We start from the raw sequence: 1,059,401 nt of genomic DNA, 5'->3' as shown, positions 1-1,059,401 counted from the left end.
AAAACCCCAAAATGTGAAAAACTACCCCAAATTATCCCAAATTTACCCTGAATAACCCCAAAAAAACCCCCCAAATAACCCCAAAGGCGCACAAAGAACCCAAATCCCCCAAATGACCCCAAATGCCCCAAATGACCCCAATCCCATAAATGACCCCAAATCCCATAAATGGGATTGGGAGAGGGGAGGAGAGGGCAGGGAAAGGGGGAGTGGGACAAACTGGGCGAGGAAATCAAACTCTGCAGTCAGACAGAGCAGGGATTTGTGTATCCAGCGCTGGGAGCGAGGGGGATCTCTCTGGCAAAAACCCACTCGGTCTCCTTTGGCCTTCAGCTCCATTTTAAAAGTCACAATTACAACACTTCATTAGCATAGTCACATTTGCATAAAGCTGTGTCCCGGTTTTACAGCCGTGTGTGGCTTCAGCGCCTGCGTCCGTTCCTCCTGTGGCGGCCCTCAGTCTTCTGGTGCTCTTTTGATGAAGGCTTCTGTCGTCCTCCTCACGTTGGAACTTTTTACCTGGACCATCAGCCCATGCCTGGTGCTCCTTGTTCTTCAGTCTAACCTGGTCTGAGCTGATTTTGCCCTTTGCAAGCTCTGTTCAAACTTGCTCTCTCGCTCTCGGTGCGTTTGTTGTGTCGCTGGCTCTGCTCTCTCTCTTGCTCTGCTGCCTCGCTGGCTTTGCCTGCATGTGAAAAATGCATGTATTTTATGATTGGCTTTTCGCAAATATTAAAATGAATATTATATGTCTGGTGTTAGAAAGCAATGCTGTATTAATTCTCCTAAGTAGTGTGTTAAATATAGTTTTAGGTTATAAAAATTGTTAAAATAGAAACATGCTATCCTACATGCTATGTAGGATTCTTTTTCTACAGAAAGGACTTGCAGTGAGATAGCAGCCACAGGACACCTAAATCTTTCAGAGAAAAAGCATTTATGGCCCTCTTATCAGAAGAAATGAACTTCTTCCTGCCTCGAAGGTTCTGTTAGGATTCGGAGGAAGAAGGTGGCACTGCCCAGACAGAATCCTGTGTTTGAATGGAATTTATGCATCGTGGATGAAGTGTATTAATATGCAACAGGCTGTTGTTTTTAAGGGTTAATCCTTTGTTAACGGGTGTCCCTTTTCAGGCTCGTGGTGCCCAGAAAAAGGTACCCGGACCTCCATTACCCTTTCTCTCTATTGTCTCATATTGTCCTAATTCAAATTGTCCAAATTATTATTACTCTAATTGTATTGCTATTTTTATAACCATTTTATTACTAATGAACTTTTACAATTTCAAAAACAAGTGTTTGGCGTGTATCACACTGCACATCTCGCTCCAGGGCTGCTTGTGCTGAACCTTTCCTTGCACAGCCCTGAGGATTCCCCCAGCCCGGGCTCCCAGCAGCTCCAGGCCCGGCCAGGAGGAGCAGCAGGGCCAGGGCTGGCCGGGCGTCCCCCCAGATGTGGCCCCCGCTGGTGGCACAGCCGGACCCTTGGGAGGCTGCCTCAGGCTTTATTGTCCACCACCATCCCAGGAGGGAGCAGAAAATCCTCCTGCAGACGCTGATTCCGGAGGCTCCCAGCGCTTCCTTGTCTCCAGGAGCATCTGCCAAGCCCCAGTGAAACCTCGGTGCCCCATTGTTCCACAGCCTCACAACGCTCTCCTGGCTCCCATGAGGTCCCTCTGTGTCCGGCTACAGCCTTGGCTCCATCAGGGTCTCCTGGCTCCCATCAGGGTCTCCTGGCTCCATCAGGGTCTCCTGGCTTCCATCAGGGTCTCCTGGCTCCATCAGGGTCTCCTGGCTCCATCAGGGTCTCCTGGCTTCCATCAGGGTCTCCTGGTTTCCATCAGGCTCTCCTGGCTTCCATCAGGGTCTCCTGGCTCCATCAGGCTCTCCTGGCTTCCATGATGCTCCACTCTGTCCCAAGGGGCATCCACAGCTCAGCTTTGGTGCCCTGCAAGATCCAAAGGTTCCCCCAAAAAAACACCAGCCCAGGGACCCCCAGGATATTTGGGCTGAGCTCCCGCTGCCCAGGCACCTGCATGGAACCCAAGTGACCACTGGGACTCCATGGAATGTCCTGGAACAAACTGTCCCTGGTCAGACAGGGGTGCCATGGAACACAGGTGCCACTGGGACACGGACACTGCCCATGGAACCGAGTGTCCATGGGGACAGAGCCGGGCCTGATGGAACACTGGAGAACATTGTCACCCCATGGAATCCCATGGAACCAGGTGTCCATGGTGACACTGGAGAACATTGTCACCCCATGGAATCCATGGAACCAGGTGTCCATGGTGACACTGGAGAACATTGTCACCCCATGGAATCCCATGGAACCAGGTGTCCATGGTGGCACTGGAGAACATTGTCACCCCATGGAATCCCATGGAACCAGGTGTCCATGGTGACACTGGAGAACATTGTCACCCAATGGAATCCCATGGAACCATGTGTCCATGGTGACACTGGAGAACATTGTCACCCCATGGAATCCATGGAACCAGGTGTCCATGGTGACACTGGAGAACATTGTCACCCCATGGAATCCATGGAACCAGGTGTCCATGGTGACACTGGAGAACATTGTCACCCCATGGAATCCCATGGAACCATGTGTCCATGGTGACACTGGAGAACATTGTCACCCCATGGAATCCCATGGAACCATGTGTCCATGGTGACACTGGAGAACATTGTCACCCAATGGAATCCATGGAACCAGGTGTCCATGGTGACAGAGCCGGGCCCAATGGAACCTACTGGAACACAGGAGAACATTGTTACCTGTTGGAACCCGGGCTGCTGAGAATTTTGGACTTTCTGAGCTGGCAGACACTGACCCCCAAGAGAACACTGCATTTGACCTGAGGCTGTGGAGAAGGCTTCCAAAATGGAATGATGGAACTGGGATTATGGGTGTGGAGTTTGAATAGAAGGGTGTAATATCACATGGTGGAAAACTTGGAGTTTAAGGTTTTAGAATATAGTAATATAGATAAAGCAAGATGGAGGTTTTAGGGTGGAGGCTTCTCCTTTTTATTTGCCTTCTTCTTCTTCTTCTTCTTCTTCTTCTTCTTCTTCTTCTTCTTCTTCTTCTTGTCCTTCTCCTCCTCCTTCTTCTCCTCCTCCTCCTCCTTCTCCTTCTCCTCCTTCTCCTCCTCCTCCTCGTGTTTGGGTGGTATTGTGTAATTGGATAAAAAAGTCCCTTATGTTGGGCACAGGTGCTTGGTTATTGGGTTAAAAGTAAAAATAATTTAGCTGCCATTTCTTAATTGGACAGTTTATCCTCAAAAGACCTTGCAGAGAGATAGACGGGGCTCCATTTTCACCTTGTTAGTGAAGTGCTGCAGAACTCACAGCTTGTGAGACTGTTCTAGAGACAAGAGCTAATGAACACCTGAGTCCAAACAAGAAATGCTGTCTTGGGATTTCATCCCGACCTTGGCAGAAAAGAAGCAAAAGAATTGACTGTTACCCCACGGAATCTCATGGAACCAGGTGTCCACTGTTTGACGGTGCAGCCTCAGAGAGTGGTGAGACCATTGTGGCACCATGGAATATCCTGAAACCACGGCTCCCCTGTGACAAACCTGGACTTTATGAAACCAAGGACACTGCTGGGATGCAAGGAGCCAAGGGTCAGTTGTCAACAAATCAGCTTCTCAGGAAACCAAGGCAAACACTGTGACACAGAGAGGGGCCCTCATGGGACCCAGGAGACCATGGTGACACCGTGGTGGGATCTCATGGAACCAACTGTGAATTGTTGCAGGACCAAAGAGACCATGGTGACACCATAGAATCTCATGGAACCAAGGTCCAGTTGTGACAAAGCTGGGCCTCATGGAACCAAGGACACAGCTGTGATGCAATGGAATCTCTAGGATCCAAGGATCAATTGTCAACACATCAGGTTCTCATGAAACCAAGCAGAACATTGTGACACAGGGGAATCTCATGGGAGCAAGGCTCTGCTTTGATCAAGTGGGGCCTCATGGGACACAGGTGCCACTGGGACATCGTCAGGCCTGGTAGGAACAAGACACCACTGTGTCAGACCAAGGCCTCATGGGACCTAGGAGAGCCCTGTGACACGATGGAACCTGATGGAACCAAGGGCCCATTGTGACACGGCAGGGTCTCATGGAACCCCTGTGCCACTGGGACATTGCCAGGGCTGGTGCAAGCAAGGTTCCACTGTGACAAAGGCAGGCCTTGTGGCACCCAGGAGACCATTGTGGGACAATGGAATCTCATGGAACCAAGGCCCCATTGTGACAAAGCGCGGCCTCATGGAAGCCCAGTGCCACTGGGACATCTCCAGCCTTGGAGGAAGCAAGTGTCCATTGTGACACAGCACAGCCTCAAATCACAGGAGAGCAGAGGGATGGAGCCATGGAATCTTGGGGAACCAAGTGTCAATTCTAAACACAGCGAGGACTCATGGAACCCAGGAGACCATTGTGATGCTGCACTTTGTCACAACGGGGCCGTGCTTCTATGAGGATCCATGGGCCCACAATGTTCTCCTGGGTTCCAGGAGGCCCCGCTGGGTCACAATGGCCCCTTGCTCCCACGAGCCACAGCACGGTCCCCGTTGCCCCTGGGTTCTGTGAGGCCCTGCTGCGTTCACAACTGACACTTGCTTCCATGAGATTCCATTGCGTCACAGTGGCCCCCGTGTTTCCATGAGGTTCTGCTGTGTCACAGTGGACACTGGGTTCCACAAGAGCTGGCAATGTCCCAGTGGCACCTGTGTCCTGTGGGCCCCACTTTGCCAAAGCAGAGCCTTGGCTCCATGAGATTCCAGGCTGTCCCAATGCTCTGCTGAGTTCCACGAGGCTGTGCTGTGTCACAATGGACACTGAGTTCCACCTGCCCTGGCAATATCCAAGTGGCCCCTGGCTTCCATGAGGCCCCGTTGTGTTGGCAGGTGACACTTGGTTCCCCAAGATGTCATTGTCACGCCGCTCTCCTGGGCGCCCTGAGGCCTTGCTGTGTGTGAGAAATGACCGCTACTTTTAAAATTTTAAGGTTGATTCAACCTTGAAAAAAATGACAACAAAGGACTGAAACAGGAGAAATCACAGCACTGGGAGCCCTTCCCCACCCCATGGCTATCAGCCACATGGCTCCTTCACAAATTGGCTGCTCCTCCTTTTAGGCTTTTGGTGTTGCACCAGGTAATCCTAGCCCCACCCAAAGTCTGTCAGGTAACTCTTTGTGGCCGTCCATTGGTGGAGAATGCTTTCTTGCAACCTGACTGGAGAGCAGGTGTGGCCATGCCTGCCTTCCAGTGACAAACCTGCCCTCCCCAAATGCCCCAACCACCCAGGCCATAACAAGGGGAGGGGAAAGAGGACTATGGGGGACAGATGACAATAACATCACTACACATCTTAACACACACATAGGATCTATCTCCTCACTGTGAGACCCAACTATGACATTACTCATCTGTAACACTGTGCAATAATGGAGCCTTGTTCCTAGCAGACCTGGCAATGTCCCAGTGGCACCTGTGTCCCATGAGGCCCCACTTGGTCAAAGCAGAGCCTTGGCTTAACAACTGACCCTTGTTTCCTTGAGATTCCATTTGTGAAAAATGCGTTCACTCTCCTGTGAAAATGCACAAAGTTTAATAAAGGACAATGGGAGAGCAGGACCATGGAGCAAAGGTTATTACGGCCGGGTGCATCTTGGCACTCAGCCAGGAGCACCCTGTTACCTTCAGGGATCCCCTGAAATACCTTTCCCCTTACATCAGCCTGGTGCATATTCATAGACCCTCATGCATATCCATAAACTACTTTACATATTCCAGGAATGATTTTACATGGCCCCTCCTTGGGTCTGCCTTTTCAGAGCATGTGTGTTTCTTGGCTGTGGTTTTGGCTCCTTCTCTTTATCACCTCCAGTTTTTGGGCCTTGGTGCACTCTGCCTTCAGACAGGGAGTGCTGATAGTTGGCAGATCTGTACAGGTGTCCTCATCCTGGGTGCATTGGATGTTATCCCATCCAAGCAGGCATTTTAACACAAGCACACTTCTATCAGCTATTTCACTACTATGTCTAAGCTCAATTAACAACAGAAATAAAAACTATATCTTTAGAACAAAGTTATTTTAACACCACACATATAAAATCCATTTTAATATTTGCAAAAAGCCAATATTATGATATTTATCTATAACAGGGTGAAGGAGCCCTGGCCCAGGCTCTGGTCCTGGGGGACACGGGGACGCTGCTGGGGGGTCCCTGTCCCCCTGTGCCACCCCCAGGGCCCCAGCCCGCCGTCCCCGTGTCAGGCTCTGGGGTTGATCTCGTGGAACATCCTCTGGGGGAGGCTGCGGGGCCGGGGACGGGGGGACCCGGGGGGACAGGGGACCCCGCTGTGCACGAGCAGGGTTGGACTGCTCTGGGGGGAGCTGTGAGGGGGCCGGGGCAGAGTGACCTCCCCAGGGACCTCACACAGCCCCCGTGATGTCACACTGCCCCTGTGATGTCACACAGCCCCTGTGATGTCACAGAGCCCCCGTGATGTCACGCAGCCCCATGTGATGTCACACAGCCATCTGTGATATCACACAACCCCTGTGACGTCACAAAGCCCCTGTGATGTCACACTGACCCCGTGATGTCACTCAGCCTCTGTGATGTAACGGAGCCCCTGTGATGTCACAACATTCCCATGAGGTCACACAGCCCCTGGGATGTCACACAGTTTAGTAAACCCCATGGAATAACTTCCATTGCTTGATAATAAGGCCAGATAAGAGGCTTTATTAACACAGCCCCTGTGATGTGACACAACCTCCATATGATGTCATTCAGCTGCTATGTGATGTCACACAGCAGATTTGTGATGTCACAGTCACCCTGTGATGTCACAGCCTTCTCTGTGACATCACACAGCTGCTCTGTGACTCTGTGTCACAACCCACATTGTGATGTCCCAGAGCCACCTTCTGTGATGTCACAGCTAGCTCTGTGATGTCACAACCCCCTCAGTGCTGTCACCGAGCCCACTCTGTGCTGTCACACAGCCCCTTGCTGCCATCCCAGCTGCTCTGTGGCTCTGGGACACAGCCCCAGAGGTGCTGCTGTGACACAGCCCCCGCGGGGACATGCCACAGCCCCGGCCAGTGCTGAGCCCCTGGGAGCTCTGTCTGTGCCCTGCTCATGTCCCTGAGGGGCCCTGGCAGTGCCCCAGCCCTGCTGGGCTGTGCACAGGAGCTGCTTTAATCACCCTCTGGGCCTTTGCTGCTCTTTGCATCACACCCAGTCCCTCAGAGTGGGCTCAAAGACTTCTCAAGAGCTCAGAGTGAGATTGAAAGACTGAAGTTTCTTGTACTTTAAAGAGATCCCTGTGAGGGACAGCACTGAGAAAGTGTCCCCAGGTTCCAGGGAGAGCAGAACACTGGAGGCACTGATGGCAGCTGGGGACAAACAAGGCAAAGGTGTCTCTGGTGCTGAGCAAACCTGGATTTGTTTCAGGAATGCAAAGGGCCAAGGCCTGAGCCCCAGGGCCTGGCCAGGCAGATCCTGTCCCTCCCTCCTTGCTCAGGGCTCTTCCCGGGATGGGCCCTGGCATGTGGGGATGGGCAATGCCAAGGGCAGGAGCGTGGGGCGGCCCCTGCCAGGCTGCTGAGCAGGGACAAGGAGGCCATGAGGCCCCAGGCCTGCAAGGGTCACTTGTCCCCTCCTGGCTCAGGCCCAGGCCCAGCAGCCATGGCCAAAGTGCTGCCCAGGTTGGCTCTGTCAGGGCTGTCTTGCAGCTGCTGCCCATCCCTGTGCCCTGTGCAGCCCAGGCTGTCCCACGGTGTCCCTGCCCCGGCCTCTGTCCCTGCAGGCTCTGGGCATCCCCCGGCTGCCCCACCCGGCTGGGCCCTTCCTTTGCTGACAGCTCTGCCTCCTGCCTGCCCCTGCCTGCCCACACAAAGCCTGGGGCTGCTCCAGGCTCCTGCTGGGGACGTGCTGCACCACAGCCCTGCCCTGACAGGGAAATTCCTTTCTCCTGCTGCCACTCTGGGCCTCCCCAGCTGCCCTTGGCGTTAATTCTTTCTCTCTCTGGCTGTTTTCCACTATGTCAAAAGGATCCACCATCCCTGAAATCGCTCTTTAAACACTCTCATGGCTCTGCTCCACTGTCCTCAGTCTCCACCCCACCGAGCACAGAGCTCCTTTGTCCCTATACAGTGCTCATGGGCCCAAGGCCTCCAAACCCCCCCTCCTTGGGACATCTCTGGGCCCTCTCCAAGGTGTTTCCAAATGAAAACATTCGGCTCAGAGTCTAAAGAAATCACCAGAGGACAGGGCCAGCCCGACCTGTCTGTCCTGGCTACTTTTGTCTGGGACCAATCCTTGGATATACAGAATTTGGGAGGCCAAATTCTAATTTTGGCCACGGTCCCTGGACAAGAAGGCTGGTTCTTTTCCATAGGAATGAAGGAACAGAGCCCCAGTGTTTCAGGGGCAGATGAGAGGTGACCACCAGAGGCCACGGCCAGCCAGACCTGGCAGGTTTTGTTTGGTGAGATACCCTTGCAAATAGGAATAATTTTAGGGAGAGTACCCGTTTTGGCAATGACCATCTGGGAAGTCAGACAGCTCTTTTCCATAGCAAGGAAAGCAGAGAGCCCCAGTGCTCCAGGAGCTGATGAGAGGCAGCCCTTGACAGCCCAAGATCAGCCAGAGCTGTCAGGTGGCCCCTGGGAGGCCAAGCCAGCCAGAGCTGTTCCATGTTCCCTGGGTTCCATGGGGCCCCACAGTGTCCCAATGGCCCAATGGCCCTTGCTTCCATGGGGCCCTGAGGTGTCATAATGCCCCTTTGGTGACACCAGGCCCTGAAGGTTGGAATGGTCTCCATGGTTCCATCAGGCCCCACAGAGCCACAATGGTCTCTGGGTCCATGGAGCCCCTCTGTGTCACCATGGCCCCTTGGATCCCTGGGCTCCAGTGGTGCAACAATGATCCCCTTGGTTCCCTGGGCTCCAGTGGTGCCACAATGATCCCCTTGGTTCCATGAGGTCCCCACAGTGTCCCAGGGATCTCCATGGGAAGGAAAGAACCCAGCCCCACTGTTGCAGGGGCAGCCACCAGAGGCCAAGGCCAGCCAGCCTTGACGGTACTGGCAGATTTTGCCTGGGAGCAACCCTTGGATATTGAGAATTTCAGAGGTGGAATCCAAATTACAGACATGGACACTGGAGGAGAAGGATGGTTCTTTTCCATAGGAAGGAAAGCACAGAACACCGGTGGTGTCTCAGGGGCAGATGAAAGGCGGCCATCAGAGGCCAAGGCCAGCCATACCTCTCTGTCCTGGCAGCTTTTGTCTGAAAGCAACCCTTGGATATTGGGAATTTGAGAGGTGGAACCCCAGTTTTGGCCGTTTCTGCATGGATAAGAAGGATGGCTCTTTTCCATAGGAAGGAAAGCACCCAGCCCCAGTGTTTGGACAGCAGGGGAGAGGCAGCCCCAGGAGGCCAAGGGCAGCCAGACCTGTCTGTCCTGGCAGCTTTCACCTGGGAGCAATCCTTGGATGTACGGAGTTTTGGAGGTGGAATCCCAGTTTTGGCCATGGTCAAGATGGGTGTTTTTGCCCATAGGAAAGTAAAGCACAAAGTCCAAGTGTTTAGGAAGAAGATGAGAGGTGGCCACCCTGAGGCCAAGCCAGCCAGCCCTGTCTCTCCTGGCACCTTTTGTCTAGGGGCTTTCCTTGGACATTGGGCATTTTGGAGGTGCAATCTCAGTTTTGGCTGTGGGTGCCTGGACAGGAAGAAGAGCTCTTTTCATAAGGAAGGAAAGCACCCAGCCCCAGTGTTTCAGAGGCAGATGAGGGCCAGCCCTCAGGAAGCCAAGGCCAGCCAGGCTTGTCACTCCTGGCAGCTTTTGTCTGGGAGCTATCCTTGGATATAAGGAATTCCAGAGGCAGTCACCCAGTTTTGGCCATGAGTGCCTGGTTGAGATGAAGGGTTTTTTCCCACAAGAAATAAAAGTGATAGTGGAGCCCTGGAAAATGTTAAAAATAGTCTTTGAAAATATTGGGCTTTGTGTTTTCTCAGGTCACTGCACCTGCCTAAGCAGTATGATAAAAGATATAATTGTTAGATGTGGTGATTGTTTAGTAATTAAATATAATTATTATATAACCATAAGAAGAATCGTGAGAAGCTATGTTGGAAATTTAAAGGGACCTATGTTTAGCTGAAATCTGTGCATACAATACAACAATATAAGTTTAATAATTACATGAAAGTTATGTAATGATAGAGGATAAAACATGTTCACCTCGAATGTGTGGTCGGAATCAGATTTGGGTGGAAACTACCCCAATTCCCAGAGCTCTTGAATAAAAATCACCGCATATAATCGCTTCTGTGATTATGTGTTTCTGAACGCTAACATTTTGGCGACCCCGGATGAGACCCTGCGGGTGCTGCTGAGCGAGTTTCGCGACTCGACCGCGCTCCAGCCGGCACCGAGGGATTCTCGGGGAGCTCGATCGGCCGCGACCGCTTCTGCCGCTTGCCACGTCCCCGGGAGAAAGGTAAGGTGCTTTTTACTTTGGTTTGGGTGCCTGCCAATGAGACGCAGCGAAAGCTACGCTTGGTTGGGCTAAAGGAATTCCTGCTGGTACAAGCCCAGGCGCCGTTCCATAAGACAATCACGAGAGCGTTGCGGGTTCGGCAATTTGTGGTATGTTTGGAATGGAGAAACTGAAAGGGATTTTGGGCTGCAACACCTCTATCCCACAAAGTTTTCGTTTGGGGTGCTTATTAGCACATTGGAAACAGGGGAATTTTGGGGAAGAATTACGTAAAGCTAAGTTGATTGATTATTGTAATACATGGTGGCCAGGATATGCCTTGGAGAATGGTGACAAATGGCCAAAATATGGGACTCTGCAATAGAACACTATTTCGCAGTTAATGTTGTTTTGTAAACCAGAAGGAAAATGGGATGAGGTTCCGTATGTTGATTTGTTTTTCTATTTACGGGCAAAGCCAGAATGGCAGGATGAATGTGGATTAATGATGGTTAAAACATCTGCAAGCAATAAGTGTGGGGTTTGTGAGGAACGTTGTTTGGAACACTTGGCGTTGAAAGAAAGCCTGAGTAGGGAAAATTATACAGATATTGATTTACAGGTAGCTCTACTAGGAACAAGAGAACCTAACCCTATCCCACCTGTTCCATCTGTCCCTATCCCACTGCCTGCTCCTACCCCACCTAGTCCTGAACCTGTCTCGTCTAGTACACCCTTCCCTCTTTATTCTCCTCTCCCATCGTCCCCTGATCTCTCTTCCTCGGAAGATGAGCAAAACCTAACTGTGGCAGGAAGGAGAGAGAGAGAATCAACGATGGGGTAGCCCACAGAACCAGGAGTCGGTCTAACCTTGCCCCAGTTATGGATAGAAAAGACATAGGCAGACAAAAACGGACTGTAATTGCCCCCTTGCAACAAAGTGTAGGAGTGGAAGGGCCAGTATTTGTAAAAGTGCCTTTCTCTCCTGCAGATTTAGTTATTTGGAAACAATCAGCCAGAATTTATAGAGAAAATCCTGATAAAATGGCATGAGTATTAAAAATGGTTATAAAAAACTCAAAATCCTGACTGGGATGACATACAATAATATGTATATTATATATATAATTATATATAGTATAATAATATATCTAATATATATCTATATATAGTATATTAATATATCTAATATATTAATATTAGATACTTTGATGGATTCTACTGAGAAACAGATGGTACTTAAGGCAGACAAAGAAAGGGCAAGAGAGGACATCAGAAATGGACTCGTAACAGGGAATTGAGATGAGAATTTCCCAATTGAGGATCCAAATTGGGACCCTAATTTTTTTTGCGATGTGGGGAGACTACTGAAATATCAAGAGTGGATCCAAATAGGAGTTCAGAATGCTGTGCCCAAAACTATAAATTGGTCTAAACTATATGAAGTTCAGCAGGAAGAGACAATGTCCAGACTTGAACAACCAGTTTCACCAGGGCAATCAGTGCCAGCAGGTTACCAAGGGGATGGTTTTGGGGGAGTATACCAGCTGACTAGACATAGAGCCAGTAGAACAAGTTAAGGAACCTGTTATAAATAAACAATTAGGACATAAAGAAGTCAAATTTCTAATAGATACAGGAGCTACTTACTCGGTATTGAATGATTTGCAAGGACAAATTGGGGACAAGGAAACAACAATAGTCGGCGCTACAGGGAAAGAGGAAAAACGGCCATTCTTGCAACCCCTAGATTTGTGTTTTGGGAACAAAGTTATAACACACGAATTCCTATACGTACCTGAGTGTCCAATTCCGCTTTTAGGGAGAGATTTGCTAGAGAAACTTGATGCGGTAATAACCTTTGAAAATGGAGAGCTTATAATGAAAATATCTGAATCAAAGACGGGAAAGATTTTAATGATCAAAGAAAAACCTGTTCCCTCTATCCCTAGGGAGGTAGGAGATGCAGTGATTCCCTCTGTATGGGAGACAGATATACCAGGGAAATCTAAATTGGCACAACCAGTGCACGTAGAGTTAAAAGAAGGGGCGAGGCCTCTACAAGTCAAACACTATCCCATAAAACCAGAAGCATGGCAAGGAATAAGTAAAGATTATTGAGAAATTCTTGAAATACCAAATTTTAGAAGAATGTGAATCAGAATTGAATACACCAATATTACCAGTAAAGAAGCCAAATGGTGAATATAGATTAGTGCAGGATTTGAGAGCAATAAATAAAATCACAAAGGACATTTCTCCAGTGGTAACAAATCCTTACACATTGCTAACATCCGTAAAGGAGATATATAAGTGGTTTACTGAAATTGATTTAAAAGATGCCTTTTTCTGCATCCCCCTTTGACAAAGAAAGTAGGAAACTGTTTGCCTGTGAGTGGGAAAACCCAGGGAATGGGAGAAAGGCCCAGCTCACCTGGACACGATATAAGAACTCGCCGACCCTATTTGGAAACCAACTGGCAAAGGAGCTGGAGATTTGGACCGAGAGTGGGCAAGTACCAAGAGACCAATACCTGTTGTTGCAGTATGTTGATGATATACTAATAGCTACAGAAGAAAAGGCAACCTGTATAAAGGTAACCATTGAGGTTTTAAATTCCCTGGGAATGGGAGGTTATAAAGTACCCAGAGGAAAGGCACAAATTGCCCAACAGACTGTGATCTACCTGGGATGTGAAATTTCACAAGGGCAACAAAAACTAGGCACTAACCGTATCCAAGCTATTTGTGCTATTCCAGAGCCCCAGAATCTACATGAGCTGCGAGTCTTCCTCGGGATGGCAGGATGGTGTCGCCTGTGGATCATGGACTGTGGACGGATTGCGAAACCCCTGTGTGAAGCTCAGAAGATGCAGCATTCACCTGGGGCAAGCCACAGAAAGAAGCCTTCCTAAAATTAAAGGGAGCACTGACAACTGCTCCAGCATTAGGCTTACCTGATCTGTCTAAAGATTTTCAGCTGTTTGTCCATGAAAGGCTGCGCCTAGCACTAGGAGTCCTGACCCAAGGTCTGGGAAGCTGGAAAAGGCCGCTGGGCTACTTTTCCAAACAACTTGACAGCATAAGTGCCGAGTGGCCTCCATGTCTGCGGGCAGTCGCAGCCACTGTGATGCTGATACAAGAAGCCAGGAAGCTCACGATGGGAAGGCACATAGATGTCAATGTACCACACATGGTAACCTCTGTCTTAGAGCAGAAGGGGGCCATTGGCTATCCCCAAGCAGGATGATGAAATTCCAGGTAGTCCTGACTGAGCAGGATGATGTCACATTAAAAAAAACTAACCTTTTGAATCCAGCTTTGTTCCTAGGTACCACAACTGAAGAAGGCCCATTAGAGCATGACTGTGTGGAGGTAATAGAGTACACCTACTCAGCAAGAGAAGACCTGAAAGACGTCCCACTAGAGCAGCCAGAGTGGGAGCTGTTTACAGATGGGAGCAGCTTCGTGGAAAACGGAACCAGATACGCTGGGTATGCGGTAACAACAGTCAGTACAGCAGTGGAGGCAAAGGCATTACCACCAAATACATCTGCCCAGAAGGCAGAACTGGTTGCTTTAACCAGGGCACTAGAATTAAGTGAAGGGAAAAAGGTAAATATCTGGACTGACTCAAAATATGCTTTTGGAGTGGTGCATGTACACAGAGCACTGTGGAAAGAAAGGGGACTATTGTCCTTCTCAGGGTATGCACATTAAACATCAGGATGCAGTCCTGCAATTGATAAAAGCAGTACAAAAACCTGAACAAGTGGCAATCATACACTGTAAAGCACAGCAATCAGGAAACTCCAAAATCTGTGAGGGAAATCGAAAGGCAGACGGGGCAGCCTGACAGGTTGCTCGAGAGGTGCAAACAACAATGGCATTGATACCTTTAAAGCTTAATGTATCCCAATTCAATTTGCCTCCAGAACCAAAATATTCAGTAGAAGATGAGAGACTGGCACGTTTGCTAAATGCACAAAAGAATTCAGAGGGATGGTATGTGACTGCACAAGGACAGATAGTGGTACCCCCTTGATAATGAGAGAAGTTCTACAAATTAAACATAATGAATGTCACTGGGGAGCAGAGGCATTGGTACAATTGCTAAAGAAGAGTTTAATTTTGGTACGGATGTTAACAATGGCAAAATCAGTGTTGTCAAAGTGCGATATCTGCTTGAAAAACAACTCAGTGGCTGGCGACAGGCACAGCTAGGAAGAATTCGGATAGGAATAGAGCCTGGAGACTATTGGCAGGTAGATTTTGTAGACTTACCAAGAACTCGAGGATACAAATACCTGTTAGTGGGGGTTGACACATTCTCTGGGTGGCCAGAAGCCCTTCCCTGTCGCACCAACCAAGCAAAGGAAACAGTAAAGTGGTTACTACAGGAGATTATTCCCAGGTTCGGGGTGCCCCTAGGGTATCATCAGATAGGGGGCCCCATTTCATAGCTACAGTAGTAAGAGAGGTAAGTAGATTGCTGGGGATAACTTGGGACCTCCACACACCATGGAGACCCCAGTCGAGTGGACAGGTAGAGAGGATGAATCAGACACTAGAGAGGCAAATCAGTAAAATATGCCAAGAAGCCAAATTGCAGTGGCCCCAGGCTTTGCCAATAGCACTGTTGAGGATTCGGATAAAGCCTAGGAGTGGGATGTCAGTCAGTCCTTATGAGATATTGTATGGGAAACCATATGAATCTCCTGAGCCTAACCCTAATGTGCACGTCACAGGAAAGCAGGAAGTGTATAATTATGTTCTGTCTCTCGGGAAAACTTTAGCTCGGCTCCGGAGCATCCTCGTGTGGAATAGACCGCTGACTCTCGAGAACCCAGTTCATAACATACATCCAGGAGACGAGGTGTACATCAAGAACTGGAACGAAGAACCGCTGAAAGAAAAGTGGAGTGGACCCCACCAGGTACTGCTGACCACCTTTACAGCAGCCAAAGTAGCCGGCGTGGACCCCTGGATTCACTACACCCGAGTGAAGAAAATCCATCCTGGATCACAGACTGTGTAAACTGTGGAACCAACAAGGCTGCAGATAAGATGTGTTTAATCACTTTGAGAATGCTATCAGTAATTGTGCCAATGTTATGGTCATTAATGTCTTTGGGATGTGGAATGCAAAAAGATCGACTAAACACTCTTCATTCTAGAATGAAGAGAGAGGTACAAGCAGAAACACAGGTGATAAAGGTTTCTAATGCAGTTTGGGCTGAGAATGTAATGATTGGATTAGTCAAAGCCTTTGCCAAAATGCAAAACACCTGTAGAATAACTGCCTGTCTGCCAATACCAAGGGCAGCAGGACATCCAGTAAATTGGGGAATCATAACATCAAAACTACCTGAAATACAAAACAACAAAACAATTGCATGCAAACAGGTACCTGAATCGAGGCAAGTAATCAAGGAAACTTGGGAGAAAATAGGAACATGGATGAAACCCATGGGCCAGAAAGACTGTATTCTAAGTGATGGCACACTAGGAACCCCTATGGGAGAATCAGGAGGCATCACACAATGGCAATGCTATTTGCCACACTATAAAATATTATAGAAAATGTTACAGAAACCACTCTGGTATGGAAGTGTGAGGCCAAGGATCAGAAAGGTCAGACAGAGCCTTGGGACAGTGCGTGGTCTGTGAGTATCCTTCAAAGATTCCAATGTATGGCAAACACCCCTTGGTGCATTAAGTGGGAAGGCTCCGAGAATGAAACAGATCCAGCAGTAACAAACACTGCCACCAGTAGCAGAACGAGGGCAGACAAAGTAAGTTGGTGGGCATGTAATAAAACTTATGACTGCACTTCTGATGATGCAGAGATAAAGCAGATGCCACCCCTGGCAATAGTCCTACAAACTGGCTGTGCTTGCAGAGGGATCAAACATAAACAAGGCAGAGTGAATTACAAAGTAGTTGCAGGATGTACCAGGAGTACAGTCCGAGGTCCAGGACAATTTGTATGGGCAGCAAGCGATGGCACCTGGACAACACATCTGCCTGTAGATGGGAAAGTAAAGGAAATTACTTTAGGCCTCCCAACCTCATGTCCAATTTGGAAAAAGTCCCCATTTAACGGAAAACATGAACTTGTGCAGATAAGAGCAAGATGAGAAGTTCTAGACAATGAAAATCCAGATGACACTTGGCAAGAACCCTCTGGTGGAGTGAAATTTGGGTGGGCCCGAGAGTCTTTGCTTGGTCCTACAGCAAACTATCAGAGTAGGGAGATGCTGTACAAACTTACAGGTCAGGTAGATAGACTGGCAAGAGTCACCCGGGAAGGATTTAAAGAATTAAACATACAATTACAAGCCACCACAAAAATGACTTTACAAAATCGATTAGCCTTAGATTTGTTACTCCTGAAAGAGCATGGAGTATGTGGATTTTTAAAGGGACGGGTTGGTCATTGCTGCGTTCACATCCCAAATGTAACTGCAGATGTAGAATATGACATCAATCAGTTGAAACAAAGAGAGCATGAAGCACAAGAAGAGCAAAAGGATTTGACTACGAGCTGGCTAGGCAAAATCTTTAAAGGGCTAGGGTGGAATGTGAGTTCATGGATTAAAGCTATCATTGAGAGTGTGATAATCTTACTAATTGTATTCTTAGCAATTTGGTTAGTTCACAGCATCTTAAAGGGAGAGATACAGAAGAAAACATCCTGGAACCAGAAGATAATAAAGGCACTGACACGAGATCCACGCCCACCATCTTCTGGTTCTCCAGTGCGTGACAGCATCCACGACAACGTTTACATCAACCATGGACTTGAAGAACATCAAGAATAAATTGAGAAATAAAGGACTATATCAAGTGAAAACATTTACACCTATAGTGAAGTGAAAATGCTTTCAAAGGGGGAAGAATGATAGTGGGGCCCTGGAAAAATGTCAAAAATAGACTCTGAAAATGTTAGGCTTTGTGCTTGCCAGATCATGTGAAATTGCACCTGCGTAAGCAGAACATGATAAATGATACAATTGTTAGATGTGATGATTGTTTAGTAATTAAATATAATTACTGTATAATCATAAGAAGAATCATGAGAAACTATGTTAGAAGTTTGAGGGGGGCCACAAGGAGCCCATGCTTGGCTGAAATCTATGTATACAATAGAACAATTGAAGTTTAATCATTAACATGAAAGTTATATAAGGATAGAATATAAAAACATGTTCATCCCAAACCCATGTCGGAGTCAGATTTGGGTTGGTACCCCTGACACCCAGAGCTCTTCAATAAAAGCACCTGCATATAATCATTCTGGTGATTATGTGTTTCTGAACGCTAATATACCCAGTAAAGTGTTAAACCCTTCCCAGTTGCTGTGCATGAGGGTCTGTGAATATGCACCAGGCTGATGTAAGGGGAAAGGTATTTCAGGGGATCCCTGAAGGTAACAGGGTGCTCCTGGCTGAGTGCCAAGATGCACCCAGTTTACATCTTCCAAGAACTGTTTAGCATGGCTCTGCCCTGGATCTGCCTCTTTAGAGCATGCAGATTCCTTGGCTGTGGTTTTAGTCCATTCTCTTTATCACCTCCAGGTTTTGGGCCTTGGTGCACTCTGCCTTCAGACGGGGAGTGCTGATAGTTGGCAGATCTGTACAGGTGTCCTCATCCTGGGTGCATTGGATGTTACCCCATCCAAGCAGGCAGTTTAACACAAGCAGCTATTTCACCGAGCTTAATTAACAACAAAAATAAAAGCTATATAACAAAATATATATATAATTTGCATATATATTTAAATATATATATATATAAAAATATATATATATTAAAAAAATATATATAATTTACTTTAAAAAACAGTCCCAGCCTGATCCATATGGTCCCAGAAACCCGGGATCCCAGTCCATACAGTCCCAGTCCATATTTGATCCCACTCCAGGCTATCCTGGTCTGGAGGGTTCTGATCCACACGATCCCCATCCATGTGACCCCAGTCCAGGTGATCCCAGCCCATCTTTGATCCCAGCCCATATGTGATCCCAGCCCATATTTGATCCCAGCCCATATTTGATCCCAGTCTGTGGGGTCCTGCACACATTCCCAGGGTCTGGAATTCCAGTTCCCAGCCAGGAAAAAATGTTCCTGCCCTTGAACTTCCTTCCTATCCCCTCAACAAATTGCAATAAAATTATAAACAAAGAAATAATAATTGAAATTAAATAAATTATAATAAAAATGAAATATAAAAATCTCAACTCTTCTTTACAATGATTCAACTCCAACAATGATTCAACTCCAACCAACAATAACTATTACTATAATATTACCAATGCATATAAATAAACAAATTATATATCAAGAAATACCTTTTGAAAATTTTAACTCGATGACTAATGTACTTTAGATAAAAATATCTAAAGAAACTACCATGCAATCTAACACATCTTAGTTAAACAATTCATATTACAAATATACTAAACACAAAACCAGACACCAGTACAATTTCTCAGACATTTCAACCAAACAATTAAACTTTAATAACATCCTTAAGTACTCTTGAAAAATTAAAATTATTTTTAAAAAAATTAATTGTGTGCAGGTGGTTTTATTTTGATATTGGTTTTTGGATTGTTTGGGTTAGATGATTTAAAAAATGGGAATTTTATAGGAATTGAATCAGCTGAGAAGGTGGCACTCTGCAAACAGAAATGACTGAAAATGAACGGGACAGAAATCAGTAACTCTGAAAGTTTTATTTGCTATCAAATACATCCCACACACCCAGCCCCACACAATCCCCATCCCACTGCTCCAAATTGGGATCCCACTTCTCCCAATCTCCTTCCAACTCCATCTCAACTTGACAGCTGTGGAATGGAGTGAGTTTGGCCTGGGATTGAGTTTTTTGAGGAAGGAACAAGCAATCTGAGGTGGAATTGAGCCCTTTGGGGTTAAAATTCAGTTATTTTCAGTAGAATATGAGTGGTTTTGAGGTGACTGTTCCATCCCCCCAGACTTTTGGAGCAGAGAGAGATGGAGAAGAGAAAAAAATTCAGGCCAAACCAAAGGAGAAGCAGCCAGGTGTGTTCCCAACATGGATCACAGGGAATGTGAGTGACCAGGGCTGTGCCCAAAGTGCCTCCTCCAGTGGGGGATGGAGCTGCAGCAGCGCACGAAGCTCTTCCCGCACTCGGGGCACTCGCAGGGCTTCCCTTACCGGTGCCTCCGTTGGTGTTGGGTCAAGGTAGAGTTCCTGGAGAAGCTCTTCCCACACTGGGGACACTCGTAGGGCCTCTCCCCTGTGTGGATGCGCCGGTGGGTGACGAGGGTGGAGTTGTGCTTGAATCCCTTCCCACAGTCGGGGCAGCGGAATGGCCTCTCATCTGTGTGAATCCGATAGTGCATGAGGACATTGAAGCTGGTCTGAAACCTCTTCCTGCATTTATCACACTCGTAGGGCCTCTCCCCAGTGTGGATGCGCCGGTGCTTGACGAGGGTGGAGCTGTACTTGAATCCCTTCCCACAGTCGGGGCATTGGAAGGGCCTCTCCTCTGTGTGACTCTGATAGTGCTGGAGGAGACTGGAGCTGGTCTGAAACCTCTTCCCACACTTGGAGCACTCATAGGGCCTCTCCCCAGTGTGGGTCCTCTGGTGCTTGATCAGGTTGGAGCTCCAGCTGAAGCTCTTCCCACACTCCCCACACTCGTAGGGCCGTTCCCCAGTGTGGGTCCTCTGGTGCACGATCAGGTCGGAGTTCCACCTGAAGCTCTTCCCACACTCCACGCACGTGTGGGGCTTCTCCCCATCATGGAGCTGCTCATGGAGCACCAGCTCCGAGCTCTGGCTCCATCTCCGGCCGCCTTCCCGGCCCAGGCTGGCTCTTTCCCCCTCACATCCCCGCCATCTGCGTTTGCAGCCCCTCCTCGTGCGGCATCTCCGGGCCTTTTCCTCCCCGTTGGCTTCCTGCGCCGTGGAGCCGCTCAAAACGGCCTCTGCCACCAGGTTCTGCCGCGGGCATTTGTCCTCCCTGCTCTCCATGCTCAGCTCCTGCTCTGGGCGAGGAAGGACAAGGACAGCATGGGATTTGCCTCCGTGCCACAGGCAAGGGCAACGAGATCCCCCCAGGGCTGTGCTGCAGCCGGGGGCCGTGCTGGGCTGGGAGATGGAGCAGCACAGAGGGGAAAGGGGCACTGACTTCCTCCTCACCTGCCTCAGTGTCCCGGAGCATCTTCCTCTTCCTCGCAGCCTCTCAGGGTTGGCAATGGGAAATCCTGGTTTGGGGAAAACAAGGGATGAGCACGTTTGTAGGAGCGTCGGGGGTAGCGCGGTCGGGATGGACGGAGACGAGAGATCTCTGCAGCCAGGTCGTGGAACTTGCGGTTTATTGCAAAGGGCCTGGGTGCAGGGCCCTGCTTGGAGCTGCCAGCCACAGCTTGGAGCAGGCCTGAGAGAAGAGAGGGAGGGAGAGGATGAGAGGGTGAGAGAGTAAGAGGGTAAGAGTGTAAGAGAGTAAGGTTCCTGTTACAATACAATAATTCTTCTTCTGTGTTAAATATTCTATTTTTCACTAACCAGTCCAGTACAAGATACAAATCCAATAGCAATTACATACAGCCTATAAAAATCATTACATCACCATACTGTAATAAGTAGCAATATATTTGTTCATTAATTAAATCAATAGTTAAATAATTATACAATATAAAAGCAATAACTAAATAGCTAAAACTGCTTGATTCTTAAATGTGCAGCCACATATGGTTGCTTGGCTTGCAGGAATCGTATAGTGGTTTGGGAATTCCTTGGTAAAGATATACACGATAAGGAAAAGTTCACCCAGAGGTCACAGAGGAAGGCCACAACAACAATTCCTAAACGCGCAAGAATTGCTTAGGCTTGCAGGAATCGTATAGTGTTCTGAAAATTCCACTGTATAGGTATGCCTTATAAGGAAAAGTTCAGTCAGCGGTTAAAGAGGAAGACTTGGAGCCTTCATCCCACGACCACCAGAAGGCAGAAAAAGACCCCCTAGCAACTGAATGAGCAAGCGCAAAAGACAGACCACATCATCCCCGAACCCGGGAGAAGAAGGCAATAAAAGGCGAACTTTGGGGATAGGAACGGCGCGAGCCTAGAGGAGCGGAGACTCCCGGCCGCCCAGCGCTGAACTTTGCTTGTTCTCGCTTGCAAAATTATAAAAAAAAAGTATGATCCTTAAATCCAGTGAACTCATTTATCACCATACTGTGTTACATTTTAAACCCCAAAAACTCCTCTTTGGAGCCCTTCTGCTGAGCTAGTAGGGTCTGCTCTGACCCTTGGACCTGTCTGCAAGCAGAGGGAATTGTTTCATCAGAAGAGGATTACCTTCAGTCGGGCCACACCATTGTTTTCCATTTGTTCAGTATCTAAGATATCTAAAAGCTTGCTTTCATTCCAATCTTGCTTAGAGTTCCTATACTCTCAAAAGCTTTTGAGAATATAGAAACTATAAGCAAGACTGGAATGAAAGGCCAGACAATAATATTTATAAGGCTTTCCTGTTTTATCTACCCCAACACACGTTGAGTTTGAAGATCTCTCTGCCCAGGTACATCTCTAGTCCGGCCATGTGGGCTCCAGAAAAACCTCCCAAACACCAAGATTCAGCCCTGAAAAAGCCTCCCAGGGGTTGCCCGTCCCTGGTCCCTCCCCTCTGGTGTTCAGGGGTTCCCCCCTGTCCCAGCTGCTGGGGTCACACTTGGATTGGGGGTCCCCCTTCTCCTCGGTGGCCCCCCTGCCCAGGCTGCTGGCAGTGCCAGCAATGCCAAAAGCTCCCCCCTCTTGGCTCTCCCCATTTCGGGATGCCGGGGCTCTTTGGGCTCCCAGGCTCCGTTCTCCCCTCATTCTCTGCTCTGCGCTGCCCCTGCCCCTCTCCAGGCTCTTGAGGCTCCCGCCAATGGCGGCGCTCCCCCCTCTCTGGCCTCCCCACTTTGGCCTCCTGGGGGACACAGGGCTCTGCTCCTCCAGGCTGCCTCTGCCGGCAGCCGCCACCGCCACCCCCCGATGTCCCCCCGAGGGGCCTTTTCCGCTCAGCCTTGGACTTCTTCATTCTCCAAACATCCCCCCACAAACCCACCCCAGGGACCCCCCGGGATATCCGGGCCGGGCTCCCCCTCCCCGCTCACCGGAGCCATGGGGGGGGCGATGATCCCACAGGTGGGGGCTGCGAATTCAGGCAGGGATCGAGACCGCGTGGCTCCCGCAGCTCAGCCTTGATCCGCCCTGGTCCCTCCTCTTCCTCTTCCTCCCGCTCCTCCTCTGTCCTATCTCCACCTCCCTCTCCTCCTTTCCCCTAACCCCGCCTCCTTCACTGCTCTTTCTCCTCCCGCTCCTCCTCTTCCATCCCCCCTCCTCCTCCTCCTCTGTCTTATCCCCACCTCCTGCTCCTCTTCCATCCCGCCCCTTCCATTCCTTCTCCTCCTCCTCCCCCCTTACCCCGCCTCCTCCTCCCCCTCCATCCCTGCCCTTCCCTCCCTCCTCCTCCTCCCCCAGCAGCAGCCACACCCTCGGTGCCCCGTTCCCGCAGCCCTCGCAGCCCGCGGCAGCAGCGGCCATGGAGCCGGGCCAGGTCGGCATGGGCAGCGCGGGGCTCTCGGCTGCTCCCAGCCGCTGCGGGCGGGGGCAACCCGGCCCGGGCCAAAGGAGAGGCAAACTGGGCAAACTGGGGGCAGATCACAAAGCTAAGGATGCAGCAGAAAATGGAGCTGAAAGAGTTAGTTTAATATTAACTCCAAACGAGGAAAAACTGGAAATTCCAAAGTTTAGGGAAGCCGAGAAAAAAGAATTAAACAAGATAGGAAATGAACAAGATAAATCAGGGTAATAGAAACTTCTACATGGAAGACAATTACTTAATAAAATGTGCTTACTAGGAAAAGATTAGAAGACGTGCATCAGAAACCCCACTGGCGTACTCAAGCTTTGTGTGATCATTTTTTAAGGAATTTTGGGTGCACTGGGATTTTTGGTGTAGCAAAGCAAGTAACTGAAAGATGCTTAATTTGCCAAAGGATAAATAAAAAGGTGATGAGAAAAACAACATTAGGAGGTCATGAGTTAGCTCGTCGACCATTTCAAAATATCCAAGCAGAAGTTGAGATTTGTTAGGTTCTGGATTTATTTGGAAAAAAAACCCATTTAATCTAGAAGAAAGAGAAGATGCCATATGTTAGACAGGAGATTTTAGGAGAATAAAAATCTTTGAAGTATCAGAAACAGCCGAGGAAAAAACCAAGAAAATAAAAAGGGGAAATGAAAGGGAGGGGAACAAGAGGAAAAGTCAGAAAGAGAGTGGGATCCTCTGCAGCTCTTGCCCCCTGCGTTGGTGGCCGAGGCGCCTGTCCCGGGTCCCGGCTCGCTGCCCGCCTCAGCTCCGCCTGCCCCGGTTTCCATCCCAGGTGCGGGCTCACTGCCCAGGGCAGCTCCACCTGCCCCGGCGCTGGCGGTGAATTTGTGTGCCCTGGCCCCACTGCCCGGCCCGCGGCCGCTCTGCCGGCCATGCTGGGCAAGATGGGGTTGCTCTGTCCTGCCGCGTGGGCCGAGGTCACCGCGCCGACCGCACCGAGGGCGGGTCCCAGCCATCCCATCCCCGGCTGCCCTGCCCGTGCCAGCTGCGCTGGGCAGCGCCGCTGCTGCTGCCGGGGTCTCCCACCTGCCTTTTCTCTGCCGGGAGCTGCCGGATCAGCCGCCAGAAGCCATGTGGGGGCTGCCCACGCTCCGGCTCGGCCTCCACGGGAAGATCCCCCTCTGGCCATTCCGGCAGCACACCCTGCCCACACTCCGACCGAGCCTCGGCGGGATATCCTCCCCTGACCCCTCCTGCTCTGAGTTACGTCCCCTTGGTAACCACAGCTCCTGCTGTTCAGGGAAAATCCCTCTCTCTACAGGAAGCACCTTATCGAAACACGAGGAGCTCAGTTAAAAGGCAGCCCTCTCCAAATTCTTTCCCAAAACACAGGAGAAAGGCTACAGAAGGTAAAAAAGTGAAAGAGTTAGATGAAGGGATTGCTCTATTGCCGTGAAGAGAGGTTCCCATGGCAGGGATGCGCTGCCCCGCCCCGCGGGAGCCACCGGCGCCCCTGCCGGCCGTGCCCGGAACTGCACCCAGGGGGAAAGCGCCGCGGCCGAAAGGCCGGGACCGGCTCCGGGCTCTGTTTGTTGTCACTGCCGGAGCTGTTGATACACACTACTATTATTATATTATACACACTAGTAAAGAACCGTTATTCCTAATCCCATATCTTTGCCTGAGAGCCCCTTGATTTCACTATCCTAAAAATTAAGAGGGAGGGGGTTTGCATTCTCCATCCGAAGAGAGGCTTTTTCTGCCTTCCCAAGCAGACACCTGTCTTGTAAAGCAAGACAAGCACCCACAGGCACTGAGGGGGGCTGCAGGAGGGGCAGAAGAAGGCCCTGCAGCACTTGGGCACAAAGGCCCAGCAGGTGAATGCAAGAAGGGAGCAGCAAAAGGCCAAGCTGAAGGCAAAGGCCAGGGCAGAGCTCCTACAGCCCCTGAGGGATCAGCCCCAGGGCCCAAGGGGGCCCCAGCACCCAGGGCACGGCTCGGCCACAAGCACCCGGCAGAGGCATTGCCCTCCTCGGCAGGGCACAGCCCACCCAAACAGCCCCTGGCAAGGAATCAGGGCTCCGGCTGCAGGGCACAAGGACACTGCAAGCAGAGACAGCAGCACCCTCAGGACCAGCAAGTCCAGCCCGTGATGGACATGGATTGGCAGGGCTGTCACAGCTCCCATCACACCAGGGACCCTCCACACTGGAGCCCTTGAGAACATTCAGGTGGGTCTGCATTGAGAGGAGGCATTTCCTGATGGACACAGGGGCCTCTCAATCTGCTCTGAATCTTAGACCTAAAGGGGAAAATAGTAAAGGAATATTTTAATTTTTAAGGGAATGAGTGGGAAAGATGAGCAGGTATGATTTGTTCAACCACTATTAGAAGCTGTGGGGGATAGGTTTGAAATAAATGAATTTCTTTTTCTTCCTCCTGTGATTGTAATTAACTAGGAAGGAGTTTGAGAGCTGGATTTTAATACTGTAAAAAGGGATACAGAGGCTAGTTCTGTTGTACCTCTGTGTCAAAAGTCTGACAAGGCCTATGCTGAAGTGAACCCAGAAGTGTGGGCAGCCCCAGGGAAATACAGAAAATTAGATATGGAGCCTCTACAAATTAAAGCAACCAGGACAAGCACTACCCTGTTCCAAGAGAGGGAAGGAAGGGCTCACAGCCTGGTATTGAGTCCCTGTTAAAGGCAGGGCTTTTGGAGCCAAGGGTGTCTCCCTACAACACTCCTATCTTGCCAGTCAACAAACTGGATGGATGGACCCAAGGGGGAAACACAGAATTTTCAAGTGTTAAAATTAAGATTAACTGAGGCGAGTGGCCTGGGCCTTCCAGACAGGGAAAAAGAATTTGAATTATAGGTGGACGTTAAACAGGGTCTTGCCAAAGGAATTCTTGTGCTAAAATGTTTAACCCAGTGGCCAGAGAGCAGCCTCATTGTCTGCAGAATTGTGCAGCCACAGCTTCCGTGGGAGCAGAGGCTGAAAACTGATGACAACAGGAGGATCTCCTAGAGTTCAAGTCTGGCATCAAGTTAAAGCTTTGACAACCAAAAGAGCCTCTCAATGGATGAGCAGGGCTCGGTGATTACAGTATGAAACTTGTTCAGTGGCACAGGAGGATTCAGAACTGAGGACAGGGCAAGGGTTTAACCCAGCCTCCTGTTTGAACAGCCTGGAGAGGGGCTGGCAAGGAACCCAGGACTGCACTCAAGGGACAGAGCTCCCGAGCCAGGCTGGGAGAGATTGATGGGACATTCCCTGGCCTGAGGGAGACAATGTGTTTGTGGATGGCTCTGCAAGGGCAGCAGGAGGGAAAAGAGCTACAAGACAGGCTGTTATTAAGGAAGGGGAATCAGACCAAGCGCAGGTCACCGCCCCATGCTCAGCCCAACCCGCGGAGCTGTGGGTGCTTGTAAGAGCCTGGCACTGAAATGCCCTGAGCAGGAAGGCTTCAAAATCTTCTGGTGACACCATGGCACCTAACAGGGGGGCAAAAGCAATTCTGACTGCTTCAGCAATCACTGGATCACTTATTAACCTCTTGCTAAAAGAAATAATTCAAAGATAATGGATTGTGGAAGCAATAGATTCAGATGGGGAACTCATTTTACAGGAAAGACCCTTCAGGGGGTTATGGCAGCTTTAGGAATACAATGGGACCTCCATAACCCCTGGCAAGCCCAGAGCTCGGGCTGGGTAGAAAGAATGAATGGGGAAATAAAGAAACACCTTTGGAAGCCGGAGATGGAAACCAAGATGCCATGGGTACAGCTTTTGCCATTGGCCTTGGCAAGGAAAAGAGCCAGACCCAAGGCAGATATTCAATTATCTCCCTTGGAATTCATGTCTGGAATTCCTTACCTGGGCAATTCTCCACCTAGTGCAGGGTGGAAATAAGGGATGTAAATGTAAGGCAGGCTGTAGCCAGGATCCTGTCTCCTGTGGAATCTCTCCCCCAGGAAGCTGGGCTGGCACAGAGCCTGCCCTGGGACTTTGCTGTTGCCAACACCCAGCCAGGCCATCGGCTCCTGCCTAAGGAGTGCAAAGCAGCACCACTGGTGGCCAAGGGGCCCACGCCAAGTGTCCCTGAGGCCAGAAACAGCCGCCAGCACAGCTGAGCACGGGGGGACCCCTCAGCCTGGCCCCAGGGGCTCTGAAGCCCCGGAGATTTGCACTTCCCGCCTGCAGCAGGACCATGGGAGCCGCCCTGAGCCTGCCCTGAAGGCAACGCAGCAGCAGCCAGGGCTCCACAGCGGGCCAAGCCCCTGGGCCTGCCCACAGATCCTCTGCTCAAACCCTCGGGAATCCTGGCCACCCTCCCCTGGCACCTCCAGCCACTGCGGCCAAGCCTCGCTGCCGCTGCTGCAGCTCCAGCGCTGGCTGGGCCTGCACTGCCACAGCTGCTGGGGAGCACCGCGGCACAATTCCACCCTGGGGCTCACTCACACCCACACTCTGGGCTGCCTGCGACTGCACTGCTGCAAAATGTACCCATCCTGCTTCTTTTAAATCTTCTTTCTCTGCTCAGAAAGGTTTCTCTACTCAAAGGTTTGCCTTTGGGAAAGAAATTTTAAAGGTTTTATTTAAGGGGTTCCCAGTCTGTTCGGATGTTAAACTCATCTCCACCACTCAATGGAGACGAGTTTAACATCCGAACAGACTGGGAATAGCCCAAAAGACACCCACAGAGATAACGACCAGCAACAAAACATCAACGCCCCGCAGCAAACAGCAACCAACAGCTACCCCAGACACTGCCCCCCGCACAGCTGGAGACACCTGGTCTGGAAAAGGCTGAGAAGGAAATCCAGGAGTGTGGGCAGAATTCACATCAGAGGGGAAGAAATCCGAGTCTAAAAGGAAACCAAACACTAAAAACTTACACGACTTGGAAGCAATGAACATTAAAGCAGTGGATTTAGATTGGTTCAGACTACGTAAAGTTTAGGAAAAATCGAGTAAAACTGACATGTCATGGAATGATTTTTTCTGCACAGCCGGGCTATTTGTGGATGAAAGTATTTCTGTTGCCCATCCTGGCCAGAACCAAGCAATGCCTTGACTCTCTCACACGAAAGAGATTCTTGGAGAGTTTTTGTTTTCCCTACAGTTTCAGTGATAAGATTACAACATGAGAAACATTTTTTATAATAATCCTACTTTATATTGTCAGGTAGGTTTGGGACAGAAGGGTGAGAATCAATTTTTGGTCTGGGTTTTTCCATGTTCGCCTTTATGTTGCATTTTGCAAAACTGAAGAGCTTTAACCGTGATACTTTTAACTCTTAAATAGTTAATACTTTTTTTAAAAAAAGCAGATTCCGGGGGGCCACATGTGACTCACCAGATGGCTGCCCTGGAAGAGAAGCTTTGGTTCTAGTCAGCCAGGAGAGGAGCTTTAGGAATGCAAATGAACCCTGCTGGGCAAAGCCTGGCCAATGTACCTGGGTCTCTTGCCTGGGGCAGGAATTGGGCTGGTTCCCCCTGCCCCTCACCCCGAGCTCTGCCTGCTTGCACTGATGGAATTTGCACAGCTCAAGGCAGAGCCCGGGGTGAGGATATCTGACCCTGCAACAGAAACGGGTGAAGCTGCACAGGGAAACAGCAAATGGAGAATGTTGGGAAAACTTCACTATAAATAAATGGGGGGGAATCATCCCTCTGCCCACTCCAACGTGTGCTGTCACTGTCTATGTTATATAGGGTGGATTAGAGCACTGAGATGTTCTTGCTACCACAAGTTCCGGGAAATCAGTTGGGAATCCAAGTATTTGATGATTTAATTAGAGACAAATGGTCAATTGATGCAGCCCTGGCTGGAGAGAGCGGCCAAAAATGGGGAGAAGATGAACGGCCAGCAGAACAAATCCTACAACACCATGGACCAGCCCCTGGGAACCCAAACCAATTCATATCAGGAGCCACAGAACCCATTTCTCATTTCAATGGCACCATTAGATTACAAGCTGTCCTCGGAATAACCAACCAGACAGCTCCAGCTCCTGACCTTCCTGCTGAGCAATCCACTGAAATGAGGAACACAACATTTCACCATGGGATGGGATCAGATCATCTGTTAGCAGAGAAAAGAGGAGTTTGTGGAAAATCAAATGACTCCAACTGGTCTTGGCAAATAGATGACAAAGCCAAAGTGGTGAAACAGATAACAAAGGAAACAAAAAAGCAGCTCATGTACCAGTCCAAACGTGGAAAGGATGGGAATGGGACATGGTTTTGTGGTTCCCTGGCAGACCATGGGTTAAACGAATGCTGCTTCTGCTCTGATGTGCTACAGTACCTCTCACCTTTCTACCATGCTCCACACCTTGAGAGTGCAGCTCATTCAGCAGCTGAGCGAGGGGCCAGGGACTTGTAGATAAGGAAGTAAGGGGCGAAACCACCAGCTTCAATAAATGTTATTAATTAACATGGACTGCTGCTCGCAGAAAGTCCCGCTAAATTCCTGAAGGTCGAGAACAAAAAAGACTTAACAGAGCCGTGAATATCGGCTGTTCTACAAAAGTGGGGGTGCACATTAACGAGGACGTGCAGTTGGCAGATCGGGAGGTCTGAACCTTCCAAGTACCTCGGCCAGTGGGCAAAGGGAGAGGGAGATGAGCCGGGAAAATGAGGATAAAAAGGAGGCTGCGAACTACAACAATGGCAGCGAGCGCACGGCAAATGCGCCACGGCCTCTCCCTCTGCTCAGCAATAAAGTCACTTGTACAGGACTCCTCTGTCTCCTCGGGGCACAGAAACCTCCGGCCACGTGAATTTCCCCGCACAGCCGCGGGCACGGGGCAGCCGCCCCTGTGCCAGCCACAGGAACCGGGCCGAGCCAGCGCTGCTCCGGCAGCGGCTCCTGCCGAGGCAGCGGCCGCAAGGAGACCGCGGGCAGCCGCTCCCGCAGCGCCCTCACGGCAGCGGCACCACGGGCCGGACACGGCACAAGGAACCCGCCTGAGCCCCCTGCCGCCCCCGAGGCCCGCAGCGAGCCCCGAGCCCCCGCACAACCCAGCGCGGCTCCCACCTGCGCTGCGGCCGCCTCCCAGCTCCGCCGCCGCCTCACCGGTGGCTCCCGGTCACTCCCAGTATGGTCCAAATCACTCCCGGTAGGATCCCAGTTGCCCCCGACACGGTCCCAGCGGCTCCCAGTCATGCCCTGTATGGTTCCTTTCACTCTCAGTCCCTCTCGGTAAGAGCCCAGTGTGGCCCCAGGCACTTCCAGGATGAGCCCGGTCACACCTTACCCGATGCCATTTGCCCCCGCTGTGGTCCCAGTTGCTGCCCGTATAAGTCCAGTCACCTCCAGTTTGATCCCAGTTACTCCCAGACACTCCCAGTACTATGCCAGTCACTCCAAGTGTCACCCCATCAGTCCCAGTATGATCCCAGTATGACCCCAGCATGGGGCAGCTGCTCCCAGTATGATCCCAGTTGCTCCCTGCATTATTCCAGTTTCTCTTCTTCACCCCTACTACAGATCTGATCACTCCCAGTATGATTCCAGTCAGTCCCAGGATGATCCAAACCATTCCCAGTCCCTCCCAGTCCGATCTCAATTGTCCCCTGCATGTTCCCAGTAGCCCTCAGTGTGGTCCCAGTATATCCCAGTATGATCTCTGCTGCCTCAGTTCTGCTCCCAGTGGGTTCTTTTCCCAGTCTGTCCCAGTCCATTCCAGTCTGTCCCAGTCTCTCTCCAGCAGCTGCTGCCCACCCCCCCGTCCCAACCCCATTCCCGGGCACTGGGACCCCCCCCCTGCACCCCCTTATCGTGCACCAACACCCCCCTGCACCCCCTTTCCCGGGTATCCTCCTCTCCCAGCCCCTGGATCCCCCATTTCCGTGAGCCCAGGGAGCCCCGGGCCCCCATTCCCGGCCAGCCCGGGGCACCTCAGCCCCAGCCTCCCTTTGCTGGGAAACCCGGCCTGGGCACGGGGCTCTGCGGCCGCTCTGGGATTTATGATCCCCCAAAGGAAAGGGAGAGAACAGCAGAGAGAGAGAGAGAGAGAGAGAAGGAGATTGGGAATCAGGGATCGGGTCCCAGCGCCCAGCCCTGCTCCGCCGGGGGTGGGACCCGCACCCGCAGCAAAAATTGGCTCCGCTGCTCCCGCTGCTTGCCCGGCTTTGGGCCGAGCCCAGCGGGGTCCGGGCAGAGTTTGAGCGCAGGGCCGGGAGTTCAGCACAGCCCGGCCCGGGGGTCCCGCAGGGCGCGGCCCTGGAGGGTCCCAGACGGATCCCCGAGGGATCCAGAGGGGTGCCAGGAGGGGATCCAGGTGAATTCCCTGGAATTCGCCCTTTCCCCCTCCCCCCCGCGCTCCCTCGGGCACTTTGGCTTTCGCGTCTCTGCAGCCGCGATCGGGGACGGCTGCGATGGCCCCAGCGCTGGGGCTGGGGGTGCTCCGGGGGCTCCTGGGGCTCCTGGGGGACCCGGGGGCCGCGACCAAAGGTGAGTGGGACCCCCCGAAACCGGGACCCCCCTGATCCGCAATTCCCGGGCACCGGGACCCCCTTGATCTTCCATTCCCGGGCAGGGGAACCCTCCTGAACCCCCATTTTGGGTCATGTCACCGCCCCTCACTCAACTTCCCCAGCACCGGGACCCCCCTGTACCCCCTCATCTGGCACCGAGATCCCCTGAACCCCCATTTCTGTTCACCGGGACCCCCCTGAACCGCAATTCCTGGGCCCCGGGAACTCCCTAAACCTCCATTCCCGGGTACCGGGACTCCCCTGAACCCCCATTTTCGGTCCTGTGACCCCCTCAGCACCCTTTTTCAGCACCGGGACCCCCCTGAACCCCCATTCCTGAGCACGCGGACCCCCTTGAGCGCCCATTTCTGGGCACAGGGACCCCCCTGTACCCCCTTGCCCAGCATTGGCACCGCCCTGTACCCCCTCATGTGGCCCCAGGACCCCCCTGAATCCCCATTTCTGGTCACCAACGCCCCCGGAACCGCGATTCCCGGCCACCGGGACCCCCTTGAATCCCAAATTCCTGGAAGGAAACTCCCCCCGAACCCGCATTCCCCGGCACGGGAACCCCCTGAACCCCAATTTTTGGGCACTGGGACCCCCCTGCCCCCCCTAATCCGGGCCTAGGATCCCCCCGCACCCCCGTCAGTGCTCTGGGACGCCCTGCACGCCCATTCCCGGCCACCTCGTCCTTCCCAGACCCCAGACCCGCCCTTTTCCTCGGCTTTTGGACCCCCAGATCTCCCAAATTTCAGTGTCCCCCCAGTTCTTCATTCCCGGCGCTTCCTGGAAGGGGTTCCAGGGGATCCCAGAGGGTCCCCTGGGGTTCCAGGGGGTCAAGAGACCCCCCTTGAACGTTCATTTCGGGGCACTGGGACCCCCCCTGAACCCCCTTCCTCAGCCCCGATAACCCCTGCACCCCCTTATCTGCAGCCTGGAACCCCCTGAGCCCCCATTCCCGGGCAGGGAAACCGCTCTGAACCCCAATTTCTGGGCACCGGGATCCACTACATCCCCTTATCCGGCACCAGGACCCCCTGAACCTCAATTTTCAGGCACCAGGACCCCTTGAACCCCGGAACCCGGGAATGGAACCCCCCGGAACCCCATTCCTGGGCACCGGGACCCCAGTGCATCCCGTTATCTGGCCCTGGGACCCCTTGCACCCCTTTTCCCAGCACCAGATCCCAGCCAGGCCATTATCTGGCACCGGCACCCCTGAACCCCCATTCCTGGGCACCGGGACCCCACTGCATCCCCTTATACAGCACCAGGACCCCCTGAACCCCCATTCCACTGCACCAGGACCGCCGTGCACCCCCATATCTGAGACTGGAACCCTCCCAAACCCTCCGTTCTCAGGCACAGGGACCCCCCCCCTGCACCCCCTTATCCAGCACGGGGACCCTCCTGCACCCCCTCATGCAGCACCAATGCCCCCCCGCACCCCCTTTCCCGGCCCTCCCCCTCTCAGACACCCCAGCCCCCACTTTTCCTTGACCCCAGCACCCCCTGGACCCCCACTCCTGCCTTCCACAGCCCCCACCCACCACCTTCCTCAACACCGGGGCCCGTGCACCCCCTTTCCTGGGCACAGGGACCCCCTGGACACCCCATTGTTATAAAATTGACTCAAAACGAGTAATTTCCAATCAAAGAATTTATTAATTATTGAAGCAGTTATACTACGTAAGCAAAGGCTCAGCGCTGGGCGACAGGGGAGTCTCCGCTCCACCTACTGCCGCCCCAACAAGTTTCTGATTCAGTCCTTTTATCCTCTCCATCCTTCAGGAGTCCATGTTATCTCGGAGTTCTCTGCACCTGCGCTGGTTGTTGCTAGGGGGTCATCCTTCTGTCTCCTGGTGGTCGGTGATAAAGGCTGCGGAGTCTTCCTCAGCTGCGTCTTCTTCACCCTATGTCCTTATTTGGTGACTTCTCTGTGGAAAATTACCAAAATCTTATGATTAACGCAATATGTGCCCTATCAAGCTTAAGCAAGCAAATGTCCTGCCTTGCAAACTGTGCCCTATCAAGCTTAAGCAAGCAAATATCCTGCCTTGCAGACTGTTTATCTGCCCCTGCCCCTTCCCCAGCTTTTCCCTGGTCGTTATCTCTGTGAGTTATCTGCTTGTACCATTTGTCAGCGGGAAAGGTTTCCCTGCTGGGTGTTAATCTGCCCCTGCCCTTTCCCCAGCCTTTCCCTGGTCGTTATTTCTGTGAGTTATCTGTTTGTACCATTTGCTGGGTGGGACTATGTGTGGGCTCCTGCAACCCCTTCCCTGGTATCCTTGTGGCTCATATCTCATGAAGTAGTACAGAAATAGTCAGCAGACAACTCTTGTAACACACTGGTCTCTTTTTCATGATGAACAAAATGTAGTCCCTCATCTCAATTTCCCCCCCATTTATTTATAGTAAAGTTTTCCCAACATTCTCCATTTGCTGTTTCCCTTTGCAGCTTCACCCTGCTTTTTTTAAAAAAAGTATTAACTATTTAAGAGTTAAAAGTATCACGGTTAAAGCTCTTCAATTTTGCAAAATGCAACATAAAGGTGAACATGGAAAAACCCAGACCAAAAATTGATTCTCACCCTTCTGTCCCAAACCTACCTGACAATATAAAGTAGGATTATTATAAAAAATGTTTCTCATGTTGTAATCTTATCACTGAAACTGTAGGGAAAACAAAAACTCTCCAAGAATCTCTTTAGTGTGAGAGAGTCAAGGCATTACTTGGTTCTGGCCAGGATGTGCAACAGAAATACTTTCATCCACACATAGCCCGGCTGTGCAGAAAAAATCATTCCATGACATGTCAGTTTTACTCGATTTTTCCTAAACTTTACCTAGTCTGAACCAATCTAAATCCACTGCTTTAATATTCATTGCTTCCAAGTCGTGTAAGTTTTTAGTGTTTGGTTTCCTATTAGACTCGGATTTCTTCCCCTCTGCTGTGAATTCCGCCCACACTCCTGGATTTCCTTCTCAGCCTTTTCCAGACCAGGTGTCTCCAGCTGTGCGGGGGCAGTGTCTGGGGTAGCTGTTGGTTGCTGTTTGCTGCGGGGCGTTGATGTTTTGTTGCTGGTCGTTATCTCTGTGGGTGTCTTTTGGGCTATTCCCAGTCTGTTCGGATGTTAAACTCATCTCCATTGAGTGGTGGAGATGAGTTTAACATCCGAACAGACTGGGAACCCCTTAAATAAAACCTTTAAAATTTCTTTCCCAAAGGCAAACCTTTGAGTAGAGAAACCTTTCTGAGCAGAGAAATAAGATTTAAAAGAAGCAGAATGGGTACATTTTGCAGCAGTGCAGTCGCAGGCAGCCCAGAGTGTGGGTGTGAGTGAGCCCCAGGGTGGAATTGTGCCGCGGTGCTCCCCAGCAGCTGTGGCAGTGCAGGCCCAGCCAGCGCTGGAGCTGCAGCAGCGGCAGCGAGGCTTGGCCGCAGTGGCTGGAGGTGCCAGGGGAGGGTGGCCAGGATTCCCGAGGGTTTGAGCAGAGGATCTGTGGGCAGGCCCAGGGGCTTGGCCCGCTGTGGAGCCCTGGCTGCTGCTGCGTTGCCTTCAGGGCAGGCTCAGGGCGGCTCCCATGGTCCTGCTGCAGGCGGGAAGTGCAAATCTCCGGGGCTTCAGAGCCCCTGAGGCCAGGCTGAGGGGTCCCCCCGTGCTCAGCTGTGCTGGCGGCTGTTTCTGGCCTCAGGGACACTTGGTGTGGGCCCCTTGGCCACCAGTGGTGCTGCTTTGCACTCCTTAGGCAGGAGCCGATGGCCTGGCTGGGTGTTGGCAACAGCAAAGTCCCAGGGCAGGCTCTGTGCCAGCCCAGCTTCCTGGGGGAGAGATTCCACAGGAGACAGGATCCTGGCTACAGCCTGCCTTACATTTACATCCCTTATTTCCACCCTGCACTAGGTGGAGAATTGCCCAGGTAAGGAATTCCAGACATGAATTCCAAGGGAGATAATTGAATATCTGCCTTGGGTCTGGCTCTTTTTCTTGCCAAGGCCAATGGCAAAAGCTGTACCCATGGCATCTTGGTTTCCATCTCCGGCTTCCAAAGGTGTTTCTTTATTTCCCCATTCATTCTTTCTACCCAACCCGAGCTCTGGGCTTGCCAGGGGTTATGGAGGTCCCATTGTATTCCTAAAGCTGCCATAACCCCCTGAAGGGTCTTTCCTGTAAAATGAGTTCCCCATCTGAATCTATTGCTTCCACAATCCATTATCTTTGAATTATTTGTTTTAGCAATAGGTTAATAACTGATCCAGTGCTTGCTGAAGCAGTCAGAATTGCTTTTGCCCCCCTGTTAGGTGCCATGGTGTCAGCAGAAGATTTTGAAGCCTTCCTGCTCAGGGCATTTCAGTGCCAGGCTCTTACAAGCACCCACAGCTCCTTGGGTTGAGCTGAGCATGGGCCGGTGACCTGCGCTTTGTCTGATTCCCCGTCCTTAATAACAGCCTGTCTTGTAGCTCTTTTCCCTTCTGCTGCCCTTGCAGAGCCATCCACAAACACATTGTCTCCCTCAGGCCAGGGAATGTCCCATCAATCTCTCCCAGCCTGGCTCGGGAGCTCTGTCCCTTGAGTGCAGTCCTGGGTTCCTTGCCAGCCCCTCTCCAGGCTGTTCAAACAGGAGGCTGGGTTAAACCCTTGCCCTGTCCTCAGTTCTGAATCCTCCTGTGCCATTGAACAAGTTTCATACTGTAATCACCGAGCCCTGCTCATCCATTGAGAGGCTCTTTTGGTTGTCAAAGCTTTAACTTGATGCCAGACTTGAACTCTAGGAGATCCTCCTGTTGTCATCAGTTTTCAGGCTCTGCTCCCAGGGAAGCTGTGGCTGCACAATTCTGCAGACAATGAGGCTGCTCTCTGGCCACTGGGTTAAACATTTTAGCACAAGAATTCCTTTGGCAAGACCCTGTTTAACGTCCACCCATAATTCAAATTCTTTTTCCCTGTCTGGAAGGCCCAGGCCACTCGCCTCAGTTAATCTTAATTTTAACACTTGAAAATTCTGTGTTTCCTCCTCCTGTCCATCCATCCAGTCTGTTGACTGGCAAGATAGGAGTGTTGTAGGGAGACATCCTTGGCTCCAAAAGCCCTGCCTTTAACAGGGACTCAATACCAGGCTGTGAGCCCTTCCTTCCCTCTCTTGGAATAGGGTAGTGCTTGTCCTGGTTGCTTTAATTTGTAGAGGCTCCATATCTAATTTTCTGTATTTCCCTGGGGCTGCCCACACTTCTGGGTTCACTTCAGCATAGGCCTTGTCAGACTTTTGACACAGAGGTACAACAGAACTAGCCTCTGTATCCCTTTTTACAGTATTAAAATCCAGCTCTCAACCTCCTTCCTAGTTAATTTCAATCACAGGAGGAAGAAAAAGAAATTCATTTATTTCAAACCTATCCCCCACAGCTTCTAATAGTGGTTGAACAAATCATACCTGCTCATCTTTCCCTCTCATTCCCTTAAAAATTAAAATATTCCTTTACTATTTTCCCCTTTAGGTCTAAGATTCAGAGCAGATTGAGAGGCCCCTGTGTCCATCAGGAAATGCCTCCTCTCAATGCAGACCCACCTGAATGTTCTCAAGGGCTCCAGTGTGGAGGGTCCCTGGTGTGATGGGAGCTGTGACAGCCCTGCCAATCCATGTCCATCACGGGCTGGACTTGCTGGTCCTGAGGGTGCTGCTGTCTCTGCTTGCAGTGTCCTTGTGCCCTGCAGCCGGAGCCCTGATTCCTTGCCAGGGGCTGTTTGGGTGGGCTGTGCCCTGCCGAGGAGGGCAATGCCTCTGCCGGGTGCTTGTGGCCGAGCCGTGCCCTGGGTGCTGGGGCCCCCTTGGGCCCTGGGGCTGATCCCTCAGGGGCTGTAGGAGCTCTGCCCTGGCCTTTGCCTTCAGCTTGGCCTTTTGCTGCTCCCTTCTTGCATTCACCTGCTGGGCCTTTGTGCCCAAGTGCTGCAGGGCCTTCTTCTGCCCCTCCTGCAGCCCCCCTCAGTGCCTGTGGGTGCTTGTCTTGCTTTACAAGACAGGTGTCTGCTTGGGAAGGCAGAAAAAGCCTCTCTTCGGATGGAGAATGCAAACCCCCTCCCTCTTAATTTTTAGGATAGTGAAATCAAGGGGCTCTCAGGCAAAGATATGGGATTAGGAATAACGGTTCTTTACTAGTGTGTATAATATAATAATAGTAGTGTGTATCAACAGCTCCGGCAGTGACAACAAACAGAGCCCGGAGCCGGTCCCGGCCTTTCGGCCGCGGCGCTTTCCCCCTGGGTGCAGTTCCGGGCACGGCCGGCAGGGGCGCCGGTGGCTCCCGCGGGGCGGGGCAGCGCATCCCTGCCATGGGAACCTCTCTTCACGGCAATAGAGCAATCCCTTCATCTAACTCTTTCACTTTTTTACCTTCTGTAGCCTTTCTCCTGTGTTTTGGGAAAGAATTTGGAGAGGGCTGCCTTTTAACTGAGCTCCTCGTGTTTCGATAAGGTGCTTCCTGTAGAGAGAGGGATTTTCCCTGAACAGCAGGAGCTGTGGTTACCAAGGGGACGTAACTCAGAGCAGGAGGGGTCAGGGGAGGATATCCCGCCGAGGCTCGGTCGGAGTGTGGGCAGGGTGTGCTGCCGGAATGGCCAGAGGGGGATCTTCCCGTGGAGGCCGAGCCGGAGCGTGGGCAGCCCCCACATGGCTTCTGGCGGCTGATCCGGCAGCTCCCGGCAGAGAAAAGGCAGGTGGGAGACCCCGGCAGCAGCAGCGGCGCTGCCCAGCGCAGCTGGCACGGGCAGGGCAGCCGGGGATGGGATGGCTGGGACCCGCCCTCGGTGCGGTCGGCGCGGTGACCTCGGCCCACGCGGCAGGACAGAGCAACCCCATCTTGCCCAGCATGGCCGGCAGAGCGGCCGCGGGCCGGGCAGTGGGGCCAGGGCACACAAATTCACCGCCAGCGCCGGGGCAGGTGGAGCTGCCCTGGGCAGTGAGCCCGCACCTGGGATGGAAACCGGGGCAGGCGGAGCTGAGGCGGGCAGCGAGCCGGGACCCGGGACAGGCGCCTCGGCCGCCAACGGAGGGGGCAAGAGCTGCAGAGGATCCCACTCTCTTTCTGACTTTTCCTCTTGTTCCCCTCCCTTTCATTTCCCCTTTTTATTTTCTTGGTTTTTTCCTCGGGTGTTTCTGATACTTCAAAGATTTTTATTCTCCTAAAATCTCCTGTCTAACATATGGCATCTTCTCTTTCTTCTAGATTAAATGGTTTTTTTTCCAAATAAATCCAGAACCTAACAAATCCAAACTTCTGCTTGGATATTTTGAAATGGTCGACGAGCTAACTCATGACCTCCTAATGCTGTTTTTCTCATCACCTTTTTATTTATCCTTTGGCAAATTAAGCATCTTTCAGTGACTTGCTTTGCTACACCAAAAATCCCAGTGCACCCAAAATTCCTTAAAAAATGATCACACAAAGCTTGAGTACGCCAGTGGGGTTTCTGATGCACGTCTTCTAATCTTTTCCTAGTAAGCACATTTTATTAAGTAATTGTCTTCCATGTAGAAGTTTCTATTTCCCTGATTTATCTTGCTCATTTCCTATCTTGTTTAATTCTTTTTTCTCGGCTTCCCTAAACTTTGGAATTTTCAGTTTTTCCTCGTTTGGAGTTAATATTAAAGAAACTCTTTCAGCTCCATTTTCTGCTGCATCCTTAGCTTTGTGATCTGCCCCCAGTTTGCCCAGTTTGCCTCTCCTTTGGCCCGGGCCGGGTTCCCCCCGCCCGCAGCGGCTGGGAGCAGCCGAGAGCCCCGCGCTGCCCATGCCGACCTGGCCCGGCTCCATCGCCGCTCCTGCCGCGGGCTGCGAGGGCTGCGGGAACGGGGCACCGAGGGTGTGGCTGCTGCTGGGGGAGGAGGAGGAGGGAGGGAAGGGCAGGGATGGAGGGGGAGGAGGAGGCGGGGTAAGGGGGGAGGAGGAGGAGAAGGAATGGAAGGGGCGGGATGGAAGAGGAGCAGGAGGCGGGGATAAGACAGGGGAGGAGGAGGAGGGGGGATGGAAGAGGAGGAGCGGGAGGAGAAAGAGCAGTGAAGGAGGTGGGGTTAGAGGGCAGGAGGAGAGGGAGGAGGAGATAGGACAGAGGAGGAGCGGGAGGAAGAGGAAGAGGAGGGACAAAGGCGGATCAAGGCTGAGCTGAGGGAGCCACGCGGTCTCGAGCCCTGCCTGAATTCGCAGCCCCCACCTGTGGGATCATCGCCCCCCCCATGGCTCCGGTGAGCTGGGAGGGGGAGCCCGGCCCGGATATCCCGGGGGGTCCCTGGGTTGTGTTTTTGGGGGGATGTTTGGAGAATGAAGAAGTCCAAGGTGAGCGGAAAAGGCCCCTCGGGGGGACATCGGGGCGTGGCGGTGGCGGCTGCCGGCAGAGGCAGCCTGGAGGAGCAGAGCCCTGTGTGCCCCAGGAGGCCAAAGTGGGGAGGCCAGAGAGGGGGGAGCGCCGCCATTGGCGGGAGCCTCAAGAGCCTGGAGAGGGGCAGGGGGGACTCCTTGGAGCCGCTGCAGCCCAGAGCAGAGAATGAGGGGAGAAGGGAGCCCGGGAGCCCAAAGAGCCCCGGCATCCCGAAATGGGGAGGGCCAAGAGGGGGCAGTGCATCCCCAGAGACGGCCTGGGGGGATCTCGTTGCCCTTGCCTGTGGCACGGAGGCAAATCCCATGCTGTCCTTGTCCTTCCTCGCCCAGGGCAGGAGCTGAGCATGGAGAGCAGGGAGGACAAATGCCCGCGGCAGAACCTGGTGGCAGAGGCCGTTTTGAGCAGCTCCACGGCGCAGGAAGCCAACGGGGAGGAAAAGGCCCGGAGATGCCGCACGAGGAGGGGCTGCAAACGCAGATGGCGGGGATGTGAGGGGGAAAGAGCCAGCCTGGGCCGGGAAGGCGGCCGGAGATGGAGGCAGAGCTCGGAGCTGGTGCTCCATGAGCAGCTCCATGATGGGGAGAAGCCCCACACGTGCGAGGAGTGTGGGAAGAGCTTCAGGTGGAACTCTGAGCTGATCAAGCACCAGAGGATCCACACTGGGGAACGGCCCTACGAGTGTGGGGAGTGTGGGAAGAGCTTCAGCCAGAGCTCCAACGTGATCGTGCACCAGAGGACCCACACTGGGGAGAGGCCCTACGAGTGTGGGCAGTGTGGGAAGAGCTTCAGCCAGCGCTGCAGCCTGATCAGCCACCAGAGGACCCACACTGGGGAGAGGCCCTATGAGTGCTCCAAGTGTGGGAAGAGGTTTCAGACCAGGTCCCATCTTCTCCTACACTATCAGAGTCACACAGAGGAGAGGCCCTTCCAATGCCCCGACTGTGGGAAGGGATTCAAGCGTAACTCCACCCTCGTGACCCATCGGCGCATCCACACTGGGGAGAGGCCCTACGAGTGTGATAAATGCAGGAAGAGGTTTCAGACCAGCTCCAATCACCTCCTGCACTATCGGATTCACACAGAGGAGAGGCCCTTCCAATGCCCCGACTGTGGGAAGGGATTCAAGCGCAACTCCGCCCTCGTCACCCACCGGCGCATCCACACAGGGGAGAGGCCCTACGAGTGTGATAAATGCAGGAAGAGGTTTCAGACCAGCTCCCATCTCCTCCGGCACTATCGGATTCACACAGAGGAGAGGCCCTTCCAATGCCCCGACTGCGGCAAGGGATTCAAGTACAACTCCCACCTCGTCCTTCACCAGCGCATCCACACCGGGGAGAGGCCCTACGAGTGTCCCCAGTGTGGGAAGAGCTTCTCCTGCAGCTCTCACTTGACCCGACACCAACGGAGGCACCGGTAAGGGAAGCCCTGCGAGTGCCCCAAGTGCAGGAAGAGCTTCGTGCGCTGCTGCAGCTCCATCCCCCACTGGAGGAGGCACTTTGGGCACAGCCCTGGTCACTCACATTCCCTGTGATCCATGTTGGGAACACACCTGGCTGCTTCTCCTTTGGTTTGGCCTGAATTTTTTTCTCTTCTCCATGTGTTTCCACTCCAAAAGCCAAGAGGGATGAATCTGTCACCTCAAAACCACTCAAATTCCACTGAAAATAACTGAATTTTAACCCAAAAAGGCTCAATCCTACCTCAAATTCCTTGTTCCCTCCTCAAAAAACCTCAATCCCATGCTAAACTCTCCATTCCACAGCCACCAGGGTGAGATGGGGTTAGAAGGGGACTGGGAGAAGTGGGATCCCAATTTGGAGCAATGGGATTGGGATTGTGTGGGGCTGGGTGTGTGGGTTGTATTTGATAGCAAATAAAACTTTCAGAGTTAGTGATTTCTGTCCTGTTCATTTTCAGTCAGTTCTGTTTGCAGAGTGCCACCTTCTCAGCTGATTCAATTCTTATAAAAGTCCCATTTTTTAAATCATCTAGCCTCTAACAATTAAAAAACCAATATCCAAATAAAACCACGCACCCCCAATAAACCTTTTAAAAATAATTTTAATTGTTTTGGAGTACTTAAGGATGTTATTAAAGTTTAATTGTATGGTTGAAATGTCTGAGAAATTGTAGTGGTGTTTGCTTTTGTGTTTAGTATATTTGTAATATGAATTGTTTTACTAAGGTGTGTTAGATTGCTTGGTAGTTTCTTTAGATATTTTTATCTAAAGTACATTAGTCATAGAGTTAAAATTTTCAAAAGGTATTTCTTGATATATAATTTGTTTATTTATATACATTAGTAATATTATAGTAATAGTTGTTGCTTTGGTTTGAATCACTGTTGGAGTATTGTAAAGAAGATTTGAGATTTTTATATTTTATTTTTATTATAATTTTTTAAAGTTCAATTATTATTTCTTTGTTTATAATTTTATTGCAATTTGTTGCGGGGATAGGAAGGAAGTTCAAGGGCAGGAACATTTTTTCCTGGCTGGGAACTGGAATTCCAGACCCTGGGAGTGTGTGCAGGACCCCACAGACTGGGATCAAAGATGGGCTGGGATCAAATACGGACTGGGATCAAATACGGACTGGGATCAAATATGGGCTGGGATCACATGGATGGGGATCCTGTGCATCAGAACCCTCCAGACCAGGATAGCCTGGAGTGGGATCAAATATGGACTGGGACTGTATGGACTGGGATCCCAGGGACTGGGACCATATGGATCAGGACCACACAGACTGGGATCAAATATGGGCTGGGACTGTTTTTTAAAGTAACTTTGTTATAAGTTTTTATTTCTGTTGTTAATTAAGCTTGTGAAATAGCTGCTTCTGTTAAACTGCCTGCTTGGATGGGATAACATCCAATGCACACGGGATGAGGACACCTGTACAGATCTGCCAACTATCAGCACTCCCCGTCTGAAGGCAGAGTGCACCAAGGCCCAAAACCTGGAGGTGATAAAGAGAAGGAGCCAAAACCACAGCCAAGAAACACACATGCTCTGAAAAGGCAGACCCAAGGAGGGGCCACGTAAAATCATTCCTGGAATATGTAAAGTAGTTTATGGGTATGCATGAGGCTCTATGAATATGCACCAGGCTGATGTAAGGGGAAAGGTATTTCAGGGCGATGCAGATTCCTTGGTTGTGGTTTTAGTCCATTTTTATCACCTCCAGTTTTTGGGCTTTGGTCTACTCTGACTCTGAGAAATTGAGGTTTTGGGATTTTTAGTATGTTGTGGATGGAAGCAAAATGGAAGGCACAGTGTTTCGTCCTGGGTTTCTTCTTCATGCTTCTTCCTTCTTCTTCATGGGTTTGGGTGGCTTTTTGTAATTGGGCAGAAATTCCACATTGCAGGCTCTTTGGGATCAGTTATTGGGTTAAAAGGGAAAATAATCTAGGTGTCAGTTCTTAATTGGATAGTTTAGTCTTAAAAGACCTTGGAACAAGAGATTGTGGGCCATTTTGTGCCTTCTACTGAAAAGCTGCTGAACTCCCAGTAATGAGGCTGTTTTACTGATAAGAAATAATAAACACTTGAGTCTGAACATGAATTACTGTCTCAAGTGCCTTCAATCCAGAGCCAGTGAAACCAACAACTGGTACCCCACAGCTTGAGGTAGTGCCAAGGCAGAACTTGTTCATGCTCTTTTCCCCTGGTGATTTTCTACTCCCATCCAGACTCTGATAGCAAAGCCGTGCTGGTGACAAAAGATTGACCTTGGCATCCTGGGGCACTTTCTGGGTGGGTGTTTGAATCTGCTTTTCCAGGCCTCGGGCTGAGCAGGGTGAGGCCGAGGCCTGGGCCCCTCCAGGCGGCGCCGGGAGCGCCTGGGGCAGCGGCGAGGGGCGGCCCTGAGGGGCGGCACAGGGGGCATTTCCCCCGAGCGGGCGGGCGGGCGGGCGGCGGGGAAAGGCGCCCTGGGCACAAGGGCAGGCACAAGGGCCCCGGCTCTCTGCAGTGCGGGCGGCCCAGCGCCAATCGCTGCTCCCGGAGCCGCTGCCAGGGCCGGGTCTCCTCCCCGCCGCTGACCCTGCACCTGCAGCGCTGCCTCCGCCTCTGCCGGGCTCCCCGGCACGGACGGCAAGGACGTGGACACGCTGCAGCAGGGGCCCAGCAGGGACACCCAGATGGTGCCAGGGCTGCAGCTCCTCTCCTGCAAGGAAAGGCTGACACAGCTCGGCTTCTTCAGCCTGGGAAAGAGACCCAGCCTTGATCCAGCTGTGGCCTTCCAGTACCTGAGGGCAACACACAAGAAAGCTGGACAGGGACTTTGTACGAGGGCAGGCAAGGACAGGACAAGGGAGCATGGATCCAAATGGAGAGAGATTAGGTTTAGGTAAGGGATTCAGAAAAAAGACTCTCCTGGAACAGGTTGCCCAGAGAAGGCGGGCATGTCCCGTCCCTGACAGTGTTCAAGGCCAGGCTGCATGGAGCTCTAGACAAGCCGGTCCAGTGCAAGGGATCCCCAGCCACAGCAGGAGAGTTGCAGCCATGGGATTTTCCAGATCCCTTCCAAGCCAAACCATGCCACGACTCCATGATTCTGGGATACTTCCCCTCCTCATCCTCTGGCAGAAAAAGAAACTTGGCCCCAAGTTCCACACTGCAGACCATGTCTTTTGGCAGCCTGCAACTGTGTCAACAGAGGATGAAAAGAGATGACATTACTGACACGATTTCCCTTTTCTACTTGAAAAGTAAATGCTCTGCTCCTGTCCACTCTGGCAAAATTGTCACAAGAGGCAATTGTTCCCCATGAAAAGCTTGGTCTCATGCAAAGAAGAAATAAGCCAGAAGCCAACAGTCTTCGTTATTGCTACGTTGTTTTCTTTGGTTGCTTCTCTAATAGGAATGACTTTGGGGTGTGATCTGTTTGTTTCTCTCTTTCGTTCCTTGGGGCGCGCGGCGGCTCCTCCGTTGGGTTCCCCGGGCAATGGAGGAACGGCCGCGATCTCCGGCGGCTCCGCAGCAGCAGCAGCAGCAGCAGCAGCAGCAGCAGCAGCAGCAGCAGCAGCAGCAGCAGCAGCAGCAGCAGCGCTTCTCTTGATTGGTTTTCCACTCGACTTCCCACTCGCTCCCCATCCTCTTCTCCCTCTCACACTCACCCTACTCCCGTCCCGTGTTGGGCCGTGCCGTCCGTGTTCCGCCTCTCCCAGCCCGGCTGATGCCGCGTCCCGCAAGGCGCCCCTCGGCGGGGCCGCCCCGTGCCCGCCCCTGCCCGCCCCGCCGTGGTTCCGCCTCGGCCGGGCTCTCTCCGTCCTGGCTGTGGCGCCGCTGGAGGAGCCGCTCGCTCTGGTGCTGGCGGAGCAATGCGGTCTTTTGGCCGCGCCTGGCGCGGGCTCTGGCCCAGCCCCAGCTGAGGCCCCGGACCCGAACGAAGCCCCTGCCGCGGTTCCGCCCGTGGCCGCCCCGCTGCCGCCCGGCTCCCGCCCCGTGGCTGACAGCGTGGCCGGCAGCTGCCCTGCTCCGAGCTCGGCCGCTCGCCAGCTCGGCCTCCGGCCCCGAGCCGCCGCAGCCCGGGGCGGTTCGGCAAGCAGCAGCGCGCCGGGCGGGCGGGTGCCCCGGGCAGAAGAGCGGCAGCGCGGTGCCACCCGCATGGGCGGAGAGGCCTCCCCTAGAGCAGCTCTAGCGGCAGGGCCCGCTGCTGGGCAGCGGCGGCTGCGGCAGCGTTTACTCCGGTCCCCGCCTCACCGATGGCGCCCCGGGAAGAGACGGGGCCGGCTCGGAGGGCGGCGGCGGGCGGCGGGCGATGAGCTCAGCCCGCCGCTGGCCTTGGCTCGCAGGCGGCCATCAAGCGAGTGTCCGGGAGCGCATCTCGGAGTGGGCGCGGCTGGGGAGTGAGCGGGGCCAGCGGGAGGAGCCGGCGGGGCGTGCCGGGTGGGGCTGAGGCGAGGCCCGGCAGGGCGGCAGCCGGAACGCTGCGAGGGCAGCGAGCGTGGAGTGAGCGGGGGCCGCGCAGCGCCCCGGGCCGGGCCATGGCGAGCCGCGGCGGGGCCGGGCAGGAGCTGCCCGAGGCGCGGCGCAGCTTCGGCCCTGCTGACGGCATCGCGGTCCCCCCGCAGCGCAAGGGCGCCCTTGTGCCCCTGGAGCTGGCGCTGCTGTGGATGGTGTCGCGGCCTGGCTTCGTGCGGCTCCTGGACTGCTTCGAGGTGCCCGAGGGCTTCGTGCTGCTCACGGAGCGTCCGCAGCGCTGTCAGCACCTCTGGTACTTCCTGCACGAGCGGCGGTTCCTGACGGAGCCCGTGGGGCGGGGGCTGTTCCGCCAGGTGCTGGAGGCCATGGGGCACTGCAGCAGCCGCGGCGTCCTGCACCCCCACATCAAGGCCGAGAACGTCCTCGTCAACCTGGCCACGGGCGAGGCGAAGCTCATCGACTTCGGCTGCGGCACGATCCTCCAGGACACGTTCTACACCCGGATGTCAGGTGAGCCCAATGCCGGGGCCCAGCTGGGCAGCAGAAGTTCCTCCCTTGGCTGGCAGAGGGGGAAGAGGGAGGGAAGGAAGGAGGCAAGGAAGGAGGGGGAATCCTTCTTCAGCCAGCTGCAGCCAAGTTGCTTTGTGGCAGGGCAGGGGCTGGCTATTGTGGAACGGGAGCTGGCTGGGAGGGAGGGAGCAGCATGGGCCTGATGAGCTGTGCCCGTATCCCATAGGAACGCCGGAGTACAGCCCACCAGAGTGGATCCTCTTTGGCTGCTACCATGGCCAGCCAGCCACCACCTGGTCCCTGGGCATCCTGCTCTATGAGCTGCTCTGTGGGCACCTTCCTTTCCACACCAACGAGGACATCGTCCGGGGCCAGCTCTTCTTCCTGCCCCGGGTGTCTCAAGGTGGGGATGCGCCTTCAAGGCACGAGGGGAAGAACGGGGTTGGGAGGGGCGGCTGGCACATAAGCGTCCTGCTCTTGCAGCTGGTGAGGAGGTGCATCTCCTGGGCTTAGCTGGAGGAGGTGGCACCTGTGCCTCTGTGCTGGTGTCCTCCGCAAGAGAGGATCGATAGGAAGCTTTTGGCTGCAGCTCTGAGCACTCCTGGTGTGGCCTGGGCACTGTGGAATGTGGGAGAGCACAGACAGGAGCCTTGTCCCGCTGAGCGGCGGTTTCTGGTTTCTCTCCGCAGAGTGCCAACACCTCATCAGGTGGTGTTTATGCATGGAGCCCACAGACAGGCCAGCACTGGAGGACGTTTTTGAGCATTCTTGGCTGCAGGAGCCCTGCCTGGCCCAGGAGACAGCAGAGATGCCCCCTGTGCACAGGAGGATCCAGGAGCCCAGCAAGCAGCAGCGGCACGCGTCTCGTGGCGCTGGAAGAAAACCCCGGAGTGTTTCCCTGCGGCCGCGGCGCAGAGGAGAGAGCGCAGCCGAGGAGATGCTGCTTCCGCTGGTCCCTGCGAGCTGTGGAGGCAGCAGCTCCGTGCTGCCCGTCCCATTGGAGAAGTGGTGGCAGTGGGGTGAAGGTGCCACGGACTGGGACAGGGGAAACATCCCCCTGCAGCTCAATGGCATCGTGATGTCCCCGCAAGCCGAGGCACAGCTGGCGCGTTCTTCTGGAGCACGACGTGGAGCTGGGAACACCATCCTGGAGCTGGCCGCTGGCGGGGCAGAGCCGATTGGCTTTGGCTGCGGCCCCTGCCTGGAGGACACGCTCTGCGCCCCGATGGAATCAAGATGAGTCCCCAGCCGGCGCAGGGGCGGGGGGATGCTGGTGCTCCCAGGCACGGCAGGGCTCGGCCTGGCCACGCGCCGGAGGTTCCCCGCTCGGCGGCGCTGGGGAATATTAATTTTTCCGCCGGCCGCCGAGCTGCTTTTTGGCAGGACAGGGGATGGATGTTGTGGAAGGGGAGCCGGCTCCTGGCCTTGCTGACAGCTTCTGCCAGCCAGCCTGGCACGGGCTGAGGCAGGGGCAGCCAGCCTGACAAAAGCATCCATCCATGTGGATGGGGGCGGCAGAGGGGGACGGGTTCCGAAGCCGTGCCCCAGCTGGTCTGCTCTGCACGCCCTTGAGGAAGGGGTGCGTTTATGGGCGGGAGAGGTGGGGATTTTCCCCACCCGTGGACAGGTTTAATTCTCACATGGAGTGGTCAGACCCTCCTCAGGCCCATGAAACGGTGACAGGCTTTGTGCTTTTTCTTGTTTCCAGGTCTTGTTTTGAATTGACTTTCGTGCAATTGTTCTTTGTTTTTCCCAGGAGGATTACACCTGGTGCCCGGACCGGACGGGGAAGCGCCTGCAGCGTCCGTGGAGCGCGTCCAGTGCCAGCGCTGCCCCAGGGGCCACGGTCTGCAGGGACAGCCCCTTCCAGAAGGACGAGGACCTGGTTTGGGATCGGCTCCTCTCCTGGCAGCAGCTCTGCAGAGGTGGACACCCGGCTCCACAGCTCGGCTGGCAGAAGGGCTCCGGGCAGGCGGCAGCGGGCACACGGGCATCCTGCTCTTGCAGCTGCTTAGGAGGTTGCTGTGCCGGGATTAAGCAGAGGAGGTGGAACGTGGCCTGCCCCGCTGCCCTTCTCTAAAAACAGAGAATGGGTCGGGAGGTTTGGGCTCTGAGCACAGCCAGCAGCCTGGCCCGGGCACAGGCCCTGGCGGGACAGGGGGACAGGAGCCTGCTGCCACTGACCGTGGCTCTCTGGTTTCTCTCCGCAGGCTGCCAGCACCTCATGCCATGGGAACGGCACCGCTCGGCCTGCCAGGCTGGGAGGGCTGGAGGGCGGCCGGTGTTCATTTGCTGTCAAAAATAAATTGGGGTTTTTTGTCATTGTCATCATTGGAGCGTTTCTTTCCTCCTTTTCCAAGCTCTTGGCCTCCCTTCCTCCAGGGTAATCTTTTTTCTCCTTCCTCAACCGCTTGACGGCATTTGGCAGGGGGGGTTAAGCAACGTGAAAAATTCAACAACAGTTCCTGTTGCCAACTGCAGCAGCCCCTTCAAGAGCCCTGAGCTTCCACCAAGGTCAGTGTGTGCCTTGCAAAAGGAAGTGCTTTGCAGTGATGGGGTTGTTGCCCTGCTGCAAAAGCTGGGAGGAAATCAGAAATGGAAAAATGTCAATTTGGCTCAACCACCGCCCAGGTTCTTCATCTTTTCCCTCTTCTCCATGATAGGCAGGCAGTGCTGGACTCCAGCAAGGTTCAAGTTCTTGGTGCTCTCTGGCATCAAAGGGATCAAGTAAACTCTTGTACGCAGGGACTACAACAGGGCTACTTGTCAGAACCCAGGAAATTCCCCTGGCTGCCCTGGAGGACTCGAGCCCCTGCCCAGGGCGCTCAGAGACCCTGGCACAGAGCCCAAGACCCCTGTGCCTTTGATTTAGCCCTTGGAAAAAACAACCTTACATGAAGAATTGCGAGCCATGAAAGTTTAAGTAGAATGATAGTGAATTTATCACAGGGTGAAATATAGATTGTTGGGGTTTCTAGAATGGGGCTACAGGGGGCAAGATGGAGGAATCCGGGCATGTCCAGCCTTTCTCCTTCTTCTTGGCCTCCATCTTCTGCTGTGATGGTGGCACTTTCAGTTTGGTTTAGAGTAGAAGCACAATGTCTAACATAGGTGATGGGTATTGGAAAGTCATTGTAAATATTGTACAGGTAGTTTTTAGGATAAAAAGATAACACCACCCTGGGGCAGGCAGAATGCCATAGAATGTCTTGCTGAGCAGACCTTGGCAGGACAGGAGAAAGAATTTTATAGATAAGATACAAGAAACAACCTTGAGAGCCAGAAATGAAGAGCTCTGACTCCTTCTTTGAGCACCAGGCTGGGAAAAGAGACTTTGGAACTTATCTCGGGCTCACTCTGACCAGCCAGAGACCCCGAGAGCATGAGTCCGTAAGACGAAATCTTGAAGGATTGGCTCCAAAACATAAATATCCTTGTTGGCCATGTCTTCTTGACCAAGAAATCCTTCAAAGCTCTTGTAACTACAAGTCTTGAGGCCCTGTGAGCCATGCGGTGCAGATGGGAGCCCAACTCACCCTTCCTGTCTATGTAGAAGAGAAGAAAAAGCAATGGCATCATCTGAAAAACTCAGAGGTCCGCTCTCTAGCTCCTTCCAAACTCCTTCAAATCACCCAAAGTGCAATTTAGCTACAAATAGGTGTCAAAGACTCTTTGTGCTGGCTCTTGGACACCAGAGCAGCTGCTTTAGAATCTTTCACAGAACCCTGTGCAGTTCTGTGGTGCCAGAAATGGATCATTTGAAGAAACTTTCCCAACTGACTTGCATGGAGGTTTGTCTGAAGGGTATTTGAGGAGAAAGGCTCCCGGCAGAGCTCTGGGCTTTGGCCTAGCTGTGTCCCCTGCTGATTGTCAAGAGTGCCATCAGCTGCAGGGCTTTCTGGGCTAAAACTATCATCAAGTCACTGGGACTTGCTCTTTTTGCCTCTAAAAGCTGGACCCACTTTCGGGGCAAATTTGGAGACCTCATCTCTGGGTGGATGGAGCAGCTAGGATTTTCCCAGTTGCTGGGAATGGTTCTCCAGGCCCTGGGTGTAAAACAGGGCTGCCCAGCAAGTGCGGATCTGCAAGATGATAAACAATTGTCTTGGTTTGAAAAGAGAGGTGTCTGCTAAGGAAGGCAGAAGCCTTCTGTGAAATGGAAAATGTCAATCCCCTCCCTTCAAATGATTCTCATTTAGAAATTCAAATGCTCTCAGGGAAAGATATGGGGATAGGACTGAGCCCGCAGAGCCGGGCAGCGTTTGCTGATGCTCTGAGCCCTTGCTAAAGATCCTGTGCAGGCTGTCTCAGACACCTGGGGCCAGGGATTCCTTCCAAGCTGGGCCACTTGGGCTGGGCCGGGGGCGGCCCCGGGGCAGAAGGCAGTGTGTGCAAGGGCCCTGGGTGGCACGCTGCAGCACGGTCACCGTGCCATGGAACGGAAGCCGGTGTCCAAGGCCCCTTTGTGACACGTGGGAAATAGAAGCTTGCCCGGCTGCTGGCAACACGCAACGGGGCACAAGGGGACAGAGCGGTGCCGTGAGGAGCCCCCGCACAGCGCACTCGCTCCCGTCTGACCCGGAGCTTCTCCGCGGCGCTGTTCCTGCAGCTGAGCTCGAGGCCAGAGCACAGGACTCGCTGACCCGTGGCCTTCCTGAGGCTTCTATTCTGCAGCTGCCCTCAAGGGCAGAGCGTGGGACTTGGTGCCCCGGAGCTTTCCCAAGGCATCTCTCCTGCAAGGAGCTCCAGGCACAGCCATGGAGCAGAGACCCCCGAGAGTGCCGAAGCTGACCTGGGTGGAGGAGGAGGAGGAGGAGGAAGAAGAAGGCCCTGGAGCTGCCCCAGCACAGGAGACAGAAGAGGTGGTGCCGTTCCATCCACCTCAGGAGGGTGAGTGGAAGAACTGGGCTGCAGGGCTGGAGCCTGCAGCCAATTGGCGCCATGCCATGCCATGCCATGCCATGCCATCCCCTGGGGAAATGCCCATGGACAGGAAGGAAGAGGGGCCGGGCAGACACCCCGCAGTGGCCGTGCTCCATCCGCTGGGGCATCCCGGGGCTCTCCCTGCCTGGGCAGTGCAGGGCTCTGTTCTCCGGCCTCTCCTGCAGCCCCTCAGCTCTGGCTGCGCTTGCTCTTTGCCAGATGCAGCCCTGGAGCGCACACAAGAGCAGGAATCCAGCCGTGGCCGCTTCCGCAGAACAGCGCAGGTACCTGCAGCCACCCCCACCTGGGCTGGGCCTGCTGTCCCTGCTCAGCCCAGCACCGTGTGTGCAGCACTCCATGCAACATCCCCGGCCTCTTGCCCTTCTCCTACAGCTCGTCTGCGACTTTATCCGGAGCATTGGGCAGGAAGAGACCAGCACCATGGGCACTGGGCTCAGAGCTCACTCAGAGCTCCTCAGTCATGAGACCAGTGCCGCCCTGCTGGATTTGCTCCTGGAGAAGGGTGTTGCCAGGCCAGAACAAGTGAGCAGCCTGGGGCCAGGCTTCAATTCCCCCATGAGTCCAGTGGCTTCCCCAGCCACGCCTGCTGGTCCCTGGGAGCCTTTGAGGCCATGGCAGTGCGCTGGCAAGGGAAGCACTTCTCTGGGGACCCTGGGGACATCGCTCCCTCTGGCAGCTTTCCAAGTCTCCCCGTGCCTTCTCCAGGTGCCCGCCATGGTGAGGTCCATTCACTGATGGCTCCTGGCCAATGATTCTGCCCAGCACAGGCTGGACAAGGCCCTGCTGAATCTCACCAGAGCACACCCGGGTGAGGCAGTGGTGACGCTCCTGCGTGCGGCCCCGTCCTGTGACAGGTATGGGGCCCACCTGCCCAGAGGGCTCAGGCCTCCCCAGCCCATCACCCTGTACCGCCTGGCCCAGGTGTCTGAGCAACAGAGAGTTCCAGGGCCCTCTGGCTGCTGCCTTTCCCAGCCCTGGCACGTCAGCCCCCGAGCCTGCTGCCATGCTCCCTTGCCATCCCTCAGGGGCCTGTCCCCACAGGGCTGGGCTGCCTGGCTGCTGCTGGCCAGGCCCAGTGGGCAGAGGAAGAGCCGGTGGTCAGCCCGGGCCCCTAGGGATGCCCAGGCCACGGTGCTGTGTCTGAGACCCCCCTGAGACAGAGCTCTAACCCCTCAGAGCTGCCATCTCCATGTGGAAGACCATCATGTGCTCGTCCAGGACTGCAGAGCCAGTGCTGCTGATCCTCCTGGATGTGCTGGGCAGCTGGCCCAAGCACAGCACGTGCACCTCCGATGGGGACAAAACGGGTGTCTTTGGCCTGGCTGTGAGTTTCAGCAAGTGGCCTTTGCTGGCCCCAAGGCCGCCTCTCCAGCAGCTCTCCATCCTCCTTCCCCCACTGCATCTCCCTGCCTCAGGCACTGGCCTGAAACCTGGCCCAGGGGCAGCCTCAGGCCCACCAGGCCCCGTGCTCCCCCTGCCAAGGTCTCTGCGGGCCTCTCCCTGCCCTGCTCGGGCCCTGCCCCAGGGACACCTGGGCACTGAGCGCTGTCTCGGGGGCCTTTGTCCCTTGCAGGCCACCGTGGTGATGTGGAAGATGCTCCAGGAGTCCCATGTGCCACGTGTAGTGACGTCGTATTTCCCCCAGCTATTTGTGCATCTGCTCTTCCAAGTGTTCTTCAGCACAGAAGAGATGCCAGAGGAGGTCGATGCCTTCTGGAAGGAATGCCTGCAAGAGCACGGCCTTGCCACCAGCCCCAACAGGTGCTCCATGCCAGTCCTCCTGTCCCTGCCACGTGGCCTGCCAAGGAGCCAGTGCTGCCAGGGTGACCTGGCCTTTGCTGTGCACACAGGTTTGCAGTGCAGACCCTGAAGTCCCTGCTCTGCCGAAAGCAGTACAAGGAGGTGGTGGTGTCAGTGGAACGCAAGCGTGGCTGGGACACGCTGCTCTGTGCTGACACCCGCCACTATGCCGTGGGTCTGCTGGCCAGGTGAGACTCCCCTTCTTCCCATTGCTTCCGGCATTTGTGCCCTGTGCCCGGGCTGTCCCACACAGTCCCCGTGGCCCTGGGTCACAGGGCCTTGTCACCGAGGGTCGGCCAAGCAGACTGGAAAAGGCTGGCAGGGGAGAGAGCACAGGAGGAGACACCTCCTAAAGGGCCCAGGTCCCCTTGCAGGATGGTGGTGAAAGACCAGCAGGCTCTGCCAGCCTGTCCTTGGAGAGATTTGCTCAGGTTCCTGGTCCCTTTTTCGCCCTCCTAGGGAGATGCGCCATGCTTGTCTTGGGTTGGGTTCCAGTATTGCACTCCACCTCCTCTGGCTGCTCAGCACACAGGAGCCACACTGGGATCTGCCCGCCCTGGCGTTCCTTGTGGAGGTGAGCCGGGTGTGCAGCGCTGCCTGGCTGAGCTGCCTCCCAGCTCTCTGCCCTCTGGGAGCCGCAGCCACCTGGGACGCTGCCCGCGCCCTGTGCTGCTGCTGCTGCTGCTGCTGCTGCTGCTGCCTGGGCCCAGCCCTGTGCGGCTCCGGGCTCCTGCCGGCCGGCTCCCCCATCACTGGCCTGTGCCTTTCAGCTCCTCCAGTGCCTGGATGCCAGTGAATGTGGTGCCAGTGTTGTGAAGGTCTCTTCAAGGTACCTGCAGAGCGAGTGCAGGGAGAGGCGTCGCCTGGCGCTCAGGGCCCTGCTGGAGCTCATTGATGATCCCTCAATGGTGAGAAGGGGGCGGTGGCTGAAGCTGCGCTGGGAACGCAGTCACTTGGCCTGGCCTGGGCTTTGGGCGCTGGGGCAGCTGCTCCCAGCTCTCCTGCCTCCCGCTTCAGCTGCCCGCGTGCTTCGGGACAGGCCTTTGGCCTCTGGGCCCTGAGGCAGCAGGATGGCCTTTCACAGACTTGTGTTCCGCACAGGCCCAAAGAATGTGGAGCCTGACCCAAAGCCTCATGGACCTACTGTGCGACAGTGATGCAGAGATAGCTGGCATGACCCTCATCACACTCAGCTTTCTATTCCTGCACAAATCACACATTCTGATGTCAACCCCCATTGCCCTGCAGCTGGCTGAGGCGCTCCTGCCACTCTTTGACCACGTAAGGCTCTGTGCCCCCAGCCACAGCCGCCGGCTGCTGCCTGGAAACTGTGTGCCCTGAGCATTTCCAGCCCTGTGCCCAGGGGGTCCTGGAGGAGCCAACGCTGAGCTAGTTTTTCTTTTTATTTTCCTACAGGATAATAGCCAGGTCCAGCTGCTCTCCATCAAACTCTTCCGAGACATGATGGAGTATTTGGAAGAGAGAGAAAACCCTTTGGAAAGCCCTGTACAACAGAGCTTGCTTGCACTCCTCTTCCACTGCCATGATGAGAATCAGCGTGTGGCAGAGGTGAGGACTCGTGGGCTGCTGCTGTTCCCCTGGCAGGGGGCTCGGCTGCCTCCTGCCCTGCGCCTGCTGGATCGCAGCCTCCTGCAGGCCATGGCACGGGGACGCGGGTGCCGTGCCCTGGGCTGTGGGGCCATCTCCGCGTCCCTGCTGCTCTCCAGGCTTCTCGGGAAGTGCTGCTTTGTGCGGTCAAGTTGATGAACAGGAGGGATCTCAAGAAGCTGGTGAAGGAGCAGAAACTGTGCAAGTTCAGCGAGTGCCTGGTAAGGAGGGCCTGCAAGGCCCAGCCTCAGGCTGGAGAAGGCCCCTGAGGGCGGCGCTCAGTGTGCGGGCCGGGCAGCTGTGCCCCTGCCCGCTGCGGCAGCCAGAGGCCGCGCGGGCTCCTCTCCAGGCTCCCGAGGGCCCGAGCCGGGTGCCCGTGGAGCCCCGGCCCGGCGGGGCTGCGGGGCGGCACCGCGGCTCCCCGGGCAGCAGCCGGCCCGCTGCCCCCTCCCCTCGGGAGCCCTTGGCCGGCGGCTGCTGGCCGCGCCTCAGGGCTGTGCGGGCAGGGGAGGCCGGGGCTGGGCGCAGGCAGCGCCCGGCCCAGGGGCTGAGCCCGCGCCAAGCCTTCCCTCCTGCCGCTCTCTGCAGCTGGCAGAGGACAGGAGCCGAGCGGCCGGGCACCTGCGCCGGGCCCTGCGCTACCTGCAGAGCCCACAGGAGCCCCTGCGAGAGGCGGCCATCAGCTTCATGGGTGAGCCACGAGCCCGCGCTCCCTCCCCGGCCCGGCCCGCCGCAGCTCGGCCCCGGCCCCGCCTGCTGCCCCGGCAGCGCCAGCCCGGCCCGGCGCCGTGGAGCCCCGCCTGGGCTGGGCATTGCTGCTGCCGCCCTCTGGCAGCCGTGCCCTGGGGCGGCAGCGTGCGCCAAGGGCCGGGCTGAGCCCTGCCGGGCCAGCAGCCCGTGTGGCCACAGCGCCGGCAGCGCCGCTGGCAGGGAGCTGTGCCGCTGCCGCCGTGACAGGCTCTGTGTTCACAGGCATGGCCGGGCGGCGCCTGAGGGGGCAGCAGCGAGAGCTGCAGCTGATCTGCGCTGGTGAGTGAGGGCAGCGGGCTGGCAGCGGGGGCTGCCGGGGGGGAGCTGCAAGCCCTGCCCCGGCTGCGGAGGGCTCTGCTCCCGTGGCCAGAGCACACTGAGCTTTCAGGGCCACGGGGGCCATTGGTGGCCCGCAGCTTCGGCCTGATCGCCTTGCTCCCTGCTCCCTCCTGGCCATGGCAAGAGCCGGCTGGCATGGCCCTTGCAGGGGGCTCTCCTCGGCTCCCCGCACATCCGGCTCTGACCGTGGCTCTGTTGCTCTCTCTTGCAGCCCTTGAAGACAAAACAAATGACATCAGCATCGCCGTCAGAAGCCTGGCAATTCAAACGCTCTGCATCCTCAAGTCAGGAGAGCGGGCTCCCATCTCCAGCTTCCAGTGGCTCCGAAATCACCTGCGCAGGGCATGGAAGACACGGCCTCGTCTGTCACTGCTCGGCTGCCTGCCCTGCCGCAGCTCTGTGCAGAGCTGATCCCAGAAGCTCTTTTTGCTGGGGCCACCTAAATCAGGAGGAATTTTCTTTTACTACAAGAATGTTCTTTTGTTTGGTTTTTTTTCCTTTACCATGTAAATATAGACTGTGTTCTAATACACAGACTGCCAGGATCTTTCTTTTGCTGCCCAGGGTGCGCAGGGCCCAGGGGAAGAGGGGATAAAGGGTGCTTGTGCTCAGCCAGCTGCCCAGGCGTGCAGTGGGCAAGGGGAAATGGCCAGAAGGCCCTTGGCCTTTGGTGGTTCTGCTGAAGCCTTTGTGCTGCCCAGAGAGCGGCTGGGCAGGGGCCGGAGCTGCGGGGATCCCTGCCAGAGCGCTGCCTGGAGATGGCCACAAGCCCTGTGCCAGGCAGGAAGCGCCATCCGTGCCCTCCTGCCCGTCTGCTGCTGCCTGCCTTGCTGAGGGCTCCCAGGTGCCTCTGCCTGGGGCTGCTCTGGAGCCGCTGTGGGGCTGCGGCGCTGCTGCCGGGCAGCTTGGCCGCGCTGGGGCAGGGCCTGAGGGGCTGGGGCGCTGGCAAGCCCTGAGCAATGGGGCTGTCAGAGGCCACAAGCAGCCCCCTGGCAGCCGCCTTCTTCCTGCCAGGGCTGACTTGCCTGGGCACTCTGGAACTAACAGCATCAGTGTTATTAGAGAATGAAATTGACCAAAGATGTCTAAAGTCCCACCATTTCAGAGGTGTTTGAGGGGGACTTTAGGATTTGAGGACACATTCTGTGTGGAGTGCCCCTGTTGCTAAGAGGCAGGAATTTGATCTCACCCATCTTGTGTTGCTAAGAACTCCTCCCCTGACCCAAACCCAAACTCCAGCCCTGGGATACCCTATAAAAGCCCCATGGCCCTCCCTTTGCGCTGTCTTTCGGGGGTCAGAAATGGATTCTGGAGCTTTCTGAAACCCAGACCCGTCTCGTTTGTTCCTGGCACCGGCAGCTGCAGCCTCCCTGGACACCATGAACTCTGGAGAATGGGGGCAGCCAGTGGGGACAGGTCCTGGAGTGCAAGATAAGTGTGTGTTCTGTTTGCCATCTGTCAGTGGTGGGGCAGTTATCTTCTGTTCATTGGGCAGTTTCTCTCTTCCACAACCAATCCTCCCTGTGGGGAGGTGTGTTCCATTAATAGGCCATTAATTATTAATTATTAATCTTCTGGTAATGTGCCACTGAGTGTCACTGCATGGCTGATTAAATGACATCATCGCATTGGCAGATGCTCCGCCCAGGGGGAGGAGCCAAGCATTCCTACCTGGATAGACTCTGAGATTTGGAACACTGTAGGCAGCCTTTTCCTGCTGGATTCCCAGAGGACCCACAGGGTGTCAGGCCCTGTTCTGACTCTGTCAGTGGGGTTTTTTTCATTTATACTACTGCATTTATATTTTTAATTTTTCCTAAAAAAGAACTTTTATTCCTATTCCCATATCTTTGCCTGAAAGCTCCCTAATTTCAAAATTATAACAATTCAGAGGAAGGGAGTTTACATTTTCCATTCCAGGGGAGGCTCCTGCCTTCCTTAGCAGACACCTGGCTTTTCAAACCAAGACAATAACAAAGTTACTTGAACACCACAGATAGAAAATCCATTTTAATCTCTGCAAAAAGCCAATATTATGTGTCCATAACAATAAACCTCTCGCTGAGTGATGGTAGATGTCAAAGTAACTTTGTTATAAAGATATAGTTTTTATTTCTGTTGTTAATTAAGCTTAGTGAAATAGCTGCTTTTGTTAAACTGCCTGCTTGGATGGGATAACATCCAATGCACCCAGGATGAGGACACCTGTACAGATCTGCCAACTATCAGCACTCCCTGTCTGAAGTGAGCTACACTTTGGGAACATCTCATGTTTCATGCATGCAGTGGGTGACAAGATGATTTAAAATGCTAATGAAATAAACTAGAACGATTTTAAAATGCTAATAAAATAAACAAGAAAGGTCATTTTTGTTCCTCAAAACAACAACAACAACAACAACAACAACAACAACAAGTTCTGGTTTAATGAAAGGTGGAATCTGTTGCTCTTAAGAGCAAAGATTCATAGCTGGAATAAAGAGTGTTCAGCCCAGCTGTTTCTACTGTGAGGCCGTATTTCATCCCCCCTGAAAGTCCTTCATGTTTGCACGGAAAACTGTCCTTGCACAGCCCAATAAATTCCATCACTTCAGCTGGCCAAACAACCACTGTGGTCAAGTGGGGTCTGAGCAGCTTCCAGGATCCCAAGCAGCTTCAGAAGCTTCATTTTACACCTCCTCTTCTCCCAGTGAATACCCAGCACCACCATCACTGTGGACCCATAGCTATGGATCACTGGCCTGGCCAGCACAGGGCTAATGTTTGCATCAGCCAGGAGGAGCTGCTCTGCCTGCCTGTCTGTCTCAGCCTCAGCCCTGAGACCCCAAATGCCTCCATTCTGGCCCAATCCTTCCTGGTGCTGAGCATAAGAACTCGTGCAGACAAGAGCAGGGGGGGAATCTCACCAGCCATTTATCACCTCAGCAACAAGACCTTGGCACCAGGCTGTTATCTGTAGCAGAAAGCAGCAGCAGGAAGGAGACACCAGATCACCAGCCCCAGGCCATGGCCCTGGTGCTGTCCTTACCAGTGATCAGTGTCTGCAGCTCTCCAGGAGCTCAGGGAGCAGGGATGCTCCTCACCATCTCATCTTACCCATGCACCCAAAGCCACAGCCAGCTGTGTGCTCCTGCCCAGCAGCACATGCCAAGGCACAGCGTGGGATTCTTGGGGAGGTGTCCTCTGCAGGGCCAGGAGCTGGACTTGGTGATCCTTGGGGGTCCTTTCCAGCCCAGGATATTTTGTGATTCTAAGGCTTTGGCCAGCCCAGGTTTCAGCCACCTCCCTGATCCAGGTGTGATTGACCCCAAACCAGATCTTGCCTCTGTCTACCCTCCAGTGCAAGGAACATGTTGCATCTACCCCAGCCCCCCTGCTTGTGTCTGATGGATCATGCTGACCTTTTCAACATATTTCTTGGAGTATTATAAAACATTACCTGACAAACAATAAAAAACAAACAAAAAAAACCCCAAAAAACAAAAAAAAAAAAAAAAAAAACCAAACCAAACCAAACCAAAAACCAAAACAAAAACAAAAAAAAAAAAAAGAAAAAAACAAACCAAAAAAAAACAACAGACCAGCCCGAAGAAAATCAATTTGGGTAATGATGGCCTTTTGTTCCAGCTTATCCTGCACCAAACTCCACAGATGGTAACTCTGAACATTTCCCAGACCTTCACTATAGAGCTTGGAACTGTCTCTGATTGCTTGGCTGTTTCATGACACGTGCATTTCTCCTATATAATCCCAGTGTTTTGCTTAGAAGCCATATTATAACTGGGAATCAATCTTCTTCATTTGAACATCTAGGACAGATTCACACATCATTTCACCATTAACTAGGACAGACTCAGCCTTGCAGATCTGTCAGGTTTCAAACCTGGCTGTGTTGTTTCAGTTCTTTGCTGCTGCTTGTGTTTTGTGAAAAAAAAAATAAAAATAATTAAATAACCAGTCTTTGGGACTTTCTGTTGTGGCTTGAAGAAGAACACAGGTTGTTTCATCACTGTTGTGAGACATGTGTTACCCGGCTCATTAATTCACAACAGTTCTTGTTTTCTCTGCCTTTTTTCACGCTGATGTGATACATTTGTGAAGTCCAGGGTTGTACTGCAAGTGATTAATGCTGCAGTAAAGTTTGATAAACTGAGATTCCAACAAAAAAGTGTGAAAAATGTAACCTCTAAAGTTCTGAAGCTCACATGTGACAAAACCCATAAATCCCCCCAGAGACAGTCATTATGGTGAGTTACTAACTAGATTATGCAGCTGCATTTGTCATCATTTCCCATTACGTAGAGAATAAACCTGTCAGGCTGATTTATGGCAGAGGGCTCCACAAGATGGGAACTGGCACCTGTACTGTTCTGTGGAAACGATGAGAAATGCTGTGTCTGCTCAAGTGCTGAATGGAAAAGGAAGGAGGGGAGATAACTGTTCTTTGAAGGCACTGATTCAGGGACAAAGGCTTCAGAGAGGAGTCATGCTTACACCCATGGGATGGCAGGAAGAGTATCCACCAACCTGTCCAACAGCAGCAGCAGCATCAGAATGCGTTCTCCACAGGTGGAGGGAAGAGAGGAGAGAGGAGGTCTTTTGAGGGGACCAAAGTCAGTCATGGAGAAATCCTAGAAGCCTGGAATGGTTCGGGTCACAAGGAATCTGAAAAACCATCTTGTTCTAACCCCTGCTGTGGGCCGTGACAAACTGAACAGCTGAATGCCTGGCTACTCAGGGGATACTCAAGGTTTTGGGTTCCATGCCTGTGCATCTACCGTGGAGCAGCTGGGTCTGCTGGGAGCAGATGGCATCCACCTGAGCCCAGACCAGGCCAAAAGATGGGCAGATGTGGGACTGAGCAGGGCGAGGGACATCCCTGCACAGCAGCGCTCTGACAAGAGCAGCAGTGGCCTCCTCTCAGTGCCCTTCCCCGAGCAGCAGCTGCTGAACACTATGGTGGCTACACAGATGCTTTTGGCTCTGCAATCCCTTTGTGCTCAAAGGCCACGCTGGGCATTTCAGCTGGGCTGGAAGGTCTGGCTGGGCAGGGAACAGGCAAGAGGCACTGCTGGTGTGAGCTCCATGTGCTCACTGGGGACACAAGGAAGATTCTGTTCATCCAAAGAAAAACACAAGCAGCCAGTCCCTGATAACACAGCAGTGCAACGCTGTCCGGAGCAGCTCAAATTCTCTGCCAGAACCATCCCCCTGCACCTTCTTGATCTGAAGGGGACTAGAAGTGGTTTCACTGCAGTTCTTTATTTCTGCTGTCTGATAATGGGAAGGTTTCACAGAAGGCTTGGATGGACTGGATCAGGGAATAGTCAAGCAAGAAAACCTGAGCAACCATCACCCAACCCCACTCACAGAAGAACAAGTCCCATTAGGAAAAGCACCTCAGCTGTTTTCATAGTTGATAATATGTATCCTACTCAACATTATTGATTATAATCTTTTCCCTTTGGAACGTTATCAGTGGGGACTTCTGCCTGCTTTGTGAAGGGAGCCCCTGGGGCCCATCCCCTCCCAGAGGGGCTGCACTTGCTGCCTGCCGGGGCTTTCATTGCTGGGCCCACTGGGAGCCCCTGAGCTGGGCTGGGCACCAAGGGCAGGGCTGGCCCGGCTGTGATGCCTCTGGCCCCTGTGACACCAGGGGCAGCGTGTCACAATGGGGGCAGCTGGAAAAGGCCCCCGCAGGTAACGCTGGCCCAGCACAGCCTGGGCAAGCGGTGAGTGCGCACGTGGCGGGGCTGGGCCGGGCCAGGGCTGGGCCACAAGCGCCGCACCCGGGCCTGCATTGTCCCCCTGCACCCAGGGCCAGCCCCTGGGGCCGGCGCCTTGGCCGGGGCACGGGGCTGCTGCTGCTGGCCCACTGGCACAGGCCCTGCTGCCTGCCAGCTGCCCGGGGCCCTCTGCTTCTGCCCTCACATCCCTGCGCCTCCGGGCCTCACTTCAGCCCCCACAAGCTCCCTTGGGAGCCCCAGTGAAAGCCTTGTCTCTCTCCTCCTGCAGACCATGGCGCACAGAGCAGTCCTGGCTGGGCTTGTGCTGCTCCTCTTCCTGTTCCCACTTTCCGTGGTGGACAGATTTCACGGGGATGGGCAGCCCCGTGCAGAGGAGATGAAAGCGGCCCCCCCAGAGCCAGCTGAGCCTGGCTGGGGACCCTGGCTCCTGGCTGCCTTGCGCTACCTGCACCAGCTCTGGCAAATTGCTCAGCCGCTGCTCCTGCTTTTGGGCTGGTGGCTCAGGCGCAGAAGGGCAGCCACGAGGCAGAGAGCAGCGGCCCAGAGAGCTGAGGAAAAGGCCAGAAGGAGGAAGGTGGAAAGCAAGCGGACAAGGCGGCTCCTTAGGAAGAGATTCAAAGACATGGAGCAAATGCACCAGGCCACGAAAGAAATAGAAAAGCAAATGGCCAGGCTGATTGGAATGAATAGGGATACAAACAGGATGCTGAAGGTAGGCAGGGCAGGCTTTTGGAGGAGCACAGGCAGTGGCTGTGTGAAGAAAAGCTTCCTGCTGGAGATGCTCTCTGGGCCGGCCAAGGCGAGCCGCACATCTTTGTGAGCAGCCGGCGCACAGAGCTGCGCTTGCTGCCCAGCACAGCCCTGCGCCGGGGCACAGGCTCCGGGCTCCTGACACACCCTGCCCCTCTGCCCTCTCTCTCCTCACGGGATCTGTAGTAACTGCATCTCTTTTAACCCTTTCCCATACAGAGCCTTTACATCTGCTCGGAGGAAAACACCATCTGAAGGAATCAGGCGCTATGATTGGAGATTGATTCAGATTCTTAAATAGTTTTGAAATATTTAAAATATCTTATTTAAAAATAGTTGTCTTTAGCAACATTTTCCAAAGTTTTTATTACTATAATGTAGATTAATACTCTTGTAAGAGATCATAAATATTTTAATAATAAGAAGGAATTAAATGATGGCACTTTTCCTTATATTACATAGAACTTATACTTCATCAAAATTACCAAGAATTATTGCAGTTAAGCAAAATTGAAGTATACTTTATTTCTGTTTAAAACAGCAAATGTTGCTTAATCTCCATGGTCCAATAATTATTTTGTGTCTTGTTTAATATTCATATATACAGTACATAGACTGTCGCTACGAATGCCTATAATCACAATTGGTTAATTTAAATTACACTCTCTGCCCTCCTGTCTCGGGAGGGTGACTTCCCTCAGGCAGCTGCAGTCCCTGTCAAGATGCAATAAAGGCAATGCCTGAACAAATGCTGTGTCTGTGAGTGTCCATGCTGGACTCAGGTGTCAGCTGTGGGGAATTCCTGACACAGGGGCACCACAGCAGCCCTTGGCCATGCAGAGGCTCCTTTCCTCCCCTGCAGCAGCTGCTCCTTTGGTGCTGTGATCCAGCCTCTGCTCTGCGCGATGCCAAATGCAAGAAAACCAGGAGTGCCACCACTCAGACTGTCACTCGGGTCCCTGCAGAGCTCAGGAGCCACCATGGCTGTGTAGGTGTGGAACCTGCAGTGGGCCATGACAGCAGGGACAGCAGGGACAGCAGGGACAGGGGGACACAGCACAGCAATCACAGCCCGGCTGCCCTGGGACAGGCCCGGCAGGCAGACAGGACACGGGGCAGGCAGGAGTCCCCATCCTCTCTGTGCCCTCCTGAGCACAGGCACATAAGGGACAGGGGCAATGGGGACACAGCCGGCCCCTCTCCTCTGGGAATATCCCACCTGCCCAGGGGCCCTGACAGAACGCAGGGGCTGAGGCTCTGCAAGGGGAACCCAAGGGTGAGCAGGAGGACCTCCAAGTTACATCTGCCCACATTCTGCATGCAAACTGCTGTGTGGAGGAGAAAACCAGAGGGGCCTTGCCACAGCAGATCCCATCTGAGGGAAGGTGTTCTCTATTCCTGCACACGGGTGCCCCATGCAACATGGAGCACATGAATGCACTTTGACACCAGATTCTCAGCCCTGCTCGAGCGCTCTGGCACAGCAGGAGCGGCCATTCCCTAATAACACAGGGGTTTGCAACTCTTGTGCAAAGCAACACAAATTGTCTCTCTCCTCCTGCAGACCATGGTGTCCAAATCAGTCCCTGTGCTGCTGGTGCTGCTCCTCTTCCACTTCCCACGGCCCGTGGTGATCAGTTGGGATGAGGATGCAGAGCTGGGCAAAGAGGGCCTGGAGCAGGCTACCCCAGAGGCACCCGAGCCTGCCTGGGGACCCCTGCTCTGGGCAGCCGTGCAGCAGGGGCCCTACTGGGCTGCTGCTGAGCTGCTCTTCCTGCCTTTCTTCCTCTGCCTCAGGCCCAGAAGGGCGGCCATGAAGCAGAGAGCAGCGGCCCGGAGAGCTGAAGAAGAGGCCAGAAGGCGCAGGATGGAAATCGAGCAGAGAAGGCTTCGCTTCAAGAGGACATGCAAAGACTTGAAGGAGCTGTGGAGGACCATGAAGATGATCAAGAAGAAAATGGCCAGGCTGATTTGAATGAACAGCAAGGTGAGCTGCTTCCTGCTGTGAAGCTGAACTCATTGTGTTCAATCAGATTTCCTCTGCACGGATGTCATTGTAGTCAGATGAGAAACTGGCCCCTTAATTTGAATGCAGTAGTTCATAGAGCTGTAGTCTAATGTTTTAATGTAGCTGACCTGTGCCCTGATAGCAAGGGGTGTTTAACAAATCTGGTATTGCCAGAAGGCTTTTGTGACTCTCAGACTGTGCTCTGCACATGGAGCAGCAGAAGAATTAAGGCCAAATCCTCCCTCGGGAACTGGAGGATATCACACGTGGGTAAGGAGCTTTTGTAAGGGAGAATTGACTGTTCTTCTCTCCCACCAGGTGACCCTGTGCTCCAACACGGTGATGGAGTTCTACCAGAGAATGCTGGTGGGCCTGGAGGGTGTTGGCAAGGGAGGGGCAACCCTGATCATCACAGCCAGGTCCCAGCCCTTGCCTGGCTCCCCCAGGCACTGCCTTGCCCAGGCTTTGCTGGCTGCAGCTGCCAAGGAGAAGTGCTGCTGGATGCCCTCATGTTGTGCCAGCTGGACATGAGAACAGCAGTGCTTGGGCAGCAGCCTGTGGTGAAAAGCACCCCTGCTCACAGCCCAGCACGGGCCTGGGCCCTCTTCTAAAGGCACCAGCAATGATATCATTGATTGGCCTGGGCTTTGGTGCGTGAGGGGGAACAAATTTCCCGAGGGCCTCCTCTCCTTCTTCCTGCAAGAGGTGGAGTTGTGCTGGTGGTGAGCACCGTGCACGGGTTTGGGCCACACCAAGCAGCTGCTGAGAGTCAGGGTCTGGCTCTGTCCATGAGGGCCCATGGCAGGGGGGAAGTGGCTCCCAGCAAGAGTGGGGAGGGCAAGGTCTGACGAGGGGAAAGCAGCCCTTGGTGTGGCAGGTCAGCTCCAGATTTTCTCCTTCCCTCTGCTTCCCATTTTGAGCTTTAATGTTGTCAGAGCTGAGCCCAAAAGTCGTGGTTGCTGCAGCAGAATTCCATGCTGCTGTGCTGCTGTGGGTGTCAGTGTGATGCCCAGAGGGATGCAGCTCCCTGGGGCTGTTCCCTGTCCCAGGCAGAGCCATGCAGGCAGTGCCTGGGCTGCCATTCTGTAAAGCAGGTGGAGCTGGGGCCAGGCAGAGCCTGGAGCTGTGCAGTGCAGGAGCCAGGGAGCTGCAGGGCCTGGCAGGGGCTGATCAGCCCCTCTGTGGGGCAGCTGCTGTCTCGTGCCCTCCAGGGCTGGGGCAAAGAGCTGAGTTCTCAGGCAGGGCAGCAGCTCCATGGCAGAGAAGGGAGTCATTTGTACTGAGACACTGGGGTTGTGTGTTCCTTGGGCCTTGGGGAGCCCTGATCCTTGTTGGGAAGGCTCCCCCAGAGCTCGTGGCTCACTGGGACTGTTCCAGGAGTCCTTGCAAGCCTTCTGGGGTGCAGGAGGGGCTGAGGCAGCTGTGGGGCAAAGGGCTCTGCCTGGGGCACTGGGCAGCCTCTGGGTGCTGCCTCTCAGGGTTTGGGCCTCCTTGACAAGACGTGTTGGAGTGGGCAGAGGTAGAAGGCAATTTATCCCTGTAGGGCTGTTCAATGTGCATTGGACAGTGACCAATGTGTTCTGCTCCATTGCACAATCTCTGGGGGGAAACGTTCTCCATTCTCTCAGGATCTCTGATTGCCCTGGGGTCATCTCTCTGCCCAGATGTCTCGTTCCTGAGCTCCAAGTGTCCCCCCAAGTGCTGCTGTACGATGAGTGCCACCTGAAGGTGCCCTAGGAGAGGAAGATCCTCATGAGGAATCCCAGCCACCTTCCTGGCTGCTACGGGCTCATTCCCCAGGTTTGGCATCACATCCACCTCCTCCTGTCAAATATTACTGAGGAGATTATTAGGGGAAAAAAGGGTTTGGATAAGACCTTGCTGGTTTCTATTCAGCCTTAAAGATCTGCTGAGAACAGGATCCTACCCGAATGTAAACTTTAGGAGGCAGTTGAAGCTCCTGAGGAAACAGTTGATGTTCTGGTCTTCAGGGGCTTTTCTTGTGGGAGATGTGAGAGGGTTGTGAAAAGCTGCTGCATCCACAGACACCAGTGCCTGTGCTGGCAGCCTCCTTGCAGGATCCCCTGGGAGTGCTAAGCCTACAATTCTTGCATCTTGTTTGTGCCTTTTACCTTTGTCCTGGGCAGTTGTAAACGTGTGTGTAAGTTGCTGTTGCGGTGCATGTTAAGGAGTCTAAAGTTTCTCCAGAGGTGCCTCTGAAGCTGCATTTCATTCTGTCCCTGCCAGAAACGCAAGGAGGACTCTGCTGTGCTCGACCCCAGCCCCAAGCCCTGTGGGATTGTGCAGCCCCAGAGCTCAGCAGAGATCCCAGCTGTGGTGGCATTGCAGGCCCTGGGCACTCACGGCCCCAGCGCTGTCACCGGCGTGTTCGGGGATGAGCTGGGTCCCGAGCGGGTGGCTCGGGGATCCAATACGGGGACGCGTCGCTCCGGCAGCCCCGGCAGCCCCGGAGGGCTCCGGCCCCCGCCCGGCAGAGCTGCGGCTGCTGAGACCCCAAAATATCCCCAAAAAACAGGTGAGACACCCCAAAAATATCCCAAAAAATCCAGGGGAGACACCTCGAAATCCCAAAAAATCCCAGTCAGACCCCCCTGGAAAATCTCAAACAATCTGGGTGAGATTCCCCCAAAAATGCCAAAAAATCCAGGTGAGATCCTCCCCAAAAAATCCCCAAAAACCAAGTGAGATCCTCCCCAAAAAATCCCCAAAAAACCCTAAAGTCCAGGTGAGACTGCTCCCCAAAAAAATTTTTAAAATTTCAGGTGAGACTCCCCCCCCAAAAATCCCAGAAAACAAGTGAGACCCCCCCAAAAAATCCAGGTGAGACCCCCCCAAAAAATTCCTCAAAAATCTAGGTGAGATCCCCCAAAAATGCCAAAAAGTCCAGGTGAGACCCCCCCCCCCAAAAACCCCAAATAAATCCCAAACCCACCCCAAAACATCCAGGAGAAACCCTCAAAAATCAAACAAAAAACAGGTGAGATCCCCCCAAAAATCCCAAAAAATCCCACTCAGACCCCCCTGGAATTTTTGTGTGCAGCTGCTCCTGGCAGGGTGCACAGGGACAGAGATTCTGCCAGGGAAAACAGGCCCAGGCTGCTGTGGAGAAGGACAGGAGGGATGGGAGGCACAAACAGCTCCTCCTGGTGCAGGTGTCCCTCCCTCCCACTGCAGGTCCCTGTTCATGGTTATCTTATTTTCCAGAGATGAGCTTTACCCTCCTAAAGTCAAACCCCAACCACCAAAGGGTAAGAGAAGCAGTTTGGGTTCCTTGGCATCTCAATGGAGGCATTTCAAGGTCAGAAATGTGGAGGAGCCAGTCGCAGCCCTGAAAGAAGTGCAGGATTTTCCCCACTCTTCAGGAGCAGAGGTGGATTTTCTTGTCCATGCCGTGCTTGTGTTCCTCCCCAGCCTGCCAGCACCAAGTCCTGCTCATGCTGAGCTCCCTTTTTGCTGCCCTGCTGGGCTGTGCCCTGACAGTGGGCTGGGCAGCAGGGCCAGTGGCTGGACATGGGCTGAGGGGGAGGGAGAAACAGGAGAGTTTTCCTTGGAGAAGCTGACTCAGATCCTACAGGCCTGTGCTGAGTGTGGGATTTTGTGCCTTGTTTCCTTCCCAGTGTAAGATGAGGCTTTTCCCTGCATCATCCTGGTCAGATCTCCAGCTTCCCTCCCAGAGCCAGCTGGGATGATCCTGATCTCCATGGAGCCTCTTCCCAAGGCAGCCAGACTCCCTGTTTGCAGGGCTCTGCTTTCCCCCAGAGCTGCTGCTGCCCTGCTGGCCCTGGAGCTGTCTGACAAAGGGAGAATTTGCAAAGTGGCTGTCTCTGCCTCCCAGCACAGAAAATGGCTTGTTTTCCAGGTGCCAGCACCAACTCCTGAGCACCCTCACCTGCCACGAGGCTCGGAGGGGTTCAGGTGCTCCCTGGACGTGGCGCACGCTCCCCTGGGAGCGGAGAAGGCAGGAGGGAATCTGTCTCCCTGCCCATTGTCAGCGTGGCCAGCAGGGCTGGAGCTGCCAGTGCCGCTGGGGGCCCTCAGCACTGGCCACAGAGGGGCCTCCCATCCCTGCAGGCCCATCACAAAGGGCTGCTGGAGCAGCTGCTTGTTGGAGAGGCCGTGCAGGACACGTTGCAGGGCTGCCCAAGGACGCTGTGCAGCACCTGTGCAGGGCACTGCTCCCCCTGGAACTCCTCAGGTGCTCCACAGGAAATTTTGGCAGGAGCTTTTGCTGCAGCACCTTGAGAAAGCAGCATTTAAATCAGAGAGAGAGGGCAAGAGCCTCAGGAGTCAGATGAGCTGGGCTGGGCTCCTTCCCTCAGCTCCAGGAGCTCTCACTCTGAGTCTCCTCCTTTTCTAAAAGCAGGAAGCTTTTAAACTTTTTAAAGGCAAGTTGTGCATCAGAGAGAATTTCTACTGCCAGGAGACATCCCAGTTCCCTTTCATGTCATGTACTAATTAATGCATTGGCCCGTGAGTGTGGGAGAAGATTTTGCTCATGTCCCTGCCCTGGTCAGTGGCATGGATGCAGGATGAGGTGAGGGTGATTCTGGCAGTGTTTGGGGAATAGGCCCCTCTGGCTGCAGCTGCCCTTTGCTCCAAGATGCTCTTCTGCATCCATTTCCATGCTCAGCACCTCAATCTCTCCTGTCTTCCACCCAGGCTTTCAGTATCCTGCCCCTGCCAGGTGTGCTGCAGCCAGGAGAGAGCCAGCAGGTCTCCTCCACCTTCTCTGGCCACCTCAGCAGCACCTGCAGTGTCCCGGAGCTGTGCCAGTGGAGGGAGGCCCCAGCTACGAGGGGCTGGTGCCCGGGGAGGCCTCACGTGTCAGCTCCTCCCTGAGCCCCCCGAGATCAACTGTGGCTCCCAGGCCCCTCTCAGGGACAGGTGAGTCAGCCTTCCATGGGCTCCTGCTCTGCCATGGGTTATTGTCCCTGCAGGGCTCCCCTGCTCCAAGGACTCTGAGCTCAGAGGTGCTGCACAGCAAAGGCAGCAGCAACACAGGCATGGCCACTCTGAGCTCCCTGGCTGCCAAGAGAGGCAGGACCTTCTCCTGTTGAGACACAACATCTTCTTCTCTATCTGAGTGCTGAGCCCTCCTGGCTCAGCTGCTGCCTGCAGGGAGCTGGGCTCTGGGCTTGCCTTGGCACTGCCTCTAGAGGGGTCTGCAAGTCCATGGTGTTGAGTGGCATCTTCTCCATCATCTCCCTTCTTCACCAAAGCACTGGGATTGTGCTATGGGCAGGCGTGGGGCACAGAGCAAACCTTGCTTTGGGCCCTGCTCCTGCCCCAGATGAAGCCCTTGCACTGCTGATCTGCCAGGGCTCTCCTTATGCTGGGACAGCAGCCAGAAAAGCTCCTGTCCTTTAGGCTCCCCTGCAGCTGCAGCCGTGGGCAAGCACAGGAGAAGCTCAGCTCCAGCAAGGCAGCCCAGCTCAGGACACACAGGCCCAGGCTGGAGCTGGGAGTGGAGGTGCTCCAAGCCAGCCTGTGCATCAGGACTTCTTCAGGCCAGGCTGGAGTTGGTTTCATGGGGAGGAGAGGGACCAGGCTGCTTCCAATGGTTTCCGTGGCAGCCAGCACTGGTTTGCTTGGTCCCAGCTGGGCTCCAGCAGGAAATCTGCCTGACAAGAGCCTGCCTTGCAGGAGAGGAGTTCCTGCAGCCTCTGCTTTCTGACTGATAGCATTGTTCTCGTGAAGGAGCAGGCTATGGGTCGTTAAAGCCCAAGATCACGGGCAGAGACTCTCTAACTAATTAGAGTTAGACAGTGCTGTGTTTATTAACACCGGCGGGCGGCACCAGAGCCGTCCCTAAAAGGCGAGACCGCGCTGCCCAAGGTTCTTTGCCCTCTCTTTATTGCCCAAGATCTTACATACAACACATCTGCACAAGCCCAGCACCTCCCATCCCTGCTCTGTATTCAAATGAGCTCATTGGTCCTTCACACCTGTGCAATTCCTCCCTTGAATTGGGTCCGTGGTCTTGAATTGGGTCCGTGGTCTTAAGGGATGAAGTCAGGAATGTCTTCATCAGGTCTCTGTGACCCTCTGGCACCATCCAAGGTCCCCTGCTTAGTGACTGATTGACATCAAGCCCAGGTGCTAAACCATTGTTCTCCTGGTTTCAAGATGTTCTTCTAACAGTTCACTGACTCCACTTCCTTCTAGAAAGAAGCTCCTAATGGTAAACAATAGAACAATCAGCTCCAGCTTAAGCATCTCACAATCATTAACCTATGGTCTGCCTGTCTAACTTACATCCTGATCAATGGGAATTGCTTCTAAGCCTCAGCTGAAATCTGAACTCTTGAAAATCATGCTTCAGCCATGCCCAGGGGGAAGGGGGCTGAATGAGCTGAGTAAGAATTGTAGGGGAGATGAGCAGCTGTCAGCAATCTGTGCTCTGCTCTAAACTGGGAAGCCAAGAGACAAAGGGCGTTTTCAGGCAGCAGCACAGAGAGCTGCTGGATCAGCCTTGGGCAGGGCCTGGAGGGGTCTGGCTGTGCCTTCAGAGGGAGCTGGCACAGTCAAGAGCCTCTGATGGCAAAGCTGAGGTTTGGCTGGGCCTGGAGGTCCCCTTCCACCAATGCCCTCCCTTGGGATGTTCCCAAGCCCTGTGGCTTGAGGAGAATTCACGGGAATGGCCTCAGGGTCAAGGAATGAAGTGCAGGGCCAGCCAGGACTGGGGAGCCCAAGTTTCTGGTGGGGACTCTCAGCCATGGTTTCTGTTTTGTCTGCACAAGGGAGCTGAAGCAGCCGGCTCAAAAGCTTGAGGAGGAGGAAAAAGCCTTAGAGGAGGGAGAGAGGGGGAAGGAGGAAGAGAGGCAGAAGAAGGAAAAGAAGGGTGTCTCTGTGGGGAAGCAACCCCCAAAACCAGAGAAGGGGAAAAGCAAACAACCACAGAAGAAGGAAGCCAAGGTCCCAGAGAAGAAGGAAACCAAAATCCCAGAGAAGAAGAAAACCAAAGCCTCAAAGAAGGGGGAACCCAAAGCCCCAAAAAGGAGGGAACTCAAATCCCAGAGGACACAGCTGAGCTGGAGAAGAACTCTTTACTCTTTATTCACACAACTCATTTTACACAGTTTGACAGACCCCGTGTGCAACTTTAGTTAGTTCATAGATTTCTTGCAGGTTATTCTATTACTGGTTAATAAAATAGATTTTACTTGTGCATCAAATCTCTCTGTTGTATTGTTTACCTGTTCTCTTCACTGATTCTCACGGACAAATCCCTTGTTGTTGCAGGTGCATTTGTTTTTCACCCTCAGAACAGATTGTTCACAAAGTCTCATTCTCACAAGAGCTTCCCATGGGAACTTGTAACTGCTTAGCTGCACTCAGAAGAGATGGCAGGCCAGCTGTTAATGTGGCAGAACAAGGCCTGATTTCATAAGGCCTTTCTTTTATCATTATCCCACCTGCCTGTGACATCTCCCCCTTCTCGTTCATTTAAAAAAGGCTCCTATGTTCTGATGCTGAAACAGCCCACTCTTGTCAGGGCATTATCTCATCAAGGTTATCACTGGTTATCTGTTAGATATGGGATAAGAGAGATAAAAGACCACTTACAATCCACAAAACTTACCAAATTCCATCAAGTCATCGACACAGGGTTTTGCAGCATGAGAAGACAAAAGAATAATGTCCAGTGTCTCTTGGGGAAATGGAAAGAAATGACCATTGTTTCCAATGAGTTGAGAAGTGTGAGAAAGTCTTTGAGCTGGAAATGTTGATCTTTGACACCACTGAATGTCCCCTGGCAGCTGGAACAGGGAATAACTGGAGAAGGTTCGTAGGAGCTCTGTACCATGAGGATGCCAGGAGGCTTTTGCTGGCAAATTGCCTCTGTCAGTGCCCAGACACAGCCGTGTCTGGCCAGGCCTCCTCCTGCTCCTGCTCTGGCCACAAAGGCTGCAAGGTGATGAGGTTATTTCTCTCTGCACTGGGCCTCATTTCTTCAGAGCTGATCAGGATCTGATGGAATGAACAGGTGACTGCTTTGAGCTGCTGCTGATGAAACACAGGCACATCTTCTCCTGAAGGGAATGAATCAATCAGGCTGCACTGTGGAACACTCCATTGGGATTTAGATGGGATGATCTTGTTTCCAAATTCCTCATGTAAATATTGCATTATTCAAAATGATTCCTTGTCGCAGACATCTTTCATGAAAAATCCTTTCTTAGGATTTTTCCTTGTGAGAAGCTGCAGTTTCAGGAACCAAAGTAAACAATGGTTATCTGCTGCTGTGGAATGCAACAGGTAGACCCCGTGATTGGTCTTCTGTGGGTGTTTGGATTTCCTGACCACTCATTGCAGAGCTGGCTTTTGCTCTGTCTGAGACACAGATCTTTGTTATTAATTCTTTTTTATTCTTAGCTTAGGTAGCTTCTGAAGAAGCCTTTTCTTTTCTATTTCTTTTTAGTATAGTCTTAATGTAACATATATCATAAAATAATAATTTAAGCCTTCTGATCATGGAGTCAACATTCTTGTCTCTTCTTCATCCTGAAAACCCTTGTGACCATGGTCACAATTTCTTGTCCAAATTTCTCGTGTACATATTGCATTATTTGAACGTTCTTAAGGCATTCATTCCTCTTCGTTTTTGTTTTTTAAGAATGAGATGCATGTCTTTTGTTATGAGCATGAAGCAACATCACAGTAAAATGATACATGCAGTGGACAAGAAACTTACAGCAATTGGGAATAATTTGGATACAACAATCAGGAACATTTCAAATAGCAGACAAAGCTAACAACGTAGGTGGAATGAGGTAAATAGCAATCTCTGCAATAATGTACCATCATCCCAGGGTCTGCAAACAGCTGACAAACCTCAGTTCAGGGGGAATTTGGATCATTATTTCCAGATAATAATTCCCAAGCTGCCTTTAAAAAGAGTTCAACTGTCATGTCTAGAGGGTCAGATGGCCAAGTCAAAGCAACTCAAATCCAGTTTTGATGCAGAAAACATCTGGGTCTGTTGGCAAATTCCCGTCCAGGCAGAGCCAAGGCCTGGCCCCCACCCAAGCTCTAAGTGGGAGAGAATTCCCTGAACGTCATTGAAAACAAGGCTCTTGAGAACAGCGCTGAGGAGTAAAGGTCTGGGGGCGACAGACTAATGAACCATGCAAGAGCTGTCTCCTCCAAAATCCCCTCAGCACAGAGATGCTTTTAACCCAGCAAACTGTTGGAGTGGTTCTGTAATAATCATTGGGGCTGCATCTGATTGCTGAGAGTAGATGTCACAATGCCATCAGTTTAGAGGAGGCTTCCCACCAAGCTGAGATATCATTTCTTGGAACGGTGAAAAAGAATTAAAAATGATGAGACAGCCCTGGGTCAAAGCATGGAGGATTTTGGTGGGATTTTGGGCAGATGGTTTGGTGTGTATCCAGAGTGACTTTGGGCAGATTTGGGGCCTGCTTGGGGCAGGTTTGGGGCAGATTTGTTGCTGCTGTTGGGGTTTTTCTCCCGTTTCCCCAGCTGTGGGCAGAGCCCCGAAGCACATCCTGTTCCTGCCCCACTCCCTGAGGAGCCCAAGGAGCTGCTGCTCCCCATGCTCTGCACCCAGGGAGATCTGGGGCAATCCCGGCATCCCGGGCATCCCGGGCATTCCGGGCCCTTTGGGCATTGGGGGATTCTGGGGCTTGGGGGGCGAGAGGGGTGAGGGGGGCTTGGGGCTGGATTGTCTGGGGAAAGGATCGGGATTTTGGGGGGATGTCTGGAGTTTTGGGAAAGACCAGCATTTGGGAGGGAGGAAATTCTGGATGTTTTAGGGAGGAAATTTCTTGAGTTTTGGTGGAAATTTCTGGATTTTTTAGGAAGGAATTTCTGAATTTTTTGTGGGGCTCTTCTGGATTTTTTGGGGAGGGGTTTCTGGATTTTTGGGAATGTTTCTGGAGTTTTTGGGAATGTTTCTGCATGGAGAATGGGGTTGGTTTTGTATAGTTTGGGGAGGAATGTTTCTGGATTTCCTGGGGAAAGTTCCTCATTTTTTGGGAATGTTCCAGGATTTTTGGAGGAACATTTCTGGATTTCTTTGGGAATGTTTCTGGATTTTGGGGGGAATGTTTCAGGCGTTCTTTTGAGAACATTTCTCGATTTTTTGGGGAACATTTCTCCATTTGGGGGGGAACATTTCTGGATTTTTGGGGGGAAACATTCCCAGGTTTCTGGGGAACATTTCCGGGTTTCTGGGGAACATTCCCAGGTTTCTGGGGAACACTCCAGGGTGTCTGGGGAACATTCCCGTGTGTCTGGGGAACATTCCCGAGATCCTGGGGAACACTCCCGGGTGTCTGGGGAACACTCCCGGGTGTCTGGGGAACACTCCCGGGTGTCTGGGGAACATTCCCGGGTGTCTGGGGAACACTCCCGGGTTTCTGGGGAACATTCCCGGGTGTCTGGGGAACACTCCCGGGTGTCTGGGGAACACTCCCGGGTGTCTGGGGCTCTCCTGGCCCCGTTCCCAGCCCAGGTTCCCGGGGTTCAGGAGCTGCCCTGGTGCCCGGGCCCCGCGACATCGCCTGGGTGCACTTGGAGCCCGAGGTGCAGGCGGGCGCCGCCCGCGAGGCCCTGCAGGGCTTCAGCATCACCCAGAGCAGCGCCAGGAAGATCTCCTGCGCCAAAAAGGGACCCAGTTTCCCACCCAAATCCCCTCTCTCCATCCCAAATCCTTCTTTGTGCATTCCAAATCCTTCTTCTTTCACCCCAAATCCCCTTTGCCAGCCCCCAGGGGTTTTGGGGTTCCAGAGGGGTTTTTGGGGCTTTTCCCAGCATTGTACCCAGGGTCTCTCTGCAGACATTGCACCTGGAGCTGCCCAAATAAACCCCAAATGACCCCAAATTTTGGGACTGAAGGGGGGGGGGGCGGGGGGAGTGATACAAAAATTCGGGGTTTAGGGATGTTTGACCCCAAACTTTGGGAACTGGGGATGTTTGACACCCCTGGGTTTGGGATTAGGTGATTTTGTTCCCAGGATTTGGGGTTTGGGAGTTTCCTTCCCCAGGATTTGGGGATCAGGGGGTTTGAGCCCCAAACTTTGGGATCAGGGCAGTTGGACACCCCAGATGTTTCAAACCCCAGGAGCTGGGGATTGGTGGTTTAGACCCCATACATTTGGGGTTGGGGGTGTTTGACACCTCAGGATTTGGGATTTGGGGGTGTTTGACCCCAGACTTTGGGAACAGGGGGTGTTGGACACCCCAAATGTTTCAAACCCCAGGATTTGGGGTCAGGGGGATTTAACCCCAACATTTGCAAATTGCAGAGTGTTTGACACCCCAGGATCTGGGATTTGGGGGGTTTAAGGCCTAAAATTTGGGGTTCGGGCTGGGGGGGGGGGGGGGGAGAGGTTGAGATCCCAGAGTTTGGGTCTGGGGGTGTTTGGCCCCCCCCAGTGTTTGAACCCCCAGGATTTGGGGTCCGGGGGAGTTGACCCCAGGATTTGGGGTGTTTGACCCCAATGTTTGACCTCACCTCGGGTTTGGGGTCGGGGTTGAGATCAGGGACATTCCCTGGAGCCAGCGGCGGGATCGGGATCGGGAACGGGATCGGGAAGCGGAACAGGAACGGGGAGGGTCCCTGAGCCAAAGCCGGACCCCAACCCCAGGGAGAGGCCCCGCCGCAGTCCCGGAATGGCCCCATCCCCACAGTCCCGGAGCCCTCCCCAGGCCCAGCCCCTCCCCGGCCGCTGAACGGAGCCTCCCTCAATCCCAGCCCGCCCCGATCCGGGCCGGAGCCATCCCCAGAGCCTCCCCCATTCCCGGCCCGGACCCTTCCATCCCTTTTTGGGGCGGCTCCTGCCGCTCCCCGCCCATTTCTGGGGGTTCCAAAGGGCCCCGCGGACCCTCCCCATTTTGGGGGTGTTGGGGGGGCCCCAGGGCCGCCCCGAGGGCCGAGGGGGGATCGAAAGCCCCAAACCCGAGGGGCTCCTGGGGGTGCCCAGTTCCTCCCGTCCCCAGCCCGAAACAGATCCTGGCCAATCAGAGCGCGGGGCGCTGATGATTATCCCGTTGCCGGGCAGAAACTCGGCGCACTGGCCCCGCCCGGCGATTTCCAGCGAATCAGCGGCCGGCTCGGCTGTGACTCATCGGGTGCCGGGCAGAACCCAGCGCCTCTCACAGCGCTGGCCAATCAGAGACTGCGCGGGGCCATTCCCAGCCAATCAGAGCGTTTGTCGCTGATGGCTCTCAGTGTCCAGGAGCGGAATTGGGGGCGGGGGGCGGTGACCTCGGCGATGGGGATGGGGCGTGCGGGGGCAGCTGGGGCCGCACTGGTGGCACTGGGGGCGCTGGGAGCCCCCCCGGCCGCGGGGGGAGCGGGGGGCGCGGGGAGAAGGGGGGCGGGGGGGCCCCAAATTCAACCAAAGGGGGGTCGGGACCCCCAAAGGGAGCAGGAGGGGCCTGGAACCCCCAAAACCAAGCACGGGGGAGGGGATTGGGGACTGGGGGAACGATGGGGAAGGGGCGGGAGAGCGGCGGGAAAGAGGGGGATGGGACCCCCAAATTGAGGTGGGAGGGAGCTGTGGACTGGGGGAAACCCCCATCAAATCCCATTAAAATCCCATAAAAATCCCATTAAATTCCACTCCATTCCCATTAAACACCATTAAAATCCAATAAAATACTATTAAATTCCATTAAAATCCCATGACATCTCATTAAATTACCATAAAATTCCATTACAATCCCATCAAATTCCATTAAAAGTCCATAAAATCCAATTCTATTAAAATCCTACTAAATTCCCATTAAAATCCATTAAAATCCATTAAAATCCCCTCCAATCCCATAAAATGATCCCAAACCCACACAGAATTGGCCCTGAATTACCCCCCACACATACGGCCCTAAAAACCCAACAATGTGAAAAATTACCCCAAATTATCCCAAATTTACCCTGAATAACCCCAGAAATACCCCCAAATAACCCCAAAGGCACACAAAGAACCCAAATCCCCCAAATGACCCCAATCCCATAAATGACCCCAAATCCCATAAATGATCCCAAATCCCATAAATGGGACTGGGAGAGGGGAGGAGAGGGCAGGGAAAGGGGGAGTGGGACAAACTGGGCGAGGAACTCAAACTCTGCAGTCAGACAGAGCAGGGATTTGTGTATCCAGCGCTGGGAGCGAGGGGGATCTCTCTGGCAAAAACCCACTTGGTCTCCTTTGGCCTTCAGCTCCATTTTAAAAGTCACAATTACAACACTTCATTAGCATACTCACATTTGCATAAAGCTGTGTCCCGGTTTTACAGCCGTGTGTGGCTTCAGCGCCTGCGTCCGTTCCTCCTGTGGCGGCCCTCAGTCTTCTGGTGCTCTTTTGATGAAGGCTTCTGTCGTCCTCCTCACGCTGGAACTTTTTACCTGGACCATCAGCCCATGCCTGGTGCTCCTTGTTCTTCAGTCTAACCTGGTCTGAGCTGATTTTGCCCTTTGCAAGCTCTGTTCAAACTTGCTCTCTCGCTCTCGCTGCGTTTGTTGTGTCGCTGGCTCTGCTCTCTCTCTTGCTCTGCTGCCTCGCTGGCTTTGCCTGCATGGGAAAAATGCATGTATTTTATGATTGGCTTTTCGCAAATATTAAAATGAATATTATATGTCTGGTATTAGAATATTTTATATATATATATATATATATGTATATGTATATGTATATATAATATATATTATATATATATTATATATATAATATATATTATATATAATATGGTTATATATTATATATTATTATATATTATATATTATATATAATGAATTATGGATAATATTATATATATCTATATATATAAAATATATTATATAGAATATTATATATGTTATATATAATATAATATATATTATATAATATAATAATATGACATATATAAAATATATAATGTATAATAATATATTATATATATTTTATATATTATATATTATATATTATACATTATATATTATATATTACATATATTAAAAATCATATATTATATATTGTATATTATATATATTATATATATTATATATTATATATATATATAAATATTATATGTCTGGTGTATTAATTCTCTTAAGTACTGTGTTAAATATAGTTTTAGGTTATAAAATGTTAAAATAGAAACGATGCTATGTAGGATTCTTGCTTTAAAGAAAGGACTCGCACTGAGATAGCAGCCACAGGATACCTAAATCTTTCAGAGAAAAAGAATTTATTGCCCTCTTATCAGAAGAAATTAACTTCTTCCCACCTCGAAGGCGCTGTTAGGATTCGGAGGAAGAAGGTGGCACTGCCCAGACAGAATCCTGTGTTTGAATGGAATTTATGCATCATGGATGAAGTGTATGAATATGCAACAGGCTGTTGATTTTAAGGATTAATCCTTTGTTAACGGGTGTCCCTTTTCAGGCTCGTGCTGCCCAGAAAAAGGTACCCGGACCTCCATAACCCTTTCTCTCTATTGTCTCATATTGTCCTAATTCAAATTGTCCAAATTATTATTACTCTAATTGTATTGCTATTTTTATAACCATTTTATTACTAATGAACTTTTACAATTTTAAAATCAAGTGATTGGCGTGTTTCACACTGCACATCTCGCTCCAGGGCTGCTTGTGCTGAACCTTTCCTTGCACAGCCCTGAGGATTCCCCCAGCCCGGGCTCCCAGCAGCTCCAGGCCCGGCCAGGAGGAGCAGCAGGGCCAGGGCTGGCCGGGCGTCCCCCCCAGATGTGGCCCCCGCTGGTGGCACAGCCGGACCCTTGGGAGGCTGCCTCAGGCTTTATTGTCCACCAGCATCCCAGGAGGGAGCAGAAAATCCTCCTGCAGATGCTGATTCCGGAGGCTCCCAGTGCTTCCTTGTCTCCAGGAGCTTCTGCCAAGCCCCAGTGAAACCTCGGTGCCACATTGTTCCACAGCCTCACAACGCTCTCCTGGCTCTCGTGAGGTCCCTCTGTGTCCCGCTGCAGCCTTGGCTCCATCAGGCTCTCCTGGCTCCCATTAGGGTCTCCTGGCTCCATCAGGGTCTCCTGGCTTCCATCAGGGTCTCCTGGCTCCATCAGGCTCTCCTGGTTCCATCAGGGTCTCCTGGCTCCCATCATGGTCTCCTGGCTCCATCAGGCTCTCCTGGCTTCCATGATGCTCCACTCTGTCCCAAGGGGCATCCGCGGCTCAGCTTTGGAGCCCTGCAAGATCCAAAGGTTCCTCCCAAAAAACACCAGCCCAGGGACCCCCCGGATATTTGGGCTGAGCTCCCGCTGCCCAGGCACCTGCATGGAACCCAAGTGACCGCTGGGACTCCATGGAATGTCCTGGAACAAACTGTCCCTGGTCAGACAGGGGTGCCATGGAACACAGGTGCAACTGGGACACGGACAATGCCCATGGAACCGAGTGTCCATGGGGACAGAGCCGGGCCTGATGGAACACTGGAGAACATTGTCACCCCATGGAATCCATGGAACCAGGTGTCCATGGTGACACTGGAGAACATTGTCACCCCATGGAATCCATGGAACCAGGTGTCCATGGTGACACTGGAGAACATTGTCACCCCATGGAATCCATGGAACCAGGTGTCCATGGTGACACTGGAGAACATTGTCACCCCATGGAATCCCATGGAACCAGGTGTCCATGGTGACACTGGAGAACATTGTCACCCATGGAATCCCATGGAACCAGGTGTCCATGGTGACAGAGCCGGGCCCAATGGAACCTACTGGAACACAGGAGAACATTGTTACCTGTTGGAACCCGGGCTGCTGAGAATTTTGGACTTTCTGAGCTGGCAGACACTGACCCCCAAGAGAACACTGCATTTGGCTTGAGGCTGTGGAGAAGGCTTCCAAAATGGAATGATGGAGCTGGGATTATGGGTGTGGCGTTTGAATAGAAGGGTGTAATATCACATGGTGGACAACTTGGAGTTTAAGGTTTTAGAATATAGTAATATATATAAAGCAAGATGGAGGTTTTAGGGAGGAGGCTGATCCTTCTTCTTCTTCTTCTTCTTCTTCTTCTTCTTCTTCTTCTTCTTCTTCTTCTTCTTCTTCTTCTTCTTCTTCTTCTTCTTCTCCTTCTTCTCCTTCTCCTCCTCCTCCTCGTCCCTTATGTTGGGCACGGGTGATTGGTTATTGGGTTAAAAGTAAAAATAATTTAGGTGTCATTTCTTAATTGGACAGTTTATCCTCAAAAGACCTTGCAGAGAGACAGATGGGGCTCCATTTTCACCTTGTTAGTGAAGTGCTGCAGAACTCACAGCTTGTGAGACTGTTCTAGAGACAAGAGCTAATGAACACCTGAGTCCAAACAAGAAATGCTGTCTTGGGATTTCATCCCGACCTTGGCAGAAAAGAAGCAAAAGAATTGACTATTACCCCACAGAATCTCATGGAACCAGGTGTCCACTGTTTCACAGTGCAGCCTCAGAGAGTGGTGAGACCATTGTGGCACCATGGAATATCCTGAAACCACGGCTCCCTTGTGACAAACCTGGGCTTTATGAAACCAAGGACACCGTTGGGATGCAATGGAATCTCAGGGGACCAAGGGTCAGCTGTCAACACATCAGCTTCTCAGGAAACCACGGCAAACACTGTGACACAGAGAGGGGCCTCATGGGACCCAGGAGACCATGGTGACACTGTGGTGGGATCTCATGGAACCAAGTGTGAATTGTTACAGGACCCAGGAGACCATGGTGACACCGTGGTGGGATCTCATGGAACCAAGTGTGAATTGTTACAGGACCCAGGAGACCATGGTGACACCGTGGTGGGATCTCATGGAACCAAGAGCCCAGAGTTTCACGGCTCAGCCTCATGGAGCGCTGGAGACCATGGTGCCCCAAAGGGAACACACGGAACAAAGGCTCCTTAGTGACACAGCAGGGCCTCATGGAATGCAAGAGATCATCCTGATGGAATGGAAACTCATGGATTCAAGGGTCCACTCTTTTGCTGCGTGGCCTCATGGAATGATGGAGACCATTGTGGCACCATGGAAACGAATGGCACAAAGGCTCCACTGTGACCCAGCAGGGCCTCATGGAACCAAGGACACTGCTGTGATACAATGGAATCTCATGGAACCAAGGTCCAGTTGTGACAAAGCTGGGCCTCATGGAACCAAGGACACAGCCGTGATGCAATGGAATCTCTAGGATCCAAGGATCAATTGTCAACACATCAGGTTCTCATGAAACCAAGCAGAACATTGTGACACAGGGGAATCTCATGGGAGCAAGGCTCTGCTTTGATCAAGTGGGGCCTCATGGGACACAGGTGCCACTGGGACATTGTCAGGCCTGGTAGGAACAAGACACCACTGTGTCAGACCAAGGCCTCATGGGACCTAGGAGAGCCCTGGGACACAATGGAACCTGATGGAACCAAGGGCCCATTGTGACACGGCAGGGTCTCCTGGAACCCCTGTGCCACTGGGACATTGCCAGGGCTGGTGCAAGCAAGGTTCCACTGTGACAAAGGCAGGCCTTGTGGCACCCAGGAGACCATTGTGGGACAATGGAATCTCATGGCAGCAAGGCCCCATTGTGACAAAGAGCGGCCTCATGGAAGCCCAGTGCCACTGGGACATCTCCAGCCTTGGAGGAAGCAAGTGTCCATTGTGACACAGCACAGCCTCAAATCACAGGAGAGCAGAGGGATGGAGCCATGGAATCTTGGGGAACCAAGTGTCAATTCTAAACACAGCGAGGACTCATGGAACCCAGGAGACCATTGTGATGCTGCACTTTGTCACAACGGGGCCGTGCTTCTATGAGGATCCATGGGCCCACAATGTTCTCCTGGGTTCCAGGAGGCCCCGCTGGGTCACAATGGCCCCTTGCTCCCACGAGCCACAGCACGGTCCCCGTTGCCCCTGGGTTCTGTGAGGCCCTGCTGCGTTCACAACTGACACTTGCTTCCATGAGATTCCATTGCGTCACAGTGGCCCCCATGTTTCCATGAGGTTCTGCTGTGTCACAGTGGACACTGGGTTCCACAAGAGCTGGCAATGTCCCAGTGGCACCTGTGTCCTGTGGGCCCCACTTTGCCAAAGCAGAGCCTTGGCTCCATGAGATTCCAGGCTGTCCCAATGCTCTGCTGAGTTCCACGAGGCTGTGCTGTGTCACAATGGACACTGAGTTCCACCTGCCCTGGCAATATCCAAGTGGCCCCTGGCTTCCATGAGGCCCTGTTGTGTTTGCAGGTGACACTTGGTTCCCCAAGATGTCATTGTCACGCCGCTCTCCTGGGCGCCCTGAGGCCTTGCTGTCTGTGAGAAATGACCACTACTTTTAAAATTTTAAGGGTGATTCAACCTTGAAAAAATGACAACAAAGGACTGAAACAGGAGAAATCACAGCACTGGGAGCCCTTCCCCACCCCGTGGCTATCAGCCACATGGCTCCTTCACAAATTGGCTGCTCCTCCTTTTAGACTTTTGGTGTTGCATCAGGTAATCCTAGCCCCACCCAAAGTCTGTCAGGGAACTCTTTGTGGCCGTCCATTGGTGGAGAATGCTTTCTTGCACCCTGACTGGAGAGCAGGTGTTGCCATGCCTGCCTTCCAGTGACAAACCTGCCCTCCCCAAATGCCCCAACCACCAAGGCCATTACAAGGGGAGGGGAAGAGGACTATGGGGGACAGATGACAATAACATCACTACACATCTTAACACACACATAGGATCTATCTCCTCACTGTGAGACCCAACTATGACATTACTCATCTGTAACACTGTGCAATAATGGAGCCTTGTTCCTAGCAGGCCTGGCAATGTCCCAGTGGCACCTGTGTCCCATGAGGCCCCACTTGGTCAAAGCAGAGCCTTGGCTTAACAACTGACCCTTGTTTCCTTGAGATTCCATTTGTGAAAAACACGTTCACTCTCCTGTGAAAATGTACAAAGTTTAATAAAGGACAATGGGAGAGCAGGACCATGGAGCAAAGGTTATTACGGCCGGGTGCATCTTGGCACTCAGCCAGGAGCACCCTGTTACCTTCGGGGATCCCCTGAAATACCTTTCCCCTTACATCAGCCTGGTGCATATTCATAGAGCCTCATGCATATCCATCAACTACTTTACATATTCCAGGAATGATTTTACATGGCCCCTCCCTGGGTCTGCCTTTTCAGAGCATGTGTGTTTCTTGGCTGTGGTTTTGGCTCCTTCTCTTTATCACCTCCATGTTTTGGGCCTTGGTGCACTCTGCCTTCAGACGGGGAGTGCTGATAGTTGGCAGATCTGTACAGGTGTCCTCATCCTGGGTGCATTGGATGTTATCCCATCCAAGCAGGCAGTTTAACACAAGCACACTTCTATCAGCTATTTCACTACTATGTCTAAGCTCAATTAACAACAGAAATAAAAACTATATCTTTAGAACAAAGTTACTTTAACACCACACAGATAAAATCCATTTTAATATTTGCAAAAAGCCAATATTATGATATTTATCTATAACAGGGTGAAGGAGCCCTGGCCCAGGCTCTGGCCCTGGGGGACACGGGGATGCTGCCGGGGGGTCCCTGTCCCCCTGTGCCACCCCCAGGGCCCCGGCCCCCCGTCCCCGTGTCAGGCTCTGGGGTCGATCTCGTGGAACATCCTCTGGGGGAGGCTGCCGGGCCGGGGGCGGGGGGACCCGGGGGGACAGGGGACCCCGCTGTGCACGAGCAGGGTTGGACTGCTCTGGGGGGAGCTGTGAGGGGGCCGGGGCAGAGTGACCTCCCCAGGGACCTCACACAGCCCCTGTGATGTCACACAGCCCCTGTGATGTCACACTGCCCCCGTGATGTCACACGGCCCCTGTGATGTCACACAGCCCCATTGATGTCACACAATCACTCTGTTATGTCACACAACCTCCATATGATGTAATTCAGCTGCTATGTGATGTCACACAGCAGATTTGTGATGTCACAGTCACCCTGGGATGTCACAGCCTCCTCTGTGACATCACAAAGCTGCTCTGTGACTCTGTGTCACAACCCACATTGTGATGTCACAGAGCCGCCTTCTGTGATGTCACAGCTAGCTCTGTGATGTCACAACCCCCTCAGTGCTGTCACACAGCCCACTCTGTGCTGTCCCACAGCCCCTTGCTGCCATCCCAGCTGCTCTGTGGCTCTGGGACACAGCCCCAGAGGTGCTGCTGTGACACAGCCCCCGCGGGGACATCCCACAGCCCCGGCCAGTGCTGAGCCCCTGTGAGCTCTGTCTGTGCCCTGCTCGTGTCCCTGAGGGGCCCTGGCAGTGCCCCAGCCCTGCTGGGCTGTGCACTGGAGCTGCTCCTGGCCAGAGCTGTCTCTCTGCAGCTCTGCTGCCCTTGCCAGGAGCTGCCTCTGGGCCAGGAGCCCGGCCCAGCTCAGCAGCACAGACACAGCACAAGGACTTTAATCACCCTCTGGGCCTTTGCTGCTCTTTGCATCACACCCAGTCCCTCAGAGTGGGCTCAAGGGCTTCTCAAGAGCTCCAAGTCAGATTGAAATACTGAAGTTTCTTGTACTTTAAAGAGATCCCTGTGAGGGACAGGACTGAGAAAGTGTCCCCAGGTTCCAGGGAGAGCAGAACACTGGAGGCACTGATGGCAGCTGGGGACAAACAAGGCAAAGGTGTCTCTGGTGCTGAGAAAACCTGGATTTGTTTCAGGAATGCAAAGGGCCAAGGCCTGAGCTCCAGGGCCTGGCCAGGCAGATCCTGTCCCTCCCTCCTTGCTCAGGGCTCTTCCCGGGATGGGCACTGGAATGTGGGGATGGGCAATGCCAAGGGCAGGAGCGTGGGGCAGCCCCTGCCAGGCTGCTGAGCAGGGACAGGGAGGCAATGAGGCCCCAGGCCTGCAAGGGTCACTTGTCCCCTCCTGGCTCAGGCCCAGGGCCAGCAGTCATGGCCAAAGCGCTGCCCAGGTTGGCTCTGTCAGGGCTGTCTTGCAGCTGCTGCCCATCCCTGTGCCCTGTGCAGCCCAGGCTGTCCCACGGTGTCCCTGCCCTGGCCTCTGTCCCTGCAGGCTCTGGGCATCCCCCGGCTGCCCCACCTGGCTGGGCCCTTCCTTTGCTGACAGCTCTGCCTCCTGCCTGCCCCTGCCTGCCCACACAAAGCCTGGGGCTGCTCCAGGCTCCTGCTGGGGACGTGCTCAACCACAGCCCTGCCCTGACAGGGAAATTCCTTTCTCCTCATGCCACTCTGGGCCTCCCCAGCTGCCCTTGGTGTTAATTCTTTCTCTCTCTGGCTGTTTTCCACTATGGCAAAAGGATCCACCATCCCTGAAATCGCTCTTTAAACACTCTCATGGCTCTGCTCCACTGTCCTCAGTCTCCACCCCACTGAGCACAGAGCTTCTTTGTCCCTATACAGTGCTCATGGGCCCAAAGCCTCCAAACCCCCCCTCCTTGGGACATCTCTGGGCCCTCTCCAAAGTGTTTCCAAATAAAAACATTCAGCTCAGAGTCTAAAGAAATCACCAGAGGACAGGGCCAGCCCGACCTGTCTGTCCTGGCTACTTTTGTCTGGGAGCAATCCTTGGATATCCAGAATTTGGGAGGCCAAATTCTAATTTTGGCCATGGTTCCTGGACAAGAAGGCCGGTTCTTTTCCATACTAATGAAGGAACAGAGCCCCAGTGTTTCAGGGGCAGATGAGAGGTGACCACCAGAGGCCAAGGTCAGCACGACCTGGCAGGTTTTGTTTTGTGAGATACCCTTGCAAATAGGAATTATTTTAGGCAGAGTACCCCTTTTGGCAATGACCATCTGAAAAGTCAGACAGCTCTTTTCCATAGCAAGGAAAGCAGAGAGCCCCAGTGCTTTAGGACCTGATGAGAGGCAGCCCTTGACATCCCAAGATCAGCCAGAGCTGTCAGGTGGCCCCTGGGAGGCCAAGCCAGACAGAGCTGTTCCATGTTCCCTGGGTTCCATGGGGTCCCACAGGGTCCCAATGGTCCCTTGCTTCTATGGGGCCCTGAGGTGTCATAATGCCCCCTTGGTGACACGAGGCTCTGAAGGTTGGAATGGTCTCCATGGTTCCATCAGGCCCCACAGAGCCACAATGGTCTCTGGGTCCATGGAGCCCCTCTGTGTCACCATGGCCCATTGGTTCCCGGGCTGCAGTGGTGCCACAATGATCCCCTTGGTTCCCTGGGCTCCAGTGGGGCCACAATGATCCCCTTGGTTCCATGGGTTCCAGTGGGGCCACAATGATCCCCTTGGTTCCATGGGCTCTTGTGGGGCCACAATGATTCCCTTGGCTCCATGGGCTCCAGTGGGGCCACAATGATCCCCTTGGTTCCCTGGGCTCCAGTGGTGCCACAATGATCCCCTTGGTTCCATGAGGTCCCCACAGTGTCCCAGGGATCTCCATGGGAAGGAAAGAACCCAGCCCCACTGTTGCAGGCACAGCCTCCAGAGGCCCAGGCCAGCCAGCCTTGACAGTACTGGCAGATTTTGCCTGGGAGCAACCCTTGGATATTCAGAATTTCAGAGGTGGAATCCCAGTTTCAGACATGGACACTGGAGGAGAAGGATGGTTCTTTTCCATAGGAAGGAAAGCACAGAACACCGGTGGTGTCTCAGGGGCAGATGAAAGGCGGCCATCAGAGGCCAAGGCCAGCCAGACCTCTCTGTCCTGGCAGCTTTTGTCTGAAAGCAACCCTTGGATATCGGGAATTTGGGAGGTGGAACCCCAATTTCGGCCGTTTCTGCATGGATAAGAAGGACGGTTCTTTTCCATAGGAAGGAAAGCACCCCGCCCCAGTGTTTGGACAGCAGGGGAGAGGCACCCCCAGGAGGCCAAGGGCAGCCAGACCTGTCTGTCCTGGCAGCTTTCACCTGGGAGCAATCCTTGGATGTACGGAGTTTTGGAGGGGGAATCCCAGTTTTGGCCATGGTCAAGATGGGTGTTTTTTCCCATAGGAAAGTAAAGCACAAAGTCCAAGTGTTTAGGAAGAAGATGAGAGGTGGCCACCCTCAGGCCAAGCCAGGCAGCCCTGTCTCTCCTGGCACCTTTTGTCTAGGGGCTTTCCTTGGACATTGGGCATTTTGGAGGTGCAATCTCAGTTTTGGCTGTGGGTGCCTGGACAGGAAGAAGAGCTCTTTTTATGAGGAAGGAAAGCACCCAGCCCCAGTGTTTCAGAGGCAGATGAGGGCCAGCCCTCAGGAAGCCAAGGCCAGCCAGACTTGTCACTCCTGGCAGCTTTTGTCTGGGAGCTCTCCTTGGATATAAGGAATTCCAGAGGCAGTCACCCAGTTTTGGCCATGAGTGCCTGGTTGAGATGAAGGGTTTTTTCCCACAAGAAATAAAAGTGATAGTGGAGCCCTGGAAAATGTTAAAAATAGTCTTTGCAAATATTGGGCTTTGTGTTTTCTCAGGTCACTGCACCTGCGTAAGCAGTATGATAAAAGATATAATTGTTAGATGTGGTGATTGTTTAGTAATTAAATATAATTATTACATAACCATAAGAAGAATTGTGAGAAACTCTGTTGGAAATTTAAAGGGGGCTATGTTTAGCTTAAATCTGTGTATACAATAGAACAATATAGGTTTAATAATTAACATGAAAGTTATGTAATGATAGAGGATAAAACAGGTTCACCTCGAATGTATGGTCGGAATCAGATTTGGGTGGAAACTTCCCTGATTCCCAGAGCTCTTGAATAAAAAGCACCGCATATAATCGCTTCTGTGATTATGTGTTTCTGAACGCTAACATTTTGGCGACCCCAGATGGGACCCTGCGGGTGCTGCTGAGCGAGTTTCACGACTCGACCGCGCTCCAGCCGGCACCGAGGGATTCTCGGGGAGCTCGATCGGCCGCGACCGCTTCTGCCGCTCGCAACGTCCCCGGGAGAAAGGTAAGGTGCTTTTTACTTTGGTTTGGGTGCCTGCCAATGAGACGCAGCGAAAGCTACGCTTGCTTGGGCTAAAGGAATTCCTGCTGGTACAAGCCCAGGCACCGTCCCATAAGACAATCGCGAAAGCGTTGCGGGTTCGGCAATTTGTGGTATATTTGGAATGGAGAAACTGAAAGGGATTTTGGGCGGCAACACCCCTATCCCGCAAAGTTCTCCTTTGGGGTGCTTATTAGCACATTGGAAACAAGGGAATTTTGGGGAAGAATTACGTAAAGCTAAGTTGATTGATTATTGTAATACATGGTGGCCAGGATATGCCTTGGAGAATGGTGACAAATGGCCAAAATACAGTACTCTGCAATATAACACTATTTCGCAGTTAATGTCGTTTTGTAAACCAGAAGGAAAATGGGATGAGGTTCCGTATGTTGATTTGTTTTTCTATTTATGGGGAAAGCCAGAATGGCAGGATGAATGTGGATTAATGATGGTTAAAACAACTGCAAGCAATAAGTGTGGGGTTTGTGAGGAACGTTGTTTAGAACACTTGGCATTGAAAGAAAGCCTGAGTAGGGAAAATTATACAGATATTGATTTACAGGTAGCTCCAATAGGAACAAGAGAACCTAACCCTATCCCACCTGTTCCATCTGTCCCTATCCCACTGCCTGCTCCTACCCCACCTAGTCCTGAACCTGTCTCGTCTAGTACACCCTTCCCTCTTTATTCTCCTCTCCCATCGTCACCTGATCCCTCTTCCTCGGAAGATGAGCAAAACCCAACTGTGGCAGGAAGGAGAGAGAGAGAATCAACGATGGGGTAGCCCACAGAACCAGGAGTCGGTCTAACCTTGCCCCAGTTATGGATAGAAAAGACATAGGCAGACAAAAACGAACTGTAATTGCCCCCTTGCGACAAAGTGTAGGAGTGGAAGGGCCAGTATTTGTAAAAGTGCCTTTTACTCCTGCAGATTTAGTTATTTGGAAACAATCAGCCAGAATTTATAGAGAAAATCCTGATAAAATGGCATGAGTAATAAAAATGGTTATAAAAACCTCAAAATCCTGACTGGGATGACATACAATAATATGTATATTAATATATATATTGATAGATAGATAGATGGATAGATAGTAAGTATATTAATATATCTAATATATATCTATATATAATATATTAATATATCTAATATATTAATATTAGATACTTTGATGGATTCTACTGAGAAAGAGATAGTACTTAAGGCAGACAAAGAAAGGGCAAGAGAGGACATCAGAAATGGACTCGTAATAGGGAATTTAGATGAGAATTTCCCAATTGAGGATCCAAATTGGGACCCTAATTTATTTTGCGATATGGGGAGACTACGGAAATATCAAGAGTGGATCCAAATAGGAGTTCAGAATGCTGTGCCCAAAACTATAAATTGGTCTAAACTATATGAAGTTCAGCAGGAAAAGACAATGTCCAGACTTGAACAACCAGTTTCACCAGGGCAATCAGTGCCAGCAGGTTACCAAGGGGATGGTTTTGGGGGAGTATACCACAGAGCCAGTAGAACAAGTTAAGAAACCTCTTATAAATAAACAATTAGGACATAAAGAGGTCAAATTTCTAATAGATACAGGAGCTACTTACTCGGTATTGAATGATTTTCAAGGACAAATTGGGGACAAGGAAACAACAATAGTCGGCGCTACAGGGAAAGAGGAAAAACGGCCATTCTTGCAACCCCTAGATTTGTGTTTTGGGAACAAAGTTATAACACACGAATTCCTATACGTACCTGAGTGTCCAATTCCGCTTTTAGGGAGAGATGTGCTAGCGAAACTTGATGCGGTAATAACCTTTGAAAATGGGGAGCTTATAATGAAAATATCTGAATCAAAGATGGGACAGATTTTAATGATCAAAGAAAAACCTGTTCCCTCTATCCCTAGGGAGGTAGGAGATGCAGTGATTCCCTCTATATGGGAGACAGATATACCAGGGAAATCTAAATTGGCACAACCAGTGCATGTAGAGTTAAAAGAAGGGGCGAGGCCTCTACAAGTCAAACACTATTCCATAAAACCAGAAGCATGGCAAGGAATAAGTAAAGATTATTGAGAAATTCTTGAAATACCAAATTTTAGAAGAATGTGAACCAGAATTTAATACACAATATTTCCAGTAAAGAAGCCAAATGGTGAATATAGATTAGTGCAGGATTTGAGAGCAATAAATACAATAACAAAGGACATTTCTCCAGTGGTAACAAATCCTTACACATTGCTAACATCCGTAAAAGAGATATATAAATGGTTTACTGAAATTGATTTAAAAGATGCCTTTTTCTGCATCCCCATTGACAAAGAAAGTAGGAAACTGTTTGCCTGTGAGTGGGAAAACCCAGGGAATGGGAGAAAGACCCAGCTCACCTAGACAGGATATAAGAACTCGCCGACCCTATTCGGAAACCAACTGGCAAAGGAGCTGGAGATTTGGACTGAGAATGGGCAAGTACCAAGAGACCAATACCTGTTGTTGCAGTATGTTGATGATATACTAATAGCTACAGAAGAAAAGCAGCCTGTATAAAGGTAACCATTGAGATTTTAAATTCACTGGGAATGGGAGGTTATAAAGTACCCAGAGGAAAGGCACAAATTGCCCAACAGACTGTGATCTCCTGGGATGTGAAATTTCACAAAGGCAACGAAAACTAGGCACTAACCGTATCCAAGCCATTTGTGCTATTCCAGAGCCCCAGAATCTACATGAGCTGCGAGTCTTCCTCGGGATGGCAGGATGGTGTCGCCTGTGGATCATGGACTATGGACTGATTGCGAAACCCCTGTGTGAAGCTCAGAAGATGCAGCCATTCACCTGGGGCAAGCCACAGAAAGAAGCCTTCCTAAAATTAAAGGGAGCACTGACAACTGCTCCAGCATTAGGGTTACCTGATCTGTCTAAAGATTTTCAGCTGTTTGTCCATGAAAGGCTGCGCCTAGCACTAGGAGTCCTGACCCAAGGTCTGGGAAGCTGGAAAAGGCCGCTGGGCTACTTTTCCAAACAACTTGACAGCATAAGTGCCGGGTGGCCTCCATGTCTGCGGGCAGTCGCAGCCACTGTGATGCTGATACAAGAAGCCAGGAAGCTCACGATGGGAAGGCACATAGATGTCAATGTACCACACATGGTAACCACTGTCTTAGAGCAGAAGGGGGCCATTGGCTATCCCCAAGCAGGATGATGAAATTCCAGGTAGTCCTGACTGAGCAGGATGATGTCACATTAAAAACAACTAACCTTTTGAATCCAGCTTTGTTCCCAGGTACCACAACTGAAGAAGGCCCATTAGAGCATGACTGTGTGGAGGTAATAGAGTACACCTACTCAGCAAGAGAAGACCTGAAAGACGTCCCACTAGAGCAGCCAGAGTGGGAGCTGTTTACAGATGGGAGCAGCTTCGTGGAAAACGGAACCAGATACACTGGGTATGCAGTAACAACAGTCAGTACAGCAGTGGAGGCAAAGGCATTACCACCAAATACATCTGCCCAGAAGGCAGAACTGGTTGCTTTAACCAGGGCACTAGAATTAAGTGAAGGGAAAAAGGTAAATATCTGGACTGACACAAAATATGCTTTTGGAGTGGTGCATGTACACGGAGCACTGTGGAAAGAAAGAGGACTATTGTCCTTCTCTGGGTATGCACATTAAACATCAGGATGCAGTCCTGCAATTGATAAAAGCAGTACAAAAACCTGAACAAGTGGCAATCATACACTGCAAAGCACACCAATCAGGAAACTCCAAAATCTGTGAGGGAAATCAAAAGGCAGACTGGACAGCCTGACAGGTTGCTCGAGAGGTGCAAACAACAATGGCATTGATAGCTTTAAAGCTTAATGTATCCCAATTCAATTTGCCTCCAGAACCAAAATATTCAGTAGAAGATGAGAGACTGGCACGTATGCTAAATGCACAAAAGAATTCAGGGGGATGGTATGTGACTGCACAAGGACAGATAGTGGTACCCCCTTGATAATGAGAGAAGTTCTACAAATTAAACATAACGAATGTCACTGGGGAGCAGAGGCATTGGTAAAATTGCTAAAGCAGAGTTTAATTTCGGTACGGATGTTAACAATGGCAAAATCAGTAATGTCAAAATGTGATATCTGCTTGAAAAACAACCCAGTGCCTAGACGACAGGCACAGCTAGGAAGAATTCGGATAGGAATAGAGCCAGGAGACTATTGGCAGGTAGATTTTGTAGACTTGCCAAGAACTCGAGGATACAAATACCTGTTAGTGGGGGTTGACACATTCTCTGGGTGGCCAGAAGCCCTTCCCTGTCGCACCAACCAAGCAAAGGAAACAGTAAAGTGGTTACTACAGGAGATTATTCCCAGGTTCGGGGTGCCCCTAGGGTATCATCAGATAGGGGGCCCCATTTCATAGCTACAGTAGTAAGAGAGGTAAGTAGATTGCTGGGGATAACTTGGGACCTCCACACACCGTGGAGACCCCAGTAAAGTGGACAGGTAGAGAGGATGAATCAGACACTAGAGAGGCAAATCAGTAAAATATGCCAAGAAGCCACATTGCAGTGGCCCCAGGCTTTGCCAATAGCACTGTTGAGGATTGGGATAAAGCCTAGGAGTGGGATGTCAGTCAGCCCTTATGAGATATTGCATGGGAAACCATATGAATCTCCTGAGCCTAACCCTAATGTGCACGTCACAGGAAAGCAGGAAGTGTATAATTATGTTCTGTCTCTCGGGAAAACTTTAGCTCGGCTCCGGAGCATCCTCGTGTGGAATAGATCGCTGACTCTCGAGAACCCAGTTCATAACATACATCCAGGAGACGAGGTGTACATCAAGAACTGGAACGAAGAACTGCTGAAAGAAAAGTGGAGTGGGCCCCACCAGGTACTGCTGACCACCTTTACAGCAGCCAAAGTAGCCGGCGTGGACCCCTGGATTCACTACACCCGAGTGAAGAAAATCCATCCTGGATCACAGACTGTGTAAACTGTGGAACCAGCAAGGCTGCAGATAAGATGTGTTTAATTACTTTGAGAATGCTATCAGTAATTGTGCCAATGTTATGGTCATTAATGTCTTTGGGATGTGAAATGCAAAAAGATCAACTAAACACTCTTCATTCTAGAATGAAGAGAGAGGTACAAGCAGGAACACAGGGGATAAAGGTTTCTAATGCAGTTTGGGCTGAGAATGTAATGATTGGATTAGTCAAAGACTTTGCCAAAATGCAAAACACCTGTAGAATAACTGCCTGTCTGCCAATACCAAAGGCAGCAGGAGACCCAGTAAATTGGGGAATCATAACATCAAAACTACCTGAAACACAAAAGAACAAAACAATTGCATGCAAACAGGTACCCGAATCGAGGCAAGTAGTCAAGGAAACTTGGGAGAAAATAGGAACATGGATGAGACCCATGGGCCAGAAAGACTGTATTCTAAGTGATGGCACACTAGGAACCCCTATGGGAGAATCAGCAGGCATCACACAATGGCAATGCTATTTGCCACACTATAAAAAGATTATAGAAAATGTTACAGAAACCACTCTGGTATGGAAGTGTGAGGCCAAGGATCAGAAAGATCAGACAGAGCCTTGGGACAGTGCGTGGTCTGTGAGTATCCTTCAAAGATTCCAATGTATGGCAAACACCCCTTGGTGCATTAAGTGGGAAGGCTCCGAGAATGAAACAGATCCAGCAGTAACAAACACTGCCACCAGTAGCAGAACGAGGGCAGACCAAGTAAGTTGGTGGGCATGTAATAAAACTTATGACTGCACTTCTGATGATGCAGAGATAAAGCAGATGCCACCCCTGGCAATAGCCCTACAAACCGGCTGTGCTTGCAGAGGGATCAAACATAAACAAGGCAGAGGGAATTATAAAGCAGTTGTAGGATGTACCAGGAGTACAGTCCGAGGTCCAGGACAATTTGTATGGGCAGCAAGCGATGGCACCTGGACAACACATCTGCCTGTAGATGGGAAAGTAAAGGAAATTACTTTAGGCCTCCCAACCTCATGTCCAATTTGGAAAAAGTCCCCATTTAACAGAAAACATGAACTTGTGCAGATAAGAGCAAGACGAGAAGTTCTAGACAATGAAAATCCAGATGACACTTGGCAAGAACCCTCTGGTGGAGTGAAATTTGGGTGGGCCCGAGAGTCTTTGCTTGGTCGTACAGCAAACTATCAGAGTAGGGAGATGCTGTACAAACTTACAGGTCAGGTAGATAGACTGGCAAGAGTCACCCGGGAAAGATTTAAAGAATTAAATGTACAATTACAAGCCAGCACAAAAATGACTTTACAAAATCAATTAGCCTTAGATTTGTTACTCCTGAAAGAGCATGGAGTATGTGGATTTTTAAAGGCACAAGTTGGTCATTGCTGCGTTCACATCCCAAATGTAACTGCAGATGTAGAATATGACATCAATCAGTTGAAACAAAGAGAGCATGAAGCACAAGAAGAGCAAAATGATTTGGCTACGACCTGGCTAGGCAAAATCTTTAAAGGGTTAGGGTGGAATGTGAGTTCATGGATTAAATCTATCATTGAGAGTGTGATAATCTTACTAATTGTATTCTTAGCAATTTGGTTAGTTCACAGCATCTTAAAAGGAGAGATACAGAAGAAAACAACCTGGAACCAGAAGATAATAAAGGCACTGACACGAGATCCACGCCCACCATCTTCTGGTTCTCCAGTTCGTGACAGCATCCACGACAACGTTTACATCAACCATGGACTTGAAGAACGTCAAGAATAAATTGAGAAATAAAGGACTGTATCTAGTGAAAACATTTACACCTATAGTGAAGTGAAAATGCTTTCAAAGGGGGGAGAATGATAGTGGGGCCCTGGAAAAATGTCAAAAATAGACTCTGAAAATGTTAGGCTTTGTGCTTGCCAGATCATGTGAAATTGCACCTGCGTAAGCAGAACATGATAAATGATATAATTGTTAGATGTGATGATTGTTTAGTAATTAAATATAATTATTGTTTAATCATAAGAAGAATCATGAGGAACTATGTTAGAAGTTTGAGGGGGGCCATGAGGAGCCCATGCTTGGCTGAAATCTATGTATACAATAGAACAATTGAAGTTTAATCATTAACATGAAAGTTATATAAGGATAGAATATAAAAACATGTTCATCCCAAACCCATGTCAGAGTCAGATTTGGGTTGGTACCCCTGACACCCAGAGCTCTTCAATAAAAGCACCTGCATATAATCATTCTGGTGATTATGTGTTTCTGAATGCTAATATACCCAGTAAAGTGTTAAACCCTTCCCAGTTGCTGTGCATGAGGCTCTATGAATATGCACCAGGCTGATGTAAGGGGAAAGGTATTTCAGGGGATCCCTGAAGGTAACAGGGTGCTCCTGGCTGAGCGCCAAGATGCACCCAGTTTACATCTTCCAAGACCTGTTTAGCATGGCTCTGCCCTGGATCTGCCTTTTTAGAGCATGCAGATTCCTTGGCTGTGGTTTTAGTCCATTCTCTTTATCACCTCCAGTTTTTGGGCCTTGGTGCACTCTGCCTTCAGACGGGGAGTGCTGATAGTTGGCAGATCTGTACAGGTGTCCTCACCCAGTGTGCATTGGATGTTATCCCATCCAAGCAGGCACTTTAGCACAAGCAGCCTTTTAACAAGCTTAATTAACAACAGAAATAAAAACTATATAACAAAAAATATATATAATTTATATATATATTTAAATAGATATATATATATATATAATATATATATTAAAAAAATATATATATAATTTACTTTAAAAAACAGTCCCAGCCCATATTTGATCCCAGTCTGTGTGGTCCTGATCCATATGGTCCCAGTCCCTGGGATCCCAGTCCATACAGTCCCAGTCCATATTTGATCCCACTCCAGGCTATCCTGGTCTGGAGGGTTCTGATCCACACGATCCCCATCCATGTGATCCCAGTCCACGTGATCCCAGTCCAGGTGATCCCAGTCCATATTTGATCCCAGCCCATATTTGATCCCAGCCCATCTTTGATCCCAGTCTGTGGGGTCCTGCACACACTCCCAGGGTCTGGAATTCCAGTTCCCAGCCAGGAAAAAATGTTCCTGTCCTTGAACTTCCTTCCTATCCCCTCAACAAATTGCAATAAAATTATAAACAAAGAAATAATAATTGAAATTAAATAAATTATAATTAAAAAAAATCTCAACTCTTCTTTACAATACTCCAACAATGATTCAACTCAAACCAACAATAACTATTACTATAATATTACCAATGTATATAAATAAACAAATTATATATCAAGAAATACCTTTTGAAAATTTTAACACAATGACTAATGTACTTCAGATAAAAAAATCTAAAGAAACTAACAAGCGATCTAACACACCTTAGTAAAACAATTCATATTACAAATATACTAAACACAAAACCAAACACCACTATAATTTCTCAGACATTTCAACCAAACAATTAAACTTTAATAACATCCTTAAGTACTCCAAAACAATTAAAATTATTTTTAAAAGGCTTATTGGGGGTGCGTGGTTTTATTTGGATATTGGTTTTTTAATTGTTAGAGGCTAGATGATTTTAAAAATAGGACTTTTATAAGAATTGAATCAGATGAAAAGGTGGCACTTTGCAAACAGAACTGACTGAAAATGAACGGGACAGAAATCAGTAACTCTGAAAGTTTTATTTGCTATCAAATATAACCCACACACCCAGCCCCACACAATCCCCATCCCATTGCTTCAAATTGGGATCCCACTTCTCCCAGTCCCCTTCGAATCCCATCTCACCCTGGTGGCTGTGGAATGGAGAGTTTAGCATGGGATTGAGTTTTTTTGAGGAGGGAACAAGGAATTTGAGGTAGGATTGAGCTTTTTTGGGTTAAAATTCAGTTATTTTCAGAGGGATTTGAGTGGTTTTGAGGTGACAGATTTATCCCTCTTGGCTTTTGGAGTAGAGAGAGATGGAGAAGAGAAAAAAATTCAGGCCAAACCAAAGGAGAAGCAGCCAGGTGTGTTCCCAACATGGATCACAGGGAATGTGAGTGACCAGGGCTGTGCCCAAAGTGCCTCCTCCAGTGGGGGATGGAGCTGCAGCAGCGCACGAAGCTCTTCCCGCACTCAGGGCACTCGCAGGGCTTCCCTTACCGGTGCCTCCGTTGGTGTCGGGTCAAGTGAGAGCTCCTGGAGAAGCTCTTCCCACACTGGGGACACTCGTAGGGCCTCTCCCCGGTGTGGATGTGCCGGTGGGTGATGAGGTGGGAGTTCTGCCTGAATCCCTTCCCACAGTCTGGGCAGCGGAATGGCCTCTCATCTGTGTGAATCCGATAGTGCATGAGGAGATTGAAGCTGGTCTGAAACCTCTTCCTGCATTTATCACACTCGTAGGGCCTCTCCCCTGTGTGGATGCGCCGGTGCCTGACGACGGTGGAGTTGTACTTGAATCCCTTCCTGCAGTCGGGGCATTGGAAGGGCCTCTCCTCTGTGTGACTCTGATAGTGCAGGAGGAGATGGGACCTGGTCTGAAAGCTCTTCCCACATTCGGAGCATTCATATGGCCTCTCCCCAGTGTGGGTCCTCTGGTGCAGGATCAGGCTGGAGCTCCAGCTGAAGCTCTTCCCACACTCCCCACACTCGTAGGGCCGTTCCCCAGTGTGGATCCTCTGGTGCCTGATCAGCTCGGAGTTCCACCTGAAGCTCTTCCCACACTCCACGCACGTGTGGGGCTTCTCCCCATCATGGAGCTGCTCATGGAGCACCAGCTCCGAGCTCTGGCTCCATCTCCGGCCGCCTTCCCGGCCCAGGCTGCCTCTTTCCCCCTCACATCCCCGCCATCTGCGTTTGCAGCCCCTCCTCGTGCGGCATCTCCGGGCCTTTTCCTCCCCGTTGGCTTCCTGCGCCGTGGAGCCGCTCAAAACGGCCTCTGCCACCAGGTTCTGCCGTGGGCATTTGTCCTCCCTGCTCTCCATGCTCAGCTCCTGCTCTGGGCGAGGAAGGACAAGGACAGCATGGGATTTGCCTCCGTGCCACAGGCAAGGGCAATGAGATCCCCCCAGGGCTGTGCTGCAGCCGGGGGCCCTGCTGGGCTGGGAGATGGAGCAGCACAGAGGGGAAAGGGGCACTGACTTCCTCCTCACCTGCCTCAGTGTCCCGGAGCATCTTCCTCTTCCTCGCAGCCTCTCAGGGTTGGCAATGGGAAATCCTGGTTTGGGGAAAACAAGGGATGAGCATGTTTGTAGGAGCGTCGGGGGTAGCACAGTCGGGACGGACGGAGACGAGAGATCTCTGCAGCCAGGTCGTGGAACTTGCGGTTTATTGCAAAGGGCCTGGGTGCAGGGCCCTGCTTGGAGCTGCCAGCCACAGCTTGGAGCAGGCCCGAGAGAAGAGAGGGGGAGAGAGGATGAGAGGGTGAGAGAGTAAGAGGGTAAGAGTGTAAGAGAGTAAGGTTCCTGTTACAATACAATGAATGTTCTTCTGTGTTAAATATTCTATTTCTCACTAACCAGTCCAGTACAAGATACAAATCCTTTAGCATTTACATACAGCCTGTAAGAATCATTACATCACCATACTGTGTTACATTTTCAACCCTAAAAACACCTCTTTGGAGCCCTTCTGCTGAGCTAGTAGGGTCTGCTGTGACCCTTGAACCTGTCTGCAAGGATAGGGAATTGTTTCATCAGAAGAGGATTACCTTCAGTCGGGCCACACCATTGTTTTCCTTTTGTTCAGTAACTAAGGTATCTAAAAGCTTGCTTTCATTCCAATCTTGCTTAGAGTTCCTATACTCTCAAAAGCTTTTGAGAATATAGTAACTATAAGCAAGATTGGAATGAAAGGCCAGACAATAATATTCATAAGGCTTTCCTGTTTCATCGACCCCAACACACGTTGAGTTTGAAGATCTCTCAGACCAGGTACATCTCTAGTCCGGCCATGTGGGCTCCAGAAAACCCTCCCAAACACCAAGACTCAGCCCTGAAAAAGCCTCCCAGGGGTTGCCCATCCCTGGTCCCTCCCCTCTGGTGGGGAGGGGGTTCCCCCTTGTTCCAGCTGCTGGGGTCACGCTTGGATTGGGGGTCTCCCTTCTCCTGGGTGCCCCCCCTGCCCAGGCTGCTGGCAGTGCCAGCAATGCCAAAAGCTCCCCCCTCTTGGCCCTCCCCATTTCGGGATGCCGGGGCTCTTTGGGCTCCCTTCTCCCCTCATTCTCTGCTCTGGGCTGCAGCGGCTCCAAGGAGTCCCCCCTGCCCCTCTCCAGGCTCTTGAGGCTCCCGCCAATGGCGGCGCTCCCCCCTCTCTGGCCTCCCCACTTTGGCCTCCTGGGGCACACAGGGCTCTGCTCCTCCAGGCTGCCTCTGCCGGCAGCCGCCACCGCCACCCCCCGATGTCCCCCCGAGGGGCCTTTTCCGCTCAGCCTTGGACTTCTTCATTCTCCAAACATCCCCCCAAAAACCCAACCCAGGGACCCCCCGGGATATCCGGGCCGGGCTCCCCCTCCCCGCTCACCTGCGCCATGGAGGGGGGGGCGATGATCCCACAGGTGGGGGCTGCGAATTCAGGCAGGGATCGAGACCGCGTGGCTCCCGCAGCTCAGCCCTGATCTGCCTTTGTCCCTCCTCTTCCTCTTCCTCCCGCTCCTCCTCTTCCATCCCCCCTCCCCCTCCTCTGTCTTATCTCCACCCCCATCTCCTTTTCCATCCCGCCCCTTCCATTCCTTCTCCTCCTCCTCCCCCCTTACCCCGCCTCCTCCTCCCCATCCATCCCTGCCCTTCCCTCCCTCCTCCTCCTCCCCCAGCAGCAGCCACACCCTCGGTGCCCCGTTCCCGCAGCCCTCGCAGCCCGCGGCAGCAGCGGCCATGGAGCCGGGCCAGGTCGGCATGGGCAGCGCGGGGCTCTCGGCTGCTCCCAGCCGCTGCGGGCGGGGGGAACCCGGCCCGGGCCAAAGGAGAGGCAAACTGGGCAAACTGGGGGCAGATCACAAAGCTAAGGATGCAGCAGAAAATGGAGCTGAAAGAGTTATGGTAATATTAACTCCAAACGAGGAAAAACAGCAAATTCCAAAGTTTAGGGAAGCCGAGAAAAAAGAATTAAACAAGATAGGAAATGAACAAGATAAATCAGGGTAATAGAAGCTTCTACATGACTTAATAAAATGTGCTTCCTAGGAAAAGATTAGAAGACGTGCATCAGAAACCCCACTGGCGTACTCAAGCTTTGTGTGATCATTTTTTAAGGAATTTTGGGTGCACTGGGATTTTTGGTGTAGCAAAGCAAGTCACTGAAAGATGCTTAATTTGCCAAAGGATAAATAAAAAGGTGATGAGAAAAACAACATTAGGAGGTCATGAGTTAGCTCGTCGACCACTTCAAAATATCCAAGCAGAAGTTTAGATTTGTTAGGTTCTGGATTTATTTGGAAAAAAACCCATTTAATCTAGAAGAAAGAGAAGATGCCATATGTTAGACAGGAGATTTTAGGAGAATAAAAATCTTTGAAGTATCAGAAACACCCGAGGAAAAAACCAAGAAAATGAAAAGGGGAAATGAAAGGGAGGGGAACAAGAGGAAAAGTCAGAAAGAGAGTGGGATCCTCTGCAGCTCTTGCCCCCTCCGTTGGCGGCCGAGGCGCCTGTCCCGGGTCCCGGCTCGCTGCCCGCCTCAGCTCCGCCTGCCCCGGTTTCCATCCCAGGTGCGGGCTCACTGCCCAGGGCAGCTCCACCTGCCCCGGCGCTGGCGGTGAATTTGTGTGCCCTGGCCCCACTGCCCGGCCCGCGGCCGCTCTGCCGGCCATGCTGGGCAAGATGGGGTTGCTCTGTCCTGCCGCGTGGGCCGAGGTCACCGCGCCGACCGCACCGAGGGCGGGTCCCAGCCATCCCATCCCCGGCTGCCCTGCCCGTGCCAGCTGCGCTGGGCAGCGCCGCTGCTGCTGCCGGGGTCTCCCACCTGCCTTTTCTCTGCCGGGAGCTGCCGGATCAGCCGCCAGAAGCCATGTGGGGGCTGCCCACGCTCCGGCTCGGCCTCCACGGGAAGATCCCCCTCTGGCGATTCCGGCAGCAGACCCTGCCCACACTCCCACCGAGCTTCGGCGGGATATCCTCCCCTGACCCCTCCTGCTCTGAGTTACGTCCCCTTGGTAACCACAGCTCCGGCTGTTCAGGGAAAATCCCTCTCTCTACAGGAAGCACCTTATCGAAACACTAGGAGCTCAGTTAAAAGGCAGCCCTCTCCAAATTCTTTCTCAAAACACGGGAGAAAGGCTACAGAAGGTAAAAAAGTGAAAGAGTTAGATGAAGGGATTGCTCTATTGCCGTTAAGAGAGGTTCCCATGGCAGGGATGCGCTGCCCCGCCCCGCGGGAGCCACCGGCGCCCCTGCCGGCCGTGCCCGGAACTGCACCCAAGGGGAAAGCGCCGCGGCCGAAAGGCCGGGACCGGCTCCGGGCTCTGTTTGTTGTCACTGCCGGAGCTGTTGATACACACTACTATTATTATATTATACACACTAGTAAAGAACCGTTATTCCTAATCCCATATCTTTGCCTGAGAGCCCCTTGATTTCACTATCCTAAAAATTAAGAGGGAGGGGCTTTGCATTCTCCATTCCAAGAGAGGCTTTTTCTGCCTTCCCAAGCAGACACCTGTCTTGTAAAGCAAGACAAGCACCCACAGGCACTGAGGGGGGCTGCAGGAGGGGCAGAAGAAGGCCCTGCAGCACTTGGGCACAAAGGCCCAGCAGGTGAATGCAAGAAGGGAGCAGCAAAAGGCCAAGCTGAAGGCAAAGGCCAGGGCAGAGCTCCTACAGCCCCTGAGGGATCAGCCCCAGGGCCCAAGGGGGCCCCGGCACCCAGGGCACGGCTCGGCCACAAGCACCCGGCAGAGGCATTGCCCTCCTCGGCAGGGCACAGCCCACCCAAACAGCCCCTGGCAAGGAATCAGGGCTCCAGCTGCAGGGCACAAGGACACTGCAAGCAGAGACAGCAGCACCCTCAGGACCAGCAAGTCCAGCCCGTGATGGACATGGATTGGCAGGGCTGTCACAGCTCCCATCACACCAGGGAGCCTCCACACTGGAGCCCTTGAGAACATTCAGGTGGGTCTGCATTGAGAGGAGGCATTTCCTGATGGACACAGGGGCCTCTCAATCTGCTCTGAATCTTAGACCTAAAGGGGAAAATAGTAAAGGAATATTTTAATTTTTAAGGGAATGAGTGGGAAAGATGAGCAGGTATGATTTGTTCAACCACTATTAGAAGCTGTGGGGGATAGGTTTGAAATAAATGAATTTCTTTTTCTTCCTCCTGTGATTGTAATTAACTAGGAAGGAGTTTGAGAGCTGGATTTTAATACTGTAAAAAGGGATACAGAGGCTAGTTCTGTTGTACCTCTGTGTCAAAAGTCTGACAAGGCCTATGCTGAAGTGAACCCAGAAGTGTGGGCAGCCCCAGGGAAATACAGAAAATTAGATATGGAGCCTCTACAAATTAAAGCAACCAGGATAGGCAATACCCTGTTCCAAGAGAGGGAAGGAAGGGCTCACAGCCTGGTATTGAGTCCCTGTTAAAGGCAGGGCTTTTGGAGCCAAGGGTGTCTCCCTACAACACTCCTATCTTGCCAGTCAACAAACTGGATGGAGGGACACAAGGAGGAAACACAGAATTTTCAAGTGTTAAAATTAAGATTAACTGAGGCGAGTGGCCTGGGCCTTCCAGACAGGGAAAAAGAATTTGAATTATAGGTGGACGTTAAACAGGGTCTTGCCAAAGGAATTCTTGTGCTAAAATGTTTAACCCAGTGGCCAGAGAGCAGCCTCATTGTCTGCAGAATTGTGCAGCCACAGCTTCCGTGGGAGCAGAGGCCTGAAAACTGATGACAACAGGAGGATCTCCTAGAGTTCAAGTCTGGCATCAAGTTAAAGCTTTGACAACCAAAAGAGCCTCTCAATGGATGAGCAGGGCTCGGTGATTACAGTATGAAACTTGTTCAGTGGCACAGGAGGATTCAGAACTGAGGACAGGGCAAGGGTTTAACCCAGCCTCCTGTTTGAACAGCCTGGAGAGGGGCTGGCAAGGAACCCAGGACTGCACTCAAGGGACAGAGCTCCCGAGCCAGGCTGGGAGAGATTGATGGGACATTCCCTGGCCTGAGGGAGACAATGTGTTTGTGCATGGCTCTGCAAGGGCAGCAGGAGGGAAAAGAGCTACAAGACAGGCTGTTATTAAGGAAGGGGAATCAGACAAAGCGCAGGTCACCGCCCCATGCTCAGCTCAACCCGCGGAGCTGTGGGTGCTTGTAAGAGCCTGGCACTGAAATGCCCTGAGCAGGAAGGCTTCAAAATCTTCTGCTGACACCATGGCACCTAACAGGGGGGCAAAAGCAATTCTGACTGCTTCAGCAAGCACTGGATCACTTATTAAACTATTTCTGAAAGAAATAATTCAAAGATAATGGATTGTGGAAGCAATAGATTCAGATGGGGAACTCATTTTAGAGGAAAGACCCTTCAGGGGGTTATGGCAGCTTTAGGAATACAATGGGACCTCCATAACCCCTGGCAAGCCCAGAGCTCGGGTTGGGTAGAAAGAATGAATGGGGAAATAAAGAAACACCTTTGGAAGCCGGAGATAGAAACCAAGATGCCATGGGTACAGCTTTTGCCATTGGCCTTGGCAAGAAAAAGAGCCAGACCCAAGGCAGATATTCAATTATCTCCCTTGGAATTCATGTCTGGAATTCCTTACCTGGGCAATTCTCCACCTAGTGCAGGGTGGAAATAAGGGATGTAAATGTAAGGCAGGCTGTAGCCAGGATCCTGTCTCCTGTGGAATCTCTCCCGCAGGAAGCTGGGCTGGCACAGAGCCTGCCCTGGGACTTTGCTGTTGCCAACACCCAGCCAGGCCATCGGCTCCTGCCTAAGGAGTGCAAAGCAGCACCACTGGTGGCCAAGGGGCCCACGCCAAGTGTCCCTGAGGCCAGAAACAGCCGCCAGCACAGCTGAGCACGGGGGGACCCCTCAGCCTGGCCTCAGGGGCTCTGAAGCCCCGGAGATTTGCACTTCCCGCCTGCAGCAGGACCATGGGAGCCGCCCCTGAGCCTGCCCTGAAGGCAACGCAGCAGCAGCCAGGGCTCCACAGCGGGCCAAGCCCCTGGGCCTGCCCACAGATCCTCTGCTCAAACCCTCGGGAATCCTGGCCACCCTCCCCTGGCACCTCCAGCCACTGCGGCCAAGCCTCGCTGCCGCTGCTGCAGCTCCAGCGCTGGCTGGGCCTGCACTGCCACAGCTGCTGGGGAGCACCGCGGCACAATTCCACCCTGGGGCTCACTCACACCCACACTCTGGGCTGCCTGCGACTGCACTGCTGCAAAATGTACCCATCCTGCTTCTTTTAAATCTTATTTCTCTGCTCAGAAAGGTTTCTCTACTCAAAGGTTTGCCTTTGGGAAAGAAATTTTAAAGGTTTTATTTAAGGGGTTCCCAGTCTGTTCGGATGTTAAACTCATCTCCACCACTCAATGGAGATGAGTTTAGCATCCGAACAGACTGGGAATAGCCCAAAAGACACCCACAGAGATAACGACCAGCAACAAAACATCAACGCCCCGCAGCAAACAGCAACCAACAGCTACCCCAGACACTGCCCCCGCACAGCTGGAGACACCTGGTCTGGAAAAGGCTGAGAAGGAAATCCAGGAGTGTGGGCGGAATTCACAGCAGAGGGGAAGAAATCCGAGTCTAATAGGAAACCAAACACTAAAAACTTACACGACTTGGAAGCAATGAATATTAAAGCAGTGGATTTAGATTGGTTCAGACTACGTAAAGTTTAGGAAAAATCGGGTAAAACTGACATGTCATGGAATGATTTTTTCTGCACAGCCGGGCTATGTGTGGATGAAATTATTTCTGTTGCCCATCCTGGCCAGAACCAAGCAATGCCTTGACTCTCTCACACGAAAGAGATTCTTGGAGAGTTTTTGTTTTCCCTACAGTTTCAGTGATAAGATTACAACATGAGAAACATTTTTTATAATAATCCTACTTTATATTGTCAGGTAGGTTTGGGACAGAAGGGTGAGAATCAATTTTTGGTCAGGGTTTTTCCATGTTCGCCTTTATGTTGCATTTTGCAAAATTGAAGAGCTTTAACCGTGATACTTTTAACTCTTAAATAGTTAATACTTTTTTTTTAAAAAGCAGATTCCGGGGGGCCACATGTGACTCACCAGATGGCAGCCCTGGAAGAGAAGCTTTGGTTCTAGTCAGCCAGGAGAGGAGCTTTAGGAATGCAAATGAACCCTGCTGGGCAAAGCCTGGCCAATGTACCTGGGTCTCTTGCCTGGGGCAGGAATTGGGCTGATTCCCCCTGCCCCTCACCCCGAGCTCTGCCTGCTTGCACTGATGGAATTTGCACAGCTCAAGGCAGAGCCCGGGGTGAGGATATCTGACCCTGCAACAGAAACGGGTGAGGCTGCACAGGGAAACAGCAAATGGAGAATGTTGGGAAAACTTCACTATAAATAAATGGGGGGGAATCATCCCTCTGCCCACTCCAACGTGTGCTGTCAGTGTCTATGTTATATAGGGTGGATTAGAGCACTGAGATGTTCTTGCTACCACAAGTTCCGGGAAATCAGTTGGGAATCCAAGTATTTGATGATTTAATTAGAGACAAATGGTCAATTGATGCAGCCCTGGCTGGAGAGAGCGGCCAAAGATGGGGAGAAGATGAACGGCCAGCAGAACAAATCCTACAACACCATGGACCAGCCCCTGGGAACCCAAACCAATTCATATCAGGAGCCACAGAACCCATTTCTCATTTCAATGGCACCATTAGATTACAAGCTGCCCTCGGAATAACCACCCAGACAGCTCCAGCTCCTGACTTTCCTGCTGAGCAATCCACTGAAATGAGGAACACAACATTTCACCATGGGATGGGATCAGATCATCTGATAGCAGAGAAAAGAGGAGTTTGTGGAAAATCAAATGACTCAAACTGGTCTTGGCAAATAGATGACAAAGCCAAAGTGGTGAAACAGATAACAAAGGAAACAAAAAAGCAGCTCATGTACCAGTCCAAACGTGGAAAGGATGGGAATGGGACATGGTTTTGTGGTTCCCTGGCAGACCATGGGTTAAACGAATGCTGCTTCTGCTCTGATGTGCTACAGCACCTCTCACCTTTTTACCGTGCTCCGGACCTTGAGAGTGCAGCTCATTCAGCAGCTGAGCGAGGGGCCAGGGGCTTGTAGATAAGGAAGTAAGGGGCGAAACCACCAGCTTCAATAAATGTTATTAATTAACATGGACTGCTGCTCACAGAAAGTCCCGCTAAATTCCTGAACGTCGAGAACAAAAAAGACTTAACAGAGCCGTGAATATCGGCTGTTCTACAAAAGTGGGGGTGCACATTAACGAGGACGTGCAGTTGGCAGATCGGGAGGTCTGAACCTTCCAAGTACCTCAGCCAGTGGGCAAAGGGAGAGGGAGATGAGGCGGGAAAATGAGGATAAAAAGGAGGCTGCGAACTACAACAATGGCAGCGAGCGCACGGCAAATGCGCCACGGCCTCTCCCTCTGCTCAGCAATAAAGTCACTTGTACAGGACTCCTCTGTCTCCTCGGGGCACAGAAACCTCCGGCCACGTGAATTTCCCCGCACAGCCGCGGGCACGGGGCAGCCGCCCCTGTGCCAGCCACAGGAACCGGGCCGAGCCAGCGCTGCTCCGGCAGCGGCTCCTGCCGAGGCAGCGGCCGCAAGGAGACCGCGGGCAGCCGCTCCCGCAGCGCCCTCACGGCAGCGGCACCACGGGCCGGACACGGCACAAGGAACCCGCCCGAGCCCCCTGCCGCCCCCGAGGCCCGCAGCGAGCCCCGAGCCCCCGCACAACCCAGCGCGGCTCCCACCTGCGCTGCGGCCGCCTCCCAGCTCCGCCGCCGCCTCACCGGTGGGTCCCGCTCGCTCCCAGTATGGTCCAAATCACTCCCGGTGGGATCCCAGTTGCCCCCGACACGGTCCCAGCGGCTCCCAGTCATGCCCTGTATGGTTCCTTTCACTCTCAGTCCCTCTCAGTAAGAGCCCAGTGTGGCCCCAGGCACTTCCAGGATGAGCCCGGTCACACCTTACCCGATGCCATTTGCCCCCGCTGTGGTCCCAGTTGCTCCCAGTATAAGTCCAGTCACCTCCAGTTTGATCCCAGTTACTCCCAGACACTCCCAGTACTATGCCAGTCACTCCAAGTGTCACCCCATCAGTCCCAGTATGATCCCAGTATGACCCCAGCATGGGGCAGCTGCTCCCAGTATGATCCCAGTTGCTCCCTGCATTATTCCAGTTTCTCTTCTTCACCCCTACTACAGATCTGATCACTCCCAGTATGATTCCAGTCAGTCCCAGGATGATCCAAACCATTCCCAGTCCCTCCCAGTCCAATCTCAATTGTCCCCTGCATGTTCCCAGTAGCCCTCAGTGTGGTCCCAGTATATCCCAGTATGATCTCTGCTGCCTCAGTTCTGCTCCCAGTGGGTTCTTTTCCCAGTCTGTCCCAGTCTCTCTCCAGCCGCTGCTGCCCACCCCCCCCTCCCAACCCCATTCCCGGGCACTGGGACCCCCCCTGCACCCCCTTATCCTGCACCAACACCCCCCTGCACCCCCTTTCCCGGGTATCCTCCTCTCCCAGCCCCTGGATCCCCCATTTCCGTGAGCCCAGGGAGCCCCGGGCCCCCATTCCCGGCCAGCCCGGGGCACCTCAGCCCCAGCCTCCCTTTGCTGGGAAACCCGGCCTGGGCACGGGGCTCTGTGGCCGCTCTGGGATTTATGATCCCCCAAAGGAAAGGGAGAGAACAGCAGAGAGAGAGCGAGAGAGAAGGAGATTGGGAATCAGGGATCGGGTCCCAGCGCCCAGCCCTGCTCCGCCGGGGGTGGGACCCGCACCCGCAGCAAAAATTGGCTCCGCTGCTCCCGCTGCTTGCCCGGCTTTGGGCCGAGCCCAGCGGGGTCCGGGCAGAGTTTGAGCGCAGGGCCGGGAGTTCAGCAGAGCCCGGCCCGGGGGTCCCGCAGGGCGCGGCCCTGGAGGGTCCCAGACGGATCGCCGAGGGATCCAGAGGGGTGCCAGGAGGGGATCCAGGTGAATTCCCTGGAATTCGCCCTTTCCCCCTCCCCCCGCGCTCCCTCGGGCACTTTGGCTTTCGCGTCTCTGCAGCCGCGATCGGGGACGGCTGCGATGGCCCCAGCGCTGGGGCTGGGGGTGCTCCGGGGGCTCCTGGGGCTCCTGGGGGACCCGGGGGCCGCGACCAAAGGTGAGTGGGACCCCCCGAAACCGGGACCCCCCTGAACCGCAATTCCCGGGCACCGGGACCCCCTTGATCTTCCATTCCCGGGCAGGGGAACCCTCCTGAACCCCCATTTTGGGTCATGCCAGCCCCCCTCACTCCACTTCCCCAGCACCGGGACCCCCCTGTACCCCCTCATCTGGCACCGAGATCCCCTGAACCCCCATTTCTGTTCACCGGGACCCCCCTGAACCGCAATTCCTGGGCACCGGGAACTCCCTAAACCTCCATTCCCGGGTACCGGGACTCCCCTGAATCCCCATTTTCGGTCCTGTGACCCCCTCAGCACCCTTTTTCAGCACCGTGACCCCCCTGAACCCCCATTCCTGAGCACGCGGACCCCCTTGAGCGCCCATTTCTGGGCACAGGGACCCCCCTGTACCCCCTTGCCCAGCATTGGCACCGCCCTGTACCCCCTCATGTGGCCCCAGGACCCCCCTGAATCCCCATTTCTGGTCACCGACGCCCCCGGAACCGCAATTCCCGGCCACCGGGACCCCCTTGAATCCCGAATTCCTGGAAGGAAACTCCCCCCGAACCCGCATTCCCCGGCACGGGAACCCCCTGAACCCCAATTTTTGGGCACTGGGACCCCCCTGCCCCCCCTAATCCGGGCCTAGGATCCCCCCGCACCCCCGTCAGTGCTCTGGGACGCCCTGCATGCCCATTCCCGGCCACCTCGTCCTTCCCAGGCCCCAGACCCGCCCTTTTCCTCGGCTTTTGGACCCCCAGATCTCCCAAATTTCGGCATCCCCCCAGTTCTTCATTCCCGGCGCTTCCTGGAAGGGGTTCCAGGGGATCCCGGAGGGTCCCCTGGGGTTCCAGGGGGTCAAGAGACCCCCCTTGAACGTTCATTTTGGGGCACTGGGACCCCCCCTGTACCCCCTTCCTCAGCCCCGATAACCCCTGCACCCCCTTATCTGCAGCCTGGAACCCCCTGAGCCCCCATTCCCGGGCAGGGAAACCGCCCTGAACCCCAAGTTCTGGGCACCGGGATCCACTACATCCCCTTATCCGGCACCAGGACCCCCTGAACCTCAATTTTCAGGCACCAGGACCCCTTGAACCCCGGAACTCGGGAACGGAACCCCCCAGAACCCCATTCCTGGGCACCGGGACCCCAGTGCATCCCGTTATCTGGCCCTGGGACCCCTTGCACCCCTTTTCCCAGCACCAGATCCCAGCCAGGCCATTATCTGGCACCGGCACCCCTGAACCCCCATTCCTGGGCACCGGGACCCCACTGCATCCCCTTATACAGCACCAGGACCCCCTGAACCCCCATTCCACTGCACCAGGACCCCCGTGCACCCCCATATCCGAGACTGGAACCCTCCCAAACCCTCCATTCTCAGGCACAGGGACCTCCCCTGCACCCCCTTATCCAGCACGGGGACCCTCCTGCACCCCCTCATGCAGCACCAATGCCCCCCCGCACCCCCTTTCCCGGCCCTCCCCCTCTCAGACACCCCAGCCCCCGCTTTTCCTTGACCCCAGCACCCCCTGGACCCCCACTCCTGCCTTCCACAGCCCCCACCCACCACCTTCCTCAACACCGGGGCCCGTGCACCCCCTTTCCTGGGCACAGGGACCCCCTGGACACCCCATTGTTATAAAATTGACTCAAAACGAGTAATTTCCAATCAAAGAATTTATTAATTATTGAAGCAGTTATACTACGTAAGCAAAGGCTCAGCGCTGGGCGACAGGGGAGTCTCCGCTCCACTACTGCCGCCCCAACTAGTTTCTGATTCAGTCCTTTTATCCTCTCCATCCTTCAGGAGTCCATGTTATCTCGGAGTTCTCTGCGCCTGCGCTGGTTGTTGCTAGGGGGTCATCCTTCTGTCTCCTGGTGGTCGGTGATAAAGGCTGCGGAGTCTTCCTCAGCCGCGTCTTCTTCACCCTATGTCCTTATTTGGTGACTTCTCTGTGGAAAATTACCAAAATCTTATGATTAACGCAATATGTGCCCTATCAAGCTTAAGCAAGCAAATGTCCTGCCTTGCAAACTGTGCCCTATCAAGCTTAAGCAAGCAAATATCCTACCTTGCAGACTGTTTATCTGCCCCTGCCCCTTCCCCAGCTTTTCCCTGGTCATTATCTCTATGAGTTATCTGCTTGTACCATTTGTCAGCGGGAAAGGTTTCCCTGCTGGGTGTTAATCTGCCCCTGCCCTTTCCCCAGCCTTTCCCTGGTCGTTATTTCTGTGAGTTATCTGTTTGTACCATTTGCTGGGTGGGACTATGTGTGGGCTCCTGCAACCCCTTCCCTGGTATCCTTGTAGCTCATATCTCATGAAGTAGTACAGAAATAGTCAGCAGACAACTCTTGTAACACACTGGTCTCTTTTTCATGACGAACAAAATGTAGTCCCTCATCTCAATTCCCCCCCATTTATTTATAGTAAAGTTTTCCCAACATTCTCCATTTGCTGTTTCCCTTTGCAGCTTCACCCTGCTTTTTTTAAAAAAAGTATTAACTATTTAAGAGTTAAAAGTATCACGGTTAAAGCTCTTCAATTTTGCAAAATGCAACATAAAGGCGAACATGGAAAAACCCAGACCAAAAATTGATTCTCACCCTTCTGTCCCAAACCTACCTGACAATATAAAGTAGGATTATTATAAAAAATGATTCTCATGTTGTAATCTTATCACTGAAACTGTAGGGAAAACAAAAACTCTCCAAGAATCTCTTTAGTGTGAGAGAGTCAAGGCATTGCTTGGTTCTGGCCAGGATGGGCAACAGAAATACTTTCATCCACACATAGCCCGGCTGTGCAGAAAAAATCATTCCATGACATGTCAGTTTTACTCGATTTTTCCTAAACTTGACGTAGTCTGAACCAATCTAAATCCACTGCTTTAATATTCATTGCTTCCAAGTCGTGTAAGTTTTTAGTGTTTGGTTTCCTATTAGACTCGGATTTCTTCCCCTCTGCTGTGAATTCCGCCCACACTCCTGGATTTCCTTCTCAGCCTTTTCCAGACCAGGTGTCTCCAGCTGTGCGGGGGCAGTGTCTGGGGTAGCTGTTGGTTGCTGTTTGCTGCGGGGCGTTGATGTTTTGTTGCTGGTCGTTATCTCTGTGGGTGTCTTTTGGGCTATTCCCAGTCTGTTCTGATGTTAAACTCATCTCCATTGAGTGGTGGAGATGAGTTTAACATCCGAACAGACTGGGAACCCCTTAAATAAAACCTTTAAAATTTCTTTCCCAAAGGCAAACCTTTGAGTAGAGAAACCTTTCTGAGCAGAGAAATAAGATTTAAAAGAAGCAGGATGGGTACATTTTGCAGCAGTGCAGTCGCAGGCAGCCCAGAGTGTGGGTGTGAGTGAGCCCCAGGGTGGAATTGTGCCGCGGTGCTCCCCAGCAGCTGTGGCAGTGCAGGCCCAGCCAGCGCTGGAGCTGCAGCAGCGGCAGCGAGGCTTGGCCGCAGTGGCTGGAGGTGCCAGGGGAGGGTGGCCAGGATTCCCGAGGGTTTGAGCAGAGGATCTGTGGGCAGGCCCAGGGGCTTGGCCCGCTGTGGAGCCCTGGCTGCTGCTGCGTTGCCTTCAGGGCAGGCTCAGGGGCGGCTCCCATGGTCCTGCTGCAGGCGGGAAGTGCAAATCTCCGGGGCTTCAGAGCCCCTGAGGCCAGGCTGAGGGGTCCCTCCGTGCTCAGCTGTGCTGGCGGCTGTTTCTGGCCTCAGGGACACTTGGCGTGGGCCCCTTGGCCACCAGTGGTGCTGCTTTGCACTCCTTAGGCAGGAGCCGATGGCCTGGCTGGGTGTTGGCAACAGCAAAGTCCCAGGGCAGGCTCTGTGCCAGCCCAGCTTCCTGGGGGAGAGATTCCACAGGAGACAGGATCCTGGCTACAGCCTGCCTTACATTTACATCCCTTATTTCCACCCTGCACTAGGTGGAGAATTGCCCAGGTAAGGAATTCCAGACATGAATTCCAAGGGAGATAATTGAATATCTGCCTTCGGTCTGGCTCTTTTTCTTGCCAAGGCCAATGGCAAAAGCTGTACCCATGGCATCTTGGTTTCCATCTCCGGCTTCCAAAGGTGTTTCTTTATTTCCCCATTCATTCTTTCTACCCAACCCGAGCTCTGGGCTTGCCAGGGGTTATGGAGGTCCCATTGTATTCCTAAAGCTGCCATAACCCCCTGAAGGGTCTTTCCTCTAAAATGAGTTCCCCATCTGAATCTATTGCTTCCACAATCCGTTATCTTTGAATTATTTCTTTTAGAAATAGGTTAATAAGTGATCCAGTGCTTGCTGAAGCAGTCAGAATTGCTTTTGCCCCCCTGTTAGGTGCCATGGTGTCAGCAGAAGATTTTGAAGCCTTCCTGCTCAGGGCATTTCAGTGCCAGGCTCTTACAAGCACCCACAGCTCCGCGGGTTGAGCTGAGCATGGGGCGGTGACCTGCGCTTTGTCTGATTCCCCTTCCTTAATAACAGCCTGTCTTGTAGCTCTTTTCCCTTCTGCTGCCCTTGCAGAGCCATCCACAAACACATTGTCTCCCTCAGGCCAGGGAATGTCCCATCAATCTCTCCCAGCCTGGCTCGGGAGCTCTGTCCCTTGAGTGCAGTCCTGGGTTCCTTGCCAGCCCCTCTCCAGGCTGTTCAAACAGGAGGCTGGGTTAAACCCTTGCCCTGTCCTCAGTTCTGAATCCTCCTGTGCCACTGAACAAGTTTCATACTGTAATCACCGAGCCCTGCTCATCCATTGAGAGGCTCTTTTGGTTGTCAAAGCTTTAACTTGATGCCAGACTTGAACTCTAGGAGATCCTCCTGTTGTCATCAGTTTTCAGGCCTCTGCTCCCACGGAAGCTGTGGCTGCACAATTCTGCAGACAATGAGGCTGCTCTCTGGCCACTGGGTTAAACATTTTAGCACAAGAATTCCTTTGGCAAGACCCTGTTTAACGTCCACCTATAATTCAAATTCTTTTTCCCTGTCTGGAAGGCCCAGGCCACTCGCCTCAGTTAATCTTAATTTTAACACTTGAAAATTCTGTGTTTCCTCCTTGGGTCCATCCCTCCAGTTTGTTGACTGGCAAGATAGGAGTGTTGCAGGGAGACATCCTTGGCTCCAAAAGCCCTGCCTTTAACAGGGACTCAATACCAGGCTGTAAGCCCTTCCTTCCCTCTCTTGGAACAGGGTATTGCTTGTCCTGGTTGCTTTAATTTGTAGAGGCTCCATATCTAATTTTCTGTATTTCCCTGGGGCTGCCCACACTTCTGGGTTCACTTCAGCATAGGCCTTGTCAGACTTTTGACACAGAGGTACAACAGAACTAGCCTCTGTATCCCTTTTTACAGTATTAAAATCCAGCTCTCAACCTCCTTCCTAGTTAATTACAATCACAGGAAGAAGAAAAAGAAATTCATTTATTTCAAACCTATCCCCCACAGCTTCTAATAGTGGTTGAACAAATCATACCTGCTCATCTTTCCCACTCATTCCCTTAAAAATTAAAATATTCCTGTACTATTTTCCCCTTTAGGTCTAAGATTCAGAGCAGATTGAGAGGCCCCTGTGTCCATCAGGAAATGCCTCCTCTCAATGCAGACCGAGCTGAATGTTCTCAAGGGCTCCAGTGTGGAGGGTCCCTGGTGTGATGGGAGCTGTGACAGCCCTGCCAATCCATGTCCATCACGGGCTGGACTTGCTGGTCCTGAGGGTGCTGCTGTCTCTGCTTGCAGTGTCCTTGTGCCCTGCAGCTGGAGCCCTGATTCCTTGCCAGGGGCTGTTTGGGTGGGCTGTGCCCTGCCGAGGAGGGCAATGCCTCTGCCGGGTGCTTGTGGCCGAGCCGTGCCCTGGGTGCTGGGGCCCCCTTGGGCCCTGGGGCTGATCCCTCAGGGGCTGTAGGAGCTCTGCCCTGGCCTTTGCCTTCAGCTTGGCCTTTTGCTGCTCCCTTCTTGCATTCACCTGCTGGGCCTTTGTGCCCAAGTGCTGCAGGGCCTTCTTCTGCCCCTCCTGCAGCCCCCCTCAGTGCCTGTGGGTGCTTGTCTTGCTTTACAAGACAGTGTCTGCTTGGGAAGGCAGAAAAAGCCTCTCTTGGAATGGAGAATGCAAAGCCCCTCCCTCTTAATTTTTAGGATAGTGAAATCAAGGGGCTCTCAGGCAAAGATATGGGATTAGGAATAACGCTTCTTTACTAGTGTGTATAATATAATAATAGTAGTGTGTATCAACAGCTCCGGCAGTGCCAACAAACAGAGCCCGGAGCCGGTCCCGGCCTTTCGGCTGCGGCGCTTTCCCCTTGGGTGCAGTTCCGGGCACGGCCGGCAGGGGCGCCGGTGGCTCCCGCGGGGCGGGGCAGCGCATCCCTGCCATGGGAACCTCTCTTAACGGCAATAGAGCAATCCCTTCACCTAACTCTTTCACTTTTTTACCTTCTGTAGCCTTTCTCCCGTGTTTTGAGAAAGAATTTGGAGAGGGCTGCCTTTTAACTGAGCTCCTAGTGTTTCGATAAGGTGCTTCCTGTAGAGAGAGGGATTTTCCCTGAACAGCCGGAGCTGTGGTTACCAAGGGGACGTAACTCAGAGCAGGAGGGGTCAGGGGAGGATATCCCGCCGAGGCTCGGTGGGAGTGTGGGCAGGGTGTGCTGCCGGAATCGCCAGAGGGGGATCTTCCCGTGGAGGCCGAGCCGGAGCGTGGGCAGCCCCCACATGGCTTCTGGCGGCTGATCCGGCAGCTCCCGGCAGAGAAAAGGCAGGTGGGAGACCCCGGCAGCAGCAGCGGCGCTGCCCAGCGCAGCTGGCACGGGCAGGGCAGCCGGGGATGGGATGGCTGGGACCCGCCCTCGGTGCGGTCGGCGCGGTGACCTCGGCCCACGCGGCAGGACAGAGCAACCCCATCTTCCCCAGCATGGCCGGCAGAGCGGCCGCGGGCCGGGCAGTGGGGCCAGGGCACACAAATTCACCGCCAGCGCCGGGGCAGGTGGAGCTGCCCTGGGCAGTGAGCCCGCACCTGGGATGGAAACCGGGGCAGGCGGAGCTGAGGCGGGCAGCGAGCCGGGACCCGGGACAGGCGCCTCGGCCGCCAACGGAGGGGACAAGAGCTGCAGAGGATCCCACTCTCTTTCTGACTTTTCCTCTTGTTCCCCTCCCTTTCATTTCCCCTTTTTATTTTCTTGGTTTTTTCCTCGGCTGTTTCTGATACTTCAAAGATTTTTATTCTCCTAAAATCTCCTGTCTAACATATGGCATCTTCTCTTTCTTCTAGATTAAATGGGTTTTTTTCCAAATAAATCCAGAACCTAACAAATCTAAACTTCTGCTTGGATATTTTGAAATGGTCGACGAGCTAACTCATGACCTCCTAATGTTGTTTTTGTCATCACCTTTTTATTTATCCTTTGGCAAATTAAGCATCTTTCAGTGACTTGCTTTGCTACACCAAAAATCCCAGTGCACCCAAAATTCCTTAAAAAATGATCACACAAAGCTTGAGTATGCCAGTGGGGTTTCTGATGCACGTCTTCTGATATTTTCCTAGTAAGCACATTTTATTAAGTAATTGTCTTCCATGTAGAAGTTTCTATTTCCCTGATTTATCTTGTTCATTTCCTATCTTGTTTAATTCTTTTTTCTTGGCTTCCCTAAACTTTGGAATTTCCAGTTTTTCCTCGTTTGGAGTTAATATTAAAGAAACTCTTTCAGCTCCATTTTCTGCTGCATTCTTAGCTTTGTGATCTGCCCCCAGTTTGCCCAGTTTGCCTCTCCTTTGGCCGGGCCGGGTTCCCCCCGCCCGCAGCGGCTGGGAGCAGCCGAGAGCCCCGCGCTGCCCATGCCGACCTGGCCCGGCTCCATCGCCGCTGCTGCCGCGGGCTGCGAGGGCTGCGGGAACGGGGCACCGAGGGTGTGGCTGCTGCTGCGGGAGGAGGAGGAGGGAGGGAAGGGCAGGGATGGAGGGGGAGGAGGAGGCGGGGTAAGGGGGGAGGAGGAGGAGAAGGAATGGAAGGGGCGGGATGGAAGAGGAGCAGGAGGTGGGGATAAGACAGGGGAGGAGGAGGAGGGGGGATGGAAGAGGAGGAGCGGGAGGAGAAAGAGCAGTGAAGGAGGCGGGGTTAGGGGGAGGAGGAGAGGGAGGTGGAGATAGGACAGAGGAGGAGCGGGAGGAAGAGGAAGAGGAGGGACCAGGGCGGATCAAGGCTGAGCTGCGGGAGCCACGCGGTCTCGATCCCTGCCTGAATTCGCAGCCCCCACCTGTGGGATCATCGCCCCCCCCATGGCTCCGGTGAGCGGGGAGGGGGAGCCCGGCCCGGATATCCCGGGGGGTCCCTGGGTTGGGTTTTTGGGGGGATGTTTGGAGAATGAAGAAGTCCAAGGCTGAGCGGAAAAGGCCCCTCGGGGGGACATCGGGGGGTGGCGGTGGCGGCTGCCGGCAGAGGCAGCCTGGAGGAGCAGAGCCCTGTGTGCCCCAGGAGGCCAAAGTGGGGAGGCCAGAGAGGGGGGAGTGCCGCCATTGGCGGGAGCCTCAAGAGCCTGGAGAGGGGCAGGGGGGACTCCTTGGAGCCGCTGCAGCCCAGAGCAGAGAATGAGGGGAGAAGGGAGCCCGGGAGCCCAAACAGCCCCGGCATCCCGAAATGGGGAGGGCCAAGAGGGGGGAGCTTTTTGGCATTGCTGGCACTGCCAGCAGCCTGGGCAGGGCGGGCACCCAGGAGAAGGGGGACCCCCAATCCAAGCGTGACCCCAGCAGCTGGGACAGGGTAGAACCCCTGAACACCAAAGGGGAGGGACCAGGGACGGGGAACTCCTGGGAGGCTTTTTCAGGGCTGCATCTTGGTGTTTGGGAGGGTTTACTGGAGCCCAGATGGCCGGTGACTTGTAGAGATGGACTTGGGCAGAGGGACCTTGAAACTCAATGTGCTCATCCCTTGTTTTCTCCAAACCAGGATTTCCCATTGCCAACCCCTGGGAGGCTGTGAGGAAGAGGAAGATGCTCCAGGGCACTGAAGCAGGTGAGGAGGAAGTCAGTGTCTCTGGAATGCTTAAATTTAGAGGGTTTTGGGAAAGCTTCAAAAGACAAGCCTCAGAGACAGGAGAACTGTGATTATAGCTTTGCAGCAGCCATAAGATTGGTCAGCAAAAAAATTATAAAAAAGTAGAAAGTAAGGAGCATTAGAACAACGGTCTGTGCATTAACACTTATCTATACTAACTCCCTAACCTGCAGAAAAGTATATATAGCAAGATATCAGGAAGTTCCAAGCTTAATAATGGAGCTCTGTTCATCGTGTTTTAAGGCTTACAAATAGGTATTGTGTTTGAAGTAATGGAGCATGGTTTTAACCAATAGTGCTTGGATGGAACCACTGTCAATATGCTTTTGCTTTGTGTGATTGGTGAAAAACCTTTTAAAGTAAGTTTTAACATTAAGGTTTTTTTCTGCTACCTGGGATGTGAGCTGCTGGCATCTTCCCATTGGCATAACCAAGAAATGAGACTGATGCTGAAAAATAAAACAGCTCAAGACGCGTTCCTAGCAGTCCAGTCCTGTTTGTGATGTGTGCACAGCCGCGAGCTGGCGATGAATGCCCCTTTCCCCTCTGTGCTGCTCCATCTCCCAGCCCAGCACGGCCCCCGGCTGCAGCACAGCCCTGGGGGGATCTCGTTGCCCTTGCCTGTGGCACGGAGGCAAATCCCATGCTGTCCTTGTCCTTCCTCGCCCAGAGCAGGAGCTGAGCATGGAGAGCAGGGAGGACAAATGCCCGCGGCAGAACCTGGTGGCAGAGGCCGTTTTGAGCGGCTCCACGGCGCAGGAAGCCAACGGGGAGGAAAAGGCCCGGAGATGCCGCACGAGGAGGGGCTGCAAACGCAGATGGCGGGGACGTGAGGGGGAAAGAGCCAGCCTGGGCCGGGAAGGCGGCCGGAGATGGAGCCAGAGCTCGGAGCTGGTGCTCCATGAGCAGCTCCATGATGGGGAGAAGCCCCACACGTGCGTGGAGTGTGGGAAGAGCTTCAGGTGGAACTGCCACCTGATCAGCCACCAGAGGATCCACACTGGGGAACGGCCCTACGAGTGTGGGGAGTGTGGGAAGAGCTTCAGCCAGAGCTCCAACCTGATCAGCCACCAGAGGATCCACACTGGGGAACGGCCCTACGAGTGTGGGGAGTGTGGGAAGAGCTTCAGCCAGAGCTCCAACCTGATCAGGCACCAGAGGACCCACACTGGGGAACGGCCCTACGAGTGTGGGGAGTGTGGGAAGAGCTTCAGCCAGAGCTCCAGCCTGATCAGCCACCAGAGGACCCACACTGGGGAGAGGCCCTATGAGTGCTCCAAGTGTGGGAAGAGGTTTCAGACCAGGTCCCATCTTCTCCTACACTATCAGAGTCACACAGAGGAGAGGCCCTTCCAATGCCCTGACTGTGGGAAGGGATTCAAGCGTAACTCCGCCCTCGTCACCCACCGGCGCATCCACACAGGGGAGAGGCCCTACGAGTGTGATAAATGCAGGAAGAGGTTTCAGACCAGCTCCACTCTCCTCCTGCACTATCAGAGTCACACAGATGAGAGGCCATTCCAATGCCCCGACTGTGGGAAGGGATTCAAGTACAACTCCCACCTCGTCAGGCACCGGCGCATCCACACTGGGGAGAGGCCCTACGAGTGTCCCCAGTGTGGGAAGAGCTTCTCCAGGAGCTCTCACTTGACCCAACACCAACGGAGGCACCGGTAAGGGAAGCCCTGCGAGTGCCCCGAGTGCGGGAAGAGCTTCGTGCGCTGCTGCAGCTCCATCCCCCACTGGAGGAGGCACTTTGGGCACAGCCCTGGTCACTCACATTCCCTGTGATCCATGTTGGGAACACGCCTGGCTGCTTCTCCTTTGGTTTGGCCTGAATTTTTTTCTCTTCTCCATCTCTCTGTCCTCCAAAAGTCCATTGGGATGGAACAGTCACCTCAAAACTACTCAAATTCCACTGAAAATAACTGAATTTTAACCCCAAAGGGCTCAATTCCACCTCAGATTGCTTGTTCCTTCCTCCAAAAACTCAATCCCAGGCCAAACTCACTCCATTGCGCAGCTGTCAAGTTGAGATGGAGTTGGAAGGAGATTGGTAGAAGTGGGATCCCAATTTGGAGCAATGGGATGGGGATTGTGTGGGGCTGGGTGTGTGGGATGTATTTGATAGCAAATAAAACTTTCAGAGTTACTGATTTCTGTCCCGTTCATTTTCAGTCAGTTCTGTTTGCCGAGTGCCACCTTCTCAGCTGATTCAATTCCTATAAAAATCCCATTTTTAAATCATCTAACCCAAACAATCCAAAAACCAATATCAAAATAAAACCACCTGCACACAATTAATGTTTTAAAAATAATTTTAATTTTTCAAGAGTACTTAAGGATGTTATTAAAGTTTAATTGTTTGGTTGAAATGTCTGAGAAATTGTAGTGGTGTTTGGTCTTGTGTTTAGTATATTTGTAATATGAATTGTTTAACTAAGATGTGTTAGATTGCATGGTAGTTTCTTTACATATTTTTTATCTAAAGTACATTAGTCATCGAGTTAAAATTTTCAAAAGGTATTTCCTGATATATAATTTGTTTATTTATATGCATTGGTAATATTATAGTAATAGTTATTGTTGGTTGGAGTTAAATCATTGTTGGAGTTGAATCATTGTAAAGAAGAGTTGAGATTTTTATATTTTATTTTTATTATAATTTATTTAATTTCAATTATTATTTCTTTGTTTATAGTTTTATTGCAATTTGTTGAGGGGATAGGAAGGAAGTTCAAGGGCAGGAACATTTTTTCCTGGCTGGGAACTGGAATTCCAGACCCAGGGAGTGTGTGCGGGACCCCACAGACTGGGATCTAAGATGGGCTGGGATCAAATATGGGCTGGGATCAGATATGGACTGGGATCACATGGACGGGGATCACATGGATGGGGATCGTGTGGATCAGAACCCTCCAGACCAGGATAGCCTGAAGTGGGATCAAATATGGACTGGGACTGTATGGACTGGGATCCCAGGGACTGGGACCATATGGATCAGGACCACACAGACTGGGAGCAAATATGGGCTGGGACTGTTTTTTAAAGTAGCTTTGTTCTATAGTTTTTATTTCTGTCGTTAATTAAGCTCAGTGAAATAGCTGCTTGTGTTAAACTGCCTGCTTGGGTGGGATAACATCCAATGCACCCAGGATGAGGACACCTGTACAGATCTGCCAACTATCAGCACTCCCCGTCTGAAGGCAGAGTGCACCAAGGCCCAAAACCTGGAGGTGATAAAGAGAATGGACTAAAACCACAGCCAAGGAATCTGCATGCTCTAAAAAGGCAGATCCAGGGCAGAGCCATGCTAAACAGTTCTTGGAAGATGTAAACTGGGTGCATCTTGGCACTCAGCCAGGAGCACCCTGTTACCTTCAGGGATCCCCTGAAATACCTTTCCCCTTACATCAGCCTGGTGCATATTCATAGAGCCTCATGCACAGCAGCTGGGAAGTGTTTAACACTTTACTGGGTATATTAGCGTTCAGAAACACATAATCACCAGAATGATTATATGCAGGTGCTTTTATTGAAGAGCTCTGGGTGTCAGGGGTACCAACCCAAATCTGACTCCGACATGGGTTCGGGATGAACATGTTTTTATATTCTATCATTATATAACTTTCATGTTAATGATTAAACTTCAATTGTTCTATTGTATACATAGATTTCAGCCAAGCATGGGCTCCTTGTGGCCCCCCTCAAACTTCTAACATAGTTTCTCATGGTTCTTCCTATGATTATACAGTAATTATATTTAATTACTAAACAATCATCACATCTAACAATTATATCATTTATCATGTTCTGCTTACGCAGGTGCAATTTCACATGATCTGGCAAGCACAAAGCCTAACATTTTCAGAGTCTATTTTTGACATTTTTCCAGGGCCCCACTATCATTCTCCCCCCTTTGAAAGCATTTTCACTTCACTATAGGTGTAAATGTTTTCACTTGATATAGGCCTTTATTTCTCAATTTATTCTTGATGCTCTTCAAGTCCATGGTTGATGTAAACATTGTCGTGGATGCTGTCACGAACTGGAGAACCAGAAGATGGTGGGGGTGGATCTCGTGTCAGAGCCTTTATTATCTTCTGGTTCCAGGACGTTTTCTTCTGTATCTCTCCTTTTAAGATGCTGTGAACTAACCAAATTGCTAAGAATACAATTAGTAAGATTATCACACTCTCAATGATAGATTTAATCCATGAACTCACATTCCACCCTAACCCTTTAAAGATTTTGCCTAGCCAGGTCGTAGTCAAATCCTTTTGCTCTTCTTGTGCTTCATGCTCTCTTTGTTTCAACTGATTGATGTCATATTCTACATCTGCAGTTACATTTGGGATGTGAACGCAGCAGTGACCAACCCGTCCCTTTAAAAATCCACATACTCCATGCTCTTTCAGGAGTAACAAATCTAAGGCTAATCGATTTTGTAAAGTCATTTTTGTGCTGGCTTAATTCTTTAAATCCTTCCCGGGTGACTCTTGCCAGTCTATCAACCTGACCTGTAAGTTTGTACAGCATCTCCCTACTCTGATAGTTTGCTGTAGGACCAAGCAAAGACTCTCGGGCCCACCCAAATTTCACTCCACTAGAGGGTTCTTGCCAAGTGTCATCTGGATTTTCATTGTCTAGAACTTCTCTTCTTGCTCTTATCTGCACAAGTTCATGTTTTCCGTTAAATGGGGACTTTTTCCAAATTGGACATGAGGTTGGGAGGCCTAAAGTAATTTCCTTTACTTTCCCATCTACAGGCAGATGTGTTGTCCAGGTGCCATCGCTTGCTGCCCATACAAATTGTCCTGGACCTCGGACTGTACTCCTGGTACATCCTACAACTGCTTTGTAATTCCCTCTGCCTTGTTTATGTTTGATCCCTCTGCAAGCACAGCCAGTTTGTAGGGCTATTGCCAGGGGTGGCATCTGCTTTATCTCTGCATCATCAGAAGTGCAGTCATAAGTTTTATTACATGCCCACCAACTTACTTTGTCTGCCCTCGTTCTGCTACTGGTGGCAGTGTTTGTTACTGCTGGATCTGTTTCATTCTCGGAGCCTTCCCACTTAATGCACCAAGGGGTGTTTGCCATACATTGGAATCTTTGAAGGATACTCACAGACCATGCACTGTCCCAAGGCTCTGTCTGATCTTTCTGATCCTTGGCCTCACACTTCCATACCAGAGTGGTTTCTGTAACATTTTCTGTAATCTTTTTATAGTGTGGCAAATAGCATTGCCATTGTGTGATGCCTCCTGATTCTCCCATAGGGGTTCCTAGTGTGCCATCACTTAGAATACAGTCTTTCTGGCCCATGGGTCTCATCCATGTTCCTATTTTCTCCCAAGTTTCCTTGATTACTTGCCTCGATTCGGGTACCTGTTTACATGCAATTGTTTTGTTCTTTTGTATTTCAGGTAGTTTTGATGTTGTGATTCCCCAATTTACTGGGTCTCCTGCTGCCCTTTTGTATTGGTATACAGGCAGTTATTCTACAGGTGTTTTGCATTTTGGCAAAGGCTTTGACTAATCCAATCATTACATTCTCAGCCCAAACTGCATTAGAAACCTTTATCACCTGTGTTTCTGCTTGTACCTCTCTCTTCATTCTAGAATGAAGAGTGGTTAGTTGATCTTTTTGCATTCCACATCCCAAAGACATTAATGACCATAACATTGGCACAATTACTGATAGCATTCTCAAAGTGATTAAACACATCTTATCTGCAGCCTTGTTGGTTCCACGGTTTACACAGTCTGTGATCCAGGATGGATTTTCTTCACTCGGGTGTAGTGAATCCAGGGGTCCACGCCGGCTACTTTGGCTGCTGTAAAGGTGGTCAGCAGTACCTGGTGGGCTCCACTCCACTTTTCTTTCAGCGGTTCTTTGTTCCAGTTCTTGATGTACACCTCGTCTCCTGGATGTATGTTATGAACTGGGTTCTCGAGAGTCAGCGGTCTATTCCACACGAGGATGCTCCGGAGCCGAGCTAAAGTTTTCCCGAGAGACAGAACATAATTATACACTTCCTGCTTTCCTGTGACGTGCACATTAGGGTTAGGCTCAGGAGATTCATATGGTTTCCCATGCAATATCTCCTAAGGGCTGACTGACATACCACTCCTAGGCTTTATCCGAATCCTCAACAGTGCTATTGGCAAAGCCTGGGGCCACTGCAATTTGGCTTCTTGGCATATTTTACTGATTTGCCTCCTTAGTGTCTGATTCATCCTCTCTACCTGTCCACTCGACTGGGGTCTCCATGGTGTGTGGAGGTCCCAAGTTATCCCCAGCAATCTACTTACCTCTCTTACTACTGTAGCTATGAAATGGGGCCCCCTATCTGATGATACCCTAGGGGCACCCCGAACCTGGGAATAATCTCCTGTAGTAACCACTTTACTGTTTCCTTTGCTTGGTTGGTGCGACAGGGAAGGGCTTCTGGCCCCCAGAGAATGTGTCAACCCCCACTAACAGGTATTTGTATCCTCGAGTTCTTGGCAAGTCTACAAAATCTACCTGCCAATAGCCTCCTGGCTCTATTCCTATCCGAATTCTTCCTAGCTGTGCCTGTCGTCTAGCCACTGGGTTGTTTTTCAAGCAGATATCACATTTTGACATTACTGATTTTGCATTGTTAACATCCGTACCAAAATTAAACTCTGCGTTAGCAATTTTACCAATGCCTCTGCACCCCAATGACATTCGTTATTTTTAATTTGTAGAACTTCTCTCATTATCAAGGGGGTACCACTATCTGTCCTTGTGCAGTCACATACCATCCCTCTGAATTCTTTTGTGCATTTAGCAAACGTGCCAGTCTCTCATCTTCTACTGAATATTTTGGTTCTGGAGGCAAATTGAATTGGGATACATTAAGCTTTAAAGGTATCAATGCCATTGTTGTTTGCACCTCTCGAGCAACCTGTCGGGCTCTCCAGTCTGCCTTTCGATTTCCCTCACAGATTTTGGAGTTTCCTGATTGCTGTGCTTTACAGTGTATGATTGCCACTTGTTCAGGTTTTTGTACTGATTTTATCAATTGCAGGACTGCATCCTGATGTTTAATGTGCATACCCAGAGAAGGACAATAGTCCCCTTTCTTTCCATAGTGCTCCGTGTACATGCACCATTCCAAAAGCATATTTTGAGTCAGTCCAGATATTTACCTTTTTCCCTTCACTTAATTCTAGGGCCCTGGTTAAAGCAACCAGTTCTGCCTTCTGGGCAGATGTATTTGGTGGTAATGCCTTTGCCTCCACTGCTGTACTGACTGTTGTTACCGCATACCCAGCGTATCTGGTTCCGTTTTCCACGAAGCTGCTCCCATCTGTAAACAGCTCCCACTCTGGCTGCTCTAGTGGGACGTCTTTCAGGTCTTCTCTTGCCGAGTAGGTGTACTCTATTACCTCCACACAGTCATGCTCTAAATGGGCCTTCTTCAGTTGTGGTACCTAGGAACAAAGCTGGATTCAAAAGGTTAGTTGTTTTTAATGTGACATCATCCTGCTCAGTCAGGACTACCTGGAATTTCATCGTCCTGCTTGGGGATAGCCAATGGCCCCCTTCTGCTCTAAGACAGTGGTTACCATGTGTGGTACATTGACATCTATGTGCCTTCCCATCGTGAGCTTCCTGGCTTCTTGTATCAGCATCACAGTGGCTGCGACTGCCCGCAGACATGGAGGCCACCCGGCACTTATGCTGTCAAGTTGTTTGGAAAAGTAGCCCAGCGGCCTTTTCCAGCTTCCCAGACCTTGGGTCAGGACTCCTAGTGCTAGGCGCAGCCTTTCATGGACAAACAGCTGAAAATCTTTAGACAGATCAGGTAAGCCTAATGCTGGAGCAGTTGTCAGTGCTTCCTTTAATTTTAGGAAGGCTTCTTTCTGTGGCTTGCCCCAGGTGAATGGCTGCATCTTCTGAGCTTCACACAGGGGTTTCACAATCAGTCCACAGTCCATGATCCACAGGAGACACCATCCTGCCATCCCGAGGAAGACTCGTAGCTCATGTAGATTCTGGGGCTCTGGAATAGCACAAATAGCTTGGATACGGTTAGTGCCTAGTTTTCGTTGCCCTTGTGAAATTTCACATCCCAGGTAGATCACAGTCTGTTGGGCAATTTGTGCCTTTCCTCTGGATACTTTATAACCTCCCATTCCCAGGGAATTTAAAATCTCAATGGTTACCTTTATACAGGTTGCTTTTCTTCTGTAGCTATTAGTATATCATCAACATACTGCAACAACAGGTATTGGTCTCTTGGTACTTGCCCACTCTCGGTGCAAATCTCCAGCTCCTTTGCCAGTTGGTTTCCAAACAGGGTCGGCGAGTTCTTATATCGTGTGCAGGTGAGCTGGGTCTTTCTCCCATTCCCTGGGTTTTCCCACTCACAGGCAAACAGTTTCCTACTTTCTTTGTCAAGGGGGGATGCAGAAAAAGGCATCTTTTAAATCAATTTCAGTAAACCACTTATATATCTCTTTTACCGATGTTAGCAATGTGTAAGGATTTGTTACCACTGGAGAAATGTCCTTTGTTATTGTATTTATTGCTCTCAAATCCTGCACTAATCTATATTCACCATTTGGTTTCTTTACTGGAAATATTGTGTATTAAATTCTGATTCACATTCTTCTAAAATTCGGTATTTCAAGAATTTCTCAAAAATCTTTACTATTCCTTGCCATGCTTCCAGTTTTATGGAATAGTGTTTGACTTGTAGAGGCCTTGCCCCTTCTTTTAACTCTACATGCACTGCTTGTGCCAATTTAGATTTCCCTGGTGTATCTGTCTCCCATACAGAGGGAATCACTGCATCTTCTACCTCCCTAGGGATAGAGGGAACAGGTTTTTCTTTGATCATTAAAATCTGTCCCGTCTTTGATTCAGATATTTTCATTATAAGCTCCCCGTTTTCAAAGGTTATTACCGCATCAAGTTTCGCTAGCAAATCTCTCCCTAAAAGCGGAATTGGACACTGAGGTACGTATAGGAATTCGTGTGTTATAACTTTGTTCCCAAAACACAAATCTAGAGGTTGCAAGAATGGCCGTTTTTCCTCTTTCCCTGTAGCGCCGACTATTGTTGTTTCCTTGTCCCCAATTTGTCCTTGCAAATCATTCAATACCGAGTAAGTAGCTCCTGTATCTATTAGAAATTTGACCTCTTTATGTCCTAATTGTTTATTTATGAGAGGTTCCTTAACTTGTTCTACTGGCTCTATGTCTAGTCAGCTGGTATACTCCCCCAAAACCATCCCCTTGGTAACCTGCTGGCACTGATTGCCCTGGTGAAACTGGTTGTTCAAGTCTGGACATTGTCTTTTCCTGCTGAACTTCATATAGTTTAGACCAATTTATAGTTCTGGGCACAGCATTCTGAACTCCTATTTGGATCCACTCTTGATATTTCCGTAGTCTCCCGATATCACAAAATAAATTAGGGTCCCTATTTGGATCCTCAATTGGGAAATTCTCATCTCAATTCCCTGTTACGAGTCCATTTCTGATGTCCTCTCTTGCCCTTTCTTTGTCTGCCTTAAGTACCATCTGTTTCTCAGTAGAATCCATCAAGGTATCTAATATTAATATATTAGATATATTAATATACTATATATAGATATATATTAGATATACTAATATAATATATTAATATATATACATATTATTGCATGTCTTCCCAGTCAGGATTTTGAGTTTTTATAACCATGTTTAATACTCATGCCATTTTATCAGGATTTTCTCTATGAATTCTGGCTGATTGTTTCCAAATAACTAAATCTGCAGGAGAGAAAGGCACTTTTATAAATACTGGCCCTTCCACTCCTACGCTTTGTCGCAAGGGGGCAATTACAGTCCGTTTTTGTCTGCCTATGTCTTTTCTATCCATAACTGGGGCAAGGTTAGACCGACTCCTGGTTCTGTGGGCTACCCCATCGTTGATTCTCTCTCTCTCCTTCCTGCCACAGTTAGGTTTTGCTCATGTTCCGAGGAAGAGGGATCAGGTGACGATGGGAGAGGAGAATAAAGAGGGAAGGGTGTACTAGACGAGACAGGTTCAGGACTAGGTGGAGTAGGAGCAGGCAGTGGGATAGGGACAGATGGAACAGGTGGGATAGGGTTAGGTTGTCTTGTTCCTATTGGAGCTACCTGTAAATCAATATCTGTCTAATTTTCCCTACTCAGGCTTTCTTTCAACGCCAAGTGTTCTAAACAACGTTCCTCACAAACCCCACACTTATTGCTTGCAGTTGTTTTAACCATCATTAATCCACATTCATCCTGCCATTCTGGCTTTTCCCGTAAATAGAAAAACAAATCAACATACGGAACCTCATCCCATTTTCCTTCTTGTTTACAAAATGACATTAACTGCGAAATAGTGTTATATTCCAATGTGCTAATAAGTACCCCAAAGGAGAACTTTGCGGGATAGAGGTGTTGCCGCCCAAAATCCCTTTAAGTTTCTCCATTCCAAATATACCACAAATTGCCGAACCCGCAACGCTTTCGCGATTGTCTTATGGAACGGCGCCTGGGCTTGTACCAGCAGGAATTCCTTTAGCCCAACCAAGCGTAGCTTTCGCTGCGTCTCATTGGCAGGCACCCAAACCAAAGTAAAAAGCACCTTACCTTTCTCCCGGGGACGTGGCGAGCGGCAGAAGCGGTCGCGGCCGATCGAGCTCCCCGAGAATCCCTCGGTGCCGGCTGGAGCGCAGTCGAGTCGCGAAACTCGCTCAGCAGCACCCGCAGGGTCCCATCTGGGGTCGCCAAAATGTTAGCGTTCAGAAACACATAATCACAGAAGCGATTATATGCGGTGCTTTTTATTCAAGAGCTATGGGAATCGGGGTAGTTTCCACCCAAATCTGATTCCGACCATACATTCGAGGTGAACGTGTTTTATCCTCTATCATTACATAACTTTCATGTTAATTATTAAACTTATATTGTTCTTTTGTATACACAGATTTCAGCTAAACATAGCCCCCTTTAAATTTCCAACATAGTTTCTCACGATTCTTCTTATGGTTATAAAATAATTACATTTAATTACTAAACAATCACCACATCTAACAATTATATCTTTTATCATACTGCTTACGCAGGTGCAGTGACCTGAGAAAACACGAAGCCCAATATTTTCAAAGACTATTTTTAACATTTTCCAGGGCTGCACTATCACTTTTATTTCTTGTGGGAAAAAACCCTCCATCTCAACCAGGCACTCATGGCCAAAACTGGGCAACTGCCTCTGGAATTCCTTATATCCAAGGATAGCTCCCAGACAAAAGCTGCCAGCACTGACAAGTCTGGCTGGCCTTGGCTTCCTGAGGGCTGGCCCTCATCTGCCTCTGAAACACTGGGGCTGGGTGCTTTCCTTCCTTATGAAAAGAACTCTTCTTCCTGTCCAGGCACCCACAGCCAAAACTGAGATTGCACCTCCAAAATGCCCAATGTCCAAGGAAAGCCCCTAGACAAAAGGTGCCAGGAGAGACAGGGCTGCCTGGCTTGGCCTGAGGGTGGCCACCTCTCATCTTCTTCCTAAACACTTGGACTTTGTGCTTTACTTTCCTATGGGAAAAAACACCCATCTTGACCATGGCCAAAACTGGGATTCCAGCTCCAAAACTCCGTACATCCAAGGATTGCTCCCAGGTGAAAGCTGCCAGGACAGACAGGTCTGGCTGCCCTTGGCCTCCTGGGGGTGCCTCTCCCCTGCTGTCCAAACACTGGGGCTGGGTGCTTTCCTTCCTATGGAAAAGAACCGTCCTTCTTATCCATGCAGAAACGGCCGAAACTGGGGTTCCATCTCCCAAATTCCCAATATCCAAGGGTTGCTTTCAGACAAAAGCTGCCAGGACAGAGAGGTCTGGCTGGCCTTGGCCTCTGATGGCCGCCTTTCATCTGCCCCTCAGACACCACCAGTGTTCTGTGCTTTCCTTCCTATGGAAAAGAATCATCCTTCTCCTCCAGTGTCCAGGTCTGAAATTGGGATTCCACCTCTGAAATTGTCAATATCCAAAGGTTGCTCCCAGGCAAAATCTGCCAGTACCGTCAAGGCTGGCTGGCCTTGGCCTCTGGTGGCTGCGCCTGCAACAGTGGGGCTGGGTTCTTTCCTTCCCATGGAGATCCCTGGGACACTGTGGGGACCTCATGAAACCAAGGGGATCATTGTGGCACCCCTGGAGCCCATGGAACCAAGGGGATCACTGTGGCACCACTGGAGCCCAGGGAACCAAGGGGCCATGGTGACACAGAGGGGCTCCATGGACCCAGAGACCATTGTGGCTCTGTGGGGCCTGATGGAACCATGGAGACCATTCCAACCTTCAGGGCCTGGTGTCACCAAGGGGGCATTATGACACCTCAGGGCCCCATGGAAGCAAGGGACCATTGGGACACTGTAGGGCCCCATGGAACCCAGGGAACATGGAACAGCTCTGGCTGGCTTGGCCTCCCAGGGGCCACCTGACAGCTCTGGCTGATCTTGGCATGTCAAGGGCTGCCTCTCATCAGCTCCTGGAGCACTGAGGCTCTGTGCTTTCCTTGCTATGGAAAAGAGCTGTCTGACTTTTCAGATGCCCATTGCCAAAACGGGTGCTCTCCCTAAAATAATTTCCTCTATGCAAGGGTATCTCACAAAACAAAACCTGCCAGGTCTGGCTGGCCTTGGCCTCTGGTGGTCACCTCACATCTGCCCCTAAAACACTGGGGCTCTGTTCCTTCATTCCTATGGAAAAGAACCAGCCTTCTTGTCCAGGGACCATGGCCAAAATTAGAATTTGGCCTCCCAAATTATGGATATCCAAGGATTGATCCCAGACAAAAGTAGCCAGGACAGACAGGTCAGGCTGGCCCTGTCCTCTGGTGATTTCTTTAGACCCTGAACTGAATGTTTTCATTTGGAAACACCTTGGAGAGGGCCCAGAGATGTCCCAAGCAGGGGCGGTTTGGAGGCTTTGGGCCCATGAGCACTGTATAGGGACAAAGGAGCTCTGTGCTCAGGGGGGTGGAGACTGAGGACAGTGGAGCAGAGCCATGAGAGTGTTTAAAGAGCGATTTCAGGGATGGTGGATCCTTTTGACATAGTGGAAAACAGCCAGAGAGAGAAAGAATTAACACCAAGGGCAGCTGGGGAGGCCCAGAGTGGCTGCAGGAGAAAGGAATTTCCCTGTCAGGGCAGGGCTGTGGTGCAGCACGGCCCCAGCAGGAGCCTGGAGCAGCCCCAGGCTCTGTGTGGGCAGGCAGGGGCAGGCAGGAGGCAGAGCTGTCAGCAAAGGAAGGGCCCAGCCAGGTGGGGCAGCCGGGGGATGCCCAGAGCCTGCAGGGACAGAGGCCAGGGCAGGGACACCGTGGGACAGCCTGGGCTGCACAGGGCACAGGGATGGGCAGCAGCTGCAAGACAGCCCTGACAGAGCCAACCTGGGCAGCGCTTTGGCCATGGCTGCTGGCCCTGGGCCTGAGCCAGGAGGGGACAAGTGACCCTTGCAGGCCTGGGGCCTCATTGCCTCCTTGTCCCTGCTCAGCAGCCTGGCAGGGGCCGCCCCACGCTCCTGCCCTTGGCATTGCCCATCCCCACATGCCAGTGGCCATCCCGGGAAGAGCCCTGAGCAAGGAGGGAGGGACAGGATCTGCCTGGCCAGGCCCTGGGGCTCAGGCCTTGGCCCTTTACATTCCTGAAACAAATCCAGGTTTGCTCAGCACCAGAGACACCTTTGCCTTGTTTGTCCCCAGCTGCCATCAGTGCCTCCAGTGTTCTGCTCTCCCTGGAACCCGGGGACACTTTCTCAGTCCTGTCCCTGACAGGGATCTCTTTAAAGTACAAGAAACTTCAGTATTTCAATCTGACTTGGAGCTCTTGAGAAGTCTTTGAGCCCACTCTGAGGGACTGGGTGTGATGCAAAGAGCAGCAAAGGCCCAGAGGGTGATTAAAGTCCTTGTGCTGTGTCTGTGCTGCTGAGCTGGGCCGGGCTCCTGGCCCAGAGGCAGCTCCTGGCAAGGGCAGCAGAGCTGCAGAGAGACAGCTCTGGCCAGGAGCAGCTCCTGTGCACAGCCCAGCAGGGCTGGGGCACTGCCAGGGCCCATCAGGGACATGAGCAGGGCACAGACAGAGCTCACAGGGGCTCAGCACTGGCCGGGGCTGTGGGATGTCCCCGCGGGGGCTGTGTCACAGCAGCACCTCTGGGGCTGTGTCCCAGAGCCACAGAGCAGCTGGGATGGCAGCAAGGGGCTGTGTGACAGCACAGAGTGGGCTGTGTGACAGCACTGAGGGGGTTGTGACCTCACAGAGCTAGCTGTGACATCACAGAAGGTGGCTCTGTGACATCACAATGTGGGTTGTGACACAGAGTGACAGAGCAGCTTTGTGATGTCACAGAAAAGGCTGACATCACAGGGTGACTGTGACATCACAAATGTGCTGTGTGACATCACGTAGCAGCTGAATGCCATCATATAGAGATTATGTGACATAACAGAGCGGTTGTGTGACATCACCAGGGCTGTGAGACATCACAGGGTCTGTGTGACCTCACAGATGGCAGTGGGACATCACAGATGGTGTTGTGACATCACAGGCAGCATTGTAACATCACAGGGGCTGTGTGACATCACAGGCACCATTGTGACATCACGGGGGCAGTGTGACATCACAGGGGCTGTGTGAGGTCCCTAGGGAGGTCACTCTGCCCCGGCCCCCTCACAGTTCCCCCCAGAGCAGTCCAACCCTGCTCGTGCACAGCGGGGTCCCCTGTCCCCCCGGGTCCCCCCGCCCCCAGCCCCGCAGCCTCCCCCAGAGGATGTTCCACGAGATCGACCCCAGAGCCTGACACGGGGACGGGGGGCCGGGGCCCTGGGGGTGGCACAGGGGGACAGGGACCCCCTGGCAGCGTCCCCATGTCCCCCAGGGCCAGAGCCTGGGCCAGGGCTCCGTCACCCTGTTATAGATAAATATCATAATATTGGCTTTTTGCAAATATTAAAATGGATTTTATATGTGTGGTGTTAAAGTAACCTTGTTCTAAAGACATAGTTTTTATTTCTGTTGTTAATTGAGCTTAGACATAGTAGTGAAATAGCTGATAGAAGTGTGCTTGTGTCAAACTGCCTGCTTGGATGGGATAACATCCAGTGCACCCAGGATGAGGGCACCTGTACAGATCTGCCAACTATCAGCACTCCCTGTCTGAAGGCAGAGTGCACCAAGGCCCAAGACCTGGAGGTGATAAAGAGAAGGAGCCAAAACCACAGCCAAGAAACACACATGCTCTGAAAAGGCAGACCCAGGGAGGGGCCATGTAAAATCATTCCTGGAATATGTAAAGTAGTTGATGGATATGCATGAGGCTCTATGAATATGCACCAGGCTGATGTAAGGGGAAAGGTATTTCAGGGGATCCCTGAAGGTAACAGGGTGCTCCTGGCTGAGTGCCAAGATGCACCCGGCCGTAATAACCTTTGCTCCATGGTCCTGGTCTCCCATTGTCCTTTATTAAACTTTGTACATTTTCACAGGAGAGTGAACGTGTTTTTCACAAATGGAATCTCAAGGAAACAAGGGTCAGTTGTTAAGCCAAGGCTCTGCTTTGACCAAGTGGGGCCTCATGGGACACAGGTGCCACTGGGACATTGCCAGGTCTGGTAGGAACAAGGCTCCATTATTGCACAGTGTTACAGATGAGTAATGTCATAGTTGGGTCTCACAGTGAGGAGATAGATCCTATGTGTGTGTTAAGATGTGTAGTGATTTTATTGTCATCTGTCCCCCATAGTCCTCTTTCCCCTGCCCTTGTAATGGCCTTGGTGGTTGGGGCATTTGGGGAGGGCAGGTTTGTCACTGGAAGGCAGGCATGGCAACACCTGCTCTCCAGTCAGGGTGCAAGAAAGCATTCTCCACCAATGGACGGCCACAAAGAGTTACCTGACAGACTTTGGGTGGGGCTAGGATTACCTGATGCAACACCAAAAGTCTAAAAGGAGGAGCAGCCAATTTGTGAAGGAGCCATGTGGCTGATAGCCACGGGGTGGGGAAGGGCTCCCAGTGCTGTGATTTCTCCTGTTTCAGTCCTTTGTTGTCATTTTTTTCAAGGTTGAATCAACTCTAAAATTTTAAAAGGAGCGGTCATTTCTCACAGACAGCAAGGCCTCAGGGCGCCCAGGAGAGCGGCGTGACAATGACATCTTGGGGAACCAAGTGTCACCTGCAAACACAACGGGGCCTCATGGAAGCCAGGGGCCACTTGGATATTGCCAGGGCAGGTGGAACTCAGTGTCCATTGTGACACAGCACAGCCTCGTGGAACTCAGCAGAGCATTGGGACAGCCTGGAATCTCATGGAGCCAAGGCTCTGCTTTGGCAAAGTGGGGCCCACAGGACACAGGTGCCCCTGAGACATTGCCAGCTCTTGTGGAACCCAGTGTCCACTGTGACACAGCAGAACCTCATGGAAACATGGGGGCCACTGTGACGCAATGGAATCCCATGGAAGCAAGTGTCAGTTGTGAACGCAGCAGGGCCTCACAGAACCCAGGGGCAACGGGGACCGTGCTGTGGCTCGTGGGAGCAAGGGGCCATTGTGACCCAGCGGGGCCTCCTGGAACCCAGGAGAACATTGTGGGCCCATGGATCCTCATAGAAGCATGGCCCCATTGTGACAAAGTGCAGCATCACAATGGTCTCCTGGGTTCCAGGAGTCCTCGCTGTGTTTAGAATTGACACTTGGTTCCCCAAGATTCCATGGCTCCATCCCTCTGCTCTCCTGTGATTTGAGGCTGTGCTGTGTCACAATGGACACTTGCTTCCTCCAAGGCTGGAGATGTCCCAGTGGCACTGGGCTTCCATGAGGCCGCGCTTTGTCACAATGGGGCCTTGCTGCCATGAGATTCCATTGTCCCACAATGGTCTCCTGGGTGCCACAAGGCCTGCCTTTGTCACAGTGGAACCTTGCTTGCACCAGCCCTGGCAATGTCCCAGTGGCACAGGGGTTCCAGGAGACCCTGCCGTGTCACAATGGGCCCTTGGTTCCATCAGGTTCCATTGTGTCCCAGGGCTCTCCTAGGTCCCATGAGGCCTTGGTCTGCCACAGTGGTGTCTTGTTCCTACCAGGCCTGACAATGTCCCAGTGGCACCTGTGTCCCATGAGGCCCCACTTGATCAAAGCAGAGCCTTGCTCCCATGAGATTCCCCTGTGTCACAATGTTCTGCTTGGTTTCATGAGAACCTGATGTGTTGACAATTGATCCTTGGATCCTAGAGATTCCATTGCATCACGGCTGTGTCCTTGGTTCCATGAGGCCCAGCTTTGTCACAACTGGACCTTGGTTCCATGAGATTCCATTGTATCACAGCAGTGTCCTTGGTTCCATGAGGCCCTGCTGGGTCACAGTGGAGCCTTTGTGCCATTCGTTTCCATGGTGCCACAATGGTCTCCAGCATTCCATGAGGCCACGCAGCAAAAGAGTGGACCCTTGAATCCATGAGTTCCCATTCCATCAGGATGATCTCTTGCATTCCATGAGGCCCTGCTGTGTCACTAAGGAGCCTTTGTTCCATGTGTTCCCTTTGGGACACCATGGTCTCCAGCACTCCTTGAGGCTGAGCTGTGAAACTCTGGGCTCTTGGTTCCATGAGATCCCACCACGGTGTCACCATGGTCTCCTGGGTCCTGTAACAATTCACACTTGGTTCCATGAGATCCCACCACGGTGTCACCATGGTCTCCTGGGTCCTGTAACAATTCACACTTGGTTCCATGAGATCCCACCACAGTGTCACCATGGTCTCCTGGGTCCCATGAGGCCCCTCTCTGTGTCACAGTGTTTGCCGTGGTTTCCTGAGAAGCTGATGTGTTGACAGCTGACCCTTGGTCCCCTGAGATTCCATTGCATCCCAACGGTGTCCTTGGTTTCATAAAGCCCAGGTTTGTCACAAGGGAGCCCTGGTTTCAGGATATTCCATGGTGCCACAATGGTCTCACCACTCTCTGAGGCTGCACTGTGAAACAGTGGACACCTGGTTCCATGAGATTCTGTGGGGTAATAGTCAATTCTTTTGCTTCTTTTCTGCCAAGGTCGGGATGAAATCCCAAGACAGCATTTCTTGTTTGGACTCAGGTGTTCATTAGCTCTTGTCTCTAGAACAGTCTCACAAGCTGTGAGTTCTGCAGCACTTCACTAACAAGGTGAAAATGGAGCCCCATCTGTCTCTCTGCAAGGTCTTTTGAGGATAAACTGTCCAATTAAGAAATGACACCTAAATTATTTTTACTTTTAACCCAATAACCAATCACCCGTGCCCAACATAAGGGACGAGGAGGAGGAGGAGAAGGAGAAGAAGGAGAAGAAGAAGAAGAAGAAGAAGAAGAAGAAGAAGAAGAAGAAGAAGAAGAAGAAGAAGAAGAAGAAGAAGAAGAAGGATCAGCCTCCTCCCTAAAACCTCCATCTTGCTTTATATATATTACTATATTCTAAAACCTTAAACTCCAAGTTGTCCACCATGTGATATTACACCCTTCTATTCAAACGCCACACCCATAATCCCAGCTCCATCATTCCATTTTGGAAGCCTTCTCCACAGCCTCAAGCCAAATGCAGTGTTCTCTTGGGGGTCAGTGTCTGTCAGCTCAGAAAGTCCAAAATTCTCAGCAGCCCGGGTTCCAACAGGTAACAATGTTCTCCTGTGTTCCAGTAGGTTCCATTGGGCCCGGCTCTGTCACCATGGACACCTGGTTCCATGGGATTCCATGGGTGACAATGTTCTCCAGTGTCACCATGGACACCTGGTTCCATGAGATTCCATGGGGTGACAATGTTCTCCAGTGTCACCATGGACACCTGGTTCCATGGATTCCATTGGGTGACAATGTTCTCCAGTGTCACCATGGACACCTGGTTCCATGGATTCCATGGGGTGACAATGTTCTCCAGTGTCACCATGGACACCTGGTTCCATGGATTCCATGGGGTGACAATGTTCTCCAGTGTCACCATGGACACCTGGTTCCATGGATTCCATGGGGTGACAATGTTCTCCAGTGTCACCATGGACACCTGGTTCCATGGATTCCATAGGGTGACAATGTTCTCCAGTGTTCCATCAGGCCCGGCTCTGTCCCCATGGACACTCGGTTCCATGGGCAGTGTCCGTGTCCCAGTTGCACCTGTGTTCCATGGCACCCCTGTCTGACCAGGGACAGTTTGTTCCAGGACATTCCATGGAGTCCCAGCGGTCACTTGGGTTCCATGCAGGTGCCTGGGCAGCGGGAGCTCAGCCCAAATATCCGGGGGGTCCCTGGGCTGGTGTTTTTTGGGAGGAACCTTTGGATCTTGCAGGGCTCCAAAGCTGAGCCGCGGATGCCCCTTGGGACAGAGTGGAGCATCATGGAAGCCAGGAGAGCCTGATGGAGCCAGGAGACCATGATGGGAGCCAGGAGACCCTGATGGAACCAGGAGAGCCTGATGGAAACCAGGAGACCCTGATGGAGCCAGGAGACCCTGATGGAGCCAGGAGACCCTGATGGAAGCCAGGAGACCCTGATGGAGCCAGGAGACCCTAATGGGAGCCAGGAGAGCCTGATGGAGCCAAGGCTGCAGCGGGACACAGAGGGACCTCACGAGAGCCAGGAGAGCGTTGTGAGGCTGTGGAACAATGTGGCACCGAGGTTTCACTGGGGCTTGGCAGAAGCTCCTGGAGACAAGGAAGCACTGGGAGCCTCCGGAATCAGCGTCTGCAGGAGGATTTTCTGCTCCCTCCTGGGATGCTGGTGGACAATAAAGCCTGAGGCAGCCTCCCAAGGGTCCGGCTGTGCCACCAGCGGGGGCCACATCTGGGGGGACGCCCGGCCAGCCCTGGCCCTGCTGCTCCTCCTGGCCGGGCCTGGAGCTGCTGGGAGCCCGGGCTGGGGGAATCCTCAGGGCTGTGCAAGGAAAGGTTCAGCACAAGCAGCCCTGGAGTGAGATGTGCAGTGTGAAACACGCCAATCACTTGATTTTAAAATTGTAAAAGTTCAATTGTAATAAGATGGTTATAAAAATAGTAATACAATTAGAGTAATAAGTATTTGGACAATTTGAATTAGGACAATATGAGACAATAGAGAGAAAGGGTTATGGAGGTCCAGGTACCTTTTTCTGGGCAGCACGAGCCCGAAAAAGGACACCCGTTAACAAAGGATTAACCCTTAAAAACAACAGCCTGTTGCATATTCATACACTTCATCCATGATGCATAAATTCCATTCAAACACAGGATTCTGTCTGGGCAGGGCCACCTTCTTCCTCCGAATCCTAACAGCGCCTTTGAGGTGGGAAGAAGTTCATTTCTTCTGACAAGAGGGCAATAAATTCTTTTTCTCTGAAAGATTTAGGTGTCCTGTGGCTGCTATCTAACTGCAAGTCCTTTCTGTAAAAAAAGAATCCTACATAGCATCGTTTCTATTTTAACATTTTTTATAACCTAAAACTATATTTAACACAGTACTTAAGAGAATTAATACGGCAGACATATAATATTAATATATAAATATATTATATATAATAATTATATAATGTATTATTATATAATATATATAATATAATTATATAATATATATATTATATATTATATAATTATATATAAGATATAAGATATAACATTATATTATATATTTTTATATATTATATATTTTATATACATAATATATATTATAGTATATTATTATATTATATTATATTATATTATATTATATTATATTATATTATATATTATATATATTATATATTATATATATTATATATAACCCTATTATATATATAATATTATATATATATAATATTCTAACACCAGACATATAATATTCATTTTAATATTTGAGAAAAGCCAATCATAAAATACATGCATTTTTCACATGCAGGCAAAGCCAGCGAGGCAGCAGAGCAAGAGAGAGAGCAGAGCCAGCGACACAACAAACGCACCGAGAGCGAGAGAGCAAGTTTGAACAGAGCTTGCAAAGGGCAAAATCAGCTCAGACCAGGTTAGACTGAAGAACAAGGAGCACCAGGCATGGGCTGATGCTCCAGGTAAAAAGTTCCAACGTGAGGAGGACGACAGAAGCCTTCATCAAAAGAGCACCAGAAGACTGAGGGCCGCCACAGGAGGAACGGACGCAGGCGCTGAAGCCACACACGGCTGTAAAACCGGGACACAGCTTTATGCAAATGTGAGTATGCTAATGAAGTGTTGTAATTGTGACTTTTAAAATGGAGCTGAAGGCCAAAGGAGACCGAGTGGGTTTTTGCCAGAGAGATCCCCCTCGCTCCCAGCGCTGGATACACAAATCCCTGCTCTGTCTGACTGCAGAGTTTGATTTCCTCGCCCAGTTTGTCCCACTCCCCCTTTCCCTGCCCTCTCCTCCCCTCTCCCAGTCCCATTTATGGGATTTGGGGTCATTTATGGGATTTGGGGTCATTTATTGGATTGGGGTCATTTGGGGGATTTGGTGTCATTTGGAGGATTCGGGTTCTTTGTGTGCCTTTGGGGTTATTTGGGGGTTTTTGGGGTTATTCAGGGTAAATTTGGGATCATTTGGGGTAATTTTTCACATTGTTGGGTTTTTAGGGCAATGTGTATGTGGGGTAATTCAGGGCACTGTGTGGGTTTGGGATCATTTTATGGGATTGGAGGGAATTTTAATGGATTATAATAGGAATTTAGAAGGATTTTAATAGAATTTAATGGGGTTTAATAGAAATGTAATCGGATTTAATGGGATTTTCTTTGGATTTTAGGGACTTTTAATGGAATTTGATGGGATTGTAATGGAATTTTATGGGATTTTAATGACATGTCATGGGATTTTAATGGAATTTAATAGTATTTTATTGGATTTTAATGGTGTTTAATGGGAATTAAGTGGAATTTAATGGGATTTTTATGGGATTTTAATGGGATTGGATGGGGGTTTCCCCCAGTCCACAGCTCCCTCCCACCTCAATTTGGGGGTCCCATCCCCCTCTTCCCCGCCCCTCTCCCGCCCCTTCCCCATCGTTCCCCCAGTCCCCAATCCCCTCCCCCGTGCTTGGTTTTGGGGGTTCCAGGCCCCTCCTGCTCCCTTTGGGGGTCCCGACCCCCCTTTGGTTCAATTTGGGGCCCCCCCGCCCCCCTTCTCCCCGCGCCCCCCGCTCCCCCCGCGGCCGGGGGGGCTCCCAGCGCCCCCAGTGCCACCAGTGCGGCCCCAGCTGCCCCCGCACGCCCCATCCCCATCGTCGGGGTCACCGCCCCCCGCCCCAAATTCCGCTCCTGGGCACTGAGAGCCATCAGCGACAAACGCTCTGATTGGCTGGGAATGGCCCCGCGCAGTCTCTGATTGGCCAGCGCTGTGAGAGGCGCTGGGTTCTGCCCGGCACGCGATGAGTCACAGCCGAGCCGGGCGCTGATTCGCTGGAAATCGCCGGGCGGGGCCAGTGCGCCGAGTGTCTGCCCGGCAACGGGATCGTCATCAGCGCCCCGCGCTCTGATTGGCCAGGATCTGTTTCGGGCTGGGGACGGGAGGAACTGGGCACCCCCAGGAGCCCCTCGGGTTTGGGGCTTTCGATCCCCCCTCGGCCCTCGGGGCGGCCCTGGGGCCCCCCCAACACCCCCAAAATGGGGAGGGTCCGCGGGGCCCTTTGGAACCCCCAGAAATGGGCGGGGAGCGGCAGGAGCCGCCCCAAAAAGGGATGGAAGGGTCCGGGCCGGGAATGGGGGAGGCTCTGGGGATGGCTCCGGCCCGGATCGGGGCGGGCTGGGATTGAGGGAGGCTCCGTTCAGCGGCCGGGGAGGGGCTGGGCCTGGGGAGGGCTCCGGGATTGTGGGGATGGGGCCATTCCGGGACTGGGGCGGGGCCTCTCCCTGGGCTTGGGGTCCGGCATTGGCTCAGGGACCGTCCCCGCTCCTGTTCCGCTTCCCGATCCCGTTCCCGATCCCGATCCCGCCGCTGGCTCCAGGGAATGTCCCTGATCTCAACCCCGGCCCCAAACCCGAGGTGAGGTCAAACATTGGGGTCAAACACCCCAAATCCTGGGGTCAACCCCCCCGGACCCCAAATCCTGGGGTTCAAACACTGGGGGGGGCCAAACACCCCCAGACCCAAACTCTGGGATCTCAACCTTCCCCCCTGCCCCCCAGCCCGAACCCCAAATTTTAGGCCTTAAACCCCCCAAATCCCAGATCCTGGTGTGTCAAACACTCTGCAATTTGCAAATGTTGGGGTTAAATCCCCCTGACCCCAAATCCTGGGGTTTGAAACATTTGGGGTGTCCAACACCCCCCATTCCCACAGTCTGGGGTCAAACACCCCCAACCCCCAAATCCTGAGGTGTCAAACACCCCCACCCTCCAAAGTTTGGGGTCTAAACCCCCAATCCCCAACTCCTGGGGTTTGAAATATCTGGGGTGTCCAACCCTCCTCATCCCCAAAGTTTGGGGTCAATCCCCCCAATTCCTGAACTTTGGGGTCAAATCCCCTGACACCAAAACCTGGGGTTTGAAACATCTGGGGTGTCCAACTGCCCTGATCCTAAAGTTTGGGGCTCAAACCCCCTGATCCCCAAATCCTCAGGAGAAAACCTCTTAAACCCCAAATCCTGGGAACAAAAACCCCCAAATCCCAAATCCAGGGGTGTCAAACGTCCCCAGTTCCCAAAGGCTGGGGTCAAAAATCCCCAAACCCTGAGGTGTCAAAATCCCCTAAACCCCAAATTTTAGGATCAAACCCCCCAATTCCCAAAGTTTGGGGTCAAACACCCCCAAACCCCGAATTTTTGTATCACCTCCCCCCCCCCTTCAGTCCCAAAATTTGGGGTTATTTGGGGTTTATTTGGGGCAGCTCCAGGTGCAATGTCTGCAGAGAGACCCTGGGTACAATGCTGGGAAAAACCCCAATAACCCCTCTGGAGCCCCAAAATCCCTGGGGGCTGGGAAAGGGGATTTGGGGTGAAAGAAGAAGGATTTGGAATGCACAAAGAAGGATTTGGGATGGAGAGAGGGGATTTGGGTGGGAAACTGGGTCCCTTTTTGGCGCAGGAGATCTTCCTGGCACTGCTCTGGGTGATGCTGAAGCCCTGCAGGGCCTCGCGGGCGGCGCCCGCCTGCACCTCGGGCTCCAACTGCACCCAGGCGATGTCGCGGGGCCCGGGCACCAGGGCAGCTCCTGAACCCCGGGAACCTGGGCTGGGAACGGGGCCAGGAGAGCCCCAGACACCCGGGAGTGTTCCCCAGACACCCGGGAGTGTTCCCCAGACACCTGGGAGTGTTCCCCAGACACCCGAGAATGTTCCCCAGACACCCGGGAATGTTCCACAGACACCTGGGAATGTTCCACAGACACCCGGGAATGTTCCACAGACACCCGGGAATGTTCCCCAGACACCTGGGAGTGTTCCCCAGACACCCAGGAGTGTTCCCCAGACACCCGGGAATGTTCCACAGACACCCAGGAATGTTCCCCAGACACCCAGGAGTGTTCCACAGACACCCAGGAGTGTTCCACAGACACCCGGGAATGTTCCACAGACACCCGAAGCCTTCTCTGCTCCATTTCCATCCTGCGCCTTCTGGCCTCTTCTTTGGCTCTCCGGGCCGCTGCTCTCTGCTTCATGGCCGCCCTTCTGGGCCTGAGGCAGAGGAAGAAAGGCAGGAAGAGCAGCTCAGCAGCAGCCCAGTAGGGCCCCTGCTGCACGGCTGCCCAGAGCAGGGGTCCCCAGGCAGGCTCGGGTGCCTCTGGGGTAGCCTGCTCCAGGCCCTCTTTGCCCAGCTCTGCATCCTCATCCCAACTGATCACCACGGGCCGTGGGAAGTGGAAGAGGAGCAGCACCAGCAGGGCAGGGACTGATTTGGACACCATGGTCTGCAGGAGGAGAGAGACAATTTGTGTTGCTTTGCACAAGAGTTGCAAACCCGTGTGTTATTAGGGAATGGCCGCTCCTGCTGTGCCAGAGCGCTCGAGCAGGGCTGAGAATCTGGTGTCAAAGTGCATTCATGTGCTCCATGTTGCATGGGGCACCCGTGTGCAGGAATAGAGAACACCTTCCCTCAGATGGGATCTGCTGTGGCAAGGCCCCTCTGGTTTTCTCCTCCACGCAGCAGTTTGCATGCAGAATGTGGGCAGTTGTGACTTGGAGGTCCTCCTGCTCAGCCTTGGGTTCCCCTTGCAGAGCCTCAGCCCCTGCGTTCTGTCAGGGCCCTTGGGCAGGTGGGATATTCCCAGAGGAGAGGGGCCGGCTGTGTCCCCATTGCCCCTGTCCCTTATGTGCCTGTGCTCAGGAGGGCACAGAGAGGATGGGGACTCCTGCCTGCCCCGTGTCCTGTCCGCCTGCCGGGCCTGTCCCAGGGCAGCCGGGCTGTGATTGCTGTGCTGTGTCCCCCTGTCCCTGCTGTCCCTGCTGTCCCTGCTGTCCCTGCTGTCATGGCCCACTGCAGGTTCCACACCTACACAGCCATGGTGGCTCCTGAGCTCTGCAGGGACCCGAGTGACAGTCTGAGTGGTGGCACTCCTGGTTTTCTTGCATTTGGCATCGCGCAGAGCAGAGGCTGGATCACAGCACCAAAGGAGCAGCTGCTGTAGGGGAGGAAAGGAGCCTCTGCATGGCCAAGGGCTGCTGTGGTGCCCCTGTGTCAGGAATTCCCCACAGCTGACACCTGAGTCCAGCATGGACACTCACAGACACAGCGTTTGTTCAGGCATTGCCTTTATTGCATCTTGACAGGGACTGCAGCTGCCTGAGGGAAGTCACCCTCCCGAGACAGGAGGGCAGAGAGTGTAATTTCAATTAACCAATTGTGATTATAGGCATTCGTAGCAACAGTCTATATACTGTATATATAAATATTAAACAAGACACAAAATAATTATTGGATCATGAAGATTAAGCAACATTTGCTGGTTTAGATAAAAAGTAAGTATACTTCAGTTTTGGTTAACTGCAATAATTCTTGGTAACTTTGGTGAATTATAAGTTCTATGTAATATAAGGAAAAGTGCCATTATTTAATTCCTACTTATTATTAAAATATTTATGATCTCTTACAAGAGAATTAATCTACATTATAGTAATAAAAAGTTTGGAAAATGTTGCTAAAGACAACTATTTTTAAATAAGATATTTTAAATATTTCAAAACCATTTAAGAACTTGAATCAATCTCCAAACATTGGCCCGATGCCTTCAGATGGTGCTTTCCTCCGAGCAGATGCAAAGGCTCTGTATGGGAAAGGATTAAAATTGATGCAGTTAATACAGATCCCGTGAGGAGAGAGAGGGCAGAGGGGCAGGGTGTGTCAGGAGCCCGGAGCCTGTGCCCCGGCGCAGGGCTGTGCTGGGCAGCAAGCGCAGCTCTGTGCGCCGGCTGCTCACAAAGATGTGCGGCTCGCCTTGGCCAGCCCAGAGAGCATCTCCAGCAGGAAGCTTTTCTTCACACAGCCACTGCCTGTGCTCCTCCAAAAGCCTGCCCTGCCTACCTTCAGCATCCTGTTTGTATCCCTATTCATTCCAATCAGCCTGGCCATTTGCTTTTCTATTTCTTTCGTGGCCCGGCGCATTTGCTCCATGTCTTTGAATCTCTTCCTAAGGAGCCGCCTTCTCCGCTCGCTTTCCACCTTCCTCCTTCTGGCCTTTTCCTCAGCTCTCTGGGCCGCTGCTCTCTGCCTCATGGCTGCCCTTCTGCGCCTGAGCCACCAGCCCAAAAGCAGGAGCAGCGGCTGAGCAATTTGCCAGAGCTGGTGCAGGTAGCGCAAGGCAGCCAGGAGCCAGGGTCCCCAGCCAGGCTCAGCTGGCTCTGGGGCGGCCGCTTTCATCTCCTCTGCATGCTGCTGCCCATCCCCGTGAAATCTGTGCACCACGGAAAGTGGGAACAGGAAGAGGAGCAGCACAAGCCCAGCCAGGACTGCTCTGTGCGCCATGGTCTGCAGGAGGAGAGAGACAAGGCTTTCACTGGGGCTCCCAAGGGAGCTTGTGGGGGCTGAAGTGAGGCCCGGAGGCGCAGGGCTGTGAGGGCAGAAGCAGAGGGCCCCGGGCAGCTGGCAGGCAGCAGGGCCTGTGCCAGTGGGCCAGCAGCAGCAGCCCCGTGCCCCGGCCAAGGCGCCGGCCCCAGGGGCTGGCCCTGGGTGCAGGGGGACAATGCAGGCCCGGGTGCGGCGCTTGTGGCCCGGCCCTGGCCCGGCCCAGCCCCGCCACGTGCGCACTCACCGCTTGCCCAGGCTGTGCTGGGCCAGCGTTACCTGCGGGGGCCTTTTCCAGCTGCCCCCATTGTGACACGCTGCCCCTGGTGTCACAGGGGCCAGAGGCATCACAGCCGGGCCAGCCCCGCCCTTGGTGCCCAGCCCAGCTCAGGGGCTCCCAGTGGGCCCAGCAATGAAAGCCCCGGCAGGCAGCAAGTGCAGCCCCTCTGGGAGGGGATGGGCCCCAGGGGCTCCCTTCACAAAGCAGGCAGAAGTCCCCTCTGATAAGTTTCCAAAGGGAAAAGATTATAATCAATAATGTTGAGTAGGATACATAATATCAACTATGAAAACACCTGAGGTGCTTTTCCTAATGGGACTTGTTCTTCTGTGAGTGGGGTTGGGTGATGGTTGCTCAGTTTTTCTTGCTTGACTCTTCCCTGATCCAGTCCATCCAAGAGCTCTGTGAAACCTTCCCATTATCAGACAGCAGAAATAAAGAACTGCAGTGAAACCACTTCTAGTCCCCTTCAGATCAAGAAGGTGCAGGGGGATGGTTCTGGCAGAGAATTTGAGCTGCTCTGGACAGAGTCGCACTGCTGTGTTAGCAGGGACTGGCTGCTTGTGTTTTTCTTTGGATGAACAGAATCTTCCTTGTGTCCCCAGGGTTTTGTCATATGTGAGCTTTCAGAACTTTAGAGGTTACATTTTTCACACTTTTTTGTCGGAATCTCAGTTTATCAGACTTTACTGCAGCATTATCACTTGCAGTACAACCCTGGACTTCACAAATGTATCACATCAGCATGAAAAAGGCAGAGAAAATAAGAACTGTTGTGAATTAATGAGCCGGGTAACACATGTCTCACAACAGCGATGAAACAACCTGTGTTCTTCTTCAAGCCGCAACAGAAAGTCCCAAAGTCTGGTTATTTAATTTTTTTTTTTTTTCCACAAAACACAAGCAGCAGCAAAGAACTGAAACAACACAGCCAGGCTTGAAACCTGAAAGATCTGCAAGGCTGAGTCTGTCCTAGTTAATGGGGAAATGATGTGTGAATCTGTCCTAGATGTTCAAATGAAGAAGATTGATTCCCAGTTATAATATGGCTTCTAAGCAAAACACTGGGATTATATAGGAGAAATGCACGTGTCATGAAACAACCAATAAATCAGAGAGACAGTTCCAAGCTCTACTGTGAAGGTCTGGGAAATGTTCAGAGTTACCATCTATGGAGTTTGGTGCAGGATAAACTGGAACAAAAGGCCATCATCACCCAAATTGATTTCCTTTGGGTTGGTTTGTTGGCTTTTTTTGGTTTTGGGGTTTTTTTTGTTTTGTTTTGGTTTGGGGTTTTTTTTTTTCTTTTGTTTTTTGTCAGATAATGTTTTATAATACTCCAAGAAATATGTTGAAAAGGTCAGCATGATCCATCAGACACAAGCAGCAGGGCTGGGGTAGATGCAACATGTTCCTTGCACTGGAGGGTAGACAGAGGCAAGATCTGGTTTGGGGTCAATCACACCTGGATCAGGGAGGTGGCTGAAACCTGGGCTGGCCAAAGCCTTAGAATCACAAAATATCCTGGGCTGGAAAGGACCCCCAAGGATCACCAAGTCCAGCTCCTGGCCCTGCAGAGGACACCTCCCCAAGAATCCCACGCTGTGCCTTGGCATGTGCTGGTGGGCAGGAGCACACAGCTGGCCGTGGCTTTGGGTGCATGGGTAAGATGAGATGGTGAGGAGCATCCCTGCTCCCTGAGCTCCTGGAGAGCTGCAGACACTGATCACTGGTAAGGACAGCACCAGGGCCATGGCCTGGGGCTGGTGATCTGGTGTCTCCTTCCTGCTGCTGCTTTCTGCTACAGATAACAGCCTGGTGCCAAGGTCTTGTTGCTGAGGTGATAAACGGCTGGGGAGATTCCCTCCCTGCTCTTGTCTGCACGAGTTCTTATGCTCAGCACCAGGAAGGATTGGGCCAGAATGGAGGCATTTGGGGTCTCAGGGCTGAGGCTGAGACAGACAGGCAGGCAGAGCAGCTCCTCCTGGCTGATGCAAACATTAGCCCTGTGCTGGCCAGGCCAGTGATCCATAGCTATGGGTCCACAGTGATGGTGGTGCTGGGTATTCACTGGGAGAAGAGGAGGTGTAAAATGAAGCTTCTGAAGCTGCTTGGGATCCTGGAAGCTGCTCAGCCCCCACTTGACCACAGTGGTTGTTTGGCCAGCTGAAGTGATGGAATTTATTGGGCTGTGCAGGGACAGTTTTCTGTGCAAACATGAAGGACTTTCAGGGGGGATGAAATACGGCCTCATAGTAGAAACAGCTGGGCTGAACACTCTTTATTCCAGCTATGAATCTTTGCTCTGAAGAGCAACAGATTCCACCTTTCATTAAACCAGAACTTCTTGTTGTTGTTGTTGTTATTTTGAGGAACAAAAATGACCTTTCTTGTTTATTTTATGAGCATTTTTAAATCTTTCTAGTTTATTTCATTAGCATTTTAAATCATCTTGTCACCCACTGCATGCATGAAACATGAGATGTTACCAAAGTGTAGCTCACTTCAGACAGGGAGTGCTGATAGTTGGCAGATCTGTACAGGTGTCCTCATCCTGGGTGCATTGGATGTTATCCCATCCAAGCAGGCAGTTTAACACAAGCAGCTATTTCACTAAGCTTAATTAACAACAGAAATAAAAACTATATCTTTAGAACAAAGTTACTTTGACATCTACCATCACTCAGCGAGAGGTTTATTGTTATGGACACATAATATTGGCTTTTTGCAGAGATTAAAATGCATTTTCTATCTGTGGTGTTAAAGTAACTTTGTTATTGTCTTGGTTTGAAAAGCCAGGTCTCTCTAAGGAAGGCAGGAGCCTCTCCTGGAGTGGAAAATGTAAACCCCTCCCTCTGAATTGTTATAATTTTGAAATTAAGGAGCTTTCAGGCAAAGATATGGGAATAGGAATAACAGTTCTTTTTTAGGAAAAATTAAAAATATAAATGCAGTAGTACAGACGAAAAAAACCCCACTGACAGAGTCAGAACAGGGCCTGACACCCTGTGGGTCAGGGTGCTGGCAGCAGTCCCATTCAGTGGTGGCTGCAGCCCTCCTGCAGTGCCAGGTGTGGCTCTGTTGGAGCAGGGATCCTGGAGAAGGGTGGAGTTTTCCTCTGAAGGTCCAGGGCTGCTGCAGATGGGCCTGGGAATCTTCCTTCCTCTGGGAATCCAGTTGGAAAAGGCTGATCCTCTGGGAATCCCATGGAGAAGAAAGACAGCTGCTCCTCTGGGAATCCAGGAGGAAAAGGCTGATCCTCTGGGAATCCCGTGGAGAAGAAAGACAGCTGCTCCTCTGGGAATCCAGGAGGAAAAGGCTGCCTACAGTGTTCCAAATCTCAGATTCTATCCAGGTAGGAATGCTTGGCTCCTCCCCCTGGGCGGAGCATCTCCCAATGCGATGATGTCATTTAATCAGCCATGCAGTGACACTCAGTGGCCCATTACCAGAAGATTAATAATTAATAATCAATGGCCTACTAATGGAACACACCTCCCCACAGGGAGGATTGGTTGTGGAAGAGAGAAACTGCCCAATGAACAGAAGATAACTGCCCCACCACTGACAGATGGCAAACAGAACACACACTTATCTTGCAGTCCAGGACCTGTCCCCACTGGCTGCCCCCATTCTCCAGAGTTCATGGTGTCCAGGGAGGCTGCAGCTGCCGGTGCCGGGAACAAATGAGAGGGGTCTGGGTTTCAGAAAGCTCCAGAATCCATTTCTGACCCCCGAAAGACAGGGCAAAGGGAGGGCCGTGGGGTTTTTATAGGGTATCCCAGGGCTGGAGTTTGGGTTTGTGTTGGATCGGCAAAGGAGTGCTCATTATTGGTTAGTTACTTATCGGCCAACTATGCCTACTTCTGCATTCTTGTGGTTATTCTGTTGAAACTATTCTTCATATTTTTGGCAAAAGAGCCTCTCCCCTGTCCTGTTGTTGCATCAAGGGCATAATGTCCTTGCCTTATATGGACACTGACTGCTGACTTCTAGACTTCTCTCCTTCTTGCTTAACCAGGGGTATTATGTTGACGTGACCTTTCTCAGCCAGCCAACTGTCTACAAAGCTCAGCGGGACAAGGCTCCTGTCCATGCTCTCCCACATTCCACAGTGCCCAGGCCACACCAGGAGTGCTCAGAGCTGCAGCCAAAAGCTTCCTATCGATCCTCTCTTGCAGAGGACACCAGCACAGAGGCACAGGTGCCACCTCCTCCAGCTAAGCCCAGGAGATCCACCTCCTCACCAGCTGCAAGAGCAGGATGCTTATGTGCCAGCCGCCCCTCCCAACCCCGTTCTTCCCCTCGTGCCTTGAAGGCGCATCCCCACCTTGAGACACCCAGGGTGGGAAGAAGAGCTGGCCCCGGACGATGTCCTCGTTGCTGTGGAAAGGAAGGTGCCCACAGAGCAGCTCATAGAGCAGGATGCCCAGGGACCAGATGGTGGCTGGCTGGCCATGGTAGCAGCCAAAGAGGATCCACTCCGGTGGGCTGTACTCCAGCGTTCCTATGGGACACGGGCGCAGCTCATCAGGCCCATGCTGCTCCCTCCCTCCCAGCCAGCTCCCGTTCCACAACAGCCAGCCCCTGCCCTGCCAAAAAGCAACCTGGCTGCAGCTGGCTGAAGATGGATTCCCCCTCCTTCCTTCCCTCCTTCCTTCCCTCCCTCTTCCCCCTCTGCCAGCCAAGGGGGGAACTCCACTGCGAAGCTGGGCCCCGGCTTGGGCTCACCTGACATCCGGGTGTAGAACGTGTCCTGGAGGATCGTGCCGCAGCCGAAGTCGATGAGCTTCGCCCAGCCCGTGGCCAGGTCGACGAGGACGTTCTCGGCCTTGATGTGGCGGTGCAGGACGCCGCGGCTGCTGCAGTGCCCCATGGCCTCCAGCACCTGGCGGAACAGCCCCCGCGCCACGGGCTCCGTCAGGAACCGCCGCTCGTGCAGGAAGTACCAGAGGTGCTGACAGCGCTGTGGACGCTCCATGAGCAGCACGAAGCCCTCGGGCACCTCAAACCAGTCCAGGAGCCGCGCGACGCCGCGGAAGCCAGGCCGCGACACCATCCACAGCAGCGCCAGCTGCAGGGGCACAAGGGCGCCCTTGCGCTGCCGGGGGACCGCGATGCCGTCAGGAACGAAAGAGAGAAACAAACAAATCACACTCCAAAGTCATTCCTATTAGAGAAGTAACCAAAGAAAACAATGTAGCAATAACGAAGACTGTTGGCTTCTGGCTTCTTTCCTCTTTGCATGAGACCAAGCTTTTCATGGGGAACAATTGCCTCCTCTGACAATTTTGCCAGAGTGGACAGGAGCAGAGCATTTACTTTTCAAGTAGAAAAGGGAAATCGTGTCAGTAATGTCATCTCTTTTCATCCTCTGTTGACACAGTTGCAGGCTGCCAAAAGACATGGTCTGCAGTGTGGAACTTGGGGCCAAGTTTCTTTTTCTGCCAGAGGATGAGGAGGGGAAGTATCCCAGAATCATGGAGTCGTGGCATGGTTTGGCTTGGAAGGGATCTGGAAAATCCCATGGCTGCAACCCCCCTGCTGTGGCTGGGGACCCCTTGCACTGGACCGGCTTGTCTAGAGCTCCATGCAGCCTGGCCTTGAACACTGTCAGGGACGGGACATGCCCACCTTCTCTGGGCAACCTGTTCCAGGAGAGTCTTTTTTCTAAATCCCTTACCTAAACCTAATCTCTCTCCATTTGGATCCATGCTCCCTTGTCCTGTCCTTGCCTGCCCCCGTACAAAGTCCCTGTCCAGCTTTCTTGTGGGTTGCCCTCAGGTACTGGAAGGCCACAGCTGGATCAAGGCTGGGTCTCTTTCCCAGGCTGAAGAAGCCGAGCTGTGTCAGCCTTTCCTTGCAGGAGAGGAGCTGCAGCCCCGGCACCATCTGGGTGTCCCTGCTGGGCCCCTGCTGCAGCGTGTCCACGTCCTTGCCGTCCGTGCCGGGGAGCCCGGCAGAGGCGGAGGCAGCGCTGCAGGTGCAGGGTCAGCGGCGGGGAGGAGACCCGGCCCTGGCAGCGGCTCCGGGAGCAGCGATCGGCGCTGGGCCGCCCGCACTGCAGAGAGCCGGGGCCCTTGTGCCTGCCCTTGTGCCCAGGGCGCCTTTCCCCGCCGCCCGCCCGCCCGCCCGCTCGGGGGAAATGCCCCCTGTGCCGCCCCTCAGGGCCGCCCCTCGCCGCTGCCCCGGGCGCTCCCGGCGCCGCCTGGAGGGGCCCAGGCCTCGGCCTCACCCTGCTCAGCCCGAGGCCTGGAAAAGCAGATTCAAACACCCACCCAGAAAGTGCCCCAGGATGCCAAGGTCAATCTTTTGTCACCAGCACGGCTTTGCTATCAGAGTCTGGACGGCAGTAGAAAATCACCAGGGGAAAAGAGCATGGACAAGTTCTGCCTTGGCACTACCTCAAGCTGTGGGGTACCAGTTGTTGGTTTCACTGGCTCTGGATTGAAGGCACTTGAGACAGTAATTCATGTTCAGACTCAAGTGTTTATTATTTCTTATCTGTAAAACAGCCTCATTACTGGGAGTTCAGCAGCTTTTCATTAGAAGGCACAAAATGGCCAACAATCTCTTGTTCCAAGGTCTTTTAAGACTAAACTATCCAATTAAGAACTGACACCTAGATTATTTTCCCTTTTAACCCAATAACTGATCCCAAAGAGCCTGCAATGTGGAATTTCTGCCCAATTACAAAAAGCCACCCAAACCCATGAAGAAGAAGGAAGAAGCATGAAGAAGAAACCCAGGAAGAAGAAACACAGGAAACACTGTGCCCTCCATTTTGCTTCCATCCACAACATACTAAAAATCCCAAAACCTCAATTTCTCAGAGTCAGAGTGGACCAAAGCCCAAAAACTGGAGGTGATAAGAATGGACTAAAACCACAACCAAGGAATCTGCATTGCCCTGAAATACCTTTCCCCTTACATCAGCCTGGTGCATATTCATAGAGCCTCATGCATATCCATCAACTACTTTACATATTCCAGGAATGATTTTACATGGCCCCTCCTTGGGTCTGCCTTTTCAGAGCATGTGTGTTTCTTGGCTGTGGTTTTGGCTCCTTCTCTTTATCACCTCCAGGTCTTGGGCCTTGGTGCACTCTGCCTTCAGACGGGGAGTGCTGATAGTTGGCAGATCTGTACAGGTGTCCTCATCCTGGGTGCATTGGATGTTATCCCATCCAAGCAGGCAGTTTAACACAAGCAGCTATTTCACTGAGCTTAATTAACAACAGAAATAAAAACTATATAACAAAGTTACTTTAAAAAACAGTCCCAGTCCATATTTGATCCCAGTCCAATTGATCTCAGTCTGTGTGGTCCTGATCCATATGGTCCCAGCCTGTGCAGCCCCAATCCAAAGGATCCAAGCCCATATTTGATCCCAGTCTGTGGGGTCCTGCACACACTCCCAGGGTCTGGAATTCCAGTTCCCAGCAAGGAAAAAATGTTCCTGCCCTTGAACTTCCTTCCTATCCCCTCAACAAATTGCAATAAAATTATAAACAAAGAAAAAATAATTGAAATTAAATAAATTATAATAAAAAAAATCAACACTTCTTTACAATACTCCAACTATGATTTAACACAAACCAAAAATAAGTATTACTATAATATTACCAATGCATATAAATAAACAAATTATATATCAAGAAATACCTTTTGAAAATTTTAACTCTATGACTAATTTTTTTAGATTAAAAAATCTAAAGAAAATAACAATCAATCTAACACATCTTAGTTAAACAATTCATATTACAAATATACTAAACACAAAACCAAACACCACTATAATTTCTCAGACATTTCAAACAAACAATTAAACTTTAATAACATCCTTAAGTACTCTTGAAAAACTAAAATTATTTTTAAAAAATTAATTATGTGTGGGTGGTTTTATTTCAATATTGGTTTTTGGATTGTTTGGGATAGATGATTTAAAACATGGGATTTTTATAGGAATTGAATCAGCTGAGAAGGTGGCACTCTGCAAACAGAACTGACAGAAAATAAATGGGACAGAAATCAGTAACTCTGAAAGTTTTATTTGCTATCAAATACATCCCACACAATCCCCATCCCATTGCTCCAAATTGAGATCCCACTTCTCCCAATGTCCTTCCAACCCCATCTCACCCTGGTGGCTGTGGAATGGAGAGTTTGGCATGGGACTGAGTTTTTCTGAGGAGGGAACAAGGAATTTTAGGTAGGATTGAGCCTTTTTGGGTTAAAATTCAGTTATTTTCAGTGGAATTAGAGTGGTTTTGAGGTGACAGATCAATCCCTCTTGGCTTTTGGAGTAGAGAGAGATGGAAAAGAGAAAAAAATTCAGGCCAAACCAAAGGAGAAGCAGCCAGGAGTGTTCCCAACATAGATCACAGGGAATGTGAGTGACCAGGGCTGTGCCCAAAGTGCCTCCTCCAGTGGGGGATGGAGCTGCAGCAGCGCACGAAGCTCTTCCCGCACTCGGGGCACTCGCAGGGCTTCCCTTACCGGTGCCTCCGTTGGTGTTGGGTCAAGGTAGAGCTCCTGGAGAAGCTCTTCCCACACTGGGGACACTCGTAGGGCCTCTCCCCTGTGTGGATGCGCCGGTGGGTGACAAGGTGGGAGTTGAGCTTGAATCCCTTCCCACAGTCGGGGCAGCGGAATGGCCTCTCCTCTGTGTGAATCTGATAGTGCAGGAGGAGATTGGAGCTGGTCTGAAACCTCTTCCTGCATTTATCACACTCGTAGGGCCTCTCCCCTGTGTGGATGCGCCGGTGCCTGACGAGGTCAGAGTTGTGCTTGAATCCCTTCCTGCAGTCAGGGCATTGGAAGGGCCTCTCCTCTGTGTGACTCTGATAGTGCTGGAGGAGATGGGAGCTGGTCTGAAACCTCTTCCCACACTTGGAACACTCATAGGGTCTCTCCCCTGTGTGGGTCCTCTGGTGCCTGATCAGGTGGCAGTTCGACCTGAAGCTCTTCCCACACTCCCCGCACGTGTGGGGCTTCTCCCCATCATGGAGCTGCTCATGGAGCACCAGCTCTGAGCTCTGGCTCCATCTCTGGCCGCCTTCCCGGCCCAGGCTGGCTCTTTCCCCCTCACATCCCCGCCATCTGCGTTTGCAGCCCCTCCTCGTGCAGCATCTCCGGGGCTTTTCCTCCCCGTTGGCTTCCTGCGCCGTGGAGCCGCTCAAAACGGCCTCTGCCACCAGGTTCTGCCGTGGGCATTTGTCCTCCCTGCTCTCCATGCTCAGCTCCTGCTCTGGGCGAGGAAGGACAAGGACAGCATGGGATTTGCCTCCGTGCCACAGGCAAGGGCAACGAGATCCCCCCAGGCCGTCTCTGGGGACGCACTGCCCCCTCTTGGCTCTCCCCATTTCAGGATGCTGGGGCTGTTTGGGCTCCCGGGCTCCCTTCTCCCCTCATTCTCTGCTCTGGGCTGCAGCGGCTCCAAGGAGTCCCCCCTGCCCCTCTCCAGGCTCTTGAGGCTCCCGCCAATGGCGGCGCTCCCCCCTCTCTGGCCTCCCCACTTTGGCCTCCTGGGGGACACAGGGCTCTGCTCCTCCAGGCTGCCTCTGCCGGCAGCCGCCACCGCCACCCCCCGATGTCCCCCCGAGGGGCCTTTTCCGCTCAGCCTTGGACTTCTTCATTCTCCAAACATCCCCCCAAAAACCCAACCCAGGGACCCCCCGGGATATCCGGGCCGGGCTCCCCCTCCCCGCTCACCTGCGCCATGGGGGGGGTGATGATCCCACAGGTGGGGGCTGCGAATTCAGGCAGGGATCGAGACCGCGTGGCTCCCGCAGCTCAGCCTTGATCCGCCCTGGTCCCTCCTCTTCCTCTTCCTCCCGCTCCTGCTCTGTCCTATCTCCACCTCCTTCTCCTCCTCCCCCCTAACCCCGCCTCCTTCACTGCTCTTTCTCCTCCCGCTCCTCCTCTTCCATCCCCCCTCCTCCTCCTCCTCCTCTGTGTTATCCCCACCTCTGTCTCCTCTTCCATCCCGCCCCTTCCATTCCTTCTCCCCCTCCTCCCGCCTTACCCGCCTCCTCCTCCCCCTCCATCCCTGCCCTTCCCTCCCTCCTCCTCCTCCCCCAGCAGCAGCCACACCCTCGGTGCCCCGTTCCCGCAGCCCTCGCAGCCCGCGGCAGCAGCGGCCATGGAGCCGGGCCAGGTCGGCATGGGCAGCGCGGGGCTCTCGGCTGCTCCCAGCCGCTGCGGGCGGGGGGAACCCGGCCCGGGCCAAAGGAGAGGCAAACTGGGCAAACTGGGGGCAGATCACAAAGCTAAGGATGCAGCAGAAAATGGAGCTGAAAGAGTTATGTTAATATTAACTCCAAACGAGGAAAAACTGGAAATTCCAAAGTTTAGGGAAGCCGAGAAAAAAGAATTAAACAAGATAGGAAATGAACAAGATAAATCAGGGAAATAGAAACTTCTACATGGAAGACAATTACTTAATAAAATGTGCTTACTAGGAAAATATTAGAAGACGTGCATCAGAAACCCCACTGGCGTACTCAAGCTTTGTGTGATCATTTCTTAAGGAATTTTGGGTGCACTGGGATTTTTGGTGTAGCAAAGCAAGTAACTGAAAGATGCTTAATTTGCCAAAGGATAAATAAAAAGGTGATGAGAAAAACAACATTAGGAGGTCATGAGTTAGCTCGTCGACCATTTCAAAATATCCAAGCAGAAGTTTAGATTTGTTAGGTTCTGGATTTATTTGGAAAAAAACCCATTTAATCTAGAAGAAAGAGAATATGCCATATGTTAGACAGGAGATTTTAGGAGAATAAAAATCTTTGAAGTATCAGAAACACCCGAGGAAAAAACCAAGAAAATAAAAAGGGGAAATGAAAGGGAGGGGAACAAGAGGAAACGTCAGAAAGAGAGTGGGATCCTCTGCAGCTCTTGCCCCCTCCGTTGGCGGCCGAGGCGCCTGTCCCGGGTCCCGGCTCGCTGCCCGCCTCAGCTCCGCCTGCCCCGGTTTCCATCCCAGGTGCGGGCTCACTGCCCAGGGCAGCTCCACCTGCCCCGGCGCTGGCGGTGAATTTGTGTGCCCTGGCCCCACTGCCCGGCCCGCGGCCGCTCTGCCGGCCATGCTGGGCAAGATGGGGTTGCTCTGTCCTGCCGCGTGGGCCGAGGTCACCGCGCCGACCGCACCGAGGGCGGGTCCCAGCCATCCCATCCCCGGCTGCCCTGCCCGTGCCAGCTGCGCTGGGCAGCGCCGCTGCTGCTGCCGGGGTCTCCCACCTGCCTTTTCTCTGCCGGGAGCTGCCGGATCAGCCGCCAGAAGCCATGTGGGGGCTGCCCACGCTCCGGCTCGGCCTCCACGGGAAGATCCCCCTCTGGCGATTCCGGCAGCAGACCCTGCCCACACTCCGACCGAGCCTCGGCGGGATATCCTCCCCTGACCCCTCCTGCTCTGAGTTACGTCCCCTTGGTAACCACAGCTCCGGCTGTTCAGGGAAACTCCCTCTCTCTACAGGAAGCACCTTATCAAAACACTAGGAGCTCAGTTAAAAGGCAGCCCTCTCCAAATTCATTCTCAAAACACGGGAGAAAGGCTACAGAAGGTAAAAAAGTGAAAGAGTTAGATGAAGGGATTGCTCTATTGCCGTTAAGAGAGGTTCCCATGGCAGGGATGCGCTGCCCCGCCCCGCGGGAGCCACCGGCGCCCCTGCCGGCCGTGCCCGGAACTGCACCCAAGGGGAAAGCGCCGCGGCCGAAAGGCCGGGACCGGCTCCGGGCTCTGTTTGTTGGCACTGCCGGAGCTGTTGATACACACTACTATTATTATATTATACACACTAGTAAAGAACCGTTATTCCTAATCCCATATCTTTGCCTGAGAGCCCCTTGATTTCACTATCCTAAAAATTAAGAGGGAGGGGGTTTGCATTCTCCATTCCAAGAGAGGCTTTTTCTGCCTTCCCAAGCAGACACTGTCTTGTAAAGCAAGACAAGCACCCCCAGGCACTGAGGGGGGCTGCAGGAGGGGCAGAAGAAGGCCCTGCAGCACTTGGGCACAAAGGCCCAGCAGGTGAATGCAAGAAGGGAGCAGCAAAAGGCCAAGCTGAAGGCAAAGGCCAGGGCAGAGCTCCTACAGCCCCTGAGGGATCAGCCCCAGGGCCCAAGGGGGCCCCAGCACCCAGGGCACGGCTCGGCCACAAGCACCCGGCAGAGGCATTGCCCTCCTCGGCAGGGCACAGCCCACCCAAACAGCCCCTGGCAAGGAATCAGGGCTCCAGCTGCAGGGCACAAGGACACTGCAAGCAGAGACAGCAGCACCCTCAGGACCAGCAAGTCCAGCCCGTGATGGACATGGATTGGCAGGGCTGACACAGCTCCCATCACACCAGGGACCCTCCACACTGGAGCCCTTGAGAACATTCAGCTCGGTCTGCATTGAGAGGAGGCATTTTCTGATGGACACAGGGGCCTCTCAATCTGCTCTGAATCTTAGACCTAAAGGGGAAAATAGTAAAGGAATATTTTAATTTTTAAGGGAATGAGAGGGAAAGATGAGCAGGTATGATTTGTTCAACCACTATTAGAAGCTGTGGGGGATAGGTTTGAAATAAATGAATTTCTTTTTCTTCCTCCTGTGATTGTAATTAACTAGGAAGGAGTTTGAGAGCTGGATTTTAATACTGTAAAAAGGGATACAGAGGCCAGTTCTGTTGTACCTCTGTGTCAAAAGTCTGACAAGGCCTATGCTGAAGTGAACCCAGAAGTGTGGGCAGCCCCAGGGAAATACAGAAAATTAGATATGGAGCCTCTACAAATTAAAGCAACCAGGACAAGCACTACCCTGTTCCAAGAGAGGGAAGGAAGGGCTTACAGCCTGGTATTGAGTCCCTGTTAAAGGCAGGGCTTTTGGAGCCAAGGGTGTCTCCCTACAACACTCCTATCTTGCCAGTCAACAAACTGGATGGATGGACACAAGGAGGAAACACAGAATTTTCAAGTGTTAAAATTAAGATTAACTGAGGCGAGTGGCCTGGGCCTTCCAGACAGGGAAAAAGAATTTGAATTATAGGTGGACGTTAAACAGGGTCTTGCCAAAGGAATTCTTGTGCTAAAATGTTTAACCCAGTGGCCAGAGAGCAGCCTCATTGTCTGCAGAATTGTGCAGCCACAGCTTCCGTGGGAGCAGAGCCTGAAAACTGATGACAACAGGAGGATCTCCTAGAGTTCAAGTCTGGCATCAAGTTAAAGCTTTGACAACCAAAAGAGCCTCTCAATGGATGAGCAGGGCTCGGTGATTACAGTATGAAACTTGTTCAGTGGCACAGGAGGATTCAGAACTGAGGACAGGGCAAGGGTTTAACCCAGCCTCCTGTTTGAACAGCCTGGAGAGGGGCTGGCAAGGAACCCAGGACTGCACTCAAGGGACAGAGCTCCCGAGCCAGGCTGGGAGAGATTGATGGGACATTCCCTGGCCTGAGGGAGACAATGTGTTTGTGGATGGCTCTGCAAGGGCAGCAGAAGGGAAAAGAGCTACAAGACAGGCTGTTATTAAGGAAGGGGAATCAGACAAAGCGCAGGTCACCGCCCCATGCTCAGCTCAACCCGCGGAGCTGTGGGTGCTTGTAAGAGCCTGGCACTGAAATGCCCTGAGCAGGAAGGCTTCAATATCTTCTGCTGACACCATGGCACCTAACAGGGGGGGCAAAAGCAATTCTGACTGCTTCAGCAAGCACTGGATCACTTATTAACCTATTGCTAAAACAAATAATTCAAAGATAATGGATTGTGGGAGCAATAGATTCAGATGGGGAACTCATTTTACAGGAAAGACCCTTCAGGGGGTTATGGCAGCTTTAGGAATACAATGGGACCTCCATAACCCCTGGCAAGCCCAGAGCTCGGGTTGGGTAGAAAGAATGAATGGGGAAATAAAGAAACACCTTTGGAAGCCGGAGATGGAAACCAAGATGCCATGGGTACAGCTTTTGCCATTGGCCTTGGCAAGAAAAAGAGCCAGAGCCAAGGCAGATATTCAATTATCTCCCTTGGAATTCATGTCTGGAATTCCTTACCTGGGCAATTCTCCACCTAGTGCAGGGTGGAAATAAGGGATGTAAATGTAAGGCAGGCTGTAGCCAGGATCCTGTCTCCTGTGGAATCTCTCCCCCAGGAAGCTGGGCTGGCACAGAGCCTGCCCTGGGACTTTGCTGTTGCCAACACCCAGCCAGGCCATCGGCTCCTGCCTAAGGAGTGCAAAGCAGCACCACTGGTGGCCAAGGGGCCCACGCCAAGTGTCCCTGAGGCCAGAAACAGCCGCCAGCACAGCTGAGCACGGGGGGACCCCTCAGCCTGGCCTCAGGGGCTCTGAAGCCCCGGAGATTTGCACTTCCCGCCTGCAGCAGGACCATGGGAGCCCCACTGAGCCTGCCCTGAAGGCAACGCAGCAGCAGCCAGGGCTCCACAGCGGGCCAAGCCCCTGGGCCTGCCCACAGATCCTCTGCTCAAACCCTCGGGAATCCTGGCCACCCTCCCCTGGCACCTCCAGCCACTGCGGCCAAGCCTCGCTGCCGCTGCTGCAGCTCCAGCGCTGGCTGGGCCTGCACTGCCACAGCTGCTGGGGAGCACCGCGGCACAATTCCACCCTGGGGCTCACTCACACCCACACTCTGGGCTGCCTGCGACTGCACTGCTGCAAAATGTACCCATCCTGCTTCTTTTAAATCTTATTTCTCTGCTCAGAAAGGTTTCTCTACTCAAAGGTTTGCCTTTGGGAAAGAAATTTTAAAGGTTTTATTTAAGGGGTTCCCAGTCTGTTCGGATGTTAAACTCATCTCCACCACTCAATGGAGACGAGTTTAACATCCGAACAGACTGGGAATAGCCCAAAAGACACCCACAGAGATAACGACCAGCAACAAAACATCAACGCCCCGCAGCAAACAGCAACCAACAGCTACCCCAGACACTGCCCCCGGCACAGCTGGAGACACCTGGTCTGGAAAAGGCTGAGAAGGAAATCCAGGAGTGTGGGCGGAATTCACAGCAGAGGGGAAGAAATCCGAGTCTAATAGGAAACCAAACACTAAAAACTTACACGACTTGGAAGCAATGAACATTAAAGCAGTGGATTTAGATTGGTTCAGACTACGTCAAGTTTAGGAAAAATCGAGTAAAACTGACATGTCATGGAATGATTTTTTCTGCACAGCCGGGCTATGTGTGGATGAAAGTATTTCTGTTGCCCATCCTGGCCAGAACCAAGCAATGCCTTGACTCTCTCACACGAAAGAGATTCTTGGAGAGTTTTTGTTTTCCCTACAGTTTCAGTGATAAGATTACAACATGAGAAACATTTTTTATAATAATCCTACTTGATATTGTCAGGTAGGTTTGGGACAGAAGGGTGAGAATCAATTTTTGCTCTGGGTTTTTCCATGTTTGCCTTTATGTTGCATTTTGCAAAATTGAAGAACTTTAACCGTGATACTTTTAACTCTTAAATAGTTAATACTTTTTTTTAAAAAAGCAGATTCCGGGGGCCACATGTGACTCAGCAGATGGCAGCCCTGGAAGAGAAGCTTTGGTTCTAGTCAGCCAGGAGAGGAGCTTTAGGAATGCAAATGAACCCTGCTGGGCAAAGCCTGGCCAATGTACCTGGGTCTCTTGCCTGGGGCAGGAATTGGGCTGGTTCCCCCTGCCCCTCACCCCGAGCTCTGCCTGCTTGCACTGATGGAATTTGCACAGCTCAAGGCAGAGCCCGGGGTGAGGATATCTGACCCTGCAACAGAAACGGGTGAAGCTGCACAGGGAAACAGCAAATGGAGAATGTTGGGAAAACTTCACTATAAATAAATGGGGGGGAATCATCCCTCTGCCCACTCCAACGTGTGCTGTCACTGTCTGTGTTATATAGGGTGGATTAGAGCACTGAGATGTTCTTGCTACCACAAGTTCCGGGAAATCAGTTGGGAATCCAAGTATTTGATGACTTAATTAGAGACAAATGGTCAATTGATGCAGCCCTGGCTGGAGAGAGCGGCCAAAAATGGGGAGAAGATGAACGGCCAGCAGAACAAATCCTACAACACCATGGACCAGCCCCTGGGAACCCAAACCAATTCATATCAGGAGCCACAGAACCCATTTCTCATTTCAATGGCACCATTAGATTACAAGCTGTCCTCGGAATAACCAACCAGACAGCTCCAGCTCCTGACCTTCCTGCTGAGCAATCCACTGAAATGAGGAACACAACATTTCACCATGGGATGGGATCAGATCATCTGTTAGCAGAGAAAAGAGGAGTTTGTGGAAAATCAAATGACTCAAACTGGTCTTGGCAAATAGATGACAAAGCCAAAGTGGTGAAACAGATAACAAAGGAAACAAAAAAGCAGCTCATGTACCAGTCCAAACGTGGAAAGGATGGGAATGGGACATGGTTTTGTGGTTCCCTGGCAGACCATGGGTTAAACGAATGCTGCTTCTGCTCTGATGTGCTACAGCACCTCTCACCTTTTTACCATGCTCCACACCTTGAGAGTGCAGCTCATTCAGCAGCTGAGCGAGGGGCCAGGGGCTTGTAGATAAGGAAGTAAGGGGCGAAACCACCAGCTTCAATAAATGTTATTAATTAACATGGACTGCTGCTCGCAGAAAGTCCCGCTAAATTCCTGAACGTCGAGAACAAAAAAGACTTAACAGAGCCGTGAATATCGGCTGTTCTACAAAAGTGGGGGTGCACATTAACGAGGACGTGCAGTTGGCAGATCGGGAGGTCTGAACCTTCCAAGTACCTCAGCCAGTGGGCAAAGGGAGAGGGAGATGAGCCGGGAAAATGAGGATAAAAAGGAGGCTGCGAACTACAACAATGGCAGCGAGCGCACGGCAAATGCGCCACGGCCTCTCCCTCTGCTCAGCAATAAAGTCACTTGTACAGGACTCCTCTGTCTCCTCGGGGCACAGAAACCTCCGGCCACGTGAATTTCCCCGCACAGCCGCGGGCACGGGGCAGCCGCCCCTGTGCCAGCCACAGGAACCGGGCCGAGCCAGCGCTGCTCCGGCAGCGGCTCCTGCCGAGGCAGCGGCCGCAAGGAGACCGCGGGCAGCCGCTCCCGCAGCGCCCTCACGGCAGCGGCACCACGGGCCGGACACGGCACAAGGAACCCGCCTGAGCCCCCTGCCGCCCCCGAGGCCCGCAGCGAGCCCCGAGCCCCCGCACAACCCAGCGCGGCTCCCACCTGCGCTGCGGCCGCCTCCCAGCTCCGCCGCCGCCTCACCGGTGGCTCCCGGTCACTCCCAGTATGGTCCAAATCACTCCCGGTAGGATCCCAGTTGCCCCCGACACGGTCCCAGCGGCTCCCAGTCATGCCCTGTATGGTTCCTTTCACTCTCAGTCCCTCTCAGGAAGAGCCCAGTGTGGCCCCAGGCACTTCCAGGATGAGCCCGGTCACACCTTACCCGATGCCATTTGCCCCCGCTGTGGTCCCAGTTGCTCCCAGTATAAGTCCAGTCACCTCCAGTTTGATCCCAGTTACTCCCAGACACTCCCAGTACTATGCCAGTCACTCCAAGTGTCACCCCATCAGTCCCAGTATGATCCCAGTATGACCCCAGCATGGGGCAGCTGCTCCCAGTATGATCCCAGTTGCTCCCTGCATTATTCCAGTTTCTCCTCTTCACCCCTACTACAGATCTGATCACTCCCAGTATGATTCCAGTCAGTCCCAGGATGATCCAAACCATTCCCAGTCCCTCCCAGTCCAATCTCAATTGTCCCCTGCATGTTCCCAGTAGCCCTCAGTGTGGTCCCAGTATATCCCAGTATGATCTCTGCTGCCTCAGTTCTGCTCCCAGTGGGTTCTTTTCCCAGTCTGTCCCAGTCCATTCCAGTCTGTCCCAGTCTCTCTCCAGCAGCTGCTGCCCACCCCCCCCTCCCAACCCCATTCCCGGCACTGGGACCCCCCCCTGCACCCCCTTATCCTGCACCAACACCCCCCTGCACCCCCTTTCCCGGGTATCCTCCTCTCCCAGCCCCTGGATCCCCCATTTCCGTGAGCCCAGGGAGCCCCGGGCCCCCATTCCCGGCCAGCCCGGGGCACCTCAGCCCCAGCCTCCCTTTGCTGGGAAACCCGGCCTGGGCACGGGGCTCTGCGGCCGCTCTGGGATTTATGATCCCCCAAAGGAAAGGGAGAGAACAGCAGAGAGAGAGCGAGAGAGAAGGAGATTGGGAATCAGGGATCGGGTCCCAGCGCCCAGCCCTGCTCCGCCGGGGGTGGGACCCGCACCCGCAGCAAAAATTGGCTCCGCTGCTCCCGCTGCTTGCCCGGCTTTGGGCCGAGCCCAGCGGGGTCCGGGCAGAGTTTGAGCGCAGGGCCGGGAGTTCAGCAGAGCCCGGCCCGGGGGTCCCGCAGGGCGCGGCCCTGGAGGGTCCCAGACGGATCGCCGAGGGATCCAGAGGGGTGCCAGGAGGGGATCCAGGTGAATTCCCTGGAATTCGCCCTTTCCCCCTCCCCCCGCGCTCCCTCGGGCACTTTGGCTTTCGCGTCTCTGCAGCCGCGATCGGGGACGGCTGCGATGGCCCCAGCGCTGGGGCTGGGGGTGCTCCGGGGGCTCCTGGGGCTCCTGGGGGACCCGGGGGCCGCGACCAAAGGTGAGTGGGACCCCCCGAAACCGGGACCCCCCTGAACCGCAATTCCCGGGCACCGGGACCCCCTTGATCTTCCATTCCCGGGCAGGGGAACCCTCTAAACCTCCATTCCCGGGCAGGGGAACCCTCCTGAACCCCCATTTTGGGTCATGTCACCCCCCCTCACTCCACTTCCCCAGCACCGGGACCCCCCTGTACCCCCTCATCTGGCACCGAGATCCCCTGAACCTCCATTTCTGTTCACCGGGACCCCCCTGAACCGCAATTCCTGGGCCCCGGGAACTCCCTAAACCTCCATTCCCGGGTACCGGGACTCCCCTGAACCCCCATTTTCGGTCCTGTGACCCCCTCAGCACCCTTTTTCAGCTCCGGGACCCCCCTGAACCCCCATTCCTGAGCACGCGGACCCCCTTGAGCGCCCATTTCTGGGCACAGGGACCCCCCTGTACCCCCTTGCCCAGCATTGGCACCGCCCTGTACCCCCTCATGTGGCCCCAGGACCCCCCTGAATCCCCATTTCTGGTCACCGACGCCCCCGGAACCGCAATTCCCGGCCACCGGGACCCCCCTTGAATCCCGAATTCCTGGAAGGAAACTCCCCCCGAACCCGCATTCCCTGGCACGGGAACCCCCTGCACCCCAATTTTTGGGCACTGGGACCCCCCTGCCCCCCCTAATCCGGGCCTAGGATCCCCCCACACCCCCGTCAGTGCTCTGGAACGCCCTGCACGCCCATTCCCGGCCACCTCGTCCTTCCCAGACCCCAGACCCGCCCTTTTCCTCGGCTTTTGGACCCCCAGATCTCCCAAATTTCGGTGTCCCCCCAGTTCCTCATTCCCGGCACTTCCTGGAAGGGGTTCCAGGGGATCCCGGAGGGTCCCCTGGGGTTCCAGGGGGTCAAGAGACCCCCCTTGAACGTTCATTTTGGGGCACTGGGACCCCCCCTGTACCCCCTTCCTCAGCCCCGATAACCCCTGCACCCCCTTATCTGCAGCCTGGAACCCCCTGAGCCCCCATTCCCGGGCAGGGAAACCGCCCTGAACCCCAATTTCTGGGCACCGGGATCCACTACATCCCCTTATCCGGCACCAGGACCCCCTGAACCTCAATTTTCAGGCACCAGGACCCCTTGAACCCCGGAACTCGGGAATGGAACCCCCCAGAACCCCATTCCTGGGCACCGGGACCCCAGTGCATCCTGTTATCTGGCCCTGGGACCCCCTGCACCCCTTTTCCCAGCACCAGATCCCAGCCAGGCCATTATCTGGCACCGGCACCCCTGAACCCCCATTCCTGGGCACCGGGACCCCACTGCATCCCCTTATACAGCACCAGGACCCCCTGAACTCCCATTCCACTGCACCAGGACCGCCGTGCACCCCCATATCCGAGACTGGAACCCTCCCAAACCCTCCGTTCTCAGGCACAGGGACCCCCCCTGCACCCCCTTATCCAGCACGGGGACCCTCCTGCACCCCCTCATGCAGCACCAATGCCCCCCCGCACCCCCTTTCCCGGCCCTCCCCCTCTCAGACACCCCAGCCCCCGCTTTTCCTTGACCCCAGCACCCCCTGGACCCCCACTCCTGCCTTCCACAGCCCGCACCCACCACCTTCCTCAACACCGGGGCCCGTGCACCCCCTTTCCTGGGCACAGGGACCCCCTGGACACCCCATTGTTATAAAATTGACTCAAAACGAGTAATTTCCAATCAAAGAATTTATTAATTATTGAAGCAGTTATACTACATAAGCAAAGGCTCAGCGCTGGGCGACAGGGGAGTCTCCGCTCCACCTACTGCCGCACCAACTAGTTTCTGATTCAGTCCTTTTATCCTCTCCATCCTTCAGGAGTCCATGTTATCTCGGAGTTCTCTGCGCCTGCGCTGGTTGTTGCTAGGGGGTCATCCTTCTGTCTCCTGGTGGTCGGTGATAAAGGCTGCAGAGTCTTCCTCAGCCGCGTCTTCTTCACCCTATGTCCTTATTTGGTGACTTCTCTGTGGAAAATTACCAAAATCTTATGATTAATGCAATATGTGCCCTATCAAGCTTAAGCAAGCAAATGTCCTGCCTTGCAAACTGTGCCCTATCAAGCTTAAGCAAGCAAATATCCTGCCTTGCAGACTGTTTATCTGCCCCTGCCCCTTCCCCAGCTTTTCCCTGGTCATTATCTCTGTGAGTTATCTGCTTGTACCATTTGTCAGCGGGAAAGGTTTCCCTGCTGGGTGTTAATCTGCCCCTGCCCTTTCCCCAGCCTTTCCCTGGTCGTTATTTCTGTGAGTTATCTGTTTGTACCATTTGCTGGGTGGGACTATGTGTGGGCTCCTGCAACCCCTTCCCTGGTATCCTTGTAGCTCATATCTCATGAAGTAGTACAGAAATAGTCAGCAGACAACTCTTGTAACACACTGGTCTCTTTTTCATGACGAACAAAATGTAGTCCCTCATCTCAATTCCCCCCCATTTATTTATAGTAAAGTTTTCCCAACATTCTCCATTTGCTGTTTCCCTTTGCAGCTTCACCCTGCTTTTTTTAAAAAAAGCATTAACTATTTAAGAGTTAAAAGTATCACGGTTAAAGCTCTTCAATTTTGCAAAATGCAACATAAAGGCGAACATGGAAAAACCCAGACCAAAAATTGATTCTCACCCTTCTGTCCCAAACCTACCTGACAATATAAAGTAGGATTATTATAAAAAATGTTTCTCATGTTGTAATCTTATCACTGAAACTGTAGGGAAAACAAAAACTCTCCAAGAATCTCTTTAGTGCGAGAGAGTCAAGGCATTACTTGGTTCTGGCCAGGATGTGCAACAGAAATACTTTCATCCACACATAGCCCGGCTGTGCAGAAAACATCATTCCATGACATGTCAGTTTTACTCGATTTTTCCTAAACTTTACCTAGTCTGAACCAATCTAAATCCACTGCTTTAATGTTCATTGCTTCCAAGTCGTGTAAGTTTTTAGTGTTTGGTTTCCTATTAGACTCGGATTTCTTCCCCTCTGCTGTGAATTCCGCCCACACTCCTGGATTTCCTTCTCAGCCTTTTCCAGACCAGGTGTCTCCAGCTGTGCGGGGGCAGTGTCTGGGGTAGCTGTTGGTTGCTGTTTGCTGCAGGGGGGCGTTGATGTTTTGTTGCTGGTCGTTATCTCTGTGGGTGTCTTTTGGGCTATTCCCAGTCTGTTCGGATGTTAAACTCGTCTCCATTGAGTGGTGGAGATGAGTTTAACATCCGAACAGATAGGGAACACCTTAAATAAAACCTTTAAAATTTCTTTCCCAAAGGCAAACCTTTGAGTAGAGAAACCTTTCTGAGCAGAGAAATAAGATTTAAAAGAAGCAGGATGGGTACATTTTGCAGCAGTGCAGTCGCAGGCAGCCCAGAGTGTGGGTGTGAGTGAGCCCCAGGGTGGAATTGTGCCGCGGTGCTCCCCAGCAGCTGTGGCAGTGCAGGCCCAGCCAGCGCTGGAGCTGCAGCAGCGGCAGCGAGGCTTGGCCGCAGTGGCTGGAGGTGCCAGGGGAGGGTGGCCAGGTGTTGTAGTGCGTTCTTATATTTTGTAATACCTTGAAGTAGTTTGTTTTGTATCCCCATGTTTTTCCCAAATGGACTGTACCCCCCCCCCCTCCTTTTCCCTCTACTTGTGCTATCCCTTTCCTGGGATAAGATCTCCAAAACCCCCACCCTGGCTCTCTGCCAGTCACCTCGACATCCCAGCCCCCTACCTAGAAGTTTCGGTCCAAGTTGTCGAGTGATTAGCCAGGGGCCAAGGGTCAACCCCCCAAGTCCTGCCCCATACGCTGTTTTGTATGTCTGTCCCCCCAGCACCCATCCCCCAGAGATACCTATTGGTCAGTAGGATTTTATCTATGTTAGTTTCCTCCCCCCTTTAAATGTGAGCTCCAGACTTCCCCCAGTGCTCTCGGCAGGAGGAACCCCCTGAGGCAGAGGAGCTCCCTCGGGACTCCTTAATAAAACCTTGGAATACCCCCTGCTGGGAGTCGGCCCCTTTCCTCTTCCACCGACGTCTCGGTCGTCTCTGCTGCAGCGAAGGCAACCAGCCTGAGTGCCCTCAGCACCCTCGGGGCACAGAGAGTGTCTCCCTGCAGTCGGCCGTGGTGGGGCTACCCCCCCACTCTCTGCCGACCCGGGTAAGGCCCAGGGACATTGAGAGGCTTGCAGAGAGACTGGGACAGCTCGGTGCCCAGCCGTGGGGCTCTGGGACCATTCCAGGAGCCCACGGAAAGGGGCTCGGACATTCTTTCAGTCTGTTCGATAAGCCTTCAGCCGGCAAGCTACCTCAGGAAAGAAAAAACTCCGTTTTAGTGAGTTGCTGTCCTGTGGACGAAACTGGGAGCTTCGAAGTACCCTAAGAAGTCAGTTTCAGGTGGAAATCAACATCCCAGGCTTTTTCGTTCCCCTCTCCTGCAGCTGGATTGGTAAGTTTTACCCTTCTCTTGTTTCTCCCCTCTTTGGGAGGGGGTGTTTCCCTGCCCTTTGTTCTCAGCCCCGCCGCGGAGGGCTGAAGTTTTTTTTCTCTCTATTGTGGGCAGACTGCCAGCCGCAGGCTTTTTTCTCCTCCCCCCCCCCACCTGGGTTGCTGAAATTTGAGATACAAATTTAAAATCAGAGCCAAAATGGGTGCTAGGCTTTCTGTATCTCACAAGGGTGTCTATTATCATCTTTTAAACATTCTTAAGAGTGAAAAAATCCGATTTTCAAAAACAGATGTTAAACAGTTCGTCAGATGGCTTTTCCTTCACTTCCCTGACGTGTCCACTGACAATCTCAGTGATTTGGCTTTTTGGGACAAAATTGGTAGTGAATTATTGAAGGCAGGGAAAGCAGGAGACATATCTCCGTCAAAATTTGCTTTTTTAGCCCTGCAGATAAGAAATGTTGTAAAATTTAATTTAAAGACGCAAGAACAGCCATCCGGCAACAGTTTCAATATCTCTGTTTCCCAAAAACCCGATCTACCCCCCTCCGAGTTCGGTTCTCCCTCCCCCACTCACCTCCCCCCACCCCCAGCCCCGGTACAAACCCCTGCCCTCCCCCAGAGGCTTCCTGTCTCCAACCCGGACACTTCTGCCCTGAATTCCCGAGATCTCACCCTTCCCCCTGCTTCCACAAGTTATAATACCGTGTCTCACAACCTTAGTGCCCGCCTTGGTACCCCTGAGACGCGCCCGGTAATTTCCCCGGACAATAATGGCGGACACCACGTGGCAATGGTGGTTTCCTCTTCTTCCCAGAATTCCTTTCGCTCTCCCAACAACCCATTCTGCTCGGAGCACCCCGCCCCCGAAACCCGCCCTCCCTATGCCCTTCCCCCGGCCCCTCCTCCGGCTCCTCCCGCCCCGGCCCCGGCCGCCCCTCCCGCTCTGGCCCCGGCCGCCCCTCCTGCTCTGGCCCTGGCTGCCCCCGCCCCCTCAGAGCTCTGCCCGCCCGCCGCGGGCTCCCTCCGCCCCCCCCCACGGCCCGCCCTCCGAGCAGTGTAACAAGAGACGCTGTCGCCGGCAGACAGAACCCGGAAACAGCACAGGTCCTTTCTGCTGCCCCTGTCTCATATATTCCAGATGTCACCGGGGCATTCCAGCCAAATTATAGCCCCCTTTCTGTTGATTCTGTTAAAGAACTAGCCAAAGCCCAAAAAGATTTTGGGAGATCAAGTGAATATTTTAGAGGGCTCCTTAAAGCTACATTATTCGCTCACATTCTAACCCCTGCTGATATAAAACACCTTTTTTCCTGCCTGTTATCCTCTTCTGAATACCTCTTGTGGGATGTTGCATGGCAAAAAGGATTGAGAGCAATTTTACCAGCTCTGTGGGCTGATGAAGCTACTGCTCGTGATGTTTATGGTAACATGTTGTCCCTTGATCACCTCTGTGGACAGGGGGGTTGGGAAGACGCCTTGACCCAGGCAGAAAGCATTCCCACAAGGGCTTTCAGAGAAGGTGCTAGAGCAGCTGAGAAAGCTTTCTTTGGGCTCCGTCCTAGTATTCCAATTGAGAATTATTTGAAAATAACACAATCTCCATCTGAGTCCTTTTTGAGTTTTGTGGAAAGGTTGAGAAAAGCTGTTGAATTGCAAGTTCAGAATGAAGGAGCCAGGATGGAAATCCTCACCGAGATTGCTAAAGAAAATGCCAATGAGAAGTGCAAAGCTGCTATCCTCAGCCTGCCTCTTGACCCAACGCCTACGCTGCAGGCCATGCTTGAAGTGTGTGAGAAGAAAGTTACCATCACCCTCGCTGAGACTGACGAGAGACCAAAACCACAGAGAAGGATTGCTGCAGTGGAAGGCCCTGAGCCACCATTCACCAGCCAGCTCCAGCATGTCACGATGCCACAAGAGAGAATCTCCAACTCTAATAGACCTTGCCACCTTTGTGGGAAGTTAGGGCATTGGATGCCTGACTGCCCTCTGAAAAAGCAGTTTTTAGATTTTAAATACAATAAGCTTAGAAACCAGAATTCCCCAAAGGACCACCTCTCAAAAAACTGAGTAAAGAGCGCTCCTTTCCCCAGCGCTATGACAAAAATAGGGTGGGCTCAATTCAAGCACGGGGGAGGGAAAAGAAATCTAGTGTAAAAGATGTATCGGTGCCAAGCGAGGCACTGGATTTGAACAAAACAGAACATTCATTTCATTGGAATAATCCCAGACCAATTTTAACCACTGACTCTTCACATAACCCTTACAGGCTGGCGTTGACCGAACCTCTCCATCTCAGAGACACTAACTGGCATTTCATATCTGTTAACCCTGAACAACCAGGTACTTGGACACAGCTTTGCCAGAAACGTCACAGTAAGTATGTCGTCCTTGGGGACACAAAACACACACCCCAAGAAATTATTATTCCTCCGGGTCTCATATCATCAGACCCGAAACAATTTGTCATATGGCTTCACTGTACTCATCCACCTGTGTACTTGCCCAAAGGCCAAATCATAGCCCAAGCCATCCCAGTACCTGAGCCTCCATGGGACCAGGAGCAAGCAGACACCCTCAGAGGTAAACTCCATCCCAATGTCTGCTGGACTCAGGTATTGGGAAAAGAAAAACCCAAGCTATCATGTGGGTTACACCGTGGTGGCGAGTACAAGTCCATACAAGGACTTTTAGATACTGGAGCAGATGTCACGATCATTCCATCTAAAGAGTGGCCATCACACTGGGAATTGCAAAACGTAGCAGGACACGTGCAAGGTGTAGGGGGAATTCAATTGGCAAGACAGTCAAAAAACGTTGTTCAAATTGAGGGACCCAATGGCAAAATAGCTTCCATTCGCCCGTTTGTTTTAGACTACACAGAGCCCCTCTGGGGCAGAGATTTAATGGTTCAATGGGGAACCACAATTGACATCCCAGAAAACCCGCAGGTTTTTCGGGGAGCGGTCGCTGAGGTGCGCTATGCCCAAAAATTGATTTGGAAAACTGATACTCCAATAAGGGTAGTACAGTGGCCGCTCAACAAAACCAAATTAAAGGCGCTTGAAGAACTTGTACAAGAGCAGTTAGAAAAAGGTCACATTGTGGAGACCACGTCGCCGTGGAATTCGCCTGTCTTTGTCATTAAAAAACCAAACAAAGACAAGTGGAGACTCCTCCATGACCTCCGTCAAATCAACAACGTTATTGAGGACATGGGCTCTCTACAACCAGGGATGCCCTCACCAAGCATGCTTCCACAAAATTGGTCTTTAGCTGTAATTGACATCAAAGATTGTTTTTTTCACATTCCCCTACATCCTGACGATGCTCCGCGTTTTGCCTTTTCGGTTCCCACCATTAACCTGGAGGCCCCAATGAAGAGATACCATTGGACGGTCCTCCCTCAGGGACTTAAAGTCAGTCCTGTGATTTGCCAGAGGTATGTTTCTTCCTTGTTGTCTCCAGTCCGTGAAGCTGCAGGAGATTCCATCATCCTGCACTACATGGATGACATCCTGGTGTGTGCCCCAAGCGATGACATGCTTATTCACACACTTGACCTGACAATCAATGCATTGGTTGCTGCAGGGTTCGAGCTCCAAGAAGAAAAGATTCCAAAGATGCCACCTTGGAAGTACCTGGGCCTTGAAATTGGAAAGCGGACCATTGTGCCGCAAAAATTGACTATCAAACATGATATCAAAACCTTAGCGGATCTCCACCAACTTTGTGGATCCTTGAATTGGGTGAGACCTTGGCTAGGCATTTCCACCGAAGACCTAGCCCCCCTTTTCAATTTGTTAAAAGGGGGAGATGACCTTAGTGCTCCTAGGACCCTCACCCAGGAAGCGAAAACCCCACTGGAGAAAGTTCAGGAAATCATGTCTACTAGGCAGGCCCACAGGTGCCAGCAGGGTCTCCCCTTCAAATTTATCATCTTAGGCAAATTGCCACATCTCCATGGTATGATTTTTCAGTGGGAAACTGTCCAGGCAAAGAAAAAGGACCAGGTCAAAAAAGATCCCCTCTTAATTATAGAGTGGGTCTTTCTCAGTCACAACAGGTCAAAAAGGATGACAATGCCACAAGAGCTGATGGCAGAATTGATCTGGAAAGCAAGGATACGGATCAGAGAATTGGCAGGGTGTGACTTTGACTGCATTTACATTTCCCTAAACCTGAAATCAGGCCATTTGTCTCAAGCAATGCTAGAGCAATTTTATCAAGAGAATGAAGCCTTGCAATTAGCCCTAGATAGCTACACAGGCCAAATTTCAATTCACAGACCGGCCCACAAAATTTTCAACTCAGATGTTCAGTTTTCATTATCACTGACAAGTATTCAGAGCAGGACACCTCTAAAAGCACTGACAGTTTTTACTGATGCGTCTGGTGCGTCTCACAAGTCAGTGGTAACTTGGAAAGATCCCCAAACTCAACAGTGGGAGGCAGATATTGCCAAGGTGGAAGGATCACCCCAAATTGCTGAGTTGGCCGCTGTAGTCAGAGCTTTTGAGAAGTTTCCTGAGCCTTTAAATGTAGTTACTGATTCAGCTTATGTTGCAGGTGTAGTGTCTAGGGCAGAGAATGCTGTGTTGCAAGAAGTTTCCAACATTCCTTTATATGAATTACTTTCTAAGTTAGTAAGAATTATTTCTGTCCGAGAACACCCATTTTATGTGATGCATGTTAGGTCACACACAGACCTGCCGGGGTTCATTGCAGAAGGTAACCGGAAAGCTGATGCCCTTGCAGCTACAGCCAAGATGGCCCCGCTCCCAGAGGTATTCCAACAAGCAAAGATCAGTCATCAATTTTTTCATCAGAATGCACCTGCCTTGGTTCAACAATTCCACCTGAAGCACAAACAAGCCCAGGCCATCGTAGCCACCTGCCCTTCTTGTCAAAATCAGTCACTACCTACCTTAAGTGCAGGTGCAAACCCTAGGGGCTTGCAGAGCTGCGAAGTGTGGCAGACAGATGTAACCCACATCCCATCATTTGGCAGATTTAAATATGTCCACGTCTCCGTGGATACCTTTTCTGGTGCCATCTATGCTTCTGCCCACACAAGGGAGAAAGCCAGTGAAGTAAAGAAGCATTTCATGCAAGCCTTTTCCACATTAGGAATCCCTAAGGTCATCAAAACAGACAATGGCCCAGCGTACAAGTCCAAAGACCTTCAGAGCTTCCTGCAGCAATGGGGAATAGAACACAAAACAGGCATCCCCTATTCCCCGACAGGCCAAGCTGTGGTGGAGAGAGCCCATCAGAACCTAAAAAAGGTTCTTCACCGACAACGTGAAGTGATGAAAACGGAGACCCCTCAAATCCAGCTGTCCAAAGCGCTGTTCACACTGAACTTTTTGAACTGTACCTTTGAAAACCTTAACCCACCTATCGTAAGACATTTTAACGAGAACAGTCAGCACAAATTAAAAGTCCGTCCGCCAGTCCTCATAAAGGACCCTGAAACTTGGAAAATAGAGGGGCCCCATGAGCTCGTAGTCTGGGGTAGGGGGTATGCGTGCGTATCCACTCCCTCAGGCTTGAGATGGATCCCCTCCAGGTGGGTGAGACCGTACATTCCTAAGGTGTCAAAGGACAAAGCTGCAACACAGGTAGCCAGTGCCTGCTGGAGGAGGAAGCGCCGTCAGACTCTTTAAAGCTAAATTGTTGTTACCTGGACCTCATCCCTAACATTTTTTATTTTCAGTTTTAGTGTTTTCCTTTGATCTGAACTCAGCCCTGGTGTCATCAGAATGAGCCCCATCCTTCCGTTGCTTCTGTTGACAGCCGTCCATCCAGGTCAGATGTGGATCGTTCCACAACCCCAAGCAAATGTGTAGACCACCCTCGCCAGAGTCCTCAACCAAGACCACATTTGTCTGTCGGCCTCTTCTGTGTCTGACCCGATGTCCACTTGCCTTGTGGGGATCCCATCTAAATATGATGAATTTCCGCCAACATTAGCTGCTCCCCTTCCCCCAGTATATAATCCGTTATCCCCTTGGTCAAAATTAATTGATGGACAAGCAGTAGCAGAAAAAGAACCCCAAGAATTTGAACTCCTTGGTTCTGCCAAGGCATTCTATTGTGTTCAGTTTACGTTTACACCAAAAGATCAAGTAGATTTGTACCATGAAGTCAAACAGTTCAAAGTGAATTATACAGCAAAAATTTGGTGTAAGAAAATTTCCCAAGTAGGAATACCTTCTACCCTTGATAATAAGCCCCGTGCCCTTCCTAAGGGGTTTTTCCTCATTTGCGGGGACAGAGCATGGGCAGGCATCCCCTCTCGTCTAATCGGAGGTCCATGCACCATTGGAAAGCTGAGCCTGTTTACACCCAACAAAACCCAAATCATGGATTGGCGAACCAAAACCAACACCCGCAATTCGGCCCGCAAAAAGAGAGATTTAAGGAATCTGGACCCAAATTGCGATTCTGAAATTGTACATTGGTCCAAACCAAAAGGAGTTGCGATCACCGTGTTTTTGCCATGGGTGTCTGCAGCTAAAGCTCTAGGCGAGTTATCACATCTAGAGTGTTGGGTTGCTAAACAGGCCAATATTACATCAGTTGCACTTTCGGACCTCCTGGCAGACGATGAAACAACAAGGCAAGCCACCCTACAAAATCGGGCTGCAATTGATTTTCTCCTCTTGCTACATAACCATCGTTGTGAGGAGTTTGAAGGTCTCTGTTGCCTGAATCTGTCATCCAAAGCTGAAAATGTCCACAAAATCATCGGGAAGATGCAACAAATGGTCCAAGACATCAAGCAAGAAACAGCGGACTGGATGGATGGACTCTTTCAGGGATGGGGACTCTCGGGCTGGGTCAAATCCATTTTGAAATCTGTATTTTTAGTTTTGCTTGTTCTTCTTGTTATTTTGATCAGTTTTGGGATCATCAAGAGCATTGTGACCAAACTGATCTCGAAAGCTATTTCCCCTTTAGAGGTCAATCAGGTGACTGTTCCTACCTCTTCTGAGGAAGAGACAGAAACCTCTGCAGAATTTACAAAACAGCCTTGGTTTGCTGAGGATTGATAGCACTCCGAGCTGAAATTTAATGTTTAGGTGCCTCTTCCTTTTTTATTTAAACGAAAAGAGGGAGATGTTGTAGTGCGTTCTTATATTTTGTAATACTTTGAAGTAGTTGGTCTTGTATCCCCATGTTTTTCCCAAATGGTTTATCCCAGACTATACCCCCCCCCTCCTCTTCCCTCTACTTGTGTTATCCCTTTCCTGGGATAAGATCTCCAAAACCCCCACCCTGGCTCTCTGCCAGTCACCTGGACATCCCAGCCCCCTACCTAGAAGTTTCGGTCCAAGTTGTCGAGTGATTAGCCAGGGGCCAAGGGTCAACCCCCCAAGTCCTGCCCCATACGCTGTTTTGTATGTCTGTCCCCCCAGCACCCATCCCCCAGAGATACCTATTGGTCAGTAGGATTTTATCTATGTTAGTTTCCTCCCCCCTTTAAATGTGAGCTCCAGACTTCCCCCAGTGCTCTCGGCAGGAACCCCCTGAGGTATAGGAGCTCGCTCGGGACTCCTTAATAAAACCTTGGAATACCCCCTGCTGGGAGTCGGCCCCTTTCCTCTTCCACCGACGTCTCGGTCGTCTCTGCTGCAACGAAGGCAACCAGCCTGAGTGCCCTCAGCACCCTCGGGGCACAGAGAGTGTCTCCCTGCAGTCGGCCGTGGTGGGGTCACCCCCCCCACTCTCTGCCGACCCGGGTAAGGCCCAGGGACATTGAGAGGCTTGCAGAGAGACTGGGACACTGGTCTGCTCTGCAGGCCCTTGAGGAAGGGGTGCGTTTATGGGCGGGAAAGGTGGGGATTTTCCCCACCCGTGGACAGGTTTAATTCTCTCATGGAGTGGTCAGACCCTCCTCAGGCCCATGAAACGGTGACAGGCTTTGTGCTTTTTCTTGTTTTCATGTCTTGTTTTGAATTGACTTTCGTGCAATTGTTCTTTGTTTTTCCCAGGAGGATTACACCTGGTGCCCGGACCGGACGGGGAAGCGCCTGCAGCGTCCATGGAGCGCGTCCAGTGCCAGCGCTGCCCCAGGGGCCACGGTCTGCAGGGACAGCCCCTTCCAGAAGGACGAGGACCTGGTTTGGGATCAGCTCCTCTCCTGGCAGCAGCTCTCCAGAGGTGGGCACCTGGCTCCACAGCTCGGCTGGCAGAAGGGCTCCGGGCAGGTGGCAGCGGGCACACGGGCATCCCGCTCTTGCAGCTGCTGAGGAGGTTGCTGTGCTGGGATTAAGCAGAGGAGGTGGAACGTGGCCTGCCCCGCTGCCCTTCTCTAAAAACAGAGAATGGGTCGGGAGGTTTGGGCTCTGAGCAGAGCCAGCAGCCTGGCCCGGGCACAGGCCCTGGCGGGACAGGGGGACAGGAGCCTGCTGCCACTGACCGTGGCTCTCTGGTTTCTCTCCGCAGGCTGCCAGCACCTCATGCCATGGGAACGGCACCGCTCGGCCTGCCAGGCTGGGAGGGCTGGAGGGTGGCCGGTGTTCATTTGCTGTCAAAAATAAATTGGGTTTTTTGTCATTGTCATCATCGGAGCGTTTCTTTCCTCCTTTTCGAAGCTCTTGGCCTCCCTTCCTCCAGGGTAATCTTTTTTCTCCTTCCTCAACCGCTTGACGGCATTTGGCAGGGGGGGTTAAGCAACGTGAAAAATTCAACAACAGCTCCCGTTGCCAACTGCAGCAGCCCCTTCAAGAGCCCTGAGCTTCCACCAAGGTCAGTGTGTGCCTTGCAAAAGGAAGTGCTTTGCAGTGATGGGGTTGTTGCCCTGCTGCAAAAGCGGGGAGGAACTCAGAAATGGAAAAATGCCAATTTGGCTCAACCACCGCCCAGGTTCTTCATCTTTTCCCTCTTCTCCATGATAGGCAGGCAGGGCTGGACTCCAGCAAGTTTCAAGTTCTTGGTGCTCTCTGGCATCAAAGGGATCAAGGAAACTCTTGTACGCAGGGACTACAACAGGGCTGCTTGTCAGAACCCAGGAAATTCCTCTGGCTGCCCTGGAGGACTCGAGCCCCTGCCCAGGGCGCTAAGAGACCCTGGCACAGAGCCCAAGACCCCTGTGCCTTTGATTTAGCCCTTGGAAAAAACAACCTTATATGAAGAATTGCGAGCCATAACAGTTTAAGTAGAATGATAGTGAATTTATCACAGGGTGAAAAATAGATTTTTGGGGTTTCTAGAATGGGGCTTCAGGGGCCAAGATGGTGGAATCCGGGCGTGTCCAGCCTTTCTCCTTCTTCTTGGCCTCCATCTTCTGCTGTGATGGTGGCACTTTTAGAATGGTTTAGAGTAGAAGCTCACTGTCTAGGTAATAGGCATTGGAAAGTCATTGTAAATATTGTACAGGTAGTTTTTAGGATAAAAAGATAACACTGCCCTGGGGCAGGCAGAGTGCCTTAGACTGTCTTGCTGAGCGGACCTTGGCAGGACAGGAAAAAGAGTTTTATAGATAAGATACAAGAAACAACCTTGAGAGCCACAAATTAAGAGCTCTGACTCCTTCTTTGAGCGCCAGGCTGGGAAAAGAGACTTTGGAACTTATCTCGGGCTCACTCTGACCAGCCAGAGACCCCGAGAGCATGAGTCCATAAGACGAAATACTGAAGGATTGGCTCCAAAACATAAATATCCTTGTTGGCCGTGTCTTCTTGACCAAGAAATCCTTCAAAGCTCTTGTAACTACAAGTCTTGCGGCCCTGTGAGCCATGCGGTGCAGATGGGAGCCAAACTCACCCTTCCTGTCTATGGAGAAGAGAAGAAAAAGCAATGGCATCATCTAAAAAACTCAGAGGTCCGCTCTCTAGCTCCTTCCAAACTCCTTCAAATCGGCCAAAGTGGGATTTAGCTACAAATAGGTGTCAAGGCCTCTTAGTGCTGGCTCTTGGACTCCAGAGCAGCTGCTTTAGAATCTTTCACAGAACCCTGTGTAGTTCTGTGGTGCCAGAAATGGATCATTTCAAGAAACTTTCCCAACTGACTTGCATGGAGGTTTGTTTGAAGGATATTTGAGGAGAAAGGCTCCCGGCAGAGCTCTGGGCTTTGGCCTAGCTGTGTCCCCTGCTGATTGTCAAGTGTGCCATCAGCTGCAGGGCTTTCTGGGCTAAAACTATCATCAAGTCACTGGGACTTGCTCTTTTTGGCCTCTAAAATCTGGAGCCACTTTCGGGGCAAATTTGGAGACCTCATCTCTGGGTGGATGGAGCAGCCAGGATTTTCCCAGTTGCTGGGAATGGTTCTCCAGGCCCTGGCTGTAAAACGGGGCTGCCCAGCAAGTGCGGATCTGCAAGATGATAAACAATTGTCTTGGTTTGAAAAGAGAGGTGTCTGCTAAGGAAGGCAGAAGCCTTCTGTGAAATGGAAAATGTCAATCCCCTCCCTTCAAATGATTCTCATTTAGAAATTCAAATGCTCTTGGGGAAAGATATGGGGATAGGACTGAGCCCGCAGAGCTGGGCAGCGTTTGCTGATGCTCTGAGCCCTTGCTAAAGATCCTGTGCGGGCTGTCTCAGACCCCTGGGGCCAGGGATTCCTTCCAAGCTGGGCCACTTTGGCTGGGCCAGGGGCGGCCCCGGGGCAGAAGGCAGTGTGTGCAAGGGCCCTGGGTGGCACGCTGCAGCACGGTCACCGTGCCATGGAACGGAAGCCGGTGTCCAAGGCCCCTTTGTGACACATGGGAAATAGAAGCTTGCCCGGCTGCTGGCAACACGCAACGGGGCACAAGGGGACAGAGCGGTGCCGTGAGGAGCCCCCGCACAGCGCACTCGCTCCCGTCTGACCCGGAGCTTCTCCGCGGCGCTGTTCCTGCAGCTGAGCTCGAGGCCAGAGCACAGGACTCGCTGACCCGTGGCCTTCCTGAGGCTTCTATTCTGCAGCTGCCCTCAAGGGCAGAGCGTGGGACTTGGTGCCCCGGAGCTTTCCCAAGGCATCTCTCCTGCAAGTAGCTCCAGGCACAGCCATGGAGCAGAGACCCCCGAGAGTGCCCAAGCTGGCCTGGGTGGAGGAAGAGGAGGAGGAAGAAGAAGGCCCTGGAGCTGCCCCAGCACAGGAGACAGAAGAGGTGGTGCCATTCCATCCAGCACAGGAGGGTGAGTGGCAGAGCTGGGCTGCAGGGCTGGAGCCTGCAGCCAATTGGCGCCATGCCATGCCATGCCATGCCATGCCATGCCATGCCATGCCATGCCATGCCATGCCATGCCATGCCATCCCCTGGGGAAATGCCCATGGACAGGAGGGAAGAGGGCCCGGGCAGACACCCCGCAGTGGCCGTGCTCCATCCCCTGGGGCATCCCGGGGCTCTCCCTGCCTGGGCAGCGCAGGGCTGGGCTCTGTTCTACGGCCTCTCCCGCAGCCCCTCAGCTCTGGCTGCGCTCGCTCTTTGCCAGATGCAGCCCTGGAGCGCACACCAGAGCAGGAATCCAGCCGTGGCCGCTTCCACAGAACAGCGCAGGTACCTGCAGCCACCCCCACCTGGGCTGGGCCTGCTTTCCCTGCTCAGCCCAGCACCGTGTGTGCAGCACTCCATGCAACATCCCCGGCCTCTTGCCCTTCTCCTACAGCTCGTCTGTGACTTTATCCGGAGCATTGGGCAGGAAGAGACCAGCACCATGGGCACTGGGCTCAGAGCTCACTCAGAGCTCCTCAGTCATGAGACCAGTGCCGCCCTGCTGGATTTGCTCCTGGAGAAGGGTGTTGCCAGGCCAGAACAAGTAAGCAGCCTGGGGCCAGGCTTCAATTGCCCCATGAGTCCCGTGGCTTCCCCAGCCACGCCTGCTGGTCCCTGGGAGCCTTTGAGGCCATGGCAGTGCGCTGGCAAGGGAAGCACTTCTCTGGGGACCCTGGGGACATGGCTCCCTCTGGCAGCTTTCCAAGTCTCCCCGTGCCTTCTCCAGGTGCCCGCCATGGTGAGGTCCATTCACCGATGGCTCCTGGCCAATGATTCTGCCCAGGACAGGCTGGACAAGGCCCTGCTGAATCTCACCAGAGCACACCCGGGTGACGCAGTGGTGACGCTCCTGCGTGCGGCCCCGTCCTGTGACAGGTATGGGGCCCACCTGCCCAGAGGGCTCAGGCCTCCCCAGCCCATCACCCTGTACCGCCTGGCCCAGGTGTCTGAGCAACAGAGAGTTCCAGGGCCCTCTGGCTGCTGCCTTTCCCAGCCCTGGCACGTCAGCCCCCGAGCCTACTGCCATGCTCCCTTGCCGCCCCTCAGGGGCCTGTCCCCACAGGGCTGGGCTGCCTGGCTGCTGCTGGCCAGGCCCAGTGGGCAGAGGCAGAGCAGGCAGTCAGCCCGGGCCCCTAGGGATGCCCAGGCCACAGTGCTGTGTCTGAGACCCCCCTGAGACAGAGCTCTAACCCCACAGAGCTGCCATCTCCATGTGGAAGACCATCATGTGCTCGTCCAGGACTGCGGAGCCAGTGCTGCTGATCCTCCTGGATGTGCTGGGCAGCTGGCCAGAGCGCAGCACGTGCACCTCCCATGGGGACAAAACGGGTGTCTTTGGCCTGGCTGTGAGTTTCTGCAAGTGGCCTTTGCTGGCCACATGGCTGCCTCTCCAGCAGCTCTCCATCCTCCTTCCCCCACTGCATCTCCCTTCCTCAGGCACTGGCCTGAAACCTGGCCCAGGGGCAGCCTCAGGCCCACCAGGCCCCGTGCTCCCCCTGCCAAGGTCTCTGCGCGCCTCTCCCTGCCCTGCTCGGGCCCTGCCCCAGGGACACCTGGGCACTGAGCGCTGTCTCGGGGGGCTTTGTCCCTTGCAGGCAACTGTGGTGATGTGGAAGATGCTCCAGGAGCCCCATGTGCCACGTGTAGTGGCGTCGTATTTCCCCCAGCTATTTGTGCATCTGCTCTTCCAAGTGTTCTTCAGCACAGAAGAGATGCCAGAGGAGGTCGATGCCTTCTGGAAGGAATGCCTGCAAGAGCACGGCCTTGCCACCAGCCCCAACAGGTGCTCCATGCCAGTCCTCCTGTCCCTGCCACGTAGCCTGCCAAGGAGCCAGTGCTGCCAGGGTGACCTGGCCTTTGCTGTGCACACAGGTTTGCAGTGCAGAGCCTGAAGTCCCTGCTCTGCCGAAAGCAGTACAAGGAGGTGGTGCTGTCAGTGGAACGCAAGCGTGGCTGGGACACGCTGCTCTGTGCTGACACCCGCCACTATGCCGTGGGTCTGCTGGCCAGGTGAGACTCCCCTTCTCCCCATTGCTCCCGGCATTTGTGCCCTGTGCCCGGGCTGTCCCACACAGTCCCTGTGGCCCTGGGTCACAGGGCCTTGTCACCGAGGGTCGGCCAAGCAGAATGGAAAAGACTGGGAGGGGAGAGAGCACAGGAGGAGACACCTCCTAAAGGGCCCAGGTCCCCTTGCAGGATGGTGGTGAAAGACCAGCAGGCTCTGCCAGCCTGTCCTTGGAGAGATTTGCTCAGGTTCCTGGACCCTTTTTCGCCCTCCTAGGGAGATGCGCCATGCTTGTCTTGGGTTGGGTTCCAGTATTGCACTCCACCTCCTCTGGCTGCTCAGCACACAGGAGCCACACTGGGATCTGCCCGCCCTGGCATTCCTTGTGGAGGTGAGCCGGGTGTGCAGCGCTGCCTGGCTGAGCTGCCTCCCAGCTCTCTGCCCTCTGGGAGCCGCAGCCGCCTGGGACGCTGCCCGCGCCCTGTGCTGCTGCTGCTGCTGCTGCTGCTGCTGCTGCTGCTGCTGCTGCTGCCTGGGCCCAGCCCTGTGCGGCTCCAGGCTCCTGCCGGCCGGCTCCCCCATCACTGGCCTGTGCCTTTCAGCTCCTCCAGTGCCTGGATGCCAGTGAATGTGGTGCCAGTGTTGTGAAGGTCTCTTCAAGGTACCTGCAGAGCGAGTGCAGGGAGAGGCGTCGCCTGGCACTCAGGGCCCTGCTGGAGCTCATTGATGATCCCTCAATGGTGAGAAGGGGGCGGTGGCTGAAGCTGCGCTGGGAACGCAGTCACTTGGCCTGGCCTGGGCTTGGGGCGCTGGGGCAGCTGCTCCCAGCTCTCCTGCCTCCCGCTTCAGCTGCCCACGTGCTTCGGGACAGGCCTTTGGCCTCTGGGCCCTGCGGCAGCAGGATGGCCTTTCACAGACTTGTGTTCCGCACAGGCCCAAAGAATGTGGAGCCTGACCCAAAGCCTCATGGACCTACTGTGCGACAGTGATGCAGAGATAGCTGGCATGACCCTCATCACACTCAGCTTTCTATTCCTGCACAAATCACATATTCTGATGTCAACCCCCATTGCCCTGCAGCTGGCTGAGGCGCTCCTGCCACTCTTTTACCACGTAAGGCTCTGTGCCCCCAGCCACAGCCGCTGGCTGCTGCCCGGAAACTGTGTGCCCTGTGCATTTCCAGCCCTGTGCCCAGGGGGGCCTGCAGGAGCCAATGCTGAGGTAGTTTTTCTTTTTTTTTTCCTACAGGATAATAGCCAGGTACAGCTGCTCTCCATCAAACTCTTCCGAGACATGATGGAGTATTTGGAAGAGAGCGAAAAGCCTTTGGAAAGCCCTGTGCAACAGAGCTTGCTTGCACTCTTCTTCCACTGCCATGATGAGAATCAGCGTGTGGCAGAGGTGAGGACTCGTGGGCTGCTGCTGTCCCCCTGGCAGGGGGCTCGGCTGCCTCCTGCCCTGCGCCTGCTGGATCGCAGCCTCCTGCAGGCCATGGCACGGGGATGCGGGTGCCGTGCCCTGGGCTGTGGGGCCATCTCGGCGTCCCTGCTGCTCTCCAGGCTTCTCGGGAAGCGCTGCTTTGTGTGGTCAAGTTGATGAAGAGGAGGGATCTCAAGAAGCTGGTGAAGGAGCAGAAACTGTGCAAGTTCAGCGAGTGCCTGGTAAGGAGGGCCTGCAAGGCCCAGCCTCAGGCTGGAGAAGGCCCCTGAGGGCGGCGCTCAGTGTGCGGGCCGGGCAGCTGTGCCCCTGCCCGCTGCGGCAGCCAGAGGCCGCGCGGGCTCCTCTCCAGGCTCCCGAGGGCCCGAGCCGGGTGCCCGTGGAGCCCCGGCCCGGTGGGGCTGCGGGGCGGCACCGCGGCTCCCCGGGCAGCAGCCGGCCCGCTGCCCCCTCCCCTCGGGAGCCCATGGCCGGCGGCTGCTGGCCGCGCCTCAGGGCTGTGCGGGCAGGGGAGGCCGGGGCTGGGCGCAGGCAGCGCCCGGCCCAGGGGCTGAGCCCGCGCCAAGCCTTCCCTCCTGCCGCTCTCTGCAGCTGGCAGAGGACAGGAGCCGAGCGGCCGAGCACCTGCGCCGGGCCCTGCGCTACCTGCAGAGCCCACAGGAGCCCCTGCGAGAGGCGGCCATCAGCTTCATGGGTGAGCCACGAGCCCGCGCTCCCTCCCCGGACCGGCCCGCCGCAGCTCGGCCCCGGCCCCGCCTGCTGCCCCGGCAGCGCCAGCCGGGCCCGGCGCCGTGGAGCCCCGCCTGGGCTGGGCATTGCTGCTGCCGCCCTCTGGCAGCCGTGCCCTGGGGCGGCAGCGTGCGCCAAGGGCCGGGCTGAGCCCTGCCGGGCCAGCAGCCCGTGTGGCCACAGCGCCGGCAGCGCCGCTGGCAGGGAGCTGTGCCGCTGCCGCCGTGACAGGCTCTGTGTTCACAGGCATGGCCGGGCGGCGCCTGAGGGGGCAGCAGCGAGAGCTGCAGCTGATCTGCGCTGGTGAGTGAGGGCAGCGGGCTGGCAGCGGGGGCTGCCGGGGGGGAGCTGCAAGCCCTGCCCCGGCTGCGGAGGGCTCTGCTCCCGTGGCCAGAGCACACTGAGCTTTCAGGGCCACGGGGGCCATTGGTGGCCCGCAGCTTCGGCCTGATCGCCTTGCTCCCTGCTCCCTCCTGGCCATGGCAAGAGCCGGCTGGCATGGCCCTTGCAGGGGGCTCTCCTCGGCTCCCCGCACATCTGGCTCTGACCGTGGCTCTGTTGCTCTCTCTTGCAGCCCTTGAAGAAAAAACAAATGACATCAGCCTCGCCGTCGGAAGCCTGGCAATTCAAACGCTCTGCATCCTCAAGTCAGGAGAGCGGGCTCCCATCTCCAGCTTCCAGTGGCTCCGAAATCACCTGCGCAGGGCATGGAAGACACGGCCTCGTCTGTCACTGCTCGGCTGCCTGCCCTGCTGCAGCTCTGTGGAGAGCTGATCCCAGAAGCTCTTTTTGCTGGGGCCACCTGAGTCAGGAGGAATTTTCTTTTACTTCAAGAATGTTCTTTTCTTTTTTTTCTTTTCTTTTTTTTTTTTTTTTTTCCCTTTACTATGTAAATATAGACTGTGTTCTAATACACAGCCTGCCAGGATCTTTCTTTTGCTGCCCAGGGTGCGCAGGGCCTAGGGGAAGAGGGGATGAAGGGTGCTTGTGCTCAGCCAGCTGCCCAGGCGTGCAGTGGGCAAGGGGAAATGGCCAGAAGGCCCTTGGCCTTTGGTGGTTCTGCTGAAGCCTTTGTGCTGCCCACAGAGCAGCTGGGCAGGGGCCGGAGCTGCGGGGATCCCTGCCAGAGCGCTGCCTGGAGATGGCCACAAGCCCTGTGCCAGGCAGGAAGCGCCATCCGTGCCCTCCTGCCCGTCTGCTGCTGGCTGCCTTGCTGAGGGCTCCCGGGTGCCTCTGCCTGGGGCTGCTCTGGAGCTGCTGTGGGGCTGCGGCGCTGCTGCCGGGCAGCTTGGCCGCGCTGGGGCAGGGCCTGAGGGGCTGGGGCGCTGGCAAGCCCTGAGCAATGGGGCTGTCAGAGGCCACAAGCAGCCCCCTGGCAGCCGCCTTCTTCCTGCCAGAGCTGACTTGCCAGGCGGATCCTGGGCACTCTGGAACTAACAGCATCAGTGTTATTAGAGAATGAAATTGATCAAAGATGTCTCAAGTCCCACCATTTCAGAGGTGTTTAAGGGGAAATTAAGGATTTGGGGACCCATTCTGTGTGGAGTGCCCTTGTTGCTAAGAGGCAGGAATTTGATCTCACCCTTCTTGTGTTGCTAAGAACTCCTCCCCTGACCCAAACCCAAACTCCAGCCCTGGGATGCCCTATAAAAACCCCATGGCCCTCCCTTTGCCCTGTCTTTCGGGGGTCAGAAATGGATTCTGGAGCTTTCTGAAACCCAGACCCGTCTCGTTTGTTCCCGGCACCGGCAGCTGCAGCCTCCCTGGACACCATGAACTCTGGAGAATGGGGGCAGCCAGTGGGGACAGGTCCTGGACTGCAAGATAAGTGTGTGTTCTGTTTGCCATCTGTCAGTGGTGGAGCAGTTATCTTCTGTTCATTGGGCAGTTTCTCTCTTCCACAACCAATCCTCCCTCTGGGGAGGTGTGTTCCATTAGTAGGCCATTAATTATTAATTATTAATCTTCTGGTAATGGGCCACTGAGTGTCACTGCATGGCTGATTAAATGACATCATCGCATTGGAAGATGCTCCGCCCAGGGGGAGGAGCCAAGCATTCCTACCTGGATAGAATCTGAGATTTGGAACACTGTAGGCAGCCTTTTCCTCCTGGATTCCCAGAGGAGCAGCTGTCTTCCTTCTCCACGGGATTCCCAGAGGATCAGCCTTTTCCAACTGGATTCCCAGAGGAGCAGCTGTCTTTTTTCTCCACAGGATTCCCAGAGGATCAGCCTTTTCCTCCTGGATTCCCAGAGGAGCAGCTGTCTTTCTTCTCCACTGCATTCCCAGAGGATCAGCCTTTTCCTACTGGATTCCCAGAGGAGCAGCTGTCTTTCTTCTCCACGGGATTCCCAGAGGATCAGCCTTTTCCAACTGGATTCCAAGAGGAAGGAAGATTCCCAGGCCCATCTACAGCAGCCCTGGACCTTCAGAGGAAAACTCCACCCTTCTCCAGGATCCCTGCTCCAACAGAGCCACACCTGGCACTGCAGGAGGGCTGCAGCCACCGCTGAATGGGACTGCTGCCAGCACCCTGACCCACAGGGTGTCAGGCCCTGTTCTGACTCTGTCAGTGGGGTTTTTTTCGTTTGTACTACTGCATTTATATTTTTAATTTTTCCTAAAAAAGAACTGTTATTCCTATTCCCATATCTTAGCCTGAAAGCTCCTTAATTTCAAAATTATAACAATTCAGAGGGAGGGAGTTTACATTTTCCACTCCAGGGGAGGCTCCTGCCTTCCTTAGCAGACACCTGGCTTTTCAAACCAAGACAATAACAAAGTTACTTGAACACCACAGATAGAAAATCCATTTTAATCTCTGCAAAAAGCCAATATTATGTGTCTGTAACAATAAACCTCTTGCTGAGTGATGGTAGATGTCAAAGTAACTTTGTTATAAAGATATAGTTTTTATTTCTGTTGTTAATTAAGCTTAGTGAAATAGCTGCTTGTGTTAAACTGCCTGCTTGGATGGGATAACATCCAATGCACCCAGGATGAGGACACCTGTACAGATCTGCCAACTATCAGCACTCCCTGTCTGAAGTGAGCTACGCTTTGGGAACATCTCATGTTTCATGCCTGCAGTGGGTGACAAGATGATTAAAAATGCTAATGAAATAAACAAGAAAGATTTAAAAATGCTAATAAAATAAACAAGAAAGGTCATTTATGTTCCTCAAAATAACAACAACAACAACAACAACAACAAGTTCTGGTTTAATGAAAGGTGGAATCTGTTGCTCTTAAGAGCAAAGATTCATTGCTGGAATAAAGAGTGTTCAGCCCAGCTGTTTCTACTATGAGGCCGTATTTCATCCCCCCTGAAAGTCCTTCATGTTTGCACAGAAAACTGTCCTTGCACAGCCCAATAAATTCCATCACTTCAGCTGGCCAAACAACCACTGTGGTCAAGTGGGGTCTGAGCAGCTTCCAGGATCCCAAGCAGCTTCAGAAGCTTCATTTTACACCTCCTCTTCTCCCAGTGAATACCCAGCACCACCATCACTGTGGACCCATAGCTATGGATCACTGGCCTGGCCAGCACAGGGCTAATGTTTGCATCAGCCAGGAGGAGCTGCTCTGCCTGCCTGTCTGTCTCAGCCTCAGCCCTGAGACCCCAAATGCCTCCATTCTGGCCCAATCCTTCCTGGTGCTGAGCATAAGAACTCGTGCAGACAAGAGCAGGGAGGGAATCTCCCCAGCCGTTTATCAGCTCAGCAACAAGACCTTGGTACCAGGCTGTTATCTGTAGCAGAAAGCAGCAGCAGGAAGGAGACACCAGATCACCAGCCCCAGGCCATGGCCCTGGTGCTGTCCTTACCAGTGATCAGTGTCTGCAGCTCTCCAGGAGCTCAGGGAGCAGGGATGCTCCTCACCATCTCATCTTACCCATGCACCCAAAGCCACAGCCAGCTGTGTGCTCCTGCCCACCAGCACATGCCAAGGCACAGCGTGGGATTCTTGGGGAGGTGTCCTCTGCAGGGCCAGGAGTTGGACTTGGTGATCCTTGGGGGTCCTTTCCAGCCCAGGATATTTTGTGATTCTAAGGCTTTGGCCAGCCCAGGTTTCAGCCACCTCCCTGATCCAGGTGTGATTGACCCCAAACCAGATCTTGCCTCTGTCTACCCTCCAGTGCAAGGAACATGTTGCATCAACCCCAGACCCCTGCTTGTGTCTGATGGATCATGCTGACCTTTTCAACATATTTCTTGCAGTATTATAAAATATTATCTGACAATAAAACAAACGAACAAAAAAAACCACAAACAAACAAACAAAAAAAACCAAAAAACCAAAACAAAAAACAAAAACAAAACAAACCCAAAAAACAAACCAAAAAACCAACAAACTAGCCCAAAGGAAATCAATTTGGGTAATGATGGCCTATTGTTCCAGTTTATCCTGCACCAAACTCCACAGATGGTAACTCTGAACATTTCCCAGACCTTCACAGCAGAGCTTGGAACTGTCTTTCTGATTTCTTGGTTGTTTCATGACACGTGCATTTCTCCTATATAATCCCAGTGTTTTGCTTAGAAGCCATATTATAACTGTGAATCAATCATCTTCATTTGAACATCTAGGACAGATTCACACATTATTTCACCACTAACTAGGATAGACTCAGCCTTGCAGATCTTTCAGGTTTCAAGCCTGGCTGTGTTGTTTCAGTTCTTTGCTGCTGCCTGTGTTTTGTGGGGAAAAAAAAAAAAACAAAAAAAAAACAAAAAACCCAGACTTTGGGACTTTCTGTTGCGGCTTGAAGAAGAACACAGGTTGTTTCATCACTGTTGTGAGACATGTGTTACCCGGCTCATTAATTCACAACAGTTCTTGTTTTCTCTGCCTTTTTTCACGCTAATGTGATACATCTGTGAAGTCCAGGGTTGTACTGCAAGTGATTAATGCTGCAGTAAAGTCTGATAAACTGAGATTCCAACAAAAAAGTGTGAAAAATGTAACCTCTAAAGTTCTGAAAGCTCACATGTGACAAAACCCATAAATCACCCCAGAGGCAGTCATTATGGTGAGTTACTAACGTGATTATGCAGCTGCATTTGTCATCATTTCCCATTACGTAGAGAATAAACCTGTCAGGCTGATTTATGGCAGAGGGCTCCACAAGATGGGAACTGGCACCTGTGCTGTTCTGTGGAAACGATGAGAAATGCTGTGTCTGCTCAAGTGCTGAATGGAAAAGGAAGGAGGGGAGATAACTGTTCTTTGAAGGCACTGATTCAGGGACAAAGACTTCAGAGAGGAGTCATGCTTACACCCATGGGATGGCAGGAAGAGTATCCACCAACCTGTCCCAACAGAAGCAGCAGCATCAGAATGCGTTCTCCACAGGTGGAGGGAAGAGAGGAGAGAGGAGGTCTTTTGAGGGGACCAAAGTCAGTCATGGAGAAATCCTAGAAGCCTGGAATGCTTCGGGTCACAAGGAATCTGAAAAACCATCTTGTTCTAACCCCTGCTGTGGGCCGTGACAAACTGAACAGCTGAAGGCCTGGCTGCTCAGGGGATACTCAAGGTTTTGGATTCCATGCCTGTGCATCTACCGTGGAGCAGCTGGGTCTGCTGGGAGCAGATGGCATCCACCTGAGCTCAGAGCAGGCCAAAAGATGGGCAGATGTGGGACTGAGCAGGGCGAGGGACATCCCTGCACAGCAGCGCTCTGACAAGAGCAGCAGTGGCCTCCTCTCAGTGCCCTTCCCCGAGCAGCAGCCGCTGAACACCATGGTGGCTACACAGATGCTTTTGGCTCTGCAATCCCTTTGTGCTCAAAGGCCACGCTGGGCATTTCAGCTGGGCTGGAAGGTCTGGCTGGGCAGGGAACGGGCAAGAGGCACTGCTGGTGTGAGCTCCATGTGTTCACTGGGGACACAAGGAAGATTCTGTTCATCCAAAGAAAAACACAAGCAGCCAGTCCCTGCTAAGACAGCAGTGCGACTCTGTCCAGAGCAGCTCAAATTCTCTGCCAGAACCACCCCCCTGCACCTTCTTGATCTGAAGGGGACTAGAAGTGGTTTCACTGCAGTTCTTTATTTCTGCTGTCTGATAATGGGAAGGTTTCACAGAAGTCTTGGATGGACTGGATCAGGGAATAGTCAAGCAAGAAAAACTGAGCAACCATCACCCAACCCCACTCACAGAAGAACGAGTCCCATTAGGAAAAGCACCTCAGGTGTTTTCATAGCTGATAATATGTATCCTACTCAACATTATTGATTATAATCTTTTCCCTTTGGAAACTTATCAGTGGGGACTTCTGCCTGCTTTGTGGAGGGAGCCCCTGGGGCCCATTCCCTCCCAGAGGGGCTGCACTTGCTGCCTGCCGGGGCTTTCATTGCTGGGCCCACTGGGAGCCCCTGAGCTGGGCTGGGCACCAAGGGCAGGGCTGGCCCGGCTGTGATGCCTCTGGCCCCTGTGACACCAGGGGCAGCGTGTCACAATGGGGGCAGCTGGAAAAGGCCCCCGCAGGTAACGCTGGCCCAGCACAGCCTGGGCAAGCGGTGAGTGCGCACGTGGCGGGGCTGGGCCGGGCCAGGGCCGGGCCACAAGCGCCGCACCCGGGCCTGCATTGTCCCCCTGCACCCAGGGCCAGCCCCTGGGGCCGGCGCCTTGGCCGGGGCACGGGGCTGCTGCTGCTGGCCCACTGGCACAGGCCCTGCTGCCTGCCAGCTGCCCGGGGCCCTCTGCTTCTGCCCTCACATCCCTGCGCCTCCGGGCCTCACTTCAGCCCCCACAAGCTCCCTTGGCAGCCCCAGTGAAAGCCTTGTCTCTCTCCTCCTGCAGACCATGGCGCACAGAGCAGTCCTGGCTGGGCTTGTGCTGCTCCTCTTCCTGTTCCCACTTTCCGTGGTGGACAGATTTCACGGGGATGGGCAGCCCCGTGCAGAGGAGATGAAACCAGCCCCCCCAGAGCCAGCTGAGCCTGGCTGGGGACCCTGGCTCCTGGCTGCCTTGCGCTACCTGCACCAGCTCTGGCAAATTGCTCAGCCGCTGCTCCTGCCTTTGGGCTGGTGGCTCAGGCGCAGAAGGGCAGCCACGAGGCAGAGAGCAGCGACCCAGAGAGCTGAGGAAAAGGCCAGAAGGAGGAAGGTGGAAAGCGAGCGGACAAGGCGGCTCCTTAGGAAGAGATTCAAAGACATGGAGCAAATGCGCCGGGCCACGAAAGAAATAGAAAAGCAAATGGCCAGGCTGATTGGGATGAATAGGGATACAAACAGGATGCTGAAGGTAGGCAGGGCAGGCTTTTGGAGGAGCACAGGCAGTGGCTGTGTGAAGAAAAGCTTCCTGCTGGAGATGCTCTCTGGGCCGGCCAAGGCGAGCCGCACATCTTTGTGAGCAGCCGGCGCACAGAGCTGCGCTTGCTGCCCAGCACAGCCCTGCGCCGGGGCACAGGCTCCGGGCTCCTGACACACCCTGCCCCTCTGCCCTCTCTCTCCTCACGGGATCTGTAGGAACTGCATCTATTTTAACCCTTTCCCATACAGAGGCTTTGCATCTGCTCGGAGGAAAGCTCCATCTGAAGGCATCGGGCCAATGTTTGGAGATTGATTCAAATTCTTCAATAGTTTTGAAATATTTAAAATGTTTTCTTTTAAAATAATTGTCTTTAGCAACATTTTCCAAACTTTTTATTACTATAATGTAGATTAATACTCTTGTAAGAGATCATAAATATTTTAATAATAAGTAGGAATTAAATAATGGCACTTTTCCTTATATTACATAGAACTTACAATTCACCAAAATTACCAAGAATTATTGCAGTTAACCAAAACTGAAGTATACTTTATTTTTATCTAAACCAGCAAATGTTGCTTGATCTTCATGATCCAATAATTATTTTGTGTCTTGTTTAATATTCATATATACAGTACATAGACTGTTGCTACGAATGCCTATAATCACAATTGGTTAATTGAAATTACACTCTCTGCCCTCCTGTCTCGGGAGGGTGACTTCCCTCAGGCAGCTGCAGTCCCTGTCAAGATGCAATAAAGGCAATGCCTGAACAAACGCTGTGTCTGTGAGTGTCCATGCTGGACTCAGGTGTCAGCTGTGGGGAATTCCTGACACAGGGGCACCACAGCAGCCCTTGGCCATGCAGAGGCTCCTTTCCTCCCCTGCAGCAGCTGCTCCTTTGGTGCTGTGATCCAGCCTCTGCTCTGCGCGATGCCAAATGCAAGAAAACCAGGAGTGCCACCACTCAGACTGTCACTTAGGTCCCTGCAGAGCTCAGGAGCCACCATGGCTGTGTAGGTGTGGAACCTGCAGTGGGCCATGACAGCAGGGACAGCAGGGACAGCAGGGACAGGGGGACACAGCACAGCAATCACAGCCCGGCTGCCCTGGGACAGGCCCGGCAGGCGGACAGGACACGGGGCAGGCAGGAGTCCCCATCCTCTCTGTGCCCTCCTGAACACAGGCACATAAGGGACAGGGGCAATGGGGACACAGCCGGCCCCTCTCCTCTGGGAATATCCCACCTGCCCAGGGGCCCTGACAGAACGCAGGGGCTGAGGCTCTGCAAGGGGAACCCAAGGGTGAGCAGGAGGACCTCCAAGTTACATCTGCCCACATTCTGCATGCAAACTGCTGCGTGGAGGAGAAAACCAGAGGGGCCTTGCCACAGCAGATCCCATCTGAGGGAAGGTGTTCTCTATTCCTGCACACGGGTGCCCCATGCAACATGGAGCACATGAATGCACTTTGACACCAGATTCTCAGCCCTGCTCGAGCGCTCTGGCACAGCAGGAGCGGCCATTCCCTAATAACACACGGGTTTGCAACTCTTGTGCAAAGCAACACAAATTGTCTCTCTCCTCCTGCAGACCATGGTGTCCAAATCAGTCCCTGCCCTGCTGGTGCTGCTCCTCTTCCACTTCCCACGGCCCATGGTGATCAGTTGGGATGAGGATGCAGAGCTGGGCAAAGAGGGCCTGGAGCAGGCTACCCCAGAGCCACCCGAGCCTGCCTGGGGACCCCTGCTCTGGGCAGCCGTGCAGCAGGGGCCCTACTGGGCTGCTGCTGAGCTGCTCTTCCTGCCTTTCTTCCTCTGCCTCAGGCCCAGAAGGGCGGCCATGAAGCAGAGAGCAGAGGCCCGGAGAGCTGAAGAAGAGGCCAGAAGGCGCAGGATGGAAATGGAGCAGAGAAGGCTTCGGGTGTCTGTGGAACATTCCCAGGTTTCTGGGGAACATTCCCGGGTGTCTGGGGAACATTCCCGGGTGTCTGGGGCTCTCCTGGCCCCGTTCCCAGCCCAGGTTCCCGGGGTTCAGGAGCTGCCCTGGTGCCCGGGCCCCGCGACATCGCCTGGGTGCAGTTGGAGCCCGAGGTGCAGGCGGGCGCCGCCCGCGAGGCCCTGCAGGGCTTCAGCATCACCCAGAGCAGCGCCAGGAAGATCTCCTGCGCCAAAAAGGGACCCAGTTTCCCACCCAAATCCCCTCTCTCCATCCCAAATCCTTCTTTGTGCATTCCAAATCCTTCTTCTTTCACCCCAAATCCCCTTTCCCAGCCCCCAGGGATTTTGGGGCTCCAGAGGGGTTATTGGGGTTTTTCCCAGCATTGTACCCAGGGTCTCTCTGCAGACATTGCACCTGGAGCTGCCCCAAATAAACCCCAAATAACCCCAAATTTTGGGACTGGGGGCGGGGGGGGGGGGGGGGGGTGGTGATTCTAAAATTCGGGGTTTGGGGGTGTTTGACCCCAAACTTTGGGAATTGGGGGGTTTGATCCTAAAATTTGGGGGTTGGGTGGGATTGATCCTAGAATTTGGGGTTTAGGGGATTTTGACACCTCAGGGTTTGGGGATTTTTGACCCCAAACTTTGGGAATTGGGGATGTTTGACACCCCTGGGTTTGGGATTTGGGGGTTTTTGTTCCCAGGATTTGGGGTTTAAGAGGTTTTTTTTTCCCCAGGATTTGGGGATCAAGGGGTTTGACACCCAAACTATGGGGATGAGGAGGGTTGGACACCTCAGATGTTTCAAACCCCAGGATTTGGGGTCAGGGGGTTTTGGCCCCAAAGTTCAGGAATTGGGGTGATTCATCCCAGGATTTGGGGGGATTTAACCCCAAAGTTGGGGGGATCAGGGGGATTTGACACCCCAGAGTTTGGGATCGGGGGGCCTTTGACCCCAAAGTTTTGGGATTGGGGGCTTTGACCCCAAAATTTGGGATCAGGGTGGTTGGACACCCCAGATATTTCAAACCCTAGAGTTGGGGATTGGGGGTTTAGACCCCAAACTTTGGGGGTTGGGGGTGTTTGACACCTCAGGATTTGGGATTTGGGGGTGTTTGACCCCAGACTTTGGGAACGGGGGGTGTTGGACACCCCAAATGTTTCAAACCCCAGGATTTGGGGTCAGGGGGATTTAACCCCAACATTTGCAAATTGCAGAGTGTTTGACACCCCAGGATCTGGGATTTGGGGGGTTTAAGGCCTAAAATTTGGGGTTCGGGCTGGGGGGCAGGGGGGGAGGTTGAGATCGCCGAGTTTGGGTCTGGGGGTGTTTGGCCCCCGCCAGTGTTTGAACCCCCAGGATTTGGGGTCCGGGGGAGTTGACCCCAGGATTTGGGGTGTTTGACCCCAATGTTTGACCTCACCTCGGGTTTGGGGTCGGGGTTGAGATCAGGGACATTCCCTGGAGCCAGCGGCGGGATCGGGATCGGGAACGGGATCGGGAAGCGGAACAGGAACGGGGAGGGTCCCTGAGCCAATGCCGGACCCCAACCCCAGGGAGAGGCCCCGCCGCAGTCCCGGAATGGCCCCATCCCCACAGTCCCGGAGCCCTCCCCAGGCCCAGCCCCTCCCCGGCCGCTGAACGGAGCCTCCCTCAATCCCAGCCCGCCCCGATCCGGGCCGGAGCCATCCCCAGAGCCTCCCCCATTCCCGGCCCGGACCCTTCCATCCCTTTTTGGGGCGGCTCCTGCCGCTCCCCGCCCATTTCTGGGGGTTCCAAAGGGCCCCGCGGACCCTCCCCATTTTGGGGGTGTTGAGGGGCCCTAGGGCCGCCCCGAGGGCCGAGGGGGGATCGAAAGCCCCAAACCCGAGGGGCTCCTGGGGGTGCCCAGTTCCTCCCGTCCCCAGTCCGAAACAGATCGTGGCCAATCAGAGCGCGGGGCGCTGATGACGATCCTGTTGCCGGGCGGAAACTCGGCGCACTGGCCCCGCCCGGCGATTTCCAGCGAATCAGCGCCCGGCTCGGCTGTGACTCATCGGGTGCCGGGCAGAACCCAGCGCCTCTCACAGCACTGGCCAATCAGAGACTGCGCGGGGCCATTCCCAGCCAATCAGAGCGTTTGTCGCTGATGGCTCTCAGTGCCCAGGAGCGGAATTTGGGGCGGGGGCGGTGACCCCGGCGATGGGGATGGGGCGTGCGGGGGCAGCTGGGGCCGCACTGGTGGCACTGGGGGCGCTGGGAGCCCCCCCGGCCGCGGGGGGAGCGGGGGCGCGGGGAGAAGGGGGGCGGGGGGGCCCCAAATTCAACCAAAGGGGGGTCGGGACCCCCAAAGGGAGCAGGAGGGGCCTGGAACCCCCAAAACCAAGCACGGGGGAGGGGATTGGGGACTGGGGGAACGATGGGGAAGGGGCGGGAGAGCGGAGGAAAGAGGGGAATGGGACCCCCAAATTGAGGTGGGAGGGAGCTGTGGACTGGGGCAATGCTGTGGACTGGGGGAAACCCCCATCAAATCCCATTAAAATCCCATAAAAATCCCATTAAATTACACTCAATTCCCATTAAACACCATTAAAATCCAATAAAATACTATTAAATTCCATTAAAATCCCATGACATGTCGTTAAAATCCCATAAAATTCCATTACAATCCCATCAAATTCCATTAAAAGCCCCTAAAATCCAAAGAAAATCCCATTAAATCCGATTACATTTCTATTAAACCCCATTACATTCTATTAAAATCCCTCTAAATTCCTATTATAATCCATTAAAATTCCCTCAAATCCCATAAAATGATCCCAAACCCATACAGTGCCCTGAATTACCCCAAATACACACGGCCCTAAAAACCCAACAATGTGAAAAATTACCCCAAATGATCCCAAATTTCCCCTGAAAAACCCCAAAAACCCCCAAATAGCCCCAAAGGCACAAAAAGAACCCAAATCCCCCAAATGACCCCAAATCCCCCAAATCCCATAAATGGGACTGGGAGAGGGGAGGAGAGGGCAGGGAAAGGGGGAGTGGGACAAATTGGGCGAGGAAATCAAACTCTGCTGTCAGACAGAGCAGGGATTTGTGTACCCAGCGCTGGGAGCTAGGGGGATCTCTCTGGCAAAAACCCACTCGGTCTCCTTTAGCCTTCAGCTCCATTTTAAAAGTCACAATTACAGCACTTCATTAGCATACTCACATTTGCATAAAGCTGTGTCCCGGTTTTACAGCCGTGTGGGACTTCAGCGCCTGCGTCCGTTCCTCCTGTGGCGGCCCTCAGTCTTCTGGTGCTCTTTTGATGAAGGCTTCTGTCGTCCTCCTCACGCTGGAACTTTTTACCTGGAGCATCAGCCCATGCCTGGTGCTCCTTGTTCTTCAGTCTAACCTGGTCTGAGCTGATTTTGCCCTTTGCAAGCTCTGTTCAAACTTGCTCTCTCGCTCTCAGTGCGTTTGTTGTGTCGCTGGCTCTGCTCTCTCTCTTGCTCTGCTGCCTCGCTGGCTTTGCCTGCATGGGAAAAATGCATGTATTTTATGATTGGCTTTTCGCAAATATTAAAATGAATATTATATGTCTGGTGTTAGAATATTATATATATATATATATATATATATATGTATATATATGTATATGTATATATTATATATACTATATATAATATGGTTATATATTATATATTATTATATATTATATATTATATATAATGAATTATGGATAATATTATATATATCTATATATATAAAATATATTATATATAATATTATATATGTTATATATAATATAATATATATTATATAATATAATAATATGACATATATAAAATATATAATGTATAATAATATATTATATATATTTTATATATTATATATTATATATATTATACATTATATATTATATATTACATATATTTAAAATCATATATTATATATTGTATATTATATATATAATATATATTATATATTATATATATATATATATAAATATTATATGTCTGGTGTATTAATTCTCTTAAGTACTGTGTTAAATATAGTTTTAGGTTATAAAATGTTAAAATAGAAACGATGCTATGTAGGATTCTTGCTTTAAAGAAAGGACTCGCAGTGAGATAGCAGCCACAGGACACCTAAATCTTCCAGAGAAAAAGAATTTATTGCCCTCTTATCAGAAGAAATGAACTTCTTCCCACCTCGAAGGCGCTGTTAGGATTCGGAGGAAGAAGGTGGCACTGCCCAGACAGAATCCTGTGTTTGAATGGAATTTATGCATCATGGATGAAGTGTATGAATATGCAACAGGCTGTTGTTTTTAAGGGTTAATCCTTTGTTAACGGGTGTCCCTTTTCAGGCTCGTGCTGCCCAGAAAAAGGTACCCGGACCTCCATAACCCTTTTTCTCTATTGTCTCATATTGTCCTAATTCAAATTGTCCAAATTATTATTACTCTAATTGTATTGCTATTTTTATAAGCATTTTATTACTAATGAACTTTAAAAATTTCAAAATCAAGTGATGGGCGTGTTTCACACTGCACATCTCGCTCCAGGGCTGCTTGTGCTGAACCTTTCCTTGCACAGCACTGAGGATTCCCCCAGCCCGGGCTCCCAGCAGCTCCAGGCCCGGCCAGGAGGAGCAGCAGGGCCAGGGCTGGCCGGGCGTCCCCCCAGATGTGGCCCCCGCTGGTGGCACAGCCGGACCCTTGGGAGGCTGCCTCAGGCTTTATTGTCCACCAGCATCCCAGGAGGGAGCAGAAAATCCTCCTGCAGACGCTGATGCCGGAGGCTCCCAGCGCTTCCTCGTCTCCAGGAGCTTCTGCCAAGCCCCAGTGAAACCTCGGTGCCACATTGTTCCACAGCCTCACAACGCTCTCCTGGCTCCCGTGAGGTCCCTCTGGGTCCCGCTGCAGCCTTGGCTCCATCAGGCTCTCCTGGCTCCCATTAGGGTCTCCTGGCTCCATCAGGGTCTCCTGGCTTCCATCAGGGTCTCCTGGCTCCATCAGGGTCTCCTGGCTCCATCAGAGTCTCCTGGTTTCCATCAGGCTCTCCTGGCTCCCATTAGGGTCTCCTGGCTCCATCAGGGTCTCCTGGTTCCATCAGGGTCTCCTGGCTCCCATCATGGTCTCCTGGCTCCATCAGGCTCTCCTGGCTTCCATGATGCTCCACTCTGTCCCAAGGGGCATCCGCGGCTCAGCTTTGGAGCCCTGCAAGATCCAAAGGTTCCTCCCAAAAAACACCAGCCCAGGGACCCCCCGGATATTTGGGCTGAGCTCCCGCTGCCCAGGCACCTGCATGGAACCCAAGTGACCGCTGGGACTCCATGGAATGTCCTGGAACAAACTGTCCCTGGTCAGACAGGGGTGCCATGGAACACAGGTGCCACTGGGACACGGACACTGCCCATGGAACCGAGTGTCCATGGGGACAGAGCCGGGCCTGATGGAACACTGGAGAACATTGTCACCCCATGGAATCCATGGAACCAGGTGTCCATGGTGACACTGGAGAACATTGTCACCCCATGGAATCCATGGAACCAGGTGTCCATGGTGACACTGGAGAACATTGTCACCCCATGGAATCCCATGGAACCAGGTGTCCATGGTGACACTGGAGAACATTGTCACCCCATGGAATCCCATGGAACCAGGTGTCCATGGTGACACTGGAGAACATTGTTACCCAATAGAATCCACGGAACCAGGTGTCCATGGTGACATTGGAGAACATTGTCACCCCATGGAATCCCATGGAACCAGGTGTCCATGGTGACACTGGAGAACATTGTCACCCATGGAATCCATGGAACCAGGTGTCCATGGTGATAGAGCCGGGCCCAATGGAACCTACTGGAACACAGGAGAACATTGTTACCTGTTGGAACCCGGGCTGCTGAGAATTTTGGACTTTCTGAGCTGACAGACACTGACCCCCAAGAGAACACTACATTTGGCTTGAGGCTGTGGAGAAGGCTTCCAAAATGGAATGATGGAACTGGGATTATGGGTGTGGAGTTTGAATAGAAGGGTGTAATATCACATGGTGGACAACTTGGAGTTTAAGGTTTTAGAATATAGTAATATATATAAAGCAAGATGGAGGTTTTAGGGTGGAGGCTTCTCCTTTTTATTTGCCTTCTTCTTCTTCTTCTTCTTCTTCTTCTTCTTCTTCTTCTTCTTCTTCTCCTTCTCCTTCTCCTTCTCCTTCTCCTTCTCCTTCTCCTTCTCCTTCTCCTTCTCCTTCTTCTTCTTCTTCTCCTTCTCCTTCTCCTCCTTCTCCTCCTCCTCCTCGTCCCTTATGTTGGGCACGGGTGATTGGTTATTGGGTTAAAAGTAAAAATAATTTAGGTGTCATTTCTTAATTGGACAGTTTATCCTCAAAAGACCTTGCAGAGAGATAGACGGGGCTCCATTTTCACCTTGTTAGTGAAGTGCTGCAGAACTCACAGCTTGTGAGACTGTTCTAGAGACAAGAGCTAATGAACACCTGAGTCCAAACAAGAAATGCTGTCTTGGGATTTCATCCCGACCTTGGCAGAAAAGAAGCAAAAGAATTGACTCTTACCCCACAGAATCTCATGGAACCAGGTGTCCACTGTTTCACGGTGCAGCCTCAGAGAGTGGTGAGACCATTGTGTCACAATGGAATATCCTGAAACCACGGCTCCCTTGTGACAAACCTGGGCTTTATGAAACCAAGGACACCGCTGGGATGCAATGGAATCTCAAGGAGCCAAGGGTCAGCTGTCAACACATCAGCTTCTCAGGAAACCACGGCAAACACTGTGACACAGAGAGGGGCCTCATGGGACCCAGGAGACCATGGTGACACTGTGGTGGAATCTCATGGAACCAAGTGTGAATTGTTACAGGACCCAGGAGACCATGGTGACACCGTGGTGGGATCTCATGGAACCAAGTGTGAATTGTTACAGGAGCCAGGAGACCATGGTGACACCGTACTGGGATCTCATGGAACCAAGAGCCCAGAGTTTCACAGCTCAGCCTCAAGGAGTGCTGGAGACCATGGTGTCCCAAAGGGAACACATGGAACAAAGGCTCCTTAGTGACACAGCAGGGCCTCATGGAATGCACGAGATCATCCTGATGGAATGGGAACTCATGGATTCAAGGGTCCACTCTTTTGCTGCGTGGCCTCATGGAATGATGGAGACCATTGTGGCACCATGGAAATGAATGGCACAAAGGCTGCACTGTGACCCAGCAGGGCCTCATGGAACCAAGGACACCCTGTGATGCAATGGAATCTCATGGAACCAAGGTCCAGTTGTGACAAAGCTGGGCCTCATGGAACCAAGGACACAGCCGTGATGCAATGGAATCTCTGGGATCCAAGGATCAATTGTCAACACATCAGGTTCTCATGAAACCAAGCAGAACATTGTGACACAGTGGAATCTCATGGGAGCAAGGCTCTGCTTTGATCAAGTGGGGCCTCATGGGACACAGGTGCCACTGGGACATTGTCAGGCCTGGTAGGAACAAGACACCACTGTGGCAGACCAAGGCCTCATGGGACCTAGGAGAGCCCTGGGACACAATGGAACCTGATGGAACCAAGGGCCCATTGTGACACGGCAGGGTCTCCTGGAACCCCTGTGCCACTGGGACATTGCCAGGGCTGGTGCAAGCAAGGTTCCACTGTGACAAAGGCAGGCCTTGTGGCACCCAGGAGACCATTGTGGGACAATGGAATCTCATGGAAGCAAGGCCCCATTGTGACAAAGCGCGGCCTCATGGAAGCCCAGTGCCACTGGGACATCTCCAGCCTTGGAGGAAGCAAGTGTCCATTGTGACACAGCACAGCCTCAAATCACAGGAGAGCAGAGGGATGGAGCCATGGAATCTTGGGGAACCAAGTGTCAATTCTAAACACAGCGAGGACTCCTGGAACCCAGGAGACCATTGTGATGCTGCACTTTGTCACAATGGGGCCGTGCTTCTATGAGGATCCATGGGCCCACAATGTTCTCCTGGGTTCCAGGAGGCCCCGCTGGGTCACAATGGCCCCTTGCTCCCACGAGCCACAGCACGGTCCCTGTTGCCCCTGGGTTCTGTGAGGCCCTGCTGCGTTCACAACTGACACTTGCTTCCATGGGATTCCATTGCGTCACAGTGGCCCCCATGTTTCCATGAGGTTCTGCTGTGTCACAGTGGACACTGGGTTCCACAAGAGCTGGCAATGTCCCAGTGGCACCTGTGTCCTGTGGGCCCCACTTTGCCAAAGCAGAGCCTTGGCTCCATGAGATTCCAGGCTGTCCCAATGCTCTGCTGAGTTCCACGAGGCTGTGCTGTGTCACAATGGACACTGAGTTCCACCTGCCCTGGCAATATCCAAGTGGCCCCTGGCTTCCATGAGGCCCCGTTGTGTTTGCAGGTGACACTTGGTTCCCCAAGATGTCATTGTCACGCCGCTCTCCTGGGCGCCCTGAGGCCTTGCTGTGTGTGAGAAATGACCGCTACTTTTAAAATTTTAAGGGTGATTCAACCTTGAAAAAAATGACAACAAAGGACTGAAACAGGAGAAATCACAGCACTGGGAGCCCTTCCCCACCCCGTGGCTATCAGCCACATGGCTCCTTCACAAATTGGCTGCTCCTCCTTTTAGACTTTGGTGTTGCATCAGGTAATCCTAGCCCCACCCAAAGTCTGTCAGGTAACTCTTTGTGGCCGTCCATTGGTGGAGAATGCTTTCTTGCACCCTGACTGGAGAGCAGGTGTTGCCATGCCTGCCTTCCAGTGACAAACCTGCCCTCCCCAAATGCCCCAACCACCAAGGCCATTACAAGGGGAGGGGAAAGAGGACTATGGGGGACAGATGACAATAACATCACTACACATCTTAACACACACATAGTATCTATCTCCTCACTGTGAGACCCAACTATGACATTACTCATCTGTAACACTGTGCAATAATGGAGCCTTGTTCCTACCAGACCTGGCAATGTCCCAGTGGCACCTGTGTCCCATGAGGCCCCACTTGGTCAAAGCAGAGCCTTGGCTTAACAACTGACCCTTGTTTCCTTGAGATTCCATTTGTGAAAAACACGTTCACTCTCCTGTGAAAATGTACAAAGTTTAATAAGGGACAATGGGAGACCAGGACCATGGAGCAAAGGTTATTACGGCCGGGTGCATCTTGGCACTCAGCCAGGAGCACCCTGTTACCTTCGGGGATCCCCTGAAATACCTTTCCCCTTACATCAGCCTGGTGCATATTCATAGAGCCTCATGCATATCCATAAACTACTTTACATATTCCAGGAATGATTTTACATGGCCCCTCCTTGGGTCTGCCTTTTCAGAGCATGTGTGTTTCTTGGCTGTGGTTTTGGCTCCTTCTCTTTATCACCTCCAGGTTTTGGGCCTTGCTGCACTCTGCCTTCAGACGGGGAGTGCTGATAGTTGGCAGATCTGTACAGGTGTCCTCATCCGGTGTGCATTGGATGTTATCCCACCCAAGCAGGCAGTTTAACACAAGCACACTTCTATCAGTTATTTCTCTACTATGTCTAAGCTAAATTAACAACAGAAATAAAAACTACATCTTTAGAACAAAGTTATTTTAACATCACACATATAAAATCCATTTTAATATTTGCAAAAAGCCAATATTATGATATTTATCTATAACAGAGTGAAGGAGCCCTGGCCCAGGCTCTGGCCCTGGGGGACATGGGGACGCTGCTGGGGGGTCCCTGTCCCCCTGTGCCACCCCCAGGGCCCCGGCCCCCCGTCCCCGTGTCAGGCTCTGGGGTCGATCTCGTGGAACATCCTCTGGGGGAGGCTGCGGGGCCGGGGGCGGGGAGACCCGGGGGGACAGGGGACCCCGCTGTGCACGAGCAGGGTTGGACTGCTCTGGGGGGAGCTGTGAGGGGGCTGGGGCAGAGTGACCTCCCCAGGGACCTCACACAGCCCCCATGATGTCACACAGCCCCGTTGATGTCACACTGCCCCTGTGATGTCACACAGCTCCCGTGGTGTCACAATGCTGCCTGTGATGTCACATAGCCCCCGTGATGTCACACAGCCACCTGTGATGTAACACAGCCCTGGTGATGTCACACAACCACTCTCTTATGTCACACAACCTCCATATGATGTCATTCAGCTGCTATGTGATGTCACACAGCACATTTGTGGTGTCACAGTCACCCTGTGATGTCACAGCCTTCTCTGTGACATCTCACAGCTGCTCTGTGACTCTGTGTCACAACCCACATTGTGATGTCACAGAGCCGCCTTCTGTGATGTCACAGCTCGCTCTGTGATGTCACAACCCCCTCAGTGCTGTCACACAGCCCACTCTGTGCTGTCACACAGCCCCTTGCTGCCATCCCAGCTGCTCTGTGGCTCTGGGACACAGCCCCAGAGGTGCTGCTGTGACACAGCCCCCGCGGGGACATCCCACAGCCCCGGCCAGTGCTGAGCCCCTGGGAGCTCTGACTGTGCCCTGCTCGTGTCCCTGAGGGGCCCTGGCAGTGCCCCAGCCCTGCTGGGCTGTGCACAGGAGCTGCTCCTGGCCAGAGCTGTCTCTCTGCAGCTCTGCTGCCCTTGCCAGGAGCTGCCTCTGGGCCAGGAGCCCGGCCCAGCTCAGCAGCACAGACACAGCACAAGGACTTTAATCACCCTCTGGGCCTTTGCTGCTCTTTGCATCACACCCAGTCCCTCAGAGTGGGCTCAAAGACTTCTCAAGAGCTCCAAGTCAGATTGAAATACTGAAGTTTCTTGTACTTTAAAGAGATCCCTGTGAGGGACAGCACTGAGAAAGTGTCCCCGGGTTCCAGGGAGAGCAGAACACTGGAGGCACTGATGGCAGCTGGGGACAAACAAGGCAAAGGTGTCTCTGGTGCTGAGCAAACCTGGATTTGTTTCAGGAATGTAAAGGGCCAAGGCCTGAGCCCCAGGGCCTGGCCAGGCAGATCCTGTCCCTCCCTCCTTGCTCAGGGCTCTTCCCGGGATGGGCACTGGCATGTGGGGATGGGCAATGCCAAGGGCAGGAGCGTGGGGCGGCCCCTGCCAGGCTGCTGAGCAGGGACAAGGAGGCAATGAGGCCCCAGGCCTGCAAGGGTCACTTGTCCCCTCCTGGCTCAGGCCCAGGGCCAGCAGCCATGGCCAAAGCGCTGCCCAGGTTGGCTCTGTCAGGGCTGTCTTGCAGCTGCTGCCCATCCCTGTGCCCTGTGCAGCCCAGGCTGTCCCACGGTGTCCCTGCCCTGGCCTCTGTCCCTGCAGGCTCTGGGCATCCCCCGGCTGCCCCACCTGGCTGGGCCCTTCCTTTGCTGACAGCTCTGCCTCCTGCCTGCCCCTGCCTGCCCACACAAAGCCTGGGGCTGCTCCAGGCTCCTGCTGGGGACGTGCTGCACCACAGCCCTGCCCTGACAGGGAAATTCCTTTCTCCTGGTGTCACTCTGGGCCTCCCCAGCTGCCCTTGGCATTAATTCTTTCTCTCTCTGGCTGTTTTCCACTATGTCAAAAGGATCCACCAGCCCTGAAATCGCTCTTTAAACACTCTCATGGCTCTGCTCCACTGTCCTCAGGCTCCACCCCACTGAGCACAGAGCTCCTTTGTCCCTGTACAGTGCTCATGGGCCCAAGGCCTCGAAACCCCTCCTTGGGACATCTCTGGGCCCTCTCCAAGGTGTTTCCAAATGAAAACATTCACCTCAGAGTCTAAAGAAATCACCAGAGGACAGGGCCAGCTCGACCTGTCTGTCCTGGCTACTTTTGTCTGGGAGCGATCCTTGGATATCCAGAATTTGGGAGGCCAAATTCTAATTTTGGCCATGGTCCCTGGACAAGAAGGCTGGTTCTTTTCCATAGGAATGAAGGAACAGAGCCCCAGTGTTTCAGGGGCAGATGAGAGGTGACCACCAGAGGCCAAGGCCAGCCAGACCTGGCAGGTTTTGTTTTGTGAGATACCCTTGCACAGAGGAAATTATTTTAGGGAGAGTACCCCTTTTGGCAATGGGCATCTGAAAAGTCAGACAGCCCTTTTCCATAGCAAGAAAAGCACAGAGCCCCAGTGCTCCAGGAGCTGATGAGAGGCAGCCCTTGACATGCCAAGATCAGTCAGAGCTGTCAGGTGGCCCCTGGGAGGCCAAGCCAGCCAGAGCTGTTCCATGTTCCCTGGGTTCCATGGGGTCCCACAGTGTCCCAATGGTCCCTTGCTTCCATGGGGCCCTGAGGTGTCATAATGCCCCCTTGGTGACACCAGGCCCTGAAGGTTGGAATGGTCTCCATGGTTCCATCAGGCCCCACAGAGCCACAATGGTCTCTGGGTCCATGGAGCCCCTCTGTGTCACCATGGCCCCTTTGGTTCCCTGGGCTCCAGTGGTGCCACAATGATCCCCTTGGTTCCATGGGCTCCAGTGGGGCCACAATCATCCCCTTGGTTCCCTGGGCTCCAGTGGTGCCACAATGATCCCCTTGGTTCCATGGGTTCTTGTGGGGCCACAATGATCCCCTTGGTTCCCTGGGCTCCAGTGGTGCCACAATGATCCCCTTGGTTCCCTGGGCTCCAGTGGTGCCACAATGATCCCCTTGGTTCCATGAGGTCCCCACAGTGTCCCAGGGATCTCCATGGGAAGGAAAGAACCCAGCCCCACTGTTGCAGGCGCAGCCACCAGAGGCCCAGGCCAGCCAGCCTTGACGGTACTGGCAGATTTTGCCTGGGAGCAACCCTTGGATATTGAGAATTTCAGAGGTGGAATCCCAATTTCAGGCATGGACACTGGAGGAGAAGGATGGTTCTTTTCCATAGGAAGGAAAGCACAGAACACCGGTGGTGTCTCAGGGGCAGATGAAAGGCGGCCATCAGAGGCCAAGGCCAGCCAGACCTCTCTGTCCTGGCAGCTTTTGTCTGAAAGCAACCCTTGGATATTGGGAATTTGGGAGGTGGAACCCCAATTTCAGCCATTTTTGCATGGATAAGAAGGACGGTTCTTTTCCATAGGAAGGAAAGCACCCAGCCCCAGTGTTTGGACAGCAGGGGAGAGGCACCCCCAGGAGGCCAAGGGCAGCCAGACCTGTCTGTCCTGGCAGCTTTCACCTGGGAGCAATCCTTGGATGTACGGAGTTTTGGAGGGGGAATCCCAGTTTTGGCCATGGTCAAGATGGGTGTTTTTGCCCATAGGAAAGTAAAGCACAAAGTCCAAGTGTTTAGGAAGAAGATGAGAGGTGGCCACCCTCAGGCCAAGCCAGCCAGCCCTGTCTCTCCTGGCACCTTTTGTCTAGGGGCTTTCCTTGGATATTGGGCATTTTGGAGGTGCAATCTCAGTTTTGGCTGTGGGTGCCTGGACAGGAAGAAGAGCTCTTTTCATAAGGAAGGAAAGCACCCAGCCCCAGTGTTTCAGAGGCAGATGAGGGCCAGCCCTCAGGAAGCCAAGGCCAGCCAGACTTGTCAGTGCTGGCAGCTTTTGTCTGGGAGCTCTCCTTGGATATAAGGAATTCCAGAGGTAGTTGCCCAGTTTTGGCCATGAGTGCCTGGTTGAGATGGAGGGTTTTTTCCCACAAGAAATAAAAGCACATGGTCCCAGGGTTTCAAAGGCAGATGAGAGGTGGCCCCAGGTAGCCAAGGCAGCCAGATCTGTTCCTCCTGGCAGATTTCATCTGGGAACAATCTTTGCATGTAAGGGAATTTGGAGAAGGAATCCCAGTTTTGGCCATAGGGCCCTGGAAGAGGATCAGGACAGTTCTGTCCCATAGGAAGGAGAGCCCAGAGGCCCAGTGCTTCAGGGGCAGTTGAGGAGCAGCCCTCGACATGCCAAGGTCAGCCAGACCTGTCCAGCAGCCCCCGGGAGGCCAAACCAGCCACACCTGCTCCCTGTGCCCTTGGTTCCATGAGGACCCACAGTGTCCCCATGGTCTCCTTGATTCCAGGAGTCCCTGCAGTGTCACAATGTTCTCCTTTCTTCTGCAGTGTCACAACGGCCCCTTGGCTTCCCTGAGCCCTTGCAATGTCCCCATGGCCCCTTGGCTCCCTGTGGCCCCGCTGTGTCACAACGGCTCCTTGGTTCCACGGGTGCCATAGCTTCATCCTTGGCCCTTGGTTCCAGAGGGGGCCTGAGTTTCACAATGGTCCCCCTGATTCCGTGAGGCACCAGAGTGTCACAATGGTCTCTTTGCTCCCATGAGGTTCCATAGTGCCACCATGGTGTCCTTGGATCTGCGTTGTCACAAGGGCCCCTTGGTTCCATGAGTTTCTGGACTGTCAGCAATGGTTTCTTTGCTCCAGAGGGGCCTTGATGTGTCACAAGGGCTCCGTGGCTGGGGTTTGTGTCTCACCCACGCTGAAACCCCAGCAGTTGGTAGCCATGTGCATTTCTTTCTATAGAGCTTCTGTCTTCCTGTCTCTCTGTCTTCTCCTTCTAATGCTCTTGATATGGAACATTTTTTGATACCTCAACAACTGAAGTGATTAAACGTTTCCAGGTACACCGGGCTGAGTTAATGAAGTTACTGCTATGGTGTTTTATGTTGAATTGGATGTTTTAGTAAATCTTTTTCCAAAGTTTCTTGATTTTCTGATCTTTGCCAGGAAAATTTTGTGCCATTTTGTCCTCTTGAGAATATATGGTTGGTGTTTCTCCTGTGCACCAAACTCCAGGAAAGGAACCCTTGGTTACTGTGAGAAACGACTGCAGACTTTGAAAATTTTAAAAGGTTTATTCAACCTTAACAAAATGACAAGAAAAGGACTAAATAAGGAAGAACAGGCCTGGGAGCTCCCCTCATGGCTGCCTACCACGTGCCTGGCTCGTCCTCAAGATGGACGCTTCACCTTTGATACCCCGGGATTGCTTCAGCCAACCCTGGCCCCTCCCACAGTCTGTCAGTCAACTCTTCTTTGCTGTTTATTGGTGGAGTCTGCTTTCCTGCAGCTTGATTGGAGGGTCAGGTGCTGTCCTGCCACGCCCCCTCCCCTCGGAACAAGTCTTTCTTCTCGCCTTCTTTCTACCTGTCCTGGATGGCTCAGGCTGTCTGATGGTAACAACAGCGGGGAAAGGGACTGTGGGGAGAACAGAGGACATCTAAACAACAGACTGCAATAACATAATGACACATCAATAAAGCTTCTCTTAATATTCACACAGTATCCATCCCTTAATTGCGAGAGCCAATCATCTCATTAGCCATCTATAACACAAAGGGACCTAAAATCACCGTTACAAGGTAAAATTACCCAAAGAGGACTAAAATCCACCCATATGGGCCTAAAATCAGCCAAAGGCATCTAAAATCCACTCTAAAACTGCCCAGTTTATCCTAAAATCACCCAAACAGGCCCAAACCCCACCCAAATGGGCTTAAATCATTCAAAGGGATCTAAAATCCACCCTCAAACCCAACAGATTTGGCCTAAAATCTGCAAAGGGGCCTAAGATCCACCCTAAAAGGCTTGAAATCACTGCAAGGGATCTGAAACCCACCCTAAACCTGTCCAGTTTGGCCTAAAATCACCCAAATGGACCTAAATTCTCCAGGACCAAGACCAAACCCAGCAGCAGAAGTGGCACCAGCAGCAAGACTGACACTGGAACTGAGATTGGCAGCGCCACAGGACCGGCACCGGGACTAGGACCGAGACCCAGACCAGAATCAGCACCAGAACTGGCACTGGGTCCAAGACTGGGACCAAGCCTGACACTGGGACCGGCACCAGGAGCGCTTTGGAACTGGGACTGGCACCGGCAGCGCTCCAGGACTGGGATCAGGACCGAGACTGGAACCCGGCACCCGCACCGGGACTGCTCTGGGACCGGGACCAGGACCGAGACCGGGAGCCCTCCAGGACTGAGACCGAGACCGTCACCGGAATCAGCACCGAGAGTGGCAGCGCTCTGGGACTGGGACTGAGACTGAGATTGGCACTGGGAGCACTCCAGGACCAAGACCAGCACCAGTAGCAGCACTGGGTCCAGAACTGCTCTGGGACCAAGACTGAGACCAGCACTGAAACCAGCACCAGCACCAGCACCGAGAATGGCACCGCTCCAGGACCGAGACTGGGACTGAGACTGGGACTGGCACCGCTCTGGTACCAAGACTGGGACTGGGACCGGCACTGCTCCAGTATCGAGATCAACATGAGAACCAGAATCAGTCCCAGGAGTGCTCCGGGACTGAGATGGAGACTGAGGCAGGCACCGGAACCAGGATCAGCACCAGGATCACTCTGGGACCAGCACAAGGAGCAGGAACGGGACTGGAAATGGGATTGGAAATGGGATTGGCACTGGGATCCCTCCTGGACCTCTGCATTCGTTCTGGGGAGCTTTGGCTGCGCCCCCGGGCAGGATGGGGAGGGACCCCTGGGCAGGGCGGGACCCCCTCGGTTCACATTGATCCAGTGCAGCCATCCCAGTCCATATGGTCCAGTTTGTATGATCCCAGTCTTGGCTCCTAATCCCCACGGTCCCAGCCTGTGAAATCCCAGTCCACATGATCCCAGTCTGTACAATCCCAAGCCATACAATCCCAGTCTACATGATGCCAGTCCACATGGTCCCAATCGGTGCAGTCCCAGTCTGTGGGATCCCAGTCCATATCATCCCAGTCTGTATGGTCCTGCATGGCACACACTCCAAGGACCTGGAATTCCAGTTCCCAGCCAGGAAAAGATGTTCCTGCCCTTGAAGGCAAAGCTCCTAAGAAGGGGCCGAAAGCCAAGTGGATCCTACAGTGACATTTCACTGCCAGCCTTCAGAACTTCAACCATGGCCGTTGTAGCTCCTGCACTGGGAATTAAATCAGGGCAGGGTCTTTGGTGGCAGCTGCCCTGGCTCAAGGGAGACACTGAGAGAGAAACAGAGCAGGCAAAGAGAGGCAGGAGAGAAAGGAGGACAAAAACACAATCAGCTGAGAAGGTGGCACTAACTCTGAAAGTTTTATTTGCTATCAAATACATCCCACCCACCCAGCCCCACACAATCCCAATCCCATCACTCCAAATTGGGATTGCACTTCTCCCAATCTCCTTCACACCCCATCTCACTCTGGCAGCTGTGGAATGGAGTGAGTCTGGTGTGGGACTGAGTTTTTTGGGGTGGGAACAAGGCATTTTGATGTGGGATTGAGCCTGTATGAATTAAAATTCAGTTGTTTTCAGTGGGATTCAGTTGTTTTGAGGTGACCCTCTTGGCTTTTGGAGTGCAAAGAGATGGAGAACACTGCACAAAATCCCCCCCCAGACTACACAAATCCTCCAGAATATTCTCTCCAAACCATCAATTTCCCATTAAAAAACTCTGAAATTGTGGGACTTAAGACATCTTTGATCAATTTTTTTCTTTAAACACTGTTTTGGCTGTTTTTAAGGGATGAAGATGAATCAGAAAAAAATGCCAAACAAAAGGACAAGCAGGCAGGTGTGTTCCCAACATGGATCACAGGGAATGTGAGTGACCGGGGCTGTGCCCAAAGTGCCTCCTCCAGTGGGGGATGGAGCTGCAGCAGCGCACGAAGCTCTTCCCGCACTCAGGGCACTCGCAGGGCTTCCCTTACCGGTGCCTCCGTTGGTGTTGGGTCAAGTGAGAGCTCCTGGAGAAGCTCTTCCCACACTGGGGACACTCGTAGGGCCTCTCCCCAGTGTGGATGCGCCGGTGGGTGACGAGGTGGGAGTTGTACTTGAACGCCTTCCCACAGTCTGGGCATTGGAAGGGCCTCTCCTCTGTGTGAATCCGATAGTGCAGGAGGAGATGGGAGCTGGTCTGAAACCTCTTCCTGCATTTATCACACTCGTAGGGCCTCTCCCCAGTGTGGATGCGCCGGTGCTTGACAACGTCGGAGTTGTTCTTGAATCCCTTCCCACAGTCAGGGCATTGGAAGGGCCTCTCCTCTGTGTGACTCTGATAGTGCTGGAGGAGATGGGAGCTGGTCTGAAACCTCTTCCCGCACTTGGAACACTCATAGGGCCTCTCCCCAGTGTGGGTCCTCTGGTGCTTGATCAGGCTGGAGCTCCGGCTGAAGCTCTTCCTACATTCCCCACACTCATAGGGCCTCTCCCCTGTGTGGCTCCTCAGGTGCTTGATCAGGGTGGAGCTCTCGCTGAAGCTCTTCCTACATTCCCCACACTCATAGGGCCTCTCCCCAGTGTGGCTCCTCTGGTGCTTAATCAGGCTGGAGCTCTGGCTGAAGCTCTTCTCACACTCCCCACACTTGTAGGGCTTTTCCCCAGTGTGGGTCCTCTGGTGCACAGTCAGGTTGTACTTCCACCTGAAGCTCTTCCCACACTCCACGCACGTGTGGGGCTTCTCCCCATCCTGGAGCTGCTCATGGAGCACCAGCTCCGAGCTCTGCCTCCATCTCCGGCCGCCTTCCCGGCCCAGGCTGCCTCTTTCCCCCTCACATCCCCGCCATCTGTGTTTGCAGCCCCTCCTCGTGCGGCATCTCCGGGCCTTTTCCTCCCCGTTGGCTTCCTGCGCCGTGGAGCCGCTCAAAACGGCCTCTGCCACCAGGTTCTGCCGCGGGCATTTGTCCTCCCTGCTCTCCATGCTCAGCTCCTGCTCTGGGCGAGGAAGGACAAGGACAGCATGGGATTTGCCTCCGTGCCACAGGCAAGGGCAACGAGATTCCCCCAGGCCGTCTCTGGGGACGCACTGCCCCCTCTTGGCTCTCCCCATTTCGGGATGCCGGGGCTCTTTGGGCTCCCGGGCTCCCTTCTCCCCTCATTCTCTGCCCTGGGCTGCAGCGGCTCCAAGGAGTCCCCCCTGCCCCTCTCCAGGCTCTTGAGGCTCCCGCCAATGGCGGCGCTCCCCCCTCTCTGGCCTCCCCACTTTGGCCTCCTGGGGCACACAGGGCTCTGCTCCTCCAGGCTGCCTCTGCCGGCAGCCGCCACCCGCCACCCCCCGATGTCCCCCCGAGGGGCCTTTTCCGCTCAGCCTTGGACTTCTTCATTCGCCTTCATCCCTCCCCTTCCATCCCTCCTCCCTCTCCTCCTCCCCCCTTACCCGCCTCCTCCTCCCCCTCCATCCCTGCCCTTCCCTCCCTCCTCCTCCTCCCCCAGCAGCAGCCACACCCTCAGTGCCCCGTTCCCGCAGCCCTCGCAGCCCGCGGCAGGAGCGGCCATGGAGCCGGGCCAGGTCGGCATGGGCAGCGCGGGGCTCTCGGCTGCTCCCAGCCGCTGCGGGCGGGGGGAACCCGGCCCGGGCCAAAGGAGAGGCAAACTGGGCAAACTGGGGGCTGCACATCCAAACTGGGCCTTGCTGGGGACCCTGCCTGGCCACTGCCAGCCCTTGGGGCTCCTCTCGGCACATCCGCCAGGGGGGAGCGCACACAGGCCTGGGGGATCCCAGCAGTGGCAGCACTGCCAGGGACTGGGCTGCACTGGGATCGTACTGGGACTGACTGGGGCTGTACTGGCTTTGTACTGACATCATACTGGGATCATACTGGGATCATGCTGGGAGTGTATTGGGGATGTACTGGCTGTGTACTTGGATCATACTGGGAGTGACTGGGAATATACTGGCATCATACTGGAGTGACTGGGACAATTATAGGTTTCTATTGATATTATACTGGTATCATGCTGGGACGGGACTGGGTTTGTACTGACATCATACTGGGATCACACTGCCATGCCAGGGCAGACTGTGATCGCACTGATGGACACTGGGATCATACTGGGATCATACTGGGAGAGAGCAGGAGCCTGCAGGAGGCAATTGAGACCACGTTAGGGGCAAATGGGATATACTGGGAGTGACTGGGATGGAGCAGCTCTGAGCAACTGGGATCATGCCAGGAGCAACTGGGAGTGACTGGGAGCCTGCTGGGGGTGATTGGAAACTGCTGGGCTTATACTGGGATGAACTGGGATCATGCTGGAGCTGACTGGGATCATTCTGGCAGTGAGTGCCACTACACTGAGGCTGACTGGGAGTGCTTGGGAGCAAATGGGATCATACTGGAAGGAACTGGAAAGATGCTGGAGGGAACTGGGCTACACTGGGAGATACTGGGAGTGACTGGAACAAAAGTGAGGGTGAAAGAGAGCAACTGGAACCATGTGGAGCACAACTGGTTCATACTGGCAGGGACTGGGAGCACACTGGGCTCATCTCTGGATCATACTGGGAGGGACTGGACTAATACTGGGAGGATCTGAGAGTGACTGGGAGCACACCCTGCACATCATCCCCCAGACTGGGCCTGACTGGGAGCAACTGGGAGCACGCTGGCAGCAAATGGCATCATACTGGGACTGACTGGGCTGATCTAGGGAGCAACTGGAACCACACTGGAGGCAGCTGGGACCATACTGGGAGAGATTGGAACAACTGGGATTCTACTGGGACCACACTGGGAGGGCTGGCGTGTGACTGGGATCAAACTGGAGCTTACTGGGATCATATTGGGGTTGAAAGGGAGCGACTGGGATCACACTTTGGGCTACTGGGAGCAGCTGAGGGAAACTGGGATGATGCTGCAAGCAAACTGGAGGAACTGGGAAGGACTGGATGCATGCTGGGGGCAACTGGGATATACTGGGAGTGTCTGGAACCATCCTGGGGGGACTGGAACCACACTGGGAACAACTGGGACCATGCTGGGGAGAACTGGGAGTGAGTGGGACCATGCTGGGAGGGACTGGGATCATATGGGGAGGGACTGGGACTAGAGCAGGGGCAACTGGGTCCAACTGGGACCATCCTGGGAGTGTCTGTAACCATAGGGGAGTGATGGAAGCACACTGGGAACAGCTGGGCCCATGCTGGGAGCAACTGGGATCACTCTGGGGGCACTGGCATCAGACTGGGAGTGACTGGGAGCAACTGGGATTGGACTGCAAGGGACTGGGATCATACTGGGAGTGGCTACACTCATACTGGGATTATACTGGGTGTGAATGGAACCTGACTGGGGCTTACTGGGAGCTACTGGGCCCATGTTGGGAGGAAAATGTGACCCACTGGGAGCAACTGGGATCGGCTGGAAGGTTCTGGAACCATGCTGAGAGGACTGAGACTACAACTGGGGCAACTGGGATCATCCTGGGAGCAACTGGGGCCACCCTTTGAGCAACAGATGGAAACTGGGATGATGCTAGAGGAAACTGGGAGGAACTGGGATCATTCTGAGGTAACTGAAACATACTGGGAGTGTCTCTAACCATACTGGAGGCACTGGAACCACCCTGGGAACAGCTGGGATCATGCTGGGAGCAACTGGGACGATGCTGGGGGAAACTGAATCTACCCTGGAGGCAACTGGGCACGACTGGGACCCTGCTGGGAGGGACTGGGACTATTCTTGGGGCAACTGGGATCATCATGGGAGGAACTGGGAACATCTGGAATTATGCTGGGAGCAACTGGGATCACACTGGGATCCCAGTGAGAGCAGCTGAGTCCATGCTGGGTTACACTGGGATCTCATTGAGAGCGACTGGAATCACACTGGGATTGACTGGGAGTGGCTGGTTTTGTGGATTTTGGGGGTTTGGATTTTGGGGGATTTTCTTGGCATTTTGAGGGGGAGTTTTTCTGGGGGTGGTTGGGAGTTTATTGAAATTTCTTGTGGCTCTTTTTGAATTTTGGGGATTTTACTGGGATTTTGTTGGGATTTTTTGGGATTCTCAGAAATTCCTGGGGTTTTATTGAGATTTTTAGGAGATTTTGGGGCATTTTATTGGAATTGTGGTGGCATTCAGAGGGATTCATTGGGGATTTGGGTTTTTTGGGGATTTCTGGTGGGATTTGTGGGGTTTTGTGGGGTTTTTTGGGTGTTGCCAGGATTTCCTTGGATCTTAGGGGAGATTTTCTGGGGCTTTTAATGGTTTTGGGGACATTTTGGGGGGATTTGCGGAGTTTAATCTGGATTTTTGGGGTTTTTGGCATTCCAAAGGATTTTGTGGGTTTATATGGGGATTCTGGGGTGTTCTAATGGGATTTTGAGAGATTTAATTGGGATTTAGTGGGTTTTATTGGGACTTTCGGGGCTTTTAAGGAGATTTTGGTGCCTCTCAGCCCTTCCCCACACCCAGGGAATGCCCCAAAACCCCCCTAAAATTCCACTAAAACCCCACAAAATCCCCAAAAATTACAAGAAAACCATCAAAAACCCCAGGGAATCTTCAAACATCCCAGTGGAACTCACCAAAATTAAAAAAAACTCACTAAATTTTCAATAAATCTCCCCCCAAAAGCCCCCACAACCCCAACAAAACACCAAAAATCCAAAACACCCCAAATCAATAAAACCCCCCAAAATCACATAACCATCCCAAAACCCAATAATTCTTCCCAAAAACCGCAATAATCCCTCCTAAACTCCCAACAAAATCCCAAAAAAGCCCAAAAATGCCACCCCCAAATCCCCAAAACCCCTCTCAGAACCCCAAAGTCCCCACAAACCCCCCCAGACTCAGTGGGGCCGTCCTGGATCAGGGGGCACCGGCCGGTGGAAAGGAGCCACTTCAGGGGGCCCTGGGAGCTTTTTGGGGAGGGGGCACCATGGGAGACCCCCCAAAAACGGGGGAGGGAACCCCTGCAGTGCCCCCTCCCCCCGAAACCCCCAGACCCCGGTTCAGGGTGGGCCTGGGACCCCCCGGGACCCCCAAATCTCCCCCGGGACCCCTCCAGGAACGCCCAACCCCGCAGAGCTCCCCCAGTGTTGGCCCAGAACCTCTCTGGACCCCCAAACCCTCCCCAGGACCCCAAAAACCTCCCCAGGACCCTCAACCCCCCCAGTTCTCCCCAGAATTCACCCCAGACCCACCTGAGACGCCCCCAAATCCATCAAACTGCCCCAAATCCCCCTCGGACCCCTCAATCCCCCCAAACCTCATGAAATCACCTCAGACTCCTCGAAGTTCCCCAGACCCACCTCAGAACCGCCCAGATCCACTCACAACCGCCCAGTTCCTCTCGCAATCCCCCAAAATCCCCCCAGACTCTCCCTATTCCCCTCAGTTCCCCCTAAACCCACCTGAGAACGCTCCAGACGCTCTCAAGCTCCCCCCAAAGCTCCCTAAAGCCCCCTCAGACCCACCAAAGCCCCCTCAGATCCCCTCATTCCCCCCAAACCCACCGCACACCCTCGTGTTTCCCGTCGATGCCCCTAAAAATCCCCAGTTTCCCCTCAGACCCGCCCCAAACCCCCCCAGTTTGCCCCCGGCCCCACCTCAGCTCCGCTCTCCCTCAGAATCGCGCACCTCCACCGCGTGTGCGGGCTCCCAGCAATGGCGGCGCGCCCCGCCCCGAACCAACCAATCAGCGCGCTGCACATCCCTGAACTAACCAATCACGGCGCGGATCCCCAAGCAAGGCCCGCCTCCCCTGCGCCGTCCCAGCCAATCAGAGGCGACCGGAAGCGGCGCCCCCTTCCCCGCCGCCGCCGGGACCCCCCGGCCTCGGGACAGGAGCGGGAGGGGCCTGAGAGGGGATCGGGGGGGGGGGGCGGGGCAGGGTCCGGGGGGGGCGGGGGAGGGTCCGGGGGGGTCTGGGGGGGCTTTGGGGAGGGGTCCGGGGGGGTTTGGGGGGGGTCTGGGGAGAGGTCCGGGGGTTTGGGGGGGTCTGGGGAGGGGTCCTGGGGCACTGTGGGGGGACCTGGGGGGTGCGGATGGGTCCTAAGAGGGGTCTCGGGAGGGGGAGGGGGTCGTGGGAGGGTCTGGGGGGGTTTTGAGGAGGGGTCGTAGGAAGATCTTGGGAGGGTCTGGGGGTGTTGGGATGGTCCTGGGGGAATTTGGGGAGGGCTCTGGGGGGTCCTGAGGGTGTCCTGGAGGGTTTTGGAGGTTTGGGGAGGGGCTTTGGGGGGTCTGGAAAGGTTTTGGGAGAGGGTCTGGTGGGGGGGGGGGATTTGGGGAGTTTTGGGGAGAGGTCCCGGCGCGATCGGGGGAGGGGCTGGGGGAGCCTGAGTTGGGTTTGGGGAGGGGTCTGGAGGGTCCTGGGTGGGGTCTTGGGAAGGGTCTGGGGGGGGGTCTCAGGGGACATCCTGGGCTGGGCCCCATTGGGGTCTGGGGGCTCTCAGGGGGGTCCTGGGCCAACCTTGGGGGGCTCTGGGGGGCCTGGGGGAGATTTGGGCGTCCCGGGGGGTCCCAGGCCCACCCTGAACCGGGGTCTGGGGGTTTCGGGGGGAGGGGGCACTGCAGGGGTTCCCCCCCCCCCGTTTTTGGGGGGTCTCCCATGGTGCCCCCTCCCCAAAAAGCTCCCAGGGCCCCCTGAAGTGGCTCCTGTTCCACCGGCCGGTGCCCCCTGATCCAGGACGGCCCCACTGAGTCTGGGGGGGTTTGTGGGGATTTTGGGGTTCTGAGAGGGGTTTTGGGGATTTGGGGGTGGCTTTTTTGGGCTTTTTTGGGATTTTGTTGGGAGTTTAGGAGGGATTATTGGGGGTTTGGGGGAGAATTGTTGGGGTTTGAGATGGTTATGTGATTTTGGGGGGTTTTATTGATTTGGGGTGTTTTGGATTTTTGGTGTTTTGTTGGGGTTGTGTAGGTTTTTTGGGGAAGGATTTATTGAAAAATTGGGGAGTTTTTAAAATTTTGCTGAGTTCCACTGGGATGTTTGGTGATTCTCTGGGGTTTTTGAGGGTTATCTTGTAATTTTTGGGGATTTTGTGGGGTTTTAGTGGAATTTTAGGGGGGCTTTGGGGCATTCCCTGGGTGTGGGGAAGGGCTGAGAGGCACCAAAATCTCTTTAAAAGCCCCAAAAGTCCCAATAAAACCCACAAAATCCCAATTAAATCTCTCAAAATCCCATTAGAACACCCTAGAATCCCAATAAAAGCCCACAAAATCCTTTGGAATCCCAAAAACCCCAAAAATCCTGATTAAACTCCGCAAATCCCCACAAAATATCCCCAAAACAATTAAAAGCCCCACAAAATCTCCTGCAAGATCCAAGGAAATCCTGGCAAGACCCAAAAAATCCCCCAAAACCCCACAAATCCCACCAAGAATCCCCAAAAACCCCAAATCCCCAATGAATCCCTCTGAATGCCACCACAATTCCAATAAAATGCCACAAAATCTCCTAAAAATCCCAATAAAACCCCAGAAATTTCTGAGAATCCCAAAAAATCCCAACAACATCCCAGTAAAATCCCCAAAATTCAAAAAAAGCCACAAGAAATTTAAATAAACCCCCAACCACCCCCAGAAAACTCCCCCTCAAAATGCCAAGAAAATCCCCCAAAATCCAAACCCCCAAAATCCACAAAACCAGCCACTCCCAGTCAATCCCAGTGTGATTCCAGTTGCTCTCAATGAGATCCCAGTGTAACCCAGCATGGACTCAACTGCTCTCACTGGGATCCCAGTGTGATCCCAGTTGCTCCCAGCATAATTCCAGATGTTCCCAGTTCCTCCCATGATGATCCCAGTTGCCCCAAGAATAGTCCCAGTCCTTCCCAGCAGGGTCCCAGTCGTGCCCAGTTGCCTCCAGGGTAGATTCAGTTTCCCCCAGCATCGTCCCAGTTGCTCCCAGCATGATCCCAGCTGTTCCCAGGGTGGTTCCAGTGCCTCCAGTATGGTTAGAGACACTCCCAGTATGTTTCAGTTACCTCAGAATGATCCCAGTCTTTCCCAGTTCCTCCCAGTTTCCTCTAGCATCATCCCAGTTTCCATCTGTTGCTCAAAGGGTGGCCCCAGTTGCTCCCAGGATGATCCCAGTTGCCCCAGTTGTAGTCTCAGTCCTCTCAACATGGTTCCAGAACCTTCCAGCCGATCCCAGTTGCTCCCAGTGGGTCACATTTTCCTCCCAACATGGGCCCAGTAGCTCCCAGTAAGCCCCAGTCGGGTTCCATTCACACCCAGTATAATCCCAGTATGAGTGTAGCCACTCCCAGTATGATCCCAGTCCCTTGCAGTCTAATCCCAGTTGCTCCCAGTCACTCCCAGTCTGATGCCAGTGCCCCCAGTGGGATCCCAGTTGCTGCCAGCATGGGCCCAGCTGTTCCCAGTGTGCTTCCATCACTCCCCTATGGTTACAGACACTCCCAGGATGGTCCCAGTTGAACCCAGTTGCCCCTGCTCTAGTCCCAGTCCCTCCCCAGATGATCCCAGTCCCTCCCAGCATGGTCCCACTCACTCCCAGTTGCCCCCAGTGTGGTCCCAGTTCTCCCCAGCATGGTCCCAGTTGTTCCCAGTGTGGTTCCAGTCCCCCCAGGATGGTTCCAGACACTCCCAGTATATCCCAGTTGCCCCCAGCATGTCTGCAGTCATTCCCAGGCACTGCCAGTGGCCCCAGTAAGGTGTCAGTTATCCCAGTATGATCCCCCAGTCATGCCCAGTATATCCCAGTTGCCCCCAGCATGCATCCAGTGCTTCCCAGTTCCTCCAGTTTGCTTGCAGCATCATCCCAGTTTCCCTCAGCTGCTCCCAGTAGCCCAAAGTGTGATCCCAGTCGCTCCCTTTCAACCCCAATATGATCCCAGTAAGCTCCAGTTTGATCCCAGTCACACGCCAGCCCTCCCAGTGTGGTCCCAGTATAATCCCAGTTGTTCCAATCTCTCCCAGTATGGTCCCAGCTGCCTCCAGTGTGGTTCCAGTTGCTCCCTAGATCAGCCCAGTCAGTCCCAGTATGATGCCATTTGCTGCCAGCGTGCTCCCAGTTGCTCCCAGTCAGGCCCAGTCTGGGGGATGATGTGCAGGGTGTGCTCCCAGTCACTCTCAGATCCTCCCAGTATTAGTCCAGTCCCTCCCAGTATGATCCAGAGATGAGCCCAGTGTGCTCCCAGTCCCTGCCAGTATGAACCAGTTGTGCTCCACATGGTTCCAGTTGCTCTCTTTCACCCTCACTTTTGTTCCAGTCACTCCCAGTATCTCCCAGTGTAGCCCAGTTCCCTCCAGCATCTTTCCAGTTCCTTCCAGTATGATCCCATTTGCTCCCAAGCACTCCCAGTCAGCCTCAGTGTAGTGGCACTCACTGCCAGAATGATCCCAGTCAGCTCCAGCATGATCCCAGTTCATCCCAGTATAAGCCCAGCAGTTTCCAATCACCCCCAGCAGGCTCCCAGTCACTCCCAGTTGCTCCTGGCATGATCCCAGTTGCTCAGAGCTGCTCCATCCCAGTCACTCCCAGTATATCCCATTTGCCCCTAACGTGGTCTCAATTGCCTCCTGCAGGCTCCTGCTCTCTCCCAGTATGATCCCAGTATGATCCCAGTGTCCATCAGTGCGATCACAGTCTGCCCTGGCATGGCAGTGTGATCCCAGTATGATGTCAGTACAAACCCAGTCCCGTCCCAGCATGATACCAGTATAATATCAATAGAAACCTATAATTGTCCCAGTCACTCCAGTATGATGCCAGTATATTCCCAGTCACTCCCAGTATGATCCAAGTACACAGCCAGTACATCCCCAATACACTCCCAGCATGATCCCAGTATGATGTCAGTACAAAGCCAGTACAGCCCCAGTCGCTCCCAGTACGATCCCAGTGCAGCCCAGTCCCTGGCAGTGCTGCCACTGCTGGGATCCCCCAGGCCTGTGTGCGTTCCCCCCTGGCGGATGTGCCGAGAGGAGCCCCAAGGGCTGGCAGTGGCCAGGCAGGGTCCCCAGCAAGGCCCAGTTTGGATGTGCAGCCCCCAGTTTGCCCAGTTTGCCTCTCCTTTGGCCCGGGCCGGGTTCCCCCCGCCCGCAGCGGCTGGGAGCAGCCGAGAGCCCCGCGCTGCCCATGCCGACCTGGCCCGGCTCCATGGCCGCTCCTGCCGCGGGCTGCGAGGGCTGCGGGAACGGGGCACTGAGGGTGTGGCTGCTGCTGGGGGAGGAGGAGGAGGGAGGGAAGGGCAGGGATGGAGGGGGAGGAGGAGGCGGGTAAGGGGGGAGGAGGAGAGGGAGGAGGGATGGAAGGGGAGGGATGAAGGCGAATGAAGAAGTCCAAGGCTGAGCGGAAAAGGCCCCTCGGGGGGACATCGGGGGGTGGCGGTGGCGGCTGCCGGCAGAGGCAGCCTGGAGGAGCAGAGCCCTGTGTGCCCCAGGAGGCCAAAGTGGGGAGGCCAGAGAGGGGGGAGCGCCGCCATTGGCGGGAGCCTCAAGAGCCTGGAGAGGGGCAGGGGGGACTCCTTGGAGCCGCTGCAGCCCAGGGCAGAGAATGAGGGGAGAAGGGAGCCCGGGAGCCCAAAGAGCCCCGGCATCCCGAAATGGGGAGAGCCAAGAGGGGGCAGTGCGTCCCCAGAGACGGCCTGGGGGAATCTCGTTGCCCTTGCCTGTGGCACGGAGGCAAATCCCATGCTGTCCTTGTCCTTCCTCGCCCAGAGCAGGAGCTGAGCATGGAGAGCAGGGAGGACAAATGCCCGCGGCAGAACCTGGTGGCAGAGGCCGTTTTGAGCGGCTCCACGGCGCAGGAAGCCAACGGGGAGGAAAAGGCCCGGAGATGCCGCACGAGGAGGGGCTGCAAACACAGATGGCGGGGATGTGAGGGGGAAAGAGGCAGCCTGGGCCGGGAAGGCGGCCGGAGATGGAGGCAGAGCTCGGAGCTGGTGCTCCATGAGCAGCTCCAGGATGGGGAGAAGCCCCACACGTGCGTGGAGTGTGGGAAGAGCTTCAGGTGGAGCTCCGAGCTGATCGTGCACCAGAGGACCCACACTGGGGAACGGCCCTATGAGTGTGGGGAGTGTGGACAGAGCTTCAGCCAGAGCTCCAGCCTGATCAGGCACCAGAGGACCCACACTGGGGAGAGGCCCTATGAGTGTTCCAAGTGTGGGAAGAGGTTTCAGACCAGCTCCCATCTCCTCCGGCACTATCGGATTCACACAGAGGAGAGGCCATTCCAATGCCCCGACTGCGGAAAGGGATTCCAGCAGAACTCCACCCTCGTCAGGCACCGGCGCATCCACACTGGGGAGAGGCCCTACGAGTGTCCCCAGTGTGGGAAGAGCTTCTCCAGCAGCTCTCACTTGACCCAACACCAACGGAGGCACCGGTAAGGGAAGCCCCGCGAGTGCCCCGAGTGCGGGAAGAGCTTCGTGCGCTGCTGCAGCTCCATCCCCCACTGGAGGAGGCACTTTGGGCACAGCCCTGGTCACTCACATTCCCTGTGATCCATGTTGGGAACACACCTGGCTGCTTCTCCTTTGGTTTGGCCTGAATTTTTTTCTCTTTTCCATGTGTTTCCACTCCAAAAGCCAAGAGGGATGAATCTGTCACCTCAAAACCACTCAAATCCCTCTGAAAATAACTGAATTTTAACCCAAAAAGGCTCAATCCTACCTCAAATTCCTTGTTCCCTCCTCAAAAAACCTCAATCCCATGCTAAACTCTCCATTCCACAGCCACCAGGGTGAGATGGGGTTGGAAGGACATTGGGAGAAGTGGGATCTCAATTTGGAGCAATGGGATTGGGATTGTGTGGGGCTGGGTGTGTGGGTTGTATTTGATAGCAAATAAAACTTTCAGAGTTACTGATTTCTGTCCTGTTCATTTTCAGTCAGTTCTGTTTGCAGAGTGCCACCTTGTCAGCTGATTCAATTATTATAAAAGTCCCATTTTTTAAATCATCTAGCCTCTAACATTTAAAAAACCAATATCCAAATAAAACCACGCACCCCCAATAAACCTTTTAAAAATAATTTTAATTGTTTTGGAGTACTTAAGGATGTTATTAAAGTTTAATTGTTTGGTTGAAATGTCTGAGAAATTGTACTGGTGTTTGGTTTTGTGTTTAGTATATTTGTAATATGAATTGTTTTACTAAGGTGTGTTAGATTGCTTGGTAGTTTCTTTAGATATTTTTATCTAAAGTACATTAGTCATAGAGTTAAAATTTTCAAAAGGTATTTCTTGATATATAATTTGTTTATTTATATACATTAGTAATATTATAGTAATAGTTGTTGCTTTGGTTTGAATCACTGTTGGAGTATTGTAAAGAAGAGTTGAGATTTTTATATTTTATTTTTATTATAATTTTTAAAAGTTCAATTATTATTTCTTTGTTTATAGTTTTATTGCAATTTGTTGCGGGGATAGGAAGGAAGTTCAAGGGCAGGAACATTTTTTCCTGGCTGGGAACTGGAATTCCAGACCCTGGGAGTGTATGCAGGACGCCACAGACTGGGATCAGATATGGGCTTGGATCAAATATGGACTGGGATCAAATACGGACTGGGATCAAATATGGGCTGGGATCACATGGATGGGGATCCTGTGCATCAGAACCCTCCAGACCAGGATAGCCTGAAGTGGGATCAAATATGGACTGGGACTGTATGGACTGGGATCCCAGGGACTGGGACCATATGGATCAGGACCACACAGACTGGGATCAAATATGGGCTGGGACTGTTTTTTAAAGTAACTTTGTTATAAGTTTTTATTTCTGTTGTTAATTAAGCTTGTGAAAAGGCTGCTTGTGTTAAACTGCCTGCTTGGATGGGATAACATCCAATGCACCCAGGATGAGGACACCTGTACAGATCTGCCAACTATCAGCTCTCCCCGTCTGAAGGCAGAGTGCACCAAGGCCCAAAACTGGAGGTGATAAAGAGAAGGAGCCAAAACCACAGCCAAGAAACACACATGCTCTGAAAAGGCAGACCCAAGGAGGGGCCATGTAAAATAATTCCTGGAATATGTAAAGTAGTTTATGGATATGCATGAGGGTCTATGAATATGCACCAGGCTGATGTAAGGGGAAAGGTATTTCAGGGCGATGCAGATTCCTTGGTTGTGGTTTTAGTCCATTTTTATCACCTCCAGTTTTTGGGCTTTGGTCTACTCTGACTCTGAGAAATTGAGGTTTTGGGATTTTTAGTATGTTGTGGATGGAAGCAAAATGGAGGGCACAGTGTTTCGTCCTGGGTTTCTTCTTCATGCTTCTTCCTTCTTCTTCATGGGTTTGGGTGGCTTTTTGTAATTGGGCAGAAATTCCACATTGCAGGCTCTTTGGGATCAGTTATTGGGTTAAAAGGGAAAATAATCTAGGTGTCAGTTCCTAATTGGATAGTTTAGTCTTAAAAGACCTTGGAACAAGAGATTGTGGGCCATTTTGTGCCTTCTAATGAAAAGCTGCTGAACTCCCAGTAATGAGGCTGTTTTACTGATAAGAAATAATAAACACTTGAGTCTGAACATGAATTACTGTCTCAAGTGCCTTCGATCCAGAGCCAGTGAAACCAACAACTGGTACCCCACAGCTTGAGGTAGTGCCAAGGCAGAACTTGTTCATGCTCTTTTCCCCTGGTGATTTTCTACTCCCGTCCAGACTCTGATAGCAAAGCCGTGCTGGTGACAAAAGATTGACCTTGGCATCCTGGGGCACTTTCTGGGTGGGTGTTTGAATCTGCTTTTCCAGGCCTCGGGCTGAGCAGGGTGAGGCCGAGGCCTGGGCCCCTCCAGGCGGCGCCGGGAGCCCCCGGGGCAGCGGCGAGGGGCGGCCCTGAGGGGCGGCACAGGGGGCATTTCCCCCGAGCGGGCGGGCGGGCGGGCGGCGGGGAAAGGTGCCCTGGGCACAAGGGCCGGCACAAGGGCCCCGGCTCTCTGCAGTGCGGGCGGCCCAGCGCCAATCGCTGCTCCCGGAGCCGCTGCCAGGGCCGGGTCTCCTCCCCGCCGCTGACCCTGCACCTGCAGCGCTGCCTCCGCCTCTGCCGGGCTCCCCGGCACGGACGGCAAGGACGTGGACACGCTGCAGCAGGGGCCCAGCAGGGACACCCAGATGGTGCCGGGGCTGCAGCTCCTCTCCTGCAAGGAAAGGCTGACACAGCTCGGCTTCTTCAGCCTGGGAAAGAGACCCAGCCTTGATCCAGCTGTGGCCTTCCAGTACCTGAGGGCAACACACAAGAAAGCTGGACAGGGACTTTGTATGAGGCCAGGCAAGGACAGGACAAGGGAGCATGGATCCAAATGGAGAGAGATTAGGTTTAGGTAAGGGATTCAGAAAAAAGGCTCTCCTGGAACAGGTTGCCCAGAGAAGGTGGGCATGTCCCGTCCCTGACAGTGTTCAAGGCCAGGCTGCATGGAGCTCTAGACAAGCCGGTCCAGTGCAAGGGGTCCCCAGCCACAGCAGGGGGGTTGCAGCCATGGGATTTTCCAGATCCCTTCCAAGCCAAACCATGCCACGACTCCATGATTCTGGGATACTTCCCCTCCTCATCCTCTGGCAGAAAAAGAAACTTGGCCCCAAGTTCCACACTACAGACCATGTCTTTTGGCAGCCTGCAACTGTGTCAACAGAGGATGAAAAGAGATGACATTACTGACACGATTTCCCTTTTCTACTTGAAAAGTAAATGCTCTGCTCCTGTCCACTCTGGCAAAATTGTCAGAAGAGGCAATTGTTCCCCATGAAATGCTTGGTCTCATGCAAAGAAGAAAGAAGCCAGAAGCCAACAGTCTTCGTTATTGCTACGTTGTTTTCTTTGGTTACTTCTCTAATAGGAATGACTTTGGGGTGTGATCTGTTTGTTTCTCTCTTTCGTTCCTTGGGGCGCGCTGCGGCTCCTCCGTTGGGTTCGCGGGGGCAACGGAGGAACGGCCGCGAGCTCCGGCGGCTCCGCAGCAGCAGCAGCAGCAGCAGCAGCAGCAGCAGCAGCAGCAGCAGCAGCAGCGCTTCTCTCGATCGGTTTTCTGCTCGACTTCCCACTTTCTCGACATCCCCTTCTCCCTCTCACACTCACGCTACTCCCGTTCTGTCCCGTGCCGTCCGTGTTCCGCCTCTCGCAGCCCGGCTGATGCCGCGTCCCGCAAGGCGCCCCTCGGCGGGGCCGCCCCGTGCCCGCCCCTGCCCGGCCCGCCGTGGTTCCGCCTCGGCCGGGCTCTCTCCGTCCTGGCTGTGGCGCCGCTGGAGGAGCCGCTCGCTCCGGTGCTGGCGGAGCAGCGCGGGCTTTTGGCTGTGCCTGGCGCGGGCTCTGGCCCAGCCCCGGCCGAGGCCCCGGCCCCGAACGAAGCCCCTGCCGCGGTTCCGCCCGCTGCCGCCCGGCTCCCGCCCCGTGGCCGACAGCGTGGCCGGCAGCTGCCCCGCTCCGAGCTCCGCCGCTCGCCAGCTCGGCCGCCGGCCCCGAGCCGCTGCAGCCTGGAGCGGTTCGGCAAGCAGCAGCGCGCCGGGCGGGCGGGTGCCCCGGGCAGAAGAGCGGCAGCGCGGTGCCGCCCGCACGGGTGGAGAGGCCTCCCCTGGAGCAGCTCTAGTGGCAGGGCCCGCTGCTGGGCAGCGGCGGCTGCGGCAGCGTTTACTCCAGTCCCTGCCTCACCGACGGCGCCCTGGGAAGAGACGGGGCCGGCTCGGAGGGCGGCGGCGGGTGGCGAGCGACGAGCTCAGCCCGCCGCTGGCCTTGGCTCGCAGGCAGCCATCAAGCGAGTGTCCCGGGAGCGCATCTCGGAGTGGGCGCGGCTGGGGAGTGAGCGGGCCCAGCGGGAGGAGCCGGCGGGGCGTGCCGGGCGGGGCTGAGGCGAGGCCCGGCAGGGCGGCAGCCGGAACGCTGCGAGGGCAGCGAGTGTGGAGTGAGCGGGGGCCGCGCAGCGCCCCGGGCCGGGCCATGGCGAGCTGCGGCGGGGCCGGGCAGGGCTGCCCAAGGCACGGCGCAGCATCGGCCCCGCTGACGGCATCGCGGTCCCCCCGCAGCGCAAGGGCGCCCTTGTGCCCCTGGAGCTGGTGCTGCTGTGGACGGTGTCGCAGCCTGGCTTCCGCGGCGTCGTGCGGCTCCTGGACGTGTTCGAGGTGCCTGAGGGCTTCGCGCTGCTCATGGAGCGTCCGCAGCGCTGTCAGCACCTCTGGTACTTCCTGCACGAGCGGCGGTTCCTGACGGAGCCCGTGGGGCGGGGGCTGTTCCGCCAGGTGCTGGAGGCCATGGGGCACTGCAGCAGCCGCGGCGTCCTGCACCCCCACATCAAGGCCGAGAACGTCCTCGTCGACCTGGCCACGGGCGAGGTGAAGCTCATCGACTTTGGCTGCGGCACGATCCTCCAGGACACGTTCTACACCCGGATGTCAGGTGAGCCCAAAGCCGGGGCCCAGCTGGGCAGCAGAAGTTCCTCCCTTGGCTGGCAGAGGGGGAAGAGGGAGGGAAGGAAGGAGGCAAGGAAGGAGGGGGAATCCATCTTCAGCCAGCTGCAGCCAGGTTGCTTTGTGGCAGGGCAGGGCCTGGCTGTTGTGGAACGGGAGCTGGCTGGGAGGGAGGGAGCAGCATGGGCCTGATGAGCTGCGCCCGTGTCCCATAGGAACGCCGGAGTACAGCCCACCAGAGTGGATCCTCTTTGGCTGCTACCATGGCCAGCCAGCCACCATCTGGTCCCTGGGCATCCTGCTCTATGAGCTGCTCTGAGGGCACCTTCCTTTCCACACCAACGAGAGGACATCGTCCGGGGCCAGCTCTTCTTCCTGCCCCAGGTGTCTCAAGGTGGGGATGAGCCTTCAAGGCACGAGGGGAAGAACGGGGTTGGGAGGGGCGGCTGGCACATAAGCGTCCTGCTCTTGCAGCTGGTGAGGAGGTGGATCTCCTGGGCTTAGCTGGAGGAGGTGGCACCTGTGCCTCTGTGCTGGTGTCCTCCGCAAAAGAGGATTGATAGGAAGCTTTTGGCTGCAGCTCTGAGCACTCCTGGTGTGGCCTGGGCACTGTGGAATGTGGGAGAGCATGGAGAGGAGCCTTGTCCCGCTGAGCGGTGGTTTCTGGTTTCTCTCTGCAGAGTGCCAGCACCTCATCAGGTGGTGTTTATGCATGGAGCCCACAGACAGGCCAGCACTGGAGGACCTTTTTGAGCATTCTTGGCTGCAGGAGCCCTGCCTGGCCCAGGAGACAGCAGAGATGCCTCCCTGTGCACAGGAGGATCCAGGAGCCCAGCAAGCAGCAGCGGCACGCGTCTCGTGGCACTGGAAGAAAACCCCGGAGCGTTTCCCTGCGGCCGCGGCGCGGAGGAGAGAGCGCAGCCGAGGAGATGCTGCTTCTGCTGGTCCCCGCGAGCTGTGGAGGGAGCGGCTCCATGCTTCCCGTCCCATTGGAGAAGTGGTGGCAGTGTGGTGAAGGTGCCACAGACTGGGACAGGGGAAACATCCCCCTGCAGCTCAATGGCATCGTGATGTCCCCGCAAGCCAAGGCACAGCTGGCGCGTTCTTCTGGAGCATGACGTGGAGCTGGGAACACCATCCTGGAGCTGGCCGCTGGCGGGGCAGAGCCGATTGGCTTTGGCTGCGGCCCCTGCCTGGAGGACACGCTCTGCGCCCCGATGGAATCAAGATGAGTCCCCAGCCGGCGCAGGGGCGGGGGGATGCTGGTGCTCCCAGGCACGGCAGGGCTCGGCCTGGCCACGCGCCGGAGGTTCCCCGCTCGGCGGCGCTGGGGAATATTAATTTTTCCGCCGGCCGCCGAGCTGCTTTTGGGCAGGACAGGGGATGGATGTTGTGGAAGGGGAGCCGGCTCCTGGCCTTGCTGACAGCTTCTGCCAGCCAGCCTGGCACGGGCTGAGGCGGGGGCAGCCAGCCTGACAAAAACATCCATCCATGTGGATGGGGGCGGCAGAGGGGGACGGGTTCCCAAGCCGTGCCCCAGCTGGTCTGCTCTGCACGCCCTTGAGGAAGGGGTGCGTTTATGGGCGGGAAAGGTGCGGATTTTCCCCACCCGTGGACAGGTTTAATTCTCACATGGAGTAGTCAGACCCTCCTCAGGCCCATGAAACGGTGACAGGCTTTGTGCTTTTTCTTGTTTTCAGGTCTTGTTTTGAATTGACTTTCGTGCAATTGTTCTTTGTTTTTCCCAGGAGGATTACACCTGGTGCCCGGACCGGACGGGGAAGCGCCTGCAGCGTCCGTGGAGCGCGTCCAGTGCCAGCGCTGCCCCAGGGGCCACAGTCTGCAGGGACAGCCCCTTCCAGAAGGACGAGGACCTGGTTTGGGATCGGCTCCTCTCCTGGCAGCAGCTCTGCAGAGGTGGGCACCTGGCTCCACAGCTCGGTTGGCAGAAGGGCTCTGGGCAGGCGGCAGCGGGCACACGGGCATCCTGCTCTTGCAGCTGCTGAGGAGGTTGCTGTGCCAGGATTAAGCAGAGGAGGTGGAACGTGGCCTGCCCCGCTGCCCTTCTCTAAAAACAGAGAATGGGTCAGGAGGTTTGGACTCTGAGCACAGCCAGCAGCCTGGCCCGGGCACAGGCCATGGCGGGACAGGGGGACAGGAGCCTGCTGCCACTGACCGTGGCTCTCTGGTTTCTCTCCGCAGGCTGCCAGCACCTCATGCCATGGGAACGGCACCGCTCGGCCTGCCAGCCTGGGAGGGCTGGAGGGCAGCCAGTGTTCATTTCCTGTCAAAAATAAATTGGGGTTTTTTGTCATTGTCATCATCGGAGCGTTTCTTTCCTCCTTTTCCAAGCTCTTGGCCTCCCTTCCTCCAGGGTAATCTTTTTTCTCCTTCCTCAACCGCTTGATGGCATTTGGCAGGGGGGGGTTAAGCAACGTGAAAAATTCAACAACAGCTCCCGTTGCCAACTGCAGCAGCCCCTTCAAGAGCCCTGAGCTTCCACCAAGGTCAGTGTGTGCCTTGCAAAAGGAAGTGCTTTGCAGTGATGGGGTTGTTGCCCTGCTGCAAAAGCTGGGAGGAAATCAGAAATGGAAAAATGTCAATTTGGCTCAACCACCGCCCAGGTTCTTCATCTTTTCCCTCTTCTCCAGGATTGTGGTAGGCCAGGGACAGGCGCTCGGAAGATTTCGGGCTGTAACGGAAAGTTACAAGAATCCTTCTACCCCCCTCCCCATAGATAAGGATCACCCTTGGAATGTAGCCAGACGTGTAGCCCCCCTAACCTATGCATGCCAGTAACTTTCCACTCCATACTAACCCTAGAAAGTATAGCCAAACCCCTGTCTGACGTAGAGAGACCCCTTAGTCCATAAATACCCTTAAGACCCCTCAATAAAGGCCTTTAACCGTCCACCACATTGGTGTCAGCGTCCGTTATTGGCCACAAGGGATCCCACAAAGGAGATCGAAGTGCTGGACCCTGAAACCAGGTCGCCGCGGCCTTCACAAGAAGGCAACATAGTGGTGCCGAAACCTGGGATCGGGACGAGTCCGGGCGACGGGAGTACTCCTGGCCAGGGGACAGCACTCAACGCCGGAACGGCCATAGCGAAGAAGGGGGACGCCCCAGAGACCCGCGATTCGTATGGAAGCGATAGCGAAGGTCGTAAGTTTGATACATATGCAATGGGGAATCAAATGTGAACTCAGGAATTTTAATCTCGCATTGACGAGACTCCTAGAGATTGGGGTCATTTCTCGACCCATAGATATATTACACCCTGGGGTGTGGCAGAAATGTACTGTCGCGCTAGCAGAGGACACAAAAGCCACAGGCAGCAGCAAAAGCCTGAAAGCGTGGGGGAAGGCAGAAGCCGCCCTACGCAAAGCATTAGAAGAACAGGAGACGTGGAACGTTGCGCGCTCCTGTTTGTTAATCGCGCCACAGCTGGGGGAGGGGGCGGGAACGCGAAACCCCCCTGGTGGCGACTCGATTGAGAGCGGGGAGACGGGGGGGCCGGGCGCGACCCATCCCTCCTCCAGCCCAAAGCCCCCGGAGCCCTCGGAGCCCCCGGGGGACCCCCTGACCATTTCGGGGGACCCGCCGGGGCCCAGACCACCTCCGGAGCCCCCCGGGGTGCCCGCGGACCCCTCGCCCAACCCTTCCCCGCCGCTAGCCGACTTAGCGCAAGAAGCGGAGGGACTCGCACGGTCCTTTTGGGAGGGGCTGGCGGCAGAAGCCCGAAATATCGAGAGGGCTGGCGCGCGGGCGAGCGGCGGAGGGGATCCGCCGCCCTACCCGTTTGAATATGGCGCGGGTGGCCAGGGAGAGGGGTGGAGCCCGCCGGCTCGCGGCGGGAAGAACCCAGAACCGCGGCCAGCCGCGAACACGCATGCGCGGGAAACCAGCGCTGAGCCCATGCCCGGCCGAGAGCCGTGGGTCCCAGCAGACGCGCATGCGTGGGGGTGCGACAGAGGGCGGACACTCACTCGGGAGCCGCGCCCACTGATGCCACCATATATGGGAGAGATCCCTCCCTGCGGGAGGCAGGGCGAGCCCAGGGGGCGGCACTGCCAGCAACATCAGCACCGCCCCCGAGGGGAGGAGCGGGGCCGTAGCCGGACAAAACGGCAGCAGAGACCGGAAGTATATTGGCAGTCGACTTCCGACTCTGAAGGGAGCCACAGCTCCCCAGATCGCTCTGCGGAGCCCACCGAGTCCAGCAGCGACTCGGAGGCAGAGAAAACAGAATCAATGCGGTTTCGGACGAAACCAAATAAAGCTTTTAACACAGTCGAGAACCAGCCCCAATACGAACTCACCGACTGGAGTAAAATCAAAATCGAATGCGCGGAATGGGCATCCGCAGCAGCGGTGCATGCCTTCCCGGTGAGAATTACGGGACCCCAGGGGAACCAGCAAAGAACGTATACTCCCGTTAATTCCAAAGACGTTCAAACAATAGTAAAAGCCATTTCAGAAAAAGGAATTAACTCAGGGGTGGTTTCCACTCTCGTGGATGGTCTTTTTAGCAATGATGATTTACTCCCTTTTCATATAGTGCAAATAAGCCGTATGCTTTTTGAGAGGGAGGGGACATGCGGGATTCAGCCCCCTCCCGCTATAGATGCGAGACGGCCCATCTATGCCAACCCATAGTGGGGCAGGGGATCTTCCTACCCTATGCTCCCACAGGCAAAAGCACACAGAAAGGGAGAAACATGACCTACCCCAAACCCTTATCCACAAGGGTCACCGATGTCCTGACTGGTGATGAGGAAGCCTTCCAGATAGGCCAATCAGCCAGCTCAGGCTCGAACCCAATCCTTCTCATGTTAGAAGCTACCTTCTTATCCCTGAATGAATCTAACCCTAACCTAACCGATTCCTGCTGGCTTTGTTACGATGTTAAACCCCCCTTTTACGAAGGAGTCGCTTTAGATACCCCTTTCAGCTATTCCACAGCCGATGCCCCTCGCCAGTGCAGATGGGACACACCCCGCAAAGGAATTACCCTGAGTCAAGTCACAGGTCAGGGCAGATGCTTCGGCAATGCAACTCTAGCCAAGCGGAAAGGCGACGTCTGCACCGAAGTAGTTGAGCCCGACAGGAAGAATAATAAGTGGGTAGTCCCATCCACATCTGGGATGTGGGTTTGCCAGAGATCTGGAGTGAGTCCCTGCGTGTCTCTTACCAAATTCGATAACTCTAACGACTTTTGTGTTCAAGTTCTGATCATCCCTAGGATCCTGTACCACTCAGACGAAGAGGTGTACCACCTTTCTGAAAATAACAACCGGCTCCACAAGAGAGAAATATTAACAGGTATAACTATCGCAATGCTGCTCGGCCTAGGAGCGGCTGGAACAGCAACAGGTGTCTCAGCCCTAGCAACTCAACACCAAGGACTGTCCCAGCTGCAGATGACCATCGATGAGGACTTGCAGAGGATCGAGAAATCCATTTCCTTTCTAGAAAAGTCAGTCTCTTCACTCTCAGAAGTGGTCCTGCAGAACAGGCGAGGACTGGATCTCCTGTTCATGCAGCAAGGAGGCCTGTGTGCCGCCTTGAAAGAGGAATGCTGCTTCTACGCTGACCATACAGGAGTCGTTAGAGACTCCATGGCAGAACTCCGAAACAGACTAGCTCAGAGACAGAAAGACAGGGAAGCCCAACAGAACTGGTTCGAATCCTGGTTCAACCAATCACCATGACTAACCACCCTAATCTCTACCCTAATAGGTCCATTGGCAATGCTGCTTTTAGCTATTACCTTCGGACCATGCCTGCTGAACAAGCTAGTCTCATTCGTTCAGGCCCGCCTAAAACGGGCTAACATCCTGTTCCTGGGACAGCCACAATTCCTGTGAACTCAACAGGAGACGCTGCCAGTCACGAGAGACTTGCCTGGCAGGAACTCACTCAGGTTTCCCAAGACCCTTTTCCCTAGTCAGATCTCAACTTCCTACCTCATTTTAGTGCCTATGTATAAGACTACCTCGTTCATTTGTGAAAGAGGGGGGGGAAGTGTGGTAGGCCAGGGACAGGCGCTCGGAAGATTTCGGGCTGTAACGGAAAGTTACAAGAATCCTTCTACCCCCCTCCCCATAGATAAGGATCACCCTTGGAATGTAGCCAGACGTGTAGCCCCCCTAACCTATGCATGCCAGTAACTTTCCACTCCATACTAACCCTAGAAAGTATAGCCAAACCCCTGTCTGACGTAGAGAGACCCCTTAGTCCATAAATACCCTTAAGACCCCTCAATAAAGGCCTTTAACCGTCCACCACATTGGTGTCAGCGTCCGTTATTGGCCACAAGGGATCCCACAAAGGAGATCGAAGTGCTGGACCCTGAAACCAGGTCGCCGCGGCCTTCACAAGAAGGCAACACAGGATAGGCAGGCAGGGCTGCACTCCAGCAAGTTTCAAGTTCTTGGTGCTCTCTGGCATCAAAGGGATCAAGGAAACTCTTGTACTCAGGGACTACAACAGGGCTGCTTGTCAGAACCCAGGAAATTCCTCTGGCTGCCCTGGAGGACTCGAGCCCCTGCCCAGGGGGCTCAGAGACCCTGGCACAGAGCCCAAGACCCCTGTGCCTTTGATTTAGCCCTTGGAAAAAACAACCTTATATGAAGAATTGCGAGCCATGACAGTTTAAGTAGAATGACAGTGAATTTATCCCAGGGTGAAAAATAGATTGTTGGGGTTTCTAGAATGGGGGTTCAGGGGCCAAGATGGAGGAATCTGGCGTGTCCACCCTTTCTCCTTCGTCTTGGCCTTCATCTTCTGCTGTGATGTTGGGCCTTTTAGATTGGTTTGGAGTAGAAGCTCACTGTCTAACATAGGTAATAGGTATTGGAAAGTATTTGTAAATGTGGTAGTGGTAGTTTTTAGGCTAAAAAGATAACACCATCCTGGGGCAGGCAGAGTGCCTTAGACTGACTTCCTGAGCGGACCTAGGCAGGACAGGAAAAAGAATTTTATAGATAAGATACAAGAAACAACCTTGAGAGCCAGAAATGAAGAGCTCTGACTCCTTCTTCGAGCCCCGGGCTGGGAAAAGAGACTTTGGAACTTATCTCAGGCTCACTCTGACCAGCCAGAGACCCCGAGAGCATGAGTCCGTAAGACGAAATACTGAAGGATTGGCTCCAAAACATAAATATCCTTGTTGGTCGTGTCTTCTTGACCAAGAAATCCTTCAAAGCTCTTGTAACTACAAGTCTTGCGGCCCTGTGAGCCATGCGGTGCAGATGGGAGCCAAACTCACCCTTCCTGTCTATGGAGAAGAGAAGAAAAAGCAATGGCATCATCTGAAAAACTCAGAGGTCCGCTCTCTAGCTCCTTCCAAACTCCTTCAAATGGCCCAAAGTGGGATTTAGCTACAAATAGATGTCAAGGACTCTTAATGCTGGCTCTTGGACTCCAGAGCAGCTGCTTTAGAATCTTTCACAGAACCCTGTGTAGTTCTGTAGTGCCAGAAATGGATCATTTGAAGAAACTTTCCCAACTGACTTGCATGGAGGTTTGTTTGAAGGGTATTTGAGGAGAAAGGCTCCCGGCAGAGCTCTGGGCTTTGGCCTAGCTGTGTCCCCTGCTGATTGTCAAGTGTGCCATCAGCTGCAGGGCTTTCTGGGCTAAAACTATCATCAAGTCACTGGGACTTGCTCTTTTTGGCCTCTAAAAGCTGGAGCCACTTTTGGGGCAAATTTGGAGTCCTCATCTCTGGGTGGATGGAGCAGCCAGGATTTTCCCAGTTGCTGGGAATGGTTCTCCAGGCCCTGGGTGTAAAACGGGGCTGCCCAGCAAGTGCGGATCTGCAAGATAATAAACAATTGTCTTGGTTTGAAAAGAGAGGTGTCTGCTAAGGAAGGCAGAAGCCTTCTCTGAAATGGAAAATGTCAATCCCCTCCCTTCACATGATTCTCATTTAGAAATTCAAATGCTCTCGGGGAAAGATATGGGGATAGGACTGAGCCCGCAGAGCCGGGCAGCGTTTGCTGATGCTCTGAGCCCTTCCTAAAGATCCTGTGCGGGCTGTCTCAGACACCTGGGGCCAGGGATTCCTTCCAAGCTGGGCCACTTTGGCTGGGCCGGGGGCGGCCCCGGGGCAGAAGGCAGTGTGTGCAAGGGCCCTGGGTGGCACGCTGCAGCACGGTCACCGTGCCATGGAACGGAAGCCGGTGTCCAAGGCCCCTTTGTGACACGTGGGAAATAGAAGCTTGCCCGGCTGCTGGCAACACGCAACGGGGCACAAGGGGACAGAGCGGTGCCGTGAGGAGCCCCTGCACAGCGCACTCGCTCCCGTCTGACCCGGAGCTTCTCCGTGGCGCTGTTCCTGCAGCTGAGCTCGAGGCCAGAGCACAGGACTTGCTGACCCGTGGCCTTCCTGAGGCTTCTATTCTGCAGCTGCCCTCAAGGGCAGAGCGTGGGACTTGGTGCCCTGGAGCTTTCCCAAGGCATCTCTCCTGCAAGGAGCTCCAGGCACAGCCATGGAGCAGAGACCCCCGAGAGTGCCCAAGCTGGCCCGAGTGGAGGAGGAGGAGGAGGAAGAAGGCCCTGGAGCTGCCCCAGCACAGGAGACAGAAGAGGTGGTGCTGTTCCATCCACTGCAAGAGGGTGAGTGGCAGAGCTGGGCTGCAGGGCTGGAGCCTGTGCCAATTGGTGCCATGCCATGCCATGCCATGCCATGCCATGCCATGCCATGCCATGCCATGCCATGCCATCCCCTGGGGAAATGCCCATGGACAGGATGGAAGAGGGGCCGGGCAGACACCCCGAAGTGGCTGTGCTCCATCCCCTGGGGCATCCCGGGGCTCTCCCTGCCTGGGCAGCACAGGGCTGGGCTCTGTTCTCCGGCCTCTCCCGCAGCCCCTCAGCTCTGGCTGCGCTCGCTCTTTGCCAGGTGCAGCCAAGGACCAGACTCAAGAGCCAGAGCCCACCCCTGGCCTGTTCCGCAGAGCAGCGCAGGTACCTGCGGCCGTCCCCACCTAGGCCGGGCCTGCTGGCACTGCCCGGCTGAGCCCTGTGCTTGGAGCAGGCCATGGAATGTCCCTCTCTTCCCGCCCTTCCTTCTGCTGCAGGCACTGCGGAGGCTCCTGCGCCTTGGCCGCACAAAGACCGGCGGCACCGGCACCGAGGGCACGGCCCAGCCCGACCCCAGGCCCGGCGAGCTGCGGGCAGAGGCTGCTGCCAGCTCAGCATCCTCGGAGCTCGCAGCAGCCTCTGAGCAGGACATGGCCCAGGGCAGGGCGGAGGCTGATATGGCCCTGACTGAGGGCACGGCCACCACCCACACCCAGGCTCAGGGCGTGCCACAGACTCAGGCCATGCCCACACTGACTGTGACTCCTGCAGCCACTCTGGAGCTTTTCCAGAAGGGAGCTGCTTCTCCACAGCAGGTAAGCAGCCTGGGGCCAGGGCTGAAGGCCTCCCAGGATCATGTGGCCTCTCAAGCTACGTCCGCTGGACCCCCTCAGCCTTTGAGGCCATCACAGTGGGCTGGGAAGGCAAGCACTTCTCTGGGGAAGCTGGGCAATTGCTCCCTTGGACAGCACTCCAAGTCTTCCCCATGCCGCCTCCTCCAGGTGTTAGCCAGGGTCAGGGACATTCTCCAGAGACTGGCGTCCTGTGTCACCGTGGACGCTGGGCTGCAAATGGAGATTCTGAGCCTGACGGAGGAACACCCTGCTCAAGTGGTGATGAGCCTCCTGTGCTGTGCCCCAACGTGTGACAGGTACGGGGCACAACAGCCTCGAGAGCTCGGTGCTCCCTGGCCCGTAGGGCCCCTGGCCCTGTCCAGCCTGTCCAGCGGGCTCTGCCAGACAGGTGGAGAGCTGCGGGAGCCTCGGGCCCCTCAGTTTCCTGAGCCTCTGCCACGCTCCCTCCCTGCCCCTCAGGGCACCGGGGCTCTGTCACCCGGCCCCACGCAGCCGCACGGGGCACGGTGCTGACGCACAGCTCTGCTCCCACAGAGCCGCCGCGCTGATGTGGAGAGCCATGGGCACGTCGGGAGTGGCCGCCCAGGAGGTGCTTCCAGCGCTGCTCTCTGCCATGGAGGAGCAGCCGCCCTATGGCAGCTTCTCCTGCAGGGACAACAAGGCCATCTTTGCCCTGGCTGTGAGTTTCTGGAGCTGGCCTTTGCGCGCCCTCCCGGTCGCCTCCCCAGCAGCTCTCCCTGCTCTCCCCAGCCTGCAGCTCCCTGCCTGGGCTCAAAGCCGGCCTAGGGGCAGCAAGCCGGGTGCTTCATGGACACCCTGGCACTGAGCGCTGCCTCAGGCTGCTTTGTCTCTTGCAGGCCACTCTGGTGCTGTGGAGGATTGCCCCCATGTCCGAGTGGCACTATGCCATTCTGCTTCATTCTCCCCAACTGTTTGTGGCTCTGTTCTGGCAAATTGTCACCGCCACAGAGCAGATGCCAGGGGACATTGAGACCTGGAGCTTCTGGAGGGCGTGCCGGGAGGAACACGGCCTTCCCTGCCACCCCAACAGGTGCCAGTCACCCCGTCCTTCCCACGTCCTCATGGCCAGGGCCAGCGCTCCCAGAGTGACCTGGCCTTTGCTCGGCACGCAGGTTTGCAGCGCAGACCATGAAGGCTCTGCTCTCCCGCCTGGGCTTTGGCAAGAATCTGCTGGCTTCGGAGCAAAAGCAGCTCTGGGACACCCTGCTCTGTGCCAACACCCAGCACTATGCAGCGGGTCTGCTGGCCAGGTGAGATCCCTTACTCCTGCCACCACTGCCAGCATTTGTGCCCCCTGCCCAGAGTGCCCCACACAGTCCCCGGGGTTGTCAGCGAGAGGGCCTTGTCAGCGAGGGAGGGCCGAGCAGACTGGAAAAGGCTGGGAGAGGAGGATGCCCAGGAGCAGCTGCCTCCCAAGGGGCCCATGTGCCCTTGCAGAGTGCTGGGGAAAGATCAGCCCTCTGTGAGTCAGAGAGAGGTTTGCCCGCCCGGCTCAGGGCCTTGGTGCCTTTTTCCCCTGGCAGGGAGATGCGCCGTGGCTTGAGCCCCTTGTGTCCCTACATGGCCTCACACCTGCTCAGCCTGCTGATGGGGAAGCAGCACCGCTGGCATCTGCCCGCCCTGGCGTTCTTTGTGGAGGTGAGCCGGGTGTGCAGCGCTGCCTGGCTGAGCTGCCTCCCAGCTCTCTGCCCTCTGGGAGCCGCAGCCGCCTGGGACGCTGCCCGCGCCCTGTGCTGCTGCTGCTGCTGCTGCTGCTGCTGCTGCTGCCTGGGCCCAGCCCTGTGCGGCTCCGGGCTCCTGCCGGCCGGCTCCCCCGTCACTGGCCTGTGCCTTTCAGCTCCTCGAGTGCCTGGACTTGAGCAAACACGGTCCCAGTGCCCTGCTGGTGGTATCCAGGCACCTGCCGAGCCAGTGCAGGGACAGGCTGTGCCTGGCGCTCAGAGGCCTCGTGGTGCTCAGCAAGGAGCCCTCGCTGGTGAGAAGGGGGCAGTGGCTGAAGCCCCGCTGGCAGCATGGGACTGGGCAATGCAGACCTCTGGGCTTGGCTGGCCTTTGGCAGCAGAGGCAGCTGCTCCCAGCTCTCCTGCCTCCCGCCTCAGCTGCCCCAGTGCCCCAAGCAGCTGTTGGTGCTGCGGCCATTCACGGCTTCACAGCACAGCCTGGTCTTGCGCACAGGGAGAAGGAATACGTGGCCTCTATCAACACCTGGTGCAGCAGCTGGATGATCCAGATGCAGAGGTGGTCTGGATGAGCCTCTGTGTGCTCACACATATACTCCAGGACAAAGACCTCCTGCTACCCTTCACCGCCCTGAAGCTGGCTGAGCCCCTCCTGCCACACTTTGAGAACGTAAGGCTCTGTGCCCCAGCCAAGGGCACTGGATGCTACCTGGAAACTTTGTGCCCTGTGCAGTTCTGGGCCTTTGCCCCAATGGGCCTGGAGTAGTTGGTGCTTAGGACTTTTCCTTTCCTTCCAGGACAACAGCCACGTGCAGCTGCTCTCCATTCAGCTCTTCTGCAAGGTGATGGAGCTGGTAGTGGAAGAGGGGGAAGAGCTTCTCACAACAGTCGTGAACCAGAGCCTGCTCCCTCTATTCTTGCGCTGGCACGATGAGAACCTGCAGGTGGCCAAGGTGAGGTTTTCTGTGACGCTGCCGCATCCCTGGCAGGGGGCTCGGCCGCCTCCTGCCCCGGCGCCTGGCGGGCTCCAGCCTCCCCTGGCCTTGGTGCAGGGACACGGGTCCCGTGCCCTGGGCTCTGGTGCCACCTGCGGCTCTCTGCCGCTCTCCAGGCCTCCGGCCAAGCCCTGCTTTGTGCGGCACGCTTCCTGAGGAGGAGGGACCTGGAGGAGCTGCTGACGAAGGAGCGGCGGACGAAGTTCGCCGAGAGCCTGGTAAGGCCAGCCCGGGAGCCCGAGCCCTGCCCCCGGTGCTCGGTGCGGGGCGCTGGCAGCTGTGGCCCTGCCCGGCGCCGCAGCCGGGCCCGCCAGCCTGCGCCGCCCCCGCTGCTCCCTGCCCCGGGCCGTGCGGGCCGGCTCGGCCGCTGCTGGGCGCAGGGAGCGCCCGGCCGAGGGGCAGAGCCCGTGCCGAGCCTTCCCTGACGCCGCTCCCCGCAGCTGCTGCAGGACGAGAGCCGAGCGGCCGAGCAGCTGCGCTGGGCCCTGCCGCACCTGCGGAGCCCACAGAGGCCCCTGCGAGAGGCGGCCGTCAGGTTCATCGGTGAGCCCCGAGCCCGGCGCCCCTCCCTGCCCCCGGCCCGGCTGCTGCCCCGGCTACAGCGGGAGCCGCGCCCGGGCCGCCGCAGCCCCGGCCGCCCTCGGCGCTGCCGCCGCCCTCCCGCAGCCGAGCCCTCGGGCGGCAGCGTGCGGCAGGGGCCGGCAGGAGCCCTGCCCGGGCCGGAGGGCGTGCGGCCGCAGGGCTGGCAGCGCCCGTGCCGGGCAGCTGTGCCGCCTGGCGCCGCCACGGGCTCTGTCTTGCCAGGGCTGGCCGGAGTGCTCATGATGGGGCAGAAGGAGGAGCTCCAGGTCCTCACTGAGGGTGAGTCAGGGCAGCCGCGTGGCAGCGAGCACCGCCGGGGGCAGCTGCACATCCCGGCCCCGCAGCTACACTCCGTGCCCGGGCTGCGGAGGGCTCTGCTCCCCGTGCGGACCAGGGGCGGCGGGGGCAGAGCCCAGAGAGCTGTCAGGGAAACGTGGGCGATCCGTGGCCAGCACCTTCCGGCCCAAGCCCTTGTCTCCCGCTCCCTCCTGGCCATGGCAAGAGCCGGCTGGGATGGCCCTGGCAGGAGGCTTTCCTTGGATTCCCTCAATCTGGCCTCTGACCGTGCCTCTGTTCCTCTCTCTTCCAGCTCTTCAAGCCCTGAAGGAAGATGAGAGCCCATCGTGCATGAGCAAACTGCTTCAGATGACCTTTGAAAGAAGATCTGCAGGACTTTGTTGGTCTGCTGGATCAGATGTACCGGCGTCCATCGGCGATTTCCAGTGCCCATTGAAGATGGGAGCACCTGCAGAGCAGGATGGACCAGCTGGAGCTCCAGGCACAGCTCTGGCTGCTCAGAGCTGAGCCCGTGGCAAGCTCCAGGAGCTCCTGCCATCTCTCTCCCTGTTGGCAGCTCCCTCCCTGCAGCCTTAAGGCCCTGCCCATCCCCTTTTCTGCCTCCCAGCTCAGCCCTCCCCTTCGCTTTGCCTTAATAAACTGTTTGGGTTTTTCACTTGAGCCGCGTCTCCGTGGAGCTGAAGCGACGCAAAACCAGAGCCCGGGGAGGCGCAGGGCCCTGCTGCCGTTCCCCTGCGCGCTGCGTTCTGGGCACGGACAGAGAGGAGCAAGGGCAGCTCAGGCTGCAGAGGTCCCTGTGCCGCTGCTCCAGGGGCCATTCCCAGCCAATCAGAGCGTTTGTCGCTGATGGCTCTCAGTGTCCAGGAGCGGAATTTGGGGCGGGGGGCGGTGACCCCGGCGATGGGGATGGGGCGTGCGGGGGCAGCTGGGGCCGCACTGGTGGCACTGGGGGCGCTGGGAGCCCCCCCGGCCGCGGGGGGAGCGGGGGGCGCGGGGAGAAGGGGGGCGGGGGGGCCCCAAATTCAACCAAAGGGGGGTCGGGACCCCCAAAGGGAGCAGGAGGGGCCTGGAACCCACAAAACCAAGCACGGGGGAGGGGATTGGGGACTGGGGGAACGATGGGGAAGGGGTGGGAGAGTGGAGAAAAGAGGGGAATATGGAATATAAAATTCTCAAGTCTTCTTTACAATACTCCAACAATGATTCAACCCAAACAAACAACTACTACTATAATATTACCAATGCATATAAATAAACAAATTATATATCAAGAAATACCTTTTGAAAGTTTTAACTCAATAACTAATATACTTTAGCTAAAAAATATCTAAAAAACTAACATGCAATCTAACACACCTTAGTTAAAAATTCATATTACAAATATACTAAACACAAAACCAAACACCACTATAATTTCTCAAACATTTTAACCAAACAATTAAACTTTAATAATATTCTTTAGTACTCTTAAAATATTAACATTATTTTTAAAAATTTAATTGTGTGTGGGTGGTTTTATTTGGATATTGATTTTTGGATTGTTTGCATTAGATGATTTTAAAAAGGAATTGAATCAGCTGAGAAGGTGGCACTCTGCAAACAGAACTGACTGAAAATGAACGGGACAGAAATCAGTAAGTCTGAGAGTTTTATTTGCCATCAAATACATCCCACACACCCAGCCCCACACAATACCCATCCCATTGCTCCAAAAAGGGATCGCACTTCTGCCTGTCTCCTCCCAAACCCATCTAAGCCTGGTGGCTCTGGAATCGAGTGGGTTTGGCATGGAATTGAGGTTTTCTGAGGTGGGAATGAGCTCTTTTGGGGTAATATTGAGCTGTTTTCAGTGGGATTAGGGTTGTTTTGAGGTGACAGATCCATCCCTCTTGGCTTTTGGAGTGCAAAGATATGGAGAAGAGAGAAACATTAAGGTGAAAAAAAAAGGAAAACAAGACACGTGTGTTCCTAACATGGATCACAGGGACTGTGAGTGACCAGGGCTGTGCCCAAAGTGCCTCCTCCAGTGGGGGATGGAGCTGCAGCAGCGCACGAAGCTCTTCCCGCACTCGGGGCACTCGCAGGGCTTCCCTTACCGGTGCCTCCGTTGGTGTCGGGTCAAGTTAGAGCTGCAGGAGAAGCTCTTCCCACACTGGGGACACTCGTAGGGCCTCTCCCCTGTGTGGATGAGCTGGTGCATGATGAGGTGGGAGTTGTGCTTGAATCCCTTCCCACAGCTGGGGCAGCGGAATGGCCTCTCCTCTGTGTGAATCCGATAGTGCAGGAGGAGATGGGAGCTGGTCTGAAACCTCTTCCTGCATTTATCACACTCGTAGGGCCTCTCCCCAGTGTGGATGCGCCGGTGCTTGACAAGGGTGGAGTTGTTCTTGAATCCCTTCCTGCAGTCGGGGCATTGGAAGGGCCTCTCCTCTGTGTGACTCGGAAAGTGCCGGAGGAGATGGAAGCTGGTCAGAAACCTCTTCCTGCATTTATCACACTCGTAGGGCCTCTCCCCTGTGTGGGTCATCTGGTGCCTGATTAGGTCAGATCTCTGGCTGAAGCGCATCCCACACTCCCCACACTCGTAGGGTCTCTCTCCAGTGTGGGTCCTCTGGTGCTTTATAAGGTCAGAGCTCCTCCTGAAGGTCTTCCCACACTCCCCACACTCGTAGGGCCGTTCCCCAGTGTGGATCCTCTGGTGCCTGATCAGGTTGGAGCTCAGGCTGAAGCTCTTCCCACACTCCCCACACTCGTAGGGCCTCTCCCCAGTGTGGATCCTCTGGTGCTTTATACGGTCAGAGCTCCTCCTGAAGGTCTTCCCACACTCCCCACACTCGTAGGGCCGTTCCACAGTGTGGATCCTCTGGTGCATGATCAGGTCGGAGTTCCACCTGAAGCTCTTCCCACACTCCCCACACTCGCAGGGCCGTTCCCCAGTGTGGATCCTCTGATGCTGGAACAGGTTCCCTTTGTGTCCAAAGCTCTTCCCACATTCCACACATTGGTAGGGCCGTTCCCCAGTGTGGATGCGCCGGTGCTTCACGAGGGTGGACTTGCGTTGGAATCTCATCCCACAGTCAGGGCAGTGGAAGGGCCTCTCCTCTGTGTGACTCTGATAGTGTCGGAGGAGATGGGAGCTGGTCTGAAACCTCTTCCCACACTCCCCACACTCGTAGGGCCGTTCCCCAGTGTGGATCCTCTGGTGCCTGATCAGCTCGGAGTTCCACCTGAAGCTCTTCCCACACTCCACGCACGTGTGGGGCTTCTCCCCATCCTGGAGCTGCTCATGGAGCACCAGCTCCGAGCTCTGCCTCCATCTCCGGCCGCCTTCCCGGCCCAGGCTGCCTCTTTCCCCCTCACATCCCCGCCATCTGCGTTTGCAGCCCCTCCTCGTGCGGCATCTCCGGGCCTTTTCCTCCCCGTTGGCTTCCTGCGCCGTGGAGCTGCTCAAAACGGCCTCTGCCACCAGGTTCTGCCGCGGGCATTTGTCCTCCCTGCTCTCCATGCTCAGCTCCTGCTCTGGGCGAGGAAGGACAAGGACAGCATGGGATTTGCCTCCGTGCCACAGGCAAGGGCATCGAGATCCCCCCAGGCCGTCTCTGGGGATGCACTGCCCCCTCTTGGCTCTCCCCATTTTGGGATGCCGGGGCTCTTTGGGCTCCCGGGCTCCCTTCTCCCCTCATTCTCTGCTCTGCGCTGCAGCAGCTCCAAGGAGTCCCCCCTGCCCCTCTCCAGGCTCTTGAGGCTCCCGCCAATGGCGGCGCTCCCCCCTCTCTGGCCTCCCCACTTTGGCCTCCTGGGGCACACAGGGCTCTGCTCCTCCAGGCTGCCTCTGCCGGCAGCCGCCACCGCCACCCCCCGATGTCCCCCCGAGGGGCCTTTTCCGCTCAGCCTTGGACTTCTTCATTCTCCAAACATCCCCCCAAAAACCCAACCCAGGGACCCCCCGGGATATCCGGGCCGGGCTCCCCCTGCCCGCTCACCAGAGCCATGGGGGGGGGGGGGGGGGGGGCGATGATCCCACAGGTGGGGGCTGCGAATTCAGGCAGGGATTGAGACCGCGTGGCTCCCGCAGCTCAGCCTTGATCCACCTTTGTCCCTCCTCTTCCTCTTCTGTCCGCTCCTCCTCTGTCTTATCTCCACCTCCCTCTCCTCCTCCCCCCTAACCCCGCCTCCTTCCCTGCTCTTTCTCCTCCCGCTCCTCCTCTTCCATCCCCCCTCCTCCTCCTCCCCTGTCTAATCACCACCTCCTGCTCCTTTTCCATCCCGCCCCTTCCATTCCTTCTCCTCCTCCTCCCCCCTAACCCCGCCTCCTCCTCCCCCTCCATCCCTGCCCTTCCCTCCCTCCTCCTCCTCCCCCAGCAGCAGCCACACCCTCGGTGCCCCGTTCCCGCAGCCCTCGCAGCCCGCGGCAGCAGCGGCCATGGAGCCGGGCCAGGTCGGCATGGGCAGCGCGGGGCTCTCGGCTGCTCCCAGCCGCTGCGGGCGGGGGGAACCCGGCCCGGGCCAAAGGAGAGGCAAACTGGGCAAACTGGGGGCAGATCACAAAGCTAAGGATGCAGCAGAAAATGGAGCTGAAAGAGTTATATTAATATTCACTCCAAACGAGGAAAAACTGGAAATTCCAAAGTTTAGGGAAGCCGAGAAAAAAGAATTAAACAAGATAGGAAATGAACAAGATAAATCAGGGAAATAGAAACTTCTACATGGAAGACAATTACTTAATAAAATGTGCTTACTAGGAAAAGATTAGAAGACGTGCATCAGAAACCCCACTGGCATACTCAAGCTTTGTGTGAACATTTTTTAAGGAATTTTGGGTGCACTGGGATTTTTGGTGTAGCAAAGCAAGTCACTGAAAGATGCTTAATTTGCCAAAGGATAAATAAAAAGGTGATGAGAAAAACAACATTAGGAGGTCATGAGTTAGCTCGTCGACCATTTCAAAATATCCAAGCAGAAGTTTAGATTTGTTAGCTTCTGGATTTATTTGGAAAAAAACCCATTTAATCTAGAAGAAAGAGAATATGCCATATGTTAGACAGGAGATTTTAGGAGAATAAAAATCTTTGAAGTATCAGAAACACCCGAGGAAAAAACCAAGAAAATAAAAAGGGGAAATGAAAGGGAGGGGAACAAGAGGAAAAGTCAGAAAGAGAGTGGGATCCTCTGCAGCTCTTGCCCCCTCCGTTGGCGGCCGAGGCGCCTGTCCCGGGTCCCGGCTCGCTGCCCGCCTCAGCTCCGCCTGCCCCGGTTTCCATCCCAGGTGCGGGCTCACTGCCCAGGGCAGCTCCACCTGCCCCGGCGCTGGCGGTGAATTTGTGTGCCCTGGCCCCACTGCCCGGCCCGCGGCCGCTCTGCCGGCCATGCTGGGGAAGATGGGGTTGCTCTGTCCTGCCGCGTGGGCCGAGGTCACCGCGCCGACCGCACCGAGGGCGGGTCCCAGCCATCCCATCCCCGGCTGCCCTGCCCGTGCCAGCTGCGCTGGGCAGCGCCGCTGCTGCTGCCGGGGTCTCCCACCTGCCTTTTCTCTGCCGGGAGCTGCCGGATCAGCCGCCATAAGCCATGTGGGGGCTGCCCACGCTCCGGCTCGGCCTCCACGGGAAGATCCCCCTCTGGCGATTCCGGCAGCACACCCTGCCCACACTCCGACCGAGCCTCGGCGGGATATCCTCCCCTGACCCCTCCTGCTCTGAGTTACGTCCCCTTGGTAACCACAGCTCCGGCTGTTCAGGGAAAATCCCTCTCTCTACAGGAAGCACCTTATCGAAACACTAGGAGCTCAGTTAAAAGGCAGCCCTCTCCAAATTCTTTCCCAAAACACGGGAGAAAGGCTACAGAAGGTAAAAAAGTGAAAGAGTTAGATGAAGGGATTGCTCTATTGCCGTTAAGAGAGGTTCCCATGGCAGGGATGCGCTGCCCCGCCCCGCGGGAGCCACCGGCGCCCCTGCCGGCCGTGCCCGGAACTGCACCCAAGGGGAAAGCGCCGCAGCCGAAAGGCCGGGACCGGCTCCGGGCTCTGTTTGTTGTCACTGCCGGAGCTGTTGATACACACTACTATTATTATATTATACACACTAGTAAAGAACCGTTATTCCTAATCCCATATCTTTGCCTGAGAGCCCCTTGATTTCACTATCCTAAAAATTAAGAGGGAGGGGCTTTGCATTCTCCATTCCAAGAGAGGCTTTTTCTGCCTTCCCAAGCAGACGCCTGTCTTGTAAAGCAAGACAAGCACCCACAGGCACTGAGGGGGGCTGCAGGAGGGGCAGAAGAAGGCCCTGCAGCACTTGGGCACAAAGGCCCAGCAGGTGAATGCAAGAAGGGAGCAGCAAAAGGCCAAGCTGAAGGCAAAGGCCAGGGCAGAGCTCCTACAGCCCCTGAGGGATCAGCCCCAGGGCCCAAGGGGGCCCCAGCACCCAGGGCACGGCTCGGCCACAAGCACCCGGCAGAGGCATTGCCCTCCTCGGCAGGGCACAGCCCACCCAAACAGCCCCTGGCAAGGAATCAGGGCTCCGGCTGCAGGGCACAAGGACACTGCAAGCAGAGACAGCAGCACCCTCAGGACCAGCAAGTCCAGCCCGTGATGGACATGGATTGGCAGGGCTGTCACAGCTCCCATCACACCAGGGACCCTCCACACTGGAGCCCTTGAGAACATTCAGGTGGGTCTGCATTGAGAGGAGGCATTTCCTGATGGACACAGGGGCCTCTCAATCTGCTCTGAATCTTAGACCTAAAGGGGAAAATAGTAAAGGAATATTTTAATTTTTAAGGGAATGAGAGGGAAAGATGAGCAGGTATGATTTGTTCAACCACTATTAGAAGCTGTGGGGGATAGGTTTGAAATAAATGAATTTCTTTTTCTTCCTCCTGTGATTGTAATTAACTAGGAAGGAGGTTGAGAGCTGGATTTTAATACTGTAAAAAGGGATACAGAGGCTAGTTCTGTTGTACCTCTGTGTCAAAAGTCTGACAAGGCCTATGCTGAAGTGAACCCAGAAGTGTGGGCAGCCCCAGGGAAATACAGAAAATTAGATATGGAGCCTCTACAAATTAAAGCAACCAGGACAAGCAATACCCTGTTCCAAGAGAGGGAAGGAAGGGCTTACAGCTTGGTATTGAGTCCCTGTTAAAGGCAGGGCTTTTGGAGCCAAGGACGTCTCCCTACAACACTCCTATCTTGCCAGTCAACAGACTGGATGGATGGACACAAGGAGGAAACACAGAATTTTCAAGTGTTAAAATTAAGATTAACTGAGGCGAGTGGCCTGGGCCTTCCAGACAGGGAAAAAGAATTTGAATTATAGGTGGACGTTAAACAGGGTCTTGCCAAAGGAATTCTTGTGCTAAAATGTTTAACCCAGTGGCCAGAGAGCAGCCTCATTGTCTGCAGAATTGTGCAGCCACAGCTTCCGTGGGAGCAGAGGCTGAAAACTGATGACAACAGGAGGATCTCCTAGAGTTCAAGTCTGGCATCAAGTTAAAGCTTTGACAACCAAAAGAGCCTCTCAATGGATGAGCAGGGCTCGGTTATTACAGTATGAAACTTGTTCAGTGGCACAGGAGGATTCAGAACTGAGGACAGGGCAAGGGTTTAACCCAGCCTCCTGTTTGAACAGCCTGGAGAGGGGCTGGCAAGGAACCCAGGACTGCACTCAAGGGACAGAGCTCCCGAGCCAGGCTGGGAGAGATTGATGGGACATTCCCTGGCCTGAGGGAGACAATGTGTTTGTGGATGGCTCTGCAAGGGCAGCAGGAGGGAAAAGAGCTACAAGACAGGCTGTTATTAAGGACGGGGGAATCAGACAAAGCGCAGGTCACCGGCCCATGCTCAGCTCAACCCGCGGAGCTGTGGGTGCTTGTAAGAGCCTGGCACTGAAATGCCCTGAGCAGGAAGGCTTCAAAATCTTCTGCTGACACCATGGCACCTAACAGGGGGCAAAAGAATTCTGACTGCTTCAGCAAGCACTGGATCACTTATTAACCTATTGCTAAAAGAAATGATTCAAAGATAATGGATTGTGGAAGCAATAGATTCAGATGGGGAACTCATTTTACAGGAAAGACCCTTCAGGGGGTTATGGCAGCTTTAGGAATACAATGGGACCTCCATAACCCCTGACAAGCCCAGAGCTCGGGCTGGGTAGAAAGAATGAATGGGGAAATAAAGAAACACCTTTGGAAGCCGGAGATAGAAACCAAGATGCCATGGGTACAGCTTTTGCCATTGGCCTTGGCAAGAAAAAGAGCCAGACCCAAGGCAGATATTCAATTATCTCCCTTGGAATTCATGTCTGGAATTCCTTACCTGGGCAATTCTCCGCCTAGTGCAGGGTGGAAATAAGGGATGTAAATGTAAGGCAGGCTGTAGCCAGAATCCTGTCTCCTGTGGAATCTCTCCCCCAGGAAGCTGGGCTGGCACAGAGCCTGCCCTGGGACTTTGCTGTTGCCAACACCCAGCCAGGCCATCGGCTCCTGCCTAAGGAGTGCAAAGCAGCACCACTGGTGGCCAAGGGGCCCACGCCAAGTGTCCCTGAGGCCAGAAACAGCCGCCAGCACAGCTGAGCACGGGGGGACCCCTCAGCCTGGCCTCAGGGGCTCTGAAGCCCCGGAGATTTGCACTTCCCGCCTGCAGCAGGACCATGGGAGCCCCACTGAGCCTGCCCTGAGGGCAACGCAGCAGCAGCCAGGGCTCCACAGCGGGCCAAGCCCCTGGGCCTGCCCACAGATCCTCTGCTCAAACCCTCGGGAATCCTGGCCACCCTCCCCTGGCACCTCCAGCCACTGCGGCCAAGCCTCGCTGCCGCTGCTGCAGCTCCAGCGCTGGCTGGGCCTGCACTGCCACAGCTGCTGGGGAGCACCGCGGCACAATTCCACCCTGGGGCTCACTCACACCCACACTCTGGGCTGACTGCGACTGCATTGCTGCAAAATGTACCCATTCTGCTTCTTTTAAATCTTATTTCTCTGCTCAGAAAGCTTTCTCTTCTCAAAGGTTTGCCTTTGGGAAAGAAATTTTAAAGGTTTTATTTAAGGGGTTCCCAGTCTGTTCGGATGTTAGACTCATCTCCACCACTCAATGGAGATGAGTTTAACATCCGAACAGACTGGGAATAGCCCAAAAGACACCCACAGAGATAAGGACCAGCAACAAAACATCAACGCCCACACATAGTCCCACCCAGCAAATGGTACAAACAGATAACTCACAGAAATAACAACCAGGGAAAGGCTGGGGAAAGGGCAGGGGCAGATTAACACCCAGCAGGGAAACCTTTCCCGCTGACAAATGGTACAAGCAGATAACTCACAGAGATAATGACCAGGGAAAAGCTGGGGAAGGGGCAGGGGCAGATAAACAGTCTGCAAGGCAGGATATTTGCTTGCTTAAGCTTGATAGGGCACAGTTTGCAAGGCAGGACATTTGCTTGCTTAAGCTTTATAGGGCACATATTGCATTAATCATAAGATTTTGGTAATTTTCCACAGAGAAGTCACCAAATAAGGACATAGGGTGAAGAAGACACGGCTGAGGAAGACTCCGCAGCCTTTATCACCGACCACCAGGAGACAGAAGGATGACCCCCTAGCAACAACCAGCGCAGGCGCAGAGAACTCCGAGATAACATGGACTCCTGAAGGATAGAGAGGATAAAAGGACTGAATCAGAAACTAGTTGGTGCGGCAGTAGGTGGAGCGGAGACTCCCCTGTCGCCCAGCGCTGAGCCTTTGCTTACGTAGTATAACTGCTTCAATAATTAATAAATTCTTTGATTGGAAATTACTCATTTTGAGTCAATTTTATAACAATTTGGTGCCGTGACTCGGATGAGAGTTTGGATCAGGTAAGATCTACCCAGAGTGGGGGGCGCCTCATCCAGTGCTTTCCGGGTGGCCCCTCTGGGAGAACCTCCGCCACTCTCACCGACGACCCTAAAATATATACTAGTAAGCAAACGGGACAAATTATACCGGTGAACCCCTTAATAATCTGTGCACGGAGTCTGGACGAAGACGCAGGACACGTAAGTATAAAAGGGAATCCGTTCGGGCGGGGTTGGGATCCCGGAGTGTGGCGGTGGACAAGTGTGAATGAGAGGAGGGCCGGCAGCCGGACTCTCCAAGTGAGTGCGGACCCTTGAGTAGTGCGGTTCCTGTAGACCCGCGAAGGGCTCGGGCCATGAAAAAGGGGAAGTGAAAGGAATTTGAGAGGGAAAGAAGGCACTCCGGACGAATGGGGCAGGGGAAAAGCAAGACCCCAACCCAAGTCAAACTCCCCCCCATTCCAAGGGACAGCCCCCTAGGATTTATGCTTAGTAATTGGAAGCATTACCCAGGGACTGAGACTAAGGATAGGGCCAGAATGATACATTATTGCATGGAAGTATGGGGTGGGAAAGAGATTTCCAAAAAAGTTTTTTGGCCCGTGTTTGGATCATCTGAAGACTGGGTTCGACAGGACTTGAACCTATGGGTAAATTCTAAAGAGCCCTTCTCGCAAGAGGAGAGTGATTATGCCAAAATATGGGTAGCAAGACCCGAAGTGTATGTTTTCCAATTAAGAGAAGGGAAAGGGGATCCGGACAAAAAGGGGAAGAGGGACAATCATTTGGGCGACTTAATTATAGCACCGCCCCCATATGTCCCACCGCCAGCACCCAATGCCCCACCACCTCCACAACCACCTGCACCGAACAATGATGAAGAGGGTAACCAAGGGGAGGTTAACCAAACCGGTTACCAAGGCCCGATTACAAGGAGCCGCAGTAGGGTTGAGAAGGGGTTATTCCCTCTACGGGAGATGCCCATGGGTGGACCACAGGCGGGTATAGGATTTATTACTGTCCCCTTGAGTTCGGCAGATGTACGAGACTTTAAGAAGGACATGGGACATTTATTAGAGGACCCTTTTGGGGTAGCCGAGAGGGTCGACCAGTTCTTAGGACCAAACATCTATACCTGGGAAGAAATGCAGTCCATTTTGGGCATTCTGTTCTCTACTGAAGAACGGAATATGATAAGAAGGGAAGGAATGTGTATTTGGGACACGCAGCATGTCCAAGGCCCGGCTGCGGACGCTAAATGGCCCCTACAGAACCCCCATTGGGACCACCAAAATGCGGCACATAGAACACATATGCAGGATTTAAGGACCATAGTTATTCAGGGGATTAGGGACTCAGTCCCGAGGGGGCAAAATATAGATCGGGCATTCAACGATAGGCAAAAGAAGGACGAGTCGCCTACGGAATGGTTCGAGAGATTACGGCGGAACTTACGATTGTACTCCAGAATGGACCCTGATAGCCAAACTTTACAGTCAATGCTGAAAGTTCATTTCGTTTTAAAATCGTGGGACGACATAAAGAAGAAAATCCAGAAGTTAGAGGACTGGCAGGACAGGGGGCTGGATGAACTGCTTAGGGAGGCACAGAAAGTATATGTCCGTAGGGACGACGAAAGAGACCGCAGACAAGTAAGGTTGATGGTCGCAGCAACAGGTGGGGGGAGGTACCAAAGAGAAGGGCGAAAGGGAGGTTTGAGTGAACAAAAAGAGAAAAGTATAGGGGAGTCAGAAGGGGTGAAGGTGTGTTTTTATTGCGGAAAAAAAGGGCATTTTAAGCGAGAATGTAGAGTCCGAATCAGAGACGAGAAGCAGTTCCAAATGGACTAGGGGGGTCAGGGGCTTTATTTGGTGGGGACCCGGAAAAATCATAAAGAGCCCTTGATAAAACTTAAAGTGGGTCCCCACAACCAAGAAATGGAATTCTTGGTAGATACGGGGGCAGAAAGATCCACGGTACAGAACCTACCAAAAGGATGTACCATCTCTAAAGAAACTGCCACTGTCATAGGGGCGAAAGGGGAACCTTTTGAAGTACAAATCATAAAAAATGTGCCTATAGAATCAGGATCCAAAATAGGGATGGGAAATCTATTATTGGTACCCGAGTCAGATTATAATCTGCTCGGGCGAGACATGATTATAGAATTAGGGATTAGTATAGGTGTAGATAATAAGGAATTAAAAATTAAATTATGCCCTTTAAGGGTAGAAGATGAAAAGCAAATTAACCCCGAAGTCTGGTACACGCCTGAGAGCGTGGGACAGCTAAAAATCACTCCATTTTCGGTAACTATCAAAAATCCGGATGTCCCCGTCCGAATTAAGCAATACCCATTATCCCCAGAAGGGAGACGAGGATTAAAACCAGAAATAGAAAGGTTGTTGAATAATGGATTGTTAGAACCCTGTATGTCTCCGTTCAATACTCCCATCCTACCAGTTAAAAAGCCAAACGGCACCTATCGATTGGTGCATGATTTAAGGGAAATAAACAAGCGAACTGTAGCCCGGTTCCCGGTGGTGGCAAATCCTTATACCCTCTTGACTAAACTGGGGCCTGAGAATTTATGGTACAGTGTTATAGATCTCAAAGATGCCTTTTGGGCATGCCCTTTGGCTAAAGAAAGCCGGGATTATTTTGCATTTGAATGGGAAGACCCCGATACGGGAAGGAGACAACAATTAAGATGGACGGTACTCCCTCAAGGATTCACTGAGTCCCCTAATCTCTTCGGGCAGGCTTTAGAGCAAATTTTACAGGATTACCAAGTGGGGCCAGGGGTTACATTAATCCAATACGTAGATGATCTACTCCTGGCGGGGCAGCAGGAAGAGAATGTACGGAAAGAAAGTATTAAGTTATTGAACTTTTTAGGATTAAAGGGATTGAAAGTCTCCAAGGCAAAACTACAATTTGTCGAAGAAGAAGTAAAATACCTAGGCCATTATCTAAAGAAAGGAGAGAAGAGAATAGACCCCGAACGAATACAGGCGATTTTAGCATTACCAATTCCAAGAAATAAGAGACAAATCAGGCAAATACTTGGACTAACTGGTTATTGTCGACAATGGATTGAAAACTACAGTAGTAAGGCGACTTTCTTGTATCAGAAACTTACTCAAGAGGGACTCCTAAAATGGGATCAGGAGGACACCGAAAGGCTGCAAGAGCTTAAAGAGAGCCTAATCCATGCCCCGGTATTAAGTTTACCTAATACTAATAGACCCTTCTTTTTGTTCATAAACGTAGACAAGGGGGTCGCATATGGGGTCCTTACTCAAGAATGGGCAGAGAAAAGGAAACCGGTGGCTTATCTATCAAAGATCTTGGACCCAGTAAGCAGAGGATGGCCTACGTGCTTACAAGCAATTGTAGGATGTGCTCTTTTGGTAGAAGAAGCCCGGAAAATTACATTTAATAGCAGCCTGAAAGTGCTGTCCCCCCATAACGTATGGGGAGTCTTACAGCAAAAGGCTGAAAAATGGATCTCAGACGCAAGGCTTCTAAAATATGAAGGAATATTAATTGAGGCTCCAAATTTAACTCTAGAAACTACTAATATCCAAAATCCAGCTTCCTTCTTATATGGAGGACCAGAAGAAGCACTAACACATGATTGTATAGTGACTATAGAAGAACAGACAAAAATCAGACCAGATTTGGAAGAAGAATTGGAAAAAGGAGAAAGACTGTTTGTGGATGGATCCTCCAGAGTAGTTGAGGGAAGGAGAAAATCAGGATATGCTATCATAAGGGGACCCAACCTGGAAGTGATAGAATCGGGACCCCTTAGTGGATCCTGGTCCACCCAAGCATGTGAACTATATGCTGTACTACGAGCCCTGGAATGGTTAACAGGAAAAGATGGGACTATTTTTACGGACTCGAAATATAGCTATGGGGTAGTCCATACATTTGGCAAAATATGGGAGGAAAGAGGACTAATAAATTCACAAGGGAAAGATTTAGTTCACCGTAAATTAATATTAGACGTGCTCAGTGCCCTACGAAAACCCCGAGAAATAGCTATAGTTCACCTGAAAGGTCACCAGAAAGGACTGGATTTGAGAAGTAGGGGAAATAATGCAGCTGACCAGGAGGCTAAACGGGCTGCCCTGAGACTCCTCACTTTGCAGGAAAACATAGAACACTCCCAAACGCCAGAACCTGACCCCGACATCAAGTTTAACAAAGAGGAAGAGAATAAAATACAAAAACTAGGAGCTAAAAGGGATGCACAAGGAGCATGGAAATTAGCAGATGGCAGAGAAATAATACCTAGAGCATTGGCACATAGATTACTGACTAAGATACATCAAAAAACACATTGGGGATCACAGGGACTGGTAGATTATTTTGCTGCAAAGTATGTGAGTGTGGGAATCTGGGACATTGCCAAACAAGTAACCAGAGGATGCCTAATTTGCTTACAAGTAAATAGAAAAAATTTGAGAAAATTACCGGAGGGAGGCCGACCGCTAGCGAAAAGGCCTTTCTCCCACATTCAGATAGATTTCACCGAGCTCCCCAAAGTAGGGAGAACCAAATATTTATTGGTCTTGGTGGACCACCTAACACATTTTGTGGAAGCCTTCCCAACCGTAAGAGAAACAGCCAAAGTAGTTACGAAAATATTGATGGAAGAGATAATCCCGAGATACGGGGTCCCAGAAGTCATTGACTCAGATAGAGGGCCGCATTTTATTTCCCAAGTTACCCAAAACTTAGCAACAGCTCTGGGCATACGGTGGGAACAACATGCCCCCTGGCATCCCCAGAGCTCTGGACGAGTTGAATGAATGAATGGGGAAATAAAAAAGCAATTGACCAAACTGGTAGCAGAAACCAATTTGACCTGGGTTAAATGTATTCCTCTAGCGTTGCTAAATATAAGAACAAGACCTAGAGCTGATTGAGGGGTATCACCCTTTGAAATGATGTATGGGATGCCGTATAACCTAGAAAATCCTAACGAACATCCTGTCATTAATGACACATGTACGCAAAAATATTTGGTGAAATTGACAAAGTACAGAAAGGCATTATGGGAAAAAGGTATGTTAGCACAACGGCCTCCTTTAGATTTTATCTTACACCAGGTACAGCCAGGAGATTGGGTGCTCGTGAAAAGCTGGAAAGAAAACCCCTTGACTCCAAGGTGGGAAGGACCGTTCCAAGTACTCCTCACCACAGAAGCAGCCATACGAACCGCTGAAAAAGGATGGACTCATGCTAGTCGCATAAAAGGACCGGTAAAACCCCCTCACAGCTGGGAGGTTTGCAGTCTCCCGGGAGAAACCAAATTAAAGCTGAAACGAACTAATAAATGATTTGGATAATAATCTGGGTTGGAGATAACCATTATCTCCAAACCCAGCTAATAGGGAATCGGGAGGCTCTTGGATATTGCAAACTCTTAGAGGACGAGTTGAGAAAGCCCTACTTTAAGTCCCCGAGATTAGAACATAAAGGGCACCCATGGGAGGGGGAAAAAGCACAAAACAAAGATATTAGGTTAAAGTGTAACTGGTTAGATTGTGACTGTCACCCCCTTGTATGCTTTTCCTGTAAATTGTGTCACGAACCTTGGTGGTCTCATTGTCGGAGTGGTAGAACACCTAGGGGAATTTGCACGCCGTGCTATGAGAAAGAGAGGAGACTAACTTCTATCATTCTTAGTAGCAGAGTTGCTACGGGGGAGGTAAAGCTTGGATCTGACGAGTGGTGGGAAACCTTTTCCAAAGGGGTAAATCCTGATCGGTTCTGCTACCACCCTAACGAACCGATCCCCTTTCTCCTGGACATCCTGGAAGTGGTGTGTCGGAAGAAAGCCCCCAATTTGCGGCGTGACCTCTCATTAATAAAAGCTGATAACTGGGCCGCCAGTGCTAAAAAGTGGAAACGGGAGGTTTATCCGGCTCCTGAAGAATACCTCTGCTGCCGAGAAGATGGCAAACCCCGAGGCTCGCAGCAACCGAGTCGTCGGGCGAGGCAGAGAGGTAATAACCAGTGGAGTCCGTCGGAAGCCCCGACCCCCATATGGGATGTCCAGGAAATGTTGGCCGTCCTGCCCCAGGATTGGTAACCCACCACTGGGGAAACCAAAGGTAAAATTCAACCTGAGCTCCAACAATGACAGCCCCAAATTACAAGCCTTAATTCTTTTCTGGTGCATCGTAACAAGTTCAGGGGCAGAAGGGTATTCACATCAACCCTTCAAATGGTCACTGATTAGATGGGAAGACCAGTATGTTATCCAGACCAAAATCACTTCTGGTGCACCCAGCTTTTTATGTACTTTGTGTGATTTAATACCTGTAAATCCATGTTTAAATCAGTTTGGATATTATTTTTGTCCAAGCTCAAACCCGGGAAAAGGGTATTGTAACTATCCAGGACACTTTTACTGTGCTTATTGGGACTGTGTATCAGTAAGCTCCTTTGGGGGGAACGAGGACGGGTTTATCAGAACTGGATGGGGTCCATACGGGTGTACACAGCCCACTTCCACATATACCCAGAAAGAAGGAGGGTTAGATGGAACCTGCAATATGATTTACATTAATGTGACAAAACCACATGACCAAGTCTGGTTATTAGGGAAAATGTGGGGAGCCCGATTATGGGAACCAGGGACAGACAGAGGGGGGCACTTTATAATCCAAAAGACAACCGTGCCACACGACCCCGAACCCACTGGACCAAACCAGGCGATAGCTGGAGAACTAACGCTAGGAGAAAATAATGGAAATGAATCAGAAACAGCCCCAACCACTAGTCTTCCAGAAATGTATAAGCAAAACTTTACTAATTTGACCCGAGGACCTGAAAACCCAGGAGAAGGGGACTTGTGGAAAATATTACAGGCCACTTTCCTAGTCCTGAATGAGACCCATCCAAATCTAACTGAGGAATGTTGGCTGTGTTACACCGTAAACCCCCCGTTCTATGAAGCCATAGGGGTAACAGCAAAAAGCAGACGAGTAAATGGGACCAACCCAGCTAGGTGCCTATGGAAAAAAGAAGGAGAAGAATCGAGAGGGATAACCTTGGCAAGGGTAACGGGGAGAGGAAGATGTATAGGACGAGTACCAGTGGAAAAACGAAATCTATGTAAGGTTATGGGGAATTTGAGTGACCCTAAGAAACCTGCCAGCTGGATACTGCCAGCAGCAAATACTAAATGGGTCTGTAACACTCTCGGAGTCACCCCATGTATAAATATAGACCGATTTAATGAATCCAGTGACTTTTGTATTCAAGTATTGATAGTACCCAGAGTCCTTTACCACCCCGTAGAGTACGTTTATGAACAATATCAAAATATAGGACCCCACATAGTGAAACGGGAAATATTCACAACCTTCACTGTAGCAATGTTACTAGGAATAGGTGCAGCCGGGACAGGAACAGGAATAGCCTCACTCATACAGCAACACCGAGGATTCCAAGAACTAAGAGCCTCTGTAGATGAAGACCTCAGGAGGATCGAAACCTCCATCAAAGACCTCACAGAATCATTAGATTCCCTAGCAGAGGTAGCCTTACAAAATCGAAGGGGGTTAAATCTATTATTCCTGCAACAAGGAGGACTATGTGCTGCTTTAAGAGAAGAATGCTGCACATATGTAAACAAGAGCGGAATTATACAGGACTCAATGGCAAAACTAAGGGAGGGGCTAGAAAGAAGACAAAGAGAAAGGGAAAAACACCAAAGCTGGTATGAATCTTGGTTTAACTATTCTCCTTGGCTTACAACTTTATTATCAACGATAGCGGGTCCACTACTTCTCTTACTATTGGGACTCACGTTTGGCCCTTGTATTTTTAATAAATTGATTAGCATTGTAAAAGGCAGATTAGAAGCTGCTCACCTTATGCTCACACGAGCAAAATACGGAACCTTGAAGATGGATGATCCAGAAGAATCTCTGGAGCTCAGCAAAAGGGAATTAGAGCATTTTGACGAACAAAATTGAGTATCAAAACAAAGGGGGGATTGAGATGAGGGACTACATTTTGTTCGTCACGAAAAAGAGACCAGTGTGTTACAAGAGTTGTCTGCTGACTATTTCTGTACTACTTCATGAGATATGAGCTACAAGGATACCAGGGAAGGGGTTGCAGGAGCCCACACATAGTCCCACCCAGCAAATGGTACAAACAGATAACTCACAGAAATAACAACCAGGGAAAGGCTGGGGAAAGGGCAGGGGCAGATAAACACCCAGCAGGGAAACCTTTCCCGCTGACAAATGGTACAAGCAGATAACTCACAGAGATAACGACCAGGGAAAAGCTGGGGAAGGGGCAGGGGCAGATAAACAGTCTGCAAGGCAGGATATTTGCTTGCTTAAGCTTGATAGGGCACAGTTTGCAAGGCAGGACATTTGCTTGCTTAAGCTTGATAGGGCACATATTGCGTTAATCATAAGATTTTGGTAATTTTCCATGGAGAAGTCACCAAATAAGTGTGGGATCTCAGCACATCGTTCCCGATGTCCAGAGATGCCAGGAGAACCCTTGGGGGTCTCGAAAATCCTGGAATGTTGCCAAGAGTGTTTGGTGGCTTGATTTTGATCCATCCACAGAAGTAACAAGAGTTTGAGGACAAGAGAATCACTTTAGAGTACAAGGTGTAAAAGAGACACATTTAGAGGGTGAGATACAGACTTTAAGGTTTTTGGTATAGGGGGGTTATGAAGACAAGATGGAGGGATCAGGGCGTGTCTTGTCCTTCTTCTTTCTTCTTCTTGTCCTCCATCTCCTGTGATGATGTTGGCACTTGGAGATTGGTTTATGGTGAAGGTGCACTTGCTAACATGGGTGAAAAGCATTGGGAAATAAAGGTAAATATTGTATACGTAGGTTTTAGTATAAAAAGACATGACCGCCCCGTGGGTGGTCAGAGAGTGCCTGTGACTGCTTGCAGATCAGACCTCTGTTGGGCAGACAGAAAAATTTTGTAGATAAGAAATAATAAACAACCTGAAGACCGAAAGCTGAAGAGTCCAGACTCGTCCTTTGCATTGCGTGCCACCCAAGAACCACCCTACCCGTGTCGGGGCAGAGACAGACAGCCGGACCCGACAAATAAGGACATAGGGTGAAGAAGACGTGGCTGAGGAAGACTCCGCAGCCTTTTATCACCGACCACCAGGAGACAGAAGGATGACCCCCTAGCAACAACCAGCGCAGGCGCAGAGAACTCTGAGATAACATGGACTCCTGAAGGATGGAGAGGATAAAAGGACTGAATCAGAAACTAGTTGGGGCGGCAGTAGTGGAGCGGAGACTCCCCTGTCGCCCAGCGCTGAGCCTTTGCTTACGTAGTATAACTGCTTCAATAATTAATAAATTCTTTGATTGGAAATTACTCGTTTTGAGTCAATTTTATAACAATGGGGTGTCCAGGGGGTCCCTGTGCCTAGGAAAGGGGGTGCACGGGCCCCGGTGTTGAGGAGGGTGGTGGGTGGGGGCTGTGGAAGGCAGGAGTGGGGGTCCAGGGGGTGCTGGGGTCAAGGAAAAGCGGGGGCTGGGGTGTCTGAGAGGGGGAGGGCCGGGAAAGGGGCTGCGGGGGGGCATTGGTGCTGCATGAGGGGGTGCAGGAGGGTCCCCGTGCTGGATAAGGGGGTGCAGGGGGGGTCCCTGTGCCTGAGAATGGAGGGTTTGGGAGGGTTCCAGTCTCGGATATGGGGGTGCACGGGGGTCCTGGTGCAGTGGAATGGGGGTTCAGGGGGTTCTGGTGCTGTATAAGGGGATGCAGTGGGGTCCCGGTGCCCAGGAATGGGGGTTCAGGGGTGCCGGTGCCAGATAATGGCCTGGCTGGGATCTGGTGCTGGGAAAAGGGGTGCAGGGGGTCCCAGGGCCAGATAACGGGATGCACTGGGGTCCCGGTGCCCAGGAATGGGGTTCCAGGGGGTTCCATTCCTGAGTTCCGGGGTTCAAGGGGTCCTGGTGTGTCCCAGTCTCTCTGCAAGTCCCTCAATGTCCCTGGGCCTTACCCGGGTCGGCAGAGAGTGGGGGGTGCAGCCCCACCACGGCCGACTGCGGGGAGACACTCTCTGTGCCCCGAGGGTGCTGAGGGCACTCAGGCTGGTTGCCTTTGCTGCAGCAGAGACGACCGAGACGTCGGTGGAAGAGGAAAGGGGCCGACTCCCAGCAGGGGGTATTCCAAGGTTTTATTAAGGAGTCCCGAGGGAGCTCCTATACTTCAGGGGGTTCCTGCCGAGAGCACTGGGGGAAGTCTGGAGCTCACATTTAAAGGGGGGAGGAAACTAACATAGATAAAATCCTACTGACCAATAGGTATCTCTGGGGGATGGGTGCTGGGGGGACAGACATACAAAACAGCGTATGGGGCAGGACTTGGGGGGTTGACCCTTGGCCCCTGGCTAATCACTCGACAACTTGGACCGAAACTTCTAGGTAGGGGGCTGGGATGTCGAGGTGACTGGCAGAGAGCCAGGGTGGGGGTTTTGGAGATCTTATCCCAGGAAAGGGATAGCACAAGTACAGGGAAAAGGGGGGGGGGGGGGGTACAGTCTGAGATAAGCCATTTGGGAAAAACATGGGAATACAAAACCAACTACTTCAAAGTATTACAAAATATAAGAATGCACTACAACATCTCCCTCTTTTCGTTTAAATAAAAAAGGAAGAGGCACCTAAACATTAAGTTTCAGCTCGGAGTGCTATCAAGCATCAGCAAACCAAGGCTGTTTTGTAAATTCTGCAGAGGTTTCTGTCCCTTCCTCAGAAGAGGTGGGAACAGTCACCTGATTGACCTCTAAAGGGGAAATAGCTTTCGAGATCAGTTTGGTCACGATGCTCTTGATGATCCCAAAACTGATCAAAATAACAAGAAGAACAAGCAAAACTAAAAATACAGATTTCAAAATGGATTTGACCCAGCCCGAGAGTCCCCATCCCTGAAAGAGTCCATCCATCCAGTCCGCTGTCTCTTGCTTGATGTCTTGGACCATTTGTTGCATCTTTCCGATGATTTTGTGGACATTTTCAGCTTTGGATGACAGATTCAGGCAACAGAGACCTTCAAACTCCTCACAACGATGATTATGTAGCAAGAGGAGAAAATCAATTGCAGCCCGATTTTGTAGGGTGGCTTGCCTTGTTGTTTCATCGTCTGCCAGGAGGTCTGAAAGTGCAGCTGATGTAATATTGGCCTGTTTAGCAACCCAACACTCTAGATGTGATAACTCGCCTAGAGCTTTGGCTGCAGACACCCATGGCAAAAACACGGTGATCGCAACTCCTTTTGGTTTGGACCAATGTACAATTTCAGAATCGCAATTTGGGTCCAGATTCCTTAAATCTCTCTTTTTGCGGGCCGAATTGCGGGTGTTGGTTTTGGTTCGCCAATCCATGATTTGGGTTTTGTTGGGTGTAAACAGGCTCAGCTTTCCAATGGTGCATGGACCTCCGATTAGACGAGAGGGGATGCCTGCCCATGCCCTGTCCCCACAAATGAGGAAAAACCCCTTAGGAAGGGCACGGGGCTTATTATCAGGGGTAGAAGGTATTCCTACTTGGGAAATTTTCTTACACCAAATTTTTGCTGTATAATTCACTTTAAACTGTTTGACTTCATGGTACAAATCTACTTGATCTTTTGGTGTAAACGTAAACTGAACACAATAGAATGCCTTGGCAGAACCAAGGAGTTCAAATTCTTGGGGTTCTTTTTCTGCTACTGCTTGTCCATCAATTAATTTTGACCAAGGGGATAACGGATTATATACTGGGGGAAGGGGAGCAGCTAATGTTGGCGGAAATTCATCATATTTAGATGGGATCCCCACAAGGCAAGTGGACATCGGGTCAGACACAGAAGAGGCTGACAGGCAAATGTGGTCTTGGTTGAGGACTCTGGCGAGGGTGGTCCACACATTTGCTTGGGGTTGTGGAACGATCCACATCTGACCTGGATGGACGGCTGTCAACAGAAGCAACGGAAGGATGGGGCTCATTCTGATGACCCCAGGGCTGAGTTCAGATCAAAGGAAAACACTAAAACTGAAAATAAAAAATGTTAGGGATGAGGTCCAGGTAACAACAATTTAGCTTTAAAGAGTCTGACGGCGCTTCCTCCTCCAGCAGGCACTGGCTACCTGTGTTGCAGCTTTGTCCTTTGACACCTTAGGAATGTACGGTCTCACCCACCTGGAGGGGATCCATCTCAAGCCTGAGGGAGTGGATACGCACGCATATCCCCTACCCCAGACTACGAGCTCATGGGGCCCCTCTATTTTCCAAGTTTCAGGGTCCTTTATGAGGACTGGCGGACGGACTTTTAATTTGTGCTGACTGTTCTCGTTAAAATGTCTTACAATAGGTGGGTTAAGGTTTTCAAAGGTACAGTTCAAAAAGTTCAGTGTGAACAGCGCTTTGGACAGCTGGATTTGAGGGGTCTCTGTTTTCATCACTTCACGTTGTCGGTGAAGAACCTTTTTTAGGTTCTGATGGGCTCTCTCCACCACAGCTTGACCTGTCGGGGAATAGGGGATGCCTGTTTTGTGTTCTATTCCCCATTGCTGCAGGAAGCTCTGAAGGTCTTTGGACTTGTACGCTGGGCCATTGTCTGTTTTGATGACCTTAGGGATTCCTAATGTGGAAAAGGCTTGCATGAAATGCTTCTTTACTTCACTGGCTTTCTCCCTTGTGTGGGCAGAAGCATAGATGGCACCAGAAAAGGTATCCACGGAGACGTGGACATATTTAAATCTGCCAAATGATGGGATGTGGGTTACATCTGTCTGCCACACTTCGCAGCTCTGCAAGCCCCTAGGGTTTGCACCTGCACTTAAGGTAGGTAGTGACTGATTTTGACAAGAAGGGCAGGTGGCTACGATGGCCTGGGCTTGTTTGTGCTTCAGGTGGAATTGTTGAACCAAGGCAGGTGCATTCTGATGAAAAAATTGATGACTGATCTTTGCTTGTTGGAATACCTCTGGGAGCGGGGCCATCTTGGCTGTAGCCGCAAGGGCATCAGCTTTCCGGTTACCTTCTGCAATGAACCCCAGCAGGTCTGTGTGTGACCTAACATGCATCACATAAAATGGGTGTTCTCGGCCAGAAATAATTCTTACTAACTTAGAAAGTAATTCATATAAAGGAATGTTGGAAACTTCTTGCAACACAGCATTCTCTGCCCTAGACACTACACCTGCAACATAAGCTGAATCAGTAACTACATTTAAAGGCTCAGGAAACTTCTCAAAAGCTCTGACTACAGCGGCCAACTCAGCAATTTGGGGTGATCCTTCCACCTTGGCAATATCTGCCTCCCACTGTTGAGTTTGGGGATCTTTCCAAGTTACCACTGACTTGTGAGACGCACCAGACGCATCAGTAAAAACTGTCAGTGCTTTTAGAGGTGTCCTGCTCTGAATACTTGTCAGTGATAATGAAAACTGAACATCTGAGTTGAAAATTTTGTGGGCCGGTCTGTGAATTGAAATTTGGCCTGTGTAGCTATCTAGGGCTAATTGCAAGGCTTCATTCTCTTGATAAAATTGCTCTAGCATTGCTTGAGACAAATGGCCTGATTTCAGGTTTAGGGAAATGTAAATGCAGTCAAAGTCACACCCTGCCAATTCTCTGATCCGTATCCTTGCTTTCCAGATCAATTCTGCCATCAGCTCTTGTGGCATTGTCATCCTTTTTGACCTGTTGTGACTGAGAAAGACCCACTCTATAATTAAGAGGGGATCTTTTTTGACCTGGTCCTTTTTCTTTGCCTGGACAGTTTCCCACTGAAAAATCATACCATGGAGATGTGGCAATTTGCCTAAGATGATAAATTTGAAGGGGAGACCCTGCTGGCACCTGTGGGCCTGCCTAGTCGACATGATTTCCTGAACTTTCTCCAGTGCGGTTTTCGCTTCCTGGGTGAGGGTCCTAGGAGCACTAAGGTCATCTCCCCCTTTTAACAAATTGAAAAGGGGGGCTAGGTCTTCGGTGGAAATGCCTAGCCAAGGTCTCACCCAATTTAAGGATCCACAAAGTTGGTGGAGATCCGCTAAGGTTTTGATATCATGTTTGATAGTCAATTTTTGCGGCACAATGGTCCGCTTTCCAATTTCAAGGCCCAGGTACTTCCAAGGTGGCATCTTTGGAATCTTTTCTTCTTGGAGCTCGAACCCTGCAGCAACCAATGCATTGATTGTCAGGTCAAGTGTGTGAATAAGCATGTCATCGCTTGGGGCACACACCAGGATGTCATCCATGTAGTGCAGGATGATGGAATCTCCTGCAGCTTCACGGACTGGAGACAACAAGGAAGAAACATACCTCTGGCAAATCACAGGACTGACTTTAAGTCCCTGAGGGAGGACCGTCCAATGGTATCTCTTCATTGGGGCCTCCAGGTTAATGGTGGGAACCGAAAAGGCAAAACGCGGAGCATCGTCAGGATGTAGGGGAATGTGAAAAAAACAATCTTTGATGTCAATTACAGCTAAAGACCAATTTTGTGGAAGCATGCTTGGTGAGGGCATCCCTGGTTGTAGAGAGCCCATGTCCTCAATAACGTTGTTGATTTGACGGAGGTCATGGAGGAGTCTCCACTTGTCTTTGTTTGGTTTTTTAATGACAAAGACAGGCGAATTCCACGGCGACGTGGTCTCCACAATGTGACCTTTTTCTAACTGCTCTTGTACAAGTTCTTCAAGCGCCTTTAATTTGGTTTTGTTGAGCGGCCACTGTACTACCCTTATTGGAGTATCAGTTTTCCAAATCAATTTTTGGGCATGGCGCACCTCAGCGACCGCTCCCCGAAAAACCTGCGGGTTTTCTGGGATGTCAATTGTGGTTCCCCATTGAACCATTAAATCTCTGCCCCAGAGGGGCTCTGTGTAGTCTAAAACAAACGGGCGAATGGAAGCTATTTTGCCATTGGGTCCCTCAATTTGAACAACGTTTTTTGACTGTCTTGCCAATTGAATTCCCCCTACACCTTGCACGTGTCCTGCTACGTTTTGCAATTCCCAGTGTGATGGCCACTCTTTAGATGGAATGATCGTGACATCTGCTCCAGTATCTAAAAGTCCTTGTATGGACTTGTACTCGCCACCACGGTGTAACCCACATGATAGCTTGGGTTTTTCTTTTCCCAATACCTGAGTCCAGCAGACATTGGGATGGAGTTTACCTCTGAGGGTGTCTGCTTGCTCCTGGTCCCATGGAGGCTCAGGTACTGGGATGGCTTGGGCTATGATTTGGCCTTTGGGCAAGTACACAGGTGGATGAGTACAGTGAAGCCATATGACAAATTGTTTCGGGTCTGATGATATGAGACCCGGAGGAATAATAATTTCTTGGGGTGTGTGTTTTGTGTCCCCAAGGACGACATACTTACTGTGACGCTTCTGGCAAAGCTGTGTCCAAGTACCTGGTTGTTCAGGGTTAACAGATATGAAATGCCAGTTAGTGTCTCTGAGATGGAGAGGTTCGGTCAACGCCAGCCTGTAAGGGTTATGTGAAGAGTCAGTGGTTAAAATTGGTCTGGGATTATTCCAATGAAATGAATGTTCTGTTTTGTTCAAATCCAGTGCCTCGCTTGGCACCGATACATCTTTTACACTAGATTTCTTTTCCCTCCCCCGTGCTTGAATTGAGCCCACCCTATTTTTGTCATAGCGCTGGGGAAAGGAGCGCTCTTTACTCAGTTTTTTGAGAGGTGGTCCTTTGGGGAATTCTGGTTTCTAAGCTTATTGTATTTAAAATCTAAAAACTGCTTTTTCAGAGGGCAGTCAGGCATCCAATGCCCTAACTTCCCACAAAGGTGGCAAGGTCTATTAGAGTTGGAGATTCTCTCTTGTGGCATCGTGACATGCTGGAGCTGGCTGGTGAATGGTGGCTCAGGGCCTTCCACTGCAGCAATCCTTCTCTGTGGTTTTGGTCTCTCGTCAGTCTCAGCGAGGGTGATGGTAACTTTCTTCTCACACACTTCAAGCATGGCCTGCAGCGTAGGCGTTGGGTCAAGAGGCAGGCTGAGGATAGCAGCTTTGCACTTCTCATTGGCATTTTCTTTAGCAATCTCGGTGAGGATTTCCATCCTGGCTCCTTCATTCTGAACTTGCAATTCAACAGCTTTTCTCAACCTTTCCACAAAACTCAAAAAGGACTCAGATGGAGATTGTGTTATTTTCAAATAATTCTCAATTGGAATACTAGGACGGAGCCCAAAGAAAGCTTTCTCAGCTGCTCTAGCACATTCTCTGAAAGCCCTTGTGGGAATGCTTTCTGCCTGGGTCAAGGCGTCTTCCCAACCCCCCTGTCCACAGAGGTGATCAAGGGACAACATGTTACCATAAACATCACGAGCAGTAGCTTCATCAGCCCACAGAGCTGGTAAAATTGCTCTCAATCCTTTTTGCCATGCAACATCCCACAAGAGGTATTCAGAAGAGGATAACAGGCAGGAAAAAAGGTGTTTTATATCAGCAGGGGTTAGAATGTGAGCGAATAATGTAGCTTTAAGGAGCCCTCTAAAATATTCACTTGATCTCCCAAAATCTTTTTGGGCTTTGGCTAGTTCTTTAACAGAATCAACAGAAAGGGGGCTATAATTTGGCTGGAATGCCCCGGTGACATCTGGAATATATGAGACAGGGGCAGCAGAAAGGACCTGTGCTGTTTCCGGGTTCTGTCTGCCGGCGACAGCGTCTCTTGTTACACTGCTCGGAGGGCGGGCCGTGGGGGGGGGCGGAGGGAGCCCGCGGCGGGCGGGCAGAGCTCTGAGGGGGCGGGGGCAGCCAGGGCCAGAGCAGGAGGGGCGGCCGGGGCCAGAGCGGGAGGGGCGGCCGGGGCCGGGGCGGGAGGAGCCGGAGGAGGGGCCGGGGGAAGGGCATAGGGAGGGCGGGTTTCGGGGGCGGGGTGCTCCGAGCAGAATGGGTTGTTGGGAGAGCGAAAGGAATTCTGGGAAGAAGAGGAAACCACCATTGCCACGTGGTGTCCGCCATTATTGTCCGGGGAAATTACCGGGCGCGTCTCAGGGGTACCAAGGCGGGCACTAAGGTTGTGAGACACGGTATTATAACTTGTGGAAGCAGGGGGAAGGGTGAGATCTCGGGAATTCAGGGCAGAAGTGTCCGGGTTGGAGACAGGAAGCCTCTGGGGGAGGGCAGGGGTTTGTACCGGGGCTGGGGGTGGGGGGAGGTGAGTGGGGGAGGGAGAACCGAACTCGGAGGGGGGTAGATCGGGTTTTTGGGAAACAGAGGTATTGAAACTGTTGCCGGATGGCTGTTCTTGCATCTTTAAATTAAATTTTACAACATTTCTTATCTGCAGGGCTAAAAAAGCAAATTTTGACGGAGATATGTCTCCTGCTTTCCCTGCCTTCAATAATTCACTACCAATTTTGTCCCAAAAAGCCAAATCACTGAGATTGTCAGTGGACACGTCAGGGAAGTGAAGGAAAAGCCATCTGACGAACTGTTTAACATCTGTTTTTGAAAATCGGATTTTTTCACTCTTAAGAATGTTTAAAAGATGATAATAGACACCCTTGTGAGATACAGAAAGCCTAGCACCCATTTTGGCTCTGATTTTAAATTTGTATCTCAAATTTCAGCAACCCAGGTGGGGGGGGGGAGGAGAAAAAAGCCTGCGGCTGGCAGTCTGCCCACAATAGAGAGAAAAAAAACTTCAGCCCTCCGCGGCGGGGCTGAGAACAAAGGGCAGGGAAACACCCCCTCCCAAAGAGGGGAGAAACAAGAGAAGGGTAAAACTTACCAATCCAGCTGCAGGAGAGGGGAACGAAAAAGCCTGGGATGTTGATTTCCACCTGAAACTGACTTCTTAGGGTACTTCGAAGCTCCCAGTTTCGTCCACAGGACAGCAACTCACTAAAACGGAGTTTTTTCTTTCCTGAGGTAGCTTGCCGGCTGAAGGCTTATCGAACAGACTGAAAGAATGTCCGAGCCCCTTTCCGTGGGCTCCTGGAATGGTCCCAGAGCCCCACGGCTGGGCGCCAAGCTGTCCCAGTCTCTCTGCAAGCCTCTCAATGTCCCTGGGCCTTACCCGGGTCGGCAGAGAGTGGGGGGGGTAGCCCCACCACGGCCGACTGCAGGGAGACACTCTCTGTGCCCCGAGGGTGCTGAGGGCACTCAGGCTGGTTGCCTTCGCTGCAGCAGAGACGACCGAGACGTCGGTGGAAGAGGAAAGGGGCCGACTCCCAGCAGGGGGTATTCCAAGGTTTTATTAAGGAGTCCCGAGCGAGCTCCTCTGCCTCAGGGGGTTCCTCCTGCCGAGAGCACTGGGGGATGTTCGGAGCTTACATTTAAAGGGGGGAGGAAACTAACATAGATAAAATCCTACTAACCAATAGGTATCTCTGGGGGATGGGTGCTGGGGGGATAGACATACAAAACAGCGTATGGGGCAGGACTTGGGGGGTTGACCCTTGGCCCCTGGCTAATCACTCGACAACTTGGACCGAAACTTCTAGGTAGGGGGCTGGGATGTCGAGGTGACTGGCAGAGAGCCAGGGTGGGGGTTTTGGAGATCTTATCCCGGGAAAGGGATAGCACAAGTAGAGGGAAAAGGAGGCGGGGGGGGGGGTACAGTCTGGGATAAGCCATTTGGGAAAAACATGGGGATACAAAACAAACTACTTTAAAGTATTACAAAATATAAGAACGCACTACAACAGGAAGAGGTTTCAGACCAGCTCCAGTCTCTTCCAGCACTATCAGAGTCACACAGAGGAGAGGCCCTTCCAATGCCCCGACTGTGGGAAGGGATTCCAGCGCAACTCTGACCTCGTCAAGCACCGGCGCATCCACACTGGGGAGAGGCCCTACGAGTGTGATAAATGCAGGAAGAGGTTTCAGACCAGCTCCAATCTCCTCCTGCACTATCAGACTCACACAGAGGAGAGGCCCTTCCAATGCACCGACTGCGGGAAGGGATTCAAGTACAACTGCCACCTCGTCAGGCACCAGCGCATCCACACAGGGGAGAGGCCCTACGAGTGTCCCCAGTGTGGGAAGAGCTTCTCCAGCAGCTCTAACTTGACCCGACACCAACGGAGGCACCGGTAAGGGAAGCCCTGCGAGTGCCCCGAGTGCGGGAAGAGCTTCGTGCGCTGCTGCAGCTCCATCCCCCACTGGAGGAGGCACTTTGGGCACAGCGCTGGTCACTCACATTCCCTGTGATCCATGTTGGGAACACTCCTGGCTGTTTGTCCTTTGGTTTGGCCTTAATTTTTTTCTCTTCTCCCTCTCTCTCTACTCCAAAATCCAAGAGGGATTCATCTGTCACCTCAAAACCACTCAAACCCCACTGAACATAACTGAGTCTTAACCCCAAAAGGCTCAATCCTACCTCAAATTCCTTGTTCCCTCCTCAAAAAAACTCAATCCCATGCCAAACTCAATCCATTCCACACCCACCAGGGTGAGATGGGGTTGGAAGGAGATTGGGAGAAGTGGGATCCCAATTTGGAGCAGTGGGATGGGGATTGTGTGGGGCTGGGTGTGTGGGATGTATTTGATAGCAAATAAAACTTTCCGAGTTACTGATTTCTGTCCCGTTCATTTTCAGTCAGTTCTGTTTGCAGAGTGCCACCTTCTCAGCTGATTCAATTCCTATAAAAGTCCTATTTTTAAATCATCTAACCCAAACAATCCAAAAACCAATATTGAAATAAAACCACCCACACACAATTAATTTTTTAAAAATAATTTTAATTTTTCAAGAGTATTTAAGGGTGTTATTAAAGTTTAATTGTTTGTTTGAAATGTCTGAGAAATTATAGTGGTATTTGGTTTTGTGTTTAGTATATTTGTAATATGAATTGTTTAACTAAGATGTGTTAGATTGATTGTTATTTTCTTTAGATTTTTTAATCTAAAAAAATTAGTCATCTAGTTAAAATTTTCAAAAGGTATTTCTTGATATATAATTTGTTTATTTATATGCATTGGTAATATTATAGTAATACTTATTTTTGGTTTGAGTTAAATCATAGTTGGAGTATTGTAAAGAAGTGTTGATTTTTTTATTATAATTTATTTAATTTCAATTATTTTTTCTTTGTTTATAATTTTATTGCAATTTGTTGAGGGGATAGGAAGGAAGTTCAAGGGCAGGAACATTTTTTCCTGGCTGGGAACTGGAATTCCAGACCCTGGGAGTGTGTGCAGGACCCCACAGACTGGGATCAAATATGGGCTTGGATCCTTTGGATTGGGGCTGCACAGGCTAGGACCATATGGATCAGGACCACACAGACTGAGATCAATTGGACTGGGATCAAATATGGACTGGGACTGTTTTTTAAAGTAACTTTGTTATATAGTTTTTATTTCTGTTGTTAATTAAGCTCAGTGAAATAGCTGCTTGTGTTAAACTGCCTGCTTGGATGGGATAACATCCAATGCACACAGGATGAGGACACCTGTACAGATCTGCCAACTATCAGCACTCCCCGTCTGAAGGCAGAGTGCAGCAAGGCCCAAAAACTGGAGGTGATAAAGAGAAGGAGCCAAAACCACAGCCAAGAAACACACATGCTCTGAAAAGGCAGACCCAAGGAGGGGCCATGTAAAATCATTCCTGGAATATGTAAAGTAGTTGATGGATATGCATGAGGGTCTATGAATATGCACCAGGCTGATGTAAGGGGAAAGGTATTACAGGGCGATGCTGATTCCTTGGTTGTGGCTTTAGTCCATTCTTATCACCTCCAGTTTTTGGGCTTTGGTCCATTCTGACTCTGAGAAATTGAGGTTTTGGGATTTTTAGTATGTTGTGGATGGAAGCAAAATGGAGGGCACAGTGTTTTGTCCTGGGTTTCTTCTTCATGCTTCTTCCTTCTTCTTCATGAGTTTGGGTGGCTTTTTGTAATTGGGCAGAAATTCCACATTGCAGGCTCTTTGGGATCAGTTATTGGGTTAAAAGGGAAAATAATCTAGGTGTCAGTTCTTAGTTGGATAGTTTAGTCTTAAAAGACCTTGGAACAAGAGATTGTTGGCCATTTTGTGCCTTCTAATGAAAAGCTGCTGTACTCCCAGTAATGAGGCTGTTTTACTGATAAGAAATAATAAACACTTGAGTCTGAACATGAATTACTGTCTCAAGTGCCTTCGATCCAGAGCCAGTGAAACCAACAACTGGTACCCCACAGCTTGAGGTAGTGCCAAGGCAGAACTTGTTCATGCTCTTTTCCCCTGGTGATTTTCTACTCCCGTCCAGACTCTGATAGCAAAGCCGTGCTGGTGACAAAAGATTGACCTTGGCATCCTGGGGCACTTTCTGGGTGGGTGTTTGAATCTGCTTTTCCAGGCCTCGGGCTGAGCAGGGTGAGGCCGAGGCCTGGGCCCCTCCAGGCGGCGCCGGGAGCCCCCGGGGCAGCGGCGAGGGGCGGCCCTGAGGGGCGGCACAGGGGGCATTTCCCCCGAGCGGGCGGGCGGGCGGGCGGCGGGGAAAGGTGCCCTGGGCACAAGGGCCGGCACAAGGGCCCCGGCTCTCTGCAGTGCGGGCGGCCCAGCGCCAATCGCTGCTCCCGGAGCCGCTGCCAGGGCCGGGTCTCCTCCCCGCCGCTGACCCTGCACCTGCAGCGCTGCCTCCGCCTCTGCCGGGCTCCCCGGCACGGACGGCAAGGACGTGGACACGCTGCAGCAGGGGCCCAGCAGGGACACCCAGATGGTGCCGGGGCTGCAGCTCCTCTCCTGCAAGGAAAGGCTGACACAGCTCGGCTTCTTCAGCCTGGGAAAGAGACCCAGCCTTGATCCAGCTGTGGCCTTCCAGTACCTGAGGGCAACACACAAGAAAGCTGGACAGGGACTTTGTATGAGGCCAGGCAAGGACAGGACAAGGGAGCATGGATCCAAATGGAGAGAGATTAGGTTTAGGTAAGGGATTCAGAAAAAAGACTCTCCTGGAACAGGTTGCCCAGAGAAGGTGGGCATGTCCTGTCCCTGACAGTGTTCAAGGCCAGGCTGCATGGAGCTCTAGACAAGCCGGTCCAGTGCAAGGGGTCCCCAGCCACAGCAGGGGGGTTGCAGCCATGGGATTTTCCAAATGCCTTCCAAGCCAAACCAAGCCATGACTCCATGATTCTGGGATACTTCCCCTCCTCATCCTCTGGCAGAAAAAGAACCTTGGCCCCAAGTTCCACACTGCAGACCATGTCTTTTGGCAGCCTGCAACTGTGTCAACAGAGGATGAAAAGAGATGACATTACTGACACGATTTCCCTTTTCTACTTGAAAAGTAAATGCTCTGCTCCTGTCCACTCTGGCAAAATTGTCAGAAGAGGCAATTGTTCCCCATGAAATGCTTGGTCTCATGCAAAGAGGAAAGAAGCCAGAAGCCAACAGTCTTCGTTATTGCTACATTGTTTTCTTTGGCTACTTCTCTAATAGGAATCACTTTGGGGTGTGATTTGTTTGTTTCTCTCTTTCGTTCCTTGGGGCGCGCGGCGGCTCCTCCGTTGGGTTCGCGGGGGCAACGCAGGAACGGCTGCGAGCTCGGGCGGCTCCACAGCAGCAGCAGCAGCAGCAGCAGCAGCACCAGCAGCAGCGCTTCTCTTGATTGGTTTTCCGCTTGACTTTTCACTCGCTCCGCATCCCCTTCTCCCTCTCACACTCGCTCTAGTCCCGTCCCGTCCCATGCCGTGCCTCTCCCAGCCCGGCTGATGCCGCGTCCCGCAAGGCGCCCCTCGGCGGGGCCGCCCCGTGCCCGCCCCTTCCCGGCCCGCTGTGGTTCCGCCTCGGCCGGGCTCTCTCCGTCCTGGCTGTGGCGCCGCTGGAAGAGCCGCTCGCTCTGGTGCTGGCGGAGCATCGTGGTCTTTTGGCTGCGCCTGGCGCGGGCTCTGGCCCAGCCCCGGCCGAGGCCCTGGCCCCGAACGAAGCCCCTACCGTGGTTCCACCCACAGCCGCCCCGCTGCCGCCCGGCTCCTGCCCCGTGGCCGACAGCGTGGCCGGCAGCTGCCCCGCTCCGAGCTCCGCCACTCGCCAGCTCGGCCGCCGGCCCCGAGCCGCCGCAGCCCGGGGCAGCTCGGCAAGCAGCAGCGCGCCGGGCGGGCGGGTGCCCTGGGCAGAAGAGCGGCAGCGCGGTGCCGCCTGCACGGGCGGAGAGGCCTCCCCTGGAGCAGCTCTAGCGGCAGAGCCCGCTGCTGGGCAGCGGCGGCTGCGGCAGCGTTTACTCCGGTCCCCGCCACGCCGACGGCGCCCCGGGAAGAGACGGGGCCCGCTCGGAGGGCGGGCGGCGGGCGGCGGGCGACGGGCGATGAGCTCAGCCTGCCGCTGGCCTTGGCTCGCAGGCGGCCATCAAGCGAGTGTCCCGGGAGCGCATCTCGGAGTGGGCGCGGCTGGGGAATGAGCGGGGCCAGCGGGAGGAGCCGGCGGGGCGTGCCGGGCGGGGCTGAGGCGAGGCCCGGCAGGGCGGCAGCCGGAACGCTGAGAGGGCAGCGAGCATGGAGTGAGCGGGGGCCGCGCAGCGCCCCGGGCCGGGCCATGGCGAGCCGCAGCGGGGCCGGGCAGGGGCTGCCCGAGGCGCGGCGCAGCTTCGGCCCTGCTGACGGCATCGCAGTCCCCCCGCAGCGCAAGGGCGCCCTTGTGCCCCTGGAGCTGGCGCTGCTGTGGAAGGTGTCGCGGCCTGGCTTCCCCGGCGTCGTGAGGCTCCTGGACTGGTTCGAGGTGCCCGAGGGCTTCGCGCTGCTCATGGAGCGTCCGCAGCACTGTCAGCACCTCTGGTACTTCCTGCATGAGCAGCGGTTCCTGACGGAGCCCGTGGGGCGGGGGCTGTTCCGCCAGGTGCTGGAGGCCATGGGGCACTGCAGCAGCCGCGGCGTCCTGCACCGCCACATCAAGGCCGAGAACGTCCTCGTCGACCTGGCCACGGGCGAGGTGAAGCTCATCGACTTCGGCTGCGGCACGATCCTCCAGGACACGTTCTACACCTGGATGTCAGGTGAGCCCAAAGCCGGGGCCCAGCCGGGCAGCCTTGGCTGGCAGAGGGGGAAGAGGGAGGGAAGGAAGGAGGCAAGGAAGGAGGGGGAATCCATCTTCAGCCAGCTGCAGCCAAGTTGCTTTTTGGCAGGGCAGGGGCTGGCTGTTGTGGAACGGGAGCTGGCTGGGAGGGAGGGAGTAGTATGGGCCTGATGAGCTGCGCCCGTGTCCCATAGGAACGCCAGAGTACAGCCCACCGGAGTGGATCCTCTTTGGCTGCTACCATGGCCAGCCAGCCACCATCTGGTCCCTGGGCATCCTGCTCTATGAGCTGCTCTGAGGGCACCTTCCTTTCCACAGCAACGAGGACATCGTCCAGGGCCAGCTCTTCTTCCCACCCCGGGTGTCTCAATGTGGGGATGCGCCTTCAAGGCACGAGGGGAAGAACGGGGTTGGGAGGGGCGGCTGACACATAAGCGTCCTGTTCTTGCAGCTGGTGAGGAGGTGGATCTCCTGGGCTTAGCTGGAGGATGTGGCACCTGTGCCTCTGTGCTGGTGTCCTCTGCAAGAGAGGATCGATAGGAAGCTTTTGGCTGCAGCTCTGAGCACTCCTAGTGTGGCCTGGGCACTGTGGAATGTGGGAGAGCATGGACAGGAGCCTTGTCCCGCTGAGTGGCGGTTTCTGGTTTCTCTCCGCAGAGTGCCAGCACCTCATCAGGTGGTGTTTATGCATGGAGCCCACAGACAGGCCAGCACTGGAGGACCTTTTTGAGCATTCTTGGCTGCAGGAGCCCTGCCTGGCCCAGGAGACAGCAGAGATGCCCCCTGTGCACAGGAGGATCCAGGAGCCCAGCAAGCAGCAGCGGCACGCGTCTCGTGGCGCTGGAAGAAAACCCCGGAGCGTTTCCCTGCGGCCGCGGCGCAGAGGAGAGAGCGCAGCCGAGGAGATGCTGCTTCCGCTGGTCCCTGCGAGCTGTGGAGGCAGCAGCTCCGTGCTGCCCGTCCCATTGGAGAAGTGGTGGCAGTGCGGTGAAGGTGCCACGGACTGGGACAGGGGAAACATCCCCCTGCAGCTCAATGGCATCGTGATGTCCCCGCAAGCCGAGGCACAGCTGGCGCGTTCTTCTGGAGCACGACGTGGAGCTGGGAACACCATCCTGGAGCTGGCCGCTGGCGGGGCAGAGCCGATTGGCTTTGGCTGCGGCCCCTGCCTGGAGGACACGCTCTGCGCCCCGATGGAATCAAGATGAGTCCCCAGCCGGCGCAGGGGCGGGGGGATGCTGGTGCTTCCAGGCACGGCAGGGCTCGGCCTGGCCACGCGCCGGAGGTTCCCCGCTCGGCGGCGCTGGGGAATATTAATTTTTCCGCCGGCCGCCGAGCTGCTTTTTGGCAGGACAGGGGATGGATGTTGTGGAAGCGGAGCCGGCTCCTGGCCTTGCTGACAGCTTCTGCCAGCCAGCCTGGCACGGGCTGAGGCGGGGGCAGCCAGCCTGACAAAAGCATCCATCCATGTGGATGGGGGCGGCAGAGGGGGACGGGTTCCGAAGCCGTGCCCCAGCTGGTCTGCTCTGCACGCCCTTGAGGAAGGGGTGCGTTTATGGGCGGGAGAGGTGGGGATTTTCCCCACCCGTGGACAGGTTTAATTCTCACATGGAGTGGTCAGACCCTCCTCAGGCCCATGAAACGGTGACAGGCTTTGTGCTTTTTCTTGTTTCCATGTCTTGTTTTGAATTGACTTTCGTGCAATTGTTCTTTGTTTTTCCCAGGAGGATTACACCTGGTGCCCGGACCGGACGGGGAAGCGCCTGCAGCGTCCGTGGAGCGCGTCCATTGCCAGCGCTGCCCCAGGGGCCACGGTCTGCAGGGACAGCCCCTTCCAGAAGGACGAGGACCTGGTTTGGGATCGGCTCCTCTCCTGGCAGCAGCTCTGCAGAGGTGGACACCCGGCTCCACAGCTCGGCTGGCAGAAGGGCTCCGGGCAGGCGGCAGCGGGCACACGGGCATCCCGCTCTTGCAGCTGCTGAGGAGGTTGCTGTGCCGGGATTAAGCAGAGGAGGTGGAACCTGGCCTGCCCCGCTGCCCTTCTCTAAAAACAGAGAATGGGTCGGGAGGTTTGGGCTCTGAGCACAGCCAGCAGCCTGGCCCGGGCACAGGCCCTGGCGGGACAGGGGGACAGGAGCCTGCTGCCACTGACCGTGGCTCTCTGGTTTCTCTCCGCAGGCTGCCAGCACCTCATGCCATGGGAACGGCACCGCTCGGCCTGCCAGGCTGGGAGGGCTGGAGGGCGGCCGGTGTTCATTTGCTGTCAAAAATAAATTGGGGTTTTTTGTCATTGTCATCATCGGAGCGTTTCTTTCCTCCTTTTCCAAGCTCTTGGCCTCCCTTCCTCCAGGGTAATCTTTTTTCTCCTTCCTCAACCGCTTGACGGCATTTGGCAGGGGGGGTTAAGCAACGTGAAAAATTCAACAACAGTTCCTGTTGCCAACTGCAGCAGCCCCTTCAAGAGCCCTGAGCTTCCACCAAGGTCAGTGTGTGCCTTGCAAAAGGAAGTGCTTTGCAGTGATGGGGTTGTTGCCCTGCTGCAAAAGCTGGGAGGAAATCAGAAATGGAAAAATGCCAATTTGGCTCAACCACCACCCAGGTTCTTCATCTTTTCCCTCTTCTCCATGATAGGCAGGCAGGGCTGGACTCCAGCAAGGTTCAAGTTCTTGGTGCTCTCTGGCATCAAAGGGATCAAGGAAACTCTTGTACGCAGGGACTGCAACAGGGCTACTTGTCAGAACCCAGGAAATTCCTCTGGCTGCCCTGGAGGACTCGAGCCCCTGCCCAGGGGGCTCAGAGACCCTGGCACAGAGCCCAAGACCCCTGTGCCTTTGATTTAGCCCTTGGACAAAACAACCTTACATGAAGAATTGCGAGCCATGAAAGTTTAAGTAGAATGATAGTGAATTTATCACAGGGTGAAATATAGATTGTTGGGGTTTCTAGAATGGGGCTTCAGGGGGCAAGATGGAGGAATCTGGGCATGTCCAGCCTTTCTCCTTCTTCTTGGCCTCCATCTTCTGCTGTGATGGTGGCACTTTCAGTTTGGTTTAGAGTAGAAGCACACTGTCTAACATAGGTGATGGGTATTGGAAAGTCATTGTAAATATTGTACAGGTAGTTTTTAGGATAAAAAGATAACACCACCCTGGGGCAGGCAGAATGCCATAGAATGTCTTGCTGAGCAGACCTTGGCAGGACAGGAGAAAGAATTTTATAGATAAGATACAAGAAACAACCTTGAGAGCCAGAAATGAAGAGCTCTGACTCCTTCTTTGAGCACCAGGCTGGGAAAAGAGACTTTGGAACTTATCTCGGGCTCACTCTGACCAGCGAGAGACCCCGAGAGCATGAGTCCGTAAGACGAAATCTTGAAGGATTGGCTCCAAAACATAAATATCCTTGTTGGTCGTGTCTTCTTGACCAAGAAATCCTTCAAAGCTCTTGTAACTACAAGTCTTGAGGCCCTGTGAGCCATGCGGTGCAGATGGGAGCCCAACTCACCCTTCCTGTCTATGGAGAAGAGAAGAAAAAGCAATGGCATCATCTGAAAAACTCAGAGGTCCGCTCTCTAGCTCCTTCCAAACTCCTTCAAATCACCCAAAGTGGGATTTAGCTACAAATAGGTGTCCAAGACTCTTTGTGCTGGCTCTTGGACACCAGAGCAGCTGCTTTAGAATCTTTCACAGAACCCTGTGCAGTTCTGTGGTGCCAGAAATGGATCATTTGAAGAAACTTTCCCAACTGACTTGCATGGAGGTTTGTCTGAAGGGTATTTGAGGAGAAAGGCTCCCGGCAGAGCTCTGGGCTTTGGCCTAGCTGTGTCCCCTGCTGATTGTGAAGTGTGCCATCAGCTGCAGGGCTTTCTGGGCTAAAACTATCATCAAGTCACTGGGACTTGCTATTTTTGGCCTCTAAAAGCTGGACCCACTTTCGGGGCAAATTTGGAGACCTCACCTCTGGGTGGATGGAGCAGCTAGGATTTTCCCAGTTGCTGGGAATGGTTCTCCAGGCCCTGGGTGTAAAACGGGGCTGCCCAGCAAGTGCGGATCTGCAAGATGATAAACAATTGTCTTGCTTTGAAAAGAGAGGTGTCTGCTAAGGAAGGCAGAAGCCTTCTCTGAAATGGAAAATGTCAATCCCCTCCCTTCAAATGATTCTCATTTAGAAATTCAAATGCTCTTGGGGAAAGATATGGGGATAGGACTGAGCCCGCAGAGCTGGGCAGCGTTTGCTGATGCTCTGAGCCCTTGCTAAAGATCCTGTGCGGGCTGTCTCAGACACCTGGGGCCAGGGATTCCTTCCAAGCTGGGCCACTTTGGCTGGGCCGGGGGCGGCCCCGGGGCAGAAGGCAGTGTGTGCAAGGGCCCTGGGTGGCACGCTGCAGCACGGTCACCGTGCCATGGAACGGAAGCCGGTGTCCAAGGCCCCTTTGTGACACGTGGGAAATAGAAGCTTGCCCGGCTGCTGGCAACACGCAACGGGGCACAAGGGGACAGAGCGGTGCCGTGAGGAGCCCCCGCACAGCGCACTCGCTCCCGTCTGACCCGGAGCTTCTCCGTGGCGCTGTTCCTGCAGCTGAGCTCGAGGCCAGAGCACAGGACTCGCTGACCTGTGGCCTTCCTGAGGCTTCTATTCTGCAGCTGCCCTCAAGGGCAGAGCGTGGGACTTGGTGCCCCGGAGCTTTCCCAAGGCATCTCTCCTGCAAGGAGCTCCAGGCACAGCCATGGAGCAGAGACCCCCGAGAGTGCCCAAGCTGGCCTGGGTGGAGGAGGAGGAGGAGGAAGAAGAAGGCCCTGGAGCTGCCCCAGCACAGGAGACAGAAGAGGTGGTGCCGTTCCATCCACCGCAGGAGGGTGAGTGGAAGAACTGGGCTGCAGGGCTGGAGCCTGCAGCCAATTGGCGCCATGCCATGCCATGCCATGCCATGCCATGCCATGCCATGCCATGCCATGCCATGCCATGCCATGCCATCCCCTGGGGAAATGCCCATGGACAGGAAGGAAGAGGGGCTGGGCAGACACCCCGCAGTGGCCGTGCTCCATCCCCTGGGGCATCCCGGGGCTCTCCCTGCCTGGGCAGCGCAGGGCTGGGCTCTGTTCTCCGGCCTCTCCCGCAGCCCCTCAGCTCTGGCTGCGCTCGCTCTTTGCCAGATGCAGCCCTGGAGCGCACACAAGAGCAGGAATCCAGCCGTGGCCGCTTCCGCAGAACAGCGCAGGTACCTGCAGCCACCCCCACCTGGGCTGGGCCTGCTGTCCCTGCTCAGCCCAGCACCGTGTGTGCAGCACTCCATGCAACATCCCCGGCCTCTTGCCCTTCTCCTACAGCTCGTCTGCGACTTTATCCGGAGCATTGGGCAGGAAGAGACCAGCACCATGGGCACTGGGCTCAGAGCTCACTCAGAGCTCCTCAGTCATGAGACCAGTGCCGCCCTGCTGCATTTGCTCCTGGAGAAGGGTGTTGCCAGGCCAGAACAAGTGAGCAGCCTGGGGCCAGGCTTCAATTCCCCCATGAGTCCCGTGGCTTCCCCAGCCACGCCTGCTGGTCCCTGGGAGCCTTTGAGGCCATGGCAGTGCGCTGGCAAGGGAAGCACTTCTCTGGGGACCCTGGGGACATCACTCCCTCTGGCAGCTTTCCAAGTCTCCCCGTGCCTTCTCCAGGTGCCCGCCATGGTGAGGTCCACTCACCGATGGCTCCTGGCCAATGATTCTGCCCAGCACAGGCTGGACAAGGCCCTGCTGAATCTCACCAGAGCACACCCGGGTGAGGCAGTGGTGACGCTCCTGCGTGCAGCCCCGTCCTGTGACAGGTATGGGGCCCACCTGCCCAGAGGGCTCAGGCCTCCCCAGCCCATCACCCTGTACCGCCTGGCCCAGGTGTCTGAGCAACAGAGAGTTCCAGGGCCCTCTAGCTGCTGCCTTTCCCAGCCCTGGCACGTCAGCCCCCGAGCCTGCTGCCTGCTCCCTTGCCGTCCCTCAGGGGCCTGTCCCCACAGGGCTGGGCTGCCTGGCTGCTGCTGGCCAGGCCCAGTGGGCAGAGGAAGAGCCAGCGGTCAGCCCGGGCCCCTAGGGATGCCCAGGCCACGGTGCTGTGTCTGAGACCCCCCTGAGACAGAGCTCTAACCCCGCAGAGCTGCCATCTCCATGTGGAAGACCATCATGTGCTCGTCCAGGACTGCAGAGCCAGTGCTGCTGATCCTCCTGGATGTGCTGGGCAGCTGGCCCAAGCACAGCACGTGCACCTCCGATGGGGACAAAACGGGTGTCTTTGGCCTGGCTGTGAGTTTCTGCAAGTGGCCTTTGCTGGCCCCAAGGCCGCCTCTCCAGCAGCTCTCCATCCTCCTTCCCCCAATGCATCTCCCTGCCTCAGGCGCTGGCCTGAAACCTGGCCCAGGGGCAGCCTCAGGCCCACCAGGCCCCGTGCTCCCCCTGCCAAGGTCTCTGCGGGCCTCTCCCTGCCCTGCTCAGGCCCTGCCACAGGGACACCTGGGCACTGAGCGCTGTCTCGGGGGCCTTTGTCCCTTGCAGGCCACCGTGGTGATGTGGAAGATGCTCCAGGAGCCCCATGTGCCACGTGTAGTGACGTCGTATTTCCCCCAGCTATTTGTGCATCTGCTCTTCCAAGTGTTCTTCAGCACAGAAGAGATGCCAGAGGAGGTCGATGCCTTCTGGAAGGAATGCCTGCAAGAGCACGGCCTTGCCACCAGCCCCAACAGGTGCTCCATGCCAGTCCTCCTGTCCCTGCCATGTGGCCTGCCAAGGAGCCAGTGCTGCCAGGGTGACCTGGCCTTTGCTGTGCACACAGGTTTGCAGTGCAGACCCTGAAGTCCCTGCTCTGCCAAAAGCAGTACAAGGAGGGGGTGGTGTCAGTGGAACGCAAGCGTGGCTGGGACACACTGCTCTGTGCTGACACCCGCCACTATGCCGTGGGTCTGCTGGCCAGGTGAGACTCCCCTTCTTCCCATTGCTCCCGGCATTTGTGCCCTGTGCCCGGGCGGTCCCACACAGTCCCCGTGGCCCTGGGTCACAGGGCCTTGTCACCGAGGGACGGCCAAGCAGACTGGAAAAGGCTGGCAGGGGAGAGAGCACAGGAGGAGACACCTCCTAAAGGGCCCAGGTCCCCTTGCAGGACGGTGGTGAAAGACCAGCAGGCTCTGCCAGCCTGTCCTTGGAGAGATTTGCTCAGGTTCCTGGACCCTTTTTTGCCCTCCTAGGGAGATGCGCCATGCTTGTCTTGGGTTGGGTTCCAGTATTGCACTCCACCTCCTCTGGCTGCTCAGCACACAGGAGCCACACTGGGATCTGCCCGCCCTGGCGTTCCTTGTGGAGGTGAGCCGGGTGTGCAGCGCTGCCTGGCTGAGCTGCCTCCCAGCTCTCTGCCCTCTGGGAGCCGCAGCCACCTGGGACGCTGCCCGCGCCCTGTGCTGCCTCTGCTGCTGCTGCTGCCTGGGCCCAGCCCTGTGCGGCTCCGGGCTCCTGCCGGCCGGCTCCCCCATCACTGGCCTGTGCCTTTCAGCTCCTCCAGTGCCTGGATGCCAGTGAATGTGGTGCCAGTGTTGTGAAGGTCTCTTCAAGGTACCTGCAGAGCGAGTGCAGGGAGAGGCATCGCCTGGCACTCAGGGCCCTGCTGGAGCTCATTGATGATCCCTCAATGGTGAGAAGGGGGCGGTGGCTGAAGCTGCACTGGGAACGCAGTCACTTGGCCTGGCCTGGGCTTGGGGCGCTGGGGCAGCTGCTCCCAGCTCTCCTGCCTCCCGCTTCAGCTGCCCGCGTGCTTCGGGACAGGCCTTTGGCCTCTGGGCCCTGCGGCAGCAGGATGGCCTTTCACAGACTTGTGTTCCGCACAGGCCCAAAGAATGTGGAGCCTGACCCAAAGCCTCATGGACCTACTGTGCGACAGTGATGCAGAGATAGCTGGCATGACCCTCATCACACTCAGCTTTCTATTCCTGCACAAATCACACATTCTGATGTCAACCCCCATTGCCCTGCAGCTGGCTGAGGCGCTCCTGCCACTCTTTGACCACGTAAGGCTCTGTGCCCCCAGCCACAGCCACCGGCTGCTGCCTGGAAACTGTGTGCCCTGTGCATTTCCAGCCCTATGCCCAGGGGGGCCTGCAGGAGCCAATGCTGAGGTAGTTTTTATTTTCCTACAGGATAATAGCCAGGTCCAGCTGCTCTCCATCAAACTCTTCCGAGACATGATGGAGTATTTGGAAGAGAGAGAAAACCCTTTGGAAATCCCTGTACAACAGAGCTTGCTTGCACTCTTCTTCCACTGCCATGATGAGAATCAGCGTGTGGCAGAGGTGAGGACTCGTGGGCTGCTGCTGTTCCCCTGGCAGGGGGCTCGGCTGCCTCCTGCCCTGCGCCTGCTGGATCGCAGCCTCCTGCAGGCCATGGCACGGGGACGCGGGTGCCGTGCCCTGGGCTGTGGGGCCATCTCCACGTCCCTGCTGCTCTCCAGGCTTCTCGGGAAGCGCTGCTTTGTGCGCTCAAGTTGATGAACAGGAGGGATCTCAAGAAGCTGGTGAAGGAGCAGCAACTGTGCAAGTTCAGCGAGTGCCGGGTAAGGAGGGCCTGCAAGGCCCAGCCTCAGGCTGGAGAAGGCCCCTGAGGGCGGCGCTCAGTGTGCGGGCCGGGCAGCTGTGCCCCTGCCCGCTGCGGCAGCCAGAGGCCGCGCGGGCTCCTCTCCAGGCTCCCGAGGGCCCGAGCCGGGTGCCCGTGGAGCCCCGGCCCGGCGGGGCTGCGGGGCGGCACCGCGGCTCCCCGGGCAGCAGCCGGCCGGCTGCCCCCTCCCCTCGGGAGCCCTTGGCCGGCGGCTGCTGGCCGCGCCTCAGGGCTGTGCGGGCAGGGGAGGCTGGGGCTGGGCGCAGGCAGCGCCCGGCTCAGGGGCTGAGCCCGCGCCAAGCCTTCCCTCCTGCCGCTCTCTGCAGCTGGCAGAGGACAGGAGCCGAGCGGCCGAGCACCTGCGCCGGGCCCTGCGCTACCTGCAGAGCCCGCAGGAGCCCCTGCGAGAGGCGGCCATCAGCTTCATGGGTGAGCCACGAGCACGCGCTCCCTCCCCGGCCCGGCCCGCCGCAGCTCGGCCCCGGCCCCGCCTGCTGCCCCGGCAGCGCCAGCCGAGCCCGGCGCCGTGGAGCCCCGCCTGGGCTGGGCATTGCTGCTGCCGCCCTCTGGCAGCCGTGCCCTGGGGCGGCAGCGTGCGCCAAGGGCCGGGCTGAGCCCTGCCGGGCCAGCAGCCCGTGTGGCCACAGCGCCGGCAGCGCCGCTGGCAGGGAGCTGTGCCGCTGCCGCCGTGACAGGCTCTGTGTTCACAGGCATGGCCGGGCGGCGCCTGAGGGGGCAGCAGCGAGAGCTGCAGCTGATCTGCACTGGTGAGTGAGGGCAGCGGGCTGGCAGCGGGGGCTGCCGGGGGGGAGCTGCAAGCCCTGCCCCGGCTGCGGAGGGCTCTGCTCCCGTGGCCAGAGCACACTGAGCTTTCAGGGCCACGGGGGCCATTGCTGGCCCGCAGCTTCGGCCTGATCGCCTTGCTCCCTGCTCCCTCCTGGCCATGGCAAGAGCCGCCTGGCATGGCCCTTGCTGGAGGCTCTCCTCGGCTCCCCGCAGATCCGGCTCTGACCGTGGCTCTGTTGCTCTCTCTTGCAGCCCTTGAAGACAAAACAAATGACATCAGCCTCGCCATCGGAAGCCTGGCAATTCAAACACTCTGCATCCTCAAGTCAGGAGAGCGGGCTCCCATCTCCAGCTTCCAGTGGCTCCAAAATCACCTGCGCAGGGCATGGAAGACATGGCCTCGTCTGTCACTGCTCGGCTGCTTGTCCTGCTGCAGCTCTGTGGAGAGCTGATCCCAGAAGCTCTTTTTGCTGGGGCCACCTGAGTCAGGAGGAATTTTCTTTTACTTCAAGAATGTTCTTTTCTTTTACTTCAAGAATGTTCTTTTCTTTTTTTTTTTTTTTTTTCCCTTTACCATGTAAATATAGACTGTGTTCTAATACACAGACTGCCAGGATCTTTCTTTTGCTGCCCAGGGTGCGCAGGGCCTAGGGGAAGAGGGGATAAAGGGTGCTTGTGCTCAGCCAGCTGCCCAGGCGTGCAGTGGGCAAGGGGAAATGGCCAGAAGGCCCTTGGCCTTTGGTGGTTCTGCTGAAGCCTTTGTGCTGCCCACAGAGCGGCTGGGCAGGGGCCGGAGCTGCGGGGATCCCTGCCAGAGCGCTGCCTGGAGATGGCCACAAGCCCTGTGCCAGGCAGGAAGCGCCATCCGTGCCCTCCTGCCCGTCTGCTGCTGGCTGCCTTGCTGAGGGCTCCCAGGTGCCTCTGCCTGGGGCTGCTCTGGAGCTGCTGTGGGGCTGCGGCGCTGCTGCCGGGCAGCTTGGCCGCGCTGGGGCAGGGCCTGAGGGGCTGGGGCGCTGGCAAGCCCTGAGCAATGGGGCTGTCAGAGGCCACAAGCAGCCCCCTGGCAGCCGCCTTCTTCCTGCCAGAGCTGACTTGCCAGGCGGATCCTGGGCACTCTGGAACTAACAGCATCAGTGTTATTAGAGAATGAAATTGATCAAAGATGTCTAAAGTCCCACCATTTCAGAGGTGTTTGAGGGGGAATTTAGGATTTGGGGACACATTCTGTGTGGGGTGCCCCTGTTGCTAAGAGGCAGGAATTTGATCTCACCCTTCTTGTGTTGCTAAGAACTCCTCCCCTGACCCAAACTCACACTCCAGCCCTGGGATACCCTATAAAAACCCCACGGCCCTGCCTTTGCCCTGTCTTTTGGGGGTCAGAAATGGACTCTGGAGCTTTCTGAAACCCAGACCCGTCTCGTTTGTTCCCGGCACCGGCAGCTGCAGCCTCCCTGGACACCATGAACTCTGGAGAATGGGGGCAGCCAGTGGGGACGGTCCTGGACTGCAAGATAAGTGTGTGTTCTGTTTGCCATCTGTCAGTGGTGGGGCAGTTATCTTTTGTTCATTGGGCAGTTTCTCTCTTCCACAACCAATCCTCCCTCTGGGGAGGTGTGTTCCATTAATAGGCCATTAATTATTAATTATCTTCTGGTATTGGGCCACTGAGTGTCACTGCATGGCTGATTAAATGACATCATCCCATTGGGAGATGCTCCGCCGAGGGGGAGGAGCCAAGCATTCCTACCTGGACAGAATCTGAGATTTGGAACACTGTAGGCAGCCTTTTCCTCCTGGACTCCCAGAGGAGCAGCTGTCTTTCTTCTCCACGGGATTCCCAGAGGATCAGCCTTTTCCTCCTGGATTCCCAGAGGAGCAGCTGTCTTTCTTCTCCACGGGATTCCCAGAGGATCAGCCTTTTCCTCCTGGATTCCCAGAGGAGCAGCTGTCTTTCTTCTCCATGGGATTCCCAGAGGATCAGCCTTTTCCTCCTGGATTCCCAGAGGAAGGAAGATTCCCAGGCCCATCTACAGCAGCCCTGGACCTTCAGAGGAAAACTCCACCCTTCTCCAGGATCCCTGCTCCAACAGAGCCACACCTGGCACTGCAGGAGGGCTGCAGCCACCACTGAATGGGACTGCTGCCAGCACCCTGACCCACAGGGGGTCAGGCCCTGTTCTGACTCTGTCAGTGGGGTTTTTTTCGTTTGTACTACTGCATTTATATTTTTAATTTTTCCTAAAAAAGAACTGTTATTCCTATTCCCATATCTTTGCCTGAAAGCTCCTTAATTTCAAAATTATAACAATTCAGAGGGAGGGGTTGACATTTTCCATTCCAGGGGAGGCTCCTGCCTTCCTTAGCAGACACCTGGCTTTTCAAACCAAGGCAATAACAAAGTTACTTTAACACCACAGATAGAAAATCCATTTTAATCTCTGCAAAAAGCCAATATTATGTGTCCATAACAATAAACCTCTCGCTGAGTGATGGTAGATGTCAAACTAACTTTGCTATAAAGATATAGTTTTTATTTCTGTTGTTAATTAAGCTTAGTGAAATAGCTGCTTGTGTTAAACTGCCTGCTTGGATGGGATAACATCCAATGCACCCAGGATGAGGACACCTGTACAGATCTGCCAACTATCAGCACTCCCTGTCTGAAGTGAGCTACACTTTGGTAACATCTCATGTTTCATGCCTGCAGTGGGTGACAAGATGATTAAAAATGCTAATAAAATAAACAACAAAGATTTAAAAATGCTAATAAAATAAACAAGAAAGGTCATTTATGTTCCTCAAAATAGCAACAACAACAACAACAAGTTCTGGTTTAATGAAAGGTGGAATCTGTTGCTCTTAAGAGCAAAGATTCATAGCTGGAATAAAGAGTGTTCAGCCCAGCTGTTTCTACTATGAGGCCGTATTTCATCCCCCCTGAAAGTCCTTCATGTTTGCACAGAAAACTGTCCCTGCACAGCCCAATAAATTCCATCACTTCAGCTGGCCAAACAACCACTGTGGTCAAGTGGGGTCTGAGCAGCTTCCAGGATCCCAAGCAGCTTCAGAAGCTTCATTTTACACCTCCTCTTCTCCCAGTGAATACCCAGCACCACCATCACTGTGGACCCATAGCTATGGATCACTGGCCTGGCCAGCACAGGGCCAATGTTTGCATCAGCCAGGAGGAGCTGCTCTGCCTGCCTGTCTGTCTCAGCCTCAGCCCTGAGACCCCAAATGCCTCCATTCTGGCCCAATCCTTCCTGGTGCTGAGCATAAGAACTCGTGCAGACAAGAGCAGGGAGGGAATCTCCCCAGCCATTTATCACCTCAGCAACAAGACCTTGGTACCAGGCTGTTATCTGTAGCAGAAAGCAGCAGCAGGAAGGAGACACCAGATCACCAGCCCCAGGCCATGGCCCTGGTGCTGTCCTTACCAGTGATCAGTGTCTGCAGCTCTCCAGGAGCTCAGGGAGCAGGGATGCTCCTCACCATCTCATCTTACCCATGCACCCAAAGCCACAGCCAGCTGTGTGCTCCTGCCCACCAGCACATGCCAAGGCACAGCGTGGGATTCTTGGGGAGGTGTCCTCTGCAGGGCCAGGAGCTGGACTTGGTGATTCTTGGGGGTCCTTTCCAGCCCAGGATATTTTGTGATTCTAAGGCTTTGGCCAGCCCAGGTTTCAGCCACCTCCCTGATCCAGGTGTGATTGACCCCAAACCAGATCTTGCCTCTGTCTACCCTCCAGTGCAAGGAACACGTTGCATCTACCCCAGCCCCGCTGCTTGTGTCTGATGGATCATGCTGACCTTTTCAACATATTTCTTGGAGTATTAAAAAACATTATCTGACAAACAATAAACTAAAAAAAAAAAAACAAACAAAAACACCCCCAAAAAAAAAAGAAAAAACAAACCAAAAAACCAACAAACCAACCCAAAGGAAATCAATTTGGGTAATGATGGCCTTTTGTTCCAGCTTATCCTGCACCAAACTCCACAGATGGTAACTCTGAACATTTCCCAGACCTTCACAGTAGAGCTTGGAACTGTCTCTCTGATTTCTTGGTTGTTTCATGACACGTGCATTTCTCCTATATAATCCCAGTGTTTTGCTTAGAAGCCATATTATAACTGGGAATCAATCTTCTTCATTTGAACATCTAGGACAGAGTCACACATCATTTCACCATTAACTAGGATAGACTCAGCCTTGCAGATCTTTCAGGTTTCAAGCCTGGCTGTGTTGTTTCAGTTCTTTGCTGCTGCCTGTGTTTTGTGAAAAAAAAAAATTAAATAACCAGACTTTGGGACTTTCTGTTGCGGCTTGAAGAAGAACACAGGTTGTTTCATCGCTGTTGTGAGACATGTGTTACCCCGCTCATTAATTCACAACAGTTCTTGTTTTCTCTGCCTTTTTCACGCTGATGTGATACATTTGTGAAGTCCAGGGTTGTACTGCAAGTGATTAATGCTGCAGTGAAGTCTGATAAACTGAGATTCATACAAAAAACTGTGAAAAATGTAATCTCTAAAGTTCTGAAAGCTCACATGTGACAAAACCCATAAATCACCCCAGAGGCAGTCATTATGGTGAGTTACTAACTAATTATGCAGCTGCATTTGTTATCATTTCCCATTACATAGAGAATAAACCTGTCAGGCTGATTTATGGCAGAGGGCTCCACAAGATGGGAACTGGCACCTGTGCTGTTCTGTGGAAACGATGAGAAATGCTGTGTCTGCTCAAGTGCTGAATGGAAAAGGAAGGAGGGGAGATAACTGTTATTTGAAGGCACTGATTCAGGGACAAAGACTTCAGAGAGGAGTCATGCTTACACCCATGGGATGGCAGGAAGAGTATCCACCAACCTGTCCCAACAGCAGCAGCAGCATCAGAATGCATTCTCCACAGGTGGAGGGAAGAGAGGAGAGAGGAGGTCTTTTGAGGGGACCAAAGTCAGTCATGGAGAAATCCTAGAAGCCTGGAATGGTTTGGGTCACAAGGAATCTGAAAAACCATCTTGTTTTAACCCCTGATGTGGGCCGTGACAAACTGAACAGCTGAATGCCTGGCTACTCAGGGGATACTCAAGGTTTTGGATTCCATGCCTGTGCATCTACCGTGGAGCAGCTGGGTCTGCTGGGAGCAGATGGCATCCGCCTGAGCTCAGAGCAGGCCAAAAGATGGGCAGATGTGGGACTGAGCAGGGCGAGGGACATCCCTGCACAGCAGCGCTCTGACAAGAGCAGCAGTGGCCTCCTCTCAGTGCCCTTCCCCGAGCAGCAGCCGCTGAACACCATGGTGGCTACACAGATGCTTTTGGCTCTGCAATCCCTTTGTGCTCAAAGGCCATGCTGGGCATTTCAGCTGGGCTGGAAGGTCTGGCTGGGCAGGGAACAGGCAAGAGGCACTGCTGGTGTGAGCTCCATGTGCTCACTGGGGACACAAGGAAGATTCTGTTCATCCAAAGAAAACCACAAGCAGCCAGTCCCTGCTAACACAGCAGTGCGACCCTGTCCAGAGCAGCTCAAATTCTCTGCCAGAACCATCCCCCTGCACCTTCTTGATCTGAAGGGGACTAGAAGTGGTTTCACTGCAGTTCTTTCTTTCTGCTGTCTGATAATGGGAAGGTTTCAGAGAAGTCTTGGATGGACTGGATCAGGGAAGAGTCAAGCAAGAAAAACTGAGCAACCATCACCCAACCCCACTCACAGAAGAACAAGTCCCATTAGGAAAAGCACCTCAGGTGTTTTCATAGTTGATAATATGTATCCTACTCAACATTATGGATTATAATCTTTTCCATTTGGAAACTTATCAGAGGGGACTTCTGCCTGCTTTGTGAAGGGAGCCCCTGGGGCCCATCCCCTCCCAGAGGGGCTGCACTTGCTGCCTGCCGGGGCTTTCATTGCTGGGCCCACTGGGAGCCCCTGAGCTGGGCTGGGCACCAAGGGCAGGGCTGGCCCGGCTGTGATGCCTCTGGCCCCTGTGACACCAGGGGCAGCGTGTCACAATGGGGGCAGCTGGAAAAGGCCCCCGCAGGTAACGCTGGCCCAGCACAGCCTGGGCAAGCGGTGAGTGCGCACGTGGCGGGGCTGGGCCGGGCCAGGGCCGGGCCACAAGCGCCGCACCCGGGCCTGCATTGTCCCCCTGCACCCAGGGCCAGCCCCTGGGGCCGGCGCCTTGGCCGGGGCACGGGGCTGCTGCTGCTGGCCCACTGGCACAGGCCCTGCTGCCTGCCAGCTGCCCGGGGCCCTCTGCTTCTGCCCTCACATCCCTGCGCCTCCGGGCCTCACTTCAGCCCCCACAAGCTCCCTTGGCAGCCCCAGTGAAAGCCTTGTCTCTCTCCTCCTGCAGACCATGGCGCACAGAGCAGTCCTGGCTGGGCTTGTGCTGCTCCTCTTCCTGTTCCCACTTTCCGTGGTGGACAGATTTCACGGGGATGGGCAGCCCCGTGCAGAGGAGATGAAAGCGGCCCCCCCAGAGCCAGCTGAGCCTGGCTGGGGACCCTGGCTCCTGGCTGCCTTGCGCTACCTGCACCAGCTCTGGCAAATTGCTCAGCCGCTGCTCCTGCTTTTGGGCTGGTGGCTCAGGCGCAGAAGGGCAGCCACGAGGCAGAGAGCAGCGGCCCAGAGAGCTGAGGAAAAGGCCAGAAGGAGGAAGGTGGAAAGCGAGCGGAGAAGGCGGCTCCTTAGGAAGAGATTCAAAGACATGGAGCAAATGCGCCGGGCCACGAAAGAAATAGAAAAGCAAATGGCCAGGCTGATTGGGATGAATAGGGATACAAACAGGATGCTGAAGGTAGGCAGGGCAGGCTTTTGGAGGAGCACAGGCAGTGGCTGTGTGAAGAAAAGCTTCCTGCTGGAGATGCTCTCTGGGCCGGCCAAGGCGAGCCGCACATCTTTGTGAGCAGCCGGCGCACAGAGCTGCGCTTGCTGCCCAGCACAGCCCTGCGCCGGGGCACAGGCTCCGGGCTCCTGACACACCCTGCCCCTCTGCCCTCTCTCTCCTCACGGGATCTGTAGTAACTGCATCTATTTTAACCCTTTCCCATACAGAGCCTTTGCATCTGCTCGGAGGAAAGCACCATCTGAAGGAATCGGGCCCAATGATTGGAGATTGATTCAAATTCTTAAATAGTTTTGAAATATTTAAATTGTTTTGTTTAAAAAAAATTGTGTTTAGAAACATTTTCCAAACTTTTTATTACTGTAATGTAGATTAATACTCTTGTAAGAGATCATAAATATTTTAATAATAAGTAGTAATTAAATAATGGCACTTTTCTTAAGATTATATAGAACTTATAATTCTTCAAAATTACCAAGAATTATTGCAGTTAACCAAAACTGAAGTATACTTTATTTTTATCTAAACCAGCAAATGTTGCTTAATCTTCATGATCCAATAATTATTTTGTGTCTTGTTTAATATTCATATATACAGTACATAGACTGTCGCTACGAATGCCTATAATCACAATTGGTTAATTTAAATTACACTCTCTGCCCTCCTGTCTCGGGAGGGTGACTTCCCTCAGGCAGCTGCAGTCCCTGTCAAGATGCAATAAAGGCAATGCCTGAACAAACGCTGTGTCTGTGAGTGTCCATGCTGGACTCAGGTGTCAGCTGTGGGGAATTCCTGACACAGGGGCACCACAGCAGCCCTTGGCCATGCAGAGGCTCCTTTCCTCCCCTGCAGCAGCTGCTCCTTTGGTGCTGTGATCCAGCCTCTGCTCTGCGCGATGCCAAATGCAAGAAAACCAGGAGTGCCACCACTCAGACTGTCACTCGGGTCCCTGCAGAGCTCAGGAGCCACCATGGCTGTGTAGGTGTGGAACCTGCAGTGGGCCATGACAGCAGGGACAGCAGGGACAGCAGGGACAGGGGGACACAGCACAGCAATCACAGCCCGGCTGCCCTGGGACAGGCCCGGCAGGCAGACAGGACATGGGGCAGGCAGGAGTCCCCATCCTCTCTGTGCCCTCCTGAGCACAGGCACATAAGGGACAGGGGCAATGGGGACACAGCCGGCCCCTCTCCTCTGGGAATATCCCACCTGCCCAGGGGCCCTGACAGAACGCAGGGGCTGAGGCTCTGCAAGGGGAACCCAAGGGTGAGCAGGAGGACCTCCAAGTTACATCTGCCCACATTCTGCATGCAAACTGCTGCGTGGAGGAGAAAACCAGAGGGGCCTTGCCACAGCAGATCCCATCTGAGGGAAGGTGTTCTCTATTCCTGCACACGGGTGCCCCATGCAACATGAAGCACATGAATGCACTTTGACACCAGATTCTCAGCCCTGCTCGAGCGCTCTGGCACAGCAGGAGCGGCCATTCCCTAATAACACACGGGTTTGCAACTCTTGTGCAAAGCAACACAAATTGTCTCTCTCCTCCTGCAGACCATGGTGTCCAAATCAGTCCCTGCCCTGCTGGTGCTGCTCCTCTTCCACTTCCCACGGCCCGTGGTGATCAGTTGGGATGAGGATGCAGAGCTGGGCAAAGAGGGCCTGGAGCAGGCTACCCCAGAGGCACCCGAGCCTGCCTGGGGACCCCTGCTCTGGGCAGCCGTGCAGCAGGGGCCCTACTGGGCTGCTGCTGAGCTGCTCTTCCTGCCTTTCTTCCTCTGCCTCAGGCGCAGAAGGGCGGCCATGAAGCAGAGAGCAGAGGCCCGGAGAGCTGAAGAAGAGGCCAGAAGGCGCAGGATGGAAATGGAGCAGAGAAGGCTTCGGGTGTCTGTGGAACATTCCCGGGTGTCTGGGGAACACCCCCGGGTGTCTGAGGCTCTCCTGGCCCCGTTCCCAGCCCAGGTTCCCGGGGTTCAGGAGCTGCCCTGGTGCCCGGGCCCCGCGACATCGCCTGGGTGCAGTTGGAGCCCGAGGTGCAGGCGGGCGCCGCCCGCGAGGCCCTGCAGGGCTTCAGCATCACCCAGCGCAGCATCAGGAAGATCTCCTGCGCCAAAAAGGGACCCAGTTTCCCACCCAAATCCCCTCTCTCCATCCCAAATCCTTCTTTGTGCATTCCAAATCCTTCTTCTTTCACCCCAAATCCCCTTTGCCAGCCCCCAGGGATTTTGGGGCTCCAGAGGGGTTATTGGGGTTTTTCCCAGCATTGTACCCAGGGTCTCTCTGCAGACATTGCACCTGGAGCTGCCCCAAATAAACCCCAAATAACCCCAAATTTTTGGGACTGGGGGCGGGGGGGGGGGGGGGGTGGCGATTCTAAAATTCGGGGTTTGGGGGTGTTTGACCCCAAACTTTGGGAATTGGGGGGTTTGATCCTAAAATTTGGGGGTTGGGTGGGATTGATCCTAGAATTTGGGGTTTAGGGGATTTTGACACCTCAGGGTTTGGGGATTTTTGACCCCAAACTTTGGGAATTGGGGATGTTTGACACCTCAGGATTTGGGATTTGGGGGTTTTTGTTCCCAGGATTTGGGGTTTAAGAGGTTTTTTTTCCCCAGGATTTGGGGATCAAGGGGTTTGACATCCAAACTATGGGGATGAGGAGGGTTGGACACCTCAGATGTTTCAAACCCCAGGATTTGTGGTCAGGGGTTTTGGCCCCAAAGTTCGGGAAATGGGGGGATTGATCCCTGGATTTGGGGGGATTTAACCCCAAAGCTGGGGGGATCAGGGGGATTTGACACCCCAGGTTTTGGGATCGGGGGGATCTGACTCCAAAGTTTGGGATTGGGGCTTTAGACCCCAAACTTTGGGGATTGGGGGTGTTTGACAACTCAGGATTTGGGATTTGGGGGTGTTTGACCCCAGACTTTGGGAACGGGGGGTGATGGACACCCCAAATGTTTCAAACCCCAGTATTCGGGGTCAGGGGGATTTACCCCCAACATTTGCAAATTGGAGAGTGTTTGACACCCCAGGATCTGGGATTTGGGGGGTTTAAGGCCTAAAATTTGGGGTTCGGGCTGGGGGGCAGGGGGGGAGGTTGAGATCGCAGAGTTTGGGTCTGGGGGTGTTTGGCCCCCCCCAGTGTTTGAACCCCCAGGATTTGGGGTCCGGGGGAGTTGACCCCAGGATTTGGGGTGTTTGACCCCAATGTTTGACCTCACCTCGGGTTTGGGGCCGGGGTTGAGATCAGGGACATTCCCTGGAGCCAGCGGCGGGATCGGGATCGGGAACGGGATCGGGAAGCGGAACAGGAACGGGGAGGGTCCCTGAGCCAATGCCGGACCCCAACCCCAGGGAGAGGCCCCGCCCGAGTCCCGGAATGGCCCCATCCCCACAATCCCGGAGCCCTCCCCAGGCCCAGCCCCTCCCCGGCCGCTGAACGGAGCCTCCCTCAATCCCAGCCCGCCCCGATCCGGGCCGGAGCCATCCCCAGAGCCTCCCCCATTCCCGGCCCGGACCCTTCCATCCCTTTTTGGGGCGGCTCCTGCCGCTCCCCGCCCATTTCTGGGGGTTCCAAAGGGCCCCGCGGACCCTCCCCATTTTGGGGGTGTTAGGGTGGCCCCAGGGCCGCCCCGAGGGCCGAGGGGGGATCGAAAGCCCCAAACCCGAGGGGCTCCTGGGGGTGCCCAGTTCCTCCCGTCTCCAGCCCGAAACAGATCCTGGCCAATCAGAGCGTGGAGCGCTGATGACGATCCCGTTGCCGGGCAGAAACTCGGCGCACTGGCCCCGCCCGGCGATTTCCAGCGAATCAGCGGCCGGCTCGGCTGTGACTCATCGGGTGCCGGGCAGAACCCAGCGCCTCTCACAGCGCTGGCCAATCAGAGACTGCGCGGGGCCATTCCCAGCCAATCAGAGCGTTTGTCGCTGATGGCTCTCAGTGTCCAGGAGCGGAATTTGGGGCGGGGGGCGGTGACCCCGGCGATGGGGATGGGGCGTGCGGGGGCAGCTGGGGCCGCACTGGTGGCACTGGGGGCGCTGGGAGCCCCCCCGGCCGCGGGGGGAGCGGGGGGCGCGGGGAGAAGGGGGGCGGGGGGGCCCCAAATTCAACCCAAGGGGGGTCGGGACCCCCAAAGGGAGCAGGAGGGGCCTGGAACCCCCAAAACCAAGCACGGGGGAGGGGACTGGGGACTGGGGGAACGATGGGGAAGGGGCGGGAGAGCGGCGGGAAGAGGGGGATGGGACCCCCAAATTGAGGTGGGAGGGAGCTGTGGACTGGGGGAAACCCCCATCAAATCCCATTAAAATCCCATAAAAATCCCATTAAATTCCACTCAATTCCCATTAAATACCATTAAAATCCTATTAAAATATCATGACATCTCATTAAAATCCCATAAAATTCCATTACAATCCCATAACGTTCCATTAAAAGTCCATAAAATCCAATTAAAATCCCATTAAATCCTTTTAAATTCCTATTAAATCCCATTAAAATCCTACTAAATTCCTATTTAAATCCATTAAAATCCCATCCAATCCCATAAAATAATCCCAAACCCACACAGAATTGGCCCTGAATTACCCCCCACACACACGGCCCTAAAAAACTAACAATGTGAAAAATTACCCCAAATTATCCCAAATTTACCCTGAAACACCCCAAATAACCCCCAAATAACCCCAAAGGCACACAAAGAACCCAAATCCCCCAAATGACTCCAAATGCCCCAAATGATCCCAATCCCATAAATGACCCCAAATCCCATAAATGACCCCAAATCCCATAAATGGGACTGGGAGAGGGGAGGAGAGGGCAGGGAAAGGGGGAGTGGGACAAACTGGGCGAGGAAATCAAACTCTGCAGTCAGACAGAGCAGGGATTTGTGTATCCAGCGCTGGGAGCGAGGGGGATCTCTCTGGCAAAAACCCACTCGGTCTCCTTTAGCCTTCAGCTCCATTTTAAAAGTCACAATTACAACACTTCATTAGCATACTCACATTTGCATAAAGCTGTGTCCCGGTTTTACAGCCGTGTGTGGCTTCAGCGCCTGCGTCCGTTCCTCCTGTGGCGGCCCTCAGTCTTCTGGTGCTCTTTTGATGAAGGCTTCTGTCGTCCTCCTCACGCTGGAACTTTTTACCTGGACCATCAGCCCATGCCTGGTGCTCCTTGTTCTTCAGTCTAACCTGGTCTGAGCTGATTTTGCCCTTTGCAAGCTCTGTTCAAACTTGCTCTCTCGCTCTCGGTGCGTTTGTTGTGTCGCTGGCTCTGCTCTCTCTCTTGCTCTGCTGCCTCGCTGGCTTTGCCTGCATGGGAAAAATGCATGTATTTTATGATTGGCTTTTTGCAAATATTAAAATGAATATTATATGTCTGGTGTTAGAATATTATATATATATATAATATAATATAATATAATAATATACTATAATCTATATATTATATATAAAATATATAATATATAACAATATATAATATATATAATATTATATCTTATATATTACATATATAATTATATAATATATAATATATATTATATATTATATAATTATATTATATATATTATATAATCATACATTATATAATTATTATATATAATATATTTATATATTAATATTATATGTCTGCTGTATTAATTCTCTTAAGGAGTGTGTTAAATATAGTTTTAGGTTATAAAAAATGTTAAAATAGAAACGATGCTATGTAGGATTCTTTTTTTACAGAAAGGACTCACAGTGAGATAGCAGCCACAGGACACCTAAATCTTTCAGAGAAAAAGAATTTCTTGCCCTCTTATCAGAAGAAATGAATTTCTTCCCGCCTTGAAGGCGCTGTTAGGATTCAGAGGAAGAAGGTGGCACTGTCCAGACAGAATCCTGTGTTTGAATGGAATTTATGCATCATGGATGAAGTGTATGAATATGCAACAGGCTGTTGTTTTTAAGGGTTAATCCTGTGTTAACGGGTTCCTTTTTCAGGCTCGTGCTGCCCAGAAAAGGTACCCAGACCTCCATAACCCTTTCTCTCTATTGTCTCATATTGTCCTAATTCAAATTGTCCAAATTATTATTACTCTAATTATATTACTGTTTTTATAACCATTTTATTACTATGGAACTTTTACAATTTCAAAATCAAGTGATTGGCGTGTTTCACACTGCACATCTCGCTCCAGGGCTGCTTGTGCTGAACCTTTCCTTGCACAGCCCTGAGGATTCCCCCAGCCCGGGCTCCCAGCAGCTCCAGGCCCGGCCAGGAGGAGCAGCAGGGCCAGGGCTGGCCGGGCGTCCCCCCAGATGTGGCCCCCGCTGGTGGCACAGCCGGACCCTTGGGAGGCTGCCTCAGGCTTTATTGTCCACCAGCATCCCAGGAGGGAGCAGAAAATCCTCCTGCAGACGCTGATTCCGGAGGCTCCCAGCGCTTCCTTGTCTCCGGGAGCTTCTGCCAAGCCCCAGGGAAACCTCGGTGCCACATTGTTGACAGCCTCACAACGCTCTCCTGGCTCCCGTGAGGTCCCTCTGGGTCCTGCTGCAGCCTTGGCTCCATCAGGGTCTCCTGGCTCCATCAGGGTCTCTTGGCTTCCATCAGGCTCTCCTGGTCTCCATCAGGGTGTCCTGGCTCCATCAGGGTCTCCTGGCTTCCATCAGGCTCTCCTGGCTTCCATGATGCTCCACTCAGTCCCAAGGGGCATCCATGGCTCAGCTTTGGAGCCCTGCAAGATCCAAAGGTTCCCCCCAAAAAACACCAGCCCAGGGACCCCCAGGATATTTGGGCTGAGCTCCCACTGCCCAGGCACCTGCATCGAACCCAAGTGACCGCTGGGACTCCATGGAATGTCCTGGAACAAACTGTCCCTGGTCAGACAGGGGTGCCATGGAACACAGGTGCCACTGGGACACGGACACTGCCCATGGAACCGAGTGTCCATGGGGACAGAGCCGGGCCTGATGGAACACAGGAGAACATTGTCACCCCATGGAATCCCATGGAACCAGGTGTCCATGGTGACACTGGAGAACATTGTCACCCCATGGAATCCCATGGAATCAGGTGTCCATGGAGACACTGGAGAACATTGTCACCCCATGGAATCCATGGAACCAGGTGTCCATGGTGACAGAGCCCTGGAACACTGGAGAACATTGTCACCCCATGGAATCCATGGTACCAGGTGTCCATGGTGACACTAGAGAACATTGTCACCTCATGGAATCTCATGGAACCAGGTGTCCATGACAGAGCCGGGCCCAATGGAACCTACTGGAACACAGGAGAACACTGTTACCTGTTGGAACCCGGGCTGCTGAGAATTTTGGACTTTCTGAGCTGACAGACACTGACCCCCAAGAGAACACTGCATTTGACCTGAGGCTGTGGAGAAGGCTTCCAAAATGGAATGATAGAACTGGGTTTATGGGTGTGGAGTTTGAATAGAAGGGTGTAATATCACATGGTGGACAACTTGGAGTTTAAGGTTTTAGAATATAGTAATATATATAAAGCAAGATGGAGGTTTTAGGGTGGAGGCTGATCCTTTTTCTTTGCCTTCTTCTTCTTCTTCTTCTTCTTCTTCTTCTTCTTCTTCTTCTTCTTCTTCTTCTCTTCTTCTTCTTCTTCTTCTCCTTCGCCTTCTTCTTCTTCTCCTCCTCCTTCTTCTTCTTCTTCTTCTTCTTCTTCTTCTTCTTCTTCTTCTTCTTCTTCTTCTTCTTCTTCTTCTCCTTCTTCTCCTTCTCCTTCTCCTCCTTCTCCTTCTCCTCCGTCTCCTTCTCCTCCTCCTCCTCCTCGTCCCTTATGTTGGGCACGGGTGCTTGGTTATTGGGTTAAAAGTAAAAATAATTCAGGTGTCATTTCTTAATTGGACAGTTTATCCTCAGAAGACCTTGCAGAGAGAGACATGGGGCTCCATTTTCACCTTGTTAGTGAAGTGCTGCAGAACTCACAGCTTGTGAGACTGTTCTAGAGACAAGAGCTAATGAACACCTGAGTCCAAACAAGAAATGCTGTCTTGGGATTTCATCCTGACCTTGGCAGAAAAGAAGGAAAAGAATTGACTGTTACCCCACGGAATCTCATGGAACCAGGTGTCCACTGTTTGACGGTGCAGCCTCAGAGAGTGGTGAGACCCTTGTGGCACCATGGAATATCCTGAAACCACGGCTCCCTTGTGACAAACCTGGGCTTTATGAAATCAAGGACACCGCTGGGATGCAATGGAATCTCAAGGAGCCAAAGGTCAACTGTCAACACATCAGCTTCTCAGGAAACCAAGGCAAACACTGTGACACAGAGAGGGGCCTCAGGGGACCCAGGAGACCATGGTGACACCGTGGTGGGATCTCATGGAACCAAGTGTGAATTGTTACAGTTCCCAGGAGACCATGGTGACACCGTGGTGGGATCTCATGGAACCAAGAGCCCAGAGTTTCATGGCTCAGCCTCATGGAGCGCTGGAGACCATGGTGTCCCAAAGGGAACACATGGAACAAAGGCTCCTTAGTGACACAGCAGGGCCTCATGGAATGCAAGAGATCATCCTGATGGAATGGGAACTCATGGATTCAAGGGTCCACTCTTTTGCTGCGTGGCCTCATGGAATGCTGGAGACCATTGTGGCACCATGGAAACGAATGGCACAAAGGCTCCACTGTGACCCAGCAGGGCCTCATGGAACCAAGGACACAGCTGTGATGCAATGGAATCTCTAGGATCCAAGGATCAATTGTCAACACATCAGGTTCTCATGAAACCAAGCAGAACATTGTGACACAGTGGAATCTCATGGGAGCAAGGCTCTGCTTTGATCAAGTGGGGCCTCATGGGACACAGGTGCCACTGGGACATTGTCAGGCCTGGTAGGAACAAGACACCACTGTGGCAGACCAAGGCCTCATGGGACCTAGGAGAGCCCTGGGACACCATGGAACCTGATGGAACCAAGGGCCCATTGTGACACGGCAGGGTCTCATGGAACCCCTGTGCCACTGGGACATTGCCAGGGCTGGTGCAAGCAAGGTTCCACTGTGACAAAGGCAGGCCTTGTGGCACCCAGGAGACCATTGTGGGACAATGGAATCTCATGGCAGCAAGGCCCCATTGTGACAAAGCGCGGCCTCATGGAAGCCCAGTGCCACTGGGACATCTCCAGCCTTGGAGGAAGCAAGTGTCCATTGTGACACGGCACAGCCTCAAATCACAGGAGAGCAGAGGGATGGAGCCATGGAATCTTGGGGAACCAAGTGTCAATTCTAAACACAGCGAGGACTCATGGAACCCAGGAGACCATTGTGATGCTGCACTTTGTCACAACGGGGCCGTGCTTCTATGAGGATCCATGGGCCCACAATGGTCTCCTGGGTTCCAGGAGGCCCCGCTGGGTCACAATGGCCCCTTGCTCCCACGAGCCACAGCACGGTCCCCGTTGCCCCTGGGTTCTGTGAGGCCCTGCTGCGTTCACAACTGACACTTGCTTCCATGGGATTCCATTGCGTCACAGTGGCCCCCATGTTTCCATGAGGTTCTGCTGGGTCACAGTGGACACTGGGTTCCACAAGAGCTGGCAATGTCCCAGTGGCACCTGTGTCCTGTGGGCCCCACTTTGCCAAAGCAGAGCCTTGGCTCCATGAGATTCCAGGCTGTCCCAATGCTCTGCTGAGTTCCACGAGGCTGTGCTGTGTCACAATGGACACTGAGTTCCACCTGCCCTGGCAATATCCAAGTGGCCCCTGGCTTCCATGAGGCCCCGTTGTGTTGGCAGGTGACACTTGGTTCCCCAAGATGTCATTGTCACGCTGCTCTCCTGGGCGCCCTGAGGCCTTGCTGTCTGTGAGAAATGACCGCTACTTTTAAAGTTTTAAGGTTGATTCAACCTTGAAAAAAATGACAACAAAGGACTGAAACAGGAGAAATCACAGCACTGGGAGCCTTTCCCCACCCCATGGCTATCAGCCACATGGCTCCTTCACAAATTGGCTGCTCCTCCTTTTAGGCTTTTGGTGTTGCATCAGGTAATCCTAGCCCCACCCAAAGTCTGTCAGATAACTCTTTGTGGCCATCCATTGGTGGAGAATGCTTTCTTGCAACCTGACTGGAGAGCAGGTGTTGCCATGCCTGCCTTCCAGTGACAAACCTGCCCTCCCCAAATGCCCCAACCACCAAGGCCATTACAAGGGGAGGGGAAGAGGACTATGGGGGACAGATGACAATAACATCACTACACATCTTAACACACACATAGGATCTATCTCCTCATTGTGAGACCCAACTATGACATTACTCATCTGTAACACTGTGCAATAATGGAGCCTTGTTCCTAGCAGACCTGGCAATGTCCCAGTGGCACCTGTGTCCCATGAGGCCCCACTTGGTCAAAGCAGAGCCTTGGCTTAACAACTGACCCTTGTTTCCTTGAGATTCCATTTGTGAAAAACACGTTCACTCTCCTGTGAAAATGTACAAAGTTTAATAAAGGACAATGGGAGAGCAGGACCATGGAGCAAAGGTTATTACGGCCGGGTGCATCTTGGCACTCAGCCAGGAGCACCCTGTTACCTTTGGGGATCCCCTGAAATACCTTTCCCCTTACATCAGCCTGGTGCATATTCATAGAGCCTCATGCATATCCATAAACTACTTTACATATTCCAGAAATGATTTTACATGGCCCCTCCTTGGGTCTGCCTTTTCAGAGCATGTGTGTTTCTTGGCTGTGGTTTTGGCTCCTTCTCTTTATCACCTCCAGTTTTTGGGCCTTGGTGCACTCTGCCTTCAGACGGGGAGTGCTGATAGTTGGCAGATCTGTACAGGTGTCCTCATCCCGTGTGCATTGGATGTTATCCCATCCAAGCAGGCAGTTTAACACAAGCACACTTCTATCAGCTATTTCACTACTATGTCTAAGCTCAATTAACAACAGAAATAAAAACGATATCTTTAGAACAAAGTTATTTTAACACCACACATATGAAATCCATTTTAATATTTGCAAAAAGCCAATATTATGATATTTATCCATAACACGGTGAAGGAGCCCTGGCCCAGGCTCTGGCCATGGGGGACACGGGGACGCTGCCGGGGGGTCCCTGTCCCCCTGTGCCACCCCCAGGGCCCCGGCCCCCCCGTCCCCGTGTCAGGCTCTGGGGTCGATCTTGTGGAACATCCTCTGGGGGAGCCTGCGGGGCCGGGGGGCCCGGGGGGACCCGGGGGGACAGGGGACCCCGCTGTGCACGAGCAGGGTTGGACTTCTCTGGGGGGAGCTGTGAGGGGGCCGGGGCAGAGTGACCTACCCAGGGACCTCAGACAGCCTCCGGGATGTCACACAGCCCCCGTGATGTCACACAGCCCCTGTGATATCACAGTGCCACCTGTGATGTCACACAACCCCCACGATGTCACAGTGCCCTCATGATGTCACACAGCCATCTGTGATGTCACACAACCCCTGTGACGTCACAAAGCCCTCGTGGTGTCACACGGCCTGCAAGGCCTGCAAGGGTCACTTGTCCCCTCCTGGCTCAGGCCCAGGGCCAGCAGCCATGGCCAAAGCGCTGCCCAGGTTGGCTCTGGCAGGGCTGTCTTGCAGCTGCTGCCCATCCCTGTGCCCTGTGCAGCCCAGGCTGTCCCACGGTGTCCCTGCCCTGGCCTCTGTCCCTGCAGGCTCTGGGCATCCCCCGGCTGCCCCACCTGGCTGGGCCCTTCCTTTGCTGACAGCTCTGCCTCCTGCCTGCCCCTGCCTGCCCACACAAAGCCTGGGGCTGCTCCAGGCTCCTGCTGGGGACGTGCTGCACCACAGCCCTGCCCTGCCCGGGAAAGTCCTTTCTTCTGCAGCCACTCTGGGCCTCCCCAGCTGCCCTTGGCGTTGATTCTTTCTCTCTCTGGCTGTTTTCCACTATGTCAAAAGGATCCACCAGCCCTGAAATCGCTCTTTAAACACTCTCATGGCTCTGCTCCACTGTCCTCAGGCTCCATCCCACTGAGCACAGAGCTCCTTTGTCCCTATACAGTGCTCATGGGCCCAAGTCCTCCAAACCCCCCCTCCTTGGGACATCTCTGGGCCCTCTCCAAGGTGTTTCCAAATGAAAACATTCAGCTCAGAGTCTAAAGAAATCACCAGAGGACAGGGCCAGCCTTACCTGTCTGTCCTGGCTACTTTTGTCTGGGAGCAATCCTTGGATATACAGAATTTGGGAGGCCAAATTCTAATTTTGGCCATGGTCCCTGGACAAGAAGGCTGGTTCTTTTCCATAGGAATGAAGGAACAGAGCCCCAGTGTTTCAGGGGCAGATGAGAGGTGACCACCAGAGGCCAAGGCCAGCCAGAGCTGGCAGGTTTTGTTTTGTGAGATACCCTAGCATAGAGGAAATTATTTTAGGGAGAGTACCCATTTTGGCAATGGGCATCTGAAAAGTCAGATGCTCTTTTCCATAGCAAGGAAAGCAGAGAGCCCCAGTGCTCCGGGAGCTGATGAGAGGCAGCCCTTGACATCCCAAGATCAGCCAGAGCTGTCAGGTGGCCCCTGGGAGGCCAAGCCAGCCAGAGCTGTTCCATGTTCCCTGGGTTCCATGGGGCCCTACAGTGTCCCAATGGTCCCTTGCTTCCATGGGGCCCTGAGGTGTCATAATGCCCCCTTGGTGACACCAGGCCCTGAAGGTCTCCATGGTTCCATCAGGCCCCACAGAGCCACAATGGTCTCTGGGTCCATGGAGCCCCTCTGTGACACCATGACCCCTTGGTTCCCTGGGCTCCAGTGGTGCCACAATGATCCCCTTGGTTCCCTGGGCTCCAGGGGTGCCACAATGATCCCCTTGGTTCCATGGGCTCCAGTGGGGCCACAATGATCCCCTTGGTTCCATGAGGTCCCCACAGTGTCCAAGGGATCTCCATGGGAAGGAAAGAACCCAGCCCCACTGTTGCAGGGGCAGCCACCAGAGGCCCAGGCCAGCCAGCCTTGACAGTACTGGCAGATTTTGCTGGGAGCAACCCTTGGATATTGAGAATTTCAGAGGTGGAATCCCAATTTCAGACATGGACACTGGAGGAGAAGGATGGTTCTTTTCCATAGGAAGGAAAGCACAGAACACCGGTGGTGTCTCAGGGGCAGATGAAAGGCAGCCATCAGAGGCCAAGGCCAGCCAGACCTCTCTGTCCTGGCAGCTTTTGTCTGAAAGCAACCCTTGGATTTCGGGAATTTGGGAGGTGGAACCCCAATTTTGGCCATTTCTGCATGGATAAGAAGGACAGTTCTTTTCCATAGGAAGGAAAGCACCCAGCCCCAGTGTTTGGACAGCAGGGGAGAGGCACCCCCAGGAGGCCAAGGGCAGCCAGACCTGTCTGTCCTGGCACCTTTCACCTGGGAGCAATCCTTGGATGTACGGAGTTTTGGAGGTGGAATCCCAGTTTTGGCTATGGTCAAGATGGGTGGTTTTGCCCAAAGGAAAGTAAAGCACAAAGTCCAAGTGTTTAGGAAGAAGATGAGAGGTGGCCACCCTCAGGCCAAGCCAGCCAGCCCTGTCTCTCCTGGCACCTTTTGTCTAGGGGCTTTCCTTGGACATTGGGCATTTTGGAGGTGCAATCTCAGTTTTGGCTGTGGGTGCCTGGACAGGAAGAAAAGTTCTTTTTATAAGGAAGGAAAGCACCCAGCCCCAGTGTTTCAGAGGCAGATGAGGGCCAGCCCTCAGGAAGCCTAGGCCAGCCAGACTTGTCAGTGCTGGCAGCTTTTGTCTGGGAGCTATCCTTGGATATAAGGAATTCCAGAGGCAGTTGCCCAGTTTTGGCCATGAGTGCCTGGTTGAGATGGAGGGTTTTTTCCCACAAGAAATAAAAGTGATAGTGGAGCCCTGGAAAATGTTAAAAATAGTCTTTGAAAATATTGGGCTTTGTGTTTTCTCAGTTCACTGCACCTGCCTAAGCAGTATGATAAAAGATATAATTATTAGATGTGGTGATTGTTTAGTAATTAAATAGAATTATTATATAACCATAAGAAGAATCGTGAGAAACTATGTTGGAAATTTAAAGGGGGCTATGTTTAGCTGAAATCTGTGTATACAATAGAAGAATATAAGTTTAATAATTAACATGAAAGTTATGTAATGATAGAGGATAAAACATGTTCACCTCGAATGTATGGTCGGAATCAGATTTGGGTGGAAACTACCCCGATTCCCAGAGCTCTTGAATAAAAAGCACCGCATATAATCGCTGATGTGATTATGTGTTTCTGAACGCTAACATTTTGGCGACCCCGGATGGGACCCTGCGGGTGCTGCTGAGCGAGTTTCGCGACTCGACCGCGCTCCAGCTGGCACCGAGGGATTCTCGGGGAGCTCGATCGGCCGCGACCGCTTCTGCCGCTTGCCACGTCCCCGGGAGAAAGGTAAGGTGCTTTTTACTTTGGTTTGGGTGCCTGCCAATGAGACGCAGTGAAAGCTACGCTTGGTTGGGCTAAAGGAATTCCTGCTGGTACAAGCCCAGGCGCCGTTCCATAAGACAATCGCGAGAGCGTTGCGGGTTCGGCAATTTGTGGTATATTTGGAATGGAGAAACTTAAAGGGATTTTGGGCGGCAACACCTCTATCCCGCAAAGTTCTCCTTTGGGGTGCTTATCAGCACATTGGAAACAGGGTAATTTTGGGGAAGAATTACGTAAAGCTAAGTTGATTGTTTATTGTAATACATGGTGGCCAGGATATGCCTTGGAGTATGGTGAAAAATGGCCAAAATACGGGACTCTGCAATATAACACTATTTCGCAGTTAATGTCGTTTTGTAAACAAGAAGGAAAATGGGATGAGGTTCCGTATGTTGATTTGTTTTTCTATTTACGGGCAAAGCCAGAATGGCAGGATGAATGTGGATTAATGATGGTTAAAACAACTGCAAGCAATAAGTGTGGGGTTTGTGAGGAACGTTGTTTAGAACACTTGGCGTTGAAAGAAAGCCTGAGTAGGGAAAATTAGACAGATATTGATTTACAGGTAGCTCCAATAGGATCAAGAGAACCTAACCCTATCCCACCTGTTCCATCTGTCCCTATCCCACTGCCTGCTCCTACCCCACCTAGTCCTGAACCGGTCTCGTCTAGTGCACCCTTCCCTCTTTATTCTCCTCTCCCATCGTCACCTGATCCTTCTTCCTCGGAAGATGAGCAAAACCTAACTGTGGCAGGAAGGAGAGAGAGAGAATCAACGATGGGGTAGCCCACAGAACCAGGAGTCGGTCTAACCTTGCCCCAGTTATGGATAGAAAAGACATAGGCAGACAAAAACGGAATGTAATTGCCCCCTTGCAACAAAGTGTAGGAGTGGAAGGGCCAGTATTTGTAAAAGTGCCTTTCTCTCCTGCAGATTTAGATATTTGGAAACAATCAGCCAGAATTTATAGAGAAAATCCTGATAAAATGGCATGAGTAGTAAAAATGGTTATAAAAACCTCAAAATCCTGACTGGGATGACATACAATAATATGTATATTAATACATATATATATATATATATATATATATGTGTATATGTGTATATATATATATAGTATATTAATATATCTAATATATATTTATATTTAGTATATTAATATATCTAATATATTAATATTAGACATTTTGATGGATTCTACTGAGAAAGAGATGGTACTTAAGGCAGACAAAGAAAGGGTAAGAGAGGACATCAGAAATGGACTCGTAACAGGGAATTTTGATGAGAATTTCCCAATTGAGGATCCAAATTGGGACCCTAATTTATTTTGCGATATGGGGAAACTACGGAAATATCAAGAGTGGATCCAAATAGGAGTTCAGAATGCTGTGCCCAAAACTATAAATTGGTCTAAACTATATGAAGTTTGGCAGGAAAAGAAGGAATCTCCCACTGCATTTTTGGAGAGGCTTAAGGAGTAGCAAGAAAATATACAGATCTCCAAATGGACACAGAGCAAGCAAAGGTTCAGCTCGCTCTCATATTCTTGGGCCAGTCACAGGACGATATTCGTAGAAAATTGCAAAATTAGAAGGGGAAGAACTAAGGAATTTGGATAAGCTACTTGAGGTAGCCTGGAAGGTATATAACAATCGCGAAAGAGAAGCTAGTAAAAGGCAGCAGCAGAATCTGTTGGCAGTAATACAAGGAAAAGGGAACCCAAATTTCAGGGGATGCAACAGGAATAGTCAAAATAGGAGACCAGTCAGGCAGGGGTTAAACCTAAATCAATGTGCGTATTGCAAGCGGGAGGGGCATTGGAAGAGACAATGTCCAGACTTGAACAACCAGTTTCACCAGGGCAATCAGTGCCAGCAGGTTACCAAGGGGATGGTTTTGGGGGAGTATACCACAGAGCCAGTAGAACAAGTTAAGAAACCTCTTATAAATAAACAATTAGGACATAAAGAGGTCAAATTTCTAATAGATACAGGAGCTACTTACTCGGTATTGAATGATTTGCAAGGACAAACTGGGGACAAGGAAACAACAATAGTCGGCGCTACAGGGAAAGAGGAAAAACGGCCATTCTTGCAACCCCTAGATTTGTGTTTTGGGAACAAAGTTATAACACACGAATTCCTATACGTACCTGAGTGTCCAATTCCGCTTTTAGGGAGAGATTTACTAGAGAAACTTGATGCGGTAATAACCTTTGAAAATGGGGAGCTTATAATGAAAATACCTGAATCAAAGACGGGACAGATTTTAATGATCAAAGAAAAACCTGTTCCCTCTATCCCTAGGGAGGTAGAAGATGCAGTGATTCCCTCTGTATGGGAGACAGATATACCAGGGAAATCTAAATTGGCACAACCAGTGCATGTAGAGTTAAAAGAAGGGGCAAGGGCTCTACAAGTCAAACACTATTCCATAAAACCAGAAGCACAGCAAGGAATAAGTAAAGATTATTGAGAAATTCTTGAAATACCAAATTTTAGAAGAATGTGAATCAGAATTTCATACACCAGTATTTCCAGTAAGGAAGCCAAATGGTGAATATAGATTAGTGCAGGATTTGAGAGCAATCAATAAAATAACAAAGGACATTTCTCCAGTGGTAACAAATCCTTACACATTGCTAACATCCATAAAGGAGATATATAAGTGGTTAACTGAAATTGATTTAAAAGATGCCTTTTTCTGCATCCTCCTTGACAAAGAAAGTAGGCTGCGGGCAGTCGCAGCCACTGTGATGCTGATACAAGAAGCCAGGAAGCTCACGATGGGAAGGCACATAGATGTCAATGTACCACACATGGTAACCACTGTCTTAGAGCAGAAGGGGGCCATTGGATATCCCCAAGCAGGATGATGAAATTCCAGGTAGTCCTGACTGAGCAGGATGATGTCATATTAAAAACAACTAACCTTTTGAATCCAGCTTTGTTCCTAGGTACCACAACTGAAGAAGGCCCATTAGAGCATGACTGTGTGGAGGTAATAGAGTACACCTACTCAGCAAGAGAAGACCTGAAAGACGTCCCACTAGAGCAGCCAGAGTGGGAGCTGTTTACAGATGGGAGCAGCTTCGTGGAAAACGGAACCAGATACGCTGGGTATGCGGTAACAACAGTCAGTACAGCAGTGGAGGCAAAGGCATTACCACCAAATACATCTGCCCAGAAGGCAGAACTGGTTGCTTTAACCAGGGCACTAGAATTAAGTGAAGGGAAAAGGGTAAATATCTGGACTGACCCAAAATATGCTTTTGGAGTGGTGCATGTACACAGAGCACTGTGGAAAGAAAGGGGACTATTGTCCTTCTCTGGGTATGCACATTAAACATCAGGATGCAGTCCTGCAATTGATAAAGGCAGTACAAAAACCTGAACAAGTGGCAATCATACACTGCAAAGCACAGCAATCAGGAAACTCCAAAATCTGTGAGGGAAATCAAAAAGCAGACTGGACAGCCTGACAGGTTGCTAGAGAGGTGCAAACAACAATGGCATTGATACCTTTATAGCTTCATGTATCCCAATTCAATTTGCCTCCAGAACCAAAATATTCAGTAGAAGATGAGAGACTGGCACGTTTGCTAAATGCACAAAAGAATTCAGAGGGATGGTATGTGACTGCACAAGGACAGATAGTGGTACCCCCTTGATAATGAGAGAAGTTCTACAAATTAAACATAACGAATGTCACTGGGGAGCAGAGGCATTGGTAAAATTGCTAAAGCAGAGTTTAATTTCGGTACGGATGTTAACAATGGCAAAATCAGTAATGTCAAAGTGTGATATCTGCTTGAAAAACAACCCAGTGGCTAGACGACAGGCACAGCTAGGAAGAATTCGGATAGGAATAGAGCCTGGAGACTATTGGCAGGTAGATTTTGTAGAACTGCCAAGAACTCAAGGATACAAATACCTGTTAGTGGGGGTTGACACATTCTCTGGGTGGCCAGAAGCCCTTCCCTGTCGCACCAACCAAGCAAAGGAAACAGTAAAGTGGTTACTACAGGAGATTATTCCCAGGTTCGGGGTACCCCTAGGGTATCATGAGATAGGGGGCCCCATTTCATAGCTACAGTAGTAAGAGAGGTAAGTAGATTGCTGGGGATAACTTGGGACCTCCACACACCGTGGAGACCCCAGTCAAGTGGACAGGTAGAGAGGATGAATCAGACACTAGAGAGGCAAATCAGTAAAATATGCCAAGAAGCCAAATTGCAGTGGCCCCAGGCTTTGCCAATAGCACTGTTGAGGATTGGGATAAAGCCTAGGAGTGGGATGTCAGTCAGCCCTTAGGAGATATTGCATGGGAAACCATATGAATCTCCTGAGCCTAACCCTAATGTGCACGTCACAGGAAAGCAGGAAGTGTATAATTATGTTCTGTCTCTCGGGAAAACTTTAGCTCGGCTCCGGAGCATCCTCGTGCGGAATAGACCGCTGACTCTCGAGAACCCAGTTCATAACATACATCCAGGAGACGAGGTGTACATCAAGAACTGGAACGAAGAACCGCTGAAAGAAAAGTGGAGTGGGCCCCACCAGGTACTGCTGACCACCTTTACAGCAGCCAAAGTAGACAGCGTGGACCCCTGGAGTCACTACACCCGAGTGAAGAAAATCCATCCTGGATCACGGACTGTGTAAACTCTGGAACCAACAAGGTTGCAGATGTGTTTAATCACTTTGAGAATGCTATCAGTAATTGTGCCAATGGTATGGTCATTAATGTCTTTGGGATGTGGAATGCAAAAAGATCAACCAACCACTCTTCATTCTAGAATGAAGAGAGAGGTACAAGCAGAAACAAAGGTGATAAAAGGTTTCTAATGCAGTTTGGGCTGAGAATGTAATGATTGGATTAATCACTTTGCCAAAATGCAAAACACCTGTAGAATAACTTCCTGTCTGCCAATACCAAAGGCAGCAGGAGACTCAGTAAATTGGGGAATCATAACAGCAAAACTACCTGAAATACAAAAAAACAAAACAATTGCATGCAAACAGGTACCCGAATCGAGGCAAGTAGTCAAGGAAACTTGGGAGAAAATAGGAACATGGATGAGACCCATGGGCCAGAAAGACTGTATTCTAAGTGATGGCACACTAGGAACCCCTATGGGAGAATCAGCAGGCATCACACAATGGCAATGCTATTTGCCACACTATAAAAAGATTACAGAAAATGTTACAGAAACCACTCTGGTATGGAAGTGTGAGGCCAAGGATCAGAAAGATCAGACAGAGCCTTGGGACAGTGCGTGGTCTGTGAGTATCCTTCAAAGATTCCAATGTATGGCAAACACCCCTTGGTGCATTAAGTGGGAAGGCTCCGAGAATGAAACAGATCCAGCAGTAACAAACACTGCCACCAGTAGCAGAACGAGGGCAGACCAAGTAAGTTGGTGGGCATGTAATAAAACTTATGACTGCACTTCTGATGATGCAGAGATAAAGCAGATGCCACCCCTGGCAATAGCCCTACAAACTGGCTGTGCTTGCAGAGGGATCAAACATAAACAAGGCAGAGTGAATTATAAAGCAGTTGTAGGATGTACCAGGAGTACAGTCCGAGGTCCAGGACAATTTGTATGGGCAGCAAGCGATGGCACCTGGACAACACATCTGCCTGTAGATGGGAAAGTAAAGGAAATTACTTTAGGCCTCCCAACCTCATGTCCAATTTGGAAAAAGTCCCCATTTAACAGAAAACATGAACTTGTGCAGATAAGAGCAAGACGAGAAGTTCTAGACAATGAAAATCCAGATGACACTTGGCAAGAACCCTCTGGTGGAGTGAAATTTGGGTGGGCCCGAGAGTCTTTGCTTGGTCGTACAGCAAACTATCAGAGTAGGGAGATGCTGTACAAACTTACAGGTCAGGTAGATAGACTGGCAAGAGTCACCCGGTAAGGATTTAAAGAATTAAACATACAATTACAAGCCAGCACAAAAATGACTTTACAAAATCGATTAGCCTTAGATTTGTTACTCCTGAAAGAGCATGGAGTATGTGGATTTTTAAAGGGATGGGTTGGTCATTGCTGCCTTCACATCCCAAATGTAACTGCAGATGTAGAATATGACATCAATCAGTTGAAACAAAGAGAGCATGAAGCACAAGAAGAGCAAAAGGATTTGGCTACGACCTGGCTAGGCAAAATCTTTAAAGGGTTAGGGTGGAATGTGAGTTCATGGATTAAATCTATCATTGAGAGGGTGATAATCTTACTAATTGTATTCTTAGCAATTTGGTTAGTTCACAGCATCTTAAAGGGAGAGATACAGAAGAAAACGTCCTGGAACCAGAAGATAATAAAGGCACTGACACGAGATCCACGCCCACCATCTTCTGGTTCTCCAGTGCGTGACAGCATCCACGACAACGTTTACATCAACCATGGACTTGAAGAACGTCAAGAATAAATTGAGAAATAAGGGACTGTATCAAGTGAAAACATTTACACCTATAGTGAAGTGAAAATGCTTTCAAAGGGGGGAGAATGATAGTGGGGCCCTGGAAAAATGTCAAAAATAGACTCTGAAAATGTTAGGCTTTGTGCTTGCCAGATCATGTGAAATCGCACCTGCGTAAGCAGAACATGATAAATGATATAATTGTTAGATGTGATGATTGTTTAGTAATTAAATATAATTACTGTATAATCATAAGAAGAATCATGAGGAACTATGTTAGAAGTTTGAGGGGGGCCACGAGGAGCCCATGCTTGGCTGAAATCTATGTATACAATAGAACAATTGAAGTTTAATCATTAACATGAAAGTTATATAAGGATAGAATATAAAAACATGTTCATCCCAAACCCATGTTGGAGTCAGATTTGGGTTGGTACCCCTGACACCCAGAGCTCTTCAATAAAAGCACCTGCATATAATCATTCTGGTGATTATGTGTTTCTGAACACTAATATACCCAGTAAACTGTTAAACCCTTCCCAGCTGCTGTGCATGAGGCTCTATGAATATGCACCAGGCTGATGTAAGGGGAAAGGTATTTCAGGGGATCCCTGAAGGTAACAGGGTGCTCCTGGCTGAGTGCCAAGATGCACCCAGTTTACATCTTCCAAGAACTGTTTAGCATGGCTCTGCCCTGGATCTGCCTTTTTAGAGCATGCAGATTCCTTGGCTGTGGTTTTGGCTCCTTCTCTTTATCACCTCCAGGTTTTGGGCCTTGGTGCACTCTGCCTTCAGACAGGGAGTGCTGATAGTTGGCAGATCTGTACAGGTGTCCTCACCCCGTGTGCATTGGATGTTATCCCATCCAAGCAGGCAGTTTAACACAAGCAGCTATTTCACTGAGCTTAATTAACAACAGAAATAAAAACTATAGAACAAAGTTACTTTAAAAAACAGTCCCAGCCCATATTTGATCCCAGTCTGTGTGGTCCTGATCCATATGGTCCCAGTCCCTGGGATCCCAGTCCATACAGTCCCAGTCCATATTTGATCCCACTTCAGGCTATCCTGGTCTGGAGGGTTCTGATCCACAGGATCCCCATCCATGTGATCCCAGTCCAGGTGATCCCAGCCCGTATTTGATCCCAGTCCGTATTTGATCCCAGCCCATATTTGATCCCAGTCCGTATTTGATCCCAGCCCATATTTGATCCCAGTCTGTGGGGTCCTGCACACACTCCCAGGGTCTGGAATTCCAGTTCCCAGCCAGGAAAAAATGTTCCTGCCCTTGAACTTCCTTCCTATCCCCTCAACAAATTGCAATAAAATTATAAACAAAGAAATAATAATTGAAATTAAATAAATTATAATAAAAATAAAATATAAAAATCTCAACTCTTCTTTACAATGATTCAACTCCAACAATGATTCAACTCAAACCAACAATAACTATTACTATAATATTACCAATGCATATAAATAAACAAATTATATATCAAGAAATACCTTTTGAAAATTTTAACTCGATGACTAATGTACTTTAGATAAAAATATCTAAAGAAACTACCATGCAATCTAACACATCTTAGTTAAACAATTCATATTACAAATATACTAAACACAAAACCAAACACCAGTACAATTTCTCAGACATTTCAACCAAACAATTAAACTTTAATAACATCCTTAAGTACTCTTGAAAAATTAGAATTATTTTTAAAACATTAATTGTGTGCAGGTGGTTTTATTTTGATATTGGTTTTTGGATTGTTTGGGTTAGATGATTTAAAAAATGGGATTTTTATAGGAATTGAATCAGCTGAGAAGGTGGCACTCTGCAAACAGAACTGACTGAAAATGAACGGGACAGAAATCAGTAACTCTGAAAGTTTTATTTGCTATCAAATACATCCCACACACCCAGCCCCACACAATCCCCATCCCACTGCTCCAAATTGAGATCCCACTTCTCCCAATCTCCTTCCAACTCCATCTCAACTTGACAGTTATGGAATGGAGTGAGTTTGGCATGGGATTGAGTTTTTTGAGGAAGGAACAAGCAATCTGAGGTGGAATTGAGCCCTTTGGGGTTAAAATTCAGTTATTTTCAGTGGAATTTGAGTGGTTTTGAGGTGACTGTTCCATCCCAATGGACTTTTGGAGGACAGAGAGATGGAGAAGAGAAAAAAATTCAGGCCAAACCAAAGGAGAAGCAGCCAGGTGTGTTCCCAACATGGATCACAGGGAATGTGAGTGACCAGGGCTGTGCCCAAAGTGCCTCCTCCAGTGGGGGATGGAGCTGCAGCAGCGCACGAAGCTCTTCCCGCACTCGGGGCACTCGCAGGGCTTCCCTTACCGGTGCCTCCGTTGGTGTCGGGTCAAGTGAGAGCTGCAGGAGAAGCTCTTCCCACACTGGGGACACTCATAGGGCCTCTCCCCTGTGTGGATGCGCCGGTGCCTGACGAGGTGGCAGTTGCGCTGGAATCCCTTCCCACAGTCGGGGCATTGGAAGGGCCTCTCCTCTGTGTGACTCCGATAGTGCCGGAGGAGACTGGAGCTGGTCTGAAACCTCTTCCTGCATTTATCACACTCGTAGGGCCTCTCCCCTGTGTGGATGCGCCGATGGGTGACGAGGGTGGAGTTACGCTGGAATCCCTTCCCACAGTCGGGGCATTGGAAGGGCCTCTCCTCTGTGTGAATCCAATAGTGCTGGAGGAGACTGGAGCTGGTCTGAAACCTCTTCCCACACTTGGAGCACTCATAGGGTCTCTCCCCAGTGTGGGTCCTCTGGTGGCTGATCAGGCTGGAGCTGCAGCTGAAGCTCTTCCCACACTCCCCACACTCGTAGGGCCTCTCCCCAGTGTGGGTCCTCTGGTGGCTGATCAGGTGGGAGCTCTGGCTGAAGCTCTTCCCACACTCCCCACACTCGTAGGGCCGTTCCCCAGTGTGGGTCCTCTGGTGCCTGATCAGCTCGGAGTTCCACCTGAAGCTCTTCCCACACTCCATGCATGTGTGGGGCTTCTCCCCATCATGGAGCTGCTCATGGAGCACCAGCTCTGAGCTCTGGCTCCATCTCCGGCCGCCTTCCCGGCCCAGGCTGGCTCTTTCCCCCTCACATCCCCGCCATCTGCGTTTGCAGCCCCTCCTCCTGTGGCATCTCCGGGCCTTTTCCTCCCCGTTGGCTTCCTGCGCCGTGGAGCCGCTCAAAACGGCCTCTGCCACCAGGTTCTGCCGCGGGCATTTGTCCTCCCTGCTCTCCATGCTCAGCTCCTGCTCTGGGCGAGGAAGGACAAGGACAGCATGGGATTTGCCTCCGTGCCACAGGCAAGGGCAACGAGATCCCCCCAGGGCTGTGCTGCAGCTGGGGGCCGTGCTGGGCTGGGAGATGGAGCAGCACAGAGGGGAAAGGGGCACTGACTTCCTCCTCACCTGCCTCAGTGTCCCAGAGCATCTTCCTCTTCCTCACAGCCTCACAGGGGTTGGCAATGTGAAATCCTGGTTTGGAGAAAACAAGGGATGAGCACCTGGAGTTTGAAGTTCCCCCCACCCAAGTCCATCTCTACAAGTCACCGGCCATCTGGGCTCCAGAAAACCCTCCCAAACACCAAGATTCAGCCATGAAAAAGCCTTCCAGGAGTTCCCCATCGCTGATCCCTCCCCTCTGGTGTTCGGGGGTTCCCCCCTGTCCCAGCTGCTGGGGTCAAACTTGGATTGGGGGTCCCCCTTCTCCTGGGTGCCCGCCCTGCCCAGGCTGCTGGCAGTGACAGCAATGCCAAAAGCTCCCCCCTCTTGGCTCTCCCCATTTCGGGATGCCGGGGCTGTTTGGGCTCCCGGGCTCCCTTCTCCCCTCATTCTCTGCTCTGGGCTGCAGCGGCTCCAAGGAGTCCCCCCTGCCCCTCTCCAGGCTCTTGAGGCTCCCGCCAATGGCGGCGCTCCCCCCTCTCTGGCCTCCCCACTTTGGCCTCCTGGGGCACACAGGGCTCTGCTCCTCCAGGCTGCCTCTGCCGGCAGCCGCCACCGCCACCCCCCGATGTCCCCCCGAGGGGCCTTTTCCACTCAGCCTTGGACTTCTACATTCTCCAAACATCCCCCCAAAAACCCAACCCAGGGACCCCCCGGGATATCCGGGCCGGGCTCCCCCTCCCCGCTCACCGGAGCCATGGGGGGGGCGATGATCCCACAGGTGGGGGCTGCGAATTCAGGCAGGGCTGGAACGCATGGTTCCCTCAGCTCAGCCGTGATCCGCCTTTGTCCCTCCTCTTCCTCCCATCGTCCTCTTCCATCCCCCCTCTGTTATCCCCACCGGCTTCTCAACTTCCATCCCTCCCCTTCCATCCCTTCTCCTCCTCCTCCTCCCTAACCCCACCTCCTTCTCCTCCTTCCATCGCTGCTCGCTCTCCGCCTTCATCCCTCCCCTTCCATCCCTCCTCCCTTTCCTCCTCCTCCCCCCTTAACCCGCCTCCTCCCCCCCCTCCATCCCCGCCCTTCCCTCCCTCCTCCTCCTCCCCCAGCAGCAGCCACACCCTCGGTGCCCCGTTCCCGCAGCCCTCGCACCCCGCGGCAGGAGCGGCCATGGAGCCAGGCCAGGTCGGCATGGGCAGCGCGGGGCTCTCGGCTGCTCCCAGCCGCTGCGGGCGGGGGGAACCCGGCCCGGGCCAAAGGAGAGGCAAACTGGGCAAACTGGGGGCTGCACATCCAAACTGGGCCTTGCTGGGGACCCTGCCTGGCCACTGCCAGCCCTTGGGGCTCCTCTCGGCACATCCGCCAGGGGGGAACGCACACAGGCCTGGGGGATCCCAGCAGTGGCAGCACTGCCAGGGACTGGGCTGCACTGGGATCGTACTGGGAGCGACTGGGGCTGTACTGGCTTTGTACTGACATCAGACTGGGATCATACTGGGATTATACTGCCATACCAGGGCAGATTGTGATCACACTGATGGACACTGGGATCATACTGGGATCATACTGGGAGTGAGTAGGAGCCTTCGGGGGGCAATTGACACCATGTTATGGGCAATTGGGATATACTGGGAGTGACTGGGATTATGCTGAGGGTGACTGGGAACAGCTGTGAACAACTGGGATCACGCCAGGAGCAACTGGGAGTGACTGGCTGCATGTTGGGGGTGATTGGAAACTGCTGGGCTTATACTGGGATGAACTGGGATCATGCTGGAGCTGACTGGGATCATTCTGGCAGTGAGTGCCACTACACTGAGGCTGACAGGGAGTGCTTGGGAGCAAATGGGATCATACTGGAAGGAACTGGAAAGATGCTGGAGGGAACTGGGCTACACTGGGACATACTGGGAGTGACTGGAACAAAAGTGAGGGGAAAGAGAGCAAGTGGAACCATGTGGAGCACAACTGGTTCATACTGGCAGGGACTGGGAGCACACTGGGCTCCTCTCTGGATCATACTGGGAAGGACTGGACTAATACTGGGAGGATCTGAGAGGGACTGGGAGCACACCCTGCACATCATCCCCCATACTGGGCCTAACTGGGAGCACGCTGGCAGCACGCTGGCAGCAAATGGCATCATACTGGGACTGACTGGGCTGATGTAGGGAGCAACTGGAACCATGCTGGAGGCAGCTGGGACCATACTGGGAGAGACTGGAAGCAACTGGGATTATACTGGGACCCCACTGGGAGGGCTGGCATGTGACTGGGATCAAACTGGAGCTTACTGGGATCATATTGGGGTTGAAAGGGAGCGACTGGGATCACACTTTGGGCTACTGGGAGCAGCTGAGGGAAACTGGGATGATGCTGTAAGCAAACTGGAGGAACTGGGAAGCACTGGATGCATGCTGGGGGCAACTGGGATATACTGGGCATGACTGGGGGATCATACTGGGGGGACTGGAACCACACTGGGAACAACTGGCACCATGCTGGGGGCAACTGGGAGTGAGTGGGACCATGCTGGGAGGGACTGGGATCATCTGGGGAGGGACTGGGACTAGAGCAGGGGCAACTGGGTCCAACTGGGACCATCCTGGGAGTGTCTGTAACCATAGGGGAGTGATGGAAGCACACTGGGAACAGCTGGGCCCATGCTGGGAGCAACTGGGATCCCACTGGGGGCACTGGCATCAGACTGGGAGTGACTGGGAGCAACTGGGATTGGACTGCAAGGGACTGGGATCATACTGGGAGTGGCTACACTCATACTGGGATTATACTGGGTGTGAATGGAACCTGACTGGGGCTTACTGGGAGCTACTGGGCCCATGTTGGGAGGAAAATGTGACCCACTGGGAGCAACTGGGATCGGCTGGAAGGTTCTGGAACCATGCTGAGAGGACTGAGACTACAACTGGGGCAACTGGGATCATCCTGGGAGCAACTGGGGCCACCCTTTGAGCAACAGATGGAAACTGGGATGATGCTAGAGGAAACTGGGAGGAACTGGGAAAGACTGGGATCATTCTGAGGTAACTGAAACATACTGGGAGTGTCTGTAACCATCCTGGGGGCACTGGAACCACACTGGGAACAGCTGGGACCATGCTGGGAGCAACTGGGACGATGCTGGGGGAAACTGAATCTGCCCTGGAGGCAACTGGGCACGACTGGGACCCTGCTGGGAGGGACTGGGACTATTCTTGGGGCAACTGGGATCATCATGGGAGGAACTGGGAACAGCTGGAATTATGCTGGGAGCAACTGGGATCACACTGGGATCCCAGTGAGAGCAGCTGAGTCCATGCTGGGTTACACTGGGATCTCATTGAGAGCAACTGGAATCACACTGGGATTGACTGGGAGTGGCTGGTTTTGTGGATTTTGGGGGGTTTGGATTTTGGGGGATTTTCTTGGCATTTTGAGGGGGAGTTTTTCTGGGGCTGTTTGGGGGTTTATTGCAATTTCTTTGGCTTTTTTTGAATTTTGGGGATTTTACTGGGATGTTGTTGGGATTTTTTGGGATTCTCAGAAATTCCTGGGGTTTTATTGGGATTTTTAGGAGATTTTGGGGCATTTTATTGGAATTGTGGTGGCATTCAGGGGGATTAATTGGGGATTTGGGGTTTTGGTGGGATTTGGGGTTTTTTGGGTGTTGCCATGATTTCTTTGGGTCTTGGGGGAGATTTTGTGGGACTTTTGATGGTTTTGGGGACATCTTTGATGGATTTACGGAGTTTAATCAGGATTTTGGGGGTTTTTGGCATTCCAAAGGATTTTGTGGGCTTTTATTGGGATTCTAGAGTGTTCTAATGGGAGTTTGAGAGATTTAATTGGGATTTAGTGGGTTTTATTGGGACTTTTGGGGCTTTTAAGGAGATTTTGGTGCCTCTCAGCCCTTCCCCACACCCAGGGAATGCCCCAAAACCCCCCTAAAATTCCACTAAAACCCCACAAATCCCCAAAAATTACAAGAAAACCCTGAAAAAACCCAGAGAATCTCCAAACATCCCAGTGGAACTCAACAAAATTTTTAAAAAGTCACAGAATTTCCAATAAAACTCCCCCCAAAAAACCCCCACAACCCCAACAAAACACCAAAAATCCAAAATCCCCCAAATCAACAAAACCCCCCAAAATCACATTACCATCCCAAAACCAAATAATTCTTCCCAAAAACCCCAATACTTCCCCCCAAACTCCCAACAAAATCCCCCAAAGCCCAAAAAAGCCACCCCCAAATCCCCAAAACCCCTCTCAGAACCCCAAAGTCCCCACAAACCCCCCCAGACTCAGTGGGGCCGTCCTGGATCAGGGGGCACTGGCCGGTGGAACAGGAGCCACTTCAGGGGGCCCTGGGAGCTTTTTGGGGAGGGGGCACCATGGGAGACCCCCCAAAAACGGGGGTGGGGAACCCCTGCAGTGCCCCCTCCCCCCGAAACCCCCAGACCCCGGTTCAGGGTGGGCCTGGGACCCCCCGGGACCCCCAAATCTCCCCCGGGACCCCTCCAGGAACGCCCAACCCCGCAGAGCTCCCCCAGTGTTGGCCCAGAACCTCTCTGGACCCCCAAACCCTCCCCAGGACCCCAAAAACCTCCCCAGGACCCTCAACCCCCCCAGTTCTCCCCAAAATTCACCCCAGACCCACCTGAGACGCCCCCAAATCCATCAGACTGCCCCAAATCCCCCTCAGACGCCTCAATCCCCCCAAACCTCATGAAATCGCCTCAGACTCCTCGAAATTCCCCAGACCCACCTCAGAACGGCCCAGATCCTCTCGCAATCCCCCAAAATCCCCTCAGACTCTCCCAATTCCTCTCAGTTCCCCCTAAACCCACCTGAGAACGCTCCAGACGCTCTCAAGCTCCCCCCAAATCTCCCTAAAGCCCCCTCAGACCCACCAAAGCCCCCTCAGACCCCCTCATTCCCCCCAAACCCACCGCACACCCTCGTGTTTCCTGTCGATGCCCCTAAAAATCCCCAATTTCCCCTCAGACCCGCCCCAAACCCCCCCAGTTTGCCCCCGGCCCCACCTCAGCTCCGCTCTCCCTCAGAATCTCGCGCCTCCACCGCGTGTGCGGGCTCCCAGCAATGGCGGCGCGCCCCGCCCCGAACCAACCAATCAGAGCGCTGCACATCCCTGAACTAACCAATCACGGCGTGGATCCCCTCAGCAAGGCCCGCCTCCCCCTCACCGTCCCAGCCAATCAGAGGCGACTGGAAGCGGCGCCCCCTTCCCCGCCGCCGCCGGGACCCCCCGGGCTCGGGACAGGAGCGGGAGGGGCCTGAGAGGGGATCGGGGGGGGGCGGGGGAGGGTCCGGGGGGGTCTGGGGGGGCTTTGGGGAGGGGTCCGGGGGTTTGGGGGGGTCTGGGGAGGGGTCCTGGGGCACTGTGGGGGGACCTGGGGGGTGCAGATGGGTCCTAAGAGGGGTCTCGAGGAGGGGTCGCGAGACATGAGACACTCATGCCACAGTGTAAGCTGTAAGCTGTAAGCGAAAGGAATTTTAAGAGCTGTTTTGGTTATTTCAGAGAAAGTTTAAAAGGGAGAAGCTGCTGTGTGATGTTATGATCGATTTTTGGTGCCAGAGTCCAAGGAGTTTAGGGCTGGAAATCCCAGCCCCACTGGATCCAAATGAGGAAATCACCTGGCCCTGTCCTACCAAGGTGTCATGTTGGTGAAATTAAAAGGCAAAACACGGTCCATAAGACAGAAAGGAAAGTGGTACTGCCTCAAGAAAACCTCTTAAGCAAGTCTGGCTGCACTTTTTATTCAAGAGAAAAGCAAAGTTCAGGAGAAAATAAAAAGTGTTTTGCATGGCTGATCAAAGACATCTGGAAGATTTAGAAGAAAGCCCAGCAAGCTGCTGCAATTGATAAAAAAAGATTAGTGCAGAGCAATTTTCTTGGAGATAGCCAGGAAAGAGCAGAATAGCAGAGAGCAGAGAAAGGGATCCACCCTGAGGTGTCTTGTCCATATCCATGACTGACTCCAACAAATCCAAGAATATCCTGAGCTGGAAGGGACTCACAGGGATCATGAGTCTGACTCATGGCCCTGCGCAGGACATCCCACCACAGGTCTGAGAGCCTTGTCCAAACATTCCTTGAATTCACAGGGGCTGGGACCATTCCCTGGGGAGTCTGTTCCAGTGTCCAGCACCCTCTGGTCCAAATCTGATGAAAACTGCACCAGGACAGAGTCCAAACCCAAAGACTAAGTCAGGAGACCCCTTGGTCTGAATGCACCAAATGTCCCAGCCACAGACCCATGGTTCAGAATGGGCAGTCATCAATGCAAGATTAACTAATTGTGGGAGTCAGGAGTAAGTTGAAGTGATATAAATTGAGGTTTTTGGCCTCACAGAAAGGTGCAATGGCCACAAGCTTTCAACGGAGGACTCACAGGAAGAAATGTTAGATTTCCTGAAAGGCCAGTTGAGGTTTTGGAGGATGGAGCCCACCAAGACCTCCAGAAGTAGGAGAGGGGCTGAAAGGATGAAGTCAGCAGGGACAGAAATGGGAGAAAAGCCACACTTGCCAAGGAAATTCCAGAAGCAGTGATGGCAACAGCAGCACTGGCTCCAGCTTCCTCAGCTTCTTCTTTAAGGTGGGAAAGGAGGAAAAGGGGGGGAAGATGTTCTTAGAAGGGAAGGCTTGGCACTGATGGGGCTGTGGACTCCTCGCCTGAAACTCCCTGAAACTGTGACACTGGCTCAAACCACGGCATTTTTTAAAAGCTAATTTTCTTGAGAGCAAAATTTTGAGTCTTGAAAGTGATCTCAGGCTTCACACCTTATCTGAGAAAAGTTTTTAAACAAACACTGAAATTCTCAGTGACATAATAGAGATACAAGGGTAGGCATTGAGAACTCCTTGATTCCCCTGGATCCTAATGCATCTTAGGATCAGCTTAATAAAGGAGGAATGGATTTAGGTGCTGTCTCAAGTCCAACATTCATTAATATTTGTGGGTGTGGATGTTGTGGCTGCCCCATCCCTGGAAATGTTCCATGCCAGGCTGGATGGGCTTGGAGCAATCTGGGATGCTGGAAGGTGTCCTGTGGCAGGGGGTGGGACTGGATGAGCTTTAAGATCCTTTCCAGCCTGAACCATTTGGGGATTCTGTGATTCCATGAACACGTCCACACCCAGCCTTACTCCAAACGTGTCAAGCAGGGACGGGGGGTTGGCAGTCCCCAGACAACAGTGGGCAGGAGGAGAAGAAGCTGGCACGGATTAACTGAGCTGCTCTCCACAGAAAGAGCAGCAAGGGGGATTCTCAGCCAGGACCAGCCCCAGAGGGACCCGGGCTCCTCCCTGGATGTGAGGGGGAATGCAAACAAGAGGCGTCACACATTCCTCTGTGCATCCCTCACCTGCAGCTGGCCTGAGGAGGTGGCCAGCTCACGGCCAAAGGGAAGGGTGTGTTTGTGCAGCATCCCGGCTTCCATGTGGGCCAAAGCAGAGCCAAACTCCCATTTGATTAATGAGCCCTTGGATCCAGCTCCCTGCCTCCCTCCGCGTGCAAGGAGCACGATCCCAGCAGCACGCACTGCTGGCCTTCAAGGGCTGGCTGGGGCAGCTCCTGATAGCGCTGTTTATTCAGCTTCCCCAAGGAAACAGTGTGGATTTTATTAAATGATCCCATCAGTGTTTCTCCATGCTGTCATTGCAGACTCCAAAGGATGATTCCTGTTGGCTCGTAGGTCTTTGTCCGCGCACCGAGAGCGGCAGCCAAGGACAAAGCGTTGCGGGACGGGGCGGGGGGAGCCCTGCTGCTCCGGCTGCGCGGCCCTGCCGGGCTCTGAGCCCCCCGTGCCACATGCCAGGCCACAAAGGGGACAGCTGGCCCGCCAAGGACAGTGACACGAGGCACAGGGACACCTGGGACTGCCCTTGGTGCTGTCACACTCCCGCATGGATGGCTTCAAGGGAGAGAGGCACAGCCCATGGAGACCCAGCCACAGGCAAGGTTTTTATGCTATTTGAAGTGGCACGGATCCTTTTATCCCAGAAAAACGGCACCTGTTTGTCACCTGCTGGTTCTTAGCCCTAAGAACTACATTGATACTGCCAGGCCAGTTTTCTGCCCATTTTTGCCAGTTTTCCACCCCATCATTCCCTGATTTTATTCCCCAAACCAATTTTGCCTGTTTTCTATGCATGCTGGTTTTCACCTCAGGAGTGAAGCAAATAATCCACTCAGTGAAGAAAACACAGCTATGAAGTGGAGGACTGTCCCCTTTGGGACACAAAAGCCACAGCCACCCACACTTGGACAAAGCAAGCTGTGGCAATGCCAGGAGTGACTGTGCAGTCAGTATGGATGGAGCCAGGAGTACATTCCCCAGGGAATCCTTCACATGGGCTTGGAGAGGTGTCCAAAATGCAAAGCCCATTCTTTTCAGAGTACTCCCCTGTGTTGCTCTGAGTTTGTGCTGAGGTTGTGGGAATGAGCCAATCCTGAGATGTATCTTCCCATACTGAAAAAAATCCCAGGTTTTTGCTGGCAGGCACCACCTTTGTGTGTGTGTGTGTCCAAGGGCTTTGCTCTCAAAGCTCACCCTGAAGATCCACCAGATGCCTTGGTCACTTGCTCTCTCTGCCAAATGAGCAGCGGGCTCATGCTCTGGGTGAGGGGGGTCACAAAAACACATCCAGCAACTCCATGGCCCTGTGAGCTGCTGAAAAATCAGACCAGAAGCTCTGGAGCTGCTTTTCATGCACATGGGATGGCTGAGTGAGCCTGCTCCTCACCCTCCTGTTTAAACACAACCTCTGCCCTCAGCTGCAGTGAGAGTGTTTCACCCTGTGCGAGGCTCCCAGGGAAGATCTTCCTCTTTGGGAAACTGCACTTGGAGTGGATGTTTTGAAGAGGTTCAAACCTCCTCTCTCTCACCCATGGAAGGTCACTGTGATCACTGTAAAACAGAGCTTTCAAGTTGTTGGAGCCTAGCCTGTGACTTCCCCACCGTTTTTGTCAGCACCTGCACACCCCAAATGTTTCTATGCCTAAAACAGCACTACTGAGAGCTCAGAGTGATGCTGTAGAGAGGATCTGGGGGGAGCCTGTGCAGGATAGCAAAAGTGCAGCTCAGTTTCTGGCATATTTTGGGTTAAAAATCATCACATGCTGAAAGCAAAAGTCAGAATTGAACCAAACAAAAATGCATTTATCATCCACAAGTCTAAGATCCTGCAGAATCAAGAAGCTTTCCTTGCCCAGCTTTGGAAAGATCACTCCTCTGGCCTAAACCCTACTTATGCTTCTTGTTTCTTCCTTATTTCCTAATTTTTTTTTTAATTCTTCTTAGGTCTTCAGTTTATTAAGCCATTGTCTAGCCATCCATTGCACTGCAACAAACCTTGGACCAAGCTCCAGGAGCTTGTGGCAATGGCCAGAGCAGCTCTGCAGGGACTGGCTCACAAGGGCTGGGGCAGGGTGACAGTGTGTCCCCTTGCAGAGGACAGGCACCAGCACACAGCTGCTCTCCTTCCCTCCGTGCTGGCCACTCAGTGGGTGAAGTGTTTCTTCTTCTGGCTGCAGAGAATGAGGCTCCAAAATCTGGCAGCAGTAACAAGGAAATGGAACAGCCTTGCCTTTCTTCAGGGTGAGGGCTGCTGTGTCTGGATTTCAGCAGCACTCAAAAGACCACCAAGCCAGCCCCTTTCCTGCCACTCCAGTGGGAAAGGGTGGCATGAAAGCCCAAGTCTCAGGTGTCCGCATGGACATGCCTAAGCAGAGACAAATCACAGAATCCCAGAATGGTTTGGGTGGGAAGGGACACTAAAGATCATTCATTCCACCGCCTTCCACTATCCTATTGCTCCAAGCTCCTTCCAGCCTGGCCTTGGGCACTCCCAGGGATCCGGGGCAGCCACAGCTTCTCTGGGCAGCCTCTTCCAAGAGCTGCATCCAAAAAAGTCACAGAGGCGTCTGCGTGCACTTTGCAGGTGAATCCCTCACTGGGGCAAGGACATGAGCTCAAGCTCTGAGTCTTGCAGGGAAATGTTTCCCCTAAGCCAGCATAAAGACTGACTATGTTACTGCAGGCTGGAGAAACCCCTGAAATAGTGACAGACAGCTGAAGGGAAGAATATATTGGGAAGGGAATCATCCGGCCGGCTGGGAAACGCAGGGCTCTGAAAGGGGATGGGGCGGCACAGGAAGAACATTCCTTTCTCACTCCAAGCGCCTGCAGCCGCTCGGGAAGCATCGGCCGGGGCCGCCCGCTCGCAGCCCGGGGCCGGCAGCGCTGCTCCTGCCGCGGGCAGATGCTGCTCTGGGCGGCCGCAGGCTCATCCCGGAGCAGCAGCATGGATGGAGAGCGATGAGGTGCCCGGCAAGAGGCAGCCTGAGCCCCAGATGCTGCGGGGGGCTGGCGATCGCCGCCTGTGCCGGGTGCGGGCGGCCGCGGGCGGCGGGGTCACCCTGCCCTGTGGCCACCGCTGGGCTGCGCGCATGGAGAAAGAGGGAGAGGGCAGCGCGGGGCTGCAGGGCTGTGCTTTGCAATTCCGCGCCGTGCTCGCTTCTCTCTGCCCTCGGAAGATGGGGGGAACTGCAGTTGCTTCGTGCTCTCAGCTCAAACGGGGCTTTACAGCCCCTTCCCCGCCTTGCCGAGGGGCACAGAGGAGTGGATCAGCCTCAGAGCAGGGCTCCTTTCCAGCACCCTGCTGCTCATCTCCTTGTCTCTGCATCTGCTTGGCCACACTGTTTCATTCATTTGTCTGTTCTTCCCCAAATTTCTGAATTATTGTCAAAACCAGGGCTTGTGGATACATGGAAGTGAAGAATGAAACCCCTCTCCTGCGTCTCAGGCTGACAAAGCCATACTTGGGATGTCAAGGCCAACCCAAATGACCAGATGAGAGTAGGAACTGCTGAGGCAGCCCCTGGCTCCCCCTTAAGCAGCACAACCCCCTACACTGTGTCATGGTTTGACACTGGCACAATGCCAGTGCCCCCATGAGAATACCCTCTCCCTGGTTTCTGCTGTGAGATGGGACCAGGAATAAGCACAGCAGGCTCCCACTTAGGGAAAAAAATTATTAACTAAACTACAAGGGAAAAGAAAAAAAGAAAAAAAAAAAGAAACACACAAGGAAAATGAAAACTTCACAAATACATCTCCTCCTCCTCCCCAACAAATTCCCAACACAGCACATCCCCCAAATCATCGACTCTCAGTCTGGCACCACCCTTCAGAATACTCCATCCTCAGTTCATCAAGAGGAGAAGGAGTCCTTCTTGTGCCAATGGGGACCTCTTCCTTTCACGTCCAGTGCTCTCACCGCTGAACACGAACCAGAGCTGCTTCTAGGGTTGTCTTTTTAAGGATGCTTTGTCCCAATCCAAAAAGGGCACAGTCTCTCCTTTGGGACACCTGTCCCCCCCATATTTCACCCTCTGGGGCCGAGGGGCATCAACACTGAACCCTCTTGGTCCTGAGGCATTGCCTCCCCCTGGATGCAGTCTCTGTGTCACAAGGAACATGGTTCTGTCCATGGCTGTACAAAAAGAGTCCAGCAAAAGCCACTCTATCATCACTTCCCACTAAGATTCTTCTCTATTCTTCCAACATCTCTCACTTGCCCAGACCTCTCTCACTTGCCCATTTCCGTCCTCATCTTCCACTCTATCTCTCTTCTAGGAGAGGTCAATGTTCTGTAAAGTTCTCATTCTCCAAAAAGGGGTTAAAAGCTCCTACAAGTGGCCGGCTGCACCCCCCCTTCTTCTCCGTCCCAGCCGTGCTGCCGGCACAGGCCCATGTTTATCAAGGTTCAAGGTCACAGTCCCAGGCACCGGCTCTCTCTCTCTCTCTCTCTCTGTCTCCCGGGGGGCTGCCCGATGGCTCCCGGTGTCTCTCTCTCTCTCTTCCACCCTTCCAGCCCCGGGCTCAGGCCTACCTCTCCCGGCCACATGGCTTTTCCCCTCCGCCCGCCCGGCCAGCAGCTGGGCTGGGGCAGAGACCCGAACTCTTTCCCGCCGGAAACCCAAAAGGCCCTCCCAGGGGAGAGCCCTGCTTTTAACCCTGTGTTCTCAGAGGCGGATCCATGTCCTAATGGCCAGGTTAAAATGCCAATATTAAAGTCTGAATATCCATTGGCCCAAAACACAGCATCCCAAAAAACCCATTTCCTGTCAAACAACCAAATCCATGTTGCATGGGGAGGAATACACACATGTTCCGTGTGCAGGAATAGAGAACACCTTCCCTCAGATGGGATCTGCTGTGGCAAGGCCCCTCTGGTTTTCTCCTCCACGCAGCAGTTTGCATGCAGAATGTGGGCAGATGTGACTTGGAGGTCCTCCTGCTCAGCCTTGGGTTCCCCTTGCAGAGCCTCAGCCCCTGCGTTCTGTCAGGGCCCCTGGGCAGGTGGGATATTCCCAGAGGAGAGGGGCCGGCTGTGTCCCCATTGCCCCTGTCCCTTATGTGCCTGTGCTCAGGAGGGCACAGAGAGGATGGGGACTCCTGCCTGCCCCGTGTCCTGTCCGCCTGCCGGGCCTGTCCCAGGGCAGCTGGGCTGTGATTGCTGTGCTGTGTCCCCCTGTCCCTGCTGTCCCTGCTGTCCCTGCTGTCATGGCCCACTGCAGGTTCCACACCTACACAGCCATGGTGGCTCCTGAGCTCTGCAGGGACCCGAGTGACAGTCTGAGTGGTGGCACTCGTGGTTTTCTTGCATTTGGCATCGCGCAGAGCAGAGGCTGGATCACAGCACCAAAGGAGCAGCTGCTGCAGGGGAGGAAAGGAGCCTCTGCATGGCCAAGGGCTGCTGTGGTGCCCCTGTGTCAGGAATTCCCCACAGCTGACACCTGAGTCCAGCATGGACACTCACAGACACAGCGTTTGTTCAGGCATTGCCTTTATTGCATCTTGACAGGGACTGCAGCTGCCTGAGGGAAGTCACCCTCCCGAGACAGGAGGGCAGAGAGTGTAATTTAAATTAACCAATTGTGATTATAGGCATTTGTAGCAACAGTCTATGTACTGTATATATGAATATTGAACAAGACACAAAATAATTATTAGACCATGGAGATTAAGCAACATTTGCTGTTTTAAACAGAAATAAAGTATACTTCAGTTTTGGTTAACTGCAATAATTCTTGGTAATTTTGATGAATTATAAGTTCTATGTAATATAAGGAAAAGTGCCATTATTTAATTACTACATATTATTAAAATATTTATGATATCTTACAAGAGTATTAATCCACATTATAGTAATAAAAAGTTTGGAAAATGTTTCTAAAGACAACTATTTTTAAATAAGATATTTTAAATATTTCAAAACTATTTAAGAATCTGAATCAATCTCCCATCATTGGGCCCGATGCCTTCAGATGGTGCTTTCCTTCAAGCAGATGCAAAGGCTCTGTATGGGAAAGGGTTAAAATAGATGCAGTTACTACAGATCCCGTGAGGAGAGAAAGGGCAGAGGGGCAGGGTGTGTCAGGAGCCCGGAGCCTGTGCCCCGGCGCAGGGCTGTGCTGGGCAGCAAGCGCAGCTCTGTGCGCCGGCTGCTCACAAAGATGTGCGGCTCGCCTTGGCCGGCCCAGAGAGCATCTCCAGCAGGAAGCTTTTCTTCACACAGCCACTGCCTGTGCTCCTTCAAAAGCCTGCCCTGCCTACCTTCAGCATCCTGTTTGTATCCCTATTCATCCCAATCAGCCTGGCCATTTGCTTTTCTATTTCTTTCGTGGCCCGGCGCATTTGCTCCATGTCTTTGAATCTCTTCCTAAGGAGCCGCCTTCTCCGCTCGCTTTCCACCTTCCTCCTTCTGGCCTTTTCCTCAGCTCTCTGGGCCGCTGCTCTCTGCCTCGTGGCTGCCCTTCTGCGCCTGAGCCACCAGCCCAAAAGCAGGAGCAGCGGCTGAGCAATTTGCCAGAGCTGGTGCAGGTAGCGCAAGGCAGCCAGGAGCCAGGGTCCCCAGCCAGGCTCAGCTGGCTCTGGGGGGGCCGCTTTCATCTCCTCTGCACGGGGCTGCCCATCCCCGTGAAATCTGTCCACCACGGAAAGTGGGAACAGGAAGAGGAGCAGCACAAGCCCAGCCAGGACTGCTCTCTGCGCCATGGTCTGCAGGAGGAGAGAGACAAGGCTTTCACTGGGGCTGCCAAGGGAGCTTGTGGGGGCTGAAGTGAGGCCCGGAGGCGCAGGGATGTGAGGGCAGAAGCAGAGGGCCCCGGGCAGCTGGCAGGCAGCAGGGCCTGTGCCAGTGGGCCAGCAGCAGCAGCCCCGTGCCCCGGCCAAGGCGCCGGCCCCAGGGGCTGGCCCTGGGTGCAGGGGGACAATGCAGGCCCGGGTGCGGCGCTTGTGGCCCGGCCCTGGCCCGGCCCAGCCCCGCCACGTGCGCACTCACCGCTTGCCCAGGCTGTGCTGGGCCAGCGTTACCTGCGGGGGCCTTTTCCAGCTGCCCCCATTGTGACACGCTGCCCCTGGTGTCACAGGGACCAGAGGCATCACAGCCGGGCCAGCCCTGCCCTTGGTGCCCAGCCCAGCTCAGGGGCTCCCAGTGGGCCCAGCAATGAAAGCCCCGGCAGGCAGCAAGTGCAGCACCTCTGGGAGGGGATGGGCCCCAGGGGCTCCCTTCACAAAGCAGGCAGAAGTCCCCACTGATAAGGTTCCAAAGGGAAAAGATTATAATCCATAATGTTGAGTAGGATACATATTATCAACTATGAAAACACCTGAGGTGCTTTTCCTAATGGGACTTGTTCTTCTGTGAGTGGGGTTGGGTGATGGTTGCTCAGTTTTTCTTGCTTGACTATTCCCTGATCCAGTCCATCCAAGACTTCTGTGAAACCTTCCCATTATCAGACAGCAGAAATAAAGAACTGCAGTGAAACCACTTCTAGTCCCCTTCAGATCAGAAAGGTGCAGGGGGATGGTTCTGGCAGAGAGTTTGAGCTGCTCTGGACAGAGTCGCACTGCTGTGTTAGCAGGGACTGGCTGCTTGTGGTTTCCTTTGGATGAACAGAATCTTCCTTGTGTCCCCAGTGAGCACATGGAGCTCACACCAGCAGTGCCTCTTGCCTGTTCCCTGCCCAGCCAGACCTTCCAGCCCAGCTGAAATGCCCAGCGTGGCCTTTGAGCACAAAGGGATTGCAGAGCCAAAAGCATCTGTGTAGCCACCATGGTGTTCAGCGGCTGCTGCTCGGGGAAGGGCACTGAGAGGAGGCCACTGCTGCTCTTGTCAGAGCACTGCTGTGCAGGGATGTCCCTCGCCCTGCTCAGTCCCACATCTGCCCATCTTTTGGCCTGCTCTGAGCTCAGGTGGATGCCATCTGCTCCCAGCAGACCCAGCTGCTCCACGGGAGATGCACAGGCATGGAATCCAAAACCTTGAGTATCCCCTGAGTAGCCAGGCATTCAGCTGTTCAGTTTGTCACGGCCCACAGCAGGGGTTAGAACAAGATGGTTTTTCAGATCCCTTGCGACCCGAAGCATTCCAGGCTTCTAGGATTTCTCCATGACTGACTTTGGTCCCCTCAAAAGACCTCCTCTCTCCTCTCTTCCCTCCACCTGTGGAGAACGCATTCTGATGCTGCTGCTGCTGTTGGGACAGGTTGGTGGATACTCTTCCTGCCATCCCATGGGTGCAAGCATGACTCCTCTCTGAAGCCTTTGTCCCTGAATCAGTGCCTTCAAAGAACAGTTATCTCCCCTCCTTCCTTTTCCATTGAGCGCTTGAGCAGACACAGCATTTCTCATCGTTTCCACAGAACAGCACAGGTGCCAGTTCCCATCTTGTGGAGCCCTCTGCCATAAATCAGCCTGACAGGTTTATTCTCTACGTAATGGGAAATGATGACAAATGCAGCTGCATAATCACGTTAGTAACTCACCATAATGACTGCCTCTGGGGTGATTTATGGGTTTTGTCATATGTGAGCTTTCAGAACTTTAGAGATTACATTTTTCACACTTTTTTGTTGGAATCTCAGTTTATTAGACTTTACTGCAGCATTAATCACTTGCAGTACAACCCTGGACTCCACAAATGTATCACATCAGCGTGAAAAAGGCAGAGAGAACAAGAACTGTTGTGAATTAATGAGCCGGGTAACACATGTCTCACAACAGCGATGAAACAACCTGTGTTCTTCTTCAAGCCACAACAGAAAGTCCCAAAGTCTGGTTATTTAATTTTTTTTTCACAAAACACAGGCAGCAGCAAAGAACTGAAACAACACAGCCAGGCTTGAAACCTGAAAGATCTGAAAGGCTGAGTCTATCCTAGCTAATGGTGAAATGATGTGTGAATCTGTCCTAGATGTTAAAATGAAGAAGATTGATTCACAGGTATAATATGGCTTCTAAGCAAAACACTGGGATTATATAGGAGAAATGCACGTGTCATGAAACAACCAAGAAATCAGAGAGACAGTTCCAAGCTCTGCTGTGAAGGTCTGGGAAATGTTCAGAGTTACCATCTATGGAGTTTGGTGCAGGATAAGCTGGAACAAAAGGCCATCATTACCCAAATTGATTTCCTTTGGGTTGGTTTGTTGGTTTTTTGGTTAGTTTTTTCTTTTTTTTTTTTTGGGTTTTTTTGTTGTTTTTTTTTTTAGTTTATTGTTTGTCAGATAATGTTTTTTAATACTCCAAGAAATATGTTGAAAAGGTCAGCATGATCCATCAGACACAAGCAGGGGGCTGGGGTAGATGCAACATGTTCCTTGCACTGGAGGGTAGACAGAGGCAGGATCTGGTTTGGGGTCAATCCCACATGGATCAGGGAGGTGGCTGAAACCTGGGCTGGCCAAAGCCTTAGAATCACAAAATATCCTGGGCTGGAAAGGACCCCCAAGGATCACCAAGTCCAGCTCCTGGCCCTGCAGAGGACACCTCCCCAAGAATCCCACGCTGTGCCTTGGCATGTGCTGCTGGGCAGGAGCACACAGCTGGCCGTGGCTTTGGGTGCATGGGTAAGATGAGATGGTGAGGAGCATCCCTGCTCCCTGAGCTCCTGGAGAGCTGCAGACACTGATCACTGGTAAGGACAGCACCAGGGCCATGGCCTGGGGCTGGTGATCTGGTGTCTCCTTCCTGCTGCTGCTTTCTGCTACAGATAACAGCCTGGTGCCAAGGTCTTGTTGCTGAGGTGATAAACGGCTGGGGAGATTCCCTCCCTGCTCTTGTCTGCACGAGTTCTTATGCTCAGCACCAGGAAGGATTGGGCCAGAATGGAGGCATTTGGGGTCTCAGGGCTGAGGCTGAGACAGACAGGCAGGCAGAGCAGCTCCTCCTGGCTGATGCAAACATTAGCCCTGTGCTGCCCAGGCCAGTGATCCATAGCTATGGGTCCACAGTGATGGTGGTGCTGGGTATTCACTGGGAGAAGAGGAGGTGTAAAATGAAGCTTCTGAAGCTGCTTGGGATCCTGGAAGCTGCTCAGCTGCTCACTTGACCACAGTGGTTGTTTGGCCAGCTGAAGTGATGGAATTTATTGGGCTGTGCAGGGACAGTTTTCTGTGCAAACATGAAGGACTTTCAGGGGGGATGAAATACGGCCTCATAGTAGAAACAGCTGGGCTGAACACTCTTTATTCCAGCTATGAATCTTTGCTCTTAAGAGCAACAGATTCCACCTTTCATTAAACTGTTAGTTCCAGAGTGCCCAGGATCCGCCTGGCAAGTCAGCTCTGGCAGGAAGAAGGCGGCTGCCAGGGGGCTGCTTGTGGCCTCTGACAGCCCCATTGCTCAGGGCTTGCCAGCGCCCCAGCCCCTCAGGCCCTGCCCCAGCGCGGCCAAGCTGCCCGGCAGCAGCGCCGCAGCCCCACAGCAGCTCCAGAGCAGCCCCAGGCAGAGGCACCTGGGAGCCCTCAGCAAGGCAGCCAGCAGCAGACGGGCAGGAGGGCACGGATGGCGCTTCCTGCCTGGCACAGGGCTTGTGGCCATCTCCAGGCAGCGCTCTGGCAGGGATCCCCGCAGCTCCGGCCCCTGCCCAGCCGCTCTGTGGGCAGCACAAAGGCTTCAGCAGAACCACCAAAGGCCAAGGGCCTTCTGGCCATTTCCCCTTGCCCACTGCACGCCTGGGCAGCTGGCTGAGCACAAGCACCCTTTATCCCCTCTGCCCCTGGGCCCTGCGCACCCTGGGCAGCAAAAGAAAGATCCTGGCAGTCTGTGTATTAGAACACAGTCTATATTTACATGGTAAAGGGAAAAAAAAAAAAAAAAAAAAAGAAAAGAACATTCTTGAAGTAAAAGAAAATTCCTCCTGACTCAGGTGGCCCCAGCAAAAAGAGCTTCTGGGATCAGCTCTCCACAGAGCTGCAGCAGGGCAGGCAGCCGAGCAGTGACAGACGAGGCCGTCTCTTCCATGCCCTGCGCAGGTGATTTAGGAGCCACTGGAAGCTGGAGATGGGAGCCCGCTCTCCTGACTTGAGGATGCAGAGCGTTTGAATTGCCAGGCTTCCGACGGCGAGGCTGATGTCATTTGTTTTGTCTTCAAGGGCTGCAAGAGAGAGCAACAGAGCCAGGGTCAGAGCCGGATGTGCGGGGAGCCGAGGAGAGCCCCCAGCAAGGGCCATGCCAGGCGGCTCTTGCCATGGCCAGGAGGGAGCAGGGAGCAAGGCGATCAGGCCGAAGCTGCGGGCCAGCAATGGCCCCCGTGGCCCTGAAAGCTCAGTGTGCTCTGGCCACGGGAGCAGAGCCCTCCGCAGCCGGGGCAGGGCTTGCAGCTCCCCCCCGGCAGCCCCCGCTGCCAGCCCGCTGCCCTCACTCACCAGTGCAGATCAGCTGCAGCTCTCGCTGCTGCCCCCTCAGGCGCCGCCCGGCCATGCCTGTGAACACAGAGCCTGTCACGGCGGCAGCGGCACAGCTCCCTGCCAGCGGCGCTGCCGGCGCTGTGGCCACACGGGCTGCTGGCCCGGCAGGGCTCAGCCCGGCCCTTGGCGCACGCTGCCGCCCCAGGGCACGGCTGCCAGAGGGCGGCAGCAGCAATGCCCAGCCCAGGCGGGGCTCCACGGCGTCGGGCCCGGCTGGCGCTGCCGGGGCAGCAGGCGGGGCCGGGGCCGAGCTGCGGCGGGCCGGGCCGGGGAGGGAGCGCGGGCTCGTGGCTCACCCATGAAGCTGATGGCCGCCTCTCGCAGGGGCTCCTGCGGGCTCTGCAGGTAGCGCAGGGCCCGGCGCAGGTGCTCGGCCGCTCGGCTCCTGTCCTCTGCCAGCTGCAGAGAGCGGCAGGAGGGAAGGCTTGGCGCGGGCTCAGCCCCTGGGCCAGGCGCTGCCTGCGCCCAGCCCCGGCCTCCCCTGCCCGCACAGCCCTGAGGCGCGGCCAGCAGCCGCCGGCCAAGGGCTCCCGAGGGGAGGGGGCAGCGGGCCGGCTGCTGCCCGGGGAGCCGCGGTGCCGCCCCGCAGCCCCGCCGGGCCGGGGCTCCACGGGCACCCGGCTCGGGCCCTCGGGAGCCTGGAGAGGAGCCCGCGCGGCCTCTGGCTGCCGCAGCGGGCAGGGGCACAGCTGCCCGGCCCACACACTGAGCGCCGCCCTCAGGGGCCTTCTCCAGCCTGAGGCTGGGCCTTGCAGGCCCTCCTTACCAGGCACTCGCTGAACTTGCACAGTTTCTGCTCCTTCACCAGCTTCTTGAGATCCCTCCTCTTCATCAACTTGACTGCACAAAGCAGCGCTTCCCGAGAAGCCTGGAGAGCAGCAGGGATGCGGAGATGGTCCCACAGCCCAGGGCACGGCACCCGCGTCCCCGTGCCATGGCCTGGAGGAGGCTGTGATCCAGCAGGCGCAGGGCAGGAGGCAGCCGAGCCCCCTGCCAGGGGGACAGCAGCAGCCCACGAGTCCTCACCTCTGCCACACGCTGATTCTCATCATGGCAGTGGAAGAAGAGTGCAAGCAGGCTCTGTTGCACAGGGCTTTCCAAAGGGTTTTCTCTCTCTTCCAAATACTCCATCATGTCTCGGAAGAGTTTGATGGAGAGCAGCTGGACCTGGCTATTATCCTGTAGGAAAAAAAAAAAAGAAAAGCTACGTCAGAATTGGCTCCTGCAGGCCCCCCTGGGCACAGGGCTGGAAATGCTCAGGGCACACAGTTTCCAGGCAGCAGCCAGCGGCTGTGGCTGGGGGCACAGAGCCTTACGTGGTCAAAGAGTGGCAGGAGCGCCTCAGCCAGCTGCAGGGCAATGGGGGTTGACATCAGAATATGTGATTTGTGCAGGAATAGAAAGCTGAGTGTGATGAGGGTCATCCCAGCGATCTCTGCATCATTGTCGCACAGTAGGTCCATGAGGCATTGGGTCAGGCTCCACATTCTTTGGGCCTGTGCGGAACACAAGTCTGTGAAAGGCCATCCTGCTGCCGCAGGGCCCAGAGGCCAAAGGCCTGTCCCGAAGCACGCGGGCAGCTGAAGCGGGAGACAGGAGAGCTGGGAGCAGCTGCCCCAGCGGCCCAAGCCCAGGCCAGGCCAAGTGACTGCGTTCCCAGCGCAGCTTCAGCCACCGCCCCCTTCTCACCATTGAGGGATCATCAATGAGCTCCAGCAGGGCCCTGAGCGCCAGGCGACGCCTCTCGCTGCACTCGCTCTGCAGGTACCTTGAAGAGACCTTCACAACACTGGCACCACATTCACTGGCATCCAGGCACTGGAGGAGCTGAAAGGCACAGGCCAGTGATGGGGGAGCCGGCCGGCAGGAGCCCGGAGCCGCACAGGGCTGGGCCCAGGCAGCAGCAGCAGCAGCAGCAGCAGCAGCAGCAGCAGCAGAGGCAGCACAGGGCGCGGGCAGCGTCCCAGGCGGCTGCGGCTCCCAGAGGGCAGAGAGCTGGGAGGCAGCTCAGCCAGGCAGCGCTGCACACCCGGCTCACCTCCACAAGGAACGCCAGGGCGGGCAGATCCCAGTGTGGCTCCTGTGTGCTGAGCAGCCAGAGGAGGTGGAGTGCAATACTGGAACCCAACCCAAGACAAGCATGGCGCATCTCCCTAGGAGGGCGAAAAAGGGTTCAGGAACCTGAGCAAATCTCTCCAAGGACAGGCTGGCAGAGCCTGCTGGTCTTTCACCACCATCCTGCAAGGGGACCTGGGCCCTTTAGGAGGTGTCTCCTCCTGTGCTCTCTCCCCTCCCAGCCTTTTCCGGTCTGCTTGGCCGACCCTCGGTGACAAGGCCCTGTGTCCCAGGGCCACAGGGACTGTGTGGGACAGCCCGGGCACAGGGCACAAATGCTGGGAGCAATGGGGAGAAGGGGAGTCTCACCTGGCCAGCAGACCCACGGCATAGTGGCGGGTGTCAGCACAGAGCAGCGTGTCCCAGCCACGCTTGCGTTCCACTGACAGCACCACCTCCTTGTACTGCTTTCGGCAGAGCAGGGACTTCAGGGTCTGCACTGCCAACCTGTGTGCACAGCAAAGGCCAGGTCACCCTGGCAGCACTGGCTCCTTGGCAGGCCACGTGGCAGGGACAGGAGGACTGGCATGGAGCACCTGTTGGGGCTGGTGGCAAGGCCGTGCTCTTGCAGGCATTCCTTCCAGAAGGCATCGACCTCCTCTGGCATCTCTTCTGTGCTGAAGAACACTTGGAAGAGCAGATGCACAAATAGCTGGGGGAAATACGACGTCACTACACGTGGCACATGGGGCTCCTGGAGCATCTTCCACATCACCACGGTTGCCTGCAAGGGACAAAGCCCCCCAAGACAGTGCTCAGTGCCCAGGTGTCCCTGGGGCAGGGCCCGAGCAGGGCAGGGAGAGGCCCGCAGAGACCTTGGCAGGGGGAGCACGGGGCCTGTTGGGCCTGAAGCTGCCCCTGGGCCAGGTTTCAGGCCAGCGCCTGAGGCAGGGAGGTGCAGTGGGGGAAGGAGGATGGAGAGCTGCTGGAGAGGCGGCCTTGGGGCCAGCAAAGGCCACTTGCAGAAACTCACAGCCAGGCCAAAGACACCCGTTTTGTCCCCATCGGAGGTGCACGTGCTGCGCTCTGGCCAGCTGCCCAGCACATCCAGGAGGATCAGCAGCACTGGCTCTGCAGTCCTGGATGAGCACATGATGGTCTTCCACATGGAGATGGCGGCTCTGCGGGGTTAGAGCTCTTTCTCAGGGGGGTCTCAGACACAGCACTGTGGCCTGGGCATCCCTAGGGGCCTGGGCTGACCACTGGCTCTGCCTCTGCCCACTGGGCCTGGCCAGCAGCAGCCAGGCAGCCCAGCCCTGTGGGGACAGGCCCCTGAGGGACGGCAAGGGAGCATGGCAGCAGGCTCGGGGGCTGACGTGCCAGGGCTGGGAAAGGCAGCAGCCAGAGGGCCCTGGAACTCTCTGTTGCTCAGACACCTTGGCCAAGCGGTACAGGGTGATGGGCTGGGGAGGCCTGAGCCCTCTGGGCAGGTGGGCCCCATACCTGTCACAGGACGGGGCCACACGCAGGAGCGTCACCACTGCCTCACCCGGGTGTGCTCTGGTGAGACTCAGCAGGGCCTTGTCCAGCCTGTGCTGGGCAGAATCATTGGCCAGGAGCCATCGGTGAATGGGCCTCACCATGGCGGGCACCTGGAGAAGGCACAGGGAGACTTGGAAAGCTGCCAGAGGGAGCGATGTCCCCAGGGTCCCCAGAGAAGTGCTTCCCTTGCCAGCGCACTGCCATGGCCTCAAAGGCTCCCAGGGACCAGCAGGTGTGGCTGGGGAAGCCACAGGACTCATGGGGGAATTGAAGCCTGGCCCCAGGCTGCTCACTTGTTCTGGCCTGGCAACAGCCTTCTCCAGGAGCAAATCCAGCAGGGTGGCACTGGTCTCATGACTGAGGAGCTCTGAGTGAGCTCTGAGCCCTGTGCCCATGGTGCTGGTCTCTTCCTGCCCAATGCTCCGGATCAAGTCGCAGACGAGCTGTAGGAGAAGGGCAAGAGGCCGGGGATGTTGCATGGAGTGCTGCACACACGGTGCTGGGCTGAGCAGGGACAGCAGGCCCAGCCCAGGTGGGGGTGGCTGCCGGTACCTGCGCTGTTCTGCGGAAGCGGCCACGGCTGGATTCCTGCTCTTGTGTGCGCTCCAGGGCTGCATCTGGCAAAGAGCGAGCGCAGCCAGAGCTGAGGGGCTGCGGGAGAGGCCGGAGAACAGAGCCCAGCCCTGCGCTGCCCAGGCAGGGAGAGCCCCGGGATGCCCCAGGGGATGGAGCACGGCCACTGCGGGGTGTCTGCCCGGGCCCTCTTCCCTCCTGTCCATGGGCATTTCCCCAGGGGATGGCATGGCATGGCATGGCATGGCATGGCATGGCATGGCATGGCATGGCATGGCATGGGGCCAATTGGCTGCAGGCTCCAGCCCTGCAGCCCAGCTCTGCCACTCACCCTCCTGCGGTGGATGGAACGGCACCACCTCTTCTGTCTCCTGTGCTGGGGCAGCTCCGGGGCCTTCTTCCTCCTCCTCCTCCTCCACCCAGGCCAGCTTGGGCACTCTCGGGGGTCTCTGCTCCATGGCTGTGCCTGGAGCTACTTGCAGGAGAGATGCCTTTGGAAAGCTCCGGGGCACCAAGTCCCACGCTCCACCCTTGAGGGCAGCTGCAGAATAGAAGCCTCAGGAAGGCCATGGGTCAGCGAGTCCTGTGCTCTGGCCTCGAGCTCAGCTGCAGGAACAGCGCCGCGGAGAAGCTCCGGGTCAGACGGGAGCGAGTGCGCTGTGCGGGGCCTCCTCACGGCACCGCTCTGTCCCGTTGTGCCCCGTTGCGTGTTGCCAGCAGCCGGGCAAGCTTCTATTTCCCACGTGTCACAAAGGGGCCTTGGACACCGGCTTCCGTTCCATGGCACGGTGACCGTGCTGCAGCGTGCCACCCAGGGCCCTTGCACACACTGCCTTCTGCCCCGGGGCCGCCCCCAGCCCAGCCAAAGTGGCCCAGCTTGGAAGGAATCCCTGGCCCCAGGTGTCTGAGACAGCCCGCACAGGATCTTTAGGAAGGGCTCAGAGCATCAGCAAACGCTGCCCGGCTCTGCGGGCTCAGTCCTATCCCCATATCTTTCCCCAAGAGCATTTAAATTTCTAAATGAGAATCATTTGAAGGGAGGGGATTGACATTTTCCATTTCACAGAAGGCTTCTGCCTTCCTTAGCAGACACCTCTCTTTTCAAAGCAAGACAATTGTTTATCATCTTGCAGATCCGCACTTGCTGGGCAGCCCCCTTTTACACCCAGGGCCTGGAGAACCATTCCCAGCAACTGGGAAAATCCTAGCTGCTCCATCCACCCAGAGATGAGGTCTCCAAATTTGCCCCGAAAGTGGCTCCAGCTTTTAGAGGCCAAAAAGAGCAAGTCCCAGTGACTTGATGATAGTTTTAGCCCAGAAAGCCCTGCAGCTGATGGCACACTTGACAATCAGCAGGGGACACAGCTAGGCCAAAGCCCAGAGCTCTGCCGGGAGCCTTTCTCCTCAAATACCCTTCAAAAAAACCTCCATGCAAGTCAGTTGGGAAAGTTTCTTCAAATGATCCATTTCTGGCACTACAGAACTGCACAGGGTTCTGTGAAAGATTCTAAAGCAGCTGCTCTGGAGTCCAAGAGCCAGCACTAAGAGTCCTTGACACCTATTTGTAGCTAAATCGCACTTTGGGCGATTTGAAGGAGTTTGGAAGGAGCTAGAGAGCGGACCTGTGAGTTTTTCAGATGATGCCATTGCTTTTTCTTCTCTTCTCCATAGACAGGAAGGGTGAGTTTGGCTCACAACTGCACCGCATGGCTCACAGGGCCGCAAGACTTGTAGTTACAAGAGCTTTGAAGGATTTCTTGGTCAAGAAGACACGGCCAACAAGGATATTTATGTTTTGGAGCCAATCCTTCAAGATTTCGTCTTACGGACTCATGCTCTCGGGGTCTCTGGCTGGTCAGAGTGAGCCCGAGATAAGTTCCAAAGTCTCTTTTCCCAGGCCGGCGCTCGAAGAAGGAGTCAGAGCTCTTCATTTCTGGCTCTCAAGGTTGTTTCTTGTATCTTATCTATAAAATTCTTTCTCCTGTCCTGCCTAGGTCTGCTCAGGAAGACAGTCTAAGGCACTCTGCCTGCCCCAGGGTGGTGTTATCTTTTTATCCTAAAAACTACCACTACCACATTTACAAATACTTTCCAATACCTATCACCTATGTTAGACTGTGAGCTTCTACTCTAAACCAATCTAAAAGTGCCAACATCACAGCAGAAGATGGAGGCCAAGACGAAGGAGAAAGGGTGGACACGCCAGATTCCACCATCTTGGCCCCTGAACCCCCATTCTAGAAAACCCAACAATCTATTTTTCACTCTGTGATAAATTCACTGTCATTCTACTTAAACTGTCATGGCTCGCAATTCTTCATATAAGGTTGTTTTTTCCAAGGGCTAAATCAAAAGCACAGGGGTCTTGGGCTCTGTGCCAGGGTCTCTGAGCCCCCTGGGCAGGGGCTCGAGTCCTCCAGGGCAGCCAGAGGAATTTCCTGGGTTCTGACAAGCAGCCCTGTTGTAGTCCCTGCGTACAAGAGTTTCCTTGATCCCTTTGATGCCAGAGAGCACCAAGAACTTGAAACTTGCTGGAGTCCATCCCTGCCTGCCTATCATGGAGAAGAGGGAAAAGATGAAGAACCTGGGCGGTGGTTGAGCCAAATTGACATTTTTCCATTTCTGATTTCCTCCCAGCTTTTGCAGCAGGGCAACAACCCTATCACTGCAAAGCACTTCCTTTTGCAAGGCACACACTGACCTTGGTGGAAGCTCAGGGCTCTTGAAGGGGCTGCTGCAGTTGGCAACAGGAACTGTTGTTGAATTTTTCACGTTGCTTAACCCCCCCTGCCAAATGCCGTCAAGCGGTTGAGGAAGGAGAAAAAAGATTACCCTGGAGGAAGGGAGGCCAAGAGCTTGGAAAAGGAGGAAAGAAACGCTCCGATGATGACAATGACAAAAAACCCCAATTTATTTTTGACAGCAAATGAACACCGGCCGCCCTCCAGCCCTCCCAGCCTGGCAGGCCGAGCGGTGCCGTTCCCATGGCATGAGGTGCTGGCAGCCTGCGGAGAGAAACCAGAGAGCCACGGTCAGTGGCAGCAGGCTCCTGTCCCCCTGTCCCGCCATGGCCTGTGCCCGGGCCAGGCTGCTGGCTGTGCTCAGAGCCCAAACCTCCCGACCCATTCTCTGTTTTTAGAGAAGGGCAGCGGGGCAGGCCACGTTCCACCTCCTCTGCTTAATCCCGGCACAGCAACCTCCTCAGCAGCTGCAAGAGCGGGATGCCCGTGTGCCCGCTGCCGCCTGCCCAGAGCCCTTCTGCCAGCCGAGCTGTGGAGCCGGGTGCCCACCTCTGGAGAGCTGCTGCCAGGAGAGGAGCCGATCCGAAACCAGGTCCTCGTCCTTCTGGAAGGGGCTGTCCCTGCAGACCGTGGCCCCTGGGGCAGCGCTGGCACTGGACGCGCTCCACGGACGCTGCAGGGGCTTCCCCGTCCGGTCCGGGCACCAGGTGTAATCCTCCTGGGAAAAACAAAGAACAATTGCACGAAAGTCAATTCAAAACAAGACCTGGAAACAAGAAAAAGCACAAAGCCTGTCACCGTTTCATGGGCCTGAGGAGGGTCTGACCACTCCATGTGAGAATTAAACCTGTCCACAGGTGGGGAAAATCCCCACCTTTCCCGCCCATAAACGCACCCCTTCCTCAAGGGCCTGCAGAGCAGACCAGCTGGGGCACGGCTTGGGAACCTGTCCCCCTCTGCCGCCCCCATCCACATGGATGGATGCTTTTGTCAGGCTGGCTGCCCCCGCCTCAGCCCGTGCCAGGCTGGCTGGCAGAAGCTGTCAGCAAGGCCAGGTGCCGGCTCCCCTTCCACAACATCCATCCCCTGTCCTGCCAAAAAGCAGCTCGGCGGCCGGCGGAAAAATTAATATTCCCCAGCGCCGCCGAGCGGGGAACCTCCAGCACGTGGCCAGGCCGAGCCCTGCTGTGCCTGGGAGCACCAGCATCCCCCCGCCCCTGCGCCGGCTGGGGACTCATCTTGATTCCATCGGGGCGCAGAGCGTGTCCTCCAGGCAGGGGCCGCAGCCAAAGCCAATCGGCTCTGCCCCGCCAGCCGCCAGCTCCAGGATGGTGTTCCCAGCTCCACGTCGTGCTCCAGAAGAACACGCCAGCTGTGCCTCGGCTTGCGGGGACATCACGATGCCATTGAGCTGCAGGGGGATGTTTCCCCTGTCCCAGTCCGTGGCACCTTCACCGCACTGCCACCACTTCTCCAATGGGACGGGCAGCACGGAGCCGCTGCCTCCACAGCTCGCGGGGACCAGCGGAAGCAGCATCTCCTCAGCTGCGCTCTCTCCTCAGCGCCGCGGCCGCAGGGAAACGCTCCGGGGTTTTCTTCCAGCGCCATGAGACGCGTGCCGCTGCTGCTTGCTGGGCTCCTGGATCTCTGCTGTCTCCTGGGCCAGGCAGGGCTCCTGCAGCCAAGAATGCTCAAAAAGGTCCTCCAGTGCTGGCCTGTCTGTGGGCTCCATGCATAAACACCACCTGATGAGGTGTTGGCACTCTGCGGAGAGAAACCAGAAACCGCTGCTCAGCAGGACAAGGCTCCTGTCCATGCTCTCCCACATTCCACAGTGCCCAGGCCACACCAGGAGTGCTCAGAGCTGCAGCCAAAAGCTTCCTATCGATCCTCTCTTGCGGAGGACACCAGCACAGAGGCACAGGTGCCACCTCGTCCAGCTAAGCCCAGGAGATGCACCTCCTCACCAGCTGCAAGAGCAGGACGCTTATGTGCCAGCCGCCCCTCCCAACCCCGTTCTTCCCCTCGTGCCTTGAAGGCGCATCCCCACCTTGAGACACCCAGGGTGGGAAGAAGAGCTGGCCCCGGACGATGTCCTCGTTGGTATGGAAAGGAAGGTGCCCACAGAGCAGCTCATAGAGCAGGATGCCCAGGGACCAGATGGTGGCTGGCTGGCCATGGTAGCAGCCAAAGAGGATCCACTCCGGTGGGCTGTACTCCGGCGTTCCCATGGGACACGGGCGCAGCTCATCAGGCCCATGCTGCTCCCTCCCTCCCAGCCAGCTCCTGTTCCACAATAGCCAGCCCCTGCCCTGCCACAAAGCAACTTGGCTGCAGCTGGCTGAAGAAGGATTCCCCCTCTTTCCTTGCCTCCTTCCTTCCCTCCCTCTTCCCCCTATGCCAGCCAAGGGAGGAACTTCTGCTGCCCAGCTGGGCCCCGGCTTTGGGCTCACCTGACATCTGGGTGTAGAACGTGTCCTGGAGGATCGTGCCGCAGCCGAAGTCGATGAGCTTCGCCTCACCCATGGCCAGGTCGATGAGGACGTTCTCGGCCTTGATGTGGCGGTGCAGGACGCCGCGGCTGCTGCAGTGCCCCATGGCCTCCAGCACCTGGCGGAACAGCCCCCGCCCCATGGGCTCCGTCAGGAACCGCCGCTCGTGCAGGAAGTACCAGAGGTGCTGACAGCGCTGAGGACGCTCCATGAGCAGCTCGGAGCCCTCGGGCACCTCGAACCAGTCCAGGAGCCGCACGAAGCCAGGCCGTGACACCATCCACAGCAGCGCCAGCTCCAGGGCCACAAGGGCGCCCTTGCGCTGCGGGGGGACCGCGATGCCGTCAGCGGGGCCGAAGCTGCGCCGCGCCTCGGGCAGCCCCTGCCCGGCCCCGCCGCGGCTCGCCATGGCCCGGCCCGGGGCGCTGCGCGGCCCCCGCTCACTCCACGCTCGCTGCCCTCGCAGCGTTCCGGCTGCCGCCCTGCCGGGCCTAGCTTCATCCCCGCCCGGCACGCCCCGCCAGCTCCTCCCGCTGGCCCCGCTCACTCCCCAGCCGCGCCCACTCCGAGATGTGCTCCCGGGACACTCGCTTGATGGCCGCCTGCGAGCCAAGGCCAGCGGCGGGCTGAGCTCATCACCCGCCGCCCGCCGCCGCCCTCCGAGCCAGCCCCGTCTCTTCCCGGGGCGCCGTCGGCGAGGTGGGGACCGGAGTAAACGCTGCCGCAGCCGCCGCTGCCCAGCAGCGGGCCCTGCCGCTAGAGCTGCTCCAGGGGAGGCCTCTCCACCCGTGCGGGCGGCACCGCGCTGCCGCTCTTCTGCCCGGGGCACCCGCCCGCCCGGCGCGCTGCTGCTTGCCGAGCCGCCCCGGGCTGCGGCGGCTCGGGGCCGGCGGCCGAGCTGGCGAGCGGCGGAGCTCGGAGCGGGGCAGCTGCCGGCCACGCTGTCGGCCACGGGGCGGAAGCCGGGCGGCAGCGGGGCGGCTGCGGGCGGAACCGCGGCAGGGGCTTCGTTCGGGGCCGGGGCCTCGGCCGGGGCTGGGCCAGAGCCCGCGCCAGGCGCAGCCAAAAGCCCGCACTGCTCCGCCAGCACCAGAGCGAGCGGCTCTTCCAGCGGCGCCACAGCCAGGACGGAGAGAGCCCGGCCGAGGCGGAACCACGGCGGGCCGGGCAGGGGCGGGCACGGGGCGGCCCCGCCGAGGGGCGCCTTGCGGGACGCGGCATCAGCCGGGCTGGGAGAGGCGGAACACGGACGGCACGGGACGGAACGGGAATCGAGTGAGTGTGAGAGGGAGAAGGGGATGGGGAGCGAGTGAAAAGTCAAGCGGAAAACCAATCAAGAGAAGCGCTGCTGCTGCTGCTGCTGCTGCTGCTGTGGAGCCGCCGGAGCTCGCGGCCGTTCCTCCGTTGCCCCCGCGAACCCAACAGAGGAGCCGCCGCGCGCCCCAAGGAACGAAAGAGAGAAACAAACAAATCACACCCCAAAGTCATTCCTATTAGAGAAGTAACCAAAGAAAACAATGTAGCAATAACGAAGAGTGTTGGCTTCTGGCTTCTTTCTTCTTTGCATGAGACCAAGCATTTCATGGGGAACAATTGCCTCTTCTGACAATTTTGCCAGAGTGGACAGGAGCAGAGCATTTGCTTTTTTAATAGAAAAGGAAAATCATGTCAGTAATGTCATCTCTTTTCATCCTCTGTTGACACAGTTGCAGGCTGCTAAAAGACATGGTCTGCAGTGTGGAACTTGGGGCCAAGTTTCTTTTTCTGCCAGAGGATGAGGAGGGGAAGTATCCCAGAATCATGGAGTCGTGGCATGGTTTGGCTTGGAAGGGATCTGGAAAATCCCATGGCTGCAACCCCCCTGCTGTGGCTGGGGACCCCTTGCACTGGACCGGCTTGTCTAGAGCTCCATGCAGCCTGGCCTTGAACACTGTCAGGGACGGGACATGCCCACCTTCTCTGGGCAACCTGTTCCAGGAGAGCCTTTTTTCTGAATCCCTTACCTAAACCTATTCTCTCTCCATTTGGATCCATGCTCCCTTGTCCTGTCCTTGCCTGCCCTCGTACAAAGTCCCTGTCCAGCTTTCTTGTGTGTTGCCCTCAGGTACTGGAAGGCCACAGCTGGATCAAGGCTGGGTCTCTTTCCCAGGCTGAAGAAGCCGAGCTGTGTCAGCCTTTCCTTGCAGGAGAGGAGCTGCAGCCCCGGCACCATCTGGGTGTCCCTGCTGGGCCCCTGCTGCAGCGTGTCCACGTCCTTGCCGTCCGTGCCGGGGAGCCCGGCAGAGGCGGAGGCAGCGCTGCAGGTGCAGGGTCAGCGGCGGGGAGGAGACCCGGCCCTGGCAGCGGCTCCGGGAGCAGCGATCAGCGCTGGGCCGCCTGCACTGCAGAGAGCCGGGGCCCTTGTGCCTGCCCTTGTGCCCAGGGCGCCTTTCCCCGCCGCCCGCCCGCCCGCCCGCTCGGGGGAAATGCCCCCTGTGCCGCCCCTCAGGGCCGCCCCTCGCCGCTGCCCCGGGCGCTCCCGGCGCCGCCTGGAGGGGCCCAGGCCTCGGCCTCACCCTGCTCAGCCCGAGGCCTGGAAAAGCAGATTCAAACACCCACCCAGAAAGTGCCCCAGGATGCCAAGGTCAATCTTTTGTCACCAGCACGGCTTTGCTATCAGAGTCTGGACGGGAGTAGAAAATCACCAGGGGAAAAGAGCATGAACAAGTTCTGCCTTGGCACTACCTCAAGGCTTTGAGGGAGAGGCTCTGTGGTGCTTTCTTGCTTGCAGGGACACACAGAAAGTGTTGAAATGGTAAAAATAATCAAAACCCCTTCGAAAGAGACCCTAGGGAGCCTGGCCCCCCAGAAATGATGCTGAAGAGAGGCCCTTTTGCTGACCCGCAAGCTCAAGCACGTTTGCATACTGCTATTTTGCAACAGTCTCAGAAACTTGCATGAGAGGCTTCTCATGCATTTCCAGATATGGGACTAGCACCTCCATCTTATACCCCCATTGGACAAGAGGCAAATGAGACTTGTATGAGTTTCCTAGACCGCCTCAGAAATGCTGTAGTTTGGGCTCCAGGAATGTGCCCAGAGGTTAAAACTGTGCTAGGAATGCAATTAGCAGTAGAAAATGCAAATCTCACCTCCAAAAGGATCCTGCAAACTTTGCCCAGAACAGCTAATGTGGCAGACATGACAGAAGCTTGTTTGGGAGTAGGAGCTCCAGAGGACAAGGCCACCTATCCAGCAACGCAATGGCAACTGCCCTTGAGCCACTTGTGCAGCACAGAGAAAACGGCCCCGACCGAGTTTGCCTTCGGTGTGGCAGCCACGGGTGCAAATCAGAGCCATAAAGAAAAGTAACAAACAGCAACAGCTACTGGTTCCAAGGGAAAGTGCAGCAGATGTGACAAGCACGGGCACCGAAGCGGCGAATGCAAATCCACAGACGAGAGAGACGGAGCCGCTGGGACCCGCAGAACCGAGCGCTAAAGGGGGCGCGCCGTGACACAAATGCTCCCCCACAACCTGGACATTCTTCAATCAGCCACAGCCGGGAGCGCAGGAGTCGGTGTGGCAGCAGCAGCAGAAGCTGCCTTGGAAAACACTGACGTGCAAGTCATCCCATCTACAGCAAACGGACCTTTGGGACATTGTCCTAGGGTGACGTTACGATGCTTGTATCCCCATTCATGTCTTCTGTTCATGCTGGATATTATGTTCTGTGCCTTCAAGACTGGCTCTGAAGAGTGAAAGTTTTGTTTTGGTTTCTTATCAGCCTGCTCCTCCACAGCTGGTGGGACACAGAGACGGGGCAGTACATGGTGCTGTTTTTGCTTTTTGCTGGGCTTTTTGCTTTGCTCTTGCTCCTGCTTTGCTCTCGCTTTTTGCTTCTGCTCATTAGTTAGTTTAGCTAAGCAGTCTGAATTTTTCCCTGGACTGTTTTTCCTTTCCTTTTTTCAGAATTACTTGAACCTGCTCTGGACTGGGAGCTGGGAAACACCGAGAGTTTGCACCTTGTGGCTGCAGCAGCTGCCCCCAGCGCCGGAGGGACTGAGAACAGAGCGACCACCCCCAAGAGAGACTTTCTGAATTTGTCATCCTTTTCAGAGCCGGGAAAGAGCGGTGTCATGGGTATTGTTCATTTTGTGTGCTGGGGGTGCTGTGCCTGTTAAATGAACAGGTTCTTTCCACTTCTCTCTGAGCAATCCCTCCCGAACCGGTTGGGGGGAGGGCCCTGTGGCTTTGCTTTCTGGAGGGGCCCCCGTGGAGGTTTTCTCTCAAATTTGCCCTAAACCAGGACACATCTCAAAAAAATTAGAATTATAAATAAAGAAATAATAATTAAAATTAAATAAATTATAATAAAAATGAAATATAAAAATCTCAAGTCTTCCTTACAATATTCCAATGGTTCAACCCAAAAAAACAACAATTGTTGCTATAATATTACCAATGCATATAAATAAACAAGTTATATACCAAGAAATCCCTTTTGAAAGTTTTAACTTGATGACTAATATACTTTAGATAAAAAACATCTAAAAAAACTAGCATACAATGTAACACACCGTAGTTAAACAATTCATATTACAAATATACTAAACGCAAAACCAAACAGCAGTATAATTTCTCAGACATTTTAACCAAACAATTAAACTTTATCACCCTTAGATACTCAAAAACAATTAAAATAATTTTTAAAAATTTAATTACAGGTGAGTGGCTTTACTTGGATATTGGTTTTTGGACTGTTTGGGTTAGATGATTTAAAAATAGGACTTTTATAGGAATTTAATCAGCTGACAAGGTGGCACTCTGCAAACAGAAATGACTGAAAATGAACAGGACAGAAATCAGGACCTCTTGAAAGTTTTATTTGCTATCAAATACATCCCACACACCCAGCCCCACACAATCCCCATCCCACTGCTCCACATTGGGATCCCACTTCTCCCAATCTCCTTCTAACCCCATCTCACCCTGATGGGTGTGGAACTGAGCAAGTTTATCCTGGGATGGAGTTTTTTTGAGGAGGGAACAAGCAATTTGAAGTGCGATTGAGCATTTATGGCTTAAAATGTAGCTGTTTTCAGTGGGATTTGAGTGGTGTTAAGGTGACAGATCAATCCCTCTGGGTTTTTGGAGTGCAAAGATATTGAGAAGAGCAAAAATTAAAGCCAAACAAAGGAGAAGCAGCCAGGTGTGTTCCCAACATGGATCACAGGGAATGTGAGTGACCAGGGCTGTGCCCAAAGTGCCTCCTCCAGTGGGGGATGGAGCTGCAGCAGCGCATGAAGCTCTTCCCGCACTCGGGGCACTCGCAGGGCTTCCCTTACCGGTGCCTCCGTTGGTGTTGGGTCAAGTGAGAGCTGCAGGAGAAGCTCTTCCCACACTGGGGACACTCGTAGGGACTCTCCCCTGTGTGGATGCGCCGGTGCCTGACGAGGGTGGAGTTCTGCCTGAATCCCTTCCCACAGTCTGGGCAGCGGAATGGCCTCTCCTCTGTGTGAATCCGATAGTGCAGGAGGAGATTGGAGCTGGTCTGAAACCTCTTCCTGCATTTATCACACTCATAGGGCCTCTCCCCTGTGTGGATGTGCCGGTGCTTGACGAGGTCAGAGTTGCGCTTGAATCCCTTCCCGCAGTCGGGGCATTGGAAGGGCCTCTCCTCTGTGTGACTCCGATAGTGCCGGAGGAGATCAGAGCTGGTCTGAAACCTCTTCCCACACTTGGAGCACTCATAGGGCCTCTCCCCAGTGTGGGTCCTCTGGTGCCTGATCAGGCTGGAGCTGCAGCTGAAGCTCTTTCCACACTCCCCACACTCGTAGGGCCGTTCCCCAGTGTGGATCCTCTGGTGCACGATCAGCTCGGAGTTCCACCTGAAGCTCTTCCCACACTCCTCGCACGTGTGGGGCTTCTCCCCATCATGGAGCTGCTCATGGAGCACCAGCTCCGAGCTCTGGCTCCATCTCCGGCCGCCTTCCCGGCCCAGGCTGCCTCTTTCCCCCTCACATCCCCGCCATCTGCGTTTGCAGCCCCTCCTCGTGCGGCATCTCCGGGCCTTTTCCTCCCCGTTGGCTTCCTGCGCCGTGGAGCCGCTCAAAACGGCCTCTGCCACCAGGTTCTGCCGCGGGCATTTGTCCTCCCTGCTCTCCATGCTCAGCTCCTGCTCTGGGCGAGGAAGGACAAGGACAGCATGGGATTTGCCTCCGTGCCACAGGCAAGGGCAACGAGATCCCCCCAGGGCTGTGCTGCAGCCGGGGGCCGTGCTGGGCTGGGAGATGGAGCAGCACAGAGGGGAAAGGGGCACTGACTTCCTCCTCACCTGCCTCAGTGTCCCAGAGCATCTTCCTCTTCCTCACAGCCTCACAGGGGTTGGCAATGTGAAATCCTAGTTTGGAGAAAACAAGGGATGAGCACCTGGAGTTTGAAGTTCCCCCCACCCAAGTCCATCTCTACAAGTCACCGGCCATCTGGGCTCCAGTAAACCCTCCCAAACACCAAGATTCAGCCCTGAAAAACCTCCCAGGGGTTCCCCGTCCCTGGTGCCTTCCCTCTGGTGTTCAGGGGTTCCCCCCTGTCCCAGCTGCTGGGGTCAAACTTGGATTGGGGGTCCCCCTTCTCCTGGGTGCCCGCCCTGCCCAGGCTGCTGGCAGTGCCAGCAATGCCAAAAGCTCCTCCCTCTTGGCTCTCCCCATTTCGGGATGCCGGGGCTGTTTGGGCTCCCGGGCTCCCTTCTCCCCTCATTCTCTGCTCTGGGCTGCAGCGGCTCCAAGGAGTCCCCCCTGCCCCTCTCCAGGCTCTTGAGGCTCCCGCCAATGGCGGCGCTCCCCCCTCTCTGGCCTCCCCACTTTGGCCTCCTGGGGCACACAGGGCTCTGCTCCTCCAGGCTGCCTCTGCCGGCAGCCGCCACCGCCACCCCCCGATGTCCCCCCGAGGGGCCTTTTCCGCTCACCCTTGGACTTCTTCATTCTCCAAACATCCCCCCAAAAACCCAACCCAGGGACCCCCCGGGATATCCGGGCCGGACTCCCTCTCCCCACTTACCTGCGCCATGGGGGGGGCGATGATCCCACAGGTGGGGGCTGCGAATTCAGGCAGGGATCGAGACCGCGTGGCTCCCGCAACTCAGCCTTGATCCGCCCTTGTCCCTCCTCTTCCTCTTCCTCCCGCTCTTCCTCTGTCCTATCTCCACCTCCCTCTCCTCCTCCCCCCTAACCCCGCCTCCTTCCCTCCTCTTTCTCCTCCCCCTCCTCCTCTTCCATCCCCCTTCCCCGTCCTCTCTGTTATCTCCACCTCCTTCTCCTCTTCCATCCCTCCCCTTCCATCCCTTCTCCTTCTCCTCCTCCTCCCTAACCCCACCTCCTTCTTCTCCTTCCATCGCTGCTCTCTCTCCGCCTTCATCCCTGCCCCTGCTCCTCCCCCCTTACCCGCCTCCTCCTCCCCCTCCATCCCTGCCCTTCCCTCCCTCCTCCTCCTCCCCCAGCAGCAGCCACACCCTCGGTGCCCCGTTCCCGCAGCCCTCGCAGCCCGCGGCAGCAGCGGCCATGGAGCCGGGCCAGGTCGGCATGGGCAGCGCGGGGCTCTCGGCTGCTCCCAGCCGCTGCGGGCGGGGGGAACCCGGCCCGGGCCAAAGGAGAGGCAAACTGGGCAAACTGGGGGCTGCATATCCAAACTGGGCCTTGCTTGGGACCCTGCCTGGCCACTGCCAGCCCTTGGGGCTCCTCTCGGCACATCCGCCAGGGGGGAACGCACACAGGCCTGGGGGATCCCAGCAGTGGCAGCACTGCCAGGGACTGGGCTGCACTGGGATCGTACAGAGGGTGACTGGGATTATGCAGAGGGTGACTGGGAACAGCTGTGAACAACTGGGATCATGCCAGGAGCAACTGGGAGTGACTGGGTGCACGCTGGGAGTGACTGGAAACTGCTGGGCTTATACTGGGATGAACTGGGATCAGGCTGGAGCTGACTGGGATCATTCTGGCAGTGAGTGCCACTACACTGAGGCTGACTGGCAGTGCTTGGGAGCAAATGGGATCATACTGGAAGGAACTGGAAAGATGCTGGAGGGAACTGGGCTACACTGGGACATACTGGGAGTGACTGGAACAAAAGTGAAGGTGAAAGAGAGCAACTGGAACCATGTGGAGCACAACTGGTTCAGACTGGCAGGGACTGGGAGCACACTGGGGCCATATTTGGATCATACTGGGAGGGAGTGGACTAATACTGGGAGGATCTGAGAGGGACTGGGAGCACACCCTGCACATCATCCCCCATACTGGGACTGACTGGGAGCAACTGGGAGCACGCTGGCAGCAAATGGCATCATACTGGGACTGACTGGGCTGATCTAGGAAGCAACTGGAACCACACTGGAGGCAGCTGGGACCATACTGGGAGAGATTGGAAGCAACTGGGATTCTACTGGGACCACACTGGGAGGGCTGGCATGTGACTGGGATCAAACTGGAGCTTACTGGGATCATATTGGGGTTGAAAGGGAGCGACTGGGAGCAGCTGAGGGAAACTGGGATGATGCTGCAAGCAAACTGGAGGAACTGGGAAGGACTGGATGCATGCTGGGGGCAACTGGGATATACTGGGCATGACTGGGGGATCATACTGGGATAACTGACACCTTACTGGGGCCACTGGCAGTGCCTGGAAATGACTGCAGACATGCTGGGGGCAACTGGGATATACTGGGAGTGTCTGGAACCATACTGGGGGGACTGGAACCACACTGGGAACAACTGGGACCATGCTGGGGAGAACTGGGACCACACTGGGGGCAACTGGGAGTGAGTGGGACCATGCTGGGAGGGACTGGGATCATCTGGGGAGTGACTGGGACTAGAGCAGGGGCAACTGGGTTCAACTGGGACCATCCTGGGAGTGTCTGTAACCATAGGGGAGTGATGGAAGCACACTGGGAACAGCTGGGCCCATGCTGGGAGCAACTGGGATCCCACTGGGGGCACTGGCATCAGACTGGGAGTGACTGGGAGCAACTGGGATTAGACTGTGTCATGGTTTCACACTGGCACAATGCCAGTGCCCCCATGAAGATACTTTCTCCCTGGTTTCTGCTGTGAGATGTGACCAGGAATAAGCAAAGCAGGCTCTTACTTAGGGAAAAAAAAGAACCAGAACTTTATTAACTACTCTACAACTACAGATAAAAAGGAACACACACACAGGGAAAATGAAAACCTCACAAATGCATTTCCTCCTCCCCCCACCAAATTTCTAACACAATACATTTGTTTCTCAAATCACCAACTCTCGGTCCAGCACCACCCTTCAAACAATCAATCTTCAGTTCATCAAGAGGAGAGGAGTCTTTCTTGTGCCATGGGCTTCTCCTGGAAACACAATCGAAGCTTCATGTGTTCCTGTGTCACTTGTGGCACCGCCCGGAGTACATCTGCCGTCGTGACTTCTTCCTTTTCATGTCCAGTGCTCTCACCACTGAACACGGACCAGAACTGTTTCTAGGGTTGTCTTTTAAGGATGCTCTGTCTCGATCTAAAAAAGGCACAGTCTCTCCTTTGGGACACCTGTCTCCACAATCTCTCTTTTGGGACACCTGTCCCCCCCATATTTTTTCACCCTCTGGGGCCGAGGGGCATCAACACTGAACCCTCTTGGTTCTGAGGCCATTGCCTCCCCCTAGAATGCAGTCTCTGTATCACAAGGAACATGGTTCTGTCCATGGCTATACAAAAAGAGTCCAGCAAAAGCTACTCCATCATCTCTTCCCACTAGGATTCTTCTCTATTCTTCCAACATCTCTCACTTGCCCAGACCTCTCTCACACTTGCACATTCTTTCCTCATCTTCCACTCTATTTCTCTTCTAGGAGAGGTCAATGTTCTGTAAAGTTCTCATTCTCCAAAAAGGGGTTAAAAGCTCCTACAAGCGGCCGGCTGCACCCCTCCCTTCTTCTCCGTCCCAGCCGTGCTGCCGGCACAGGCCCATGTTTATCAAGGTTCAAGGTCACAGTCCCAGGCACCGGCTCTCTCTCTCTCTCTCTCTGTCTCCCGGGGGGCTGCCCGGTGGCTCCCGGTGTCTCTCTCTCTCTCTTCCACCCTTCCAGCCCCGGGCTCAGGCCTACCTCTCCCGGCCACATGGCTTTTCCCCTCCGCCCGCCCAGCCAGCAGCTGGGCTGGGGCAGAGACCCGAACTCTTTCCCCACGGAAACCCAAAAGAACTTCCCCCGCGAGTGCTCTGCTTTTAACCCCTGTGTTCTCAGAGATGTGTCCAATGCCCAGGAGGCCACATTAGGTGCCAATATTAAAATCAGAACATCCATTTGCCTAACCACAGCATCCCAGAAAACATGTTTCCTGTCAAACCACCACACACAGGGAGGAAAGTTGAAGTGGAGGAAAGTTTAGTGGTTTAGAGTTCAAGATCTAGAAAAAATCAAAGTAGTTCCAATGGTAAACAAGAAGTTTAGGATGCAGTGCTGGAGGTTTGTGTGTCATAACACGATTGGCTAAGGAAGCTTACAGCTTACACTGTAGCATGATGTGGGAACACAGGAAATTCCTCTGGCTGCCCTGGAGGACTCGAGCCCCTGCCCAGGGCATTCAGAGACCCTGGCACAGAGCCCAAGACCCCTGTGCCTTTGATTTAGCCCTTGGAAAAATCAATTACCAACCTTGTAGGAAGAATGACAAGCTGCCAAAGTTTCAGTAGAATGATAGTGAATTTATCCCAGGGTGAAAAATAGATTGTTGGGGTTTTTAGACTGGGGCTTCAGGGGGCAAGATGGAGGAATCTGGGCTTGTCCAGCCTTTCTCCTTCTTTTTCTTCTTCTTCTTCTTGGCCTCCATCTTCTGCTGTGATGGTGGCACTTTTAGATTGGTTTAGAGTAGAAGCTCACTGTCTAGGTGATAGGTATTGGAAAGTCATTGTAAATATTGTACAGGTAGTTTTTAGGATTAAAAGATAATGCTGCCCTGGGGCAGGAGAAAGAATTTTATAGATAAGATACAAGAAACAACCTTGAGAGCCAGAAATGAAGAGCTCTGACTCCTTCTTCGAGCGCCGGGCTGGGAAAAGAGACTTTGGAACTTATCTCGGGCTCACTCTGACCAGCCAGAGACCCCGAGAGCATGAGTCCGTAAGACGAAATACTCAAGGATTGGCACCAAAACATAAATATCCTTGTTGGCCGTGTCTTCTTGACCAAGAAATCCTTCAAAGCTCTTGTAACTACAAGTCTTGCGGCCCTGTGAGCCATGCGGTGCAGATGGGAGCCAAACTCACCCTTCCTGTCTATGGAGAAGAGAAGAAAAAGCAATGGCATCATCTGAAAAACTCAGAGGTCCGCTCTCTAGCTCCTTCCAAACTCCTTCAAATCGCCCAAAGTGCGATTTAGCTACAAATAGATGACAAGGACTCTTAGTGCTGGCTCTTGGACTCCAGAGCAGCTGCTTTAGAATCTTTCACAGAACCCTGTGTAGTTCTGTAGTGCCAGAAATGGATCATTTGAAGAAACTTTCCCAACTGACTTGCATGGAGGTTTGTTTGAAGGGTATTTGAGGAGAAAGGCTCCCGGCAGAGCTCTGGGCTTTGGCCTAGCTGTGTCCCCTGCTGATTGTCAAGTGTGCCATCAGCTGCAGGGCTTTCTGGGCTAAAACTGTCATCAAGTCACTGGGACTTGCTCTTTTTGGCCTCTAAAAGCTGGAGCCACTTTCGGGGCAAATTTGGAGACCTCATCTCTGGGTGGATGGAGCAGCTAGGATTTTCCCAGTTGCTGGGAATGGTTCTCCAGGCCCTGGGTGTAAAAGGGGGCTGCCCAGCAAGTGCGGATCTGCAAGATGATAAACAATTGTCTTGGTTTGAAAAGACAGGTGTCTGCTAAGGAAGGCAGAAGCCTTCTCTGAAATGGAAAATGTCAATCCCCTCCCTTCAAATGATTCTCATTTAGAAATTCAAATGCTTTCGGGGAAAGGTATGGGGATAGGACTGAGCCCGCAGAGCCGGGCAGCATTTGCTGATGCTCTGAGCCCTTGCTAAAGATCCTGTGCGGGCTGTCTCAGACACCTGGGGCCAGGGATTCCTTCCAAGCTGGGCCACTTTGGCTGGGCCGGGGGCGGCCCCGGGGCAGAAGGCAGTGTGTGCAAGGGCCCTGGGTGGCACGCTGCAGCACGGTCACCGTGCCATGGAACGGAAGCCGGTGTCCAAGGCCCCTTTGTGACACGTGGGAAATAGAAGCTTGCCCGGCTGCTGGCAACACGCAACGGGGCACAACGGGACAGAGCGGTGCCGTGAGGAGCCCCCACACAGCGCACTCGCTCCCATCTGACCCGGAGCTTCTCCGCGGCGCTGTTCCTGCAGCTGAGCTCGAGGCCAGAGCACAGGACTCGCTGACCCGTGGCCTTCCTGAGGCTTCTATTCTGCAGCTGCCCTCAAGGGCAGAGCGTGGGCCTTGGTGCCCCGGAGCTTTCCCAGGGCATCTCTCCTGCAAGTAGCTCCAGGCACAGCCATGGAGCAGAGACCCCCGAGAGTGCCCAAGCTGGCCTGGGTGATGGAGGAGGAGGAGGAAGAAGAAGGCCCTGGAGCTGCCCCAGCACAGGAGACAGAAGAGGTGGTGTCGTTCCATCCACCGCAGGAGGGTGAGTGGCAGAGCTGGGCTGCAGGGCTGGAGCCTGTGCCAATTGGCGCCATGCCATGCCATGCCATGCCATGCCATGCCATGCCATGCCATGCCATGCCATGCCATCCCCTGGGGAAATGCCTATGGACAGGAGGGAAGAGGGGCCGGGCAGACACCCCGCAGTGGCCGTGCTCCATCCCCTGGGGCATCCTGGAGCTCTCCCTGCCTGGGCAGTGCAGGGCTGGGCTCTGTTCTCCGGCCTCTCCCGCAGCCCCTCAGCTCTGGCCGCGCTCGCTCTTTGCCAGATGCAGCCCTGGAGCGCACACAAGAGCAGGAATCCAGCCATGGCCGCTTCCGCAGAACAGCGCAGGTACCTGCAGCCACCCCCACCTGGGCTGGGCCTGCTGTCCCTGCTCAGCCCAGCACCGTGTGTGCAGCACTCCATGCAACATCCCCGGCCTCTTGCCCTTCTCCTACAGCTCGTCTGCGACTTTATCCGGAGCATTGGGCAGGAAGAGACCAGCACCATGGGCACTGGGCTCAGAGCTCACTCAGAGCTCCTCAGTCATGAGACCAGTGCCGCCCTGCTGGATTTGCTCCTGGAGAAGGCTGTTGCCAGGCCAGAACAAGTGAGCAGCCTGGGGCCAGGCTTCAATTCCCCCATGAGTCCTGTGGCTTCCCCAGCCACGCCTGCTGGTCCCTGGGAGCCTTTGAGGCCATGGCAGTGCGCTGGCAAGGGAAGCACTTCTCTGGGGACCCTGGGGACATGGCTCCCTCTGGCAGCTTTCCAAGTCTCCCCGTGCCTTCTCCAGGTGCCCGCCATGGTGAGGTCCATTCACCGATGGCTCCTGGCCAATGATTCTGCCCAGCACAGGCTGGACAAGGCCCTGCTGAATCTCACCAGAGCACACCCAGGTGACGCAGTGGTGACGCTCCTGCGTGTGGCCCCGTCCTGTGACAGGTATGGGGCCCACCTGGCCAGAGGGCTCAGGCCTTCCCAGCCCATCACCCTGTACCGCCTGGCCCAGGTGTCTGAGCAACAGAGAGTTCCAGGGCCCTCTGGCTGCTGCCTTTCCCAGCCCTGGCACGTCAGCCCCCGAGCCTGCTGCCATGCTCCCTTGCCGTCCTTCAGGGGCCTGTCCCCACAGGGCTGGGCTGCCTGGCTGCTGCTGGCCAGGCCCAGTGGGCAGAGGCAGAGCCGGCGGTCAGCCCGGGCCCCTAGGGATGCCCAGGCCACGGTGCTGTGTCTGAGACCCCCCTGAGACAGAGCTCTAACCCCGCAGAGCTGCCATCTCCATGTGGAAGACCATCATGTGCTCGTCCAGGACTGCAGAGCCAGTGCTGCTGATCCTCCTGGATGTGCTCGGCAGCTGGCCAGAGCGCAGCACGTGCACCTCCCATGGGGACAAAACTGGTGTCTTTGGCCTGGCTGTGAGTTTCTGCAAGTGGCCTTTGCTGGCCACAAGGCCGCCTCTCCAGCAGCTCTCCATCTTCCTTCCCCCACTGCATCTCCCTGCCTCAGGCGCTGGCCTGAAACCTGGCCCAGGGGCAGCCTCAGGCCCACCAGGCCCCGTGCTCCCCCTGCCAAGGTCTCTCCAGGCCTCTCCCTGCCCTGCTCGGGCCCTGCCCCAGGGACACCTGGGCACTGAGCGCTGTCTTGGGGGGCTTTGTCCCTTGCAGGCAACCGTGGTGATGTGGAAGATGCTCCAGGAGCCCCATGTGCCACGTGTAGTGACATCGTATTTCCCCCAGCTATTTGTGCATCTGCTCTTCCAAGTGTTCTTCAGCACAGAAGAGATGCCAGAGGAGGTCGATGCCTTCTGGAAGGAATGCCTGCAAGAGCACGGCCTTGCCACCAGCCCCAACAGGTGCTCCATGCCAGTCCTCCTGTCCCTGCCACGTGGCCTGCCAAGGAGCCAGTGCTGCCAGGGTGACCTGGCCTTTGCTGTGCACACAGGTTGGCAGTGCAGAGCCTGAAGTCCCTGCTCTGCCAAAAGCAGTACAAGGAGGTGGTGGTGTCAGTGGAATGCAAGCGTGGCTGGGACACGCTGCTCTGTGCTGACACCCGCCACTATGCCGTGGGTCTGCTGGCCAGGTGAGACTCCCCTTCTCCCCATTGCTCCCGGCATTTGTGCCCTGTGCCCGGGCTGTCCCACACAGTCCCCGTGGCCCTGGGACACAGGGCCTTGTCACCGAGGGTCGGCCCAAGCAGACTGGAAAAGGCTGGGAGGGGAGAGAGCACAGGAGGAGACACCTCCTAAAGGGCCCAGGTCCCCTTGCAGGATGGTGGTGAAAGACCAGCAGGCTCTGCCAGCCTGTCCTTGGAGAGATTTGCTCAGGTTCCTGGTCCCTTTTTCGCCCTCCTAGGGAGATGCGCCATGCTTGTCTTGGGTTGGCTTCCAGTATTGCACTCCACCTCCTCTGGCTGCTCAGCACACAGGAGCCACACTGGGATCTGCCTGCCCTGGCGTTCCTTGTGGAGGTGAGCCGGGTGTGCAGCGCTGCCTGGCTGAGCTGCCTCCCAGCCCTCTGCCCTCTGGGAGCTGCAGCCACCTGGGACGCTGCCCGCGCCCTGTGCTGCTGCTGCTGCTGCTGCTGCTGCTGCTGCTGCTGCCTGGGCCCAGCCCTGTGCGGCTCCGGGCTCCTGCCGGCCGGCTCCCCCATCACTGGCCTGTGCCTTTCAGCTCCTCCAGTGCCTGGATGCCAGTGAATGTGGTGCCAGTGTTGTGAAGGTCTCTTCAAGGTACCTGCAGAGCGAGTGCAGGGAGAGGCGTCGCCTGGCGCTCAGGGCCCTGCTGGAGCTCATTGATGATCCCTCAATGGTGAGAAGGGGGCGGTGGCTGAAGCTGCGCTGGGAACGCAGTCACTTGGCCTGGCCTGGGCTTGGGCCGCTGGGGCAGCTGCTCCCAGCTCTCCTGCCTCCCGCTTCAGCTGCCCGCGTGCTTCGGGACAGGCCTTTGGCCTCTGGGCCCTGCGGCAGCAGGATGGCCTTTCACAGACTTGTGTTCCGCACAGGCCCAAAGAATGTGGAGCCTGACCCAATGCCTCATGGACCTACTGTGCGACAATGATGCAGAGATAGCTGGCATGACCCTCATCACACTCAGCTTTCTATTCCTGCACAAATCACACATTCTGATGTCAACCCCCATTGCCCTGCAGCTGGCTGAGGCACTCCTGCCACTCTTTGACCACGTAAGGCTCTGTGCCCCCAGCCACAGCCTCCATCTGCTGCCTGGAAACTGTGTGCCCTGTGCATTTCCAGCCCTGTGCCCAGGGGGGCCTGCAGGAGCCAATGCTGAGGTAGTTTTTCTTTTTTTTTTCCTACAGGATAATAGCCAGGTCCAGCTGCTCTCCATCAAACTCTTCCGAGACATGATGGAGTATTTGGAAGAGAGCGAAAACCCTTTGGAAAGCCCTGTGCAACAGAGCTTGCTTGCACTCTTCTTCCACTGCCATGATGAGAATCAGCGTGTGGCAGAGGTGAGGACTCGTGGGCTGCTGCTGTCCCCCTGGCAGGGGGCTCGGCTGCCTCCTGCCCTGCGCCTGCTGGATCGCAGCCTCCTGCAGGCCATGGCACGGGGACGCGGGTGCCGTGCCCTGGGCTGTGGGGCCATCTCCGCGTCCCTGCTGCTCTCCAGGCTTCTCGGGAAGCGCTGCTTTGTGCGCTCAAGTTGATGAAGAGGAGGGATCTCAAGAAGCTGGTGAAGGAGCAGCAACTGTGGAAGTTCAGCGAGTGCCTGGTAAGGAGGGCCTGCAAGGCCCAGCCTCAGGCTGGAGAAGGCCCCTGAGGGCGGCGCTCAGTGTGCGGGCCGGGCAGATGTGCCCCTGCCCTCTGCGGCAGCCAGAGGCCGCGCGGGCTCCTCTCCAGGCTCCCGAGGGCCCGAGCCGGGTGCCCGTGGAGCCCCGGCCCGGCGGGGCTGCGGGGCGGCCCCGCGGCTCCCCGGGCAGCAGCCGGCCCGCTGCCCCCTGCCCTCGGGAGCCCTTGGCCGGCGGCTGCTGGCCGCGCCTCAGGGCTGTGCGGGCAGGGGAGGCCGGGGCTGGGCGCAGGCAGCGCCCGGCCCAGGGGCTGAGCCCGCGCCAAGCCTTCCCTCCTGCCGCTCTCTGCAGCTGGCAGAGGACAGGAGCCGAGCGGCCGAGCACCTGCGCCGGGCCCTGCGCTACCTGCAGAGCCCACAGGAGCCCCTGCGAGAGGCGGCCATCAGCTTCATGGGTGAGCCACGAGCCCGCGCTCCCTCCCCGGCCCGGCCCGCCGCAGCTCGGCCCCGGCCCCGCCTGCTGCCCCGGCAGCGCCAGCCGGGCCCGGCGCCGTGGAGCCCCGCCCGGCCTGGGCATTGCTGCTGCCGCCCTCTGGCAGCCGTGCCCTGGGGCGGCAGCGTGCGCCAAGGGCCGGGCTGAGCCCTGCCGGGCCAGCAGCCCGTGTGGCCACAGCGCCGGCAGCGCCGCTGGCAGGGAGCTGTGCCGCTGCCGCCGTGACAGGCTCTGTGTTCCCAGGCATGGCCGGGCGGCGCCTGAGGGGGCAGCAGCGAGAGCTGCAGCTGATCTGCGCTGGTGAGTGAGGGCAGCGGGCTGGCAGCGGGGGCTGCCGGGGGGGAGCTGCAAGCCCTGCCCCGGCTGCGGAGGGCTCTGCTCCCGTGGCCAGAGCACACTGAGCTTTCAGGGCCACGGGGGCCATTGCTGGCCCGCAGCTTCGGCCTGATCGCCTTGCTCCCTGCTCCCTCCTGGCCATGGCAAGAGCCGCCTGGCATGGCCCTTGCAGGGGGCTCTCCTCGGCTCCCCGCAGATCCGGCTCTGACCGTGGCTCTGTTGCTCTCTCTTGCAGCCCTTGAAGACAAAACAAATGACATCAGCCTCGCCGTCGGAAGCCTGGCAATTCAAACGCTCTGCATCCTCAAGTCAGGAGAGCGGGCTCCCATCTCCAGCTTCCAGTGGCTCCGAAATCACCTGCGCAGGGCATGGAAGACACGGCCTTGTCTGTCACTGCTCGGCTGCTTGTCCTGCTGCAGCTCTGTGGAGAGCTGATCCCAGAAGCTCTTTTTGCTGGGGCCACCTGAGTCAGGAGGAATTTTCTTTTACTTCAAGAATGTTCTTTTCTTTTACTTCAAGAATGTTCTTTTTTCTTTTTTTTTTTTCCCTTTACCATGTAAATATAGACTGTGTTCTAATACACAGACTGCCAGGATCTTTCTTTTGCTGCCCAGGGTCCGCAGGGCCTAGGGGCAGAGGGGATAAAGGGTGCTTGTGCTCAGCCAGCTGCCCAGGCGTGCAGTGGGCGAGGGGAAATGGCCAGAAGGCCCTTGGCCTTTGGTGGTTCTGCTGAAGCCTTTGTGCTGCCCAGAGAGCGGCTGGGCAGGGGCCGGAGCTGCGGGGATCCCTGCCAGAGCGCTGCCTGGAGATGGCCACAAGCCCTGTGCCAGGCAGGAAGCGCCATCCGTGCCCTCCTGCCCGTCTGCTGCTGGCTGCCTTGCTGAGGGCTCCCAGGTGCCTCTGCCTGGGGCTGCTCTGGAGCTGCTGTGGGGCTGCGGCGCTGCTGCCGGGCAGCTTGGCCGCGCTGGGGCAGGGCCTGAGGGGCTGGGGCGCTGGCAAGCCCTGAGCAATGGGGCTGTCAGAGGCCACAAGCAGCCCCCTGGCAGCCGCCTTCTTCCTGCCAGGGCTGACTTGCCAGGCGGATCCTGGGCACTCTGGAACTAACAGCATCAGTGTTATTAGAGAATGAAAGTGATCAAAGATGTCTAAAGTCCCACCATTTCAGAGGTGTTTGAGGGGGAATTTAGGATTTGGGGACACATTCTGTGTGGAGTGCCCCTGTTGCTAAGAGGTAGGAATTTGGTATCACCCATCTTGTGTTGCTAAGAACTCCTCCCCTGACCCAAACCCACACTCCAGCCCTGGGATGCCCTATAAAAACCCCACGGCCCTCCCTTTGCGCTGTCTTTCGGGGGTCAGAAATGGATTCTGGAGCTTTCTGAAACCCAGACCCGTCTCGTTTGTTCCCGGCACCGGCAGCTGCAGCCTCCCTGGACACCATGAACTCTGGAGAATGGGGGCAGCCAGTGGGGACAGGTCCTGGACTGCAAGATAAGTGTGTGTTCTGTTTGCCATCTGTCAGTGGTGGGGCAGTTATCTTCTGTTCATTGGGCAGTTTCTCTCTTCCACAACCAATCCTCCCTCTGGGGAGGTGTGTTCCATTAATAGGCCATTAATTATTAATTATTAATCTTCTGGTAATGGGCCACTGAGTGTCAGTGCATGGCTGATGAAATGACATCATCCCATTGGGAGATGCTCCGCCCAGGGGGAGGAGCCAAGCATTCCTACCTGGACAGAATCTGATATTTGGAGCACTGTAGGCAGCCTTTTCCTGCTGGATTCCCAGAGGAGCAGCTGTCTTTCTTCTCCACGGGATTCCCAGAGGATCAGCCTTTTCCTACTGGATTCCCAGAGGAAGGAAGATTCCCAGGCCCATCTACAGCAGCCCTGGACCTTCAGAGGAAAACTCCACCCTTCTCCAGGATCCCTGCTCCAACAGAGCCACACCTGGCACTGCAGGAGGGCTGCAGCCACCACTGAATGGGACTGCTGCCAGCACCCTGACCCACAGGGGGTCAGGCCCTGTTCTGACTCTGTCAGTGGGTTTTTTTTTCGTCTGTACTACTGCATTTATATTTTTATTTTTTCCTAAAAAAGAACTGTTATTCCTATTCCCATATCTTTGCCTGAAAGCTCCTTAATTTCAAAATTATAACAATTCAGAGGGAGGGGTTTACATTTTCCATTCCAGGGGAGGCTCCTGCCTTCCTTAGCAGACACCTGGCTTTTCAAACCAAGACAATAACAAAGTTCCTTTAACACCACAGATAGAAAATCCATTTTAATCTCTGCAAAAAGCCAATATTATGTGTCCATAACAATAAACCTCTCGCTGAGTGATGGTAGATGTCAAAGTAACTTTGCTATAAAGTGTCGAGGTTTAGGGCAAATTTGGAGGAGAATTTCCAAATTAGGGCTCCTCCAGTTAGCAAACCCACACAGCCCCTCCCCCCAACCGGTTCGGGAAGGATTTCTCGGAGAGGAGTGGAAAGAACCTGTTTATTTAACAAGCACAGCACCCCCCACCACACAAAATGAACAATACCGGATGACACCACTCTGAAAAAGATGACAAATTCAGAAAGTCTCTCTGGGGGTGGTCACTCTGGTCTCAGTCCCTCCGGCGCTGGGGCTGCTGCTGCAGGCCAGAAGGTGCAGGATCTTGGTGTTTCTCAGGTCCCAGTCCGGAGCAGGTTCGAAGTGATCAGAAAAAGGAAAGGAGAAACCATCCAGGAAGAAATTGGACAGTTTAGCTAAACTAGCTAAAGAGCAAAAGCAAGCAGAAGCAAAGCAAGCAAGAGCGAGAGAGCCAAAGCAAAAGCAAAAGCTGCAGTCTCTGTGTCCCGCCAGGCTGATAAGAAAACCAAAACAAAACTTTCCCGCTTCAGAGCCGGTCTTAAAGGTACAGAACATAATATCCAACATTAACAGAACACATGAATGGGGATACAAGCATCATAACGTCACCCTAGGACAAAAGATATAGTTTTTATTTCTGTTGTTAATTAAGCTCAGTGAAAAGGCTGCTTGTGTTAAACTGCCTGCTTGGATGGGATAACATCCAATGCACACGGGATGAGGACACCTGTACAGATCTGCCAACTATCAGCACTCACTGTCTGAAGTGAGCTACACTTTGGTAACATCTCATGTTTCATGCATGCAGTGGGCGACCAGATGATTTAAAATGCTAATAAAATAAACAAGAAAGATTTAAACATGCTAATAAAATAAACAAGAAAGGTCATTTATGTTCCTCAAAACAACAACAACAACAACAACAACAACAACAACAAGTTCTGGTTTAATGAAAGGTGGAATCTGTTGCTCTTAAGAGCAAAGATTCATAGCTGGAATAAAGAGTGTTCAGCCCAGCTGTTTCCACTATGAGGCCGTATTTCATCCCCCCTGAAAGTCCTTCAAGTTTGCACAGAAAACTGTCCCTGCACAGCCCAATAAATTCCATCACTTCAGCTGGCCAAACAACCACTGTGGTCAAGTGGGGTCTGAGCAGCTTCCAGGATCCCAAGCAGCTTCAGAAGCTTCATTTTACACCTCCTCTTCTCCCAGTGAATACCCAGCACCACCATCACTGTGGACCCATAGCTATGGATCACTGGCCTGGCCAGCACAGGGCTAATGTTTGCATCAGCCAGGAGGAGCTGCTCTGCCTGGCTGTCTGTCTCAGCCTCAGCCCTGAGACCCCAAATGCCTCCATTCTGGCCCAATCCTTCCTGGTGCTGAGCATAAGAACTCGTGCAGACAAGAGCAGGGAGGGAATCTCCCCAGCCGTTTATCACCTCAGCAACAAGACCTTGGTACCAGGCTGTTATCTGTAGCAGAAAGCAGCAGCAGGAAGGAGACACCAGATCACCAGCCCCAGGCCATGGCCCTGGTGCTGTCCTTACCAGTGATCAGTGTCTGCAGCTCTCCAGGAGCTCAGGGAGCAGGGATGCTCCTCACCATCTCATCTTACCCATGCACCCAAAGCCACAGCCAGCTGTGTGCTCCTGCCCACCAGCACATGCCAAGGCACAGCGTGGGATTCTTGGGGAGGTGTCCTCTGCAGGGCCAGGAGTTGGACTTGGTGATGCTTGGGGGTCCTTTCCAGCCCAGGATATTTTGTGATTCTAAGGCTTTGGCCAGCCCAGGTTTCAGCCACCTCCCTGATCCAGGTGTGATTGACCCCAAACCAGATCTTGCCTCTGTCTACCCTCCAGTGCAAGGAACATGTTGCATCAACCCCAGACCCCTGCTTGTGTCTGATGGATCATGCTGACCTTTTCAACATATTTCTTGGAGTATTATAAAACATTATCTGACAAACAATAAACCAAAAAAAAAAAAAAAAAAACCCCAAAAAAAATAAGAAAAAACAAACCAAAAAACCAACAGACCAGCCCAAAGGAAATCAATTTGGGTGATGATGGCCTTTTGTTCCAGCTTATCCTGCACCAAACTCCACAGATGGTAACTCTGAACATTTCCCAGACCTTCACAGCAGAGCTTGGAACTGTCTCTCTGATTTCTTGGTTGTTTCATGACACGTGCATTTCTCCTATATAATCCCAGTGTTTTGCTTAGAAGCCATATTATAACTGGGAATCAATCTTCTTCATTTGAACATCTAGGACAGATTCACACATCATTTCACCATTAACTAGGATAGACTCAGCCTTGCAGATCTTTCAGGTTTCAAGCCTGGCTGTGTTGTTTCAGTTCTTTGCTGCTGCTTGTGTTCTGTGAAAAAAAAAAAAAATTAAATAAGCAGACTTTGGGACTTTCTGTTGTGGCTTGAAGAAGAACACAGGTTGTTTCATCGCTGTTGTGAGACATGTGTTACCCGGCTCATTAATTCACAACAGTTCTTGTTTTCTCTGCCTTTTTCACGCTGATGTGATACATTTGTGAAGTCCAGGGTTGTACTGCAAGTGATTAATGCTGCAGTAAAATCTGATAAACTGAGATTCCAACAAAAAAGTGTGAAAAATGTAATCTCTAAAGTTCTGAAAGCTCACATCTGACAAAACCCATAAATCACCCCAGAAGCAGTCATTATGGTGAGTTACTAACTAGATTATACAGCTGCATTTGTCATCATTTCCCATTATGTAGAGAATAAACCTGTCAGGCTGATTTATGGCAGAGGGCTCCACAAGATGGGAACTGGCACCTGTACTGTTCTGTGGAAAATGATGAGAAATGCTGTGTCTGCTCAAGTGCTGAATGGAAAAGGAAGGAGGGGAGATAACTGTTCTTTGAAGGCACTGATTCAGGGACAAAGACTTCAGAGAGGAGTCATGCTTGCACCCATGGGATGGCAGGAAGAGTATCCACCAACCTGTCCCAACAGCAGCAGCAGCATCAGAATGCGTTCTCCACAGGTGGAGGGAAGAGAGGAGAGAGGAGGTCTTTTGAGGGGACCAAAGTCAGTCATGGAGAAATCCTAGAAGCCTGGAATGGTTCGGGTCACAAGGCATCTGAAAAACCATCTTGTTCTAACCCCTGCTGTGGGCCGTGACAAACTGAACAGCTGAATGCCTGGCTACTCAGGGGATACTCAAGGTTTTGGATTCCATGCCTGTGCATCTACCGTGGAGCAGCTGGGTCTGCTGGGAGCAGATGGCATCCACCTGAGCTCAGAGCAGGCCAAAAGATGGGCAGATGTGGGACTGAGCAGGGCGAGGGACATCCCTGCACAGCAGCGCTCTGACAAGAGCAGCAGTGGCCTCCTCTCAGTGCCCTTCCCCGAGCAGCAGCCGCTGAACACCATGGTGGCTACACAGATGCTTTTGGCTCTGCAATCCCTTTGTGCTCAAAGGCCACGCTGGGCATTTCAGCTGGGCTGGAAGGTCTGGCTGGGCAGGGAACAGGCAAGAGGCACTGCTGGTGTGAGCTCCATGTGTTCACTGGGGACACTAGGAAGATTCTGTTCATCCAAAGGAAAACACAAGCAGCCAGTCCCTGCTAACACAGCAGTGCGACTCTGTCCAGAGCAGCTCAAATTCTCTCTCTTTCTAATTAACAACAGAAATAAAAATTATATCTTTATAACAAAGAACCACCCCCCTGCACCTTCTTGATCTGAAGGGGACTAGAAGTGCTTTCACTGCAGTTCTTTATTTCTGCTGTCTGATAATGGGAAGGTTTAACAGAAGTCTTGGATGGACTGGATCAGGGAATAGTCAAGCAAGAAAACCTGAGCAACCATCACCCAACCCCACTGACAGAAGAACAAGTCCCATTAGGAAAAGCACCTCAGGTGTTTTCATAGTTGATAATATGTATCCTACTCAACATTATTGATTATAATCTTTTCCCTTTGGAACCTTATCAGAGTGGACTTCTGCCTGCTTTGTGAAGGGAGCCCCTGGGGCCCATCCCCTCCCAGGGGGGCTGCACTTGCTGCCTGCCGGGGCTTTCATTGCTGGGCCCACTGGGAGCCCCTGAGCTGCGCTGGGCACCAAGGGCAGGGCTGGCCCAGCTGTGATGCCTCTGACCCCTGTGACACCAGGGGCAGCGTGTCACAATGGGGGCAGCTGGAAAAGGCCCCCGCAGGTAACGCTGGCCCAGCACAGCCTGGGCAAGCGGTGAGTGCGCACGTGGCGGGGCTGGGCCGGGCCAGGGCCGGGCCACAAGCGCCGCACCCGGGCCTGCATTGTCCCCCTGCACCCAGGGCCAGCCCCTGGGGCCGGCGCCTTGGCCGGGGCACGGGGCTGCTGCTGCTGGCCCACTGGCACAGGCCCTGCTGCCTGCCAGCTGCCCGGGGCCCTCTGCTTCTGCCCTCACATCCCTGCGCCTCCGGGCCTCACTTCAGCCCCCACAAGCTCCCTTGGCAGCCCCAGTGAAAGCCTTGTCTCTCTCCTCCTGCAGACCATGGCGCAGAGAGCAGTCCTGGCTGGGCTTGTGCTGCTCCTCTTCCTGTTCCCACTTTCCGTGGTGCACAGATTTCACGGGGATGGGCAGCAGCGTGCAGAGGAGATGAAAGCGGCCCCCCCAGAGCCAGCTGAGCCTGGCTGGGGACCCTGGCTCCTGGCTGCCTTGCGCTACCTGCACCAGCTCTGGCAAATTGCTCAGCCGCTGCTCCTGCTTTTGGGCTGGTGGCTCAGGTGCAGAAGGGCAGCCACGAGGCAGAGAGCAGCGGCCCAGAGAGCTGAGGAAAAGGCCAGAAGGAGGAAGGTGGAAAGCGAGCGGAGAAGGCGGCTCCTTAGGAAGAGATTCAAAGACATGGAGCAAATGCGCCGGGCCACAAAAGAAATAGAAAAGCAAATGGCCAGGCTGATTGGAATGAATAGGGATACAAACAGGATGCTGAAGGTAGGCAGGGCAGGCTTTTGGAGGAGCACAGGCAGTGGCTGTGTGAAGAAAAGCTTCCTGCTGGAGATGCTCTCTGGGCCGGCCAAGGCGAGCCGCACATCTTTGTGAGCAGCCGGCGCACAGAGCTGCGCTTGCTGCCCAGCACAGCCCTGCGCCGGGGCACAGGCTCCGGGCTCCTGACACACCCTGCCCCTCTGCCCTCTCTCTCCTCACGGGATCTGTAGGAACTGCATCTATTTTAACCCTTTCCCATACAGAGCCTTTGCATCTGCTCGGAGGAAAGCACCATCTGAAGGCATCGGGCCAATGATTGGAGATCGATTCAAATTCTTAAATAGTTTTGAAATATTTAAAATATCTTATTTAAAAATAGTTGTCTTTAGCAACATTTTCCAAAGTTTTTATTACTATAATGTAGATTACTACTCTTGTAAGAGATCATAAATATTTTAATAATAAGTAGGAATTAAATAATGGCACTTTTCTTTAGATTACATAGAACTTATAATTCACCAAAGTTACCAAGAATTATTGCAGTTAAGCAAAACTGAAGTATACTTTATTTTTATCTAAACCAGCAAATGTTGCTTAATCTTCATGATCCAATAATTATTTTGTGTCTTGTTTAATATTCATATATACAGTATATAGACTGTTGCTACGAATGCCTATAATCACAATTGGTTAATTTCAATTACACTCTCTGCCCTCCTGTCTCGGGAGGGTGACTTCCCTCAGGCAGCTGCAGTCCCTGTCAAGATGCAATAAAGGCAATGCCTGAACAAACGCTGTGTCTGTGAGTGTCCATGCTGGACTCAGGTGTCAGCTGTGGGGAATTCCTGACACAGGGGCACCACAGCAGCCCTTGGCCATGCAGAGGCTCCTTTCCTCCCCTGCAGCAGCTGCTCCTTTGGTGCTGTGATCCAGCCTCTGCTCTGCGCGATGCCAAATGCAAGAAAACCAGGAGTGCCACCACTCAGACTGTCACTCGGGTCCCTGCAGAGCTCAGGAGCCACCACGGCTGTGTAGCTGTGGAACCTGCAGTGGGCCATGACAGCAGGGACAGCAGGGACAGCAGGGACAGCAGGGACAGCAGGGACAGGGGGACACAGCACAGCAATCACAGCCCGGCTGCCCTGGGACAGGCCCGGCAGGCGGACAGGACACGGGGCAGGCAGGAGTCCCCATCCTCTCTGTGCCCTCCTGAACACAGGCACATAAGGGACAGGGGCAATGGGGACACAGCCGGCCCCTCTCCTCTGGGAATATCCCACCTGCCCAGGGGCCCTGACAGAACGCAGGGGCTGAGGCTCTGCAAGGGGAACCCAAGGGTGAGCAGGAGGACTTCCAAGTTACATCTACCCACATTCTGCATGCAAACTGCTGCATGGAGGAGAAAACCAGAGGGGCCTTGCCACAGCAGATCCCATCTGAGGGAAGGTGTTCTCTATTCCTGCACACGGGTGCCCCATGCAACATGGAGCACATGAATGCACTTTGACACCAGATTCTCACCCCTGCTCGAGCGCTCTGGCACAGCAGGAGCGGCCATTCCCTAATAACACACGGGTTTGCAACTCTTGTGCAAAGCAACACAAATTGTCTCTCTCCTCCTGCAGACCATGGTGTCCAAATCAGTCCCTGCCCTGCTGGTGCTGCTCCTCTTCCACTTCCCATGGCCCGTGGTGATCAGTTGGGATGAGGATGCAGAGCTGGGCAAAGAGGGCCTGGAGCAGGCTCCCCCAGAGGCACCCGAGCCTGCCTGGGGACCCCTGCTCTGGGCAGCCGTGCAGCAGGGGCCCGACTGGGCTGCTGCTGAGCTGCTCTTCCTGCCTTTCTTCCTCTGCCTCAGGCCCAGAAGGGCGGCCATGAAGCAGAGAGCAGCGGCCCGGAGAGCTGAAGAAGAGGCCAGAAGGCGCAGGATGGAAATGGAGCAGAGAAGGCTTCGCTTCAAGAGGACATGCAAAAAGACTTGAAGGTGATGTGGAAGACCATGAAGATGATCAAGAAGAAAATGGCCAGGCTGATTTGAATGAACAGCAAGATGAGCTGGTTCCTGCTGTGAAGCTGAACTCATTGTGTTCAATCAGATTTCCTCTGCACGGATGTCATTGTAGTCAGATGAGAAATTGGCCCCTTAATTTGAATGCAGTGGTGCATAGAGCTGTAGTCTAATGTTTCAATGTAGCTGACCTGTGCCCTGATAGCAAGGGGTGTTTAACAAATCTGGTATTGCCAGAAGGCTTTTGTTACTCTGAGACTGTTCTCTGCACATGGAGCAGCAGAAGAATTAAGGCCAAATCCTCCCTCAGGAACTGGAGGATATCACACATGGGTAAGGAGCTTTTGTAAGGGAGAATTGACTGTTCTTCTCTCCCACCAGGTGTCCCTGTGCTCCAACACGGTGATGGAGTTCTACCAGAGAATGCTGGTGCACCTGGAGGGTGTTGGCAAGGGAGGGGCAACCCTGATCATCACAGCCAGGTCCCAGCCCTTGCCTGGCTCCCCCAGGCACTGCCTTGCCCAGGCTTTGCTGGCTGCAGTGCCAAGGAGAAGTGCTGCTGGATGCCCTCATGTTGTGCCAGCTGGACATGGGAACAGCAGTGCTTGAGCAGCAGCCTGTGGTGAAAAGCACCCCTGCTCACAGCCAGCACGGGCCTGGGCCCTCTTCTAAAGGCACCAGCAATGATATCATTGATTGGCCTGGGCTTTGGTGCGTGAGGGGGAACAAATTTCCCGAGGGCCTCCTCTCCTTCTTCCTGCAAGAGGTGGAGTTGTGCTGGTGGTGAGCACCGTGCACGGGTTTGGGCCACACCAAGCAGCTGCTGAGAGTCAGGGTCTGGCTCTGTCCATGAGGGCCCATGGCAGGGGGGAAGTGGCTCCCAGCAAGAGTGGGGAGGGCAAGGTCTGACGAGGGGAAAGCAGCCCTTGGTGTGGCAGGTCAGCTCCAGATTTTCTCCTTCCCTCTGCTTCCCATTTTGAGCTTTAATGTTGTCAGAGCTGAGCCCAAAAGTCGTGGTTGCTGCAGCAGAATTCCATGCTGCTGTGCTGCTGTGGGTGTCAGTGTGATGCCCAGAGGGATGCAGCTCCCTGGGGCTGTTCCCTGTCGCAGGCAGAGCCATGCAGGCAGTGCCTGGGCTGCCATTCTGTAAAGCAGGTGGAGCTGGGGCCAGGCAGGGCCTGGAGCTGGGCAGTGAAGGAGCCAGGGAGCTGCAGGGCCTGGCAGGGGCTGATCAGCCCCTCTGTGGGGCAGCTGCTGTCTCGTGCCCTCCAGGGCTGGGGCAAAGAGCTGAGTTCTCAGGCAGGGCAGCAGCACCATGGCAGAGAAGGGAGTCATTTGTACTGAGACACTGGGGCTGTGTGTTCCTTGGGCCCTGGGGAGCACTGATCCTTGTTGGGAAGGCTCCCCCAGAGCTCGTGGCTCACTGGGACTGTTCCAGGAGTCCTTGCAAGCCTTCTGGGGTGCAGGAGGGGCTGAGGCAGCTGTGGGGCAAAGGGCTCTGCCTGGGGCACTGGGCAGCCTCTGGGTGCTGCCTCTCAGGGTTTGGGCCTCCTTGACAAGACGTGTTGGAGTGGGCAGAGGTAGAAGGCAATTTATCCCTGTAGGGCTGTTCAATGTGCATTGGACAGTGACCAATGTGTTCTGCTCCATTGCACAATCTCTGGGGGGAAACGTTCTCCATTCTCTCAGGATCTCTGATTGCCCTGGGGTCATCTCTCTGCCCAGATGTCTCGTTCCTGAGCTCCAAGTGTCCCCCCAAGTGCTGCTGTATGATGAGTGCCACCTGAAGGTGCCCTAGGAGAGGAAGATCCTCATGAGGAATCCCAGCCACCTTCCTGGCTGCTACGGGCTCATTCCCCAGGTTTGGCATCACACCCACCTCCTCCTGTCAAATATTACTGAGGAGATTATTAGGGGAAAAAAGGGTTTGGATAAGACCTTGCTGGTTTCTATTCAGCCTTAAAGATCTGCTGAGAACAGGATCCTACCCAAATGTAAACTTTAGGAGGCAGTTGAAGCTCCTGAGGAAACAGTTGATGTTCTGGTCTTCAGGGGCTTTTCTTGTGGGAGATCTGAGAGGGTTGTGAAAAGCTGCTGCATCCACAGACACCAGTGCCTGTGCTGGCAGCCTCCTTGCAGGATCCCCTGGGAGTGCTAAGCCTACAATTCTTGCATCTTGTTTGTGCCTTTTACCTTTGTCCTGGGCAGTTGTAAACGTGTGTGTAAGTTGCTGTTGCGGTGCATGTTAAGGAATCTAAAGTTTCTCCAGAGGTGCCTCTGAAGCTGCATTTCATTCTGTCCCTGCCAGAAAGGCAAGGAGGACTCTGCTGTGCTCGACCCCAGCCCCAAGCCCTGTGGGATTGTGCAGCCCCAGAGCTCAGCAGAGATCCCAGCTGTGGTGGCAGTGCAGGCCCTGGGCACTCACGGCCCCAGCGCTGTCACCGGCGTGTTCGGGGATGAGCTGGGTCCCGAGCGGGTGGCTCGGGGATCCAATACGGGGACGCGTCGCTCCGGCAGCCCCGGCAGCCCCGGAGGGCTCCGGCCCCCGCCCGGCAGAGCTGCGGCTGCTGAGACCCCAAAATATCCCCAAAAAACAGGTGAGACACCCCAAAAATATCCCAAAAAATCCAGGGGAGACACCTCAAAATCCCAAAAAATCCCAGTCAGACCCCCCTGGAAAATCTCAAACAATCTGGGTGAGATTCCCCCAAAAATGCCAAAAAATCCAGGTGAGATCCTCCCCAAAAAATCCCCAAAAACCAAGTGAGATCCTCCCCAAAAAATCCCCAAAAAACCCTAAAGTCCAGGTGAGACAGCTCCCCAAAAAAATTTTTAAAATTTCAGGTGAGACTCCCCCCCCAAAAATCCCAGAAAACAAGTGAGACCCCCCAAAAAATCCAGGTGAGACCCCCCCAAAAAATTCCTCAAAAATCTAGGTGAGATCCCCCAAAAATGCCAAAAAGTCCAGGTGAGACCCCCCCCCCAAAAAACCCCAAATAAATCCCAAACCCACCCCAAAACATCCAGGAGAAACCCTCAAAAATCAAACAAAAAACAGGTGAGATCCCCCCAAAAATCCCAAAAAATCCCACTCAGACCCCCCTGGTTTTTGTGTGCAGCTGCTCCTGGCAGGGTGCACAGGGACAGGGATTCTGCCGGGGAAAACAGGCTCAGGCTGCTGTGGAGAAGGACAGGAGGGATGGGAGGCACAAACAGCTCCTGCTGGTGCAGGTGTCCCTCCCTCCCACTGCAGGTCCCTGTTCATGGTTATCTTATTTTCCAGAGATGAGCTTTACCCTCCTAAAGTCAAACCCCAACCACCAAAGGGGAAGAGAAGCAGTTTGGGTTCCTTGGCATCTCAATGGAGGCATTTCAAGGTCAGAAATGTGGAGGAGCCAGTCGCAGCCCTGAAAGAAGTGCAGGATTTTCCCCACTCTTCAGGAGCAGAGGTGGATTTTCTTGTCCATGCCGTGCTTGTGTTCCTCCCCAGCCTGCCAGCACCATGTCCTGCTCATGCTGAGCTCCCTTTTTGCTGCCCTGCTGGGCTGTGCCCTGCCAGTGGGCTGGGCAGCAGGGCCAGTGGCTGGACATGGGCTGAGGGGGAGGGAGAAACAGGAGAGTTTTCCTTGGAGAAGCTGACTCAGATCCTACAGGCCTGTGCTGAGTGTGGGATTTTGTGCCTTGTTTCCTTCCCAGTGTAAGATGAGGCTTTTCCCTGCATCATCCTGGTCAGATCTCCAGCTTCCCTCCCAGAGCCAGCTGGGATGATCCTGATCTCCATGGAGCCTCTTCCCAAGGCAGCCAGACTCCCTGTTTGCAGGGCTCTGCTTTCCCCCAGAGCTGCTGCTGCCCTGCTGGCCCTGGAGCTGTCTGACAAAGGGAGACTTTGCAAAGTGGCTGTCTCTGCCTCCCAGCACAGAAAATGGCTTGTTTTCCAGGTGCCAGCACCAACTCCTGAGCACCCTCACCTGCCACGAGGCTCGGAGGGGTTCAGGTGCTCCCTGGACGTGGCGCACGCTGCCCTGGGAGCGGAGAAGGCAGGAGGGAATCTGTCTCCCTGCCCATTGTCAGCGTGGCCAGCAGGGCTGGAGCTGCCAGTGCCGCTGGGGGCCCTCAGCACTGGCCACAGAGGGGCCTCCCATCCCTGCAGGCCCATCACAAAGGGCTGCTGGAGCAGCTGCTTGTTGGAGAGGCCGTGCAGGACACGTTGCAGGGCTGCCCAAGGACGCTGTGCAGCACCTGTGCAGGGCACTGCTCCCCCTGGAACTCCTCAGGTGCTCCACAGGAAATTTTGGCAGGAGCTTTTGCTGCAGCACCTTGAGAAAGCAGCATTTAAATCAGAGAGAGAGGGCAAGAGCCTCAGGAGTCAGATGAGCTGGGCTGGACTCCTTCCCTCAGCTCCAGGAGCTCTCACTCTGAGTCTCCTCCTTTTCTAAAAGCAGGAAGCTTTTAAACTTTTTAAAGGCAAGTTGTGCATCAGAGAGAATTTCTACTGCCAGGAGACATCCCAGTTCCCTTTCATGTCATGTACTAATTAATGCATTGGCCCGTGAGTGTGGGAGAAGATTTTGCCCATGGTCCCTGCCCTGGTCAGTGGCATGGATGCAGGATGAGGTGAGGGTGATTCTGGCAGTGTTTGGGGAATAGGCCCCTCTGGCTGCAGCTGCCCTTTGCTCCAAGATGCTCTTCTGCATCCATTTCCATGCTCAGCACCTCAATCTCTCCTGTCTTCCACCCAGGCTTTCAGTATCCTGCCCCTGCCAGGTGTGCTGCAGCCAGGAGAGAGCCAGCAGGTCTCCTCCACCTTCTCTGGCCACCTCAGCAGCACCTGCAGTGTCCCGGAGCTGTGCCACGTGGAGGGAGGCCCCAGCTACGAGGGGCTGGTGCCCGGGGAGGCCTCACGTGTCAGCTCCTCCCTGAGCCCCCCGAGATCAACTGTGGCTCTCAGGCCCCTCTCAGGGACAGGTGAGTCAGCCTTCCATGGGCTCCTGCTCTGCCATGGGTTATTGTCCCTGCAGGGCTCCCCTGCTCCAAGGACTCTGAGCTCAGAGGTGCTGCACAGCAAAGGCAGCAGCAACACAGGCATGGCCACTCTGAGCTCCCTGGCTGCCAAGAGAGGCAGGACCTTCTCCTGTTGAGACACAACATCTTCTTCTCTATCTGAGTGCTGAGCCCTCCTGGCTCAGCTGCTGCCTGCAGGGAGCTGGGCTCTGGGCTTGCCTTGGCACTGCCTCTAGAGGGGTCTGGAAGTCCATGGTGTTGAGTGGCATCTTCTCCATCATCTCCCTTCTTCACCAAAGCACTGGGATTGTGCTATGGGCAGGCGTGGGGCACAGAGCAAACCTTGTTTTGGGCCCTGCTCCTGCCCCAGATGAAGCCCTTGCACTGCTGATCTGCCAGGGCTCTCCTTATGCTGGGACAGCAGCCAGAAAAGCTCCTGTCCTTTAGGCTCCCCTGCAGCTGCAGCCGTGGGCAAGCACAGGAGAAGCTCAGCTCCAGCAAGGCAGCCCAGCTCAGGACACACAGGCCCAGGCTGGAGCTGGGAGTGGAGGTGCTCCAAGCCAGCCTGTGCATCAGGACTTCTTCAGGCCAGGCTGGAGTTGGTTTCATGGGGAGGAGAGGGACCAGGCTGCTTCCAATGGTTTCCGTGGCAGCCAGCACTGGTTTGCTTGGTCCCAGCTGGGCTCCAGCAGGAAATCTGCCTGACAAGAGCCTGCCTTGCAGGAGAGGAGTTCCTGCAGCCTCTGCTTTCTGACTGATAGCATTGTTCTCATGAAGGAGCAGGCTATGGGTCGTTAAAGCCCAAGGTCACGGGCAGAGACTCTCTAACTAATTAGAGTTAGACAGTGCTGTGTTTATTAACACCGGCGGGCGGCACCAGAGCCGTCCCTAAAAGGCGAGACCGCGCTGCCCAAGGTTCTTTGCCCTCTCTTTATTGCCCAAGATCTTACATACAACACATCTGCACAAGCCCAGCACCTCCCATCCCCGCTCTGTATTCAAATGAGCTCATTGGTCCTTCACACCTGTGCAATTCCTCCCTTGAATTGGGTCCGTGGTCTCGAATTGGGTCCGTGGTCTTAAGGGATGAAGTCAGGAATGTCTTCATCAGGTCTCTGTGACCCTCTGGCACCATCCAAGGTCCCCTGCTTAGTGACTGATTGACATCAAGCCCAGGTGCTAAACCATTGTTCTCCTGGTTTCAAGATGTTCTTATAACAGTTCACTGACTCCACTTCCTTCTAGAAAGAAGCTCCTCATGGTAAACAATAGAACAATCAGCTCCAGCTTAAGCATCTCACAATCATTAACCTATGGTCTGCCTGTCTAACTTACATCCTGATCAATGGGAATTGCTTCTAAGCCTCAGCTGAAATCTGAACTCTTTACAATCATGCTTCAGCCATGCCCAGGGGGAAGGGGGCTGAATGAGCTGAGTAAGAATTGTAGGGGAGATGAGCAGCTGTCAGCAATCTGTGCTCTGCTCTAAACTGGGAAGCCAAGAGACAAAGGGCGTTTTCAGGCAGCAGCACAGAGAGCTGCTGGATCAGCCTTGGGCAGGGCCTGGAGGGGTCTGGCTGTGCCTTCAGAGGGAGCTGGCACAGTCAAGAGCCTCTGATGGCAAAGCTGAGGTTTGGCTGGGCCTGGAGGACCCCTTCCACCAATGCCCTCCCTTGGGATGTTCCCAAGCCCTGTGGCTTGAGGAGAATTCACGGGAATGGCCTCGGGGTCAAGGAATGAAGTGCAGGGCCAGCCAGGACTGGGGAGCCCAAGTTTCTGGTGGGGACTCTCAGCCATGGCTTCTGTTTTGTCTGCACAAGGGAGCTGAAGCAGCCGGCTCAAAAGCTTGAGGAGGAGGCAAAAGCCTTAGAGGAGGGAGAGAGGGGGAAGGAGGAAGAGAGGCAGAAGAAGGAAAAGAAGGGTGTCTCTGTGGGGAAGCAACCCCCAAAACCAGAGAAGGGGAAAAGCAAACAACCACAGAAGAAGGAAGCCAAGGCCCCAGAGAAGAAGGAAACCAAAATCCCAAATAAGGAAACCAAGGCCCCAGAGAAGAAGGAAAAGAAAGACCCAGAGAAGAAGGAAACCAAGGCCCCAAAGAAGAAGGAAACCAAAATCCCAGAGAAGAAGAAAACCAAAGCCTCAAAGAAGGGGGAACCCAAAGCCCCAAAGAAGGGGGGAACTCAAATCCCAGAGGACACAGCTGAGCTGGAGAAGAACTCTTTACTCTTTATTCACACAACTCATTTTACACAGTTTGACAGACCCCGTGTGCAACTTTAGTTAGTTCATAGATTTCTTGCAGGTTATTCTAATATTGGTTAATAAAATAGATTTTACTTGTGCATCAAATCTCTCTGTTGTATTGTTTACCTGTTCTCTTCACTGATTCTCACGGACAAATCCCTTGTTGTTGCAGGTGCATTTGTTTTTCACCCTCAGAACAGATTGCTCACAAAGTCTCATTCTCACAAGAGCTTCCCATGGGAACTTGTAACTGCTTAGCTGCACTCAGAAGAGATGGCAGGCCAGCTGTTAATGTGGCAGAACAAGGCCTGATTTCATAAGGCCTTTCTTTTATCATTATCCCACCTGCCTGTGACATCTCCCCCTTCTGGTTCATTTAAAAAAGGCTCCTATGTTCTGATGCTGAAACAGCTCACTCTTGTCAGGGCATTATCTCATCAAGGTTATCACTGGTTATCTGTTAGATATGGGGTAAGATGGATAAAAGACCACTTACAATCCACAAAACTTACCAAATTCCATCAAGTCATCGACACAGGGTTTTGCAGCATGAGAAGACAAAAGAATAATGTCCAATGTCTCTTGGGGAAATGGAAAGAAATGACCATTGTTTCCAATGAGTTGAGAAGTGTGAGAAAGTCTTTGAGCTGGAAATGTTGATCTTTGACACCACTGAATGTCCCCTGGCAGCTGGAACAGGGAATAACTGGAGAAGGTTCGTAGGAGCTCTGTACCATGAGGATGCCAGGAGGCTTTTGCTGGCAAATTGCCTCTGTCAGTGCCCAGACACAGCCGTGTCTGGCCAGGCCTCCTCCTGCTCCTGCTCTGGCCACAAAGGCTGCAAGGTGATGAGGTTATTTCTCTCTGCACTGGGCCTCATTTCTTCAGAGCTGATCAGGATCTGATGGAATGAACAGGTGACTGCTTTGAGCTGCTGATGATGAAACACAGGCACATCTTCTCCTGAAGGGAATGAATCAATCAGGCTGCACTGTGGTACACTCCATTGGGATTTAGATGGGATGATCTTGTTTCCAAATTCCTAATGTAAATATTGCCTTATTCAAAATGATTCCTTGTCCAAATGTCTCATGTTCATATTGCATTATTTGAACGTTCTTAAGGTGCTCATTCCTCTTCTTTTTTGTTTTTTAAGAATGAGATGCATGTCTTTTGTTATGAGTATGAAGCAACATCACAGTAAAATAATACATGCAGTGGACAAGAAACTTACAGCAATTGGGAATAATTTGGATACAACAATCAGGAACATTTCAAATAGCAGACAAAGCTAACAACGTAGGTGGAATGAGGTAAATAGCAATCTCTGCAATAATGTACCATCATCCCAGAGTCTGCAAACAGCTGACAAACCTCGATTCAGGGGGAATTTGGATCATTATTTCCAGATAATAATTCCCAAGCTGCCTTTGAAAAGAGTTCAACTGTCATGTCTAGAGGGTCAGATGGCCAAGTCAAAGCAACTCAAATCCAGTTTTGATGCAGAAAACATCTGGGTCTGTTGGCAAATTCCCGTCCAGGCAGAGCCAAGGCCTGGCCGCCACCCAAGCTCCAAGTGGGAGAGAATTCCCTGAACGTCATTTAAAACAAGGCTCTTGAGAACAGCGCTGAGGAGTAAAGGTCTGGGGGCGACAGACTAATGAACCATGCAAGAGCTGTCTCCTCCAAAATTCCCCCAGCACAGAGATGCTTTAAACCCAGCAAACTGTGGGAGTGGTTCTGTAATAATCATTGGGGCTGCATCTGATTGCTGAGAGTAGATGTCACAATGCCATCAGTTTAGAGGAGGCTTCCCACCAAGCTGAGATATCATTTCTTGGAACTGTGAAAAAGACTTAAAAATGATGAGACAGCCCTGGGTCAAAGCATGGAGGATTTTGGTGGGATTTTGGGCAGATGGTTTGGTGTGTATCCAGAGTGACTTTGGGCAGATTTGGGGCCTGCTTGGGGCAGGTTTGGGGCAGATTTGTTGCTGCTGTTGGGGTTTTTCTCCCGTTTCCCCAGCTGTGGGCAGAGCCCCGAAGCACATCCTGTTCCTGCCCCGCTCCCTGAGGAGCCCAAGGAGCTGCTGCTCCCCATGCTCTGCACCCAGGGAGATCTGGGGCAATCCCGGCATCCCGGGCATTCCGGGCCCTTTGGGCATTGGGGGATTCTGGGGCTTGGGGGGCAAGAGGGGTGAGGGGGGCTTGGGGCTGGATTGTTTGGGGAAAGGATCGGGATTCTGGGGGAATGTCTGGATTTTTGGGAAAGACCAGGATTTGGGGGGGAGGAAATTCAGGACTTTTAGAGAGGAATTTCTGAATTTTTTGTGGGGGTCTTCTGTATTTTTTTGGGAGGAAATTTCTGGATTTTTGGGAATGTTTCTGGAGTTTTTGGGAATGTTTCTGCATGGGGAATGGGGTTGGTTTTGTATAGTTTGGGGAGGAATGTTTCTGGATTTTCTGGGGAAAGTTCCTCATTTTTTGGGAATGTTCCAGGATTTTTGGAGGAACATTTCTGGATTTCTTTGGGAATGTTTCTGGATTTTTGGGGGAATGTTTCAGGCGTTCTTTTGAGAACATTTCTGGATATTTTGGGGAACATTTCTCCATTTGGGGGGGAACATTTCTGGATTTTTGGGGGAGAATATTCCCAGGTGTCTGGGGAACACTCCTGGGTTTCTGGAGAACATTCCCGGGATCCTGGGGAACATTCCCGGGTGTCTGGGGAACATTCCCGGGTGCCTGGGGAACATTCCCGGGTTTCTGGGGAACATTCCCGGGTGTCTGGGGAACACTCCCAAGTGTCTGGGGAACATTCCCGGGTGTCTGGGGAACATTCCCAGGTTTCTGGGGAACACTCCCGGGTGTCTGGGGCTCTCCTGGCCCCGTTCCCAGCCCAGGTTCCCGGGGTTCAGGAGCTGCCCTGGTGCCCGGGCCCCGCGACATCGCCTGGGTGCAGTTGGAGCCCGAGGTGCAGGCGGGCGCCGCACGCGAGGCCCTGCAGGGCTTCAGCATCACCCAGAGCAGCGCCAGGAAGATCTCCTGCGCCAAAAAGGGACCCAGTTTCCCACCCAAATCCCCTCTCTCCATCCCAAATCCTTCTTTGTGCATTCCAAATCCTTCTTCTTTCACCCCAAATCCCCTTTCCCAGCCCCCAGGGATTTTGGGGTTCCAGAGGGGTTATTGGGGTTTTTCCCAGCATTGTACCCAGGGTCTCTCTGCAGACATTGCACCTGGAGCTACCCCAAATAAACCCCAAATGACCCCAAATTTGGGGACTGGAGGGGGGGGAGGGGGGGGGGGTGATTCTAAAATTCGGGGTTTGGGGGTGTTTGACCCCAAACTTTGGGAATTGGGGGGTTTGATCCTAAAATTTGGGGATTGTGTGGGGTTGATCCTGAAATTTGGGGTTTAGGGGATTTGACACCTCAGGGTTTGGGGATTTTTGACCCCAAAGGTTGGGAATTTGGGATGTTTGAAACCCCTGGGGTTGGGATTTGGCGGTTTTTGTTCCCAGGATTTGGGGTTTGGGAGTTTCCTTCCCCAGGATTTGGGGATCAGGGGGTTTGAGCCCCAAACTTTGGGATCAGGGCGGTTGGACACCCCAGATGTTTCAAACCTCAGCATTTGGGGTCAGGGGGTTTAGACCCCAAACTTTGGGGGTTGGGGTGTTTGACACCTCAGGATTTGGGATTTGGGGGTGTTTGACCCAAGACTGTGGGAATGGGGGGTGTTGGACACCCCAAATGTTTCAAACCCCAGGATTTGGGGTCAGGGAGATTTAACCCCAACATTTGCAAATTGCAGAGTGTTTGACACCCCAGGATCTGGGATTTGGGGGGTTTAAGGCCTAAAATTTGGGGTTCGGGCTGGGGGGCAGGGGGGGAGGTTGAGATCGCAGAGTTTGGGTCTGGGGGTGTTTGGCCACCCCCAGTGTTTAAACCCCCAGGATTTGGGGTCCGGGGGACTTGAACCCAGGATTTGGGGTGTTTGACCCCAATGTTTGACCTCACCTCGGGTTTGGGGTCGGGGTTGAGATCAGGGACATTCCCTGGAGCCAGCGGCGGGATCGGGATCGGGAACGGGATCGGGAAGCGGAACAGGAACGGGGAGGGTCCCTGAGCCAAAGCCGGACCCCAACCCCAGGGAGAGGCCCCGCCCCAGTCCCGGAATGGCCCCATCCCCACAATCCCGGAGCCCTCCCCAGGCCCAGCCCCTCCCCGGCCGCTGAACGGAGCCTCCCTCAATCCCAGCCCGCCCCGATCCGGGCCGGAGCCATCCCCAGAGCCTCCCCCATTCCCGGCCCGGACCCTTCCATCCCTTTTTGGGGCGGCTCCTGCCGCTCCCCGCCCATTTCTGGGGTTCCAAAGGGCCCCGCGGACCCTCCCCATTTTGGGGGTGTTGGGGGTGGCCCCAGGGCCGCCCCGAGGGCCGAGGGGGGATCGAAAGCCCCAAACCCGAGGGGCTCCTGGGGGTGCCCAGTTCCTCCCGTCCCCAGCCCGAAACAGATCCTGGCCAATCAGAGCGCGGGGCGCTGATGACGATCCCGTTGCCGGGCAGAAACTCGGCGCACTGGCCCCGCCCGGCGATTTCCAGCGAATCAGCGCCCGGCTCGGCTGTGACTCATCGGGTGCCGGGCAGAACCCAGCGCCTCTCGCAGCGCTGGCCAATCAGAGACTGCGCGGGGCCATTCCCAGCCAATCAGAGCGTTTGTCGCTGATGGCTCTCAGTGCCCAGGAGCGGAATTTGGGGCGGGGGGACGGTGACCCCGGCGATGGGGATGGGGCGTGCGGGGGCAGCTGGGGCCGCACTGGTGGCACTGGGGGCGCTGGGAGCCCCCCCGGCCGCGGGGGGAGCGGGGGGCGCGGGGAGAAGGGGGGGCGGGGGGGCCCCAAATTGAACCAAAGGGGGGTCGGGACCCCCAAAGGGAGCAGGAGGGGCCTGGAACCCCCAAAACCAAGCACGGGGGAGGGGATTGGGGACTGGGGGAACGATGGGGAAGGGGCGGGAGAACGGGGGGAAAGAGGGGGATGGGACCCCCAAATTGAGGTGGGAGGGAGCTGTGGACTGGAGGAAACGCCCATCAAATCCCATTAAAATCCCATAAAAATCCCATTAAATTCCACTCAATTCCCATTAAACATTATTAAAATCCTATTAAATTCCATTAAAATCCTATTAAAATCCCATGACATCTCATTAAAATCCCATAAAACTCCATTACAATCCCATCAAATTCCATAAAAATCCATAAAATCCCATTAAAATCACATTAAATCCTATTAAATTTCTATTAAATCCCATTAAATCCCATTAAAATCCTACTAAATTCCTATTAAAATCCATTTAAATCCCCTCCAATCCCATAAAATGATCCCAAACCCACACAGAATTGGCCCTGAATTACCCCGGACACACACAGCCCTAAAAACCCAACAATGTGAACACTTACCCCAAATTATCCCAAATTTACCCTGAATAACCCCCCAAAAAAACCCCCAAATAACCCCAAAGGCACACAAAGAACCCAAATCCCCCAAATGACTCCAAATGCCCCAAATGATCCCAATCCCATAAATGACCCCAAATCCCATAAATGACCCCAAATCCCATAAATGGGACTGGGAGAGGGGAGGAGAGGGCAGGGAAAGGGGGAGTGGGACAAACTGGGCGAGGAAATCAAACTCTGCAGTCAGACAGAGCAGGGATTTGTGTATCCAGCGCTGGGAGCGAGGGGGATCTCTCTGGCAAAAACCCACTCGGTCTCCTTTGGCCTTCAGCTCCATTTTAAAAGTCACAATTACAACACTTCATTAGCATAGTCACATTTGCATAAAGCTGTGTCCCGGTTTTACAGCCGTGTGTGGCTTCAGCGCCTGCGTCCGTTCCTCCTGTGGCGGCCCTCAGTCTTCTGGTGCTCTTTTGATGAAGGCTTCTGTCGTCCTCCTCACGCTGGAACTTTTTACCTGGACCATCAGCCCATGCCTGGTGCTCCTTGTTCTTCAGCCTAACCTGGTCTGAGCTGATTTTGCCCTTTGCAAGTTCTGTTCAAACTTGCTCTCTCGCTCTCGGTGCGTTTGTTGTGTCGCTGGCTCTGCTCTCTCTCTTGCTCTGCTGCCTCGCTGGCTTTGCCTGCATGGGAAAAATGCATGTATTTTATGATTGGCTTTTCGCAAATATTAAAATGAATATTATATGTCTGGTGTTAGAATATTATATATATATATATGTATATATTATATATTATTATATATAATATATATGTATATATTATATATTATTATAAATTATATATGATAAATATATAATATATTATATATAATATATATATCTATATATATAATATAATATAATATAATATAATATAATATAATAATATAAAAATATATAATGTATAATAATATATAATATATATTATATATTATAGATATAATATATATTATACATTATATATATTATATATAACATATATTAAAGAATCATATATTATATAATTATATTATATATAATATATATTATATATAATATATATTATATTTTTTTTAATATATATATATTATATGTCTGGTGTATTAATTCTCTTAAGTACTGTGTTAAATATAGTTTTAGGTTATAAAAATTTTTAAAATAGAAACGATGCTATGTAGGATTCTTGTTTTAAAGAAAGGACTCACAGTGAGATAGCAGCCACAGGACACCTAAATCTTTCAGAGAAAAAGAATTTATTGCCCTCTTATCAGAAGAAATGAACTTCTTCCCGCCTTGAAGGCGCTGTTAGGATTCGGAGGAAGAAGGTGGCACTGCCCAGACAGAATCCTGTGTTTGAATGGAATTTATGCATCATGGATGAAGTGTATGAATATGCAACAGGCTGTTGTTTTTAAGGGTTAATCCTTTGTTAACGGGTGTCCCTTTTCGGGCTCGTGCTGCCAAGAAAAAGGTACCCGGACCTCCATAACCCTTTCTCTCTATTGTCTCATATTGTCCTAATTCAAATTGTCCAAATTATTATTACCCTAATTGTATTGCTAGTTTTATAACCATTTTATTACTAATGAACTTTAAAAATTTCAAAATCAAGTGATTGGCGTGTTTCACACTGCACATCTCGCTCCAGGGCTGCTTGTGCTGAACCTTTCCTTGCACAGCCCTGAGGATTCCCCCAGCCCGGGCTCCCAGCAGCTCCAGGCCCGGCCAGGAGGAGCAGCAGGGCCAGGGCTGGCCGGGCGTCCCCCCAGATGTGGCCCCCGCTGGTGGCACAGCCGGACCCTTGGGAGGCTGCCTCAGGCTTTATTGTCCACCAGCATCCCAGGAGGGAGCAGAAAATCCTCCTGCAGACGCTGATTCCGGAGGCTCCCAGCGCTTCCTTGTCTCCAGGAGCTTCTGTCAAACCCCAGTGAAACCTCGGTGCCCCATTGTTCCACAGCCTCACAACGCTCTCCTGGCTCCCGTGAGGTCCCTCTGTGTCCCGCTGCAGCCTTGGCTCCATCAGGCTCTCCTGGCTCCATCAGGCTCTCCTGGCTCTATCAGGCTCTCCTGGCTCCATCAGGGTCTCCTGGCTTCCATCAGGCTCTCCTGGCTCCATCAGGGTCTCCTGGCTCCATCAGGGTCTCCTGGCTCCATCAGGGTCTCCTGGCTCCATCAGCGTCTCCTGGCTCCATCAGGCTCTCCTGGCTTCCATGATGCTCCACTCAGTCCCAAGGGGCATCCGTGGCTCAGCTTTGGAGCCCTGCAAGATCCAAAGGTTACCCCCAAAAAACACCAGCCCAGGGACCCCCAGGATATTTGGGCTGAGCTCCCGCTGCCCAGGCACCTGCATGGAACCCAAGTGACCGCTGGGACTCCATGGAATGTCCTGGAACAAACTGTCCCTGGTCAGACAGGGGTGCCATGGAACACAGGTGCCACTGGGACATGGACACTGCCCATGGAACTGAGTGTCCATGGGGACAGAGCCGGGCCTGATGGAACACTGGAGAACATTGTCACCCCATGGAATCCATGGAACCAGGTGTCCATGGTGGCACTGGAGAACATTGTCACCCCATGGAATCCATGGAACCAGGTGTCCATGGTGACACTGGAGAACATTGTCACCCCATGGAATCCATGGAACCAGGTGTCCATGGTGACACTGGAGAACATTGTCACCCCATGGAATCCATGGAACCAGGTGTCCATGGTGACACTGGAGAACATTGTCACCCCATGGAATCCCATGGAACCAGGTGTCCATGGTGACACTGGAGAACATTGTCACCCCATGGAATCCATGGAACCAGGTGTCCATGGTGACAGAGCCGGGCCCAATGGAACCTACTGGAACACAGGAGAACATTGTTACCTGTTGGAACCCGGGCTGCTGAGAATTTTGGACTTTCTGAGCTGACAGACACTGACCCCCAAGAGAACACTGCATTTGACCTGAGGCTGTGGAGAAGGCTTCCAAAATGGAATGATGGAAGTGGAATTATGGGTGTGGAGTTTGAATAGAAGGGTGTAATATCACATGGTGGACAACTTGGAGTTTAAGGTTTTAGAATATAGTAATACATATAAAGCAAGATGGAGGTTTTAGGGTGGAGGCTGATCTTTTTCTTCTTCTTCTTCTTCTTCTTCTTCTTCTTCTTCTTCTTCTTCTTCTTCTTCTTCTTCTTCTTCTTCTCCTTCTCCTTCTCCTTCTCTTTCTCCTCCTTCTCCTTCTCCTCCTTCTCCTCCTTCTTTACCTTCTTCTTCTTCATCTCCTTCTTCTTCTTCCTCTTCTCCTTCTCCTCCTTCTTCTTCTTCTCCTTCTTCTTCTCCTTCTTCTCCTTCTTCTACCTCTTCCTCTTCCCCTTCCTCTTCCTCTTCCTCCTCCTCTTCTTCCTTGTCTTCTTCTTCCTCTTCTTCCTCTTCTTCTTCTTCTTATTCTTCTTGTTCTTCTTGTTCTTCTTGTTCTTGTTCTTGTTCTTCTTCTTCTTCTTCTTCTTCTTCTTCTTCTTCTTCTTTTCCTTCTTCTTCTTCACCTTCTTCATCCTCGTCTCCTTCTCCTTCTCCTTCTCCTTCTCCTTCTCCTTCTCCTCCTCCTCCTCCTCCTCCTCCTCGTGTTTGGCTGGTATTGTGTCATTGGATAAAAAGGTCCCTTATGTTGGGCACGGGTGCTTGGTTATTGGGTTAAAAGTAAAAATAATTTAGGTGTCATTTCTTAATTGGACAGTTTATCCTCAAAAGACCTTGCAGAGAGAGAGACGGGGCTCCATTTTCACCTTGTTAGTGAAGTGCTGCAGAACTCACAGCTTGTGAGACTGTTCTAGAGACAAGAGCTAATGAACACCTGAGTCCAAACAAGAAATGCTGTCTTGGGATTTCATCCCGACCTTGGCAGAAAAGAAGCAAAAGAATTGACTATTACCCCACAGAATCTCATGGAACCAGGTGTCCACTGTTTCACGGTGCAGCCTCAGAGAGTGGTGAGACCCTTGTGGCACCATGGAATATCCTGAAACCAGGGCTCCCTTGTGACAAACCTGGGCTTTATGAAACCAAGGACACCTCTGGGATGCAATGGAATCTCAAGGAACCAAGGGTCAACTGTCAACACATCAGCTTCTCAGGAAACCAAGGCAAACACTGTGACACAGAGAGGGGCCTCATGGGACCCAGGAGACCATGGTGACAACGTGGTGGAATCTCATGGAACCAAGTGTGAATTGTTACAGGACCCAGGAGACCATGGTGACACCGTGGTGGGATCTCATGGAACCAAGTGTGAATTGTTACAGGACCCAGGAGACCATGGTGACACCGTGGTGGGATCTCATGGAACCAAGTGTGAATTGTTACAGGATCCAGGAGACCATGGTGACACCGTGGTGGGATCTCATGGAACCAAGTGTGAATTGTTACAGGACCCAGGAGACCATGGTGACACCGTGGTGGGATCTCATGGAACCAAGAGCCCAGAGTTTCACAGCTCAGCCTCATGGAGCGCTGGAGACCATGGTGTCCCAAAGGGAACACATGGAACAAAGGCTCCTTAGTGACACAGCAGGGCCTCATGGAATGCAAGAGATCATCCTGATGGAATCGGAACTCATGGATTCAAGGGTCCACTCTTTTGCTGCATGGCCTCATGGAATGCTGGAGACCATTGTGGCACCATGGAAATGAATGGCACAAAGGCTCCACTGTGACCCAGCAGGGCCTCATGGAACCAAGGACACCGCTGTGATACAATGGAATCTCATGGAACCAAGGTCCAGTTGTGACCCAGCAGGGCCTCATGGAACCAAGGACACAGCTGTGATGCAATGGAATCTCTAGGATCCAAGGATCAATTGTCAACACATCAGGTTCTCATGAAACCAAGCAGAACATTGTGACACGGTGGAATCTCATGGGAGCAAGGCTCTGCTTTGATCAAGTGGGGCCTCATGGGACACAGGTGCCACTGGGACATTGTCAGGCCTGGTAGGAACAAGACACCACTATGGCAGACCAAGGCCTCATTGGACCTAGGAGAGCCCTGGGACACAATGGAACCTGATGGAACCAAGGGCCCATTGTGACACGGCAGGGTCTCATGGAACCCCTGTGCCACTGGGACATTGCCAGGGCTGGTGCAAGCAAGGTTCCACTGTGACAAAGGCAGGCCTTGTGGCACCCAGGAGACCATTGTGGGACAATGGAATCTCATGGAAGCAAGGCCCCATTGTGACAAAGCGCGGCCTCATGGAAGCCCAGTGCCACTGGGACATCTCCAGCCTTGGAGGAAGCAAGTGTCCATTGTGACACAGCACAGCCTCAAATCACAGGAGAGCAGAGGGATGGAGCCATGGAATCTTGGGGAACCAAGTGTCAATTCTAAACACAGCGAGGACTCCTGGAACCCAGGAGACCATTGTGATGCTGCACTTTGTCACAACGGGGCCGTGCTTCTATGAGGATCCATGGGCCCACAATGGTCTCCTGGGTTCCAGGAGGCCCCGCTGGGTCACAATGGCCCCTTGCTCCCACGAGCCACAGCACGGTCCCCGTTGCCCCTGGGTTCTGTGAGGCCCTGCTGCGTTCACAACTGACACTTGCTTCCATGAGATTCCATTGTGTCACAGTGGCCCCCGTGTTTCCATGAGGTTCTGCTGGGTCACAGTGGACACTGGGTTCCACAAGAGCTGGCAATGTCCCAGTGGCACCTGTGTCCTGTGGGCCCCACTTTGCCAAAGCAGAGCCTTGGCTCCATGAGATTCCAGGCTGTCCCAATGCTCTGCTGAGTTCCACGAGGCTGTGCTGTGTCACAATGGACACTGAGTTCCACCTGCCCTGGCAATATCCAAGTGGCCCCTGGCTTCCATGAGGCCCCGTTGTGTTTGCAGGTGACACTTGGTTCCCCAAGGTGTCATTGTCACGCCGCTCTCCTGGGCGCCCTGAGGCCTTGCTGTGTGTGAGACATGACCGCTACTTTTAAAATTTTAAGGGTGATTCAACCTTGAAAAAAATGACAACAAAGGACTGAAACAGGAGAAATCACAGCACTGGGAGCCCTTCCCCACCCTGTGGCTATCAGCCACGTGGCTCCTTCACAAATTGGCTGCTCCTCCTTTTAGACTTTGGTGTTGCATCAGGTAATCCTAGCCCCCCCAAAGTCTGTCAGGTAACTCTTTATGGCCGTCCATTGGTGGAGAATGCTTTCTTGCACCCTGACTGGAGAGCAGGTGTTGCCATGCCTGCCTTCCAGTGACAAACCTGCCCTCCCCAAATGCCCCAACCACCAAGGCCATTACAAGGGGAGGGGAAGAGGACTATGGGGGACAGATGACAATAACATCACTACACATCTTAACACACACATAGGATCTATCTCCTCACTGTGAGACCCAACTATGACATTACTCATCTGTAACACTGTGCAATAATGGAGCCTTGTTCCTAGCAGACCTGGCAATGTCCCAGTGGCACCTGTGTCCCATGAGGCCCCACTTGGTCAAAGCAGAGCCTTGGCTTAACAACTGACCCTTGTTTCCTTGAGATTCCATTTGTGAAAAACACGTTCACTCTCCTGTGAAAATGTACAAAGTTTAATAAAGGACAATGGGAGACCAGGACCATGGAGCAAAGGTTATTACGGCCGGGTGCATCTTGGCACTAAGCCAGGAGCACCCTGTTACCTTCGGGGATCCCCTGAAATACCTTTCCCCTTATATCAGCCTGGTGCATATTCATAGAGCCTCATGCATATCCATAAACTACTTTACATATTCCAGGAATGATTTTACATGGCCCCTCCTTGGGTCTGCCTTTTCAGAGCGTGTGTGTTTCTTGGCTGTGGTTTTGGCTCCTTGTCTTTATCACCTCCAGGTTTTGGGCCTTGGTGCACTCTGCCTTCAGACGGGGAGTGCTGATAGTTGGCAGATCTGTACAGGTGTCCTCATCCCGTGTGCATTGGATGTTATCCCATCCAAGCAGGCAGTTTAACACAAGCACACTTCTATCAGCTATTTCACTACTATGTCTAAGCTCAATTAACAACAGAAATAAAAACTATGTCTTTAGAACAAGGTTACTTTAACACCACACAGATAAAATCCATTTTAATATTTGCAAAAAGCCAATATTACGATGTTTATCTATAACAGGGTGAAGGAGCCCTGGCCCAGGCTCTGGCCCTGGGGCACACGGGGACGCTGCCGGGGGGTCCCTGTCCCCCTGTGCCACCCCCAGGGCCCCGGCCCCCCCCGTCCCCGTGTCAGGCTCTGGGGTCGATCTCGTGGAACATCCTCTGGGGGAGGCTGCGGGGCCGGGGGACCCGGGGGGACCCGGGGGGACAGGGGACCCCGCTGCGCACGAGCAGGGTTGGACTGCTCTGGGGGGAGCTGTGAGGGGGCCGGGGCAGAGTGACCTCCCCAGGGACCTCACACAGCCCCCGTGATGTCACACTGCCCTCGTGATGTCACACTGCCCCTGTGATGTCACACTGCCCCTGTGATGTCACACTGCCCTCGTGATGTCACACAGCCCCATGTGATGTCACACAGCCATCTGTGATATCACACAACCCCTGTGACGTCACAAAGCCCCTGTGATGTCACACTGACCCCGTGATGTCACTCAGCCTCTGTGATGTAACGGAGCCCCTGTGATGTCACAACATTCCCATGATGTCACACAGCCCCTGGGATGTCACACAGTTTAGTAAACCCCATGGAATAACTTCCATTGCTTGATATAAGGCCAGATAAGTGGCTTTATTAACACAGCCCCTGTGATGTGACACAACCTCCATATGATGTCATTCAGCTGCTATGTGATGTCACACAGCAGATTTGTGATGTCACAGTCACCCTGTGATGTCACAGCCTTCTCTGTGACATCACACAGCTGCTCTGTGACTCTGTGTCACAACCCACATTGTGATGTCCCAGAGCCACCTTCTGTGATGTCACAGCACGCTCTGTGATGTCACATCCCCCTCAGTGCTGTCACACAGCCCACTCTGTGCTGTCACACAGCCCCTTGCTGCCATCCCAGCTGCTCTGTGGCTCTGGGACACAGCCCCAGAGGTGCTGCTGTGACACAGCCCCCGCGGGGACATCCCACAGCCCCGGCCAGTGCTGAGCCCCTGTGAGCTCTGTCTGTGCCCTGCTCGTGTCCCTGAGGGGCCCTGGCAGTGCCCCAGCCCTGCTGGGCTGTGCACAGGAGCTGCTCCTGGCCAGAGCTGTCTCTCTGCAGCTCTGCTGCCCTTGCCAGGAGCTGCCTCTGGGCCAGGAGCCCGGCCCAGCTCAGCAGCACAGACACAGCACAAGGACTTTAATCACCCTCTGGGCCTTTGCTGCTCTTTGCATCACACCCAGTCCCTCAGAGTGGGCTCAAAGACTTCCCAAGAGCTCACAGTGAGATTGAAATACTGAAGTTTCTTGTACTTTAAAGAGATCCCTGTGAGGGACAGGGCTGACAAAGTGTCCCCAGGTTCCAGGGAGAGCAGAACACTGGAGGCACTGATGGCAGCTGGGGACAAACAAGGCAAAGGTGTCTCTGGTGCTGAGCAAACCTGGATTTGTTTCAGGAATGTAAAGGGCCAAGGCCTGAGCCCCAGGGCCTGGCCAGGCAGATCCTGTCCCTCCCTCCTTGCTCAGGGCTCTTCCCGGGATGGGCCCTGGCATGTGGGGATGGGCAATGCCAAGGGCAGGAGCGTGGGGCGGCCCCTGCCAGGCTGCTGAGCAGGGACAAGGAGGCCATGAGGCCCCAGGCCTGCAAGGGTCACTTGTCCCCTCCTGGCTCAGGCCCAGGGCCAGCAGCCATGGCCAAAGTGCTGCCCAGGTTGGCTCTGTCAGGGCTGTCTTGCAGCTGCTGCCCATCCCTGTGCCCTGTGCAGCCCAGGCTGTCCCACGGTGTCCCTGCCCCGGCCTCTGTCCCTGCAGGCTCTGGGCATCCCCCGGCTGCCCCACCTGGCTGGGCCCTTCCTTTGCTGACAGCTCTGCCTCCTGCCTGCCCCTGCCTGCCCACACAAAGCCTGGGGCTGCTCCAGGCTCCTGCTGGGGACGTGCTGCACCACAGCCCTGCCCTGACAGGGAAATTCCTTTCTCCTGCAGCCACTCTGGGCCTCCCCAGCTGCCCTTGGCGTTAATTCTTTCTCTCTCTGGCTGTTTTCCACTATGTCAAAAGGATCCACCAGCCCTGAAATCGCTCTTTAAACACTCTCATGGCTCTACTCCACTGTCCTCAGGCTCCACCCCACTGACCACAGAGCTCCTTTGTCCCTATACAGTGCTCATGGGCCCAAGGCCTCCAAACCCCTCCTTGGGACATCTCTGGGCCCTCTCCAAGGTGTTTCCAAATGAAAACATTCAGCTCAGAGTCTAAGAAAGTCACCAGAGGACAGGGCCAGCCTGACCTGTCTGTCCTGGCTACTTTTGTCTGGGAGCAATCCTTGGATATACAGAATTTGGGAGGCCAAATTTAAATTTTGGCCATGGTCCCTGGACAAGAAGGCTGGTTCTTTTCCATAGGAATGAAGGAACAGAGCCCCAGTGTTTCAGCGGCAGATGAGAGGTGACCACCAGAGGCCAAGGCCAGCCAGAGCTGGCAGGTTTTTTTTTGTGAGATACCCCTGTATAGAGGGAATTATTTTGGGCAGAGTACCCGTTTTGGCAATGACCATCTGAAAAGTCAGACAGCTCTTTTCCATAGCAAGGAAAGCACAGAGCCCCAGTGCTCCAGAAGCTGATGAGAGGCAGCCCTTGACATCCCAAGATCAGCCAGAGCTGTCAGGTGGGCCCTGGGAGGTCAAGCCAGCCAGAGCTGTTCCATGTTCCCTGGGTTCCATAGGGCCCCACAGTGTCCCAATGGTCCCTTGCTTCCATGGGGCCCTGAGGTGTCATAATGCCCCCTTGGTGACACGAGGCCCTGAAGGTTGGAATGGTCTCCATGGTTCTACCAGGCCCCACAGAGTCACAATGGTCTCTGGGTCCATGGAGCCCCTCTGTGTCACCATGATCCCCTTGGTTCCCTGGGCTCCAGTGGTGCCACAATGATCCCCTTGGTTCCCTGGGCTCCAGTGGTGCCACAATGATCCCCTTGGTTCCATGGGCTCCAGTGGGGCCACAATGATCCCCATTGGTTCCATGGGCTCCAGTGGTGCCACAATGATCCCCTTGGTTCCATGAGGTCCAGTGGTGCCACAATGATCCCCTTGGTTCCATGAGGTCCCCACAGTGTCCCAGGGATCTCCATGGGAAGGAAAGGACCCAGCCCCACTGTTGCAGGCGCAGCCTCCAGAGGCCAAGGCCAGCCAGCCTTGACGGTACTGGCAGATTTTGCCTGGGTGCAACCCTTGGATATTGAGAATTTCAGAGGTGGAATCCCAATTTCAGACATGGACACTGGAGGAGAAGGATGGTTCTTTTCCATAGGAAGGAAAGCACAGAACACCATTGGTGTCTCAGGGGCAAATGAAAGGCGGCCATCAGAGGCCAAGGCCAGCCAGACCTCTCTGTCCTGGCAGCTTTTGTCTGAAAGCAACCCTTGGATTTCGGGAATTTGGGAGGTGGAACCCCAATTTTGGCCGTTTCTGCATGGATAAGAAGGACAGTTCTTTTCCATAGGAAGGAAAGCACCCAGCCCCAGTGTTTGGACAGCAGGGGAGAGGCAGCCCCAGGAGGCCAAGGGCAGCCAGACCTGTCTGTCCTGGCAGCTTTCACCTGGGAGCAATCCTTGGATGTACGGAGTTTTGGAGGTGGAATCCCAGTTTTGGCTATGGTCAAGATGGGTGGTTTTGCCCATAGGAAAGTAAAGCACAAAGTCCAAGTGTTTAGGAAGAAGATGAGAGGTGGCCACCCTGAGGCCAAGCCAGCCAGCCCTGTCTCTCCTGGCACCTTTTGTCTAGGGGCTTTCCTTGGACATTGGGCATTTTGGAGGTGCAATCTCAGTTTTGGCTGTGGGTGCCTGGACAGGAAGAAAAGTTCTTTTTATAAGGAAGGAAAGCACCCAGCCCCAGTGTTTCAGAGGCAGATGAGGGCCAGCCCTCAGGAAGCCTAGGCCAGCCAGACTTGTCAGTGCTGGCAGCTTTTGTCTGGGAGCTATCCTTGGATATAAGGAATTCCAGAGGCAGTCACCCAGTTTTGGCCATGAGTGCCTGGTTGAGATGGAGGGTTTTTTCCCACAAGAAATAAAAGTGATAATGGAGCCCTGGAAAATGTTAAAAATAGTCTTTGAAAATATTGGGATTAGTGTTTTCTCAGTTCACTGCACCTGCGTAAGCAGTATGATAAAAGATATAATTGTTAGATGTGGTGATTGTTTAGTAATTAAATAGAATTATTCTATAACCATAAGAAGAATCGTGAGAAACTATGTTGGAAATTTAAAGGGGGCTACGTTTAGCTGAAATCTGTGCATACAATAGAAGAATATAAGTTTAATAATTAACATGAAAGTTATGTAATGATAGAGGATAAAACATGTTCACCTCGAATGTATGGTCGGAATCAGATTTGGGTGGAAACTACCCCGATTCCCAGAGCTCTTGAATAAAAAGCACCGCATATAATCGCTGATGTGATTATGTGTTTCTGAACGCTAACATTTTGGCGACCCTGGATGGGACCCTGCGGGTGCTGCTGAGCGAGTTTCGCGACTCGACCGCGCTCCAGCCGGCACCGAGGGATTCTCGGGGAGCTCGATCGGCCGCGACCGCTTCTGCCGCTCGCCACGTCCCCGGGAGAAAGGTAAGGTGCTTTTTACTTTGGTTTGGGTGCCTGCCAATGAGACGCAGCGAAAGCTACGCTTGGTTGGGCTAAAGGAATTCCTGCTGGTACAAGCCCAGGCGCCGTCCCATAAGACAATCGCGAAAGCGTTGCGGGTTTGGCAATTTGTGGTATATTTGGAAGGGAGAAACTGAAAGGGATTTTGGGCGGCAACACCTCTATCCCGCAAAGTTCTCCTTTGGGGTGCTTACTAGCACATTGGAAACAGGGTAATTTTGGGGAAGAATTACGTAAAGCTAAGTTGATTGATTATTGTAATACATGGTGGCCAGGATATGCCTTGGAGAATGGTGACAAATGGCCAAAATACGGGACTCTGCAATATAACACTATTTCGCAGTTAATGTCGTTTTGTAAACAAGAAGGAAAATGGGATGAGGTTCCGTATGTTGATTTGTTTTTCTATTTACGGGCAAAGCCAGAATGGCAGGATGAATGTGGATTAATGATGGTTAAAACAACTGCAAGCAATAAGTGTGGGGTTTGTGAGGAACGTTGTTTAGAACACTTGGCGTTGAAAGAAAGCCTGAGTAGGGAAAATTATACAGATATTGATTTACAGGTAGCTCCAATAGGATCAAGAGAACCTAACCCTATCCCACCTGTTCCATCTGTCCCTATCCCACAGCCTGCTCCTACCCCACCTAGTCCTGAACCGGTCTCGTCTAGTACACCCTTCCCTCTTTATTCTCCTCTCCCATCGTCACCTGATCCCTCTTCCTCGGAAGATGAGCAAAACCTAACTGTGGCAGGAAGGAGAGAGAGAGAATCAACAATGGGGTAGCCCACAGAACCAGGAGTCGGTCTAACCTTGCCCCAGTTATGGATAGAAAAGACATAGGCAGACAAAAACAGAATGTAATTGCCCCCTTGCAACAAAGTGTAGGAGTGGAAGGGCCAGTATTTGTAAAAGTGCCTTTCTCTCCTGCAGATTTAGTTATTTGGAAACAATCAGCCAGAATTTATAGAGAAAATCCTGATAAAATGGCATGAGTATTAAAAATGGTTATAAAAACCTCAAAATCCTGACTTGGATGACATAAAATAATATGTATATTAATACATATATATATATATATATATTATATTAATATATCTAATATATATCTATATATAATATATTAATATATCTAATATATTAATATTAGATACTTTGATGGATACTACTGAGAAAGAGATGGTACTTAAGGCAGCCAAAGAAAGGGTAAGAGAGGACATCAGAAATGGACTCGTAACAGGGAATTGAGATGAGAATTTCCCAATTGAGGATCCAAATTGGGACCCTAATTTATTTTGCGATATGGGGAAACTACGGAAATATCAAGAGTGGATCCAAATAGGAGTTCAGAATGCTGTGCCCAAAACTATAAATTGGTCTAAACTATATGAAGTTTGGCAGGAAAAGAAGGAATCTCCCACTGCATTTTTGGGGAGGCTTAAGGAGTAGCAAGAAAATATACAGATCTCCAAATGGACACAGAACAAGCAAAGGTTCAGCTCGCTCTCATATTCTTGGGCCAGTCACAGGACGATATTCGTAGAAAATTGCAAAATTAGAAGGGGAAGAACTAAGGAATTTGGATAAGCTACTTGAGGTAGCCTGGAAGGTATATAACAATCGCGAAAGAGAAGCTAGTAAAAGGCAGCAGCAGAATCTGTTGGCAGTAATACAAGGAAAAGGGAACCCAAATTTCAGGGGATGCAACAGGAATAGTCAAAATAGGAGACCAGTCAGGCAGGGGTTAAACCTAAATCAATGTGCGTATTGCAAGCGGGAGGGGCACTGGAAGAGACAATGTCCAGACTTGAACAACCAGTTTCACCAGGGCAATCAGTGCCAGCAGGTTACCAAGGGGATGGTTTTGGGGGAGTATACCAGCTGACTAGACATAGAGCCAGTAGAACAAGTTAAGGAACCTGTTATAAATAAACAATTAGGACATAAAGAAGTCAAATTTCTAATAGATACAGGAGCTACTTACTCGGTATTGAATGATCTGCAAGGACAAATTGGGGACAAGGAAACAACAATAGTCGGCGCTACAGGGAAAGAGGAAAAACGGCCATTCTTGCAACCCCTAGATTTGTGTTTTGGGGGCAAAGCTATAACACATGAATTCCTATACGTACCTGAGGGTCCAATTCCGCTTTTAGGGAGAGATTTGCTAGAGAAACTTGATGCGGTAATAACCTTTGAAAATGGGGAGCTTATAATGAAAATACCTGAATCAAAGACGGGACAGATATTAATGATCAAAGAAACACCTGTTCCCTCTATCCCTAGGGAGATAGAAGATTCAGTGATTCCCTCTGTATGGGAGACAGATATACCAGGGAAATCTAAATTGGCACAAGCAGTGCATGTAGAGTTAAAAGAAGGGGTGAGGGCTCTACAAGTCAAACACTATTCCATAAAACCAGAAGCACAGAAAGGAATATGTAAAGATTATTGAGAAATTCTTGAAATACCGAATTTTAGAAGAATGTGAATCAGAATTGAATACACAATATTTCCAGTAAAGAAGCCAAATGGAGGATATAGATTAGTGCAGGATTTGAGAGCAATAAATAAAATCACAAAGGACATTTCTCCAGTGGTAACAAATCCTTACACATTGCTAACATCCATAAAAGAGATATATAAGTGGTTTACTGAAATTGATTTAAAAGATGCCTTTCTCTGCATCCCCCTTGACAAAGAAAGTAGGAAACTGTTTGCCTGTGAGTGGGAAAACCCAGGGAATGGGAGAAAGACCCAGCTCACCTGGACACGATATAAGAACTCGCCGACCCTATTTGGAAACCAACTGCCAAGGAGCTGGAGATTTGGACCGAGAGTGGGCAAGTACCAAGAGACCAATACCTGTTGATGCAGTATGTTGATGATATACTAATAGCTACAGAAGAAAAGCAACCTCTATAAATGTAACCATTGAGATTTTAAATTCCCTGGGAATGGGAGGTTATAAAGTACCCAGAGGAAAGGCACAAATTGCCCAACAGACTGTGATCTACCTGGGATGTGAAATTTCACAAGGGCAAATGAAAACTAGGCACTAACCGTATCCAAGCTATTTGTGCTATTCCAGAGCCCCAGAATCTACATGAGCTGCGAGTCTTCCTCGGGATGGCAGGATGGTGTCGCCTGTGGATCATGGACTGTGGACTGATTGCGAAGCCCCTGTGTGAAGCTCAGAAGATGCAGCCATTCACCTGGGGCAAGCCACAGAAAGAAGCCTTCCTAAAATTAAAGGAAGCACTGACAACTGCTCCAGCATTAGGGTTACCTGATCTGTCTAAAGATTTTCAGCTGTTTGTCCATGAAAGGCTGCGCCTAGCACTAGGAGTCCTGACCCAAGGTCTGGGAAGCTGGAAAAGGCCGGTGGGCTACTTTTCCAAACAACTTGACAGCATAAGTGCCGGGTGGCCTCCATGTCTGCGGGCAGTCGCAGCCACTGTGATGCTGATACAAGAAGCCAGGAAACTCACGATGGGAAGGCACATAGATGTCAATGTACCACACATGGTAACCACTGTCTTAGAGCAGAAGGGGGCCATTGGCTATCCCCAAGCAGGACGATGAAATTCCAGGTAGTCCTGACTGAGCAGGATGATGTCACATTAAAAACAACTAACCTTTTGAATCCAGCTTTGTTCCCAGGTACCACAACTGAAGAAGGCCCATTAGAGCATGACTGTGTGGAGGTAATAGAGTACACCTACTCGGCAAGAGAAGACCTGAAAGACGTCCCACTAGAGCAGCCAGAGTGGGAGCTGTTTACAGATGGGAGCAGCTTCGTGGAAAACGGAACCAGATACGCTGGGTATGCGGTAACAACAGTCAGTACAGCAGTGGAGGCAAAGGCATTACCACCAAATACATCTGCCCAGAAGGCAGAACTGGTTGCTTTAACCAGGGCCCTAGAATTAAGTGAAGGGAAAAAGGTAAATATCTGGACTGACTCAAAATATGCTTTTGGAATGGTGCATGTACACGGAGCACTATGGAAAGAAAGGGGACTATTGTCCTTCTCTGGGTATGCACATTAAACATCAGGATGCAGTCCTGCAATTGATAAAAGCAGTACAAAAACCTGAACAAGTGGCAATCATACACTGCAAAGCACAGCAATCAGGAAACTCCAAAATCTGTGAGGGAAATCAAAAGGCAGACTGGAGAGCCCGACAGGTTGCTCGAGAGGTGCAAACAACAATGGCATTGATACCTTTAGAGCTTAATGTATCCCAATTCAATTTGCCTCCAGAACCAAAATATTCAGTAGAAGATGAGAGACTGGCACGTTTGCTAAATGCACAAAAGAATTCAGAGGGATGGTATGTGACTGCACAAGGACAGATAGTGGTACCCCCTTGATAATGAGAGAAGTTCTACAAATTAAAAATAACGAATGTCATTGGGGTGCAGAGGCATTGGTAAAATTGCTAAAGCAGAGTTTAATTTTGGTACGGATGTTAACAATGGCAAAATCAGTAATGTCAAAATGTGATATCTGCTTGAAAAACAACCCAGTGGCTAGACGACAGGCACAGCTAGGAAGAATTCGGATAGGAATAGAGCCAGGAGACTATTGGCAGGTAGATTTTGTAGACTTGCCAAGAACTCGAGGATAGAAATACCTGTTAGTGGGGGTTGACACATTCTCTGGGTGGCCAGAAGCCCTTCCCTGTCGCACCAACCAAGCAAAGGAAACAGTAAAGTGGTTACTACAGGAGATTATTCCCAGGTTCGGGGTGCCCCTAGGGTATCATCAGATAGGGGGCCCCATTTCATAGCTACAGTAGTAAGAGAGGTAAGTAGATTGCTGGGGATAACTTGGGACCTCCACACACCGTGGAGACCCCAGTCAAGTGGACAGGTAGAGAGGATGAATCAGACACTAAGGAGGCAAATCAGTAAAATATGCCAAGAAGCCAAATTGCAGTGGCCCCCAGGCTTTGCCAATAGCACTGTTGAGGATTCGGATAAAGCCTAGGAGTGGGATGTCAGTCAGCCCTTAGGAGATATTGCATGGGAAACCATATGAATCTCCTGAGCCTAACCCTAATGTGCACGTCACAGGAAAGCAGGAAGTGTATAATTATGTTCTGTCTCTCGGGAAAACTTTAGCTCGGCTCCGGAGCATCCTCGTGTGGAATAGACCGCTGACTCTCGAGAACCCAGTTCATAACATACATCCAGGAGACGAGGTGTACATCAAGAACTGGAACGAAGAACTGCTGAAAGAAAAGTGGAGTGGAGCCCACCAGGTACTGCTGACCACCTTTACAGCAGCCAAAGTAGCCGGCGTGGACCCCTGGATTCACTACACCCGAGTGAAGAAAATCCATCCTGGATCACAGACTGTGTAAACCGTGGAACCAACAAGGCTGCAGATAAGATGTGTTTAATCACTTTGAGAATGCTATCAGTAATTGTGCCAATGTTATGGTCATTAATGTCTTTGGGATGTGGAATGCAAAAAGATCAACTAACCACTCTTCATTCTAGAATGAAGAGAGAGGTACAAGCAGAAACACAGGTGATAAAGGTTTCTAATGCAGTTTGGGCTGAGAATGTAATGATTGGATTAGTCAAAACCTTTGCCAAAATGCAAAACACCTGTAGAATAACTGCCTGTATACCAATACAAAAGGGCAGCAGGAGATCCAGTAAATTGGGGAATCACAACATCAAAACTACCTGAAATACAAAAGAACAAAACAATTGCATGCAAACAGGTACCCGAATCGAGGCAAGTAGTCAAGGAAACTTGGGAGAAAATAGGAACATGGATGAAACCCATGGGCCAGAAAGACTGTATTCTAAGTGCTGGCACACTAGGAACCCCTATGGGAGAATCAGCAGGCATCACACAATGGCAATGCTATTTGCCACACTATAAACAGATTACAGAAAATGTTACAGAAACCACTCTGGTATGGAAGTGTGAGTGCATTAAGTGGGAAGGCCCCGAGAATGAAACAGATCCAGCAGTAACAAACACTGCCACCAGTAGCAGAACGAGGGCAGACCAAGTAAGTTGGTGGGCATGTAATAAAACTTATGACTGCACTTCTGATGATGCAGAGATAAAGCCGATGCCACCCCTGGCAATAGCCCTACAAACTGGCTGTGCTTGCAGAGGGATCAAACATAAAGAAGGCAGAGGGAATTATAAAGCAGTTGTAGGATGTACCAGGAGTACAGTCCGAGGTCCAGGACAATTTGTATGGGCAGCAAGCGATGGCACCTGGACAACACATCTGCCTGTAGATGGGAAAGTAAAGGAAATTACTTTAGGCCTCCCAACCTCATGTCCAATTTGGAAAAAGTCCCCATTTAACGGAAAACATGAACTTGTGCAGATAAGAGCAAGAAGAGAAGTTCTAGACAATGAAAATCCAGATGACACTTGGCAAGAACCCTCTGGTGGAGTGAAATTTGGGTGGACCCTAGAGTCTTTGCTTGGTCCTACAGCAAACTGTCAGAGTAGGGAGATGCTGTACAAACTTACAGGTCAGGTAGATAGACTGGCAAGAGTCACCCGGGAAGGATTTAAAGAATTAAACGTACAATTACAAGCCACCACAAAAATGACTTTACAAAATTGATTAGCCTTAGATTTGTTACTCCTGAAAGAGCATGGAGTATGTGGATTTTTAAAGGGACGGGTTGGTCATTGCTGCGTTCACATCCCAAATGTAACTGCAGATGTAGAATATGACATCAATCAGTTGAAACAAAGAGAGCATGAAGCACAAGAAGAGCAAAAGGATTTGACTACGACCTGGCTAGGCAAAATCTTTAAAGGGTTAGGGTGGAATGTGAGTTCATGGATTAAATCTATCATTGAGAGTGTGATAATCTTACTAATTGTATTCTTAGCAATTTGGTTAGTTCACAGCATCTTGAAAGGAGAGATACAGAAGAAAACATCCTGGAACCAGAAGATAATAAAGGCTCTGACACGAGATCCACGCCCACCATCTTCTGGTTCTCCAGTTCGTGACAGCATCCACGACAACGTTTACATCAACCATGGACTTGAAGAACGTCAAGAATAAATTGAGAAATAAAGGACTGTATCAAGTGAAAACATTTACACCTATAGTGAAGTGAAAATGCTTTCAAAGGGGGGAGAATGATAGTGGGGCCCTGGAAAAATGTCAAAAATAGACTCTGAAAATGTTAGGCTTTGTGCTTGCCAGATCATGTGAAATTGCACCTGCGTAAGCAGAACATGATAAATGATATAATTGTTAGATGTGATGATTGTTTAGTAATTAAATATAATTATTGTTTAATCATAAGAAGAATCATGAGGAACTATGTTAGAAGTTTGAGGGGGGCCACGAGGAGCCCATGCTTGGCTGAAATCTATGTATACAATAGAACAATTGAAGTTCAATCATTAACATGAAAGTTATATAAGGATAGAATATAAAAACATGTCCATCCCGAACCCATGTCGGAGTCAGATTTGGGCTGGTACCCCTGACACCCAGAGCTCTTCAATAAAAGCACCTGCATATAATCATTCTGGTGATTATGTGTTTCTGAACGCTAATATACCCAGTAAAGTGTTAAACCCTTCCCAGTTGCTGTGCATGAGGCTCTATGAATATGCACCAGGCTGATGTAAGGGGAAAGGTATTTCAGGGGATCCCCGAAGGTAACAGGGTGCTCCTGGCTGAGTGCCAAGATGCACCCGGCCGTAATAACCTTTGCTCCATGGTCCTGGTCTCCCATTGTTCTTTATTAAACTTTTTAGATTTTCACAGGAGAGTGAACGCATTTTTCACATTTTTGAATGGTTGAAGTTCTTTAATTTTTCACGGGAGGGAGTTTTGAAGAGCTGCAAGTGGCCAATCTGCCTGCAACAAGGACCATTCCACGGGCTCTTGTCACCTTTCCCGACACGTCTGCTGCAGCTCATGGAGGGTAAAGCCCTGGAGGCTCCTTATGGGCGGTTATGGACGATTGCAGGCAGCGCCTCCATGCCCTGGATCAGCGGTGCCCACTCCTGGGAACTCCCACGTGTTCCAGTTTCTGTGAAGCTGCCTGTGAAAAACACGTTCACTCTCCTGTGAAAATGTAAACAGGTTAATAAAGGACTTTAATAAAAGTTTAATGGGGGACCAGGACCATGGAGCAAAGGTTATTACGGCCGGGTGCATCTTGGCGCTCAGGCAGGAGCACCCTGTTACCTTCGGGGATCCCCTGAAATACCTTTCCCCTTACATCAGCCTGGTGCATATTCACAGACCCTCATGCACAGCAAACTTTTCCCCCAAACTAGTTTACGTTCCAAGAACTCGATGACTAAAGTACTTCAGATGAAAAATATCTAAAGAAACTAACATGCAATCTAACACATCTTAGTTAAACAATGCATATTACAAATATACTAAACACAAAACCAAACACCAGTACAATTTTTCAGACATTTCAACCAAAAAATTAAACTTTAATAACATCCTTAAGTACTCTTGAAAAATTAAAATTATTTTCAAAAGATTAATTGTGTGCAGGTGGTTTTATTTTGATATTGGTTTTTGGATTGTTTGGGTTAGATGATTTAAAAAATGGGACTTTTATAGGAATTGAATCAGCTGAGAAGGTGGCACTCTGCAAACAGAACTGACTGAAAATGAACGGGACAGAAATCAGTAACTCTGAAAGTTTTATTTGCTATCAAATACATCCCACACACCCAGCCCCACACAATCCCCATCCCACTGCTCCAAATTGAGATCCCACTTCTCCCAATCTCCTTCCAACTCCATCTCAACTTGACAGCTGTGGAATGGAGTGAGTTTGGCATGGGATCGAGTTTTTTGAGGAAGGAACAAGCAATCTGAGGTGGAATTGAGCCCTTTGGGGTTAAAATTCAGTTATTTTCAGTGGAATTTGAGTGGTTTTGAGGTGACTGTTCCATCCCAATGGACTTTTGGAGGACAGAGAGATGGAGAAGAGAAAAAAATTCAGGCCAAACCAAAAGGACAAGCAGGCAGGTGTGTTCCCAACATGGATCACAGGGAATGTGAGTGACCAGGGCTGTGCCCAAAGTGCCTCCTCCAGTGGGGGATGGAGCTGCAGCAGCGCACGAAGCTCTTCCCGCACTCGGGGCACTCGCAGGGCTTCCCTTACCGGTGCCTCCGTTGGTGTCGGGTCAAGTGAGAGCTCCTGGAGAAGCTCTTCCCACACTGGGAACACTCGTAGGGCCTCTCCCCAGTGTGGATGCGCCGGTGCCTGACGAGGTGGGAGTTGCGCTGGAATCCCTTCCCACAGTCGGGGCATTGGAAGGGCCTCTCATCTGTGTGAATCCAATAGTGCTGGAGGAGACTGGAGCTGGTCTGAAACCTCTTCCCACACTTGGAGCACTCATAGGGCCTCTCCCCAGTGTGGCTCCTCTGGTGGCTGATCAGGCTGGAGCTGCAGCTGAAGCTCTTCCCACACTCGGAGCACTCATAGGGCCTCTCCCCTGTGTGGGTCCTCTGGTGCAGGATCAGGCTGCAGCTCCGGCTGAAGCCCTTCCCACACTCCCCACACTCGTAGGGCCGTTCCCCAGTGTGGATCCTCTGGTGCCTGATCAGGTCGGAGTTCCACCTGAAGCTCTTCCCACACTCCACGCACGTGTGGGGCTTCTCCCCATCATGGAGCTGCTCATGGAGCACCAGCTCCGAGCTCTGGCTCCATCTCCGGCCTCCTTCCCGGCCCAGGCTGCCTCTTTCCCCCTCACATCCCCGCCATCTGCGTTTGCAGCCCCTCCTCGTGCGGCATCTCCGGGCCTTTTCCTCCCCGTTGGCTTCCTGCGCCGTGGAGCTGCTCAAAACGGCCTCTGCCACCAGGTTCTGCCGCGGGCATTTGTCCTCCCTGCTCTCCATGCTCAGCTCCTGCTCTGGGCGAGGAAGGACAAGGACAGCATGGGATTTGCCTCCGTGTCACAGGCAAGGGCAACCAGATCCCCCCAGGCCGTCTCTGGGGACGCACTGCCCCCTCTTGGCTCTCCCCATTTCGGGATGCTGGGGCTGTTTGGGCTCCCGGGCTCCCTTCTCCCCTCATTCTCTGCTCTGGGCTGCAGCGGCTCCAAGGAGTCCCCCCTGCCCCTCTCCAGGCTCTTGAGGCTCCCGCCAATGGCGGCGCTCCCCCGTCTCTGGCCTCCCCACTTTGGCCTCCTGGGGGACACAGGGCTCTGCTCCTCCAGGCTGCCTCTGCCGGCAGCCGCCACCGCCACCCCCCGATGTCCCCCCGAGGGGCCTTTTCCGCTCAGCCTTGGACTTCTTCATTCTCGAAACATCCCCCCAGAAACCCAACCCAGGGACCCCCCGGGATATCTGGGCTGGGCTCCCCCTCCTCGCTCACCGGAGCCATGGGGGGGGGGTGATGATCCCACAGGTGGGGGCTGCGAATTCAGGCAGGGATCGAGACCGCGTGGCTCCCGCAGCTCAGCCTTGATCCGCCTTTGTCCCTCCTCTTCCTCTTCCTCCCACTCCTCTCTGTTTTCCCCACCTCCTTCTCCTTTTCCATCCCTCCCCTTCCATTCCTTCTCCCCCTCCTCCCCCCTTACCCCGCCTCCTCCTCCCCCTCCATCCCTGCCCTTCCCTCCCTCCTCCTCCTCCCCCAGCAGCAGCCACACCCTCGGTGCCCCGTTCCCGCAGCCCTCGCAGCCCGCGGCAGCAGCGGCCATGGAGCCGGGACAGGTCGGCATGGGCAGCGCGGGGCTCTCGGCTGCTCCCAGCCGCTGCGGGCGGGGGGAACCCGGCCCGGGCCAAAGGAGAGGCAAACTGGGCAAACTGGGGGCTGCACATCCAAACTGGGCCTTGCTGGGGACCCTGCCTGGCCACTGCCAGCCCTTGGGGCTCCTCTCGGCACATCCGCCAGGGGGGAACGCACACAGGCCTGGGGGATCCCAGCAGTGGCAGCACTGCCAGGGACTGGGCTGCACTGGGATCGTACAGAGGGTGACTGGGATTATGCAGAGGGTGACTGGGAACAGCTGTGAACAACTGGGATCATGCCAGGAGCAACTGGGAGTGACTGGCTGCACGCTGGGGGTGACTGGAAACTGCTGGGCTTATACTGGGATGAACTGGGATCAGGCTGGAGCTGACTGGGATCATTCTGGCAGTGAGTGCCACTACACTGAGGCTGACTGGGAGTGCTTGGGAGCAAATGGGATCATACTGGAAGGAACTGCAAAGATGCTGGAGGGAACTGGGCTACACTGGGGGATACTGGGAGTGACTGGAACAAAAGTGAAGGTGAAAGAGAGCAACTGGAACCATGTGGAGCACAACTGGTTCATACTGGCAGGGACTGGGAGCACACTGGGCTCATCTCTGGATCATACTGGGAGGGACTGGACTAATACTGGGAGGATCTGAGAGGGACTGGGAGCACACCCTGCACATCATCCCCCAGACTGGGCCTGACTGGGAGCAACTGGGAGCACGCTGGCAGCAAATGGCATCATACTGGGACTGACTGGGCTGATCTAGGGAGCAACTGGAACCACACTGGAGGCAGCTGGGACCATACTGGGAGAGACTGGAAGCAACTGGGATTATACTGGGACCCCACTGGGAGGGCTGGCATGTGACTGGGATCAAACTGGAGCTTACTGGGATCATATTGGGGTTGAAAGGGAGCGACTGGGATCACACTTTGGGCTACTGGGAGCAGCTGAGGGAAACTGGGATGATGCTGCAAGCAAACTGGAGCAACTGGGAAGGACTGGATGCATGCTGGGGGCAACTGGGATCTACTGGGAGTGTCTGGAACCATCCTGGGGGGACTGGAACCACACTGGGAACAACTGGGACCATGCTAGGGAGAACTGGGACCACGCTGGGGGCAACTGGGAGTGAGTGGGACCATGCTGGGAGGGACTGGGATCATATGTGGAGGGATTGGGACTAGAGCAGGGGCAACTGTGTTCAACTGGGACCATCCTGGGAGTGTCTGTAACCATAGGGGAGTGATGGAAGCACACTGGGAACAGCTGGGCCCATGCTGGGAGCAACTGGGATCACACTGGGGGCACTGGCAGCAGACTGGGAGTGACTGGGAGCAACTGGGATTAGACTGCAAGGGACTGGGATCATACTGGGAGTGGCTACACTCATACTGGGATTATACTGGGTGTGAATGGAACCTGACTGGGGCTTACTGGGAACTACTGGGCCCATGTTGGGAGGAAAATGTGACCCACTGGGAGCAACTGGGATCGGCTGGAAGGTTCTGGAACCATGCTGAGAGGACTGAGACTACAACTGGGGCAACTGGGATCATCCTGGGAGCAACTGGGGCCACCCTTTGAGCAACAGATGGAAACTGGGATGATGCCAGAGGAAACTGGGAGGAACTGGGAAAGACTGGGATCATTCTGAGGTAACTGAAACATACTGGGAGTGTCTCTAACCATCCTGGGGGCACTGGAACCACACTGGGAACAGCTGGGATCATGCTGGGAGCAACTGGGACGATGCTGGGGGAAACTGAATCTACCCTGGAGGCAACTGGGCACGACTGGGACCCTGCTGGGAGGGACTGGGACTATTCTTGGGGCTACTGGGATCATCATGGGAGGAACTGGGAACAGCTGGAATTATGCTGGGAGCAACTGGGATCACACTGGGATCCCAGTGAGAGCAGCTGAGTCCATGCTGGGTTACACTGGGATCTCATTGAGAGCGACTGGAATCACACTGGGATTGACTGGGAGTGGCTGGTTTTGTGGATTTTGGGGGTTTGGATTTTGGGGGATTTTCTTGGCATTTTGAGGGGGAGTTTTCTGGGGGAGTTTGGGGGTTTATTGAAATTTCTTGAGTCTCTTTTTGAATTTTGGGGATTTTACTGGGATGTTGTTGGGATTTTTTGGGATTCTCAGAAATTCCTGGGGTTTTATTGGGATTTTTAGGAGATTTTGGGGCATTTTAATGGAATTGTGGTGGCATTCAGAGGGATTCATTGGGGATTTGGGGTTTTTGGGGATTCTTGGTGGGATTTGGGGGGTTTTGGGGGATTTTTTGGGTCTTGCCAGGATTTCCTTGGATCTTGCAGGAGATTTTGTGGGGCTTTTAATGGTTTTGGGGATATTTTGTGGGGATTTGCGGAGTTTAATCAGGATTTTTGGGGTTTTTGGGATTCCAAAGGATTTTGTGGGCTTTTATTGGGATTCTAGGGTGTTCTAATGGGATTTTGAGAGATTTAATTGGGATTTTGTGGGTTTTATTGGGGCTTTCACGGCTTTTAAGGAGATTTTGGTGCCTCTCAGCCCTTCCCCACACCCAGGGAATGCCCCAAAGCCCCCCTAAAATTCCACTAAAACTCCACAAAATCCCCAAAAATTACAAGATAACCCTCAAAAACCCCAGAGAATCACCAAACATCCCAGTGGAACTCAGCAAAATTTAAAAAACTCCCCAATTTTTCAATAAATCCTTCCCCAAAAAACCTACACAACCCCAACAAAACACCAAAAATCCAAAACCCCCCAAATCAACAAAAACCCCCAAAATCACATAACCATCTCAAACCCCAACAATTCTCCCCCAAACCCCCAATAATCCCTCCTAAACTCCCAACAAAATCCCAAAAAAGCCCAAAAAAGCCACCCCCAAATCCCCAAAACCCCTCTCAGAACCCCAAAGTCCCCACAAACCCCCCCAGACTCAGTGGGGCCGTCCTGGATCAGGGGGCACCGGCCGGTGGAAAGGAGCCACTGCAGGGGGCCCTGGGAGCTTTTTGGGGAGGGGGCACCAGGGGAGACCCCCCCAAAAACCGGGGGGGGGGGGAACCCCTGCTGTGCCCCCTCCCCCCGAAACCCCCAGACCCCGGTTCAGGGTGGGCCTGGGACCCCCCGGGACCCCCAAATCTCCCCCGGGACCCCCAGAGCCCCCCAAGGTTTGCCCAGGACCCCCCTGAGAGCCCCCAGACCCCAATGGGGCCCAGCCCAGGATGTCCCCTGAGACCCCCCCCCCAGACCCTTCCCAAGACCCCACCCAGGACCCTCCAGACCCCTCCCCAAACCCAACTCAGGCTCCCCCAGCCCCTCCCCAGATCGCGCCGGGACCTCTCCCCAAAACTCCCCAAATCCCCCCCCCCACCAGACCCTCTCCCAAAACCCTTCCAGACCCCCCAAAGCCCCTCCCCAAAACCTCCAAAACCCTCCAGGACACCCTCAGGACCCCCCAGAGCCCTCCCCAAATTCCCCCAGGACCATCCCAACACCCCCAGACCCTCCCAAGACCTTCCTACGACCCCTCCTCAAAACCCCCCCAGACCCTCCCACGACCCCCTCCCCCTCCCGAGACCCCTCTTAGGACCCATCCGCACCCCCCAGGTCCCCCCACAGTGCCCCAGGACCCCTCCCCAGACCCCCCCAAACCCCCGGACCCCTCCCCAGACCCCCCCAAACCCCGGACCCCTCCCCAAAGCCCCCCCAGACCCCCCGCACCCTCCCCCGCCCCCCCCCGATCCCCTCTCAGGCCCCTCCCGCTCCTGTCCCGAGCCCGGGGGGTCCCGGCGGCGGCGGGGAAGGGGGCGCCGCTTCCGGTCGCCTCTGATTGGCTGGGACGGCACAGGGGAGGCGGGCCTTGCTGGGGGATCCGCGCCGTGATTGGTTAGTTCAGGGATGTGCAGCGCGCTGATTGGTTGGTTCGGGCCGGGGCGCGCCGCCATTGCTGAGAGCCCGCACACGCGGTGGAGGCGCGAGATTGTGAGGGAGAGCGGAGCTGAGGTGGGGCCGGGGGCAAACTGGGGGGGTTTGGGGCGGGTCTGAGGGGAAATTGGGGATTTTTAGGGGCATCGACGGGAAACACGAGGTTGTGCGGTGGGTTTGGGGGGAATGAGGGGGTATGAGGGGGCTTTGGTGGGTCTGAGGGGGCTTTAGGGAGCTTTGGGGGGAGCTTGAGAGCGTCTGGAGCGTTCTCAGGTGGGTTTAGGGGGAACTGAGGGGAATTGGGAGAGTCTGGGGGGATTTTGGGGGATTGCGAGAGGAACTGGGCGGTTGTGAGTGGATCTGGGCGGTTCTGAGGTGGGTCTGGGGAACTTCGAGGAGTCTGAGGCGATTTCATGAGGTTTGGGGGGATTGAGGGGTCCGAGGGGGATTTGGGGCAGTCTGATGGATTTGGGGGCGTCTCAGGTGGGTCTGGGGTGAATTTTGGGGAGAACTGGGGGGTTTGAGGGTCCTGGGGAGGTTTTTGGGGTCCTGGGGAGGGTTTGGGGGTCCAGAGAGGTTCTGGGCCAACACTGGGGGACTCTGGGGAGTTTGGGGTTCCTGGAGGGGTCCTGGGGGAGATTTGGGGGTCCCGGGGGGTCCCAGGCCCACCCTGAACCGGGGTCTGGGGGTTTCGGGGGGAGGGGGCACTGCAGGGGTTCCCTCCCCCGTTTTTGGGGGGTCTCCCATGGTGCCCCCTCCCCAAAAAGCTCCCAGGGCCCCCTGAAGTGGCTCCTTTCCACCGGCCGGTGCCCCCTGATCCAGGACGGCCCCACTGAGGCTAGGGGGGTTTGTGGGGATTTTGGGGATTTTGAGAGGGTTTTTGGGGATTTGGGGGTGGCTTTTTTGGGAGATTTTCTTGGGAGTTCGGGGGGAATTATTGGGGTTTTTGGGGAGAATTATTGGGTTTTGTGATGGCAATGTGATTTTGGGGGATTTTGTTGATTTGGGGTGTTTTGGATTTTTGGTGTTTTGTTGGGGTTGTGTAGGTTTTTTGGGGAAGGATTTATTGAAAAATTGGGGAGTTTTTTAAATTTTGCTGAGTTCCACTGGGATGTTTGGAGATTCTCTGGGGTTTTTGAGGTTTATCTTGTAATTTTTGGGGATTTTGTGGGGTTTTAGTGGAATTTTAGGGGGGCTTTGGGGCATTCCCTGGGTGTGGGGAAGGGCTGAGAGGCACCAAAATCTCCTTAAAAGCCGTGAAAGCCCCAATAAAACCCACAAAATCCCAATTAAATCTCTCAAAATCCCATTAGAACACCCTAGAATCCCAATAAAAGCCCACAAAATCCTTTGGAATCCCAAAAACCCCAAAAATCCAAATTAAACTCGGCAAATCCCTCAAAGATGTCCCCAAAACCAGAAAAAATCACAAAAAATCTTCCCCAAGATCCAAAGAAATCCTGGCAACACCCAAAACCCCCAAATCCCACCAAAAATCCCCAAATCCCCAATGAATCCCCCTGAATGCCACCACAATTCCAATAAAATGCCCCAAAATCTCCTAAAAATCCCAATAAAACCCCAGGAATTTCTGAGAATCCCAAAAAATCCCAACAACATCCCAGTAAAATCCCCAAAATTCAAAAAGAGACTCAAGAAATTTCAATAAACCCCCAACCACCCCCAGAAAAACTCCCCCTCAAAATGCCAAGAAAATCCCCCAAAATCCAAACCCCCCAAAATCCACAAAACCAGCCACTCCCAGTCAATCCCAGTGTGATTCCAGTCGCTCTCAGTGAGATCCCAGTGTAACCCAGCATGGACTCAGCTGCTCTCACTGGGATCCCAGTGTGATCCCAGTTGCTCCCAGCATAATTCCAGCGGTTCCCAGTTCCTCCCATGATGATCCCAGTAGCCCCAAGAATAGTCCCAGTCCCTCCCAGCAGGGTCCCAGTCGTGCCCAGTTGCCTCCAGGGCAGATTCAGTTTCCCCCAGCATCGTCCCAGTTGCTCCCAGCATGGTCCCAGTTGTTCCCAGTGTGGTTCCAGTCCCCCCAGGATGGTTCCAGACACTCCCAGTATATCCCAGTTGCCCCCAGCATGTCTGCAGTCATTTCCAGGCACTGCCAGTGGCCCCAGTAAGGTGTCAGTTATCCCAGTATGATCCCCCAGTCATGCCCAGTATATCCCAGTTGCCCCCAGCATGCATCCAGTGCTTCCCAGTTCCTCCAGTTTGCTTACAGCATCATCCCAGTTTCCCTCAGCTGCTCCCAGTAGCCCAAAGTGTGATCCCAGTCGCTCCCTTTCAACCCCAATATGATCCCAGTAAGCTCCAGTTTGATCCCAGTCACATGCCAGCCCTCCCAGTGGGGTCCCAGTATAATCCCAGTTGCTTCCAATCTCTCCCAGTATGGTCCCAGCTGCCTCCAGCGTGGTTCCAGTTGCTCCCTAGATCAGCCCAGTCAGTCCCAGTATGATGCCATTTGCTGCCAGCGTGCTCCCAGTTGCTCCCAGTCAGGCCCAGTCTGGGGGATGATGTGCAGGGTGTGCTCCCAGTCCCTCTCAGATCCTCCCAGTATTAGTCCAGTCCCTCCCAGTATGATCCAGAGATGAGCCCAGTGTGCTCCCAGTCCCTGCCAGTATGAACCAGTTGTGCTCCACATGGTTCCAGTTGCTCTCTTTCACCCTCACTTTTGTTCCAGTCACTCCCAGTATCCCCCAGTGTAGCCCAGTTCCCTCCTGCATCTTTCCAGTTCCTTCCAGTATGATCCCATTTGCTCCCAAGCACTCCCAGTCAGCCTCAGTGTAGTGGCACTCACTGCCAGAATGATCCCAGTCAGCTCCAGCATGATCCCAGTTCATCCCAGTATAAGCCCAGTTGTTTCCAGTCACCCCCAGCGTGCAGCCAGTCACTCCCAGTTGCTCCTGGCATGATCCCAGTTGTTCACAGTTGTTCCCAGTCACTCTCAGCATAATCCCAGTCACTCCCAGTATATCCCATTTGTCCCTAACATAGTCTCAATTGCCCCCCGCAGGCTCCTACTCGCTCCCAGTATGATCCCAGTATGATCGCAGTATCCATCAGTGTGATCACAATCTGCCCTGGTATGGCAGTATAATCCCAATATGATCCCAGCATGATATCAGTACAAAGCCAGTACAGCCCCAGTCGCTCCCAGTACGATCCCAGTATGATGTCAGTACAAAGCCAGTACAGTCCCAGTCGCTCCCAGTACGATCCCAGTGCAGCCCAATCCCTGGCAGTGCTGCCACTGCTGGGATCCCCCAGGCCTGTGTGCGTTCCCCCCTGGCGGATGTGCCGAGAGGAGCCCCAAGGGCTGGCAGTGGCCAGGCAGGGTCCCCAGCAAGGCCCAGTTTGGATGTGCAGCCCCCAGTTTGCCCAGTTTGCCTCTCCTTTGGCCCGGGCCGGGTTCCCCCCGCCCGCAGCGGCTGGGAGCAGCCGAGAGCCCCGCGCTGCCCATGCCGACCTGGCCCGGCTCCATCGCGGCTGCTGCCGCGGGCTGCGAGGGCTGCGGGAACGGGGCACCGAGGGTGTGGCTGCTGCTGGGGGAGGAGGAGGAGGGAGGGAAGGGCAGGGATGGAGGGGGAGGAGGAGGCGGGTAAGGGGGGAGGAGGGGGAGAAGGAATGGAAGGGGCGGGATGGAAGAGGAGAAGGAGATGGAGATAAGACAGGGGAGGAGGAGGAGGAGGGGGGATGGAAGAGGAGGAGCGGGAGGAGAAAGAGCAGGGAAGGAGGAGGGGTTAGGGGGGAGGAGGAGAGGGAGGTGGAGATAGGACAGAGGAGGAGCGGGAGGAAGAGGAAGAGGAGGGACAAAGGCGGATCAAGGCTGAGCTGAGGGAGCCACGCGGTCTCGATCCCTGCCTGAATTCGCAGCCCCCACCTGTGGGATCATCGCCCTCCCCCACGGCGCAGGTGAGCGGGCAGGGGGAGCCCGGCCCGGATATCCCGGGGGGTCCCTGGGTTGGGTTTTTGGGGGATGTTTGGAGAATGAAGAAGTCCAAGGCTGATGGGAAAAGGCCCCTCGGGGGGACATCGGGGGGTGGCGGTGGCCAAAGTGGGGAGGCCAGAGAGGGGGGAGCGCCGCCATTGGCGGGAGCCTCAAGAGCCTGGAGAGGGGCAGGGGGGACTCCTTGGAGCCGCTGCAGCCCAGGGCAGAGAATGAGGGGAGAAGGGAGCCCGGGAGCCCAAACAGCCCTGGCATCCCAAAATGGGGAGAGCCAAGAGGGGGCAGTGCGTCCCCAGAGACGGCCTGGGGGGATCTCGTTGCCCTTGCCTGTGGCACGGAGGCAAATCCCATGCTGTCCTTGTCCTTCCTCGCCCAGAGCAGGAGCTGAGCATGGAGAGCAGGGAGGACAAATGCCCGCGGCAGAACCTGGTGGCAGAGGCCGTTTTGAGCGGCTCCACGGCGCAGGAAGCCAACGGGGAGGAAAAGGCCCGGAGATGCCGCACGAGGAGGGGCTGCAAACGCAGATGGCGGGGATGTGAGGGGGAAAGAGCCAGCCTGGGCCGGGAAGGCGGCCGGAGATGGAGGCAGAGCTCGGAGCTGGTGCTCCATGAGCAGCTCCATGATGGGGAGAAGCCCCACACGTGCATGGAGTGTGGGAAGAGCTTCAGGTGGAACTCCCACCTGATCAGGCACCAGAGGATCCACACTGGGGAGAGGCCCTACGAGTGTGATAAATGCAGGAAGAGGTTTCAGACCAGCTCCGATCTCCTCCAGCACTATCAGAGTCACACAGAGGAGAGGCCATTCCGCTGCCCCGACTGCGGGGAGGGATTCAAGCACAACTCCGCCCTCGTCACCCATCGGCGCATCCACACTGAGGAGAGGCCCCACGAGTGTCCCCAGTGTGGGAAGAGCTTCTCCTGCAGCTCTCACTTGACCCAACACCAACGGAGGCACCGGTAAGGGAAGCCCTGCGAGTGCCCCGAGTGCGGGAAGAGCTTCGTGCGCTGCTGCAGCTCCATCCCCCACTGGAGGAGGCACTTTGGGCACAGCCCTGGTCACTCACATTCCCTGTGATCCATGTTGGGAACACACCTGGCTGCTTCTCCTTTTGGTTTGGCCTTAATTTTCCTCTGCTTCATCTTCATCCTTTAAAAACACCCAAAACTGGGTTAAATGAAGGAAATTAATCGAATATATCTGATGTTCCATAATTTCTCAGTTGTTTTAGAGCCAATTTAGGATTTGGGGACACATTCTGCGTGGAGTGCTGCTGTTGCTAAGAGGCAGGAGTTTGATCTCACCCTTCTTGTGTTGCTAAGAACTCTTCCCCTGACCCAAACCCCAACTCCACCCTTGGGATACCCTATAAAAACCCCACGGTCCTGCCCTTGCCCTGTCTTTGGGGGGTAAGAAATGGATTCCCAAAGGATCAGCCCTTTTCCCACTGGATTCCAAAGAATCAGCCCTTTTCCCACTGGATTCCAAAGGATAATCCTCATTCTCCACTTAATTCCTAGAGGATCAAGCTTTTCCCACTGGATTCCCACTGGATCAGCCCTTTTCCCATTTGATTTCCATTGGAGCAGCCTTTTCCCACTGGATTTCCAGAGGATCAAACTTTTCCCACTGGATTCCCACTGGATCAGCTTTTGTTACTGGATTCCCATTGGATCAGCCTTTTCCCACTGGATTCCCAGAGGATCAGCCTTTTCCCACTTGAATCCCAGAGGATCAACTTTTTCCACTGGATTCCCAGACTATTCTGACTCTCTCACTGTTTTTGTTTGTTTGTGCATTTGCATTTGCATTTTTAATTTTTCCTAATAAAGAACTGTTATTTCTACTCTCATATTTTTGCCTGAGAGCCCCTTCATTTCAAAATTAATTATCATTTTTATAGGGTTTTGGTTTTGTTTTTTGTTTGTTTGTTTGTTTGTTTGTTTTGTTTTGGGGTTTTTTGTTTGTTTTGTTTTTTGTTTTTGGTTTTTTTTTCAGAGGGAGTGGGATTTACATTTTCCATTCCAGGGGACGCTCCTGAAATGGGGAGACACCCCCAAGGAGGTGCTGTGTAAAATCGTTCCTGGAATATGTAAATTATTTTATGGATTTGCATAAGGGTCTATGAATATGCAACAGGCTGATGTAATTAAAACCAGAATAATTAAGGGGTGTCCCCGAAAATAACTGGGGGGTCTTGGTGGCCATAATAACCTTTGCTCAATGGTCCTTGTCTCCCATTACATCAGCGTGTATCCTATTCATAGATATTTTTGCATATCCTTAAACTACTTTACATATTCCAGGAACAAAATTGGCTTCATCCTGTTTGGGGATCCCACCCCCCTCCCAGCTCAATTTGGGGTGTCCCATTCCCCTCCCAGTTCAATTTTGGGGGTCCCATCCCTCTCCCAGTTCAATTTTGGGGGTCCCACCCCCCTCCCAGCTCAATTTGGGGGTCCCATCCCCTTCCCAGTTCAATTTTGGGGTCCCACCCCCCTCTTTTCCCCTCTCTCCGTCCCCTTTCCGATCGATCCCCCAGTCCCCTCCCCCGTGTTTGGTTTTGGGGGTTCCTGGCACCTCCTGCTCCGTTTTGGGGTCCCGACCCCGTTTTGGATTAATTTGGGGTCCCCACCCCATCCCCAAGGTCACCTTCCCCCCCCATTTCCGTTCTTGGCAACTGATGAGTCATCAGCGACAAACGCTCTGATTGGCTGGAAATTCCCCCGCGCGATCTCTGATTGGTTAGGCCTATGAGAGGTGGTCTCTGCCTGGCAGCTGATGAGTCAGAGTCGGACCGGGCGCTGATCGGCTGAGAATCGCTGAGCGGGGCCATTGCCCTGAGCTTCTGCCGGGTATCTCTGTCGTCATCACTGCCGCGCGTTCTGATTGGCCAGAATATGTTTTGGGGTGGGGACGGGAGGAACTGGGGTTATTTGGGGTTTATTTCGGTTTATTTAGGGATTATTTTGGGTTTATTTGAGGGGTTTTTTTGTTGTTTTGGGGGACGTTTTGGGGAGTTTATTTGGGGTTCTTTTGGTTTAATTCAATTTATTTGGGGTTTTATAGAGTTATTTGGGTTTATTTGGATTTTTTTTTTTAGATTTCTTTGGTGTTTATTAAGATGTACTTGGAATTAGTTGAGTTTATTTAAGAATTATTTGGGATTTATTTGGGCTATTAATGGAATTTTTGAGGGTTTTCTTGTGTTTAAATTGGTTTATTTGTGCTTAATTTGTGGTTTTTTTAGGTTATTTGGGTTTTTTGTGTTTTGTTTTTGTTTTTAATTTCTTTTGTTTGGGGTTCTTTCAGTTTATTTTTGTTTATTTGAGTTATTTGGGTTTATTTGGATTAATTTGGTTTGGTTTTTTTGTTTATATGGAATTATTTGGGGTTTATTTGGGGTTATTTGGGTTTATGTTGGTGTATTTGGGGTTTATTTAGGTGTACTTGGAGTCATTTGGAAGTATTTGGATTTGTTTGGGGTTATTAGCATTTTTTAGGTAGTGTTTTTGGTTTTGGGTGGTTTTGGCGTTTATTTAGGGATATTTGGGTTATTTGTTGTCAGAAAATCCAGAAATGTTTCTCCTCTAACAAACGAGAATTTTTCCCAAAACATCCAGAATTTTTCCCCAAAAACCAGGAAATATTCCCTTAAAAATCTCGGACTTTTCCCAGCCAATAGCGGCACGTCCCACTCCAAATCATCCAATCATCGCACTTCATCTCCCAAATTACCCAATCACGGCGCCCCCTTCCCCAAACAAACCAATCACCGCACGCCTCCCCTCAGCAACGCCCGTCTCCCTTGTCTGGATCTAACCAATCACCGCGCGCCTCCCATAGCAACTCCCTCCTCCCTTGCCCCGAACCAATCAATCACCGCGCGGCTCCCCTCAGCAACGCCCGCCTTTGCCTTGCCTGGAACCAACCAATCACCGCGCGTCTCTGCTCAGCAACCCCCACCTATTCAACCAATCACCGCGCGTCTCCCCTCAGCAACCTGCCTCCCTTGTGCCTTTCCTGTCAATCACCGCACTCTAAATCAAACCAACCAATCACCGTGCCCCTCCCCTCAGCAACTCCCGCCTCCCTCCTACCCAATACAACCAATCACCGCGCGTGTACCCTCAGCAACTCCCGCCTTCCCCGCGGCACTCCAGCCAATCAGAGCCGAGCCCGAAGCGGCGCCCCCTGACCCCGGGGCGGGCAGGAGCGGGCGCCCCCTCCCCCCTCGCTGCCCCCTCCCCTCCCGCCACCCCCGGGAGCCCCTCAGGGACCCCCGGGACCCCCTCAGGGACCCCGGGAGCCGCCCCGGGCTCGGGCGGGTCCTGCGGGAGGCGCTGGAGAGAGCGGGGGAGGCGCTGGGAGAGGACGGGAGGCTCCGGGAGCTGCTGAGGAGGCGCAGGGACAGGTGAGGGGTCCTGGAGGGATCGTGAGAGGAATTTGGGGAGGGGTCTTGAGGAGGTTTGGGGGGGTACTTGGGGAGGGTCTGGGGGGAACTTGATGGGGTTTTGGCGGAGTCTGGGGCTGCTGGGGGGGCTTTGGGGGGGAATTTGGGGAGGAGTCCTCGGGGGGTGTCACAATCCGTCCTCATGGACGGGTTTCGTGATGGTTCATGGATTTGATCTCCGGGTGCAAAAAGAACCGACACAGTACAAGGGGGTTCGCAATGATAATCAAAACAAACTCACCTTTATTGAATGACCACAGCAAAATGCGATAGAGGGATTAAGGGAGAGAAAAATAGGAAGAGAGAGACAAAAGAGAGAGAGAAAGAAAGAGGCGGATAGAGCTACCAAACGTAGAGACAAAGTCCTTTGGTCCAGTCCAGTCAAGGATCCGCCTGTTACATCGGGGAGATCTCGAAGTCTCTGGCTAACTCAGAAGTTTTTATTATGATAAATCTATTGGAAATTGCCGGGCGGGCATGGGAAACAGATACAATAAGGCATAGATGTAACAGGTAGTCCATGCTCTCAGCAGTAAGGGAGAGCCATTGTCCTCTTGGTCCAGCGGTCACAACCTGCAGGCAAACATCTCGCTTTGGTCAGCTTGCCTCCCCCACACGCCTGCCCCAGGCTGGGGGTTTCAGTCCCAGTCCTTGGGAGGAGCAGAGGGGCCTTTTCACACGGGGGTTCCATGTCTCAGTCCTTGATGGAGAGGCTTCTCACATCTCCGTCTGTCTGTCACGGCGGTTGCAAACGAGTGAGAGGGGTCTTCTGCAGGGGAGCACCCAGAACTCAGGATAAATCCAGCCAGGCCGAGAGGTGGGACAGCTCCCAAGGCTCTTGTTGCAAAAAAGGCACGGTGCCCCCTTCTTAGCATACAGCAAACAACACCTGTGGAAACAAATAACACTGTGCTTTCAGGTCTCAGGGCCTTTGGCCTGTCACTTTCTCCTTCAGAGCCAGAGATTCTAGACAGGGGGGTCTTCTCTTCAGTGGTCCCTCAATGACAATTGTGAGGCAGATGAGGGAAAATTCGGACAGACTCTCACACATGGTGGTGCTCAGAGACCACTGTGACATCAGAGAGCCTCACCATGACTGAGGGTGTATATAAGGGGCGCAGAGCCCTGGGGTGCCCAGTCCCATGAGAGCTACTCTCGTAGAAGGAAGCAGCTCCCGGGATCTGTCCGTGCTACAGGAGCTCAGAGATGGAAGAGAGCAAGACAAAGCTCAACTCCTTCCAGTCACCCAGGCCCCTGCCCAGCTGGGGGCAAGACCAGGCCCTCAGTGGGCACTTGGTGGGGGCAGTGGGTGCCTCAGCCTGGCCACGGTCAGACACTGAGGAGGAGGAGGAGGAGAGAACCTTTGTCATCATGGAGGAAGAGAAGAAACCTGACACAGATGACAAGTGGGGAGATGTTGGGGCCCGAGAGCTTGGCCTGAGGGAAGAGGCCACAAGCTGTGAATTCTCCCAGTCGGTGCCAGCAGTGGCAGCGAAGGAAGCGTCCCCACGCAGAGCAAGGAGTGCCCACGAGCTGCACCAGTGGAAGGCGGCTGTGAGGGTGCTGTGGGGAGATGGGGCACAGCAACAGCCCTGCCAGTGGCAACAAAGGGCAACAGTCCAGGAGCAGCCCCCAATGGAAAAGGAGGTGACTGAGCCAGAGCTGAGCCAGTGAGGGCAAGGAAGTGTGAACAGCCGGGAGAAGCAGGCACGTTCTCCTGCCCCCAGGGAGGAGGTGCCATCAGCAGGGACACAGAGCCCAGTCCCTGCTCCAGACAGCCCCTGCTGCCCCCCAGCCCCTCACCCAGCCCACTGGGAGCCCAAAGCCCCAGTGAGCAGCTGGAAGAGGCAGAGCAGGGCCCAGTGCTGGCAGAGAAGGAGAGTGAGGAGGGCAATGATGAAGACTGGGAATCCTACAGCCAGACTGAGCTGTCCCCAGAGTGCCAAGGTGAGGCAGAGCCAGAGCTGTCCCATGGAGAGTTCAGCAGCTCCCAAGACCTCTCCAGCTGGGAAGACTGCAGCGAAGCAGAGCTCAGAGAGCTCCTAGATGTTTCCACGGAGGAGGACAGCAGCAGCACAGACCTGCCACAGGACTGCTGTGAACGTAACAGCATCTTCAGCTTCGGGTCCACTCCCTTGCTGTGGGAGGAGGAGGAGGACGCCGACTGGGATGAAGTTGCTCCATGGATGTGACTGCAGGACTCTGACTCAGACCATTCTTTCAAAACAAATTAAAGTTGAGTTTAAGAAATAGGAGTAGTAAAAAAAAAAAAAAAAAAGAAAAAAACTTACACAAAAAGTATTTTCAAAAAATTTTTAAAAAAGAATAGGAATAAGAAGATTAAGAAGAAATAGTAGTAGTAAATTTAGTAAGAATAATAAGAATGAGAATAGAAATGAGAAGATGAAGAGGAAGATGAAAAACTAGTAATTAATATAAGAATATTAAAAAAATAAGAATGACATAGTAAGTAAGCATTACAAGTGAATAAGATTAATTAGAACGAGAAGAAGAAGAATATTTTAAAGAAGAAGAAAGAATAGTAGTAGCAATTAAGAAGAAGAAGAAGAAGAGGAAAAAGAGGAAGAGAAAGAAGAAGAGAAAGAAGAAGAAATAATAATAGGAAGAAGAATATTAAATCAAAATGCACATCTACACATCTTCTAGAATCCCAGAATGCAGGAAAGAACCTTAAAAAGTATCTACTTCCAACTGATCATCTTCTGAGCTCTCTCTCCAAGACTGCTTCCGTACTTCTATCTCCGTAGCTCCCATTTCTTGTTCAATAAAATCCATGTCCAAAACAATCTGGTTTTGTTCTCCCATGGTTTCATTTGTGCCTCCACTGGGGCAGAGGCGCCTCTCCCTCCTGGCACCTTAAGCCTGGATGGAACCATGGGCAGGTTCCTTCCAGCCACAAGCATTCCAGGATTCTGTCAGGGACTCCCTGCCCTTCCTCCCTCTGCTTCCAGCTGCAGAATGTGCAGCAAAGCCGCCTTTGCTGTCTGCTCAGGGGCCCAGCCAGCTGCTGGAGCCTGACCCTGCCCTGCACAGCTCCCCTGGGAGGCACGGCAGGAGCAGCACCCTGGCAGCCTCAGCAATTGCCCTCTGAGATCTCTGGCACACACTGCAATGGCTGCAATTCCAGCTGCCAGCGAGGAAAAGATGCTCCTGCCCTTCAAGGCTGAATTCTGAAGGGGCCAAGACACCAGCAGAGCAAGATCTTACAAAGACATTTCACTGCCAGCCTCTGTAACGTCATCCAGGGCTGTTTGAGCAGCTGGATTGGGAAGGAAAAAAAACCTCAGGGGAGGGTCCTTGGCTGGGAACTGCCACAGGTAAAGAGAGACCCTGGAAGGGAAAAGGAGCAGACAGAGGAAGGCAGGAGAGAAAGCAGGACACAAATGGCAACCAGCTGAGAAGGTGGCACTCTGAACACCAAACCTGAACTTAGGGAATAGGAATGGGACAGAAAGGAAGAATTCTGAAACTTTATTTACTCTGCTTCTCTGAGCAACCTGTGAAGCCAGGACTTCACCACCCTGGCAGGGAAGAAGCATTTTCTAGATCAAACCTGAATTTGATCCCTTTTACTCTGAGCCCAGTAAATCACAAGGAACTCATTTGTGCTCATTTTCATCAAGGGCCCAAGCTCTTTGTTCCAGCACATCCAGCAAGCACCAGGCAGGACAGCACGGGAACCCAACTCACAGCTGAGGGACTCAGAACATCTAAACACCAGCAGGGCACATTGCTCATTTTTGCTCCAATAGATTTGAGAAATGAAACCCCGGAGATGAGAGCTCTTTTGCAGAGTAATAATTGCTAGTTGATGTTAATCAAGTGGATAGGGTCTTAATTTGAAGTGTTGGTCTGTTGTTAAACATTGAATGTCAGAGTTCTAGGACTTGCCTTTAGTGGCCGCTATTAAGCGTTGCCATTTTACCCTGTATTTGTATCTCTCCCCGTCATACTCTGTATTTGTGCCCCTTTCCGTCTCAGGTCTCAGCCGGGATTTGTATCCCTTCCCGTCCCAGACTGAATTTCAATGAGAGGCTGTGGGAACTACATGAATCCTCTCAACACAACAAACCAGCCCATGAACTATGACTTTAACCCAGCAGAGCCGCACTAAACCACCCACCCTTGAGCAGAGCCGGATTCCGTCCTGCCACCATAATTTTAACAGTGCTCAGCTTGGAGGATCCCCCTGAGCTCCGAGCCAACGTTGCCTTCCTAAGGACTCTGGTGAGGACGGAAGCCCCAGCTCTGCCGAGAGACAAAGCTGCGCTCCTCCTCCTGCTCCTCCTGCTCAGCGTGGTCCTGTGGGAGCAGCGGCGCTGAGCGCGACCCTCGGGTTCCGCACCCAGAGCTGTCTTTAATAAAGGCCTTTGTAAAGGAGCTGCTCTCCTGGCCCTGTTTATCACACTGCCAGAGCCCCCAAAGCCCCTCCCCAAAACTTCCAAAACCCTCCCAGGACACCCTCAGGACCCCCCAGAGCCCTGCCCAAATTCCCCCAGGACCATCCCAACAACCCCCAGACCCTCCCAAGATCTTCCTACGACCCCTCCCCAAAACCCCACCAGACCCTCCCACGACCCCCTCTCCCGCCCAAGACCCCTCTTAGGACCCATCCGCACTGCCCAGGTCCCCCCACAGTGCCCCAGGACCCCTCCCCAGACCCCCCCAAACCCCCGGAACCCTCCCCAAAGCCCCCCCAGACCCCCCGGACCCTCCCCCGCCCCCCCCCGATCCCCTCTCAGGCCCCTCCCGCTCCTGTCCCGAGCCCGGGGGGTCCCGGCGGCGGCGGGGAAGGGGGCGCCGCTTCCGGCTCGCCTCTGATTGGCTGGGACGGCGCAGGGGAGGCGGGCCTTGCTGAGGGGAGCCACGCCGTGATTGGTTAGTTCAGGGACGTGCAGCGCCCTGATTGGTTGGTTCGGGGCGGGGCGCACCGCTATTGCTGAGAGCCCGCACACGCGGTGGAGGCGCGAGATTGTGAGGGAGAGCGGAGCTGAGGTGGGGCTGGGGGCAAACTGGGGGGGTTTGGGGCGGGTCTGAGGGGAAATTGGGGATTTTTGGGGGCATCGACGGGAAACACGAGGGTGTGCGGTGGGTTTGGGGGGAATGAGGGGGTCTGAGGGGGCTTTGGTGGGTCTGAGGGGGCTTTAGGGAGCTTTGGGGGGAGCTTGAGAGCGTCTGGAGAGTTCTCATGTGGGTTTAGGGGGAACTGAGAGGAATTGGGAGAGTCTGAGGGGATTTTGGGGGATTGCGAGAGGAACTGGGCGGTTGTGAATGGATCTGGGCGGTTCTGAGGTGGGTCTGGGCAATTTCGAGGAGTCTGAGGCAATTTCATGAGGTTTGGGGGGATTGAGGGGTCTGAGGGGGATTTGGGGCAGTCTGATGGATTTGGGGGCGTCTCAGGTGGGTCTGGGGTGAATTCTGGGGAGAACTGGGGGGGGTTGAGGGTCCTGGGGAGGTTTTGGGGGTCCTGGGGAGTGTTTGGGGGTCCAGAGAGGTTCTGGGCCAACACTGGGGGAGCTCTGGGGAGTTTGGGGTTCCTGGAGGGGTCCTGGGGGAGATTTGGGGGTCCCGGCGGGTCCCAGGCCCACCCTGAACCGGGGTCTGGGGGTTTCGGGGGGAGGGGGCACAGCAGGGGTTCCCCCCCCCCCGGTTTTTGGGGGGGTCTCCCATGGTGCCCCCTCCCCAAAAAGCTCCCAGGGCCCCCTGAAGTGGCTCCTTTCCACCGGCCGGTGCCCCCTGATCCAGGACGGCCCCACTGAGTCTGGGGGGTTCTGGGGGAATTTGTGGGGATTTTGGGGTTTTGAGAGGGTTTTTGGGGATTTGGGGGTGGCTTTTTTGAGCTTTGGGAGATTTTGTTTGGAGTTTGGGGGGAATCATTGGGGTTTTTGGGGAGAATTGTTGGGGTTTGAGATGGTAATGTGATTTTGGGGGGTTTTGTTGATTTGGGGGATTTTGGATTTTTGGTGTTCTGTTGGGGTTGTGGGGGTTTTTGGGGGGAGATTTATTGAAAAATTTGGGAGTTTTTAAAATTTTGGTGAGTTCCACTGGGATGTTTGGAAATTCTCTGGGGTTTTTCAGTTTTTTCTTGTAATTTTGGGGGATTTGTGGTGTTTTTGTGGAATTTTAGGGGGTCTTTGGGGCATTCCCTGGGTGTGGGGAAGGGCTGAGAGGCACCAAAATCTCCTTAAAAGCCCCAAAAGTCCCAATAAAACCCACTAAATCCCAATTAAATCTCTCAAAATCCCATTAGAACACCCTAGAATCCCAATAAAAGCTCACAAAATCCTTTGAAATCCCAATAACCCCAAAAATCCTGACTAAACTCCGCAAATCCATCAAAGATCTCCCCAAAACCATCAAAAGTCCCACAAAATCTCCCCAAGATGCAAAGAAATCCAGGCAACACCCAAAAAAACCCCCCAAACCCCCCAAATATCCCCTTAAACACAAAATCCCCAATGAATCCCACTAAATGCCACCACAATTCCAATAAAATGCCCCAAAATCTCCTTAAAATCCCAATAAAACTCCCCGAATTTCTGAGAATCTTAAAAAATCCTAAAAAAATCCCCATAAAAGCCCCAAAATTCAAAAAGAGCCACAAGAAATTTCAATAAACCCCCAAACACCCCCAGAAAAACTCCCCCTCAAAATGCCAAGAAAATCCCCCAAAATCCAAACCCCCCAAATCCACAAAACCAGCCACTCCCAGTCAATCCCAGTGTGATTCCAGTCGCTCTCAATGAGATCCCAGTGTAACCCAGCATGGACTCAGCTGCTCTCACTGGGATCCCAGTGTGATCCCAGTTGCTCCCAGCATAATTCCAGATGTTCCCAGTTCCTCCCATGATGATCCCAGTAGCCCCAAGAATAGTCCCAGTCCCTCCCAGCACGGTCCCAGTCGTGCCCAGTTGCCTCCAGGGTAGATTCAGTTTCCCCCAGCATCGTCCCAGTTGCTCCCAGCATGATCCCAGCTGTTCCCAGGGTGGTTCCAGTGCCCCCAGGATGGTTAGAGACACTCCCAGTAGGTTTCAGTTACCTCAGAATGATCCCAGTCTTTCCCAGTTCCTCCCAGTTTCCTCTAGCATCATCCCAGTTTCCATCTGTTGCTCAAAGGGTGGCCCCAGTTGCTCCCAGGATGATCCCAGTTGCCCCAGTTGTAGTCTCAGTCCTCTCAGCATGGTTCCAGAACCTTCCAGCCGATCCCAGTTGCTCCCAGTGGGTCACATTTTCCTCCCAACATGGGCCCAGTAGGTCCCAGTAAGCCCCAGTCGGGTTCCATTCATGCCCAGTATAATCCCAGTATGAGTGTAGCCACTCCCAGTATGATCCCAGTCCCTTGCAGTCTAATCCCAGTTGCTCCCAGTCACTCCCAGTCTGATGCCAGTGCCCCCAGTGGGATCCCAGTTGCTCCCAGCATGGGCCCAGCTGTTCCCAGTGTGCTTCCATCACTCCCCTATGGTTACAGACACTCCCAGGATGGTCCCAGTTGGACCCAGTTGCCCCTGCTCTAGTCCCAGTCACTCCCCAGATGATCCCAGTCCCTCCCAGCATGGTCCCACTCACTCCCAGTTGCCCCCAGTGTGGTCCCAGTTCTCCCCAGCATGGTCCCAGTTGTTCCCAGTGTGGTTCCAGTCCCCCCAGTATGGTTCCAGACACTCCCAGTATATCCCAGTTGCCCCCAGCATGTCTGTAGTCATTTCCAGGCACTGCCAGTGGCCCCAGTAAGGTGTCAGTTATCCCAGTATGATCCCCCAGTCATGCCCAGTATATCCCAGTTGCCCCCAGCATGCATCCAGTCCTTCCCAGTTCCTCCAGTTTGCTTGCAGCATCATCCCAGTTTCCCTCAGCTGCTCCCAGTAGCCCAAAGTGTGATCCCAGTCGCTCCCTTTCAACCCCAATATGATCCCAGTAAGCTCCAGTTTGATCCCAGTCACATGCCAGCCCTCCCAGTGTGGTCCCAGTAGAATCCCAGTTGCTTCCAATCTCTCCCAGTATGGTCCCAGCTGCCTCGAGTGTGGTTCCAGTTGCTTCCTGGATCATCCCAGTCAGTCCCAGTATGATGCCATTTACTGCCAGCGTGCTCCCAGTTGCTCCCAGTCAGGCCCAGTCTGGGGGATGATGTGCAGGGTGTGCTCCCAGTCCCTCTCAGATCCTCCCAGTATTAGTCCAGTCCCTCCCAGTATGATCCAAATATGGCCCCAGTGTGCTCCCAGTCCCTGCCAGTATGAACCAGTTTTGCTCCACATGGTTCCAGTTGCTCTCTTTCACCCTCACTTTTGTTCCAGTCACCCCCAGTATCTCCCAGTGTAGCCCAGTTCCCTCCAGCATCTTTCCAGTTCCTTCCAGTATGATCCCATTTGCTCCCAAGCACTCCCAGTCAGCCTCAGTGTAGTGGCACTCAGTGCCAGAATGATCCCAGTCAGCTCCAGCATGATCCCAGTTCATCCCAGTATAAGCCCAGCAGTTTCCAGTCACCCCCAGCGTGCAGCCAGTCACTCCCAGTTGCTCCTGGCATGATCCCAGTTGTTCACAGCTGTTCCCAGTCACTCTCAGCATAATCCCAGTCACTCCCAGTATATCCCAATTGCCCATAACATGGTGTTAACTGCCCCCTGCAGGCTCCGACTCGCTCCCAGTATGATCCCAGTATGATCGACGTATCCATCAGATCACAATCTGCCCTGGTATGGCAGTATAATCCCAGTATGATGTCAGTACAAACCCAGTACAGCCCCAGTCAGTCCCAGTACGATCCCAGTGCAGCCCAGTCCCTGGCAGTGCTGCCACTGCTGGGATCCCCCAGGCCTGTGTGCGTTCCCCCCTGGCGGATGTGCCGAGAGGAGCCCCAAGGGCTGGCAGGGGCCAGGCAGGGTCCCCAGCAAGGCCCAGTTTGGATGTGCAGCCCCCAGTTTGCCCAGTTTGCCTCTCCTTTGGCCCGGGCCGGGTTCCCCCCGCCCGCAGCGGCTGGGAGCAGCCGAGAGCCCCGCGCTGCCCATGCCGACCTGGCCCGGCTCCATGGCCGCTGCTGCCGCGGGCTGCGAGGGCTGCGGGAACGGGGCACCGAGGGTGTGGCTGCTGCTGGGGGAGGAGGAGGAGGGAGGGAAGGGCAGGGATGGAGGGGGAGGAGGAGGCGGGGTTAGGGGGGAGGAGAGGGAGAAGGAAAGGAAGGGGCGTGATGGAAGAGGAGATGGAGGTGGGGATAAGACAGGGGAGGAGGAGGAGGGGGGATGGAAGAGAAGGAGCGGGAGGAGAAAGAGCAGGGAAGGAGGAGGGGTTAGGGGGGAGGAGGAGAGGGAGGTGGAGATAGGACAGAGGAGGAGCGAGAGGAAGAGGAAGAGGAGGGACCAGGGCGGATCAAGGCTGAGCTGCGGGAGCCACGCGGTCTCGATCCCTGCCTGAATTCGCAGCCCCCACCTGTGGGATCATCGCCCCCCCCCCCATGGCTCCGGTGAGCGGGGAGGGGGAGCCCGGCCCGGATATCCCGGGGTGTCCCTGGGTTGGGTTTTTGGGGGGATGTTTGGAGAATGGAGAAGTCCAAGGCTGAGCGGAAAAGGCCCCTCGGGGGGACATCGGGGGGTGGCGGTGGTGGCTGCCAGCAGAGGCAGCCTGGAGGAGCAGAGCCCTGTGTGCCCCAGGAGGCCAAAGTGGGGAGGCCAGAGAGGGGGGAGCGCCGCCATTGGCGGGAGCCTCAAGAGCCTGGAGAGGGGCAGGGGGAACTCCTTGGAGCCGCTGCAGCCCAGAGCAGAGAATGAGGGGAGAAGGGAGCCCGGGAGCCCAAACAGCCCCGGCATCCCGAAATGGGGAGAGCCAAGAGGGGGGAGCTTTTGGCATTGCTGGCACTGCCAGCAGCCTGGGCAGGGCGGGCACCCAGGAGAAGGGGGACCCCCAATCCAAGTTTGACCCCAGCAGCTGGGACAGGGGCAACCCCCGAACACCAGAGGGGAGGGACCAGGGATGGGGAACTCCTGGGAGGCTTTTTCATGGCTGAATCTTGGTGTTTGGGAGGGTTTTCTGGAGCCCAGATGGCCGGTGACTTGTAGAGATGGACTTGGGTGGGGGGAACTTCAAACTCCAGGTGCTCATCCCTTGTTTTCTCCAAACCAGGATTTCACATTGCCAACCCCTGTGAGGCTGTGAGGAAGAGGAAGATGCTCTGGGACACTGAGGCAGGTGAGGAGGAAGTCAGTGCCCCTTTCCCCTCTGTGCTGCTCCATCTCCCAGCCCAGCAGGGCCCCCGGCTGCAGCACAGCCCTGGGGGGATCTTGATGCCCTTGCCTGTGGCACGGAGGCAAATCCCACGCTGTCCTTGTCCTTCCTCGCCCAGAGCAGGAGCTGAGCATGGAGAGCAGGGAGGACAAATGCCCGCGGCAGAACCTGGTGGCAGAGGCCGTTTTGAGCGGCTCCACGGCGCAGGAAGCCAACGGGGAGGAAAAGGCCCGGAGATGCCGCAGGAGGAGGGGCTGCAAACGCAGATGGCGGGGATGTGAGGGGGAAAGAGGCAGCCTGGGCCGGGAAGGCGGCCGGAGATGGAGCCAGAGCTCAGAGCTGGTGCTCCATGAGCAGCTCCATGATGGGGAGAAGCCCCACACGTGCGTGGAGTGTGGGAAGAACTTCAGGTGGAACTCCGAGCTGATCAGCCACCAGAGGACCCACACTGGGGAGAGACCCTATGAGTGCTCCAAGTGTGGGAAGAGGTTTCAGACCAGCTCCAGTCTCCTCCAGCACTATCGGATTCACACAGAGGAGAGGCCCTTCCAATGCCCCGACTGTGGGAAGGGATTCCAGCGTAACTGCACCCTCGTCACCCATGGGCGCATCCACACTGGGGAGAGGCCCTACGAGTGTGATAAATGCAGGAAGAGGTTTCAGACCAGCTCCCATCTCCTCCGGCACTATCGGATTCACACAGAGGAGAGGCCATTCCAATGCCCCGACTGTGGGAAGGGATTCAGGCACAACTGCACCCTTGTCAGGCACCGGCGCATCCACACTGGGGAGAGGCCCTATGAGTGTCCCCAGTGTGGGAAGAGCTTCTCCTGCAGCTCTCACTTGACCCGACACCAACGGAGGCACCGGTAAGGGAAGCCCTGCGAGTGCCCCAAGTGCGGGAAGAGCTTCGTGCGCTGCTGCAGCTCCATCCCCCACTGGAGGAGGCACTTTGGGCACAGCCCTGGTCACTCACATTCCCTGTGATCCATGCTGGGAACACACCTGGCTGCTTGTCCTTTGGTTTGGCCTGAATTTTTTTCTCTTCTCCATCTCTCTGTCCTCCAAAAGTCCATTGGGATGGAACAGTCACCTCAAAACCACTCAAATTCCACTGAAAATAACTGAATTTTAACCCAAAAAGGGCTCAATTCCACGTCAGATTGCTTGTTCCTTCCTCAAAAAACTCAATCCCATGCCAAACTCACTCCATTCCACAACTGTCAAGTTGAGATGGAGTTGGAAGGAGATTGGGAGAAGTGGGATCTCAATTTGGAGCAGTGGGATGGGGATTGTGTGGGGCTGGGTGTGTGGGATGTATTTGATAGCAAATAAAACTTTCAGAGTTACTGATTTCTGTCCCGTTCATTTTCAGTCATTTCTGTTTGCAGAGTGCCACCTTCTCAGCTGATTCAATTCCTATAAAAATCCCATTTTTTAAATCATCTAACCCAAACAATCCAAAAACCAATATCAAAATAAAACCACCTGCACACAATTAATGTTTTAAAAATAATTTTAATTTTTCAAGAGTACTTAAGGATGTTATTAAAGTTTAATTTTTTGGTTGAAATGTCGGAGAAATTATAGTGGTGTTTGGTTTTGTGTTTAGTATATTTGTAATATGAATTGTTTAACTAAGAGGTGTTAGATTACATGTTAATTTCTTTACATATTTTTTATCTAAAGTACATTAGTCATCGAGTTAAAATTTTCAAAAGGTATTTCTTGATATATAATTTGTTTATTTATATGCATTGGTAATATTATAGTAATAGTTATTGTTGGTTTGAGTTGAATCATTGTTGGAGTTGAATCATTGTAAAGAAGAGTTGAGATTTTTATATTTTATTTTTATTATAATTTATTTAATTTCAATTATTATTTCTTTGTTTATAATTTTATTGCAATTTGTTGAGGGGATAGGAAGGAAGTTCAAGGGCAGGAACATTTTTTCCTGGCTGGGAACTGGAATTCCAGACCCAGGGAGTGTGTGCAGGACCCCACAGACTGGGATCAAATATGGGCTGGGATCAAATACGGACTGGGATCAAATATGGGCTGGGATCACATGGATGGGGATCGTGTGGATCAGAACCCTCCAGACCAGGATAGCCTGAAGTGGGATCAAATATGGACTGGGACTGTATGGACTGGGATCCCAGGGACTGGGACCATATGGATCAGGACCCCACAGACTGGGATCAAACATGGGCTGGGACTGTTTTTTAAAGTAACTTTGTTCTATAGTTTTTATTTCTGTTGTTAATTAAGCTCAGTGAAATAGCTGCTTGTGTTAAACTGCCTGCTTGGATGGGATAACATCCAATGCACCCAGGATGAGGACACCTGTACAGATCTGCCAACTATCAGCACTCCCTGTCTGAAGGCAGAGTGCACCAAGGCCCAAAACCTGGAGGTGATAAAGAGAATGGACTAAAGCCACAGCCAAGGAATCTGCATGCTCTAAAAAGGCAGATCCAGGGCAGAGCCATGCTAAACAGTTCTTGGAAGATGTAAACTGGGTGCATCTTGGCACTCAGCCAGGAGCACCCTGTTACCTTCAGGGATCCCCTGAAATACCTTTCCCCTTACATCAGCCTGGTGCATATTCATAGAGCCTCATGCACAGCAGCTGGGAAGGGTTTAACACTTTACTGGGTATATTAGCGTTCAGAAACACATAATCACCCGAATGATTATATGCAGGTGCTTTTATTGAAGAGCTCTGGGTGTCAGGGGTACCAACCCAAATCTGACTCCGACATGGGTTTGGGATGAACATGTTTTTATATTCTATCGTTATATAACTTTCATGTTAATGATTAAACTTCAATTGTTCTATTGTATACATAGATTTCAGCCAAGCATGGGCTCCTTGTGGCCCCCCTCAAACTTCTAACATAGTTCCTCATGATTCTTCTCATGATTAAACAATAATTATATTTACTTACTAAACAATCATCACATCTAACAATTATATCATTTATCATGTTCTGCTTACGGAGGTGCGATTTCACATGATCTGGCAAGCACAAAGCCTAACATTTTCAGAGTCTATTTTTGACATTTTTCCAGGGCCCCACTATCATTCTCCCCCCTTTGAAAGCATTTTCACTTCACTATAGGTGTAAATGTTTTCACTTGATACAGTCCTTTATTTCTCAATTTATTCTTGACGTTCTTCAAGTCCATGGTTGATGTAAACGTTGTCGTGGATGCTGTCACGCACTGGAGAACCAGAAGATGGTGGGCGTGGATCTCGTGTCAGTGCCTTTATTATCTTCTGGTTCCAGGATGTTTTCTTCTGTATCTCTCCCTTTAAGATGCTGTGAACTAACCAAATTGCTAAGAATACAACTAGTAAGATTATCACACTCTCAATGATAGATTTAATCCATGAACTCACATTCCACCCTAACCCTTTAAAGATTTTGCCTAGCCAGGTCATAGTCAAATCCTTTTGCTCTTCTTGTGCTTCATGCTCTCTTTGTTTCAACTGATTGATGTCACATTCTACATCTGCAGTTACATTTGGGATGTGAACGCAGCAATGACCAACCCGTCCCTTTAAAAATCCACATACTCCATGCTCTTTCAGGAGTAACAAATCTAAGGCTAATCGATTTTGTAAAGTCATTTTTGTGCTGGCTTAATTCTTTAAATCCTTCCCGGGTGACTCTTGCCAGTCTATCTACCTGACCTGTAAGTTTGTACAGCATCTTCTACTCTGATAGTTTGCTGTAGGACCAAGCAAAGACTCGAGGGCCCACCCAAATTTCACTCCACTAGAGGGTTCTTGCCAAGTGTCATCTGGATTTTCATTGTCTAGAACTTCTCGTCTTGCTCTTATCTGCACAAGTTCATGTTTTCCGTTAAATGGGGACTTTTTCCAAATTGGACATGAGGTTGGGAGGCCTAAAGTAATTTCCTTTACTTTCCCATCTACAGGCAGATGTGTTGTCCAGGTGCCATCGCTTGCTGCCCATACAAATTGTCCTGGACCTCGGACTGTACTCCTGGTACATCCTACAACTGCTTTATAATTCACTCTGCCTTCTTTATGTTTGATCCCTCTGCAAGCACAGCCAGTTTGTAGGGCTATTGCCAGGGGTGGCATCGGCTTTATCTCTGCATCATCAGAAGTGCAGTCTTAAGTTTTATTACATGCCCACCAACTTACTTGGTCTGCCCTCGTTCTGCTACTGGTGGCAGTGTTTGTTACTGCTGGATCTGTTTCATTCTCGGAGCCTTCCCACTTAATGCACCAAGGGGTGTTTGCCATACATTGGAATCTTTGAAGGATACTCACAGACCACGCACTGTCCCAAGGCTCTATCTGATCTTTCTGATCCTTGGCCTCACACTTACCATACCAGAGTGGTTTCTGTAACATTTTCTATAATCTCTTTATAGTGTGGCAAATAGCATTGCCATTGTGTGATGCCTCCTGATTCTCCCATAGGGGTTCCTAGTGTGCCATCACTTAGAATACAGTCTTTCTGGCCCATGGGTTTCATCCATGTTCCTATTTTCTCCCAAGTTTCCTTGACTACTTGCCTCGACTCAGGTACCTGTTTGCATGCAATTGTTTTGTTCTTTTGTATTTCAGGTAGTTTTGATGTTATGATTCCCCAATTTACTGGATCTCCTGCTGCCCTTTGGTATTGGCAGACAGGCAGTTAATTCTACAGGTGTTTTGCATTTTGGCAAAGGCTTTGACTAATCCAATCATTACATTCTCAGCCCAAACTGCATTAGAAACCTTTATCCCCTGTGTTTCTGCTTGTACCTCTCTCTTCATTCTAGAATGAAGAGTGTTTAGTTGATATTTTTGCATTCCACATCCGAAAGACATTAATGACCATAACATTGGCACAATTACTGATAGCATTCTCAAAGTGATTAAACACATCTTATCTGCAGCCTTGTTGGTTCCACAGTTTACACAGTCTGTGATCCAGGATGGATTTTCTTCACTCGGGTATAGTGAATCCAGGGGTCCACGCCGGCTACTTTGGCTGCTGTAAAGGTGGTCAGCAGTACCTGGTGGGGCCCACTCCACTTTTCTTTCAGCGGTTCTTCGTTCCAGTTCTTGATGTACACCTCGTCTCCTGGATGTATGTTATGAACTGGGTTCTCGAGAGTCAGCGGTCTATTCCACACGAGGATGCTCTGGAGCTGAGCTAAAGTTTTCCCGAGAGACAGAACATAATTATACACTTCCTGCTTTCCTGTGACGTGCACATTAGTGTTGTGGTGTGTTTTATGCTTGTTCAGTTTTCCCTCCATTGTTCTCTCAGAAAGTCCTGTCCTGTTACCAGTTTGTGTCAATCCCCAAACCCCTCCCCAGTTGTCTTGGTTACCAAATGTATCTTTCTTGTTCCCCACCCCTGGCAGCCTGCCTGTCACTCAACACCCCTGCCTCTTTTTCTAGAGAGTTCGGGCCAGGGTGTCGAGTGATTGGGTTAGGGGCCAGGGTCCCTCCCGCAACTGTGTTTGATGGGTTCTCCGATCATGCCAATCCTTAATGTATCCCTCTCTGATTTGCTATCTTTCACCCCTCCCACCCTCTGTAAAACCGAGGCTTTTTCCCTGCCTCGGGGCTCTCAGCTTCTTCCACCGAACCTGCACGTTTCCCTACCAATAAAACCACCCCCCCGAAGAAACTGAGGGTCGCCTCTTCATTTCATCCTGCGACTTCGGAGCTCTTTACTGCGGCCACACGTCCGCAAGGCCTGACATCGCCTTAGGCACAAGCCCCTGACTCCGGGTTGGGGAAGTGCCTTACTGGCTGGAGGTTGGCTGGACACTTATCTAGCCTGGGCATTTCACTTTTCACCGGCCACTGCTCCAGTTTTGGCGCCCAACGTGGGGCCCCCCCTTTTCTCGGATTCGTGGACCCCACGGACGGGATTTCGAGAATCCCAGCGGTCGCGGAACTACCCTGTGGTCGAGCAGACCTTGTGCGCGAGGTAGCGCTCCCCGGGGACCCTGGACGGCAGCTCCTTGCACCTGGGAGTCGTCCTGTCGCAGGAAACCCCTCGTTCCAGCTTTTCGTTTGTCGCCTCCGGACTTCGTGAGTATTCTGCTACTCTCCCTGTCGCCTTCCCCTCTATTGGTGTTTCGTCACCACCCTTCTTTTTCTCTAGACAGGGGCCAGGGGTGGGCACCCTTATTTTTTTTCTTTCGCGTTTACTGGAACGGGGAGGGCTTTTCCGCAGCTGCCACTTATAACATCGAGCGATGGGTGCAAAGTTTTCGCTCTCGGCAGCTCAGAAGGGGCTGTTTTACCAAGTTGTGGGTATCCTAGTTGGGGGGGGTTGTTCCGTTGATAAAAAGGAAGTTAAAAAATTAATCCGATGGCTTTTTTCTGAGTTTCCCGAAGTCTCCCCCGATCTAATTAAAGATCCTGCCTTTTGGCAGAGGGCAAATGCCAAGTTATCAAACTTGATTAGATCACGAGACACCTCGCTTTCTCCGTTAGCTTTTTGGATTTCACAAATTCGATCTATCCTGAAAGCAGGAGGAAACTCAGAAAAACCTTCGGTCAGTTTTAGTTCGTGCCCCAGTTCTTCTACTTCTCCCTCTACCCCTAACCCTTCTTCCCGTCCCCATAAACGTAAAACCGGGATTCTGAAGGGTGCAGCGCGCTCCAGCCCCGCGCAGGGTGACCATTCGTCCCCTGGCCCCCTTCAAAATCCTCGGCCCCCCCGCCCTAAGAGTCCTGGCCAGTCTCTTAGGGGCTCCTCGTCTTCCCCTACCTCTCCTGTTCCCGCCCCCAGGTCCTCAGTTTCTAAAACCCCAAAATCCAAAACCCTAATTTCTAAGTCCCCAGTTTGCTCCCAGTCGCCTCCAATTCCCCAAAATGGCTCCTATGGGGCCCAAGATGGAGGCAACCACATGGCTGAAATGGCGGGAAAGCCCTCTTCTTCTCCCCAGAATCCCTTTTTCCCAAGCTCCAACCCCTTCCTGCCAGTCGGCCACTCCCAGTGTTCTACCCCCTCGTCCTTCCCCCCTCCTGGTCCCTCCTCCTTTCCAGAAACCTCCTCTTCAGTAGTCCCTCCCCTTTCTCCTCCCACATCCCCGCCCATGGCTCCTCCCTCGGTTCCTCCCATACCACCTCCCATCTCTCCACCCCCTGCCAGTCAAAAGGTTCCACCCCTTGTCTCCGCCTCCTGGGAGGGTCCCTCGATATCGGATTGCCCTGCTCAAGTTCCCAGCCACGCCCCTACCTCCTCCTCTCCCGGTTCCCACGCTCTCCCTGCCGGCTCCCGCGCTTTGGGTTCCGGGGGGGGGGCAGCAGTTGGGAACCGGGAACCGGGGTCTGCTGCGATACCATCCGCAGCCCCGGTTGTTTACCATCCAGAGGGAAATGGTGGGGTGCGTCGCCAGTGGGTCCCCTTACACCATTCACAAATTAAGGAGCTGTGCAAGGCACAGAAAGATTACGGCCGGGACAGCGAATACTTTCGGGGAGTGTTGCAGGCAACACTTACCGAAGCCGATGTCACCCCCTCTGACATCCGGCGCCTCTTCACGTGTCTGCTCAATCCCACCGAGCGGGCTATGTGGGAGGCAGCCTGGAAGAGGGGAGTGACGGAGGCCCTCCCGAGCCTGTGGGAACGGCCCCACACGGGGCTGGACCTAACGGGCAATGTCCTGGCCATCGATCAACTCCTTGGGACCGGCAACTGGGCAGATGGGCACTCGCAGGCGAGTGCCATCCCCCAGGAAGCACTCCGGGAGTCAGCGCGGGCAGCCGAGAAGGCGTTCCTGGCGCTGCCGGGGGCGGCTCCTCTCCTTTCTTTTTCCAGAATCTTTCAGGGCGCCGAGGAATCTTTCCTCGATTTTGTCGAGCGTCTTCAAAAAGCTGTCGAGCAGCAAGTGGCGGACGAAGTTGCCCGGGAACATATCCTGAAGGAAGTAGCATCCACGAATGCAAACTCTGCGTGTAGGGATGCCATCCTCAGCCTCCTGATGCACCCACCCCCCTCGCTGCACGATATGCTCGAAGTCTGCACCCGGAAAGTCCTAATCATGCCATCTAGGGAGGGAGAAAAGAGAAAACAGCTGCCACCCCGAGTCAGCGCCGTAGAAGAGGCGCCTGAAAACACCTTCTCTGAAGCCACCTGCCGCTCGCCTGCTCCCGGTCCTTCCGCCGCCAAATCACCCTGCCATCTGTGCGGAAAGCTCGGGCATTGGATGCCCGACTGCCCGCTGCGGCGGGAATTTTATGAATTCAAAAGGGGGCAGGGACTCCTGGGGAAAACCCAGACAAAAAACTAACATCTGAGCGCAGTTCCCCCCTGCGCCATGATAAAAATAGGGCGGGACAACTAACACCACGCAGGGAGGGGAGATCTCAGGGACCGCCACCTGCCAAACAAGACATATTCTCACCGGACTTGTCATATGTTGCATGTCTCCAACCTAGACCCGTGCTAACTACCTTTTCTGCTTTCAGACCCTTCCGGCTGCAGCTGACGGAGCCGCTACATCTTAAGAACTCCGATTTTCAACTCGTGTCAGTCAGCCCGGAATGCCCAGGAAACTGGGGGCGGATAAGGTGTAAGTACGTCGTTGTCGGAGACACTAAGCACACACCTTTAGAGGTGAACATAATCCCAGGTCTTCTGCCATCTGACCCGGGACTGTTCGCCGTGGGGCTGCACTGTCTCCAACCCCCCACTTTCCTGCCCAAGGGACAGGTGATCGCGCAAGCGATCCCTGTTCCCGAAATAACTTGGGCCCTGGGGTTTCCTCCGGCTGAACTCCAAAATCCAACAGTAGCTTGGGCCCAGGTCCTGGGGCGGGAAAGGCCTCATGTCACCTGTCATATCTCAAAAGGGGGAGAGGGCAAGCCTCTTAAAGGCTTGTTGGACACAGGAGCAGATGTAACGATCATTCCTTCCCGGGAATGGCCGTCACATTGGGAATTGCAAAACGCGCCTGGCCACGTCCGAGGTGTCGGGGGTTTACAATTGGCACGTCAATCAAAGAGCGTTGTACAAATTACGGGGCCGGATGGGCAATTGGCTTCAGTGCGCCCATTCGTATTAGATTACACGGAACCCCTGTGGGGGAGAGACCTCTTGGCCCAGTGGGGAGCCCGAATTGACCTCCCAGCAGCTCCCCAGGTTTTTCGGGCAGCGGTCACTGATGAGCGCCCTACCTGGAAACTGAATTGGAAATCTGATAAACCAGTACAGGTAGTGCAGTGGCCGCTCAACAAGCAAAAATTAGCGGCGCTCAATGAGCTCGTTAAGGAGCAGCTACTCAAGGGCAACCTGGTGGAGACCATGTCAGAGTGGAACTCCCCAGTGTTCGTTATCAAAAAGCCCAACAAAGATAAGTGGCGGCTCCTTCACGACCTCCGCCAAATTAACAACATCATTGAAGATATGGGGCCTCTCCAACCAGGGATGCCGTCCCCAACGATGCTCCCCCAAAATTGGAATTTGGTCGTAATTGACATAAAAGATTGCTTTTTCCAAATTCCCTTACACCCGGACGATGCTCCGCGTTTCGCCTTCACGGTTCCTGCCATCAACCGTGAAGCCCCAAGCAAGCGCTATCATTGGCGAGTTCTTCCACAAGGCCTAAAGGCCAGCCCGATGATCTGTCAATGGTACGTCGCCTCCTTGCTGTCCCCAGTACGTGCAGCCGCCAAAGACACCATCATTTACCATTATATGGATGACATCCTAGTGTGCGCTCCGACCAACGACCTACTTACCCACGCGCTTGACCTAACAGTCGATGCATTGGTTGTTGCAGGGTTCGAGCTCCAGCAAGATAAGATTCAACAGATGCCACCCTGGAAGTACCTGGGCCTGGAAATAACGAAGCGGACCATTGTTCCGCAAAAATTGGCTATTAAAACTAACATCAAAAACCTGGCGGATGTCCACCAGCTGTGTGGGTCCTTGAATTGGGTAAGGCCTTGGCTAGGCATTCCAACAGAAGACCTAGCCCCCCTTTTCAATTTATTGAAAGGGGGAGAAGAGCTTAGTTCTCCAAGGTCCCTTACCCCAGAGGCCCAGACAGCGCTGGAGAAGATCCAAAACTCCATCTCGGCCAGGCAGGCCCACAGATATCACCCGGGCCTGCCATTTAAATTCATTGTTCTAGGTAAGCTGCCACACCTCCATGGGGTGATTTTCCAGTGGGATGATTCCATCAAGGGCAAGGACCAGGGCTCGGGGGATCCCCTCTTAATCATAGAGTGGGTGTTCCTCAGCCATCACAGGTCCAAAAGGATGACGCAGCCAGCCGAGCTGGTGGCAGAATTGATCAGAAAGGCTAGATCGCGGATCAGAGAGTTGGCAGGTTGTGACTTTGACTGCATCCACATTCCTTTAAAATTCGATTCAGGCCATCTAAAAAGAAAGATGATTGATAACCTTCTGGAAACAAATGAGATGCTTCAACTGGCTTTGGACAGCTACACCGGCCAAATCGCAGTAGATCGGCCGGCCCACAAATTATTCAATCAGGAATTCACATTGTCTCTAAAATCAGTTCAGAGTAGAACTCCTCTGAAGGCTTTGACAGTTTTTACAGACGCGTCTGGAGCATCCCACAAGTCAGTGATGACTTGGAAGGATCCTCAGACTCAGCGGTGGGAGGCAGATGTCACCGAGGTGGAAGGTTCACCTCAAGTTGCTGAGTTGGACGCAGTCGTCAGAGCCTTTGAGAGGTTCTCTGAACCATTCAATTTGGTCACTGATTCAGCCTATGTCGCGGGTGTAGTTTCCAGAGCCGAAAATGCAATTTTACAGGAGGTATCAAACATCCCTTTGTTTAACTTGCTCTCTAAGCTTGTGAACTTAGTCTCCCACCGAGAGCAACCCTTTTATGTGATGCATGTCAGGTCACATACCGATTTGCCTGGATTTATTGCGGAAGGCAATAGGCGTGCTGACGCCCTTGCTGCTCCTGTTCAAGCTGCCCCACTCCCTGATCTGTTCAGTCAGGCCAAGATCAGCCACCAGCAATTTCATCAGAACGCCCCTGGCCTTGTTCGACAATTCCATCTTACACGCGAACAGGCCAAGGCGATCGTGGCTACATGTCCTCAATGCCAGTCCCACCAGCTCCCAACAATACCCTTGGGAGCTAACCCCAGAGGTCTATCTAGTTGCGAGGTGTGGCAGATGGATGTTACCCACATCCCTGCCTTTGGCCGTCTGCAATTCGTACATGTCTCAGTGGATACCTTCTCCGGCGCAGTCTATGCCTCTGCCCACACAGGGGAAAAGGCAGCAGATTGTGAAAAACACCTAGTTCAAGCGTTTGCTGTCCTGGGCATCCCCAAGGTCCTGAAAACAGACAATGGCCCGGCGTATAAATCCAGGGAGCTGCGAAGCTTCCTGCAACAATGGGGAATAGAGCATAAGACCGGCATCCCCTATTCCCCGACAGGCCAAGCCGTGGTAGAAAGGACCCACCAGAGCCTGAAGAGAGTTTTAGAACAACAGCGAGTAGCTGTGAAGGTGGAGTCCCCCCATATCCGTCTCGCGAAGGCGCTTTTTACCATTAACTTCCTAAACTGTTCTTTCGAAAATCTCAATCCGCCTATCGTGCGACATTTCGGGAGACATGAGCAGCTGCAGGCCAGGGTCAGGCCTCCTGTCCTGATTAAGGATCCGGAGACCTGGAAAACGGAGGGGCCTTTCGATCTAGTGACTTGGGGGAGGGGATACGCTTGCGTGTCCACCCCCTCAGGTCCGAGATGGATCCCCGCTAAGTGGGTCAAGCCCTTCCGCCCTGGGAAGACTCTGAGAGCAGAAAACGTAGAACAGGTCACGGAGGCATGTTGGCGGCGGCGGCGGAAGCTCCCAGGGATGGAGCCACTCCCAGTTTAACCCTCTCCCTGCCCCGGGCAGGACCTGATTCAGAGTCATTCCTTATGTCTGTCTCTTGTTTGTTTTTAGTTTTCCCCCAATGGAACGTGTCTACATCTTAGCCCGCTTGACAGCCGTCCTCATCTGGACCCTGATGCCATCAGTGGGCCCATGGATCGTCCCCCAGCCCAAGGCCAACGTTTGGCGCACCCTCGCGAGTGCCCTTGGCCAAGAACACATATGTTTAGATATGGGCTCAGCAGAGGACCCGATGTCGTCATGCCTTGTGGGGATCCCTCTCTCCCTTAATGAGTTTCCCTCCCCTTTCAATACTTCCCTCACCTCCCTCTTATCCAAGACCCCTCCTCTAAAAATCAATGCACAAAATGCCTGGGGAGAAGGAGTCAAGGGGCTGGTCCCTTTGAGCTCTGAACCTCCAGAGCTTGATTTGCTCGGCTCAGCCAATGCTTCCCTCTGTATTTGGTTTCAGTTCGCCCCTAACCCTTGGGACAGCAGGTACTCGTGGATCAAACCATCAAGGCCCGAGTACAAAGCTGCCCAGTGGTGTCGAATGACCATCGAGATGCCACTTGCTTCCACCCTGGGTAGCCAACCGCTGTCCCTGCCCCGAGGTATCTTTTTCATTTGCGGAGACCGAGCTTGGGCTGGCATCCCCGCTCGTCTAGCCGGAGGTATCTGCACTTTTGGGCGGCTGTCGCTGCTTACACCCAACATTACCCAAATTCGCGATTGGAAAATGAAAAGAGCACAACCGAATTCGGCCCGCTCCAAAAGAGATCTCAAAGATCTCGACCCGGATTGTGACTCCCAAATTGAACATTGGTCGAAACCAAAAACTGTAGCCCTCACCCTGCTTTTGCCCTGGGTGTCTGTGGCCAAGTCTCTAGGTGAATTGGCCCACCTGGAGTGTTGGGTAGCTAAGCAAGCCAATTTAACGTCAGCGACGCTATCAGACCTCCTCACAGACGAGGAAATTACAAGGAAGGCGACCCTCCAAAATCGCGCGGCAATTGACTTCCTGCTTTTACTGCATCACCACCGCTGCGAGGAGTTTGAGGGCCTCTGCTGCCTTAATTTGTCATCTCGGGCTGAGGACGCAAGGGTGGCCATAGATAAAATGCAAAGCCTTGTCCACCAAATAAAACAACAGACATCAGACTGGCTGGGGGACCTCTTTCAAGGATGGGGTCTGTCAAGCTGGGCTGAGTCCATCCTGAAAACTATACTTTCCACCCTTTTAGTTTTACTTATTGTTTTGATCGCCTGCTCCGTAGTCTGGGGACTCGTAAAGAGACTTATATCCAGGACCATCAATGTCCCAGACGTCAGCCGAGCGGAAGTCTCAGAAGAAGAAGGAGAAAGAGTTGACACCGCTTCATCAGAAAACTCCGATCCTGAAGACTCCAGCTCGGTTTCTAGCGACGCGGAGCAGGCTGAAACTTCATTTTGAACAGTGTTTGCCCTTACAGTTCTTTTATTTTTAAACGAAAAAGGGGGAGATGTTGTGGTGTGTTTTATGCTTGTTCAGTTTTCCCTCCATTGTTCTCTCAGAAAGTCCTGTCCTGTTACCAGTTTGTGTCAATCCCCAAACCCCTCCCCAGTTGTCTTGGTTACCAAATGTATCTTTCTTGTTCCCCACCCCTGGCAGCCTGCCTGTCACTCAACACCCCTGCCTCTTTTTCTAGAGAGTTCGGGCCAGGGTGTCGAGTGATTGGGTTAGGGGCCAGGGTCCCTCCCGCAACTGTGTTTGATGGGTTCTCCGATCATGCCAATCCTTAATGTATCCCTCTCTGATTTGCTATCTTTCACCCCTCCCACCCTCTGTAAAACCGAGGCTTTTTCCCTGCCTCGGGGCTCTCAGCTTCTTCCACCGAACCTGCACGTTTCCCTACCAATAAAACCACCCCCCCGAAGAAACTGAGGGTCGCCTCTTCATTTCATCCTGCGACTTCGGAGCTCTTTACTGCGGCCACACGTCCGCAAGGCCTGACATCGCCTTAGGCACAAGCCCCTGACTCCGGGTTGGGGAAGTGCCTTACTGGCTGGAGGTTGGCTGGACACTTATCTAGCCTGGGCGTTTCACTTTTCACCGGCCACTGCTCCACATTAGGGTTAGGCTCAGGAGATTCATATGGTTTCCCATGCAATATCTCATAAGGGCTGACTGACATCCCACTCCTAGGCTTTATCCGAATCCTCAACAGTGCTATTGGCAAAGCCTGGGGCCACTGCAATTTGGCTTCTTGGCATATTTTACTGATTTGCCTCTTTAGTGTCTGATTCATCCTCTCTACCTGTCCACTTGACTGGGGTCTCCACGGTGTGTGGAGGTCCCAAGTCATCCCCAGCAATCTACTTACCTCTCTTACTACTGTAGCTATGAAATGGGGCCCCCTATCTGATGATGCCCTAGGGGCACCCCGAACCTGGGAATAATCTCCTGTAGTAACCACTTTACTGTTTCCTTTGCTTGGTTGGTGCGACAGGGAAGGGCTTCTGGCCACCCAGAGAATGTGTCAACCCCCACTAACAGGTATTTGTATCTTCAAGTTCTTGGCAGTTCTACAAAATCTACCTGCCAATAGTCTCCTGGCACTATTCCTATCCGAATTCTTCCTGGCTGTGCCTGCCGTCAGCCACTGGGTTGTTTTTCAAGCAGATATCACACTTTGACATTACTGATTTTGCCATTGTTAACATCCGTACCGAAATTAAACTCTGCTTCAGCAATTTTACCAATGCCTCTGCTCCCCAGTGACATTCGTTATTTTTAATTTGTAGAACTTCTCTCATTATCAAGGGGGTACCACTATCTGTCCTGTGCAGTCACATACCATCCCTCTGAATTCTTTTGTGCATTTAGCAAACGTGCCAGTCTCTCATCTTCTACTGAATATTTTGGTTCTGGAGGCAAATTGAATTGGGATACATTAAGCTATAAAGGTATCAATGCCATTGTTGTTTGCACCTCTCGAGCAACCTATCAGGCTGCCCAGTCTGCCTTTCGATTTCCCTCACAGATTTTGGAGTTTCCTGATTGCTGTGCTTTACAGTGTATGATTGCCACTTGTTCAGGTTTTTGTACTGCTTTTATCAATTGCAGGACTGCATCCTGATGTTTAATGTGCATACCCTGAGAAGGACAATAGTCCTCTTTCTTTCCACAGTGCTCTGTGTACATGCACCACTCCAAAAGCATATTTTGAGTCAGTCCAGATATTTACCTTTTTCCCTTCACTTAATTCTAGTGCCCTGGTTAAAGCAACCAGTTCTGCCTTCTGGGCAGATGTATTTGGTGGTAATGCCTTTGCCTCCACTGCTGTACTGACTGTTGTTACCGCATACCCAGCGTATCTGGTTCCGTTTTCCACGAAGCTGCTCCCATCTGTTAACAGCTCCCACTCTGGCTGCTCTAGTGGGACGTCTTTCAGGTCTTCTCTTGCTGAATAGGTGTACTCTATTACCTCCACACAGTCATGCTCTAATGGGCCTTTTTCAGTTGTGGTACCTAGGAACAAAGCTGGATTCAAAAGGTTGGTTGTTTTTAATGTGACATCATCCTGCTCAGTCAGGACTACCTGGAATTTCATCATCCTGCTTGGGGATAGCCAATGGCCCCCCTTCTGCTCTAAGACAGTGGTTACCATGTGTGGTACATTGACATCTATGTGCCTTCCCATCGTGAGCTTCCTGGCTTCTTGTATCAGCATCACAGTGGCTGCGACTGCCCGCAGACATGGAGGCCACCCGGCACTTATGCTGTCAAGTTGTTTGGAAAAGTAGCCCAGCGGCCTTTTCCAGCTTCCCAGACCTTGGGTCAGGACTCCTAGTGCTAGGCGCAGCCTTTCATGGACAAACAGCTGAAAATCTTTAGACAGATCAGGTAAGCCTAATGCTGGAGCAGTTGTCAGTGCTTCCTTTAATTTTAGGAAGGCTTCTTTCTGTGGCTTGCCCCAGGTGAATGCTGCATCTTCTGAGCTTCACACAGGGGTTTCGCAATCAGTCCATAGTCCATGATCCACAGGTGACACCATCCTGCCATCCCGAGGAAGACTCGCAGCTCATGTAGATTCTGGGGCTCTGGAATAGCACAAATGGCTTGGATACGGTTAGTGCCTAGTTTTCGTTGCCCTTGTGAAATTTCACATCCCAGGTAGATCACAGTCTGTTGGGCAATTTGTGCCTTTCCTCTGGATACGTTATAACCTCCCATTCCCAGGGAATATAAAATCTCAATGGTTACCTTTATACAGGTTGCTTTTCTTCTGTAGCTATTAGTATATCATCAACATACTGCAACAACAGGTATTGGTCTCTTGGTACTTGCCCACTCTCGGTCCAAATCTCCAGCTCCTTTGCCAGTTGGTTTCCAAACAGGGTCGGCGAGTTCTTATATCGTGTCCAGGTGAGCTGGGTCTTTCTCCCATTCCCTGGGTTTTCCCACTCACAGGCAAACAGTTTCCTACTTTCTTTGTCAAGGGGGATGCAGAAAAAGGCATCTTTTAAATCAATTTCAGTGAACCGCTTATATATCTCCTTTACGGATGTTAGCAGTGTGTAAGGATTTGTTACCACTGGAGAAATGTCCTTTGTTATTTTATTGATTGCTCCCAAATCCTGCACTAATCTATATTCACCATTTGGTTTCTTTACTGGAAATATCGGTGTATTAAATTCTGATTCACATTCTTCTAAAATTCGGTATTTCAAGAATTTCTCAATAATCTTTACTTATTCCTTGCCATGCTTCTGGTTTTATGGGATAGTGTTTGACTTGTAGAGCCCCTGCCCCTTCTTTTAACTCTACATGCACTGGTTGTGCCAATTTAGCTTTCCCTGGTATATCTGTCTCCCATACAGAGGGAATCACTGCATCTCCTACCTCCCTAGGGATAGACGGAACAGGTTTTTCTTTGATCATTAATATCTGTCCCGTCTTTGATTCAGGTATTTTCATTATAAGCTCCCCATTTTCAAAGGTTATTACCGTATCAAGTTTTGCTAGCAAATCTCTCCCTACAAGCGGAATTGCACCCTCAGATACGTATAGGAATTCGTGTGTTATAACTTTGTTCCCAAAACACAAATCTAGGGGTTGCAAGAATGGCCGTTTTTCCTCTTTCCCTGTAGCGCCGACTATTGTTGTTTGCTTGTCCCCAATTTGTCCTTGCAGATCATTCAATACCGAGTAAGTAGCTCCTGTATCTATTAGAAATTTGACCTCTTTATGTCCTAATTGTTTATTTATAACAGGTTCCTTAACTTGTTCTACTGGCTCTATGTCTAGTCAGCTGGTATACTCCCCCAAAACCATCCCCTTGGTAACCTGCTGGCACTGATTGCCCTGGTGAAACTGGTTGTTCAAGTCTGGACATTGTCTCTTCCAATGCCCCTCCCGCTTGCAATATGCACATTGATTTAGGTTTAACCCCTGCCTGACTGGTCTCCTATTTTGACTATTCCTGTTACATCCCCTGAAATTTGGGTTCCCTTTTCCTTGTATTACTGCCAACAGATTCTGCTGCTGCCTTTTACTAGCTTCTCTTTCGCGATTGTTATATACCTTCCAGGCTACCTCAAGTAGCTTATCCAAATTCCTTAGTTCTTCCCCTTCTAATTTTGCAATTTTCTACAAATATCGTCCTGTGACTGGCCCAAGAATATGAGAGCGAGCTGAACCTTTGCTTGTGCTGTGTCCATTTGGAGATCTGTATATTTTCTTGCTACCTCCTTAAGCCTCTCCAAAAACGCAGTGGGAGATTCCTTCCTGTCGAACTTTGTATAGTTTAGACCAATTTATAGTTTTGGGCACAGCATTCTGAACTCCTATTTGGATCCACTCTTGATATTTCCGTAGTCTCCCCATACCGCAAAATAAATTAGGGTCCCAATTTGGATCCTCAATTGGGAAATTCTCATCTAAATTCCCTGTTACGAGTCCATTTCTGATGTCCTCTCTTGCCCTTTTTTGTCTGCATTAAGTACCATCTCTTTCTCAGTAGAATCCATCAAAGTATATAATATAAATATATTAGATATATTAATATACTATATATAATTATATATATATAATATATTAATATACATATTATTGTATGTCATCCCAGTCAAGATTTTAAGTTTTTTATAACCATTTTTACTACTCATGCCATTTTATCAGGATTTTCTCTATGAATTCTGGCTGATTGTTTCCAAATAACTAAATCTGCAGGAGAGAAAGGCACTTTTATAAATACTGGCCCTTCCACTCCTACACTTTGTCGCAAGGGGGCAATTACATTCCGTTTTTGTCTGCCTATGTCTTTTCTATCCATAACTGGGGCAAGGTTAGACCGACTCCTGGTTCTGTGGGCTACCCCATCGTTGATTCTCTCTCTCTCCTTCCTGCCACAGTTAGGTTTTGCTCATCTTCCGAGGAAGAGAGATCAGGTGATGATGGGAGAGGAGAATAAAGAGGGAAGGGTGTACTAGATGAGACAGGTTCAGGACTAGGTGGGGTAGGAGCAGGCAGTGGGATAGGGACAGATGGAACAGGTGGGATAGGGTTAGGTTCTCTTGTTCCTATTGGAGCTACCTGTAAATCAATATCTGTCTAATTTTCCCTACTCAGGCTTTCTTTCAACGCCAAGTGTTCTAAACAACGTTCCTCACAAACCCCACACTTATTGCTTGCAGATGTTTTAACCATCATTAATCCACATTCATCCTGCCATTCTGGCTTTGCCCGTAAATAGAAAAACAAATCAACATACGGAACCTCATCCCATTTTCCTTCTTGTTTACAAAATGACATTAACTGCAAAATAGTGTTATATTGCAGAGTACCGTATTTTGGCCATTTTTCACCATTCTCCAAGGCATATCCTGGCCACCATGTATTACAATAATCAATCAACTTAGCTTTACGTTATTCTTCCCCAAAATTCCCCTGTTTCCAATGTGCTAATAAGCACCCCAAAGGAGAACTTTGCGGGATAGAGGTGTTGCCGCCCAAAATCCCTTTCAGTTTCTCCCTTCCAAATATACCACAAATTGCCGAACCCGCAACGCTCTCGCGATTGTCTTATGGAACGGCGCCTGGGCTTGTACCAGCAGGAATTCCTTTAGCCCAACCAAGCGTAGCTTTCGCTGCGTCTCATTGGCAGGCACGCAAACCAAAGTAAAAAGCACCTTACCTTTCTCCCGGGGACGTGGCGAGCGGCAGAAGCGGTCGCGGCCGATCGAACTCCCCGAGAATCCCTCGGTGCCGGCTGGAGCGTGGTCGAGTCGCGAAACTCGCTCAGCAGCACCCGCAGGGTCTCATCCGGGGTCGCCAAAATGTTAGCGTTCAGAAACACATAATCACATCAGCGATTATATGCGGTGCTTTTTATTCAAGAGCTCTGGGAATCGGGGAAGTTTCCACCCAAATCTGATTCCGACCATACATTCGAGGTGAACCTGTTTTATCCTCTATCATTACATAACTTTCATGTAATTATTAAACTTATATTGTTCTATTGTATACACAGATTTCAGCTAAACATAGCCCCCTTTAAATTTCCAACAGAGTTTCTCACAATTCTTCTTATGGTCATATAATAATTATATTTAATTACTAAACAATCACCACATCTAACAATTATATCTTTTATCATACTGCTTACGCAGGTGCAGTGACCTGAGAAAACACAAAGCCCAATATTTTCAAAGACTATTTTTAACATTTTCCAGGGCTCCACTATCACTTTTATTTCTTGTGGGAAAAAACCCTTCATCTCAACCAGGCACTCATGGCCAAAACTGGGCGACTGCCTCTGGAATTCCTTATATCCAAGGATAGCTCCCAGACAAAAGCTGCCAGCACTGACAAGTCTGGCTGGCCTTGGCTTCCTGAGGGCTGGCCCTCATCTGCCTCTGAAACACTGGGGCTGGGTGCTTTCCTTCCTTATGAAAAGAGCTCTTCTTCCTGTCCAGGCACCCACAGCCAAAACTGAGATTGCACCTCCAAAATGCCCAATGTCCAAGGAAAGCCCCTAGACAAAAGGTGCCAGGAGAGACAGGGCTGGCTGGCTTGGCCTGAGGGTGGCCACCTCTCATCTTCTTCCTAAACACTTGGACTTTGTGCTTTACTTTCCTATGGGCAAAACCACCCATCTTGACCATGGCCAAAACTGGGATTCCCCCTCCAAAACTCCGTACATCCAAGGATTGCTCCCAGGTGAAAGCTGCCAGGACAGACAGGTCTGGCTGCCCTTGGCCTCCTGGGGGTGCCTCTCCCCTGCTGTCCAAACACTGGGGCTGGGTGCTTTCCTTCCTATGGAAAAGAACCGTCCTTCTTATCCATGCAGAAACGGCCGAAATTGGGGTTTCACCTCCGAAATTCCCAATATCCAAGGGTTGCTTTCAGACAAAAGCTGCCAGGACAGAGAGGTCTGGCTGGCCTTGGCCTCTGATGGCCGCCTTTCATCTGCCCCTGAGACACCACCGGTGTTCTGTGCTTTCCTTCCTATGGAAAAGAACCATCCTTCTCCTCCAGTGTCCAGGTCTGAAATTGGGATTCCACCTCTGAAATTGTCAATATCCAAGGGTTGCTCCCAGGCAAAACCTGCCAGTACTGTCAAGGCTGGCTGGCCTGGGCCTCTGGAGGCTGTGCCTGCAACAGTGGGGCTGGGTTCTTTCCTTCCCATGGAGATCCCTGGGACACTGTGGGGACCTCATGGAACCAAGGGGATCATTGTGGCACCACTGCAGCCCATGGAACCAATGGGCCATGGTGACACAGAGGGGCTCCATGGACCCAGAGACCATTGTGGCTCTGTGGGGCCTGATGGAACCATGGAGACCATTCCAACCTTCAGGGCCTCGTGTCACCAAGGGGGCATTATGACACCTCAGGGCCCCATAGAAGCAAAGGACCATTGGGACCCTGTGGGACCCCATGGGACCCAGGGAACATGGAACAGCTCTGTCTGGCTTGGCCTCCCAGGGGCCACCTGACAGCTCTGGCTGATCTTGGCATGTCAAGGGCTTCCTCTCATCAGCTCCTGGAGCACTGGGGCTCTCTGCTTTCCTTGCTATGGAAAAGAGCTGTCTGACTTTCCAGATGGTCATTGCCAAAAGGGGTACTCTGCCTAAAATAATTCCTATTTGCAAGGGTATCTCACAAAACAAAACCTGCCAGGTCGTGCTGACCTTGGCCTCTGGTGGTCACCTCTCATCTGTCCCTGAAACACTGGGGCTCTGTTCCTTCATTAGTATGGAAAAGAACCGGCCTTCTTGTCCAGGGACCATGGCCAAAATTAGAATTTGGCCTCCCAAATTCTGTATATCCAAGGATTGCTCCCAGACAAAAGTAGCCAGGGCAGACAGGTCGGGCTGGCCCTGTCCTCTGGTGATTTCTTTAGACTCTGAGCTGAATGTTTTCATTTGGAAACACTTTGGAGAGGGCCCAGAGATGTCCCAAGGAGGGGGGGTTTGGAGGCTTTGGGCCCATGAGCACTGTATAGGGACAAAGGAGCTCTGTGCTCAGTGGGGTGGAGACTGAGGACAGTGGAGCAGAGCCATGAGAGTGTTTAAAGAGCGATTTCAGGGCTGGTGGATCCTTTTGCCATAGTGGAAAACAGCCAGAGAGAGAAAGAATTAACACCAAGGGCAGCTGGGGAGGCCCAGAGTGGCATGAGGAGAAAGGAATTTCCCTGTCAGGGCAGGGCTGTGGTGCAGCACGTCCCCAGCAGGAGCCTGGAGCAGCCCCAGGCTTTGTGTGGGCAGGCAGGGGCAGGCAGGAGGCAGAGCTGTCAGCAAAGGAAGGGGCCAGCCAGGTGGGGCAGCCGGGGGATGCCCAGAGCCTGCAGGGACAGAGGCCAGGGCAGGGACACCATGGGACAGCCTGGGCTGCACAGGGCACAGGGATGGGCAGCAGCTGCAAGACAGCCCTGACAGAGCCAACCTGGGCAGCGCTTTGGCCATGGCTGCTGGCCCTGGGCCTGAGCCAGGAGGGGACAAGTGACCCTTGCAGGCCTGGGGCCTCATTGCCTCCTTGTCCCTGCTCAGCAGCCTGGCAGGGGCCGCCCCATGCTCCTGCCCTTGGCATTGCCCATCCCCACATGCCAGGGCCCATCCCGGGAAGAGCCCTGAGCAAGGAGGGAGGGACAGGATCTGCCTGGCCAGGCCCTGGGGCTCAGGCCTTGGCCCTTTACATTCCTGAAACAAATCCAGGTTTGCTCAGCACCAGAGACACCTTTGCCTTGTTTGTCCCCAGCTGCCATCAGTGCCTCCAGTGTTCTGCTCTCCCTGGAACCCAGGGGCACTTTCTCAGTCCTGTCCCTCACAGGGATCTCTTTAAAATACAAGAAACTTCAGTATTTCAATCTGACTTGGAGCTCTTGAGAAGTCTTTGAGCCCACTCTGAGGGACTGGGTGTGATGCAAAGAGCAGCAAAGGCCCAGAGGGTGATTAAAGTCCTTGTGCTGTGTCTGTGCTGCTGAGCTGGGCCGGGCTCCTGGCCCAGAGGCAGCTCCTGGCAAGGGCAGCAGAGCTGCAGAGAGACAGCTCTGGCCAGGAGCAGCTCCTGTGCACAGCCCAGCAGGGCTGGGGCACTGCCAGGGCCCCTCAGGGACACGAGCAGGGCACAGACAGAGCTCCCAGGGGCTCAGCACTGGCCGGGGCTGTGGCATGTCCCCGTGGGGGCTGTGTCACAGCAGCACCTCTGGGGCTGTGTCCCAGAGCCACAGAGCAGCGGGGATGGCAGCAAGGGGCTGTGTGACAGCACAGAGTGGGCTGTGTGACAGCACTGAGGGGGTTGTGACAGCACAGAGATAGCTGTGACATCACAGAAGGTGGCTCTGTGACATCACAATGTGGGTTGTGACACAGAGTCACAGAGCAGCTTTGTGATGTCACAGAGGAGGCTGTGACATCACAGGGTGACAGTGACATCACAAATCTGCTGTGTGACATCACATAGCAGCTGAATGATATCATATGGAGGTTGTGTGACATAACAGAGTGATTGTGTGACATCAACGGGGCTGTGTGACATCACAGGGGCAGTGTGACATCACAGGCAGCATTGTGACATCACGGGGGCAGTGTGACATCACGGGGGCTGTGTGAGGTCCCTGGGGAGGTCACTCTGCCCCGGCCCCCTCACAGCTCCCCCCAGAGCAGTCCAACCCTGCTCGTGCACAGCGGGGTCCCCTGTCCCCCCGGGTCCCCCCGGGTCCCCCGGCCCCGCAGCCTCCCCCAGAGGATGTTCCACGAGATCGACCCCAGAGCCTGACACGGGGACCGGGGACCGGGGCCCTGGGGGTGGCACAGGGGGACAGGGACCCCCCGGCAGCGTCCCCGTGTCCCCCAGGGCCAGAGCCTGGGCCAGGGCTGCTTCACCCTGTTATAGATAAATATCATAATATTGGCCTTTTGCAAATATTAAAATGGATTTTATATGTGTGGTAGTAAAGTGACTTTGTTCTAAAGATATAGTTTTTATTTCTGTTGTTAATTGAGCTTAGACATAGTAGTGAAATAGCTGATAGAAGTGTGCTTGTGTTAAACTGCCTGCTTGGATGGGATAACATCCAGTGCACACAGGATGAGAACACCTGTACAGATCTGCCAACTATCAGCACTCCCCGTCTGAAGGCAGAGTGCACCAAGGCCCAAAACCTGGAGGTGATAAAGAGAAGGAGCCAAAACCACAGCCAAGAAACACACATGCTCTGAAAAGGCAGACCCAAGGAGGGGCCATGTAAAATCATTCCTGGAATATGTAAAGTAGTTTATGGATATGCATGAGGCTCTATGAATATGCACCAGGCTGATGTAAGGGGAAAGGTATTTCAGGGGATCCCCAAAGGTAACAGGGTGCTCCTGGCTGAGTGCCAAGATGCACCCGGCCATAATAACCTTTGCTCCATGGTCCTGGTCTCCCATTGTCCTTTATTAAACTTTGTACATTTTCACAGGAGAGTGAACGTGTTTTTCACAAATGGAATCTCAAGGAAACAAGGGTCAGTTGTTAAGCCAAGGCTCTGCTTTGACCAAGTGGGGCCTCATGGGACACAGGTGCCACTGGGACATTGCCAGGCCTGCTAGGAACAAGGCTCCATTATTGCACAGTGTTACAGATGAGTAATGTCATAGTTGGGTCTCACAGTGAGGAGATAGATACTTTGTGTGTGTTAAGATGTGTAGTGATGTTATTGTCATCTGTCCCCCATAGTCCTCTTTCCCCTCCCCTTGTAATGGCCTTGGTGGTTGGGGCATTTGGGGAGGGCAGGTTTGTCACTGGAAGGCAGGCATGGCAACACCTGCTCTCCAGTCAGGGTGCAAGAAAGCATTCTCCACCAATGGACGGCCACAAAGAGTTACCTGACAGACTTTGGGTGGGGCTAGGATTACCTGGTGCAACACCAAAAGTCTAAAAGGAGGAGCAGCCAATTTGTGAAGGAGCCATGTGGCTGATAGCCACGGGGTGGGGAAGGGCTCCCAGTGCTGTGATTTCTCCTGTTTCGGTCCTTTGTTGTCATTTTTTTCAAGGTTGAATCAACCTTAAAATTTTAAAAGTAGCGGTCATTTCTCACAGACAGCAAGGCCTCAGGGCGCCCAGGAGAGCGGCGTGACAATGACATCTTGGGGAACCAAGTGTCACCTGCCAACACAACGGGGCCTCATGGAAGCCAGGGGCCACTTGGATATTGCCAGGGCAGGTGGAACTCAGTGTCCATTGTGACACAGCACAGCCTCGTGGAACTCAGCAGAGCATTGGGACAGCCTGGAATCTCATGGAGCCAAGGCTCTGCTTTGGCAAAGTGGGGCCCACAGGACACAGGTGCCCCTGGGACATTGCCAGCTCTTGCGGAACCCAGTGTCCACTGTGACACAGCAGAACCTCATGGAAACATGGGGGCCACTGTGACGCAATGGAATCCCATGGAAGCAAGTGTCAGTTGTGAACGCAGCAGGGCCTCACAGAACCCAGGGGCAACGGGGACCGTGCTGTGGCTCGTGGGAGCAAGGGGCCATTGTGACCCAGCAGGGCCTCCTGGAACCCAGGAGAACATTGTGGGCCCATGGATTCTCATAGAAGCACGGCCCCGTTGTGACAAAGTGCAGCATCACAATGGTCTCCTGGGTTCCATGAGTCCTCGCTGTGTTTAGAATTGACACTTGGTTCCCCAAGATTCCATGGCTCCATCCCTCTGCTCTCCTGTGATTTGAGGCTGTGCTGTGTCACAATGGACACTTGCTTCCTCCAAGGCTGGAGATGTCCCAGTGGCACTGGGCTTCCATGAGGCCACGCTTTGTCACAATGGGGCCTTGGTCCCATGAGATTCCATTGTCCCACAATGGTCTCCTGGGTGCCACAAGGCCTGCCTTTGTCACAGTGGAACCTTGCTTGCACCAGCCCTGGCAATGTCCCAGTGGCACAGGGGTTCCATGAGACCCTGCCGTGTCACAATGGGCCCTTGGTTCCATCAGGTTCCATTGTGTCACAGGGCTCTCCTAGGTCCCATGAGGCCTTGGTCTGACACAGTGGTGTCTTGTTCCTACCAGGCATGACAATGTCCCAGTGGCACCTGTGTCCCATGAGGCCCCACTTGATCAAAGCAGAGCCTTGCTCCCATGAGATTCCACTGTGTCACAATGTTCTGCTTGGTTTCATGAGAACCTGATGTGTTGACAATTGATCCTTGGATCCCAGAGATTCCATTGCATCACGGCTGTGTCCTTGGTTCCAGGAGGCCCAGCTTTGTCACAACTGGACCTTGGTTCCATGAGATTCCATTGTATCACAGCGGTGTCCTTGGTTCCATGAGGCCCTGCTGGGTCACAGCGGAGCCTTTGTGCCATTCGTTTCCATGGTGCCACAATGGTCTCCAGCATTCCATGAGGCCACGCAGCAAAAGAGTGGAGCCTTGAATCCATGAGTTCCCATTCCATCAGGATGATCTCTTGCATTCCATGAGGCCCTGCTGTGTCACTAAGGAGCCTTTGTTCCATGTGTTCCCTTTGGGACACCATGGTCTCCAGTGCTCCATGAGGCTGAGCCGTGAAACTTTGGGCTCTTGGTTCCATGAGATCCCACCACGGTATCACCATGGTCTCCTGGGTGCTGTAACAATTCACACTTGGTTCCATGAGATCCCACCACGGTGTCACCATGGTCTCCTGGGTCCTGTAACAATTCACACTTGGTTCCATGAGATCCCACCACGGTGTCACCATGGTCTCCTGGGTCCTGTAACAATTCACACTTGGTTCCATGAGATCCCACCACGGTGTCACCATGGTCTCCTGGGTCCCATTAGGCCCCTCTCTGTGTCACAGTGTTTGCCTTGGTTTCCTGAGAAGCTGATGTGTTGACAGCTGACCCTTGGTTCCTTGAGATTCCATTGCATCCCAGCGGTGTCCTTGGTTTCATAAAGCCCAGGTTTGTCACAAGGGAGCCGTGGTTTCAGGATATTCCATGGTGCCACAAGGGTCTCACCACTCTCTGAGGCTGCACCGTGAAACAGTGGACACCTGGTTCCATGAGATTCCGTGGGGTAACAGTCAATTCTTTTGCTTCTTTTCTGCCAAGGTCGGGATGAAATCCCAAGACAGCATTTCTTGTTTGGACTCAGGTGTTCATTAGCTCTTGTCTCTAGAACAGTCTCACAAGCTGTGAGTTCTGCAGCACTTCGCTAACAAGGTGAAAATGGAGCCCCGTCTATCTCTCTGCAAGGTCTTTTGAGGATAAACTGTCCAATTAAGAAATGACACCTAAATTATTTTTACTTTTAACCCAATAACCAAGCACCCGTGCCCAACATAAGGGACTTTTTTATCCAATGACACAATACCAGCCAAACACGAGGAGGAGGAGGAGGAGGAGGAGGAGGAGGAGAAGGAGAAGGAGAAGGAGAAGGAGAAGGAGAAGGAAGAAGGAGAAGGAGAAGGAGAAGGAGAAGGAGAAGGAGAAGGAGAAGGAGAAGGAGAAGGAGAAGGAGAAGGAGAAGGAGAAGGAGAAGGAGAAGGAGAAGGAGAAGGAGAAGGAGAAGAAGACGAGGAAGAAGAAGGTGAAGAAGAAGAAAAAAAAAAGAAGAAGAAGAAGAAGAAGAAGAAGAAGAAGAAGAGGAAGAGGAAGAGGAAGGGGAAGAGGAAGAGGTAGAAGAAGGAGAAGAAGGAGAAGAAGAAGGAGAAGAAGAAGAAGGAGGAGAAGGAGAAGAGGAAGAAGAAGAAGGAGATGAAGAAGAAGAAGGTAAAGAAGGAGGAGAAGGAGGAGAAGGAGAAGGAGGAGAAAGAGGAGGAGAAGGAGAAGGAGAAGGAGAAGAAGAAGAAGAAGAAGAAGAAGAAGAAGAAGAAGAAGAAGAAGGCAAAGAAAAAGATCAGCCTCCGCCCTAAAACCCCCATATTGCTTTATATGTATTACTATATTCTAAAACCTTAAACTCCAAGTTGTCCACCATGTGATATTACACCCTTCTATTCAAACTCCACACCCATAATCCCAGTTCCATCATTCAATTTTGGAAGCCTTCTCCACAGCCTCAGGTCAAATGCAGTGTTCTCTTGGGGGTCAGTGTCTGTCAGCTCAGAAAGTCCAAAATTCTCAGCAGCCCGGGTTCCAACAGGTAACAATGTTCTCCTGTGTTCCAGTAGGTTCCATTGGGCCCGGCTCTGTCACCATGGACACCTGGTTCCATGAGATTCCATGGGGTGACAATGTTCTCCAGTGCCACCATGGACACCTGGTTCCATGGATTCCATGGGGTGACAATGTTCTCCAGTGTTCCATCAGGCCCGGCTCTGTCCCCATGGACACTCGGTTCCATGGGCAGTGTCCGTGTCCCAGTTGCACCTGTGTTCCATGGCACCCCTGTCTGACCAGGGACAGTTTGTTCCAGGACATTCCATGGAGTCCCAGCGGTCACTTGGGTTCCATGCAGGTGCCTGGGCAGTGGGAGCTCAGCCCAAATATCCTGGGGGTCCCTGGGCTGGTGTTTTTTGGGGGGAACCTTTGGATCTTGCAGGGCTCCAAAGCTGAGCCGCGGATGCCCCTTGGGACTGAGTGGGGCATCATGGAAGCCAGGAGAGCCTGATGGAGCCAGGAGACCCTGATGGAGCCAGGAGACCCTGATGGAAGCCAGGAGAGCCTGATGGAGCCAGGAGACCCTGATGGAGCCAGGAGACCCTAATGGGAGCCAGGAGAGCCTGATGGAGCCAAGGCTGCAGCGGGACACAGAGGGACCTCACAGGAGCCAGGAGAGCGTTGTGAGGCTGTGGAACAATATGGCACCAAGGTTTCACTGGGGCTTGGCAGAAGCTCCTGGAGACCAGGAAGCACTGGGAGTGTCCAGAATCAGCGTCTGCAGGAGGATTTTCTGCTCCCTCCTGGGATGCTGGTGGACAATAAAGCCTGAGGCAGCCTCCCAAGGGTCCGGCTGTGCCACCAGCGGGGGCCACATCTGGGGGGACGCCCGGCCAGCCCTGGCCCTGCTGCTCCTCCTGGCCGGGCCTGGAGCTGCTGGGAGCCCGGGCTGGGGGAATCCTCAGGGCTGTGCAAGGAAAGGTTCAGCACAAGCAGCCCTGGAGCGAGATGTGCAGTGTGAAATACGCCAATCACTTCATTTTGAAATTGTAAAAGTTCATTGTAATAAAGTGGTTATAAAAATAGCAATGCAATTAGAGTAATAATAATTTGGACAATTTGAATTAGGACAATATGAGACAATAGAGAGAAAGGGTTATGGAGGTCCAGGTACCTTTTTCTGGGCACCACGAGCCCGAAAAGGGACACCCGTTAACAAAGGATTAACCCTTAAAAACAACAGCCCATTGCATATTCATACACTTCATCCATGATGCATAAATTCCATTCAAACACAGGATTCTGTCTGGGCAGTGCCACCTTCTTCCTCCGAATCCTAACAGCGCCTTCGAGGCGGGAAGAAGTTCATTCCTTCTGATAAGAGGGCAATAAATTCTTTTTCCCTGAAAGATTTAGGTGTCCTTTGGCTGCTATCTCACTGCGAGTCCTTTCTTTAAAACACGAACCCTACATAGCATCGTTTCTATTTTAACAATTTTTATAACCTAAAACTATATTTAACACACTGCTTAAGAGAATTAATACACCAGACATATAATAATAATATATATAATAATGTATAAAATATATATATAATATATAATATATTATATCTATAATTATATAATATATTATTATATAATATATATTATATATTATATATTATATAATTATACATATAATATATATTATATATTATTATATATTCTATATTATATTATATATAATATATTATACTATTATGTTATATAATATATAATATGATATTATATATAATATTTATAGATATATATAATATATAATATGATATTATATATATTATATATATAATATATAATATATAATGATATATAATATATAATCCTATAATATATAATATATATAATATATATAATATATAATATATATAGAATATAATATAATATATATATATTATATATATATATATATATATATAAAATATTCTAACACCAGACATATAATATTCATTTTAATATTTGCGAAAAGCCAATCATAAAATACATGCATTTTTCACATGCAGGCAAAGCCAGCGAGGCAGCAGAGCAAGAGAGAGAGCAGAGCCAGCGACACAACAAACGCACCGAGAGCGAGAGAGCAAGTTTGAACAGAGCTTGCAAAGGGCAAAATCAGCTCAGACCAGCTTAGACTGAAAATCAAGGAGCACCAGGCATGGGCTGATGGTCCAGGTAAAAAGTTCCAACGTGAGGAGGACGACAGAAGCCTTCATCAAAAGAGCACCAGAAGACTGAGGGCCGCCACAGGAGGAACGGACGCAGGCGCTGAAGCCACACACGGCTGTAAAACCGGGACACAGCTTTATGCAAATGTGAGTATGCTAATGAAGTGTTGTAATTGTGACTTTTAAAATGGAGCTGAAGGCCAAAGGAGACCGAGTGGGTTTTTGCCAGAGAGATCCCCCTCGCTCCCAGCGCTGGATACACAAATCCCTGCTCTGTCTGACTGCAGAGTTTGATTTCCTCGCCCAGTTTGTCCCACTCCCCCTTTCCCTGCCCTCTCCTCCCCTCTCCCAGTCCCATTTATGGGATTTGGGGTCATTTATGGGATTTGGGATCATTTATGGGATTGGGGTCATTTGGGGGATTTGCCTTTGGGGTTATTTGGGGGTCTTGCTGGGGTTATTCAGGGTAAATTTGGGATAATTTGGGGTAATTTTTTATATTGTTGGGTTTTTAGGGCCGTATGTGTGGGGGGTAATTCAGGGCCAATTCTGTGTGGGTTTGGGATCATTTTTTGGGATTGGATGGGATTTTAATGGGTTTTAATGGATTTTAATGGGAATTTAGTAGGATTTTAATAGAATTGGATTATATGGACTTTTAATGGAATTTGATGGGATTGTAATGGAATTTTATGGGATTTTAATGAGATGTCATGGGATTTTAATGGAATTTAATAGTATTTTATTGGATTTTAATGGTGTTTAATGGGAATTGAGTGGAATTTAATGGGATTTTTATGGGATTTTAATGGGATTTGATGGGGGTTTCCCCCAGTCCACAGCTCCCTCCCACCTCAATTTGGGGGTCCCATCCCCTTCTTTCCCGCCGCTCTCCCGCCCCTTCCCCATGGTTCCCCCAGTCCCCAATCCCCTCCCCCGTGCTTGGTTTTGGGGGTTCCAGGCCCCTCCTGCTCCCTTTGGGGGTCCCGACCCCCCTTTGGTTGAATTTGGGGCCCCCCCGCCCCCCCCTTCTCCCCGCGCCCCCCGCTCCCCCCGCGGCCGGGGGGGCTCCCAGCGCCCCCAGTGCCACCAGTGCGGCCCCAGCTGCCCCCGCACGCCCCATCCCCATCGCCGGGGTCACCGCCCCCCGCCCCAAATTCCGCTCCTGGACACTGAGAGCCATCAGCGACAAACGCTCTGATTGGCTGGGAATGGCCCCGCGCAGTCTCTGATTGGCCAGCGCTGTGAGAGGCGCTGGGTTCTGCCCGGCACCCGATGAGTCACAGCCGAGCCGGGCGCTGATTCGCTGGAAATCGCCGGGCGGGGCCAGTGCACCGAGTTTCTGCCCGGCAACGGTATCGTCATCAGCGCCCCGCGCTCTGATTGGCCACGATCTGTTTCGGGCTGGGGACGGGAGGAACTGGGCACCCCCAGGAGCCCCTCGGGTTTGGGGCTTTCGATCCCCCCTCGGCCCTCGGGGCGGCCCTGGGGCCCCCCCAACACCCCCAAAATGGGGAGGGTCCGCGGGGCCCTTTGGAACCCCCAGAAATGGGCGGGGAGCGGCAGGAGCCGCCCCAAAAAGGGATGGAAGGGTCCGGGCCGGGAATGGGGGAGGCTCTGGGGATGGCTCCGGCCCGGATCGGGGCGGGCTGGGATTGAGGGAGGCTCCGTTCAGCGGCCGGGGAGGGGCTGGGCCTGGGGAGGGCTCCGGGATTGTGGGGATGGGGCCATTCCGGGACTGCGGCGGGGCCTCACCCTGGGGTTGGGGTCCGGCATTGGCTCAGGGACCCTCCCCGTTCCTGTTCCGCTTCCCGATCCCGTTCCCGATCCCGATCCCGCCGCTGGCTCCAGGGAATGTCCCTGATCTCAACCCCGACCCCAAACCCGAGGTGAGGTCAAACATTGGGGTCAAACACCCCAAATCCTGGGGTCAACTCCCCGGACCCCAAATCGTGGGGGTTCAAACACTGGGGGGGGCCAAACACCCCCAGACCCAAACTCTGGGATCTCAACCTCCCCCCCTGCCCCCCAGCCCGAACCCCAAATTTTAGGCCTTAAACCCCCCAAATCCCAGATCCTGGGGTGTCAAACACTCTGCAATTTGCAAATGTTGGGGTTAAATCCCCCTGACCCCAAATGCTGGGGTTTGAAACATTTGGGGTGTCCAACATCCCCCGTTCCCAAAGTCTGGGGTCAAACACCCCCAAATCCCAAATCCTGAGGTGTCAAACACCCCCAACCCCCAAAGTTTGGGGTCCAAAGCCCCAATCCCCACCTCCTGGGGTTTGAAATATCTGGGGTGTCCAACCCTCCTCATCCCCAAAGTTTGGGGGTCAAACCCCCTGATCCTCAAATCCTGGGGAAAAAAATTCCCAAACCCCAAATCCTGGGAACAAACCCCCAAATCCCAAACCCGGGGGTTTCAAACATCCCCAATTCCCAAAGTTTGGGGTCAAAAATCCCCAAACCCTGAGGTGTCAAAATCCCCTAAACCCCAAATTTTAGGATCAACCCCACCCAACCCCCAAATTAGGATAAACCCCCAATTCCCAAAGTTTGGGGTCAAACACCTTAAAACTCCGACTTTTAGTATCAGCCCCCCCCCACCCCCAGTCTCAAAATTTGGGGTTTATTTGGGGCAGCTCCAGGTGCAATGTCTGCAGAGAGACCCTGGGTACAATGCTGGGAAAAACCCCAATAACCCCTCTGGAGCCCCAAAATCCCTGGGGGCTGGGAAAGGGGATTTGGGGTGAAAGAAGAAGGATTTGGAATGCACAAAGAAGGATTTGGGATGGAGAGAGGGGATTTGGGTGGGAAGCTGGGTCCCTTTTTGGCGCAGGAGATCTTCCTGGCACTGCTCTGGGTGATGCTGAAGCCCTGCAGGGCCTCGCGGGCGGCGCCCGCCTGCACCTCGGGCTCCAACTGCACCCAGGCGATGTCGTGGGGCCCGGGCACCAGGGCAGCTCCTGAACCCCGGGAACCTGGGCTGGGAACGGGGCCAGGAGAGCCCCAGACACCCGGGAGTGTTCCCCAGACACCCGGGAATGTTCCCCAGACACCCGGGAATGTTCCACAGACACCTGGGAATGTTCCACAGACACCCGGGAATGTTCCACAGACACCCGGGAATGTTCCCCAGACACCTGGGAGTGTTCCCCAGACACCCAGGAGTGTTCCACAGACACCCGGGAATGTTCCACAGACACCCAGGAATGTTCCCCAGACACCCAGGAGTGTTCCACAGACACCCAGGAGTGTTCCACAGACACCCGGGAATGTTCCACAGACACCCGAAGCCTTCTCTGCTCCATTTCCATCCTGCGCCTTCTGGCCTCTTCTTTGGCTCTCCGGGCCGCTGCTCTCTGCTTCATGGCCGCCCTTCTGGGCCTGAGGCAGAGGAAGAAAGGCAGGAAGAGCAGCTCAGCAGCAGCCCAGTAGGGCCCCTGCTGCACGGCTGCCCAGAGCAGGGGTCCCCAGGCAGGCTCGGGTGCCTCTGGGGGAGCCTGCTCCAGGCCCTCTTTGCCCAGCTCTGCATCCTCATCCCAACTGATCACCACGGGCCGTGGGAAGTGGAAGAGGAGCAGCACCAGCAGGGCAGGGACTGATTTGGACACCATGGTCTGCAGGAGGAGAGAGACAATTTGTGTTGCTTTGCACAAGAGTTGCAAACCCGTGTGTTATTAGGGAATGGCTGCTCCTGCTGTGCCAGAGCGCTTGAGCAGGGCTGAGAATCTGGTGTCAAAGTGCATTCATGTGCTCCATGTTGCATGGGGCACCCGTGTGCAGGAATAGAGAACACCTTCCCTCAGATGGGATCTGCTGTGGCAAGGCCCCTCTGGTTTTCTCCTCCACGCAGCAGTTTGCATGCAGAATGTGGGCAGATGTGACTTGGAGGTCCTCCTGCTCAGCCTTGGGTTCCCCTTGCAGAGCCTCAGCCCCTGCGTTCTGTCAGGGCCCCTGGGCAGGTGGGATATTCCCAGAGGAGAGGGGCCGGCTGTGTCCCCATTGCCCCTGTCCCTTATGTGCCTGTGCTCAGGAGGGCACAGAGAGGATGGGGACTCCTGCCTGCCCCGTGTCCTGTCTGCCTGCCGGGCCTGTCCCAGGGCAGCCGGGCTGTGATTGCTGTGCTGTGTCCCCCTGTCCCTGCTGTCCCTGCTGTCCCTGCTGTCCCTGCTGTCATGGCCCACTGCAGGTTCCACACCTACACAGCCATGGTGGCTCCTGAGCTCTGCAGGGACCCGAGTGACAGTCTGAGTGGTGGCACTCCTGGTTTTCTTGCATTTGGCATCGCGCAGAGCAGAGGCTGGATCACAGCACCAAAGGAGCAGCTGCTGTAGGGGAGGAAAGGAGCCTCTGCACGGCCAAGGGCTGCTGTGGTGCCCCTGTGTCAGGAATTCCCCACAGCTGACACCTGAGTCCAGCATGGACACTCACAGACACAGCGTTTGTTCAGGCATTGCCTTTATTGCATCTTGACAGGGACTGCAGCTGCCTGAGGGAAGTCACCCTCCCGAGACAGGAGGGCAGAGAGTGTAATTTAAATTAACCAATTGTGATTATAGGCATTCGTAGCAACAGTCTATATACTGTATATATAAATATTAAACAAGACACAAAATAATTATTGGATCATGAAGATTAAGCAACATTTGCTGGTTTAGATAAAAAGTAAGTATACTTCAGTTTTGGTTAACTGCAATAATTCTTGGTAACTTTGGTGAATTATAAGTTCTATGTAATATAAGGAAAAGTGCCATTATTTAATTACTACTTATTATTAAAATATTTATGATCTCTTACAAGAGAATTAATCTACATTATAGTAATAAAAAGTTTGGAAAATGTTGCTAAAGACAACTATTTTTAAATAAGATATTTTAAATATTTCAAAACCATTTAAGAACTTGAATCAATCTCCAAACATTGGCCCGATGCCTTCAGATGGTGCTTTCCTCCGAGCAGATGCAAAGGCTCTGTATGGGAAAGGATTAAAATTGATGCAGTTAATACAGATCCCGTGAGGAGAGAGAGGGCAGAGGGGCAGGGTGTGTCAGGAGCCCGGAGCCTGTGCCCCGGCGCAGGGCTGTGCTGGGCAGCAAGCGCAGCTCTGTGCGCCGGCTGCTCACAAAGATGTGCGGCTCGCCTTGGCCGGCCCAGAGAGCATCTCCAGCAGGAAGCTTTTCTTCACACAGCCACTGCCTGTGCTCCTCCAAGAGCCTGCCCTGCCTACCTTCAGCATCCTGTTTGTATCCCTATTCATTCCAATCAGCCTGGCCATTTGCTTTTCTATTTCTTTCGTGGCCCGGCGCATTTGCTCCATGTCTTTGAATCTCTTCCTAAGGAGCCGCCTTCTCCGCTCGCTTTCCACCTTCCTCCTTCTGGCCTTTTCCTCAGCTCTCTGGGCCGCTGCTCTCTGCCTCATGGCTGCCCTTCTGCGCCTGAGCCACCAGCCCAAAAGCAGGAGCAGCGGCTGAGCAATTTGCCAGAGCTGGTGCAGGTAGCGCAAGGCAGCCAGGAGCCAGGGTCCCCAGCCAGGCTCAGCTGGCTCTGGGGCGGCCGCTTTCATCTCCTCTGCATGCTGCTGCCCATCCCCGTGAAATCTGTCCACCACGGAAAGTGGGAACAGGAAGAGGAGCAGCACAAGCCCAGCCAGGACTGCTCTGTGCGCCATGGTCTGCAGGAGGAGAGAGACAAGGCTTTCACTGGGGCTGCCAAGGGAGCTTGTGGGGGCTGAAGTGAGGCCCGGAGGCGCAGGGCTGTGAGGGCAGAAGCAGAGGGCCCCGGGCAGCTGGCAGGCAGCAGGGCCTGTGCCAGTGGGCCAGCAGCAGCAGCCCCGTGCCCCGGCCAAGGCGCCGGCCCCAGGGGCTGGCCCTGGGTGCAGGGGGACAATGCAGGCCCGGGTGCGGCGCTTGTGGCCCGGCCCTGGCCCGGCCCAGCCCCGCCTCGTGCGCACTCACCGCTTGCCCAGGCTGTGCTGGGCCAGCGTTACCTGCGGGGGCCTTTTCCAGCTGCCCCCATTGTGACACGCTGCCCCTGGTGTCACAGGGGCCAGAGGCATCACAGCCGGGCCAGCCCTGCCCTTGGTGCCCAGCCCAGCTCAGGGGCTCCCAGTGGGCCCAGCAATGAAAGCCCCGGCAGGCAGCAAGTGCAGCCCCTCTGGGAGGGGATGGGCCCCAGGGGCTCCCTTCACAAAGCAGGCAGAAGTCCCCACTGATAAGGTTCCAAAGGGAAAAGATTATAATCAATAATGTTGAGTAGGATACATATTATCAACTATGATATCACCTGAGGTGCTTTTCCTAATGGGACTTGTTCTTCTGTGAGTGGGGTTGGGTGATGGTTGCTCAGTTTTTCTTGCTTGACTATTCCCTGATCCAGTCCATCCAAGACTTCTGTGAAACCTTCCCATTATCAGACAGCAGAAATAAAGAACTGCAGTGAAACCACTTCTAGTCCCCTTCAGATCAAGAAGGTGCAGGGGGGTGGTTCTGGCAGAGAATTTGAGCTGCTCTGGACAGAGTCGCACTGCTGTGTTAGCAGGGACTGGCTGCTTGTGTTTTTCTTTGGATGAACAGAATCTTCCTTGTGTCCCCAGTGAGCACATGGAGCTCACACCAGCAGTGCCTCTTGCCTGTTCCCTGCCCAGCCAGACCTTCCAGCCCAGCTGAAATGCCCAGCGTGGCCTTTGAGCACAAAGGGATTGCAGAGCCAAAAGCATCTGTGTAGCCACCATGGTGTTCAGCGGCTGCTGCTCGGGGAAGGGCACTGAGAGGAGGCCACTGCTGCTCTTGTCAGAGCGCTGCTGTGCAGGGATGTCCCTCGCCCTGCTCAGTCCCACATCTGCCCATCTTTTGGCCTGCTCTGAGCTCAGGTGGATGCCATCTGCTCCCAGCAGACCCAGCTGCTCCATGGTAGATGCACAGGCATGGAATCCAAAACCTTGAGTATCCCCTGAGTAGCCAGGCATTCAGCTGTTCAGTTTGTCATGGCCCACAGCAGGGGTTAGAACAAGATGGTTTTTCAGATTCCTTGTGACCCGAACCATTCCAGGCTTCTAGGATTTCTCCATGACTGACTTTGGTCCCCTCAAAAGATCTCCTCTCTCCTCTCTTCCCTCCACCTGTGGAGAACGCATTCTGATGCTGCTGCTGCTGTTGGGACAGGTTGGTGGATACTCTTCCTGCCATCCCATGGGTGTAAGCATGACTCCTCTCTGAAGTCTTTGTCCCTGAATCAGTGCCTTCAAATAACAGTTATCTCCCCTCCTTCCTTTTCCTTTCAGCACTTGAGCAGACACAGCATTTCTCATCGTTTTCCACAGAACAGTACAGGTGCCAGTTCCCATCTTGTGGAGCCCTCTGCCATAAATCAGCCTGACAGGTTTATTCTCTACGTAATGGGAAATGATGACAAATGCAGCTGCATAATCACGTTAGTAACTCACCATAATGACTGCTTCTGGGCTGATTTATGGGTTTTGTCACATGTGAGCTTTCAGAACTTTAGAGGTTACATTTTTCACACTTTTTTGTTGGAATCTCAGTTTATCAGACTTTACTGCAGCATTAATCACTTGCAGTACAACCCTGGACTTCACAGATGTATCACATCAGTGTGAAAAAGGCAGAGAAAACAAGAACTGTTGTGAATTAATGAGCCGGGTAACACATGTCTCACAACAGCGATGAAACAACCTGTGTTCTTCTTCAAGCTGCAACAGAAAGTTCCAAAGTCTGGTTATTTAATTTTTTGGTTTGGTTTTTTTTTTTTCACAGAGCACAAGCAACAGCAAAGAACTGAAACAACACAGCCAGGCTTGAAACCTGAAAGATCTGCAAGGCTGAGTCTATCCTAGTTAATGGTGAAATGATGTGTGAATCTGTCCTAGATGTTCAAATGAAGAAGATTGATTCCCAGTTATAATATGGCTTCTAAGCAAAACACTGGGATTATATAGGAGAAATGCATGTGTCATGAAACAACCAAGAAATCAGAGAGACAGTTCCAAGCTCTACTGTGAATGTCTGGGAAATGTTCAGAGTTACCATCTATGGAGTTTGGTGCAGGATAAGCTGGAACAAAAGGCCATCATTACCCAAATTGATTTCCTTTGGGCTGGTCTGTTGGTTTTTTTGTTGGTTTTTTCTTATTTTTTGTGGGGTTTTTTTGGTTTTTTTTGGTTTATTGTTTGTCAGATAATGTTTTATAATACTCCAAGAAATATGTTGAAAAGGTCAGCATGATCCATCAGACACAAGCAGGGGGCTGGGGTAGATGCAACATGTTCCTTGCACTGGAGGGTAGACAGAGGCAAGATCTGGTTTGGGGTCAATCACACCTGGATCAGGGAGGTGGCTGAAACCTGGGCTGGCCAAAGCCTTAGAATCACAAAATATCCTGGGCTGGAAAGGACCCCCAAGGATCACCAAGTCCAACTCCTGGCCCTGCAGAGGACACCTCCCCAAGAATCCCACGCTGTGCCTTGGCATGTGCTGGTGGGCAGGAGCACACAGCTGGCCGTGGCTTTGGGTGCATGGGTAAGATGAGATGGTGAGGAGCATCCCTGCTCCCTGAGCTCCTGGAGAGCTGCAGACACTGATCACTGGTAAGGATAGCACCAGGGCCATGGCCTGGGGCTGGTGATCTGGTGTCTCCTTCCTGCTGCTGCTTTCTGCTACAGATAACAGCCTGGTACCAAGGTCTTGTTGCTGAGCTGATAAACGGCTGGGGAGATTCCCTCCCTGCTCTTGTCTGCACGAGTTCTTATGCTCAGCACCAGGAAGGATTGGGCCAGAATGGAGGCATTTGGGGTCTCAGGGCTGAGGCTGAGACAGACAGGCAGGCAGAGCAGCTCCTCCTGGCTGATGCAAACATTAGCCCTGTGCTGGCCAGGCCAGTGATCCATAGCTATGGGTCCACAGTGATGGTGGTGCTGGGTATTCACTGGGAGAAGAGGAGGTGTAAAATGAAGCTTCTGAAGCTGCTTGGGATCCTGGAAGCTGCTCAGACCCCACTTGACCACAGTGGTTGTTTGGCCAGCTGAAGTGATGGAATTTATTGGGCTGTGCAGGGACACTTTTCTGTGCAAACATGAAGGACTTTCAGGGGGGATGAAATACGGCCTCATAGTAGAAACAGCTGGGCTGAACACTCTTTATTCCAGCTATGAATCTTTGCTCTTAAGAGCAACAGATTCCACCTTTCATTAAACCAGAACTTGTTGTTGTTGTTGTTGTTGTTGTTATTTTGGGGAACATAAATGACCTTTCTTGTTTATTTTATGAGCATTTTTAAATCTTTCTTGTTTATTTCATTAGCATTTTAAATCATCTTGTCACCCACTGCATGCATGAAACATGAGATGTTCTCAAAGTGTAGCTCACTTCAGACAGGGAGTGCTGATAGTTGGCAGATCTGTACAGGTGTCCTCATCCTGGGTGCATTGGATGTTATCCCATCCAAGCAGGCAGTTTAACACAAGCAGCTATTTCACTGAGCTTAATTAACAACAGAAATAAAAACTGTATCTTTATAACAAAGTTACTTTGACATCTACCATCACTCAGCGAGAGGTTTATTGTTACAGACACATAATATTGGCTTTTTGCAGAGATTAAAATGGATTTTCTATCTGTGGTGTTCAAGTAACTTTGTTATTGTCTTGGTTTGAAAAGCCAGGTGTCTGCTAAGGAAGGCAGGAGCCTCCCCTGGAATGGAAAATGTAAACCCCTCCCTCTGAATTGTTATAATTTTGAAATTAAGGAGCTTTCAGGCAAAGATATGGGAATAGGAATAACAGTTCTTTTTAAGGAAAAATTAAAAATATAAATGCAGTAGTACAAACGAAAAAAACCCCACTGACAGAGTCAGAACAGGGCCTGACACCCTGTGGGTCAGGGTGCTGGCAGCAGTCCCATTCAGTGGTGGCTGCAGCCCTCCTGCAGTGCCAGGTGTGGCTCTGTTGGAGCAGGGATCCTGGAGAAGGGTGGAGTTTCCCTCTGAAGGTCCAGGGCTGCTGTAGATGGGCCTGGGAATCTTCCTTCCTCTGGGAATCCAGGAGGAAAAGGCTGATCCTCTGGGAATCCCGTGGAGAAGAAAGACAGCTGCTCCTCTGGGAATCCAGGAGGAAAAGGCTGATCCTCTGGGAATCCCGTGGAGAAGAAAGACAGCTGCTCCTCTGGGATTCCAGGAGGAAAAGGCTGCCTACAGTGTTCCAAATCTCAGATTCTGTCCAGGTAGGAATGCTTGGCTCCTCCCCCTGGGCAGAGCATCTCCCAATGGGATGATGTCATTTAATCAGCCATGCACTGACACTCAGTGGCACATTACCAGAAGATTAATAAATAATAATCAATGGCCTATTAATGGAACACACCTCCCCAGAGGGAGGATTGGTTGTGGAAGAGAGAAACTGCCCAATGAACAGAAGATAACTGCCCCACCACTGACAGATGGCAAACAGAACACACACTTATCTTGCAGTCCAGGACCTGTCCCCACTGGCTGCCCCCATTCTCCAGAGTTCATGGTGTCCAGGGAGGCTGCAGCTGCCGGTGCCGGGAACAAACGAGACGGGTCTGGGTTTCAGAAAGCTCCAGAGTCCATTTCTGACCCCCGAAAGACAGGGCAAAGGGAGGGCTGTGGGGCTTTTATAGGGTATCCCAGGGCTGGAGTTTGGGTTTGTGTTGGATCGGCGGGAGAAATGTGGCATACAATATGACTGATCAGCAAGTCTCGAACTTTATTGAGAGTCACACATATTTATATTGGTGTTAATAAAGCTCATACATATTGCAAAGGAGTGCTCATTATTGGTTAGTTACTTATCGGCCAACTACGCCTACTTCTGCATTCTTGTGGTTATTCTGATGAAACTATTCTTCATATTTTTGGCAAAAGAGCCTCTTCCCTATCCTGTTGTTGCATCAAGGGCATAATGTCCTTGCCTTATATGGACACTGACTGCTGACTTCTAGACTTGTCTCCTTCTTGCTTAACCAGGGGTATTATTTCGACGTGACCTTTCTCAGCCAGCCAACTGTCCACAAAGCTCAGCGGGACAAGGCTCCTGTCCATGCTCTCCCACATTCCACAGTGCCCAGGCCACACCAGGAGTGCTCAGAGCTGCAGCCAAAAGCTTCCTATCGATCCTCTCTTGCGGAGGACACCAGCACAGAGGCACAGGTGCCACCTCCTCCAGCTAAGCTCAGGAGATCCACCTCCTCACCAGCTGCAAGAGCAGGACGCTTATGTGCCAGCCGCCCCTCCCAACCCCGTTCTTCCCCTCGTGCCTTGAAGGCGCATCCCCACCTTGAGACACCCGGGGCAGGAAGAAGAGCTGGCCCTGGACGATGTCCTCGTTGCTGTGGAAAGGAAGGTGCCCACAGAGCAGCTCATAGAGCAGGATGCCCAGGGACCAGATGGTGGCTGGCTGGCCATGGTAGCAGCCAAAGAGGATCCACTCCGGTGGGCTGTACTCCAGCGTTCCTATGGGACACGGGCGCAGCTCATCAGGCCCATGCTGCTCCCTCCCTCCCAGCCAGCTCCCGTTCCACAACAGCCAGCCCCTGCCCTGCCACAAAGCAACTTGGCTGCAGCTGGCTGAAGATGGATTCCCCCTCCTTCCTTCCCTCCTTCCTTCCCTCCCTCTTCCCCCTCTGCCAGCCAAGGGAGGAACTTCTGCTGCCCAGCTGGGCCCCGGCTTTGGGCTCACCTGACATCCGGGTGTAGAACGTGTCCTGGAGGATCGTGCCGCAGCCGAAGTCGATGAGCTTCGCCTCACCGGCCTTGATGTGGGGGTGCAGGACGCCGCGGCTGCTGCAGTGCCCCATGGCCTCCAGCACCTGGCGGAACAGCCCCCGCGCCACGGGCTCCGTCAGGAACCGCCGCTCGTGCAGGAAGTACCAGAGGTGCTGACAGCGCTGCGGACGCTCCATGAGCAGCGCGAAGCCCTCGGGCACCTCGAACCAGTCCAGGAGCCTCACGACGCCGGGGAAGCCAGGCTGCGACACCGTCCACAGCAGCGCCAGCTCCAGGGGCACAAGGGCGCCCTTGCGCTGCGGGGGGACCGCGATGCCGTCAGCGGCGCCGATGCTGTGCCGTGCCTTGGGCAGCCCCTGCCCGGCCCCGCCAGGGATCGCCATGGCCCGGCCTGGGGCGCTGCGCGGCCCCCGCTCACTCCACGCTCGCTGCCCTCGCAGCGTTCCGGCTGCCGCCCTGCCGGGCCTCGCCTCAGCCCCGCCCGGCACGCCCCGCCGGCTCCTCCCGCTGGCCCCGCTCACTCCCCAGCCGCGCCCACTCCGAGATGTGCTCCCGGGACACTCGCTTGATGGCCGCCTGCGAGCCAAGGCCAGCGGCGGGCTGAGCTCGTCGCCCACCGCCCGCCGCCGCCCTCCGAGCCAGCCCCGTCTCTTCCCGGGGCGCCATCGGTGAGGCGGGGACCGGAGTAAACGCTGCCGCAGCGCCGCTGCCCAGCAGCGGGCCCTGCTGCTAGAGCTGCTCTAGGGGAGGCCTCTCCGCCCGTGCGGGCGGCACCGCGCTGCCGCTCTTCTGCCCGGGGCACCCGCCCGCCCGGCGCGCTGCTGCTTGCCGAACCGCCCCGGGCTGCGGCGGCTCGGGGCCGGCGGCCGAGCTGGCGAGCGGCGGAGCTCGGAGCGGGGCAGCTGCCGGCCACGCTGTCGGCCACGGGGCGGGAGCCGGGCGGCAGCGGGGCGGCTGCGGGCGGAACCGCGGCAGGGGCTTCGTTCGGGGCCGGGGCCTCGGCCGGGTTGGGCCAGAGCCCGCGCCAGGCGCGGCCAAAAGCCCGCACTGCTCCGCCAGCACCAGAGCGAGCGGCTCCTCCAGCGGCGCCACAGCCAGGACGGAGAGAGCCCGGCCGAGGCGGAACCACGGCGGGCCGGGCAGGGGCGGGCACGGGGCGGCTCCGCCGAGGGGCGCCTTGCGGGACGCGGCATCAGCCGGGCTGGGAGAGGCGGAACACGGACGGCACGGGACGGAACGGGAATCGAGTGAGTGTGAGAGGGAGAAGGGGATGGGGAGCGAGTGAAAAGTCAAGCGGAAAACCAATCAAGAGAAGCGCTGCTGCTGCTGCTGCTGCGGAGCCGCCGGAGCTCGCGGCCGTTCCTCCGTTGCCCCCGCGAACCCAACGGAGGAGCCGCTGCGCGCCCCAAGGAACGAAAGAGAGAAACAAACAAATCACATCCCAAAGTCATTCCTATTAGAGAAGTAACCAAAGAAAACAATGTAGCAATAACGAAGAGTGCTGGCTTCTGGCTTCTTTCTTCTTTGCATGAGACCAAGCTTTTCATGGGGAACAATTGCCTCTTGTGACAATTTTGCCAGAGTGGACAGGAGCAGAGCATTTACTTTTCAAGTAGAAAAGGGAAATCATGTCAGTAATGTCATCTCTGTCTCTGTTGACACAGTTGCAGGCTGTCAAAAGACATGGTCTGCAGTGTGGAACTTGGGGCCAAGTTTCTTTTTCTGCCAGAGGATGAGGAGGGGAAGTATCCCAGAATCATGGAGTCGTGGCATGGTTTGGCTTGGAAGGGATCTGGAAAATCCCATGGCTGCAACCCCCCTGCTGTGGCTGGGGACCCCTTGCACTGGACCGGCTTGTCTAGAGCTCCATGCAGCCTGGCCTTGAACACTGTCAGGGACGGGACATGCCCACCTTCTCTGGGCAACCTGTTCCAGGAGAGCCTTTTTTCTGAATCCCTTACCTAAACCTAATCTCTCTCCATTTGAATCCATGCTCCCTTGTCCTGTCCTTGCCTGCCCTCGTACAAAGTCCCTGTCCAGCTTTCTTGTGTGTTGCCCTCAGGTACTGGAAGGCCACAGCTGGATCAAGGCTGGGTCTCTTTCCCAGGCTGAAGAAGCCGAGCTGTGTCAGCCTTTCCTTGCAGGAGAGGAGCTGCAGCCCCGGCACCATCTGGGTGTCCCTGCTGGGCCCCTGCTGCAGCGTGTCCACGTCCTTGCCGTCCGTGCCGGGGAGCCCGGCAGAGGCGGAGGCAGCGCTGCAGGTGCAGGGTCAGCGGCGGGGAGGAGACCCGGCCCTGGCAGCGGCTCCGGGAGCAGCGATTGGAGCTGGGCCGCCCGCACTGCAGAGAGCCGGGGCCCTTGTGCCTGCCCTTGTGCCCAGGGCACCTTTCCCCGCCGCCCGCTCGGGGGAAATGCCCCCTGTGCCGCCCCTCAGGGCCGCCCCGCGCCGCTGCCCCGGGCGCTCCCGGCACCGCCTGGAGGGGCCCAGGCCTCGGCCTCACCCTGCTCAGCCCGAGGCCTGGAAAAGCAGATTCAAACACCCACCCAGAAAGTGCCCCAGGATGCCAAGGTCAATCTTTTGTCACCAGCACGGCTTTGCTATCAGAGTCTGGACGGCAGTAGAAAATCACCAGGGGAAAAGAGCATGAACAAGTTCTGCCTTGGCACTACCTCAAGCTGTGGGGTACCAGTTGTTGGTTTCACTGGCTCTGGATTGAAGGCACTTGAGACAGTAATTCATGTTCAGACGCAAGTGTTTATTATTTCTTATCAGTAAAACAGCCTCATTACTGGGAGTTCAGCAGCTTTTCAGTAGAAGGCACAAAATGGCCAACAATCTCTTGTTCCAAGGTCTTTTAAGACTAAACTATCCAATTAGGAACTGACACCTAGATTATTTTCCCTTTTAACCCAATAACTGATCCCAAAGAGCCTGCAATGTGGAATTTCTGCCCAATTACAAAAAGCCACCCAAACTCATGAAGAAGAAGGAAGAAGCATGAAGAAGAAACCCAGGACGAAACACTGTGCCCTCCATTTTGCTTCCATCAGCAACATACTAAAAATCCCAAAACCTCAACTTCTCAGAGTCAGAGTGAACCAAATCCCAAAAACTGGAGGTGATAAAAATGGACTAAAACCATAACCAAGGAATCTGCATCGCCCTGAAATACCTTTCCCCTTACATCAGCCTGGGGCATATTCATAGAGCCTCATGCATATCCATAAACTACTTTACATATTCCAGGAATGATTTTACATGGCCCCTCCTTGGGTCTGCCTTTTCAGAGCATGTGTGTTTCTTGGATGTGGTTTTGGCTCCTTCTCTTTATCACCTCCAGGTCTTGGGCCTTGGTGCACTCTGCCTTCAGACGGGGAGTGCTGATAGTTGGCAGATCTGTACAGGTGTCCTCATCCTGGGTGCATTGGATGTTATCCCATCCAAGCAGGCAGTTTAACACAAGCAGCTATTTCACTGAGCTTAATTAACAACAGAAATAAAAACTATATAACAAAGTTACTTTAAAAAACAGTCCCAGTCCATATTTGATCCCAGTCCAATTGATCTCAGTCTGTGTGGTCCTGATCCATATGGTCCCAGCCTGTGCAGCCCCAATCCAAAGGATCCAAGCCCATATTTGATCCCAGTCCAGGTGATCCTAGCCCATCTTTGATCCCAGTCTGTGGGGTCCTGCACACACTCCCAGGGTCTGGAATTCCAGTTCCCAGCCAGGAAAAAATATTCCTGCCCTTGAACTTCCTTCCTTTCCCCTCAACAAATTGCAATAAAATTATAAACAAAGAAATAATAATTGAAATTAAATAAATTATAATAAAAATAAAATATTAAAATCTCAACTCTTCTTTATAATACGCCAACAATGAGTCAAACCAAACCAACAACTATTACTATAATATTACCAATGCATATAAATAAACAAATTATATATCAAGAAATACCTTTCGAAAGTTTTAACTCGATGACTAATGTAGTTTAGATAAAAAATATCTAAAAAACTAACATACAATCTAACACACCTTAGTAAAACAATTCGTATTACAAATATACTAAACACAAAACCAAACACCACTATAATTTCTCAGACATTTCAACCAAACAATTAAACTTTAATAACATCCTTAAGTACTCCAAAACAATTAAAATTATTTTTAAAAGATTTATTGGGGGTGCGTGGTTTTATTTGGATATTGGTTTTTAATTGTTAGAGGCTCGATGATTTTAAAAATGGGATTTTTATAGGAATTGAATCAGCTGAGAAGGTGGTACTCTGCAAACAGAAATGACTGAAAATGAACGGGACAGAAATCAGTAACTCTGAAAGTTTTATTTGCTATCAAATACATCCCACACACCCAGCCCCACACAATCCCCATCCCATTGCTCCAAATTGGGATCCCACTTCTCTCAATCTCCTTCCAACTCCATCTCAACTTGACAGCTGTGGAATGGATTGAGTTTGGCCTGGGATTGAGTTTTTTGAGGAAGGAACAAGCAATCTGAGGTGGAATTGAGCCCTTTGGGGTTAAAATTCAGTTATTTTCAGTGGAATATGTGTGGTTTTGAGATGACTGTTCCATCCCTCCAGACTTTTGGAGGACAGAGAGATGGAGAAGAGAAAAAAATTCAGGCCAAACCAAAGAACAAGCAGCCAGGTGTGTTCCCAACATGGATCACAGGGAATGTGAGTGACCAGGGCTGTGCCCAAAGTGCCTCCTCCAGTGGGGGATGGAGCTGCAGCAGCGCACGAAGCTCTTCCCGCACTCGGGGCACTCGCAGGGCTTCCCTTACCGGTGCCTCCGTTGGTGTCGGGTCAAGTGAGAGCTCCTGGAGAAGCTCTTCCCACACTGGGGACACTCGTAGGGCCTCTCCCCTGTGTGGATGCGCCGGTGCCTGACGAGGGTGGAGATGTACTTGAATCCCTTCCTGCAGTCAGGGCAGCGGAATGGCCTCTCCTCTGTGTGAATCTGATAGTGCAGGAGGAGACTGGAGCTGGTCTGAAACCTCTTCCTGCATTTATCACACTCGTAGGGCCTCTCCCCTGTGTGGATGCGCCGGTGCTTGACGAGGGTGGAGTTGCGCTTGAATCCCTTCCCACAGTCGGGGCATTGGAAGGGCCTCTCCTCTGTGTGACTCTGATAGTGCAGGAGGAGATCAGAGCTGGTCTGAAACCTCTTCCCACACTTGGAGCACTCATAGCGTCTCTCCCCAGTGTGGGTCCTCTGGTGCCTGATCAGGTTGGAGCTCCAGCTGAAGCTCTTCCCACACTCCCCACACTCATAGGGCTTTTCCCCAGTGTGGGTCCTCTGGTGCCTGATCAGGTGGCAGTTCCTCCTGAAGCTCTTCCCACACTCCACGCACATGTGTGGCTTCTCCCCATCATGGAGCTGATCATGGAGCACCAGCTCCGAGCTCTGGCTCCATCTCCGGCCGCCTTCCCGGCCCAGGCTGCCTCTTTCCCCCTCACATCCCCGCCATCTGCGTTTGCAGCCCCTCCTCGTGCAGCATCTCCGGGCCTTTTCCTCCCCGTTGGCTTCCTGTGCCGTGGAGCCGCTCAAAACGGCCTCTGCCACCAGGTTCTGCCGCGGGCATTTGTCCTCCCTGCTCTCCATGCTCAGCTCCTGCTCTGGGTGAGGAAGGACAAGGACAGCATGGGATTTGCCTCCGTGCCACAGGCAAGGGCAACCAGATCCCCCCAGGCCGTCTCTGGGGACGCACTGCCCCCTCTTGGCTCTCCCCATTTCGGGATGCCGGGGCTCTTTGGGCTCCCGGGCTCCCTTCTCCCCTCATTCTCTGCTCTGCGCTGCAGCGGCTCCAAGGAGTCCCCCCTGCCCCTCTCCAGGCTCTTGAGGCTCCCGCCAATGGCGGCGCTCCCCCCTCTCTGGCCTCCCCACTTTGGCCTCCTGGGGGACACAGGGCTCTGCTCCTCCAGGCTGCCTCTGCCCGCAGCCACCACCACCACCCCCCGATGTCCCCCCGAGGGGCCTTTTCCGCTCAGCCTTGGACTTCTTCATTCTCCAAACATCCCCCCAAAAACCCAACCCAGGGACCCCCCGGGATATCCGGGCCGGGCTCCCCCTGCCCGCTCACCGGAGCCATGGGGGGGGCGATGATCCCACAGGTGGGGGCTGCGAATTCAGGCAGGGATCGAGACCGCGTGGCTCCCGCAGCTCAGCCTTGATCCGCCCTGGTCCCTCCTCTTCCTCTTCCTCCCGCTCCTCCTCTGTCCTATCTCCACCTCCTTCTCCTCCTCCCCCCTAACCCCGCCTCCTTCACTGCTCTTTCTCCTCCCGCTCCTCCTCTTCCATCCCCCCTCCTCCTCCTCCCCTGTCTTATCCCCACCTCCTGCTCCTCTTCCATCCCGCCCCTTCCATCCCTCCCCCTGCTCCTCCCCCCTTACCCTGACTCCTCCTGCCCCTCCATCCCTGCCCTTCCCTCCCTCCTCCTCCTCCCCCAGCAGCAGCCACACCCTCGGTGCCCCGTTCCCGCAGCCCTCGCAGCACGCGGCAGCAGCGGCCATGGAGCCGGGCCAGGTCGGCATGGGCAGCGCGGGGCTCTCGGCTGCTCCCAGCCGCTGCGGGCGGGGGGAACCCGGCCCGGGCCAAAGGAGAGGCAAACTGGGTAAACTGGGGGCAGATCACAAAGCTAAGGATGCAGCAGAAAATGGAGCTGAAAGAGTTAGTTTAATATTAACTCCAAACGAGGAAAAACTGGAAATTCCAAAGTTTAGGGAAGCCGAGAAAAAAGAATTAAACAAGATAGGAAATGAACAAGATAAATCAGGGTAATAGAAACTTCTACATGACTTAATAAAATGTGCTTACTAGGAAAAGATTAGAAGACGTGCATCAGAAACCCCACTGGCGTACTCAAGCTTTGTGTGATCATTTTTTAAGGAATTTTGGGTGCACTGGGATTTTTGGTGTAGCAAAGCAAGTCACTGAAAGATGCTTAATTTGCCAAAGGATAAATAAAAAGGTGATGAGAAAAACAACATTAGGAGGTCATGAGTTAGCTCGTCGACCATTTCAAAATATCCAAGCATTGGATTTGTTAGGTTCTGGATTTATTTGGAAAAAAACCCATTTAATCTAGAAGAAAGAGAAGATGCCATATGTTAGACAGGAGATTTTAGGAGAATAAAAATCTTTGAAGTATCAGAAACACCCGAGGAAAAAAACAAGAAAATAAAAAGGGGAAATGAAAGGGAGGGGAACAAGAGGAAAAGTCAGAAAGAGAGTGGGATCCTCTGCAGCTCTTGCCCCCTCCGTTGGCGGCCGAGGCGCCTGTCCCGGGTCCCGGCTCGCTGCCCGCCTCAGCTCCGCCTGTCCCGGTTTCCATCCCAGGTGCGGGCTCACTGCCCAGGGCAGCTCCACCTGCCCCGGCGCTGGCGGTGAATTTGTGTGCCCTGGCCCCACTGCCCGGCCCGCGGCCGCTCTGCCGGCCATGCTGGGGAAGATGGGGTTGCTCTGTCCTGCCGCGTGGGCCGAGGTCACCGCGCCGACCGCACCGAGGGCGGGTCCCAGCCATCCCATCCCCGGCTGCCCTGCCCGTGCCAGCTGCGCTGGGCAGCGCCGCTGCTGCTGCCGGGGTCTCCCACCTGCCTTTTCTCTGCCGGGAGCTGCCGGATCAGCCGCCAGAAGCCATGTGGGGGCTGCCCACGCTCCGGCTCGGCCTCCACGGGAAGATCCCCCTCTGGCGATTCCGGCAGCAGACCCTGCCCACACTTCGACCGAGCCTCGGCGGGATATCCTCCCCTGACCCCTCCTGCTCTGAGTTACGTCCCCTTGGTAACCACAGCTCCTGCTGTTCAGGGAAAATCCCTCTCTCTACAGGAAGCATCTTATCGAAACACTAGGAGCTCAGTTAAAAGGCAGCCCTCTCCAAATTCTTTCCCAAAACACGGGAGAAAGGCTACAGAAGGTAAAAAAGTGAAAGAGTTAGATGAAGGGATTGCTCTATTGCCGTTAAGAGAGGTTCCCATGGCAGGGATGCGCTGCCCCGCCCCGCGGGAGCCACCGGCGCCCCTGCCGGCCGTGCCCGGAACTGCACCCAAGGGGAAAGCGCCGCAGCCGAAAGGCCGGGACCGGCTCCGGGCTCTGTTTGTTGGCACTGCCGGAGCTGTTTATACACACTACTATCATTATATTATACACACTAGTAAAGAACCGTTATTCCTAATCCCATATCTTTGCCTGAGAGCCCCTTGATTTCACTATCCTAAAAATTAAGAGGGAGGGGCTTTGCATTCTCCATTCCAAGAGAGGCTTTTTCTGCCTTCCCAAGCAGACACCTGTCTTGTAAAGCAAGACAAGCACCCACAGGCACTGAGGGGGGCTGCAGGAGGGGCAGAAGAAGGCCCTGCAGCACTTGGGCACAAAGGCCCAGCAGGTGAATGCAAGAAGGGAGCAGCAAAAGGCCAAGCTGAAGGCAAAGGCCAGGGCAGAGCTCCTACAGCCCCTGAGGGATCAGCCCCAGGGCCCAAGGGGGCCCCAGCACCCAGGGCACGGCTCGGCCACAAGCACCCGGCAGAGGCATTGCCCTCCTCGGCAGGGCACAGCCCACCCAAACAGCCCCTGGCAAGGAATCAGGGCTCCGGCTGCAGGGCACAAGGACACTGCAAGCAGAGACAGCAGCACCCTCAGGACCAGCAAGTCCAGCCCGTGATGGACATGGATTGGCAGGGCTGTCACAGCTCCCATCACACCAGGGACCCTCCACACTGGAGCCCTTGAGAACATTCAGGTGGGTCTGCATTGAGAGGAGGCATTTCCTGATGGACACAGGGGCCTCTCAATCTGCTCTGAATCTTAGACCTAAAGGGGAAAATAGTACAGGAATATTTTAATTTTTAAGGGAATGAGTGGGAAAGATGAGCAGGTATGATTTGTTCAACCACTATTAGAAGCTGTGGGGGATAGGTTTGAAATCAATGAATTTCTTTTTCTTCCTCCTGTGATTGTAATTAACTAGGAGGGAGTTTGAGAGCTGGATTTTAATACTGTAAAAAGGGATACAGAGGCTAGTTCTGTTGTACCTCTGTGTCAAAAGTCTGACAAGGCCTATGCTGAAGTGAACCCAGAAGTGTGGGCAGCCCCAGGGAAATACAGAAAATTAGATATGGAGCCTCTACAAATTAAAGCAACCAGGACAAGCACTACCCTGTTCCAAGAGAGGGAAGGAAGGGCTCACAGCCTGGTATTGAGTCCCTGTTAAAGGCAGGGCTTTTGGAGCCAAGGGTGTCTCCCTACAACACTCCTATCTTGCCAGTCAACAAACTGGATGGATGGACACAAGGAGGAAACACAGAATTTTCAAGTGTTAAGATTAAATGAGGCGAGTGGCCTGGGCCTTCCAGACAGGGAAAAAGAATTTGAATTATAGGTGGATGTTAAACAGGGTCTTGCCAAAGGAATTCTTGTGCTAAAATGTTTAACCCAGTGGCCAGAGAGCAGCCTCATTGTCTGCAGAATTGTGCAGCCACAGCTTCCGTGGGAGCAGAGGCTGAAAACTGATGACAACAGGAGGATCTCCTAGAGTTCAAGTCTGGCATCAAGTTAAAGCTTTGACAACCAAAAGAGCCTCTAAATGGATGAGCAGGGCTCGGTGATTACAGTATGAAACTTGTTCAGTGGCACAGGAGGATTCAGAACTGAGGACAGGGCAAGGGTTTAACCCAGCCTCCTGTTTGAACAGCCTGGAGAGGGGCTGGCAAGGAACCCAGGACTGCACTCAAGGGACAGAGCTCCCGAGCCAGGCTGGGAGAGATTGATGGGACATTCCCTGGCCTGAGGGAGACAATGTGTTTGTGGATGGCTCTGCAAGGGCAGCAGAAGGGAAAAGAGCTACAAGACAGGCTGTTATTAAGGAAGGGGAATCAGACCAAGCGCAGGTCACCGGCCCATGCTCAGCTCAACCCGCGGAGCTGTGGGTGCTTGTAAGAGCCTGGCACTGAAATGCCCTGAGCAGGAAGGCTTCAAAATCTTCTGCTGACACCATGGCACCTAAGAGGGAGGCAAAAGCAATTCTGACTGCTTCAGCAAGCACTGGATCACTTATTAACCTATTTCTAAAAGAAATAATTCAAAGATAATGGATTGTGGAAGCAATAGATTCAGATGGGGAACTCATTTTACAGGAAAGACCCTTCAGGGGGTTATGGCAGCTTTAGGAATACAATGGGACCTCCATAACCCCTGGCAAGCCCAGAGCTCGGGTTGGGTAGAAAGAATGAATGGGGAAATAAAGAAACACCTTTGGAAGCCGGAGATAGAAACCAAGATGCCATGGGTAGAGCTTTTGCCATTGGCTTTGGCAAGAAAAAGAGCCAGACCCAAGGCAGATATTCAATTATCTCCCTTGGAATTCATGTCTGGAATTCCTTACCTGGGAAATTCTCCACCTAGTGCAGGGTGGAAATAAGGGATGTAAATGTAAGGCAGGCTGTAGCCAGGATCCTGTCTCCTGTGGAATCTCTCCCCCAGGAAGCTGGGCTGGCACAGAGCCTGCCCTGGGACTTTGCTGTTGCCAACACCCAGCCAGGACCTCGGCTCCTGCCTAAGGAGTGCAAAGCAGCACCACTGGTGGCCAAGGGGCCCACGCCAAGTGTCCCTGAGGCCAGAAACAGCCGCCAGCACAGCTGAGCACGGGGGGACCCCTCAGCCTGGCCTCAGGGGCTCTGAAGCCCCGGAGATTTGCACTTCCCGCCTGCAGCAGGACCATGGGAGCCGCCCCTGAGCCTGCCCTGAAGGCAACGCAGCAGCAGCCAGGGCTCCACAGCGGGCCAAGCCCCTGGGCCTGCCCACAGATCCTCTGCTCAAACCCTCGGGAATCCTGGCCACCCTCCCCTGGCACCTCCAGCCACTGCGGCCAAGCCTCGCTGCCGCTGCTGCAGCTCCAGCGCTGGCTGGGCCTGCACTGCCACAGCTGCTGGGGAGCACCGCGGCACAATTCCACCCTGGGGCTCACTCACACCCACACTCTGGGCTGACTGCGACTGCACTGCTGCAAAATGTACCCATCCTGCTTCTTTTAAATCTTATTTCTCTGCTCAGAAATGTTTCTCTACTCAAAGGTTTGCCTTTGGGAAAGAAATTTTAAAGGTTTTATTTAAGGGGTTCCCAGTCTGTTCGGATGTTAAACTCATCTCCACCACTCAATGGAGATGAGTTTAACATCCGAACAGACTGGGAATAGCCCAAAAGACACCCACAGAGATAAGGACCAGCAACAAAACATCAACGCCCCGCAGCAAACAGCAACCAACAGCTACCCCAGACACTGCCCCCGCACAGCTGGAGACACCTGGTCTGGAAAAGGCTGAGAAGGAAATCCAGGAGTGTGGGCGGAATTCACAGCAGAGGGGAAGAAATCCGAGTCTAATAGGAAACCAAACACTAAAAACTTACACGACTTGGAAGCAATGAACATTAAAGCAGTGGATTTAGATTGGTTCAGACTACGTAAAGTTTAGGAAAAATCGAGTAAAACTGACATGTCATGGAATGATTTTTTCTGCACAGCCGGGCTATGTGTGGATGAAAGTATTTCTGTTGCACATCCTGGCCAGAACCAAGCAATGCCTTGACTCTCTCACACGAAAGAGATTCTTGGAGAGTTTTTGTTTTCCCTACAGTTTCAGTGATAAGATTACAACATGAGAAACATTTTTTATAATAATCCTACTTTATATTGTCAGGTAGGTTTGGGACAGAAGGGTGAGAATCAATTTTTGGTCAGGGTTTTTCCATGTTCGCCTTTATGTTGCATTTTGCAAAATTGAAGAGCTTTAACCGTGATACTTTTAACTCTTAAATAGTTAATACTTTTTTTAAAAAAAGCAGATTCCGGGGGGCCACATGTGACTCACCAGATGGCTGCCCTGGAAGAGAAGCTTTGGTTCTAGTCAGCCAGGAGAGGAGCTTTAGGAATGCAAATGAACCCTGCTGGGCAAAGCCTGGCCAATGTACGTGGGTCTCTTGCCTGGGGCAGGAATTGGGCTGGTTCCCCCTGCCCCTCACCCCGAGCTCTGCCTGCTTGCCCTGATGGAATTTGCACAGCTCAAGGCAGAGCCCGGGGTGAGGATATCTGACCCTGCAACAGAAACGGGTGAAGCTGCACAGGGAAACAGCAAATGGAGAATGTTGGGAAAACTTCACTATAAATAAATGGGGGGGAATCATCCCTCTGCCCACTCCAACGTGTGCTGTCACTGTCTATGTTATATAGGGTGGATTAGAGCACTGAGATGTTCTTGCTACCACAAGTTCCGGGAAATCAGTTGGGAATCCAAGTATTTGATGATTTAATTAGAGAAAAGCAGTCAATTGATGCAGCCCTGGCTGGAGAGAGCAGCCAAAAATGGGGAGAAGATGAACGGCCAGCAGAACAAATCCTACAACACCATGGACCAGCCCCTGGGAACCCAAACCAATTCATATCAGGAGCCACAGAACCCATTTCTCATTTCAATGGCACCATTAGATTACAAGCTGCCCTCGGAATAACCAACCAGACAGCTCCAGCTCCTGACCTTCCTGCTGAGCAATCCACTGAAATGAGGAACACAACATTTCACCATGGGATGGGATCAGATCATCTGTTAGCAGAGAAAAGAGGAGTTTGTGGAAAATCAAATGACTCAAACTGGTCTTGGCAAATAGATGACAAAGCAAAAGTGGTGAAACAGATAACAAAGGAAACAAAAAAGCAGCTCATGTACCAGTCCAAACGTGGAAAGGATGGGAATGGGACATGGTTTTGTGGTTCCCTGGCAGACCATGGGTTAAACGAATGCTGCTTCTGCTCTGATGTGCTACAGCACCTCTCACCTTTTTACCGTGCTCCACACCTTGAGAGTGCAGCTCATTCAGCAGCTGAGCGGGGGGCCAGGGACTTGTAGATAAGGAAGTAAGGGGCGAAACCACCAGCTTCAATAAATGTTATTAATTAACATGGACTGCTGCTCGCAGAAAGTCCCGCTAAATTCCTGAACGTCGAGAACAAAAAAGACTTAACAGAGCCGTGAATATCGGCTGTTCTACAAAAGTGGGGGTGCACATTAACGAGGACGTGCAGTTGGCAGATCGGGAGGTCTGAACCTTCCAAGTACCTCCTCAGCCAGTGGGCAAAGGGAGAGGGAGATGAGCCGGGAAAATGAGGATAAAAAGGAGGCTGCGAACTACAACAATGGCAGCGAGCGCACGGCAAATGCGCCACGGCCTCTCCCTCTGCTCAGCAATGAAGTCACTTGTACAGGACTCCTCTGTCTCCTCGGGGCACAGAAACCTCCGGCCACGTGAATTTCCCCGCACAGCCGCGGGCACGGGGCAGCCGCCCCTGTGCCAGCCACAGGAACCGGGCCGAGCCAGCGCTGCTCCGGCAGCGGCTCCTGCCGAGGCAGCGGCCGCAAGGAGACCGCGGGCAGCCGCTCCCGCAGCGCCCTCACGGCAGCGGCACCACGGGCCGGACACGGCACAAGGAACCCGCCTGAGCCCCCTGCCGCCCCCGAGGTCCGCAGCGAGCCCCGAGCCCCCGCACAACCCAGCGCGGCTCCCACCTGCGCTGCGGCCGCCTCCCAGCTCCGCCGCCGCCTCACCGGTGGCTCCCGGTCACTCCCAGTATGGTCCAAATCACTCCCGGTAGGATCCCAGTTGCCCCCGACACGGTCCCAGCGGCTCCCAGTCATGCCCTGTATGGTTCCTTTCACTCTCAGTCCCTCTCAGTAAGAGCCCAGTGTGGCCCCAGGCACTTCCAGGATGAGCCCGGTCACACCTTACCCGATGCCATTTGCCCCCGCTGTGGTCCCAGTTGCTGCCAGTATAAGTCCAGTCACCTCCAGTTTGATCCCAGTTACTCCCAGACACTCCCAGTACTATGCCAGTCACTCCAAGTGTCACCCCATCAGTCCCAGTATGATCCCAGTATGACCCCAGCATGGGGCAGCTGCTCCCAGTATGATCCCAGTTGCTCCCTGCATTATTCCAGTTTCTCTTCTTCACCCCTACTACAGATCTGGTCACTCCCAGTATGATTCCAGTCAGTCCCAGGATGATCCAAACCATTCCCAGTCCAATCTCAATTGTCCCCTGCATGTTCCCAGTAGCCCTCAGTGTGGTCCCAGTATATCCCAGTATGATCTCTGCTGCCTCAGTTCTGCTCCCAGTGGGTTCTTTTCCCAGTCTGTCCCAGTCCATTCCAGTCTGTCCCAGTCTCTCTCCAGCAGCTGCTGCCCACCCCCCCGTCCCAACCCCATTCCCGGGCACTGGGACCCCCCCCTGCACCCCCTTATCGTGCACCAACACCCCCCTGCACCCCCTTTCCCGGGTATCCTCCTCTCCCAGCCCCTGGATCCCCCATTTCCGTGAGCCCAGGGAGCCCCGGGCCCCCATTCCCGGCCAGCCCGGGGCACCTCAGCCCCAGCCTCCCTTTGCTGGGAAACCCGGCCTGGGCACGGGGCTCTGCGGCCGCTCTGGGATTTATGATCCCCCAAAGGAAAGGGAGAGAACAGCAGAGAGAGAGCGAGAGAGAAGGAGATTGGGAATCAGGGATCGGGTCCCAGCGCCCAGCCCTGCTCCGCCGGGGGTGGGACCCGCACCCGCAGCAAAAATTGGCTCCGCTGCTCCCGCTGCTTGCCCGGCTTTGGGCCGAGCCCAGCGGGGTCCGGGCAGAGTTTGAGCGCAGGGCCGGGAGTTCAGCAGAGCCCGGCCCGGGGGTCCCGCAGGGCGCGGCCCTGGAGGGTCCCAGACGGATCCCCGAGGGATCCAGAGGGGTGCCAGGAGGGGATCCAGGTGAATTCCCTGGAATTCGCCCTTTCCCCGTCCCCCCGCGCTCCCTCGGGCACTTTGGCTTTTGCGTCTCTGCAGCCGCGATCGGGGACGGCTGCGATGGCCCCAGCGCTGGGGCTGGGGGTGCTCCGGGGGCTCCTGGGGCTCCTGGGGGACCCGGGGGCCGCGACCAAAGGTGAGTGGGACCCCCCGAAACCGGGACCCCCCTGAACCGCAATTCCCGGGCACCGGGACCCCCTTGATCTTCCATTCCCGGGCAGGGGAACCCTCCTGAACCCCCATTTTGGGTCATGCCACCCCCCCTCACTCCACTTCCCCAGCACCGGGACCCCCCTGTACCCCCTCATCTGGCACCGAGATCCCCTGAACCCCCATTTCTGTTCACCGGGACCCCCCTGAACCGCAATTCCTGGGCCCCGGGAACTCCCTAAACCTCCATTCCCGGGTACCGGGACTCCCCTGAACCTCCATTTTCGGTCCTGTGACCCCCTCAGCACCCTTTTTCAGCACCGGGACCCCCCTGAACCCCCATTCCTGAGCACGCGGACCCCCTTGAGCGCCCATTTCTGGGCACAGGGACCCCCCTGTACCCCCTTCCCCAGCATTGGCACCGCCCTGTACCCCCTCATGTGGCCGCAGGACCCCCCTGAATCCCCATTTCTGGTCACCGACGCCCCCGGAACCGCAATTCCCGGCCACCGGGACCCCCTTGAATCCCAAATACCTGGAAGGAAACTCCCCCCGAACCCGCATTCCCCGGCACGGGAACCCCCTGAACCCCAATTTTTGGGCACTGGGACCCCCCTGCCCCCCCTAATCCGGGCCTAGGATCCCCCCACACCCCCGTCAGTGCTCTGGGACGCCCTGCACGCCCATTCCCGGCCACCTCGTCCTTCCCAGACCCCAGACCCTCCCTTTTCCTCGGCTTTTGGACCCCCAGATCTCCCAAATTTCAGTGTCCCCCCAGTTCTTCATTCCCGGCGCTTCCTGGAAGGGGTTCCAGGGGATCCCGGAGGGTCCCCTGGGGTTCCAGGGGGTCAAGAGACCCCCCTTGAACGTTCATTTCGGGGCACTGGGACCCCCCCTGTACCCCCTTCCTCAGCCCCGATAACCCCTGCACCCCCTTATCTGCAGCCTGGAACCCCCTGAGCCCCCATTCCCGGGCAGGGAAACCGCCCTGAACCCCAATTTCTGGGCACCGGGATCCACTACATCCCCTTATCCGGCACCGGGACCCCCTGAACCTCAATTTTCAGGCACCAGGACCCCTTGAACCCCGGAACTCGGGAATGGAACCCCCTGGAACCCCATTCCTGGGCACCGGGACCCCAGTGCATCCCGTTATCTGGCCCTGGGACCCCCTGCACCCCTTTTCCCAGCACCAGATCCCAGCCAGGCCATTATCTGGCACCGGCACCCCTGAACCCCCATTCCTGGGCACCGGGACCCCACTGCATCCCCTTATACAGCACCAGGACCCCCTGAACCCCCATTCCACTGCACCAGGACCCCCGTGCACCCCCATATCCGAGACTGGAACCCTCCCAAACCCTCCGTTCTCAGGCACAGGGACCCCCCCCTGCACCCCCTTATCCAGCACGGGGACCCTCCTGCACCCCCTCATGCAGCACCAATGCCCCCCCGCACCCCCTTTCCCGGCCCTCCCCCTCTCAGACACCCCAGCCCCCGCTTTTCCTTGACCCCAGCACCCCCTGGACCCCCACTCCTGCCTTCCACAGCCCCCACCCACCACCTTCCTCAACACCGGGGCCCGTGCACCCCCTTTCCTGGGCACAGGGACCCCCTGGACACCCCATTGTTATAAAATTGACTCAAAACGAGTAATTTCCAATCAAAGAATTTATTAATTATTGAAGCAGTTATACTACATAAGCAAAGGCTCAGCGCTGGGCGACAGGGGAGTCTCCGCTCCACCTACTGCCGCCCCAACTAGTTTCTGATTCAGTCCTTTTATCCTCTCCATCCTTCAGGAGTCCATGTTATCTCAGAGTTCTCTGCGCCTGCGCTGGTTGTTGCTAGGGGGTCATCCTTCTGTCTCCTGGTGGTCGGTGATAAAGGCTGCGGAGTCTTCCTCAGCCGCGTCTTCTTCACCCTATGTCCTTATTTGGTGACTTCTCCGTGGAAAATTACCAAAATCTTATGATTAACGCAATATGTGCCCTATCAAGCTTAAGCAAGCAAATGTCCTGCCTTGCAAACTGTGCCCTATCAAGCTTAAGCAAGCAAATATCCTGCCTTGCAGACTGTTTATCTGCCCCTGCCCCTTCCCCAGCTTTTCCCTGGTCGTTATCTCTGTGAGTTATCTGCTTGTACCATTTGTCAGCGGGAAAGGTTTCCCTGCTGGGTGTTTATCTGCCCCTGCCCCTTCCCCAGCTTTTCCCTGGTCGTTATTTCTGTGAGTTATCTGTTTGTACCATTTGCTGCGTGGGACTATGTGTGGGCTCCTGCAACCCCTTCCCTGGTATCCTTGTGGCTCATATCTCATGAAGTAGTACAGAAATAGTCAGCAGACAACTCTTGTAACACACTGGTCTCTTTTTCGTGACGAACAAAATGTAGTCCCTCATCTCAATTCCCCCCCATTTATTTATAGTAAAGTTTTCCCAACATTCTCCATTTGCTGTTTCCCTTTGCAGCTTCACCCTGCTTTATTTAAAAAAAGTATTAACTATTTAAGAGTTAAAAGTATCACGGTTAAAGCTCTTCAATTTTGCAAAATGCAACATAAAGGCGAACATGGAAAAAACCTGACCAAAAATTGATTCTCACCCTTCTGTCCCAAACCTACCTGACAATATAAAGTAGGATTATTATAAAAAATGTTTCTCATGTTGTAATCTTATCACTGAAACTGTAGGGAAAACAAAAACTCTCCAAGAATCTCTTTCGTGTGAGAGAGTCAAGGCATTGCTTGGTTCTGGCCAGGATGTGCAACAGAAATACTTTCATCCACACATAGCCCGGCTGTGCAGAAAAAATCATTCCATGACATGTCAGTTTTACTCGATTTTTCCTAAACTTTACGTAGTCTGAACCAATCTAAATCCACTGCTTTAATGTTCATTGCTTCCAAGTCGTGTAAGTTTTTAGTGTTTGGTTTCCTATTAGACTCGGATTTCTTCCCCTCTGCTGTGAATTCCGCCCACACTCCTGGATTTCCTTCTCAGCCTTTTCCAGACCAGGTGTCTCCAGCTGTGCGGGGGCAGTGTCTGGGGTAGCTGTTGGTTGCTGTTTGCTGCGGGGCGTTGATGTTTTGTTGCTGGTCCTTATCTCTGTGGGTGTCTTTTGGGCTATTCCCAGTCTGTTCGGATGTTAAACTCATCTCCATTGAGTGGTGGAGATGAGTTTAACATCCGAACAGACTGGGAACCCCTTAAATAAAACCTTTAAAATTTCTTTCCCAAAGGCAAACCTTTGAGTAGAGAAACCTTTCTGAGCAGAGAAATAAGATTTAAAAGAAGCAGGATGGGTACATTTTGCAGCAGTGCAGTCGCAGTCAGCCCAGAGTGTGGGTGTGAGTGAGCCCCAGGGTGGAATTGTGCCGCGGTGCTCCCCAGCAGCTGTGGCAGTGCAGGCCCAGCCAGCGCTGGAGCTGCAGCAGCGGCAGCGAGGCTTGGCCGCAGTGGCTGGAGGTGCCAGGGGAGGGTGGCCAGGATTCCCGAGGGTTTGAGCAGAGGATCTGTGGGCAGGCCCAGGGGCTTGGCCCGCTGTGGAGCCCTGGCTGCTGCTGCGTTGCCTTCAGGGCAGGCTCAGGGGCGGCTCCCATGGTCCTGCTGCAGGCGGGAAGTGCAAATCTCCGGGGCTTCAGAGCCCCTGAGGCCAGGCTGAGGGGTCCCCCCGTGCTCAGCTGTGCTGGCGGCTGTTTCTGGCCTCAGGGACACTTGGCGTGGGCCCCTTGGCCACCAGTGGTGCTGCTTTGCACTCCTTAGGCAGGAGCCGAGGTCCTGGCTGGGTGTTGGCAACAGCAAAGTCCCAGGGCAGGCTCTGTGCCAGCCCAGCTTCCTGGGGGAGAGATTCCACAGGAGACAGGATCCTGGCTACAGCCTGCCTTACATTTACATCCCTTATTTCCACCCTGCACTAGGTGGAGAATTTCCCAGGTAAGGAATTCCAGACATGAATTCCAAGGGAGATAATTGAATATCTGCCTTGGGTCTGGCTCTTTTTCTTGCCAAAGCCAATGGCAAAAGCTCTACCCATGGCATCTTGGTTTCTATCTCCGGCTTCCAAAGGTGTTTCTTTATTTCCCCATTCATTCTTTCTACCCAACCCGAGCTCTGGGCTTGCCAGGGGTTATGGAGGTCCCATTGTATTCCTAAAGCTGCCATAACCCCCTGAAGGGTCTTTCCTGTAAAATGAGTTCCCCATCTGAATCTATTGCTTCCACAATCCATTATCTTTGAATTATTTCTTTTAGAAATAGGTTAATAAGTGATCCAGTGCTTGCTGAAGCAGTCAGAATTGCTTTTGCCTCCCTCTTAGGTGCCATGGTGTCAGCAGAAGATTTTGAAGCCTTCCTGCTCAGGGCATTTCAGTGCCAGGCTCTTACAAGCACCCACAGCTCCGCGGGTTGAGCTGAGCATGGGCCGGTGACCTGCGCTTGGTCTGATTCCCCTTCCTTAATAACAGCCTGTCTTGTAGCTCTTTTCCCTTCTGCTGCCCTTGCAGAGCCATCCACAAACACATTGTCTCCCTCAGGCCAGGGAATGTCCCATCAATCTCTCCCAGCCTGGCTCGGGAGCTCTGTCCCTTGAGTGCAGTCCTGGGTTCCTTGCCAGCCCCTCTCCAGGCTGTTCAAACAGGAGGCTGGGTTAAACCCTTGCCCTGTCCTCAGTTCTGAATCCTCCTGTGCCACTGAACAAGTTTCATACTGTAATCACCGAGCCCTGCTCATCCATTTAGAGGCTCTTTTGGTTGTCAAAGCTTTAACTTGATGCCAGACTTGAACTCTAGGAGATCCTCCTGTTGTCATCAGTTTTCAGCCTCTGCTCCCACGGAAGCTGTGGCTGCACAATTCTGCAGACAATGAGGCTGCTCTCTGGCCACTGGGTTAAACATTTTAGCACAAGAATTCCTTTGGCAAGACCCTGTTTAATGTCCACCTATAATTCAAATTCTTTTTCCCTGTCTGGAAGGCCCAGGCCACTCGCCTCATTTAATCTTAACACTTGAAAATTCTGTGTTTCCTCCTTGTGTCCATCCATCCAGTTTGTTGACTGGCAGGATAGGAGTGTTGTAGGGAGACATCCTTGGCTCCAAAAGCCCTGCCTTTAACAGGGACTCAATACCAGGCTGTGAGCCCTTCCTTCCCTCTCTTGGAACAGGGTAGTGCTTGTCCTGGTTGCTTTAATTTGTAGAGGCTCCATATCTAATTTTCTGTATTTCCCTGGGGCTGCCCACACTTCTGGGTTCACTTCAGCATAGGCCTTGTCAGACTTTTGACACAGAGGTACAACAGAACTAGCCTCTGTATCCCTTTTTACAGTATTAAAATCCAGCTCTCAAACTCCTTCCTAGTTAATTACAATCACAGGAGGAAGAAAAAGAAATTCATTTATTTCAAACCTATCCCCCACAGCTTCTAATAGTGGTTGAACAAATCATACCTGCTCATCTTTCCCACTCATTCCCTTAAAAATTAAAATATTCCTTTACTATTTTCCCCTTTAGGTCTAAGATTCAGAGCAGATTGAGAGGCCCTGTGTCCATCAGAAAATGCCTCCTCTCAATGCAGACCCACCTGAATGTTTTCAAGGGCTCCAGTGTGGAGGGTCCCTGGTGTGATGGGAGCTGTGACAGCCCTGCCAATCCATGTCCATCACGGGCTGGACTTGCTGGTCCTGAGGGTGCTGCTGTCTCTGCTTGCAGTGTCCTTGTGCCCTGCAGCCGGAGCCCTGATTCCTTGCCAGGGGCTGTTTGGGTGGGCTGTGCCCTGCCGAGGAGGGCAATGCCTCTGCCGGGTGCTTGTGGCCGAGCCGTGCCCTGGGTGCTGGGGCCCCCTTGGGCCCTGGGGCTGATCCCTCAGGGGCTGTAGGAGCTCTGCCCTGGCCTTTGCCTTCAGCTTGGCCTTTTGCTGCTCCCTTCTTGCATTCACCTGCTGGGCCTTTGTGCCCAAGTGCTGCAGGGCCTTCTTCTGCCCCTCCTGCAGCCCCCCTCAGTGCCTGTGGGTGCTTGTCTTGCTTTACAAGACAGGTGTCTGCTTGGGAAGGCAGAAAAAGCCTCTCTTGGAATGGAGAATGCAAAGCCCCTCCCTCTTAATTTTTAAGATAGTGAAATCAAGGGGCTCTCAGGCAAAGATATGGGATTAGGAATAACGGTTCTTTACTAGTGTGTATAATATAATAATAGTAGTGTGTATCAACAGCTCCGGCAGTGACAACAAACAGAGCCCGGAGCCGGTCCCGGCCTTTCGGCTGCGGCGCTTTCCCCTTGGGTGCAGTTCCGGGCACGGCCGGCAGGGGCGCCGGTGGCTCCCGCGGGGCGGGGCAGCGCATCCCTGCCATGGGAACCTCTCTGAACGGCAATAGAGCAATCCCTTCATCTAACTCTTTCACTTTTTTACCTTCTGTAGCCTTTCTCCCGTGTTTTGAGAAAGAATTTGGAGAGGGCTGCCTTTTAACTGAGCTCCTAGTGTTTCGATAAGGTGCTTCCTGTAGAGAGAGGGATTTTCCCTGAACAGCAGGAGCTGTGGTTACCAAGGGGACGTAACTCAGAGCAGGAGGGGTCAGGGGAGGATATCCCGCCGAGGCTCGGTCGGAGTGTGGGCAGGGTCTGCTGCCGGAATGGCCAGAGGGGGATCTTCCCGTGGAGGCCGAGCCGGAGCGTGGGCAGCCCCCACATGGCTTCTGGCGGCTGATCCGGCAGCTCCCGGCAGAGAAAAGGCAGGTGGGAGACCCCGGCAGCAGCAGCGGCGCTGCCCAGCGCAGCTGGCACGGGCAGGGCAGCCGGGGATGGGATGGCTGGGACCCGCCCTCGGTGCGGTCGGCGCGGTGACCTCGGCCCACGCGGCAGGACAGAGCAACCCCATCTTCCCCAGCATGGCCGGCAGAGCGGCCGCGGGCCGGGCAGTGGGGCCAGGGCACACAAATTCACCGCCAGCGCCGGGGCAGGTGGAGCTGCCCTGGGCAGTGAGCCCGCACCTGGGATGGAAACCGGGGCAGGCGGAGCTGAGGCGGGCAGCGAGCCGGGACCCGGGACAGGCGCCTCGGCCGCCAACGGAGGGGGCAAGAGCTGCAGAGGATCCCACTCTCTTTCTGACTTTTCCTCTTGTTCCCCTCCCTTTCATTTCCCCTTTTTATTTTCTTGTTTTTTTCCTCGGGTGTTTCTGATACTTCAAAGATTTTTATTCTCCTAAAATCTCCTGTCTAACATATGGCATCTTCTCTTTCTTCTAGATTAAATGGGTTTTTTTCCAAATAAATCCAGAACCTAACAAATCTAAACTTCTGCTTGGATATTTTGAAATGGTCGACGAGCTAACTCATGACCTCCTAATGTTGTTTTTCTCATCACCTTTTTATTTATCCTTTGGCAAATTAAGCATCTTTCAGTGACTTGCTTTGCTACACCAAAAATCCCAGTGCACCCAAAATTCCTTAAAAAATGATCACACAAAGCTTGAGTACGCCAGTGGGGTTTCTGATGCACGTCTTCTAATCTTTTCCTAGTAAGCACATTTTATTAAGTCATGTAGAAGTTTCTATTACCCTGATTTATCTTGTTCATTTCCTATCTTGTTTAATTCTTTTTTCTCGGCTTCCCTAAACTTTGGAATTTCCAGCTTTTCCTCGTTTGGAGTTAATATTAAACTAACTCTTTCAGCTCCATTTTCTGCTGCATCCTTAGCTTTGTGATGTGCCCCCAGTTTGCCCAGTTTGCCTCTCCTTTGGCCTGGGCCGGGTTCCCCCCGCCCGCAGCGGCTGGGAGCAGCCGAGAGCCCCGCGCTGCCCATGCCGACCTGGCCCGGCTCCATGGCCGCTGCTGCCGCGGGCTGCGAGGGCTGCGGGAACGGGGCACCGAGGGTGTGGCTGCTGCTGGGGGAGGAGGAGGAGGGAGGGAAGGGCAGGGATGGAGGGGGAGGAGGAGGCGGGGTTAGGGGGCAGGAGGAGGAGAAGAAATGGAAGGGGAGTGATAGAAGATGAGAAGGAGGTGGGGAAAACAGAGAGGAGCGGGAGGAAGAGGAAGAGGAGGGACAAAGGCGGATCAAGGCTGAGCTCAGGGAGCCACGCGGTCTCGAGCCCTGCCTGAATTCGCAGCCCCCACCTGTGGGATCATCACCCCCCCATGGCTCCGGTGAGCGGGGAGGGGGAGCCCGGCCCGGATATCCCGGGGGGTCCCTGGGTTGGGTTTTTGGGGGGATGTTTGGAGAATGAAGAAGTCCAAGGCTGAGCGGAAAAGGCCCCTCGGGGGGACATCGGGGGGTGGCGGTGGCGGCTGCGGGCAGAGGCAGCCTGGAGGAGCAGAGCCCTGTGTGCCCCAGGAGGCCAAAGTGGGGAGGCCAGAGAGGGGGGAGCGCCGCCATTGGCGGGAGCCTCAAGAGCCTGGAGAGGGGCAGGGGGGACTCCTTGGAGCCGCTGCAGCGCAGAGCAGAGAATGAGGGGAGAAGGGAGCCCGGGAGCCCAAAGAGCCCCGGCATCCCGAAATGGGGAGAGCCAAGAGGGGGCACTGCGTCCCCGGGTGTGCCCTGGGGGGATCTCGTTGCCCTTGCGTGTGGCAGGGAGGCAAATCCCATGCTGTCCTTGTCCTTCCTCGCCCAGAGCAGGAGCTGAGCATGGAGAGCAGGGAGGACAAATGCCCGCGGCAGAACCTGGTGGCAGAGGCTGTTTTGAGCGGCTCCACGGCGCAGGAAGCCAACGGGGAGGAAAAGGCCCGGAGATGCCGCACGAGGAGGGGCTGCAAACGCAGATGGCGGGGATGTGAGGGGGAAAGAGCCAGCCTGGGCCGGGAAGGCGGCTGGAGATGGAGCCAGAGCTCAGAGCTGGTGCTCTATGAGCAGCTCCATGATGGGGAGAAGCCCCACACGTGCGTGGAGTGTGGGAAGAGCTTCAGGAGGAACTGCCACCTGATCGTGCACCAGAGGACCCACACTGGGGAACGGCCCTACGAGTGTGGGGAGTGTGGGAAGAGCTTCAGCCAGAGCTCCAGCCTGATCGTGCACCAGAGGACCCACACTGGGGAGAGGCCCTATGAGTGTTCCAAGTGTGCGAAGAGGTTTCAGACCAGCTCCAGTCTCCTCCAGCACTATCAGAGTCACACAGAGGAGAGGCCCTTCCAATGCCCCGACTGTGGGAAGGGATTCAAGCGCAACTGCACCCTCGTCACCCACTGGCGCATCCACACAGGGGAGAGGCCCTACGAGTGTGATAAATGCAGGAAGAGGTTTCAGACCAGCTCCAATCTCCTCCTGCACTATCGGATTCACACAGAGGAGAGGCCATTCCGCTGCCCAGACTGTGGGAAGGGATTCAAGTACAACTCTGACCTCGTCAAGCACCGGCGCATCCACACTGGGGAGAGGCCCTACGAGTGTCCCCAGTGTGGGAAGAGCTTCTCCAGGAGCTCTCACTTGACCCGACACCAACGGAGGCACCGGTAAGGGAAGCCCTGCGAGTGCCCCGAGTGCGGGAAGAGCTTCGTGCGCTGCTGCAGCTCCATCCCCCACTGGAGGAGGCACTTTGGGCACAGCCCTGGTCACTCACATTCCCTGTGATCCATGTTGGGAACACTCCTGCCTGCTTGTCCTTTGGTTTGGCCTGAATTTTTTTCTCTTTTCCATCTCTCTCTACTCCAAAAGCAAAGAGGGATGAATCTGTCACCTTAAAACCACTCAAATCCCACTGAAAATAACTGAATTTTAACCCAAAAAGGCTCAATCCTACCTCAAATTCCTTGTTCCCTCCTCAAAAAACCTCAATCCCATGCCAAACTCTCCATTCCACAGCCACCAGGGTGAGATGGGGTTGGAAGGGGATTGGGAGAAGTGGGATCCCAATTTGGAGCAGTGGGATGGGGATTGTGTGGGGCTGGGTGTGTGGGTTGTATTTTATAGCAAATAAAACTTTCAGAGTTACTGATTTCTGTCCCGTTCATTTTCAGTCAGTTCTGTTTGCAGAGTGCCACCTTCTCAGCTGATTCAATTCCTATAAAAATCCCATTTTTTAAATCATCTATCCCAAACAATCCAAAAACCAATATTGAAATAAAACCACCCACACACAATTAATTTTTTAAAAGTAATTTTAGTTTTTCAAGAGTACTTAAGGATGTTATTAAAGTTTAATTGTTTGGTTGAAATGTCTGAGAAATTATAGTGGTGTTTGGTTTTGTGTTTAGTATATTTGTAATATGAATTGTTTAACTAAGAGGTGTTAGATTGCTTGTTTGTTTCTTTAGGTATTTTTATCTAAAGTATATTAGTCATCGAGTTAAAATTTTCAAAAGGTATTTCTTGATATATAATTTGTTTATTTATATGCATTGGTAATATTATAGTAATAGTTATTGTTGGTTTGAGTTAAATCATTGTTGGAGTATTGTAAAGAAGAGTTGAGATTTTTTTTATTATAATTTATTTAATTTCAATTATTATTTCTTTGTTTATAATTTTATTGCAATTTGTTGAGGGGATAGGAAGGAAGTTCAAGGGCAGGAACATTTTTTCGTGGCTGGGAACTGGAATTCCAGACCCTGGGAGTGTGTGCAGGACCCCACAGACTGGGATCAAATATGGGCTGGGATCACCTGGGCTGGGATCACCTGGATGGGGATCCTGTGGATCAGAACCCTCCAGACCAGGATAGCCTGGAGTGGGATCAAATATGGACTGGGACTGTATGGACTGGGATCCCAGGTTTCTGGGACCATATGGATCAGGACCACACAGACTGGGATCAAATATGGGCTGGGACTGTTTCTGAAAGTAACTTTGTTATGTAGTTTTTATTTCTGTTATTAATCAGTGAAATAGCTGCTTGTGTTAAACTGCCTGCTTGGATGGGATAACATCCAATGCACCCAGGATGAGGACACCTGTACAGATCTGCCAACTATCAGCACTCCCCGTCTGAAGGCAGAGTGCACCAAGGCCCAAAACCTGGAGGTGATAAAGAGAAGGAGCCAAAACCACAGCCAAGAAACACACATGCTCTGAAAAGGCAGACCCAGGGAGGGGCCATGTAAAATCATTCCTGGAATATGTAAAGTAGTTGATGGATATGCATGAGGGTCTACGAATATGCACCAGGCTGATGTAAGGGGAAAGGTATTTCAGGGCGATGCAAATTCCTTGGTTGTGGTTTTAGTCCATTTTTATCACCTCCAGTGTTTGGGCTTTGGTCTATTCTGACTCTGAGAAATTGAGGTTTTGGGATTTTTAGTATGTTGTGGATGGAAGCAAAATGGAGGGCACAGTGTTTCGTCCTGGGTTTCTTCTTCATGCTTCTTCCTTCTTCTTCATGAGTTTGGGTGGGTTTTTGTAATTGGGCAGAAATTCCACATTGCAGGCTCTTTGGGATCAGTTATTGGGTTAAAAGGGAAAATAATCTAGGTGTCAGTTCCTAATTGGATAGTTTAGTCTTAAAAGACCTTGGAACAAGAGATTGTTAGCCATTTTGTGCCTTCTAATGAAAAGCTGCTGAACTCCCAGTAATGAGGCTGTTTTACCAATAAGAAATAATAAACACTTGAGTCTGAACATGAATTACTGTCTCAAGTGCCTTCAATCCAGAGCCAGTGAAACCAACAACTGGTACCCCACAGCTTGAGGTAGTGCCAAGGCAGAACTTGTTCATGCTCTTTTCCCCTGGTGATTTTCTACTCTCGTCCAGACTCTGATAGCAAAGCCGTGCTGGTGACAAAAGATTGACCTTGGCATCCTGGGGCACTTTCTGGGTGGGTGTTTGAATCTGCTTTTCCAGGCCTCGGGCTGAGCAGGGTGAGGCCGAGGCCTGGGCCCCTCCAGGCGGCGCCGGGAGCGCCCGGGGCAGCGGCGAGGGGCGGCCCTGAGGGGCGGCACAGGGGGCATTTCCCCCGAGCGGGCGGGCGGGCGGGCGGGCGGCGGGGAAAGGCGCCCTGGGCACAAGGGCAGGCACAAGGGCCCCGGCTCTCTGCAGTGCGGGCGGCCCAGCGCCGATCGCTGCTCCCGGAGCCGCTGCCAGGGCCGGGTCTCCTCCCCGCCGCTGACCCTGCACCTGCAGCGCTGCCTCCGCCTCTGCCGGGCTCCCCGGCACGGACGGCAAGGACGTGGACACGCTGCAGCAGGGGCCCAGCAGGGACACCCAGATGGTGCCGGGGCTGCAGCTCCTCTCCTGCAAGGAAAGGCTGACACAGCTCGGCTTCTTCAGCCTGGGAAAGAGACCCAGCCTTGATCCAGCTGTGGCCTTCCAGTACCTGAGGGCAACCCACAAGAAAGCTGGACAGGGACTTTGTACGAGGGCAGGCAAGGACAGGACAAGGGAGAATGGATCCAAATGGAGAGAGATTAGGTTTAGGTAAGGGATTCAGAAAAAAGGCTCTCCTGGAACAGGTTGCCCAGAGAAGGTGGGCATGTCCCGTCCCTGACAGTGTTCAAGGCCAGGCTGCATGGAGCTCTAGACAAGCCGGTCCAGTGCAAGGGGTCCCCAGCCACAGCAGGGGGGTTGCAGCCATGGGATTTTCCAGATCCCTTCCAAGCCAAACCATGCCACGACTCCATGATTCTGGGATACTTCCCCTCCTCATCCTCTGGCAGAAAAAGAAACTTGGCCCCAAGTTCCACACTGCAGACCATGTCTTTTGGCAGCCTGCAACTGTGTCAACAGAGGATGAAAAGAGATGACATTACTGACACGATTTTCCTTTTCTATTTGAAAAGTAAATGCTCTGCTCCAGTCCACTCTGGCAAAATTGTCAGAAGAGGCAATTGTTCCCCATGAAATGCTTGGTCTCATGCAAAGAAGAAAGAAGCCAGAAGCCAACAGTCTTCGTTATTGCTACGTTGTTTTCTTTGGTTACTTCTCTAATAGGAATGACTTTGGGGTGTGATCTGTTTGTTTCTCTCTTTCGTTCCTTGGGGCGCGCGGCGGCTCCTCCGTTGGGTTCGCGGGGGCAACGGAGGAACGGCCGCGAGCTCCGGCGGCTCCACAGCAGCAGCAGCAGCAGCGCTTCTCTCGATCGGTTTTCTGCTCGACTTCCCACTCGCTCGACATCCCCTTCTCCCTCTCACACTCACGCTACTCCCGTTCTGTCCCGTGCCGTCCGTGTTCCGCCTCTCCCAGCCTGGCTGATGCCGCGTCCCGCAAGGCGCCCCTCGGCGGGGCCGCCCCGTGCCCGCCCCTGCCCGGCCCGCCGTGGTTCCGCCTCGGCCGGGCTCTCTCTGTCCTGGCTGTGGCGCCGCTGGAAGAGCCGCTCGCTCTGGTGCTGGCGGAGCAGCGCGGGCTTTTGGCTGCGCCTGGCGCGGGCTCTGGCCCAGCCCCGGCCGAGGCCCCGGCCCCGAACGAAGCCCCTGCCGCGGTTCCGCCCGCGGCCGCCCCGCTGCCGCCTGGCTCCCGCCCCGTGGCCGACAGCGTGGACGGCAGCTGCCCCGCTCCGAGCTCCGCCGCTCGCCAGCTCGGCCGCCGGCCCCGAGCCGCCGCAGCCCGGGGCGGTTCGGCAAGCAGCAGCACGCCGGGCGGGCGGGTGCCCCGGGCAGAAGAGCGGCAGCGCGGTGCCGCCCGCACGGGCGGAGAGGCCTCCCCTAGAGCAGCTCTAGCGGCAGGGCCCGCTGCTGGGCAGCGGCGGCTGCGGCAGCGTTTACTCCGGTCCCCGCCTCGCCGATGGCGCCCCGGGAAGAGACGGGGCCGGCTCGGAGGGTGGCGGCGGGCGGCGAGCGACAAGCTCAGCCCGCCTCTGGCCTTGGCTCGCAGGCGGCCATCAAGCGAGTGTCCCGGGAGCGCATCTCGGAGTGGGCGCGGCTGGGGAGTGAGCGGGGCCAGCGGGAGGAGCCGGCGGGGCGTGCAGGACGGGGCTGTGGCGAGGCCCGGCAGGGCGGCAGCCGGAACGCTGCGAGGGCAGCGAGCGTGGAGTGAGCGGGGGCCGCGCAGCGCCCCGGGCCGGGCCATGGCGAGCCGCGGCGGGGCCGGGCAGGGGCTGCCCGAGGCACAGCGCAGCTTCGGCCCCGCTGACGGCATCGCGGTCCCCCCGCAGTGCAAGGGCGCCCTTGTGGCCCTGGAGCTGGCGCTGCTGTGGATGGTGTCGCGGCCTGGCTTCCGCGGCGTCGTGCGGCTCCTGGACTGGTTCGAGGTGCCCGAGGGCTTCGCGCTGCTCATGGAGCGTCCGCAGCGCTGTCAGCACCTCTGGTACTTCCTGCACGAGCGGCGGTTCCTGACGGAGCCCGTGGCGCGGGGGCTGTTCCGCCAGGTGCTGGAGGCCATGGGGCACTGCAGCAGCCGCGGCGTCCTGCACCCCCACATCAAGGCCGAGAACGTCCTCGTCGACCTGGCCACGGGTGAGGCGAAGTTCATCGACTTCGGCTGCGGCACGATCCTCCAGGACACGTTCTACACCCGGATGTCAGGTGAGCCCAAAGCCGGGGCCCAGCTGGGCAGCAGAAGTTCCTCCCTTGGCTGGCATAGGGGGAAGAGGGAGGGAAGGAAGGAGGCAAGGAAGGAGGGGGAATCCTTCTTCAGCCAGCTGCAGCCAAGTTGCTTTTTGGCAGGGCAGGGGCTGGCTGTTGTGGAACGGGAGCTGGCTGGGAGGGAGGGAGCAGCATGGGCCTGATGAGCTGCGCCCGTGTCCCATAGGAACGCCGGAGTACAGCCCACCGGAGTGGATCCTCTTTGGCTGCTACCATGGCCAGTCAGCCACCATCTGGTCCCTGGGCATCCTGCTCTATGAGCTGCTCTGAGGGCACCTTCCTTTCCACACCAACGAGAGGACATCGTCCGGGGCCAGCTCTTCTTCCTGCCCCGGGTGTCTCAAGGTGGGGATGTGCCTTCAAGGCACGAGGGGAAGAACGGGGTTGGGAGGGGCGGCTGGCACATAAGCGTCCTGCTCTTGCAGCTGGTGAGGAGGTGCATCTCCTGGGCTTAGCTGGAGGAGGTGGCACCTGTGCCTCTGTGCTGGTGTCCTCCGCAAAAGAGGTTTGATAGGAAGCTTTTGGCTGCAGCTCTGAGCACTCCGGGTGTGGCCTGGGCGCTGTGGAATGTGGGAGAGCATGGACAGGAGCCTTGTCCCGCTGAGCGGCGGTTTCTGGTTTCTCTCCGCAGAGTGCCAGCACCTCATCAGGTGGTGTTTATGCATGGATCCCACAGACAGGCCAGCACTGGAGGACCTTTTTGAGCATTCTTGGCTGCAGGAGCCCTGCCTGGCCCAGGAGACAGCAGAGATGCCTCCCTGTGCACAGGAGGATCCAGGAGCCCAGCAAGCAGCAGCGGCACGCGTCTCGTGGCGCTGGAAGAAAACCCCGGAGTGTTTCCCTGCGGCCGCGGCGCAGAGGAGAGAGCACAGCCGAGGAGATGCTGCTTCCGCTGGTCCCCGCGAGCTGTGGAGGGAGCGGCTCCGTGCTGCCCGTCCCATTGGAGAAGTGGTGGCAGTGTGGTGAAGGTGCCACGGACTGGGACAGGGGAAACATCCTCCTGCAGCTCAATGGCATCGTGATGTCCCCGCAAGCCGGGGCACAGCTGGCGCGTTCTTCTGGAGCACGACGTGGAGCTGGGAACACCATCCTGGAGCTGGCCGCTGGCGGGGCAGAGCCGATTGGCTTTGGCCGCGGCCCCTGCCTGGAGGACACGCTCTGCGCCCCGATGGAATCAAGATGAGTCCCCAGCCGGCGCAGGGGCGGGGGGATGCTGGTGCTCCCAGGCACGGCAGGGCTCGGCCTGGCCACGCGCCGGAGGTTCCCCGCTCGGCGGCGCTGGGGAATATTAATTTTCCCTCCGGCCGCCGAGCTGCTTTTTGGCAGGACAGAGGATGGATGTTGTGGAAGGGGAGCCGGCTCCTGGCCTTGCTGACAGCTTCTGCCAGCCAGCCTGGCACGGGCTGAGGCGGGGGCAGCCAGCCTGACAAAAGCATCCATCCATGTGGATGGGGGCGGCAGAGGGGGACGGGTTCCCAAGCCGTGCCCCAGCTGGTCTGCTCTGCAGGCCCTTGAGGAAGGGGTGCGTTTATGGGCGGGAGAGGTGCGGATTTTCCCTGCCCGTGGACAGGTTTAATTCTCACATGGAGTGGTCAGACCCTCCTCAGGCCCATGAAACGGTGACAGGCTTTGTGCTTTTTCTTGTTTCCAGGTCTTGTTTTGAATTGACTTTCGTGCAATTGTTCTTTGTTTTTTCCAGGAGGATTACACCTGGTGCCTGGACCGGACGGGGAAGCGCCTGCAGCGTCCGTGGAGCGCGTCCAGTGCCAGCGCTGCCCCAGGGGCCACGGTCTGCAGGGACAGCCCCTTCCAGAAGGACGAGGACCTGGTTTGGGATCGGCTCCTCTCCTGGCAGCAGCTCTGCAGAGGTGGGCACCCGGCTCCACAGCTCGGCTGGCAGAAGGGCTCCGGGCAGGCGGCAGCGGGCACACGGGCATCCCGCTCTTGCAGCTGCTGAGGAGGTTGCTGTGCCGGGATTAAGCAGAGGAGGTGGAACCTGGCCTGCCCCGCTGCCCTTCTCTAAAAACAGAGAATGGGTCGGGAGGTTTGGGCTCTGAGCAGAGCCAGCAGCCTGGCCTGGGCACAGGCCCTGGCGGGACAGGGGGACAGGAGCCTGCTGCCACTGACCGTGGCTCTCTGGTTTCTCTCCGCAGGCTGCCAGCACCTCATGCCATGGGAACGGCACCGCTCGGCCTGCCAGGCTGGGAGGGCTGGAGGGCGGCCGGTGTTCATTTGCTGTCAAAAATAAATTGGGGTTTTTTGTCATTGTCATCATTGGAGCGTTTCTTTCCTCCTTTTCCAAGCTCTTGGCCTCCCTTCCTCCAGGGTAATCTTTTTTCTCCTTCCTCAACCGCTTGACGGCATTTGGCAGGGGGGGTTAAGCAACGTGAAAAATTCAACAACAGCTCCTGTTGCCAACTGCAGCAGCCCCTTCAAGAGCCCTGAGCTTCCACCAAGGTCAGTGTGTGCCTTGCAAAAGGAAGTGCTTTGCAGTGATGGGGTTGTTGCCCTGCTGCAAAAGCTGGGAGGAAATCAGAAATGGGAAAATGCCAATTTGGCTCAACCACCTCCCAGGTTCTTCATCTTTTCCCTCTTCTCCATGATAGGCAGGCAGGGTTGGACTCCAGCAAGGTTCAAGTTCTTGGTGCTCTCTGGCATCAAAGGGATCAAGGAAACTCTTGTACGCAGGGACTACAACAGGGCTACTTGTCAGAACCCAGGAAATTCCCCTGGCTGCCCTGGAGGACTCGAGCCCCTGCCCAGGGGGCTCAGAGACCCTGGCACAGAGCCCAAGACCCCTGTGCCTTTGATTTAGCCCTTGGACAAAACAACCTTACATGAAGAATTGCGAGCCATGAAAGTTTAAGTAGAATGATAGTGAATTTATCACAGGGTGAAATATAGATTGTTGGGGTTTCTAGAATGGGGCTTCAGGGGGCAAGATGGAGGAATCTGGGCATGTCCAGCCTTTCTCCTTCTTCTTGGCCTCCATCTTCCGCTGTGATGGTGGCACTTTCAGTTTGGTTTAGAGTAGAAGCACACTGTCTAACATAGGTGATAGGTATTGGAAAGTCATTGTAAATATTGTACAGGTAGTTTTTAGGATAAAAAGATAACACCACCCTGGGGCAGGCAGAATGCCATAGAATGTCTTGCTGAGCAGACCTTGGCAGGACAGGAGAAAGAATTTTATAGATAAGATACAAGAAACAACCTTGAGAGCCAGAAATGAAGAGCTCTGACTCCTTCTTTGAGCACCAGGCTGGGAAAAGAGACTTTGGAACTTATCTCGGGCTCACTCTGACCAGCCAGAGACCCCGAGAGCATGAGTCCGTAAGACGAAATCTTGAAGGATTGGCTCCAAAACATAAATATCCTTGTTGGCCGTGTCTTCTTGACCAAGAAATCCTTCAAAGCTCTTGTAACTACAAGTCTTGAGGCCCTGTGAGCCATGCGGTGCAGATGGGAGCCCAACTCACCCTTCCTGTCTATGGAGAAGAGAAGAAAAAGCAATGGCATCATCTGAGAAACTCAGAGGTCCGCTCTCTAGCTCCTTCCAAACTCCTTCAAATCACCCAAAGTGCAATTTAGCTACAAATAGGTGTCAAAGACTCTTTGTGCTGGCTCTTGGACACCAGAGCAGCTGCTTTAGAATGTTTCACAGAACCCTGTGCAGTTCTGTGGTGCCAGAAATGGATCATTTGAAGAAACTTTCCCAACTGACTTGCATGGAGGTTTGTTTGAAGGGTATTTGAGGAGAAAGGCTCCCGGCAGAGCTCTGGGCTTTGGCCTAGCTGTGTCCCCTGCTGATTGTCAAGTGTGCCATCAGCTGCAGGGCTTTCTGGGCTAAAACTATCATCAAGTCACTGGGACTTGCTCTTTTTGGCCTCTAAAAGCTGGACCCACTTTCGGGGGAAATTTGGAGACCTCATCTCTGGGAGGATGGAGCAGCTAGGATTTTCCCAGTTGCTGGGAATGGTTCTCCAGGCCCTGGGTGTAAAACAGGGCTGCCCAGCAAGTGCGGATCTGCAAGATGATAAACAATTGTCTTGCTTTGAAAAGAGAGGTGTCTGCTAAGGAAGGCAGAAGCCTTCTCTGAAATGGAAAATGTCAATCCCCTCCCTTCAAATGATTCTCATTTAGAAATTCAAATGCTCTCAGGGAAAGATATGGGGATAGGACTGAGCCCGCAGAGGCGGGCAGCGTTTGCTGATGCTCTGAGCCCTTGCTAAAGATCCTGTGCGGGCTGTCTCAGACACCTGGGGCCAGGGATTCCTTCCAAGCTGGGCCACTTTGGCTGGGCCGGGGGCGGCCCCGGGGCAGAAGGCAGTGTGTGCAAGGGCCCTGGGTGGCACGCTGCAGCACGGTCACCGTGCCATGGAACGGAAGCCGGTGTCCAAGGCCCCTTTGTGACACGTGGGAAATAGAAGCTTGCCCGGCTGCTGGCAACACGCAACGGGGCACAAGGGGACAGAGCGGTGCCGTGAGGAGCCCCCGCACAGCGCACTCGCTCCCGTCTGACCCGGAGCTTCTCCGCGGCGCTGTTCCTGCAGCTGAGCTCGAGGCCAGAGCACAGGACTCGCTGACCTGTGGCCTTCCTGAGGCTTCTATTCTGCAGCTGCCCTCAAGGGCAGAGCGTGGGACTTGGTGCCCTGGAGCTTTCCCAAGGCATCTCTCCTGCAAGTAGCTCCAGGCACAGCCATGGAGCAGAGACCCCCGAGAGTGCCCAAGCTGGCCTGGGTGGAGGAGGAGGAGGAGAAAGAAGAAGGCCCTGGAGCTGCCCCAGCAGAGGAGACAGAAGAGGTGGTGCCGTTCCATCCACCGCAGGAGGGTGAGTGGCAGAGCTGGGCTGCAGGGCTGGAGCCTGCAGCCAATTGGCGCCATGCCATGCCATGCCATGCCATGCCATGCCATGCCATGCCATGCCATGCCATGCCATGCCATGCCATGCCATGCCATCCCCTGGGGAAATGCCCATGGACAGGAAGGAAGAGGGGCCTGGGCAGACACCCCGCAGTGGCCGTGCTCCATCCCCTGGGGCATCCCGGGGCTCTCCCTGCCTGGGCAGCGCAGGGCTGGGCTCTGTTCTCCGGCCTCTCCCGCAGCCCCTCAGCTCTGGGTGCCATCGCTCTTTGCCAGATGCAGCCCTGGAGCGCACACAAGAGCAGGAATCCAGCCGTGGCCGCTTCCGCAGAACAGCGCAGGTACCTGCAGCCACCCCCACCTGGGCTGGGCCTGCTGTCCCTGCTCAGCCCAGCACCATGTGTGCAGCACTCCATGCAACATCCCCGGCCTCTTGCCCTTCTCCTACAGCTCGTCTGCGACTTTATCCGGAGCATTGGGCAGGAAGAGACCAGCACCATGGGCGCTGGGCTCAGAGCTCACTCAGAGCTCCTCAGTCATGAGACCAGTGCCGCCCTGCTGGATTTGCTCCTGGAGAAGGCTGTTGCCAGGCCAGAACAAGTGAGCAGCCTGGGGCCAGGCTTCAATTCCCCCATGAGTCCCGTGGCTTCCCCAGCCACGCCTGCTGGTCCCTGGGAGCCTTTGAGGCCATGGCAGTGCGCTGGCAAGGGAAGCACTTCTCTGGGGACCCTGGGGACATCGCTCCCTCTGGCAGCTTTCGAAGTCTCCCCGTGCCTTCTCTAGGTGCCCGCCATGGTGAGGTCCATTCACCGATGGCTCCTGGCCAATGATTCTGCCCAGCACAGGCTGGACAAGGCCCTGCTGAATCTCACCAGAGCACACCCGGGTGAGGCAGTGGTGACGCTCCTGTGTGCGGCCCCGTCCTGTGACAGGTATGGGGCCCACCTGCCCAGAGGGCTCAGGCCTCCCCAGCCCATCACCCTGTACCGCCTGGCCCAGGTGTCTGAGCAACAGAGAGTTCCAGGGCCCTCTGGCTGCTGCCTTTCCCAGCCCTGGAACGTCAGCCCCTGAGCCTGCTGCCTGCTCCCTTGCCGTCCCTCAGGGGCCTGTCCCCACAGGGCTGGGCTGCCTGGCTGCTGCTGGCCAGGCCCAGTGGGCAGAGGCAGAGCCGGCGGTCAGCCCGGGCCCCTAGGGATGCCCAGGCCACGGTGCTGTGTCTGAGACCCCCCTGAGACAGAGCTCTAACCCCTCAGAGCTGCCATCTCCATGTGGAAGACCACCATGTGCTCGTCCAGGACTGCAGAGCCAGTGCTGCTGATCCTCCTGGATGTGCTGGGCAGCTGGCCAGAGCGCAGCACGTGCACCTCCGATGGGGACAAAACGGGTGTCTTTGGCCTGGCTGTGAGTTTCTGCAAGTGGCCTTTGCTGACCCCATGGCCGGCTCTCCAGCAGCTCTCCATCCTCCTTCCCCCACTGCATCTCCCTGCCTCAGGCGCTGGCCTGAAACCTGGCCCAGGGGCAGCCTCAGGCCCACCAGGCCCCGTGCTCCCCCTGCCAAGGTCTCTGCGCGCCTCTCCCTGCCCTGCTCGGGCCCTGCCCCAGGGACACCTGGGCACTGAGCGCTGTCTCGGGGGCCTTTGTCCCTTGCAGGCAACCGTGGTGATGTGGAAGATGCTCCAGGAGCCCCATGTGCCACGTGTAGTGACGTCGTATTTCCCCCAGCTATTTGTGCATCTGCTCTTCCAAGTGTTCTTCAGCACAGAAGAGATGCCAGAGGAGGTCGATGCCTTCTGGAAGGAATGCCTGCAAGAGCACGGCCTTGCCACCAGCCCCAACAGGTGCTCCATGCCAGTCCTCCTGTCCCTGCCACGTGGCCTGCCAAGGAGCCAGTGCTGCCAGGGTGACCTGGCCTTTGCTGTGCACACAGGTTGGCAGTGCAGAGCCTGAAGTCCCTGCTCTGCCGAAAGCAGTACAAGGAGGTGGTGCTGTCAGTGGAACGCAAGCGTGGCTGGGACACGCTGCTCTGTGCTGACACCCGCCACTATGCCGTGGGTCTGCTGGCCAGGTGAGACTCCCCTTCTCCCCATTGCTCCCGGCATTTGTGCCTTGTGCCCGGGCTGTCCCACACAGTCCCTGTGGCCCTGGGTCACAGGGCCTTGTCACCGAGGGTCGGCCAAGCAGACTGGAAAAGGCTGGGAGGGGAGAGAGCACAGGAGGAGACACCTCCTAAAGGGCCCAGGTCCCCTTGCAGGACGGTGGTGAAAGACCAGCAGGCTCTGCCAGCCTGTCCTTGGAGAGATTTGCTCAGGTTCCTGGTCCCTTTTTCGCCCTCCTAGGGAGATGCGCCATGCTTGTCTTGGGTTGGCTTCCAGTATTGCACTCCACCTCCTCTGGCTGCTCAGCACACAGGAGCCACACTGGGATCTGCCCGCCCTGGCGTTCCTTGTGGAGGTGAGCCAGGTGTGCAGCGCTGCCTGGCTGAGCTGCCTCCCAGCTCTCTGCCCTCTGGGAGCCGCAGCCACCTGGGACGCTGCCCGCGCCCTGTGCTGCTGCTGCTGCTGCTGCTGCTGCTGCTGCTGCTGCTGCCTGGGCCCAGCCCTGTGCGGCTCCGGGCTCCTGCCGGCCGGCTCCCCCATCACTGGCCTGTGCCTTTCAGCTCCTCCAGTGCCTGGATGCCAGTGAATGTGGTGCCAGTGTTGTGAAGGTCTCTTCAAGGTACCTGCAGAGCGAGTGCAGGGAGAGGCGTCGCCTGGCGCTCAGGGCCCTGCTGGAGCTCATTGATGATCCCTCAATGGTGAGAAGGGGGCGGTGGCTGAAGCTGCGCTGGGAACGCAGTCACTTGGCCTTGCCTGGGCTTGGGCCGCTGGGGCAGCTGCTCCCAGCTCTCCTGCCTCCCGCTTCAGCTGCCCACGTGCTTCGGGACAGGCCTTTGGCCTCTGGGCCCTGCGGCAGCAGGATGGCCTTTCACAGACTTGTGTTCCGCACAGGCCGAAAGAATGTGGAGCCTGACCCAAAGCCTCATGGACCTACTGTGCGACAATGATGCAGAGATCGCTGGGATGACCCTCATCACACTCAGCTTTCTATTCCTGCACAAATCACACATTCTGATGTCAACCCCCATTGCCCTGCAGCTGGCTGAGGCGCTCCTGCCACTCTTTGACCACGTAAGGCTCTGTGCCCCCAGCCACAGCCGCCGGCTGCTGCCTGGAAACTGTGTGCCCTGAGCATTTCCAGCCCTGTGCCCAGGGGGTCCTGGAGGAGCCAACGCTGAGCTAGTTTTTCTTTTTATTTTCCTACAGGATAATAGCCAGGTCCAGCTGCTCTCCATCAAACTCTTCCGAGACATGATGGAGTATTTGGAAGAGAGAGAAAACCCTTTGGAAAGCCCTGTACAACAGAGCTTGCTTGCACTCCTCTTTCACTGCCATGATGAGAATCAGCGTGTGGCAGAGGTGAGGACTCGTGGGCTGCTGCTGTTCCCCTGGCAGGGGGCTCGGCTGCCTCCTGCCCTGCGCCTGCTGGATCGCAGCCTCCTGCAGGCCATGGCACGGGGACGCGGGTGCCGTGCCCTGGGCTGTGGGGCCATCTCCGCGTCCCTGCTGCTCTCCAGGCTTCTCGGGAAGTGCTGCTTTGTGCGGTCAAGTTGATGAACAGGAGGGATCTCAAGAAGCTGGTGAAGGAGCAGAAACTGTGCAAGTTCAGCGAGTGCCTGGTAAGGAGGGCCTGCAAGGCCCAGCCTCAGGCTGGAGAAGGCCCCTGAGGGCGGCGCTCAGTGTGCGGGCCGGGCAGCTGTGCCCCTGCCCGCTGCGGCAGCCAGAGGCCGCGCGGGCTCCTCCCCAGGCTCCCGTGGGCCCGAGCTGGGTGCCCGTGGAGCCCCGGCCCGGCGGGGCTGCGGGGCGGCACCGCGGCTCCCCGGGCAGCAGCCGGCCCGCTGCCCCCTCCCCTCGGGAGCCCTTGGCCGGCGGCTGCTGGCCGCACCTCAGGGCTGTACGGGCAGGGGAGGCCGGGGCTGGGCGCAGGCAGCGCCCGGCCCAGGGGCTGAGCCCGCGCCAAGCCTTCCCTCCTGCCGCTCTCTGCAGCTGGCAGAGGACAGGAGCCGAGCGGCTGAGCACCTGCGCCGGGCCCTGCGTTACCTGCAGAGCCCACAGGAGCCCCTGCGAGAGGCGGCCATCAGCTTCATGGGTGAGCCACGAGCCCGCGCTCCCTCCCCGGCCCGGCCCGCCGCAGCTCGGCCCCGGCCCCGCCTGCTGCCCCGGCAGCGCCAGCCGGGCCCGGCGCCGTGGAGCCCCGCCCGGCCTGGGCATTGCTGCTGCCGCCCTCTGGCAGCCGTGCCCTGGGGCGGCAGCGTGCGCCAAGGGCCGGGCTGAGCCCTGCCGGGCCAGCAGCCCGTGTGGCCACAGCGCCGGCAGCGCCGCTGGCAGGGAGCTGTGCCGCTGCCGCCGTGACAGGCTCTGTGTTCACAGGCATGGCCGGGCGGCGCCTGAGGGGGCAGCAGCGAGAGCTGCAGCTGATCTGCGCTGGTGAGTGAGGGCAGCGGGCTGGCAGCGGGGGCTGCCGGGGGGAGCTGCAAGCCCTGCCCCGGCTGCGGAGGGCTCTGCTCCCGTGGCCAGAGCACACTGAGCTTTCAGGGCCACGGGGGCCATTGGTGGCCCGCAGCTTCGGCCTGATCGCCTTGCTCCCTGCTCCCTCCTGGCCATGGCAAGAGCCGGCTGGCATGGCCCTTGCTGGGGGCTCTCCTCGGCTCCCCGCACATCCGGCTCTGACCCTGGCTCTGTTGCTCTCTCTTGCAGCCCTTGAAGAAAAAACAAATGACATCAGCCTCGCCGTCGGAAGCCTGGCAATTCAAACGCTCTGCATCCTCAAGTCAGGAGAGCGGGCTCCCATCTCCAGGTTCCAGTGGCTCCAAAATCACCTGCGCAGGGCATGGAAGACACGGCCTCGTCTGTCGCTGCTCGGCTGCCTGCCCTGCTGCAGCTCTGTGGAGAGCTGATCCCAGAAGCTGTTTTTGCTGGGCCACCTGAGTCAGGAGGATTTTTCTTTTACTTCAAGAATGTTCTTTTCTTTGTTTTTTTTTTTTTCCCTTTACTATGTAAATATAGACTGTGTTCTAATACACAGACTGCCAGGATCTTTCTTTTTCTGCCCAGGCTCCGCAGGGCCTAGGGGAAGAGGGGATAAAGGGTGCTTGTGCTCAGCCAGCTGCCCAGGCGTGCAGTGGGCAAGGGGAAATGGCCAGAAGGCCCTTGGCCTTTGGTGGTTCTGCTGAAGCCTTTGTGCTGCCCACAGAGCGGCTGGGCAGGGCCGGAGCTGCGGGGATCCCTGCCAGAGCGCTGCCTGGAGATGGCCACAAGCCCTGTGCCAGGCAGGAAGCGCCATCCGTGCCCTCCTGCCCGTCTGCTGCTGGCTGCCTTGCTGAGGGCTCCCAGGTGCCTCTGCCTGGGGCTGCTCTGGAGCTGCTGTGGGGCTGCGGCACTGCTGCCGGGCAGCTTGGCCGCGCTAGGGCAGGGCCTGAGGGGCTGGGGCGCTGGCAAGCCCTGAGCAATGGGGCTGTCAGAGGCCACAAGCAGCCCCCTGGCAGCCGCCTTCTTCCTGCCAGAGCTGACTTGCCAGGCGGATCCTGGGCACTCTGGAACTAACAGCATCAGTGTTATTAGAGAATGAAATTGACCAAAGATGTCTAAAGTCCCACCATTTCAGAGGTGTTTGAGGGGGAATTTAGGATTTGGGGACACATTCTGTGTGGAGTGCCCCTGTTGCTAAGAGGCAGGAATTTGATCTCACCCTTCTTGTGTTGCTAAGAACTCCTCCCCTGACCCAAACCTGTGTTGAGCTTTGTGGACAGTTGGCTGGCTGAGAAAGGTCACGTCGGCATAATACCGCTGGTTAAGCAAGAAGGAGACAAGTCTAGGAGTCAGCAGTCAGTGTCCATATAAGGCAAGGACATTGTGCCCTTGATGCAATAACAGGATAGGGAAGAGGCTCTTTTGCCAAAAATATGAAGAATAGTTTCAACAGAATAACCACAAGAATGCAGAAGTAGGCGTAGTTGGCCGATAAGTAACTAACCAATAATGAGCTCTTCTTTGCAATATGTATGAGCTTTATTAACACCAATATAAATATGTGTGACTCTCAATAAAGTTCGAGACTTGCTGATCAGTCATATTGCATGCCACATTTCTCCTGCCGATCCAACACAAACCCAAACTCCAGCCCTGGGATACCCTATAAAAACCCCACGGCCCTGCCTTTGCCCTGTCTTTTGGGGGTCAGAAATGGACTCTGGAGCTTTCTAAACCCAGACCCGTCTCGTTTGTTCCCGGCACCGGCAGCTGCAGCCTCCCTGGACACCATGAACTCTGGAGAATGGGGGCAGCCAGTGGGGACGGGTCCTGGACTGCAAGATAAGTGTGTGCTCTGTTTGCCATCTGTCAGTGGTGGGGCAGTTATCTTCTGTTCATGGGGCAGTTTCTCTCTTCCACAACCAATCCTCCCTCTGGGGAGGTGTGTTCCATTAGTAGGCCATTAATTATTAATTATCTTCTGGTAATGGGCCACTGAGTGTCACTGCATGGCTGATTAAATGACATCATCGCATTGGGAGATGCTCCGCCCAGGGGGAGGAGCCAAGCATTCCTACCTGGATAGAATCTGAGATTTGGAACACTGTAGGCAGCCCTTTCCTACTGGATTCCCAGAGGAGCAGCTGTCTTTCTTCTCCACAGGATTCCCAGAGGATCAGCCTTTTCCTCCTGGATTCCCAGAGGAGCAGCTGTCTTTCTTCTCCACGGGATTCCCAGAGGATCAGCCTTTTCCTCCTGGATTCCCAGAGGAGCAGCTGTCTTTCTTCTCCACTGCATTCCCAGAGGATCAGCCTTTTCCAACTGGATTCCCAGAGGAAGGAAGATTCCCAGGCCCATCTACAGCAGCCCTGGACCTTCAGAGGAAAACTCCACCCTTCTCCAGGATCCCTGCTCCAACAGAGCCACACCTGGCACTGCAGGAGGGCTGCAGCCACCACTGAATGGGACTGCTGCCAGCACCCTGACCCACAGGGTGTCAGGCCCTGTTCTGACTCTGTCAGTGGGGTTTTTTTTCGTCTGTACTACTGCATTTATATTTTTAATTTTTCCTAAAAAAGAACTGTTATTCCTATTCCCATATCTTTGCCTGAAAGCTCCTTAATTTCAAAATTATAACAATTCAGAGGAAGGGAGTTTACATTTTCCATTCCAGGGGAGGCTCCTGCCTTCCTTAGCAGACACCTGGCTTTTCAAACCAAGACAATAACAAAGTTACTTTAACACCACAGATAGAAAATCCATTTTAATCTCTGCAAAAAGCCAATATTATGTGTCCATAACAATAAACGTCTCGCTGAGTGATGGTAGATGTCAAAGTAACTTTGTTATAAAGATACAGTTTTTATTTCTGTTGTTAATTAAGCTCAGTGAAAAGGCTGCTTGTGTTAAACTGCCTGCTTGGATGGGATAACATCCAATGCACCCAGGATGAGGACACCTGTACAAATCTGCCAACTATCAGCGCTCCCTGTCTGAAGTGAGCTACACTTTGGGAACATCTCATGTTTCATGTGTGCAGTGGGTGACAAGATGATTTAAAATGCTAATGAAATAAACTAGAAAGGTCATTTTTGTTCCTCAAAATAACAACAACAACAAGTTCTGGTTTAATGAAAGGTGGAATCTGTTGCTCTTAAGAGCAAAGATTCATAGCTGGAATAAAGAGTGTTCAGCCCAGCTGTTTCTACTATGAGGCCGTATTTCATCCCCCCTGAAAGTCCTTCATGTTTGCACAGAAAACTGTCCCTGCACACCCCAATAAATTCCATCACTTCAGCTGGCCAAACAACCACTGTGGTCAAGTGGGGGCTGAGCAGCTTCCAGGATCCCAAGCAGCTTCAGAAGCTTCATTTTACACCTCCTCTTCTCCCAGTGAATACCCAGCACCACCATCACTGTGGACCCATAGCTATGGATCACTGGCCTGGCCAGCACAGGGCTAATGTTTGCATCAGCCAGGAGGAGCTGCTCTGCCTGCCTGTCTGTCTCAGCCTCAGCCCTGAGACCCCAAATGCCTCCATTCTGGCCCAATCCTTCCTGGTGCTGAGCATAAGAACTTGTGCAGACAAGAGCAGGGAGGGAATCTCCCCAGCCATTTATCACCTCAGCAACAAGACCTTGGTACCAGGCTGTTATCTGTAGCAGAAAGCAGCAGCAGGAAGGAGACACCAGATCACCAGCCCCAGGCCATGGCCCTGGTGCTGTCCTTACCAGTGATCAGTGTCTGCAGCTCTCCAGGAGCTCAGGGAGCAGGGATGCTCCTCACCATCTCATCTTACCCATGCACCCAAAGCCACGGCCAGCTGTGTGCTCCTGCCCACCAGCACATGCCAAGGCACAGCGTGGGATTCTTGGGGAGGTGTCCTCTGCAGGGCCAGGAGCTGGACTTGGTGATCCTTGGGGGTCCTTTCCAGCCCAGGATATTTTGTGATTCTAAGGCTTTGGCCAGCCCAGGTTTCAGCCACCTCCCTGATCCAGGTGTGATTGACCCCAAACCAGATCTTGCCTCTGTCTACCCTCCAGTGCAAGGAACATGTTGCATCTACCCCAGCCCCGCTGCTTGTGTCTGATGGATCATGCTGACCTTTTCAACATATTTCTTGGAGTATTAGAAAACATTATCTGACAAAAAGAAAAAAAAAAAGAAAAAAAAAAAAAAAGAAAAAGAAAAAGAAAAAACAAACCAAAAAAACCAACAAACCAACCAAAACAAAATCAATTTGGGTAATGATGGTCTTTTGTTCCAGCTTATCCTGCACCAAACTCCACAGATGGTAACTCTGAACATTTCCCAGACCTTCACAGCAGAGCTTGGAACTGTCTCTCTGATTTCTTGGTTGTTTCATGACACATGCATTTCTCCTATATAATCCCAGTGTTTTGCTTAGAAGCCATATTGTAACTGGGAATCAATCATCTTCATTTGAACATCTAGGACAGATTCACACATCATTTCACCATTAACTAGGATAGACTCAGCCTTGCAGATCTTTCAGGTTTTAAGCCTGGCTGTGTTGTTTCAGTTCTTTGCTGCTGCCTGTGTTTTGTGGAAAAAAAAAAAACAAAAAACAAACAAACCAAACAAACAAACAAACAAAAAAAAAACAAAAAAAACCAAACCAAAAAAAAACACCAAAAAACCAGACATTTGGACTTTCTGTTGCGGCTTGAAGAAGAACACAGGTTGTTTCATCACTGTTGTGAGACATGTGTTACCCGGCTCATTAATTCACAACAGTTCTTGTTTTCTCTGCCTTTTTCATGCTGATGTGAGACATTTGTGAAGTCCAGGGTTGTACTGGAAGTGATTAATGCTGCAGTAAAGTCTGATAAACTGAGATTCCGACAAAAAAGTGTGAAAAATGTAACCTCTAAAGTTCTGAAAGCTCACATGTGACAAAACCCATAAATCACCCCAGAGGCAGTCATTATGGTGAGTTACTAACTAGATTATGCAGCTGCATTTGTCATCATTTCCCATTACGTAGAGAATAAACCTGTCAGGCTGATTTATGGCAGAGGGCTCCACAAGATGGGAACTGGCACCTGTACTGTTCTGTGGAAAACGATGAGAAATGCTGTGTGTGCTCAAGTGCTGAAAGGAAAAGGAAGGAGGGGAGATAACTGTTCTTTGAAGGCACTGATTCAGGGACAAAGACTTCAGAGAGGAGTCATGCTTACACCCATGGGATGGCAGGAAGAGTATCCACCAACCTGTCCCAACAGCAGCAGCAGCATCAGAATGCGTTCTCCACAGGTGGAGGGAAGAGAGGAGAGAGGAGGTCTTTTGAGGGGACCAAAGTCAGTCATGGAGAAATCCTAGAAGCCTGGAATGGTTCGGGTCACAAGGAATCTGAAAAACCATCTTGTTCTAACCCCTGATGTGGGCAGTGACAAACTGAACAGCTGAATGCCTGGCTACTCAGGGCATACTCAAGGTTTTGGATTCCATGCCTGTGCATCTACTGTGGAGCAGCTGGGTGTGCTGGGAGCAGATGGCATCCACCTGAGCTCAGAGCAGGCCAAAAGATGGGCAGATGTGGGACTGAGCAGGGCGAGGGACATCCCTGCACAGCAGCGCTCTGACAAGAGCAGCAGTGGCCTCCTCTCAGTGCCCTTCCCCGAGCAGCAGCCGCTGAACACCATGGTGGCTACACAGATGCTTTTGGCTCTGCAATCCCTTTGTGCTCAAAGGCCACGCTGGGCATTTCAGCTGGGCTGGAAGGTCTGGCTGGGCAGGGAACAGGCAAGAGGCACTGCTGGTGTGAGCTCCATGTGCTCACTGGGGACACAAGGAAGATTCTGTTCATCCAAAGAAAAACACAAGCAGCCAGTCCCTGCTAACACAGCAGTGCGACTCTGTCCAGAGCAGCTCAAATTCTCTGCCAGAACCACCCCCCTGCACCTTCTTGATCTGAAGGGGACTAGAAGTGGTTTCACTGCAGTTCTTTATTTCTGCTGTCTGATAATGGGAAGGTTTCACAGAAGTCTTGGATGGACTGGATCAGGGAAGAGTCAAGCAAGAAAAACTGAGCAACCATCACCCAACCCCACTGACAGAAGAACAAGTCCCATTAGGAAAAGCACCTCAGGTGTTTTCATAGTTGAAAATATGTATCCTACTCAACATTATTGATTATAATCTTTTCCCTTTGGAAACTTATCAGAGGGGACTTCTGCCTGCTTTGTGAAGGGAGCCCCTGGGGCCCATCCCCTCCCAGAGGGGCTGCACTTGCTGCCTGCCGGGGCTTTCATTGCTGGGCCCACTGGGAGCCCCTGAGCTGGGCTGGGCACCAAGGGCAGGGCTGGCCCGGCTGTGATGCCTCTGGCCCCTGTGACACCAGGGGCAGCGTGTCACAATGGGGGCAGCTGGAAAAGGCCCCCGCAGGTAACGCTGGCCCAGCACAGCCTGGGCAAGCGGTGAGTGCGCACGTGGCGGGGCTGGGCCGGGCCAGGGCCGGGCCACAAGCGCCGCACCCGGGCCTGCATTGTCCCCCTGCACCCAGGGCCAGCCCCTGGGGCCGGCGCCTTGGCCGGGGCACGGGGCTGCTGCTGCTGGCCCACTGGCTCAGGCCCTGCTGCCTGCCAGCTGCCCGGGGCCCTCTGCTTCTGCCCTCACATCCCTGCGCCTCCGGGCCTCACTTCAGCCCCCACAAGCTCCCTTGGCAGCCCCAGTGAAAGCCTTGTCTCTCTCCTCCTGCAGACCATGGCGCACAGAGCAGTCCTGGCTGGGCTTGTGCTGCTCCTCTTCCTGTTCCCACTTTCCGTGGTGGACAGATTTCACGGGGATGGGCAGCCCCGTGCAGAGGAGATGAAAGCGGCCCCCCCAGAGCCAGCTGAGCCTGGCTGGGGGCCCTGGCTCCTGGCTGCCTTGCGCTACCTGCACCAGCTCTGGCAAATTGCTCAGCCGCTGCTCCTGCCTTTGGGCTGGTGGCTCAGGCGTAGAAGGGCAGCCACGAGGCAGAGAGCAGCGGCCCAGAGAGCTGAGGAAAAGGCCAGAAGGAGGAAGGTGGAAAGCGAGCGGAGAAGGCAGCTCCTTAGGAAGAGATTCAAAGACATGGAGCAAATGCGCCGGGCCACGAAAGAAATAGAAAAGCAAATGGCCAGGCTGATTGGAATGAATAGGGATACAAACAGGATGCTGAAGGTAGGCAGGACAGGCTTTTGGAGGAGCACAGGCAGTGGCTGTGTGAAGAAAAGCTTCCTGCTGGAGATGCTCTCTGGGCCGGCCAAGGCGAGCCGCACATCTTTGTGAGCAGCCGGCGCACAGAGCTGCGCTTGCTGCCCAGCACAGCCCTGCGCCGGGGCACAGGCTCCGGGCTCCTGACACACCCTGCCCCTCTGCCCTCTCTCTCCTCACGGGATCTGTAGTAACTGCATCGATTTTAACCCTTTTCCATGCAGAGGCTTTGCATCTGCTCGGAGGAAAGCACCATTTGAAGGCATCAGGCGCAATGATTGGAGAATGATTCAAATTCTTAAATAGTTTTGAAATATTTAAAATGTTTTCTTTAAAAATAATTGTCTTTAGAAACATTTTCCAAACTTTTTATTACTATAATGTAGATTACTAATCTTGTAAGAGATCGTAAATATTTTAATAATAAGTAGGAATTAAATAATGGCGCTTTTTTTATATTACATAGAACTTATATTTATCAAAATTACCAAGAATTATTGCAGTTAAGCAAAACTGAAGTATACTTTATTTTTATCTAAACCAGCAAATGTTGCTTAATCTTCATGATCCAATAATTATTTTGTGTCTTGTTTAATATTCATATATACAGTATATAGACTGTTGCTACGAATGCCTATAATCACAATTGGTTAATTTAAATTACACTCTCTGCCCTCCTGTCTCGGGAGGGTGACTTCCCTCAGGCAGCTGCAGTCCCTGTCAAGATGCAATAAAGGCAATGCCTGAACAAACGCTGTGTCTGTGAGTGTCCATGCTGGACTCAGGTGTCAGCTGTGGGGAATTCCTGACACAGGGGCACCACAGCAGCCCTTGGCCATGCAGAGGCTCCTTTCCTCCCCTGCAGCAGCTGCTCCTTTGGTGCTGTGATCCAGCCTCTGCTCTGCGCAATGCCAAATGCAAGAAAACCAGGAGTGCCACCACTCAGACTGTCACTCGGGTCCCTGCAGAGCTCAGGAGCCACCATGGCTGTGTAGGTGTGGAACCTGCAGTGGGCCATGACAGCAGGGACAGCAGGGACAGCAGGGACAGGGGGACACAGCACAGCAATCACAGCCCGGCTGCCCTGGGACAGGCCCGGCAGGCGGACAGGACACGGGGCAGGCAGGAGTCCCCATCCTCTCTGTGCCCTCCTGAGCACAGGCACATAAGGGACAGGGGCAATGGGGACACAGCCGGCCCCTCTCCTCTGGGAATATCCCACCTGCCCAGGGGCCCTGACAGAACGCAGGGGCTGAGGCTCTGCAAGGGGAACCCAAGGCTGAGCAGGAGGACCTCCAAGTTACATCTGCCCACATTCTGCATGCAAACTGCTGTGTGGAGGAGAAAACCAGAGGGGCCTTGCCACAGCAGATCCCATCTGAGGGAAGGTGTTCTCTATTCCTGCACACGGGTGCCCCATGCAACATGGAGCACATGAATGCACTTTGACACCAGATTCTCACCCCTGCTCGAGCGCTCTGGCACAGCAGGAGCGGCCATTCCCTAATAACACACGGGTTTGCAACTCTTGTGCAAAGCAACACAAATTGTCTCTCTCCTCCTGCAGACCATGGTGTCCAAATCAGTCCCTGCCCTGCTGGTGCTGCTCCTCTTCCACTTCCCACGGCCCGTGGTGATCAGTTGGGATGAGGATGCAGAGCTGGGCAAAGAGGGCCTGGAGCAGGCTACCCCAGAGGCACCCGAGCCTGCCTGGGGACCCCTGCTCTGGGCAGCCGTGCAGCAGGGGCCCTACTGGGCTGCTGCTGAGCTGCTCTTCCTGCCTTTCTTCCTCTGCCTCAGGCGCAGAAGGGCGGCCATGAAGCAGAGAGCAGTGGCCCGGAGAGCTGAAGAAGAGGCCAGAAGGCGCAGGATGGAAATGGAGCAGAGAAGGCTTCGGGTGTCTGGGGAACATTCCCGGGTTTCTTGGGAACACTCCCGGGTGTCTGGGGAACACCCCCGGGTGTCTGGGGCTCTCCTGGCCCCGTTCCCAGCCCAGGTTCCCGGGGTTCAGGAGCTGCCCTGGTGCCCGGGCCCCGCGACATCGCCTGGGTGCAGTTGGAGCCCGAGGTGCAGGCGGGCACCGCCCGCGAGGCCCTGCAGGGCTTCAGCATCACCCAGAGCAGCGCCAGGAAGATCTCCTGCGCCAAAAAGGGACCCAGTTTCCCACCTAAATCCCCTCTCTCCATCCCAAATCCTTCTTTGTGCATTCCAAATCCTTCTTCTTTCACCCCAAATCCCCTTTGCCAGCCCCCAGGGATTTTGGGGCTCCAGAGGGGTTATTGGGGTTTTTCCCAGCATTGTACCCAGGGTCTCTCTGCAGACATTGCACCTGGAGCTGCCCCAAATAAACCCCAAATGACCCCAAATTTTGGGACTGGGGGTTGGGGGGGGGGGTGATACTAAAATTCGGGGTTTTAAGGTGTTTGACCCCAATCTTTGGGAACTGGGGGGTTTGATCCTGAACTTTGGGCGTTGGGTGGGGTTGATCCTAAAATTTGGGGTTTAGGGGATTTTGACACCTCAGGGTTTGGGGATTTTTGACCCCAAACTTTGGGAATTGGGGATGTTTGACACCCCTGGGTTTGGGATTTGGGGGTTTTTGTTCCCAGGATTTGGGGTTTGGGAGTTTTTTTCCCCAGGATTTGGGGATCAGGGGGTTTGAGCCCCAAACTTTGGGATCAGGGCGGTTGGACACCCCAGATGTTTCAAGCCCCAGGATTTGGGGTCAGGGGGTTTTGACCCCAAAGTTTGGGATTGGGGACTTTGACCCCAAACTTTGGGTAATGAGGAGGGTTGGACACCCCAGATATTTCAGACCCCAGAGTTGGGGATTGGGGCTTTAGACCCCAAACTTTGGGGGTTGGGGGTGTTTGACACCTCAGGATTTGGGATTTGGGGGTGTTTGGCCCCAGACTTTGGGAACGGGAGGTGTTGGACAGCCCAAATGTTTCAAACCCCAGGATTTGGGGTCAGGGGGATTTAACCCCAACATTTGCAAATTGCAGAGTGTTTGACACCCCAGGATCTGGGATTTGGGGGGTTTAAGGCCTAAAATTTGGGGTTCGGGCTGGGGGCCGGGGGGGAGGTTGAGATCCCAGAGTTTGGGTCTCGGGGTGTTTGGCCCCCCCCAGTGTTTGAACCCCAGGATTTGGGGTGTTTGACCCCAATGTTTGGCCTCACCTCGGGTTTGGGGTCGGGGTTGAGATCAGGGACATTCCCTGGAGCCAGCGGCGGGATCGGGATCGGGAACGGGATCGGGAAGCGGAACAGGAACGGGGAGGGTCCCTGAGCCAAAGCCGGACCCCAACCCCAGGGAGAGGCCCCGCCGCAGTCCCGGAATGGCCCCATCCCCACAATCCCGGAGCCCTCCCCAGGCCCAGCCCCTCCCCGGCCGCTGAACGGAGCCTCCCTCAATCCCAGCCCGCCCCGATCCGGGCCGGAGCCATCCCCAGAGCCTCCCCCATTCCCGGCCCGGACCCTTCCATCCCTTTTTGGGGCGGCTCCTGCCGCTCCCCGCCCATTTCTGGGGGTTCCAAAGGGCCCCGCGGACCCTCCCCATTTTGGGGGTGTTGGGGGGGCCCCAGGGCCGCCCCGAGGGCCGAGGGGGGATCGAAAGCCCCAGACCCGAGGGGCTCCTGGGGGTGCCCAGTTCCTCCCGTCCCCAGCCCGAAACAGATCCTGGCCAATCAGAGCGCGGGGCTCTGATGACGATCCTGTTGCCGGGCAGACACTCGGCGCACTGGCCCCGCCCGGCGATTTCCAGCGAATCAGCGGCCGGCTCGGCTGTGACTCATCGGGTGCCGGGCAGAACCCAGCGCCTCTCACAGCGCTGGCCAATCAGAGACTGCGCGGGGCCATTCCCAGCCAATCAGAGCGTTTGTCGCTGATGGCTCTCAGTGCCCAGGAGCGGAATTTGGGGCGGGGGCGGTGACCCCGGCGATGGGGATGGGGCGTGCGGGGGCAGCTGGGGCCGCACTGGTGGCACTGGGGGCGCTGGGAGCCCCCCCGGCCGCGGGGGGAGCGGGGGGCGCGGGGAGAAGGGGGGCGGGGGGGCCCCAAATTCAACCCAAGGGGGGTCGGGACCCCCAAAGGGAGCAGGAGGGGCCTGGAACCCCCAAAACCAAGCACGGGGGAGGGGATTGGGGACTGGGGGAACGATGGGGAAGGGGCGGGAGAGCGGCGGGAAAGAGGGGGATGGGACCCTCAAATTGAGGTGGGAGGGAGCTGTGGACTGGGGGAAACCCCCATCAAATCCCATTAAAATCCCATAAAAATCACATTAAATTCCACTCAATTCCCATTAAACACCATTAAAATCCCATTAAAATCCTATTATATTCCATTAAAATCCCATGACATCTCATTAAAATCCCATAAAATTCTATTACAATCCCATCAAATCCCATTAAAAGTCCATAAAATCCCACTAAAATCCCATTAAATCCTATTAAAATTCCTTTTAAATCCCATTAAATTCTATTAAAATCCTACTAAATTCCTATTAAAATCCATTAAAATCCCTTCCAATCCCATAAAATGATCCCAAACCCACACAGAACTGGCCCTGAATTACCCCCCACACACACAGCCCTAAAAACCAAAAAATGTGAAAAATTACCTCAAATGATCCCAAATTTACCCCGAATAACCCCAAAAAACCCCAAATAACCTCAAAGGCACACAAAGAACCCAAATCCCCCAAATGAACCCAAATCCCATAAATGACCCCAAATTCTCCAGATGACCCCAATCCCATAAATTACCACAAATCCCATAAATGACCCCAAATCCCATAAATGGGATTGGGAGAGGGGAGGAGAGGGCAGGGAAAGGGGGAGTGGGACAAACTGGGCGAGGAAATCAAACTCTGCAGTCAGACAGAGCAGGGATTTGTGTATCCAGCGCTGGGAGCGAGGGGGATCTCTCTGGCAAAAACCCACTCGGTCTCCTTTAGCCTTCAGCTCCATTTTAAAAGTCACAATTACAACACTTCATTAGCATAGTCACATTTGCATAAAGCTGTGTCCCGGTTTTACAGCCGTGTGTGGCTTCAGCGCCTGCGTCCGTTCCTCCTGTGGCGGCCCTCAGTCTTCTGGTGCTCTTTTGATGAAGGCTTCTGTCGTCCTCCTCACGTTGGAACTTTTTACCTGGACCATCAGCCCATGCCTGGTGCTCCTTGTTCTTCAGTCTAACCTGGTCCGAGCTGATTTTGCCCTTTGCAAGCTCTGTTCAAACTTGCTCTCTCGCTCTTGGTGCGTTTGTTGTGTCACTGGCTCTGCTCTCTCTCTTGCTCTGCTGCCTCGCTGGCTTTGCCTGCATGTGAAAAATGCATGTATTTTATGATTGGCTTTTCGCAAATATTAAAATGAATATTATATGTCTGCTGTTAGAAAGTAATGCTGTATTAATTCTCTTAAGTACTGTGTTAAATATAGTTTTAGGTTATAAAAATTGTTAAAATAGAAACGATGCTATGTAGGATTCTTGTTTTAATTAAAGGACTTGCAGTGAGATAGCAGCCACAGGACACCTAAATCTTTCTGAGAAAAAGAATTTATTGCCCTCTTATCAGAAGAAATGAATTTCTTCCCGCCTTGAAGGCGCTGTTAGGATTCAGAGGAAGAAGGTGGCAGTGTCCAGACAGAATCCTGTGTTTGAATGGAATTTATGCATCATGGATGAAGTGTATGAATATGCAACAGGCTGTTGTTTTTAAGGGTTAATCCTTTGTTAACGGGTGTCCCTTTTCGGGCTCGTGGTGCCCAGAAAAAGGTACCCGGACCTCCATAACCCTTTTTCTCTATTGTCTCATATTGTCCTAATTCAAATTGTCCAAATTATTATTACTCTAATTGTATTGCTATTTTTATTACCATTTTATTACTATGGAACTTTTACAATTTTAAAAACAAGTGATTGGCGTGTTTCACACTGCACATCTCGCTCCAGGGCTGCTTGTGCTGAACCTTTCCTTGCACAGCCCTGAGGATTCCCCCAGCCCGGGCTCCCAGCAGCTCCAGGCCCGGCCAGGAGGAGCAGCAGGGCCAGGGCTGGCCGGGCGTCCCCCCAGATGTGGCCCCCGCTGGTGGCACAGCCGGACCCTTGGGAGGCTGCCTCAGGCTTTATTGTCCACCAGCATCCCAGGAGGGAGCAGAAAATCCTCCTGCAGATGCTGATTCCGGAGGCTCCCAGCGCTTCCTTGTCCCCAGGAGCTTCTGCCAAGCCCCAGTGAAACCTCGGTGCCACATTGTTCCACAGCCTCACAACGCTCTCCTGGCTCCCGTGAGGTCCCTCTGTGTCCCGCTGCAGCCTTAGCTCCATCAGGCTCTCCTGGCTCCATCAGGGTCTCCTGGCTTCCATCAGGGTCTCCTGGCTTCCATCAGGCTCTCCTGGCTCCATCAGGCTCTCCTGGCTTCCATCAGGCTCTCCTGGTCTCCATCAGGGTCTCCTGGCTCCATCAGGCTCTCCTGGCTTCCATGATGCTCCACTCTGTCCCAGGGGCATCCGCGGCTCAGCTTTGGAGCCCTGCAAGATCCAAAGGTTCCCCCCAACAAACACCAGCCCAGGGACCCCCAGGATATTTGGGCTGAGCTCCCGCTGCCCAGGCACCTGCATGGAACCCAAGTGACCGCTGGGACTCCATGGAATGTCCTGGGACAAACTGTCCCTGGTCAGACAGGGGTGCCATGGAACACAGGTGCCACTGGGACACGGACACTGCCCATGGAACCGAGTGTCCATGGGGACAGAGCCGGGCCTGATGGAACACTGGAGAACATTGTCACCCCATGGAATCCATGGAACCAGGTGTCCATGGTGACACTGGAGAACATTGTCACCCAAAGGAATCCCATAGAACCAGGTGTCCATGGTGACAGAGCCGGGCCCAATGGAACCTACTGGAACACAGGAGAACATTGTTACCTGTTGGAACCCGGGCTGCTGAGAATTTCGGACTTTCTGAGCTGACAGACACTGACCCCCAAGAGAACACTGCATTTGGCTTGAGGCTGTGGAGAAGGCTTCCAAAACGGAATGATGGAGCTGGGATTATGGGTGTGGAGTTTGAATAGAAGGGTGTAATATCACATGGTGGACAACTTGGAGTTTAAGGTTTTAGAATATAGTAATATATATAAAGCAAGATGGAGGTTTTAGGGTGGAGGCTGATCCTTCTTCTTCTTCTTCTTTTTCTTCTTCTTCTTCTTCTTCTTCTTCTTCTTCTTCTTCTTCTTCTTCTTCTTCTTCTTCTTCTTCTTCTTCTTCTTCTTCTTCTTCTTCTTCTTCTCCATCTTCTTCTTCTCCTTCTCCTCCTCCTCCTCCTCCTCTTCCTCCTCCTCCTCCTCCTCGTCCCTTATGTTGGGCATGGGTGATTGGTTATTGGGTTAAAAGTAAAAATAATTTAGCTGCCATTTCTTAATTGGACAGTTTATCCTCAAAAGACCTTGCAGAGAGAGAGACAGGGCTCCATTTTTACCTTGTTAGCGAAGTGCCGCAGAACTCACAGCTTGTGAGACTGTTCTAGAGACAAGAGCTAATGAACACCTGAGTCCAAACAAGAAATGCTGTCTTGGGATTTCATCCCGACCTTGGCAGAAAAGAAGCAAAAGAATTGACTGTTACCCCATGGAATCTCATGGAACCAGGTGCCCACTGTTTCACGGTGCAGCCTCAGAGAGCGATGAGACCCTTGTGGCACCATGGAATATCCTGAAACCACAGCTCCCTTGTGACAAACCTGGGCTTTATGAAACCAAGGACACCGCTGGGATGCAATGGAATCTCAAGGAGCCAAGGGTCAGCTGTCAACACATCAGTTTCTCAGGAAACCAAGGTAAACACTGTGACACAGAGAGGGGCCTCATGGGACCCAGGAGACCATGGTGACACCGTGGTGGGATCTCATGGAACCAAGTGTGAATTGTTACAGGACCCAGGAGACCATGGTGACACCGTGGTGGGATCTCATGGAACCAAGTGTGAATTGTTACAGGACCCAGGAGACCATGGTGACACCGTGGTGGGATCTCATGGAACCAAGTGTGAATTGTTACAGCACCCAGGAGACCATGGTGACACCATGGTGGGATCTCAGGGAACCAAGAGCCCAGAGTTTCACAGCTCAGCCTCAAGGAGCGCTGGAGACCATGGTGTCCCAATGGGAACACATGGAACAAAGGCTCCTTAGTGACACAGCAGGGCCTCGTGGAATGCAAGAGATCATCCTGATGGAATGGGAACTCATGGATTCAAGGGTCCACTCTTTTGCTGCGTGGCCTCATGGAATGCTGGAGATCATTGTGGCACCATGGAAACGAATGGCACAAAGGCTCCACTGTGACCCAGCAGGGCCTCATGGAACCAAGGACACTGCTGTGATACAATGGAATCTCATGGAACCAAGGTCCAGTTGTGACAAAGCTGGGCCTCATGGAACCAAGGACACAGCCGTGATGCAATGGAATCTCTAGGATCCAAGGATCAATTGTCAACACATCAGGTTCCCATGAAACCAAGCAGAACATTGTGACACAGTGGAATCTCATGGGAGCAAGGCTCTGCTTTGATCAAGTGGGGCCTCATGGGACACAGGTGCCACTGGGACATTGTCAGGCCTGGTAGGAACAAGACACCACTGTGGCAGACCAAGGCCTCATGGGACCTAGGAGAGCCCTGTGACACAATGGAACCTGATGGAACCAAGGGCCCATTGTGACACGGCAGGGTCTCCTGGAACCCCTGTGCCACTGGGACATTGCCAGGGCTGGTGCAAGCAAGGTTCCACTGTGACAAAGGCAGGCCTTGTGGCACCCAGGAGACCATTGTGGGACAATGGAATCTCATGGAAGCAAGGCCCCATTGTGACAAAGCGCGGCCTCATGGAAGCCCAGTGCCACTGGGACATCTCCAGCCTTGGAGGAAGCAAGTGTCCATTGTGACACAGCACAGCCTCAAATCACAGGAGAGCAGAGGGATGGAGCCATGGAATCTTGGGGAACCAAGTGTCAATTCTAAACACAGCGAGGACTCATGGAACCCAGGAGACCATTGTGATGCTGCACTTTGTCACAATGGGGCCGTGCTTCTATGAGGATCCATGGGCCCACAATGTTCTCCTGGGTTCCAGGAGGCCCCGCTGGGTCACAATGGCCCCTTGCTCCCACGAGCCACAGCACGGTCCCCGTTGCCCCTGGGTTCTGTGAGGCCCTGCTGCGTTCACAACTGACACTTGCTTCCATGGGATTCCATTGCGTCACAGTGGCCCCTGTGTTTCCATGAGGTTCTGCTGTGTCACAGTGGACACTGGGTTCCGCAAGAGCTGGCAATGTCCCAGTGGCACCTGTGTCCTGTGGGCCCCACTTTGCCAAAGCAGAGCCTTGGCTCCATGAGATTCCAGGCTGTCCCAATGCTCTGCTGAGTTCCACGAGGCTGTGCTGTGTCACAATGGACACTGAGTTCCACCTGCCCTGGCAATATCCAAGTGGCCCCTGGCTTCCATGAGGCCCCGTTGTGTTGGCAGGTGACACTTGGTTCCCCAAGATGTCATTGTCACGCCGCTCTCCTGGGCGCCCTGAGGCCTTGCTGTCTGTGAGAAATGACCTCAACTTTTAAAATTTTAAGGGTGATTCAACCTTGAAAAAAATGACAACAAAGGACTGAAACAGGAGAAATCACAGCACTGGGAGCCCTTCCCCACCCCATGGCTATCAGCCACATGGCTCCTTCACAAATTGGCTGCTCCTCCTTTTAGACTTTTGGTGTTGCACCAGGTAATCCTAGCCCCACCCAAAGTCTGTCAGGTAACTCTTTGTGGCCATCCATTGGTGGAGAATGCTTTCTTGCACCCTGACTGGAGAGCAGGTGTTGCCATGCCTGCCTTCCAGTGACAAACCTGCCCTCCCCAAATGCCCCAACCACCAAGGCCATTACAAGGGCAGGGGAAGAGGACTATGGGGGACAGATGACAATAACATCACTACACATCTTAACACACACATAGGATCTATCTCCTCACTGTGAGACCCAACTATGACATTACTCATCTGTAACACTGTGCAATAATGGAGCCTTGTTCCTAGCAGACCTGGCAATGTCCCAGTGGCACCTGTGTCCCATGAGGCCCCACTTGATAAAAGCAGAGCCTTGGCTTAACAACTGACCCTTGTTTCCTTGAGATTCCATTTGTGAAAAATGCGTTCACTCTCCTGTGAAAATGTACAAAGTTTAATAAAGGACAATGGGAGACCAGGACCATGGAGCAAAGGTTATTACGGCCGGGTGCATCTTGGCACTCAGCCAGGAGCACCCTGTTACCTTCGGGGATCCCCTGAAATACCTTTCTCCTTACATCAGCCTGGTGCATATTCATAGAGCCTCATGCATATCCATCAACTACTTTACATATTCCAGGAATGATTTTACATGGCCCCTCCTTGGGTCTGCCTTTTCAGAGCATGTGTGTTTCTTGGCTGTGGTTTTGGCTCCTTCTCTTTATCACCTCCAGGTTTTGGGCCTTGGTGCACTCTGCCTTCAGACAGGGAGTGCTGATAGTTGGCAGATCTGTACAGGTGTCCTCATCCTGGGTGCATTGGATGTTATCCCACCCAAGCAGGCAGTTTAACACAAGCACACTCCTATTAGCTATTTCACTACTATGTCTAAGCTCAATTAACAACAGAAATAAAAACTATATCTTTAGAACAAAGTTACTTTAACACCACACAGATAAAATCCATTTTAATATTTGCAAAAAGCCAATATTATGATATTTATCTATAACAGGGTGAAGGAGCCCTGGCCCAGGCTCTGGCCCTGGGGGACACGGGGACGCTGCCAGGGGGTCCCTGTCCCCCTGTGCCACCCCCAGGGCCCCGGCCCCCGTCCCCGTGTCAGGCTCTGGGGTCGATCTTGTGGAACATCCTCTGGGAGAGGCTGCGGGGCCGGGGGCGGGGGGACCCGGGGGGACAGGGGACCCCACTGTGCACGAGCAGGGTTGGACTGCTCTGGGGGGAGCTGTGAGGGGGCCGGGGCAGAGTGACCGCCCCAGTGACCTCACACAGCCCCTGTGATGTCACACAGCCCCATGTGATGTCACACAATCTCTGTGATGTCACACAGCCCCCGTGATGTCACACAGCCTCTGTGATGTCACACAGCCCCCGTGATGTCACACTGTCCCTGTGATGTCACACTGCCCCTGTGATGTCACACTGTCCCTGTGATGTCACACAATCACTCTGTTAGGTCACACAACCTCCATATGATGTCATTCAGCTGCTATGTGATGTCACACAGCACATTTGTGGTGTCACAGTCACCCTGTGATGTCACAACCTTCTCTGTGACATCACACAGCTGCTCTGTCACTCTGTGTCACAACCCACATTGTGATGTCACAGAGCCGCCTTCTCTGATGTCACAGCTTGCTCTGTGATGTCACAACCCCCTCAGTGCTGTCACACAGCCCACTCTGTGCTGTCACACAGCCCCTTGCTGCCATCCCAGCTGCTCTGTGGCTCTGGGACACAGCCCCAGAGGTGCTGCTGTGACACAGCCCCCGCGGGGACATCCCACAGCCCCGGCCAGTGCTGAGCCCCTGGGAGCTCTGTCTGTGCCCTGCTCGTGTCCCTGAGGGGCCCTGGCAGTGCCCCAGCCCTGCTGGGCTGTGCACAGGAGCTGCTCCTGGCCAGAGCTGTCTCTCTGCAGCTCTGCTGCCCTTGCCAGGAGCTGTCTCTGGGCCAGGAGCCCGGCCCAGCTCAGCAGCACAGACACAGCACAAGGACTTTAATCACCCTCTGGGCCTTTGCTGCTCTTTGCATCACACCCAGTCCCTCAGAGTGGGCTCAAAGACTTCTCAAGAGCTCAGAGTGAGATTGAAAGACTGAAGTTTCTTGTACTTTAAAGAGATCCCTGTGAGGGACAGGACTGAGAAAGTGTCCCCAGGTCCCAGGGAGAGCAGAACACTGGAGGCACTGATGGCAGCTGGGGACAAACAAGGCAAAGGTGTCTCTGGTGCTGAGCAAACCTGGATTTGTTTCAGGAATGGAAAGGGCCAAGGCCTGAGCCCCAGGGCCTGGCCAGGCAGATCCTGTCCCTCCCTCCTTGCTCAGGGCTCTTCCCGGGATGGGCACTGGCATGTGGGGATGGGCAATACCAAGGGCAGGAGCGTGGGGCAGCCCCTGCCAGGCTGCTGAGCAGGGACAAGGAGGCAATGAGGCCCCAGGCCTGCAAGGGTCACTTGTCCCCTCCTGGCTCAGGCCCAGGGCCAGCAGCCATGGCCAAAGTGCTGCCCAGGTTGGCTCTGTCAGGGCTGTCTTGCAGCTGCTGCCCATCCCTGTGCCCTGTGCAGCCCAGGCTGTCCCACGGTGTCCCTGCCCTGGCCTCTGTCCCTGCAGGCTCTGGGCATCCCCCGGCTGCCCCACCTGGCTGGGCCCTTCCTTTGCTGACAGCTCTGCCTCCTGCCTGCCCCTGCCTGCCCACACAAAGCCTGGGGCTGCTCCAGGCTCCTGCTGGGGACGTGCTGCACCACAGCCCTGCCCTGACAGGGAAATTCCTTTCTCCTGCAGCCACTCTGGGCCTCCCCAGCTGCCCTTGGCGTTAATTCTTTCTCTCTCTGGCTGTTTTCCACTATGTCAAAAGGATCCACCATCCCTGAAATCGCTCTTTAAACACTCTCATGACTCTGCTCCACTGTCCTCAGTCTCCATCCCACTGAGCACAGAGCTCCTTTGTCCCTATACAGTGCTCATGGGCCCAAGGCCTCCAAACCGCCCCTGCTTTGGACATCTCTGGGCCCTCTCCAAGGTGTTTCCAAATGAAAACATTCAGTTCAGGGTCTAAAGAAATCACCAGAGGACAGGGCCAGCTCGACCTGTCTGTCCTGGCTACTTTTGTCTTGGAGGCAATCCTTGGATATACAGAATTTGGGAGGCCAAATTCTAATTTTGGCCATGGTCCCTGGACAAGAAGGCCGGTTCTTTTCCATAGGAATGCAGGAACAGAGCCCCAGTGTTTCAGGGGCAGATGAGAGGTGACCACCAGAGGCCAAGGCCAGCCAGAGCTGGCAGGTTTTGTTTTGTGAGATACCCTTGCAAATAGGAATTATTTTAGGGAGAGTACCCATTCTGGCAATGGGCATCTGAAAAGTCAGACAGCTCTTTTCCATAGCAAGGAAAGGACAGTGCCCCAGTGCTCCAGGAGCTGATGAGAGGCAGCCCTTGACATGCCAAGATCAGCCAGAGCTGTCAGGTGGCCCCTGGGAGGCCAAGCCAGCCAGAGCTGTTCCATGTTCCCTGGGTTCCATGGGGCCCTACAGTGTCCCAATGGTCCCTTGCTTCCATGGGGCCCTGAGGTGTCATAATGCCCCCTTGGTGACACCAGGCCCTGAAGGTTGGAATGGTCTCCATGGTTCTACCAGGCCCCACAGAGCCACAATGGCCCCTTGGTTCCATGGGCTGCAGTGGTGCCACAATGATCCCCTTGGTTCCCTGGGCTCCAGTGGGGCCACAATGATCCCCTTGGTTCCATGGGCTCCAGTGGTGCCACAATGATCCCCTTGGTTCCATGAGGTCCCCACAGTGTCCCAGGGATCTCCATGGGAAGGAAAGAACCCAGCCCCACTGTTGCAGGCACAGCCACCAGAGGCCCAGGCCAGCCAGCCTTGACGGTACTGGCAGATTTTGCCTGGGAGCAACCCTTGGATATTGAGAATTTCAGAGGTGGAATCCCAATTTCAGACATGGACTCTGGAGGAGAAGGATGGTTCTTTTCCATAGGAAGGAAAGCACAGAACACCGCTGGTGTCTCAGGGGCAGATGAAAGGCGGCCATCAGAGGCCAAGGCCAGCCAGACCTCTCTGTCCTGGCAGCTTTTGTCTGAAAGCAACCCTTGGATATTGGGAATTTGGGAGGTGGAACCCCACTTTCGGCCATTTCTGCATGGATAAGAAGGACGGTTGTTTTCCATAGGAAGGAAAGCACCCAGCCCCAGTGTTTGGACAGCAGGGGAGAGGCACCCCCAGGAGCCCGAGGGCAGCCAGACCTGTCTGTCCTGGCAACTTTCACCTGGGAGCAATCCTTGGATGTACGGAGTTTTGGAGGTGGAATCCCAGTTTTGGCCATGGTCAAGATGGGTGTTTTTGCCCATAGGAAAGTGAAGCACAAAGTCCAAGTGTTTAGGAAGAAGATGAGAGGTGGCCACCCTGAGGCCAAGCCAGCCAGTCCTGTCTCTCCTGGCACCTTTTGTCTAGGGGCTTTCCTTGGACATTGGGCATTTTGGAGGTGCAATCTCAGTTTTGCCTGTGGGTGCCTGGACAGGAAGAAGAGCTCTTTTCATAAGGAAGGAAAGCACCCAGCCCCAGTGTTTCAGAGGCAGATGAGGGCCAGCCCTCAGGAAGCCAAGGCCAGCCAGACTTGTCAGTGCTGGCAGCTTTTGTCTGGGAGCTATCCTTGGATATAAGGAATTCCAGAGGCAGTTGCCCAGTTTTGGCCATGAATGCCTGGTTGAGATGGAGGGTTTTTTCCCACAAGAAATAAAAGTGAGAGTGGAGCCCTGGAAAATGTTAAAAATAGTCTTTGAAAATATTGGGCTTTGTGTTTTCTCAGGTCACTGCACCTGTGTAAGCAGTATGATAAAAGATATAATTGTTAGATGTGGTGATTGTTTAGTAATTAAATATAATTATTATATAACCATAAGAAGAATCGTGAGAAACTCTGTTGGAAATTTAAAGGGGGCTATGTTTAGCTGAAATCTGTGTATACAATAGAAGAATATAAGTTTAATAATTACATGAAAGTTATGTAATGATAGACGATAAAACACATTCACCTCGAATGTATGGTCGGAATCAGATTTGGGTGGAAACTACCCCGATTCCCAGAGCTCTTGAATAAAAAGCACCGCATATAATCGCTGATGTCATTATGTGTTTCTGAATGCTAACATTTTGGCGACCCCGGATGGGACCCTGCGGGTGCTGCTGAGCGAGTTTCGCGACTCGACCACGCTCCAGCCGGCACCGAGGGATTCTCGGGGAGCTCGATCGGCCGCGACCGCTTCTGCCGCTCGCCACGTCCCCGGGAGAAAGGTAAGGTGCTTTTTACTTTGGTTTGGGTGCCTGCCAATGAGACGCAGCGAAAGCTACGCTTGGTTGGGCTAAAGGAATTCCTGCTGGTACAAGCCCAGGCGCCGTTCCATAAGACAATCGCGAAAGCGTTGCGGGTTCGGCAATTTGTGGTATATTTGGAATGGAGAAACTGAAAGGGATTTTGGGCGGCAACACCTCTATCCCGCAAAGTTCTCCTTTGGGGTGCTTATTAGCACATTGGAATATAACACTATTTCGCAGTTAATGTCATTTTGTAAACAAGAAGGAAAATGGGATGAGGTTCCGTATGTTGATTTGTTTGTCTATTTACGGGAAAAGCCAGAATGGCAGGATGAATGTGGATTAATGATGGTTAAAACAACTGCAAGCAATAAGTGTGGGGTTTGTGAGGAACGTTGTTTAGAACACTTGGCGTTGAAAGAAAGCCTGAGTAGGGAAAATTAGACAGATATTGATTTACAGGTAGCTCCAATAGGAACAAGAGAACCTAACCCTATCCCACCTGTTCCATCTGTCCCTATCCCACTGCCTGCTCCTACCCCACCTAGTCCTGAACCGGTCTCGTCTAGTACACCCTTCCCTCTTTATTCTCCTCTCCCATCATCACCTGATGCCTCTTCCTCGGAACATGAGAAAAACCTAACTGTGGCAGGAAGGAGAGAGAGAGAATCAACGATGGGGTAGCCCACAGAACCAGGAGTCGGTCTAACCTTGCCCCAGTTATGGATAGAAAAGACATAGGCAGACAAAAACGGATTGTAATTGCCCCCTTGCAACAAAGTGTAGGAGTGGAAGGGCCAGTATTTATAAAAGTGCCTTTCTCTCCTGCAGATTTAGTTATTTGGAAACAATCAGCCAGAATTCATAGAGAAAATCCTGATAAAATGGCATGAGTATTAAAAATGGTTATACAAAACTCAAAATCCTGACTGGGATGACATACAATAATATGTATATTAATATATTATATATGTATTTATATATATATATAATTATATATAGTATATTAATATATCTGATATATTAATATTAGATACTTTGATGGATTCTACTGAGAAAGAGATGGTACTTAAGGCAGACAAAGAAAGGGTAAGAGAGGACATCAGAAATGGACTCGTAACAGGGAATTGAGATGAGAATTTCCCAATTGAGGATCCAAATTGGGACCATGATTTATTTTGCGATATGGGGAGACTATGGAAATATCAAGAGTGGATCCAAATAGGAGTTCAGAATGCTGTGCCCAAAACTATAAATTGGTCTAAACTATATGAAGTTCAGCAGGAAGAGACAATGTCCAGACTTGAACAACCAGTTTCACCAGGGCAATCAGTGCCAGCAGGTTACCAAGGGGATGGTTTTGGGGGAGTATACCAGCTGACTAGACACAGAGCCAGTAGAACAAGTTAAGGAACCTGTTCTAAATATACAATTAGGACATAAAGAGGTCAAATTTCTAATAGATACAGGAGCTACTTACTCGGTATTGAATGATTTGCAAGGACAAATTGGGGACAAGGAAACAACAATAGTCGGCGCTACAGGGAAAGAGGAAAAACGGCCATTCTTGCAACCCCTAGATTTGTGTTTTGGGAACAAAGTTATAACACACGAATTCCTATACGTACCTGAGTGTCCAATTCCGCTTTTAGGGAGAGATTTGCTAGCGAAACTTGATGCGGTAATAACCTTTGAAAATGGGGAGCTTATAATGAAAATATCTGAATCAAAGACGGGACAGATTTTAATGATCAAAGAAAAACCTGTTCCCTCTATCCTTAGGGAGGTAGGAGATGCAGTGATTCCCTCTGTATGGGAGACAGATATACCAGGGAAATCTAAATTGGCACAACCAGTGCATGTAGAGTTAAAAGAAGGGGCGAGGCCTCTACAAGTCAAACACTATTCCATAAAACCAGAAGCATGGCAAGGAATAAGTAAAGATTATTGAGAAATTCTTGAAATACCAAATTTTACAAGTATGTGAACCAGAATTGAATACACCAATATTTCCAGTAAAGAAGCCAAATGGTGAATATAGATTAGTGCAGGATTTGAGAGCAATAAATAAAATCACAAAGGACATTTCTCCAGTGGTAACAAATCCTTACACATTGCTAACATTCGTAAAAGAGATATATAAGTAGTTTACTGAAATTGATTTAAAAGATGCCTTTTTCTGCATCCCCATTGACAAAGAAAGTAGGAAACTGTTTGCCTGTGAGTGGGAAAACCCAGGGAATGGGAGAAAGACCCAGATCACCTGCACATGATATAAGAACTCGCCGACCCTATTTGGAAACCAACTGGCAAAGGAGCTGGAGATTTGGACCGAGAATGGGCAAGTACCAAGAGACCAATACCTGTTGTTGCTGTATGTTGATGATATACTAATAGCTACAGAAGAAAAGGCAACCTGTATAAAGGTAACCATTGAGATTTTAAATTCCCTGGGAATGGGAGGTTATAAAGTATCCAGAGGAAAGGCACAAATTGCCCAACAGACTGTGATCTACCTGGGATGTGAAATTTCACAAGGGCAACGAAAACTAGGCACTAACTGTATCCAAGCTATTTGTGCTATTCCAGAGCCCCAGAATCTACATGAGCTGTGAGTCTTCCTCGGGATGGCAGGATGGTGTCGCCTGTGGATCATGGACTATGGACTGATTGCAAAACCCCTGTGTGAAGCTCAGAAGATGCAGCCATTCACCTGGGGCAAGCCACAGAAAGAAGCCTTCCTAAAATTAAAGGAAGCACTGACAACTGCTCCAGCATTAGGCTTACCTGATCTGTCTAAAGATTTTCAGCTGTTTGTCCATGAAAGGCTGTGCCTAGCACTAGGAGTCCTGACCCAAGGTCTGGGAAGCTGGAAAAGGCCGGTGGGCTACTTTTCCAAACAACTTGACAGCATAAGTGCCGGGTGGCCTCCATGTCTGCGGGCAGTCGCAGCCACTGTGATGCTGATACAAGAAGCCAGGAAGCTCACGATGGGAAGGCACGTAGATGTCAATGTACCACACATGGTAACCTCTGTCTTAGAGCAGAAGGGGGCCATTGGCTATCCCCAAGCAGGATGATGAAATTCCAGGTAGTCCTGACTGAGCAGGGTGATGTCACATTAAAAACAACTAACCTTTTGAATCCAGCTTTGTTCCCAGGTACCACAACTGAAGAAGGCCCATTAGAGCATGACTGTGTGGAGGTAATAGAGTACACCTACTCAGCAAGAGAAGACCTGAAAGACGTCCCACTAGAGCAGCCAGAGTGGGAGCTGTTTACAGATGGGAGCAGCTTCGTGGAAAACGGAACCAGATACGCTGGGTATGCGGTAACAACAGTCAGTACAGCAGTGGAGGCAAAGGCATTACCACCAAATACATCTGCCCAGAAGGCAGAACTGGTTGCTTTAACCAGGACACTAGAATTAAGTGAAGGGAAAAAGGGAAATATCTGGACTGACTCAAAATATGCTTTTGGAGTGGTGCATGTACACGGAGCACTGTGGAAAGAAGGAGGACTATTGTCCTTCTCTGGGTATGCACATTAAACATCAGGATGCAGTCCTGCAATTGATAAAGGCAGTACAAAAACCTGAACAAGTGGCAATCATACTCTGTAAAGCACACCAATCAGGAAACTCCAAAATCTGTGAGGGAAATCGAAAGGCAGACTGGACAGCCCGACAGGTTGCTCGAGAGGTGCAAACAACAATGGCATTGATACCTTTAAAGCTTAATGTATCCCAATTCAATTTGCCTCCAGAACCAAAATATTCAGTAGAAGATGAGAGACTGGCACGTTTGCTAAATGCACAAAAGAATTCAGAGGAATGGTATGTGACTGCACAAGGACAGATAGTGGTACTCCCTTGATAATGAGAGAAGTTCTACAAATTAAACATAACGAATGTCACTGGGGAGCAGAGGCATTGGTAAAATTGCTAAAGCAGAGTTTAATTTTGGTACGGATGTTAACAATGGCAAAATCAGTAATGTCAAAATGTGATATCTGCTTGAAAAACAACCCAGTGGCTGGCGACAGGCACAGCTAGGAAGAATTCGGATAGGAATAGAGCCAGGAGGCTATTGGCAGGTAGATTTTGTAGACTTGCCAAGAACTCGAGGATACAAATACCTGTTAGTGGGGGTTGACACATTCTCTGGGTGGCCAGAAGCCCTTCCCTGTCGCACCAACCAAGCAAAGGAAACAGTAAAGTGGTTACTACAGGAGATTATTCCCAGGTTCGGGGTGCCCCTAGGGTATCATCAGATAGGGGGCCCCATTTCATAGCTACAGTAGTAAGAGAGGTAAGTAGATTGCTGGGGATAACTTGGGACCTCCACACACCGTGGAGACCCCAGTCAAGTGGACAGGTAGAGAGGATGAATCAGACACTAGAGAGGCAAATCAGTAAAATATGCCAAGAAGCCAAATTGCAGTGGCCCCAGGCTTTGCCAATAGCACTGTTGAGGATTCGGATAAAGCCTAGGAGTGGGATGTCAGTCAGTCCTTATGAGATATTGCATGGGAAACCATATGAATCTCCTGAGCCTAACCCTAATGTGCACGTCACAGGAAAGCAGGAAGTGTATAATTATGTTCTGTCTCTCGGGAAAACTTTAGCTCGGCTCCGGAGCATCCTCGTGTGGAATAGACCGCTGACTCTCGAGAACCCAGTTCATAACATACATCCAGGAGACGAGGTGTACATCAAGAACTGGAACGAAGAACCGCTGAAAGAAAAGTGGAGTGGGCCCCACCAGGTACTGCTGACCACCTTTACAGCAGCCAAAGTAGCCGGCGTGGACCCCTGGATTCACTACACCCGAGTGAAGAAAATCCATCCTGGATCACGGCCTGTGTAAACTGTGGAACCAACAAGGCTGCAGATAAGATGTGTTTAATCACTTTGAGAATGCTATCAGTAATTGTGCCAATGTTATGGTCATTAATGTCTTTGGGATGTGGAATGCAAAATGATCAACTAAACACTCTTCATTCTAGAATGAAGAGAGAGGTACAAGCAGAAACACAGGGGATAAAGGTTTCTAATGCAGTTTGGGCTGAGAATGTAATGATTGGATTAGTCAAAGCCTTTGCCAAAATGCAAAACACCTGTAGAATAACTGCCTGTCTGCCAATACCAAAGGGCAGCAGGAGACCCAGTAAATTGGGGAATCATAACAGCAAAACTACCTGAAATACAAAAGAACAAAACAATTGCATGCAAACAGGTACCCGAATCGAGGCAAGTAATCAAGGAAACTTGGGAGAAAATAGGAACATGGATGAGACCCATGGGCCAGAAAGACTGTATTCTAAGTGATGGCACACTAGGAACCCCTATGAGAGAATCAGGAAGCATCACACAATGGCAATGCTATTTGCCACACCATAAAAAGATTACAGAAAATGTTACAGAAACCACTCTGGTATGGAAGTGTGAGGCCAAGGATCAGAAAGATCAGACAGAGCCTTGGGACAGTGCGTGGTCTGTGAGTATCCTTCAAAGATTCCAATGTATGGCAAACACCCCTTGGTGCATTAAGTGGGAAGGCTCCGAGAATGAAACAGATCCAGCAGTAACAAACACTGCCACCAGTAGCAGAACGAGGGCAGACCAAGTAAGTTGGTGGGCATGTAATAAAACTTATGACTGCACTTCTGATGATGCAGAGATAAAGCAGATGCCACCTCTGGCAATAGCCCTAAACACTGGCTGTGCTTGCAGAGGGATCAAACATAAACAAGGCAGAGTGAATTATAAAGCAGCTGTAGGATGTACCAGGAGTACAGTCCGAGGTCCAGGACAATTTGTATGGGCAGCAAGCAATGGCACCTGGACAACACATCTGCCTGTAGATGGGAAAGTAAAGGAAATTACTTTAGGCCTCCCAACCTCATGTCCAATTTGGAAAAAGTCCCCATTTAACGGAAAACATGAACTTGTGCAGATAAGAGCAAGACGAGAAGTTCTAGACAATGAAAATCCAGATGACACTTGGCAAGAACCCTCTGGTGGAGTGAAATTTGGGTGGGCCCGAGAGTCTTTGCTTGGTCCTACAGCAAACTATCAGAGTAGGGAGATGCTGTACAAACTTACAGGTCAGGTAGATAGACTGGCAAGAGTCACCCGGGAAGGATTTAAAGAATTAAACGTACAATTACAAGCCACCACAAAAATGACTTTACAAAATCGATTAGCCTTAGATTTGTTACTCCTGAAAGAGCATGGAGTATGTGGATTTTTAAAGGGACGGGTTGGTCATTGCTGCGTTCACATCCCAAATGTAACTGCAGATGTAGAATATGACATCAATCAGTTGAAACAAAGAGAGCATGAAGCACAAGAAGAGCAAAAGGATTTGACTACGACCTGGCTAGGCAAAATCTTTAAAGGGCTAGGGTGGAATGTGAGTTCATGGATTAAATCTATCATTGAGAGTGTGATGATCTTACTAATTGTATTCTTAGCAATTTGGTTAGTTCACAGCATCTTGAAAGGAGAGATACAGAAGAAAACATCCTGGAACCAGAAGATAATAAAGGCACTGACACGAGATCCACGCCCACCATCTTCTGGTTCTCCAGTGCGTGACAGCATCCACGACAACGTTTACATCAACCATGGACTTGAAGAACATCAAGAATAAATTGAGAAATAAAGGACTATATCAAGTGAAAACATTTACACCTATAGTGAAGTGAAAATGCTTTCAAAGGGGGAAGAATGATAGTGGGGCCCTGGAAAAATGTCAAAAATAGACTCTGAAAATGTTAGGCTTTGTGCTTGCCAGATCATGTGAAATTGCACCTGCGTAAGCAGAACATGATAAATTATATAATTGTTAGATGTGATGATTGTTTAGTAATTAAATATAATTACTGTATAATCATAAGAAGAATCATGAGAAACTATGTTAGAAGTTTGAGGGGGGCCACAAGGAGCCCATGCTTGGCTGAAATCTATGTATACAATAGAACAATTGAAGTTTAATCATTAACATGAAAGTTATATAAGGATAGAATATAAAAACATGTTCATCCCAAACCCATGTCGGAGTCAGATTTGGGTTGGTACCCCTGACACCCAGAGCTCTTCAATAAAAGCACCTGCATATAATCATTCTGGTGATTATGTGTTTCTGAATGCTAATATACCCAGTAAAGTGTTAAACCCTTCCCAGTTGCTGTGCATGAGGCTCTATGAATATGCACCAGGCTGATGTAAGGGGAAAGGTATTTCAGGGGATCCCTGAAGGTAACAGGGTGCTCCTGGCTGAGTGCCAAGATGCACCCAGTTTACATCTTCCAAGAACTGTTTAGCATGGCTCTGCCCTGGATCTGCCTTTTTAGAGCATGCAGATTCCTTGGCTGTGGTTTTAGTCCATTCTCTTTATCACCTCCAGGTTTTGGGCCTTGGTGCACTCTGCCTTCAGACAGGGAGTGCTGATAGTTGGCAGATCTGTACAGGTGTCCTCATCCTGGGTGCATTGGATGTTATCCCATCCAAGCAGGCACTTTAGCACAAGCAGCCTTTTAACAAGCTTAATTAGCGACAGAAATAAAAACTATATAACAATATATATATATAATTTACATATATATTTAAATATATATATATATAAAAAATATATATATTAAAAATATATATATAATTTACTTTAAAAAACAGTCCCAGCCTGATCCATATGGTCCCAGAAACCTGGGATCCCAGTCCATACAGTCCCAGTCCATATTTAATCCCACTCCAGGCTATCCTGGTCTGGAGGGTTCTGACCCACAGGATCCCCATCCATGTGATCCCAGTCCAGGTGATCCCAGCCCATCTTTGATCCCGGCCCATCTTTGATCCCAGCCCATATTTGATCCCAGTCTGTGGGGTCCTGCACACACTCCCAGGGTCTGGAATTCCAGTTCCCAGCAAGGAAAAAATGTTCCTGCCCTTGAACTTCCTTCCTATCCCCTCAACAAATTGCAATAAAATTATAAACAAAGAAATAATAATTGAAATTAAATAAATTATAATAAAAATAAAATATAAAAATCTCAACTCTTCTTTACAATGATTCAACTCAAACCAACAATAACTATTATTATAATATTACCAATGCATATAAATAAACAAATTATATATCAAGAAATACCTTTTGAAAATTTTAACTCGATGACTAATGTACTTTAGATAAAAATATCTAAAGAAACTACCATGCAATCTTACACATCTTAGTTAAACAATTCATATTACAAATATACTAAACACAAAACCAAAACACCACTATAATTTCTCAGACATTTCAACCAAACAATTAAACTTTAATAACATCCTTAAGTACTCCAAAACAATTAAAATTATTTTTAAAAGGTTTATTGGGGGTGCGTGGTTTTATTTGGATATTGGTTTTTTAATTGTTAGAGGCTCGATGATTTAAAAAATGGGAATTTTATAAGAATTGAATCAGATGAAAAGGTGGCAGTCTGCAAACAGAACTGACTGAAAATGAACGGGACAGAAATCAGTAACTCTGAAAGTTTTATTTGCTATCAAATACAACCCACACACCCAGGCCCACACAATCCCCATCCCATTGCTCCAAATTGGGATCCCACTTCTCCCAGTCCCCTTCCAACCCCATCTCACCCTGGTGGCTGTGGAATGGAGAGTTTAGCATGGGATTGAGGTTTTTTGAGGAGGGAACAAGAAATTTGAGGAAGGATTGAGCCTTTTTGGGTTAAAATTCAGTTATTTTCAGAGGGATTTGAGTGGTTTTGAGGTGACAGATTCATCCCTCTTGGCTTTTGGAGTGGAAACACATGGAGAAGAGAAAAAAATTCAGGCCAAACCAAAGGACAAGCAGCCAGGAGTGTCCCCAACATGGATCACAGGGAATGTGAGTGACCAGGGCTGTGCCCAAAGTGCCTCCTCCAGTGGGGGATGGAGCTGCAGCAGCGCACGAAGCTCTTCCCGCACTCGGGGCACTCGCAGGGCTTCCCTTACCGGTGCCTCCGTTGGTGTTGGGTCAAGTTAGAGCTGCAGGAGAAGCTCTTCCCACACTGGGGACACTCGTAGGGCCTCTCCCCAGTGTGGATGCGCCGGTGGGTGACGAGGGTGGAGTTCTGCTGGAATCCCTTCCCGCAGTCTGGGCAGCGGAATGGCCTCTCCTCTGTGTGAATCCGATAGTGCCGGAGGAGATCAGAGCTGGTCTGAAACCTCTTCCTGCATTTATCACACTCGTAGGGCCTCTCCCCAGTGTGGATGCGCCGGTGCTTGACAAGGTCAGAGCTGCGCTTGAATCCCTTCCCACAGTCGGGGCATTGGAAGGGCCTCTCCCCTGTGTGACTCTGATAGTGCAGGAGAAGATCAGAGCTGGTCTGAAACCCCTTCCCACACTTGGAGCACTCATAGGGCCTCTCCCCTGTGTGGGTCCTCTGGTGCCGGATCAGGTTGGACCTTTGGCTGAAGCTCTGTCCACACTCCCCACACTCGTAGGGCCGTTCCCCAGTGTGGGTCCTCTGGTGCTTGATCAGGTCGGCGTTCCACCTGAAGCTCTTCCCACAGTCCACGCACGTGTGGGGCTTCTCCCCATCATGGAGCTGCTCATGGAGCACCAGCTCTGAGCTCTGGCTCCATCTCCGGCCGCCTTCCTGGCCCAGGCTGGCTCTTTCCCCCTCACATCCCCGCCATCTGCGTTTGCAGCCCCTCCTCGTGCGGCATCTCCGGGCCTTTTCCTCCCCGTTGGCTTCCTGCGCCGTGGAGCCGCTCAAAACGGCCTCTGCCACCAGGTTCTGCCGCGGGCATTTGTCCTCCCTGCTCTCCATGCTCAGCTCCTGCTCTGGGCGAGGAAGGACAAGGACAGCATGGGATTTGCCTCCGTGCCACAGGCAAGGGCAACGAGATCCCCCCAGGCCGTCTCTGGGGACGCACTGCCCCCTCTTGGCTCTCCCCATTTCGGGATGCCGGGGCTCTTTGGGCTCCCGGGCTCCCTTCTCCCCTCATTCTCTGCTCTGCGCTGCAGCGGCTCCAAGGAGTCCCCCCTGCCCCTCTCCAGGCTCTTGAGGCTCCCGCCAATGGCGGCGCTCCCCCCTCTCTGGCCTCCCCACTTTGGCCTCCTGGGGCACACAGGGCTCTGCTCCTCCAGGCTGCCTCTGCCGGCAGCCGCCACCGCCACCCCCCGATGTCCCCCCGAGGGGCCTTTTCCGCTCAGCCTTGGACTTCTTCATTCTCCAAACATCCCCCCAAAAACACAACCCAGGGACCCCCCGGGATATCCGGGCCGGGCTCCCCCTCCCCGCTCACCGGAGCCATGGGAGGGGGGGGCGATGATCCCACAGGTGGGGGCTGCGAATTCAGGCAGGATCGAGACCGCGTGGTTTGAAAAGCTCAACCTTGATCCGCCCTTGTCCCTCCTCTTCCTCTTCCTCCCGCTCCTCCTCTGTCTCATCTCCGCCTCCTTCTCCTCCTGCCCTCTAACCCCGCCTCCTTCACTGCTCTTTCTCCTCCCGCTCCTCCTCTTCCATCCCCCCTCCTCCTCCTCCTCTGTGTTATCCCCACCTCCTGCTCCTCTTCCATCCCGCCCCTTCCATTCCTTCTCCTCCTCCTCCCCCTCCATCCCTGCCCTTCCCTCCCTCCTCCTCCTCCCCCAGCAGCAGCCACACCCTCGGTGCCCCGTTCCCGCAGCCCTCGCAGCCCGCGGCAGCAGCGGCCATGGAGCCGGGCCAGGTCGGCATGGGCAGCGCGGGGCTCTCGGCTGCTCCCAGCCGCTGCGGGCGGGGGGAACCCGGCCCGGGCCAAAGGAGAGGCAAACTGGGCAAACTGGGGGCACATCACAAAGCTAAGGATGCAGCAGAAAATGGAGCTGAAAGAGTTATTTTAATATTCACTCCAAACGAGGAAAAACTGGAAATTCCAAAGTTTAGGGAAGCCGAGAAAAAAGAATTAAACAAGATAGGAAATGAACAAGATAAATCAGAGTAATAGAAACTTCTACATGGAAGACAATTACTTAATAAAATGTGCTTACTAGGAAAAGATTAGAAGACGTGCATCAGAAACCCCACTGGCGTACTCAAGCTTTGTGTGATCATTTTTTAAGGAATTTTGGGTGCACTGGGATTTTTGGTGTAGCAAAGCAAGTCACTGAAAGATGCTTAATTTGCCAAAGGATAAATAAAAAGGTGATGAGAAAAACAACATTAGGAGGTCATGAGTTAGCTCGTCGACCATTTCAAAATATCCAAGCAGAAGTTTAGATTTGTTAGGTTCTGGATTTATTTGGAAAAAAACCCATTTAATCTAGAAGAAAGAGAAGATGCCATATGTTAGACAGGAGATTTTAGGAGAATAAAAATCTTTGAAGTATCAGAAACACCCGAGGAAAAAAACCAAGAAAATAAAAAGGGGAAATGAAAGGGAGGGGAACAAGAGGAAAAGTCAGAAAGAGAGTGGGATCCTCTGCAGCTCTTGCCCCCTCCGTTGGCGGCCGAGGCGCCTGTCCCGGGTCCCGGCTCGCTGCCCGCCTCAGCTCCGCCTGCCCCGGTTTCCATCCCAGGTGCGGGCTCACTGCCCAGGGCAGCTCCACCTGCCCCGGCGCTGGCGGTGAATTTGTGTGCCCTGGCCCCACTGCCCGGCCGCGGCCGCTCTGCCGGCCATGCTGGGCAAGATGGGGTTGCTCTGTCCTGCCGCGTGGGCCGAGGTCACCGCGCCGACCGCACCGAGGGCGGGTCCCAGCCATCCCATCCCCGGCTGCCCTGCCCGTGCCAGCTGCGCTGGGCAGCGCCGCTGCTGCTGCCGGGGTCTCCCACCTGCCTTTTCTCTGCCGGGAGCTGCCGGATCAGCCGCCAGAAGCCATGTGGGGGCTGCCCACGCTCCGGCTCGGCCTCCACGGGAAGATCCCCCTCTGGCCATTCCGGCAGCAGACCCTGCCCACACTCCGACCGAGCCTCGGCGGGATATCCTCCCCTGACCCCTCCTGCTCTGAGTTACGTCCCCTTGGTAACCACAGCTCCGGCTGTTCAGGGAAAATCCCTCTCTCTACAGGAAGCACCTTATCGAAACACTAGGAGCTCAGTTAAAAGGCAGCCCTCTCCAAATTCTTTCTCAAAACACGGGAGAAAGGCTACAGAAGGTAAAAAAGTGAAAGAGTTAGATGAAGGGATTGCTCTATTGCCGTTAAGAGAGGTTCCCATGGCAGGGATGCGCTGCCCCGCCCCGCGGGAGCCACCGGCGCCCCTGCCGGCCGTGCCCGGAACTGCACCCAAGGGGAAAGCGCCGCGGCCGAAAGGCCGGGACCGGCTCCGGGCTCTGTTTGTTGTCACTGCCGGAGCTGTTGATACACACTACTATTATTATATTATACACACTAGTAAAGAACCGTTATTCCTAATCCCATATCTTTGCCTGAGAGCCCCTTGATTTCACTATCTTAAAAATTAAGAGGGAGGGGCTTTGCATTCTCCATTCCAAGAGAGGCTTTTTCTGCCTTCCCAAGCAGACACCTGTCTTGTAAAGCAAGACAAGCACCCACAGGCACTGAGGGGGGCTGCAGGAGGGGCAGAAGAAGGCCCTGCAGCACTTGGGCACAAAGGCCCAGCAGGTGAATGCAAGAAGGGAGCAGCAAAAGGCCAAGCTGAAGGCAAAGGCCAGGGCAGAGCTCCTACAGCCCCTGAGGGATCAGCCCCAGGGCCCAAGGGGGCCCCAGCACCCAGGGCACGGCTCGGCCACAAGCACCCGGCAGAGGCATTGCCCTCCTCGGCAGGGCACAGCCCACCCAAACAGCCCCTGGCAAGGAATCAGGGCTCCAGCTGCAGGGCACAAGGACACTGCAAGCACAGACAGCAGCACCCTCAGGACCAGCAAGTCCAGCCCGTGATGGACATGGATTGGCAGGGCTGACACAGCTCCCATCACACCAGGGACCCTCCACACTGGAGCCCTTGAGAACATTCAGGTGGGTCTGCATTGAGAGGAGGCATTTCCTGGTGGACACAGGGGCCTCTCAATCTGCTCTGAATCTTAGACCTAAAGGGGAAAATAGTACAGGAATATTTTAATTTTTAAGGGAATGAGTGGGAAAGATGAGCAGGTATGATTTGTTCAACCACTATTAGAAGCTGTGGGGGATAGGTTTGAAATAAATGAATTTCTTTTTCTTCCTCCTGTGATTGTAATTAACTAGGAAGGAGTTTGAGAGCTGGATTTTAATACTGTAAAAAGGGATACAGAGGCTAGTTCTGTTGTACCTCTGTGTCAAAAGTCTGACAAGGCCTATGCTGAAGTGAACCCAGAAGTGTGGGCAGCCCCAGGGAAGTACAGAAAATTAGATATGGAGCCTCTACAAATTAAAGCAACCAGGACAAGCACTACCCTGTTCCAAGAGAGGGAAGGAAGGGCTTACAGCCTGGTATTGAGTCCCTGTTAAAGGCAGGGCTTTTGGAGCCAAGGATGTCTCCCTACAACACTCCTATCTTGCCAGTCAACAAACTGGATGGATGGACACAAGGAGGAAACACAGAATTTTCAAGTGTTAAAATTAAGATTAACTGAGGCGAGTGGCCTGGGCCTTCCAGACAGGGAAAAAGAATTTGAATTATAGGTGGACGTTAAACAGGGTCTTGCCAAAGGAATTCTTGTGCTAAAATGTTTAACCCAGTGGCCAGAGAGCAGCCTCATTGTCTGCAGAATTGTGCAGCCACAGCTTCCCTGGGAGCAGAGCCTGAAAACTGATGACAACAGGAGGATCTCCTAGAGTTCAAGTCTGGCATCAAGTTAAAGCTTTGACAACCAAAAGAGCCTCTAAATGGATGAGCAGGGCTCGGTGATTACAGTATGAAACTTGTTCAGTGGCACAGGAGGATTCAGAACTGAGGACAGGGCAAGGGTTTAACCCAGCCTCCTGTTTGAACAGCCTGGAGAGGGGCTGGCAAGGAACCCAGGACTGCACTCAAGGGACAGAGCTCCCGAGCCAGGCTGGGAGAGATTGATGGGACATTCCCTGGCCTGAGGGAGACAATGTGTTTGTGGATGGCTCTGCAAGGGCAGCAGAAGGGAAAAGAGCTACAAGACAGGCTGTTATTAAGGAAGGGGAATCAGACAAAGCGCAGGTCACCGCCCCATGCTCAGCTCAACCCGCGGAGCTGTGGGTGCTTGTAAGAGCCTGGCACTGAAATGCCCTGAGCAGGAAGGCTTCAAAATCTTCTGCTGACACCATGGCACCTAACAGGGGGGCAAAAGCAATTCTGACTGCTTCAGCAAGCACTGGATCACTTATTAACCTATTTCTAAAACAAATAATTCAAAGAAAATGGATTGTGGAAGCAATAGATTCAGATGGGGAACTCATTTTACAGGAAAGACCCTTCAGGGGGTTATGGCAGCTTTAGGAATACAATGGGACCTCCATAACCCCTGGCAAGCCCAGAGCTCGGGTTGGGTAGAAAGAATGAATGGGGAAATAAAGAAACACCTTTGGAAGCCGGAGATGGAAACCAAGATGCCATGGGTACAGCTTTTGCCATTGGCTTTGGCAAGAAAAAGAGCCAGACCCAAGGCAGATATTCAATTATCTCCCTTGGAATTCATGTCTGGAATTCCTTACCTGGGCAATTCTCCACCTAGTGCAGGGTGGAAATAAGGGATGTAAATGTAAGGCAGGCTGTAGCCAGGATCCTGTCTCCTGTGGAATCTCTTCCCCAGGAAGCTGGGCTGGCACAGAGCCTGCCCTGGGACTTTGCTGTTGCCAACACCCAGCCAGGCCATCGGCTCCTGCCTAAGGAGTGCAAAGCAGCACCACTGGTGGCCAAGGGGCCCACGCCAAGTGTCCCTGAGGCCAGAAACAGCCGCCAGCACAGCTGAGCACGGGGGGACCCCTCAGCCTGGCCTCAGGGGCTCTGAAGCCCCGGAGATTTGCACTTCCCGCCTGCAGCAGGACCATGGGAGCCCCACTGAGCCTGCCCTGAAGGCAACGCAGCAGCAGCCAAGGCTCCAGAGCGGGCCAAGCCCCTGGGCCTGCCCACAGATCCTCTGCTCAAACCCTCGGGAATCCTGGCCACCCTCCCCTGGCACCTCCAGCCACTGCGGCCAAGCCTCGCTGCCGCTGCTGCAGCTCCAGCGCTGGCTGGGCCTGCACTGCCACAGCTGCTGGGGAGCACCGCGGCACAATTCCACCCTGGGGCTCACTCACACCCACACTCTGGGCTGACTGCGACTGCACTGCTGCAAAATGTACCCATCCTGCTTCTTTTAAATCTTATTTCTCTGCTCAGAAAGGTTTCTCTACTCAAAGTTTGCCTTTGGGAAAGAAATTTTAAAGGTTTTATTTAAGGGGTTCCCAGTCTGTTCGGATGTTAAACTCATCTCCACCACTCAATGGAGACGAGTTTAACATCCGAACAGACTGGGAATAGCCCAAAAGACACCCACAGAGATAAGGACCAGCAACAAAACATCAACGCCCCGCAGCAAACAGCAACCAACAGCTACCCCAGACACTGCCCCGGCACAGCTGGAGACACCTGGTCTGGAAAAGGCTGAGAAGGAAATCCAGGAGTGTGGGCGGAATTCACAGCAGAGGGGAAGAAATCCGAGTCTAAAAGGAAACCAAACACTAAAAACTTACACGACTTGGAAGCAATGAACATTAAAGCAGTGGATTTAGATTGGTTCAGACTACGTAAAGTTTAGGAAAAATCGGGTAAAACTGACATGTCATGGAATGATTTTTTCTGCACAGCCGGGCTATGTGTGGATGAAAGTATTTCTGTTGCCCATCCTGGCCAGAACCAAGCAATGCCTTGACTCTCTCACACTAAAGAGATTCTTGGAGAGTTTTTGTTTTCCCTACAGTTTCAGTGATAAGATTACAACATGAGAAACATTTTTTATAATAATCCTACTTTATATTGTCAGGTAGGTTTGGGACAGAAGGGTGAGAATCAATTTTTGGTCTGGGTTTTTCCATGTTCGCCTTTATGTTGCATTTTGCAAAATTGAAGAGCTTTAACCGTGGTACTTTTAACTCTTAAATAGTTAATACTTTTTTTAAAAAAAGCAGATTCCGGGGGGCCACATGTGACTCACCAGATGGCTGCCCTGGAAGAGAAGCTTTGGTTCTAGTCAGCCAGGAGAGGAGCTTTAGGAATGCAAATGAACCCTGCTGGGCAAAGCCTGGCCAATGTACCTGGGTCTCTTGCCTGGGGCAGGAATTGGGCTGGTTCCCCCTGCCCCTCACCCCGAGCTCTGCCTGCTTGCCCTGATGGAATTTGCACAGCTCAAGGCAGAGCCCGGGGTGAGGATATCTGACCCTGCAACAGAAACGGGTGAAACTGCAAAGGGAAACAGCAAATGGAGAATGTTGGGAAAACTTCACTATAAATAAATGGGGGGAATCATCCCTCTGCCCACTCCAACGTGTGCTGTCACTGTCTATGTTATATGGGGTGGATTAGAGCACTGAGATGTTCTTGCTACCACAAGTTCCGGGAAATCAGTTGGGAATCCAAGTATTTGATGATTTAATTAGAGAAAAATGGTCAATTGATGCAGCCCTGGCTGGAGAGAGCGGCCAAAAATGGGGAGAAGATGAACGGCCAGCAGAACAAATCCTACAACACCATGGACCAGCCCCTGGGAACCCAAACCAATTCATATCAGGAGCCACAGAACCCATTTCTCATTTCAATGGCACCATTAGATTACAAGCTGTCCTTGGAATAACCAACCAGACAGCTCCAGCTCCTGACCTTCCTGCTGAGCAATCCACTGAAATGAGGAACACAACATTTCACCATGGGATGGGATCAGATCATCTGTTAGCAGAGAAAAGAGGAGTTTGTGGAAAATCAAATGACTCAAACTGGTCTTGGCAAATAGATGACAAAGCAAAAGTGGTGAAACAGATAACAAAGGAACCAAAAAACAGCTCATGTACCAGTCCAAACGTGGAAAGGATGGGAATGGGACATGGTTTTGTGGTTCCCTGGCAGACCATGGGTTAAACGAATGCTGCTTCTGCTCTGATGTGCTGCAGCAACTCTCACCTTTTTACCATGCTCCACACCTTGAGAGTGCAGCTCATTCAGCAGCTGAGCGAGGGGCCAGGGACTTGTAGATAAGGAAGCAAGGGGCGAAACCACCAGCTTCAATAAATGTTATTAATTAACATGGACTGCTGCTCGCAGAAAGTCCCGCTAAATTCCTGAACGTCGAGAACAAAAAAGACTTAACAGAGCCGTGAATATCGGCTGTTCTACAAAAGTGGGGGTGCACATTAACGAGGACGTGCAGTTGGCAGATCGGGAGGTCTGAACCTTCCAAGTACCTCGGCCAGTGGGCAAAGGGAGAGGGAGATGAGCCGGGAAAATGAGGATAAAAAGGAGGCTGCGAACTACAACAATGGCAGCGAGCGCACGGCAAATGCGCCACGGCCTCTCCCTCTGCTCAGCAATAAAGTCACTTGTACAGGACTCCTCTGTCTCCTCGGGGCACGGAAACCTCCGGCCACGTGAATTTCCCCGCACAGCCCCGGGCACGGGACAGCCGCCCCTGTGCCAGCCACAGGAACCGGGCCGAGCCAGCGCTGCTCCGGCAGCGGCTCCTGCCGAGGCAGCGGCCGCAAGGAGACCGCGGGCAGCCGCTCCCGCAGCGCCCTCACGGCAGCGGCACCACGGGCCGGACACGGCACAAGGAACCCGCCTGAGCCCCCTGCCGCCCCCGAGGCCCGCAGCGAGCCCCGAGCCCCCGCACAACCCAGCGCGGCTCCCACCTGCGCTGCGGCCGCCTCCCAGCTCCGCCGCCGCCTCACCGGTGGCTCCCGGTCACTCCCAGTATGGTCCAAATCTCTCCCGGTAGGATCCCAGTTGCCCCCGACACGGTCCCAGCGGCTCCCAGTCATGCCCCGTATGGTTCCTTTCACTCTCAGTCCCTCTCAGTAAGAGCCCAGTGTGGCCCCAGGCACTTCCAGTATGAGCCCGGTCACACCTTACCCGATGCCATTTGCCCCCGCTGTGGTCCCAGTTGCTGCCAGTATAAGTCCAGTCACCTCCAGTTTGATCCCAGTTACTCCCAGACACTCCCAGTACTATGCCAGTCACTCCAAGTGTCACCCCATCAGTCCCAGTATGATCCCAGTATGACCCCAGCATGGGGCAGCTGCTCCCAGTATGACCCCAGTTGCTCCCTGCATTATTCCAGTTTCTCTTCTTCACCCCTACTACAGATCTGATCACTCCCAGTATGATTCCAGTCAGTCCCAGGATGATCCAAACCATTCCCAGTCCAATCTCAATAGTCCCCTGCATGTTCCCAGTAGCCCTCAGTGTGGTCCCAGTATATCCCAGTATGATCTCTGCTGCCTCAGTTCTGCTCCCAGTGGGTTCTTTTCCCAGTCTGTCCCAGTCCATTCCAGTCTGTCCCAGTCTCTCTCCAGCAGCTGCTGCCCACCCCCCCCCTCCCAACCCCATTCCCGGGCACTGGGACCCCCCCCTGCACCCCCTTATCCTGCCCCAACACCCCCCTGCACCCCCTTTCCCGGGTATCCTCCTCTCCCAGCCCCTGGATCCCCCATTTCCGTGAGCCCAGGGAGCCGCGGGCCCCCATTCCCGGCCAGCCCGGGGCACCTCAGCCCCAGCCTCCCTTTGCTGGGAAACCCGGCCTGGGCACGGGGCTCTGCGGCCGCTCTGGGATTTATGATCCCCCAAAGGAAAGGGAGAGAACAGCAGAGAGAGAGCGAGAGAGAAGGAGATTGGGAATCAGGGATCGGGTCCCAGCGCCCAGCCCTGCTCCGCCGGGGGTGGGACCCGCACCCGCAGCAAAAATTGGCTCCGCTGCTCCCGCTGCTTGCCCGGCTTTGGGCCGAGCCCAGCGGGGTCCGGGCAGAGTTTGAGCGCAGGGCCGGGAGTTCAGCAGAGCCCGGCCCGGGGGTCCCGCAGGGCGCGGCCCTGGAGGGTCCCAGACGGATCCCCGAGGGATCCAGAGGGGTGCCAGGAGGGGATCCAGGTGAATTCCCTGGAATTCGCCCTTTCCCCCTCCCCCCGCGCTCCCTCGGGCACTTTCGCTTTCGCGTCTCTGCAGCCGCGATCGGGGACGGCTGCGATGGCCCCAGCGCTGGGGCTGGGGGTGCTCCGGGGGCTCCTGGGGCTCCTGGGGGACCCGGGGGCCGCGACCAAAGGTGAGTGGGACCCCCCGAAACCGGGACCCCCCCTGAACCGCAATTCCCGGGCACCGGGACCCCCTTGATCTTCCATTCCCGGGCAGGGGAACCCTCTAAACCTCCATTCCCGGGCAGGGGAACCCTCCTGAACCCCCATTTTGGGTCATGCCACCCCCCCCCCCCACTCCACTTCCCCAGCACCGGGACCCCCCTGTACCCCCTCATCTGGCACCGAGATCCCCTGAACCCCCATTTCTGTTCACCGGGACCCCCCTGAACCGCAATTCCTGGGCACCGGGAACTCCCTAAACCTCCATTCCCGGGTACCGGGACTCCCCTGAACCCCCATTTTCGGTCCTGTGACCCCCTCAGCACCCTTTTTCAGCACCGGGACCGCCCTGAACCCCCATTCCTGAGCACGCGGACCCCCTTGAGTGCCCATTTCTGGGCACAGGGACCCCCCTGTACCCCCTTGCCCAGCATTGGCGCCGCCCTGTACCCCCTCATGTGGCCCCAGGACCCCCCTGAATCCCCATTTCTGGTCACCGACGCCCCCGGAACCGCAATTCCCGGCCACCGGGACCCCCTTGAATCCCAAATTCCTGGAAGGAAACTCCCCCCGAACCCGCATTCCCCGGCACGGGAACCCCCTGAACCCCAATTTTTGGGCACTGGGACCCCCCTGCCCCCCCTAATCCGGGCCTAGGATCCCCCCGCACCCCCGTCAGTGCTCTGGGACGCCCTGCACGCCCATTCCCGGCCACCTCGTCCTTCCCAGACCCCAGACCCGCCCTTTTCCTCGGCTTTTGGACCCCCAGATCTCCCAAATTTCGGCGTCCCCCCAGTTCTTCATTCCCGGCGCTTCCTGGAAGGGGTTCCAGGGGATCCCGGAGGGTCCCCTGGGGTTCCAGGGGGTCAAGAGACCCCCCTTGAACGTTCATTTCGGGACACTGGGACCCCCCCTGTACCCCCTTCCTCAGCCCCGATAACCCCTGCACCCCCTTATCTGCAGCCTGGAACCCCCTGAGCCCCCATTCCCGGGCAGGGAAACCGCCCTGAACCCCAATTTCTGGGCACCGGGATCCACTACATCCCCTTACCCGGCACCGGGACCCCCTGAACCTCAATTTTCAGGCACCAGGACCCCTTGAACCCCGGAACTCGGGAATGGAACCCCCCGGAACCCCATTCCTGGGCACCGGGACCCCAGTGCATCCCGTTATCTGGCCCTGGGACCCCCTGCACCCCCTTTCCCAGCACCAGATCCTAGCCAGGCCATTATCTGGCACCGGCACCCCTGAACCCCCATTCCTGGGCACCGGGACCCCACTGCATCCCCTTATACAGCACCAGGACCCCCTGAACCCCCATTCCACTGCACCAGGACCGCCGTGCACCCCCATATCTGAGACTGGAACCCTCCCAAACCCTCCGTTCTCAGGCACAGGGACCCCCCCTGCACCCCCTTATCCAGCACGGGGACCCTCCTGCACCCCCTCATGCAGCACCAATGCCCCCCCGCACCCCCTTTCCCGGCCCTCCCCCTCTCAGACACCCCAGCCCCCGCTTTTCCTGGACCCCAGCACCCCCTGGACCCCCACTCCTGCCTTCCACAGCCCCCACCCACCACCTTCCTCAACACCGGGGCCCGTGCACCCCCTTTCCTGGGCACAGGGACCCCCTGGACACCCCATTGTTATAAAATTGACTCAAAACGAGTAATTTCCAATCAAAGAATTTATTAATTATTGAAGCAGTTATACTACGTAAGCAAAGGCTCAGCGCTGGGCGACAGGGGAGTCTCAGCTCCACCTACTGCCGCCCCAACTAGTTTCTGATTCAGTCTTTTTATCCTCTCTATCCTTCAGGAGTCCATGTTATCTCAGAGTTCTCTGCGCCTGCACTGGTTGTTGCTAGGGGGTCATCCTTCTGTCTCCTGGTGGTCGGTGATAAAGGCTGTGGAGTCTTCCTCAGCCGCGTCTTCTTCACCCTATGTCTTTATTTGGTGACTTCTCTGTGGAAAATTACCAAAATCTTATGATTAACGCAATATGTGCCTTATCAAGCTTAAGCAAGCAAATATCCTGCCTTGCAGACTGTTTATCTGCCCCTGCCCCTTCCCCAGCTTTTCCCTGGTCATTATCTCTGTGAGTTATCTGCTTGTACCATTTGTCAGCGGGAAAGGTTTCCCTGCTGGCTGTTTATCTGCCCCTGCCCCTTCCCCAGCTTTTCCCTGGTCGTTATCTCTGTGAGTTATCTGTTTGTACCATTTTCTGGGTGGGACTATGTGTGGGCTCCTGCAACCCCTTCCCTGGTATCCTTGTGGCTCATATCTCATGAAGTAGTACAGAAATAGTCAGCAGACAACTCTTGTAACACACTGGTCTCTTTCTCGTGAAGAACAAAATGTAGTCACTCATCTCAATCCCCCCTTTGTTTTGATACTCAATTTTGTTCGTCAAAATGCTCTAATTCCCTTTTGCTGAGCTCCAGAGACTCTTCTGGATCATCCATCTTCAAGGTTCCCTATTTTGCTCGTGTGAGCATAAGGTGAGCAGCTTCTAATCTGCCTTTTACAATGCTAATCAATTTATTAAAAATACAAGGGCCAAACGTGAGTCCCAATAGTAAGAGAAGTAGTGGACCCGCTATCGTTGATAATAAAGTTGGAAGCCAAGGAGAATAGTTAAACCAAGATTCATACCAGCTTTGGTGTTTTTCCCTTTCTCTTTGTCTTCTTTCTAGCCCCTCCCTTAGTTTTGCCATTGAGTCCCGTATAATTCTGCTCTTGTTTACGTATGTGCAGCATTCTTCTCTTAAAGCAGCACATAGTCCTCCTTGTTGCAGGAATAATAGATTTAACCCCCTTCGATTTTGTAAGGCTACCTCTGCTAGGGAATCTAATGATTCTGTGAGGTCTTTGATGGAGGTTTCGATCCTCCTGAGGTCTTCATCTACAGAGGCTCTTAGTTCTTGGAATCCTCGTTGTTGCTGTATGAGTGAGGCTATTCCTGTTCCTGTCCCGGCTGCAGCTATTCCTAGTAACATTGCTACAGTGAAGGTTGTGAATATTTCCCGTTTCACTATGTGGGGTCCTATATTTTGATATTGTTCATAAACGTACTCTACGGGGTGGTAAAGGACTCTGGGTACTATCAATACTTGAATACAAAAGTCACTGGATTCATTAAATCGGTCTATATTTATACATGGGGTGACTCCGAGAGTGTTACAGACCCATTTAGTATTTGCTGCTGGCAGTATCCAGCTGGCAGGTTTCTTAGGGTCACTCAAATTCCCCATAACCTGACATAGATGTCGTTTTTCCACTGGTACTCGTCCTATACATCTTCCTCTCCCCGTTACCCTTGCCAAGGTTATCCCTCTCGATTCTTCTCCTTCTTTTTTCCATAGGCACCTAGCTGGGTTGGTCCCATTTACTCGTCTGCTTTTTGCTGTTACCCCTATGGCTTCATAGAACGGGGGGTTTACGGTGTAACACAGCCAACATTCCTCAGTTAGATTTGGATGGGTCTCATTCAGGACTAGGAAAGTGGCCTGTAATATTTTCCACAAGTCCCCTTCTCCCGGGTTTTCAGGTCCTCGGGTCGAATCAGTAAAGTTTTGCTTATACATTTCTGGAAGACTAGTGGTTGGGGCTGTTTCTGATTCATTTCCATTATTTTCTCCTAGCGTTAGTTCTCCAGCTATCGCCTGGTTTGGTCCAATTGGTTCGGGGTCGTGTGGCACGGTTGTCTTTTGGATTATAAAGTGCCCCCCTCTGTCTGTCCCTGGTTCCCATAATCGGGCTCCCCACATTTTCCCTAATAACCAGACTTGGTCATGTGGTTTTGTCACATTAATGTAAATCATATTGCATGTTCCATCTAACCCTCCTTCTTTCTGGGTATATGTGGAAGTGGGCTGTGTACACCCGTATGGACCCCATCCAGTTCTGATAAACCCGTCCTCGTTCCCCCCAAAGGAGCTTACTGATACACAGTCCCAATAAGCACAGTAAAAGTGTCCTGGATAGTTACAATACCCTTTTCCCGGGTTTGAGCTTGGACAAAAATAATATCCAAACTGATTTAAACATGGATTTACAGGTATTAAATCACACAAAGTACATAAAAAGCTGGGTGCGCCAGACGTGATTTTGGTCTGGATAACATACTGGTCTTCCCATCTAAGCAGTGACCATTTGAAGGGTTGATGTGACTACCCTTCTGCCCCTGAACTTGTTATGATGCACCAGAAAAGAATTAAGGCTTGTAATTTGGGGCTGTCATTGTCGGAGCTCAGGTTGAATTTTACCTTTGGTTTCCCCAGTGGTGGGTTACCAATCCTGGGGCAGGACGGCCAACATTTCCTGGACATCTCATATGGGGGTCGGGGCTTCCGACGGACTCCACTGGTTATTACCTCTCTGCCTCGCCCGACGACTCGGTTGCTGCGAGCCTCGGGGTTTGCCATCTTCTCGGCAGCAGAGGTATTCTTCAGGAGCCGGATAAACCTCCCGTTTCCACTTTTTAGCACTGGCGGCCCAGTTATTAGCTTTTATTAATGAGAGGTCACGCCGCAAATTGGGGGCTTTCTTCCGACACACCACTTCCAGGATGTCCAGGAGAAAGGGGATCGGTTCGTTAGGGTGGTAGCAGAACCGATCAGGATTTACCCCTTTGGAAAAGGTTTCCCACCACTCGTCAGATCCAAGCTTTACCTCCCCCGTAGCAACTCTGCTACTAAGAATGATAGAAGTTAGTCTCCTCTCTTTCTCATAGCACGGCGTACAAATTCCCCTAGGTGTTCTACCACTCCGACAATGAGACCACCAAGGTTCGTGACACAATTTACAGGAAAAGCATACAAGGGGGTGACAGTCACAATCTAACCAGTTACACTTTAACCTAATATCTTTGTTTTGTGCTTTTTCCCCCTCCCATGTGTGCCCTTTATGTTCTAATCTCGGGGACTTAAAGTAGGGCTTTCTCAACTCGTCCTCTAAGAGTTTGCAATATCCAAGAGCCTCCCGATTCCCTATTAGCTGGGTTTGGAGATAATGGTTATCTCCAACCCAGATTACTATCCAAATCATTTATCAGTTCGTTTCAGCTTTAATTTGGTTTCTCCCGGGAGACTGCAAACCTCCCAGCTGTGAGGGGGTTTTACCGGTCCTTTTATGCGACTAGCATGAGTCCATCCTTTTTCAGCGGTTCGTATGGCTGCTTCTGTGCTGAGGAGTACTTGGAACGGTCCTTCCCACCTTGGAGTCAAGGGGTTTTCTTTCCAGCTTTTCACACCCAATCTCCTGGCTGTACCTGGTGTAAGATAAAATCTAAAGGAGGCCATTGTGCTAACATACCTTTTTCCCATAATGCCTTTCTGTACTTTGTCAATTCCACCAAATATTTTTGCGTACATGTGTCATTAATGACAGGATGTTCATTAGGATTTTCTAGGTTATATGGCATCCCATACATCATTTCAAAGGGTGATACCCCTAAATCAGCTCTAGGTCTTGTTCTTATATTTAGCAAGGCTAGAGGAATACATTTAACCCAGGTCAAATTGGTTTCTGCTACCAGTTTGGTCAATTGCTTTTTTATTTCCCCATTCATTCGTTCAACTCGTCCAGAGCTCTGGGGATGCCAGGGGGCATGTTGTTCCCACCGTATGCCCAGAGCTGTTGCTAAGTTTTGGGTAACTTGGGAAATAAAATGCAGCCCTCTATCTAAGTCAATGACTTCTGGGACCCCGTATCTCGGGATTATCTCTTCCATCAATATTTTCGTAACTACTTTGGCTGTTTCTCTTACGGTTGGGAAGGCTTCCACAAAATGTGTTAGGTGGTCCACCAAGACCAATAAATATTTGGTTCTCCCTACTTTGGGGAGCTCGGTGAAATCTATCTGAATGTGGGAGAAAGGCCTTTTCGCTAGCGGTCGGCCTCCCTCCGGTAATTTTCTCAAATTTTTTCTATTTACTTGTAAGTAAATTAGGCATCCTCTGTTTACTTGTTTGGCAATGTCCCAGATTCCCACACTCACATACTTTGCAGCAAAATAATCTACCAGTCCCTGTGATCCCCAATGTGTTTTTTGATGTATCTTAGTCAGTAATCTATGTGCCAATGCTCTAGGTATTATTTCTCTGCCATCTGCTAATTTCCATGCTCCTTGTGCATCCCTTTTAGCTCCTAGTTTTTGTATTTTATTCTCTTCCTCTTTATTAAACTTGATGTCGGGGTCAGGTTCTGGCGTTTGGGAGTGTTCTATGTTTTCCTGCAAGGTGAGGAGTCTCAGGGCAGCCCGTTTAGCCTCCTGGTCAGCTGCATTATTTCCCCTACTTCTCAAATCCAGTCCTTTCTGGTGACCTTTCAGGTGAACTATAGCTATTTTTCGGGGTTTTCGTAGGGCACTGAGCACGTCTAATATTAATTTACGGTGAACTAAATCTTTCCCTTGTGAATTTATTAGTCCTCTTTCCTCCCATATTTTGCCAAATGTATGGACTACCCCATAGCTATATTTCGAGTCCGTAAAAATAGTCCCATCTTTTCCTGTTAACCATTCCAGGGCTCGTAGTACAGCATATAGTTCACATGCTTGGGCGGACCAGGATCCACTAAGGGGTCCCGATTCTATCACTTCCAGGTTGGGTCCCCTTATGATAGCATATCCTGATTTTCTCCCTCCCTCAACTACTCTGGAGGATCCATCCACAAACAGTCTTCCTCCTTTTTCCAATTCTTCTTCTTCCAAATCTGGTCTGATTTTTGTCTGTTCTTCTATAGTCACTATACAATCATGTGTTAGTGCTTCTTCTGGTCCTCCATATAAGAAGGAAGCTGGATTTTGGATATTAGTAGTTTCTAGAGTTAAATTTGGAGCCTCAATTAATATTCCTTCATATTTTAGAAGCCTTGCGTCTGAGATCCATTTTTCAGCCTTTTGCTGTAAGACTCCCCGTATGTTATGGGGGGACAGCACTTTCAGGCTGCTATTAAATGTAATTTTCCGGGCTTCTTCTACCAAAAGAGCACATCCTACAATTGCTTGTAAGCACGTAGGCCATCCTCTGCTTACTGGGTCCAAGATCTTTGATAGATAAGCCACCGGTTTCCTTTTCTCTGCCCATTCTTGAGTAAGGACCCCATATGCGACCCCCTTGTCTACGTTTATGAACAAAAAGAAGGGTCTAGTAGTATTAGGTAAACTTAATACCGGGGCATGGATTAGGCTCTCTTTAAGCTCTTGCAGCCTTTCAGTGTCCTCCTGATCCCATTTTAGGAGTCCCTCTTGAGTAAGTTTCTGATACAAGAAAGTCGCCTTACTACTGTAGTTTTCAATCCATTGTCGACAATAACCAGTTAGTCCAAGTATTTGCCTGATTTGTCTCTTATTTCTTGGAATTGGTAATGCTAAAATCGCCTGTATTCGTTCGGGGTCTATTCTCTTCTCTCCTTTCTTTAGATAATGGCCTAGGTATTTTACTTCTTCTTCGACAAATTGTAGTTTTGCCTTGGAGACTTTCAATCCCTTTAATCCTAAAAAGTTCAATAACTTAATACTTTCTTTCCGTACATTCTCTTCCTGCTGCCCCGCCAGGAGTAGATCATCTACGTATTGGATTAATGTAACCCCTGGCCCCACTTGGTAATCCTGTAAAATTTGCTCTAAAGCCTGCCCGAAGAGATTAGGGGACTCAGTGAATCCTTGAGGGAGTACCGTCCATCTTAATTGTTGTCTCCTTCCCGTATCGGGGTCTCCCCATTCAAATGCAAAATAATCCCGGCTTTCTTTAGCCAAAGGGCATGCCCAAAAGGCATCTTTGAGATCTATAACACTGTACCATAAATTCTCAGGCCCCAGTTTAGTCAAGAGGGTATAAGGATTTGCCACCACCGGGAACCGGGCTACAGTTCGCTTGTTTATTTCCCTTAAATCATGCACCAATCGATAGGTGCCGTTTGGCTTTTTAACTGGTAGGATGGGAGTATTGAATGGAGACATGCAGGGTTCTAACAATCCATTATTCAACAACCTTTCTATTTCTGGTTTTAATCCTCGTCTCCCTTCTGGGGATAATGGGTATTGCTTAATTCGGACGGGGACATCCGGATTTTTGATAGTTACCGAAAATGGAGATTTTTAGCTGTCCCACGCTCTCAGGCGTGTACCAGACTTCGGGGTTAATTTGCTTTTCATCTTCTACCCTTAAAGGGCATAATTTAATTTTTAATTCCTTATTATCTACACCTATACTAATCCCTAATTCTATAATCATGTCTCGCCCGAGCAGATTATAATCTGACTCGGGTACCAATAATAGATTTCCCATCCCTATTTTGGATCCTGATTCTATAGTCACATTTTTTATGATTTGTACTTCAAAAGGTTCCCCTTTCGCCCCTATGACAGTGGCAGTTTCTTTAGAGATGGTACATCCTTTTGGTAGGTTCTGTACCGTGGATCTTTCTGCCCCCGTATCTACCAAGAATTCCATTTCTTGGTTGTGGGGACCCACTTTAAGTTTTATCAAGGGCTCTTTATGATTTTTCCGGGTCCCCACCAAATAGAGCCCCTGACCCCCCTAGTCCATTTGGAACTGCTTCTCGTCTCTGATTCGGACTCTACATTCTCGCTTAAAATGCCCTTTTTTTCCGCAATAAAAACACACCTTCACCCCTTCTGACTCCCCTATACTTTTCTCTTTTTGTTCACTCAAACCTCCCTTTCGCCCTTCTCTTTGGTACCTCCCCCCACCTGTTGCTGCGACCATCAACCTTACTTGTCTGCGGTCTCTTTCGTCGTCCCTACGGACATACTTTCTGTGCCTCCCTAAGCAGTTCATCCAGCCCCCTGTCCTGCCAGTCCTCTAACTTCTGGATTTTCTTCTTTATGTCATCCCACGATTTTAAAACGAAATGGACTTTCAGCATTGACTGTGAAGTTTGGCTATCGGGGTCCATTCCGGAGTACAATTGTAAGTTCCACCGTAATCTCTCGAGCCATTCCGTAGGCGACTCGTCCTTCTTTTGCCTATCGTTGAATGCCCGATCTATATTTTGCCCCCTCGGGACTGAGTCCCTAATCCCCTGAATAATTATGGTCCTTAAATCCTGCATATGTGTTCTATGTGCCGCATTTTGATGGTCCCAATGGGGGTTCTGTAGGGGCCATTTAGTGTCCGCAGCCGGGCCTTGGACATGCTGCGTGTCCCAAATACGCATTCCTTCCCTTCTTATCATATTCCGTTCTTCAGTAGAGAACAGAATGCCCAAAATGGTCTGCATTTCTTCCCAGGTATAGATGTTTGGTCCTAAGAACTGGTCGACCCTCTCGGCTACCCCAAAAGGGTCCTCTAATAAATGTCCCATGTCCTTCTTAAAGTCTTGTACATCTGCCGAACTCAAGGGGACAGTAATAAATCCTATACCCGCCTGTGGTCCACCCATGGGCATCTCCCGTAGAGGGAATAGCCCCGTCTCAACCCTACTGCGGCCCCTTGTAATCGGGCCTTGGTAACCGGTTTGGTTAACCTCCCCTTGGTTACCCTCTTCATCATTGTTCGGTGCAGGTGGTTGTGGAGGTGGTGGGGCATTGGGTGCTAGCGGTGGGACATATGGGGGCGGTGCTATAATTAAGTCGCCCAAATGATTGTCCCTCTTCCCCTTTTTGTCCGGATCCCCTTTCCCTTCTCTTAATTGGAAAACATACACTTCGGGTCTTGCTACCCATATTTTGGCATAATCACTCTCCTCTTACGAGAAGGGCTCTTTAGAATTTACCCATAGGTTCAAGTCCTGTCGAACCCAGTCTTCAGATGATCCAAACACGGGCCAAAAAACTTTTTTGGAAATCTCTTTCCCACCCCATACTTCCATGCAATAATGTATCATTCTGGCCCTATCCTTAGTCTCGGTCTCCGGGTAATGCTTCCAATTACTAAGCATGAATCCTAGGGGGCTGTCCCTTGGAATGGGGGGGAGTTTGACTTGGGTTGGGGTCTTGCTTTTCCCCTGCCCCATTTGTCTGGAGTGCCTTCTTTCACTCTCAAATTCCTTTCACTTCCCCTTTTTTGTGGCCCGAGCCCTCGCGGGTCTACGGGAACCGCACTACTCAAGGGTCCGCACTCACTTGGAGAGTCCGGCTGCCGGCCCTCCTCTCATTCACACTTGTCCACCGCCACACTCCGGGATCCCAACCCCGCCCGAACGGATTCCCTTTTATACTTACGCGTCCTGCGTCTTCGTCCGGACTCCGTGCACAGATTATTAAGGGGTTCACTGGTATAATTTGTCCCGTTTGCTTACTAGTATATATTTTAGGGTCGTCGGTGAGAGTGGCGGAGGTTCTCCCAGAGGGGCCACCCGGAAAGCACTGGATGAGGCGCCCCCCACTCTGGGTAGATCTTACCCGATCCAAACTCTCATCCGAGTCACGACACCAAATTGTTATAAAATTGACTCAAAATGAGTAATTTCCAATCAAAGAATTTATTAATTATTGAAGCAGTTATACTACGTAAGCAAAGGCTCAGCGCTGGGCGACAGGGGAGTCTCCGCTCCACCAACTGCCGCCCCAACTAGTTTCTGATTCAGTCCTTTTATCCTCTCCATCCTTCAGGAGTCCATGTTATCTCAGAGTTCTCTGCGCCTGCGCTGGTTGTTGCTAGGGGGTCATCCTTCTGTCTCCTGGTGGTCGGTGATAAAGGCTGTGGAGTCTTCCTCAGCCGCGTCTTCTTCACCCTATGTCCTTATTTGGTGACTTCTCCGTGGAAAATTACCAAAATCTTATGATTAACGCAATATGTGCCCTATCAAGCTTAAGCAGGCAAATATCCTGCCTTGCAGACTGTTTATCTGCCCCTGCCCCTTCCCCAGCTTTTCCCTGGTCATTATCTCTGTGAGTTATCTGCTTGTACCATTTGTCAGCGGGAAAGGTTTCCCTGCTGGCTGTTTATCTGCCCCTGCCCTTTCCCCAGCCTTTCCCTGGTCGTTATTTCTGTGAGTTATCTGTTTGTACCATTTGCTGCGTGGGACTATGTGTGGGCTCCTGCAACCCCTTCCCTGGTATCCTTGTGGCTCATATCTCATGAAGTAGTACAGAAATAGTCAGCAGACAACTCTTGTAACACACTGGTCTCTTTTTCATGACGAACAAAATGTAGTCCCTCATCTCAATTCCCCCCCATTTCTTTATAGTAAAGTTTTCCCAACATTCTCCATTTGCTGTTTCCCTTTGCAGCTTCACCCTGCTTTTTTAAAAAAAAGTATTAACTATTTAAGAGTTAAAAGTATCACGGTTAAAGCTCTTCAATTTTGCAAAATGCAACATAAAGGCGAACATGGAAAAACCCAGACCAAAAATTGATTCTCACCCTTCTGTCCCAAACCTACCTGACAATATAAAGTAGGATTATTATAAAAAATGTTTCTCATGTTGTAATCTTATCACTGAAACTGTAGGGAAAACAAAAACTCTCCAAGAATCTCTTTAGTGTGAGAGAGTCAAGGCATTGCTTGGTTCTGGCCAGGATGGGCAACAGAAATACTTTCATCCACACATAGCCCGGCTGTGCAGAAAAAATCATTCCATGACATGTCAGTTTTACTCGATTTTTCCTAAACTTTACGTAGTCTGAACCAATCTAAATCCACTGCTTTAATGTTCATTGCTTCCAAGTCGTGTAAGTTTTTAGTGTTTGGTTTCCTATTAGACTCGGATTTCTTCCCCTCTGCTGTGAATTCCGCCCACACTCCTGGATTTCCTTCTCAGCCTTTTCCAGACCAGGTGTCTCCAGCTGTGCGGGGGCAGTGTCTGGGGTAGCTGTTGGTTGCTGTTTGCTGCCGGGCGTTGATGTTTTGTTGCTGGTCCTTATCTCTGTGGGTGTCTTTTGGGCTATTCCCAGTCTGTTCGGATGTTAAACTCGTCTCCATTGAGTGGTGGAGATGAGTTTAACATCCGAACAGACTGGGAACCCCTTAAATAAAACCTTTAAAATTTCTTTCCCAAAGGCAAACCTTTGAGTAGAGAAACCTTTCTGAGCAGAGAAATAAGATTTAAAAGAACCAGGATGGGTACATTTTGCAGCAGTGCAGTCGCAGTCAGCCCAGAGTGTGGGTGTGAGTGAGCCCCAGGGTGGAATTGTGCCGCGGTGCTCCCCAGCAGCTGTGGCAGTGCAGGCCCAGCCAGCGCTGGAGCTGCAGCAGCGGCAGCGAGGCTTGGCCGCAGTGGCTGGAGGTGCCAGGGGAGGGTGGCCAGGATTCCCGAGGGTTTGAGCAGAGGATCTGTGGGCAGGCCCAGGGGCTTGGCCCGCTGTGGAGCCCTGGCTGCTGCTGCGTTGCCTTCAGGGCAGGCTCAGGGCGGCTCCCATGGTCCTGCTGCGGGCGGGAAGTGCAAATCTCCGGGGCTTCAGAGCCCCTGAGGCCAGGCTGAGGGGTCCCCCCGTGCTCAGCTGTGCTGGCGGCTGTTTCTGGCCTCAGGGACACTTGGCGTGGGCCCCTTGGCCACCAGTGGTGCTGCTTTGCACTCCTTAGGCAGGAGCCGATGGCCTGGCTGGGTGTTGGCAACAGCAAAGTCCCAGGGCAGGCTCTGTGCCAGCCCAGCTTCCTGGGGGAGAGATTCCACAGGAGACAGGATCCTGGCTACAGCCTGCCTTACATTTACATCCCTTATTTCCACCCTGCACTAGGTGGAGAATTGCCCAGGTAAGGAATTCCAGACATGAATTCCAAGGGAGATAATTGAATATCTGCCTTGGGTCTGGCTCTTTTTCTTGCCAAGGCCAATGGCAAAAGCTGTACCCATGGCATCTTGGTTTCCATCTCCGGCTTCCAAAGGTGTTTCTTTATTTCCCCATTCATTCTTTCTACCCAACCCAAGCTCTGGGCTTGCCAGGGGTTATGGAGGTCCCATTGTATTCCTAAAGCTGCCATAACCCCCTGAAGGGTCTTTCCTGTAAAATGAGTTCCCCATCTGAATCTATTGCTTCCACAATCCATTTTCTTTGAATTATTTGTTTTAGAAATAGGTTAATAAGTGATCCAGTGCTTGCTGAAGCAGTCAGAATTGCTTTTGCCCCCCTGTTAGGTGCCATGGTGTCAGCAGAAGATTTTGAAGCCTTCCTGCTCAGGGCATTTCAGTGCCAGGCTCTTACAAGCACCCACAGCTCCGCGGGTTGGGCTGAGCATGGGGCGGTGACCTGCGCTTGGTCTGATTCCCCTTCCTTAATAACAGCCTGTCTTGTAGCTCTTTTCCCTCCTGCTGCCCTTGCAGAGCCATCCACAAACACATTGTCTCCCTCAGGCCAGGGAATGTCCCATCAATCTCTCCCAGCCTGGCTCGGGAGCTCTGTCCCTTGAGTGCAGTCCTGGGTTCCTTGCCAGCCCCTCTCCAGGCTGTTCAAACAGGAGGCTGGGTTAAACCCTTGCCCTGTCCTCAGTTCTGAATCCTCCTGTGCCACTGAACAAGTTTCATACTGTAATCACCGAGCCCTGCTCATCCATTGAGAGGCTCTTTTGGTTGTCAAAGCTTTAACTTGATGCCAGACTTGAACTCTAGGAGATCCTCCTGTTGTCATCAGTTTTCAGCCTCTGCTCCCAGGGAAGCTGTGGCTGCACAATTCTGCAGACAATGAGGCTGCTCTCTGGCCACTGGGTTAAACATTTTAGCACAAGAATTCCTTTGGCAAGACCCTGTTTAACGTCCACCTATAATTCAAATTCTTTTTCCCTGTCTGGAAGGCCCAGGCCACTCGCCTCAGTTAATCTTAACACTTGAAAATTCTGTGTTTCCTCCTTGTGTCCATCCATCCAGTTTGTTGACTGGCAAGATAGGAGTGTTGTAGGGAGACACCCTTGGCTCCAAAAGCCCTGCCTTTAACAGGGACTCAATACCAGGCTGTGAGCCCTTCCTTCCCTCTCTTGGAACAGGGTAGTGCTTGTCCTGGTTGCTTTAATTTGTAGAGGCTCCATATCTAATTTTCTGTATTTCCCTGGGGCTGCCCACACTTCTGGGTTCACTTCAGCATAGGCCTTGTCAGACTTTTGACACAGAGGTACAACAGAACTAGCCTCTGTATCCCTTTTTACAGTATTAAAATCCAGCTCTCAAACTCCCTCCTAGTTAATTACAATCACAGGAGGAAGAAAAAGAAATTCATTGATTTCAAACCTATCCCCCACAGCTTCTAATAGTGGTTGAACAAATCATACCTGCTCATCTTTCCCACTCATTCCCTTAAAAATTAAAATATTCCTGTACTATTTTCCCCTTTAGGTCTAAGATTCAGAGCAGATTGAGAGGCCCCTGTGTCCATCAGGAAATGCCTCCTCTCAATGCAGACCCACCTGAATGTTCTCAAGGGCTCCAGTGTGGAGGGTCCCTGGTGTGATGGGAGCTGTGACAGCCCTGCCAATCCATGTCCATCACGGGCTGGACTTGCTGGTCCTGAGGGTGCTGCTGTCTCTGCTTGCAGTGTCCTTGTGCCCTGCAGCCGGAGCCCTGATTCCTTGCCAGGGGCTGTTTGGGTGGGCTGTGCCCTGCCGAGGAGGGCAATGCCTCTGCCGGGTGCTTGTGGCCGAGCCGTGCCCTGGGTGCTGGGGCCCCCTTGGGCCCTGGGGCTGATCCCTCAGGGGCTGTAGGAGCTCTGCCCTGGCCTTTGCCTTCAGCTTGGCCTTTTGCTGCTCCCTTCTTGCATTCACCTGCTGGGCCTTTGTGCCCAAGTGCTGCAGGGCCTTCTTCTGCCCCTCCTGCAGCCCCCCTCAGTGCCTGTGGGTGCTTGTCTTGCTTTACAAGACAGGTGTCTGCTTGGGAAGGCAGAAAAAGCCTCTCTTGGAATGGAGAATGCAAAGCCCCTCCCTCTTAATTTTTAAGATAGTGAAATCAAGGGGCTCTCAGGCAAAGATATGGGATTAGGAATAACGGTTCTTTACTAGTGTGTATAATATAATAATAGTAGTGTGTATCAACAGCTCCGGCAGTGACAACAAACAGAGCCCGGAGCCGGTCCCGGCCTTTCGGCCGCGGCGCTTTCCCCTTGGGTGCAGTTCCGGGCACGGCCGGCAGGGGCGCCGGTGGCTCCCGCGGGGCGGGGCAGCGCATCCCTGCCATGGGAACCTCTCTGAACGGCAATAGAGCAATCCCTTCATCTAACTCTTTCACTTTTTTACCTTCTGTAGCCTTTCTCCCGTGTTTTGAGAAAGAATTTGGAGAGGGCTGCCTTTTAACTGAGCTCCTAGTGTTTCGATAAGGTGCTTCCTGTAGAGAGAGGGATTTTCCCTGAACAGCAGGAGCTGTGGTTACCAAGGGGACGTAACTCAGAGCAGGAGGGGTCAGGGGAGGATATCCCGCCGAGGCTCGGTCGGAGTGTGGGCAGGGTCTGCTGCCGGAATGGCCAGAGGGGGATCTTCCCGTGGAGGCCGAGCCGGAGCGTGGGCAGCCCCCACATGGCTTCTGGCGGCTGATCCGGCAGCTCCCGGCAGAGAAAAGGCAGGTGGGAGACCCCGGCAGCAGCAGCGGCGCTGCCCAGCGCAGCTGGCACGGGCAGGGCAGCCGGGGATGGGATGGCTGGGACCCGCCCTCGGTGCGGTCGGCGCGGTGACCTCGGCCCACGCGGCAGGACAGAGCAACCCCATCTTGCCCAGCATGGCCGGCAGAGCGGCCGCGGGCCGGGCAGTGGGGCCAGGGCACACAAATTCACCGCCAGCGCCGGGGCAGGTGGAGCTGCCCTGGGCAGTGAGCCCGCACCTGGGATGGAAACCGGGGCAGGCGGAGCTGAGGCGGGCAGCGAGCCGGGACCCGGGACAGGCGCCTCGGCCGCCAACGGAGGGGGCAAGAGCTGCAGAGGATCCCACTCTCTTTCTGACTTTTCCTCTTGTTCCCCTCCCTTTCATTTCCCCTTTTTATTTTCTTGGTTTTTTTCCTCGGGTGTTTCTGATACTTCAAAGATTTTTATTCTCCTAAAATCTCCTGTCTAACATATGGCATCTTCTCTTTCTTCTAGATTAAATGGGTTTTTTTCCAAATAAATCCAGAACCTAACAAATCTAAACTTCTGCTTGGATATTTTGAAATGGTCGACGAGCTAACTCATGACCTCCTAATGTTGTTTTTCTCATCACCTTTTTATTTATCCTTTGGCAAATTAAGCATCTTTCAGTGACTTGCTTTGCTACACCAAAAATCCCAGTGCACCCAAACTTCCTTAAAAAATGATCACACAAAGCTTGAGTACGCCAGTGGGGTTTCTGATGCACGTCTTCTAATCTTTTCCTAGTAAGCACATTTTATTAAGTCATGTAGAAGTTTCTATTACTCTGATTTATCTTGTTCATTTCCTATCTTGTTTAATTCTTTTTTCTCGGCTTCCCTAAACTTTGGAATTTCCAGTTTTTCCTCGTTTGGAGTGAATATTAAAATAACTCTTTCAGCTCCATTTTCTGCTGCATCCTTAGCTTTGTGATGTGCCCCCAGTTTGCCCAGTTTGCCTCTCCTTTGGCCCGGGCCGGGTTCCCCCCGCCCGCAGCGGCTGGGAGCAGCCGAGAGCCCCGCGCTGCCCATGCCGACCTGGCCCGGCTCCATGGCCGCTGCTGCCGCGTGCTGCGAGGGCTGCGGGAACGGGGCACCGAGGGTGTGGCTGCTGCTGGGGGAGGAGGAGGAGGGAGGGAAGGGCAGGGATGGAGGGGGGGAGGAGGCGGGTAGAAGGGGGAGGAGGAGGAAAGGGAGGAGGGATGGAAGGGGAGGGATGAAGGCGGAGAGAGAGCAGCGATGGAAGGAGGAGAAGGAGGTGGGGTTAGGGAGGAGGAGAAGGGATGGAAGGGCAGGGATGGAAGTTGAGAAGCCGGTGGGCATAAGAGAGGAGCTGGAGGGGGGATGGAAGAGGATGATGGGAGGAAGAGGAAGAGGAGGGACAAAGGCAGATCAAGGCTGAGCTCAGGGAGCCACGCGGTCTCGAGCCCTGCCTGAATTCGCAGCCCCCACCTGTGGGATCATCGCCCCCCCCATGGCTCCGGTGAGCGGGGAGGGGGAGCCCGGCCCGGATATCCCGGGGGGTCCCTGGGTTGGGTTTTTGGGGGGATGTCTAGAGAATGAAGAAGTCCAAGGCTGAGCGGAAAAGGCCCCTCGGGGGGACATCGGGGGGTGGCGGTGGCGGCTGTGGGCAGAGGCAGCCTGGAGGAGCAGAGCCCTGTGTCCCCCAGGAGGCCAAAGTGGGGAGGCCAGAGAGGGGGGAGCGCCGCCATTGGCGGGAGCCTCAAGAGCCTGGAGAGGGGCAGGGGGGACTCCTTGGAGCCGCTGCAGCGCAGAGCAGAGAATGAGGGGAGAAGGGAGCCCGGGAGCCCAAACAGCCCCGACATCCCGAAATGGGGAGAGCCAAGAGGGGGGAGCTTTTGGCATTGCTGGCACTGCCAGCAGCCTGGGCAGGGCGGGCACCCAGGAGAAGGGGGACCCCCAATCCAAGTTTGACCCCAGCAGCTGGGACAGGGGGGAATCCCCGAACACCAGAGGGGAGGGACCAGGGATGGGGAACTCCTGGAAGGCTTTTTCATGGCTGAATCTTGGTGTTTGGGAGGGTTTTCTGGAGCCCAGATGGCCGGTGACTTGTAGAGATGGACTTGGGTGGGGGGAACTTCAAACTCCAGGTGCTCATCCCTTGTTTTCTCCAAACCAGGATTTCACATTGCCAACCCCTGTGAGGCTGTGAGGAAGAGGAAGATGCTCTGGGACACTGAGGCAGGTGAGGAGGAAGTCAGTGCCCCTTTCCCCTCTGTGCTGCTCCATCTCCCAGCCCAGCAGGGCCCCCGGCTGCAGCACAGACCTGGGGGGATCTCGTTGCCCTTGCCTGTGGCACGGAGGCAAATCCCATGCTGTCCTTGTCCTTCCTCGCCCAGAGCAGGAGCTGAGCATGGAGAGCAGGGAGGACAAATGCCCGCGGCAGAACCTGGTGGCAGAGGCCGTTTTGAGCGGCTCCACGGCGCAGGAAGCCAACGGGGAGGAAAAGGCCCGGAGATGCCGCACGAGGAGGGGCTGCAAACGCAGATGGCGGGGATGTGAGGGGGAAAGAGCCAGCCTGGGCCGGGAAGGCGGCCGGAGATGGAGGCAGAGCTCGGAGCTGGTGCTCCATGAGCAGCTCCATGATGGGGAGAAGCCCCACACATGCATGGAGTGTGGGAAGAGCTTCAGGTGGAACTGCCACCTGATCAGGCACCAGAGGATCCACACTGGGGAACGGCCCTACGAGTGTGGGGAGTGTGGGAAGAGCTTCAGAGAGAGCTCCAGCCTGATCAGGCACCAGAGGTCCCACACGGGGGAGAGGCCCTATGAGTGTGGGGAGTGTGGGAAGAGCTTCAGGAGGAGCTCCCACCTGATCAGCCACCAGAGGACCCACACTGGGGAGAGACCCTATGAGTGCTCCAAGTGTGGGAAGAGGTTTCCGACCAGCTCCAGTCTCTTCCAGCACTATCGGATTCACACAGAGGAGAGGCCCTTCCAATGCCCCGACTGTGGGAAGGGATTCAAGAACAACTCCACCCTCGTCACCCACCAGCGCATCCACACAGGGGAGAGGCCCTACGAGTGTGATAAATGCAGGAAGAGGTTTCTGACCAGCTCCAGGCTCCTCCAGCACTATTGGATTCACACAGAGGAGAGGCCCTTCCAATGCCCCGACTGTGGGAAGGGATTCCAGCGCAACTCCCACCTCGTCACCCACCGGCGCATTCACACTGGGGAGAGGCCCTACGAGTGTCCCCAGTGTGGGAAGAGCTTCTCCAGGAGCTCTCACTTGACTCAACACCAACAGAGGCACCGGTAAGGGAAGCCCTGCGAGTGCCCCGAGTGCGGGAAGAGCTTCGTGCGCTGCTGCAGCTCCATCCCCCACTGGAGGAGGCACTTTGGGCACAGCCCTGGTCACTCACATTCCCTGTGATCCATGTTGGGAACACTCCTGGCTGCTTCTCCTTTGGTTTTGCCTGAATTTTTTTCTCTTCTCCATCTCTCTCTACTCCAAAAGCCAAGAGGGATGGATCTGTCCCCTCAAAACCACTCAAATTCCACTGAAAATAACTGAACTTTAACCCAAAAAGGCTCAATCCTACCTTAAATTCCTTGTTCCCTCCTAAAAAAAACTCAATACCAGGCCAAACTCAATCCATTCCACACCCACCAGGGTGAGATGGGGTTGGAAGGAGATTGGGAGAAGTGGGATCCCAATTTGGAGCAATGGGATGGGGATTGTGTGGGATGTATTTGATAGCAAATAAAACTTTCAGAGTTACTGATTTCTGTCCCATTTATTTTCAGTCAATTCTGTTTGCAGAGTGCCACCTTCTCAGCTGATTCAATTCCTATAAAAATCCCATGTTTTAAATCATCTAACCCAAACAATCCAAAAACCAATATCAAAATAAAACCACCCGCACACAATTAATGTTTTAAAAATAATTTTAATTTTTCAAGAGTACTTAAGGATGTTATTAAAGTTTAATTGTTTGGTTGAAATGTCTGAGAAATTATAGTGGTATTTGGTTTTGTGTTTAGTATATTTGTAATATGAATTGTTTAACTAAGAGGTGTTAGATTGCTTGTTTGTTTCTTTAGGTATTTTTATCTAAAGTATATTAGTCATCGAGTTAAAATTTTCAAAACGTATTTCTTGATATATAATTTGTTTATTTATATGCATTGGTAATATTATAGTAATACTTATTTTTGGTTTGAGTTAAATCATAGTTGGAGTATTGCAAAGAAGAGTTGATATTTTTTTATTATAATTTATTTAATTTCAATTATTATTTCTTTGTTTATAATTTTATTGCAATTTGTTGAGGGGATAGGAAGGAAGTTCAAGGGCAGGAACATTTTTTCGTGGCTGGGAACTGGAATTCCAGACCCTGGGAGTGTGTGCAGGACCCCACAGACTGGGATCAAATATGGACTGGGATCAAATATGGGCTGGGATCAAATATGGGCTGGGATCTTTTGGATTGGGGCTGCACAGGCTGGGACCATATGGATCAGGACCACACAGACTGGGATCAATTGGACTGGGATCAAATATGGGCTGGGACTGTTTCTGAAAGTAACTTTGTTATAAGTTTTTATTTCTGTTGTTAATTAAGCTCAGTGAAATAGCTGCTTGTGTTAAACTGCCTGCTTGGATGGGATAACATCCAATGCACACGGGATGAGGACACCTGTACAGATCTGCCAACTATCAGCACTCCCTGTCTGAAGGCAGAGTGCACCAAGGCCCAAAAACTGGAGGTGATAAAGAGAAGGAGCCAAAACCACAGCCAAGAAACACACATGCTCTGAAAAGGCAGACCCAGGGAGGGGCCATGTAAAATCATTCCTGGAATATGTAAAGTAGTTTATGGGTATGCATGAGGCTCTATGAATATGCACCAGGCTGATGTAAGGGGAAAGGTATTTCAGGGCGATGCAGATTCCTTGGTTGTGGCTTTAGTCCATTTTTATCACCTCCAGTTTTTGGGCTTTGGTTCACTCTGACTCTGAGAAATTGAGGTTTTGGGATTTTTAGTATGTTGTGGATGGAAGCAAAATGGAGGGCACAGTGTTTTGTCCTGGGTTTTTTCTTCATGCTTCTTCCTTCTTCTTCATGGGTTTGGGTGGCTTTTTGTAATTGGGCAGAAATTCCACATTGCAGGCTCTTTGGGATCAGTTATTGGGTTAAAAGGGAAAATAATCTAGGTGTCAGTTCCTAATTGGATAGTTTAGTCTTAAAAGACCTTGGAACAAGAGATTGTTGGCCATTTTGTGCCTTCTAATGAAAAGCTGCTGAACTCCCAGTAATGAGGCTGTTTTACCGATAAGAAATAATAAACACTTGAGTCTGAACATGAATTACTGTCTCAAGTGCCTTCAATCCAGAGCCAGTGAAACCAACAACTGGTACCCCACAGCTTGAGGTAGTGCCAAGGCAGAACTTGTTCATGCTCTTTTCCCCTGGTGATTTTCTACTGCCGTCCAGACTCTGATAGCAAAGCCGTGCTGGTGACAAAAGATTGACCTTGGCATCCTGGGGCACTTTCTGGGTGGGTGTTTGAATCTGCTTTTCCAGGCCTCGGGCTGAGCAGGGTGAGGCCGAGGCCTGGGCCCCTCCAGGCGGCGCCGGGAGCGCCCGGGGCAGCGGCGAGGGGCGGCCCTGAGGGGCGGCACAGGGGGCATTTCCCCCGAGCGGGCGGGCGGGCGGGCGGCGGGGAAAGGCGCCCTGGGCACAAGGGCAGGCACAAGGGCCCCGGCTCTCTGCAGTGCGGGCGGCCCAGCGCCAATCGCTGCTCCCGGAGCCGCTGCCAGGGCCGGGTCTCCTCCCCGCCGCTGACCCTGCACCTGCAGCGCTGCCTCCGCCTCTGCCGGGCTCCCCGGCACGGACGGCAAGGACGTGGACACGCTGCAGCAGGGGCCCAGCAGGGACACCCAGATGGTGCCGGGGCTGCAGCTCCTCTCCTGCAAGGAAAGGCTGACACAGCTCGGCTTCTTCAGCCTGGGAAAGAGACCCAGCCTTGATCCAGCTGTGGCCTTCCAGTACCTGAGGGCAACACACAAGAAAGCTGGACAGGGACTTTGTACGGGGGCAGGCAAGGACAGGACAAGGGAGCATGGATCCAAATGGAGAGAGATTAGGTTTAGGTAAGGGATTTAGAAAAAAGACTCTCCTGGAACAGGTTGCCCAGAGAAGGTGGGCATGTCCCGTCCCTGACAGTGTTCAAGGCCAGGCTGCATGGAGCTCTAGACAAGCCGGTCCAGTGCAAGGGGTCCCCAGCCACAGCAGGGGGGTTGCAGCCATGGGATTTTCCAGATCCCTTCCAAGCCAAACCATGCCACGACTCCATGATTCTGGGATACTGCCCCTCCTCATCCTCTGGCAGAAAAAGAAACTTGGCCCCATGTTCCACACTACAGACCATGTCTTTTGGCAGCCTGCAACTGTGTCAACAGAGGATGAAAAGAGATGACATTACTGACACGATTTCCCTTTTCTACTTGAAAAGTAAATGCTCTGCTCCTGTCCACTCTGGCAAAATTGTCAGAAGAGGCAATTGTTCCCCATGAAATGCTTGGTCTCGTGCAAAGAAGAAAGAAGCCAGAAGCCAACAGTCTTCGTTATTGCTACATTGTTTTCTTTGGTTACTTCTCTAATAGGAATGACTTTGGGATGTGATTTGTTTGTTTCTCTCTTTCGTTCCTTGGGGCGCGCGGCGGCTCCTCCGTTGGGTTCGCGGGGGCAACGGAGGAACGGCCGCGAGCTCCGGCGGCTCCGCAGCAGCAGCAGCAGCAGAAGCAGCAGCAGCATTCTCCTGATCGGTTTTCCACTCGACTTTTCACTCACTCCCCATCCCCTTCTCCCTCTCACACTCACTCTACTCCCGTCCCGTTCCGTCCTGTCCCGTCCGTGTTCCGCCTCTCCCAGCCCGGCTGATGCCGCGTCCCGCAAGGCGCCCCTCGGCGGGGCCGCCCCGTGCCCGCCCCTGCCCGGCCCGCCGTGGTTCCGCCTCGGCCGGGCTCTCTCCGTCCTGGCTGTGGCGCCGCTGGAAGAGCCGCTCGCTCTGGTGCTGGCGGAGCAGTGCGGGCTTTTGGCTGCGCCTGGCGTGGGCTCTGGCCCAGCCCCGGCCGAGGGCCCGGCCCCGAACAAAGCCCCTGCCACGGTTCCGCCCGCAGCCGCCCCACTGCCGCCCGGCTCCCGTCCCGTGGCCGACAGCGTGGCCGGCAGCTGCCCCGCTCCGAGCTCCGCCGCTCGCCAGCTCGGCCGCCGGCCCCGAGCCGCCGCAGCCCGGGGCGGCTCGGCAAGCAGCAGCGCGCCAGGCGGGCGGGTGCCCCGGGCAGAAGAGCGGCAGCGCGGTGCCGCCCGCACAGGCGGAGACGCCTCCCCTAGAGCAGCTCTAGCGGCAGGGCCCGCTGCTGGGCAGCGGCGGCTGCGGCAGCGTTTACTCCGGTCCCCGCCTCGCCGATGGCGCCCCGGGAAGAGACGGGGCCGGCTCGGAGGGCGGCGGCGGGCGGCGGGCGACGAGCTCAGCCCGCCGCTGGCCTTGGCTCGCAGGCGGCCATCAAGCGAGTGTCCGGGAGCGCATCTCGGAGTGGGCGCGGCTGGGGAGTGAGCGGGGCCAGCGGGAGGAGCCGGCGGGGCGTGCCGGGCGGGGCTGAGGCGAGGCCCGGCAGGGCGGCAGCCGGAACACTGCGAGGGCAGCGAGCGTGGAGTGAGCGGGGGCCGCGCAGCGCCCCGGGCCGGGCCATGGCGAGCCGCGGCGGGGCCGGGCAGGGGCTGCCCGAGGCGCGGCGCAGCATCGGCCCCGCTGACGGCATCGCGGTCCCCCCGCAGCGCAAGGGCGCCCTTGTGCCCCTGGAGCTGGCGCTGCTGTGGATGGTGTCGCGGCCTGGCTTCCCCGGCGTCGTGAGGCTCCTGGACTGGTTTGAGGCGCCCGAGGGCTTCGCGCTGCTCATGGAGCGTCCGCAGCGCTGTCAGCACCTCTGGTACTTCCTGCACGAGCGGCGGTTCCTGACGGAGCCCGTGGGGCGGGGGCTGTTCCGCCAGGTGCTGGAGGCCATGGGGCACTGCAGCAGCCGCGGCGTCCTGCACCCCCACATCAAGGCCGAGAACGTCCTCGTCGACCTGGCCACAGGCGAGGCAAAGCTCATCGACTTCGGCTGCGGCACGATCCTCCAGGACACGTTCTACACCCGGATGTCAGGTGAGCCCAAGCCGGGGCCCAGCCGGGCAGCGGAGTTCCCCCCTTGGCTGGCAGAGGGGGAAGAGGGAGGAAAAGAAGGAGGGAAGGAAGGAGGGGGAATCCATCTTCAGCAAGCTGCAGCCAAGTTGCTTTTTGGCAGGGCAGGGGCTGGCTGTTGTGGAACGGGAGCTGGCTGGGAGGGAGGGAGCAGCATGGGCCTGATGAGCTGCGCCCGTGTCCCATAGGAACGCCGGAGTACAGCCCACCGGAGTGGATCCTCTTTGGCTGCTACCATGGCCAGCCAGCCACCATCTGGTCCCTGGGCATCCTGCTCTATGAGCTGCTCTGAGGGCACCTTCCTTTCCACACCAACGAGGACATTGTCTGGGGCCAGCTCTTCTTCCTGTCCCGGGTGTCTCAAGGTGGGGATGCGCCTTCAAGGCACGAGGGGAAGAACAAACGGGGTTGGGAGGGGCGGCAGGCACATAAGCGTCCTGCTCTTGCAGCTGGTGAGGAGGTGGATCTCCTGGGCTTAGCTGGAGGAGGTGGCACCTGTGCCTCTGTGCTGGTGTCCTCTGCAAGAGAGGATCGATAGGAAGCTTTTGGATGCAGCTCTGAGCACTCCTGGTGTGGCCTGGGCACTGTGGAATGTGGGAGAGCACGGACAGGAGCCTTGTCCCGCTGAGCGGTGGATTCTGGTTTCTCTCCGCAGAGTGCCAGCACCTCATCAGGTGGTGTTTATGCATGGAGCCCACAGACAGGCCAGCACTGGAGGACCTTTTTGAGCATTCTTGGCTGCAGGAGCCCTGCCTGGCCCAGGAGACAGCAGAGATGCCTCCCTGTGCTCAGTAGGATCCAGGAGCCCAGCAAGCAGCAGCGGCACGCGTCTCGTGGCGCTGGAAGAAAACCCCGGAGTGTTTCCCTGCGGCCGCAGCGCGGAGGAGAGAGCGCAGCCGAGGAGATGCTGCTTCCGCTGGTCCCCGTGAGCTGTGGAGGGAGCGGCTCTGTGCTGCCCGTCCCATTGGAGAAGTGGTGGCAGTGCAGTGAAGGTGCCACGGACTGGGACAGGGGAAACATCCCCCTGCAGCTCAATGGCATCGTGATGTCCCCGCAAGCCGAGGCACAGCTGGCCTGTTCTTCTGGAGCACGACGTGGAGCTGGGAACACCATCCTGGAGCTGGCTGCTGGCGGGGCAGAGCCGATTGGCTTTGGCTGCGGCCCCTGCCTGGAGGACACGCTCTGCGCCCCGATGGAATCAAGATGAGTCCCCAGCCGGCGCAGGGGCGGGGGGATGCTGGTGCTCCCAGGCACGGCAGGGCTCGGCCTGGCCACGCGCCGGAGGTTCCCCGCTCGGCGGCGCTGGGGAATATTAATTTTCCCTCCGGCCGCCGAGCTGCTTTTTGGCAGGACAGGGGATGGATGTTGTGGAAGGGGAGCCGGCTCCTGGCCTTGCTGACAGCTTCTGCCAGCCAGCCTGGCACGGGCTGAGGCGGGGGCAGCCAGCCTGACAAAAGCATCCATCCATGTGGATGGGGGCGGCAGAGGGGGACGGGTTCCCAAGCCGTGCCCCAGCTGGTCTGCTCTGCACGCCCTTGAGGAAGGGGTGCGTTTACGGGCGGGAAAGGTGGGGATTTTCCCCACCCATGGACAGGTTTAATTCTCACATGGAGTGGTCAGACCCTCCTCAGGCCCATGAAACGGTGACAGGCTTTGTGCTTTTTCTTGTTTCCAGGTCTTGTTTTGAATTGACTTTCGTGCAATTGTTCTTTGTTTTTCCCAGGAGGATTACACCTGGTGCCCGGACCGGACGGGGAAGCGCCTGCAGCGTCCGTGGAGCGCGTCCAGTGCCAGCGCTGCCCCAGGGGCCACGGTCTGCAGGGACAGCCCCTTCCAGAAGGACGAGGACCTGGTTTGGGATCAGCTCCTCTCCTGGCAGCAGCTCTGCAGAGGTGGGCACCTGGCTCCACAGCTCGGCTGGCAGAAGGGCTCCGGGCAGGCGGCAGCGGGCACAGGGGAATCCCGCTCTTGCAGCTGCTGAGGAGGTTGCTGTGCCGGGATTAAGCAGAGGAGGTGGAACGTGGCCTGCCCCGCTGCCCTTCTCTAAAAACAGAGAATGGGTCGGGAGGTTTGGGCTCTGAGCACAGCCAGCAGCCTGGCCCGGGCACAGGCCCTGGCGGGACAGGGGGACAGGAGCCTGCTGCCACTGACCGTGGCTCTCTGGTTTCTCTCCGCAGGCTGCCAGCACCTCATGCCATGGGAACGGCACCGCTCGGCCTGCCAGGCTGAGAGGGCTGGAGGGCGGCCGGTGTTCATTTGCTGTCAGAAATAAAATGGGTTTTTTTGTCATTGTCATCATCGGAGCGTTTCTTTCCTCCTTTTCCAAGCTCTTGGCCTCCCTTCCTCCAGGGTAATCTTTTTTCTCCTTCCTCAACCGCTTGATGGCATTTGGCAGGGGGGGTTAAGCAACATGAAAAATTCAACAACAGCTCCTGTTGCCAACTACAGCAGCCCCTTCAAGAGCCCTGAGCTTCCACCAAGGTCAGTGTGTGCCTTGCAAAAGGTAGTGCTTTGCAGTGATGGGGTTGTTGCCCTGCTGCAAAAGCTGGGAGGAAATCAGAAATGGAAAAATGTCAATTTGGCTCAACCACCGCCCAGGTTCTTCAACTTTTCCCTCTTCTCCATGACAGGCAGGCAGTGCTGGACTCCAGCAAGGTTCAAGTTCTTGTTGCTCTCTGGCATCAAAAGGGATGAAGTAAACTCTTGTACGCAGGGACTACAACAGGGCTACTTGTCAGAACCCAGGAAATTCCTCTGGCTGCCCTGGAGGACTCGAGCCCCTGCCCAGGGGGCTCAGAGACCCTGGCACAGAGCCCAAGACCCCTGTGCCTTTGATTTAGCCCTTGGAAAAAACAACCTTACATGAAGAATTGCGAGCCATGACAGTTTCAGTAGAATGATAGTGAATTTATCCCAGGGTGGAAAATAGATTTTTGGGGTTTCTAGAATGGGGCTTCAGGGGGCAAGATGGAGGAATCTGGGCTTGTCCAGCCTTTCTCCTTCTTCTTGGCCTCCATCTTCTGCTGTGATGTTGGCACTTTTAGATTGGTTTAGAGTAGAAGCTCACAGTCTAACATAGGTGATAGGTATTGGAAAGTAATTGTCAATATTGTACAGGTAGTTTTTAGGATTAAAAGATAACACCGCCCTGGGGCAGGCAGAGTGCCTTAGACTGTGTTGCTGAGAGGATCTTGGCAGGACAGGAGAAAGAATTTTATAGATAAGATACAAGAAACAACCCTGAGAGCCAGAAATGAAGAGCTCTGACTCCTTCTTTGAGCGCCGGGCTGGGAAAAGAGACTTTGGAACTTATCTCGGGCTCACTCTGACCAGCCAGAGACCCCGAGAGCATGAGTCCGTAAGACGAAATCTTGAAGGATTGGCTCCAAAACATAAATATCCTTGTTGGTCGTGTCTTCTTGACCAAGAAATTCTTCAAAGCTCTTGTAACTACAAGTCTTGCGGCCCTGTGAGCCATGCGGTGCAGATGTGAGCCCAACTCACCCTTCCTGTCTATGGAGAAGAGAAGAAAAAGCAATGGCATCATCTGAAAAACTCAGAGGTCCGCTCTCTAGCTCCTTCCAAACTCCTTCAAATCGCCCAAAGTGCGATTTAGCTACAAATAGGTGTCAAGGACTCTTAGTGCTGGCTCTTGGACTCCAGAGCAGCTGCTTTAGAATCTTTCACAGAACCCTGTGCAGTTCTGTAGTGCCAGAAATGGATCATTTGAAGAAACTTTCCCAACTGACTTGCATGGAGGTTTGTTTGAAGGGTATTTGAGGAGAAAGGCTCCCGGCAGAGCTCTGGGCTTTGGCCTAGCTGTGTCCCCTGCTGATTGTCAAGTGTGCCATCAGCTGCAGGGCTTTCTGGGCTAAAACTATCATCAAGTCACTGGGACTTGCTCTTTTTGGCCTCTAAAATCTGGAGCCACTTTCGGGGCAAATTTGGAGACCTCATCTCTGGGAGGATGGAGCAGCTAGGATTTTCCCAGTTGCTGGGAATGGTTCTCCAGGCCCTGGGTGTAAAACGGGGCTGCCCAGCAAGTGCGGATCTGCAAGATGATAAACAATTGTCTTGGTTTGAAAAGACAGGTGTCTGCTAAGGAAGGCAGAAGCCTTCTCTGAAATGGAAAATGTCAATCCCCTCCCTTCACATGATTCTCATTTAGAAATTCAAATGCTCTCAGGGAAAGATATGGGGATAGGACTGAGCCCGCAGAGCCGGGCAGCGTTTGCTGATGCTCTGAGCCCTTGCTAAAGATCCTGTGCGGGCTGTCTCAGACCCCTGGGGCCAGGGATTCCTTCCAAGCTGGGCCACTTTGGCTGGGCCGGGGGCGGCCCCGGGGCAGAAGGCAGTGTGTGCAAGGGCCCTGGGTGGCACGCTGCAGCACGGGCACCGTGCCATGGAACGGAAGCCGGTGTCCAAGGCCCCTTTGTGACACGTGGGAAATAGAAGCTTGCCCGGCTGCTGGCAACACGCAACGGGGCACAACGGGACAGAGCGGTGCCGTGAGGAGCCCCCGCACAGCGCACTCGCTCCCGTCTGACCCGGAGCTTCTCCGCAGCGCTGTTCCTGCAGCTGAGCTCGAGGCCAGAGCACAGGATTCGCTGACCCGTGGCCTTCCTGAGGCTTCTATTCTGCAGCTGCCCTCAAGGGCAGAGCGTGGGACTTGGTGCCCCGGAGCTTTCCCAAGGCATCTCTCCTGCAAGTAGCTCCAGGCACAGCCATGGAGCAGAGAGCCCCGAGAGTGCCCAAGCTGGCCTGGGTGGAGGAGGAGGAGGAGGAAGAAGAAGGCCCTGGAGCTGCCCCAGCACAGGAGACAGAAGAGGTGGTGCTGTTCCATCCACTGCAGGAGGGTGAGTGGCAGAGCTGGGCTGCAGGGCTGGAGCCTGCAGCCAATTGGCACCATGCCATGCCATGCCATGCCATGCCATGCCATGCCATGCCATGCCATGCCATGCCATCCCCTGGGGAAATGCCCATGGACAGGATGGAAGAGGGCCCGGGCAGACACCCCGAAGTGGCTGTGCTCCATCCCCTGGGGCATCCCAGGGCTCTCCCTGCCTGGGCAGCACAGGGCTGGGCTCTGTTCTCCGGCCTCTCCCGCAGCCCCTCAGCTCTGGCTGCGCTCGCTCTTTGCCAGGTGCAGCCAAGGACCGGACTCAAGAGCCAGAGCCCACCCCTGGCCTGTTCCGCAGAGCAGCGCAGGTACCTGCGGCCGTCCCCACCTGGGCCGGGCCTGCTGGCACTGCCCGGCCAAGCCCCGTGCTTGGAGCAGGCCATGGAATGTCCCTCTCTTCCTGCCCTTCCTTCTGCTGCAGGCACTGCGGAGGCTCCTGCGCCTTGGCCGCACAAAGACCGGTGGCACCGGCACCGAGGGCACGGCCCAGCCCGACCCCAGGCCCGGCGAGCTGCGGGCAGAGGCTGCTGCCAGCTCAGCGTCCTCGGAGCTCGCAGCAGCCTCTGAGCAGGACACGGCCCAGGGCAGGGCGGAGGCTGATATGGCCCTGACTGAGGGCATGGCCAGCACCCACACCCAGGCTCAGGGCGTGCCAGAGACTCAGGCCATGCCCACACTGACCGGGACTCCTGCAGCCACTCTGGAGCTTTTCCAGAAGGGAGCTGCTTCTCCACAGCAGGTAAGCAGCCTGGGGCCAGGGCTGAAGGCCTCCCAGGATCACGTGGCCCCTCAAGCTACGTCCGCTGGACCCCCTCAGCCTTTGAGGCCATCACAGTGGGCTGGGAAGGCAAGCACTTCTCTGGGGAAGCTGGGCAATTGCTCCCTTGGACAGCACTCCAAGTCTTCCCCATGCCGCCTCCTCCAGGTGTTAGCCACGGTCAGGGACATTCTCCAGAGACTGGCGTCCTGTGTCACCGTGGACGCCGGGCTGCAAATGGAGATTCTGAGCCTGACGGAAGAACACCCTGCTCAAGTGGTGATGAGCCTCCTGTGCTGTGCCCCGACGTGTGACAGGTACGGGGCACAACTGCCTTGAGAGCTCAGTGCTCCCTGGCCCGTAGGGCCCCTGGCCCTGTCCAGCCTGTCCAGCGGGCTCTGCCAGACAGGCAGAGAGCTGCGGGAGCCTCGGGCCCCTCTGTTTCCTGAGCCTCTGTCACGCTCCCTCCCTGCCCCTCAGGGCACCTGGGCTCTGTCCCCCGGCCCCACGCAGCCGCACGGGGCACGGTGCTGACGCACAGCTCTGCTCACACAGAGCCGCCGCGCTGATGTGGAGAGCCATGGGCACGTCGGGAGTGGCCGCCCAGGAGGTGCTTCCAGCGCTGCTCTCTGCCATGGAGGAGCAGCCGCCCTACGGCAGCTTCTCCTGCGGGGACAACAAGGCCGTCTTTGCCCTGGCTGTGAGTTTCTGGAGCTGGCCTTTGCGCGCCCTCCCGGTCGCCTCTCCAGCAGCTCTCCCTGCTCTCCCCAGCCTGCAGCTCCCTGCCTGGGCTCAAAGCCAGCCTAGGGGCAGCAAGCCGGGTGCTTCATGGACACCCTGGCACTGAGCGCTGCCTCGGGCTGCTTTGTCTCTTGCAGGCCACTCTGGTGCTGTGGAGGATTGCCCCCATGTCCGAGTGGCACTATGCCATTCTGCTTCATTCTCCCCAACTGTTCGTGGCTCTGTTCTGGCAAATTGTCACCACCACAGAGCAGATGCCAGGGGACATTGAGACCTGGAGCTTCTGGAGAGTGTGCTGGGAGGAACACGGCCTTCCCTGCCACCCCAACAGGTGCCAGTCGCCCCGTCCTTCCCACGTCCTCGTGGCCAGGGCCAGCGCTCCCAGAGTGACCTGGCCTTTGCTCGGCACGCAGGTTTGCAGCGCAGACCATGAAGGCTCTGCTCTCCCGCCTGGGCTTTGGCAAGAATCTGCTGGCTTCAGAGCAAAAGCAGCTCTGGGACACCCTGCTCTGTGCCAACACCCAGCACTATGCAGCGGGTCTGCTGGCCAGGTGAGATCCCTTACTCCTGCCACCACTGCCAGCATTTGTGCCCCCTGCCCAGAGTGCCCCACACAGTCCCCGGGGTTGTCAGCGAGAGGGCCTTGTCAGCAAGGGAGGGCCAAGAAGACTGGAAAAGGCTGGGAGAGGAGGATGCCCAGGAGCAGCTGCCTCCCAAGGGGCCCATGTGCCCTTGCAGAGTGTTGGGGAAAGATCAGCCCTCTGTGAGTCAGAGAGAGGTTTGCCCGCCTGGCTCAGGGCCTTGGTGCCTTTTTCCCCTGGCAGGGAGATGCGCCGTGGCTTGAGCCCCTTGTGTCCCTTCATGGCCTCGCACCTGCTCAGCCTGCTGATGGGGAAGCAGCGCCGCTGGCATCTGCCCGCCCTGGCGTTCTTTGTGGAGGTGAGCCGGGTGTGCAGCGCTGCCTGGCTGAGCTGCCTCCCAGCTCTCTGCCCTCTGGGAGCCGCAGCCGCCTGGGACGCTGCCCGCGCCCTGTGCTGCTGCTGCTGCTGCTGCTGCTGCCTGGGCCCAGCCCTGTGTGGCTCCGGGCTCCTGCCGGCCGGCTCCCCCATCACTGGCCTGTGCCTTTCAGCTCCTTGAGTGCCTGGACTTGAGCAAACATGGTCTCAGTGCCCTGCTGGTGGTATCCAGGCACCTGCCGAGCCAGTGCAGGGAAAGGCTGCGCCTGGCGCTCAGAGGCCTCGTGGTGCTCAGCAAGGAGCCCTCGCTGGTGAGAAGGGGGCAGTGGCCGAAGCCCCGCTGGCAGCATGGGACTGGGCAATGCAGACCTCTGGGCTTGGCTGGCCTTTGGCAGCAGAGGCAGCTGCTCCCAGCTCTCCTGCCTCCCGCCTCAGCTGCCCCAGTGCCCCAAGCAGCTGTTGGTGCTGCGGCCGTTCACAGCTTCACAGCACAGCCTGGTCCTGCACACAGGGAGAAGGAATACGTGGCCTCTATCAACACCTGGTGCAGCAGCTGGATGATCCAGATGCAGAGGTGGTCTGGATGAGCCTCTGTGTGCTCACACATATGCTCCAGGACAAAGACCTCCTGCTACCCTTCACCGCCCTGAAGCTGGCTGAGCCCCTCCTGCCACACTTTGAGAACGTAAGGCTCTGTGCCCCAGCCAAGGGCACTGGATGCTACCTGGAAACTTTGTGCCCTGTGCAGTTCTGGGCCTTTGCCCCAACAGGCCTGGAGTAGTTGGTGCTTAGGACTTTTCCTTTCCTTCCAGGACAACAGCCACGTGCAGCTGCTCTCCATTCAGCTCTTCTGCAAGGTGATGGAGCTGGTAGTGGAAGAGGGGGAAGAGCTTCTCACAACAGTCGTGAACCAGAGCCTTCTCCCTCTATTCTTGCGCTGGCACGATCAGAACCTGCAGGTGGCCAAGGTGAGGTTTTCTGTGACGCTGCCGCATCCCTGGCAGGGGGCTCGGCCGCCTCCTGCCCCGGCGCCTGGCGGGCTCCAGCCTCCCCTGGCTGTGGCACAGGGACCCGGGTCCCGTGCCCTGGGCTCTGGTGCCACCTGCGGCTCTCTGCCGCTCTCCAGGCCTCCAGCCAAGCCCTGCTTTGTGCGGCACGCTTCCTGAGGAGGAGGGACCTGGAGGAGCTGCTGACGAAGGAGCGGCGGACGAAGTTCGCCGAGAGCCTGGTAAGGCCAGCCCGGGAGCCCGAGCCCTGCCCCCGGTGCTCGGTGCGGGGCGCTGGCAGCTGTGGCCCTGCCCGGCGCCGCAGCCGGGCCCGCCAGCCTGCGCCGCCCCCGCTGCTCCCTGCCCCGGGCCGTGCGGGCCGGCTCGGCCGCTGCTGGGCGCAGGGAGCGCCCGGCCGAGGGGCAGAGCCCGTGCCGAGCCTTCCCTGCCGGCGCTCCCCGCAGCTGCTGCAGGACGAGAGCCGAGCGGCCGAGCAGCTGCGCTGGGCCCTGCCGCGCCTGCGGAGCCCACAGAGGCCCCTGCGAGAGGCGGCCGTCAGGTTCATCGGTGAGCCCCGGGCCCGGCGCCCCTCCCTGCTCCCGGCCCGGCTGCTGCCCCGGCTACAGCGGGAGCCGCGCCCGGGCCGCCGCAGCCCCGGCCGCCCTCGGCGCTGCCGCCGCCCTCCCGCAGCCGAGCCCTCGGGCGGCAGCGTGCGGCAGGGGCCGGCAGGAGCCCTGCCCGGGCCGGAGGGCGTGCGGCCGCAGGGCTGGCAGCGCCCGTGCCGGGCAGCTGTGCCGCCTGGCGCCGCCACGGGCTCTGTCTTGCCAGGGCTCGCCGGAGTGCTCATGATGGGGCAGAAGGAGGAGCTCCAGGTCCTCACTGAGGGTGAGTCAGGGCAGCCGCGTGGCAGCGAGCACCGCCGGGGGCAGCTGCACATCCCGGCCCCGCAGCTACACTCCGTGCCCGGGCTGCGGAGGGCTCTGCTCCCCGTGCGGACCAGGGGCGGCGGGGGCAGAGCCCAGAGAGCTGTCAGGGAAACGTGGGCGATCCGTGGCCAGCACCTTCCGGCCCAAGCCCTTGTCTCCCGCTCCCTCCTGGCCATGGCAAGAGCCGGCTGGGATGGCCCTGGCAGGAGGCTTTCCTTGGATTCCCTCAATCTGGCCTCTGACCGTGCCTCTGTTCCTCTCTCTTCCAGCTCTCCAAGCCCTGAAGGAAGATGAGAGCCCATCGTGCATGAGCAAACTGCTTCAGATGACCTTTGAAAGAAGATCTGCAGGACTTTGTTGGTCTGCTGGATCAGATGTACCGGCGTCCATCGGCGATTTCCAGTGCCCATTGAAGATGGGAGCACCTGCAGAGCAGGATGGACCAGCTGGAGCTCCAGGCACAGCTCTGGCTGCTCAGAGCTGAGCCCGTGGCAAGCTCCAGGAGCTCCTGCCATCTCTCTCCCTGTTGGCAGCTCCCTCCCTGCAGCCCTCAGGCCCTGCCCATCCCCTTTTCTGCCTCCCAGCTCAGCCCTCCCCTTCGCTTTGCCTTAATAAACTGTTTGGGTTTTTCACTTGAGCCGCGTCTCCGTGGAGCTGAAGCGACGCAAAACCAGAGCCCGGGGAGGCGCAGGGCCCTGCTGCCGTTCCCCTGCGCGCTGCGTTCTGGGCACGGACAGAGAGGAGCAAGGGCAGCTCAGGCTGCAGAGGTCCCTGTGCCGCTGCTCCAGGGTCCATTCCCAGGCAGTCAGAGCGTTTGTCGCTGATGGCTCTCAGTGCCCAGGAGCGGAATTTGGGGCGGGGGGCGGTGACCCCGGCGATGGGGATGGGGCGTGCGGGGGCAGCTGGGGCCGCACTGGTGGCACTGGGGGCGCTGGGAGCCCCCCCGGCCGCGGGGGGAGCGGGGGGCGCGGGGAGAAGGGGGGCGGGGGGGCCCCAAATTCAACCAAAGGGGGGTCGGGACCCCCAAAGGGAGCAGGAGGGGCCTGGAACCCCCAAAACCAAGCACGGGGGAGGGGATTGGGGACTGGGGGAACGATGGGGAAGGGGTGGGAGAGTGGAGAAAAGAGGGGAATATGGAATATAAAAATCTCAAGTCTTCTTTACAATACTCCAACAATGATTCAACCCAAACCAACAACTATTACTATAATATTACCAATGTATATAAATAAACAAATTATATATCAAGAAATACCTTTTGAAAGTTTTAACTCAATAACTAATATACTTTAGATAAAAAATATCTAAAAAACTAACATCCAATCTAACACACCTTAGTTAAAAATTCATATTAAAAATATACTAAACACAAAACCAAACACCACTATAATTTCTCAAACATTTTAACCAAACAATTAAACTTTAATAATATTCTTTAGTACTCTTAAAATATTAACATTATTTTTAAAAATTTAATTGTGTGTGGGTGGTTTTATTTGGATATTGATTTTTGGATTGTTTGCGTTAGATGATTTTAAAAAGGAATTGAATCAGCTGAGAAGGTGGCACTCTGCAAACAGAACTGACTGAAAATGAACGGGACAGAAATCAGTAACTCTGAAAGTTTTATTTGCTATCAAATACATCCCACACACCCAGCCCCACACAATCCCCATCCCACCTCTCCAAAAAGGGATCACACTTCTGCCTGTCTCCTCCCAAACCCATCTAAGCCTGGTGGCTCTGGAATCGAGTGGGTTTGGCATGGAATTGAGGTTTTCTGAGGTGGGAATGAGCTGTTTGGGGTAATATTGAGCTGTTTTCAGTGGGATTAGGGTTGTTTTGAGGTGACAGATCCATCCCTCTTGGCTTTTGGAGTGCAAAGAGATGGAGAAGAGATAAACATTAAGGTGAAAAAAAAAGGAAAACAAGCCACGTGTGTTCCTAACATGGACCACGGGGACTGTGGCTCACCAGGGTTGTGCCCAAAGTGCCTCCTCCAGTGGGGGATGGAGCTGCAGCAGCGCACGAAGCTCTTCCCGCACTCGGGGCACTCGCAGGGCTTCCCTTACCAGTGCCTCCGTTGGTGTCGGGTCAAGTGAGAGCTGCAGGAGAAGCTCTTCCCACACTGGGGACACTCGTAGGGCCTCTCCCCAGTGTGGATGCGCTTGTGGGTGACGAGGTGGGAGTTGTGCTTGAATCCCTTCCCACAGTCGGGGCAGCGGAAGGGCCTCTCCTCTGTGTGAATCCGATAGTGCAGGAGGAGATGGGAGCTGGTCAGAAACCTCTTCCTGCATTTATCACACTCGTAGGGCCTCTCCCCTGTGTGGGTCATCTGGTGCCTGATTTGGTCAGATCTCTGGCTGAAGCGCATCCCACACTCCCCACACTCGTAGGGTCTCTCTCCAGTGTGGATCCTCTGGTGCTTTATAAGGTCAGAGCTCCTCCTGAAGGTCTTCCCACACTCCCCACACTCGTAGGGCCGTTCCCCAGTGTGGATCCTCTGATGCTGGAACAGGTTCCCTTTGTGTCCAAAGCTCTTCCCACATTCCACACATTGGTAGGGCCGCTCCCCAGTGTGGATGCGCCGGTGCTTCACGAGGGTGGAGTTGCGTTGGAATCCCATCCCACAGTCGGGGCACTGGAAGGGCCTCTGCTCTGTGTGACTCTGATGGTGTCGGAGGAGATGGGAGCTGGTCTGAAACCTCTTCCTGCAGTGATTACACTCGTATGGCCTCTCCCTGTGTGGGTCCTCTGGTGCCTGATCAGCTCGGAGTTCCACCTGAAGCTCTTCCCACAGTCCACGCACGTGTGGGGCTTCTCCCCATCATGGAGCTGCTCATGGAGCACCAGCTCCGAGCTCTGCCTCCATCTCCGGCCGCCTTCCCGGCCCAGGCTGGCTCTTTCCCCCTCACATCCCCGCCATCTGCGTTTGCAGCCCCTCCTCGTGCGGCATCTCCGGGCCTTTTCCTCCCCATTGGCTTCCTGCGCCGTGGAGCCGCTCAAAACGGCCTCTGCCACCAGGTTCTGCCGCGGGCATTTGTCCTCCCTGCTCTCCATGCTCAGCTCCTGCTCTGGGCGAGGAAGGACAAGGACAGCATGGGATTTGCCTCCGTGCCACAGGCAAGGGCAACCAGATCCCCCCAGGGCATCCCCGGCAGGATGGCACTGCCACCCCCCGATGTCCCCCCGAGGGGCCTTTTCCGCTCAGCCTTGGACTTCTTCATTCTCCAAACATCCCCCCAAAAACCCAACCCAGGGACCCCCCGGGATATCCGGGCCGGGCTCCCCCTCCCCGCTCACCGGAGCCATGGGGGGGGCAATGATCCCACAGGTGGGGGCTGCGAATTCAGGCAGGGATCGAGACCGCGTGGCTCCCTCAGCTCAACCTTGATCCGCCCTTGTCCCTCCTCTTCCATGCCCGCTCCTCCTCCTCCTCGCTAACCCCACCTCCTTCTCCTTCTCCCCTCCTCCTCTTCCATAGCCCCATCTCCCCCTTCCCAACCCCACCTCCTCCTCCCCCTCCATCCCTGCCCTCCTCCTCAGCCTTGATCCACCTTCGTCCCTCCTCTTCCTCTCGCTCCTCCTGTCTTATCTCCACCTCCTTCTTCTCCTCCATCCTTCCTCCCTCTCCTCCTCCCCCTCACCCCGCATCCTTCACTGCTCTTCTCCTCCTGCTCCTCCTCTTCCATCCCCCCTCCCCCTCCTCTCTGTTATCTGCACCTCCTTCTCCTCTTCCATCCCGCCCCTTCCATTATTCCTCCTCCTCCTCCTCCTCCTCCTCCTCCTCCTCCTCCTCCTCCTCCTCCTCCTCCTCCTCCATCCCTGCCCTTCCCTCCCTCCTCCTCCTCCCCCAGCAGCAGCCACACCCTCGGTGCCCCGTTCCCGCAGCCCTCGCAGCCCGCGGCAGGAGCGGCCATGGAGCCGGGCCAGGTCGGCATGGGCAGCGCGGGGCTCTCGGCTGCTCCCAGCCGCTGCGGGCGGGGGGAACCCGGCCCGGGCCAAAGGAGAGGCAAACTGGGCAAACTGGGCAAGGCTGCACATCCAAACTGGGCCTTGCTGGGGACCCTGCCTGGCCCCTGCCAGCCCTTGGGGCTCCTCTCGGAACATCCGCCAGGGGGGAACGCACACAGGCCTGGGGGATCCCAGCACTGGCAGCACTGCCAGGGACTGGGCTGCACTGGGATCGGACTGGGAGCGACTGGGGCTGTACTGGCTTTGTACTGACATCAGACTGGGATCATACTGGGATCATACTGGGATCATACTGGTAGTGAGTAGGAGCCTGCTGGGGGCAATTGACACCATGTTATGGGCAATTGGCATATACTGGGAGTGACTGGGATGGTACTGAGGATGACTGGGTGCAGCTGTGAGCAACTGGGATCATGCCAGGAGGAACTGGGGGTGACTGGAACAAAAGTGAGGGTGAAAGAGAGCAACTGGAACCATGTGGAGCACAACTGGTTCATACTGGCAGGGACTGGGAGCACACTGGGCTCATCTCTGGATCATACTGGGAGGGACTGGACTAATACTGGGAGGATCTGAGAGGGACTGGGAGCACACCCTGCACATCATCCCCCAGACTGGGCCTGACTGGGAGCAACTGGGAGCACGCTGGCAGCAAATGGCATCATACTGGGACTGACTGGGCTGATCTAGGGAGCAACTGGAACCACACTGGAGGCAGCTGGGACCATACTGGGAGAGATTGGAAGCAACTGGGATTATACTGGGACCCCACTGGGAGGGCTGGCATGTGACTGGGATCAAACTGGAGCTTACTGGGATCATATTGGGGTTGAAAGGGAGCGACTGGGATCACACTTTGGGTACTGGGAGCAGCTGAGGGAAACTGGGATGATGCTGCAAGCAAACTGGAGGAACTGGGAAGGACTGGATGCATGCTGGAGGCAACTGGGATATACTGGGCATGACTGGGGGATCATACTGGGATAACTGACACCTTACTGGGGCCACTGGCAGTGCCTGGAAATGACTGCAGACATGCTGGGGGCAACTGGGATATACTGGGAGTGTCTGGAACCATACTGGGGGGACTGGAACCACACTGGGAACAACTGGGACCATGCTGGGGACAACTGGGACCATGCTGGGGACAACTGGGACCACACTGGGGGCAACTGGGAGTGCGTGGGACCATGCTGGGAGGGACTGGGATCATCTGGGGAGGGACTGGGACTAGAGCAGGGGCAACTGGGTCCAACTGGGACCATCCTGGGAGTGTCTGTAACCATAGGGGAGTGATGGAAGCACACTGGGAACAGCTGGGCCCATGCTGGGAGCAACTGGGATCCCACTGGGGGCACTGGCATCAGACTGGGAGTGACTGGGAGCAACTGGGATTAGACTGCAAGGGACTGGGATCATACTGGGAGTGGCTACACTCATACTGGGATTATACTGGGCGTGAATGGAACCTGACTGGGGCTTACTGGGAGCTACTGGGCCCATGTTGGGAGGAAAATGTGACCCACTGGGAGCAACTGGGATCGCCTGGAAGGTTCTGGAACCATGCTGAGAGGACTGAGACTACAACTGGGGCAACTGGGATCATCCTGGGAGCAACTGGGGCCACCCTTTGAGCAACAGATGGAAACTGGGATGATGCTAGAGGAAACTGGGAGGAACTGGGCAAGACTGGGATCATTCTGAGGTCACTAAAACATACTGGGAGTGTCTCTAACCATCCTGGGGGCACTGGAACCACCCTGGGAACAGCTGGGATCATGCTGGGAGCAACTGGGACGATGCTGGGGGAAACTGAATCTGCCCTGGAGGCAACTGGGCACGACTGGGACCCTGCTGGGAGGGACTGGGACTATTCTTGGGGCTACTGGGATCATCATGGGAGGAACTGGGAACAGCTGGAATTATGCTGGGAGCAACTGGGATCACACTGGGATCCCAGTGAGAGCAGCTGAGTCCATGCTGGGTTACACTGGGATCTCATTGAGAGCAACTGGAATCACACTGGGATTGACTGGGAGTGGCTGGTTTTGTGGATTTGGGGGGTTTGGATTTTGGGGGATTTTCTTGGCATTTTGAGGGGGAGTTTCTCTGGGGGTGGTTGGGAGTTTATTGAAATTTCTTGTGGCTCTTTTTGAATTTTGGGGATTTTCCTGGGATTTTGTTGGGATTTTTTGGGATTCTCAGAAATTCCTGGGGTTTTATTGAGATTTTTAGGAGATTTTGGGGCATTTTATTGGAATTGTGGTGGCATTCAGAGGGATTAATTGGGGATTTGGGGTTTTTGGGATTTTTGGTGGGATTTGGCGGGGTTTGGGTGTTGCCAGGATTTCCTTGGTTTTCCTTGGTTCTTGGGGGAGATTTTGTGGGACTTTTTCTGGTTTTGGGGACATCTTTGGGGGATTTGCAGAGTTTAATCAGGATTTTTGGGATTTTTGGCATTCCAAAGGATTTTGTGGGCTTTTATTGTGATTCTAGAGTGTTCTAATGAGATTTTGAGAGATTTCAAAGGATTTAGTGGGTTTTATTGGGACTTTTGGGGCTTTTAAGGAGATTTTGGTGCCTCTCAGCCCTTCCCCACACCCAGGGAATGCTCCAAAGCCCCCCTAAAATTCCACTAAAACCCCACAAATCCTCAAAAATTACAAGAAAACCCTAAAAAACCCCAGGGAATCTTCAAACATCCCAGTGGAACTCACCAAAATTTAAAAAAACTCACTAAATTTTCAATAAATCTCCCCCCAAAAGCCCTGTGGTGGTTTGACAGGAAATGTGTTTTTTGGGATGCTGTGTTTTTGGCCAATGGATATTCAGGCTTTAATATTGGCATTTAACCTGGCCATTGGGATATGGACACGCCTCTGAGAACACGGGGTTAAAAGCAGGGCTCTCCCCTGGGAGGGCCCTCTTGGGTTTCCGTGGGGAAAGAGTTCGGGTCTCTGCCCCGGCCCAGCTGCTGGCTGGGCGGGCGGAGGGGAAAAGCCATGTGGCCGAGAGAGGTAGGCCTGAGCCCGGGGCTGGAAGGGTGGAAGAGAGAGAGAGAGACACCGGGAGCCATCGGGCAGCCCCCCGGGAGACAGAGAGAGAGAGAGAGAGAGCCGGTGCCTGGGACTGTGACCTTGAACCTTGATAAACATGGGCCTGTGCCGGCAGCACGGCTGGGACGGAGAAGAAGGGGGGGTGCAGCCGGCCACTTGTAGGAGCTTTTAACCCCTTTTTGGAGAATGAGAACTTTACAGAACATTGACCTCTCCTAGAAGATACAGTGGAGGATGAAGAAGGAAATGGGCAAGTGTGAGAGAGGTCTGGGCAAGTGAGAGATGTTGGAAGAATAGAGAAGAATCTTAGTGGGAAGTGATGATGGAGTGGTTTTTGCTGGACTCTTTTTGTACAGCCATGGACAGAACCATGTTCCTTGTGACACAGAGACTGCATCCAGGGGGAGGCAATGCCTCAGGACCAAGAGGGTTCAGTGTTGGTGCCCCTCGGCCCCAGGGGGTGAAATATGGGGGGGACAGGTGTCCCAAAGGAGAGACTGTGCCCTTTTTGGAACGGGACAAAGCATCCTTAAAAAGACAACCCTAGAAGCAGCTCTGGTCCATGTTCAGTGGTGAGAGCGCTGGACATGAAAGGAAGAGGTCCCCATTGGCACAAGAAGGACTCCTTCTCCTCTTGATGAATGAGGATTGAGTATTCTGAAGGGTGGTGCCAGACTGAGAGTCGATGATTTGGGGGATGTGCTGTGTTGGGAATTTGGTCGGGAGGAGGAGATGTATTTGTGAAGTTTTCATTTTCCTTGTGTGTTTCTTTTTTTTTTTCTTTTTTCTTTTTTTCCTTTCCCTTGTAGTTTAGTTAATAATTTTTTTTTTCCTAAGTGGGAGCCTGCTGTGCTTATTCCTGGTCCCATCTCACAGCAGAAACCAGGGAGAGGGTATTCTCATGGGGGCACTGGCATTGTGCCAGTGTCAAACCATGACACAGTGTAGGGGGTTGTGCTGCTTAAGGGGGAGCCAGGGGCTGCCTCAGCAGTTCCTACTCTCATCTGGTCATTTGGGTTGGCCTTGACATCCCAAGTATGGCTTTGTCAGCCTCAGACGCAGGAGAGGGGTTTCATTCTTCACTTCCATGTATCCACAAGCCCTGGTTTTGACAATAATTCAGAAATTTGGGGAAGAACAGACAAATGAATGAAACAGTGTGGCCAAGCAGATGCAGAGACAAGGAGATGAGCAGCAGGGTGCTGGAAAGGAGCCCTGCTCTGAGGCTGATCCACTCCTCTGTGCCCCTCGGCAAGGTGGGGAAGGGGCTGTAAAGCCCCGTTTGAGCTGAGAGCACGAAGCAACTGCAGTTCCCCCCATCTTCCGAGGGCAGAGAGAAGCGAGCACGGCGCGGAATTGCAAAGCACAGCCCTGCAGCCCCGCGCTGCCCTCTCCCTCTTTCTCCCTGCGCGCAGCCCAGCGGTGGCCACAGGGCAGGGTGACCCCGCCGCCCGCGGCCGCCCGCACCCGGCACAGGCGGCGATCGCCAGCCCCCCGCAGCATCTGGGGCTCAGGCTGCCTCTTGCCGGGCACCTCATCGCTCTCCATCCATGCTGCTGGTCCGGGATGAGCCTGCGGCCGCCCAGAGCAGCATCTGCCCGCGGCAGGAGCAGCGCTGCCGGCCCCGGGCTGCGAGCGGGCGGCCCCGGCCGATGCTTCCCGAGCGGCTGCAGGCGCTTGGAGTGAGAAAGGAATGTTCTTCCTGTGCCGCCCCATCCCCTTTCAGAGCCCTGCGTTTCCCAGCCGGCCGGATGATTCCCTTCCCAATATATTCTTCCCTTCAGCTGTCTGTCACTATTTCAGGGGTTTCTCCAGCCTGTAGTAACATAGTCAGTCTTTATGCTGGCTTAGGGGAAACATTTCCCTGCAAGACTCAGAGCTTGAGCTCATCTCCTTGCCCCAGTGAGGGATTCACCTGCAAAGTGCACGCAGACACCTCTGTGACTTTTTTGGATGCAGCTCTTGGAAGAGGCTGCCCAGAGAAGCTGTGGCTGCCCCGGATCCCTGGGAGTGCCCAAGGCCAGGCTGGAAGGAGCTTGGAGCAATAGGATAGTGGAAGGCGGTGGAATGAATGATCTTTAGTGTCCCTTCCCACCCAAACCCTTCTGGGATTCTGTGATTTGTCTCTGCTTAGGCATGTCCATGCGGACACCTGAGACTTGGGCTTTCATGCCACCCTTTCCCACTGGAGTGGCAGGAAATGGGCTGGCTTGGTGGTCTTTTGAGAGCTGCTGAAATCCAGACACAGCAGCCCTCACCCTGAAGAAAGGCAAGGCTGTTCCATTTCCTTGTTACTGCTGCCAGATTTTGGAGCCTCATTCTCTGCAGCCAGAAGAAGAAACACTTCACCCACTGAGTGGCCAGCACGGAGGGAAGGAGAGCAGCTGTGTGCTGGTGCCTGTCCTCTGCAAGGGGACACACTGTCACCCTGCCCCAGCCCTTGTGAGCCAGTCCCTGCAGAGCTGCTCTGGCCATTGCCACAAGCTCCTGGAGCTTGGTCCAAGGTTTGTTGCAGTGCAATGGATGGCTAGACGATGGCTTAATAAACTGAAGACCTAAGAAGAATTAAAAAAAAAAATTAGGAAATAAGGAAGAAACAAGAAGCATAAGTAGGGTTTAGGCCAGAGAAGTGATCTTTCCAAAGCTGGGCAAGGAAAGCTTCTTGATTCTGCAGGATCTTAGACTTGTGGATGATAAATGCATTTTTGTTTGGTTCAATTCTGACTTTTGCTTTCAGCATGTGATGATTTTTAACCCAAAATATGCCAGAAACTGAGCTGCACTTTTGCTATCCTGCACAGGCTCCCCCCAGATCCTCTCTACAGCATCACTCTGAGCTCTCAGTAGTGCTGTTTTAGGCATAGAAACATTTGGGGTGTGCAGGTGCTGACAAAAACAGTGGGGAAGTCACAGGCTAGGCTCCAAACACTTGAAAGCTCTGTTTTACAGTGATCACAGTGACCTCCCATGGGTGAGAGAGAGGAGGTTTGAACCTCTTCAAAACATCCACTCCAAGTGCAGTTTCCCAAAGAGGAAGATCTTCCCTGGGAGACTCGCACAGGGTGAAACATTCTCACTGCAGCTGAGGGCAGAGGTTGTGTTTAAACAGGAGGGTGAGGAGCAGGCTCACTCAGCCATCCCATGTGCATGAAAAGCAGCTCCAGAGCTTCTGGTCTGATTTTTCAGCAGCTCACAGGGCCATGGAGTTGCTGGATGTGTTTTTGTGACCCCCCTCACCCAGAGCATGAGCCCTCTGCTCATTTGGCAGAGAGAGCAAGTGACCAAGGCATCTGGTGGATCTTCAGGGTGAGCTTTGAGAGCAAAGCCCTTGGACACACACACACACAAAGGTGGTGCCTGCCAGCAAAAACCTTGGATTTTTTTCAGTATGGGAAGATACATCCCAGGATTGGCTCATTCCCACAACCTCAGCACAAACTCAGAGCAACACAGGGGAGTACTCTGAAAAGCATGGGCTTTGCATTTTGGACACCTCTCCAAGCCCATGTGAAGGATTCCCTGGGGAATGTACTCCTGGCTCCATCCATACTGACTGCACAGTCACTCCTGGCCTTGCCACAGCTTGCTTTGTCCAAGTGTGGGTGGCTGTGGCTTTTGTGCCCCAAAGGGGACAGTCCTCCACTTCATAGCTGTGTTTTCTTCACTGAGTGGATTATTTGCTTCACTCCTGAGGTGAAAACCAGCGTGCATACAAAACAGGCAAAATTGGTTTGGGGAATAAAATCAGGGAATGATGGGGTGGAAAAATGGCAAAAATAGGCAGAAAACTGGCCTGGCAGTATCAATGTAATTCTTAGGGCTAAGAACCAGCAGGTGACAAACAGGTGCCGTTTTTCTGGGATAAAAGGATCCGTGCCACTTCAAATAGCATAAAAACCTTGCCTGTGGCTGGGTCTCCATGGGCTGTGCCTCTCTCCCTTGAAGCCATCCATGCGGGAGTGTGACAGCACCAAGGGCAGTCCCAGGTGTCCCTGTGCCTCGTGTCACTGTCCTTGGCGGGCCAGCTGTCCCCTTTGTGGCCTGGCATGTGGCACGGGGGGCTCAGAGCCCGGCAGGGCCGCGCAGCCGCAGCAGCAGGGCTCCCACCGCCCCGTCCCGCAACGCTTTGTCCTTGGCTGCCGCTCTCGGTGCGCGGACAAAGACCTACGAGCCAACAGGAATCATCCTTTGGAGTCTGCACTGACAGCATGGAGAAACACTGATGGGATCATTTAATAAAATCCACACTGTTTCCTTGGGGAAGCTGAATAAACAGCGCTATCAGGAGCTGCCCCAGCCAGCCCTTGAAGGCCAGCAGTGCGTGCTGCTGGGATCGTGCTCCTTGCACGCGGAGGGAGGCAGGGAGCTGGATCCAAGGGCTCATTAATCAAACGGGAGTTTGGCTCTGCTTTGGCCCACATGGAAGCTGGGATGCTGCACAAACACACCCTTCCCTTTGGCCGTGAGCTGGCCACCTCCTCAGGCCAGCTGCAGGTGAGGGATGCACAGAGGAATGTGTGACGCCTCTTGTTTGCATTCCCCCTCACATCCAGGGAGGAGCCCGGGTCCCTCTGTGGCTGGTCCTGGCTGAGAATCCCCCTTGCTGCTCTTTCTGTGGAGAGCAGCTCAGTTAATCCGTGCCAGCTTCTTCTCCTCCTGCCCACTGTTGTCTGGGGACTGCCAACCCCCTGTCCCTGCTTGACACGTTTGGAGTAAGGCTGGGTGTGGACGTGTTCATGGAATCACAGAATCCCCAAATGGTTCAGGCTGGAAAGGATCTTAAAGCTCATCCAGTCCCACCCCCTGCCACAGGACACCTTCCAGCATCCCAGATTGCTCCAAGCCCATCCAGCCTGGCATGGAACATTTCCAGGGATGGGGCAGCCACAACATCCACACCCACAAATATTAATGAATGTTGGACTTGAGACAGCACCTAAATCCATTCCTCCTTTATTAAGCTGATCCTAAGATGCATTAGGATCCAGGGGAATCAAGGAGTTCTCAATGCCTACCCTTGTATCTCTATTATGTCACTGAGAATTTCAGTGTTTGTTTAAAAAATTTTCTCAGATAAAGTGTGAAGCCTGAGATCACTTTCAAGACTCAAAATTTTGCTCTCAAGAAAATTAGCTTTTAAAAAATGCCGTGGTTTGAGCCAGTGTCACAGTTTCAGGGAGTTTCAGGCGAGGAGTCCACAGCCCCATCAGTGCCAAGCCTTCCCTTCTAAGAACATCTTCCCCCCCTTTTCCTCCCTTCCCACCTTAAAGAAGCAGCTGAGGAAGCTGGAGCCAGTGCTGCTGTTGCCATCTCTGCTTCTGGAATTTCCTTGGCAAGTGTGGCTTTTCTCCCATTTCTGTCCCTGCTGACTTCATCCTTTCAGCCCCTCTCCTATTTCTGGAGGTCTTGGTGGGCTCCATCCTCCAAAACCTCAACTGGCCTTTTAGGAAATCTAACATTTCTTCCTGTGAGTCCTCCGTTGAAAGCTTGTGGCCATTGCACCTGTCAGTGAGGCCAAAAACCTCAATTTATATCACTACAACTTACTTCTGACTCCCACAATTAGTTAATCTTGCATTGATGACTGCCCATTCTGAATCATGGGTCTGGTGCTGGGACATTCGGTGCATTCAGACCAAGGGGTCTCCTGACTTTCCTTAGTCTTTGGGTTTGGACTCTGTCCTGGTGCAGTTTTCATCAGATTTGGACCAGAGGGTGCTGGACACTGGAACAGACTCCCCAGGGAATGGTCCCAGCCCCTGTGAATTCAAGGAATGTTTGGACAAGGCTCTCAGACCTGTGGTGGGATGTCCTGCGCAGGGCCATGAGTCAGACTCATGATCCCTGTGAGTCCCTTCCAGCTCAGGATATTCTTGGATTTGTTGGAGTCAGTCATGGATATGGACAAGACACCTCAGGGTGGATCCCTTTCTCTGCTCTCTGCTATTCTGCTCTTTCCTGGCAATCTCCAAGAAAATTGCTCTGCACTAATATTTTTTTATCAATTGCAGCAGCTTGCTGGGTTTTCTTCTAAATCTTCCAGATGTCTTTGATCAGCCATGCAAAACACTTTTCATTTTCTCCTGAACGTTGCTTTTCTCTTGAATAAAAAGTGCAGCCAGACTTGCTTAAGAGGTTTTCTTGAGGCAGTACCACTTTCCTTTCTGTCTTATGGACCGTGTTTTGCCTTTTAATTTCACCAACGTGACACCTTGGTTGGACAGGGCCAGGTGATTTCCTCATTTGGATCCAGTGGGGCTGGGATTTCCAGCCCTAAACTCCTTGGACTCTGGCACCAAAAATCGATCATAACATCACACAGCAGCTTGTCCCTTTTAAACTTTCTCTGAAATAACCAAAACAGCTCTTAAAATTCCTTTCGCTTACAGCTTACAGCTTACACTGTGGCATGAGTGTCTCATGTCTCGCGACCCCTCCTCGAGACCCCTCTTAGGACCCATCCGCACCCCCCAGGTCCCCCCACAGTGCCCCAGGACCCCTCCCCAGACCCCCCCAAACCCCCGGACCCCTCCCCAAAGCCCCCCCAGACCCCCCGGACCCTCCCCCGCCCCCCCCGATCCCCTCTCAGGCCCCTCCTGCTCCTGTCCCGAGCCCGGGGGGTCCCGGCGGCGGCGGGGAAGGGGGCGCCGCTTCCGGCTCGCCTCTGATTGGCTGGGACGGCGCAGGGGAGGCGGGCCTTGCTGAGGGGATCCGCGCCGGGATTGGTTAGTTCAGGGATGTGCAGCGCGCTGATTGGCTGGTTCGGGGCGGGCCGGGGCGCGCCGCCATTGCTGAGAGCCCGCACACGCGGTGGAGGCGCGAGATTCTGAGGGAGAGCGGAGCTGAGGTGGGGCCGGGGGCAAACTGGGGGGGTTTGGGGCGGGTCTGAGGGGAAATTGGGGATTTTTGGGGGCATCGACGGGAAACACGAGGGTGTGCGGTGGGTTTGGGGGGAATGAGGGGGTCTGAGGGGGCTTTGGTGGGTCTGAGGGGGCTTTAGGGAGCTTTGGGGGGAGCTTGAGAGCGTCTGGAGCGTTCTCAGGTGGGTTTAGGGGGAACTGAGAGGAATTGGGAGAGTCTGGGGGGATTTTGGGGGATTGCGAGAGGAACTGGGCGGTTGTGAGTGGATCTGGGCGGTTCTGAGGTGGGTCTGGGGAATTTCGAGGAGTCTGAGGCGATTTCATGAGGTTTAGGGGGATTGAGGGGTCCGAGGGGGATTTGGGGCAGTCTGATGGATTTGGGGGCGTCTCAGGTGGGTCTGGGGTGAATTTTGGGGAGAACTGGGGGGGGTTGAGGGTCCTGGGGAGGTTTTTGGGGTCCTGGAGAGGGTTTGGGGGTCCAGAGAGGTTCTGGGCCAACACTGGGGGACTCTGGGGAGTTTGGGGTTCCTGGAGGGGTCCTGGGGGAGATTTGGGGGTCCCGGGGGGTCCCAGGCCCACCCTGAACCGGGGTCTGGGGGTTTCGGGGGGAGGGGGCACTGCAGGAGTTCCCCCTCCCCCGTTTTTGGGGGGTCTCCCATGGTGCCCCCTCCCCAAAAAGCTCCCAGGGCCCCCTGCAGTGGCTCCTTTCCACCGGCCGGTGCCCCCTGATCCAGGACGGCCCCACTGAGTCTGGGGGGATTTGTGGGGACTTTGGGGTTCTGAGAGGGGTTTTGGGGATTTGGGGGTGGCTTTTTTGGGCTTTTTTGGGATTTTGTTGGGAGTTTAGGAGGGATTATTGCGGTTTTTGGGAAGAATTATTTGGTTTTGGGATGGTTATGTGATTTTGGGGGGTTTTGTTGATTTGGGGGATTTTGGATTTTTGGTGTTTTGTTGGGGTTGTGGGGGCTTTTGGGGGGAGATTTATTGAAAATTTAGTGAGTTTTTTTAAATTTTGGTGAGTTCCACTGGGATGTTTGAAGATTCCCTGGGGTTTTTGAGGGTTTTCTTGTAATTTTTGGGGATTTGTGGGGTTTTAGTGGAATTTTAGGGGGGCTTTGGGGCAGTCCCTGGGTGTGGGGAAGGGCTGAGAGGCACCAAAATCTCCTTAAAAGCCCCAAAAGTCCCAATAAAACCCACTAAATCCTTTGAAATCTCTCAAAATCCCATTAGAACACCCCAGAATCCCCATATTAACCCACAAAATCCTTTGGAATACCAAAAACCCCAAAAATCCAGATTAAACTCCGCAAATCCCCCCAAAACCATTAAAAGCCCCACAAAATCTCCCCCAAGATCCAAGGAAATCCTGGCAACACCCAAAAAACCCCACAAAACCCCACAAATCCCACCAGAAATCCCCAAAAAACCCAAATCCCCAATGAATCCCTCTGAACGGCACCACAATTCCAATAAAATGCCCCAAAATCTCCTAAAAATCCCAATAAAACCCCAGGAATTTCTGAGAATCCCAAAAAATCCCAACAAAATCCCAGTAAAATCCCCAAAATTCAAAAAGAGCCACAAGAAATTTCAATAAACTCCCAACCACCCCCAGAGAAACTCCCCCTCAAAATGCCAAGAAAATCCCCCAAAATCCAAACCCCCCAAATCCACAAAACCAGCCACTCCCAGTCAATCCCAGTGTGATTCCAGTCGCTCTCAATGAGATCCCAGTGTAACCCAGCATGGACTCAGCTGCTCTCACTGGGATCCCAGTGTGATCCCAGTTGCTCCCAGCATAATTCCAGCTGTTCCCAGTTCCTCCCATGATGATCCCAGTTGCCCCAAGAATAGTCCCAGTCCCTCCCAGCAGGGTCCCAGTCGTGCCCAGTTGCCTCCAGGGCAGATTCAGTTTCCCCCAGCATCGTCCCAGTTGCTCCCAGCATGATCCCAGCTGTTCCCAGGGTGGTTCCAGTGCCCCCAGGATGGTTACAGACACTCCCAGTATGTTTTAGTGACCTCAGAATGATCCCAGTCTTGCCCAGTTCCTCCCAGTTTCCTCTAGCATCATCCCAGTTTCCATCTGTTGCTCAAAGGGTGGCCCCAGTTGCTCCCAGTATGATCCCAGTTGCCCCAGTTGTAGTCTCAGTCCTCTCAGCATGGTTCCAGAACCTTCCAGGCGATCCCAGTTGCTCCCAGTGGGTCACATTTTCCTCCCAACATGGGCCCAGTAGCTCCCAGTAAGCCCCAGTCAGGTTCCATTCACACCCAGTTTAATCCCAGTATGAGTGTAGCCACTCCCAGTATGATCCCAGTCCCTTGCAGTCTAATCCCAGTTGCTCCCAGTCACTCCCAGTCTGATGCCAGTGCCCCCAGTGGGATCCCAGTTGCTCCCAGCATGGGCCCAGCTGTTCCCAGTGTGCTTCCATCACTCCCCTATGGTTACAGACACTCCCAGGATGGTCCCCAGTTGGACCCAGTTGCCCCTGCTCTAGTCCCAGTCCCTCCCCATATGATCCCAGTCCCTCCCAGCATGGTCCCACTCACTCCCAGTTGCCCCCAGCGTGGTCCCAGTTGTCCCCAGCATGGTCCCAGTTGTTCCCAGTGTGGTTCCAGTCCCCCCAGTATGATCTCCCAGTCATGCCCAGTATATCCCAGTTGCCCCCAGCATGCATCCCGTCCTTCCCAGTTCCTCCAGTTTGCTTGCAGCATCATCCCAGTTTCCCTCAGTTGCTCCCAGTAGCCCAAAGTGTGATCCCAGTCACTCCCTTTCAACCCCAATATGATCCCAGTAAGCTCCAGTTTGATCCCAGTCACATGCCAGCCCTCCCAGTGGGGTCCCAGTATAATCCCAGTTGTTCCAATCTCTCCCAGTATGGTCCCAGCTGCCTCCAGTGTGGTTCCAGTTGCTCCCTAGATCAGCCCAGTCAGTCCCAGTATGATGCCATTTGCTGCCAGCGTGCTCCCAGTTGCTCCCAGTCAGGCCCAGTCTGGGGGATGATGTGCAGGGTGTGCTCCCAGTCCCTCTCAGATCCTCCCAGTATTAGTCCAGTCCTTCCCAGTATGATCCAGAGATGAGCCCAGTGTGCTCCCAGTCCCTGCCAGTATGAACCAGTTGTGCTCCACATGGTTCCAGTTGCTCTCTTTCACCTTCACTTTTGTTCCAGTCACTCCCAGTATCCCCCAGTGTAGCCCAGTTCCCTCCAGCATCTTTGCAGTTCCTTCCAGTATGATCCCATTTGCTCCCAAGCACTCCCAGTCAGCCTCAGTGTAGTGGCACTCACTGCCAGAATGATCCCAGTCAGCTCCAGCATGATCCCAGTTCATCCCAGTATAAGCCCAGCAGTTTCCAATCACCCCCAGCAGGCTCCCAGTCACTCCCAGTTCCTCCCAGTTCCTCCTAGCATGATCCCTGTTGCTCAGAGCTGCTCCATCCCAGTCACTCCCAGTATATCCCATTTGCCCCTAACGTGGTCTCAATTGCCTACTGCAGGCTCCTACTCTCTCCCAGTATGATCCCAGTATGATCCCAGTGTCCATCAGTGCAATCACAGTCTGCCCTGGCATGGCAGTATGATCCCAGTATGATGTCAGTACAAACCCAGTCCCGTCCCAGCATGATACCAGTATAATATCAATAGAAACCTATAATTGTCCCAGTCACTCCAGTATGATGCCAGTATATTCCCAGTCACTCCCAGTACGATCCAAGTACACAGCCAGTACATCCCCAATACACTCCCAGTATGATCCCAGTATGATGTCAGTACAAAGCCAGCACAGCCCCAGTCGCTCCCAGTACGATCCCAGTGCAGCCCAGTCCCTGGCAGTGCTGCCACTGCTGGGATCCCCCAGGCCTGTGTGCGTTCCCCCCTGGCGGATGTGCCGAGAGGAGCCCCAAGGGCTGGCAGGGGCCAGGCAGGGTCCCCAGCAAGGCCCAGTTTGGATGTGCAGCCTTGCCCAGTTTGCCCAGTTTGCCTCTCCTTTGGCCCGGGCCGGGTTCCCCCCGCCCGCAGCGGCTGGGAGCAGCCGAGAGCCCCGCGCTGCCCATGCCGCCCTGGCCCGGCTCCATGGCCGCTGCTGCCGCGGGCTGCGAGGGCTGCGGGAACGGGGCACCGAGGGTGTGGCTGCTGCTGGGGGAGGAGGAGGAGGGAGGGAAGGGCAGGGATGGAGGGGGAGGAGGAGGCGGGGTTAGGGGGGAGGAGGAAATGGAGGAGGGATGGAAGAAGATGGATGAAGGCGAATGAAGAAGTCCAAGGCTGAGTGGAAAAGGCCCCTCGGGGGGACATCGGGGGGTGGCGGTGACGGCTGCCGGCAGAGGCAGCCTGGAGGAGCAGAGCCCTGTGTGCCCCAGGAGGCCAAAGTGGGGAGGCCAGAGAGGGGGGAGCGCCGCCATTGGTGGGAGCCTCAAGAGCCTGGAGAGGGGCAGGGGGGACTCCTTGGAGCCGCTGCAGCCCAGGGCAGAGAATGAGGGGAGAAGGGAGCCCAAAGAGCCCCGGCATCCCGAAATGGGGAGAGCCAAGAGGGGGCAGTGCGTCCCCAGGTGTGCCCTGGGGGGATCTCGTTGCCCTTGCCTGTGGCACGGAGGCAAATCCCATGCTGTCCTTGTCCTTCCTCGCCCAGAGCAGGAGCTGAGCATGGAGAGCAGGGAGGACAAATGCCCGCGGCAGAACCTGGTGGCAGAGGCCGTTTTGAGCGGCTCCACGGCGCAGGAAGCCAACGGGGAGGAAAAGGCCCGGAGATGCCGCACGAGGAGGGGCTGCAAACGCAGATGGCGGGGATGTGAGGGGGAAAGAGGCAGCCTGGGCCGGGAAGGCAGCCGGAGATGGAGGCAGAGCTCGGAGCTGGTGCTCCATGAGCAGCTCCATGATGGGGAGAAGCCCCACACGTGCATGGAGTGTGGGAAGAGCTTCAGGTGGAAGTACAACCTGACTGTGCACCAGAGGACCCACACTGGGGAAAAGCCCTACAAGTGTGGGGAGTGTGAGAAGAGCTTCAGCCAGAGCTCCAGCCTGATCAAGCACCTGAGGAGCCACACAGGGGAGAGGCCCTATGAGTGTGGGGAATGTAGGAAGAGCTTCAGCGAGAGCTCCACCCTGATCAAGCACCTGAGGAGCCACACAGGGGAGAGGCCCTATGAGTGTGGGGAATGTAGGAAGAGCTTCAGCCGGAGCTCCAGCCTGATCAAGCACCAGAGGACCCACACTGGGGAGAGGCCCTATGAGTGTTCCAAGTGCGGGAAGAGGTTTCAGACCAGCTCCCATCTCATCCAGCACTATCAGAGTCACACAGAGGAGAGGCCCTTCCAATGCCCCGACTGTGGGAAGGGATTCAAGAACAACTCCGACGTTGTCAAGCACCGGCGCATCCACACTGGGGAGAGGCCCTACGAGTGTGATAAATGCAGGAAGAGGTTTCAGACCAGCTTCAGTCTCCTCCGGCACTATCGGATTCACACAGAGGAGAGGCCCTTCCAATGCCCCGACTGCAGGAAGGGATTCAAGTACAACTCCACCCTCATCACCCACCGGCGCATCCACACCGGGGAGAGGCCCTACGAGTGTCCCCAGTGTGGGAAGAGCTTCTCCAGGAGCTCTACCTTGACCCGACACCAACGGAGGCACCGGTAAGGGAAGCCCTGCGAGTGCCCCGAGTGCGGGAAGAGCTTCGTGCGCTGCTGCAGCTCCATCCCCCACTGGAGGAGGCACTTTGGGCACAACCCTGGTCACTCACATTCCCTGTGATCCATGTTGGGAACACACCTGCCTGCTTGTCCTTTTGTTTGGCATTTTTTTCTGATTCATCTTCATCCCTTAAAAACAGCCAAAACAGTGTTTAAAGAAAAAAATTGATCACAGATGTCTAAAGTCCCACAATTTCAGAGTTTTTTAATGGGAAATTGATGGTTTGGAGAGAATATTCTGGAGGATTTGTGTAGTCTGGGGGGGGATTTTGTGCAGTGTTCTCCATCTCTTTGCACTCCAAAAGCCAAGAGGGTCACCTCAAAACAACTGAATCCCACTGAAAACAACTGAATTTTAATTCATACAGGCTCAATCCCACATCAAAATGCCTTGTTCCCACCCTAAAAAACTCAGTCCCACACCAGACTCACTCCATTCCACAGCTGCCAGAGTGAGATGGGGTGTGAAGGAGATTGGGAGAAGTGCAATCCCAATTTGGAGTGATGGGATTGGGATTGTGTGGGGCTGGGTGGGTGGGATGTATTTGATAGCAAATAAAACTTTCAGAGTTAGTGCCACCTTCTCAGCTGATTGTGTTTGTGTCCTCCTTTCTCTCCTGCCTCTCTTTGCCTGCTCTGTTTCTCTCTCAGTGTCTCCCTTGAGCCAGGGCAGCTGCCACCAAAGACCCTGCCCTGATTTAATTCCCAGTGCAGGAGCTACAATGGCCATGGGTGAAGTTCTGAAGGCTGGCAGTGAAATGTCACTGTAGGATCCACTTGGCTTTCGGCCCCTTCTTAGGAGCTTTGCCTTCAAGGGCAGGAACATCTTTTCCTGGCTGGGAACTGGAATTCCAGGTCCTTGGAGTGTGTGCCATGCAGGACCATACAGACTGGCATCATGTAGACTGGGATTGTATGGCTTGGGATTGTACAGACTGGGATCATGTGGACTGGGATTTCACAGGCTGGGACTGTGGGGATTAGGAGCCGAGACTGGGATCATACAAACTGGACCATATGGACCGGGATGGCTGCACCGGATCAATGTGAACCAAGGGGGTCCCGCCCTGCCCAGGGGTCCCTCCCCATCCTGCCCGGGGGCGCAGCCAAAGCTCCCCGGAACGAATGCAGAGATCCAGGAGGGATCCCAGTGCCAATCCCATTTCCAATCCCATTTCCAGTCCAGTTCCTGCTCCTTGTGCTGGTCCCAGAGTGATCCTGGTGCTGATCCTGGTTCCGGTGCCTGCCTCAGTCTCCATCTCAGTCCCGGAGCACTCCTGGGGCTGATTCTGGTTCTCATGTTGATCTCGATACTGGAGCAGTGCCAGTCCCAGTCCCAGTCTTGGTACCAGAGCGGTGCCAGTCCCAGTCTCAGTCCCAGTCTCGGTCCTGGAGCGGTGCCATTCTCGGTGCCGGTGCTGGTGCTGGTTTCAGTGCTGGTCTCAGTCTTGGTCCCAGAGTGGTTCTGGACCCAGTGCTGCTACTGGTGCTGGTCTTGGTCCTGGAGTGCTCCCAGTGCCAATCTCAGTCTCAGTCCCAGTCCCAGAGCGCTGCCACTCTCGGTGCTGGTTCCGGTGACGGTCTCGGTCTCAGTCCTGGAGGGCTCCCGGTCTCGGTCCTGGTCCCGGTCCCAGAGCAGTCCCGGTGCGGGTGCCGGGTTCCAGTCTCGGTCCTGATCCCAGTCCTGGAGCGCTGCCGGTGCCAGTCCCAGTTCCAAAGCGCTCCTGGTGCCGGTCCCAGTGTCAGGCTTGGTCCCAGTCTTGGTCCCAGTGCCAGTTCTGGTGCAGGTTCTGGTCTGGGTCTTGGTCCTAGTCCCGGTGCCGGTCCTGTGGCGCTGCCATCTCAGTTCCAGTGTCAGTCTTGCGGCTGGTGCCACTTCTGCTGCTGGGTTTGGTCTTGGTCCTGGAGAATTTAGGTCCATTTGTGTGATTTTAGGCCAAACTGGACAGGTTTAGGGTGGGTTTCAGATCCCTTGCAGTGATTTCAAGCCTTTTAGGGTGGATCTTAGGCCCCTTTGCAGATTTTAGGCCAAATCTGTTGGGTTTGAGGGTGGATTTTAGATCCCTTTGAATGATTTAAGCCCATTTGGGTGGGGTTTGGGCCTGTTTGGGCGATTTTAGGATAAACTGGGCAGTTTTAGAGTGGATTTTAGATGCCTTTGGCTGATTTTAGGCCCATATGGGTGGATTTTAGTCTTTGGGTAATTTTATCTTGTAACGGTGATTTTAGGTCCCTTTGTGTTGTAGATGGCTAATGAGATGATTGGCTCCTGCAATTAAGGGATGGATACTGTGTGAATATTAAGAGAAGCTTTATTGATGTGTCATTATGTTATTGCAGTCTGTTGTTTAGATGTCCTCTGTTCTCCCCACAGTCCCTTTCCCCCCGTTGTTACCATCAGACAGCCTGAGCCATCCAGGACAGGTAGAAAGAAGGCGAGAACAAAGACTTGTTCCTAGGGGAGGGGGCGTGGCATGACAGCACCTGACCCTCCAATCAAGCTGCAGGAAAGCAGACTCCACCAATAAACATCAAAGAAGAGTTGACTGACAGACTGTGGGAGGGGCCAGGTTTGGCTGAAGCAATCCCGGGGTATCAAAGGTGAAGCGTCCATCTTGAGGACGAGCCAGGCACGTGGTAGGCGGCCATGAGGGGAGCTCCCAGGCCTGTTCTTCCTTATTTAGTCCTTTTCTTGTCATTTTTGTTAAGGTTGAATAAACCTTTTAAAATTTTCAAAGTCTGCAGTCGTTTCTCACAGTAACCAAGGGTTCCTTTCCTGGAGTTTGGTGCACAGGAGAAACACCAACCATATATTCTCAAGAGGACAAAATGGCACAAAATTTTCCTGGCAAAGATCAGAAAATCAAGAAACTTTGGAAAAAGATTTACTAAAACATCCAATTCAACATAAAACACCATAGCAGTAACTTCATTAACTCAGCCTGTTGCACCCAGAAACGTTTAATCACTTCAGTTGTTGAGGTATCAAAAAATGTTCCATATCAAGAGCATTAGAAGGAGAAGACAGAGAGACAGGAAGACAGAAGCTCTATAGAAAGAAACGCACATGGCTACCAACTGCTGGGGTTCCAGCGTGGGTGAGACACAAACCCCAGCCACGGAGCCCTTGTGACACATCAAGGCCCCTCTGGAGCAAAGAAACCATTGCTGACAGTCCAGAAACTCATGGAACCAAGGGGCCCTTGTGACAACGCAGATCCAAGGACACCATGGTGGCACTATGGAACCTCATGGGAGCAAAGAGACCATTGTGACACTCTGGTGCCTCACGGAATCAGAGGGACCATTGTGAAACTCAGGCCCCCTCTGGAACCAAGGGCCAAGGATGAAGCTATGGCACCCGTGGAACCAAGGAGCCGTTGTGACACAGCGGGGCCACAGGGAGCCAAGGGGCCACGGGGACATTGCAAGGGCTCAGGGAAGCCAAGGGGCCGTTGTGACACTGCAGAAGAAAGGAGAACATTGTGACACTGCAGGGACTCCTGGAATAAAGGAGACCATGGGGACACTGTGGGGCCTCATGGAACCAAGGGCACAGGGAGCAGGTGTGGCTGGTTTGGCCTTCTGGGGGCTGCTGGACAGGTCTGGCTGACCTTGGCATGTCGAGGGCTGCTCCTCAACTGCCCCTGAAGCACTGGGGCTCTGGGCTCTCCTTCCTATGGGACAGAACTGTCCTGATCCTCCTCCAGGGCCCTATGGCCCAAACTGGGATTCCTTCTCCAAATTCCCTTACATGCAAAGATTGTTCCCAGATGAAATCTGCCAGGAGGAACAGATCTGGCTCCCTTGCCTACCTGGGGGCACCTCTCATCTGCCTTTGAAACGCTGGGACCATGTGCTTTTATTTCTTGTGGGAAAAAACCCTCCATCTCAACCAGGCACTCATGGCCAAAACTGGGCAACTGCCTCTGGAATTCCTTATATCCAAGGATAGCTCCCAGACAAAAGCTGCCAGCACTGACAAGTCTGGCTGGCCTTGGCTTCCTGAGGGCTGGCCCTCATCTGCCTCTGAAACACTGGGGCTGGGTGCTTTCCTTCCTTATGAAAAGAGCTCTTCTTCCTGTCCAGGCACCCACAGCCAAAACTGAGATTGCACCTCCAAAATGCCCAATATCCAAGGAAAGCCCCTAGACAAAAGGTGCCAGGAGAGACAGGGCTGGCTGGCTTGGCCTGAGGGTGGCCACCTCTCATCTTCTTCCTAAACACTTGGACTTTGTGCTTTAATTTCCTATGGGCAAAAATACCCATCTTGACCATGGCCAAAACTGGGATTCCACCTCCAAAACTCCGTACATCCAAGGATTGCTCCCAGGTGAAAGCTGCCAGGACAGACAGGTCTGGCTGCCCTTGGCCTCCTGGGGGTGCCTCTCCCCTGCTGTCCAAACACTGGGGCTGGGTGCTTTCCTTCCTATGGAAAAGAACCGTCCTTCTTATCCATGCAAAAATGGCTGAAATTGGGGTTCCACCTCCCAAATTCCTGATATCCAAGGGTTGCTTTCAGACAAAAGCTGCCAGGACAGAGAGGTCTGGCTGGCCTTGGCCTCTGATGGCCGCCTTTCATCTGCCCCGGAGACACCACCGGTGTTCTGTGCTTTCCTTCCTATGGAAAAGAACCATCCTTCTCCTCCAGTGTCCATGTCTGAAATTGGGATTCCACCTCTGAAATTCTCAATATCCAAGGGTTGCTCCCAGGCAAAATCTGCCAGTACCATCAAGGCTGGCTGGCCTTGGCCTCTGGTGGCTGCGCCTGCAACAGTGGGGCTGGGTCCTTTCCTTCCCATGGAGATCCCTGGGACACTGTGGGGACCTCATGGAACCAAGGGGATCATTGTGGCACCACTGGAGCCCAGGGAACCAAGGGGATCATTGTGGCCCCACTGGAGCCCATGGAACCAAGGGAATCATTGTGGCCCCACAAGAGCCCATGGAACCAAGGGGATCATTGTGGCACCACTGCAGCCCAGGGAACCAAGGGGATCATTGTGGCACCACTGGAGCCCAGGGAACCAAGGGGATCATTGTGGCACCACTGGAGCCCAGGGAACCAAGGGGATCATTGTGGCACCACTGGAGCCCTTGGAACCAAGGGGCCATGGTGACACAGAGGGGGTCCATGGACCCAGAGACCATTGTGGCTCTGTGGGGCCTGATGGAACCATGGAGACCATTCCAACCTTCAGGGCCTGGTGTCACCAAGGGGGCATTATGACACCTCAGGGCCCCATGGAAGCAAGGGACCATTGGGACACTGTGGGACCCATGGAACCCAGGGAACATGGAACAGCTCTGGCTGGCTTGGCCTCCCAGGGGCCACCTGACAGCTCTGGCTGATCTTGGCATGTCAAGGGCTGCCTCTCATCAGCTCCTGGAGCACTGGGGCTCTGTGCTTTCCTTGCTATGGAAAAGAGCTGTCTGACTTTTCAGATGCCCATTGCCAAAACGGGTACTCTCCCTAAAATAATTTCCTCTATGCTAGGGTATCTCACAAAACCAAACCTGCCAGGTCTGGCTGGCCGTGGCCTCTGGTGGTCACCTCTCATCTGTCCCTGAAACACTGGGGCTCTGTTCCTTCATTCCTATGGAAAAGAACCAGCCTTCTTGTCCAGGGACCATGGCCAAAATTAGAATTTGGCCTCCCAAATTCTGTATATCCAAGGATTGCTCCCAGACAAAAGTAGCCAGGACAGACAGGTCGGGCTGGCCCTGTCCTCTGGTGATTTCTTTAGACTCTGAGGTGAATGTTTTCATTTGGAAACACTTTGGAGAGGGCCCAGAGATGTCCCAAGGAGGGGGGGTTTGGAGGCCTTGGGCCCATGAGCACTGTATAGGGACAAAGGAGCTCTGTGCTCAGTGGGGTGGAGCCTGAGGACAGTGGAGCAGAGCCATGAGAGTGTTTAAAGAGCGATTTAAGGGATGGTGGATCCTTTTGACATAGTGGAAAACAGCCAGAGAAAGAATTAACGCCAAGGGCAGCTGGGGAGGCCCAGAGTGGCATGAGGAGAAAGGAATTTCCCTGTCAGGGCAGGGCTGTGGTGCAGCACGTCCCCAGCAGGAGCCTGGAGCAGCCCCAGGCTTTGTGTGGGCAGGCAGGGGCAGGCAGGAGGCAGAGCTGTCAGCAAAGGAAGGGCCCAGCCAGGTGGGGCAGCCGGGGGATGCCCAGAGCCTGCAGGGACAGAGGCCAGGGCAGGGACACCGTGGGACAGCCTGGGCTGCACAGGGCACAGGGATGGGCAGCAGCTGCAAGACAGCCCTGACAGAGCCAACCTGGGCAGCGCTTTGGCCATGGCTGCTGGCCCTGGGCCTGAGCCAGGAGGGGACAAGTGACCCTTGCAGGCCTGGGGCCTCATGGCCTCCTTGTCCCTGCTCAGAAGCCTGGCAGGGGCCGCCCCACGCTCCTGCCCTTGGCATTGCCCATCCCCACATGCCAGGGCCCATCCCGGGAAGAGCCCTGAGCAAGGAGGGAGGGACAGGATCTGCCTGGCCAGGCCCTGGGGCTCAGGCCTTGGCCCTTTACATTCCTGAAACAAATCCAGGTTTGCTCAGGACCAGAGACACCTTTGCCTTGTTTGTCCCCAGCTGCCATCAGTGCCTCCAGTGTTCTGCTCTCCCGGGAACCCGGGGACACTTTCTCAGTCCTGTCCCTCACAGGGATCTCTTTAAAGTACAAGAAACTTCAGTCTTTCAATCTCACTGTGAGCTCTTGAGAAGTCTTTGAGCCCACTCTGAGGGACTGGGTGTGATGCAAAGAGCAGCAAAGGCCCAGAGGGTGATTAAAGTCCTTGTGCTGTGTCTGTGCTGCTGAGCTGGGCCGGGCTCCTGGCCCAGAGGCAGCTCCTGGCAAGGGCAGCAGAGCTGCAGAGAGACAGCTCTGGCCAGGAGCAGCTCCTGTGCACAGCCCAGCAGGGCTGGGGCACTGCCAGGGCCCCTCAGGGACACGAGCAGGGCACAGACAGAGCTCCCAGGGGCTCAGCACTGGCCGGGGCTGTGGGATGTCCCCGCGGGGGCTGTGTCACAGCAGCACCTCTGGGGCTGTGTCCCAGAGCCACAGAGCAGCTGGGATGGCAGCAAGGGGCTGTGTGACAGCACAGAGTGGGCTGTGTGACAGCACTGAGGGGGTTGTGACAGCACAGAGCTAGCTGTGACATCAGAGAAGGCGGCTCTGTGACATCACAATGTGGGTTGTGACCCAGAGTCACAGAGCAGCTGTGTGATGCCACAGAGAAGGCTGTGACATCACAGGGTGACTGTGACACCACAAATGTGCTGTGTGACATCACATAGCAGCTGAATGACATCATATGGAGGTTGTGTGACCTAACAGAGTGGTTGTGTGACATCACAGGGGCTGTGTGACATCACAGGGGCAGTGTGACATCACAGGGACAGTGTGACATCACGAGGGCTGTGTGACATCACAGAGGCTGTGTGACATCACGGGGGCTGTGTGACATCACAGAGATTGTGTGACATCACATGGGGCTGTGTGACATCACAGGGGCTGTGTGACATCACGGGGGCTGTGTGAGGTCCCTGGGGAGGTCACTCTGCCCCGGCCCCCTCACAGCTCCCCCCAGAGCAGTCCAACCCTGCTCGTGCACAGCGGGGTCCCCTGTCCCCCCGGGTCCCCCCGTCCCCGGCCCAGCAGCCTCCCCCAGAGGATGTTCCACGAGATCGACCCCAGAGCCTGACACGGGGACGCGGGGCCGGGGCCCTGGAGGTGGCACAGGGGGACAGGGACCCCACGGCAGCGTCCCCGTGTCCCCAGGGCCAGAGCCTGGGCCAGGGCTCCTTCACCCTGTTATAGATAAATATCATAATATTGGCTTTTTGCAAATATTAAAATGGATTTTATCTGTGTGGTGTTAAAGTAACTTTGTTCTAAAGATATAGTTTTTATTTCTGTTGTTAATTGAGCTTAGACATAGTAGTGAAATAGCTGATAGAAGTGTGCTTGTGTTAAACTGCCTGCTTGGATGGGATAACATCCAATGCACCCAGGATGAGGACACCTGTACAGATCTGCCAACTATCAGCACTCCCTGTCTGAAGGCAGAGTGCACCAAGGCCCAAAACCTGGAGGTGATAAAGAGAAGGAGCCAAAACCACAGCCAAACACACATGCTCTGAAAAGGCAGACCCAAGGAGGGGCCATGTAAAATCATTCCTGGAATATGTAAAGTAGTTTATGGACATGCATGAGGCTCTATGAATATGCACCAGGCTGATGTAAGGGGAAAGGTATTTCAGGGGATCCCCGAAGGTAACAGGGTGCTCCTGGCTTAGTGCCAAGATGCACCCGGCCATAATAACCTTTGCTCCATGGTCCTGCTCTCCCATTGTCCTTTATTAAACTTTGTACATTTTCACAGGAGAGTGAACGCATTTTTCACAAATGGAATCTCAAGGAAACAAGGGTCAGTTGTTAAGCCAAGGCTCTGCTTTGACCAAGTGGGGCCTCATGGGACACAGGTGCCACTGGGACATTGCCAGGTCTGGTAGGAACAAGGCTCCATTATTGCACAGTGTTACAGATGAGTAATGTCATAGTTGGGTCTCACAGTGAGGAGATAGATCCTATGTGTGTGTTAAGATGTGTAGTGATGTTATTGTCATCTGTCCCCCATAGTCCTCTTCCCCTGCCCTTGTAATGGCCTTGGTGGTTGGGGCATTTGGGGAGGGCAGGTTTGTCACTGGAAGGCAGGCATGGCAACACCTGCTCTCCAGTCAGGGTGCAAGAAAGCATTCTCCACCAATGGACGGCCACAAAGAGTTACCTGACAGACTTTGGGTGGGGCTAGGATTACCTGGTGCAACACCAAAAGTCTAAAAGGAGGAGCAGCCAATTTGTGAAGGAGCCATGTGGCTGATAGGCACGGGGTGGGGAAGGGCTCCCAGTGCTGTGATTTCTCCTGTTTCAGTCCTTTGTTGTCATTTTTTTCAAGGTTGAATCAACCTTAAAACTTTAAAAGTAGCGGTCATTTCTCACAGACAGCAAGGCCTCAGGACGCCCAGGAGAGCGGCGTGACAATGACATCTTGGGGAACCAAGTGTCACCTGCAAACACAACGGGGCCTCATGGAAGCCAGGGGCCACTTGGATATTGCCAGGGCAGGTGGAACTCAGTGTCCATTGTGACACAGCACAGCCTCGTGGAACTCAGCAGAGCATTGGGACAGCCTGGAATCTCATGGAGCCAAGGCTCTGCTTTGGCAAAGTGGGGCCCACAGGACACAGGTGCCACTGGGACATTGCCAGCTCTTGTGGAACCCAGTGTCCACTGTGACCCAGCAGAACCTCATGGAAACATGGGGGCCACTGTGACGCAATGGAATCCCATGGAAGCAAGTGTCAGTTGTGAAGGCAGCAGGGCCTCACAGAACCCAGGGGCAACGGGGACCGTGCTGTGGCTCGTGGGAGCAAGGGGCCATTGTGACCCAGCGGGGCCTCCTGGAACCCAGGAGAACATTGTGGGCCCATGGATCCTCATAGAAGCACGGCCCCATTGTGACAAAGTGCAGCATCACAATGGTCTCCTGGGTTCCATGAGTCCTCGCTGTGTTTAGAATTGACACTTGGTTCCCCAAGATTCCATGGCTCCATCCCTCTGCTCTCCTGTGATTTGAGGCTGTGCTGTGTCACAATGGACACTTGCTTCCTCCAAGGCTGGAGATGTCCCAGTGGCACTGGGCTTCCATGAGGCCGTGCTTTGTCACAATGGGGCCTTGCTTCCATGAGATTCCATTGTCCCACAATGGTCTCCTGGGTGCCACAAGGCCTGCCTTTGTCACAGTGGAACCTTGCTTGCACCAGCCCTGGCAATGTCCCAGTGGCACAGGGGTTCCAGGAGACCCTGCCGTGTCACAATGGGCCCTTGGTTCCATCAGGTTCCATTGTGTCCCAGGGCTCTCCTAGGTCCCATGAGGCCTTGGTCTGCCACAGTGGTGTCTTGTTCCTACCAGGCCTGACAATGTCCCAGTGGCACCTGTGTCCCATGAGGCCCCACTTGATCAAAGCAGAGCCTTGCTCCCATGAGATTCCACTGTGTCACAATGTTCTGCTTGGTTTCATGGGAACCTGATGTGTTGACAATTGATCCTTGGATCCTAGAGGTTCCATTGCATCACGGCTGTGTCCTTGGTTCCAGTAGGCCCAGCTTTGTCACAACTGGAACTTGGTTCCATGAGATTCCATTGTATCACAGCACTGTCCTTGGTTCCATGAGGCCCTGCTGGGTCACAGTGGAGCCTTTGTGCCATTCGTTTCCATGGTGCCACAATGGTCTCCAGCATTCCATGAGGCCACGCAGCAAAAGAGTGGACCCTTGAATCCATGAGTTTCCATTCCATCAGGATGATCTCTTGCATTCCATGAGGCCCTGCTGTGTCACTAAGGAGCCTTTGTTCCATGTGTTCCCTTTGGGACACCATGGTCTCCAGCGCTCCATGAGGCTGAGCTGTGAAACTCTGGGCTCTTGGTTCCATGAGATCCCACCACGGTGTCACCATGGTCTCCTGGGTCCTGTAACAATTCACACTTGGTTCCATGAGATCCCAGCACGGTGTCACCATGGTCTCCTGGGTCCTGTAACAATTCACACTTGGTTCCATGAGATCCCACCACGGTGTCACCATGGTCTCCTGGGTCCTGTAACAATTCACACTTGGTTCCATGAGATCCCACCACGGTGTCACCATGGTCTCCTGGGTCCCATGAGGCCCCTCTCTGTGTCACAGTGTTTGCCTTGGTTTCCTGAGAAGCTGATGTGTTGACAGCTGACCCTTGGCTCCTTGAGATTCCATTGCATCCCAGCGGTGTCCTTGGTTTCATAAAGCCCAGGTTTGTCACAAGGGAGCTGTGGTTTCAGGATATTCCATGGTGCCACAAGGGTCTCATCGCTCTCTGAGGCTGCACTGTGAAACAGTGGGCACCTGGTTCCATGAGATTCCATGGGGTAACAGTCAATTCTTTTGCTTCTTTTCTGCCAAGGTCGGGATGAAATCCCAAGACAGCATTTCTTGTTTGGACTCAGGTGTTCATTAGCTCTTGTCTCTAGAACAGTCTCACAAGCTGTGAGTTCTGCGGCACTTCGCCAACAAGGTAAAAATGGAGCCCTGTCTCTCTCTCTGCAAGGTCTTTTGAGGATAAACTGTCCAATTAAGAAATGGCAGCTAAATTATTTTTACTTTTAACCCAATAACCAATCACCCATGCCCAACATAAGGGACGAGGAGGAGGAGGAGGAGGAAGAGGAGGAGGAGGAGGAGGAGAAGGAGAAGGAGAAGAAGAAGAAGGAGAAGAAGAAGAAGAAGAAGAAGAAGAAGAAGAAGAAGAAGAAGAAGAAGAAGTAGAAGAAGAAGAAGAAGAAGAAGAAGAAGAAGAAGAAGAAAAAGAAGAAGAAGAAGAAGGATCAGCCTCCACCCTAAAACCTCCATCTTGCTTTATATATATTACTATATTCTAAAACCTTAAACTCCAAGTTGTCCACCATGTGATATTACACCCTTCTATTCAAACTCCACACCCATAATCCCAGCTCCATCATTCCATTTTGGAAGCCTTCTCCACAGCCTCAAGCCAAATGCAGTGTTCTCTTGGGGGTCAGTGTCTGTCAGCTCAGAAAGTCCAAAATTCTCAGCAGCCCGGGTTCCAACAGGTAACAGTGTTCTCCTGTGTTCCAGTAGGTTCCATTGGGCCCGGCTCTGTCACCATGGACACCTGGTTCCATGGATTCCATGGGGTGACAATGTTCTCCAGTGTCACCATGGACACCTGGTTCCATGGATTCCATGGGGTGACAATGTTCTCCAGTGTCACCATGGACACCTGGTTCCATGGGATTCCATTGGGTGACAATGTTCTCCAGTGTCACCATGGACACCTGGTTCCATGGATTCCATGGGGTGACAATGTTCTCCAGTGCCACCATGGACACCTGGTTCCATGGGATTCCATTGGGTGACAATGTTCTCCAGTGTCACCATGGACACCTGGTTCCATGGATTCCATGGGGTGACAATATTCTCCATTGTCACCATGGACACCTGGTTCCATGGATTCCATTGGGTGACAATGTTCTCCAGTGTCACCATGGACACCTGGTTCCATGGGATTCCATGGGGTGACAATATTCTCCATTGTCACCATGGACACCTGGTTCCATGGATTCCATTGGGTGACAATGTTCTCCAGTGTCACCATGGACACCTGGTTCCATGGATTCCATGGGGTGACAATGTTCTCCTGTGTTCCATCAGGCCCGGCTCTGTCCCCATGGACACTCGGTTCCATGGGCAGTGTCCGTGTCCCAGTGGCACCTGTGTTCCATGGCACCCCTGTCTGACCAGGGACAGTTTGTTCCAGGACATTCCATGGAGTCCCAGCGGTCACTTGGGTTCCATGCAGGTGCCTGGGCAGCGGGAGCTCAGCCCAAATATCCTGGGGGTCCCTGGGCTGGTGTTTGTTGGGGGGAACCTTTGGATCTTGCAGGGCTCCAAAGCTGAGCCGCGGATGCCCCTTGGGACAGAGTGGAGCATCATGGAAGCCAGGAGACCCTGATGGAAGCCAGGAGACCCTGATGGAAACCAGGAGACCCTGATGGAGCCAGGAGACTCTGATGGAGCCAAGGCTGCAGCGGGACCCAGAGGGACCTCACGGGAGCCAGGAGAGCGTTGTGAGGCTGTGGAACAATGTGGCACCGAGGTTTCACTGGGGCTTGGCAGAAGCTCCTGGAGACAAGGAAGCGCTGGCAGCCTCCAGAATCAGCGTCTGCAGGAGGATTTTCTGCTCCCTCCTGGGATGCTGGTGGACAATAAAGCCTGAGGCAGCCTCCCAAGGGTCCGGCTGTGCCACCAGCGGGGGCCACATCTGGGGGGACGCCCGGCCAGCCCTGGCCCTGCTGCTCCTCCTGGCCGGGCCTGGAGCTGCTGGGAGCCCGGGCTGGGGGAATCCTCAGGGCTGTGCAAGGAAAGGTTCAGCACAAGCAGCCCTGGAGCGAGATGTGCAGTGTGAAACACGCCAATCACTTGTTTTTAAAATTGTAAAAGTTCCATAGTAATAAAATGGTTATAAAAATAGCAATACAATTAGAGTAATAATAATTTGGACAATTTGAATTAGGACAATATGAGACAATAGAGAGAAAGGGTTATGGAGGTCCGGGTACCTTTTTCTGGGCAGCACGAGCCCGAAAAGGGACACCCGTTAACAAAGGATTAACCCTTAAAAACAACAGCCTGTTGCATATTCATACACTTCATCCATGATGCATAAATTCCATTCAAACACAGGATTCTGTCTGGACAGTGCCACCTTCTTCCTCTGAATCCTAACAGCGCCTTCGAGGTGGGAAGAAATTCATTTCTTCTGATAAGAGGGCAATAAATTCTTTTTATCTGAAAGATTTAGGTGTCCTGTGGCTGCTATCTCACTGCAAGTCCTTTAATTAAAACAAGAATCCTACATAGCATCGTTTCTATTTTAACAATTTTTATAACCTAAAACTATATTTAACACAGTACTTAAGAGAATTAATACAGCATTACTTTCTAACACCAGACATATAATATTCATTTTAATATTTGCGAAAAGCCAATCATAAAATACATGCATTTTTCACATGCAGGCAAAGCCAGCGAGGCAGCAGAGCAAGAGAGAGAGCAGAGCCAGCGGCACAACAAACGCACCGAGAGCGAGAGAGCAAGTTTGAACAGAGCTTGCAAAGGGCAAAATCAGCTCAGACCAGGTTAGACTGAAGAACAAGGAGCACCAGGCATGGGCTGATGATCCAGGTAAAAAGTTCCAACGTGAGGAGGACGACAGAAGCCTTCATCAAAAGAGCACCAGAAGACTGAGGGCCGCCACAGGAGGAACGGACGCAGGCGCTGAAGCCACACACGGCTGTAAAACCGGGACACAGCTTTATGCAAATGTGAGTATGCTAATGAAGTGTTGTAATTGTGACTTTTAAAATGGAGCTGAAGGCCAAAGGAGACCGAGTGGGTTTTTGCCAGAGAGATCCCCCTCGCTCCCAGCGCTGGATACACAAATCCCTGCTCTGTCTGACTGCAGAGTTTGATTTCCTCGCCCAGTTTGTCCCACTCCCCCTTTCCCTGCCCTCTCCTCCCCTCTCCCAGTCCCATTTATGGAATTTGGGGTCATTTATGGGATTTGTGGTAATTTATGGGATTGGGGTCATCTGGAGAATTTGGGGTCATTTATGGGATTTGGGGTCATTTGGGGGATTTGGGTTCTTTGTGTGCCTTTGAGGTTATTTGGGGTTTTTTGGGGTTATTCGGGGTAAATTTGGGATCATTTGAGGTAATTTTTCACATTTTTTGGTTTTTAGGGCTGTGTGTATGGGGGGTAATTCAGGGCCAGTTCTGTGTGGGTTTGGGATAATTTTATGGGATTGGAAGGGATTTTAATGGATTTTAATAGGAATTTAGTAGGATTTTAATAGAATTTAATGGGATTTAAAAGGAATTTTAATAGGATTTAATGGGATTTTAGTGGGATTTTATGGACTTTTAATGGGATTTGATGGGATTGTAATAGAATTTTATGGGATTTTAATGAGATGTCATGGGATTTTAATGGAATATAATAGGATTTTAATGGGATTTTAATGGTGTTTAATGGGAATTGAGTGGAATTTAATGTGATTTTTATGGGATTTTAATGGGATTTGATGGGGGTTTCCCCCAGTCCACAGCTCCCTCCCACCTCAATTTGAGGGTCCCATCCCCCTCTTTCCCCCCGCTCTCCCGCCCCTTCCCCATCGTTCCCCCAGTCCCCAATCCCCTCCCCCGTGCTTGGTTTTGGGGGTTCCAGGCCCCTCCTGCTCCCTTTGGGGGTCCCGACCCCCCTTGGGTTCAATTTGGGGCCCCCCCGCCCCCCCTTCTCCCCACGCCCCCCGCTCCCCCCGCGGCCGGGGGGGCTCCCAGCGCCCCCAGTGCCACCAGTGCGGCCCCAGCTGCCCCCGCACGCCCCATCCCCATCGCCGGGGTCACCGCCCCCGCCCCAAATTCCGCTCCTGGGCACTGAGAGCCATCAGCGACAAACGCTCTGATTGGCTGGGAATGGCCCCGCGCAGTCTCTGATTGGCCAGCGCTGTGAGAGGCGCTGGGTTCTGCCCGGCACCCGATGAGTCACAGCCGAGCCGGGCGCTGATTCGCTGGAAATCGCCGGGCGGGACCAGTGCGCCGAGTTTCTGCCCGGCAACGGGATCGTCATCAGCGCCCCGCGCTCTGATTGGCTAGGATCTGTTTCGGGCTGGGGACGGGAGGAACTGGGCACCCCCAGGAGCCCCTCGGGTTTGGGGCTTTCGATCCCCCTTCGGCCCTCGGGGCGGCCCTGGGGCCACCCCAACACCCCCAAAATGGGGAGGGTCCGCGGGGCCCTTTGGAACCCCCAGAAATGGCCGGGGAGCGGCAGGAGCCGCCCCAAAAAGGGATGGAAGGGTCCGGGCCGGGAATGGGGGAGGCTCTGGGGATGGCTCCGGCCCGGATCGGGGCGGGCTGGGATTGAGGGAGGCTCCGTTCAGCGGCCGGGGAGGGGCTGGGCCTGGGGAGGGCGCCGGGATTGTGGGGATGGGGCCATTCCGGGACTGCGGCGGGGCCTCTCCCTGGGGTTGGGGTCCGGCATTGGCTCAGGGACCCTCCCCGTTCCTGTTCCGCTTCCCGATCCCGTTCCCGATCCCGATCCCGCCGCTGGCTCCAGGGAATGTCCCTGATCTCAACCCCGACCCCAAACCCGAGGTGAGGTCAAACATTGGGGTCAAACACCCCAAATCCTGGGGTTCAAACACTGGGGGGGGCCAAACACCCCCAGACTCAAACTCTGGGATCTCAACCTCCCCCCCGGCCCCCAGCCCGAACCCCAAATTTTAGGCCTTAAACCCCCCAAATCCCAGATCCTGGGGTGTCAAACACTCTGCAATTTGCAAATGTTGGGGTTAAATCCCCCTGACCCCAAATCCTGGGGTTTGAAACATTTGGGGTGTCCAACACCTCCCGTTCCCAAAGTCTGGGGCCAAACACCCCCAAATCCCAAATCCTGAGGTGTCAAACACCCCCAACCCCCAAAGTTTGGGGTCTAAAGCCCCAATCCCCAACTCTGGGGTCTGAAATATCTGGGGTGTCCAACCCTCCTCATTACCCAAAGTTTGGGGTCAAAGTCCCCAATCCCAAACTTTGGGGTCAAAACCCCCTGACCCCAAATCCTGGGGCTTGAAACATCTGGGGTGTCCAACCGCCCTGATCCCAAAGTTTGGGGCTCAAACCCCCTGATCCCCAAATCCTGGGGAAAAAAACTCCCAAACCCCAAATCCTGGGAACAAAAACCCCCAAATCCGAAACCCAGGGGTGTCAAACATCCCCAATTCCCAAAGTTTGGGGTCAAAAATCCCCAAACCCTGAGGTGTCAAAATCCCCTAAACCCCAAATTTTAGGATCAACCCCACCCAACGCCCAAAGTTCAGGATCAAACCCCCCAGTTCCCAAAGATTGGGGTCAAACACCTTAAAACCCCGAATTTTAGTATCACCCCCCCCCCCCCCCCCCCCAACCCCCAGTCCCAAAATTTGGGGTCATTTGGGGTTTATTTGGGGCAGCTCCAGGTGCAATGTCTGCAGAGAGACCCTGGGTACAATGCTGGGAAAAACCCCAATAACCCCTCTGGAGCCCCAAAATCCCTGGGGGCTGGGAAAGGGGATTTGGGGTGAAAGAAGAAGGATTTGGAATGCACAAAGAAGGATTTGGGATGGAGAGAGGGGATTTGGGTGGGAAACTGGGTCCCTTTTTGGCGCAGGAGATCTTCCTGGCGCTGCTCTGGGTGATGCTGAAGCCCTGCAGGGCCTCGCGGGCGGCGCCCGCCTGCACCTCGGGCTCCAACTGCACCCAGGCGATGTCGCGGGGCCCGGGCACCAGGGCAGCTCCTGAACCCCGGGAACCTGGGCTGGGAACGGGGCCAGGAGAGCCCCAGACACCCGGGGGTGTTCCCCAGACACCCGGGAGTCTTCCCAAGAAACCCGGGAATGTTCCCCAGACACCCGAAGCCTTCTCTGCTCCATTTCCATCCTGCGCCTTCTGGCCTCTTCTTCAGCTCTCCGGGCCGCTGCTCTCTACTTCATGGCCGCCCTTCTGGGCCTGAGGCAGAGGAAGAAAGGCAGGAAGAGCAGCTCAGCAGCAGCCCAGGAGGGCCCCTGCTGCATGGCTGCCCAGAGCAGGGGTCCCCAGGCAGGCTCGGGTGCCTCTGGGGTAGCCTGCTCCAGGCCCTCTTTGCCCAGCTCTGCATCCTCATCCCAACTGATCACCACGGGCCGTGGGAAGTGGAAGAGGAGCAGCACCAGCAGGGCAGGGACTGATTTGGACACCATGGTCTGCAGGAGGAGAGAGACAATTTGTGTTGCTTTGCACAAGAGTTGCAAACCCGTGTGTTATTAGGGAATGGCTGCTCCTGCTGTGCCAGAGCGCTCGAGCAGGGCTGAGAATCTGGTGTCAAAGTGCATTCATGTGCTCCATGTTGCATGGGGCACCCATGTGCAGGAATAGAGAACACCTTCCCTCAGATGGGATCTGCTGTGGCAAGGCCCCTCTGGTTTTCTCCTCCACACAGCAGTTTGCATGCAGAATGTGGGCAGATGTAACTTGGAGGTCCTCCTGCTCATCCTTGGGTTCCCCTTGCAGAGCCTCAGCCCCTGCGTTCTGTCAGGGCCCCTGGGCAGGTGGGATATTCCCAGAGGAGAGGGGCCGGCTGTGTCCCCATTGCCCCTGTCCCTTATGTGCCTGTGCTCAGGAGGGCACAGAGAGGATGGGGACTCCTGCCTGCCCCGTGTCCTGTCCGCCTGCCGGGCCTGTCCCAGGGCAGCCGGGCTGTGATTGCTGTGCTCTGTCCCCCTGTCCCTGCTGTCCCTGCTGTCCCTGCTGTCCCTGCTGTCATGGCCCACTGCAGGTTCCACACCTACACAGCCATGGTGGTTCCTGAGCTCTGCAGGGACCCGAGTGACAGTCTGAGTGGTGGCACTCCTGGTTTTCTTGCATTTGGCATCGCGCAGAGCAGAGGCTGGATCACAGCACCAAAGGAGCAGCTGCTGCAGGGGAGGAAAGGAGCCTCTGCATGGCCAAGGGCTGCTGTGGTGCCCCTGTGTCAGGAATTCCCCACAGCTGACACCTGAGTCCAGCATGGACACTCACAGACTCAGCGTTTGTTCAGGCATTGCCTTTATTGCATCTTGACAGGGACTGCAGCTGCCTGAGGGAAGTCACCCTCCCGAGACAGGAGGGCAGAGAGTGTAATTTTAATTAACCAATTGTGATTATAGGCATTCGTAGCGACAGTCTATATACTGTATATATGAATATTAAACAAGACACAAAATAATTATTGGATCATGATGATCAAGCAACATTTGCTGGTTTAAACAGAAATAAAGTATACTTCAGTTTTTGTTAACTGTAATAATTCTTGGTAATTCTGATGAATTATAAGTTCTATGTAATATAAGGAAAAGTGCCATTATTTATTACTACTTAATATTAAAATATTTATGTTATCTTACAAGACTAGTAATCTACATTATAGTAATAAAAAGTTTTGAAAATGTTTCTAAAGACAACTATTTTTAAAGAAAACATTTTACATATTTCAAAACTATTTAAGAATTTGAATCATTCTCCAATCATTGCGCCTGATGCCTTCAAATGGTGCTTTCCTCCGAGCAGATGCAAAGGCTCTGTATGGGAAAGGGTTAAAATAGATGCAGTTACTACAGATCCCGTGAGGAGAGAGGGGGCAGAGGGGCAGGGTGTGTCAGGAGCCCGGAGCCTGTGCCCCGGCGCAGGGCTGTGCTGGGCAGCAAGCGCAGCTCTGTGCACCGGCTGCTCACAAAGATGTGCGGCTCGCCTTGGCCGGCCCAGAGAGCATCTCCAGCAGGAAGCTTTTCTTCACACAGCCACTGCCTGTGCTCCTCCAAAAGCCTGCCCTGCCTACCTTCAGCATCCTGTTTGTATCCCTATTCATTCCAATCAGCCTGGCCATTTGCTTTTCTATTTCTTTCGTGGCCCGGCGCATTTGCTCCATGTCTTTGAATCTCTTCCTAAGGAGCCGCCTTCTCCGCTCGCTTTCCACCTTCCTCCTTCTGGCCTTTTCCTCAGCTCTCTGGGCCGCTGCTCTCTGCCTCGTGGCTGCCCTTCTGCGCCTGAGCCACCAGCCCAAAAGCAGGAGCAGCGGCTGAGCAATTTGCCAGAGCTGGTGCAGGTAGCGCAAGGCAGCCAGGAGCCAGGGTCCCCAGCCAGGCTCAGCTGGCTCTGGGGGGGCCACTTTCATCTCCTCTGCACCGGGCTGCTCATCCCCGTGAAATCTGTGCACCACGGAAAGTGGGAACAGGAAGAGGAGCAGCACAAGCCCAGCCAGGACTGCTCTGTGCGCCATGGTCTGCAGGAGGAGAGAGACAAGGCTTTCACTGGGGCTGCCAAGGGAGCTTGTGGGGGCTGAAGTGAGGCCCGGAGGCGCAGGGATGTGAGGGCAGAAGCAGAGGGCCCCGGGCAGCTGGCAGGCAGCAGGGCCTGTGCCAGTGGGCCAGCAGCAGCAGCCCCGTGCCCCGGCCAAGGCGCCAGCCCCAGGGGCTGGCCCTGGGTGCAGGGGGACAATGCAGGCCCGGGTGCGGCGCTTGTGGCCCGGCCCTGGCCCGGCCCAGCCCCGCCACGTGCGCACTCACCGCTTGCTCAGGCTGTGCTGGGCCAGCGTTACCTGCGGGGGCCTTTTCCAGCTGCCCCCATTGTGACACGCTGCCCCTGGTGTCACAGGGGCCAGAGGCATCACAGCCGGGCCAGCCCTGCCCTTGGTGCCCAGCCCAGCCCAGGGGCTCCCAGTGGGCCCAGCAATGAAAGCCCCGGCAGGCAGCAAGTGCAGCCCCTCTGGGAGGGGATGGGCCCCAGGGGCTCCCTTCACAAAGCAGGCAGAAGTTGCCAGACATGTTGTGGAAGAGAAAAGAATATAACTGATAATCTCGAATAGGATACATAATATCAACTATGAGTGCACCAGAGTTGCTTCTGTGATGGCGCTGGTTTTTCTCTCTTTCTCTGTGGAGTAGGTGAGGGTGGCTCAGTTTTCCTGCCTGAGTCTTCCCAGATGCAGCCCATCCAAGAGCTCTGTGAAACCTTCCCATTATCGGACATCACTGAGATGGAACAGTAGCCAGGCCACCTCCAGGCTCCTCTAGATCAAGAAGCAGCACACGGCTGGTTCTGGCAGAGAATTTCAGCTGTTTTGTACGAGAGTGGCACAAATTGGCCACTCGTGCTGTAGCGGAACAGCTGAGCAAGGGGCAGGAATCTCAGGTCCGAGCGCATTCATGCGCTCCAGCTGGCAGGGCCCCAGCGCCCGCCCTGTGCCCTCGCGCACGGACGGACAGGCCGGGCCCTGCTCGCTGCCCTCACGGGGGCACTGCTGGCCCCAGCGCTCTCCAAGGCCTTCTCCAGGGGCGCCTTCCTGCGGCCTTTCCGTGCCTGCACCAGGCCCAGCAGAGCCCTGCAGAGGGGCTGTGGGCCAGGGCCGGCAGGGCCAGCGCCAGGGCCAATGGCTTCTTCCCCCTGCCACAGGGCAGGCCGAGCTGGGCTCTGGGGAAGGAAGCCTTGGCTGTGAGGGCTGTGAGGCCCTGGCACAGGGTGCTCAGAGCAGCTGTGGCTGCCCCGTCCCTGCAAGTGTTCCAGTCCAGGCTGGATGGGCCTTGGAGCAGCCTGGCCCAGCCAGAGGTGTCCCAGCCCATGGCACAGGGGTAGAACTGGATGGCCTTGGAGGCCACTGTGGACACTCACAGACACAGTGTTTGTTCAAGCACTGCCTTTGTTGGAACTCTGTACTGACTGCAGCTCCAGAGGGAACAGAATGCCACAAGAAATGAGGGCAGGCAGTGTCCTTTTGAAAATCTATCATATACTTTAAACATCCTCAGGAACAAATCACAGTAATAGTCATCCTTACCTTAAGAATTTTTTTCTAGAGCGTTCTAAAAGATATATGAACTAATAGAATGACAATGGTGTTTGGACATTGTAGAGTGTGAAAAGTTACTTAGTATGACAAAGATTCAACACATATCAATTCTGGTTCATTGCCATAATTCGCAGTAATTGTTACAATTAATGATAATTACTATGTAGTAAGTAGAATGTAGAATCATTCTAATAGAATTAGTAGTTGTCTTTTATATAATTCCTACCAAAATGTACAATTTTTATACTATACAATGAAATTCTTTATAGATAAAAAAATAAATTATCTAAATTATTTCTAAACTAAGTATGAAGTTAAATCAATATCCATCTAATGCGTGCCTCGGCCACGTTTCGGGGTATCCCCGTCCGGCTGTGGCTGCTCCGGATAGCACAGTCCTGTCCAGCACAGCCTGCCTGGACTCCCAGGCAGCTTCCAGCTGCAGGCTACCTTAGCAAGCTCAGCTCATGGGGGATATCAGCTCTTTGTGATTATCAGCAAATCATTTGGGATTTCAGCTCTTTGGCTTGCTAAGTGCCTTGGGCAGATGCAGGGAGAGAGAGGAGAAGGCTGTGTGAGGTTCCACAGAGATGTCTTTATTGGGCTCTTCTGCAAAGGTTTTCAGGGACAGCCTCTTCTGCCAATCTGGGTGAAAGTAAAGGTTTTTATAGCATTCAGGGGTTTCAGAAATTGTTCAATAATAAGGGTTGAGGCGAAAGTGACCTATAGTCGTAGAGAGAGATAAGCAGGGGCCCAAAGGCGGAAGAGGGGCATCTTAGGCCCAGCCATCATGACTCGGCATTTCCTGCCTTAGGCTGCTGAACGCCAGGGAGGCCTTGCAGGCCCTGTGCCTGCCCCATCCATCCATCCATCCGGCCCAATCCTGCTTCAAATGCCTCCATCCTCGAGCAAATGCAAAGCTTCTGTATGGAAAAGGGTTACAATAGATACAGTTAACACGGATAAAGTAAGAGAGAGGGCAGAGGGGCAGGGTGTGTCAGGAGCCCGGAGCCTGTGCCCCGGCGCAGGGCTGTGCTGGGCAGCAAGCGCAGCTCTGTGCGCTGGCTGCTGACAAAGATGTGTGGCTCGCCTTGGCCGGCCCAGAGAGCATCCTGCTCACCTTGCTGTTCATTCAAATCAGCCTGGCCATTTTCTTCTTGATCATCTTCATGGTCCTCCACATCTCCTTCAAGTCTTTGCATGCCCTCTTTAAGCGAAGCCTTCTCTGCTCCATTTCCATCCTGCGCCTTCTGGCCTCTTCTTCAGCTCTCCGGGCCGCTGCTCTCTGCTTCATGGCCGCCCTTCTGGGCCTGAGGCAGAGGAAGAAAGGCAGGAAGAGCAGCTCAGCAGCAGCCCAGTAGGGCCCCTGCTGCACGGCTGCCCAGAGCAGGGGTCCCCAGGCAGGCTCGGGTGGCTCTGGGGTAGCCTGCTCCAGGCCCTCTTTGCCCAGCTCTGCATCCTCATCCCAACTGATCACCACGGGCCGTGGGAAGTGGAAGAGGAGCAGCACCAGCAGGGCAGGGACTGATTTGGACACCATGGTCTGCAGGAGGAGAGAGACAATTTGTGTTGCTTTGCACAAGGGTTGCAAACCCGTGTGTTATTAGGGAATGGCCGCTCCTGCTGTACCAGAGCGCTCGAGCAGGGCTGAGAATCTGGTGTCAAAGTGCATTCATGTGCTCCATGTTGCATGGGGCACCCGTGTGCAGGAATAGAGAACACCTTCCCTCAGATGGGATCTGCTGTGGCAAGGCCCCTCTGGTTTTCTCCTCCACACAGCAGTTTGCATGCAGAATGTGGGCAGATGTAACTTGGAGGTCCTCCTGCTCATCCTTGGGTTCCCCTTGCAGAGCCTCAGCCCCTGCGTTCTGTCAGGGCCCCTGGGCAGGTGGGATATTCCCAGAGGAGAGGGGCCGGCTGTGTCCCCATTGCCCCTGTCCCTTATCTGCCTGTGCTCAGGAGGGCACAGAGAGGATGGGGACTCCTGCCTGCCCCGTGTCCTGTCTGCCTGCCGGGCCTGTCCCAGGGCAGCCGGGCTGTGATTGCTGTGCTGTGTCCCCCTGTCCCTGCTGTCCCTGCTGTCCCTGCTGTCCCTGCTGTCATGGCCCACTGCGGGCTCCACACCTACACAGCCATGGTGGCTCCTGAGCTCTGCAGGGACCCGAGTGACAGTCTGAGTGGTGGCACTCCTGGTTTTCTTGCATTTGGCATCGCGCAGAGCAGAGGCTGGATCACAGCACCAAAGGAGCAGCTGCTGCAGGGGAGGAAAGGAGCCTCTGCATGGCCAAGGGCTGCTGTGGTGCCCCTGTGTCAGGAATTCCCCACAGCTGACACCTGAGTCCAGCATGGACACTCACAGACACAGCGTTTGTTCAGGCATTGCCTTTATTGCATCTTGACAGGGACTGCAGCTGCCTGAGGGAAGTCACCCTCCCGAGACAGGAGGGCAGAGAGTGTAATTTAAATTAACCAATTGTGATTATAGGCATTCGTAGCAACAGTCTATGTACTGTATATATGAATATTAAACAAGACACAAAATAATTATTGGATCATGATGATCAAGCAACATTTGCTGGTTTAGATAAAAATAAAGTATACTTCAGTTTTGGTTAACTGCAATAATTCTTGGTAATTTTGAAGAACTATATAATTAATACAATTAATTATAAATTAATTATAATATATTATTATATGTAATCTAAAGAAAAGTGCCATTATTTATTTACTACTTACTATTAAACTATTTATGATCTCTTACAAGAGTATTAATCTACATTATAGAAATAAAAAATTTGGAAAATGTTTCTAAAGACAATTATTTTTAAATAAGATATTTTAAATATTTCAAAACCATTTAAGAACTTGAATCAATCTCCAAACATTGGCCCGATGCCTTCAAATGGTGCTTTCCTTCGAGCAGATGCAAAGGCTCTGTAGGGAAAAGGGTTAAAATCGATGCAGTTACTACAGATCCCGTGAGGAGAGAGAGGGCAGAGGGGCAGGGTGTGTCAGGAGCCCGGAGCCTGTGCCCCGGCGCAGGGCTGTGCTGGGCAGCAAGCGCAGCTCTGTGCACCGGCTGCTCACAAAGATGTGCGGCTCGCCTTGGCCGGCCCAGAGAGCATCTCCAGCAGGAAGCTTTTCTTCACACAGCCACTGCCTGTGCTCCTCCAAAAGCCTGCCCTGCCTACCTTCAGCATCCTGTTTGTATCCCTATTCATTCCAATCAGCCTGGCCATTTGCTTTTCTATTTCTTTCGTGGCCCGGCGCATTTGCTCCATGTCTTTGAATCTCTTCCTAAGGAGCTGCCTTCTCCGCTCGCTTTCCACCTTCCTCCTTCTGGCCTTTTCCTCAGCTCTCTGGGCCGCTGCTCTCTGCCTCGTGGCTGCCCTTCTGCGCCTGAGCCACCAGCCCAAAAGCAGGAGCAGTGGCTGAGCAATTTGCCAGAGCTGGTGCAGGTAGCGCAAGGCAGCCAGGAGCCAGGGTCCCCAGCCAGGCTCAGCTGGCTCTGGGGGGGCCGCTTTCATCTCCTCTGCACGGGGCTGCCCATCCCCGTGAAATCTGTCCACCACGGAAAGTGGGAACAGGAAGAGGAGCAGCACAAGCCCAGCCAGGACTGCTCTGTGCGCCATGGTCTGCAGGAGGAGAGAGACAAGGCTTTCACTGGGGCTGCCAAGGGAGCTTGTGGGGGCTGAAGTGAGGCCCGGAGGCGCAGGGATGTGAGGGCAGAAGCAGAGGGCCCCGGGCAGCTGGCAGGCAGCAGGGCCTGTGCCAGTGGGCCAGCAGCAGCAGCCCCGTGCCCCGGCCAAGGCGCCGGCCCCAGGGGCTGGCCCTGGGTGCAGGGGGACAATGCAGGCCCGGGTGCGGCGCTTGTGGCCCGGCCCTGGCCCGGCCCAGCCCCGCCACGTGCGCACTCACCGCTTGCCCAGGCTGTGCTGGGCCAGCGTTACCTGCGGGGGCCTTTTCCAGCTGCCCCCATTGTGACACGCTGCCCCTGGTGTCACAGGGGCCAGAGGCATCACAGCCGGGCCAGCCCTGCCCTTGGTGCCCAGCCCAGCTCAGGGGCTCCCAGTGGGCCCAGCAATGAAAGCCCCGGCAGGCAGCAAGTGCAGCCCCTCTGGGAGGGGATGGGCCCAGGGGCTCCCTTCACAAAGCAGGCAGAAGTCCCCTCTGATAAGTTTCCAAATGGAAAAGATTATAATCACTTATGTTGAGTAGGATACATATTATCAACTATGAAAACACCTGAGGTGCTTTTCCTAATGGGACATGGTTCTTCTGTGAGTGGGGTTGTGTGATGGTCGCTCAGTTTTTCTTGCTTGACTATTCCCTGATCCAGTCCATCCAAGTCTTCTGTGAAACCTTCCCATTATCAGACAGCAGAAATAAAGAACTGCAGTGAAATCACTTCTAGTCCCCTTCAGATCAAGAAGGTGCAGGGGGATGGTTCTGGCAGAGAATTTGAGCTGCTCTGGACAGAGTCGCACTGCTGTGTTAGCAGGGACTGGCTGCTTGTGTTTTTCTTTGGATGAACAGAATCTTCCTTGTGTCCCCAGTGAACACATGGAGCTCACACCAGCAGTGCCTCTTGCCTGTTCCCTGCCCAGCCAGACCTTCCAGCCCAGCTGAAATGCCCAGCGTGGCCTTTGAGCACAAAGGGATTGCAGAGCCAAAAGCATCTGTGTAGCCACCATGGTGTTCAGCGGCTGCTGCTCAGGGAAGGGCACTGAGAGGAGGCCACTGCTGCTCTTGTCAGAGCACTGCTGTGCAGGGATGTCCCTCGCCCTGCTCAGTCCCACATCTGCCCATCTTTTGGCCTGCTCTGAGCTCAGGTGGATGCCATCTGCTCCCAGCAGACCCAGCTGCTCCACGGTAGATGCACAGGCATGGAATCCAAAACCTTGAGTATCCCCTGAGTCTCCAGGCATTCAGCTGTTCAGTTTGTCACGGCCCACAGCAGGGTTAGAACAAGATGGTTTTTCAGATTCCTTGTGACCCAAACCATTCCAGGATTCTAGGATTTCTCCATGACTGACTTTGGTCCCCTCAAAAGACCTCCTCTCTCCTCTCTTCCCTCCACCTGTGGAGAACGCATTCTGATGCTGCTGCTGCTGTTGGGACAGGTTGGTGGATACTCTTCCTGCCATCCCATGGGAGTAAGCATGACTCCTCTCTGAAGTCTTTGTCCCGGAATCAGTGCCTTCAAAGAACAGTTATCTCCCCTCCTTCCTTTTCCATTCAGCACTTGAGCACACACAGCATTTCTCATCGTTTCCACAGAACAGTACAGGTGCCAGTTCCCATCTTGTGGAGCCCTCTGCCATAAATCAGCCTGACAGGTTTATTCTCTACGTAATGGGAAATGATGACAAATGCAGCTGCATAATCTAGTTAGTAACTCACCATAATGACTGCTTCTGTGCTGATTTATGGGTTTTGTCACATGTGAGCTTTCAGAACTTTAGAGATTACATTTTTCATACTTTTTTGTTGGAATCTCAGTTTATCAGACTTTACTGCAGCATTTATCACTTGCAGTACAACCCTGGACTTCACAAATGTATCACATCAGCGTGAAAAAGGCAGAGAAAACAAGAACTGTTGTGAATTAATGAGCCGGGTAACACATGTCTCACAACAGCGATGAAACAACCTGTGTTCTTCTTCAAGCCACAACAGAAAGTCCCAAAGTCTGGTTAATTTTTTTTTTTTTTTCCACAAAACACAAGCAGCAGCAAAGAACTGAAACAACACAGCCAGGCTTGAAACCTGAAAGATCTGCAAGGCTGAGTCTATCCTAGTTAATGGTGAAATGATGTGTGACTCTGTCCTAGATGTTCAAATGAAGAAGATTGATTCCCAGTTACAATATGGCTTCTAAGCAAAACACTGGGATTATATAGGAGAAATGCATGTGTCATGAAACAACCAAGAAATCAGAGAGACAGTTCCAAGCTCTGCTGTGAAGGTCTGGGAAATGTTCAGAGTTACCATCTATGGAGTTTGGTGCAGGATAAACTGGAACAAAAGGCCATCATCACCCAAATTGATTTCCTTTGGGTTGGTTTGTTGGTTTTTTTTGGTTTTGGGGTTTTTTTGTTTTGGTTTGGTTTTGGTTTTTTTTTTTTTCTTTTGTTTTTTGTCAGATAATGTTTTATAATACTCCAAGAAATTTGTTGAAAAGGTCAGCATGATCCATCAGACACAAGTAGGGGGGCTGGGGTAGATGCAACATGTTCCTTGCACTGGAGGGTAGACAGAGGCAAGATCTGGTTTGGGGTCAATCACACCTGGATCAGGGAGGTGGCTGAAACCTGGGCTGGCCAAAGCCTTAGAATCACAAAATATCCTGGGCTGGAAAGGACCCCCAAGGATCACCAAGTCCAGCTCCTGGCCCTGCAGAGGACACCTCCCCAAGAACCCCACGCTGTGCCTTGGCATGTGCTGGTGGGCAGGAGCACACAGCTGGCCGTGGCTTTGGGTGCATGGGTAAGATGAGATGGTGAGGAGCATCCCTGCTCCCTGAGCTCCTGGAGAGCTGCAGACACTGATCACTGGTAAGGACAGCACCAGGGCCATGGCCTGGGGCTGGTGATCTGGTGTCTCCTTCCTGCTGCTGCTTTCTGCTACAGATAACAGCCTGGTACCAAGGTCTTGTTGCTGAGGTGATAAACGGCTGGGGAGATTCCCTCCCTGCTCTTGTCTGCACGAGTTCTTATGCTCAGCACCAGGAAGGATTGGGCCAGAATGGAGGCATTTGGGGTCTCAGGGCTGAGGCTGAGACAGACAGGCAGGCAGAGCAGCTCCTCCTGGCTGATGCAAACATTAGCCCTGTGCTGGCCAGGCCAGTGATCCATAGCTATGGGTCCACAGTGATGGTGGTGCTGGGTATTCACTGGGAGAAGAGGAGGTGTAAAATGAAGCTTCTGAAGCTGCTTGGGATCCTGGAAGCTGCTCAGACCCCACTTGACCACAGTGGTTGTTTGGCCAGCTGAAGTGATGGAATTTATTGGGCTGTGCAGGGACAGTTTTCTGTGCAAACATGAAGGACTTTCAGGGGGGATGAAATACGGCCTCATAGTAGAAAAAGCTGGGCTGAACACTCTTTATTCCAGCTATGAATCTTTGCTCTTAAGAGCAACAGATTCCACCTTTCATTAAACCAGAACTTGTTGTTGTTGTTGTTGTTGTTGTTATTTTGAGGAATAAAAATGACCTTTCTTGTTTATTTTATTAGCATTTTTAAATCTTTCTTGTTTATTTTATTAACATTTTAAATCATCTGGTCACCCACTGCATGCATGAAACATGAGATGTTACCAAAGTGTAGCTCACTTCAGACAGGGAGTGCTGATAGTTGGCAGATCTGTACAGGTGTCCTCATCCTGGGTGCATTGGATGTTATCCCATCCAAGCAGGCAGTTTAACACAAGCAGCTATTTCACTGAGCTTAATTAACAACAGAAATAAAAACTATATCTTTATAGCAAAGTTACTTTGACATCTACCATCACTCAGCAAGAGGTTTATTGTTATGGACACATAATATTGGCTTTTTGCAGAGATTAAAATGGATTTTCTATCTGTGGTGTTCAAGTAACTTTGTTATTGTCTTGGTTTGAAAAGCCAGGTGTCTGCTAAGGAAGGCAGGAGCCTCCCCTGGAGTGGAAAATGTAAACTCCCTCCCTCTGAATTGTTATAATTTTGAAATTAAGGAGCTTTCAGGCTAAGATATGGGAATAGGAATAACAGTTCTTTTTTAGGAAAAATTAAAAATATAAATGCAGTAGTACAAATGAAAAAAACCCCACTGACAGAGTCAGAACAGGGCCTGACACCCTGTGGGTCAGGGTGCTGGCAGCAGTCCCATTCAGTGGTGGCTGCAGCCCTCCTGCAGTGCCAGGTGTGGCTCTGTTGGAGCAGGGATCCTGGAGAAGGGTGGAGTTTTCCTCTGAAGGTCCAGGGCTGCTGTAGATGGGCCTGGGAATCTTCCTTCCTCTGGGAATCCAGTAGGAAAAGGCTGATCCTCTGGGAATCCCGTGGAGAAGAAAGACAGCTGCTCCTCTGGGAATCCAGGAGGAAAAGGCTGATCCTCTGGGAATCCCGTGGAGAAGGAAGACAGCTGCTCCTCTGGGAATCCAGCAGGAAAAGGCTGCCTAGAGTGTTCCAAATCTCAGATTCTGTCCAGGTAGGAATGCTTGGCTCCTCCCCCTGGGTGGAGCATCTCCCAATGGGATGATGTCATTTCATCAGCCATGCAGTGACACTCAGTGGCCCATTACCAGAAGATTAATAATTAATAATTAATGGCCTATTAATGGAACACACCTCCCCAGAGGGAGGATTGCTTGTGGAAGAGAGAAACTGCCCAATGAACAGAAGATAACTGCCCCACCACTGACAGATGGCAAACAGAACACATACTTATCTTGCACTCCAGGACCTGTCCCCACTGGCTGCCCCCATTCTCCAGAGTTCATGGTGTCCAGGGAGGCTGCAGCTGCCGGTGCCGGGAACAAACGAGACGGGTCTGGGTTTCAGAAAGCTCCAGAGTCCATTTCTGACCCCCGAAAGACAGGGCAAAGGCAGGGCCATGGGGCTTTTATAGGGTATCCCAGGGCTGGAGTTTGGGTTTGTGTCGGATCGGCAGGAGAAATGTGGCATGCAATATGACTGATCAGCAAGTCTCGAACTTTATTGAGAGTCACACATGTTTATATTGGATTTAATAAAGCTCATACATATTGCAAAGGAGTGCTCATTATTGGTTAGTTACTTATCGGCCAACTACGCCTTCTTCTGCATTCTTGTGGTTATTCTGTTGAAACTATTCTTCATATTTTTGGCAAAAGAGCCGCTTCCCTATCCTGTTGTTGCATCAAGGGCATAATGTCCTTGCCTTATATGGACACTGACTGCTGACTTCTAGACTTCTCTCCTTCTTGCTTAACCAGGGGTATTATGTCGACGTGACCTTTCTCAGCCAGCCAACTGTCCACAAAGCTCAGCGGGACAAGGCTCCTGTCCATGCTCTCCCACATTCCACAGTGCCCAGGCCACACCAGGAGTGCTCAGAGCTGCAGCCAAAAGCTTCCTATCGATCCTCTCTTGCGGAGGACACCAGCACAGAGGCACAGGTGCCACCTCCTCCAGCTAAGCCCAGGAGATCCACCTCCTCACCAGCTGCAAGAGCAGGATGCTTATGTGCCAACCACCCCTCCCAACCCCGTTCTTCCCCTCGTGCCTTGAAGGCGCATCCCCACCTTGAGACACCCAGGGTGGGAAGAAGAGCTGGCCCCGGACGATGTCCTCGTTGGTGTGGAAAGGAAGGTGCCCTCAGAGCAGCTCATAGAGCAGGATGCCCAGGGACCAGATGGTGGCTGGCTGGCCATGGTAGCAGCCAAAGAGGATCCACTCCGGTGGGCTGTACTCCGGCGTTCCTATGGGACATGGGCAAAGCTCATCAGGCCCATGCTGCTCCCTCCCTCCCAGCCAGCTCCTGTTCCACAACAGCCAGGCCCTGCCCTGCCACAAAGCAACTTGTCTGCAGCTGGCTGAAGAAGGATTCCCCCTCCTTCCTTGCCTCCTTCCTTCCCTCCCTCTTCCCCCTCTGCCAGCCAAGGGGGGAACTCCACTGCCCGGCTGGGCCCCGGCTTGGGCTCACCTGACATCCGGGTGTAGAACGTGTCCTGGAGGATCGTGCCGCAGCCGAAGTCGATGAGCTTCACCTCGCCCGTGGCCAGGTTGACGAGGACGTTCTCGGCCTGGATGTGGCGGTGCAGGACGCCGCGGCTGCTGCAGTGCCCCATGGCCTCCAGCACCTGGCGGAACAGCCCCCGCCCCACGGGCTCCGTCAGGAACCGCCGCTTGTGCAGGAAGTACCAGAGGTGCTGACAGCGCTGCGGACGCTCCATGAGCAGCGCGAAGCCCTCGGGCACCTCGAACCAGTCCAGGAGCCGCACGACGCCGCGGAAGCCAGGCCGCGACACCTTCCACAGCAGCGCCAGCTCCAGGGCCACAAGGGTGCCCTTGCGCTGCGGGGGGACCGCGATGCCGTCAGGAACGAAAGAGAGAAACAAACAAATCACACCTCAAAGTCATTCCTATTAGAGAAGTAACCAAAGAAAACAACGTAGCAATAACGAAGACTGTTGGCTTCTGGCTTCTTTCTTCTTTGCATGAGACCAAGCTTTTCATGGGGAACAATTGCCTCTTGTGACAATTTTGCCAGAGTGGACAGGAGCAGAGCATTTACTTTTCAAATAGAAAAGGAAAATCGTGTCAGTAATGTCATCTCTTTTCATCCTCTGTTGACACAGTTGCAGGCTGCCAAAAGACATGGTCTGCAGTGTGGAACATGGGGCCAAGTTTCTTTTTCTGCCAGAGGATGAGGAGGGGAAGTATCCCAGAATCATGGAGTCGTGGCATGGTTTGGCTTGGAAGGGATCTGGAAAATCCCATGGCTGCAACCCCCCTGCTGTGGCTGGGGACCCCTTGCACTGGACCGGCTTGTCTAGAGCTCCATGCAGCCTGGCCTTGAACACTGTCAGGGACGGGACATGCCCACCTTCTCTGGGCAACCTGTTCCAGGAGAGCCTTTTTTCTGAATCCCTTACCTAAACCTAATCTCTCTCCATTTGGATCCATGCTCCCTTGTCCTGTCCTTGCCTGCCCTCGTACAAAGTCCCTGTCCAGCTTTCTTGTGTGTTGCCCTCAGGTACTGGAAGGCCACAGCTGGAATCAAGGCTGGGTCTCTTTCCCAGGCTGAAGAAGCCGAGCTGTGTCAGCCTTTCCTTGCAGGAGAGGAGCTGCAGCCCCGGCACCATCTGGGTGTCCCTGCTGGGCCCCTGCTGCAGCGCGTCCACGTCCTTGCCATCCGTGCCGGGGAGCCCGGCAGAGGCGGAGGCAGCGCTGCAGGTGCAGGGTCAGCGGCGGGGAGGAGACCCGGCCCTGGCAGCGGCTCCGGGAGCAGCGATCGGCGCTGGGCCGCCCGCACTGCAGAGAGCCGGGGCCCTTGTGCCTGCCCTTGTGCCCAGGGTGCCTTTCCCCGCCGCCCGCCCGCCCGCCCGCTCGGGGGAAATGCCCCCTGTGCCGCCCCTCAGGGCCGCCCCTCGCCGCTGCCCCGGGCGCTCCCGGCGCCGCCTGGAGGGGCCCAGGCCTCGGCCTCACCCTGCTCAGCCCGAGGCCTGGAAAAGCAGATTCAAACACCCACCCAGAAAGTGCCCCAGGATGCCAAGGTCAATCTTTTGTCACCAGCACGGCTTTGCTATCAGAGTCTGGACGGGAGTAGAAAATCACCAGGGGAAAAGAGCATGAACAAGTTCTGCCTTGGCACTACCTCAAGCTGTGGGGTACCAGTTGTTGGTTTCACTGGCTCTGGATTGAAGGCACTTGAGACAGTAATTCATGTTCAGACTCAAGTGTTTATTATTTCTTATCAGTAAAACAGCCTCATTACTGGGAGTTCAGCAGCTTTTCATTAGAAGGCACAAAATGGCCAACAATCTCTTGTTCCAAGGTCTTTTCAGACTAAACTATCCAATTAAGAACTGACACCTAGATTATTTTCCCTTTTAACCCAATAACTGATCCCAAAGAGCCTGCAATGTGGAATTTCTGCCCAATTACAAAAAGCCACCCAAACTCATGAAGAAGAAGGAAGAAGCATGAAGAAGAAACCCAGGACGAAACACTGTGCCCTCCATTTTGCTTCCATCCACAACATACTAAAAATCCCAAAACCTCAATTTCTCAGAGTCAGAGTAGAGCAAAGCCCAAAAACTGGAGGTGATAAGAATGGACTAAAACCACAACCAAGGAATCTGCATCGCCCTGAAATACCTTTCCCCTTACATCAGCCTGGTGCATATTCATAGAGCCTCATGCATATCCATAAACTACTTTACATATTCCAGGAATGATTTTACATGGCCCCTCCCTGGGTCTGCCTTTTCAGAGCATGTGTGTTTCTTGGCTGTGGTTTTGGCTCCTTCTCTTTATCACCTCCAGGTTTTGGGCCTTGGTGCACTCTGCCTTCAGACAGGGAGTGCTGATAGTTGGCAGATCTGTACAGGTGTCCTCATCCTGGGTGCATTGGATGTTATCCCATCCAAGCAGGCAGTTTAACACAAGCAGCTATTTCACTGAGCTTAATTAACAACAGAAATAAAAACTTATAACAAAGTTACTTTCAGAAACAGTCCCAGCCCATATTTGATCCCAGTCCAATTGATCCCAGTCTGTGTGGTCCTGATCCATATGGTCCCAGTCTGTGCAGCCCCAATCCAAAAGATCCCAGCCCATATTTGATCCCAGCCCATCTTTGATCCCAGTCCGTATTTGATCCCAGTCCATATTTGATCCCAGTCCGTATTTGATCCCAGTCCATATTTGATCCCAGTCTGTGGGGTCCTGCACACACTCCCAGGGTCTGGAATTCCAGTTCCCAGCCAGGAAAAAATGTTCCTGCCCTTGAACTTCCTTCCTATCCCCTCAACAAACTGCAATAAAATTATAAACAAAGAAAAAATAATTGAAATTAAATAAATTATAATAAAAAAAAAATCAACACTTCTTTACAATACTCCAACTATGATTTAACTCAAACCAAAAATAAGTATTACTATAATATTACCAATGTATATAAATAAACAAATTATATATCAAGAAATACCTCTTGAAAATTTTAACTCGATGACTAATTTTTTTAGATTAAAAAATCTAAAGAAAATAACAATCAATCTAACACATCTTAGTTAAACAATTCATATTACAAATATACTAAACACAAAACCAAACACCACTATAATTTCTCAGACATTTCAACCAAACAATTAAACTTTAATAACATCCTTAAGTACTCTTGAAAAATTAAAATTATTTTTAAAACATTAATTATGTGTGGGTGGTTTTATTTCAATATTGGTTTTTGGATTGTTTGGGTTAGATGATTTAAAAATGGGATTTTTATAGGAATTGAATCAGCTGAGAAGGTGGCACTCTGCAAACAGAACTGACTGAAAATAAATGGGACAGAAATCAGTAACTCTGAAAGTTTTATTTGCTATCAAATACATCCCACACAATCCCCATCCCATTGCTTCAAATTGGGATCCCACTTCTCCCAATCTCCTTCCAACCCCATCTCACCCTGGTGGCTGTGGAATGGAGAGTTTGGCATGGGACTGAGTTTTTTTTAGGAGGGAACAAGGAATTTAAGGTAGGATTGAGCCTTTTTGGGTTAAAATTCAGTTATTTTCAGTGGAATTAGAGTGGTTTTGAGGTGACAGATCCATCCCTCTTGGCTTTTGGAGTAGAGAGAGAGGGAGAAGAGAAAAAAATTCAGGCCAAACCAAAGGACAAGCAGCCAGGTGTGTTCCGAACATGGATCACAGGGAATGTGAGTGACCAGGGCTGTGCCCAAAGTGCCTCCTCCAGTGGGGGATGGAGCTGCAGCAGCGCACGAAGCTCTTCCCGCACTCGGGGCACTCGCAGGGCTTCCCTTACCGGTGCCTCCGTTGGTGTCGGGTCAAGTGAGAGCTGCTGGAGAAGCTCTTCCCACACTGGGGACACTCGTAGGGCCTCTCCCCAGTGTGGATGCACCGGTGGGTGATGAGGGTGGAGTTCTTCTTGAATCCCTTCCTGCAGTCAGGGCAGAAGAAGGGCCTCTCCTCTGTGTGAATCCGATAGTGCCGGAGGAGACTGGAGCTGGTCTGAAACCTCTTCCTGCATTTATCACACTCGTAGGGCCTCTCCCCTGTGTGGATGCGCCAGTGCTTGACGAGGGTGGAGTTGCGCTTGAATCCCTTCCCGCAGTCGGGGCATTGGAAGGGCCTCTCCTCTGTGTGACTCTGATAGTGCAGGAGAAGATGGGACCTGGTCTGAAACCTCTTCCCACAATTGGAACATTCATAGTGTCTCTCCCCAGTGTGGGTCCTCTGGTGGCTGATCAGGCTGGAGCTCCGGCTGAAGCCCTTCCCACACTCCCCACACTCGTAGGGCCGTTCCCCAGTGTGGGTCCTCTGGTGCCTGATCAGGTCGGAGTTCCACCTGAAGCTCTTCCCACACTCCTCGCACGTGTGGGGCTTCTCCCCATCATGGAGCTGCTCATGGAGCACCAGCTCCGAGCTCTGGCTCCATCTCCGGCCGCCTTCCCGGCCCAGGCTGGCTCTTTCCCCCTCACATCCCCGCCATCTGCGTTTGCAGCCCCTCCTCGTGCGGCATCTCCGGGCCTTTTCCTCCCCGTTGGCTTCCTGTGCCGTGGAGCCGCTCAAAACGGCCTCTGCCACCAGGTTCTGCCGCGGGCATTTGTCCTCCCTGCTCTCCATGCTCAGCTCCTGCTCTGGGCGAGGAAGGACAAGGACAGCAAGGGATTTGCCTCCGTGCCACAGGCAAGGGCAATGAGATCCCCCCAGGCCGTCTCTGGGGACGCACTGCCCCCTCTTGGCTCTCCCCATTTCGGGATGCCGGGGCTCTTTGGGCTCCCGGGCTCCCTTCTCCCCTCATTCTCTGCTCTGCGCTGCAGCACCTCCAAGGAGTCCCCCCTGCCCCTCTCCAGGCTCTTGAGGCTCCCGCCAATGGCGGCGCTCCCCCCTCTCTGGCCTCCCCACTTTGGCCTCCTGGGGCACACAGGGCTCTGCTCCTCCAGGCTGCCTCTGCCGGCAGCCGCCACCACCACCCCCCGATGTCCCCCCGAGGGGCCTTTTCCGCTCAGCCTTGGACTTCTTCATTCTCCAAACATCCCGCCAAAAATCCAACCCAGGGACCCCCCGGGACATCCGGGCCGGGCTCCCCCTCCCTGCTCACCTGCGCCATGGGGGGGGTGGGGGGGGGGCGATGATCCCACAGGTGGGGGCTGCGAATTCAGGCAGGGATCGAGACCGCGTGGTTCCCGCAACTCAGCCTTGATCCACCTTTGTCCCTCCTCTTCCTCTTCCTCCCGCTCCTCCTCTGTCCTATCTCCACCTCCCTCTCCTCCTCCCCCTAACCCCGCCTCCTTCACTGCTCTTTCTCCTCCCGCTCCTCCTCTTCCATCCCCCCTCCTCCTCCTCCCCTGTCTTATCCCCACCTCCTGCTCCTCTTCCATCCCGCCCCTTCCATTCCTTCTCCCCCTCCTCCCCCCTTACCCCGCCTCCTCCTCCCCCTCCATCCCTGCCCTTCCCTCCCTCCTCCTCCTCCCCCAGCAGCAGCCACACCCTCGGTGCCCCGTTCCCGCAGCCCTCGCAGCCCGCGGCAGCAGCGGCCATGGAGCCGGGCCAGGTCGGCATGGGCAGCGCGGGGCTCTCGGCTGCTCCCAGCCGCTGCGGGCGGGGGGAACCCGGCCCGGGCCAAAGGAGAGGCAAACTGGGCAAACTGGGGGCTGCACATCCAAACTGGGCCTTGCTGGGGACCCTGCCTGGCCCCTGCCAGCCCTTGGGGCTCCTCTCGGCACATCCGCCAGGGGGGAACGCACACAGGCCTGGGGGATCCCAGCAGTGGCAGCACTGCCAGGGACTGGGCTGCACTGGGAGCGTACTGGGAGTGACTGGGGCTGTACTGGCTTTGTACTGACATCATACTGGGATCGTACTGGGATCATACTGGTAGTGAGTAGGAGCCTGCTGGGGGCAATTGACACCATGTTATGGGCAATTGGCATATACTGGGAGTGACTGGGATGGTACTGAGGATGACTGGGTGCAGCTGTGAGCAACTGGGATCATGCTAGGAGAAACTGGGAGATACTGGAACAAAAGTGAGGGTGAAAGAGAGCAACTGGAACCATGTGGAGCACAACTGGTTCATACTGGCAGGAACTGGGAGCACACTGGGACCATCTCTGGATCATACTGGGAGGGACTGGACTAATACTGGGAGGATCTGAGAGGGACTGGGAGCACACCCTGCACATCATCCCCCAGACTGGGCCTGACTGGGAGCAACTGGGAGCACGCTGGCAGCAAATGGCATCATACTGGGACTGACTGGGCTGATCTAGGAAGCAACTGGAACCACACTGGAGGCAGCTGGGACCATACTGGGAGAGACTGGAAGCAACTGGGATTATACTGGGACCACACTGGGAGGGCTGGCGTGTGACTGGGATCAAACTGGAGCTTACTGGGATCATATTGGGGTTGAAAGGGAGCGACTGGGATCACACTTTGGGCTACTGGGAGCAGCTGAGGGAAACTGGGATGATGCTGCAAGCAAACTGGAGGAACTGGGAAGGACTGGATGCATGCTGGGGGCGACTGGGATATACTGGGCATGACTGGGGGATCATACTGGGAGAACTGACACCTTACTGGGGCCACTGGCAGTGCCTGGGAATGACTGCAGACATGCTGGGGGCAACTGGGATATACTGGGAGTGTCTGGAACCATCCTGGGGGGACTGGAACCACACTGGGAACAACTGGGACCATGCTGGGGAGAACTGGGACCACGCTGGGGGCAACTGGGAGTGAGTGGGACCATGCAGGGAGGGACTGGGATCATCTGGGGAGGGACTGGGACTAGAGCAGGGGCAACTGGGTTCAACTGGGACCATCCTGGGAGTGTCTGTAACCATAGGGGAGTGATGGAAGCACACTGGGAACAGCTGGGCCCATGCTGGGAGCAACTGGGATCCCACTGGGGGCACTGGCATCAGACTGGGAGTGACTGGGAGCAACTGGGATTAGACTGCAAGGGACTGGGATCATCCTGGGAGTGGCTACACTCATACTGGGATTATACTGGGTGTGAATGGAACCCGACTGGGGCTTACTGGGAGCTACTGGGCCCATGTTGGGAGGAAAATGTGACCCACTGGGAGCAACTGGGATCGGCTGGAAGGTTCTGGAACCATGCTGAGAGGACTGAGACTACAACTGGGGCAACTGGGATCACACTGGGAGCAATTGGGGCCACCCTTTGAGCAACAGATGGAAACTGGGATGATGCCAGAGGAAACTGGGAGGAACTGGGAAAGACTGGGATCATTCTGAGGTAACTGAAACATACTGGGAGTGTCTCTAACCATCCTGGGGGCACTGGAACCACACTGGGAACAGCTGGGATCATGCTGGGAGCAACTGGGACGATGCTGGGGGAAACTGAATCTACCCTGGAGGCAACTGGGCACGACTGGGACCCTGCTGGGAGGGACTGGGACTATTCTTGGGGCAACTGGGATCATCATGGGAGGAACTGGGAACAGCTGGAATTATGCTGGGAGCAACTGGGATCACACTGGGATCCCAGTGAGAGCAGCTGAGTCCATGCTGGGTTACACTGGGATCTCACTGAGAGCGACTGGAATCACACTGGGATTGACTGGGAGTGGCTGGTTTTGTGGATTTGGGGGGTTTGGATTTTGGGGGATTTTCTTGGCATTTTGAGGGGGAGTTTACTGGGGGTGGTTGGGAGTTTATTTAAATTTCTTGTGGCTTTTTTTGAATTTTGGGGATTTTACTGGGATGTTGTTGGGATTTTTTGGGATTCTCAGAAATTCCTGGGGTTTTATTGGGATTTTTAGGAGATTTTGGGGCATTTTATTGGAATTGTGGTGGCATTCAGAGGGATTAATTGGGGATTTGGGGTTTTTGGGATTTTTGGTGGGATTTGGGGGGGTTTGGGTGTTGCCAGGATTTCTTTGGATCTTGCAGGAGATTTTTTGGGACTTTTTCTAGATTTGGGGACATCTTTGGGGGATTTGCGGAGTTTAATCAGGATTTTTGGGGTTTTTGGCATTCCAAAGGATTTTATGGGCTTTTATTGGGATTCTAGAGTGTTCTAATGGGATTTTGAGAGACTTCAAAGGATTTTGTGGGTTTTATTGGGACTTTTGGGGCTTTTAAGGAGATTTTGGTGCCTCTCAGCCCTTCCCCACACCCAGGGAATGCCCCAAAGCCCCCCTAAAATTCCACAAAAACCCCACAAATCCTCAAAAATTACAAGAAAACCCTCAAAAACCCCAGGGAATCTCCAAACATCCCAGTGGAACTCACCAAAATTTAAAAAAACTCACTAAATTTTCAATAAATCTCCCCCCAAAAGCCCCCACAACTCCAACAAAACACCAAAAATCCAAAATCCCCCAAATCAACAAAACCCCCCAAAATCACATAACCATCCCAAAACCAGATAATTCTTCCTAAAAACCCCAATATTTCCCCCCAAACTCCAAACAAAATCCCCCAAAGCCAAAAAAGCCACCCCGAAATCCCCAAAAACCCTCTCAGAACCACAGAATCCCCACAAATCCCCCCAGACTCAGTGGGGCCGTCCTGGATCAGGGGGCACCGGCCGGTGGAACAGGAGCCACTTCAGGGGGCCCTGGGAGCTTTTTGGGGAGGGGGCACCATGGGAGACCCCCCAAAAACCGGGGGAGGGAACCCCTGCAGTGCCCCCTCCCCCCGAAACCCCCAGACCCCGGTTCAGGGTGGGCCTGGGACCCCCCGGGACCCCCAAATCTCCCCCAGGACCCCTCCAGGAACCCCAAACTCCCCAGAGTCCCCCAGTGTTGGCCCAGAACCTCTCTGGACCCCCAAACCCTCCCCAGGACCCCAAAAACCTCCCCAGGACCCTCAACCCCCCCCAGTTCTCCCCAAAATTCACCCCAGACCCACCTGAGACGCCCCCAAATCCATCAAACTGCCCCAAATCCCCCTCAGACGCCTCAATCCCCCCAAACCTCATGAAATCGCCTCAGACTCCTCGAAATTCCCCAGACCCACCTCAGAACGGCCCAGATCCTCTCGCAATCCCCCAAAATCCCCTCAGACTCTCCCAATTCCTCTCAGTTCCCCCTAAACCCACCTGAGAACGCTCCAGATGCTCTCAAGCTCCCCCCAAAGCTCCCTAAAGCCCCCTCAGACCCACCAAAGCCCCCTCAGACCCCCTCATTCCCCCCAAACCCACCGCACACCCTCGTGTTTCCCGTCGATGCCCCCAAAAATCCCCAGTTTCCCCTCAGACCCGCCCCAAACACCCCCAGTTTGCCCCCGGCCCCACCTCAGCTCCGCTCTCCCTCAGAATCTCGCGCCTCCACCGCGTGTGCGGGCTCCCAGCAATGGCGGCGCGCCCCGCCCCAAACCAACCAATCAGCACGCTGCACATCCCTGAACCAACCAATCACGGCGCGGATCCCCTCAGCAAGGCCCGCCTCCCCCACGCCATCCCAGCCAATCAGAGGCGAGCCGGAAGCGGCGCCCCCTTCCCCGCCGCCGCCGGGACCCCCCAGGCTCGGGACAGGAGCGGGAGGGGCCTGAGAGGGGATCGGGGGGGGGCGGGGGAGGGTCCGGGGGGTCTGGGGGGGCTTTGGGGAGGGGTCCGGGGGTTTGGGGGGGTCTGGGGAGGGGTCCTGGGGCACTGTGGGGGGACCTGGGGGGTGCGGATGGGTCCTAAGAGGGGTCTCGAGGAGGGGTCGTGAGACATGAGACACTCATGCCACAGTGTAAGCTGTAAGCGAAAGGAATTTTAAGAGCTGTTTTGGTTATTTCAGAGAAAGTTGAAAAGGGAGAAGCTGCTGTGTGATGTTATGATCGATTTTTGGTGCCAGAGTCCAAGGAGTTTAGGGCTGGAAATCCCAGCCCCACTGGATCCAAATGAGGAAATCACCTGGCCCTGTCCAACCAAGGTGTCACGTTGGTGAAATTAAAAGGCAAAACACGGTCCATAAGACAGAAAGGAAAGTGGTACTGCCTCAAGAAAACCTCTTAAGCAAGTCTGGCTGCACTTTTTATTCAAGAGAAAAGCAAAGTTCAGGAGAAAATAAAAAGTGTTTTGCATGGCTGATCAAAGACATCTGGAAGAGTTAGAAGAAAACCCAGCAAGCTGCTGCAATTGATAAAAAAAGATTAGTGCAGAGCAATTTTCTTGGAGATAGCCAGGAAAGAGCAGAATCGCAGAGAGCAGAGAAAGGGATCCACCCTGAGGTGTCTTGTCCATATCCATGACTGACTCCAACAAATCCAAGAATATCCTGAGCTGGAAGGGACTCACAGGGATCATGAGTCTGACTCATGGCCCTGCGCAGGACATCCCACCACAGGTCTGAGAGCCTTGTCCAAACATTCCTTGAATTCACAGGGGCTGGGACCATTCCCTGGGGAGTCTGTTCCAGTATCCAGCACCCTCTGGTCCAAATCTGATGAAAACTGCACCAGGACAGAGTCCAAACCCAAAGACTAAGGAAAGTCAGGAGACCCCTTGGTCTGAATGCACCGAATGTCCCAGCACCAGACCCATGATTCAGAATGGGCAGTCATCAATGCAAGATTAACTAATTGTGGGAGTCAGAAGTAGGTTGTAGTGATATAAATTGAGGTTTTTGGCCTCACTGAAAGGTGCAATGGCCACAAGCTTTCAACGGAGGACTCACAGGAAGAAATGTTAGATTTCCTAAAAGGCCAGTTGAGGTTTTGGAGGATGGAGCCCACCAAGACCTCCAGGAGAGGGGCTGAAAGGATGAAGTCAGCAGGGACAGAAATGGGAGAAAAGCCACACTTGCCAAGGAAATTCCAGAAGCAGTGATGGCAACAGCAGCACTGGCTCCAGCTTCCTCAGCTTCTTCTTTAAGGTGGGAAAGGAGGAAAAGGGGGGGAAGATGTTCTTAGAAGGGAAGGCTTGGCACTGATGGGGCTGTGGACTCCTCACCTGAAACTCCCTGAAACTGTGACACTGGCTCAAACCACGGCACTTTTTAAAAGCTAATTTTCTTGAGAGCAAAATTTTGAGTCTTGAAAGTGATCTCAGGCTTCAGACCTTATCTGAGAAAAGTTTTTAAACAAACACTGAAATTCTCAGTGACATGGCTCCAAGAATGGAGATACAAGGGTAGGCATTGAGAACTCCTTGATTCCCCTGGATCCTAATGCATCTTAGGATCAGATTAACAAAGGAGGAATGGATTTAGGTGCTGGCTCAAGTCCAACATTCATTAATATTTGTGGGTGTGGATGTTGTGGCTGCCCCATCCCTGGAAATGTTCCATGCCAGGCTGGATGGGCTTGGAGCAATCTGGGATGCTGGAAGGTGTCCTGTGGCAGGGGGTGGGACTGGATGAGCTTTAAGATCCTTTCCAGCCTGAACCATTTGGGGATTCTGTGATTCCATGAACACGTCCACACCCAGCCTTACTCCAAACGTGTCAAGCAGGGACGGGGGGTTGGCAGTCCCCAGACAACAGTGGGCAGGAGGAGAAGAAGCTGGCACGGATTAACTGAGCTGCTCTCCACAGAAAGAGCAGCAAGGGGGATTCTCAGCCAGGACCAGCCCCAGAGGGACCCGGGCTCCTCCCTGGATGTGAGGGGGAATGCAAACAAGAGGCGTCACACATTCCTCTGTGCATCCCTCACCTGCAGCTGGCCTGAGGAGGTGGCCAGCTCACGGCCAAAGGGAAGGGTGTGTTTGTGCAGCATCCCGGCTTCCATGTGGGCCAAAGCAGAGCCAAACTCCCGTTTGATTAATGAGCCCTTGGATCCAGCTCCCTGCCTCCCTCCACGTGCAAGGAGCACGATCCCAGCAGCACGCACTGCTGGCCTTCAAGGGCTGGCTGGGGCAGCTCCTGATAGCGCTGTTTATTCAGCTTCCCCAAGGAAACAGTGTGGATTTTATTAAATGATCCCATCAGTGTTTCTCCATGCTGTCAGTGCAGACTCCAAAGGATGATTCCTGTTGGCTCGTAGGTCTTTGTCCGCGCACCGAGAGCGGCAGCCAAGGACAAAGCGTTGCGGGACGGGGCGGTGGGAGCCCTGCTGCTCCGGCTGCGCGGCCCTGCCGGGCTCTGAGCCCCCCGTGCCACATGCCAGGCCACAAAGGGGACAGCTGGCCCGCCAAGGACAGTGACACGAGGCACAGGGACACCTGGGACTGCCCTTGGTGCTGTCACACTCCCGCATGGATGGCTTCAAGGGAGAGAGGCACAGCCCATGGAGACCCAGCCACAGGCAAGGTTTTTATGCTATTTGAAGTGGCACGGATCCTTTTATCCCAGAAAAACGGCACCTGTTTGTCACCTGCTGGTTCTTAGCCCTAAGAATTACATTGATACTGCCAGGCCAGTTTTCTGCCTATTTTTGCCATTTTTCCACCCCATCATTCCCTGATGTTATTCCCCAAACCAATTTTGCCTGTTTTGTATGCACGCTGGTTTTCACCTCAGGAGTGAAGCAAATAATCCACTCAGTGAAGAAAACACAGCTATGAAGTGGAGGAATGTCCCCTTTGGGACACAAAAGCCACAGCCACCCACACTTGGACAAAGCAAGCTGTGGCAATGCCAGGAGTGACTGTGCAGTCAGTATGGATGGAGCCAGGAGTACATTCCCCAGGGAATCCTTCACATGGGCTTGGAGAGGTGCCCAAAATGCAAAGCCCATTCTTTTCAGAGTACTCCCCTGTGTTGCTCTGAGTTTGTGCTGAGGTTGTGGGAATGAGCCAATCCTGAGATGTATCTTCCCATACTAAAAAAAATCCAAGGTTTTTGCTGGCAGGCACCACCTTTGTGTGTGTGTGTGTGTCCAAGGGCTTCGCTCTCAAAGCTCACCCTGAAGATCCACCAGATGCCTTGGTCACTTGCTCTCTCTGCCAAATGAGCAGAGGGCTCATGCTCTGGGTGAGGGGGGTCACAAAAACACATCCAGCAACTCCATGGCCCTGTGAGCTGCTGAAAAATCAGACCAGAAGCTCTGGAGCTGCTTTTCATGCACATGGGATGGCTGAGTGAGCCTGCTCCTCACCCTCCTGTTTAAACACAACCTCTGCCCTCAGCTGCAGTGAGAGTGTTTCACCCTGTGCGAGGCTCCCAGGGAAGATCTTCCTCTTTGGGAAACTGCACTTGGAGTGGATGTTTTGAAGAGGTTCAAACCTCCCCTCTCTCACCCATGGAAGGTCACTGTGATCACTGTAAAACAGAGCTTTCAAGTGTTTGGAGCCTAGCCTGTGACTTCCCCACTGTTTTTGTCAGCACCTGCACACACCAAATGTTTCTATGCCTAAAACAGCACTACTGAGAGCTCAGAGTGATGCTGTAGAGAGGATCTGGGGGGAGCCTGTGCAGGATAGCAAAAGTGCAGCTCAGTTTCTGGCATATTTTTGGTTAAAAATCATCACACGCTGAAAGCAAAAGTCAGAATTGAACCAAACAAAAATGCATTTATCATCCACAAGTCTAAGATCCTGCAGAATAAAGAAGCTTTCCTTGCCCAGCTTTGGAAAGATCACTTCTCTGGCCTAAACCCTTCTTATGCTTCTTGTTTCTTCTTTATTTCCTAATTTTTTTTTTTTTTTTTTAATTCTTCTTAGGTCTTCAGTTTATTAAGCCATCGTCCAGCCTTCCATTGCACTGCAACAAACCTTGGACCAAGCTCCAGGAGCTTGTGGCAATGGCCAGAGCAGCTCTGCAGGGACTGGCTCACAAGGGCTGGGGCAGGGTGACAGTGTGTCCCCTTGCAGAGGACAGGCACCAGCACACAGCTGCTCTCCTTCCCTCCGTGCTGGCCACTCAGTGGGTGAAGTGTTTCTTCTTCTGGCTGCAGAGAATGAGGCTCCAAAATCTGGCAGCAGTAACAAGGAAATGGAACAGCCTTGCCTTTCTTCAGGGTGAGGGCTGCTGTGTCTGGATTTCAGCAGCACTCAAAAGACCACCAAGCCAGCCCATTTCCTGCCACTCCAGTGGGAAAGGGTGGCATGAAAGCCCAAGTCTCAGGTGTCCCCATGGACATGCCTAAGCAGAGACAAATCACAGAATCACAGAAGGGTTTGGGTGGGAAGGGACACTAAAGATCATTCATTCCACCGCCTTCCACTATCCTATTGCTCCAAGCTCCTTCCAGCCTGGCCTTGGGCACTCCCAGGGATCCGGGGCAGCCACAGCTTCTCTGGGCAGCCTCTTCCAAGAGCTGCATCCAAAAAAGTCACAGAGGCGTCTGCGTGCACTTTGCAGGTGAATCCCTCACTGGGGCAAGGAGATGAGCTCAAGCTCTGAGTCTTGCAGGGAAATGTTTCCCCTAAGCCAGCATAAAGACTGACTATGTTACTACAGGCTGGAGAAACCCCTGAAATAGTGACATACAGCTGAAGGGAAGAATATATTGGGAAGGGAATCATCCGGCCGGCTGGGAAACGCAGGGCTCTGAAAGGGGATGGGGCGGCACAGGAAGAACATTCCTTTCTCACTCCAAGCGCCTGCAGCCGCTCGGGAAGCATCGGCCGGGGCCGCCCGCTCGCAGCCCGGGGCCGGCAGCGCTGCTCCTGCCGCGGGCAGATGCTGCTCTGGGCGGCCGCAGGCTCATCCCGGACCAGCAGCATGGATGGAGAGCGATGAGGTGCCCGGCAAGAGGCAGCCTGAGCCCCAGATGCTGCGGGGGGCTGGCGATCGCCGCCTGTGCCGGGTGCGGGCGGCCGCGGGCGGCGGGGTCACCCTGCCCTGTGGCCACCGCTGGGCTGCGCGCATGGAGAAAGAGGGAGAGGGCAGCGCGGGGCTGCAGGGCTGTGCTTTGCAATTCCGCGCCGTGCTCGCTTCTCTCTGCCCTCGGAAGATGGGGAGAACTGCAGTTGCTTCGTGCTTTCAGCTCAAACGGGGCTTTACAGCCCCTTCCCCACCTTGCCGAGGGGCACAGAGGAGTGGATCAGCCTCAGAGCAGGGCTCCTTTCCAGCACCCTGCTGCTCATCTCCTTGTCTCTGCATCTGCTTGGCCACACTGTTTCATTCATTTGTCTGTTCTTCCCCAAATTTCTGAATTATTGTCAAAACCAGGGCTTGTGGATACATGGAAGTGAAGAATGAAACCCCTCTCCTGCGTCTCAGGCTGACAAAGCCATACTTGGGATGTCAAGGCCAACCCAAATGACCAGATGAGAGTAGGAACTGCTGAGGCAGCCCCTGGCTCCCCCTTAAGCAGCACAACCCCCTACACTGTGTCATGGTTTGACACTGGCACAATGCCAGTGCCCCCATGAGAATACCCTCTCCCTGGTTTCTGCTGTGAGATGGGACCAGGAATAAGCACAGCAGGCTCCCACTTGGAAAAAAAAATTATTAACCAAACTACAAGGGAAAGGAAAAAAAGAAAAAAAAAAAAAAAGAAAAAAAAAAGAAACACACAAGGAAAATGAAAACTTCACAAATACATCTCCTCCTCCTCCCCACCAAATTCCCAACACAATACATCCCCCAAATCATCGACTCTCAGTCTGCCACCACCCTTCAGAATACTCAATCCTCAGTTCATCAAGAGGAGAAGGAGTCCTTCTTGTGCCAATGGGGACCTCTTCCTTTCATGTCCAGCGCTCTCACCACTGAACATGGACCAGAGCTGCTCCTAGGGTTGTCTTTTTAAGGATGCTTTGTCCCGATCCAAAAAGGGCACAGTCTCTCCTTTGGGACACCTGTCCCCCCCATATTTCACCCCCTGGGGCCCAGGGGCACCAACACTGAACCCTCTTGGTCCTGAGGCATTGCCTCCCCCTGGATGCAGTCTCTGTGTCACAAGGAACATGGTTCTGTCCATGGCTGTACAAAAAGAGTCCAGCAAAAGCCACTCCATCATCTCTTCCCACTAAGGTTCTTCTCTATTCTTCCAACATCTCTCACTTGCCCAGACCTCTCTCACACTTGCCCATTTCCTTCTTCATCTTCCACTCTATTTCTCTTCTAGGAGAGGTCAATGTTCTGTAAAGTTCTCATTCTCCAAAAAGGGGTTAAAAGCTCCTACAAGCGGCCGGCTGCACCCCCCCCTTCTTCTCCGTCCCAGCCGTGCTGCCGGCACAGGCCCATGTTTATCAAGGTTCAAGGTCACAGTCCCAGGCACCGGCTCTCTCTCTGTCTCCCGGGGGGCTGCCCGGTGGCTCCCGGTGTCTCTCTCTCTCTCTTCCACCCTTCCAGCCCCGGGCTCAGGCCTACCTCTCCCGGCCACATGGCTTTTCCCCTCCGCCCGCCCAGCCAGCAGCTGGGCCGGGGCAGAGACCCGAACTCTTTCCCCACGGAAACCCAAAAGAACTTCCCCCGCGAGTGCTCTGCTTTTAACCCCTGTGTTCTCAGAGATGTGTCCAATGCCCAGGAGGCCACATTAGGTGCCAATATTAAAATCAGAACATCCATTTGCCTAACCACAGCATCCCAGAAAACATGTTTCCTGTCAAACCACCACACACAGGGAGGAAAGTTGAAGTGGAGGAAAGTTTAGTGGTTTAGAGTTCAAGATCTAGAAAAAATCAAAGTAGTTCCAATGGTAAACAAGAAGTTTAGGATGCAGTGCTGGAGGTTTGTGTGTCATAACACGATTGGCTAAGGAAGCTTACAGCTTACACTGTAGCATGATGTGGGAACACAGGAAATTCCTCTGGCTGCCCTGGAGGACTCGAGCCCCTGCCCAGGGCATTCAGAGACCCTGGCACAGAGCCCAAGACCCCTGTGCCATTGATTTAGCCCTTGGAAAAATCAATTACCAACCTTGTAGGAAGAATGACAAGCTGCCAAAGTTTCAGTAGAATGATAGTGAATTTATCCCAGGGTGAAAAATAGATTGTTGGGGTTTTTAGACTGGGGCTTCAGGGGGCAAGATGGAGGAATCTGGGCTTGTCCAGCCTTTCTCCTTCTTTTTCTTCTTCTTCTTCTTGGCCTCCATCTTCTGCTGTGATGGTGGCACTTTTAGATTGGTTTAGAGTAGAAGCTCACTGTCTAGGTGATAGGTATTGGAAAGTCATTGTAAATATTGTACAGGTAGTTTTTAGGATTAAAAGATAATGCTGCCCTGGGGCAGGAGAAAGAATTTTATAGATAAGATACAAGAAACAACCTTGAGAGCCAGAAATGAAGAGCTCTGACTCCTTCTTCGAGCGCCGGGCTGGGAAAAGAGACTTTGGAACTTATCTCGGGCTCACTCTGACCAGCCAGAGACCCCGAGAGCATGAGTCCGTAAGACGAAATACTGAAGGATTGGCACCAAAACATAAATATCCTTGTTGGCCGTGTCTTCTTGACCAAGAAATCCTTCAAAGCTCTTGTAACTACAAGTCTTGCGGCCCTGTGAGCCATGCGGTGCAGATGGGAGCCCAACTCACCCTTCCTGTCTATGGAGAAGAGAAGAAAAAGCAATGGCATCATCTGAAAAACTCAGAGGTCCGCTCTCTAGCTCCTTCCAAACTCCTTCAAATGGCCCAAAGTGCGATTTAGCTACAAATAGATGACAAGGACTCTTAGTGCTGGCTCTTGGACTCCAGAGCAGCTGCTTTAGAATCTTTCACAGAACCCTGTGCAGTTCTGTAGTGCCAGAAATGGATCATTTGAAGAAACTTTCCCAACTGACTTGCATGGAGGTTTGTTTGAAGGGTATTTGAGGAGAAAGGCTCCCGGCAGAGCTCTGGCCTTTGGCCTAGCTGTGTCCCCTGCTGATTGTCAAGTGTGCCATCAGCTGCAGGGCTTTCTGGGCTAAAACTGTCATCAAGTCACTGGGACTTGCTCTTTTTGGCCTCTAAAAGCTGGAGCCACTTTCGGGGCAAATTTGGAGACCTCATCTCTGGGTGGATGGAGCAGCTAGGATTTTCCCAGTTGCTGGGAATGGTTCTCCAGGCCCTGGGTGTAAAACGGGGCTGCCCAGCAAGTGCGGATCTGCAAGATGATAAACAATTGTCTTGGTTTGAAAAGACAGGTGTCTGCTAAGGAAGGCAGAAGCCTTCTCTGAAATGGAAAATGTCAATCCCCTCCCTTCAAATGATTCTCATTTAGAAATTCAAATGCTTTCGGGGAAAGGTATGGGGATAGGACTGAGCCCGCAGAGCCGGGCAGCATTTGCTGATGCTCTGAGCCCTTGCTAAAGATCCTGTGCGGGCTGTCTCAGACACCTGGGGCCAGGGATTCCTTCCAAGCTGGGCCACTTTGGCTGGGCTGGGGGCGGCCCCGGGGCAGAAGGCAGTGTGTGCAAGGGCCCTGGGTGGCACGCTGCAGCACGGTCACCGTGCCATGGAACGGAAGCCGGTGTCCAAGGCCCCTTTGTGACACGTGGGAAATAGAAGCTTGCCCGGCTGCTGGCAACACGCAACGGGGCACAACGGGACAGAGCGGTGCCGTGAGGAGCCCCCGCACAGCGCACTCGCTCCCGTCTGACCCGGAGCTTCTCCGCGGCGCTGTTCCTGCAGCTGAGCTCGAGGCCAGAGCACAGGACTCGCTGACCCATGGCCTTCCTGAGGCTTCTATTCTGCAGCTGCCCTCAAGGGCAGAGCGTGGGCCTTGGTGCCCCGGAGCTTTCCCAGGGCATCTCTCCTGCAAGTAGCTCCAGGCACAGCCATGGAGCAGAGACCCCCGAGAGTGCCCAAGCTGGCCTGGGTGATGGAGGAGGAGGAGGAAGAAGAAGGCCCTGGAGCTGCCCCAGCACAGGAGACAGAAGAGGTGGTGTCGTTCCATCCACCGCAGGAGGGTGAGTGGCAGAGCTGGGCTGCAGGGCTGGAGCCTGTGCCAATTGGCGCCATGCCATGCCATGCCATGCCATGCCATGCCATGCCATGCCATGCCATGCCATGCCATGCCATCCCCTGGGGAAATGCCTATGGACAGGAGGGAAGAGGGGCCGGGCAGACACCCCGCAGTGGCCGTGCTCCATCCCCTGGGGCATCCTGGAGCTCTCCCTGCCTGGGCAGTGCAGGGCTGGGCTCTGTTCTCCGGCCTCTCCCGCAGCCCCTCAGCTCTGGCCGCGCTCGCTCTTTGCCAGATGCAGCCCTGGAGCGCACACAAGAGCAGGAATCCAGCCATGGCCGCTTCCGCAGAACAGCGCAGGTACCTGCAGCCACCCCCACCAGGGCTGGGCCTGCTGTCCCTGCTCAGCCCAGCACCGTGTGTGCAGCACTCCTTGCAACATCCCCGGCCTCTTGCCCTTCTCCTACAGCTCGTCTGCGACTTTATCCGGAGCATTGGGCAGGAAGACAGCAGCACCATGGGCACTGGGCTCAGAGCTCACTCAGAGCTCCTCAGTCATGAGACCAGTGCCGCCCTGCTGGATTTGCTCCTGGAGAAGGCTGTTGCCAGGCCAGAACAAGTGAGCAGCCTGGGGCCAGGCTTCAATTCCCCCATGAGTCCTGTGGCTTCCCCAGCCACGCCTGCTGGTCCCTGGGAGCCTTTGAGGCCATGGCAGTGCGCTGGCAAGGGAAGCACTTCTCTGGGGACCCTGGGGACATGGCTCCCTCTGGCAGCTTTCCAAGTCTCCCCGTGCCTTCTCCAGGTGCCCGCCATGGTGAGGTCCATTCACCGATGGCTCCTGGCCAATGATTCTGCCCAGCACAGGCTGGACAAGGCCCTGCTGAATCTCACCAGAGCACACCCAGGTGACGCAGTGGTGACGCTCCTGCGTGTGGCCCCGTCCTGTGACAGGTATGGGGCCCACCTGGCCAGAGGGCTCAGGCCTTCCCAGCCCATCACCCTGTACCGCCTGGCCCAGGTGTCTGAGCAACAGAGAGTTCCAGGGCCCTCTGGCTGCTGCCTTTCCCAGCCCTGGCACGTCAGCCCCCGAGCCTGCTGCCATGCTCCCTTGCCGTCCTTCAGGGGCCTGTCCCCACAGGGCTGGGCTGCCTGGCTGCTGCTGGCCAGGCCCAGTGGGCAGAGGCAGAGCCGGCGGTCAGCCCGGGCCCCTAGGGATGCCCAGGCCACGGTGCTGTGTCTGAGACCCCCCTGAGACAGAGCTCTAACCCCGCAGAGCTGCCATCTCCATGTGGAAGACCATCATGTGCTCGTCCAGGACTGCAGAGCCAGTGCTGCTGATCCTCCTGGATGTGCTGGGCAGCTGGCCAGAGCGCAGCACGTGCACCTCCGATGGGGACAAAACTGGTGTCTTTGGCCTGGCTGTGAGTTTCTGCAAGTGGCCTTTGCTGGCCACAAGGCCGCCTCTCCAGCAGCTCTCCATCTTCCTTCCCCCACTGCATCTCCCTGCCTCAGGCGCTGGCCTGAAACCTGGCCCAGGGGCAGCCTCAGGCCCACCAGGCCCCGTGCTCCCCCTGCCAAGGTCTCTCCAGGCCTCTCCCTGCCCTGCTCGGGCCCTGCCCCAGGGACACCTGGGCACTGAGCGCTGTCTTGGGGGGCTTTGTCCCTTGCAGGCAACCGTGGTGATGTGGAAGATGCTCCAGGAGCCCCATGTGCCACGTGTAGTGACATCGTATTTCCCCCAGCTATTTGTGCATCTGCTCTTCCAAGTGTTCTTCAGCACAGAAGAGATGCCAGAGGAGGTCGATGCCTTCTGGAAGGAATGCCTGCAAGAGCACGGCCTTGCCACCAGCCCCAACAGGTGCTCCATGCCAGTCCTCCTGTCCCTGCCACGTGGCCTGCCAAGGAGCCAGTGCTGCCAGGGTGACCTGGCCTTTGCTGTGCACACAGGTTGGCAGTGCAGAGCCTGAAGTCCCTGCTCTGCCAAAAGCAGTACAAGGAGGTGGTGGTGTCAGTGGAATGCAAGCGTGGCTGGGACACGCTGCTCTGTGCTGACACCCGCCACTATGCCGTGGGTCTGCTGGCCAGGTGAGACTCCCCTTCTCCCCATTGCTCCCGGCATTTGCGCCCTGTGCCCGGGCTGTCCCACACAGTCCCCGTAGCCCTGGGTCACAGGGCCTTGTCACCGAGGGTCGGCCCAAGCAGACTGGAAAAGGCTGGGAGGGGAGAGAGCACAGGAGGAGACACCTCCTAAAGGGCCCAGGTCCCCTTGCAGGACGGTGGTGAAAGACCAGCAGGCTCTGCCAGCCTGTCCTTGGAGAGATTTGCTCAGGTTCCTGGTCCCTTTTTCGCCCTCCTAGGGAGATGCGCCATGCTTGTCTTGGGTTGGCTTCCAGTATTGCACTCCACCTCCTCTGGCTGCTCAGCACACAGGAGCCACACTGGGATCTGCCTGCCCTGGCGTTCCTTGTGGAGGTGAGCCGGTGTGCAGCGCTGCCTGGCTGAGCTGCCTCCCAGCCCTCTGCCCTCTGGGAGCTGCAGCCACCTGGGACGCTGCCCGCGCCCTGTGCTGCTGCTGCTGCTGCTGCTGCTGCTGCTGCTGCTGCCTGGGCCCAGCCCTGTGCGGCTCCGGGCTCCTGCCGGCCGGCTCCCCCATCACTGGCCTGTGCCTTTCAGCTCCTCCAGTGCCTGGATGCCAGTGAATGTGGTGCCAGTGTTGTGAAGGTCTCTTCAAGGTACCTGCAGAGCGAGTGCAGGGAGAGGCGTCGCCTGGCGCTCAGGGCCCTGCTGGAGCTCATTGATGATCCCTCAATGGTGAGAAGGGGGCGGTGGCTGAAGCTGCGCTGGGAACGCAGTCACTTGGCCTGGCCTGGGCTTGGGCCGCTGGGGCAGCTGCTCCCAGCTCTCCTGCCTCCCGCTTCAGCTGCCCGCGTGCTTCGGGACAGGCCTTTGGCCTCTGGGCCCTGCGGCAGCAGGATGGCCTTTCACAGACTTGTGTTCCGCACAGGCCCAAAGAATGTGGAGCCTGACCCAAAGCCTCATGGACCTACTGTGCGACAGTGATGCAGAGATAGCTGGCATGACCCTCATCACACTCAGCTTTCTATTCCTGCACAAATCACATATTCTGATGTCAACCCCCATTGCCCTGCAGCTGGCTGAGGCGCTCCTGCCACTCTTTGACCACGTAAGGCTCTGTGCCCCCAGCCACAACCGCTGGCTGCTACCTGGAAACTGTGTGCCCTGTGCATTTCCAGCCCTGTGCCCAGGGGGGCCTGCAGGAGTCAATGCTGAGGTAGTTTTTCTTTTTTTTTTCCTACAGGATAATAGCCAGGTCCAGCTGCTCTCCATCAAACTCTTCCGAGACATGATGGAGTATTTGGAAGAGAGAGAAAAGCCTTTGGAAAGCCCTGTGCAACAGAGCTTGCTTGCACTCTTCTTCCACTGCCATGATGAGAATCAGCGTGTGGCAGAGGTGAGGACTCGTGGGCTGCTGCTGTCCCCCTGGCAGGGGGCTCGGCTGCCTCCTGCCCTGCGCCTGCTGGATCGCAGCCTCCTCCAGGCCATGGCACGGGGACGCGGGTGCCGTGCCCTGGGCTGTGGGGCCATCTCCGCGTCCCTGCTGCTCTCCAGGCTTCTCGGGAAGCGCTGCTTTGTGCGCTCAAGTTGATGAAGAGGAGGGATCTCAAGAAGCTGGTGAAGGAGCAGAAACTGTGCAAGTTCAGCGAGTGCCTGGTAAGGAGGGCCTGCAAGGCCCAGCCTCAGGCTGGAGAAGGCCCCTGAGGGCGGCGCTCAGTGTGCGGGCCGGGCAGCTGTGCCCCTGCCCGCTGCGGCAGCCAGAGGCCGCGCGGGCTCCTCTCCAGGCTCCCGAGGGCCCGAGCCGGGTGCCCGTGGAGCCCCGGCCCGGCGGGGCTGCGGGGCGGCACCGCGGCTCCCCGGGCAGCAGCCGGCCCGCTGCCCCCTCCCCTCGGGAGCCCTTGGCCGGCGGCTGCTGGCCGCGCCTCAGGGCTGTGCGGGCAGGGGAGGCCGGGGCTGGGCGCAGGCAGCGCCCGGCTCAGGGGCTGAGCCCGCGCCAAGCCTTCCCTCCTGCCGCTCTCTGCAGCTGGCAGAGGACAGGAGCCGAGCGGCCGAGCACCTGCGCCGGGCCCTGCGCTACCTGCAGAGCCCACAGGAGCCCCTGCGAGAGGCGGCCATCAGCTTCATGGGTGAGCCACGAGCCCGCGCCCCCTCCCCGGCCCGGCCCGCCGCAGCTCGGCCCCGGCCCCGCCTGCTGCCCCGGCAGCGCCAGCCGGGCCCGGCGCCGTGGAGCCCCGCCCGGCCTGGGCATTGCTGCTGCCGCCCTCTGGCAGCCGTGCCCTGGGGCGGCAGCGTGCGCCAAGGGCCGGGCTGAGCCCTGCCGGGCCAGCAGCCCGTGTGGCCACAGCGCCGGCAGCGCCGCTGGCAGGGAGCTGTGCCGCTGCCGCCGTGACAGGCTCTGTGTTCACAGGCATGGCCGGGCGGCGCCTGAGGGGGCAGCAGCGAGAGCTGCAGCTGATCTGCGCTGGTGAGTGAGGGCAGCGGGCTGGCAGCGGGGGCTGCCGGGGGGGAGCTGCAAGCCCTGCCCCGGCTGCGGAGGGCTCTGCTCCCGTGGCCAGAGCACACTGAGCTTTCAGGGCCACGGGGGCCATTGCTGGCCCGCAGCTTCGGCCTGATCGCCTTGCTCCCTGCTCCCTCCTGGCCATGGCAAGAGCCGGCTGGCATGGCCCTTGCAAGGGGCTCTCCTCGGCTCCCCGCAGATCTGCCTCTGACCGTGGCTCTGTTGCTCTCTCTTGCAGCCCTTGAAAAAAAAACAAATGACATCAGCCTCGCCGTCGGAAGCCTGGCAATTCAAACGCTCTGCATCCTCAAGTCAGGAGAGCGGGCTCCCATCTCCAGGTTCCAGTGGCTCCTAAATCACCTGCGCAGGGCGTGGAAGACACGGCCTCGTCTGTCACTGCTCGGCTGCCTGCCCTGCTGCAGCTCTGTGGAGAGCTGATCCCAGAAGCTCTTTTTGCTGGGGCCACCTGAGTCAGGAGGAATTTTCTTTTACTTCAAGAATGTTCTTTTCTTTTTTTTTTTTTTTTTTCCCTTTACCATGTAAATATAGACTGTGTTCTAATACACAGACTGCCAGGATCTTTCTTTTTCTGCCCAGGGTGCGCAGGGCCTAGGGGCAGAGGGGATAAAGGGTGCTTGTGCTCAGCCAGCTGCCCAGGTGTGCAGTGGGCAAGGGGAAATGGCCAGAATGCCCTTGGCCTTTGGTGGTTCTGCTGAAGCCTTTGTGCTGCCCACAGAGCGGCTGGGCAGGGGCCGGAGCTGCGGGGATCCCTGCCAGAGCGCTGCCTGGAGATGGCCACAAGCCCTGTGCCAGGCAGGAAGCGCCATCCGTGCCCTCCTGCCCGTCTGCTGCTGGCTGCCTTGCTGAGGGCTCCCAGGTGCCTCTGCCTGGGGCTGCTCTGGAGCTGCTGTGGGGCTGCGGCGCTGCTGCCGGGCAGCTTGGCCGCGCTGGGGCAGGGCCTGAGGGGCTGGGGCGCTGGCAAGCCCTGAGCAATGGGGCTGTCAGAGGCCACAAGCAGCCCCCTGGCAGCCGCCTTCTTCCTGCCAGAGCTGACTTGCCAGGCGGATCCTGGGCACTCTGGAACTAACAGCATCAGTGTTATTAGAGAATGAAATTGATCAAAGATGTCTAAAGTCCCACCATTTCAGAGGTGTTTGAGGGGGAATTCAGGATTTGGGGACACATTCTGTGTGGAGTGCCCCTGTTGCTAAGAGGCAGGAATTTGATCTCACCCTTCTTGTGTTGCTAAGAACTCCTCCCCTGACCCAAACCCACACTCCAGCCCTGGGATACCCTATAAAAACCCCACGGCCCTCCCTTTGCCCTGTCTTTCGGGGGTCAGAAATGGACTCTGGAGCTTTCTGAAACCCAGACCCGTCTCGTTTGTTCCCGGCACCGGCAGCTGCAGCCTCCCTGGACACCATGAACTCTGGAGAATGGGGGCAGCCAGTGGGGACAGGTCCTGGAGTGCAAGATAAGTGTGTGTTCTGTTTGCCATCTGTCAGTGGTGGGGCAGTTATCTTCTGTTCATTGGGCAGTTTCTCTCTTCCACAACCAATCCTCCCTCTGGGGAGGTGTGTTCCATTAATAGGCCATTGATTATTAATTATTAATCTTCTGGTAATGGTCCACTGAGTGTCACTGCATGGCTGATTAAATGACATCATCCCATTGGGAGATGCTCCGCCCAGGGGGAGGAGCCAAGCATTCCTACCTGGACAGAATCTGAGATTTGGAACACTGTAGGCAGCCTTTTCCTACTGGATTCCCAGAGGAGCAGCTGTCTTTCTTCTCCACGGGATTCCCAGAGGATCAGCCTTTTCCTCCTGGATTCCCAGAGGAGCAGCTGTCTTTTTTCTCCACAGGATTCCCAGAGGATCAGCCTTTTCCTCCTGGATTCCCAGAGGAAGGAAGATTCCCAGGCCCATCTACAGCAGCCCTGGACCTTCAGAGGAAAACTCCACCCTTCTCCAGGATCCCTGCTCCAACAGAGCCACACCTGGCACTGCAGGAGGGCTGCAGCCACCACTGAATGGGACTGCTGCCAGCACCCTGACCCACACGGTGTCAGGCCCTGTTCTGACTCTGTCTGTGGGGTTTTTTTTGTTTGTACTACTGCATTTATATTTTTAATTTTTCCTAAAAAAGAACTGTTATTCCTATTCCCATATCTTTGCCTGACAGCTCCTTAATTTCAAAATTATAACAATTCAGAGGGAGGGAGTTTACATTTTCCATTCCAGGGGAGGCTCCTGCCTTCCTTAGCAGACACCTGGCTTTTCAAACCAAGACAATAACAAAATTACTTTAACACCACAGATAGAAAATCCATTTTAATCTCTGCAAAAAGCCAATATTATGTGTCCATAACAATAAACCTCTCGCTGAGTGATGGTAGATGTCAAAGTAACTTTGCTATAAAGATATAGTTTTTATTTCTGTTGTTAATTAAGCTTAGTGAAATAGCTGCTTGTGTTAAACTGCCTGCTTTGATGGGATAACATCCAATGCACCCAGGATGAGGACACCTGTACAGATCTGCCAACTATCAGCACTCCCTGTCTGAAGTGAGCTACACTTTGGTAACATCTCATGTTTCATGCATCCAGTGGGTGACAAGATGATTTAAAATGCTAATGAAATAAACTAGAAAGATTTTAAAATGCTAATAAAATAAACAAGAAAGGTCATTTTTGTTCCTCAAAATAACAACAACAACAACAACAAGTTCTGGTTTAATGAAAGGTGGAATCTGTTGCTCTTAAGAGCAAAGCTTCATAGCTGGAATAAAGAGTGTTCAGCCCAGCTGTTTCTACAATGAGGCCGTATTTCATCCCCCCTGAAAGTCCTTCATGTTTGCACAGAAAACTGTCCCTGCACAGCCCAATAAATTCCATCACTTCAGCTGGCCAAACAACCACTGTGGTCAAGTGGGGTCTGAGCAGCTTCCAGGATCCCAAGCAGCTTCAGAAGCTTCATTTTACACCTCCTCTTCTCCCAGTGAATACCCAGCACCACCATCACTGTGGACCCATAGCTATGGATCACTGGCCTGGCCAGCACAGGGCTAATGTTTGCATCAGCCAGGAGGAGCTGCTCTGCCTGCCTGTCTGTCTCAGCCTCAGCCCTGAGACCCCAAATGCCTCCATTCTGGCCCAATCCTTCCTGGTGCTGAGCATAAGAACTCGTGCAGACAAGAGCAGGGAGGGAATCTCACCAGCCATTTATCACCTCAGCAACAAGACCTTGGTACCAGGCTGTTATCTGTAGCAGAAAGCAGCAGCAGGAAGGAGACACCAGATCACCAGCCCCAGGCCATGCCCCTGGTGCTGTCCTTACCAGTGATCAGTGTCTGCAGCTCTCCAGGAGCTCAGGGAGCAGGGATGCTCCTCACCATCTCATCTTACCCATGCACCCAAAGCCACAGCCAGCTGTGTGCTCCTGCCCACCAGCACATGCCAAGGCACAGCGTGGGATTCTTGGGGAGGTGTCCTCTGCAGGGCCAGGAGCTGGACTTGGTGATTCTTGGGGGTCCTTTCCAGCCCAGGATATTTTGTGATTCTAAGGCTTTGGCCAGCCCAGGTTTCAGCCACCTCCCTGATCCAGGTGTGATTGACCCCAAACCAGATCTTGCCTCTGTCTACCCTCCAGTGCAAGGAACATGTTGCATCTACCCCAGCCCTGCTGCTTGTGTCTGATGGATCATGCTGACCTTTTCAACATATTTCTTGGAGTATTAGAAAACATTATCTGACAAAAAACAAAAGAAAAAAAAAAACCAAAACCAAAACAAAACAAAAAAACCCAAAACCAAAAAAAACCAACAAACCAACCCAAAGGAAATCAATTTGGGTAATGATGGCCTTTTGTTCCAGCTTATCCTGCACCAAACTCCACAGATGGTAACTCTGAACGTTTCCCAGACCTTCACAGCAGAGCTTGGAACTGTCTCTCTGATTTCTTGGTTGTTTCATGACACATGCATTTCTCCTATATAATCCCAGTGTTTTGCTTAGAAGCCATATTGTAACTGGGAATCAATCTTCTTCATTTGAACATCTAGGACAGATTCACACATCATTTCACCATTAACTAGGATAGACTCAGCCTTGCAGATCTTTCAGGTTTCAAGCCTGGCTGTGTTGTTTCAGTTCTTTGCTGCTGCTTGTGTTTTGTGGAAAAAAAAAAAATTAACCAGACTTTGGGACTTTCTGTTGTGGCTTGAAGAAGAACACAGGTTGTTTCATCGCTGTTGTGAGACATGTGTTACCCGGCTCATTAATTCACAACAGTTCTTGTTTTCTCTGCCTTTTTCACACTGATGTGATACATTTGTGAAGTCCAGGGTTGTACTGCAAGTGATAATGCAGCAGTAAAGTCTGATAAACTGAGATTCCAACAAAAAAGTATGAAAAATGTAACCTCTAAAGCTCTGAAAGCTCACATGTGACAAAACCCATAAATCAGCCCAGAAGCAGTCATTATGGTGAGTTACTAACTAGATTATGCAGCTGCATTTGTCATCATTTCCCATTACGTAGAGAATAAACCTGTCAGGCTGATTTATGGCAGAGGGCTCCACAAGATGGGAACTGGCACCTGTACTGCTCTGTGGAAACGATGAGAAATGCTGTGTGTGCTCAAGTGCTGAATGGAAAAGGAAGGAGGGGAGATAACTGTTCTTTGAAGGCACTGATTCAGGGACAAAGGCTTCAGAGAGGAGTCATGCTTACTCCCATGGGATGGCAGGAAGAGTATCCACCAACCTGTCCCAACAGCAGCAGCAGCATCAGAATGCGTTCTCCACAGGTGGAGGGAAGAGAGGAGAGAGGAGGTCTTTTGAGGGGACCAAAGTCAGTCATGGAGAAATCCTAGAAGCCTGGAATGGTTTGGGTCACAAGGCATCTGAAAAACCATCTTGTTCTAACCCCTGATGTGGGCCGTGACAAACTGAACAGCTGAATGCCTGGCTACTCAGGGGATACTCAAGGTTTTGGATTCCATGCCTGTGCATCTACCGTGGAGCAGCTGGGTCTGCTGGGAGCAGATGGCATCCACCTGAGCTCAGAGCAGGCCAAAAGATGGGCAGATGTGGGACTGAGCAGGGCGAGGGACATCCCTGCACAGCAGCGCTCTGACAAGAGCAGCAGTGGCCTCCTCTCAGTGCCCTTCCCCGAGCAGCAGCCGCTGAACACCATGGTGGCTACACAGATGCTTTTGGCTCTGCAATCCCTTTGTGCTCAAAGGCCACGCTGGGCATTTCAGCTGGGCTGGAAGGTCTGGCTGGGCAGGGAACAGGCAAGAGGCACTGCTGGTGTGAGCTCCATGTGTTCACTGGGGACACAAGGAAGATTCTGTTCATCCAAAGAAAAACACAAGCAGCCAGTCCCTGCTAACACAGCAGTGCGACTCTGTCCAGAGCAGCTCAAATTCTCTGACAGACCATCCCCCTGCACCTTCTTGATCTGAAGGGGACTAGAAGTGGTTTCACTGCAGTTCTTCATTTCTGCTGTCTGATAATGGGAAGGTTTCACAGAAGTCTTGGATGGACTGGATCAGGGAAGAGTCAAGCAAGAAAAACTGAGCAACCATCACCCAACCCCACTGACAGAAGAACAAGTCCCATTAGGAAAAGCACCTCAGGTGTTTTCATAGTTGATAATATGTATCCTACTCAACATTATTGATTATAATCTTTTCCCTTTGGAAACTTATCAGTGGGGACTTCTGCCTGCTTTGTGAAGGGAGCCCCTGGGGCCCATTCCCTCCCAGAGGGGCTGCACTTGCTGCCTGCCGGGGCTTTCATTGCTGGGCCCACTGGGAGCCCCTGAGCTGGGCTGGGCACCAAGGGCAGGGCTGGCCCGGCTGTGATGCCTCTGGCCCCTGTGACACCAGGGGCAGCGTGTCACAATGGGGGCAGCTGGAAAAGGCCCCCGCAGGTAACGCTGGCCCAGCACAGCCTGGGCAAGCGGTGAGTGCGCACGTGGCGGGGCTGGGCCGGGCCAGGGCCGGGCCACAAGCGCCGCACCCGGGCCTGCATTGTCCCCCTGCACCCAGGGCCAGCCCCTGGGGCCAGCGCCTTGGCCGGGGCACGGGGCTGCTGCTGCTGGCCCACTGGCACAGGCCCTGCTGCCTGCCAGCTGCCCGGGGCCCTCTGCTTCTGCCCTCACAGCCCTGCGCCTCCGGGCCTCACTTCAGCCCCCACAAGCTCCCTTGGCAGCCCCAGTGAAAGCCTTGTCTCTCTCCTCCTGCAGACCATGGCGCACAGAGCAGTCCTGGCTGGGCTTGTGCTGCTCCTCTTCCTGTTCCCACTTTCCGTGGTGGACAGATTTCACGGGGATGGGCAGCCCCGTGCAGAGGAGATGAAAGCGGCCCCCCCAGAGCCAGCTGAGCCTGGCTGGGGACCCTGGCTCCTGGCTGCCTTGCGCTACCTGCACCAGCTCTGGCAAATTGCTCAGCCGCTGCTCCTGCTTTTGGGCTGCTGGCTCAGGCGCAGAAGGGCAGCCACGAGGCAGAGAGCAGCGGCCCAGAGAGCTGAGGAAAAGGCCAGAAGGAGGAAGGTGGAAAGCGAGCGGAGAAGGCGGCTCCTTAGGAAGAGATTCAAAGACATGGAGCAAATGCGCCGGGCCATGAAAGAAATAGAAAAGCAAATGGCCAGGCTGATTGGAATGAATAGGGATACAACCAGGATGCTGAAGGTAGGCAGGGCAGGCTTTTGGAGGAGCACAGGCAGTGGCTGTGTGAAGAAAAGCTTCCTGCTGGAGATGCTCTCTGGGCCGGCCAAGGCGAGCCGCACATCTTTGTGAGCAGCCGGCGCACAGAGCTGCGCTTGCTGCCCAGCACAGCCCTGCGCCGGGGCACAGGCTCCGGGCTCCTGACACACCCTGCCCCTCTGCCCTCTCTCTCCTCACGGGATCTGTAGTAACTGCATCGATTTTAACCCTTTCCCATACAGAGCCTTTGCATCTGCTCGGAGGAAAGCACCATCTGAAGGCATCGGGCCAATGTTTGGAGATTGATTCAAATTCTTAAATAGTTTTGAAATATTTAAAATGTTTTCTTTAAAAATAATTGTGTTTAGCAACATTTTCCAAACTTTTTATTACTATAATGTAGATAATACTCTTGTAAGAGATCATAAATATTTTAATAATAAGTAGTAATTAAATAATGGCACTTTTCCTTATATTACATAGAACTTATAATTCACCAAAGTTACCAAGAATTATTGCAGTTAACCAAACCTGAAGTATACTTCATTTTTATCTAAACCGCAAATGTTGCTTAATCTCCATGGTCCAATAATTATTTTGTGTCTTGTTTAATATTCATATATACAGTACATAGACTGTTGCTACGAATGCCTATAATCACAATTGGTTAATTTAAATTACACTCTCTGCCCTCCTGTCTCGGGAGGGTGACTTCCCTCAGGCAGCTGCAGTCCCTGTCAAGATGCAATAAAGGCAATGCCTGAACAAACGCTGTGTCTGTGAGTGTCCATGCTGGACTCAGGTGTCAGCTGTGGGGAATTCCTGACACAGGGGCACCACAGCAGCCCTTGGCCATGCAGAGGCTCCTTTCCTCCCCTGCAGCAGCTGCTCCTTTGGTGCTGTGATCCAGCCTCTGCTCTGCGCGATGCCAAATGCAAGAAAACCAGGAGTGCCACCACTCAGACTGTCACTCGGGTCCCTGCAGAGCTCAGGAGCCACCATGGCTGTGTAGGTGTGGAGCCTGCAGTGGGCCATGACAGCAGGGACAGCAGGGACAGCAGGGACAGGGGGACACAGCACAGCAATCACAGCCCGGCTGCCCTGGGACAGGCCCGGCAGGCGGACAGGACACGGGGCAGGCAGGAGTCCCCATCCTCTCTGTGCCCTCCTGAGCACAGGCAGATAAGGGACAGGGGCAATGGGGACACAGCCGGCCCCTCTCCTCTGGGAATATCCCACCTGCCCAGGGGCCCTGACAGAACGCAGGGGCTGAGGCTCTGCAAGGGGAACCCAAGGGTGAGCAGGAGGACCTCCAAGTCACATCTGCCCACATTCTGCATGCAAACTGCTGCGTGGAGGAGAAAACCAGAGGGGCCTTGCCACAGCAGATCCCATCTGAGGGATGTTGTTCTCTATTCCTGCACACGGGTGCCCCATGCAACATGGAGCACATGAATGCACTTTGACACCAGATTCTCAGCCCTGCTCGAGCGCTCTGGCACAGCAGGAGCGGCCATTCCCTAATAACACACGGGTTTGCAACTCTTGTGCAAAGCAACACAAATTGTCTCTCTCCTCCTGCAGACCATGGTGTTCAAATCAGTCCCTGCCCTGCTGGTGCTGCTCCTCTTCCACTTCCCACGGCCCGTGGTGATCAGTTGGGATGAGGATGCAGAGCTGGGCAAAGAGGGCCTGGAGCAGGCTCCCCCAGAGCCACCCGAGCCTGCCTGGGGACCCCTGCTCTGGGCAGCCGTGCAGCAGGGGCCCTCCTGGGCTGCTGCTGAGCTGCTCTTCCTGCCTTTCTTCCTCTGCCTCAGGCCCAGAAGGGCGGCCATGAAGCAGAGAGCAGAGGCCCAGAGAGCTGAAGAAGAGGCCAGAAGGCGCAGGATGGAAATGGAGCAGAGAAGGCTTCGCTTCCAGAGGACATGCAAAGACTTGAAGAAGATCTGGAGGACCATGAAGATGATCAAGAAGAAAATGGCCAGGCTGATTTGAATGAACAGCAAGGTGAGCTGGTTCCTGCTGTGAAGCTGAACTCATTGTGTTCAAGCCAGATTTCCTCTGCATGGATGTCATTGTAGTCAGATGAGAAATTGGCCCCTTAATTTGAATGCAGTGGTGCATAGAGCTGTAGTCTAATGTTTTAATGTAGCTGACCTGTGCCCTGATAGCAAGGGGTGTTTAACAAATCTGGTATTGCCAGAAGGCTTTTGTGACTCTCAGACTGTGCTCTGCACATGGAGCAGCAGAAGAATTAAGGCCAAATCCTCCCTCAGGAACTGGAGGATATCACACGTGGGTAAGGAGCTTTTGTAAGGGAGAATTGACTGTTCTTCTCTTCCACCAGGTGACCCTGTGCTCCAACACGGCGATGGAGTTCTACCAGAGAATGCTGGTGCACCTGGAGGGTGTTGGCAAGGGAGGGGCAACCCTGATCATCACAGCCAGGTCCCAGCCCTTGCCTGGCTCCCCCAGGCACTGCCTTGCCCAGGCTTTGCTGGCTGCAGTGCCAAGGAGAAGTGCTGCTGGATGCCCTCATGTTGTGCCAGCTGGACATGAGAACAGCAGTGCTTGGGCAGCAGCCTGTGGTGAAAAGCACCCCTGCTCACAGCCCAGCACGGGCCTGGGCCCTCTTCTAAAGGCACCAGCAATGATATCATTGATTGGCCTGGGCTTTGGTGCGTGAGGGGGAACAAATTTCCCGAGGGCCTCCTCTCCTTCTTCCTGCAAGAGGTGGAGTTGTGCTGGTGGTGAGCACCGTGCACTGGTTTGGGCCACACCAAGCAGCTGCTGAGAGTCAGGGTCTGGCTCTGTCCATGAGGGCCCATGGCAGGGGGGAAGTGGCTCCCAGCAAGAGTGGGGAGGGCAAGGTCTGACGAGGGGAAAGCAGCCCTTGGTGTGGCAGGTCAGCTCCAGATTTTCTCCTTCCCTCTGCTTCCCATTTTGAGCTTTAATGTTGTCAGAGCTGAGCCCAAAAGTCGTGGTTGCTGCAGCAGAATTCCATGCTGCTGTGCTGCTGTGGGTGTCAGTGTGATGCCCAGAGGGATGCAGCTCCCTGGGGCTGTTCCCTGTCCCAGGCAGAGCCATGCAGGCAGTGCCTGGGCTGCCATTCTGTAAAGCAGGTGGAGCTGGGGCCAGGCAGGGCCTGGAGCTGTGCAGTGCAGGAGCCAGGGAGCTGCAGGGCCTGGCAGGGGCTGATCAGCCCCTCTGTGGGGCAGCTGCTGTCTCGTGCCCTCCAGGGCTGGGGCAAAGAGCTGAGTTCTCAGGCAGGGCAGCAGCACCATGGCAGAGAAGGGAGTCATTTGTACTGAGACACTGGGGCTGTGTGTTCCTTGGGCCTTGGGGAGCCCTGATCCTTGTTGGGAAGGCTCCCCCAGAGCTCGTGGCTCACTGGGACTGTTCCAGGAGTCCTTGCAAGCCTTCTGGGGTGCAGGAGGGGCTGAGGCAGCTGTGGGGCAAAGGGCTCTGCCTGGGGCACTGGGCAGCCTCTGGGTGCTGCCTCTCAGGGTTTGGGCCTCCTTGACAAGACGTGTTGGAGTGGGCAGAGGTAGAAGGCAATTTATCCCTGTAGGGCTGTTCAATGTGCATTGGACAGTGACCAATGTGTTCTGCTCCATTGCACAATCTCTGGGGGGAAACGTTCTCCATTCTCTCAGGATCTCTGATTGCCCTGGGGTCATCTCTCTGCCCAGATGTCTCGTTCCTGAGCTCCAAGTGTCCCCCCAAGTGCTGCTGTACGATGAGTGCCACCTGAAGGTGCCCCATGAGAGGAAGATCCTCATGAGGAATCCCAGCCACCTTCCTGGCTGCTACGGGCTCATTCCCCAGGTTTGGCATCACATCCACCTCCTCCTGTCAAATATTACTGAGGAGATTATTAGGGGAAAAAAGGGTTTGGATAAGACCTTGCTGGTTTCTATTCAGCCTTAAAGATCTGCTGAGAACAGGATCCTACCCGAATGTAAACTTTAGGAGGCAGTTGAAGCTCCTGAGGAAACAGTTGATGTTCTGGTCTTCAGGGGCTTTTCTTGTGGGAGATCTGAGAGGGTTGTGAAAAGCTGCTGCATCCACAGACACCAGTGCCTGTGCTGGCAGCCTCCTTGCAGGATCCCCTGGGAGTGCTAAGCCTACAATTCTTGCATCTTGTTTGTGCCTTTTACCTTTGTCCTGGGCAGCTGTAAACGTGTGTGTAAGTTGCTGTTGCGGTGCATGTTGAGGAGTCTAAAGTTTCTCCAGAGGTGCCTCTGAAGCTGCATTTCATTCTGTCCATGCCAGAAACGCAAGGAGGACTCTGCTGTGCTCGACCCCAGCCCCAAGCCCTGTGGGATTGTGCAGCCCCAGAGCTCAGCAGAGATCCCAGCTGTGGTGGCAGTGCAGGCCCTGGGCACTCACGGCCCCAGCGCTGTCACCGGCGTGTTCGGGGATGAGCTGGGTCCCGAGCGGGTGGCTCGGGGATCCAATACGGGGACGCGTCGCTCCGGCAGCCCCGGCAGCCCCGGAGGGCTCCGGCCCCCGCCCGGCAGAGCTGCGGCTGCTGAGACCCCAAAATATCCCCAAAAAACAGGTGAGACACCCCAAAATATCCCAAAAAATCCAGGGGAGACCCCTCAAAATCCCAAAAAATCCCAGTCAGACCCCCCTGAAAAATCTCAAACAATCTGGGTGAGATTCCCCCAAAAATGCCAAAAAATTCGGGTGAGATCCTCCCCAAAAAATCCCCAAAAACCCGAAGTCCAGGTGAGACACCTCCCCAAAAAAATTTTTAAAAATTCAGGTGAGACCCCCCCCCCTGAAAATCCCAGGGAGACCCCCCCAAAAATCCCAAAGATTTTTTTTTCCTGAAGAAAACAAGTGAGACCCCCCCCAAAAAATCCAGGTGAGACCTCCCCCAAAAAAAACCCCAAATAAATCCCAAACCCACTTCAAAAAATCCAGGAGAAACCCCCAAAAATAAAACAAAAAACAGGTGAGATCCCCCCCAAAAATCCCAAAAAATCCCACTCAGACCCCCCTGGATTTTTTGTGTGCAGCTGCTCCTGGCAGGGTGCACAGGGACAGGGATTCTGCCAGGGAAAACAGGCACAGGCTGCTGCGGAGAAGGACAGGAGGGATGGGAGGCACAAACAGCTCCTGCTGGTGCAGGTGTCCCTCCCTCCCACTGCAGGTCCCTGTTCATGGTTATCCTATTTTCCAGAGATGAACTTTACCCTCCTGAAGTCAAACCCCACCCACCAAAGGGGAAGAGAAGCAGTTTGGGTTCCTTGGCATCTCAATGGAGGCATTTCAAGGTCAGAAATGTGGAGGAGCCAGTCGCAGCCCTGAAAGAAGTGCAGGATTTTCCCCACTCTTCAGGAGCAGAGGTGGATTTTCTTGTCCATGCCGTGCTTGTGCTGCCTCCCCAGCCTGCCAGCACCAAGTCCTGCTCATGCTGAGCTCCCTTTTTGCTGCCCTGCTGGGCTGTGCCCTGACAGTGGGCTGGGCAGCAGGGCCAGTGGCTGGACATGGGCTGAGGGGGAGGGAGAAACAGGAGAGTTTTCCTTGGAGAAGCTGACTCAGATCCTACAGGCCTGTGCTGAGTGTGGGATTTTGTGCCTTGTTTCCTTCCCAGTGTAAGATGAGGCTTTTCCCTGCATCATCCTGGTCAGATCTCCAGCTTCCCTCCCAGAGCCAGCTGGGATGATCCTGATCTCCATGGAGCCTCTTCCCAAGGCAGCCAGACTCCCTGTTTGCAGGGCTCTGCTTTCCCCCAGAGCTGCTGCTGCCCTGCTGGCCCTGGAGCTGTCTGACAAAGGGAGACTTTGCAAAGTGGCTGTCTCTGCCTCCCAGCACAGAAAATGGCTTGTTTTCCAGGTGCCAGCACCAACTCCTGAGCACCCTCACCTGCCACGAGGCTCGGAGGGGTTCAGGTGCTCCCTGGACGTGGCGCGCGCTCCCCTGGGAGCGGAGAAGGCAGGAGGGAATCTGTCTCCCTGCCCATTGTCAGCGTGGCCAGCAGGGCTGGAGCTGCCAGTGCCGCTGGGGGCCCTCAGCACTGGCCACAGAGGGGCCTCCCATCCCTGCAGGCCCATCACAAAGGGCTGCTGGAGCAGCTGCTTGTTGGAGAGGCCCTGCAGGACACGTTGCAGGGCTGCCCAAGGACGCTGTGCAGCACCTGTGCAGGGCACTGCTCCCCCTGGAACTCCTCAGGTGCTCCACAGGAAATTTTGGCAGGAGCTTTTGCTGCAGCACCTTGAGAAAGCAGCATTTAAATCAGAGAGAGAGGGCAAGAGCCTCAGGAGTCAGATGAGCTGGGCTGGACTCCTTCCCTCAGCTCCAGGAGCTCTCACTCTGAGTCTCCTCCTTTTCTAAAAGCAGGAAGCTTTTAAACTTTTTAAAGGCAAGTTGTGCATCAGAGAGAATTTCTACTGCCAGGAGACATCCCAGTTCCCTTTCATGTCATGTACTAATTAATGCATTGGCCCGTGAGTGTGGGAGAAGATTTTGCCCATGGTCCCTGCACTGGTCAGTGGCATGGATGCAGGATGAGATGAGGGTGATTCTGGCAGTGTTTGGGGAATAGGCCCCTCTGGCTGCAGCTGCCCTTTGCTCCAAGATGCTCTTCTGCATCCATTCCCATGCTCAGCACCTCAATCTCTCCTGTCTTCCCCCCAGGCTTTCAGTATCCTGCCCCTGCCAGGTGTGCTGCAGCCAGGAGAGAGCCAGCAGGTCTCCTCCACCTTCTCTGGCCACCTCAGCAGCACCTGCAGTGTCCCGGAGCTGTGCCACGTGGAGGGAGGCCCCAGCTACGAGGGGCTGGTGCCCGGGGAGGCCTCACGTGTCAGCTCCTCCCTGAGCCCCCCGAGATCAACTGTGGCTCTCAGGCCCCTCTCAGGAACACGTGAGTCAGCCTTCCATGGGCTCCTGCTCTGCCATGGGTTATTGTCCCTGCAGGGCTCCCCTGCTCCAAGGACTCTGAGCTCAGAGGTGCTGCACAGCAAAGGCAGCAGCAACACAGGCATGGCCACTCTGAGCTCCCTGGCTGCCAAGAGAGGAAGGACCTTCTCCTGTTGAGACACAACATCTTCTTCTCTATCTGAGTGCTGAGCCCTTCTGGCTCAGCTGCTGCCTGCAGGGAGCTGGGCTCTGGGCTTGCCTTGGCACTGCCTCTAGAGGGGTCTGCAAGTCCATGGTGTTGAGTGGCATCTTCTCCATCATCTCCCTTCTTCACCAAAGCACTGGGATTGTGCTATGGGCAGGCGTGGGGCACAGAGCAAACCTTGCTTTGGGCCCTGCTCCTGCCCCAGATGAAGCCCTTGCACTGCTGATCTGCCAGGGCTCTCCTTATGCTGGGACAGCAGCCAGAAAAGCTCCTGTCCTTTAGGCTCCCCTGCAGCTGCAGCCGTGGGCAAGCACAGGAGAAGCTCAGCTCCAGCAAGGCAGCCCAGCTCAGGACACACAGGCCCAGGCTGGAGCTGGGAGTGGAGGTGCTCCAAGCCAGCCTGTGCATCAGGACTTCTTCAGGCCAGGCTGGAGTTGGTTTCATGGGGAGGAGAGGGACCAGGCTGCTTCCAATGGTTTCCGTGGCAGCCAGCACTGGTTTGCTTGGTCCCAGCTGGGCTCCAGCAGGAAATCTGCCTGACAAGAGCCTGCCTTGCAGGAGAGGAGTTCCTGCAGCCTCTGCTTTCTGACTGATAGCATTGTTCTCGTGAAGGAGCAGGCTATGGGTCGTTAAAGCCCAAGGTCACGGGCAGAGACTCTCTAACTAATTAGAGTTAGACAGTGCTGTGTTTATTAACACCGGCGGGCGGCACCAGAGCCGTCCCTAAAAGGCACGACCGCGCTGCCCAAGGTTCTTTGCCCTCTCTTTATTGCCCAAGATCTTACATACAATACATCTGCACAAGCCCAGCACCTCCCATCCCTGCTCTGTATTCAAATGAGCTCATTGGTCCTTCACACCTGTGCAATTCTTCCCTTGAATTGGGTCCGTGGTCTCGAATTGGGTCCGTGGTCTTAAGGGATGAAGTCAGGAATGTCTTCATCAGGTCTCTGTGACCCTCTGGCACCATCCAAGGTCCCCTGCTTAGTGACTGATTGACATCAAGCCCAGGTGCTAAACCATTGTTCTCCTGGTTTCAAGATGTTCTTATAACACTTCACTGACTCCACTTCCTTCTAGAAAGAAGCTCCTCATGGTAAACAATAGAACAATCAGCTCCAGCTTAAGCATCTCATCATCATTAACCTATGGTCTGCCTGTCTAACTTACATCCTGATCAATGGGAATTGCTTCTAAGCCTCAGCTGAAATCTGAACTCTTTACAATCATGCTTCAGCCATGCCCAGGGGGAAGGGGGCTGAATGAGCTGAGTAAGAATTGTAGGGGAGATGAGCAGCTGTCAGCAATCTGTGCTCTGCTCTAAACTGGGAAGCCAAGAGACAAAGGGCGTTTTCAGGCAGCAGCACAGAGAGCTGCTGGATCAGCCTTGGGCAGGGCCTGGAGGGGTCTGGCTGTGCCTTCAGAGGGAGCTGGCACAGTCAAGAGCCTCTGATGGCAAAGCTGAGGTTTGGCTGGGCCTGGAGGTCCCCTTCCACCAATGCCCTCCCTTGGGATGTTCCCAAGCCCTGTGGCTTGAGGAGAATTCACGGGAATGGCCTCAGGGTCAAGGAATGAAGTGCAGGGCCAGCCAGGAGTGGGGAGCCCAAGTTTCTGGTGGGGACTCTCAGCCATGGCTTCTGTTTTGTCTGCACAAGGGAGCTGAAGCAGCCGGCTCAAAAGCTTGAGGAGGAGGCAAAAGCCTTAGAGGAGGGAGAGAGGGGGAAGGAGGAAGAGAGGCAGAAGAAGGAAAAGAAGGGTGTCTCTGTGGGGAAGCACCCCCAAAACCAGAGAAGGGGAAAAGCAAACAACCACAGAAGAAGGAAGCCAAGGCCCCAGAGAAGAAGGAAAAGAAAGACCCAGAGAAGAAAGAAACCAAGGCCCCAGAGAAGAAGGAAACCAAAGCACCAGAGAGGAAAGAAACCAAAATCCCAGAGAAGAAGGAAACCAAAATCCCAGAGAAGAAGAAAACCAAAGCCTCAAAGAAGGGGGAACCCAAAGCCCCAAAGAAGGGGGGAACTCAAATCCCAGAGGACACAGCTGAGCTGGAGAAGAACTCTTTACTCTTTATTCACACAACTCATTTTACACAGTTTGACAGACCTCGTGTGCAACTTCAGTTAGTTCATAGATTTCTTGCAGGTTATTCTATTACAGGTTAATAAAATAGATTTTACTTGTGCATCAAATCTCTCTGTTGTATTGTTTACCTGTTCTCTTCACTGATTCTCATGGGACAAATCCCTTGTTGTTGCAGGTGCATTTGTTTTTCACCCTCAGAACAGATTGTTCACAAAGTCTCATTCTCACAAGAGCTTCCCATGGGAACTTGTAACTGCTTAGCTGCACTCACAAGAGATGGCAGGCCAGCTGTTAATGTGGCAGAACAAGGCCTGATTTCATAAGGCCTTTCTTTTATCATTATCCCACCTGCCTGTGACATCTCCCCCTTCTCGTTCATTTAAAAAAGGCTCCTATGTTCTGATGCTGAAACAGCTCACTCTTGTCAGGGCATTATCTCATCAAGGTTATCACTGGTTATCTGTTAGATATGGGGTAAGAGAGATAAAAGACCACTTACAATCAACAAAACTTACCAAATTCCATCAAGTCATTGACACAGGGTTTTGCAGCAGGAGAAGACAAAAGAATAATGTCCAATGTCTCTTGGGGAAATGGAAAGAAATGGCCATTGTTTCCAATGAGTTGAGAAGTGTGAGAAAGTCTTTGAGCTGGAAATGTTGATCTTTGACACCACTGAATGTCCCCTGGCAGCTGGAACAGGGAATAACTGGAGAAGGTTCGTAGGAGCTCTGTACCATGAGGATGCCAGGAGGCTTTGCTGGCAAATTGCCTCTGTCAGTGCCCAGACACAGCCGTGTCTGGCCAGGCCTCCTCCTGCTCCTGCTCTGGCCACAAAGGCTGCAAGGGGATGAGGTTATTTCTCTCTGCACTGGGCCTCATTTCTTCAGAGCTGATCAGGATCTGATGGAATGAACAGGTGACTGCTTTGAGCTGCTGGTGATGAAACACAGGCACATCTTCTCCTGAAGGTGATGAATCAATCAGGCTGCACTGTGGTACACTCCATTGGGATTTAGATGGGATGATCTTGTTTCCAAATTCCTCATGTAAATATTGCATTGTTCAAAATGATTCCTTGTCCAAATGTCTCATGTTCATATTGCATTATTTGAACGTTCTTAAGGTGCTCATTCCTCTTCTTTTTTGTTTTTTAAGAATGAGATGCATGTCTTTTGTTATGAGTATGAAGCAACATCACAGTAAAATAATACATGCAGTGGACAAGAAACTTACAGCAATTAGGAATAATTTGGATACAACAATCAGGAACATTTCAAATAGCAGACAAAGCTAACAACGTAGGTGGAATGAGGTAAATAGCAATCTCTGCAATAATGTACCATCATCCCAGAGTCTGCAAACAGCTGACAAACCTCGATTCAGGGGGGACTTGGATCATTATTTCCAGATAATAATTCCCAAGCTGCCTTTAAAAAGAGTTCAACTGTCATGTCTAGAGGGTCAGATGGCCAAGCCAAAGCAACTCAAATCCAGTTTTGATGCAGAAAACATCTGGGTCTGTTGGCAAATTCCCGTCCAGGCAGAGCCAAGGCCTGGCCCCCACCCAAGCTCTAAGTGGGAGAGAATTCCCTGAACGTCATTGAAAACAAGGCTCTTGAGAACAGCGCTGAGGAGTAAAGGTCTGGGGGCGACAGACTAATGAACCATGCAAGAGCTGTCTCCTCCAAAATCCCCTCAGCACAGAGATGCTTTAAACCCAGCAAACTGTTGGAGTGGTTCTGTTATAATCATTGGGGCTGCATCTGATTGCTGAGAGTAGATGTCACAATGCCATCAGTTTAGAGGAGGCTTCCCACCAAGCTGAGATATCATTTCTTGGAACTGTGAAAAAGACTTAAAAATGATGAGACAGCCCTGGGTCAAAGCATGGAGGATTTTGGTGGGATTTTGGGCAGATGGTTTGGTGTGTATCCAGAGTGACTTTGGGCAGATTTGGGGCCTGCTTGGGGCAGGTTTGGGGCAGATTTGTTGCTGCTGTTGGGGTTTTTCTCCCGTTTCCCCAGCTGTGGGCAGAGCCCCGAAGCACATCCTGTTCCTGCCCCGCTCCCTGAGGAGCCCAAGGAGCTGCTGCTCCCCATGCTCTGCACCCAGGGAGATCTGGGGCAATCCCGGCATCCCGGGCATCCCGGGCATTCCGGGCCCTTTGGGCATTGGGGGATTCTGGGGCTTGGGGGGCGAGAGGGGTGAGGGGGGCTTGGGGCTGGATTGTCTGGGGAAAGGATCGGGATTTTGGGGGAATGTCTGGAGTTTTGGGAAAGAGCAGGGTTTGGTGGGGAGGAAATTCTGGATATTTTAGGGAGGAAATTTCTTGAATTTTGGTGGAAATTTCTGGATGTTTTAGGGAGAATTTTCTGAATTTTTTGCGGAGGTCTTCTGGATTTTTTGGGGAAGGGTTTCTGGATTTTTGGGAATGTTTCTGGAGTTTTTGGGAATGTTTCTGCATGGGGAATGGGGTTGGTTTTGTATAGTTTGGGGAGGAATGTTTCTGGATTTTCTGGGGAAAGTTCCTCATTTTTTGGGAATGTTCCAGGATTTTTGGAGGAACATTTCTGGATTTCTTTGGGAATGTTTCGGGATTTTTGGGGGAATATTTCAGGCATTCTTTTGAGAACATTTCTGGATTTTTTGGGGGAACATTTCTCCATTTGGGGGGGAACATTTCTGGATTTTTGGGGGAGAATATTCCCAGGTGTCTGGGGAACACTCCTGGGTTTCTGGGGAACATTCCCGGGATCCTGGGGAACATTCCCGGGTGTCTGGGGAACATTCCCGGGTGCCTGGGGAACATTCCCGGGTGTCTGGGGAACATTCCCGGGGGTCTGGGGAACATTCCCGGGTGTCTGGGGAACATTCCCAGGTTTCTGGGGAACATTCCCGGGTGTCTGGGGAACATTCCCGGGTTTCTGTGGAACATTCCCAGGTTTCTGGGGAACACCCCCGGGTGTCTGGGGCTCTCCTGGCCCCGTTCCCAGCCCAGGTTCCCGGGGTTCAGGAGCTGCCCTGGTGCCCGGGCCCCGCGACATCGCCTGGGTGCAGTTGGAGCCCGAGGTGCAGGCGGGCGCCGCCCAGGAGGCCCTGCAGGGCTTCAGCATCACCCAGAGCAGCGCCAGGAAGATCTCCTGCGCCAAAAAGGGACCCAGTTTCCCACCCAAATCCCCTCTCTCCATCCCAAATCCTTCTTTGTGCATTCCAAATCCTTCTTCTTTCACCCCAAATCCCCTTTCCCAGCCCCCAGGGATTTTGGGGCTCCAGAGGGGTTTTTGGGGTTTTTCCCAGCATTGTACCCAGGGTCTCTCTGCAGACATTGCACCTGGAGCTGCCCCAAATAAACCCCAAATGACCCCAAATTTTGGGACTGGGGGGGGGGGGGGGGGGGGGGGGGTGTGATTCTAAATTTCGGGGTTTGGGGGTGTTTGACCCCAAACTTTGGGAATTGGGGGGTTTGATCCTAATTTGGGAGTTGGGTGGGGTTGATCCTAAAATTTGGGGTTTAGGGGACTTTGACACCTCAGGGTTTGGGGATTTTTGACCCCAAACTTTGGGAATTGGGGATGTTTGACACCCCTGGGTTTGGGATTTGGGGGTTTTTGTTCCCAGGATTTGGGGTTTAAGAGGTTTTGTCCAGAGGATTTTGGGATCAAAGGGGTTTGAGCCCCAAACTTTGGGATCAGGGCGGTTGGACACTCCAGATGTTTCAGACCCCAGGATTTGGGGTCAGGGGGTTTTGATCCCAAAGTTTGGGAATTGGGGGGATTGACCCGAAATTTTGGGGATGAGGAGGGTTGGACACCCCAGATATTTCAAACCTCAGGAGTTGGGGATTGGGGCTTTAGACCCCAAACTTTGGGGGTTGGGGGTGTTTGACACCTCAGGATTTGGGATTTGGGGGTGTTTGACCCCAGACTGTGGGAATGGGGGGTGTTGGACACCCCAAATGTTTCAAACCCCAGGATTTGGGGTTGGGGGATTTAACCCCAACATTTGCAAATTGCAGAGTGTTTGACACCCCAGGATCTGGGATTTGGGGGGTTTAAGGCCTAAAATTTGGGGTTCGGGTTGGGGGGCAGGGGGGGAGGTTGAGATCCCAGAGTTTGGGTCTGGGGGTGTTTGGCCCCCCCCAGTGTTTGAACCCCAGGATTTGGGGTCCGGGAAAGTTGACCCCAGGATTTGGGGTGTTTGACCCCAATGTTTGACCTCACCTCGGGTTTGGGGTCGGGGTTGAGATCAGGGACATTCCCTGGAGCCAGCGGCGGGATCGGGATCGGGAACGGGATCGGGAAGCGGAACAGGAACGGGGAGGGTCCCTGAGCCAATGCCGGACCCCAACCCCAGGGAGAGGCCCCGCCGCAGTCCCGGAATGGCCCCATCCCCACAATCCCGGCGCCCTCCCCAGGCCCAGCCCCTCCCCGGCCGCTGAACGGAGCCTCCCTCAATCCCAGCCCGCCCCGATCCGGGCCGGAGCCATCCCCAGAGCCTCCCCCATTCCCGGCCCGGACCCTTCCATCCCTTTTTGGGGCGGCTCCTGCCGCTCCCCGGCCATTTCTGGGGGTTCCAAAGGGCCCCGCGGACCCTCCCCATTTTGGGGGTGTTGGGGGGGCCCCAGGGCCGCCCCGAGGGCCGAGGGGGGATCGAAAGCCCCAAACCCGAGGGGCTCCTGGGGGTGCCCAGTTCCTCCCGTCTCCAGCCCGAAACAGATTCTGGCCAATCAGAGCGCGGGGATCTGATGACGATCCCGTTGCCGGGCAGACTGGCCCCGCCCGGCGATTTCCAGCGAATCAGCGCCCGGCTCGGCTGTGACTCATCGGGTGCCGGGCAGAACCCAGCGCCTCTCACAGCGCTGGCCAATCAGAGACTGCGCGGGGCCATTCCCAGCCAATCAGAGCGTTTGTCGCTGATGGCTCTCAGTGCCCAGGAGCGGAATTTGGGGTGGGGGGCGGTGACCCCGGCGATGGGGATGGGGCGTGCGGGGGCAGCTGGGGCCGCACTGGTGGCACTGGGGGCGCTGAGAGCCCCCCCGGCCGCGGGGGGAGCGGGGGGCGCGGGGAGAAGGGGGGCGGGGGGGCCCCAAATTCATCCAAAGGGGGGTCGGGACCCCCAAAGGGAGCAGGAGGGGCCTGGAACCCCCAAAACCAAGCACGGGGGAGGGGATTGGGGACTGGGGGAACGATGGGGAAGGGGCGGGAGAGCGGTGGGAAAGAGGGGGATGGGACCCTCAAATTGAGGTGGGAGGGAGCTGTGGACTGGGGGAAACCCCCATCAAATCCCATTAAAATCCCATAAAAATCCCATTAAATTCCACTCAATTCCCATTAAACATTATTAAAATCCTATTAAAATCCTATTATATTCCATTAAAATCCCATGACATCTCATTAAAATCCCATAAAATTCCATTACAATCCCATCAAATTCCATTAAAAGTCCATAAAATCCCATTGAGATCCCGTTAAATCCTATTAAAATTCCTATTAAATCCCATTAAATTCTATTAAAATCCTACTAAATTCCTATTAAAATCCATTTAAATCCCATCCAATCCCATAAAATGATCCCAAACCCACACAGAATTGGCACTGAATTACCCCCCACACATATGGCCCTAAAAACCCAAAAATGTGAAAAATTACCCCAAATTATCCCAAATTTACCCTGAATAACCCCAAAAAAAACCCCAAATAACCCCAAAGGCACACAAAGAACCCAAATCCCATAAATGACCCCAAATCCCATAAATGGGACTGGGAGAGGGGAGGAGAGGGCAGGGAAAGGGGGAGTGGGACAAACTGGGCGAGGAAATCAAACTCTGCAGTCAGACAGAGCAGGGATTTGTGTATCCAGCGCTGGGAGCGAGGGGGATCTCTCTGGCAAAAACCCACTCGGTCTCCTTTAGCCTTCAGCTCCATTTTAAAAGTCACAATTACAACACTTCATTAGCATACTCACATTTGCATAAAGCTGTGTCCCGGTTTTACAGCCGTGTGTGGCTTCAGCGCCTGCGTCCGTTCCTCCTGCGGCGGCCCTCAGTCTTCTGGTGCTCTTTTGATGAAGGCTTCTGTCGTCCTCCTCACGCTGGAACTTTTTACCTGGACCATCAGCCCATGCCTGGTGCTCCTTGTTCTTCAGTCTAACCTGGTCCGAGCTGATTTTGCCCTTTGCAAGTTCTGTTCAAACTTGCTCTCTCGCTCTCGCTGCGTTTGTTGTGTCACTGGCTCTGCTCTCTCTCTTGCTCTGCTGCCTCGCTGGCTTTGCCTGCATGTGAAAAATGCATGTATTTTATGATTGGCTTTTCGCAAATATTAAAATGAATATTATATGTCTGCTGTTAGAAAGTAATGCTGTATTAATTCTCTTAAGTACTGTGTTAAATATAGCTTTAGGTTATAAAAAATGTAAAAATAGAAACAATGCTATGTAGGATTCTTTTTTTAAAGACACGTCTGGCAGTGAGATAGCAGCCACAGGACACCTAAATCTTTCAGGGAAAAAGAATTTATTGCCCTCTTATCAGAAAAAATGAATTTCTTCCCGCCTCGAAGGCGCTGTTAGGATTCAGAGGAAGAAGGTGGCAATGTCCAGACAGAATCCTGTGTTTGAATGGAATTTATGCATCATGGATGAAGTGTATGAATATGCAACAGGCTGTTGTTTTTAAGGGTTAATCCTTTGTTAACGGGTGTCCTTTTTCGGGCTCGTGGTGCCCAGAAAAAGGTACCGAGACCTCCATAACCCTTTTTCTCTATTGTCTCATATTGTCCTAATTCAAATTGTCCAAATTATTATTACTCTAATTGTATTGCTATTTTTATAACCATTTTATTACTAATGAACTTTTACAATTTCAAAATCAAGTGATTGGCGTGTTTCACACTGCACATCTCGCTCCAGGGCTGCTTGTGCTGAACCTTTCCTTGCACAGCCCTGAGGATTCCCCCAGCCCGGGCTCCCAGCAGCTCCAGGCCCGGCCAGGAGGAGCAGCAGGGCCAGGGCTGGCCGGGCGTCCCCCCAGATGTGGCCCCCGCTGGTGGCACAGCCGGACCCTTGGGAGGCTGCCTCAGGCTTTATTGTCCACCAGCATCCCAGGAGGGAGCAGAAAATCCTCCTGCAGACGCTGATTCCGGAGGCACCCAGCGCTTCCTTGTCTCCAGGAGCTTCTGCCAAGCCCCAGTGAAACCTCGGTGCCACATTGTTCCACAGCCTCACAACGCTCTCCTGGCTCCCGTGAGGTCCCTCTGGGTCCCGCTGCAGCCTTGGCTCCATCAGGGTCTCCTGGTCTCCATCAGGGTCTCCTGGCTCCATCAGGGTCTCTTGGCTTCCATCAGGGTCTCCTGGTTCCCATCAGGGTCTCCTGGCTCCATCAGGGTCTCCTGGTTTCCATCAGCGTCTCCTGGCTCCATCAGGGTCTCCTGGCTCCATCAGGCTCTCCTGGCTTCCATGATGCTCCACTCTGTCCCAAGGGGCATCCACGGCTCAGCTTTGGAGCCCTGCAAGATCCAAAGGTTCCCCCCAAAAAACACCAGCCCAGGGACCCCCCGGATATTTGGGCTGAGCTCCCGCTGCCCAGGCACCTGCATGGAACCCAAGTGACCGCTGGGACTCCATGGAATGTCCTGGGACAAACTGTCCCTGGTCAGACAGGGGTGCCATGGAACACAGGTGCCACTGGGACACGGACACTGCCCATGGAACCGGGTGTCCATGGGGACAGAGCCGGGCCTGATGGAACACAGGAGAACATTGTCACCCAATGGAATCCATGGAACCAGGTGTCCATGGTGACACTGGAGAACATTGTCACCCCATGGAATCCATGGAACCAGGTGTCCATGGTGACACTGGAGAACATTGTCACCCAATGGAATCCATGGAACCAGGTGTCCATGGTGACACTGGAGAACATTGTCACCCCATGGAATCCCATGGAACCAGGTGTCCATGGTGACAGAGCCGGGCCCAATGGAACCTACTGGAACACAGGAGAACATTGTTACCTGTTGGAACCCGGGCTGCTGAGAATTTTGGACTTTCTGAGCTGACAGACACTGACCCCCAAGAGAACACTGCATTTGACCTGAGGCTGTGGAGAAGGCTTCCAAAATGGAATGATGGAACTGGGATTATGGGTGTGGAGTTTGAATAGAAGGGTGGAATATCACATGGTGGAAAACTTGGAGTTTAATGTTTTAGAATATAGTAATATATATAAAGCAAGATGGAGGTTTTAGGGTGGAGGCTGATCCTTTTTCTTTGCCTTCTTCACCTGCTTCATCTTCTTCTTCTTCTTCTTCTTCTTCTTCTTCTTCTTCTTCTTCTTCTTCTTCTTCTTCTTCTTCTTCTTCTTCTTCTTCTTCTTCTCCTCCTCCTTGTTTTCCTTCTCCTTCTCCTTCTCCTCCTCCTCCTCCTCCTCCTCCTCGGGTTAGGGTGGTATTGTGTAATTGGATAAAAAAGTCCCTTATGTTGGGCACGGCTGATTGGTTATTGGGTTAAAAGTAAAAATAATTTAGCTGCCATTTCTTAATTGGACAGTTTATCCTCAAAAGACCTTGCAGAGAGATAGACGGGGCTCCATTTTCACCTTGTTAGTGAAGTGCTGCAGAACTCACAGCTTGTGAGACTGTTCTAGAAACAAGAGCTAATGAACACCTGAGTCCAAACAAGAAATGCTGTCTTGGGATTTCATCCCGACCTTGGCAGAAAAGAAGCAAAAGAATTGACTATTACCCCACAGAATCTCATGGAACCAGGTGTCCACTGTTTCACGGTGCAGCCTCAGAGAGTGGTGAGACCCTTGTGTCACCATGGAATATCCTGAAACCACGGCTCCCTTGTGACAAACCTGGGCTTTATGAAACCAAGGACACCGCTGGGATGCAATGGAATCTCAAGGGACCAAGGGTCAGCTGTCAACACATCAGCTTCTCAGGAAACCAAGGCAAACACTGTGACACAGAGAGGGGCCCTCATGGGACCCAGGAGACCATGGTGACACCGTGGTGGGATCTCATGGAACCAAGTGTGAATTGTTGCAGGACCCAGGAGACCATGGTGACACCGTGGTGGGATCTCATGGAACCAAGAGCCCAGAGTTTCACGGCTCAGCCTCATGGAGCACTGGAGACCATGGTGTCCCAAGGGGAACACATGGAACAAAGGCTCCTTAGTGACACAGCAGGGCCTCATGGAATGCAGGAGATAATCCTGATGGAATGGGAACTCATGGATTCAAGGGTCCACTCTTTTGCTGCATGGCCTCATGGAATGCTGGAGACCATTGTGGCACCATGGAAACGAATGGCACAAAGGCTCCACTGTGACCCAGCAGGGCCTCAGGAACCAAGGACACCGCTGTGATACAATGGAATCTCATGGAACCAAGGTCCAGTTGTGACAAAGCTGGGCCTCATGGAACCAAGGACACAGCTGTGATGCAATGGAATCTCTGGGATCCAAGGATCAATTGTCAACACATCAGGCTCTCATGAAACCAAGCAGAACATTGTGACACAGTGGAATCTCATGGGAGCAAGGCTCTGCTTTGATCAAGTGGGGCCTCATGGGACACAGGTGCCACTGGGACATTGTCAGGCCTGGTAGGAACAAGACACCACTGTGTCAGACCAAGGCCTCATGGGACCTAGGAGAGCCCTGGGACACAATGGAACCTGATGGAACCAAGGGCCCATTGTGACACGGCAGGGTCTCCTGGAACCCCTGTGCCACTGGGACATTGCCAGGGCTGGTGCAATCAAGGTTCCACTGTGACAAAGGCAGGCCTTGTGGCACCCAGGAGACCATTGTGGGACAATGGAATCTCATGGAAGCAAGGCCCCATTGTGACAAAGCGCGGCCTCATGGAAGCCCAGTGCCACTGGGACATCTCCAGCCTTGGAGGAAGCAAGTGTCCATTGTGACACAGCACAGCCTCAAATCACAGGAGAGCAGAGGGATGGAGCCATGGAATCTTGGGGAACCAAGTGTCAATTCTAAACACAGTGAGGACTCATGGAACCCAGGAGACCATTGTGATGCTGCACTTTGTCACAATGGGGCCGTGCTTCTATGAGGATCCATGGGCCCACAATGTTCTCCTGGGTTCCAGGAGGCCCCGCTGGGTCACAATGGCCCCTTGCTCCCACGAGCCACAGCACGGTCCCCGTTGCCCCTGGGTTCTGTGAGGCCCTGCTGCGTTCTCAACTGACACTTGCTTCCATGGGATTCCATTGCGTCACAGTGGCCCCCATGTTTCCATGAGGTTCTGCTGGGTCACAGTGGACACTGGGTTCCACAAGAGCTGGCAATGTCCCAGTGGCACCTGTGTCCTGTGGGCCCCACTTTGCCAAAGCAGAGCCTTGGCTCCATGAGATTCCAGGCTGTCCCAATGCTCTGCTGAGTTCCACGAGGCTGTGCTGTGTCACAATGGACACTGAGTTCCACCTGCCCTGGCAATATCCAAGTGGCCCCTGGCTTCCATGAGGCCCCGTTGTGTTTGCAGGTGACACTTGGTTCCCCAAGATGTCATTGTCACGCCGCTCTCCTGGGCGCCCTGAGGCCTTGCTGTGTGAGAAATGACCGCTACTTTTAAAATTTTAAGGTTGATTCAACCTTGAAAAAAATTACAACAAAGGACTGAAACAGGAGAAATCACAGCACTGGAAGCCCTTCCCCACCCTGTGGCTATCAGCCACATGGCTCCTTCACAAATTGGCTGCTCCTCCTTTTAGACTTTTGGTGTTGCACCAGGTAATCCTAGCCCCACCCAAAGTCTGTCAGGTAACTCTTTGTGGCCGTCCATTGGTGGAGAATGCTTTCTTGCACCCTGACTGGAGAGCAGGTGTTGCCATGCCTGCCTTCCAGTGACAAACCTGCCCTCCCCAAATGCCCCAACCACCAAGGCCATTACAAGGGCAGGGGAAGAGGACTATGGGGGACAGATGACAATAACATCACTACACATCTTAACACACACATAGGATCTATCTCCTCACTGTGAGACCCAACTGTGACATTACTCATCTGTAACACTGTGCAATAATGGAGCCTTGTTCCTACCAGACCTGGCAATGTCCCAGTGGCACCTGTGTCCCATGAGGCCCCACTTGGTCAAAGCAGAGCCTTGGCTTAACAACTGACCCTTGTTCCCTTGAGATTCCATTTGTGAAAAACACGTTCACTCTCCTGTGAAAATGTACAAAGTTTAATAAAGGACAATGGGAGACCAGGACCATGGAGCAAAGGTTATTATGGCCGGGTGCATCTTGGCACTCAGCCAGGAGCACCCTGTTACCTTCGGGGATCCCCTGAAATACCTTTCCCCTTACATCAGCCTGGTGCATATTCATAGAGCCTCATGCATATCCATAAACTACTTTACATATTCCAGGAATGATTTTACATGGCCCCTCCTTGGGTCTGCCTTTTCAGAGCATGTGTGTTTCTTGGCTGTGGTTTTGGCTCCTTCTCTTTATCACCTCCAGGTTTTGGGCCTTGGTGCACTCTGCCTTCAGACGGGGAGTGCTGATAGTTGGCAGATCTGTACAGGTGTCCTCATCCTGGGTGCATTGGATGTTATCCCATCCAAGCAGGCAGTTTAACACAAGCACACTTCTATCAGCTATTTCACTACAATGTCTAAGCTCAATTAACAACAGAAATAAAAACTATATCTTTAGAACAAAGTTACTTTAACACCACACATATAAAATCCATTTTAATATTTGCAAAAAGCCAATATTATGATATTTATCTATAACAGGGTGAAGGAGCCCTGGCCCAAGCTCTGGCCCTGGGGCACACGGGGACGCTGCCGGGGGGTCCCTGTCCCCCTGTGCCACCCCCAGGGCCCCGGCCCCCCGTCCCCGTGTCAGGCTCTGGGGTCGATCTCGTGGAACATCCTCTGGGGGAGGCTGCGGGGCCGGGGGCGGGGGGACCCGGGGGGACAGGGGACCGCGCTGTGCACGAGCAGGGTTGGACTGCTCTGGGGGGAGCTGTGAGGGGGCCGGGGCAGAGTGACCTCCCCAGGGACCTCACACAGCCCCCGTGATGTCACACAGCCCCTGTGATGTCACACGGCCCCTGTGATGTCACACAGCCCCATTGATGTCACACAGCCCCTGTGATGTCACACAGCTCCCGTGGTGTCACAATGCTGCCTGTGATGTCACATAGCCCCTGTGATGTCACACAGCCACCTGTGATGTAACACAGCCCTGGTGATGTCACACAACCACTCTCTTATGTCACACAACCTCCATATGATGTCATTCAGCTGCTATGTGATGTCACACAGCAGATTTGTGATGTCACAGCCTTCTCTGTGGCATCACACAGCTGCTCTGTCACTCTGTGTCACAACCCACATTGTGATGTCACAGAGCCGCCTTCTCTGATGTCACACTGCCCCTGTGATGTCACACAACCACTCTGTTATGTCACACAACCTCCATATGATGTCATTCCGCTGCTATGTGATGTCACACAGCACATTTGTGATGTCACTGTCACCCTGTGATATGACAGCCTTCTCTGTGGCATCACACAGCTGCTCTGTGACTCTGTGTCACAACCCACATTGTGATGTCACAGAGCCACCTTCTGTGATGTCTGTGTGATGTCTGTGATGTCTGTGATGTCACAGCTAGCTCTGTGCTGTCACAACCCCCTCAGTGCTGTCACACAGCCCACTCTGTGCTGTCACACAGCCCCTTGCTGCCATCCCAGCTGCTCTGTGGCTCTGGGACACAGCCCCAGAGGTGCTGCTGTGACACAGCCCCCGCGGGGACATCCCACAGCCCCGGCCAGTGCTGAGCCCCTGTGAGCTCTGTCTGTGCCCTGCTCGTGTCCCTGAGGGGCCCTGGCAGTGCCCCAGCCCTGCTGGGCTGTGCACAGGAGCTGCTCCTGGCCAGAGCTGTCTCTCTGCAGCTCTGCTGCCCTTGCCAGGAGCTGTCTCTGGGCCAGGAGCCCGGCCCAGCTCAGCAGCACAGACACAGCACAAGGACTTTAATCACCCTCTGGGCCTTTGCTGCTCTTTGCATCACACCCAGTCCCTCAGAGTGGGCTCAAAGACTTCTCAAGAGCTCACATTGAGATTGAAATACTGAAGTTTCTTGTACTTTAAAGAGATCCCTGTGAGGGACAGCACTGAGAAAGTGTCCCCAGGTTCCAGGGAGAGCAGAACACTGGAGGCACTGATAGCATCTGGGGACAAACAAGGCAAAGGTGTCTCTGGTGCTGAGCAAACCTGGATTTGTTTCAGGAATGTAAAGGGCCAAGGCCTGAGCCCCAGGGCCTGGCCAGGCAGATCCTGTCCCTCCCTCCTTGCTCAGGGCTCTTCCCGGGATGGGCCCGGGAATGTGGGGATGGGCAATGCCAAGGGCTGGAGCGTGGGGCGGCCCCTGCCAGGCTGCTGAGCAGGGACAAGGAGGCAATGAGGCCCCAGGCCTGCAAGGGTCACTTGTCCCCTCCTGGCTCAGGCCCAGGGCCAGCAGCCATGGCCAAAGCGCTGCCCAGGTTGGCTCTGTCAGGGCTGTCTTGCAGTTGCTGCCCATCCCTGTGCCCTGTGCAGCCCAGGCTGTCCCACGGTGTCCCTGCCCTGGCCTCTGTCCCTGCAGGCTCTGGGCATCCCCCGGCTGCCCCACCTGGCTGGGCCCTTCCTTTGCTGACAGCTCTGCCTCCTGCCTGCCCCTGCCTGCCCACACAAAGCCTGGGGCTGCTCCAGGCTCCTGCTGGGGACGTGCTGCACCACAGCCCTGCCCTGACAGGGAAATTCCTTTCTCCTGCAGCCACTCTGGGCCTCCCCAGCTGCCCTTGGCGTTAATTCTTTCTCTCTCTGGCTGTTTTCCACTATGTCAAAAGGATCCACTATCCCTGAAATCGCTCTTTAAACACTCTCATGGCTCTGCTCCACTGTCCTCAGGCTCCACCCCACTGAGCACAGAGCTCCTTTGTCCCTATACAGTGCTCATGGGCCCTAGGTCTCCAAACCCCCCCTCCTTGGGACATCTCTGGGCCGTCTCCAAAGTTTTTCCAAATGAAAACAGTCAGCTCAGGGTCTAAAGAAATCACCAGAGGACAGGGCCAGCTCGACCTGTCTGTCCTGGCTACTTTTGGGAGCAAAACTTTTGGCAAAACTTTTGGGAGCAGTCTGGGAGCAATCCTTGGATATACAGAATTTGGGAGGCCAAATTCTAATTTTGGCCATGGTCCCTGGACAAGAAGGCTGGTTCTTTTCCATAGGAATGAAGGAACAGAGCCCCAGTGTTTCAGGGGCAGATGAGAGGTGACCACCAGAGGCCAAGGCCAGCCAGACCTGGCAGGTTTTGTTTGGTGAGATACCCTTGCAAATAGGAATTATTTTAGGGAGAGTACCCCTTTTGGCAATGACCATCTGGAAAGTCAGACAGCTCTTTTCCATAGCAAGGAAAGCAGAGAGCCCCAGTGCTCCAGGAGCTGATGAGAGGCAGCCCTTGACATGCCAAGATCAGCCAGAGCTGTCAGGTGGCCCCTGGGAGGCCAAGCCAGCCAGAGCTGTTCCATGTTCCTTGGGTTCCATGGGGTCCCACAGGGTCCCAATGGTCCCTTGCTTCCATGGGGCCCTGAGGTGTCATAATGCCCCCTTGGTGACACCAGGCCCTGAAGGTTGGAATGGTCTCCATGGTTCCATCAGGCCCCACAGAGCCACAATGGTCTCTGGGTCCATGGAGCCCCTCTGTGTCACCATGATCCCCTTGGTTCCCTGGGCTCCAGTGGTGCCACAATGATCCCCTTGGTTCCATGGGCTCCAGTGGTGCCACAATGATCCCCTTGGTTCCATGGGCTCCAGTGGTCCCACAATGATCCCCTTGGTTCCCTGGGCTCCAGTGGTGCCACAATGATCCCCTTGGTTCCATGGGCTCCAGTGGGGCCACAATGATCCCCTTGGTTCCATGGGCTCCAGTGGGGCCACAATGATCCCCTTGGTTCCATGAGGTCCCCACAGTGTCCCAGGGATCTCCATGGGAAGGAAAGAACCCAGCCCCGCTGTTGCAGGCGCAGCCACCAGAGGCCCAGGCCAGCCAGCCTTGATGGTACTGTCAGATTTTGCCTGGGTGCAACCCTTGGATATTGAGAATTTCAGAGGTGGAATCCCAGTTTCAGACATGGACACTGGAGGAGAAGGATGGTTCTTTTCCATAGGAAGGAAAGCACAGAACACCGGTGGTGTCTCAGGGACAGATGAAAGGTGGCCATCAGAGGCCAAGGCCAGCCAGACCTCTCTGTCCTGGCAGCTTTTGTCTGAAAGCAACCCTTGGATATTGGGAATTTGGGAGGTGGAACCCCAATTTCAGCCATTTCTGCATGGATAAGAAGGACGGTTCTTTTCCATAGGAAGGAAAGCACCCAGCCCCAGTGTTTGGACAGCAGGGGAGAGGCAGCCCCAGGAGGCCAAGGGCAGCCAGACCTGTCTGTCCTGGCAGCTTTCACCTGGGAGCAATCCTTGGATGTACGGAGTTTTGGAGGGGGAATCCCAGTTTTGGCCATGGTCAAGATGGGTGTTTTTGCCCATAGGAAAGTAAAGCACAAAGTCCAAGTGTTTAGGAAGAAGATGAGAGGTGGCCACCCTCAGGCCAAGCCAGCCAGCCCTGTCTCTCCTGGCACCTTTTGTCTAGGGGCTTTCCTTGGACATTGGGCATTTTGGAGGTGCAATCTCAGTTTTGGCTGTGGGTGCCTGGACAGGAAGAAGAGTTCTTTTCATAAGGCAGGAAAGCACCCAGCCCCAGTGTTTCAGAGGCAGATGAGGGCCAGCCCTCAGGAAGCCAAGGCCAGCCAGACTTGTCACTCCTGGCAGCTTTTGTCTGGGAGCTATCCTTGGGTATAAGGAATTCCAGAGGCAGTTGCCCAGCTTTGGCCATGAGTGCCTGCTTGATATGGAGGTTTTTTTCCCACAAGAAATAAAAGTGATAGTGGAGCCCTGGAAAATGTTAAAAATAGTCTTTGAAAATATTGGGCTTTGTGTTTTCTCAGGTCACTGCACCTGCGTAAGCAGTATGATAAAAGATATAATTGTTAGATGTAGTGAGTGTTTAGTAATTAAATATAATTATTATATGACCATAAGAAGAATTGTGAGAAACTGTGTTGGAAATTTAAAGGGGGCTATGTTTAGCTGAAATCTGTGTATACAATAGAGCAATATAGGTTTAATAATTACATGAAAGTTATGTAATGATAGAGGATAAAACAGGTTCACCTTGAATGTATGGTCGGAATCAGATTTGGGTGGAAACTACCCCGATTCCCAGAGCTCTTGAATAAAAATCACCGCATATAATCGCTGATGTGATTATGTGTTTCTGAACGCTAACATTTTGGCGACCCCGGATGGGACCCTGCGGGTGCTGCTGAGCGAGTTTCGTGACTCGACCACGCTCCAGCCGGCACCGAGGGATTCTCGGGGAGCTCGATCGGCCGCGACCGCTTCTGCCGCTCGCCACGTCCCCGGGAGAAAGGTAAGGTGCTTTTTACTTTGGTTTGGGTGCCTGCCAATGAGATGCAGCGAAAGCTACGCTTGGTTGGGCTAAAGGAATTCCTGCTGGTACAAGCCCAGGCGCCGTTCCATAAGACAATCGCGAAAGCGTTGCGGGTTCGGCAATTTGTGGTATATTTGGAAGGGAGAAACTTAAAGGGATTTTGGGCGGCAACACCTCTATCCCGCAAAGTTCTCCTTTGGGGTGCTTACTAGCACATTGGAAACAGGATAATTTTGGGGAAGAATTACGTAAAGCTAAGTTGATTGATTATTGTAATACATGGTGGCCAGAATATGCCTTGGAGAATGACAACAAACAGCCAAAATACGGGACTCTGCAATATAACACTATTTCGCAGTTAATGTCGTTTTGTAAACAAGAAGGAAAATGGGATGAGGTTCCGTATGTTGATTTGTTTTTCTATTTACGGGCAAAGCCAGAATGGCAGGATGAATGTGGATTAATGATGGTTAAAACATCTGCAAGCAATAAGCGTGGGGTTTGTGAGGAACGTTGTTTAGAACACTTGGCGTTGAAAGAAAGCCTGAGTAGGGAAAATTAGACAGATATTGATTTACAGGTAGCTCCAATAGGAACAAGAGAACCTAACCCTATCCCACCTGTTCCATCTGTCCCTATCCCACAGCCTGCTCCTACCCCACCTAGTCCTGAACCTGTCTCGTCTAGTACACCCTTCCCTCTTTATTCTCCTCTCCCATCGTCACCTGATCCCTCTTCCTCGGAAGAGGAGCAAAACCTAACTGTGGTAGAAAGGAGAGAGAGAGAATCAATGATGGGGTAGCCCACAGAACCAGGAGTGGGTCTAACCTTGCCCCAGTTATGGATAGAAAAGACATAGGCAGACAAAAACGGACTGTAATTGCCCCCTTGCAACAAAGTGTAGGAGTGGAAGGGCCAGTATTTATAAAAGTGCCTTTCTCTCCTGCAGATTTAGTTATTTGGAAACAATCAGCCAGAATTCATAGAGAAAATCCTGATAAAATGGCATGAGTATTAAAAATGGTTATAAAAAACTTAAAATCTTGACTGGGATGACATACAATAATATGTATATTAATATATTATAAATATATATATAATTATATATAGTATATTAATATATCTAATATATTTATATTATATACTTTGATGGATACTACTGAGAAAGAGATGGTACTTAAGGCAGACAAAGAAAGGGCAAGAGAGGACATCAGAAATGGACTCGTAACAGGGAATTTAGATGAGAATTTCCCAATTGAGGATCCAAATTGGGACCCTAATTTATTTTGCGATATGGGGAGACTACAGAAATATCAAGAGTGGATCCAAATAGGAGTTCAGAATGCTGTGCCCAAAACTATAAATTGGTCTAAACTATATGAAGTTCGGCAGGAAGAGACAATGTCCAGACTTGAACAACCAGTTTCACCAGGGCAATCAGTGCCAGCAGGTTACCAAGGGGATGGTTTTGGGGGAGTATACCAGCTGACTAGACATAGAGCCAGTAGAACAAGATCAGGAACCTCTTATAAATAAACAATTAGGACATAAAGAGGTCAAATTTCTAATAGATACAGGAGCTACTTACTTGGTATTGAATGATCTGCAAGGACAAATTGGGGACAAGGAAACAACAATAGTCGGCGCTACAGGGAAAGAGGAAAAACGGCCATTCTTGCAACCCCTAGATTTGTGTTTTGGGAACAAAGTTATAACACACGAATTCCTATACGTACCTGAGTGTCCAATTCCGCTTTTAGGGAGAGATTTGCTAGCAAAACTTGATGCGGTAATAACCTTTGAAAATGGGGAGCTTATAATGAAAATATCTGAATCAAAGACGGGACAGATATTAATGATCAAAGAAAAACCTGTTCCCTCTATCCCTAGGGAGGTAGGAGATGCAGTGATTCCCTCTGTATGGGAGACAGATATACCAGGGAAATCTAAATTGGCACAACCAGTGCATGTAGAGTTAAAAGAAGGGGCGAGGCCTCTACAAGTCAAACACTATCCCCTAAATCCAGAAGCATGGCAAGGAATAAGTAAAGATTATTGAGAAATTCTTGAAATACCAAATATTAGAAGAATGTGAATCAGAATTGAATACACCAATATTTCCAGTAAAGAAGCCAAATGGTGAATATAGATTAGTGCAGGATTTGAGAGCAATAAATAAAATAACAAAGGACATTTCTCCAGTGGTAGCAAATCCTTACACATTGCTAACATCCGTAAAAGAGATATATAAGTAGTTTACTGAAATTTATTTAAAAGATGCCTTTTTCTGCATCCCCATTGACAAAGAAAGTAGGAAACTGTTTGCCTGTGAGTGGGAAAACCCAGGGAATGGGAGAAAGACCCAGCTCACCTGGACACGATATAAGAATTCGCTGACCCTATTTGGAAACCAACTGGCAAAGGAGCTGGAGATTTGGACCGAGAGTGGGCAAGTACCAAGAGACCAATATCTGTGGTTGCAGTATGTTGATGATATACTAACAGCTACAGAAGAAAAGGCAACCTGTATAAAGGTAACCATTGAGATTTTATATTCCCTGGGAATGGGAGGTTATAACGTATCCAGAGGAAAGGCACAAATTGCCCAACAGACTGTGATCTACCTGGGATGTGAAATTTCACAAGGGCAACGAAAACTAGGCACTAACCGTATCCAAGTTATTTGTGCTATTCCAGAGCCCCAGAATCTACATGAGCTGCGAGTCTTCCTCGGGATGGCAGGATGGTGTCGCCTGTGGATCATGGACTATGGACTGATTGCGAAACCCCTGTGTGAAGCTCAGAAGATGCAGCCATTCACCTGGGGCAAGCCACAGAAAGAAGCCTTCCTAAAATTAAAGGAAGCACTGACAACTGCTCCAGCATTAGGCTTACCTGATCTGTCTAAAGATTTTCAGCTGTTTGTCCATGAAAGGCTGCGCCTAGCACTAGGAGTCCTGACCCAAGGTCTGGGAAGCTGGAAAAGGCCGCTGGGCTACTTTTCCAAACAACTTGACAGCATAAGTGCCGGGTGGCCTCCATGTCTGCGGGCAGTCGCAGCCACTGTGATGCTGATACAAGAAGCCAGGAAGCTCACGATGGGAAGGCACATAGATGTCAATGTACCACACATGGTAACCACTGTCTTAGAGCAGAAGGGGGGCCATTGGCTATCCCCAAGCAGGATGATGAAATTCCAGGTAGTCCTGACTGAGCAGGATGATGTCACATTAAAAACAACTAACCTTTTGAATCCAGCTTTGTTCCCAGGTACCACAACTGAAGAAGGCCCATTAGAGCATGACTGTGTGGAGGTAATAGAGTACACCTACTCAGCAAGAGAAGACCTGAAAGACGTCCCACTAGAGCAGCCAGAGTGGGAGCTGTTTACAGATGGGAGCAGCTTCGTGGAAAACGGAACCAGATACGCTGGGTATGCGGTAACAACAGTCAGTACAGCAGTGGAGGCAAAGGCATTACCACCAAATACATCTGCCCAGAAGGCAGAACTGGTTGCTTTAACCAGGGCACTAGAATTAAGTGAAGGGAAAAAGGGAAATATCTGGACTGACTCAAAATATGCTTTTGGAGTGGTGCATGTACACGGAGCACTGTGGAAAGAAAGAGGACTATTGTCCTTCTCTGGGTATGCACATTAAACATCAGGATGCAGTCCTGCAATTGATAAAGGCAGTACAAAAACCTGAACAAGTGGCAATCATACACTGTAAAGCACAGCAATCAGGAAACTCCAAAATCTGTGAGGGAAATCGAAAGGCAGACTGGGCAGCCTGACAGGTTGCTCGAGAGGTGCAAACAACAATGGCATTGATACCTTTAAAGCTTAATGTATCCCAATTCAATTTGCCTCCAGAACCAAAATATTCAGTAGAAGATGAGAGACTGGCACATTTGCTAAATGCACAAAAGAATTCAGAGGGATGGTATGTGACTGCACAAGGACAGATAGTGGTACCCCCTTGATAATGAGAGAAGTTCTACAAATTAAACATAATGGATGTCAGTGGGGAGCAGAGGCATTGGTAAAATTGCTAAAGCAGAGTTTAATTTCGGTATGTATGTTAACAATGGCAAAATCAGTAATGTCAAAGTGTGAGATCTGCTTGAAAAACAACCCAGTGGCAAGGCGACAGGGACACCTAGGAAGAATTCGGATAGGAATAGAGCCAGGAGACTATTGGCAGGTAGATTTTGTAGAACTGCCAAGAACTCGAGGATACAAATACCTGTTAGTGGGGGTTGACACATTCTCTGGGTGGCCAGAAGCCCTTCCCTGTCGCACCAACCAAGCAAAGGAAACAGTAAAGTGGTTACTACAGGAGATTATTCCCAGGTTCGGGGTGCCCCTAGGGTATCATCAGATAGGGGGCCCCATTTCATAGCTACAGTAGTAAGAGAGGTAAGTAGATTGCTGGGGATAACTTGGGACCTCCACACACCGTGGAGACCCCAGTCAAGTGGACAGGTAGAGAGGATGAATCAGACACTAGAGAGGCAAATCAGTAAAATATGCCAAGAAGCCAAATTGCAGTGGCCCCAGGCTTTGCCAATAGCACTGTTGAGGATTGGGATAAAGCCTAGGAGTGGGATGTCAGTCAGCCCTTATGAGACATTGTATGGGAAACCATATGAATCTCCTGAGCCTAACCCTAATGTGCACGTCACAGGAAAGCAGGAAGTGTATAATTATGTTCTGTCTCTCGGGAAAACTTTAGCTCAGCTCCAGAGCATCCTCGTGTGGAATAGACCGCTGACTCTCGAGAACCCAGTTCATAACATACATCCAGGAGACGAGGTGTACATCAAGAACTGGAACGAAGAACTGCTGAAAGAAAAGTGGAGAGGACCCCACCAGGTACTGCTGACCACCTTTACAGCAGCCAAAGTAGCCGGTGTGGACCCCTGGATTCACTACACCCGAGTGAAGAAAATCCATCCTGGATCACGGCCTGTGTAAACTGTGGAACCAACAAGGCTGCAGATAAGATGTGTTTAATCACTTTGAGAATGCTATCAGTAATTGTGCCAATGTTATGGTCATTAATGTCTTTGGGATGTGAAATGCAAAAAGATCAACTAAACACTCTTCATTCTAGAATGAAGAGAGAGGTACAAACAGAAACACAGGTGATAAAGGTTTCTAATGCAGTTTGGGCTGAGAATGTAATGATTGCATTAGTCAAAGACTTTGCCAAATGCAAAACACCTGTAGAATAACTGCCTGTCTGCCAATACCAAAGGCAGCAGGAGACTCAGTAAATTGGGGAATCATAACATCAAAACTACCTGAAATACAAAAGAACAAAACAATTGCATGCAAACAGGTACCTGAGTCGAGGCAAGTAATCAAGGAAACTTGGGAGAAAATAGGAACATGGATGAAACCCATGGGCCAGAAAGACTGTATTCTAAGTGATGGCACACTAGGAACCCCTATGGGAGAATCAGGAGGCATCACACAATGGCAATGCTATTTGCCACACTATAAAAGATTATAGAAAATGTTACAGAAACCACTCTGGTATGGAAGTGTGAGGCCAAGGATCAGAAAGATCAGACAGAGCCTTGGGACAGTGCGTGGTCTGTGAGTATCCTTCAAAGATTCCAATGTATGGCAAACACCCCTTGGTGCATTAAGTGGGAAGGCCCCGAGAATGAAACAGATCCAGCAGTAACAAACACTGCCACCAGCAGCAGAACGAGGGCAGACCAAGTAAGTTGGTGGGCATGTAATAAAACTTATGACTGCACTTCAGATGATGCAGAGATAAAGCAGATGCCACCCCTGGCAATAGCCCTAAACACTGGCTGTGCTTGCAGAGGGATCAAACATAAACAAGGCAGAGTGAATTATAAAGCAGTTGTAGGATGTACCAGGAGTACAGTCCGAGGTCCAGGACAATTTCTATGGGCAGCAAGCGATGGCACCTGGACAACACATCTGCCTGTAGATGGGAAAGTAAAGGAAATTACTTTAGGCCTCCCAACCTCATGTCCAATTTGGAAAAAGTCCCCATTTAACGGAAAACATGAACTTGTGCAGATAAGAGCAAGACGAGAAGTTCTAGACAATGAAATTCCAGATGACACTTGGCAAGAACCCTCTGGTGGAGTGAAATTTGGGTGGGCCCGAGAGTCTTTGCTTGGTCCTACAGCAAACTATCAGAGTAGGGAGATGCTGTACAAACTTACAGGTCAGGTAGATAGACTGGCAAGAGTCACCCGGGAAGGATTTAAAGAATTAAATGTACAATTACAAGCCACCACAAAAATGACTTTACAAAATCGATTAGCCTTAGATTTGTTACTCCTGAAAGAGCATGGAGTATGTGGATTTTTAAAGGGACGGGTTGGTCATTGCTGCATTCACATCCCAAATGTAACTGCAGATGTAGAATGTGACATCAATCAGTTGAAACAAATAGAGCATGAAGCACAAGAAGAGCAAAAGGATTTGACTACGACCTGGCTAGGCAAAATCTTTAAAGGGTTAGGGTGGAATGTGAGTTCATGGATTAAATCTATCGAGAGTGTGATAATCTTACTAATTGTATTCTTAGCAATTTGGTTAGTTCACAGCATCTTGAAAGGAGAGATACAGAAGAAAACATCCTGGAACCAGAAGATAATAAAGGCTCTGACACGAGATCCACACCCACCATCTTCTGGTTCTCCAGTGTGTGACAGCATCCACGACAACGTTTACATCAACCATGGACTTGAAGAACGTCAAGAATAAATTGAGAAATAAAGGACTGTATCAAGTGAAAACATTTACACCTATAGTGAAGTGAAAATGCTTTCCAAGGGGGGAGAATGATAGTGGGGCCCTGGAAAAATGTCAAAAATAGACTCTGAAAATGTTAGGCTTTGTGCTTGCCAGATCATGTGAAATCGCACCTCCGTAAGCAGAACATGATAAATGATATAATTGTTAGATGTGATGATTGTTTAGTAATTAAATATAATTATTGTTTAACCATAAGAAGAATCGTGAGAAACTATGTTAGAAGTTTGAGGGGGGCCACAAGGAGCCCATGCTTGGCTGAAATCTATGTATACAATAGAACAATTGAAGTTTAATAATTAACATGAAAGTTATGTAACGATAGAATATAAAAACATGTTCATCCCAAACCCATGTCGGAGTCAGATTTGGGTTGGTACCCCTGACACCCAGAGCTCTTCAATAAAAGCACCTGCATAGAATCATTCTGGTGATTATGTGTTTCTGAACGCTAATATACCCAGTAAACTGTTAAACCCTTCCCAGCTGCTGTGCATGAGGGTCTATGAATATGCACCAGGCTGATGTAAGGGGAAAGGTATTTCAGGGGATCCCTGAAGGTAACAGGGTGCTCCTGGCTGAGTGCCAAGATGCACCCGGCTGTAACAACCTTTGCTCCATGGTCCTGCTCTCCCATTAAACTTTATTAAACTTTTTAGATTTTCACAGGAGAGTGAACGCATTTTTCACATTTTTGAATGGTTGAAGTTTTTTCATTTTTCACGGGAGGCAGTTTTGAAGAGCTGCAAGTGGCCAATCTGCCTGCAACAAGGACCATTCCACGGGCTCTTGTCACCTTTCCCGACACGTCTGCTGCAGCTCATGGAGGGTAAAGCCCTGGAGGCTCCTTATGGGCGGTTATGGACGATTGCAGGCAGCGCCTCCATGCCCTGGATCAGCAATGCCCCCTTCTGGGAACCCCCACGTTTCCAGTTTCTGTGAAACTGCCTGTGAAAAACACGTTCACTCTCCTGTGAAAATGTAAACAGGTTAATAAAGGACTTTAATAAAAGTTTAATGGGGGACCAGGACCATGGAGCAAAGGTTATTACGGCCGGGTGCATCTTGGCGCTCAGGCAGGAGCACCCTGTTACCTTCGGGGATCCCCTGAAATACCTTTCCCCTTACATCAGCCTGGGGCATATTCACAGACCCTCATGCACAGCAAACTTTTCCCCCAAACTAGTTTACGTTCCAAGAACTCGATGACTAAAGTACTTCAGATGAAAAATATCTAAAGAAACTAACATGCAATCTAACAGATCTTAGTTAAACAATGCATATTACAAATACACTAAACACAAAACCAAACACCACTATAATTTCTCAGACATTTCAACCAAACAATTAAACTTTAATAACATCCTTAAGTACTCTTGAAAAATTAAAATTATTTTTAAAAAATTAATTGTGTGCGGGTGGTTTTATTTTGATATTGGTTTTTGGATTGTTTGGGTTAGATGATTTAAAAAATGGGACTTTTATAAGAATTGAATCAGCTGAGAAGGTGGCACTCTGCAAACAGAAATGACTGAAAATGAACGGGACAGAATCAGTAACTCGGAAAGTTTTATTTGCTACCAAATATAACCCACACAATCCCCATCCCATTGCTCCAAATTGAGATCCCACTTCTCCCAATTTCCTTCCAACCCCATCTCAACTTGACAGCTGTGGAATGGAGTGAGTTTGGCATGGGATTGAGTTTTTTGAGGAAGGAACAAGCAATCTGAGGTGGAATTGAGCCCTTTGGGGTTAAAATTCAGTTATTTTCAGTAGAATATGAGTGGTTTTGAGGTGACTGTTCCATCCCTCTGGACTTCTGGAGGACAGAGAGATGGAGAAGAGAAAAAAATTAAGGCCAAACCAAAGGACAAACAGCCAGGTGTGTTCCCAACATGGATCACAGGGAATGTGAGTGACCAGGGCTGTGCCCAAAGTGCCTCCTCCAGTGGGGGATGGAGCTGCAGCAGCGCACGAAGCTCTTCCCGCACTCGGGGCACTCGCAGGGCTTCCCTTACCGGTGCCTCCGTTGGTGTTTGGTCAAGTTAGAGCTCTGTGAGAAGCTCTTCCCACACTGGGGACACTCGTAGGGCCTCTCCCCAGTGTGGATGCGCTGGTGAATGATGAGGTTGGAGTTGTACTTGAATCCCTTCCCGCAGTCAGGGCAGCGGAAGGGCCTCTCCTCTGTGTGAATCCGATAGTGCAGGAGGAGATTGGAGCTGGTCAGAAACCTCTTCCTGCATTTATCACACTCGTAGGGCCTCTCCCCAGTGTGGATGCGCCGGTGCCTGACGAGGTTGCAGTTGTGCTTGAATCCCTTCCCACAGTCGGGGCATTGGAAGGGCCTCTCCTCTGTGTGACTCTGATAGTGCAGGAGAAGATGGGACCTGGTCTGAAACCTCTTCCCACACTCCCCACACTCGTAGGGCCGTTCCCCAGTGTGGATCCTCTGGTGCACGATCAGGGTGGAGCTCCACCTGAAGCTCTTCCCACACTCCACGCACGTGTGGGGCTTCTCCCCATCATGGAGCTGCTCATGGAGCACCAGCTCCGAGCTCTGCCTCCATCTCCGGCCGCCTTCCCGGCCCAGGCTGCCTCTTTCCCCCTCACATCCCCGCCATCGGCGTTTGCAGCCCCTCCTCGTGCGGCATCTCCGGGCCTTTTCCTCCCCGTTGGCTTCCTGCGCCGTGGAGCCGCTCAAAACGGCCTCTGCCACCAGGTTCTGCCGCGGGCATTTGTCCTCCCTGCTCTCCATGCTCAGCTCCTGCTCTGGGCAAGGAAGGACAAGGACAGCATGGGATTTGCCTCCGTGCCACAGGCAAGGGCATCGAGATCCCCCCAGGGCTGTGCTGCAGCTGGGGGCCCTGCTGGGCTGGGAGATGGAGCAGCATAGAAGGGAAAGGGGCACTGACTTCCTCCTCACCTGCCTCAGTGTCCCGGGGCATCTTCCTCTTCCTCACAGCCTCCCAGGGGTTGGCAATGGGAAATCCTGGTTTGGGGAAAACAAGGGATGAGCACGTTTGTAGGAGCGTCGGGGGTAGCGCGGTCGGGATGGACGGAGACGAGAGATCTCTGCAGCCAGGTCGTGGAACTTGCGGTTTATTGCAAAGGGCCTGGGTGCAGGGCCCTGCTTGGAGCTGCCAGCCACAGCTTGGAGCAGGCCTGAGAGAAGAGAGGGAGGGAGAGGATGAGAGGGTGAGAGAGTAAGAGGGTAAGAGTGTAAGAGAGTAAGGTTCCTGTTACAATACAATAATTCTTCTTCTGTGTTAAATATTCTATTTTTCACTAACCAGTCCAGTACAAGATACAAATCCAATAGCAATTACATACAGCCTATAAAAATCATTACATCACCATACTGTAATAAGTAGCAATATATTTGTTCATTAATTAAATCAATAGCTAAATAATTATACAATATAAAAGCAATAACTAAATAGCTAAAACTGCTTGATTCTTAAATGTGCAGCCACATATGGTTGCTTGGCTTGCAGGAATCGTATAGTGGTTTGGGAATTCCTTGGTAAAGATATACACGATAAGGAAAAGTTCACCCAGAGGTCACAGAGGAAGGCTCTAACAACAGTTCCTAAACTCGCAAGAATTGCTTAGGCTTGCAGGAATCGTATAGTGTTCTGAAAATTCCACTGTAAAGGTACGCCTTATAAGGAAAAGTTCAGTCAGCGCTTAAAGAGGAAGACTTGGAGCCTTCATCCCACGACCACCAGAAGGCAGAAAAAGACCCCCTAGCAACTGAACGAGCAAGCGCAAAAGACAGACCACGTCATCCCTGGACCCAGGAGAAGAAGGCAATGAAAGGTGAACTTTGGGGATAGGAACGGCGCGAGCCTAGAGGAGCGGAGACTCCCGGCCGCCCAGCGCTGAACTTTGCTTGTTCTCGCTTGCAAAATAATAAAAAAAAGTATGATCCTTAAATCCAGTGAAATCATTTATCACCATACTGTGTTACATTTTAAACCCCAAAAACTCCTCTTTGGAGCCCTTCTGCTGAGCTAGTAGGGTCTGCTCTGACCCTTGGACCTGTCTGCAAGCAGAGGGAATTGTTTCATCAGAAGAGGATTACCTTCAGTCAGGCCACACCATTGTTTTCCACTTGTTCAGTATCTAAGATATCTAAAAGCTTGCTTTCATTCCAATCTTGCTTAGAGCTCCTATACTCTCAAAAGCTTTTGAGAATATAGAAACTATAAGCAAGATTGGAATGAAAGGCCAGACAATAATATTTATAAGGCTTTCCTGTTTCATCTACCCCAACACACGTTGAGTTTGAAGATCTCTCTGCCCAGGTACATCTCTAGTCCGGCCATGTGGGCTCCAGAAAAACCTCCCAAACACCAAGATTCAGCCATGAAAAAGCCTCCCAGGGGTTGCCCGTCCCTGGTCCCTCCCCTCTGGTGTTCAGGGGTTCCCCCCTGTCCCAGCTGCTGGGGTCACACTTGGATTGGGGGTCCCCCTTCTCCTGGGTGCCCGCCCTGCCCAGGCTGCTGGCAGTGCCAGCAATGCCAAAAGCTCCCCCCTCTTGGCTCTCCCCATTTCGGGATGCCGGGGCTCTTTGGGCTCCCGGGCTCCCTTCTCCCCTCATTCTCTGCTCTGGGCTGCAGCGGCTCCAAGGAGTCCCCCCTGCCCCTCTCCAGGCTCTTGAGGCTCCCGCCAATGGCGGCGCTCCCCCCTCTCTGGCCTCCCCACTTTGGCCTCCTGGGGCACACAGGGCTCTGCTCCTCCAGGCTGCCTCTGCCGGCAGCCGCCACCGCCACCCCCCGATGTCCCCCCGAGGGGCCTTTTCCGCTCAGCCTTGGACTTCTTCATTCTCCAAACATCCCCCCAAAAACCCAACCCAGGGACCCCCCGGGATATCCGGGCCGGGCTCCCCCTCCCCGCTCACCGGAGCCATGGGGGGGGGGGGGGGCGATGATCCCACAGGTGGGGGCTGCGAATTCAGGCAGGGATCGAGACCGCGTGGCTCCCTCGGCTCAGCCTTGATCCGCCCTGGTCCCTCCTCTTCATCTTCTTCCCGCTCCTCCTCTGTCCTATCTCCACCTCCCTCTCCTCCTCCCCCCTAACCCCGCCTCCTTCCCTGCTCTTTCTCCTCCCGCTCCTCCTCTTCCATCCCCCCTCCTCCTCCTCCTCTGTGTTATCCCCACCTCCTGCTCCTCTTCCATCCCGCCCCTTCCATTCCTTCTCCCCCTCCTCCCCCCTTACCCCGCCTCCTCCTCCCCCTCCATCCCTGCCCTTCCCTCCCTCCTCCTCCTCCCCCAGCAGCAGCCACACCCTCGGTGCCCCGTTCCCGCAGCCCTCGCAGCCCGCGGCAGCAGCGGCCATGGAGCCGGGCCAGGTCGGCATGGGCAGCGCGGGGCTCTCGGCTGCTCCCAGCCGCTGCGGGCGGGGGGAACCCGGCCCGGGCCAAAGGAGAGGCAAACTGGGCAAACTGGGGGCACATCACAAAGCTAAGGATGCAGCAGAAAATGGAGCTGAAAGAGTTATGTTAATATTCACTCCAAACGAGGAAAAACTGGAAATTCCAAAGTTTAGGGAAGCCGAGAAAAAAGAATTAAACAAGATAGGAAATGAACAAGATAAATCAGAGTAATAGAAACTTCTACATGGAAGACAATTACTTAATAAAATGTGCTTACTAGGAAAAGATTAGAAGACGTGCATCAGAAACCCCACTGGCGTACTCAAGCTTTGTGTGATCATTTTTTAAGGAATTTTGGGTGCACTGGGATTTTTGGTGTATCAAAGCAAGTCACTGAAAGATGCTTAATTTGCCAAAGGATAAATAAAAAGGTGATGAGAAAAACAACATTAGGAGGTCATGAGTTAGCTCGTCGACCATTTCAAAATATCCAAGCAGAAGTTTAGATTTGTTAGGTTCTGGATTTATTTGGAAAAAAACCCATTTAATCTAGAAGAAAGAGAAGATGCCATATGTTAGACAGGAGATTTTAGGAGAATAAAAATCTTTGAAGTATCAGAAACACCCGAGGAAAAAACCAAGAAAATAAAAAGGGGAAATGAAAGGGAGGGGAACAAGAGGAAAAGTCAGAAAGAGAGTGGGATCCTCTGCAGCTCTTGCCCCCTCCGTTGGCGGCCGAGGCGCCTGTCCCGGGTCCCGGCTCGCTGCCCGCCTCAGCTCCGCCTGCCCCGGTTTCCATCCCAGGTGCGGGCTCACTGCCCAGGGCAGCTCCACCTGCCCCGGCGCTGGCGGTGAATTTGTGTGCCCTGGCCCCACTACCCGGCCCGCGGCCGCTCTGCCGGCCATGCTGGGCAAGATGGGGTTGCTCTGTCCTGCCGCGTGGGCCGAGGTCACCGCGCCGACCGCACCGAGGGCGGGTCCCAGCCATCCCATCCCCGGCTGCCCTGCCCGTGCCAGCTGCGCTGGGCAGCGCCGCCGCTGCTGCCGGGGTCTCCCACCTGCCTTTTCTCTGCCGGGAGCTGCCGGATCAGCCGCCAGAAGCCATGTGGGGGCTGCCCACGCTCCGGCTCGGCCTCCACGGGAAGATCCCCCTCTGGCCATTCCGGCAGCAGACCCTGCCCACACTCCCACCGAGCCTCGGCGGGATATCCTCCCCTGACCCCTCCTGCTCTGAGTTACGTCCCCTTGGTAACCACAGCTCCGGCTGTTCAGGGAAAATCCCTCTCTCTACAGGAAGCACCTTATCGAAACACTAGGAGCTCAGTTAAAAGGCAGCCCTCTCCAAATTCTTTCCCAAAACACGGGAGAAAGGCTACAGAAGGTAAAAAAGTGAAAGAGTTAGATGAAGGGATTGCTCTATTGCCGTTAAGAGAGGTTCCCATGGCAGGGATGCGCTGCCCCGCCCCGCGGGAGCCACCGGCGCCCCTGCCGGCCGTGCCCGGAACTGCACCCAAGGGGAAAGCGCCGCAGCCGAAAGGCCGGGACCGGCTCCGGGCTCTGTTTGTTGTCACTGCCGGAGCTGTTGATACACACTACTATTATTATATTATACACACTAGTAAAGAACCGTTATTCCTAATCCCATATCTTTGCCTGAGAGCCCCTTGATTTCACTATCCTAAAAATTAAGAGGGAGGGGGTTTGCATTCTCCATTCCAAGAGAGGCTTTTTCTTCCTTCCCAAGCAGACGCCTGTCTTGTAAAGCAAGACAAGCACCCACAGGCACTGAGGGGGGCTGCAGGAGGGGCAGAAGAAGGCCCTGCAGCACTTGGGCACAAAGGCCCAGCAGGTGAATGCAAGAAGGGAGCAGCAAAAGGCCAAGCTGAAGGCAAAGGCCAGGGCAGAGCTCCTACAGCCCCTGAGGGATCAGCCCCAGGGCCCAAGGGGGCCCCAGCACCCAGGGCACGGCTCGGCCACAAGCACCCGGCAGAGGCATTGCCCTCCTCGGCAGGGCACAGCCCACCCAAACAGCCCCTGGCAAGGAATCAGGGCTCCGGCTGCAGGGCACAAGGACACTGCAAGCAGAGACAGCAGCACCCTCAGGACCAGCAAGTCCAGCCCGTGATGGACATGGATTGGCAGGGCTGTCACAGCTCCCATCACACCAGGGACCCTCCACACTGGAGCCCTTGAGAACATTCAGGTGGGTCTGCATTGAGAGGAGGCATTTTCTGATGGACACAGGGGCCTCTCAATCTGCTCTGAATCTTAGACCTAAAGGGGAAAATAGTAAAGGAATATTTTAATTTTTAAGGGAATGAGTGGGAAAGATGAGCAGGTATGATTTGTTCAACCACTATTAGAAGCTGTGGGGGATAGGTTTGAAATAAATTTCTTTTTCTTCTTCCTGTGATTGTAATTAACTAGGAAGGAGTTTGAGAGCTGGATTTTAATACTGTAAAAAGGGATACAGAGGCTAGTTCTGTTGTACCTCTGTGTCAAAAGTCTGACAAGGCCTATGCTGAAGTGAACCCAGAAGTGTGGGCAGCCCCAGGGAAATACAGAAAATTAGATATGGAGCATCTACAAATTAAAGCAACCAGGACAAGCAACTATCCTGCCAGTCAACAAACTGGATGGATGGACACAAGGAGGAAACACAGAATTTTCAAGTGTTAAAATTAAGATTAACTGAGGCGAGTGGCCTGGGCCTTCCAGACAGGGAAAAAGAATTTGAATTATGGGTGGACGTTAAACAGGGTCTTGCCAAAGGAATTCTTGTGCTAAAATGTTTAACCCAGTGGCCAGAGAGCAGCCTCATTGTCTGCAGAATTGTGCAGCCACAGCTTCCGTGGGAGCAGAGGCCTGAAAACTGATGACAACAGGAGGATCTCCTAGAGTTCAAGTCTGGCATCAAGTTAAAGCTTTGACAACCAAAAGAGCCTCTAAATGGATGAGCAGGGCTCGGTTATTACAGTATGAAACTTGTTCAGTGGCACAGGAGGATTCAGAACTGAGGACAGGGCAAGGGTTTAACCCAGCCTCCTGTTTGAACAGCCTGGAGAGGGGCTGGCAAGGAACCCAGGACTGCACTCAAGGGACAGAGCTCCCGAGCCAGGCTGGGAGAGATTGATGGGACATTCCCTGGCCTGAGGGAGACAATGTGTTTGTGGATGGCTCTGCAAGGGCAGCAGAAGGGAAAAGAGCTACAAGACAGGCTGTTATTAAGGACGGGGAATCAGACAAAGCGCAGGTCACCGGCCCATGCTCAGCTCAACCCAAGGAGCTGTGGGTGCTTGTAAGAGCCTGGCACTGAAATGCCCTGAGCAGGAAGGCTTCAAAATCTTCTGCTGACACCATGGCACCTAACAGGGGGCAAAAGCAATTCTGACTGCTTCAGCAAGCACTGGATCACTTATTAACCTATTTCTAAAACAAATAATTCAAAGATAATGGATTGTGGAAGCAATAGATTCAGATGGGGAACTCATTTTACAGGAAAGACCCTTCGGGGGGTAATGGCAGCTTTAGGAATACAATGGGACCTCCATAACCCCTGGCAAGCCCAGAGCTCGGGTTGGGTAGAAAGAATGAATGGGGAAATAAAGAAACACCTTTGGAAGCCGGAGATAGAAACCAAGATGCCATGGGTACAGCTTTTGCCATTGGCTTTGGCAAGAAAAAGAGCCAGACCCAAGGCAGATATTCAATTATCTCCCTTGGAATTCATGTCTGGAATTCCTTACCTGGGCAATTCTCCACCTAGTGCAGGGTGGAAATAAGGGATGTAAATTTAAGGCAGGCTGTAGCCAGGATCCTGTCTCCTGTGGAATCTCTCCCGCAGGAAGCTGGGCTGGCACAGAGCCTGCCCTGGGACTTTGCTGTTGCCAACACCCAGCCAGGCCATCGGCTCCTGCCTAAGGAGTGCAAAGCAGCACCACTGGTGGCCAAGGGGCCCACGCCAAGTGTCCCTGAGGCCAGAAACAGCCGCCAGCACAGCTGAGCACGGGGGGACCCCTCAGCCTGGCCTCAGGGGCTCTGAAGCCCCGGAGATTTGCACTTCCCGCCTGCAGCAGGACCATGGGAGCCGCCCTGAGCCTGCCCTGAAGGCAACGCAGCAGCAGCCAGGGCTCCACAGCGGGCCAAGCCCCCGGGCCTGCCCACAGATCCTCTGCTCAAACCCTCGGGAATCCTGGCCACCCTCCCCTGGCACCTCCAGCCACTGCGGCCAAGCCTCGCTGCCGCTGCTGCAGCTCCAGCGCTGGCTGGGCCTGCACTGCCACAGCTGCTGGGGAGCACCGCGGCACAATTCCACCCTGGGGCTCACTCACACCCACACTCTGGGCTGCCTGCGACTGCACTGCTGCAAAATGTACCCATCCTGCTTCTTTTAAATCTTATTTCTCTGCTCAGAAAGGTTTCTCTACTCAAAGGTTTGCCTTTAGGAAAGAAATTTTAAAGGTTTTATTTAAGGGGTTCCCAGTCTGTTCGGATGTTAAACTCATCTCCACCACTCAATGGAGACGAGTTTAACATCCGAACAGACTGGGAATAGCCCAAAAGACACCCACAGAGATAAGGACCAGCAACAAAACATCAACGCCCCGCAGCAAACAGCAACCAACAGCTACCCCAGACACTGCCCCCGCACAGCTGGAGACACCTGGTCTGGAAAAGGCTGAGAAGGAAATCCAGGAGTGTGGGCGGAATTCACAGCAGAGGGGAAGAAATCCGGGTCCAACAGGAAACCAAACACTAAAAACTTACACGACTTGGAAGCAATGAACATTAAAGCAGTGGATTTAGATTGGTTCAGACTACGTAAAGTTTAGGAAAAATCGGGTAAAACTGACATGTCATGGAATGATTTTTCCTGCACAGCCGGGCTATGTGTGGATGAAAGTATTTCTGTTGCCCATCCTGGCCAGAACCAAGCAATGCCTTGACTCTCTCACACTAAAGAGATTCTTGGAGAGTTTTTGTTTTCCCTACAGTTTCAGTGATAAGATTACAACATGAGAAACATTTTTTATAATAATCCTACTTTATATTGTCAGGTAGGTTTGGGACAGAAGGGTGAGAATCAATTTTTGTTCTGGGTTTTTCCATGTTCGCCTTTATGTTGCATTTTGCAAAATTGAAGAGCTTTAACCGTGATACTTTTAACTCTTAAATAGTTAATACTTTTTTTAAAAAAAGCAGATTCCGGGGGGCCACATGTGACTCACCAGATGGCTGCCCTGGAAGAGAAGCTTTGGTTCTAGTCAGCCAGGAGAGGAGCTTTAGGAATGCAAATGAACCCTGCTGGGCAAAGCCTGGCCAATGTACCTGGGTCTCTTGCCTGGGGCAGGAATTGGGCTGATTCCCCCTGCCCCTCACCCCGAGCTCTGCCTGCTTGCGCTGATGGAATTTGCACAGCTCAAGGCAGAGCCCGGGGTGAGGATATCTGACCCTGCAACAGAAACGGGTGAAGCTGCACAGGGAAACAGCAAATGGAGAATGTTGGGAAAACTTCACTATAAATAAATGGGGGGGAATCATCCCTCTGCCCATTCCAACGTGTGCTGTCACTGTCTATGTTATATAGGGTGGATTAGAGCACTGAGATGTTCTTGCTCCCACAAGTTCCGGGAAATCAGTTGGGAATCCAAGTATTTGATGATTTAATTAGAGACAAATGGTCAATTGATGCAGCCCTGGCTGGAGAGAGCGGCCAAAAATGGGGAGAAGATGAACGGCCAGCAGAACAAATCCTACAACACCATGGACCAGCCCCTGGGAACCCAAACCAATTCATATCAGGAGCCACAGAACCCATTTCTCATTTCAATGCCACCATTAGATTACAAGCTGTCCTCGGAATAACCAACCAGACAGCTCCAGCTCCTGACCTTCCTGCTGAGCAATCCACTGAAATGAGGAACACAACATTTCACCATGGGATGGGATCAGATCATCTGTTAGCAGAGAAAAGAGGAGTTTGTGGAAAATCAAATGACTCAAACTGGTCTTGGCAAATAGATGACAAAGCCAAAGTGGTGAAACAGATAACAAAGGAAACAAAAAAGCATCTCATGTACCAGTCCAAACGTGGAAAGGATGGGAATGGGACATGGTTTTGTGGTTCCCTGGCAGACCATGGGTTAAACGAATGCTGCTTCTGCTCTGATGTGCTACAGCACCTCTCACCTTTTTACCATGCTCCGCACCTTGAGAGTGCAGCTCATTCAGCAGCTGAGCGAGGGGCCAGGGACTTGTAGATAAGGAAGTAACGGGCGAAACCACCAGCTTCAATAAATGTTATTAATTAACATGGACTGCTGCTCACAGAAAATCCCGCTAAATTCCTGAACGTCGAGAACAAAAAAGACTTAACAGAGCCGTGAATATCGGCTGTTCTACAAAAGTGGGGGTGCACATTAACGAGGACGTGCAGTTGGCAGATCGGGAGGTCTGAACCTTCCAAGTACCTCAGCCAGTGGGCAAAGGGAGAGGGAGATGAGCCGGGAAAATGAGGATAAAAAGGAGGCTGCGAACTACAACAATGGCAGCGAGCGCACGGCAAATGCGCCACGGCCTCTCCCTCTGCTCAGCAATAAAGTCACTTGTACAGGACTCCTCTGTCTCCTCGGGGCACGGAAACCTCCGGCCACGTGAATTTCCCCGCACAGCCCCGGGCACGGGGCAGCCGCCCCTGTGCCAGCCACAGGAACCGGGCCGAGCCAGCGCTGCTCCGGCAGCGGCTCCTGCCGAGGCAGCGGCCGCAAGGAGACCGCGGGCAGCCGCTCCCGCAGCGCCCTCACGGCAGCGGCACCACGGGCCGGACACGGCACAAGGAACCCGCCTGAGCCCCCTGCCGCCCCCGAGGCCCGCAGCGAGCCCCGAGCCCCCGCACAACCCAGCGCGGCTCCCACCTGCGCTGCGGCCGCCTCCCAGCTCCGCCGCCGCCTCACCGGTGGCTCCCGGTCACTCCCAGTATGGTCCAAATCACTCCCGGTAGGATCCCAGTTGCCCCCGACACGGTCCCAGCGGCTCCCAGTCATGCCCTGTATGGTTCCTTTCACTCTCAGTCCCTCTCAGTAAGAGCCCAGTGTGGCCCCAGGCACTTCCAGGATGAGCCCGGTCACACCTTACCCGATGCCATTTGCCCCCGCGGTGGTCCCAGTTGCTTCCCGTATAAGTCCAGTCACCTCCAGTTTGATCCCAGTTACTCCCAGACACTCCCAGTACTATGCCAGTCACTCCAAGTGTCACCCCATCAGTCCCAGTATGATCCCAGTATGACCCCAGCATGGGGCAGCTGCTCCCAGTATGATCCCAGTTGCTCCCTGCATTATTCCAGTTTCTCTTCTTCACCCCTAATACAGATCTGATCACTCCCAGTATGATTCCAGTCAGTCCCAGGATGATCCAAACCATTCCCAGTCCCTCCCAGTCCGATCTCAATTGTCCCCTGCATGTTCCCAGTAGCCCTCAGTGTGGTCCCAGTATATCCCAGTATGATCTCTGCTGCCTCAGTTCTGCTCCCAGTGGGTTCTTTTCCCAGTCTGTCCTAGTCCATTCCAGTCTGTCCCAGTCTCTCTCCAGCAGCTGCTGCCCACCCCCCCCTCCCAACCCCATTCCCGGGCACTGGGACCCCCCCCTGCACCCCCTTATCCTGCCCCAACACCCCCCTGCACCCCCTTTCCCGGGTATCCTCCTCTCCCAGCCCCTGGAGCCCCCATTTCCGTGAGCCCAGGGAGCCCCGGGCCCCCATTCCCGGCCAGCCCGGGGCACCTCAGCCCCAGCCTCCCTTTGCTGGGAAACCCGGCCTGGGCACGGGGCTCTGCGGCCGCTCTGGGATTTATGATCCCCCAAAGGAAAGGGAGAGAACAGCAGAGAGAGAGCGAGAGAGAAGGAGATTGGGAATCAGGGATCGGGTCCCAGCGCCCAGCCCTGCTCCGCCGGGGGTGGGACCCGCACCCGCAGCAAAAATTGGCTCCGCTGCTCCCGCTGCTTGCCCGGCTTTGGGCCGAGCCCAGCGGGGTCCGGGCAGAGTTTGAGCGCAGGGCCGGGAGTTCAGCACAGCCCGGCCCGGGGGTCCCGCAGGGCGCGGCCCTGGAGGGTCCCAGACGGATCCCCGAGGGATCCAGAGGGGTGCCAGGAGGGGATCCAGGTGAATTCCCTGGAATTCGCCCTTTCCCCCTCCCCCCGCGCTCCCTCGGGCACTTTGGCTTTCGCGTCTCTGCAGCCGCGATCGGGGACGGCTGCGATGGCCCCAGCGCTGGGGCTGGGGGTGCTCCGGGGGCTCCTGGGGCTCCTGGGGGACCCGGGGGCCGCGACCAAAGGTGAGTGGGACCCCCCGAAACCGGGACCCCCCTGAACCGCAATTCCCGGGCACCGGGACCCCCTTGATCTTCCATTCCCGGGCAGGGGAACCCTCCTGAACCCCCATTTTGGGTCATGTCACCCCCCCTCACTCCACTTCCCCAGCACCCGCACCCCCCTGTACCCCCTCATCTGGCACCGAGATCCCCTGAACCCCCGTTTCTGTTCACCGGGACCCCCCTGAACCGCAATTCCTGGGCACCGGGAACTCCCTAAACCTCCATTCCCGGGTACCGGGACTGCCCTGAACCCCCATTTTCGGTCCTGTGACCCCCTCAGCACCCTTTTTCAGCACCGGGACCCCCCTGAACCCCCATTCCTTAGCACGCGGACCCCCTTGAGCGCCCATTTCTGGGCACAGGGACCCCCCTGTACCCCCTTGCCCAGCATTGGCACCCCCCTGTACCCCCTCATGTGGCCCCAGGACCCCCCTGAATCCCCATTTCTGGTCACCGACGCCCCCGGAACCGCAATTCCCGGCCACCGGGACCCCCTTGAATCCCAAATCCCTGGAAGGAAACTCCCCCCGAACCCGCATTCCCCGGCACGGGAACCCCCTGAACCCCAATTTTTGGGCACTGGGACCCCCCTGCCCCCCCTAATCCGGGCCTAGGATCCCCCCGCACCCCCGTCAGTGCTTTGGGACCCCCTGCACGCCCATTCCCGGCCACCTCGTCCTTCCCAGACCCCAGACCCTCCCTTTTCCTCGGCTTTTGGACCCCCAGATCTCCCAAATTTCGGCGTCCCCCCAGTTCTTCATTCCTGACGCTTCCTGGAAGGGGTTCCAGGGGATCCCGGAGGGTCCCCTGGGGTTCCAGGGGGTCAAGAGACCCCCCTTGAACGTTCATTTCGCGGCACTGGGACCCCCCCTGTACCCCCTTCCTCAGCCCCGATAACCCCTGCACCCCCTTATCTGCAGCCTGGAACCCCCTGAGCCCCCATTCCCGGGCAGGGAAACCGCCCTGAACCCCAATTTCTGGGCACCGGGATCCACTACATCCCCTTATCCGGCACCAGGACCCCCTGAACCTCAATTTTCAGGCACCAGGACCCCTTGAACCCCGGAACTCGGGAATGGAACCCCCCGGAACCCCATTCCTGGGCACCGGGACCCCAGTGCATCCCGTTATCTGGCCCTGGGACCCCCTGCACCCCCTTTCCCAGCACCAGATCCCAGCCAGGCCATTATCTGGCACCGGCACCCCTGAACCCCCCATTCCTGGGCACCGGGACCCCACTTCATCCCCTTATACAGCACCAGGACCCCCTGCACCCCCATTCCACTGCACCAGGACCGCCGTGCACCCCCATATCTGAGACTGGAACCCTCCCAAACCCTCCGTTCTCAGGCACAGGGACCCCCCCTGCACCCCCTTATCCAGCACGGGGACCCTCCTGCACCCCCTCATGCAGCACCAATGCCCCCCCGCACCCCCTTTCCCGGCCCTCCCCCTCTCAGACACCCCAGCCCCCGCTTTTCCTTGACCCCAGCACCCCCTGGACCCCCACTCCTGCCTTCCACAGCCCCCACCCACCACCTTCCTCAACACCGGGGCCCGTGCACCCCCTTTCCTGGGCACAGGGACCCCCTGGACACCCCATTGTTATAAAATTGACTCAAAACGAGTAATTTCCAATCAAAGAATTTATTAATTATTGAAGCAGTTATACTACGTAAGCAAAGGCTCAGCGCTGGGCGACAGGGGAGTCTCCGCTCCACTACTGCCGCACCAACTAGTTTCTGATTCAGTCCTTTTATCCTCTCTATCCTTCAGGAGTCCATGTTATCTCAGAGTTCTCTGCGCCTGCGCTGGTTGTTGCTAGAGGGTCATCCTTCTGTCTCCTGGTGGTGGGTGATAAAGGCTGCGGAGTCTTCCTCAGCCGCGTCTTCTTCACCCTATGTCCTTATTTGGTGACTTCTCTGTGGAAAATTACCAAAATCTTATGATTAACGCAATATGTGCCCTATCAAGCTTAAGCAAGCAAATGTCCTGCCTTGCAAACTGTGCCCTATCAAGCTTAAGCAAGCAAATATCCTGCCTTGCAGACTGTTTATCTGCCCCTGCCCCTTCCCCAGCTTTTCCCTGGTCATTATCTCTGTGAGTTATCTGCTTGTACCATTTGTCAGCGGGAAAGTTTTCCCTGCTGGGTGTTAATCTGCCCCTGCCCTTTCCCCAGCCTTTCCCTGGTCGTTATTTCTGTGAGTTATCTGTTTGTACCATTTGCTGCGTGGGACTATGTGTGGGCTCCTGCAACCCCTTCCCTGGTATCCTTGTGGCTCATATCTCATGAAGTAGTACAGAAATAGTCAGCAGACAACTCTTGTAACACACTGGTCTCTTTCTCGTGACGAACAAAATGTAGTCCCTCATCTCAATCCCCCCTTTGTTTTGATACTCAATTTTGTTTGTCAAAACACTCTAATTCCCTTTTGCTGAGCTCCAGAGATTCTTCTGGATCATCCATCTTCAAGGTTTCGTATTTTGCTTGTGTGAGCATAAGGTGAGCAGCTTCTAATCTGCCTTTTACAATGCTAATCAATTTATTAAAAATACAAGGGCCAAACGTGAGTCCCAATAGTAAGAGAAGTAGTGGACCCGCTATCGTTGATAATAAAGTTGTAAGCCAAGGAGAATAGTTAAACCAAGATTCATAGCAGCTTTGGTGTTTTTCCCTTTCTCTTTGTCTTCTTTCTAGCCCCTCCCGTAGTTTTGCCATTGAGTCCCGTATAATTCCGCTCTTGTTTACATATGTGCAGCATTCTTCTCTTAAAGCAGCACATAGTCCTCCTTGTTGCAGGAATAATAGATTTAACCCCCTTCGATTTTGTAAGGCTACCTCTGCTAGGGAATCTAATGATTCTGTGAGGTCTTTGATGGAGGTTTCGATCCTCCTGAGGTCTTCATCTACAGAGGCTCTTAGTTCTTGGAATCCTCGGTGTTGCTGTATGAGTGAGGCTATTCCTGTTCCTGTCCCAGCTGCAGCTATTCCTAGTAACATTGCTACAGTGAAGGTTGTGAATATTTCCCGTTTCACTATGTGGGGTCCTATATTTTGATATTGTTCATAAACGTACTCTACGGGGTGGTAAAGGACTCTGGGTACTATCAATACTTGAATACAAAAGTCACTGGATTCATTAAATCGGTCTATATTTATACATGGGGTGACTCCGAGAGTGTTACAGACCCATTTAGTATTTGCTGCTGGCAGTATCCAGCTGGCAGGTTTCTTAGGGTCACTCAGATTCCCCATAACCTGACATAGATGTTGTTTTTCCACTGGTACTCGTCCTATACATCTTCCTCTCCCTGTTACCCTTGCCAAGGTTATCCCTCTCGATTCTTCTCCTTCTTTTTTCCATAGGCACCTAGCTGGGTTGGTCCCATTTACTCGTCTGCTTTTTGCTGTTACCCCTATGGCTTCATAGAACGGGGGGTTTACGGTGTAACACAGCCAACATTCCTCAGTTAGATTTGGATGGGTCTCATTCAGGACTAGGAAAGTGGCCTGTAATATTTTCCACAAGTCCCCTTCTCCCGGGTTTTCAGGTCCTCGGGTCGAATCAGTAAAGTTTTGCTTATACATTTCTGGAAGACTAGTGGTTGGGGCTGTTTCTGATTCATTTCCATTATTTTCTCCTAGCGTTAGTTCTCCAGCTATCGCCTGGTTTGGTCCAATTGGTTCGGGGTCGTGTGGCACGGTTGTCTTTTGGATTATAAAGTGCCCCCCTCTGTCTGTCCCTGGTTCCCATAATCGGGCTCCCCACATTTTCCCTAATAACCAGACTTGGTCATGTGGTTTTGTCACATTAATGTAAATCATATTGCATGTTCCATCTAACCCTCCTTCTTTCTGGGTATATGTGGAAGTGGGCTGTGTACACCCGTATGGACCCCATCCAGTTCTGATAAACCGGTCCTCGTTCCCCCCAAAGGAGCTTACTGATACACAGTCCCAATAAGCACAGTAAAAGTGTCCTGGATAGTTACAATACCCTTTTCCCGGGTTTGAGCTTGGACAAAAATAACATCCAAACTGATTTAAACATGGATTTACAGGTATTAAATCACACAAAGTACATAAAAAGCTGGGTGCGCCAGACGTGATTTTGGTCTGGATAACATACTGGTCTTCCCATCTAATCAGTGACCATTTGAAGGGTTGATGTGAATACCCTTCTGCCCCTGAACTTGTTACGATGCACCAGAAAAGAATTAAGGCTTGTAATTTGGGGCTGTCATTGTCGGAGCTCAGGTTGAATTTTACCTTTGGTTTCCCCAGTGGTGGGTTACCAATCCTGGGGCAGGACGGCCAACATTTCCTGGACATCCCATATGGGGGTCGGGGCTTCCGACGGACTCCACTGGTTATTACCTCTCTGCCTCGCCCGACGACTCAGTTGCTGCGAGCCTCGGGGTTTGCCATCTTCTCGGCAGCAGGGGTATTCTTCAGGAGCCGGATAAACCTCCCATTTCCACTTTTTAGCACTGGCGGCCCAGTTATCAGCTTTTATTAATGAGAGGTCACGCCGCAAATTGGGGGCTTTCTTCCGACACACCACTTCCAGGATGTCCAGGAGAAAGGGGATCGGTTCGTTAGGGTGGTAGCAGAACCGATCAGGATTTACCCCTTTGGAAAAGGTTTCCCACCACTCGTCAGATCCAAGCTTTACCTCCCCCGTAGCAACTCTGCTACTAAGAATGATAGAAGTTAGTCTCCTCTCTTTCTCATAGCACAGTGTACAAATTCCCCTAGGTGTTCTACCACTCCAACAATGAGACCACCAAGGTTCGTGACACAATTTACAGGAAAAGCATACAAGGGGGTGACAGTCACAATCTAACCAGTTACACTTTAACCTAATATCTTTGTTTTGTGCTTTTTCCCCCTCCCATGTGTGCCCTTTATGTTCTAATCTTGGGGACTTAAAGTAGGGCTTTCTCAACTCGTCCTCTAAGAGTTTGCAATATCCAAGAGCCTCCTGATTCCCTATTAGCTGGGTTTGGAGATAATGGTTATCTCCAACCCAGATTATTATCCAAATCATTTATCAGTTCGTTTCAGCTTTAATTTGGTTTCTCCCGGGAGACTGCAAACCTCCCAGCTGTGAGGGGGTTTTACCGGTCCTTTTATGCGACTAGCATGAGTCCATCCTTTTTCAGCGGTTCGTATGGCTGCTTCTGTGCTGAGGAGTACTTGGAATGGTCCTTCCCACCTTGGAGTCAAGGGGTTTTCTTTCCAGCTTTTCACGAGCACCCAATCTCCTGGCTGTACCTGGTGTAAGATAAAATCTAAAGGAGGCCGTTGTGCTAACGTACCTTTTTCCCATAATGCCTTTCTGTACTTTGTCAATTCCACCAAATATTTTTGCGTACATGTGTCATTAATGACAGGATGTTCGTTAGGATTTTCTAGGTTATACGGCATCCCATACATCATTTCAAAGGGTGATACCCCTAAATCAGCTCTAGGTCTTGTTCTTATATTTAGCAACGCTAGAGGAATACATTTAACCCAGGTCAAATTGGTTTCTGCTACCAGTTTGGTCAATTGCTTTTTTATTTCCCCATTCATTCGTTCAACTCGTCCAGAGCTCTGGGGATGCCAGGGGGCATGTTGTTCCCACCGTATGCCCAGAGCTGTTGCTAAGTTTTGGGTAACTTGGGAAATAAAATGCGGCCCTCTATCTGAGTCAATGACTTCTGGGACCCCGTATCTCGGGATTATCTCTTCCATCAATATTTTCGTAACTACTTTGGCTGTTTCTCTTACGGTTGGGAAGGCTTCCACAAAATGTGTTAGGTGGTCCACCAAGACCAATAAATATTTGGTTCTCCCTACTTTGGGGAGCTCAGTGAAATCTATCTGAATGTGGGAGAAAGGCCTTTTCGCTAGCGGTCGGCCTCCCTCCGGTAATTTTCTCAAATTTTTTCTATTTACTTGTTAGCAAATTAGGCATCCTCTGGTTACTTGTTTGGCAATGTCCCAGATTCCCACACTCACATACTTTGCAGCAAAATAATCTACCAGTCCCTGTGATCCCCAATGTGTTTTTTGATGTATCTTAGTCAGTAATCTATGTGCCAATGCTCTAGGTATTATTTCTCTGCCATCTGCTAATTTCCATGCTCCTTGTGCATCCCTTTTAGCTCCTAGTTTTTGTATTTTATTCTCTTCCTCTTTATTAAACTTGATGTCGGGGTCAGGTTCTGGTGTTTGGGAGTGTTCTATGTTTTCCTTCAAAGTGAGAAGTCTCAGGGCAGCCCGTTTAGCCTCCTGGTCAGCTGCATTATTTCCCCTACTTCTCAAATCCAGTCCTTTCTGGTGACCTTTCAGGTGAACTATAGCTATTTTTCGGGGTTTTTGTAGGGCACTGAGCACGTCTAATATTAATTTACGGTGAACTAAATCTTTCCCTTGTGAATTTATTAGTCCTCTTTCCTCCCATATTTTGCCAAATGTATGGACTACCCCATAGCTATATTTCGAGTCCGTCAAAATAGTCCCATCTTTTCCTGTTAACCATTCCAGGGCTCGTAGTACAGCATATAGTTCACATGCTTGGGCGGACCAGGATCCACTAAGGGGTCCCGATTCTATCACTTCCAGGTTGGGTCCCCTTATGATAGCATATCCTGATTTTCTCCTTCCCTCAACTACTCTGGAGGATCCATCCACAAACAGTCTTCCTCCTTTTTCCAATTCTTCTTCTTCCAAATCTGGTCTGATTTTTGTCTGTTCTTCTATAGTCACTATACAATCATGTGTTAGTGCTTCTTCTGGTCCTCCATATAAGAAGGAAGCTGGATTTTGGATATTAGTAGTTTCTAGAGTTAAATTTGGAGCCTCAATTAATATTCCTTCATATTTTAGAAGCCTTGCGTCTGAGATCCATTTTTCAGCCTTTTGCTGTAAGACTCCCCGTATGTTATGGGGGGACAGCACTTTCAGGCTGCTATTAAATGTAATTTTCCAGGCTTCTTCTACCAAAAGAGCACATCCTACAATTGCTTGTAAGCACGTAGGCCATCCTCTGCTTACTGGGTCCAAGATCTTTGATAGATAAGCCACCGGTTTCCTTTTCTCTGCCCATTCTTGAGTAAGGACCCCATATGCGACCCCCTTGTCTACGTTTATGAACAAAAAGAAGGGTCTATTAGTATTAGGTAAACTTAATACCGGGGCATGGATTAGGCTCTCTTTAAGCTCTTGCAGCCTTTCGGTGTCCTCCTGATCCCATTTTAGGAGTCCCTCTTGAGTAAGTTTCTGATACAAGAAAGTCGCCTTACTACTGTAGTTTTCAATCCATTGTCGACAATAACCAGTTAGTCCAAGTATTTGCCTGATTTGTCTCTTATTTCTTGGAATTGGTAATGCTAAAATCGCCTGTATTCGTTCGGGGTCTATTCTCTTCTCTCCTTTCTTTAGATAATGGCCTAGGTATTTTACTTCTTCTTCGACAAATTGTAGTTTTGCCTTGGAGACTTTCAATCCCTTTAATCCTAAAAAGTTCAATAACTTAATACTTTCTTTCCGTACATTCTCTTCCTGCTGCCCCGCCAGGAGTAGATCATCTACGTATTGGATTAATGTAACCCCTGGCCCCACTTGGTAATCCTGTAAAATTTGCTCTAAAGCCTGCCCGAAGAGATTAGGGGACTCAGTGAATCCTTGAGGGAGTACCGTCCATCTTAATTGTTGTCTCCTTCCCGTATCGGGGTCTTCCCATTCAAATGCAAAATAATCCCGGCTTTCTTTAGCCAAAGGGCATGCCCAAAAGGCATCTTTGAGATCTATAACACTGTACCATAAATTCTCAGGCCCCAGTTTAGTCAAGAGGGTATAAGGATTTGCCACCACCGGGAACCGGGCTACAGTTCGCTTGTTTATTTCCCTTAAATCATGCACCAATCGATAGGTGCCGTTTGGCTTTTTAACTGGTAGGATGGGAGTATTGAACGGAGACATACAGGGTTCTAACAATCCATTATTCAACAACCTTTCTATTTCTGGTTTTAATCCTCGTCTCCCTTCTGGGGATAATGGGTATTGCTTAATTCGGACGGGGACATCCGGATTTTTGATAGTTACCGAAAATGGAGTGATTTTTAGCTGTCCCACGCTCTCAGGTGTGTACCAGACTTCGGGGTTAATTTGCTTTTCATCTTCTACCCTTAAAGGGCATAATTTAATTTTTAATTCCTTATTATCTACACCTATACTAATCCCTAATTCTATAATCATGTCTCGCCCGAGCAGATTATAATCTGAGTCGGGTACCAATAATAGATTTCCCATCCCTATTTTGGATCCTGATTCTATAGTCACATTTTTTATGATTTGTACTTCAAAAGGTTCCCCTTTTGCCCCTATGACAGTGGCAGTTTCTTTAGAGATGGTACATCCTTTTGGTAGGTTCTGTACCGTGGATCTTTCTGCCCCTGTATCTACCAAGAATTCAATTTCTTGGTTATGGGGACCCACTTTAAGTTTTATCAAGGGCTCTTTATGATTTTTCCAGGTCCCCACCAAATAGAGCCCCTGACCCCCCTAGTCCATTTGGAACTGCTTCTCGTCTCTGATTCGGACTCTACATTCTCGCTTAAAATGCCCTTTTTTTCCGCAATAAAAACACACCTTCACCCCTTCTGACTCTCCTATACTTTTCTCTTTTTGTTCACTCGAACCTCCCTTTCGCCCTTCTCTTTGGTACCTCCCCCCACCTGTTGCTGCGACCATCAACCTTACTTGTCTGCGGTCTCTTTCGTCGTCCCTACGGACATATACTTTCTGTGCCTCCCTAAGCAGTTCATCCAGCCCCCTGTCCTGCCAGTCCTCTAACTTCTGGATTTTCTTCTTTATGTTGTCCCACGATTTTAAAACGAAATGGACTTTCAGCATTGACTGTGAAGTTTGGCTATCGGGGTCCATTCCGGAGTACAATTGTAAGTTCCGCCGTAATCTCTCGAGCCATTCCGTAGGCAACTCGTCCTTCTTTTGCCTATCGTTGAATGCCCGATCTATATTTTGCCCCCTCGGGACTGAGTCCCTAATCCCCTGAATAATTATGGTCCTTAAATCCTGCATATGTGTTCTATGTGCCGCATTTTGATGGTCCCAATGGGGGTTCTGTAGGGGCCATTTAGCGTCCGCAGCCGGGCCTTGGACATGCTGCGTGTCCCAAATACACATTCCTTCCCTTCTTATCATATTCCGTTCTTCAGTAGAGAACAGAATGCCCAAAATGGACTGCATGTCTTCCCAGGTATAGATGTTTGGTCCTAAGAACCGGTCGACCCTCTCGGCTACCCCAAAAGGGTCCTCTAATAAATGTCCCATGTCCTTCTTAAAGTCTCGTACATCTGCCGAACTCAAGGGGACAGTAATAAATCCTATACCCGCCTGTGGTCCACCCATGGGCATCTCCCGTAGAGGGAATAGCCCCGTCTCAACCCTACTGCGGCTCCTTGTAATCGGGCCTTGGTAACCGGTTTGGTTAACCTCCCCTTGGTTACCCTCTTCATCATTGTTCGGTGCAGGTGGTTGTGGAGGTGGTGGGGCATTGGGTGCTGGCGGTGGGACATATGGGGGCGGTGCTATAATTAAGTCGCCCAAATGATTGTCCCTCTTCCCCTTTTTGTGCGGATCCCCTTTCCCTTCTCTTAATTGGAAAACATACACTTCGGGTCTTGCTACCCATATTTTGGCATAATCACTCTCCTCTTACGAGAAGGGCTCTTTAGAATTTACCCATAGGTTCAAGTCCTGTCGAACCCAGTCTTCAGATGATCCAAACACGGGCCAAAAAACTTCTTTGGAAATCTCTTTCCCACCCCATACTTCCATGCAATAATGTATCATTCTGGCCCTATCCTTAGTCTCGGTCCCCGGATAATGCTTCCAATTACTAAGCATGAATCCTAGGGGGGTGTCCCTTGGAATGGGGGGGAGTTTGACTTGGGTTGGGGTCTTGCTTTTCCCCTGCCCCATTCGTCCGGAGTGCCTTCTTTCCCTCTCAAATTCCTTTCACTTCCCCTTTTTCGTGGCCTGAGCCCTTCGCGGGTCTACGGGAACCGCACTACTCAAGGGTCCGCACTCACTTGGAGAGTCCGGCTGCCGGCCCTCCTCTCATTCACACTTGTCCACGGCCACACTCCGGGATCCCAACCCCGCCCGAACGGATTCCCTTTTATACTTACGCGTCCTGCGTCTTCGTCCGGACTCCGTGCACAGATTATTAAGGGGTTCACCGGTATAATTTGTCCCGTTTGCTTACTAGTATATATTTTAGGGTCGTTGGTGAGAGTGGCGGAGGTTCTCCCAGAGGGGCCACCTGGAAAGCACTGGATGAGGCGCCCCCCACGCTGGGTAGATCTTACCCGATCCAAACTCTCATCCGAGTCACGGCACCAAATTGTTATAAAATTGACTCAAAACGAGTAATTTCCAATCAAAGAATTTATTAATTATTGAAGCAGTTATACTACGTAAGCAAAGGCTCAGCGCTGGGTGACAGGGGAGTCTCCGCTCCACCAACTGCCACACCAACTAGTTTCTGATTCAGTCCTTTTATCCTCTCCATCCTTCAGGAGTCCATGTTATCTCGGAGTTCTCTGCGCCTGCGCTGGTTGTTGCTAGGGGGTCATCCTTCTGTCTCCTGGTGGTCGGTGATAAAGGCTGCGGAGTCTTCCTCAGCCGTGTCTTCTTCACCCTATGTCTTTATTTGGTGACTTCTCTGTGAAAAATTACCAAAATCTTATGATTAACGCAATATGTGCCCTATCAAGCTTAAGCAAGCAAATGTCCTGCCTTGCAAACTGTGCCCTATCAAGCTTAAGCAAGCAAATATCCTGCCTTGCAGACTGTTTATCTGCCCCTGCCCCTTCCCCAGCTTTTCCCTGGTCATTATCTCTGTGAGTTATCTGCTTGTACCATTTGTCAGCGGGAAAGGTTTCCCTGCTGGGTGTTAATCTGCCCCTGCCCTTTCCCCAGCCTTTCCCTGGTCGTTATTTCTGTGAGTTATCTGTTTGTACCATTTGCTGGGTGGGACTATGTGTGGGCTCCTGCAACCCCTTCCCTGGTATCCTTGTAGCTCATATCTCATGAAGTAGTACAGAAATAGTCAGCAGACAACTCTTGTAACACACTGGTCTCTTTTTCATGACGAACAAAATGTAGTCCCTCATCTCAATTCCCCCCCATTTATTTATAGTAAAGTTTTCCCAACATTCTCCATTTGCTGTTTCCCTTTGCAGCTTCACCCTGCTTTTTTTAAAAAAAGTATTAACTATTTAAGAGTTAAAAGTATCACGGTTAAAGCTCTTCAATTTTGCAAAATGCAACATAAAGGCGAACATGGAAAAACCCAGACCAAAAATTGATTCTCACCCTTCTGTCCCAAACCTACCTGACAATATAAAGTAGGATTATTATAAAAAATGTTTCTCATGTTGTAATCTTATCACTGAAACTGTAGGGAAAACAAAAACTCTCCAAGAATCTCTTTAGTGTGAGAGAGTCAAGGCATTACTTGGTTCTGGCCAGGATGTGCAACAGAAATACTTTCATCCACACATAGCCCGGCTGTGCAGAAAAAATCATTCCATGACATGTCAGTTTTACCCGATTTTTCCTAAACTTTACGTAGTCTGAACCAATCTAAATCCACTGCTTTAATGTTCATTGCTTCCAAGTCGTGTAAGTTTTTAGTATTTGGTTTCCTATTAGACTCGGATTTCTTTCCCTCTGATGTGAATTCGGTCCACGCTCCAGGATTTCCTTCTCAGCCTTTTCCAGACCAGGTGTCTCCAGCTGTGCGGGGGCAGTGTCTGGGGTAGCTGTTGGTTGCTGTTTGCTGCGGGGCGTTGATGTTTTGTTGCTGGTCCTTATCTCTGTGGGTGTCTTTTGGGCTATTCCCAGTCTGTTCGGATGTTAAACTCATCTCCATTGAGTGGTGGAGATGAGTTTAACATCCGAACAGACTGGGAACCCCTTAAATAAAACCTTTAAAATTTCTTTCCTAAAGGCAAACCTTTGAGTAGAGAAACCTTTCTGAGCAGAGAAATAAGATTTAAAAGAAGCAGAATGGGTACATTTTGCAGCAGTGCAGTGGCAGGCAGCCCAGAGTGTGGGTGTGAGTGAGCCCCAGGGTGGAATTGTGCCGCGGTGCTCCCCAGCAGCTGTGGCAGTGCAGGCCCAGCCAGCGCTGGAGCTGCAGCAGCGGCAGCGAGGCTTGGCCGCAGTGGCTGGAGGTGCCAGGGGAGGGTGGCCAGGATTCCCGAGGGTTTGAGCAGAGGATCTGTGGGCAGGCCCAGGGGCTTGGCCCGCTGTGGAGCCCTGGCTGCTGCTGCGTTGCCTTCAGGGCAGGCTCAGTGGGGCTCCCATGGTCCTGCTGCAGGCGGGAAGTGCAAATCTCCGGGGCTTCAGAGCCCCTGAGGCCAGGCTGAGGGGTCCCCCCGTGCTCAGCTGTGCTGGCGGCTGTTTCTGGCCTCAGGGACACTTGGCGTGGGCCCCTTGGCCACCAGTGGTGCTGCTTTGCACTCCTTAGGCAGGAGCCGATGGCCTGGCTGGGTGTTGGCAACAGCAAAGTCCCAGGGCAGGCTCTGTGCCAGCCCAGCTTCCTGGGGGAGAGATTCCACAGGAGACAGGATTCTGGCTACAGCCTGCCTTACATTTACATCCCTTATTTCCACCCTGCACTAGGTGGAGAATTGCCCAGGTAAGGAATTCCAGACATGAATTCCAAGGGAGATAATTGAATATCTGCCTTGGGTCTGGCTCTTTTTCTTGCCAAGGCCAATGGCAAAAGCTGTACCCATGGCATCTTGGTTTCTATCTCCGGCTTCCAAAGGTGTTTCTTTATTTCCCCATTCATTCTTTCTACCCAACCCGAGCTCTGGGCTTGCCAGGGGTTATGGAGGTCCCATTGTATTCCTAAAGCTGCCATAACCCCCTGAAGGGTCTTTCCTGTAAAATGAGTTCCCCATCTGAATCTATTGCTTCCACAATCCATTATCTTTGAATTATTTCTTTTAGAAATAGGTTAATAAGTGATCCAGTGCTTGCTGAAGCAGTCAGAATTGCTTTTGCCCCCCTGTTAGGTGCCATGGTGTCAGCAGAAGATTTTGAAGCCTTCCTGCTCAGGGCATTTCAGTGCCAGGCTCTTACAAGCAGCCACAGCTCCGCGGGTTGAGCTGAGCATGGGGCGGTGACCTGCGCTTTTCTGATTCCCCTTCCTTAATAACAGCCTGTCTTGTAGCTCTTTTCCCTTCTGCTGCCCTTGCAGAGCCATCCACAAACACATTGTCTCCCTCAGGCCAGGGAATGTCCCATCAATCTCTCCCAGCCTGGCTCGGGAGCTCTGTCCCTTGAGTGCAGTCCTGGGTTCCTTGCCAGCCCCTCTCCAGGCTGTTCAAACAGGAGGCTGGGTTAAACCCTTGCCCTGTCCTCAGTTCTGAATCCTCCTGTGCCACTGAACAAGTTTCATACTGTAATCACCGAGCCCTGCTCATCCATTGAGAGGCTCTTTTGGTTGTCAAAGCTTTAACTTGATGCCAGACTTGAACTCTAGGAGATCCTCCTGTTGTCATCAGTTTTCAGGCCTCTGCTCCCACGGAAGCTGTGGCTGCACAATTCTGCAGACAATGAGGCTGCTCTCTGGCCACTGGGTTAAACATTTTAGCACAAGAATTCCTTTGGCAAGACCCTGTTTAACGTCCACCTATAATTCAAATTCTTTTTCCCTGTCTGGAAGGCCCAGGCCACTCGCCTCAGTTAATCTTCATTTTAACACTTGAAAATTCTGTGTTTCCTCCTTGTGTCCATCCATCCAGTTTGTTGACTGGCAAGATAGGAGTGTTGTAGGGAGACATCCTTGGCTCCAAAAGCCCTGCCTTTAACAGGGACTCAATACCAGGCTGTGAGCCCTTCCTTCCCTCTCTTGGAACAGGACAATTGCTTGTCCTGGTTGCTTTAATTTGTAGAGGCTCCATATCTAATTTTCTGTATTTCCCTGGGGCTGCCCACACTTCTGGGTTCACTTCAGCATAGGCCTTGTCAGACTTTTGACACAGAGGTACAACAGAACTAGCCTCTGTATCCCTTTTTACAGTATTAAAATCCAGCTCTCAAACTCCTTCCTAGTTAATTACAATCACAGGAGGAAGAAAAAGAAATTCATTTATTTCAAACCTATCCCCCAGAGCTTCTAATAGTGGTTGAACAAATCATACCTGCTCATCTTTCCCACTCATTCCCTTAAAAATTAAAATATTCCTTTACTAATTTCCCCTTTAGGTCTAAGATTCAGAGCAGATTGAGAGGCCCCTATGTCCATCAGGAAATGCCTCCTCTCAATGCAGACCCACCTGAATGTTCTCAAGGGCTCCAGTGTGGAGGGTCCCTGGTGTGATGGGAGCTGTGCCAGCCCTGCCAATCCATGTCCATCACGGGGTGGACTTGCTGGTCCTGAGGGTGCTGCTGTCTCTGCTTGCAGTGTCCTTGTGCCCTGCAGCCGGAGCCCTGATTCCTTGCCAGGGGCTGTTTGGGTGGGCTGTGCCCTGCCGAGGAGGGCAATGCCTCTGCCGGGTGCTTGTGGCCGAGCCGTGCCCTGGGTGCTGGGGCCCCCTTGGGCCCTGGGGCTGATCCCTCAGGGGCTGTAGGAGCTCTGCCCTGGCCTTTGCCTTCAGCTTGGCCTTTTGCTGCTCCCTTCTTGCACTCACCTGCTGGGCCTTTGTGCCCAAGTGCTGCAGGGCCTTCTTCTGCCCCTCCTGCAGCCCCCCTCAGTGCCTGTGGGTGCTTGTCTTGCTTTACAAGACAGGTGTCTGCTTGGGAAGGCAGAAAAAGCCTCTCTTGGAATGGAGAATGCAAAGCCCCTCCCTCTTAATTTTTAGGATAGTGAAATCAAGGGGCTCTCAGGCAAAGATATGGGATTAGGAATAACGGTTCTTTACTAGTGTGTATAATATAATAATAGTAGTGTGTATCAACAGCTCCGGCAGTGCCAACAAACAGAGCCCGGAGCCGGTCCCGGCCTTTCGGCCGCGGCGCTTTCCCCTTGGGTGCAGTTCCGGGCACGGCCGGCAGGGGCGCCGGTGGCTCCCGAGGGGCGGGGCAGCGCATCCCTGCCATGGGAACCTCTCTTCACGGCAATAGAGCAATCCCTTCATCTAACTCTTTCACTTTTTTACCTTCTGTAGCCTTTCTCCCGTGTTTTGAGAAAGAATTTGGAGAGGGCTGCCTTTTAACTGAGCTCCTCGTGTTTCGATAAGGTGCTTCCTGTAGAGAGAGGGATTTTCCCTGAACAGCCGGAGCTGTGGTTACCAAGGGGACGTAACTCAGAGCAGGAGGGGTCAGGGGAGGATATCCCGCCGAGGCTCGGTGGGAGTGTGGGCAGGGTCTGCTGCCGGAATCGCCAGAGGGGGATCTTCCCGTGGAGACCGAGCCGGAGCGTGGGCAGCCCCCACATGGCTTATGGTGGCTGATCCGGCAGCTCCCGGCAGAGAAAAGGCAGGTGGGAGACCCCGGCAGCAGCAGCGGCGCTGCCCAGCGCAGCTGGCACGGGCAGGGCAGCCGGGGATGGGATGGCTGGGACCCGCCCTCGGTGCGGTCGGCGCGGTGACCTCGGCCCACGCGGCAGGACAGAGCAACCCCATCTTGCCCAGCATGGCCGGCAGAGCGGCCGCGGGCCGGGCAGTGGGGCCAGGGCACACAAATTCACCGCCAGCGCCGGGGCAGGTGGAGCTGCCCTGGGCAGTGAGCCCGCACCTGGGATGGAAACCGGGGCAGGCGGAGCTGAGGCGGGCAGCGAGCCGGGACCCGGGACAGGCGCCTCGGCCGCCAACGGAGGGGGCAAGAGCTGCAGAGGATCCCACTCTCTTTCTGACTTTTCCTCTTGTTCCCCTCCCTTTCATTTCCCCTTTTTATTTTCTTGGTTTTTTCCTCGGGTGTTTCTGATACTTCAAAGATTTTTATTCTCCTAAAATCTCCTGTCTAACATATGGCATATTCTCTTTCTTCTAGATTAAATGGGTTTTTTTCCAAATAAATCCAGAACCTAACAAATCCAATGCTTGGATATTTTGAAATGGTCGACGAGCTAACTCATGACCTCCTAATGTTGTTTTTCTCATCACCTTTTTATTTATCCTTTGGCAAATTAAGCATCTTTCAGTGACTTGCTTTGCTACACCAAAAATCCCAGTGCACCCAAAATTCCTTAAGAAATGATCACACAAAGCTTGAGTACGCCAGTGGGGTTTCTGATGCACGTCTTCTAATCTTTTCCTAGCAAGCACATTTTATTAAGTAATTGTCTTCCATGTAGAAGTTTCTATTTCCCTGATTTATCTTGTTCATTTCCTATCTTGTTTAATTCTTTTTTCTCGGCTTCCCTAAACTTTGGAATTTCCAGTTTTTCCTCGTTTGGAGTGAATATTAACATAACTCTTTCAGCTCCATTTTCTGCTGCATCCTTAGCTTTGTGATCTGCCCCCAGTTTGCCCAGTTTGCCTCTCCTTTGGCCCGGGCCGGGTTCCCCCCGCCCGCAGCGGCTGGGAGCAGCCGAGAGCCCCGCGCTGCCCATGCCGACCTGGCCCGGCTCCATCGCCGCTCCTGCCGCGGGCTGCGAGGGCTGCGGGAACGGGGCACCGAGGGTGTGGCTGCTGCTGGGGGAGGAGGAGGAGGGAGGGAAGGGCAGGGATGGAGGGGGAGGAGGAGGCGGGGTAAGGGGGAGGAGGAGGAGAAGGAATGGAAGGGGCGGGATGGAAGAGGAGCAGGAGGTGGGGATAAGACAGGGGAGGAGGAGGAGGGGGGATGGAAGAGGAGGAGCGGGAGGAGAAAGAGCAGTGAAGGAGGCGGGGTTAGGGGGGAGGAGGAGAGGGAGGTGGAGATAGGACAGAGGAGGAGCGGGAGGAAGAGGAAGAGGAGGGACAAGGGCGGATCAAGGCTGAGCTGCGGGAGCCACGCGGTCTCGATCCCTGCCTGAATTCGCAGCCCCCACCTGTGGGATCATCGCCCCCCCCCATGGCTCCGGTGAGCGGGGAGGGGGAGCCCGGCCCGGATATCCCGGGGGGTCCCTGGGTTGGGTTTTTGGGGGGGATGTTTGGAGAATGAAGAAGTGCAAGGCTGAGCGGAAAAGGCCCCTCGGGGGGACATCGGGGGGTGGCGGTGGCGGCTGCCGGCAGAGGCAGCCTGGAGGAGCAGAGCCCTGTGTCCCCCAGGAGGCCAAAGTGGGAAGCCCAGAGAGGGGGGAGCGCCACCATTGGCGGGAGCCTCAAGAGCCTGGAGAGGGGCAGGGGGGACTCCTTGGAGCCGCTGCAGCCCAGAGCAGAGAATGAGGGGAGAAGGGAGCCCGGGAGCCCAAACAGCCCCGGCATCCCGAAATGGGGAGAGCCAAGAGGGGGCAGTGCATCCCCAGAGACGGCCTGGGGGGATCTCGTTGCCCTTGCCTGTGGCACGGAGGCAAATCCCATGCTGTCCTTGTCCTTCCTCGCCCAGAGCAGGAGCTGAGCATGGAGAGCAGGGAGGACAAATGCTCGCGGCAGAACCTGGTGGCAGAGGCCGTTTTGAGCGGCTCCACGGCGCAGGAAGCCAACGGGGAGGAAAAGGCCCGGAGCTGCCGCACGAGGAGGGGCTGCAAACGCAGATGGCGGGGATGTGAGGGGGAAAGAGGCAGCCTGGGCCGGGAAGGCGGCCGGAGATGGAGGCAGAGCTCGGAGCTGGTGCTCCATGAGCAGCTCCAGGATGGGGAGAAGCCCCACACGTGCGAGGAGTGTGGGAAGAGCTTCAGGTGGAACTCGGAGCTGATCAAGCACCAGAGGATCCACACTGGGGAGAGGCCCTACGAGTGTGGGGAGTGTGGGAAGAGCTTCAGAGAGAGCTCCAGCCTGATCAGGCACCAGAGGTCCCACACGGGGGAGAAGCCCTATGAGTGTGGGGAATGTAGGAAGAGCTTCAGCAGGAGCTCCAGCCTGATCAGTCACCAGAGGGTCCACACTGGAGAGAGGCCCTACGAGTGTGGGGAGTGTGGGAAGAGCTTCAGCCAGAGCTCCCACCTGATCAGGCACCAGAGGACCCACACTGGGGAGAGGCCCTATGAGTGCTCCAAGTGTGGGAAGAGCTTTCAGACCAGCTCCAGTCTCCTCCGGCACTATCCGAGTCACACAGAGGAGAGGCCCTTCCAATGCCCTGACTGTGGGAAGGGATTCAAGAACAACTCCACCCTCGTCAAGCACCGGCGCATCCACACTGGGGAGAGGCCCTACGAGTGTGATAAATGCAGGAAGAGGTTTCTGACCAGCTCCAGGCTCCTCCAGCACTATTGGATTCACACAGATGAGAGGCCATTCCAATGCCCCGACTGCGGGAAGGGATTCAAGCACAACTCCGACCTTGTCAGGCACCGGCGCATCCACACAGGGGAGAGGCCCTACGAGTGTCCCCAGTGTGGGAAGAGCTTCTCCAGCAGCTCTCACTTGACCCAACACCAACGGAGGCACCGGTAAGGGAAGCCCTGCGAGTGCCCCGAGTGCGGGAAGAGCTTCGTGCGCTGCTGCAGCTCCATCCCCCACTGGAGGAGGCACTTTGGGCACAGCCCTGGTCACTCACATTCCCTGTGATCCATGTTGGGAACACACCTGCCTGCTTCTCCTTTGGTTTGGCCTGAATTTTTTTCTCTTCTCCATCTCTCTGTCCTCCAAAAGTCTGGGGGGATGGAACAGTCACCTCAAAACCACTCATATTCTACTGAAAATAACTGAATTTTAACCCCAAAGGGCTCAATTCCACCTCAGATTGCTTGTTCCCTCCTCAAAAAACTCAATCCCAGGCCAAACTCACTCCATTCCACAGCTGTCAAGTTGAGATGGAGTTGGAAGGAGATTGGGAGAAGTGGGATCTCAATTTGGAGCAGTGGGATGGGGATTGTGTGGGGCTGGGTGTGTGGGATGTATTTGATAGCAAATAAAACTTTCAGAGTTACTGATTTCTGTCCCGTTCATTTTCAGTCAGTTCTGTTTGCAGAGTGCCACCTTCTCAGCTGATTCAATTCCTATAAAATTCCCATTTTTTAAATCATCTAACCCAAACAATCCAAAAACCAATATCAAAATAAAACCACCTGCACACAATTAATTTTTTTAAAAATAATTTTAATTTTTCAAGAGTACTTAAGGATGTTATTAAAGTTTAATTGTTTGGTTGAAATGTCTGAGAAATTGTACTGGTGTCTGGTTTTGTGTTTAGTATATTTGTAATATGAATTGTTTAACTAAGATGTGTTAGATTGCATGGTAGTTTCTTTAGATATTTTTATCTAAAGTACATTAGTCATCGAGTTAAAATTTTCAAAAGGTATTTCCTTATATATATTTTGTTTATTTATATGCATTGGTAATATTATAGTAATAGTTATTGTTGGTTGGAGTTGAATCATTGTTGGAGTTGAATCATTGGAAAGAAGAGTTGAGATTTTTATATTTTATTTTTATTATAATTTATTTAATTTCAATTATTATTTCTTTGTTTATAATTTTATTGCAATTTGTTGAGGGGATAGGAAGGAAGTTCAAGGGCAGGAACATTTTTTCCTGGCTGGGAACTGGAATTCCAGACCCAGGGAGTGTGTGCAGGGCCCCACAGACTGGGATCAAATATGGGCTGGGATCACCTGGACTGGGATCACATGGATGGGGATCGTGTGGATCAGAACCCTCCAGACCAGGATAGCCTGGAGTGGGATCAAATATGGACTGGGACTGTATGGACTGGGATCCCAGGGACTGGGACCATATGGATCAGGACCACACAGACTGGGATCGAATATGGGCTGGGACTGTTTTTTAAAGTAACTTTGTTCTATAGTTTTTATTTCTGTCGTTAATTAAGCTTGTGAAAAAGCTGCTTGTGTTAAACTGCCTGCTTGGATGGGATAACATCCAATGCACCCAGGATGAGGACACCTGTACAGATCTGCCAACTATCAGCACTCCCCGTCTGAAGGCAGAGTGCACCAAGGCCCAAAACCTGGAGGTGATAAAGAGAATGGACTAAAACCACAGCCAAGGAATCTGCATGCTCTAAAAAGGCAGATCCAGGGCAGAGCCATGCTAAACAGTTCTTGGAAGATGTAAACTGGGTGCATCTTGGCACTCAGCCAGGAGCACCCTGTTACCTTCAGGGATCCCCTGAAATACCTTTCCCCTTACATCAGCCTGGTGCATATTCATAGAGCCTCATGCACAGCAGCTGGGAAGGGTTTAACACTTTACTGGGTATATTAGCGTTCAGAAACACATAATCACCAGAATGATTATATGCAGGTGCTTTTATTGAAGAGCTCTGGGTGTCAGGGGTACCAACCCAAATCTGACTCCGACATGGGTTTGGGATGAACATGTTTTTATATTCTATCGTTACATAACTTTCATGTTAATGATTAAACTTATATTGTTCTATTGTATACATAGATTTCAGCCAAGCATGGGCTACTTGTGGCCCCCCTCAAACTTCTAACATAGTTTCTCATGGTTCTTCCTATGATTATACAGTAAGTATATTTAATTACTAAACAATCATCACATCTAACAATTATATCATTTATCATGTTCTGCTTACGGAGGTGCAATTTCACATGATCTGGCAAGCACAAAGCCTAACATTTTCAGAGTCTATTTTTGACATTTTTCCAGGGCCCCACTATCATTCTCCCCCCTTTGAAAGCATTTTCACTTCACTATAGGTGTAAATGTTTTCACTTGATACAGGCCTTTATTTCTCAATTTATTCTTGACGTTCTTCAAGTCCATGGTTGATGTAAACGTTGTCGTGGATGCTGTCACGAACTGGAGAACCAGAAGATGGTGGGTGTGGATCTCGTGTCAGTGCCTTTATTATCTTCTGGTTCCAGGATGTTTTCTTCTGTATCTCTCCTTTTAAGATGCTGTGAACTAACCAAATTGCTAAGAATACAATTAGTAAGATTATCACACTCTCAATGACAGATTTAATCCGTGAACTCACATTCCACCCTAACCCTTTAAAGATTTTGCCTAGCCAGGTCGTAGTCAAATCCTTTTGCTCTTCTTGTGCTTCATGCTCTCTTTGTTTCAACTGATTGATGTCATATTCTACATCTGCAGTTACATTTGGGATGTGAACACAGCAATGACCAACCCGTCCCTTTAAAAATCCACATACTCCATGCTCTTTCAGGAGTAACAAATCTAAGGCTAATTGATTTTGTAAAGTCATTTTTGTGGTGGCTTGTAATTGTACATTTAATTCTTTAAATCCTTCCCGGGTGACTCTTGCCAGTCTATCTACCTGACCTGTAAGTTTGTACAGCATCTCCCTACTCTTATAGTTTGCTATAGGACCAAGCAAAGCCTCTCGGGCCCACCCAAATTTCACTCCACCAGAGGGTTCTTGCCAAGTGTCATCTGGATTTTCATTGTCTAGAACTTCTCGTCTTGCTCTTATCTGCACAAGTTCATGTTTTCCGTTAAATGGGGACTTTTTCCAAATTGGACATGAGGTTGGGAGGCCTAAAGTAATTTCCTTTACTTTCCCATCTACAGGCAGATGTGTTGTCCAGGTGCCATCGCTTGCTGCCCATACAAATTGTCCTGGACCTCGGACTGTACTCCTGGTACATCCTACAACTGCTTTATAATTCACTCTGCCTTGTTTATGTTTGATCCCTCTGCAAGCACAGCCAGTGTTTAGGGCTATTGCCAGGGGTGGCATCTGCTTTATCTCTGCATCATCAGAAGTGCAGTCATAAGTTTTATTACATGCCCACCAACTTACTTTGTCTGCCCTCGTTCTGCTACTGGTGGCAGTGTTTGTTACTGCTGGATCTGTTTCATTCTCGGGGCCTTCCCACTTAATGCACCAAGGGGTGTTTGCCATACATTGGAATCTTTGAAGGATACTCACAGACCACGCACTGTCCCAAGGCTCTGTCTGATCTTTCTGATCCTTGGCCTCACACTTCCATACCAGAGTGGTTTCTGTAACATTTTCTGTAATCTTTTTATAGTGTGGCAAATAGCATTGCCATTGTGTGATGCCTGCTGATTCTCCCATAGGGGTTCCTAGTGTGCCATCACTTAGAATACAGTCTTTCTGGCCCATGGGTCTCATCCATGTTCCTATTTTCTCCCAAGTTTCCTTGACTACTTGCCTCGACTCAGGTACCTGTTTGCATGCAATTGTTTTGTTCTTTTGTGTTTCAGGTAGTTTTGATGTTATGATTCCCCAGTTTACTGGGTCTCCTGCTGCCCTTTGGTATTGGTATACAGGCAGTTATTCTACAGGTGTTTTGCATTTTGGCAAAGGCTTTGACTAATCCAATCATTACATTCTCAGCCCAAACTGCATTAGAAACCTTTATCACCTGTGTTTCTGCTTGTACCTCTCTCTTCATTCTAGAATGAAGAGTGTTTAGTTGATCTTTTTGCATTCCACATCCCAAAGACATTAATGACCATAACGTTAGCACAATTACTGATAGCATTCTCAAAGTGATTAAACACATCTTATCTGCAGCCTTGTTGGTTCCAGAGTTTACACAGTCCGTGATCCAGGATGGATTTTCTTCACTCGGGTGTAGTGAATCCAGGGGTCCACGCCGGCTACTTTGGCTGCTGTAAAGGTGGTCAGCAGTACCTGGTGGGGCCCACTCCACTTTTCTTTCAGCAGTTCTTCGTTCCAGTTCTTGATGTACACCTCGTCTCCTGGATGTATGTTATGAACTGGGTTCTCGAGAGTCAGCGGTCTATTCCACACGAGGATGCTCCGGAGCCGAGCTAAAGTTTTCCCGAGAGACAGAACATAATTATACACTTCCTGCTTTCCTGTGACGTGCACATTAGGGTTAGGCTCAGGAGATTCATATGGTTTCCCATACAATATCTCCTAAGGGCTGACTGACATCCCACTCCTAGGCTTTATCCGAATCCTCAACAGTGCTATTGGCAAAGCCTGGGGCCACTGCAATTTGGCTTCTTGGCATATTTTACTGATTTGCCTCTCTAGTGTCTGATTCATCCTCTCTACCTGTCCACTCGACTGGGGTCTCCATGGTGTGTGGAGGTCCCAAGTTATCCCCAGCAATCTACTTACCTCTCTTACTACTGTAGCTATGAAATGGGGCCCCCTATCTGATGATACCCTAGGGGCACCCCGAACCTGGGAATAATCTCCTGTAGTAACCACTTTACTGTTTCCTTTGCTTGGTTGGTGTGACAGGGAAGGGCTTCTGGCCACCCAGAGAATGTGTCAACCCCCACTAACAGGTATTTGTATCCTCGAGTTCTTGGTAAGTCTACAAAATCTACCTGCCAATAGTCTCCAGGCTCTATTCCTATCCGAATTCTTCCTATCTGTGCCTGTCGCCAGCCACTGAGTTGTTTTTCAAGCAGATATCGCACTTTGACAACACTGATTTTGCCATTGTTAACATCCGTACCAAAATTAAACTCTTCTTTAGCAATTTTACCAATGCCTCTGCACCCCAATGACATTCGTTATGTTTAATTTGTAGAACTTCTCTCATTATCAAGGGGGTACCACTATCTGTCCTTGTGCAGTCACATACCATCCCTCTGAATTCTTTTGTGCATTTAGCAAACGTGCCAGTCTCTCATCTTCTACTGAATATTTTGGTTCTGGAGGCAAATTGAATTGGGATACGTTAAGCTTTAAAGGTATCAATGCCATTGTTGTTTGCACCTCTCGAGCAACCTGTCAGGCTGCCCCGTCTGCCTTTCGATTTCCCTCACAGATTTTGGAGTTTCCTGATTGCTGTGCTTTACAGAGTATGATTGCCACTTGTTCAGGTTTTTGTACTGCTTTTATCAATTGCAGGACTGCATCCTGATGTTTAATGTGCATACCCAGAGAAGGACAATAGTCCCCTTTCTTTCCACAGTGCTCTGTGTACATGCACCACTCCAAAAGCATATTTTGAGTCAGTCCAGATATTTCCCTTTTTCCCTTCACTTAATTCTAGTGCCCTGGTTAAAGCAACCAGTTCTGCCTTCTGGGCAGATGTATTTGGTGGTAATGCCTTTGCCTCCACTGCTGTACTGACTGTTGTTACCGCATACCCAGCGTATCTGGTTCCGTTTTCCACGAAGCTGCTCCCATCTGTAAACAGCTCCCACTCTGGCTGCTCTAGTGGGACGTCTTTCAGGTCTTCTCTTGCTGAGTAGGTGTACTCTATTACCTCCACACAGTCATGCTCTAATGGGCCTTCTTCAGTTGTGGTACCTAGGAACAAAGCTGGATTCAAAAGGTTAGTTGTTTTTAATGTGACATCATCCTGCTCAGTCAGGACTACCTGGAATTTCATCATCCTGCTTGGGGATAGCCAATGGCCCCCTTCTGCTCTAAGACAGAGGTTGCCATGTGTGGTACATTGACATCTATGTGCCTTCCCATCGTGAGCTTCCTGGCTTCTTGTATCAGCATCACAGTGGCTGCGACTGCCCGCAGACATGGAGGCCACTCGGCACTTATGCTGTCAAGTTGTTTGGAAAAGTAGCCCAGCGGCCTTTTCCAGCTTCCCAGACCTTGGGTCAGGACTCCTAGTGCTAGGCGCAGCCTTTCATGGACAAACAGCTGAAAATCTTTAGACAGATCAGGTAAGCCTAATGCTGGAGCAGTTGTCAGTGCTTCCTTTAATTTTAGGAAGGCTTCTTTCTGTGGCTTGCCCCAGGTGAATGCTGCATCTTCTGAGCTTCACACAGGGGTTTCGCAATCCGTCCACAGTCCATGATCCACAGGCGACACCATCCTGCCATCCCGAGGAAGACTCGCAGCTCATGTAGATTCTGGGGCTCTGGAATAGCACAAATAGCTTGGATACGGTTAGTGCCTAGTTTTCATTGCCCTTGTGAAATTTCACATCCCAGGTAGATCACAGTCTGTTGGGCAATTTGTGCCTTTCCTCTGGGTACTTTATAACCTCCCATTCCCAGGGAATTTAAAACCTCAATGGTTACCTTTATACAGGTTGCCTTTTCTTCTGTAGCTATTAGTATATCATCAACATACTGCAACAACAGGTATTGGTCTCTTGGTACTTGCCCACTCTCGGTCCAAATCTCCAGCTCCTTTGCCAGTTGGTTTCCAAACAGGGTCGGCGAGTTCTTATATCGTGTCCAGGTGAGCTGGGCCTTTCTCCCATTCCCTGGGTTTTCCCACTCACAGGCAAACAGTTTCCTACTTTCTTTGTCAAAGGGGGATGCAGAAAAAGGCATCTTTTAAATCAATTTCAGTAAACCACTTATATATCTCCTTTACGGATGTTAGCAATGTGTAAGGATTTGTTACCACTGGAGAAATGTCCTTTGTGATTTTATTTATTGCTCTCAAATCCTGCACTAATCTATATTCACCATTTGGCTTCTTTACTGGAAATATTGGTGTAGTAAATTCTGATTCACATTCTTCTAAAATTTGGTATTTCAAGAATTTCTCAATAATCTTTACTTATTCCTTGCCATGCTTCTGGTTTTATGGGATAGTGTTTGACTTGTAGAGCCCTCGCCCCTTCTTTTAACTCTACGTGCACTGGTTGTGCCAATTTAGATTTCCCTGGTATATCTGTCTCCCATACAGAGGGAATCACTGCATCTCCTACCTCCCTAAGGATAGAGGGAACAGGTTTTTCTTTGATCATTAAAATCTTTCCCGTCTTTGATTCAGATATTTTCATTATAAGCTCTCCATTTTCAAAGGTTATTACCGCATCAAGTTTCTCTAGCAAATCTCTCCCTAAAAGTGGAATTGGACACTCAGGTACGTATAGGAATTCGTGTGTTATAACTTTGTTCCCAAAACACAAATCTAGGGGTTGCAAGAATGGCCGTTTTTCCTCTTTCCCTGTAGCGCCGACTATTGTTGTTTCCTTGTCCCCAATTTGTCCTTGCAAATCATTCAATACCGAGTAAGTAGCTCCTGTATCTATTAGAAATTTGACTTCTTTATGTCCTAATTGTTTATTTATAACAGGTTCCTTAACTTGTTCTACTGGCTCTATGTCTAGTCAGCTGGTATACTCCCCCAAAACCATCCCCTTGGTAACCTGCTGGCACTGATTGCCCTGGTGAAACTGGTTGTTCAAGTCTGGACATTGTCTCTTCCTGCTGAACTTCATATAGTTTAGACCAATTTATAGTTTTGGGCACAGCATTCTGAACTCCTATTTGGATCCACTCTTGATATTTCAGTAGTCTCCCCATATCGCAAAAAAAATTAGGGTCCCAATTTGGATCCTCAATTGGGAAATTCTCATCTCAATTCCCTGTTACGAGTCCATTTCTGATGTCCTCTCTTGCCCTTTCTTTGTCTGCCTTAAGTACCATCTGTTTCTCAGTAGAATCCATCAAAGTATCTAATATTAATATATTAGATATATTAATATACTATATATAGATATATATTAGATATATTATTATACTATATATAATTATATATATAATATACATATTATTGTATGTCATCCCAGTCAGGATTTTGAGTTTTTTATAACCATTTTTAATACTCATGCCATTTTATCAGGATTTTCTCTATGAATTCTGGCTGATTGTTTCCAAATAACTAAATCTGCAGGAGAGAAAGGCACTTTTATAAATACTGGCCCTTCCACTCCTACACTTTGTTGCAAGGGGGCAATTACAGTCCGTTTTTGTCTGCCTATGTCTTTTCTATCCATAACTGGGGCAAGGTTAGACCGACTCCTGGTTCTGTGGGCTACCCCATCGTTGATTCTCTCTCTCTCCTTCCTGCCACAGTTAGGTTTTGCTCATCTTCCGAGGAAGAGGGATCAGGTGACGATGGGAGAGGAGAATAAAGAGGGAAGGGTGTACTAGACGAGACAGGTTCAGGACTAGGTGGGGTAGGAGCAGGCAGTGGGATAGGGACAGATGGAACAGGTGGGATAGGGTTAGGTTCTCTTGTTCCTAGTAGAGCTACCTGTAAATCAATATCTGTATAATTTTCCCTACTCAGGCTTTCTTTCAACGCCAAGTGTTCTAAACAACGTTCCTCACAAACCCCACACTTATTGCTTGCAGATGTTTTAACCATCATTAATCCACATTCATCCTGCCATTCTGGCTTTGCCCGTAAATAGAAAAACAAATCAACATACGGAACCTCATCCCATTTTCCTTCTTGTTTACAAAACGACATTAACTGCGAAATAGTGTTATATTGCAGAGTCCCGTATTTTGGCTGTTTGTTGTCATTCTCCAAGGCATATCCTGGCCACCATGTATTACAATAATCAATCAACTTAGCTTTACGTAATTCTTCCCCAAAATTATCCTGTTTCCAATGTGCTAGTAAGCACCCCAAAGGAGAACTTTGCGGGATAGAGGTGTTGCCGCCCAAAATCCCTTTAAGTTTCTCCCTTCCAAATATACCACAAATTGCCGAACCCGCAACGCTCTCGTGATTGTCTTATGGAACGGCGCCTGGGCTTGTACCAGCAGGAATTCCTTTAGCCCAACCAAGCGTAGCTTTCGCTGCGTCTCATTGGCAGGCACCCAAACCAAAGTAAAAAGCACCTTACCTTTCTCCCGGGGATGTGGCGAGCGGCAGAAGCGGTCGCGGCCGATCGAGCTCCCCGAGAATCCCTCGGTGCCGGCTGGAGCGCGGTTGAGTCGCGAAACTCGCTCAGCAGCACCCGCAGGGTCCCATCCGGGGTCGCCAAAATGTTAGCGTTCAGAAACACATAATCACATCAGCGATTATATGCGGTGCTTTTTATTCAAGAGCTCTGGGAATCGGGGAATTTTCCACCCAAATCTGATTCCGACCACACATTCGAGGTGAATGTGTTTTATACTCTATCATTACATAACTTTCATGTAATTATTAAACTTATATTGTTCTATTGTATACACAGATTTCAGCTAAACATAGCCCCCTTTAAATTTCCAACATAGTTTCTCACGATTCTTCTTATGGTTATGTAATAATTATATTTAATTACTAAACAATCACCACATCTAACAATTATATCTTTTATCATACTGCTTACGCAGGTGCAGTGACCTGAGAAAACACAAAGCCCAATATTTTCAAAGACTATTTTTAACATTTTCCAGGGCTCCACTATCACTTTTATTTCTTGTGGAAAAAACCCTCCATCTCAACCAGGCACTCATGGCCAAAACTGGGCAACTGCCTCTGGAATTCCTTATATCCAAGGATAGCTCCCAGACAAAAGCTGCCAGGAGTGACAAGTCTGGCTGGCCTTGGCTTCCTGAGGGCTGGCCCTCATCTGCCTCTGAAACACTGGGGCTGGGTGCTTTCCTTCCTTATAAAAAGAACTCTTCTTCCTGTCCAGGCACCCACAGCCAAAACTGAGATTGCACCTCCAAAATGCCCAATGTCCAAGGAAAGCCCCTAGACAAAAGGTGCCAGGAGAGACAGGGCTGGCTGGCTTGGCCTGAGGGTGGCCACCTCTCATCTTCTTCCTCAACACTTGGACTTTGTGCTTTACTTTCCTATGGGCAAAAAGACCCATCTTGACCATGGCCAAAACTGGGATTCCACCTCCAAAACTCCTTACATCCAAGGATTGCTCCCAGGTGAAAGCTGCCAGGACAGACAGGTCTGGCTGCCCTTGGCCTCCTGGGGGTGCCTCTCCCCTGCTGTCCAAACACTGGGGCTGGGTGCTTTCCTTCCTATGGAAAAGAACCGTCCTTCTTATCCATGCAGAAACGGCCGAAATTGGGGTTCCACCTCCCAAATTCCTGATATCCAAGGGTTGCTTTCAGACAAAAGCTGCCAGGACAGAGAGGTCTGGCTGGCCTTGGCCTCTGATGGCCGCCTTTCATCTGCCCCGGAGACACCACCGGTGTTCTGTGCTTTCCTTCCTATGGAAAAGAACCATCCTTCTCCTCCAGTGTCCATGTCTGAAATTGGGATTCCACCTCTGAAATTCTCAATATCCAAGGGTTGCTCCCAGGCAAAATCTGCCAGTACCGTCAAGGCTGGCTGGCCTGGGCCTCTGGTGGCTGCGCCTGCAACAGTGGGGCTGGGTTCTTTCCCTCCCATGGAGATCCCTGGGACACTGTGGGGACCTCATGGAACCAAGGGGATCATTGTGGCCCCACTGGAGCCCATGGAACCAAGGGGATCATTGTGGCCCCACTGGAGCCCATGGAACCAAGGGGATCATGGTGGCACCACTGGAGCCCAGGGAACCAAGGGATCATTGTGGCACCACTGGAGCCCAGGGAACCAAGGGGATCATTGTGGCACCACTGGAGCCCAGGGAACCAAGGGGATCATTGTGGCCCCACTGGAGGCCATGGAACCAAGGGGATCATTGGGGCACCACTGGAGCCCATGGAACCAAGGGGATCATTGTGGCACCACTGGAGCCCAGGGAACCAAGGGGATCATTGTGGCACCACTGGAGCCCAGGGAACCAAGGGGATCATTGTGGCACCACTGGAGCCCTTGGAACCAAGGGGCCATGGTGACACAGAGGGGCTCCATGGACCCAGAGACCATTGTGGCTCTGTGGGGCCTGATGGAACCATGGAGACCATTCCAACCTTCAGGGCCTGGTGTCACCAAGGGGGCATTATGACACCTCAGGGCCCCATGGAAGCAAGGGACCATTGGGACACTGTGGGACCCATGGAACCCAGGGAACATGGAACAGCTCTGGCTGGCTTGGCCTCCCAGGGGCCACCTGACAGCTCTGACTGATCTTGGGATGTCAAGGGCTGCCTCTCATCAGCTCCTGGAGCACTGGGGCTCTCTGCTTTCCTTGCTATGGAAAAGAGCTGTCTGACTTTTCAGATGCCCATTGCCAAAACGGGTACTCTCCCTAAAATAATTTCCTCTATGCAAGGGTATCTCACAAAACCAAAGCTGCCAGCTCTGGCTGGCCGTGGCCTCTGGTGGTCACCTCTCATCTGTCCCTGAAACAGAGGGGCTCTGTTCCTTCATTCCTATGGAAAAGAACCAGCCTTCTTGTCCAGGGACCATGGCCAAAATTAGAATTTGGCCTCCCAAATTATGGATATCCAAGGATTGCTCCCAGACAAAAGTAGCCAGGACAGACAGGTCGGGCTGGCCCTGTCCTCTGGTGATTTCTTTAGACTCTGAGGTGAATGTTTTCATTTGGAAACACTTTGGAGAGGGCCCAGAGATGTCCCAAGGAGTGGGGGTTTGGAGGCCTTGGGCCCATGAGCACTGTATAGGGACAAAGGAGCTCTGTGCTCAGTGGGGTGGAGCCTGAGGACAGTGGAGCAGAGCCATGAGAGTGTTTAAAGAGCGATTTAAGGGATGGTGGATCCTTTTGACATAGTGGAAAACAGCCAGAGAAAGAATTAATGCCAAGGGCAGCTGGGGAGGCCCAGAGTGGCATGAGGAGAAAGGAATTTCCCTGTCAGGGCAGGGCTGTGGTGCAGCACGTCCCCAGCAGGAGCCTGGAGCAGCCCCAGGCTCTGTGTGGGCAGGCAGGGGCAGGCAGGAGGCAGAGCTGTCAGCAAAGGAAGGGCCCAGCCAGGTGGGGCAGCCGGGGGATGCCCAGAGCCTGCAGGGACAGAGGCCAGGGCAGGGACACCGTGGGACAGCCTGGGCTGCACAGGGCACAGGGATGGGCAGCAGCTGCAAGACAGCCCTGACAGAGCCAACCTGGGCAGCACTTTGGCCATGGCTGCTGGCCCTGGGCCTGAGCCAGGAGGGGACAAGTGACCCTTGCAGGCCTGGGGCCTCATGGCCTCCTTGTCCCTGCTCAGCAGCCTGGCAGGGGCCGCCCCACGCTCCTGCCCTTGGCATTGCCCATCCCCACATGCCAGGGCCCATCCCGGGAAGAGCCCTGAGCAAGGAGGGAGGGACAGGATCTGCCTGGCCAGGCCCTGGGGCTCAGGCCTTGGCCCTTTACATTCCTGAAACAAATCCAGGTTTGCTCAGCACCAGAGACACCTTTGCCTTGTTTGTCCCCAGCTGCCATCAGTGCCTCCAGTGTTCTGCTCTCCCTGGAACCTGGGGACACTTTCTCAGTGCTGTCCCTCACAGGGATCTCTTTAAAGTACAAGAAACTTCAGTATTTCAATCTCAATGTGAGCTCTTGAGAAGTCTTTGAGCCCACTCTGAGGGACTGGGTGTGATGCAAAGAGCAGCAAAGGCCCAGAGGGTGATTAAAGTCCTTGTGCTGTGTCTGTGCTGCTGAGCTGGGCCGGGCTCCTGGCCCAGAGACAGCTCCTGGCAAGGGCAGCAGAGCTGCAGAGAGACAGCTCTGGCCAGGAGCAGCTCCTGTGCACAGCCCAGCAGGGCTGGGGCACTGCCAGGGCCCCTCAGGGACACGAGCAGGGCACAGACAGAGCTCACAGGGGCTCAGCACTGGCCGGGGCTGTGGGATGTCCCCGCGGGGGCTGTGTCACAGCAGCACCTCTGGGGCTGTGTCCCAGAGCCACAGAGCAGCTGGGATGGCAGCAAGGGGCTGTGTGACAGCACAGAGTGGGCTGTGTGACAGCACTGAGGGGGTTGTGACATCACAGAGCAAGCTGTGACATCAGAGAAGGCGGCTCTGTGGCATCACAATGTGGGTTGTGACCGAGAGTCACAGAGCAGCTGTGTGATGCCACAGAGAAGGCTGTGACATCACAGGGTGACTGTGACACCACAAATGTGCTGTGTGACATCACATAGCAGCTGAATGACATCATATGGAGGTTGTGTGACCTAACAGAGTGATTGTGTGACATCACAGGGACAGTGTGATATCACAGGGGCAGTGTGACATCACAGGGACAGTGTGACATCACGGGGGCTGTGTGACATCACAGAGGCTGTGTGACATCACGGGGGCTGTGTGACATCACAGAGATTGTGTGACATCACATGGGGCTGTGTGACATCACAGGGGCTGTGTGAGGTCACTGGGGCGGTCACTCTGCCCCGGCCCCCTCACAGCTCCCCCCAGAGCAGTCCAACCCTGCTCGTGCACAGCAGGGTCCCCTGTCCCCCCGGGTCCCCCCGCCCCCGGCCCCGCAGCCTCCCCCAGAGGATGTTCCACAAGATCGACCCCAGAGCCTGACACGGGGACGGGGGCCGGGGCCCTGGGGGTGGCACAGGGGGACAGGGACCCCCCGGCAGCGTCCCCGTGTCCCCCAGGGCCAGAGCCTGGGCCAGGGCTCCTTCACCCTGTTATAGATAAATATCATAATATTGGCTTTTTGCAAATATTAAAATGGATTTTATCTGTGTGGTGTTAAAGTAACTTTGTTCTAAAGATATAGTTTTTATTTCTGTTGTTAATTGAGCTTAGACATAGTAGTGAAATAGCTAATAGGAGTGTGCTTGTGTTAAACTGCCTGCTTGGATGGGATAACATCCAATGCACACGGGATGAGGACACCTGTACAGATCTGCCAACTGTCAGCACTCCCTGTCTGAAGGCAGAGTGCACCAAGGCCCAAAACCTGGAGGTGATAAAGAGAAGGAGCCAAAACCACAGCCAAGAAACACACATGCTCTGAAAAGGCAGACCCAAGGAGGGGCCATGTAAAATCATTCCTGGAATATGTAAAGTAGTTTATGGATATGCATGAGGCTCTATGAATATGCACCAGGCTGATGTAAGGAGAAAGGTATTTCAGGGGATCCCCGAAGGTAACAGGGTGCTCCTGGCTGAGTGCCAAGATGCACCCGGCCGTAATAACCTTTGCTCCATGGTCCTGGTCTCCCATTGTCCTTTATTAAACTTTGTACATTTTCACAGGAGAGTGAACGCATTTTTCACAAATGGAATCTCAAGGAAACAAGGGTCAGTTGTTAAGCCAAGGCTCTGCTTTTATCAAGTGGGGCCTCATGGGACACAGGTGCCACTGGGACATTGCCAGGTCTGCTAGGAACAAGGCTCCATTATTGCACAGTGTTACAGATGAGTAATGTCGTAGTTGGGTCTCACAGTGAGGAGATAGATCCTATGTGTGTGTTAAGATGTGTAGTGATGTTATTGTCATCTGTCCCCCATAGTCCTCTTCCCCTGCCCTTGTAATGGCCTTGGTGGTTGGGGCATTTGGGGAGGGCAGGTTTGTCACTGGAAGGCAGGCATGGCAACACCTGCTCTCCAGTCAGGGTGCAAGAAAGCATTCTCCACCAATGGACGGCCACAAAGAGTTACCTGACAGACTTTGGGTGGGGCTAGGATTACCTGGTGCAACACCAAAAGTCTAAAAGGAGGAGCAGCCAATTTGTGAAGGAGCCATGTGGCTGATAGCCATGGGGTGGGGAAGGGCTCCCAGTGCTGTGATTTCTCCTGTTTCAGTCCTTTGTTGTCATTTTTTTCAAGGTTGAATCACCCTTAAAATTTTAAAAGTTGAGGTCATTTCTCACAGACAGCAAGGCCTCAGGGCGCCCAGGAGAGCGGCGTGACAATGACATCTTGGGGAACCAAGTGTCACCTGCCAACACAACGGGGCCTCATGGAAGCCAGGGGCCACTTGGATATTGCCAGGGCAGGTGGAACTCAGTGTCCATTGTGACACAGCACAGCCTCGTGGAACTCAGCAGAGCATTGGGACAGCCTGGAATCTCATGGAGCCAAGGCTCTGCTTTGGCAAAGTGGGGCCCACAGGACACAGGTGCCACTGGGACATTGCCAGCTCTTGCGGAACCCAGTGTCCACTGTGACACAGCAGAACCTCATGGAAACATGGGGGCCACTGTGACGCAATGGAATCCCATGGAAGCAAGTGTCAGTTGTGAACGCAGCAGGGCCTCACAGAACCCAGGGGCAACGGGGACCGTGCTGTGGCTCGTGGGAGCAAGGGGCCATTGTGACCCAGCGGGGCCTCCTGGAACCCAGGAGAACATTGTGGGCCCATGGATCCTCATAGAAGCACGGCCCCATTGTGACAAAGTGCAGCATCACAATGGTCTCCTGGGTTCCATGAGTCCTCGCTGTGTTTAGAATTGACACTTGGTTCCCCAAGATTCCATGGCTCCATCCCTCTGCTCTCCTGTGATTTGAGGCTGTGCTGTGTCACAATGGACACTTGCTTCCTCCAAGGCTGGAGATGTCCCAGTGGCACTGGGCTTCCATGAGGCCGCGCTTTGTCACAATGGGGCCTTGCTTCCATGAGATTCCATTGTCCCACAATGGTCTCCTGGGTGCCACAAGGCCTGCCTTTGTCACAGTGGAACCTTGCTTGCACGAGTCCTGGCAATGTCCCAGTGGCACAGGGGTTCCATGAGACCCTGCCGTGTCACAATGGGCCCTTGGTTCCATCAGGTTCCATTGTGTCCCAGGGCTCTCCTAGGTCCCATGAGGCCTTGGTCTGCCACAGTGGTGTCTTGTTCCTACTAGGCCTGACAATGTCCCAGTGGCACCTGTGTCCCATGAGGCCCCACTTGATCAAAGCAGAGCCTTGCTCCCATGAGATTCCACTGTGTCACAATGTTCTGCTTGGTTTCATGGGAACCTGATGTGTTGACAATTGATCCTTGGATCCTAGAGATTCCATTGCATCACGGCTGTGTCCTTGGTTCCAGGAGGCCCAGCTTTGTCACAACTGGACCTTGGTTCCATGAGATTCCATTGTATCACAGCGGTGTCCTTGGTTCCATGAGGCCCTGCTGGGTCACAGTGGAGCCTTTGTGCCATTCGTTTCCATGGTGCCACAATGGTCTCCAGCATTCCATGAGGCCACGCAGCAAAAGAGTGGACCCTTGAATCCATGAGTTCCCATTCCATCAGGATGATCTCTTGCATTCCATGAGGCCCTGCTGTGTCACTAAGGAGCCTTTGTTCCATGTGTTCCCTTTGGGACACCATGGTCTCCAGTGCTCCATGAGGCTGAGCTGTGAAACTCTGGGCTCTTGGTTCCATGAGATCCCAGCACGGTGTCACCATGGTCTCCTGGGTCCTGTAACAATTCACACTTGGTTCCATGAGATCCCAGCACGGTGTCACCATGGTCTCCTGGGTCCTGTAACAATTCACACTTGGTTCCATGAGATCCCAGCACGGTGTCACCATGGTCTCCTGGGTCCCATGAGGCCCCTCTCTGTGTCACAGTGTTTGCCTTGGTTTCCTGAGAAGCTGATGTGTTGACAGCTGACCCTTGGCTCCTTGAGATTCCATTGCATCCCAGCGGTGTCCTTGGTTTCATAAAGCCCAGGTTTGTCACAAGGGAGCTGTGGTTTCAGGATATTCCATGGTGCCACAAGGGTCTCATCGCTCTCTGAGGCTGCACCGTGAAACAGTGGGCACCTGGTTCCATGAGATTCCATGGGGTAACAGTCAATTCTTTTGCTTCTTTTCTGCCAAGGTCGGGATGAAATCCCAAGACAGCATTTCTTGTTTGGACTCAGGTGTTCATTAGCTCTTGTCTCTAGAACAGTCTCACAAGCTGTGAGTTCTGCGGCACTTCGCCAACAAGGTAAAAATGGAGCCCTGTCTCTCTCTCTCTGCAAGGTCTTTTGAGGATAAACTGTCCAATTAAGAAATGGCAGCTAAATTATTTTTACTTTTAACCCAATAACCAATCACCCATGCCCAACATAAGGGACGAGGAGGAGGAGGAGGAGGAAGAGGAGGAGGAGGAGGAGGAGAAGGAGAAGGAGAAGAAGAAGAAGAAGAAGAAGAAGAAGAAGAAGAAGAAGAAGAAGAAGAAGAAGAAGAAGGATCAGCCTCCACCCTAAAACCTCCATCTTGCTTTATATATATTACTATATTCTAAAACCTTAAACTCCAAGTTGTCCACCATGTGATATTACACCCTTCTATTCAAACTCCACACCCATAATCCCAGCTCCATCATTCCATTTTGGAAGCCTTCTCCACAGCCTCAAGCCAAATGCAGTGTTCTCTTGGGGGTCAGTGTCTGTCAGCTCAGAAAGTCCAAAATTCTCAGCAGCCCGGGTTCCAACAGGTAACAATGTTCTCCTGTGTTCCAGTAGGTTCCATTGGGCCCGGCTCTGTCACCATGGACACCTGGTTCCATGGATTCCATTGGGTGACAATGTTCTCCAGTGTCACCATGGACACCTGGTTCCATGGATTCCATGGGGTGACAATGTTCTCCAGTGTCACCATGGACACCTGGTTCCATGGATTCCATGGGGTGACAATGTTCTCCAGTGTCACCATGGACACCTGGTTCCATGGGATTCCATTGGGTGACAATGTTCTCCAGTGTCACCATGGACACCTGGTTCCATGGATTCCATGGGGTGACAATGTTCTCCAGTGTCACCATGGACACCTGGTTCCATGGGATTCCATTGGGTGACAATGTTCTCCAGTGTCACCATGGACACCTGGTTCCATGGGATTCCATGGGGTGACAATATTCTCCATTGTCACCATGGACACCTGGTTCCATGGATTCCATGGGGTGACAATGTTCTCCAGTGTCACCATGGACACCTGGTTCCATGGATTCCATTGGGTGACAATGTTCTCCAGTGTTCCATCAGGCCCGGCTCTGTCCCCATGGACACTCGGTTCCATGGGCAGTGTCCGTGTCCCAGTGGCACCTGTGTTCCATGGCACCCCTGTCTGACCAGGGACAGTTTGTCCCAGGACATTCCATGGAGTCCCAGCGGTCACTTGGGTTCCATGCAGGTGCCTGGGCAGCGGGAGCTCAGCCCAAATATCCTGGGGGTCCCTGGGCTGGTGTTTGTTGGGGGGAACCTTTGGATCTTGCAGGGCTCCAAAGCTGAGCCGCAGATGCCCCTTGGGACAGAGTGGAGCATCATGGAAGCCAGGAGACCCTGATGGAAGCCAGGAGACCCTGATGGAAACCAGGAGACCCTGATGGAGCCAGGAGAGCCTGATGGAGCCAAGGCTGCAGCGGGACACAGAGGGACCTCACGGGAGCCAGGAGAGCGTTGTGAGGCTGTGGAACAATGTGGCACCGAGGTTTCACTGGGGCTTGGCAGAAGCTCCCGGAGACAAGGAAGCGCTGGGAGCCTCCGGCATCAGCGTCTGCAGGAGGATTTTCTGCTCCCTCCTGGGATGCTGGTGGACAATAAAGCCTGAGGCAGCCTCCCAAGGGTCCGGCTGTGCCACCAGCGGGGGCCACATCTGGGGGGACGCCCGGCCAGCCCTGGCCCTGCTGCTCCTCCTGGCCGGGCCTGGAGCTGCTGGGAGCCCGGGCTGGGGGAATCCTCAGGGCTGTGCAAGGAAAGGTTCAGCACAAGCAGCCCTGGAGCGAGATGTGCAGTGTGAAACACGCCAATCACTTGTTTTTAAAATTGTAAAAGTTCCATAGTAATAAAATGGTTATAAAAATAGCAATACAATTAGAGTAATAATAATTTGGACAATTTGAATTAGGACAATATGAGACAATAGAGAGAAAGGGTTATGGAGGTCCGGGTACCTTTTTCTGGGCACCACGAGCCTGAAAAGGGACACCCGTTAACAAAGGATTAACCCTTAAAAACAACAGCCTGTTGCATATTCATACACTTCATCCATGATGCATAAATTCCATTCAAACACAGGATTCTGTCTGGACAGTGCCACCTTCTTCCTCTGAATCCTAACAGCGCCTTCAAGGCGGGAAGAAATTCATTTCTTCTGATAAGAGGGCAAGAAATTCTTTTTCTCTGAAAGATTTAGGTGTCCTGTGGCTGCTATCTCACTGCAAGTCCTTTAATTAAAACAAGAATCCTACATAGCATCGTTTCTATTTTAACAATTTTTATAACCTAAAACTATATTTAACACAGTACTTAAGAGAATTAATACAGCATTACTTTCTAACAGCAGACATATAATATTAATTTTAATATTTGCGAAAAGCCAATCATAAAATACATGCATTTTTCACATGCAGGCAAAGCCAGCGAGGCAGCAGAGCAAGAGAGAGAGCAGAGCCAGCGACACAACAAACGCACCGAGAGCGAGAGAGCAAGTTTGAACCGAGCTTGCAAAGGGCAAAATCAGCTCAGACCAGGTTAGACTGAAGAACAAGGAGCACCAGGCATGGGCTGATGGTCCAGGTAAAAAGTTCCAACGTGAGGAGGACGACAGAAGCCTTCATCAAAAGAGCACCAGAAGACTGAGGGCCGCCACAGGAGGAACGGACGCAGGCGCTGAAGCCACACACGGCTGTAAAACCGGGACACAGCTTTATGCAAATGTGAGTATGCTAATGAAGTGTTGTAATTGTGACTTTTAAAATGGAGCTGAAGGCCAAAGGAGACCGAGTGGGTTTTTGCCAGAGAGATCCCCCTCGCTCCCAGCGCTGGGTACACAAATCCCTGCTCTGTCTGACTGCAGAGTTTGATTTCCTCGCCCAGTTTGTCCCACTCCCCCTTTCCCTGCCCTCTCCTCCCCTCTCCCAATCCCATTTATGGGATTTGGGGTCATTTATGGGATTTGTGGTAATTTATGGGATTGGGGTCATCTGGAGAATTTGGGGTCATTTATGGGATTTGGGGTCATTTGGGGGATTTGGGTTCTTTGTGTGCCTTTGAGGTTATTTGGGGTTTTTTGGGGTTATTCGGGGTAAATTTGGGATCATTTGAGGTAATTTTTCACATTTTTTGGTTTTTAGGGCTGTGGGGGGGGGGGGGTAATTCAGGGCCAGTTCTGTGTGGGTTTGGGATCATTTTATGGGATTGGAAGGGATTTTAATGGATTTTAATAGGAATTTAGTAGGATTTTAATAGAATTTAATGGGATTTAAAAGGAATTTTAATAGGATTTAATGGGATTTTAGTGGGATTTTATGGACTTTTAATGGGATTTGATGGGATTGTAATAGAATTTTATGGGATATTAATGAGATGTCATGGGATTTTAATGGAATATAATAGGATTTTAATGGGATTTTAATGGTGTTTAATGGGAATTGAGTGGAATTTAATGTGATTTTTATGGGATTTTAATGGGATTTGATGGGGGTTTCCCCCAGTCCACAGCTCCCTCCCACCTCAATTTGAGGGTCCCATCCCCCTCTTTCCCCCCGCTCTCCCGCCCCTTCCCCATCGTTCCCCCAGTCCCCAATCCCCTCCCCCGTGCTTGGTTTTGGGGGTTCCAGGCCCCTCCTGCTCCCTTTGGGGGTCCCGACCCCCCTTGGGTTGAATTTGGGGCCCCCCCGCCCCCCTTCTCCCCGCGCCCCCCGCTCCCCCCGCGGCCGGGGGGGCTCCCAGCGCCCCCAGTGCCACCAGTGCGGCCCCAGCTGCCCCCGCACGCCCCATCCCCATCGCCGGGGTCACCGCCCCCGCCCCAAATTCCGCTCCTGGGCACTGAGAGCCATCAGCGACAAACGCTCTGATTGGCTGGGAATGGCCCCGCGCAGTCTCTGATTGGCCAGCGCTGCGAGAGGCCCTGGGTTCTGCCCGGCACGCGATGAGTCACAGCCGAGCCGGGCGCTGATTCGCTGGAAATCGCCGGGCGGGGCCAGTGCGCCGAGTGTCTGCCCGGCAACGGGATCGTCATCAGCGCCCCGCGCTCTGATTGGCCAGGATCTGTTTCGGGCTGGGGACGGGAGGAACTGGGCACCCCCAGGAGCCCCTCGGGTTTGGGGCTTTCGATCCCCCTTCGGCCCTCGGGGCGGCCCTGGGGCCCCCCCAACACCCCCAAAATGGGGAGGGTCCGCGGGGCCCTTTGGAACCCCCAGAAATGGGCGGGGAGCGGCAGGAGCCGCCCCAAAAAGGGATGGAAGGGTCCGGGCCGGGAATGGGGGAGGCTCTGGGGATGGCTCCGGCCCGGATCGGGGCGGGCTGGGATTGAGGGAGGCTCCGTTCAGCGGCCGGGGAGGGGCTGGGCCTGGGGAGGGCTCCGGGATTGTGGGGATGGGGCCATTCCGGGACTCGGGCGGGGCCTCTCCCTGGGGTTGGGGTCCGGCATTGGCTCAGGGACCCTCCCCGTTCCTGTTCCGCTGCCCGATCCCGTTCCCGATCCCGATCCCGCCGCTGGCTCCAGGGAATGTCCCTGATCTCAACCCCGACCCCAAACCCGAGGTGAGGTCAAACATTGGGGTCAAACACCCCAAATCCTGGGGTCAACTCCCCCGGACCCCAAATCCTGGGGGTTCAAACACTGGGGGGGGCCAAACACCCCCAGACTCAAACTCTGGGATCTCAACCTCCCCCCCGGCCCCCAGCCCGAACCCCAAATTTTAGGCCTTAAACCCCCCAAATCCCAGATCCTGGGGTGTCAAACACTCTGCAATTTGCAAATGTTGGGGTTAAATCCCCCTGACGCCAAATACTGGGGTTTGAAACATTTGGGCTGTCCAACACCCCCCGTTCCCAAAGTCTGGGGCCAAACACCCCCAAATCCCAAATCCTGAGATGTCAAACACCCCCAACCCCCAAAGTTTGGGGTCTAAAGCCCCAATCCCCAACTCTGGGGTCTGAAATATCTGGGGTGTCCAACCCTCCTCATTACCCAAAGTTTGGGGTCAAAGTCCCCAATCCCAAACTTTGGGGTCAAAACCCCCTGACCCCAAATCCTGGGGCTTGAAACATCTGGGGTGTCCAACCGCCCTGATCCCAAAGTTTGGGGCTCAAACCCCCTGATCCCCAAATCCTGGGGAAAAAAACTCCCAAACCCCAAATCCTGGGAACAAAAACCCCCAAATCCCAAACCCAGGGGTGTCAAACATCCCCAATTCCCAAAGTTTGGGGTCAAAAATCCCCAAACCCTGAGGTGTCAAAATCCCCTAAACCCCAAATTTTAGGATCAACCCCACCCAACCCCCAAAGTTCAGGATCAAACCCCCCAGTTCCCAAAGATTGGGGTCAAACACCCCCAAACCCCGAATTTTTGTATCACCCCCCCCCCCCCCCCAACCCCCAGTCCCAAAATTTGGGGTCATTTGGGGTTTATTTGGGGCAGCTCCAGGTGCAATGTCTGCAGAGAGACCCTGGGTACAATGCTGTGAAAAACCCCAATAACCCCTCTGGAGCCCCAAAATCCCTGGGGGCTGGGAAAGGGGATTTGGGGTGAAAGAAGAAGGATTTGGAATGCACAAAGAAGGATTTGGGATGGAGAGAGGGGATTTGGGTGGGAAACTGGGTCCCTTTTTGGCGCAGGAGATCTTCCTGGCGCTGCTCTGGGTGATGCTGAAGCCCTGCAGGGCCTCGCGGGCGGCGCCCGCCTGCACCTCGGGCTCCAAGTGCACCCAGGCGATGTCGCGGGGCCCGGGCACCAGGGCAGCTCCTGAACCCCGGGAACCTGGGCTGGGAACGGGGCCAGGAGAGCCCCAGACACCCGGGGGTGTTCCCCAGACACCCGGGAGTCTTCCCAAGAAACCCGGGAATGTTCCCCAGACACCCGAAGCCTTCTCTGCTCCATTTCCATCCTGCGCCTTCTGGCCTCTTCTTCAGCTCTCCGGGCCACTGCTCTCTGCTTCATGGCTGCCCTTCTGCGCCTGAGGCAGAGGAAGAAAGGCAGGAAGAGCAGCTCAGCAGCAGCCCAGTAGGGCCCCTGCTGCACGGCTGCCCAGAGCAGGGGTCCCCAGGCAGGCTCGGGTGGCTCTGGGGTAGCCTGCTCCAGGCCCTCTTTGCCCAGCTCTGCATCCTCATCCCAACTGATCACCACGGGCCGTGGGAAGTGGAAGAGGAGCAGCACCAGCAGGGCAGGGACTGATTTGGACACCATGGTCTGCAGGAGGAGAGAGACAATTTGTGTTGCTTTGCACAAGAGTTGCAAACCCGTGTGTTATTAGGGAATGGCTGCTCCTGCTGTGCCAGAGCGCTCGAGCAGGGGTGAGAATCTGGTGTCAAAGTGCATTCATGTGCTCCATGTTGCATGGGGCACCCATGTGCAGGAATAGAGAACAACATCCCTCAGATGGGATCTGCTCTGGCAAGGCCCCTCTGGTTTTCTCCTCCACGCAGCAGTTTGCATGCAGAATGTGGGCAGATGTGACTTGGAGGTCCTCCTGCTCACCCTTGGGTTCCCCTTGCAGAGCCTCAGCCCCTGCGTTCTGTCAGGGCCCCTGGGCAGGTGGGATATTCCCAGAGGAGAGGGGCCGGCTGTGTCCCCATTGCCCCTGTCCCTTATGTGCCTGTGCTCAGGAGGGCACAGAGAGGATGGGGACTCCTGCCTGCCCCGTGTCCTGTCCGCCTGCCGGGCCTGTCCCAGGGCAGCCGGGCTGTGATTGCTGTGCTGTGTCCCCCTGTCCCTGCTGTCCCTGCTGTCCCTGCTGTCATGGCCCACTGCAGGTTCCACACCTACACAGCCATGGTGGCTCCTGAGTTCTGCAGGGACCTAAGTGACAGTCTGAGTGGTGGCACTCGTGGTTTTCTTGCATTTGGCATCACGCAGAGCAGAGGCTGGATCACAGCACCAAAGGAGCAGCTGCTGCAGGGGAGGAAAGGAGCCTCTGCATGGCCAAGGGCTGCTGTGGTGCCCCTGTGTCAGGAATTCCCCACAGCTGACACCTGAGTCCAGCATGGACACTCACAGACACAGCGTTTGTTCAGGCATTGCCTTTATTGCATCTTGACAGGGACTGCAGCTGCCTGAGGGAAGTCACCCTCCCGAGACAGGAGGGCAGAGAGTGTAATTTAAATTAACCAATTGTGATTATAGGCATTCGTAGCGACAGTCTATATACTGTATATATGAATATTAAACAAGACACAAAATAATTATTGGATCATGATGATCAAGCAACATTTGCTGGTTTAAACAGAAATAAAGTATACTTCAGTTTTTGTTAACTGTAATAATTCTTGGTAATTTTGATGAATTATAAGTTCTATGTAATATAAGGAAAAGTGCCATTATTTATTACTACTTAATATTAAAATATTTATGTTATCTTACAAGACTAGTAATCTACATTATAGTAATAAAAAGTTTTGAAAATGTTTCTAAAGACAACTATTTTTAAAGAAAACATTTTACATATTTCAAAACTATTTAAGAATTTGAATCATTCTCCAATCATTGCGCCTGATGCCTTCAAATGGTGCTTTCCTCCGAGCAGATGCAAAGCCTCTGTATGGGAAAGGGTTAAAATAGATGCAGTTCCTACAGATCCCGTGAGGAGAGAGGGGGCAGAGGGGCAGGGTGTGTCAGGAGCCCAGAGCCTGTGCCCCGGCGCAGGGCTGTGCTGGGCAGCAAGCGCAGCTCTGTGCGCCGGCTGCTCACAAAGATGTGCGGCTCGCCTTGGCCGGCCCAGAGAGCATCTCCAGCAGGAAGCTTTTCTTCACACAGCCACTGCCTGTGCTCCTCCAAAAGCCTGCCCTGCCTACTTTAGCATCCTGTTTGTATCCCTATTCATTCCAATCAGCCTGGCCATTTGCTTTTCTATTTCTTTTGTGGCCCGGCGCATTTGCTCCATGTCTTTGAATCTCTTCCTAAGGAGCCGCCTTCTCTGCTCGCTTTCCACCTTCCTCCTTCTGGCCTTTTCCTCAGCTCTCTGGGCCGCTGCTCTCTGCCTCGTGGCTGCCCTTCTGCGCCTGAGCCACCAGCCCAAAAGCAGGAGCAGCGGCTGAGCAATTTGCCAGAGCTGGTGCAGGTAGCGCAAGGCAGCCAGGAGCCAGGGTCCCCAGCCAGGCTCAGCTGGCTCTGGGGGGGCCGCTTTCATCTCCTCTGCACGGGGCTGCCCATCCCCGTGAAATCTGTCCACCACAGAAAGTGGGAACAGGAAGAGGAGCAGCACAAGCCCAGCCAGGACTGCTCTGTGCGCCATGGTCTGCAGGAGGAGAGAGACAAGGCTTTCACTGGGGCTGCCAAGGGAGCTTGTGGGGGCTGAAGTGAGGCCCGGAGGCGCAGGGATGTGAGGGCAGAAGCAGAGGGCCCCGGGCAGCTGGCAGGCAGCAGGGCCTGTGCCAGTGGGCCAGCAGCAGCAGCCCCGTGCCCCGGCCAAGGCGCCGGCCCCAGGGGCTGGCCCTGGGTGCAGGGGGACAATGCAGGCCCGGGTGCGGCGCTTGTGGCCCGGCCCTGGCCCGGCCCAGCCCCGCCACGTGCGCACTCACCGCTTGCCCAGGCTGTGCTGGGCCAGCGTTACCTGCGGGGGCCTTTTCCAGCTGCCCCCATTGTGACACGCTGCCCCTGGTGTCACAGGGACCAGAGGCATCACAGCCGGGCCAGCCCTGCCCTTGGTGCCCAGCCCAGCTCAGGGGCTCCCAGTGGGCCCAGCAATGAAAGCCCCGGCAGGCAGCAAGTGCAGCCCCTCTGGGAGGGAATGGGCCCCAGGGGCTCCCTTCACAAAGCAGGCAGAAGTCCCCACTGATAAGGTTCCAAAGAGAAAAGATTATAATCAATAATGTTGAGTAGGATACATATTATCAACTATGAAAACACCTGAGGTGCTTTTCCTAATGGGACTTGTTCTTCTGTGAGTGGCGTTGGGTGATGGTTGCTCAGTTTTTCTTGCTTGACTCTTCCCTGATCCAGTCCATCCAAGACTTCTCTGAAACCTTCCCATTATCAGACAGCAGAAATGAAGAACTGCAGTGAAACCACTTCTAGTCCCCTTCAGATCAAGAAGGTGCAGGGGGATGGTTCTGGCAGAGAATTTGAGCTGCTCTGGACAGAGTCGCACTGCTGTGTTAGCAGGGACTGGCTGCTTGTGTTTTTCTTTGGATGAACAGAATCTTCCTTGTGTCCCCAGTGAACACATGGAGCTCACACCAGCAGTGCCTCTTGCCCGTTCCCTGCCCAGCCAGACCTTCCAGCCCAGCTGAAATGCCCAGCGTGGCCTTTGAGCACAAAGGGATTGCAGAGCCAAAAGCATCTGTGTAGCCACCATGGTGTTCAGCGGCTGCTGCTCGGGGAAGGGCACTGAGAGGAGGCCACTGCTGCTCTTGTCAGAGCGCTGCTGTGCAGGGATGTCCCTTGCCCTGCTCAGTCCCACATCTGCCCATCTTTTGGCCTGGTCTGGGGTCAGGTGGATGCCATCTGCTCCCAGCAGACCCAGCTGCTCCACGGTAGATGCACAGGCATGGAATCCAAAACCTTGAGTATCCCCTGAGTAGCCAGGCATTCAGCTGTTCAGTTTGTCACGGCCCACATCAGGGGTTAGAACAAGATGGTTTTTCAGATTCCTTGTGACCCAAACCATTCCAGGCTTCTAGGATTTCTCCATGACTGACTTTGTTCCCCTCAAAAGACCTCCTCTCTGCTCTCTTCCCTCCACCTGTGGAGAACGCATTCTGATGCTGCTGCTGCTGCTGTTGGGACAGGTTGGTGGATACTCTTCCTGCCATCCCATGGGTGCAAGCATGACTCCTCTCTGAAGCCTTTGTCCCTGAATCAGTGCCTTCAAATAACAGTTATCTCCCCTCCTTCCTTTTCCATTCAGCACTTGAGCAGACACAGCATTTCTCATCGTTTCCACAGAACAGCACAGGTGCCAGTTCCCATCTTGTGGAGCCCTCTGCCATAAATCAGCCTGACAGGTTTATTCTCTACGTAATGGGAAATGATGACAAATGCAGCTGCATAATCACGTTAGTAACTCACCATAATGACTGCCTCTGGGGGGATTTATGGGTTTTGTCACATGTGAGCTTCAGAACTTTAGAGGTTACATTTTTCACACTTTTTTTTTGGAATCTCAGTTTATCAAACTTTACTGCAGCATTAATCACTTGCAGTACAACCCTGGACTTCACAAATGTATCACATCAGCGTGAAAAAGGCAGAGAAAACAAGAACTGTTGTGAATTAATGAGCCAGGTAACACGTCTCACAACAGCGATGAAACAACCTGTGTTCTTCTTCAAGCCACAACAGAAAGTCCCAACGTCTGGTTATTTAATTTTTTTTTTTTTTTCACAAAACACAAGCAGCAGCAAAGAACTGAAACAACACAGCCAGGTTTGAAACCTGACAGATCTGCAAGGCTGAGTCTGTCCTAGTTAATGGTGAAATGATGTGTGAATCTGTCCTAGATGTTCAAATGAAGAAGATTGATTCCCAGTTATAATATGGCTTCTAAGCAAAACACTGGGATTATATAGGAGAAATGCACGTGTCATGAAACAACCAAGAAATCAGAGAGACAGTTCCAAGCTCTATAGTGAAGGTCTGGGAAATGTTCAGAGTTATCATCTATGGAGTTTGGTGCAGGATAAGCTGGAACAAAAGGCCATCATTACCCAAATTGATTTTCTTCGGGCTGGTCTGTTGTTTTTTTTGGTTTGTTTTTTTCTTTTTTTTTTTTTTGTTTTGTTTTGTTTTGTTGTTTGGTTTGGTTTGGTTTGGTTTGGTTTTTTTGGTTTTTTTTTGGTTTTGTTTTGTTTTGGTTTTTTGTTTGTTTTGTTTTTTGTTTTTTGTTTTTTATTGTTCGTCAGGTAATGTTTTTTAATACTCCAAGAAATATGTTGAAAAGGTCAGCATGATCCATCAGACACAAGCAGGGGGCTGGGGTAGATGCAACATGTTCCTTGCACTGGAGGGTAGACAGAGGCAAGATCTGGTTTGGGGTCAATCACACCTGGATCAGGGAGGTGGCTGAAACCTGGGCTGGCCAAAGCCTTAGAATCACAAAATATCCTGGGCTGGAAAGGACCCCCAAGGATCACCAAGTCCAACTCCTGGCCCTGCAGAGGACACCTCCCCAAGAATCCCACGCTGTGCCTTGGCATGTGCTGGTGGGCAGGAGCACACAGCTGGCCTTGGCTTTGGGTGCATGGGTAAGATGAGATGGTGAGGAGCATCCCTGCTCCCTGAGCTCCTGGAGAGCTGCAGACACTGATCACTGGTAAGGACAGCACCAGGGCCATGGCCTGGGGCTGGTGATCTGGTGTCTCCTTCCTGCTGCTGCTTTCTGCTACAGATAACAGCCTGGTACCAAGGTCTTGTTGCTGAGGTGATAAACGGCTGGGGAGATTCCCTCCCTGCTCTTGTCTGCACGAGTTCTTATGCTCAGCACCAGGAAGGATTGGGCCAGAATGGAGGCATTTGGGGTCTCAGGGCTGAGGCTGAGACAGACAGCCAGGCAGAGCAGCTCCTCCTGGCTGATGCAAACATTAGCCCTGTGCTGGCCAGGCCAGTGATCCATAGCTATGGGTCCACAGTGATGGTGGTGCTGGGTATTCACTGGGAGAAGAGGAGGTGTAAAATGAAGCTTCTGAAGCTGCTTGGGATCCTGGAAGCTGCTCAGACCCCACTTGACCACAGTGGTTGTTTGGCCAGCTGAAGTGATGGAATTTATTGGGCTGTGCAGGGACACTTTTCTGTGCAAACATGAAGGACTTTCAGGGGGGATGAAATACGGCCTCATAGTAGAAACAGCTGGGCTGAACACTCTTTATTCCAGCTATGAATCTTTGCTCTTAAGAGCAACAGATTCCACCTTTCATTAAACCAGAACTTGTTGTTGTTGTTGTTGTTGTTGTTATTTTGGGGAACATAAATGACCTTTCTTGTTTATTTTATGAGCATTTTTAAATCTTTCTTGTTTATTTCATTAGCATTTTTAATCATCTTGTCACCCACTGCAGGCATGAAACATGAGATGTTACCAAAGTGTAGCTCACTTCAGACAGGGAGTGCTGATAGTTGGCAGATCTGTACAGGTGTCCTCATCCTGGGTGCATTGGATGTTATCCCATCCAAGCAGGCAGTTTAACACAAGCAGCTATTTCACCGAGCTTAATTAACAACAGAAATAAAAACTGTATCTTTATAACAAAGTTACTTTGACATCTACCATCACTCAGCGAGAGGTTTATTGTTACAGACACATAATATTGGCTTTTTGCAGAGATTAAAATGGATTTTCTATCTGTGGTGTTAAAGTAACTTTGTTATTGTCTTGGTTTGAAAAGCCAGGTGTCTGCTAAGGAAGGCAGGAGCCTCCCCTGGAATGGAAAATGTAAACCCCTCCCTCTGAATTGTTATAATTTTGAAATTAAGGAGCTTTCAGGCAAAGATATGGGAATAGGAATAACAGTTCTTTTTAAGGAAAAATTAAAAATATAAATGCAGTAGTACAGACGAAAAAAACCCCACTGACAGAGTCAGAACAGGGCCTGACACCCTGTGGGTCAGGGTGCTGGCAGCAGTCCCATTCAGTGGTGGCTGCAGCCCTCCTGCAGTGCCAGGTGTGGCTCTGTTGGAGCAGGGATCCTGGAGAAGGGTGGAGTTTCCCTCTGAAGGTCCAGGGCTGCTGTAGATGGGCCTGGGAATCTTCCTTCCTCTGGGAATCCAGTTGGAAAAGGCTGATCCTCTGGGAATCCAGTGGAGAAGAAAGACAGCTGCTCCTCTGGGAATCCAGGAGGAAAAGGCTGATCCTCTGGGAATCCCGTGGAGAAGAAAGACAGCTGCTCCTCTGGGATTCCAGGAGGAAAAGGCTGCCTACAGTGTTCCAAATCTCAGATTCTGTCCAGGTAGGAATGCTTGGCTCCTCCCCCTGGGCGGAGCATCTCCCAATGGGATGATGTCATTTAATCAGCCATGCAGTGACACTCAGTGGCACATTACCAGAAGATTAATAAATAATAATCAATGGCCTATTAATGGAACACACCTCCCCAGAGGGAGGATTGGTTGTGGAAGAGAGAAACTGCCCAATGAACAGAAGATAACTGCCCCACCACTGACAGATGGCAAACAGAACACACACTTATCTTGCAGTCCAGGACCTGTCCCCACTGGCTGCCCCCATTCTCCAGAGTTCATGGTGTCCAGGGAGGCTGCAGCTGCCGGTGCCGGGAACAAACGAGACGGGTCTGGGTTTCAGAAAGCTCCAGAGTCCATTTCTGACCCCCGAAAGACAGGGCAAAGGGAGGGCTGTGGGGCTTTTATAGGGTATCCCAGGGCTGGAGTTTGGGTTTGTGTTGGATCGGCGGGAGAAATGTGGCATGCAATATGACTGATCAGCAAGTCTCGAACTTTATTGAGAGTCACACATATTTATATTGGTGTTAATAAAGCTCATACATATTGCAAAGGAGTGCTCATTATTGGTTAGTTACTTATCGGCCAACTACGCCTACTTCTGCATTCTTGTGGTTATTCTGATGAAACTATTCTTCATATTTTTGGCAAAAGAGCCTCTTCCCTATCCTGTTGTTGCATCAAGGGCATAATGTCCTTGCCTTATATGGACACTGACTGCTGACTTCTAGACTTGTCTCCTTCTTGCTTAACCAGGGGTATTATTTCGACGTGACCTTTCTCAGCCAGCCAACTGTCTACAAAGCTCAGCGGGACAAGGCTCCTGTCCATGCTCTCCCACATTCCACAGTGCCCAGGCCACACCAGGAGTGCTCAGAGCTGCAGCCAAAAGCTTCCTATCGATCCTCTCTTGCAGAGGACACCAGCACAGAGGCACAGGTGCCACCTCCTCCAGCTAAGCTCAGGAGATCCACCTCCTCACCAGCTGCAAGAGCAGGACACTTATGTGCCAGCCGCCCCTCCCAACCCCGTTCTTCCCCTCGTGCCTTGAAGGCACATCCCCACCTTGAGACACCCAGGGTGGGAAGAAGAGCTGGCTCCGGACGATGTCCTCTCGTTGGTGTGGAAAGGAAGGTGCCCACAGAGCAGCTCATAGAGCAGGATGCCCAGGGACCAGATGGTGGCTGGCTGGCCATGGTAGCAGCCAAAGAGGATCCACTCCGGTGGGCTGTACTCCAGCGTTCCTATGGGACACGGGCGCAGCTCATCAGGCCCATGCTGCTCCCTCCCTCCCAGCCAGCTCCCGTTCCACAACAGCCAGCCCCTGCCCTGCCAAAAAGCAACTTGGCTGCAGCTGGCTGAAGATGGATTCCCCCTCCTTCCTTCCCTCCTTCCTTCCCTCCCTCTTCCCCCTATGCCAGCCAAGGGAGGAACTTCTGCTGCCCAGCTGGGCCCCGGCTTTGGGCTCACCTGACATCCGGGTGTAGAACGTGTCCTGGAGGATCGTGCCGCAGCCGAAGTCGATGAGCTTCGCCTCACCGGCCTTGATGTGGGGGTGCAGGACGCCGCGGCTGCTGCAGTGCCCCATGGCCTCCAGCACCTGGCGGAACAGCCCCCGCGCCACGGGCTCCGTCAGGAACCGCCGCTCGTGCAGGAAGTACCAGAGGTGCTGACAGCGCTGCGGACGCTCCATGAGCAGCGCGAAGCCCTCGGGCACCTCGAACCAGTCCAGGAGCCTCACGACGCCGCGGAAGCCAGGCTGCGACACCGTCCACAGCAGCGCCAGCTCCAGGGGCACAAGGGCGCCCTTGCGCTGCGGGGGGACCGCGATGCTGTCAGCGGGGCCGATGCTGTGCCGTGCCTTGGGCAGCCCCTGCCCGGCCCCGCCGCGGCTCGCCATGGCCCGGCCCGGGGCGCTGCGCGGCCCCCGCTCACTCCACGCTCGCTGCCCTCGCAGCGTTCCGGCTGCCGCCCTGCCGGGCCTCGCCTCAGCCCCGCCCGGCACGCCCCGCCGGCTCCTCCCGCTGGCCCCGCTCACTCCCCAGCCGCGCCCACTCCGAGATGCGCTCCCGGGACACTCGCTTGATGGCCGCCTGCGAGCCAAGGCCAGAGGCGGGCTGAGCTCGTCGCCCGGCGCCCGCCGCCGCCCTCCGAGCCAGCCCCGTCTCTTCCCGGGGCGCCATCGGTGAGGCGGGGACCGGAGTAAGCGCTGCCGCAGCGCCGCTGCCCAGCAGCGGGCCCTGCTGCTAGAGCTGCTCTAGGGGAGGCCTCTCCGCCCGTGCGGGCGGCACCGCGCTGCCGCTCTTCTGCCCGGGGCACCCGCCCGCCTGGCGCGCTGCTGCTTGCCGAGCCGCCCCGGGCTGCGGCGGCTCGGGGCCGGCGGCCGAGCTGGCGAGCGGCGGAGCTCGGAGCGGGGCAGCTGCCGGCCACGCTGTCGGCCACGGGGCGGGAGCCGGGCGGCAGCGGGGCGGCTGCGGGCGGAACCGCGGCAGGGGCTTCGTTCGGGGCCGGGGCCTCGGCCGGGTTGGGCCAGAGCCCGCGCCAGGCGCAGCCAAAAGCCCGCACTGCTCCGCCAGCACCAGAGCGAGCGGCTCTTCCAGCGGCGCCACAGCCAGGACGGAGAGAGCCCGGCCGAGGCGGAACCACGGCGGGCCGGGCAGGGGCGGGCACGGGGCGGCCCCGACGAGGGGCGCCTTGCGGGACGCGGCATCAGCCGGGCTGGGAGAGGCGGAACACGGACGGCACGGGACGGAACGGGAATCGAGTGAGTGTGAGAGGGAGAAGGGGATGGGGAGCGAGTGAAAAGTCAAGCGGAAAACCAATCAAGAGAAGCGCTGCTGCTGCTGCTGCTGCGGAGCCGCCGGAGCTCGCGGCCGTTCCTCCGTTGCCCCCGCGAACCCAACGGAGGAGCCGCTGCGCGCCCCAAGGAACGAAAGAGAGAAACAAACAAATCACACCCCAAAGTCATTCCTATTAGAGAAGTAACCAAAGAAAACAATGTAGCAATAACGAAGAGTGCTGGCTTCTGGCTTCTTTCTTCTTTGCATGAGACCAAGCTTTTCATGGGGAACAATTGCCTCTTGTGACAATTTTGCCAGAGTGGACAGGAGCAGAGCATTTACTTTTCAAGTAGAAAAGGGAAATCATGTCAGTAATGTCATCTCTGTCTCTGTTGACACAGTTGCAGGCTGTCAAAAGACATGGTCTGCAGGGTGGAACTTGGGGCCAAGTTTCTTTTTCTGCCAGAGGATGAGGAGGGGAAGTATCCCAGAATCATGGAGTCGTGGCATGGTTTGGCTTGGAAGGGATCTGGAAAATCCCATGGCTGCAACCCCCCTGCTGTGGCTGGGGACCCCTTGCACTGGACCGGCTTGTCTAGAGCTCCATGCAGCCTGGCCTTGAACACTGTCAGGGACGGGACATGCCCACCTTCTCTGGGCAACCTGTTCCAGGAGAGCCTTTTTTCTGAATCCCTTACCTAAACCTAATCTCTCTCCATTTGGATCCATGCTCCCTTGTCCTGTCCTTGCCTGCCCTCGTACAAAGTCCCTGTCCAGCTTTCTTGTGTGTTGCCCTCAGGTACTGGAAGGCCACAGCTGGATCAAGGCTGGGTCTCTTTCCCAGGCTGAAGAAGCCGAGCTGTGTCAGCCTTTCCTTGCAGGAGAGGAGCTGCAGCCCCGGCACCATCTGGGTGTCCCTGCTGGGCCCCTGCTGCAGCGTGTCCACGTCCTTGCCGTCCGTGCCGGGGAGCCCGGCAGAGGCGGAGGCAGCGCTGCAGGTGCAGGGTCAGCGGCGGGGAGGAGACCCGGCCCTGGCAGCGGCTCCGGGAGCAGCGATTGGCGCTGGGCCGCCCGCACTGCAGAGAGCCGGGGCCCTTGTGCCTGCCCTTGTGCCCAGGGCGCCTTTCCCCGCCGCCCGCCCGCCCGCCCGCTCGGGGGAAATGCCCCCTGTGCCGCCCCTCAGGGCCGCCCCTCGCCGCTGCCCCGGGCGCTCCCGGCGCCGCCTGGAGGGGCCCAGGCCTCGGCCTCACCCTGCTCAGCCCGAGGCCTGGAAAAGCAGATTCAAACACCCACCCAGAAAGTGCCCCAGGATGCCAAGGTCAATCTTTTGTCACCAGCACGGCTTTGCTATCAGAGTCTGGACGGGAGTAGAAAATCACCAGGGGAAAAGAGCATGAACAAGTTCTGCCTTGGCACTACCTCAAGGCTTTGAGGGAGAGGCTCTGTGGTGCTTTCTTGCTTGCAGGGACACACAGAAAGTGTTGAAATGGTAAAAATAATCAAAACCCCTTAGAAAGAGACCCTAGGGAGCCTGGCCCCCCAGAAATGATGCTGAAGAGAGGCCCTTTTGCTGACCCGCAAGCTCAAGCACGTTTGCATACTGCTATTTTGCAACAGTCTCAGAAACTTGCATGAGAGGCTTCTCATGCATTTCCAGATATGGGACTAGCACCTCCATCTTATACCCCCATTGGACAAGAGGCAAATGAGACTTGTATGAGTTTCCTAGGCCGCCTCAGAAATGCAGTAGTTTGGGCTCCAGGAATGTGCCCAGAGGTTAAAACTGTGCTAGGAATGCAATTAGCAGTAGAAAATGCAAATCTCACCTCCAAAAGGATCCTGCAAACTTTGCCCAGAACAGCTAATGTGGCAGACATGACAGAAGCTTGTTTGGGAGTAGGAGCTCCAGAGGACAAGGCCACCTATCCAGCAACACAATGGCAACTGCCCTTGAACCACTTGTGCAGCACAGAGAAAACGGCCCCGACCGAGTTTGCCTTCGGTGTGGCAGCCACGGGTGCAAATCAGAGCCGTAAAGAAAAGTAACAAACAGCAACAGCTACTGGTTCCAAGGGAAAGTGCAGCAGATGTGACAAGCACGGGCACCGAAGCGGCGAATGCAAATCCACAGACGAGAGAGACGGAGCCGCTGGGACCCGCGGAACCGAGCGCTAAAGGGGGCGCGCCGTGACACAAATGCTCCCCCACAACCTGGACATTCTTCAATCAGCCACAGCCGGGAGCGCAGGAGTCGGTGTGGCAGCAGCAGCAGAAGCTGCCTTGGAAAACACTGACGTGCAAGTCATCCCATCTACAGCAAACGGACCTTTGGGACATTGTCCTAGGGTGACGTTACGATGCTTGTATCCCCATTCGTGTCTTCTGTTCATGCTGGATATTATGTTCTGTGCCTTCAAGACTGGCTCTGAAGAGTGAAAGTTTTGTTTTGGTTTCTTATCAGCCTGCTCCTCCACAGCTGGTGGGACACAGAGACGGGGCAGTACATGGTGCTGTTTTTGCTTTTTGCTTGGCTTTTTGCTTTGCTCTTGCTCCTGCTTTGCTCTCGCTTTTTGCTTCTGCTCATTAGTTAGTTTAGCTAAGCAGTCTGAATTTTTCCCTGGACTGTTTTTCCTTTCCTTTTTTCAGAATTACTTGAACCTGCTCTGGACTGGGAGCTGGGAAACACCGAGAGTTTGCACCTTGTGGCTGCAGCAGCTGCCCCAGCGCCGGAGGGACTGAGAACAGAGCGACCACCCCCAAGAGAGACTTTCTGAATTTGTCATCCTTTTCAGAGCCGGGAAAGAGCGGTGTCATGGGTATTGTTCATTTTGTGTGCTGGGGGTGCTGTGCCTGTTAAATGAACAGGTTCTTTCCACTTCTCTCTGAGCAATCCCTCCCGAACCGGTTGTGGGGAGGGCCCTGTGGCTTTGCTTTCTGGAGGGGCCCCCGTGGAGGTTTTCTCTCAAATTTGCCCTAAACCAGGACACATCTCAAAAAAATTAGAATTATAAATAAAGAAATAATAATTAAAATTAAATAAATTATAATAAAAATGAAATATAAAAATCTCAAGTCTTCCTTACAATATTCCAATGGTTCAACCCAAAAAAAACAACAATTGTTGCTATAATATTACCAATGCATATAAATAAACAAGTTATATACCAAGAAATCCCTTTTGAAAGTTTTAACTCGATGACTAATATACTTTAGATAAAAAACATCTAAAAAAGCTAGCATACAATCTAACACACCGTAGTGAAACAATTCATATTACAAATATACTAAACGCAAAACCAAACAGCAGTATAATTTCTCAGACATTTTAACCAAACAATTAAACTTTATCACCCTTAGATACTCAAAAACAATTAAAATAATTTTTAAAAATTTAATTACAGGTGAGTGGCTTTACTTGGATATTGGTTTTTGGATTGTTTGGGTTAGATGATTTAAAAATAGGACTTTTATAGGAATTTAATCAGCTGACAAGGTGGCACTCTGCAAACAGAACTGACTGAAAATGAACGGGACAGAAATCAGGACCGCTTGAAAGTTTTATTTGCTATCAAATACATCCCACAATGCCAGCCCCACACAATCCCCATCCCACTGCTCCACATTGGGATCCCACTTCTCCCAATCTCCTTCTAACCCCATCTCACCCTGATGGGTGTGGAACTGAGCAAGTTTATCCTGGGATGGAGTTTTTTTGAGGAAGGAACAAGCAATTTGAAGTGGGATTGAGCATTTATGGCTTAAAATGTAGCTGTTTTCAGTGGGATTTGAGTGGTTTTGAGGTGACAGATCAATCCCTCTTGGTTTTTGGAGTGCAAAGATATTGAGAAGAGCAAAAATTAAAGCCAAACAAAGGAGAAGCAGCCAGGTGTGTTCCCAACATGGATCACAGGGAATGTGAGTGACCAGGGCTGTGCCCAAAGTGCCTCCTCCAGTGGGGGATGGAGCTGCAGCAGCGCACGAAGCTCTTCCCGCACTCGGGGCACTCGCAGGGCTTCCCTTACCGGTGCCTCCGTTGGTGTCGGGTCAAGTGAGAGCTCTGTGAGAAGCTCTTCCCACACTGGGGACACTCGTAGGGACTCTCCCCTGTGTGGATGCGCTGGTGCCTGACAAGGGTGCAGTTGTATTTGAATCCCTTCCCGCAGTCTGGGCAGTGGAAGGGCCTCTCATCTGTGTGAATCCGATAGTGCAGGACGAGATCAGGGCTGGTCTGAAACCTCTTCCTGCATTTATCACACTCGTAGGGCCTCTCCCCAGTGTGAATGCGCCGGTGCCTGACGAGGGTGGAGTTGTACTTGAATCCCTTCCCACAGTCGGGGCATTGGAAGGGCCTCTCCTCTGTGTGACTCTGATAGTGCCGGAGGAGATGGGAGCTGGTCTGAAACCTCTTCGCACACTTGGAACACTCATAGGGCCTCTCCCCAGTGTGGGACCTCTGGTGCACGATCAGGCTGGAGATCTGGCTGAAGCTCTTCCCACACTCCTCACACTCGTAGGGCCGTTCCCCAGTGTGGATCCTCTGGTGGCTGATCAGGTGGCAGTTCCACCTGAAGCTCTTCCCACACTCCATGCACGTGTGGGGCTTCTCCCCATCATGGAGCTGCTCATGGAGCACCAGCTCCGAGCTCTGCCTCCATCTCCGGCCTCCTTCCCGGCCCAGGCTGCCTCTTTCCCCCTCACATCCCCGCCATCTGCGTTTGCCGCCCTTCCTCGTGCGGCATCTCCGGGCCTTTTCCTCCCCGTTGGCTTCCTGCGCCGTGGAGCCGCTCAAAACGGCCTCTTCCACCAGGTTCTGCCGCGGGCATTTGTCCTCCCTGCTCTCCATGCTCAGCTCCTGCTCTGGGCGAGGAAGGACAAGGACAGCATGGGATTTGCCTCCGTGCCACAGGCAAGGCCAACGAGATCCCCCCAGGGCTGTGCTGCAGCCGGGGGCCCTGCTGGGCTGGGAGATGGAGCAGCACAGAGGGGAAAGGGGCATTCATCGCCAGCTCACGGCTGTGCACACATCACAAACAGGACTGGACTGCTAGGAACGCGTCTTGAGCTGTTTTATTTTTCAGCATCAGTCTCATTTCTTGGTTATGCCAATGGGAAGATGCCAGCAGCTCACATCCCAGGTAGCAGAAAACAACCTTAATGTTAAAACTTACTTTAAAAGGTTTTTCACCAATCACACAAAGCAAAAGCATATTGACAGTGGTTCCATCCAAGCACTATTGGTTAAAACCATGCTCCATTACTTCAAACACAATACCTATTTGTAAGCCTTAAAACACGATGAACAGAGCTCCATTATTAAGCTGGGAACTTCCTGATATCTTGCTATATATACTTTTCTGCAGGTTAGGGAGTTAGTATAGATAAGTGTTAATGCACAGACCGTTGTTCTATTGCTCCTTACTTTCTACTTCTTCTATAATTTTTCTGCTGACCAATCTTATGGCTGCTGCAAAGCTATAATCACAGTTCTACTGTCTCTGAGGCTTGTCTTTTGAAGCTTTCCCAAAACCCTCTAAATTTAAGCATTCCAGAGACACTGACTACCTCCTCACCTGCTTCAGTGCCCTGGAGCATCTTCCTCTTCCTCGCAGCCTCCCAGGGGTTGGCAATGGGAAATCCTGGTTTGGAGAAAACAAGGGATGAGCACATTGAGTTTCAACGTCCCTCTGCCCAAGTCCATCTCTACAAGTCACCGGCCATCTGGGCTCCAGTAAACCCTCCCAAACACCAAGATTCAGCCATGAAAAAGCCTCCCAGGAGTTCCCCATCCCTGGTCCCTCCCCTTTGGTGTTCAGGGGTTCTACCCTGTCCCAGCTGCTGGGGTCATGCTTGGATTGGGGGTCCCCCTTCTCCTGGGTGCCCACCCTGCCCAGGCTGCTGGCAGTGCCAGCAATGCCAAAAGCTCCCCCCTCTTGGCTCTCCCCATTTCGGGATGCTGGGGCTGTTTGGGCTCCCGGGCTCCCTTCTCCCCTCATTCTCTGCTCTGGGCTGCAGCGGCTCCAAGGAGTCCCCCCTGCCCCTCTCCAGGCTCTTGAGGCTCCCGCCAATGGCGGCGCTCCCCCCTCTCTGGCCTCCCCACTTTGGCCTCCTGGGGCACACAGGGCTCTGCTCCTCCAGGCTGCCTCTGCCCGCAGCCGCCACCGCCACCCCCCGATGTCCCCCCGAGGGGCCTTTTCCGCTCAGCCTTGGACTTCTTCATTCTCCAAACATCCCCCCAAAAACCCAACCCAGGGACCCCCCGGGATATCCGGGCCGGGCTCCCCCTCCCCGCTCACCGGAGCCATGGGGGGGGCAATGATCCCACAGGTGGGGGCTGCGAATTCAGGCAGGGATCGAGACCGCGTGGCTCCCGCAGCTCAGCCTTGATCCGCCTTTGTCCCTCCTCTTCCTCTTCCTCCCACTCCTCCTCTTCCATCCCCCCTCCCGGTCCTCTGTTATCCCCACCGCCTTCTCATCGTCCATCCCTCCCCTTCCATCCCTTCTCCTCCTCCTCCTCCCCCCTAACCCCACCTCCTTCTCCTCCTTCCATCGCTGCTCTCTCTCCACCTCCATCCCGCCCCTTCCATCCCTCCTCCCTTTCCTCCTCCTCCCCCCTAACCCCGCCTCCTCCTCCCCCTCCATCCCTGCCCTTCCCTCCTCCTCCTCCTCCCCCAGCAGCAGCCACACCCTCGGTGCCCCGTTCCCGCAGCCCTCGCAGCCCGCGGCAGCAGCGGCGATGGAGCCGGGACAGGTCGGCATGGGCAGCGCGGGGCTCTCGGCTGCTCCCAGCCGCTGCGGGCGGGGGGAACCCGGCCCGGGCCAAAGGAGAGGCAAACTGGGCAAACTGGGGGCTGCACATCCAAACTGGGCCTTGCTGGGGACCCTGCCTGGCCCCTGCCAGTCCTTGGGGCTCCTCTCGGCACATCCGCCAGGGGGGAGCGCACACAGGCCTGGGGGATCCCAGCAGTGGCAGCACTGCCAGGGACTGGGCTGCACTGGGATCGTACTGGGAGCGACTGGGGCTGTACTGGCTTTGTACTGACATCAGACTGGGATCATACTGGGATCATACTGGGAGAGAGCAGGAGCCTGCAGGAGGCAATTGAGACCACGTTAGGGGCAAATGGGATATACTGGGAGTGACTGGGATGGTGCTGAGTGTTACTGGGAGTAGCTGTGAGCAACTGGTAATCATGCTAGGAGGAACTGGAAGGAACTGGGAGTGACTGGGAGCCTGCTGGGGGTGATTGGAAACTGCTGGGCTTATACTAGAATGAACTGGGATCATGCTGGAGGTGACTGGGATCATTCTGGCAGTGAGTGCCACTACACTGAGGCTGACTGGGAGTGCTTGGGAGCAAATGGGATCATACTGGAAGGAACTGCAAAGATGCTGGAGGGAACTGGGCTACACTGGGGGATACTGGGAGTGACTGGAACAAAAGTGAGGGGAAAGAGAGCAACTGGAACCATGTGGAGCACAACTGGTTCATACTGGCAGGGACTGGGAGCACACTGGGGCCATATTTGGATCATACTGGGAGGGACTGGACTAATACTGGGAGGATCTGAGAGGGACTGGGAGCACACCCTGCGCATCATCCCCCAGATAGGGCCTGACTGGGAGCAACTGGGAGCACGCTGGCAGCAAATGGCATCATACTGGGACTGACTGGGCTGATCTAGGGAGCAACTGGAACCACACGGGAGGCAGCTGGGACCATACTGGGAGAGATTGGAAGCAACTGGGATTATACTGGGACCCCACTGGGAGGGCTGGCATGTGACTGGGATCAAACTGGAGCTTACTGGGATCATATTGGGGTTGAAAGGGAGCGACTGGGATCACACTTTGGGCTACTGGGAGCAGCTGAGGGAAACTGGGATGATGCTGCAAGCAAACTGGAGGAACTGGGAAGGACTGGATGCATGCTGGGGGCAACTGGGATATACTGGGCATGACTGGGGGATCATACTGGGATAACTGACACCTTACTGGGGCCACTGGCAGTGCCTGGGAATGACTGCAGACATGCTGGGGGCAACTGGGATATACTGGGAGTGTCTGGAACCATCCTGGGGGGACTGGAACCACACTGGGAACAACTGGGACCATGCTGGGGACAACTGGGACCACGCTGGGGGCAACTGGGAGTGAGTGGGACCATGCTGGGAGGGACTGGGATCATATGGGGAGGGACTGGGACTAGAGCAGGGGCAACTGGGTCCAACTGGGACCATCCTGGGAGTGTCTGTAACCATAGGGGAGTGATGGAAGCACACTGGGAACAGCTGGGCCCATGCTGGCAGCAACTGGGATCCCACTGGGGGCACTGGCATCAGACTGGGAGTGACTGGGAGCAACTGGGATTAGACTGCAAGGGACTGGGATCATACTGGGAGTGGCTACACTCATACTGGGATTATACTGGGTGTTAATGGAACCCGACTGGGGCTTACTGGGAGCTACTGGGCCCATGTTGGGAGGAAAATGTGACCCACTGGGAGCAACTGGGATCGGCTGGAAGGTTCTGGAACCATGCTGAGAGGACTGAGACTACAACTGGGGCAACTGGGATCATCCTGGGAGCAACTGGGGCCACCCTTTGAGCAACAGATGGAAACTGGGATGATGCCAGAGGAAACTGGGAGGAACTGGGAAAGACTGGGATCATTCTGAGGTAACTGAAACATACTGGGAGTGTCTCTAACCATCCTGGGGGCACTGGAACCACACTGGGAACAGCTGGGATCATGCTGGGAGCAACTGGGACGATGCTGGGGGAAACTGAATCTACCCTGGAGGCAACTGGGCATGACTGGGACCCTGCTGGGAGGGACTGGGACTATTCTTGGGGCAACTGGGATCATCATGGGAGGAACTGGGAACAGCTGGAATTATGCTGGGAGCAACTGGGATCACACTGGGATCCCAGTGAGAGCAGCTGAGTCCATGCTGGGTTACACTGGGATCTCACTGAGAGCGACTGGAATCACACTGGGATTGACTGGGAGTGGCTGGTTTTGTGGATTTGGGGGGTTTGGATTTTGGGGGTTTTCTTGGCATTTTGAGGGAGAGTTTTTCTGGGGGAGTTTGGGGGTTTATTGAAATTTCTTGTGGCTTTTTTTGAATTTTGGGGATTTTACTGGGATGTTGTTGGGATTTTTTGGGATTCTCAGAAATTCCTGGGGTTTTATTGGGATTTTTAGGAGATTTTGGGGCATTTTAATGGAATTGTGGTGGCATTCAGAGGGATTCATTGGGGATTTGGGGTTTTTGGGGATTCTTGGTGGGATTTGGGGGGTTTTGGGGGATTTTTTGGGTCTTGCCAGGATTTCCTTGGATCTTGCAGGAGATTTTGTGGGGCTTTTAATGGTTTTGGGGATATTTTGTGGGGATTTGCGGAGTTTAATCAGGATTTTTGGGGTTTTTGGGATTCCAAAGGATTTTGTGGGCTTTTATTGGGATTCTAGGGTGTTCTAATGGGATTTTGAGAGATTTAATTGGGATTTTGTGGGTTTTATTGGGGCTTTCACGGCTTTTAAGGAGATTTTGGTGCCTCTCAGCCCTTCCCCACACCCAGGGAATGCCCCAAAGCCCCCCTAAAATTCCACTAAAACCCCACAAAATCCCCAAAAATTACAAGATAACCCTCAAAAACCCCAGAGAATCACCAAACATCCCAGTGGAACTCAGCAAAATTTAAAAAACTCCCCAATTTTTCAATAAATCCTTCCCCAAAAAACCTACACAACCCCAACAAAACACCAAAAATCCAAAACACCCCAAATCAACAAAACCCCCCAAAATCACATAACCATCTCAAACCCCAACAATTCTCCCCCAAACCCCCAATAATCCCTCCTAAACTCCCAACAAAATCCCAAAAAAGCCCAAAAAAGCCACCCCCAAATCCCCAAAACCCCTCTCAGAACCCCAAAGTCCCCACAAACCCCCCCAGACTCAGTGGGGCCGTCCTGGATCAGGGGGCACCGGCCGGTGGAAAGGAGCCACTTCAGGGGGCCCTGGGAGCTTTTTGGGGAGGGGGCACCATGGGAGACCCCCCCAAAAACCGGGGGGGGGAACCCCTGCAGTGCCCCCTCCCCCCGAAACCCCCAGACCCCGGTTCAGGGTGGGCCTGGGACCCCCCGGGACCCCCAAATCTCCCCCGGGACCCCCAGAGCCCCCCAAGGTTTGCCCAGGACCCCCCTGAGAGCCCCCAGACCCCAATGGGGCCCAGCCCAGGATGTCCCCTGAGACCCCCCCCCAGACCCTTCCCAAGACCCCACCCAGGACCCTCCAGACCCCTCCCCAAACCCAACTCAGGCTCCCCCAGCCCCTCCCCAGATCGCGCCGGGACCTCTCCCCAAAACTCCCCAAATCCCCCCCCCCACCAGACCCTCTCCCAAAACCCTTCCAGACCCCCCAAAGCCCCTCCCCAAACCTCCAAAACCCTCCAGGACACCCTCAGGATCCCCCAGAGCCCTCCCCAAATTCCCCCAGGACCATCCCAACACCCCCAGACCCTCCCAAGACCTTCCTACGACCCCTCCTCAAAACCCCCCCAGACCCTCCCACGACCCCCTCCCCCTCCCGAGACCCCTCTTAGGACCCATCCGCACCCCCCAGGTCCCCCCACAGTGCCCCAGGACCCCTCCCCAGACCCCCCCAAACCCCCGGACCCCTCCCCAGACCCCCCCCAAACCCCCGGACCCTCCCCAAAGCCCCCCCAGACCCCCCGGACCCTCCCCCGCCCCCCCCGATCCCCTCTCAGGCCCCTCCCGCTCCTGTCCCGAGCCCGGGGGGTCCCGGCGGCGGCGGGGAAGGGGGCGCCGCTTCCGGTCGCCTCTGATTGGCTGGGACGGCACAGGGGAGGCGGGCCTTGCTGGGGGATCCGCGCCGTGATTGGTTAGTTCAGGGATGTGCAGCGCGCTGATTGGTTGGTTCGGGCCGGGGCGCGCCGCCATTGCTGAGAGCCCGCACACGCGGTGGAGGCGCGAGATTGTGAGGGAGAGCGGAGCTGAGGTGGGGCCGGGGGCAAACTGGGGGGGTTTGGGGCGGGTCTGAGGGGAAATTGGGGATTTTTAGGGGCATCGACGGGAAACACGAGGTTGTGCGGTGGGTTTGGGGGAAATGAGGGGGTCTGAGGGGGCTTTGGTGGGTCTGAGGGGGCTTTAGGGAGCTTTGGGGGGAGCTTGAGAGCGTCTGGAGCGTTCTCAGGTGGGTTTAGGGGGAACTGAGGGGAATTGGGAGAGTCTGGGGGGATTTTGGGGGATTGCGAGAGGAACTGGGCGGTTGTGAGTGGATCTGGGCGGTTCTGAGGTGGGTCTGGGGAACTTCGAGGAGTCTGAGGCGATTTCATGAGGTTTGGGGGGATTGAGGGGTCCGAGGGGGATTTGGGGCAGTCTGATGGATTTGGGGGCGTCTCAGGTGGGTCTGGGGTGAATTCTGGGGAGAACTGGGGGGTTTGAGGGTCCTGGGGAGGTTTTTGGGGTCCTGGGGAGGGTTTGGGGGTCCAGAGAGGTTCTGGGCCAACACTGGGGGACTCTGGGGAGTTTGGGGTTCCTGGAGGGGTCCTGGGGGAGATTTGGGGGTCCCGGGGGGTCCCAGGCCCACCCTGAACCGGGGTCTGGGGGTTTCGGGGGGAGGGGGCACTGCAGGGGTTCCCTCCCCCGTTTTTGGGGTGTCTCCCATGGTGCCCCCTCCCCAAAAAGCTCCCAGGGCCCCCTGAAGTGGCTCCTTTCCACCGGCCGGTGCCCCCTGATCCAGGACGGCCCCACTGAGGCTAGGGGGGTTTGTGGGGATTTTGGGGATTTTGAGAGGGTTTTTGGGGATTTGGGGGTGGCTTTTTTGGGAGATTTTCTTGGGAGTTCGGGGGGAATTATTGGGGTTTTTGGGGAGAATTATTGGGTTTTGTGATGGCAATGTGATTTTGGGGGATTTTGTTGATTTGGGGTGTTTTGGATTTTTGGTGTTTTGTTGGGGTTGTGTAGGTTTTTTGGGGAAGGATTTATTGAAAATTTGGGGAGTTTTTTAAATTTTGCTGAGTTCCACTGGGATGTTTGGAGATTCTCTGGGGTTTTTGAGGGTTATCTTGTAATTTTTGGGGATTTTGTGGGGTTTTAGTGGAATTTTAGGGGGGCTTTGGGGCATTCCCTGGGTGTGGGGAAGGGCTGAGAGGCACCAAAATCTCCTTAAAAGCCGTGAAAGCCCCAATAAAACCCACAAAATCCCAATTAAATCTCTCAAAATCCCATTAGAACACCCTAGAATCCAAATAAAAGCCCACAAAATCCTTTGGAATCCCAAAAACCCCAAAAATCCAAATTAAACTCGGCAAATCCCTCAAAGATGTCCCCAAAACCAGAAAAAATCACAAAAAATCTTCCCCAAGATCCAAAGAAATCCTGGCAACACCCAAAACCCCCAAATCCCACCAAAAATCCCCAAATCCCCAATGAATCCCCCTGAATGCCACCACAATTCCAATAAAATGCCCCAAAATCTCCTAAAAATCCCAATAAAACCCCAGGAATTTCTGAGAATCCCAAAAAATCCCAACAACATCCCAGTAAAATCCCCAAAATTCAAAAAGAGACTCAAGAAATTTCAATAAACCCCCAACCACCCCCAGAAAAACTCCCCCTCAAAATGCCAAGAAAATCCCCCAAAATCCAAACCCCCAAAATCCACAAAACCAGCCACTCCCAGTCAATCCCAGTGTGATTCCAGTCGCTCTCAGTGAGATCCCAGTGTAACCCAGCATGGACTCAGCTGCTCTCACTGGGATCCCAGTGTGATCCCAGTTGCTCCCAGCATAATTCCAGCTGTTCCCAGTTCCTCCCATGATGATCCCAGTTGCCCCAAGAATAGTCCCAGTCCCTCCCAGCAGGGTCCCAGTCGTGCCCAGTTGCCTCCAGGGTAGATTCAGTTTCCCCCAGCATCGTCCCAGTTGCTCCCAGCATGGTCCCAGCTGTTCCCAGTGTGGTTCCAGTGCCCCCAGTATGGTTAGAGACACTCCCAGTATGTTTCAGTAAGCTCCAGTTTGATCCCAGTCACATGCCAGCCCTCCCAGTGTGGTCCCAGTATAATCCCAGTTGCTTCCAGTCTCTCCCAGTATGGTCCCAGCTGCCTCCAGTATGGTTCCAGTTGCTCCCTAGATCAGCCCAGTCAGTCCCAGTATGATGCCATTTGCTGCCAGCGTGCTCCCAGTTGCTCCCAGTCAGGCCCAGTCTGGGGGATGATGTGCAGGGTGTGCTCCCAGTCCCTCTCAGATCCTCCCAGTATTAGTCCAGTCCTTCCCAGTATGATCCAGAGATGAGCCCAGTGTGCTCCCAGTCCCTGCCAGTATGAACCAGTTGTGCTCCACATGGTTCCAGTTGCTCTCTTTCACCCTCACTTTTGTTCCAGGCACTCCCAGTATGTCCCAGTGTAGCCCAGTTCCCTCCAGCGTCTTTGCAGTTCCTTCCAGTATGATCCCATTTGCTCCCAAGCACTCCCAGTCAGCCTCAGTGTAGTGGCACTCACTGCCAGAATGATCCCAGTCAGCTCCAGCATGATCCCAGTTCACCCCAGTATAAGCCCAGCAGTTTCCAATCACCCCCAGCATGCACCCATTCAGTTCCAGTTCCTCCCAGTTGCTCCTAGCATGTCCCCAGTTGCTCACAGCTACTCCCAGTAATACTCAGCACCATCCCAGTTCATCCCAGTAAATCCCATTTGTCCCTAACATGGTCTCAAGTGCCCCCCACAGGCTCCTACTCACTCCCAGTATGATCCCAGTGTCCCTAGGTGCAATCACAGTCTGCCCTGATACGGCAGTATGATCCCAGTCTGATGTCAGTACAAAGCCAGCACAGCCCCAGTCGCTCCCAGTACGATCCCAGTGCAGCCCAGTCCCTGGCAGTGCTGCCACTGCTGGGATCCCCCAGGCCTGTGTGCGTTCCCCCCTGGCGGATGTGCCGAGAGGAGCCCCAAGGGCTGGCAGGGGCCAGGCAGGGTCCCCAGCAAGGCCCAGTTTGGATGTGCAGCCCCCAGTTTGCCCAGTTTGCCTCTCCTTTGGCCCGGGCCGGGTTCCCCCCGCCCGCAGCGGCTGGGAGCAGCCGAGAGCCCCGCGCTGCCCATGCCGACCTGGCCCGGCTCCATCGCCGCTGCTGCCGCGGGCTGCGAGGGCTGCGGGAACGGGGCACCGAGGGTGTGGCTGCTGCTGGGGGAGGAGGAGGAGGGAGGGAAGGGCAGGGATGGAGGGGGAGGAGGAGGCGGGGTAAGGGGGGAGGAGGAGGAGAAGGAAAGGAAGGGGCGGGATGGAAGAGGAGATGGTGGTGGGGATAAGACAGGGGAGGAGGAGGAGGAGGAGGGGAGATGGAAGAGGAGGAGCGGGAGGAGAAAGAGCAGTGAAGGAGGCGGGGTTAGGGGGGAGGAGGAGAGGGAGGAAGGATGGAGGAGAAGAAGGAGGGGGAGATAAGACAGAGGAGGAGTGGGAGGAAGAGGAAGAGGAGGGACAAAGGCGGATCAAGGGTGAGCTGGGGGAACCATGCGTTCCAGCCTTGCCTGAATTCACAGCCCCCACGTGTGGGATCATCGCCTCCCTCATGGCGCAGGTAAGTGGGGAGGGGGAGTCCGGCCTGGATATCCCAGGGGTCCCTGGGTTGGGTTTTTGGGGGGATGTTTGGAGAATGAAGAAGTCCAAGGGTGAGCGGAAAAGGCCCCTCGGGGGGACATCGGGGGGTGGCGGTGGCGGCTGCCGGCAGAGGCAGCCTGGAGGAGCAGAGCCCTGTGTCCCCCAGGAGGCCAAAGTGGGGAGGCCAGAGAGGGGGGAGCGCCGCCATTGGCGGGAGCCTCAAGAGCCTGGAGAGGGGCAGGGGGGACTCCTTGGAGCCGCTGCAGCCCAGAGCAGAGAATGAGGGGAGAAGGGAGCCCGGGAGCCCAAAGAGCCCCGGCATCCCGAAATGGGGAGAGCCAAGAGGGGGCAGTGCGTCCCCAGAGACGGCCTGGGGGGATCTCGTTGGCCTTGCCTGTGGCACGGAGGCAAATCCCATGCTGTCCTTGTCCTTCCTCGCCCAGGGCAGGAGCTGAGCATGGAGAGCAGGGAGGACAAATGCCCGCGGCAGAACCTGGTGGCAGAGGCCGTTTTGAGCAGCTCCACGGCGCAGGAAGCCAACGGGGAGGAAAAGGCCCGGAGATGCCGCAGGAGGAGGGGCTGCAAACGCAGATGGCGGGGATGTGAGGGGGAAAGAGGCAGCCTGGGCCGGGAAGGCGGCCGGAGATGGAGCCAGAGCTCAGAGCTGGTGCTCCATGAGCAGCTCCATGATGGGGAGAAGCCCCACACGTGCGTGGAGTGTGGGAAGAGCTTCAGGTGGAACTGCCACCTGATCGTGCACCAGAGGATCCACACTGGGGAACGGCCCTACGAGTGTGGGGAGTGTGGGAAGAGCTTCAGCTGCAGCTCCAGCCTGATCAGGCACCAGAGGACCCACACGGGGGAGAGGCCCTATGAGTGCTCCAAGTGTGGGAAGAGGTTTCAGACCAGCTCTGATCTTCTCCTGCACTATCAGAGTCACACAGAGGAGAGGCCCTTCCAATGCCCCGACTGTGGGAAGGGATTCAAGCGTAACTCCGCCCTCATCACCCATCGGCGCATCCACACAGGGGAGAGGCCCTACGAGTGTGATAAATGCAGGAAGAGGTTTCTGACCAGCTCCCATCTCCTCCAGCCCTATCAGATTCACAGAGAGGAGAGGCCATTCCAATGCCCCGACTGTGGGAAGGGATTCAGGCACAACTGCACCCTCGTCGCCCACCGGCGCATCCACACTGGGGAGAGGCCCTACGAGTGTCCCCAGTGTGGGAAGAGCTTCTCCTGCAGCTCTAACTTGACCAAACACCAACGGAGGCACCGGTAAGGGAAGCCCTGCGAGTGCCCCGAGTGCGGGAAGAGCTTCGTGCGCTGCTGCAGCTCCATCCCCCACTGGAGGAGGCACTTTGGGCACAGCCCTGGTCACTCACATTCCCTGTGATCCATGTTGGGGACACTCCTGGCTGCTTCTCCTTTGGTTTGGCCTGAATTTTTTTCTCTTCTCCATCTCTCTGTCCTCCAAAAGTCCATTGGGATGGAACAGTCACCTCAAAACCACTCTAATTCCACTGAAAATAACTGAATTTTAACCCAAAAAGGGCTCAATTCCACCTCAGATTGCTTGTTCCTTCCTCAAAAAACTCAATCCCATGCCAAACTCACTCCATTCCACAACTGTCAAGTTGAGATGGAGTTGGAAGGAGATTGGGAGAAGTGGGATCTCAATTTGGAGCAGTGGGATGGGGATTGTGTGGGGCTGGGTGTGTGGGATGTATTTGATAGCAAATAAAACTTTCAGAGTTACTGATTTCTGTCCCGTTCATTTTCAGTCAGTTCTGTTTGCAGAGTGCCACCTTCTCAGCTGATTCAATTCCTATAAAAATCCCATTTTTTAAATCATCTAACCCAAACAATCCAAAAACCAATATCAAAATAAAACCACCTGCACACAATTAATGTTTTAAAAATAATTTTAATTTTTCAAGAGTACTTAAGGATGTTATTAAAGTTTAATTGTTTGGTTGAAATGTCTGAGAAATTGTACTGGTGTTTGGTTTTGTGTTTAGTATATTTGTAATATGAATTGTTTAACTAAGAGGTGTTAGATTACATGTTAATTTCTTTACATATTTTTTATCTAAAGTACATTAGTCATCGAGTTAAAATTTTCTAAAGGTATTTCTTGATATATAATTTGTTTATTTATATGCATTGGTAATATTATAGTAATAGTTATTGTTGGTTTGAGTTGAATCATTGTTGGAGTTGAATCATTGGAAAGAAGAGTTGAGATTTTTATATTTTATTTTTATTATAATTTATTTAATTTCAATTATTATTTCTTTGTTTATAATTTTATTGCAATTTGTTGAGGGGATAGGAAGGAAGTTCAAGGGCAGGAACATTTTTTCCTTGCTGGGAACTGGAATTCCAGACCCAGGGAGTGTGTGCAGGACCCCACAGACTGGGATCAAATATGGGCTGGGATCAAATACGGACTGGGATCAAATACGGGCTGGGATCAAATATGGGCTGGGATCACATGGATGGGGATCGTGTGGATCAGAACCCTCCAGACCAGGATAGCCTGGAGTGGGATCAAATATGGACTGGGACTGTATGGACTGGGATCCCAGGGACTGGGACCATATGGATCAGGACCACACAGACTGGGATCAAATATGGGCTGGGACTGTTTTTTAAAGTAACTTTGTTATATAGTTTTTATTTCTGTTGTTAATTAGGCTCAGTGAAATAGCTGCTTGTGTTAAACTGCCTGCTTGGATGGGGTAACATCCAATGCACCCAGGATGAGGACACCTGTACAGATCTGCCAACTATCAGCACTCCCCGTCTGAAGGCAGAGTGCACCAAGGCCCAAAACCTGGAGGTGATAAAGAGAAGGAGCCAAAACCACAGCCAAGGAATCTGCATGCTCTAAAAAGGCAGATCCAGGGCAGAGCCATGCTAAACAGTTCTTGGAAGATGTAAACTGGGTGCATCTTGGCACTCAGCCAGGAGCACCCTGTTACCTTCAGGGATCCCCTGAAATACCTTTCCCCTTACATCAGCCTGGTGCATATTCATAGAGCCTCATGCACAGCAGCTGGGAAGGGTTTAACACTTTACTGGGTATATTAGCGTTCAGAAACACATAATCACCAGAATGATTATATGCAGGTGCTTTTATTGAAGAGCTCTGGGATTCAGGGGTACCAACCCAAATCTGACTCCGACATGGGTTTGGGATGAACATGTTTTTATATTCTATCCTTATATAACTTTCATGTTAATGACTGAACTTCAATTGTTCTATTGTATACATAGATTTCAGCCAAGCATGGGCTCCTCGTGGCCCCCCTCAAACTTCTAACATAGTTCCTCATGATTCTTCTTATGATTAAACAATAATTATATTTAATTACTAAACAATCATCACATCTAACAATTATATCATTTATCATGTTCTGCTTACGCAGGTGCAATTTCACATGATCTGGCAAGCACAAAGCCTAACATTTTCAGAGTCTATTTTTGACATTTTTCCAGGGCCCCACTATCATTCTCCCCCCTTTGAAAGCATTTTCACTTCTCTATAGGTGTAAATGTTTTCACTTGATACAGTCCTTTATTTCTCAATTTATTCTTGACGTTCTTCAAGTCCATGGTTGATGTAAACGTTGTCGTGGATGCTGTCACGAACTGGAGAACCAGAAGATGGTGGGCGTGGATCTCGTGTCAGAGCCTTTATTATCTTCTGGTTCCAGGACGTTTTCTTCTGTATCTCTCCTTTCAAGATGCTGTGAACTAACCAAATTGCTAAGAATACAATTAGTAAGATTATCACACTCTCAATGATAGATTTAATCCATGAACTCACATTCCACCCTAGCCCTTTAAAGATTTTGCCTAGCCAGGTCGTAGTCAAATCCTTTTGCTCTTCTTGTGCTTCATGCTCTCTTTGTTTCAACTGATTGATGTCATATTCTACATCTGCAGTTACATTTGGGATGTGAACGCAGCAATGACCAACCCGTCCCTTTAAAAATCCACATACTCCATGCTCTTTCAGGAGTAACAAATCTAAGGCTAATCGATTTTGTAAAGTCATTTTTGTGGTGCCTTGTAATTGTACATTTAATTCTTTAAATCCTTCCCGGGTGACTCTTGCCAGTCTATCCACCTGACCTGTAAGTTTGTACAGCATCTTCTACTCTGATAGTTTGCTGTAGGACCAAGCAAAGACTCTCGGGCCCACCCAAATTTCACTCCACCAGAGGGTTCTTGCCAAGTGTCATCTGGATTTTCATTGTCTAGAACTTCTTGTCTTGTTCTTATCTGCACAAGTTCATGTTTTCCGTTAAATGGGGACTTTTTCCAAATTGGACATGAGGTTGGGAGGCCTAAAGTAATTTCCTTTACTTTCCCCTCTACAGGCAGATGTGTTGTCCAGGTGCCATCGCTTGCTGCCCATACAAATTGTCCTGGACCTCGGACTGTACTCCTGGTACATCCTACAGCTGCTTTATAATTCACTCTGCCTTGTTTATGTTTGATCCCTCTGCAAGCACAGCCAGTTTGTAGGGCTATTGCCAGGGGTGGCATCTGCTTTATCTCTGCATCAGCAGAAGTGCAGTCATAAGTTTTATTACATGCCCACCAACTTACTTTGTCTGCCCTCGTTCTGCTGCTGGTGGCAGTGTTTGTTACTGCTGGATCTGTTTCATTCTCGGAGCCTTCCCACTTAATGCACCAAGGGGTGTTTGCCATACATTGGAATCTTTGAAGGATACTCACAGACCACGCACTGTCCCAAGGCTGTCTGACCTTTCTGATCCTTGGCCTCACACTTCCATACCAGAGTGGTTTCTGTAACATTTTCTGTAATCTGTTTATAGTGTGGCAAATAGCATTGCCATTGTGTGATGCCTCCTGATTCTCCCATAGGGGTTCCTAGTGTGCCAGCACTTAGAATACAGTCTTTCTGGCCCATGGGTCTCATCCATGTTCCTATTTTCTCCCAAGTTTCCTTGATTACTTGCCTCGACTCGGGTACCTGTTTGCATGCAATTGTTTTGTTCTTTTGTATTTCAGGTAGTTTTGATGTTGTGATTCCCCAATTTACTGGGTCTCCTGCTGCCCTTTGGTATTGGTATACAGGCAGTTATTCTACAGGTGTTTTGCATTTTGGCAAAGTCTTTGACTAATCCAATCATTACATTCTCAGCCCAAACTGCATTAGAAACCTTTATCACCTGTGTTTCTGCTTGTACCTCTCTCTTCATTCTAGAATGAAAAGTGTTTAGTTGATCTTTTTGCATTCCACATCCCAAAGACATTAATGACCATACCATTGGCACAATTACTGATAGCATTCTCAAAGTAATTAAACACATCTTATCTGCAGCCTTGTTGGTTCCACAGTTTACACAGTCCGTGATCCAGGATGGATTTTCTTCACTCGGGTATAGTGAATCCAGGGGTCCACGCCGGCTACTTTGGCTGCTGTAAAGGTGGTCAGCAGTACCTGGTGGGGCCCACTCCACTTTTCTTTCAGCGGTTCTTCGTTCCAGTTCTTGATGTACACCTCGTCTCCTGGATGTATGTTATGAACTGGGCTCTCGAGAGTCAGCGGTCTATTCCACACGAGGATGCTCCGGAGCCGAGCTAAAGTTTTCCCGAGAGACAGAACATAATTATACACTTCCTGCTTTCCTGTGACGTGCACATTAGGGTTAGGCTCAGGAGATTCATATGGTTTCCCATGCAATATCTCATAAGGACTGACTGACATCCCACTCCTAGGCTTTATCCGAATCCTCAACAGTGCTATTGGCAAAGCCTGGGGCCACTGCAATTTGGCTTCTTGGCATATTTTACTGATTTGCCTCTTTAGTGTCTGATTCATCCTCTCTACCTGTCCACTCGACTGGGGTCTCCATGGTGTGTGGAGGTCCCAAGTTATCCCCAGCAATCTACTTACCTCTCTTACTACTGTAGCTATGAAATGGGGCCCCCTATCTGATGATACCCTAGGGGCACCCCGAACCTGGGAATAATCTCCTGTAGTAACCACTTTACTGTTTCCTTTGCTTGGTTGGTGTGACAGGGAAGGGCTTCTGGCCACCCAGAGAATGTGTCAACCCCCACTAACAGGTATTTGTATCCTCGAGTTCTTGGCAAGTCTACAAAATCTACCTGCCAATAGTCTCCAGGCTCTATTCCTATCCGAATTCTTCCTAGCTGTGTTTGTCATCTAGCCACTGGGTTGTTTTTCAAGCAGATATCGCACTTTGACAACACTGATTTTGCCATTGTTAACATCCGTACCGAAATTAAACTCTGCTTTAGCAATTGTACCAATGCCTCTGCTCCCCAGTGACATTCGTTATGTTTAATTTGTAGAACTTCTCTCATTATCAAGGGGGTACCACTATCTGTCCTTGTGCAGTCACATACCATCCCCCTGAATTCTTTTGTGCATGTAGCAAACGTGCCAGTCTCTCATCTTCTACTGAATATTTTGGTTCTGGAGGCAAATTGAATTGGGATACATTAAGCTATAAAGGTATCAATGCCATTGTTGTTTGCACCTCTCGAGCAACCTGTTGGGCTGCCCAGTCTGCCTTTCAATTTCCCTCACAGATTTTGGAGTTTCCTGATTGCTGTGCTTTGCAGTGTATGATTGCCACTTGTTCAGGTTTTTGTACTGCTTTTATCAATTGCAGGACTGCATCCTGATGTTTAATGTGCATACCCTGAGAAGGACAATAGTCCTCTTTCTTTCCACAGTGCTCCGTGTACATGCACCACTCCAAAAGCATATTTTGAGTCAGTCCAGATATTTATCCTTTTCCCTTCACTTAATTCTAGGGCCCTGGTTAAAGCAACCAGTTCTGCCTTCTGGGCAGATGTATTTGGTGGTAATGCCTTTGCCTCCACTGCTGTACTGACTGTTGTTACCGCATACCCAGCGTATCTGGTTCCGTTTTCCACGAAGTTGCTCCCATCTGTAAACAGCTCCCACTCTGGCTGCTCTAGTGGGACGTCTTTCAGGTCTTCTCTTGCTGAGTAGGTGTACTCTATTACCTCCACACAGTCATGCTCTAATGGGCCTTCTTCAGTTGTGGTACCTAGGAACAAAGCTGGATTCAAAAGGTTAGTTGTTTTTAATGTGACATCATCCTGCTCAGTCAGGACTACCTGGAATTTCATCATCCTGCTTGGGGATAGCCAATGGCCCCCCTTCTGCTCTAAGACAGAGGTTACCATGTGTGGTACATTGACATCTATGTGCCTTCCCATCGTGAGCTTCCTGGCTTCTTGTATCAGCATCACAGTGGCTGCGACTGCCCGCAGACATGGAGGCCACCCGGCACTTATGCTGTCAAGTTGTTTGGAAAAGTAGCCCAGCGGCCTTTTCCAGCTTCCCAGACCTTGGGTCAGGACTCCTAGTGCTAGGCGCAGCCTTTCATGGACAAACAGCTGAAAATCTTTAGACAGATCAGGTAAGCCTAATGCTGGAGCAGTTGTCAGTGCTTCCTTTAATTTTAGGAAGGCTTCTTTCTGTGGCTTGCCCCAGGTGAATGGCTGCATCTTCTGAGCTTCACACAGGGGTTTCACAATCAGTCCACAGTCCATGATCCACAGGCGACACCATCCTGCCATCCCGAGGAAGACTCGCAGCTCATGTAGGTTCTGGGGCTCTGGAATAGCACAAATAGCTTGGATACGGTTAGTGCCTAGTTTTCGTTGCCCTTGTGAAATTTCACATCCCAGGTAGATCACAGTCTGTTGGGCAATTTGTGCCTTTCCTCTGGATATTTATAACCTCCCATTCCCAGTAAATTTAAAATCTCAATGGTTACCTTTATACAGGTTGCTTTTCTTCTGTAGCTATTAGTATATCATCAACATACTGCAACAACAGGTATTGGTCTCTTGGTACTTGCCCACTCTCGGTCCAAATCTCCAGCTCCTTTGCCAGTTGGTTTCCAAATAGGGTCGGCGAGTTCTTATATCGTGTCCAGGTGAGTTGGGTCTTTCTCCCATTCCCTGGGTTTTCCCACTCACAGGCAAACAGTTTCCTACTTTCTTTGTCAAGGGGGGATGCAGAAAAAGGCATCTTTTAAATCAATTTCAGTAAACCACTTATATATCTCCTTTACGGATGTTAGCAATGTGTAAGGATTTGTTACCACTGGAGAAATGTCCTTTGTTATTTTATTTATTGCTCCCAAATCCTGCACTAATCTATATTCACCATCTGGCTTCTTTATTTGGAATATTGGTGTATTAAATTCTGGTTCACATTCTTCTAAAATTCGGTATTTCAAGAATTTCTCAATAATCTTTACTTATTCCTTGCCGTGCTTCTGGTGTTATGGAATAGTGTTTGACTTGTACAGCCCTCGCCCCTTCTTTTAACTCTACATGCACTGGTTGTGCCAATTTAGATTTCCCTGGTATATCTGTCTCCCATACAGAGGGAATCACTGCATCTCCTACCTCCCTACGGGTAGAGGGAACAGGTTTTTCTTTGATCATTAAAATCTGTCCCGTCTTTGATTCAGGTATTTTCATTATAAGCTCCCCATTTTCAAAGGTTATTACCGCATCAAGTTTCTCTAGCAAATCTCTCCCTAAAAGCGGAATTGGACACTCAGGTACGTATAGGAATTCCTGTTATAACTTTGTTCCCAAAACACAAATTTGGGGTTGCAAGAATGGCCGTTTTTCCTCTTTCCCTGTAGCGCCGACTATCGTTGTTTGCTTGTCCCCAATTTGTCCTTGCAAATCATTCAATACCGAGTGAGTAGCTCCTGTATCTATTAGAAATTTGACTTCTTTATGTCCTAATTGTTTATTTATAACAGGTTCCTTAACTTGTTCTACTGGCTCTGTGTCTAGTCAGCTGGTATACTCCCCCAAAACCATCCCCTTGGTAACCTGCTGGCACTGATTGCCCTGGTGAAACTGGTTGTTCAAGTCTGGACATTGTCTCTTCCAATGCCCCTCCCGCTTGCAATACGCACATTGATTTAGGTTTAACCCCTGCCTGACTGGTCTCCTATTTTGACTATTCCTGTTACATCCCCTGAAATTTGGGTTCCCTTTTCCTTGTATTACTGCCAACAGATTCTGCTGCTGCCTTTTACTAGCTTCTCTTTCGCGATTGTTATATACCTTCCAGGCTACCTCATGTAGCTTATTCAAATTCCTTCGTTCTTCCCCTTCTAATTTTGCAATTTTCTACGAATATCGTCCTGTGACTGGCCCAAGAATATGAGAGCGAGCTGAACCTTTGCTTGTGCTGTGTCCATTTGGAGATCTGTATATTTTCTTGCTACCTCCTTAAGCCTCTCCAAAAACGCAGTGGGAGATTCCTTCCTGTCGAACTTTGTATAGTTTAGACCAATTTATAGTTTTGGGCACAGCATTCTGAACTCCTATTTGGATCCACTCTTGATATTTCCGTAGTCTCCCCATACCGCAAAATAAATTAGGGTCCCAATTTGGATCCTCAGTTGGGAAATTCTCATCTAAATTCCCTGTTACGAATCCATTTCTGATGTTCTGTCTTACCCTTTCTTTGGCTGCCTTAAGTACCATCTGTTTCTCAGTAGAATCCATCAAAGTATCTAATATTAATATATTAGATATATTAATATATTATATATAGATATATATTAGATATATTATTATACTATATATAATTTTATATATATATAATATTATTATACATATTATTGTATGTCATCCCAGTCAGGATTTTGAGGTTTTTATAACCATTTTTAATACTCATGCCATTTTATCAGGATTTTCTCTATGAATTCTGGCTGATTGTTTCCAAATAACTAAATCTGCAGGAGAGAAAGGCACTTTTATAAATACTGGCCCTTCCACTCCTACACTTTGTCGCAAGGGGGCAATTACAGTCCGTTTTTGTCTGCCTATGTCTTTTCTATCCATAACTGGGGCAAGGTTAGACCAACTCCTGGTTCTGGGGGCTACCCCATCGTTGATTCTCTCTCTCTCCTTCCTGCCACAGTTAGGTTTTGCTCATCTTCCGAGGAAGAAGGATCAGGTGACGATGGGAGAGGAGAATAAAGAGGGAAGGGTGTACTAGACGAGACAGGTTCAGGATTAGGTGGGGTAGGAGCAGGCAGTGGGATAGGGACAGATGGAACAGGTGGGATAGGGTTAGGTTCTCTTGTTCCTATTGGAGCTACCTGTAAATCAATATCTGTCTAATTTTCCCTACTCAGGCTTTCTTTCAACGCCAAGTGTTCTAAACAACGTTCCTCACAAACCCCACACTTATTGCTTTCAGATGTTTTAACCATCATTAATCCACATTCATCCTGCCATTCTGGCTTTGCCCGTAAATAGAAAAACAAATCAACATACGGAACCTCATCCCATTTTCCTTCTTGTTTACAAAACGACATAAACTGCGAAATAGTGTTCTATTGCAGAGTCCCGTATTTTGGCCATTTTTCACCATACTCCAAGGCATATTCTGGCCACCATGTATTACAATAATCAATCAACTTAGCTTTACGTAATTCTTCCCCAAAATTATCCTGTTTCCAATGTGCTAATAAGCACCCCAAAGGAGAACTTTGCGGGATAGAGGTGTTGCTGCCCAAAATCCCTTTAAGTTTCTCCCTTCCAAATATACCACAAATTGCCGAACCCGCAACGCTCTCGCGATTGTCTTATGGAACGGCGCCTGGGCTTGTACCAGCAGGAATTCCTTTAGCCCAACCAAGCGTAGCTTTTGCTGCGTCTCATTGGCAGGCACCCAAACCAAAGTAAAAAGCACCTTACCTTTCTCCCGGGGACGTGGCGAGCGGCAGAAGCGGTCGCGGCCGATCGAGCTCCCCGAGAATCCCTCGGTGCCGGCTGGAGCGCGGTCGAGTCGCGAAACTCGCTCAGCAGCACCCGCAGGGTCCCATCCGGGGTCGCCAAAATGTTAGCGTTCAGAAACACATAATCACATCAGCGATTATATGCGGTGCTTTTTATTCAAGAGCTCTGGGAATCGGGGTAGTTTCCACCCAAATCTGATTCCGACCATACATTCGAGGTGAACGTGTTTTATACTCTATCATTACATAAATTTCATGTAATTATTAAACTTATATTGTTCAATTGTATACACAGATTTCAGCTAAACATAGCCCCCTTTAAATTTCCAACATAGTTTCTCACATAGATTCTTCTTATAGTTATATAATAATTATATTTAATTACTAAACAATCACCACATCTAACAATCATATTTTTTATCATACTGCTTAGGCAGGTGCAGTGACCTGAGAAAACACAAAGCCCAATATTTTCAATGACTATTTTTAACATTTTCCAGGGCTCCACTATCACTTTTATTTCTTGTGGGAAAAAACCCTTCATCTCAACCAGGCACTCATGGCCAAAACTGGGCAACTGCCTCTTGAATTCCCTATATCCAAGGATAGCTCCCAGACAAAAGCTGCCAGGAGTGACAAGTCTGGCTGGCCTTGGCTTCCTGAGGGCTGGCCCTCATCTGCCTCTGAAACACTGGGGCTTGGTGCTTTCCTTCCTTATGAAAAGAGCTCTTCTTCCTGTCCAGGCACCCACAGCCAAAACTGAGATTGCACCTCCAAAATGCCCAATGTCCAAGGAAAGCCCCTAGACAAAAGGTGCCAGGAGAGACAGGGCTGGCTGGCTTGGCCTGAGGGTGGCCACCTCTCATCTTCTTCCTAAACACTTGGACTTTGTGCTTTACTTTCCTATGGGCAAAAACACCCATCCTGACCATGGCCAAAACTGGGATTCCCCCTCCAAAACTCCTTACATCCAAGGATTGCTCCCAGGTGAAAGCTGCCAGGACAGACAGGTCTGGCTGCCCTTGGCTCCTGGGGGCTGCCTCTCCCCTGCTGTCCAAACACTGGGGCTGGGTGCTTTCCTTCCTATGGAAAAGAACCGTCCTTCTTATCCATGCAGAAACGGCCGAAATTGGGGTTCCACCTCCCAGATTCCCAATATCCAAGGGTTGCTTTCAGACAAAAGCTGCCAGGACAGAGAGGTCTGGCTGGCCTTGGCCTCTGATGGCCGCCTTTCATCTGCCCCTGAGACACCACCGGTGTTCTGTGCTTTCCTTCCTATGGAAAAGAACCATCCTTCTCCTCCAGTGTCCATGTCTGAAATTGGGATTCCACCTCTGAAATTCTCAATATCCAAGGGTTGCTCCCAGGCAAAATCTGCCAGTACTGTCAAGGCTGGCTGGCATTGGCCTCTGGTGGCTGTGCCTGCAACAGTGGGGCTGGGTTCTTTCCCTCCCATGGAGATCCCTGGGACACTGTGGGGACCTCATGGAACCAAGGGGATCATTGTGGCACCACAGGAGCCCATGGAACCAAGGGGATCATTGTGGCACCACTGGAGCCCAGGGAACCAAGGGGATCATTGTGGCACCACTGGAGCCCAGGGAACCAAGGGGATCATTGTGGCACCACTGGAGCCCAGGGAACCAAGGGGCCATGGTGACACAGAGGGGCTCCATGGACCCAGAGACCATTGGGGCTCTGTGGGGCCTGATGGAACCATGGAGACCATTCCAACCTTCAGAGCCTCATGTCACCAAGGGGGCATTATGACACCTCAGGGCCCCATGGAAGCAAGGGACCATTGGGACACTGTGGGACCCCATGGAACCCAGGGAACATGGAATGGCTCTGGCTGGCTTGGCCTCCCAGGGGCCACCTGACAGCTCTGGCTGGTCTTGGGATGTCAAGGGCTGCCTCTCATCAGCTCCTGGAGCACGGGGGCTCTGTGCTTTCCTTGCTATGGAAAAGAGCTGTCTGACTTTTCAGATGCCCATTGCCAAAATGGGTACTCTCCCTAAAATAATTCCATCTATGCAAGGGTATCTCACAAAACCAAACCTGCCAGCTCTGGCTGGCCTTGGCCTCTGGTGGTCACCTCACATCTGCCCCTGAAACACTGGGGCTCTGTTCCTTCATTCCTATGGAAAAGAACCAGCCTTCTTGTCCAGGGACCATGGCCAAAATTAGAATTTGGCCTCCCAAATTCTGTATATCCAAGGATTGCTCCCAGACAAAAGTAGCAAGGACAGACAGGTCAGGCTGGCCCTGTCCTCTGGTGATTTCTTTAGACTCTGAGCCGAATGTTTTCATTTGGAAACACCTTGGAGAGGGCCCAGAGATGTCCCAAGGAGGGGTTTGGAGGCCTTGGGAACATGAGCACTGTATAGGGACAAAGGAGCTCTGTGCTCAGTGGGGTGGAGACTGAGGACAGTGGAGCAGAGCCATGAGAGTGTTTAAAGAGCGATTTCAGGGATGGTGGATCCTTTTGACATAGTGGAAAACAGCCAGAGAGAGAAAGAATCAACGCCAAGGGCAGCTGGGGAGGCCCAGAGTGGCTGCAGGAGAAAGGAATTTCCCTGTCAGGGCAGGGCTGTGGTGCAGCACATCCCCAGCAGGAGCCTGGAGCAGCCCCAGGCTCTGTGTGGGGAGGCAGGGGCAGGCAGGAGGCAGAGCTGTCAGCAAAGGAAGGGCCCAGCCAGGTGGGGCAGCCGGGGGATGCCCAGAGCCTGCAGGGACAGAGGCCAGGGCAGGGACCCCGTGGGACAGCCTGGGCTGCACAGGGCACAGGGATGGGCAGCAGCTGCAAGACAGCCCTGACAGAGCCAACCTGGGCAGCGCTTTGGCCATGGCTGCTGGCCCTGGGCCTGAGCCAGGAGGGGACAAGTGACCCTTGCAGGCCTGGGGCCTCATTGCCTCCTTGTCCCTGCTCAGCAGCCTGGCAGGGGCTGCCCCACGCTCCTGCCCTTGGCATTGCCCATCCCCACATGCCAGTGCCCATCCCGGGAAGAGCCCTGAGCAAGGAGGGAGGGACAGGATCTGCCTGGCCAGGCCCTGGGACTCAGGCCTTGGCCCTTTACATTCCTGAAACAAATCCAGGTTTGCTCAGCACCAGAGACACCTTTGCCTTGTTTGTCCCCAGCTGCCATCAGTGCCTCCAGTGTTCTGCTCTCCCTGGAACCTGGGGACACTTTCTCAGTCCTGTCCCTCACAGGGATCTCTGTAAAGTACAAGAAACTTCAGTATTTCAATCTCACTCTGAGCTCTTGAGAAGTCTTTGAGCCCACTCTGAGGGACTGGGTGTGATGCAAAGAGCAGCAAAGGCCCAGAGGGTGATTAAAGTCCTTGTGCTGTGTCTGTGCTGCTGAGCTGGGCCGGGCTCCTGGCCCAGAGGCAGCTCCTGGCAAGGGCAGCAGAGCTGCAGAGAGACAGCTCTGGCCAGGAGCAGCTCCTGTGCACAGCCCAGCAGGGCTGGGGCACTGCCAGGGCCCCTCAGGGACACCAGCAGGGCACAGACAGAGCTCCCAGGGGCTCAGCACTGGCCGGGGCTGTGGGATGTCCCCGCGGGGGCTGTGTCACAGCAGCACCTCTGGGGCTGTGTCCCAGAGCCACAGAGCAGCTGGGATGGCAGCAAGGGGCTGTGGGACAGCACAGAGTGGGCTGTGGGACAGCACTGAGGGGGTTGTGACATCACAGAGCTAGCTGTGACATCACAGAAGGCGGCTCTGTGACATCACAATGTGGGTTGTGACGCAGAGTCACAGAGCAGCTGTGTGATGTCACAAAGAAGGCTGTGACATCATAGGGTGACTGTGACACCACAAATGTGCTGTGTGACATCACATAGCAGCTGAATGACATCATATGGAGGTTGTGTGACCTAACAGAGTGATTGTGTGACATCACAGGGGCAGTGTGACATCACAGGGACAGTGTGACATCACGGGGGCTGTGTGACATCACGGGGGCTGTGTGACATCACAGAGATTGTGTGACATCACATAGGGCTGTGTGACATCACAGGGGCTGTGTGACATCACATGGGGCTGTGTGACATCACAGGGGCTGTGTGACATCACAGGGGCTGTGTGAGGTCCCTGTGGAGGTCACTCTGCCCCGGCCCCCTCACAGCTCCCCCCAGAGCAGTCCAACCCTGCTCGTGCACAGCAGGGTCCCCTGTCCCCCCGGGTCCCCCCGGCCCGGCCCCGCAGCCTCCCCCAGAGGATGTTCCACAAGATCGACCCCAGAGCCTGACACGGGGACGGGGGCCGGGGCCCTGGGGGTGGCACAGGGGGACAGGGACCCCCTGGCAGCGTCCCCGTGTCCCCCAGGGCCAGAGCCTGGGCCAGGGCTCCTTCACCCTGTTATAGATAAATATCATAATATTGGCTTTTTGCAAATATTAAAATGGATTTTATCTGTGTGGTGTTAAAGTAACTTTGTTCTAAAGATATAGTTTTTATTTCTGTTGTTAATTGAGCTTAGACATAGTAGTGAAATAGCTAATAGGAGTGTGCTTGTGTTAAACTGCCTGCTTGGGTGGGATAACATCCAATGCACACCGGATGAGGACACCTGTACAGATCTGCCAACTATCAGCACTCCCTGTCTGAAGGCAGAGTGCACCAAGGCCCAAAACCTGGAGGTGATAAAGAGAAGGAGCCAAAACCACAGCCAAGAAACACACATGCTCTGAAAAGGCAGACCCAAGGAGGGGCCATGTAAAATCATTCCTGGAATATGTAAAGTAGTTTATGGATATGCATGAGGCTCTATGAATATGCACCAGGCTGATGTAAGGGGAAAGGTATTTCAGGGGATCCCCGAAGGTAACAGGGTGCTCCTGGCTGAGTGCCAAGAGGCACCCGGCCGTAATAACCTTTGCTCCATGGTCCTGGTCTCCCATTGTCCTTTATTAAACTTTCTACATTTTCACAGGAGAGTGAACGTGTTTTTCACAAATGGAATCTCAAGGAAACAAGGGTCAGTTGTTAAGCCAAGGCTCTGCTTTGACCAAGTGGGGCCTCATGGGACACAGGTGCCACTGGGACATTGCCAGGTCTGGTAGGAACAAGGCTCCATTATTGCACAGTGTTACAGATGAGTAATGTCATAGTTGGGTCTCACAGTGAGGAGATAGATCCTATGTGTGTGTTAAGATGTGTAGTGATGTTATTGTCATCTGTTCCCCATAGTCCTCTTCCCCTGCCCTTGTAATGGCCTTGGTGGTTGGGGCATTTGGGGAGGGCAGGTTTGTCACTGGAAGGCAGGCACGGCAACACCTGCTCTCCAGTCAGGTTGCAAGAAAGCATTCTCCACCAATGGACGGCCACAAAGAGTTACCTGACAGACTTTGGGTGGGGCTAGGATTACCTGGTGCAACACCAAAAGTCTAAAAAAAGGAGCAGCCAATTTGTGAAGGAGCCATGTGGCTGATAGGCACGGGGTGGGGAAGGGCTCCCAGTGCTGTGATTTCTCCTGTTTCAGTCCTTTGTTGTCATTTTTTTCAAGGTTGAATCAACCTTAAAATTTTAAAAGTAGCGGTCATTTCTCACAGACAGCAAGGCCTCAGGGCGCCCAGGAGAGCGGCGTGACAATGACACCTTGGGGAACCAAGTGTCACCTGCCAACACAACGGGGCCTCATGGAAGCCAGGGGCCACTTGGATATTGCCAGGGCAGGTGGAACTCAGTGTCCATTGTGACACAGCACAGCCTCGTGGAACTCAGCAGAGCATTGGGACAGCCTGGAATCTCATGGAGCCAAGGCTCTGCTTTGGCAAAGTGGGGCCCACAGGACACAGGTGCCACTGGGACATTGCCAGCTCTTGCGGAACCCAGTGTCCACTGTGACACAGCAGAACCTCATGGAAACATGGGGGCCACTGTGACGCAATGGAATCCCATGGAAGCAAGTGTCAGTTGTGAACGCAGCAGGGCCTCACAGAACCCAGGGGCAACGGGGACCGTGCTGTGGCTCGTGGGAGCAAGGGGCCATTGTGACCCAGCGGGGCCTCCTGGAACCCAGGAGAACATTGTGGGCCCATGGATCCTCATAGAAGCACGGCCCCATTGTGACAAAGTGCAGCATCACAATGGTCTCCTGGGTTCCATGAGTCCTCGCTGTGTTTAGAATTGACACTTGGTTCCCCAAGATTCCATGGCTCCATCCCTCTGCTCTCCTGTGATTTGAGGCTGTGCTGTGTCACAATGGACACTTGCTTCCTCCAAGGCTGCAGATGTCCCAGTGGCACTGGGCTTCCATGAGGCCGCGCTTTGTCACAATGGGGCCTTGCTTCCATGAGATTCCATTGTCCCACAATGGTCTCCTGGGTGCCACAAGGCCTGCCTTTGTCACAGTGGAACCTTGCTTGCACCAGCCCTGGCAATGTCCCAGTGGCACAGGGGTTCCATGAGACCCTGCCGTGTCACAATGGGCCCTTGGTTCCATCAGGTTCCATCGTGTCCCAGGGCTCTCCTAGGTCCCATGAGGCCTTGGTCTGCCACAGTGGTGTCTTGTTCCTACCAGGCCTGACAATGTCCCAGTGGCACCTGTGTCCCATGAGGCCCCACTTGATCAAAGCAGAGCCTTGCTCCCATGAGATTCCACTGTGTCACAATGTTCTGCTTGGTTTCATGAGAACCTGATGTGTTGACAATTGATCCTTGGATCCTAGAGATTCCATTGCATCACAGCTGTGTCCTTGGTTCCAGGAGGCCCAGCTTTGTCACAACTGGACCTTGGTTCCATGAGATTCCATTGTATCACAGCACTGTCCTTGGTTCCATGAGGCCCTGCTGGGTCACAGTGGAGCCTTTGTGCCATTCGTTTCCATGGTGCCACAATGGTCTCCAGCATTCCATGAGGCCACGCAGCAAAAGAGTGGACCCTTGAATCCATGAGTTCCCATTCCATCAGGATGATCTCTTGCATTCCATGAGGCCCTGCTGTGTCACTAAGGAGCCTTTGTTCCATGTGTTCCCATTGGGACACCATGGTCTCCAGCGCTCCTTGAGGCTGAGCTGTGAAACTCTGGGCTCTTGGTTCCCTGAGATCCCACCATGGTGTCACCATGGTCTCCTGGGTGCTGTAACAATTCACACTTGGTTCCATGAGATCCAAGCACGGTGTCACCATGGTCTCCTGGGTCCTGTAACAATTCACACTTGGTTCCATGAGATCCCACCACGGTGTCACCATGGTCTCCTGGGTCCTGTAACAATTCACACTTGGTTCCATGAGATCCCACCACGGTGTCACCATGGTCTCCTGGGTCCCATGAGGCCCCTCTCTGTGTCACAGTGTTTACCTTGGTTTCCTGAGAAACTGATGTGTTGACAGCTGACCCTTGGCTCCTTGAGATTCCATTGCATCCCAGCGGTGTCCTTGGTTTCATAAAGCCCAGGTTTGTCACAAGGGAGCTGTGGTTTCAGGATATTCCATGGTGCCACAAGGGTCTCATCGCTCTCTGAGGCTGCACCGTGAAACAGTGGGCACCTGGTTCCATGAGATTCCATGGGGTAACAGTCAATTCTTTTGCTTCTTTTCTGCCAAGGTCGGGATGAAATCCCAAGACAGCATTTCTTGTTTGGACTCAGGTGTTCATTAGCTCTTGTCTCTAGAACAGTCTCACAAGCTGTGAGTTCTGCGGCACTTCGCTAACAAGGTAAAAATGGAGCCCTGTCTCTCTCTCTGCAAGGTCTTTTGAGGATAAACTGTCCAATTAAGAAATGGCAGCTAAATTATTTTTACTTTTAACCCAATAACCAATCACCCATGCCCAACATAAGGGACGAGGAGGAGGAGGAGGAGGAAGAGGAGGAGGAGGAGGAGGAGAAGGAGAAGAAGAAGAAGAAGAAGAAGAAGAAGAAGAAGAAGAAGAAGAAGAAAAAGAAGAAGAAGAAGAAGGATCAGCCTCCACCCTAAAACCTCCATCTTGCTTTATATATATTACTATATTCTAAAACCTTAAACTCCAAGTTGTCCACCATGTGATATTACACCCTTCTATTCAAACTCCACACCCATAATCCCAGCTCCATCATTCCGTTTTGGAAGCCTTCTCCACAGCCTCAAGCCAAATGCAGTGTTCTCTTGGGGGTCAGTGTCTGTCAGCTCAGAAAGTCCGAAATTCTCAGCAGCCCGGGTTCCAACAGGTAACAATGTTCTCCTGTGTTCCAGTAGGTTCCATTGGGCCCGGCTCTGTCACCATGGACACCTGGTTCTATGGGATTCCATGGGGTGACAATGTTCTCCAGTGTCACCATGGACACCTGGTTCCATGGATTCCATGGGGTTACAATGTTCTCCAGTGTCACCATGGACACCTGGTTCCATGGATTCCATGGGGTGACAATGTTCTCCAGTGTCTCCATGGACACCTGGTTCCATGGGATTCCATGGGGTGACAATGTTCTCCAGTGTCACCATGGACACCTGGTTCCATGGATTCCATGGGGTGACAATGTTCTCCAGTGTTCCATCAGGCCCGGCTCTGTCCCCATGGACACTCGGTTCCATGGGCAGTGTCCGTGTCCCAGTGGCACCTGTGTTCCATGGCACCCCTGTCTGACCAGGGACAGTTTGTCCCAGGACATTCCATGGAGTCCCAGCAGTCACTTGGGTTCCATGCAGGTGCCTGGGCAGCGGGAGCTCAGCCCAAATATCCTGGGGGTCCCTGGGCTGGTGTTTGTTGGGGGGAACCTTTGGATCTTGCAGGGCTCCAAAGCTGAGCCGTGGATGCCCCTTGGGACAGAGTGGAGCATCATGGAAGCCAGGAGAGCCTGATGGAGCCAGGAGACCCTGATGGAGACCAGGAGAGCCTGATGGAAGCCAGGAGAGCCTGATGGAGCCAGGAGAGCCTGATGGAAGCCAGGAGACCCTGATGGAAGCCAGGAGACCCTGATGGAGCCAGGAGAGCCTCATGGAAGCCAGGAGACTCTGATGGAAGCCAGGAGACCCTGATGGAGCCAGGAGAGCCTGATGGAGCTAAGGCTGCAGCGGGACCCAGAGGGACCTCACGGGAGCCAGGAGAGCGTTGTGAGGCTGTGGAACAATGTGGCACCGAGGTTTCACTGGGGCTTGGCAGAAGCTCCTGGAGACAAGGAAGCGCTGGGAGCCTCCGGAATCAGCGTCTGCAGGAGGATTTTCTGCTCCCTCCTGGGATGCTGGTGGACAATAAAGCCTGAGGCAGCCTCCCAAGGGTCCGGCTGTGCCACCAGCGGGGGCCACATCTGGGGGGACGCCCGGCCAGCCCTGGCCCTGCTGCTCCTCCTGGCCGGGCCTGGAGCTGCTGGGAGCCCGGGCTGGGGGAATCCTCAGGGCTGTGCAAGGAAAGGTTCAGCACAAGCAGCCCTGGAGCGAGATGTGCAGTGTGAAACACGCCAATCACTTGTTTTTAAAATTGTAAAAGTTCCATAGTAATAAAATGGTTATAAAAATAGCAATACAATTAGAGTAATAATAATTTGGACAATTTGAATTAGGACAATATGAGACAATAGAGAAAAAGGGTTATGGAGGTCCGGGTACCTTTTTCTGGGCACCACGAGCCCGAAAAGGGACACCCGTTAACAAAGGATTAACCCTTAAAAACAACAGCCCATTGCATATTCATACACTTCATCCATGATGCATAAATTCCATTCAAACACAGGATTCTGTCTGGGCAGTGCCACCTTCTTCCTCTGAATCCTAACAGCGCCTTCGAGGTGGGAAGAAATTCATTTCTTCTGATAAGAGGGCAATAAATTCTTTTTCTCAGAAAGATTTAGGTGTCCTGTGGCTGCTATCTCACTGCAAGTCCTTTAATTAAAACAAGAATCCTACATAGCATCGTTTCTATTTTAACAATTTTTATAACCTAAAACTATATTTAACACAGTACTTAAGAGAATTAATACAGCATTACTTTCTAACAGCAGACATATAATATTCATTTTAATATTTGCGAAAAGCCAATCATAAAATACATGCATTTTTCACATGCAGGCAAAGCCAGACAGGCAGCAGAGCAAGAGAGAGAGCAGAGCCAGCGACACAACAAACGCACCGAGAGCGAGAGAGCAAGTTTGAACAGAGCTTGCAAAGGGCAAAATCAGCTCAGACCAGGTTAGACTGAAGAACAAGGAGCACCAGGCATGGGCTGATGGTCCAGGTAAAAAGTTCCAGCGTGAGGAGGACGACAGAAGCCTTCATCAAAAGAGCACCAGAAGACTGAGGGCCGCCACAGGAGGAACGGACGCAGGCGCTGAAGCCACACACGGCTGTAAAACCGGGACACAGCTTTATGCAAATGTGAGTATGCTAATGAAGTGTTGTAATTGTGACTTTTAAAATGGAGCTGAAGGCTAAAGGAGACCGAGTGGGTTTTTGCCAGAGAGATCCCCCTCGCTCCCAGCGCTGGATACACAAATCCCTGCTCTGTCTGACTGCAGAGTTTGAGTTCCTCGCCCAGTTTGTCCCACTCCCCCTTTCCCTGCCCTCTCCTCCCCTCTCCCAGTCCCATTTATGGGATTTGGGGTCATTTATGGGATTTGGGGTCATTTATGGGATTGGGGTCATTTGGGGGATTTGGGTTCTTTGTGTGCCTTTGGGGTTATTTGGGGTTTTTTTTGGGTTATTCAGGGTACATTTGGGATCATTTGGGGTAGTTTTTCACATTTTTCGGTTTTTAGGGCCGTGTGTGGGGGGGATAATTCAGGGCCAATTCTGTGTGGGTTTGGGATCATTTTATGGGATTGAAGGAGATTTTAATGGATTTTAATAGGAATTTAGTAGGATTTTAATAGAATTTAATGAGATTTAATAGAAATGTAATAGGATTTAATGGGATTTTAATGGGATTTTATGGACATTTAATGGAATTTGATGGGATTGTAATGTAATTTTATGGGATTTTTATGAGATGTCATGGGATTTTAATGGGATTTTAATGGTGTTTGATGGGAATTGAGTGGAATTTAATGGGATTTCTATGGGGTTTTAATGGGATTTGATGGGGGTTTCCCCCAGTCCACAGCTCCCTCCCACCTCAATTTGGGGGTCCCATTCCCCTCTTTCCTCCGCTCTCCCGCCCCTTCCCCATCGTTCCCCCAGTCCCCAATCCCCTCCCCCGTGCTTGGTTTTGGGGGTTCCAGGCCCCTCCTGCTCCCTTTGGGGGTCCCGACCCCCCCTTTGGTTGAATTTGGGGCCCCCCCGCCCCCCTTCTCCCCGCGCCCCCCGCTCCCCCCGCGGCCGGGGGGGCTCCCAGCGCCCCCAGCGCCACCAGTGCGGCCCCAGCTGCCCCCGCACGCCCCATCCCCATCGCCTGGGTCACCGCCCCCGCCCCAAATTCCGCTCCTGGACACTGAGAGCCATCAGCGACGAACGCTCTGATTGGCTGGGAATGGCCCCGCGCAGTCTCTGATTGGCCAGCGCTGTGAGAGGCGCTGGGTTCTGCCCGGCACGCGATGAGTCACAGCCGAGCCGGGCGCTGATTCGCTGGAAATCGCCGGGCGGGGCCAGTGCGCCGAGTGTCTGCCCGGCAACGGGATCGTCATCAGAGCCCCGCGCTCTGATTGGCCACGATCTGTTTCGGGCTGGAGACGGGAGGAACTGGGCACCCCCAGGAGCCCCTCGGGTTTGGGGCTTTCGATCCCCCCTCGGCCCTCGGGGCGGCCCTGGGGCCACCCCAACACCCCCAAAATGGGGAGGGTCCGCGGGGCCCTTTGGAACCCCCAGAAATGGGCGGGGAGCGGCAGGAGCCGCCCCAAAAAGGGATGGAAGGGTCCGGGCCGGGAATGGGGGAGGCTCTGGGGATGGCTCCGGCCCGGATCGGGGCGGGCTGGGATTGAGGGAGGCTCCGTTCAGCGGCTGGGGAGGGGCTGGGCCTGGGGAGGGCTCCGGGATTGTGGGGATGGGGCCATTCCGGGACTGGGGCGGGGCCTCTCCCTGGGGTTGGGGTCCGGCTTTGGCTCAGGGACCCTCCCCGTTCCTGTTCCGCTTCCCGGTCCCGTTCCCGATCCCGATCCCGCCGCTGGCTCCAGGGAATGTCCCTGATCTCAACCCCGACCCCAAACCCGAGGTGTGGTCAAACATTGGGGTCAAACACCCCAAATCCTGGGGTCAACTCCCCCGGACCCCAAATCCTGGGGTTCAAACACTGGGGGGGGCCAAACACCCCCAGACCCAAACTCTGGGATCTCAACTTCCCCCCTGCCCCTCAGCCCGAACCCCAAATTTTAGGCCTTAAACCCCCCAAATCCCAGATCCTGGGGTGTCAAACACTCTGCAATTTGCAAATGTTGGGGTTAAATCCCCCTGACCCCAAATGCTGGGGTTTGAAACATTTGGGGTGTCCAACACCCCCCGTTCCCAAAGTCTGGGGTCAAACACCCCCAAATCCCAAATCCTGAGGTGTCAAACACCTCCAACCCCCAAAGATTGGGGTCTAAAGCCCCAATCCCCAACTCCTGGGGTTTGAAACATCTGGGGTGTCCAACCCTCCTCATCCCCAAAGTTTTGGGTCAAAGCCCCCAATCCCCAAACTTTGGGGTCAAAGGCCCCCCGATCCCAAACTCTGGGGTGTCAAATCCCCCTGCTCCCCCAACTTTGGGGTTAAATCCCCCCAAATCCTGGGCTCAATCCCCCCAATTCCCAAACTTTGTGATCAAAACCCCCAGACCCCAAATCCTGGGGTTTGAAACATCTGGGGTGTCCAACCGCCTTGATCCCAAAGTTTGGGGGTCAAACCCCCTGATCCCCAAATCCTGGGGAAAAAAACTCCCAAACCCCAAATCCTGGGAACAAAAACCCCCAAATCCGAAACCCAGGGGTGTCAAACATCCCCAATTCCCAAAGTCTGGGGTCAAAAATCCCCAAACCCTGAGGTGTCAAAATCCCCTAAACCCCAAATTTTTGGATCAACCCCACCCAACCCCCAAAGTTTAGGATCAAACCCCCCAATTCCCAAAGTTTGGGGTCAAACATCCCTAAACCTCGAATTTTATTATCACACCCCCCCCCACCCCCACTCCCAAAATTTGGGGTTATTTGGGGTTTATTTGGGGCAGTTCCAGGTGCAATGTCTGCAGAGAGACCCTGGGTACAATGCTGGGAAAAACCCCAATAACCCCTCAGGAGCCCCAAAATCCCTGGGGCTGGGAAAGGGGATTTGGGGTGAAAGAAGGATTTGGAATGCACAAAGAAGGATTTGGGATGGAGAGAGGGGATTTGGGTGGGAAACTGGGTCCCTTTTTGGCACAGGAGATCTTCCTGGCGCTGCTCTGGGTGATGCTGAGGCCCTGCAGGGCCTCGCGGGCGGCGCCCGCCTGCACCTCGGGCTCCAACTGCACCCAGGCGATGTCGCGGGGCCCGGGCACCAGGGCAGCTCCTGAACCCCGGGAACCTGGGCTGGGAACGGGGCCAGGAGAGCCCCAGACACCCGGGGGTGTTCCCCAGAAACCTGGGAATGTTCCCCAGACACCCGGGAATGTTCCCCAGAAACCCGGGAATGTTCCCCAGACACCCGGGAATGTTCCCCAGAAACCCGGGAATGTTCCCCAGACACCCGGGAATGTTCCCCAGAAACGCAGGTATGTTCCCCCCCAAAAATCCAGAAATGTTCCCCCCCAAATGGAGAAATGTTCCCCAAAAAATCCAGAAATGTTCTCAAAAGAACACCTGAAACATTCCCCCCAAAATCCAGAAACATTCCCAAAGAAATCCAGAAATGTTCCTCCAAAAATCCTGGAACATTCCCAAAACATGAGGAACTTGCCCCAGAAAATCCAGAAACATTCCTCCCCAAACTATATAAAACCAACCCCATTCTCCATGCAGAAACATTCCCAAAAATCCAGAAACCCCTCCCCAAAAAATCCAGAAGACCTCCGCAAAAAATTCAGAAATTCCTCCCTAAAATATCCAGAATTTCCTCCCCCCCAAACCCTGGTCTTTCCCAAAACTCCAGACATTCCCCCAAAATCCCGATCCTTTCCCCAGACAATCCAGCCCCAAGCCCCCCTCACCCCTCTCGCCCCCCAAGCCCCAGAATCCCCCAATGCCCAAAGGGCCCGGAATGCCCGGGATGCCCGGGATGCCGGGATTGCCCCAGATCTCCCTGGGTGCAGAGCATGGGGAGCAGCAGCTCCTTGGGCTCCTCAGGGAGTGGGGCAGGAACAGGATGTGCTTCGGGGCTCTGCCCACAGCTGGGGAAACGGGAGAAAAACCCCAACAGCAGCAACAAATCTGCCCCAAACCTGCCCCAAGCAGGCCCCAAATCTGCCCAAAGTCACTCTGGATACACACCAAACCATCTGCCCAAAATCCCACCAAAATCCTCCATGCTTTGACCCAGGGCTGTCTCATCATTTTTAAGTCTTTTTCACAGTTCCAAGAAATGATATCTCAGCTTGGTGGGAAGCCTCCTCTAAACTGATGGCATTGTGACATCTACTCTCAGCAATCAGATGCAGCCCCAATGATTATTACAGAACCACTCCCACAGTTTGCTGGGTTTAAAGCATCTCTGTGCTGAGGGGATTTTGGAGGAGACAGCTCTTGCATGGTTCATTAGTCTGTCACCCCCAGACCTTTACTCCTCAGCGCTGTTCTCAAGAGCCTTGTTTTCAATGACGTTCAGGGAATTCTCTCCCACTTAGAGCTTGGGTGGGGGCCAGGCCTTGGCTCTGCCTGGACGGGAATTTGCCAACAGACCCAGATGTTTTCTGCATCAAAACTGGATTTGAGTTGCTTTGACTTGGCCATCTGACCCTCTAGACATGACAGTTGAACTCTTTTTAAAGGCAGCTTGGGAATTATTATCTGGAAATAATGATCCAGGTCCCCCCTGAATCGAGGTTTGTCAGCTGTTTGCAGACTCTGGGATGATGGTACATTATTGCAGAGATTGCTATTTACCTCATTCCACCTACGTTGTTAGCTTTGTCTGCTATTTGAAATGTTCCTGATTGTTGTATCCAAATTATTCCTAATTGCTGTAAGTTTCTTGTCCACTGCATGTATTATTTTACTGTGATGTTGCTTCATGCTCATAACAAAAGACATGCATCTCATTCCTAAAAAACAAAAAAAGAAGAGGAATGAATGCCTTAAGAACGTTCAAATAATGCAACATGTACATGAGAAATTTGGACAAGGAATCATTTTGAATAATGCAATATTTACATGAGGAATTTGGAAACGAGATCATCCCATCTAAATCCCAATGGAGTGTTCCACAGTGCAGCCTGATTGATTCATTCCCTTCAGGAGAAGATGTGCCTGTGTTTCATCAGCAGCAGCTCAAAGCAGTCACCTGTTCATTCCATCAGATACTGATCAGCTCTGAAGAAATGAGGCCCAGTGCAGAGAGAAATAACCTCATCACCTTGCAGCCTTTGTGGCCAGAGCAGGAGCAGGAGGAGGCCTGGCCAGACACGGCTGTGTCTGGGCACTGACAGAGGCAATTTGCCAGCAAAGCCTCCTGGCATCCTCATGGTACAGAGCTCCTACGAACCTTCTCCAGTTATTCCCTGTTCCAGCTGCCAGGGGACATTCAGTGGTGTCAAAGATCAACATTTCCAGCTCAAAGACATTCTCACACTTCTCAACTCATTGGAAACAATGGCCATTTCTTTCCATTTCCCCAAGAGACATTGGACATTATTCTTTTGTCTTCTCATGCTGCAAAACCCTGTGTCAATGACTTGATGGAAGTTGGTAAGTTTTGTTGATTGTAAGTGGTTTTTTATCTATCTTATCCCATATCTAACAGATAACCAGTGATAACCTTGATGAGATAATGCCCTGACAAGAGTGAGCTGTTTCAGCATCAGAACATAGGAGCCTTTTTTAAATGAACGAGAAGGGGGAGATGTCACAGGCAGGTGGGATAATGATAAAAGAAAGGCCTTATGAAATCAGGCCTTGTTCTGCCACATTAACAGCTGGCCTGCCATCTCTCCTGAGTGCAGCTAAGCAGTTACAAGTTCCCATGGGAAGCTCTTGTGAGAATGAGACTTTGTGAACAATCTGTTCTGAGGGTGAAAAACAAATGCACCTGCAACAACAAGGGATTTGTCCGTGAGCATCAGTGCAGAGAACAGGTAAACAATACAACAGAGAGATTTGATGCACAAGTAAAATCTATTTTATTAACCAGTAATAGAATAACCTGCAAGAAATCTATGAACTAACTAAAGCTGCACACGGGGTCTGTCAAACTGTGTAAAATGAGTTGTGTGAATAAAGAGTAAAGAGTTCTTCTCCAGCTCAGCTGTGTCCTCTGGGATTTGAGTTCCCTCATTTTGGGGCTTTGGGTTCCCCCTTCTTTGAGGCTTTGGTTTCCTTCTTCTCTGGGATTTTGGTTTCCTTCTTCTCTGGGATTTTGGTTTCTTTCCTCTTTGGTGCTTTGGTTTCCTTCTTCTCTGGGGCCTTGGTTTCTTTCTTCTCTGGGGCTTTCTTTTCCTTCTTCTCTGGGGCCTTGGCTTCCTTCTTCTGTGGTTGTTTGCTTTTCCCCTTCTCTGGTTTTGGGGGTTGCTTCCCCACAGAGACACCCTTCTTTTCCTTCTTCTGCCTCTCTTCCTCCTTCCCCCTCTCTCCCTCCTCTAAGGCTTTTGCCTCCTCCTCAAGCTTTTGAGCCGGCTGCTTCAGCTCCCTTGTGCAGACAAAACAGAAACCATGGCTGAGAGTCCCCACCAGAAACTTGGGCTCCCCAGTCCTGGCTGGCCCTGCACTTCATTCCTTGACCCTGAGGCCATTCCCGTGAATTCTCCTCAAGCCACAGGGCTTGGGAACATCCCAAGGGAGGGCATTGGTGGAAGGGGACCTCCAGGCCCAGCCAAACCTCAGCTTTGCCATCAGAGGCTCTTGACTGTGCCAGCTCCCTCTGAAGGCACAGCCAGACCCCTCCAGGCCCTGCCCAAGGCTGATCCACCAGCTCTCTGTGCTGCTGCCTGAAAACGCCCTTTGTCTCTTGGCTTCCCAGTTTAGAGCAGAGCACAGATTGCTGACAGCTGCTCATCTCCCCTACAATTCTTACTCAGCTCATTCAGCCCCCTTCCCCCTGGGCATGGCTGAAGCATGATTTTAAAGAGTTCAGATTTCAGCTGAGGCTTAGAAGCAATTCCTATTGATCAGGATGTAAGTTAGACAGGCAGACCATAGGTTAATGATTGTGAGATGCTTAAGCTGGAGCTGATTGTTCTATTGTTTACCATTAGGAGCTCCTTTCTAGAAGGAAGTGGAGTCAGTGAACTGTTATAAGAACATCTTGAAACCAGGAGAACAATGGTTTAGCACCTGGGCTTGATGTCAATCAGTCACTAAGCAGGGGACCTTGGATGGTGCCAGAGGGTCACAGAGACCTGATGAAGACATTCCTGACTTCATCCCTTAAGACCACGGACCCAATTCGAGACCACGGACCCAATTCAAGGGAGGAATTGCACAGGTGTGAAGGACCAATGAGCTCATTTGAATACAGAGCGGGGATGGGAGGTGCTGGGCTTGTGCAGATGTGTTGTATGTAAGATCTTGGGCAATAAAGAGAGGGCAAAGAACCTTGGGCAGCGCGGTCGCGCCCTTTAGGGACGGCTCTGGTGCCGCCCGCCGGTGTTAATAAACACACCACTGTCTAACTCTAACTAGTTAGAGAGTCTCTGCCCGTGATCTTGGGCTTTAACGACCCATAGCCTGCTCCTTCACGAGAACAATGCTATCAGTCAGAAAGCAGAGGCTGCAGGAACTCCTCTCCTGCAAGGCAGGCTCTTGTCAGGCAGATTTCCTGCTGGAGCCCAGCTGGGACCAAGCAAACCAGTGCTGGCTGCCACGGAAACCATTGGAAGCAGCCTCGTCCCTCTCCTCCCCATGAAACCAACTCCAGCCTGGCCTGAAGAAGTCCTGATGCACAGGCTGGCTTGGAGCACCTCCACTCCCAGCTCCAGCCTGGGCCTGTGTGTCCTGAGCTGGGCTGCCTTGCTGGAGCTGAGCTTCTCCTGTGCTTGCCCACGGCTGCAGCTGCAGGGGAGCCTAAAGGACAGGAGCTTTTCTGGCTGCTGTCCCAGCATAAGGAGAGCCCTGGCAGATCAGCAGTGCAAGGGCTTCATCTGGGGCAGGAGCAGGGCCCAAAGCAAGGTTTGCTCTGTGCCCCACGCCTGCCCATAGCACAATCCCAGTGCTTTGGTGAAGAAGGGAGATGATGGAGAAGATGCCACTCAACACCATGGACTTCCAGACCCCTCTAGAGGCAGTGCCAAGGCAAGCCCAGAGCCCAGCTCCCTGCAGGCAGCAGCTAAGCCAGGAGGGCTCAGCACTCAGATAGAGAAGAAGATATTGTGTCTCAACAGGAGAAGGTCCTTCCTCTCTTGGCAGCCAGGGAGCTCAGAGTGGCCATGCCTGTGTTGCTGCTGCCTTTGCTGTGCAGCACCTCTGAGCTCAGAGTCCTTGGAGCAGGGGAGCCCTGCAGGGACAATAACCCATGGCAGAGCAGGAGCCCATGGAAGGCTGACTCACCTGTCCCTGAGAGGGGCCTGGGAGCCACAGTTGATCTCGGGGGGCTCAGGGAGGAGCTGACACGTGAGGCCTCCCCGGGCACCAGCCCCTCGTAGCTGGGGCCTCCCTCCACGTGGCACAGCTCTGGGACACTGCAGGTGCTGCTGAGGTGGCCAGAGAAGGTGGAGGAGACCTGCTGGCTCTCTCCTGGCTGCAGCACACCTGGCAGGGGCAGGATACTGAAAGCCTGGTGGGAAGACAGGAGAGATTGAGGTGCTGAGCATGGAAATGGATGCAGAAGAGCATCTTGGAGCAAAGGGCAGCTGTAGCCAGAGGGGCCTATTCCCCAAACACTGCCAGAATCACCCTCACCTCATCCTGCATCCATGCCACTGACCAGGGCAGGGACCATGGGCAAAATCTTCTCCCACACTCATGGGCCAATGCATTAATTAGTACATGACAGGAAAGGGAACTGGGATGTCTCCTGGCAGCAGAAATTCTCTCTGATGCACAACTTGCCTTTAAAAAGTTTAAAAGCTTCCTGCTTTTAGAAAAGGAGGAGACTCAGAGTGAGAGCTCCTGGAGCTGAGGGAAGGAGTCCAGCCCAGCCCATCTGACTCCTGAGGCTCTTGCCCTCTCTCTCTGGTTTAAATGCTGCTTTCTCAAGGTGCTGCAGCAAAAGCTCCTGCCAAAATTTCCTGTGGAGCACCTGAGGAGTTCCAGGGGGAGCAGTGCCCTGCACAGGTGCTGCACAGCATCCTTGGGCAGCCCTGCAACGTGTCCTGCACGGCCTCTCCAACAAGCAGCTGCTCCAGCAGCCCTTTGTGATGGGCCTGCAGGGATGGGAGGCCCCTCTGTGGCCAGTGCTGAGGGCCCCCAGCAGCACTGGCAGCTCCAGCCCTGCTGGCCACGCTGACAATGGGCAGGGAGACAGATTCCCTCCTGCCTTCTCTGCTCCCAGGGGAGCCTGCGCCACGTCCAGGGAGCACCTGAACCCCTCCGAGCCTCGTGGCAGGTGAGGGTGCTCAGGAGTTGGTGCTGGCACCTGGAAAGAAGCCATTTTCTGTGCTGGGAGGCAGAGACAGCCACTTTGCAAAGTCTCCCTTTGTCAGACAGCTCCAGGGCCAGCAGGGCAGCAGCAGCTCTGGGGGAAAGCAGAGCCCTGCAAACAGGGAGTCTGGCTGCCTTGGGAAGAGGCTCCATGGAGATCAGGATCATCCCAGCTGGCTCTGGGAGGGAAGCTGGAGATCTGACCAGGATGATGCAGGGAAAAGCCTCATCTTACACTGGGAAGGAAACAAGGCACAAAATCCCACACTCAGCACAGGCCTGTAGGATCTGAGTCAGCTTCTCCAAGGAAAACTCTCCTGTTTCTCCCTCCCCCTCAGCCCATGTCCAGCCACTGGCCCTGCTGCCCAGCCCACTGGCAGGGCACAGCCCAGCAGGGCAGCAAAAAGGGAGCTCAGCATGAGCAGGACTTGGTGCTGGCAGGCTGGGCAGGAACACAAGCACGGCATGGACAAGAAAATCCACCTCTGCTCCTGAAGAGTGGGGAAAATCCTGCACTTCTTTCAGGGCTGCGACTGGCTCCTCCACATTTCTGACCTTGAAATGCCTCCATTGAGATGCCAAGGAACCCAAACTGCTTCTCTTCCCCTTTGGTGGGTGGGGTTTGACTTTAGGAGGGTAAAGCTCATCTCTGGAAAATAAGATAACCATGAACAGGGGCCTGCAGTGGGAGGGAGGGACACCTGCACCAGCAGGAGCTGTTTGTGCCTCCCATCCCTCCTGTCCTTCTCCGCAGCAGCCTGGGCCTGTTTTCCCTGGCAGAATCCCTGTCCCTGTGCACCCTGCCAGGAGCAGCTGCACACAAAAAATACAGGAGGGTCTGAGTGGGATTTTTTGGGATTTTTGGGGGGGATCTCACCTGTTTTTTGTTTTATTTTTGGGGGTTTCTCCTGGTTTTTTTTGGAGTGGGTTTGGGATTTATTTGGGTTTTTTGGGGGGGGGGGGAATCTCACCTGTTTTTTTGGCATTTTTGTGGGATCTCATCTAGATTTCTGGGGAATTTTTTTGGGGGTCTCACCTGGATTTTTTTGGGGGTCTCACTTGTTTTCTGGGATTTTTGGGGGGGGTCTCCCTGATATTTTCGGGGGGGGGGTCTCACCTGAATTTTTAAAAATTTTTTTGGGGAGTTGTCTCACCTGGACTTTGGGGTTTTTTGGGGATTCTTTTTGGGAGGATCTCACCTGGTTTTTTGGGGATTTTTTGGGGATTTTTTGGGGAGGATCTCACCCGGATTTTTTGGGGGAATCTCACCCAGATTGTTTGAGATTTTTCAGGGGGGTCTGACTGGGATTTTTTGGGATTTTGAAAGGTCTCCCCTGGATTTCTTGGGATATTTTTGGGGTGTCTCACCTGTTTTTTGGGGATATTTTGGGGTCTCAGCAGCCGCAGCTCTGCCGGGCGGGGGCCGGAGCCCTCCGGGGCTGCCGGGGCTGCCGGAGCGACGCGTCCCCGTATTGGATCCCCGAGCCACCCGCTCGGGACCCAGCTCATCCCCGAACACGCCGGTGACAGCGCTGGGGCCGTGAGTGCCCAGGGCCTGCACTGCCACCACAGCTGGGATCTCTGCTGAGCTCTGGGGCTGCACAATCCCACAGGGCTTGGGGCTGGAGTCGAGCACAGCAGAGTCCTCCTTGCGTTTCTGGCAGGGACAGAATGAAATGCAGCTTCAGAGGCACCTCTGGAGAAACTTTAGACTCCTCAACATGCACCGCAACAGCAACTTACACACACGTTTACAGCTGCCCAGGACAAAGGTAAAAGGCACAAACAAGATGCAAGAATTGTAGGCTTAGCACTCCCAGGGGATCCTGCAAGGAGGCTGCCAGCACAGGCACTGGTGTCTGTGGATGCAGCAGCTTTTCACAACCCTCTCAGATCTCCCACAAGAAAAGCCCCTGAAGACCAGAACATCAACTGTTTCCTCAGGAGCTTCAACTGCCTCCTAAAGTTTACATTTGGGTAGGATCCTGTTCTCAGCAGATCTTTAAGGCTGAATAGAAACCAGCAAGGTCTTATCCAAACCCTTTTTTCCCCTAATAATCTCCTCAGTAATATTTGACAGGAGGAGGTGGATGTGATGCCAAACCTGGGGAATGAGCCCGTAGCAGCCAGGAAGGTGGCTGGGATTCCTCATGAGGATCTTCCTCCCATGGGGCACCTTCAGGTGGCACTCATCGTACAGCAGCACTTGGGGGGACACTTGGAGCTCAGGAACGAGACATCTGGGCAGAGAGATGACCCCAGGGCATCAGAGATCCTGAGAGAATGGAGAACGTTTCCCCCCAGAGATTGTGCAATGGAGCAGAACACATTGGTCACTGTCCAATGCACATTGAACAGCCCTACAGGGATAAATTGCCTTCTACCTCTGCCCACTCCAACACGTCTTGTCAAGGAGGCCCAAACCCTGAGAGGCAGCACCCAGAGGCTGCCCAGTGCCCCAGGCAGAGCACTTTGTGCCACAGCTGCCTCAGCCCCTCCTGTACCCCAGAAGGCTTGCAAGGACTCCTGGAACAGTCCCAGTGAGCCACGAGCTCTGGGGGAGCCTTCCCAACAAGGATCAGGGCTCCCCAAGGCCCAAGGAACACACAACCCCAGTGTCTCAGTACAAATGACTCCCTTCTCTGCCATGGTGCTGCTGCCCTGCCTGAGAACTCAGCTCTTTGCCCCAGCCCTGGAGGGCACGAGACAGCAGCTGCCCCACAGAGGGGCTGATCAGCCCCTGCCAGGCCCTGCAGCTCCCTGGCTCCTGCACTGCACAGCTCCAGGCCCTGCCTGGCCCCAGCTCCACCTGCTTTACAGAATGGCAGCCCAGGCACTGCCTGCATGGCTCTGCCTGGGACAGGGAACAGCCCCAGGGAGCTGCATCCCTCTGGGCATCACACTGACACCCACAGCAGCACAGCAGCATGGAATTCTGCTGCAGCAACCACGACTTTTGGGCTCAGCTCTGACAACATTAAAGCTCAAAATGGGAAGCAGAGGGAAGGAGAAAATCTGGAGCTGACCTGCCACACCAAGGGCTGCTTTCCCCTCGTCAGACCTTGCCCTCCCCACTCTTGCTGGGAGCCACTTCCCCCCTGCCATGGGCCCTCATGGACAGAGCCAGACCCTGACTCTCAGCAGCTGCTTGGTGTGGCCCAAACCCGTGCACGGTGCTCACCACCAGCACAACTCCACCTCTTGCAGGAAGAAGGAGAGGAGGCCCTCGGGAAATTTGTTCCCCCTCACGCACCAAAGCCCAGGCCAATCAATGATATCATTGCTGGTGCCTTTAGAAGAGGGCCCAGGCCCATGCTGGCTGTGAGCAGGGGTGCTTTTCACCACAGGCTGCTGCCCAAGCACTGCTGTTCTCATGTCCAGCTGGCACAACATGAGGGCATCCAGCAGCACTTCTCCTTGGCACTGCAGCCAGCAAAGCCTGGGCAAGGCAGTGCCTGGGGGAGCCAGGCAAGGGCTGGGACCTGGCTGTGATGATCAGGGTTGCCCCTCCCTTGCCAACACCCTCCAGGTGCACCAGCATTCTCTGGTAGAACTCCATCGCCGTGTTGGAGCACGGGGTCACCTGGTGGAAGAGAAGAACAGTCAATTCTCCCTTACAAAAGCTCCTTACCCACGTGTGATATCCTCCAGTTCCTGAGGGAGGATTTGGCCTTAATTCTTCTGCTGCTCCATGTACAGAGCACAGTCTGAGAGTCACAAAAGCCTTCTGGCAATACCAGATTTGTTAAACACCCCTTGCTATCAGGGCACAGGTCAGCTACATTGAAACATTAGACTACAGCTCTATGCACCACTGCATTCAAATTAAGGGGCCAATTTCTCATCCGTCTACAATGACATCCATGCAGAGGAAATCTGATTGAACACAATGAGTTCAGCTGCACAGCAGGAACCAGCTCATCTTGCTGTTCATTCAAATCAGCCTGGCCATTTTCTTCTTGATCATCTTCATGGTCCTCCACATCTCCTTCAAGTCTTTGCATGTCCTCTTGAAGCGAAGCCTTCTCTGCTCCATTTCCATCCTGCGCCTTCTGGCCTCTTCTTCAGCTCTCCGGGCCGCTGCTCTCTGCTTCATGGCCGCCCTTCTGGGCCTGAGGCAGAGGAAGAAAGGCAGGAAGAGCAGCTCAGCAGCAGCCCAGTAGGGCCCCTGCTGCACGGCTGCCCAGAGCAGGGGTCCCCAGGCAGGCTCGGGTGGCTCTGGGGTAGCCTGCTCCAGGCCCTCTTTGCCCAGCTCTGCATCCTCATCCCAACTGATCACCATGGGCCGTGGGAAGTGGAAGAGGAGCAGCAGCAGCAGGGCAGGGACTGATTTGGACACCATGGTCTGCAGGAGGAGAGAGACAATTTGTGTTGCTTTGCACAAGAGTTGCAAACCCGTGTGTTATTAGGGAATGGCCGCTCCTGCTGTGCCAGAGCGCTCGAGCAGGGCTGAGAATCTGGTGTCAAAGTGCATTCATGTGCTCCATGTTGCATGGGGCACCCGTGTGCAGGAATAGAGAGCAACTTCCCTCAGATGGGATCTGCTGTGGCAAGGCCCCTCTGGTTTTCTCCTCCACGCAGCAGTTTGCATGCAGAATGTGGGCAGATGTAACTTGGAGGTCCTCCTGCTCAGCCTTGGGTTCCCCTTGCAGAGCCTCAGCCCCTGCGTTCTGTCAGGGCCCCTGGGCAGGTGGGATATTCCCAGAGGAGAGGGGCCGGCTGTGTCCCCATTGCTCCTGTCCCTTATGTGCCTGTGCTCAGGAGGGCACAGAGAGGATGGGGACTCCTGCCTGCCCCGTGTCCTGTCCGCCTGCCGGGCCTGTCCCAGGGCAGCCGGGCTGTGATTGCTGTGCTGTGTCCCCCTGTCCCTGCTGTCCCTGCTGTCCCTGCTGTCATGGCCCACTGCAGGTTCCACACCTACACAGCCATGGTGGCTCCTGAGCTCTGCAGGGACCCGAGTGACAGTCTGAGTGGTGGCACTCCTGGTTTTCTTGCATTTGGCATCGCGCAGAGCAGAGGCTGGATCACAGCACCAAAGGAGCAGCTGCTGCAGGGGAGGAAAGGAGCCTCTGCATGGCCAAGGGCTGCTGTGGTGCCCCTGTGTCAGGAATTCCCCACAGCTGACACCTGAGTCCAGCATGGACACTCACAGACACAGCGTTTGTTCAGGCATTGCCTTTATTGCATCTTGACAGGGACTGCAGCTGCCTGAGGGAAGTCACCCTCCCGAGACAGGAGGGCAGAGAGTGTAATTTAAATTAACCAATTGTGATTATAGGCATTCGTAGCAACAGTCTATGTACTGTATATATGAATATTAAAAAAGACACAAAGTAATTATTGGATCATGAAGATTAAGCAACATTTGCTGGTTTAGATAAAAAGAAAGTATACTTCAGTTTTGGTTAGCTGCAATAATTCTTGGTAATTCTGATGAATTATATGTTCTATGTAATCTAAAGAAAAGTGCCATTATTTAATTACTACTTATTAGTAAACTATTTATGATCTCTTACAAGCGTATTAATCTACATTATAGTAATAAAAAGTTTTGAAAATGTTGCTAAAGACAATTATTTTTAAAGAAAACATTTTAAATATCTCAAAACTATTTAAGAATTTGAATCAATCTCCAATCATTGGGCCCGATGCCTTCAGATGGTGCTTTCCTCCGAGCAGATGCAAAGGCTCTGTATGGAAAAGGGTTAAAAAAGATGCAGTTACTACAGATCCCGTGAGGAGAGAGAGGGCAGAGGGGCAGGGTGTGTCAGGAGCCCGGAGCCTGTGCCCCGGCGCAGGGCTGTGCTGGGCAGCAAGCGCAGCTCTGTGCGCCGGCTGCTCACAAAGATGTGCGGCTCGCCTTGGCCGGCCCAGAGAGCATCTCCAGCAGGAAGCTTTTCTTCACACAGCCACTGCCTGTGCTCCTCCAAAAGCCTGCCCTGCCTACCTTCAGCATCCTGTTTGTATCCCTATTCATTCCAATCAGCCTGGCCATTTGCTTTTCTATTTCTTTCGTGGCCCGGCGCATTTGCTCCATGTCTTTGAATCTCTTCCTAAGGAGCCGCCTTCTCCGCTCGCTTTCCACCTTCCTCCTTCTGGCCTTTTCCTCAGCTCTCTGGGCCGCTGCTCTCTGCCTCGTGGCTGCCCTTCTACGCCTGAGCCACCAGCCCAAAGGCAGGAGCAGCGGCTGAGCAATTTGCCAGAGCTGGTGCAGGTAGCGCAAGGCAGCCAGGAGCCAGGGTCCCCAGCCAGGCTCAGCTGGCTCTGGGGGGGCCGCTTTCATCTCCTCTGCACGGGGCTGCCCATCCCCGTGAAATCTGTCCACCACGGAAAGTGGGAACAGGAAGAGGAGCAGCACAAGCCCAGCCAGGACTGCTCTGTGCGCCATGGTCTGCAGGAGGAGAGAGACAAGGCTTTCACTGGGGCTGCCAAGGGAGCTTGTGGGGGCTGAAGTGAGGCCCGGAGGCGCAGGGATGTGAGGGCAGAAGCAGAGGGCCCCGGGCAGCTGGCAGGCAGCAGGGCCTGTGCCAGTGGGCCAGCAGCAGCAGCCCCGTGCCCCGGCCAAGGCGCCGGCCCCAGGGGCTGGCCCTGGGTGCAGGGGGACAATGCAGGCCCGGGTGCGGCGCTTGTGGCCCAGCCCTGGCCCGGCCCAGCCCCGCCACGTGCGCACTCACCGCTTGCCCAGGCTGTGCTGGGCCAGCGTTACCTGCGGGGGCCTTTTCCAGCTGCCCCCATTGTGACACGCTGCCCCTGGTGTCACAGGGGCCAGAGGCATCACAGCCGGGCCAGCCCTGCCCTTGGTGCCCAGCCCAGCTCAGGGGCTCCCAGTGGGCCCAGCAATGAAAGCCCCGGCAGGCAGCAAGTGCAGCCCCTCTGGGAGGGAATGGGCCCCAGGGGCTCCCTTCACAAAGCAGGCAGAAGTCCCTACTTATAAGTTTCCAAAGGGAAACGATTACAATCAATAATGTTGAGTAGGATACATAATATCAACTATGAAAACACCTGAGGTGCTTTTCCTAATGGGACTTGTTCTTCTGTCAGTGGGGTTGGGTGATGGTTGCTCAGTTTTTCTTGCTTGACTATTCCCTGATCCAGTCCATCCAAGACTTCTGTGAAACCTTCCCATTATCAGACAGCAGAAATAAAGAACTGCAGTGAAACCACTTCTAGTCCCCTTCAGATCAAGAAGGTGCAGGGGGGTGGTTCTGACAGAGAATTTGAGCTGCTCTGGACAGAGTCGCACTGCTGTGTTAGCAGGGACTGGCTGCTTGTGTTTTTCTTTGGATGAACAGAATCTTCCTTGTGTCCCCAGTGAACACATGGAGCTCACACCAGCAGTGCCTCTTGCCCGTTCCCTGCCCAGCCAGACCTTCCAGCCCAGCTGCAATGCCCAGCGTGGCCTTTGAGCACAAAGGGATTGCAGAGCCAAAAGCATCTGTGTAGCCACCATGGTGTTCAGCGGCTGCTGCTCGGGGAAGGGCACTGAGAGGAGGCCACTGCTGCTCTTGTCAGAGCGCTGCTGTGCAGGGATGTCCCTCGCCCTGCTCAGTCCCACATCTGCCCATCTTTTGGCCTGCTCTGAGCTCAGGTGGATGCCATCTGCTCCCAGCAGACCCAGCTGCTCCACAGGAGATGCACAGACATGGAATCCAAAACCTTGAGTATCCCCTGAGTAGCCAGGCATTCAGCTGTTCAGTTTGTCACGGCCCACAGCAGGGGTTAGAACAAGATGGTTTTTCAGATTCCTTGTGACCCAAACCATTCCAGGCTTCTAGGATTTCTCCATGACTGACTTTGGTCCCCTCAAAAGACCTCCTCTCTCCTCTCTTCCCTCCACCTGTGGAGAACGCATTCTGATGCTGCTGCTGCTGTTGGGACAGGTTGGTGGATACTCTTCCTGCCATCCCATGGGTGCAAGCATGACTCCTCTCTGAAGTCTTTGTCCCTGAATCAGTGCCTTCAAAGAACAGTTATCTCCCCTCCTTCCTTTTCCATTCAGCACTTGAGCAGACACAGCATTTCTCATCGTTTTCCACAGAACAGTACAGGTGCCAGTTCCCATCTTGTGGAGCCCTCTGCCATAAATCAGCCTGACAGGTTTATTCTCTACGTAATGGGAAATGATGACAAATGCAGCTGCATAATCACGTTAGTAACTCACCATAATGACTGCTTCTGGGCTGATTTATGGCTTTTGTCACATGTGAGCTTTCAGAACTTTAGAGGTTACATTTTTCACACTTTTTTGTTGGAATCTCAGTTTATCAGACTTTACTGCAGCATTAATCACTTGCAGTACAACCCTGGACTTCACAAATGTATCACATCAGCGTGAAAAAGGCAGAGAAAACAAGAACTGTTGTGAATTAATGAGCCAGGTAACACATGTCTCACAACAGGCATGAAACAACCTGTGTTCTTCTTCAAGCCACAACAGAAAGTCCCAAAGTCTGCTTATTTAATTATTTTTTTTTTCACAAAACACAGGCAGCAGCAAAGAACTGAAACAACACAGCCAGGCTTGAAACCTGAAAGATCTGCAAGGCTGAGTCTATCCTAGTTAATGGTGAAATGATGTGTGAATCTGTACTAGATGTTCAAATGAAGAAGATTGATTCCCAGTTATAATATGGCTTCTAAGCAAAACACTGGGATTATATAGGAGAAATGCACGTGTCATGAAACAACCAAGAAATCAGAGAGACACTTCCAAGCTCTACTGTGAAGGTCTGGGAAATGTTCAGAGTTACCATCTGTGGAGTTTGGTGCAGGATAAGCTGGAACAAAAGGCCATCATTACCCAAATTGATTTCCTTTGGGCTGGTTTGTTGGTTTTTTGGTTTGTTTTTTCTTTTTTTTTTGGGGGTTTTTTGTTTTGTTTTTTTTTTTGGTTTATTGTTTGTCAGATAATGTTTTCTAATACTCCAAGAAATATGTTGAAAAGGTCAGCATGATCCATCAGACACAAGCAGGGGGCTGGGGTAGATGCAACATGTTCCTTGCACTGGAGGGTAGACAGAGGCAAGATCTGGTTTGGGGTCAATCACACCTGGATCAGGGAGGTGGCTGAAACCTGGGCTGGCCAAAGCCTTAGAATCACAAAATATCCTGGGCTGGAAAGGACCCCCAAGGATCACCAAGTCCAACTCCTGGCCCTGCAGAGGACACCTCCCCAAGAATCCCACGCTGTGCCTTGGCATGTGCTGCTGGGCAGGAGCACACAGCTGGCTGTGGCTTTGGGTGCATGGGTAAGATGAGATGGTGAGGAGCATCCCTGCTCCCTGAGCTCCTGGAGAGCTGCAGACACTGATCACTGGTAAGGACAGCACCAGGGCCATGGCCTGGGGCTGGTGATCTGGTGTCTCCTTTCTGCTGCTGCTTTCTGCTACAGATAACAGCCTGGTACCAAGGTCTTGTTGCTGAGGTGATAAACGGCTGGGGAGATTCCCCCCCTGCTCTTGTCTGCACGAGTTCTTATGCTCAGCACCAGGAAGGATTGGGCCAGAATGGAGGCATTTGGGGTCTCAGGGCTGAGGCTGAGACAGACAGGCAGGCAGAGCAGCTCCTCCTGGCTGATGCAAACATTAGCCCTGTGCTGGCCAGGCCAGTGATCCATAGCTATGGGTCCACAGTGATGGTGGTGCTGGGTATTCACTGGGAGAAGAGGAGGTGTAAAATGAAGCTTCTGAAGCTGCTTGGGATCCTGGAAGCTGCTCAGACCCCACTTGACCACAGTGGTTGTTTGGCCAGCTGAAGTGATGGAATTCATTGGGCTGTGCAGGGACAGTTTTCTGTGCAAACATGAAGGACTTTCAGGGGGGATGAAATACGGCCTCATAGTAGAAAGAGCTGGGCTGAACACTCTTTATTCCAGCTATGAATCTTTGCTCTTAAGAGCAACAGATTCCACCTTTCATTAAACTTTTAGTTCCAGAGTGCCCAGGACCCGTCTGGCAAGTCAGCTCTGGCAGGAAGAAGGCGGCTGCCAGGGGGCTGCTTGTGGCCTCTGACAGCCCCATTGCTCAGGGCTTGCCAGCGCCCCAGCCCCTCAGGCCCTGCCCCAGCGCGGCCAAGCTGCCCGGCAGCAGCGCCGCAGCCCCACAGCAGCTCCAGAGCAGCCCCAGGCAGAGGCACCTGGGAGCCCTCAGCAAGGCAGCCAGCAGCAGACGGGCAGGAGGGCACGGATGGCGCTTCCTGCCTGGCACAGGGCTTGTGGCCATCTCCAGGCAGCGCTCTGGCAGGGATCCCCGCAGCTCCGGCCCCTGCCCAGCCGCTCTGTGGGCAGCACAAAGGCTTCAGCAGAACCACCAAAGGCCAAGGGCCTTCTGGCCATTTCCCCTTGCCCACTGCACGCCTGGGCAGCTGGCTGAGCACAAGCACCCTTTATCCCCTCTGCCCCTAGGCCCTGCGCACCCTGAGCAGCACAAGAAAGATCCTGGCAGTCTGTGTATTAGAACACAGTCTATATTTACATGGTAAAGGGAAAAAAAAAAAAAAAAGAAAAGAACATTCTTGAAGTAAAAGAAAATTCCTCCTGACTCAGGTGGCCCCAGCAAAAAGAGCTTCTGGGATCAGCTCTCCACAGAGCTGCAGCAGGGCAGGCAGCCGAGCCGTGACACACGAGGCCGTGTCTTCCATGCCCTGCGCAGGTGATTTCGGAGCCACTGGAACCTGGAGATGGGAGCCCGCTCTCCTGACTTGAGGATGCAGAGCGTTTGAATTGCCAGGCTTCCGACGGCGAGGCTGATGTCATTTGTTTTGTCTTCAAGGGCTGCAAGAGAGAGCAACAGAGCCGGATGTGCGGGGAGCCGAGGAGAGCCCCCAGCAAGGGCCATGCCAGCCGGCTCTTGCCATGGCCAGGAGGGAGCAGGGAGCAAGGCGATCAGGCCGAAGCTGCGGACCAGCAATGGCCCCCGTGGCCCTGAAAGCTCAGTGTGCTCTGGCCACGGGAGCAGAGCCCTCCGCAGCCGGGGCAGGGCTTGCAGCTCCCCCCGGCAGCCCCCGCTGCCAGCCCGCTGCCCTCACTCACCAGCGCAGATCAGCTGCAGCTCTCGCTGCTGCCCCCTCAGGCGCCGCCCGGCCATGCCTGTGAACACAGAGCCTGTCACGGCGGCAGCGGCACAGCTCCCTGCCAGCGGCGCTGCCGGCGCTGCGGCCACACGGGCTGCTGGCCCGGCAGGGCTCAGCCCGGCCCTTGGCGCACGCTGCCGCCCCAGGGCACGGCTGCCAGAGGGCGGCAGCAGCAATGCCCAGCCCAGGCGGGGCTCCACGGCGCCGGGCCCGGCTGGCGCTGCCGGGGCAGCAGGCGGGGCCGGGGCCGAGCTGCGGCGGGCCGGGCCGGGGAGGGAGCGCGGGCTCGTGGCTCACCCATGAAGCTGATGGCCGCCTCTCGCAGGGGCTCCTGTGGGCTCTGCAGGTAGCGCAGGGCCCGGCGCAGGTGCTCGGCCGCTCGGCTCCTGTCCTCTGCCAGCTGCAGAGAGCGGCAGGAGGGAAGGCTTGGCGCGGGCTCAGCCCCTGGGCCAGGCGCTGCCTGCGCCCAGCCCCGGCCTCCCCTGCCCGCACAGCCCTGAGGCGCGGCCAGCAGCCGCCGGCCAAGGGCTCCCGAGGGCAGGGGGCAGCGGGCCGGCTGCTGCCCGGGGAGCCGCGGTGCCGCCCCGCAGCCCCGCCGGGCCGGGGCTCCACGGGCACCCGGCTCGGGCCCTCGGGAGCCTGGAGAGGAGCCCGCGCGGCCTCTGGCTGCCGCAGCGGGCAGGGGCACAGCTGCCCGGCCCGCACACTGAGCGCCGCCCTCAGGGGCCTTCTCCAGCCTGAGGCTGGGCCTTGAAGGCCCTCCTTACCAGGCACTCGCTGAACTTGCACAGTTTCTGCTCCTTCACCAGCTTCTTGAGATCCCTCCTCTTCATCAACTTGAGCGCACAAAGCAGCGCTTCCCGAGAAGCCTGGAGAGCAGCAGGGACGTGGAGATGGCCCCACAGCCCAGGGCACGGCACCCGCGTCCCCGTGCCATGGCCTGCAGGAGGCTGCGATCCAGCAGGCGCAGGGCAGGAGGCAGCCGAGCCCCCTGCCAGGGGGACAGCAGCAGCCCACGAGTCCTCACCTCTGCCACACGCTGATTCTCATCATGGCAGTGGAAGAAGAGTGCAAGCAAGCTCTGTTGCACAGGGCTTTCCAAAGGGTTTTCTCTCTCTTCCAAATACTCCATCATGTCTCGGAAGAGTTTGATGGAGAGCAGCTGGACCTGGCTATTATCCTGTAGGAAAAAAAAAAAAGAAAAATTACCTCAGCATTGGCTCCTGCAGGCCCCCCTGGGCACAGGGCTGGAAATGCACAGGGCACACAGTTTCCAGGCAGCAGCCAGCGGCTGTGGCTGGGGGCACAGAGCCTTACGTGGTCAAAGAGTGGTGGGAGCACCTCAGCCAGCTGCAGGGCAATGGGGGTTGACATCAGAATATGTGATTTGTGCAGGAATAGAAAGCTGAGTGTGATGAGGGTCATCCCAGCGATCTCTGCATCATTGTCGCACAGTAGGTCCATGAGGCTTTGGGTCAGGCTCCACATTCTTTCGGCCTGTGCGGAACACAAGTCTGTGAAAGGCCATCCTGCTGCCGCAGGGCCCAGAGGCCAAAGGCCTGTCCCGAAGCACGCGGGCAGCTGAAGCGGGAGGCAGGAGAGCTGGGAGCAGCTGCCCCAGAGCCCCAAGCCCAGGCCAGGCCAAGTGACTGCGTTCCCAGCGCAGCTTCAGCCACCGCCCCCTTCTCACCATTGAGGGATCATCAATGAGCTCCAGCAGGGCCCTGAGCGCCAGGCGACGCCTCTCCCTGCACTCGCTCTGCAGGTACCTTGAAGAGACCTTCACAACACTGGCACCACATTCACTGGCATCCAGGCACTGGAGGAGCTGAAAGGCACAGGCCAGTGATGGGGGAGCCGGCCGGCAGGAGCCCGGAGCCGCACAGGGCTGGGCCCAGGCAGCAGCAGCAGCAGCAGCAGCAGCAGCAGCAGCAGCAGCACAGGGCGTGGGCAGCGTCCCAGGCGGCTGCGGCTCCCAGAGGGCAGAGAGCTGGGAGGCAGCTCAGCCAGGCAGCGCTGCACACCCGGCTCACCTCCACAAGGAACGCCAGGGCGGGCAGATCCCAGTGTGGCTCCTGTGTGCTGAGCAGCCAGAGGAGGTGGAGTGCAATACTGGAACCCAACCCAAGACAAGCATGGCGCATCTCCCTAGGAGGGCAAAAAAGGGTCCAGGAACCTGAGCAAATCTCTCCAAGGACAGGCTGGCAGAGCCTGCTGGTCTTTCACCACCATCCTGCAAGGGGACCTGGGCCCTTTAGGAGGTGTCTCCTCCTGTGCTCTCTCCCCTGCCAGCCTTTTCCATTCTGCTTGGCCGACCCTCGGTGACAAGACCCTGTGTCCCAGGGCCACGGGGACTGTGTGGGACAGCCCGGGCACAGGGCACAAATGCCAGGAGCAATGGGGAGAAGGGGAGTCTCACCTGGCCAGCAGACCCACGGCATAGTGGCGGGTGTCAGCACAGAGCAGCGTGTCCCAGCCACGCTTGCGTTCCACTGACACCACCACCTCCTTGTACTGCTTTTGGCAGAGTAGGGACTTCAGGCTCTGCACTGCAAACCTGTGTGCACAGCAAAGGCCAGGTCACCCTGGCAGCACTGGCTCCTTGGCAGGCCACGTGGCAGGGACAGGAGGAGTGGGATGGAGCACCTGTTGGGGCTGGTGGCAAGGCCGTGCTCTTGCAGGCATTCCTTCCAGAAGGCATCGACCTCCTCTGGCATCTCTTCTGTGCTGAAGAACACTTGGAAGAGCAGATGCACAAATAGCTGGGGGAAATACGACGTCACTACACGAGGCACATGGGGCTCCTGGAGCATCTTCCACATCACCACGGTTGCCTGCAAGGGACAAAGGCCCCCGAGACAGCGCTCAGTGCCCAGGTGTCCCTGGGGCAGGGCCCGAGCAGGGTAGGGAGAGGCCTGGAGAGACCTTGGCAGGGGGAGCACGGGGCCTGGTGGGCCTGAGGCTGCCCCTGGGCCAGGTTTCAGGCCAGCGCCTGAGGCATGGAGATGCAGTGGGGGAAGGAGGATGGAGAGCTGCTGGAGAGGAGGCCTTGGGGCCAGCAAAGGCCACTTGCAGAAACTCACAGCCAGGCCAAAGACACCCGTTTTGTCCCCATCGGAGGTGCACGTGCTGCGCTCTGGCCAGCTGCCCAGCACATCCAGGAGGATCAGCAGCACTGGCTCTGCAGTCCTGGATGAGCACATGATGGTCTTCCACATGGAGATGGCAGCTCTGCGGGGTTAGAGCTCTGTCTCAGGGGGGTCTCAGACACAGCACCGTGGCCTGGGCATCCCTAGGGGCCTGGGCTGACCTCCGGCTCTGCCTCTGCCCACTGGGCCTGGCCAGCAGCAGCCAGGCAGCCCAGCCCTGTGGGGACAGGCCCCTGAGGGGCGGCAAGGGAGCATGGCAGCAGGCTCGGGGGCTGACGTGCCAGGGCTGGGAAAGGCAGCAGCCAGAGGGCCCTGGAACTCTCTGTTGCTCAGACACCTGGGCCAGGCGGTACAGGGTGATGGGCTGGGGAGGTCTGAGCCCTCTGGGCAGGTGGGCCCCATACCTGTCACAGGACGGGGCCGCACGCAGGAGCGTCACCACTGCCTCACCCGGGTGTGCTCTGGTGAGATTCAGCAGGGCCTTGTCCAGCCTGTGCTGGGCAGAATCATTGGCCAGGAGCCATCGGTGAATGGACCTCACCATGGCGGGCACCTGGAGAAGGCACGGGGAGACTTGGAAAGCTGCCAGAGGGAGCCATGTCCCCAGGGTCCCCAGAGAAGTGCTTCCCTTGCCAGCGCACTGCCATGGCCTCAAAGGCTCCCAGGGACCAGCAGGCGTGGCTGGGGAAGCCACAGGACTCATGGGGGAATTGAAGCCTGGCCCCAGGATGCTCACTTGTTCTGGCCTGGCAACACCCTTCTCCAGGAGCAAATCCAGCAGGGCGGCACTGGTCTCATGACTGAGGAGCTCTGAGTGAGCTCTGAGCCCAGTGCCCATGGTGCTGGTCTCTTCCTGCCCAATGCTCCTGATAAAGTCGCAGACGAGCTGTAGGAGAAGGGCAAGAGGCCGGGGATGTTGCATGGAGTGCTGCACACACGGTGCTGGGCGGAGCAGGGACAGCAGGCCCAGCCCAGGTGGGGGTGGCTGCAGGTACCTGTGCTGTTCTGCGGAAGCGGCCACGGCTGGATTCCTGCTCTTGTGTGCGCTCCAGGGCTGCATCTGGCAAAGAGCGAGCGCAGCCAGAGCTGAGGGGCTGCAGGAGAGGCCGGAGAACAGAGCCCAGCCCTGCGCTGCCCAGGCAGGGAGAGCCCCGGGATGCCCCAGGGGATGGAGCACGGCCACTGCGGGGTGTCTGCCCAGGCCCCTCTTCCTTCCTGTCCATGGGCATTTCCCCAGGGGATGGCATGGCATGGCATGGCATGGCATGGCATGGCATGGCATGGCATGGCATGGCATGGCATGGCATGGCATGGCATGGCGCCAATTGGCTGCAGGCTCCAGCCCTGCAGCCCAGCTCTGCCACTCACCCTCCTGCGGTGGATGGAACGGCACCACCTCTTCTGTCTCCTCTGCTGGGGCAGCTCCAGGGCCTTCTTCTTTCTCCTCCTCCTCCTCCACCCAGGCCAGCTTGGGCACTCTCGGGGGTCTCTGCTCCATGGCTGTGCCTGGAGCTACTTGCAGGAGAGATGCCTTGGGAAAGCTCCAGGGCACCAAGTCCCACGCTCTGCCCTTGAGGGCAGCTGCAGAATAGAAGCCTCAGGAAGGCCACGGGTCAGCGAGTCCTGTGCTCTGGCCTCGAGCTCAGCTGCAGGAACAGCGCCGCAGAGAAGCTCCGGGTCAGACGGGAGCGAGTGCGCTGTGCGGGGGCTCCTCACGGCACTGCTCTGTCCCGTTGTGCCCCGTTGCGTGTTGCCAGCAGCCGGGCAAGCTTCTATTTCCCACGTGTCACAAAGGGGCCTTGGACACCGGCTTCCGTTCCATGGCACGGTGACCGTGCTGCAGCGTGCCACCCAGGGCCCTTGCACACACTGCCTTCTGCCCCGGGGCCGCCCCCGGCCCAGCCAAAGTGGCCCAGCTTGGAAGGAATCCCTGGCCCCAGGTGTCTGAGACAGCCCGCACAGGATCTTTAGCAAGGGCTCAGAGCATCAGCAAACGCTGCCCGGCTCTGCGGGCTCAGTCCTATCCCCATATCTTTCCCCAAGAGCATTTGAATTTCTAAATGAGAATCATTTGAAGGGAGGGGATTGACATTTTCCATTTCAGAGAAGGCTTCTGCCTTCCTTAGCAGACACCTCTCTTTTCAAACCAAGACAATTGTTTATCATCTTGCAGATCCGCACTTGCTGGGCAGCCCTGTTTTACACCCAGGGCCTGGAGAACCATTCCCAGCAACTGGGAAAATCCTAGCTGCTCCATCCACCCAGAGATGAGGTCTCCAAATTTCCCCCGAAAGTGGGTCCAGCTTTTAGAGGCCAAAAAGAGCAAGTCCCAGTGACTTGATGATAGTTTTAGCCCAGAAAGCCCTGCAGCTGATGGCACACTTGACAATCAGCAGGGGACACAGCTAGGCCAAAGGCCAGAGCTCTGCCGGGAGCCTTTCTCCTCAAATACCCTTCAAACAAACCTCCATGCAAGTCAGTTGGGAAAGTTTCTTCAAATGATCCATTTCTGGCACCACAGAACTGCACAGGGTTCTGTGAAACATTCTAAAGCAGCTGCTCTGGTGTCCAAGAGCCAGCACAAAGAGTCTTTGACACCTATTTGTAGCTAAATTGCACTTTGGGTGATTTGAAGGAGTTTGGAAGGAGCTAGAGAGCGGACCTCTGAGTTTTTCAGATGATGCCATTGCTTTTTCTTCTCTTCTCCATAGACAGGAAGGGTGAGTTGGGCTCCCATCTGCACCGCATGGCTCACAGGGCCTCAAGACTTGTAGTTACAAGAGCTTTGAAGGATTTCTTGGTCAAGAAGACACGGCCAACAAGGATATTTATGTTTTGGAGCCAATCCTTCAAGATTTCGTCTTACGGACTCATGCTCTCGGGGTCTCTGGCTGGTCAGAGTGAGCCCGAGATAAGTTCCAAAGTCTCTTTTCCCAGCCTGGTGCTCAAAGAAGGAGTCAGAGCTCTTCATTTCTGGCTCTCAAGGTTGTTTCTTGTATCTTATCTATAAAATTCTTTCTCCTGTCCTGCCAAGGTCTGCTCAGCAAGACATTCTATGGCATTCTGCCTGCCCCAGGGTGGTGTTATCTTTTTATCCTAAAAACTACCTGTACAATATTTACAATGACTTTCCAATACCTATCACCTATGTTAGACAGTGTGCTTCTACTCTAAACCAAACTGAAAGTGCCACCATCACAGCGGAAGATGGAGGCCAAGAAGAAGGAGAAAGGCTGGACATGCCCAGATTCCTCCATCTTGCCCCCTGAAGCCCCATTCTAGAAACCCCAACAATCTATATTTCACCCTGTGATAAATTCACTATCATTCTACTTAAACTTTCATGGCTCGCAATTCTTCATGTAAGGTTGTTTTTTCCAAGGGCTAAATCAAAGGCACAGGGGTCTTGGGCTCTGTGCCAGGGTCTCTGAGCCCCCTGGGCAGGGGCTCGAGTCCTCCAGGGCAGCCAGGGGAATTTCCTGGGTTCTGACAAGTAGCCCTGTTGTAGTCCCTGCGTACAAGAGTTTCCTTGATCCCTTTGATGCCAGAGAGCACCAAGAACTTGAACCTTGCTGGAGTCCAACCCTGCCTGCCTATCATGGAGAAGAGGGAAAAGATGAAGAACCTGGGAGGTGGTTGAGCCAAATTGGCATTTTCCCATTTCTGATTTCCTCCCAGCTTTTGCAGCAGGGCAACAACCCCATCACTGCAAAGCACTTCCTTTTGCAAGGCACACACTGACCTTGGTGGAAGCTCAGGGCTCTTGAAGGGGCTGCTGCAGTTGGCAACAGGAGCTGTTGTTGAATTTTTCACGTTGCTTAACCCCCCCTGCCAAATGCCGTCAAGCGGTTGAGGAAGGAGAAAAAAGATTACCCTGGAGGAAGGGAGGCCAAGAGCTTGGAAAAGGAGGAAAGAAACGCTCCAATGATGACAATGACAAAAAACCCCAATTTATTTTTGACAGCAAATGAACACCGGCCGCCCTCCAGCCCTCCCAGCCTGGCAGGCCGAGCGGTGCCGTTCCCATGGCATGAGGTGCTGGCAGCCTGCGGAGAGAAACCAGAGAGCCACGGTCAGTGGCAGCAGGCTCCTGTCCCCCTGTCCCGCCAGGGCCTGTGCCCAGGCCAGGCTGCTGGCTCTGCTCAGAGCCCAAACCTCCCGACCCATTCTCTGTTTTTAGAGAAGGGCAGCGGGGCAGGCCAGGTTCCACCTCCTCTGCTTAATCCCGGCACAGCAACCTCCTCAGCAGCTGCAAGAGCGGGATGCCCGTGTGCCCGCTGCCGCCTGCCCGGAGCCCTTCTGCCAGCCGAGCTGTGGAGCCGGGTGCCCACCTCTGCAGAGCTGCTGCCAGGAGAGGAGCCGATCCCAAACCAGGTCCTCGTCCTTCTGGAAGGGGCTGTCCCTGCAGACCGTGGCCCCTGGGGCAGCGCTGGCAATGGACGCGCTCCACGGACGCTGCAGGCGCTTCCCCGTCCGGTCCGGGCACCAGGTGTAATCCTCCTGGGAAAAACAAAGAACAATTGCACGAAAGTCAATTCAAAACAAGACCTGGAAACAAGAAAAAGCACAAAGCCTGTCACCGTTTCATGGGCCTGAGGAGGGTCTGACCACTCCCTGTGAGAATTAAACCTGTCCACGGGCAGGGAAAATCCGCACCTCTCCCGCCCATAAACGCACCCCTTCCTCAAGGGCCTGCAGAGCAGACCAGCTGGGGCACGGCTTGGGAACCCGTCCCCCTCTGCCGCCCCCATCCACATGGATGGATGCTTTTGTCAGGCTGGCTGCCCCCGCCTCAGCCCGTGCCAGGCTGGCTGGCAGAAGCTGTCAGCAAGGCCAGGAGCCGGCTCCCCTTCCACAACATCCGTCCTCTGTCCTGCCAAAAAGCAGCTCGGCGGCCGGAGGGAAAATTAATATTCCCCAGCGCCGCCGAGCGGGGAACCTCCGGCGCGTGGCCAGGCCGAGCCCTGCCGTGCCTGGGAGCACCAGCATCCCCCCGCCCCTGCGCCGGCTGGGGACTCATCTTGATTCCATCGGGGCGCAGAGCGTGTCCTCCAGGCAGGGGCCGCGGCCAAAGCCAATCGGCTCTGCCCCGCCAGCGGCCAGCTCCAGGATGGTGTTCCCAGCTCCACGTCGTGCTCCAGAAGAACGCGCCAGCTGTGCCCCGGCTTGCGGGGACATCACGATGCCATTGAGCTGCAGGAGGATGTTTCCCCTGTCCCAGTCCGTGGCACCTTCACCGCACTGCCACCACTTCTCCAATGGGACGGGCAGCACGGAGCCGCTCCCTCCACAGCTCGCGGGGACCAGCGGAAGCAGCATCTCCTCGGCTGCGCTCTCTCCTCAGCGCTGCGGCCGCAGTGAAACACTCCGGGGTTTTCTTCCAGCGCCACGAGACGTGTGCCGCTGCTGCTTGCTGGGCTCCTGGATCCTCCTGTGCACAGGGAGGCATCTCTGCTGTCTCCTGGGCCAGGCAGGGCTCCTGCAGCCAAGAATGCTCAAAAAGGTCCTCCAGTGCTGGCTTGTCTGTGGGCTCCATGCATAAACACCACCTGATGAGGTGTTGGCACTCTGCGGAGAGAAACCAGAAACCACCGCCCAGCGGGACAAGGCTCCTGTCCATGCTCTCCCACATTCCACAGTGCCCAGGCCACACCAGGAGTGCTCGGAGCTGCAGCCAAAAGCTTCCTATCGATCCTCTCTTGCAGAGGACACCAGCATAGAGGCACAGGTGCCACCTCCTCCAGCTAAGCCCAGGAGATCCACCTCCTCACCAGATGCAAGAGCAGGACGCTTATGTGCCAGCCACCCCTCCCAGCCCTGTTCTTCCCCTCGTGCCTTGAAGGCGCATCCCCACCTTGAGACACCCAGGGCAGGAAGAAGAGCTGGCCCCGGACGATGTCCTCGTTGGTATGGAAAGGAAGGTGCCCTCAGAGCAGCTCATAGAGCAGGATGCCCAGGGACCAGATGGTGGCTGGCTGGCCATGGTAGCAGCCAAAGAGGATCCACTCCGGTGGGCTGTACTCCGGCGTTCCTATGGGACACGGGCACAGCTCATCAGGCCCATGCTGCTCCCTCCCTCCCAGCCAGCTCCCGTTCCACAACAGCCAGCCCCTGCCCTCCCAAAAAGCAACTTGGCTGCAGCTGGCTGAAGAAGGATTCCCCCTCCTTCCTTGCCTCCTTCCTTCCCTCCCTCTTCCCCCTATGCCAGCCAAGGGAGGAACTTCTGCTGCCCAGCTGGGCCCCGGCTTTGGGTTCACCTGACATCCGGGTGTAGAACGTGTCCTGGAGGATCGTGCCACAGCCGAAGTCGATGAGCTTCGCCTCACCCGTGGCCAGGTTGACGAGGACGTTCTCGGCCTTGATGTGGGGGTGCAGGACGCTGCGGCTGCTGCAGTGCCCCATGGCCTCCAGCACCTGGCGGAACAGCCCCCGCGCCACGGGCTCCGTCAGGAACCGCCGCTCGTGCAGGAAGTACCAGAGGTGCTGACAGCGCTGCGGACGCTCCATGAGCAGCGCGAAGCCCTCGGGCACCTCGAACCAGTCCAGGAGCCTCACGACGCTGGGGAAGCCAAGCCGCGACACCTTCCACAGCAGCGCCAGCTCCAGGGGCACAAGGGCGCCCTTGCGCTGCGGGGGGACCGCGATGCTGTCAGCGGGGCCGATGCTGCGCCGCGCCTCGGGCAGCCCCTGCCCGGCCCCGCCGCGGCTCGCCATCGCCCGGCCCGGGGCGCTGCGCGGCCCCCGCTCACTCCACGCTCGCTGCCCTCGCAGCGTTCCGGCTGCCGCCCTGCCGGGCCTCGCCTCAGCCCCGCCTGGCACGCCCCGCCGGCTCCTCCCGCTGGCCCCACTCACTCCCCAGCCGCGCCCACTCCAAGATGTGCTCCCGGGACACTCGCTTGATGGCCGCCTGCGAGCCAAGGCCAGCGGCGGGCTGAGCTCATCACCCGCCGCCCGCCGCCGCCCTCCGAGCCAGCACCGTCTCTTCCCGGGGCGCCGTCGGCGAGGCGGGGACCGGAGTAAACGCTGCCGCAGCCGCCGCTGCCCAGCAGCGGGCCCTGCCGCTAGAGCTGCTCCAGGGGAGGCCTCTCCGCCCGTGCTCTTCTGCCCGGGGCACCCGCCCGCCCGGCGCGCTGCTGCTTGCCGAGCTGCCCTGGGCTGCGGCAGCTCGGGGCCGGCGGCCGAGCTGGCGAGCGGCGGAGCTCGGAGCGGGGCAGCTGCCGGCCACGCTCTCGGCCACGGGGCGGAAGCCGGGCAGCAGCGGGGCGGCTGCGGGCGGAACCGCGGCAGGGGCTTCATTCGGGGCCGGGGCCTCGGCCGGGGCTGGGCCAGAGCCTGCGCCAGGCGCAGCCAAAAGCCCGCGCTGCTCCGCCAGCACCAGAGCGAGCGGCTCCTCCAGCGGCGCCACAGCCAGGACGGAGAGAGCCCGGCCGAGGCGGAACCACGGCGGGCCGGGCAGGGGCGGGCACGGGGCGGCCCCGCCAAGGGGCGCCTTGCGGGACGCGGCATCAGCCGGGCTGGGAGAGGCGGAACACGGACGGAACGGCCCAGCACGGGACGGGAGTAGCGTGAGTGTGAGAGGGAGAAGGGGATGCGGAGCAAGTGAAAAGTCAAGCGGAAGACCAATTGAGAGAAGCGCTGCTGCTGCTACTGCTGCGGAGCCGCCGGAGCTCGCGGCTGTTCCTCTGTTGCTCCCGCGAACCCAACGGAGGAGCCGCCTTGCGCCCCAAGGAACGAAAGAGAGAAACAAACAAATCACACACCAAAGTCATTCCTATTAGAGAAGTAACCAAAGAAAACAATGTAGCAATAACGAAGAGTGTTGGCTTCTGGCTTCTTTCTTCTTTGCATGAGACCAAGCATTTCATGGGGAACAATTGCCTCTTCTGACAATTTTGCCAGAGTGGACAGGAGCAGAGCATTTACTTTTCAAGTAGAAAAGGGAAATCGTGTCAGTAATGTCATCTCTTTTCATCCTCTGTTGACACAGTTGCAGGCTGCCAAAAGACATGGTCTGCAGTGTGGAACTTGGGGCCAAGTTTCCTTTTCTGCCAGAGGATGAGGAGGGGAAGTATCCCAGAATCATGGAGTCGTGGCATGGTTTGGCTTGGAAGGGACCTGGAAAATCCCATGGCTGCAACCCCCCTGCTGTGGCTGGGGACCCCTTGCACTGGACCGGCTTGTCTAGAGCTCCATGCAGCCTGGCCTTGAACACTGTCAGGGACGGGACATGCCCGCCTTCTCTGGGCAACCTGTTCCAGGAGAGTCTTTTTTCTAAATCCCTTACCTAAACCTAATCTCTCTCCATTTGGATCCATGCTCCCTTGTCCTGTCCTTGCCTGCCCTCGTACAAAGTCCCTGTCCAGCTTTCTTGTGTGTTGCCCTCAGGTACTGGAAGGCCGCAGCTGGATCAAGGCTGGGTCTCTTTCCCAGGCTGAAGAAGCCGAGCTGTGTCAGCCTTTCCTTGCAGGAGAGGAGCTGCAGCCCTGGCACCATCTGGGTGTCCCTGCTGGGCCCCTGCTGCAGCGTGTCCACGTCCTTGCCGTCCGTGCCGGGGAGCCCGGCAGAGGCGGAGGCAGCGCTGCAGGTGCAGGGTCAGCGGCGGGGAGGAGACCCGGCCCTGGCAGCGGCTCCGGGAGCAGCGATCGGCGCTGGGCCGCCCGCACTGCAGAGAGCCGGGGCCCTTGTGCCTGCCCTTGTGCCCAGGGCGCCTTTCCCCGCCGCCCGCTCGGGGGAAATGCCCCCTGTGCCGCCCCTCAGGGCCGCCCCTCGCCGCTGCCCCGGGCGCTCCCGGCGCCGCCTGGAGGGGCCCAGGCCTCGGCCTCACCCTGCTCAGCCCGAGGCCTGGAAAAGCAGATTCAAACACCCACCCAGAAAGTGCCCCAGGATGCCAAGGTCAATCTTTTGTCACCAGCACGGCTTTGCTATCAGAGTCTGGACGGGAGTAGAAAATCACCAGGGGAAAAGAGCATGAACAAGTTCTGCCGTGGCACTACCTCAAGCTGTGGGGTACCAGTTGTTGGTTTCACTGGCTCTGGATTGAAGGCACTTGAGACAGTAATTCATGTTCAGACGCAAGTGTTTATTATTTCTTATCAGTAAAACAGCCTCATTACTGGGAGTTCAGCAGCTTTTCAGTAGAAGGCACAAAATGGCCAACAATCTCTTGTTCCAAGGTCTTTTAAGACTAAACTATCCAATTAGGAACTGACACCTAGATTATTTTCCCTTTTAACCCAATAACTGATCCCATAGAGCCTGCAATGTGGAATTTCTGCCCAATTACAAAAAGCCACCCAAACTCATGAAGAAGAAGGAAGAAGCATGAAGAAGAAACCCAGGATGAAACACTGTGCCCTCCATTTTGCTTCCATCCACAACATACTAAAAATCCCAAAACCTCAATTTCTCAGAGTCAGAGTAGACCAAAGCCCAAAAACTGGAGGTGATAAGAATGGACTAAAGCCACAACCAAGGAATCTGCATCGCCCTGAAATACCTTTCCCCTTACATCAGCCTGGTGCATATTCATAGAGCCTCATGCATACCCATAAACTACTTTACATATTCCAGGAATGATTTTACATGGCCCCTCCCTGGGTCTGCCTTTTCAGAGCATGTGTGTTTCTTGGCTGTGGTTTTGGCTCCTTCTCTTTATCACCTCCAGTTTTTGGGCCTTGGTGCACTCTGCCTTCAGACGGGGAGTGCTGATAGTTGGCAGATCTGTACAGGTGTCCTCATCCTGGGTGCATTGGATGTTATCTCATCCAAGCAGGCAGTTTAACACAAGCAGCCTTTTCACTGAGCTTAATTAACGACAGAAATAAAAACTTATAACAAAGTTACTTTAAAAAACAGTCCCAGCCCATATTTGATCCCAGTCTGTGTGGTCCTGATCCATATGGTCCCAGAAACCTGGGATCCCAGTCCATACAGTCCCAGTCCATATTTGATCCCACTCCAGGCTATCCTGGTCTGGAGGGTTCTGATCCACATGATCCCCATCCATGTGATCCCAGTCCATATTTGATCCCAGCCCATATTTGATCCCAGCCTGTGTGGTCCTGCACACACTCCCAGGGTCTGGAATTCCAGTTCCCAGCAAGGAAAAAATGTTCCTGCCCTTGAACTTCCTTCCTATCCCCTCAACAAATTGCAATAAAATTATAAACAAAGAAATAATAATTGAAATTAAATAAATTATAATAAAAAAAATCTCAACTCTTCTTTACAATGCTCCAACTATGATTCAACTCCAACCAACAATAACTATTACTATAATATTACCAATGTATATAAATAAACAAATGATATATCAAGAAATACCTTTTGAAAATTTTAACTCGATGACTAATGTACTTTAGAAAAAAAAATCTAAAGAAACTACCATGCAATCTAACACCTCTTAGTTAAACAATTCATATTACAAATATACTAAACACAAAACCAAACACCAGTATAATTTCTCAAACATTTCAGCCAAACAATTAAACTTTAATAACATCCTTAAGTACTCTTTAAAAATTAAAATTTGTTTTAAAAAATTAATTGTGTGTGGGTGGTTTTATTTCAATATTGGTTTTTGGATTGTTTGGGTTAGATGATTTAAAAAATGGGATTTTTATAGGAATTGAATCAGCTGAGAAGGTGGCACTCTGCAAACAGAACTGACTGAAAATGAACGGGACAGAAATCAGTAACTCTGAAAGTTTTATTTGCTATCAAATACATCCTACACAATCCTCATCCCATTGCTCCAAATTGGGATCCCACTTCTCCCAATCTCCTTCCAACCCCATCTCACCCTGGTGGCTGTGGAATGGATTGAGTTTGGCCTGGTATTGAGTTTTTTTGAGGAGGGAACAAGGAATTTGAGGTAGGATTGAGCCTTTTTGGGTTAAAATTCAGTTATTTTCAGAGGGACTTGAGTGTTTTTGAGGTGACAGATCCATCCCTCTTGGCTTTTGGAGTGGAAACACATGGAGAAGAGAAAAAAATTCAGGCCAAACCAAAGGAGAAGCAGCCAGGTGTGTTCCCAACATGGATCACAGGGAATGTGAGTGACCAGGGCTGTGCCCAAAGTGCCTCCTCCAGTGGGGGATGGAGCTGCAGCAGCGCACGAAGCTCTTCCCGCACTCGGGGCACTCGCAGGGCTTCCCTTACCGGTGCCTCCGTTGGTGTCGGGTCAAGTGAGAGCTGATGGAGAAGCTCTTCCCACACTGGGGACACTCGTAGGGCCTCTCCCGGTGTGGATGCGCCGGTGCCTGACGAGGTGGAAGTTGTACTTGAATCCCTTCCCGCAGTCGGGGCATTGGAAGGGCCTCTCCTCTGTGTGACTCTGATAGTGCAGGAGGAGATTGGAGCTGGTCTGAAACCTCTTCCTGCATTTATCACACTCGTAGGGCCTCTCCCCTGTGTGGATGCGCCGGTGCCTGACGAGGTGGGAGTTGTACTTGAATCCCTTCCCGCAGTCGGGGCATTGGAAGGGCCTCTCCTCTGTGTGACTCTGATAGTGCCGGAGGAGACTGGAGCTGGTCTGAAACCCCTTCCCACACTCAGAACACTCGTAGGGCCTCTCCCCAGTGTGGATCTTTTGGTGGACGATCAGGTTGGAGCTGCAGCTGAAGCTTCTCCCACATTCTTCACACTCATAGGGCTTCTCCCCCGTGTGAATCCTTTGGTGTTTGATCAGGTCAGAGCTCCCCCTGAAACTCTTCCCACACTCCCCACACTCGTAGGGCCGTTCCCCAGTGTGGATCCTCTGGTGCTTGATCAGGTGGCAGTTCCATCTGAAGCTCTTCCCACACTCCACGCACGTGTGGGGCTTCTCCCCATCATGGAGCTGCTCATGGAGCACCAGCTCCGAGCTCTGGCTCCATCTCTGGCCGCCTTCCCGGCCCAGGCTGCCTCTTTCCCCCTCACATCCCCGCCATCTGCGTTTGCAGCCCCTCCTCGTGCGGCATCTCCGGGCCTTTTCCTCCCCGTTGGCTTCCTGCGCCGTGGAGCCGCTCAAAACGGCCTCTGCCACCAGGTTCTGCCGCGGGCATTTGTCCTCCCTGCTCTCCATGCTCAGCTCCTGCTCTGGGCGAGGAAGGACAAGGACAGCATGGGATTTGCCTCCGTGCCACAGGCAAGGGCAACGAGATCCCCCCAGGCCGTCTCTGGGGACGCACTGCCCCCTCTTGGCTCTCCCCATTTCGGGATGCCAGGGCTCTTTGGGCTCCCTTCTCCCCTCATTCTCTGCTCTGGGCTGCAGCGGCTCCAAGGAGTCCCCCCTGCCCCTCTCCAGGCTCTTGAGGCTCCCGCCAATGGCGGCGCTCCCCCCTCTCTGGCCTCCCCACTTTGGCCTCCTGGGGCACACAGGGCTCTGCTCCTCCAGGCTGCCTCTGCCGGCAGCCGCCACCGCCACCCCCCGATGTCCCCCCGAGGGGCCTTTTCCGCTCACCCTTGGACTTCTTCATTCTCCAAACATCCCCCCAAAAACCCAACCCAGGGACCCCCCGGGATATCCGGGCCGGGCCCCCTCTCCACACTCACCGGAGCCATGGGGGGGGGGGCGATGATCCCACAGGTGGGGGCTGCGAATTCAGGCAGGGCTCGAGACCGCGTGGCTCCCGCAGCTCAGCCTTGATCCGCCCTTGTCCCTCCTCTTCCTCTTCCTCTTCCTCCCGCTCCTCCTCTGTCTTATCTCCATCTCCCTCTCCTCCTCCCCCCTAACCCCGCCTCCTTCACTGCTCTTTCTCCTCCTGCTCCTCCTCTTCCATCCCCCCTCCTCCTCCTCCCCTGTCTTATCCCCACCCCCATCTCCTCTTCCATCCCGCCCCTTCCATCCCTCCATCATTTCCTCCTCCCCCCTAACCCCGCCTCCTCCTCCCCCTCCATCCCTGCCCTTCCCTCCCTCCTCCTCCTCCCCCAGCAGCAGCCACACCCTCGGTGCCCCGTTCCCGCAGCCCTCGCAGCCCGCGGCAGCAGCGGCCATGGAGCCGGGCCAGGTCGGCATGGGCAGCGCGGGGCTCTCGGCTGCTCCCAGCCGCTGCGGGCGGGGGGAACCCGGCCCGGGCCAAAGGAGAGGCAAACTGGGCAAACTGGGGGCAGATCACAAAGCTAAGGATGCAGCAGAAAATGGAGCTGAAAGAGTTAGTTTAATATTCACTCCAAACGAGGAAAAACTGGAAATTCCAAAGTTTAGGGAAGCCGAGAAAAAAGAATTAAACAAGATAGGAAATGAACAAGATAAATCAGGGAAATAGAAACTTCTACATGGAAGACAATTACTTAATAAAATGTGCTTACTAGGAAAAGATTAGAAGACGTACATCAGAAACCCCACTGGCGTACTCAAGCTTTGTGTGATCATTTTTTAAGGAATTTTGGGTGCACTGGGATTTTTGGTGTAGCAAAGCAAGAAACTGAAAGATGCTTAATTTGCCAAAGGATAAATAAAAAGGTGATGAGAAAAACAACATTAGGAGGTCATGAGTTAGCTCGTTGACCATTTCAAAATATCCAAGCAGAAGTTTAGATTTGTTAGGTTCTGGATTTATTTGGAAAAAAACCCATTTAATCTAGAAGAAAGAGAAGATGCCATATGTTAGACAGGAGATTTTAGGAGAATAAAAATCTTTGAAGTATCAGAAACACCCGCGGAATAAACCAAGAAAATAAAAAGGGGAAATGAAAGGGAGGGGAACAAGAGGAAAAGTCAGAAAGAGAGTGGGATCCTCTGCAGCTCTTGCCCCCTCCGTTGGCGGCCGAGGCGCCTGTCCCGGGTCCCGGCTCGCTGCCCGCCTCAGCTCCGCCTGCCCCGGTTTCCATCCCAGGTGCGGGCTCACTGCCCAGGGCAGCTCCACCTGCCCCGGCGCTGGCGGTGAATTTGTGTGCCCTGGCCCCACTGCCCGGCCCGCGGCCGCTCTGCCGGCCATGCTGGGCAAGATGGGGTTGCTCTGTCCTGCCGCGTGGGCCGAGGTCACCGCGCCGACCGCACCGAGGGCGGGTCCCAGCCATCCCATCCCCGGCTGCCCTGCCCGTGCCAGCTGCGCTGGGCAGCGCCGCTGCTGCTGCCGGGGTCTCCCACCTGCCTTTTCTCTGCCGGGAGCTGCCGGATCAGCCGCCAGAAGCCATGTGGGGGCTGCCCACGCTCCGGCTCGGCCTCCACGGGAAGATCCCCCTCTGGCGATTCCGGCAGCAGACCCTGCCCACACTCCCACCGAGCCTCGGCGGGATATCCTCCCCTGACCCCTCCTGCTCTGAGTTACGTCCCCTTGGTAACCACAGCTCCGGCTGTTCAGGGAAAATCCCTCTCTCTACAGGAAGCACCTTATCGAAACACTAGGAGCTCAGTTAAAAGGCAGCCCTCTCCAAATTCTTTCTCAAAACAGGGGAGAAAGGCTACAGAAGGTAAAAAAGTGAAAGAGTTAGATGAAGGGATTGCTCTATTGCCGTTAAGAGAGGTTCCCATAGCAGGGATGCGCTGCCCCGCCCCGCGGGAGCCACCGGCGCCCCTGCCGGCCGCGCCCGGAACTGCACCCAAGGGGAAAGCGCCGCAGCCGAAAGGCCGGGACCGGCTCCGGGCTCTGTTTGTTGGCACTGCCGGAGCTGTTGATACACACTACTATTATTATATTATACACACTAGTAAAGAACCGTTATTCCTAATCCCATATCTTTGCCTGAGAGCCCCTTGATTTCACTATCCTAAAAATTAAGAGGGAGGGGGTTTGCATTCTCCATTCCAAGAGGGGCTTTTTCTGCCTTCCCAAGCAGACACCTGTCTTGTAAAGCAAGACAAGCACCCACAGGCACTGAGGGGGGCTGCAGGAGGGGCAGAAGAAGGCCCTGCAGCACTTGGGCACAAAGGCCCAGCAGGTGAATGCAAGAAGGGAGCAGCAAAAGGCCAAGCTGAAGGCAAAGGCCAGGGCAGAGCTCCTACAGCCCCTGAGGGATCAGCCCCAGGGCCCAAGGGGGCCCCGGCACCCAGGGCACGGCTCGGCCACAAGCACCCGGCAGAGGCATTGCCCTCCTCGGCAGGGCACAGCCCACCCAAACAGCCCCTGGCAAGGAATCAGGGCTCCGGCTGCAGGGCACAAGGACACTGCAAGCAGAGACAGCAGCACCCTCAGGACCAGCAAGTCCAGCCCGTGATGGACATGGATTGGCAGGGCTGTCACAGCTCCCATCACACCAGGGACCCTCCACACTGGAGCCCTTGAGAACATTCAGGTGGGTCTGCATTGAGAGGAGGCATTTCCTGATGGACACAGGGGCCTCTCAATCTGCTCTGAATCTTAGACCTAAAGGGGAAAATAGTACAGGAATATTTTAATTTTTAAGGGAATGAGTGGGAAAGATGAGCAGGTATGATTTGTTCAACCACTATTAGAAACTGTGGGGGATAGGTTTGAAATAAATTAATTTCTTTTTCTTCTTCCTGTGATTGTAATTAACTAGGAAGGAGTTTGAGAGCTGGATTTTAATACTGTAAAAAGGGATACAGAGGCTAGTTCTGTTGTACCTCTGTGTCAAAAGTCTGACAAGGCCTATGCTGAAGTGAACCCAGAAGTGTGGGCAGCCCCAGGGAAATACAGAAAATTAGATATGAGGCCTCTACCAATTAAAGCAACCAGGACAAGCAATACCCTGTTCCAAGAGAGGGAAGGAAGGGCTCACAGCCTGGTATTGAGTCCCTGTTAAAGGCAGGGCTTTTGGAGCCAAGGGTGTCTCCCTACAACACTCCTATCCTGCCAGTCAACAAACTGGATGGATGGACACAAGGAGGAAACACAGAATTTTCAAGTGTTAAAATTAAGATTAACTGAGGCGAGTGGCCTGGGCCTTCCAGACAGGGAAAAAGAATTTGAATTATAGGTGGACGTTAAACAGGGTCTTGCCAAAGGAATTCTTGTGCTAAAATGTTTAACCCAGTGGCCAGAGAGCAGCCTCATTGTCTGCAGAATTGTGCAGCCACAGCTTCCGTGGGAGCAGAGGCCTGAAAACTGATGACAACAGGAGGATCTCCTAGAGTTCAAGTCTGGCATCAAGTTAAAGCTTTGACAACCAAAAGAGCCTCTAAATGGATGAGCAGGGCTCGGTTATTACAGTATGAAACTTGTTCAATGGCACAGGAGGATTCAGAACTGAGGACAGGGCAAGGGTTTAACCCAGCCTCCTGTTTGAACAGCCTGGAGAGGGGCTGGCAAGGAACCCAGGACTGCACTCAAGGGACAGAGCTCCCGAGCCAGGCTGGGAGAGATTGATGGGACATTCCCTGGCCTGAGGGAGACAATGTGTTTGTGGATGGCTCTGCAAGGGCAGCAGAAGGGAAAAGAGCTACAAGACAGGCTGTTATTAAGGAAGGGGAATCAGACAAAGCGCAGGTCACCGCCCCATGCTCAGCTCAACCCGCGGAGCTGTGGCTGCTTGTAAGAGCCTGGCACTGAAATGCCCTGAGCAGGAAGGCTTCAAAATCTTCTGCTGATACCATGGACCCTAACAGGGGGGCAAAAGCAATTCTGACTGCTTCAGCAAGCACTGGATCACTTATTAACCTATTGCTAAAAGAAATAATTCAAAGATAATGGATTGTGGAAGCAATAGATTCAGATGGGGAACTCATTTTACAGGAAAGACCCTTCAGGGGGTTATGGCAGCTTTAGGAATACAATAGGACCTCCATAACCCCTGGCAAGCCCAGAGCTCGGGTTGGGTAGAAAGAATGAATGGGGAAATAAAGAAACACCTTTGGAAGCCGGAGATGGAAACCAAAATGCCATGGGTACAGCTTTTGCCATTGGCCTTGGCAAGAAAAAGAGCCAGACCCAAGGCAGATATTCAATTATCTCCCTCTCCAAGGGAGATATTCAATTATCTCCCTTGGAATTCATGTCTGGAATTCCTTACCTGGGCAATTCTCCACCTAGTGCAGGGTGGAAATAAGGGATGTAAATTTAAGGCAGGCTGTAGCCAGGATCCTGTCTCCTGTGGAATCTCTCCCGCAGGAAGCTGGGCTGGCACAGAGCCTGCCCTGGGACTTTGCTGTTGCCAACACCCAGCCAGGCCATCGGCTCCTGCCTAAGGAGTGCAAAGCAGCACCACTGGTGGCCAAGGGGCCCACGCCAAGTGTCCCTGAGGCCAGAAACAGCCGCCAGCACAGCTGAGCACGGGGGGACCCCTCAGCCTGGCCTCAGGGGCTCTGAAGCCCCGGAGATTTGCACTTCCCGCCTGCAGCAGGACCATGGGAGCCGCCCCTGAGCCTGCCCTGAAGGCAACGCAGCAGCAGCCAGGGCTCCAGAGCGGGCCAAGCCCCTGGGCCTGCCCACAGATCCTCTGCTCAAACCCTCGGGAATCCTGGCCACCCTCCCCTGGCACCTCCAGCCACTGCGGCCAAGCCTCGCTGCCGCTGCTGCAGCTCCAGCGCTGGCTGGGCCTGCACTGCCACAGCTGCTGGGGAGCACCGCGGCACAATTCCACCCTGGGGCTCACTCACACCCACACTCTGGGCTGACTGCGACTGCATTGCTGCAAAATGTTCCCATCCTGCTTCTTTTAAATCTTATTTCTCTGCTCAGAAAGGTTTCTCTACTCAAAGGTTTGCCTTTGGGAAAGAAATTTTAAAGGTTTTATTTAAGGGGTTCCCAGTCTGTTCCGATGTTAAACTCATCTCCACCACTCAATGGAGACGAGTTTAACATCCGAACAGACTGGGAATAGCCCAAAAGACACCCACAGAGATAAGGACCAGCAACAAAACATCAACGCCCCGCAGCAAACAGCAACCAACAGCTACCCCAGACACTGCCCCCGCACAGCTGGAGACACCTGGTCTGGAAAAGGCTGAGAAGGAAATCCAGGAGTGTGGGCGGAATTCACAGCAGAGGGGAAGAAATCCGAGTCTAATAGGAAACCAAATACTAAAAACTTACACGACTTGGAAGCAATGAACATTAAAGCAGTGGATTTAGATTGGTTCAGACTACGTAAAGCTTAGGAAAAATCGAGTAAAACTGACATGTCATGGAATGATTTTTTCTGCACAGCTGGGCTATGTGTGGATGAAAGTATTTCTGTTGCACATCCTGGCCAGAACCAAGCAATGCCTTGACTCTCTCACACTAAAGAGATTCTTGGAGAGTTTTTGTTTTCCCTACAGTTTCAGTGATAAGATTACAACATGAGAAACATTTTTTATAATAATCCTACTTTATATTGTCAGGTAGGTTTGGGACAGAAGGGTGAGAATCAATTTTTGGTCTGGGTTTTTCCATGTTCGCCTTTATGTTGCATTTTGCAAAATTGAAGAGCTTTAACCGTGATACTTTTAACTCTTAAATAGTTAATACTTTTTTTTAAAAAAAGCAGGGTGAAGCTGCAAAGGGAAACAGCAAATGGAGAATGTTGGGAAAACTTTACTATAAATAAATGGGGGGGAATTGAGATGAGGGACTACATTTTGTTCATCATGAAAAAGAGACCAGTGTGTTACAAGAGTTGTCTGCTGACTATTTCTGTACTACTTCATGAGATATGAGCTACAAGGATACCAGGGAAGGGGTTGCAGGAGCCCACACATAGTCCCACCCAGCAAATGGTACAAACAGATAACTCACAGAAATAACGACCAGGGAAAGGCTGGGGAAAGGGCAGGGGCAGATTAACACCCAGCAGGGAAACCTTTCCCGCTGACAAATGGTACAAGCAGATAACTCACAGAGATAACGACCAGGGAAAAGCTGGGGAAGGGGCAGGGGCAGATAAACAGTCTGCAAGGCAGGATATTTGCTTGCTTAAGCTTGATAGGGCACAGTTTGCAAGGCAGGACATTTGCTTGCTTAAGCTTGATAGGGCACATATTGCGTTAATCATAAGATTTTGGTAATTTTCCACGGAGAAGTCACCAAATAAGGACATAGGGTGAAGAAGACGCGGCTGAGGAAGACTCCGCAGCCTTTATCACCGACCACCAGGAGACAGAAGGATGACCCCCTAGCAACAACCAGCGCAGGCGCAGAGAACTCCGAGATAACATGGACTCCTGAAGGATGGAGAGGATAAAAGGACTGAATCAGAAACTAGTTGGGGCGGCAGTAGTGGAGCGGAGACTCCCCTGTCGCCCAGCGCTGAGCCTTTGCTTACGTAGTATAACTGCTTCAATAATTAATAAATTCTTTGATTGGAAATTACTCGTTTTGAGTCAATTTTATAACAATGGGGTGTCCAGGGGTCCCTGTGCCCAGGAAAGGGGGTGCACGGGCCCCGGTGTTGAGGAAGGTGGTGGGTGGGGGCTGTGGAAGGCAGGAGTGGGGGTCCAGGGGGTGCTGGGGTCAAGGAAAAGCGGGGGCTGGGGTGTCTGAGAGGGGGAGGGCCGGCAAAGGGGGTGCGGGGGGGCATTGGTGCTGCATGAGGGGGTGCAGGAGGGTCCCCGTGCTGGATAAGGGGGTGCAGGGGGGGTCCCTGTGCCTGAGAACGGAGGGTTTGGGAGGGTTCCAGTCTCAGATATGGGGGTGCACGGGGGTCCTGGTGCAGTGGAATGGGGGTTCAGGGGGTCCTGGTGCTGTATAAGGGGATGCAGTGGGGTCCCGGTGCCCAGGAATGGGGGGTTCAGGGGTGCCGGTGCCAGATAATGGCCTGGCTGGGATCTGGTGCTGGGAAAAGGGGTGCAGGGGGTCCCAGGGCCAGATAACGGGATGCACTGGGGTCCCGGTGCCCAGGAATGGGGTTCCGGGGGGTTCCATTCCCGAGTTCCGGGGTTCAAGGGGTCCTGGTGCCTGAAAATTGAGGTTCAGGGGGTCCCGGTGCCGGATAAGGGGATGTAGTGGATCCCGGTGCCCAGAAATTGGGGTTCAGGGCGGTTTCCCTGCCCGGGAATGGGGGCTCAGGGGGTTCCAGGCTGCAGATAAGGGGGTGCAGGGGTTATCGGGGCTGAGGAAGGGGGTACAGGGGGGGTCCCAGTGCCCCAAAATGAACGTTCAAGGGGGGTCTCTTGACCCCCTGGAGCCCCAGGGGACCCTCCGGGATCCCCTGGAACCCCTTCCAGGAAGCGCCGGCAATGAAGAACTGGGGGGACGCCGAAATTTGGGAGATCTGGGGGTCCAAAAGCCGAGGAAAAGGGCGGGTCTGGGGTCTGGGAAGGACGAGGTGGCCGGGAATGGGCGTGCAGGGCGTCCCAGAGCACTGACGGGGGTGCGGGGGGATCCTAGGCCCGGATTAGGGGGGGCAGGGGGGTCCCAGTGCCCAAAAATTGGGGTTCAGGGGGTTCCCGTGCCGGGGAATGCGGGTTCGGGGGGAGTTTCCTTCCAGGAATTCGGGATTCAAGGGGGTCCCGGTGGCCGGGAATAGCGGTTCTGGGGGCGTCGGTGACCAGAAATGGGGATTCAGGGGGGTCCTGGGGCCACATGAGGGGGTACAGGGCGGTGCCAATGCTGGGCAAGGGGGTACAGGGGGGTCCCTGTGCCCAGAAATGGGCGCTCAAGGGGGTCCGCGTGCTCAGGAATGGGGGTTCAGGGGGGTCCCGGTGCTGAAAAAGGGTGCTGAGGGGGTCACAGGACCGAAAATGGGGGTTCAGGGGAGTCCCGGTACCCGGGAATGGAGGTTTAGGGAGTTCCCGGTGCCCAGGAATTGCGGTTCAGGGGGGTCCCGGTGAACAGAAATGGGGGTTCAGGGGATCTCGGTGCCAGATGAGGGGGTACAGGGGGGTCCCGGTGCTGGGGAAGTGGAGTGAGGGGGGGTGGCATGACCCAAAATGGGGGTTCAGGAGCGTTCCCCTGCCCGGGAATGGAAGATCAAGGGGGTCCCGGTGCCCGGGAATTGCGGTTCAGGGGGGGTCCCGGTTTCGGGGGGTCCCACTCACCTTTGGTCGCGGCCCCCGGGTCCCCCCAGGAGCCCCAGGAGCCCCCGGAGCACCCCCAGCCCCAGCGCTGGGGCCATCGCAGCCGTCCCCGATCGCGGCTGCAGAGACGCGAAAGCGAAAGTGCCCGAGGGAGCGCGGGGGGACGGGGAAAGGGCGAATTCCAGGGAATTCACCTGGATCCCCTCCTGGCACCCCTCTGGATCCCTCGGCGATCCGTCTGGGACCCTCCAGGGCCGCGCCCTGCGGGACCCCCGGGCCGGGCTCTGCTGAACTCCCGGCCCTGCGCCCAAACTCTGCCCGGACCCCGCTGGGCTCGGCCCAAAGCCGGGCAAGCAGCGGGAGCAGCGGAGCCAATTTTTCCTGCGGGTGCGGGTCCCACCCCCGGCGGAGCAGGGCTGGGCGCTGGGACCCGATCCCTGATTCCCAATCTCCTTCTCTCTCGCTCTCTCTCTCTCTGCTGTTCTCTCCCTTTCCTTTGGGGGATCATAAATCCCAGAGCGGCCGCAGAGCCCCGTGCCCAGGCCGGGTTTCCCAGCAAAGGGAGGCTGGGGCTGAGGTGCCCCGGGCTGGCCGGGAATGGGGGCCCGGGGCTCCCTGGGCTCACGGAAATGGGGGATCCAGGGGCTGGGAGAGGAGGATACCCGGGAAAGGGGGTGCAGGGGGGTGTTGGGGCAGGATAGGGGGTGCAGGGGGGGGGTCCCAGTGCCCGGGAATGGGGTTGGGAGGGGGGGGTGGGCAGCAGCTGCTGGAGAGAGACTGGGACAGACTGGAATGGACTGGGACAGACTGGGAAAAGAACCCACTGGGAGCAGAACTGAGGCAGCAGAGATCATACTGGGATATACTGGGACCACACTGAGGGCTACTGGGAACATGCAGGGGACTATTGAGATCGGACTGGGAGGGACTGGGAATGGTTTGGATCATCCTGGGACTGACTGGAATCATACTGGGCGTGATCAGATCTGTAGTAGGGGTGAAGAAGAGAAACTGGAATAATGCAGGGAGCAACTGGGATCATACTGGGAGCAGCTGCCCCATGCTGGGGTCATACTGGGATCATACTGGGACTGATGGGGTGACACTTGGAGTGACTGGCATAGTACTGGGAGTGTCTGGGAGTAACTGGGATCAAACTGGAGGTGACTGGACTTATACTGGCAGCAACTGGGACCACAGCGGGGGCAAATGGCATCGGGTAAGGTGTGACCGGGCTCATCCTGGAAGTGCCTGGGGCCACACTGGGCTCTTCCTGAGAGGGACTGAGAGTGAAAGGAACCATACAGGGCATGACTGGGAGCCGCTGGGACCGTGTCGGGGGCAACTGGGATCCTACCGGGAGTGATTTGGACCATACTGGGAGTGACCGGGAGCCACCGGTGAGGCGGCGGCGGAGCTGGGAGGCGGCCGCAGCGCAGGTGGGAGCCGCGCTGGGTTGTGCGGGGGCTCGGGGCTCGCTGCGGGCCTCGGGGGCGGCAGGGGGCTCAGGCGGGTTCCTTGTGCCGTGTCCGGCCCGTGGTGCCGCTGCCGTGAGGGCGCTGCGGGAGCGGCTGCCCGCGGTCTCCTTGCGGCCGCTGCCTCGGCAGGAGCCGCTGCCGGAGCAGCGCTGGCTCGGCCCGGTTCCTGTGGCTGGCACAGGGGCGGCTGCCCCGTGCCCGGGGCTGTGCGGGGAAATTCACGTGGCCGGAGGTTTCTGTGCCCCGAGGAGACAGAGGAGTCCTGTACAAGTGACTTTATTGCTGAGCAGAGGGAGAGGCCGTGGGGCATTTGCCGTGCGCTCGCTGCCATTGTTGTAGTTCGCAGCCTCCTTTTTATCCTCATTTTCCCGGCTCATCTCCCTCTCCCTTTGCCCACTGGCTGAGGTACTTGGAAGGTTCAGACCTCCCGATCTGCCAACTGCACGTCCTCGTTAATGTGCACCCCCACTTTTGTAGAACAGCCGATATTCACGGCTCTGTTAAGTCTTTTTTGTTCTCGACGTTCAGGAATTTAGCGGGACTTTCTGCGAGCAGCAGTCCATGTTAATTAATAACATTTATTGAAGCTGTGGTTTCGCCCCTTACTTCCTTATCTACAAGTCCCTGGCCCCTCGCTCAGCTGCTGAATGAGCTGCACTCTCAAGGTGTGGAGCATGGTAAAAAGGTGAGAGGTGCTGTAGCACATCAGAGCAGAAGCAGCATTCGTTTAACCCATGGTCTGCCAGGGAACCACAAAACCAGGCCCCATTCCCATCCTTTCCACGTTTGGACTGGTACATGAGCTGCTTTTTTGTTTCCTTTGTTATCTGTTTAGCCACTTTGGCTTTGTCATCTATTTGCCAAGACCAGTTTGAGTCATTTGATTTTCCACAAACTCCTCTTTTCTCTGCTAACAGATGATCTGATCCCATCCCATGGTGAAATGTTGTGTTCCTCATTTCAGTGGATTGCTCAGCAGGAAGGTCAGGAGCTGGAGCTGTCTGGTTGGTTATTCCGAGGGCAGCTTGTAATCTAATGGTGCCATTGAAATGAGAAATGGGTTCTGTGGCTCCTGATATGAATTGGTTTGGGTTCCCAGGGGCTGGTCCATGGTGTTGTAGGATTTGTTCTGCTGGCCGTTCATCTTCTCCCCATTTTTGGCCGCTCTCTCCAGCCAGGGCTGCATCAATTGACCATTTGTCTCTAATTAAATCATCAAATACTTGGATTCCCAACTGATTTCCCGGAACTTGTGGTAGCAAGAACATCTCAGTGCTCTAATCCACCCTATATAACATAGACAGTGACAGCACACGTTGGAGTGGGCAGAGGGATGATTACCCCCATTTATTTATAGTGAAGTTTTCCCAACATTCTCCATTTGCTGTTTCCCTGTGCAGCTTCACCCGTTTCTGTTGCAGGGTCAGATATCCTCACCCCGGGCTCTGCCTTGAGCTGTGCAAATTCCATCAGTGCAAGCAGGCAGAGCTCGGGGTGAGGGGCAGGGGGAACCAGCCCAATTCCTGCCCCAGGCAAGAGACCCAGGTACATTGGCCAGGCTTTGCCCAGCAGGGTTCATTTGCATTCCTAAAGCTCCTCTCCTGGCTGACTAGAACCAAAGCTTCTCTTCCAGGGCTGCCATCTGGTGAGTCACATGTGGCCCCCCGGAATCTGCTTTTTTTAAAAAAAGTATTAACTATTTAAGAGTTAAAAGTATCACGGTTAAAGCTCTTCAATTTTGCAAAATGCAACATAAAGGCGAACATGGAAAAACCCAGACCAAAAATTGATTCTCACCCTTCTGTCCCAAACCTACCTGACAATATAAAGTAGGATTATTATTAAAAATGTTTCTCATGTTGTAATCTTATCACTGAAACTGTAGGGAAAACAAAAACTCTCCAAGAATCTCTTTCGTGTGAGAGAGTCAAGGCATTACTTGGTTCTGGCCAGGATGTGCAACAGAAATACTTTCATCCACACATAGCCCGGCTGAGCAGAAAAAATCATTCCATGACATGTCAGTTTTACTCGATTTTTCCTAAACTTTACGTAGTCTGAACCAATCTAAATCCACTGCTTTAATGTTCATTGCTTCCAAGTCGTGTAAGTTTTTAGTGTTTGGTTTCCTATTAGACTCGGATTTCTTCCCCTCTGCTGTGAATTCCGCCCACACTCCTGGATTTCCTTCTCAGCCTTTTCCAGACCAGGTGTCTCCAGCTGTGCGGGGGCAGTGTCTGGGGTAGCTGTTGGTTGCTGTTTGCTGCGGGGCGTTGATGTTTTGTTGCTGGTCGTTATCTCTGTGGGTGTCTTTTGGGCTATTCCCAGTCTGTTCCGATGTTAAACTCATCTCCATTGAGTGGTGGAGATGAGTTTAACATCGGAACAGACTGGGAACCCCTTAAATAAAACCTTTAAAATTTCTTTCCCAAAGGCAAACCTTTGAGTAGAGAAACCTTTCTGAGCAGAGAAATAAGATTTAAAAGAAGCAGGATGGGTACATTTTGCAGCAGTGCAGTCGCAGGCAGCCCAGAGTGTGGGTGTGAGTGAGCCCCAGGGTGGAATTGTGCCGCGGTGCTCCCCAGCAGCTGTGGCAGTGCAGGCCCAGCCAGCGCTGGAGCTGCAGCAGCGGCAGCGAGGCTTGGCCGCAGTGGCTGGAGGTGCCAGGGGAGGGTGGCCAGGATTCCCGAGGGTTTGAGCAGAGGATCTGTGGGCAGGCCCAGGGGCTTGGCCCGCTGTGGAGCCCTGGCTGCTGCTGCGTTGCCTTCAGGGCAGGCTCAGGGGCGGCTCCCATGGTCCTGCTGCGGGCGGGAAGTGCAAATCTCCGGGGCTTCAGAGCCCCTGAGGCCAGGCTGAGGGGTCCCCCGTGCTCAGCTGTGCTGGCGGCTGTTTCTGGCCTCAGGGACACTTGGCGTGGGCCCCTTGGCCACCAGTGGTGCTGCTTTGCACTCCTTAGGCAGGAGCCGATGGCCTGGCTGGGTGTTGGCAACAGCAAAGTCCCAGGGCAGGCTCTGTGCCAGCCCAGCTTCCTGGGGGAGAGATTCCACAGGAGACAGGATCCTGGCTACAGCCTGCCTTACATTTACATCCCTTATTTCCACCCTGCACTAGGTGGAGAATTGCCCAGGTAAGGAATTCCAGACATGAATTCCAAGGGAGATAATTGAATATCTGCCTTGGGTCTGGCTCTTTTTCTTGCCAAGGCCAATGGCAAAAGCTGTACCCATGGCATCTTGGTTTCTATCTCCGGCTTCCAAAGGTGTTTCTTTATTTCCCCATTCATTCTTTCTACCCAACCCGAGCTCTGGGCTTGCCAGGGGTTATGGAGGTCCCATTGTATTCCTAAAGCTGCCATAACCCCCTGAAGGGTCTTTCCTGTAAAATGAGTTCCCCATCTGAATCTATTGCTTCCACAATCCATTATCTTTGAATTATTTCTTTTAGAAATAGGTTAATAAGTGATCCAGTGCTTGCTGAAGCAGTCAGAATTGCTTTTGCCCCCTGTTAGGTGCCATGGTGTCAGCAGAAGATATTGAAGCCTTCCTGCTCAGGGCATTTCAGTGCCAGGCTCTTACAAGCACCCACAGCTCCGCAGGTTGAGCTGAGCATGGGCCGGTGACCTGCGCTTTGTCTGATTCCCCTTCCTTAATAACAGCCTGTCTTGTAGCTCTTTTCCCTTCTGCTGCCCTTGCAGAGCCATCCACAAACACATTGTCTCCCTCAGGCCAGGGAATGTCCCATCAATCTCTCCCAGCCTGGCTCGGGAGCTCTGTCCCTTGAGTGCAGTCCTGGGTTCCTTGCCAGCCCCTCTCCAGGCTGTTCAAACAGGAGGCTGGGTTAAACCCTTGCCCTGTCCTCAGTTCTGAATCCTCCTGTGCCACTGAACAAGTTTCATACTGTAATAACCGAGCCCTGCTCATCCATTTAGAGGCTCTTTTGGTTGTCAAAGCTTTAACTTGATGCCAGACTTGAACTCTAGGAGATCCTCCTGTTGTCATCAGTTTTCAGGCCTCTGCTCCCACGGAAGCTGTGGCTGCACAATTCTGCAGACAATGAGGCTGCTCTCTGGCCACTGGGTTAAACATTTTAGCACAAGAATTCCTTTGGCAAGACCCTGTTTAACGTCCACCTATAATTCAAATTCTTTTTCCCTGTCTGGAAGGCCCAGGCCACTCGCCTCAGTTAATCTTAATTTTAACACTTGAAAATTCTGTGTTTCCCCCTTGTGTCCATCCATCCAGTTTGTTGACTGGCAGGATAGGAGTGTTGTAGGGAGACATCCTTGGCTCCAAAAGCCCTGCCTTTAACAGGGACTCAATACCAGGCTGTGAGCCCTTCCTTCCCTCTCTTGGAACAGGGTAGTGCTTGTCCTGGTTGCTTTAATTTGTAGAGGCTCCATATCTAATTTTCTGTATTTCCCTGGGGCTGCCCACACTTCTGGGTTCACTTCAGCATAGGCCTTGTCAGACTTTTGACACAGAGGTACAACAGAACTAGCCTCTGTATCCCTTTTTACAGTATTAAAATCCAGCTCTCAAATTCCTACCTAGTTAATTACAATCACAGGAAGAAGAAAAAGAAATTTATTTCAAACCTATCCCCCACAGCTTCTAATAGTGGTTGAACAAATCATACCTGCTCATCTTTCCCACTCATTCCCTTAAAAATTAAAATATTCCTTTACTATTTTCCCCTTTAGGTCTAAGATTCAGAGCAGATTGAGAGGCCCCTGTGTCCATCAGAAAATGCCTCCTCTCAATGCAGACCCACCTGAATGTTCTCAAGGGCTCCAGTGTGGAGGGTCCCTGGTGTGATGGGAGCTGTGTCAGCCCTGCCAATCCATGTCCATCACGGGCTGGACTTGCTGGTCCTGAGGGTGCTGCTGTCTCTGCTTGCAGTGTCCTTGTGCCCTGCAGCCGGAGCCCTGATTCCTTGCCAGGGGCTGTTTGGGTGGGCTGTGCCCTGCCGAGGAGGGCAATGCCTCTGCCGGGTGCTTGTGGCCGAGCCGTGCCCTGGGTGCTGGGGCCCCCTTGGGCCCTGGGGCTGATCCCTCAGGGGCTGTAGGAGCTCTGCCCTGGCCTTTGCCTTCAGCTTGGCCTTTTGCTGCTCCCTTCTTGCATTCCCCTGCTGGGCCTTTGTGCCCAAGTGCTGCAGGGCCTTCTTCTGCCCCTCCTGCAGCCCCCCTCAGTGCCTCTGGGTGCTTGTCTTGCTTTACAAGACAGGCGTCTGCTTGGGAAGGCAGAAAAAGCCCCTCTTGGAATGGAGAATGCAAACCCCCTCCCTCTTAATTTTTAGGATAGTGAAATCAAGGGGCTCTCAGGCAAAGATATGGGATTAGGAATAACGGTTCTTTCCTAGTGTGCATAATATAATAATAGTAGTGTGTATCAACAGCTCCGGCAGTGCCAACAAACAGAGCCCGGAGCCGGTCCCGGCCTTTCGGCCGCGGCGCTTTCCCCTTGGGTGCAGTTCCGGGCACGGCCGGCAGGGGCGCCGGTGGCTCCCGCGGGGCGGGGCAGCGCATCCCTGCCATGGGAACCTCTCTGAACGGCAATAGAGCAATCCCTTCATCTAACTCTTTCACTTTTTTACCTTCTGTAGCCTTTCTCCCCTGTTTTGGGAAAGAATTTGGAGAGGGCCGCCTTTTAACTGAGCTCCTAGTGTTTCGATAAGGTGCTTCCTGTAGAGAGAGGGATTTTCCCTGAACAGCAGGAGCTGTGGTTACCAAGGGGACGTAACTCAGAGCAGGAGGGGTCAGGGGAGGATATCCCGCCGAGGCTCGGTGGGAGTGTGGGCAGGGTGTGCTGCCGGAATCGCCAGAGGGGGATCTTGCCGTGGAGGCCGAGCCGGAGCGTGGGCAGCCCCCACATGGCTTCTGGCGGCTGATCCGGCAGCTCCCGGCAGAGAAAAGGCAGGTGGGAGACCCCGGCAGCAGCAGCGGCGCTGCCCAGCGCAGCTGGCACGGGCAGGGCAGGCGGGGATGGGATGGCTGGGACCCGCCCTCGGTGCGGTCGGCGCGGTGACCTCGGCCCACGCGGCAGGACAGAGCAACCCCATCTTGCCCAGCATGGCCGGCAGAGCGGCCGCGGGCCGGGCAGTGGGGCCAGGGCACACAAATTCACCGCCAGCGCCGGGGCAGGTGGAGCTGCCCTGGGCAGTGAGCCCGCACCTGGGATGGAAACCGGGGCAGGCGGAGCTGAGGCGGGCAGCGAGCCGGGACCCGGGACAGGCGCCTCGGCCGCCAACGGAGGGGGCAAGAGCTGCAGAGGATCCCACTCTCTTTCTGACTTTTCCTCTTGTTCCCCTCCCTTTCATTTCCCCTTTTTATTTTCTTGGTTTTTTCCTCGGCTGTTTCTGATACTTCAAAGATTTTTATTCTCCTAAAATCTCCTGTCTAACATATGGCATATTCTCTTTTTTCTAGATTAAATGGGTTTTTTTTCCAAATAAATCCAGAACCTAACAAATCTAAACTTCTGCTTGGATATTTTGAAATGGTCGACGAGCTAACTCATGACCTCCTAATGTTGTTTTTTCTCATCACCTTTTTATTTATCCTTTGGCAAATTAAGCATCTTTCAGTGACTTGCTTTGCTACACCAAAAATCCCAGTGCACCCAAAATTCCTTAAAAAATGATCACACAAAGCTTGAGTACGCCAGTGGGGTTTCTGATGCACGTCTTCTAATCTTTTCCTAGTAAGCACATTTTATTAAGTAATTGTCTTCCATGTAGAAGTTTCTATTTCCCTGATTTATCTTGTTCATTTCCTATCTTGTTTAATTCTTTTTTCTCGGCTTCCCTAAACTTTGGAATTTCCAGTTTTTCCTCGTTTGGAGTGAATATTAAACTAACTCTTTCAGCTCCATTTTCTGCTGCATCCTTAGCTTTGTGATCTGCCCCCAGTTTGCCCAGTTTGCCTCTCCTTTGGCCCGGGCCGGGTTCCCCCCGCCCGCAGCGGCTGGGAGCAGCCGAGAGCCCCGCGCTGCCCATGCCGACCTGTCCCGGCTCCATGGCCGCTGCTGCCGCGGGCTGCGAGGGCTGCGGGAACGGGGCACCGAGGGTGTGGCTGCTGCTGGGGGAGGAGGAGGAGGGAGGGAAGGGCAGGGATGGAGGGGGAGGAGGAGGCGGGGTAAGGGGGGAGGAGGAGGAGCAGGAATGGAAGGGGCGGGATGGAAGAGGAGACGGAGATGGGGATAAGACAGGGGAGGAGGAGGAGGAGGGGGGATGGAAGAGGAGGAGGGGGAGGAGAAAGAGCAGTGAAGAAGGCGGGGTTAGGGGGGAGGAGGAGAGGGAGGTGGAGATAAGACAGAGGAGGAGCGGGAGGAAGAGGAAGAGGAGGGACAAAGGCGGGTCAAGGCTGAGCTGCGGGAGCCACGCGGTCTCGAGCCCTGCCTGAATTCGCAGCCCCCACCTGTGGGATCATCGCCCCCCCCCCCATGGCGCAGGTGAGCGGGGAGGGGGAGCCCAGCCCGGATATCCCGGGGGGTCCCTGGGTTGGGTTTTTGGGGGGATGTTTGGAGAATGAAGAAGTCCAAGGCTGAGCGGAAAAGGCCCCTCGGGGGGACATCGGGGGGTGGCGGTGGCGGCTGCCGGCAGAGGCAGCCTGGAGGAGCAGAGCCCTGTGTGCCCCAGGAGGCCAAAGTGGGGAGGCCAGAGAGGGGGGAGCGCCGCCATTGGCGGGAGCCTCAAGAGCCTGGAGAGGGGCAGGGGGGACTCCTTGGAGCCGCTGCAACCCAGAGCAGAGAATGAGGGGAGAAGGGAGCCCGGGAGCCCAAAGAGCCCCGGCATCCCGAAATGGGGAGAGCCAAGAGGGGGCAGTGCATCCCCAGAGACGGCCTGGGGGGATCTCGATGCCCTTGCCTGTGGCACGGAGGCAAATCCCATGCTGTCCTTGTCCTTCCTCGCCCAGAGCAGGAGCTGAGCATGGAGAGCAGGGAGGACAAATGCCCGCGGCAGAACCTGGTGGCAGAGGCCGTTTTGAGCGGCTCCACGGCGCAGGAAGCCAACGGGGAGGAAAAGCCCCGGAGATGCTGCACGAGGAGGGGCTGCAAACGCAGATGGCGGGGACCTGAGGGGGAAAGAGCCAGCCTGGGCCGGGAAGGCGGCCGGAGATGGAGCCAGAGCTCGGAGCTGGTGCTCCATGAGCAGCTCCATGATGGGGAGAAGCCCCACACGTGCGTGGAGTGTGGGAAGAGCTTCAGGTGGAACTCGGAGCTGATCAAGCACCAGAGGATCCACACTGGGGAACGGCCCTACGAGTGTGGGGAGTGTGGGAAGAGCTTCAGCCGGAGCTCCAGCCTGATCCTGCACCAGAGGACCCACACTGGGGAAAAGCCCTACGAGTGTGGGGAGTGTGGGAAGAGCTTCAGCCAGAGCTCCCAACTGATCAGGCACCAGCGCATCCACACTGGGGAGAGGCCCTACGAGTGTGATAAATGCAGGAAGAGGTTTCAGACCAGCTCCAATCTCCTCCGGCACTGTCGGATTCACACAGAGGAGAGGCCCTTCCAATGCCCCGACTGTGGGAAGGGATTCAGGCAGAACTCCAACCTCGTCAGGCACCGGCGCATCCACACTGGGGAGAGGCCCTACGAGTGTGATAAATGCAGGAAGAGGTTTCAGACCAGCTCCCATCTCCTCCTGCACTATCAGAGTCACACAGAGGAGAGGCCATTCCGCTGTCCTGACTGCAGGGAGGGATTCAAGCACAACTCCCACCTCGTCAGGCACCGGCGCATCCACAGTGGGGAGAGGCCCTACGAGTGTCCCCAGTGTGAGAAGAGCTTCTCCAGGAGCTCTCACTTGACCCGACACCAACGGAGGCACCGGTAAGGGAAGCCCTGCGAGTGCCCCGAGTGCGGGAAGAGCTTCGTGCGCTGCTGCAGCTCCATCCCCCACTGGAGGAGGCACTTTGGGCACAGCCCTGGTCACTCACATTCCCTGTGATCCATGTTGGGAACACTCCTGGCTGTTTGTCCTTTGGTTTGGCCTTAATTTTTTTCTCTTCTCCCTCTCTCTCTACTCCAAAATCCAAGAGGGATGGATCTGTCACCTCAAAACCACTCAAATCCCTCTGAAAATAACTGAATCTTAACCCCAAAAGGCTCAATCCTACCTCAAATTCCTTGTTCCCTCCTCAAAAAAACTCAATACCAGGCCAAACTCAATCCATTCCACACCCACCAGGGTGAGATGGGGTTGGAAGGAGATTGGGAGAAGTGGGATCCCAATTTGAAGCAATGGGATGAGGATTGTGTAGGATGTATTTGATAGCAAATAAAACTTTCAGAGTTACTGATTTCTGTCCCGTTCATTTTCAGTCAGTTCTGTTTGCAGAGTGCCACCTTGTCAGCTGATTCAATTCCTATAAAAATCCCATTTTTTAAATCATCTAACCCAAACAATCCAAAAACCAATATCAAAATAAAACCACCTGCACACAATTAATTTTTTAAAAATAATTTTAATTTTTCAAGAGTACTTAAGGATGTTATTAAAGTTTAATTGTTTGGTTGAAATGTCTGAGAAATTATAGTGGTGTTTGGTTTTGTGTTTAGTATATTTGTAATATGAATTGTTTTACTAAGGTGTGTTAGATTGCTTGGTAGTTTCTTTAGATATTTTTTATCTAAAGTACATTAGTCATCGAGTTAAAATTTTCAAAAGGTATTTCTTGATATATAATTTGTTTATTTATATGCATTGGTAATATTATAGTAATAGTTATTGTTGGTTTGAGTTAAATCATAGTTGGAGTATTGTAAAGAAGAGTTGAGATTTTTTTTATTATAATTTATTTAATTTCAATTTTTATTTCTTTGTTTATAATTTTATTGCAATTTGTTGAGGGGATAGGAAGGAAGTTCAAGGGCAGGAACATTTTTTCCTGGCTGGGAACTGGAATTCCAGACCCTGGGAGTGTGTGCAGGACCCTACAGACTGGGATCAAATATGGGCTGGGATCAAATATGGGCTGGGATCACATGGATGGGGATCCTGTGGATCAGAACCCTCCAGACCAGGATAGCCTGGAGTGGGATCAAATATGGACTGGGACTGTATGGACTGGGATCCCAGGGACTGGGACCATATGGATCAGGACCACACAGACTGGGATCAAATATGGGCTGGGACTGTTTCTGAAAGTAACTTTGTTATGTAGTTTTTATTTCTGTTATTAATCAGTGAAATAGCTGCTTGTGTTAAACTGCCTGCTTGGATGGGATAACATCCAATGCACCCAGGATGAGGACACCTGTACAGATCTGCCAACTATCAGCACTCCCCGTCTGAAGGCAGAGTGCACCAAGGCCCAAAACCTGGAGGTGATAAAGAGAAGGAGCCAAAACCACAGCCAAGAAACACACATGCTCTGAAAAGGCAGACCCAGGGAGGGGCCATGTAAAATCATTCCTGGAATATGTAAAGTAGTTTATGGATATGCATGAGGCTCTATGAATATGCACCAGGCTGATGTAAGGGGAAAAGTATTTCAGGGCGATGCAGATTCCTTGGTTGTGGTTTTAGTCCATTCTTATCACCTCCAGTTTTTGGGCTTTGGTCCACTCTGACTCTGAGAAATTGAGGTTTTGGGATTTTTAGTAAGTTGTGGATGGAAGCAAAATGGAGGGCACAGTGTTTTGTCCTGGGTTTCTTCTTCATGCTTCTTCCTTCTTCTTCATGAGTTTGGGTGGCTTTTTGTATTTGGGCAGAAATTCCACATTGCAGGCTCTTTGGGATCAGTTATTGGCTTAAACAGGAAAATAATCTAGGTGTCAGTTCCTAATTGGATAGTTTAGTTTTAAAAGACCTTGGAACAAGAGATTGTGGGCCATTTTGTGCCTTCTAATGAAAAGCTGCTGAACTCCCAGTAATGAGGCTGTTTTACTGATAAGAAATAATAAACACTTGAGTCTGAACATGAATTACTGTCTCAAGTGCCTTCAATCCAGAGCCAGTGAAACCAACAACTGGTACCCCACAGCTTGAGGTAGTGCCAAGGCAGAACTTGTTCATGCTCTTTTCCCCTGGTGATTTTCTACTCCCGTCCAGACTCTGATAGCAAAGCCGTGCTGGTGACAAAAGATTGACCTTGGCATCCTGGGGCACTTTCTGGGTGGGTGTTTGAATCTGCTTTTCCAGGCCTCGGGCTGAGCAGGGTGAGGCCGAGGCCTGGGCCCCTCCAGGCGGCGCCGGGAGCGCCCGGGGCAGCGGCGAGGGGCGGCCCTGAGGGGCGGCCCAGGGGGCATTTCCCCCGAGCGGGCGGGCGGGCGGGCGGCGGGGAAAGGCGCCCTGGGCACAAGGGCAGGCACAAGGGCCCCGGCTCTCTGCAGTGCGGGCGGCCCAGCGCCGATCGCTGCTCCCGGAGCCGCTGCCAGGGCCGGGTCTCCTCCCCGCCGCTGACCCTGCACCTGCAGCGCTGCCTCCGCCTCTGCCGGGCTCCCCGGCACGGACGGCAAGGACGTGGACACGCTGCAGCAGGGGCCCAGCAGGGACACCCAGATGGTGCCGGGGCGGCAGCTCCTCTCCTGCAAGGAAAGGCTGACACAGCTCGGCTTCTTCAGCCTGGGAAAGAGACCCAGCCTTGATCCAGCTGTGGCCTTCCAGTACCTGAGGGCAACACACAAGAAAGCTGGACAGGGACTTTGTACGAGGGCAGGCAAGGACAGGACAAGGGAGCATGGATCCAAATGGAGAGAGATTAGGTTTAGGTAAGGGATTGAGAAAAAAGGCTCTCCTGGGACAGGTTGCCCAGAGAAGGTGGGCATGTCCCGTCCCTGACAGTGTTCAAGGCCAGGCTGCATGGAGCTCTAGACAAGCCGGTCCAGTGCAAGGGGTCCCCAGCCACAGCAGGGGGGTTGCAGCCATGGGATTTTCCAGATCCCTTCCAAGCCAAACCATGCCACAGCTCCATGATTCTGGGATACTTCCCCTCCTCATCCTCTGGCAGAAAAAGAAACTTGGCCCCAAGTTCCACACTGCAGACCATGTCTTTTGACAGCCTGCAACTGTGTCAACAGAGACAGAGATGACATTACTGACATGATTTCCCTTTTCTACTTGAAAAGTAAATGCTCTGCTCCTGTCCACTCTGGCAAAATTGTCAGAAGAGGCAATTGTTCCCCATGAAATGCTTGGTCTCATGCAAAGAGGAAAGAAGCCAGAAGCCAACAGTCTTCGTTCTTGCTACATTGTTTTCTTTGGTTACTTCTCTAATAGGAATGACTTTGGTGTGTGATTTGTTTGTTTCTCTCTTTCGTTCCTTGGGGCGCAAGGCGGCTCCTCCGTTGGGTTCGCGGGGGCAACGCAGGAACGGCCGCGAGCTCCGGCGGCTCCGCAGCAGCAGCAGCAGCAGCAGCAGCAGCGCTTCTCTCGATCGGTTTTCTGCTCGACATCCCACTCGCTCGACATCCCCTTCTCCCTCTCACACTCACGCTACTCCCGTCCCGTCCCGTTCCGTCCGTGTTCCACCTCTCCCAGCCCGGCTGATGCCGCGTCCCGCAAGGCGCCCCTCGGCGGGGCCGCCCCGTGCCTGCCCCTGCCCGGCCCGCCGTGGTTCCGCCTCGGCCGGGCTCTCTCTGTCCTGGCTGCGGCGCCGCTGGAAGAGCCACTCGCTCTGGTGCTGGCGGAGCAGCGCGGGCTTTTGGCTGCGCCTGGCGCGGGCTCTGGCCCAGCCCCGGCCGAGGCCCCGGCCCCGAACGAAGCCCCTGCCGCGGTTCCGCCCGCAGCCGCCCCGCTGCCGCCCGGCTCCCGCCCCGTGGCCGACAGCGTGGCCGGCAGCTGCCCCGCTCCGAGCTCCGCCGCTCGCCAGCTCGGCCGCCGGCCCCGAGCCACCGCAGCCCGGGGCGGCTCGGCAAGCAGCAGCGCGCCGGGCGGGCGGGTGCCCCGGGCAGAAGAGCGGCAGCGCGGTGCCGCCCGCACGGGCGGAGAGGCCTCCCCTAGAGCAGCTCTAGCGGCAGGGCCCGCTGCTGGGCAGCGGCGGCTGCGGCAGCGTTTACTCCGGTCCCCGCCTCACTGATGGCGCCCCGGGAAGAGACGGGGCCGGCTCGGAGGGCGGCGGCGGGCGGCGGGCGATGAGCTCAGCCTGCCGCTGGCCTTGGCTCGCAGGCGGCCATCAAGCGAGTGACCCGGGAGCGCATCTCGGAGTGGGCGCGGCTGGGGAGTGAGCGGGGCCAGCGGGAGGAGCCGGCGGGGCGTGCCGGGCGGGGCTGAGGCGAGGCCCGGCAGGGCGGCAGCCGGAACGCTGCGAGGGCAGCGAGCGTGGAGTGAGCGGGGGCCGCGCAGCGCCCCGGGCCGGGCCATGGCGAGCCGCGGCGGGGCCGGGCAGGGGCTGCCCAAGGCGCGGCGCAGCTTCGGCCCCGCTGACGGCATCGCGGTCCCCCCGCAGTGCAAGGGCGCCCTTGTGCCCCTGGAGCTGGCGCTGCTGTGGATGGTGTCACGGCCTGGCTTCCCCAGCGTCGTGAGGCTCTTGGACTGGTTTGAGGTGCCCGAGGGCTTCACGCTGCTCATGGAGCGTCCGCAGCGCTGTCAGCACCTCTGGTACTTCCTGCACGAGCGGCGGTTCCTGACGGAGCCCGTGGGGCGGGGGCTGTTCCGCCAGGTGCTGGAGGCCATGGGGCACTGCAGCAGCCGCGGCGTCCTGCACCGCCACATCAAGGCCGAGAACGTCCTCGTCAACCTGGCCACAGGCGAGGCGAAGCTCATCGACTTCGGCTGCGGCACGATCCTCCAGGACACGTTCTACACCCGGATGTCAGGTGAGCCCAAGCCGGGGCCCAGCCGGGCAGCGGAGTTCCCCCCTTGGCTGGCAGAGGGGGAAGAGGGAGGAAAAGAAGGAGGGAAGGAAGGAGGGGGAATCCATCTTCAGCCAGCTGCAGCCAGGTTGCTTTTTGGCAGGGCAGGGGCTGGCTGTTGTGGAACTGGAGCTGGCTGGGAGGGAGGGAGCAGCATGGGCCTGATGAGCTGCGCCCATGTCCCATAGGAACGCTGGAGTACAGCCCACCGGAGTGGATCCTCTTTGGCTGCTACCATGGCCAGCCAGCCACCATCTGGTCCCTGGGCATCCTGCTCTATGAGCTGCTCTGTGGGCACCTTCCTTTCCACACCAACGAGGACATCGTCCGGAGCCAGCTCTTCTTCCCGCCCCGGGTGTCTCAAGGTGGGGATGTGCCTTCAAGGCACGAGGGGAAGAACGGGATTGGGAGGGGCGGCAGGCACATAAGCGTCCTGCTCTTGCAGCTGGTGAGGAGGTGGATCTCCTGGGCTTAGCTGGAGGAGGTGGCACCTGTGCCTCTGTGCTGGTGTCCTCCGCAAGAGAGGATCGATAGGAAGCTTTTGGCTGCAGCTCTGAGCACTCCTGGTGTGGCCTGGGCACTGTGGAATGTGGGAGAGCATGGACAGGAGCCTTGTCCCGCTGAGCGGCGGTTTCTGGTTTCTCTCCGCAGAGTGCCAGCCCCTCATCAGGTGGTGTTTATGCATGGAGCCCACAGACAGGCCAGCACTGGAGGCCCTTTTTGAGCATTCTTGGCTGCAGGAGCCCTGCCTGGCCCAGGAGACAGCAGAGATGCCTTCCTGTGCACAGGAGGATCCAGGAGCCCAGCAAGCAGCAGCGGCACGCGTCTCCTGGCGCTGGAAGAAAACCCCGGAGCGTTTCCCTGCGGCCGCGGCGCGGAGGAGAGAGCGCAGCCGAGGAGATGCTGCTTCCGCTGGTCCCCGCGAGCTGTGGAGGGAGCGGCTCTGTGCTGCCCGTCCCATTGGAGAAGTGGTGGCAGTGGGGTGAAGGTGCCACGGACTGGGACAGGGGAAACATCCCCCTGCAGCTCAATGGCATCGTGATGTCCCCGCAAGCCGAGGCACAGCTGGCCTGTTCTTCTGGAGCACGACGTGGAGCTGGGAACACCATCCTGGAGCTGGCCGCTGGCGGGGCAGAGCCGATTGGCTTTGGCTGCGGCCCCTGCCTGGAGGACACGCTCTGCGCCCCGATGGAATCAAGATGAGTCCCCAGCCGGTGCAGGGGCGGGGGGATGCTGGTGCTCCCAGGCACAGCAGGGCTCGGCCTGGCCATGCGCCGGAGGTTCCCCGCTCGGCGACGCTGGGGAATATTAATTTTCCCTCCGGCCGCCGAGCTGCTTTTTGGCAGGACAGGGGATGGATGTTGTGGAAGGGGAGCCGGCTCCTGGCCTTGCTGACAGCTTCTGCCAGCCAGCCTGGCACGGGCTGAGGCGGGGGCAGCCAGCCTGACAAAAGCATCCATCCATGTGGATGGGGGCGGCAGAGGGGGACAGGTTCCGAAGCCGTGCCCCAGCTGGTCTGCTCTGCACGCCCTTGAGGAAGGGGTGCGTTTACGGGCGGGAAAGGTGGGGATTTTCCCCACCTGTGGACAGGTTTAATTCTCACATGGAGTGGTCAGACCCTCCTCAGGCCCATGAAACGGTGACAGGCTTTGTGCTTTTTCTTGTTTCCAGGTCTTGTTTTGAATTGACTTTCATGCAATTGTTCTTTGTTTTTCCCAGGAGGATTACACCTGGTGCCTGGACCGGACGGGGAAGCGCCTGCAGTGTCCATGGAGCGCATCCAGTGCCAGCGCTGCCCCAGGGGCCACGGTCTGCAGGGACAGCCCCTTCCAGAAGGACGAGGACCTGGTTTGGGATCGGCTCCTCTCCTGGCAGCAGCTCTCCAGAGGTCGGCACCCGGCTCCACAGCTCAGCTGGCAGAAGGGCTCCGGGCAGATGGCAGCGGGCACACGGGCATCCCGCTCTTGCAGCTGCTGGGGAGGTTGCTGTGCCGGGATTAAGCAGAGGAGGTGGAACGTGGCCTGCCCCGCTGCCCTTCTCTAAAAACAGAGAATGGGTTGGGAGGTTTGGGCTCTGAGCACAGCCAGCAGCCTGGCCCGGGCACAGGCCATGGCGGGACAGGGGGACAGGAGCCTGCTGCCACTGACCGTGGCTCTCTGGTTTCTCTCCGCAGGCTGCCAGCACCTCATGCCATGGGAACGGCACCGCTCAGCCTGCCAGGCTGAGAGGGCTGGAGGGCGGCCGGTGTTCATTTGCTGTTAAAAATAAATTGGGTTTTTTTGTCATTGTCATCATCGGAGCGTTTCTTTCCTCCTTTTCCAAGCTCTTGGCCTCCCTTCCTCCAGGGTAATCTTTTTTCTCCTTCCTCAACCGCTTGACGGCATTTGGCAGGGGGGGTTAAACAACGTGAAAAATTCAACAACAGCTCCTGTTGCCAACTGCAGCAGCCCCTTCAAGAGCCCTGAGCTTCCACCAAGGTCAGTGTGTGCCTTGCAAAAGGTAGTGCTTTGCAGTGATGGGGTTGTTGCCCTGCTGCAAAAGCTGGGAGGAAATCAAAAATGGAAAAATGTCAATTTGGCTCAACCACTGCCCAGGTTCTTCATTTTTTCCCTCTTCTCCATGATAGGCAGGCAGGGCTGGACTCCAGCAAGGTTCAAGTTCTTGGGGCTCTCTGGCATCAAAGGGATCAAGTAAACTCTTGTACGCAGGGACTACAACAGGGCTCCTTGTCAGAACCCAGGAAATTCCTCTGGCTGCCCTGGAGGACTCGAGCCCCTGCCCAGGGCGCTCAGAGACCCTGGCACAGAGCCCAAGACACCTGTGCCTTTGATTTAGCCCTTGGAAAAAACAACCTTGTATGAAGAATTGCGAGCCATGACAGTTTCAGTAGAATGATAGTGAATTTATCCCAGGGTGAAAAATAGATTGTTAGGGTTTCTAGAATGGGGCTTCAGGGGGCAAGAGGGAGGAATCTGGGTTTGTCCAGCCTTTCTTCTTCTTTTTCTTCTTCTTCTTCTTGGCCTCCATCTTCTGCTGTGATGGTGGCACTTTTAGATTGGTTTAGAGTAGAAGCTCACTGTCTAGGTGATAGGTATTGGAAAGTAATTGTAAATATTGTACAGGTAGTTTTTAGGATTAAAAGATAACACCGCCCTGGGGCAGGAGAAAGAATTTTATAGATAAGATACAAGAAACAACCTTGAGAGCCAGAAATGAAGAGCTCTTACTCCTTCTTCGAGCGCCGGGCTGGGAAAAGAGACTTTGGAACTTATCTCGGGCTCACTCTGACCAGCCAGAGACCCCGAGAGCATGAGTCCGTAAGACGAAATACTGAAGGATTGGCTCCAAAACATAAATATCCTTGTTGGTCGTGTCTTCTTGACCAAGAAATCCTTCAAAGCTCTTGTAACTACAAGTCTTGCGGCCCTGTGAGCCATGCGGTGCAGATGGGAGCCAAACTCACCCTTCCTGTCTATGTAGAAGAGAAGAAAAAGCAATGGCATCATCTGAAAAACTCACAGGTCCGCTCTCTAGCTCCTTCCAAACTCCTTCAAATCACCCAAAGTGCGATTTAGCTACAAATAGGTGTCAAGGACTCTTAGTGCTGGCTCTTGGACTCCAGAGCAGCTGCTTTAGAATCTTTCACAGAACCCTGTGCAGTTCTGTGGTGCCAGAAATGGATCATTTGAAGAAACTTTCCCAACTGACTTGCATGGAGGTTTGTTTGAAGGGTATTTGAGGAGAAAGGCTCCCGGCAGAGCTCTGGGCTTTGGCCTAGCTGTGTCCCCTGCTGATTGTCAAGTGTGCCATCAGCTGCAGGGCTTTCTGGGCTAAAACTATCATCAAGTCACTGGGACTTGCTCTTTTTGGCCTCTAAAAGCTGGACCCACTTTCGGGGCAAATTTGGAGACCTCATCTCTGGGTGGATGGAGCAGCCAGGATTTTCCCAGTTGCTGGGAATGGTTCTCCAGGCCCTGGGTGTAAAACGGGGCTGCCCAGCAAGTGCGGATCTGCAAGATGATAAACAATTGTCTTGGTTTGAAAAGAGAGGTGTCTGCTAAGGAAGGCAGAAGCCTTCTCTGAAATGGAAAATGTCAATCCCCTCTCTTCAAATGATTCTCATTTAGAAATTCAAATGCTCTCGGGGAAAGATATGGGGATAGGACTGAGCCCACAGAGCCGGGCAGCATTTGCTGATGCTCTGAGCCCTTGCTAAAGATCCTGTGCGGGCTGTCTCAGACACCTGGGGCCAGGGATTCCTTCCAAGCTGGGCCACTTTGGCTGGGCCGGGGGCGGCCCCGGGGCAGAAGGCAGTGTGTGCAAGGGCCCTGGGTGGCACGCTGCAGCCCAGTCACCGTGCCATGGAACGGAAGCCGGTGTCCAAGGCCCCTTTGTGACACGTGGGAAATAGAAGCTTGCCCGGCTGCTGGCAACACGCAGCGGGGCACAACGGGACAGAGCGGTGCCGTGAGGAGCCCCTGCACAGCGCACTCGCTCCCGTCTGACCCGGAGCTTCTCCGTGGCGCTGTTCCTGCAGCTGAGCTCGAGGCCAGAGCACAGGACTCGCTGACCCATGGCCTTCCTGAGGCTTCTATTCTGCAGCTGCCCTCAAGGGTGGAGCGTGGGACTTGGTGCCCCGGAGCTTTCCAAAGGCATCTCTCCTGCAAGGAGCTCCAGGCACAGCCATGGAGCAGAGACCCCCGAGAGTGCCCAAGCTGGCCTGGGTGGAGGAGGAGGAGGAGGAAGAAGAAGGCCCTGGAGCTGCCCCAGCACAGGAGACAGAAGAGGTGGTGCCGTTCCATCCACCGCAGGAGGGTGAGTGGCAGAGCTGGGCTGCAGGGCTGGAGCCTGTGCCAATTGGCGCCATGCCATGCCATGCCATGCCATGCCATCCCCTGGGGAAATGCCCATGGACAGGAAGGAAGAGGGGCCGGGCAGACACCCCGCAGTGGCCGTGCTCCATCCCCTGGGGCATCCCGGGGCTCTCCCTGCCTGGGCAGCGCAGGGCTGGGCTCTGTTCTCCGGCCTCTCCCGCAGCCCCTCAGCTCTGGCTGCGCTTGCTCTTTGCCAGATGCAGCCCTGGAGCGCACACAAGAGCAGGGATTCAGCCGTGGCCGCTTCCGCAGAACAGCGCAGGTACCTGCAGCCACCCCCACCTGGGCTGGGCCTGCTGTCCCTGCTCAGCCCAGCACCGTGTGTGCAGTGCTCCATGCAACATCCCCGGCTTCTTGCCCTTCTCCTACAGCTCGTCTGCGACTTTATCCGGAGCATTGGGCAGGAAGAGACCAGCACCATGGGCACTGGGCTCAGAGCTCACTCAGAGCTCCTCAGTCATGAGACCAGTGCCACCCTGCTGGATTTGCTCCTGGAGAAGGCTGTTGCCAGGCCAGAACAAGTGAGCAGCCTGGGGCCAGGCTTCAATTGCCCCATGAGTCCCGTGGCTTCCCCAGCCACGCCTGCTGGTCCCTGGGAGCCTTTGAGGCCATGGCAGTGCGCTGGCAAGGGAAGCACTTCTCTGGGGACCCTGGGGACATCGCTCCCTCTGGCAGCTTTCCAAGTCTCCCCGTGCCTTCTCTAGGTGCCCGCCATGGTGAGGTTTATTCACCGATGGCTCCTGGCCAATGATTCTGCCCAGCACAGGCTGGACAAGGCCCTGCTGAATCTCACCAGAGCACACCCGGGTGAGGCAGTGGTGACGCTCCTGCGTGTGGCCCCGTCCTGTGACAGGTATGGGGCCCACCTGCCCAGAGGGCTCAGGCCTCCCCAGCCCATCACCCTGTACCGCCTGGCCCAGGTGTCTGAGCAACAGAGAGTTCCAGAGCCCTCTGGCTGCTGCCTTTCCCAGCCCTGGCACGTCAGCCCCCGAGCCTGCTGCCATGCTCCCTTGCCGTCCCTCAGGGGCCTGTCCCCACAGGGCTGGGCTGCCTGGCTGCTGCTGGCCAGGCCCAGTGGGCAGAGGCAGAGCCGGCAGTCAGCCCGGGCCCCTAGGGATGCCCAGGCCACGGTGCTGTGTCTGAGACCCCCCTGAGACAGAGCTCTAACCCCACAGAGCTGCCATCTCCATGTGGAAGACCATCATGTGCTCGTCCAGGACTGCAGAGCCAGTGCTGCTGATCCTCCTGGATGTGCTGGGCAGCTGGCCAGAGCGCAGCACATGCACCTCCGATGGGGACAAAACGGGTGTCTTTGGCCTGGCTGTGAGTTTCTGCAAGTGGCCTTTGCTGGCCCCAAGGCCACCTCTCCAGCAGCTCTCCATCCTCCTTCCCCCACTGCATCTCCCTGCCTCAGGCACTGCCCTGAAACCTGGCCCAGGGGCAGCCTCAGGCCCACCAGGCCCCGTGCTCCCCCTGCCAAGGTCTCTGCGCGCCTCTCCCTGCCCTGCTCGGGCCCTGCCCCAGGGACACCTGGGCACTGAGCGCTGTCTCGGGGGGCTTTGTCCCTTGCAGGCAACCGTGGTGATGTGGAAGATGCTCCAGGAGCCCCATGTGCCACGTGTAGTGACGTCGTATTTCCCCCAGCTATTTGTGCATCTGCTCTTCCAAGTGTTCTTCAGCACAGAAGAGATGCCAGAGGAGGTCGATGCCTTCTGGAAGGAATGCCTGCAAGAGCACGGCCTTGCCACCAGCCCCAACAGGTGCTCCATGCCAGTCCTCCTGTCCCTGCCACGTGGCCTGCCAAGGAGCCAGTGCTGCCAGGGTGACCTGGCCTTTGCTGTGCACACAGGTTGGCAGTGCAGAGCCTGAAGTCCCTGCTCTGCCGAAAGCAGTACAAGGAGGTGGTGCTGTCAGTGGAACGCAAGCGTGGCTGGGACACGCTGCTCTGTGCTGACACCCGCCACTATGCCGTGGGTCTGCTGGCCAGGTGAGACTCCCCTTCTCCCCATTGCTCCCGGCATTTGTGCCCTGTGCCCGGGCTGTCCCACACAGTCCCCGTGGCCCTGGGTCACAGGGCCTTGTCACCGAGGGTCGGCCAAGCAGAATGGAAAAGGCTGGGAGGGGAGAGAGCACAGGAGGAGACACCTCCTAAAGGGCCCAGGTCCCCTTGCAGGATGGTGGTGAAAGACTAGCAGGCTCTGCGAGCCTGTCCTTGGAGAGATTTGCTCAGGTTCCTGGTCCCTTTTTTGCCCTCCTAGGGAGATGCGCCATGCTTGTCTTGGGTTGGGTTCCAGTATTGCACTCCACCTCCTCTGGCTGCTCAGCACACAGGAGCCACACTGGGATCTGCCCGCCCTGGCGTTCCTTGTGGAGGTGAGCCGGGTGTGCAGCGCTGCCTGGCTGAGCTGCCTCCCAGCTCTCTGCCCTCTGGGAGCCGCAGCCACCTGGGACGCTGCCTGTGCCCTGTGCTGCTGCTGCTGCTGCTGCTGCTGCTGCCTGGGCCCAGCCCTGTGCGGCTCCGGGCTCCTGCCGGCCGGCTCCCCCATCACTGGCCTGTGCCTTTCAGCTCCTCCAGTGCCTGGATGCCAGTGAATGTGGTGCCAGTGTTGTGAAGGTCTCTTCAAGGTACCTGCAGAGCGAGTGCAGGGAGAGGCGTCGCCTGGCACTCAGGCCCTGCTGGAGCTCATTGATGATCCCTCAATGGTGAGAAGGGGGCGGTGGCTGAAGCTGCGCTGGGAACGCAGTCACTTGGCCTGGCCTGGGCTTGGGGCACTGGGGCAGCTGCTCCCAGCTCTCCTGCCTCCCGCTTCAGCTGCCCGCGTGCTTCGGGACAGGCCTTTGGCCTCTGGGCCCTGCGGCAGCAGGATGGCCTTTCACAGACTTGTGTTCCGCACAGGCCCAAAGAATGTGGAGCCTGACCCAAAGCCTCATGGACCTACTGTGCGACAATGATGCAGAGATCGCTGGGATGACCCTCATCACACTCAGCTTTCTATTCCTGCACAAATCACATATTCTGATGTCAACCCCCATTGCCCTGCAGCTGGCTGAGGCGCTCCTGCCACTCTTTGACCACGTAAGGCTCTGTGCCCCCAGCCACAGCCGCCGGCTGCTGCCTGGAAACTGTGTGCCCTGAGCATTTCCAGCCCTGTGCCCAGGGGGTCCTGGAGGAGCCAACGCTGAGCTAGTTTTTCTTTTTATTTTCCTACAGGATAATAGCCAGGTCCAGCTGCTCTCCATCAAACTCTTCCGAGACATGATGGAGTATTTGGAAGAGAGAGAAAACCCTTTGGAAAGCCCTGTACAACAGAGCTTGCTTGCACTCCTCTTCCACTGCCATGATGAGAATCAGCGTGTGGCAGAGGTGAGGACTCGTGGGCTGCTGCTGTCCCCCTGGCAGGGGGCTCGGCTGCCTCCTGCCCTGCGCCTGCTGGATCGCAGCCTCCTGCAGGCCATGGCACGGGGACGCGGGTGCCGTGCCCTGGGCTGTGGGGCCATCTCCGCGTCCCTGCTGCTCTCCAGGCTTCTCGGGAAGTGCTGCTTTGTGCGGTCAAGTTGATGAACAGGAGGGATCTCAAGAAGCTGGTGAAGGAGCAGAAACTGTGCAAGTTCAGCGAGTGCCTGGTAAGGAGGGCCTGCAAGGCCCAGCCTCAGGCTGGAGAAGGCCCCTGAGGGCGGCGCTCAGTGTGCGGGCCGGGCAGCTGTGCCCCTGCCCGCTGCGGCAGCCAGAGGCCGCGCGGGCTCCTCTCCAGGCTCCCGAGGGCCCGAGCCGGGTGCCCGTGGAGCCCCGGCCCGGCGGGGCTGCGGGGCGGCACCGCGGCTCCCCGGGCAGCAGCCGGCCCGCTGCCCCCTCCCCTCGGGAGCCCTTGGCCGGCGGCTGCTGGCCGCGCCTCAGGGCTGTGCGGGCAGGGGAGGCCGGGGCTGGGCGCAGGCAGCGCCCGGCCCAGGGGCTGAGCCCGCGCCAAGCCTTCCCTCTTGCCGCTCTCTGCAGCTGGCAGAGGACAGGAGCCGAGCGGCCGGGCACCTGCGCCGGGCCCTGCGCTACCTGCAGAGCCCACAGGAGCCCCTGCGAGAGGCGGCCATCAGCTTCATGGGTGAGCCACGAGCCCGCGCTCCCTCCCCGGCCCGGCCCGCCGCAGCTCGGCCCCGGCCCCGCCTGCTGCCCCGGCAGCGCCAGCCGGGCCCGGCGCCGTGGAGCCCCGCCTGGGCTGGGCATTGCTGCTGGGGCCCTCTGGCAGCCGTGCCCTGGGGCGGCAGCGTGCGCCAAGGGCCGGGCTGAGCCCTGCCGGGCCAGCAGCCCGTGTGGCCACAGCGCCGGCAGCGCCGCTGGCAGGGAGCTGTGCCGCTGCCGCCGTGACAGGCTCTGTGTTCACAGGCATGGCCGGGCGGCGCCTGAGGGGGCAGCAGCGAGAGCTGCAGCTGATCTGCGCTGGTGAGTGAGGGCAGCGGGCTGGCAGCGGGGGCTGCCGGGGACAGCTGCAAGCCCTGCCCCGGCTGCGGAGGGCTCTGCTCCCGTGGCCAGAGCACACTGAGCTTTCAGGGCCACGGGGGCCATTGGTGGCCCGCAGCTTCGGCCTGATCGCCTTGCTCCCTGCTCCCTCCTGGCCATGGCAAGAGCCGCCTGGCATGGCCCTTGCTGGGGGCTCTCCTCGGCTCCCCGCAGATCTGCCTCTGACCGTGGCTCTGTTGCTCTCTCTTGCAGCCCTTGAAGAAAAAACAAATGACATCAGCCTCGCCGTCGGAAGCCTGGCAATTCAAACGCTCTGCATCCTCAAGTCAGGAGAGCGGGCTCCCATCTCCAGGTTCCAGTGGCTCCAAAATCACCTGCGCAGGGCATGGAAGACATGGCCTCGTGTGTCACGGCTCGGCTGCCTGCCCTGCTGCAGCTCTGTGGAGAGCTGATCCCAGAAGCTGTTTTTGCTGGGCCACCTGAGTCAGGAGGATTTTTCTTTTACTTCAAGAATGTTCTTTTCTTTGTTTTTTTTTTTTTTCCCTTTACTATGTAAATATAGACTGTGTTCTAATACACAGACTGCCAGGATCTTTCTTTTTCTGCCCAGGCTCCGCAGGGCCTAGGGGCAGAGGGGATAAAGGGTGCTTGTGCTCAGCCAGCTGCCGAGGCGTGCAGTGGGCAAGGGGAAATGGCCAGAAGGCCCTTGGCCTTTGGTGGTTCTGCTGAAGCCTTTGTGCTGCCCACAGAGCGGCTGGGCAGGGCCGGAGCTGCGGGGATCCCTGCCAGAGCGCTGCCTGGAGATGGCCACAAGCCCTGTGCCAGGCAGGAAGCGCCATCCGTGCCCTCCTGCCCGTCTGCTGCTGGCTGCCTTGCTGAGGGCTCCCGGGTGCCTCTGCCTGGGGCTGCTCTGGAGCTGCTGTGGGGCTGCGGCACTGCTGCCGGGCAGCTTGGCCGCGCTGGGGCAGGGCCTGAGGGGCTGGGGCGCTGGCAAGCCCTGAGCAATGGGGCTGTCAGAGGCCACAAGCAGCCCCCTGGCAGCCGCCTTCTTCCTGCCAGAGCTGATTTGCCAGGCGGATCCTGGGCACTCTGGAACTAACAGCATCAGTGTTATTAGAGAATGAAAGTGATCAAAGATGTCTAAAGTCCCACCATTTCAGAGGTGTTTGAGGGGGAATTTAGGATTTGGGGACACATTCTGTGTGGAGTGCCCCTGTTGCTAAGAGGCAGGAATTTGATCTCACCCTTCTTGTGTTGCTAAGAACTCCTCCCCTGACCCAAACCTGTGTTGAGCTTTGTGGACAGTTGGCTGGCTGAGAAAGGTCACGTCGGCATAATACCGCTGGTTAAGCAAGAAGGAGACAAGTCTAGGAGTCAGCAGTCAGTGTCCATATAAGGCAAGGACATTGTGCCCTTGATGCAATAACAGGATAGGGAAGAGGCCCTTTTGCCAAAAATATGAAGAATAGTTTCAACAGAATAACCACAAGAATGCAGAAGTAGGCGTAGTTGGCCGATAAGTAACTAACCAATAATGAGCTCTTCTTTGCAATATGTATGAGCTTTATTAACACCAATATAAATATGTGTGACTCTCAATAAAGTTCGAGACTTGCTGATCAGTCATATTGCATGCCACATTTCTCCTGCCGATCCAACACAAACCCAAACTCCAGCCCTGGGATACCCTATAAAAACCCCACGGCCCTGCCTTTGCCCTGTCTTTCGGGGGTCAGAAATGGACTCTGGAGCTTTCTAAACCCAGACCCGTCTCGTTTGTTCCCGGCACCGGCAGCTGCAGCCTCCCTGGACACCATGAACTCTGGAGAATGGGGGCAGCCAGTGGGGACAGGTCCTGGACTGCAAGATAAGTGTGTGTTCTGTTTGCCATCTGTCAGTGGTGGGGCAGTTATCTTCTGTTCATTGGGCAGTTTCTCTCTTCCACAACCAATCCTCCCTCTGGGGAGGTGTGTTCCATTAATAGGGCATTAATTATTATTAATCTTCTGGTAATGTGCCACTGAGTGTCACTGCATGGCTGATTAAATGACATCATCCCATTGGGAGATGCTCCGCCCAGGGGGAGGAGCCAAGCATTCCTACCTGGATAGAATCTGAGATTTGGAACACTGTAGGCAGCCCTTTCCTACTGGATTCCCAGAGGAGCAGCTGTCTTTCTTCTCCACGGGATTCCCAGAGGATCAGCCTTTTCCTCCTGGATTCCCAGAGGAGCAGCTGTCTTTCTTCTCCACTGCATTCCCAGAGGATCAGCCTTTTCCAACTGGATTCCCAGAGGAAGGAAGATTCCCAGGCCCATCTACAGCAGCCCTGGACCTTCAGAGGAAAACTCCACCCTTCTCCAGGATCCCTGCTCCAACAGAGCCACACCTGGCACTGCAGGAGGGCTGCAGCCACCACTGAATGGGACTGCTGCCAGCACCCTGACCCACAGGGTGTCAGGCCCTGTTCTGACTCTGTCTGTGGGGTTTTTTTTCGTCTGTACTACTGCATTTATATTTTTAATTTTTCCTAAAAAAGAACTGTTATTCCTATTCCCATATCTTTGCCTGAAAGCTCCTTAATTTCAAAATTATAACAATTCAGAGGAAGGGAGTTTACATTTTCCATTCCAGGGGAGGCTCCTGCCTTCCTTAGCAGACACCTGGCTTTTCAAACCAAGACAATAACAAAGTTACTTTAACACCACAGATAGAAAATCCATTTTAATCTCTGCAAAAAGCCAATATTATGTGTCCATAACAATAAACGTCTCGCTGAGTGATGGTAGATGTCAAAGTAACTTTGTTATAAAGATACAGTTTTTATTTCTGTTGTTAATTAAGCTCAGTGAAAAGGCTGCTTGTGTTAAACTGCCTGCTTGGATGGGATAACATCCAATGCACCCAGGATGAGGACACCTGTACAGATCTGCCAACTATCAGCACTCCCTGTCTGAAGTGAGCTACACTTTGGTAACATCTCATGTTTCATGCATGCAGTGGGTGACAAGATGATTTAAAATGTTAATAAAATAAACAAGAAAGATTTAAAAATGCTAATAAAATAAACAAGAAAGGTCATTTTTATTCCTCAAAATAACAACAACAACAACAACAACAACAACAACAACAACAACAACAACAACAACAAGTTCTGGTTTAATGAAAGGTGGAATCTGTTGCTCTTAAGAGCAAAGCTTCATAGCTGGAATAAAGAGTGTTCAGCCCAGCTCTTTCTACTATGAGGCCGTATTTCATCCCCCCTGAAAGTCCTTCATGTTTGCACAGAAAACTGTCCCTGCACAGCCCAATAAATTCCATCACTTCAGCTGGCCAAACAACCACTGTGGTCAAGTGGGGTCTGAGCAGCTTCCAGGATCCCAAGCAGCTTCAGAAGCTTCATTTTACACCTCCTCTTCTCCCAGTGAATACCCAGCACCACCATCACTGTGGACCCATAGCTATGGATCACTGGCCTGGCCAGCACAGGGCTAATGTTTGCATCAGCCAGGAGGAGCTGCTCTGCCTGGCTGTCTGTCTCAGCCTCAGCCCTGAGACCCCAAATGCCTCCATTCTGGCCCAATCCTTCCTGGTGCTGAGCATAAGAACTCGTGCAGACAAGAGCAGGGAGGGAATCTCCCCAGCCGTTTATCACCTCAGCAACAAGACCTTGGTACCAGGCTGTTATCTGTAGCAGAAAGCAGCAGCAGGAAGGAGACACCAGATCACCAGCCCCAGGCCATGGCCCTGGTGCTGTCCTTACCAGTGATCAGTGTCTGCAGCTCTCCAGGAGCTCAGGGAGCAGGGATGCTCCTCACCATCTCATCTTACCCATGCACCCAAAGCCACAGCCAGCTGTGTGCTCCTGCCCACCAGCACATGCCAAGGCACAGCGTGGGATTCTTGGGGAGGTGTCCTCTGCAGGGCCAGGAGTTGGACTTGGTGATCCTTGGGGGTCCTTTCCAGCCCAGGATATTTTGTGATTCTAAGGCTTTGGCCAGCCCAGGTTTCAGCCACCTCCCTGATCCAGGTGTGATTGACCCCAAACCAGATCTTGCCTCTGTCTACCCTCCAGTGCAAGGAACATGTTGCATCTACCCCAGCCCCCCTGCTTGTGTCTGATGGATCATGCTGACCTTTTCAACATATTTCTTGGAGTATTAGAAAACATTATCTGACAAAAAGAAAAAAAAAAACAAAAAAAAAAAGAAAAAGAAAAAGAAAAAACAAACCAAAAAAACCAACAAACCAACCAAAACAAAATCAATTTGGGTAATGATGGTCTTTTGTTCCAGCTTATCCTGCACCAAACTCCACAGATGGTAGCTCTGAACATTTCCCAGACCTTCACAGCAGAGCTTGGAACTGTCTCTCTGATTTCTTGGTTGTTTCATGACACATGCATTTCTCCTATATAATCCCAGTGTTTTGCTTAGAAGCCATATTGTAACTGGGAATCAATCATCTTCATTTGAACATCTAGGACAGATTCACACATCATTTCACCATTAACTAGGATAGACTCAGCCTTGCAGATCTTTCAGGTTTTAAGCCTGGCTGTGTTGTTTCAGTTCTTTGCTGCTGCCTGTGTTTTGTGGAAAAAAAACAAACAAACAAACCAAACAAACAAACAAACAAACAAAAAAACCAAAAAAAAACAAACCAAAAAAAACCACCAAAAAACCAGACATTTGGACTTTCTGTTGCGGCTTGAAGAAGAACACAGGTTGTTTCATCACTGTTGTGAGACATGTGTTACCCGGCTCATTAATTCACAACAGTTCTTGTTTTCTCTGCCTTTTTCATGCTGATGTGAGACATTTGTGAAGTCCAGGGTTGTACTGGAAGTGATTAATGCTGCAGTAAAGTCTGATAAACTGAGATTCCGACAAAAAAGTGTGAAAAATGTAACCTCTAAAGTTCTGAAAGCTCACATGTGACAAAACCCATAAATCACCCCAGAGGCAGTCATTATGGTGAGTTACTAACTAGATTATGCAGCTGCATTTGTCATCATTTCCCATTACGTAGAGAATAAACCTGTCAGGCTGATTTATGGCAGAGGGCTCCACAAGATGGGAACTGGCACCTGTACTGTTCTGTGGAAACGATGAGAAATGCTGTGTGTGCTCAAGTGCTGAATGGAAAAGGAAGGAGGGGAGATAACTGTTCTTTGAAGGCACTGATTCAGGGACAAAGACTTCAGAGAGGAGTCATGCTTACACCCATGGGATGGCAGGAAGAGTATCCACCAACCTGTCCCAACAGCAGCAGCAGCATCAGAATGCGTTCTCCACAGGTGGAGGGAAGAGAGGAGAGAGGAGGTCTTTTGAGGGGACCAAAGTCAGTCATGGAGAAATCCTAGAAGCCTGGAATGGTTTGGGTCACAAGGAATCTGAAAAACCATCTTGTTCTAACCCCTGATGTGGGCAGTGACAAACTGAACAGCTGAATGCCTGGCTACTCAGGGGATACTCAAGGTTTTGGATTCCATGCCTGTGCATCTACTGTGGAGCAGCTGGGTGTGCTGGGAGCAGATGGCATCCACCTGAGCTCAGAGCAGGCCAAAAGATGGGCAGATGTGGGACTGAGCAGGGCGAGGGACATCCCTGCACAGCAGCGCTCTGACAAGAGCAGCAGTGGCCTCCTCTCAGTGCCCTTCCCCGAGCAGCAGCCGCTGAACACCATGGTGGCTACACAGATGCTTTTGGCTCTGCAATCCCTTTGTGCTCAAAGGCCACGCTGGGCATTTCAGCTGGGCTGGAAGGTCTGGCTGGGCAGGGAACAGGCAAGAGGCACTGCTGGTGTGAGCTCCATGTGCTCACTGGGGACACAAGGAAGATTCTGTTCATCCAAAGAAAAACACAAGCAGCCAGTCCCTGCTAACACAGCAGTGCGACTCTGTCCAGAGCAGCTCAAACTCTCTGCCAGAACCACCCCCCTGCACCTTCTTGATCTGAAGGGGACTAGAAGTGGTTTCACTGCAGTTCTTTATTTCTGCTGTCTGATAATGGGAAGGTTTCACAGAAGTCTTGGATGGACTGGATCAGGGAAGAGTCAAGCAAGAAAAACTGAGCAACCATCACCCAACCCCACTCACAGAAGAACAAGTCCCATTAGGAAAAGCACCTCAGGTGTTTTCATAGTTGAAAATATGTATCCTACTCAACATTATTGATTATAATCTTTTCCCTTTGGAAACTTATCAGTGGGGACTTCTGCCTGCTTTGTGAAGGGAGCCCCTGGGGCCCATCCCCTCCCAGAGGGGCTGCACTTGCTGCCTGCCGGGGCTTTCATTGCTGGGCCCACTGGGAGCCCCTGAGCTGGGCTGGGCACCAAGGGCAGGGCTGGCCCGGCTGTGATGCCTCTGGCCCCTGTGACACCAGGGGCAGCGTGTCACAATGGGGGCAGCTGGAAAAGGCCCCCGCAGGTAACGCTGGCCCAGCACAGCCTGGGCAAGCGGTGAGTGCGCACGTGGCGGGGCTGGGCCGGGCCAGGGCCGGGCCACAAGCGCCGCACCCGGGCCTGCATTGTCCCCCTGCACCCAGGGCCAGCCCCTGGGGCCGGCGCCTTGGCCGGGGCACGGGGCTGCTGCTGCTGGCCCACTGGCACAGGCCCTGCTGCCTGCCAGCTGCCCGGGGCCCTCTGCTTCTGCCCTCACATCCCTGCGCCTCCGGGCCTCACTTCAGCCCCCACAAGCTCCCTTGGCAGCCCCAGTGAAAGCCTTGTCTCTCTCCTCCTGCAGACCATGGCGCACAGAGCAGTCCTGGCTGGGCTTGTGCTGCTCCTCTTCCTGTTTCCACTTTCCATGGTGGACAGATTTCACGGGGATGGGCAGCCCCGTGCAGAGGAGATGAAAGCGGCCCCCCCAGAGCCAGCGGAGCCTGGCTGGGGACCCTGGCTCCTGGCTGCCTTGCGCTACCTGCACCAGCTCTGGCAAATTGCTCAGCCGCTGCTCCTGCTTTTGGGCTGGTGGCTCAGGCGCAGAAGGGCAGCCACGAGGCAGAGAGCAGCGGCCCAGAGAGCTGAGGAAAAGGCCAGAAGGAGGAAGGTGGAAAGCGAGCGGAGAAGGTGGCTCCTTAGGAAGAGATTCAAAGACATGGAGCAAATGCGCCGGGCCACGAAAGAAATAGAAAAGCAAATGGCCAGGCTGATTGGAATGAATAGGGATACAAACAGGATGCTGAAGGTAGGCAGGGCAGGCTTTTGGAGGAGCACAGGCAGTGGCTGTGTGAAGAAAAGCTTCCTGCTGGAGATGCTCTCTGGGCCGGCCAAGGCGAGCCGCACACCTTTGTGAGCAGCCGGCGCACAGAGCTGTGCTTGCTGCCCAGCACAGCCCTGCGCCGGGGCACAGGCTCCGGGCTCCTGACACACCCTGCCCCTCTGCCCTCTCTCTCCTCACGGGATCTGTAGTAACTGCATCTATTTTAACCCTTTTCCATGCAGAGGCTTTGCATCTGCTCGGAGGAAAGCACCATCTGAAGGCATCGGCGCAATGTTTGGAGATTGATTCAGATTCTTAAATAGTTTTGAAATATTTAAAATATCTTATTTAAAAATAGTTGTCTTTAGAAACATTTTCCAAACTTTTTATTACTATAATGTGGATTAATACTCTTGTAAGATATCATAAATATTTTAATAATATGTAGTAATTAAATAATGGCACTTTTCTTTAGATTATATAGAACTTATAATTCATCAAAATTACCAAGAATTATTGCAGTTAACCAAAACTGAAGTATACTTTATTTCTGTTTAAAACAGCAAATGTTGCTTAATCTCCATGGTCCAATAATTATTTTGTGTCTTGTTTAATATTCATATATACAGTACATAGACTGTTGCTACGAATGCCTATAATCACAATTGGTTAATTTCAATTACACTCTCTGCCCTCCTGTCTCGGGAGGGTGACTTCCCTCAGGCAGCTGCAGTCCCTGTCAAGATGCAATAAAGGCAATGCCTGAACAAACGCTGAGTCTGTGAGTGTCCATGCTGGACTCAGGTGTCAGCTGTGGGGAATTCCTGACACAGGGGCACCACAGCAGCCCTTGGCCATGCAGAGGCTCCTTTCCTCCCCTGCAGCAGCTGCTCCTTTGGTGCTGTGATCCAGCCTCTGCTCTGCGCGATGCCAAATGCAAGAAAACCATGAGTGCCACCACTCAGACTGTCACTCGGGTCCCTGCAGAGCTCAGGAGCCACCATGGCTGTGTAGGTGTGGAACCTGCAGTGGGCCATGACAGCAGGGACAGCAGGGACAGCAGGGACAGGGGGACACAGCACAGCAATCACAGCCCGGCTGCCCTGGGACAGGCCCGGCAGGCGGACAGGACACGGGGCAGGCAGGAGTCCCCATCCTCTCTGTGCCCTCCTGAGCACAGGCACATAAGGGACAGGGGCAATGGGGACACAGCCGGCCCCTCTCCTCTGGGAATATCCCACCTGCCCAGGGGCCCTGACAGAACGCAGGGGCTGAGGCTCTGCAAGGGGAACCCAAGGGTGAGCAGGAGGACCTCCAAGTTACATCTGCCCACATTCTGCATGCAAACTGCTGCGTGGAGGAGAAAACCAGAGGGGCCTTGCCACAGCAGATCCCATCTGAGGGAAGTTGTTCTCTATTCCTGCACACGGGTGCCCCATGCAACATGGAGCACATGAATGCACTTTGACACCAGATTCTCAGCCCTGCTCGAGCGCTCTGGCACAGCAGGAGCGGCCATTTCCTAATAACACACGGGTTTGCAACTCTTGTGCAAAGCAACACAAATTGTCTCTCTCCTCCTGCAGACCATAGTGTCCAAATCAGTCCCTGCCCTGCTGCTGCTGCTCCTCTTCCACTTCCCACGGCCCGTGGTGATCAGTTGGGATGAGGATGCAGAGCTGGGCAAAGAGGGCCTGGAGCAGGCTACCCCAGAGCCACCCGAGCCTGCCTGGGGACCCCTGCTCTGGGCAGCCGTGCAGCAGGGGCCCTACTGGGCTGCTGCTGAGCTGCTCTTCCTGCCTTTCTTCCTTTGCCTCAGGCCCAGAAGGGCGGCCATGAAGCAGAGAGCAGAGGCCCGGAGAGCTGAAGAAGAGGCCAGAAGGTGCAGGATGGAAATGGAGCAGAGAAGGCTTCGCTTCCAGAGGACATGCAAAGACTTGAAGAAGATGTGGAGGACCATGAAGATGATCAAGAAGAAAATGGCCAGGCTGATTTGAATGAACAGCAAGGCGCGCTGGTTCCTGCTGTGCAGCTGAACTCATTGTGTTCAAGTCAGATTTCCTCTGCACGGATGTCATTGTAGTCAGATGAGAAATTGGCCCCTTAATTTGAATGCAGTGGTGCATAGAGCTGTAGTCTAATGTTTTAATGTAGCTGACCTGTGCCCTGATAGCAAGGGGTGTTTAACAAATCTGCTATTGCCAGAAGGCTTTTGTTACTCTCAGACTGTGCTCTGCACATGGAGCAGCAGAAGAATTAAGGCCAAATCCTCCCTCAGGAACTGGAGGATATCACACGTGGGTAAGGAGCTTTTGTAAGGGAGAATTGACTGTTCTTCTCTCCCACCAGGTGACCCTGTGCTCCAACACGGTGATGGAGTTCTACCAGAGAATGCTGGTGCACCTGGAGGGTGTTGGCAAGGGAGGGGCAACCCTGATCATCACAGCCAGGTCCCAGCCCTTGCCTGGCTCCCCCAGGCACTGCCTTGCCCAGGCTTTGCTGGCTGCAGTGCCAAGGAGAAGTGCTGCTGGATGCCCTCATGTTGTGCCAGCTGGACATGGGAACAGCAGTGCTTGGGCAGCAGCCTGTGGTGAAAAGCACCCCTGCTCACAGCCCAGCACGGGCCTGGGCCCTCTTCTAAAGGCACCAGCAATGATATCATTGATTGGCCTGGGCTTTGGTGCGTGAGGGGGAACAAATTTCCTGAAGGCCTCCTCTCCTTCTTCTGCAAGAGGTGGAGTTGTGCTGGTGGTGAGCACCGTGCACTGGTTTGGGCCACACCAAGCAGCTGCTGAGAGTCAGGGTCTGGCTCTGTCCATGAGGGCCCATGGCAGGGGGAAGTGGCTCCCAGCAAGAGTGGGGAGGGCAAGGTCTGACGAGGGGAAAGCAGCCCTTGGTGGGGCAGGTCAGCTCCAGATTTTCTCCTTCCCTCTGCTTCCCAATTTGAGCTTTAATGTTGTCAGAGCTGAGCCCAAAAGTCGTTGTTGCTGCAGCAGAATTCCATGCTGCTGTGCTGCTGTGGGTGTCAGTGTGATGCCCAGAGGGATGCAGCTCCCTGGGGCTGTTCCCTGTCCCAGGCAGAGCCATGCAGGCAGTGCCTGGGCTGCCATTCTGTAAAGCAGGTGGAGCTGGGGCCAGGCAGGGCCTGGAGCTGGGCAGTGGAGGAGCCAGGGAGCTGCAGGGCCTGGCAGGGGCTGATCAGCCCCTCTGTGGGGCAGCTGCTGTCTCGTGCCCTCCAGGGCTGGGGCAAAGAGCTGAGTTCTCAGGCAGGGCAGCAGCACCATGGCAGAGAAGGGAGTCATTTGTACTGAGACACTGGGGTTGTGTGTTCCTTGGGCCTTGGGGAGCCCTGATCCTTGTTGGGAAGGCTCCCCCAGAGCTCGTGGCTCACTGGGACTGTTCCAGGAGTCCTTGCAAGCCTTCTGGGGTACAGGAGGGGCTGAGGCAGCTGTGGGGCAAAGGGCTCTGCCTGGGGCACTGGGCAGCCTCTGGGTGCTGCCTCTCAGGGTTTGGGCCTCCTTGACAAGACGTGTTGGAGTGGGCAGAGGTAGAAGGCAATTTATCCCTGTAGGGCTGTTCAATGTGCATTGGACAGTGACCAATGTGTTCTGCTCCATTGCACAATCTCTGGGGGGAAACGTTCTCCATTCTCTCAGGATCTCTGATTGCCCTGGGGTCATCTCTCTGCCCAGATGTCTCGTTCCTGAGCTCCAAGTGTCCCCCCAAGTGCTGCTGTACGATGAGTGCCACCTGAAGGTGCCCTAGGAGAGGAAGATCCTCATTAGGAATCCCAGCCACCTTCCTGGCTGCTACGGGCTCATTCCCCAGGTTTGGCATCACATCCACCTCCTCCTGTCAAATATTATTGAGGAGATTATTAGGGGAAAAAAGGGTTTGGATAAGACCTTGCTGGTTTCTATTCAGCCTTAAAGATCTGCTGAGAACAGGATCCTACCCAAATGTAAACTTTAGGAGGCACTTGAAGCTCCTGAGGAAACAGTTGATGTTCTGGTCTTCAGGGGCTTTTCTTGTGGGAGATCTTAGAGGGCTGTGAAAAGCTGCTGCATCCACAGACACCAGTGCCTGTGCTGGCAGCCTCCTTGCAGGATCCCCTGGGAGTGCTGAGCCTACAATTCTTGCATCTTGTTTGTGCCTTCTACCTTTGTCCTGGGCAGTTGTAAACGTGTGTGTAAGTTGCTGTTGCGGTGCATGTTGAGGAGTCTAAAGTGTCTCCAGAGGTGCCTCTGAAGCTGCATTTCATTCTGTCCCTGCCAGAAAGGCAAGGAGGACTCTGCTGTGCTCGACCCCAGCCCCAAGCCCTGTGGGATTGTGCAGCCCCAGAGCTCAGCAGAGATCCCAGCTGTGGTGGCAGTGCAGGCCCTGGGCACTCACGGCCCCAGCGCTGTCACCGGCGTGTTCGGGGATGAGCTGGGTCCCGAGCGGGTGGCTCGGGGATCCAATACGGGGACGCGTCGCTCCGGCAGCCCCGGCAGCCCCGGAGGGCTCCGGCCCCCGCCCGGCAGAGCTGCGGCTGCTGAGACCCCAAAATATCCCCAAAAAACAGGTGAGACACCCCAAAAATATCCCCAAAAATCCAGGGGAGACCCCTCAAAATCCCAAAAAATCCCAGTCAGACCCCCCTGAAAAATCTCAAACCATCTGGGTGAGATTCCCCCAAAAATGCAAAAATCCGGGTGAGATCCTCCCCAAAAAATCCCAAAAAACCCCAAAGTCCAGGTGAGACACCTCCCCAAAAAAATTTTTAAAATTTCAGGTGAGACCCCCCCCTCGAAAATCCCAGTGAGACCCCCCCAAAAGCCCAGAAAACAAGTGAGACCCCCCAAAAAAATCCAGGTGAGAAACATCAAAAAATTCCCCAAAAATCTAGGTGAGGTCCTCCAAAAATGCCAAAAAGTCCTGGTGAGACCCTCCCCCCAAAAAAACCCAAATAAATCCCAAACCCACCCCAAAAAATCCAGGAGAAACCTCCCCAAAAAAAAAAAAATAAAAAACAGGTGAGATACCCCCCAAAAATCCCAAAAAATCCCACTCAGACCCCCCTGGATTTTTTGTGTGCAGCTGCTCCTGGCAGGGTGCACAGGGACAGGGATTCTGCCGGGGAAAAACAGGCACAGGCTGCTGTGGAGAAGGACAGGAGGGTTGGGAGGCACAAACAGCTCCTGCTGGTGCAGGTGTCCCTCCCTCCCACTGCAGGTCCCTGTTCATGGTTATCTTATTTTCCAGAGATGAGCTTTACCCTCCTAAAGTCAAACCCCATCCACGAAAGGGGAAGAGAAGCAGTTTGGGTTCCTTGGCATCTCAATGGAGGCATTTCAAGGTCAGAAATGTAGAGGAGCCAGTCGCAGCCCTGAAAGAAGTGCAGGATTTTCCCCACTCTTCAGGAGCAGAGGTGGATTTTCTTGTCCATGCCGTGCTTGTGTTCCTCCCCAGCCTGCCAGCACCAAGTCCTGCTCATGCTGAGCTCCCTTTTTGCTGCCCTGCTGTGCTGTGCCCTGACAGTGGGCTGGGCAGCAGGGCCAGTGGCTGGACATGGGCTGAGGGGGAGGGAGAAACAGGAGAGTTTTCCTTGGAGAAGCTGACTCAGATCCTACAGGCCTGTGCTGAGTGTGGGATTTTGTGCCTTGTTTCCTTCCCAGTGTAAGATGAGGCTTTTCCCTGCATCATCCTGGTCAGATCTCCAGCTTCCCTCCCAGAGCCAGCTGGGATGATCCTGATCTCCACGGAGCCTCTTCCCAAGGCAGCCAGACTCCCTGTTTGCAGGGCTCTGCTTTCCCCCAGAGCTGCTGCTGCCCTGCTGGCCCTGGAGCTGTCTGACAAAGGGAGACTTTGCAAAGTGGCTGTCTCTGCCTCCCAGCACAGAAAATGGCTTGTTTTCCAGGTGCCAGCACCAACTCCTGAGCACCCTCACCTGCCACGAGGCTCGGAGGGGTTCAGGTGCTCCCTGGACATGGTGCAAGCTCCCCTGGGAGCGGAGAAGGCAGGAGGGAATCTGTCTCACTGCCCATTGTCAGCGTGGCCAGCAGGGCTGGAGCTGCCAGTGCCACTGGGGGCCCTCAGCACTGGCCACAGAGGGGCCTCCCATCCCTGCAGGCCCATCACAAAGGGCTGCTGGAGCAGCTGCTTGTTGGAGAGGCCGGGCAGGACACGTTGCAGGGCTGCCCAAGGACGCTGGGCAGCACCTGTGCAGGGCACTGCTCCCCCTGGAACTCCTCAGGTGCTCCACAGGAAATTTTGGCAGGAGCTTTTGCTGCAGCACCTTGAGAAAGCAGCATTTAAACCAGAGAGAGAGGGCAAGAGCCTCAGGAGTCAGATGAGCTGGGCTGGACTCCTTCCCTCAGCTCCAGGAGCTCTCACTCTGAGTCTCCTCCTTTTCTAAAAGCAGGAAGCTTTTAAACTTTTTAAAGGCACGTTGTGCATCAGAGAGAATTTCTACTGCCAGGAGACATCCCAGCTCCCTTTCATGTCATGTACTAATTAATGCATTGGCCCGTGAGTGTGGGAGAAGATTTTGCCCATGGTCCCTGCCCTGGTCAGTGGCATGGATGCAGGATGAGGTGAGGGTGATTCTGGCAGTGTTTGGGGAATAGGCCCCTCTGGCTACAGCTGCCCTTTGCTCCAAGATGCTCTTCTGCATCCATTTCCATGCTCAGCACCTCAATCTCTCCTGTCTTCCCCCCAGGCTTTCAGTATCCTGCCCCTGCCAGGTTTGCTGCAGCCAGGAGAGAGCCAGCAGGTCTCCTCCACCTTCTCTGGCCACCTCAGCAGCACCTGCAGTGTCCCGGAGCTGTGCCACGTGGAGGGAGGCCCCAGCTACGAGGGGCTGGTGCCCGGGGAGGCCTCACGTGTCAGCTCCTCCCTGAGCCCCCCGAGATCAACTGTGGCTCCCAGGCCCCTCTCAGGGACAGGTGAGTCAGCCTTCCATGGGCTCCTGCTCTGCCATGGGTTATTGTCCCTGCAGGGCTCCCCTGCTCCAAGGACTCTGAGCTCAGAGGTGCCGCACAGCAAAGGCAGCAGCAACACAGGCATGGCCACTCTGAGCTCCCTGGCTGCCAAGAGAGGAAGGACCTTCTCCTGTTGAGACACAACATCTTCTTCTCTATCTGAGTGCTGAGCCCTCCTGGCTCAGCTGCTGCCTGCAGGGAGCTGGGCTCTGGGCTTGCCTTGGCACTGCCTCTAGAGGGGTCTGGAAGTGCATGGTGTTGAGTGGCATCTTCTCCATCATCTCCCTTCTTCACCAAAGCACTGGGATTGTGCTATGGGCAGGCGTGGGGCACAGAGCAAACCTTGCTTTGGGCCCTGCTCCTGCCCCAGATGAAGCCCTTGCACTGCTGATCTGCCAGGGCTCTCCTTATGCTGGGACAGCAGCCAGAAAAGCTCCTGTCCTTTAGGCTCCCCTGCAGCTGCAGCCGTGGGCAAGCACAGGAGAAGCTCAGCTCCAGCAAGGCAGCCCAGCTCAGGACACACAGGCCCAGGGTGGAGCTGGGAGTGGAGGTGCTCCAAGCCAGCCTGTGCATCAGGACTTCTTCAGGCCAGGCTGGAGTTGGTTTCATGGGGAGGAGAGGGACGAGGCTGCTTCCAATGGTTTCCGTGGCAGCCAGCACTGGTTTGCTTGGTCCCAGCTGGGCTCCAGCAGGAAATCTGCCTGACAAGAGCCTGCCTTGCAGGAGAGGAGTTCCTGCAGCCTCTGCTTTCTGACTGATAGCATTGTTCTCGTGAAGGAGCAGGCTATGGGTCGTTAAAGCCCAAGATCATGGGCAGAGACTCTCTAACTAATTAGAGTTAGACAGTGCTGTGTTTATTAACACCGGCGGGCGGCACCAGAGCCGTCCCTAAAAGGCGAGACCGCGCTGCCAAAGGTTCTTTGCCCTCTCTTTATTGCCCAAGATCTTACATACAATACATCTGCACAAGCCCAGCACCTCCCATCCCCGCTCTGTATTCGAATGAGCTCATTGGTCCTTCACACCTGTGCAATTCTTCCCTTGAATTGGGTCCGTGGTCTCGAATTGGGTCCGTGGTCTTAAGGGATGAAGTCAGGAATGTCTTCATCAGGTCTCTGTGACCCTCTGGCACCATCCAAGGTCCCCTGCTTAGTGACTGATTGACATCAAGCCCAGGTGCTAAACCATTGTTCTCCTGGTTTCAAGATGTTCTTATAACAGTTCACTGACTCCACTTCCTTCTAGAAAGAAGCTCCTAATGGTAAACAATAGAACAATCAGCTCCAGCTTAAGCATCTCACAATCATTAACCTATGGTCTGCCTGTCTAACTTACATCCTGATCAATGGGAATTGCTTCTAAGCCTCAGCTGAAATCTGAACTCTTTACAATCATGCTTCAGCCATGCCCAGGGGGAAGGGGGCTGAATGAGCTGAGTAAGAATTGTAGGGGAGATGAGCAGCTGTCAGCAATCCGTGCTCTGCTCTAAACTGGGAAGCCAAGAGACAAAGGGCGTTTTCAGGCAGCAGCACAGAGAGCTGCTGGATCAGCCTTGGGCAGGGCCTGGAGGGGTCTGGCTGTGCCTTCAGAGGGAGCTGGCACAGTCAAGAGCCTCTGATGGCAAAGCTGAGGTTTGGCTGGGCCTGGAGGTCCCCTTCCACCAATGCCCTCCCTTGGGATGTTCCCAACCCCTGTGGCTTGAGGAGAATTCACGGGAATGGCCTCAGGGTCAAGGAATGAAGTGCAGGGCCAGCCAGGACTGGGGAGCCCAAGTTTCTGGTGGGGACTCTCAGCCATGGCTTCTGTTTTGTCTGCACAAGGGAGCTGAAGCAGCCGGCTCAAAAGCTTGAGGAGGAGGCAAAAGCCTTAGAGGAGGGAGAGAGGGGGAAGGAGGAAGAGAGGCAGAAGAAGGAAAAGAAGGGTGTCTCTGTGGGGAAGCAAACCCCAAAACCAGAGAAGGGGAAAAGCAAACAACCACAGAAGAAGGAAGCCAAGGCCCCAGAGAAGAAGGAAACCAAAATCCCAAATAAGGAAACCAAGGCCCCAGAGAAGAAGGAAAAGAAAGACCCGGAGAAGAAAGAAACCAAAGCACCAGAGAGGAAAGAAACCAAAATCCCAGAGAAGAAAGAAACCAAGACCCCAGAGTCGAAGGACACCAAAGCATCAGAGAGGAAGGAAACCAAAATTCCAGAGAAGAAGAAAACCAAAGCCTCAAAGAAGCAGGAACCCAAAGCCCCAAAGAAGGGGGGAACTCAAATCCCAGAGGACACAGCTGAGCTGGAGAAGAACTCTTTACTCTTTATTCACACAACTCATTTTACACAGTTTGACAGACCCCGTGTGCAACTTTAGTTAGTTCATAGATTTCTTGCAGGTTATTCTAATATTGGTTAATAAAATAGATTTTACTTGTGCATCAAATCTCTCTGTTGTATTGTTTACCTGTTCTCTTCACTGATTCTCACGGACAAATCCCTTGTTGTTGCAGGTGCATTTGTTTTTCACCCTCAGAACAGATTGTTCACAAAGTCTCATTCTCACAAGAGCTTCCCATGGGAACTTGTAACTGCTTAGCTGCACTCAGGAGAGATGGCAGGCCAGCTGTTAATGTGGCAGAACAAGGCCTGATTTCATAAGGCCTTTCTTTTATCATTATCCCACCTGCTTGTGACATCTCCCACTTCTCATTCATTTAAAAAAGGCTCCTATGTTCTGATGATGAAACAGCTCACTCTTGTCAGGGCATTATCTCATCAAGGTTATCACTGGTTATCTGTTAGATATGGGGTAAGATAGATAAAAGACCACTTACAATCCACAAAACTTACCAAATTCCATCAAGTCATTGACACAGGGTTTTGCAGCATGAGAAGACAAAAGAATAATGTCCAATGTCTCTTGGGGAAATGGAAAGAAATGACCATTGTTTCCAATGAGTTGAGAAGTGTGAGAAAGTCTTTGAGCTGGAAATGTTGATCTTTGACACCACTGAATGTCCCCTGGCAGCTGGAACAGGCAATAACTGGAGAAGGTTCGTAGGAGCTCTGTACCATGAGGATGCCAGGAGGTTTTGCTGGCAAATTGCCTCTGTCAGTGCCCAGACACAGCCGTGTCTGGCCAGGCCTCCTCCTGCTCCTGCTCTGGCCACAAAGGCTGCAAGGTGATGAGGTTATTTCTCTCTGCACTGGGCCTCATTTCTTCAGAGCTGATCAGGATCTGATGGAATGAACAGGTGACTGCTTTGAGCTGCTGCTGATGAAACACAGGCACATCTTCTCCTGAAGGGAATGAATCAATCAGGCTGCACTGTGGTACACTCCATTGGGATTTAGATGGGATGATCTTGTTTCCAAATTGCTAATGTAAATATTGCATTATTCAAAATGATTCCTTGTCCAAATGTCTCATGTTCATATTGCATTATTTGAACGTTCTTAAGGCGTTCATTCCTCTTCTTTTTTGTTTTTTAAGAATGAGATGCATGTCTTTTGTTATGAGTATGAAGCAACATCAAAGTAAAATAATACATGCAGTGGACAAGAAACTTAGAGCAATTGGGAATAATTTGGATACAACAATCAGGAATATTTCAAATAGCAGACAAAGCTAACAACGTAGGTGGAATGAGGTAAATAGCAATCTCTGCAATAATGTACCATCATCCCAGAGTCTGCAAACAGCTGACAAACCTCGATTCAGGGGGGACTTGGATCATTATGTCCAGATAATAATTCCCAAGCTGCCTTTAAAAAGAGTTCAACTGTCATGTCTAGAGGGTCAGATGGCCAAGTCAAAGCAACTCAAATCCAGTTTTGATGCAGAAAACATCTGGGTCTGTTGGCAAATTCCCGTCCAGGCAGAGCCAAGGCCTGGCCGCCACCCAAGCTCTAAGTGGGAGAGAATTCCCTGAACGTCATTGAAAACAAGGCTCTTGAGAACAGCGCTGAGGAGTAAAGGTCTGGGGGCGACAGACTAATGAACCATGCAAGAGCTGTCTCCTCCAAAATCCCCTCAGCACAGAGATGCTTTAAACCCAGCAAACTGTTGGAGTGGTTCTGTAATAATCATTGGGGCTGCATCTGATTGCTGAGAGTAGATGTCACAATGCCATCAGTTTAGAGGAGGCTTCCCACCAAGCTGAGATATCATTTCTTGGAACTGTGAAAAAGACTTAAAAATGATGAGACAGCCCTGGGTCAAAGCATGGAGGATTTTGGTGGGATTTTGGGCAGATGGTTTGGTGTGTATCCAGAGTGACTTTGGGCAGATTTGGGGCCTGCTTGGGGCAGGTTTGGGGCAGATTTGTTGCTGCTGTTGGGGTTTTTCTCCCGTTTCCCCAGCTGTGGGCAGAGCCCCGAAGCACATCCTGTTCCTGCCCCACTCCCTGAGGAGCCCAAGGAGCTGCTGCTCCCCATGCTCTGCACCCAGGGAGATCTGGGGCAATCCCGGCATCCCGGGCATTCCGGGCCCTTTGGGCATTGGGGGATTCTGGGGCTTGGGGGGCGAGAGGGGTGAGGGGGGCTTGGGGCTGGATTGTTTGGGGAAAGGATCGGGATTTTGGGGGAATGTCTGGAGTTTTGGGAAAGAGCAGGGTTTGGGGGGGAGGAAATTCTGGATTTTTTAGGGAGGAAATTTCTTGAATTTTGGTGGAAATTTCTGGATTTTTTAGGGAGGAATTTCTGAATTTTTTGCGACGGTCTTCTGGATTTTTTGGGGAGGGGTTTCTGGATTTTTGGGAATGTTTCTGGAGTTTTTGGGAATGTTTCTGCATGGAGAATGGGGTTGGTTTTGTATAGTTTGGGGAGGAATGTTTCTGGATTTTCTGGGGAAAGTTCCTCATGTTTTGGGAATGTTCCAGGATTTTTGGAGGAACATTTCTGGATTTCTATGGGAATGTTTCTGGATTTTTGGGGGAACGTTTCAGGCGTTCTTTTGAGAACATTTCTGGATATTTTAGGGAACATTTTTCCATTTGGGGGGGAACATTTCTGGATTTTGGGGGGGGAATATTCCCAGGTTTCTGGGGAACATTCTCGGGTTTCTGGGGAACACTCCCAGGTGTCTGGGGAACACTCCCGGGTTTCTGGGGAACATTCCCAGGATTCTGGGGAACATTCCTGGGTGTCTGTGGAACACTCCCGGGTATCTGTGGAACATTCCCGGGTGTCTGGGGAACACTCCCGGGTGTCTGGGGAACATTCCCAGGTGTCTGGGGAACATTCCCGGGTGTCTGTGGAACATTCCCGGGTGTCTGGGGAACACTCCCGGGTATCTGTGGAACATTCCCGGGTGTCTGGGGAACATTCCCGGGTGTCTGGGGAACATTCCTGGGTTTCTGTGGAACATTCCCAGGTGTCTGGGGAACACTCCCGGGTGTCTGGGGAACACTCCCAGGTGTCTGGGGAACACTCCCGGGGGTCTGGGGAACATTCCCGGGTGTCTGGAGCTCTCCTAGCCCCGTTCCCAGCCCAGGTTCCCGGGGTTCAGGAGCTGCCCTGGTGCCCGGGCCCCGCGACATCGCCTGGGTGCACTTGGAGCCCGAGGTGCAGGCGGGCGCCGCCCGCGAGGCCCTGCAGGGCTTCAGCATCACCCAGAGCAGCGCCAGGAAGATCTCCTGCCCCAAAAAGGGACCCAGTTTCCCACCCAAATCCCCTCTCTCCATCCCAAATCCTTCTTTGGGCATTCCAAATCCTTCTTCTTTCACCCCAAATCCCCTTTCCCAGCCCCCAGGGATTTTGGGGCTCCAGAGGGGTTATTGGGGTTTTTCCCAGCATTGTACCCAGGGTCTCTCTGCAGACATTGCACCTGGAGCTGCCCCAAATAAACCCAAATGACCCCAAATTTGGGGACTCGGGGGGGGGGAGGGGGTGTGATACTAAAATTCGGGGTTTTGGAGTGTTTGACTCCAAACTTTGGGAGTTGGGGGGTTTGATCCCAAAATTTGGGGTTTAGGGGATTTTGACACCTCAGGGTTTGGGGATTTTTGACCCCAAACGTTGGGAATTGGAATGTTTGACACCCCTGGGTTTGGGATTTGGGGGTTTTTGTCCACAGGACTTGGGGATCAGGGGGTTTGACCCCCAAACTCTGGGATCAGGGTGGTTGACACCCCAGATGTTTCAAACGCCAGGATTTGGGGTCTGGGGGTTTAGACCCTAAACTTTGGGGGTTGGGGGTGTTTGACACCTCAGGATTTGGGATTTGGGGGTGTTTGACCCCAGACTTTGGGAACGGGGGTGTTGGACACCCCAATTGTTTCAAACCCCAGCATTTGGGATCAGGGGGATTTAACCCCAACATTTGCAAATTGCAGAGTGTTTGACACCCCAGGATCTGGGATTTGGGGGGTTTAAGGCCTAAAATTTGGGGTTCGGGCTGGGGGGCAGGGGGGGAGGTTGAGATCCCAGAGTTTGGGTCTGGGGGTGTTTGGCCCCCGCCAGTGTTTGAACCCCCAGGATTTGGGGTCCGGGGGAGTTGACCCCAGGATTTGGGGTGTTTGACCCCAATGTTTGACCTCACCTCGGGTTTGGGGTCGGGGTTGAGATCAGGGACATTCCCTGGAGCCAGCGGCGGGATCGGGATCGGGAACGGGATCGGGAAGCGGAACAGGAGCGGGGAGGGTCCCTGAGCCAATGCCGGACCCCAACCCCAGGGAGAGGCCCCGCCGCAGTCCCGGAATGGCCCCATCCCCACAATCCCGGAGCCCTCCCCAGGCCCAGCCCCTCCCCGGCCGCTGAACGGAGCCTCCCTCAATCCCAGCCCGCCCCGATCCGGGCCGGAGCCATCCCCAGAGCCTCCCCCATTCCCGGCCCGGACCCTTCCATCCCTTTTTGGGGCGGCTCCTGCCGCTCCCCGCCCATTTCTGGGGGTTCCAAAGGGCCCCGCGGACCCTCCCCATTTTGGGGGTGTTGGGGGGGCCCCAGGGCCGCCCCGAGGGCCGAAGGGGGATCGAAAGCCCCAAACCCGAGGGGCTCCTGGGGGTGCCCAGTTCCTCCCGTCCCCAGCCCGAAACAGATCCTGGCCAATCAGAGCGCGGGGCTCTGATGACGATCCCGTTGCCGGGAAGACACTCGGCGCACTGGCCCCGCCCGGCGATTTCCAGCGAATCAGCGCCCGGCTCGGCTGTGACTCATCGGGTGCCGGGCAGAACCCAGCGCCTCTCCCAGCGCTGGCCAATCAGAGACTGCGCGGGGCCATTCCCAGCCAATCAGAGCGTTTGTCGCTGATGGCTCTCAGTGCCCAGGAGCGGAATTTGGGGCGGGGGCGGTGACCCCGGCGATGGGGATGGGGCGTGCGGGGGCAGCTGGGGCCGCACTGGTGGCACTGGGGGCGCTGGGAGCCCCCCCGGCCGCGGGGGGAGCGGGGGGCGTGGGGAGAAGGGGGGGCGGGGGGGCCCCAAATTCAACCCAAGGTGGGTCGGGACCCCCAAAGGGAGCAGGAGGGGCCTGGAACCCCCAAAACCAAGCACGGGGGAGGGGATTGGGGACTGGGGGAACGATGGGGAAGGGGCGGGAGAGCGGGGGGAAAGAGGGGGATGGGACCCTCAAATTGAGGTGGGAGGGAGCTGTGGACTGGGGAAAACCCCCATCAAATCCCATTAAAATCCCATAAAAATCACATTAAATTCCACTCAATTCCCATTAAACACCATTAAAATCCCATTAAAATCCTATTATATTCCATTAAAATCCCATGACATCTCATTAAAATCCCATAAAATTCTATTACAATCCCATCAAATCCCATTAAAAGTCCATAAAATCCCACTAAAATCCCATTAAATCCTATTAAAATTCCTTTTAAATCCCATTAAATTCTATTAAAATCCTACTAAATTCCTATTAAAATCCATTAAAATCCCTTCCAATCCCATAAAATGATCCCAAACCCACACAGAACTGGCCCTGAATTACCCCCCACACACACAGCCCTAAAAACCAAAAAATGTGAAAAATTACCTCAAATGATCCCAAATTTACCCCGAATAACTCCAAAAAACCCCAAATAACCTCAAAGGCACACAAAGAACCCAAATCCCCCAAATGACTCCAAATCCCCTAAATGACCCCAAATTCTCCAGATGACCCCAATCCCATAAATTACCACAAATCCCATAAATGACCCCAAATCCCATAAATGGGATTGGGAGAGGGGAGGAGAGGGCAGGGAAAGGGGGAGTGGGACAAACTGGGCGAGGAAATCAAACTCTGCAGTCAGACAGAGCAGGGATTTGTGTATCCAGCGCTGGGAGCGAGGGGGATCTCTCTGGCAAAAACCCACTCGGTCTCCTTTGGCCTTCAGCTCCATTTTAAAAGTCACAATTACAACACTTCATTAGCATACTCACATTTGCATAAAGCTGTGTCCCGGTTTTACAGCCGTGTGTGGCTTCAGCGCCTGCGTCCGTTCCTCCTGTGGCGGCCCTCAGTCTTCTGGTGCTCTTTTGATGAAGGCTTCTGTCGTCCTCCTCACGCTGGAACTTTTTACCTGGACCATCAGCCCATGCCTGGTGCTCCTTGTTCTTCAGTCTAACCTGGTCTGAGCTGATTTTGCCCTTTGCAAGCTCTGTTCAAACTTGCTCTCTCGCTCTCGGTGCGTTTGTTGTGTCGCTGGCTCTGCTCTCTCTCTTGCTCTGCTGCCTCGCTGGCTTTGCCTGCATGTGAAAAATGCATGTATTTTATGATTGGCTTTTCGCAAATATTAAAATGAATATTATATGTCTGGTGTTAGAAAGTAATGCTGTATTAATTCTCTTAAGTACTGTGTTAAATATAGTTTTAGGTTATAAAAATTGTTAAAATAGAAACGATGCTATGTAGGATTCTTGTTTTAATTAAAGGACTTGCAGTGAGATAGCAGCCACAGGACACCTAAATCTTTCCGAGAAAAAGAATTTATTGCCCTCTTATCAGAAGAAATGAATTTCTTCCCGCCTTGAAGGCGCTGTTAGGATTCAGAGGAAGAAGTTGGCACTGTCCAGACAGAATCCTGTGTTTGAATGGAATTTATGCATCATGGATGAAGTGTATGAATATGCAACAGGCTGTTGTTTTTAAGGGTTAATCCTTTGTTAACGGGTGTCCCTTTTCGGGCTCGTGGTGCCCAGAAAAAGGTACCCGGACCTCCATAACCCTTTCTCTCTATTGTCTCATATTGTCCTAATTCAAATTGTCCAAATTATTATTACTCTAATTGCATTGCTACTTTTATAACCATTTTATTACTATGGAACTTTTACAATTTTAAAAACAAGTGATTGGCGTGTTTCACACTGCACATCTCGCTCCAGGGCTGCTTGTGCTGAACCTTTCCTTGCACAGCCCTGAGGATTCCCCCAGCCCGGGCTCCCAGCAGCTCCAGGCCCGGCCAGGAGGAGCAGCAGGGCCAGGGCTGGCCGGGCGTCCCCCCAGATGTGGCCCCCGCTGGTGGCACAGCCGGACCCTTGGGAGGCTGCCTCAGGCTTTATTGTCCACCAGCATCCCAGGAGGGAGCAGAAAATCCTCCTGCAGACGCTGATGCCGGAGGCTCCCAGCGCTTCCTTGTCTCCAGGAGCTTCTGCCAAGCCCCAGTGAAACCTCGGTGCCACATTGTTCCACAGCCTCACAACGCTCTCCTGGCTCCCGTGAGGTCCCTCTGTGTCCCGCTGCAGCCTTGGCTCCATCAGGCTCTCCTGGCTCCATCAGGGTCTCCTGGTTTCCATCAGGGTCTCCTGGCTTCCATCAGGGTCTCCTGGCTTCCATGATGCTCCATTCTGTCCCAAGGGGCATCCGCGGCTCAGCTTTGGAGCCCTGCAAGATCCAAAGGTTCCCCCCAACAAACACCAGCCCAGGGACCCCCAGGATATTTGGGCTGAGCTCCCGCTGCCCAGGCACCTGCATGGAACCCAAGTGACCGCTGGGACTCCATGGAATGTCCTGGGACAAACTGTCCCTGGTCAGACAGGGGTGCCATGGAACACAGGTGCCACTGGGACACGGACACTGCCCATGGAACCGAGTGTCCATGGGGACAGAGCCGGGCCTGATGGAACACTGGAGAACATTGTCACCCCATGGAATCCATGGAACCAGGTGTCCATGGTGGCACTGGAGAACATTGTCACCCCATGGAATCCATGGAACCAGGTGTCCATGGAGACACTGGAGAACATTGTCACCCCATGGAATCCATGGAACCAGGTGTCCATGGTGACAGAGCCCTGGAACACTGGAGAACATTGTCACCCCATGGAATCCATGGAACCAGGTGTCCATGGTGACACTGGAGAACATTGTCACCCAATGGAATCCCATGGAACCAGGTGTCCATGGTGGCACTGGAGAACATTGTCACCCCATGGAATCCATGGAACCAGGTGTCCATGGTGACACTGGAGAACATTGTCACCCAATGGAATCCCATGGAACCAGGTGTCCATGGTGACACTGGAGAACATTGTCACCCCATGGAATCCATGGAACCAGGTGTCCATGGTGACACTGGAGAACATTGTCACCCCATGGAATCCATGGAACCAGGTGTCCATGGTGACACTAGAGAACATTGTCACCCAATGGAATCCATGGAACCAGGTGTCCATGGTGACAGAGCCGGGCCCAATGGAACCTACTGGAACACAGGAGAACATTGTTACCTGTTGGAACCCGGGCTGCTGAGAATTTTGGACTTTCTGAGCTGGCAGACACTGACCCCCAAGAGAACACTGCATTTGGCTTGAGGCTGTGGAGAAGGCTTCCAAAATGGAATGATGGAGCTGGGATTATGGGTGTGGAGTTTGAATAGAAGGGTGTAATATCACATGGTGGACAACTTGGAGTTTAAGGTTTTAGAATATAGTAATATATATAAAGCAAGATGGAGGTTTTAGGGTGGAGGCTGATCCTTCTTCTTCTTCTTCTTTTTCTTCTTCTTCTTCTTCTTCTTCTTCTTCTTCTTCTTCTTCTTCTTCTTCTTCTTCTTCTTCTTCTTCTTCTTCTTCTTCTTCTTCTTCTTCTTCTTCTTCTTCTTCTTCTTCTTCTTCTTCTTCTTCTTCTCCTTCTCCTTCTCCTCCTCCTCCTCCTCCTCTTCCTCCTCCTCCTCCTCCTCGTCCCTTATGTTGGGCATGGGTGATTGGTTATTGGGTTAAAAGTAAAAATAATTTAGCTGCCATTTCTTAATTGGACAGTTTATCCTCAAAAGACCTTGCAGAGAGAGAGACAGGGCTCCATTTTTACCTTGTTAGCAAAGTGCTGCAGAACTCACAGCTTGTGAGACTGTTCTAGAGACAAGAGCTAATGAACACCTGAGTCCAAACAAGAAATGCTGTCTTGGGATTTCATCCCGACCTTGGCAGAAAAGAAGCAAAAGAATTGACTGTTACCCCATGGAATCTCATGGAACCAGGTGCCCACTGTTTCACGGTGCAGCCTCAGAGAGCGATGAGACCCTTGTGGCACCATGGAATATCCTGAAACCACAGCTCCCTTGTGACAAACCTGGGCTTTATGAAACCAAGGACACCGCTGGGATGCAATGGAATCTCAAGGAGCCAAGGGTCAGCTGTCAACACATCAGCTTCTCAGGAAACCAAGGCAAACACTGTGACACAGAGAGGGGCCTCATGGGACCCAGGAGACCATGGTGACACCGTGGTGGGATCTCATGGAACCAAGTGTGAATTGTTACAGGAGCCAGGAGACCATGGTGACACCGTGCTGGGATCTCATGGAACCAAGTGTGAATTGTTACAGGACCCAGGAGACCATGGTGACACCGTGGTGGGATCTCATGGAACCAAGAGCCCAGAGTTTCACAGCTCAGCCTCATGGAGCGCTGGAGACCATGGTGTCCCAAAGGGAACACATGGAACAAAGGCTCCTTAGTGACACAGCAGGGCCTCATGGAATGCAAGAGATCATCCTGATGGAATGGAAACTCATGGATTCAAGGGTCCACTCTTTTGCTGCGTGGCCTCATGGAATGCTGGAGACCATTGTGGCACCATGGAAACGAATGGCACAAAGGCTCCACTGTGACCCAGCAGGGCCTCATGGAACCAAGGACACTGCTGTGATACAATGGATTCTCATGGAACCAAGGTCCAGTTGTGACAAAGCTGGGCCTCCTGGAACCAAGGACACAGCCGTGATGCAATGGAACCTCTAGGATCCAAGGATCAATTGTCAACACATCAGGTTCTCATGAAACCAAGCAGAACATTGTGACACAGTGGAATCTCATGGGAGCAAGGCTCTGCTTTGATCAAGTGGGGCCTCATGGGACACAGGTGCCACTGGGACATTGTCAGGCCTGGTAGGAACAAGACACCACTGTGTCAGACCAAGGCCTCATGGGACCTAGGAGAGCCCTGTGACACAATGGAACCTGATGGAACCAAGGGCCCATTGTGACACGGCAGGGTCTCATGGAACCCCTGTGCCACTGGGACATTGCCAGGGCTGGTGCAAGCAAGGTTCCACTGTGACAAAGGCAGGCCTTGTGGCACCCAGGAGACCATTGTGGGACAATGGAATCTCATGGAAGCAAGGCCCCATTGTGACAAAGCGCGGCCTCATGGAAGCCCAGTGCCACTGGGACATCTCCAGCCTTGGAGGAAGCAAGTGTCCATTGTGACACAGCACAGCCTCAAATCACAGGAGAGCAGAGGGATGGAGCCATGGAATCTTGGGGAACCAAGTGTCAATTCTAAACACAGCGAGGACTCATGGAACCCAGGAGACCATTGTGATGCTGCACTTTGTCACAACGAGGCCGTGCTTCTATGAGGATCCATGGGCCCACAATGTTCTCCTGGGTTCCAGGAGGCCCCGCTGGGTCACAATGGCCCCTTGCTCCCACGAGCCACAGCACGGTCCCCGTTGCCCCTGGGTTCTGTGAGGCCCTGCTGCGTTCACAACTGACACTTGCTTCCATGAGATTCCATTGCGTCACAGTGGCCCCCGTGTTTCCATGAGGTTCTGCTGTGTCACAGTGGACACTGGGTTCCACAAGAGCTGGCAATGTCCCAGTGGCACCTGTGTCCTGTGGGCCCCACTTTGCCAAAGCAGAGTCTTGGCTCCATGAGATTCCAGGCTGTCCCAATGCTCTGCTGAGTTCCACGAGGCTGTGCTGTGTCACAATGGACACTGAGTTCCACCTGCCCTGGCAATATCCAAGTGGCCCCTGGATTCCATGAGGCCCCGTTGTGTTGGCAGGTGACACTTGGTTCCCCAAGATGTCATTGTCACGCCGCTCTCCTGGGCGCCCTGAGGCCTTGCTGTCTGTAAGAAATGACCTCTACTTTTAAAATTTTAAGGTTGATTCAACCTTGAAAAAAATGACAACAAAGGACTGAAACAGGAGAAATCACAGCACTGGGAGCCCTTCCCCACCCCGTGGCTATCAGCCACATGGCTCCTTCACAAATTGGCTGCTCCTCCTTTTAGGCTTTTGGTGTTGCACCAGGTAATCCTAGCCCCACCCAAAGTCTGTCAGGTAACTCTTTGTGGCCGTCCATTGGTGGAGAATGCTTTCTTGCAACCTGACTGGAGAGCAGGTGTTGCCATGCCTGCCTTCCAGTGACAAACCTGCCCTCCCCAAATGCCCCAACCACCAAGGCCATTACAAGGGCAGGGGAAGAGGACTATGGGGGACAGATGACAATAACATCACTACACATCTTAACACACACATAGGATCTATCTCCTCACTGTGAGACCCAACTATGACATTACTCATCTGTAACACTGTGCAATAATGGAGCCTTGTTCCTAGCAGACCTGGCAATGTCCCAGTGGCACCTGTGTCCCATGAGGCCCCACTTGGTCAAAGCAGAGCCTTGGCTTAACAACTGACCCTTGTTTCCTTGAGATTCCATTTGTGAAAAATGCGTTCACTCTCCTGTGAAAATGTACAAAGTTTAATAAAGGACAATGGGAGAGCAGGACCATGGAGCAAAGGTTATTATGGCCGGGTGCATCTTGGCACTAAGCCAGGAGCACCCTGTTACCTTCGGGGATCCCCTGAAATACCTTTCCGCTTACATCAGCCTGGTGCATATTCATAGAGCCTCATGCATGTCCATAAACTACTTTACATATTCCAGGAATGATTTTACATGGCCCCTCCTTGGGTCTGCCTTTTCAGAGCATGTGTGTTTGGCTGTGGTTTTGGCTCCTTCTCTTTATCACCTCCAGGTTTTGGGCCTTGGTGCACTCTGCCTTCAGACAGGGAGTGCTGATAGTTGGCAGATCTGTACAGGTGTCCTCATCCCGTGTGCATTGGATGTTATCCCACCCAAGCAGGCAGTTTAACACAAGCACACTCCTATTAGCTATTTCACTACTATGTCTAAGCTCAATTAACAACAGAAATAAAAACTATATCTTTAGAACAAAGTTACTTTAACACCACACAGATAAAATCCATTTTAATATTTGCAAAAAGCCAATATTATGATATTTATCTATAACAGGGTGAAGGAGCCCTGGCCCAGGCTCTGGCCCTGGGGGACACGGGGACGCTGCCAGGGGGTCCCTGTCTCCCTGTGCCACCCCCAGGGCCCCGGCCCCCAGCCCCGTGTCAGGCTCTGGGGTCGATCTTGTGGAACATCCTCTGGGGGAGGCTGCGGGGCCGGGGGCGGGGGGACCCGGGGGGACAGGGGACCCCGCTGTGCACGAGCAGGGTTGGACTGCTCTGGGGGGAGCTGTGAGGGGGCCGGGGCAGAGTGACCTCCCCAGGGACCTCACACAGCCCCCGTGATGTCACACAGCCCCTGTGATGTCACACAGCCCCCGTGATGTCACACAGCCCCTGTGATGTCACACAGCCCCATGTGATGTCACACAATCTCTGTGATGTCACACAGCCCCCGTGATGTCACACTGTCCCTGTGATGTCACACTGCCCCTGTGATGTCACACAGCCCCAGTGATGTCACACAACCTCCATATGATGTCATTCAGCTGCTATGTGATGTCACACAGCACATTTGTGGTGTCACAGTCACCCTGTGATGTCACAGCCTTCTCTGTGGCATCACACAGCTGCTCTGTGACTCTGTGTCACAACCCACATTGTGATGTCACAGAGCCGCCTTCTCTGATGTCACAGCTAGCTCTGTGCTGTCACAACCCCCTCAGTGCTGTCACACAGCCCACTCTGTGCTGTCACACAGCCCCTTGCTGCCATCCCAGCTGCTCTGTGGCTCTGGGACACAGCCCCAGAGGTGCTGCTGTGACACAGCCCCCGCGGGGACATCCCAGAGCCCCGGCCAGTGCTGAGCCCCTGGGAGCTCTGTCTGTGCCCTGCTCGTGTCCCTGAGGGGCCCTGGCAGTGCCCCAGCCCTGCTGGGCTGTGCACAGGAGCTGCTCCTGGCCAGAGCTGTCTCTCTGCAGCTCTGCTGCCCTTGCCAGGAGCTGCCTCTGGGCCAGGAGCCCGGCCCAGCTCAGCAGCACAGACACAGCACAAGGACTTTAATCACCCTCTGGGCCTTTGCTGCTCTTTGCATCACACCCAGTCCCTCAGAGTGGGCTCAAAGACTTCTCAAGAGCTCAGAGTGAGATTGAAATACTGAAGTTTCTTGTACTTTAAAGAGATCCCTGTGAGGGACAGGACTGAGAAAGTGTCCCCGGGTTCCAGGGAGAGCAGAACACTGGAGGCACTGATGGCAGCTGGGGACAAACAAGGCAAAGGTGTCTCTGGGGCTGAGCAAACCTGGATTTGTTTCAGGAATGTAAAGGGCCAAGGCCTGAGCCCCAGGGCCTGGCCAGGCAGATCCTGTCCCTCCCTCCTTGCTCAGGGCTCTTCCCGGGATGGGCACTGGCATGTGGGGATGGGCAATGTCAAGGGCAGGAGCGTGGGGCGGCCCCTGCCAGGCTGCTGAGCAGGGACAAGGAGGCCATGAGGCCCCAGGCCTGCAAGGGTCACTTGTCCCCTCCTGGCTCAGGCCCAGGGCCAGCAGCCATGGCCAAAGCGCTGCCCAGGTTGGCTCTGGCAGGGCTGTCTTGCAGCTGCTGCCCATCCCTGTGCCCTGTGCAGCCCAGGCTGTCCCACGGTGTCCCTGCCCTGGCCTCTGTCCCTGCAGGCTCTCGGCATCCCCCGGCTGCCCCACCTGGCTGGGCCCTTCCTTTGCTGACAGCTCTGCCTCCTGCCTGCTCCTGCCTCCCCACACAAAGCCTGGGGCTGCTCCAGGCTCCTGCTGGGGACGTGCTGCACCACAGCCCTGCCCTGACAGGGAAATTCCTTTCTCCTGCTGCCACTCTGGGCCTCCCCAGCTGCCCTTGGCATTAATTCTTTCTCTGGCTGTTTTCCACTATGTCAAAAGGATCCACCATCCCTGAAATCGCTCTTTAAACACTCTCATGGCTCTGCTCCACTGTCCTCAGGCTCCACCCCACTGAGCACAGAGCTCCTTTGTCCCTATACAGTGCTCATGGGCCCAAGGCCTCCAAACCCCCCCTCCTTGGGACATCTCTGGGCCCTCTCCAAAGTGTTTCCAAATGAAAACATTCACCTCAGAGTCTAAAGAAATCACCAGAGGACAGGGCCAGCCCGACCTGTCTGTCCTGGCTACTTTTGTCTGGGAGCAATCCTTGGATATACAGAATTTGGGAGGCCAAATTCTAATTTTGGCCATGGTCCCTGGACAAGAAGGCTGGTTCTTTTCCATAGGAATGAAGGAACAGAGCCCCAGTGTTTCAGGGACAAATGAGAGGTGACCACCAGAGGCCACGGCCAGCCAGACCTGGCAGGTTTGGTTTTGTGAGATACCCTTGCATAGAGGAAATTATTTTAGGGAGAGTACCCGTTTTGGCAATGGGCATCTGAAAAGTCAGACAGCTCTTTTCCATAGCAAGGAAAGCACAGAGCCCCAGTGCTCCAGGAGCTGATGAGAGGCAGCCCTTGACATCCCAAGATCAGCCAGAGCTGTCAGGTGGCCCCTGGGAGGCCAAGCCAGCCAGAGCTGTTCCATGTACCCTGGGTTCCATGGGTCCCACAGTGTCCCAATGGTCCCTTGCTTCCATGGGGCCCTGAGGTGTCATAATGCCCCCTTGGTGACACCAGGCCCTGAAGGTTGGAATGGTCTCCATGGTTCCATCAGGCCCCACAGAGCCACAATGGTCTCTGGGTCCATGGAGCCCCTCTGTGTCACCATGGCCCCTTGGTTCCAAGGGCTCCAGTGGTGCCACAATGATCCCCTTGGTTCCCTGGGCTCCAGTGGTGCCACAATGATCCCCTTGGTTCCCTGGGCTGCAGTGGTGCCACAATGATCCCCTTGGTTCCATGGGCTCTTGTGGGGCCACAATGATTCCCTTGGTTCCATGGGCTCCAGTGGTGCCACAATGATCCCCTTGGTTCCATGAGGTCCCCACAGTGTCCCAGGGATCTCCATGGGAAGGAAAGAACCCAGCCCCACTGTTGCAGGCGCAGCCACCAGAGGCCAAGGCCAGCCAGACCTCTCTGTCCTGGCAGCTTTTGTCTGAAAGCAACCCTTGGATATCAGGAATTTGGGAGGTGGAACCCCAATTTCAGCCATTTTTGCATGGATAAGAAGGACGGTTCTTTTCCATAGGAAGGAAAGCACCCAGCCCCAGTGTTTGGACAGCAGGGGAGAGGCACCCCCAGGAGGCCAAGGGCAGCCAGACCTGTCTGTCCTGGCAGCTTTCACCTGGGAGCAATCCTTGGATGTACGGAGTTTTGGAGGTGGAATCCCAGTTTTGGCCATGGTCAAGATGGGTATTTTTGCCCATAGGAAATTAAAGCACAAAGTCCAAGTGTTTAGGAAGAAGATGAGAGGTGGCCACCCTCAGGCCAAGCCAGCCAGCCCTGTCTCTCCTGGCACCTTTTGTCTAGGGGCTTTCCTTGGATATTGGGCATTTTGGAGGTGCAATCTCAGTTTTGGCTGTGGGTGCCTGGACAGGAAGAAGAGCTCTTTTCATAAGGAAGGAAAGCACCCAGCCCCAGTGTTTCAGAGGCAGATGAGGGCCAGCCCTCAGGAAGCCTAGGCCAGCCAGACTTGTCAGTGCTGGCAGCTTTTGTCTGGGAGCTATCCTTGGATATAAGGAATTCCAGAGGTAGTTGCCCAGTTTTGGCCATGAGTGCCTGGTTGAGATGGAGGGTTTTTTCCCACAAGAAATAAAAGCACATGGTCCCAGCGTTTCAAAGGCAGATGAGAGGTGCCCCCAGGTAGGCAAGGGAGCCAGATCTGTTCCTCCTGGCAGATTTCATCTGGGAACAATCTTTGCATGTAAGGGAATTTGGAGAAGGAATCCCAGTTTTGGCCATAGGGCCCTGGAAGAGGATCAGGACAGTTCTGTCCCATAGGAAGGAGAGCCCAGAGGCCCAGTGCTTCAGGGGCAGTTGAGGAGCAGCCCTCGACATGCCAAGGTCAGCCAGACCTGTCCAGCAGCCCCCGGGAGGCCAAACCAGCCACACCTGCTCCCTGTGCCCTTGGTTCCATGAGGACCCACAGTGTCCCCATGGTCTCCTTTATTCCAGGAGTCCCTGCAGTGTCACAATGTTCTCCTTTCTTCTGCAGTGTCACAACGGCCCCTTGGCTTCCCTGAGCCCTTGCAATGTCCCCATGGCCCCTCGGCTCCCTGTGGCCCCGCTGTGTCACAACGGCTCCTTGGTTCCACGGGTGCCATAGCTTCATCCTTGGCCCTTGGTTCCAGAGGGGGCCTGAGTTTCACAATGGTCCCTCTGATTCCGTGAGGCACCAGAGTGTCACAATGGTCTCTTTGCTCCCATGAGGTTCCATAGTGCCACCATGGTGTCCTTGGATCTGCGTTGTCACAAGGGCCCCTTGGTTCCATGAGTTTCTGGACTGTCAGCAATGGTTTCTTTGCTCCAGAGGGGCCTTGATGTGTCACAAGGGCTCCGTGGCTGGGGTTTGTGTCTCACCCACGCTGGAACCCCAGCAGTTGGTAGCCATGTGCATTTCTTTCTATAGAGCTTCTGTCTTCCTGTCTCTCTGTCTTCTCCTTCTAATGCTCTTGATATGGAACATTTTTTGATACCTCAACAACTGAAGTGATTAAACGTTTCTGGGTGCAACAGGCTGAGTTAATGAAGTTACTGCTATGGTGTTTTATGTTGAATTGGATGTTTTAGTAAATCTTTTTCCAAAGTTTCTTGATTTTCTGATCTTTGCCAGGAAAATTTTGTGCCATTTTGTCCTCTTGAGAATATATGGTTGGTGTTTCTCCTGTGCACCAAACTCCAGGAAAGGAACCCTTGGTTACTGTGAGAAACGACTGCAGACTTTGAAAATTTTGAAAGGTTTATTCAACCTTAACAAAAATGACAAGAAAAGGACTAAATAAGGAAGAACAGGCCTGGGAGCTCCCCTCGTGGCCGCCTACCACGTGCCTGGCTCGTCCTCAAGATGGACGCTTCACCTTTGATACCCCGGGATTGCATCAGCCAACCCTGGCCCCTCCCACAGTCTGTCAGTCAACTCTTCTTTGATGTTTATTGGTGGAGTCTGCTTTCCTGCAGCTTGATTGGAGGGTCAGGTGCTGTCATGCCACGCCCCCTCCCCTAGGAACAAGTCTTTGTTCTCGCCTTCTTTCTACCTGTCCTGGATGGCTCAGGCTGTCTGATGGTAACAACGGGGGGAAAGGGACTGTGGGGAGAACAGGGGACATCTAAACAACAGACTGCAATAACATAATGACACATCAATAAAGCTTCTCTTAATATTCACACAGTATCCATCCCTTAATTGCAGGAGCCAATCATCTCATTAGCCATCTATAACACAAAGGGACCTAAAATCACCGTTACAAGGTAAAATTACCCAAAGACTAAAATCCACCCATATGGGCCTAAAATCAGCCAAAGGCATCTAAAATCCACTCTAAAACTGCCCAGTTTATCCTAAAATCACCCAAACAGGCCCAAACCCCACCCAAATGGGCTTAAATCATTCAAAGGGATCTAAAATCCACCCTCAAACCCAACAGATTTGGCCTAAAATCTGCAAAGGGGCCTAAGATCCACCCTAAAAGGCTTGAAATCACTGCAAGGGATCTGAAACCCACCCTAAACCTGTCCAGTTTGGCCTAAAATCACCCAAATGGACCTAAATTCTCCGGGACCAAGACCAAACCCAGCAGCAGAAGTGGCACCAGCCACAAGACTGACACTGGAACTGAGATTGGCAGTGCCACAGGACCGGCACCGGGGCTAGGACCAAGACCCAGACCAGAACCTGCACCAGAACTGGCACTGGGTCCAAGACTGGGACCAAGCCTGACACTGGGACCGGCACCAGGAGCACTTTGGAACTGGGACTGGCACCGGCAGCGCTCCAGGACTGGGATCAGGACCGAGACTGGAACCCGGCACCCGCACCGGGACTGCTCTGGGACCGGGACCAGGACCGAGACCGGGAGCCCTCCAGGACTGAGACTGAGACCGTCACCGGAACCAGCACCGAGAGTGGCAGCGCTCTGGGACTGGGACTGAGACTGAGATTGGCACTGGGAGCACTCCAGGACCCAGACCAGCACCAGTAGCAGCACTGGGTCCAGAACTGCTCTGGGACCAAGACTGAGACCAGCACTGAAACCAGCACCAGCACCAGCACCGAGAATGGCACCGCTCCAGGACCGAGACTGGGACTGAGACTGGGACTGGCACCGCTCTGGTACCAAGACTGGGACTGGGACTGGCACCGCTCCAGTATCGAGATCAACACGAGAACCAGAATCAGCCCACGGAGTGCTCCGGGACTGAGATGGAGACTGAGGCAGGCACCGGAACCAGGATCAGCACCAGGATCACTCTGGGACCAGCACCAGGAGCAGGAACAGGACTGGAAATGGGATTGGAAATGGGACTGGCACTGGGATCCCTCCTGGACCTCTGCATTCGTTCCGGGGAGCTTTGGCTGCGCCCCCGGGCAGGATGGGGAGGGACCCCTGGGCAGGGCGGGACCCCCTCGGTTCACATTGATCCGGTGCAGCCATCCCGGTCCATATGGTCCAGTTTGTATGATCCCAGTCTCGGCTCCTAATCCCCACGGTCCCAGCCTGTGAAATCCCAGTCCACATGATCCCAGTCTGTACAATCCCAAGCCATACAATCCCAGTCTACATGATGCCAGTCCACATGGTCCCAATTGGTGCAGTCCCAGTCTGTGGGATCCCAGTCCATATCATCCCAGTCTGTATGGTCCTGCATGGCACACACTCCAAGGACCTGGAATTCCAGTTCCCAGCCAGGAAAAGATGTTCCTGCCCTTGAAGGCAAAGCTCCTAAGAAGGGGCCGAAAGCCAAGTGGATCCTACAGTGACATTTCACTGCCAGCCTTCAGAACTTCACCCATGGCCGTTGTAGCTCCTGCACTGGGAATTAAATCAGGGCAGGGTCTTTGGTGGCAGCTGCCCTGGCTCAAGGGAGACACTGAGAGAGAAACAGAGCAGGCAAAGAGAGGCAGGAGAGAAAGGAGGACACAAACACAATCAGCTGAGAAGGTGGCACTAACTCTGAAAGTTTTATTTGCTATCAAATACATCCCACCCACCCAGCCCCACACAATCCCAATCCCATCACTCCAAATTGGGATCCCACTTCTCCCAATCTCCTTCACACCCCATCTCACTCTGGCAGCTGTGGAATGGAGTGAGTCTGGTGTGGGACTGAGTTTTTTAGGGTGGGAACAAGGCATTTTGATGTGGGATTGAGCCTGTATGAATTAAAATTCAGTTGTTTTCAGTGGGATTCAGTTGTTTTGAGGTGACCCTCTTGGCTTTTGGAGTGCAAAGAGATGGAGAACACTGCACAAAATCCCCCCCCAGACTACACAAATCCTCCAGAATATTCTCTCCAAACCATCAATTTCCCATTAAAAAACTCTGAAATTGTGGGACTTTAGACATCTTTGATCAATTTTTTTCTTTAAACACTGTTTTGGCTGTTTTTAAGGGATGAAGATGAATCAGAAAAAAATGCCAAACAAAAGGACAAGCAGGCAGGTGTGTTCCCAACATGGATCACAGGGAATGTGAGTGACCAGGGCTGTGCCCAAAGTGCCTCCTCCAGTGGGGGATGGAGCTGCAGCAGCGCACGAAGCTCTTCCTGCACTCGGGGCACTCGCAGGGCTTCCCTTACCGGTGCCTCCGTTGGTGTCGGGTCAAGTTAGAGCTGCAGGAGAAGCTCTTCCCACACTGGGGACACTCGTAGGGCCTCTCCCCTGTGTGGATGCGTCGGTGGGTGACGAGGGTGGAGTTGTACTTGAATCCCTTCCCACAGTCGGGGCATTGGAAGGGCCTCTCCTCTGTGTGAATCCGATAGTGCTGGAGGAGATGGGAGCTGGTCTGAAACCTCTTCCTGCATTTATCACACTCGTAGGGCCTCTCCCCAGTGTGGATGCGCCGGTGCTTGACAACGTCGGAGTTGTTCTTGAATCCCTTCCCACAGTCGGGGCATTGGAAGGGCCTCTCCTCTGTGTGACTCTGATAGTGCTGGAGGAGATGGGAGCTGGTCTGAAACCTCTTCCCGCACTTGGAACACTCATAGGGCCTCTCCCCAGTGTGGGTCCTCTGGTGTTTGATCAGGCTGGAGCTCCGGCTGAAGCTCTTCCTACATTCCCCACACTCATAGGGCCTCTCCCCTGTGTGGCTCCTCAGGTGCTTGATCAGGGTGGAGCTCTCGCTGAAGCTCTTCCTACATTCCCCACACTCATAGGGCCTCTCCCCTGTGTGGCTCCTCTGGTGCTTGATCAGGCTGGAGCTCTGGCTGAAGCTCTTCTCACACTCCCCACACTTGTAGGGCTTTTCCCCAGTGTGGGTCCTCTGGTGCACAGTCAGGTTGTACTTCCACCTGAAGTTCTTCCCACACTCCACGCACGTGTGGGGCTTCTCCCCATCATGGAGCTGCTCATGGAGCACCAGCTCCGAGCTCTGGCTCCATCTCCGGCCGCCTTCCCGGCCCAGGCTGCCTCTTTCCCCCTCACATCCCCGCCATCTGCGTTTGCAGCCCCTCCTCGTGCGGCATCTCCGGGCCTTTTCCTCCCCGTTGGCTTCCTGCGCCGTGGAGCCGCTCAAAACGGCCTCTGCCACCAGGTTCTGCCGCGGGCATTTGTCCTCCCTGCTCTCCATGTTCAGCTCCTGCTCTGGGCGAGGAAGGACAAGGACAGCATGGGATTTGCCTCCGTGCCACAGGCAAGGGCAACCAGATCCCCCCAGGCCGTCTCTGGGGACACACTGCCCCCTCTTGGCTCTCCCCATTTCGGGATGCCGGGGCTGTTTGGGCTCCCGGGCTCCCTTCTCCCCTCATTCTCTGCTCTGCGCTGCAGCGGCTCCAAGGAGTCCCCCCTGCCCCTCTCCAGGCTCTTGAGGCTCCCGCCAATGGCGGCGCTCCCCCCTCTCTGGCCTCCCCACTTTGGCCTCCTGGGGCACACAGGGCTCTGCTCCTCCAGGCTGCCTCTGCCGGCAGCCGCCACCGCCACCCCCCGATGTCCCCCCGAGGGGCCTTTTCCGCTCAGCCTTGGACTTCTTCATTCTCCAAACATCCCCCCAAAAACCCAACCCAGGGACCCCCCGGGATATCCGGGCCGGGCTCCCCCTCCCCGCTCACCGGAGCCATGGGGGGGGGCGATGATCCCACAGGTGGGGGCTGTGAATTCAGGCAGGGCTCGAGACCGCGTGGCTCCAGCAGCTCAGCCTTGATCCGCCTTCGTCCCTCCTCTTCCTCTTCCTCCCGCTCCTCCTCTGTCCTATCTCCACCTCCCTGTCCTCCTCCCCCCTAACCCCGCCTCCTTCACTGCTCTTTCTCCTCCCGCTCCTCCTCTTCCATCCCCCCTCCTCCTCCTCCTCCTCTGTCTTATCCCCGCCTCCATCTCCTCTTCCATCCCGCCCCTTCCATTCCTTCTCCTCCTCCTCCCCCTCCATCCCTGCCCTTCCCTCCCTCCTCCTCCTCCCCCAGCAGCAGCCACACCCTCGGTGCCCCGTTCCCGCAGCCCTCGCAGCCCGCGGCAGCAGCGGCCATGGAGCCGGGCCAGGTCGGCATGGGCAGCGCGGGGCTCTCGGCTGCTCCCAGCCGCTGCGGGCGGGGGGAACCCGGTCCGGGCCAAAGGAGAGGCAAACTGGGCAAACTGGGGGCAGATCACAAAGCTAAGGATGCAGCAGAAAATGGAGCTGAAAGAGTTAGTTTAATATTAACTCCAAACGAGGAAAAACTGGAAATTCCAAAGTTTAGGGAAGCCGAGAAAAAAGAATTAAACAAGATAGGAAATGAACAAGATAAATCAGGGTAATAGAAACTTCTACATGACTTAATAAAATGTGCTTACTAGGAAAAGATTAGAAGACGTGCATCAGAAACCCCACTGGCGTACTCAAGCTTTGTGTGATCATTTTTTAAGGAATTTTGGGTGCACTGGGATTTTTGGTGTAGCAAAGCAAGTCACTGAAAGATGCTTAATTTGCCAAAGGATAAATAAAAAGGTGATGAGAAAAACAACATTAGGAGGTCATGAGTTAGCTCGTCGACCATTTCAAAATATCCAAGCAGAAGTTTGGATTTGTTAGGTTCTGGATTTATTTGGAAAAAAACCCATTTAATCTAGAAGAAAGAGAATATGCCATATGTTAGACAGGAGATTTTAGGGGAATAAAAATCTTTGAAGTATCAGAAACACCCGAGGAAAAAACCAAGAAAATAAAAAGGGGAAATGAAAGGGAGGGGAACAAGAGGAAAAGTCAGAAAGAGAGTGGGATCCTCTGCAGCTCTTGCCCCCTCCGTTGGCGGCCGAGGCGCCTGTCCCGGGTCCCGGCTCGCTGCCCGCCTCAGCTCCGCCTGCCCCGGTTTCCATCCCAGGTGCGGGCTCACTGCCCAGGGCAGCTCCACCTGCCCCGGCGCTGGCGGTGAATTTGTGTGCCCTGGCCCCACTGCCCGGCCCGCGGCCGCTCTGCCGGCCATGCTGGGCAAGATGGGGTTGCTCTGTCCTGCCGCGTGGGCCGAGGTCACCGCGCCGACCGCACCGAGGGCGGGTCCCAGCCATCCCATCCCCGCCTGCCCTGCCCGTGCCAGCTGCGCTGGGCAGCGCCGCTGCTGCTGCCGGGGTCTCCCACCTGCCTTTTCTCTGCCGGGAGCTGCTGGATCAGCCGCCAGAAGCCATGTGGGGGCTGCCCACGCTCCGGCTCGGCCTCCACGGGAAGATCCCCCTCTGGCGATTCCGGCAGCACACCCTGCCCACACTCCGACCGAGCCTCGGCAGGGTATCCTCCCCTGACCCCTCCTGCTCTGAGTTACGTCCCCTTGGTAACCACAGCTCCTGCTGTTCAGGGAAAATCCCTCTCTCTACAGGAAGCACCTTATCGAAACACGAGGAGCTCAGTTAAAAGGCAGCCCTCTCCAAATTCTTTCTCAAAACACGGGAGAAAGGCTACAGAAGGTAAAAAAGTGAAAGAGTTAGATGAAGGGATTGCTCTATTGCCGTGAAGAGAGGTTCCCATGGCAGGGATGCGCTGCCCCTCCCCGCGGGAGCCACCGGCGCCCCTGCCGGCCGTGCCCGGAACTGCACCCAAGGGGAAAGCGCCGCAGCCGAAAGGCCGGGACCGGCTCCGGGCTCTGTTTGTTGGCACTGCCGGAGCTGTTTATACACACTACTATCATTATATTATACACGCTAGTAAAGAACCGTTATTCCTAATCCCATATCTTCGCCTGAGAGCCCCTTGATTTCACTATCCTAAAAATTAAGAGGGAGGGGGTTTGCATTCTCCATTCCAAGAGAGGCTTTTTCTGCCTTCCCAAGCAGACGCCTGTCTTGTAAAGAAAGACAAGCACCCACAGGCACTGAGGGGGGCTGCAGGAGGGGCAGAAGAAGGCCCTGCAGCACTTGGGCACAAAGGCCCAGCAGGTGAATGCAAGAAGGGAGCAGCAAAAGGCCAAGCTGAAGGCAAAGGCCAGGGCAGAGCTCCTACAGCCCCTGAGGGATCAGCCCCAGGGCCCAAGGGGGCCCCGGCACCCAGGGCACGGCTCGGCCACAAGCACCCGGCAGAGGCATTGCCCTCCTCGGCAGGGCACAGCCCACCCAAACAGCCCCTGGCAAGGAATCAGGGCTCTGGCTGCAGGGCACAAGGACACTGCAAGCAGAGACAGCAGCACCCTCAGGACCAGCAAGTCCAGCCCGTGATGGACATGGATTGGCAGGGCTGTCACAGCTCCCATCACACCAGGGACCCTCCACACTGGAGCCCTTGAGAACATTCAGGTGGGTCTGCATTGAGAGGAGGCATTTCCTGATGGACACAGGGGCCTCTCAATCTGCTCTGAATCTTAGACCTAAAGGGGAAAATAGTAAAGGAATATTTTAATTTTTAAGGGAATGAGTGGGAAAGATGAGCAGGTATGATTTGTTCAACCACTATTAGAAGCTGTGGGGGATAGGTTTGAAATAAATTTCTTTTTCTTCTTCCTGTGATTGTAATTAACTAGGAAGGAGTTTGAGAGCTGGATTTTAATACTGTAAAAAGGGATACAGAGGCTAGTTCTGTTGTACCTCTGTGTCAAAAGTCTGACAAGGCCTATGCTGAAGTGAACCCAGAAGTGTGGGCAGCCCCAGGGAAATACAGAAAATTAGATATGGAGCCTCTACAAATTAAAGCAACCAGGACAAGCACTACCCTATTCCAAGAGAGGGAAGGAAGGGCTCACAGCCTGGTATTGAGTCCCTGTTAAAGGCAGGGCTTTTGGAGCCAAGGATGTCTCCCTACAACACTCCTATCTTGCCAGTCAACAAACTGGATGGATGGACACAAGGAGGAAACACAGAATTTTCAAGTGTTAAAATTAAGATTAACTGAGGCGAGTGGCCTGGCCCTTCCAGACAGGGAAAAAGAATTTGAATTATAGGTGGACGTTAAACAGGGTCTTGCCAAAGGAATTCTTGTGCTAAAATGTTTAACCCAGTGGCCAGAGAGCAGCCTCATTGTCTGCAGAATTGTGCAGCCACAGCTTCCATGGGAGCAGAGGCCTGAAAACTGATGACAACAGGAGGATCTCCTAGAGTTCAAGTCTGGCATCAAGTTAAAGCTTTGACAACCAAAAGAGCCTCTCAATGGATGAGCAGGGCTCGGTGATTACAGTATGAAACTTGTTCAGTGGCACAGGAGGATTCAGAACTGAGGACAGGGCAAGGGTTTAACCCAGCCTCCTGTTTGAACAGCCTGGAGAGGGGCTGGCAAGGAACCCAGGACTGCACTCAAGGGACAGAGCTCCCGAGCCAGGCTGGGAGAGATTGATGGGACATTCCCTGGCCTGAGGGAGACAATGTGTTTGTGGATGGCTCTGCAAGGGCAGCAGGAGGGAAAAGAGCTACAAGACAGGCTGTTATTAAGGACGGGGAATCAGACAAAGCGCAGGTCACTGGCCCATGCTCAGCTCAACCCGCGGAGCTGTGGGTGCTTGTAAGAGCCTGGCACTGAAATGCCCTGAGCAGGAAGGCTTCAAAATCTGCTGACACCATGGCACCTAACAGGGGGGCAAAAGCAATTCTGACTGCTTCAGCAAGCACTGGATCACTTATTAACCTATTTCTAAAAGAAATAATTCAAAGATAATGGATTGTGGAAGCAATAGATTCAGATGGGGAACTCATTTTACAGGAAAGACCCTTCAGGGGGTTATGGCAGCTTTAGGAATACAATGGGACCTCCATAACCCCTGGCAAGCCCAGAGCTCGGGTTGGGTAGAAAGAAAGAATGGGGAAATAAAGAAACACCTTTGGAAGCCGGAGATGGAAACCAAGATGCCATGGGTACAGCTTTTGCCATTGGCTTTGGCAAGAAAAAGAGCCAGACCCAAGGCAGATATTCAATTATCTCCCTTGGAATTCATGTCTGGAATTCCTTACCTGGGCAATTCTCCACCTAGTGCAGGGTGGAAATAAGGGATGTAAATGTAAGGCAGGCTGTAGCCAGGATCCTGTCTCCTGTGGAATCTCTCCCGCAGGAAGCTGGGCTGGCACAGAGCCTGCCCTGGGACTTTGCTGTTGCCAACACCCAGCCAGGCCATCGGCTCCTGCCTAAGGAGTGCAAAGCAGCACCACTGGTGGCCAAGGGGCCCACGCCAAGTGTCCCTGAGGCCAGAAACAGCCGCCAGCACAGCTGAGCACGGGGGACCCCTCAGCCTGGCCTCAGGGGCTCTGAAGCCCCGGAGATTTGCACTTCCCGCCTGCAGCAGGACCATGGGAGCCGCCCCTGAGCCTGCCCTGAAGGCAACGCAGCAGCAGCCAGGGCTCCACAGCGGGCCAAGCCCCTGGGCCTGCCCACAGATCCTCTGCTCAAACCCTCGGGAATCCTGGCCACCCTCCCCTGGCACCTCCAGCCACTGCGGCCAAGCCTCGCTGCCGCTGCTGCAGCTCCAGCGCTGGCTGGGCCTGCACTGCCACAGCTGCTGGGGAGCACCGCGGCACAATTCCACCCTGGGGCTCACTCACACCCACACTCTGGGCTGACTGCGACTGCACTGCTGCAAAATGTACCCATCCTGCTTCTTTTAAATCTTATTTCTCTGCTCAGAAAGGTTTCTCTACTCAAAGGTTTGCCTTTGGGAAAGAAATTTTAAAGGTTTTATTTAAGGGGTTCCCAGTCTGTTCGGATGTTAAACTCATCTCCACCACTCAATGGAGATGAGTTTAACATCGGAACAGACTGGGAATAGCCCAAAAGACACCCACAGAGATAAGGACCAGCAACAAAACATCAACGCCCCGCAGCAAACAGCAACCAACAGCTACCCCAGACACTGCCCCCGGCACAGCTGGAGACACCTGGTCTGGAAAAGGCTGAGAAGGAAATCCAGGAGTGTGGGCGGAATTCACATCAGAGGGGAAGAAATCCGAGTCTAATAGGAAACCAAACACTAAAAACTTACACGACTTGGAAGCAATGAACATTAAAGCAGTGGATTTAGATTGGTTCAGACTAGGTAAATTTTAGGAAAAATCGAGTAAAACTGACATGTCATGGAATGATGTTTTCTGCACAGCTGGGCTATGTGTGGATGAAAGTATTTCTGTTGCACATCCTGGCCAGAACCAAGTAATGCCTTGACTCTCTCACACGAAAGAGATTCTTGGAGAGTTTTTGTTTTCCCTACAGTTTCACTGATAAGATTACAACATGAGAAACATTTTTTATAATAATCCTACTTTATATTGTCAGGTAGGTTTGGGACAGAAGGGTGAGAATCAATTTTTGGTCTGGGTTTTTCCATGTTCGCCTTTATGTTGCATTTTGCAAAATTGAAGAGCTTTAACCGTGATACTTTTAACTCTTAAATAGTTAATACTTTTTTTAAAAAAAGCAGGGTGAAGCTGCAAAGGGAAACAGCAAATGGAGAATGTTGGGAAAACTTTACTATAAATAAATGGGGGGGAATTGAGATGAGGGACTACATTTTGTTCGTCATGAAAAAGAGACCAGTGTGTTACAAGAGTTGTCTGCTGACTATTTCTGTACTACTTCATGAGATATGAGCTACAAGGATACCAGGGAAGGGGTTGCAGGAGCCCACACATAGTCCCACGCAGCAAATGGTACAAACAGATAACTCACAGAAATAACGACCAGGGAAAGGCTGGGGAAAGGGCAGGGGCAGATAAACACCCAGCAGGGAAACCTTTCCCGCTGACAAATGGTACAAGCAGATAACTCACAGAGATAACGACCAGGGAAAAGCTGGGGAAGGGGCAGGGGCAGATAAACAGTTTGCAAGGCAGGACATTTGCTTGCTTAAGCTTGATAGGGCACATATTGCGTTAATCATAAGATTTTGGTAATTTTCCACAGAGAAGTCACCAAATAAGGACATAGGGTGAAGAAGACGCGGCTGAGGAAGACTCCGCAGCCTTTATCACTGACCACCAGGAGACAGAAGGATGACCCCCTAGCAACAACCAGCGCAGGCGCAGAGAACTCTGAGATAACATGGACTCCTGAAGGATAGAGAGGATAAAAGGACTGAATCAGAAACTAGTTGGTGCGGCAGTTGGTGGAGCGGAGACTCCCCTGTCGCCCAGCGCTGAGCCTTTGCTTACGTAGTATAACTGCTTCAATAATTAATAAATTCTTTAATTGGAAATTACTCGTTTTGAGTCAATTTTATAACAGTTTGGTGCCGTGACTCGGATGAGAGTTTGGATCGAGTAAGATCTACCCAGAGTGGGGGGCGCCTCATCCAGTGCTTTCCGGGTGGCCCCTCTGGGAGAACCTCCGCCACTCTCACCGACGACCCTAAAATATATACTAGTAAGCAAACGGGACAAATTATACCGGTGAACCCCTTAATAATCTGTGCACGGAGTCCGGACGAAGACGCAGGACGCGTAAGTATAAAAGGGAATCCGTTCGGGCGGGGTTGGGATCCCGGAGTGTGGCGGTGGACAAGTGTGAATGAGAGGAGGGCCGGCAGCCGGACTCTCCAAGTGAGTGCGGACCCTTGAGTAGTGCGGTTCCCGTAGACCCGCGAGGGCTCGGGCCACAAAAAAGGGGAAGTGAAAGGAATTTGAGAGTGAAAGAAGGCACTCCAGACAAATGGGGCAGGGGAAAAGCAAGACCCCAACCCAAGTCAAACTCCCCCCATTCCAAGGGACAGTCCCCTAGGATTTATGCTTAGTAATTGGAAGCATTACCCGGGGACCGAGACTAAGGATAGGGCCAGAATGATACATTATTGCATGGAAGTATGGGGTTGGAAAGAGATTTCCAAAAAAGTTTTTTGGCCCATGTTTGGATCATCTGAAGACTGGGTTCGACAGGACTCGAACCTATGGGTAAATTCTAAAGAGCCCTTCTCGCAAGAGGAGAGTGATTATGCCAAAATATGGGTAGCAAGACCCGAAGTGTATGTTTTCCAATTAAGAGAAGGGAAAGGGGATCCGGACAAAAAGGGGAAGAGGGACAATCATTTGGGCGACTTAATTAAAGCACCGCCCCCATATGTCCCACCGCTAGCACCCAATGCCCCACCACCTCCACAACCACCTGCACCGAACAATGATGAAGAGGGTAACCAAGGGGAGGTTAACCAAACCGGTTACCAAGGCCCGATTACAAGGAGCCGCAGTAGGGTTGAGACGGGGCTATTCCCTCTACGGGAGATGCCCATGGGTGGACCACAGGCGGGTATAGGATTTATTACTGTCCCCTTGAGTTCGGCAGATGTACGAGACTTTAAGAAGGACATGGGACATTTATTAGAGGACCCTTTTGGGGTAGCCGAGAGGGTCGACCAGTTCTTAGGACCAAACATCTATACCTGGGAAGAAATGCAGTCCATTTTGGGCATTCTGTTCTCTACTGAAGAACGGAATATGATAAGAAGGGAAGGAATGTGTATTTGGGACACGCAGCATGTCCAAGGCCCGGCTGTGGACGCTAAATGGCCCCTACAGAACCCCCATTGGGACCACCAAAATGCGGCACATAGAACACATATGCAGGATTTAAGGACCATAATTATTCAGGGGATTAGGGACTCAGTCCCGAGGGGGCAAAATATAGATCGGGCATTCAACGATAGGCAAAAGAAGGACGAGTCGCCTACGGAATGGCTCGAGAGATTACGGCGGAACTTACGATTGTACTCCAGAATGGACCCTGATAGCCAAACTTTACAGTCAATGCTGAAAGTCCATTTCGTTTTAAAATCGTGGGACGACATAAAGAAGAAAATCCAGAAGTTAGAGGACTGGCAGGACAGGGGGCTGGATGAACTGCTTAGGGAGGCACAGAAAGTATATGTCTGTAGGGACGACGAAAGAGACCGCAGACAAGTAAGGTTGATGGTCGCAGCAACAGGTGGGGGGAGGTACCAAAGAGAAGGGCGAAAGGGAGGTTCGAGTGAACAAAAAGAGAAAAGTATAGGGGAGTCAGAAGGGGTGAAGGTGTGTTTTTATTGCGGAAAAAAAAGGCATTTTAAGCAAGAATGTAGAGTCCGAATCAGAGACGAGAAGCAGTTCCAAATGGACTAGGGGGGTCAGGGGCTCTATTTGGTGGGGACCCGGAAAAATCATAAAGAGCCCTTGATAAAACTTAAAGTGGGTCCCCACAACCAAGAAATTGAATTCTTGGTAGATACGGGGGCAGAAAGATCCACGGTACAGAACCTACCAAAAGGATGTACCATCTCTAAAGAAACTGCCACTGTCATAGGGGCAAAAGGGGAACCTTTTGAAGTACAAATCATAAAAAATGTGACTATAGAATCAGGATCCAAAATAGGGATGGGAAATCTATTATTGGTACCCGAGTCAGATTATAATCTGCTCGGGCGAGACATGATTATAGAATTAGGGATTAGTATAGGTGTAGATAATAAGGAATTAAAAATTAAATTATGCCCTTTAAGGGTAGAAGATGAAAAGCAAATTAACCCCGAAGTCTGGTACACGCCTGAGAGCGTGGGACAGCTAAAAATCACTCCATTTTCGGTAACTATCAAAAATCCGGATGTCCCCGTCCGAATTAAGCAATACCCATTATCCCCAGAAGGGAGACGAGGATTAAAACCAGAAATAGAAAGGTTGTTGGATAATGGATTGTTAGAACCCTGCATGTCTCCGTTCAATACTCCCATCCTACCAGTTAAAAAGCCAAACGGCACCTATCGATTGGTACATGATTTAAGGGAAATAAACAAGCGAACTGTAGCCCGGTTCCCGGTGGTGGCAAATCCTTATACCCTCTTGACTAAACTGGGGCCTGAGAATTTATGGTACAGTGTTATAGATCTCAAAGATGCCTTTTGGGCATGCCCTTTGGCTAAAGAAAGCCGGGATTATTTTGCATTTGAATGGGAAGACCCTGATACGGGAAGGAGACAACAATTAAGATGGACGGTACTCCCTCAAGGATTCACTGAGTCCCCTAATCTCTTCGGGCAGGCTTTAGAGCAAATTTTACAGGATTACCAAGCGGGGCCAGGGGTTACATTAATCCAATACGTAGATGATCTACTCCTGGCGGGGCAGCAGGAAGAGAATGTACGGAAAGAAAGTATTAAGTTATTGAACTTTTTAGGATTAAAGGGATTGAAAGTCTCCAAGGCAAAACTACAATTTGTCGAAGAAGAAGTAAAATACCTAGGCCATTATCTAAAGAAAGGAGAGAAGAGAATAGACCCCGAACGAATACAGGCAATTTTAGCATTACCAATTCCAAGAAATAAGAGACAAATCAGGCAAATACATGGACTAACTGGTTATTGTCGACAATGGATTGAAAACTACAGTAGTAAGGCGACTTTCTTGTATCAGAAACTTACTCAAGAGGGACTCCTAAAATGGGATCAGGAGGACACCGAAAGGCTGCAAGAGCTTAAAGAGAGCCTAATCCATGCCCCGGTATTAAGTTTACCTAATACTAATAGACCCTTCTTTTTGTTCATAAACGTAGACAAGGGGGTCGCATATGGGGTCCTTACTCAAGAATGGGCAGAGAAAAGGAAACCGGTGGCTTATCTATCAAAGATCTTGGACCCAGTAAGCAGAGGATGGCCTACGTGCTTACAAGCAATTGTAGGATGTGCTCTTTTGGTAGAAGAAGCCCGGAAAATTACATTTAATAGCAGCCTGAAACTGCTGTCCCCCCATAACATACGGGGAGTCTTACAGCAAAAGGCTGAAAAATGGATCTCAGACGCAAGGCTTCTAAAATATGAAGGAATATTAATTGAGGCTCCAAATTTAACTCTAGAAACTACTAATATCCAAAATCCAGCTTCCTTCTTATATGGAGGACCAGAAGAAGCACTAACACATGATTGTATAGTGACTATAGAAGAACAGACAAAAATCAGACCAGATTTGGAAGAAGAAGAATTGGAAAAAGGAGGAAGACTGTTTGTGGATGGATCCTCCAGAGTAGTTGAGGGAAGGAGAAAATCAGGATATGCTATCATAAGGGGACCCAACCTGGAAGTGATAGAATCGGGACCCCTTAGTGGATCCTGGTCCGCCCAAGCATGTGAACTATATGCTGTACTACGAGCCCTGGAATGGTTAACAGGAAAAGATGGGACTATTTTTACGGACTCGAAATATAGCTATGGGGTAGTCCATACATTTGGCAAAATATGGGAGGAAAGAGGACTAATAAATTCACAAGGGAAAGATTTAGTTCACCGTAAATTAATATTAGACGTGCTCAGTGCCCTACGAAAACCCCGAAAAATAGCTATAGTTCACCTGAAAGGTCACCAGAAAGGACTGGATTTGAGAAGTAGGGGAAATAATGCAGCTGACCAGGAGGCTAAACGGGCTGCCCTGAGACTCCTCACCTTGCAGGAAAACATAGAACACTCCCAAACACCAGAACCTGACCCCGACATCAAGTTTAATAAAGAGGAAGAGAATAAAATACAAAAACTAGGAGCTAAAAGGGATGCACAAGGAGCATGGAAATTAGCAGATGGCAGAGAAATAATACCTAGAGCATTGGCACATAGATTACTGACTAAGATACATCAAAAAACACATTGGGGATCACAGGGACTGGTAGATTATTTTGCTGCAAAGTATGTGAGTGTGGGAATCTGGGACATTGCCAAACAAGTAACCAGAGGATGCCTAATTTGCTTACAAGTAAATAGAAAAAATTTGAGAAAATTACCGGAGGGAGGCCGACGCTAGCGAAAAGGCCTTTCTCCCACATTCAGATAGATTTCACCGAGCTCCCCAAAGTAGGGAGAACCAAATATTTATTGGTCTTGGTGGACCACCTAACACATTTTGTGGAAGCCTTCCCAACCGTAAGAGAAACAGCCAAAGTAGTTACGAAAATATTGATGGAAGAGATAATCCCGAGATACGGGGTCCCAGAAGTCATTGACTCAGATAGAGGGCCGCATTTTATTTCCCAAATTACCCAAAACTTAGCAACAGCTCTGGGCATACGGTGGGAACAACATGCCCCCTGGCATCCCCAGAGCTCTGGGCGAGTTGAACGAATGAATGGGGAAATAAAAAAGCAATTGACCAAACTGGTAGCAGAAACCAATTTGACCTGGGTTAAATGTATTCCTCTAGCGTTGCTAAATATAAGAACAAGACTTAGAGCTGATTTAGGGGTATCACCCTTTGAAATGATGTATGGGGTGCCGTATAACCTAGAAAATCCTAACGAACATCCAGTCATTAATGACACATGTACGCAAAAATATTTGGTGAAATTGACAAAGTACAGAAAGGCATTATGGGAAAAAGGTATGTTAGCACAACGGCCTCCTTTAGATTTTATCTTACACCAGGTACAGCCAGGAGATTGGGTGCTTGTGAAAAGCTGGAAAGAAAACCCCTTGACTCCAAGGTGGGAAGGACCATTCCAAGTACTCCTCACCACAGAAGCAGCCATACGAACCGCTGAAAAAGGATGGACTCATGCTAGTCGCATAAAAGGACCGGTAAAACCCCCTCACAGCTGGGAGGTTTGCAGTCTCCCGGGAGAAACCAAATTAAAGCTGAAACGAACTGATAAATGATTTGGATAATAATCTGGGTTGGAGATAACCATTATCTCCAAACCCACCTAATAGGGAATCGGGAGGCTCTTGGATATTGCAAACTCTTAGAGGACGAGTTGAGAAAGCCCTACTTTAAGTCCCCGAGATTAGAACATAAAGGGCACACATGGGAGGGGGAAAAAGCACAAAACAAAGATATTAGGTTAAAGTGTAACTGGTTAGATTGTGACTGTCACCCCCTTGCATGCTTTTCCTGTAAATTGTGTCACAAACCTTGGTGGTCTCATTGTCGGAGTGGTAGAACACCTAGGGGAATTTGTACACCGTGCTATGAGAAAGAGAGGAGACTAACTTCTATCATTCTTAGTAGCAGAGTTGCTACGGGGGAGGTAAAGCTTGGATCTGACAAGTGGTGGGAAACCTTTTCCAAAGGGGTAAATCCTGATCGGTTCTGCTACCACCCTAACGAACCGATCCCCTTTCTCCTGGACATCCTGGAAGTGGTGTGTCGGAAGAAAGCCCCCAATTTGCGGCGTGACCTCTCATTAATAAAAGCTGATAACTGGGCCGCCAGTGCTAAAAAGTGGAAACGGGAGGTTTATCCGGCTCCTGAAGAATACCCCTGCTGCCGAGACGATGGCAAACCCCGAGGCTCGCAGCAACCGAGTCGTCGGGCGAGGCAGAGAGGTAATAACCAGTGGAGTCCGTCGGAAGCCCCGACCCCCATATGAGATGTCCAGGAAATGTTGGCCGTCCTGCCCCAGGATTGGTAACCCACCACTGGGGAAACCAAAGGTAAAATTCAACCTGAGCTCCGACAATGACAGCCCCAAATTACAAGCCTTAATTCTTTTCTGGTGCATCGTAACAAGTTCAGGGGCAGAAGGGTATTCACATCAACCCTTCAAATGGTCACTGATTAGATGGGAAGACCAGTATGTTATCCAGACCAAAATCACGTCTGGCGCACCCAGCTTTTTATGTACTTTGTGTGATTTAATACCTGTAAATCCATGTTTAAATCAGTTTGGATATTATTTTTGTCCAAGCTCAAACCTGGGAAAAGGGTATTGTAACTATCCAGGACACTTTTACTGTGCTTATTGGGACTGTGTATCAGTAAGCTCCTTTGGGGGGAACGAGGACGGGTTTATCAGAACTGGATGGGGTCCATACGGGTGTACACAGCCCACTTCCACATATACCCAGAAAGAAGGAGGGTTAGATGGAACATGCAATATGATTTACATTAATGTGACAAAACCACATGATCAAGTCTGGTTATTAGGGAAAATGTGGGGAGCCCGATTATGGGAACCAGGGACAGACAGAGGGGGGCACTTTATAATCCAAAAGACAACCGTGCCACACGACCCCGAACCAATTGGACCAAACCAGGCGATAGCTGGAGAACTAACGCTAGGAGAAAATAATGGAAATGAATCAGAAACAGCCCCAACCACTAGTCTTCCAGAAATGTATAAGCAAAACTTTACTGATTCGACCCGAGGACCTGAAAACCCGGGAGAAGGGGACTTGTGGAAAATATTACAGGCCACTTTCCTAGTCCTGAATGAGACCCATCCAAATCTAACTGAGGAATGTTGGCTGTGTTACACCGTAAACCCCCCGTTTTATGAAGCCATAGGGGTAACAGCAAAAAGCAGACGAGTAAATGGGACCAACCCAGCTAGGTGCCTATGGAAAAAAGAAGGAGAAGAATCGAGAGGGATAACCTTGGCAAGGGTAACGGGGAGAGGAAGATGTATAGGACGAGTACCAGTGGAAAAACGACATCTATGTCAGGTTATGGGGAATTTGAGTGACCCTAAGAAACCTGCCAGCTGGATACTGCCAGCAGCAAATACTAAATGGGTCTGTAACACTCTCGGAGTCACCCCATGTATAAATATAGACCGATTTAATGAATCCAGTAACTTTTGTATTCAAGTATTGATAGTACCCAGAGTCCTTTACCACCCCGTAGAGTACGTTTATGAACAATATCAAAATATAGGACCCCACATAGTGAAACGGGAAATATTCACAACCTTCACTGTAGCAATGTTACTAGGAATAGGTGCAGCCGGGACAGGAACAGGAATAGCCTCACTCATACAGCAACACCGAGGATTCCAAGAACTAAGAGCCTCTGTAGATGAAGACCTCAGGAGGATCGAAACCTCCATCAAAGACCTCACAGAATCTTTAGATTCCCTAGCAGAGGTAGCCTTACAAAATCGAAGGGGGTTAAATCTATTATTCCTGCAACAAGGAGGACTATGTGCTGCTTTAAGAGAAGAATGCTGCACATATGTAAACAAGAGCGGAATTATACGGGACTCAATGGCAAAACTAAGGGAGGGGCTAGAAAGAAGACAAAGAGAAAGGGAAAAACACCAAAGCTGCTATGAATCTTGGTTTAACTATTCTCCTTGGCTTACAACTTTATTATCAACGATAGCGGGTCCACTACTTCTCTTACTATTGGGACTCACGTTTAGCCCTTGTATTTTTAATAAATTGATTAGCATTGTAAAAGGCAGATTAGAAGCTGCTCACCTTATGCTCACACGAGCAAAATACGGAACCTTGAAGATGGATGATCCAGAAGAATCTCTGGAGCTCAGCAAAAGGGAATTAGAGCGTTTTGACGAACCAAATTGAGTATCAAAACAAAGGGGGGATTGAGATGAGGGATTACATTTTGTTCGTCACAAAAAAGAGACCAGTGTGTTACAAGAGTTGTCTGCTGACTATTTCTGTACTACTTCATGAGATATGAGCCACAAGGATACCAGGGAAGGGGTTGCAGGAGCCCACACATAGTCCCACGCAGCAAATGGTACAAACAGATAACTCACAGAAATAACGACCAGGGAAAGGCTGGGGAAAGGGCAGGGGCAGATTAACACCCAGCAGGGAAACCTTTCCCGCTGACAAATGGTACAAGCAGATAACTCACAGAGATAACGACCAGGGAAAAGCTGGGGAAGGGGCAGGGGCAGATAAACAGTCTGCAAGGCAGGACATTTGCTTGCTTAAGCTTGATAGGGCACAGTTTGCAAGGCAGGACATTTGCTTGCTTAAGCTTGATAGGGCACATATTGCGTTAATCATAAGATTTTGGTAATTTTCCACAGAGAAGTCACCAAATAAGGACATAGGGTGAAGAAGACGCGGCTGAGGAAGACTCCGCAGCCTTTATCACTGACCACCAGGAGACAGAAGGATGACCCCCTAGCAACAACCAGCGCAGGCGCAGAGAACTCCGAGATAACATGGACTCCTGAAGGATGGAGAGGATAAAAGGACTGAATCAGAAACTAGTTGGTGCGGCAGTAGGTGGAGCGGAGACTCCCCTGTCGCCCAGCGCTGAGCCTTTGCTTACGTAGTATAACTGCTTCAATAATTAATAAATTCTTTGATTGGAAATTACTCGTTTTGAGTCAATTTTATAACAATGGGGTGTCCAGGGGGTCCCTGTGCCCAGGAAAGGGGGTGCACGGGCCCCGGTGTTGAGGAAGGTGGTGGGTGGGGGCTGTGGAAGGCAGGAGTGGGGGCCCAGGGGATGCTGGGGTCAAGGAAAAGCGGGGGCTGGGGTGTCTGAGAGGGGGAGGGCCGGGAAAGGGGGTGCGGGGGGGCATTGGTGCTGCATGAGGGGGTGCAGGAGGGTCCCCGTGCTGGATAAGGGGGTGCAGGGGGGGGTCCCTGTGCCTGAGAACGGAGGGTTTGGGAGGGTTCCAGTCTCGGATATGGGGGTGCACGGGGGTCCCGGTGCAGTGGAATGGGGGTTCAGGGGGTTCTGGTGCTGTAGCACATCAGAGCAGAAGCAGCATTCGTTTAACCCATGGTCTGCCAGGGAACCACAAAACCATGTCCCATTCCCATCCTTTCCACGTTTGGACTGGTACATGAGCTGCTTTTTTGTTTCCTTTGTTATCTGTTTCACCACTTTTGCTTTGTCTCTATTTGCCAAGACCAGTTTGAGTCATTTGATTTTCCACAAACTCCTCTTTTCTCTGCTAACAGATGATCTGATCCCATCCCATGGTGAAATGTTGTGTTCCTCATTTCAGTGGATTGCTCAGCAGGAAGGTCAGGAGCTGGAGCTGTCTGGTTGGTTATTCCGAGGGCAGCTTGTAATCTAATGGTGCCATTGAAATGAGAAATGGGTTCTGTGGCTCCTGATATGAATTGGTTTGGGTTCCCAGGGGCTGGTCCATGGTGTTGTAGGATTTGTTCTGCTGGCCGTTCATCTTCTCCCCATCTTTGGCCGCTCTCTCCAGCCAGGGCTGCATCAATTGACCATTAGTCTCTAATTAAATCATCAAATACTTGGATTCCCAACTGATTTCCCGGAACTTGTGGTAGCAAGAACATCTCAGTGCTCTAATCCACCCTATATAACATAGACAGTGACAGCACACGTTGGAGTGGGCAGAGGGATGATTCCCCCCCATTTATTTATAGTGAAGTTTTCCCAACATTCTCCATTTGCTGTTTCCCTGTGCAGCCTCACCCGTTTCTGTTGCAGGGTCAGATATCCTCACCCCGGGCTCTGCCTTGAGCTGTGCAAATTCCATCAGGGCAAGCAGGCAGAGCTCGGGGTGAGGGGCAGGGGGAATCAGCCCAATTCCTGCCCCAGGCAAGAGACCCAGGTACATTGGCCAGGCTTTGCCCAGCAGGGTTTATTTGCATTCCTAAAGCTCCTCTCCTGGCTGACTAGAACCAAAGCTTCTCTTCCAGGGCTGCCATCTGGTGAGTCACATGTGGCCCCCGGAATCTGCCTTTTTTTAAAAAAGTATTAACTATTTAAGAGTTAAAAGTATCACGGTTAAAGCTCTTCAATTTTGCAAAATGCAACATAAAGGCGAACATGGAAAAACCCTGACCAAAAATTGATTCTCACCCTTCTGTCCCAAACCTACCTGACAATATAAAGTAGGATTATTATAAAAAATGTTTCTCATGTTGTAATCTTATCAGTGAAACTGTAGGGAAAACAAAAACTCTCCAAGAATCTCTTTCGTGTGAGAGAGTCAAGGCATTGCTTGGTTCTGGCCAGGATGGGCAACAGAAATACTTTCATCCACACATAGCCCGGCTGTACAGAAAAAATCATTCCATGACATGTCAGTTTTACCCGATTTTTCCTAAAATTTACCTAGTCTGAACCAATCTAAATCCACTGCTTTAATGTTCATTGCTTCCAAGTCGTGTAAGTTTTTAGTATTTGGTTTCCTATTAGACTCGGATTTCTTCCCCTCTGATGTGAATTCCGCCCACACTCCTGGATTTCCTTCTCAGCCTTTTCCAGACCAGGTGTCTCCAGCTGTGCGGGGGCAGTGTCTGGGGTAGCTGTTGGTTGCTGTTTGCTGCGGGGCGTTGATGTTTTGTTGCTGGTCCTTATCTCTGTGGGTGTCTTTTGGGCTATTCCCAGTCTGTTCCGATGTTAAACTCGTCTCCATTGAGTGGTGGAGATGAGTTTAACATCCGAACAGACTGGGAACCCCTTAAATAAAACCTTTAAAATTTCTTTCCCAAAGGCAAACCTTTGAGTAGAGAAACCTTTCTGAGCAGAGAAATAAGATTTAAAAGAAGCAGAATGGGTACATTTTGCAGCAGTGCAGTCGCAGGCAGCCCAGAGTGTGGGTGTGAGTGAGCCCCAGGGTGGAATTGTGCCGCGGTGCTCCCCAGCAGCTGTGGCAGTGCAGGCCCAGCCAGCGCTGGAGCTGCAGCAGCGGCAGCGAGGCTTGGCCGCAGTGGCTGGAGGTGCCAGGGGAGGGTGGCCAGGATTCCCGAGGGTTTGAGCAGAGGATCTGTGGGCAGGCCCAGGGGCTTGGCCCGCTGTGGAGCCCTGGCTGCTGCTGCGTTGCCTTCAGGGCAGGCTCAGGGGCGGCTCCCATGGTCCTGCTGCGGGCGGGAAGTGCAAATCTCCGGGGCTTCAGAGCCCCTGAGGCCAGGCTGAGGGGTCCCCCCGTGCTCAGCTGTGCTGGCGGCTGTTTCTGGCCTCAGGGACACTTGGCGTGGGCCCCTTGGCCACCAGTGGTGCTGCTTTGCACTCCTTAGGCAGGAGCCGATGGCCTGGCTGGGTGTTGGCAACAGCAAAGTCCCAGGGCAGGCTCTGTGCCAGCCCAGCTTCCTGGGGGAGAGATTCCACAGGAGACAGGATCCTGGCTACAGCCTGCCTTACATTTACATCCCTTATTTCCACCCTGCACTAGGTGGAGAATTGCCCAGGTAAGGAATTCCAGACATGAATTCCAAGGGAGATAATTGAATATCTGCCTTGGGTCTGGCTCTTTTTCTTGCCAAAGCCAATGGCAAAAGCTGTACCCATGGCATCTTGGTTTCCATCTCCGGCTTCCAAAGGTGTTTCTTTATTTCCCCATTCATTCTTTCTACCCAACCCGAGCTCTGGGCTTGCCAGGGGTTATGGAGGTCCCATTGTATTCCTAAAGCTGCCATAACCCCCTGAAGGGTCTTTCCTGTAAAATGAGTTCCCCATCTGAATCTATTGCTTCCACAATCCATTATCTTTGAATTATTTCTTTCAGAAATAGTTTAATAAGTGATCCAGTGCTTGCTGAAGCAGTCAGAATTGCTTTTGCCCCCCTGTTAGGTGCCATGGTGTCAGCAGAAGATTTTGAAGCCTTCCTGCTCAGGGCATTTCAGTGCCAGGCTCTTACAAGCACCCACAGCTCCGCGGGTTGAGCTGAGCATGGGGCGGTGACCTGCGCTTTGTCTGATTCCCCTTCCTTAATAACAGCCTGTCTTGTAGCTCTTTTCCCTCCTGCTGCCCTTGCAGAGCCATCCACAAACACATTGTCTCCCTCAGGCCAGGGAATGTCCCATCAATCTCTCCCAGCCTGGCTCGGGAGCTCTGTCCCTTGAGTGCAGTCCTGGGTTCCTTGCCAGCCCCTCTCCAGGCTGTTCAAACAGGAGGCTGGGTTAAACCCTTGCCCTGTCCTCAGTTCTGAATCCTCCTGTGCCACTGAACAAGTTTCATACTGTAATCACCGAGCCCTGCTCATCCATTTAGAGGCTCTTTTGGTTGTCAAAGCTTTAACTTGATGCCAGACTTGAACTCTAGGAGATCCTCCTGTTGTCATCAGTTTTCAGGCCTCTGCTCCCATGGAAGCTGTGGCTGCACAATTCTGCAGACAATGAGGCTGCTCTCTGGCCACTGGGTTAAACATTTTAGCACAAGAATTCCTTTGGAAAGACCCTGTTTAACGTCCACCTATAATTCAAATTCTTTTTCCCTGTCTGGAAGGCCCAGGCCACTCGCCTCAGTTAATCTTAATTTTAACACTTGAAAATTCTGTGTTTCCTCCTTGTGTCCATCCATCCAGTTTGTTGACTGGCAAGATAGGAGTGTTGTAGGGAGACATCCTTGGCTCCAAAAGCCCTGCCTTTAACAGGGACTCAATACCAGGCTGTGAGCCCTTCCTTCCCTCTCTTGGAACAGGGTAGTGCTTGTCCTGGTTGCTTTAATTTGTAGAGGCTCCATATCTAATTTTCTGTACTTCCCTGGGGCTGCCCACACTTCTGGGTTCACTTCAGCATAGGCCTTGTCAGACTTTTGACACAGAGGTACAACAGAACTAGCCTCTGTATCTCTTTTTACAGTATTAAAATCTAGCTCTCAAACTCCTTCCTAGTTAATTACAATCACAGGAGGGAGAAAAAGAAATTCATTTATTTCAAACCTATCCCCCACAGCTTCTAATAGTGGTTGAACAAATCATACCTGCTCATCTTTCCCACTCATTCCCTTAAAAATTAAAATATTCCTTTACTATTTTCCCCTTTAGGTCTAAGATTCAGAGCAGATTGAGAGGCCCCTGTGTCCATCAGGAAATGCCTCCTCTCAATGCAGACCCACCTGAATGTTCTCAAGGGCTCCAGTGTGGAGGGTCCCTGGTGTGATGGGAGCTGTGACAGCCCTGCCAATCCATGTCCATCACGGGCTGGACTTGCTGGTCCTGAGGGTGCTGCTGTCTCTGCTTGCAGTGTCCTTGTGCCCTGCAGCTGGAGCCCCGATTCCTTGCCAGGGGCTGTTTGGGTGGGCTGTGCCCTGCCGAGGAGGGCAATGCCTCTGCCGGGTGCTTGTGGCCGAGCCGTGCCCTGGGTGCTGGGGCCCCCTTGGGCCCTGGGGCTGATCCCTCAGGGGCTGTAGGAGCTCTGCCCTGGCCTTTGCCTTCAGCTTGGCCTTTTGCTGCTCCCTTCTTGCATTCACCTGCTGGGCCTTTGTGCCCAAGTGCTGCAGGGCCTTCTTCTGCCCCTCCTGCAGCCCCCCTCAGTGCCTGTGGGTGCTTGTCTTGCTTTACAAGACAGGTGTCTGCTTGGGAAGGCAGAAAAAGCCTCTCTTGGAATGGAGAATGCAAACCCCCTCCCTCTTAATTTTTAGGATAGTGAAATCAAGGGGCTCTCAGGCAAAGATATGGGATTAGGAATAACGGTTCTTTACTAGTGTGTATAATATAATAATAGTAGTGTGTATCAACAGCTCCGGCAGTGACAACAAACAGAGCCCGGAGCCGGTCCCGGCCTTTCGGCTGCGGCGCTTTCCCCTTGGGTGCAGTTCCGGGCACGGCCGGCAGGGGCGCCGGTGGCTCCCGCGGGGCGGGGCAGCGCATCCCTGCCATGGGAAACTCTCTTAACGGCAATAGAGCAATCCCTTCATCTAACTCTTTCACTTTTTTACCTTCTGTAGCCTTTCTCCCGTGTTTTGAGAAAGAATTTGGAGAGGGCTGCCTTTTAACTGAGCTCCTCGTGTTTCGATAAGGTGCTTCCTGTAGAGAGAGGGATTTTCCCTGAACAGCAGGAGCTGTGGTTACCAAGGGGACGTAACTCAGAGCAGGAGGGGTCAGGGGAGGATATCCCGCCGAGGCTCGGTCGGAGTGTGGGCAGGGTGTGCTGCCGGAATCGCCAGAGGGGGATCTTCCCGTGGAGGCCGAGCCGGAGCGTGGGCAGCCCCCACATGGCTTCTGGCGGCTGATCCGGCAGCTCCCGGCAGAGAAAAGGCAGGTGGGAGACCCCGGCAGCAGCAGCGGCGCTGCCCAGCGCAGCTGGCACGGGCAGGGCAGCCGGGGATGGGATGGCTGGGACCCGCCCTCGGTGCGGTCGGCGCGGTGACCTCGGCCCACGCGGCAGGACAGAGCAACCCCATCTTGCCCAGCATGGCCGGCAGAGCGGCCGCGGGCCGGGCAGTGGGGCCAGGGCACACAAATTCACCGCCAGCGCCGGGGCAGGTGGAGCTGCCCTGGGCAGTGAGCCCGCACCTGGGACAGAAACCGGGGCAGGCGGAGCTGAGGCGGGCAGCGAGCCGGGACCCGGGACAGGCGCCTCGGCCGCCAACGGAGGGGGCAAGAGCTGCAGAGGATCCCACTCTCTTTCTGACTTTTCCTCTTGTTCCCCTCCCTTTCATTTCCCCTTTTTATTTTCTTGTTTTTTTTCCTCGGGTGTTTCTGATACTTCAAAGATTTTTATTCTCCTAAAATCTCCTGTCTAACATATGGCATATTCTCTTTTTTCTAGATTAAATGGGTTTTTTTCCAAATAAATCCAGAACCTAACAAATCCAATGCTTGGATATTTTGAAATGGTCGACGAGCTAACTCATGACCTCCTAATGTTGTTTTTCTCATCACCTTTTTATTTATCCTTTGGCAAATTAAGCATCTTTCAGTGACTTGCTTTGCTACACCAAAAATCCCAGTGCACCCAAAATTCCTTAAAAAATGATCACACAAAGCTTGAGTACGCCAGTGGGGTTTCTGATGCACGTCTTCTAATCTTTTCCTAGTAAGCACATTTTATTAAGTAATTGTCTTCCATGTAGAAGTTTCTATTTCCCTGATTTATCTTGTTCATTTCCTATCTTGTTTAATTCTTTTTTCTCGGCTTCCCTAAACTTTGGAATTTCCAGTTTTTCCTCGTTTGGAGTGAATATTAAACTAACTCTTTCAGCTCCATTTTCTGCTGCATCCTTAGCTTTGTGATGTGCCCCCAGTTTGCCCAGTTTGCCTCTCCTTTGGCCCGGGCCGGGTTCCCCCCGCCCGCAGCGGCTGGGAGCAGCCGAGAGCCCCGCGCTGCCCATGCCGACCTGGCCCGGCTCCATGGCCGCTGCTGCCGCGGGCTGCGAGGGCTGCGGGAACGGGGCACCGAGGGTGTGGCTGCTGCTGGGGGAGGAGGAGGAGGGAGGGAAGGGCAGGGATGGAGGGGGAGGAGGAGGCGGGGTAAGGGGGGAGGAGGAGGAGGAGAAGGAATGGAAGGGGCGGGATGGAAGAGGAGCAGGAGGTGGGGATAAGACAGGGGAGGAGGAGGAGGGGGGATGGAAGAGGAGGAGCGGGAGGAGAAAGAGCAGTGAAGGAGGCGGGGTTAGGGGGGAGGAGGAGAGGGAGGTGGAGATAGGACAGAGGAGGAGCGGGAGGAAGAGGAAGAGGAGGGACAAGGGCGGATCAAGGCTGAGCTGCGGGAGCCACGCGGTCTCAATCCCTGCCTGAATTCGCAGCCCCCACCTGTGGGATCATCGCCCCCCCCCATGGCGCAGGTAAGTGGGGAGGGGGAGCCCGGCCCGGATATCCCGGGGGGTTCCTGGGTTGGGTTTTTGGGGGGATGTTTGGAGAATGAAGAAGTCCAAGGTTGAGCGGAAAAGGCCCCTCGGGGGGACATCGGGGGGTGGCGGTGGCGGCTGCGGGCAGAGGCAGCCTGGAGGAGCAGAGCCCTGTGTCCCCCAGGAGGCCAAAGTGGGGAGGCCAGAGAGGGGGGAGCGCCACCATTGGTGGGAGCCTCAAGAGCCTGGAGAGGGGCAGGGGGGACTCCTTGGAGCCGCTACAGCCCAGAGCAGAGAATGAGGGGAGAAGGGAGCCCGGGAGCCCAAAGAGCCCCGGCATCCCGAAATGGGGAGAGCCAAGAGGGGGCAGTGCGTCCCCAGAGACGGCCTGGGGGGATCTCGTTGCCCTTGCCTGTGGCACGGAGGCAAATCCCATGCTGTCCTTGTCCTTCCTCGCCCAGAGCAGGAGCTGAGCATGGAGAGCAGGGAGGACAAATGCCCGCGGCAGAACCTGGTGGCAGAGGCCGTTTTGAGCGGCTCCATGGCGCAGGAAGCCAACGGGGAGGAAAAGGCCCGGAGATGCTGCACGAGGAGGGGCTGCAAACGCAGATGGCGGGGATGGGAGGGGGAAAGAGCCAGCCTGGGCCGGGGAGGCGGCCGGAGATGGAGGCAGAGCTCGGAGCTGGTGCTCCATGAGCAGCTCCATGATGGGGAGAAGCCACACATGTGCGAGGAGTGTGGGAAGAGCTTCAGGAGGAACTGCCACCTGATCAGGCACCAGAGGACCCACACTGGGGAACGGCCCTACGAGTGTGGGGAGTGTGGGAAGAGCTTCAGCCAGAGCTCCAACCTGATCAGGCACCAGAGGACCCACACTGGGGAGAGGCCCTATGAGTGTTCCAAGTGTGGGAAGAGGTTTCAGACCAGCTCTGATCTCCTCCAGCACTATCGGATTCACACAGAGGAGAGGCCCTTCCAATGCCCCGACTGTGGGAAGGGATTCAAGCGCAACTCCACCCTCGTCAAGCACCGGCGCATCCACACTGGGGAGAGGCCCTACGAGTGTGATAAATGCAGGAAGAGGTTTCAGACCAGCTCCAGTCTCCTCCTGCACTATCGGATTCACACAGAGGAGAGGCCATTCCAATGCCCTGACTGCAGGAAGGGATTCAAGTACAACTCCGCCCTCGTCACCCACCAGCGCATCCACACAGGGGAGAGGCCCTACGAGTGTCCCCAGTGTGGGAAGAGCTTCTCCAGGAGCTCTCACTTGACCCGACACCAACGGAGGCACCGGTAAGGGAAGCCCTGCGAGTGCCTTGAGTGCGGGAAGAGCTTCGTGCGCTGCTGCAGCTCCATCCCCCACTGGAGGAGGCACTTTGGGCACAGCCCTGGTCACTCACATTCCCTGTGATCCATGTTGGGAACACTCCTGGCTGTTTGTCCTTTGGTTTGGCCTGAATTTTTTTCTCTTCTCCCTCTCTCTCTACTCCAAAATCCAAGAGGGATGGATCTGTCACCTCAAAACCACTCAAACCCCACTGAAAATAACTGAGTCTTAACCCCAAAAGGCTCAATCCTACCTCAAATTCCTTGTTCCCTCCTCAAAAAAACTCAATCCCATGCCAAACTCAATCCATTCCACACCCACCAGGGTGAGATGGAGTTGGAAGGAGATTGGGAGAAGTGGGATCCCAATTTGAAGCAATGGGATGAGGATTGTGTAGGATGTATTTGATAGCAAATAAAACTTTCAGAGTTACTGATTTCTGTCCCGTTCATTTTCAGTCAGTTCTGTTTGCTGAGTGCCACCTTCTCAGCTGATTCAATTCCTATAAAAATCCCATTTTTTAAATCATCTAACCCAAACAATCCAAAAACCAATATTGAAATAAAACCACCCACACACAATTAATTTTTTAAAAATAATTTTAATTTTTCAAGAGTACTTAAGGATGTTATTAAAGTTTAATTGTTTGGTTGAAATGTCTGAGAAATTATAGTGGTGTTTGGTTTTGTGTTTAGTATATTTGTAATATGAATTGTTTAACTAAGAGGTGTTAGATGGCTTGTTTGTTTCTTTAGATTTTTTTATCTAAAGTACATTAGTCATCGAGTTAAAATTTTCAAAAGGTATTTCTTGATATATAATTTGTTTATTTATATGCATTGGTATTATTATAGTAATAGTTGTTGCTTTGGTTTGACTCATTGTTGGAGTATTGTAAAGAAGAGTTGAGATTTTTATTTTTTTTTTTTTATTATAATTTATTTAATTTCAATTATTATTTCTTTGTTTATAATTTTATTGCAATTTGTTGAGGGGATAGGAAGGAAGTTCAAGGGCAGGAACATTTTTCCCTGGCTGGGAACTGGAATTCCAGACCCAGGGAGTGTGTGCAGGACCCCACAGACTGGGATCAGATATGGGCTGGGATCAAATATGGGCTGGGATCAAATATGGGCTTGGATCCTTTGGATTGGGGCTGCGCAGGCTGGGACCATATGGATCAGGACCACACAGACTGAGATCAACTGAACTGGGATCAAATATGGGCTGGGACTGTTTTTTAAAGTAACTTTGTTCTATAGTTTTTATTTCTGTTATTAATTAAGCTCAGTGAAATAGCTACTTGTGTTAAACTGCCTGCTTGGATGGGATAACATCCAATGCACCCAGGATGAGGACACCTGTACAGATCTGCCAACTATCAGCACTCCCCGTCTGAAGGCAGAGTGCACCAAGGCCCAAAACCTGGAGGTGATAAAGACAAGGAGCCAAAACCACAGCCAAGAAACACACATGCTCTAAAAAGGCAGACCCAGGGAGGGGCCATGTAAAATCATTCCTGGAATATGTAAAGTAGTTGATGGATATGCATGAGGGTCTATGAATATGCACCAGGCTGACGTAAGGGGAAAGGTATTTCCACTCTCCTGTGGAAATGGAAAACGTTTAATAAGGGACAATGGGAGACCAGGACCATGGAGCAAAGGTTATTACGGCCGGGTGCATCTTGGCACTCAGCCAGGAGCACCCTGTTACCTTCGGGGATCCCCTGAAATACCTTTCCCCTTACATCAGCCTGGTGCATATTCATAGACCCTCATGCATAGTAAACTTTTCCCCAAAACTTGTTTCATGTTCCAAGAATTGTTTAGCATGGCTCTTCCTTGGATCTGCCTTTTCGGAGCATGCAGATTCCTTGGTTGTGGTTTTAGTCCATTTTTATCACCTCCAGTTTTTGGGCTTTGGTCTATTCTGACTGTGAAATTTAGGTTGTGGGATTTTTAGTATGTTGTGGATGGAAGCAAAATGGAGGGCCCAGTGTTTTGTCCTGGGTTTCTTCTTCATGAGTTTGGGTGGCTTTTTGTAATTGGGCAGAAATTCCACATTGCAGGCTCTTTGGGATCAGTTATTGGGTTAAAAGGGAAAATAATCTAGGTGTCAGTTCCTAATTGGATAGTTTAGTTTTAATAGACCTTGGAACAAGAGATTGTTGGCCATTTTGTGCCTTCTACTGAAAAGCTGCTGAACTCCCAGTAATGAGGCTGTTTTACTGATAAGAAATAATAAACACTTGAGTCTGAACATGAATTACTGTCTCAAGTGCCTTCAATCCAGAGCCAGTGAAACCAACAACTGGTACCCCACAGCTAGAGGTAGTGCCAAGGCAGAACTTGTTCATGCTCTTTTCCCCTGGTGATTTTCTACTCCCGTCCAGACTCTGATAGCAAAGCCGTGCTGGTGACAAAAGATTGACCTTGGCATCCTGGGGCACTTTCTGGGTGGGTGTTTGAATCTGCTTTTCCAGGCCTCGGGCTGAGCAGGGTGAGGCCGAGGCCTGGGCCCCTCCAGGCGGCGCCGGGAGCGCCCAGGGCAGCGGCGAGGGGCGGCCCTGAGGGGCGGCACAGGGGGCATTTCCCCCGAGCGGGCGGGCGGGCGGGCGGGCGGCGGGGAAAGGCGCCCTGGGCACAAGGGCCGGCACAAGGGCCCCGGCTCTCTGCAGTGCGGGCGGCCCAGCGCCGATCGCTGCTCCCGGAGCCGCTGCCAGGGCCGGGTCTCCTCCCCGCCGCTGACCCTGCACCTGCAGCGCTGCCTCCGCCTCTGCCGGGCTCCCCGGCACGGACGGCAAGGACGTGGACACGCTGCAGCAGGGGCCCAGCAGGGACACCCAGATGGTGCCGGGGCTGCAGCTCCTCTCCTGCAAGGAAAGGCTGACACAGCTCGGCTTCTTCAGCCTGGGAAAGAGACCCAGCCTTGATCCAGCTGTGGCCTTCCAGTACCTGAGGGCAACACACAAGAAAGCTGGACAGGGACTTTGTACCAGGGCAGGCAAGGACAGGACAAGGGAGCATGGATCCAAATGGAGAGAGATTAGGTTTAGGTAAGGGATTCAGAAAAAAGACTCTCCTGGAACAGGTTGCCCAGAGAAGGTGGGCATGTCCCGTCCCTGACAGTGTTCAAGGCCTGGCTGCATGGAGCTCTAGACAAGCCGGTCCAGTGCAAGGGGTCCCCAGCCACAGCAGGGGGGTTGCAGCCATGGGATTTTCCAGATCCCTTCCAAGCCAAACCATGCCACGACTCCATGATTCTGGGATACTTCCCCTCCTCATCCTCTGGCAGAAAAAGAAACTTGGCCCCAAGTTCCACACTGCAGACCATGTCTTTTGGCAGCCTGCAACTGTGTCAACAGAGGATGAAAAGAGATGACATTACTGACACGATTTCCCTTTTCTATTTGAAAAGTAAATGCTCTGCTCCTGTCCACTCTGGCAAAATTGTCAGAAGACGCAATTGTTCCCCATGAAATGCTTGGTCTCATGCAAAGAAGAAAGAAGCCAGAAGCCAACACTCTTCGTTATTGCTACATTGTTTTCTTTGGTTACTTCTCTAATAGGAATGACTTTGGGGTGTGATTTGTTTGTTTCTCTCTTTCGTTCCTTGGGGCGCGCGGCGGCTCCTCCGTTGGGTTCGCGGGGGCAACGGAGGAACGGCCGCGATCTCCGGCGGCTCCGCAGCAGCAGCAGCAGCAGCAGCAGCGCTTCTCTTGATTGGTTTTCCGCTTGACTTTTCACTCGCTCCCCATCCCCTTCTCCCTCTCACACTCACTCTACTCCCGTCCCGTTCCGTCCTGTCCCGTCCGTGTTCCGCCTCTCCCAGCCCGGCTGATGCCGCGTCCCGCAAGGCGCCCCTCGGCGGGGCCGCCCCGTGCCCGCCCCTGCCCGGCCCGCCGTGGTTCCGCCTCGGCCGGGCTCTCTCCGTCCTGGCTATGGCGCCACTGGAAGAGCCGCTCGCTCTGGTGCTGGCGGAGCAGCGCGGGCTTTTGGCCGCGCCTGGCGCGGGCTCTGGCCCAGCCCCGGCCGAGGCCCCGGCCCCGAACGAAGCCCCTGCCGCGGTTCCGCCCGCAGCCGCCCCGCTGCCGCCCGGCTCTCGCCCCGTGGCCGACAGCGTGGCCGGCAGCTGCCCCGCTCCGAGCTCCGCCACTCGCCAGCTCGGCCGCCGGCCCCGAGCTGCCGCAGCCCGGGGCGGCTCGGCAAGCAGCAGCGCGCCGGGCGGGCAGGTGCCCCGGGCAGAAGAGCGGCAGCGCGGTGCCGCCCGCACGGGCGGAGAGGCCTCCCCTAGAGCAGCTCTAGCAGCAGGGCCCGCTGCTGGGCAGCGGCGGCTGCGGCAGCATTTACTCCGGTCCCCGCCTCGCCAATGGCGCCCCGGGAAGAGACGGGGCCGGCTCGGAGGGCGGCGGCGGGCGGCGGGCGATGAGCTCAGCCCGCCGCTGGCCTTGGTTCGCAGGCAGCCATCAAGCGAGTGTCCCGGGAGCGCATCTCGGAGTGGGCGCGGCTGGGGAGTGAGCGGGGCCAGCGGGAGGAGCCGGCGGGGCGTGCCGGGCGGGGCTGAGGCGAGGCCCGGCAGGGCAGCAGCCGGAACGCTGTGAGGGCAGCGAGCGTGGAGTGAGCGGGGGCCGCGCAGCGCCCCGGGCCGGGCCATGGCGAGCCGCGGCGGGGCCGGGCAGGGGCTGCCGAAGGCGCGGCGCAGCATCGGCCCTGCTGACGGCATCGCGGTCCCCCCGCAGCGCAAGGGCGCCCTTGTGCCCCTGGAGCTGGCGCTGCTGTGGAAGGTGTCGCGGCCTGGCTTCCGCGGCGTCGTGAGGCTCCTGGACTGGTTCGAGGTGCCCGAGGGCTTCGCGCTGCTCATGGAGCGTCCGCAGCGCTGTCAGCACCTCTGGTACTTCCTGCACGAGCGGCGGTTCCTGACGGAGCCCGTGGCGCGGGGGCTGTTCCGCCAGGTGCTGGAGGCCATGGGGCACTGCAGCAGCTGCGGCGTCCTGCACCGCCACATCAAGGCCGAGAACGTCCTCGTCGACCTCGCCACGGGCGAGGCGAAGCTCATCGACTTCGGCTGCGGCACGTTCCTCCAGGACACGTTCTACACCCGGATGTCAGGTGAACCCAAAGCCGGGGCCCAGCTGGGCAGCAGAAGTTCCTCCCTTGGCTGGCAGAGGGGGAAGAGGGAGGGAAGGAAGGAGGCAAGGAAGGAGGGGGAATCCTTCTTCAGCCAGTTGCAGCCAAGTTGCTTTTTGGCAGGGCAGGGGCTGGCTGTTGTGGAACGGGAGCTGGCTGGGAGGGAGGGAGCAGCATGGGCCTGATGAGCTGCGCCCGTGTCCCATAGGAACGCCGGAGTACAGCCCACCGGAGTGGATCCTCTTTGGCTGCTACCATGGCCAGCCAGCCACCATCTGGTCCCTGGGCATCCTGCTCTATGAGCTGCTCTGTGGGCACCTTCCTTTCCACACCAGCGAGGACATTGTCTGGGGCCAGCTCTTCTTCCTGCCCCGGGTGTCTCAAGGTGGGGATGCGCCTTCAAGGCACGAGGGGAAGAACGGGGTTGGGAGGGGCGGCTGGCACATAAGCGTCCTGCTCTTGCAGCTGGTGAGGAGGTGGATCTCCTGGGCTTAGCTGGAGGAGGTGGCACCTGTGCCTCTGTGCTGGTGTCCTCCGCAAGAGAGGATCGATAGGAAGCTTTTGGCTGCAGCTCTGAGCACTCCTGGTGTGGCCTGGGCACTGTGGAATGTGGGAGAGCATGGACAGGAGCCTTGTCCCGCTGAGCTTTGTAGACAGTTGGCTAGCTGAGAAAGGTCACGTCAACATAATACCCCGGTTAAGCAAGAAGGAGAGAAGTCTAGAAGTCAGCAGTCAGTGTCCATATAAGGCAAGGACATTATGCCCTTGATGCAACAACAGGATAGGGAAGAGGCTCTTTTGCCAAAAATATGAAGAGTAGTTTCAACAGAATAACCACAAGAATGCAGAAGTAGGCGTAGTTGGCCGATAAGTAACTAACCAATAATGAGCTCTTCTTTGCAATATGTATGAGCTTTATTAACACCAATATAAACATGTGTGACTCTCAATAAAGTTTGAGACTTGCTGATCAGTCATATTGCATGCCACATTTCTCCTGCCGATCCGACACAAACCCAAACTCCAGCCCTGGGATACCCTATAAAAACCCCACGGCCCTGCCTTTGCCCTGTCTTTCGGGGGTCAGAAATGGATTCTGGAGCTTTCTGAAACCCAGACCCGTCTCGTTTGTTCCCGGCACCGGCAGCTGCAGCCTCCCTGGACACCATGAACTCTGGAGAATGGGGGCAGCCAGTGGGGACAGGTCCTGGACTGCAAGATAAGTGTGTGTTCTGTTTGCCATCTGTCAGTGGTGGGGCAGTTATCTTCTGTTCATTGGGCAGTTTCTCTCTTCCACAACCAATCCTCCCTGTGGGGAGGTGTGTTCCATTAATAGGCCATTGATTATTAATTATTAATCTTCTGGTAATGGTCCACTGAGTGTCACTGCATGGCTGATTAAATGACATCATCGCATTGGGAGATGCTCCGCCCAGGGGGAGGAGCCAAGCATTCCTACCTGGATAGAATCTGAGATTTGGAACACTGTAGGCAGCCTTTTCCTCCTGGATTCCCAGAGGAGCAGCTGTCTTCCTTCTCCACGGGATTCCCAGAGGATCAGCCTTTTCCTCCTGGATTCCCAGAGGAGCAGCTGTCTTTCTTCTCCACAGGATTCCCAGAGGATCAGCCTTTTCCTCCTGGATTCCCAGAGGAGCAGCTGTCTTTCTTCTCCACTGGATTCCCAGAGGATCAGCCTTTTCCAACTGGATTCCCAGAGGAAGGAAGATTCCCAGGCCCATCTACAGCAGCCCTGGACCTTCAGAGGAAAATTCCACCCTTCTCCAGGATCCCTGCTCCAACAGAGCCACACCTGGCACTGCAGGAGGGCTGCAGCCACCACTGAATGGGACTGCTGCCAGCACCCTGACCCACAGGGGGTCAGGCCCTGTTCTGACTCTGTCAGTGGGGTTTTTTTTCGTCTGTACTACTGCATTTATATTTTTATTTTTTCCTAAAAAAGAACTGTTATTCCTATTCCCATATCTTTGCCTGAAAGCTCCTTAATTTCAAAATGATAACAATTCAGAGGGAGGGGTTTACATTTTCCACTCCAGGGGAGGCTCCTGCCTTCCTTAGCAGACACCTGGCTTTTCAAACCAAGACAATAACAAAGTTACTTTAACACCACAGATAGAAAATCCATTTTAATCTCTGCAAAAAGCCAATATTATGTGTCCATAACAATAAACCTCTTGCTGAGTGATGGTAGATGTCAAACTAACTTTGCTATAAAGATATAGTTTTTATTTCTGTTGTTAATTAAGCTTAGTGAAATAGCTGCTTGTGTTAAACTGCCTGCTTGGATGGGATAACATCCAATGCACCCAGGATGAGGACACCTGTACAGATCTGCCAACTATCAGCACTCCCTGTCTGAAGTGAGCTACACTTTGGTAACATCTCATGTTTCATGCCTGCAGTGGGTGACAAGATGATTAAAAATGCTAATGAAATAAACAACAAAGATTTAAAAATGCTAATAAAATAAACAAGAAAGGTCATTTATGTTCCTCAAAATAGCAACAACAACAACAACAAGTTCTGGTTTAATGAAAGGTGGAATCTGTTGCTCTTAAGAGCAAAGATTCATAGCTGGAATAAAGAGTGTTCAGCCCAGCTGTTTCTACTGTGAGGCCGTATTTCATCCCCCCTGAAAGTCCTTCATGTTTGCACAGAAAACTGTCCTTGCACCGCCCAATAAATTCCATCACTTAAGCTGGCCAAACAACCACTGTGGTCAAGTGGGGTCTGAGCAGCTTCCAGGATCCCAAGCAGCTTCAGAAGCTTCATTTTACACCTCCTCTTCTCCCAGTGAATACCCAGCACCACCATAACTGTGGACCCATAGCTATGGATCACTGGCCTGGCCAGCACAGGGCTAATGTTTGCATCAGCCAGGAGGAGCTGCTCTGCCTGCTCGTCTGTCTCAGCCTCAGCCCTGAGACCCCAAATGCCTCCATTCTGGCCCAATCCTTCCTGGTGCTGAGCATAAGAACTTGTGCAGACAAGAGCAGGGAGGGAATCTCCCCAGCCGTTTATCACCTCAGCAACAAGACCTTGGCACCAGGCTGTTATCTGTAGCAGAAAGCAGCAGCAGAAAGGAGACACCAGATCACCAGCCCCAGGCCATGGCCCTGGTGCTGTCCTTACCAGTGATCAGTGTCTGCAGCTCTCCAGGAGCTCAGGGAGCAGGGATGCTCCTCACCATCTCATCTTACCCATGCACCCAAAGCCACAGCCAGCTGTGTGCTCCTGCCCACCAGCACATGCCAAGGCACAGCGTGGGATTCTTGGGGAGGTGTCCTCTGCAGGGCCAGGAGTTGGACTTGGTGATGCTTGGGGGTCCTTTCCAGCCCAGGATATTTTGTGATTCTAAGGCTTTGGCCAGCCCAGGTTTCAGCCACCTCCCTGATCCATGTGTGATTGACCCCAAAACAGATCTTGCCTCTGTCTACCCTCCAGTGCAAGGAACATGTTGCATCTACCCCAGCCCTGCTGCTTGTGTCTGATGGATCATGCTGACCTTTTCAACATATTTCTTGGAGTATTATAAAACATTATGTGACAAAAAGCAAAAGAAACAAAAAACCCCAAAACCAAAACAAAACAAAAAAACCCCCAAAACCAAAAAAAGCCAACAAACCAACCCAAATGAAATCAATTTGGGTAATGATGGCCTTTTGTTCCAGTTTATCCTGCACCAAATTCCACAGATGGTAACTCTGAACATTTCCCAGACCTTCACAGCAGAGCTTGGAAGTGTCTCTCTGATTTCTTGGTTGTTTCATGACACGTGCATTTCTCCTATATAATCCCAGTGTTTTGCTTAGAAGCCATATTATAACTGGGAATCAATCTTCTTCATTTGAACATCTAGGACAGATTCACACATCATTTCACCATTAACTAGGATAGACTCAGCCTTGCAGATCTTTCAGGTTTCAAGCCTGGCTGTGTTGTTTCAGTTCTTTGCTGCTGCTTGTGTTTTGTGAAAAAAAAAAATTAAATAAGCAGACTTTGGGACTTTCTGTTGCGGCTTGAAGAAGAACACAGGTTGTTTCATCGCTTTTGTGAGACATGTGTTACCCGGCTCATTAATTCACAACAGTTCTTGTTTTCTCTGCCTTTTTCACGCTGATGTGATACATTTGTGAAGTCCAGGGTTGTACTGCAAGTGATTAATGCTGCGGTAAAGTCTGATAAACTGAGATTCCAACAAAAAAGTGTGAAAAATGTAATCTCTAAAGTTCTGAAAGCTCACATGTGACGAAACCCATAAATCAGCCCAGAAGCAGTCATTATGGTGAGTTACTAACGTGATTATGCAGCTGCATTTGTCATCATTTCCCATTACGTAGAGAATAAACCTGTCAGGCTGATTTATGGCAGAGGGCTCCACAAGATGGGAACTGGCACCTGTACTGTTCTGTGGAAACGATGAGAAATGCGGTGTGTGCTCAAGTGCTGAATGGAAAAGGAAGGAGGGGAGATAACTGTTCTTTGAAGGCACTGATTCAGGGACAAAGACTTCAGAGAGGAGTCATGCTTACTCCCATGGGATGGCAGGAAGAGTATCCACCAACCTGTCCCAACAGCAGCAGCAGCATCAGAATGTGTTCTCCACAGGTGGAGGGAAGAGAGGAGAGAGGAGGTCTTTTGAGGGGACCAAAGTCAGTCATGGAGAAATCCTAGAATCCTGGAATGGTTCGGGTCACAAGGAATCTGAAAAACCATCTTGTTCTAACCCCTGCTGTGGGCCGTGACAAACTGAACAGCTGAATGCCTGGCTACTCAGGGGATACTCAAGGTTTTGGATTCCATGCCTGTGCATCTCCCGTGGAGCAGCTGGGTCTGCTGGGAGCAGATGGCATCCACCTGAGCTCAGAGCAGGCCAAAAGATGGGCAGATGTGGGACTGAGCAGGGCGAGGGACATCCCTGCACAGCAGCGCTCTGACAAGAGCAGCAGTGGCCTCCTCTCAGTGCCCTTCCCCGAGCAGCAGCCGCTGAACACCATGGTGGCTACACAGATGCTTTTGGCTCTGCAATCCCTTTGTGCTCAAAGGCCACGCTGGGCATTTCAGCTGGGCTGGAAGGTCTGGCTGGGCAGGGAACAGGCAAGAGGCACTGCTGGTGTGAGCTCCATGTGTTCACTGGGGACACAAGGAAGATTCTGTTCATCCAAAGAAAAACACAAGCAGCCAGTCCCTGCTAACACAGCAGTGCGACTCTGTCCAGAGCAGCTCAAACTCTCTGCCAGAACCACCCCCCTGCACCTTCTTGATCTGAAGGGGACTAGAAGTGGTTTCACTGCAGTTCTTTATTTCTGCTGTCTGATAATGGGAAGGTTTCAGAGAAGTCTTGGATGGACTGGATCAGGGAAGAGTCAAGCAAGAAAAACTGAGCAACCATCACCCAACCCCACTCACAGAAGAACAAGTCCCATTAGGAAAAGCACCTCAGGTGTTTTCATAGTTGACAATATGTATCCTACTCAACATTACTGATTATAATCTTTTCCATTTGGAAACTTATCAGTGGGGACTTCTGCCTGCTTTGTGAAGGGAGCCCCTGGGGCCCATCCCCTCCCAGAGGGGCTGCACTTGCTGCCTGCCGGGGCTTTCATTGCTGGGCCCACTGGGAGCCCCTGAGCTGGGCTGGGCACCAAGGGCAGGGCTGGCCCGGCTGTGATGCCTCTGGCCCCTGTGACACCAGGGGCAGCGTGTCACAATGGGGGCAGCTGGAAAAGGCCCCCGCAGGTAACGCTGGCCCAGCACAGCCTGGGCAAGCGGTGAGTGCGCACGTGGCGGGGCTGGGCCGGGCCAGGGCCGGGCCACAAGCGCCGCACCTGGGCCTGCATTGTCCCCCTGCACCCAGGGCCAGCCCCTGGGGCCGGCGCCTTGGCTGGGGCACGGGACTGCTGCTGCTGGCCCACTGGCACAGGCCCTGCTGCCTGCCAGCTGCCCGGGGCCCTCTGCTTCTGCCCTCACATCCCTGCGCCTCCGGGCCTCACTTCAGCCCCCACAAGCTCCCTTGGGAGCCCCAGTGAAAGCCTTGTCTCTCTCCTCCTGCAGACCATGGCGCACAGAGCAGTCCTGGCTGGGCTTGTGCTGCTCCTCTTCCTGTTCCCACTTTCCGTGGTGGACAGATTTCACGGGGATGGGCAGCCCCGTGCAGAGGAGATGAAAGCGGCCCCCCCAGAGCCAGCTGAGCCTGGCTGGGGACCCTGGCTCCTGGCTGCCTTGCGCTACCTGCACCAGCTCTGGCAAATTGCTCAGCCGCTGCTCCTGCTTTTGGGCTGGTGGCTCAGGCGTAGAAGGGCAGCCACGAGGCAGAGAGCAGCGGCCCAGAGAGCTGAGGAAAAGGCCAGAAGGAGGAAGGTGGAAAGCGAGCGGAGAAGGCGGCTCCTTAGGAAGAGATTCAAAGACATGGAGCAAATGCGCCGGGCCACGAAAGAAATAGAAAAGCAAATGGCCAGGCTGATTGGGATGAATAGGGATACAAACAGGATGCTGAAGGTAGGCAGGGCAGGCTTTTGGAGGAGCACAGGCAGTGGCTGTGTGAAGAAAAGCTTCCTGCTGGAGATGCTCTCTGGGCTGGCCAAGGCGAGCCGCACATCTTTGTGAGCAGCCGGCGCACAGAGCTGCGCTTGCTGCCCAGCACAGCCCTGCGCCGGGGCACAGGCTCCGGGCTCCTGACACACCCTGCCCCTCTGCCCTCTCTCTCCTCACGGGATCTGTAGGAACTGCATCTATTTTAACCCTTTCCCATACAGAGCCTTTGCATCTGCTCGGAGGAAAGCACCATCTGAAGGCATCGGGCCAATGTTTGGAGATTGATTCAGATTCTTAAATAGTTTTGAAATATTTAAAATATCTTATTTAAAAATAGTTGTCTTTAGAAACATTTTCCAAACTTTTTATTACTATAATGTGGATTAATACTCTTGTAAGATATCATAAATATTTTAAGAATATGTAGTAATTAAATAATGGCACTTTTCTTTAGATTATATAGAACTTATAATTCATCAAAATTACCAAGAATTATTGCAGTTAACCAAAACTGAAGTATACTTTATTTCTGTTTAAAACAGCAAATGTTGCTTAATCTCCATGGTCCAATAATTATTTTGTGTCTTGTTTAATATTCATATATACAGTATATAGACTGTCGCTACGAATGCCTATAATCACAATTGGTTAATTTAAATTTCACTCTCTGCCCTCTTGTCTCGGGAGGGTGACTTCCCTCAGGCAGCTGCAGTCCCTGTCAAGATACAATAAAGGCAATGCCTGAACAAACGCTGTGTCTGTGAGTGTCCATGCTGGACTCAGGTGTCAGCTGTGGGGAATTCCTGACACAGGGGCACCACAGCAGCCCTTGGCCATGCAGAGGCTCCTTTCCTCCCCTGCAGCAGCTGCTCCTTTGGTGCTGTGATCCAGCCTCTGCTCTGCGCGATGCCAAATGCAAGAAAACCAGGAGTGCCACCACTCAGACTGTCACTCGGGTCCCTGCAGAGCTCAGGAGCCACCATGGCTGTGTAGGTGTGGAACCTGCAGTGGGCCATGACAGTAGCGACAGCAGGGACAGCAGGGACAGGGGGACACAGCACAGCAATCACAGCCCGGCTGCCCTGGGACAGGCCCGGCAGGCAGACAGGACACGGGGCAGGCAGGAGTCCCCATCCTCTCTGTGCCCTCCTGAGCACAGGCACATAAGGGACAGGGGCAATGGGGACACAGCTGGCCCCTCTCCTCTGGGAATATCCCACCTGCCCAGGGGCCCTGACAGAACGCAGGGGCTGAGGCTCTGCAAGGGGAACCCAAGGCTGAGCAGGAGGACCTCCAAGTTACATCTGCCCACATTCTGCATGCAAACTGCTGCGTGGAGGAGAAAACCAGAGGGGCCTTGCCACAGCAGATCCCATCTGAGGGAAGGTGTTCTCTATTCCTGCACACGGGTGCCCCATGCAACATGGAGCACATGAATGCACTTTGACACCAGATTCTCAGCCCTGCTCGAGCGCTCTGGCACAGCAGGAGCGGCCATTCCCTAATAACACACGGGTTTGCAACTCTTGTGCAAAGCAACACAAATTGTCTCTCTCCTCCTGCAGACCATGGTGTCCAAATCAGTCCCTGCCCTGCTGGTGCTGCTCCTCTTCCACTTCCCACAGCCCGTGGTGATCAGTTGGGATGAGGATGCAGAGCTGGGCAAAGAGGGCCTGGAGCAGGCTACCCCAGAGGCACCCGAGCCTGCCTGGGGACCCCTGCTCTGGGCAGCCGTGCAGCAGGGGCCCTACTGGGCTGCTGCTGAGCTGCTCTTCCTGCCTTTCTTCCTCTGCCTCAGGCGCACAAGGGCGGCCATGAAGCAGAGAGCAGCGGCCCGGAGAGCTGAAGAAGAGGCCAGAAGGCGCAGGATGGAAATGGAGCAGAGAAGGCTTCGCTTCCAGAGGACATGCAAAGACTTGAAGGAGCTGTGGAGGACCATGAAGATGATCAAGAAGAGAATGGCCAGGCTGATTTGAATGAACAGCAAGGTGAGCTGGTTCCTGCTGTGAAGCTGAACTCATTGTGTTCAAGTCAGATTTCCTCTGCACGGATGTCATTGTAGTCAGATGAGAAATTGGCCCCTTAATTTGAATGCACTGGTGCATAGAGCTGTAGTCTAATGTTTTAATGTAGCTGACCTGTGCCCTGATAGCAAGGGGTGTTTAACAAATCTGCTATTGCCAGAAGGCTTTTGTGACTCTCAGACTGTGCTCTGCACATGGAGCAGCAGAAGAATTAAGGCCAAATCCTCCCTCAGGAACTGGAGGATATCACACGTGGGTAAGGAGCTTTTGTAAGGGAGAATTGACTGTTCTTCTCTTCCACCAGGTGACCCCGTGCTCCAACACGGTGATGGAGTTCTACCAGAGAATGCTGGTGGGCCTGGAGGGTGTTGGCAAGGGAGGGGCAGCCCTGATCATCACAGCCAGGTCCCAGCCCTTGCCTGGCTCCCCCAGGCACTGCCTTGCCCAGGCTTTGCTGGCTGCAGTGCCAAGGAGAAGTGCTGCTGGATGCCCTCATGTTGTGCCAGCTGGACATGAGAACAGCAGTGCTTGGGCAGCAGCCTGTGGTGAAAAGCACCCCTGCTCACAGCCAGCACGGGCCTGGGCCCTCTTCTAAAGGCACCAGCAATGATATCATTGATTGGCCTGGGCTTTGGTGCGTGAGGGGGAACAAATTTCCCGAGGGCCTCCTCTCCTTCTTCCTGCAAGAGGTGGAGTTGTGCTGGTGGTGAGCACCGTGCACGGGTTTGGGCCACACCAAGCAGCTGCTGAGAGTCAGGGTCTGGCTCTGTCCATGAGGGCCCATGGCAGGGGGGAAGTGGCTCCCAGCAAGAGTGGGGAGGGCAAGGTCTGACGAGGGGAAAGCAGCCCTTGGTGGGGCAGGTCAGCTCCAGATTTTCTCCTTCCCTCTGCTTCCCATTTTGAGCTTTAATGTTGTCAGAGCTGAGCCCAAAAGTCGTCGTTGCTGCAGCAGAATTCCATGCTGCTGTGCTGCTGTGGGTGTCAGTGTGATGCCCAGAGGGATGCAGCTCCCTGGGGCTGTTCCCTGTCGCAGGCAGAGCCATGCAGGCAGTGCCTGGGCTGCCATTCTGTAAAGCAGGTGGAGCTGGGGCCAGGCAGGGCCTGGAGCTGTGCAGTGCAGGAGCCAGGGAGCTGCAGGGCCTGGCAGGGGCTGATCAGCCCCTCTGTGGGGCAGCTGCTGTCTCGTGCCCTCCAGGGCTGGGGCAAAGAGCTGAGTTCTCAGGCAGGGCAGCAGCACCATGGCAGAGAAGAGAGTCATTTGTACTGAGACACTGGGGTTGTGTGTTCCTCGGGCCTTGGGGAGCACTGATCCTTGTTGGGAAGGCTCCCCCAGAGCTCGTGGCTCACTGGGACTGTTCCAGGAGTCCTTGCAAGCCTTCTGGGGTACAGGAGGGGCTGAGGCAGCTGTGGGGCAAAGGGCTCTGCCTGGGGCACTGGGCAGCCTCTGGGTGCTGCCTCTCAGGGTTTGGGCCTCCTTGACAAGACGTGTTGGAGTGGGCAGAGGTAGAAGGCAATTTATCCCTGTAGGGCTGTTCAATGTGCATTGGACAGTGACCAATGTGTTCTGCTCCATTGCACAATCTCTGGGGGGAAACGTTCTCCATTCTCTCAGGATCTCTGATTGCCCTGGGGTCATCTCTCTTCCCAGATGTCTCGTTCCTGAGCTCCAAGTGTCCCCCCAAGTGCTGCTGTACGATGAGTGCCACCTGAAGGTGCCCTAGGAGAGGAAGATCCTCATTAGGAATCCCAGCCACCTTCCTGGCTGCTACGGGCTCATTCCCCAGGTTTGGCATCACATCCACCTCCTCCTGTCAAATATTACTGAGGAGATTATTAAGGGAAAAAAGGGTTTGGATAAGACCTTGCTGGTTTCTATTCAGCCTTAAAGATCTGCTGAGAACAGGATCCTCCCCGAATGTAAGCTTTAGGAGGCAGTTTGTAGAGAGCTTTTTAGATAATTGGTTAGCTGAGAAAGGACATTCCGATGTGATACCGATGGATAAGGGTAAGAGAAACAAGCTGAGAACTGAGCAACCAGTGCTCAATTACTGACGAAGGTCACAGTGACCTTCTCTAAAACGAGAAGACGGGGGAGAAAATTGCTTGCCAGAAAATGTAGCTATCCCAAGATAGAGAAATTAGAAGAATGTACACATAGAAGCAAAATAATTGTTAAGAGATAGAAGTAGGTGTGTTTGATTTAAGTGTGCTTTAACCAATAATGAGCTCGGCTTTTGCAATATGTATAAGCTTCATTAACACTGATATAAATATGTGTAGAGTTTCAATAAACTTCGAGATTTGCTATTCATCGCATATGGTGTGTCGCATCTCTCCCGCCGCTACGACAGCAGTTGAAGCTCCTGAGGAAACAGTTGATGTTCTGGTCTTCAGGGGCTTTTCTTGTGGGAGATCTGAGAGGGTTGTGAAAAGCTGCTGCATCCACAGACACCAGTGCCTGTGCTGGCAGCCTCCTTGCAGGATCCCCTGGGAGTGCTAAGCCTACAATTCTTGCATCTTGTTTGTGCCTTTTACCTTTGTCCTGGGCAGTTGTAAACGTGTGTGTAAGTTGCTGTTGCGGTGCATGTTAAGGAGTCTAAAGTTTCTCCAGAGGTGCCTCTGAAGCTGCATTTCATTCTGTCCCTGCCAGAAACGCAAGGAGGACTCTGCTGTGCTCGACCCCAGCCCCAAGCCCTGTGGGATTGTGCAGCCCCAGAGCTCAGCAGAGATCCCAGCTGTGGTGGCAGTGCAGGCCCTGGGCACTCACGGCCCCAGCGCTGTCATCAGCGTGTTCGGGGATGAGCTGGGTCCCGAGCGGGTGGCTCGGGGATCCAATACGGGGACGCGTCGCTCCGGCAGCCCCGGCAGCCCCGGAGGGCTCCGGCCCCCACCCGGCAGAGCTGCGGCTGCTGAGACCCCAAAATATCCCCAAAAAACAGGTGAGACACCCCAAAAATATCCCAAAAAATCCAGGGGAGACCCCTCAAAATCCCAAAAAATCCCAGTCAGACCCCCCTGAAAAATCTCAAACAATCTGGGTGAGATTCCCCCAAAAATGCCAAAAAATCCGGGTGAGATCCTCCCCAAAAAATCCCCAAAAAACCCCAAAGTCCAGGTGAGACACCTCCCCAAAAAAATTTTTAAAAATTCAGGTGAGACCCCCCCCCCTCGAAAATCCCAGTGAGACCCCCCCAAAAGCCCAGAAAACAAGTGAGACCCCCCAAAAAAATCCAGGTGAGAAACATCAAAAAATTCCTCAAAAATCTAGGTGAGGTCCTCCAAAAATGCCAAAAAGTCCAGGTGAGACCCTCCCCCCAAAAAAACCCAAATAAATCCCAAACCCACCCCAAAAAATCCAGGAGAAACCCCTAAAAATAAAATAAAAAACAGGTGAGATCCCCCCCAAAAATCCCAAAAAATCCCACTCAGACCTCCCTGGATTTTTTGTGTGCAGCTGCTCCTGGCAGGGTGCACAGGGACAGGGATTCTGCCGGGGAAAACAGGCACAGGCTGCTGCGGAGAAGGACAGGAGGGATGGGAGGCACAAACAGCTCCTGCTGGTGCAGGTGTCCCTCCCTCCCACTGCAGGTCCCTGTTCATGGTTATCTTATTTTCCAGAGATGAGCTTTACCCTCCTAAAGTCAAACCCCACCCACCAAAGGGGAAGAGAAGCAGTTTGGGTTCCTTGGAATCTCAATGGAGGCATTTCAAGGTCAGAAATGTGGAGGAGCCAGTCGCAGCCCTGAAAGAAGTGCAGGATTTTCCCCACTCTTCAGGAGCAGAGGTAGATTTTCTTGTCCATGCCGTGCTTGTGTTCCTCCCCAGCCTGCCAGCACCAAGTCCTGCTCATGCTGAGCTCCCTTTTTGCTGCCCTGCTGGGCTGTGCCCTGACAGTGGGCTGGGCAGCAGGGCCAGTGGCTGGACATGGGCTGAGGGGGAGGGAGAAACAGGAGAGTTTTCCTTGGAGAAGCTGACTCAGATCCTACAGGCCTGTGCTGAGTGTGGGATTTTGTGCCTTGTTTCCTTCCCAGTGTAAGATGAGGCTTTTCCCTGCATCATCCTGGTCAGATCTCCAGCTTCCCTCCCAGAGCCAGCTGGGATGATCCTGATCTCCATGGAGCCTCTTCCCAAGGCAGCCAGACTCCCTGTTTGCAGGGCTCTGCTTTCCCCCAGAGCTGCTGCTGCCCTGCTGGCCCTGGAGCTGTCTGACAAAGGGAGACTTTGCAAAGTGGCTGTCTCTGCCTCCCAGCACAGAAAATGGCTTGTTTTCCAGGTGCCAGCACCAACTCCTGAGCACCCTCACCTGCCACGAGGCTCGGAGGGGTTCAGGTGCTCCCTGGACGTGGCGCGCGCTCCCCTGGGAGCGGAGAAGGCAGGAGGGAATCTGTCTCCCTGCCCATTGTCAGCGTGGCCAGCAGGGCTGGAGCTGCCAGTGCCGCTGGGGGCCCTCAGCACTGGCCACAGAGGGGCCTCCCATCCCTGCAGGCCCATCACAAAGGGCTGCTGGAGCAGCTGCTTGTTGGAGAGGCCGTGCAGGACACGTTGCAGGGCTGCCCAAGGACGCTGTGCAGCACCTGTGCAGGGCACTGCTCCCCCTGGAACTCCTCAGGTGCTCCACTGGAAATTTTGGCAGGAGCTTTTGCTGCAGCACCTTGAGAAAGCAGCATTTAAATCAGAGAGAGAGGGCAAGAGCCTCAGGAGTCAGATGAGCTGGGCTGGACTCCTTCCCTCAGCTCCAGGAGCTCTCACTCTGAGTCTCCTCCTTTTCTAAAAGCAGGAAGCTTTTAAACTTTTTAAAGGCAAGTTGTGCATCAGAGAGAATTTCTACTGCCAGGAGACATCCCAGTTCCCTTTCATGTCATGTACTAATTAATGCATTGGCCCGTGAGTGTGGGAGAAGATTTTGCCCATGGTCCCTGCCCTGGTCAGTGGCATGGATGCAGGATGAGGTGAGGGTGATTCTGGCAGTGTTTGGGGAATAGACCCCTCTGGCTACAGCTGCCCTTTGCTCCAAGATGCTCTTCTGCATCCATTCCCATGCTCAGCACCTCAATCTCTCCTGTCTTCCCCCCAGGCTTTCAGAATCCTGCCCCTGCCAGGTTTGCTGCAGCCAGGAGAGGGCCAGCAGGTCTCCTCCACCTTCTCTGGCCACCTCAGCAGCACCTGCAGTGTCCCAGAGCTGTGCCACGTGGAGGGAGGCCCCAGCTATGAGGGGCTGGTGCCCGGGGAGGCCTCACGTGTCAGCTCCTCCCTGAGCCCCCCGAGATCAACTGTGGCTCCCAGGCCCCTCTCAGGGACAGGTGAGTCAGCCTTCCATGGGCTCCTGCTCTGCCATGGGTTATTGTCCCTGCAGGGCTCCCCTGCTCCAAGGACTCTGAGCTCAGAGGTGCCGCACAGCAAAGGCAGCAGCAACACAGGCATGGCCACTCTGAGCTCCCTGGCTGCCAAGAGAGGAAGGACCTTCTCCTGTTGAGACACAACATCTTCTTCTCTATCTGAGTGCTGAGCCCTCCTGGCTCAGCTGCTGCCTGCAGGGAGCTGGGCTCTGGGCTTGCCTTGGCACTGCCTCTAGAGGGGTCTGGAAGTGCATGGTGTTGAGTGGCATCTTCTCCATCATCTCCCTTCTTCACCAAAGCACTGGGATTGTGCTATGGGCAGGCGTGGGGCACAGAGCAAACCTTGCTTTGGGCCCTGCTCCTGCCCCAGATGAAGCCCTTGCACTGCTGATCTGCCAGGGCTCTCCTTATGCTGGGACAGCAGCCAGAAAAGCTCCTGTCCTTTAGGCTCCCCTGCAGCTGCAGCCGTGGGCAAGCACAGGAGAAGCTCAGCTCCAGCAAGGCAGCCCAGCTCAGGACACACAGGCCCAGGCTGGAGCTGGGAGTGGAGGTGCTCCAAGCCAGCCTGTGCATCAGGACTTCTTCAGGCCAGGCTGGAGTTGGTTTCATGGGGAGGAGAGGGACCAGGCTGCTTCCAATGGTTTCCGTGGCAGCCAGCACTGGTTTGCTTGGTCCCAGCTGGGCTCCAGCAGGAAATCTGCCTGACAAGAGCCTGCCTTGCAGGAGAGGAGTTCCTGCAGCCTCTGCTTTCTGACTGATAGCATTGTTCTCGTGAAGGAGCAGGCTATGGGTCGTTAAAGCCCAAGATCACGGGCAGAGACTCTCTAACTAATTAGAGTTAGACAGTGCTGTGTTTATTAACACCGGCGGGCGGCACTAGAGCCGTCCCTAAAAGGCGCGACCGCGCTGCCCAAGGTTCTTTGCCCTCTCTTTATTGCCCAAGATCTTACATACAACACATCTGCAAAAGCCCAGCACCTCCCATCCCTGCTCTGTATTCAAATGAGCTCATTGGTCCTTCACACCTGTGCAATTCCTCCCTTGAATTGGGTCTGTGGTCTCAAATTGGGTCCGTGGTCTTAAGGGATGAAGTCAGGAATGTCTTCATCAGGTCTCTGTGACCCTCTGGCACCATCCAAGGTCCCCTGCTTAGTGACTGATTGACATCAAGCCCAGGTGCTAAACCATTGTTCTCCTGGTTTCAAGATGTTCTTATAACAGTTCACTGACTCCACTTCCTTCTGGAAAGAAGCTCCTCATGGTAAACAATAGAACAATCAGCTCCAGCTTAAGCATCTCACAATCATTAACCTATGGTCTGCCTGTCTAACTTACATCCTGATCAGTGGGAATTGCTTCTAAGCCTCAGCTGAAATCTGAACTCTTTAAAATCATGCTTCAGCCATGCCCAGGGGGAAGGGGGCTGAATGAGCTGAGTAAGAATTGTAGGGGAGATGAGCAGCTGTCAGCAATCTGTGCTCTGCTCTAAACTGGGAAGCCAAGAGACAAAGGGCGTTTTCAGGCAGCAGCACAGAGAGCTGGTGGATCAGCCTTGGGCAGGGCCTGGAGGGGTCTGGCTGTGCCTTCAGAGGGAGCTGGCACAGTCAAGAGCCTCTGATGGCAAAGCTGAGGTTTGGCTGGGCCTGGAGGTCCCCTTCCACCAATGGCCTCCCTTGGGATGTTCCCAAGCCCTGTGGCTTGAGGAGAATTCACGGGAATGGCCTCAGGGTCAAGGAATGAAGTGCAGGGCCAGCCAGGACTGGGGAGCCCAAGTTTCTGGTGGGGACTCTCAGCCATGGTTTCTGTTTTGTCTGCACAAGGGAGCTGAAGCAGCCGGCTCAAAAGCTTGAGGAGGAGGCAAAAGCCTTAGAGGAGGGAGAGAGGGGGAAGGAGGAAGAGAGGCAGAAGAAGGAAAAGAAGGGTGTCTCTGTGGGGAAGCAACCCCCAAAACCAGAGAAGGGGAAAAGCAAACAACCACAGAAGAAGGAAGCCAAGGCCCCAGAGAAGAAGGAAAAGAAAGACCCAGAGAAGAAAGAAACCAAAGCACCAGAGAGGAAGGAAACCAAAATCCCAGAGAAGAAGGAAACCAAAATCCCAAATAAGGAAACCAAGACCCCAGAGTCGAAGGACACCAAAGCATCAGAGAGGAAGGAAACCAAAATCCCAGAGAAGAAGAAAACCAAAGCCTCAAAGAAGGGGGAACCCAAAGCCCCAAAGAAGGGGGGAACTCAAATCCCAGAGGACACAGCTGAGCTGGAGAAGAACTCTTTACTCTTTTTCACACAACTCATTTTACACAGTTTGACAGACCTCGTGTGCAACTTTAGTTAGTTCATAGATTTCTTGCAGGTTATTCTAATATTGGTTAATAAAATAGATTTTACTTGTGCATCAAATCTCTCTGTTGTATTGTTTACCTGTTCTCTTCACTGATTCTCATGGACAAATCCCTTGTTGTTGCAGGTACATTTGTTTTTCACCCTCAGAACAGATTGTTTACCAAGTCTCATTCTCACAAGAGCTTCCCATGGGAACTTGTAACTGCTTAGCTGCACTCAGAAGAGATGGCAGGCCAGCTGTTAATGTGGCAGAACAAGGCCTGATTTCATAAGGCCTTTCTTTTATCATTATCCCACCTGCCTGTGACATCTCCCCCTTCTCGTTCATTTAAAAAAGGCTCCTATGTTCTGATGCTGAAACAGCTCACTCTTGTCAGGGCATTATCTCATCAAGGTTATCACTGGTTATCTGTTAGATATGAGATAAGAGAGATAAAAGACCACTTACAATCAACAAAACTTACCAACTTCCATCAAGTCATTGACACAGGGTTTTGCAGCATGAGAAGACAAAAGAATAATGTCCAATGTCTCTTGGGGAAATGGAAAGAAATGGCCATTGTTTCCAATGATTTGAGAAGTGTGAGAAAGTCTTTGAGCTGGAAATGTTGATCTTTGACACCACTGAATGTCCCCTGGCAGCTGGAACAGGGAATAACTGGAGAAGGTTCGTAGGAGCTCTGTACCATGAGGATGCCAGGAGGCTTTGCTGGCAAATTGCCTCTGTCAGTGCCCAGACACAGCCGTGTCTGGCCAGGCCTCCTCCTGCTCCTGCTCTGGCCACAAAGGCTGCAAGGTGATGAGGTTATTTCTCTCTGCACTGGGCCTCATTTCTTCAGAGCTGATCAGTATCTGATGGAATGAACAGGTGACTGCTTTGAGCTGCTGCTGCTGAAACACAGGCACATCTTCTCCTGAAGGGAATGAATCAATCAGGCTGCACTGTGGAACACTCCATTGGGATTTAGATGGGATGATCTCGTTTCCAAATTCCTCATGTAAATATTGCATTATTCAAAATGATTCCTTGTCCAAATGTCTCATGTTCATATTGCATTATTTGAACATTCTTAAGGTGCTCATTCATCTTCTTTTTTGTTTTTTAAGAATGAGATGCATGTCTTTTGTTATGAGTATGAAGCAACATCACAGTAAAATAATACAGGCGGTGGACAAGAAACTTACAGCAATTGGGAAGAATTTGGATACAACAATCAGGAACATTTCAAATAGCAGACAAAGCTAACAACGTAGGTGGAATGAGGTAAATAGCAATCTCTGCAATAATGTACCATCATCCCAGAGTCTGCAAACAGCTGACAAACCTCGATTCAGGGGGGACTTGGATCATTATGTCCAGATAATAATTCCCAAGCTGCCTTTAAAAAGAGTTCAACTGTCATGTCTAGAGGGTCAGATGGCCAAGTCAGAGCAACTCAAATCCAGTTTTGATGCAGAAAACATCTGGGTCTGTTGGCAAATTCCCGTCCAGGCAGAGCCAAGGCCTGGCCGCCACCCAAGCTCTAAGTGGGAGAGAATTCCCTGAACGTCATTGAAAACAAGGCTCTTGAGAACAGCGCTGAGGAGTAAAGGTCTGGGGGCAACAGACTAATGAACCATGCAAGAGCTGTCTCCTCCAAAATTCCCCCAGCACAGAGATGCTTTAAACCCAGCAAACTGTTGGAGTGGTTCTGTAATAATCATTGGGGCTGCATCTGATTGCTGAGAGTAGATGTCACAATGCCATCAGTTTAGAGGAGGCTTCCCACCAAGCTGAGATATCATTTCTTGGAACTGTGAAAAAGACTTAAAAATGATGAGACAGCCCTGGGTCAAAGCATGGAGGATTTTGGTGGGATTTTGGGCAGATGGTTTGGTGTGTATCCAGAGTGACTTTGGGCAGATTTGGGGCCTGCTTGGGGCAGGTTTGGGGCAGATTTGTTGCTGCTGTTGGGGTTTTTCTCCCGTTTCCCCAGCTGTGGGCAGAGCCCCGAAGCACATCCTGTTCCTGCCCCACTCCCTGAGGAGCCCAAGGAGCTGCTGCTCCCCATGCTCTGCACCCAGGGAGATCTGGGGCAATCCCGGCATCCCAGGCATCCCGGGCATTCCGGGCCCTTTGGGCATTGGGGGATTCTGGGGCTTGGGGGGCGAGAGGGGTGAGGGGGGCTTGGGGCTGGATTGTCTGGGGAAAGGATCGGGATTTTGGGGGAATGTCTGGAGTTTTGGGAAAGAGCAGGATTTGGCGGGGAGGAAGTTCTGGATATTTTAGGGAGGAAATTTCTTGAATTTTGGTGGAAATTTCTGGATTTTTTAGGGAGAATTTTCTGAATTTTTTGTGGGGCTCTTCTGGATTTTTGGGGAGGGATTTCTGGAATTTTGGGAATGTTTCTGGAGTTTTTGGGAATGTTTCTGCATGGGGAATGGGGTTGGTTTTGTATAGTTTGGGGAGGAATGTTTCTGGATTTTCTGGGGAAAGTTCCTCAGTTTTTGGGAATGTTCCAGGATTTTTGGAGGAACATTTCTGGATTTCTATGGGAATGTTTCTGGATTTTTGGGGGAATGTTTCAGGTGTTCTTCTGAGAACATTTCTGGATTTTTTGGGGAACATTTCTCCAATTGTGGGGGAACATTTCTGGATTTTTGGCGGGGAATATTCCCAGGTTTCTGGGGAACATTCCCGGGTGTCTGTGGAACATTCCCGGCTGTCTGTGGAACACTCCCGGGTTTCTGGGGAACACTCCCGGGTGTCTGGGGAACACTCCCGGGTGTCTGGGGAACATTCCCGGGTGTCTGGGGCACACTCCCGGGTGTCTGGGGAACATTCCCGGGTGTCTGGGGCACACTCCCGGGTGTCTGGGGAACACTCCCGGGTGTCTGGGGAACATTCCCGGGTGTCTGGGGCACACTCCCGGGTGTCTGGGGAACACTCCCGGGTGTCTGGGGAACACTCCCGGGTGTCTGGGGAACACTCCCGGGTGTCTGGGGCACACTCCCGGGTGTCTGGGGAACATTCCCGGGTGTCTGGGGAACATTCCCGGGTGTCTGGGGCACACTCCCGGGTGTCTGGGGCACACTCCCGGGTGTCTGGGGAACACTCCCGGGTGTCTGGGGAACATTCCCGGGTGTCTGGGGCACACTCCCGGGTGTCTGGGGAACACTCCCGGGTGTCTGGGGCTCTCCTGGCCCCGTTCCCAGCCCAGGTTCCCGGGGTTCAGGAGCTGCCCTGGTGCCCGGGCCCCGCGACATCGCCTGGGTGCACTTGGAGCCCGAGGTGCAGGCGGGCGCCGCCCGCGAGGCCCTGCAGGGCTTCAGCATCACCCAGAGCAGCGCCAGGAAGATCTCCTGCGCCAAAAAGGGACCCAGTTTCCCACCCAAATCCCTTCTCTCCATCCCAAATGCTTCTTTGTGCATTCCAAATCCTTCTTCTTTCACCCCAAATCCCCTTTCCCAGCCCCCAGGGATTTTGGGGCTCCAGAGGGGTTATTGGGGTTTTTCCCAGCATTGTACCCAGGGTCTCCCTGCAGACATTGCACATGGAGCTGCCCCAAATAAACCCCAAATTTCCAAATTTTGGGACTGGAGGGGGGGGGGGGGGTGATTCTAAAATTCGGGGTTTGGGGGTGTTTGACCCCAAACTTTGGGAATTGGGGGGTTTGATCCTAAAATTTGGGGGTTGTGTGGGGTTGATCCTGAAATTTGGGGGTTAGGGGATTTGACACCTCAGGCTTTGGGGATTTTTGACCCCAAAGGTTGGGAATTTGGGATGTTTGACACCCCTGGGTTTGGGATTTGGGGGTTTTTGTTCCCAGGATTTGGGGTTTGGAAGTTTTTTTCCCCAGGATTTGGGGATCAGGGGGTTTGACCCCCAAACTTTGGGATCAGGGCGGTTGGACACCCCAGATGTTTCAAACCCCAGGAGTTGGGGATTGGGGCTTTAGACCCCAAACTTTTGGGCTTGGGGGTGTTTGACACCTCAGGATTTGGGATTTGGGGGTGTTTGACCCCAGACTTTAGGAACGGGGGGTGTTGGACACCCCAAATGTTTCAAACCCCAGGATTTGGGGTCAGGGGGATTTAACCCCAACATTTGCAAACTGGAGAGCGTTTGACACCCCAGGATCTGGGATTTGGGGGGTTTAAGGCCTAAAATTTGGGGTTCGGGCTGGGGGGCAGGGGGGGAGGTTGAGATCGCAGAGTTTGGGTCTGGGGGTGTTTGGCCCCCCCCAGTGTTTGAACCCCAGGATTTGGGGTCCGGGGGAGTTGACCCCAGGATTTGGGGTGTTTGACCCCAATGTTTGACCTCACCTCGGGTTTGGGGCCGGGGTTGAGATCAGGGACATTCCCTGGAGCCAGCGGCGGGATCGGGATCGGGAACGGGATCGGGCAGCGGAACAGGAACGGGGAGGGTCCCTGAGCCAATGCCGGACCCCAACCCCAGGGAGAGGCCCCGCCGCAGTCCCGGAATGGCCCCATCCCCACAATCCCGGAGCCCTCCCCAGGCCCAGCCCCTCCCCGGCCACTGAACGGAGCCTCCCTCAATCCCAGCCCGCCCCGATCCGGGCCGGAGCCATCCCCAGAGCCTCCCCCATTCCCGGCCCGGACCCTTCCATCCCTTTTTGGGGCGGCTCCTGCCGCTCCCCGCCCATTTCTGGGGGTTCCAAAGGGCCCCGCGGACCCTCCCCATTTTGGGGGTGTTGGGGGGGCCCCAGGGCCGCCCCGAGGGCCGAGGGGGGATCGAAAGCCCCAGACCCGAGGGGCTCCTGGGGGTGCCCAGTTCCTCCCGTCCCCAGCCCGAAACAGATCCTGGCCAATCAGAGTGCGGGGCTCTGATGACGATCCCGTTGCAGGGCAGAAACTCGGCGCACTGGCCCCGCCCGGCGATTTCCAGCGAATCAGCGCCCGGCTCGGCTGTGACTCATCGGGTGCCGGGCAGAACCCGGCGCCTCTCACAGCACTGGCCAATCAGAGACTGCGCGGGGCCATTCCCAGCCAATCAGAGCGTTTGTCGCTGATGGCTCTCAGTGTCCAGGAGCGGAATTTGGGGCGGGGGCGGTGACCCCGGCGATGGGGATGGGGCGTGCGGGGGCAGCTGGGGCCGCACTGGTGGCACTGGGGGCGCTGGGAGCCCCCCCGGCCGCGGGGGGAGCGGGGAGCGCGGGGAGAAGGGGGGGCAGGGGGCCCCAAATTCAACCAAAGGGGGGTCGGGACCCCCAAAGGGAGCAGGAGGGGCCTGGAACCCCCAAAACCAAGCACGGGGGAGGGGATTGGGGACTGGGGGAACGATGGGGAAGGGGCGGGAGAGCGGCGGGAAGAGGGGGATGGGACCCCCAAATTGAGGTGGGAGGGAGCTGTGGACTGGGGGAATGCTGTGGACTGGGGGAAACCCTCATCAAATCCCATTAAAATCCCATAAAAATCCCATTAAATTCCACTCAATTCCCATTAAACACCATTAAAATCCTATTAAAATCCCATGACATCTCATTAAAATCCCATAAAATTCCATTACAATCCCATCCAATCCCAAAAAATGATCCCAAACCCACACAGAATTGGCCCTGAATTACCCCCCCACACACGGCCCTAAAAACCCAACAATGTGAAAAATTACCCCAAATTATCCCAAATTTACCCTGAATAACGCCAAAAAACCCCCAAATAACCCCAAAGGCACACAAAGAACCCAAATCGCCCAAATGACCCCAAATCCCCCAAATGACCCCAATCCCATAAATGACCCCAAATCCCATAAATGGGATTGGGAGAGGGGAGGAGAGGGCAGGGAAAGGGGGAGTGGGACAAACTGGGCGAGGAAATCAAACTCTGCAGTCAGACAGAGCAGGGATTTGTGTATCCAGCGCTGGGAGCGAGGGGGATCTCTCTGGCAAAAACCCACTCGGTCTCCTTTAGCCTTCAGCTCCATTTTAAAAGTCACAATTACAACACTTCATTAGCATACTCACATTTGCATAAAGCTGTGTCCCGGTTTTACAGCCGTGTGTGGCTTCAGCGCCTGCGTCCGTTCCTCCTGTGGCGGCCCTCAGTCTTCTGGTGCTCTTTTGATGAAGGCTTCTGTCGTCCTCCTCACGCTGGAACTTTTTACCTGGACAATCAGCCCATGTCTGGTGCTCCTTGTTCTTCAGTCTAAGCTGGTCTGAGCTGATTTTGCCCTTTGCAAGCTCTGTTCAAACTTGCTCTCTCGCTCTCGGTGCATTTGTTGTGTCGCTGGCTCTGCTCTCTCTCTTGCTCTGCTGCCTCGCTGGCTTTGCCTGCATGTGAAAAATGCATGTATTTTATGACTGGCTTTTCGCAAATATTAAAATGAATATTATATGTCTGCTGTTAGAAAGTAATGCTGTATTAATTCTCTTAAGTACTGTGTTAAATATAGCTTTAGGTTATAAAAAATGTTAAAATGGAAACAATGCTATGTAGGATTCTTGTTTTAAAGACAGGTCTGGCAGTGAGATAGCAGCCACAGGACACCTAAATCTTTCAGGGAAAAAGAATTTATTGCCCTCTTATCAGAAGAAATGAATTTCTTCCCGCCTCGAAGGCACTGTTAGGATTCAGAGGAAAAAGGTGGCACTGCCCAGACAGAATCCTGTGTTTGAATGGAATTTATGCATCATGGATGAAGTGTATGAATATGCAACAGGCTGTTGTTTTTAAGGGTTAATCCTTTGTTAACGGGTGTCCCTTTTCGGGCTCGTGCTGCCCAGAAAAAGGTACCCGGACCTCCATAACCCTTTCTCTCTATTGTCTCATATTGTCCTAATTCAAATTGTCCAAATTATTATTACTCTAATTGTATTGCTATTTTTATAACCATTTTATTACTAATGAACTTTTACAATTTCAAAATCAAGTGATTGGCGTGTTTCACACTGCACATCTCGCTCCAGGGCTGCTTGTGCTGAACCTTTCCTTGCACAGCCCTGAGGATTCCCCCAGCCCGGGCTCCCAGCAGCTCCAGGCCCGGCCAGGAGGAGCAGCAGGGCCAGGGCTGGCCGGGCGTCCCCCCAGATGTGGCCCCCGCTGGTGGCACAGCCGGACCCTTGGGAGGCTGCCTCAGGCTTTATTGTCCACCAGCATCCCAGGAGGGAGCAGAAAATCCTCCTGCAGACGCTGATTCTGGAGGCTCCCAGCGCTTCCTTGTCTCCAGGAGCTTCTGCCAAGCCCCAGTGAAACCTTGGTGCCACATTGTTCCACAGCCTCACAACGCTCTCCTGGCTCCTGTGAGGTCCCTCTGGGTCCCGCTGCAGCCTTGGCTCCATCAGGGTCTCCTGGCTTCCATCAGGGTCTCCTGGCTCCCATCAGGCTCTCCTGGCTTCCATCAGGGTCTCCTGGCTCCATCAGGCTCTCCTGGCTTCCATCAGGGTCTCCTGGCTTCCATCAGGGTCTCCTGGCTCCATCAGGGTCTCCTGGCTCCATCAGGGTCTCCTGGCTTCCTTGATGCTCCACTCTGTCCCAAGGGGCATCCACAGCTCAGCTTTGGTGCCCTGCAAGATCCAAAGGTTCCCCCCAAAAAACACCAGCCCAGGGACCCCCAGGATATTTGGGCTGAGCTCCCGCTGCCCAGGCACCTGCATGGAACCCAAGTGACCGCTGGGACTCCATGGAATGTCCTGGAACAAACTGTCCCTGGTCAGACAGGGGTGCCATGGAACACAGGTGCCACTGGGACACGGACACTGCCCATGGAACCGAGTGTCCATGGGAACAGAGCCGGGCCTGATGGAACACAGGAGAACATTGTCACCCCATGGAATCCCATGGAACCAGGTGTCCATGGTGACACTGGAGAACATTGTCACCCAATGGAATCCCATGGAACCAGGTGTCCATGGTGACACTGGAGAACATTGTCACCCCATGGAATCCATGGAACCAGGTGTCCATGGTGACACTGGAGAACATTGTCACCCCATGGAATCCATGGAACCAGGTGTCCATGGTGACACTGGAGAACATTGTCACCCCATGGAATCCATGGAACCAGGTGTCCATGGTGACACTGGAGAACATTGTCACCCCATGGAATCCCATGGAACCAGGTGTCCATGGTGACATTGGAGAACATTGTCACCCCACAGAATCCATGGAACCAGGTGTCCATGGTGACACTGGAGAACATTGTCACCCAATGGAATCCCATGGAACCATGTGTCCATGGTGACACTGGAGAACATTGTCACCCCATGGAATCCCATGGAACCAGGTGTCCATGGTGACAGAGCCGGGCCCAATGGAACCTACTGGAACACAGGAGAACATTGTTACCTGTTGGAACCCGGGCTGCTGAGAATTTCGGACTTTCTGAGCTGGCAGACACTGACCCCCAAGAGAACACTGCATTTGACCTGAGGCTGTGGAGAAGGCTTCCAAAATGGAATGATGGAACTGGGATTATGGGTGTGGAGTTTGAATAGAAGGGTCTAATATCAAATGGTGGGCAACTTGGAGTTTAAGGTTTTAGAATATAGTAATATAGATAAAGCAAGATGGAGGTTTTAGCGTGGAGGCTTCTCCTTTTTATTTGCCTTCTTCTTCTTCTTCTTCTTCTTCTTCTTCTTCTTCTTCTTCTTCTTCTTCTTCTTCTTCTTCTTCTTCTTCTTCTTCTTCTTCTTCTTCTTCTTCTTCTTCTTCTTCTTCTTCTTCTTCTCCTTCTCCTTCTCCTTCTTGTCCTTCTCCTCCTCCTTCTTCTCCTCCTCCTCCTCCTCCTCCTCCTCCTCCTCCTCCTCGGGTTTGGGTGGTATTGTGTAATTGGATAAAAAAGTCCCTTATGTTGGGCACAGGTGCTTGGTTATTGGGTTAAAAGTAAAAATAATTTAGGTGTCATTTCTTAATTGGACAGTTTATCCTCAAAAGACCTTGCAGAGAGAGAGACGGGGCTCCATTTTTACCTTGTTAGTGAAGTGCTGCAGAACTCACAGCTTGTGAGACTGTTCTAGAGACAAGAGCTAATGAACACCTGAGTCCAAACAAGAAATGCTGTCTTGGGATTTCATCCCGACCTTGGCAGAAAAGAAGCAAAAGAATTGACTGTTACCCCACGGAATCTCATGGAACCAGGTGCCCACTGTTTGACGGTGCAGCCTCAGAGAGTGGTGAGACCATTGTGGCACCATGGAATATCCTGAAACCACGGCTCCCTTGTGACAAACCTGGACTTTATGAAACCAAGGACACTGCTGGGATGCAAGAAGCCAAGGGTCAGCTGTCAACAAATCAGCTTCTCAGGAAACCAAGGCAAACACTGTGACACAGAGAGGGGCCTCATGGGACCCAGGAGACCATGGTGACACCGTGGTGGGATCTCATGGAACCAAGTGTGAATTGTTACAGGACCCAGGAGACCATGGTGACACCGTGGTGGGATCTCATGGAACCAAGTGTGAATTGTTGCAGGACCCAGGAGACCATGGTGACACCGTGGTGGGATCTCATGGAACCAACTATGAATTGTTGCAGGACCAAAGAGACCATGGTGACACCATAGAATCTCATGGAACCAAGGTCCAGTTGTGACAAAGCTGGGCCTCATGGAACCAAGGACACAGCTGTGATGCAATGGAATCTCTAGGATCCAAGGATCAATTGTCAACACATCAGGTTCCCATGAAACCAAGCAGAACATTGTGACACAGTGGAATCTCATGGGAGCAAGGCTCTGCTTTGATCAAGTGGGGCCTCATGGGACACAGGTGCCACTGGGACATTGTCAGGCCTGGTAGGAACAAGACACCACCGTGGCAGACCAAGGCCTCATGGGACCTAGGAGAGCCCTGGGACACAATGGAACCTGATGGAACCAAGGGCCCATTGTGACACGGCAGGGTCTCATGGAACCCCTGTGCCACTGGGACATTGCCAGGGCTGGTGCAAGCAAGGTTCCACTGTGACAAAGGCAGGCCTTGTGGCACCCAGGAGACCATTGTGGGACAATGGAATCTCATGGCAGCAAGGCCCCATTGTGACAAAGCGCGGCCTCATGGAAGCCCAGTGCCACTGGGACATCTCCAGCCTTGGAGGAAGCAAGTGTCCATTGTGACACAGCACAGCCTCAAATCACAGGAGAGCAGAGGGATGCCATGGAATCTTGGGGAACCAAGTGTCAATTCTAAACACAGCGAGGACTCATGGAACCCAGGAGACCATTGTGATGCTGCACTTTGTCACAATGGGGCCGTGCTTCTATGAGGATCCATGGGCCCACCATGTTCTCCTGGGTTCCAGGAGGCCCCGCTGGGTCACAATGGCCCCTTGCTCCCACGAGCCACAGCACGGTCCCCGTTGCCCCTGGGTTCTGTGAGGCCCTGCTGCGTTCACAACTGACACTTGCTTCCATGAGATTCCATTGCGTCACAGTGGCCCCCATGTTTCCATGAGGTTCTGCTGTGTCACAGTGGACACTGGGTTCCACAAGAGCTGGCAATGTCCCAGGGGCACCTGTGTCCCGTGGGCCCCGCTTTGCCAAAGCAGAGTCTTGGCTCCATGAGATTCCAGGCTGTCCCAATGCTCTGCTGAGTTCCACGAGGCTGTGCTGTGTCACAATGGACACTGAGTTCCACCTGCCCTGGCAATATCCAAGTGGCCCCTGGCTTCCATGAGGCCCCGTTGTGTTTGCAGGTGACACTTGGTTCCCCAAGATGTCATTGTCACGCCGCTCTCCTGGGCGCCCTGAGGCCTTGCTGTGTGTGAGAAATGACCGCTACTTTTAAAATTTTAAGGGTGATTCAACCTTGAAAAAAATGACAACAAAGGACTGAAACAGGAGAAATCACAGCACTGGGAGCCCTTCCCCACCCCGTGGCTATCAGCCACATGGCTCCTTCACAAATTGGCTGCTCCTCCTTTTAGGCTTTTGGTGTTGCATCAGGTAATCCTAGCCCCACCCAAAGTCTGTCAGGTAACTCTTTGTGGCCGTCCATTGGTGGAGAATGCTTTCTTGCACCCTGACTGGAGAGCAGGTGTTGCCATGCCTGCCTTCCAGTGACAAACCTGCCCTCCCCAAATGCCCCAACCACCAAGGCCATTACAAGGGCAGGGGAAGAGGACTATGGGGGACAGATGACAATAACATCACTACACATCTTAACACACACATAGGATCTATCTCCTCACTGTGAGACCCAACTATGACATTACTCATCTGTAACACTGTGCAATAATGGAGCCTTGTTCCTAGCAGACCTGGCAATGTCCCAGTGGCACCTGTGTCCCATGAGGCCCCACTTGGTCAAAGCAGAGCCTTGGCTTAACAACTGACCCTTGTTTCCTTGAGATTCCATTTGTGAAAAACACGTTCACTCTCCTGTGAAAATGTACAAAGTTTAATAAAGGACAATGGGAGACCAGGACCATGGAGCAAAGGTTATTACGGCCGGGTGCATCTTGGCACTCAGCAAGGAGCACCCTGTTACCTTCAGGGATCCCCTGAAATACCTTTCCCCTTACATCAGCCTGGTGCATATTCATAGACCCTCATGCATATCCATCAACTACTTTACATATTCCAGGAATGATTTTACATGGCCCCTCCTTGGGTCTGCCTTTTCAGGGCATGTGTGTTTCTTGGCTGTGGTTTTGGCTCCTTCTCTTTATCACCTCCAGGTTTTGGGCCTTGGTGCACTCTGCCTTCAGATGGGGAGTGCTGATAGTTGGCAGATCTGTACAGGTGTCCTCATCCTGGGTGCATTGGATGTTATCCCATCCAAGCAGGCAGTTTAACACATGCAGCTATTTCACTGAGCTTAATTAAGAACAGAAATAAAAACTATATCTTTAGAACAAAGTTACTTTAACATCACACATATAAAATCCATTTTAATATTTGCAAAAAGCCAATATTATGATATTTATCTATAACAGGGTGAAGGAGCCCTGGCCCAGGCTCTGGCCCTGGGGGACACGGGGACGCTGCCGGGGGGTCCCTGTCCCCCTGTGCCACCCCCAGGGCCCCGGCCCCCGTCCCCGTGTCAGGCTCTGGGGTCGATCTCGTGGAACATCCTCTGGGGGAGGCTGCGGGGCCGGGCCGGGGGGACCCGGGGGGACAGGGGACCCCGCTGTGCACGAGCAGGGTTGGACTGCTCTGGGGGGAGGTGTGAGGGGGCCGGGGCAGAGTGACCTACCCAGGGACCTCATACAGCCCCCATGATGTCACACAGCCCCTGTGATGTCACACAGCCCCTGTGATGTCACACAGTGCAGTAAACCCCATGGACTAACTTGCACTGCTTGATAATAAGGCCAGATAAGAGGCTTTATTAACACAGCCCCTGTGATGTCACACAACCACTCTGTTAGGTCACACAACCTCCATATGATGTCATTCAGCTGCTATGTGATGTCACACAGCACATTTGTGGTGTCACAGTCACCCTGTGATGTCACAGCCTTCTCTGTGACATCACACAGCTGCTCTGTGACTCTGTGTCACAACCCACATTGTGATGTCACAGAGCCGCCTTCTGTGATGTCACAGCTCGCTCTGTGATGTCATAACCCCCTCAGTGCTGTCACCGAGCCCACTCTGTGCTGTCACACAGCCCCTTGCTGCCATCCCAGCTGCTCTGTGGCTCTGGGACACAGCCCCAGAGGTGCTGCTGTGACACAGCCCCTGCGGGGACATCCCACAGCCCCGGCCAGTGCTGAGCCCCTGGGAGCTCTGTCTGTGCCCTGCTCGTGTCCCTGAGGGGCCCTGGCAGTGCCCCAGCCCTGCTGGGCTGTGCACAGGAGCTGCTCCTGGCCAGAGCTGTCTCTCTGCAGCTCTGCTGCCCTTGCCAGGAGCTGCCTCTGGGCCAGGAGCCCGGCCCAGCTCAGCAGCACAGACACAGCACAAGGACTTTAATCACCCTCTGGGCCTTTGCTGCTCTTTGCATCACACCCAGTCCCTCAGAGTGGGCTCAAAGACTTCTCAAGAGCTCACAGTGAGATTGAAATACTGAAGTTTCTTGTACTTTAAGGAAATCCCTGTGAGGGACAGGGCTGAGAAAGTGTCCCCGGGTTCCAGGGAGAGCAGAACACTGGAGGCACTGATGGCAGCTGGGGACAAACAAGGCAAAGGTGTCTCTGGTGCTGAGCAAACCTGGATGTGTTTCAGGAATGCAAAGGGCCAAGGCCTGAGCCCCAGGGCCTGGCCAGGCAGATCCTGTCCCTCCCTCCTTGCTCAGGGCTCTTCCCAGGATGGGCCCTGGCATGTGGGGATGGGCAATGCCAAGGGCAGGAGCGTGGGGCGGCCCCTGCCAGGCTGCTGAGCAGGGACAAGGAGGCAATGAGGCCCCAGGCCTGCAAGGGTCACTTGTCCCCTCCTGGCTCAGGCCCAGGGCCAGCAGCCATGGCCAAAGCGCTGCCCAGGTTGGCTCTGTCAGGGCTGTCTTGCAGCTGCTGCCCATCCCTGTGCCCTGTGCAGCCCAGGCTGTCCCACGGTGTCCCTGCCCTGGCCTCTGTCCCTGCAGGCTCTGGGCATCCCCCGGCTGCCCCACCTGGCTGGGCCCTTCCTTTGCTGACAGCTCTGCCTCCTGCCTGCCCCTGCCTGCCCACACAAAGCCTGGGGCTGCTCCAGGCTCCTGCTGGGGACGTGCTGCACCACAGCCCTGCCCTGACAGGGAAATTCCTTTCTCCTGCAGCCACTCTGGGCCTCCCCAGCTGCCCTTGGCGTTGATTCTTTCTCTCTCTGACTGTTTTCCACTATGTCAAAAGGATCCACCAGCCCTGAAATTGCTCTTTAAACACTCTCATGGCTCTGCTCCACTGTCCTCAGGCTCCACCCCACTGAGCACAGAGCTCCTTTGTCCCTATACAGTGCTCATGGGCCCAAGGCCTCCAAACCCCTCCTTGGGACATCTCTGGGCCCTCTCCAAGGTGTTTCCAAATGAAAACATTCAGCTCAGAGTCTAAAGAAATCACCAGAGGACAGGGCCAGACCGACCTGTCTGTCCTGGCTACTTTTGTCTGGGAGCAATCCTTGGATATACAGAATTTCGGAGGCCAAATTCTAATTTTGGCCATGGTCCCTGGACAAGAAGGCTGGTTCTTTTCCATAGGAATGAAGGAACAGAGCCTCAGTGTTTCAGGGGCAGATGAGAGGTGACCACCAGAGGCCAAGGCCAGCCAGAGCTGGCAGGTTTTGTTTTGTGAGATACCCTTGCTAGAGGAAATTATTTTAGGGAGGGCACCCGTTTTGGCAAGGACCATCTGAAATGTCAGACAGCCCTTTTCCATAGCAAGGAAAGCACAGAGCCCCAGTGCTCCAGGAGCTGATGAGAGGCAGCCCTTGACATGCCAAGATCAGCCAGAGCTGTCAGGTGGCCCCTGGGAGGCCAAGCCAGCCAGAGCTGTTCCATGTTCCCTGGGTTCCATGGGGTCCCACAGTGTCCCAATGGTCCCTTGCTTCCCTGGGGCCCTGAGGTGTCATAATGCCCCCTTGGTGACACCAGGCCCTGAAGGTTGGAATGGTCTCCATGGTTCCATCAGGCCCCACAGAGCCACAATGGTCTCTGGGTCCATGGAGCCCCTCTGTGTCACCATGGCCCCTTGGTTCCCTGGGCTCCAGTGGTGCCACAATGATCCCCTTGGTTCCATGGGCTCCAGTGGTGCCACAATGATCCCCTTGGTTCCCTGGGCTCCAGTGGGGCCACAATGATCCCCTTGGTTCCATGAGGTCCCCACAGTGTCCCAGGGATCTCCATGGGAAGGAAAGAACCCAGCCCCACTGTTGCAGGCGCAGCCACCAGAGGCCCAGGCCAGCCAGCCTTGACAGTACTGGCAGATTTTGCCCGGGAGCAACCCTTGGATATTGAGAATTTCAGAGGTGGAATCCCAATTTCAGACATGGACACTGGAGGAGAAGGATGGTTCTTTTCCATAGGAAGGAAAGCACAGAACACCGTTGGTGTCTCAGGGGCAGATGAAAGGTGGCCATCAGAGGCCAAGGCCAGCCAGACCTCTCTGTCCTGGCAGCTTTTGTCTGAAAGCAACCCTTGGATATCGGGAATTTGGGAGATGGAACCCCAATTTCGGCCATTTCTGCATGGATAAGAAGGACGGTTCTTTTCCATAGGAAGGAAAGCACCCAGCCCCAGTGTTTGGACAGCAGGGGAGAGGCACCCCCAGGAGGCCAAGGGCAGCCAGACCTGTCTGTCCTGGCAGCTTTCACCTGGGAGCAATCCTTGGATGTACGGAGTTTTGGAGGTGGAATCCCAGTTTTGGCCATGGTCAAGATGGGTGTTTTTGCCCATAGGAAAGTAAAGCACAAAGTCCAAGTGTTTAGGAAGAAGATGAGAGGTGGCCACCCTCAGGCCAAGCCAGCCAGCCCTGTCTCTCCTGGCACCTTTTGTCTAGGGGCTTTCCTTGGACATTGGGCATTTTGGAGGTGCAATCTCATTTTTGGCTGTGGATGCTGGACAGGAAGAAGAGCTCTTTTCATAAGGAAGGAAAGCACCCAGCCCCGGTGTTTCAGAGGCAGATGAGGGCCAGCCCTCAGGAAGCCAAGGCCAGCCAGACTTGTCAGTGCTGGCAGCTTTTGTCTGGGAGCTATCCTTGGATATAAGGAATTCCAGAGGCAGTTGCCCAGTTTTGGCCATGAGTGCCTGGTTGAGATGGAGGGTTTTTTCCCACAAGAAATAAAAGTGATAGTGGAGCCCCGGAAAATGTAAAAAATAGTCTTTGAAAATATTGGGCTTTGTGTTTTCTCAGATCACCGCACCTGCCTAAGCAGTATGATAAAAGATATAATTGTAAGATGTGGTGATTTTTTAGTAATTAAATATAATTATTACATAACCATAAGAAGAATCGTGAGAAACTATGTTGGAAATTTAAAGGGGGCTATGTTTAGCTGAAATCTGTGCATACAATAGAAGGATATAAGTTTAATAATTAACATGAAAGTTATGTAATGATAGAGGATAAAACATGTTCACCTCGAATGTATGGTCGGAATCAGATTTGGGTGGAAACTACCCCGATTCCCAGAGCTCTTGAATAAAAAGCACCGCATATAATCGCTGATGTGATTATGTGTTTCTGAACGCTAACATTTTGGCGACCCCGGATGGGACCCTGCGGGTGCTGCTGAGCGAGTTTCGCGACTCGACCGCGCTCCAGCCGGCACCGAGGGATTCTCGGGGAGCTCGATCGGCCGCGACCGCTTCTGCCGCTCGCAACGTCCCCGGGAGAAAGGTAAGGTGCTTTTTACTTTGGTTTGGGTGCCTGCCAATGAGACGCAGCGAAAGCTACGCTTGCTTGGGCTAAAGGAATTCCTGCTGGTACAAGCCCAGGCACCGTCCCATAAGACAATCGCGAAAGCGTTCCGGGTTCGGCAATTTGTGGTATATTTGGAATGGAGAAACTTAAAGGGATTTTGGGCAGCAACACCTCTATCCCGCAAAGTTCTCCTTTGGGGTGCTTATTAACACATTGGAAACAGGGGAATTTTGGGGAAGAATTACGTAAAGCTAAGTTGATTGATTATTGTAATACATGGTGGCCAGGATATGCCTTGGAGAATGACAACAAACAGCCAAAATACGGGACTCTGCAATAGAACACTATTTCGCAGTTAATGTCGTTTTGTAAACAAGAAGGAAAATGGGATGAGGTTCCGTATGTTGATTTGTTTTTCTATTTACGGGAAAAGCCAGAATGGCAGGATGAATGTGGATTAATGATGGTTAAAACAACTGCAAGCAATAAGTGTGGGGTTTGTGAGGAACGTTGTTTAGAACACTTGGCATTGGAAGAAAGCCTGAGTAGGGAAGATTATACAGATATTGATTTACAGGTAGCTCCAATAGGAACAAGAGAACCTAACCCTATCCCACCTGTTCCATCTGTCCCTATCCCACTGCCTGCTCCTACCCCACCTAGTCCTGAACCTGTCTCGTCTAGTACACCCTTCCCTCTTTATTCTCCTCTCCCATCGTCACCTGATCCCTCTTCCTCGGAAGATGAGCAAAACCTAACTGTGGTAGAAAGGAGAGAGAGAGAATCAACAATGGGGTAGCCCACAGAACCAGGAGTCGGTCTAACCTGCCCCAGTTATGGATAGAAAAGACATAGGCAGACAAAAACAGACTGTAATTGCCCCCTTGCGACAAAGTGTAGGAGTGGAAGGGCCAGTATTTATAAAAGTGCCTTTCTCTCCTGCAGATTTAGTTATTTGGAAACAATCAGCCAGAATTCATAGAGAAAATCCTGATAAAATGGCATGAGTATTAAAAATGGTTATAAAAACCTCAAAATCCTGACTCGGATGACATACAATAATATGTATATTAATATATTATATATATAATTATATATAGTATAATAATATATCTAATATATATCTATATGTAGTATATTAATATATCTAATATATTAATATTAGATACCTTGATGGATTCTACTGAGAAAGAGATGGTACTTAAGGCAGACAAAGAAAGGGCAAGAGAGGACATCAGAAATGGACTCGTAACAGGGAATTTAGATGAGAATTTCCCAATTGAGGATCCAAATTGGGACCCTAATTTATTTTGCGATATCGGGAGACTACAGAAATATCAAGAGTGGATCCAAATAGGAGTTCAGAATGCTGTGCCCAAAACTATAAATTGGTCTAAACTATATGAAGTTCGGCAGGAAGAGACAATGTCCAGACTTGAACAACCAGTTTCACCAGGGCAATCAGTGCCAGCAGGTTACCAAGGGGATGGTTTTGGGGGAGTATACCAGCTGACTAGACATAGAGCCAGTAGAACAAGTTAAGGAACCTGTTATAAATAAACAATTAGGACATAAAGAGGTCAAATTTCTAATAGATACAGGAGCTACTTACTCGGTATTGAATGATCTGCAAGGACAAATTGGGGACAAGGAAACAGCAATAGTCGGCGCTACAGGGAAAGAGGAAAAACGGCCATTCTTGCAACCCCTAGATTTGTGTTTTGGGAACAAAGTTATAACACACAAATTCCTATACGTACCTGAGTGTCCAATTCCGCTTTTAGAGAGAGATTTGCTAGAGAAACTTGATGCGGTAATAACCTTTGAAAATGGGGAGCTTATAATGAAAATACCTGAATCAAAGACGGGACAGATTTTAATGATCAAAGAAAAACCTATTCCCTCTATCCCTAGGGAGGTAGGAGATGCAGTGATTCCCTCTGTATGGGAGACAGATATACCAGGGAAATCTAAATTGGCCCAACCAGTGCATGTAGAGTTAAATGAAGGGGCGAGGCCTCTACAAGTCAAACACTATTCCATAAAACCAGAAGCATGGCAAGGAATAAGTAAAGATTATTGAGAAATTCTTGAAATACCAAATTTTACAAGTATGTGAACCAGAATTTAATACACAATATTTCCAGTAAAGAAGCCAAATGGTGAATATAGATTAGTGCAGGATTTGAGAGCAATAAATACAATAACAAAGGACATTTCTCCAGTGGTAACAAATCCTTACACATTGCTAACATCCGTACAAGATATATATAAGTGGTTTAGTGTAATTGATTTAAAAGATGCCTTTTTCTGCATCCCCCTTGACAAAGAAAGTAGGAAACTGTTTGCCTGTGAGTGGGAAAACCCAGGGAATGGGAGAAAGACCCAGCTCACCTGGACACGATATAAGAACTTGCCGACCCTATTTGGAAACCAACTGGCAAAGGAGCTGGAGATTTGGACCAAGAGTGGGCAAGTACCAAGAGACCAATACCTGTTGATGCAGTATGTTGATGATATACTGATAGCTACAGAAGAAAAGCAACCTGTATAAAGGTAACCATTGAGATTTTATATTCCCTGGGAATGGGAGGTTATAATGTACCCAGAGGAAAGGCACAAATTGCCCAACAGACTGTGATCTACCTGGGATGTGAAATTTCACAAGGGCAATGAAAACTAGGCACTAACCGTGTCCAAGCTATTTGTGCTATTCCAGAGCCCCAGAATCTACATGAGCTGTGAGTCTTCCTCGGGATGGCAGGATGGTGTCGCCTCTGGATCATGGACTATGGACTGATTGCGAAGCCCCTGTGTGAAGCTCAGAAGATGCAGCCATTCACCTGGGGCAAGCCACAGAAAGAAGCCTTCCTAAAATTAAAGGAAGCACTGACAACTGCTCCAGCATTAGGCTTACCTGATCTGTCTAAAGATTTTCAGCTGTTTGTCCATGAAAGGCTGCGCCTAGCACTAGGAGTCCTGACCCAAGGTCTGGGAAGCTGGAAAAGGCCGGTGGGCTACTTTTCCAAACAACTTGACAGCATAAGTGCCGGGTGGCCTCCATGTCTGCGGGCAGTCGCAGCCACTGTGATGCTGATACAAGAAGCCAGGAAGCTCACGATGGGAAGGCACATAGATGTCAATGTACCACACATGGTAACCTCTGTCTTAGAGCAGAAGGGGGCCATTGGCTATCCCCAAGCAGGACGATGAAATTCCAGGTAGTCCTGACTGAGCAGGATGATGTCACATTAAAAACAACCAACCTTTTGAATCCAGCTCTGTTCCCAGGTACCACAACTGAAGAAGGCCCATTAGAGCATGACTGTGTGGAGGTAATAGAGTACACCTACTCAGCAAGAGAAGACCTGAAAGACGTCCCACTAGAGCAGCCAGAGTGGGAGCTGTTTACAGATGGGAGCAGCTTCGTGGAAAACGGAACCAGATACGCTGGGTATGCGGTAACAACAGTCAGTACAGCAGTGGAGGCAAAGGCATTACCACCAAATACATCTGCCCAGAAGGCAGAACTGGTTGCTTTAACCAGGGCACTAGAATTAAGTGAAGGGAAAAGGATAAATATCTGGACTGACTCAAAATATGCTTTTGGAGTGGTGCATGTACACAGAGCACTGTGGAAAGAAAGGGGACTATTGTCCTTCTCAGGGTATGCACATTAAACATCAGGATGCAGTCCTGCAATTGATAAAGGCAGTACAAAAACCTGAACAAGTGGCAATCATACACTGCAAAGCACAGCAATCAGGAAACTCCAAAATCTGTGAGGGAAATCGAAAGGCAGACTGGAGAGCCCGACAGGTTGCTCGAGAGGTGCAAACAACAATGGCATTGATACCTTTAGAGCTTAATGTATCCCAATTCAATTTGCCTCCAGAACCAAAATATTCAGTAGAAGATGAGAGACTGGCACGTTTGCTACATGCACAAAAGAATTCAGGGGGATGGTATGTGACTGCACAAGGACAGATAGTGGTACCCCCTTCATAATGAGAGAAGTTCTACAAATTAAACATAACGAATGTCACTGGGGAGCAGAGGCATTGGTAAAATTGCTAAAGCAGAGTTTAATTTCGGTACGGATGTTAACAATGCAAAATCAGTAATGTCAAAATGTGATATCTGCTTGAAAAACAACCCAGTGGCTAGACGACAGGCACAGCTAGGAAGAATTCGGATAGGAATAGAGCCAGGAGACTATTGGCAGGTAGATTTTGTAGACTTGCCAAGAACTCGAGGATACAAATACCTGTTAGTGGGGGTTGACACATTCTCTGGCTGGCCAGAAGCCCTTCCCTGTCGCACCAACCAAGCAAAGGAAACAGTAAAGTGGTTACTACAGGAGATTATTCCCAGGTTCGGGGTGCCCCTAGGGTATCATCAGATAGGGGGCCCCATTTCATAGCTACAGTAGTAAGAGAGGTAAGTAGATTGCTGGGGATAACTTGGGACCTCCACACACCGTGGAGACCCCAGTCAAGTGGACAGGTAGAGAGGATGAATCAGACACTAAAGAGGCAAATCAGTAAAATATGCCAAGAAGCCAAATTGCAGTGGCCCCAGGCTTTGCCAATAGCACTGTTGAGGATTCGGATAAAGCCTAGGAGTGGGATGTCAGTCAGTCCTTATGAGATATTGCATGGGAAACCATATGAATCTCCTGAGCCTAACCCTAATGTGCACGTCACAGGAAAGCAGGAAGTGTATAATTATGTTCTGTCTCTCGGGAAAACTTTAGCTCGGCTCCGGAGCATCCTCGTGTGGAATAGACCGCTGACTCTCGAGAACCCAGTTCATAACATACATCCAGGAGACGAGGTGTACATCAAGAACTGGAACGAAGAACCGCTGAAAGAAAAGTGGAGTGGAGCCCACCAGGTACTGCTGACCACCTTTACAGCAGCCAAAGTAGCCGGCATGGACCCCTGGATTCACTATACCCGAGTGAAGAAAATCCATCCTGGATCACGGCCTGTGTAAACTGTGGAACCAACAAGGCTGCAGATAAGATGTGTTTAATCACTTTGAGAATGCTATCAGTAATTGTGCCAATGTTATGGTCATTAATGTCTTTGGGATGTGAAATGCAAAAAGATCAACTAAACACTCTTCATTCTAGAATGAAGAGAGAGGTACAAACAGAAACACAGGTGATAAAGGTTTCTAATGCAGTTTGGGCTAAGAATGTAATGATTGGATTAGTCAAAGCCTTTGCCAAAATGCAAAACACCTGTAGAATACCTGCCTGTCTGCCAATACCAAAGGGCAGCAGGAGACCCAGTAAATTGGGGAATCATAACATCAAAACTACCTGAAATACAAAACAACAAAACAATTGCATGTAAACAGGTACCTGAGTCGAGGCAAGTAGTCAAGGAAACTTGGGAGAAAATAGGAACATGGATGAAACCCATGGGCCAGAAAGACTGTATTCTAAGTGCTGGCACACTAGGAACCCCTATGGGAGAATCAGGAGGCATCACACAATGGCAATGCTATTTGCCACACTATAAAAAGATTACAGAAAATGTTACAGAAACCACTCTGGTATGGAAGTGTGAGGCCAAGGATCAGAAAGATCAGACAGAGCCTTGGGACAGTGTGTGGTCTGTGAGTATCCTTCAAAGATTCCAATGTATGGCAAACACCCCTTGGTGCATTAAGTGGGAAGGCTCCGAGAATGAAACAGATCCAGCAGTAACAAACACTGCCACCAGTAGCAGAACGAGGGCAGACCAAGTAAGTTGGTGGGCATGTAATAAAACTTATGACTGCACTTCTGATGATGCAGAGATAAAGCAGATGCCACCCCTGGCAATAGCCCTACAAACTGGCTGTGCTTGCAGAGGGATCAAACATAAACAAGGCAGAGTGAATTACAAAGCAGTTGTAGGATGTACCAGGAGTACAGTCCGAGGTCCAGGACAATTTGTATGGGCAGCAAGCAATGGCACCTGGACAACACATCTGCCTGTAGATGGGAAAGTAAAGGAAATTACTTTAGGCCTCCCAACCTCATGTCCAATTTGGAAAAAGTCCCCATTTAACGGAAAACATGAACTTGTGCAGATAAGAGCAAGACGAGAAGTTCTAGACAATGAAAATCCAGATGACACTTGGCAAGAACCCTCTGGTGGAGTGAAATTTGGGTGGGCCCGAGAGTCTTTGCTTGGTCCTACAGCAAACTATCAGAGTAGAAGATGCTGTACAAACTTACAGGTCAGGTAGATAGACTGGCAAGAGTCACCCAGGAAGGATTTAAAGAATTAAACGTACAATTACAAGCCAGCACAAAAATGACTTTACAAAATCGATTAGCCTTAGATTTGTTACTCCTGAAAGAGCATGGAGTATGTGGATTTTTAAAGGGACAAGTTGGTCACTGCTGCGTTCACATCCCAAATGTAACTGCAGATGTAGAATATGACATCAATCAGTTGAAACAAAGAGAGCATGAAGCACAAGAAGAGCAAAAGGATTTGACTACGACCTGGCTAGGCAAAATCTTTAAAGGGTTAGGGTGGAATGTGAGTTCATGGATTAAATCTATCATTGAGAGTGTGATAATCTTACTAATTGTATTCTTAGCAATTTGGTTAGTTCACAGCATCTTAAAGGGAGAGATACAGAAGAAAACATCCTGGAACCAGAAGATAATAAAGGCACTGACACGAGATCCACGCCCACCATCTTCTGGTTCTCCAGTGCGTGACAGCATCCACGACAACGTTTACATCAACCATGGACCTGAAGAACGTCAAGAATAAATTGAGAAATAAAGGACTGTATCAAGTGAAAACATTTACACCTATAGAGAAGTGAAAATGCTTTCAAAGGGGGGAGAATGATAGTGGGGCCCTGGAAAAATGTCAAAAATAGACTCTGAAAATGTTAGGCTTTGTGCTTGCCAGATCATGTGAAATTGCACCTGCGTAAGCAGAACATGATAAATGATATAATTGTTAGATGTGATGATTGTTTAGTAATGAAATATAATTATTGTTTAATCATAAGAAGAATCGTGAGAAACTATGTTAGAAGTTTGAGGGGGGCCACGAGAAGCCCATGCTTGGCTGCAATCTATGTATACAATAGAACAATATAAGTTTAATCATTAACATGAAAGTTATATAAGGATAGAATATAAAAACATGTTCATCCCGAACCCATGTCGGAGTCAGATTTGGGTTGGTACCCCTGACACCCAGAGCTCTTCAATAAAAGCACCTGCATATAATCATTCTGGTGATTATGTGTTTCTGAACACTAATATACCCAGTAAAGTGTTAAACCCTTCCCAGTTGCTGTGCATGAGGCTCTATGAATATGCACCAGGCTGATGTAAGGGGAAAGGTATTTCAGGGGATCCCTGAAGGTAACAGGGTGCTCCTGGCTGAGTGCCAAGATGCACCCGGTTTACATCTTCCAAGAACTGTTTAGCATGGCTCTTCCCTGGATCTGCCTTTTTAGAGCATGCAGATTCCTTGGCTGTGGTTTTAGTCCATTCTCTTTATCACCTCCAGGTTTTGGGCCTTGGTGCACTCTGCCTTCAGACGGGGAGTGCTGATAGTTGGCAGATCTGTACAGGTGTCCTCATCCTGTGTGCATTGGATGTTATCCCATCCAAGCAGGCAGTTTAACACAAGCAGCTATTTCACTGAGCCTAATTAACAACAGAAATAAAAACTATAGAACAAAGTTACTTTAAAAAACAGTCCCAGCCCATATTTGATCCCAGTCTGTGTGGTCCTGATCCATATGGTCCCAGTCCCTGGGATCCCAGTCCATACAGTCCCAGTCCATATTTGATCCCACTTCAGGCTATCCTGGTCTGGAGGGTTCTGATTCACAGGATCCCCATCCATGTGATCCCAGTCCAGGTGATCCCAGTCCATATTTGATCCCAGCCCATATGTGATCCCAGCCCATATTTGATCCAAGCCCATATTTGATCCCAGCCCATCTTTGATCCCAGTCTGTGGGGTCCTGCACACACTCCCTGGGTCTGGAATTCCAGTTCCCAGCCAGGAAAAAATGTTCCTGCCCTTGAACTTCCTTCCTATCCCCTCAACAAATTGCAATAAAACTATAAGCAAAGAAAAAATAATTGAAATTAAATAAATTATAATAAAAATAAAATATAAAAATCTCAACTCTTCTTTACAATGATTCAACTCCAACAATGATTCAACTCAAACCAACAATAACTATTACTATAATATTACCAATGCATATAAATAAACAAATTATATATCAAGAAATACCTTTTGAAAATTTTAACTCGATGACTAATGTACTTTAGATAAAATTATCTAAAGAAAGTACCATGCAATCTAACACATCTTAGTTAAACAATTCATATTACAAATATACTAAACACAAAACCAAACACCAGTACAATTTCTCAGACATTTCAACCAAACAATTAAACTTTAATAACATCCTTAAGTACTCTTGAAAAATTAAAATTATTTTTAAAACATTAATTGTGTGCAGGTGGTTTTATTTTGATATTGGTTTTTGGATTGTTTGGGTTAGATGATTTAAAAAATGGGATTTTTATAGGAATTGAATCAGCTGAGAAGGTGGCACTCGGCAAACAGAAATGACTGAAAATGAACGGGACAGAAATCAGTAACTCTGAAAGTTTTATTTGCTATAAAATACAACCCACACACCCAGCCCCACACAATCCCCATCCCACTGCTCCAAATTGAGATCCCACTTCTCCCAATCTCCTTCCAACTCCATCTCAACTTGACAGCTGTGGAATGGAGTGAGTTTGGCCTGGGATTGAGTTTTTTGAGGAAGGAACAAGCAATCTGAGGTGAAATTGAGCCCTTTGGGGTTAAAATTCAGTTATTTCCAGTGGAATTTGAGTGGTTTTGAGGTGACTGTTCCATCCCAATGGACTTTTGGAGGACAGAGAGATGGAGAAGAGAAAAAAATTCAGGCCAAACCAAAGGAGAAGCAGCCAGGAGTGTCCCCAACATGGATCACAGGGAATGTGAGTGACCAGGGCTGTGCCCAAAGTGCCTCCTCCAGTGGGGGATGGAGCTGCAGCAGCGCACGAAGCTCTTCCCGCACTCAGGGCACTCGCAGGGCTTCCGTTACCGGTGCCTCCGTTGGTGTCGGGTCAAGTGAGAGCTCCTGGAGAAGCTCTTCCCACACTGGGGACACTCGTAGGGCCTCTCCCCTGTGTGGATGCGCCGGTGGGTGATGAGGTGGGAGTTGCGCTGGAATCCCTTCCCACAGTCGGGGCATTGGAAGGGCCTCTCCTCTGTGTGAATCCGATAGTGCCGGAGGAGACTGGAGCTGGTCTGAAACCTCTTCCCACACTTGGAGCACTCATAGGGCCTCTCCCCAGTGTGGGTCCTCTGGTGCCTGATCAGGTGGGAGCTCCAGCTGAAGCTCTTCCCACACTCCACACACTCGTAGGGCCGTTCCCCAGTGTGGATCCTCTGGTGCACGATCAGCTCGGAGTTCCACCTGAAGCTCTTCCCACACTCCATGCACGTGTGGGGCTTCTCCCCATCATGGAGCAGCTCATGGAGCACCAGCTCCGAGCTCTGGCTCCATCTCCGGCCGCCTTCCCGGCCCAGGCTGGCTCTTTCCCCCTCACATCCCCGCCATCTGCGTTTGCAGCCCCTCCTCGTGCGGCATCTCCGGGCCTTTTCCTCCCCGTTGGCTTCCTGCGCCGTGGAGCCGCTCAAAACGGCCTCTGCCACCAGGTTCTGCCGCGGGCATTTGTCCTCCCTGCTCTCCATGCTCAGCTCCTGCTCTGGGCGAGGAAGGACAAGGACAGCATGGCATTTGCCTCCGTGCCACAGGCAAGGGCAACGAGATCCCCCCAGGGCTGTGCTGCAGCCGGGGGCCCTGCTGGGCTGGGAGATGGAGCAGCACAGAGGGGAAAGGGGCACTGACTTCCTCCTCACCTGCCTCAGTGTCCCAGAGCATCTTCCTCTTCCTCACAGCCTCCCAGGGGTTGGCAATGTGAAATCCTGGTTTGGAGAAAACAAGGGATGAGCACCTGGAGTTTGAAGGTCCCCCCACCCAAGTCCATCTCTACAAGTCACCGGCCATCTGGGCTCCAGAAAACCCTCCCAAACACCAAGATTCAGCCCTGAAAAAGCCTTCCAGGAGTTCCCCATCCCTGGTCCCTCCCCTCTGGTGTTCGGGAGTTCCCCCCTGTCCCAGCTGCTGGGGTCAAACTTGGATTGGGGGTCCCCCTTCTCCTGGGTGCCCGCCCTGCCCAGGCTGCTGGCAGTGCCAGCAATGCTAAAAAGCTCCCCCCTCTTGGCTCTCCCCATTTCGGGATGCCGGGGCTGTTTGGGCTCCCGGGCTCCCTTCTCCCCTCATTCTCTGCTCTGGGCTGCAGCGGCTCCAAGGAGTCCCCCCTGCCCCTCTCCAGGCTCTTGAGGCTCCCGCCAATGGCGGCACTCCCCCCTCTCTGGCCTCCCCACTTTGGCCTCCTGGGGGACACAGGGCTCTGCTCCTCCAGGCTGCCTCTGCCGGCAGCCGCCACCGCCACCCCCCGATGTCCCCCCGATGTCTCCCCAAGGGGCCTTTTCCGCTCAGCCTTCGACTTCTTCATTCTCCAAACATCCCCTCAAAAACCCAACCCAGGGACCCCCCGGGATATCCGGGCCGGGCTCCCCCTCCCCGCTCACCGGAGCCATGGGGGGGGCGATGATCCCACAGGTGGGGGCTGCGAATTCAGGCAGGGATCGAGACCGCGTGGTTCGAAAAGCTCAACCTTGATCCGCCTTTGTCCCTCCTCTTCCTCTTCCTCCCATCGTCCTCTTCCATCCCCCCTCCAGCTCCTCTGTTATCCCCACCGGCTTCTCAACTTCCATCCCTGCCCTTCCATCCCTTCTCCTCCTCCCTAACCCCACCTCCTTCTCCTCCTTCCATCGCTGCTCTCTCTCCGCCTTCATCCCTCCCCTTCCATTCCTTCTCCCCCTCCTGCCCCCTTACCCCGCCTCCTCCTCCCCCTCCATCCCTGCCCTTCCCTCCCTCCTCCTCCTCCCCCAGCAGCAGCCACACCCTCGGTGCCCCGTTCCCGCAGCCCTCGCAGCCCGCGGCAGCAGCGGCCATGGAGCCGGGCCAGGTCGGCATGGGCAGCGCGGGGCTCTCGGCTGCTCCCAGCCGCTGCGGGCGGGGGGAACCCGGCCCGGGCCAAAGGAGAGGCAAACTGGGCAAACTGGGGGCTGCACATCCAAACTGGGCCTTGCTGGGGACCCTGCCTGGCCACTGCCAGCCCTTGGGGCTCCTCTCGGCACATCCGCCAGGGGGGAACGCACACAGGCCTGGGGGATCCCAGCAGTGGCAGCACTGCCAGGGACTGGGCTGCACTGGGACCGTACTGGGACTGACTGGGGCTGTACTGGCTTTGTACTGACATCATACTGGGATCATACTGGGATTATACTGCCATACCAGGGCAGATTGTGATCACACTGATGGAGAGTGGAATCATACTGGGAGTGAGCAGGAGTCTGCAGGAGGCAATTGAGAGCCTGTTAGGGGCAAAGGGGATATACTGGGAGTGACTGGGATTATGCTGAGGGTGACTGGGAGTAGCTGTGAGCAACTGGGATCATGGTAGGAGCAACTGGGAGGAACTGGGTGATTGGAAACTGTGGCGCTTATACTGGCGTGAACTGGGATCATGCTGGAGCTGACTGGGATCATTCTGGCAGTGAGTGCCACTACACTGAGGCTGACTGGGAGTGCTTGGGAGCAAATGGGATCATACTGGAAGGAACTGGAAAGATGCTGGAGGGAACTGGGCTACACTGGGACATACTGGGAGTGACTGGAACAAAAGTGAAGGTGAAAGAGAGAAACTGGAACCATGTAGAGCAAAACTGGTTCATACTGGCAGGGACTGGGAGCACACTGGGGCCATATTTGGATCATACTGGGAGGGACTGGACTAATACTGGGAGGATCTGAGAGTGACTGGGAACACACCCTGCACATCATCCCCCAGACTGGGCCTGACTGGGAGCAACTGGGAGCACGCTGGCAGCAAATGGCATCATACTGGGACTGACTGGGCTGATCTAGGAAGCAACTGGAACCATGCTGGAGGCAGCTGGGACCATACTGGGAGAGATTGGAAGCAACTGGGATTATACTGGGACCACACTGGCAGGGCTGGCATGTGACTGGAATAAAACTGGAGCTTACTGGGATCATATTGGGGTTGAAAGGGAGCGACTGGGATCACACTTTGGGCTACTGGGAGCAGCTGAGGGAAACTGGGATGATGCTGCAAGCAAACTGGAGGAACTGGGAAGGACTAGATGCATGCTGGGGGCAACTGGGATATACTGGGCATGACTGGGGGATCATACTGGGATAACTGACACCTTACTGGGGCCACTGGCAGTGCCTGGAAATGACTGCAGACATACTGGGGGCAACTGGGATATACTGGGATTGTCTGGAACCATACTTGGGGCACTGGAACCACACTGGGAACAACTGGGACCATGCTGGGGAGAACTGGGACCATGCTGGGGGCAACTGGGAGTGAGTGGGACCATGCTGGGAGGGACTGGGATCATCTGGGGAGGGACTGGGACTAGAGCAGGGGACACTGGGTTCAACTGGGACCATCCTGGGAGTGTCTGTAACCATAGGGGAGTGATGGAAGCACACTGGGAACAGCTGGGCCCATGCTGGGAGCAACTGGGATCCCACTGGGGGCACTGGCATCAGACTGGGAGTGACTGGGAGCAACTGGGATTAGACTGCAAGGGACTGGGATCATACTGGGAGTGGCTACACTCATACTGGGATTATACTGGGTGTGAATGGAACCTGACTGGGGCTTACTGGGAGCTACTGGGCCCATGTTGGGAGGAAAATGTGACACACTGGGAGCAACTGGGATCGGCTGGAAGGTTCTGGAACCATGCTGAGAGGACTGAGACTACAACTGGGGCAACTGGGATCATCCTGGGAGCAACTGGGGCCACCCTTTGAGCAACAGATGGAAACTGGGATGATGCTAGAGGAAACTGGGAGGAACTGGGAAAGACTGGGATCATTCTGAGGTAACTGAAACATACTGGGAGTGTCTCTAACCATCCTGGGGGCACTGGAACCACACTGGGAACAGCTGGGATCATGCTGGGAGCAACTGGGACGATGCTGGGGGAAACTGAATCTGCCCTGGAGGCAACTGGGCACGACTGGGACCCTGCTGGGAGGGACTGGGACTATTCTTGGGGCAACTGGGATCATCATGGGAGGAACTGGGAACCTCTGGAATTATGCTGGGAGCAACTGGGATCACACTGGGATCCCAGTGAGAGCAGCTGAGTCCATGCTGGGTTACACTGGGATCTCATTGAGAGCGACTGGAATCACACTGGGATTGACTGGTTTTGTGGATTTTGGGGGTTTGGATTTTGGGGGATTTTCTTGGCATTTTGAGGGGGAGTATTTCTGGGGGAGTTTGGGGGTTTATTGAATTTTTTTGTGGCTCTTTTTGAATTTTGGGGGTTTTACTGGGATTTTGTTGGGATTTTTTGGGATTCTCAGAAATTCCTGGGGTTTTATTGGGATTTTTAGGAGATTTTGGGGCATTTTATTGGAATTGTGGTGGCATTCAGAGGGATTAATTGGGGATTTGGGGTTATGAGGATTTTTGGTGGGATTTGGGGGGGTTTGGGTGTTGCCAGGATTTCTTTGCATCTTGGGGGAGATTTTGTGGGACTTTTTCTGGTTTTCGGGACACCTTTGGGGGATTGGTGGAGTTTAATCAGGATTTTTGGGGTTTTTGGGATTCCAAAGGATTTTGTGGGCTTTTATTGGGATTCTAGGGTGTTCTAATGGGATTTTGAGAGATTTAATTGGGATTTTGTGGGTTTTATTGGGACTTTTGGGGCTTTTAAGGAGATTTTGGTGCCTCTCAGCCCTTCCCCACACCCAGGGAATGCCCCAAAGCCCCCCTAAAATTCCACTAAAACCCCACAAAATCCCCAAAAATTACAAGATAACCCTCAAAAACCCCAGAGAATCACCAAACATCCCCGTGGAACTCACCAAAATTTAAAAAACTCCCCAATTTTTCAATAAATCCTTCCCCAAAAAACCTACACAACCCCAACAAAACACCAAAAATCCAAAACACCCCAAATCAACAAAACCCCCCAAAATCACATAACCATCTCAAACCCCAACAATTCTCCCCCAAACCCCCAATAATCCCTCCTAAACTCCCAACAAAATCCCAAAAAAGCCCAAAAAAGCCACCCCGAAATCCCCAAAACCCCTCTCAGAACCCCAAAGTCCCCACAAACCCCCCCAGACTCAGTGGGGCCGTCCTGGATCAGGGGGCACCGGCCGGTGGAAAGGAGCCACTGCAGGGGGCCCTGGGAGCTTTTTGGGGAGGGGGCACCATGGGAGACCCCCCAAAAACGGGGGGGGGAACCCCTGCTGTGCCCCCTCCCCCCAAAACCCCCAGACCCCGGTTCAGGGTGGGCCTGGGACCCCCGGGGACCCCCAAATCTCCCCCAGAACCCCCAGAGCCCCCCAAAGGTTTGCCCAGGACCCCCCTGAGAGCCCCCAGACCCCAATGGGGCCCAGCCCAGGATGTCCCCTGAGACCCCCCCAGACCCTTCCCAAGACCCCACCCAGGACCCTCCAGACCCCTCCCCAAACCCATCTCAGGCTCCCCCAGCCCCTCCCCAGATCGCGCCGGGACCTCTCCCCAAAACTCCCCAAATCCCCCCCCCCCCACCAGACCCTCTCCCAAAACCCTTCCAGACCCCCCAAAGCCCCTCCCCAAACCTCCAAAACCCTCCAGGACACCCTCAGGACCCCCCAGAGCCCTCCCCAAATTCCCCCAGGCCCATCCCAACACCCCCAGACCCTCCCAAGACCTTCCTACGACCCCTCCTCAAAACCCCCCCAGACCCTCCCACGACCCCCTCCCCCTCCCGAGACCCCTCTTAGGACCCATCCGCACCCCCCAGGTGCCCCCCAAACCCCCGGACCCCTCCCCAAAGCCCCCCCGCCCCCCGATCCCCTCTCAGGCCCCTCCCGCTCCTGTCCCGAGCCCGGGGGGTCCCGGCGGCGGCGGGGAAGGGGGCGCCGCTTCCGGTCGCCTCTGATTGGCTGGGACGGCGTGGGGAGGCGGGCCTTGCTGGGGGATCCGCGCCGTGATTGGTTAGTTCAGTACTGTCAAGGCTGGCTAACCTGGGCCTCTGGTGGCTGCGCCTGCAACAGTGGGGCTGGGTTCTTTCCTTCCCATGGAGATCCCTGGGACACTGTGGGGACCTCATGGAACCAAGGGGATCATTGTGGCACCACTGGAGCCCAGGGAACCAAGGGGATCATTGTGGCCCCACAGGAGCCCATGGAACCAAGGGGATCATTGTGGCACCACTGGAGCCCAGGGAACCAAGGGGCCATGGTGACACAGAGGGGCTCCATGGACCCAGAGACCATTGTGGCTCTGTGGGGCCTGATGGAACCATGGAGACCATTCCAACCTTCAGGGCCTGGTGTCACCAAGGGGGCATTATGACACCTCAGGGCCCCATGGAAGCAAGGGACCATTGGGACACTGTGGGACCCCATGGAACCCAGGGAACATGGAACAGCTCTGGCTGGCTTGGCCTCCCAGGGGCCACCTGACAGCTCTGGCTGATCTTGGCATGTCAAGGACTGCCTCTCATCAGCTCCTGGAACACTGGGGCTCTGTGCTTTCCTTGCTATGGAAAAGAGCTGTCTGACTTTTCAGATGCCCATTGCCAAAACGGGTACTCTCCCTAAAATAATTTCCTCTATGCAAGGGTATCTCACAAAACAAAACCTGCCAGCTCTGGCTGGCCTTGGCCTCTGGTGGTCACCTCTCATCTGCCCCTGAAACACTGGGGCTCTGTTCCTTCATTCCTATGGAAAAGAACCAGCCTTCTTGTCCAGGGACCATGGCCAAAATTAGAATTTGGCCTCCCAAATTCTGTATATCCAAGGATTGCTCCCAGACAAAAGTAGCCAGGACAGACAGGTCGAGCTGGCCCTGTCCTCTGGTGATTTCTTTAGACTCTGAGCTGAATGTTTTCATTTGGAAACACCTTGGAGAGGGCCCAGAGATGTCCCAAGGAGGGGTTTGGAGGCCTTGGGCCCATGAGCACTGTATAGGGACAAAGGAGCTCTGTGCTCAGTGGGGTGGAGCCTGAGGACAGTGGAGCAGAGCCATGAGAGTGTTTAAAGAGCGATTTCAGGGCTGGTGGATCCTTTTGACATAGCGGAAAACAGCCAGAGAGAGAAAGAATCAACGCCAAGGGCAGCTGGGGAGGCCCAGAGTGGCTGCAGGAGAAAGGAATTTCCCTGTCAGGGCAGGGCTGTGGTGCAGCACGTCCCCAGCAGGAGCCTGGAGCAGCCCCAGGCTTTGTGTGGGCAGGCAGGGGCAGGCAGGAGGCAGAGCTGTCAGCAAAGGAAGGGCCCAGCCAGGTGGGGCAGCCGGGGGATGCCCAGAGCCTGCAGGGACAGAGGCCAGGGCAGGGACACCGTGGGACAGCCTGGGCTGCACAGGGCACAGGGATGGGCAGCAGCTGCAAGACAGCCCTGACAGAGCCAACCTGGGCAGCGCTTTGGCCATGGCTGCTGGCCCTGGGCCTGAGCCAGGAGGGGACAAGTGACCCTTGCAGGCCTGGGGCCTCATTGCCTCCTTGTCCCTGCTCAGCAGCCTGGCAGGGGCTGCCCCACACTCCTGCCCTTGGCATTGCCCATCCCCACATGCCAGGGCCCATCCCGGGAAGAGCCCTGAGCAAGGAGGGAGGGACAGGATCTGCCTGGCCAGGCCCTGGGGCTCAGGCCTTGGCCCTTTGCATTCCTGAAACAAATCCAGGTTTGCTCAGCACCAGAGACACCTTTGCCTTGTTTGTCCCCAGCTGCCATCAGTGCCTCCAGTGTTCTGCTCTCCCTGGAACCCGGGGACACTTTCTCTGTCCTGTCCCTCACAGGGATTTCCTTAAAGTACAAGAAACTTCAGTATTTCAATCTCACTGTGAGCTCTTGAGAAGTCTTTGAGCCCACTCTGAGGGACTGGGTGTGATGCAAAGAGCAGCAAAGGCCCAGAGGGTGATTAAAGTCCTTGTGCTGTGTCTGTGCTGCTGAGCTGGGCCGGGCTCCTGGCCCAGAGGCAGCTCCTGGCAAGGGCAGCAGAGCTGCAGAGAGACAGCTCTGGCCAGGAGCAGCTCCTGTGCACAGCCCAGCAGGGCTGGGGCACTGCCAGGGCCCCTCAGGGACACGAGCAGGGCACAGACAGAGCTCACAGGGGCTCAGCACTGGCCGGGGCTGTGGGATGTCCCCGCGGGGGCTGTGTCACAGCAGCACCTCTGGGGCTGTGTCCCAGAGCCGCAGAGCAGCTGGGATAGCAGCAAGGGGCTGTGTGACAGCACAGAGTGGGCTGTGTGACAGCACTGAGGGGGTTGTGACATCACAGAGCTAGCTGTGACATCACAGAAGGCGGCTCTGTGACATCACAATGTGGGTTGTGACCCAGAGTCACAGAGCAGCTGTGTGATGCCACAGAGAAGGCTGTCACATCACAGGGGGACTGTGACACCACAAATGTGCTGTGTGACATCACATAGCAGCTGAATGACATCATATGGAGGTTGTGTGACCTAACAGAGTGATTGTGTGACATCACAGGGACAGTGTGACATCACAGGGGCAGTGTGACATCACAGGGACAGTGTGACATCACAGGGGCTGTGTGACATCCCGGGGGCTGTATGAGGTCCCTGGGGAGGTCACTCTGCCCCGGCCCCCTCACAGCTCCCCCCAGAGCAGTCCAACCCTGCTCGTGCACAGCGGGGTCCCCTGTCCCCCCGGGTCCCCCCGTCCCCGGCCCCGCAGCCTCCCCCAGAGGATGTTCCACGAGATCGACCCCAGAGCCTGACACGGGGACACGGGGCCGGGGCCCTGGGGGTGGCACAGGGGGACAGGGACCCCCCGGCAGCGTCCCCGTGTCCCCAGGGCCAGAGCCTGGGCCAGGGCTCCTTCACCCTCTTATAGATAAATATCATAATATTGGCTTTTTGCAAATATTAAAATGGATTTTATATGTGTGGTGTTAAAATAACCTTGTTCTAAAGATATAGTTTTTATTTCTGTTGTTAATTGAGCTTAGACATAGTAGTGAAATAGCTGATAGAAGTGTCCTTGTGTTAAACTGCCTGCTTGGATGGGATAACATCCAATGCACCCAGGATGAGGACACCTGTACAGATCTGCCAACTATCAGCACTCCCCGTCTGAAGGCAGAGTGCACCAAGGCCCAAAACCTGGAGGTGATAAAGAGAAGGAGCCAAAACCACAGCCAAGAAACACACATGCTCTGAAAAGGCAGACCCAAGGAGGGGCCATGTAAAATCATTCCTGGAATATGTAAAGTAGTTTATGGATATGCATGAGGCTCTATGAATATGCACCAGGCTGATGTAAGGGGAAAGGTATTTCAGGGGATCCCCAAAGGTAACAGGGTGCTCCTGGCTGAGTGCCAGGAGGCACCCGGCCGTAATAACCTTTGCTCCATGGTCCTGGTCTCCCATTGTCCCTTGTTAAACTTTGTGCATTTTCACAGGAGAGTGAACGTGTTTTTCACAAATGGAATCTCAAGGGAACAAGGGTCAGTTGTTAAGCCAAGGCTCTGCTTTGACTAAGTGGGGCCTCATGGGACACAGGTGCCACTGGGACATTGCCAGCTCTTGTGGAACCCAGTGTCCACTGTGACACAGCAGAACCTCATGGAAACATGGGGGCCACTGTGACGCAATGGAATCCCATGGAAGCAAGTGTCAGTTGTGAACGCAGCAGGGCCTCACAGAACCCAGGGGCAACGGGGACCGTGCTGTGGCTCGTGGGAGCAAGGGGCCATTGTGACCCAGCGGGGCCTCCTGGAACCCAGGAGAACATTGTGGGCCCATGGATCCTCATAGAAGCACGGCCCCATTGTGACAAAGTGCAGCATCACAATGGTCTCCTGGGTTCCATGAGTCCTCGCTGTGTTTAGAATTGACACTTGGTTCCCCAAGATTCCATGGCTCCATCCCTCTGCTCTCCTGTGATTTGAGGCTGTGCTGTGTCACAATGGACACTTGCTTCCTCCAAGGCTGCAGATGTCCCAGTGGCACTGGGCTTCCATGAGGCCACGCTTTGTCACAATGGGGCCTTGCTTCCATGAGATTCCATTGTCCCACAATGGTCTCCTGGGTGCCACAAGGCCTGCCTTTGTCACAGTGGAACCTTGCTTGCACCAGCCCTGGCAATGTCCCAGTGGCACAGGGGTTCCATGAGACCCTGCCGTGTCACAATGGGCCCTTGGTTCCATCAGGTTCCATTGTGTCCCAGGGCTCTCCTAGGTCCCATGAGGCCTTGGTCTGACACAGTGGTGTCTTGTTCCTACCAGGCCTGACAATGTCCCAGTGGCACCTGTGTCCCATGAGGCCCCACTTGATCAAAGCAGAGCCTTGCTCCCATGAGATTCCACTGTGTCACAATGTTCTGCTTGGTTTCATGGGAACCTGATGTGTTGACAATTGATCCTTGGATCCTAGAGATTCCATTGCATCACAGCTGTGTCCTTGGTTCCATGAGGCCCAGCTTTGTCACAGTGGAGCCTTTGTGCCATTAGTTTCCATGGTGCCACAATGGTCTCCAGCATTCCATGAGTGGACCCTTGAATCCATGAGTTCCCATTCCATCAGGATGATCTCTTGCATTCCATGAGGCCCTGCTGTGTCACTAAGGAGCCTTTGCTCCATGTGTTCCCTTTGGGACACCATGGTCTCCAGTGCTCCATGAGGCTGAGCCATGAAACTCTGGGCTCTTGGTTCCATGAGATCCCAGCACGGTGTCACCATGGTCTCCTGGGTCCTGTAACAATTCACACTTGGTTCCATGAGATCCCACCACTGTGTCACCATGGTCTCCTGGGTCCCATGAGGGCCCCTCTCTGTGTCACAGTGTTTGCCTTGGTTTCCTGAGAAACTGATGTGTTGACAGCTGACCCTTGGCTCCTTGAGATTCCATTGCATCCCAGCGGTGTCCTTGGTTTCATAAAGCCCAGGTTTGTCACAAGGGAGCCGTGGTTTCAGGATATTCCATGGTGACACAAGGGTCTCACCACTCTCTGAGGCTGCACCGTGAAACAGTGGACACCTGGTTCCATGAGATTCCGTGGGGTAACAGTCAATTCTTTTGCTTCTTTTCTGCCAAGGTCGGGATGAAATCCCAAGAGAGCATTTCTTGTTTGGACTCAGGTGTTCATTAGCTCTTGTCTCTAGAACAGTCTCACAAGCTGTGAGTTCTGCAGCACTTCGCTAACAAGGTAAAAATGGAGCCCCATCTCTCTCTCTGCAAGGTCTTTTGAGGATAAACTGTCCAATTAAGAAATGACACCGAAATTATTTTTACTTTTAACCCAATAACCAAGCACCCGTGCCCAACATAAGGGACGAGGAGGAGGAGGAGGAGAAGGAGAAGGAGGAGAAGGAGAAGGAGGAGAAGGAGAAGGAGAAGGAGAAGAAGGAGAAGGAGAAGAAGGAGAAGAAGAAGAAGAAGAAGAAGAAGAAGAAGGATCAGCCTCCACCCTAAAACCTCCATCTTGCTTTATATATATTACTATATTCAAAAACCTTAAACTCCAAGTTGTCCACCATGTGATATTACACCCTTCTATTCAAACGCCACACCCATAAACCCAGTTCTATCATTCCATTTTGGAAGCCTTCTCCACAGCCTCAGGCCAAATGCAGTGTTCTCTTGGGGGTCAGTGTCTGTCAGCTCAGAAAGTCCAAAATTCTCAGCAGCCCGGGTTCCAACAGGTAACAGTGTTCTCCTGTGTTCCAGTAGGTTCCATTAGGCCTGGCTCTGTCATGGACACCTGGTTCCATGGATTCCATGGGGTGACAATGTTCTCCAGTGTCACCATGGACACCTGGTTCCATGGATTCCATGGGGTGACAATGTTCTCCAGTGTCACCATGGACACCTGGTTCCATGGGATTCCATTGGGTGACAATGTTCTCCAGTGCCACCATGGACACCTGGTTCCATGGATTCCATGGGGTGACAATGTTCTCCAGTGTCACCATGGACACCTGGTTCCATGGATTCCATGGGGTGACAATGTTCTCCAGTGTTCCATCAGGCCCGGCTCTGTCCCCATGGACACTCGGTTCCATGGGCAGTGTCCGTGTCCCAGTGGCACCTGTGTTCCATGGCACCCCTGTCTGACCAGGGACAGTTTGTTCCAGGACATTCCATGGAGTCCCAGCGGTCACTTGGGTTCCATGCAGGTGCCTGGGCAGCGGGAGCTCAGCCCAAATATCCTGGGGGTCCCTGGGCTGGTGTTTGTTGGGGGGAACCTTTGGATCTTGCAGGGCTCCAAAGCTGAGCCGCGGATGCCCCTTGGGACAGAGTGGAGCATCATGGAAGCCAGGAGACCCTGATGGAGCCAGGAGACCCTGATGGAGCCAGGAGACCCTGATGGAAGCCAGGAGAGCCTGATGGAAGCCAGGAGACCCTGATGGAGCCAGGAGACCCTGATGGAGCCAGGAGAGCCTGATGGAGCCAGGAGACCCTAATGGAGCCAGGAGAGCCTGATGGAGCCAGGAGACCCTGATGGAACCAGGAGAGCCTGATGGAAACCAGGAGACCCTGATGGAGCCAGGAGACCCTGATGGAGCCAAGGCTGCAGCGGGACCCAGAGGGACCTCACGGGAGCCAGGAGAGCGTTGTGAGGCTGTGGAACAATGTGGCACCGAGGTTTCACTGGGGCTTGGCAGAAGCTCCTGGAGACCAGGAAGCGCTGGGAGCCTCCGGAATCAGCGTCTGCAGGAGGATTTTCTGCTCCCTCCTGGGATGCTGGTGGACAATAAAGCCTGAGGCAGCCTCCCAAGGGTCCGGCTGTGCCACCAGCGGGGGCCACATCTGGGGGGACGCCCGGCCAGCCCTGGCCCTGCTGCTCCTCCTGGCCGGGCCTGGAGCTGCTGGGAGCCCGGGCTGGGGGAATCCTCAGGGCTGTGCAAGGAAAGGTTCAGCACAAGCAGCCCTGGAGCGAGATGTGTAGTGTGAAACACGCCAATCACTTGATTTTGAAATTTTTAAAGTTCATTAGTAATAAAATGGTTATAAAAATAGCAATACAATTAGAGAAATAATAATTTGGACAATTTGAATTAGGACAATATGAGACAATAGAGAAAAAGGGTAATGGAGGTCCGGGTACCTTTTTCTGGGCAGCACGAGCCTGAAAAGGGACACCCGTTAACAAAGGATTAATCCTTAAAATCAACAGCCTGTTGCATATTCATACACTTCATCCATGATGCATAAATTCCATTCAAACACAGGATTCTGTCTGGGCAGTGCCACCTTCTTCCTCTGAATCCTAACAGCGCCTTCGAGGCGGGAAGAAGTTCATTTCTTCTGATAAGAGGGCAATAAATTCTTTTTCTCTGAAAGATTTAGGTATCCTGTGGCTGCTATCTCAGTGCGAGTCCTTTCTTTAAAGCAAGAATCCTACATAGCATCGTTTCTATTTTAACATTTTATAACCTAAAACTATATTTAACACAGTACTTAAGAGAATTAATACACCAGACATATAATATTTATATATATATATAATATATAATATATATAATATATATAATATACAATATATAATATATGATTTTTAATATATGTAATATATAATATATAATGTATAATATATATAATATATAATATATAAAATATATATTATATATTATTATACATTATATATTTTATATATGTCATATTATTATATTATATAATATATATTATATTATATATAACATATATAATATTATATATAATATATTTTATATATATAGATATATATAATATTATCCATAATTCATTATATATAATATATAATATATAATAATATATAATATATAACCATATTATATATAATATATATTATATATATAATATATATATAATATATATAATATATACATATACATATACATACATAAACATATATATATATATAAAAAAAATATTCTAACACCAGACATATAATATTCATTTTAATATTTGCGAAAAGCCAATCATAAAATACATGCATTTTTCCCATGCAGGCAAAGCCAGCGAGGCAGCAGAGCAAGAGAGAGAGCAGAGCCAGCGACACAACAAACGCACCGAGAGCGAGAGAGCAAGTTTGAACAGAGCTTGCAAAGGGCAAAATCAGCTCAGACCAGCTTAGACTGAAGAACAAGGAGCACCAGGCATGGGCTGATGCTCCAGGTAAAAAGTTCCAGCGTGAGGAGGACGACAGAAGCCTTCATCAAAAGAGCACCAGAAGACTGAGGGCCGCCACAGGAGGAACGGACGCAGGCGCTGAAGCCACACACGGCTGTAAAACCGGGACACAGCTTTATGCAAATGTGAGTATGCTAATGAAGTGCTGTAATTGTGACTTTTAAATGGAGCTGAAGGCTAAAGGAGACCGAGTGGGTTTTTGCCAGAGAGATCCCCCTCGCTCCCAGCGCTGGGTACACAAATCCCTGCTCTGTCTGACTGCAGAGTTTGATTTCCTCGCCCAGTTTGTCCCACTCCCCCTTTCCCTGCCCTCTCCTCCCCTCTCCCAGTCCCATTTATGGGATTTGGGGGATTTGGGGTCATTTGGGGGATTTGGGTTCTTTTTGTGCCTTTGGGGCTATTTGGGGGTTTTTGGGGTTATTCAGGGTAAATTTGGGATCATTTGGGGTAATTTTTCACATTGTTGGGTTTTTAGGGCAATGTGTATGTGGGGTAATTCAGGGCACTGCATGGGTTTGGGATCATTTTATGGGATTGGAGGGAATTTTAATGGATTATAATAGGAATTTAGAGGGATTTTAATAGAATGTAATGGGGTTTAATAGAAATGTAATCGGATTTAATGTGATTTTCTTTGGATTTTAGGGGCTTTTAATGGAATTTGATGGGATTGTAATGGAATTTTATGGGATTTTAATGACATGTCATGGGATTTTAATGGAATTTAATAGTATTTTATTGGATTTTAATGGTGTTTAATGGGAATTGAGTGTAATTTAATGGGATTTTTATGGGATTTTAATGGGATTTGATGGGGGTTTCCCCCAGTCCACAGCATTCCCCCAGTCCACAGCTCCCTCCCACCTCAATTTGGGGGTCCCATCCCCCTCTTCCCCGCCGCTCTCCCGCCCCTTCCCCATCGTTCCCCCAGTCCCCAATCCCCTCCCCCGTGCTTGGTTTTGGGGGTTCCAGGCCCCTCCTGCTCCCTTTGGGGGTCCCGACCCCACTTTGGTTGAATTTGGGGCCCCCCCGCCCCCCTTCTCCCCGCGCCCCCCGCTCCCCCCGCGGCCGGGGGTGCTCCCAGCGCCCCCAGTGCCACCAGTGCGGCCCCAGCTGCCCCCGCACGCCCCATCCCCATCGCCGGGGTCACCGCCCCCGCCCCAAATTCCGCTCCTGGACACTGAGAGTCATCAGCGACAAACGCTCTGATTGGCTGGGAATGGCCCCGCGCAGTCTCTGATTGGCCAGCGCTGTGAGAGGCGCTGGGTTCTGCCCGGCACCCGATGAGTCACAGCCGAGCCGGGCGCTGATTCGCTGGAAATCGCCGGGCGGGGCCAGTGCGCCGAGTGTCTGCCCGGCAACGGGATCGTCATCAGCGCCCCGCGCTCTGATTGGCCACGATCTGTTTCGGGCTGGGGACGGGAGGAACTGGGCACCCCCAGGAGCCCCTCGGGTTTGGGGCTTTCGATCCCCCCTCGGCCCTCGGGGCGGCCCTGGGGCCCCCCCAACACCCCCAAAATGGGGAGGGTCCGCGGGGCCCTTTGGAACCCCCAGAAATGGGCGGGGAGCGGCAGGAGCCGCCCCAAAAAGGGATGGAAGGGTCCGGGCCGGGAATGGGGGAGGCTCTGGGGATGGCTCCGGCCCGGATCGGGGCGGGCTGGGATTGAGGGAGGCTCCGTTCAGCGGCCGGGGAGGGGCTGGGCCTGGGGAGGGCTCCGGGATTGTGGGGATGGGGCCATTCCGGGACTGGGGCGGGGCCTCTCCCTGGGGTTGGGGTCCGGCATTGGCTCAGGGACCCTCCCCGTTCCTGTTCCGCTTCTCGATCCCGTTCCCGATCCCGATCCCGCCGCTGGCTCCAGGGAATATCCCTGATCTCAACCCCGACCCCAAACCCGAGGTGAGGTCAAACATTGGGGTCAAACACCCCAAATCCTGGGGTCAACTCCCCCGGACCCCAAATCCTGGGGTTCAAACACTGGGGGGGGCCAAACACCCCCAGACCCAAACTCTGCGATCTCAACCTCCCCCCCTGCCCCCCAGCCCGAACCCCAAATTTTAGGCCTTAAACCCCCCAAATCCCAGATCCTGGGGTGTCAAACACTCTGCAATTTGCAAATGTTGGGGTTAAATCCCCCTGACCCCAAATCCTGGGGTTTGAAACATTTGGGGTGTCCAACACCCCCGTTCCCAAAGTCTGGGGTCAAACACCCCCAAATCCCAAATCCTGAGGTGTCAAACACCCCCAACCCCCAAAGTTTGGGGTCTAACACCCCTAATCCCCAACTCTAGGGTTTGAAATATCTGGGGTGTCCAACCACCCTGATCCCAAAGTTTGGGGTCAAAGCCCCCAATCCCAAAACTTTGGGGTCAAAGGCCCCCCCGATCCCAAACTCTGGGGTGTCAAATCCCCATGATCCCCCCAACTTTGGGGTTAAATCCCCCCAAATCCTGGGATCAATCCCCCCAATTCCTGATCTTTGGGGCCAAAACCCCCTGACCCCAAATCCTGGGGTTTGAAACATCTGAGGTGTCCAACCCTCCTCATCCCCATAGTTTGGGTGTCAAACCCCTTGATCCCCAAATCCTGGGGAAAAAAAAACCTCTTAAACCCCAAATCCTGGGAACAAAAACCCCCAAATCCCAAACCCAGGGGTGTCAAACATCCCCAATTCCCAAAGTTTGGGGTCAAAAATCCCCAAACCCTGAGGTGTCAAAATCCCCTAAACCCCAAATTCTAGGATCAATCCCACCCAACCCCCAAATTTTAGGATCAAACCCCCCAATTCCCAAAGTTTGGGGTCAAACACCCCCAAACCCCGAATTTTAGAATCACCACCCCCCCCCCCGCCCCCAGTCCCAAAATTTGGGGTTATTTGGGGTTTATTTGGGGCAGCTCCAGGTGCAATGTCTGCAGAGAGACCCTGGGTACAATGCTGGGAAAAACCCCAATAACCCCTCTGGAGCCCCAAAATCCCTGGGGGCTGGGAAAGGGGATTTGGGGTGAAAGAAGAAGGATTTGGAATGCACAAAGAAGGATTTGGGATGGAGAGAGGGGATTTGGGTGGGAAACTGGGTCCCTTTTTGGCGCAGGAGATCTTCCTGGCGCTGCTCTGGGTGATGCTGAAGCCCTGCAGGGCCTCGCGGGCGGCGCCCGCCTGCACCTCGGGCTCCAAGTGCACCCAGGCGATGTCGCGGGGCCCGGGCACCAGGGCAGCTCCTGAACCCCGGGAACCTGGGCTGGGAACGGGGCCAGGAGAGCCCCAGACACCCGGGAGTGTTCCCCAGACACCCGGGAATGTTCCCCAGACACCCGGGAATGTTCCACAGACACCCGGGAATGTTCCCCAGACACCAGGGAGTGTTCCCCAGACACCCTGGAATGTTCCACAGACACCCGAAGCCTTCTCTGCTCCATTTCCATCCTGCGCCTTCTGGCCTCTTCTTCAGCTCTCTGGGCCGCTGCTCTCTGCTTCATGGCCGCCCTTCTGGGCCTGAGGCAGAGGAAGAAAGGCAGGAAGAGCAGCTCAGCAGCAGCCCAGTCGGGCCCCTGCTGCACGGCTGCCCAGAGCAGGGGTCCCCAGGCAGGCTCGGGTGGCTCTGGGGGAGCCTGCTCCAGGCCCTCTTTGCCCAGCTCTGCATCCTCATCCCAACTGATCACCACGGGCCGTGGGAAGTGGAAGAGGAGCAGCACCAGCAGGGCAGGGACTGATTTGGACACCATGGTCTGCAGGAGGAGAGAGACAATTTGTGTTGCTTTGCACAAGAGTTGCAAACCCGTGTGTTATTAGGGAATGGCCGCTCCTGCTGTGCCAGAGCGCTCGAGCAGGGCTGAGAATCTGGTGTCAAAGTGCATTCATGTGCTCCATGTTGCATGGGGCACCCGTGTGCAGGAATAGAGAACAACTTCCCTCAGATGGGATCTGCTGTGGCAAGGCCCCTCTGGTTTTCTCCTCCACACAGCAGTTTGCATGCAGAATGTGGGCAGATGTAACTTGGAGGTCCTCCTGCTCACCCTTGGGTTCCCCTTGCAGAGCCTCAGCCTCTGCATTCTGTCAGGGCCCCTGGGCAGGTGGGATATTCCCAGAGGAGAGGGGCCGGCTGTGTCCCCATTGCCCCTGTCCCTTATGTGCCTGTGCTCAGGAGGGCACAGAGAGGATGGGGACTCCTGCCTGCCCCGTGTCCTGTCCGCCTGCCGGGCCTGTCCCAGGGCAGCTGGGCTGTGATTGCTGTGCTGTGTCCCCCTGTCCCTGCTGTCCCTGCTGTCCCTGCTGTCCCTGCTGTCCCTGCTGTCATGGCCCACTGCAGGTTCCACACCTACACAGCCATGGTGGTTCCTGAGCTCTGCAGGGACCCGAGTGACAGTCTGAGTGGTGGCACTCCTGGTTTTCTTGCATTTGGCATCGCGCAGAGCAGAGGCTGGATCACAGCACCAAAGGAGCAGCTGCTGCAGGGGAGGAAAGGAGCCTCTGCATGGCCAAGGGCTGCTGTGGTGCCCCTGTGTCAGGAATTCCCCACAGCTGACACCTGAGTCCAGCATGGACACTCACAGACACAGCGTTTGTTCAGGCATTGCCTTTATTGCATCTTGACAGGGACTGCAGCTGCCTGAGGGAAGTCACCCTCCCGAGACAGGAGGGCAGACAGTGTAATTTAAATTAACCAATTGTGATTATAGGCATTCGTAGCGACAGTCTATGTACTGTATATATGAATATTAAACAAGACACAAAATAATTATTGGATCATGAAGATCAAGCAACATTTGCTGGTTTAGATAAAAAGAAAGTATACTTCAGTTTTAGTTAACTGCAATAATTCTTGGTAATTTTCAAGAATTATAAGTTCTATATAATCTAAAGAAAATTGCCATTATTTAATTCCTACTTATTATTAAAATATTTATGATCTCTTACAAGAGTATTAATCTACATTATAGTAATAAAAAGTTTGGAAAATGTTTCTAAAGACAATTATTTTTAAAGAAAACCTTTTAAATATTTCAAAACTATTTAAGAATCTGAATCAATCTCCCATCATTGGGCCCAATTCCTTCAAATGGTGCTTTCCTCCGAGCAGATGCAAAGGCTCTGTATGGGAAAGGGTTAAAATCGATGCAGTTACTACAGATCCCGTGAGGAGAGAGAGGGCAGAGGGGCAGGGTGTGTCAGGAGCCCGGAGCCTGTGCCCCGGCGCAGGGCTGTGCTGGGCAGCAAGCGCAGCTCTGTGCGCCGGCTGCTCACAAAGATGTGCGGCTCGCCTTGGCCGGCCCAGAGAGCATCTCCAGCAGGAAGCTTTTCTTCACACAGCCACTGCCTGTGCTCCTCCAAAAGCCTGCCCTGCCTACCTTCAGCATCCTGTTTGTATCCCTATTCATTCCAATCAGCCTGGCCATTTGCTTTTCTATTTCTTTCGTGGCCCGGCGTATTTGCTCCATGTCTTTGAATCTCTTCCTAAGGAGCCGCCTTCTCCGCTCGCTTTCCACCTTCCTCCTTCTGGCCTTTTCCTCAGCTCTCTGGGCCGCTGCTCTCTGCCTCGTGGCTGCCCTTCTGCGCCTGAGCCACCAGCCCAAAAGCAGGAGCAGTGGCTGAGCAATTTGCCAGAGCTGGTGCAGGTAGCGCAAGGCAGCCAGGAGCCAGGGTCCCCAGCCAGGCTCAGCTGGCTCTGGGGGGGCCGCTTTCATCTCCTCTGCACGGGGCTGCCCATCCCCGTGAAATCTGTGCACCACGGAAAGTGGGAACAGGAAGAGGAGCAGCACAAGCCCAGCCAGGACTGCTCTGTGCGCCATGGTCTGCAGGAGGAGAGAGACAAGGCTTTCACTGGGGCTGCCAAGGGAGCTTGTGGGGGCTGAAGTGAGGCCCGGAGGCGCAGGGATGTGAGGGCAGAAGCAGAGGGCCCCGGGCAGCTGGCAGGCAGCAGGGCCTGTGCCAGTGGGCCAGCAGCAGCAGCCCCGTGCCCCGGCCAAGGCGCCGGCCCCAGGGGCTGGCCCTGGGTGCAGGGGGACAATGCAGGCCCGGGTGCGGCGCTCGTGGCCCGGCCCTGGCCCGGCCCAGCCCCGCCACGTGCGCACTCACCGCTTGCCCAGGCTGTGCTGGGCCAGCGTTACCTGCGGGGGCCTTTTCCAGCTGCCCCCATTGTGACACGCTGCCCCTGGTGTCACAGGGGCCAGAGGCATCACAGCCGGGCCAGCCCTGCCCTTGGTGCCCAGCCCAGCTCAGGGGCTCCCAGTGGGCCCAGCAATGAAAGCCCTGGCAGGCAGCAAGTGCAGCCCCTCTGGGAGGGGATGGGCCCCAGGGGCTCCCTTCACAAAGCAGGCAGAAGTCCCCACTGATAAGTCTCGAAAGGGAAAAGATTATAATCAATAATGTTGAGTAGGATACATATTATCAACTATGAAAACACCTGAGGTGCTTTTCCTAATGGGACTTGTTCTTCTGTGAGTGGGGTTGGGTGATGGTTGCTCAGTTTTTCTTGCTTGACTCTTCCCTGATCCAGTCCATCCAAGACTTCTGTGAAACCTTCCCATTATCAGACAGAAGAAATAAAGAACTGCAGTGAAACCACTGCTAGTCCCCTTCAGATCAAGAAGGTGCAGGGGGGTGGTTCTGGCAGAGAGTTTGAGCTGCTCTGGACAGAGTCGCACTGCTGTGTTAGCAGGGACTGGCTGCTTGTGTTTTTCTTTGGATGAACAGAATCTTCCTTGTGTCCCCAGTGAGCACATGGAGCTCACACCAGCAGTGCCTCTTGCCTGTTCCCTGCCCAGCCAGACCTTCCAGCCCAGCTGAAATGCCCAGCGTGGCCTTTGAGCACAAAGGGATTGCAGAGCCAAAAGCATCTGTGTAGCCACCATGGTGTTCAGCGGCTGCTGCTCGGGGAAGGGCACTGAGAGGAGGCCACTGCTGCTCTTGTCAGAGCGCTGCTGTGCAGGGATGTCCCTCGCCCTGCTCAGTCCCACATCTGCCCATCTTTTGGCCTGCTCTGAGCTCAGGTGGATGCCATCTGCTCCCAGCAGACCCAGCTGCTCCACGGTAGATGCACAGGCATGGAATCCAAAACCTTGAGTATCCCCTGAGTAGCCAGGCATTCAGCTGTTCAGTTTGTCATGGCCCACAGCAGGGGTTAGAACAAGATGGTTTTTCAGATTCCTTGTGACCCGAACCATTCCAGGCTTCTAGGATTTCTCCATGACTGACTTTGGTCCCCTCAAAAGATCTCCTCTCTCCTCTCTTCCCTCCACCTGTGGAGAACGCATTCTGATGCTGCTGCTGCTGTTGGGACAGGTTGGTGGATACTCTTCCTGCCATCCCATGGGTGTAAGCATGACTCCTCTCTGAAGTCTTTGTCCCTGAATCAGTGCCTTCAAAGAACAGTTATCTCCCCTCCTTCCTTTTCCTTTCAGCACTTGAGCAGACACAGCATTTCTCATCGTTTTCCACAGAACAGTACAGGTGCCAGTTCCCATCTTGTGGAGTCCTCTGCCATAAATCAGCCTGACAGGTTTATTCTCTACGTAATGGGAAATGATGACAAATGCAGCTGCATAATCACGTTAGTAACTCACCATAATGACTGCTTCTGGGGTGATTTATGGGTTTTGTCAAATGTGAGCTTTCAGAACTTTAGAGGTTACATTTTTCACAGTTTTTTGTTGGAATCTCAGTTTATCAGACTTTACTGCAGCATTAATCACTTGCAGTACAACCCTGGACTTCACAGATGTATCACATCAGTGTGAAAAAGGCAGAGAAAACAAGAACTGTTGTGAATTAATGAGCCGGGTAACACATGTCTCACAACAGCGATGAAACAACCTGTGTTCTTCTTCAAGCTGCAACAGAAAGTTCCAAAGTCTGGTTATTTAATTTTTTGGTTTGGTTTTTTTTTTTTCACAGAGCACAAGCAACAGCAAAGAACTGAAACAACACAGCCAGGCTTGAAACCTGAAAGATCTGCAAGGCTGAGTCTATCCTAGTTAATGGTGAAATGATGTGTGAATCTGTCCTAGATGTTCAAATGAAGAAGATTGATTCCCAGTTATAATATGGCTTCTAAGCAAAACACTGGGATTATATAGGAGAAATGCACGTGTCATGAAACAACCAAGAAATCAGAGAGACAGTTCCAAGCTCTACTGTGAATGTCTGGGAAATGTTCAGAGTTACCATCTATGGAGTTTGGTGCAGGATAAGCTGGAACAAAAGGCCATCATTACCCAAATTGATTTCCTTTGGGCTGGTCTGTTGGTTTTTTTGTTGGTTTTTTCTTATTTTTTGTGGGGTTTTTTTGGTTTTTTTTGGTTTATTGTTTGTCAGATAATGTTTTATAATACTCCAAGAAATATGTTGAAAAGGTCAGCATGATCCATCAGACACAAGCAGGGGGCTGGGGTAGATGCAACATGTTCCTTGCACTGGAGGGTAGACAGAGGCAAGATCTGGTTTGGGCTCAATCCCACCTGGATCAGGGAGGTGGCTGAAACCTGGGCTGGCCAAAGCCTTAGAATCACAAAATATCCTGGGCTGGAAAGGACCCCCAAGGATCACCAAGTCCAACTCCTGGCCCTGCAGAGGACACCTCCCCAAGAATCCCACGCTGTGCCTTGGCATGTGCTGGTGGGCAGGAGCACACAGCTGGCCGTGGCTTTGGGTGCATGGGTAAGATGAGATGGTGAGGAGCATCCCTGCTCCCTGAGCTCCTGGAGAGCTGCAGACACTGATCACTGGTAAGGACAGCACCAGGGCCATGGCCTGGGGCTGGTGATCTGGTGTCTCCTTCCTGCTGCTGCTTTCTGCTACAGATAACAGCCTGGTACCAAGGTCTTGTTGCTGAGCTGATAAACGGCTGGGGAGATTCCCTCCCTGCTCTTGTCTGCACGAGTTCTTATGCTCAGCACCAGGAAGGATTGGGCCAGAATGGAGGCATTTGGGGTCTCAGGGCTGAGGCTGAGACAGACAGGCAGGCAGAGCAGCTCCTCCTGGCTGATGCAAACATTAGCCCTGTGCTGGCCAGGCCAGTGATCCATAGCTATGGGTCCACAGTGATGGTGGTGCTGGGTATTCACTGGGAGAAGAGGAGGTGTAAAATGAAGCTTCTGAAGCTGCTTGGGATCCTGGGAGCTGCTCAGACCCCACTTGACCACAGTGGTTGTTTGGCCAGCTGAAGTGATGGAATTTATTGGGCTGTGCAGGGACACTTTTCTGTGCAAACATGAAGGACTTTCAGGGGGGATGAAATACGGCCTCATAGTAGAAACAGCTGGGCTGAACACTCTTTATTCCAGCTATGAATCTTTGCTCTTAAGAGCAACAGATTCCACCTTTCATTAAACCAGAACTTGTTGTTGTTGTTGTTGTTGTTGTTATTTTGGGGAACATAAATGACCTTTCTTGTTTATTTTATGAGCATTTTTAAATCTTTCTTGTTTATTTCATTAGCATTTTAAATCATCTTGTCACCCACTGCATGCATGAAACATGAGATGTTCTCAAAGTGTAGCTCACTTCAGACAGGGAGTGCTGATAGTTGGCAGATCTGTACAGGTGTCCTCATCCTGGGTGCATTGGATGTTATCCCATCCAAGCAGGCAGTTTAACACAAGCAGCTATTTCACTGAGCTTAATTAACAACAGAAATAAAAACTGTATCTTTATAACAAAGTTACTTTGACATCTACCATCACTCAGCGAGAGGTTTATTGTTACAGACACATAATATTGGCTTTTTGCAGAGATTAAAATGGATTTTCTATCTGTGGTGTTCAAGTAACTTTGTTATTGTCTTGGTTTGAAAAGCCAGGTGTCTGCTAAGGAAGGCAGGAGCCTCCCCTGGAATGGAAAATGTAAACCCCTCCCTCTGAATTGTTATAATTTTGAAATTAAGGAGCTTTCAGGCAAAGATATGGGAATAGGAATAACAGTTCTTTTTAAGGAAAAATTAAAAATATAAATGCAGTAGTACAAACGAAAAAAACCCCACAGACAGAGTCAGAACAGGGCCTGACACCCTGTGGGTCAGGGTGCTGGCAGCAGTCCCATTCAGTGGTGGCTGCAGCCCTCCTGCAGTGCCAGGTGTGGCTCTGTTGGAGCAGGGATCCTGGAGAAGGGTGGAGTTTTCCTCTGAAGGTCCAGGGCTGCTGTAGATGGGCCTGGGAATCTTCCTTCCTCTGGGAATCCAGTGGGAAAAGGCTGATCCTCTGGGAATCCCGTGGAGAAGAAAGACAGCTGCTCCTCTGGGAATCCAGTGGGAAAAGGCTGATCCTCTGGGAATCCCGTGGAGAAGAAAGACAGCTGCTCCTCTGGGATTCCAGGAGGAAAAGGCTGCCTACAGTGTTCCAAATCTCAGATTCTGTCCAGGTAGGAATGCTTGGCTCCTCCCCCTGGGCGGAGCATCTCCCAATGGGATGATGTCATTTAATCAGCCATGCACTGACACTCAGTGGCACATTACCAGAAGATTAATAAATAATAATCAATGGCCTATTAATGGAACACACCTCCCCAGAGGGAGGATTGGTTGTGGAAGAGAGAAACTGCCCAATGAACAGAAGATAACTGCCCCACCACTGACAGATGGCAAACAGAACACACACTTATCTTGCAGTCCAGGACCTGTCCCCACTGGCTGCCCCCATTCTCCAGAGTTCATGGTGTCCAGGGAGGCTGCAGCTGCCGGTGCCGGGAACAAACGAGACGGGTCTGGGTTTCAGAAAGCTGCAGAGTCCATTTCTGACCCCCGAAAGACAGGGCAAAGGCAGGGCCGTGGGGCTTTTATAGGGTATCCCAGGGCTGGAGTTTGGGTTTGTGTTGGATCGGCGGGAGAAATGTGGCATGCAATATGACTGATCAGCAAGTCTCGAACTTTATTGAGAGTCACACATATTTATATTGGTGTTAATAAAGCTCATACATATTGCAAAGGAGTGCTCATTATTGGTTAGTTACTTATCGGCCAACTACGCCTACTTCTGCATTCTTGTGGTTATTCTGATGAAACTATTCTTCATATTTTTGGCAAAAGAGCCTCTTCCCTATCCTGTTGTTGCATCAAGGGCATAATGTCCTTGCCTTATATGGACACTGACTGCTGACTTCTAGACTTGTCTCCTTCTTGCTTAACCAGGGGTATTATTTCGACGTGACCTTTCTCAGCCAGCCAACTGTCCACAAAGCTCAGCGGGACAAGGCTCCTGTCCATGCTCTCCCACATTCCACAGTGCCCAGGCCACACCAGGAGTGCTCAGAGCTGCAGCCAAAAGCTTCCTATCGATCCTCTCTTGCGGAGGACACCAGCACAGAGGCACAGGTGCCACCTCCTCCAGCTAAGCCCAGGAGATCCACCTCCTCACCAGCTGCAAGAGCAGGATGCTTATGTGCCAGCCGCCCCTCCCAACCCCGTTCTTCCCCTCGTGCCTTGAAGGCGCATCCCCACCTTGAGACACCCGGGGCAGGAAGAAGAGCTGGCCCTGGACGATGTCCTCGTTGCTGTGGAAAGGAAGGTGCCCACAGAGCAGCTCATAGAGCAGGATGCCCAGGGACCAGATGGTGGCTGGCTGGCCATGGTAGCAGCCAGAGAGGATCCACTCCGGTGGGCTGTACTCCAGCGTTCCTATGGGACACGGGCGCAGCTCATCAGGCCCATGCTGCTCCCTCCCTCCCAGCCAGCTCCCGTTCCACAACAGCCAGCCCCTGCCCTGCCAAAAAGCAACTTGGCTGCAGCTGGCTGAAGATGGATTCCCCCTCCTTCCTTCCCTCCTTCCTTCCCTCCCTCTTCCCCCTCTGCCAGCCAAGGGAGGAACTTCTGCTGCCCAGCTGGGCCCCGGCTTTGGGCTCACCTGACATCCGGGTGTAGAACGTGTCCTGGAGGATCGTGCCGCAGCCGAAGTCGATGAGCTTCGCCTCACCGGCCTTGATGTGGGGGTGCAGGACGCCGCGGCTGCTGCAGTGCCCCATGGCCTCCAGCACCTGGCGGAACAGCCCCCGCGCCACGGGCTCCGTCAGGAACCGCCGCTCGTGCAGGAAGTACCAGAGGTGCTGACAGCGCTGCGGACGCTCCATGAGCAGCGCGAAGCCCTCGGGCACCTCGAACCAGTCCAGGAGCCTCACGACGCCGGGGAAGCCAGGCTGCGACACCGTCCACAGCAGCGCCAGCTCCAGGGCCACAAGGGCGCCCTTGCGCTGCGGGGGGACCGCGATGCCGTCAGCGGCGCCGATGCTGTGCCGTGCCTTGGGCAGCCCCTGCCCGGCCCCGCCAGGGATCGCCATGGCCCGGCCTGGGGCGCTGCGCGGCCCCCGCTCACTCCACGCTCGCTGCCCTCGCAGCGTTCCGGCTGCCGCCCTGCCGGGCCTCGCCTCAGCCCCGCCCGGCACGCCCCGCCGGCTCCTCCCGCTGGCCCCGCTCACTCCCCAGCCGCGCCCACTCCGAGATGTGCTCCCGGGACACTCGCTTGATGGCCGCCTGCGAGCCAAGGCCAGCGGCGGGCTGAGCTCGTCGCCCACCGCCCGCCGCCGCCCTCCGAGCTGGCCCCGTCTCTTCCCGGGGCGCCATCGGTGAGGCGGGGACCGGAGTAAACGCTGCCGCAGCCGCCGCTGCCCAGCAGCGGGCCCTGCTGCTAGAGCTGCTCTAGGGGAGGCCTCTCCGCCCGTGCGGGCGGCACCGCGCTGCCGCTCTTCTGCCCGGGGCACCCGCCCGCCCGGCGCGCTGCTGCTTGCCGAGCCGCCCCGGGCTGCGGCGGCTCGGGGCCGGCGGCCGAGCTGGCGAGCGGCGGAGCTCGGAGCGGGGCAGCTGCCGGCCACGCTGTCGGCCACGGGGCGGGAGCCGGGCGGCAGCGGGGCGGCTGCGGGCGGAACCGCGGCAGGGGCTTCGTTCGGGGCCGGGGCCTCGGCCGGGTTGGGCCAGAGCCCGCGCCAGGCGCAGCCAAAAGCCCGCACTGCTCCGCCAGCACCAGAGCGAGCGGCTCCTCCAGCGGCGCCACAGCCAGGACGGAGAGAGCCCGGCCGAGGCGGAACCACGGCGGGCCGGGCAGGGGCGGGCACGGGGCGGCTCCGCCGAGGGGCGCCTTGCGGGACGCGGCATCAGCCGGGCTGGGAGAGGCGGAACACGGACGGCACGGGACGGAACGGGAATCGAGTGAGTGTGAGAGGGAGAAGGGGATGGGGAGCGAGTGAAAAGTCAAGCGGAAAACCAATCAAGAGAAGCGCTGCTGCTGCTGCTGCTGCGGAGCCGCCGGAGCTCGCGGCCGTTCCTCCGTTGCCCCCGCGAACCCAACGGAGGAGCCGCTGCGCGCCCCAAGGAACGAAAGAGAGAAACAAACAAATCACATCCCAAAGTCATTCCTATTAGAGAAGTAACCAAAGAAAACAATGTAGCAATAACGAAGAGTGCTGGCTTCTGGCTTCTTTCTTCTTTGCATGAGACCAAGCTTTTCATGGGGAACAATTGCCTCTTGTGACAATTTTGCCAGAGTGGACAGGAGCAGAGCATTTACTTTTCAAGTAGAAAAGGGAAATCATGTCAGTAATGTCATCTCTGTCTCTGTTGACACAGTTGCAGGCTGCCAAAAGACATGGTCTGCAGGGTGGAACTTGGGGCCAAGTTTCTTTTTCTGCCAGAGGATGAGGAGGGGAAGTATCCCAGAATCATGGAGTCGTGGCATGGTTTGGCTTGGAAGGGATCTGGAAAATCCCATGGCTGCAACCCCCCTGCTGTGGCTGGGGACCCCTTGCACTGGACCGGCTTGTCTAGAGCTCCATGCAGCCTGGCCTTGAACACTGTCAGGGACGGGACATGCCCACCTTCTCTGGGCAACCTGTTCCAGGAGAGCCTTTTTTCTGAATCCCTTACCTAAACCTAATCTCTCTCCATTTGAATCCATGCTCCCTTGTCCTGTCCTTGCCTGCCCTCGTACAAAGTCCCTGTCCAGCTTTCTTGTGTGTTGCCCTCAGGTACTGGAAGGCCACAGCTGGATCAAGGCTGGGTCTCTTTCCCAGGCTGAAGAAGCCGAGCTGTGTCAGCCTTTCCTTGCAGGAGAGGAGCTGCAGCCCCGGCACCATCTGGGTGTCCCTGCTGGGCCCCTGCTGCAGCGTGTCCACGTCCTTGCCGTCCGTGCCGGGGAGCCCGGCAGAGGCGGAGGCAGCGCTGCAGGTGCAGGGTCAGCGGCGGGGAGGAGACCCGGCCCTGGCAGCGGCTCCGGGAGCAGCGATCGGCGCTGGGCCGCCCGCACTGCAGAGAGCCGGGGCCCTTGTGCCTGCCCTTGTGCCCAGGGCGCCTTTCCCCGCCGCCCGCCCGCCCGCCCGCTCGGGGGAAATGCCCCCTGTGCCGCCCCTCAGGGCCGCCCCTCGCCGCTGCCCCGGGCGCTCCCGGCACCGCCTGGAGGGGCCCAGGCCTCGGCCTCACCCTGCTCAGCCCGAGGCCTGGAAAAGCAGATTCAAACACCCACCCAGAAAGTGCCCCAGGATGCCAAGGTCAATCTTTTGTCACCAGCACGGCTTTGCTATCAGAGTCTGGACGGGAGTAGAAAATCTCCAGGGGAAAAGAGCATGAACAAGTTCTGCCTTGGCACTACCTCAAGCTGTGGGGTACCAGTTGTTGGTTTCACTGGCTCTGGATTGAAGGCACTTGAGACAGTAATTCATGTTCAGACTCAAGTGTTTATTATTTCTTATCAGTAAAACAGCCTCATTACTGGGAGTTCAGCAGCTTTTCAGTAGAAGGCACAAAATGGCCAACAATCTCTTGTTCCAAGGTCTTTTAAGACTAAACTATCCAATTAGGAACTGACACCTAGATTATTTTCCCTTTTAACCCAATAACTGATCCCAAAGAGCCTGCAATGTGGAATTTCTGCCCAATTACAAAAAGCCACCCAAACTCATGAAGAAGAAGGAAGAAGCATGAAGAAGAAACCCAGGACGAAACACTGTGCCCTCCATTTTGCTTCCATCAGCAACATACTAAAAATCCCAAAACCTCAACTTCTCAGAGTCAGAGTGAACCAAATCCCAAAAACTGGAGGTGATAAAAATGGACTAAAACCATAACCAAGGAATCAGCATCGCCCTGAAATACCTTTCCCCTTACATCAGCCTGGGGCATATTCATAGAGCCTCATGCATATCCATAAACTACTTTACATATTCCAGGAATGATTTTACATGGCCCCTCCTTGGGTCTGCCTTTTCAGAGCATGTGTGTTTCTTGGATGTGGTTTTGGCTCCTTCTCTTTATCACCTCCAGGTCTTGGGCCTTGGTGCACTCTGCCTTCAGACGGGGAGTGCTGATAGTTGGCAGATCTGTACAGGTGTCCTCATCCCGTGTGCATTGGATGTTATCCCATCCAAGCAGGCAGTTTAACACAAGCAGCTATTTCACTGAGCTTAATTAACAACAGAAATAAAAACTATATAACAAAGTTACTTTAAAAAACAGTCCCAGTCCATATTTGATCCCAGTCCAATTGATCTCAGTCTGTGTGGTCCTGATCCATATGGTCCCAGCCTGTGCAGCCCCAATCCAAAGGATCCAAGCCCATATTTGATCCCAGTCCAGGTGATCCTAGCCCATCTTTGATCCCAGTCTGTGGGGTCCTGCACACACTCCCAGGGTCTGGAATTCCAGTTCCCAGCCAGGAAAAAATATTCCTGCCCTTGAACTTCCTTCCTTTCCCCTCAACAAATTGCAATAAAATTATAAACAAAGAAATAATAATTGAAATTAAATAAATTATAATAAAAATAAAATATTAAAATCTCAACTCTTCTTTATAATACGCCAACAATGAGTCAAACCAAACCAACAACTATTACTATAATATTACCAATGCATATAAATAAACAAATTATATATCAAGAAATACCTTTCGAAAGTTTTAACTCGATGACTAATGTAGTTTAGATAAAAAATATCTAAAAAACTAACATACAATCTAACACACCTTAGTAAAACAATTCGTATTACAAATATACTAAACACAAAACCAAACACCACTATAATTTCTCAGACATTTCAACCAAACAATTAAACTTTAATAACATCCTTAAGTACTCCAAAACAATTAAAATTATTTTTAAAAGATTTATTGGGGGTGCGTGGTTTTATTTGGATATTGGTTTTTAATTGTTAGAGGCTCGATGATTTTAAAAATGGGATTTTTATAGGAATTGAATCAGCTGAGAAGGTGGTACTCTGCAAACAGAACTGACTGAAAATGAACGAGACAGAAATCAGTAACTCTGAAAGTTTTATTTGCTATCAAATACATCCCACACACCCAGGCCCACACAATCCCCATCCCACTGCTCCAAATTGGGATCCCACTTCTCCCAATCCCCTTCCAACCCCATCTCACCCTGGTGGGTGTGGAATGGAGAGTTTGGCATGGGATTGAGGTTTTTTGAGGAGGGAACAAGGAATTTGAGGTAGGATTGAGCCTTTTGGGGTTAAGATTCAGTTATTTTCAGTGGGATTTGAGTGGTTTTGAAGTGACAGATTCATCCCTCTTTGCTTTTGGAGTAGAGAGAGATGGAGAAGAGAAAAAAATTCAGGCCAAACCAAAGGACAAGCAGCCAGGAGTGTTCCCAACATGGATCACAGGGAATGTGAGTGACCAGGGCTGTGCCCAAAGTGCCTCCTCCAGTGGGGGATGGAGCTGCAGCAGCGCACGAAGCTCTTCCCGCACTCGGGGCACTCGCAGGGCTTCCCTTACCGGTGCCTCCGTTGGTGTCGGGTCAAGTGAGAGCTGCAGGAGAAGCTCTTCCCACACTGGGGACACTCGTAGGGCCTCTCCCCTGTGTGGATGCGCCGGTGGGTGACGAGGTCAGAGTTGCGCTGGAATCCCTTCCCACAGTCGGGGCATTGGAAGGGCCTCACCTCTGTGTGAATCCAATAGTGCCGGAGGAGACTGGAGCTGGTCTGAAACCTCTTCCTGCATTTATCACACTCGTAGGGCCTCTCCCCTGTGTGGATGCGCCGATGGGTGACGAGGGCGGAGTTACGCTGGAATCCCTTCCCACAGTCGGGGCATTGGAAGGGCCTCTCCTCTGTGTGACTCTGATAGTGCTGGAGGAGACTGGAGCTGGTCTGAAACCTCTTCCCACACTTGGAGCACTCATAGGGTCTCTCTCCAGTGTGGGTCCTCTGGTGCCTGATCAGGCTGGAGCTCTCTCTGAAGCTCTTCCCACACTCCCCACACTCGTAGGGCCATTCCCCAGTGTGGGTCCTCTGGTGCCTGATCAGCTCGGAGTTCCACCTGAAGCTCTTCCCACACTCCACGCACGTGTGGGGCTTCTCCCCATCATGGAGCTGCTCATGGAGCACCAGCTCTGAGCTCTGGCTCCATCTCCGGCCGCCTTCCCGGCCCAGGCTGCCTCTTTCCCCCTCACATCCCCGCCATCTGCGTTTGCAGCCCCTCCTCGTGCGACATCTCTGGGCCTTTTCCTCCCCGTTGGCTTCCTGCGCCGTGGAGCCGCTCAAAACGGCCTCTGCCACCAGGTTCTGCCGCGGGCATTTGTCCTCCCTGCTCTCCATGCTCAGCTCCTGCTCTGGGCGAGGAAGGACAAGGACAGCATGGGATTTGCCTCCGTGCCACAGGCAAGGGCAACGAGATCCCCCCAGGCCGTCTCTGGGGACGCACTGCCCCCTCTTGGCTCTCCCCATTTCGGGATGCCAGGGCTGTTTGGGCTCCGGGGCTCCCCTCTCCCCTCATTCTCTGCTCTGGGCTGCAGCGGCTCCAAGGAGTCCCCCCTGCCCCTCTCCAGGCTCTTGAGGCTCCCGCCAATGGCAGCGCTCCCCCCTCTCTGGCCTCCCCACTTTGGCCTCCTGGGGGACACAGGGCTCTGCTCCTCCAGGCTGCCTCTGCCGGCAGCCGCCACCGCCACCCCCCGATGTCCCCCCGAGGGGCCTTTTCCGCTCAGCCTTGGCCTTCTTCATTCTCCAAACATCCCCCCAAAAACCCAACCCAGGGACCCCCCGGGATATCCGGGCCGGGCTCCCCCTCCCCGCTCACCGGAGCCATGGGGGGGGCGATGATCCCACAGGTGGGGGCTGTGAATTCAGGCAGGGCTCGAGACCGCGTGGCTCCCGCAGCTCAGCCTTGATCTGCCTTTGTCCCTCCTCTTCCTCTTCCTCCCGTTCCTCCTCTGTCCTATCTCCACCTCCCTCTCCTCCTCCCCCCTAACCCCGCCTCCTTCACTGCTCTTTCTCCTCCCGCTCCTCCTCTTCCATCCCCCCTCCTCCTCCTCCTCCCCTGTCTTATCCCCACCTCCATCTCCTCTTCCATCCCGCCCCTTCCATTCCTTCTCCCCCTCCTGCCCCCTAACCCCGCCTCCTCCTCCCCCTCCATCCCTGCCCTTCCCTCCCTCCTCCTCCTCCCCCAGCAGCAGCCACACCCTCGGTGCCCCGTTCCCGCAGCCCTCGCAGCCCGCGGCAGCAGCGGCCATGGAGCCGGGCCAGGTCGGCATGGGCAGCGCGGGGCTCTCGGCTGCTCCCAGCCGCTGCGGGCGGGGGGAACCCGGCCCGGGCCAAAGGAGAGGCAAACTGGGCAAACTGGGGGCAGATCACAAAGCTAAGGATGCAGCAGAAAATGGAGCTGAAAGAGTTATGTTAATATTAACTCCAAACGAGGAAAAACTGGAAATTCCAAAGTTTAGGGAAGCCGAGAAAAAAGAATTAAACAAGATAGGAAATGAACAAGATAAATCAGGGTAATAGAAACTTCTACATGACTTAATAAAATGTGCTTACTAGGAAAAGATTAGAAGACGTGCATCAGAAACCCCACTGGCGTACTCAAGCTTTGTGTGATCATTTTTTAAGGAATTTTGGGTGCACTGGGATTTTTGGTGTAGCAAAGCAAGTCACTGAAAGATGCTTAATTTGCCAAAGGATAAATAAAAAGGTGATGAGAAAAACAACATTAGGAGGTCATGAGTTAGCTCGTCGACCATTTCAAAATATCCAAGCAGAAGTTTAGATTTGTTAGGTTCTGGATTTATTTGGAAAAAAACCCATTTAATCTAGAAGAAAGAGAATATGCCATATGTTAGACAGGAGATTTTAGGAGAATAAAAATCTTTGAAGTATCAGAAACACCCGAGGAAAAAAACCAAGAAAATAAAAAGGGGAAATGAAAGGGAGGGGAACAAGAGGAAAAGTCAGAAAGAGAGTGGGATCCTCTGCAGCTCTTGCCCCCTCCGTTGGCGGCCGAGGCGCCTGTCCCCGGTCCCGGCTCGCTGCCCGCCTCAGCTCCGCCTGCCCCGGTTTCCATCCCAGGTGCGGGCTCACTGCCCAGGGCAGCTCCACCTGCCCCGGCGCTGGCGGTGAATTTGTGTGCCCTGGCCCCACTGCCCGGCCCGCGGCCGCTCTGCCGGCCATGCTGGGCAAGATGGGGTTGCTCTGTCCTGCCGCGTGGGCCGAGGTCACCGCGCCGACCGCACCGAGGGCGGGTCCCAGCCATCCCATCCCCGGCTGCCCTGCCCGTGCCAGCTGCGCTGGGCACCGCCGCTGCTGCTGCCGGGGTCTCCCACCTGCCTTTTCTCTGCCGGGAGCTGCCGGATCAGCCGCCAGAAGCCATGTGGGGGCTGCCCACGCTCCGGCTCGGCCTCCACGGGAAGATCCCCCTCTGGCGATTCCGGCAGCAGACCCTGCCCACACTCCGACCGAGCCTCGGCGGGATATCCTCCCCTGACCCCTCCTGCTCTGAGTTACGTCCCCTTGGTAACCACAGCTCCGGCTGTTCAGGGAAAATCCCTCTCTCTACAGGAAGCATCTTATCGAAACACTAGGAGCTCAGTTAAAAGGCATCCCTCTCCAAATTCTTTCTCAAAACACGGGAGAAAGGCTACAGAAGGTAAAAAAGTGAAAGAGTTAGATGAAGGGATTGCTCTATTGCCGTTAAGAGAGGTTCCCATGGCAGGGATGCGCTGCCCCGCCCCGCGGGAGCCACCGGCGCCCCTGCCGGCCGTGCCCGGAACTGCACCCAAGGGGAAAGCGCCGCAGCCGAAAGGCCGGGACCGGCTCCGGGCTCTGTTTGTTGTCACTGCCGGAGCTGTTGATACACACTACTATTATTATATTATATTATACACACTAGTAAAGAACCGTTATTCCTAATCCCATATCTTTGCCTGAGAGCCCCTTGATTTCACTATCCTAAAAATTAAGAGGGAGAGGCTTTGCATTCTCCATTCCAAGAGAGGCTTTTTCTGCCTTCCCAAGCAGACACTGTCTTGTAAAGCAAGACAAGCACCCACAGGCACTGAGGGGGGCTGCAGGAGGGGCAGAAGAAGGCCCTGCAGCACTTGGGCACAAAGGCCCAGCAGGTGAATGCAAGAAGGGAGCAGCAAAAGGCCAAGCTGAAGGCAAAGGCCAGGGCAGAGCTCCTACAGCCCCTGAGGGATCAGCCCCAGGGCCCAAGGGGGCCCCAGCACCCAGGGCACGGCTCGGCCACAAGCACCCGGCAGAGGCATTGCCCTCCTCGGCAGGGCACAGCCCACCCAAACAGCCCCTGGCAAGGAATCAGGGCTCCGGCTGCAGGGCACAAGGACACTGCAAGCAGAGACAGCAGCACCCTCAGGACCAGCAAGTCCAGCCCGTGATGGACATGGATTGGCAGGGCTGACACAGCTCCCATCACACCAGGGACCCTCCACACTGGAGCCCTTGAGAACATTCAGGTGGGTCTGCATTGAGAGGAGGCATTTCCTGATGGACACAGGGGCCTCTCAATCTGCTCTGAATCTTAGACCTAAAGGGGAAAATAGTAAAGGAATATTTTAATTTTTAAGGGAATGAGTGGGAAAGATGAGCAGGTATGATTTGTTCAACCACTATTAGAAGCTGTGGGGGATAGGTTTGAAATAAATGAATTTCTTTTTCTTCCTCCTGTGATTGTAATTAACTAGGAAGGAATTTGAGAGCTGGATTTTAATACTGTACAAAGGGATACAGAGGCTAGTTCTGTTGTACCTCTGTGTCAAAAGTCTGACAAGGCCTATGCTGAAGTGAACCCAGAAGTGTGGGCAGCCCCAGGGAAATACAGAAAATTAGATATGGAGCCTCTACAAATTAAAGCAACCAGGACAAGCACTACCCTGTTCCAAGAGAGGGAAGGAAGGGCTCACAGCCTGGTATTGAGTCCCTGTTAAAGGCAGGGCTTTTGGAGCCAAGGATGTCTCCCTACAACACTCCTATCTTGCCAGTCAACAAACTGGATGGATGGACACAAGGGGGAAACACAGAATTTTCAAGTGTTAAAATTAAGATTAACTGAGGTGAGTGGCCTGGGCCTTCCAGACAGGGAAAAAGAATTTGAATTATAGGTGGACATTAAACAGGGTCGTGCCAAAGGAATTCTTGTGCTAAAATGTTTAACCCAGTGGCCAGAGAGCAGCCTCAATGTCTGCAGAATTGTGCAGCCACAGCTTCCGTGGGAGCAGAGGCCTGAAAACTGATGACAACAGGAGGATCTCCTAGAGTTCAAGTCTGGCATCAAGTTAAAGCTTTGACAACCAAAAGAGCCTCTAAATGGATGAGCAGGGCTCGGTGATTACAGTATGAAACTTGTTCAGTGGCACAGGAGGATTCAGAACTGAGGACAGGGCAAGGGTTTAACCCAGCCTCCTGTTTGAACAGCCTGGAGAGGGGCTGGCAAGGAACCCAGGACTGCACTCAAGGGACAGAGCTCCCGAGCCAGGCTGGGAGAGATTGATGGGACATTCCCTGGCCTGAGGGAGGCAATGTGTTTGTGGATGGCTCTGCAAGGGCAGCAGAAGGGAAAAGAGCTACAAGACAGGCTGTTATTAAGGAAGGGGAATCAGACAAAGCGCAGGTCACCGCCCCATGCTCAGCTCAACCCGCGGAGCTGTGGCTGCTTGTAAGAGCCTGGCACTGAAATGCCCTGAGCAGGAAGGCTTCAAAATCTTCTGCTGACACCATGGCACCTAACAGGGGGGCAAAAGCAATTCTGACTGCTTCAGCAAGCACTGGATCACTTATTAACCTATTGCTAAAGCAAATAATTCAAAGATAATGGATTGTGGAAGCAATAGATTCAGATGGGGAACTCATTTTACAGGAAAGACCCTTCAGGGGGTTATGGCAGCTTTAGGAATACAATGGGACCTCCATAACCCCTGGCAAGCCCAGAGCTCGGGTTGGGTAGAAAGAATGAATGGGGAAATAAAGAAACACCTTTGGAAGCCGGAGATGGAAACCAAGATGCCATGGGTACAGCTTTTGCCATTGGCCTTGGCAAGAAAAAGAGCCAGACCCAAGGCAGATATTCAATTATCTCCCTTGGAATTCATGTCTGGAATTCCTTACCTGGGCAATTCTCCACCTAGTGCAGGGTGGAAATAAGGGATGTAAATGTAAGGCAGGCTGTAGCCAGGATCCTGTCTCCTGTGGAATCTCTCCCCCAGGAAGCTGGGCAGGCACAGAGCCTGCCCTGGGACTTTGCTGTTGCCAACACCCAGCCAGGCCATCAGCTCCTGCCTAAGGAGTGCAAAGCAGCACCACTGGTGACCAAGGGGCCCACGCCAAGTGTCCCTGAGGCCAGAAACAGCCGCCAGCACAGCTGAGCACGGGGGGACCCCTCAGCCTGGCCTCAGGGGCTCTGAAGCCCCGGAGATTTGCACTTCCCGCCTGCAGCAGGACCATGGGAGCCGCCCCTGAGCCTGCCCTGAAGGCAACGCAGCAGCAGCCAGGGCTCCACAGCGGGCCAAGCCCCTGGGCCTGCCCACAGATCCTCTGCTCAAACCCTCGGGAATCCTGGCCACCCTCCCCTGGCACCTCCAGCCACTGCGGCCAAGCCTCGCTGCCGCTGCTGCAGCTCCAGCGCTGGCTGGGCCTGCACTGCCACAGCTGCTGGGGAGCACCGCGGCACAATTCCACCCTGGGGCTCACTCACACCCACACTCTGGGCTGCCTGCGACTGCACTGCTGCAAAATGTACCCATCCTGCTTCTTTTAAATCTTATTTCTCTGCTCAGAAAGGTTTCTCTACTCAAAGGTTTGCCTTTGGGAAAGAAATTTTAAAGGTTTTATTTAAGGGGTTCCCAGTCTGTTCGGATGTTAAACTCATCTCCACCACTCAATGGAGATGAGTTTAACATCCGAACAGACTGGGAATAGCCCAAAAGACACCCACAGAGATAACGACCAGCAACAAAACATCAACGCCCCGCAGCAAACAGCAACCAACAGCTACCCCAGACACTGCCCCCGGCACAGCTGGAGACACCTGGTCTGGAAAAGGCTGAGAAGGAAATCCAGGAGTGTGGGCGGAATTCACATCAGAGGGGAAGAAATCCGAGTCTAATAGGAAACCAAACACTAAAAACTTACACGACTTGGAAGCAATGAACATTAAAGCAGTGGATTTAGATTGGTTCAGACTAGGTAAAGTTTAGGAAAAATCGGGTAAAACTGACATGTCATGGAATGATTTTTCCTGCACAGCCGGGCTATGTGTGGATGAAAGTATTTCTGTTGCACATCCTGGCCAGAACCAAGCAATGCCTTGACTCTCTCACACGAAAGAGATTCTTGGAGAGTTTTTGTTTTCCCTATAGTTTCAGTGATAAGATTACAACATGAGAAACATTTTTTATAATAATCCTACTTTATATTGTCAGGTAGGTTTGGGACAGAAGGGTGAGAATCAATTTTTGGTCTGGGTTTTTCCATGTTCGCCTTTATGTTGCATTTTGCAAAATTGAAGAGCTTTAACCGTGATACTTTTAACTCTTAAATAGTTAATACTTTTTTTAAAAAAAGCAGGGTGAAGCTGCAAAGGGAAACAGCAAATGGAGAATGTTGGGAAAACTTTACTATAAATAAATGGGGGGGAATTGAGATGAGGGACTACATTTTGTTCGTCATGAAAAAGAGACCAGTGTGTTACAAGAGTTGTCTGCTGACTATTTCTGTACTACTTCATGAGATATGAGCTACAAGGATACCAGGGAAGGGGTTGCAGGAGCCCACACATAGTCCCACCCAGCAAATGGTACAAACAGATAACTCACAGAAATAACGACCAGGGAAAGGCTGGGGAAAGGGCAGGGGCAGATTAACACCCAGCAGGGAAACCTTTCCCGCTGACAAATGGTACAAGCAGATAACTCACAGAGATAATGACCAGGGAAAAGCTGGGGAAGGGGCAGGGGCAGATAAACAGTCTGCAAGGCAGGATATTTGCTTGCTTAAGCTTGATAGGGCACAGTTTGCAAGGCAGGACATTTGCTTGCTTAAGCTTGATAGGGCACATATTGCATTAATCATAAGATTTTGGTAATTTTCCACAGAGAAGTCACCAAATAAGGACATAGGGTGAAGAAGACGCGGCTGAGGAAGACTCCGCAGCCTTTATCACCGACCACCAGGAGACAGAAGGATGACCCCCTAGCAACAACCAGCGCAGGCGCAGAGAACTCCGAGATAACATGGACTCCTGAAGGATAGAGAGGATAAAAGGACTGAATCAGAAACTAGTTGGGGCGGCAGTAGGTGGAGCGGAGACTCCCCTGTCGCCCAGCGCTGAGCCTTTGCTTACGTAGTATAACTGCTTCAATAATTAATAAATTCTTTGATTGGAAATTACTCGTTTTGAGTCAATTTTATAATAATGGGGTGTCCAGGGGGTCCCTGTGCCCAGGAAAGGGGGTGCACGGGCCCCGGTGTTGAGGAAGGTGGTGGGTGCGGGCTGTGGAAGGCAGGAGTGGGGGTCCAGGGGGTGCTGGGGTCAAGGAAAAGCGGGGGCTGGGGTGTCTGAGAGGGGGAGGGCCGGGAAAGGGGGTGCGGGGGGGCATTGGTGCTGCATGAGGGGGTGCAGGAGGGTCCCCGTGCTGGATAAGGGGGTGCAGGGGGGGTCCCTGTGCCTGAGAACGGAGGGTTTGGGAGGGTTCCAGTCTCAGATATGGGGGTGCACGGCGGTCCTGGTGCAGTGGAATGGGGGTTCAGGGGGTCCTGGTGCTGTATAAGGGGATGCAGTGGGGTCCCGGTGCCCAGGAATGGGGGTTCAGGGGTGCCAGTGCCAGATAATGGCCTGGCTGGGGTCTGGTGCTGGGAAAAGGGGTGCAGGGGGTCCCAGGGCCAGATAACGGGATGCACTGGGGTCCCGGTGCCCAGGAATGGGGTTCCGGGGGGTTCCATTCCCGAGTTCCGGGGTTCAAGGGGTCCTGGTGCCTGAAAATTGAGGTTCAGGGGGTCCCGGTGCCGGATAAGGGGATGTAGTGGATCCCGGTGCCCAGAACTTGGGGTTCAGGGCGGTTTCCCTGCCCGGGAATGGGGGCTCAGGGGGTTCCAGGCTGCAGATAAGGGGGTGCAGGGGTTATCGGGGCTGAGGAAAGGGGTACAGGGGGGGTCCCAGTGCCCCAAAATGAACGTTCAAGGGCGGTCTCTTGACCCCCTGGAACCCCAGGGGACCCTCCGGGATCCCCTGGAACCCCTTCCAGGAAGCGCCGGGAATGAGGAACTGGGGGGACGCCGAAATTTGGGAGATCTGGGGGTCCAAAAGCCGAGGAAAAGGGCGGGTCTGGGGTCTGGGAAGGACGAGGTGGCCGGGAATGGGCGTGCAGGGCGTCCCAGAGCACTGACGGGGGTGCGGGGGGATCCTAGGCCCGGATTAGGGGGGGCAGGGGGGTCCCAGTGCCCAAAAATTGGGGTTCAGGGGGTTCCCGTGCCGGGGAATGCGGGTTCGGGGGGAGTTTCCTTCCAGGAATTCGGGATTCAAGGGGGTCCCGGTGGCCGGGAATTGCGGTTCCGGGGGCGTCGGTGACCAGAAATGGGGATTCAGGGGGGTCCTGGGGCCACATGAGGGGGTACAGGGCGGTGCCAATGCTGGGCAAGGGGGTACAGGGGGGTCCCTGTGCCCAGAAATGGGCGCTCAAGGGGGTCCGCGTGCTCAGGAATGGGGGTTCAGGGGGGTCCCGGAGCTGAAAAAGGGTGCTGAGGGGGTCACAGGACCGAAAATGGGGGTTCAGGGGAGTCCCGGTACCCGGGAATGGAGGTTTAGGGAGTTCCCGGGGCCCAGGAATTGCGGTTCAGGGGGGTCCCGGTGAACAGAAATGGGGGTTCAGGGGATCTCGGTGCCAGATGAGGGGGTACAGGGGGGTCCCGGTGCTGGGGAAGTGGAGTGAGGGGGGCTGGCATGACCCAAAATGGGGGTTCAGGAGGGTTCCCCTGCCCGGGAATGGAAGATCAAGGGGGTCCCGGTGCCCGGGAATTGCGGTTCAGGGGGGTCCCGGTTTCGGGGGGTCCCACTCACCTTTGGTCGCGGCCCCCGGGTCCCCCAGGAGCCCCAGGAGCCGCCGGAGCACCCCCAGCCCCAGCGCTGGGGCCATCGCAGCCGTCCCCGATCGCGGCTGCAGAGACGCGAAAGCCAAAGTGCCCGAGGGAGCGCGGGGGGAGGGGGAAAGGGCGAATTCCAGGGAATTCACCTGGATCCCCTCCTGGCACCCCTCTGGATCCCTCGGGGATCCGCCTGGGACCCTCCAGGGCCGCGCCCTGCGGGACCCCCGGGCCGGGCTCTGCTGAACTCCCGGCCCTGCGCTCAAACTCTGCCCGGACCCCGCTGGGCTCGGCCCAAAGCCGGGCAAGCAGCGGGAGCAGCGGAGCCAATTTTTGCTGCGGGTGCGGGTCCCACCCCCGGCGGAGCAGGGCTGGGCGCTGGGACCCGATCCCTGATTCCCAATCTCCTTCTCTCTCTCGCTCTCTCTCTGCTGTTCTCTCCCTTTCCTTTGGGGGATCATAAATCCCAGAGCGGCCGCAGAGCCCCGTGCCCAGGCCGGGTTTCCCAGCAAAGGGAGGCTGGGGCTGAGGTGCCCCGGGCTGGCCGGGAATGGGGGCCCGGGGCTCCCTGGGCTCACGGAAGTGGGGGCTCCAGGGGCTGGGAGAGGAGGATACCCGGGAAAGGGGGTGCAGGGGGGTGTTGGTGCAGGATAAGGGGGTGCAGGGGGGGGTCCCAGTGCCCGGGAATGGGGTTGGGAGGGGGGGGTGGGCAGCAGCTGCTGGAGAGAGACTGGGACAGACTGGAATGGACTGGGACAGACTGGGAAAAGAACCCACTGGGAGCAGAACTGAGGCAGCAGAGATCATACTGGGATATACTGGGACCACACTGAGGGCTACTGGGAACATGCAGGGGACAATTGAGATTGGACTGGGAGGGACTGGGAATGGTTTGGATCATCCTGGGACTGACTGGAATCATACTGGGAGTGACCAGATGTGTAGTAGGGGTGAAGAAGAGAAACTGGAATAATGCAGGGAGCAACTGGGATCATACTGGGAGCAGCTGCCCCATGCTGGGGTCATACTGGGATCATACTGGGACTGATGGGGTGACACTTGGAGTGACTGGCATAGTACTGGGAGTGTCTGGGAGTAACTGGGATCAAACTGGAGGTGACTGGACTTATCCTGGCAGCAACTGGGACCACAGCGGGGGCAAATGGCATCGGGTAAGGTGTGACCGGGCTCATCCTGGAAGGGACTGGGGCCACACTGGGCTCTTACTGAGAGGGACTGAGAGTGAAAGGAACCATACAGGGCATGACTGGGAGCCGCTGGGACCGTGTCGGGGGCAACTGGGATCCTACCGGGAGTGATTTGGACCAAACTGGGAGTGACCGGGAGCCACCGGTGAGGCGGCGGCGGAGCTGGGAGGCGGCCGCAGCGCAGGTGGGAGCCGCGCTGGGTTGTGCGGGGGCTCGGGGCTCGCTGCGGGCCTCGGGGGCGGCAGGGGGCTCAGGCGGGTTCCTTGTGCCGTGTCCGGCCCGTGGTGCCGCTGCCGTGAGGGCGCTGCGGGAGCGGCTGCCCGCGGTCTCCTTGCGGCCGCTGCCTCGGCAGGAGCCGCTGCCGGAGCAGCGCTGGCTCGGCCCGGTTCCTGTGGCTGGCACAGGGGCGGCTGCCCCGTGCCCGCGGCTGTGCGGGGAAATTCACGTGGCCGGAGGTTTCCGTGCCCCGAGGAGACAGAGGAGTCCTGTACAAGTGACTTTATTGCTGAGCAGAGGGAGAGGCCGTGGCGCATTTGCCGTGCGCTCGCTGCCATTGTTGTAGTTCGCAGCCTCCTTTTTATCCCCATTTTCCCGGCTCATCTCCCTGCTTTTTTGTTTCCTTTGTTATCTGTTTCACCACTTTTGCTTTGTCATCTATTTGCCAAGACCAGTTTGAGTCATTTGATTTTCCACAAACTCCTCTTTTCTCTGCTAACAGATGATCTGATCCCATCCCATGGTGAAATGTTGTGTTCCTCATTTCAGTGGATTGCTCAGCAGGAAGGTCAGGAGCTGGAGCTGTCTGGGTGGTTATTCCGAGGCCAGCTTGTAATCTAATGGTGCCATTGAAATGAGAAATGGGTTCTGTGGCTCCTGATATGAATTGGTTTGGGTTCCCAGGGGCTGGTCCATGTTGTTGTAGGATTTGTTCTGCTGGCCGTTCATCTTCTCCTCATTTTTGGCCACTCTCTCCAGCCAGGGCTGCATCAATTGACCATTTTTCTCTAATTAAATCATCAAATACTTGGATTCCCAACTGATTTCCCAGAACTTGTGGGAGCAAGAACATCTCAGTGCTCTAATCCACCCTATATAACATAGACAGTGACAGCACACGTTGGAGTGGGCAGAGGGATGATTCCCCCCCATTTATTTATAGTGAAGTTTTCCCAACATTCTCCATTTGCTGTTTCCCTTTGCAGCTTCACCCGTTTCTGTCGCAGGGTCAGATATCCTCACCCCGGGCTCTGCCTTGAGCTGTGCAAATTCCATCAGTGCAAGCAGGCAGAGCTCGGGGTGAGGGGCAGGGGGAATCAGCCCAATTCCTGCCCCAGGCAAGAGACCCAGGTACGTTGGCCAGGCTTTGCCCAGCAGGGTTCATTTGCATTCCTAAAGCTCCTCTCCTGGCTGACTAGAACCAAAGCTTCTCTTCCAGGGCTGCCATCTGGTGAGTCACATGTGCCCCCCCCCCCCCCGTCCCAGAATCTGCTTTTTTTAAAAAAAGTATCAACTATTTAAGAGTTAAAAGTATCACGGTTAAAGCTCTTCAATTTTGCAAAATGCAACATAAAGGCGAACATGGAAAAACCCTGACCAAAAATTGATTCTCACCCTTCTGTCCCAAACCTACCTGACAATATAAAGTAGGACTATTATAAAAAATGTTTCTCATGTTGTAATCTTATCACTGAAACTGTAGGGAAAACAAAAACTCTCCAAGAATCTCTTTCGTGTGAGAGAGTCAAGGCATTGCTTGGTTCTGGCCAGGATGGGCAACAGAAATAATTTCATCCACACATAGCCCGGCTGTGCAGAAAAAATCATTCCATGACATGTCAGTTTTACCCGATTTTTCCTAAACTTTACCTAGTCTGAACCAATCTAAATCCACTGCTTTAAAGTTCATTGCTTCCAAGTCGTGTAAGTTTTTAGTGTTTGGTTTCCTATTAGACTCGGATTTCTTCCCCTCTGCTGTGAATTCCGTCCACACTCCTGGATTTCCTTCTCAGCCTTTTCCAGACCAGGTGTCTCCAGCTGTGCCGGGGGCAGTGTCTGGGGTAGCTGTTGGTTGCTGTTTGCTGCGGGGCGTTGATGTTTTGTTGCTGGTCGTTATCTCTGTGGGTGTCTTTTGGGCTATTCCCAGTCTGTTCGGATGTTAAACTCGTCTCCATTGAGTGGTGGAGATGAGTTTAACATCCGAACAGACTGGGAACCCCTTAAATAAAACCTTTAAAATTTCTTTCCCAAAGGCAAACCTTTGAGTAGAGAAACCTTTCTGAGCAGAGAAAGAAGATTTAAAAGAAGCAGGATGGGTACATTTTGCAGCAGTGCAGTCGCAGGCAGCCCAGAGTGTGGGTGTGAGTGAGCCCCAGGGTGGAATTGTGCCGCGGTGCTCCCCAGCAGCTGTGGCAGTGCAGGCCCAGCCAGCGCTGGAGCTGCAGCAGCGGCAGCGAGGCTTGGCCGCAGTGGCTGGAGGTGCCAGGGGAGGGTGGCCAGGATTCCCGAGGGTTTGAGCAGAGGATCTGTGGGCAGGCCCAGGGGCTTGGCCCGCTGTGGAGCCCTGGCTGCTGCTGCGTTGCCTTCAGGGCAGGCTCAGGGGCGGCTCCCATGGTCCTGCTGCAGGCGGGAAGTGCAAATCTCCGGGGCTTCAGAGCCCCTGAGGCCAGGCTGAGGGGTCCCCCCGTGCTCAGCTGTGCTGGCGGCTGTTTCTGGCCTCAGGGACACTTGGCGTGGGCCCCTTGGCCACCAGTGGTGCTGCTTTGCGCTCCTTAGGCAGGAGCCGATGGCCTGGCTGGGTGTTGGCAACAGCAAAGTCCCAGGGCAGGCTCTGTGCCAGCCCAGCTTCCTGCGGGAGAGATTCCACAGGAGACAGGATTCTGGCTACAGCCTGCCTTACATTTACATCCCTTATTTCCACCCTGCACTAGGTGGAGAATTGCCCAGGTAAGGAATTCCAGACATGAATTCCAAGGGAGATAATTGAATATCTGCCTTGGGTCTGGCTCTTTTTCTTGCCAAGGCCAATGGCAAAAGCTGTACCCATGGCATCTTGGTTTCCATCTCCGGCTTCCAAAGGTGTTTCTTTATTTCCCCATTCATTCTTTCTACCCAACCCGAGCTCTGGGCTTGCCAGGGGTTATGGAGGTCCCATTGTATTCCTAAAGCTGCCATAACCCCCTGAAGGGTCTTTCCTGTAAAATGAGTTCCCCATCTGAATCTATTGCTTCCACAATCCATTATCTTTGAATTATTTGTTTTAGCAATAGGTTAATAAGTGATCCAGTGCTTGCTGAAGCAGTCAGAATTGCTTTTGCCCCCCTGTTAGGTGCCATGGTGTCAGCAGAAGATATTGAAGCCTTCCTGCTCAGGGCATTTCAGTGCCAGGCTCTTACAAGCACCCACAGCTCCGCGGGTTGAGCTGAGCATGGGCCGGTGACCTGCGCTTTGTCTGATTCCCCTTCCTTAATAACAGCCTGTCTTGTAGCTCTTTTCCCTTCTGCTGCCCTTGCAGAGCCATCCACAAACACATTGTCTCCCTCAGGCCAGGGAATGTCCCATCAATCTCTCCCAGCCTGGCTCGGGAGCTCTGTCCCTTGAGTGCAGTCCTGGGTTCCTTGCCAGCCCCTCTCCAGGCTGTTCAAACAGGAGGCTGGGTTAAACCCTTGCCCTGTCCTCAGTTCTGAATCCTCCTGTGCCACTGAACAAGTTTCATACTGTAATCACCGAGCCCTGCCAGACTTGAACTCTAGGAGATCCTCCTGTTGTCATCAGTTTTCAGCCTCTGCTCCCATGGAAGCTGTGGCTGCACAATTCTGCAGACAATGAGGCTGCTCTCTGGCCACTGGGTTAAACATTTTAGCACAAGAATTCCTTTGGCAAGACCCTGTTTAACGTCCACCTATAATTCAAATTCTTTTTCCCTGTCTGGAAAGCCCAGGCCACTCGCCTCAGTTAATCTTAATTTTAACACTTGAAAATTCTGTGTTTCCTCCTTGTGTCCATCCATCCAGTTTGTTGACTGGCAAGATAGGAGTGTTGTAGGGAGACACCCTTGGCTCCAAAAGCCCTGCCTTTAACAGGGACTCAATACCAGGCTGTGAGCCCTTCCTTCCCTCTCTTGGAACAGGGTAGTGCTTGTCCTGGTTGCTTTAATTTGTAGAGGCTCCATATCTAATTTTCTGTATTTCCCTGGGGCTGCCCACACTTCTGGGTTCACTTCAGCATAGGCCTTGTCAGACTTTTGACACAGAGGTACAACAGAACTGGCCTCTGTATCCCTTTTTACAGTATTAAAATCCAGCTCTCAACCTCCTTTCTAGTTAATTACAATCACAGGAAGAAGAAAAAGAAATTCATTTATTTCAAACCTATCCCCCACAGCTTCTAATAGTGGTTGAACAAATCATACCTGCTCATCTTTCCCTCTCATTCCCTTAAAAATTAAAATATTCCTTTACTATTTTCCCCTTTAGGTCTAAGATTCAGAACAGATTGAGAGGCCCCTGTGTCCATCAGGAAATGCCTCCTCTCAATGCAGACCCACCTGAATGTTCTCAAGGGCTCCAGTGTGGAGGGTCCCTGGTGTGATGGGAGCTGTGACAGCCCTGCCAATCCATGTCCATCACGGGCTGGACTTGCTGGTCCTGAGGGTGCTGCTGTCTCTGCTTGCAGTGTCCTTGTGCCCTGCAGCCGGAGCCCTGATTCCTTGCCAGGGGCTGTTTGGGTGGGCTGTGCCCTGCCGAGGAGGGCAATGCCTCTGCCGGGTGCTTGTGGCCGAGCCGTGCCCTGGGTGCTGGGGCCCCCTTGGGCCCTGGGGCTGATCCCTCAGGGGCTGTAGGAGCTCTGCCCTGGCCTTTGCCTTCAGCTTGGCCTTTTGCTGCTCCCTTCTTGCATTCACCTGCTGGGCCTTTGTGCCCAAGTGCTGCAGGGCCTTCTTCTGCCCCTCCTGCAGCCCCCCTCAGTGCCTGTGGGTGCTTGTCTTGCTTTACAAGACAGGTGTCTGCTTGGGAAGGCAGAAAAAGCCTCTCTTGGAATGGAGAATGCAAACCCCCTCCCTCTTAATTTTTAGGATAGTGAAATCAAGGGGCTCTCAGGCAAAGATATGGGATTAGGAATAACGGTTCTTTACTAGTGTGTATAATATAATAATAGTAGTGTGTATCAACAGCTCCGGCAGTGCCAACAAACAGAGCCCGGAGCCGGTCCCGGCCTTTCGGCCGCGGCGCTTTCCCCTTGGGTGCAGTTCCGGGCACGGCCGGCAGGGGCGCCGGTGGCTCCCGCGGGGCGGGGCAGCGCATCCCTGCCATGGGAACCTCTCTTAACGGCAATAGAGCAATCCCTTCATCTAACTCTTTCACTTTTTTACCTTCTGTAGCCTTTCTCCCGTGTTTTGAGAAAGAATTTGGAGAGGGCTGCCTTTTAACTGAGCTCCTAGTGTTTTGATAAGGTGCTTCCTGTAGAGAGAGGGATTTTCCCTGAACAGCAGGAGCTGTGGTTACCAAGGGGACGTAACTCAGAGCAGGAGGGGTCAGGGGAGGATATCCCGCCGAGGCTCGGTCGGAGTGTGGGCAGGGTCTGCTGCCGGAATCGCCAGAGGGGGATCTTCCCGTGGAGGCTGAGCCGGAGCGTGGGCAGCCCCCACATGGCTTCTGGCGGCTGATCCGGCAGCTCCGGGCAGAGAAAAGGCAGGTGGGAGACCCCGGCAGCAGCAGCGGCGCTGCCCAGCGCAGCTGGCACGGGCAGGGCAGCCGGGGATGGGATGGCTGGGACCCGCCCTCGGTGCGGTCGGCGCGGTGACCTCGGCCCACGCGGCAGGACAGAGCAACCCCATCTTGCCCAGCATGGCCGGCAGAGCGGCCGCGGGCCGGGCAGTGGGGCCAGGGCACACAAATTCACCGCCAGCGCCGGGGCAGGTGGAGCTGCCCTGGGCAGTGAGCCCGCACCTGGGATGGAAACCGGGGCAGGCGGAGCTGAGGCGGGCAGCGAGCCGGGACCCGGGACAGGCGCCTCGGCCGCCAACGGAGGGGGCAAGAGCTGCAGAGGATCCCACTCTCTTTCTGACTTTTCCTCTTGTTCCCCTCCCTTTCATTTCCCCTTTTTATTTTCTTGGTTTATTCCTCGGGTGTTTCTGATACTTCAAAGATTTTTATTCTCCTAAAATCTCCTGTCTAACATATGGCATATTCTCTTTCTTCTAGATTAAATGGGTTTTTTTCCAAATAAATCCAGAACCTAACAAATCCAATGCTTGGATATTTTGAAATGGTCGACGAGCTAACTCATGACCTCCTAATGTTGTTTTTCTCATCACCTTTTTTATTTATCCTTTGGCAAATTAAGCATCTTTCAGTGACTTGCTTTGCTACACCAAAAATCCCAGTGCACCCAAAATTCCTTAAAAAATGATCACACAAAGCTTGAGTATGCCAGTGGGGTTTCTGATGCACGTCTTCTAATCTTTTCCTAGTAAGCACATTTTATTAAGTAATTGTCTTCCATGTAGAAGTTTCTATTTCCCTGATTTATCTTGTTCATTTCCTATCTTGTTTAATTCTTTTTTCTCGGCTTCCCTAAACTTTGGAATTTCCAGTTTTTCCTCGTTTGGAGTTAATATTAACATAACTCTTTCAGCTCCATTTTCTGCTGCATCCTTAGCTTTGTGATCTGCCCCCAGTTTGCCCAGTTTGCCTCTCCTTTGGCCCGGGCCGGGTTCCCCCCGCCCGCAGCGGCTGGGAGCAGCCGAGAGCCCCGCGCTGCCCATGCCGACCTGGCCCGGCTCCATGGCCGCTGCTGCCGCGGGCTGCGAGGGCTGCGGGAACGGGGCACCGAGGGTGTGGCTGCTGCTGGGGGAGGAGGAGGAGGGAGGGAAGGGCAGGGATGGAGGGGGAGGAGAAGAAATGGAAGGGGCGGAATGGAAGAGGAGCAGGAGGTGGGGATAAGACAGGGGAGGAGGAGGAGGGGGGATGGAAGAGGAGGAGCGGGAGGAGAAAGAGCAGGGAAGGAGGCGGGGTTAGGGGGAGGAGGAGAGGGAGGTGGAGATAGGACAGAGGAGGAGCGGGAGGAAGAGGAAGAGGAGGTACGAAGGCGGATCAAGGCTGAGCTGAGGGAGCCACGCGGTCTCGATCCCTGCCTGAATTCGCAGCCCCCACCTGTGGGATCATCGCCCCCCCCCATGGCGCAGGTGAGCGGGGAGGGGGAGCCCGGCCCGGATATCCCGGGGGGTCCCTGGGTTGGGTTTTTGGGGGGATGTTTGGAGAATGAAGAAGTCCAAGGCTGAGCGGAAAAGGCCCTTCGGGGGGACATCGGGGGGTGGCGGTGGCGGCTGCCGGCAGAGGCAGCCTGGAGGAGCAGAGCCCTGTGTCCCCCAGGAGGCCAAAGTGGGGAGGCCAGAGAGGGGGGAGCGCCGCCATTGGCGGGAGCCTCAAGAGCCTGGAGAGGGGCAGGGGGGACTCCTTGGAGCCGCTGCAGCGCAGAGCAGAGAATGAGGGGAGAAGGGAGCCCGGGAGCCCAAACAGCCCTGGCATCCCGAAATGGGGAGAGCCAAGAGGGGGCAGTGCGTCCCCAGAGACGGCCTGGGGGGATCTCGTTGCCCTTGCCTGTGGCACGGAGGCAAATCCCATGCTGTCCTTGTCCTTCCTCGCCCAGAGCAGGAGCTGAGCATGGAGAGCAGGGAGGACAAATGCCCGCGGCAGAACCTGGTGGCAGAGGCCGTTTTGAGCGGCTCCACGGCGCAGGAAGCCAACGGGGAGGAAAAGGCCCGGAGATGCCGCACGAGGAGGGGCTGCAAACGCAGATGGCGGGGATGTGAGGGGGAAAGAGCCAGCCTGGGCCGGGAAGGCGGCCGGAGATGGAGCCAGAGCTCGGAGCTGGTGCTCCATGAGCAGCTCCATGATGGGGAGAAGCCCCACACGTGCGTGGAGTGTGGGAAGAGCTTCAGGTGGAACTCCGAGCTGATCAGGCACCAGAGGACCCACACTGGGGAACGGCCCTACGAGTGTGGGGAGTGTGGACAGAGCTTCAGCTGCAGCTCCAGCCTGATCAGGCACCAGAGGACCCACACGGGGGAGAGGCCCTATGAGTGTTCCAAGTGTGGGAAGAGGTTTCAGACCAGCTCTGATCTTCTCCTGCACTATCAGAGTCACACAGAGGAGAGGCCCTTCCAATGCCCCGACTGTGGGAAGGGATTCAAGCGCAACTCTGACCTCATCAAGCACCAGCGCATCCACACAGGGGAGAGGCCCTACGAGTGTGATAAATGCAGGAAGAGGTTTCAGACCAGCTCCCATCTCCTCCGGCACTATCGGATTCACACAGAGGAGAGGCCATTCCGCTGCCCCGACTGTGGGAAGGGATTCCAGCAGAACTCCACCCTCGTCAGGCACCGGCGCATCCACACAGGGGAGAGGCCCTACGAGTGTCCCCAGTGTGGGAAGAGCTTCTCCTGCAGCTCTCACTTGACCCAACACCAACGGAGGCACCGGTAAGGGAAGCCCTGCAAGTGCCCCGAGTGCGGGAAGAGCTTCGTGCGCTGCTGCAGCTCCATCCCCCACTGGAGGAGGCACTTTGGGCACAGCCCTGGTCACTCACATTCCCTGTGATCCATGTTGGGAACACACCTGCCTGCTTGTCCTTTGGTTTGGCCTGAATTTTTTTCTCTTCTCCATGTGTTTCCACTCTAAAAGCCAAGAGGGATGAATCTGTCACCTCAAAACCACTCAAATTCCACTGAAAATAACTGAATTTTAACCCAAAAAGGCTCAATCCTACCTCAAATTCCTTGTTCCCTCCTCAAAAAACCTCAATCCCATGCTAAACTCTCCATTCCACAGCCACCAGGGTGAGATGGGGTTAGAAGGGGACTGGGAGAAGTGGGATCCCAATTTGGAGCAGTGGGATGGGGATTGTGTGGGGCTGGGTGTGTGGGTTGTATTTGATAGCAAATAAAACTTTCAGAGTTAGTGATTTCTGTCCTGTTCATTTTCAGTCAGTTCTGTTTGCAGAGTGCCACCTTCTCAGCTGATTCAATTCTTATAAAAGTCCCATTTTTTAAATCATCTAGCCTCTAACAATTAAAAAACCAATATCCAAATAAAACCACGCACCCCCAATAAACCTTTTAAAAATAATTTTAATTGTTTTGGAGTACTTAAGGATGTTATTAAAGTTTAATTGTTTGGTTGAAATGTCTGAGAAATTGTACTGGTGTTTGGTTTTGTGTTTAGTATATTTGTAATATGAATTGTTTTACTAAGGTGTGTTAGATTGCTTGGTAGTTTCTTTAGATATTTTTATCTAAAGTACATTAGTCATAGAGTTAAAATTTTCAAAAGGTATTTTTTGATATATAATTTGTTTATTTATATACATTAGTAATATTATAGTAATAGTTGTTGCTTTGGTTTGAATCACTGTTGGAGTATTGTAAAGAAGATTTGAGATTTTTATATTTTATTTTTATTATAATTTTTTAAAGTTCAATTATTATTTCTTTGTTTATAATTTTATTGCAGTTTGTTGCGGGAATAGGAAGGAAGTTCAAGGGCAGGAACATTTTTTCCTGGCTGGGAACTGGAATTCCAGACCCTGGGAGTGTGTGCAGGACCCCACAGACTGGGATCAAAGATGGGCTGGGATCAAATACGGACTGGGATCAAATACGGACTGGGATCAAATATGGGCTGGGATCACATGGATGGGGATCCTGTGCATCAGAACCCTCCAGACCAGGATAGCCTGAAGTGGGATCAAATATGGACTGGGACTGTATGGACTGGGATCCCAGGGACTGGGACCATATGGATCAGGACCACACAGACTGGGATCAAATATGGGCTGGGACTGTTTTTTAAAGTAACTTTGTTATAAGTTTTTATTTCTGTTGTTAATTAAGCTCAGTGAAATAGCTGCTTCTGTTAAACTGCCTGCTTGGGTGGGATAACATCCAATGCACCCAGGATGAGGACACCTGTACAGATCTGCCAACTATCAGCACTCCCCGTCTGAAGGCAGAGTGCACCAAGGCCCAAAACCTGGAGGTGATAAAGAGAAGGAGCCAAAACCACAGCCAAGAAACACACATGCTCTGAAAAGGCAGACCCAAGGAGGGGCCATGTAAAATCATTCCTGGAATATGTAAAGTAGTTTATGGGTATGCATGAGGCTCTATGAATATGCACCAGGCTGATGTAAGGGGAAAGGTATTTCAGGGTGATGCAGATTCCTTGGTTGTGGTTTTAGTCCATTTTTATCACCTCCAGTTTTTGGGCTTTGGTCTACTCTGACTCTGAGAAATTGAGGTTTTGGGATTTTTAGTATGTTGTGGATGGAAGCAAAATGGAGGGCACAGTGTTTCGTCCTGGGTTTCTTCTTCATGCTTCTTCCTTCTTCATGGGTTTGGGTGGCTTTTTGTAATTGGGCAGAAATTCCACATTGCAGGCTCTTTGGGATCAGTTATTGGGTTAAAAGGGAAAATAATCTAGGTGTCAGTTCCTAATTGGATAGTTTAGTCTTAAAAGACCTTGGAACAAGAGATTGTGGGCCATTTTGTGCCTTCTACTGAAAAGCTGCTGAACTCCCAGTAATGAGGCTGTTTTACTGATAAGAAATAATAAACACTTGAGTCTGAACATGAATTACTGTCTCAAGTGCCTTCAATCCAGAGCCAGTGAAACCAACAACTGGTACCCCACAGCTAGAGGTAGTGCCAAGGCAGAACTTGTTCATGCTCTTTTCCCCTGGTGATTTTCTACTCCCGTCCAGACTCTGATAGCAAAGCCGTGCTGGTGACAAAAGATTGACCTTGGCATCCTGGGGCACTTTCTGGGTGGGTGTTTGAATCTGCTTTTCCAGGCCTCGGGCTGAGCAGGGTGAGGCCGAGGCCTGGGCCCCTCCAGGCGGCGCCGGGAGCGCCCGGGGCAGCGGCGAGGGGCGGCCCTGAGGGGCGGCACAGGGGGCATTTCCCCCGAGCGGGCGGGCGGGCGGCGGGGAAAGGCGCCCTGGGCACAAGGGCAGGCACAAGGGCCCCGGCTCTCTGCAGTGCGGGCGGCCCAGCGCCGATCGCTGCTCCCGGAGCCGCTGCCAGGGCCGGGTCTCCTCCCCGCCGCTGACCCTGCACCTGCAGCGCTGCCTCCGCCTCTGCCGGGCTCCCCGGCACGGACGGCAAGGACGTGGACACGCTGCAGCAGGGGCCCAGCAGGGACACCCAGATGGTGCCGGGGCTGCAGCTCCTCTCCTGCAAGCAAAGGCTGACACAGCTCGGCTTCTTCAGCCTGGGAAAGAGACCCAGCCTTGATCCAGCTGTGGCCTTCCAGTACCTGAGGGCAACACACAAGAAAGCTGGACAGGGACTTTGTACGGGGGCAGGCAAGGACAGGACAAGGGAGCATGGATCCAAATGGAGAGAGATTAGGTTTAGGTAAGGGATTGAGAAAAAAGACTCTCCTGGAACAGGTTGCCCAGAGAAGGTGGGCATGTCCCGTCCCTGACAGTGTTCAAGGCCAGGCTGCATGGAGCTCTAGACAAGCCGGTCCAGTGCAAGGGATCCCCAGCCACAGCAGGAGAGTTGCAGCCATGGGATTTTCCAGATCCCTTCCAAGCCAAACCATGCCACGACTCCATGATTCTGGGATACTTCCCCTCCTCATCCTCTGGCAGAAAAAGAAACTTGGCCCCAAGTTCCACACTGCAGACCATGTCTTTTGGCAGCCTGCAACTGTGTCAACAGAGGATGAAAAGAGATGACATTACTGACACGATTTCCCTTTTCTACTTGAAAAGTAAATGCTCTGCTCCTGTCCACTCTGGCAAAATTGTCAGAAGAGGCAATTGTTCCCCATGAAATGCTTGGTCTCATGCAAAGAAGAAATAAGCCAGAAGCCAACAGTCTTCGTTATTGCTACGTTGTTTTCTTTGGTTGCTTCTCTAATAGGAATGACTTTGGGGTGTGATCTGTTTGTTTCTCTCTTTCGTTCCTTGGGGCGCGCGGCGGCTCCTCCGTTGGGTTCCCCGGGCAATGGAGGAACGGCCGCGAGCTCCGGCGGCTCCGCAGCAGCAGCAGCAGCAGCAGCAGCAGCAGCAGCAGCAGCAGCAGCAGCAGCAGCAGCAGCAGCAGCAGCAGCGCTTCTCTTGATTGGTTTTCCACTCGACTTCCCACTCGCTCCCCATCCTCTTCTCCCTCTCACACTCACCCTACTCCCGTCCCGTGTTGGGCCGTGCCGTCCGTGTTCCGCCTCTCCCAGCCCGGCTGATGCCGCGTCCCGCAAGGCGCCCCTCGGCGGGGCCGCCCCGTGCCCGCCCCTGCCCGGCCCGCCGTGGTTCCGCCTCGGCCGGGCTCTCTCCGTCCTGGCTGTGGCGCCGCTGGAAGAGCCGCTCGCTCTGGTGCTGGCGGAGCAGTGCGGGCTTTTGGCTGCGCCTGGTGCGGGCTCTGGCCCAGCCCCGGCCGAGGCCCCGGCCCCGAACGAAGCCCCTGCCGCGGTTCCGCCCGCAGCCGCCCCGCTGCCGCCCGGCTCCCGCCCCGTGGCTGACAGCGTGGCCGGCAGCTGCCCTGCTCCGAGCTCCGCCGCTCGCCAGCTCGGCCGCCGGCCCCGAGCCGCCGCAGCTCGGGGCAGCTCGGCAAGCAGCAGCGCGCCGGGCGGGCGGGTGCCCCGGGCAGAAAAGCGGCAGCGCGGTACCGCCCGCATGGGCGGAGAGGCCTCCCCTAGAGCAGCTCTAGCGGCAGGGCCCACTGCTGGGCAGCGGCGGCCGCGGCAGCGTTTACTCCGGTCCCCGCCTCACCGATGGCGCCCCGGGAAGAGACGGGGCCAGCTCGGAGGGCGGCGGCGGGCGGCGGGCGATGAGCTCAGCCCGCCGCTGGCCTTGGCTCGCAGGCGGCCATCAAGCGAGTGTCCCGGGAGCACATCTCGGAGTGGGCGCGGCTGGGGAGTGAGCGGGGCCAGCGGGAGGAGCCGGCGGGGCGTGCCGGGCGGGGCTGAGGCGAGGCCCGGCAGGGCGGCAGCCGGAACGCTGCGAGGGCAGCGAGCGTGGAGTGAGCGGGGGCCGCGCAGCGCCCCGGGCCGGGCCATGGCGAGCCGCGGCGGGGCCGGGCAGGGGCTGCCCGAGGCGCGGCGCAGCTTCGGCCCCGCTGACGGCATCGCGGTCCCCCCGCAGCGCAAGGGCGCCCTTGTGCCCCTGGAGCTGGCGCTGCTGTGGATGGTGTCGCGGCCTGGCTTCGTGCGGCTCCTGGACTGCTTCGAGGTGCCCGAGGGCTTCGTGCTGCTCACGGAGCGTCCGCAGCGCTGTCAGCACCTCTGGTACTTCCTGCATGAGCGGCGGTTCCTGACGGAGCCCGTGGCGCGGGGGCTGTTCCGCCAGGTGCTGGAGGCCATGGGGCACTGCAGCAGCCGCGGCGTCCTGCACCCCCACATCAAGGCCGAGAATGTCCTCGTCGACCTGGCCACGGGTGAGGCGAAGCTCCTCGACTTCGGCTGCGGCACGATCCTCCAGGACACGTTCTACACCCGGATGTCAGGTGAGCCCAATGCCGGGGCCCAGCTGGGCAGCAGAAGTTCCTCCCTTGGCTGGCAGAGGGGGAAGAGGGAGGGAAGGAAGGAGGCAAGGAAGGAGGGGGAATCCATCTTCAGCCAGCTGCAGCCAAGTTGCTTTGTTGCAGGGCAGGGGCTGGCTATTGTGGAACGGGAGCTGGCTGGGAGGGAGGGAGCAGCATGGGCCTGATGAGCTGCGCCCGTATCCCATAGGAACGCCGGAGTACAGCCCACCAGAGTGGATCCTCTTTGGCTGCTACCATGGCCAGCCAGCCACCATCTGGTCCCTGGGCATCCTGCTCTATGAGCTGCTCTGTGGGCACCTTCCTTTCCACACCAACGAGGACATCGTCCGGGGCCAGCTCTTCTTCCTGCCCCGGGTGTCTCAAGGTGGGGATGCGCCTTCAAGGCACGAGGGGAAGAACGGGGTTGGGAGGGGCGGCTGGCACATAAGCGTCCTGCTCTTGCAGCTGGTGAGGAGGTGGATCTCCTGGGCTTAGCTGGAGGAGGTGGCACCTGTGCCTCTGTGCTGGTGTCCTCCGCAAGAGAGGATCGATAGGAAGCTTTTGGCTGCAGCTCTGAGCACTCCTGGTGTGGCCTGGGCACTGTGGAATGTGGGAGAGCACAGACAGGAGCCTTGTCCCGCTGAGTGGCGGATTCTGGTTTCTCTCCGCAGAGTGCCAACACCTCATCAGGTGGTGTTTATGCATGGAGCCCACAGACAGGCCAGCACTGGAGGACCTTTTTGAGCATTCTTGGCTGCAGGAGCCCTGCCTGGCCCAGGAGACAGCAGAGATCCAGGAGCCCAGCAAGCAGCAGCGGCACGCGTCTCATGGCGCTGGAAGAAAACCCCGGAGCGTTTCCCTGCGGCCGCGGCGCAGAGGAGAGAGCGCAGCCGAGGAGATGCTGCTTCCGCTGGTCCCTGCGAGCTGTGGAGGCAGCAGCTCCGTGCTGCCCGTCCCATTGGAGAAGTGGTGGCAGTGCGGTGAAGGTGCCACGGACTGGGACAGGGGAAACATCCCCCTGCAGCTCAATGGCATCGTGATGTCCCCGCAAGCCGAGGCACAGCTGGCGCGTTCTTCTGGAGCACGACGTGGAGCTGGGAACACCATCCTGGAGCTGGCGGCTGGCGGGGCAGAGCCGATTGGCTTTGGCTGCGGCCCCTGCCTGGAGGACACGCTCTGCGCCCCGATGGAATCAAGATGAGTCCCCAGCTGGCGCAGGGGCGGGGGGATGCTGGTGCTCCCAGGCACGGCAGGGCTCGGCCTGGCCACGCGCCGGAGGTTCCCCGCTCGGCAGCGCTGGGGAATATTAATTTTTCCGCCGGCCGCCGAGCTGCTTTTTGGCAGGACAGGGGATGGATGTTGTGGAAGCGGAGCCGGCTCCTGGCCTTGCTGACAGCTTCTGCCAGCCAGCCTGGCACGGGTTGAGGCGGGGGCAGCCAGCCTGACAAAAGCATCCATCCATGTGGATGGGGGCGGCAGAGGGGGACGGGTTCCGAATCCGTGCCCCAGCTGGTCTGCTCTGCAGGCCCTTGAGGAAGGGGTGCGTTTATGGGCGGGAGAGGTGGGGATTTTCCCCACCCGTGGACAGGTTTAATTCTCACATGGAGTGGTCAGACCCTCCTCAGGCCCATGAAACGGTGACAGGCTTTGTGCTTTTTCTTGTTTCCATGTCTTGTTTTGAATTGACTTTCGTGCAATTGTTCTTTGTTTTTCCCAGGAGGATTACACCTGGTGCCCGGACCGGACGGGGAAGCGCCTGCAGCGTCCGTGGAGCGCGTCCATTGCCAGCGCTGCCCCAGGGGCCACGGTCTGCAGGGACAGCCCCTTCCAGAAGGACGAGGACCTGGTTTGGGATCGGCTCCTCTCCTGGCAGCAGCTCTGCAGAGGTGGACACCCGGCTCCACAGCTCGGCTGGCAGAAGGGCTCCGGGCAGGCGGCAGCGGGCACACGGGCATCCCGCTCTTGCAGCTGCTGAGGAGGTTGCTGTGCCGGGATTAAGCAGAGGAGGTGGAACGTGGCCTGCCCCGCTGCCCTTCTCTAAAAACAGAGAATGGGTCGGGAGGTTTGGGCTCTGAGCACAGCCAGCAGCCTGGCCCGGGCACAGGCCCTGGCGGGACAGGGGGACAGGAGCCTGCTGCCACTGACCGTGGCTCTCTGGTTTCTCTCTGCAGGCTGCCAGCACCTCATGCCATGGGAACGGCACCGCTCGGCCTGCCAGGCTGGGAGGGCTGGAGGGCGGCCGGTGTTCATTTGCTGTCAAAAATAAATTGGGGTTTTTTGTCATTGTCATCATTGGAGCGTTTCTTTCCTCCTTTTCCAAGCTCTTGGCCTCCCTTCCTCCAGGGTAATCTTTTTTCTCCTTCCTCAACCGCTTGACGGCATTTGGCAGGGGGGGTTAAGCAACGTGAAAAATTCAACAACAGTTCCTGTTGCCAACTGCAGCAGCCCCTTCAAGAGCCCTGAGCTTCCACCAAGGTCAGTGTGTGCCTTGCAAAAGGAAGTGCTTTGCAGTGATGGGGTTGTTGCCCTGCTGCAAAAGCTGGGAGGAAATCAGAAATGGAAAAATGCCAATTTGGCTCAACCACCGCCCAGGTTCTTCATCTTTTCCCTCTTCTCCATGATAGGCAGGCAGTGCTGGACTCCAGTAAGGTTCAAGTTCTTGGTGCTCTCTGGCATCAAAGGGATCAAGGAAACTCTTGTACGCAGGGACTGCAACAGGACTACTTGTCAGCCCTTCTGCTACTTGTCAGAACCCAGGAAATTCCCCTGGCTGCCCTGGAGGACTCGAGCCCCTGCCCAGGGGGCTCAGAGACCCTGGCACAGAGCCCAAGACCCCTGTGCCTTTGATTTAGCCCTTGGACAAAACAACCTTACATGAAGAATTGCGAGCCATGAAAGTTTAAGTAGAATGATAGTGAATTTATCACAGGGTGAAATATAGATTGTTGGGGTTTCTAGAATGGGGCTTCAGGGGGCAAGATGGAGGAATCTGGGCATGTCCAGCCTTTCTCCTTCTTCTTGGCCTCCATCTTCTGCTGTGATGGTGGCACTTTCAGTTTGGTTTAGAGTAGAAGCACACTGTCTAACATAGGTGATGGGTATTGGAAAGTCATTGTAAATATTGTACAGGTAGTTTTTAGGATAAAAAGATAACACCACCCTGGGGCAGGCAGAATGCCATAGAATGTCTTGCTGAGCAGACCTTGGCAGGACAGGAGAAAGAATTTTATAGGTAAGATACAAGAAACAACCTTGAGAGCCAGAAATGAAGAGCTCTGACTCCTTCTTTGAGCACCAGGCTGGGAAAAGAGACTTTGGAACTTATCTCGGGCTCACTCTGACCAGCGAGAGACCCCGAGAGCATGAGTCCGTAAGACGAAATCTTGAAGGATTGGCTCCAAAACATAAATATCCTTGTTGGCCATGTCTTCTTGACCAAGAAATCCTTCAAAGCTCTTGTAACTACAAGTCTTGAGGCCCTGTGAGCCATGCGGTGCAGATGGGAGCCCAACTCACCCTTCCTGTCTATGGAGAAGAGAAGAAAAAGCAATGGCATCATCTGAAAAACTCAGAGGTCCGCTCTCTAGCTCCTTCCAAACTCCTTCAAATCACCCAAAGTGGGATTTAGCTACAAATAGGTGTCCAAGACTCTTTGTGCTGGCTCTTGGACACCAGAGCAGCTGCTTTAGAATCTTTCACAGAACCCTGTGCAGTTCTGTGGTGCCAGAAATGGATCATTTGAAGAAACTTTCCCAACTGACTTGCATGGAGGTTTGTTTGAAGGGTATTTGAGGAGAAAGGCTCCCGGCAGAGCTCTGGCCTTTGGCCTAGCTGTGTCCCCTGCTGATTGTGAAGTGTGCCATCAGCTGCAGGGCTTTCTGGGCTAAAACTATCATCAAGTCACTGGGACTTGCTATTTTTGGCCTCTAAAAGCTGGACCCACTTTCGGGGCAAATTTGGAGACCTCATCTCTGGGTGGATGGAGCAGCCAGGATTTTCCCAGTTGCTGGGAATGGTTCTCCAGGCCCTGGGTGTAAAACGGGGCTGCCCAGCAAGTGCGGATCTGCAAGATGATAAACAATTGTCTTGCTTTGAAAAGAGAGGTGTCTGCTAAGGAAGGCAGAAGCCTTCTCTGAAATGGAAAATGTCAATCCCCTCCCTTCAAATGATTCTCATTTAGAAATTCAAATGCTCTCGGGGAAAGATATGGGGATAGGACTGAGCCCGCAGAGCTGGGCAGCGTTTGCTGATGCTCTGAGCCCTTGCTAAAGATCCTGTGCGGGCTGTCTCAGACACCTGGGGCCAGGGATTCCTTCCAAGCTGGGCCACTTTGGCTGGGCCGGGGGCGGCCCCGGGGCAGAAGGCAGTGTGTGCAAGGGCCCTGGGTGGCACGCTGCAGCACGGTCACCGTGCCATGGAACGGAAGCCGGTGTCCAAGGCCCCTTTGTGACACGTGGGAAATAGAAGCTTGCCCGGCTGCTGGCAACACGCAACGGGGCACAAGGGGACAGAGCGGTGCCGTGAGGAGCCCCCGCACAGCGCACTCGCTCCCGTCTGACCCGGAGCTTCTCCGCGGCGCTGTTCCTGCAGCTGAGCTCGAGGCCAGAGCACAGGACTCGCTGACCTGTGGCCTTCCTGAGGCTTCTATTCTGCAGCTGCCCTCAAGGGCAGAGCATGGGACTTGGTGCCCCGGAGCTTTCCCAAGGCATCTCTCCTGCAAGGAGCTCCAGGCACAACCATGGAGCAGAGAGCCCCGAGAGTGCCCAAGCTGGCCTGGGTGGAGGAGGAGGAGGAGGAAGAAGAAGACCCTGGAGCTGCCCCAGCACAGGAGACAGAAGAGGTGGTGCCGTTCCATCCACCGCAGGAGGGTGAGTGGAAGAACTGGGCTGCAGGGCTGGAGCCTGCAGCCAATTGGCGCCATGCCATGCCATGCCATGCCATGCCATGCCATGCCATGCCATGCCATGCCATGCCATGCCATGCCATGCCATGCCATCCCCTGGGGAAATGCCCATGGACAGGAAGGAAGAGGGGCTGGGCAGACACCCTGCAGTGGCCGTGCTCCATCCCCTGGGGCATCCCGGGGCTCTCCCTGCCTGGGCAGTGCAGGGCTGGGCTCTGTTCTCCGGGCTCTCCCGCAGCCCCTCAGCTCTGGCTGCGCTCGCTCTTTGCCAGATGCAGCCCTGGAGCGCACACAAGAGCAGGAATCCAGCCGTGGCCGCTTCCGCAGAACAGCGCAGGTACCTGCAGCCACCCCCACCTGGGCTGGGCCTGCTGTCCCTGCTCAGCCCAGCACCGTGTGTGCAGCACTCCATGCAACATCCCCGGCCTCTTGCCCTTCTCCTACAGCTCGTCTGCGACTTTATCCGGAGCATTGGGCAGGAAGAGACCAGCACCATGGGCACTGGGCTCAGAGCTCACTCAGAGCTCCTCAGTCATGAGACCAGTGCCGCCCTGCTGGATTTGCTCCTGGAGAAGGCTGTTGCCAGGCCAGAACAAGTGAGCAGCCTGGGGCCAGGCTTCAATTCCCCCATGAGTCCCGTGGCTTCCCCAGCCACGCCTGCTGGTCCCTGGGAGCCTTTGAGGCCATGGCAGTGCGCTGGCAAGGGAAGCACTTCTCTGGGGACCCTGGGGACATCACTCCCTCTGGCAGCTTTCCAAGTCTCCCCGTGCCTTCTCCAGGTGCCCGCCATGGTGAGGTCCATTCACCGATGGCTCCTGGCCAATGATTCTGCCCAGCACAGGCTGGACAAGGCCCTGCTGAATCTCACCAGAGCACACCCGGGTGAGGCAGTGGTGACGCTCCTGCGTGCAGCCCCGTCCTGTGACAGGTATGGGGCCCACCTGCCCAGAGGGCTCAGGCCTCCCCAGCCCATCACCCTGTACCGCCTGGCCCAGGTGTCTGAGCAACAGAGAGTTCCAGGGCCCTCTGGCTGCTGCCTTTCCCAGCCCTGGCACGTCAGCCCCCGAGCCTGCTGCCATGCTCCCTTGCCGTCCCTCAGGGGCCTGTCCCCACAGGGCTGGGCTGCCTGGCTGCTGCTGGCCAGGCCCAGTGGGCAGAGGAAGAGCCGGTGGTCAGCCCGGGCCCCTAGGGATGCCCAGGCCACGGTGCTGTGTCTGAGACCCCCCTGAGACAGAGCTCTAACCCCGCAGAGCTGCCATCTCCATGTGGAAGACCATCATGTGCTCGTCCAGGACTGCAGAGCCAGTGCTGCTGATCCTCCTGGATGTGCTGGGCAGCTGGCCAGAGCGCAGCACGTGCACCTCCGATGGGGACAAAACGGGTGTCTTTGGCCTGGCTGTGAGTTTCAGCAAGTGGCCTTTGCTGGCCCCAAGGCCGCCTCTCCAGCAGCTCTCCATCCTCCTTCCCCCAATGCATCTCCCTGCCTCAGGCGCTGGCCTGAAACCTGGCCCAGGGGCAGCCTCAGGCCCACCAGGCCCCGTGCTCCCCCTGCCAAGGTCTCTGCGGGCCTCTCCCTGCCCTGCTCGGGCCCTGCCCCAGGGACACCTGGGCACTGAGCGCTGTCTCGGGGGCCTTTGTCCCTTGCAGGCCACCACCGTGGTGATGTGGAAGATGCTCCAGGAGCCCCATGTGCCACGTGTAGTGACGTCGTATTTCCCCCAGCTATTTGTGCATCTGCTCTTCCAAGTGTTCTTCAGCACAGAAGAGATGCCAGAGGAGGTCGATGCCTTCTGGAAGGAATGCCTGCAAGAGCACGGCCTTGCCACCAGCCCCAACAGGTGCTCCATGCCAGTCCTCCTGTCCCTGCCACGTGGCCTGCCAAGGAGCCAGTGCTGCCAGGGTGACCTGGCCTTTGCTGTGCACACAGGTTTGCAGTGCAGAGCCTGAAGTCCCTGCTCTGCCGAAAGCAGTACAAGGAGGGGGTGGTGTCAGTGGAACGCAAGCGTGGCTGGGACACGCTGCTCTGTGCTGACACCTGCCACTATGCCGTGGGTCTGCTGGCCAGGTGAGACTCCCCTTCTCCCCATTGCTCCCGGCATTTGTGCCCTGTGCCCAGGCTGTCCCACACAGTCCCCGTGGCCCTGGGTCACAGGGCCTTGTCACCGAGGGACGGCCAAGCAGACTGGAAAAGGCTGGGAGGGGAGAGAGCACAGGAGGAGACACCTCCTAAAGGGCCCAGGTCCCCTTGCAGGACGGTGGTGAAAGACCAGCAGGCTCTGCGAGCCTGTCCTTGGAGAGATTTGCTCAGGTTCCTGGACCCTTTTTCGCCCTCCTAGGGAGATGCGCCATGCTTGTCTTGGGTTGGGTTCCAGTATTGCACTCCACCTCCTCTGGCTGCTCAGCACACAGGAGCCACACTGGGATCTGCCCGCCCTGGCGTTCCTTGTGGAGGTGAGCCGGGTGTGCAGCGCTGCCTGGCTGAGCTGCCTCCCAGCTCTCTGCCCTCTGGGAGCCGCAGCCACCTGGGACGCTGCCCGCGCCCTGTGCTGCTGCTGCTGCTGCTGCTGCTGCTGCTGCTGCTGCTGCTGCTGCTGCTGCCTGGGCCCAGCCCTGTGTGGCTCCGGGCTCCTGCCGGCCGGCTCCCCCATCACTGGCCTGTGCCTTTCAGCTCCTCCAGTGCCTGGATGCCAGTGAATGTGGTGCCAGTGTTGTGAAGGTCTCTTCAAGGTACCTGCAGAGCGAGTGCAGGGAGAGGCATCGCCTGGCGCTCAGGGCCCTGCTGGAGCTCATTGATGATCCCTCAATGGTGAGAAGGGGGCGGTGGCTGAAGCTGCGCTGGGAACGCAGTCACTTGGCCTGGCCTGGGCTTGGGGCGCTGGGGCAGCTGCTCCCAGCTCTCCTGCCTCCCGCTTCAGCTGCCCGCGTGCTTCGGGACAGGCCTTTGGCCTCTGGGCCCTGCGGCAGCAGGATGGCCTTTCACAGACTTGTGTTCGGCACAGGCCGAAAGAATGTGGAGCCTGACCCAAAGCCTCATGGACCTACTGTGCGACAGTGATGCAGAGATAGCTGGCATGACCCTCATCACACTCAGCTTTCTATTCCTGCACAAATCACACATTCTGATGTCAACCCCCATTGCCCTGCAGCTGGCTGAGGCGCTCCTGCCACTCTTTGACCACGTAAGGCTCTGTGCCCCCAGCCACAGCCACCGGCTGCTGCCTGGAAACTGTGTGCCCTGTGCATTTCCAGCCCTATGCCCAGGGGGGCCTGCAGGAGCCAATGCTGAGGTAGTTTTTCTTTTTATTTTCCTACAGGATAATAGCCAGGTCCAGCTGCTCTCCATCAAACTCTTCCGAGACATGATGGAGTATTTGGAAGAGAGAGAAAACCCTTTGGAAATCCCTGTACAACAGAGCTTGCTTGCACTCTTCTTCCACTGCCATGATGAGAATCAGCGTGTGGCAGAGGTGAGGACTCGTGGGCTGCTGCTGTTCCCCTGGCAGGGGGCTCGTCTGCCTCCTGCCCTGCGCCTGCTGGATCGCAGCCTCCTGCAGGCCATGGCACGGGGACGCAGGTGCCGTGCCCTGGGCTGTGGGGCCATCTCCGCGTCCCTGCTGCTCTCCAGGCTTCTCGGGAAGCACTGCTTTGTGCGCTCAAGTTGATGAACAGGAGGGATCTCAAGAAGCTGGTGAAGGAGCAGAAACTGTGCAAGTTCAGCGAGTGCCTGGTAAGGAGGGCCTGCAAGGCCCAGCCTCAGGCTGGAGAAGGCCCCTGAGGGCGGCGCTCAGTGTGCGGGCCGGGCAGCTGTGCCCCTGCCCGCTGCGGCAGCCAGAGGCCGCGCGGGCTCCTCTCCAGGCTCCCGAGGGCCCGAGCCGGGTGCCCGTGGAGCCCCGGCCCGGCGGGGCTGCGGGGCGGCACCCCCGCTCCCCGGGCAGCAGCCGGCCCGCTGCCCCCTGCCCTCGGGAGCCCTTGGCCGGCGGCTGCTGGCCGCGCCTCAGGGCTGTGCGGGCAGGGGAGGCCGGGGCTGGGCGCAGGCAGCGCCCGGCCCAGGGGCTGAGCCCGCGCCAAGCCTTCCCTCCTGCCGCTCTCTGCAGCTGGCAGAGGACAGGAGCCGAGCGGCCGAGCACCTGCGCCGGGCCCTGCGCTACCTGCAGAGCCCACAGGAGCCCCTGCGAGAGGCGGCCATCAGCTTCATGGGTGAGCCACGAGCCCGCGCTCCCTCCCCGGCCCGGCCCGCCGCAGCTCGGCCCCGGCCCCGCCTGCTGCCCCGGCAGCGCCAGCCGGGCCCGGCGCCGTGGAGCCCCGCCTGGGCTGGGCATTGCTGCTGCCGCCCTCTGGCAGCCGTGCCCTGGGGCGGCAGCGTGCGCCAAGGGCCGGGCTGAGCCCTGCCGGGCCAGCAGCCCGTGTGGCCACAGCGCCGGCAGCGCCGCTGGCAGGGAGCTGTGCCGCTGCCGCCGTGACAGGCTCTGTGTTCACAGGCATGGCCGGGCGGCGCCTGAGGGGGCAGCAGCGAGAGCTGCAGCTGATCTGCGCTGGTGAGTGAGGGCAGCGGGCTGGCAGCGGGGGCTGCCGGGGGGGAGCTGCAAGCCCTGCCCCGGCTGCGGAGGGCTCTGCTCCCGTGGCCAGAGCACACTGAGCTTTCAGGGCCACGGGGGCCATTGCTGGCCCGCAGCTTCGGCCTGATCGCCTTGCTCCCTGCTCCCTCCTGGCCATGGCAAGAGCCGCCTGGCATGGCCCTTGCTGGAGGCTCTCCTCGGCTCCCCGCACATCTGGCTCTGACCGTGGCTCTGTTGCTCTCTCTTGCAGCTCTTGAAGACAAAACAAATGACATCAGCCTCGCCGTCGGAAGCCTGGCAATTCAAACACTCTGCATCCTCAAGTCAGGAGAGCGGGCTCCCATCTCCAGCTTCCAGTGGCTCCAAAATCACCTGCGCAGGGCATGGAAGACATGGCCTCGTCTGTCACTGCTCGGCTGCTTGTCCTGCTGCAGCTCTGTGGAGAGCTGATCCCAGAAGCTCTTTTTGCTGGGGCCACCTGAGTCAGGAGGAATTTTCTTTTACTTCAAGAATGTTCTTTTCTTTTACTTCAAGAATGTTCTTTTCTTTTTTTTTTTTTTTTTTTCCCTTTACCATGTAAATATAGACTGTGTTCTAATACACAGACTGCCAGGATCTTTCTTTTGCTGCCCAGGGTGCGCAGGGCCTAGGGGAAGAGGGGATAAAGGGTGCTTGTGCTCAGCCAGCTGCCCAGGCGTGCAGTGGGCAAGGGGAAATGGCCAGAAGGCCCTTGGCCTTTGGTGGTTCTGCTGAAGCCTTTGTGCTGCCCACAGAGCGGCTGGGCAGGGGCCGGAGCTGCGGGGATCCCTGCCAGAGCGCTGCCTGGAGATGGCCACAAGCCCTGTGCCAGGCAGGAAGCGCCATCCGTGCCCTCCTGCCCGTCTGCTGCTGGCTGCCTTGCTGAGGGCTCCCGGGTGCCTCTGCCTGGGGCTGCTCTGGAGCTGCTGTGGGGCTGCGGCGCTGCTGCCGGGCAGCTTGGCCGCGCTAGGGCAGGGCCTGAGGGGCTGGGGCGCTGGCAAGCCCTGAGCAATGGGGCTGTCAGAGGCCACAAGCAGCCCCCTGGCAGCCGCCTTCTTCCTGCCAGAGCTGACTTGCCAGGCGGATCCTGGGCACTCTGGAACTAACAGCATCAGTGTTATTAGAGAATGAAATTGATCAAAGATGTCTAAAGTCCCACCATTTCAGAGGTGTTTGAGGGGGAATTTAGGATTTGGGGACACATTCTGTGTGGGGTGCCCCTGTTGCTAAGAGGCAGGAATTTGATCTCACCCTTCTTGTGTTGCTAAGAACTCCTCCCCTGACCCAAACTCACACTCCAGCCCTGGGATACCCTATAAAAACCCCACGGCCCTGCCTTTGCCCTGTCTTTTGGGGGTCAGAAATGGACTCTGGAGCTTTCTGAAACCCAGACCCGTCTCGTTTGTTCCCGGCACCGGCAGCTGCAGCCTCCCTGGACACCATGAACTCTGGAGAATGGGGGCAGCCAGTGGGGACAGGTCCTGGACTGCAAGATAAGTGTGTGTTCTGTTTGCCATCTGTCAGTGGTGGGGCAGTTATCTTCTGTTCATTGGGCAGTTTCTCTCTTCCACAACCAATCCTCCCTCTGGGGAGGTGTGTTCCATTAATAGGCCATTAATTATTAATTATCTTCTGGTATTGGGCCACTGAGTGTCACTGCATGGCTGATTAAATGACATCATCCCATTGGGAGATGCTCCGCCCAGGGGGAGGAGCCAAGCATTCCTACCTGGACAGAATCTGAGATTTGGAACACTGTAGGCAGCCTTTTCCTCCTGGACTCCCAGAGGAGCAGCTGTCTTTCTTCTCCACGGGATTCCCAGAGGATCAGCCTTTTCCTCCTGGATTCCCAGAGGAGCAGCTGTCTTTCTTCTCCACGGGATTCCCAGAGGATCAGCCTTTTCCTCCTGGATTCCCAGAGGAGCAGCTGTCTTTCTTCTCCATGGGATTCCCAGAGGATCAGCCTTTTCCTCCTGGATTCCCAGAGGAAGGAAGATTCCCAGGCCCATCTACAGCAGCCCTGGACCTTCAGAGGAAAACTCCACCCTTCTCCAGGATCCCTGCTCCAACAGAGCCACACCTGGCACTGCAGGAGGGCTGCAGCCACCACTGAATGGGACTGCTGCCAGCACCCTGACCCACAGGGTGTCAGGACCTGTTCTGACTCTGTCAGTGGGGTTTTTTTCGTTTGTACTACTGCATTTATATTTTTATTTTTTCCTAAAAAAGAACTGTTATTCCTATTCCCATATCTTTGCCTGAAAGCTCCTTAATTTCAAAATTATAACAATTCAGAGGGAGGGGTTGACATTTTCCATTCCAGGGGAGGCTCCTGCCTTCCTTAGCAGACACCTGGCTTTTCAAACCAAGACAATAACAAAGTTACTTGAACACCACAGATAGAAAATCCATTTTAATCTCTGCAAAAAGCCAATATTATGTGTCCATAACAATAAACCTCTTGCTGAGTGATGGTAGATGTCAAACTAACTTTGCTATAAAGATATAGTTTTTATTTCTGTTGTTAATTAAGCTTAGTGAAATAGCTGCTTGTGTTAAACTGCCTGCTTGGATGGGATAACATCCAATGCACCCAGGATGAGGACACCTGTACAGATCTGCCAACTATCAGCACTCCCTGTCTGAAGTGAGCTACACTTTGGTAACATCTCATGTTTCATGCCTGCAGTGGGTGACAAGATGATTAAAAATGCTAATGAAATAAACAACAAAGATTTAAAAATGCTAATAAAATAAACAAGAAAGGTCATTTATGTTCCTCAAAATAGCAACAACAACAACAACAAGTTCTGGTTTAATGAAAGGTGGAATCTGTTGCTCTTAAGAGCAAAGATTCATAGCTGGAATAAAGAGTGTTCAGCCCAGCTGTTTCTACTATGAGGCCGTATTTCATCCCCCCTGAAAGTCCTTCATGTTTGCACAGAAAACTGTCCCTGCACAGCCCAATAAATTCCATCACTTCAGCTGGCCAAACAACCACTGTGGTCAAGTGGGGTCTGAGCAGCTTCCAGGATCCCAAGCAGCTTCAGAAGCTTCATTTTACACCTCCTCTTCTCCCAGTGAATACCCAGCACCACCATCACTGTGGACCCATAGCTATGGATCACTGGCCTGGCCAGCACAGGGCCAATGTTTGCATCAGCCAGGAGGAGCTGCTCTGCCTGCCTGTCTGTCTCAGCCTCAGCCCTGAGACCCCAAATGCCTCCATTCTGGCCCAATCCTTCCTGGTGCTGAGCATAAGAACTCGTGCAGACAAGAGCAGGGAGGGAATCTCCCCAGCCGTTTATCACCTCAGCAACAAGACCTTGGCACCAGGCTGTTATCTGTAGCAGAAAGCAGCAGCAGGAAGGAGACACCAGATCACCAGCCCCAGGCCATGGCCCTGGTGCTGTCCTTACCAGTGATCAGTGTCTGCAGCTCTCCAGGAGCTCAGGGAGCAGGGATGCTCCTCACCATCTCATCTTACCCATGCACCCAAAGCCACGGCCAGCTGTGTGCTCCTGCCCACCAGCACATGCCAAGGCACAGCGTGGGATTCTTGGGGAGGTGTCCTCTGCAGGGCCAGGAGTTGGACTTGGTGATCCTTGGGGGTCCTTTCCAGCCCAGGATATTTTGTGATTCTAAGGCTTTGACCAGCCCAGGTTTCAGCCACCTCCCTGATCCAGGTGTGATTGAGCCCAAACCAGATCTTGCCTCTGTCTACCCTCCAGTGCAAGGAACATGTTGCATCTACCCCAGCCCCCTGCTTGTGTCTGATGGATCATGCTGACCTTTTCAACATATTTCTTGGAGTATTATAAAACACTATCTGACAAAAAACAAAACAAAACCAAAAAAAAAAAAAAAAAGGAAAGAAAAGAAAAAAGAAAAAACAAACAAAAAAACCAACAAACCAGCCCAAAGGAAATCAATTTGGGTAATGATGGCCTTTTGTTCCAGTTTATCCTGCGCCAAACTCCACAGATGGTAACTCTGAACATTTCCCAGACCTTCACAGCAGAGCTTGGAACTGTCTCTCTGATTTCTTGGTTGTTTCATGACACGTGCATTTCTCCTATATAATCCCAGTGTTTAGCTTAGAAGCCATATTATAACTGGGAATCAATCTTCTTCATTTGAACATCTAGGACAGATTCACACATCATTTCAGCATTAACTAGGACAGACTCAGCCTTGCAGATCTTTCAGGTTTCAAGCCTGGCTGTGTTGTTTCAGTTCTTTGCTGCTGCTTGTGTTTTGTGAAAAAAAAAATTAAATAACCAGACTTTGGGACTTTCTGTTGTGGCTTGAAGAAGAACACAGGTTGTTTCATCGCTGTTGTGAGACATGTGTTACCCGGCTCATTAATTCCCAACAGTTCTTGTTTTCTCTGCCTTTTTCATGCTGATGTGATACATTTGTGAAGTCCAGGGTTGTACTGCAAGTGATTAATGCTGCAGTAAAGGCTAATAAACTGAGATTCCAACAAAAAAGTGTGAAAAATGTAATCTCTAAAGTTCTGAAAGCTCACATGTGACAAAACCCATAAATCAGCCCAGAAGCAGTCATTATGGTGAGTTACTAACGTGATTATGCAGCTGCATTTGTCATCATTTCCCATTACGTAGAGAATAAACCTGTCAGGCTGATTTATGGCAGAGGGCTCCACAAGATGGGAACTGGCACCTGTACTGTTCTGTGGAAAACGATGAGAAATGCTGTGTCTGCTCAAGTGCTGAATGGAAAAGGAAGGAGGGGAGATAACTGTTCTTTGAAGGCAGTGATTCAGGGACAAAGACTGCAGAGAGGAGTCATGCTTACTCCCATGGGATGGCAGGAAGAGTATCCACCAACCTGTCCAACAGCAGCAGCAGCATCAGAATGCGTTCTCCACAGGTGGAGGGAAGAGAGGAGAGAGGAGGTCTTTTGAGGGGACCAAAGTCAGTCATGGAGAAATCCTAGAAGCCTGGAATGGTTCGGGTCACAAGGAATCTGAAAAACCATCTTGTTCTAACCCCTGATGTGGGCCGTGACAAACTGAACAGCTGAATGCCTGGCTACTCAGGGCATACTCAAGGTTTTGGATTCCATGCCTGTGCATCTACCGTGGAGCAGCTGGGTCTGCTGGGAGCAGATGGCATCCACCTGAGCTCAGAGCAGGCCAAAAGATGGGCAGATGTGGGACTGAGCAGGGTGAGGGACATCCCTGCACAGCAGCGCTCTGACAAGAGCAGCAGTGGCCTCCTCTCAGTGCCCTTCCCCGAGCAGCAGCCGCTGAACACCATGGTGGCTACACAGATGCTTTTGGCTCTGCAATCCCTTTGTGCTCAAAGGCCACGCTGGGCATTTCAGCTGGGCTGGAAGGTCTGGCTGGGCAGGGAACAGGCAAGAGGCACTGCTGGTGTGAGCTCCATGTGTTCACTGGGGACACAAGGAAGATTCTGTTCATCCAAAGAAAACCACAAGCAGCCAGTCCCTGCTAACACAGCAGTGCGACTCTGTCCAGAGCAGCTCAAATTCTCTGCCAGAACCACCCCCCTGCACCTTCTTGATCTGAAGGGGACTAGAAGTGGTTTCACTGCAGTTTTTATTCTGCTGTCTAATAATGGGAAGGTTTCACAGAAGTCTTGGATGGACTGGATCAGGGAAGAGTCAAGCAAGAAAAACTGAGCAACCATCACCCAACCCCACTGACAGAAGAACAAGTCCCATTAGGAAAAGCACCTCAGGTGTTTTCATAGTTGATAATATGTATCCTACTCAATATTATTGATTATAATCTTTTCCATTTGGAAACTTATCAGAGGGGATTTCTGCCTGCTTTGTGAAGGGAGCCCCTGGGGCCCATCCCCTCCCAGAGGGGCTGCACTTGCTGCCTGCCGGGGCTTTCATTGCTGGGCCCACTGGGAGCCCCTGAGCTGGGCTGGGCACCAAGGGCGGGGCTGGCCCGGCTGTGATGCCTCTGGCCCCTGTGACACCAGGGGCAGCGTGTCACAATGGGGGCAGCTGGAAAAGGCCCCCGCAGGTAACGCTGGCCCAGCACAGCCTGGGCAAGCGGTGAGTGCGCACGTGGCGGGGCTGGGCCGGGCCAGGGCCGGGCCACAAGCGCCGCACCCGGGCCTGCATTGTCCCCCTGCACCCAGGGCCAGCCCCTGGGGCCAGCGCCTTGGCCGGGGCACGGGGCTGCTGCTGCTGGCCCACTGGCACAGGCCCTGCTGCCTGCCAGCTGCCCGGGGCCCTCTGCTTCTGCCCTCACAGCCCTGCACCTCCGGGCCTCACTTCAGCCCCCACAAGCTCCCTTGGGAGCCCCAGTGAAAGCCTTGTCTCTCTCCTCCTGCAGACCATGGCGCACAGAGCAGTCCTGGCTGGGCTTGTGCTGCTCCTCTTCCTGTTCCCACTTTCCGTGGTGGACAGATTTCACGGGGATGGGCAGCAGCGTGCAGAGGAGATGAAAGCGGCCCCCCCAGAGCCAGCTGAGCCTGGCTGGGGACCCTGGCTCCTGGCTGCCTTGCGCTACCTGCACCAGCTCTGGCAAATTGCTCAGCCGCTGCTCCTGCTTTTGGGCTGGTGGCTCAGGCGCAGGAGGGCAGCCACGAGGCAGAGAGCAGCGGCCCAGAGAGCTGAGGAAAAGGCCAGAAGGAGGAAGGTGGAAAGCGAGCGGAGAAGGCGGCTCCTTAGGAAGAGATTCAAAGACATGGAGCAAATGCGCCGGGCCACGAAAGAAATAGAAAAGCAAATGGCCAGGCTGATTGGAATGAATAGGGATACAAACAGGATGCTGAAGGTAGGCAGGGCAGGCTCTTGGAGGAGCACAGGCAGTGGCTGTGTGAAGAAAAGCTTCCTGCTGGAGATGCTCTCTGGGCCGGCCAAGGCGAGCCGCACATCTTTGTGAGCAGCCGGCGCACAGAGCTGCGCTTGCTGCCCAGCACAGCCCTGCGCCGGGGCACAGGCTCCGGGCTCCTGACACACCCTGCCCCTCTGCCCTCTCTCTCCTCACGGGATCTGTAGTAACTGCATCTATTTTAACCCTTTTCCATGCAGAGGCTTTGCATCTGCTGGGAGGAAAGCACCATCTGAAGGCATCGAGCCAATGATTGGAGATTGATTCAGATTCTTCAATAGTTTTGAAATATTTAAAATATCTTATTTAAAAATAGTTGTCTTTAGCAACATTTTCCAAACTTTTTATTACTATAATGTAGATTAATTCTCTTGTAAGAGATCATAAATATTTTAATAGTAAGTAGTAAATAAATAATGGCACTTTTCTTTAGATTACATATAATAATATATTATCATTAATTTATAATTAATTGTATTAATTATATAATTCTTCAAAATTACCAAGAATTATTGCAGTTAACCAAAACTGAAGTATACTTTATTTTTATCTAAACCAGCAAATGTTGCTTGATCTTCATGATCCAATAATTATTTTGTGTCTTGTTTAATATTCATATATACAGTATATAGACTGTCGCTACGAATGCCTATAATCACAATTGGTTAATTTAAATTACACTCTCTGCCCTCCTGTCTCGGGAGGGTGACTTCCCTCAGGCAGCTGCAGTCCCTGTCAAGATGCAATAAAGGCAATGCCTGAACAAACGCTGTGTCTGTGAGTGTCCATGCTGGACTCAGGTGTCAGCTGTGGGGAATTCCTGACACAGGGGCACCACAGCAGCCCTTGGCCATGCAGAGGCTCCTTTCCTCCCCTGCAGCAGCTGCTCCTTTGGTGCTGTGATCCAGCCTCTGCTCTGCGCGATGCCAAATGCAAGAAAACCAGGAGTGCCACCACTCAGACTGTCACTCGGGTCCCTGCAGAGCTCAGGAACCACCATGGCTGTGTAGGTGTGGAACCTGCAGTGGGCCATGAACAGCAGGGACAGCAGGGACAGCAGGGACAGGGGGACACAGCACAGCAATCACAGCCCGGCTGCCCTGGGACAGGCCCGGCAGGCAGACAGGACACGGGGCAGGCAGGAGTCCCCATCCTCTCTGTGCCCTCCTGAGCACAGGCACATAAGGGACAGGGGCAATGGGGACACAGCCGGCCCCTCTCCTCTGGGAATATCCCACCTGCCCAGGGGCCCTGACAGAACGCAGGGGCTGAGGCTCTGCAAGGGGAGCCCAAGGGTGAGCAGGAGGACCTCCAAGTCACATCTGCCCACATTCTGCATGCAAACTGCTGTGTGGAGGAGAAAACCAGAGGGGCCTTGCCACAGCAGATCCCATCTGAGGGAAGTTGCTCTCTATTCCTGCACACGGGTGCCCCATGCAACATGGAGCACATGAATGCACTTTGACACCAGATTCTCAGCCCTGCTCGAGCGCTCTGGCACAGCAGGAGCGGCCATTCCCTAATAACACACGGGTTTGCAACTCTTGTGCAAAGCAACACAAATTGTCTCTCTCCTCCTGCAGACCATGGTGTCCAAATCAGTCCCTGCCCTGCTGGTGCTGCTCCTCTTCCACTTCCCACGGCCCGTGGTGATCAGTTGGGATGAGGATGCAGAGCTGGGCAAAGAGGGCCTGGAGCAGGCTACCCCAGAGCCACCCGAGCCTGCCTGGGGACCCCTGCTCTGGGCAGCCGTGCAGCAGGGGCCCTACTGGGCTGCTGCTGAGCTGCTCTTCCTGCCTTTCTTCCTCTGCCTCAGGCCCAGAAGGGCGGCCATGAAGCAGAGAGAAGAGGCCTGGAGAGCTGAAGAAGAGGCCAGAAGGCGCAGGATGGAAATGGAGCAGAGAAGGCTTCGGGTGTCTGGGGAACATTCCCGTTTTTCTGGGGAACATTCCCAGGTTTCTGGGGAACATTCCCAGGTTTCTGGGGAACATTCCCGGGTGTCTGTGGAACATTCCCGGGTTTCTGGGGAACACTCCCGGGTGCCTGGGGAACATTCCCAGGTGTCTGGGGAACACTCCCGGGTTTCTGGGGAACACCCCCGGGTGTCTGGGGCTCTCCTGGCCCCGTTCCCAGCCCAGGTTCCCGGGGTTCAGGAGCTGCCCTGGTGCCCGGGCCCCGCGACATCACCTGGGTGCAGTTGGAGCCTGAGGTGCAGGCGGGCGCCGCCCGCGAGGCCCTGCAGGGCTTCAGCATCACCCAGAGCAGCGCCAGGAAGATCTCCTGTGCCAAAAAGGGACCCAGTTTCCCACCCAAATCCCCTCTCTCCATCCCAAATCCTTCTTTGTGCATTCCAAATCCTTCTTCTTTCACCCCAAATCCCCTTTCCTAGCCCCCAGGGATTTTGGGGTTCCTGAGGGGTTATTGGGGTTTTTCCCAGCATTGTACCCAGGGTCTCTCTGCAGACATTGCACCTGGAGCTGCCCCAAATAAACCCCAAATAACCCCAAATTCTGGGACTGGGGGTGGGGATGGGGGGGGAGGGGTGATACTAAAATTCGGAGTTTGGGGGTGTTTAACCCCAAACTTTGGGGATTGGGGGGTTTGATCCTAAACTTTGGGGGTTGGGTGGGGTTGATCCAAAAATTTGGGGTTTAGGGGATTTTGACACCTCAGGGTTTGGGGATTTTTGACCCCAAAATTTGGGAATTGGGGATGTTTGACACCACTGGGTTTGGGATTTGGGGATTTTTGCTCCCAGGATTTGGGGTTTGGGAGTTTTTTTCCCCAGGATTTGGGGATCAGGGGGTTTGAGCCCAAAGTTTGGGAATTGGGGGGACTGAGCCCAGGATTTGGGGGGATTTAACCCCAAAGTTGCGAGGATCAGGGGGATTTGACACCCCAGAGTTTGGGATCGGGGGGCCTTTGACCCCAAAGTTTGGGGATTGGGGGCTTTGACCCCAAACTTTGGGGATGAGGAGGGTTGGACACCCCCAGATGTTTCAAACCCCAGGAGTTGGGGATTGGGGCTTTAGACCCCAAACTTTGGGGGTTGGGGGTGTTTGACACCTCAGGATTTGGGATTTGGGGGTGTTTGACCCAAGACTTTAGGAACAGGGGGTGTTGGACACCCCAAATGTTTCAAACCCCAGGATTTGGGGTAGGGGGATTTAACACCAACATTTGCAAATTGCAGAGTGTTTGACACCTCAGGATCTGGGATTTGGGGGGTTTAAGGCCTAAAATTTGGGGTTCGGGCTGGGGGGCAGGGGAGGAGGTTGAGATCGCAGAGTTTGGGTCTGGGGGTGTTTGGCCCCCGCCAGTGTTTGAACCCCCAGGATTTGGGGTCCGGGGGAGTTGACCCCAGGATTTGGGGGTGTTTGACTCCAATGTTTGACCTCACCTCGGGTTTGGGGCCGGGGTTGAGATCAGGGACATTCCCTGGAGCCAGCGGCGGGATCGGGATCGGGAACGGGATCGGGATCGGGAACGGGATCGGGAAGCGGAACAGGAACGGGGAGGGTCCCTGAGCCAATGCCGGACTCCAAGCCCAGGGAGAGGCCCCGCCGCAGTCCCGGAATGGCCCCATCCCCACAATCCCGGAGCCCTCCCCAGGCCCAGCCCCTCCCCGGCCGCTGAACGGAGCCTCCCTCAATCCCAGCCCGCCCCGATCCGGGCCGGAGCCATCCCCAGAGCCTCCCCCATTCCCGCCCGGACCCTTCCATCCCTTTTTGGGGCGGCTCCTGCCGCTCCCCGCCCATTTCTGGGGGTTCCAAAGGGCCCCGCGGACCCTCCCCATTTTGGGGGTGTTGGGGTGGCCCCAGGGCCGCCCCGAGGGCCGAGGGGGGATCGAAAGCCCCAAACCCGAGGGGCTCCTGGGGGTGCCCAGTTCCTCCCGTCCCCAGCCCGAAACAGATCCTGGCCAATCAGAGCGCGAGGCGCTGATGACGATCCCGCTGCCGGGCAGAAACTCGGCGCACTGGCCCCGCCCGGCGATTTCCAGCGAATCAGCGGCCGGCTCGGCTGTGACTCATCGCGTGCCGGGCAGAACCCAGCGCCTCTCACAGCGCTGGCCAATCAGAGACTGCGCGGGGCCATTCCCAGCCAATCAGAGCGTTTGTCGCTGATGACTCTCAGTGCCCAGGAGCGGAATTTGGGGCGGGGGGCGGTGACCCCGGCGATGGGGATGGGGCGTGCGGGGGCAGCTGGGGCCGCACTGGTGGCACTGGGGGCGCTGGGAGCCCCCCCGGCCGCGGGGGGAGCGGGGGGCGCGGGGAGAAGGGGGGCGGGGGGGCCCCAAATTCAACCAAAGGGGGGTCGGGACCCCCAAAGGGAGCAGGAGGGGCCTGGAACCCCCAAAACCAAGCACGGGCGAGGGGAATGGGGACAGGGAGAACGATGGGGAAGGGGCGGGAGAGCGGCGGGGAAGAGGGGAATGGGACCCCCAAATTGAGGTGGCAGGGAGCTATGGACTGGAGGAAACCCCCATCAAATCCCATTAAAACCCCATAAATATCCCATTAAATTCCACTCAATTCCCATTAAATACCATTAAAATCCAATAAAATCCTATTAAATTCCATTAAAATCCCATGACATCTCATTAAAATCCCATAAAATTCCATTACAATCCCATCAAATTCCATTAAAAGTCCATAAAATCCCATTAAAATCCCATTAAATCCTATTAAAATTCCTATTAAATCCCATTAAATACTATTAAAATCCTACTAAATTCCTATTAAAATCCATTTAAATCCCCTCCAATCCCATCAAATGATCCCAAACCCACACAGAATTGGCCCTGAATTACCCCCCACACACACAGCCCTAAAAACCCAAAAATGTGAAAAATTACCCCAAATTATCCCAAATTTACCCTGAATAACCCCCCAAAAAACCCCAAATAATCCCAAAGGCACACAAAGAACCCAAATCCCCCAAATGACCCCAAATCCCCCAAATGACCCCAATCCCATAAATGACCCCAAATCCCATAAATGACCCCAAATCCCATAAATGGGATTGGGAGAGGGGAGGAGAGGGCAGGGAAAGGTGGAGTGGGACAAACTGGGCGAGGAAATCAAACTCTGCAGTCAGACAGAGCAGGGATTTGTGTATCCAGCGCTGGGAGCGAGGGGGATCTCTCTGGCAAAAACCCACTCGGTCTCCTTTGGCCTTCAGCTCCATTTTAAAAGTCACAATTACAACACTTCATTAGCATAGTCACATTTACATAAAGCTGTGTCCCGGTTTTACAGCCGTGTGTGGCTTCAGCGCCTGCGTCCGTTCCTCCTGTGGCGGCCCTCAGTCTTCTGGTGCTCTTTTGATGAAGGCTTCTGTCGTCCTCCTCACGTTGGAACTTTTTACCTGGATCATCAGCCCATGCCTGGTGCTCCTTGTTCTTCAGTCTAACCTGGTCTGAGCTGATTTTGCCCTTTGCAAGCTCTGTTCAAACTTGCTCTCTCGCTCTCGGTGCGTTTGTTGTGTCGCTGGCTCTGCTCTCTCTCTTGCTCTGCTGCCTCGCTGGCTTTGCCTGCATGGGAAAAATGCATGTATTTTATGATTGGCTTTTCGCAAATATTAAAATGAATATTATATGTCTGGTGTTAGAAAGCAATGCTGTATTAATTCTCTTAAGTACTGTGTTAAATATAGTTTTCGGTTATAAAAAGTGCTAAAATAGAAACGATGCTATGTAGGATTCTTGTTTTAAAGAAAGGACTCACATTGAGATAGCAGCCACAGGACACCTAAATCTTTCAGATAAAAAGAATTTCTTGCCCTCTTATCAGAAGGAATGAACTTCTTCCCTCCTCGGAGGTGCTGTTAGGATTCGGAGGAAGAAGGTGGCATTGACCAGACAGAATCCTGTGTTTGAATGGAATTTATGCATCATGGATGAAGTGTATGAATATGCAACAGGCTGTTGTTTTTAAGGGTTAATCCTTTGTTAACGGGTGTCCCTTTTCGGGCTCGTGGTGCCCAGAAAAAGGTACCCGGACCTCCATAACCCTTTCTCTCTATTGTCTCATATTGTCCTAATTCAAATTGTCCAAATTATTATCACTCTAATTGTATTGCTATTTTTATAACCACTTTATTACTAATGAACTTTTACAATTTCAAAATCAAGTGATTGGCGTGTTTCACACTGCACATCTCGCTCCAGGGCTGCTTGTGCTGAACCTTTCCTTGCACAGCCCTGAGGATTCCCCCAGCCCGGGCTCCCAGCAGCTCCAGGCCCGGCCAGGAGGAGCAGCAGGGCCAGGGCTGGCCGGGCGTCCCCCCAGATGTGGCCCCCGCTGGTGGCACAGCCGGACCCTTGGGAGGCTGCCTCAGGCTTTATTGTCCACCACCATCCCAGGAGGGAGCAGAAAATCCTCCTGCAGACGCTGATTCCGGAGGCTCCCAGCGCTTCCTTGTCTCCGAGAGCTTCTGCCAAGCCCCAGTGAAACCTCGGTGCCACATTGTTCCACAGCCTCACAACGCTCTCCTGGCTCCCGTGAGGTCCCTCTGGGTCCCGCTGCAGCCTTGGCTCCATCAGGGTCTCCTGGCTCCCCTTAGGGTCTCCTGGCTCCCATCAGGCTCTCCTGGCTTCCATCAGGGTCTCCTGGCTCCCCTTAGGGTCTCCTGGCTCCCCTTAGGGTCTCCTGGCTCCCATCAGGCTCTCCTGGCTCCATCAGGCTCTCCTGGCTTCCATCAGGCTCTCCTGCCTTCCATGCTGCTCCACTCTGTCCCAAGGGGCATCCACGGCTCAGCTTTGGAGCCCTGCAACATCCAAAGGTTCCCCCCAAAAAACACCAGCCCAGGGACCCCCAGGATATTTGGGCTGAGCTCCCGCTGCCCAGGCACCTGCATGGAACCCAAGCGACCGCTGGAACTCCATGGAATGTCCTGGAACAAACTGTCCCTGGTCAGACAGGGGTGCCATGGAACACAGGTGCCACTGGGACACGGACACTGCCCATGGAACCGAGTGTCCATGGGGACAGAGCCGGGCCTGATGGAACACTGGAGAACATTGTCACCCCATGGAATCCATGGAACCAGGTGTCCATGGTGACACTGGAGAACATTGTCACCCCATGGAATCCATGGAACCAGGTGTCCATGGTGACACTGGAGAACATTGTCACCCAATGGAATCCATGGAACCAGGTGTCCATGGTGACACTGGAGAACATTGTCACCCCATGGAATCCATGGAACCAGGTGTCCATGGTGACACTGGAGAACATTGTCACCCCATGGAATCCCATGGAACCAGGTGTCCATGGTGACACTGGAGAACATTGTCACCCAATGGAATCTCATGGAACCAGGTGTCCATGGAGACACTGGAGAACATTGTCACCCCATGGAATCCCATGGAACCAGGTGTCCATGGTGACACTGGAGAACATTGTCACCCCTTGGAATCCCATGGAACCAGGTGTCCATGGTGACAGAGCCGGGCCCAATGGAACCTACTGGAACACAGGAGAACATTGTTACCTGTTGGAACCCGGGCTGCTGAGAATTTCGGACTTTCTGAGCTGGCAGACACTGACCCCCAGGAGAACACTGCATTTGACCTGAGGCTGTGGAGAAGGCTTCCAAAATGGAATGATGGAACTGGGATTATGGGTGTGGAGTTTGAATAGAAGGGTGTAATATCACATGGTGGACAACTTGGAGTTTAAGGTTTTAGAATATAGTAATATATATAAAGCAAGATGGAGGTTTTAGGGTGGAGGCTGATCCTTTTTATTTGCCTTCTTCTTCTTCTTCTTCTTCTTCTTCTTCTTCTTCTTCTTCTTCTTCTTCTTCTTCTTCTTTTTCTTCTTCTTCTTCTTCTTCTTCTTCTTTTTCTTCTTCTTCTTCTTCTTCTCCTCCTTCTCCTTCTCCTTCTTGTCCTTCTCCTCCTCCTTCTCCTCCTCCTCCTCCTCCTCCTCCTCGGGTTTGGGTGGTATTGTGTAATTGGATAAAAAAGTCCCTTATGTTGGGCACAGGTGCTTGGTTATTGGGTTAAAAGTAAAAATAATTTAGGTGTCATTTCTTAATTGGACAGTTTATCCTCAGAAGACCTTGCAGAGAGACAGATGGGGCTCCATTCTTACCTTGTTAGCGAAGTGCTGCAGAACTCACAGCTTGTGAGACTGTTCTAGAGACAAGAGCTAATGAACACCTGAGTCCAAACAAGAAATGCTGTCTTGGGATTTCATCCCGACCTTGGCAGAAAAGAAGCAAAAGAATTGACTGTTACCCCATGGAATCTCGTGGAACCAGGTGTCCACTGTTTCACGGTGCAGCCTCAGAGAGTGGTGAGACCATTGTGGCACCATGGAATATCCTGAAACCACGGCTCCCCTGTGACAAACCTGGACTTTATGAAACCAAGGACAATGTTGGGATGCAATGGAATCTCAAGGAGCCAAGGGTCAGCTGTCAACACATCAGCTTCTCAGAAAACCAAGGCAAACACTGTGACACAGAGAGGGGCCCTCATGGGACCCAGGAGACCATGGTGACACCGTGGTGGGATCTCATGGAACCAAGTGTGAATTGTTACAGGACCCAGGAGACCATGGTGACACCATAGAATCTCATGGAACCAAGGTCCAGTTGTGACAAAGCTGGGCCTCATGGAACCAAGGACACAGCCATGATGCAATGGAATCTCTAGGATCCAAGGATCAATTGTCAACACATCAGGTTCTCATGAAACCAAGCAGAACATTGTGACACAGGGGAATCTCATGGGAGCAAGGCTCTGCTTTGATCAAGTGGGGCCTCATGGGACACAGGTGCCACTGGGACATCGTCAGGCCTGGTAGGAACAAGACACCACTGTGTCAGACCAAGGCCTCATGGGACCTAGGAGAGCCCTGTGACACGATGGAACCTGATGGAACCAAGGGCCCATTGTGACACGGCAGGGTCTCATGGAACCCCTGTGCCACTGGGACATTGCCAGGGCTGGTGCAAGCAAGGTTCCACTGTGACAAAGGCAGGCCTTGTGGCACCCAGGAGACCATTGTGGGACAATGGAATCTCATGGCAGCAAGGCCCCATTGTGACAAAGCGCGGCCTCATGGAAGCCCAGTGCCACTGGGACATCTCCAGCCTTGGAGGAAGCAAGTGTCCATTGTGACACAGCACAGCCTCAAATCACAGCAGAGCAGAGGGATGCCATGGAATCTTGGGGAACCAAGTGTCAATTCTAAACACAGCGAGGACTCATGGAACCCAGGAGACCATTGTGATGCTGCACTTTGTCACAACGGGGCCGTGCTTCTATGAGGATCCATGGGCCCACAATGTTCTCCTGGGTTCCAGGAGGCCCCGCTGGGTCACAATGGCCCCTTGCTCCCACGAGCCACAGCACGGTCCCCGTTGCCCCTGGGTTCTGTGAGGCCCTGCTGCGTTCACAACTGACACTTGCTTCCATGGGATTCCATTGCGTCACAGTGGCCCCCATGTTTCCATGAGGTTCTGCTGTGTCACAGTGGACACTGGGTTCCACAAGAGCTGGCAATGTCCCAGTGGCACCTGTGTCCTGTGGGCCCCGCTTTGCCAAAGCAGAGCCTTGGCTCCATGAGATTCCAGGCTGTCCCAATGCTCTGCTGAGTTCCACGAGGCTGTGCTGTGTCACAATGGACACTGAGTTCCACCTGCCCTGGCAATATCCAAGTGGCCCCTGGCTTCCATGAGGCCCCGTTGTGTTTGCAGGTGACACTTGGTTCCCCAAGATGTCATTGTCACGCCGCTCTCCTGGGCGCCCTGAGGCCTTGCTGTCTGTGAGAAATGACCGCTACTTTTAAAATTTTTAAGGTTGATTCAACCTTGAAAAAAATGACAACAAAGGACTGAAACAGGAGAAATCACAGCACTGGGAGCCCTTCCCCACCCCGTGGCTATCAGCCACATGGCTCCTTCACAAATTGGCTGCTCCTCCTTTTAGGCTTTTGGTGTTGCATCAGGTAATCCTAGCCCCACCCAAAGTCTGTCAGGTAACTCTTTGTGGCCGTCCATTGGTGGAGAATGCTTTCTTGCAACCTGACTGGAGAGCAGGTGTTGCCATGCCTGCCTTCCAGTGACAAACCTGCCCTCCCCAAATGCCCCAACCACCCAGGCCATAACAAGGGGAGGGGAAAGAGGACTATGGGGGACAGATGACAATAACATCACTACACATCTTAACACACACATAGGATCTATCTCCTCACTGTGAGACCCAACTATGACATTACTCATCTGTAACACTGTGCAATAATGGAGCCTTGTTCCTACCAGACCTGGCAATGTCCCAGTGGCACCTGTGTCCCATGAGGCCCCACTTGGTCAAAGCAGAGCCTTGGCTTAACAACTGACCCTTGTTTCCTTGAGATTCCATTTGTGAAAAACACGTTCACTCTCCTGTGAAAATGCACAAAGTTTAATAAGGGACAATGGGAGACCAGGACCGTGGAGCAAAGGTCATTACGGCCGGGTGCATCTTGGCACTCAGCCAGGAGCACCCTGTTACCTTCAGGGATCCCCTGAAATACCTTTCCCCTTACATCAGCCTGGTGCATATTCATAGAGCCTCATGCATACCCATAAACTACTTTACATATTCCAGAAATGATTTTACATGGCCCCTCCCAGGGTCTGCCTTTTCAGAGCATGTGTGTTTCTTGGCTGTGGTTTTGGCTCCTTCTCTTTATCACCTCCAGTTTTTGGGCCTTGGTGCACTCTGCCTTCAGACGGGGAGTGCTGATAGTTGGCAGATCTGTACAGGTGTCCTCATCCTGGGTGCATTGGATGTTATCCCATCCAAGCAGGCATTTTAACACAAGCACACTTCTATCAGCTATTTCACTACTATGTCTAAGCTCAATTAACAACAGAAATAAAAACTATATCTTTAGAACAAAGTTATTTTAACACCACAGATATAAAATCCATTTTAATATTTGCAAAAAGGCAATATTATGATATTTATCTATAACAGGGTGAAGGAGCCCTGGCCCAGGCTGTGGCCCTGGGGGACACGGGGACGCTGCCGTGGGGTCCCTGTCCCCCTGTGCCACCCCCAGGGCCCCGGCCCCCGTCCCCATGTCAGGCTCTGGGGTCGATCTCGTGGAACATCCTCTGGGGGAGGCTGCGGGGCCAGGGGCGGGGGGACCCGGGGGGACAGGGGACCCTGCTGTGCACGAGCAGGGTTGGACTGCTCTGGGGGGAGCTGTGAGGGGGCCGGGGCAGAGTGACCTCCCCAGGGACCTCACACAGCCCCCGTGATGTCACACAGCCCCTGTGATGTCACACAGCCCCTGTGATGTCACACAGCCCCCGTGATGTCACACTGCCCTCGTGATGTCACACAGCCATCTGTGATATCATACAACCCCTGTGACGTCACAAAGCCCCTGTGATGTCACACAGCCCCCGTGATATCACACAGCCGCTGTGATGTCACACTGACCCCGTGATGTCACTCAGCCTCTGTGATGTAACGGAGCCCCTGTGATGTCACAACATTCCCATGAGGTCACACAGCCCCTGGGATGTCACACAGTTTAGTAAACCCCATGGAATAACTTCCATTGCTTGATAATAAGGCCAGATAAGTGGCTTTATTAACACAGCCCCTGTGATGTGACACAACCTCCATATGATATCATTCAGCTGCTATGTGATGTCACACAGCACATTTGTGATGTCACAGTCACCCTGTGATGTGACAGCCTTCTCTGTGGCATCACACACTGCTCTGTCACTCTGTGTCACAACCCACATTGTGATGTCACAGAGCCGCCTTCTGTGATGTCACAGCTAGCTCTGTGATGTCACAACCCCCTCAGTGCTGTCACCGAGCCCACTCTGTGCTGTCACACAGCCCCTTGCTGCCATCCCAGCTGCTCTGTGGCTCTGGGACACAGCCCCAGAGGTGCTGCTGTGACACAGCCCCCGCGGGGACATCCCACAGCCCTGGCCAGTGCTGAGCCCCTGTGAGCTCTGTCTGTGCCCTGCTCGTGTCCCTGAGGGGCCCTGGCAGTGCCCCAGCCCTGCTGGGCTGTGCACAGGAGCTGCTCCTGGCCAGAGCTGTCTCTCTGCAGCTCTGCTGCCCTTGCCAGGAGCTGCCTCTGGGCCAGGAGCCCGGCCCAGCTCAGCAGCACAGACACAGCACAAGGACTTTAATCACCCTCTGGGCCTTTGCTGCTCTTTGCATCACACCCAGTCCCACAGAGTGGGCTCAAAGACTTCTCAAGAGCTCACAGTGAGATTGAAATACTGAAGTTTCTTGTACTTTAAAGAGATCCCTGTGAGGGACAGCACTGAGAAAGTGTCCCCAGGTTCCAGGGAGAGCAGAACACTGGAGGCACTGATGGCAGCTGGGGACAAACAAGGCAAAGGTGTCTCTGGTGCTGAGCAAACCTGGATTTGTTTCAGGAATGCAAAGGGCCAAGGCCTGAGCCCCAGGGCCTGGCCAGGCAGATCCTGTCCCTCCCTCCTTGCTCAGGGCTCTTCCCGGGATGGGCCCTGGCATGTGGGGATGGGCAATGCCAAGGGCAGGAGCGTGGGGCGGCCCCTGCCAGGCTGCTGAGCAGGGACAAGGAGGCAATGAGGCCCCAGGCCTGCAAGGGTCACTTGTCCCCTCCTGGCTCAGGCCCAGGCCCAGCAGCCATGGCCAAAGCGCTGCCCAGGTTGGCTCTGGCAGGGCTGTCTTGCAGCTGCTGCCCATCCCTGTGCCCTGTGCAGCCCAGGCTGTCCCACGGTGTCCCTGCCCTTGCCTCTGTCCCTGCAGGCTCTGGGCATCCCCCGGCTGCCCCACCTGGCTGGGCCCTTCCTTTGCTGACAGCTCTGCCTCCTGCCTGCCCCTGCCTGCCCACACAAAGCCTGGGGCTGCTCCAGGCTCCTGCTGGGGACGTGCTGCACCACAGCCCTGCCCTGACAGGGAAATTCCTTTCTCCTGCTGCCACTCTGGGCCTCCCCAGCTGCCCTTGGTGTTAATTCTTTCTCTCTCTGGCTGTTTTCCACTATGTCAAAAGGATCCACCAGCCCTGAAATCGCTCTTTAAACACTCTCATGGCTCTGCTCCACTGTCCTCAGGCTCCACCCCACTGAGCACAGAGCTCCTTTGTCCCTATACAGTGCTCATGGGCCCAAGGCCTCCAAACCCCTCCTTGGGACATCTCTGGGCCCTCTCCAAGGTGTTTCCAAATGAAAACATTCAGCTCAGGGTCTAAAGAAATCACCAGAGGACAGGGCCAGCCCGACCTGTCTGTCCTGGCTACTTTTGTCTGGGAGCAATCCTTGGATATACAGAATTTGGGAGGCCAAATTCTAATTTTGGCCATGGTCCCTGGACAAGAAGGCTGGTTCTTTTCCATAGGAATGAAGGAACAGAGCCCCAGTGTTTCAGGGGCAGATGAGAGGTGACCACCAGAGGCCAAGGTCAGCACGACCTGGCAGGTTTTGTTTTGTGAGATACCCTTGCAAATAGGAATTATTTTAGGCAGAGTACCCCTTTTGGCAATGACCATCTGGAAAGTCAGACAGCTCTTTTCCATAGCAAGGAAAGCAGACAGCCCCAGTGCTCCAGGAGCTGATGAGAGGAAGCCCTTGACAGCCCAAGATCAGCCAGAGCTGTCAGGTGGCCCCTGGGAGGCCAAGCCAGCCAGAGCTGTTCCATGTTCCCTGGGTTCCATGGGGCCCCACAGTGTCCCAATGGTCCTTTGCTTCTATGGGGCCCTGAGGTGTCATAATGCCGTCTTGGTGACACCAGGCCCTGAAGGTTGGGATGGTCTCCATGGTTCCATCAGGCCCCACAGAGCCACAATGGTCTCTGGGTCCATGGAGCCCCTCTGTGTCACCATGGCCCATTGGTTCCATGGGCTGCAGTGGTGCCACAATGATCCCCTTGGTTCCCTGGGCTCCAGTGGGGCCACAATCATCCCCTTGGTTCCATGGGCTCCAGTGGGGCCACAATGATCCCCTTGGTTCCATGGGCTCTTGGGGGGCCACAATGATTCCCTTGGCTCCATGGGCTCCAGTGGTGCCACAATGATCCCCTTGGTTCCCTGGGCTCCAGTGGTGCCACAATGATCCCCTTGGTTCCATGAGGTCCCCACAGTGTCCCAGGGATCTCCATGGGAAGGAAAGAACCCAGCCCCACTGTTGCAGGCGCAGCCTCCAGAGGCCAAGGCCAGCCAGCCTTGATGGTACTGGCAGATTTTGCCTGGGAGCAACCCTTGGATATTGAGAATTTCAGAGGTGGAATCCCAATTTCAGACATGGACACTGGAGGAGAAGGATGGTTCTTTTCCATAGGAAGGAAAGCACAGAACACCGCTGGTGTCTCAGGGGCAGATGAAAGGCGGCCATCAGAGGCCAAGGCCAGCCAGACCTCTCTGTCCTGGCAGCTTTTGTCTGAAAGCAACCCTTGGATATCGGGAATTTGGGAGATGGAACCCCAATTTCGGCCATTTCTGCATGGATAAGAAGGACGGTTCTTTTCCATAGGAAGGAAAGCACCCAGCCCCAGTGTTTGGACAGCAGGGGAGAGGCACCCCCAGGAGGCCAAGGGCAGCCAGACCTGTCTGTCCTGGCAGCTTTCACCTGGGAGCAACCCTTGGATGTACGGAGTTTTGGAGGGGGAATCCCAGTTTTGGCCATGGTCAAGATGGGTGTTTTTGTCCATAGGAAAGTAAAGCACAAAGTCCAAGTGTTTAGGAAGAAGATGAGAGGTGGCCACCCTCAGGCCAAGCCAGCCAGCCCTGTCTCTCCTGGCATCTTTTGTCTAGGGGCTTTCCTTGGACACTGGGCATTTTGGAGGTGCAATCTCAGTTTTGGCTGTGGGTGCCTGGACAGGAAGAAGAGTTCTTTTTATGACGAAGGAAAGCACCCAGCCCCAGTGTTTCAGAGGCAGATGAGGGCCAGCCCTCAGGAAGCCAAGGCCAGCCAGACTTGTCAGTGCTGGCAGCTTTTGTCTGGGAGCTATCCTTGGATATAAGGCATTCCAGAGGCAGTTGCCCAGTTTTGGCCATGAGTGCCTGGTTGAGATGGAGGGTTTTTTCCCACAAGAAATAAAAGTGATAGTGGAGCCCTGGAAAATGTTAAAAATAGTCTTTGAAAATATTGGTCTTTGTGTTTTCTCAGGTCACTGCACCTGCGTAAAGCAGTATGATAAAAGATATAATTGTTAGATGTGGTGATTGTTTAGTAATTAAATAGAATTATTATATAACCATAAGAAGAATCGTGAGAAACTATGTTGGAAATTTAAATTGGCTATGTTTAGCTGAAATCTGTTTATACAATAGAAGAATATAAGTTTAATAATTACATGAAATTTATGTAATGATAGAGTATAAAACACGTTCACCTCGAATGTATGGTCGGAATCAGATTTGGGTGGAAACTACCCCGATTCCCAGAGCTCTTGAATAAAAAGCACCGCATATAATCGCTGATGTGATTATGTGTTTCTGAACGCTAACATTTTGGCGACCCCGGATGGGACCCTGCGGGTGCTGCTGAGCGAGTTTCGCGACTCGACCGCGCTCCAGCCGGCACCGAGGGATTCTCAGGGAGCTCGATCGGCCGCGACCGCTTCTGCCGCTCGCAGCGTCCCCGGGAGAAAGGTAAGGTGCTTTTTACTTTGGTTTGGGTGCCTGCCAATGAGACGCAGCGAAAGCTACGCTTGGTTGGGCTAAAGGAATTCCTGCTGGTACAAGCCCAGGCGCCGTTCCATAAGACAATCGCGAGAGCGTTGCGGGTTCGGCAATTTGTGGTATATTTGGAATGGAGAAACTGAAAGGGATTTTGGGCGGCAACACCTCTATCCCGCAAAGTTCTCCTTTGGGGTGCTTATTAGCACATTGGAAACAGGGTAATTTTGGGGAAGAATTACGTAAAGCTAAGTTGATTGATTATTGTAATACATGGTGGCCAGGATATGCCTTGGAGTATGGTGAAAAATAGCCAAAATACAGGACTCTGCAATATAACACTATTTCGCAGTTAATGTCGTTTTGTAAACAAGAAGGAAAATGGGATGAGGTTCGGTATGTTGATTTGTTTTTCTATTTACGGGCAAAGCCAGAATGGCAGGATGAATGTGGATTAATGATGGTTAAAACAACTGCAAGCAATAAGTGTGGGGTTTGTGAGGAACGTTGTTTAGAACACTTGGCGTTGAAAGAAAGCCTGAGTAGGGAAAATTATACAGATATTGATTTACAGGTAGCTCCAATAGGAACAAGAGAACCTAACCCTATCCCACCTGTTCCATCTGTCCCTATCCCACTGCCTGCTCCTACCCCACCTAGTCCTGAACCTGTCTCGTCTAGTACACCCTTCCCTCTTTATTCTCCTCTCCCATCGTCACCTGATCCCTCTTCCTCAGAAGATGAGCAAAACCTAACTGTGGCAGGAAGGAGAGAGAGAGAATCAACGATGGGGTAGCCCACAGAACCAGGAGTCGGTCTAACCTTGCCCCAGTTATGGATAGAAAAGACAAAGGCAGACAAAAATGGAATGTAATTGCCCCCTTGCGACAAAGTGTAGGAG

General features: G+C 53.4%; 23 protein-coding genes, 4 long non-coding RNA genes and 7 pseudogenes across 40 annotated transcripts; 19 read left to right on the top strand and 15 right to left on the bottom strand.

Annotated features, from left to right (window-relative positions):
- Positions 1-19,250: 19,250 nt before the first annotated feature.
- On the bottom strand, positions 19,251-22,774 carry LOC139605216 (zinc finger protein 211-like). The gene is made up of 2 exons (XM_071456561.1): positions 22,684-22,774; positions 19,251-20,960 (listed from the first exon to the last, which is right to left on the bottom strand). The coding sequence occupies exon 2, from the start codon at positions 20,552-20,554 to the stop codon at positions 19,730-19,732; it is 825 nt and encodes a 274-aa protein (XP_071312662.1). The 5' UTR covers positions 20,555-20,960; positions 22,684-22,774; the 3' UTR covers positions 19,251-19,729.
- Positions 22,775-39,735: 16,961 nt separating this feature from the next.
- On the top strand, positions 39,736-41,881 carry LOC139605200 (zinc finger protein ZFP2-like). The gene is made up of 2 exons (XM_071456543.1): positions 39,736-39,853; positions 40,317-41,881. Exon 2 carries the CDS (start codon positions 40,331-40,333, stop codon positions 41,405-41,407), a length of 1,077 nt encoding a protein of 358 aa, XP_071312644.1. The 5' UTR covers positions 39,736-39,853; positions 40,317-40,330; the 3' UTR covers positions 41,408-41,881.
- A 4,101-nt stretch (positions 41,882-45,982) lies between these two features.
- LOC139605242 (serine/threonine-protein kinase pim-1-like) lies at positions 45,983-47,670 on the top strand. Its single transcript, XM_071456585.1, has 3 exons — positions 45,983-46,430; positions 46,657-46,833; positions 47,120-47,670. The coding sequence occupies exons 1-3, from the start codon at positions 45,983-45,985 to the stop codon at positions 47,668-47,670; spliced, it is 1,176 nt and encodes a 391-aa protein (XP_071312686.1).
- A 49,434-nt stretch (positions 47,671-97,104) lies between these two features.
- LOC139605192 (zinc finger protein 418-like) lies at positions 97,105-215,821 on the bottom strand. The gene is made up of 4 exons (XM_071456533.1): positions 215,611-215,821; positions 210,044-210,986; positions 97,790-98,078; positions 97,105-97,705 (listed from the first exon to the last, which is right to left on the bottom strand). The coding sequence occupies exons 1-4, from the start codon at positions 215,713-215,715 to the stop codon at positions 97,432-97,434; spliced, it is 1,611 nt and encodes a 536-aa protein (XP_071312634.1). The 5' UTR covers positions 215,716-215,821; the 3' UTR covers positions 97,105-97,431.
- On the top strand, positions 116,763-427,546 carry LOC139605219 (zinc finger protein 3-like). Of its 6 annotated transcripts, none has more exons than XM_071456566.1 (3): positions 116,763-116,843; positions 426,092-426,157; positions 426,312-427,546. In XM_071456566.1, exons 2-3 carry the CDS (start codon positions 426,136-426,138, stop codon positions 427,064-427,066), a joined length of 777 nt encoding a protein of 258 aa, XP_071312667.1. In that variant the 5' UTR covers positions 116,763-116,843; positions 426,092-426,135; the 3' UTR covers positions 427,067-427,546. The 6 variants fall into 6 exon arrangements, with proteins under 6 accessions (XP_071312667.1, XP_071312670.1, XP_071312666.1 ...); XM_071456569.1 differs by having other exon boundaries at positions 116,815-116,843; positions 426,317-427,546; XM_071456565.1 differs by lacking the exon at positions 116,763-116,843 and adding an exon at positions 411,368-411,476.
- On the top strand, positions 117,279-268,367 carry LOC139605191 (zinc finger protein 420-like; annotated as a pseudogene).
- On the bottom strand, positions 153,248-154,212 carry LOC139605221 (zinc finger protein 436-like). The gene has a single exon (XM_071456574.1). The coding sequence runs from the start codon at positions 154,091-154,093 to the stop codon at positions 153,353-153,355; it is 741 nt and encodes a 246-aa protein (XP_071312675.1). The 5' UTR covers positions 154,094-154,212; the 3' UTR covers positions 153,248-153,352.
- LOC139605234 (serine/threonine-protein kinase pim-1-like) lies at positions 223,500-227,379 on the top strand (annotated as a pseudogene).
- LOC139605214 (uncharacterized) lies at positions 237,572-240,019 on the top strand. Of its 2 annotated transcripts, XM_071456558.1 has the most exons (6): positions 237,583-237,804; positions 238,005-238,461; positions 238,620-238,721; positions 238,944-239,046; positions 239,308-239,364; positions 239,675-240,018. In XM_071456558.1, the coding sequence occupies exons 2-6, from the start codon at positions 238,354-238,356 to the stop codon at positions 239,887-239,889; spliced, it is 585 nt and encodes a 194-aa protein (XP_071312659.1). In that variant the 5' UTR covers positions 237,583-237,804; positions 238,005-238,353; the 3' UTR covers positions 239,890-240,018. The 2 variants fall into 2 exon arrangements, with proteins under 2 accessions (XP_071312658.1, XP_071312659.1); XM_071456557.1 differs by having other exon boundaries at positions 237,572-237,804; positions 238,944-239,364; positions 239,675-240,019.
- Positions 240,900-242,973, bottom strand: LOC139605194 (zinc finger protein 271-like). The gene has a single exon (XM_071456534.1). The coding sequence runs from the start codon at positions 242,885-242,887 to the stop codon at positions 241,475-241,477; it is 1,413 nt and encodes a 470-aa protein (XP_071312635.1). The 5' UTR covers positions 242,888-242,973; the 3' UTR covers positions 240,900-241,474.
- On the bottom strand, positions 256,450-257,185 carry LOC139605228 (uncharacterized). The gene is made up of 2 exons (XR_011684292.1): positions 256,742-257,185; positions 256,450-256,711 (listed from the first exon to the last, which is right to left on the bottom strand). It is a non-coding gene; the product is annotated as an uncharacterized lncRNA (long non-coding RNA).
- LOC139605205 (zinc finger protein 154-like) lies at positions 312,161-318,968 on the bottom strand. Of its 3 annotated transcripts, none has more exons than XM_071456547.1 (2): positions 318,735-318,968; positions 312,161-313,557 (listed from the first exon to the last, which is right to left on the bottom strand). In XM_071456547.1, exons 1-2 carry the CDS (start codon positions 318,837-318,839, stop codon positions 312,640-312,642), a joined length of 1,023 nt encoding a protein of 340 aa, XP_071312648.1. In that variant the 5' UTR covers positions 318,840-318,968; the 3' UTR covers positions 312,161-312,639. The 3 variants fall into 3 exon arrangements, 1 of the variants encoding a protein (XP_071312648.1); XR_011684288.1 differs by lacking the exon at positions 312,161-313,557 and adding an exon at positions 313,571-313,782 and having other exon boundaries at positions 318,735-318,806; XR_011684287.1 differs by lacking the exons at positions 312,161-313,557; positions 318,735-318,968 and adding exons at positions 313,571-313,782; positions 314,440-314,771.
- LOC139605196 (zinc finger protein 23-like) lies at positions 346,722-900,867 on the bottom strand. Its single transcript, XM_071456535.1, has 3 exons — positions 900,817-900,867; positions 402,084-402,779; positions 346,722-347,847 (listed from the first exon to the last, which is right to left on the bottom strand). Exons 2-3 carry the CDS (start codon positions 402,763-402,765, stop codon positions 347,201-347,203), a joined length of 1,329 nt encoding a protein of 442 aa, XP_071312636.1. The 5' UTR covers positions 402,766-402,779; positions 900,817-900,867; the 3' UTR covers positions 346,722-347,200.
- On the top strand, positions 407,571-413,888 carry LOC139605223 (zinc finger protein 436-like). The gene is made up of 2 exons (XM_071456576.1): positions 407,571-407,621; positions 411,892-413,888. Exon 2 carries the CDS (start codon positions 411,901-411,903, stop codon positions 412,471-412,473), a length of 573 nt encoding a protein of 190 aa, XP_071312677.1. The 5' UTR covers positions 407,571-407,621; positions 411,892-411,900; the 3' UTR covers positions 412,474-413,888.
- On the bottom strand, positions 471,904-481,282 carry LOC139605241 (zinc finger protein 436-like). Its single transcript, XM_071456584.1, has 2 exons — positions 480,883-481,282; positions 471,904-473,029 (listed from the first exon to the last, which is right to left on the bottom strand). The coding sequence occupies exons 1-2, from the start codon at positions 481,280-481,282 to the stop codon at positions 472,383-472,385; spliced, it is 1,047 nt and encodes a 348-aa protein (XP_071312685.1). The 3' UTR covers positions 471,904-472,382.
- On the top strand, positions 482,481-492,422 carry LOC139605240 (zinc finger protein 572-like). Its single transcript, XM_071456583.1, has 2 exons — positions 482,481-482,556; positions 491,159-492,422. Exons 1-2 carry the CDS (start codon positions 482,481-482,483, stop codon positions 491,995-491,997), a joined length of 915 nt encoding a protein of 304 aa, XP_071312684.1. The 3' UTR covers positions 491,998-492,422.
- Positions 536,987-539,122, bottom strand: LOC139605210 (zinc finger protein 211-like). The gene has a single exon (XM_071456551.1). The coding sequence runs from the start codon at positions 538,679-538,681 to the stop codon at positions 537,728-537,730; it is 954 nt and encodes a 317-aa protein (XP_071312652.1). The 5' UTR covers positions 538,682-539,122; the 3' UTR covers positions 536,987-537,727.
- On the top strand, positions 564,642-567,163 carry LOC139605211 (zinc finger protein 436-like). Its single transcript, XM_071456552.1, has 3 exons — positions 564,642-564,897; positions 565,555-565,620; positions 565,775-567,163. Exons 2-3 carry the CDS (start codon positions 565,599-565,601, stop codon positions 566,695-566,697), a joined length of 945 nt encoding a protein of 314 aa, XP_071312653.1. The 5' UTR covers positions 564,642-564,897; positions 565,555-565,598; the 3' UTR covers positions 566,698-567,163.
- On the top strand, positions 570,853-572,422 carry LOC139605239 (serine/threonine-protein kinase pim-1-like; annotated as a pseudogene).
- Positions 573,214-581,530, top strand: LOC139605238 (maestro heat-like repeat-containing protein family member 6). Its single transcript, XM_071456581.1, has 16 exons — positions 573,214-573,270; positions 573,351-573,519; positions 576,771-576,835; positions 576,949-577,266; positions 577,453-577,601; positions 577,840-577,984; positions 578,163-578,356; positions 578,439-578,576; positions 578,850-578,964; positions 579,155-579,292; positions 579,493-579,666; positions 579,794-579,850; positions 579,898-580,209; positions 580,432-580,534; positions 580,796-580,852; positions 581,163-581,530. The coding sequence occupies exons 1-16, from the start codon at positions 573,214-573,216 to the stop codon at positions 581,375-581,377; spliced, it is 2,406 nt and encodes an 801-aa protein (XP_071312682.1). The 3' UTR covers positions 581,378-581,530.
- LOC139605206 (zinc finger protein 551-like) lies at positions 582,500-973,083 on the bottom strand. Its single transcript, XM_071456548.1, is given in 4 exon segments — positions 582,500-583,632; positions 583,635-583,962; positions 972,145-972,210; positions 972,880-973,083. Coding segments are annotated over 2 exon segments (990 nt in total). The 5' UTR covers positions 583,954-583,962; positions 972,145-972,210; positions 972,880-973,083; the 3' UTR covers positions 582,500-582,961.
- Positions 594,728-601,051, top strand: LOC139605199 (zinc finger protein 774-like; annotated as a pseudogene).
- LOC139605231 (uncharacterized) lies at positions 601,081-603,207 on the top strand. Its single transcript, XR_011684295.1, has 2 exons — positions 601,081-601,233; positions 602,869-603,207. It is a non-coding gene; the product is annotated as an uncharacterized lncRNA (long non-coding RNA).
- Positions 695,194-830,315, bottom strand: LOC139605220 (zinc finger protein 239-like). Its single transcript, XM_071456571.1, has 3 exons — positions 830,205-830,315; positions 696,564-696,802; positions 695,194-696,409 (listed from the first exon to the last, which is right to left on the bottom strand). The coding sequence occupies exons 2-3, from the start codon at positions 696,583-696,585 to the stop codon at positions 695,655-695,657; spliced, it is 777 nt and encodes a 258-aa protein (XP_071312672.1). The 5' UTR covers positions 696,586-696,802; positions 830,205-830,315; the 3' UTR covers positions 695,194-695,654.
- On the top strand, positions 709,883-710,544 carry LOC139605230 (uncharacterized). The gene is made up of 2 exons (XR_011684294.1): positions 709,883-710,252; positions 710,283-710,544. It is a non-coding gene; the product is annotated as an uncharacterized lncRNA (long non-coding RNA).
- Positions 724,187-726,369, top strand: LOC139605198 (zinc finger protein 774-like; annotated as a pseudogene).
- Positions 761,610-765,050, bottom strand: LOC139605233 (zinc finger protein 436-like). The gene is made up of 2 exons (XM_071456578.1): positions 765,009-765,050; positions 761,610-763,290 (listed from the first exon to the last, which is right to left on the bottom strand). The coding sequence occupies exons 1-2, from the start codon at positions 765,048-765,050 to the stop codon at positions 762,499-762,501; spliced, it is 834 nt and encodes a 277-aa protein (XP_071312679.1). The 3' UTR covers positions 761,610-762,498.
- LOC139605197 (zinc finger protein 3-like) lies at positions 769,207-849,267 on the top strand. Of its 6 annotated transcripts, none has more exons than XM_071456538.1 (3): positions 769,207-769,503; positions 773,041-773,078; positions 773,547-774,860. In XM_071456538.1, the coding sequence occupies exons 2-3, from the start codon at positions 773,070-773,072 to the stop codon at positions 774,378-774,380; spliced, it is 843 nt and encodes a 280-aa protein (XP_071312639.1). In that variant the 5' UTR covers positions 769,207-769,503; positions 773,041-773,069; the 3' UTR covers positions 774,381-774,860. The 6 variants fall into 6 exon arrangements, with proteins under 6 accessions (XP_071312639.1, XP_071312643.1, XP_071312642.1 ...); XM_071456542.1 differs by having other exon boundaries at positions 773,542-774,860; XM_071456541.1 differs by lacking the exon at positions 769,207-769,503 and having other exon boundaries at positions 772,688-773,082.
- Positions 828,361-900,895, bottom strand: LOC139605204 (zinc finger protein 436-like; annotated as a pseudogene).
- On the bottom strand, positions 898,774-900,898 carry LOC139605208 (zinc finger protein ZFP2-like). Its single transcript, XM_071456550.1, has 2 exons — positions 900,817-900,898; positions 898,774-900,352 (listed from the first exon to the last, which is right to left on the bottom strand). The coding sequence occupies exon 2, from the start codon at positions 900,336-900,338 to the stop codon at positions 899,346-899,348; it is 993 nt and encodes a 330-aa protein (XP_071312651.1). The 5' UTR covers positions 900,339-900,352; positions 900,817-900,898; the 3' UTR covers positions 898,774-899,345.
- Positions 907,373-913,509, top strand: LOC139605227 (uncharacterized). Its single transcript, XR_011684291.1, has 2 exons — positions 907,373-907,573; positions 912,496-913,509. It is a non-coding gene; the product is annotated as an uncharacterized lncRNA (long non-coding RNA).
- On the top strand, positions 923,129-1,021,904 carry LOC139605193 (zinc finger protein 271-like; annotated as a pseudogene).
- Positions 1,001,795-1,003,173, bottom strand: LOC139605218 (zinc finger protein 154-like). Its single transcript, XM_071456564.1, has one exon. The coding sequence runs from the start codon at positions 1,003,052-1,003,054 to the stop codon at positions 1,002,230-1,002,232; it is 825 nt and encodes a 274-aa protein (XP_071312665.1). The 5' UTR covers positions 1,003,055-1,003,173; the 3' UTR covers positions 1,001,795-1,002,229.
- Positions 1,021,905-1,025,035: 3,131 nt separating the features above from the next.
- LOC139605237 (uncharacterized) lies at positions 1,025,036-1,027,748 on the top strand. Its single transcript, XM_071456580.1, has 4 exons — positions 1,025,036-1,025,136; positions 1,025,262-1,026,529; positions 1,026,756-1,026,932; positions 1,027,219-1,027,748. Exons 1-4 carry the CDS (start codon positions 1,025,036-1,025,038, stop codon positions 1,027,746-1,027,748), a joined length of 2,076 nt encoding a protein of 691 aa, XP_071312681.1.
- The last annotated feature ends 31,653 nt before the right edge of the window (positions 1,027,749-1,059,401 follow it).

Source organism: Agelaius tricolor, unplaced genomic scaffold (genome assembly GCF_023055355.1).
Source record: "Agelaius tricolor isolate 1412-34295 unplaced genomic scaffold, bAgeTri1.0.p SCAF_61, whole genome shotgun sequence".
Lineage (NCBI taxonomy): Eukaryota > Metazoa > Chordata > Aves > Passeriformes > Icteridae > Agelaius > Agelaius tricolor.
This window is presented reverse-complemented; position numbering and strand designations above follow the sequence as displayed.

Bases quoted from the DNA above. Each gene is read 5' to 3' on its own strand.
- LOC139605216 (XM_071456561.1), bottom strand. From the start codon at position 20,554: ATGGAGAGCAGGGAGGACAAATGCCCGCGGCAGAACCTGGTGGCAGAG.
- LOC139605200 (XM_071456543.1), top strand. From the start codon at position 40,331: ATGGAGAGCAGGGAGGACAAATGCCCGCGGCAGAACCTGGTGGCAGAG.
- LOC139605242 (XM_071456585.1), top strand. From the start codon at position 45,983: ATGGCGAGCCGCGGCGGGGCCGGGCAGGAGCTGCCCGAGGCGCGGCGC. The intron at 46,431-46,656 runs GTGAGCCCAATG...CGTATCCCATAG, and splicing joins GTTCTACACCCGGATGTCAG to GAACGCCGGAGTACAGCCCA. The intron at 46,834-47,119 runs GTGGGGATGCGC...TTCTCTCCGCAG, and splicing joins CCTGCCCCGGGTGTCTCAAG to AGTGCCAACACCTCATCAGG.
- LOC139605221 (XM_071456574.1), bottom strand. From the start codon at position 154,093: ATGGAGAGCAGGGAGGACAAATGCCCACGGCAGAACCTGGTGGCAGAG.
- LOC139605192 (XM_071456533.1), bottom strand. From the start codon at position 215,715: ATGTGCAGCGCGCTGATTGGTTGGTTCGGGGCGGGGCGCGCCGCCATT. The intron at 98,079-210,043 runs GTGGGAAGAGCT...TGGGCCGGGAAG, and splicing joins GCCCTACGAGTGTCCCCAGT to GCGGCCGGAGATGGAGCCAG. The intron at 97,706-97,789 runs GCACTATCAGAG...CACCGTCGTCAG, and splicing joins ACCAGGTCCCATCTCCTCCT to GCACCGGCGCATCCACACAG.
- LOC139605214 (XM_071456557.1), top strand. From the start codon at position 238,354: ATGGAGCTGGTAGTGGAAGAGGGGGAAGAGCTTCTCACAACAGTCGTG. The intron at 238,722-238,943 runs GTAAGGCCAGCC...CGCTCCCCGCAG, and splicing joins CGAAGTTCGCCGAGAGCCTG to CTGCTGCAGGACGAGAGCCG. The intron at 239,365-239,674 runs GTGAGTCAGGGC...TCTCTCTTCCAG, and splicing joins GCTCCAGGTCCTCACTGAGG to CTCTTCAAGCCCTGAAGGAA.
- LOC139605194 (XM_071456534.1), bottom strand. From the start codon at position 242,887: ATGGAGAGCAGGGAGGACAAATGCCCGCGGCAGAACCTGGTGGCAGAG.
- LOC139605205 (XM_071456547.1), bottom strand. From the start codon at position 318,839: ATGTGCAGCGCTCTGATTGGTTGGTTCGGGGCGGGGCGCGCCGCCATT. The intron at 313,558-318,734 runs GTGGGGCCGGGG...CGCCCAGAGCAG, and splicing joins TGAGGGAGAGCGGAGCTGAG to GAGCTGAGCATGGAGAGCAG.
- LOC139605196 (XM_071456535.1), bottom strand. From the start codon at position 402,765: ATGGAGAGCAGGGAGGACAAATGCCCGCGGCAGAACCTGGTGGCAGAG. The intron at 347,848-402,083 runs GTGGGAAGAGCT...TGGGCCGGGAAG, and splicing joins GCCCTACGAGTGTTCCCAGT to GCGGCCGGAGATGGAGCCAG.
- LOC139605223 (XM_071456576.1), top strand. From the start codon at position 411,901: ATGGAGAGCAGGGAGGACAAATGCCCGCGGCAGAACCTGGTGGCAGAG.
- LOC139605219 (XM_071456566.1), top strand. From the start codon at position 426,136: ATGCTCTGGGACACTGAGGCAG. The intron at 426,158-426,311 runs GTGAGGAGGAAG...TTCCTCGCCCAG, and splicing joins GCTCTGGGACACTGAGGCAG to AGCAGGAGCTGAGCATGGAG.
- LOC139605241 (XM_071456584.1), bottom strand. From the start codon at position 481,282: ATGACTGGGAGCCGCTGGGACCGTGTCGGGGGCAACTGGGATCCTACC. The intron at 473,030-480,882 runs GTTTCTGTGCCC...TGGGCCGGGAAG, and splicing joins GGAAATTCACGTGGCCGGAG to GCGGCCGGAGATGGAGCCAG.
- LOC139605240 (XM_071456583.1), top strand. From the start codon at position 482,481: ATGGCCCCAGCGCTGGGGCTGGGGGTGCTCCGGGGGCTCCTGGGGCTC. The intron at 482,557-491,158 runs GTGAGTGGGACC...TTCCTCGCCCAG, and splicing joins CCCGGGGGCCGCGACCAAAG to AGCAGGAGCTGAGCATGGAG.
- LOC139605210 (XM_071456551.1), bottom strand. From the start codon at position 538,681: ATGGGGAGAGCCAAGAGGGGGCAGTGCGTCCCCAGAGACGGCCTGGGG.
- LOC139605211 (XM_071456552.1), top strand. From the start codon at position 565,599: ATGCTCTGGGACACTGAGGCAG. The intron at 565,621-565,774 runs GTGAGGAGGAAG...TTCCTCGCCCAG, and splicing joins GCTCTGGGACACTGAGGCAG to AGCAGGAGCTGAGCATGGAG.
- LOC139605238 (XM_071456581.1), top strand. From the start codon at position 573,214: ATGGACAGGTTTAATTCTCACATGGAGTGGTCAGACCCTCCTCAGGCC. The intron at 578,577-578,849 runs GTGAGATCCCTT...TTCCCCTGGCAG, and splicing joins GCAGCGGGTCTGCTGGCCAG to GGAGATGCGCCGTGGCTTGA. The intron at 578,965-579,154 runs GTGAGCCGGGTG...TGTGCCTTTCAG, and splicing joins CCCTGGCGTTCTTTGTGGAG to CTCCTTGAGTGCCTGGACTT.
- LOC139605220 (XM_071456571.1), bottom strand. From the start codon at position 696,585: ATGCCCCGGGACACTGAGGCAG. The intron at 696,410-696,563 runs GTGAGGAGGAAG...TTCCTTGCCCAG, and splicing joins GCCCCGGGACACTGAGGCAG to AGCAGGAGCTGAGCATGGAG.
- LOC139605233 (XM_071456578.1), bottom strand. From the start codon at position 765,050: ATGGAGGTGGAGAGAGAGCAGCGATGGAAGGAGGAGAAGGAG. The intron at 763,291-765,008 runs GTGGGGTTAGGG...TGCCCGCGGCAG, and splicing joins GATGGAAGGAGGAGAAGGAG to AACCTGGTGGAAGAGGCCGT.
- LOC139605197 (XM_071456536.1), top strand. From the start codon at position 772,782: ATGGAAGAGGAGATGGTGGTGGGGATAAGACAGGGGAGGAGGAGGAGG. The intron at 773,079-773,546 runs GTAAGTGGGGAG...CGCCCAGGGCAG, and splicing joins TCGCCTCCCTCATGGCGCAG to GAGCTGAGCATGGAGAGCAG.
- LOC139605208 (XM_071456550.1), bottom strand. From the start codon at position 900,338: ATGGAGAGCAGGGAGGACAAATGCCCGCGGCAGAACCTGGTGGCAGAG.
- LOC139605218 (XM_071456564.1), bottom strand. From the start codon at position 1,003,054: ATGGAGAGCAGGGAGGACAAATGCCCGCGGCAGAACCTGGTGGCAGAG.
- LOC139605237 (XM_071456580.1), top strand. From the start codon at position 1,025,036: ATGGAGGAACGGCCGCGAGCTCCGGCGGCTCCGCAGCAGCAGCAGCAG. The intron at 1,026,530-1,026,755 runs GTGAGCCCAATG...CGTATCCCATAG, and splicing joins GTTCTACACCCGGATGTCAG to GAACGCCGGAGTACAGCCCA. The intron at 1,026,933-1,027,218 runs GTGGGGATGCGC...TTCTCTCCGCAG, and splicing joins CCTGCCCCGGGTGTCTCAAG to AGTGCCAACACCTCATCAGG.